General features: G+C 40.3%; 4 protein-coding genes, 1 long non-coding RNA gene, 2 other non-coding genes and 2 pseudogenes across 13 annotated transcripts; 6 read left to right on the top strand and 3 right to left on the bottom strand.

Annotated features, from left to right (window-relative positions):
- Nucleotides 1–48,755: 48,755 nt before the first annotated feature.
- LOC102286562 (histone H3.3C-like) lies at nucleotides 48,756–49,148 on the top strand. Its single transcript, XM_005893384.3, has one exon. The coding sequence runs from the start codon at nucleotides 48,756–48,758 to the stop codon at nucleotides 49,146–49,148; it is 393 nt and encodes a 130-aa protein (XP_005893446.2).
- Nucleotides 49,149–66,460: 17,312 nt separating this feature from the next.
- LOC102265509 (hypoxanthine-guanine phosphoribosyltransferase pseudogene) lies at nucleotides 66,461–67,359 on the bottom strand (annotated as a pseudogene).
- Nucleotides 67,360–86,361: 19,002 nt separating this feature from the next.
- CNST (consortin, connexin sorting protein) lies at nucleotides 86,362–183,120 on the bottom strand. 4 transcript variants are annotated; one of them, XM_005893385.3, is made up of 12 exons: nucleotides 182,949–183,120; nucleotides 163,063–163,208; nucleotides 151,090–151,518; nucleotides 124,963–125,168; nucleotides 116,304–116,334; nucleotides 114,154–114,240; nucleotides 113,610–113,724; nucleotides 111,412–111,433; nucleotides 111,138–111,234; nucleotides 101,362–102,248; nucleotides 88,980–89,115; nucleotides 86,362–87,355 (listed from the first exon to the last, which is right to left on the bottom strand). In XM_005893385.3, exons 3-12 carry the CDS (start codon nucleotides 151,466–151,468, stop codon nucleotides 87,150–87,152), a joined length of 2,166 nt encoding a protein of 721 aa, XP_005893447.2. In that variant the 5' UTR covers nucleotides 151,469–151,518; nucleotides 163,063–163,208; nucleotides 182,949–183,120; the 3' UTR covers nucleotides 86,362–87,149. The 4 variants fall into 4 exon arrangements, with proteins under 4 accessions (XP_005893447.2, XP_070241477.1, XP_070241476.1 ...); XM_070385376.1 differs by having other exon boundaries at nucleotides 163,063–163,243; nucleotides 182,949–183,058; XM_070385375.1 differs by lacking the exon at nucleotides 163,063–163,208 and adding an exon at nucleotides 177,135–177,212 and having other exon boundaries at nucleotides 182,949–183,042.
- A 212-nt stretch (nucleotides 183,121–183,332) lies between these two features.
- On the top strand, nucleotides 183,333–201,701 carry TFB2M (transcription factor B2, mitochondrial). Of its 2 annotated transcripts, XM_005893386.3 has the most exons (8): nucleotides 183,333–183,784; nucleotides 184,603–184,691; nucleotides 191,384–191,537; nucleotides 191,872–192,020; nucleotides 194,052–194,141; nucleotides 196,648–196,710; nucleotides 199,351–199,502; nucleotides 200,976–201,701. In XM_005893386.3, the coding sequence occupies exons 1-8, from the start codon at nucleotides 183,475–183,477 to the stop codon at nucleotides 201,151–201,153; spliced, it is 1,185 nt and encodes a 394-aa protein (XP_005893448.1). In that variant the 5' UTR covers nucleotides 183,333–183,474; the 3' UTR covers nucleotides 201,154–201,701. The 2 variants fall into 2 exon arrangements, with proteins under 2 accessions (XP_005893448.1, XP_070241478.1); XM_070385377.1 differs by lacking the exon at nucleotides 196,648–196,710.
- Nucleotides 201,702–220,148: 18,447 nt separating this feature from the next.
- SMYD3 (SET and MYND domain containing 3) lies at nucleotides 220,149–969,691 on the top strand. Of its 3 annotated transcripts, XM_005893387.2 has the most exons (12): nucleotides 220,149–220,380; nucleotides 387,366–387,429; nucleotides 410,744–410,851; nucleotides 412,395–412,452; nucleotides 414,162–414,298; nucleotides 799,301–799,368; nucleotides 801,115–801,217; nucleotides 810,993–811,103; nucleotides 856,196–856,283; nucleotides 860,577–860,751; nucleotides 942,956–943,064; nucleotides 963,805–969,670. In XM_005893387.2, exons 1-12 carry the CDS (start codon nucleotides 220,217–220,219, stop codon nucleotides 963,904–963,906), a joined length of 1,287 nt encoding a protein of 428 aa, XP_005893449.1. In that variant the 5' UTR covers nucleotides 220,149–220,216; the 3' UTR covers nucleotides 963,907–969,670. The 3 variants fall into 3 exon arrangements, with proteins under 3 accessions (XP_005893449.1, XP_005893450.1, XP_070241474.1); XM_005893388.2 differs by lacking the exon at nucleotides 810,993–811,103 and having other exon boundaries at nucleotides 963,805–969,672; XM_070385373.1 differs by lacking the exons at nucleotides 220,149–220,380; nucleotides 387,366–387,429; nucleotides 410,744–410,851; nucleotides 412,395–412,452; nucleotides 414,162–414,298 and adding an exon at nucleotides 747,995–748,079 and having other exon boundaries at nucleotides 963,805–969,691.
- On the top strand, nucleotides 220,392–225,759 carry LOC138991283 (uncharacterized). Its single transcript, XR_011467309.1, has 2 exons — nucleotides 220,392–221,854; nucleotides 222,977–225,759. It is a non-coding gene; the product is annotated as an uncharacterized lncRNA (long non-coding RNA).
- LOC138991297 (small nucleolar RNA SNORA18) lies at nucleotides 254,581–254,707 on the top strand. Its single transcript, XR_011467326.1, has one exon. It is a non-coding gene; the product is annotated as a small nucleolar RNA SNORA18 (small nucleolar RNA).
- LOC102287900 (non-histone chromosomal protein HMG-14 pseudogene) lies at nucleotides 813,950–814,247 on the top strand (annotated as a pseudogene).
- On the bottom strand, nucleotides 831,937–832,043 carry LOC138991319 (U6 spliceosomal RNA). Its single transcript, XR_011467341.1, has one exon. It is a non-coding gene; the product is annotated as a U6 spliceosomal RNA (small nuclear RNA).
- Nucleotides 969,692–1,005,044: the final 35,353 nt, after the last annotated feature.

Genomic DNA, 1,005,044 nt, shown 5'->3' with positions numbered 1-1,005,044 from the left:
TCTTGGAAGGATTTGCTCTTGTGTTGAGCAGTCCCAAGTACTGCATTTCGGACTCTTCTGTTGACCATGATGGCTACTCCATTTCTTCTAAGGGATTCCTGCCCGCAGTAGTAGATATAATGGTCATCTGAGTTAAATTCACCCATTCCAGTCCATTTTAGTTTGCTGATTCCTAGAATGTCGACATTCACTCTTGCCATCTCCTGTTTGACCACTTCCAATTTGCCTTGATTCATGGACCTAACATTCCAGGTTCCTATGCAATATTGCTCTTTACAGCATTGGACCTTGCTTCTATCATCAGTCACATCCGCAACTGGGTATTGTTTTTGCTTTGGCTCCATCCCTTCATTTTTTCTGGAGTTATTTCTCCACTGATCTCCAGTAGCATATTGGGCACCTACTGACCTGGGGAGTTCCTCTTTCAGTATCCTATCATTTTGCCTTTTCATACTGTTCATGGGGTTCTCAAGGCAAGAACACTGAAGTGGTTGGCCATTCCCTTCTCCAGTGGACCACTTATGTCAGACCTCTCCACCATGACCCGCCCATCTTGGGTGGCCCCACAGGGCATGGCTTACTTTCATTGAGTTAGACAAGGCTGTGGTCCTAGTGTAATTAGATTGACTAGTTTTCTGTGATTATGGTATCAGTGTATCTGCCCTCTGATGCCCTCTTGCAACACCTACCGTCTTACTTGGGTTTCTCTTACCTTAGACGAGGGGTATCTCCTCACCGCTACCACGTGGGATAGCCCTTCCCTGCCGCCGCCCCGTCCCATCACTTCATGCCAAATAGATGTGGAAACAGTGGAAACTGCCAGGGTCCAGCCCCGGCTGATCCAGGGTATTCGAAGGAGAGACGGCTTAGGCGACCTATTCAAATGTTAATTAGAGATATAAAGAGTAATAGAATGAGGATAGCTCAGTAGGAAAATTCAGTGGAGAAAAGAGGCTGAGTAGCTTGGTTTACGCGGAAAATCAATATAACCCGTGACACCAGGTTAGCTCTGACCACGGAGGCCGCAGGCGCCCTCTTGAATAGCGGAAGGTGCCCCACCTTAGACACCTTCTCGAGTGGGTCTTAGAAGCCCAGGCAAATAAATGGTCGCAGAGGATATCCGCGCTCCAGATGGAGACTCAGCTGGAAGTTAAAGGAGTAAAATGACACGGGGAGACCAAGCGTTGGTGAGCAAGGCCCGTAGCTTTATTTTTAACAGGGGCTTACATACCCTAAGTTACACATAGAGGATAATAGGGGATGCAAAGTCAGCAGTTTTTGATCCTTATCAAAAACCAGGGTTTCTTTCCTGCAAATTTATCGTATACAAATGGTTTAGGTGATTTACATCATCTTCTGGCCAGAAGGCCTATTAACATTTTATGACTCTTGGCAAGGACTTATCAACAAAGACTTATCAACAAAGACTTATTTTCTCTAAGAGTAATTATTTTAAGGTTTGGTGCCATCTTCCGAAGATAAAATTGCATTCCTATAGGGCGGATGTGTAATGGGTTTACAACAAAGGAAAGAATTTATTACCTTAAGGGTCTAAAGTTACTAACACCAAGGCCACTACTTATTTTTTCTATGTACCAACTATTTTAATTAATACATATTCAAGGATACAATTCAGAGGATGTGGAAACTTGGCAACAAGCATTGGCTCATCAATGAAATCTTTTACTAGTTTTATTCTGACAGTTTCTAACTCTCTGAGAGGCTCTAAGCTATTTGAATATCTTAAACTTCCCGTGCCTCTCGAGGCTGGGAGACTGTAAACAATCGTATGCATAGCTGTAGGAGTCTGGGTAAATTTGTCAGGTGAGTTAGAGAGCAATCTCAGGGGTTTGGATTTAAACACTCTTAATTGCCCAGGAACTTTATTAATTGGAGCTGTAAGTTAACTCTGACAGAGAGAGCGAGATGGTGGTGGGGGACAGCCCCCAGTAAAGTCAGAGGTGAGAGCACAAAGCAATAAAGTAGGCAGGCTCTGGGTTTTTTGGGGTAGATGCTCCAGAATATCCTGGGGGACTCCTGAGGCTTGATCCCGCCTTTGCGTATGCCGAGCCTCCTTCCTCATGACCTTTGTCACGAGTGGAATGTCTCTCGCCGGCTCCCAGCAGGAAATAGTGTCAGACTTTACTTTTCTGGGCTCCAAAATCACTGCAGATGGTGATTGCAGCCGTGAAATTAAAAGACGCTTACTCCTTGGAAGGAAAGTTATGACCAACCTAGATAGCATATTCAAAAGCAGAGACATTACTTTGCCAACAAAGGTCCGTCTAGTCAAGGCTATGGTTTTTCCTGTGGTCATGTATGGATGTGAGAGTTGGACTGTGAAGAAGGCTGAGCACCGAAGAATTGATGCTTTTGAACTGTGGTGTTGGAGAAGACTCTTGAGAGTCCCTTGGACTGCAAGAAGATCCAACTAGTCCATTCTGAAGGAGATCAGTCCTGGGTATTCTTTGGAAGGAATGCTGCTAAAGCTGAAACTCCAGTCCTTTGGCCACCTCATGCGAAGAGTTGACTCATTGGGAAAGACTCTGATGTTAGGAGGGATTGGGGGCAGGAGGAGAAGGGGACGACAGAGGATGAGATGGCTGGATGGCATCATCAACTCGATGGACGTTTGAGTGAAGTCCAGGAGTTGGTGATGGACAGGAAGGCCTGGCGTGCTGCAGTTCATGGGGTCACAAAGAGTCGGACAAGACTGAGCGACTGAACCCAACTGAACTGAACTGAGCAGTCCCAGGTCAGGCTCTTTTCTTTTTTTTTAAATTTACTTTATTGAACTAGAGTTGATTTGCAATGTTGTATTAGTTTCTGGTGTACAGCAAGGTAATTTGCTATATATATATATAAAAATATTATTTTTCATATTCTTTCCATTATAGTTTATTATGGGATATTGAATATAGGTCCCTGTGATATATAATACGATCTTATTTCTTTATCTATTCTATATATAATAATCTGTATCTGCTAATCCCAAACTCCCAGTCCATCCCTCTCTCATTTCCCCTTCCCCTTGGCAACCACAAAGTCTGTTGCCTGTATTTTTCTGCTTCTATGTCATAAATAAGTTCATTTGTGTCATACTTTAGACCCCATGTATAAATAATATCATGGTATTTGTCTTTCTGGCTTATTACACTTAGCGTGATAATCTCTAGGTACCCGTGTTGCGGCAAATGGCATTATTTCATTAATTTTTATGGTTGAGTAGTATTCCATTGTATGTATGTACCATATCTTGTTTATCCATTCATCTGTTGATGGGCATTTAGGTTGTTTCCATGTCTTGGCTATGGTAAATAGTGCTGCTATGAACATAGGGGTGCATGTATCATTTCAAATTATAGTTTTGTCCAGATATATGCCCAGGAGTGGGATTGCTGGATCATACGGCAAGTCTTTGGTTTTTTAAGGACCCTCCTTACTGTTTTCCATAGTGGTTACACCGATGTCCATTCCCACCATGTAGGAGTGTAGGAGGTTTCAGGCTGTTCTTGAAGTAATCCTCTATCTGATGGATTTCCAAGGAATTCCTTCTCTCCAGGGGCCAGCATAGAGGTTCATTTCGATCCCAACATAGCACCAAGAAGAAGGGGAAGATGCCTGCCCCTACAGCAGAAGATGGGTTGACTTGTGGACAAGGCTGCTGACCTTCACAGAGATGGAGACCCTGTCCTCTGAGGCTCAGGGGTGAAGGGTCGGAAGTAGCAGGGGAGGGGAGTGAGAAGGGAGAATTCAGCTGTGAGTGGTTGCTAGGTAACAGCTTTTCTCCTTGACCATCCGCTGGGAGTGGTTGCTAGGTAACAAAGCTTTTCTCCTGGACCAAATTCTAGCCAGGCTCCTCTGAGCCCTCTTCACAACCAGGCTTCAACCTTGGCCTACAAAGACCTGGGAAAACACTGACATAGTTTATAACAGCTCAAGGATGCGGCCCTAGAATGACACTGCTGCTGCTGCTAAGTCGCTTCAGTCGTGTCCGACTCTGTGCGACCCCATAGACAGCAGCCCACCAGGCTCCCCTGTCCCTGGGGTTCTCCAGGCAAGAACACTGGAGTGGGTTGCCATTTCCTTCTCCAAGGCATGAAAGGGAAAAGTGAAAGTGAAGTCACTCAGTCACACTCCCTTAAAGTGCCTGCAGGAGAAAAATCAGGGCTGCAAAAATAATGTACCGTGTATTACAGCCAACACCTGAAGACAGGGCCTCTGTCTCCCAGCCTCAGTGGAAGGGTAGGAGCCTGACTTCAGTCAACACTGATTAGCAAGCCCAGATTGGTAGCACACAGACCAGCTGCTTACCACATTTTGTGATTTTTTTTCCCCTGACTCTACTGAGTTCATCTCCCTCCTTATTCCCTCCTGATCTCTTTAAATGTCCAGACACCTCTGTTGAGTTCAGTTTACACTGGACTCTTTTTCAGGCTGTAATAATGTATTACTGATGAAAATCTGTCGTTACACATTAACTAGTATCTGGCTTTGTTCATCTTTGATGTAGTAAACCAGAAAGAGATAAATATAGGAACATTGAGGTCATCCTAAGGGTCCATTTGCAGCTGAAAAAAAGAGAAAAACCGACTTGTGCTATGCAGGTGGGGCTGCAGCACTCTAGGGCTCAGCAGGCAGAAAGCAGACATGGACACGACCCATATGAGGACACAGGGAGGCTCTTATGGGTAAATGTGAAGGGGCAGAAGGATGGGGAGTCGTTTAGAAGGTGTTTTGATTGCCAGAGTTACCTGCTGAGCTCCAGTGAGTAAATTATGCATCTAAACGTAAGCAGAAAGCAAGGAAAGCAACAAATCCAAGGCAGAAATTCCCTCAGAGCATTTAGAACACATTGTTCTCTCAGCATACTGCAAGCTGCAGAATGGTGCAACAGTCTTTCCACCAACCTCTGCCCATCCTGCTGGAATGACTCAATGAAAAGGAATTCATTTGGGTTGATCTTATAACAAATCAAAAGAAATTAAGATTTGGTTTTCTTTTTTTACCAACTAAAGTAGCTATTTCTTTTTTTTCTTCCCTTTATTTTTATGTATGATTTCCTCCTTTTTTCTACAATTAATCTAAAGATATGTCTGTTCATGAAAAGTTCTTTGTACAAATCCTCAGAGATCTGTGCTTTATTATTTTTAACAAATGAAGTAGCCAGTGGTGCGATGAGATCAGTTATTAAATTTTCAGAAATTTTGTGAGCCAGTTGAAGCCATATTGGTAATTTGAAATTAGCCGTGGTGGGTGTATTCACATTATGAAAATTGGGAAACACTAGAAATCCTGAGTTTTCCCTTAGGAGATTGTTCATATTCACCAGCATATCACCAGAAGCATTGTAAAAAAAAAAGGAAAGGAAAGAATCAAGAATATTGTAGAAAGCAAGAGAAGTCTGGAAAAAGCTCTTTCATGATAAAATTAAAGATCAGTTTAATAGAGAGGAATCTAATTTTCCTGACCCTGTCAATGAATCAATTTGTTATAGGCTAATTATTCAACCTCTGGTTTCTGAGTTTCCTTTGGGTAAAAAGATAACAGGACCTGATGACAAGCCCTTATTTAATAAAAGTATGATAAAGCATATATGTATTTAAGCAGTGATAATTTTCTATTTTGAAATGAATGTACCTCATCTTATAAGTGATGTAATTTGGTCAGGAAGTGCCATCCTCAAATAATGACCCGAGGTATCATGAGCAGTCTTTTTCAATTTGCCTATTTCTCAACTAAGAATTAACAAAGACTGTAAAGACAACATCCCATGAAGCAATAGATAATATCTTAATCTTCACATATGTTCAACAACTTAATCCTTTAAAAACATTTTACTTGTATCTGCCTGCCAACTGACAAGTCAAACAGCTTTCCACCCTTCAACAGTGAGAACAATGAGCCTTCAGAGAGATCAGGGACCAGCGTAGAAATCTCACAGGTGCTTCTATCTTCAGCAAATGGCATGACATTCAGGCTGAGGCCCTCGGGAGATCACCACTCCGTCTATAGAGTACTGAATTGACATTTTTGTACTGCTGTCATTTTTAGTGCATGTGATACTTGAAAAAAAAAAAAAGCCACACCTAAGATTAACATTGTGTGAAACTGAGCGCCTACTATGTGGTAGGAACCATGCGTGTCCCTTTTAGACACTGGTGTGGCCGCCAGCAAGTAGAGACTTTCATTAAGCTGTTGTGAACAGAAGTTCTCCGATCAACCTTTGAGCCTTGTATTACAAAGATCAAATTTTGAAACATTGATTTCAGGAAACTCTGCATACCACACTGCCAGCTTACTGGTAAGATGGGCAGTTAGAATATTTGGTCTGTATTTCCAGAGGACTCACAATAATAATAGCTACCTAATATGTACCAAGTACATGCCAGACACTTTACAAATATTTACAGCTCTGCAAGTTACACATGTGACTCTCATATGGTTACCAGACTGAACTTGGGTCGGCTTGCCCATGTGCAACAAAGCCAAAGTAGTCACAGCGTACAGCACAATGTAGAGGAATGGGCAGCTAATGCTCTGAAGACCCACATTCCCTGATGGTCCTTCCAGGCAGGCTTTTGAAAGGTGATATTTGGGATGAGTGTTGTAATTCATTGACTTAATTTTGATTGGTTGGTGTTGAGGTAACAAGGTGCCGTTTTGGGAATCTTAATCATCAGCTTTCTGGTTCCACTCAGTCTGGGGTCTACATAATGTGGTCAGCATGTAGGCACCATCCTCCACCTGGGTGAGGGGCTTAGTTTCTGCAGAATAACCCCAAATATGCATCAGATTGTTATATGTATCCCTTGAGGAAGAACTACGACATTGTTTTATCCCTGAAGAATTGTTTAAGCTGTCATTAATTTTCTTGCTGGACTGCTTTTCCTTTTTATCCCTGTTTCCTACTTCCTTAATTAGTAACTGCTCTTTGAAAGTTAGAGAAGGTCTAGGAGACTAAAGCCTTTTTTCAACAAAGAAGAAAAGAGGGACAGTGATACCTCATTATAGTTTTGATTTTCATTTCTCTAATAAGTAGTGATGTTCAGCATCTTTTCATGTGCCTATTGGTCATCTGTATGTCTTCTTTGGAGAAATGTCTTACTTAGGTCTTCTGCTTACTTTTTGGATAGGATTGTTTTTTGTTGTTGTTGAGTTGTACAAGCTGTTACCCCTCTGTCCATGGGGTTTCCCAGGCAAGAAGACCGGAGCAGGTTGCCATTTTCACCTCCAGGGGATCTTCCCAATCCAAGATCAGACCTGTACGTCTTGCATCACCTGCATTGGCAGGGGCGTTCTTTACCTCTGCACTCCCTCAGAAGCCCTGATAATATGTTATGTAACATGTTATGCTATCTTGTTCCCCAACAGCCTTTGTCCTTCCACTCAATAGTTGTGATGAACATTCTTGTACAAATATCTAATTGCTTCTGTGTCCTCGTGTCCCGGATATATATCTAGGAGTGAAGTGCTGAGTTACAAGATTGGTATATGTTTAGCTATAGTAGATACTGCTAGACAGTTTTCAATAGTGGCTATTTCAATGAACATTCCAGTAATTTAAGAGAATGTTCCAGTTGCTCCATATCCTTACCAGCACTTGGTATTGTTGGTCTTTTAAATTTTTAAGTCATTCTGGTTGGCATATAGTGGCATTTCATTGTGTTTTAAATTTTGTCTTTACATGATAATTACTGATATAGATCACCTTTTTTATTGATCATTTGCTTAGAGCAGTTATTTTCTCACTTGTAAAGAATGTGTTCAAAGCATTCCCTTTCCCCAACTTTTTGGTCTTATCGATGATGTTAAGTTTGATTACTTGATTAGGTGATATCTGCCTTAATTCTCAACTTGAAAGATTCCTTTTTCTCCTTTGTCATCGGTAAATGATCTATGGGGAGAGACTTGGAGACTGTATGAATATTTGGTTCTGTGGTGTTACCATCTACTGATAATGTTTGCCTCAATAAGCAAACAGAGATAACAGTGATAGTACAATGGGCACTCGTATTTTTTGGTTTTTTACTTGGTTTACTTGGGTCTTCTCTCTTTTCTTCTTGGTAAGCCTGGCCAGAGGTTTGTTTTGTTTATCCTTAAAAAAAAAAAAGTTTTATTGACTATTTTCTATTTTTTTATCTCTATCTTATTTATTTCCTCTCTGATCTTCATTATTTCCTTTCTTCTGACTATGCTTTGTCTATTCTTCCTTTTCTAATTCTTTTAGGTAGTAGCTTAGGGTGCTTACTTGAGATTTTTCTTGTTTTTGAAGAAGGCCTAGTATTGCTTTGAACTTCCCTCTTAGGATTGGTGTTGCTCCATCCCATAGATTTTGTATGGCTGTCGTTTCATTGTCATTTGTCTCGAGATGTTTTTAAATTTGCTCTTTGATTTCACCATTGACCCATTGGTTCTTTCATAGCATGTTGTTTAGATCAACTGTATTTTTGAAGGGACTGCAAGTGATCCTGATATTTTTGCCAGTTTTTAAATTGGGTTGTGTGTCTCTTTGTGACTTGCAGGAGTTCTTTCTTAACAGAGGTGCTTTATCAGAGGTAAGAAAGCAAAGTGTATCCAAGTCTGTGGCTTTCATTTTAACTGTCTTAATAGTATTTTTCCTGAACAGAATTTCTTAATTTTCGTGAAGCTCAGTTTATCATTTTTCTTTTAAGGTTAGTGCCTTTTGTGTTCTGTTTAAGCCAACCTCGCCTACTCCAAATCTATGTGTTCATCTAAAACTTTGTTTTCCTTTACACATTCAGGTCTGTGATCCACCTTAATTGTGTGTGTGTGTGTCAGATAGAGTATCAGTATTCATTTTTATACAGATATCCAATGGTTCCAACACTTACTGAAACAAATGTTTAAATTTATTAAAAACAAAACATCTGAAAAAATTTATGAGCCAATTGGAAAGATGTGAACACTGAATATCTGGTGGTATTAAAGTGCTGATGTTATTTTTCTTAGGTGTGACAATGGTACTGTAGTTAAATTTTTTAAAAACTTGTAGAGATGCCAAGTGAATTTTTTTACTGATACAATGATACAATTTCTAGGTTGGCTTCAAAATAACGCAGAAAATATATTGGCATCACAAGTTAAAAGTTCCTTGGCCCCCCGACCCAAGGTGGAATAATTACTTCTTCTCTCTGGGTAAATTTGTTATGAAAATTAAAATCCCAGGGTGAGTTAGGAGGATTATGTTACATGTAATAATACATACTTCGGAGAAGGCAATGGCACCCCACTCCAGTACTCTTGCCTGGAAAATCCCAAGGACGGAGGAGCCTGGTGGGCCACAGTCCATGGAGTCGCTAAGAGTCAGACAAGACTCAGCGACTTCACTTTCACTTTTCACTTTCACGCATTGGAGAAGGAAATGGCAACCCACTCCAGTGTTCTTGCCTGGAGAATCCCAGGGACGGGGGAACCTGGTGGGCTGCCGTCTATGGGGTCGCACAGAGTCGGACACGACTGCAGCGACTTAGCAGCAGCAGCAATAATACATACTTATTTCCTCATGTATTGTTTCCAGTCAATTACACACCCACACCTTGCTGTCAGGCAGCTCTCACTGGTGTTCCCAACTCCTGTCTGCACATGTCAGTATTTGTATCCACCAGGGTCCAATTAGGAGAGAGAAATCACCGTGTGATCCGAACATGAGAAGTTCAAGGTAAAGAATTCTACATCACAGACAGTCAGTTCAGTCGCTCAGTTGTATCCCACTCTTTGCGACCCCATGGACTGCAGCACCCTGGGCTTTCCTATCACCAACTCCCGGAGTTTACTCCAACTCGTGTCCATCCAGTCAGTGATGCCATCCAACCATCTCCTCCTCTGTCTTCCCCTTCTCCTCCTGCCCTCAGTCTTTCCCAGCATCAGGGTCTTTTCAAATAAGTCAGTTCTTTGCATCAGGTGGCCAATGAGGGGTTGACTAGTAACAAACAAAGAGAACGTTAACCAGGATAGAAATAGCAGTTATAAAGAACAGCCAGTACCCATAGGAAGACAAGCAGCATCCAAGGAAGAGTTTCCCCTCCCCCACCCCAGCTTTAGGCTGAGGTCCAGATCTGTGCAGCTGTGACTCACCGAAAGCTAGAGAAGTTATTGTCGGTGCCAGACAGTGGACGTTTCTAGAAAGCTGCGCTCTGAAGTGTGAAGGAAAAGAGTTCATGGGCAGTTGTCTCGATCACTGGAGGCACTCTACTATAAAACTGCAGGAGAGTGTGGAGACACCGAGGATGGAGTCGGGGAGGTGGGGTCTGTGGGGCTGCTGGCTGCAGGGGAGGACAGGGAAGAGGCTGAGCACCAGGGCACCTCTGAGTGCTGGAGGAGCCCGGCACACGATGGCCCCGCAGGTGCAGGAGAACTGCTGAGGAAGCACCCTGAAGAAAGCGAAAGTGAAGGCGCTCAGTGGTGTCCGACTCTTTGCGACCCCATGGACTGTAGCCCACCAGGTTCTCTGTCCATGGGGTTTTCCAGGCAAGAGTACTGGAGTGGGTTGCCATTTCCTTCGTCAGGGGATCTTCCCAACCCAGTGATCGATTCCGGGTCTCCTGCATTGCAGGCAGACGCTTTATGGTCTGAGCCACCAAGAAGTCCTTTTTCTTCTGTATTGTCTCTCTGGCGCCCTCTATTGACAAAACGTCAGCGCCAGCGCCGCAGGAAAAATTAAAGCCCAGGATCCATTTTCACAGGCTAGTCCAAACCAGGAATAAGGTGGAACTGAGAATCACTCAATCCGTAAGTGACACAATACCTAAAATAATGACTTTGTGCCGGGGAAATATTTACTTAGATTTGGATTTAGAAGCAATAAGACAGCCAGTCAATATTTAGCGCCTTTTATGTGCTGGTGGGCTGCCGTCTATGGGGTCGCACAGAGTCGGACACGACTGAAGTGACTTAGCATAGCATAGCATGGCATATGTGCTGTGTTTAGATTAGGCATTGTAGGTTTTTGAGCAGCAGTGTGATATGATGGGAACAGTTCTATCACATGTGGACAATTCTTAGATACCTACAATCATTGTACAGAAAAGTTTGCTTCCTCTCTCGAAATTAAAGCAATGAAATTTAAAATTACTTTATTGTACCATTTTATACCACCTTATTTGGCAAAACAAATGAGATAATGAAACAATACTGGTCAGGTATTGAATATGGATATATGCAAACATTGTTAGCATCTTCAGTTTATTGGAAGAGTTAAGGAAAAAAATTTAAAGAATTGAAAAATAATCACATTCCTTTATTCAGTAATTAATACCTCTGAGTATATTCTTAAAGAAATGATTTAAAATAAAGATTTATCTGTTTAAGGTAGTATTATCATTATTAATAATTATACAAAATATTAATTTTAAAATTAATATTTTAGTAATATATTGACAAAATTAATGTTATAACTATTGTAAATTCATGAGATTAATAATTGAAATAATTTTAGAAATAGAATGCCCACATGTCCAATGAATAGAGAATGGCTATGTAACTGAAGACATGACAACACCAATCTAAAATGATAAATGTGAAAACTACACGCAAGCACAGAAATATGAAGATAAAATTAGGCAAAATGAAAATGAAGCAGAAAAATAAAATTTTTTTAACATCGGAGTTAATGAATATTCTAAAAACCACTGAACGGTACACTTTAAAATGGTGAACTTCATGATATGAGAATTATATTTCAATTTTTTAAAAAAATTCTAAAGGAGACTACCAAGATATGTAAAATATTTCTATGGTAAAGTAAGGAGATAGTTTGCTTATGTTTTCCTCCAAAGTTTAATATTTCCTATTACTTAGCAAGATTCATTGTACAATAGCAAATGCTATTTTTGATATTTGTTAGTGTTGGAGAAGGCAATGGCAAGCCACTCCAGTACTCTTGCCTAGAAAATCCCATGGATGGAGGAGCCTGGTGGGCTACAGTCCATGGGGTGGCCACTAGTCGCTCGTGACTGAATGACTTCACTTTCACTTTTCACTTTTACTCAATGGAGAAGGAAATGGCAACCCACTCCAGTGTTCTTGCCTGGAGAATCCCAGGGACGGCGGAGCCTGGTGGGCTGCTGTCTATGGGGTCGCACGGAGTCGGACACGACTGAAGCGACTTAGCAGCATAAGGAGTTAAGAGACAGCAAGAGAAAACTCTGGGGGCCAAGTGCTCCTGCCTCCCCAACATATTCCTTCAGGAAAGAAGGTAAGATTGAGTCATGAGGACATGAGTGTCAGCATTGAAAACATTTAGGATTGTGGGATTCACAGGACAGAGTGAAATAGGACACACCATGAGAAAGGAAAAAACAAGGCGTTTTGTACAATTGATGAGCATTAAGTACCAGACAAAGCATGTTACTCAGTCCCAATGCCCATTGAGAAGTGGAAAAATGCTTAATAAGTTGCCAAACATCAATGATAAAAACAGTTATCAACAGGGTTATGACTTTTGACTCTGTCAACACACATACGCCTTTAGCAAATAGGCATTAGATCAGAGACCGAACAAGCCAACAGAACCCTTCAAACAATGTTTCCATGTTAATTATTATAGCCCATACCCAGACATTGCTTCTTTATAGTCACACACATGTATCCTGACCAAAATACAACCCATTGTGACCTTAATGAGCTAATCATTTTGGTCAGTGCTGAAATCATCACAAATTCAGGTTTAATTGTAATTTTAGTTCATAATGGAGAATATGTTAGAATTATCTACCAAATACAATGCAAGAATGATTCATTTTTTTCAGCTGTAATAATATCTATGTGTATTTTGTCTTCTTTGAAAATACATTGTTCATAGCAGCTTGGGTAACAAGATGACAACACAATTAGTTCCAAAGAAGTTTGTGAGTCACTTTATTATATCTGAGCCAGTATAAATTTATTGACATCAAATATGCAGATAAGTTTTAATATTTAATATTCTTTAAAGAACAAAACAAAGTCAGAAACTGAATATAAATTTATAGATTTCTTGACATGTGACGCATGCTCAGTCACTTCAGTCATGTTCAACCCTTTGTGATCAATGGACTGCAGCCTGCCAGGCTTCTCTGTCCATGGGATTTTCCAAGCAAGAATGCTGCTGTGGGTTGCCATGCCCTCCTCCAGGGGATCTTCCCAAAGCAGGGATCAAACCCACATCTCTTAAATTTCCTGCATTGCAGGCAGATTTTTTACCACTGAGCACCAGGGAAGCCCAGATTTGTTAATACTTGGGATTAAATTGCAGATTTTTAAGATGGGAAAATACTCTTTCCACCAAATCCTACAGCAGGATATTTTCCTTCTTTACACAAATAATTTTTTCTCTCTGTTCTTTTGCAAAGAAATCTGCCTTTTCATGCATTCCAACATTTTCTTTCTTTTCTCTATAATTCTGCATTCCAGCCTTTATCCTCTCAGTCAATCCATTAACACAGAAACAAATTTGGTTTGCAATCAACATTTTTTTTATTAAAGTTGGTTTTAGAGTTTGTATATGTGTACCATTCAGTGTCACTCTCAATAAATCACAGTTATAAAAAATACCAACTTTAGGTATAGGAATGTAAAGAAACATCAGAACTTCAAAAAAATTCATGAACTCATTCCTAGTTTCAGCAAATTATGTGTATGAATCAGGTTGAAAAATATGTCCTAAATTTTTTTCTACTTTAAAAAAAATATAATAGTAAAGAAAAAAGGAAATATTCATTAAGAGCTTCAGAATGAGGTGAAGTATAGTAGGCTGCATTATTAGGCAATATGTTAAGTAATATATCAAGTATAAAGCTTTCTCAAAAAAATTAAAAATAGAACTACAATACAGTCCACCAATTCCATCCTGGGTATTCTGAAGAAAAAAAAAATAATTTGAAAAGATATAGTTAGGTCTGTGTTCATTGCAGCATCATTTTACTGGCCAAGATAAGGAAGCAACCAGTGTCCATTGATAGGTGAATGGATAAAGAGGATGTGGTTACTCATGGAATGGAATGATATTCAGCCATAAAAGAGAATGAAATCTTGCCATTTGCTACAACGTGGATGAAACTAGAAAGTACTATGCAAAGTGAAATAAGTCAGATGGATACAGATGAATAGCATATGATGTGACTTATATGTGGAAATCTAAAAAACAAAATAAATGAAGAAACACAGCAAAACAGACTCATAGATACAGAGAGCAAACAACTGGTTGCCAGGGGGAAGTGGGATTGAGTGATATAGAAATTGCTGAAGGAGATTAAGAGTTGCAAACTTCCAGTTCCCAAAGAAATGAGTTGAGGTGATGAAATATACAACATGGGGAATGTAGTCAGTAATACTGTGGTAATTTTGTATCACAGCACATGGTAACTAGTCCTGTTGCTTGATCATTTTGTTCTGTACAGCAATATGGAGCCACTGTGTTGCACAGCTGAAAGTATCAGGATGTATGTCAACTGTACTTCAGTTAACAAACAAAAAAGGACTTGGAGTAGTGAGCCCCTACACAAATGCTTAGCAATTCTTCATGGGTGTGACCATTCTTTTTTCATGGGTGATGCTATGAATTAATAATGAACACTACAAGTACATCATAGATCAGAATTAAGAAAACTCAGAAATGAAGACGTGAAACTCCCAAAAGAATAAGAAAATATTGAAAAGTACATGTAAATGAAATTTAAACAGAAACCTGCTATCAAATAATGCCTTGTAAGGAATGAAACAGTAAGGAGGTAGAGCTTAAACACTGTTTAAAAACACTTCTGGAAAATAAATTAAGCAAAAATTTATAAAATATTTCATGAGTGTGTTAAAAGTGAAATATAATCATAAGAGATCTGATATTTGAAAGATTCAAGGACCTGAAAGAGAAAAATCAATAAAAGATGCAAAGCAAATAATAGGCATTATTGTCCAAATTTTTCTGGTAATTTTAAAAACAACTTTTAAATTGTCTTTTGAAGAGAACAATGTGCATTCACTTGTAATGACTAAAGGCAGATGATATTCTAATAAACTTACAGGGCTTTAAAGAAAAAAATCTTTTGGGCATCTAGAACAAAATAGCACGTGACATATAACGGAACAAAAATCAGAATTCGATCAGACTTTTTGGAGAGACATACTCTGTGCCAGAAAAAAAGTAGAGCAATGTATTTGAACTGCTCAAGGAGAGAAATGATGAGGCATGAATTTTCTAGCAGGTAAGTAACTGGGTACCAAAGGCCCTGTCATTCAAGTCATCATGAAGATCTTGGGAAATACTGTTCCCATGATCAAAGGAATGAACAGACTTCAGAAAATAGAATCCTTAGAAAGACACATCAGGACAGATGGTATGGACTAAATTCATAGTCACCTGATATAATGAAGACTGAATGACAGTGACATAAGAAAGGGGGTGACCTTGGTGATGGACACGAGGGTGAATGCCGGACAGCAATTCATTTAGTCCTACCTCTGATTAAGGTGATTTTTATAGGAAAATATGTTAAAAGCAACTAGATAGATGAATGTCATTTAATATAGAAAGCTTCCACAGTATATGTAAAACATATATCTGAACATAATACTAAAGCTATACAATAAAGAAAAACTAAGCTGTACTAAATTAGGTTCTTTAGGAGATGAGCAGTGAGGCCGACCCTGTTCCTTGTCCAGTTGGAAACCTCCTGACTCTGTTCTGCTTCCTTCCCCTGTGAGGCCCAGGCTGAGGCCCCCAGGTCAAGGCCTTCGCAGGTGTCGGGGCAGGACCTGCAACACAAACACGGGGGCTGGAATCACCGAGGAGGCTCAAAGACAACTGGAAGAAGGCTCCCTGGGCCGTGTGTGTAGTGAGCGTGCAGGAGCCAGAAGACTCCGCAGGCCGGGGAAGTGGCCTGGGGTCCTGACCTCCCCAGAGGTCAGATCCACAGGGCACTGGGGTCTCTTTGCTGAAGGTGTTGTCTGTTAGCAGAGAGGGAATATGAATGTCCCGTGGGAGCAACTGAATTGGTCGTTTGTCTGGGTAGCCTTCAAGTCCCTGGACAGTGAAGCTGGTGCAGAGGAAAGGGGAAGGCCTGAGGCTCTGGGGCAAAGAAGCCGAGCGCCTCTCCCCTGGAACCTGTGAGGAGCAGGGGGTCTGATGACACAGGTGGGAGGGGTGACCCTGCCCCTCCAGCCCACACTCAGTACCACCAATCATGAGATCTGCCCGGTGGAAATGACAGAGACACGGGCAGCTCCCTTTACCCCTGATCATTCCTTCTAGATCCCCTGGAGAAGGAAATGGCAACCCACTCCAGTTTTCTCGCCTGGAGAATCCCATGAACAGAGGAGCCTGGTGGGCTACAGTCCATGGGGTTGCAAAGAGTTGGACACGACTTAGCAACTAAAGGACAACGATTCTAAGCCCCCAGCAAAGCTTTGCCTGTGCTTTTAATTTAAAAAATCATTAAGCTGTGGTAATAAAAACATGGGTTTATCTCAGTGATTTATTGCAACATGAAAAGTTTACAGAAGACACTGCTTTTTAAAGTGTAATTAAAAAAGTGATGTTCATGTTAAAATAAATACAAATAAATAAAAGGAACAAAAGTAACTTGAATCCTGCCCTGTAACTCATCCCAGGTGAACCCTGATTTGAATTATTCTCAGGTGTTTAGTGGGAATTTGACACATAGACTAGAATCTACAGAACTTCAAACTCCAGTTTGAGAAATGGTCCCCCTGGGTGACCTAAGCGCTCCCTGGCCTCCCCAGAGGCTTGGACAGCTGCCACTCAGGTTGCGATCCTTCAGTGTCCTCTACTTGATGCTGGGCCTACTAAGCACCACTGGGATGCCAGGCTGGGCAGTGGGGCTGTCCTGCTTTCTGAGCCCTGGAGTGCCTGTGTCTTCTTCATTCTTTTTTTCTCCAAACCTTTGGAACTGAGGAAGTCAATGCCATCACCTAGTGATTAAGTGGGGGTGCTCTGGGCTGACGACAGGGGCTTGAAAGGGCAGGACGGGGTCCTGCAGATGGCGATGAAGCACCACTCCAGTGGTGCTCTTCACAAAGAAACAGTTTGAACAGCATCTCCTGGAGTCATACACATGCTGGCTCCTCCCCTCCAAAGTGAGAGCTACTGGAGGACCACCCTAGGAGCCTCGGGGGCTTCTGTGAAAGGATACCAGTCCCCCTAGAAGATGTGCTCAGCTCACAGCATTCTCCGCTTGTCTGCATTTATCATTACAATCCTCTTTTCTCCATGTTTGTGTCACACGCGATAGCAGCGGCCTGAGTGTTTGTGCTGGTCTTCCTGAAATGCCATGAAGTAAGTTAGGGACATGACGAAAACACATGCACTTGTGTGCCTTACCTTTCATCCCCACTCTCCATATTTATGTCTCCTCCTCCCTGTCCTCTTCTTCACTGACTGCAGACCCAAGAGCTTCTCTTAAGAGGAGAAGGAGAGAATATCTTGACATCTGGAGGGAAGAAAATGGTTGCACGTGTCCAGAGCTGTCCAGAGCAGCAGAATACCCATGTGGGGGACCCCAGGGCAGGGCCAGATTTCAAGGGGTCTGACTCAAAGCCAGCTTCCTGCCCAGACCACTCAGAATAGCTCCACCAGATTCAATGGTGCAGAAGTGGGGTCAGAAGCCAGGGGGATGCTAGGAAAGTGGGGGAGGAGGGCTGCAGAGAGATTTTATAAAAAGATCCCAGGACACATGTGCCTGCATGAGACCAGATCCTTCAGGACAAGAATCATCCAAAGTGGGGATGCGAAAGCACTACAAAGAGGAGCTTATGATTAGAAGAAAAGAGAAAATGAAAAAGAGATGAAAGAAATAAATTACATGCAGACTGTTGCTCTCCTGATCCGATTCTTCATTAGACTTGAAGTAGTATTCTAGTGTCCGAGGGCAGCAAAGATGTGGTGGCCAAGAGAAAAGAAAGCAGAGAATTAGAGTCAATATGAGAACTAGGGGCCTTGATGCTCCTGGGATCCTGTAGCCTGCTCTCAGAATCCCTTCTGTCCTTGTGTCCATGGTCCTCCCAAGGCATCGACTGTTTCGCCCCTGCAATGAAGGAGTGGGTCTCTGACCTCTCACATACTGTTGCAGCCCTCAGATGCCCTACATGTGACCACAAATGAAGGCCTGTGTCATCCTGTTCCTCCTTCAGGCAGCCACTGTGTTCAGCATCTCTGTGCATGAGGTTGCCTTCCCCTCTCTCCATCGTCCTCCTCACTCCTTCCTTTCCTTATTTCTCTCTGAATTAGTGCTTCTTTCCTTTCTCCTGTCCCCCTCCATCAATCATATAGTTCTCCAGTACGGGCACATTGGAGGAATGTCCATGGGTATACTGCCACCGTCTTCAGTCAGACAGTGGATCAACAAGGCAGTGCATCCTTTCCGTGCAGCAGCAGGCATGGGCCTGACGCTGTGTTGGTCCCTGTGGGAGGGAAGCGCAACTAAGTCCACGTAAGAAGCGACGGTCCTGTGCCCGGGCTGACTGTAGGCACCTGGGAGGTACTTAATCCTCACACCAACCCCACAGATCTCCTACCCCCTTACAGAAGATGAGAGTCAAATCAGAGGGAAAGTTAGTAGTCCAAATTCCCTTAACATGAAAATGATTCAACAGAGATCCTACATGAATACACCATACCTGCCCATGTTTGCCCTGAACCTTAGAGACAGAGGGACAGAGCAGGGCAGGCCTGAGGAGAGGTCACAGGATGAGCATGACAGAGGCTGGGGGCCTCTACAGAGGCATGTCTGGTTGGAGCAGAGGGATCTAAGGTCAGCAGGGCCCTCTGGCTTTGCTATCCTGAAGCTCTGTCCTGAGACCTGGACAGTCACAGGTGACAAAGGTCGGCAGTGGGCAAAGCAAGCCCAGCAGCCCCTGCACACAGTCCACCAGAATTCCTGCCTGCCAGGGAGGGTCTCTAGGGGCCACTGGATATGGACATCCCAGAAATGGATGTACATTCATGACATAAGCCTTGGGTGAGGTGAGGAGGCAGGGATGAGATCAAGGATACTGGAGCATATGCAGTAACCCCAGAGGACGGATCCTTTAACTCCTCCACACTGGGGGTGCCCTTTATGTGAGCAACAAACAATGAGGGCAGAACATGAATGTGATGCCACGAAAGGACAGAGGGAGAGACTTCTTGTCCACCTCCTCACACTCAGCAGAAGAATTTGGTGTCCAGGTTCAAGTGCCAATGAGAGTTTTGTGTCCCAGCAGATTATGTGCCTCATAGACCAATAAAGAAAACAACACCAAAATCTCTCTTGCATAATAATACCCTCAGGGTGCTAATCAGAAACCAAACTTTCACACTGGGCAGTAACAAAAGCAGGAAAAATCGTAGGTAAATACTTCTTGCATACCAAAGGCAGAAAAGATGATTGTAGACACAGCACAGTCAAAGACCATGGACTTTACCAAAGACCATCCATTTACTCTTATATGTTTAAAATACAAAGGGCTTCCCTGGTGGCTCAGTTGGTAAAGAATTTGCCTGCAGTGCAGGAGACCTGGATTCAATCCCCGGGATTCCCTGGAGAAGGAAATGACAACCCACTCCAGTATTCTTGCCTGGAGAATTCCATGGACAGAGGAGCTTGGCAGGCTACAAACCATGGGGTCACAAAGAGTAGGACACGACTGAGTGACTAACACTTTCACTTTTCATTTAAAATACAAAAAAAAACAAAAAACCCACACCAAATCCGATTTCTACCCATATTTCAACATTTCCCCCCATTTCACATCCACCTTCCTCAGTCTCCAAACAAGCAGGTGTAGCCCAAGTGTTCCCAGGACCCCTCTCCTGTTGGACCCTACCTGAGTGTTGTTCCCTACCTGTAGCATCTTCATCCTGGCTGCTCCATGTGCTCTCCAGCATCTGGTCTGTAGAAACACAAACATGAGTGACAAAGTTGTTAGATAGTGTGACCAACCCATTTCTCCTACTTCACTTGAAGTTATTGTGGGTCTCAGAGCATCGCTCTGATTTTTCCCTCCAGGTTCTCAGGTCCTCCTTATGTTTCGTGGAGTCAGACCACTCGACAAGACATTGCTCACAGTTGAAAAGTCCATATGAGATAAAGATTCTGAAGATGCACCTCAAAACTTCTCACTTCTGCAGACCCATGAGAGCTCTTCCCTCTAAATTAACAAACCTGGAATTCCAACTGTATGAACAAACTTGAAATGTGCCTAGTGGGACTGAGCAATTGGATGAGTTTCGTGTTTTATATTAATAGAGTGAGTTAATTACTGATTGAATTAGACAACTGTGAACAAGTACCTCTGGCTAATGGCTATCACACTGTGTAACACAGATCTAGAGTATCAAAGATGAGGGAGCTATTATTGCTCTTCCCATGATTGTTCCTACTGCAGAGTAGTGTGCTGGTCTGATCTGATCATCATTTGTAAGTATTTCCTGAGCTCATGCATACAAGCCACACAGTCTCAAAGTGTAGAGGGAGAGAATTTATTTTGGTCCAACAGCTGGCACTCAATAGAAGAACTTGGTGTCCAGGTGCAAGTGCCTATGGGAGTTTTGTGTCCCAGCAGATTATATGCCACATGGGCCAGTAATAAACACAAAACCACAATCTCTTGTGCACAATACCCTTTGGGTACTCATCAGACACCAGTCTTTCAAATTGGCAGTGACCAAAAGAAAGAGCAGACCTTACAGAAAAGATGGTTTTTGCATACAAAGGAAGATGTGTGTGTGTGGTAAGTCACTTCAGCCATGTCCCAACTCCTTGTGACCCTATGGGTTGTAACTGGCCGGGCACCTCTGTCCATGGGATTCTCCAGGCAAGAGTCCTGGACTGGATTGCCATTTCCTCCTCCAGGGGATCTTCCTCACCCAGGGATCGAACCCTCGTCTCCTGTCTTGCAGGTGGATTCTTTACCACTGAGCCATCAGGGAAGTCCACAAAGGAAGATAAGCAGTTATAATCACAGCACAGACAGAGCTCGTGGCGAGAATCCTTCTTACTTTTAATATTAAAATATGAAATGGACTTTTCTACATATATTTCCTGTTTTTCAATGTTGTCTACCTCTTCCTCAACAGCAGGTGTAACCCAAGTGTTCCCAGGAGCTCTTTCAAGTTGTATCCTACCTGAATGTCATTCCCTACCTTTGTTGCATTCATTTTCACTGTCATATATGCTTTCCAAAATGCATTCTGAGAAACAAAAATATGAGTAGTAAAGTTATTAGGAAGTGTGACCCACCCATTTCTCCTGCTTAATTTAAGGTTATTCTGGATCACAGAGAGAAACCCTGTGGTTTCCTCCAGGTTCTGAGATCTTCCCTGGGCTCTGTGAACTCAGTCATCTTCAGTAAGACATTGGTCACAGTTGTAAACCTTCAAAAATAGGGAGAAGCTGAAAAATAACCTTTCAACTTCTCACTTCCAGGAATCCATCTATAGTTCTTACCTCCAAGTTTACAAACCAGAAATTCCAGCATTTGAAATGTGCCTAGTATGACTAAGCAATTGGATGTTTTGTTTTGTTTCCCTTTAATAGATTGAGTTAGTTATTGATGGAATTAAATTAATTGTGAACAGGTACACCCACCTAGTGGCTGCCATTGAATAGAGCAGCTTTAGAGATACAATGCCAAAGAGTGCTCAAACTACCGCACAATTGTACTCATCTTACACACTAGCAAAGTAATGCTCAATTTCTCCAAGGCAGGCTTCAACAGTACATGAACCGTGAACTTCCAGATGTTCAAGCTGGATTTAGAAAAGGCAGAGGAACCCAGAGATCAAATTGCCAACATCCGTTGGATCATTGAAAAAGCAAGAGAGTTCCAGAAAAACATATATTGCTGCTTTATTGACTATCCCAAAGCCTTTGACTGTGTGGATCACAACAAACTGTGGAAAATTCTTAAAGAAATGGGAGTAGCAGACCACCTGACCTGCCTACTGAGAAATCTGTATGCAGGTCAAGAAGCAATAGTTAGAACTGGACATAGCACAACAGACTGGTTCCAAATAGGGAAAGGAGTATGTCAAGGCTGTATATGGCTACCCTGCTTGTTTAACTTATAAGTACATCATGAGAAATGCTGGATTGAATGAAGCACAAGCTGGAATCAAGATTGCCGGGAGAAATGTCAATAACCTCATATATCCAGATGACACCACCCTTATGGCAGAGAGTGAAGAGGAACTAAGGAGCCTCTTGATGAAAGTGAAAGAGGAGAGTGAAAAAGTTGACTTAAAACTCAACATTCAGAAAACTAAGATCATGGCATCTGGTCCCATTACTCCATGGCAAATAGATGGGGGGAACAGTGGAAACAATGAGAGACTTTACTTTTTTGGACTCCAAATCATTGTAGATGCTGAATGTAGCCATGAAATTAAAATACACTTACTCCTTGGAAGGAAAGTTATGATCAACCTAGACAGCATATTAAAAAGCAGAGACATTACTTTGCCAACAAAGGTCCGTCTAGTCAAAGCTATAGTTTTTCCAGTAGTTATGTATGGATGTGAGAGTTTGACTATAAAGAAAGCTGAGCACTGAAGCATTGATGCTTTTGAACTGTGGTGTTGGAGAAGACTCTTGAGAGTTCCTTGGACTGCAAGGAGGTCCAACGAGTCCATCCTAAAGGAAATCAGTCCTGACTATTCATTGGAAGGACTGATGTTGAAGCTGAAACTCCAATACTTTGACCACCTGATGGGAAGAACTGACTCATTTGAAAAGACCCTGCTGCTGGGAAAGATTGAAGGCAAGAGGAGAAGGGGACAACAGAGGATGAGATGGTTGGATGGCATCACCGACTCAATGGACATGAGTTTGAGAAAACTCCGGGAGTTGGTGATGGACAGGGAGGCCTGGCGTGCTGCAGTCCATGGGGTCGCAAAGAGTTGGACACGACTGAATGACTGAAGTGAACTGAACTGAGAGATACCCTGATGAGGAAGGGGCATCCACCCCTCTCCTGTTATTTTCCTTGTTGCAGAGTAGTTTGTTGGTCTGATCTGAGCATTCGTTTATATTTCCTGCTTTCATCCACATGTGCCAGGAATTATGTGAGGCCTTTGTGTTGTTGTTGTTGTTGTTTAGTCGCTAAGTCATGCTGACTCTTTTGCGACCCCATGGACTGTCCATGGGGTTTTCCAGGCAAGAATACTGGAGTGGGTTTCCATTTCCTTCTGCAGGGGATCTTCCTGACCCAGAGATCAAACTCACAGCTCCTGCCACGTCTCCTGCATTGCAGGCGGGTTCTTTACTGCTGAGCCCTGGGAAGCCCCGTTTGAGGCCTTGGGGGCACACTCAAACAGTAATCTCAACACCTAGGTCGTAGATGAATTCCTAGCAGGGGTCATATAAGCTGAGGTCTTGGGGTTTGCCCGGTGCACCTGTGCTAGACATAATCCAAGAGGAGGGGCAGGCGGAGGGTGGACATTTTCCTTGAATCACGAACCCATCCTTCTCACCCCAGCTCTGGAAGGGTCAGGAGGTCAAGGACAAAGGTCCCAAGATGGTAAACAACTTGTATACAGAAAACTTCAAAACATTGCTGAAAGAATTAAATAAGAACTGGAATGATAGTATCATCAATTCAATGGCCATGAATTTGAGCAAACTTCAGGAGATGGTGAAGGACAGGGAAGCCTGGCATGCTTCAGCCCTTGGGGTTGCAAAGAGTCGAACCCAACTTAGCAACTGAACAGAAAACAAAGTTGGAATGAAATGCCATGTTCATACACTGGAAGCCAATATTGTTGAGATTTCCATACCACCCAAAGTGATGTACAGATTCACTGCAACACCTAACAGAAATCCAATGGCATTTTATAGAAAGGGACATTTCTTTCTTAAAATATGTAGGGAACCACAGAGAACCCCAAAGAGCCAAGGCAATCTTGATAGCAAGAACAAAGATGGAGGCTTCACACTCCTGAATTCAAAACATATTGCAAAGTCACAACAATCAAAAGAGTGGTGTAATGGCATTGAAACAGGAAGAGAGACCCATAGACCAGAAGAGTAGCTTTCAAAAACATTCTTATAGACTGAAACAACGACCTTCACCAATGTTCTAAGACTGTACAATGGAGAAAGCATAGTCTCTTCAGCAATCAACAGAATGAAAAGACATCCTACAGCATGGGAGAAAATATTTGCAAATCTAATATTTGAGAAAGGAGCTAATATCCAAAATATATAATAAACTACTAGAACTCAATTGCATCATAAGGGACACATAATTCTGTTTTAAAATGGGCTACAAACTTGAATAAACATTCCTCCAAAGAAGATATATGAATAGCCAGCACACATATGAAAAGGTGCCCACATCATTCATCATCCTGGAAATGCAAACCTAAACCACAGTGAGGTATCACCTCACACCCATTCAGATGTGGGTGTGAGTTAAAAAAAATTTTTTTAAAGAAAATCAAATTAGTGAAGATGTGTATAATTGGAAATTTTGTACACTGTTGGAGGGAATATAAAATGATACAGCCATTATGGAAGACAGTATGAAGTTTCCTCAAAAAAATACGAACAAACCGTACCATATGACCCAGGAATCCCAATTCTGGTATATATCCAAAGGAAGAGAAGTCAGCATCCAGAAGACAGATCTGCAATCTCATGATCACTGCAGCACTATACACCATATACTATACACGATATCTGAGATAGAAATACAGCCCCAGGTCCATAAGCAGATGTATTGAGGAAGGAAATGTGGTGAATATATACAGTGAGGTGCCATTCAGTCTTTATGGAAGATGGAGAGCCTGTCATTTGCAGCATCATGAACAAAGAGGACACTATTTTAAGTGAAATAAGCCACTCACAGAAGGATAGATACTGTATGAGGCCATTGAAATGGGGTATATGAAATAACACTCATAAGCAGGTTGTAGAAGGGTGGTTGCCAGCAGCAGGAGGAACTGGAAATGGGAGTGTTAAGTCCCGCAGGATGAAAATTTCTAAATACCAGCTGTACAAAAATGTGCATATAGTTAAAAATAATGTACTGTACACAAACAGCTTGATGTTAGAGTTCACGTTGTGTGTTTTAAATCACAACTAAAAATAAGGGAAAATACAATACAAAGAAAAGAAAGGGGGGAAGGAAGGAAAGAGGAAAATGGAAGGTGTCTGGCATGTCGCAAAGGCAGCTGGAGACAAGCACAGAACAGGAGAAAGTTCCTCTCCCAGGTCTTAAAGAAGATGCCTGTCCAGTGTTCAACAAGATGGCCCTGTGCTTTCTCATCCCCAATCAACAAGGATCCCAAAGAGCATCCTATGTGAGGGTCTGACTGGGCTCAGGTGCTGTACCCTGATTCCTGATCTTGAAACCAAGCACCTGATCATCACGGGGCCTGGGTACCTTCCTCTGTCTTCCTTCTGCTCCTCTAAAGTGTTTCCTCTTCAAGTCATGCCCAAGGATCTTGGTGCTGTTTCCACACATGAGACCACTAGCCTCATCTTTGAGTTCTTATTTACAAAGTTAAGATATGGAAGCAATGCAAGTGCCCATCAACAGAGTCACAGCACATGAATTCGTATATAGACACGCCCACACCCATGTACACAGACTGACATCACCTAACCAGCATACAGCTGCCTCCTGGGATGCTAATTCTTGGCCTCAGTTCTTTACCTGGAAAATCACATTCCATCCCCAGGTCCCGTATTCCCAGTCCCAGCAGGAAACTGGAATCAGGTGGCTCTCCACAGGAAAACCAGCAAGAAAGCCCCATCTTTCACACCTTGTAAACTTTTCTCCCCGAGTGATTTGAGGATACATACCGTTTTCACTTTCTACTGAGACCACCTGCAATTACAGAAGAGAAAACACTGTGAGGATCAGATTACGCTGTGGCCCATTTGCACAGGGTTTTGTTCATTTGGTGACAGTGGAAAACCAGGTGGGAAAGACAGGCAAAGTCAAGGGAACCCAGCAACAGAGCAAACCTCTTCAGGCCAAAAGGCATGAACTTTTCCTGGAGGATGTGTCTCCCAAGTTCATTTGTCTTGGCTGTGACAAGATAGTTTTCCTAGGAGGAAAAATCGCTGCAAGAATAAGAACTCACTACTGTACAGTGGGCAGCTGATGTTGTCGATTTGCTAATTGCCTTTGGAATCCAGTATCATGAGTTTCTCCCACCCAAGGAAATTGTATGCATCATCCGGGATGCACATGCTCACTTCTCCGTATCTTAATGCCATGGAAAGAGATATAGATTAACCTTTCTATCTCGGTAAGAAAGGTGAGCTTACCTTAGAGATGGGTGAAGCTTCTTCCTCTGCTCTGTCCTTCAACGAATCCTCCGGGGGAGCTAAGAGGACACAGAGTAAATGTCAGCACCTTAGTTGTGTTCATCAGAAGCTACTTAAGTAGTTTGGCTTGATGTGGACAAGGGCTGGGATTGTGTGGACATGTGTGCATGTATGCATGCTCAGTCACTTCAGTCACATCCAACTCTTTGTGACCCTATGGACTGTAGCCTGCCAGGCTCCTCTGTACATGGGATTCTCCAGGCAAGAACACTGGAGTGGGTTACCACGTCCTCCTCCAGAGAATCCTTCCAACCCAGGGATCAAACCTGCGTCTTCTGTGGCTCCTGCATTGCAGGGGGATTTTTTCCGTTGAGCTACCGGGGAAGCCCTGATTGTGCGCGTGCGGGTGGTTAATATGTTTAGATTAGGCTGCCTTTGGGGAATTTGGATGATGAAGACAAAAGAGTAAAAAAATGAAAACAGAGCCACTGACTTTCCATCTCTGGAGAACCTAATCACGTGAAATAGTCTGTAAAAGAGTAAACACTAAAATGCATGCTCTGTTTCACTGACAGAATCCCGTGACTCCTGCTGTCTGCTTCGCAGCTGAACTAAGTGCTATTGTCTCCTTATCTTCTTCCAAGATCACTTTTTCCTCCTGGATTCACAGTTGGTGCTACTGTATTTATAACCACATCTAGAAGATTTTGTACTTGATTAAAAGCAAACATCATTGGGGAACCGAATTCCATGTGAGGCAAATCATGCTATTATATTTATTTCTTTTAGCTTATCATAAGGAAAATAAAAAACGACACCCAGTTGTGGATATGACTGGTGATAGAAGCAAGGTCCGATGCTGTAAAGAGCAATATTGCATAGGAACCTGGAATATTAGGTCCACGAATCAAGGCAAATTGGAAGTGGTCCAATAGGAGATGGCAAGAGTGAACATTGACCTTCTAGGAATCAGCAAACTAAAATGGACTGGAATGGGTGAATTTAATTCAGATGACCATTATATCTACTACTGTGGGCAGGAATCCCTTAGAAGAAATGGAGTAGCCATCATAGTCAACAAAAGAGTCCAAAATGCAGTACTTGGATACAATCTCAAAAATGACAGAATGATCTCTGTTCATTTCCAAGGCAAACCATTCAATATCATGGTAATCCAAGTCTATGCCCTGACCAGTAATGCTGAAGAAGCTGAATTTGAATGGTTCTATGAAGACCTACAAGACCTTTTAGAACTAACACCCCCAAAAGCTGTCCTTTTCCTTATAGGGGACTAGAATGCAAAAGTTGGAAGTCAAGAAACACCTGGAGTAACAGGCAAATTTGGCCTTGGAGTACAGAATGAAGCAGGGCAAAGGCTAATAAAGTTTTGCCAAGAAAGCGCAGTGGTAATAGTAAACACCCTCTTCCAACAACACAAGAGGAGACTCTACACATGCTCATCACCAGATGGTCAACACCAAAATCAGATTGATTATATTCTTTGCAGCCAAAGATGGAGAAGCTCTATTCAGTCACCAAAAACAAGAGCAGGAGCTGACTGTGGCACAGATCATGAACTCCTTATTGCCAAATTCAGACTTAAAAAGAAAAAATGGGGAAAAACACTAGACCATTCAGGTATGACCTAAATAAAATTCCTTATGATTATACAGTGGAAGTGAGAAATAGATTTAAGGGACTAAATCTGATAGAGTGCCTAATGAACTATGGACGGGGGTTAGTGATATTGTACAGGGAACAGGGATAAAGACCATCCTCAAGAAAAAGAAATGCAAAAAAGCAAAATGGCTGTCTGAGGAAGGCCTTACAAATAGCTGTGAAAAGAAGAGAACTGAAAAGCAAAGGAGAAAAGGAAAGATATACCCATTTGAATGCAGAGTTCCAAAGAATAGTAGGGAGAGATAAGAAAGCCTTCCTCAGCGATCAATGCAAAGAAATAGAGGAAAACAACAGAATGGGAAAGACTAGAGATCTCTTCAAGAAAATTAGAGATATCAAGGGAACATTTCATGGAAAGATGGGCTTAATAAAGGACAGAAATAGTATGGACCTAACAGAAGCAGAAGATATTAAGAAGAGGTGGCAAGAATACATAGAACTGTACAAAAAAGATCTTCACAACCCAGGTAATCACAATGGTGTGATCACTCACCTAGAGCCAGACATCCTGGAATGTGAAGTCAAGTGGGCCTTAGAAAGCATCACTATGAACAAAGCTAGTGGGGGTGATGGAATTCCAATTGAGCTATTTCAAATCCTAAAATACGGTGCTGTGAAAGTGCTTCACTCAATATGCCAGAAAATTTGGGAAACTCAGCAGTGGCCACAGGACTGGGAAAGATCAGTTTTCATTCCAATCCCAAAGAAAGGCAATGCCAAAGAATGCTCAGACTACCGCACAATTGCACTCATCTCACACGCTAGTAAAGTAATGCTCAAAATTCTCCAAGCCAGGCTTCAACAATACGTGAACCATGAACTTCCTGATGTTCAAGCTGGTTTTAGAAAAGGCAGAGGAACCAGAAATCAAATTGCCAGCATCCGCTGATCGTGGAAAAAGCAAGAGAGTTCCAGAAAAACATCTATTTCTGCTTTATTGACTATGCCAAAGCCTTTGACTGTGTGGATCACAATAAACTGTGGAAAATTTTGAAAGAGATGGGAATACCAGACCACCTGATCTGCCTCTTGAGAAACTTATATGCAGGTCAGGAAGCAACAGTTAGAACTGGATACGGAACAACAAATAGGAAAAGGAGTACGTCAAGGCTGTATATTGTCACCCTGCTTATTTAACTTCTATGCAGAGTACATCATGAGAAATGCTGGACTGGAAGAAGCACAAGCTGGAATCAAGATTGCTGGGAGAAATATCAATAACCTCAGATATGCAGATGACACCACACTTATGGTAGAAAGCAAAGAAGAACTAAAGAGCCTCCTGATGAAGGTGAAAGAGGAGAGCGAGAAAGTTGGCTTAAAGCTCAACATTCAGAAAACTAAGATCGTGGCATCTGGTCCCATCACTTCATGGCAAATAGATTGGGAAACAGTGGAAACAGTGGCTGACTTTATTTTTTTGGGCTCCAAAATCACTGCAGATGGTGACTGCAGCCATGAAATTAAAAGACGCTTACTCCTTGGAAGGAAAGTTATGACCAACCTAGATAGCATATTAAAAAGCAGAGACGTTACCTTGCCAACATAGGTCCATCTAGTCAAGGCTATGGTTTTTCCAGTAGTTATGTATAGATGTAAGAGTTGAACCATAAAGAAAGCTGAGTGGCAAAGAATTGATGCTTTTGAACTGTGATGTGGAGAAGACTCTTGAGAGTCCCTTGGACTGCAAGGAGATTCAACCAGTCCATCCTAAAGAGATCAGTCCTGGGTGTTCTTTGGAAGGACTGATGTTGAAGCTGAAACTCCAAATCTTTGGCCACCTAATGTGAAGAGCTGACTCATTTGAAAAAACCCTGATGCTGGGAAAGATTGAGGGCAGGAGGAGAAGGGGACGACAGAGGATGAGATGGTTGGATGGCATCACCGACTCAACGGACATGAGTTTGAGTAAACTCCAGGAGTTGGTGATGGACAGGGAGGCCTGGTGTGCTGTAGTTCATGGATTTGCAAAGAGTTGGACATCACTGAACAACTGAACTGAACTGAACTGAAGGAAAATCAAACATAAACGTTAGAAAATACTGAGATCCTACTGCTTAAAAATTGACGCTATCAATCATGTGCCATTTTCTTCCCTTCTTTTTGTGAACAATGTGTGCATGTCCACTGATTGGTGACAGTTCACACTCCCATGAGCCATCCAACCAGAGGAACAGTTCATTACAGAGAGGAAGGCTGGAGTGAGTGCTGATGTCTCTAACCCAGCTGTGCAGGAGGTTTGTAAAAAGGCTGATGGGCACCAGGACTAACAATCAAATTCAATTAGACTTCTTTGCCACTGTGCCATCGGTGAGTGTTTACAGGATTCTAGCATTTCTAAGGCTTGTGGTAGTATTATCCAACACAATAAATACCTCCCTCATTCTTGCTGTGTTTGGTCAAATGCTAAACAATGACCCCAGCACTGAAAGATGTTGGCCTGCATTGTCCTATGTGGAATCTCACACCTCTCAGAATCTGTGAGCTTTCTGGGTGTGTTTCACATGCTTGACTCTGCCCAAGTTGGCTGTTGAATGTACCAACAGCTGCCCTGGGTTCTGTGAGCCACCTTACAGTGATGGGCAGTGTCTGGGACCTCTGGAGAGTCTAGTGCTGCCAGGCATGTACACGGAGCAGAGACCCCCTTGCCCCAGGACTGATGATCCTGTGGCTGTGTGATAAGTACAGGTCAGTGGTCCAGAGCATCACATTGTGACCCTCGTCTGTGTTCCCATTTTGACTTTTCCCTTTAGGAAGTCAAGAGTTTGGGCCATTTATCTCTGTCCCATCTCTCTCCAAGGAGAGAGAATATTATCCAAATCTCTGGGAACAGCTGTGGTGAAGGAAGAATGAGGCGTTGTTTTTTTTTAACAGAAAGTTGACAGGAGTGTTCTGTGTAAGTGGGAAATAGATCTTGGGGAATCAACACATTTATACACACAGGTTGACAATCATACCCGTAACCTCACATGTGGACAGCCTGTTAGTCCTTATACACACAAGCCAACATCACCTAAGTGATCTCACAGTTTCCAGGGACTATACAACAAGTTCAACGCTCTTTTGAGGGAAGTTCATTTCTTTCACTAAATCCTTCACCCTCTTTCCTAGTGGGAACCCAGAATCAGGGTGTTTCTCCAACCAAAGCGGGCAAGACAGCCCCACATTCTCATCACTTAGCTTTCTCCTCTGAAGAGGAGTGGTTTCAGAATACGTACGGTTTTCACCAGCTGTTGCATCCTCCTGGAAAGAGAGAGGAGAGGACACTGAGGACTCACAGATAACGGAGAACAAACTAGAGGTTACCAATGTGGAGAAGGAAAGGTTCCCCCTTCCTCAGGGCCATGAGTGTTGTAAGGATTTAAAGAGTACAAACTACTTTGTATAAAACAGAGGAGCAACCAGGATGTATTGTAGAGCTCAGAAAATTAGAGCCATAATTTTTTCTTTTTTAAAAAGATTTATTTATTTAATTTCTGGCTGTGCTGGGTTCTCATTGCGAGGTGCAGGCTTTCTCTATTTGTGGCGAGTGAGGGCTTCTCTTCATTATGGTGCGTGGGCTTCTCCCTGTGGTGGTATTCTTGGTGTGGACCACAGGCTCTAGGCGTGTTTCCTTCACTAGTTGTGGCTCACGGGCTCAGTATTAGTAGCTCCTGTGCTCTAGAGTGCAGGCTCAGTAGTTGAGGCACATGGGCTTGGTTGCTCTGCATCATGTGGGATCTTCCCAGACCAGGGTTTGAACCCATGGCCCCTGCATTGGCAGGTAGATTCTTAACCATTAGACCACCAGGGAAGCCCGAGCCATTATTTTCCAACAACTTTTTATGCAGTGTAATTGGAAAAACACTGAACCACTATGCTATACATTTAAACTAATATAATATTGTAAATCAACTAAAATTCAATTAAAAAATTTTAAACCTCTGGGGATGGCATCATCCTATGAACAGTGGGTACAGTTAGTTATTTGGGTGACTTTAGGAAACCAGATTGGAAACAGGTTGTAGAGTTTATGGCCCCAGTGAAAACAGTGAAGACACCTGCAGAAAACTCTCTGACTTTTCATGGAAGAACTTCCCAAGTCCATGTTGACAGGCAAATACAAAATTCTTTTTCCAGTGGAAAAATATTCTGTTTGGGGAAAAAGCTCACTGTCTTCCAATTTGTAAATGATGCTGTCATTTTTGAAATGTCCTTGCAACCAAGTATCTGTTGGTAATAGACTTTCACTCAACATTCCCCCGATCAAGGAAATTGTAAGTATCATCTATATTGAACATTGTCAGATGTCTACATTTGATTGGGAAGGAAAAAGAGATTAACCAACATTTTCATCTCAGGTAAAGAAAGGGGAGCAGTAAGTGGGATCTCTTCCTCTGTCTTGTCATTAGTCATGTCCTCCAACAGGTCCGCAGGGGGAGCTAAGAGAACACAGAGTAAATATCAGCATGCTGGTGGTGGCGCTCAGGAACTAGAGAGAGTTCATTGCTGTGGAAGAGGGATGGGTGTGTGTGGATGTGAGTGGTTAATAAATATAGACTGAACTGTGGTTTGGCATTATGTTGGTGGACTGAAGGAAGGCAAAGGTGAGAAGAAAGGGAAAACGTGAAAAAAAGAAGCCTTTGGTTTTCTAGCTATGGGGATCATGCTCAATATGAAATAGTCTGAAAAACAAGGACCCCTCTTGACCCAGGACTGATGATCCTGTGGCTGAGTGATAAGTACAGGTCGGTGTTTCAGAGTGTCCACATTGGAACCCTTGCCTGGGTTCCCATTTTGACTCTTCCCTTTAAGAGGTCAAGAGTTGGGCCATTTGTCTTCTGCCCCATCTCCATCCGAGGAGAGAGAATATTATCCACATTTCCAGGAACAGCTGTGTGAGGGAAGAATGAGTGACTGTACAGACAGTGAGCAGTGGTGATGAGATTTTTTTTTTTTTTAACAAAACCTTGACAGGTGTATCGTGCTGTGTGAGTGGGAAATAGCTCCTGAGGAAACAGGCACTCCTCCACACACACAGATTTACAATCACACCAACAGGCTCACAGAGGGACACTCAACTTTCATAGACACAAACCCACACCCGATAACCATTCTCGTGTTTTCCAGGGACTGTGCAACATGGGGTTGCTCTTTGCTGCATGCATGCTCGTTGCAACCCCATGCACTGTAGCCCACCAGGCTCTTCTGTCCATGGTGTTCCCCAGGCAAGAATATGGGAGTGGGTTGTCATTCCCAGTGGGAAATCAATTTCATTTGCTGCATCCTCACCCCTCACTCCCTGTAGCAACCCAGAATGGGGTGAGTGTCTCTCCAATCCCAGCAGGCAGGAAAGTCCCACCTTCTTCGTCAGCATCAGCTAGATTTCCCATCAGCAGAGGAGTGGTTCCAACACGTGTACCGTTCTCATCGTCTGTCCCATCCACCTGCAATCAGAGAAAAGAGAGCACTGTGAAGGTCACAGCATCCTCTGCACTGCGGGCTCAGGTCTGCTCTCTATCGCTGACCTTAGGAAACCATCTGTAAAGCCACAGTTGAGTCAGTTTCCTCAAAAGAAAACTGTGAAGACACTTTTGGAAAACACTTGAGCTTTTCATGGAAGATTTTCCAAGTCAGTCCATGCTGACCAAAAAAAAAAAAAAAAAAAGTCATTATCAAGAAGGAATGTTTTCAGGCTTCTCTGGTGTCTCAGTGGTAAAGAATCTGCCTGCCAATGCAGGAAACATGAGTTCAATCCCTGGTCGGGGAAGATCCCACATGCCGCAGAGCAGCTGGGGCTGGATGCCAAAACTATTGAGCCTGTGCTCTGGAGCCTGGGAGCTGCAACTGCTGAAGCCAGCGAGCCCTAGAGCCTGTGCTCCGCAGCAAGAGAAGCCACCACAGTGAGAAGCCCCCACACTGCGACTAGAGAGTGGCCCCTGCTCTCTGCAGCTAGAGAAAAGCCTGCACAGCAGTGAAGACCCAGCATAGCTAAAAATAAGTAAGTAAATAAAAATTATATTTTTAAAAAGAAGGAATATTTTCTGCAGAAGGAGATGCTCACTCTGCTCAGTTTGTAACTGATCCTGCCAATCTTCCAAATGTTCTTTGAATCAGTTATTTGTTGATAACAAACTTTTACCCAGCATTTCCCCAAACAAGGGGTTTGTATATGTCATCTATAATGTACAGTGTTACATTTTCATGTCTGAATTAGTTAAAAAGAAACAAAGCAAATTTTTATCTCAGATAAAGGCGAACTTACCTTGGGGGTAGGCGGGGTCTTCTCCTCTGCCCCGTCACTGGGCAGATCCTCCAACAGGGACTCAGTGGGCGCTAAGAGGACATAGAGTAAGAGTCAGGATGTCGGTGGTGCTGCTTAGGAATTACTCAGCAAGCCTTGTCTGACTGGACGTGGAGTGGGTGTGTGTGGATGTGAGGGGTTGAAAAGTATGGACTGAGCTGCTACTGGGCCTCGTCCTAGGTGGACTGAAGGAAGGCTAAGTGGTGGCTCAAATCGTAAAGGATCTGCCTGCAAGGCAACAGACCTGGGTTCAATTCCTGGGTCGGGAAGATCCCTGGGAGAAGGAAATGGCAACCCACGCTACTATTCTCTGGGAAATCACATAAACAGGGGAACCTGATGGGCTACAGTCCATGAGGTCACAAACAGTTGGACACAACTGAGCGACTAACACTTTCACACTTTCATGGAAGAGAGGAACTTGGAAAAAATGAGCAACTGAGCCTTCAGTTTTCAAGTTCATGGGAACATATTCAGTTGAATAGAGTCAGTCTCAAAAAGGGTACGCTAAAATGCAGGCTGTTTCAGTGCGTGTGTCACATGGCTCCTCCTTCCCGTTTTAAAGTTCAGCCAAATTTCCATTTTTCCTGAAATATTGCAGGATAGTTTCACACATGCTGCTCCTATGTTCCTCATTTATTGATTGGATTTTTTTTACTTGTATATATATTTGAAATATACATAATATTTATCCTTGTAATAATTTGTAGGTAGTCAGTTCAGTGATATTACCTTCACAATGCAATGTACCCTTCACTACTGTCTGTACATAATTTTTCTCATCATATCTTACATAACCTCTGTACCCATTCAGAAATAACTCACCTTCACCCCTGCTTCTACTTCTTAGTAATCACTGCTTTCTGTCCTTGATTGTCTGGCTATTCTGTTTACCTCATATATATGGAATAATATTTTGTTTGTTTTTCTATGCCTGCTTGATGTCACGACTGATATATATATATATATGAATATATATATATATTGTCTATCCATGTTTGAATATGTAACATATTTCAAAATTTACTTCCTCTTTCTGGCTGAATATTATTTAACTGCAAGTATATATTACATTTTATTTATCCATTGACCACAATGAAGTTTGGGGTAGGTCCCATCTTTTGATGCTTCTGAGAACAGTGGTGTGCAGATATCTGTATGGTGACACCTGACATTATATATTTGTTAGAACTCACCCAATGTCACAGCACAATGAGTGAATTTTAATGTAAACTTGGACTTTTAATTAATTAATAATGTACCAGCATTGTTTTGCTAATTTTAACAAATGTACTACAGTAATGTTAGATATAGTTAATAGGGGAATCTGGAGGGACTGGATATGGGAACCTTCTGTATTATCTGTTCAACTTTTATTTTAGTATGATTTCATGCTAAATAACATTTGCTGCTGCTGCTGCTAAGTTGCTTCAGTCGTGTCCGACTCTGTGTGACTACATAGACGGCAGCCCACCAGGCTCCCCACTCCCTGGGATTCTCCAGGCAAGAACATTGGAGTGGGTTGCCATTTCCTTCTCCAATGCATGAAAGTGAAAAGTGAAAGTCAAGTCGCTCAGTCGTGTCCGACTCTTCGTAACCCCATGGACTGCAGCCTACCAGGCTCCTCCGCCCATGGGATTTTCCAGGCAAGAGTACTGGAGTGGGGTGCCATTGCCTTCTCCGGAAATAATATCTAATAATATTTAAAAATCTGGAAATGTGGCTTCAGAGATAGATCTATTTCAGCTAATATTCAAAAACCAGCTAAAGTCTAAACATGACTGAGGCCATCTTAACTATTAAACATAAACTGAATTTTGAGTTTTAAATTCATCATCACTTTTATAGTTATAAAACAACCAACTGAGTCAGTCAATTTGAAGTTTCAAATAATCTAAAGGAAGAATATGGCTTAGAATTTTTATAGTTCTTTCTTAAATATGGAACACTGAATGAACTAGAATAATCACTCATGAATGAACTTAGAGTCACTTTTCACAGTACCTTCTTCTGAGTCATTGATAGGGTGCACCCTGTTGTGTGGCCAGAAGTGGATTATTCTGGCCCAGCTACTGGGTGATTTTTTTGACAACAGATGAATGTTTCTTCTTTCATCCCTGAAGCAAGATCCTGGAAAATGAATTACAACAGACAGAACTACTACCTTGATTTCAGAAGATGACAATGAAATTGCTGATAATTGGCTCACAGGCCAGTCTTTGATCCCTTATTAACGGACAGCCCAGCAGAGCCTCCAGAGTCAAAGTTGAACTTAGGAAGATCTTGCCTTTTAGATTTTGTGGGCAAACACCTTTGTGTAGCAGAGACATTCTAGATATACAGCAAAGCACAGTGACCATGCCTGACGGCCTGATTTCAAATCCCCTTTATTAGAAGCACATGCCTGAGAAAGTGACGTAGATTTATCTGTACCCCAATTCCCTGTTCTGAGATGTAGAAATGTTAATATGACCCACATATTCATATTGTGTAAAGTGGCCAAAAATGACTCATTACAGGTAAAGGCTTAAGAAAAATAAAGGGCTGCTGCTTCATGATTTTTTATGAGTATTCACTTATTGAATGCCTGCAAGAATAAGCTAGACATGTGCTAGTGACTGAATCCAGAGAGGTGATTTGGATGGCACCAGAGCAAGGGAGGAAGGAAGCTTTCTCTCCAGTCTATGCACAGGAAGGATGCTTTACAGCTCACAAAGAACATCTATTACTGTCTCCTCTGATCCCCACATCAGTCCAGTTTCAGATGAAAGCCATAAAAAGCAGGTGCTGTAATCCATGTGAAAACAGTGGTAGACAATGAAATTTAGAGAAACTTTCCAAGAGTCACAACTATGATGAGTGATGCATCTGGGACAGGAATGTACTTGCTTGCTGATGACAGAGTTCCCTGAATCCCTGAGAACCACCCAAGACTGAGATAATGTGCTGCACCTTTGAATCAAGAGCTCCCCTCCCCTTACTCACATTCTCAAATCCTCCCACCCCAGGTTTACAGTGGGTGAGACTTGAAGCCCCGAGGAGATGTCTGAGCCAAGATGACAGTCTACATCCTCTTTCAGAATGTTGCCTCCATGTTTCAATCCCTGATCCATATACAGGAGTTTCCTCCAAATAAATCCCCTCTAAAGGACCAACATCACTGATTCAATGGACATGATTTTGAGCAAACTCTGGGAGATGGTGAAGGACTGGGAAGCCTGGTGCGCTGCAGTCCATGGGGTCACAAACAGTCGGACTTGACTTAGTGACTGAATAGCAACAAAGGACCAGAGGAAGTTCAGCTGTGGCCATCCTCCCCAGCATCTCCACATTGTCACTGTCACACATGATACCTTCACAATGACCAGGTGACCGCCTCAAGTGACCAGTGAGTGGTCTGTTTGGTCTGAAGGGCTCTCAAGATGGCTTCTGAGCATCAGAGGGCTTCAGATCAGCCATCAGATGGCTTCACAATGGCCTAAGCCAAATGTCCCACTCTGTCAAGAATTATCTCTGCCCACTCTGAGCCCACCTGCTCTGTCTAGACTAGTGTGTGTTCCCATGGACAAGTGTGGCATTTCAGAGTGAACACTTCACTTCAAAAATTGAATCCCAGCCTCACACATTATTGCTCTCTGATTAAGAAAACAAGTTATGTGAGAGGAAAGTTCAGTTCAGTTCATTTCAGTTGCTAAGTCGGGTCCGACTCTTTGCGACCCCATGAATTGCAGCACGCCAGGCCTCCCTGTCCATCACCAACGCCCTGAGTTCACCCAGACTCACGTCTGTCAAGTCAGTGATGCTATCCAGCCATCTCATCCTCTGTCGTCCCCTTCTCCTCTTGCCCCCAATCCCTCCCAGCATCAGAGTCTTTTCCAATGAGTCAACTCTTCCCATGAGGTGGCCAAAGTACTGGAGTTTCAGCTTTAGCAGCATTCCTTCCAAAGAACACCCAGGGCTGATCTCCTTCAGAATGGACTGGTTGGATCTCCTTGCAGTCCAAGGGACTATCAAGAGTCTTCTCCAATACCACAGTTCAAAAGCATCAATTCTTTGGCACTCAGCCTTCTTCACAGTCCAACTCTGTGATGCTGTGATGTCTGTGATGCTGAATGTCTCACTGACTTTAGATCTAGGTATATGTTTGAGCAGCCTGGACCAAGGCCTGTCTGAGAATGGACAAGGGCTCTGTAGTACAAGACCCTGTAGTAACAGGGTCTATATTCCCATATTCCCTTTGAGCGTCCCTTCCATATCCTCAGCCTGAACACCTCATCCCAGGACTCTCTTTGAGTACTGCAGACAGACAATCCTTCCCTGAACCAGTTGCCAAATGTTCATTCCTTAATGCAATGGCACTGTCCCTTCTTACCACACTCCCAGCCTGTGATCTTGTCCTTATCAACCCATGGAAATCCTGCCTGGAAAGTCCAGTTGCTTTCCTTTTTACATTTCTCCTGATAATATTTGGTTTCAGATTTTGACATATACATTCAGAAGAGTTGAGCTGTAATTTTCCTTTTCTGTCTATTGCAGGGGTAGCATCAAGATTCCCCTGTTTTGATGAGAGCTGTGTGGTGTTTCTTGTGTCTGTGCTCTGCAAGAGTGTGTACAAAATTGGCATTAGGAATAGCATATTTTTCTAAATTTAGGAAAATATTTGAGGCAGCCAGCTTGACAGCAGAATTGTAAAAATACCTTAAGTAATACAACAAAGCTGTATAATAGACTTATAAGTCTATAGAAAAATTACAGTGGCAGAAATGGGAAAAAAAGGTGAGAAAAAATATGTTTTCACTCAAAGTTAATCATCCATTTGAAGAAATAACCTGCCTTTAGAGTATCAATATAAACGTACCTCCAAAATAACAATTCAGATTTCCCATTTTCAAACACTTGAGGTGTGAGGGTGACAGCTTCTCATCTGGCACTAAATTTGAATCTCACAGAGTGACAATTGGAATGGAACGTAGGATGCGCATCATCACATTTCCATGGAAACCAGTCATCATAGAACTTTCAGAGTGAAGGCAGCCCTGCTCTGTGTAGACTGTTGTGTGTTTTCATGGATGAGTGTGGCATTTCAGAGTCAACATTTTACTTCAAAAATTGAATCCCAGAACCACACATTATTACTCTCTGATTAAGAAAACAAGTTATATGAGAGAAAAAGACCTCCCTAAATAGAGTTGCTACTGAAATTTTCAAAGTGAAGAGAAAAAAATGAATATGTTGAGAATAAAAAGAAGTTTCATTCTTGGTGGAAATACCATTTTTGCTATTTCTGAGTCAGTAGACATTTGTTTATCAAACAACTAAAATTTTTTTCCAGATGAAAGCAGCAATAATAGGAATTCAACTGTAAAATGTCACATTCTCTCTGAGCATATACTTATCTAATTACATTAATCCTTGTCTTATTCGTTATCACTTTCTTTTTCTCTGAATGCAACTGATTTTGTAGACTGGATTATGTCTCAGTCTCTGTGTATTCATTAAAAAAAAAAGTCCCTGTCATTGTGTGTGCACAAGACTGTGTAGTCAATGAGCTAAAATAATAGTGTATTTTCACCAGTGGGTTGAGTAAAAATATATAATTAAATCTTTCCTATACAAAGAATTTTGGATAACCCAAAACTGTAGGATTAAATATATGTTCTGGCTCAAAATTTAACACCTAATCACACCATTCCTGTGTTAGGTCATGAAATTTAGCTATGAAAAGGTAAGTAGCAGCCCCACCCCCACCTCCAGCCTCGGTAAAAATGAAAATTCTAGAAGATGAGAGAATTGCCGTGTTTAAAAAAAAGCAGGTAGTGTTCAAGTTTTGGAATGCTATAGTACAAATCTCTGTCATTGCTGATGCACCACAAAAATCTGCAAGAAATCAAATGGATCATTAATGAGGTATATAACAAGAAGATAGATGGTGTCATATTTTCTCCAGGATTGCCCTATCTCAATTGCTGTTCCTCAGAGTGAAGAACAAGGAGGCAAAAGAAGGGGTAAAATAATACATCTCTAAGTTAAGAATTTTATTGCTTCCCAGCTTGGTAGAAAATATATGTGCTGCTGCTGCTGCTGCTGCTAAGTCATTTCAGTTGTGTCCGACTCTGTGCAACCAGGCTCCCCCATCCCTGGGATTCTCCAGGCAAGAACACTGGAGTGGGTTGCCATTTCCTTCTCCAATGTATGAAAGTGAAAAGTGAAAAGTGAAAGTGAAGTCACTCAGTCGTGTCCGACTCTTCTCGACCCCATGGACTGCAGCTTACCAGGCTCCTCTGTCCATGGGATTTTCCAGGCAAGAGTACTGGAATGGGTTGCCATTGCCTTCTCCGAATATATGTGCTACCATGTATAAAATAGGTAACTAATGAGAACCTCAGTTCAGTTCAGTTCAGTTCAGCTGCTATGTCTGATTCTTTGCGACCCTATGGACTGCAGCATGCCAGGCCTCCCTGTCCATCGCCAATTACCGAAGTTTACTCAAACTCATGTCCATTGAGTTGGTGATGCCATCCAACCATCTCATCTTCTATCATGCCCTTCTCCTCCCGCCTTCAGTCTTTCCCAGCATCAGGGTCTTTTCAAATGAGTCAGTTCTTCACATCAGGTGGCCAAAGTATTGGAGTTTCAGCTTCAACATCAGTCCCTCCAATGAACACCCAGAACTGATCTCCTTTAGGATGGACTGGTTGGATCTCCTTGCAATCCAGGGGACTCTCAAGAGTCTTCTCCAACACCACAGTTCAAAAGCGTCAATTCTTTGGCGCTCAGCTTTCTTTGTAATCTAACTCTCACATCCATACATGACTACTGGAAAAACCATAGACTTGACTAGATGGATCTTTGTTGGCGAAGTAATGCCTCTGCTTTTGAATATGCTATCTAGGTTGGTCTAAGAGTGGTGTCATCTGCATATCTGAGATAACTGATATTTCTCCCAGCGATCTTGATTCCAGCTTGTGCTTCATCCAGCCCAGCGTTTCTCATGATGTACTCTGCATATAAGTTAAATAAACAGGGTGACAATATACAGCCTTGACATACTCCTTTTCCTATTTGGAACCAGTCTGTTGTTCTATGTCCAGTTCTATCTGTTGCTTCCTGACCTGCATACAGATTTCTCAGGAGACAGGTCAGGTGGTCTGGTATTCCCATCTCTTTAAGAATTTTCTAGAATTTGTTGTGGTCACTGTATAGCATAGAGAGCTCTACTCATGTTCTCTGGTGACCTAAATAAGGAAATCTAAAAAATAAGGGATGTATGTCTAGGCCTAACTGATTCACTTTGCTGTACAGCAGAAACTAACACAACTTTGTAAAACAACTACACTCCAATAAAAATTATTTTTTTAAAGAAAGAAAAGTGTGTGTGTAGATAGGAAACTTGAGGAATGAAATAAAAAAGTATTAGGGAATATATTATGAAAAATATACTTATCTGAGGAGAGGAACAGCATTCAAAAGACAACACTGAAAAACAGTTAAGATTTCCATTCTTGGAAAATGATGGGAACAGAGGATTTCCCTTCATCCTGCCACCTGATTATCTGTGGTAAATGAAGAAGACATGAATAAACACAGGAAAAGCCCTGAGAAAAATGCTTGTCAGAGTGTCAGTGCTATATCACTGCTCAGTTACTAAATCTGGAAGAAATACAGACATGTAACAGTTGTTGCTTCCAGATACAAACCCAGGAGAGGAAGGAAACAGATTGTAGTGTATGTGCTATGGCAATTCCCGAACTTGCATATTTGTGTTATTTTTCTTGCTCTTAAAGTAATTTTTAATGAACTAACCTCCAAAATTGTGGCATTGAATATTTGTTCATGGTCACAGGGCAAGGAGTTTACACAGGGCACAGTGGGAAAGGCTCTTTTCTGCCCTCTGATCCTGGGCCCTCAGTAGAGAAGGCTCTGGGCTTAGGGATCAGGACAAGTAGAAGCTAGAATCCTCTGGAGGTAACTTCACTCCCATGTCTGCAGTTGAAGCAGGATTTTCTGGAGCACTTCCATGATACCTCCCCAACGTGGCCTGGACTTCCATGCACCAGGGCAGGCTCAGGGCAATCAGACCTCTTACTTGGTGGCTGAGGGCACCACAGGGAGTAACTTGAGTGACCATAGAGCCATCTTGCCTTTTCAAGCAAAACCTTGGCTGTTGTAATGTGTTATTTCCAGGAGATCAAGAAAAAAACCTGTCTGAAGTCAAGATGAGTGGACAGACAAGGCCCTTTTGATAAGGTCCTCATCTTGACCTTATAAATACTTGTGGGAAAGGCAAAACTAAGCCAGAGAAAAATCTGAAGACTTGATAAGAAATGCACTGCTGATCGTCTTATAGATTTGTCAGTTACTGTGTGACACTGGATGAATTATTTCATGATCAGGAACATCTGAATGAATTAAGTAGCAAAAAAAAAAAATCTTTACACATTGCCTATAATACCTCCTTATTAATACATGATTTACCATTCTACATTTTTATGAGAAATAAGTACACTAATTATCATAAGGCACAGCTTCTGGATGTTTTTATATATGAAATAATATAATGACTATTCTTACAATGGTAAGAGTATGAGGGGCTGGAAATAATATTTAGGCATGCCAGATTTCCTGTTGGCTTAAGATCCCACCCAGACACCTCCATCCCTAAATACATGTGAATGTCTGCTTATTCTTCATTTTCCTGAATAAAGTTAAAGAAACTTTATTAAAAGTACGACTTTCGTGGCAGTCCAGTGGTTAAGACTCCACACTTCCACTGCAGGGGACACAGGTTAGATCCCTGATATGGGAACTAGGATACCACATGCTGAGTGGTGCAGCCAAAATAAATACATATGATTTTTTAAATGATGATGTAAGCTATAGGGTATTAGGGTTGTAACCAAACCCATTAGTGAGTACCTAACATAATTTATTTCTCACTGAAAAGATTTCCTATGGAATATAATTTGCTAGCTATGAGAGTGTAATCAAAAAGGTCTTGGTTTCAGTTTTAAATCTAAAATTTATCAGTTATTATGTGACACTGTATAGATTATTTCATGATTTTTGCCTGAGTATTTTATATGTAAGATTGAATTATCCATGTCACTTACTTTCAGCAATGTTCTGAGTATTAAATGAGATTTGTTTAAAAGCTAATTTCAGTTTTGGTGTGTGTTAGGGATTCAATGAATCAGAGCCATAAATAGCTATAAAACAGTGACAATGGTAGCAACAGTAGTAGTAACAGTACTCAACAACGCCTCAACAGTATTGCAAGTATAGTAGTATAGTATTGCAGCTAGTGCAAGTATACCTTTTGCACTATACACTGATATTGTGACTAGATAGTTAATTCTTTGATTGTCTTTTTTCAAACATGATATCTTCACATGAAATGTGGTTGGCTGAAGTCTGTAAAGTGTTTATATCTGTATTCATCCAAAGATAATCTAATAAATTTAATAATCTATTTATTAATTAAGTCAGGAAAGGAATTACAATTTATTAAACTATTTATTAATAAATAATAATAAATATTAAACTATTTATTTATTAATAAATAGTTTAATAAATTGTAATTCCTTTCCTGACTAGTAAACACTATGCTCTTTCGCAGCCTGTGAGTTTATTCTCTACTCTTTTTATAAGATGGATTATCAGAGAGAATCTTTATGAGAAACAATCACCAAAAAAATAAATAATAATTCACTCTTGTTATTTGGTTGCTCAGTCATGTCTGACTCTTTGGGACCCCATGGATTGCAGCATGACAGAATTCACTCTTGGATAACACTTTGTTCTTTTTGGAAGCATGGTTAACTAGAGTAATTTTGGAAATATTCAATATGGTAGAACTGAATGATAACGCATGAAGAAAAACAGAGTATTTAAAAAAGCCTTTATTTATGACTTTTCTAAGTAGAAACAGAACATTTCTAAGTAGAAATTCACCAAATAACTTGATAGAACTAATAGAAAAATAACATTATCTTACCAGCATGAAGTATTAATAGCCAACCCAGTGTTGGGACTGAAAGGCCAAAAGGATAGTACTTGATACTTGAAATTACCCAAATAATTTACTAAATATAGACATCTGTTTCTATATATATCAAATTTATGTAATTACATAGGAATTTGAGGCTATATCTTAATTAAAATTCTACTTATTAAAGCATTTATATTGAATGAAACAGTATAAAACTAAATATTCAGTATCTGAACAGTCTTCCTTGATAAATGGTGCTTCAACAGCTAGAGAACCTACTCAACACAAAGGAGGTAAGATCTGCAGAAAATATAATCTGAGCTTTAGATTTTTAAGTTCTAATAGGATCAAAAAGAATTTTTAAAACCTAGGAATAATCTTAACAAAGAAGATGAGAGATCTTTACAAACTATAGGACACTGATGAAAGAAATTAAGGATTACAAAATAAATGAAAACGAAAAGGTACTCTATGCTCATCAATTGGAAAAATTAATATTGTTGAAATGTCATATGTGAAACAAATCGCCAGTCCAGGTTCGATGCAGGATACAGGATGCTTGGGGCTGGTCATCTGGGGATGACCCAGAGGGATGGTACGGGGAGGGAGGTGGGAGGGGGGTTCAGGATGGGGAACACGTGTACACCCCTGGCGGATTCATGTTGATGTATGGCAAAACCAATACAATATTGTAAGGTAATTAGCCTCCAATTAAAGTAAATAAATTTATATTAAAAAAAAGAAATGTCCATGTTACCCAAAGCAATCTACAGATTCAATGTAAGCCTTACCAAAATTTCAAAAGCATTTTCTACAAAAAATAAACCAAACAGTTCTAAAATGTGCATGGACCCACAAAAGACCCGAATAGCTGAAAGAGTTTTGAGAAAAAAGAAAAACTGGAGGCATTATGTTCTCTGACTTTAAATTATATTAAAAGTGATAGTAAATCAAAGCAATTGATTTTATTGACTACGCTAAAGCCATTGACTGTGTGGATGACAACAAACTGTGGAAAATTCTTAAAGAGATGGGAATACCAGACCACCTGACCTGCCTCCTGAGAAATCTGTATGCAGATCAAGAAGCAACAGTTAGAAGTGGACATGGAACAACAGACTGGTTCCAAATTGGGAAAGCAGTACGTCAAGGCTGTATATTGTCACCCTGCTTATTTAACTTATATGCAGAGTACATCATGTAAAATACCAACCTGGATAAAGCACAAGCTGGAATCAAGATTGCCAGGAGAAATATCAATAACCTCAGATACGCAGATGACACCACCCTTACGGCAGAAAGTGAAGAAGAACTAAAGAGCCTCTTGATGAAAGTGAAAGAGGAGAGTGAAAAGGCTGGCTTAAAACTCAACATTCAGAAAATGAAGATCATGGCATCTGGTCCCATCACTTCATGGGAAATAGATGGGGAAACAACGGAAACAGTGGCAGACTTTGTTTTCTTGGGCTCCGAGATCAATGCAGATGGTGACTGCAGCCATGAAATTTCTTCCAAGGAGCCATGCTTGCTCCTTGGAAGAATAGTTATGACCAACCTAGACAGCATTTTAAAAATCAGAGACATTACTTTGCTAATAAAGGTCCATCTAGTCAAAGCTATGGTTTTTTTCAATAGTCATGTGTGGATGTGAGAGTTGGACCATAAAGAAGGCTGAGTGCCCAAGAATTGATGCTTTTGAACTGTGGTATTGTGAAGACTCTTGAGAGCCCCTTGGACTGCAAGGAGATCCAATCAGTCAATCCTAAAGGAAATCAGTCCTGACTATTCATTGGAAGGACTGATGCTGAAGCTGAAACTCCAATACTTTGGCCACCTGATGTGAAGAACTGACTCATTTGAAAAGACCCTGATGCTGGTAAAAAATGAAGGCAGAAAGAGAAGGGAATGACAGAGGATGAGATGGTTGGATGGCATCACCGACTCGATGGATATGAGTTTGAGCAAGCTCCAGGAGTTGGTGATGGACAGGGAAGCCTGGTGTGCTGTGGTCCATGGAGTCACAAAGAGTTGAACATGACTGAGCAACTGAACTGAACTGAATCAAAGCAATATTGTATTGACATAAAAACAGACACACAGATCAATGGAATAGAATAGAGAGCCCAGAAATAAGTTCGCACATCAGTGATCAACTAAAGGAGCCAAGATAAAGTGAAGAAAGAATAGTTTCTTCAATAAATGATGTTGGAGAAAATAGACAGCCACATGCAAAAAAGGTAACCAGACCCCTATCTTACGCCATACACAAAAATCAACGCAAAACAGATTAAATATTTGGACATGAGACCCAAACCATGAAATTCCTAGAAGACAACATCAGAAGTAAATTCCATGACAGTCTTGGCAAGAGTTTTTTGGATTTGACATCAAAAGCAAAAACAAAAGCAAAAATAAATGAGAAGACCACATCAAACTTAAAACCTTCTGCACAGCAATCAGTTTTAAAAATGAAAAGGCAACCCACAGAATGAGAGAAAATATTTGCAAATCATAAATCTGATAATAGGTTAATATCCAAAATGCATGTAATCATGCAATTCAATGGGTGGGGGGAGGCAATATGATTTTAAAATGGACAAAGGACGTAAATAGACATTTTCCAAAAGAAGACATACAACTGGCCAACAGGTACATGAAAAGGTGCTCAGCATCACTAAGCAACAGGAAGTACAAATTAAAACTGCAGTGAGATATAACCTCATACCTGTCCGAAAGCTTATCATCAAAAAGATAAGACACTACAAGTATTATAGAGGATGTGGAGATAAGGGAACCCTCGTATGCTGTTGGTGGGAATGTACATTGGTACAGCCATTATGGAAAACATTATGGTGTTTCTTCAAAATAAATAAAAAACGGAACTACAGTGTGATCCAGTAATTCCACTTCTGAGCGTTCATGCAAAGGAAATGAAAACAGGGTATCAAAGAGATGTCTCACTACCATGTTCATTGCAGCCAAGGTGTGTGTGTGTGTGCTAAGTCCCTTCAGTCATGCCCAACTCTGTGCGACCCTGTGACTGCAGCCTGCCAGACGCCTCTGTCCGTTGGATTCTCCAGCAAGAATATTGTAGTGGGTTGCTGTGCCCTCCTCCAGGGGATCTTCCTGACCCAGGGATCGAACTCTTGTCTCTTATGTCTCCTGCATTGGCAGGAGGGTTCTTTATAGAAGCAACCTAAATGTCCATCAAAGGATGAATGAATAAAAAGCCACACACACATACTCAATGGAATATTAACCAGCCATGAAAAAAAGGAAATCCTTCCATTCTCAAAAACATTGATGGAATTTGGAGGCATTGCACAAAATAAATAAGCCAGACTACATGCTATCACATATATGTGGAATCTGGGGGAGGGGGTGGAATGTCAAATTCATAGAAACAGAGAGTAGAAAAAATGATTTCCAAGGGCTAGAAGCTGGGAAATAACAAGGGAGTGGTAAATGTTACAGTGAATAGATTACAGTGACAAGATTAATAAGGTTTCAGGATCTAATGTAAAACATGGTGACTATAGCTGATAACACTGTATTTGTAACTGAAATTTGCTAAGAGTAGAATTTGTATTTTCAAATACAAAAAAAGATAAATATTTGAAGTGATGGATGAGAATTCCACCATGAGATACACTTTAAATATTCTACAGTTTTACATCAATTATGCTTTAACAAAGCTGAAATTATAAATTTATGAATAAATAAAATTCAAAGAATGAGATTTAAAATCTTTTCACTGGCTTTTTTTCAGTCATTAGCTTAGTCATAATTTATTCTCTAAAAACATAACCAAACCAAGAAATACACTTCATATTTACTGAGACCAATTTGATCCAGACTCTGATAAGAGCAGAAGTTGAAAACAAAATGGAAAATAAGATTTGATGGTGAATTGATACAAATTTACATACTAGCTCTGTAGAAATGGTTGTAAAAACTCTGGCAAGACATTTGCTTAATCGGAATCTAAATTTTCACATGTATATATTTAAAATAACAAGAAAGTGTTGTTGTAACCACTGAACTTGGGAAAATATTTTGAAAACTGAGAAAAACTTCTATGGAAGGCAAGTGTATTATTTGTTTTGCATGAAACAAATAATAATCTGTATTTTATTATTTTGTTATTTACTGAAGTGACAGATAAAATGTATTGATGAAACGTATTTTACACATAAAAGGTATGCCCAAATGGCATTCAGTGATACCTGTCTTAGAAAATGTAATCAATAACTGTATTTTAAGACAATATTTTAAGCCTAATCCACTATTTATGAATACATAGTCTTTCTAAATTATTTCATACTCTTCAAGATTTTTGTTTTGTCTGATCTTTAAAAAACTGCCAGTCCATCAGGGTAAGGCTAGAGTATGTATTTAGGAAGAACACCCCGGTAAAGCGGTTTGGTTGTTCGTTGGAGGGGGTTCCGCGCTTCGCTCGGCTCTCCGTTGGGCAGCAGACGCGGCGCCGCATTCGAAGAAGTGGCCTAAGACTTGGGCAGCGGTCTCAAAGAAAATGGCCCGGACCAAGAGGACAGCTTATAAATCCACGGGTGGGAAAATGCCCCGCAAACAGCTGGTCATCGAAGCGGCCGGGAAAAGCGCCCCCTCTACCAGCGGGATGACAAAACCTCATCGCTACAGGCCGGGGACCGTTGCCCTCCGAGAAATCCGTCCTTACCAGAAATCCACCCATTTTCTGATTCGGAAGCTGCCTTTCCAGAGGTTGGTGAGGGAGATCGCCCAGGATTTCAAAACCGACTTGAAGTTCCAGAGTGCCGCCATCCGTACGCTGCAGGAGGCTAGCGAAGCGTACCTGGTGGGTTTGCCTGAAGATACTAATCTGTTCGCGATCCATTTGGAGTTTCACCATCACGCCCCAAAGACATCCAGTTGGCTCGCTGGATAGGGGAGGGGGCAGGAGGGGAGCTTTCAGTGAAAACAGTTTTTATGGTGTTTTGTAAATTCTGTAAAATACTTTGGCTTAATTTGTGACTTTTTTTGGTAGGAAATTGTTTATAATATGTTGCGTTTGTACTTAAGTTGTTCCATCTTTCACTCAGGATGATGGGAAAAGTGGCCCTTCACAGACCTCAGTTAATATGAGCACTGTTGCTCAGAAAAGACAAGTTGTTAATATGCAGAAGGGACGAGTGATATTTCTTGCTTCTCATGATGCATGTTTTCTGTAGGTTAACGGCTTGTTGGGTAATTATTATGGTACTAGAATTGATAAACCTATACTGGTCCTTTTGCAGTAAAAGTGGTTATGACTTGATCCAAGTGTTTTTAACAGTTGGGGCTGTTAAGTCTGACCATACATCACTGTGATAGAATGTGGGCTTTTTCAAGGGATGAAGATAAGTCTTAACCACAGCATAACTTGCAGTTTCCTTAAAAAAAAAAAAAGTAAACCTCGCAGCTATAGAATACACTATACACATTTATAATAGCTATTTTGTATATTGTAGAGTCAACATTTTAAAATTAAGTGTTTCACATTGACATGTGGCGGGAGTCTTGCCATTAAGATGTGTGGGATTCAGAGTACAGTTGGTTTTCTCCTAACTAGACTGCACCTGTTTTAAAATTAAGTGTTTCACATTGACATGTGGGGGGAGTCTTGCCATTAAGATGCGTGGGATTCAGAGTACAGTTGGTTTTCTCCTAACTAGACTGCACCTGTTTTCCTACATAGTTCAAGTGCTTTGCACATTATACCTTCTGTCAGTCCTAATTGTACCACATGTTAACTAACCCTCTAGGTGATAATGCAAACACTGATGGGGGGATTGATTTATAAGGGCCCTAGAATATAATACAAGCCGAGCTATTCACACCAACCAGTCCATTCTGAAGGAGATCAGTCCTGGGTGTTCTTTGGAAGCTGCTGCTGCTGCTGCTAAGTCGCTTCAGTTGTGTCCGACTCTGTGCGACCCCATAGATGGCAGCCCACCAGGCTCCCCCGTCCCTGGGATTCTCCAGGCAAGAACACTGGAGTGGGTTGCCATTTCCTTCTCCAATGCATGAAAGTGAAAAGTGAAAGTGAAGTCGCTCAGTCGTGTCCGACCCTCAGCAACCCCATGGACTGCAGCCTACCAGGCTCCTCCGCCCATGGGATTTTCCCTGCAAGAGTACTGGAGTGGGGTGCGATTGCCTTCTCCAATATGACCTTTACTTTTACTTATTTATACACAAAATATGCTTAAATATTATTATATGTATAAAACCATACAGAAGCTAACATTAAAAATAAACCATCTTATAAGTGGACCAACAGCCTCTTATATCTAATCCTTTCACAGTATTTGCTGATTTTTTAAATTTAATTTTATGGAAATAAATAGATTTTTTAAAATGATACCATAAATTAATGTTTTGTTTTGCTGCAAAAACTACTACGATTTTATCATAGGAAAAATTAAGGGAAAAGACTTTTAGTTCCAATTCTGAAAACATACTAATGTTCCTCAACATAGTTAAATGTAACTGTTAATACACATTTATAGCTGGAACTAATATAAGTTTTTTTTTTAGTTATTTGGCTCAATATTTCCTCAGCATAGTAGATGTATTAAGAAATTTTTACTATTATTTACATCATTTTGGTTGTTGTTACAAGTACAATCACACAATCACTAACATTTTATGTATGTATTTAATTAATTTATTTATTTTGGGGTCTTCATTGCTTTGCACGGGCTTTCTCTAGTTTCAGCGAGCAGGGGCTACTCTTCGTTGCAGTGTGCAGGCTCCTAATTGTGATGGCTTCTCTTGTTTTGAGCACAGGCTCTAGAGGGTGCAGGCTCAGAAGTTGTGGTTCAGGGGCTTAGTTGCTCTGAGGCACGTGGAATCTTCCCAGATTAGGACTGAACCCATGTCCCATGCATTGGCAAGTGAATTCTTATTCACTGCACCACCAGGGAAATCGTATTTATAGATGTAATTATTTATTAAAATGTAAGCATTAACTGACAACATAAGATTATCTCATCAATAATTAGATATTGACATGATACTGAAATGGCTATAACACATTTTTGTAAATACTGATTTTTAAATTTTATTTCTTTGTAAAATTTGAAGCTATGATAAAAAATAGTTTACCCAAATATAAAATAAAATGAAATTTAAAATGTAGAATAAAAGTTATTTGTCTTCTAATAGGTAATTTTTAAGCAAGTTATGCCATCAATAATTAGGTTACTATTATAAAATGATAATGCTGTCTTTGATCACTCTTTTGTATTTGCTGATTGATATTACAAAATACAAACATTTTTCTGAGGGATGACCTGGTTTTGGCTTTTTGCATGGTCAAATAGTTCATTTCCTATGTTAAAAATTTAAGGTGGCTTTGTATGATTTTATTTCATTGTGTTTTACTTTAAGGATAGAGGAGCTGTGCAGCTGCCTAGAAGGGTTGTCATTTAGGTGATATTGAGCTACTGAAATGAGAAAAGGTCAAGACCTTGCAAAGTGTAAAGCTGTATTCAGATTGGACTCTGCTCTTCTTTTGCATTACTTTCTTCAGGCTCTTTCTTAGGGCTTGTGATTCAGTATGTGCTTGTGTGTGTGTGTGTGCTTAGTCAAGTCCGTCTCTTTGCGCCCCCATGAACCGTAGCCCAGCAGGCTCCTCCATCCAGGGAATTTTTCAGGCAAGAATACTAGAGCGGGTTGCCATGTCCTACTCCAGGGGATCTTCCTGTACCCAGGGATTGAACCTGCATCTCTTGCATTTCCTGCATTGGCAGGTGGATTCTTTACCAGTGTGCCACCTAGGAAGCCCTTGTGGCTAGTGGGCACTACTAAAGCAGCCTCATACTGTAACATTCAGTAAGATTTCTTAAGTGATTACTGGCTTAGATGAAGTTTCTTGATTATTTTTTTAATCTATTTTCTTTCCACTCAACAGGTTGTATTCCTTGAGTCCAAGCAGCACAGTAATCTGGCAAGAATGTACTCCCAGAATAAGAGCTTTCCATGGCTTGAAGGAAAAAGGAGACAGCCACAACCCATGTAAGATGAGAACGGGGCCTGAGAAGAGCTCTGGGACGCCGCTGGAGTAGCCCTGAGCCTCTGGTGGAAGTGCTCATTCACATCCCCAAGTTTACTGTGAAACAAGCACTGTCTCAAAACACAAAGAGAAAAATAAAAAATAAACAGGAATCCCTGTCTCTCTGGTATTTATGTTCTAATGGGAGTGGAGAGGAAGCAGATGGTTAATAAATAATGAAAGCAGATTACATTAGTGAGGAATAAGTGTGACAGGGAAGAATAAAGCAGGAAATTGAATTTGCTATTATTAGAAAATTGAAGCACTAAAAAGTAAAGTCCGGGTTGAATCAGTAAAAACTTTACATTTAAAAATAGACATAGACTTCCCTGGTGGCTCAGTGGTAAGGAATCCACCTGCCAATGCAGGAGACATGGGTTTGATCCCTGATCCGGGAAGGCCCCACATGCCACAGAGCAAGTAAGCTCATGTGCCACAGCTGTTGAGCCTGTGCTCTCGAGTCTGTACTCCACAACAAGAGAAGCTACCCCAATGAGGAGCCCATGTGCCACAACTAGAGAGTAGCCTCCACTTGCCACAGCTGGAAAAGAGCCCTCGCAGCAACGAAGACCCGGCACAGCCAAAACTAAATAAATAAATAACTTAAAAAACAGACGTAAAGTAGGTAAGGTTACTGGGGCTTCCCTGGTAGCTCAGCTGGTAAAGAATCCGCCTGCAATGGAGGAAATCCTGGTTCGATTCCTGGGTAGGGAAGATCCCCTGGAGAAGAGAGAGGCTACCCATTCCAGTATTATTGGGCTTCCCTGGTGGCTCAGATGGTAAAGAATCTGCCTGGAATGTGGGAGACCTGGGTTTGATCCCTGGGTTGGGAAGATCCCCTGGAGAAGGGCATGGCAACCTACTCTAGTATTCCTGCCTGGAGAATCCCCAGGGACAAAGGAGCCTGGCAGGCTATATAGTCCATGGGGTCACAAAGACTCAGACATGACTGAGCAACTAAGCATAGCACAGCATAGGTGAGGTTACTAGCCATACGAATAGTTCTGGGAAAAGTCTCAACAGAGGAAGCACGTGTGCAGTCTTGGACATCTCCTTAACATCAGGAGTGATAGATGTGGTCATCTCATCTCTTTGCTCCAGGAGAGCTCAACTCCTGCCATTAACTTTGTCCTTGAGGTATCAGAGGAAACAAAACTCCAGTTCACTCCACTTGACGAATTCCAGTTACTCAATCCAGGGGCCCAACTACCTCCTACACTTCAGTGTGAGACCAAGTTTGTTTTATCCTAAGCTTAAATTGAAGAAAGTAGGGAAAACCACTAGACCATTCAGGTATGACCTAAATCAAATCCCTTATGACTATACAATGGAAGTGAGAAATAGATTTAAGGGCCTAGATCTGATAGATAGAGTGCCTGATGAACTATGGAATGAGGTTCATGACATTGTACAGGAGACAGGGATCAAGACCATTCCCATAGAAAAGAAATGCAAAAAAGCAAAATGGCTGTCTGGGGAGGCCTTACAAATAGCTGTGAAAAGAAGTGAAAAGCAAAGGAGAAAAGGAAAGATATAAACATCTGAACGCAGAGTTCCAAAGAATAGCTAGAAGAGATAAGAAAGCCTTCTTCAGCAATCAATGCAAAGAAATAGAGGAAAACAACAGAATGGGAAAGACTAGGGATCTCTTTAAGAAAACCAGAGATACCAAGAGAACATTTCATGCAAAGATGAGCTCGATAAAGGACAGAAATGGTATGGACCTAACAGAAGCAGAAGATATTAAGAAGAGATGGCAAGAATACACAGAAGAACTGTACAAAAAAGATCTTCATGACCCAGATAATCACGATGGTGTGATCACTCACCTAAGGCCAGACATCCTGGAATGTGAAGTCAAGTGGGCTTTAGAAAGCATCACTATGAACAAAACTAGTGGAGGTGATGGAATTCCAATTGAGCTACTTCAAATCCTGAAAGATGATGCTGTGAAAGTGCTGCACTCAATATGCCAGCACATTTGGAAAACTCAGCAGTGGCCACAGGACTGGAAAAGATCAGTTTTCATTCCAATCCCAAAGAAAGGCAATGCCAAAGAATGCTCAAACTACCACACAATTGCACTCATCCCACACGCTAGTAAAGTAATGCTCAAAAGTCTCCAAGCCAGGCTTCAGCAATATGTGAACCGTGAACTTCCTGATGTTCAAGCTGGTTTTAGAAAAGGCAGAGGAACCAGAGATCAAATTGCCAACATCCGCTGGATCATGGAAAAAGCAAGAGAGTTCCAGAAAAACATCTATTTCTGCTTTATTGACTATGCCAAAGCCTTTGACTGTGTGGATCACAATAAACTGTGGGAAATTCTGAAAGAGATGGGGATACCAGACCACCTGATCTGCCTCTTGAGAAATTTGTATGCAGGTCAGGAAGCAACAGTTAGTACTGTATATGGAACAACAGACTGGTTCCAAATAGGAAAAGGAGTTTGTCAAGGCTGTATATTGTCACCCTGTTTATTTAACTTATATGCAGAGTACATCATGAGAAACGCTGGACTGGAAGAAACACAAGCTGGAATCAAGATTGCCGGGAGAAATATCAGTAACCTCAGATATGCAGATGACACCACCCTTATGGCAGAAAGTGAAGAGGAACTCAAAAGCCTCTTGATGAAAGTAAAAGTGGAGAGTGAAAAAGTTGGCTTAAAGCTCAACATTCAGAAAACGAAGATCATAGCATCCGGTCCCACCACTTCATGGGAAATAGATGGGGAAACAGTGGAAACAGTGACTGACTTTATTTTTCTGGGCTCCAAAATCACTACAGATGGTGACTGCAGCCATGAAATTAAAAGGTGCGTACTCCTTGGAAGGAAAGTTATGACCGACCTAGATAGCATATTCAGAAGCAGAGACATTACTTTGCCAACAAAGGTTCGTCTAGTCAAGGCTATGGTTTTTCCAGTGGTCATGTATGGATGTGAGAGTTGGACTGTGAAGAAGGCTGAGTGCTGAAGAATTGATGCTTTTGAACTGTGGTGTAGGAGAAGACTTGAGAGTCCCTTGGAATGCAAGGAGATCCAACCAGTCCATTCTGAAGGAGATCAGCCCTGGGATTTCTTTGGAAGGAATGATGCTAAAGCTGAAGCTCCAGTCCTTTGGCCACCTCATGCGAAGAGTTGACTCATTGGAAAAGACTCTGATGCTGGGAGGGATTGGGGGCAGGAGGAGAAGGGGATGACAGAGGATGAGATGGCTGGATGGCATCACTGACTTGATGGACGTGAGTCTCAATGAACTCCGGGAGTTGGTGATGGACAGGGAGGCCTGGCGTGCTGCAATTCATGGGGTCACAAAGAGTCGGACACAACTGAGCGACTGAACTGATCTGATCTAAGCAGCTAAAAAGATAGGTATGAGAAGGTTGTAGCTGATTTCTGGTTTAAGTAGAGAGAAAGAGGTCAGAAGTAAAATTTTAGGCATGTTAAGTTTGAGAAGTTTCTCAGACAGCCATGTGGAGATGCTCTTAGAAAGCTTTTAGGATATCAGTTCAGTTCAGTCACTCAGTCGTGTCCAGCTCTTTGTGACCCCATGGACTCATAGCACGCCAGGCTTCCCTGTCCATCACCAACTCCCAGAGCTTGCTCAAACTCATGTCCATCAAGTCGGTGATACCATCCAACCATTTCATCCTCTGTCATCCCCTTCTCCTCCTGCCTTCATTTTTCACTAGCATCAGGGTCTTTTCCAATGAGTCAGTTCTTCACATCAGGTGGCCAAAGGATTGGAGCTTCACTTCAGCATCAGTCCTTCCAATGAATAGCCAAGACTGATCTCCTTTAGGATGGACTGGTTTGATCTCCTTGCAGTCCAAGGGACTCTCAAGATTCTTCTCCAACACCACAGTTCAAAAGCATCAATTCTTCAGCGCTCAGCCTTCTTCACAGTCCAACTCTCACATCCATACATGACCACAGGAAAAACCATAACCTTGACTAGATGGACCTTTGTTGGCAAAGTAATGTCTCTGCTTTTGAATATGCTATCTAGGTCGGTCATAACTTTCCTTCCAAGGAGTAAGCGTCTTTTAATTTCATGGCTGCAGTCACCATCTGCAGTGATTTTGGAGCCCCCCAAAATAAAGTCTGACACCGTCTCCATTGTTTCCCCATCTATTTGCCATGAAGTGTTGGGACCAGATGCTATGATCTTTGTTTTTTGAATGTTGAGTTTTAAGCCAGCTTTTTCACTCTCCTCTTTCACTTTCATCAAGAGGCTCTTTAGTTCTTCACTTTCTGCCATAATTGTGGTGTCATCTGCATATCTGAGATAATTGATATTTCTCTTCACAATCCTGATAGTTCAGTTGGTAAAGAATCCGCCTGCAATGCAGTTTGATTCCTGGGTCGGGAAGATTCACTGGAGAAGGGATAGGCTACCCACTCCAGTATTCTTGGGCTTCCCTTGTGGCTCAGCTGATAAAGAATCTGCCTGTAATTAGGGAGACCTGGGTCTGATCCCTGAGTTGGGAAGATCCCCTGGAGAAGGGAAAAGCTACCCACTCCAGTATCCTGGTCTGGAGAATGCCATGGACTGTATAGTCCATGGGATTGCAAAGAGTCGAATACGACTGAGCAACTTTCACTTTCACTTTCCTGGCAATCTTGATTCCAGCTTGTGCTTCATCCAGCCCAGCATTTTGCATGATGTTCTTTGCATAGAAGTTAAATAAGCAGGGTAACAGTACACAGCCTTGATATACTCCTTTCCCAATTTGGAACCAGTCTGTTGTTCCATGTCCGGTTCTAACTGTTGCTTCTTGACCTCCATACTTATTTCTCAGGAGGCAGGTCAGGTGCTCTGGTATTCCCATCTCTTTAAGAATTGTCCACAGTTTGTTGTGATCCACACAGTCAAAGGCTTTAGCATAGTCGATGAAGAAGAAGTAGATGTTTTTCTGGAATTCTCTTGTTTTTTCTATGATCTAACAGATTTTGGCAATTTGATCTCTTGTTCCCCTGCCTTTTCTAAATCCAGCTTGAACATCTGGAAGTTCTCAGTTCATGTACTATAGAAGCTCATACAAAGATCCATGTATCTATGCATTTACTTATTATCTATAAACCTGTTTTATTTTAATTTTTAATTCAATTGTTTTGCATGATTATTCTTTTTAGATTATGGTCTAATGAAACTTCTACTTTATTTTGTTTGTCTAATGTGAGTGAATCAGTAATTGGCCAATTAAAAAGCTCAAATTCACAGATGCATAGCTGATTGTTCCCTTGAGATCAATGCTCACAGATAGATGTAAACTATATGAAAAAAATCCTCATTTGATATTTTAAGGATTATGGTAATATATATTTTCTAGAAATGTTTAAGGCAAAAGGAGATGAAAGCAGCAGAGGATGAGATGGTTGGATAGCATCAAAGGACATGAATTTGAGCAAACTCCAGTGGATACTGAAAAACAGGGAAGCCTGGTATGCTGCAGCCCATGGGGTTGCAAAGAGTTGGATACAACTTAGCAATAGAACAACAACAATAAATATTTTCTAGAACCTAAATTTTTCCCATGGAACAAATATAATTGGTAACATTACATATTCAGATAAATATATGTTGTGTTTTCATATGTAATTCAGTCATATATGCATGTAAGTGGTATAGATTTTAGAAATACAATCCCATGTTCCAAATTTAAAAAATGTTGGTCTTTACTGAAAGAGATACTGTCTGAGTTACTGGCCAATTGGCCACCTGAATCAATCAGTACTTACTGTAGAAAAAGACATATTTACAGGTTTTCAAGTCAAAGGTATCAAATATAGGGAATCAGACACTTAGAAAATTGTTTAGGTACTAAAGAATTAAAAGCCAAGGGGAGAATTTGTAGGTTTCAAATTTTACTCATGAGTTTTGGGGCCTCCCTTCCCTTCCCTTCCTCAGATGGTAAGGAATCTGTCTGAAATGCAGGAGACCTGGGTTCGAACTCTGGGTCAGGAAGATTCCCCCTGGAGAAGGAAATGACTACCCACTCCAGTATTCTTGCCTGAAGAATTCCACGGACAGAAGAGCCTGGTGGGCTCCAGTCCATGGGGTCACAGAGCGTTGGACACCAGCGAGCGACTAATGCTTCACTTCACTTCTCCCCTCACCACTTTGTCAAGATACTGCCACCATTACTGCTCCTGCCTTGTAAAGCCAGGCAAGTGCATGAGAAATAGGTGGGGAAAGACCCAGAACCCTCACATAGAAAAGCACACAGTTCTGGCCTTCCAGCTGGAGCCACCATCTTCCAGTAATTCACCAAAACGACCGAAACTAAGGGAAAGAGGGGAAGCACCTGCTGTGTGATCTCTGTGCGCTCAGTTGCTCAGTCGTGTCTCTTTGTGACCTCATGGACTGTAGCCCACAAGGCTCCTCTGTCCAAGGGATTTCCCAGCAAGAATACTGGAGTGGATTGTTGTCTTCTTCAGGAGAATCTTTCTGATCCAGAGACGGAACCCACATCTCCTGCATTGGCAGGCAAATTCTTTACCACTGAGACACCGGGGAAACCGTAGGCCTTCAGAAAACATGGAAATGTTCCTTTGGCCACATACATGTGAGTCTACAAGAAAGCCGATATTGCAGACATCAAGGGAATGGGCATTGTTCAAAAAGGAATGCCCCACAAATGTCACCACCGCAAACCTGGAAGTCTACAATGTTACCCAGAATGCTATTGCCATTGTAATAAACAAACAAGGGCAAGATTCTGGCCAAGAGAATAAATGTGTGATTGAGCATATTAAGCACTCTAAAATCCTAGGTTGCTTCTTGAAACATGTGAAGGAAGATGATGATAAAGAGGAAGCCATGGGACTTCCCTGGTGATCCAGTGGCTAAGATTCCACACTCCCTAGGCAGGGAGCCCAGGTTCAATACCTGCTTAGGGAACTAGATCCTGCATGTTGCAACTAAGATCTGGCTCAATCAAATAATTAAATATTTAAAACGAAAAAAAGAAGGAAGGCAAAGAGAAAGATTGTTGGGTTCAGTTGAAGCACCAGCCTGCTCCACCCAGAGACACACACTTCATGAGAACCAATGGAAAGGAGCCTGAATTGTTCAAATCCATTCCCTGTGAATTCATGGCATAACAGGTGTGAGAAAAAATAAAAAGACCTGGATGGTTAAAAAACACGTATAAAAACAAACAAACATGTACTTCTGCTCACCACTACTAACAGGAAGAGAAATAAGACATCCACTTCCTTTCTCCCTTCTCAATCTCATGCAAGCTTATCTCATTGATAGAACTTAAACAACCCATCCAGAAATCTGGAGGAAAGGAAACTGAGATATGTAATTCCAAGGCTTACAGTCCTCCTCCATTCTGAAGGAGATCAGCCCTGGGATTTCTTTGGAAGGACTGATGCTAAAGCTGAAACTCCAGTACTTTGGCCACCTCATGCGAAGAGTTGACTCATTGGAAAAGACTCTGATGCTGGGAGGGATTGGGGGCAGGAGGAGAAGGGGACGACAGAGGATGAGATGGCTGGATGGCATCGCTGACTTGATGGACGTGAGTCTCAGTGAACTCTGGGACTTGGTGATGGACAGGGAGGCCTGGTGTGCTGCAATTCATGGGGTCGCAAAGAGTCGGACACGACTGAGCGACTGAACTGAACTGAACAGTCCTCCAACCAGAAGGGAGAGCAGAGAAGGAATTTGGATTTGATGTTGCCAAAATGCATTCTTTCCCACAGTTCAACCCAACGGCTTATATTTTAACTTTTGAACAATGGCAAAATTGACAATAGCATGTGTTGATCTAAGATAATACAACCCATTCCTCATTTAAGTGAAAATATCCTGAAACTCTCTCAAGGTAGAGATCCACAGTTGAATCAATCACTGTATCCATCTCTGGGGAATGGTTATGTCTTGTTTTTCCTAATGAAGATACACTGTTCTATGATAATTAGAGATAAAATTATAAGGTAGAGGTGCACCAACACATCTTACATGTAATATTTAGGAAGAAAGAAAACAATGGCTAATATATGCTAATTAAAATGAAGAATTTGTTGCTGCTGCTGCTGCTGCTAAGTCACTTCAGTCATGTCCGACTCTTAGTGACCCCATGGACTGCAGCCCACCAGGCTTCTCCGTCTATGGGATTTTCCAGGCAAGAGTACTGGAGTGGGGTGCCATTACCTTCTCCAGTGCATGAAAGTGAAAAGTGAAAGTGAAGTTGTTCAGTTGTGTCTGACTCTTAGTGACCCCATGGACTACAGCCCGCCAGGCTCCTCCGTCCATGGGATTTTTTTCTAAATGCTTAAAACTAGTAATGAGATGCTGGTGCTTTTAATTTCACTTTTCCACTACGTAGTCTATCTCTTTCTTGCCCTCAAATCATTTTTGTTGTTTATGATTATTTACTTGGTGAAAATTTCTCAATAGCCCTACATGCACTAGATTCAGGAGTCTTCACTAATTAGACAGGAAGTACAATGAAGTACCCTTTGGAAATCTTCTGGATTCCAGACACACATCCTTTCATAACCATTAGGTAGCAGGATCAATCACTCCAACCACCATAATAACCCACACAATTGCCTGCTGGTTTCAGAGCCATGAAGCACAAACTATCTAGGATGCAGTCTCAATGCTCAAATCAATCTAAATCCTTCCGTATATATTCAGTTGAAATTTAAAGGTGATACTTCTTCCCAATTAATGCTCTAAATTTCATGCAAGACTTAGCTATGCTATTAATTCATTCACCTCTTAATTCTGGGACCAAAAGTATTAGATGGGGCTATAAAAATAGCTGTGTTCTGCTACTATAAAAATATAAAAGATCAGGACTTCCCTCGTGGTCTGGTGGCTAAGACTCCACACTCCCAAAGGAGGAGGCCTGAGTTCAATCCCTGATCAGAGAGTTAGATCATACTACATGCCACAGCTAAAGATCCCACATGCTGCAACTAAGATCAAAGATCCTGTGTCCACAACTAAGACCTGACCCAGTCAAATAAGCACGTTTTAAAAAATAAGTAAGAGATCACTTAACTGCTGCTAAGTCACTTCAGTCGTGTCCGACTTTGTGTGACCCCATAGACGGCAGCCCACCAGGCTCCCCCGTCCCTGGGATTCTCCAGGCAAGAACACTGGAGTGGGTTGCCATTTCCTTCTCCAATGCATAAAAGTGAAAAGTGAGAGTGAAGTCGCTCAGTCGTGTCTGACTCTTAGCAACCCCATGGACTGCAGCCTACCAGGCTCCTCCATCCATGGGATTTTCCAGGCAAGAGTACTGGAGTGGGGTGCCATTAAGGGTGACTGAAATGCTCTTTTTATCACATTGCTTGAAAGCTTGAAAGCTCTTTTTATCGCATTTTGACTGAGAATTTAAATTCCCAAACTAGTAATTTCCCACTTACAGGCGATATCATGTTGACAAAGTCAACCAGTCCACCATCAAGTCTTGTAGTGATTAATCTTTCATACTGTTTCTTTTATAACAGCTAGTTCACCTCCCTAACTAAGCCATGCCGTCAAAGAGCACATTATTCAGGCACGCATAATAATTTAAGTAGTTATTTGCTATTTCCATACTGTGGAAAACCAGTATATATTTTCCACTTAGGACCTTCCAAAATCTGCAGAAGTAAAACAACTTCCAGCTGCCATTTTTGATGATTTAGTTCTTGGAAACATTTTTGGTTCTCTATTCTATTGTATTCAAGTCGTGTAAAGAAGCCAAAAACCTCTAAGTATTTCAAGCAAGCAAAAGTTAACATAGAGAATTGGTACTTACAAAACCATTGGAAGTATTAGATGAATGAAATCTTCAGATTGCTTTTGGGTTTTTTAGTTGTGATCGAATTAACCAGAAATTTACTGTTAGGACAAATGTTATAAAATGACTGGAAATCTTCACTGATTACTGAGACTTCCATGAATATTTGTGGAGTCAAGGGAGAATAGGGGCTTCCCAGGTGACACACTGGTAAAGAATCCACTTGGCAATGCAGGAGATGCAGGAGACACGGGTTCAATCCCTGGGTCGGGAAGATCCCCTGTAACCCACTCCCAGTATTCGTGCCTGGAAAATTCCAGAGACAGAGGAACCTGGTGGGCAACAGTCCGTGGAGTAGAAAAGAGTCAGATACAACTGAGGACAGCACATACAAGGGAGAATAACTTGCAGGACCTGTAATGTGTGATTACAAGACTCACACAGAAGGGAAGGAAATAAATTCCACTGAAATAAAAGAGAAAAGAAAAGACCTCAACATAGACGTCCACCTCAGGGTTTTGATGTAAAGAACATGGAAAAGATGATAAAGATTGTTGCATTTTGATTCACATTTTTATGGATACTCTCTAAATGATACAATACGAAAAACAGTTAACCTTGAGAAAGTTACAGCAAACATTCTCTCTCTTCTCCCACAACTTACAGTCCAGGGAGAAATACAGATGAGTAAGCAGAGTATCTAGGGACACTTTTCTAGATTCATGAATTGATCCTTCTCACCCCTGGCTCTGAAAGAGCCAAGAAGGCAGGGGCAAAGGGCCCTAAGGAAATAAACCACTTGTATACTGAAAATTTGGAGAAGGCAACGGCAACCCACTCCAGTACTCTTGCCTGGAAAATCCCATAGACAGAGGAGCCTGGTAGGCTGCAGTCCATGGGGTCGCTAAGAGTCGGACACGACTGAGCGACTTCACTCTCAATTTTCACTTTCATGCATTGGAGAAGGAAATGGCAACCCACTCCAGTGTTCTTGCCTGGAGAATCCCAGGGACGGGGGAGCCTGGTGGGCTGCTGTCTATGGGGTCGCATAGAGTCGGACACGACTGAGGCGACGTAGCAGCAGTAGCAACAGCATACTGAAAATTTCAAAACATTGCTGAAAGAATTATATAAGACTCATTAATTGGAATGACATGCTATGTTCATACACTGGAAGACAACATTGTTGACACTTCCATGGGTAATGTTGACATTACCCAAAGTGATGTACAGATTCACTGCAACACCTAACAGAACTCCAAAGCCATTTTAAAAGAAATGGAAAAAAACATTCTTAAAATACATATGGAACCACAAAGGACCCCAAAGAGCCAAAACATCTTGACAGCAAAGAATAAAGATGGAGGTTTCACATGTCCTGACTTCAAAATATTACAAAGTCTGTAGCAATTGAAACAGAATGGCACTGGCATAGAAACAGGCAGATAGACCTATGGACCAGAATAAAGAGTCCCCAAGTAAACTCACACAGACGTGGCCAAGTGATAATCTCTGAGTATCTATGATAACACAATGGGGAAAGGATAGGCTCTTCAACAGCAACAGAATGAAAAGGCAACATACTTGCCATCCTTATACGTTAAAAAAAGACTTATACTCCAAATACATAAGAGCTACTACAACTCACTTTAAAAAATATTTTAATGAACAAAAGAATTGGATATATATTACTCCAAAGAAGACATACAAATAGCCAACAGACATTTGAAAAGTTGCTCAGCATCGCTAATCATCATGGAAACGCAAATCAAAACCCCAGTGAGATATCATCTCACATTTGCTAGGATGTGTATTATAAAGAAAAAAAATTATTTAACATAGCAAAGTTGGCAAAGAAGTCGAGAATTAGAACTTTTGTCTGCTGTTGATGGGAATGTAAAATGGTGAAGCTGTTATGGAAAACAGTATGGAGGTTCCTCAAAACATGAGAAAAGAAGTCCGACTTCCAGAAATATGACCAAATGAAACGAAATCGTTACAGCAGAGAGATAACTGTCATTCCCTGTTCATTGCAGCATTTCAAACAATAGCCAAGAAAGGTCAATCTCGGGTGCAGTGGGAAGCCTGGAACTCAAATGTTCCAGGACCAGGGGAGCTTGTCGTTGCACTGAGAGGACGCAGTAGGCAGAGCTCCCAACCCTGGCCCAGCCTCAGAGCATACCCATCCTTGCCCTGGACAGGCAGGTATGTTTACGTAAACTATTAATATTTCCAAGCCATTGTCTGGAGACTGGGACACCTTTGTTGGCATACACTGTTTCCCAGAAGTACTCCAGGTACTTCCAAGTATGTCTGCACAGCCTGAAAAGCCTTATAAATACCCTATCTACAACACTCCTATTGCCACAGACAAGAGGAAAGATGAGATGGTAAACACAAAGAGCTGTGTATTCCTCTGCGAGAAACTATTCACACGTTTGTATTTACAGACGACATCCTCCCTGTGATTTCAGGCCCTTGGGTAACTGTAAGCTATTTGGAAGGCCCCCAGGGGTTACTCCTGTGCAAATGAGCAGCCCTAAGATTTCCATCTCCCTCACAACAATCGTTTTCTTTCTTCCAGGCCCTTCGATTCATTAGTAAGGTGACCATATTTCCCAGTTTGCCCGGGACAACCCCTGTTTGCATCTGCTGTCCTGGAGTAAGTAGAACAGCTCCAGAGCATCCTAGTTTGTTCCATAAATTGTAGACCATCCTATCCCTTAGCCATACCTGTGTTTCAAGTTAATTCTGTCCTCTAGTGGTTAGAGAGTCTCATTACACATTTCCCAGACGCAGATGGCCCTGGAGGAGGACCCTCTGGGGTAACATCTCGGCCCTCTGGGATCCCAACTTCAGTGAAAAGCTGAGCTACTCTAACTGGTGTAGATGGAAGTGACAATGAGTCTTTGTCCAATTTAAAATGCTGATTATTAATGAACTCCCAGGGCTACCCACGGGCACTCACCAGGGAGGTGATCTTTCTGGGGGAAGGGGTGACTCAGGTCATACATTTGCATAACTGGGTCTACTTGCTTTCTTGAGAATTTGAGGGATTCTTGGTCAATTGCTGAGCCATATCTGGAAGACTCCCGTATTCCACCTACTTCCTTCCCCTGCTGGTCACCTGTTCAGCCACTGACTTGATGGAGAAGACCTATGTCACTCAGAATGACCTCAAGCACCTTCTAACCTTTCTTCTCTGTCCCCTCACCCTCACCGCTCTTCTCTGCAGAAGTCGGTGCCTGCCCCTGAGCCCTTGGTCTCTCTCTCCCTCCTCTTCTGGGGAGCACAGGCCATCAGTCATTCCTCTCCCTCATCCTCATCCCTCCTCCCCACACACCTCCTCTTATCTGCACACTTCTCTTCACCTTGCTGTTCCTTCCAGTTACCTCCTCTTTCTTTTTAATTTCAAACTTACTTTTTTCTGTTTGAAAAGCATTATCTGTATATTAGAGAAATTTGGAAAATACAAAAAGGTATTGGAAGGAAAAAGATTACCTATTATTCCACAACCATAAGACAACCACTTTTAAATTAACAGTCCTGTTGATGCCTAAATTCCTGTGTGTGTACAACATACATCTTCATAAACTTGGTGGCCTGTTGCATTTACTATGTTATAAAATAATTTCCCATTTAATAGATCTTGGACATTTTGTCATATGATATTGTTAAAATATATATTTTATGATTGCTATCTCAAAATGACTGTATTTAACCCATTTTTATTAGATATTTAATGTTTTATATCTTTTTTCTTTTAAAGAGATAGTTATTATTTTAAGAATTTTTATACTGAAGAGTTCAAAAGAGGTGAAAGTAAGTGTTACTCATTTAGTTGTGTTAAACTCTTTGCGACCTCATGGACTATAGCCCGCCAGGCTCCTGTGCATGGGATTCTCCAGGCAAGAATACTGGAGTGGGTTGCCATTTCCTACTCCAGGGGATCTTCTTGACCCAGGGATCAAGCCCACGTCTCTTGTACTGCAGGCAGATTGACCGTCTGAGCCACCAGGGAAGCCCATCAAAAAGTGGTAGGTTTTTTCAAATTTTTTGATCTGTATTTAAAAGGAATGTTTGACAAAGATTCATTGGAAATAATCCGAACAAACAGGAGAATAGTTATTACTACTGAAACCTACAAAAACAATTCCAGGACATACAGTTTATCTGATATAACAACACCTCTAAATACTGTCACTGATATAAAACCCTGGTTCTCACTTTTCTAAAGACACAGTGGTATAATTAATAATATCCAATCACTTCTATTCTTTATTCAGTATATAGAAATTAAAATATCAATTAAAAATGAACATATCCTCCTCTTTAAATGCTTCTCACAGATATAATTTCAATATTTTTATTCAATAGTGGTGTGGTTTAAGAGATTTTTCATTCATGAGTCCAACAACAATCCACCTCAAAGGGAACTGACAGGCTATAGGCTCACAGTGCAAATAAAAGAGTTCAGGAATGCAGCAACAGACATTTCTAAAATACAAAACAGATAGAATTCTTAGAAAATACATGCAATAAGCTCTGCTAAGCAGCTGGCCACAGAACTAGAAGATTTAGTAATTCTACTGATGATTTCCATGGGACTCCAGATGTTACCAAACTCAGCCTGGACTCTCAGCTTCGGATTTGTATTTTGCTTTTCCAGTTTCACTAATGACACAAACATGATTCAAATCCCTGAAGTATTCATTACAGTCAAGGGCATATCCTATTACAAACTTGTCTGGAATTTCAAATCCATCAAAGTCCAGTCTATAGCCAATGCTTCGAGGGGTCCTTTTCACCAGCAGGCTGGCAACCTCAACCATCTTTGGATTATGCTGCTGGACCAGGGATAGGAAGATTTGCATTGTTTTGCCAAAGTCAATTATATCTTCAACAATCAAGATGTTCTTTCCAGCTAAAGTTGAGAGATTATCTCCACCAAGGACTTTGACGGCACCTGTTGACTGGTCATTACAGTAGCTCTTAAAAAATCTAGTCTGATAAAATCCACAGTCACAGGAATGAACCTATCACTATTTCTGCTCAGCGCTTTAACGTAGTCCAGCAGGTCCGCAAAGAACGTATAGCCCGCCTTGAGCACACGGAGGGCCACGATGTGGTGGCCTCCCATATCCCCCATCACATCTCGGGCCAGCTTTTCCGTCCTGTCCAGAATGAGTCCATGAGGAATAAACACCTTTTCCAAATCCTCAGCATAATGGTTAGGTACACAAAATAGATCTAGGTCATCACCTGGCTCCTCATCACTAATCGTGACGCAGGGGCTGCGGCGCGCCATAATGGAGTTGGCTGGTGCGCGGGCCGAGGGCAGCCTGGCGAGGCGGCGGCGGCGCGGGGGAAGCCAGAGGGCCCACCCGGCCTAGTGTCTTCCTAGTGTCTGCTGTTTTCTGCTGTCTTAACTGTGGCCATCGTTTATTAGTTATGGGAATAAATTCCTAGAAACGTAACTATGGGCGTATGTCAACATTTTTCAGGCATTTGCTATTTTATCAAATTATGAGCCAAAATATTTGCATAAATGGGTATTCTCCCAACAACTCTGTATTTGCCTTTTCTGAGCACCCCCTGGGGATATTCCCTCCCTCAATGGGGTATTGCTGTTTTAGAAAGTAATTGCTTTCCCTGTGCTATACAGTAAAAGAATATGGAAAATAACATATATATATGTGTGTGAATAACTGAGTCACTCTGGTAGACAGCAGTAATTAACACAACATTGTAAATCAACTATAATTTTTTTTAAAGTTGCTAATCTAGCAATGTTCTCTGTCTCCAGGTTTTCCACGTTTTCACCACCTATTTATTTTTTTAATCTCTTGCAATGTGACTTCTGGTATCAGAGCTTTTCTAATCCAAAAGTCTTTTTCAGACTTGATTCTTCTTGTTCCTTTGATTTATTTTCTCAATCTCTTGAGGCTCTGCATGCCATGCAGCCTGGAGCCCTGAAGTTAAACCTTCTGCTCTGGGGCTCCTCATTGGCAGCCTCTCTCAGTGAGCTTGAGATTCCGGACTTTGGGGGCAAAGTTTAATACACCCCACATCCAGATGGATGGATGGATGGATGGATCATAAACCTATGTCCTCTCCTTGGGCTCTGGCTCTTCCTACACCTTCAGCTTTCCTGCTCAGACTACAAACACCCGTCTCCTTCTACCACCAATAGTCTCCTTTTCTGCTCCAGTTGGGGGTGACATCTCTAGGGATGGATCCCAGCTTACCTCTCTACCCAGATACTCAATCCTGAGACCTGGACAATTTCTATGTCTGCTGAACGTCTTCTTCTGGATGTCTGTCCACTTCATCAACTCCTGTCAACAACTTTGATATCAAAGTCTCCCTCTTTCTCTAGGATCCTCTTCCTTATTTCTTCTACTTCTGTGTGTGGCTAAAGGGACCATGGCACACTTGACTCCTCTTCCCCCCTTGCTCTCTATCTACCACCTATTGTCCACCAAGCCCCATAGAGAACATCTTCCTGGTGGGTTTCTCCATCTGCAGCCCTCTTGCCAGTCTCACGGCCACTGCTTTAGCTCAGGCCTTCGTCTTCTCTTCTCTGGACAATCTCATTAATTTCTTTGCTACTGGTACCCTTTGCCTAACCTCTCCTTGCTCCAATTCAGCCCATATGCTCAGTGGTTACCAAAGGCTCTTACCTGAGCCGTCTCCTTGAAGCATTTCTAATCATCTAAATTATCTGCTTAAGATTTGTCACCAGTCAGTTCCTCACTAACCACAGAATACCCTCCTCAACCTCTTCAGCCTATCTTTTAAAAACACTTTCAGTTTTAGCTCTGGCCTTTACTCTTAGCCTAAACTCCCACCCCACCCAGCAAAGCTCAATCTGACACCATCACTCACATGTTATAGGAACGTGCCTTACTCTCACCCATCTATACATCTTTGTTGATGTCATTCTTTCCAATTGCTTTGCCGTGCTTCAGGGACCAGATTAAATCTTACATCTTCCACAGAAACAGTCCTCATTCTTAAAAAAATTAAGTGACCCTTTACCCTCTGAATTCTTATATCATTTACAAGTAACATACTTGAACATCCTTGTGTAGGTTTGTCTGGCACAGAGGAGGGTTTCTGAGATGAAGGTTGGAGGCTGGAGGGACTGGGATGAGCTAATCACTACACACTCCTAGTACTTACTACAAAATGCCTTAATAGTGCTAACGTTTACTGGGCATTTACATGAGAAAGCATATTGCATGCATTGCCTCGTTTAATTTTCACAGTATATGAGGCAAACAGGAAGCTATATAAGAGGGACTTAAGGGCTGCCGTCTAACTGGAAGCAGAAAATGCCAAGTAAATATGTTGTTTTTACTTAGATTTTATACTGATTCAAGGTGGCTTTGGAGGATACTGAGAGCAGTTATGGAAAAGAGGGACAAAATCTTCCCAGCCTACCACTTGGAGATGCAAACTGCTAATGTAGGAGTTATTCTTATGCTCATTACACAAATGAGAAAATTGACGCTTAGAGAGGTGGAGTGACTTGCCCAAGGTCATACTGCTGACCCAGGTGGAGCTGGACCTTGAGCCCAGTCCTTGTGATGACAAAACCCAGGCTTTATGGCATCATCATTATCACAGTACAGCTTGTCTTACCAAAAGTTTCCCTCTTTGGAGGTAGGAGTTTGCTTTTTTTACAAAGTTATTTTTCTCAAATCAATTGTCACAATGCTTACCATGTAGTTAGAGCCCAATGATTATTGTTTGAATGGATGAATAAATGAATAGGGAGTGAATACAAGAGACAAAGCCATCATAGTAGCCTTTTTCTTTTTATACTCAGATTACTATCCTCAGAAAATCCAGTGATCCTCTTATGTCCAGAAACTCCCCTTGTCCCTCCTTGGGAATGGAGTCTATGTTTGCCTGCATGCTGCTGCTGCTGCTGCTAAGTCGCTTCAGTCGTGTCCGACTCTGTGCGACCCCATAGACGGCAGCCCACCAGGCTCTCCCGTCCCTGGGATTCTCCAGGCAAGAACACTGGAGTGGGTTGCCACCTCCTCCAATGCATGAAAGTTAAAAGTGAAAGTGAAGTCGCCCAGTCGTGTCCAACTCCTAGCGACCCCATGGACTGCAGCCCACCAGGCTCCTCCGTCCATGGGATTTTCCAGGCAAGAGCACTGGAGTGGGGTGCCATTGCCCTCTCCGGTTTGCCTGCATACATTGGTGTAAATACATTGGCTGGCCTGGCCAATGCTAAGATTTCCTGGGTGAAGTAGTGTGGATATAATGATACCCATAGCTACTAGATAAGAAAACAACAGCATTTTAAAAAGCTAAGATTGTGGCATGACTCACAGCTATCAAGCATCCTTTATTACTCTAAGGGAAGGAACCATTTCCTGTAATTTTCAATAAAACTTATAATAAAGAGAAGCCATGTATTTTAAAAAGGCTACGATTGGCTTCTTGTTTAGCAACTTTAATTATGTAGCTGTACAATTACTCCTTCAAGCATAACCTGGCTAGCTCTGTTACTGAGTTTGATCTTTTACAACACTGGGCTGGATGTGTGCTGAAGTGTACTGTTGATCTGGAATACAGTAAAATCTCGGGATTTTGTTATGCACTGAACTGTAGCCTTCCAAAATCCTTATATTGAAGTCCTAACCCCTGTACCTCAGAATGTGACTATTTGGAAGTAGGGCCTTTAAAGAGATAATAAAGTTAAAAGGAGGTTATATGGCTGGGCCCTAATCTATCATAACTGAAGTCTTTATAAGAAGAAGAGATGAAAACACAGACACAAGGACTTACCCAGTGATTAAGATTCCACCTTCCAACACAGGGGGCGTGGGTTCAATCCCTGTCAGGGAACTAAGATCCCACACACCAAAAGGTGTGGCCAAAAATTAAAAGTAAGTAAATAAAAAGTTTGCATGTATGCACTTCCACTTACCACCTCACTCTGCTTGACTCCCTCAAATTGTATGTAATCATTTTATACTGTTAAGTTAGTCATGTTCCCATTATGGCTTGCAATTGTAATTATCTTTTATTTTTTTGTCTGGCTATTGATTGTGAAAACTGATAAACATGTTTTACTATTGTGGGGAAAAAAAAAAAAAAAAACAACCAGGGACTTCCCTGGCAGTCCTGTGATTAAGACTCACTTTCACTGCAGAATCTGTCTGCAATGTGGGAGACCTAGGTTCTATCCCTGGGTTGGGAAGATCCCCTGGAGAAGGGAAGGCTACTCTCTCCAGTATTCTGGCCTGGAGAATTCCATGGACTGTATAGTCCACGGGGTTGCAAAGAGTCGGACATGAATGAACGACTTTCACTTTCACTTTCCACTGCAGGGGGCGCAAGTTTGATCCCTGGTGAGGGAACCAAGATCCCACATGCCACGTGGCCTAAATAAATAAAATTTAAAAAAAAAACAGATACAGAAGGAAGACTATCTGAAGACAGGGAGAAAGCAGTCTTCAGCTAACCTAAGGAGAGAGGCCTCAGAAGAAATAAAACCTGCTGACACCTTGATCTTGGACTTCTAGCCTCCAGAATGGTGAGGAAATAAATTTCTGTTGTTTAAGCCACACCGTCTGTGGTACCTGGTTATGGCAGCCCTAGCAAACTAATACAGATCTTAAGGTCTTGATGTGGGAAAAAACCTGGAGGCCATCCGGTACATTCACCCTTAGGAGTCTTGCTTTCACCACTTCACATCCCCCTCATCTTTCTAACAGTGTTTTCCTTTGAACAGCTCCTCTTTGAAGATCTCCTCACCTTCACAAGATGCTTATTTCATCTCAGGCAGCTTTGACTAACAGTGAGCTTTGCAGATAGAACAAAATCTTTGTCCAAATTCTGAAGGCAGCTCTGCAAGTGTGCTATAACCAGCATAGAGCAGAGAACTGGCACAATTTCTCTGCAGGATGGGTTCCCTGGAATGCAGACTCTGAAGTGGAGTTTAGGGGACAGGATGTTTATAAAGAAGCGTCCTCAAGATCAACACCTGTGGAAGAGAGGGGGCCAAAGCAGGAGTGGGCAGAGGGAGACATGGACCTGAGTACAGCCCCAACCACAGCCTTGCAGAACCCACAAGGGTCTCTGGCTTTGACTTATCATTGGATGTGGCCCCCTGGGTGGGGCTGTGATCTTGAGAGGCAGCTCATGGAACCTGAGGGAATTCCAGATGCAGAAGAGACGTGTATGCGGAAGAGCCGCCTCTCAGTCAAGGCCTAGCCTGTGGAATCTCTTATCTGAGGATGAACAATGTGAGCCTGCCATGGAGTTTATGAAACAAACTCACTCACAGAGCTTCCCTGAGCAGCTATCTCTAGGAATCTTTACAGCTCAACTAGAACTGGAGCTGGGTCACCAAGTAATCTCAGCATAACACCCCAGCAGTTGAAGCATCAAGTCTGGGTGGGCTCTGGAAGTGCACCACTGTGTTTACCACAGAAGCCTGGGTTTACAAAGGACATTTGTATGGAAGCACATACCACTACTGGCTTTTAATGACTGCCTGTGCACGCATGCCAAGTCACTTCGGTCGTGTCTGACTCTTTGTAATCCTATGAACTGAAGCCCACCAGTTTCCTCTGTCCGTGAGGATTTTCCAGGCAAGAATACTGGATTGGGTTGTATGCCCTCCAGGGGATCTTCCCCACCCAGGGAATCGAACCCACATCTCCTGCAGCTCCTGCATTGCAGGTGGATTCTTTACTGCTGAGCTGCTAGGGAAGTCCTAATGACTGTCTACTGAACCCTTAATTTTTTAAAAATCTCTGCCTGCCAAGATCCAAAGGACCCATGAGACTGGTTTTCTTAGAATGCAATTAAAAATTTTTAAAATTTTGTAACCTGTACCTGGTTCTTCCCTCGTCCTCACCAAATGCTTCCCAAATAAAACTCCACTTGCACAAGAATTTTATTAGGCAGTGACTGCAGGGACTATACTAGACTGATTTCTTTAATCAGAGATCTGTATTGCAAAGGGCAATAAATTCCATTTAATGAATTAGGAAAAAATTTTCTTTGTTTGCAATGTCAAAAGTCCTGGGAACATTTGTGTGGAAGTGATATGCTTTCGATTTATTCCTGTGATGATTCAGACTCTTACTGCCCAGTGAAATGGTCTGGAAGGGCTTCCATTAATCTGGTTTAATGGGAGCAAAGGGGAATGTGAAAGACAATGTTCCTGCAGAAGGAGGAAAGGAGCCAAAGCAAACACTCCCAAACAGAATCAACCCAAATGACTGGAAGGAGGAAATAAGGGGAAAAATAGCTGAGCATGTGGTCCAGAGTGGGACCATGCCCACAGAATCCTGGGCCTTCTGACAGAGGGAGCTTGAAGCCACATGTGCAGCAGGGAGGGGTGGTCTCTACCTGTTTTGCTCTGCCACCCTGCACTCTGTTTTCAAGACACACATAGGGGTCTTTAAAAAAGACAAAACAATCCTATTAAATTTAAATTCTAAAAACTGCCCTCCCTCGCCCTGCCCTCCCTTCTCTTTGCTCTTCTCTTCTTTCCTGTAATCATAGGAACAGAGCAACAAAGACCTGGACTCACAGCATTTATGCAGAGTCACCATCAACCTACAGGACGAAGCTAATTCCCATGGGCTTTGATGAAAAACGCTTTCTTTTTGTCTGTAGCCTCGATTGGTAGATAAGAGTTAGAAGGTTGGCTCTGCTTGGCAGGGGAATTGATGGGCAAGGGGGAGGGTGAAAGCCCTGATTGGAGGAAAGATGAGGAGATGAGAGCCTGGCTCTGATTGGTAGGGGAGCCTGCCATTCGCAAACCCTTGAGTGGTGGTGGAGAGAGGAGTCATGCTCTGATTGGCTGGGAGTTCCCTGGGTGTAAGCCATGTTTACCTCTGTGCCTCTGAGAACTGGTGTTGCCTGTTTCAAACCTCTTGTCCCCAGCGCTCCATCTCTCCAGCATGGGGTCCACTTTGGAATCTGTCTGGGTGCTAATCCCTCCTCACCCCAGAGGGGTGCTGCTGAATCCTCACCTGCCATGCTGTCAGCCTCCCCACGTTGTAAGGAGGGCTGTCTCCAAGCCACCAACTCTGCACTTTTTTCAAGGGCAAGGGCCCAGCTTGGCCCCAATGATCAGTGTTGCAGAAAAGATGACAGGCATTAAAATGGCATGTCAGTAATTCTCTTTGAAACGTACTAGAAAATATGAAAAATAATGCACCTCACCTCCTTGTCCCCACCTGTAGATTTAGAAACATTACTGAAGAAAGCAAAAGGTTTTCTTCCCAGTGCCTGACTCCTCATTGGTTTAACTGACTTTGAGGACATGCATTAACATCTGCTGAAGACAGGTTTTGTGCCCTTTCCAGCCCCCACTTCCATCCCCTTCTCCAGCGGTCCATGTGTTTTCACGAGGTCTTCAGGCTCAGATTGGTGTACCCACCAAACATTCCTCCTTGTAATCATGTGAGGCAAGAGCTGATGTCTCAGAAAGGCATCTGGAAATTGAAAACTGGGTTTCTCTCCTTTTGAGGTCTTCTGAGGCTTCTCACTTCTCTCAGTTTACCCTTAATGGGAATAATAAAACTTTTCGTTTTTACCAGAGTATTTCACAGAAGAACTAAAAACAAAACAAAACAAAAACCTATAGGTGACAATGTAGGGAAAAACAATACTATTAGAAATAGGAGCTAGAATATTTAAGGAGGAAAGGGTGATGTGTGGGAAGGTCCTAACCCATAAGTTACCCAAGAAAGAATGTGGTGGCTGACTGCACTTTCCACCTTGTAGCTAAGACAACACGCAGAATGTGAGGTCACAGAAAGGTTGCTGTGGAAGTTTCCCCAGGGACACTGTCTCTGGGCCTCTGGGGAAGGGAAACACAGGCGCTGGGGCAGAGGTCTGTTGGCTGTGTGAGCACCTTCTGAACAAAGGCTTTTGCAGACAGGTACCTCTCATCTCAGGGCTTCCCTGATAGCTCAGTTGGTAAAGGATCCGCCTGCAATGCAGGAGACCCCAGTTTGGTTCCCAGGTTGGGAAGGTCCCCTGGAGAAGGGATAGGTTACCCACAGTGTTCTTGGGCTTCCCTTATGGCTCAGCTGGTAAAGAATCCACCTGCAATGTGGGAGACCTGGGTTTGATCCCTGAGTTGGAAAGATTGATCCCCTGGAGAAGGGAAAGGCTACCCACTCCAGTATTCTGGCCTGGAGAATTCAGGGCGTCATCTGAATGTAATGACCCCAGTTTTCAATTTCCAGATGCTTTTTCTGAGACATCAACTCTTGTCTTACATGATTACAAGGAGGAATGTTTGGTGGGTGCACCAATCTGAGCCTGAAGACCTAGTCCATGGGGTCACAAAGAGTGGGACATGACTGAGTGACTTTCACTTTCACCTTTTCACCTCTCCTGTCTTCCCACTCTGTCCTCATTCAGGCCTGCATTTGGGATTTTTGTTTTTTACCATTTCGATGTTAGCCATATGAATTTATTGTTATTTAAATGATTGATCTCTTAAGTGTTTATGCCTTGCTAGTCTGAATAGTAATGAACCAGAGGGGGGAAACACACACACACACACATGCTCAAAATGCATGATTTCTGAAATCCTGTTTATCTTTCATTGTTTTCCCCTCTCTTCTTACTATATTTGCCTCTGACAAATCAAGGCTGCTTTGCAGACGTGTAGGCAGACATGGCATTTACGTGTCCTATATTATATCTGCTGCAGCCAGAGAGCTCTGGGGAGGGTGCTTCCCAGGCTGCACCAGGAGCCTAGCATCTGTGCACAGACTGTGGCTCTGCAGGGCCCGGCCTCGCCTGCTCCCGCACCCTCCCCTTCCTGTCCTTTTGCCAATTCATCACTCTGCGCAGAAGGGAAGCGACCAGATGGATTTTGGCCACCGCTAATGTACTTCTATTTATGAGTACTCATTTTAAACAGAAAATGGGGTTTGCTGTCCTGAGAGAAGGTCAGAGAAGACCAAAGCTCTCATCCTGAGAATCCGGTTTTACTGAGTGAAGACAAAAAGGTAGAGGGGCTAAAAGGTAGTTGTTGGTGAAAAGTGGTGGCAGCCGAAAGCTAAGCCTATGGATACACCAAATGGAAAAGCCATCTTTTTTTCATTAGAGGAGGAAATGAATAATTTAGTTTTGGCTAGGTACAACCACCCCAGTCATATATCTGGAACAAGGGCTCAATAAAAGCTAGATGACCTAGGAGCTAAAACAAAAGGAGTAGTAGAGACTATATCTTCTATTTGTGTTATTGTTGTTCAGTCACTCAATCGTGTCCAACTCTTTGCGACCCCAAGGACTTCCCTGTCCTTCAGTATCTCCCGGAGCTTGCTCAAACTCATGTCCACTGAGTCAGTGACTCATCTCGTCTTCTGTCGTCACTAGGTGTTGCCATCTGAAAACCAGGAGTAAAACACAATTCTGTGAATTCATATTATTGACAGTCACAAGCACCGTAGGACAAACATCACACAGATTCACATTCGGAAGGCTTTTCACCTCAGGTAAAGTCCCACGTTAAAGTTTTTGCATCACATTCTAAGCTCTGATTAAACTCTCATTTCTGTGTTAGATTGAAAGCGCTTTAAAGCCTACAGACTAAGTTTTGGGTACTCCTCGTGCGTGCGTGCTCAGTTGTGTCCGACTTGTTTGCAGCCCCACAGACTGTAGCCCACCAGGCTCCTCTGCCCATGGGATTTTCCAGGCAAAAATACTGGAGTGGGTTGCCATTTCCTTCTCCAGGGGATCTTTTTGACCAACAAATTCTGGCCGCGTTCTGCCCTTTTGTAGACACATTGATTCTAATTGCTGAGTTGATGTGCTGTCTTCTGTTTATACACCAAGACTGCAGGTGCTGAGGGAATCCGGAAAGGGGGCTGAGTGCTGCTCCCCGGAGGTCCGCGCCTAAGCCGCTCTGCTTCTCTGGCTCTCGTGAGCCCCTCCCTCTCGTCCTCCGTGTCTGTGCTATGCTGTGGCACCCATAGGGGTTGCCTTCATTTAGTAAACAAAGATATAGGATGCCCAGTTAAATCTGAATTTCAGATAAACAACAAACAATTGCATAGTATAAATTTGTCTCATGCGATAACTGGCATCCTGTATTTTATCTGGCATCCCTAGGCTATGTTTAGACTGTCTGCCAGGGAAGCCCCTGCCTTCTCACTAGGGTCCCTAGAGTCCCTTACAGCAACTGCCCCATGCCTGTGGCCTGCAGTACGGAGTAACTGCCTCTGCTGTTTTTTCCCACGTGTAAGACCCAGAGTGGACTTCCCTGGTGGCTCAGTAGTAAAGAATCTGCCTGCCAATGCAGGAGTCACAGGTTTGATCCGTGAGTCAGGAAGATCCCCTGGAGAAGGAAACCCACTCTAACCCACTCTAGTATTCTTGCCTTGGAAATCCCATGGACAGAGGAGCCTGGTGGACTACAGTCCATGGGGTCACAAAAGAGTCGGACACAACCGAGCAACTAAACAAAAACAAAGACCCAGAGTAACAGTGATCTAGGGCACAAAGTTGTAGCTAATAAAAAACAGGAGGAGGAGGATGCAGTGGCACCCCCAGGAGAAACGCTCTGTAGGTATTTCCAACTTCATGTTCATAAGTGGAAAATCTTTGACTTATTCTCTTGATCTTGACCTTAAGGAAGTCACTGGAACTCCTTGGATCCCAGCTTCATTTCTGACACAATTCCCACCTGATAACTCTAAAGGAACATGGTTTTAAAGAGCCAGGCAATACTTACATACAAGAGCTGTTGCTTAGCTAGTTTTTCCTCTTCATTTGCAGGAAAGAGACACTTTACAGGGTCACCAAGTGCCAGGGCTTCTGGAAATGGAGTGTTGTTTGGGTGATGGATCTTGGTGATTCCAGACGTTTCTGCTCTGCTCTGGAGGCTCTGTTGTTTGGGGGACTGCAGCTTATGTGGTTTCTCTGATGTCTGCTCCACTTCTCCTTCTTCCTGTTTGCCAGGGCTGGATGCATAGTCTGGACCCCAAATTCTAAGGACCTGAGAGAGGATCTGCTGAGGCAGATACTATTAACTGAAACTCCTGATTCGATGTTGTTTTGGAGACTAGACATGTGTCCAGATCACCATCCTTCCTCATGTTCAGGCTTGAAGGAATGCATCAGGCTGGGGCACCAAGCCCCAGATCTAAACAACTGTGGCCTGAGTTTCAGGATGATGGGACACAGCACTTAGCACTTTGTTGAGAAGGGACCACCTGGCAGTCTCTTCCTCCAAAGGAGCTGTGGGCACTTCAAGTTTCTGAGTGGATTTCCACCTTTTATCCTCATGCACAGCTTCAAAGAACCTCTGCTGACCCTGATGCCACCGTTGCATTTATCCACCAAATACAGATTTCCAAGTGGTCCCTCCTCCGTGATGGCAAATAGAAAACTTTTGGTTATTCAAAAGATCATGAAGTTACATTAGCAATATATAGAAGAAGGGGTACTTCCCTGGTGGTCCGGTGGCTAAATGCTGCACTTCCAGTGCAGGGAGCCTGGGTTTGATCACTGGCCAGGGAAGTAGATCTATCATGCCACAACTAAAGATCCCAGATCCCATGTGCTGCAACTAAGACCTGGCACAGCCAAATAAATAAAATACTTTTTAGAAAAAGAAATATATAGAAGGGGAAGCTGACTAAACAGCTAGTTGTTGTGATCTCATTCATCATCCAGATTCCAACTGTGGGGACTGCCTCCCTTCTTTGCCTTTTATTTACCACTCAACTATCCTATATCCTAATCTCCTCTCTGGTGATGGCCGAACTACTATTCCTATCTAGATAATTTAGTTTTTCCAATCAAGAAAAAATGAAATTAAAGAAAAAGCAGACTGCCTATAGTTATAGTTACTTTTAGACTCAGTTCCTGTCTGGACCAGAAGCTTAGGCAAGGATTTTTTTTTTTTTTCTTCCTTGTTTACTTTGTGCAGATCTTGTCAATCCCCCAATCTTGTACTTGGAAAATAACAAGCAGCCATTTATGGGCTGTCATCATTCTGATGAATGGTATGAGCCTTCTCTGTTCCCTAAGTGCATATCTTCTTCCTGACCCTTGATCTGAGGCAATTAAGAAAAGCAATAAAATCACAAAACCTCACTCTTGATCAATGTATTCTGGCCAGAGGGAGATCAGGTTGTCCTTACAGAATACCTATAATTAGATTGGGTTTGATATTTGGACTGCTGCATCAAGTAGGAAAAAAAAAAAAAGCATAGTCTTTTTTCTATGCATTTTTTAGGCATAGAAAAAAAATCACCATCCCAACATTTCTGAAAGAGCCAGAGAGATCCAAGAGCTGTGAACAGACTTAGGACTGAAATCAAGGCCTTTCGAACTAGGGACCTTATCGTGACACTTTCTAAGTAGCCAGTTGTGTAGTTGTTAGGTCTTGTACAAACAAGGGGTGGTACTTGGAAGACACCAAAATTTTTGTGTAGCCCAAATAAGCAACAACAGTGAAAGGGAATAAAGTATTCTAATAGCAATGATTCCCTTACCACTCATGATACCTTGAGATGCTGTGAAGCTACAAACTGAACTTTTTTTAATAACAGTTTTATTGAGGTATAATTTATGCACATAACTGCATCTATGTAAAGTGTACAATGCATTTTGAAAGATGTATAAATCCATGAAACTATGATCACAATCAAGGTACATTTCTATCAGTTTCAGAAGTTGCCCTGTGACCTTTATAATCCATCTTCCCACCATCCCTTGCCCCTCAAGGATCTGTTTCTGTCACTGTGGGGTTAGTTTGCACTTTCTAAAATTTTATATAACTGGAAACGTACAATATATAGTCTTTTGTTCCTGGCTTCTTTAACTCAGAATAGTTGAGAGACTTAACCATGTTTGTCTGTGTATCCATAGTTTGTTCTTTTTTATTGCTGAATACTATTCTATTGTGTTCGTGATGAACTACGGTGTGTTTCCATTTGTTGGCTATTGTGGCTGCTATGGACTTTTGTCCATTTTCTCTCTCTTAGGTAAGAACCTAGGTGTGGAATTGCTGAGTCATGTAGAGATCTGTACTTTATAAGAAACTACCAAGCTGTTTTCCAAATGGTTGGTGCCATTTCATATTCCCCCTCCTTGTGTATGTGAATTTGGTTGGTTCACAACCTCACCAACACTTGGCAGCAAGTGTGCACACATGCATGTGTAAAATATGTGTAACATAAAATTTGCCATTTTAACTATTTTCAAGTGTACAATTCAGCAGCAATAAGTATATTTACAAAGTTGTGAAGCCATCGCCACCATTATCTTAAAAAAAATTTTATCCTCCAAAGTTGTTTTGGCTTTTACATTTAGACTCATATAACTTTCCGTTCCCGCTTCCCTCAGCCCGTTAACCATTGTTCTACTTGCTGTCTCTTAGAATTTGCCTATTACAGGTATTTAAGTCAAATCACACTGTTTGTTCTTGTGTCTGGCTTATTCCACACGACATGTTTTTGAGGTTTGTCCCTGTTGTAGTATGTACCCTTTCATTCATCTTGTGGTTTTGATTTGCATTGCTCTCCTGATCGATGCTGTTGAGCATCTTTTCATGTATTTATTGGTCATTTGTAGATCTTCTTTGGAGAAATGTGTATTCAAGTCTCTTGCCCATTTTAAAATTGGGTTGCTTGTCTTTTTGTTGAACTGTCAATGATCTTTCTATATTCTGGATATTAAACCTTTACCAGATACCTGAATTGCACATGTCCTCCCTTTCTGTGGGTTGTCTTTCCGTTATCTTGATAATTTCCTTTTGATGCACAAATTTAAAAAATACTTTTTGAGGAAGTCCTATTTACCTGTTTTCTCTTTTGTTGCTTGTGCTTTTGGTATCATACCTAAGAATCCATTCCCAAATCCATCGTCATGAAGATGTACCCTTATGCTGTATACACCCCTAAGAGTTTTGTGGACTTAGCTCATATTTAGGTTATCAAACCATTTTGGGATGATTTTTGTATATGTTGTGAGGCAGGGGTTCAGTTTCTTTCTTTTGCACGTGGAAATCCAGGTGTCCTGGAACTCTTTCCTCACTGAATGAACCTGATGCCCTTATCATAAATCAACTGGGCAAAGAGGTCCAGGCTTGTTTCTGGATTCTTAATTCTATTCCATTGGTCTATGAGTGAGTGAGTGAGTGAGTGAAGGTCACTCATTTGTGTCCGACTCTTTGCAACCCCATGGACTATACAGTCCATTGAATTCTCTAGGCCAGAATACTGGAGTGGGTAGCCTTTCCCGTCTCCCGGGGATCTTCCCAACCCAGGGATCGAACCCAGGTCTCCCTCATTGCAGGCAGCTTCTTTACCAGCTGAGCCAAAAGGGAAGCCCCCATTGGTCTATAGGTCTATCTTTATGCCAGCATCATACTGGCATAAAGGTTACATACTGAAGTTTTGCAGTGAGTTTTGAAATTGGGAAATGTGAGTCATCGTTTTGTCTCTTTTTTCAAGACTGTTTTGGCTTTTTGGGCCCCCTCGCAGTGCCATATAAATTTTATAGTTGGCTTTTCTATTTTGGCAAAATAGGCTCAAAATAGGGATTACATTCAATCTGTAGATCACATTAGGTATTATTAACTTAACAATATTATCTCCCCATTCATCAATATGATACCTTTCCATTTATATAGATATTATTTCTTTTATAGTGTTTTATAGTTTTCAGTGTACAATTTTCTCTTTCTTGGTTAAATTTATTCCTAGGTATTCTTTCAGATTCCATTGCAAATGAAATTGCTGTCTTAATTTCCTTAATATCATTAAAGAATGTTGAATTTTGTCAAATGTTTTTTCTGCATCAATTGGGATAATCATGAAGTTTTTTCCCCTTATCCTATCAATCAATATGATGAATTACATTGATTTTCTTAGGCTGAACCACCCTTGCATTCTTGGGGTAATGTCAGTCTTCTAATCATTCTAGCAGGTGTGTGGTGTTTCATTTGCATCTTGATGACTAATGATATTCAGCAACTTCTCATGTGCACATTAGGCATTGTGTATATATACACAATGCCTAATGTAAATAAATTTATCCAGTAAAGGCCTTGTATTCAGTACTGAAAGGGGCTTTCAAATGGGTTGTCATAATATTGAGTTCATGAGATCTTTACATATTCTGAATACAAGGCATTTACTTGATAAATTTATTGTGAATTTCCCACCCTCCATCTTCAGCTTGTTTTTTCATTTTCCTAACCATGTTCAAAGAGCATGTGTTTCAACAGTCCAGCTGATTAATTTTTTCTTTTATGGTTTGTGTACTTTGTATTCTAAGAAATCTTTACTTACTCAAAGGTTGTGAAGATTTTCTCTTGTTTTAGAAGCTTTATAGTTTTAGCTTTTACATTTCGATCCATTTATTTCAAGTTAATTTTTGTGTCGTGTGAGGTAAAAGTTTAAGTTTATTCTCCAGTGGGACAGAGAGTTGTTTCAGCATTATTTGTTGAAGACGTCCTTTCTCCCCTAACTGCCTTGGCATGTTAGTAGATCATTTGAACACATACACAGGGCTTTCCTTTTGCCAAACCTCAGTTTTGATTATTGCAGCATTCGGTTTTGAAATCAAGAAGTTCAAGTCTATCAGTTTTGTTCTAACAAATTCACTGCTATCTTCTAGGTCATATGCATCTCCAAACATATTTGAAAATCAGCCTGTCAACTTCTAAAAATTGCTGGAATTCTAAAAGGGACATTGTCAGGTCTATGGATCAATATTATTTTCGTAAAATGAATTAGCAAGTGCATTTTCTCCTTCTGAAAGAGTGTTTTGTTGGATAGGTACTATTTCTTACTTAAATGACTGCTAGAATTTACTGGAGAAGCATCTAGATATGCAGTTCTGTGAGAGTTTCCATTGTGCTATTTAGTGCTATTCAGACTTTAGATTCTGAAGAAGGTTCCTACCAAGAAGCTTTTTACTCTTGGAAAGCCCATCCACTATCAATGCCACAAATGCTAACAAGAAGCAAAAAGTAATAATTTTGGCTGGAGAAGATTCCTGTCTATCAAGGTGCTATGCAGGTGGCCTAGACAGAATTTTACTTTTACTCCTAATGCATGATACATGGTGGAAAGGAATGAACTTAAGCTTCCACCTCCATGAGCAGTAGTATTCTGTTCCTTCATTCTCCCCTCCCTTTCGCAAATATATTTACCTTGCCAGAGGCTAACTTCTTTAAGCTGGTACCACTTCTTGTTTTGAGAGCCCCAGCACCCAGCTCAGTGCTAGGTAAACTGTAGGCATTCCAGTTTGTCAAGGTACAGACAACAATTAACACTGTCCCTCATGGTGCTGCAGTGCTTTTGGAGCCACAGGTAAGAGACTGAGTTTAGGATTTAACTCTTCTTAGGACTGCGAAGAAGAGATGCCTAGTAGCCTCCACCAAGAGAGACTGAAATGCTACCAGAATTCCTCAAAATTCTTTAGCACATAAGGCTCACTAATTTATCCTCGAGGTTATTAAAATATCAGCTGGCACCAGAATTTGTACCATAAACCTTAGATCACTCTTACTCTTTTTAAAGATGGAAGCAACACGATAGAAGTGAATGTATAATGGATTCTGGAAGTACAAGGCCTGATTTAAGGGATGTATGCTTACTGATCTAAGCACCAAATGAATAAGTGTGCAAAATCTACGTACACTTCATAAGTAAGCATGCAAGTGTACTGAAAATGTTAGTTGGTCAGTTGTGTTCGACTCTTTGTGACCCCATGGGCTGTAGTCCACCAGGCTCCTCTGTCCATGGAATTTTCCAGGCAAGAATACTCGAGTGGGTTGTCATTTCCTTCTCCAGAGGATCTTTCTGACAGAGATTGAACCCACATCTCCTGCATTGGCAGGCGGATTCTTTACCACTGCGCCACAAGGGTAAGTTAATATCAACTGAGCCCACAGAAATGAATAGAGTTATACAGGTCACGTTAGTGGGAACACAAGCATTTAGTCTCTCTCTGGATTGGGGTTAAATGCCACAAAGTCAGCTTCAGCAATACAGGTACTAGGTAAAAGATTTCTTTGTTCTTTTCCCAATCTTCCCTCTTCATTTCTCAATTCCTATCCCTTTCTCCACCTTACGATTTCAGCAAGACCCAATTCACATCTGTCCTTTCAAAACAAAGCCTACCTCCAAATTTTAAATCCTCTTAGCATAATACACAAATTCACAGCTCAATATAGTAAACCTCCCAGGGAGATTTGATTTTTAAATCTGAAGGAATGAATTTTTACAGTGAATTTCAGTGGCTGTTTCAGGCAGATGCGGAGATGTTTTAGAAGCACAGGAGCATTATGTAGGAACCTATTAGACTACCCAAAGTAACCTACTTGTGGGGCCAGACCAACTTCTAAAATTACTTTACTTTCACTTTAAATAAAGTGGTTTTTCTCAGTACCCAAGAGGTTCAAATAAACTCTCTGAGACATTTTGTTGGTGTAGATTTTAAATTACAAGCTTGATCTGTTACCCCCAAATACAGTTTTTAAGGAAGATTAGTTACAAATCGTTGTCAGTACTTTCCAATGACAGGAAAAAATTACATGATAGTCAAACTGGATGAATTCTTTATGTGAGAGATAACAATTCTCTCATCACCAGATGGAATTACTCCAATTCATGCAATAAATGACCATTACATTTTAAAAAGCTGCCCTAGTTTTTCTAGGTGAGATTTCATGCCTATTTTAAATCAAGACATCAGTATGCTCTTGAGCTCAGCTCCCTCTCCACGGGACGCAGTGAGGACAAGCGTGGCTTTCCTGAGATGCAGCTGCCTCCAGGGACCAAGGCGTCATCTCAGATCTTTCCCCTCAGTGTGAAGGCACCTGGGAAATCTTCAGTTTCGGAAGCAATGGCCCTGGTGGCCAATGTAATACTACAGAGTATTTAGAACTTCAATAGTGATCGAAAAAAGGAACAGGAAGGAAATTTTGACTTATCTTGACATAAAACCGGCAGAAATCAGCATTGCCAAATTTCTGTAGCTAGAAATCATGAGGGTAAAACAGAAGAGGTTCGTCTATGTTGGGGATACCCACACAGTAGATTCTGTGAATGTCTCTTACAGAACCACATAAGATAGTACCATCAACATTTTATATATTTACATACAAGTTGAATACAAATTCTTAAAATTTATAATAGAACATTAAAATAATCTTCTAATAAAATCAGCCTTAAGTATAAGGAATCTAGATTTCAGTATCTTGTACACTTCTAAATAAATATCTTTGATCTATAATCCTTGAAAATATTATAGTTTATGGTGGCATGATAGAGACAAGTCAAACAGTATAAGTAAAAATAAAACATCAATTTAAAAATAAGCCTAAAAACACACTGAGTTGAAATTATAGAAAATCAAAACACTAAGTATACAGTAATTAAATATCAGGTATAACCAAATGCGTGCTAAATGACACAATTTCAACTTCTATAAAAAGCCCTTTTAAAAATCATAAGTCTAAATAAATAAGCTGAAACACGAAGGGATGTACTGTACCAGCCAGTAACAACTAGTAAGAAAATTCTCTTTTTCTTTCAAATGATTCTAACTGAAAAACATGAAATAATGATCATTGCTAAAAAACTATAATTCATGTGTTTTGTTTCTTTTAGAATGCTATCAATGAGATTAAAAGGTTAAAGAAAGGCTTCCTAATTGTTAGATCACTGTACTTTAGAAAAGGAAAACTGACAGATTTAAATAAAAATCAGACATTTGTCTATTTAAGATATGATTGGATTTTCATCTAATGACCCCATATTAGGTCTGAATTAAGCCCATGATATGAATGCATATTCAAGCATCTGAGTGTCTGATCTGTTAATACTGAATTATATATGATGATTTAATTTCATTCATTAAAGTATTAGTTTATTTTACCTAAGACCAGAATCAAAACATCTAGAGCAGGAACTAATATCTTATTTACCTTTGTAGAAGGGGTCTTAGATTCTCAGAACATAATAGGTGCTCAGTAGGTCTTACTGAATTGAGCTGAATCCGGCATTCATTACAGGAAGCACTGAATCCATGATGAAACTGGTTGCCTGAGACTCAGGGGAAGCTATTCAGTTTTATCTCTAGGCTTGTGATGAACTTCTGGCTAGTTAACCAAGTTAACTGTCACTGTATCTGTCACAGTTTCTCAATTCAGGGCCAAGACTTCTATAATTCATCTGTTCCACAGTTATGCCTTCTTGAAAGTTTTGTGCCTGCACATTTATAGTCATGTTGAAAGGATAATCTTTGTTATTCTATGTTGGGTTTTTGCTTATGGTAACTGTCTGAAACACACACACACACACACACACACAAAACCATTTTGCAAGTGGAAAACAGAATCTGGAAAGAGTGCACAAAGCCTAAATTATATAGCTCCCAACGTGAACTAAAAAAGACACTGAAACCATAAGGAAACTCCTTTTCATTACACACAAACTTATTGCGGGATGGCTGGAAGCAACGTCTTTGGACCAACAATCGTAAATCAAGAGTGTCCTTTAACCATTAGCTTAGTGAAGTGAAGTGAAGTCGCTCAGTCGCGTCCGACTCTTTGCGACTGTAGCCTACCGGGCTTCTCCGTCCATCGGATTTTCCAGGCAAGGGTACTGGAGTGGGTTGCTATTTCCTTCTCCAGGAGATCTTCCCGACCCAGGGATTGAACCCGGGTCTCCTGCATTGTAGGCAGACGCTTTACCATCTGAGCCACCAGGGAAGTCAACCATTAGCTTGAAGGTAGCCAAAAGTGGTTTGGCTCCAACACTGCCCTGTCTAATTCTGCTCAGTGCAGCTCACTACACTGGGAGGCAGTGAGGAGGAGGTGGACACGCTGTCCAAAGACCATGCCTTCCACCCACAGTGCTCAAATCAATATCGCTTCATGGTGTGATTATTCTGAGAGTTCCTCTGGATTGCCATTTACAGTTGCTGTTTCTGATGTTTGTTGTTCCTCTGGGGAGCGGGGTGGGGGAGGTGAGGGCGCATGTTACGGAACTCCTGAAATAAAAGCTGCTGAGAAAGGTTCACTCTTTGATTCTCACTGCCAGCATGCCTGTCCCTCTTGAATGCTTGCTAGGAGAGGTAGATCCAGTGTTTAAGTTCTGCTATTCCCTGTAGTAACTTAGTGTAATAGAAGTCCACGTTGTCTGCGAAGTCTGTACAAACGGGTGACCCCATGTCACCAAAAGTGCAGTATAACGCAGTTCCTCCCACACTAAGCAAAACCGTCACTATGCACAGCAAGACCAGTAAAATACAGGAGCCACCTCCAACTTCATCTGCAAACAGGAAAACAGAGGAAGGTTAAGCTGACACAAGAGTCAAATTCTAGTATCTTGTCTCACCGGTTAAGATAACCAGATGTTTGTAATGTTAGTCCTCTAAGGATGGTCCCTGATAGAAAGCTAGTGTATCAATGACTACGAGGACCTGTTACCATAAAGATGCACACTTGTGGAACTTGTGAATGCTAAAGTTAAAACTAGTTCATTTATCCAACGGATGTAACCACTTCCATAAAAAAAGAAGAAGAAATCTGGCAGTACATCTCAAACACATGTGGTTAAGGATTTTTATAGAAACAGGATTATGTAATTGTATTCTCCTTTGACATATTTAGTTTAGTAGCTCTTCACAGTTAATAGACCTTAAGAGATTTAAGAGTTTATACTTAGTATACTTTTTATACATACAAATAAAAAGGACTGTATCATTTGTGCTGTGTTTCTTAAGTGTTTTGGGGGGTTTTGGTCAGTTCAATACTTTTATCATCTTTTCTGTTTTTGCCATGATTCCCACTCACCATCTTATCTTGGTTAGCAATCTATTTTATGTATTTTTTCAGCTATTTCTTTATCATATATTTATATACAAACATTTAGATATAATTTATTTTAAAACACCTATTTTGTTTTATTTATCTACACGCACTGACACTGTTTAGAGCTGTGCTGTCCAACATGGAAGCCAAGAAGCGCAGGTGGCTACTGAGCACAAGTTATGACTTAGTCTAAGATGCGATGGTTCCTAAGGGAACTAGGGACTGTCAGTTCTAAGTCCAGGGTTCCTCCTACTAAATTCAGTACCAATTGGTACAAACAAAGAACTGAGCACTTTATCTAGAGAAGACTGTGATAGTTACAAGCAAGGTTCAGAGGTAAAAATGAGCAGTGAGAACAGATTATTTCCATGGCTCATGCCAGCTTTATAGTTGTAAAAATTTAGAAACATCTACTGCCATCACTTTATGTCGTACTCAGAAATTGTGTCTACACACTGACATCATTATTTAATACTGCAGTTGTTTTATAAACATGAAAAGCACACTGAGAGATTCTAGGCCATGTTTCTACTCACTCTGATTTACCCAGGCCTTAGGTAAACTTAACAACAACCTTAAATACAAGCCCGGGAGGAAAAAAAAAAAAACCAACAACAGCAACAGTGTTAAACTACTGCTCTTGAGAGACACTTTTTTCCATAGAGTTGAGAAGAAATCACCAAAAAGAATATATTTGTAATTTATAAATATTTTCCACAACAATCAAGGAATATTGACTGCCACTGAAAACAAGACAAAAACAGCAGGCTCACTAAAAACAAAAAGTCAGAAAACAAAACACTAAACAAGAAACTGAAATGAGCTCTGAACACTGACAACTATCTGTGGGCCAGGCAGGCAAGGAGGTGAATTTTGCAACTGGTCACTTATTTGAGCAAACAGAATACTTAGGACTTACTTAAGAACTTATGATAGATCCCTTCTCTGTGTGCCTTTATATAATGCAACTAAGTCTACATATTCTTTACAAATCCTATTACCAAACATCTTACTGTACATTAATTCATTCTTTTGGCAAACACGGATCAAATCTGTGCCAGACACAGTGCTGAGCACGCTACCTTGATCTAGGCTGTCGTCTATTTCTTGGAACCTCACTCTTCGCTTGGATGGTTTCTGCTGCATCTGGGCAGGACGATCTCCTACACTATCATTCCTCTTCTTCAATATAGAGACCAGTCCTTCAGCAGGAACAACCTGTCAGAAACGACAAGCACCGTCTGTTATATCGTGGTAAGACACCTCAGGGATATTTTACATGTAATGGTAAGAAGGCTCATTCAATTCAACAAGTGTTGGAATTCCTATTAGAGTTTTAACCATAGGAAAAAAAAAGAAAACATAACAATTATCAAAATTTTACAAAATAATACTTCCACTTGTATTCAGATACTGCCAAAGACACACTTCTAAAACACTGATTTCTAAAGCCTTGAACTGAATCCAGGGCCAGGCAGCGTGACACAGCATCATCGACTGGAAATCAGGCCTCCTTTAAAGCTCCCCTTACCTGTTATGTCATCTATAAAAAATTCCTTTCCGCCCCTCTTTGCTTAATCATGAGTGCTGGGTTTTGCTTTACAACAGAGGCTTTTTTTTCATTCATCAGCAACTTTTAAGAAATGAATATGTGAGGCTAAAAATATACTTGATATCAACTTTTTAACATCAAAATCAGTGTTGTCCTCAATTTCTCTGAGAAACTACACATTTACTAAGTAACGTTACAGTGCTCTAAACACTAAGAACTTCTCTTCTAGAATATCTCTCAGACCCAGTTTACTAGGTACGTATTACCCTGTAGTATGCATAGTGTGGCAAACTATGGCCAGTAGGCCAAAGGCCCACGGCCTAGCTTTGTAAATACAATTTAATTGGAACACAGCCAAGCTCACTCATCCACATATTGTATGTGTCTGCTACGAAGGGAAAACTAAATACAGGCCATAACGTCTAAAACATTCAATACTTGGCCCTTCATAGAGTTTGGTATTATCTCTTTAGTCCCCCACCTCTACCCCTTTCTACGCTGTCTTTCTGGTTTTCACTTGGGATACCTCTCCTCTCCCTCCACCCCACCCTTTATTTAGGATCAATGACAAAACAGAAACCCTTGCCATTTTGGAATGAAAAGACTCCGAGGTGTAGGGAGGAATGGAGGAGAATTGGTTCGTAGAGCCAGGCTGGGAGACTAGAGGCCTTACCAAAGGCCCCCTAAGCAGTATGTTGGTTCACACAGGTTGACTTGAGGCTGCCTGCTTGGACACGCTGCAGGTGATGACACAGTTGGGCACTGTGTGCCTAACACTGTACATGTCAGTGATCTGCAGGTATCACCTCACTGTAAGCTGGCCACTTCCTGTAATGTCATTTATCTGATCAATGGTATAAAATACTTAATATGACTTGGAGTTCCAGCCAACCATCTCTGATAATAAATTATTTGGAGTTCCAGCCAACCATCTCTGATAATAAATTATACATAAATATTATAGATTCTATTAGTTCTTTTTATAACTCAAGGCTTTTAGGGTTAAAATAACTCAATATTGTCTTCTACTGGGTTTCCCTGAACATGGGTCTATAGAAACCATTATCTCAAAAAAAAAAAATCAATGTCAGTAATTTATTCTTTTTATAGAAAATATGTATTTCGGATGATGTATTCCTTTTGAGAAAGCTAAAGTACTTTAGTGACATTAAAATGATAAGTACAAATTATGTAAAGGAAGTTTTCAATCTTTCATCAGAAAGCAAAACATTAAAGAGAATCTTCATAAAACAAAGAAAAACTTTACAAGTATCACGCTGAAACTGGGTACTTAAGGGAGAAAAAGAAGTCCTAATACGTTTCTAAAGGGCAAGACATGGAAAATGGAAATTAACTTTTCATTGATTCATTTACTATCAATTTTCTTGATAAAAAAGTATTTACCAAAAGTGATGTCACCTATCACAGGTGCTTTCAAATCGCTTTAACTACTTAGAATAAACAATTCTGTGAAGAATAGCTCTGAAGAAGACCCCCAGAATTGCATTACTATTAACTGTATATCATGGTGATCTGAGTTTTGAATCTGTAAATTCAAGAAACAGACCCAACAGAAAATCTAAAGAACTGCAACTATGAGTAAATGGATGGTGAAAGGCCAAGAGAAACTCTCAGAATCATCTGGAAAGACACAGATGGTGCTTCCAAGACCTAGAAGCTATACGAGGTGCAGGAGCTGGTAGGCCCCCACTTTAGCTTCTGCCTGGCCTAATTTGGGGTGTTTGGCTCCAGAAGTCAAGTAGTTACGGGATATAAGCCTTTCTAAGTGGCCCCATCTTATTTACCATGGGTGGCAGTGAACTTTGGCAAATTTTTTAAAGAGGGAAGAAGAAAGAGTATGAGAAATTACAGTTATGTGGGATGAGCCAACATGCTGTCTTGACACCCTCCCCACTCAACCCTTAATTCCTAGCAAAAATCTAACCACAGGCTTTACTTTCTTTTCCTTTTTCTCTCCCACCAAGAACATGTTTCAGCAAGACAGTGTCTGAAGTGAAGGAATGTGCTGTTTTCCGTTATTTCCCTTCAGTCTTGCTCAGGGATCTTCTCCAGGGATCCTTTTTTAACTGCCCTCTGGGTCCTACAGTCTATAGGGATGGTGGGACCAAGTTTAGGCATAGGAGATGCAAGCCAAAAGGGAAACTCTTAGAAGACAGGTCTTTTCTGTTCTGCGAGGAGTTTTGAAAGGTCTTAGAACCTACCCCTAGCGTGGAAATTCCTACTTACCATGCTAAGGCAATTGAACAAAAAATTAAAGAAATGGCTTCGGTAGAGTTTAATTTTATGGTAGAAGGGCAAGTTAGTTAAAACAAGATCATGCTGTTAGTCTTGGGTCTCATTCAAAAGTTTGCCAAGTGTTTCTAAGTTTAGGGAACACAGAAATGTGTCTTCTTCAAACTACTTAAAAAAATTTCTATGCTTCTATGCCTTTTAATTTTTTTATCATAATATCAAGATTAAAAGGTTAAGAAATTTTAAACCTCAAAAAACAAAGCTTTAAAAACTAAATTTAGGTAATTCTCTGGTGATTCAGTGGTTAAGACTCTGTGCTCTCACTGCTGAGGGACCGGGTTCAACCCCTGGTTGGGGGAACTAAGATCCCACAAGCTACATGGTACAGCAAAAAAAAGAAAAAGAGAGAAAATAAAACTAAACTAAATTTAGTTTCCCACTTCAATTACCAAATTCCTTTCCTACTGAAACAAAGTATACCAAGCCTTTACACTGATAACAAAAAGAATGTCTAAGCTGCAATTAGTGTGATTGTTACTGGTCTACACTATGAATTAGTGCAGAATTAAAAAAAAAATAATGAAATATCCACCTGACCTAGCTCTGCATGGGCTTCCCAAGTGGCATCAGTGGTAAAGAACCGGCCTGACAATGCAGGAGATATAAGAGACACGAGTTCCATCCCTTTGTAGGGAAGATCCCCTACAAAGGAGGAGGGCATGGTAACCCACTCCAGTATTCTTGCCTGGAGAATCCCATGGACAGAGGAGCCCGGTGGGCTACAGTCCATAGGGCTGCACAGAGTTGGACACAACTGAAGCGAGTTAGCATGCATGTAGCTCTGTATATTTGTAAATAAATAGCTCTCCTGCACTTCCCCTCAAATATCCATGATCATCATAAACAGCATTTTAAGAATGAACTGGTTATAAAAACAAGATTATTCTGCAACTCTGCTGGCACAAGAAATCATAATATGACAAGGAAAAAACAGGCCTTGCTATTAAATCTGCCTCCTTAAAGGAGAAAATAGATATTAAATAATATTATTTTATTGACCTAGGCTTTGCTCAATCCAGAACCTTAAGGCTGGTAAATTTTGCTTGGTTTGCAACTAACTTGATAATTAATATTCATAAATCATATTACAAATAGCTTGAATGCCAGCAATCTCACTGTTGAAACACATGTCAAGTTTTCTGCTACTATTCTTCACTGAAGGGAAAAGTCATGGTTCTCTGGTCCTTTAGATTTGGGTTCCATAATAAGAACTATAATTTAGTGAATCTCCACACTTTCTGTAAAGACATTTACATAATATGTCATACTTAAGTCCTATTTTACAGATGAAGAAGTCAAGCTGAGACAGATTAAATAACTTGCTTACATTTGTAGCACCAGTTATTGGCAGAGTTGAATACAAACACAAGATTAAACCTCCTGCCATGTCCTTAATGTGAAGAGATCTTATTTTCCATGATTACTAAAATTTTGCTTAGTGTCATTTGTTATATACTACAATTAAAGTGAGATGAACAGAACTTTCAAATAAACCCAATAAGTTTCTTTTGTCTTTCCAAAGCACTTTATATAACAAATCCTTATAAGTCACCTGAATTAAGAGATACTTAAATTAATGGCTGAATCTATCTAGAGACACTGGGGAGGAGATGGTTAGATGAAAGATCATTTGTGTCAGTCAATTCATCTGGAAGTAGATTAATGTCATGGCTACTACTACAGCAAATTAACATAACAAGTCACAGCTGGAGCAACAGGAACTGCGGCTAAATGGAGGAAAGTCATCTTCTAGAAAGAACACAATGGTTATCTCCCCACACTGCTGCATCTTAGAACACGCTGCAATTCAGAGAGTGAAAAACAAATGATGATGAAGTACAGTGATACTGAATTTTTCCAAGATTAATTTAAAAAGGAAAAAAGTTTTTTAAAATAAAAATATGAGTTTTATAATGCACCTAAGTTTCTAAATTAGGCACTATCTCATATTTTTATAATTAGGTTTTATTTGTTTAAAGGGACAATAAGTATAAAATAGGAAAAGAAATGGGTAAGAATGTCAAGACACCATCCCACTTTTTAATCCCCAGTAAATCATTTTAAATGATTCCAAAGGTAGATTCCAAAACAGAACTCCTGATTCTCTTTCCCTCAAAACTGCTCCATTAGCAAATCTTGTTAGTTCCTCCTTCATAAAAATATATCTTCACCACATCCATTGCTACTGAGTCCTTCACTATATCTCACTTGAATAATTGAAATAACTAGATTGATCTCCTTTCTCTGGCCTCTGCCTCCACTTTTCTAGTCTCCGTAGAGCAGGCAAGAAACAAATAAAATCACATCTTCTGCTCAAAATCCATCTCAAGATGTTACCACTGATTAAGTTTAATTCCAGTGCCTTACCTTGGTCTACGAGGCCCTCAGGGAACTTGTTCAGCTTGTCTTCTCCACCTGAACGTCCACCGTTCTGTTCACTGTGCTCCAGCTTCGCTGGCCTTCCAGCTGGTCCCCTCCCTGCCCTCCCCTCCACCCCGGTTAGCCAGAGCCCATTCCTCCACCCTCCCCAGCACTTGGGTCTCTCTATACCCCTTCCTCCTGCTAAAATTTCTTCAGAGCCATTATCAATATATAAAATGGTAGTTTATTTTTATATGAACTTAACTCATTATGTGTCTCTCCCTCTAGAGATTAAGTATCATGAGAGCAGGTTACTTGATCTGTATTCACTGGTATCTCCTTAGTTTCTAAATTATAGTAGGTACTCAATAAATATGCCAAAGAGCAAATGAATATACAGATGAGCAATTTATATAAAGCCCCTAGACTATACTTGCTCAAATAACATAGCCTTTCCCCTTAAAATAATTAAAACCAAATCTATCCTTAAAGGTGATTTATTTTTCTAAGTGAACTAGGTCAAAAAAAGAAAAGAGGAGCAGGGGAAGGCTTATTGTATGCAGGTGGCTGTTGGGCTTTGCAGAGAATACAAAAATGCATTCAACAGGATCCTCGCCCTTCAGGAGCTTGCAATTTAGTGAAGAGGGCAATATACAAACAGGTGAGTGTGTCCTTTAATAACGGGACAGGTAGATAGAACTTTGGGAGGAATGATGTTCAGGCCCCTCCCTCATCTGCAAGTCAAAGGGAAAAACATTATGGACTTTGGTGATCAAGAAACAATGGCAGCAGCTAGCATTTATTGAGTACTGCCCATGAGGGGCACTGTGCTTGGCACTCTACATGCTAAAAAGGCAGAGCTTAGACCTCAAGAGTGGACAAGAAATAAACGTGTGGGGAAAGAGTTTGTCACTCCAGAGCAGACTAAGACTAACACAGAAGGTGAAGACCAGAGGTGACAATATTCGAGTAATTCCTGGGAGGCAGCAGGGAGGCCAGGCTGACAACAGTAACAGTTTTAGAACAAAGGAACAGCAGGAGATGGTGTTGGAAAGGCAAAGTGGGCGAGATCACCATGTGTCTCGAACATCAAGCCATTACTATAGAGCCCTTATCCTGGAGCCAAATGGAGTCATGGGAAAAGACTGACAAGCAAACATTATTTTATAGCAGAGGTTTAAACTCACAGTCTATGTGTTAGATCCAGACCCTCAGGTGTGTTTGGTTGCACCTAGAGAATTTCAAAAAGCTATTCAGCTTTCTAGACAAGAAATGGGAACGTTCCCCCATCACCTATAACTGAGTCATTTCATTTACCCGTGTTGCCTGAGTGGCTGGGGGAGCCTATCGAGACACGACTTTTTTTTTTTTTTTTGAGACACGACTTTTATACAGTACTAAATATAAGACCATTTGAAGGGGGAGAAGATGATATGAGCAATGGGGAAACTTATTAAGTAGCTACTGCAAGAGTCCAGAAAGAGGCAGTAAAGATGTAAATTTAAAGAATGATTTAAATGGAAAAGAAAAGGAGCTGGGTCCGAGACATGACAAATAAGAGATGAAGTAAGTAATCAGAAATTTTAGAGGGCAGGATAAAAAAGAAAGGCAAAGATGAGACCATCTGGCACAGAGAAAGGATAGGTAATCCCTGGATAATCCTCTGGGGCTCATTAGACACATAAATCCTGGGTCAAGCATTTTCCATGCACCCTCTTACGTTACTAGAAGACTATATTTCCTCTATGGTGACGAAGCTGGGTTAACCCTGCTCCTCTTTTTTTGTGTGTGTGTGTGTGTAATAAAGTTTTATTAAAGTATAAAGGAGATAGAGAAAGCTTCTGACATAGGCATCAGAAGGGGGCAGAAAGAGTACCCGCTTGCTAGTGTTAACAATGAAGTTATATAATCCAAAGACTGTCTGGAGGTTGTAAAGACCTCATCAGACCTACTCCCATAATTTACATTTTAAGATAACACTGTCCTCAGGCAAGATACATCCTTGTAAAGACCAGGTCTACTCCCATAATTAACATTTTAAGATAACAGAAGGTTGAATCCAAAGACTGTCCTTAGGCAGGATACATTATTGTTATATAATCCTAAGGAATGTGGAGAAAGAAAAAAAGTTTGTCCTTTCTTCCTCCTTGAGAATTCCAGATCCCTCTCTCCTTGGGGACCCCTAGACTCCCTATCAACCTGCCTAGGAACTGACTCTCATTCCCCCCTTTTCTTTTTAGGAGAATTATGTTGCCTAGGGAAAAGGGGCATCGTTCTCGTTCCATAACTACTTCCAAGCTGACTGGGGCGTTGTCCCTAAATTGGTGAGGCAACATATTCTCCTAATCCTCATATTGAGGATATCTGATCCAGGGGGCCCAAATAGTAGCTGGAGGAAGCTACAGCAGTAGCAGGAGTTTGAGCAACCATTTGTAACTTGCTCCTCTTAAAATAGTCATTCAAAAAAACACCGTGATTGCTGTTTGTAAGATTCTCCTTTGTCTGAGATCCACGGAAGAGCTAATTATATGATTTCCTAAAATCCTGCTGCTTGATCCTAGCCTTGCGTCTTACATTGGTAAGGGAATCCCACAGTGGTTACTTAATGTAACTTAATCCCCGATCCCACCCAAGAGACAGAGATGACTACTGCACAGAAGTCACTTAGATTAGTTTCTCTGGAGACAAACTCAACACCAATTCTGGGTTGTTACCTTCCTCCCCATCAGAAAGTTCTAGGTTATGTCCTTCCCTATTTTGGTTCCTGTGAGACAGGTAGACCTAAAGCTAAGTAATGCTGCCGATATAGACACAGGACAAGGAACATGTGTTGCCCTCTTTCAGATTAAAAGTTTTTTTAAAGACCCAAGCAGTAGTAAAGGAGTAAAGAAATTATGATATTATTTCTAAAAACAAAAATCGCTTGAATCTGAAGCCTTTAGTTTTCTGAACATATGACATCTCTGCCAACAGATTACACATACATATGTTAAATGAAAAATGAATGGTTTACTTTCATATGGCTTATCATGTTGCCAAAATCTGCTCATAAAGGGATCTCTGAATTACATACTATGATTATTTTCAATGTGAATAGATTAACTTTTGTAAAAATTTATCCAATACTTTATGTGATACTTATTTAGAAAACAAAACAACTCCCTCTTCTCCACATATGTAGCAGCCTACTATGGGCTGAGTGGACTTTTATTATCAATAGCAGTATGAGGCTGGTTCCTGATGCCTCCTTGAACTTGTATAGCATATTTCCTCCTAAGGTTCTGATGTTAGGAACAGCTAAAGAGTTTAAAGAGACGATAATGCAATCCTCCCAGGTTCCAGAACAAAGCAAGTCAATGATGTGTTAGCATCACTAGGTTGCTGGGTAAGAGGAGTTTGCATTCTGACATTAAAATGTCAGGATATTATGGGTATTGAGAAAAAATTTCATCTTTTTCTAAAAACTAGGATAGTCAAATTCAGTAAACAGGTAGCACCTGCAGTCAGACAACTGTTAGACTGAGGCTTCACACATATAGCATCCTTCTCTGAATTTTTAATCACTGCATCTGTAATGTCATGGCACTCAGAAGTTACATAAAAATCACTGAATGAGGGGATAAGTGAGTGAATCGCTCTAACGTACAGACACTCCACATGTGATGAACTTTTTTCTTACGAATCTATGAAATGAACATCAATGTTTTTGATGCTTTTTGAAAACAGTAAAGAGGGGTAGAATGGGGAGGGAGGTGGAAGGGATGTTCAAGTGGGAGGGGACATGGGTAAACCTATGGCTGATTTCATGTTGATGTTTGGTAGAAATCAACACAATACTGTAAAGCAATTATCCTTCCATTAAAAACAAATTTTTTTAAAAGATTAAAAAAAATAGTAGATATGATACGTTTGATGACAGTGTGTCAGGTTCTAGGTTCTTTTTTTACATAAGAAAGAACAGCAATGCTTTGGATACTAAGCTATTATTTTACTTAGCAAAATTATTCTGGCTTTGAAAACATTTCCCAAACCTAGAAAAGTTTCATTTATACATATTTCTTTATTAATGAATTAAATTACTGTACATGTTTTTAGTTCTCTATGAGATTTTGTATAAATTATCTCATCTTAATGAAATAACGATGTTTAAAAAAAACAACAAACACTTCCACTGTGCTGGTAATGGCTATCAAGGCCAAGCTCCACTGAAGTCAAGGCTGAGCAATGCAGAAATGGCAAGAGAATGAAGGCAGAGAGAGATATGGCAATGAGAGAACATACCATTATATTCTACCATAAACAGAGTGGTAGCAAGTGTGACAGGCTGTGAGGGGATCTGTGAGGGGCGGAGTCACTGACAAGAAATGATGAATTTGGGAGAGAAGGACTCACAAGGAGAGCACAGTTATGTGGAGGAACACAGGCTAGGAGCCTCAGTGGCTCCTGAGGGCAGGAAAAACATCCATGAATATTATTTAGTTATTAAGAAATTATGTTCTGTATCCTGTTCACAAAAGTATGGACAAGTGTGGCAGCAGACAGCCCCTCAAATGCTACGAACTTCATCTAATTCCTCACTGTATCTTCATCACCTGACACATGGAAGACATCCTGAATGCAATTTCATTGAAAGCATGAAATAAACAGTGTTTGGATTAAAAAGAAGTTTGTGCTTAAAAGCAAACCCCCTATTACCTGAACATTTTACTTAGCTCAAAACTTCATTCTTAAGGCACTAAGGAAACAGTAAGCACACTGATTTTCAGTTTCAAAGTTTAAAAACTTTTCCTGACACAGTTAGGCAGATTTTATTAAAGTATATTTTTTAGGATGGAGAAGGAGTATTCAGAAACAGTCAGAAACAGTCTGTTTAGCATTATCATAGAAAAGTAAACTAGCTTTGTCAGTCATATGCAGCTTCTGGGGTTTTAAAAACAGTACAATTTAACAGACTAATAGACTTTTAGGAAAGGGGACCATCGTGCAATGCAAAAGGCCAACGTAGAGGCAGAGGTTTATAACAACAATAAAAAATATGACTGAGAAAAAAAAAAGCTCAAAAGCTTAATTAGATTTCATAGTGCCAATGAAATTGACAACTACAATGGGGTGGTGGGGAGGGGAGGTGGGGCGAGAAAGAGAATCAGTGAAAAAAAAAAGGAAAATTAAAAAAAAAATCCAGAAGAATCTATAGAACATGTCAAAACACGAGAAGAATAAATGTTTTTCTTGAGTAAAAAAAAAAAAAAAAAAAAACTTATAAGAGACCTTTATTTTTTTAATTTTTTAAAAATTTTATTTTATTTTTAAACTTTACATAATTGTATAAGAGACCTTTAATATAAATATATAAAAGAGTAAAAGTTAAAAAAATGGAAAAATATACCAAAGATATACTGGAAAAAAAAAAAAAGTAATTTCACAGGAAGGATGATTTTAAGATGTACATAGCATAATCTCCATGGAGGAAACCTAGGAAAAGCTGACATTATGGGTTTTAGGAAGGACTATTCCATTTAGTTGTAGTACAGTGTTAATTCAACAGTAATTCCCCACCATAAATGGGGAGGAGAGACTCAACAGGAGTCTCTCTTAAGGCAGGGAGACTCAACAGGAGCTCTCTGTCCTTCTCCGCAGTTTATATTTAAAAAAGTAAAACTAGACCATACAACAAGTCAGCTTGATTCTTGAAAAGAAGCAGTTAGACAGTAGTAAAGTTCTGGTATTAAACCTAGATTTGGATATGGTTGTGACTTTGCTTTGATAATTCCCTGTACCTGAAGTCTGATGAAAATAAAGAGAAAGGAGTTCTGGGTCCAGTGTTATACTATTAGATCTATTTAAAATCTTTTTTTTTTTTTTACTATTCTTAAAAATTATGATACAAAAATTATATATATACACACACACACACACACACACACATATAACATTGCCATTTTAACCATTTTTAGGTGAAACTATATTCATGTTGTATAACCACCACCAATATCTATTTCTAAAATTTTCATCACCCCAACAGAAACTCTGCACTCATTAAGCACTACTAAACAATTTTCAGGAAAAAAATTAAGAAGAAAAGTCAGTTTATGGAGGGTTGACTGTCAATGGCAATAAAAAGATCTAGTTAAAAAGAATGACTATTTTATCTATTTTGTGAAGAAAAAAATTTTTAAAATCATAGTTGATAGAGAGTTGACTATAAACTGCAAGAAAGCAAGCTAGTAACATGACAGTAATTATCTTAGAAAGCTCTCACAGAGTTTCATTTCCATATGTATTCTGTTATCTACTTTGGCTTGGCTACATTTCCATCTTCTACTTGATGGTTTTTTATTTCAGTGATAATGCAGAATCAGAAAACAACAGATACAAATTAAATTAAAAGGTTACTTAGAAAAAAATACGAGACAAGAAGAAAAGTAGTTAGCATCCTAATTCTCAGAGAAATAAACAGAATTAGATGGTAGCTCCATAAGGCTGGTAACAGTATTTGAAGTCAGTATTTGAAGGCTGAGTCAGTATTTGAACTAAGGTGGTCACACATTGCTCTTTCTACTAGGTCAGGCTGCCTTTCGGAGGTGCTGTAGTTTTGGTATGGTACCCGCCGCCCTGGCCTGAACTTTAAAAAACTGTATTTTCAAACAAAGGATTTGGTCACTTTGATATTCTCTCCTGCCCTCTTTTTTGGTTTTGATTAGCTTAATTACTATTTAGAGAAACTTTAAAACTTTGAATTATTTGTAAAATTGGACTTAGTTAAGGAATATTTAGTTTGTTCAAACCTAGAGCTGATAAATCCAGTCAGTATTTCCAACTCTTACTCTATTTTAAAATGTTTCATTCATTGTTTTACTGTTTTAAAGAATTTCAAAATATATTAGTATTAAGAAGAAACAGTAGTATTTTATCTTATAGATGTATGACAAGAAACGTAAGATTTCCTTACAAGAATGTAACTAATCTTGTCTTGTTCATAATTCCCAGGCCTGCCGAATGAAAATTGTAAAAATACGAAAAATGGTGTATATAATACTTACTGGAGGCATGCAATATAATTACCTGAGGTATAAACATCATGACTATACATAGTGAGTCAAAGTTTATGCTAACTAAATTTCCCTGTCATGTTTGAGGCCAGAGAAAAATTCACAAAGGCAAGGCAATACTTAACATACATGTGCTTTCAAATTTCATTTTACTTTTAAAATTATATTTATATTAAATCTCAAATTTACCTCTGCGATCTCTATCCTTTTTGCAAGATCATCGAGAGAGAGACAGCTTTCATCAGAAGGCAGGTTCTCCTGTAGGCTATAGGATGCTTCTTCAGGAGAAAGATCTTGAAGGAAATCAGAGTCTTCCTCTTGGTTATCTTCGTATGAGAGGGAATCTTCAGTATCTTTTAAGCATCCTTCTAAAAGGCTGTTCAAATAGTCGTCTGTCTCTTTACTGACTTGTTCTTCCTTATCTCCCTGTTCCTCTGGGGCCATATACACCTCTGGAAGCACTGTACTTAAATCAGACACTGGATTATTTTCACAAAGTACACTCTCAGAACCCTCTGAGTCAGCCTGCCCCTGTGGTGATTTTCCATCACGCTCTGTGAGATCAGGTTGCTGCAGCTCATTTAATTCATTGTTCTCAAGTTGGTCTGTGGGCAACGCCTCAGAAGCATCCCGGAGTGGCAACCGGAGTTCCTTTCTTTGTGAGTATTTACCCTCAGAAATCAATGCAGGAGGTATATGGTCAGAGCCTGGTAAAATCAATGGCTCTGTCACTGACTGGCTGGAAACCTTAGGGTTCTTAGCAATGCGCTCTGTTTCGGCCACGTCTTGGCAGGCCTCTGTCTGAGCCAGCTGCAAGCGGCTGTCATCCTCAGGAGCATTCCCTGAGGAGTGGGGGCTGGACCTGCTCCCTGCCGACTCCGAGGGCTGGGCGTGGAGCTCCTGCGTGGCTTCAGAGCTGCAGAGTGGCTCCTCCGTGTGGCCCTTCCTTGCAGTTACCGGGAGGCTCCGGGGATCTGCCTGCCTGACCATCTCATTACAGCAGGGACTGCTCTCCGGGGTCTCTTCTTTATGTTGGCTTTCTTTTCCTGATTCCATGCCAAGACAAATTTCACTCTCTGAAGATGAAGAAAAACGAGTGGTTTTAAGATTCAACACGGCACTTTGCACAGAAGGGAAGAGAAAGGACATGAATTGTACGTGGGACACAGTAATGCTCTGCACCTCTGAAATGGAAATTCAACCTGTTGGATTATAGCATCTCTAAGTAGAGGAAATACTCTAAACATTTAGTAAGTAATCCTTTAGATATAAAAATTAACAGAGATTATTCAAAAACATGTTAAGAACAAGAATATATTGCTTAGTCTTCATTATAATTGAAAAAAAAAGTCATTTTTCAAAGGTTTAAAAGACATTCTAAACTTGATTAGCTGCATCTATTTAAACAAATATTTTAAAGTGTGGGAGAATTATTTTCATTATGTTTATGAAATATACTGTGTCATATTGTAAGAAAAACAATACTGGTTCTGATCTTTTAAGGCTAATTAAGGAACATGCTGTGCTGTGCTTAGTCACTCAGTTATGTCTGACTCTCTGTGACTCCATGGACTGCAGCCCACCAGGCTCCTCTGTCCATGGGGATTCTCCAGGTAATAATACTGAAGTGGGTTGCCATGCCCTTCTCCAGGGGATCTTCCCAATCCAGGGATTGAAACCAGGTCTCCCACATTGCAGGCGGATTCTTTACCATCTGAGCCACTAGGGAAGCCCAATAATACCGGAGTGGGTAGCCTATCCCTTCTCTAGGGATATTTCTGACACAGGAATCAAACCAGGATCTCCTGAATTGCAGGTGGATTCTTTACCAGCTGAGCTTCCAGGGAAGCCCCTAAAGAACATAAATCTGTTTAAATTTATTTAAGCATCCTTAATAATAGCATCCTTAATTAATGTATTAGAAAATTACTTGTAACTTCTCAAGGGGAAGTAGTAACAGGCAGTGGTAAAAAGCAAGGCATAAGTCTTGGTACCAGGCAGAAATGGGTTTGGAATTTTGATATTTCTTTCAATTTCTATTTTAAATAAAATCAATGTAAAATACTTCCCTTTGATTTAAAATTAAACCATTAAAAACTTTCACAAAATAATACTGAATGCATATATAAATTAGTAGATCAGAGAAGCTTGTTCATGATTCAGCTTTTGGTTGACTGTGCTACGTCACTTTAGTCACTTTCACTTCAGCTAAGTCAAGAAGTCACTGACTGTGATCTATGGGCTGCAGCCTGCCAGGCTCCTCTGTCCATTGGATTCTCCAGGCACGAACACTGGAGTGCGTGGCCACGCCCTTTGCTAGGGGATGTTCCCGACCCGGGGATTGGACCTACGTCTCCTGCACTGGCAGGTGGGTTCTTTACCACTAGTGCACCTGGGAAGCCCTTTCGGTCGATCAAGCATTCCTAACTCCTGGCATGCTGCACTTCATGGGGTTGCAAGGAGTCGGACTCAGCAAGTGAACAACTATCACAGAAATTTTAACTTTTTCTTTTATCATATATTATTTAAAAATGATGTAAATTAAATAATACACGATGGGCCAAAGGTTAAAATCAAGGATGCAATATAGTGATGATTATACCTTTTCATGTATCGGTACTTCAATAATTACCAATTAGCAATGGTGGCACATACCGTAACAAAGAAAAGGCAGGACTTAAATGCCATCTTCTGATTTCAGAGAATCAGGGAAAGAAACTGGCAACCTCAGCTCTGTACTGCTGAGTTCGTATTACCTCTCCCAATGCCTTAAGTCAAAGTCAGATGAGGAGAGGACAAGGAAAAAGAGGTCTCTTTTGGGGAGAATACAGCATTCTTTCTTTTGTCCTACTCCAAAGAATCACTTGGGGAGATTGTAAAGCTCCACGAGATGGTGAAGGACAGGGAAGCCAGCTGCAGTCCAAGGAGTAGCAGAGTCGGACATGACTGAGCGTTGAAGAGCAACAAAGAATCACTCAAAATTGGGAAGACTGCAAAAAACCATTTTAATCCCCATTAGGTTGTAAGCTGCACCACTGAGCTTGCTGGTCTGCCTCTCTGTTAAGATGGGGGAGGTCAGAGCAAGGAGGGCCCCAGCCAGCTGCAAAGGGATCCAAGCTCTCCTCCCTAGGTTCCCAGTACCCAAAGGTTCAGAAGACAGCCCTCCAAACACATCCATAGAATTCAAAGAATAAAGAGCATAAACACATGGCAGAGAGGCCCTCACATCAGAGGAATGGGTATGCTGTCTCAAGCTGAAGGTCAGTTACCTGAAGGACCACAAATGTCCAGGAAAGTGACTTGGAAGTAAGCTCCTCCGCACTTGGTCCTGCTGGCGCCACCAACGTCCCTATAGACTAGATTCAGGCCTATGCACTGATCTAGATAGCTCAAAAGGGAACAGACCACGCGCCCAGCCCTTGTAGAGCTGGTGGACAGAGAAGAGCTTTGAATAAAATGAGATTTAAGTGTTAAATTTGGAACAGAATAGGACTAAGTCATAAAGAATCAAAATGAGAGTATTTAATAGCTGTAAGTTACTGAAAAGTTAGGGAGGGAATCAGCCTGAGATGGCATTCTACTGTAACAGGGAAGAGCAAATTCTGACTTTATGTTGGATCTGTTTCTTTTACTTTAACCTTTGCTTTTTAAGCTTTTGTTATTATAATCACCGTCTACCACTGTAAGCAGATACAATGGCCTGCCACAGGGAACCCTGCCCCTCCAACCTGACTGTTAAACTAGAGTACCTTTGATCAGCTCACAGACAGACATTCTGACCCTGCTCACCTGTGAAAGGCTGCAGAAAAGAAATTAACATAACCCTTCCACAAGACTGGTTATTTCAGGAGATTTCTGCAAGACTTAGGACCTTTTTACTTTACTTCCTCACCTCCTTCCCTCTCTGTTCTATAAAAGAACCTAATATCCAGGCTCCCATAAGACGGTTATTTTGAGAAATAATCTGCCATCTTCTTGGTCTGCCAGCTTTTTGAATAAAGTTGTATTCCTTGCCTCCAACACCTCATCTCTGATGTACTGGCTTGTCATGCGGTAAGCAGAGTGACCTTGGACTCGGTAACAATACAACCAGAAAGCGAAGTGGCTGACTGTAGTTACCAGATGAAACACAATCAATTTAAGTAGTTCCTAATGAAGCAAGATAGCACGTAAGTGGTGTGTAATAAAGACTATCATTGGTACAATGTATTATTTATAAAATACTAGCCTGAGAACAGTTGCTTCATTCCACTATTAGAAATAAAATATAAAAAATTTAGTAATTTAAGATGTAAAGGGCAAAAATTTCAGACTAGATCAAGACAGTAGCTGTAATTTATGTGTGATGCCATATAAAGTATAAATGATGGTTTTAATACATATTCAGTCTCCAAATCAAACAAGACATATGCTATTTTATAATCTGTTGTATCAAATTATGCTTTTGGAGAAAAGCTTAAAAACCTGTCTTTACTGGTAATGCAAAACAGTCTTCTGCCTTAGTCTCCCATCTGTCCGATTCCTGCTCTCCAGGGGCAGCTTCTTCTCAATTCCTTTAGCTGTTTCTGCTCATATTTACCTCCATTTCTAGAGAAGACTTCCACTGTTATCTATTGACTTTTCAGTTTTAGAGACCACCTACTAACTTCCTACTAAGGAAGAGAGTTAGTTCTCATGGTTCTTTAGATTCTTTGCCCCCACAGTGATGTTTTCTTTCCCCTCTAGCTCCCATTACAATTCAACATACATCTGGGGCAAATCAATATTTAAAGTTTACAGTACTATGGCTTTGTAAGTATTATTCACAAGATACCCAGACTGCATTTTTCTTTCTCATTTATGCTGTTTTCTTTTGTGTTGATAACTGCCTCATTACTCTGTTAAAAATAATTTTAATCTATGCATCTTTGAACTCTGACAGATGGACAACTATGGTATATGTAACAACAGATAATCTTTCAGTTTTAAAACATATTCTTCTTGAGTCCCTGACCTGGAACTCCTTTCCAGGCTTGCTATACAGGTATTGTCCTGGAATTTCTTTTCCCAATGATCCTAGGAATTCATTTTGGCTCTATTTTGGAAACTTTGTTTTCTCTGAATCCCAGGTCTTCCTCTTTGTTTATTTTCTCTTATTTTAAGGACACTTCCTAAGAAAACGTACATGGACGGTAAACTTTTTAAGATTATTCGATCTTAAAGTCTTTACTCCTTCACCACTGACTAAAACTTTGGTTGGGTAAAGTTTTCTAGGTTAGAAATCCTTTTCTCTCACAATTTTGAAGACACTGCTGTATTATGTCTAGCTTCCAGTAGGGCTTCCTATTTGGTAGAGAGGGGATATCAAGGTCTAAATGCTTCCTACACAGCTTTTTAACTTAAATTTAGAAGTACTCTCTGTGCTTCCAATTCCCAAACCCTCTCAGGCAGAAATCAACCTTTTCCCCTGTAGACACTTAGTTTTTGGCTTTCTCTGGTATGTTAAGTTGGGGTTCCCAGGTGGCTCAGTGGTAAAGAATCCATTTCCAATGCAGGAGATGCAGGTTCTTATCTCTGGGTGGGGAAGATCTCCTGAAGAAGGTAATGGTAACCCACTCCGGTATTCTTGCCTGGAGAATCTCATGGACAGAGGAACCTGGTGGGCTACAAACCATGGAGTTGCAAAGACACAACTGAGCGACTGAGCATGCATGGTATGTTAAGCCAGTTGTCACCCATCCATCTGCTTTCCAGCTTCCAACATTTTCTGGATGTCATATCTGCTGCTGGTTGGTTCCTTGCCAATTCTGTCCTTCTTGCTTTCTGACTTTAAGGATCCCTTTGTGACATTACAATAGTATTAAAAAAAAAAAGTAGAAGTAAATGGTTGATCCACTATGTTTAACCAAAAATATATTTTGAATTTTCTATAAGCAGGTATCACAGTATAAACTTATTGCTAATGTTTCTGTTAATACTAACATGAATTTCTGTTAACTTTCTTTCTTGAGCCCAAAGATCTAGTAAGGTAAGTCTACTAATCCCTATTGCATTGACTTAAGACACACTAAAAAAAAAAATTCTACTCTGATGAAATAACAATGGAATAATAGTCAAATGTATGACATACTTAATAATACCAAATTAAAGAGGTAGTTCTCAAATGAGAAGTTAGACTTAATCTAAGTTCTAACATGTGCTCTACAAACGCACATGCCTTTGAGTTACTCTCGCAACTCTCATTCTGCCATGAATTCTCTTTAGGGAAAAATTCCCTATGTTATTTATGGATGAGACTATAAAGCATTCATGAATTAACATGTTTCTTATACTTTCTCAATATCTCACTAATTATCATCAGGTAAAAACATTTGAGTGATATCAGGCTTGAAAAAGAAATTTTCAATGTTAATATTTATTTTGGCAGATTGATGAAAAAATGTGCCTTCATTAAGTCTGAAATATTGATAATAGTATAAATGAGTACATCTTCTACAGAGATTAATGCAAAACTAAAAATGTATACACTTGGTCCTCAGGGAAAAAAAGGTTAAAAACCATAATGACATTTATAACTACTAAAATGACTTTAAAAAAAAGACTGACAATATTAAATGTCAGCAAGGATTTGGAGCAATTGAAATTTTCATATATTGCTGGCAGGGTATAAAATGGGACAACAGCATTGTAGAACTATTTTGACAGTTTCTTACAAAGTTAAACATGTACATTCCATATGACTCTGATTCTACTTTCAGTTCTTTACCCAAGAGAATTGAAAACATACCTACAAAAACAAAACCAAAAACAAACAACTTCCTATCAGTTTTATTCATGATATCTCCAACTTGGAAATTACTCAAATGTCTATCAACAATTATGTGAATAAATGAATTGTGTAAAGTTTAAAATGGAATACTACTCAGCAACAAAAAAGAATGTATTAATGGTACATTTAGTCATAAGGGTAACTCTCAGAAGAAAGTATGCTGAGCAATTCTATTTCTATTACATTCTAAAACAAGGAAAACCTATTGATAATAACAGGAAGCACTGGATTGCCTGGGAGTAGAGGTGGGAAGGACTAAGTATAAGAAGATTGGGAGAAAGATTTTGGAGTGATAAAAATGATCCATATTCTGACTGGGGTAGTAGTTACATGAGTGTACACAACTGCCAAAACTCATCAGTTTGTACACTTAAAATGGGTACATTTTATTGCACGGAAACTGTACTTCAATAAAGTTGATTAAAAAGTGGGAAGGGAATGATAAATGGAGAACTCAGGACAATGACTACCTTGGGGCAGGGGAGTGAAGCAGGTGATGGGATAGAAAGGAACACAAAGGCAGTTTTAACAGGAGGACTGACAATAATCTAGTCCCTCTGTTGGGTATAAGGTTCACAGGTCTTCATTTTTTTAATACATTGTTATAATGTATATATGTAACATATTTTCATAAATACTACTTAATAAAAATGAATTACAATATAATAAAAATACATGGGCTTCAAGGCCAGAAAACAGGGTTTTAACTTTGTGTTCTAATTAGTTCTGTTTGGATAAGTCACTTACCTTCCCTGAGTTTCTTAAAATGACTTAGCCTACCTTAAATCGGTTGTTAAGAGGAAAAGATGAAATAATATACATAAAAGTATGCTGAAAACATAAAGTAATATGTAAATAACTTGGAGACTTTAATCATGGTAGATTAATTAGAAAAGTAGGAGTTGGACGCGACTGAGGGACTTCACTTTCACTTTTCACTTTCATGCGTTGGAGAAGGAAATGGCAACCCACTCCAGTGTTCTTGCCTGGAGAATCCCAGGGACAGGGGAGCCTGGTGGGCTGCCGTTTCTGGGGTCACACGGAGTCGGACACGACTGAAGCGACTTAGCAGCAGCAGCAATGAATAACACATAGAGAACATTAATGGAATACTAGCCATAGCGGGTGGTGATAACATGGGAGGAAGTGGTGGAGGAAGGGTAATGAGAGCAGTCAGCACGTAGATTTCTTACCTTGTGCCAGGTACTGTTCTAAACCTTAATGAAATTACTAACTTAATCCTCATAAAGACCCTATGAGGTAAAAATAACCCACATTTGGAGCTGAGCAAAGGGAGGGATAGAAAAAAATTAAGCAACTTGTCTATGGTCACACAAATGTTTTCTTTTGGCCACGCCATGTGGCATGCAGGATCTGAGCTCCTCAACCAGAGATTAAACCTGTGCCCCTGCATTGGGAGTGCAGAGTCTTAACACTGGATTGCCAGGGGAAGTCTCTTAAGGTCACACAAATTTAAGTGGTAGAGAGGATTCAAACCAGACAAGTTTGATACCAGAAACAACCACACACAGAGAAAAGCAAGTTACTTATTATACAAGGAGCTTAAGACCAAGACATATATAAAGAAAGAAAAGCAAAACTCTACACTGTAGAACACATAAGATATTAGAAACAAGGAATACGGGGTAAAACAACGGATTCATTTTGATATTTGGCAAAACTAATACAATTATGTAAAGTTTAAAAAAAATCATTTAAAGTAATATTTTCATATTTCTATTTTTTTCATATTCTTTCTTACATTTCTCTGTATTTATTCATAGAATAACCTGTCTGAGTAGACTATGAGAGATTTGACATTTTTCTTTAAAAGATACTATTTTATCAGACTTGGCAAGATTTCTTTCTCTAGAATTTAGTTCACACCCTTCCCATAAAATGGTTATTAATGAAATGTCTGCACTGTGGAATCTGATAATCCACACAACTTCCTTAGCAGAAGTCTGCTGCAATTCAGTTAGAAACCAGAAGACACAGGTTCTGGTTGTGAGTCAAAGCACCAAGTAAGTGGCTTATGTGTGGTATCTCAGTTTCCCTGTCTGTGCCACTCATCCTGCGGCAGAGGCTAAGCTGGAAGTAGTGCCGAGCTATTGCTGGGCAGTGTCAGACTCAAACTTAGAATAGCCTTCTTCCCAATGTGCACAACACAGAGACATATTCACACCCAAACTAGGTGACTACTTTGTGATGTTTTCCCATAGGATGTTTATGAAGCTCATTATATTCTGATTTCCAACATAAAAATGACCAGAAAAAAGAGATAGGAAGAATAGAATATAGTAGGATTGACCTAAGGCAACCCAAATTTGCCACATAAGAAAAGAGGGGATAAAGTAAAGATCTGAGGGGAAAAAACTTAAAAGAGAAAAAGGCAAGTGAAATTGAAGGCATCATCATCATCATTTTATCTTTTCAGGCAACTCAGTTAAGACACATGATGCTGCCTGTTTAATATCAGAGTTTTCAAGTAGTACTAAAATCATATACATGGAAAAACAAATACTCTAAAACACATTTAAAAAAATCTATCTTTAGTTTCTAAAGTTTTTATAATGAACATACATTATTACTATAAGAAAACAAATTTCTAAAACTCTTAACTTTTGATATAAGACACAGTGATATAAAACATAACTATAATGCTTTAGAAATATATATATATAAATTAAAGTATACCATGTTAGCCAACAAAAAAGGAAGAGAATAAATTACTATAGATACGCTATCAAGATACAGAGCTTATCTTGATAATATCTAGATTTACAGAAAAAAATTTCTGGTAAAGTTTGTAAAAAAATTGTTGGTTTTTATACAGAAAAGAATGCCTGAATGCACTAAAACCAATTCGCTTTCACAGCTTATTTGCAGTCTTGTCATATTCTCTTAGATACATATAACCACCTACTGAAAACATGAAACAATTTTATGTTTTTATAAGAATTTAGATTTTATAATTTCTACTACTGGATATCTAAAAATAGGATTATACGATGTTAAAAAAAAAACACCTTGCTTCGCTATTTGTCTAGGAGCAGTATGCGCAAAAAAGCTCCTTCACAGCAACTCAGATGTAATACTTGTAAAATATTATATGAGGCAGGCATTTTTAATGTCTACTTCTAATTTAAAAACATACCCAGCTCTTTGGCTGTAGCTCCTCTTTCCTTTGGATCTTCAGACACTACTAACTGCGTAAAGCATTTCCTTCCCAGGGACTTCTGGACAGCTGCTATCTAAAAAGTTTTTCAAAAAGAAAGAAAGAAAAAAAAAAAAAAACTTTGGGGGAAACTGTTGCATTAAGTTAGAAAGCTGAAAACAATTTGAGGAAGGTTTCATTATTTTCTAAACCAGTCCATACAACAAAACATGACACGTTTTTCCTATAAACATTTTCAAAGAAAATCTCTTACCTTATCTTTGGATAAAAGAGGACTGTAGGAAAAAAGAGAGAGAGGGGAAAAAAGAATTAAAAAAATATTATAGCAGCAAAATGCTTCCAAACAAATGTCACTGAAACGGCTGTAAAAAAAAAAGAAAAGAAAAAAATACAGCTTCTCCGGATTCTAATATTAGCACAGAACATTTCCACTGCTGAAACATTACCACTGGTTCACACAGTTCAAAGTGCAACTATATCATGTGTTAATCTTAGATGGCCAATAACTAATGAAAAACCTCCAAAGAAGCTATAAATACTGAGAGTCAGCAGGGGAAAAAATGTCAACCTTTGCTAATCATGTATTTCAAGAGTATTTTATACATATTAAAATTTCAGTTTATGTCATTATCGTCTAAAGTTGATTATGGTAGAAGATAATTTTATTCACATTTTCCACAGAAAAGGATAAAAAAAAGACATAATCTGTAAATATATTTTAGGGAACACTCAAGATAAAAGAATGTATACATTCACCAAAAAGTATACACAGTAATGTTCACAGCCATTTTATTCATAATGTTAAAAAACTGGAAACAATCCAAATGTCTATTAACAATATAATGGATAAATAAATTACTGCACAGTCATATAATGAATCCACATAGGAGTAAAGCAGAGCAAATTACCACTGCAGGTAGCAACATGTAACACAGACGTAATCATGTGCAAAAAAGCTAGATACAAAAATCTAGTCTGTGTGATAACATTTATGTAAAACTGCAGGACAGGCAAATACAGTGTTACAGAACTCAGACAGCAGTTACTATCTGAGGGGATGGGTGCTGGCTTTGTACACAAATTAGGGTGCTTTCTGAGGGGCTGGACTGTTTTGATTCTTGGTCAGAGTATTAGTTGCATATATGTATCTGTACATGTAAAAATTCAGCTGTGTATTGTAATAGTCAAACATTTTGTATTAATTTTAGGTGTATAATTTTGGGGAATTATCAAATATAAGCATACAATTTTAGGTTTGGTTTACAATACTATCTACTGTTCACTAGTAGAAATTCTCTAGAGATGTGAAGCAATGTGACTGAAGACTAGTTTTTAAATTATGTGTTGGCACTAATGAGGACCTATTGTATAGCATAGGGAACTCTACTCAATTCTCTGTAATGACCTATATGGGAAAAGAATCTAAAAAACAGTGGGTATATGTATAAAAGTATAACTGATTCACTTTGCTGTATACCTGAAACTAACACCACATTATGAATCAACTATACTGCGATAAAAATTAAAAAAACATTATGTGTTGGCAAGTTGCCTTATATTTAAAAAGAGGAAAAAAAAGAAAAAGAGTCACGTCTATATTAGATTCAATAACTCTTTATTTTTAAATAATTAAAACATTTGTAACAGATTAAACAATTATTAGTTCCCTGGGAAGAGCAGAAAAGTATCTATATTGAATGTTTTGAAAGTAAGAAAACAATCTCCCTTATCTATCTTTAATATTCCATTATTTAAAAGTTTTACAAAGCCAAAAGTTAACCTATTTAACATATTAAAATTAGGTCATAATGCAGAATCCATAAAAAGACTGTTTTAAAAGTTCAAACTAACACAAGAAAATTGTACATCCCAGAAATCTGCACTAGTTTAAAATAATTATCATATCCCCTCACCTTTATAATTCTGAGTCTTCAAATAATAATTAAAATATATATACTTAAGTGCTTTATTATTACTATGTTCAGTTTTAAAAATCCAACTCTTTGATACAAATCAAATAATTTAAAATTATCTGGTATTCTGATTAAATGCATTTGCATTCCAGTATCAGGCTACTCTTAAAAGTGTGTTTTTACTACAACATACAGAGACAGACATAGAAACACTGGAAAACAATTGTAATAAAAATCCTAACACAAATTTTTCCATTGGAATCACCTAACCTCTTAAGCAAAAATTAATTGAAATTAGAAGTTACATTAAAAAATTTCTAATTAGAAGGTGCTTTGAATTTTGTAAAACAGACCTTTTGCTAAGTTTTGTGTAAGAAACAGATAAAATCTGAGAAAGGAACCAAATCATTTTATTAATTTTAATTTCTCCAGTTAGCATTAACAAAACAAATAAGTGAATTCTGCATTTTAAATATTCAGTATTACAATGCTTCTCCAATATTCTATTCCAATTCATTGTAAACAGTCAAGTACTTACTCTTGATGGGTTGCACAAAATTTAGCAAGCCGTTCAAAATCTTCACCATTAAATCCTTTTTCTGAATTCCTCAAAGGTGTAACTGTATGTGGTTGTACAGTTTTCCATTTTGTTTCTAAATTTAAAATATTTGTTAGTCACTAGCTATTACAAAACACGTTTAGAAGGGAAAATACTTAACTGGCTCTACTGATAAAGATTATCATGCAAAATTATCTTTTTAGCCCAAAGTTAACACAGAAATAGCTAAGTGATTGTTTTTAAATCTAAGTATATATCCCAGAGACTAAATCAGCCAAGGACATCAGAAGAAATGAAAAAGTTGCAAGTGTTCTTTTCTTGGCACTTGTATGAAAAACAAAATACAAAGACAAAAACTTTCTTAAAATGAGGTAAACTTGCGGTAAAAATGCTACTTTCTTTGCAACACTAACTTGACTAGAAACATCTACTTCCTGACCTAGAAAACCAGGTCAAATATGTTAACTTTCTAGATAGCAACTTGTTAGATTATTGATAATTCTGCATTCTAGTTTGTACTCACCCCACTGTTCTTGAATGGCAGAAAGATTTGCGAGCAATTGCTCGTGATACAGTCGTTCGAGCTTAATGAATTTCATTGCTTTCTCATCTGAACAGAAAATTTAAGGAAAATAGGAATCCAGGCTACAGAATAATGTCTTAGATTAACTGAGAATTTTGAAGTTTATAAAAAACTGAGAGGGCTCTAAATAATTTTAAATTTAAACAAAAAAGTAAGGGTTTTTGGTTTTGAAGTAGGTAAATTTTAATGTTGCATATCATGCAGTAAGCTACCTGGTTTCTATTCTATCAGTAAACAGGAGACACAAAGAGAAGGTTTTAATGTTCAAGAAATGCCTGCTTGCTAATAATACCTCTAGCAGAGTCAATTAAATATAATTTAATTGGAAATAGGGCCCATATGGAATCCGTAATCTAAGTGTTACCCCTCCTTTTTCTCTCCTTAAATTACCTTCTGTCAAGCCACTATGTTACCCTCTAGTCAAATGTTTGTTTCTGATTTCAACTCCACGTGATCCTTATTTTTCACTGAATGCTTTTTTTTTTTTGTAAATTAACTTGCCATAGTGATTTTTATAATTATGTGATTTGACTTTTTTTGGTAGATTTTCTTAGGAATTTCTGCCTTCTCCATCTGTATCACACATTCAGCATTATATGAGGTCAAGACAAGCTGTCCAACTGTCTACCTTCCTTTGGGCCATGTTCTAAATGTTGACCCAGAAAGAAGGAAGAGAAAAAACTCATTGTTTAGCTTTTTAGTCTTCCCATGGTCACTCAGAGGTTTAGTTCTCTCTCTCATTTGTGTCTTAAATATATGCCAGGGATCATAAAATAGACCAGGGAGAAGCAGAGACAATTCTATTTTCCTCTGCTCATAACTTAAAAATATACCAATGTTTCTCACACTTTACTGAACATAAATGTTATTTGAAAATCTTGGTAAAATACAGATTTATGAGTCTGATCCCCAGAAGCTCTGATTCTAAAGCCCACGAGTTTGCATTTCTAGGAAGCTCCCAGGGAAGCTGATGTGCTCTGCACTGTACTACATCATACTCATCATTTGGGTAGTCCTAAGCTTCATTTCCTTAAGAATTTGATTTCCTCCAGACTTAGTGATGAACAGCCACTGCCCTAAGTTTCTACCACACTTTACTAGTTTACTTGATAGGGGTTCAGGATGACAACTGCTTGTCCCCCAATCTGTAGTGAAAATCAGTAAGGTTAGGAGAAAAAAGAAATCACACAAATGGGGAAATAAAGATACTTAGGATGAGTTCTCTCTAAAGTGTATATATTGGACCTTCTCTGAAAAAATAAAAACAATTTTAAGAGAGGGAAATTAAAAAATGGAAGGAATAAATCTTTCTTTTACTCAAGTTATGGGCTTTCCAGGTGGTGCTAGTAGTAAAGAACGTGCTTGCCACTACAGGTAGATGTAAGAGATGTGGGTTCAATCCCTGGGTCTGAAAAATCCCCTGGAGAAGGGCATGGCAACTAACTCTGGTATTCTTGCCTGGAGAATCCCATGGACAGAGGAGCCTGGCAGGCTACAGTCCATTGGGTTGTAGAGAGTCGGACGTGACTGAAGAGACAGCACAAACAAAAGTTAACATGCAGTCTTCCTTGACAACAGTTATTCTGTTTATCGCTAATGAAGAACTCTTCATTAGCAATAGATATAGCAAATTTTGCAAATTAGATATAGCAAATCTTCCCTTTGCTATATATATATATATATATATAGCTATAATAAGAGTCATGAGATTTGCTATGTATAATATGGCTGACAAACTCTACCATATGAATATTACTTGCTTTGTACTTCTGTTTAATTCAAAAGAAAACAAATCCAATGGGTTTTTATTTTTTTGCAACATGCATTCTCCCCTTCCTCCACACACAAATATTTAGATTTTGGTAAAATTAGAGCTTGTCCACAGGAGGTCAAACTTGGGTGGTTCTAGAGAATTTTCTGGAGTAACAAATGTCCTACATCTTGTTTTCTGAGACGGTTACATGGGTCCATGAAACAAAATCCAGTGACAACAACAGATTATACATTCATTGGAGGTAAATCTCAATTTTAAAAGTGGGCAGTTCACTAAGCGTTCTAGGCATTTCTTCTTGTAATTAAAAAAAGGATACAGTCCTCCTCCTGGAAATAAGACTCTGCTATCTGTTAAAAACAAATAAAAAACAGAGAAAGTTAAATTAACAGTTGAATAAAAAGACAAATTTGGAAGAAACCAAAACCTTGAAACTCTCAAAATCTTTGATATCAAACTAAGAAAACTCTTAACCATATTCGCCAGTTCAGAAAAAAATATGACTCTAGGCACAAGACACATTTTTGAAGTCACTTGTCTCAAGAAAAGCAAACACAGGCATTCTTTGGTCTGTACACAATCTCATTCTTTCTATTCTATTTCAAGTCAAAGCAAACATCACTGATTCACTAGAGTTTAGAATAAGAACTCTAAAGAATGAGAGAGATGCTATCGAGGCTTATAAAGTAGAACATGAATGAAAGGATGGCTGTATCATGAACTAAAAAACTGAACTATGTCAGGTCACAAGGGATCTTAAAACCCATTGGTCTCATTAGTATTTCACAAACTACCTCAGGGGACACAGACTTTTCATTCTCTTTTGATATTTCATAAAAGGACAGACCAAATGCTACTAGTTGAGCAATGATGTTTGGAATAGATACAAAGTGCTGCATGGGATAAAGGGCACTGGATGGGAGGGCAAGGTCCAGGGACTCAGCCTCTGCACCCAGCTGAGGCATATCCCTTAGCAGATTCATTCTAGGGCAACTTTAAATTTAAAAATTCTTTGAGTCTAAAAACTTTGGAATCCTTTATTCAGATATAGCATTTATCAATAGAACAGTAAAAACAAAAGTATACATGGAGAAATATTTGCATGAATTGACTATTGTCATACTTAAAATACTTCATTAAGTAGTTTACACTTTCAGTTTGCCCTGATTTTTCCTAAGTCTCTAATGAAAAAGGTATTCTGTTTATGGATCAAGACCTCTACTTTCCAGGAAACTATCAGTACAAAGAGCAGTAAAGTACCAGTCAAACCTATAAATCAGAAATAAAAAAAAGGAATGTTTTTTTCTCTAAATCCCACAGTGGAAAAAGTATAGTTTTAAAGGAAATAGTTGCCTAGCTTAAAATTTATTCTATATATCTAATATTCTTCCAGGAGCAAAACAACAATATAGATGGACCCAATCACCTCTCTGTAAATTGTCAGCTTAATCAATTAGCTTTCAGACTTCTGGGACAGTTCCAGTCCCATAGGTGCAACCATAAAGACAGGATCATGAAACCCAAGGCCTCAAAAGTAAAAAGGCACTTCCAGGTGAAAGGGCAGCTTGAAAAATAAATACACAGGGTGCCTTCTTCTATAAAAACCTACTCCTGACAAGTCGAGCAGGGTAAAAGAAGGTGTGATTTTCTTTGATGCCCCAAATGTCTAAATCCAGGAGGTAGCTTGGTAGAGCAGAAAAACATGAAAGTTTGAAGGTGAATAATCTGTGTTCTAGACCAAGCTTTGCCACTACCAGCTGTGTGACTCTGGACGTGTCATTTCATGTCCCAACCTCGGCTTCCTTATTTGTAAAACAGGGTCAATAATACCTACAACTCCAGGAGACAGAACGTGTGTCTAGTACAGTGCCCAGGACACAGCAGCAAGTGCTTAAAACGGGTTGCACTTGCTGACTCTGGACCAGAAATACTCTACCAGTGCAGAGCAGAATCGTGAAGAAGTGAGTTGAAAATCACTTTGGGAGGGCAGTAATTTTAAGTAATTTTAACCAGTTTTCCTGGTTTAAGGCATCTTTTATCTACTGGGAACAAAAAGGAATTAGGAAGGTGTATGTGTTTGTCCGCAGTCCCACAGAGTGGCTTCAAGGATCCCAGTGAAGCCATTTCCTGCTTGAGTCTGAGATGAGTTTCATGACATGCTCACTGAGCACAGAGTACAGCACTTGAACTTCTTCTCACGTCTTTAGGAAAAACTCTCAAGTTTATGACTTAGGTTATACACTTAAAGCTAACCTGCCATTATATCAACAAAGTCAGTGTATAAGAGATTACTCACACCCAAGAAAAATAATTTTTCTTTTTTGGCCACACTACACGGCCTGTGGAACTTCCCTGATGAGCTATCAGACCCATGCCCCCTGCAGTGGAAGTGCAGGTCTTAACCACTGGACCACCAGGGAAGTCCCCAAGAAAAGTAATTTTTAAATGGAATCTTCGAGAGATCCAAGAACTTTAGTGTGGACTCTGGAACCAGACATGGACTTGAATCTTGTCTCTATGACTTATTGGCTGTGTGACATCAGACAAGTTAAAAAAAAATCTTCTTTGGTTATAATAATGTGTCATTCTGACAGTATTACTGTGAGGATTAAATGGCCTAAAAACCTAGAATAGTGCTACTAAAACAGTATTTCCTATTTTAGTATTCTTATCATTGAGGCTGTTATTACTACTGTTATGTCAATACTGACAGAGATGTACAATGGATGCTTGGAAAACAAGAATCAACAAAACATATTAAGTGCCAAAAGAAAAAAAGAGTTCCAAGAGCTAAAAAACGTAAGTGAATATCTGCAGTGATCATAGTCATTAATATCAAATGTCCTTTGGCATATATTCATCCATATAATATGTTAGAAATAGTAACTATCCTGTAATTAACTCTCCATTAATACTTCCTTATTTCTGTCAGTGGAACTACCATTCCTCCTAACTGGGTATTCCTAGAATTACTCTTCTCTGATTTCTTTATCATCCCTTTTTTCATTATCTACACCGAGTCCCTAGGTCAAGATTTCAAATTCACCTCTCTGTGTTTCCACTGTCACCACCTTAACCTAGTAACTATTCTCACTTTATGTTTGAATTATAAACTTCTTCTTTTACCTCTTACCTTTATCAAAAATATATATATTTACATGGTTTAAAGAGTTAAACGGTTCTATAAGATGTGTTTAAGAAAGGCCCTGCTGTTCGTGTCCGATTCTCCTTTCTTCAGGAGCAAGCACTAAGATATCTCTTTTTTAAAAAATGCTGTATCTCTAAATATTATGCTTATATTTTCTATTTCTTGATTTTTTTTTTCAGTTTTAGAAAATGGGGATTGAGTCTTTTGCTCCTTCCCCTACAAACATATACCACACATACTTTCTCTCACATATTGACCTATCCCATGCTGTTATATTGTAGTAAAAGGTAGGCAAACATTTAATGTTTACCTTATTATGAGTAAGCCATGTAGTAAACTCTCATTATTTTTCCTTTCATGAAAACTTTCTGTTTTCACTGGAGTTTCTTTTTTCCTTTTTTTTTTGGTATAGTTTTCCATGCACTTATCGCTTATACAACGCTAGTCTATCAAGAGTTGAAAACTTCCCTCAATGTATTCAGACACACCAAATATTCAGAAATCGGAAAATGATATAAAAGTTTCTCCCCAGACCCTTCTGATCTGCTCAAATAAAAGTGGGTACACTCTCCTTCTTGGTACAAAGCTGTCATCTAAGACTCTCTCTTCTCCTAGAGAACCCCTTCACCCGTCTCCGGGGTAGCACCCCATTTTCTTTTATCTTAATCTTCCTGTTCCTTGGTTTACTCTCTTGTTTTGGTGGAGTACATCATATAGTGACTTCCTGAGAAAGGATGAAAAGGAAATATCACAGACCCTGACATAGGAACATTCCTGGTATAGCTGAGGAAGTGCTAGGAGGCCAGTGTACCTGGAAAGAAGTGAATAAGAAGGAGTTTTAGGAATTAAGGTCTAAGAGGTAACAGGGCCAGATCATGGAGTGTCTTGCCATGGTAAGAATTTTGGCTTTTACTCTCAATGTGAAAAGAAGTCAATGGATGGCTTTGAACAGAGAAGTCTCATGATCCCAACTAACATTTTATCTGGATCACAATGACTGCTATGTAGAGGAAGGGGAAAAAAACCTAAATGGAAATAAAGGTAAAGCAGAGAGGGTTCTACAATTAGTTTACTGCAAGAATCTGAATGAAATCTGATAGTGTCTTGTACTATCAAGATGGCGGCAATGAAGGAGGAAAGAAGACATCAGAATCTGCATATATTTTTTAAATAGATTGGCAGGATCTGCTGATTAGATATGGACGTGGGGAAAAGTGAAGGATGACTTCAAAGTATTTGGTCTCAGCAACTAGAGGGATGGATATGCCATCTAACAAAAGGGAGAAAAAAAAGTCAAAGTCTGATTTTGGGCATCTTAAGTTTGAGAGGCCCATGAGATGCCTCAGGAAGCTGGATGTTTAGTCTATACTGCAGGACTGAATCCTCAAAAACTCCAATGTTTAACAATCAGTAAAATTTGGAGGACTCAACAAATGACCCAGAGAAGGCATATCCAGTGAGGTAAGATATAAAAGTGGAAAGTGGGGGGGTCCTAAAAAGCAAAAGAAAATGCTGCAAAATAGAGCATGTGATCAACTTGTCAGAGCTTCTAATACTTCTGGTAGGAAGAAAACTGAGGACTAACAATTAGATTCACATGAGTGTGCAATACGGAGATCAATCCTGGCGTTTACAGTGCAATTCTGGTGGGGTAGTGGCACAAAGGCCACTCTGGAATGAGTTCAAGCGTCATCTGAATATGGAATGTTACCTAGGTAGAACTCTTGCCCAATGTATTTTCAGTTCAGTTCAGTTCAGTTCAGTCGCTCAGTCGAGTCTGACTCTTTGCGACCCCATGAATTGTAGCACGCCAGGCCTCCCTGTTCATGACCAACTCCTGGAGTTTACTCAAACTCATGTCCATCGAGTCGGTGATGCCACCCAGCCATCTCATCCTGTGTCGTCCCCTTTTCCTCCTGCTCCCAATCCCTCCCAGCATCAGAGTCTTTTCCAATGAGTCAGTACTTTGCATCAGGTGGCCAAAGCACTGGAGTCTCAGCTTTAACATCAGTCCTTCCAATGAACACCCAGGACTGATCTCCTTTAGAATGGACTGGTTGGATCTCCTTGCAGTCCAAGGGACTCTCAAGAGTCTTCTCCAACACCACAGTTCAAAGCATCAATTCATCGGCACTCAGCTTTCTTCACAGTCCAACTCTCACGTCCACACATGACTACTGCAAAAACCATAGCCTTGACTAGACGGACCTTTAGTAATGTCTCTGTTTTTTATTATGCTATCTAGGTTGGTCATAACTTTCCTTCCAAGGAGTAACCGTCTTTTAATTTCATGGCTGCAATCACATCTGCAGTGATTTTGGAGCCCCCCAAAATAAAGTGTGACATGTTTCCACTGTTTCCCCATCTATTTGCCATGAAGTGATGGGACCAGATGCCATGATCTTAGTTTTCTGAATGTTGAGCTTTAGGCCAACTTTTTCACTCTCCTCTTTTACTTTATGAAGAAATAATCAGACAGATCCTAATTATGGGACATTTTTACAAGAACTCTTAACTCTTCAGACGTGTCAATGTTATAAAAGCAAAAATAAACCAACAAATAAAACAGAATGCAGGGAATTGTTCTGGATTACTAAGGATTAAAGAATGTTCACAACCAAATGCAATGTGCGCTCCTTCACTGGATCCTGGATCAGAGGGAAACTAGTTATAATGAATATTTGTGGAACAACATGAAGAAACAAATATAGGCTCTATATTAAATAATATTAAACCAACGTCTCATTTCTTGGGGTTGATAGTGGCATTGTAAGTTATTTAGGAGAGTGTCATTGTTCTTGGGAAATTTATGTGCAAGTATTTAAGGGTGAAGTGATGTAATGCCTGAAAATTACTTTAAGATGTTTCATGGAAAATAAATATGTGGGGTAGGGTTGAGTGGGAGGAGGGGAAACGAAAATCTGGCAAAATGTTAACAGCTGTCAAATTCAAGTGAAAGACACAGTGTGAACTTCTGGGAATTACTAAATAATGGGGAAAAACAAGTCACTCCACTTCTCTCTAACTTGTGTTTCCCTTGAGAGTAACTGACAGGATATTTTGTATTCTTGGACTATGGAAGGCAGTCATCAGCTGACTGCTGTTGCCCTGGTGTCTCAGTTTACTGCAGTCTCAGCCATCTCTTTCCAACAAGCAATGTTTGAATTAGTGACAGAGAAATATAGTTACACCGCTAATGTTTAATTACTTTTATGTTAAGCATACCAAGTGTTATTGATATGTTAAGTACTTGTACATGCAGTATTTCACTGAGTCGTCTACAACATTACAGAAGATGAAACTAAAAGCTGCTTAGTTTGTTAGTATGGGTTAGGGTTAGATTTTAAAGTAGAGCCAGAGCCCATACTTTAAAGCCACCAATATACTCTCTAATCTTCTTTGCCAGGAGAGGACAGAATGCTGAGGTATTTCAGAAGCATAACCTACAGGACTAGCAAACTGACATATTCCTAGGGGATGAAGGTGGAGTTCTACTTTGAGACATTAAAACAAATTAAATAATCTGCATCTGATCAAGACTGTTATCATCTTCCTGCCTAAAAATGTGATTTTCTACTAGATCTGCTTCAGCTATAGGATCACCTGCTAGTAGAAAAGAGCATTCTCCTTACATTTAATGTAACAATAGCCCAGTGACATAAACTGCTTGAAAAGATTTGGCTACACTTAGCTGTTTCTATTTACTCCAAATGTCCATTTCCCCAACTTTTTATTGAAATTCTACATAAGACTTCAAAGAATAGTAAAATCAACAGTCATATACCTTTTATTTAGATTTGTCAATTATTGACATTTTGCCAAATCTTCTCTTTTTCTTTCCCTTTCTTACACGTTTTTTCCCACTGAAATATCTTAAGTTGCAGGCATTATATAACTTTACTCCTAAATACTACTTTCACGTGTGTTTCCCAAGAATGAAGACACTCTCCTACATGACCTTCAATTCCATTATCAATCTCAAGAAATTTGACAATGATGCAATAGTAGTATTATTATACAGTCAGTATTCAAATTTCTGTCAAGTTGTCCCCAAAACACATGCTTTGAGAGATGTGGGTTTGATCCCTGGTTCAGAAAGAGACCCTAGAGTAGGAAATGGCAACCCACTCCAGTATTCTTGCCTGGAAAATTCCATGGATGGAGGAGCCCAGTGGGCTACAGAGTCAGACAGGGTTGCAAAGAGTCAGACACGACTGAGCAACTGAGCACAAAACAAAGCCCTACAATTATAAGGAACTTGCTTTGTGAGGGAGTCTTTTATCTCGCATTTGTAAAGATGATTATAATGTCTCTCTAAATTGTTTGGAGAATGAAATAACCATTAGTGTAAATATCCTTTACAAACTCAATCCATTGTACAAATTTAAAGAAGGATCAAAGATTACAAAGCTGCCTTGGTATTGGTGGTTCTCAACTACAGTTCTCAACTATGGTTAACATGTACTATATATGTTACCAGCACACCAGAGGTCAACAAGTAGTACACATTTTCTCAAAGGCATTCTTCAAGCCCACCAAGGAGGTAATATAAATTTGTAAGAACATATGTTTTCCTGCATTGGGACAAAAGCTATTTTACTTAAAAAAAATTATTCCCTGCTTATTGCAAATGTTTAATGAACAGGAAGAGTGAGTGAAATAAAATTGAAGCTTCTTCCATTCCCATATATGAATTATTTTCATTTTAAAAAAAGAAAATAAAACACAGTTCATAAATACCTTAATCTTTTCAGAATTATCTCATGTAAAACCTTCCGTATTACTGTCTTTAAGGTCTCCCAGTCTCCAGGCTCTCCATCTTCTAGTTTACCCTCTCAATCATCAAGAATTATATTTCTAGAATTCTAATTTTGGCACCTCCATAATTAAAAGCTCTCAGCCTCTAAAAGCAAGACCTTAATGTTACAAGTTATCCAATCTTAATTCCCATCTCTCTTCCATCTTAATCTTCAAAATGATATCCCAGTCATGTCTTTGCAAAGGCTGATCTCTTTCTGTACCAGTTCATTTTCTTTATCTATTGTGAGCCTATAAATCCTGCAAAACCCAGCTCAAGAATCACCTTCTTTCTGTCTAATGTCCAAAGGACAAAGTTAATCATGCATTTGTGCTTTTGCTGAACCTGAAGCACACACCTACTCTAATACTTTATACAGACTTCTACCATTAGTTGGCTACATAATTGCTTTTCCTATTCCACAGTGTCTGTCTTAAAGACATGTTCTTAGGTAATCTGTTTCCCTAGTGTCTACCTTAGTTTTGGGTACCTTGTTGGTACTTACTAAGCACTTTCTACATTGACTCCTTTGTAGACAATGACTCTCTTTTGTACACACTAAGTAAAAGAAGGGGTTTCCCTGGCAGCTCAGGAGTAATCAATCTGCCTGTAATGCATGAGATGCAGGAAATGCGGGTTTGATCCCTAGGTTAGCAAGATTCCCCAGGAGTAGGAAATGTCAACCCACGCCAGTATTCTTGCCTGAGAAATCCCATTGAACAGAGGAGCCTGGGCAGCTACAGTCCATGGGGTTTCAAGAGTCGGACACAACTTAGTGACTAAACCACCACCACCACCAAGTAAAAGCAGCTAGTGATTGTATGAGCCATAGATTGATGATCCAAGCCAACATGTGGCCACCAGTCAGTGATATGCCAGATTTCCTACCAGCTACTGATCCAAAGTCACCTTTTCCTGGACTCACCAATGACAGGTGGAGCAGAATCAATTACAGAGAATTGGATTTTAGATTATTACAAATATTGGCCCCAGAATTTCAGTGAGGCTGCAATTCAAAGTTCAGCAAGATACCTGGTGAAGGCAAAGGGGAAGTGCTCTTGAATCCAACTGCTCAACTTCACCTCGTATAAGTGAGAACAGAGATTGCAGAACCAACTTTGAGGCTTCCAGTTGATCGTTAGCATTTACTTCTGCAGATTCTTCATCACTAACGGCATGTGTCACTACATGTAGTATATTTTCTTGCATTAAAGGTGTGCTATCTTCTGAAGAAAGTCCTTTGAGAGTAAATAAAATGCCCATGTTAGAATAAATTTCCATCATGGTAGAACACTTAATAATAATTATGCCTTTTAACCATAAAATTTTCAAATAAAACTGATTATAGGAAAAAAAAAAAAAACCCACAGAAGCCACAAGTTATTTTCCTCATTAAGTTAAGATTCTGCTTGACATCTGATTCTATTAGCAATTAGTTAACAGAAGCAATTCTGTTAGTTCTATATAAACTTTTCTATTTACAATACATTATAGATTAAGAATCTATATTCTTAATTAAGAATATTAAAAAAAGAGAGATCTAAAGAAAAAAGTATGAAGGTTAAAATCTGACAAAAAATTTGACTCTCCCAAAGGAAAAATGAATTAACTATAATTTGAAGTCATACCTTGCTCCAAATGAAATAGCACTAAATAAGAAAGTAAATGTGGCTATCATATCAAAGGCTAAAGAAGTTAAGCCTTCTTCTCTAAACTCTGGTCTGATAACTTTAGAACTACCTCTGGAGCCCAGGAGAGCAGAGGGAATCAGATGTCCAGAGCTAATGGTCACAGAAACTTTCTTCCTAGTAAAGAGTAAAACAAACTTGGAAAAAAAAAAAAAAAATCAGCAAATAAATCCTTGGCCCAGAGCTCCTGAAATAACACACCAAATTTTAAAACTCTAAACATAACACATTATAACTTTACCCTTCACTGAAATCTCAGCATGAGTTCTAATTTTCATACTGAAATCGAGTAGACTGTGTGAATCTGTACTTACCTTCAGCTAGTCCGTCTCAGGAAGGCTCTTTCTCACTAATTTAGTATATGCACACCATGATTGAAGATGCCTTCGGCCTGGAGATGGCCTGCCATTTTATTTTGTATTTGTGAAAAACAGGAATGATTTTTATGTTTTCTAATTTTTTTTTTTTAAATTTTATTTTTAAACTTTACAATATTGTATTGGTTTTGCCAAATATCGAAATGAATCCACCACAGGTATACATGTGTTCCCCATCCTGAACCCTCCTCCTTCCTCCGTCCCCATACCATCCCTCTGGGTCATCCCAGTGCACCAGCCCCAAGCATTCAGTATCGTGCATCGAACCTGGACTGGCGACTCGTTCCATATATGATATTATATGTATTTCAATGCCATTCTCCCAAATCATCCCACCCTCTCCCTCTCCCACAGAGTTCAAAAGACTGTTCTAGACATCAGTGTCTCTAACTGCAATGGTGGTAATGCCAATGTAGGAAGAGAAGCTTTCTATAGAGAACTACAAAGAAACTAAGATAAATACTGTTTTCTTTCCTTTTCCTCCCAGCCACACTACTATACCCAAGACATTAAATCACGTAAGACTGTGATAAGGCTAATCATCCAAATTCTATATTTTTCTTAATTAAATTCTTCTTAATTTTTCATTAAATGTTTGGTAGAATTCACCAAGGGGCTTCCTAGGTGGCTCAGTGGTAAAGAACCCACCTGCCAATGAAGAAGACCCAGGTTCAATCCCTGGGTCGGGAAGATCCCCTGGAGGAGGGCATGGTAACTCACTCTGGTATTTTTATCTGGAAAATCCTGTGGACAGAGGAGCCTGGAGGGCTATAGCCCATAGGGTCGCAAAGAGTCAAACAAAATTGAGTGACTGAACAACAACGAAAACAAAATTCACCTATGAATTAAATGTCTGGTAGAATTCATTTGAGGAAAAATTAGTGTCAATCCTTCTCAGACTTTTCCAAAAATCAAAGAGCAGGGAACAGTCTCAATCTCATTTTTACAAAGCCAGCATTACCCTGATACTAAAGCCAAATAAAGATACTACATAAAAAGTAAACTACAAATAAATGTCTCTGATGAATACAGATGCAAAAATTCTCAACAACTTAACTCAAAAGCACATTTAAAGGATCGGACACTGTCATCAAGCAGAATTTATTCCTGGGATGCAAGGTTGATTCAACATACATTAACCAATCAATGTCACACAGCACATTAACTGAATGAAGGATAAGTAACACATGGTCACCTCAATGGATGTGGGAAAAATTATTTAACAAAATTCAATATCCTTTAATGATAAAACTCTCAACATAGTAGGTACGGAAGAATGTACCTCAATATGATAAAAGCCATATATGACAAACTCACAGATAACATCATACTCAACAATGAAAGGTTAACATATTTTCCTTGAAGATCTGGAACAAGACAAGGGTGCCTACTCTCACCACTCCTATTCAACATAGTACTGGAAGTTCTGGTCAGAGCAATCAAGCAAGAAAAAGAAATGAAAGGCATCCATCTCAGAAAGGAAGATGTGAAACTGTCTCTGTTTGCAGATGATATAATCTTATAGATGGAAAACCCTCAGGACTTCACTAAAAAACTGTTAGAACCAACAAATGATTTCAGTAAAGTTACAGGATATACAATCACCATATAAAAATCAGTTGCAATGCTATATACTAACAGCGAACTATCTGAAAAAGAAAACCATTTTATTTACAATAGTATTAAAACAACAAAGTACTTAGGAATAAATTTAACAAAGTACATGAAAGCTACTGTTGTTGTTGTTCAGTTGCTCAGTCACGTCTGACTCTTTGCGAACCCATGGACTGCAGCACGCCAGGCTTCCCTGTCCTTCCCCATCTCCCGAAACTTGCTCAAACTCATGTCCATTGAGTCTGTGATACCATCCAACGATCTCATCCTCTGTTGTCCCCCTTCTCTTCCTGCCTTCCATCTTTCCCAGCATCAGAGTCTTTTCTAATGAGTCGGCTCTTTGCATCAGGTGGCCAAAGTATTGGAGCTTCAGCTGCAGCATCTGTCCTTCCAATGAATATTCAGGATTGACTTCCTTTATTTAGTAATGACTGGTTTTATCTCCTTGCTGTCCAAGGGACTCTCAAGAGTCTTCTCCAACACCACAGGTCAAAAGCATCAATTCTTTGGTGTTCAGCTTTCTTTATGGTCCAACTCTTGCATCCATACATGACTACTAGAAAAACCATAGCTTTGCCTATACAGACCTTTGTTGGCAAAGTAGCCCTCCAGAGTCCTCTGTCTACAGGGATTCTCCAGGCAAGATTACTGGAGTGGGTTGCCATGCTGTCCTCCAGGGGATCTTCCCAACCCAGGGATAGAACCCAGATCTCCCGCATTGCAGGTGGATTCTTTACCACCTGAGCCACCAGGAAAGCCCACGAATACTAGAGTGGGTAGCCTATCCCTTCTCAGGGGATCTTCCCAACCCAGAAATTGAACCGGGGTCTCCTGCACTGCAGATGGATTCTTTACCAGCTGAGTTACTTGGGAAGCCTGAAAGCTATTGAAGACAAATATAAATGTAAAGATATACTATGCTCATGGGTTGGAAGAATTAAAAAATAACTACGCTACTCACAGCAATCCTCAGATTCAATGGACTCTCTATCAAAATTGCAATGGCATTTTTGAAAGTATTAGAAAAGTATTAAAATTTATATGGAACCATAAAAGATAACATATAGCCAGAGCAATCATGAGCAAAAAAAAGAAAAAAAAAACCAACAAAGTTAATAGCATCTATGAGATTTCAAAAACTACTACAAAATTATAGTAATCAACAATAACATAGTTGGCATAATAACAGATGCACAGAACACCGGAACACAATAGAGCATCACAATAGAGCAACAGATTTGTTTCTACACATTTATGATCTTTATCAAACATGCAAAGAACACACACAATTAGAGAAAGGATAGTTTCTTCAACAAAGAGTGCTACGAAAATTGGCTTTCCATATGTGGAAGAATGAAATTGAACTCATTTTACTACATATGCAAAAAATCAACTTGATATGGAATTGAGATTTGAAAGTAAGACCTGAAACCATGCAACTGTTAGAAGAAAATATAGGGGAAGAGCTTCCTGACACTGATGTAGGTAAGACTGTTTTGGACATGACACCAAAAGCACAGGCACCGAAAGCACAAGTAGACAAATGGGATTTCATCAAACTAAAAAGCTTCTTGCACAGTAAAGGAAACAATCAACAAAGGGAAGAGACAATCTATGAAGTGGGAGAAAATATTTGCTAACCATCCATCTGAAAAGGGGTTAATATTCAAAATACATAAGGAATTCAAACCACTCAATACCAAGAAAACAATGTGATCGAACTGTTGGTGGAAATGCATATTGGTACAGCTATTATGAAAAACAGTACAAACACTCCTCAAAAACGTAAGACTAGAACTACCCTGCTGCTGCTGCTAAGTCGCGTCAGTCGTGTCTGACTCTGTGCGACCCCATAGACGGCAGCCCACCAGGCTCCCCTGTCCCTGGGATTGTCCAGGCAAGAACACTGGAGTGGGTTGCCATTTCCTTCTCCAATGCATGAAAGTGAAAAGTGAAAGTGAAGTCGTTCAGTAGTGTCCAACTCTTAGCGACCCCATGGACTGCAGCCTACCATGCTCCTCCGTCCATGGGATTCTCTAGAATCAAGAGTACTGGAGTGGGGTGCCACTGCCTTCTCTGAGATGATCCAGCAATTCCACTTCTGGGTATGCACACAAGGGGAACAAAATCAAGAATCAAAATGATTATCTATACCCTAAGGTTCATTACAGCATCACTTACAGTAGTTCAGATATGGAAATAACCCAAGTGGCTTATTGTCAATGGATCAACACCTGAAGAAAAGGTGATGCACAGATACAATGGAGTATTATTCAACAGTGAGAAAGAAGGAAATGCTACCTTGTATGACAACTTGGATGAATTAGGAGGTCGTCATGCTGAGTGAAATAAGCTAGTCAAAGACAAATACTATATAATTTCACTTATGAGTGCAATCTAAAAAATAAAATTTTAAAGTGAAACTCAAAGAAGCAAAGTAATATAATGATGGTTACCAGGGGCTGGTGGGGGCAGTTGGGGAGATATTGATCAAAAGGTACAGAGCTGGGAGGCGGTCCTAAGATGGCAGAGGAATAGGACAGGGAGATCACTTTCTCCAGCACAAATTCATCAAAAGAACGTTTAAACTCTGAGTAAAATCCACAGAACAACTTCTGAATGCTGGCAGAGGACATCAGGCACCCAGAAAAGCACCCCATTGTCTTCGAAAGGAGGTAGGAAAAAATATAAAAGACAAAAAAAGAGACAAAAGAGGTAGGGACGGAGCTCTGTCCCAGGAAGGGAGTCTTAAAAACAGAGAAGTTTCTAAACACCAGGAAACACTCTCACTGCCGAGTCTGTGCCGAGCCTTGGAAGCACAGAGGGCAACATAATAGGGAGGAAAAATAAGTAAATAATTAAAACCCACAGATTAGGAGCCCAACGGTAACTCTCCCAGTGGAGAAGCAGCGCAGATGCCTGCGCCCGCCACTAGCAAGTGGGGCTGGGCAGGGAGGCGTGGGCTGCATGGCTTACAGTAAGGATCGGCCGGAATGCTCTCACGGGTAATCACAGCGAACTAATTTGGGCTAGCAAACCAGACTGTGGGATAGCTACCACAGGAAAAGCCCTAAGACACTGCCAGGCCCACACACAGAACAAAGGGCGGAACAGAATTAGCTGGCTGCAAACCATCCCCCTCTGGTGACAGGCAGCCAGAGCCGGAAGGGGGCAATTGCAGCCCCAGAGAGACATTATCTACCAAACTGCAAGCAGGCTTCTTTGCTTACTAAGACTTCTTGGGGTTCTGGACAGTCATCCGCCTGAGAAGGTGGGCCGGTTGTACACCCAGAAAACCAAGCGGCAGGGACGGAAGAGGTGACCGCGCAGCGACCGCGCTCGCCAAACACCTCATCACTCGAGCTGCTTGGAGCTGGGAAGGGCACAAAACGCAGGCCCAATGGAGTCTGCGCGTCTGAGGACTACCAGAGTGCCTGAACCTGAGTGGCTTAGACCTGGGAGGTGCATGCAGCCCAGGCCCGGCCTTGGACGGTTCCGGCGGAGCAACCTAGAGCCTGAGCTGTATGGGCAGGGGGGGTGCATGCACCGTGAGTGGGGGCAGGCCCAGTGTGGCTGAGACACTAGGAGCACAGGCCAGTGTTATTTGTTTGCAGTGTCCCTCCCTCCCCACAGCGCAACTGAACAAGTGAGCCTAAAAGTGTCCACCACCACCCCCTTGTGTCAGGGCGGAAGTCAGACACTGAAGAGACCAGCAAACAGAAGCTAAAACCGAGGGAACCGCCTTGGAAGTGACAGGTGCAATAGATTAAAACCCTGTAGTTAGTACCGACTACATAGGAAGGGGCCTATAGATCTTGAGAAATATAAGCTAGACCAAGAAACTATCCGAAAATGAACTGACCCCACACTGCCCACAACACCACCAAAGAAAGTCCTAGATATATTTTTACTATTTTTATGATCATTCTTTCCTTTCTTCTTCTTTTTTTTCTTTTATTTTCTTTTTTATTTATTTTAACTTAAAAAAAAAATTTTTAAGTCCTCTATTACTCCTTTAATTTTTATTATTTTTATAACCTACTATTACTTTAAAAAAAAAAGACTTTTTTAAAGCAAACTTCATATATATAGTTTTTTAAAAATAACTTTTGTGACTTTTTTTTTTGTCTTTTCTTTAATATTGTATTTTTGAAAATCCAACCTCTACTCTAGAATTTTAATCTTTGCTTTTTGGTATTTGTTATCAATTTTGTACCTTTAAGAACCCAATCTTCAGTACCTATTTGTACTTGGGAGCGAGATTACTGGCTTGACTGCTCTCTCCCCTTTTGGACTCTCCTTTCTCTCCACTAGGTCACCTCTGTCTCCTCCCTCCTGCTTCTCTTCTCTACCCAACTCTCTGAATCTCTGTGTATTCCAGATGGTGGAGGACACTTAGGGAACTTATTACTGGCTGGATCTGTCGCTCTCCTTTTGATTCCCCCCTTTATCTTCCTGGCCACCTCTGTCTCCTTCCTCCCTCTTCTCTTCTCTGTATAACTCCATGAACATCTCTGAGCGGTCCAGACTGTGGAACGAACATAAGGAAGTGATTACTGGCTAGCCTGCTCTCTCCTCTTTTGATTCCACCTCATCTCATTTGGGTCACCTCTAACTCCCTCCTTCCTCTTCTCTTCTCCATGTAACTCTGTGAACCTCTCTGAGTGTCCCTCACTGTGGAGAAACTTTTCATCTTTAACCTAGATGTTTTATCAATGGTGCTGTATAGAAGGTAAAAATAAGACTGAAAACCAGAAGCAGGAGGCTTAAGTCCAAATCCTGAGAACATCATAGAACACCTGACGTCAGGGAATATTAAGCGATAGGAGCTCATCAAACGCCTCCATACCTACACTGAAACCAAGCACCACCCAAAGGCCAACAAGTTCCAGAGCAAGACATACCACACAAATTCTCCAGCAACACAGGAATACAGCCCTGAGCTTCAATATACAGGCTGCCCAAAGTTACTCCAAATCCACTGACATCTCATGACTCGTTACTAGACACTTCATGCACTCCAGAGAGAAGAAATCCAGCTCCACCCACCAGAACACCGACACAAGCTTCCCTAACCAAGAAACCTTGACAAGCCACTGTTACAACCCCACCCACAGTGAGGAAACTCCATAATAAAGAGAACTCCACAAACTGCCAGAATACAGAAAGGCCACCCCAAACTTAGCAATATAAACAAGATGAAGAGACAGAGGAATACCCAGCAGGTAAAGGAACAGGATAAATGCCCACCAAACCAAACAAAAGAGGAAGAGATAGGGAATCTACCTGATAAAGAATTCTGAGTAATGATAGTGAAAATGATCTAAAATCTTGAAATAAAAATGGAATCACAGATAAACGGCCTGGAGGCAAGGATTGAGAAACTGCAAGAAAGGTTTAACAAGGACCTAGAAGAAATAAAAAAGAGTCAATATATGATGAATAATGCAATAAGTGAGATCAAAAACACTCTGGAGGCAACAAATAGTAGAATAACAGAGGCAGAAGATAGGATTAGTGAAATAGAAGATAGAATGGTAGAAATAAATGAATCAGAGAGGAAAAACAAATTAAAAGAAATGAGGACAATCTCAGAGACCTCCAGGACAATATTAAATGCCACAACATTTGAATCATAGGAGTCCCAGAAGAAGAAGACAAAAAGAAAGACCATGAGAAAATACTTGAGGAGATAATAGTTGAAAACTTCCCTAAAATGGGGAAGGAAATAATCACCCAAGTCCAAGAAACCCAGAGAGTCCCAAACAGGATAAACCCAAGGTGAAACACCCCAAGACACATATTAATCAAATTAACAAAGATCAAACACAAAGAACAAATATTAAAAGCAGCAAGGGAAAAACAACAAAGAACACACAAGGGGATTCCCATAAGGATAACAGCTGATCTTTCAATAGAAACTCTTCAGGCCAGGAGGGAATGGCAAGACATACTTAAAATGATGAAAGAAAATAACCTACAGCCCAGATTACTGCACCCAGCAAGGATCTCATTCAAATATGAAGGAGAAATCAAAAGCTTTACAGACAAGCAAAAGCTGAGAGAATTCAACACCACCAAATCCACTCTCCAACAAATGCTAAAGGATATTCTCTAGACAGGAGACACAAAAATGGTGTATAAACTCGAACCCAAAACAATAAAGTAAATGGCAATGGGATCATACTTATTAATAATTACCTTAAACGTAAATGGGTTGAATGCCCCAACCAAAAGACAAAGACTGGCTGAATGGATACAAAAATAAGACCCCTATATATGTTGTCTACAAGAGACCCACCTCAAAACAAAGGACACATACAGACTGAAAGTGAAGGGCTGGAAAAAGATTTTCCATGCAAATAGAGATCAAAAGAAAGCAGGAGCAGCAATACTCATATCAGATAAAATAGACTTTAAAACAAAGGCTGTGAAAAGAGACAAGAAGGACACTACATAATGATCAAAGGATCACTCCAAGAAGAAGATATAACAATTATAAATATATATGCACCCAACATAGGAGCACTGCAATATGTAAGACAAATGCTAACAACTATGAAAGGGGAAATTAACAATAACACAGTAATAGTGGGAGACGTTAATACCCAACTCACACCTATGGACAGATCAACTAAACAGAAAATTAACAAAGAAACACAAACTTTAAATGATACAATAGACCAGTTAGACCTAATTGATATCTATAGGACATTTCACCCAAAAACAATGAATTTCACCTTTTTCTCAAGTGCATATGGAACCTTCTCCAGGATAGATCACATCCTGGGCCATAAATCTAGCCTTGGTAAATTCAAAAAAATTGAAATCATTTCAAGCATCTTTTCTGACCACAATGCAGTAAGATTAGATCTCAATTACAAGAGAAAAAATATTAAAAATTCCAACATATGGAGGCTGAACAACACACTGCTGAATAACCAACAAATCACAGAAGAAATCAAAAAAGAAATCAAAATATGCATAGAAACGAATGAAAATGAAAAAATAACAACCCAAAACCTATGGGACACTGTAAAAGCAGTGCTAAGGGGAAAGTTCACAGCAATACAGGCGTACCTCAAGAAACAAGAAAAAAGTCAAATAAATAACCTAACTCTATACCTAAAGCAACTAGAAAAGGAAGAAATGAAGAACCCCAGGGTTAGTAGAAGGAAAGAAATCTTAAAAATTAGGGCAGAAATAAATGCAAAAGAAACAAAGGAGACTATAGCAAAAATCAACAAAGCCAAAAGCTGGTTCTTTGAAAGGATAAATAAAATTGACAAACCATTAGCCAGACTCATCAAGAAACAAAGGGAGAAAAATCAAATCAATAAAATTAGAAATGAAAATGGAGAGATCACAACAGACAACACACAAATACAAAGGATCATAAGAGACTACTATCAGCGATTATATACCAATAAAATGGACAACGTGGAAGAAATGGACAAATTCTTAGAAAAGTACAACTTTCCAAAACTGAACCAGGAAGAAATAGAAAATCTTAACAGACCCATTATAAGCACGGAAATTGAAACTGTAATCAGAAATCTTCCAGCAAATTAAAGCCCAGGTCCAGACGGCTTCACAGCTGAATTCTACCAAAAGTTTAGAGAAGAGCTAACACCTATCCTACTCAAACTCTTCCAGAAAATTGCAGAGGAAGGTAAACTTCCAAACTCATTCTATGAGGCCACCATCACCCTAATACCAAAACCTGACAAAGATGCCACAAAAAAGGAAAACTACAGGCCAATATCACTGATGAACATAGATGCAAAAATCCTTAATAAAATTCTAGCAATCAGAATCCAACAACACATTAAAAAGATCATACACCATGACCAAGTGGGCTTTATTCCAGGGATGCAAGGATTCTTCAATATCTGCAAATCAATCAATGTAATACACCACATAAACAAATTGAAAAATAAAAGCCATATGATTATCTCAATAGATGCAGAGAAAGCCTTTGATAAAATTCAACATCGATTTATGATAAAAACTCTCCAGAAAGCAGGAATAGAAGGAACATACCTCAACCTAATAAAAGCTATATATGACAAACCCACAGCAAACATTATCCTCAATGGTGAAAAATTGAAAGCATTTCCTCTAAAGTCAGGAACAAGACAAGGGTGCCTACTCTCACCACTACTATTCAACACAGTTTTGGAAGTTTTGGCCACAGCAATCAGAGCAGGAAAAGAAATAAAAGGAATCCAAATTGGAAAAGAAAAAGTAAAACTCTCACTGTTTGCAGATGACATGATCCTCTACATAGAAAACCCTAAAGACTCCACCAGAAAATTACTAGAGCTAATCAATGAATATAGTAAAGTTGCAGGATATAAAATCAACACACAGAAATCCCTTGCATTCCTATACACTAATAATGAGAAAATAGAAAGAGAAATTAAGGAAACAATTCCATTCACCATTGTAATGAAAAGAATAAAATACTTAGGAATATATCTATCTAAAGAAACTAAAGACCTATATATAGAAAACTATAAAACACTAATGAAAGAAATCAAAGAGGACACTAATAAATGGAGAAATATACTGTGTATATGGATTGGAAGAATCAATATGGTGAAAATGAGTATACTACCCAAAGCAATCTATAGATTCAATGCAATCCCTATCAACTACCAACGGTATTTTTCACAGAGCTAGAACAAATAAATAATTTCACAATTTGTATGGAAATACAAAAACCTCAAATAGCCAAAGCAATCTTGAAAAAGAAGAATGGAACTGGAGGAATCACCCTGCCTGACTTCAGGCTCTACTACAAAGCCACAGTCATCAAGACAGTATGGTACTGGCACAAAAGACAGAAATATAGATCAACGGAACAAAATAGAAAGCCCAGAGATAAATCCACGTACCTATGGACACCTTATCTTTGACAAAGGAGGCAAGAATATACAATGGAGAAAAGACAATCTTTTTAACAAGTAGTGCTGGGAAAACTGGTCAACCACTTGTAAAAGAATGAAACTAGAACACTTTCTAACACCATACACAAAAATAAACTCAAAATGGATTAAAGATCTAAACGTAAGACCAGGAACTATAAAACTCTTAGAGGAGAACATAGGCAAAACACTCTCCGACATACATCACAGCAGGATCCTCTATGAGCCACCTCCCAGAATTTTGGAAATAAAAGCAAAACTAAACAAATGGGATCTAATTAAAATTAAAAGCTTCTGCACAACAAAAGAAACTCTAAGCAAGGTGAAAAGACAGCCTTCAGAATGGGAGAAAATAATAGCAAATGAAGCAACTAACAACTAATCTCAAAAATATACAAGCAACTCCTGCAGCTCAATTCCTGAAAAATAAACGACCCAATCAAAAAATGGGCCAAAGAACTAAATAGACATTTCTCCAAAGAAGACATACAGATGGCTAACAAACACATGAAAAGATGCTCAACATCACTCATTATCAGAGAAATGCAAATCAAAACCACAATGAGGTACCATCTCACACCAGTCAGAATGGCTGCGATCCAAAAGTCTACAAGCAATAAATGCTGGAGAGGATGTGGAGAAAAGGGAACCCTCTTACACTGTTGGTGCGAATGCAAACTAGTACAGCCACTATGGAGAACAGTGTTGGAGATTCCTTAAAAAACTGGTAATAGAACTGCCGTATGACCCAGCAATCCCACTGCTGGGCATACACACTAAGGAAACCAGAATTGAAAGAGATACGTGTACCCCAATGTTCACTGCAGCACTGTTTATAATAGCCAAGACATGGAAGCAACCTAGATGTCCATCAGCAGATGAATGGATAAGAAAGCTGTGGTACATATACACAATGGAGTATTACTCAGCCATTAAAAAGAATACATTTGAATCAGTTCTAATGAGGTGGATGAAACTGAAGCTGATTATACAGAGTGAAGTAAGCCAGAAAGAAAAACACCAATACAGTGTACTAACGCATATATATGGAATTTAGAAAGATGGTAATAACCCTGTATGTGAGACAGCAGAAGAGACACAGATGTATAGAACAGTCTTTTGGACTCTGTGGGAGAGGGAGGGGGGGATGATTTGGGAGAATGGAATTAAAACATGTATAATATCATATAAGAAACGAATCGCCAGTCCAGGTTCAATGCAGGATACAGGAAGCTTGGGGCTGGTGCACTGGGACGACCCTGAGGGATGGTATGGGGAGGGAGGTGGGAAGGATGGGAAACACGTGTACACCTGTGGCAGATGCATGTTGATGTATGGCAAAACCAATACAATATTGTAAAGTAAAAAAAAATAATAATAAATTAAAAAAAATGTACAGAGCTGCAGTTATGTAGGATGAATAAATCTAGAAGTCTGATATACAGGCATGATGATTCTACATAATAATACTGCGTTGAACACTGAAAATACACCAAGAGAGTAGCTTTTAGTTGCACTCATTACACAGTAATAAATGACAACTACGAGATGAGACATGTTAACTGGTTTGACTGCATTATGTGTATCAAATCATCATGTTGTACACCCCAAATATGTACAATTAAAATAAATGAAATGTAAAATGCTGCTGTGAACAAGGCTGTTCAATCATTTAAGAAAAGTGAAGGTAGGGGTACCTGTGTAATAAAAGTATCTTCTAGCTGCTCCACACCCCACATGCTGTATTTTTTTTAACCCCTGTGACTATTTTGCATAAACTGTGGATTGCATAAACAGAAGCATATCAGAGTTTGCAAGAAAATAACTGAACGGCCTTGCAAGAAGAATTATGTAACATTCCACACTAAAGCGCAGGTTTCTGTTTTCAGTGTTGTTAAGCTTTTAGGGAAATAATTTTGGGGCTTCCCTGGTAGCTCAGAGGGTAAAAAAAAATAACATCTGCTTGCAATGCAGGAGACCCTGGTTCGATCCCTGGGTTGAGAAGATCTCCTGGAGAAGGGAATGGCAACCCACTCCAGTGTTCTTGTGTAGAGAATTCCGTGGACAGACCATGGGGTCACAAAGGGTCGGACATGACTGAGCGACTAACAACGCGCGGTGGCGCGACGGTGAAGCATCCGCCTGCAATGCAGGAGATACAAGCTTGACCCCTGGGTGGAGAAGACGCAGGAGAAGGGAGTGGAAACTCACTCCAGGATTCTTGCCTGGGAGATCCCATGGACAGAGGAGGCTGGCAGGCTGCAGTCCATGGGGTCGCAAGAGTTGGATACGACTAGTGACTGAACCCCCACCACCAAAGAAACATAAATTGTTATCATACATGTAATCAAGTGACAAGGATATACTTTACACATAAAATTCAATAGGAAAACAATAGTTGGCCAAGTTCTAGCTACATCAATTTTTAAACTACTTAAAATACATCCTGATTAATTTCACATTGCTAGGATAAAAAACTTGCAATGAGAAAACTATTCTCAAAAAGTTGGAAGGAGGAGGACAGGGGACGTAAGGGCAGCCCCGAGTGCCGTTTCTGTTTCCAGTACTTATTAGCTATTCCTATGGCACATCAATCCTTCACTCCCTAGCCTCCCAAGTGATCTCTAAACTGGGTGTTCTACCATCTTATAAAACTATTGTGAGAATTAAATGAGACAGTGAATGTAAAAGGCAGGTATCCTCCCAAAGAGCATCTTAAAATAATATCCTGAGGCTTTACTGTCACTTGAATTAAAAAGGTCACAGGACTTGTAAAGCACTTCTGAGACAGCACTGTTTTTGTAATTTGAAGAAAACATTAAGAAGAAAGTGTAAATAAAGCTAATGAAGCTCATATTTCTATTGTCACATTGAATAACAGGAATTATAAAAACTATGTTGGAATATCAAATTGCTTATTTATTACTCACCAGTACTATAAGTTTGAACATGCTTGAACTTATTTTTAGTAAAGACAGTAAGGAAAATAAATACTTGCGTAACCATAAGTACTCAGAATGACTAGCATGTTGTGAATTGACACGTTCATAATGTACTAAAACATTTTAAAGTAGTCATAACAAAGCATTTATGTCATAACACGGAAGTTCCAGTATTTTTCCATGTGAATTTCAAATTAATTATTTTTCATGTCACATTGGTCTTACAAAGTTTTGCTTGAAAAAATTAAGAATATGTCATCAATTAATAGGAAAATTCATTCTAATACATTAAAAGTTTTCTTTTAATGGTAAAGACATATTTTAACAGTAAAGATATATTTATCATTAATGAGAAAAGCCAAATCAGAACATATACTGGTACATATAATTTCACCTTCACTACAAACTGTCATTCAACATAAATGAAGCTTTCTTGTGTCAGATATGAATCTATACATACAGACAGGAACAAAAAATTCGATTTGTCTTCATCTGTGGGCTATGGTTAAAACTTGCCATTAACCAATTTGGTGTTCTTTTTATAAGTATACGTAGGTGGTGACAGTCAAATCACAGGCCTTCATTTCACTTAATATCTGTCAACTTCGTCAAGCTCTAAAATAGACATCACAGTTTACATGTACCTATTGAGGTTTTACACTTTAAAAAAAAAAATTACTTGTAACTGCCTTGGGCCAGAGATGAGAGGAGTAGTCTTACCTGAGAGATTTTACTCAATTTATCATACGATAAAATTCATAACTGAATTCTGTGTCAGTTTTGACACGCAGTTTTATTCAACTCAGAATCTGTCTCTCGTGGTGGTCAAGAGACACACCTGGGGGACACCAGCGCTGGGACCCCTGACCTTAACTCACTAGGAGTGTACTCTAACACTAAATTACCGGCAGTATTCTCCTTTAACAATCTAGCACTGATCTACCATTTGTTAATATATTGAAGAGATATTAACTGTTTCTCTGCGTGACAGGGAGAATGATGTAACCAGATAACTTAAAGGTAAAAATCTCATAGCGAGTACTTGAGGTAGTAATTAATCAAGATAATGGAAAACGATCACAGGCAAAATGGGGTTTGAAAAGGCGCTACAATGAGACATTGAGGTCTAGGTAAAGACAGAAGCAATGACTATACTCAGGATCAAACAGTGAAAGTAATGATGTAAACTAAGCTGATGGGGATGTTTGGGGATGGAAGAAGGGTTAGTGAAAGGCTTAATGTATTTCACCCTTACGTTCACAGCAGAACTATCCACAATAGCCAAGAAATGGAAGCAACCTAAATGTCCACTGGCAGATGAGGGAATAAGGAAGATGTAGGACATACATTCAGTGGAATATTCCTCAGCCATAAAAAAATGAAATAATGCCATTTGCAGCAACAGGGATACAACTAGAGAATATCATACTAAGTAAGTCAGAAAGATAAATACTATATAATATCACTCACATGTGGAATCAAAAGTATGACGCAAATGAACCTATCTATGAAACAGAAATAGACTCACAGGCACAGAGAACTGATCTGTGGGGGCTAATGGGGAGAGAGTTGGGAGAGGGATGGAGGGGAGGATGGGGTTAGCAAATGTAAGCTACCATATAGATACATATATATGAATGATAAACAGCAAAGTCCTACTGTATAGGATGGGGAACTATATTTCAGTATCCTATGATAAACCATAATGGAAAAGAATATTTTAAAAAAACAATGTCTATTTATATAACTGAATCATTTTGCTGCATAGCAGAAATTAACACAAAATTATAAAACTATACTTCAAATTAAAACAATAAAAGTTCAATCATTTCAAATACTGTCTACTACTTCAGAGTATAAGGATGCTTTCTTATATGCAGGTTAGTGTGACTTTAGAAAACAATCTGGTTTTTGTTCATGCTGGTCCCTCTGCCTGGTCAGTCAGCTTTTAAAGAGTAGAGGTATGTTTCATCACTGTGACATCAACAGTAAGCACAGTGCCTGACAAACAGCACGTACTTACAACACTTCTTGGGGAAAATGTTGGTTAAACGTTACATACCACAGAGTAGACTACAAGCCCATATTCACTATGCCACTAAATCCTCACAACATTATAGATAAAGCAACTGAAATTAATCAGAGATTAAATGAGAGCCTTGGCTTAGAAGTCAAGTGCCTGCCTGTGAATTCAAAAATCAACTGCTTTCTAGTTCTGCAACTCTAGGCAAAGTCAATCTCTTTAATCCTTTATTTTTCTATCTGTTAAACTGGAATATACCCTATATGGACTCTCCTAAGACACTTCATTTAGATGAGAGGTAAAGAAACAGTCATGTCTGACTCTTTGTGATCTCATGGACTATACAGTCCATGGAATTCTCCAGGCCAGAATACTGGAGTGGGTAGCCTTTCCCTTCTCCAGGGGATCTTCCCAACCCAGGGATTGAACCCAGGTCTCCCACATTGCAGGCGGCTTCTTTACTAGCTGAGCCACAAGGGAAATCCAAGAATATTGGAGTGGGTAGCCTATCCCTTCTCCAGTGGATCTTCTGACCCAGGAATTGAAAAGGGGTCTCCTACATTGAAGGCAGAATCTTTACCAACTGAGCTATCAGGGAAGCCTGCCCATCAGAACAAGACCCAGTTTCCCCCTCAGTCAGTCTCTCCCATCAGGAAGCTTCCATAAGCCTCTTATCCTTCTCCATCAAGGGCAGACAGACAGAAAACCACAATCACAGGACCACAACCTTATCTAACTCAATGAAACTATGAGCTACGCCATGTAGGGCCACCCAAGACGGACAGTCATGGTGGAGAGTTCTGACAAAACGTGGTCCACTGGAGAAGGGAATGGCAGACCACTTCAGTATTCCTGCCTTGAGAACACCATGAAGAGTATGAAAAGGCAAAAATATAGGACACTGAAAGATGAACACCCCGGGTTGGTAGGTGTCCAATATGCTACTGGAGATCAGTGGAGAACGAACTCCAGAAAGAATGAAGAGACAGAGACAAAGCAAAAACAACACCCAGTTGTGGATGTGACTGGGGATGGAAGTAAAGTCCGATGTTGTAAAGAGCAATATTGCATAGGAATCTGGAATGTTAGGTCCATGAAGGCAAATTGGAAGTGGTCAAACAGGAGATAGCAAGAGTGAACACAGACATTTTAGGAATCAGCAAACTAAGATGGACTGAAATGGGTAAATTTAACTCAGATGACCATGATATCTACTACTATGCACAAGAATCCCTTAGAAGAAATGGAGTAGCCATCATAGTCAACAACGAAATGCAGCACTTGGATGCAATCTTAAAAATGACAGAATGATCTGTTTCCAAGGCAAACCATTCAATATCACAGTAATCCAAGCCTATGCCCCGACCAATAATGCTGAAGCTGAATGGTTCTATGAAGACCTACAAGACCTTCTAGAACTAACACCCCCAAAAAGATGTCCTTTTCATTATAGGGGACTGGAATGCAAAAGTAGAAGTCAAGAGATACTTGGAGTAATGGGTAAATTTGGCCTTGGAGTACAGAATGAAGCAGGGCAAAGGTTAACAGAGTTTTGCCAAGAGAATGCACTGGTCATAGCAAACACTTGGAAGGACTAATGCTGAAGCTGAAACTCCAATACTTTGGCCACCTGATGCGAAGAACTGACTCCTTTGAAAAGACCCTGATGCTGGGAAAGATTGAAGGCAGGAGGAGAAGGGGACGACAAAGGATGAAATGGTTGGATGGCATCACTGACTCAATGGACATGAGTTTGAGTAAACTCTGGGAGTTGGTAATGGACAGGGAGGCCTGGCGTGCTGCAGTCCATGGGGTTGCAAAGAGTTGGACACGACTGAATGACTGAACTGAACTGAAATTAACACTGCTATTTATTCACAATTCCATGATCTATCTACTTTCAACTAAGAACATTGAGTTTCGAAGAAAGATATCAGGAAACAAAACTACATTCACTGCTTAAAAAAAAAAATACTTTCCCTGGAGAAAGAAATGGCAACCCACTCCAGTATTCTTGCCTGGAAAATTCCACGGACAGAGGAGCCTGGTGGGCTACAGTCCATGAGGTGGCAAAGAGTTGAACATGACTGAACGTCTAAATTACAACAAGAGGCAGGATGAAGATTTCCAAGGTGTTCAAAAAATGGTTTGAGAGGACAGGGAATGGTGATTGGCTTGATGTATTTAAGAGAATACTTGATGAGGCTTGAACTTTGAACTTCCAGTTTGTGTTAAAGGGAGTCCTCAGGCTTTTTAAATCAGTTTGCTCTGGCTAAATGCAAAGAACTGTCCAGAAGACTAAAAGATGTCATTGGGGATTCCCAGGTGCTGCTAGTGGTAAAGAACTCCAGGAACCTGCCAACGCAGGAGATGGTAGGAGAAGTGGGTTCAATCCCTGGGTTGGGAAAATCCCCTGGAGGAGGGCATGGCAACCCACTGTAGTATTCTTGCCTGGAGAATCCCATGGACAGAGGAGCGTGGTAGGTTTTCTATGGTCCACAGGGTCACAAAGAGTCAGATAAGACTGAAGCGACTTAGCACATAGGTATTTTTATCCTAGATTAATAAAAAGCAAAAAAGCCAAAACTTTCCTTGACCCAATTGTTGACAGTCCTTCTCCACTACATTGAGGTTAGATCAAATAAAGAATCTGAGGACTCAGAGACAATTAATGAAACAAACCAAACTCTACCACTTCCTTCAGGGTGAACCAACACCCTTTTCTCTGATCGTGTTTCATCTTGCTAAGGCTGATAGGCAGGAATTGTTCTGAAGAAGCATGGCTGTAACATACTCAGAGACAAAGTGTGTGTGAAATGATCCTGTGGCAAAGTATGTTAAGTCGGACATGAAACAGAACTTTTCTTTAAACATACTTCAAAATTAGAAAATGTCAAATAGCACAGTTTAACAATCAGGCTCAGTTTGAAGTCAGACTGCCTGGGATCAAATCCTGAGAGTGTCACCTGTCAGCAGTACAATCCTGGGCAAGTTACTTCTCTCTGTGCTTTCAGATTTCTGCTCTAGAGATTGAGGCTAATCGTGGTACTTAAGAAGAAGATTAAATGAGATATTTCATACAAAGCAGGTATCATGGTGGCATTCATACACCAACTGCTCAGAAAATGTTCAAGAACTTTTGTTTTTAAAACTCAGCGAGCTGCAATCAAATTAAATTAAATATGTCCATGACAGTGAATTTGGAACTCTATGAATTGTTATTTGGTGATTTTTTTATGTATAACATAAAACTTAACATTTTAACCCTTTTGAACTGTATGATACAGTGACATTACATTTACAATGTTGTAATTCACCACTTACCATTTGCAGAACTTTTCATCAAACAAAAACTCTGTACCCATTAAAACTAACTCCTCATTCCCCTCCTGCTTTACACCTGGAATCCTCTGTGGATGACAAATGTTGCCCGCCATATCAGTAAACAAAGAATGTTGCGGCCATCACATCATTAGCCCCTGCAGCTGCCCGGCTGCTAAGCCCTGAGAGAAATCAGGATGGACAAAAACAAGCTGCCAGCCACTGATATTAGCCACCGCAGCCTCTCCCCAGTGGTGCATCCTGAGGGGATTTGGGATTGAAAAAAGCAAGATACAGGCCCTAGATAAGTGAGTCTCAGTGAACTCCAGGAGTTGGTGATGGACAGGGAGGCCTAGCGTGCTGCGATTCATGGGGTGGCAAAGAGTCGGACACGACTGAGCGACTGATCTGATCTGATCTGATCAAAGAAATGATTTCAGTGAGCCCAGACTTTCACATCTTCCTATACATAGAAAATCTATAAATTCACTGAGTGTTTTCTTTATTTAACGTTTTCTAGTTTCCTTTAACGGTAATTTTTCATCTGGTTTTTGTTGCAAAAATTGCTCTGTTTCCCAGTGCTTACCTTACCTCTTGGGAATAGTCTCTCTGGAAAAAGGTTGACTCCTGGGTTTAAATCCTCAGAAAGTCTGCCAAATTAAACAATCTCTCTTCTAGGCTATACTTTTTTTCCAAGTCAACAGCTCTACTCTACTTTCTGTCTCCATGAATTTGCCTAGACTAAGTGCCTCATGTAAGCAGAGCAACACAATGTTTGTCTTTTTGCGTCTGGCTTGTGTTACTCAGCACAATGTCTTCAAGATTCATCCATGTTGCAGCATGTATCAGATTATTACTCCTTTTAAGGCTGAACAATGTTTCCATATATATATATATTTTTTTTTCTTTATATATTTTATCAATGGACATCTGGGGTGTTAACACCTTTTGGTTACTTTGAATAATGCTGCCCTGAACACTGATATACAGGTATCTGAGGCATTACTTTCAATTACTCTGGGTACATATCTAGAAGTAGAATTGGTGGATTTAATTCTATGTTTAACTTTTCAAGGGTCTACCAAACTGTCTTCCTGGAGCTCTATAGAATTTAAACTCCTCAACTGACGTATCTTTATGAGCCTGCAATAGTTATGCGTTTTCCCCTCCCCCCATCTCTAAGACAAAAATAATATTACATCCCAAAGATTGAGGTGATGTTTCTTCATCAACAGTACGTACACCTCAAAGTTTCTATCATACAAAAATATTATACAGTAGTACTCTTCAGAGCATTTTAATTTAAATCCATCCCTCTGGACATAGTTTACGGATTCTTTTTCCTGCTTGCTGAAATTTGCTGTTGAATCCTCTTGAGTGAAATTTTCATTTCAATCACTGTATTCTTAAGTTCCAGAATTTTGGCTTCACTTCTATTAATAATTACTAGATTTTATATACAACAGATGTGAAAAAGTACTTCAAGAAATGAACTTCATGAAACTCCAAGGGAATTTAATAAATGCACGCCCATGAGAGCTCCCACAGGCTGTCAGAGAAAAAAAAATTCCACCTGTCATATCAGTAAACACAGGATGTTGCAGCCATCAAGCCATCACATTACAGCTGCCCAGAGGGTGAACCCTGAGGGACTCAGGATAGAAACTGGATGCCCACTATCTAGTAGCCAGCCACTGCAGCCACCCCAATGAGGTACCCAGAGAGTCAGGACAAGAAAGCACAGAACACTGGTCCCAGGGAGCCGAGGTGCACGTCAAATGGATGATTTCAGCAAGCCCTTGCACCTTCCCATTTGTAGAAAAGCACTAAATTCCTTGAGATGTCTTTTTTTCTTTAATTAACAGTGATCTTGTAATATTCCCACTACCTGGCCTCTGTTGCGAAAACTCTATCTTGGCTCCTCCCTTACCTATTTGGAGCAGTTCTGTAGAGCTGTATGAGAGGCTGCATCCTGGGCTTAAGTTCTCAGTTTTGTCTGTCAAAGAAAGTATGATTCTCAACCTTTAGGCTGTGATTCTTTTTAGCTGACAAAGATAATTATCCTATCAGAAAACAATTCAATCTTGAAAACTGTGCTACTACTTAGTGTCTCCTAAGTGCTTGGGGTCATTCTATTATGTCTTTAATTTAATCCTTAGCCATTAATTTATAAGGACCCAGGTTGAGAGGATTCAGGTCGCCTGCCTTAGGTCACAGGGCAGCTTGACTGTGGCCTGAGAGCTTAACCACAGTGCTGTGCTGCTCCTCTAAAGGCAGAGGCTGCCACCTGAGGGCATAGGAGGAGAAAGCGTTGCCCCAAGCAGTCAGTAATTACACTATAATTACATAAGATAACCCTCTGGCCCCAGGTCAGGTCAGAAAGGAGCTGACTCATTTTTCAACCTTGTCTCTCATAATACTAGTATGTAGTGTTAAGGAAAAGGAAGGAATATTTCCTTTTAACTGCTTAAATGTGTTTAGCCAACAACTGAAGATATTTAAATGTTGAGCACTCTTCTATTTCCATAGCACTAACTTGAACCTTTGACCGAGGAAATTTTGGAAGGAACAAAGCACAGCAAATTTAGCATAGAAACTGCATACTGATATATTGAAATTTATTTCTGATTCATTTCCCAAATTCATGGCCAAGACAGGCATTAGCATACACAGGCGATTTGAGGAATTTTAGTTATGCAATGGTTCTAAGAATCATAACATGAAATCACAGCAATGAAGACTTTTTTTTCAATGTCACTATAAGGAAGGAAAGACATAACAATAGCCACAACTTTATTTTATGACAGAGGAGCCTTGGTGGGCTACAGTTCATAGGGTGGCAAAGAGTCAGCCACAACTGAACGACTGAAGACATGAAAATTACTATTAATACTTCATGACTTTTGGGGATGGGACTCAAACAAGGCTGAAAGACCACTCCTTTCACTACCTAAATCATCTATGTTTTAAGTGTTTTAGTAGGAATGTGCCATCATAGCAGACTCTAACATAAACATATTCAAAAGAATATCCTTATTTTCTTCTCAGATGCCAGAAAGGACACTTGAGAGGAAAGAACAGCACTTCTTTCAGCTTACTTGCTTTGCTGAGCTCCTAAAGAAGCAGAACTTCAGAAAATTTAATGAGCCACATGAAGCCACAGTCTGGTTCTATAAGCTTACCTTATTATATAAGCACCTCGGTATCCAGCCAGACTGTCTTAAACTCAGAAACCATTATTTATTTTCTCCTTTCATATTAAAGGCTCACTTAGGGCACACAACTCTCTGAGTAACCTAAACTTAACACTTAGATTTTATATATAACAGATCTGAAAAAGTACTTCAAGAAATGAACTTCATGAAACTCCAGGGGAATTTAACAAATGAATGCCCATGAGAGCTCCTATAGGCTGTTTCAGGGCAGAGTAAATGGAATGACTGTTAATAGGTACGGGGTTTCTTTTTGTGGTAATGAAAATAAACTGAACTGTCTAAAACTGACCATGGTAATGACTGCATGGCTTTCTGAATATACTAAAAAGCACTGAATTGCATACTTTATTATATGAGTGAATTATATGGTATGTGAATTATATCTCAATCAAGCTGTTAAAAATTTATTGGTTTTAACTATAATTCAATAAAAAATAAAAAATATATTGATTTTCACTTGTTTTTAGGATATTTACCTAAAGCTTCACCAGATTTAGCCACAGGGAAAATTTGATGGAATGCAGGTTGAAACCCTGTTTAGTTGACTATATCAAGGGGATTCCATTTTCTTAAGGAAAAAAAAATTCTCGTAATATAATGACAACTGGATTTTCCTGGGGACAAGTTCCAGGTTTTAGCATGTTTACAGAAATGTGGCCTTCAGAAAACCAGCAAATAATGATGTCTCCTAATACTTCTACTCCAATTTTTTTTCCCCTAGTACTAGCTACTGGATACGTGAAAAATTAACTACAAATTAAGCATAATGTATGCATGTGTGCTAAATCACTTCAGTCATGTCTGTTGAGTCCCCGTGGACTGTAGCCTGCTAGGCTCCTCTGTCCATGGGATTCTAAAGGCGAGAATACTGGAGTGGGCTGCTATGCCCTCCTCCAGGGGATCTTCCCGACCCAGGCGCTGAACCCACGTCTCTCAGGTCTCCTGCACTGGCAGGGGGGTTCTTTACCACTAGCACCACCTGTAAGCATAGTAGTACATAAATTCACCTTAATGTCTGTTTCTAAAAAACAACTGTTGAGAGGGCACCCAGCTATAAAAAACTTACTTCTGGTTTGGGGTTGAACATCATGTTCTATATGTCTTTCAAATCACATTTGAGAAGCTATTCTATTATTAGAAAAGTACTTATCTGCAAAACTGTGAGACTTTATTTATGTAGACTCTTGGAATTAAATAGTGAAAAGAGTAAATATGCTCATGTCTAGATCTCTAACTATAAACTCTCTGCCTTTTTAATCCTAACATGCAGAATGGATTGGCAAAACATAAGATGGAAGAAATGTTTGCAGAGGGCTTTTGCAGTACCCCAGTTAAAGATGACATTTAAAAACAAAAATGTACCAGTATATTGCTTACACATGAAAAACTCAACAGATACACTAGAGAGGAATTACCAAGTTTTAATTGAGTTTAGACTGTACCATCTTGATTCAGAAATCTGAGAAATTCACAGCTCAAAAAGGAATTTTATAGATATATGGAGATGAACATCATCATTACACAGATGTGGAAACTAAAATACAGAATAGTTAAGACTCACCAAGTGACCAAGAACCAGAAGTAATAAGATTTGAACTTAGGTTTTACAACTCATAATTCAGTTTTCTCACAATCTTAAACTCATTTTATTAAAGGTATATAAAATAATTTAAAAAATAATCTGTATAAAAAGTGTCCCTAAGTTTTGTAAATCATATGTTTCAAATGCATTAGGAATACTAATTCCACACATATCTGCTCACTGGATAATAAGTACTAAATAACTTGAAATTATATAATCACACCTAGGGTAACTGGAATAAGATCATGGAAGAAATAAAAGGAGCCATCAATCTTGAAGCTATGACCGATTGTTACACATACGCAACTAGGTCTCAGTTCTTAAAAGCATCACAAAGTCACATTAGAAAGGAACAAATAACTTTTGACTTATGTTTACAGAGTGAATCAATTTACATACAAATAGCGCTGTATATGTCATGGGTTTACACTTAGGTCTTTTAAGAAAATGCTTTCAAATCTCTCATCAAAATTTTTTTTGCTTTACGTCTACTAAGAAAAAGCAAAGAAAAAGGGATCCATTAATTGGAAAGCCAAATGATGAGTTACAGTAAAAAGTTGTCAAATTGCCCTACTGAATAAACAAGGATTTGTAGAAACTGAAAAGTTTCATATTTTACTCCAAATAAACAAATACAAATAAAAAACAGGATATGGATAGAATGGCCATATTTCTCAACCAGCCAAAGAAGTAGGAGAGCAGATGAGACAGCCCATTTTGTTCTCCAGAGCCTCACACAGGCCGTATGTAAAGTGGTGCTACACTAAGGTGTCCCATAATAAGGTATCCAGAACTCTCTAGACCCACATGGTTCTGATCAAAAAATAACCAGAGGCTGCCTTTTCGCAAGGGTGCCTTACGATTCAGGCAAAAAAAGTCCATAGCTCCAAATTTTAACTGCTAAATTATATGCCAGATGAAAAATACTCTGTAACCAAAGTAACATAAAGCTAGATGTCTTACTCAACATTGTTATATGATGTATATTAATATACATTAATGGAGTGAGATGTAAAGATCCAAAAAAGCTGTGTAAGACTGGACTAGCCCATAAAATCACTGGTTAGAAATGAAAGCCAAAGTGACAATGGAAGGAAATTTTTAATGCTGATATTGGTAGAAAATGGTCTAATAGATATAGTAAAAGGCTATATATATATACATACATACATTAAAACCATCTAGTGAGAAGACATGTACAAAAAATGCCACCTTCAACACATTTATTATAGAATACTGGGAATAGCCAAAAAGTGGTTAAATACTTCATGGTACACCCACACAATGAACACTATAGAGACACATGTCACATACATGGCATACCACACAGCTGTGGTTTGTACGTGCGATCACAGAACTAGCTCTGAAACATATTAAGAGAAGAAAAGCAAGAAGCAGGACAATACACACAGTATGGGATGGGAAGACTGTTTATTTTAGTTAAAAATAATAATTAAAATAAAATACCTTGTGGTATCTTCTTTACAGTGCCTCTTTTGCTTCTTGGACTTCTGCTTCCAGGTATCTTGTGGTCCTTTCTCAAGAAGGCCTGCCCGTCTTTGGGGCTTTCACAAGAAATGTTTTCCGAGTTCTCGCTTGCAGCCACCTCACAGCTTGGTGTGCAGCTTTCATTATTGTTCAGACTGTCCTGCTCCAACACTTCAGGTTTGCCCATCGCACTGCCACTGCTGGTCAGAAGCTCAAGCCCGTCCCCATCAAGCTGATTTTCATTTTCATCTGATGCAGAAGGCAAGCATGTTACTTTACTTTCCACGCCGTCACCAGGATGACATCCATCTTGTGGTTCTATCTGCAGATTATATGCAGGAGTTTCGCTGTCATCCATTAGAGCATCTTTTGTTGAACCGTTTAAGTTTCATTAAAGTCCTTCAATGTCTACAATGACAAAAAGAAAAATCTAGTTTATTTTTTTGAACTCTGGATTTTCAGTGATCTTTGATTTTCCTCTTCTCCTGGACTGTTTTACTGCAAATATGGAAGAGACAGAAATGACAAAGGCTCACTTCTACTATATCTACTTTTCTCACAACCCTACCCCACCTCACCTGGTTCCTGCTTGAATACAATGGCTCTAAATCCTGGGTGCATGTTTATTACCTGTGGAGCCTGTCAAATTTCTATTGTAGACCTATGAAATCAAAATTTCTGAGGACTAAGCCTAACTATTGATGTATTTTTTGAAGTTCTCAAGATATTCTAATGGTGCAACATGCTGGAACCACCTCCTTGATGAAAGAAATTATTGGTTAAGTAAGGTTGTCTGCTAAAACCAATCATTCATCTTATCCCTGCACACTTAAGAGACAAGTGAAAGTTAAGTGTAAGTCTTTGTGTAAGTCCTTATATGGCCAAGCAGCAGCAATATTTACAAATGAAAACATTTAAGAACAGTTTTAAAATAAAATTTTTAAAAAGTATATGGGGGAAAATTCAGGTAGCATATATTCTCATTACATACTTTACTTTCTAAAAATAAGCGCTGAAAAGTTCTTTAGAATTGTCAGCAAATTTCTTTTATTCAGTTTAAAAAAAGAGAGAACCATGATTAACTCTAGGCTACTTAGTTTAGACTTGGAAAAAATGTAAATCTACCCCAAGAATCCTTGTAACATTTTAAAGACATACAAAACAGACTTTAAGCCCTGTATCAGTCACGTTTTTTTCCCTTCTTCTCATCCAAAAGTATATCATATTTTAAGAAAAATGATGCCAGCCAGATTTAGGTATTTTATGCTTGCCAAGTTTTGCTTTGGGTTTGAATCAAATATAATTCAGCAATTTTGAGAAAAACATTGTGGTAAGAATTTTGTAAATTCTTCAAATTAATAAACAGAAAAGCTATTTGCTCTTTAGAAACAGTAAATATACACAGTAAATAAATATCATATTTAATTTTTTTTGAAAAACAGAAAAACAAAGTATAAAACAAAACATGAGCTCTACACTGACTGTATCACATGCTTTCAATTATCTTACAACTGGAATATTTTATCTGATTCAGAATAAATGTATTGCTTATCAAATATAAAAAATATCTAAATCTGGCTGGTATCATTTTCCTTAAAATATATACTATATTTCTTCATTAACAGATACATAATATAAAAAGTAAAATGATTTAACTTGACTAAGAATAACTTAGTTTAGACCTAAAATGAATTCAAACTAGAGTATAATTTTTAATTGAAAAGTGATTAATAAAGTATTTTCAGATCTCTATCATGAGAAAATCCAAATTCTAATAAGAGCTTAAAAGTGCATGTGGCTAATATGGTGTCCTATGATGGATGAAGAGATAAGCAAAATGCGATGTATTTATACAATAGAATGTTATTCAACCATAAAAAGGAATAAAATTCTGATACATGCCACATCATGGATGAACCTTAAAAATAGTAAGCCTGATGCAAAAGTATAAATACTATATGATTTCACTTATATGTAATACTCGTAATAGGCAAACGCATAGAGATAGAAACTAGATTACAGGGTCTGAGGGCAAGGGAGGAAGTTACAGCTTAATGGTTACAGAGATTTTGCTTAGAATGACGGACAAGATCTGGAAAGAGATAGTGGTGACAGTTACACAACAGTGCCACTGAACCGCATACTCAAAAATGGTTAAAATGGCTTATTTTTGGTCATATATTTTTACCACAATAAAAGTAAAAATAGTGAAAAATTTATGTGGCTCTGTAAGAGAAATGTCAGTTCTTAAAACTGTCAACAGCCTCAGCTGTTTTCTAATGTAAACAATCAAGTTATTTTCTGTCATGTATCTGCGGTTGAAAGCATAAAGGTTTTATTTTTATCTGAAAGAGACACAGAGATTTCTTGCCAAGGCGGAAGGCAGAAAGCGATCTAGAGAGCCCCAAATAATACCAGTCACCTCTCGCTGAGTCTCTGTCATGTGTTAGAAGCTGTGCCAGGCACTTCATGTATCTTATTTCTAATCCTCCAAACAAGCCTACATGGAGGTATTCATACTGTGTTTGAGATGAAGACTCTGGGGCTCGGAAAGGCAAAAATATCTTGATTAAAATCATATTTATTCCTAGAAATAAGTGGAATTGAATCTGAAACCAGGTCTTCCTGATTTGAATCCTATGCAGTTCAGCATAAATAACGTCTAAGAACACAGGCAGACCAAGGTTCAATTTCTGGCTCTGCCATTTAACAAACTGTGTATGTGACCTTAGGCAAATTACCTAGCATCTCCAAGCTTTAATTTTCTCTTTGTAAAAGTGAAGAACTGTAATACCTACCTCGAAGAGTCATTTGTGAGGCTTAGATGACATGGCAGATAAAGCATGTAAGCAGAGTACCTGGCCCACAGTAAATGTTCAAGAAAGTCAGCCATTAAATACTGCCCCCAAAATTTCACAGATGGGCATAGTAACAGGTTTATTCGAGTGGCTTAAGGTTCAGAAACAGTGCTTTTCTAAACCTCCTGAAAATTATTAGGTTCGTAATAACAGACTAACACTAAGCAGCATCATTTGAGAATGCTGCAGTATTAATTTATGATAGGGATATCTCAGCAAGCTCCTGGAACTTTTAACTATCTCTTCTATAAACCATTTCAGATGATAAAGATATCTAGAAATTAGTGATTAAGGCTCCTTGTTGAGTATAAAATTACAAATCACATTTTGCAACTTTATCGAGCATCATGTGCCAGTTAAACTGTTCAGACCAACACTCTATTCAATTCTCACAATTTCTCTAGCACATAGCTAATTTTTAGTCCTATTATAGGCTTCCCTGGGATTTCTTTGGAAGGAATGATGCTGAAGCTGAAGCTCCAGTACTTTGGCCACCTCATGCGAAGAGTTGACTTATTGGAAAAGACTCTGATGCTGGGAGTGATTGGGGGCAAGAGGAGAAGGGGATGACAGAGGATGGATGGCATCACTGACTCGATGGACGTGAGTCTGAGTGAACTCCGGGAGTTGGTGATGGACAGGGAGGCCTGGCGTGCTGCGATTCATGGGGTCGCAAAGAGTCAGACACGACTGAGCAACTGATCTGATCTGATCTGATCTGGTGGCTCAGATGGTAAAGCATCTGCCTGCAATGCAGGAGACCTGGGTTCGACCCCTGGGTTGGGAAGATCCCCTGGAGAAGGAAATGGCAATCCACTCCAGCACTCTTGCCTGGAAAATCCCATGGACGGAAGAGCCTGATAGGCTACAGTCCATGGGGTCGAAAAGAGTCGGACACGACTGAGCGACTTCACTTAACTTCACTTCATACTAATGAAGAAACCAAGTCTCATAATCTCGTCAAAGGTCAGCTAATAAGTTTAGAAATAGAACATGGAATGGTTGTGATCCTGAGGCTGCACTTGTTCATTATGCTCTATGGACAATGGGCAAAAGCAAGTTAATATTTCACTCCAGCTGTGGTATACCTCAGAGAAGAATCTCACCCTACAACAGAGGATACACTTCTAACAACCAAGAAGCTCAAGTTCCTGGAAGTTCTCTCTTTCCCTGGGAACTGCTGGATTCACACAATATACAATTTCTTATCTAGCCCACCTTCTTCTGCTGAGAACTTAAAAAAAAAAAAAAGATGTATATACTAATATACTATTTATGTTGAATATCTATTACCAGTAAAGTATGTCTTATTTCTTTGGGCCTAAAGACATTTTGCCTCCTATTATTTTGTGATGATGTAATTAGTTGAATTCTCAAAAGCCCACTTTGTAAACTATTTTCTAATACTAATACTTTCAAGTATGAATGTTCTGTAATTATTATTAGACACTGACCAATTCTTTGTGGCTTGGCGCAGAAGTCACTCCATTTGTCTTCCCTGACTTCTACATTCTGTAAGATATAATGTATACCTCTGCAGCATTCATGCACAGAGTTTCTCCCAAATACAGTTTTCTGCAGTGTATATACATACATACGTATACATGAAGGAGTACAGGACTTATTTTCTACAGTTTTCCTCTGAAAAGCAGAAAGGCACACGTATTCCTATATACTCCTCTGCCCATATTCTGAGAGGTAAAGGAACCTGTTATATAATATTTGGTGTCTATCTTCATTTCTAACAAATTTCATTTGGAACACTTTAAGCAGTAGGATAATATTCTTAATGGGATGTCAAATTAGTACAGTCCTACTGCTTTTAGAAACAGTTATAAATTAAAGTGTTATTTTTGTCTCTTCTTTCTCCTCTTCCCTTTCCCTCAATGCTACACTGACAGCATTTCAAAAAGTTGATATTCAGGTACACCTATATTGCACTATATAAAAGCATTTAGCCAAGAGAAAATCATAGCAAGAAGCCTCAGTTAACACACAGTACTTTAAAATATGCCCTAATATTACACTGGCTTTCCTAGTGGTTTAGTGGTAAAGAACCGCTTGCCAATGAAGGAGATGCAGGTTCAATCCCCAGGCTGGGAAGATGCCCTGGAGAAGAAAATGGTAACCCACTCCAGTATTCTTGCCTGGGAAATCCCATAGACAGAGGAGACTGGTGGGCTACAGTCCATGGGGTCGCTAAAGAGTTGGACATGACTTAGCGACTAACAACAACGTTGGAAGTTAGAAGTACAGCTGAAATGGCAATCTAAGTTATTTGTTGTATCTAAATTGTATGTCTATTATGTAAGAGTCTCTATAACTGCACCAATTCTCACAAAAGAAACAGTGGCACAGTACAGTGACTGCATAGCACTGACTTGGGCATAATTTTTGCCAGTTTTTGCCTTTTTAAAGCATGATAGTAAGTGCTGCCCAAGTTTTCAGCCTCTTGTGGCAAAAAAGCATACCAAATATGTACACTGCATAAAAGTTATTTGACATGTTGACTCCACGCTGAAGAATTTTGAGAAATCTATTCATGAGGCTTACATAAAACTTGAAAAAAAAAATTCTGAGGAAGCAGCTTTAAATAAATAGACTAACAAATCTACGTTTTGTCAAAAAAAAAAAAAACAACAATCTCACTCCCAGGTATGATTTGACTTCATTTTTTTTGGCTATCTGAATCACCAGGGAAGCCCCTGACTTCCTTTAAAAACATTTAAATTTATTTGACTTCATTTTTTGATACATCTTAATGGATTATCTGGGAGAAGGCAATGGCACCCCACTCCAGTACTGTTGCTTGGAAAATCCCATGGGTGGAGGAGCCTGGTAGGCTGCAGTCCATGGGGTCGCACAGAGTCGGACACGACTGAAGTGACTTGGCGGCAGCAGCAATGGATTATCTGGCTAGACTAAATATCAAGTGTAACTAAAATTAAAATATTAATTTATAGGAATGGTTAAATATATAACATTATTCAATTTTTTTTATTAAAATGCTTTAAGAAGATTTTGAGTGCCATTTTTCTGTAATTCATGTAAATGAGGCCTAAACACTACATTTTTACCTTTGCAAGAAGCCAAGATTCTTCTTAAAAATTAAGATGCAACCCCAAGTTTAAATTTGATGACTTATAGTCAAACCAAAATTTAGAAGACAAATTACCAAATCAATAACATATTCTATTAACCATAAATTCAAATATGCCTACTCATAATAACTCAGAATTGAGGAAGAAATTCACTCCAAGCCTACGTTGGGTCTATGAAGGTAACTACATATCACTTTACGTTTTGCCACCTTACTCACTTGATGTGTTCTAATACTACTTATACCTCATGACTAAACCTACAGTTTTCTGTGATTAATGTTTTGTTTAGACATATGTACCTGTAGGAAACATTTAGTATATCAGGAATCAAAAGCATGCCCCAGAAAAACAATTCTCAAAAATTTTGCAGCCCCAAATTAACAATTCATTTTTTCATTGAGATCATGTACATACAAAATATACACGAAAAAATTAAAACACTGAAGCAAAGGTTAGACTACACACATATGAAGCACTGTGATACATTCTCCATTGTGTTCAATACTATTTCTTATTTTCTTTAAATGCTACTCAAGGTCCACTAGGCAGATTTCATACCCCACTAATGAGCACCAGTCACAGCAATAAGGCAGTTTCTAGGAAATAACAGAATCTCAACCCGAAGACCACAAACTGAGTAGTAGATAAGTTTGCAATTATCTCCACAGCTTTTCTGAAAATGATGCAGACCATATGCATCATAACATAAACTCAGACATAAGCTTCACTTAAAATGTTATCCCTATAATATCAATAAAATAATTTTTGCTAATTTATATCATTCCCTTCACATTAAAATTTAGCTAAAATAATATGCTTGATTCAGGGTTCTTTAGCTGACAGTTTCAGTTGTTAGCTATATTCTGTATCTCTGTTAACCAATGGTAGCCACTAACTACATATGGCTCCTGAGTACTTGAAATATGAACAGTGAGACTAAGACTCAATTTTTACTTTAATTTTAGTTAATTTAAATTCTGAAAGTTGTTGATTCAATTATTGAAAAAATTATGCATGTTTGGAGTAAACTGGGTATGTGAATCTGCTTTTTCACCTAAATTTTAGGAAATTTAAATATAGATCAAACACTGCCAATTAAAAACTGTGTCCAAATTGAGATGTGCTATACTTGTAAAATAAACACCATATTTCAAAGACTTATTGGGAATGGCAAGAATGTCAAATAATAGACCTTTAATAATGTTAAATGTTTATTACATGCTAAAATAACATTTTGATCTAATGAATTAAATAAACTATTAAAATTAATCTCACCTTTTAAAAATAAATTTTAAAAAACTAGTCTCATCTTTTCAAACACTTTTCTAATGTGGTTACTAGAAAAGAGAATTCTATATACGGCTCACATTCATTTCTATTAGACCACATTGCTCTCCATTACACTGTACTGACAGTGCCACCATGGCCAAAGTCACGGCTCACAGTGAACCACTCCATTCATGATTCTTGCTAATACTAGTTATTCGGTTAGCATTTCCTGAGTACAGACATTATTATTACTATAATTTAACAAGGTAAATACCTAGTGAAAGAAATAGATACTAAAAGCTTTTAAAATTAATTTGTAAGTACTTGGTTATATCCTATTTTCAGGATCATGTTGTCCCCCTTTTTGGGTACTTTCCCATATTCAAAATACTCCTGGTACTTAAGAAATGTTGAATAGTAATTGTAATAAGTAAGATGCCTGGTTCCACATAGGGAAAGGAGTATGTCAAGGCTGTATACTGTCACCCTGCGTATTTAACTTATATGCAGAGTACATCATGAGAAACACTGGGCTGGATGAAGCACAAGCTGGAATCAAGATTGCCGGGAGAAATATCAATAACCTCAGATATGCAGATGACACCACCCTTATGGCAGAAAGTGAAGAACTAAAGAGCCTCTTGATGAAGTGAAAGAGGAGAGTGAAAAAGCTGGCTTAAAACTCAACATTCAGACAACTAAGATCATGGCATCTGGTCCCATCACTTCATGGCAAATAGATGGGGAAACAGTGGCAGACTTTATTTTTTTGGGCTCCAAAATCACTGCAAATGGTAACTGCAGCTATGAAATTAAAAGATGCTTGCTCCTTGGAAGGAAAGTTATGACCAACCTAGACAGCATATTAAAAAGCAGAGACATTACTTTGCCAACAAAGGTTCACCTAGTCAAAGCTATAGTTTTTCCAGTAGTCATGTATGGATGTGAGAGTTGGACTATAAATAAAGTTGAGTGTTGAAGAATTGATGCTTTTGAACTGTGGTGCTGGAGGAGACTCTTGAGAGTTCCCTGGACAGCAAGGAGATCCACCAGTCCATCCTAAAGGAAATCAGTCCTGAATATTCATTGGAAGGACTGATGCTGAAGCTATAACTCCAATACTTTGGCCACCTGATGAGAAGAAATGACTCATCTGAGAAGACCCTGATGCTGGGCAAGACTGAAGGCAGGAGAGGGGGACGACAGAGGATGAGATGGTTGGATGGCATCACTGATTCAATGGACATGAGTTTGAGTAAACTCCGGGAGCTGGTGATGGACAGGAGGCCTGGCGTGCTGCAGTCCATGGGGTCAGAAAGAGTCGGACACGGCAGAGTGACTGAACTGAACTGAAGATGCCTACATAGTAACCTTTCTAAATAATTTCTATATGATAATATGTACAAAGGTAAGCTAGAATGTTTTACTTAATAAGAATAAAAAGCTCTATCTCACAATAAGGAATTTACTCTTAATAAATTGAAAAGTCATAGAAAACAGGTCTTAAGAAGGTAGATAAAAATATAGCAAAAGACACAGATGCAAAAAATTACATATAAAATGGATACACAACAAGGTCTTACTGTATAGCACAGGGAACTATATTTAATATCCTGGGATAAACCATAGCAGAAAAGAATACAAAAAAAGAATGTATATATGTGTATAACTAAGCCACTCTGCTATACAGAAAAAATTAACACACTGTAAATCAACTATGCTTCAATTGAAAAATACATTAAAAAATAATAAAAACACAACAAATTATATAACAGATTCTTTACCAGCTGAGCCACAAGGGAAGCCCAAGAATACTGGAGTGGGTAGCCTATCCCTTCTCCAGCAGATCTTCCTGACCTAGGAATTGAACTGGGGTCTCCTGCATTGTAGGTGGATTCTTACCCACTGAGCTAGCAGGGAAGCCCAAATGAAAGTGAAAGTGGCTCCATCATGTCTGACTCTTTGCAACCCCGTGGACTATACAGTCCATGGAATTCTCCAGGCCAGAATACTGGAGTTGGGTACTATTCCCTTCTCCAGGGGATCTTCCCAACTCAGGGATTGAACCCTGGTCTCTTGCACTGCAGCCGAATGCTCTACTGTCTGAGTAACCAGGGAAACCCAAGAATACTGGAGTAGGTAGCCCATCCCTTCTCCATCGGATCTTCCTGAGCTAGGAACTGAACCGGGGTCTCCTGCATTGCAGGCAGATTCTTTACCACCTGAGCTACCAGAGAAGCCCTATATAACACAACTAAAAGAATATAAAAAGAAAATCAAGAAAAACAAATGCGCGATTATTGTAAAATGTGAAAGTAATGATTCTAAGAGAGTACAACAAACATGGATTTTATTTATGCATAGAAGGTACTCTTGCAACAACCTAGAGGGGTGGGATGGGGAGGGAGATGGGAGGGAGGTTCAAGAGGAAGGGGATATATGTATACCTACGACTGACTCACGTTGAGATTTGGCAAAAGCAAAATTTTGTAAAGCAATTATCCTTCAATTAAAAAAGAAAAAAAGAAAAAAATTACTGTTTGATGTACATTAGATTTCTTTACTGTACGACCTACATCACTGACTCTTTTATAATTTCTCTTTATATTTTTGTATTGAGATTGGGGCCTTGAATTCCAAATCAAACTTCACATATCATCCAGTGAACTACTGCTTTCTTCAACTGTATAAAATTTGTTGCTTATTTTTGTGATTTTTATTTTTAGAAGTCATACAGTACTACTTAAATATCTTTAACTTTTTGATAGCACCTTTTTCCTTTTATCCCATTTTATTAATTTTATTAAAATATTTTAAGTATATAATTATAAAGAAACTACTCATTCTTAGGAACCTGAATCTATTGTTTGTTGTTTCTGTCGACTCTTGATAGTGGTGAATTATTCTGTGATTTTGGACAAGCTGCTCTGTAGGGATCTTGCATAGGCAGATTTAAGGACCACCTCTTCCAGACTGCTTTAGCTTTTGCCTGGTATCCCTGGTTATATTACCAGTCAGGGCCAATTATTGTATTAATTCTTAACTGAGGAAAGCATTAATATGAACCTCAAACTTCAGAGTTAATAGACTCATGATTACCAACACAAAAAGCAGCAGCCACTTTCCAACAGAGTTATGAAGGGAGAGACAGAAAAACTCCTCATCTCTTTGCTACTAGGCAGAGACCCCCTTCCCCTAAATCTATCACTGGAGAACTGAGGTCTTCAGGGTCCTGGCTGCATGTGCAGCTCTCGGCTCCAATGCCCTGTTCAGGTTCCTTGGCTTGGACTTAAGGCCCCCTTTTCTGTCCCAGTGTGGCAGTTAAAACCCAAGTCTACTGGATAACTGTCCCTCTTCTGTTGTCCTAAAATAGCTGCTGATTATACGTGATTATTTATCAACATTTAATGAATGCCAGGTATTACACAAACACTTTATGTATCTTACCTTATTTCATTCTCATGGAAATCCTTCTATTTTTCATTTCATTCTCATGGAAACATAAAGGGAAATGAGAACTTGCGCAAAGTTTATATAGCAAGAAATAAGCAGGACTGAGATTTGAACCGAGATCTATGTGAATCTGGAATATGCCCTGTTAATTACCATATACTGCCACTTTTTAAACATCTTTCTAGTGCCTAGGCTAGTGCTAGATGCAAAGAAACCACTCAAGAATTGTCTGTTGAATGAACATTCTCCTTCAGTGTGTAAGCTTGGTATTGGGAATCCTGAGAACAATTAAGTATTTAGCAGATTTTTAATGTGCTTAGTCGCTCAGTTGTGTGCGACTCTTTGTGACCCCATGGACTGCAGCCCGCCAGGCTCCTCTGTCCATGGGGATTCTCCAGGCAAGAATACTGGAGTGGGTTGCCATGCCCTCCTCCAGCGGATCTTCCCAACCCAGGGATCAAATCCAGGTCTCCCACATTGCAGGCAGATTCTTTACCAACTGAGCTACCAGGGAAGCCCAAGTATGAAACAGTGGGTAGATTACAGGATATCATCCAAACTACTGAGTAGAAATAATGTTGGATGGCACTTCCAGCTATGATTTATACTTGAATCACAACATTAAAATGTTTGATGGACTAATTATGAAATTCTAATGATAGCAAGATGCATGATATTGTGATGAATAATTGTTACATTTGTCCTCATTATAGAGACAGAATACTTCCTTGAGAAGAACTTATAGGCTAGTGGAGAGCACAGGTGTATAACGTACATAGTCAGACATAATGAATAAATACTTAACAGAAAAAGAGAAAACAAGGGGAAAAAAGTTAACCAGGGATCTGTAAATTCATAGGATGATAAGTGGACATTTCCTGATAACATCAGTTCAGTTCAGTCACTCAGTCATGTCTGACTCTTTGCGACCCCATGAACTGCAGCATGCCAGGCCTCCCTGTCCATCACCACCTCCCGGAGTTCACTCAAACTCATGTCCATCGAGTCGGTGATGCCATCCAACCATCTCATCCTCTGTCGTCCCCTTCTCCTCCTGCCCCCAATCCTTCCCATCAACTGACTCCAAAAATTGAGGTGGGAACTATTTGTATGTTAAAACAGATATTATGAAGCATAATTTAAAAAACCATAAAATTCCAAAAAGTATTTAGGTTCAAATACATGCCTTCACAAAATGATTACACTTATTGTGAGGAATAACCATAACAACAGAGTGTGAGAATAAAAGCAAATATTCATACGGTACTTACTCTGTGCCCTGTATATACTGATTCATTTAGCTTCACAACAATCTTCTTAGGTAGTTATTATTAGCACCTCTATTTTATGCGTGAGCAAGCCAAAGCACTGATAAGTACTTATCAGGTCAAACAGCTGTCCAGAGTCTGTGCTGCCTCTGGTGACGACACACAAGGTAGAATCTGAGCTAAGCTGTTGAAGAGGAAAAGCTGGGACAAATTAGGAGGAGGAGGAAAAGAAACTCTAACATAACTTAAAATACATATAATAAAAATTTATTCTTTGTCCTTAGAGAAATCCAGTCATAGATGGAGACAGCTTACACTGGATCTATGCTAAAACATTTACAAAGACCTTTTTTTTTTTTTAAACGAAGTAAACACTGTATTTATTAAAAGATCTAGTGTAGCCTTTTAGGCATCAGGGACTGGTTTCATGCAAGATAATTTTTCTACGGGTGGGGGTGAGGGGGTTGGTTTCAGGATGAATCAAATACATTTACTGTGCACTGAATTTCTATTATTACATTGTGATACATCATGAAATGATCATACAACTCACCACAATACGAATCAGTGGGAGCCCTGAGCTTGTTTTCCTGCAACTAGACGGTCCCACCTGGGGCTGATGGGAGACAGTGACACCTGAACTGTGTTGCTTATGTCCCGTCTACTCTGTGATTTTGTTTTGGTTGCTGTCCCTGCAGAAAACTCTGCTTCACACAAACAGGATGGTAGAAATATAAGCAGGCTTTTCAGGGCTTTTGTGGAAATCTCAGGATATTCTGCCTTGACTTTGATCTAGAACATGTGAAGATTTGAAGGTAACTTAAACCTACTTTTAAGGCCACCACATTTGCGATCTCAAGCAGCTGATCCTCTTCTACAATGGACAAAACTGATTCACCTGGCATCCATTCCTTTCCAGCCCAGGGGTCTTTTGTGGTAGGGGAGTAATGCTCAAACTCTTTTGAAAGCTAAGACAGGTGATAATACATCCAGTTGGGAGAAAGAAGGCCCTGGCTCAGTCTCTTTCAAAATCTCTTTAAATGTTCAAAACATCAAAAATTCCAATTGTTCACTCATCGCTCCCATAATTCCAGTCTGGCTTTGAATGCAGCCACTGTATCTGCTGACTTGAACACAGCTGTCGTTCTCCCCTGGAGTGACAGAGTGAGTTCTTTGAGCAGGCTGACTATGTCACACAAGTAATCAAGTTTTGCCACCCATTCTGTGTCACTGAAATATACTGCCAGTGGTGACTGTTCTAAAAGAAATCTCTGGAGTAGCTCTTGTAACTCAAAACCTCTGGCCAGTGATCTTCCTTTATAAAGACACCTCACTTTTGTGTGTAAGAGAAGACGTGTGTGCTCTTGTGTCCATCTCACTGAGCTGTGCTAACAGACGTGAATTAAGGGCATGTACTTAAATGTAATCATTTTATTCACACCCTGCAAAACATTGTTATGTTCAGGTGACATTTTTCAGCTAACCAGCATTTCTGCATGGATGACACAGTGCATAGGATCACATTCAGAAGCAACCTCTTGGTTACCTGAGTAGTATAACCAGAAAGTTTTGGTCATGGCAGTAGCTCTGTCTGTATATACTGACATGGAATGACCAATTCCATGTATCAACAATTTCCTGATATGTAATCATTCAAAGACTTGAATAGTTCTGCAGCTGTGGTGTTGGCTGGCAACAAAGGTTTATGTAACATATCCTCACGTACATCCTCCTGAAAAATATATGCACAAAAACAAGCATTGTTGCCTTGTTGTCAACCTGGATTGTGTACCACAGTGACTCATTAATCCTCTGATAATTATGACTCAACATCCTCTGCTATTTCATCAGTTTGTCTAGTTATGGTGCCAGCCAAAGGAGGAACACGTGCCGTCTTGTGAGCTGCAGTTTCTTCTAAAAGTTCATGACAAATGTCCTAAGCAGCAAGCAGGATCAACTCTTCACCAACAGGAAAGGGTTTCTTAGCTTCAGTAACGCAGTTAGCCACTAAGAACGATGCTCTTAGTGCAGACACGTTTGATGAAGTGGTGGCCTTCAATAATTGCTTCTGTTCTTCATGTTCGCACTTTTTCCTTTGGAAAATCTCCAAAGGCTTGTCCTGTAATGCAGGGTGCTTCGTCTCCATGTGGCAAAGCAGTTGTGAAGGTTTCATGACTTCATTGATAGTCAGTCGCCACGTATTATAAAAAGCAGGCTTGGAGAATGTGAATCACTTGTTGCAATGAACCCATAACTTAAGTAGGACTCTTGGTATTTTCTTTAAAATGCAGCTTTCTTTTTGTTGGCAGTCTTAGAGTCTTCTGCTGTCTCATCATTGGGTCTTTCCCCCTTTTCAAAGAAGCTCTCCAGCAACATTTGTTTTTCACTCATTTTGGTGAAGGTTATATTGCAGGCTTCCCAAAACTGTGTGAGACATGTGTGCAGTGTGGGAAAAAGAAATGGATGGAAGTGGTATATAAAATAAAGGGTGGACCATACATGGACTGAAATAAGCGTTTGATTCTGACTTAGAGCCTGCTACCAGATGTGGCTTAATTGTCACTTGCCACTAACTCATTGACAGAATTTTGATGGGCCTGCAAACAATTGATTATTATGGTCTCTGCCGTTAACCTCTTTGCTAATGAATCTGTATCTGCAGTCACTTCCCAGCACTAGCATCACCGCCTCAGCTCCACTTCAGATCATCAGGCATTAGATTCTCATAAGGAGTTCACAACCTAGATCCCTCAACATGCATATTCACAGTAGGGTTCTCATTCCTATGAGAATCTAATTACAGGAGGTGGAGCTCAGACAGTAATGTGGGCGATGGGATGTGGCTGTAAATATAGATGAAGCTTTTTACTCACCCACTCACCTCCTGCTGTATGGCCTGATTCCTAATAGGGTTGGGGACCCCCATCTAGTGGGCGCTGCCTCAAATTTGCTTACTTATTGCTTTAGGGCTTTTTCACAAGCTATTCCAATGCAAGTATATTATTTCCCAAGGTAGAATCCAAGTGCCTGAAGTAAGAGAATGTATTACTTCTTTTGCAACACTTAACATAGCAAAGCCCAAGGCACATTAACAGCTGCTAAATAATGATTGTTCAATTGAACTAGAACACCAACATCTCTTTTTTACTACCTCTTACCTAAGGAAATAAACTTAGAAAAAATGGTTACATCACTCAATATTTAAACTTTATTTAACAAAAAAGACCCCACAAATATTATCTGGTAGGAAACAGAAATAGAAGGGAAACTCTAAAAGAGCACTTTTGTCATTGAAAGATTAAATATAAGGGCAATTCAGCAAATCTGAAAAAAAAAAAAAAAGAAGCATGAATTAGAACAAAAAGCAAAGATTCAATTAAATGGGCCCGCTCTATTTTCTGATCCAGAAAATTTTGAGTCTGTAATTACAAATCCTTCATTTTATGCTACGTAAATTAAAGGATAAGGTTTAACTCTTCAAAGAACATACAGAAGAATTGTTTTAAGTTCCTTTCAAATATAGAGATAAGACAAATGGAACCAGACCAAGGTCAAATTTATTTTAATCTAGAATTTCCTTTTTTTTCAACAACAATTTTACTTGAAAGTTTCATCTTCTCACATTCTTGACTGGATTTCTCCACTAAAGAAAAACATAAAAGACATTTCCATGCTCATTTAAAAGACAAAATGAAACCTAAGAAATAAATGGAATAAAACTGGTTCCAATAAAAATTATGACCACCCTTGCTGAAATTAAGAAAATATATTATTTTACTAATAGGGATCTCCTGAAAATTTAAAAGTAAAAGGCTAAAATCATAGAGTAATCTCAGAGGTCCAAGTGAAAGTAGCAATATAGTTTGAGAATTTGAATGATGGTTATAAAATATTGGATGAATTACAGGATATCACCCTGACTACTACTGAGTTTCCTTGGCCCAAAGTTAGTTCAAAGTCAGACCCAGAAGAATGGTCAGAAGGTCTAGAAAGAGAATTAGAATAAGGAGGTAAAAGCAGGAGAGGGAAGAGGCTATGGGGTGGGGGAAGGGGGGGACAACAAAGTCATAATAACAGTGCCACAGGATTACTGTTTACATTTTTATTTCATAAGAATTGCCAATTGTGAAGATGTTTTAACCACAAAAACATTTGCACCTGAATCATTTTAGTACATGTTCTTTTAGTTACTAAAAGGAAGATGTCCAACTTAGCAATATTTTAAAAAACCTACAACTTTGCAATGATCCATCAACAACAGAGGGTAGGATACCTTCTACAAAGCTAAGAATTGAATTAAGAGAATTCTCTGGTGGCCAGTGGTTAGGACTCCTCGCTCTCATTGCTGAGAGGGCTGGTTCAGTGTGACCAGAGAAAAAAAACAAAACCCAAAATCAATATTTTATGGAAAAAGTGTTACTTTATTTGCTCCATATTAGAACAAGACTTCCAAAGGTTTGCACTCTGGCCCAAGCTTGAATTTTGAAGGCCAAGTTTCCATGGCTCCCAGAAGGCAAAGTTAAAACCCTTTATTAACATCTACCGAGAGCCAACTAAGTATCTAACACCAAGCTCAGTGCAGTGTACACTGCGGGTGGAGCAGGGTGGGGCGGGGTGAAGAGGAGCATAGGACAAAAAGAACTGAGGTGTAATTGTGTCCAAAAGTGTTCTATTTGAGGTGACAAAGCATGTATGAAAGAAAGAAATCACAAGAGAAGGCAATAATAATTGAGAATAAGTCAAAAGAAAAAAGTGATAAAAGCATATGAGAAAAAAAATTAGGCTACAAATACTGAAATCTGAATTCTAACCAAGCCCTAAACTTGTTTGAAAAGCCTGAACAAGAAACCCCTCTGAGCCTTAATTTCTTCAGCAATAAAATCATGGGCCCTTTTAATTCTAACTATTTATGCCATTATTCCTCTTGAATGGCTATTAAAAGAAATAATTATGATAGTCCTTATGAACTGACAAATTATTTTTACTTAAAATTAAAAGATGTAAAAACAGAATTATGTGTTTATAACTCCAATACAATTATTAAACCAAAACAAAATTTAAAATACAAGCAATAAAAACACCAATAATATTAACATTAACATTAATTTAATATGATGTATGATGCTGCTCTGCAAAAATTAAATGTTTATTCATAACCTGAATTTGGTATTCACTGTGATAACACAGGTTCCTTCGAGTTCAGCATATCTATTTACCATGAGCACCTTAAGACTCAGCTTTCCCACCAGTTTTCTCTACTGAGAAACCTTTGTTTTTACAACATGCTATAATGTTGCTCCAAAGACGTAACTTATTAATTTTACCAGGTGATTATAAAAAGAAATTTGAGCACTGAAATCCCATAGCAGAAAGTTGTTTTATGGCAGTGTTCATGATGATCTTGAATAAGCTTATGCTATTTTCTTTTGGGAGAAGGAAATGGCAACCCACTCCAGTATTCTTGCCTGGAGAATCCCAGGGACAGAGGAGCTCGGTGGGCTCCCATCTATGGGGTCGCAAAGAGTTGGACACAACTGAATCGACTTAGCAGCAGCAGCAGCAGCAGCAGCATTTGCTTTTATCTTATCATAAAAATGAAAACAGGAAAATTTTTAAATTCTAACAGTTTTTTTCTTTTTGTACTTCTCTATGTTTTATACATTCTCTATGATAAACATGCATTTTTTTTCCAACTGAGCTTTTAAATGATAGCTTTATTGAGATATCACTCACATACCACAGAATTTACACATTTAAAATGTGTAAGTCAACCGTTTTCAGTATAGTCACAAAGTTGTGCACATATGTCACAATAAATTTTGGAACACTTTCATCATTCCAAAAAGAACCTCCTTGCTCCCCAATACCCACGTACCCATTAGTAGTCACTTCCCATTCTCTCAGCTCACCCAGCCAGCTCTAGGCAACCACTGGTCTACTTTCTTTCTCTATGATCAATCCATTCTGAATATTTCATATCAAGAGAGTCATATAATATGTGGTTTTCATAACTATCATCTTTCACTTAGCATAATATTTTCAAGGAATATCCATGTTGTAGCATATTATCAATACTGCATTTCTTTTATTGCCAAATAACATTCCATTATATCGGTTTACCACTTTATCTATTCATCAGTTGATGGATATTTGGGTTGTGTCTACTATCTGGCTATTATGGATAATGTTGCTACAAACATTCCTATATAAGCTTTCGGGTTGTTTTTTAACATCTGTTTTCAGTTCTTTTCAATGTGTACCTAGGAATGGAATTATGAGTCATATGCTAATTTGATGTTTAAGTTACTGAGAAGGCATCCTATTTTTTCCACAGAGGGCGTACCATTTTACACTCTTACCAGCAACATACAAGGCTACAATTTCTTTATCTACAGATATGAAGTAGTATACATAGTTTTGATTTGCATTTCCCTGACGGCTAATGATGTTGAGCATCTTTCCATGTATTTATTGGTCATTTGTGTCTTTGGAGAAATGTCTATTCACATCCTCTACCCAATTTTTAAGTGGGTTATTATTTACTGAGCTGTAAGTTGTATTATTCATGTTCTCAGAAAAAAAATTTTTTAAGGCATTGAACATATGCTAATATATGTTTTTTAATCACTAAGAATGTGGCAAGGTTACTATAAATACTGAGAGTTATGAAGAAACTTCCCTCACCCCTGATGTCTTCCTTTGGATTCATCTCTGGGGAGGTAAACTGATTTATCAGTTTGGTAAATTTGGTAATACCTAAGCTTAACTGTCTCAGCCACCTTTCTCTCTTGAGTGACCCTGCCAGCAGAAAATAGACTGCTCTGCTCTGTTGTTCTGGCTGGGTAGGCCTCCCATACAGGAAAAGACAGAGGAGAAAAGATTGAAACAAAGATTAAGAAGGAAAAATTAGACAGATGGACAATAAAGAGAGGCGGGACAGGACAGGCACTACAGTACAAAGACTAGGAGTTGTTAGAGGAAAATGAGTGTGATAGGTTGGGTGGATGGGAAAAGTCTAAGAAGTAGCTGGAGGCCTACTGAAGTTGCCTTTTCAACTCACACTGCCCTCTGTTGTTGTTGTTTAGTTGCGAAGTCAGGTCTGACACGTTTGAAACCCCATGGACTGTAGCCTGCCAGGCTTCTCTGAGAGCCTGAGGCTCCTGGACGGCTACAGTCCATGGGGTTGCAGAAGAGTCAGACATGATTAGTGAATAAACAACAACAATTTTCTACTGAAATATAGGCATCGTCACATGCTGTTCAGTTCAAATATAAACTGGTACAATTTATCAGAAAACAATTTCATAACATGTTCCTGATAGCTCAGTTGGCAAAGAATCCACCTGCAATGCAGGAGACCCAGGTTTGATTCCTGGGTCGGGAAGATCCTCTGGAGAAGGTATAGGCTACCCACCCCAGTATTCTTGGGCTTCCCTTTCGGCTCAGCTGGTAAAGAATCTAACTGCAATGTGGGAGACCTGGGTTTGATTCCTGGGTTGGGAAGATCCCCTGGAGAATGGAAAGGCTACCCACTCCAGTATTATGGCCTAAAGAATTCCATAGACTGTAAGTCACAAAGAGTCAGACACGACTGAACGACTTTCACTTTCAGGGGAATGATTAAATAAATTAGCTTATACCTTAGATGTTACAACACCACAAAATGTGCACATTGTGAATCTATAATAAATGTAACTTAAAATCATAAATATGATTTCAATTATGCCTACACACACTCCACGGACACTGAAAGTACATATATAGAAATGTTCACAGTTCTTGCTGTTGGCTGATGGGAGTACAATTTTTTTTTTATACTTTTTTGTATTTTGCTGTATTTGTTTTCTGTGTTACTTTCTGTATTTCTAACACACAATATTTTTTCTATTCAAGAAAAACGTTAAAGCACTGAATCAAAGACACAACATTTTTTAATAACTCCTAAGAATGCTACACAGTGAATCCATATATTAATACTGTTCACCTCTTTACAAATAATCCAAATAAATACAAGGTTATCACAAAGTTTAGCAAATTAAAAACAGCCAATTTATTAAGTGCTCTGTGTACTTAACATTGAGAAAGACAGTCACTTTAAAATGCATTATATCATGTAATAAATGTGTTTTTTTTTTCTTTTGGAAACTGCTTTTATCCACTATCTCAAAGGACTCTCATTGCTTTAAGACCCTATTTTAGAGCAGCAAATAATCACTGGGTATATTTGCCAATAACCTACAGAAACAGGAGTTGCTACAAGGCCAGTTCTCAAGGGCACAAAGTAGAAACCTCTATGGCGGACGGAACACTACAGATCTTAGAAATGAATTCATCTAAACTGTTACATAACTCTTCCCTATTATGTTTACCAAACCCTAGGTCAAAAAGGTTGCATTTAAAATTCTGGAAAAATGAAGAAATAAATTCTACAAAATACTTAGTAAATTAACTATAAGTTAGACAAAACCAAAAAAGGTTTTCATGTAAATTTCCTTCCTTTTCTTAAAAAATTACCTGTATATATTTGAGATTTGTATTTTTCATCAAATGTTTTGGTGAAAGGGCTCATTTTTATTGGATTTCACACAGTACTTAGTATAATTCTGATCACCTATGGGCTCAGTTCAGTTCATTTGCTCAGTCGTGTCCCACTCTTTGCGACCCCATAACAGCAGGTCGCCAGGCCTCCCTGTCCATCACCAACTCCCAGAGTTTACCCAAACCCATGTCCATTGAGTCGGTGATGCCATCCAACCATCTCATCCTCTGTCGTCCCCTTCTCCTCCTGCCCTCCATCTTTCCCAGCATCAGGGTCTTTTCTAATGAGTCAGCTCTTCGCATCAGGTGGCCAAAGTATTGGAGTTTCAGCTTCAACATCAGTCCTTCCAAGAACACCTGGGACCTATGAGCTCAAACATTAGCCAATGAACTAATAGGAACTAATGCTAGGTTCAAGGTCATTGACGAGCTACCATATTTCAAAACTATTCACCACAGCATATATGGACATTTTAATGTGCAGGTTCAAATGGATATCAGATTAAAATCAACCTATCAATTCAACTAGAATAAAGAACAAAACCATTTTAACAGTATTTTAAAATTATAAACCTAAGCTAGGAGCTCTCCAGTTTACTCTCTAGTCCCCTTTTGAACAAAAGGTAAAAATTTATTAATTTTATCATTTCAGAAGTTATGAAATTTCAAAATGAGTTTAGGCTGATATGTTTACTTTTAATTACGGTTTTCTCTCATAAGCCAGAGGCAGATTACTGTTCAGAAAACACTATGTTTGAAAAGCAATGATACTTCAATAAAAATTAATTTAAAAATACTAATAAAATTTTAAAAAAAGAATACACTATCTTTGTGTTCTACATAGGAAAAACAGTGACTTAACAGATTTATGGAATGCATGTATCTTTGTGTCTCAAAAATCTATAACGACATTATTGTCTGGTCAATTTAGCAACTGTCACCCTAGTCTTAGATTTTACTGCATATCAAAACACTGTATTCATCTCAGGTGAGTCTCCCTGCACATCAAAACACTGTATTCATCTCAGGTGAGTCTGCCTATCTCCAACTACCAATATCCCATTGTCTGGTTCTAAATTCCTATTCTTTCTAACTTCAATCTTTACTGTCATTACCTCACTACCATTACCCAGTTCAACCATATCAAGAACTCCAGACTCAGGAGTTCCCTTGTGGCCAAGTGATTAGGATTCTAGGCTTTCACTGCCAAGGCCTGGGTTCAGTCCCTACTTGGGGAACTGAGATCCCACAGGTAATGCATCATGGACAAAACGAAAAGAAAAAAAAGAACAAAATTAAATTATTAAAAAACAAAGTGAAAACTCCAGACTCCTGCATTTTCTTTCTTTTTTTTTTAAACATTAGTCAGACTCCTGGCATTCTTTCTTTTCAAGCACTGAATTCATGTATCATCTCTAGCTACTTCCTTTGTTATCTTATGCATCTACTGCACTGACCCTATAAACCCCAGGCCTGATCAACCTGACCACCTTCTCTGCTCTTATACCCAGGCGCTAAAGAAAATCATAACTATGCAGATTGGAAACTATAAAAGCAGTATCCTTCCAACATCAGGTGCAGCCTCAATGCTGGCCTGACATTCTTCCCCAATTAGTCCCAGAACCACATTCCCAGAGCGACACTAACCTTCACCACTGGCCTCCAGTCCTCTTCCTATTCCTAGCTCAGCAGTCTCAACTGGGCCACAGGTAAACAGAAGTTACCAGATGTCAGTTGGTAATCAGTTATTTCCCCTTCTTATCTCAGTAGTACAATGTTTCTATCTGCTGTTCAAGGGTAATCTTTCTACTTGTACCCAGTTTCTTCCTTTTTTCTACTTCCTCAGGAGCATGCGTATATAATCAACCTATCTGTGAATGCATTCCTCTCACTGGGTAGGGGAGCCTCATAAAATGCAGCTTTCCTTTATCCTGATTCTGAGTTTATGAACAACTCTTTGAACTGCCAGGAAAAATTCAACCACTAAGAATTAATCATCTTTCTGTAAAATGCACAGGTGGTAAACAAATTTTAAAAACAAACAAAGTAACGACAGAACTGTGTAAAGGCATTCAAAATAAAAGGTAAGATATTTGAGGAAGATTTGTTTTTTAAAAATGAATCACTGTGCCTTTTCTTATAAAATAATTTATTAAATTATTTTTGTCATAAATAAAATATTACCAAAAAAATAAAGCATACATATAGGAATGTTTATAAAACTATAGCTGCTTATAAGGATTAGCAATTTATAACCAAGCTCAAATTAATTCTGTGAGTCTTATCCAATTCTGGGTCATGGACCCTTTGAAGAATCTGACAAAAAATGTCTCCTCAGAAAAATACACATTAAAAAAAAAATGCACATATACTACCACTAAGTTTTGAGAGTTATTTCAGGTGGCTCACAGACCCCTTGAAGCCTGTTCTTGGACCCAAGGTTAAAAAACTCTGACTGTTTTCAGAGATTGTATTTTATCCATGTCAAATAGGTAGATACTGTTTTCCTCTCCTATAATAAAATATCTAAATAAACATTAATGATATTAATTCTTACCGTGATGTGACACAACGGTGACATGCTAATTTATATCTCCAGCGTACCAAAAGTTACTAGGAAGGCAAGAATGGAGATAGGTGCAAAAGTGAATATGCCTTCTCACTGTCAGCCATTCAAGAGAAATATTTTGATGGAGGTTTGGGGAAAAAAAAAATTCCAGAGTAAGGCAGCTTACTCTAGGTAAGAAATTCTTAGAAACGAATAAAAAAAAACCAGTACAGAAAAAACCTGTCTCAGAGGAAGATAACTTGCAATGCTTTGAAAGACTGCTGATAGAATATGATTTTTCCCCAAGGTATTTTATTTCAGTGGAGAATATTCCCTAAAGGAACACCTATGACAAAAGAGACACTATTATATTTATGCTAGCAGGAATTCCTCGGCAGTCCACTAGTTAGTTAGGCCTGAGTGGTTTAACTACTGAGGGCCCAGGTTCAATCCTTGATTGGGGAACTAAGATCCCACAAGCTGCATGGCACAGCCAAATAAATTATATATATAATAAATACAATATATATGTGTATATATTTCTAGCACTGTCTCATATTAGTGCAAAGTTTCCCTGTGTAATAGAGAAGAACAAATCTGACATCCTATTGGATCTATTTCTTCTTCTTTAACTTTTTGTATTCTATTGTTTTTGCCAGAAGTTTACAATGTTGCCAATAGCCTAAAACATACAGGATAGCCTAATCTCAAGACTCTGATCTCTAAAGGTAAAAACACTTTCCTATTCACATAGGGATAAAAAATAACATCTGTCTGGCTGGAGGTTTATAGGAACACTGTGACTGGCTACCTGGAAAGCTGCAAGAACAAAGGATTTCCATACCGAAAAGTTCCCAGAGACCAACCACAGGCACACTCCTTTCGGTAAAAAGAAGCCTGACCTCTAACTGGAGGAATGGTTCTTTGGGAACCTAGTTCATCACCTTCTCAGTCTGTTGGCTTTCTGAATAAAGTCACTCACTATTCCTTGCCCCAAGAACTCGTTTCCCAAGCAGTATTGCTAACACTTGTACCCAAAGTTTCTTCCTGGCAAGCCCACCAGACATCAAAGGTAGGACAAGAGAGGTCAATGGATTCTGACTGCTAAATTAAAGCTTCTGTTCAACTTTCATGACAGGAAAAAACACTAATTTTTTGAAAAGCCATGTTTTCCTTAAATTAAAATTTAGCTTCCTTCCCCCTTCCCCTCTATGGAGCACAACTACTTCTGTAATAGAGAAGAAAGAGAGGAAAAAAGAAAGGAGTAAAATTTGTTGTACTCCTACCACCCCCCCACCCCCACCGCCAACGTTATACTAAACCATGACCTATTCTGACTTTTGAACTTTACATGGAAGACATGATAGGAGAAAACCAAAAGGTGAAGCTAGGCAGAATAAACTAGAGGAGATATTATTCTGGACATTTTTTTACATACTCCGAAGCACTGGAACAAAATGAAAACTCTCCAGCAAAATATACAGTTTTATGCAAAGTTTTATACAAGTACATGGAAACTGTCATTTTAAGACAGTCTTAGAATATCTGTTTCATCACCGTAGGTAAGTGTTTCTGAAGCAGAATTTTTGCTCATAAGTTTCTGCACACACACATTTACTCTTGGAGGCTGTCAGGGAAGGTAAGCCATACTCTCAAGCATCAAAGACCTGTCATGATTTACGAGGGAATCCCTAGGTTTTCCCCAGGTAAACAGCTGAAAGAGGACAAAAAGGCTGTAGGCGTCAAAATCCACAAAATTATAATTAACCAAGAGGGTACCTGATATAATAAAAAATTATCTCCTGAATTAAATAGTTTACTTTAGGTTAATTTGAAATAGATCTTTCTCTGGCTAGCAAAAATATGAACTTTGGTTGACATAAGACCTATTAGGTCAATTTTAAACTAGGGTTCAACTGTAAGACTAATAAGACAAACCATTTCATCTTACAAAACATTTAATTATATGATCAAAGAAGTCACACGACATTGCTTCTCATTTTGGCTCTTTACAGTGCTGATGCAATGCTATAGGTATAAACTCTAATTGGAATGACAAAGAACTCCAGAACAATTTTTTTTTTAACTATTGAAGCAAAAGGAACCTAGTGATTACTTTGTAAACTGTTGAAGAAAATAAAGCTTAATGACTGATTTTGGATTAAGAAGTCACAAATGGATACAAAGTCTTTTCCTCAGGAAACTAAACTTTGCAATTTTCTAATCAGCATAGTTTCTACAAAATTCCATCCCTCTTTTAATTTGGGTTGAACATGAGGGAGGAAATCAAGTCTGTTACTTGCTATGAATCCTTCTGAGACCTGACTTAAGAAAACCTTTTCATCCCCACAGTGGAAAAAACAAAAATCTAATCTTCGGTGCTTCATAAGAAGGAAAAAAAAAACTCCATGAGGATTCAATAAATAAAATGCAAATTCACAAAAATAAATCCTTGCTGAAAAATCTTAAAGGAACATGTTTCAGTTCATTTAATAATTACTTTTAAGATTTATCTGTACAGTGTTAATACCTGCAGAAGAGAGAAACAGTGAACAAGAAAAACAATGCATGCATAAATTAAAAATACAAGTGGTATGCTCTCCAGTATCCAGGAACAACAGCATTCTTTATGTTATTATAAAGTTCACATCTTTTAAGGAAACTTTTTACCTAAAAATCTATAACATAAAAGGCTCTTCAAAATGGTTGTTTGCCTTCATTCAAATTACAAAACCATAGCCATCTATTTCACTGGGTTTTCAAGATGTAGCAAACATAGAAAAAAATGTAATTATTTATTCAGGTAGTAGTTTTCTAAAAAAATCAGTATTCTTATAAGAGGATTTAATAGCTACGGCAATTACAAAAAAGCAAGAGAGTTCCAGAAAAATAACTACTTCTGCTTTACTGACTACGCCAAAGCCTTTGACTGTGTGGATCATAACAAACTGGAAATTCTTCAAGAAATGGGAATACCAGACCACCTTACCTGCCTCCTGAGAAATCTGTATGCAGGTCAAGAAGCAACAGTTAGAACTGGACATGGAACAACAGACTGGTTCCAAATCTGGAAAGGAGTATGTCAAGGCTGTATATTGTCACTCTGATTATTTAACTTATACACAGAGTACATCATGCAAAATGCTGGGCTGGATGAAGCACAAGCTGGAATCAAAGTTGCCAGGAGAGATATCAATCTCAGATTTGCAGATGACACACCCTTATGGCAGAAAGCAAAGAACTAAAGAGCCTCTTGATGAGGCTCCAACATTCAGAAAACTAAGATCATGGCATCTGGTCCCATCACTTCATGGCAAATAGATGGGAAAACAGTGACAGACTCTATCTTTTTGGGCCCCCAAATCACTGCAGATGGTGACTGCAGCCATGAAATTAAAAGATGCTTGCTCCTTGGAAGAAAAGTTATGACCAACCTAGATAGCATATTCAAAAGCAGAGACATTACTTTGCCAACAAAGGTCCATCTAGTCAAAGCTATGGTTTTTCCAATAGTCATGGATGGATGTGAGAGTTGGACTATAAAAAAATGCTGAGTGCCAAAGAATTGATGCTTTTGAACTATGTGTTGGAGAAGACTCTTGAGAGTCCCTTGGACTGCTAGGAGATCAGACCAGTCCATCCCAAAGGCAATCAGTCTTGAATATTCACTGGAAGGACTGATGCAAAGCTGAAACTCCAATACTTTGGCCACCTGATGCAAAGAACAGATTCCTTGGAAAAGACCCCGATGCTGGGAAAGATGGAGGGCTGGAGAAGGGGATGACAGAGGATTAGATGGTTGGATGGCACTATCAACTCAATGGACATGAGTTTGAGCAAGCTCCGGGAGTTGGGGACGGACAGGGAAGCCTAGCGTGCTGCAGTCCATGGGGTCACAAAGAGTCAGACACGATTGAGCGACTGAACTGAATCACAAGATACTGTTAATTCCTAAAATCTCTTGTGAAGTTGCCCAGTCCTGTCCGACTCTTCCCGACTCCATCGACTGTAGACTGCTAACCTCCTCTCTTCTTGGGAATTTCCAGGCAAGAATACTAGAGTGGGTTGCCATTTCCTTCTCCAGGGGATCTTCCAACCCAGGGATTGCACTGCAGGGAAACTCTTTACCATCTGAGGTACCAGGGAAACCCTTAAAATCTCTTATGTACAGTTAATTAAAATATCAAATGCTCCGATGTTAATAAAAATGACTAAATCTGTCATTTAAAAAAAATTTGTCCTACAGTCAAAGGGAAAAATAATCTTGAACTGTATTTTGACACACACACACACTACCTTTCCTCTCCACGTGGCTAATGATGATGAACGGGGTCGGGGTCTGGGGGGAGGCCCTAAGAGATGGCAGGGAGGAGGTCATATAAAGGCAAAAAGTTTCCATCTCCAAATATGGTAAAGAGCAGAATCTGAAAACTGTGACCAAAACAATTTAAAAAATCTCAAGCTATTATAAGATTCAGAACTTTTTAATGATGTATTGCTTTTTTTAAAGATTGTTCAGATATGATTTTTTTTTTTTACTTTTTATTAAAGAATATTCCAAAAGTTATTTCAAATGCATTTTTAAAAAGTATCCCTTGGTTAAAAGGAAATATAATTTCCCCCCAAAGGAATGATCCATAAATAAAGAGAAGCCTATATTCACAAGAATCTTCAAGGCCCTAAACAAAAGAACACACTCATAAGAGTACTGAGACATAGATTATTGAATGTAGAGCTTCTCAATAAAAATATAATCCTCGTAGAGGCCACTTAAATTGAGCTTTTTAAAAAACTTTCAGGACTCTGCTGGTGGTCCAGTGGTTAAGAATCTGCCTGCCAATGCAGGGGATACAGGTTCAGTCCCTGATCCAGGAAGATATCACATGCCATGGGGCAACGAAGCCCATGCACCACAACTAGAGAGTAGCTCCAGCCTGCCACGTCTAGAGAAAAGCCCATGCAGCAACGAAGACCCAGCACTGCCAAAAATAAAACTGAAAAAAAAAAAAAAGCAAATTGCCAGACTATCAATTATTCATCCTTAATTGACTAAAGAAAAATTAGCTAAGGCTAATTTGTAGGAACAAAACAGTGTATTTCCTCTTATCCAACTAAAATGGTAGCAACGGATAGCCACCTATATTTAAAAACAAATGAAATCCTACATTTTCCTACATAACATGCATGCACCTCTCATGAAACAAGCAACAACCAGTAACTGCTGCTGCTAAGTCCCTTCAGTCGTGTCCGACTCTGTGCGATCCCATAAACGGCAGCCCACCAGGCTCCCCCGTCCCTGGGATTCCCCAGGCAAGAACACTGGAGTGGGTTGCCATTTCCTTCTCCAGTGCATGAAAGTGAAAAGTGAAAGCGAAGTCACTCAGTCGTGTCTGACTCTTAGTGACCCCATGGACTGCAGCCCACCAGGCTCCTCCGCCCATGGGATTTTCCAGGCAAGAGTACTGGAGTGGGGTGCCATTGCCTTCTCCGAACCAGTAACTATCCCTTGCCCAAATCTGTCCCTGATCCTTTAATACTGCACACACTGCCAACACTGTGCTAGGTCTATACTGACTAGATTTTACAGAAGGAATTTGTTTACTGATCAGGTACCATAAAAGTTGTGGAGGAGGCAAGTTTCTCACATTAAATTACAATGAATATAATTAATCCTTCAAGAACATTTTGACATTAAGTGTAAATGTAAAACCATTCGGCTAAAATAGTATTTAGGTAAGTTTAACAGAATACAGACATCAGGATAAGAACAATGAAGGATCATAGTAACCCACAGAAGTCTGTGAGCTGCAGCTACCCTTCCAACAGGGCTATCTTTCAGTCCTAACAGCTCTGAACAAGAGGCGTTCCATGTAAATCACCACCTCTGTTGCAAAAACAAGTTAAAACACATTCCTAGTCAATATGTCAGGAGCTTTCTCTAAAAACTGCCATATTTCTTTTATAGCTTACCCAAACCACCATATACATTTGTGTTTTGCTGCTACTCCCAGTGTATGGGAGTCAAAAAACATACCCTCTTCCTTCCTAATTTTTGCTAAAAAGGTTTTATCTTTCCTTTGATAACACCATCATATAGAGAAGCACATACACAAAAACTCAGCCATACCTGAAACTGCTTCAGAACATGTCACCAAAAGCAGATAATTCTACCTGTTCACCATAAAGTTCAAACTTCTTGTATGTCTTCAGGTTCTCCCTACTTAATGCCAACAGACTTAGTAGACAAAGACTCATACAGTTCCTTGACACACTGTTGACATGCAGATGTAAATAACTGCAACAATGACACCCCAGGAAATGACTGAGCACTCTATACATCTTATGACCCTCACTAAACAAGCACAGGGCAACCTGTTTATCCTCCTCAGTATTAACACAGTCAACACTAAGAGGAAGAGACCCTCCAGGGCTTTCATCCTGCTTAGAATCATCTCAGTTTGAATATCATAGCACTTCAGGAAAAGGATTTTTAAATTTGCCTCACAGAATTTACCCCAGACTCTTAGGATAAGAAAACATCTTAAGAATCACACAGAAATCCTATAGATAACATGCTAGCCAATAAGGTCTTAGCCACAAGCTAAGACCAGTAGCGTCAGAATTCAAATGTAGCATAAATGTAAAATACACACGAAATTTCACAGACTCAGTATGAAAGAATGTAAAATATCTCACTGTTAACTTTTAAAACAGATCACTTGTTGAAATGATATATATAGGATTAAATAAAACATGTTGAAATTAACCCTACCTATTTTTTTGGTAATGTGACTAAAAACCTTTAAATTGCTCGTGTACTAATGCCTTGTATTTTTATTGGACAGTACTACTGTAGATCCACAGCCTTAATTCTGACAACAAACTTTTACCACCTGGCATTTCCCAATCACAACAGTAACATAAAAGTCAAAAGAAAAGAAGTATTTTGGCTTCTTTATCAGTTAAATTGAGGTAACAATAGAAAAAACTTTAAAATAGTGGAATCACTTTGACTGACACCAAAGAGATATTTTCAAAAAGGCAAAAATAGTACCAGATGCAAAAACTATACTTCTTAAGAAAATAAGATGGGGAATAAACAACCAAGGTTTTTCTAATAAAGTAGGTCTAAATGCTGATTATAAGGTTCATCTTTAAAGTAAAATGGACATTTCTTTCATTTCTAGCAACTGGGACCTCAGAAAAATAAAATATGTAATATTCTGTCTCTTGTGTTGTTTAAGCATCTACAACCTCAAACAAACCACTATTAACACTATAAAAGGGGAGATACTTATCATAACCTAATTCTCTTCTCCAAAATCAGAAGAGAATAACACCACTCAAAAGCAAAATTAAAAGTGACATAATTTTCTCCAGGGCTGAATATTATGAAGAAACCAAATTTTAAGAAAAGTATTTAAGAAAAGTATTACCACAATTTTTAAAAGTATATTTTAAAAGTGAGAAATTGAACCATATAGTTCTCTAAATGAACTATTTCTTCTTTTACTGTAACACATCTTTCTGCTTTAACAATATTTAGACCTCCAGAGCTTGCATATTTCTGAATCTACAAAAATATTTTTATAAGGAGAGAGGGGACAGCTCAGTAAAAGGATGGGGGGCAGGTCTGGTGTTCACTCAGGTATTCAGAGGGTGCAAGAATAATAACTTCTGGAGAACTGTCAATGGCAAAATTCCATTTTAAAAAGAATTTTTAAAAATTAAGACCAAAGGGTCCCCTGGGCTCCACAACAGTTGAGAAGATACTTTCTATGCTGTCCTAACAAATTTATAATTGGAAAAGATCACAGTTGGCCACCAATTCCTTCTCCATTTGATATTTACCAGCTGAGTAAACCCTCAGACTTCTATTTGCTAAGTGATACATTCCTTAGAAACCTTTTCCTTGTGCATTTAAAATGCCAAGATCAATTACGCGGCCAGTAAAGTATGCAGAAAGGATGGTGCATATTTTAAAATAGGAAGTTGAATGCCTGCAGCTTCCTGCCTTGGTACAAAGAGTGATGCTGGTAAAGCTCTTGAGTATAATCCTTAAACACTGAAATCACTCTCAAAGAACTGAGGCTTCTAACACTGCCTAAGAGGTTAAAAAGACTGCCAAATTTTCCATTAGGGCATCCTATTTTTAGAGTCTTTGGAATCTCTCTTTTAAATTGCATTCCACAGTAAGATGTGTTGGACTAAGTTTACAAAAGCAACAACATAAGCATTCTAAGACCTTTATGTTTCCAAGCCTAGGAAGAAATGCTAAGCTTTTACATTTTTCTTCTTTAGGTCTTAACTTTTACATCTTTAACAACACGCAAATAAAAATAAAACAAAGGTATATATTGGCCCGGAGGGAGGAATGGGAGGCACTAGGTGCTTCTTGACAGCCTAAGTGGTGAGGCGAGGCGGGGAACAGGTATGAAGGAAAATACAAATCACCCGCAGAGGTGGAGACTGTGGGCAACAGAATGAAAAGGAACAGAAGCGCAGAGGAAGCCGCAGGCTCCGCGGGCAGCCGGGCGACGGAGGACCTCTGGCGCGAGTGCCCTAGGGAGGGAGAAATGGGCGCGCGGCGCAGGGAGAGGCCAAGGCGGCGAGAGAAAAAGAGGAAAACAGGGGAGCGGAGAAGGGGCGGAGGTGAGGGAACGGGGCTCCACCGCGCCCGGAGGGCAGAGGCGGCGATGCCAGAGGAGGACAGCGCCGGGGAAGGAACGAGGGGGGGTCCCAATGGCTTTCCCCTCGGCCGCCAGCCGGCCGGTCTCCTGCATCTCGCTCTTCCTCTCCTTACCTAGGAACAGGAGACGCAAGGAGAGCTACCGCCGGGCGCCGAATCTGTTTCCAGCCCCGCTCGCTGACATGGCGGCCGACGAGCTGTCACAGAGGTTGCTCAGGTCTCCCGCCGGTCGGGTGGAGGAGACACCTCTCGCCTTCCCGCCCCGCCTCCTTCTGCTCACCCCTCCCGGCAGGCGGGAGGGCGGCCGGCGGCCAGGGACCGCGGAGCATAGAGCGCGGACGGCTAGAGAGGAGGCACAGAGGGCAGACGACCATAGAGTCCCAGTTCAGACACCGCCTAGACGGGCCTTCTCTCTCCCCGGCCGTCCACTCGCAGTCCTCCGGCGTCTGCGCCGGCACGGAAACGGAAGTGACGGCAAAGGCAAGACGGAGAGGTCATTCGCAGGCACAGGGTGGAGTGTTTACTTCCGCCGGCCTAGTCCTGGAGTAGAGCTAAGTGGCACGTGGGGTGTGCCCTGTATGGAGTTCGTCGACAATGTAACGATCCTGGGCGACCCTGGGACAGGCCTTAGAGGGTGAGAATGTGGGTCCCGGGGGCGGGAATTCCCTCTCGGCTGACGCTTTCAGCGTTTACCCGCGCTGGGCGATTTTGCGTTTTGAATTCCGGAGTGGCGAGGTGGAAGGACGTCCCGGCAGAGAACTGTCGTGGCTTGTATGACTTTCATACGCAACTGAAGCCCGATGTGGAATTTGGGAAATTGTCTTCGCGCCTGTACAAGTCCCGTTCCGAGACCAAGCGGTACGTAACCAGTCCGAGAGTGGCTGAGACCGTGGTGCGCATGCTGCGGGGAAAACGAAAAGCTGGCCAGCTAATCCTGGAGTGCAATCCAGGTGAGTCCCTCGCGGACTGCATTTTCACGTCTGCGTACTGTCAGAAACATGACCCCTTCGTTTAAGGAACTTTTATGGTCTGTGTTAATCCTGACTTCCCATATTTCTGTATCAATTTGCACTTTACAAAATGTTTTGATAAAACATGCTCTTAGATTTCACTATCTTCCCAAAAGAACTTTTCATCTCTTTAGTGCATTTTCCATAGACCGTAGCAGGATGCTGGGAACACAAGATTTATAGACTTACTGAAGAATAATTTTTTTTAAAGCACCATTTCCTATCACGAGCAGTCAAGTTCTGTTTGAAGTGAAGTGGAGTGAAGTTGCTCAGTCGTGTCCGACTCTTTGCGACCCCATGGACTGTAGCCCACCAGGCTCTTCCATCCATGGATTTTCCCGGCAAGAATACTGGAGTGGGTTGCCAGTTCCTTCTCAAGTTCTGTTTAGGTTTCGCAGTACCTTTGCTATTAAAATATCCGGATAGCCAATAGTAACTGGTAAGCTAGAGGCAAGCTTTTTTGTTTGTTTTTTTTCTTGAGAGGTAGTGGAACATTGTAATTAAGAGCGCAGGTTTTTCACTCTTTGACGGAATGCTTTCAGAGCCATGCAGCACCACGTACCGGTTTTGATGTTGGAGTAAAGTGACTGTCTAATCCCCGATTTCTTTATATGTAAATAAGGAGTGTAATATCTACATTGGGGATGTTGTGAGAATTAAAATTAGATCATACAGGTAAAACATCTAATTTCTTTGATATTGAAAAAGATTATGGTGTTTCTTTTGCAAATGAACTTTTCGTTCTTTTAATGTGCTAGGTCCTGGAGTGCTCACCCGAGCATTGCTTGAAAGTGGTGCCAGAGTGATTGCCCTTGAAAGTGACAAAAATTTTATTCCAGAATTGAAGGTATATTTTTGTTTTTAAAAATAATTTATTGTTCAGTCAGCTACATTCCAGTGTTTTAGGGAAGTAAAATTAAGCACACAGATTATTTTTAAAGAATCACTCTTACAGGCTATGCCATGAATATCTCCTTACTCTCAATGGATAGAACAGAGTAAGTATCAATGATTGCTGAATGACTGAAAGATAGGATTCAAACTTTTTTTTCCTAATTCTAGCTCTGCTACATGTGGGTGACTTTGAACAAAATGTATAACTGGTGTCTCTAGGCTTGTTTCCTCATCACTAGTGGACTATCCTGTGCCTCTTCTTTCTTAGAAGGGGCTTGGAAGGGAGCTTAGAATCTAGTTGCTAGTATTAGGTTAATGGGACTATGCTAACCCTGGACTTCAGGACTTAAGGACTCAGAGGCTGGAGAAGTTTGATGTATTCTTATAAAACTCCGTGGAGTAAAGGTATTATCCAAATGGATTTTTTAGTGAATTCAGCTTCATGTATGGCTGATAAGTTCAGTAAACAGTAAAGTGGAAATTCCTGGCCTCATTGCCAGCCTTTTTTTCTTTTTTTCTTTCCTTTCTTTCCTTCTTTTATAAATCATTTGGTTCAATTCAGGAAAATAAAACCATACAACACATTAGATGGTTGTTTTTCTACAACTGAAAAAAACCAAGATTATAATCAGGTTATGTAATTGATGTTTAATCTGCTGAAAGTCCAAAAACATGACAAGAAAAAGGACACACAAAATTGTTCAGAGATTCAAGATCTTGAATGTGATTAAGTAAACAAAGCCATCTGTAATTTCAACCTGGAAATTAAAAACAAGATAGCTTTTATTTTGGTATTTAGAAGGGTGCCTACTTTTGAAGATTACTCTACATGTTCAGAGTTTTTCCAAGAGAATGCACTGGTCATAGTAAGCACCCTCTTCCGACAACACAAGACAAATCTCTACACATGGACATTACCAGATGGTCAATGCTAAAATCAGATTAATTATATTCTTTTCAGCCAAAGATGGAGAAGCTGTATACAGTCAGCAAGAATAAGACCGGGAGCTGACTGTGGCTCAGATCATCAATTCCTTATTGCAATATTCAAACTTAAATTGAAGAAAGTAGGTGAAATCACTAGACCATGCAGGTATGAACTAAATCAAATCCCTTATGATTATACAGTGGAAGTGACAGATTCAAGGGATTAGATCTGATAGACAGAGTACCTGAAGAACTATGAACGGAGGCATGACATTGTATAGGAGGCAATGATCAAGACCATCCCCAAGAAAAAGAAATGCAAAAAGGCAAAATGGCTGTCTGAGGAGGCCTTTCAAATAGCTGAGAAAAGAAGAGAAGCTAAAGGCAAAGGAGAAAAGGAAAGATGTACCCATTTGAATCACTGAAGTGAACTGAACTACAGATGGCATTAACATGTCCTGTTTACAGTTTGTTATCCTGTAACACAATGGTTTTCTATAAGGTCAAAGTAACAGTCTCAAAACAATTGAATCAATGAAAAAAGGATAATTAGGGTCTGGAGACTTCCTCACACACAGTATTTCTTGAGAGAATGTAAGACTACCCTTGAAAATATTTCTGAAACTGTAAATAGAAGTGCAAAATTGAAACGTCTTAAGTCTCCATTCCCTCTTCCCCTTAGCAGTAGCTTGAGCCCAGCCTTTAACTCATTATAAAGTGCAGCCAAAAATGGAAAAACTCTATACAGTCAGCAAAAACAAGACCAGGAGTTGACTATGGTTCAGATCATGAACTCCTTATTGCCAAATTCAGACTTAATTGAAGAAAGTAGGGAAAATCACTAGACCATTCAGATATGACCTAAATCAGATCACTTACGACTATGCAGTGGAAGTGACAAATAGATTCAAGGGATTAGATCTGATAGAGTGCCTGAAGAACTATGGATGGAGGTTCGTGACATTGTACAGGAGGCAGTGATCAAGACTATCCCCAAGAAAAAGAAATGTAAAAAGGCAAAATGGTGGTCTCAGGAGGCCTTACAAATAGCTGAGAAAAGAAGAGAAGTGAAGGCAAAGGAGAAAAGGAAAGTTATACCCATTTGGATGCAGAGTTCCCAAAGAATAGCAAGGAGAGAGAAGAAAGGCTTCCTAAATGATCAGTGCAAAGAAATAGAGGAAAACAATAGAATGGGAAAGACTAGAGATCTTTTCAAGAAAATTCGAGATACCAAGGGAACATTTCATGCAAAGATGGTCACAATACAGGACAGAAATGGTATGGACCTAACAGAAGCAGAGGATATTAAGAAGAGGTGGCAAGAGTACACAGAACTACAAAAAAGATCTTCATGACCCAGATAACCACATTGGTGTGATCACTCACCTAGAGCCAGACATCCTAGAATGCAAAGTCAAGTGGGCCTTAGGAAGCATCACTACGAACAAAACTAGTGGAGGTGATGGAATTCCAGTTGAGCTATTTCAAATCCTGAAAGATGATGCTGTGAAAGTGCTGCACTCAATATGCCAGCAAATTTGGAAAACAAACAGCAGTGGCCACAGGACTGGAAAAGGTCAGTTTTCATTCCAATCCCAAAGGCAATGTGAAAGAATGCTCAAACTACTTCAACAATTGGACTCATCTCAATGGCACCCCACTCCAGTACTCTTGCCTGGAAAATCCCATGGATGGAGGAGCCTGGTAGGCTGCAGTCCATGGGGTCGCTAGGAGTCAGACACGACTGAGCGACTTCACTTTGAGTTTTCACTTTCATGCATTGGAGGAGGAAATGGCAACCCACTCCAGTGTTCTTGCCTGGAGAATCCCAGGGACGGGGGAGTCTGATGGGCTGCTGTCTCTGGGGTTGCACAGAGTCAGACACGACTGAAGCGACTTAGCAGCAGCAGCAGCACATGATAGTAAAGTAGTGCTCAAACTTTGGCCACCTTATGCGAAGAGTTGACTCATTGGAAAAGACTCTGATGCTGGGAGGGATTGGGGGCAGGAGGAGAAGGGGACGACAGAGGATGAGATGGCTGGATGGCATCACTGACTCGATGGACGTGAGTCTGGGTGAACTCCGGGAGTTGGTGATGGACAGGGAGGCCTGGCATGCTGCGATTCATGGGGTCGCAAAGAGTCGGACACGACTGAGCGACTGAACTGAACTGAACAGTGCTCAAAATCTCCAAGCCAGCCTTCAACAGTATGTGAATCATGAAATTCCAGATGTTCAAGCTGGATTTAGAAAAGGCAGAGAAACCAGAGTTCAAATTGCCAGCATCCGTTGGATCATCAAAAAAGCAAGAGGGTTCCAGAAAAACATCTATTGCTGCTTTATTGACTAAGAAAAGCCTTTGACTGTGTGGATCACAACAAATTGTGGAAAATTCTTAAAGAGATGTGAATTCCAGATCACCTGACCTGCCTCTTGGGAAATCTGTATGCAGGTCAGGAAGCAACAGTTAGAACTGGACATGGAACAACAGACTGGTTCCAAATTGGGAATGAAGTACATCAAGGCTGTATATTGTCACTCTGCTTATTTAACTTCTAGGCAGTGTCCATCATGAGAAACATTGGGCTGGAAGAAGCACAAGCTGAAGTTAAGTTTACTGGGAGAAATATCAGTAACCTCAGATATGCAGATGACACCACCCTTATGGCAGAAAGTGAAGAATTAAAGAGTCCCTTGATGAAAGTGAAAAAGGAGCGTGAAAAAGTTGGCTTAAAACTTAACATTCAGAAAACTAAGATCATTACATCTGGTCCCATCATTTCATGGCAAATAGATGGGAAAACAGTGACAGACTATCTTTTTGAGCTCCAAAATCACTGCAGATGATGACTGCAGCCGAGAAATTAAAAGATGCTCTGTTGATGGACAGGGAGGCCTGGTGTGCTGCAGTCCATGGGGTCGCAAAGAGTTGGACACGACTGAGTGACTGAATTGAACTGAACTGAAAGTGAAGAGCCATTCAAAGTTTCGAGTGAATTCATATATATGTGCCAGAATAAAAGAGAAGTAATTAAATAGAACCTTTGCAACCCTAAATCAGAGCCTTAAGTGGTGCTCTTAGCAAGCAGTGCTTCTAGCCACCTAAAGGCTCTCAGTTGTACTAAAAACTAAAAGGATTTTCAAGGTTAATGCTTGACTCAGCATGTTTACCTAAATTTCAAATCCTTCTCTCCCCTAGTCCACTCCCCTGATAAAATTCTCAGATTCCACATTAATAGTGTTTCAAACAGGAACAATTTGTTTTCCTCTTTGGATGTGCTAGAGATACACATGTTGTAAATTGTGTTCTATAATGATAAATCATCACAACTTGTGTAAATCAACTACTCTTTAATTTTGTTTTTATTTAAATAGATGGAGTTATATCTCATTTGAATTGTGAAGACTATTGTTGAAGAAATAGCTATGTGTATTCAGTAGAAGAGACATCATCTTTTGTGGTGGTTATTCAGTCGCTCAGGTGTGTCCACTCTTGGCGACCCCTGGACTGCAGCACACCAGGCTCCTCTGTCCTTCACTATCTCCCAGAGTTTGATCAAACTGTTTTCCATTGAGTCAGTGATGTCATCCAACCATCTCATCCTCTTGTCTCCCCCTTCTCTTGCCCTCAGTCTTTCCCAGCATCAGGGTCTTTTCCACTGAGTCAGCTCTTCACAACAGGTGGCCAAAGTATTGCAGCTTCAGCTTCAACATCAGTCCTTACAGTGAATATTCAGGGTTGATTTTGTTTAGGATTGACTGGTTTGATCTCCTTGCTGTCCAGGGGACTCAAGAGTCTTCTTCAGTACCACAATTCGAAAGCATCTATTCTTCGGTGCTCAGCCTTCTTTACGGGCCAATTCTCGTATCCATATATGACTACAGCAAAAACGATAGCTTTAACTAGACAGATTTTGTCAGCAAAGTGATGCTCTGCTTTTTAATATGTTATCTGGGTTGGTCATAGCTTTTCTTCCAAGGAGCAGTTGTCTTTTATGGATGCAATCATGGTCCACGGTGATTTTGGAGCCCAAGAAAATAAAGTCTGCCACTGTTTCCATTGTTTCCCCATCTCTTTGCCATGAAGTGATGGGACTGGATGCACTCTGCTCTCTCACTTTCATCAAGAGGCTCTTCAGTTCCTCTTTACTATCTGCCATAAGGGTGGTGTCATCTGCATATCTGAGGTTATTAATATTTCTCCCAGCAGTCTTGATTCCAGCTTGCACTTCATCCATACCAGCGTTTTGCATGATACACTCTGCATCGAAGTTAAATAAGCAGGGTGACAATATACAGCCTTGAAGTACTCCTTTCCCAATTTGGAAACAGTCTGTTGTTCCATGTCCGCTTCTAATTGTTGCTTCCTGACCTGCATACAGATTTCTCAAGAGGCAGGCCAGGTGGTCTGGTAGTCCCATCTCTTTAAGAATTTTCCACATTTTGTTGTGATCCACACAGTCAAAAGGGTTTAGTGTAGTCAGTGAAGCAGAGTAGATGTTTTTCTGGAATATCCTTGCTTTTTCTATGATTCAACGAATCCTGGCAATTTGATCTCTGGTTCCTCTGCCTTTTCTAAATCCAGCTTGAACGTCTGGAAATTCTCAGTTCACATACTGTTGAAGCCTCGATTGAAGGATTTTGAGCATTACCTTGCTAGAATGTGAGATGAGTGCAGTTGTGTGGTAGTTTGAACATTCTTTGGCGTTGCCCTTCTTTGGGATTGGAATGAAAACTGACCTTTTCCAGTCCTGTGGCCACTGCTGAGTTTTCCAAATTTGCTGGCATATTGAGTGCAGCACTTTTAACAGCATCATCTTGTAGGATTTGAAATAACTCAGCTGAAATTCCATCACCTCCACTTGGTTTGTTTATAGTTATGCTTCCAAAGGCACACTTCCTAAGGCTTTTGTGGTAAACTGTGTCTTAGTTCATTTATGTCTTCAACCTGTACTTCAGTATCCAGGTCTACAACTTCCTACCTGCATCTCCACTTAAGTCACGTTATAGGTGTCTCAAAATTATCATGACCAAAATGTATTGTTTCCACTCCCAGCTCTGTGCCTTTTTCTATCACTAGTTTTTTTTAAGGGTCCTCTTGAAAGTAATCATTAAATGCTAAATTTAGAAATAGAGTCATATTTATAGGTTGAATTCAAACAGTTAAGAAAGCTTAGTTTTTTCTTTTAACTCATAACTTTAAATTGAAGATTCACTGAAACCTTGTAAATACCTGTAGAATTTTTTGTGCATGAGAACCTCAGTGTGCACATCAAAATGTTGCTTTCTTCTGTTTGATTTTTAGTAACTTCGAATTAAGTTTGTAGAGTCAGTAGCTAGTACTTCCTCTCACTAGTAAGTTCTCAAGCACTGCCAGGTGAAAAACGTATGGGCAGTAAAAAGATTGAGGTATATTTTTTGTCTTCTAGCAGGCAAGGAGCTTTCCTTCTGTTGCTGGCTCTGACTTTAGGAAAAGTAAAGGAAAAATTAAGAAGAAGCTAGAGAGTGACCTACAGAATGGGCCATGTTTGTTTGGTAAAGGACTTACTAAACTGTTCTGGGAAAAAATGGAATACTCTCTTGAATCTGTCTAGAAATATTCTCTTGGATCTATCTGTCTTTCACTTTAATATTTTTATTGTTATTTTCTGTTATAAAACATCTTCCCATTTTTAAACACTAAAATTTCTAAACAAGTTCTCTCTTTCTCTCTCTAGTCCTTAGGAAACAGTGTGAATGGAAGACTAGAAGTGATCTATTGTGACTTCTTTAAACTGGACCCTAGAAATCATGGCATGGTGACCCCTCCCGTTATGACTTCAGATATGCTTTTTCAGTATTTGGGAGTGAAAGCACATCCTTGGAAAAAAGGTGATTTTTGTCTTTCAGTAGAGAAGTAGCTTAGAGTTTGTCAGTTTTTCTTTAGCAGTATACCAGGTTTGTTAAGATTTGTGTAAATATTTACATAGTATAGTTTATGGGCAGTTGCTCTTAAATTGATTATGGCTTTTCCGTCACCTAGATTCAATCAGAGCAATTTTGTAGGGGCTAAGTTCTAGATCATGGAATGATGCTAAGGCTTAGTTTTCATTGAAGTAACTTTAAAACAATATAGTTTGTTAACCTAATTTGACTCAGTAAAGTATACTCATAGGAAAAAAATGTTAAGAATTTATTTAAATACTTTTGCTTGTATCCTTAACAGGTTTCCCTTTAAAAGTAGTTGGGATCTTACCAGCTAAAACTGAGAGAAACACACTTTGGAAAATTTTACATGACCTGTATTCCTGTTCTTCTGTTTATAAATATGGACGAGCAGAACTAAATTTGTTTATTTCTGAAAAGGAATGCCGGGTAGGTTGTTACAAGTACCTGATTAGGTTTTTGTTTTGAAAGAGTACTGTGATTTTTATCAGATTAGTCTTAATCTGCGTGATTTTAATTTGGGCGCATGACATTTAAGAGTACCGAGGTTATTTTTAAATTTCTGTAGAGCGCTCCTTAGGTTTTATTTTTAAAAGGTTTTTGTGTGATAAAACATACGTAACTAAAGTTCGCCATTGTAGCTATTTTGAAGTGTACAGTTGCACTGCAGTGAGTGCACTCACCTTGTGGCACAGCTCTTACCAGCATCTGTCTCTTCACAGAGCTTCTTCATCATTCCATTCTAAAGCTGTGCACCCACTAAGCAGCTAATTCCCCTTCCCCCATCTCCTGGACCCCTAGTAACCGTATTTTCTGCCTCTATGAATTTGACTAGTCTGTGTTCCTCATGTAAATGGAATCGTACAGTATTCCACTTTGTGTCTGGCTTATTTCACTTACTGTTCTGTCTTTTTAGGGTTCATCCAAATTGTAGCACATGTCAGAATGTCATTCCTTGTTAAGGCTGAATAATAACTCTGTTGCATATTTACACCACCCCACCATCTTTCGTTTATCCATTTTTATCAATGGATATAAGTGACATGTAGCACTGTGTAAGTTTAAGGTATATAGTGTAATGTTTTGACTTATATACATAATGAAGTGATTGTCATAAGTCTTCTAAGCATCATCTCATACAGATAGAAATTAAAAAAAAAATACTTTTCCTTGTGAAGAGAACTCTTGGGATGTATGAATTTGTTTCTTGAAGTATAATTGATCTAAACACTACGTTAGTTCCTGATATATATAACATGGTGATTTAAAATGTCTATGTATTAGAAAATGATCACCGTGGTAAGTCTAGTTAGCATCTGTCATCACACAGAGATGCAGTATCATTGACTATATTTCCCAGGCTGTACCTTTCATCCCTCTGATAAATTTATTTTGTAACTGAGAGCATGTGCCTGCTAATTTCTTTTTCCTATTTCATTTATTCCCACACCCCCTCACCTCTGGCAACCTTCTGTTCTATCTGTAATTCTGTTTCTGTTTTATGTTTGTTATTTGTTTTTTAGATTTCACATATGAATAAAATTATACAGTATTTGTCTTTCTCTGTCTGACTTATTTGATATAGCTTAATACTCTGTAGATCCATCCTTTGTTGTCAAAAATGGCAAGAGATCATTCTTTTTTAGTGCTGAGTTATATTTTGTGTGTCTGTGTAATGTATATGTATGTGTCTATATATATATATATACACACACACGTATTTTTAAAGAACATATCCATCTTTATCCGTCTTCTTTACCCATTGAACTATCAGTGGGCACTTAGATTATATTTCTTTCTTGGCTGTTGTGAATGATGCTGTAGTGAACATATAGTTGTAGATTTTTATTCTCTGAAAGCTGAGGGCCTCCTAAAGTCCTTGAAAGTTATGTTTCTTTGCTGCTCAGAATGCTTCATGTTATTCATGTTTTAATCTAAGATAACTGGAAATGCTTATTTGTTTAAGAGCTACAGATTGGGATGGGGGTTGTGGGGGACCAGGGTCCAGAGATGAAAAGATGATTTGCTCACCCAGATCCAAATAGTAAGTAAATGGTGACTGTCCCTGGAAAGAGAAGAACTTCCCAGATGGCTCAGTGGTAAAGAATCCACCTGCCAATGCAAGAGCCACAGGAGACTCGAATTCAATCCCTGGGTCAGGAACATCCCCTGGAGTAGGAAATGTCAGCCCACTCCAGTGTTCTTACCAGGGTAATTCCATGCACAGTGGAGCATGGTGGACTACATTCAGTCTATATGTAGCCCATCAGGCTCACATGTTAAATGTACACGATGATATATTTCAGTATGAAAGTTTAAGGAGACTTTTACTTGAAATGGTTAAGATTTTGCATTTAATTCTCATTTTCTTTCATTTCTAGATGCTATTAAGATATTATTACCGTTTCTAGATGCTATTAAGATCTGACAGTTGATTTTGGTGTATTTTCCTTTTACTAGAAACTAACGGCAAATCCCCAAACTCCAGCCTTGTATCAGTCATTAAGTGTGCTCGGTCAAACAGCTTGTGGGATCAAGGTCGTGTGTACGGTGAGTAAAATCCTAAATTTCAACAAAGAGGTTCATTGTTTTTCAAAGAGGCTGCATTTCTGTAAATGAAGAAAAATTAAATTTCTTTTTTCCCAAGTATTTAAGATAATAGAGCACTGTGGCGATGTTTTGTGTCACAAATACGTATTTCATTGTAAAAGTGTTTATTCTTTTACAGTGGAGAGTTTACCTTTTTTTAAAATTTGATAGCTAATAGTCAATTACAAAATTTTTTTCCCTTCTATCTAAACATTTTTCTTGTTTTTAATGGCTATTTAATATCTCATTATAGAGCATTCTCCTTTTTAGTTTATTTCCTTAGGCAAGATCAGAGCTATCTAATAGAAACATAATACAAGCCACATGTGTAATTTTACATTTTTAAACAGTAACGTTATAAAAAGTGAAAAAAGGTTATTGTATAATTTACATTCTTCTTTGCGTAGTAAAAATCCAGTGTATATTTTACACTTAAAACCAATTCAGACTGGACGCACTTTACGTGTTCAGGAGCTACATATGACTTGTGGCTACCCTTTCGTGTGTATGTGTGTGTCTGGCATTTTTAATAGAGGCCTAAAGTATAAGAAAAAAGTGATACATACCATTTCTTTCATAGCATAGTTTGCGCATTCTGTTTTTTATTGTGGTAGATTATCCATCAAGTTATTGTTAGGGATATGTCTGTGAATGTTCTACGAACCCTTGTTCTTCCAAAGATATATTTGTTTAATTTTAAAGTCGCGTACAGTGTTTCTCCATGGAGTCTCTTCATTGCTTCTGTCCAGGAACACCTTAAGATCTTCAATACGAGCTTGGTCGTTAGAATGTGATCTCATTTGATTTTAGCTTTTGTTCCAATTCTGGTTTTTCCCTCCAACACATCCCAGGTTCTTAGCTTGGATCACTCTGTACCTTGTCTTATTTCTACCGTGCTCTCATCCCTTTTCTGTATTCCCAGAAATCTTTTTCGCCTTTGACCTTCATGGCACTGACCCTGCTTTCTGCCCATACCAGTCTTGGTGCTATAGTTCTTGGTTTCCCTAGAATCCTCTCTTAACCCCACTGATCTCTTCTCATTCTGTTGGCTTTTCATCTCAGCTGTTCTCTCCTCCTGACTTTTGTTTAGTTGCTTCAAAGAGGCCCTCAGAGGACTTCAGCTTTCAGGATAGTTTTATTGTTTTTTGCAGTATTTATTTTCAAAAGCCCTATATTGACTTTTGCCATTTATTAACCTCCAGAAAGGACAAGTTATTCCAGACCCAGCATTTTAAACAGTTTTCCATTATATTAATGTGTCTCCTACCAGAGGGTCCATTGTTAAACCCAGTTCCCAAGGTCTTGTAGGTTTTCCTCTCCTGTGAGTTTGGTAAATAGAAATGAGGTCTCCTCTGTGCCCACTGCAGAGCCCTAAACTACTGTAGATAGACCAGGTGTGGGAGTGTGCTGTGCACTGCCTGCTGCTACTGCTATTGCTCTGCCTTCCTCCTCTCGGTAACATTCATGAAACTGCTGGGAACTGATGGGCAACAATTGCATTTTTCATTCTATGTCAGCAGCAGCTGCAATTAGTAATAAATTATCATTTTTGACAGTAGACTTTCAAACCTTACACCCAATATTATGTCTTAGTCTTTTAACTCTGTGTCAAATGCTGTTCTTTTGGAATTAAATGTGTGTATATGAAAGTGAAAATTGCTCAGTTGTGTCCAGCTCTTTGCAACCCCATGAAGCCCATCAGGCTCCTCTGTCCATGGAATTCTCCAGGCAAGAATGCTGAAGTGGGTTGCCATTTCCTTCTCCAGGGGGTTTTCCTGACCCAGGGATTGAACCCAGGTCTCCTGCATTGCAGGCTGATTCTCTACCATCTGAGCCACCAGGGAAGCCAAATATGTGTTTAATGTATGTACACATATTAAATAAATTCTTGTGTGTATATGGGTATATACACACACACATACACACACACACACACACACAAACACACACAATTTCTCAGTTGGGTCATCTTTTAAAATTGCTTCACATACAAAATTGTTTATACCAAAGTTAGATACAAAGAAGTAATGATTCTTTTAAAAATTGACATAGTTTGTCTCCTTACATGTCCCAGCATATTCATATCAGTGACTTTTCCACTAAAGTAGAACAGAAACATCCTCAGTATTGATCTATTAGCCCCTAAACTGATTGTGCCTATAATAGAGAAATGCTTGCTAACTTAAGAATGTATTTACATAATTATATTAAGGGCAGCCGTGTTTATCTAAGCAAGTAATAGAGTTACCAGTATTGGGATAGACCTTTGACCCTCCTTTTATCTAAAAAAAAGAGAAGAAAAATGTGTATGATTTAACTGTCGCATATTTTTCTTAAATTCGGTTAGACTTGGCTTTAATTTATTCTGCTGTATAGGCAAGACATTTTTTAAGGCGGTAATGATGTATGGCACTTTGTCCAAAAAGAAATGAAAGAAATGTGTTTTTTTAATTTATCTTCCCTCAAGGAGCCTTCCTCATTATTTGACACGTATGCTATAAAGGGAGAGCTGGAAAAGCAAAGGCATAGGGTAAGAATGAATGAATACCTTTTCCTTTCTTCCTCTGAATGTAACATACTTTGTTTTCTTTTGCATTACCTGGTATTCTGTATTTACTGAAATTTTAAATTTTAGAATATCTAGAACTTTAAAAAATATATCTTATTGCTTTTAATAAATATTCAAATTATTTTGGTAAAGAGTTGTATTTTTCAGCTATTTGTATAGTGAAAGTGAAGTCGCTCAGTCGAGTCTGACTCTTTGCGACCCCTTGGACTTGTAGCCCACCAGGCTCCTCCGTCCATGGGATTTTCCAGGCAAGAATACTGGAGTGGGGTGCCATTTCCTTCTCCAGGAGATCTTCCCGACCCAGGGATCGAACCCTGGTCTCCTGCATTGTAGACAGACGCTTTTATTTGCCAGCATAATAATAGGCTTAAACCCAGATTCTGTCTTCTCTTTTTAATTTTTGAAATGAAGATACATCTCAAATTTGGAAAATACGGTTATTTTAATAGTCATCTAATTTGATAAACTAAAAACAAGATTTTTTTTTCCCTTTATAAGGTGCCAAAGTGATGATGTTATAAAGTGATCCTCCATTTAGATTATATGGAGCTACTTATAATAATTTTTGGACTCAATTCAGAAGTTCCACTTTGGGATTAAATGCTAACGATGCCCTAATCTCAGTGTATTAGCTCAGTATGACGTTCCCAATCGCTTCCTACTTTGTTTTTTTCTCACTCTTGCCACTAAAGGAAAACAGGAAAATGTTCCATTTTTAAATAATCATGACTTCAGAGTAAGCAGCGATCGTTGTAGTTTTAGTGGTGTTCCCCTGTCTGTGAACATAATTTATGGAGCCTCACAAAACAGGGTGCATTTTGGCTTGGCACCGCTAAGTGTTTATCCATATGGCCTGAAAACGAGTAACGCCCTGCATTTAATGCACTTTCTCATTGGCTCGTTGACAGTGTCAAAAGGTACAATGTTGTTTTGGCTAACATAATTGTTCAGACTTTTAGAGATGAAGATGAAATAACCAAATGTTACATTTCATGAGAAATTTTTATTCAGGTATTTCACATGTGTCTTTGATGTTGGTGTGTTCATAATTGTTAAGAAGCACTTTTAGATATTTAACAGATTTTCTAAAGTTCATGATCTTCATTATCCACATGGTTTGAGGTTTCCACTTTTTTGAAGCCATGTTTTTGTGTTGTTCCTGGAAATTTTCTCTTAAGCTATTAAATATAAATAGCCATTCGTTGACATTGGGGAGGTTATTTTTTCTTCCTTATTTATCAAATGAACCAAAATCTGTAACTCCAGATCTATCTACAAGGTGCTTTTTAAAGTCACTTTCAAAAAACTTGGTAACAATGCTTTCAATTGTAACGTTATTCCCCTCCCTAGTTAATAATTGCTAAATATTTAAAAATTTTACTGCCTTGCTTTTTTATTCTTCAGCCTCAAGAATTCAAAAGCAGAAACCAAAGCTGATTGAGATTTTCTTTTTTGGCCATCTTGCCTTCCACAAATAGTATTTTTGTTTACATATGTGTATATATACATTTTTTTTTAATAAAGAAAGGGATTGTTGTATAGTAGCTGAGTCATGTCTTACTCTTTCGCGACTCCATGGACTGTGGCCTGCCAGGCTCCTCTGTCCATGGGATTTCCCAGGCAAGAATACTGGAGTGGGTTGCCATTTCCTTCTCTGGGCGATTTTCCAGACCAAGGGATCAAACCCATGTCTCCTGCTTGACAGGTGGATTCTTTACCACTGAGCCACCTGGGCAGCCTAAATAAGAGATTACTAGCTAATATGTGAGATTTCCTAAGAACTCAAGCATAAGGCTCCCTGTGCTCTGAGGAATTAATTTTAGGGGGGAGAAACAGCTTAACGTTACATCAAGTCATGTACAGTTTTTATTTTAATCTGTATAACACTATATACTAGAGCAGGTTGCAAACCTTTTGTGTAAAAGAGAGTACATGTTTTATGATTGCAGGCCACATACAGTCTATCACATGTCCTCTGTGGATTTGTTGGTATTGTTTGTTTTCTAAGAGTCCTTTATGTATGTAAAAACCATTTGTAGTTCCGTAGTATACAAAAACAGGCAGGCCATGCTTGCTAACCCTATATTTTTTAAAATGCAAATAAAAATTATAAGGCAATAATTTTTTTATGTTTAGTGTTTGCTGTTATGCCTCAAATACAGAAGAGACTCAGTATATATAAGTGTCACATTTAGGATTTCATTTTCCCCTGCTTACAAGTTAATAAGCTGTCACTCTTTCGTAGTGCTGGCCAGAGACACATAGCCCTGTGTCCCTTGGAAAAATGTGAATTGCTTGGTTGAGTGGTGTGCGTGCAGTGGGTTTGCCTTGCAGCTGAGGAACACAGAGCTGGGGGTGTCCATCCCTTTTATAGCAAACATTTTGTCCCGTATAGGGGCATTATCTCATCCCCCAGGAGAATAGCCCAGGTTAAGAGCAACTGGGGCCTTGTTTTATTGGCACATCCAAAAAGAAGCTCTAGAGACACTCAGGGTCTATGATGATTCTGTCTTCCAAAAGGTAAATTGAATGCATCAGTGAACAGTGTCTTTCACGGGCAATATTTTATGACTAATACATTTTATTTTCCTTTCTCTGCAGGAATCATTAGAACAAAACCTGTGTTTTGTTCAGTTGACTCCTCATAGAAATTTATTTACAGGAACCTTAACACCTTTTAACTATGATGTATTTTTTCACATGTTAAGACAATGTTTTATGAAACGCAATGCCAAGCTAATAGACCATTTACCGTAAGTAAGAATTATACAAGCAAATACAAAAGTAGCAACTTAATGTGAGAATTGTGCTTTCATGTTAAGAGCTTTGTTTTTATATCTTTTATGGCTTCGTTAACAGTGAGGGACCATGTTTTCACTCATCTATTAATATTGCTTCAAAATACTTCCTTTTTGCTGGTACATATTTTGAGGAAAATATATATTCCACACAATTTTCCAGTTAAGGAAATTAATTTTCCAGTTAATTTTCTTAATTTTCCAATTAAGCTCTCGTGAGCTTAATTTTTTCCCCCTTCTTTGAAAAAACAACTGGGGATGCCTAAAATTTGTTTTATCTTTGTCGAGATTAATCTACATGAAGACCTGGCTCCTTGCCACTGGCATTAGTGGTGGCATACCCACCGTCTGCATCTGGTCATTGCCTGTCCTCAGTGGTTCTGTTTCCTAACCAAAGTAGGCACAAATCATTATACCACCCAGGTCCTCCTACTGTGGGTCATACCCTGTATTTCTACCTAAAGCTTTTGAGACGCTATGAACTGCAAGGATTTTTATACCCGTCACCAGGATTCCATTCACAGTCAGAAAAGTATTGGAATATTTTCCTCCAAAACATTTTACTACAGTTGTTTACTTGTTATTGTCAGAGGTTCACTGGTGGTTTCTCACTAGACCAATACAGAATAAGGCAGTGCTTATTTATTTATTGGAGAAGGCAATGGCACCCCACTCCAGTACTCTTGCCTGGAAAATCCCATGGATGGAGGAGCCTGGTGGGCTGCAGTCCATGGGGTCACTAAGGGTCAGACACGACTGAGCGACTTCACTTTCACTTTTCACTTCCATGCATTGGAGAAGGAAATGGCAACCCACTCCAGTGTTCTTGCCTGGAGAATCCCAGGGACAGAGGAGCCTAGTGGGCTGCCATCTTTGGGGTCGCACAGAGTCGGACATGACTGAAACGACTTAGCAGCAGTAGCAGCAGTATTTATTTATAATTTATGTAATTATAAATTATAAGTTTATTATCTGCTTCTAATTTATTCACAGTAATAGTTAAACAAAAATGTGAAAAATTATTTCCTCTTTGAAAACAGACAGTAGTTTCTGCTGTTTGAATACTTACTGAACTTCTACCTAAACGTAAATGGAGTTAATTTTTTTGCAAAGAGAGTTAAAAGATGAAGCAGGTGGGCAGAAGAATTTTTTTGAAGGACAAATGTTAAACTAGTGTTTTGCTTAAGAATCAATTAGAACATGTTAAAGCCTAAATCTGCTCTTTTCATTGCAGCAAGCCATGAAACTTTAGGAATATAGACATAGTTAAAGCTATTTATGATATGCAGGCTCTTAAATTGAATAAGATTAATTTACATATATTGTTAGATGTTTAAAATTGGGGTTAGAAACCACCTCTATCAGCATTCACTGCCAGTTTTGTTATGAAAGATATTTAAGCAGATTTACTTTGTGTTTATTTTGCAGGTCATTGAGTCCAATTGATGCAGTGCATATATTGAAGCAAATAAAAAAAAAAAAGGATGTAAGAGTAGTAGATATGTACCCTAAAGACTTTCTGCGCCTTTTTGAAACCATAGAATGTTCGAAAGATGATACCTGTAAGTGGCTATATGATGAATTCATGGAGGATACACTCTCATAGTGAAGTGGACTGCTAAGACATTAACTGGAGCTGTCTACTATTTTGGAAATTATGACACAGATGAAAAAGAACTGAGTTTGAAAAGCTCACATCCTTTCAGAAGATAACTGTTCTTGTTTTGCACAACTAGGCAGATCATTTCTTCTGGACTGATAATGGTGTATTGGATAAAACAGTGGTTGCTATTTTATTCGAATGAAATGAAAACGTCTGTTAATTGAGGATTTAATCAAATTGGATTTGTTTTGTTTTAAATTCCTGTCTGTTGTAAGCACACTGGTAGTTATAGGGTATTACTAGGTGAAATTTAGTTTTAGAAATTCTTTTGGCCTTATATCGTACGCTGTATTTAAATTTTCCATTTTCGCTGTCGATTTTTATATCCTCCTGGGGGAGCAGAAGAGTACAGAAACGTGGAAAGTAAACTGATTTAATAGGTTTGTTTTACTTTTCAGTTTATTGAAATGTATTATCAAGTACTGTACAGTTATTTAAATTTTAATATGGTTTAAACTTTTTTAGAAATAAAAATATTTTAAGTAATAGGATTTTGTGACTTTTTGTTTCTATCTGTTCAAACATAAAACTGACCCTGACTTCTTCACTTTAAATTCTGTCTTGTGTAGTCAGTATACTTCAGTGAGTTAATCAGTCTGTTATTCAGAAGTTTCATGCATTTTTGTTCCGTCAAGAACATCTGAAGTTAAGACTTTTACAAAGAGTCAGACACGACTGAGCGACTGAACTTAACTGAAATGGAATTAAAAATATCTGTTTTCTTAGCTCTTTGAAGAAGCTTCTAGATTTTACCTGAGGCATATCTAATCTCCTCTGTTAGATTTCTTTGGTGTTATATATAATACTTCATAATACCTAAGACATATTATTAGTAACTCACTGTAAGGCACATTAGTAATAATATTTAGCAAAACCATTTCTTCCTGACTTTCCTGCTATTGTCCTTGGTTTACATTTCAGTCCAGCTAGAAACTCTGAGTCCTTTTTTCTCTTGTAATTCCTATCCTGCTATTACATAATCTGTCTGATCTTCATAATGTCTTTCAGTCTTCCTTCTCAGTCCTATGCCTTAAGTCTAAATTTCTCCTGAAACTTAGCTACTTCTCTCTCATTTTCATTACATCTTGTTTATTACTGCTATATTAATCTTTTTAAAACATTTGTTTCACCTTAGATTCTTCTAAGGCCTTGGTTTCCTAATGAGTAATAGTGGCGTTTATCAGGGTTATTATCAGGAGTGCTGGGGCTTCCCAGGTGGCAGGAGTGGTAAAGAACTGCCTGCCAATGCAGGAGGTGTAAGAGATGCGGGTTCAGGCCCTGGGTTGGGAACATGCCTGGAGAAGGGCATGGAACCCACTTCAGTATTCTTGCCTGGAGAATCCTGTGGACAGAGGCGCCTGGCAGGCTACAATCCATGGAGTCACAGAGTCAGACATGACTGAAGTGACTTAGCAGCAGCAGGAGTGGTAGTGGTAAATGTTGATATAATACAGAGTTTAAGAAAAGAAATTAATAATTATGTATTCATTAAAAAATAAAGTAATTAATGAAGCTTAATATGTGGGGATAGTTGCTCATGGTAACAGGTGCCCCAAGAATTTTGAATTAAAGTTAGCCTTGTTGCACAGTAAAAACACAGGGGAGTCAATAGTAACCAAAGCCTCTGGAGAGGTCAGTTAACTAAAAATTTACAAGCAATGTAATTATCAGTTAGGCCAGTTTCAAATAAGTGGTGGAGCCACAACCCTGATGGTGGGAGTGTGTGCTTTGTTGTAAACTTGGCTGTATAGGGGCAGAAAAAGAAGTTGAGGTGTAGGATGGGTCCCTGTAGTTCTTGGTTGATTTTTTTTAACATGCGACATTTAAATAGGTTGTTCAGTTGCTAAGTCGTGTTTGACTATTTGTGACCCCGTGAGCTGCAACACACCAGGCTTTCCTGTCCTTCACTGTCTCCTGGAGTTTGCTCAAACTATATTCATTGAGTCAGTGATGCTATCTAACCATCTTGTCCTCTGCTGCCCTCTTCTTTTGCCTTCAGTCTTTCCCAGCATCAGGATATTTCCCAATGGGTCACCTCTTCACATTAGGTGGCCAAAGTATTGGAACTTCAGCATCAGTCATTTCAATGAATATTCAGGGTTGGTTTCCTTTAGGATTGACTGGTTTGATCTTGCAGTCCAAGGGACTCTCAAGAGTCTTCTCCAGCACCACAATTCGAAAGCATCAGTTCTCCGGTGCTCAGCCTTTTTTATGGTCCAATTCTCACATCCATACGTGACTACTGGAAAAACCATAGCTTTGACTATAGGGTCATTGTTGGCAAAGTGATGTCTCTGCTTTTTAAAATGCTGTCTAGCTTTGTCATAACTTTCCTTCTAAGAAACAAGTGTCTTTTAATTCCATGGCTGCAGTCACCCCCCCAAGAAGATAAAATCTGTTACTCTTTCTATTGTTTCCCCATTTATTTGCAATGAATTGATGGGACTGGATGCCATGATCTTAGTTTTTTGAATGTTGAGTTTTAACCCAACTTTTTCAGTCTCCTCTTTCACTCTCATCAAGAGGCTCTTTAGTTCCTCTTTGCTTTCTGCCGTAAGGGTGGTGTCTGAATATCTGAAGTTGTTGATATTTCTCTTGGCAATCTTAATTCCAGCTTGTGATTCCTCCAGTCCATGACATACTCTGCATATAGGGCTTTCCAGGTGGCTCAGCAATAAAGAATCTGCCTACAGTGCAGGAGTTTCAGGAGACAAGTTCAATCCTTGGGTCTGGAAGAACCGAAGAGGGCATGGCAACCCACTCCAGTTTTCTTGCCTGGAGAATCCCATGGACAGATGAGCTTGGCAGGCTACAGTCCATAGAGTCAAAAAAGTCAGACATGACTGAAGCGACTTGGCACACACACATGCCCTCTGTATAGAAGTTAAACAGTGTGACAATATACAGCCTTGATGTATTCCTTTCCCAATTTGAACTGGTTCATTGTTCCATATCCAGTTCTAACTGTTGCTTCTTGACCTGCATACAGGTTTCTTAGGAGGCAGATAAGGTGGACTGATATTCCCATTTCTTTCAGAATTGTCCACAGTTCGTTGTGATCCACACAGTCAAAGGCTTTGGTGTAGTCAATGAAGCAGAAGTAGATATTTTTCTGGAACTCCCTTGCTTTTTCTATGATCCAGTGAATGTTGGCAATTTGATCTCTGATTCCTCTGCCTTTTCTAAATCCAGCTTGTACCTCTGGAAGTCCTTGGTTCACACACTGCTGAAGGCTAGCTTGAATGGATTTGAGCATTACCTGCTAGCATGTGAAATGAGCACAATTGTATGGTAGTTAGAACATTCTTTGGCATTACCCTTCTTTGGGGTTGGAATTTTCTAGCCCTTTGGCCACTGCTGAGTTTTCTGAATTTGCTGACATACTGAGTGCAGCACTGTAACAGCATCATCTTTTAAAAAGTATTCAGTCCTGTCAGATTCTTTGCGATCCCATGTCCTGTAGCCCGCTCGCCAGGCTCCTTTGTCCACAGGATTCTCCAGGCAAGAATACTGGAGTGGGTTCGAAGACCTCCTCCAGGGGGTCTTCCTCACCTAAGGATCAAACCCACGTCTCCTGCATTGGCAGGCAGATTCTATATCGCTAGTGCCACCTGGGAAGCCTTTAAACATGTTACTAGGTTACAAGAATGAAGTCAGCTGAGAAAGACATGTTAAATAAAGCTCAGAAGGATTAGCTGATGTTTTTAAGAAACGGTATGATGTCAAAAGACCAGAAAAGCACATTTTGTGGAAACAAGGTAAAAAGAGCTGGGTATGGGTGCTGATACAGATGTATGCAGGGAGCAAAAGATGAATTAATGCCTTTTAACTGGGAGAACCTGGGGACAGGAAGGATCAGCCTGAAATAATGGCCATGAAGCTAACAGGACCTGCCAATGAAAAAAGAAGGACTCCCAGATCTGAGGCTGGGTTATGCCAGTGATGGTTCCTTGTTCATTACTTAGAACCCTGAGCTTTCAGTCTTTACACTGAATTTCTCTCTCCGTCTCTTTCTCTCTTACACATTCTCTGAGCCAGAATGTCTGCTCCTGACCGGAGACCTTAGCCGCATAGCTCCTTAATCTCTACGTGGTGTCTCTTTCCTGATGGGCAGAAAGGATTTATAAGTTTACTTGCACAAACTGCCTAGGATGGTGTCTAACAAATAATAGGCACTCAATTAATGTTAGCTATTAGTATTACAAAAAACAAATCACCATTCTTGTTACCCTTTCCCTGTATTTTGTTTCCCTCGTAGCTAAGTTGGTAACAAATCTGCCGGCAATGCAGGAGACCTGGGTTCAATTCCTGGGTTAGGAAGATCCCCTGGAGAAGGAAATGGCTACCGACTCCAATATTTTTGCCTGGAGAATCCCATGGACAGAGGAGCCTGGCGGGCTACAGCCCATGGGGTCTCAAGAGTCAGACACAACTTGCCAATAAACCAGAACTGGTGTATGCTCTTGAGAAGTACCAGGCGGTGTCACTTCTGGCGGAATGGAAGAGGATTTGAGAATGACAAAGATTTGTCGAGTGCTGTGGGCAATTGGGGAGTTAAGGAAAGACTAATAAAGAGGGTCTAACTAAGAATAGAAACAAAATTTACAGTTGTATCATTTTATCCTATACTACTGTGTCATGGTAGGACTAGAGCAACGGAGGAAAAGGACAATTAGATTAATAGAAAGTGAAATTTGTGTTTGAGGACATTAGCTATTAGATCTGTGTGTGTGAATGATTTCTGTTAGTGAGAAATTAGTCTGATATTCACTGTCTTTCAGATGGGATGGATGCAGCCTAAAGACAGTGACGGGGGGACCACATCTCTGTGGGGAGCAGTTTGACTGGTGTCCCCAGCTTCTTACTCCTTCAGTCTACCACTATATGCCAGAGGCCACACTTAACAGGCTGCTCCCAGACTAAGCATGGTGGAAGTACTGAGGAAGTCCCCATCTGATGACACACAGAACTCCAAAGGCAGTTTGGGGGTTTTCCTGGTGGTCCAGTAACAGAGACTCTGTGCTCCCGATCTGGGGACTTGGGATCGATTCCTGGTCAGGGAACTAGATACCGCGTGCCCCAACTAGGAGCTTGCATGCGGCAGCTAAAGGTCATTCATACAACAGCTCACACCTGGCGCAGCCAAATAAAAATATTTAGAAGACAAAAACATTTTCAGAGGGCAGTTTTGACTTAAGAGCTCCCTATTGAACTGACTAAAACTTGCTTTGAATTTTGCTGTGTTTGGGGACTTCCTATCCAATCTTCCTGCCTTTCCTCTCTCTTCCCATAGATCACCCTGCAGTCACAGTCTGAAGCCCTTCCTGCCTTCTGCTCCCTTCTCTTAAAAAGGTTTTACATGGCTAATCTTTTCTTAGCATCTGCCTCTCTATGGACCCAAACTTGCTGAAGAGTCAAGAAATGTGAAAGTAATAGGAAGAAGAATGGTTGGAATAATTGAAGCATGTGTTAGAAATTCAAGTCATTTAAATTCTGATAAGAAGGTGCCAGAGATGGAGTAATGCCTAATGATGCAAAGGTCCCAGTACTATGTACTTTGGGGTTAAGCACTTTGAAAGGTATTTTGCCAAAAGGCCTTTTATTTTTGCTGGCGGCCGAGGATAATGAAGGGTCATTTGGTTCATTTGAATACCCCAAACCTGGTGAGTTTAGTACAATGTTCAAATGGAATATTGGGAACATGGCCTGGTGTCTCTGAAGAAAAGGTTTCACTAGAAAAGGAAAACAGCTGCCCATACTATTAGCTCTAGGTAAGGTCATGGTAGAGGAACCAGAGGTCAAATTGCCAACATCTGCTGGATCATGGAAAAAGTAAGAGAGTTCCAGAAAAAATCCATTTCTGCTTTATTGACTATGCCAAAGCCTTTGTGTGGATCACAATAAACTGTGGAAAATTCTGAAAGAAATGGGAATACCAGACCACCTGACCTTCCCCTTGAGAAACCTATATGCAGGTCAGGAAGCAACAGTTAGAACTGCACATGGAACAACAGACTGGTACCAAATAGGAAAAGGAATTCGTCAAGGCTGTATATTGTCACCCTGCTTATTTAACTTATATGCAGAGTACATCATGAGAAACGCTGGGCTGGAAGAAGCACAAGCTGGAATCAAGATTGCTGGGAGAAATATCAATAACCTCAGATATGCAGATGACACTACCCTTATGGCAGAAAGTGAAGAGGAACTAAAAAGCCTCTTGATGAAAGTGAAAGAGGAGAGTGAAAAAGTTGGCTTAAAGCTCAACATTCAGAAAACGAAGATCATGGCATCCGGTCCCATCACTTCATGGGAAATAGATGGGGAAACAGTGGAAACAGTGTCAGACTTTATTTTTCTGGGCTCCAAAATCACTGAAGATGGTGACTGCAGCCATGAAGTTAAAAGACACTTACTCCTTGGAGATAGTTATGACTAACCTAGATAGCATATTCAAAAGCAGAGACATTACTTTGCCAACAAAGGTCCATCTAGTCAAGGCTATGGTTTTTCCAGTAGTCATGTATGGGTGTGAGAGTTGGACTGTGAAGAAAGCTGAGCAAAGAAGAATTGATGCTTTTGAACTGTGGTGTTGGAGAAGACTCTTGAGAGTCCTTTGGACTGCAAGGAGATCCAACCAGTACATCATAAAGGAGATCAGTCCTGGGTGTTCTTTGGAAGGAATGATGCTAAAGCTGAAACTCTAGTACTTTGGCCACCTCATGTGAAGAGTTGACTGATTGGAAAAGACTGATGCTGGGAGGGATTGTAGGAAGGAGGAGAAGGGGACAACAGAGGATGAGATGGCTGGATGGCATCACCGACTCGATGGACATGAGTTTGAGTGAACTCCAGGAGTTGGTGATGGACAGGGAGGCCTGGGGTGCTGCAATTCATGGGGTCGCAAAGAGTCGGACACAACTGAGCAACTGAACTGAACTGAAGATCATGGTGGCTAAAGATTTCTAGGAGAGCTAAGAGCTTACAACAGGAGATCCTTTTTCAGTGGTATTTATGAATCTCCTTGTGTGTTTATTTTAGAATATTGATAAATTTCCATTAAGAAAATAGATATTTTTCTCTGTAGAGTATATAAGGATGCTGCTGCTGCTGCTGCAAAGTTGCTTCAGTCGTGTCCAACTCTGTGCGACCCCATAGACGGCAGCCCACCAGGCTCCCCCGTCCCTGGGATTCTCCAGGCAAGAACACTGGAGTGGGATGCCATTTCCTTCTCCGATACATGAAAGTGAAAAGTGAAAGTGAAGTCGCTCAGTCGTGTCCGACTCTAGTGACCCCATGGACTGCCGCCTACCAGGCTCCTCCATCCATGGGATTTTCCAGGCAAAAGTACTGGAGTGGGGTGCCATTGCCTTCTCTGATATAAGGACGCAGTCAGCATAAATGCAGAAGGTGGTTGGGACCAAAATAGGCTTGCTCTATATTAGCAGGATTTTTTAAAAAAGTTCTTTGTTATTGTGGAATATTTCCATTTGTTCTCTCATCACTGAAGTGTAGAATAGCGTTTAGCAAGTTACTTATCTGGGTCTTGGTTTGTGTGTCCATGATAGAAGGATTTAACTATGTGCAAGGAGATCCAACCAGTCCATCCTAAAGGAGATCTGTCCTGGGTGTTCATTGGAAGGACTGATGTTGAAGCTGAAACTCCAATCCTCTGGCCACCTGATGCGAAGAGCTGACTCATTTGAAAAGACCCTGATGCTGGGAAAGATTGAGGGCAGGAGGAGAAGGGGACAACAGAGGATGAGACAACTGGATGGCATCACTGACTCAATGGACATGAGTTTGGGTAAATTCCAGGAGTTGGTGATGGACAGGGAGGCCTGGCTTGCTGCAGTTCATGGAGTTGCAAAGAGTCGGACACAACTGAGCGACTGAACTGAATTGAACTGAATATAATTATCTGACAATGTGTTTTCAAAAGTTTATGTCCTATAGGGAGGAAAATATCTTTTTTACCCACCACAGAAGGAGAATCTTCTAAAAAATGAAGTCAACATGAGAAACCATGGAAATAGGGAGATGTCATTCTGATATTTGAACCCTTGGCCCCAGCTATACCCGAAGTCATGATGGTAGTGGTTTAGCTGCCAAGTCATGTCCAACTCTTGCAGCCCCATGGACTGTAGCCTGCCAGGTTCCTCTTGGGATTTCCTAGGCAAGAATACTGGAGTGAGTTGCCATTTCCTTCTTCAGGGGATCTTTCCGACCCAGAAATCAAACTCCAATCTTCTGCATTGCAGGTGGTCTCCTGTATTGTAGGCCAATTCTTTACTGACTGAGCCACCAGGTAAGCCCACCTGAAGCCACATACATGTTCAAAGCCAAGGAAATGCCTGTAGCCAATCCATTTCCTATTTTGTTTAAACTAGTTTGGGATGGAATTCTATTACTTTTAATCCAGAGTTCTAATATAAATACTCTCTTAATAGCACTCATCAATAGAATCCCATTCCTATATTAATACAGAGTCTTCTGAATTTACTACAAATTAGCATGCGTCTAGCACCGAAGACTTTATGCTTTTGAACTGTGGTGTTGGAGAAGACTCTTGAGAATCCCTTGGACTGCAAGGAGATCAAACCAATCAATCCTAAAGGAAATCAGTCCTGAATATTCACTGGAAGCACTGATGCTGAAGCTGAAGATCCAATACTTTGGCCACCTGATGTGAACTGACTCATTGGAAAAGACCGTGATGCTGAAAGATTGAGGGCAGGAGGAGAAGGGCATGACAGAGGATGAGATGGTTGGATAGCATCACTGACTTGGATGTGAGTCTGAGCAAGTTTCGGGAGTTGGTGATGGACAGCGAAGCCTGGCGTGCTGCACTCCATGGGGTTGCAAAGAGTTGGACACGACTGAGCGACTGAACTGACGGAAAGTGATGACTGTGGTTGGTGACTTCCAAGCCACAAGTATGTGCCTTTGGATCAGTGAAAGAGGAAGGGATTTTTAATTCCATGACCTGGAATATATTATTTGCACCATTATATAGGCTTGGATGAGGAATTCTAGTTACCTGATGAGATATGTATTAATTATAGACTTTTAAAATAATTCAGTAATTCTTGGTTAAACGTTCCTTCGGTTTATTATGAAAATTGCTGGGTAATCTGTAGTAAAGATTTATAGCTACTACTTAACTTACCTCTTGCTAATAAAAATAGTGTGTTAAACTTTTTGATAGGGTTTATGGGGAATTGAAACAAAATATTCTATGCTCTTTTTTATTTTTATTTGATCATTTAAAGTGAGGATATGAAAGTAATGGAATGAATAAGGTGTATTTTTAAAATTCAACTTTGACTCCTGGTAAAAGTTAATTGTAAAGCATATTAGTAAGGCTCTTTATTGGAAATATCAAATCTCCAAAACTTTGAGAAAGAAGGTCATGTGAAATATCTCACCCAGGATTTCCTTATAATTTATGGTATAGAAACCTTTACTATATATCTTGAGCCTCTCATAACATCCTTCAGTTCTCTTTAAAATAAACCTTTTCTTTTACTGTTTTCATACAAGAGAAACTCCCACAAGAATTTCTTGAGTGCAGGACAAGATTGAGAGCTTAGGGATTCTGAGCTTTTTTTTCTAATACATCTAAACCATAATGTGATCCCTTCTAGGGAACTTTATAGTATGATCAGCCACCTTTACAGTTTCTGAGTGGTCTTTGAATAGGAAATCTGGATGGAATCTGATGCTTGTGATTTATTATTTGGGAATTCTGAAGAGCAGAACTTCCCATTTCCTAATACTTTGATCAGATCAGATCAGTCGCTCAGTGTCCGACTCTTTGCGACCCCATGAATTGCAGCACCCCAGGCCTCCCTGTCCATCACCGTATTCTCCCGGAGTTCACTCAAACTCACGCCCATCGAGTCGCTGATGCTATCTAGCCAGCTCATCCTCTGTCGTCCCCTTCTCCTCCTGACCCCAATCCCTCCCAGCATCAGAGTCTTTTCCAATGAGTCAACTCTTCGCATGAGGTGGCCAAAGTACTGGAGTTTCAGCTTTAGCATCATTCCTTCCAAAGAAACCCCAGGGCTGATCTCCTTTATGATGTACTGGTTGGATCTCCTTGCAGTCCAAAGGACTCTCAAGAGTCTTCTCCAACACCACAGTTCAAAAGCATCAATTCTTCGGTGCTCAGCCTTCTTCACAGTCCAACTCTCACATCCATACATGACCACTGGAAAAACCATAGCCTTGACTGGACAAACCTTTGTTGGCAAAGTAATGTCTCTGCTTTTGAATATGCTATCTAGGTTGGTCATAACTTTCCTTCCAAGGAGTAAGTGTCTTTTAATTTCATGGCTGCAGTCACCATCTGCAGTCATCTTGGAGCTGAGAAAAATAAAGTCTGACACTGTTTCCACTGTTTCCCCATCTATTTTCCATGAAGTGATGGGACCAGATGCCATGATCTTTGTTTTCTGAATGTTGAGCTTTAAGCCAACTTTTTCACTCTCCACCTTCACCTTCATCAAGAGGCTTTTTAGTTCCTCTTCACTTTCTGCTTTAAATCTTTTTTATTAAGAGGAGGGGGGAAAAAAACCCTTAATCTTTCTGTTACCGACTACGTGATTCTCATTTTAGAACGTGATATTTGTATTATTATGGAATTGTATATTCCATTGGTAGGAACAGATCCAAGTTTGTCGGCCTAAAGTTTAAACAACTTTAGGGAGCCATCTTTTTAAAACTATGGAATAGATACAGTAGTAAGAAAAAATACACACACACACACATATGCCATTTTAACCATTTTAAGCTTCAATTCTGTGGCACTAAGTGTATTCACATTGTTGTGATACCATCACCATTATATATTTTCTGAACTTTTTCATCATCCCAAATAGAAACTCTATATCCATTAAATGAATTTTCCATTTCCCCTCTCTCCCCTGGCCCCTACTCTTTGTCTCTGATTTTATCTATTCCATGGACCTCACATCAGTGGGCTCATATAGTATTTGTTATTTTGTGTCTGGCTTGTTTCACTTAGTATAATGTTTTCAAGTTTCATTCACACTGTAACATGTTCAAATTTCATTACTTTTAAAGGTTGAATAATATTCCATTGTATGTATAGACTACATTTTGTTTATCCAGTCATCTGGACATGGACACTTAGGTTGTTTCTATAATACCTTTTGACTATTATCAAGAGTGAAGCTATGAATTCTCTTGGAGTCCCTGCTTTCAGTTCTTTTGAGTAGAGGGATCTTTTTTTAACAAAAAGGATTCAAAACAATGAATACAAATATAAGTACAAGAGGTCATATTTGGAATAAGAAAAAATATAACAAATATAAATTTTTAAAACCTGTTAAATACCACAAATATCAAAAAATCCAGCAAAAGTTCAGTTTGGTCACTCAGTTGTGTCCGACTCTTTGTGACCGTATGGACTGCAGCACGCCAGGCCTCCCTGTCTATCATCAACTCCCAGAGCTTGCTCAAACTCATGTCCATCAAGTTGGTGATGCCATCCAACCATCTCATCCTCTGTCATGCCCTTCTCCTCCCACCTTCAATCTTTCCTAGCATCAGGGTCTTTTCTAATAAGTCAGTTCTTTGCATCAGGTGGCCAAAGTATTGGAGCTTCAGCTTCAGCATCGGTGATTGCAATGAGTATTCAGGACTGATTTCCTTTAGGATTGACTAGTTTGATCTCCTTGCAGTTCAAGAGACTCTCAAGAGTCTTCTCCAACACCACAATTCAAAAGCATCAGTTCTTTGGTGCTCAGCTTTCTTTATAGTCCAACTCTCACATCCATACCTGACTACTGGAGAAACCATAGCTTTGACTAGATGGACCTTTGTTGGCAAAGTAATGTCTCTGCTTTTTAATATGCTGTCTAGGTTTGTCATAGCTTTTCTTCCAAGGAGCAAGCATCTTTTAATTTCATGGCTGTAGTGATCATCTGCAGTGATTTTGGAGCCCCACCCCCAGATAAAGTCTGTCATTGTTTCCACTGTTTCCCCATCTATTTGCCATGAAGTGATGGGACCAGATGCTATGATCTTCGTTTCTGAATGTTGAATTTTAAGCCAGCTTGTTCACTCTCCTCTTGCGCTTTCATTAAGAGGCCCTTTAGTTTCTTCTTCGCTTTCTGCCGTAAGGGTGGTGTCATCTGTGTATCTGAGGTTATTGATATTTCTCCCAGCAATCTTTATTCCAGCTTGTGCTTCATCCAGCCCAGCATTTCGCACGATGTAGTCTGCATATAAGTTAAATAAGCAGGGTGACAATATACAGCTTTGACGTACTCCTTTCCCAATTTGGAACCAGTCTGTTGTTCCATGTCCAGTTCTAACTGTTGCTTCTTGACCTGCATACAGATTTCTGAGTAGGTGGGTACGGTAGTCTGGTGTTCCCTTTTCTTGAAGAATTTTCCACAGTTTGTTGTGATCCACACAGTCAAAGGCTTTGGGGTAGTCAATAAAGCAGAAGTAGATGTTTTTCTGGAACTCTCTTGCTTTTTTGATCATCCAGCGGATATTGGCAATTTGATCTTTGGTTCCTCTCCCTTTTCTAAATCCAGCTTGAACCTCTGGAAGTTCTCAGTCCACGTACTGTTGTATGTAGCCTTGCTTGGAGAATTTTGAGCATTACTTCGCTAGCATGTAAGATGAGTGCAATTGTGTGGTAGTCAGAACATTCTTTGTATTGTCTTTCTTTGGGATTGGAATGAAAACTGACCTTTTCCAGTCCTGTGGCCACTGCTGAGTTTTCCACATTTGCTGGCATATTTAGCGCAGCACTTTAACCGCGCCTTTTAGAACTTGGAGTAGCTTAACTGGAATTCCATCCCCTTCACTAGCTTTGTTTGTACTGATGCTTTCTAAGGCCCACTTGACTTTGCATTCCAGGATATCTGGCTCTAGGTGAGTGATTACACCATTGTGGTTATCTGGGTCATTAATATCTCTTTTGTATAGTTCTTCTCTGTATTCTTGCTACCTCTTCTTAATATCTTCTGCTTCCATTAGGTCCATACCGTTTCTCCTTTGTCTTTCGCTTCTCTTCTTTTCTCAGCTATTTAAGCCCTCCTCATTCAACCATTTTGCCATTTTGCCTTTCTTTTTCTTGGGGATGGTCTTGATCACTGCCTCCTGTACAACGTCATGAACCTCTGTCCATAGTTCTTCAGGCACTCTCAGATCTAATCCCTTGAATCTGTTTGTCACTCGCACTGTACAATCATAAGGCATTTGATTTAGGTCATAACTGAGTTATCTAGTGGTTTTCCTACTTTCTTCAATTTCAGTCTGAATTTGGCATTTAGGAGTTCATGGTCTAAGCCACAGTCAGCTCCTGGTATTGTTTTTGCTGATTGTGTAGAGCTTCTCTATCTTTGGCTGCAAAGAATATAATCAATCCAATTTCGGTATTGACCATCTGGTGATGTTCATGTGTAGAGTTGTCTCTTGTTTTGTTGGAAGAGGATGTTTGCTATGACCAGTGTGTTCTCTTGAGAAAAACTCTATTAGCCTTTGCTCTATTTCATTTTGTACTCCAAGGCCAAACTTGCCTGTTACTCCAAGTATCTCTTGACTTCCTACTTTTGCATTCCAGTCCCCTGTGATGAAAAGGACATCTTTTTTTGGTGTTAGTTCTAGGTGGTATTATAGGTCCTCATAGAAGCATTCAACTTCAGCTTCTTTGGCATTAGTGGTTGGGGCATAGACTGGGATTACTGTGATACTCTGTGGTTTGCCTTGGAAATGAACAGAGATCATTCTGTCATTTTTGAGATTGCACCTAAGTACTGCATTTTGGACTCTTTTGTTTACTATGAGGGGCTACTCCATTTCTTCTAAGGGATTCTTGCCCACTGTAGTAGATATAATGGTCATCTGAATTAAATTCACCCATTCCAGTCCATTTTAGTTTGCTGATTCCTGAAATGTTGGTGTTTACTCTTGCCATCTCCTGTTTGACCTCCTGTTTGATTCATGGACCTAACATTCCAGATTCCTATGCAATATTGTTCCTTACAGCATCAAACTTTATTTCCATCACCAGACACATCCACAACTGGGTGTTAGCCATGTTACCCCAAACTAGTTCTGAGCCCAGAGAGCAAGTTTATATTATAATATCATAATATAACATTATCAGTTTCTATAGCGAGGGTGAAAAGATAATTCAGTCTTCCCTCTAACATGGTTGCCTAAAATTTTTTTTTTTTTTATTAGCAGTAGTTTGAATTTTCTTCTTAACTAATTGGTGATTCCATGTCTCTAACTTCCTCTGCATTATTTTGTACTGGCTGGGCTTCTCACCTGAAGGCAAGCCCCTTGGGGCTCCAGCCCTTTGATCTCCCTCCACACTGCCCCAGGTCCAGTTCCATGAAGTACTTGGTCCTCCCCATTCCCTCAACCCTGTCTCTGCCAGGTTGGTCTTGGATTGGTGAGTGAAGTCTGGATCATAGTGGTCCCCAGCAGTGACTCATTTAGCCTTTTCTCCTTGGGATCGAAGATGTGGCTGTGGAGGGACTGCTGACATTCTCAAGACTGCCACCAGGAAATAAGAGGATGACGCCCAGTACTCCATGGCTTCTATGTGCCTGAGACTCCTGCTTCCTTCCTTTGTTCATTGAGGAAGACTAAGAGCCTGGAAAGGGGCTTTTTAAGTGAAGAACTCTGAGTATGAAGTTTCCTTAGTCTCTGTCTACTGGCCAAGCATGGGACAGTGGGTGACCTACTTGGTAAGAAAAATGCTTTGCAGGGGTTAGGCTACTTCCCAATTCTTGAAGCCCTCTTTTTGTTCACAGTTGGGTGCCAAAGATCCTCAACACTAGGCTCAGTACTCTAAACTCAAATCAGGGATTATTTAACTCATTCTAACTTTACATTCTGGGGCTCAACATTGAGTTATCTTGGCTTCACATAACATCTCAAAAACTGAAATTCCTGGACTTCCCTGGTAGTCCAGTGATTAAGAATCCACGTGGCAATGCAGGGCATGTGGGTTCAATCCTTGGCTGGGGAGCTAAGATCCCACATGCCACAGAGCAACTAATCTTTTGCGCCACAACTGTAAAAGCCCAAGTGGTCCCAACAAAGAGCCCCCTGTGCTGCAATAAAGACCCAGTGCAGCGAAAAATACCCCCAAACAATAAAGAACCCCCAAAACTTAAATCCTACATTCTTTCTGAGCCTTAAACCTTCAATTGAGGAGCCCATGCCTTCTCTTGCCAGTGTACTGCTCACAGGCACACAGCATCACACCAGTTTCATGAAACAACCCACAAGAATAGGGACCGAGACCCTGCCATTCAATCATCTGTCAAATCTCTGCATGCTGATTATGAGCAATGCATTATTTAAGATCGCAGGAAGATAGAAGTTTGCATCCCTGAAACTGTGTCCATGTTTTTTGCTTTGTAGCTATCTTTTTAATGCCCAGCATCTGCTTCTGAGATAAAAGTTTTGACTCCGTGTTGCCATGTATGGGCCCAAACAGAGATCTCTTGTGCATAGCCTCTTGGACACTGAGCTTTTCTGGAAGCATAGATGACCTCTTGTGGTATAAGCAGCTTGATGAGAGTTCCTAACTTCTCTTGGCTCTCGTGAAAGTATCTGATACTTGTTCCAGGCATTTCTTGCCTGCCCTGGCTCCTGTTGTTCCTGAACAATGAACATGAGCAGGGAATGAAGAAAAATAAAGGTAGGTATTAGCAAAAAGTGCCTCCATAACTCTGCGTGGGAAAGCCAGATGGGCAGAGCCCAGGTATTGCACTTTAGATATTAAAGAGGCTGGGATGTAGTGACATTGGTTTTCTCTCTTTAACACAGACCAAAATAAGAGTTATTTAACCAAGCTGTCTCTTCCATGGAAATGTCCAGTTAGGTGAACAGTTGGAACTGTAGGGATCTTCCTTTCTTATTGTATCATTGTCTGGGATATTGCTTTTTTCTTCATGGGAGGTGATGGCTCACCACCAGCCAAGTCCCAACCAGTGGGAAATGAGAAACTTATATATGCACACTGAAGAAGGCAATGGCACCCCACTCCAGTACTCTTGCCTGGAAAATCCCATGGATGAAGGAGCCTGGTAGGCTGCAGTCCATGGGGTCGCTAAGAGTCAGACATGACTGAGCGACTTCACTTTCACTTTTCCCTTTCATGCATTGGAGAAGGAAATGGCAACCCACTTCAGTGTTCTTGCCTGGAGAATCCCAGGGACGGGGGAGCCTGGTGGGCTGCTGTTTATGGAGTCACACAGAGTCGGACACGAATGAAGTGACTTAGCAGCAGCAGTATATATATGCACACACTAGGAAAAAGTGAGACTGCAGGAACAGGATATTCCTCTAAGATGTGGGGCAGCTGACTTTCTGCATCAGAGGGAAGGGGAACAAGTCATATATTAGAGGAAAAAGTGTCATGTCTGGGTAGCTGGAACCACATCCCAGAAAGGAAGGAATAAGTCATCTCATCTCTGAGCATGGAGCCCAGCATCATGTTTCCCTTGAGAACTCCACATGCTTTGCTGCTGCTGCTGCTAAGTCGCTTCAGTCGTGTCCGACTCTGCGATCCCATAGACGGAAGCCCACAGACAGAAGCCCACCAGGCTACCATCCCCGGGATTCACCAGGCAAGAACACTGGAGTGGATTGCCATTTCCCTCTCCAATGCATGAAAGAGAAAAGTGAAAGCAAAGTCGCTCAGTCGTGTCTGAGTCTTAGCGACCCCGTGGACTGCAGTCTACCACATGCTTTAGTGACAGGGACTATTCTATGGTACAATTAGCCCCTGGTTCTCTGGAACTCCTTGTGACATGTTATTTAGTTCAGTAAGAGGTTTGTGAGTTGCTTCTATGTATCGTGCTTAATGCTAAATACTGGTATGAGATGATTATACCAGCAGTGTTGTTGAATGCTCAGGCATTAACCTAAACTTACAGATGTAAAAGCTTTACCTTAGAATAATGACTCCCTGCATTTGTAAGGTGAATTAAAGATTTAAAAAAATACTTTCATAGGATTTCTTCTCATCACTTTGTAAAGTATTATAATCTTCATTATAATGTTACTAAACAGGCTTGGAAAAGTCGCCAGAGCTCACACAGCAGACCTGGGACTCAAAGTCATGTTTTGAAATCCTGACCCACAGCTCTTTCCACTCCAGCACAGCCACTGCTGGGCGACTTCAGGGAGTGCCAGAAGTTTGCCTCTCAAGGTTGTGAAAGTCAAGCTATTCTTAGGGTACGAGAATATTACCTCAAAAATTACTAACAGCAAAAGTAAAATGTACATTTACAAGGAAGAGTTTCAGTAGCCCCCACTTTTACCAGCTGATCAAACTTAATTTTATTAGTAGCAAACAACCTGATATTATGCATGCTCTGATATGATCTGATGCAATATGAAGTGAACAATCTATAATTTGTAGTGTGAATTTTTACTAAAAAACACTTAAGTCAAACCTCCATTTTCTAACATCTAGATCTAGCCTGAATTTTATAGGGCATGCAGGGTACTGCGGAACAAGGGAAATGACACTAGGAGAAAATAACAGGCAAATACAGAATGTGGAACATTTTAACAAGAATCCTAGCTTAGAATCTTAAAAGAGTCACTGTCATGAAAAAGAAAATGCAATCCTGTTTTATGAAGAAAAAGTTAGCAAAGCCATTCTTAGAGTGAATGTTTTTTGCTTGCTATTATAGAATGATTTTTTTTTTTGGTCGCATGTCTTTCGGGTTCTTAGTTCCTGGACCAGGGATTGAACCCACACCCTCGGCAGTGAAAGTACAGAGTCTTAACTACTGGATCACCAGGGAATTCCCAGAATAAATTTTTAAAATTTGGAATATCTTTATTTTTATATAATTTTAAAATGATTGAAAATAAGCACAAATAATAATGATCATAGTTGTAATTGACATATATATTAAATACTATGTGCCAACACTGCTATTTTACTTGTTCTAACTAAATCTACACAACAGCACTGTGTGGGAGGCAGTATTATTTTCCCCATTTTTTGATGCAGAAACTGAGGCTCAGAAGTTGAATAGACCAGGCAAGGTCATACAATAGGTATCATTACTTATTATGATGATCATTACCTATTATCTTCCAAAGGAGAATGGACAGACAACCTCTTGGCTTCAGTTTTTTAATTTATTTAAATTTGAAATATAATTGCTTTACAAGGTTGTGTTAGTTTCTGCTGAAACAACACAACGTGAATCCAACAAAGAGCAAGAATTAGCTATATTTATACATATATACCTTCCCTTTTGAGCCTCCCTCCCACCCCCAATCCCTATCCGACACTTCTAGGTCATCACAGAGGAGAGAACTGAGCTCCGTGTGCAATATAACAGCTTCCCATTAGTTATCTATTTTATATATGGCAGTGCTACTCTCTCAATCAGAATAATTTTCTTAGATGTGATGATGTTGTTTTACAGAATACTGTTATTCTGCGGAAATGCATGTTACAGTACTTATGACACGTCATGATGTAAAGAGTTGTGAAACGTTATGATGTCTGCCATTGTCAAATGGTTCAACACAACAACTTACTTTGAAGTGTCTGAATCACTATTATAAACATACATACATAGCGGGAGAAAATGAGCAGAAACTGCAAAATGCTAAGAACTGTGTGATCTAGGTGGAGGGTATACAAGTGCTCACCGCACTGTGCTTTCAAGTTTCTGTCTGCATTGAAAAATGATCATAATAAAATGTTAGCGGGGGGAAAAACCGCCTCTCCATGCAGCGCCGCCTTAGGAAAGAAAGGTCAAGAGAGCACAAATGACAGCCCAAACCCGCTTCTCCCCGGCCGGCGCAGCCAGCCTTGAAGGGACCCCATCTGGGCATGCTCAGAGGCCGCACGCGCCCGCCCCGCCCCTCGGGCGTACGTGAGCGCAGAGCGCAGGCGCGCGGCTCCGGTGGCCCGCGAGACCCTAGCTGCTAGTCCCGGCAGACGCAGAGGTGTCCGATCTCGGCAAGGATGGAGCCCTCGAAGGTGGAAAAGTTCAGCACCACCGACAAGGGAAACGGGCTGCGCGCGTTGGCACCGCTGCGGCCGGGAGAACTGCTTTTCCGCTCAGATCCTTTGGCGTACACGGTGAGCAAGGGGAGTCGTGGTGTCGTCTGCGACCGCTGCCTTCTCGGGTACGTATCGCCCTCGCCCGAGTCCAGAACAGTGCGGGGTCCGGGATGCCGGGGACGTAGCGGGACAGCTCTCCCCGGACTCTGCCGTGCCGTGGCTGCAGTAGATCTCCGCGGTGTGCCCAGATGCCCAGCCCCGCACTTCCCTTAGACGCGCGGCTCCCTTAGGGCACCTCGCGGCAGACAGGCTCCGCCTGGCCGTCGCCTGAACTGCCGCGGCGGGTGGGTGAAGGGACCCCAGGCTCATCGCCTGCAGCTGTGCAGGGCAGAGCTGGACCCGCTGCAGGATGGGTTGGGGAGAGCCGGTGGGCAGACTTACGAGGAAGCGTTGAGTCGTGGGTAGTTTTGCTGGGGAGCAAAAAAGTCTGCGTCCTGGGGTATAAGCTTCATTGGTGCAGTTGCGAAAATCACAGTTGGTGGAGGTAGGGATGAGTGGGAGCAGGGATGGTGTAAATCTGGATCACAGCGGAGGCCTAGCCAGGCAAGTACTGAGCTTGCAGGAGGCGGAAGACTCTTGGTGTTTACGGAGCACTTCCTGTGGTCCAGATTCTGTTGGGCCTGTAGATAAGAAGAAGATGAACGGGACATCCTTAAGAATCCTTAAGGAGCAGATGAGTGAGTGAGATGATTGATTACAGTGTATCAGAAGGGCTGAAATTGAGATGCTTTCCAGGGGGCGGTAGTGGTAAAGAACCCGCCTGCCAGTAGAGACATAGGAGACCTGGGTTCGATCCCTGGGTCGGGAAGATCCCCTGGAGGAGGGCATGGCAACCCATTTCAGTATTCTTGCCTGGAGAATTCCATGGATCTGGAGATTCCAGTCCGTAGGGTCGCACAGTGTCGGACACGAGTGGAGCGACTTAGCACACGCTAAGTACTGTACAGTAGGAGCATAGGTTATTGAGGTTCCATAGTGCTTTGCATATAATAACTGTGCAGGCAGCTCTAGTTCTTAACCATCTATCTAGAGGCAAGAATTTATGTGAAAATGTTTTATAAGCCTGGACACATTGGACCAATGTAAAGTGCTATGTGACAGCAGTTTATGGAAATGTGTTAATATGTATGCACAGTCATAGGAATTGTATTCAAGAAACAATTGTTATTGAGCTATTATAGGTCAAGGAGAAAAGCTCTGTTTGAGATGGGCAGGATAATTTTTTTCCCAGGACTTCTTTTCCAGATCCATTAAGCTGGGATTGGGATTGTGGAGGTGAGGGGGTTAAGTGCAAAGCTTAAGTCAATAGCTTGACCATTAATACTGTTATGTCTTTATTTGGTTCATAATTGAGGAATTTATTTAATTTCATATTTTGAAGTTACTTAAGTGTATTTTATTTGTTGCTTCCTAAAGTAATGATCACAGTAACAACAACAGCAATTCGTTGAGAACACCTTGACATTTCTGTAGAATGTGTGGTTGAAAACAGTTCATTCCTTTCAAGTAATGAAATGCTGAAGGCTTCAGCATTGAAAGGTATAGATCTTTAATTCTCATTCAAGCAAGTTAGAAAACTGGGCTTTTCCTCCTGTTCAGTCCTGTGGGGGCTGTATCTAGAGTTTGAATGCAGTCTAAAACAGAGAACTTTCATTTTCTTAAACCCTGCAGCATTAATTGGGGAAGATGTGGAGCATCTTGCAGATAAAACCAGACTGCCAAGTTATTTCATAGTTGGACTAGAAAAGTTTTGTAATAAATACAGTATGTCCGATTATTCATTAAATTATCAGAGCTAAACCTGAGTCATAAGACAGATGAAATCGTACGTTTTCCAAAATAAACTACACAAACCCAGCCCTTCGTATGTGGGGTGTTTCTTGATTTACCATACAATTCCATTATGAAATCGCTTATTTTTTCTTATTAACAAAAAGTGTAATGATTTAAATTAAAAGAAAAAAAAAGGTATTTCATGAAATTGTATTGGGGAGTTCTCAGCATTCTTTTAAAGTCTGGAGGAAACCCAGGGCTGAAAATGGGTGGGAGCCAGGGGAGTTCCATGGTTAAAATTGCACTGTAGAAGTAGTTGGAGTTGGGACTCTGGGAGTCCGTGGCCTCTGATGCTGCCTGGTAACTCTGGGTTCTGCAGTGTGTATTATCAGCACCCTGACAAGGGGCTCAACTGCTTGGGGAAGTGGTTATTGCTGGAAAGTTGCTGTCTCAACCATGCTTCTTTGTGATGTTAGTTTTTATTTTTGGGGTGTGGGAGGGGATGTGCTGTGCTGCAAAGCTTGCAGGATCTCAATTTCTGGACCAGGGATTGAACCCAGGCAGTGTTCAAATAGTGTATAAAAGGCATTCTCTGGGTTTACAGCTGGTTTTCTGAAATATACCAGTACCAGCTGCAAGTGAACTGCTGCAGTGTTGACCTCTCAAGGGTCATAAAACCTTGAGAGATGCCTTGAAATCAGGATTTGCAGATTCCTGGGCAAGGGCTAATGGGTTTACTGGTGGGTCAAGGACTTGGAATAAATAAAGTGGAAGGATCGATAATGAGGTGGGTTGGGAAAGGTCTCGTTGGATATGACTTCCATTTTTCCTTTTTTAAGTGGGAGTTATAATTCCTGTTTCTTTTGCTTCTTCCTTTTCTTCTGCAAGGAGGTTTGGGGAAGGGCCGTATGTCAGAGCCCTGAGCCTGAAAACATTTGGTCCATGTGAATGCCACAGCAGAGGACGTTCTTAATCAGACAGCATGACCTGCTTTGTGGATAGCAGTAAGTTCTCCTTCTTCAGAGAGCCTGGTGCTTGTTCAAGGGCTCAAGAACAGAGCGACCATTGGAGACAGGGATGGAGGCTGGTGCCTGGACCTCAACAGTGCAGACTTCCTCTCACCTTGGCCATCGTGGCTTCTACTGTTACAGTTTGTAAGGGATCCTGAGTTCCCCACACGGCAGCACACGTCTGGGGACAGCCAGCTGGCCAGCTGGGTTGGGTTTTTATTTTAGACCCTTTTGTCATGAAGGGATCACTGGTTTGTTCTCATTGGAACACTCATGTTTTTCCCTGCACTTGGATTTGCCTTTTCTACTTGTACTGCATCTCTTGAGACCGTATGAAATCTTCTGTGAAGGCATGGTATTCCTCTCAAGGTTGCCTCTGACCTTCACAGAGAGAGAAGTGTAGCAATGAGCTAGTTGATACCCGTGGGTTGACTGCTCTTGATTTATGCTGTCATTTGAAGCACCTGATTTCATAGGCGTGGTTCTTAAACTTCAGTCTCAGGACTCCTTTACTCTCTTAAAAATTATAAAGATTTCCTAAAAGGGTTTTTAAAAAAATGTACTTAGGACTCTGAAGAGGTGTAAAGGAAACCATAACCACATAAATAATGTGATTATATTTGTTGATTTTGCTGCTTAAAAAACTAAATTGATCAGTTTTGAAATTGTGTACAGTTGGCCATCCATGGATCAAAAATCTTCAGGGGACAGAAAGATTCTAGAAAGTTCCAAAAAGCAAAACTTGAATTTTCAGTGTGAAGGCAACTATTTACAGACCATTTAACTTTTATTTACAACTATTTCCATACATTTACGGGGGTTCCTTGGTGGCTCAAATGGTAAAGAATACACTTGCAATGCAGGACATCTGGGTTCTATCTCTGGGTCGGGAACCTCTGGAGAAGGGATTGGCAACCCACTCCAGTATTCTTGCCTAACATACATTTACATTGTATTAGATTCTGGAGATGATTTAAAGTATATGAAAGGATGTGTATAGGTTCTGTGCAAATAAGATGCCATTTTACATAAGGGACTTGAGTATCTTTGGATTTTAGTATTGGCGGGGTCCTGAAACCAGTCCATAGCAGATACCAAGGGATGGCAGGATTTAGACATAATAAATAATTACATTTTGACAAGGATTTTAATGAAGTGGACTATATTTTCAAAGCAAAAGAAAACTTACTGAGAAAACTTGATTTACATTTTTGAATATCTCTTTAATGTCTGGCTTAGTAGAAGACCCACATTCTCATCACTGCTCCTGCATTTAGTGTATTGTAAAATCACACGTCATTTAGCCTCTAGAAGACTCCACTGTATACTATGAGAGGAAGAGAAGAAAACAGACAAAAAATGTCTTATTATCAAAATAGTTTTGACTCTGTGGGCCTCCTGAAAGGGCTTCTGAGTCCCTGGACCATCGTTTGAGAGCCTCTGTTGTAAAACACCGTACATGTCTTGTAACATTTGGAAAGTCTGGGGTTTCTTTAATGTTTTTTGTGAACCACGAATAATATTTGGCTTTGGTTTTCGCATAATCTGCCAGGATATATTGGGATCAGGAACTAAAGTACAGAGTTAGTGCCTGTCTGTTAAGATGACTCACTTCTCACTCTGGCTGGTTCTGGTTAAGAGTCAAGGGATTTGGATGGTGATTAACCTTGATTTTCAAAGGAAAGTAAGAGCCATTTTCTACTTACTTGTTACCACAATATATGGTGATTGAAAATTATTATTCAATAGGTAATATTTACTATAATTTACTAAGCAATGAATGGCAGGGGCTTCCCAGTGGGCGCTGGTGGTAAAGAACCCGCCTACCAGTGCAGGAGACATAAGAGATGTGGGTTCGATTCCTGGGTTGGGAAGATCCCCTGGAGAAGGAAATGGCAACCCACTCCAGTATTCTTGCCTGAGAAATCCCATGGACAGAGGACCCTGGAGGGCTACTGTCCTTAGGGTCGCAAAGAGTTGGACATGACTGAAGTGACTTAGCACACACTAAGCAGTGACAGGCCTGATTTTAAGCACTCTACCTTATGTGCTACCTCACTTAATTCTCATAGTGACTCTAAAAAAGTGTGCATTATGTTCCTTATAAGCACAGATAGGGACTAGAGAGCTTTTATACCTTTGTAAACTGAATTGGTATGCTCCTTTGGAGGGCAGTTTGGTAGTACGTAGCAAAATTGAGCACTGTGGTTTTTTTGACTCTATTTTATGGGATTCTGACAAAAATAACATTGGTTGCACAGGGATACTTAGCATAGCAATTTGGTGATGAAAAGAAAGGGAGAGAGAATTTTAATGCCCATTAATAGAGACTGGTTAAATTATGCTGCAGCCATATTGTAGAATAGCACATGGCTGTTAAGACTGAAGTGGATCTGTTTCTACAGATGTGGATGGATGTCAATAACACATTAACTGGGTAAATAAAGTTGTAGAACAATGTATGTATTTGAAAATCTTTTTGTATATGTGCTTGTGTATAGAAAAGTTCTGGAAAAACATCCCAGCATTCTGTTACGATTACTTTTGGAGAATGAGACTTGGAGGTGGGGGAAGCTATCCCTTGGTCCTTTATATATTTTGTATTTTTCAAAGCTTGTATCATTTTTGTAATTAGAGATTTGAATAAACTTTGAGAAAATCTTTGTTTCATTTGGAATTGTAAAAGGGTGGTATTGCTTGGGATGAAGATGATTTTGAAATGCTTGCCAGTTTATGTCTGCTTTTTTTTTTTTTGAGTTGCATTTGAAGGAGAAAGAAATGGCAACCCACTCGAGTATTCTTGCCTGGAAAATTCCTTGAACAGAGGAGCCTGGTGGGCTACAGTCCATGGGGTCACAAAAGTGTCAGACATGACCTAGGCGATTAAAGTCCCTTTTTTTTATAAAAAAATATGTATGTATACACATATGTAAACAAAAATACTGTTTGTGAAGACATGATGGCCGAAAAAGAAAATTTCAATCAGCTCTGGTTTCTACTTTTGAATTCTTGTAGCTGAAGAATGTCTTTGCTCTTTGACTTGTGCAGAAGATAGGGTTTAGGGAGTATGCAGGTTTGTGCAAATATGCATATATGTACACATACATGGGCTTCTCAGGTGCTGGTGGCGAAGAATCCACCTGCCAATGTGGGAGACGTGCGTTCAATACCTGGGTTGGGAAGATCCTCTGGAGTAGGAAATGGCAGCCCACTCCATGGACAGAGGAGCCTGGCAGGCTGCAGTCCATGGGGTCGAAAAGAATCGGACATGACTGGGTACACACACACATACATATATAATATGTATTTTAGAAGTCATGAGTTCACATCAGTACTTTCAATTCAGATTTGTCTCTTCAGGGTTCTTTTTACTTTTCTTCATTCCATAATCCTTTCTTCCTCAGTGAGAACTCTGAGCCTTGAAAGCCTCAGCATATTTACTCATTTGCTCAATTCTGTATATCATCTAAAGTTGTTTCAGAATTGCTTTGCCCACATTGTTACCAAAAGGACCAGTATGGAATTTGTTTGCAATTTCCCCTTTCCTTCTACTCTGCCAGAGGCTGAGAATATATCATTAAATACTGTATTCGTTTTACATTCTTTCTTCCCCCCACTTTCAGTATATTTATTTGTATCCATTAGAAATCCAGTTGAATTCATTTGTTTTACTTTGCTTTCAGTTTTAGTTTTTCTCCCTTATCCTTTTGATTTAATTTTGTATTTTGAATATATGAACATTCATATGCTTCCAAAACTCAAATTATGGAAAAGAGAAATGTCACCCCTCCCATATTCATCTTGTTCCTCACTCCCACCCCTTGCAGGTAACCAACCTCATTGTTTTCTAGTGTATCTCTCTGTCTCTGGTGAAGAGAAACACATATATGTGTGTGTGTCTTATTTTCCATTCATATACACAAGATCGCATGGTGTATTTGCTCTTTTGCAGTTGCTTTCTTCACTTAAAAAATCTACCGGAAATCACTCCATGTTTACAGAGATCTTTCTTACTCTTTTTTATTGCTCCATAATACTCCATTTTATGAATGTACCATAGTTCCTAGTTTTCCTATGCTTGGACATTTAGGTACTTTTCAGTATTTTGCAGTGGTGAATAGTGCTGTCATGAACAACCTTGCACATAAGTATTTTCGTATTGTTTCAGGTGTATACTGGGGGTGGAGTCCTAGGAGTGGGATGGCTAGGTCGTAGTGTGAGTACCTATGAGGGTGAGGGTGGTACCATTTTACATTTCCTCTAGCAGTGTATGAGTGCTTGTTTCCCTCAGTTTCGCAGACTTACTATGTAGTCAGAGTTCTGAATTTTTACCAGTCTGATGGGTGAGAAGTGGTATCTTAGTATAGTTTTAATTTGCATTTAAATTGCACTATCAAAAAGTTACTGTATGTCAACAAAATGTAACTGATTTTGCATATACTTACTATGATTGCATTTTGCAATTCAATATACCCTGTACTGTTAAATTTATGTATGTTAAAGAGCCATTTTCCTGAAAAACAATTATCAGTAAAGTTAAACATCTTTTCATATGCTTAAAGGGCATGTTGATATCTCTTTGTGAATTATCAGTATGTATCTTTAGCCCATTTTTCTGTAAGACTTTTGTTTTTTTCTTTCCTCCAAGTTTAAAACATTTTTTTGTCTATTAGAGTTATTAGATTTATGTTTGATAAATATTGCAAATATTTTCTTTCTGGCTGTCACTTGTCTTTTAACGTTTCTTGTGATAGAGCAATTCACACGTGTTTTCTTCTAGAACTTGTTTCCTCTGTTAGCCAGCAAGCTGTTCAGGTTTTCCTGTAGCTGCTTATGGAAAAACCCAAAAGAACTTTTTTTTTAAAATTAAGTACAAGGGAAAAACACAGTAACTTTACAATGGGAAAACTTGGCAGGCATTATTTAAACAGGTGATCAAAGTTAGTATCACCAGTAACAGCACAAATTGACCTCATGTGCTTCTTGATATGCCCTGAACAGGACACAGCATCACTTTTGTGATGTATGGATGCCAGAACATGTAACCTGAATTTAGTTGTGAGGAGACTTCAGTGAACCCAGCTGTGCATGCATGTTAAGTCACTTCAGTTGTGTCCAAGTCTTTGTGACCCCATGTCTTGGCCCACCGGGGTCTTCTGTCCATGGGATTCTCCAGGCAAGAATACTGGAGTGAATTGCCATGCCCTCCTCCAGGGGATCTTCCCAACCCAGGGATCAAACCTGTGTCCTTTGTGTCTCCTGCATTGGTGGGCAGATTCTTTACCATTAGTGCCACTTGGGAAGCAACTGAGGAAGAGTCTACAAAATAACTAGGCAGTGCCCTGCGAAAATGTCAAGGGTGTGAATGACAGGCAGAGACTGAAGAACTCTCGAATTCAGGGAAGCCTGGCAACTAAATGCAAATGTGATCCTGGATAAAGAATTGGACATTTGTGGGACAGCTGATGAAATTTGAATAAAACCCATAGATAAAAGTATTGATTCAGTGTTAATATTTTGATTTTGTTAATTGTTCTTTAGTTTCATAAGATACTAACATGGGGAATCTTTATGAAGGACACCTGCAAATTCTTTACTATTTCTTACAACTTCTCAAAAGACTGATAAAAATCAATCTGAAATTAATTTCAAAATGAAAAGTTTAAAAACAACGAAAGCTTTATCTTTTTGAGATAGATAATGGATGGCGTGACAGGCTGTCTGGTGTTTAAAGTGATGGAATTGGGAGGTATTGGGGAGTTTAGGTTATGTAAGATTGGTTATGTATTGATAATTTCTGAAGCTAGTTGATGGGTTTTTTTATTATACTGTTCTCTCTACTTTGGGGAATGTTTGAAATTTTCTATGAAAAGGAAAAAGGAAAGGAAAAGAGTCCTTAAGTGTCTGTTCATTCTTGGCCAGTTGTATTTAAAAGTGAGACACCACAAAGTTTTAGGTTAAAAAAATTCTGGGCATTTGTACAGGTTCTTTCCCAGTGGGTGACTATATATATGGTCATCCGGTGTCTCCCAGCTGTCAAGGCTGTTCTCTAAGGCTGGTCAGTTTTTGTGGGAAGGGATTATATCACTTAGGGTTTGATCACAGACCCAGAATCCTTGAATGACAAGGGATAAGGATTATAGAGATTAGAGTTGACATGATAAGTTGATAAAGATACTGTTGTTGTTGTTCAGTCACTCAATTTCATCCAACTCTTTGCAACCCAATGAACTGAGCATACCGGGCTTCCCTGTCCTTCACTATCTCCTGGTGTTGGCGCAAGCTCATGTCCATTGAGTTGATGCCATCCAACCATCTCATCCCCCTTCTCCTCTTGCCCTCAATCTTTTCCAGTATCAAGGTCTTTTCCAGTGAGTCAGCTTTGCATCAGGTGGCCAAAGTACTGGAGCTTCATCTTCAGCATCAGTCCTTCCAATGAATATTCAGGGTTGATTTCCTTTAGGATTGACTTGTTTGATCATCTTGCTGTCCAAGGAACTCTCTAGAGCCTTCTCCAGCACCACAATTGGAAAGAATCAATTCTTTGGCACTTAGCCTTCTTTGTGGTCCAACTCTCACATCTGTACATGACTACTGGCAAAACCACAGCTTTGACTAGATGGACCTTTGTCGGCAAAGTGATGTCTCTGCTTTTTAATACTCTGTCTAGGTTGGTCATAGCTTTTCTTCCAAGGAGCAAGTGTCTTTTAATTTCATGGCTTCAGTTACTCTCTATAGTGATTTTGGAGCCCAAGAAAATAAAGTCTCTCACTGTTTCCATTTTTTCCTCATCTGTTTGCCCTGAAGTGATGGGACTGGATGCCATGATCTTAGTTTTTTGAATGTTGAGTTTTAAGCCAGCTTTTCAACTCTCCTCTTTCACCTTCGTCAAGAAGCTCTTTAGTTCCTCTTTGTTTTCTGCCATTAGGGTGATGTCATCTGCATATCTGAGGTTATTGATATTTCTAACCAAAATGATCACATGGATCACAGCCTTGTGTAACTCAGTGGAACTATAAGCCATGCCATGAGGGCAACCCAACATGAATTGGTCATGGTGGAGGGTTCTGACAAAACGTGGTCCACTGGAGAATAAGTGAAGTAAAGTGAAGTGAAATCGCTCAGTCGTGTCCGACTCGTTGCGACCCCGTGGACTGTAGCCCACCAGGCTCCTCCATCCATGGGATTCTCCAGGCAAGAATACTGGAATGGGTTGCCATTTCCTTCTCCAGGGGAATCTTCCCTACCCAGGGATCGAACCCTGGTCTCCCGCATTGCAGGCAGACGCTTTAACCTCTGAGCCACCAGGGAAGGGCCTCTGGAGAAGGGGATGGCAAAGCACTTAAGCATTCTTGCCTTGAGAACCCCATGAACAATATGAAAATATGCTGTTGCCTCTGCCCTCTGTAGTGGGCCTGAAAACCTGGTAAGTCAGAAGAACTGGTGGAAAGATAATCTGGTATCAAGTGGAAGAAAGGAAGAAGAAATTGGAATCCAGTTACAACTAATAGGGCAGTTGGAACCTGTGTCTCTCCTTGCCTCCCCCTCAGTGACACCGATGGCCCACGGAAATTGCTGATGCTCTTTGCCACGGTACTGTTTGCCTTGAAGAATGTTCAGAAAGAGATACAGTGGGAATTATTGGAGGAAAGAGCTGGCCTGCTGCCCCAGGCCATACAGTGAGCCATTAGATGAGTAACAGTGCACACCAGCCGCAGCAGAGCGCGGTGCCCTACACAGACTGTCCGGATACACTGTCTTGCTGCGCTTCTGCCTCCCAAATCTCACCCATGTCTATTTTGGCCGAGCTTCACCTAGAATCACACAGAGAGGGAATTTTGGTAAGTGTGGTTCCACTTTGCAATGTTGCTAAACTGCAGAAGCCAGCACAGGTCATCCCATGTCATCTATACATACTTTATTTAACTGTACTGAACTGTACTTAACAGACAAGTGCAAGCTCACTCTCCCACCTAACTATCCTTTGCACAACTGAAAACACTAGCCCTCTCCCAGAAAGAGTATCCAAAATCTCTTCACCCATCTTTGGGTGATTTCATTCTTCTTAGAGCTGAGTCGCATTCTCCTTTCAGTAGTCTATAACTTTGATACCCAGTAATCACTGTCCTTCTCTGAGATCCATCTGTCTTCTCCATTGCCATATAGGCAAGTTAAGTGAGGATGTGGGAGGAATCATCACCGTTGCCTCTCACAAACATGAGATGATGTTTGTGAGATAGTGCTACCACCAGTGATGGTAGCATTACGCCCTCCAGAAATGCAGTATTGGTTTTGGGTCAGTGTTTAGGAGGGCAAAGCCAGTTCTAGTGGCTTCCACTTGAACCATAATAGCCATTACTACATGGGTTAGGGAATGAGCGGGGATTCTGACAGTTGTTGGTGATGTCCTTCCCAAATCTGCATTCTAGAACTGGAGACTGTAACCGTGAGGTGGATTCAGGGGCTTACCAAGCCCACTGTGAAATGAATCTGAGCTAAAATCCTGTTGATTCTCTGACTTCCACAAGCTTCTATTTCTGAGAGATTGGACCAAATTTGGGTTCTGGGCCAAGAATTAAATTCTGGGCTAATATCCAGTAACCCACCCCCACCAACATCTGCATTATGAGGACCCTAGTGCAAAGTTATCCTTGTAAATGGCTGTAGATGTCTTTTGGGAAGCCTAGGAGGAAAATTTATATTATCCATATTTGACTCTCTGGTAGAGTTCTTCTTCAAGGACCTGACCTTCCCTTCTCTCAAGGGGCTCTGGGTCTCTGAAGTGGCTCAGGAATGGGAATTGGTGGGAGGAAAGGGGGCCAGAGGATGAGATGGTTGGATGGCATCATTAGCTCAATGGACATGCTGCTAAGTTGCTTCAGTCTTGTCCGACTCTGTGCGACCCCATAGATGGCAGCCCACCAGGCTCCTCTGTCCCTGGGATTCTCCAGGCGAGAATACTGGAGTGGGCTGCCATTTCCTTCTCCAATGCATGAAAGTGAAGAGTGAAAGTGAAGTTGCTCAGTCGTGTCCAACTCTTAGCAGCCCCGTGGACTGCAGCCCACCAGGCTCCTCTGTCCATGGGATTCTCCAGGCAAGAGTACTGGAGTGGGTTGCCATTGCCTTCTCCGCAATGGACATGAGTTTGAGCAAAGTCTGGGAGATAGTGAAGGACAAGGAAGCCTGGTGTGCTGCAGTCCATGGAGGTCGCAAAAAGTCAGACATAACTGAGCGACTGAACAACTACAGCACTTTATTTTTTCAGTGATTTAAGTCATACTTCTCTTTAGCAGCCCTCGAAGTTTTTTCCTTATATTAATCAGGTAAAACTTTAGTAGATTGCCTTTCTATTTCAGTTCTAGGGACGCAGTGATTAATTAGGCTATGTCAAAGATCTCTGCAGTTCGAATCTTTCTGGTTACTGTTTTGGCTGCCTTTATGATGTCTGCTCCCACCTTCTCTTTGGTGACTGAGTACTGTCATCCCTTCTACCATGGGGCCCCACTGTCCCCCATTCAGTTTTGGGAGCCCTGTCTGATGGCAGGAGTTCACACTTTTATTCCTGGCCTCTGGAGAATAGCCACCACGGAGCTCTTAAAGGAGGCCAGGGCTTCTCTCATGAAGGTATTTCTTTTAGCTTGGTGAATGGCAAGTTACCTGGATCCTTCCTGGGACATGGTTCGGGCGTGGGTAAGCAAGTCTTACATATTAAATCCACTCAACACTGTGATCTCCCTAAGCCATCAGATAACTTCCTCCTCAGTGTATGAAACCTCTGACATTGCAGTTTCATTTAGCGTAGGTCACCTTTAGATTGGAAAAGACTCGGATGCTGGGAAAGATTGAGGGCAAGAGGAGAAGGAGATGACAGAGGATAACGTGGTTGGATGGTGTCACCGACTCAGTGGACATGAGTTTGAGCAAACTCCGAGAGAGTGAAGGATGGGGAAGCCTGACACGCTGCAGTCTGTGGAACTGCAAAGAGTTGGACACGATTGAACCACTGAATAGCAACAACCTTTAGTTCAGCTCTCAGCCAACCAAGCAAATGTTAAGAGTCATTTCCAGCTGCTTGAGCCAACTTATTGAATTCACACCTATTGAATAAATCCACTTATATCAATAAATTCAGCTCAATCCAGAATTATTGGGAATTCCCTGGTGGTCCAGTGGTTAAGGATCCACCTGCCAATTCTGGGGATGCAGGTTTGATCCCTGGTCAGGTAACAAAGATTCTACATGCCATGGGGAAGCTGAGCTCACGTACTCTAAAGCCTGTGTTTCACAAGAGAATCCCTTGTGCCACAACAAGACAGACCATGTGCTGTAACTAGAGAAAGCCCACTCCCCACAGTGGGCCCAGAGCAGCTGAAAAAAAAAATCCAGGGATTTCCCTGGTGGTCCAGTGGGTAAGACACCAAACTCCCAATGCAGGGAACCTGGGTTCGATCCTTGGTCAGGGAACTAGATCCCACATACCGCAAAGTAGACCCACTGCAGCCAAATAAATAAAAATAAATATTAAAAAAAATCCAGCATTATCTTCCACCTGTACCCAACACTACAGCTCTCTTAGCATCCTTTCCCATATGTGTTTCCCAAGTTTTTGTTGATAGAAATTGGCAAAATCTTGCAGTTCTTTTGGTGTGTTATTCACCTCCAAATGGGTCACGTTTTTTTAGCTTTGTCCTTGGGGCCCAACCAGACTCGAATCTGGCCATAGATCTAGAAACTCTCGAAGGCAGTGAAAGTAGTTCCCAGAGAGAATCAGTAGTCCTTTATAAGGCACTTGGCATAGGGAAGGCCTTTGCAGGTTCTTCAGGCAAAGGGAAAGCAACCTCTTCAGAGTACTTTTACTGGTAAAGGTGATTCAACATAATTTGGGAGTTCAAGGTGCCAAATTTCATGAGTATCTGCCCAAATGTTTGCATTTCATATTTAGGGCCCCACTCCTTACCCGTCAGTTCCCTAACTTTATGTAAGAGTTAAACACATGAGTTTGGACATTCAGCTTATGTTGTCATCCAGTTCTTGCTGAATGTGGTCTGTGAATCAGTAGCATCTCTATCAACTGGGAGCTTGTTAGCAATGCAGAGTTCTGTGCTACACCGCAGACTGACTGAATCAGAATATACATTTTCTGTATGTGACTTCAAGATATCTGTGTAACTTGTATTTACACTAAATTAAGACAGTGATTTCTGTAAGTATTTTTAAACTTTTTAAGTTCTCAGCAATCCAATAATTGGATAAATATTACATTTGAGGTTATTTTGGGGATTTTTATGATTTTTTTAACTTTTAAAGCTATATATACATCTAAAATTTTTGCAGGTTAATGTTTTAGATGATTTCTACTTTTTATTTGGGAGTTCTGCAAGCAGTCTTAATTAGATGTGATGCTCCCTCTGGTGGACAGTGGATGAAAAGCATGCAGACATTTTTCAGGATACTGAGGGGCTTGGTTTTCAGCTATTAAAGCTTAATATTGGGACTTCCCTGGTGGTCCAGTGGTTAAGAATCCTCCTTGCTAATGCAAGGGATGCAGGTTTAATTCCTGGTCAGGAAACGAAGATCCCACATGTGGTGGAGCAGCTAAGCTCATGTGCTGGCACGACTGAAATTGCACACCACAACTAAAGACTGTGTGCCACAAGGAAAGAGCCCACTGACACAGCAAAGATCACGAATGCCGCAACTAAAGACCCAGTGCAGCCAAACATGAATAAGTAGTTCCCGACCCAGGGATTGAACCCTTGTCTCCTGCATTATAGGCAGATTCTTTACTGTCTGAAAGCCCAAAGAAATATTAAAAAAAAAAAAAATTATTTTCCCTGAGTGATCACCTTCATGACTCCCTTCCAAACTGTTTTTGACCTCTGACGTTTCCCATAATGTTTGTTTTGAATTTGAACCAAAAATACTCCAACCAGAATCAAATTTTGTCATAGATATCTATCTAAAACTCACCATAATGAAAGAGCACTGGCAAACTGATACGGTAACAGTGCCTTCTTTATTTTTTGGCCATGCCACGAGGCTTGTGGGATGTTAGTTCCTGGACCAAGGATTGAACCCGAGCCCTTGGCAGTGACAGTGTGGAGTCCCAACCACTGAGTCACCAGGGAATTCCCAACAGTGCCTTATTAATAATATTGATCATGTTATTCACATTGAAAGTCAAAAAATCTTGTCTGAAACTGGTAGTTGGATTTGTGATGATATGGGAGAAAAATTGTGCCTTTGATCTATTTATAATGGAATTTATTACTAGGAAATATTTTGTGCAATTAATCCCCCCCTAGCTTTTGCTATAATAATTACTTACTAGGATGAAAATAATTAATGTGACTGGTGCAGTGACCTTTTCTTCTATATCACATTCTGATCTTAGAACTCAAATGGTTGCTTTTCCAGGGGCATAGGTATATATCTGAACTGTTCCTTTTCAGTTCACCTGTGTGACAAACACCTTAGACATTTTGTTTTAAAAGTAAACGTTGTCAAAACCATTACTTCACTTGTCTGAATCCAGTAAAAGATTGCCTTTTTAAAGTTAGCTTGTTGCCATTTTACTATTTTACACATGGCCTATTCATGTTCAATTTAAAATACTTAAGGGCATTTATAGTCCTAGATTAATGTTGATTTTTATTCATTACTCTGGTTGAAAATGATGATGTTATGAAGTTCTCTGGTTTGTTTTGTTGTTGTTAGCCATCAAGGCAAAAACAATGAGAGAAATCTCATAAGGGAATAAAGATAGATTGATAGATCAACAGATTTGGCTTCATGAAAAAACTGTCTTATAATGGGAAGCCAAGAAACTGAGGGAAATATTTGTAACACAGAAAGGCATATATCTTAAATATATAAAAATCATTCATAAATCAATAAGAGAACTGGGACCTCCCCCCTCTTTGTTTCAGTCTCTGTAAACAGTTGTCAGCCTCATATTTCTCTGAGAGATTTTCTGATTCACAGGTTCTCAACGTTGTCTACCCATTGGAAGCAGCTTTAAAAGAATACTGATGCATGGGTCCCACCCAGAGATTCTGTTTTATTTGGTTTAGAGTATGGTTTGAGCATAGAAATTTTAAGACTCTCCAGGTTTTTATAATGTTCCGTCTTGAGCTGACAACTACTCTCTTTTTCACCATAACCAACTCCCTTCTTTGCATCTTTAAATTCAAGGGCGAGGGTGAAATTGGCACAGCTGGGTTTAGTCAAGCTACTTAGGATACCATAAATAATTCTGCAGTTGAATTTCAAACTGCATATTTACATTAGCATGTTCTGTTCATATTTAAATAATCATCATATGTGGGACAAGCATGTATGAAGTTGTGTTTTTAATTTGAATGGTTGTGATATTTCTCACAAATTAACTTCATGAGTATATAAAAATTTAATTCTTGTTGGCATTTTTCAACTACTGCGTTTACTCTTGTTAAGAAATAGATGTTAATTAGATTGATATTGTACAGACGATCAAGAAAAGGATGCTTGGATATTTAGGAAACAGTTTCTCTGGACGTTTTTTTCGTTTTTGACTGTATGATATTAGATAGTTTAGGTACGGAAAACTTAACCATTTTACAGAAGACTTTCTTAAAGTCTATGAAACACTGGTGTTCACTCCTTGTAAAATTTACTTGTAGAATTTTAAAAAATATCCAGATGTCCGGGCCACATTTTTAAAGCCCTACAGGTAAGGCTGATGCCTAGGTAAGGCTGAACTGAGAACTTTTAGGAAACAGGGGCTGGGGGAGCGGAAAGACAAACAGATTAATAGTAAATAGATATAAGTGAAATAGATAATAGCTATGGGGTATAACTAATGGAGAGATGCATATAGATTCTATGTGTATCTGCTTAGTTGCTTCAGTCGTATCTGACTCTTTGTGACCCTATGGACTGTAGCCCACCAGGCTCCTCTTTCCATAGGATTCTCCAGGCAAGAATACTGGAGTGGGTTGTCATGCCCTCCTCCAGGGGATCTTTCTGACCCAGGGATCGACCCTGTGTCTCTTATGTCTTCAGCATTGGCAGGCGGGTTCTTTACCACCAGCGCCACCTGGGAAGTCCATGGATTCTGTAGCAGATCATTTTGACTATATTGGAATGTTATTTGTATGGAAGGTTATAGTGAATAAGGTTGGAATAGATTCTGGAATACAGAAGGCCTTGATGGTCAGGCTAAATAATTTGAACTTTATTTTGTAGGTATTGAGGAACTCATAAAGATTTTTGAGTAGCAATATGAAATGTACAAATGTTGAGAAGACTTGTGCAGGAGAACTGGTTTGGTGAATGTGACTGGGGAGAGGTGTGGGAAGACTGAAGATGGGGATTCCAGTTCAGAGAAAATTTCCTTTACTCGGGTATGAAGTAATGAAGGCCTAAGTTAGGGGGGTGTTAGAGAGCCTGGCAATAAAACAGGTCCTTTTGAGAGAAGAGTTGATACAGTTCATTGACTGACCGTCAGGCGAGGGAGAAGTAAAAGATGAATGCAGGTTTTGGGCTTTAATTGTTGGAATAATGACACTAGGCAATGATAGTGGTGCTATTTGAAGTCATTGGTGTGGCTGAGATCCCCAGGTAATAAGTTACTGAACAAAAGATAGCACTGTTGAGGACCAAGCTTAAGAAAAATCAGTTGTCAGGACTGGGAGACAAGAGAAGGCTATTAAATAAGGTAATAGTGCCCTTTTGAGGGGCTTAGGTTTTACTGTCTATGTAACATAAGTGATTTAATTCTCTGAGCCTCAATTTTACTTTTTTTGAAATGAAGGGGGCTAGAAATGAAGGGATTGAATGATTTCTGACATCCTTTTGAAACTCTTCTACCGTTCTTGAGATCATTCCTGTATTTGTTGCCTCTTCCTCCTTTTTTTTTTTTTTTGTAACAGCTTTGTTGAAATATAATTCTTATACCATATCATATATTCAGTGATATAACATAAAAGACCATTTTTTCCATTTTTAACTGTATAATTCATTGGCATTAAGTATGTCAAAATGTTACGCAACCATCTCCACAATTGTAGCACATTTTCAACACCCCCAAAAGAAACCCTGTACCTTAAGCCTATCTTCTACTCTAAACAAACAGAGGAAAACCTTAAGATTTAAACCCTTGAATTCATCTTGTTTTCCACCTGCCTTGAAACCAAATGAGTTCACAGCCACCTAGAAATCACTTTCAGTTCAAATCAGCTCCTTGCCATTTTGACCCACTAGGTGGCAGTGTGGGAACACCAGGTAGGAAACGTGACTGGAGGACTATATCTCTGTTTCCGTTTCTACACAGCTACAACAGGCACTAACTACAGTTACATCTATTTGTGGTAGTAGGTGTAGTTGTTATGCAGGCACCCTCAGAGGACTGAAAGTCTCCCACCTGAAGACTTTGCTAATGCCGAATACTGTCTTTACCAGTCGACCATATTTCCAGTCACCTAAACCTATCTTCCGGAGAAGGCAATGGCACCCCACTCCAGTATTCTTGCCTGGAAAATCCCATGGACAAAGGAGCCTGGTAGGCTGCAGTCCATGGGGTCGCTAAGAGTCGGACACGACTGAGCGACTTCACTTTCACTTTTCACTTTCATGCATTGGAGAAGGGAATGGCAACCCACTCCAGTGTTGTTGCTTGGAGAATCCCAGGGACAGGGGAGCCTGGTGGGCTGCCGTCTCTGGGGTCGCACAGAGTCGGACACGACTGAAGCGACTTAGCAGCAGCAAACCTGTCTTCACAGTCCCATCTGGTTTCTGTGCATCATTTGTTAAGTGCAGTGCCTCCTTTATCATTTTCATTGCTCTGTATCTTGGAATCCTGTTCAGTCTTCAAGCCAGATTTTTCATTTTAGCTTTTGGCCCCAGTAATTCCTTGGGTCTTTTTTCACCTTTCCCATTGCTTTTCCTTCTTCCTCCCAGTCATGAAAATCCTCTGCGATAGTGATTCTTGACTCTGCTCTAGGAACCACCTGGGGAGCTTTAAAACATCCTGATGCTCAAGCTACGCTCAAGATCTGTTAAATCAGAACCTTTGGAATTGGAACCCAGACATCATTATTGTTTTACCTCTAAATTGCCTACTAAGTATTTTTGTCTTCCTATATCTTTTATACAGTCTATGAGAAATGAGCTAATTTAACTAGATCCACTCTAAGTTCATAATATTTCAGTATTCCTAGCGATGTATGTCTTGATTTTTTTTCTTCTTTGTCTGTTACTAGTTCTTTTCATTCTTATCTGAAAATGTCTCTTTCTTTCGTGCGTTCCCACTGCCTCTGGCTTAGTACAGGCTCCTGTCTCTGTCAGTGCCCCCTCTACCCAAAGACTACCAGGAAAATACGAGCCATTGAACGAAGTGGGGTTTATTAATTCATCTCAATGAGAAAACTCACAGACCGTGGGGGAATTGTGGGGTGTCTCAGAGGATGTTGGAAGGGATTTGTTGTAGGATTTGGCTTGTGTTAAGTGATTTGGAGAGGGCTCAAGGAAGTAAGACTTTGCTCGGAGTTGGATGCTGTCAAGAAGCAGGGCGATTCAGTGATTTAAATCTTACCTAGAAGGCTGCTGCTAAGTCGCTTCAGTTGTGTCCGACTCTGTGCAACCCCATAGACGGCAGCCCACCAGGCTCCTCCGTCCCTGGGATTCTCCAGGCCAGAACACTGGAGTGGGTTGCCATTTCCTTCTCCAATGCATGAAAGTGAAAAGTAAAAGTGAAGTCACTCAGTCGTGTCCAACTCTTAGGGACCCCGTGGACTGCAGCCTACCAGGCTCCTCGGTCCATGGGATTTTCCAGGCAAGAGTACTGGAGTGGGGTGCCATTGCCTTCTCCGACCTAGAAGGCAGGAGGAATGAATTGAGGCTACAACTATGATTGATAAAGAAGCTACAGTCACCTGTGTTAGCCAGGATGGGGAATGTTTGATCATTTTTGTGGCTTGGACATTGTTCATGTTTTGTGTTCATGGTTTTGGAGAGGTCTTTTTTATTTTAATTTTTTTTTGTCTTGATCTATCTTTGCCACAGAATAGCTTTGTCTGACGATGATGCTTGTGGAATTACCTTCAACAGGGGAACGCCACCCACTAGCTAAGAGTGTTGGGCAGCTCCTAGCACTGTGTCTACAGCCAACACCTGAGACATTGTCCTTATACTTTGAAATTTTCTCTTTCCCTTAATTAGCCAAAGCTGATAGTGCCAGGCTGGCTCTGACAGTGAGGGGCAGCTTCTTTCTAGAGCAGTTTCTTAGACAATTGTATCTTTTTATAGATCTTCCCTCTTTTGGTTTGTTCTTTGCAGTACTGATATAATCAGATCAGATCAGATCAGTCGCTCAGTCGTGTCCGACTCTTTCCGACCCCGTGAATTGCAGCACGCCGGGCCTCCCTGTCCATCACCAACTCCTGGAGTTCACTCAGACTCACCTCCATCGAGTCAGTGATGCCATCCAGCCATTTCATCCTCTGTCGTCCCCTTTTCCTCTTGCCCCCAATCCCTCCCAGCATCAGAGTCTTTTCCAATGAGTCAGCTCTTCGCATGAGGTGGCCAAAGTACTGGAGTTTCAGCTTTAGCATCATTCCTTCCAAAGAAATCCCAGGGCTGATCTCCTTCAGAATGGACTGGTTGGGTCTCCTTGCAGTCCAAGGGACTCTCAAGAGTCTTCTCCAACACCACAGTTCAAAAGCATCAATTCTTCGGCGCTCAGCCTTCTTCACAGTGCAACTCTCACATCCATACATGACCACAGGAAAAACCATAGCCTTGACTAGATGAACCTTTGTTGGCAAAGTAATGTCTCTGCTTTTGAATATGCTATCTAGGTTGGTCATAACTTTCCTTTCAAGAAGTAAGCGTCTTTTAATTTCATGGCTGCAGTCACCATCTGCAGTGATTTTGGAGCCCAGAAAAATAAAGTCTGACACTGTTTCCACTGTTTCCCCATCTATTTCCCATGAAGCGATGGGACCGGATGCCATGATCTTTGTTTTCTGAATGTTGAGCTTTAAGCCAACTTTTTCACTTTCCTCTTTCACTTGCATCAAGAGGCTTTTGAGTTCCTCTTCACTTTCTGCCATAAGGGTGGTATCATCTGCATATCTGAGGTTATTGATTTTTCTCCCCGCAATCTTGATTCCAGCTTGTGTTTCTTCCAGTCCAGCGTTTCTCATGATGTACTCGGCATAGAAGTTAAATAAACAGGGTGACAATATACAGCCTTGACGAACTCCTTTTCCTATTTGGTACCAGTCTGTTGTTCCATGTCCAGTTCTAACTGTTGCTTCCTGACCTGCATACAAATTTCTCAAGAGGCAGATCAGGTGGTCTGGTATTCCCATCTCTTTCAGAATTTTCCACAGTTTATTGTGATCCACACACAGTCAAAGGCTTTGGCATAGTCAATAAAGCAGAAATAGATGCCTTTCTGGAACTCTCTTGCTTTTTCCATGATCCAGCGGATGTTGGCAATTTGATCTCTGGTTCCTCTGCCTTTTCTAAAACCAGCTTGAACATCAGGAAGTTCACGGTTCACGTATTGCTGAAGCCTGGCTTGGAGAATTTTGAGCATTACTTTACTAGCGTGTGAGATGAGTGCAATTGTGCGGTAGTTTGAGCATTCTTTGGCATTGCCTTTCTTTGGAATTGGAATGAAAACTGACCTTTTCCAGTCCTGTGGCCACTGCTGAGTTTTCCAAATTTGCTGGCACATTGAGTGCAGCACTTTCACAGCATCATCTTTCAGGATTTGGAATAGCTCAACTGGAATTCTATCACCTCCACTAGCTTTGTTTGTAGTGATGCTTTCTAAGGCCTACTTGACTTCACATTCCAGGATATCTGGCTCTAGGTCATTGATTACACCATCATGATTATTTGGGTTGTGAAGATCTTTTTTGTACAGTTCTTCTGTGTATTCTTACCATCTCTTCTTAATATCTTCTGCTTCTGTTAGGTCCATACCATTTCTGTCCTTTATCGAGCCCATCTTTGCATGAAATGTTCCTTTGGTATCTCTGATTTTCTTGAAGAGATCCCTAGTCTTTCCCATTCTGTTGTTTTCCTCTATTTCTTTGCATTGATTGCTGAAGAAGGCTTTCTTATCTCTTCTTGCTATTCTTTGGAACTCTGCATTCAGATGTTTATGTCTTTCCTTTTCTCCTTTGCTTTTCGCTTCTCTTCTTTTCACAGCTATTTGTAAGGCCTCCCCAGACAGCCATTTTGCTTTTTTGCATTTCTTTTCCACGGGGATGGCCTTGATCCCTGTCTCCTGTACAATGTCATGAACCTCATTCCATAGCTCATCAGGCACTCTATCTATCAGATCTAGACCCTTAAATCTATTTCTCACTTCCACTGTATAATCATAAGGGATTTGATTTAGGTCATACCTGAATGGCCTAGTGGTTTTCCCTAAATGTCCCTTCAGTGACTGATTCTTAGCTCTCTCAGATTAGCAAGTGGTCCTGTCTTATCCGGCCCATCTCTGTTCAGCCTTACCTCTCAGTGTACCTTCTAGTTATGGGAGTTGAGGGAAGTGACTTCCTGCTCTGAACTTTGCTTTCTTCACCTTGAACGCTACCTCTCAGGTATGCTTAGAATTAAGAGAGATAACATGTGTGAAAGTATTTGGTATGGAAGAGGTGTTCATACTTACTGTTCTTGCTCTGCTTCTCACTGATTTCCTTCATTGATCTGCGGTAGTAGGTAATATTACATACTTTAGTTCCTAATTTGGTTCTTACTAGATTTTATTTCCCATTTGGTTTTAGCCTCCTTGAGGACAAGGATGTAGTCTTATTTTCCTGTGAATTTCCAGGGCCTGGCACAGTACTGAGCACACAGGGATGCTTGATAAGCATTTCAGTTTCTGAGATTTACAGGGTTATCAGAGCACTATGTCTACAGCCAGCTCCTGAGACGTTTTCCTTGTACTTTGAAACTTTCTCCTTCCTTTAATTAATTAATATGCTCTATCAGTTGGTACTACCAGTTAAGAGAGCTAGTATACATTGGGCCACAGGCTGAATTCTTTTTATCAAAATTATAATTCTGTGTAATCACCAAGAAGTTTATATCAAAATAAATTTTAATAGGTGAGTATTTAATTTACCTGTTAAAGATGACTGAAAGTTCAAAGAAAGTAAATTTTAAACATAGATAACTTCATACCAAAGTACTTTTGCTCTCTGCCTCAGCCTACGTGTAGTCAGCTACAGAGATAATTTTAATTTTTTTAAAAAATTGAAGTATAGTTGATTTACACGTTGTGCCAATCTCTGCTGTATAGCAAAGTGACTCAGTTATGCACATATAGACATTCTTTTTATAGAGATAATTTTAAATAATTATTTAATAGTGTATAATTTTTCGTGTTGATCTTTCATGTCTCTGTGTCTTTGAGTGACACAAGATAATGAAACTCTCTGGTTTCCTATTATTTTTATTTTTTAATGCTTTTAAGAATATTTGATTTTCAGCTTCTTTACTTTATTCTCACGTTGCTGTCTAATACAGCAAATTTCTCTTCTGTCCTTTTTCTTTCTCTCTAGTCGTTTAAGTTTTGGTCTTCTGTCCTTTTTATTTCTCTTTAGCTGTTTAATTTTGGGCATCTTAACCCCTGGACTTTTGTTTCCTCATTCATAAAGTAAGGATAATATCTATGTCATGTGATCTTTATGAAGGTTAAGTGAAAGAACACATCTGAGAGTACCTAGTATAATGCCTGGAATATTGCTGTTTCTCAAAGCATGACCCACAACCATCAGAATAAGTTGGCAGTGGGCTTATTTTAAAATTTGTTTTTCTGTGTTTCTCAGAATATCTACTATTTTAGGCACACTAGTGTACATTCTTACTAGACTACCTGGGTGGTGTTGGTATGTAGCAAATTTTAAGACTTGCTTACCTGCAGGATAAGAACACATTCCCTATGGAATCTGTCTTTTTGTCTACTTTGTCTTATTGGCACTGAAATTTGAGACTACTGGGGTGAAATAAATATTACTTGAATGTGAATATTTGCAGCATATCTCAGTAACAGCCTGATTAAAGTTTTTACTATTGTTTTCTATGCTTAGCTCTGACGTTTTTCTTGGCAAACTTCACTTTTATCTGTCTTAACTTTGCTTTTTGATTGATTTTCTTGAACCTGACCTTTTAATATTGGAGATCTATAGGAAGATCTTCTGTTGTCTTTAGTTAAGATATACAACTCGAGCTAGCAGATGATTCTAGAAGCCTACTTTAGACTTGTAAGAACTGTCTTTAGTCATTAATTTATCAGTCACAGAATGAGTAACTTGATTTAAATATAACTTGGAGCCCACCCCTGAATGAGCAGGATTTAGTGAGCAGTGCATTTTTGGATGGTCAATTTATTGACAGGTCAAATGATTCATGTACTGGGCATCGGAAATGGAAAAGCATAGTAAGTGGCAGCTATATTAGAAACTGAGCTTAGTTTTCTACAGCAGATTGACACCTTCTGAAACTCGTTTTCTTGTATTTTGAAGCATTTCCTATTTTTAACTTTTTCTTAATGTAGATCAACAGATTACTCAATTAGTCAGTTTGTTAAAGTGTTACTCTCTTTTCCATGTACTCATAGCATATATCTTTTATTCTGTGTACTACGTTGTATTTTAGTTAATTATTTGAACTTATATTTATTATATAATTTTCTGTCTCCCCTGGAATCTCTGATTGCAGGATCTATGTCTTTTAGTACTGCCAATATATACCGATTCTGATGGTTCTTCCTCATATAAATTAAATTTCTCAGTATAGTTTTCAACCTTATTTTCTGTATTTTCCTTTAGTACAGGTAAATAATTTTATTTTCCTATCTTGGAGACTGTGATCCTCTGCCTTCCTTCTAGGTCCCGCGGCCATCCTTTTTGAAGAGTGTTAATGTTCCTTCTCCTTTCTTTCAATGATGTCATTTGGAGAACAGCACATTGTTTTGTCTTTAAGGCTTTTGATCATGGATGAGAATGAGTGTGATGTGTAGACTCCTTTTGGGGGGAGCCATTACTCTTTTTTGGGAAGCAGTTACTCTTTTTTGAGATTTGTTTTTAATATTTATTAACCTGTTTGTCTACGTGTTGTGGTAAAAAAAATTGCTCTGTACTTGGAGTAAGAAGACTTAGGTTTGAGTCCTTCTTCTGTTACTTGTCAGATTTGTGACCTTTCACTTGCCTCATCTAATCAGATGATAGTTCCTATCTGTATCCATGGGATTATAGTGAAGATCAATTTGTTATAGTATATATTTGTGTATAAGGACTATGTAAATGTGGTATATTATCAAAATCATCACTCACATCCCTGAAGGAGCTTTTAAAAAAACGAAAGGTCAGTTAATCTAGAGATGGAATTGGGTTTTTCTGTTTTTGGCTGAAGCATTCAGAAGTTGGTGTAGTTACTTGTAGGTGAATGTCACCTATAATGTCTTTTGGATAATGAATCTGTTATTACTCATTCTAGAGGAATTGCAACCTGTTAATACTTATGTCATACCTGTTAAGGAGCTTTGTTATCAGATACATTCTGGTTCAGGTTCTGGTTTTGCCATTTACTGGAATTTTCCCTGATGCTCAGCAGGAAAGAATCTGCCTGTAATGCAGGAGATGTGGGTTTGATCCCTGGGTTGGGAAGATCCCCGGGTAAAGAAAACGGCAACCCATTCCAATATTCCTGCTTGGAAAATCCCAGGGACAGAGGAGTCTGGCAGTCCATAAATTCACAAAGAGTTGGAGACAACTTATTGACTAAACAACAACAACAAAAATGCCGTTAATTAATTGTATGAACCTGAAAAATTACTTGCTAAACCCAGTTTCTTCATTGATAAATAGGGTTAATAGTAATAATAATAACAATAACAACAGTACCTACCTTATGAGGTTGCTGAAAGAAATAAATGAGAAAACCTATGATAAAGTATACAGCATCAGGTGCAATGCCTAAGATATTATTTGTGATTGATAAGTAAATAGTAATAGTGATAGATGGTACCACCCTTATGGCAGAAAGCGAAGAGGAACTAAAGAGCTTCTTGATGAAGGTGAAAACTCAACATTCAAAAAACGAAGATCATGGCATCCGGTCCCATCACTTCATGGCAAATAGATGGGGAAACAGTGCCAACAGTGACAGACTTTATTTTCTGGGCTCCAAAACCACTGCAGATGGTGACTGCAGCCATGAAACTAAAAGATGCTTGCTTCTTGGAAGAAAAGCTATGACTAACCTAGATGGCCTATTAAAAAGCAGAGACATCACTTTGCCAACAAAGGTCTGTATAGTCAAAGCTATGGTTTTTCCAGTAGTCATGTACAGATATGAGAGTTGGACCATAAAGAAAGCTGAACGCCGAAGAATTGATGCTTTTGAACTGTGGTGTTGGAGAAGACTCTTGAGAGTCCCTTGGACTGCAAGGAGATCCAACCAGTCCATCCTAAAGGAAATCAACCCTGAGTATTAATTGGAAGGACTGATGCTGAAGCTGAAGCTCCAATACTTTAGCCACCTGATGCGAAGAGCCGACTCATTGGAAAAGACCCTGATGCTGTGAGGGATAGAAGGCAGGAGGAGAAGGGGACGACAGAGGATGAGATGGTTGGATGGCATCATCAACTCGATGGACATGAGTTTGAGCAAGCTGCGGGAGATGGTGAAAGACAGGGAGGCCTGGTGTGTTGCAGTCCACGGGGTGGCAAAGAATCGGACACACTGAGAGACGGAACAATAACAAAATGGTGATAGTAAGTATAGAGGATGATGATATTTAACACTTCTAGAGTACTTGCCATGTCAGGAACAATGCCAAGGGTTTCAACGTGCATTATCTTATATAATCTCACAAAATCTCCTGAGGTATCTGTGAAAGTGTTAATCACTCAGTCGTGTCTGACTCTTTGCGACCCCATAAACTGTAGCCTGCCAGGCTCCTCTGCCCATGGAATTCTCCAGGCAAGAATACTAGAATGGGCTGCCATTCCCTTCTCCCCGGGATCTTCCCTACCCAGGGAATCCAGCTCACCATCTCCCGCATTGTAGGCAGATTGTTTACTGTCTGAGCCACCAGGGAAGCCCATGAGGCCCATGAGGTAGGTATTCTTATTATTCCCATTTTATAGATAAGGGAACTAAAATTTAGATAAGTTTTAACTTGCCCTAGGCATCCAGCTAATGCTATTATTCCTGAAGTCAGACCCCATGAACCTTATTACTAATTAAGCTTTTCTTTCCTGTTTGAAACTTGTCAGATGTCAACAGTAATTATACATTCTGTGATGTAATAAAATCGACGATAATCTGTCTTAGAGATTAGGGAAAATTGTACAGACAAGAGTGAATATATAAAACCCTTTCTTGTAATGTGTAGCTAGCCCAGTAGTTTAGAGATTTAGGTTGAAAGTTATGTATTTTTTGTCCTTCATTATCTTAAAAACTTTTTTGTTAATAGCATCTGTTAAAATAGTGAAAAAATAATGGTCTATTTATTAATATATGAAATATTATTTGTAATTAACCACAAACAACTTGGACTGCATTGAGACTTTGTTTTTAATCACAAAGACCCCAAATAGCAGAATGGATGAAAGGGGGAGAGAGAGAAAGAGAGAAGGGAAGAGAGAGATACAGATTATTACATTTTCAGTGAATGCTCATTGCTGGTATTTATGAATATATATATTTTTTCTCTGTTGTGCTGTCTTATTTGCTCCACGCTCTTGTAAGAAAGCTGATGTGAGAGTCAAGGCTGTATGAGAGAACATAAGTACATAATTACACAACCTTCTTTCCCATAAATGGTCCCTTAAGCCTTTAGTTCAGCAATAGAGATAACTTAGTGGCTGTTCTTCTAAAGAACAAAGAAGTTCTATAGTTTTGTTTTTAGAGAAGGCAATCTTTGTGTTTGCATACAACAATGCTTTGGTAAATGCTGTGTATTTAAGGGAAGAATAGGGTACCTTTGGGGGCTCAGTGAGTATTTTGATGTTAGTCTTAAAACATATTTTCATGCTGTGAATGATAACTTGTGATAAACTGATGCTCTGGGTGTCTTAATGGTGGTTCTTTTCATCGCCAGTTTAGTATGACTTATTATGTAATGCTCTTTAATGTTTTGCTTGAATTAACGTGAATGTTTTATGAGAATACCAGATTTCAAGGACTTATCAACAGCTTAATTCTTAGTTTAATGTTAAAGTGCATCAATTGAGGTCTACATATCATCAAGGGAGAACTCCTCCTTTCATTGTCTTAACTTAAAAAGGAACATTAGAAAAGCAGTCACGTGCGTGCAGTAGAAAATCAGTTTTGTTGCTGTGAGCAGTAAATCCTCTCTAAATGTACAACTGGGTTTTGTTTAGGTTCAAGAGAGGGCCAGTGAGATCAATCTGGTTGTGTAAGAACATATGGTCTAAGTCAGAAGAAACCTGAAATTTGGGGTAACGAGTTTTATCTCTTTGGGAAATCTACTTACAACCATAGACTCTTGGGAATCTTAGAGGTTCCCTGGTCCCTCTTTGCTTGTGGTATAATGTTTTCTTCTCTCTGTTCTTAGACGGCAGTTTTCCAGGATCTTGTTGGATATTTCTCCTAGGGAGAAATGTATGACTTTGATTTTCTTGCACTTGAAATTGGAGTAATACTTGTTTCTCACTATCTCTTAGGTTATTGTGTTTATAAAAGACGTGTAGCTTGTTACCTTAATTTTACCAGCTGAAGTTCTGTGTCTGTTAGTTCAGGGGCTGGCCACATCTTTAGAAAAAGGTACTGAGATTGAGTAGCAGTTTATCCTAGGACATGTGAGAGGATGGGTATGTGTGCCTCTGACTGAGGGTTGTGGAGAGCCTATCTTGGTTGTTCCTGCTTATACTTGGCCATGATCGAGGCCAGGAAAGGGAATGAGATGGCTTCTAGCAGCCATTGTAGCTGTTAAAAAAAAAATCTGATGGAACTTGTATCACGTGGGTGCTTTTGTGTTTGATGGAAATAGATACATGACTAATTAATCTGTAAAGTGATAAAAAGTGCCTGGTACCTGCCTGTAACTTTGAGGATTGGGTCGGTGAGGAGGACTGCCATGCCTACACATAATAGCCTCAAGTGAGACCATCAGTATAGCGGTTGTTTGTCCTGGCCTGACCCAGAGCGTCATGTCACCTTTCATGGCAAACTGAAAAGAGTCAGTTGCACAGTCATGTCCGACTCTTTGTGACCCCATGGACTGTAGCCCGCCAGGCTCCTCTGTCCATGGGATTCTCTGGGCAAGAATATTAGAGTGGATTGCCATTTCTTTCTCCAGGGGATCTTCCGACTCAGGGATCGAACTCGGGTCTCCTGCATCACAGGCAGACTCTTTCCCCTTTGAGCCACCAGGGAAGTGTGGATTCTCATGGCGAACTGAGAATCACTTTAATGAGAGATGTTAAGGAAGTGTTTTAAGCTTCTCAGAGAAGAGATGACATACTGATCTGAAGGTCTTTGGAGCACTTATTTATTAATTAAAAAAATATTTATTTATTTATGTGTGGCTGTGCTGGGTCTTTGTTGCCGCGTGCAGGCTTTCTCTAGTTACGGTGGGCAGGGGCTGCTGTCTTGTGGTCCTCAGGCTTCTCATTGCAGTGGCTTGTCTTGTTGCGAAGACAGGCTGTGGTGCTCGGACTTCCCTAGTTGCAGCGTGTGGGCTCAGTAGTTGCGGTTCCTGGGCTCTAGGGCGCAGGGGCTCAGTAGTGTGGCTCACTGGCTTAGTTGCCCCGTGGCACGTGGGATCCTCTTGGACCAGGGATCAAACCTGTGTCTTCCTCATTGGCAAGCAGACTCTTAACCACTAGACCACCAGGGAAATCGTGGAGCTGATTTATTACGTTCATAATCTTTGTGTAGCAAGGCTTCCCTGTTGGTTCTTTTTAAAATTGAAATTTAAAGAGATCCTTTGAAAAACAAAACAATGAAAAACCTTCCTTGGATTGCATTGAGATTTGCTTTTAATTTATCAGAAAGACCCAAAATAGCAGAATGGAAGGGCTTAGGAGAGGATTGATGGCTATATTTTCTGTGAATGCTCATTGCCAGTAAAGTTTATTTTTGCTCTGCAGTGCCATCTTATAAGAGAGCTGATGCGAGAGCCAAAGTTGTATGAGAGAGCATAAACGCGTACCTCCTGCTTTCTCTTAGATTAGGAACTGACAGTTATGTCCAAATAGGTAGTTTATAAGTCTTACCTTGCTAAGATTTGGGAAACACATTTTAATACAGTGAAAAATGTGTTGCTTATTGTTGAAGCTGGTTGATGAATACATGAAGGTGCATCATATCTTACTTCTTTGTATGATTTAATATTTTATTGTATAGAATGTTCAGTTAAAAACACTGTAAATATGTGACAGAAAATCTCACATGGAGTCTTAGGAGCTAGACTTCTAAATCTTATTAAAAACAAATGAGGAGACTTGAACTTCCGGCAATGCTTACATATGTATATTCTCAAGAAGGCCGAGTCCAGCAAGGGTTATGGCAGCGGGAATAGTTTCTGATCCACCTGGCACTAACCAGTTTATTCACTATTTAGCAAGATATTTATTTAAAGCCTTCTACTTGTCAGTCATTGCTCTAAGTACTGAGCAACAGCAGGGGACAAAACTGACAAAAATCCCTGGGTTGTTCTTGACACATGCCAAGCGCATTACACGTATTTTCACACCTTACCCACAGCGCCCAGTGCAATGCTAGATGGTGAGGTACACCTTCAGTGAAAGTGTGTTCAATGAATAACTGTATAGAATAAGTGTGGTTTTTATTCCCATTTGACAGTTGAGGTCACTAAGGCTTAAAAGAGGTTACTTGACTAAAGTCACACAGCTGTTAATGACGGAGCTAGATCTTAAACTCAGGTCCTTGTGACCTCAGGTCCATGCTGTGAATCCTGACCTTGTACTGCCTCCAGGACAGAGGATAGGCGTCTACAACTGAGCACTTGCATGTCCATAGACGCTTTCTCACCCATTATCACTTTTGTACAGACGAGCCTTAGTATCTAGGTGAGTGTGTTGTTGTTTAAAGTCGTGCCTGACTTTTTTGTGACCCCATGGACTGTAGCCCGCCAGGCTCCTCTGACCATGGGGTTTCCCAGGCAAGGATACTGGAGTGGGTTGCTGTTTTTTTTCTCCAACCTATGGATCAAACCTGAGTCTCCTGCATTGGCAGACGGCTTTTTTTACCACTGAGCCACCAGAAAAGCCCTTAGGGTGAATATCCTGAGATGCAATTACATTAAATCTCCTATCACTTAAAACATCAGCTATTAGATATTCTTATTGTGGTTTAAGTTGGTTTATTTTTCTTGTTTTAAATTGTCCTTATCTTTAGTCTTAATCCCTCTTATAATGTTTGGTAAAATATTACTCTAGCACTATGCTCTCATAGTGGGTCTTCAACAGATGTTTTTTAGAATGAAAATCTGGGAGGACCTAATAGCTAGTTTTCTCAGTCATCTTTGTCCTCAACTACATATGTATGTGTGTTTACTTGAGATTCACCTTTATGTTTTTCCCATCCAGTTAGTTGATATTTGATAATTGGTTGTCTTACTACCAATACTGTAGATGTAGGTGGCATTTGTGATACACTATAGGTATTGCTTTTGAACTGTAGTGTTGGAGAAGACTCTTGAGAGTCCCTTGGACTGCAAGGAGATCCCACCAGTCCATTCTGAAGGAGATCAGCCCTGGGATTTCTTTGGAAGGAATGATGCTAAAGCTGAAACTCCAGTACTCTGGCCACCTCATGCGAAGAGTTGACTCATTGGAAAAGACTCTGATGCTGGGAGGGATTGGGGGCAGGAGGAGAAGGGGACGACAGAGGATGAGATGGCTGGATGGCATCGCTGACTCGATGGACGTGAGTCTGAGTGAACTCCGGGAGTTGGTGATGGACAGGGAGGCCTGGCATGCTGCAATTCATGGGGTCGCAAAGAGTCGGACACGACTGAGTGACTGATCTGATCTGATAGGTATAGGCTTTTTAAAATTAAAGATCCACTGGGTGTGTGAGAAGTACTTGTTTTCTCTGTTAAGCAATTAAAAACTCTACATTAAAGATGCAATCTGGGTCAGAGGAGGTATCATGGGCTTTGCAGTCAGATAGAGCTGAACTTATTCATTTTTTTTCAGTTATTGTGTGACCTTCGACAAGTTGCATAAATTCCGTGAAGTTTAACTTTCTCTTTTATAATATAAAGGGTTCTATAATATCTGCTGCAATAATAATTATGTGAGTGCTTACTATATGAAAAACCAAGAATTATGGCATAGCAAGTTTAGATAAACCTGCCCTTAGGTCACACAGTCACTAAGAGTGGATGTAAACCCAGAATAGAAATCCGGATCTGCCTAATTGCCAAATTTGTACCTTTTTGCTGGTAGGAAAGCCATATAAATAGTCCCGTCTACCCATTTTTTCAAGTAGTTTCTCTACGTTTCAAAAAGAACATTAGAATATATTTATGTTGAAAGATGATTTTAAAAGGCAGCACTTTTTTTTTTCAGTACTCTTTTTTTTTTTTTAAACTTTACATAATTGTATTAGTTTTGCCAAATAAAGATACCTGTTGGAGAAAGTTCTAGACCAGATTTTAATTTCAAAGTCTAATAAGTTCCTTGATTATATTTATTCAAATATTACATAAAGAGGAAAAATAGAGTGCATGAACACAGAAAACCCTGGGTAGTCCTCAAGAGAGACAAGATAATTTTTAGAAATGGCTTGATTTTGAGAAAGAGAAATGAGGTTTAAGTATATTAGGAATTAACCATATTTTAATGTTGGTCTAGTTTCAAACAAGTAAGTCTATTTCAGTTCGTGTCAGAGGTGTCTTTAAGTGTAAGGACTTGAAGCGTGTTGTTTTTAGTAGACAAACATGACTAATTGGAACAATATCTTTTTGTAATCCCACCTTTAAAAAGTTGCTGAGCAGGAGAAATCCAAAGACAAGCTGTCTTTGAAGCTTTTTGTGGCATATTTGAGAATTGAGTAGTCAAGAGCTTTGTGTCTTAATGATGTATCTGCTTTTATGTGTAATGTTCAGTCAAATGCCAAGTTGTAAAAGCTTGTCTACCTCCCCACTCCCCCTAATCAAAAAAAAAAAGTTGTTTTTCTTCTGTATATTTGCATGGGAATAGGAGAAATAGGCTTTCGTCCTAAGAATAGAAAAAAAGACATTGCCCAAATCAAGTGTATTTTAGTTGGGTCTAGAACTTCATTGTAAATTGAAACTCTTCACATAGACTGAAAACAACACCTTGATTAAGTACTTAAAGTTAGGATATAAATGCCTTTTTGCTTAGGTCACTGGATCCTAAGTTAAATATCATCCTCTTCTAGTATATAGTTGGGTAGCAGAGTGAAGTGATCTAGAATTTATTACTAAAAGTGTGGTCTGTGGACCAGCAGCGTTGGTGCCTTTTGGAAATGTAAAATGTCAGACCCAGCCCTTAGCCAGCTTAATCAAAGTGTTCGGGTGATTTGTGTGTGTCTCAGAGTCTGAGAAGCACCAGTTGAACATGAGCTATGGACATGAATCTGACACTTTCTAATGTTGTGACATTGGGCAAGTTATTTAACCTCCTGAGTTTCAGTTTCCTTATTTGTAGAACAGAGATAATAATGGTATATGTACAGTGCTTAGAGGAATGGAGTTCACAGGAAGTGCTTCATTAGAATTAGCAAGGTATTTTTAAGGTGTAGGGTACACTATGTGCAGCACATGAGTAATTACAGAGAAAAATGCCAATGTTTGTTACCATGAACCCATTATTAATTTATTGGTAAAGGTATTAAAAATAGCTTTAGGATCATATACTAGTATTATCTTTCTGTATCAGTGTTACTTGTCATGGAATAGCAAAGTGAAAAGTAGATAACTTACAACTTTTGAGCATGAATAAAATCAATTTAAGGACAAATTCACAGTAAGAACTTTAATCATCCCATAAATCACCAGGAGGTTGTAGTTGAGGATTTGACCATCTTTGCCAAAAGTACCAAAGGCAACACCTTAAGGTTATCATAGGGCTGTTTTCTTTCTACCTGAATTGCCTCATAAAACTGTACCTTCTTAGAAAGAGGGTGGAAGAAAGGAAGGGGGAGAATGACCTGCAGACTCTCTTCCTCCCCCCACCTCTTCCTGTCTACCTTCTTTTCTCCATTAACCTCCAAGAGTTGTTGACTTGTGCTTTAGATGTTGGAATCCTCTGTACATATTAGAGAAGAAAAAGCCTAGTGCCTACATTTTATAATCCTATATGTAGAATTAAGTTTTGCTGTTAATAATTATTTAATATTAGTTTTTAAAAAGACTAGTCAAGCCGAATTTCTGTAAGAACTGTGTAAAATGTATGTCTGTCTTGTCTGTGGAGGAAAACTACAGACTGCAAAGTTTAAAAGCTGAAAGTGCCCCTTGAGGTCTGTCCTGATGGGGCTTTATCTATAAACCTACATTGTTGGAAATGCTTCGTAGAGTAACTGTGTGGTTTCCTTTACTCATACAACTGTTAGGTCAGTGGGAAAGAATTATAAGACAGAGCTGCCAAATAAACTATGAAAAACGTAATAGGCAAACTTTTAAAATCTTAGATATGGGCATATCCCAACAATCTGTACTGTTCTAAGGTGTGATAGCTTAGGAGTGAATATGATTTGAATTTAATATATTTTTAAAGAGTGTCAGATTCAGAACTAGCAGATCTATCTCCTGACCCTAACCATGGTCCTAAAGTAAATTGCTTCAGGAAATTGGATCCCAAAGATTACAATCTTTTTCCTTAGGTGGGAAATTTTGAAGTGTGTCTGTATTCCACTGGAGATCAAAGAGATGAAAGAATTTTGTGCTGATTGGCGTGACAGCTGTGGATTGAGCAAAACTTCTTTTTGAAAGGGCTGTCTTATCTTGAAGATTATGACTTTGGAGGAACTAAGGTGAAGCAGTAGAAAGATCAGAACATGTGCAATTCTTTAAAAATTTATTGGCTTAAATAAAAATTTGGCATGTGTTATGCATAATTAAAAAACCCTTTACACTTTGTGCAAAAAAAAAAAAAAAAAGCTGAAAGTGCCCTGATATAGAATTAGAATATTTTGTATTTTATTTCACTTTATTTAGGTGTTAAAAGTGATTAAGCATATATAGAATTAGGTTGGGCTTCCCTGGTGGTTCAAATGGTAAAGAATCTGCCTGCATTGCAGGACACCTGGGTTTGATCCCTGGGTTGGAAAGATCCCCTGGAAGAGGGCACAGCAACCCACTGCAGTATTCATTCCTGGAGAATCCCATGGACAGAGGAGCCTGGCGGGTTACAGTCCATGGGGTTGCAAAGGACACAGTTGAGCAACTGACACTTTCACTTTTTTTTTTTAGGAGTAGGTTACAAATAAATCTTGGGAACTTTTGGTAGGCCTATGGTATACTGAGTTTGATGGCCCTACAGATTTTTTTGTTTTGTTTTGAATATCAAAACCTCAGCCTTAGTGATAGACCATTGGGAAAAAATGACTTTGGTGTATGGCAACAGTTGGCTTCCACAGGATTAGGCAACAGAGGCCCACTTAGTCTCTTGGCATCACTGAATGACCCCAGGCTTTCCCCTGAGGGGCAGGACCTGCCTCTCTGCAGTTTATGACATGGATGTGTTACCCCAGGAAAGAACTCTGAAGGGACTGAGCCATTTGTGTCCAGCTTCCCAAACTCCCCAGTCATGTAAGTCATAAATGGGTCTTGGGCTTTCAGTCCGTAGTGTCTATCTGCTATTTTAGTACAGAAAAATGTTTCTTGAACCTTACAAGACCTATTACAAAGTAATGTCCTGAGCCAAAAGCAAGTGAAGTTGTAAAACAATGTTTTTAGAAAAATGGTTCTGAAATAAGCCTGGAGTAGTGATTTATAGAGCTAGTCATAAAAGATTTTTCTTCCCTGAGATGAACAGAATACCCATCAACAAAAGTAATAAGGAGCCAAGATACTTTCTTTAGTTTAAAAAAATAGGTATAAAAAATAAATAGCACCATAATAAATCAGATTTACTATGAATATATTCTAGACCCAGACTACTAAAGTAGTCTCCAAGATATAAAGCAAGTTAGACTTAGTGTACTGATTTTCCTTATTACCAGAACCTAAGCAGTGTAAAAGGATTAACTAAAGCATTAAGATACATGCTAATTAAGGGAATGGAAAAGCTTAAGAAGAGGAGACCAGATTGACAAGAAACTCTTATTTGTCCCTTTAGTAATAATCAAGCTGTAAGAAAACATGGGAAATCTTTAAATAGAACTGTTTCATTTTCTCCATTCAATTAAACAATAAATATTGTCAACTGTTCCTTCAGTGTGTAACTTGAATTTGAACGTTTCTCTTTATTTGCACAGCAGCCAACATTGTCTAAACAAACACACATGCACACATACACACACAAACACAAGCTTGTTTATTTCTGTGCAGCTGTATCTACCTAAGTGTACACACATACGCTGTGTGTGTGTATGTGTTTTAAGGGAAAAAATGGCCTGACAAAACTACATGTACTACAGTTGGGTTTTGGAGAAGTAAACCTAAAACAGTTCTTTTTGTTCTGGCCCAGACTTGGTTATTCATCTTAGAGCAGAAGCAGGGAGCATTAAAACACATAGAAGTGGTTATATCATCAATGAAGAGCGAGTCCATGGTATACAGGCCTCTGTATTAGCTTTATTGGGTGTACAAAAATCATGATTTTGATCTCTTAGATCAGAAATGTTGGATATGTGTCATGCATGCTAGCACTCCTTTCTGCCTGAGTAGACTTGACTAACTTCCTGTGGTATTGTGGAATTGGCTTCTAGTCCCTCTTAATACCTTTCTCTTCCTAGCAGGCCATTATCATCTGATTATAGATTGTAACATGAAGCCCTTTCAAACTTATTATATAAGTGAGGGCCCTGGGCAGTGTCATCTCCTAAGGCTTCACATACCATCTCACTGTGTTTAGGGCTCTGAAACCTTTATGGCTTTGATCCTAGTTACAGTAGTTAAACTCTAGACTCTCTCCTCTGCAGTGGGCAGCAGCTGAAATCTCTGTTCATTTCTGTTAGCTTTATTTTAGCTGCTTGCGTCTTGCTCTGCTCAGTTGCTCAGTGATGTCCAACTCTTTGCCACCCCATGAACTGTAGCCCATGAGGCTCTTCTGTCATGGAATTTCCCAGGCAAGAATACTGGAGAGAGTTGCTATTTCCTTTTCCAGGAGATCTTCCTGACCCAGGGATTGAGCCTGCGTCTCTTGCGTCTCCTGCTTTGGCAGGTGGGTTCTTTACCACTAGTACCACCTGAGAAGCCCGCATCTTGCCCTGCTGCTACTGCTAAGTTGCTTCAGTCGTGTCCGACTCTGTGCGACCCCATAGACGGCAGCCCACCAGGCTCCCCCGTCCCTGGGATTCTCCAGGCAAGAGCACTGGAGTGGGTTGCCATTGCCTTCTCTGGCATCTTGCCCTATCCGTGTGTAATTTTTTAGTGTCAGCCAAAAATTTTGGTAGATTTCATACTTAGAAACTGGGGGACATGTGCTCTTCTCTTTGAGTCTCTCCTTTTTCGTTTCTTCCCTTCATTTGCTAGCTGTTTTAGATGCCCCAAACTCTGGTTTTTCAAGCCAGTAATTTAAGTCTGTGACTTTTTTATCTTAATTTTAGCTGTCCCGCATAGCATAAACTGGGACCTGCCTTCAGAATAAAGGTCATTCAAACCAACCACCCAACCTGGAGAAGGACTATTCCCTTCTTCCAAGTATAACCCCCGACTCCCTCTCTACCCACACTTTTGTCTTCTCCTGTGATTTTCTCTCTGCTTTTGGTAGCTCTCCAGTGCCTTTGGTAGTTGATTTTTTAATATTTTTCCCAGAGTTTATAGTTGTCATGGGCAGGAGGATTGCCGCATACAGGAGCAATTGCCCATGCCTTCTTTGTTCTTTCCTTTTCTATGTAATTTATTTATTTTGGTCGCCCTGGTCTTCGTTGCTGTGTGTGGGCTCTCTTCAGTTGTGGGGAGTGGGGGCTCCTCTCTGGTGCGCTGGCTCCCTATTACGGTGGCTTCTCTTGTGGCGCACAGGCTTTGGTTGTGGGGAGTAGGGGCTCCTCTCTGGTGCGCTGGCTCCCTATTACGGTGGCTTCTCTTGTGGCGCACAGGCTTTGGTTGTGGGGAGTGGGGGCTCCTCTCTGGTGCGCTGGCTCCCTATTACGGTGGCTTCTCTTGTGGTGCACAGGCTTTGGTTGTGGGGAGTGGGGGCTCCTCTCTGGTGCGCTGGCTCCCTATTACGGTGGCTTCTCTTGTGGAGCACAGGCTCTAGGTGCAGGGGCTTCAGTAGTGGCAGTGCATGGACTCAGTTGCCAGGTGGCATGTGGCATCCTCCTGGACCAGGGATCGAACCCGTTTCCCCTGCATTGGCAGGTGGACTCCTATCCACTGTGCCACCAGAGAAGTCCCCTGTTCTTTCCTTTTTTAAAAAATTGAGATGTAGCTAAAATACCATAATTTATTTATTTCCAATACTGCTTCAGTTATATTGGACTGAAGCTCTGTAACCATTATGTAGTAACTCTCCTCTTTCTTCCCCAGCCCCTGGTAACCTTGAATCTAATTCCTGTTTCTATGAATTTGCCTCTGCTAGATATTTCATGTAAGTGGAATCATATAATATGTGGCCTTTTATGACTGGCTTCTTTCACTTAGGTATAATGTTTTCAGGGTTCATCCATGTGGTTGCATATCTTAACTTTGTTCCTTTCTTTGGCTGAATAATACTCTATTGTATGTATATATTTCATTTTGATTAGCCATTTATCTATTGATGAACATTGTTCCAACCTGTTGGCTATAATATATAAATAATGTTGCTGTGAACATTCACAATGTAAATTTTTGTGTGGACATTATCATTTTTCTTAGGAATATATGTAGGACTATATTCCTGTGTAGGAATATGTGTTTTTTTTTTTTTTATGTGTGTTTAATTTCTGAATCATGTATGTTTAATCATTTGAGGAACTGCCAGACTGTTGCCCCATGTGGCTTACCAACACATGTGGAGGGTTCTCATTTCTCCACATCCTTGCCAACATCTGTAGTCTGTGTTTTGGTTGTAGCCATCACGGTGGGTTAGAAGTGTATTTCCTTGTGGTTTTAATTTGCATTTCCCCGATGGCTAATGTCTCCCTTATTCTTAAAATACCTAAGTCTCTTGACTTGTATGTAATACCACACTTTCTTGGTTTCCCGATTATCTCATTATCTACTTCTTAGTCTCATTTGTTGATTCTGCCTCTTCTGCCTGCCCTTGAAAAATGGAGTTCCTCAGGTACAATCTGGGTCTTCTTGTCTTTCTGAACATTTTTCTTAGGGAACTTTGTTCAGTCTCATGCATTTCGATATCTTCTGTAGTAGAGGCAGTCCTTCTAGGTCTTCATTTTCCTTGACTTTTAGATATGATATCATGAGCCTCCCTTAAGATGACCACCAAGTGACCGGCCAAATTAAAATCTGTGGTTCTAAAATTGTGAGCAGTTTGCTTTTGATTTTCTAAGTGTTAGTTTGAACTTTAGATGAGTGTGTATGTTGGTGTTGGGGATAGAGAGGGAAGCTTTTGAACACCCTTGTTGGCAGCTGGAAATTCTGAGGATTTTTTTGGAGCACCTGGGAATTTGCTCACCTGCTGCTAAGACCTCCTCACTGTGTAGAAGAGCTGTTTCTCATCTGACCAGAAGAGGCTCAAGGAGTCAGTGTCATAGGTGACTGACAGGTTGCTGAGATGGTGGCCTGCTTTCCTCCCTTTTGTATAGGTTTTAGGTGGCTCAGATGGTAAAGCGTCTGTCTACAATGTGGGAGACCCGGGTTTGATCCCTGGCTTGGGAAGATCCCTTGGAGAAGGAAATGGTAATCCACTCCAGTACTATTGCCCGGAAAATCCCATGGACAGAGGAGCCTGGTAGGCTACAGTCCATGGGGTCGAAAAGAGTCGAACACAACTGAGCGACTTCACGTACATTCACGTTACTGCTTAGTGAGATTGTGGGTCATTCCTTCTTACCAGGAATCTCACTTTCTTCTCCTTTTGGGTTAAGGACAGGTGGGAGTCAATAATAAGTAAATTTTTATATTCAGTCTGCAAGTGTTCTTTGTCATTTTGTGATACCAAAGGTGAGCCTGAGATAATCTATTACTAAGTTTATGTGTGTATGTGTGCTCAGTCATGTCCGACTCTTTGCAACCACGTGGATTGTAGCCTGCCAGCTCCGCTGTCCATGGGATTTCCCAGGCATGAACACTGAGGTGGGTTGCCATGCCATCCTCCAGGGGATCTTCCCAACCCAGGGATTGAACCTGAACCCACGACTCCTGTGTCTCCTGCATTGCAGGCGGATTCTTGGCTGCTGAGCCATTGGGGAAGCCTGAGAAACATCTATTACCAAGTTTACACCCAAATTTATAAGCCTGAGACAGATTTGTTGTTCATATGCTAAGTTGTGTCCCACTCTTTGCAACACCATGGACTTCAGTTCGCCAGGCTTCCCTGTCCTTCACTATCCTAGAGTTTGTTCAAACTCATGTCTATTGAGTTGGTGATGCTATCCAACCATCTCATCCAATGTTGCCCTCTTCTCCTCCTGCCCTAAATCTTTCCCAGCATAAGGGTCTGTTCCAGTGAGTCAGCTCTTTGCATCAGGTGGTCAAAGTATTGGAGCTTCAGCTTCAGCATCAGTCCTTCCAATGAATATTCAGGTTGATTTCCTTTAGAATTGACTGACTGTCTCTTAAAACATGTCTCCAGTTCCCACCTCTATCCTCAGCTCCAGGAGACTACCTGTAGGGCAGTGAAATGTCAGGATGACTGCTTATAATATGCATTTGGTTCAAATTAGAAGAGAATTTGTTTTCTAATCTAAGCTATAGATAGGGTGAGTAAAAAGTGCACAAAAAACATAAAACAAATTTCAAAGGGGGAAATAGTGCAATAGATTCTGATCTAAATATCAATCAAATTAAAACTTGGTATGCTTTGGAGCAACTGGTCATAGCCAGAAAGGGTATTGTATTGTGGCATTCGGAGCTTATAATGCTTATAATATGCATTTGGTTCAAATTAGAAGAGAATTTGTTTTCTAATCTAAGCTATAGATAGGGTGAGTAAAAAGTGCACAAAAAACATAAAACAAATTTCAAAGGGGGAAATAGTGCAATAAATTCTGATCTAAATATCAATCAAATTAAAACTTGGTACGCTTTGGAGCAACTGGTCATAGCCAGAAAGGGTATTGTATTGTGGCATTCGGAGCATTCTTTTTCTAGTAGCAAAAGGGTCATGACCTTATAAGCATAGAGAACAAAATGTGTAGGGAAAGAGCAAATCAGCCAACATGGCGTGGTCAGCTTCCCTTGCCCCACGTTTTGTAAATGATTACGTAACAGCTGAGATCACTTATAGCACTGTGCACGCACGTCATGAGGTACTCGCTTGGCCACGGGCAGCTTTTTGTTCTGTAAGCATATGTAAGCTCCGCCAGGAAAGCCCTTGTGGGTGTGTTGTGTTAGGTTATATTATGGCTGCTGCTACAGCTGTTGTGCCAGCCCGGAGAGAATAAACATGTCTGCAATTCCTATGGCTCCTCGCATTTTCTTCCAGCTTCTTCTTAGCTCATGTCTTGTCTACTATGGACTCAGTGAACAGTGTGCACAGTGAGATACAGTGAGAGAAGTGTAATCTTAACGTGCCATTTGACCTGTTGTTGAGCAATGTCCTTTATTGGTTTTTACCTTTAGAGTCATCCTTTAGACCAGTGGTCTTCAGAGTTGAGTCCCTGGACCAGAAGCATCCCTGGGAACTTGAACTGCAAAGATTCAGGCCACATCTCAGATCTGTAGAATCAGAAACTCACCAGGTGAAGTCCAAGTCTTGTGTTTTAACATGTTCTCCAGGTGATTCTGATTCACATTGCAGTTTAAGAACCACTGCTATGGACAATGCATGAAAGACACATAAAATTATGGCTATATAATGGAATGTGAATTTTATTTTATTTAAAAAAATATGTATTTATTTGGCTGCACCAGGTCTTAGTTTCCTTTATGCAGAATCTAATTCTCTGACCAAGGATAGAACCCAGGGCCCCTGCATCGGAAGCATGGAGTCCAGCCACTTAGCCAAGGAAGTCCCTGGAATGTGAATTTTAAATCTTAACAATGTAGGACAAGAATAAAGCAGAGCTGAGGGAAGTTGGAAGGAGATGTAGAAGAATGGGTACAGGTTCTGATAGTCTTGTTTTGTGAAGGAGTCATCAAAGTATTTTGTATTTGATAGAACAAAAAAGAAATTGGTAGTATATCTAAAAAGTAACGAACTAAAATTAGTGATATACATTGAGAGGAATAGAGAGGGTGTTTATGGCAAGTGTAAGTTAACTAAAGCATCAGTCCTATCAGATGTATCTCATAGATACCTGTAGGTGATAAATTAAGCTGCTGCTGCTAAGTCGCTTCAGTCGTGTCCGACTCTGTACGACCCCATAGATGGCAGCCCACCAGGCTCTCCTGTCCCTGGGATTCTCCAGGCCAGAACACTGGAGTGGGTTGCCATTTCCTTCCCCAATGCATGAAAGTGAAAAGTGAAAGTAAAGTCGCTCAGTCGTGTCCGACTTTAGCGACCCCATGGACTGCAGCCTACCAGGCTCCTCCGTCCATGGCATTTTCCAGGCAAGAGTACTGGAGTGGGGTGCCATTGCCTTCTCTGAGGTGATAAATGAAGAAATATTGGTAAAAGTGAATTATTTAGAAAATTAAGAGTAACTGCAGGAAAACCCCTAAAATGAAATGGTTAAATATGATTGCCTTTAGGAACAGGAGAACGGAACCCTTGGTCCTCCTTGATTTTTTTAACCATATGCTATATATTACTTTGATTACAAATTTAAAGACAAAAGAAAACATGCTTCAATTGTGGAGGAGTATCCACTCATTAAATTGCAGAAAGGGCTGCCTGTCACTGTTCTGAGCTCTTTTTCATATGGTTGAAAGCCTCTGATTCTTGTAATTACACATGGCACTTCTGTTTGAGTGTTAGATGAGTGGGTTTGTAGAGGTGTGGTGTGTGTGTTTTTCTGAGGCTCCTGTGGCTTGTGCTGGGTCATTAATCTTTAGTTTATATTCTTCCCATGTTTTTTTTTTTATTATTATTACTTAAAGAGCATCAAAATCATTGGAAAACAAAAATCAGGCATTTTAGTTCAATGCTTACATATTTTTATAGAATCATCCATAGCATAAGACTTCATAAGTAACAACTTAAGCTTTTATTTCCCAAGATAGGTCTGAATGTTTTCCACTTTCTATATTTGAATTGGGCTTCCTGCTAACTAGCTTTTAAAGGTTAATGAGATTAAGAGCCAAATTTGGTGCCTGTGCAGTTCTTAACCTAGTTGACTTTATGAGCTGTCTTCCTCCATTTTTATGGAACTTCTTTTATATCCAAATGTAATGATCTATTTATAGATAAGAGATAAAGTGTTTTAATCTTACTCAGGGGATCCCTGATGAGCCCCAAATGAAATCCAAGTGAAACAATAAGCTGAGCTCCAGTGCATTATCCTTATGCTAGCTGAAGCTTTAATCCTCTCATAAAATATTTATCTATGCTTTTTATCACAGATACAAAGATCTTTTCCATCGGAAGGTATATTTTATTAGTTTGCTAATTATGGCTGAAATGAAAGACAAAGTGTGAATGCATTCTTAGTTTTAAATATGTTTTTAAATTGGTTAAACCACTTAAAAAGCTTTATTTTGGAATAATTTTAATATTATAGAAGAGCGAAGAAATAGTACAGAAGACTCACATGTCTGTTATCCAAATTCAGCAAATTTTAACTTTTTGCTACATTCAGTTTAGTTCAGTTGCTCAGTCGTGTCCGACTCTTTGCGACCCCATGAATCGCAGCACGCCAGGCCTCCCTGTCCATCACCATCTCCCGGAGTTCAGTCAGACTCACGTCCATCGAGTCAGTGATGCCACCCAGCCATCTCATCCTCTGTCGTCCCCTTCTCCTCCTGCCCCCAACCCCTTCCAGCATCAGAGTCTTTTCCAATGAGTCAACTCTTCGCATGAGGTGGCCTAAGTACTAGAGTTTCAGCTTTAGCATCAGTCCTTCCAAAGAACAGCCAGGACTGATCTCCTTTAGAATGAACTGGTTGGATCTCCTTGCAGTCCAAGGGACTCTCAGGCGTCTTCTCCAACACCACAGTTTAAAAGCATCAGTTCTTCGGCACTCAGCTTTCTTCACAGTCCAACTCTCACATCCTTACATGACCACAGGAAAAACCATAGCCTTGACTAGACGGACCTTTATTGGCAAAGTAATGTCTCTGCTTTTGAATATGCTATCTAGGCTGGTCATAACTTTCCTTCCAAGGAGTAAGCATCTTTTAATTTCATGGCTGCAGTCACCATCTGTAGTGATTTTGGAGCCCCCCAAAATAAAGTCTGACACTGTTTCCACTGTTTCCCCATCTATTTCCCATGAAGTGATGGGACCAGATTAGGTTTATCATATTTGTTTTTTCCTCTGTCTATACTCACACTCACACACACACACACACACACACAGGCACACACTACTTTTTGAGAGTATGCTGCATACATAATGTCTCTTTTACTTAACACTGTATTGTGTCTTTCTGAAGAACAGCAATATTCTCTTATATCACCACTGTATACTCAATAAAATCAAGAAAACTTAACATTCACACAATACTTGTATCTTTAGTCCATATTGCCAATTTTTTCAATTGTTCTAATAATGTCCTTTGTGTGTTTTTCCCCTTCCCATTCAAGATCCAGGCTAGAATTGCTTGTGTTTGTTATTGCTTGGTAGTTTTCTTTAACCTGGAATATTCCTCAGCCTTTCTTAGTCTTATGACATTAATATTTTTATGATGTTAATATTTTGGAATACTGCAGGTGGTTGTTTTATAGTACATTGCTAAAACAGGGTTTGTCTGGTGTTTCCTCATGGTGAGACTTGGGTTATTCACCCCTAGCCAGAGGGCGACATAAAAGATGTGTTCTCCCCGTCTCATGTCAGGAGGCACACAATGTCCATGTGCTCCTCACTGATAAAATTTTGATCACCTGGTCAAGGTACTGCCTAGGTTAAGTAGTTACGATTTTCCCCTTTGTAACTTGTAAGCCAGTTTGTGGGGAAGATACTTTGAGACCATGGAAACATCTAATCCTCATCTTTTTTTTTTTTCTGCATATGTTTAGCATCTCTTTATGATTGGTTCTTGCCTGAACCAAAATTTACTGTGATGGTTGTAAAATAACGATTTTTATTTTTATTTATTTATTCAAATCTAAACTTATTTATTTTAATTAGAGGCTAATTACTTTACAATATTGTATTGGTTTTGCCATACATCAACATGATTCCTTTTACTCCCTCCATATTTATGAATGTTTATTCTCTTCAAAGGAAGAGCCCCCCCTTCTTAATTACTTATTATCTGTTGATAACAGTATGATAGGTTCAAAAAAATAAAAAGCTGATTTTATTCAGTGAGTTACAATCCATCATTGTTCTTTTTGCTTAGATGTTGAAGTTATAAAAGATTTGACTAAAAGAGCCCCTTAAATCTGGCTCTTGTATTTTTGATCTGCCTCCATATTTTTTAAACACTCTTTTTCTCTGGTGCAACAGACTGTTTTAGGTTTGTCTAGTATATTCTCCCTCCTTGGATCAGCCATTTTTATGAATTCCTTTAGCTTCTTTTTTTAAAAAAAAATTTCAATTTATTTTTAAACATGTTATTGAAGTATAGTTGGTTTACAATGTCAATTTCTTCTGTACAGCAAAGAATATGTGATTCAGTTACACATATATGTATCCTTTTTCACATTCTTTCTTTTATGGTTTATCACAGGATATTGAATGTAGTTCCCTATGCTATGCAGTAGGACCTTGCTTTTTATCCATCCTATATATAACAGCTTGCATCTGTCCTTTAGCTTCTTTTGATATCCTAACAACCACGTCTAGACTATGAGGTAGCGAAATTTACAATATTTAGGGCTTTTTCCACCAAGGGAAATTGTGGGAAGAGGAAAAAGACCCAGATTAAAGAAGTAGTTGGTAAGACTTCACCTGTTTTGGGAGGTGTGTTTGATAACGGAGGTGGTGACAGTGGAGAGCAGATGGCCAACAGCAGAGGCCACTCCAGTGGGTGGCCAAAGAGACTGGCCAAATGTGACCGTACTCCTCGTTCTTCATGGCATGTTTTATACTTGTCATACCAGGATTCCACAAGTTCCCTTCTGCTCTAGTGATGGACTGTGGAGGTACTGAATGGGCTAGTGGGTACTGGGTTTAGGATGGAAAGGCTGCCATGTGTAGTGACTTAGTGAGCAAAGGCAGATGACTGTGGTTGTGGACCATGGCAGTGTGTGGTAGCACAGTGTCCCAACAAGCCGTGTGGCAGGGGTAAGGGATGGAGAGAGGGATTAAGTACAAAGAAGCACCCCAAGAGAATTTGGGGAATGATAGAACTTTTCTGTCTATGCATTTTTGAAAAATTATAGAATTGTATATCAAAGGAGTGATTTTAATAAGGTATAAATTTTTTTAAAAGGCATGTTGGGTGTTTCTTGTCAAGGTAAAGAGAAGCCATTCTTCATTGTATAAAAACTCTAGTGTCAAACATTGTGCATCTCTTGGCCTAAATAGAGGAATGATACATTGATTCCCAATGTTTTAGTGATAGATGTCCTTCCAGTATCTCTTTCAAACTCTAGAACTTCTTCCATTAATTTATATTTTAGTATCAGCACTGAATCCCTATGCCAGAGCAAGAGTTCTTAGCAGGGTATTTGACACAATTCCAAAAGTAGATGCCGTCATATTTTGGTCATCTTCAGAGTGATGGCAGTGTCGAGTTCCTACAGGTGCATCACTTCCCAGGTTTGTGAATTAGTCCATTTTTCCTGAAGCAAGTCACGTTGTTGGAGAGAGGACCCAAATTATTTGGTAGAACACTGACTCCTGCTATCTCTGTTGGGTTTGATGAGATATATTTTGACAGGAATCCATCAACTGGTATTTGGTCACTTCCCCTCCTCCAGCTGTATTAATATATAGTTGAATATTGTGAAAGTTTAAAATGTACAATGTAATGATACGTGTATATATTGCAAAATGTTTACCACAGAAAGGTTAGTCAACATATCATTCACCTCATGTAATCACCATTTTTTGGTTGTTATTGAGGGCAGTTTTCCATCTTCTCCTTATTATTACCATCTTGAAGGATAGTAGCATCTGGAAAGCATAAGTAAGAGGTTTCAGTTCAGTTCAGTCGCTCAGTCGTGTCCGAGGTTTAGCTGAGAGCTTTTCATTTTTTTTAATTTTCCCTGCATTTAGTGCTTCTCACTTTTGGGAAATTTGTTTCCTAAAGCAGGAAGATACACCAAATGACAATCTCAAATCCCTCAAGTCAAGCTAATAAAAGAGTATATAACAAAACTGTCATCGTTCTTTCTTTGCTTTAACATACCGGACCGAGTAAGACCTTACTTACAATAAATAAACATTCCCAATCTCTGGGGGGAGAAAAGGCCCCACAGGACAATATGTTAGTGGTAAGTCCAGGTTAACCATAACCAGTGGGCTGGAAAAACTGAAAATCTGGTAGACTGCTTCTTCAACCACCACCCTAAAGCCACACAAACTTTAGTTTAACCAGAAACCATCCAGGAGAGGAGGAGCTGTTCCCCCGACGTGGAACAGCCCATTTTCTAGCCTTGTGGGGATTTATGCTACTGAATATCATTTTTCTCTTGTGTTGTTAATCTTTCTCTCTTTACTGACTCATCCTTTCAAGCACTTAAACGTGTTACCTTGCCTTCCATCCCGGATAAAGTGGCACCCCTCTCCCTTAGCCTCTTGTCTCTCACGGCTACTTCCTGTATTATCTTCTCTTTTTCACAAGCACAAAAAGCTTCAAAAGCTGTGTTTACAATGGAAGACTCCACTTCAGTTTCATGTGTAGGTCCTCCTTGCCTCTAGTAGCCAAAGTTAAGATTTTAGGTCTTTTCAGCACCTGTTCCTAGGCCGTCTTTCAGGACACATTCTTCCTTATCCTCTGGTGATCTCGGGTATCGTTGCAATGAATTATAGACTAGCAGTTCCCCAAATTATAGTTTTAGTGTAAAGAGGCCTCTCTTTTGAGAGATCTGTATATTCAGCTGTCTGCTTGGTATTTCTTCCTAGATATCTCAGAGGTGAACATGTTTAAAATACTGTGTTCTCAGTCTTCTTAAATCATCTTTCCTCCACTTTATTTCAATTATTGTTGCCACCATTTTTGCCCTTGTGATGCCTTGGGAGGGATCTCTGACATTCTCTCTCTCTCTACCGCATCAGTCTGATAACCAGTGAATCCTACTGGTTTTAGCAATGAAGTATTTCTTTTTTGAACTTTTAAAATTTTTGGCAATGTTTCTTAAATAGATGTTTATCTCAGTGTTTCTACTGGCTTCACCCTAGTTGAAACCAGCATGCAACCATGCCATCACCTCTCATATAAACCAGTGTAGCAGATTCCTAATATGTCGCCTTGTATCCATTTTTATTCCCCTTCTAGCTGTTGTTCTTTTTTGTTTATTGGAGTATAACTGCTTTACAATGTTGTGTTGGTTTCTGCTGTACAAAGAAGTGAATGAGCTGTATGTATACACGTATCCCCTCCCTCTTGAGGCTTCTTCCCGAGCCCCCATCCCACTGTCTAGGTCGTCACAGAGCACGGAGCTGAGTTCCCTGTGCTATACAGCAGCTTCCAACTAGCCAGCTACTTTACACATGAGGTAGTGTATGTACGTCACTGTTAACTGTCAATTTGACCCACCCTCTCCTTCTCCCCACCCCATTCCTGCGCTACCAATAGGTAGCTATTGTTCTTAATTTAGGGCTTAAAATCCGTCCCTGCCTGCATTCTCTCCCTCCCCCCTCCACCTTGAGCCATTTCTTACCCTTTTCCTTTTCTTTCTTGTTCTAATCAAGTCCAGCTATCTTTATGGTCTGTATTACTAAATTTTGCTTGAATTCTCCTTCTTTCCATACCTACTACCAATGTCAGAGTTTAGACCTCTATTATTTTACTTAAATGTCATCCCTGACACAGCCTCTTAAAGGTGTTTTTCACTACCTCCTGACTTCTTATATACCAGTCCAACCCCTCTTAACCACCAGAATAAGTTATCTGACATTTCTTTGGATCCTGATTTCCTATAACATCAAGACCCACTCAGTGGACATTAGTTTGAGCAAACTCCAGGAGATAGTGAAGGAGAGGGAAGCCTGGCATGCTGAAGTCCATGGGGTTGCAAAGAGTCAGACATGAGTTAGCCACTGAACAAAAAGTCTAAACTCCTCAGTGTGTTTCTTTAGTCCTGCAGTCCTGATCATCCTCTCAACTCTGGGCTCATCTCCTGATTGTCTCTGCCCTGAACTTGTTTCAGCTAGACTGGGTTACCTGAAGCCACTTCTCCTGTCCCCCACCATTCCCAGCAAGCTGATTCTTCTCTCCAGGGCTGTACTCAAAATTCCAGGCTTCCCCTCACATCTGTACACAACACACACACACACATGTGTATGTGCACATCTCTCTATCCCCCTCTTTCCCCCCACCACAATCCAACTTGGCTACCTTCTAATCTCTGTTTTAGATTTACCTCCTTCATGGAATGGGACCCTTCCTTGCTCTGCCTACCATCTCACACTGCATTAGGTACCCCACTCTGTTACACTCTCCAAATTAAGTTACAGTTAGGCTTATGTGTTTGTTTCTTTTCTAAACAGTAAGTACCTTTATCTTTATGTCCTTAGAATTAGACACATGTATTTAGAATAAATGATAATGACCACATGAACATGAGTGTTCTGAGAGCTAAGAAGTATGTGCCACAGCAAAAATCAAATAATAGTACTTTTACTGTGTCAGAAAAAAATATGTTTGTGTGGATATTTTCTCAATTGTCATATTTTTCCATACATTTTTCTTAACTTTCAGTTACATACTACTTATTAGCAAAATTAATGAATAATTACGCTTCCCAGAAGACGCTAATGGTGAAGAATCCACCTGCCAAAGCAGGAGATGCAGGTTTGATCCCCAGGTTGGGAAGGTCCCCTGGAGTAGGCAGTGGCGACCCACCCCAGTATTCTTGCCTGGAAAATTCCACGAACAGAGGAGCCTGGCCAGCTAATGTCCACGGGGCTGAAAAGAGTTGGACATGACTGAGCAACTGAGCACACAATGACATATGTTTGAAAAAGCATGGAAATAGACTGCTATTATGCTTTGTATGACAGATTTTTGTTTTTCTACAGAAACATGCTTATGACATGATCACTTTCTGCCATTAAAATTGTCCTAAGTTTTTATGATGAATGTTAAAAAAATTTTGTTGAAGTATAATTGATTTATAATATTGTATTAATTTCTGCTGTATAGCAAAGTGATTCACTTACCAGTGCAGTTCAGTTGCTCAGTCGTGTCTGACTCTTTGCGACCCATGGACTGCTGCACGCCAGGCTTCCCTGTCCATCACCAACTCCTGGAGCTTGCTCAAACTCAGGTGCATAGAGTTGGTGATGCCATCCAACCATCTCATCCTCTGTCATCCCCATCTCCTCCTGCCTTCAATCTTTCCCAGAAGTAGGGTCTTTTCCAATGAGTCCATTCTTTGCATCAGGTGGCCCGAGTAATGGAGTTTCAGCTTCAGCATCAGTCCTTCCAATGAATATTCAGGACTGATTTCCTTTAGGACTGACTGGTCTGATCTCCTTGCAGTCCAAGGGACTCTCAAGAGTCTTCTCCAACACCACAGTTCAAAAGTAACAATTCTTCGGTGCTCAGCTTTCTTTATAGTCCAACTCTCATATCCGTGCATGCTACTGGAAAAACCATAGATTTGACTAGATGGACCTTTGTTGGCAAAGTAATGTCTCTGATTTTTAATATGCTGTCTAGGTTGGTCATAGCTTTTCTTCCAAGGAGCAAGCACCTTTTAATTTCATGGCTGCAGTCACCATCTGTAGTGATTTTGGAGCCCCCCAAAATAAAGTCTGTCACTGTTTCCATTATTTCCCCATCTACTTGCCATGGGGAAATAGTGTTGGGACTGGGTACCATGATTGTTGTTTTTTGAATGTTGAGTTTTAAGCCAACTTTTTCACTCTCCTCTTTCACTTTCATCAAGAGGCTCTTCAGTTCCTCTTCACTTCCTGCCATAAGGGTGGTGTCATCTGCATATCTGAGGTTATTGATATTTCTCTCTGAAATCTTGATTCCAGCTTGTGCTTCATCTAGCCCGGCGTTTCACATGATGTACTCTGCATAGAAGGTAAATAGGCAAGGTGACAATATACAGCCTTGATGTACTCCTTTCCCAATTTGGAACCAGTCTGTTGTTCCATGTCCAGTTCTAACGGTTGCTTCTTAACCTGCATACAGATTTCTCAGGAGGCAGGTCAGGTGGTCTGATATTCCCATGTCTTGAAGAAGTTTCCACAGTTTGTTGTGATCCGCACAACATACGTATACACCACCTATACACTCATACATATGTATATATTTTCATATTCTTTTCCATTATGGTTTATCATAGGACATTGATTATGGTTCACTATGCTATAGAGTAGAACCTGGTTGTCTGTCTGTCCTGTACATAATAGTTTGCCTCTGATAATCCCAAACGCCCAATCCTTTCCTCCCCTTTGGCAACCACAAGTCTGTTCTCTAGATCTGTGTGTCTCTGTCTGTTTTGTAGATATGTTTATTTGCATCATGTTTTAGATTCCACATTTAGGTGATATCATGTGGAATTTTTCTCTATGACATTGCGTTTAGTATGATGATCTCTGGGTCCATCCATGTTGCTGCAAATGGCATTATTTCATTCCTTTTTAAGGGCTGAGTAATATTGCACTCGGAGAAGGCAATGGCACCCCACTCCAGTACTCTTGCCTGGAAAATCCCATGGATGGAGGAGCCTGGTGGGCTGCAGTCCATGGGGTCGCTCAGAGTGGGACACGACTGAGCGACTTCACTTTCACTTTTCACTTTCATGCATTGGAGAAGGAAATGGCAACCCACTTCAGTGTTCTTCCCTGGAGAATCCCAGGGATGGGGGAGCCTGGTGGGCTGCCATCTCTGGGGTCGCACAGAGTCGGACACGACTGAAGTAACTTAGCAGCAGCAGCAGCAGCAATATTGCACTGCACTCACACACACACACACACCCCCCCCCCCCATCTTCTTTATCTGTTCAGCTGTAAATGGACGTTTAGGTTGTCTCTATGTCCTGGCTATTGTGAACAGTGGTGCTGTGAGCACAGGGGTGCATATATCTTTTCGCATTATAGTTTTGTCTGTGTATATGCCCAGGAGTGGAATTGCTGGATCATGTGGCAATTCTACTTTTAGTTTTTTGGAGGAGCATCCTTCTTGTTTTTCATGATGACTGACCAACTTACATTTCCACCAACATGTAAGAGGGTTCCTTTCTCCATATCCTCTCCAGCATTTGTTATTTGTAGACTTTTTAATGATGACCATTCTGACTGGTGTGAGGTGGTAGCTCATGGTAGTTTTGATTTGCATTTGTCTCATAATTAGGGATGAGAAGCTTCTTTTCATGTGCCTGTTGGCCATTTGTGTGTTTTCTTTGGAGGGTTGTCTATTTAAGTCTTCTGCCTATCTTTTGATTGGGTTCTTTGTTTTTTGGTTGTTGAATTGTATGAGCTGTTTGTGTATTTTGGAAATTAAGCCCTTGTCGGTCACATCATTTGCAAGTATTTCCTGTTATTCCATAGGTTATCTTTTTGTTTTGTTCATAGTTTCCTTTGCTGTGCAAAAGCTTACAAGTTTGAATAGGTCCCATTTGTGTATTTTCTTGTAGATTTGGCTGTACCGGGTCTTTGTTGTGGCATGTGGGCTTCTCTCTAGTTGTGGCTCGTGAGCATCCCGTGGGTCACGGGCCCTAGGGTATGCAGGCTCAGTAGTTGTGGTGCTGGGCTTAGTTGCTCCAGGGCATGTGGAATCTTAGTTCCCTAACCAGGGATTGAACTTCTGTCCCCTGCATTGCAATGCAGATTCTTAACTACTGGACCACCAGGGAAGTCCCCCATTTGTTTATTTTTGCTTTATTTCTATTGTCTTGGGAGACTGACTATGATGAGTTTTAAAGTGTCAATGTTTCATGGCATTCCACATTATTTATGTTGTTCTGCATAATTCCTAGAGCAGCATGTGCTGGGTGTTCAGGAAAGATTCTTGTTGACTAATCAAGGGTATCATAACTCCTGCTAGCTGATAACGTTTGGAAGTCTTTAGAGAGTAAATGTGTTTGAAATCATTTTCCTTGAAATGCAATCAGATTTTTAGGTTTAAGATAATGTGGAAAATACACAAAATGCCAGGATATACCCAAGTGTCATTTGATGTATTCTTCTCACATTCTCTTCAGTTAATGTTTTTCAGAAATTATCTTAGACCATTTAGAGTCATTGTAGGCTTTTGATAATATTTGAACTCTGGTATCTTCTGCCTCGTGGCAGACTAACAAGTTAGACTAGGCTAACTTGTCATGTCTTGTAGCGCGGTAGTTACCCTGGTGATGATTGGGTTTCTCCCAGTTGGCATTCATTGTAAGTAAGGCAGAAACTTACTAAATTTATACTCAGCTAATTAAGAGTTTATAATAATTCTGACATGCTGATTTGAACTTTTCTTTGTATTGTTTAAGGCAAAGAGAAAAGGATTTGCTTAGCTAATTAAAACTAAACAAGGAGGACTGTTTAATGTACTTGAGGCGAACCAATAACTGTTTTCAAGCATGTAAAATAAACACAAACTAAGTAAAATTATTTTTTATTAATTTAAGCACTAATGGATTCTCTGAGGCACAACTTCTGTCTGGTATTTGTTGAGGTTACTAAGAAATACTGATCCACTGGTATTTTTCAAACTCTTTGTTCATGACTTAGTTAGAAATACATATTATATAGCTATCCATTGCGAACACACGTGTAGCTGAAAGAAAAGTTATAGAAAGCAATGTTTAACCTTACCACTTATTTCTACTTTTATTTTTACATATTTTAAAATTTTAAAAAGTACTTCTAGGAACTCACTAATTGATCAAGACTCACATTTGATGTAAGTACTTCACTAGATTATGAATTTGGGTCCATGGCTTCCTTATCATTCTGTTGCCAGGTGCTAGCAGTGGCTGGCATGAAGTAGGTGCTCATTAGATGCTAACTGAATACACTGGAGGTTGGAAAGATGAGTAAGAAATGAAACAGGGTTTATAAAAGGGGTAGATGTTTCTGGCAATGAAGTTTTTGGATGTAATCAAGGCAGCAGAGGCAAAGCCCTTGTGGTGTTGATATTTACTTAAGCTTTCTTGTTTTTAGGTAACAGAAACCAGTTCGAGCTAGCTTAAGCAAAGATGGATACACTAAAAGGATTCAGGCTATCTTATAGAACTGAAGGGCAGAGGTACATCTCACAACCTGGGAAGGGATTGAAACTAGGACTGGAAAGGCTTCAGGATCCCATGCGTGTTCTGCACTGTTTCATCTGTGTTTCTTTCTGCTTGATTGCTTTCGTTTTTTTGTTTTGCTGCAGAATGGTTTGCTGTGGTGCTTGGTCCACATGACAATTTATGTCCAAAGCTCCATCTTTTATATTTCGGTCCAGCCTTTTTTTAAAATTGAGTATGACTTGTATGTGTTAGAATAAATTAGTCTTTTGGTATGTGCTGTGTGGTAGATGTTAGTAATCTCAAGTCACTGCTTTTAGATTACATCTGCTCTGACATCCTGCTCTAAAAGTAGTGTTTCTAATGTCTTCGTTTTGCCTTCTGGGTCATCTGAAGACACACTGTATACATGTATGCATATGTAATTACTGCTTGCAAAAGTGCTAATTAATTCAGCATATTTTTGCAGCATCCATTCCTATTACTAGGTTAGGCTATAGGAATGGTTACAGAGATTAATATAATGTATTTAGAATCATTTTGCCCCTTGAAGGTTATGGCCCTGTTCCAGCAAAGTGATCCATTGATGTTAGCTCAAAAATTAATCTTCAATTTTCCCATACCTCCATTTCATCCCTGCTTGCCCCATTTGTCTCTTTCACCTCTATCCTTTTCATCTGGGATGAAGATCTTATCTCACCTTTCTTCACTTCACTATTTGTATTCTACACGTGGGCTCAGGCTAGTGTCAGTCCTCGAAGCCTTATCCAGGACCCCCCACAGTTATGAGCTGACCTCAAGGAGGGGCTCTTTACTAGGCATAGCCTGGCATGCCAGGCTCCTCTTGGGCCCAAGAAAGAATAACAAGAGAGCTGGACCAGAAATTACAGTTCTTATCTTTAAGAAATGTATAGACAAATGAAGAAAGTAAAATCACAAGTGTTATTAATATATCATTATAACTGTCATAACTCAAGTTTGAACACGGTACCAAAGGAATGTTTATACCAATGCCCGTCACATAGTAGGGCCTTTAGAAGAACTTTTAGAATCAGTACATAATGAGTGTGTTCATCTGTTGTAGCTTCACTGTAGAGGTAACAGCTGAGCTGATTTTTTTTTTTTTTTTGCAGGATCTGTGAAAGTTGGAAGATGGGTGGGTAGTGGGTTGACATTTTTACTGTAAGAACAGCTCGTGTATAGGAATGAAGTTGTGAGCTGGTCAAGTGTGAATGTAGCATTGGTTCATGTAGCATTGGTACAAGGTAGGAGAATGGTGGAAGAGATTGGTTAGAGTCAGCTTGAGAAAGGCCTTACAGGTTATGGTAGAGAATCTGGACTTCGACCTCAGAGCTACATGAGAATTTCCAGTGCGGGAGTAATGGGAGGAGATTTTCTTTTCTTAAAGGTTGCTCTGTGGTGAGTCTAAGCTTGGGGTGGCAAGGAATGGGCAGTACAGTATGAGCATGAATCATGATGTTGTTTTAAAAGTCCAGGCAAAGACACTGAAGATTCCATCCATCTAAGGGCTATAGCAATGAGGGTGAAAGGCACTTATATCTGATATACTCTGGGGGGATAGACTTCGCAGGATTGTTAGCTCCAGCACAAGATCAGACTTAATCAATCTAGTCTACTTAGTGTATGGGCTGGAGGCTCAGGTGCCCCATCCCCTCCCTTCTGTGTCCTCCTCCGTGACTATCATCCTGGGTTTTCTTGGTTAATCATCCCTTAGCTATTTCTCTTGTTTTCTAGCCTTGCAGCTACTTCTTAGAACTGATTGTAAAGGTTTGGTTAGTCTTTTTGGCTATCACTCACCCTCTGGTGCCACCCATTTGTGGACGCTTGGGAATCAAAAATGAAAAAGGAAAATCCAGTCTTACGGGGATGATGGACATATGCACAGTTCCAGTAAATGGTGATGGATGGTCTCATGGAGGCATGGACAGAATTCTGTGGAAGACTGGAGGAAGGACGATCTAAGGCTCCTGGGGTCAGTTAATGAAGAAGAGAAGAAAATGTTCTAGCTTAGTGCTGGTGGAAGCACATGTCAGATAGGAGAGAATTTTGAGGGGGTCTGTGGGATACTCAGGTGAGGGTCATCAGGAAGGGTGATGTGATGGATCTAGAAGAGCAGTAGTTCTGGACCTTGACTGCCCGCTAACGAAACTAAACAACAACAAAACAATGACCTGGTGCTTCTTATAGAGATTCTGATTTAATTAATGTGGGGTGGGGACCCAGCTTGTTATGTTTTAAAAGCTACTGAGGTCATGCTAATGCGCAGCCAAGGTTGTCAGTCACTTTAATCCTGGAAATTGTGGAATGCCTTGATCAGTTTGGGAACAGAGAGAATTAGAAGAAAATACAATTAGACAAAACCCCTGATTAAGAAACACCAAAGGCTTCCTATGTGATCATCATGAAACTATGAGCCATGCCCTGTAGGGCCACCCAAGACGGATGGGTCATGGTGGAGAGTTCTACAAAACGTGGTTCACTGGAGAAGGGAATGGCAAACCACTTCAGTATTCTTGCCTTGAGAACCCCCTGAACAGTATGAAAAGGCAAAAAAGATAGGACACTAAAAGATGAACTCCCCAGGTCAGTAGGTGCCCAATATGCTACTAGAGATCAGTGGAGGACTAACTCCAGAAAGAATGACGAGACGGAGACAAAGAAAAAACAACACCCAGTTGTGGATGTGACTGGGGATGGAAGTAAAGTCCGATGCTGTAAAGAGCAATATTGCATAGGAACCTGGAATGTCAGGTCCATGAATCAAGGCAAATTGGAAGTGGTCAAATAGGAGATGGCAGGAATGAACATCAACATTTTAGGAATCAGTGAACTAAAATGGACTGGAATGGTGAATTTAACTCAGATGACCATTATATCTACTACTGTGGTCTAGAATCCCTTAGAAGAAATGGAGTAGCCATCATAGTCAACAAAAGAGTCCGAAATGCAGTATTTGGATGCAATCTCAAAAACGGCAGAATGATCTGTTTGTTTCCAAGGCAAGCCATTCAACATCACAGTAATCCAAGTCTATGCCCTGACCAATAATGCTGAAGAAACTGAAGTCGAATGGTTTTATGAAGACCTACAAGACCTTCTAGAACTAACTCCCAGAAAGGATGTCCTTTTCATTATAGAGGACTGGAATGCAAAAATAGGAAGTCAAGAAATACCTGGAGTAATAGGCAAATTTGGCCTTGGAATACAGAATGAACAGGGCAAAGGCTAGTAGAGTTTTGCCAAGAGAATGCACTGGTCATAGCAAACACCCTCTTCCAACAACACAAGAGAAGACTCTACACATGGACATCACCAGATAGTCAATACTAAAATCAGATTGATTAGATTCTTTGCAGCCAAAGATGGAGAAGCTCTATACAGTCAGCAAAAACAAGACCAGGGCTGACTGTGGCTCAGATCATGAACTCCTTAATGCCAAATTCAGATTTAAATTGAAGAAAGCAGGCAAACCCACTAGACCATTAAGGTATGACCTAAATCAAATCCCTTATGACTATACAGTGGAATTGACAAATAGATTCAAGGGACTAGATCTTATGATAGACAGAGTGCCTGAAGAACTATGGACGGAGGTTCATGACATTGTACAGGAGGCAGGGATCAAAACCATCTCCAAGAAAAAGAAATGCAAAAAGGCTAAATGGTTGTTCGAGGAGGCCTTACAAACAGCTATGAAAAGAAGAGAAGAAAAAGGCAAAGGAGAAAAGGAAAGATATACACATTTGAATGCAGAGTTCCAAAGAATAGCAAGGAGAGATAGGAAAGCCTTCCTCAGGGATAAGTGCAAAGAAATAGAGGAAAACAATAGAATGGGAAAGACTAGAGATCTCTTCAAGAAAATTAGAGATACCAAAGGAAATTTTCATGCAAAGATGGGCACAATACAGGACAGAAATGGTATGGACCTAACAGAAGTAGAAGGTATTAAGAAGAGGTGGCAAGAATACACAGAAGAACTATACAAAAAAGATCTTCACAGCCCAGATAATCATGATGGTGTGATTACTCACCTAGAGCCAGACATCCTGGAATATGAAGTCAAGTGGGCCTTAGGAAGCATCACTACAAGCAAAGCTAGTAGAGGTGATGAAATTCCAGTTGAGCTACTTCAGATCTAAAAGATGATGCTGCGAAAGTGCTGCACTCAATATGCCAGCAGATTTGGAAAACTCAACAGTGGCCACAGGAGTGAAAAAGGTCAGTTTTCATTCCAATCCCAAAGAAAGTTAATGCAAAAGAATGCTCAAACTACTGCATAATTGCACTCATCTCACATGCTAGCAAAGTAATGCTCAAAATTCTCCAAGCCAGGCTTCTACGGTATGTGAACCATGAACTTCCAGATGTTCAAGCTAGATTTAGAAAAAGCAGAGGAACCAGAGATCAAATTGCCAATATCCATTGGATCATTGAAAAAGGAAGAGAGTTCCAGAAAAGCATCTACTTCTGCTTTATTGACTATGCCAAAGCCTTTGACTGTGTGGATCACAACAAACTGTGGAAAATTCTTAAAGAGATGGGAATAGCAGATCACGTGACCTGCCTCCTGAGAAATCTGTATGCAGGTCAAGAATCAACAGTTAGAACTGGACATGGAACAACGGACTGGTTCAAAGTAGGGAAAGGAATATGTCAAGGCTGTATATTGTCACCCTGCTTATTTAACTTCTGTGCAGAGTACATCATGTGAAATGCTGGGCTGGAAGAAGCACAAGCTGGAATCAAGATTGCTGGGAGAAATAACAACCTCAGATATGCAGATGACACCACCTTTATGGCAGAAAGCAAAGAAGAACTGAAGAGCCTCTTGATGAACGTGAAAGAGGCGAGTGAAAAAGTTGGCTTAAAACAACATTCAGAAAACTAAGAACATGGCGTCTGGTCCCATCACTTCATGGCAAATAGATGTGGAAACAGTGTCAGACTTTATTTTTTTGGGCACCAGAATCACTGCAGATGGTGACTGCAACCACAAAATTAAAAAACACTTTCTCCTTGGAAGAAAAGTTATGACCAACTTAGCTTATTAAAAAGCAGAGCCATTACTTTGCCAACAAAGGTCTGTCTAGTCAAAGCTATGGTTTTTCCAGTAGTCATGTATGGATGTGAGAGTTGGACTATAAAGAAAGCTGAGCACTGAAGAACTGATGCTTTTGAACTGTGGTGTTGGATAAGACTCTTGAGAGTCCCTTGGACTGCAAGGAGATTCAACCAATCCATCCTAAAGGAAATCAGTCCTAAATATTCATTGGAAGGACTGTTGTTGTAGGCCTGATGTGAAGAACTGACTCATTTGAGAAGACTCTGATGCTGGGAAAGATTGAAGGCAGGAGGAGAAGGTGACGACAGAGGGTGAGATGGTTGGATGGCCTCACCGACCCAATGGACATGAGTTTGAGTAGACTCCAGGAGTTGGTGATGGACAGGGCAGCCTGGTGTGCTGCAGGCCATGGGATCAATGAGTCGGACACGACTGAGTGACTGAACTGAATTGATGGGCTTCCCAGGTGGCTCTAGTGATAAAGAGTCTGCCTGCCAATGCCGGAGACTTAAGAGATGCTGCTTTAGTCCCTGGGTGGAAAAGATCCTCTGGAGTAGGAAATGGCAGCTTGCTCCAGTACTTTTGCCTGGATAATCCCACAGACAGGAGAGCCTGGCCTGCTACAGTCCATAGGGCTGCAGAAAGGGGGACATGATTAAAGCAACTTAGGATAGCTGCAACTTAGAGATAGGTGGCAAGGATGTGCCAGCCAAGGAGACTCTGTAAACATAATTCCTAAATCTTAGTTGTACCCTGTTTTAATTAAGTTATTAATGTGAGTTTTGCATAATTCTTCCCTTTTATGACCCATGGTGAATAGTCTATCTCCTGATACCTTAAATACTGGATTTGTGTTTATATATTGTTGATTGACAGACTGATGCAAATGATAAACATTAATCCTTTGGTCATTGATGTAGAAAATCATGACCTTTAGTTCTTATCAGTAGCAAATACCTATACCTGCTTCCAAGTTTATTTAAAAGAAGGCTGCATGAAAGTAACAATTTCCAAGAATCCATTTTATTTTCTGAATTCTAAGTCACCTGTCATTTTTGCCATAAATTCTTTGAGGCATGAAATAGCCTGTCAGTTGTCTATTGCTCTCAAAGTTAATGAATGGTTATCAATTTATCATGGGTAATAACCTAACTGCAAATTGTAAAGAAGGCATTCTATCACTTCCTAGCATTTTTGCCTCAAGGCTGTATCTGCCTTTTCCACAGGATATAGAGGCTCAGTGTTCCCAAAGCTTTCAATAGTACACATTTCTTACTTGAAAACCTCTTTACGCTTGGTAATGGGGCCATGAAATATTAGCTGTTTATATCTTGTTTTTTTTTGGAATAGATTTTGTGTAAATAAAATTTCTTGATGTAGGATGTCATAGTTTTACATCAAACCAGCACAGCATTATAGTTTTAGAGATATGTAGTTTTATTTCTAATTCACATTCCAATCGTTCATTACAAGTACAGTGTAGTGATGTTCCAGCTTTGTAGCCTCTTGGTTAGGCAGTTAATGATTGGAAAAACAGGATTGTTTCAAGGAACCTTACCTTTTAAAGGCATGCCATTTTCTTTTACCACCAACACAGACAAAGAACTCTGTAACATGAGCTCTTTTAGATCAAGGACTTGGACTTGACTGTATATTTTTTTAAAAACACAATAAACCGAGTCCACATCTTACTCAACTTCCCATTTCAGGCACTGAGCAGAGTATGAAAACTCAGCACTATTTGTTGAATTAAAGTGAGCCATCACCTGTGCTTCCTCAAGGCTGGGTTATCTTAGGGATGGGAGGACCTTGATTTAATCTCATCACCGGTTTTTATCCTAGCAGTGTAAGCAGAGGTGACTATGTAGCTACATGTGCTTATTTTCGGTTACAAACTGAAGATCTTATTTCAGTCCCAGTTCTTTCTTTGTTAATGAGCTACCCTCAGAACTTGCTTCCAGTCCTGTAACAGGCTTTATATAAGATTTCTTTGAATATTTTCATCTATTTAATTTTGGTTCATTCAGTTGGCGCCTAGCTTAGTGGCTTGCGAATATAATTGTGATTAAGTTAATTAGTTAATATGCCTTGTTAGGTGGGAGAATAGACATTACTGAGATTTCTTTAAGGTGTTAATATGTTTTCAAGAATCTCTGATCAGTTATTACCATTGTGATAGATTATTTACCTGTGTCTGTATAAAAAGCTTTAAGTGCTTTTGGCTTCTGAAAGTTAGAGGAAGTAAACTGTTCTGACTGACTGCTGCTTGTGTGCTTATTCCTGAGACGTATGTGGGGAAGCAGGGAGAGAATCAGGTTGCCTTATCCATCTCATGTATTGTTTGGTTCTCTTCCTGTGTTTATTCTGTCTCCCCAGCCGTGAAATAGGCATTTGTCTTGATGGAACTGTATCTTACATTTTATTATAGCTGCTGTCGAGCTGTGCACATAGTAGGAGCCCCCTAAATTATTGATTGGTTGCTTAGCTGATTGATGAGTTAAGGGGGTATCCTTGACAACGAAAGCATCTTCACCATCTCAGTGCATGACAGTTTCTTGATGATCATGTATCTGTCTTAGAATCCCAGATTCTCTCGTCAACTGATTTCATATGAAAATGACCCTTGTTTTTCGGGGGGTGTATTTCTATATACTTGTTCAGGATTTCTCTTTTTGCCTTGTGAACAGTGTACTCACATAGGCTCTAATGTGAGCCAGCTGGTCTGAAGCAACTGCCTTCATCTTGGCATTAACGGCCTTCATCAAAGTCTTTCATGGAAGAGGAGCCAATGGGAAGATCTCTGGTTACGGTTCCATCAGATTCGCTCCCCCTCTCTTTGTTTTGAGATTTGGTGCTTAGTTGGGTGATAAAAATGTGGACTGTTGTGCAAACACAGTTGAGGTTTATTGATAACGTGCAGAAAAATGACTTCGGATCCCCACCATGGGCTTCCCTGCTGTTTGTGTGTGCTTGGTTGCTCGGTTGTGTCTGACTCTTCGCGGCCCCCTGAACTGTAACCCACCAGGCTCTTCTGTCCATTGAATTCTCCAGGCAAGAATCCTGGAGGGGGTTGCTGTTTCCTCCTCTAGGGGATCTCCCTAAGCCAGGGATTGCACCTGATTCTCCTGCATTGGCAGGTGGATTCTTCACCATTAGCGCCACCTGGAAGCTGCTACACCACCACCACCGCCATAACATTTTGTATTTTTCAATTATGTTAAGGAAAAAGTCACCTATTGCTGTTTTGCTAAGGGTTAAAAATTAGGAGTGGTTTTATAATTTTTTCATAAACACGTTTGACATATACTGACATGGTCATTAACTTTTGTTTTTTGACCTATTTGTGTGGTTATTATTTTTATGAGTAAACTTAATATTTAATAATCCTTCTATTCCTAGATTGAACATTTTGTGCTCATAGCATATCTTTCATTTAACGTATCCCTGAGTTCTTTTGGGCATCACTTTTAGAGTTTTTGCAGTAATTTTTAATATGTTCTTTGTCAGATTTTGGTGTCAGTGTGATGCTGTAAATATTTGACAGTTTTCCTTCTTTCTCTATACCCTAGAAAAATTTAACTTGTATTATTTCTTCATTTAAAATTAAAAAAAATGTTATATTAGGAAGGGAACTGAGAAACTTCGTCTAGTTGTCTTAATTTTACAGATGAAGACCCGGTGGCTTGTTTATAGCTGCTTAATGGCAGCTGCTTGGGATGTGGAATTAGGGCTGCGCCACAGAGGTGAGGACTATTCCTTGTAGCTCAGTTGGTAAAGAATCTGCCTGCAATGGAGGAGACTCAGGTTTGATTCCTGAGTGGGAAAGATCCCCTGGAGAATGAAATGGCAACCCACTCCACTATTCTTGCCTGGAGAATCCTATGGACAGAGAAGCCCGGCAGGCTACAGTCCGTGGGGTTGCAAGAGTTGGACATGACTTAGCGACTAAACCATCACCATAGAGGTGAGGAAATAGCATTTACTGAGCATTTACTTAGGTGTTTAAAACCAGTAGCATAGTTTTGATGTACTCATTAGATGTGGGTTTGCTTATTTGAACATCAGGGTAAAAATCATACTGTTTTTTAGAAGCAGACTGTTTACAAGAGCAGTTTTAGATTCATAGCAAAGTTGAGTGGAAAGTACAGACCCCCATCTACCTCCTGCCCCCACACATCCACGGGCTCCCCCACTGTCAACATCCCCCACCAGAGTGGTACACTTGTCATCACTGATGGACTCACACTGACACGTCATTATTGTCTAGTCCATAGTTTACACTAGGGTTGACCATTCCATGGGTTTTGACAAACGAATAACTACATGTTTCCACTAATAAAATACCACACAGAATAGTTTCTCTGCCCTAAAAATCCTGTGCTCTGCCTGTCAGTCTCTCCCTTCTCCCAACCCCTTGTGACCACTGATATTTTTTGCTATCTCTATAGCTTTGCCCTTTTCAGAATGTAATATAGTTGGAATCATATATGTAGCCTTTTCTGACTAGCTTCTTTTACTTAGTATAACATATATTTAAGGTTCCTTTATGTCTTTTCAATGGCTTGATGGTTGCGTCTGTGTGTGTGTGTGTGTGTGTGTGTGCGTGCGTGCACGCATGCATGTTGAATAATATTCCATGGCCTGGATAAAATTCTATTGGCTTTGGATGGCTGAATGCCTTTACTGAAGATCATGTCTCAGTCTTCTTTTAATCCTTAGAATCTAGTCAGTCAGCTTACAGATGTTTACTGAAAGCTGCTGCTGCCGCTGCTGCTAAGTCTCTTCAGTCGTCTGACTCTGCGGCCCCATTATATCAGGACTCCCTGGTGGCTCAGCGGTACAGAATCTGGCTGCAGTGTAGGAGCTGCAGGAGACCTGGGTTCTTATCCTTGGGTCAGAAGGATCCCCTGGAAGAGGGCATGGCAACCCACTCCAGTATTCTTGCCTGGGGAATCCCATGGACAGAGGAGCCTGGTGGGCTACAGTCCATAGGGTTGCAAAGTGTTGGATACAACTGAAGCGACTGAGCACGCATGAACAAAGTATATCGTCACTCTTCTTGACTCTAGTGATACAGCAGTGATCAAAACAGTCATGATCTTTGCTGTCCTCATGGAACCTGGCATAATTTCCAGAACCTAGCAGGTGCCTGGTTAGTGTGATTGAAATGTGTTTGCTCATGGTTCCTCAACCCAGTTGGAAATTTTCTTCTTTAAGGAGTTTGCAGTCATGGTAATGTTCATTTATTTCCACTAGGTGGCGGTAGTGTCATGTAGCCAGAGCAGTTTGCCCCATAATTGTCACTAATTGTTTGCTTATAAATATACTTCTCTTTATAATAAGTAAAATTTAAATCTGTTTATATTAATTAGAATGTAATTACTAATTAAAATGAGGACTTTTCACACACATTTCAGGATGAATTCCAGTAAGTAAAATTCCTCGTTTTCTTAAGTTTGTCTTCCTTTGTTTAATAATGAAACATTTGTTGGGATTCGGCTACGTGCTAGGCATTGTACTGTTGTTGGGGATTTAGAATTGAATACGATTTCCTTTTTGTCTTTGACATGTCACAGTTTGATGAAAGAGGTAGGAAAAGAGATTCAAACTTACAATGAAATGTGTACGTGTTAAGTGTGCCATTAGGTGAGTGTTGACAAATGTATATACATGTGAAAGAAAGTTAGTCGCTGAGCTGCGTCCGACTCTTTGTGACCCCTGTGGACTGCACCTGCCAGGCTTCTCTGTTTGCAGAATTTTCCAGGCAAGGATACCGGAGTGGTGGCCATGCTCTTCTCCAGGGGATCTTACCGACCCAGGGATTGAACCCCGGTCTCCTGCATTGCGGGCAGATTCTTTACCATTTGAGCCATCAGGGAAGCCCGAAAGACGTATATACACGGGTTTCAACCCAAATCCCTATCAAGTTATAGATCATTACCGTCTTGGAGTGGCTGTTTTTAAGGGCCACGTGTAGGCTGAGTTAACAGAAGAAACCAGTTGAAAGAGAAGTGAGGGTGATCAAACCAAGCATTTCCTGAGAGAGTAGTAACCTGGTTTCTTGAATTACTGTTTATTAATTTAAATTCAGTCCTTTTCGATCCTAGATGTACTTTAGATCTGTGTGTGGGATTTTACACGAGCTGGTTTTGGTGGTTTTCTGTTACTTGCAGTCAGAACATCACATCCATGCTGTCCTTAGCTTTCTAAGATGAGGGACTTGGCACCATATTGCTAATAACATAACTTAGAAACAAAAAAATACCTACCAACCTTAACAGCAGGTTGTTGAATCACAGAGTTAAGTGTTTCAGTGCTGAAAACTGAAGCCTAATCAAAGCAGCTAACTTCATTGAGGACTTATTCTGTGCCAGGCACTGTTCCTCTTTGCGATCATCATCTCTTTCTAGGGCAGTTAGCAGCAGGTGGTTACTGTTCCCTCAGTCGGGAACATTGGCAAGGAAACTGATGTTCAAAGAAATTATAGAACTTCCATAAGATCATAGCTAGAGGAGTCAGATCTTGAAACCCAAGTCTCTCTGGTTCCACAGCAGCCGCCCCCTCCCCCGCCCCCCCTGCCCCCCCACTGCCCCTTCTGCGCCTCCCCCCCGCCCCACAATATATCATATATATCATACTGTCTTAGAAGAAGGGATTTTTAAGATACAGAGCAGAAACACCACAAAAATAAAATGAAGACCTCAACTCCTTTTATCCTAGTTGTGGAAGTAAATGAAGACCAACCAAAGGAGAGCAACCAATGGCTATTCATTTGGTGCTTGTTGTAACAAGGGAATCACCCATGCTTGTATTTGTCAGAGACTCAAAGGCAAATAGGGAGTGGGGAACCTTGATAGTGGAAAGGAAGGTTCAGGTGTGCCTTGATGGGAGACTGTTTGTGTGGGGAAGCTGTAGGCAGGCTAATTAGAGCAGGTCATCCTCTGCGGTTGGCCTTCCTAGGTGGCTCCGTGGTAAAGAATCTGCCTGCCCATACAGCTCGATCCCTGGGTTGGGAAGATCCCCTGGAGAAGGAATGGCACCCACTCCAGTAGTCTTGCCTAGGAAATCACCTGGGCAGAGGAGCCTGGTGGGCTATAGTCCGTGGGGTCGCAAAGAGTCGGACATGACTAAAGAGTAGCACATGCTACGTTCTCTGGAAAGTGTAGTGATAGATGAAGCGGTGGAACCCAGGCCAGTTTGACTATGAAACTCATGTTCAAGTAAATTTTGTGTTTTGTTCATTTTACTTCAATAAAAACAAACCAATCAAAAAACAACAGCAAACTAAAACTGCATCAGTTTCCTAGGGCTGCCTTAAGAAATTAATACAAATTCGATAACTTAAAGGGGAGGTGACTTTCCTCACAGTTTTGGAGGCTAGAAGTCTGAAATCAAGGTTTGGCAGGGCTTTCTCTAAACATCGTATTGAGAAACCCTTTCTTGACGCTTCCTAGCTTCCGGTGCTCCCAGAAATTCATGGCATTTGTGGCTCCACAATCCTCCTGTCTGCCTGTGTTGTCATGTGGCTTTCTTCCCATATGTCTGTGTCTTCTCTGTGAGTTCTTAGAAGGACACCAATCACTGGATTTAGGGCCCACCTAATCCAGTATGACTGCAGCCTAACTAATGACATCTGCAAAGACCCTGCTTCCAAATAAGGTCACATTCTGAGGTTCTGGGTGGCCATGAGTTTCGGGGCCACACTATTCACTCCAGTACAACAGCTTTGTGAAAAGCCACTTGACTGTATACAAGAGTCTGTTTTTGGACTGTGCTGTTCCTTTGGTGTATATATCTGTCTTTATGTCATGAGTGTACTGTCTTGATTACTCTAACTTTGTAGTAAGTGTTGGCATCAGATAGTGTGAGCTCTCCAAGTTCATTCTTTATAAAAGTTGTTTGGGTCCTTTACTTTTCCGTATACACCTTAGAATCAGTTTGCCAGTTTCTCTAAAGAAGCGTGCGAGAGGTGTTCCTTGGCTTGTGGTCACATGACTTCAGTCTCTGTTTCCATCTTCATGTGGGCTTCTCTTCTCTCTGTCTTCTTTTCTTCTGCCTCTTGTAAGGACAGTTGTCACTAGATTTAGGGCCGACCCAGGTAATTCCAGTTGGAGCTCATCTCCTGATCCTTAACCTCTTTACATCTGCAAATATCCTTCTTCCAAATAAGGTGAGTTTCACAAGTTCCTGGGGTTAGGACATGTTCATATTTTTTTAAACCCACTCTAAGAACCACGCTCAGTCTCCAGCTTAAAAAATCATTTCATTATGATAAAATGCAAAACAAGGGACTTCTCTGGCGGTCCAGTGGTTAAGACTCTGTGCTTTTGCTGCAGGGAGGGGTGGTGGCTGGTTGAGGAACTAGGATCCCACATGCCGGGCGGTCCAAGGAGGGGAAAAATACAAAGCAAAAACAAATCATAGTTATACACTGAGTATATGATGAATGTCAGGATTCATTCTTTTCTGATCTTACATCCTGCAACTACCCCCAGCTTACTGGACTCCAGCCACACTGCCTTCTTGCGGATCTTCAAACATTCCAAGCAGGCCCCTTGCTCTGTTCCCAGGGCTGGGGTTTCTCAACCTCCAGATGCTACAAGCTACTCAATCAAATTCATCTGAGTCTCTGCCTTATGTTATTTCTTTGCAGGGGTTTCTCTCTACTCTAAATACCAACTCTCTATCATTTTTCATCCCATACACTGCTTTATTTTTCTCCTAAGCACTTACCCCCATCTGATATATTATATAGTTATTTTTCTTTCTGTTTTTGTCTTCATAAATAATAACGTAAGCCCCATGGTAGTAGGGACTGTTGTTCTTTAATGTATCCCCAACACTTAAAAAGGCATCTGGCACATGGTTAATACTTAAGAGAAATTTTTGAAATAATTTGTATGAATGAGTAGGTGATTTTCTTCAGTAGAGAAATAACCTTAAAAAAAAAGGTGACTTTAATCATACTATATTAAGACTCAGATTTTTAAAAAACAGCAGCTTAAAGAATGTGCTAATTGTCAAATTTGGAGCAATTTGAGTATTAAGAAAGAATAAGAAGTCTGATGGTAGCATTTAGAATAGGTGACAATCTACTAGTCCGTAGCCCCTGGAGGAGAAAATGGCAACCCACTCCAGTATTCTTGCCTGAGAAATACCAGGAACAGAGGAGCCTGGCAGGCGACAGTCTAGTTCAGTTCAGTCTCTTAGTTGTGTCCAACTCTTTGCGACCCCACGGGCTGCAGCACACCAGGCTTTCCTATCCATCACCAACTCCTGAAGCTTGCTCAAACTCATGTCCATCTTGTCGGTGATGCCATCTAACCATCTCATCCTCTGTCACTCCCTTCTCCTCCTGCCTTCAGTCTTTCCCAGCATCAGGGTCTTTCGCAGAGTCAGCTCTTTGCATCAGATGGCCAAAGTATTGGAGCTTCAGCTTCATCATTGTTCTTTCCAATGAATATTCAGAGTTGATTTCCTTTAGGATCGACTGGTTTGATCTCCTTGCAGTCCAAGGGACTCTCAAGAGTCTTCTCCAACACCGCAGTTCAAAAGCATCGATTCTTCAGCGTTCAGCTTTCTTTATGGTCCAACTCTCACATCCATATATTATTACTGGAAAAACCATAGCTTTGACCAAATGGACCTTTGTCGGCAAAGTAATATCTCTGCTTTTTAATGTGCTTTCTAGGTTGATTACAGCTTTTCTTCCAAGGAGCAAGCGTCTTTTAATTTCATGGCTGCAGTCATCATCAGTAGTAATCTTGGAGCCCAAGAAAATAAAGTCTGTCAGTCACTGTTTCCATTGTTTCTCCATCTATTTGCCTTGAAGTGATGGGACCAGATGCCATGGTTTTAGTTTTTTGAATGTTGAGTTTTAAGCCAGCTTTTTCACTCTCCTCTTTCACTTTCATCAGGAGGCTCTTTAGTTCCTGTTGGCTTTCTGCCATAAAGGTGGTGTCATCTGCATATCTGGTTGTTAATATTTCTTCCTGCAATCTTGATTCCAGCTTGGGCTTCATCCAGCCTGGCATTTCGCATGATGTACTCTGCATACAAGTTAAACACGCAGGGTGACAATATACAGCTTTGATAGTCTCCTTTCCCAATTTGGGACCAGTCTGTTGTTCCATGTACAGTTCTAACTGTTGCTTCTTGACCTGCATACAGATTTCTCAGGAAGCAGGTAAAGTGATCTGGTATTCCCATATCTTGAAGAATTGTCCACAGTTCGTTGTGATCCACACAGTCAAAGGCTTTAGTGTAGTCAGTGAAGCAGATGTTTCTCTGGAATTCTCTTGCTTTTTCTATGATCCAGCGGATGTTGGCAATTTTATCTCTGGTTCTTCTGCCTTTTCTAAATCCATTTTGAACATCTGGAAGTTCTCAGTTCATGTGCTGTTGAAGCCTTGGTTAGAGAATTTTGAGCATTACTTTAATAGCATGTGAGATGAGTGCAACTGTGAGATAGTTTAAACAGTCTTTGGTATTGCCTTTCTTTGGGATTGGAATGAAAATTGACCTTTTCTAGTCTTGTGGCCACTGCTGAGTTTTCCAAATTTATTGGCATACTTAGTGTAGCACTTTAACAGCATCATCATTTAGGGCTATATTCCATGGGGTCACAAAGAGTCAGACATGACTGGGCATGCACACATTATTATTATTATAGTCCATCAGTTCAGTTCAGTTCAGTCACTCATTTGTGTCCGACTCTTTGCGACCCCATGAATTGCAGCATGCCAGGCCTCCCTGTCCATCACCAACTCCCGGAGTTCACTCAAACTCCCGTCCATCGAGTCAGTGATGCCATCCAGCCATCTCATCCTCTGTTGTCCCCTTCTCCTCCTGCCCCCAATCCCTCCCAGCATCAGAGTCTTTTCCAATGAGTCAACTCTTCGCATGAGGTGGCCAAAGTACTGGAGTTTCAGTTTCAGCATCATTCCCTCCAACGAAATCCCAGGGCTGATCTCCTTGAGAATGGACTGGTTGGATCTCCTTGCAGTCCAAGGGACTCTCAAGAGTCTTCTCCAACACCACAGTTCAAAAGCATCAATTCTTCGGCGCTCAGCCTTCTTCACAGTCCAACTCTCACATCCATACATGACTGCTAGAAAAACCATAGCCTTGACTAGATGGACCTTTGTTGGCAAAGTAATGTCTCTGCTTTTGAATATGCTATCTAGGTTGATCATAACTTTCCTTCCAAGGAGTAAGCGTCTTTTAATTTCATGGCTGCAGTCACCATCTGCAGTGATTTTGGAGCCCCCAAAAATAAAGTCTGACACTGTTTCCACTGTTTCCCCATCTATTTCCCATGAAGTGATGGGACCAGATGCCATGATCTTCGTTTTCTGAATGTTGAGTTTTAAGCCAACTTTTTCACTCTCCACTTTCACTTTCATCAAGAGGCTTTTTAGTTCCTCTTCACTTTCTGCCATAAGGGTGGTGTCATCTGCATATCTGAGGTTATTGATAATTTCTCCCGGCTAGTGGTATTCAAAAAGGGTAGTAGGGTAAGGAGGAAAACAGAGGAAATCAAAAAACAAAGCTCTACCATGGAAACAGAAATCCCCCATATAAGTATAGATGGATGATAGAACATCACCATTGTGAAATATTCTCTCAAAAATGTTTATCTTGACTCTGATCAAGCCTGAACCAAAGTCAATATTTTAGGAAACACGGGGGATAGAAAAACAAGGTAAATGCCTGAAGAGGAAAATAGTCAAGTTCAAAATACATGACATTAAATAAGAGTTTTCTGGAACTTTTCAAAATGTCATTGTCATAAAAGAGCACACTCTGTGTGTGTGGGTGTGGGTGTGGGTGTGGGTGTGGGTGTGGCTGGGTGGGTGGATTGGTGTGTCTGAGAAAGAGAAACAGAGAGAAACTATTCTTTAGCCTAAATAAAGCTAAAGAGACATAATTGCCAGTTGTGATCTATGAACTTAGACTGGATCCAGGTTGTAGGGGGAAGTTAAAACAAATGTTCTTTCATCTACTGGTGAAATCTGAACACAGACTGAATAATAGATAATACTATATAATTGTTTATTTTCTTGGGTGGAGTGATACTTTATGATCATACAAAAGATGTTAATCTTAAGAATCACATGCTGGTGATTTTAGGGTGAGTTATGATTTCTGCAGCTTTCAAATGGATGAGCCAAAGAACATCCATGTTGATGTATGACTGGAGAGATAAGCAGACGTGGCAAATTGTTAAGAAACGCTGAATCTAGGGGAAGGATATAGTAGTGACCATTGTATTTTTTCCCCCGCTCAACTTTTCTTTTTGAAAAAAGTGGGAGGAAAACAGTTTACTTACAAAGCTGAGAGTGAAAGAGTAGAGCTTGATAATCCAAGTGATGATTATGTGGCAGTTAATTCCCCAGGGAAGATGAGGCTGCCTTGAACTGGGAAAGGATGTTGAATGAATTGACTAAGCATGAAGCTGACCTGTCCCCTGTGATTTATGATGTGTGTGTGTCCTTCTTGCTCTCCTTATGTGGGTATTTCTGTAGTCTATAAGGCTGAAAAAGAAATATTGGAAAGACAGTCATCCTTGTATTGAGAGAATCAATCTTAAAAGACAGGTACAACAACTTTAGGTAGGTGGCCTGTGAGTAGGTCTCTCTGATATTTGTGAGAGCAGCTCTGATGATTAGATATGTTTTCAAATATCAAAAATAATATTTTTTTTCCTGTTTTTATCTTGTCAGAAGCCTGAAATTTCCTTCTGGGTTTTATAGTCAATAATCAATTTTTATGTCTTTAAGGAATTTGAATTATGCTATTGATTTCACAAGTATTCTTTTTTTTTCATACTACATTTCATTACTGAACATTAGTAAAGTTTATGGAACCAAAAGAGTATAGTACACACTCTAATCCACTTATTTAATCACCCACCAATTTCTCAGAAAAGACAAAACATCACAGATTTTCTTACAATTAAATCTAGAGTCCAAAGCAAACATTATAATGATAATGCATTTAATATTTAGTAAAAATTTCATTTATAGGATATGGTTTTCAAAGCTGTATATCTTTTTTAAAAAAAATTACCAGCTTATAGAGCTCTGTTTTTATTCTTTTTATTTTATTTATTTATAATTGAAGGATCAATGCTTTACAGTATTATGTTGGTTTCTACCAAACATCAACATGAATCAGCCATAGCTTTACCCGTGTCCCCTCCCACTTAAACATTCTCTAAGTTATGGTGTGACAAAATTAACTAGGATGCCAATTCTAAATTGCTATTATGTAGTAATAGAATTTTCCTTTTAATAAAGCAGTGCCATCATATTCTTCAGCTTACCGAGGTTCATAAAATTTATCTCCATATGGTACCAATCTCAATCATAGATAAGTATTCATGAATTTTTAGAAATGAAACTTCTCATGGGAAGAGATCAAAGAGTTAGCTTGAATGGGTTTAGATAAACAGCATTGCTTGATACTATCTTTAATGTGAAAGTCATCATTTGCTAAAGATTAGTATGTTGCAGAAGAAGAAGGGGATGACAGAGGATGAGATGGTTGGATGGCATCACCGATTTGATGGACATTAGTTTGAGGCAAGCTCCGGGAGTTGGTGATGGACAGGGAAGCCTGGAGTACTGCAATCCACGGAGTCGCAGAGTCGAACACGACTGAGCGACTGAACTGAACTGAATAGGTTGACTGGGCGTCGCTGGTAGCTCAGCTGGTGAAGAATTCTGCCTGCAATCCAGGAGACCCTGTTTCGATACCTGGGTTGGGAAGTTCCCCTTTAGAAGGGGTAGGCTACCCACTCCAGTATTCTTGGGCTTCCCTCTTGGTTCAGACGGTAAAGAATCCACCTGCAATGTGGGAGACCTGGGTTTGATCCCTGGGTTGGAAAAATCCCCTGGAGGAGGGCATGGCAACCCACTCCAGCATCTTGCCTGGAGAATGCCCATGGACAGAGGAGCCTAGTGGGGTTGCAGGAGCCAGTCCATGGGGTTGCAAAGAATTGGACATGACTGAGCAACTCAGCACAGCATAGCACACAGTATATTGTCTCTCCCAGATCCCAGAACTTATTGGATAATATAGCCTTTTTATTTTTGACATTCTTTGAAGGATTATATTGTTTATATATAGTAAATTGTTGCACCTTTTCTTATTAAATAGAATTATTTCTAGAGTTGTCTTCAGGATGAATGAGGTAACACATTGTCTTATGGGTGTAGTGCTGTGATCCCTTGATTCTCTGCCTACTTGCTGTTTGCTGCATGTAATGATGCACTCTGTTTCATAGTTTGTCCACTAATAACATAAGCCATGATTTTGGGCTCTGCTTCCACAAAAGCAATGGGCGACTGTGCAGTATCTTCCTTGCTCTTTCAATATTTGGTCTTTGTTTTTAGAGGCAATTGATATAATTACATCCTGGGTCTCTGATTTACCTTAGTGACTGGGGAGGTAAAGATGAAAGAACTAACCAGTTCTAGAAAGGTTTTAAAAAATGAAATAGAATTAACTGTTTGTGGTCTTGAATGAGCTTGATCTGTGGGGCAATTCATTGATTATATGTTCATATGTTGTTTAATCTTAACAGATGTCTAGTAATACCTTATTTTTATGAATCATTTAAGTTAATTTCTTCATGTCTAGGACTTTTTTTTTTTTTTTGGATGTCTCAGGCGAAGCTCTAGGCTCATTTCAGAAGTGAAAATGTTTGTGAAATTAAGCCTAGGTCATTCAGACAAATCAAGTTCTTATCTCTTCTAAGCTTTCCCGGACAGGTGGCTGGCTGGAAGTCCCCTCCATACTTGCCCAAATTTAATTCCAAATCTCTTGGTTTGCAAAAGACTCTCTTCACACCTGTAGGGGTTTTCTAACTAAGCTCTCTTGAGTTCACTTCCTTTGTTAACTGTGTCATATACTATTAGACTCTGGGCACCTTAAACTCAATTTGAAATTCAGATAAAGATTTGAGAGTAGCTTAAAAAATAGCAGAATCTTATTAGTGCTGTTTACCCCTTAGGTCAGTAGTAAGAAGGGATGATTCTTAGGTTCTTAAACTGTGCTGTGATTGGGGCTAGATTCATGGAAGTCAATTTTAGAGACATAGGGTGGGCCTGTAATTGAAAATGTCTCCATTTTTTCTGAGTTGACTTGATTTTGTTAACAGTCCCCTTACTCACAGCCTAAATTACTGTCTGTTAGCATTGATTGAGTGTTTATGACATGGCAGGTTTTGTACTAAGTATCTCTTGCTATCTCATCTAACCCTCACAACAATTCAGTGAAGCACATTTATAACAGTCATCATCATGACATGATGACCATCGCTCCTGTTTTATAGTTGAGGAAACTGAGCCTTAAGGAGATAAAGGACTTGTCATATATGTCCTGCTTTGCTGAAATATGTTCCTTTTTTATCCAGTTTGTTGAGGGTTCTTATTGTGAGTGGATGTTGAATTTTGTCCAGTGCTTTTTGTTTCATGTATTGAGATGATCATATGGTTTTTTCCTTTCATTTTATGAATGTGATATACCACACTTATTAATATGCATATGTCAAAAGTCACACTTAATGAGGAAAGACTGAAAGGTTTTCCTGTCAGATCAGCAAAAAGGCAAGGGTGCCCACTCTCACCATTCTTATTCAATATAGTACTGCAAGTCCTAGCCAGAGCCATAAGGCAAGAAAAGAGGTAAAAGCCATCTGAATTGGAAAGGAAGAAGTAAAATTGTCTCTGTTTGATGATAGCATGATCTTCTAAATAGAAAATTCTAAGGACTCCACTAAAATACTGTTAGGACTATTGAATTCAGTAGACAAAATCTAATCTAATGTATAACATGGTGACTGTAGTTAACAATGCCATATTGTATATTTGAAAGTTGCTGAGAGAGTAGATTTTAAAAGTTCTTACCAAATTCACACAAAATCTTAATTGTGTGAGTTAATGGATGTGTTTACTCACTGTGGTGATCATTTCATAATATATACATGTATTCAATCCTTATATTGTGTACCTTACACTTATATAATGTTATATACTCAATGATATCTCAATAAAGGTCATCCAAAAAGAAAAAGAAATTTATTTAAAAGTCACAGTACTCTTAAGTGGTAGAGCTGGAATCCAAACCCTGAGCATGACGATTAGAAAGTCCAAGCTCAGCCTTCACTATGTTGAATCTACTTATCTTAGAGCTTTTACTGTATTGCCCTGTATCTTGATTCTGCTTCTTTGCTTAGGACTTTATGACTGATAGTTTTCAGTTTGTGTGCCTGACTTTCAATTTTGAGTCCCACTCTGGAGCTGTTCTTAGGTTAGTAGTCTTCAGAAGGGGGTATATATACACCTGGCATTTCGTGGAAGCTTTCTAGGGATTTTGCATGCAGAAATAGTTTAAATGGTATTTAGTTGCTCAGTGCACATATCTGCTTTCCTGAAATTGGTTGCCTGAGAGCACTTGTGGTTGGCTGGTTCTCCTTTCCTACCGTCCCCTTCACAAATTGCTTTCCTCCTACTTGGCCACAGTCATGCATGCTTCTCCCCCAGCGTGAATCTTTCAGTAGTTGATTGCTTCCGGATGCAAAAACCTCTGGCTCTCCAAACAAAGGCACCATTTGGCAATTCTTAGCTCCTGAGTGAGAATCTGTAGCAAAGCAAACAGAGTCAGAATCCTAGATGGGACAGATCCTAGATGGGTCAGAATCCTAGATGGGTCAGAATCCAAATGGGACAGGGCCTTACTTCATCTTGGTAACAAATACACCACAGGTGTCCATGACTTATTTCTTTTAGAGTTGAACTTGATTTCTCTGTGTATAGAGAGGGGGAAGGGTTACTGAGAAGGCAGATTAGCACGTTTATTTGAAATGAAAAATGAAGTCAGGCTTTTCTGAAAGATAATAAGTTTGATTTGGTTTATTGATTTGATGGTGAGGATATGCTTAGCAATTAGATTGTTTGGTAAGCATATTTCACAAGTAAATGGGTGAAATCTACAGTAACCAGGGTTGCAACAAAAATATATTTAAAATACTGTTGGCTTATATATGTATATGTATGTGCATGTAATAATAATAATATAAATGTTATTCAACCATAAAAAAGAAAGTAATCTTGCCTTTTGAGACAACATGAAGATCCTGGAGGAAGTTATGCTAAGTGATATAATCCAGACACAGAAAGACAATACTTTATGATATCATTTATGTGTGAAATCTCAAAAAGTTGAACTTATAGAACCAGTGAATAAAATGGTGGGTGCCAAGGGGTAGGGGAAGTGGTGAGACCTTGATCAAAGGGTACGAACTTCCAATTATAAGATAAATAAGTTTTAGAGAGCTAATGCATAGTATGATGACTATTGTTGGTAGTATTGTATTATGTACTTAGGATTTGCTCAGAAATTAGATCTTAAATCTTCTCATCACAAAAAAGGAAAATAACTATATGAGGTGATAGAAATGTTGATTAGTTTGATTGTGGCAATCATCTCACAATATATATGTATATTAAATCATCGTGTGCACCCTGGATATACAATTTTTCTTTGTCAGTTTTATCTCAGTAAAACTAGAAAAATAGGATATATACATACATAATGTTGGAAATTCTTCATTAAGTTTATGATTATAATTTAAGAGGTCAACTTAAAAATGTCAGAGAAGTGCATTCTTTTAGGAGGTGCAAAAGCAAAGAACTTGAAGCACATGGTATTGGATCGCTGTGCCCTTTTTACCTATATCAGCCTTGATCAAGACTGGTTAGAGCCCCTGTTTGTACAAGGAAGGATTTAGGACTGACTTCTCCTAAGTGTTTTACAATTAGATTATGTATCTGAAGCACTGTAGTTAAATTAATCTCAGTTACCACATCTCTTTCTGTAGAGGCTGCCTTTTAGTGTTACATGTGTATTGATTGTATAGGAGATGATTTCTGTTTGAGGAGTTATGTTCTAGAGCTTCCTAATTCAGATTTCAAATTTTATTGATGTCTGGCTGTGTGTTAAATTCTGTTAGACATGTTGGTGGATATTAAACTTACAGTAGATGGAGAAACGTCCAGTTTGACGATCGCACTCAAAGATATTGAAGAGTTTAACAGTTAACTATAGTCTTATTCCTTGATGAAACCAGAGCTGATTGGTAAGAGGAAGTTGAGCAAAACTTCTTATGCCAAATATGTGTAGGTGAACCAAAATGTTAATGCAAGAAGTAAGAGAGTAAAAAAAAAATGACTATAAGGAATACACAAACTCCAAAGTAGAACTACCACAGTTTTTTCATTTAAATAAGAACATTTTTTTAATGGCTGAGTAATACTCCATTGTGTATATGTACCACTGCTTTCTTATCCATTCATCTGCTGATGGACATCTAGGTTGCTTCCATGTCCTGGCTATTATAAACAGTGCTGTGATGATCATTGGGGTACACATGTCTCTTTCAATTCGGGTTTCCTCAGTGTGTATGCCCAGCAGTGGGATTGCTGGATCATAAGGCAGTTCTATTTCCAGTTTTTTAAGGAATCTCCACACTGTTCTGCATAGTGGCTGTACTAGTTTGCATTCCCACCAACAGTATAAGAGGGTTCCCTTTTCTCCACATCCTCTCCAGCATTTATTACTTGTAGACTTTTGGATTGCAGACATTCTTACTGGCGTGAAATGGTACCTCATAGTAGTTTTGATTTGCATTTCTCTGATAATGAGTGATGTTGATCATCTTTTCATGTGTTTGTTAGCCAGTCCAGATTCGATGCATGATACTGGATGCTTGGGGCTGGTGCACTGGGACAACTCAGAGGGATGATATGGGGAGGGAGGAGGGAGGAGAGTTCAGGATGGGCAACACATGTATGCCTGTAGTGGATTCATTTCGATATATGGCAGAACCAATACAATATTGTAAAGTTTAAAAAAAATTTTTTTTTTAAAAGAACATTTTAAAGACAATGAGTTTCAAGTCTGAAGTCAGATTTGTGGAGCATTTTGTATGGGAAGTTGGTAGGCAAGAATCCTAGAGAGTAGAGAAGATAACCTGAGGTTAGGTGGACACAGTGGTTAGGTGCCCAGTGGGAATACTAACCTTTCTCAAGCCGTCGGGTTCCTGCCTGAGTTAATCTATGACCATCCGTCCATTCTCTTTTTGCACTGCTTCATCCCCTAGAAGTTTTGAGGGAGTAGAACCAGTGTTTGCTTTAATAATTTTGCTTTATCAGTGAGTTATAGCATATAGCTATATCTATAAACCTCTGGCCTCGTTTCATACCTGCTTCAAAAGTGTTTTGTTTTAAAACTTATTCTCCAACTGGTCGCCAGTTAAGCATCCATACATTACATTATCATAAAATTGTCTTTCTTTTTCTCATTTTCTGTGTGACTACTTTTACTCTTTTTACTTCTTACTAAACCTTTTCAGTTGTCTTTTAATAAACCTAGGGGGTAGGATGGGGAGGGAGATGGGAAGGAGTTTCAAAAGGGAGGGGATATATGTATACCTATGGCTGATTCATGTTGAGGTTTGACAGAAAACAGCAAAATTCTGTAAAGTAATTATCCTTCACTAAAAAACTTTTTTCCTTAAGGGCACATAATTTTTGTCCTCTGTGCTCTAGCTCTGATGGATTGTTACATTACCCCTTCTTGCCTGATGAAAAGGGGCTTCATGGTATGACTCAAATGACACCTCCACTGTGCTCTCATAGTTCTTATATAACACTTCTCATGTGATATAGTGCATGATTTATAAATTGGATTTCTTGGCTAATTTGTGAGAAGCATGATGGTATCTGTCATTCTTCATCGCTTTCCTTGGAGCCTATCACAGGGGAGGCTTTTTATGCTTGTCGGCTGAATGAATGGATATATGTGAACATCAAAGGCATTAAAGAGAAAGACGTTTGAAGAAAAAGCCCAATAATAGTATTATTCAACATTTATGGTATGTTTCTTATGTGCCATAATAAGTGTTTTGTGTGTACTAACTCATGGAATCTTCATGACTTCATGAATTACTTCTCAAATTTTATTTCATAGATTAAAGACAAGTGAGAGTGGCTTAGAAACTTGGCCTTCGTTCATTCTTAATTGGAATGCAAAGGAAGCTTTAATAGTCTATTTTGACCCACTCTAGGTGACATTATACCCTCAAAGTTAAGACTCTGGATTCTACAGCCAGGCTACCTGGATTCAAATTCTGGCTCTGACTTTAATTTGCTATGCAGGTTATTGGGCAAGTGTGCTTTCATTTGCTCATTTGCCAAAAGAGGATGACAGTAGAATGTACATTATGTGATTATTGTGGATACTGAATAAGTTAACTGTGGTATTGGAGAAGACTCTTGAGAGTCCCTTGGACTGCAAGGAGATCCAACCTGTCAGTCTTTAAGGAAATCAGTCCTGAATATTCATTGGAAGGACTGAAGCTGAAGCTGAAACTCCATACTTTGGCCACCTGATGCGAAGAACTGACTCCTTGGAAAAGACCCTGATGCTGGGAAAGATTGGAGGGAGGAGAAGGGAATGACAGAGGATGAGATGGTTGGATGGCATCATTGACTCGATGGATATGAGTCTGAGCAAGCTCTGGGAGTTGGTGAAGGACAGGGAAGCCTGGCGTGCTGCAGTCCATGGGGTCGCAAAGAGGCAGACACAACTCAGCAACTGAACTGAGTAAGTTAATGTGTGCAACACACTTAGGCAGTGCCTATTAAAAAGAAACAGCCACTAAATGTTAAGTATTTTTATTTCATAAATGACTCTATTGACACTTTTACTTAACACAATTAAATGTCTTGAATGTCAGATTTGTGGCTATCTTCTTTGTGAGCTTTTTCAGAGGAGAAGGCTCAACAACATAGAGAATAGGGAGTATATTCTCTGTGTTTCTCAGGGTTAGTTGCTCAGTCCTGCCCAACTCTCTGCAACCCATGGACTGCAGTCCACCAGGCTCCTCTGTCCATGGGATTTTCCAGGCAAGGATACTGGAGTGGTTTGCCATTTTCTTCTCTAGGGGATTTTCCCAACCCAGGGATCAAACCCAGGTCTATTGCACTGCAGGCAGATTCTTTACTGACTGAACTACCAGGGAAGCCCAGGAAATTCTATTTTCCGTAGGATTTAAAAATGACTTAGTCCCTAAGATTTCAGTCTTGTTAATTTAGGGAAACTAAGAAGCCATTCTCTGTCCTTGTTTCAGTGTCTCTGCTGAGCCACTAGCATGTTTTCCAGGTTCTTGAAGATTTCCAAGTTTCAGTGATGTCAGAAAAGGAGTGACCAGTGGTACTTTCCTCACAGGGTTCTTGTGAGGGTGAAAAGAAGTGGCTTGGAGCGCTGTGATCACACACTCTGCAGGGTTGTTTCAAACCATCACTTTGGCCTGTAGGTGAAGTGACCTTGCAGCAAAGGTACTGTGGGACTTTAATAAGTAAACGTCCATGAACGAGACCTAAGAAAGAACCACCTTAGAATGATTTTTACCTGCAGTGATCCTCTTAGAGACTGTTCTGTGAGTCTCCTAGTGAGGTCTTTCAAAGTCTTGGGGAAAAGTTTTCTCCTCATAGGCCTGTAATTTGGGAATGCTTATGGATGGCAGGGGAGAAGGCAATGGCACCCCACTGCAGTACTGTTGCCCGGAAAATCCCATGGACGGAGGAGCCTGGTAGGCTGCAGTCCATGGGGTCGCTAAGAGTCCGAGACGACTGAGCGACTTCACTTTCACTTTCCACTTTCACTCATTGGAGAAGGAAATGGCAACCCACTCCAGTGTTCTTGCCTGGAGAGTCTCAGGGACGGGGGAGCCTGGTGGGCTGCCGTCCATGGGGTCGCACAGAGTCGGACACGACTGAAGCGACTTAGCAGCAGCAGCAGCATGGATGGCAGGCCAAGCGGAGAGGCACAAAGTGGAGATTAAGGGTTACCTATAGTTTGCTCCTGCATAATATGATCAGATCGGAGGGCCTTGTTGCTCCCATTAACAGGTGTGCACAATTCCCAACGTCCTGAAACCAAGCAGCAAGCCCAGATAGCTTTACGACACATGGCACCGAGGGCATTGTTCCATTCACGAAGGGATTTCTTCCTCTCGAAGGAAAATACAAAGGAAGGGGTAAACCAGGACATTCAGAAAGACGGTCACAGATGAGAAGGCTCCAACCCTGTAATTATGAAAGGGATTTTGTGAGCTTTTTCTGTGAAAGCCCGTGCTGCTGCTACAGGTTGTTTGAATTACCCCTCTCTGCACGTCTGTATGGTAGTCAAATGTGAGGCTTTCTTTTTTAGTCACATCAGTGTCAAGATTTTCAACTTTACCTTAAATATATTTGTATTCCTATTTTAATTTAGTTTTTGTACTTAAAATTTTTTTTCATAGACATGAACTTGTTGATTTGAGGAGAGTTCCCACTGAAGTTCTGCCTGAAAGACTTCTGTACTTTGTAATTAAAAAAAAAAAACAAACTACTATTGTAATTATTTGTCGTGCAACCCTAAACATCACTAAATATTTAACACTCAGTTGTTCATCAGTATAATGAGTATTATGATACCCTCTCCCAGGCTTTTTGTGAGGATGAAATAACTTATGGAGAGTGCTAACTGTAGTGCCTGGCAGATGATAAGGCCTTAATATATGATAGGTATGGATCTTTGTTAGTCATTTTTTAATGATAGTTAATAACATGGGACACATAATCATATTGAATTATAAAAATAAATTACAAAACTGTATCCTGGGCCTTGAAAAATAAAATCTTATATATATTTTGTATGTGTATTGATTTAACAGTGGTTATTTTTCTACGTAATTGCATTATTGTCTTATGTTTGTTTTTCTCATTATTTCACAGCTTAAAAAACTCCCCATAGCCATGACTATTTGAGAGAAAAATTTTTTCTTTACTCTCTTCCTTTTTTTTCCCCCTTCTTCTTTTTCTTCTTTTTTGTTTTTTGAACTGAGAGTACTGTTGAAAACTGTCATGACTGCCTACAGAAATAGTGTTTAACTCTTTTTGGCCAGAGGATAAATTGAAAATACTTACCCCTCTTTGGGATAGGATGTTTACTTTGCAGGTATATTGATGACATTTGGTGGTATTGGTGAAAGAAAAATGCAGAATTAGAGTGTGGCTGGTCATTATATACCTTCCCAAAATCTATTTTGACATTTTTGAAACATTTCCAAAGTCGGTTTTTATCTGTGTGAGGTAATATTAGATGACCTGATCTGCCAATCACATTTTTATTTCTCACATGTTACATTTGGTTAAAAGAAGATAAAATCTTGACTGATTCTATGGTAATAAAATTTCTATCAGAACTTCACATAAAAACCACAAAGCTTAGTAATGACTGTCTTTGTGTGATGATATTAAGAATTTTAGAGTATATAACATAGCCCCTTCATTTTTAACAATTTTTAGTGTAGCTTGAATAAAATACAAAACTGGACTCAGAATCAACCGTGGGAAATCATGCATTATTGCTAGAAGGACTTAAAGAGTGTGTGGAGAAATTAAATTTTACATAGAAGTCAGCCTTTTATTTTTACTCCCGTAATTCAATTCAAGAAATGGTGACTGTAGACACTGGGACTAGAAGCATAGTGAATGCACTGGAAGTACTGATAAGTTTGATTTCTTAGGTGGGTTACATATAGTCTCTGTGCGTAATTAAAGTTCAGTTCAGTTCAGTTGCTCAATCGTGTCCAACTCTTTGCGACCCCATGGACTGCAGCATGCCAGCCTTCCCTGTCCATTACCAACTCCCAGACCTTGCTCAAACTCGTGTCCATCGAGTCAGTGATGCCATCCAACCATCTCATCCTCTGTCCTCCCCTTTTCCTCCCGCCTTCAGTCTTTCCTATCATCAGGGTCTTTTCCAATGAGTCATTTCTTCACATCAGGTGGCCAAAGTACTGGAGCTTCAGCTTCAGCATCAGTCCTTCCAATGAATATTCAGGACTGATTTCCTTTAGGATTGACTGATTGGATCTCCTTGCAGTCCAAGTGACTCTCAGGAGTCTTTTCCAACACCACAGTTCAAAAGAATCAATTCTTCAGTGCTCAGATATCATTATAGTTAGATAATTTGGGTGGACTGAAGTTTTTCCTTGGGTTATTACAAATTCTAAATTAGCAGAACTGAAGAAAATGATATCTTCTCAGACCTAGGATATGCTGAACTTTATATTCAGACCCATACCTGGCTGTCCATTCTTAGTGATGGGTTGTGATAAGGACACTTGTCTGGCAGTCAGAAGGTTCTAGGTTGCTTCTAGCACTAACCTTAGCTGTGTACCCAGACAATCTAATTGTCTTGTTTAGGTTGTAGTAAAGTGTATGTAGCATCAAATGTATCACCTTAACCATTTTTAACTATATGTTTCAGTGGCATTAAGTCCATTCATATGGTTTTGCAACCATCACCACCATCCATTTCCAGAAATCTTTTCATTTTACAAATCTGAATCTTTGTATCCATGAATAGTAACTTCCCCTTTCCCTGTCTGTTTTCTATGAATTTAACTAGTCTAGTGAGTGAATGAGTGAAAGTTGATCAGTTGTGTCCAACTCTTTGCAACCCCAAGGACTGTAGCCTGCCAGGCTCCTCTGTCCATGGAATTCTCCAGGCAGGAATACTGGAGTGGGTAGCCTTTCCTTTCTCCAGGGGCTCTTCCCAACCCAGGGATCGAACCCAGGTCTCCAGCATTAGAGGCAGATTATTTACCATCTGAGCCACTCAAAGTACCTCATACAAGTGAAATGATATGGAATTTGCCTTTCTGTGACTGGCTTATTTCACTTAGCATAATTTCCTCAAGGTTCATCCTTGTAGCTGGTGTCATAATTTCCTTCCTTTTTAACGCTGAATACTATTCCACTGTATATATACAATATTTTGTTTATCCATTCCTCTGTAGATGGACACTTGGATTACTTCAGTATTTTGACTATTTGTGTAGTGCAGCTGTGAGCATCAAAGTACAAGTATCTGTTCAGGAAACCTCTTTAAATTCTGTTGTAAATATATCCAGAAATATAATTGCTGGATCACATGCCAGTTCTATTTTTAATTTTTTTAGGAACTGCCGTACTGTTTTCCAAAGTGGCCGTACCATTTTACATTCACACTAACAGCGCATAAGGTTCCAGTTTCTCCATATCCTTGCCAGTACTTATTTTCTGTTTTTTTTGCATGCACCGTGGTTGCCTGGATGTGTGATGGTCAGTGTAAGTTTGTTAATACGTTGTTCAGATTTTTATGGATAATCTGAATGAACTAGACCAATGTTGCCTAAACTTTCTGGAGTGGGTAGTAAGAACACTTGCCCCATACCTGTTGAATCAGAATCTCCAGGCTTGAAAATCTATGTATTTGATCCTAGGTGATTCTTACTGCCAGGCAATTTGAGAAATACTGATTAGAACTTTATTTGCCTTGATTTTTGGTCAGATAGATTCATAAAATTTCAATAATCTCCCTCTTGGAGATTCATAATGAATATTATCTTAGTAAAAGATTTGTAAAAATACCTCTCCCAAAGCTCTTTTACCTTAGTCTAGTCCAGCATTTCCTAGCTTAAGCATGAGCCCTCTTTTGGCAGCATATTTAACTTCTTATTCTAGGCTCTTATGCCTTAAAACGTAGTTTGGTCGTTCAGTTCAGTTGCTCAGTCATGTCCGACTCTTTGTGACCCCCATGGACTGCAGCATGCCAGGCTTCTCTGTCCATCACCAACTCCCAGAGCTTGCTCAGACAGATGTCCATCGAGTCCATGATGGACATCTCATCTGTCGTTCCCTCCTCCTCCTGCCTTCAATCTTTGCCAGCGAAGGGTCTTTTCCAGTGAGTCGATTCTTCCCATCAGGTGCCCAAAGTATTGGAGTTTCAGCTTCAGCATCAGTCCTTCCAGTGAATATTCAGGACTGATTTTCTTTAGGATTGACTGGTTTGATCTCTTTGCAATCCAACAGACATAGTTTGGTAAATATTAATTTAAACTGTTTCTTAACTCATATTCTGTGTGAAAATTTGACCGTTCTGAAAATTTTACAGCTCAAAGGTCTTACTAGACTTAGTGGATTTACAACCTAGCATAACATATTCAGGTCTTAACTATCAATTAATTCCCTGTGTGAAAGAGGTCTTTTGTCTTCTATGTGCCTACCATACCCTGTCTGCTTATAACTAAGGGGACTTTTTTTTTTTTAATTTTTTAAGTGGTTTCTTGGGATTGTTTTAATTATTTTAGCCTTAAATTTATAGACTTATTTATTGTAATCTTTTGTCACTAATGAAAGAGAAGGAAGATTTCGTGTGCCAAGCCTCCTTCCTCATGACCTTTGCCATGGGCGGAGCGAAGATTTTCACACAAGAGGGAGAAATATCCAGGATTCTTCCTGTTTCTGTAGTAGTCAGAGTGATTCTGGTACTACAAAATGTCCTATAACCTACGAAAGTGAAGCATAGCTTTTTGTCTGCAAAGCAGAAAGTGCTGGGTGTTACCTAGAATCAAAAAGTCTGGTACAATAGCTTTTAGCCACTTGTGGTTATTTAAATTTGATTTAAATTAAAAAATTTAGTACTTTAGCAAATTCTCTGGTGCTGCCTTGGCTAGGACTCCTTGCTTTCACTGCGTAGGGCACTGGTTCAGTTCCTGATTGGGGAAGTAAAATCCCACAAGCCTCACAGTGCAACCAAAAAAGAACAAAAAAATAGTGGTTTAACCAAATACCTACATTTTAAGTGTTTGGCTAGTGGCTCCTGCAGCTATAGAATGTTTCCACCATTGCAGAAAGTTCCATTGGGCATTGCCCATCTAGAGGATCTGAAACGTGATTATACTTTATTGTTTGACCTACATGAAGTATGTCAAAGTTGCCATGTGTCATTCATGGAGATTATTTGCTACATGGAACCATGGAGCCAGAAAATTTTTCATTATATCTGAAGATAAAAATTTAGAGTTAGAAAATAAACCCAGTCAAAACCCAAAACAGCAACTATATACTCTTATAAGCTCAAACCCATTCAAAAAACAAAACAATAGCAACTATATACTTGTACAAACTCAGCTGTAACTCTTAACACTCATGAAAAGGATTTTTCATAAAACCTTTCAAATCAATTCTGTAAAATTTTTTATTGAATTTTTATACATATATAGTGCATGTGATAATGTGTATACACAATGTATATAAAATCACACGTTTATGTATATAAACTATATATAAATTATATATGGACATACATGCACATGTGCACACACACAACATACAGAAAAGTGGTTATGTATCAATACAAAAACTATTGATCAGTTTTTACAAACTGAAGATCACAGTGTCACCAGCAACCCATATGCCTTCTTCCTTTTGTTTTGTGACTATTGCAGTGCTTGTTTATTTACTAACTAATGAATTATCACTTCTAAATATTAACTGAATTTGAGAAACCATATTACAAGAACATTCTTCAAAAAATTTAACTTTGAAATAAAATCGATTTGAGGTTGTACCTCCAGTCCTCTGAAGTGAATCATATCTTCAATTTTTGAGGTAAAATAGACACTTTAAAAAAATAAAATTTTTAGTGGAAGTGCTCATAAGAGAATAATTATAAAATACAGCTTTTAGTTTTTTGAATTGCCTTTTATCAGACATGACTATCCAGTTGCTCAGTCGTGTTTGACTCTTTGCGACCCCATGGACTGCAGCACGCCAGGCCTCCCTGTGACTGTAAGAAGTAACAAAAGGCACTATTTGTGAACATCCGAGAGAAACTTTCTTGAGTATTTGATAACGGCTCTTCACTAGTAGCAATCCTAAAGGAAATCAGTCCTCAATATTCATTGGAAGGACTGATGTGGAAGCTGAAGCTAATACTTTGGCCACCTGATGCGAAGAACTGACTCCTTGGAAAAGACCCTGATGCTGGGAAAGATTGAAGATAGGAGAAGAAGGGGAAGACAGAGGATGAGATGGTTGGATGGCATCACCGACTCAATGGACATGGGTTTGAGCAAGCTCCGGGAGTTGGTGAAGGACAGGGAAGCCTGGAGTGCTGCAGTCCACGGGGTTGCAAAGAGGCAGACACGACTGAGCAACTGTATTGAACTGATTCACTAATACAGTTCTGTTTGGGAAACATGGTGATTACTGGTCCTTTAGAGCACTGAAATATCTATTTCATATACATTGAGGAAGAAAAACCTACAGAATTATCTTCAGATTTAGGATTACAATACGTATTTAACAAATGAATATAACAGCTTGAGTGGTTAAACGCTCCCCTAAAGGGACAATAAAAATGTTGCTATTTGTTTCAGTTGTAAAGCAAAGTTTAGAGCTCTGATGATGATGAAAGCCGAAGCATGTTTATATAGATTGTTTTATGCCTATGTATTGTTAAGGATCTGCAGCAAAGACTTTCACTAGCTATTGTAGGCTAGCTTTTCTCAGATTTTTTTAAAATTAGAATTTGCAAAAATTTATATCTTGAGTTAGTTCAAACAAGTATTTTTATAATTGAAAACAGTAAATCACACCTTACTACTTGTGATCTGGGATATATTTTTTATTCTATTCATCTTTAGTCCCTTGTTTAGATCGCTTAAAGAGTGCCTACATTGATTTTACAACCCACTAATGGGTTGCAGCTGCATATGTGAAAATTCTGTTCTGGTCATCCACAGCAGTTGCTAATTGAGGGACTGTGACTTCCTCTCGCTACATGTGGGACTACATTGGTATAGATGCTCCTCTTCATGGATGCTATTGGTCATCCAAATTCAAGTTTGCCTCTGTTAGTAAATGTGAACAACTGCCATGTGAACAACTGCCACCTGTTAGACTCTGTGGCCATGGTTTCCTGATCTTACTTAACTTGTGTGTGCTTAGTCACTCAGTCGTGTCTGACTCTTTGCGACCCCTTGGACTGTAGCCCACCAGACTTCTCTGTCTATGGGATTTCCCAGGCAAGAATACTGGATTAGGTTGCCATTTCTTTCTCCAGGGGATCTTCCATACTCAGGGATCGAACCTGTGTCTCTTGTGTCTCCTTACTTATGTCTTCTTAAAGTTTTGATAGTGGTTCAGGGTGTGCCCCCTCTCTTGTGACAGGGGGTTCATGTGATCCCAGGAAATAGACATCGTGAAGGTAATTCTGCTCAGAGAGTCTGCACTTCACTACCGTCATGCCTTCCTCCTCTCCTTATTTTTTTAAATTAAGATAAAATTCATACAACATAAAAATTCACCATGTTAACCATTTAAAAGTGTACAATTGGATTTTTAATATATTCAGTGTTCTGAAAATATCACTGCTATCTAATTCTAGAAAATTTATGTCCCTGTGAAATCAAACTCTATAGCTCTTTCATTTCAGTTCAGTCACTCAGTCGTGTCCGACTCTTTGCCATCCCATGAATCGCAGCATGCCAGGCCTCCCTGTCCATCACCATATTCTCCCGGAGTTCACTCAAACTCACGTCCATCGAGTCGGTGATACCATCTAGCCATCTCATCCTCTGTCATCCCCTTCTCCTCCTGTCCCCAATCCCTCCCAGCATCGGAGTCTTTTCCAATGAGTCAACTGTTCACATGAGATGGCCAAAGTACTAGAGTTTCAGCTTTAGCATCAGTCCTTTCAAAGAAATCCCAGGGCTGATCTCCTTTAGAATGGACTGGCTGGATCTCCTTGCAGTCCAAGGGACTCTCAAGAGTCTTTTCCAACACCACAGTTCAAAAGCATCAATTCTTCGGTGCTCAGCCTTCTTCACAGTCCAACTCTCACATCCATACATGACCACTGGAAAAACCATAGCCTTGACTAAACGGACCTTTGTTGGCAAAGTAATGTCTCTGCTTTTGAATATGCTGTCTAGGTTGGTCATAACTTTCCTTCCAAGGAGTAAGCGTCTTTTAATTTCATGGCTGCAATCACCATCTGCAGTGATTTTGGAGCCCCAAAAAGTAAAGTCAGCCACTGTTTCCACATCTATTTCCCATGAAGTGATGGGACTGGACACCATGATCTTAGTTTTCTGAATGCTGAGCTTTAAGCCAACTTTTTCAGTCTCCTCTTTCACTTTCATCAAGAGGATCTTTAGTTCTTCTTCAGTTTCTGCCATAAGGGTGATGTCATCTGCATATCTGAGGTTATTGATACTTCTCCCGGCAATCCTGATTCCAGCTTATGCTTCTTCCAGCCCAGCGTTTCTCATGATATACTCTGCTTATAAGTTAAATAAGCAGGGGGACGATATACAGCCTTGACGTTCTCCTTTTCCTATTTGGAACCAGTCTGTTGTTCCATGTCCAGTTCTAACTGTTGCTTCCTGACTTGCATACAGGTTTCTCAAGAGGCAGGTCAGGTGGTCTGGTATTCCCAACTCTTGAAGAATTTTCCACAGTTGATTGTGATCCACACAGTCAAAGGCTTTGGCATAGTCCATAAAGCAGAAATAGATGCTTTTCTGGAACTCTCTTGCTTTTTCCATGATCCAGCGGATGTTGGCAATTTGATCTCTGGTTCCTCTGCCTTTTCTAAAACCAGTTTGAACATCTGAAATTTCATGGTTCACGTATTGCTGAAGCCTGGCTTGGAGAATTTTAAGCATTACTTTACTAGCGTGTGAGATGAGTGCAATTGTGCAGTAGTTTGAGCATTCTTTGGCATTGCCTTTCTTTGGGATTAAATGAAAACTGACCTTTTCCAGTCCTGTGGCCACTGCTGAGTTTTCCAAATTTGTTGGCATATTGAATGTAGCACTTTCACAGCGTCATCTTTCACAGTTTAAAATAGCTCAACTGGAATTCCATCACCTCCACTAGCTTTGTTCGTAGTGATGCTTTCTAAGGCCCACTTGACTTCATATTCGAGGATGTCTGGCTCTAGGTGAGTGATCACACCATCGTGATTATCTGGGTCATGAAGATCTTTTTTTGTACAGTTCTTCTGTGTATTCTTGCCACCTCTTCTTAATATCTTCTGCTTCTGTTAGGTCCATACCATTTCTGTCCTTTATCGAGCCCATCTTTGCATGAAATGTTCCCTTGGTATCTCTAATTTTCTTGAAGAGATCTCTAGTTTTTCCCATTCTATTGTTTTCCTCTATTTGTTTGCATTGATTGTGTGTTATATAGAATTGAGGAACTGCCAAACTTTTGCACAGTGGCTGCACCATTTTATACAAGCAATGTATGAGAGCTCCAGTTTCTCCACATCCTCAAAAGCACTTGTTATTCCATTAAAAAAAGTTAGTATAGCCATCTTACTGGGTATAAAGTAGTGTCTCTTTGTGGTTTGATTTGCATTTTCCTAGTGACAAGTGATTTGGGCATTTTTTATTTGTTCATTGGCCATTTTACATCTTCTTTGGAGAAATGTTCAAATCCTTTGACTATTTTTAAATTGGTTTATTTATCTCTTTATTGTTGAATTGTAAGAGTTCATTATTCTGAATAGTAAACCTTTATCAGATGTATGATTTTTCAAATATTTTCTCCCATTTCATGAGTTGTCTTTTCATTTTCCTGGTAGTGTCCTTTGATGCACAAAAGTTTTTAGTTTTGATTAAGTCCAACTTACTGATTTTTTTCTTTTGTTATTTCTGCATTTAGTGTCATACTGAAGGAAGTACTATCTAATGCACTATCACTAAGATTTATATCTGCATTTTCTTATAAGAGCTGTAGCTCTTCCATTTACTTCTTTGATCCATTTTGAATTAATTTTTGTATATGGGGTGAGTAAGAGTTCATAGTTTTTATTCTGATACCTAATTGTCCCAGTATTTGTTGAATAGGTACCTGCGTACACTTCTGTTTATAGGAGGGAGAATGGAAATTGTCAATTCACGTATTGGTTCAGTAACACAGATCCAATATTTCATTTCTTTTTTCTTAAACAACTTTATTAAGATATAATTTAAATACCATGAAGTTCACCCATTTTAATTGTACAATTAAAATTGTGAGAGGAGAGAGAAGATAAGCAGACCCCATTCTAGAATAAATGGTTGATACCAAAGGCGATAATTGTAGATATAGCCTATGAGACAGAATTCTTCTTCTGTTCTGAAAAATGTGCCATGCCATTTATCTTCTAGTAATTTCTTGATTGTTTCCGAGATGAAGATATAAGACAGAGCTTCTAGATTTTTACATAAAGGAAAGTCTAGGTAAGCTCACAGATTGTTGGCCTATACCAGGAAAGTAATTTCTCTGGGCCTGAGTTAAGTACATTTTTCACTGTCTTGCTCCAGCTGTCTCTCATCATTCACCCGTAAGCCTGTGCTTATAAAGTCCTCTTGATGGTTGAAAATTCATTTACTGTGTGTGGTTTTATTATAGAAATGTGATCATGTGATATAGTTGCAGGAAGAAAGATATAAATAAGAGACAGTACTTTATTGACTAGACTTTATTTTCCTATTGTTGACATCGTTTATATTTTGGCAAAAGGGAGTTGGATCTCATAAAGAAAAAATTCCCTCTGAACGTTTGCCAGAATCAGTTTACTGTCATTTCTAGTTAAAAAGATTTTCTTTTTTCAAACTTAACATACACCTTCTTTTTGCATAGCAGATGGTAAAGATCAGTGAACTGCTATAGAGATTACAGGGTTTTTCTGTATTTTGATCTTTGATCTTAAGGCAGCTTTTAACCCTGTAGTAATCTCCCAAGAGATTTGAGGAAATATTTTGTAAAACAAAATTATGGGGACTATGAATACATAATTGGTGTCCTCAAAGCATTCTGTCAAAAGTAGAGTAAATGCTTTTAAGAAATCATTATTAGCTGTTATGTTTTTTATTAAGCTGATTCGTTAGGTTTATTTCTAAATGCATTATTGTAATTTAGTTTTGAATTTATTCTGTTGTTAGGGAAATAGACTTTCCTTGATATATCAACAAGCAGCTGGAAAAAATCACCTCAGTGAACAGCCAAAACTCTCTAATTAAGTTTTCAGATTAAAAATTATATGAGTATCTTAATTTGGAATTTGGAATGGTGCTTATGACTTTTTACTAAGCTTTAATTTTGGTTTCATGGTCTTATCTTTTAGCAAACAAGTTCATGCATTAATAAAATCAAAATTGTGCAGAAAGAGCATTTCCTCTACCCTTAAAACATGACCTCCTCCTCTCCACAAAAAATGGTACAACTGCAAGCTTATAACTTTTTTTGAACTCATCAGAGAGCTTAGGTTCCAGAGCAGCCCACTGGTGTGAGGTCTAAGGAGAAACAGTCCCTATAGAGAGAGACATGAGCACTTACTTACCCGGGGCAGCAATTGCTGGGCACTGGCAAGAGTTTAGCTGAAGAATTCATGGATGCTGAATGTGGGCTGGTAAGAGAATGTGAAGACTTTGCAGGCTGTACATCTAGGTAGATTTCTATACACTTGCAGCCTTTTCCTCTATGAACTCTACCAGGTGTTCCCCCCCAAAGACAGGTGCGGCTCCTGAGAAATCATCCTCTGGAGGTATAGGGATTGGTAAGAAGAGCCACTGCCATGGATGAAGCAAGAAATTATGCCGGTACACTTGTTCCCTATCTTTAGTTTCTCTTATACTGAATGAAAGCAGGGGGAAAGGCCGAAAAATCACTTTGCCTTAGGGCACTGTTAAAACCCCATTTGCACTTGAAGGTAGGAAGTAGAATCAAAGCTACACTTGGGTGACACTTTGGGTTCAGAACCACAGCTGGGTAAGGGACAGGAGTAGTGAGAAGGCCACATCCTTGAGACTCAGTGACTTTCTAAGATTTATGCTTAATGAGAACAACAGAAAATCCCTATGCCTATCACAGGGTGGTGAGCATCAAGTAACAGGTAACAGATGAACACTGCTGGGAGACTGGCCAGACCATGCAGACCTCCCTGAGGTGCAGCACAAAGGAAAGACCTAAAGCTGAGAGCAGGGCAGACATTAAGAACCAGTCCCCACTCTAAACACAAGTTACTAGGAGAGGAGTTAGAAGACTGTGATGCCCCAAGGATACCATATCCACAATAAATCTCAAACCTAGCCTGATTTCTGACTGGAGGAAAGTGAAGTGAAATGTGCTCCGTTGTGTCTGACCCTTTGCAACTCCATGGAATATAAAGTCCATGGAATTCTCCAGGCCAGAATACTGGCCTGGAATCCTGGAATACTCCAGGCCAGAATACTTCTCCAGGGGATCTTCACAACCCAGGGATCAAACCCAGGTCTCCTGCATTGCAGGCGGATTTTTTACCAGCTGAGCCATCTGACTAGATTAATTTAAACCTTCACCCTAAAAACATAGCGAAAGAAAAGAGTTATGTTGCTTCCTATGCATAAAATCTATTACCTTAGTTCTTAATCTCCTTCACAAGTTCAACTTTCAACAAAAAAATTAGGTGGCCTACAAAAAGGCCATCAAAAAAACCCCCAATACACTTATTGCCAAGAGACAAAGTAGTCAACAAAATCAGATTTAGGTATGACATAGATATTGGGACTATCTGACTTAAAACAACTATAGTTACTGTATTGAAAGCTCTAACTAAAAAGGTTAACATGGATTACATGGATAGTTTTAGTGGAGAGATAGAAACTATAAGAAAGAATTAAATAGAAGCACTAGAAGTGAGGAAAGGCAGCCATGAAGAATGCCTTTGATGGGCTTATCAGTAGTTCTGACAGCCAAGGGAAGAATCATTGAGCTTGTGAATAGGCCAAGAAACTACTATAAAGGAGAAAAAAGTCAAAAAAGAGTAAAAAGAGGAAAACACAAAATAGAACAGAGCATCTAAGAACTATGGAGTGATGTTAACAAGTCAAAGGTAAGCACGATTTTTATATTGTAAACCGCTAAAGAAACTGGAACAAGTAAAACTGTAGGAAGAAAAGACAGAGCAGGGGTTGTCACAGTTGGCGATGGGGAAAGGTTTGACTGCAAGGGGCAATGTGTGGGAACTCCGGAGGTGATGGAGCTATTCTGTACTGTGACTGTGGTGCTGGGTGGACGGCTCTATCCATCTATCAGAACTATCAAAAGTGTGATTTACTCTTTGTAAATTAAAAACAACAACCAGGATGTGAGGGGAAAACAAAATGGAATACAAATGAATAACATATCACTAAAGAGAGTGGGGAGGAAAAAAGCTCGCCTAATTAATGTCAGAAGATAGTCTTTTGACTGGATGTTGTAAGGCTAAAAGACAAAAAAGAGCTGCACACAAGCACTGCACTCTTGTTGGCGTATTTGTTTCTCACAGAGGTATGGATTAGCAATTCTGAAACTATATTAGAGTTGAAAAAATAGGTAAGGAGATTCAGTTTTCTGCCAGAGAAATTACAAATAAGGAATGTGACCGATTAAAATGAACCCTGTGGCGTTGGATTGCACTCAGAAGTATCAGTATAAATTCATTCTGGATATTTTAGCTGTATATGTAAATAGATATAGAAATAAATATAGGTGCATGTGTATGTGTTCGGTAGTATATGTACATATACAGTTGACCCTTGAACAACATGGGTTTGAACTGAATGGGTCCTCTTATATGCTGATATTTTGCAATAGTAAATACTGTTTGCTATATAATACAGTACTGCTGCTGCTGCTAAGTCGCTTCAGTCGTGTCCAACTCTGTGCGACCCCATAGACGGCAGCCCACCAGGCTCCCCCGTCCCTGGGATTCTCCAGGCGAGAACACTGGAGTGGGTTGCCATTTCCTTCTCCAATGCATGAAAGTGAAAAGTGAAAGGGAAGTCGCTCAGTCGTATCCGACTCCTAGCGACCCCATGGACTGCAGCCTACCAGGCTCCTCCGTCCATGGGATTTTCCAGGCAAGAGTACTGGAGTGGGGTGCCATTGCCTTCTCCATAATACAGTACAGTATTTACTATACTACAGTAACACATGGTCTGGGGCTGGTTCAACATGAGGATGCAGGGGATCTGATGCTATGGAGGACTGACTGACTGTAGTTATACAAGGATTAATACCCACATTGTTCAGAGGCCAACAATATTTCTTATCACTGTCCATGGAGAGGGTCTGCCTAGAATCAGAGGTAGCCCATTGACATGAGCACAGCTGGTTCCCATATCTTGTTTTCTAAATACCATTCTCCAGTTAATGGAGCTAGGGTTCCTTTGAGAATTGGTTGATTCCAGGACTGGATGCGAGAAAATACAAGATGAGCCTGGAGCATCTTGTATTACCAGAACTAAGCAAGTTCTTAGAAGAAGCATGTGGGCATGTTGAGAGGCATAGGAGCTAACCCGAAAGAGCTGTCAGTGACCAAAGCTGGAAAAATTGGAACCATAAAATATCAAAGTAGTTTTAGACTATAACTCACAGAATAAAGTAATATTTAGGATCCCAGACTGATGCAAATAAATAAAATAAATGAATAAGTGAGTGGGGAGGTAGCATATAGAATAATTTGAATTGTAAATATGGAAGGGATGAGGGAAGTAGAAAATTGCCATTAGAATACAACAGTAGTAATTTTCACAGGCAAGATCCAGTGATGGATACCAAAATTAGTGGATGATAGTGTGATTAGAAACAGGATATTTGCAGAATCTTAGAATGTCCCTCCCAAGATATTAATTACAAGGGAAAGAGAGTATCTTTACAGTGGATTAACCTGGAAAATACCACCTTAATGAAGACAAGAGCACCTCACCTTTGTGGTATTCTTGCCAAAATGCATAACCTCAATTTAATTGTGAAAAAACATCAGACAGATGTTAAATACTTGATCATTACTCTTCAATGGTATCAAATGTCAAACACAAGGAAAGACTTAAGGATTACCACAGACTGAAGAAGACTAAAGATATGCAGGGTACCTAAATGCACTGTAGAATCCTGGACAGAACAAGGATCTTAGTGCAAATATTTAGTTGGATGAAGTCTGAGTAAAGCCTGTAGTTTACTTGATGATTTCATCAATTTTTGTTTCTTAGTTTTGATAATTATAGTATGATTAAGTAAAATATTAATATTAGTGGAAATTGGATGAAGTGTATTTGGGAATTCTTTGTACTATTCAAGGTTTCTGTAAGTTTAAAATTATTTTAAAATAAAAAGTTAAAGGGACAACTGTAGGTTTTTTTTAAATTGCTGCCTGATGACTGAGATACTATAAAAATAAACCCCAATGTTCGTCGCAGCACTGTTTATAATAGCCAGGACATGGAAGCAACCTAGATGTCCATCAGCAGATGAATGGATAAGAAAGCTGTGGTACGTATACACAATGGAGTATTACTCAGCCATTAAAAAGAATACATTTGAATCAGTTCTAATGAGATGGATGAAACTTGAGCCTATTATACAGAGTGAAGCAAGCCAGAAAGAAAAGCACCAATACAGTATACTAACGCATATATATGGAATTTAGAAAGATGGTAACGATAACCCTGTATGCAAGACAGCAAAAGAGACATAGATGTATAGAACAGTCTTTTGGACTCTGTGGGAGAGGGCGGGTGGGATGATTTGGGAGAATGGCATTGAAACATGTATAATATCATATAAGAAACGAATCGCCAGTCCAAGTTCGATGCAGGATACAGGAAGCTTGGGGCTGGTGCACTGGGATAACCCAGAGGGATGGTATGGGGAGGGAGGAGGGAGGAGGGTTCAGGATGGGGAACATGTGTACACCTGTGATGGATTCATGTTGATGTATGGCAAAACCAATACAATATTGTAAAGTAATTAGCCTCTAATTAAAATAAATAAATTTAAATTAAAAAAAATTAATAAAGCTCCCATCTCCAGTTAAGAAATTTAAACTTGTAAATCTCCATTCACTTTAGGAAGATTAAGTTCTTTTGCATTCTTCTACTTTTGTTTTATAGATTTATTAAAACAAGGAAGAAAGTTTTATAACAATTTTCCTCTCATGTATTTTGGGATCTATACATTTTATTTCTCAAATTGGTGAATTTGAACATAACTACTGCTAAAAACTTCTGGCCCCCCAACTTTTTAAAACTTGGCATTTGCTTCCAACTCTTACTTGCATTGTTGATTCATGAAATGTTGAATAACGGCTATGTGACAGGTGTTGAGCTGGGACACGTGGTAAGAAGACTGTTAGGGTAGGTCTGTCCCCTTGGTGAAGCTGCAGTATTGGAGAATGTAGGGAAAATTGTAGTTGAGGAAATCTCATTGTCATGGGGGCATCCTATTCTGTGTGGTTTTTTTCTTCAGTCTCTTTGTACCTTCTGTTTGGAATTCGTCTCGTTTAGAATCTCAGCACCTTGGCACTGTTCCTTTTCCTCCACCCTCTAAAGCCATTTTGGACTTCTCAGTATTTTCTGATGATTTTCCTAACTCAGAGAGGAGCGATAGGTTTTGTCTTGGTTGTGCTTTATCTAGTATTACAGTTTCTCAGGTGGTGCAGTGGTAAAGAACCCACCTGCCAATGCAGGAGATGTAAGAGACATGGGCTCGACTTGGGTTGGGAAGATCCCCTGGAGGAGGGCACGGCAACCCACTCCGGTATTCTTGCTTGGAGAGTTCCCCTGGACAGAGGAACTTGGTGGGCTACAGTCCATAGGGTCCCACAAAGTCGGACACGACTGGAGTGACTTAGCACGCACACACAGTTTCTCAGAATGCTTTTTGCTTAACAAACTACTCTTAAAAAAGAAACTTTGGAGTATAAATAAAATGCCTTCACTTGAAATTCTGCTGCTCTGTTTATTTTGTGGTCTTACTCATGCAATAAGAAAATTAATTTATGAAACCTCTTTGTAGAAAAAGGCATTTATACACATTTCGCAAGAATAGCAGACAAGCAGATCTCACAAAACTTACTCGTTGACTCTAGGTAAAGAATCATGTTCAGGGGCAAAAATGAAGTATCAGTTTACCCTGATACTTCATTTAGTTCTTATCACATTAGATAATGATTTTGGAGGGGTTGACTATGATAACTCAAAACAGTGAAAGGTTGTCAAAAAAAAAAAAAGACTATGGACTGTTTTGTCTTGATGAGAGTATAGCTGAAGGATGTTGGATCTGGGAATCTTTTACATTACTCTCGTGTCTTACCTGCATTCTGTCAAATCCTTTTACTTCTTCCTGTGTTCCATTCTCCGTATATTCCATTTGTCCTTAAGCTGTTGCAATGATGTTAGTCTACTTGCTGTTAAATGTGAACCTTCTAATTCTTAATGATTTGGTGTCAGAGGGCTTGTGCTGAATTCAGGTTACACATGTTTATTAAATGTCTTCTATGTGGTAGACTGTGCAAAATCCACTTTCATACGCCTTCTTTCATTTGATCTTATTTAGTTAAACGAGACTGTGAAATATAGCTGACACAGAATACCATTTTATTGTGTGGCCCGAATCATCTTGAGCGAAGTGTGTGGGATTACTAATGGGATTCTGGAAGGCAGCCGAAGAATGGCATAAAATATGTATAAAGTAACATACAGGAAGGCTGATAAGACTGGAAGATAAGCTTGTGTGTATGTTTTGAAAGTCACCTCTAACACTAAATGCTAGTGATGACACCTTTGCCTACATAAAATCATAATGAGTTTGCGTTTTAAGATGGAGTACTTTGGATGGAAATAAATTGCTTTATTATTAATGAGTCTAGGGTGAGGGTAATGTGTGCCACAGTTGTAGCACATGATTTACCTGCTGATTGGTAATATCTTGGATTCCATTATATGAAAACTTTCTTATTTATAGTTCAATCTGTAGTGTATTTGAGCTAATTTTGAGCTTTGTTAGTCAGAGCTTATGACTTTGTTTGCCCTTTGTCTCTCGGAAATATTCTAAGAACGATTCTAGAGTAATCATTTATTACGTAGTGAAGTCTCGTAGAATATTGAAAATTAAACCTGACACGGTGAAGAGAATTTTTTTTTCTCCTGGAGTGAGCCCACTGACGAGGATCTCTTGCTGTTTCTTGACTCTATGCAGATTACATATTTTGAGTTTTTGATAAACTCTATTTCCTGGATGTTTTCTCTTGCTGCATGCATGCCAAGTTGCTTCAGTCGCGTCCAGCTCTTTGCAACCCTGTAGGCCGGAGCCCGATGGGCTCCTTTGTCCATGCGATTTTCCAGGGAACAATACTGGAGTGGGTTGCCATGCCCTCCTCCAGGGGATCTTCCTGGCCCAGGGATTGAACCCACATCTCCTGCATTGGCAGGCGGGTTCTTTGCCACTAACACCACCTGGGAAGGCCCTCTCTTTACTGGGTGCCCTCTAATTAACTTTTTAAAAAGCACTGAACGCTAGTACCTCCCCACCTCCTTTAAAACTGTTCTGTGAGAACAAGGAGAATGATTAACTTTCTAATTGATGTATGGTGGCATCACTATCTAAAATACTTTCATTAAAGCTACTTATTTTTTAAAAAAGATAGCCAAGTTAAATATGTAATCACTCTCCAGAGTAATTACAACGAAAGAATGGATGTAATTAGGAATTGTGTCTATTTTTTGTAGCCCATCCCATAACTGACAGTTCTGCTTTGTCCATGCAGTTGATAATAAGTGGCTCTGATAGTTTCCTTTGAGCAAGTGCTAAAGGAGCTGGCACTTTCACACTTATGGTCCAATCTGAGTTTGACATAACTTTTTCATCACGACTCTGGTGTGGCATCTGTAGTCATACAGGGAGGTCAAAAACGTACATATACTGTGTGATGTCTCTTTTTTTTTTCTCCTGCAGTGTAGCTGGAAATGTGGCTTTTTAGGAACTGATTTTTCTAAATTTCAATAAAGATAAAGGACATTTTGAGTTTTTTTTTTTTTTAATGGCTCCTTCTTAAGAAAAGGAGAACTGAGTAAAAATGAAGATTTAAGATTGAAGTTTCACTGCCTAGGTTGAGCTTGAACAGACTGTGGCAGAATTGGAGAGTAATTAATGTAGCAGATACGTATAGATTTGTTCCTTTTAGAAATTGGTCATACAAAAGGTGTGACCTCGTTCATATACCTTTTCATAAAATTTTGCTGAGCAGTGTATTTATGAGAGTTTTGATTAGTTTCTTTTTCCTCAAAAAGTTAACATTGTGATTAATATTATTTTGCTCAAAATAACAAGTTCTTGTTATGCTTGCTGAATTTGAAAATATTTTAATGTGTGCTTTACAGCTCTTTTTGTTTAGGATAAACATCTTGAAATTGGATCCAACTCATCCTTTGCAGATGCTATTTTCTTCTTCTTCCACCTGATGACTTACCCTGTTCATCTGGGTCACTTTGACTCAGCTTGGATGGATGCTCAGTTGCTCAGTCACGTCTCACTCTTTGTAACTGCATGTACTGTACCCTGCCAGGTTCTTCTATCCATGGAATTCTCCAGGCAAAAATACTAGAGTGGGTCGCCACTTCCTCTTCCAGGGTATCTTCCCCCTCCGGGAATTGAACCTGCTTCTCCTGTATTGGCAGGCAGATTCTTTACCACTGAACCACCTTTGGCTCAGCTCAAGGGGAGTCTGTTCTGACCTCCCAGTGTGCACTCCACTCCCATTCCGGCCACTCCACTTAAACTGCTTTTAGTCAGGCCATCAACAGCCTAAATCCCTGGGAATGTGTTTTGGTTCTTACTCCATCTTGCTGTGAAATTTGTCGGTATTGATGTCTCTTTTTCTTACATGCTGTTTTCCTGCTCTCCTGATTTTCTTTCCACTTACGTGGTTGCTGCTTATTATTCTTTGTGAGCTCTTCTGCTCATCCCACTAATGGTGATGTTCCTCAGATTATTTCTCTGAGTTCCTTTTTTTTTCCCCCTTATGTGTCACATCCTTTCAGTGAAACATCTTATTTCATAACTTCAGCTATTATTTGGTCCAAATGGTGATGGTTTAGTCGCTAAGTCATGTCTGACGCTTCTGACCCCATGGGCTGTAGCCCGCCAGGCTCCTCTTGCCATAGGATTTTCCAGGCAAGAATACTGGAGTGAATTGCCATTCCCTTCTCCAGGGGATCTTCCTGACCCAGGGGTTGAACCTGGGTCTTCTGCACTGCAGGCAGATTCTTTACCGATTGAGCCACCTGGGAAGCCCTAGTGAGTCTTAGAGGAGTCCAGATGAGTCCTAAATAAAATTCCCAGTTCACATCTTTCTTTTGCTTTCCTGACTCATATCTAACTGGATTCTGGGCCCTTGCAATAGGTGAGAAAGATCACCAAGATGTCCCAGAAGCCCTTTAAATTCAGTGTATCCAAGCATTCTTTAGGGGATGCCCCCTGCTTTCTGGTCATGTCGTTTTCTCTACTGGAAAACATTTAGTGCCTCTCCTTGCCTGCCAGTACTCTATATTTCTAGCTTCATTTTCCATTGTACCTTTGCTTCAGTGAAATAAAAATATTTAGTTTTCTACCAGAATGTCCGGAACCTGCCCATATCCTTTTTATTTTCTTTTGTTTCTTGCCTCCCTCATCTCCTACAGATGCTTGCACAGTCCTTATGCCAGCTTGATACTGAAACTTTGCCTGATCTAGTTGGTCTACATTCCTCTTTCCTTTCTGTGAACTCTTATAGGTTTGTTGAGGATTTTCCAGGTGGCTCAGTAGTAAAGAATAGCCTGCCATTGCAGGAGAGGTGGGTTCGATCCCTGTGTCAGGAAAATCCTCTGGGGGAAGAAATGGCAACCCACTCCAGTATTCCTGCCTGGAAAATCCCATGGACAGAGGAGCCTGGTGGGCTACACAGTCCATGGAGTCGCAAGAATCAGACATGATTGAATGACTGTGCACATACACGTATTTTATTAAAACCCATTTAATGACATTACCTCATTCTGTTAATTATTCTGTATAATTATTTAGTACTTGCCTTACCTCCCCTCCAGCCTATCATATCCATCAGGCTGGAGTTAAGACATTTTCCCTCAGAGGACCCACACATTGGGCTTGACATATGGTGGGCATGTTGTAGCCTGGTGTGGTGTCTGATTGAGGGGTTGAGGAGTGATGCCTGTGACAGCTCTCAGTTACCATTCATGTTAAGTGCTGGGCCACAGCAGGACTAATTTCTGCTCCATTTCTCAGCCTGCGTGTGGAGTCAGACTAGACTCATGTTAGATATATGTGGGGAAGCAGGTGTAGATTTTTTTGATCTCTGGCTGTTTTCACTTATCATATTATTAGAGTCATATTATTTGAAACTAACATGAACATTTTCTCCCATATTTCAATATCTCTGAAGTTAGGATGAATTTTACAGTTGATGACCTCTTACCATAATAATTGGCAGTGTGATTCATCAACTCCTGCCTAGCTTTGGTGGCTAGCTTCTCCCTGATACTCTGGCCTGCTGTCTACATGCTTCTAGCCAATGAACACTCTGAGGCAGAGAGTAGCTGTGGCCCGCGGTAAGCTGTAAGACTGTAAGGGAGTGGTGGGTGCTGAGTAGACAAGCAGCTCATGCTCCATTGGCATTCCAGATCTGCGCTGAGATACAGAAGGTATTCTAGTTTCAAGCCAAAATGAGGAGATGGATGTACTCTATGTTGTCTGCTTGGTGTCTTATCTCCAGTACCTGGAGAGCTACAGTCTTCTCTGAGTGGGCCCATAAATGAGTCAGGGAGCAGTTTTGCACTTTTTCTGTTGAAAAGAGCTGGTGGGCTTCTCCACCTCAGGGCCTGATCACCTGTGCTCTTTCCAGGTCTCGTCCAGGCCTGCTCAAAAGTCTGGACTGGCTCTTGGAAGGAGTTCTTGCTGTGACCAGTTTTACATTGAGCCTGTGGTTTTTGCCAATTAAATTTAATCAAATAGGATAAATTAACATTGACAAGATAATTGTTTATGTTTAAAACAGAAACTTTTTTTGGTTTTATTTGCCTCTGCCAACATGAATTCTAATGTGTTTAATCCTTATCATACTATGAAATAAGAGTGTAATTTTGCAAACAGATATGTTGATGTGACTGTTGCATGTTGATCAAGGAACTGTATAGTACATGAGATACAAAATGGTTCCATGAACCAAAGACTAGGGTTTTTTTTTTGTTTTTGTTTTTTTGTCAGAAACTATTGAAAAATCCTTTAATAACGGTGATGGAAACACTGAAAAAATTACCAGCATAAATAAGATTTCCATGTTACTTCCTTCTAGACTTTTGTCTATTAAGTTTTCTGTTTTATTTTTTTATTTTTTATTTTATTTTTAAACTTTAAAATATTGTATTAGTTTTGCCAAATATCAAAATGAATCCGCCACAGGTATACATGTGTTCCCCATCCTGAACCCTCCTCCCTCCTCCTTCCCCATACCATCCCTCTGGGCCGTCCCAGTGCACCAGCCCCAAGCATCCAGTATCGTGCATCGAACCTGGACTGGCGACTTGTTTCATACATGATATTATACATGTTTCAATGCCATTCTCCCAAATCTTCCCACCCTCTCCATCTCCCACAGAGTCCATAAGACTGTTCTATACATCAGTGTCTCTTTTGCTGCAAAGACTAGGGTTTTGCAAATAACTATTTCCATTGAATATTTTACTTGATTTTCTTCTTATATATCCTCAACCACTGTTTTTATTTGGTGGTATCTAGTATTTCCTGAGTGACTTCACTTTCACTCTTCACTTTCATGCGTTGGAGAAGGAAATGGCAACCCACTCCAGTGTTCTTGCCTAGAGAATCCCAGGGATGGGGGAGCCTGGTGGGCTGCCGTCTTTGGGGTCGCACAGAGTCAGACATGACTAAAGCGACTTAGCAGCAGTAGCAGTATTTCCAAAAGCTTATTTGAATGAGTAGGTATCAGTAATCTAGTTGGCTAATTAAAAACATCTCTTGATTTTGAAAACCATGTGCAATGTGACAGATTGAAAGGGAATATGCAAAATGAGCATATTACAATAAATCACCTGTGAAACTTACAGGTAAACGTTTACCTCCATTAGTGAAGATGTTGATTTTCACCTTTATTCCCAGTGGATACGCTGAGTCAGACTAGCTTACACATGTTGCTTGGTAGTCACTTTTCTTGCCAAGTTCTCTTAAGTATACTTGTTTTTTCTTGTTCATTTCTTGTTCTGATTTCCTTTGAATTGAATATTTTTAAATATTCCATTTTATCTCTTTTATTGGTTTATTAACTATGTTTTACTTTTTGTTGTTGCTCTAGGATTTAAAATATTTATCTCTAACTTATCTGTTTATCTCTACTATTAAATAATATCATACACAACATGTAATGTATGGATGTTATAATAATAGTATACTTCCATTTGCCCCCTCCCATTTTTGGTGCCATTTCATCATAAGTTTTACTTGTGTGTATTATAAACCCCACCGTATATTGTCATCTTTACTTTAAACAATAAATTATCTTTCAAGTACAATTTTAAAATGTGGAACAAATTTTTTTATTCTTTTTTTTTTTTTTTTTTGACCAAGCCATGCAGCATGTGGGATCTTAATTCACTGACCAGGGATCGAACGTGTGCCCCCTTCATTGGAAGTGTGGAGTCAAAGTTTTTGTCACATACATAGCATTTCTAATCTATCTTTGGATTTATCTGGGTTTCCATCTGGTATTCTTTTCCATCAGTTTCCTTTAAAATTTTTAAGTTTCAAGTCTTCTGGTACCAAATTATCTTTGCATTTAACTAAAATTTTTATTTTGCTTCATTTTAAATGTTTTTGTTTGGTATAAAATTCTAGCTTGGCTTGCTTTTTTTTCTTGACAGGCCCCCATTACTTTCTTTAATTTCAACACATTAAAGATGCTCCATTGTCTTCTGTTTGCATTGTTTCTGAGATGATTGCAGTGGTAAAGCCTTCTCAGTGACCCGGAAAGTCTACACGATTTGAAACTTCCTGGCTGTTTCCCTCGTTTCCTCCTCTTACCTCCCTCCCTCATTCAGGCAGGCTGAGTGCTTATCTGTTATGGATTTTTGTATTTATTGTTCCATTTTTGTGGGCCACTCTTCTCCAGCTTTCACCACACGCATGTCATCCTATGAGAAAAGCATTCTGTGGTTACTCTCTATATAATAGTAATACCTTCCATTCTGCACTTATTTTCCTTCTGACCCAACATAACTTTTATCCATAATGCCTATCACTGTGCCATCTTTTGTCTTGATTTGTTTTTTGTCTTGTTTCTACTATTGAACTTTAAGTCCACCTAGGAAGGGAACTAATGTTTTCTTTATATTTTCGAATAGTACCTGACCCTTAATAGGGGTTCAGGAAGTATTTGTGGAAATAAAGAAAAGAAAGACAGATGGATAGCAGGTTTCAGTTCATTTAGGAAGTGATGGTATAAATTTGGGGCATTAAAGATAGCTATCTGTATCCTTAGAAAACATATTAGATATGAGGGTACTTATGAGTTCATTGTATGGAAACCTCATAACCTCTGTTAATAATTCTTCAGCTGACCATGAGTAGGTTATACTCTCTGAGCCTGACAACTGAAGGAATGGAGTCAGACAATGTCTAAAGTGCTCTGCAACTTTTCATTCATCATTCTAATAAACAAGTTCATAATGAGGTCTCCTTCCTAGTTTTTCCTTTAAAAATCCATTGTAATCAGATTAAACATGTAGTAGGGAGATTAATTATACCATTTCATCTGTGGAAAGCCTTCATTGGTTTTTGATTGCCCTAAAATTCTTTGATCAATCATCAAAATTGCTCTTCCATGTTCTGTCCTGTCTCCAGTATTCCATATCACCATTCCTACTCTGTATCCCATACCTGTTCTACGTTTTATTTTTTTAGATGCTGTTTTTGTTCCTTCCATTAAAGCTTCCTGTCTTCCATTCCTATTTGTGAAAATCCTTTCTGTCTTTCATGTTTAATATCAAATACTATCTTTTTTTGTGACATCTTTCCCAGTGCTCAGAATTAAATGGTTGTTCCTTAATCTGAACTTCTTTTGGACTCTAATATTTTGGAATGAAATATTATATTTGAATATGCTTAAGAGATCATAGGGCCTCAACACTTTTTACTGTTTTAAAACATTAAGTAATTTCATTGTTTCTTGACATAGGTAGGTATGTTGGTGCAGTGCAATAACATTGACTGTAGGAAAAATCGTGTAGCCAGTGAAGTTTGTTTAACCCCATCCTTCCTTTTCCTTTGGAGGAGTATTGACCTCTCTTTCAGCGTTAGTTTGTTTTTCAATTTGCACTTGATAGTTGGGGCTTTGCACTCCAGCTTTCTTCTCCCTAAGCAGTAGCCTCCTCTAGCTCCATTTTAGAGTTAAAAATCTCTTATTATTATCTTTATTTATCCTATGTTATTTTCAGGTACTTTCAAATTCTCTACAATTGTTCTTAGTATTTTTTATTTAGTATTTTAAATCCTATCAGATTGCCTTTAATATAGACTCTAGGGCTCTGTGGCTTTCAATAAAATAAAAAAAGTCACATTAAACTTTAGTTTTCAGGTCATCTTTTCCCCCATTTCTCTCATGAATTTGAAGGTTGCCTTTTTGATTTTATCATTTTATTACATTTTATTGCCTTTAGTGTTTATACAAAGGGCATCTCTCAATATCTTTTTATTCAGATTCTTTTGATAACTTTTACTGGTTTTCACATATCAGTAAAGGAATCTTTAAACAGGGAAGGTAATTTATCAGGCTCTTTACTGTTCCTTATTGTAAGGTGCCTCAAAATGTACATTTGTTTTAGCCTTATTGGTAGTTTTGTTTATTTGATCACAGTGAAATATTGATATAAATTAAGTAAGCGTCTTCCCATAATTAGTAATTTAGATTACTCATCAGTTAATGATGTAAAGTTGATCCTTACCTATTAGATATGACAAAGTAAAAATTGAAGAATGGATATTTGAGGAATTTAGACTTAATTTCATTGTTGGATATCTTACTTTTATAAGATCATGTCTTGACAGGTATAGGTATACCTTGAGAATATCATGGGTTACTTTCCAGATCACTGCAATAGAGCAAATATATCACAGTAAAAGTGCGTCATAGTGCTTTTGGTTTCCCAGTGCCTGTAAAAGATATGGTTACACTATACTTCAATCTATGAAATGGGCAAAAGCATTATATCTAAAAAAGCAATGTACAAACCTTAATTTAAAAAGTACTTTTGTTAAAAAATGGTAGCCATCATCTGACTCCTTTGCTGGTGGAAGGCCTTGCCTTGATATTGGAGGCTGCTGATTGGTCAGGATGGTGGTCAGTGAAGTTTGGCATGGCTGTGATAGTTTCTTAAAATGAGACAGCAGTGAAATTTGCTGCCTCAATTAACTCTTCCTTTTATGAATGATTTCTCTGTAGTGTGCAGTAGCATTTTACTCCCAGTAGTTATTGTTCAGTTGCTCAGTTGTATTTGACTGTTTGCGACCCCATGGACTGCAGCATGCCAGGCTTCCCTGTCCTTCACCATCTCCCGGAGCCTGCTCAAACTCATGTCCATTGAGTTGGTGATGCTATTCAATCATCTCATCCTCTGTTGCCCCCTTCTCCTCCTGCCTTCAATCTTTCCCAGCATCAGGGTCTTTTCCAATGAGTTGATTCTTTTCCATCAGGTGGCCAAAGTATTGGAGCTTCAGCTTCAGCATCAGTCCTTCCAATGACTATTCAGGATTGATTTCCGTTAGGATGGACTGGTTTGATCCCTGACTCTCAAGCTGCTGCTACTGCTGCTGTGTCGCTTCAGTCATGTCCGACTCTGTGCGACCCCATAGACGGCAGCCCACCAGGCTCCCCCATCCCTGGGATTCTCCAGGCAAGAACACTGGAGTGGGTTGCCATTTCCTTCTCCAGTGTATGAAAGTGAAAAGTGAAAGTGCAGTTGCTTAGTCGTGTCTGACTTTAGTGACCCCATGAACTGCAGCCTACCAGGCTCCTCCGTCCATGGGATTTTCCAGGCAAAAGTACTGGAGTGGGGTGCCATTGCCTTCTCCGCTGACTCTCAGGAGTCTTCTCTAATACCAAGTTTGAAAGCCTTGATCCTTCAGTGCTCAGCCTTCTTTATGGTCCAGCTCATACATCTGTACATGACCACTGGAGAAACCATAGCTTTGACTATGGGCCTTTGTCGGCAAAGTGATGTCTCTGCTTTTTGATACACCATCTACGTTTGTCATAGCTTTTCTTCCAAATAGCAAGCCTCTGTTAATTTCATGGGTGCAGTCATGGTCTGCAGTGATTTTGGAGCCCAAGAAAATAGTCTGTCGCTGTTTTCATTGTTTCCCCATCCATTTGCCATGAAGTAATAGGACCAGATGCCATGATTTGTTTTGTGAATGTTGAGTTTTAAGCCTACTTTTTCACTCTCCTCTTTCACTTTCATCAAGAGGCTCTTTAGTTCTTGTTTGCTTTCTGCCATAAGGGTGGTATCATCTGCATATCTGAGGTTATTGATATTTCTCCCGGCAATCTTGATTCCAGCTTATGCTTCATCAATCCTGGCATTTCGCATGATGTACTCTGCATATAAGTTAAACAAGCAGGGTGACAATATACAGCCTTGATGTACTCCTTTCCCAGTTTTGAATCCATCCATTGTTCCATGTCCAGTTCTAAATTGCTTCTTGACCTGCATACAGGTTTCTCAGGAAGCAGGTAAGATGGTATTCCCGTCTCTTTCAGAATCTTCCACAGTTTGCTGTGACCCACACAAAGGCTTTAGAGTAGTCAATGAAGCAGCAGGAGATATTTTTCTGGAATTCCCTTGCTTTTTCTATGATCCAGCAGATCTCCTCACAGTAGAAGTTCTGCCAAAATTAGTCCTCTCAAACCCTGCTGCTGCTTCATCAATTAAGTTTATGGAATATTCTAAACCCTTTGTTGTCATTTCAGTAATTTTCACCAGGAATGGCTTCTGTCTCACAAAACCACTTTGCTCATCAGTAAAACACCTCCTCATTCATTAAATTAGGCTGGATGGCATCACTGACTCGATGGACGTGAGTCTGAGTGAACTCCGGGAGTTGGTGATGGACAGGGAGGCCTGGTGTGCTGCGATTCATGGGGTCGCAAAGAGTCGGACATGACTGAGCGACTGATCTGATCTGATCTGATCTGATAGGTGCTTTACAGTGCTGTGTTGGTTTCTGCTGCACAGCACAGTGAATCAGTTACACATATACATGTGAATGATGGAGTGTTAGTCAGGGAATCTGTTTGGCTGAAGTAACAGAGACCAGATTTAACAATGAATTAAACAAGGCTGATGTTTCTTTCTCCTTCATATAAAGTCCCATGTTGGTCCCTATGTGATGCCACCCGGCACTGGCCCAACTTCCCTCTGTAATTTTGTGTCTTCATTAAAGGTTTATCGTGAGATTGTGGCAATTCAGTCACATCTTCAGATTCTGCTTCTAATTCTCTTGCTATTTCTACCACATCTGTAGTTATTTCCTCCACTGAAGTCTTGAACCCCTCAAAGTCATCTGTAAGTGTTGGAATCAACTTCTTCCAAACTCCTGTTAATGTTGAAGTTTTGACCTCTTCCCATGAGTCTTGAATATCCTTAATGGAATTTAGCATGGTGAATCCTTTCCAGAAGGTTTTCAGTTTACTTTCCCCAGATCCATCAGAGAAATCATTAGCCTTAACGAAATGTATTTCTTACATAATCAGACTTGAAAATCAAAGTTACTCTTTGATCCAAAGGCTGCAGACAGATGTTGTGTTGGAGGCCTGGAAGCAACATAAATCTCCTTGTACATCTCCATCACAGCTCTTAGGTAGCCGGGTGCTTTGTCAAGGAGCAGTGGTATTTTGAAAGGAAACTTTTTTTCTCAGCAGTTGATCTCAACAGTGGGCTTTACACACTCAGTAACTATGTTGTAAGCAGATGTGCTTTCATCCAGGCTTTGTTGTTTCATTTATAGAGCCCGGGCAGAGTAGACTTAGCATAATTCTTAAGGGTCCTAGATTTCAGAGTGGTAAATGAGCACTGGCTTCAACTTCAAGTCACCAGCTGCATTCGCCCCTGACAAGAGAGTCAGCCTGTCCTTTGAAGCCAGACATTGACTTCTCGTCTCTTAGCTACCAAAGATCTAGACGGGATCTTCGTCCAACAGAAGGTCATTTCATTTACATGAAAATCTGCTGTTTAGTTAGCTGCTTTCATTAATTATGTTAGCTGTATTTTCTGGATAACTTGTTGCAGCTTCTACATCATCATTTGTGGCCTCATTTTGCATCTTTATGTTTTGGAGACAGCTTCCGTCCTTAAACCTCAGGAAGTAACCTCTGCTAGCTTCAAACTTTTCTTATGCAACTTCCTTACCTCTGTCAGTGTTCACAGAATTGAAGAGAGTTAGGGCCTTGCTGTGGATCAGGCTTAGGTTTAAGGGAATATTGTGGCTGGTTTGACCCTCTTTCCATCTTTATAACTGTCTCCATATCAGCAATAAGGCTGTTTTGCTTTCTTACTATTCGTGTGCTCACTGAAGTAGCACTTTTAATTTCCTTCCAGAAATTTCCCTTTACCTTCACAACTTGGTTAACCATTTGGCAAAAGAGGCCTAGCTTTGGGCCTGTGTTGGCTTTCGACAAGCCGCCTTCACTAAGTTTAATCGTGTTTAGCGTTTGTTTTAAAGTTAAAGACATTCTATTCTTGCTTTCACTTAAACATTTAGAGGCCACTGTAGCACCCTATTCCAGTATGCTTGCCTGGAAAATCCCATGGACGGAGGAGCCTGGTGAGCTGCAGTCCGTGGGGTCGCTAAGAGTCGGACATGACTGAGCAGCTTCACTTTCACTTTTCACTTTCATGCATTGGAGAAGGAAATGGCAACCCACTCCAGTGTTCTTGCCTAGAGAATTCCAGGGACAGGGGAGCCTGGTGGGCTACCATCTATGGGGTCGCAGAGTCGGACATGACTGAAGTGACTTAGCAGTAGCAGTAGGGTTATTAGTTAGCCTAATTTCAAATTCTTGTGTCTCAGGGAATAGGGAGGGGGAGGAGAGGAAGGGAGAGTAGAGCAGTCAGAACGCACACACAGTACCTGTCAAGTTCACTGTCTTATATGGGTGAGGTGCACGCTGCCCCCAAACAATCAGAATTGTAGCATCAGAGATCGCTGATCACACATCACTATAACAAATATAATAAGAATGAAAGTACTTGAAATGTCGGGAGAATTACCAAAATGTGACACAAGAGACGTGAAAGTGAGCAAGTGCTTTTGGAAAAATTATGCTCAACCCACAATTGCCACAAACCTTCAACTTATTTAAAAAAAAAATGCAGAATCTGTGAAGGGCAATAAAACAAAGCTTAATAAAATGAGTTAAACCTGTATTAATCGTGAAGATGTATTTGGTCCTTCCAGACACTTTTGAATGCTTTACATACTCCATTATTTTTAATTCTATCAACAATCCCATTATTAATCCCATCTGTTAATAAGGAAATTGACAGAAAATTTAGGTAAATAGTCTCAGGTCATACAGTTGGCAGAACTGAATCTAGAACTCTGGCTTCTAGCAATAAAAAAGTCTTTGCCTCTCCCGCCCCCACTTTTAGGGCCTCCCTGGTAGCTCAAAAGGTAAAGAATCTGCCTGCAATGCAAGAGACCCAGGTTTGATCCCTGGGTTGGGAAGATCCCTTGGAGGAGGGCATGGCAACCTACTCCAGTATTCTTGCCTTGAGAACCCCATGAACAGAGGAGCCTTGCGGGCTACTGTCTATGGGGTTGCAGAGAGTCTGACACAGCTGAGTGGCTAACACTCCCCACCTCCCACCACACACACACACATATACACACTTTTAACATACTTGGTTTAAGATTCCCTTTGGAGAACAAAAGGGTTTTACTGTTTCAAATACAAATGTTAAATGCCACTGCACTGCAGAGTTCATTTAGTTACTATTACTTATCCTTTGACATCACTTTTACTGTGATCTTGATACATGCTTTAATTCTGTGTTGCTGTTTAACTTTCTGATGTTTGTGACAAATATATTTACATCCTGAACTGTATCCATATGGGTATAAATTTCCTAAAGATACATTCATTAGACTGGATTTCCCTAGAGAATTTTATTTCTTTGTGTCTCCTATGTGGCACCCAGCACAGGACTTTGACATATAAATTTTTCAATAAGTAAACTTACTATAGCCAAGTTTTTAGTTATAAACCCACATTTTTGTCCTTGGGAAAGCAATTTTAATTTGGTGTAAAATATGGTACTGATAATAAAAATCAATCTTGAGAATGTCACGTGAGAGGAGCAGTTCTGCCCCACCCACCCCCATTTCGTATTCCTACGGTGACACATATCACTTCATAGGTTGGAACGAGAAAGAAGTCTTAAGCTACAAATATATGGAGCATACTTTTCCTGCAATGGGATGGCTCATATGACATGTGTATTCTAATTAAGCTTTTTTTGAAATTCAGGTCCGCATTCTTACTTGATTAATATTCACCACTACTATTTTTATGCAGATCACATGAAAAATGAACCCTACATGCCAGGATAGCTTGCATGAAATTACTATTCATCAGCATGAATCAATAAGCACACAACTATAACAGTATCCACTGGGAAAAGTGAAAAAAAAAAAAAACTGTTACTAAGGTCATATAATATGAAAGAAAAAGGAGAAAAAATTCATTTTTGCATTGAAAAACATAAAAATGTTTCAAGAGAAAAGTAGTATGACTATCTATGATCAAAAACCAATAGATGAAGTTCTGTTATATTTTACTGCATGCATGAACCTTGAAAACACGAGGCTAAGTGAAATAAGCCAAACACAAAAGGACAAATGTGGTATGATTTTTCTTATATGAAATACCTAGAACAGGCAAATTCAGTGAGACAGAAAGTAGATTAGAGGTTGCTAGGGCCTGGTGGGAAGGAGAAAGTGGAACCCATTTCTTAATGGTAATATAACCTTTTGAGGGGGATGATTTAAAAATTTCGGTAACAGTGTTGATGATTGCACCACCTTGTGAATATAATTTAGGCCACTGAATTGTACTTAAAATTGGTTGAAATGGTAAATTTTATGTTGTCTATTTTACATTTTAAAAAGCATATTAATTACTGGGATGGAAATGTAAGCATTTTCTTTAGTCTTTGCATGAGAAAGCAACTGATTTCACAGACACTGAACCAGATCACACCATTGGCCCAGAGCCTTCTCTCTGCCCATGAGTGAGCCTTGCCTGGCATGCCTCCAGGTTGTACATGGTAGACCTGTGTGGGTCAGGGGGACAGAGGAATCTAGAGGTGATCCGCTTGTGAGACACTGTAGTTGGGAAAGGAACTGACTGACCCAGAGTAGGAGACATGTGAAATTTTGCAAACTTGGAAGTCCTAAAAGAATGAAAATGGAGAAAAAGAAAACGAGACAGGTAATGCTAAGAAGATAAGACCAGATGTGCAGTGGAGGAAGGCAGCTTGCCTGGGGAAGCTGGACACCTTCCTTCTGTGCTCTGAAGGCACCCAGGCGGTGTTAGTGGTAAAGGTAAAGAATCCGCCTGCCAACGCAGGAGACGAGGGTTCGATCCCTGGGTGGGAAGATCTCCTGGATTTGGAAATGGCAATCCACTCCAGTATTCATGCCTGGGAAATCCCATGGACGGAGGAGCCTGTTGGGCTACAGTCCATGGGGTTGAAAAGAGTTGGATACGACTACACACACACACACACACACACACACCCCCCCGTTCAGGGTTGTGGTATAAAGAACACACACACTGAAATCACTTAGCTGTTCATTCCTTTCTTTACCCTTTGTAAATCTTCCTGCACTGGACTAAGAGACCAGGGGTCATGTCCATCTCTGTATTCTCAGAGTTTCGGACATGAAAAGGACTCAGTAAGTCAGTCAAATACCTGGGAGAAGGGAAGGCTGTGGTTGGCACAGACAGAATCAGCCAGCCAAATGACTACCAAGAGAGATGTGTGGAACTGCAGAAAAAAGGCAGTTAAAAATGGCTGGGGAAATACCTACATTTACTTCAGTTCCCTCTTGAAATACAACAAAAATAACAAAGGAAAAATTTTTTTTTAAGAGGAGGAGGGAGAATTGGCATAAACAGAAAACAATGTAAAAAATAGGAGGAAGAAAACACCCAATGTAATTGTAGAAGCTGATTTAAAAAGTCAGAGAGTTGCTTTGAAAGGAAATAAAAAGTTGAAATCTAAACAGATGATAGAAAGTGAGTGTTTGCGAGCATCCTGAACCTGTGAAAGAATCTCTAAAGGTGCCAATGATCTGTTGAAAGAAATGACAAAGAATTAATGCCCCCCGCCTTCAGCTCTCCCTGATGTTGCATAGCCTGGGAATTGCCCTGCTAGGGGGCATCAGGCATAGCTGAGGCAATGGTGCCAGGCTGAACACTAGCAGGGGTGGGATGTTGTAAGTGACAGTCTATACTGTGTTGTGACCCCTTTGCACAGTTGAATCCTAGAGCAATGGCAGAGGGACTTATACTCCCCCAACAGGATGTGGGAGGACACTTTTCTATTTTTCTGGGGAATTTTGACCAGCCCTAGTTCCCATAATCAGGCTTTCCCCAAATCACTCAAGGCTTCTGTTGTACAACTTGGTAGGCACTGAGCAACGTGAGGCTACTGAGCATTGAAATATAGATGGTCTGATTTTAGATAGTAAATTTCACTCTGTATTTTAAAAACTTCATAAGAGAAAAATATAAAGCACCTCAATAATTGATATACTGATTACATGTTGAAATGATATTTCTTTTCTTTTTTTTTAAAGTATTTATTTGGCTCCACTGAGTTGTGGCAAGAGGGAATCTTGGCTGTGGCATTCTAACTCTTAGTTGTGGTATGTGGGATCTATTCCCTGACCAGGGATCGAACCCAGGCCCCCTACACCAAGAGCTCAGAGTCTTAACCACTGCACCACCAGGGAAGTTCCCCTGAAATGATATTTTTGATATAGTAGGTTAAATAAAACATTTTATTTAATTTAACCCATTTCTTTTTAATGTTGCTACCAGAAAGCTTAAAATTACATATTTCTACTGGATAGCACTGCTCCAGAATGAAGCCTTCTACTCAATAGTTGGCTTTTACTTACTGACTTCAAAACAGCTTTCAATATTCTACCATAGAGGGGATAGTCAAAGTTCATTAGACTTTTGAGGAAACATGTTAATATGAAGGACAGAGACAAAACGAACTTTTTTTTTTTTTTTTAAAGTAACTTTCTGGAAATAAACAATGCAAGGGGAAGAAAACAAAATGAGACAACAAAAAAAACTGTCCTGATATTGTTAGGGAAATGTTACTGCAACCCTGTTTTGTTTTGTTTTTTTTAAACTCATAAAACAAGTATTTTTGGAAATTAAAGCCCAAGTGCTAAAATGAATTGTGGGGCAAAGTAATAGCCTCCTAAAGATGTTTATATCCTAATCCTGGAATCTATGACTATGTTGGGCCTCCCAGGAGGCACTAGTGGTAAAGAACCGGCCTGCCAGTGCAGGAGACATGAGACACTGTTTCGACCCCTGGGTCAGGAAGATCCCCCGTAGGAGGGCATGGCAACCCACTCCAGTATTCTTGCCTGGACATGGACAGAGGAGCCTGGTGGGCTACAGTTCATAGGGTCACAAAGAGTCAGATATGACTGGGGCAGTCCCCAAGAGCTATAGTTTCATTTTCAAGAATCTGTGGCCCTATCCAAACCTGGTCTTATGAATGGCCGGAGAAGATATTCACATTCTTGGCATGGTTTCCCAGGGAGCTGAAAGATTCAGCCCCTCCGTATCTCTGATCCACTGCTTTGTTCTAATATATCAAATACCCACTAACAGAAAGCTTTCAAGGTTAAGTCTTCAGAAAGAGTATTAAAATGAAAATATTAGCAGGAAGAATCATGCCCACTAAAATTTTAGCATAGGTTAAGGAAGAGAAGCGGTTATGCAGAACAGCAAAAATGGTTGATTGGAAAGAGAATCAGCAGTCTTTGGTGGAAATTTGATGAGCTTTACCATTTTCTTTGTCCAAGTTCTAAAATATCCCTATTTTTATAAGACAGGACTCTCTTCTCCCAGCTCTGGAATTCTGAGCCTAGAGACGATAAATCTTATCTGAGTTTAGAGAAGAAAAGATCACAAATTGATGTGGTAGTTTTTGGATAAAAATTACTAAGACTAAATCTGGGTTAACAGTTCTAAGTTAGGTTTATTAGTTTTATCTTTTAGATATTATCCTCATTAGGATAATATAAAATATACCTAAACCTAAGTTGTCAGCCTTAAATTATGACAGCATTTTGTCACAAATGCTCTTCTGCTCACTGGATTTGCCCAATATGGATTGAGAAACGTGACTCCAGTATTTACGCTTACTCGATCCAGACATGTATTTCCATTTACATATGTGTTTCTACCTGTGAACATATGTATGTGAACATATGTGAGACTATACATATATATATAAATGTATTCTGTCTACATATATATATATATATATGATACAGATAGAATATATACATAAAAGCCTTCAGAATGTTGACAATGAGAAGTATTTACATGATACTACAGGTTATACTTTGGCCACCTGATGTGAAGAACTGACTCATTGGAAAAGACCCTGATGCTGGGAAGGATTGAAGGCAGGAGGAGAAGGGGATGACAGAAGCTGAGTTGGTTGGATGGCATCACTGACTTGATGGACATGAGTTTGAGCAAGTTCTGGGAGTTGGCGATGCACAGGGAAGCCTGGCGTGCTGCAGTCCATGGGGTCGCAAAAAGTTGGATACGACTGTACGACTGAACTGAACACATTAATCTATCAGTTCTTCTAGCATATTTATTCTGAATCTTAAGCTGTGTGGAGAAGAGGAATGGTTCTCTTCTTATCTGGATTTTTCTCTGTGTCCACATAGCTGAGTTGGGATATCCGATTCTTACGTCAGGGCTTTGTTAGTTTAATGGATAATGATTTCAGCTTTTCTTAGCATATTTTCTAAGAACAGACCCTCAATGCCCTTAAAAATGGTTTATTTAGACTCTTTTGCTCTTCTCTAGTATATTCGTATATCCCTCCCATTTCTCACTGTTGGCCTTGTTTATAAACTTGTGTGATGCCTCAGCCCTCAGTCTCTCAAGAGACTGCCTACTCTGTTTTGTGTTTTGAAGCCACTTCTCTTTGACTGCTCAGTGGTTAAGGAGGAGCCTGGAGGTCCAAGCAGAAAAATGATTTCCAACGAGGTAGACATAGGGAGACACCTCTATGTTATACCATTAAATCTCACCTGCTCCCTTTCCATGCATAAAGAGCAATTAAAGGGAATTATCTCTTTAATCACTTCACGTTTGGTATTTACAATAGCACATCAAAAGAGGATATTTAATCCTTAAGGTTAATGGTTATGATTTTTAAGAATTGTAATCATTTGTACATTTTAAAAAGTCCCATTTTGATTTGCTAATTCAACCTCATGAATGTAGCTGTGACTCAGTCCTGTCCAACTTTTTGTGACCCACGGACCATTGCACCCCAGGCTCCTCTGTCCCTGGGATTTCCCAAGCAAGAATACTGGAGTGGGTTGCCATTTCCTTCTCCAGGGGATCTTCCTTACCCAGGGACTGAACCTGTGTTTCCTCCATTGGCAGGCAGATTCTTTACCACTGAGCCACCTGGGTAATTCCACTGTTGGGAATAGAATTGTTGTAATTCCATTAGTTACCTTGGCTGGTGAAAATTAGCTGTTCACTCAGTTTTGCCTAGTGAATTTTAGTCTTGGCAGAGGGTATAGTCTCATGGTGAGGGGCGTGGATTCTGGGGTTCGAATATGAGCTGTGCTATTTCCTGTGTGGTTTTGGGCAGCTTAACATATTTTCTCTAGCCTCAGTTTTCTCATTTGCATACTGGGGCTAAATTTGGTACCTATCTCATTGGGTTATTATGGTAATTAAATAAGAAATAGCACAGTTCCTGGTATGTTGTTAGCACCTGTTTAATACTTATTGTCAAGAGGCAGAAAGGTGTAATTGAATTAGACAAGCATGGTTTATAATCCTAGCACTGAGGTGGCAGTCAGAGTGGAGGTTTTGTTTTGTTTTTATATATACAAGATCTTTAGCAAACTGTCTAACCTCTCTGTGTTGATTTCTTCAAACTAAAAAGTTCAGTAACCTTCCTTATCAGGTGAGCGGAAGGTCTGGTATAGAGCAAACTTATAAAACTGCCGCCTGTGCTACTTCTCTTCTCCCTTTCCGAATGCAAATTTAGAAAATCTTTTACTTCTCCACCCCCTTCTCTTAAAACTCAGCAAGTATTCTTTTATAACACATGTTAAGCAGTTGTCATTCAATCTGTTTTGTTTTACTGGGATCTTTTTTTTTTTTTTTAATGCCTGCCCTATTTTTTTGGTAAATTATAGGAAATGAGTAGAAGGCATTGAGAAGAGATCAAGTTTTAGAGAGCTTTAAGGTTTTATGTCTAAAGAATAAATAGAAAATAAAAAAATAGGCAACAGAATTGCTTTCATTAGATGCTATGTGGTAAGAAACTAAAGAGATGCCTGGTAGGTCAGAGAAATGAAATGCAAGTCCTGTGTTTTGTCTTTGATTTGGTGATGGAAATAGCAATATCAGTAAACTATATGCAGGCTGGGAGCGTGCTGGAGGAACTACCCAAGGGATTGTGAAGTCATTCTTATTCACCTAGTGGGTAAAGATGCTGAGAATCTGAGGTGATCTGATGGTGATCAATCTAAGGTCATGTGCCTTTTCTGTAGCTTCTTGGGGATGTGCTGAGAATGGTAAATTCAAACCAAGATGGCTCAGCCTGGAAGGCAGTGATAATAAAAAGTAAAATTTTTAAAAAATTTAAAAATTAAAAAAAAAATGAAAGAGGGGGGACAGTAGTTTCTCTTCTGCAGACTTGCTTCAGGGTAGGGATTAGGATAGGGAGGGACCAGGACTCTATGAAGAACTTGCAAGTTTCATTTTTCCCTTTGTTTATCCTGGGCAGTCAGAAAGCTGGTGTTGGGGATATGGAGCTCTGAGGATAGTAAAATATTGATAGGAAGCAGCACGGTGTGTATCACATGGCTCCATTCTGTGCACCACCAGCTTGCTTCACAGAACTATGTCCCCTTTTTGTAAACACGTATTTGGAAACAGACACACAGACTTACTATCCTGAAGGAAAAAAATCTTAGCTAAGATAGCTACTTATACACATTATTTCAGAATACAAATATAATGCCCACATAATACAATAAGGAAGAAATAAATGGGAAGTTATCATAAAATAGTATATGTTGCCTTATATGAATGTTTAGGCATGATTAGAATTCATGGAAGAATTACTGTAAATATGCAGCTCTAATGAAGACTCAGAAATGTACTGAGTTGGTGATTCAAATAGCATAACATTATCATCTGAAATGTTGAGCAACTCTTGCTAAAGCTTTGGACAAAAAAGTATTAATTTTCTTTAGTTTACGTAGTAATAGCAATCCTGGAAAATTCAGCATGTTAAATTACTAAAACAATGCAAGGATTGCTTCTGCCCATATGTAAAAAGGAATTTGGTTCTAGACCGAAATGTGCTAGTTGAAAGCTGTGTGGGACTGTGACACGTACTGAGGGATGTAAGCACCCTTGTCTCCTGCAGGGTGAATGCCCCTGTTTCCTCCCACCCCACCACTCGTTGTGAAATCCGATCCACCCTCACAGCTTGCTCCCACACCTCCCAGGGATCAGTGCCAACCCTCCTGAGCAGAGCTTGTTTCCTTCCACATTTGCCAGGGGGATTAGAAGTCCAGATAGTGATTACTGCTGGGGTCACATCCAAATCCCAAGAGACTTCCCCCTTCCCTGTCATTGCCAAGCCCATTAAATAAGCTGTCTGTTTCTAATAATATTACCTAACAGCTAGCTTGGAAATGCTTTGTTTGGGAAGGGAACTTTCAGCGTATAGGGAAATATTGCATAATGACTGCGAGCAGAAGCTCTGGATCCAGATTGCCTGCATTCCAATCCAGTCACTGCCACTTCCAAGCTGTATGCTCTTGCATGGGTTACTGAACGTCTCAGTGTCTCTGGTTTCTCATCTGAAAGGGGAGAGGTACATCGAGTTACTTACCTTGTGGGACTGTTATGAGGATTTCATTAGAGGCCACATGTGATGTGCTTTGAGCAATTCTTGACACATAGCACTGTGCACACAGTGTGTACACAAGACTTATGAGAACAGTGAACAGGCCTTTAAAAAGTGAGACAGGAAATGATTAATTTGTAAATATGCAGTGCAGAAAATGAAATAGATCATGTATTTTGATTTTCTCTCATAGAGAATCTTCACCAGAGCTCTAAATAGATTTTAATGGATAAAATCCATCATATTATTTCCTTTCTCTACCTTTTGGCAATGATAATAATGGTTAATAGCTAACAATTATAGAGCTCTTAACATGTACAAAGCGTGGTACTAATAGGTTTATAAGTATTGTATCATTTAATTTTTAAACAGATCTATGAAGTTGTTACTATTGACTTCATTTTTACATATAGAAAAATGAGACAGGGTGAGTAACTCAGAGAGTCACAGTTTAGAGAGTCAGACTCAACCATGCAGCTCCAGGGCTCCATTCTTTTTAATCACTGGGCAGCACTGAACAATGAAATGGACATATACAGACAGCACCAAGAGAAGCCTCAAACACCCAAGCCTGGGAAAAACCTCAGCTAATTGTGCTGGGTGACTAATCCTTGACATTTTCTGGCTGACTCTAAGATTTTTATATTCAGCAGTCTGGTGAAGGTTTGTTTTGACTAACTTATTACTTATTGATTGATTTTTGGCTGTGCTGGGTCTTCGTTGCTGCCCAGGCTTTTCTCTAGTTGCAGTGAGCAGGGGCTACTCTCTGGTTGCGGTGCGCGGGCTTCTCATTGAGGTGGCTTTTCCTGTTGCAGAGGGGCTTCGGTAGTTGTGACTCCCTGGCTCTAGAACACAGGCTCAGCGGTTGTGGTGCTCAGGCTTAGTTGCCCTGCGGCATGTGGGATCTTCCTGGACCAGGGATTGAACCTGTGTCTCCTGCTTTGGCAGGCGGATTTTTGACTGCTGAGCTACCAGGGAAGCCCTGGTTTTGTTTTAAATATGCATTAGTGTCTGGATCAGGACTGTTCATAAGTACTTTCTTTAATGTTCAGTATGGTAACCAGCCAGTAGTCATATGTTGTACTTGAGCACTTGAAATGTAGCTAGTGTGACTGAGGAAGTTAATTTTAAAATATTATTGGATTTTAATTAAATATGAATAGCCACATGTGGCTAGTATTAGTGCAGGCCTAGGTAAGTAAAGGAGATGCAAAGAGAAAACGCTGGACTTGCAAAACCACCACCCTGTGTTTCAGTAGGAGGGAGTCTGTTACAAGGTATAGAAAATACATGGAGGGAGTGGGACTGGTTTCTTTCTGCCTTTTGGACATGGGGACCTTCGTGCCACGCCTTCGGAAGTATCCTTTGTTTAGCAGGTGGGTGCCCTGTGGGAAGTCCTCTGGTGTGTTCACAGGTCCTCGGCTTCAGCATCCCTGGCACTGCTAAACTGGCTCCAGAAACCTTTAATTATTGCAGCATATGTTTCAGTTTTTAAGCTGGAAGAAATTTATTCCCTTCAGCCTGAAGTCAGCACAGATGGGATCTACAGCCGAGACCTCAATATGAAAGAGCTAAATTGCTGACCTTTCATAGTTGCCATGATGCTGCTGACCTCAACAGCTGTGGTTGCCACAGTATGTGGAAAGCTTTTCTAACAAAAAGCAAAAAATTTCCATTTAGAGCCATCATTGTGATTTGCATTCAAGGTAGGTAAATGAAAGGTGGTCTATGTTGCTGGCTTTATTTTAAAGAAAATCTATGGTATTAGAACAGAAGAATGTTGCTTGTGTTCAGTGTGTCCAGGAGTGTTGTAGTATACATTCCGATCTAAGTGTGTATTCAAAATGGAATAAATTTCTGTGAAAACACTGACTATGAATTGGGGTATCTGAGATGTTTCTATGCTTAGTACAAATGTATATATGCTTGCTGCTGCTGCTGCTGCTGCTGCTAAGTCACCTCAGTCGTGTCTGACTCTGTGTGACCCCATAGACGGCAGCCCACCAGGCTCCACCGTCCCTGGGACTCTCCAGGCAAGAACACTGGAGTGGGTTGCCATTTCCTTCTCCAATGCAGGAAAGTGAAAAGTGAAAGTGAAGTTGCTCAGTCATGTCCGACTCTTCTCGACCCCATGGACTGCAGCCCACCAGGCTCCTCCGTCCATGGGATTCTCCAGGCAAGAGTACTGGAGTGGGGTGCCATTGCCTTCTCTGGTATATATGCTTAAACCCAGATATTTCTTATTTCTTGAATGCTATAAAGTGGTATCATTGCTGAATGTATATTATGGGATATTTTGGGTATTCAACATTAAAATTGCAAGATTCATCTGTTATTGCATGTAGCTGTAGTCCATTCATTTTCATGGCTGTATGATAGTCCACTGTATAGATTATATAACACTTCATTCATTCTCCTGTCAGTGAACTTCCGGGTTGTTTCCTGGTTAAATGTTCTTTCAGTTGATTATATTTTCTGTTGTGTTATTGTTGGGAGGTAGCAAGGATAGGGCATAGATTATCCACCTCTGAGAAGGAGAGAACAGTAGGAAGAGCAATCTGGAATGAAGGATATATTTGAAATAAGGAGAAGAGTTGGGAACTAATGTATTTTATTTTTTGGGTATCTGAACTGTCACATATGCCATCTCATTTACTTCTCAAAACAGTCATGTGAGAAATTTTATTATCTTCATTTAGTTAGTGAAGAAATGGACCTACACAGAGGAAAACCAACTTTTCCAAGATCACACAGCTCATAAGAGATGGAGCTAAATGTTCAACCCGAGTGCTTTCTGACTTAAATCCTTTATGCTTTCTCTACATAGGGCTGACTAGAACAGTCAGGATTATATGACCCTGAGAGGAGACAAAGTATAAATGGAAAATATAACAGTGTACTGTCAGACTCTGTCACTTTAAAGAACAAAGTCAACCTAGCACCAGGAAATTTGATTTCAAGGTAGACTACTAAAAGAAAACACAAGGAACTTTCTGCTCCAGGCCCTGCATATTGCTCTCCAGCACAAATCTTTCTGACTCTGCCTTCTGACTTGGACAGTGACTTTTCCAACCAGCTCTGTGGTCTTAATCTTCCAGAAATTTTCCTTCTGACAGGGATGAACCAAAAAGTCATGTCACCCCAGGATTATCCTTCATCAGCCACTCAATCAGAGTGAAGAATAAATTGACCCTGTTTTATGGCAGCAATCTGCCATATGAGGTTTTGAGTTTTTTTTTCCCCTATGGTGAGTCTTTATGAAAAGTTAGGATAGAATTGGGTGCCAGGGACTTCCCCGGAAGTTTAGTGGCTAGGACTTTGTGCTGGCGACCCAAGTTTGATCCCTGGTCAGGGAACTAGATCCCATTGAGAGAGTCAGTTCCTAGGCAGGTTGATAAGGAGTCTGCTGCTGCTGCTGCTGCTGCTAAGTCGCTTCAGTCGTGTCCGACTCTGTGCGACCCCATAGACGGCAGCCCACCAGGCTCCCCCATCCCTGGAATTCTCCAGGCAAGAACACTGGAGTGGGTTGCCATTTCCTTCTCCAATGCATGAAAGTGAAAAGTGAAAGATAAGGAGTCTAGGGGTCCCCAAAGGAGAGAGGGGTCTGGAATTCTCAAGGAGGAAGAAAGGACAAACTTTTTTTTCTTTCTCCACATTCCTTAGGATTATATAACAATAATGTATCCTGCCTAAGGACAGTCTCGGGATTAAACCTTCTGGCTAATTCTGTTATCTTAAAATGTAAATTATGGGAGGTCTTTACAACCTCCAGACATTCTTTGGATTCACTGGAGAGTATATAACCTTATTGCTAACACTAGCAAGGGGATACTCTTTTTGCCCCCTTCTGATGCCTATGTCAGAAGCTTTCTCTATCTCCTTTATACTTTAATAAAACTTTATTACACAAAAGCTCTGAGCGATCAAGCCTCGTCTCTGGCCCCAGATTGAATTCTTCTCCTCTGGGGCCAAGAATCCCGGTGTCTTCGCGTGATTCAACAACAACCTTTCACCATGTGCTGCATCTAAGACCTGGCCCAGCCAAATAAACTAAGTGAATAAATAAAATGAATTAAAGAGAATTGGGTGCCATCCTAGCGTATGAGAGCACTTTGTTTTTTTCGGTCTGTAGCAATTTTTGATGGCTACTGTGCAATTCATAGTAAAGTGTAAGTATATATTCAACATTTACTTCCATGATTTTAAATTATTGACTGCTACTGCTAGCCCAGGGATCATACAGCCGGGATGATTGTGCATCTGAATAGAGAAAAATCTCTTTGGTAAACAGAGGCTGGAAATTGCCGTTGCTCTTTGCAGGTGGCTGTTGTACTTGTTCATGTTTTATTTAGGTGTTTAGCAGTGCCATTTGAGTTTTTAATTAAAGTTGTGCCTGCACTTCAGTTGTTTATGAAGCCTCACATAGATTTAATCATCCGATCAGCTTGATGAGGATTTGCAAAGGTGAGCTTTATTGCTTCACACAGTGGCTTCTAGCTTCTATCTGGAATGTAAAGGGAGCATTGATTCATAAGAACATTACAAATAGCTCAATGATCATTGGAGTATATTGAGTGGAGATGAAATGCAGACGTCTATTACAGACACTCTGTCTCTATTAACCTCTCTAACCTTCCATTTACTTTGATGGATAGAAGGATTTGTGTCCTGAAATCTTGGAGATATCACGTGTTTCAGATGTGGGATTATCTTTAAGATGGTATTGTTAATCATTTTAGCACATCAAGACTGAGTTTAACTGATTTTGAACAGTTTTGCTTCACATTTTATTATGGTAATTCATACATTTGGAGAATAGATAATTAGCAAATATCTTGAATTTACTCAGTAGGATGAAAAAATACCTGTATTTTGTTATTTGCTGTATTTAGAATTTGAATTCTATATATATTGAACTAATGTTCCTATGACTGCAATAAAAATACCGCATTTCTGTTTTTGCCATTCCTTTGGGAAAAGAAAGGATGGATGAAGGTAGTACATACTGTTTAGAGAGGTTATTTTATCCTAGGGTAGAATAGATTATAATAATAATCTTAAAATAATATTTGAGTTTCTGAGCTTTAAAACCATTGTTACTGGGATGTTTTAAAACTTTATACAGTTATTACGTACATTATTTTTAGAGTTTAGTATTATCAGTGTTTTCCATTGTAATGGACTCTTTCGTTACCTAGAAATATTTTCTTTTTTTAGCTTTGAGAGAAAGCTTTGCTTTGAAAATAGTCACTGAATTAATCTAAGGAAGTATGTCTTAAGATACTGTGATATTGATAGTCAGCTGCCCCAAACATTTTTAAAAAAACTAGTATCATATTCATTGAGTATTACCAGTTTCAATGAATACTCATATTCATTGAATATTTACCAGTATTTTTTTAAAAAAACTAGTACCATATTCATTGAGTATTACCAGAATTTTGTGACATTTATAAATTTCAGTTTCTGAAAAAAAGTCAGTGGTGGGTATAAAGCCATTTATTTTCATGTGAATGTTTTCATTTTTCAGTATTTCCCTAAGAATACACTCACAGATACCATTTAATTCATAGTCGGTTTTTCCTTTTCTGCCCAGGATAATTAACTGAATAAAATTTAAGTGTATTAGTTTTTTTTATTGCATGTCTAGTATTTTTCATTTTGCTTCTTTTGCCTTTTTTTTTTTTTTTTTTAATCTTAGGTTTTCCATCTAAACTGCAGTAGCCTGAGAGTAGCAAGAATTTGGAAGTGGCTAGGAATTTATACTGTATCAATATCAGAAGTCATCAGTTCAGTTCAGTCGCTCAGTCATGTCCGACTCTTTGTGATCTCATGGACTGAGCACGCCGGGCTTTCCTGTCCATCACCAACTCCCAGAGCTTGCTCAAACTGATGTCCATTGAGTCGGTGCTGCCATCCAACCATCTCATTCTCTGTCATCCCCTTCTCTTCCTGCCTTCCATCTTTAGAAGTCATAAAATAGCACAACTATTTCATTTTGTCAACCATGTTATCGTTTCTTAAAGTTGTCTAAATACCTCAAGGACTTTTAGCAAATGGATCTGAAATGAAAACTTAAAGTGCAAGTCATTTCTGGTGTAGTTGCAAAACTTAGTTATTAAAAAAAAAAAAGCACCTGACATACTGTGTTTTAGTTCCTTTGTTAAATTATTTTACAGCTGACGACTAAGCTTTGTGAAGGCAGGTACTGTTTTTGTATTGTTTGGTGCTTATTCCTCACTGCCTAAATAATATCTGGCTTAATACATAATTGTTAAATGAATAAATCAATGAATGACTTCTTAAACTAATGACATAAATTTAGTCACTTAGTAATTGAACCTTTGTTTTAGGATTGAAAGTGTGAAAGTGTTAGCAGCTCAGTTGTGTCTGACTCTTTGCGACACCATGGACTGTAGTCCATCAGGCTCCTCTTTCCATGGGATTCTCCAGGCAAGATCACTGGAGTGGGTTGCCATTTCCTTCTCCAGGGGATCTTCCCGACCCAGGGATTGAACCTGCATCTCCTGTACTGCAGGCAGATTCTTTACCACTGAGATTATGTACCTTAAATATGGACTTCCCTGGTGGCTCAGATGGGAAAGAATCTGCCTACAATGCAGGAGACCCAAATTGATCCCTGGGTTGGAAAGATGGCCTGGCGACGGGAATGGCTACCCACTTGAGTATTCTTGCCTGGACAATTCCACGGACAGAGGAGGCTGACAGGTACAGTCCATGGAGTCACACAGAGGAGTTTCTTTGCCTATTATTTCTTTAAAAAAAAAAAAAAAAGAGGAGAAAAAAGGCAATGATGAAAATTGCATAAAATATGACTATAATCTTTGGTCTTGTTGAATGGCTTTTTAAAATTAATTTTTTATTGGTATATAGTTGACTTACAATATTAGGCTCTTTTTAATCTGAGGATTAAAAACTTCAGGAGAACCTAGTCATGGGAGGCTGTCCATACTTTTTGAGTTTTACCTCTGGGAGCTTGACCAGGTTCTCAACAGTAAATGTTGGAGAAAAATTCCCTCATGCTTCTGGCAGGGGGAGGGGAAGAGGAGCCATTCTGAAAAACACCAGAGCACTTTGCACTTCCTAACAATGCTTCCCTCAGAAGAAATTAGTTTATCATATCCTAACCTGCTGTTAGGATATGCGTTACTGGAGCCTAATGGACCTGGAGGAAGGGAAATACCCACTCCAGTCAGCTCTAGTAGATGGGAAATGCTAACTTCCTCTCTGCCTTCCATGCGTGAAGAGGGAAATATCCAACTCCAGTCCACTCTAGCCATTCTCTCACCTAAAGAGACCAAAAACAAACAAGTACTGTGATGTTCACAGTCCAGAAGCACTGGCTCATTAAAAGGCAGAAGCCTAATCACGAGACTGCTTTTGCCCTACGACTCACTCTTGTCCATGACTCAGCACTTCATTATTAAAGGTCTATTTACAGCGGTTCCTTTTACCCAGGACAGCATATCCAGCTATCAAGAAGAAGAAGAAAAAAAACACACAGCAAAAGAAAAAAGAAAAAATCATAAGGCGTACCAAAAGGGGACAAACACAGTTTGAAGAGAAAGAAGTGTCAGAACCAGATATAACAGAGATATTGGAATTACCAGACTGGGAATTTAAAACAGCTGTGATAGATATGCTAAGGGCTCTTATGGATAAAGTAGACAATATATAAAAACAGATGGACAATACTAGCAGAGAGACAGAAATCCTAAGAAAGAAACCAGAAGAAATGCTAGAAATAAAAAAATGCTGTAACAGAAATGATTCATTTCTTTAATATCTACTAATATTACTATCTGCTAATATCTACTGGTTATGGTTGAGGAAAGAATATTACTCACTGCTAAAATGGGATGATCTATGAAGCCGTGAAAGCCATGGAGGTACTTAACTGCATATTGCTAAATGAAAGAAGATAATCTGTTAAGTCTGTCTGTACGGTACAACTCCAATTATATCACATTCTGGAAAAGGGAAAACTGTGGAGACAGAAAAAGACCCATGGTTGCTATGGGTCGAGTTGAGGGAAGGGGTGAATAGGTGGAGCCCAGGATTTTTAGAGTGGTGAAAATATTCTGTTTGACACTTTAAAGATAGATATATGTTATTGTACACTTATGAAAGCTCAGAAAATGTACAACAGCAAAAGTGAACACTAATGTAAACTGTGGACTTTAGGTGCTTATAATGTGTCATGCATGTAGGTTCACTGATTGTAACAAATGTGGTGTGGAGGGCGTGTTGATATGGGAGTGGCTATGAATGTGCGGGGGACACGGAGTAAATGGGTGATCTCTGTACCTTCTTTTCAACTTTGCTGTCATCCTAAAAGTGCTCAAAACTTTGTTATAAAAATAACATGAAATTAAAACAGTATGGCATGGGATAAAAAATATCTGAAAGTTGATTTATCTTTCAAGATATTTTTCTTGAGTATTTTCATGTCATAATATTGCTTCAAAATTGTTGTTGTTGTTTTTTAGTTGCTAAAGTCATGTCAGGCTCTTTGTAAATCAATGGACTATAACCCACCAGGCTCCATGGGATTTCCCAGGCAAAAATATTGGAGCAGGTTGCCATTTCCTACTCCAGGAGATATTCTTGACCCTAGGGATCGAACCTGCATCTCCTGCATTACAGGTGGATTCTTTACCTCGGAGCCATCAGGGAAGCCCATAGTCAGCCTTTTATCATAGGTTAATTGAAAACAGTCAGCTTCCCTGGTGGTTCATGCAGTAAAGAATATGCCTACAATGCGGGAGACTTGGGTTCGATCCCTGGGTCAGGAAGATCCCCTGGTAAATGGAATGGCTACCCATTCCAGTATTCTTGCCTTGAGAATTCTGTGGACAGAGGAGCCTGGTTTGTAACAGTTCATGGAGTTGCAGAGTCAAACATGACTGAGCGACTAACACTTTTCACAATTCAAAGCACAGCTATCTCCGTGTGTACCTTTTGTTTCTGCAACTGACCTGCAATAAGACCCATTCAGCTTAATAGTGTACACGGACATTTTGCAGTCATGTCAGCTCCCTGTTAATGCGCTTCACCGCGTGAAGTCAGTGGAATAGTCTCAGCCTGGTTCACAAAGCCCTGGTCTCTCAACTCCCCTTGTTTAATTTGCATTTTCTATTTTTACTCATCACTTTCATTTCAAAATTGCTCCATTGAAGGGAAATTGTGGCCTTTAAAATCAATCTGAATTTTTTAGGAATAGCAACTTACTAGGAAAATAGTAATTGTTTCACATGCTGTATGTAGTCCTAGGAATGCTTTAGAATTCACTTTTGCTTTTATTCCTCCTTGACTTTCCCCTGACCATGAATTCTCCTTCTATTCCTGATAGCACTTTTGTACTTCTATTCTTGTAGTCTGGGTGCCTTTTAGGCCCACTGTAAGGCTATCCTGTCACCTTTACCAATCATTGTTAATCCTATATTGCATGCTTCACTAATGCTTCACTAGATGTTTTAAATTTGAAACTTCATGTTGGTGAAATAAATTAGACCTTCCTTTATCAGTGTTTTCTCAAATACATTTACATAAAATGATGGCTGCCGGTTTAAAATTTTCAAATGGTTACATAATTGGTTTAGCGCATATGCATGATCCGTAGTGTTCAACTCTTTGAGACCCCCGTGAACTGGAGCCCACCAGGTTCCTCTGTCCATGGAATTTTCCAGGCAAGAATATTGGAATGGGTTGCCATTTCCTTCTCCAGGGGATCTTCTGACCCAGGGATAGAACCTGCGTCTATTGTGTCTCCTGCATTGGCAAGCAGATTCTTTACCACTCAGCTACCTGGGAAGACAAATGGTTTAGTAATTGATTACAACTCTGTATTTCTCCTGATTAGCTCCTTTTGGACTGTATTTAATATGACGCAATATTATATGTTGTGTGTGTGTGTATGTGTATGTATATTCTGTCCTAAATTTTATAGGCTAGGGATGAATCAGTTTAATATATTGACTGTCTTCTAAAAAGCAGCATCATGACAGCTTTTATTTCATGTGATATGTTAGATTTTGCTGCTTATCATTTCAAAGATTATATATTTTAAAAGCAAAGAGGCTTAATATTCAAAATTATTATTTGCAATTCCATTTCAGATATGACTTTTTTTTTTTCAGGTTAGAATAGTGCTTTTCTACTATTAAGGCAATATGAATTACCTAAAGGTATTTTTAAGATTCAGGTTCAGATTCCATAGTTGTGGGATACTGTTAAGCTCCCAGCTGAAGCCAGGCTTCTGGTACTAGTAGCTGTCACTTTCTGTCATTTTGGGAGGAGGATATTATCTAGAAGGCTTCTTTCAGGGATGGCAGAAATCTCCTGTCATTCAGATGTCCTCCCAGCGGGTAGGTCTTACTGTGAAGACAGAAGCTAGGTTAGTGATTCCTTAAGGATCTTTCATGCCTGAAAGGTCCTTTTGCCTTCCATCTGTATGACTCCACCCCTCAGAGGAGAAGGTGCACCTCATTTGAGGAGAGGCTGGACCCATTCTTTTAACTGACCTCTGAATTAAGAATGTCAGGAACTTGTGTTTATGATAACGGTAGAGGCAGACTTATATTTTAGCTTGGAGACATAGGCTTGGCGTGACAACTGCAAGTAAAGTTTAATGAATCTAATAATTTAAGTGTAGCAGACAGTCCCATTTAATAGAATACTTCAGTATCTTTTTGAAAAGTGAATATAAGGAATTCCTTGTTGTTAAGTTGCTCAGTTATGTTTGACTCTTTGTGACCCCGTGGACTGCCAGTACACCAGGTTTCCCTGTCCACTATCTTCTGGAGTTTGCTCAAACTCATGTCCCTCGAGTCAGTGAAAAGTGAATGTAAGATATTCTTTTTTTAAAAAAAAAGATAATTCCCTAATTTTCATTTGTGTTAGCGTTTCTGTTATTGGCTTTTAAAAAAGAAGTGTTATTTTATATGGGCACACATTTTCACTTTTGAACTTATTTCATAAAATTTCAAACTTGCTGCATAAATAATAATATGGGAAAAGCATGATGGTGTACACTTTTTTCCCTTAGAACACGCTAAGTAATTTGCATGGTTACCAGGTGAGAATTTTGTTTGCCCTTAACTAAGCATTTAACATAAAATCATGAAAACTGTATTGTGTTTGTTGAAATATTTGAGTGAGGGTGGAGACCTTTTTTTTTTTTTTTTTTTATCTTTGAAATAGTACAAGTTTTGAGAAGCACAAAAGACTAAACTTTGTCTATTCAATCTGAAATTTGCCTCTTGACCTCCAGGAATATTATTTTGGAAAAATTTGTCAGTTTTCTTTTAAAGATCTCAACCATTATTGGTCTTGGCAGTCTAGTTGAAAGTACTTCTCTATGTAAATACACATATTCGTTTAGCAAATGTTTATTTACATGTAAAATGTGCAAGGCACCGTGGGAGACACTGATGAGGTTACAGAGAGGTACCGGATGCAATTCATCTTTGAAGGAAATCCTCATTGCCTTTAATGCATTTATCAATCAGTCTGAGTTCACTGGTCTTCCTTCATGATGTGAGAAAGTCTTTAAGTCAGATAAAGTCTTTATGTCAGATAAAGTCTGCTGTGCTCTCTAGTAGTGTGGAGGGAGAAGATGAGAGAAATGTTTCAACAAGTGTAAAGGGTAGGACAGGCTTGTCCTATTTCCACGACAGGACATGAGGCTCGGGCGTGGGGACGTTAGAATCCTCCCAGTGAGATGGAACCATTGTGTGGACATTCTGCTGCTTTCCTTTTCTAAAGGAAGGACAGAGCCATGTTCATGTTAGAGGTAAAGAGCTCTAACATTGTTGGGGCAAATAAAGCTCATTACCCCAACAATCTCTCCTTCTCAGACTTTAGAATAGAGCTGAACTAATCAGAGGAGTCAAATTATATCATCTCTTGGTTGTCTTTTTTTTTTTCTCCCTGTAACAGCTTTATTGAGATATTCACACACTGTACCAGACTGTACATTTACTCATTTAAAGCATATAGGTGAGTGGTTCTTAACATATCTGTAGAGTTGTGGAACCATCACTGTAATCAGTTTTAGAACATTTCAGTTCAGTTCAGTTGCTCAGTCGTGTCTGACTCTTTGCGACCCCATGAATTGCAGCATGCCAGGCTTCCCTGTCCATCACCAACTCTCGGAGTTCACTCACACTCATGTCCATCGAGTTGGTGATGCCATTGAGCCATCTCATCCTCTGTCATCCCCTTCTCCTCCTTCCCCCAATCCCTCCCAGCATCAGAGTCTTCTCCAATGAGTCAGCTATTCGCATGAGGTGGCCAAAGTATTGGAGTTTCAGCTTTAGCATCAGTCCTTCCAATAAACACCCTGGACTGATCTCCTTTAGGATGGACTGGTTGGATCTCCTTGCAGTCCAAGGGACTCTCAGGAGTCTTCTGCAACACCACAGTTCAAAAGCATCAATTCTTCGGTGCTCAGTTTTCTTCACAGTCCAACTCTCACATCCATATATGACCACTGGAAAAACCATAGCCTTGACTAGATGGACCTTTGTTGGCAAAGTAATGTCTCTGCTTTTGAATATGCTATCTAGGTTGGTCATAACTTTCCTTCCAAGAAGTAAGTGTCTGTTAATTTCATGGCTGCAGTCACCATCTGCAGTGATTTTGGAGCCCCTCAAAATAAAGTCTGACATGGTTTCCACTGTTTCCCCATCTATTTCCTTTGAAGTGATGGGACCAGATTTAGTCACTCCAAAAGAAATTCTGAACCTCTTAGAGGTACTTCTTGCTTCCCTCATCCTCCACTGCTCCCACCCCAGCCCTTTGCAACCACTGGTCTACTTTCTTCCTTTATGAATTTGACTATTCTGGATATTTTGTATCAACAGAATCACACAATATGTGATCTTTTGTGACTGACTCCCTTCACTTAGCATTATTTTTTAAGGTTCCTCCATGCTGTAGCATAGCAATACTTCATTTATTTTTTATGGCTGAATAATAGTCCATTGCATGTCTATATCACACTTTGTTTATCTACTTATCAGTTGGTTGACATTTGTTTCTTTTCACTTTGGAAATGTGATGAATAGTACTGGTATGAGCATTCATGTACAAAATTTTGTGTGTTGCAGTTTTCATTACTTTTTTCTGTGTACCTAGGAGTGGAATTGCTGAGTAAAGTCTATGTTTGAACTTTAGAGGAATTGCTAGATTGTTTTCCAAAGTAGCTCTTTATTATTTTTTAAAGCCATTTCTTCCACCTGTTTTCACTTTCCCTGCCTTGATTCAGGTCTTGATGCCTCTTGCCTGACTGAAGAGACTCACTCGTAGGCAGTGGCACAGTGGCTAAGAGTGTAGGTTGTGGAGTCAGATGAAATCAGTGCCTAGCATGTGACAGTAGAAAGTTACTGAACTTCTGCCTATCTCAGTTTCCAGCTAATGAATTATATGTTCCTAGAAGGCAATGGCACCCCACTCCAGTACTCTTGCCTGGAAAATCCCATGGATGGAGGAGCCAGGAAGGCTGGAGTCCATGGGGTCGCTGAGGGTCGGACACGACTGAGCGACTTCCCTTTCACTTTTCACTTTCATGCATTGGAGAAGGAAATGGCAACCCACTCCAGTGTTCTTGCCTGGAGAATCCCAGGGACGGGGGAGCCTGGTGGGCTGCCGTCTATGGGATCGCACAGAGTTGGACATGACTGAAGTGACTTAGCAGCATCTTCCATGCAGTTAGATGTGGCCATGTGACTTATTGTGGCCAGTGAGATGTAAAGAAACATTGTGTGTGACTTCTAGGATGGATCTTTGGAGGGAGCTTACTGAGGGGGATTATGTTGGTCTCTGCTTTTACTTCTTGCTGCCTGGAATTGGATACACTGGTGCTCTAGTAGCATCTTGGTCTCACCAGTAACTATTGGATGGAGCTGGATGCCTGGTCACCATGGATCTTTCCAAGCATCCCAATTTCCTGCCTTTGTTTACATGAGAGAAACAATAGAACGCTATGTGATCAAGCCTCTGTAACATTTAATTTTGTAGATACAACCACATCTGTTTTGAAATTAATTTTACTACCACCAACCTTTCCCTTACCCTGTGCCTTTCCAGTTTATAGGTTTTGTTCATGACTGGCCCCTTCATATTTTGACAATTTTATCTCTTGCTGCACCGTGCGATTCAGCCACAAGGACTGCCCTCTAGCTGACATCTGTGCATCTTAAGTGCCATTCCCATCATCTGCAGTGCTGACGTTGCCTTTTAACCTCATTAACTCAGCAAATTCTTACCCATTCTGTAGTTTTGATTTTGTTGATCATTTTTAATGAATTCTGTTCTGACAACTCTTTGTTTCTAATCTTGAGTTTTCCTGGATATTTGTTACATGTTTTGACTAAAACATTTGTCATTTTGCATCAAGGCTATTTTAAGAGTAGAATGTAGGTAAGATGAGTGTGGCCTCTGAAGTCAGCTAATATCCAAAGTTATCCATCAATATTGGACGTGTAGCTACAAATGGCTCTTGTCTACCTTAATCTCACTCAATTCTTTACCCTTTCTTAATATTTTTCCCCCTATCCTTTCTTCTCTATCACCTGGAATGTGCTTTATCATCAGCAAAACTCCAGGCAGTATCCTGAAGGTCTTCTCTGAATGTTCTCTTCTCGTTGCTCTAAGTGAAATCTGCCTGCCTCTTAAGGACAGCGCTTCCTGTCCTTCCAGCTAGGGGCTGTGTTTTCTCATATCCTGTGTTCCTTGGTGTCGAGAGAAACCGCATGTCTTTCTTGCTCCCGTTGCTGCTTTTAAAGATCGTGTCTCTTCTCCTTCGAAGTTAGCAGGTTCTTTGAAGCATTTGCCTGTATATCCCCATCACCTCACCTTCCATTTACTCCTTTACATTCATGACTCACTTTTTCTTTCCTCATCATTACTCTTTGTGTCATTCTTGGTGTAGTGAATATCCACCCAACACCTGGCCTCTTCATCCCTATTTCTTATTATCCTTCCCTTTATCCCAGGTTAGCTACCTCTTCTGTGGTCATACTCCAGAACCTGTGGTGACCAGTAACTATTACTTCTGTTACTTCAATATCTGGGTTCCCACTCTCCACCTACTACTGCCTTTCAGATGGCTAGCACAGCACTGATACCACGTAATAGGTGGGATGTTAAGCATTGTTACTGTTCTGCTTCTCTGTTTCTGTTGTAGCATCAGAAGTTCTTGAAAGTAAGCACTGTATCTTATTATGATCTCTATTTCTACAGAACCTACCACAGTCCATTGTACAAAACAGTTCTTAGTGATGTTTATGGGCCCAGTAAAATAAAGAGCAGTAACAATAGGAAGAATTTGTCTTTCAAAAGGTCCTTTTATCAGAAAAAAAGATAATTAAAATTTACCATGTAAATATCACATGGCTTTAAAAAGCCATTTGAGTAATGACATTTCAAAAATTGTTTTCTTTCTCATTCCCTCAGGGGGAAAATAGATGTTATAATTTATTGCCATTGGGATTCTTTAATTTTAGTCAGGGTTAATCAGTTATAAACTTCCATCATCCAAAGATGATTATAACTGAGCTAATAAATAGGAAGATTGATTGCTTTTTAGTAAAATGAGTCAGCTTACCTGAGAAGAATTAATTATCTTTTCAGTGTTAGAAAACTTTTTACTGCTCACTTAATGAGTGGAAAGGAGAGGGGAGTGGATGTGTTAAGATTTTCTCAGCCTTTCTTATAATCTTTGTAGAAAAATAGAAGTATTTGATGCCATTGTATTATTCCTGATTTTTTTTTTTTTTGGAGATAAGAGAAAGATATGTAAAAGTTTTCTACTTATTTCGGTTGGATGTTGACTTTCTAGAATGTTTAAAACTAATATGTACCAACAGTTTTCCCAGAAACACTAGTTTCATTATTAGTGTATTTATGTGTGGTTGCTCATTATACCCATGAATATTTCAGTAAATAACTTCTACTTATATTGCTATTATACTTTTCAGTAATTTTTCATAGTTAGAATATGAAGGGCTTGAAAATCATTGGGAAAAATATTCCAAGGATTTATAAACATTCAAGGTTTTATAAAATTCTGAATTTCTATAAGGTTAAACTTTTTAATATATTAATATGTTTTTTTACCCAGAACTTGAGGTATTTTAAATAGTATCTGGAAACATCTTTTAGAGTTTGCCATTAAAAAATCTCCTAGATAATAATAACATGGTGATGATTATAAGGAGCACTTCCTATAAACCAAGGACAGTAAGTTTTTGTCATATTTTATTTATTTCTTATTATAGCCATGTAATTTTGGTGTTATTATTATTCCCACTTTAGTTCAGTGTTTAGAGAAAGTAAACTGAAAATTAAGTTCCAGGCCATATGGCTTCATTGTCAATGATTTACCTATTGTACTTTTCTTGTAGTGCCTAATTGAGGAATTAATACAGACTTGATCTGTGAGAAATTAATTTAAAATCATGCATCCAACAAGAGATCAAACTCAGTAAATTTAATCTCTTTAAAAGACAACACAGCTGAAAATGGGCAAATTATATGAATAGGCAGCTCACACAAAAGAAACCAAAAATGGTGAATGGACTTGCAAAGATGCTCAAGCTCTATATATCAAGAGAACACCCAGTAAAAGCACAGTGAGATAATATTTCACACCCATCAGGCTGACAAAAAGTAAAATGATTGTCAACAGGGTTGACGAGATACGTATTTAAGAGAATGGTACTGCTGTGGAGAATTTCATGGAGAGAGGAGCCTGGTGGGCTACCTTCCATGGGGTCCCAAAGAATTGGACATGAATGAGCAAATAACACACACACACACACACACACACTGCTGCGGGAGTGTGAATTTTTACAACAGCTTTGGAGAACTGTTTGTTGACATGTAAAATATTTCAAGATGTGTACTCTTACAACTCAGCAATTCCACTTCTACAAATATGTGCAGCAAAAGTCAAAGTGGGGTCCTGAAACTTCTGGGCTTTCCCCAAGGTACTTTCAGAGGATCTATAAGGTGAAATCCATTTTTATAATAATATTAAGACAATATTTGCCTTTTTCATTCTAATTTTCTCATGATCATACAGTGAGTTTTCTCAGAAGCTCCATGATAACTGATTATTCAGCAGATTGAGTTCAGAAACATTGATGAGAATTCAGCTGCATTTATTAAACCATACACTTAACAGATTTGCATAAATATGTGACAGTGCCACTCTCCTCACTAATTTATTTTTGTTTTGTGAAATATAGTTATTTTCATAAAAATATATTCTATCAGCATGTAGTAGAGTTATCATTTAAATGAATTAATATGTATTTTTTAAATTTCTTAATTTTAGTCTTTAATATAGGAAATATGGATAGATGTTACCTGCGTAAGTAAAACCTCTTTGGAGTCCTTCAGCAATTTTTTTTTTTTTTTACATTGAATTTATATTATATATTGGAGTATAGTTGGTTTACAGTGTTGTGTTCATTTCGGGTGTATGGCAAATGATTCAATTATATGTATACATATATCAATTCTTTTTCAGATTCTTTTCCCATAGAGATTATTACAGATTATTGACTAGAGTTTTCTGTGCTGTACAGTAGGTTCTTGTTAATTATGTAGTAGTGTGTATATGTTAAGTCCAAAATAGTTTTGAAAATCATTGTATATGTGTACATTGCAAGTGTTCACCATAGTATTGTTTATAAGAGTAAAATAATAAACCCAAATGTCCATCAGTATAGATATGATGCCAATTCTATCAATGTGGAATGGTAAAATAAATTGTGATATATCTTTATATATATACACACACATTCATCCATATTTCTCAGATATTCCTTACCTTATGTGTCAAAATGTTTTTGAGACTGTATTTTTCTATTTATAAGTACACAATAAAAATAGATGCAAAGTTTATTAAAAATTAAATATCAGTTCATAATATTGCAAGTTTGTTGACCTTCATCTTGAAGTGTTAGCCACTCAGTTGTGTCAGACTCTTTGACAAGCCATGTAATATAGCCTCCAGGCTCCTCTGTCCATGGAATTTTCCAGGCAAGAATACTGGAGTGGGCTGCCATTCTCTTCTCCAGGGAATCTTTCCAACCCAGGGATTGAACGTGGGTCTCCTGCATTGCAGGTGGATTCGTTACTGTTTGAATCACCAGGGAAGCAAGGTAGAAATAAAAGTGGTACCAAACAGAAGCTACTCCATTTGACTAGATGCACGATAAGCCCCTTTTATAGGACTTGGTTTTTCAGAATGTAGAACATGTTTGTTGTTTTATTTCAAGAGTACTGTACTGTGTGCTTATTGAAAAAGAAGCGTCATTTAATTGTATCTTTGTATAGACACTTCCACTGTAACGGCTTAAACAAATAGGAACTTATATTCTGATTCAAAGTCTGGATGTTGGTAGCTGCTGGCTGTTGGATGTTATCAGGGTCTTTCTGTCTGTTAGTATTTATTCTCTTATTGTTTCTTGTGCTCAGAAAGTTGAAATGGGCAAAATGCCTCTCGTTAGAAATATAGTTGATTCTTTTTATTTACCACAAGCACTAAATTAGCCAAAACTGAGTCATTGCTCCTAGGTGATATTCAGAGTTAGGTTCCTATAAGTCGATGCTGCTGCAGCCACCAAGTTGCTTCAGTCGTGTCCGACTCTGTGTGACCCCATGGACTGCAGCCTACCAGGCTTCTCCGTCCATGGGATTCTCCAGGCAAGAACACTGGAGTGGGTTGCCATTTCCTTCTCCAGATAAGTCGCTGGGCATATTTTAATCAAAAATCAATATATAACCCTATTTGGTATGTGTTTCTGTTTAAAGACATACTTTTTAATGTATATTGTTGATTCACTAACACTGTGCTCATCTCCAGCAGTACTATAACTCATTCCTGAATGAAGCTTATCTAACACAAGTATTTCCTGGGTAACATACATCATAGCTTCCTGTGCTTAGGACGCTAGATAACATTGCAGTACTATGCTAGCTGGCCATTTAAAATAGCAAAAACACCAATGAAAAGCAAAAAAAATAAGAGAAGTGTGGCATTGGATAGATCATACAGAGGGTACCTGTTTACAGTATGAGAGCTGAAACAGGACAGCAGAGTGTCCCTTTGTTTGACCTCAGCTGGGAACATGCACACTGGGTGACTCAAATGTTTCCCTCTCTACACATATCCACAAAGGACTGCAAAAATGCTGCACGTATTGATTTGGAATTATAAATAAATTTTAGTGAGTCGGCAGATTTTCTAGTAAAGCATCCATGAGTAATGAGGATCAGCTGTATTCCTTTACAAGACATTAACCAGAACTGGGTAACATGGTCTGTTCTCAGAACAACCAGTGTCCATGGGCATGAGATTTTTACCAGTTTAGACCAGTGATGATTTATCCCCCTGGAGTTGGCAACCTGCATGCTCTGAAATCAAAAGATCTCTTGTTATTTCAACAAACCACAGTTCCCTTGGCAGGGAAGAGTGAAGTGGTTGTTGGGTAAGCAATGGACAGTGTCTGCTGTATGCCCAAACAAGTGCTTGGCGTCTGGAAGGGACCCAGTACATTTTTGCTGAAGAAGGAATTGGTGAATGAATGACAGGGTCAGTTTTGAAAACAACCTTTAATATCTCTCATACCTCAAAGATTTTTCCATTTGCATCTGAAATTTTTAAAAAAGTGGTATTTTGACTGGTTAACTCCAAGTCAAAGTGAAAGATAATGTAAGAGAATAAAGAAACTTTACTTTATATGGATTAACTTTGAGTTGAATAAATCAGCAAATTCTTAAATCAGCAGATGAGATCTAGTTTCCTGACCAGGAATCGAACCTGGACCCCCTGCATTGGTAACACAGAGTCATAGCCACTGCACCAACAGGAAAGTCCAAAGGAGTCAGAGAAAATAATAAAAAATGAAACATCAGTTGAAGTTGAAATTTGTGTTCAGAAAATGACTGAGTAGCCCAAATTTCATTTGACCGAACTTTAAAAAAATTTTTTCATATTGTTCCTTTTCAGAAATGATTGTTTTTATATTTTGAAAGATATTAACTCTAGAAAATGTTTTAAAATATACTATGATAATATAGATATCATTATTTTAAATTATCAGGTTCTCATATAGTATCTAAGAGTAAAAATATTTTACTTTTTAATACTACCATTTGTACCAAACACCGTTTAAAAATAAAATCAATTAATACAATATAATTTAATTTACATTTTGTTTAAACAAAGTATACATTTGTGTTTACTATTCCCAACGTTGTAATAAATTTTAATTCAAATTCAGTCTCTCTCTCTGTGTCCTGCCTTAGACCAAGAACAATTTAAAGTCATTAAATAGTAGTACATATTGGCTTTTCATTATTATGCTTATTTGGTTATAGAAGTAAAACAATATTGTTATATAAAATTGGAAAAGAGGAAAAAAAGGGAAAATCACCCCAATTTGTATCACTCAAAGAAAAATGTAAACAATTTGGTCTATTTCTTTTCTCCGCCCCCACACCCCATTTCAAGAACTTAATTTCATAAAGTATATGTAACGTGAAAAATCTGTTCAACTTTCTAGGTAGCCTTTATTATTATTATTATAGATTAGAATAACTTACAACTTTAAGGACAGAGAATTGTATTTATGACTATCATTTTTAGAGCAGTAAATGAAGCAGCTAGGGTTAAAGTTTGCTTCTTCTGGAACTCTTTACGCCCAGTCTACCTTGTCTAGTCCATGCCTGTTCTGCACACTGAGCTGGAGTCCAAATAAACTTCCATTTTGGTCCATGGTCATAGTTTCTCCTGTCTTTTCTCTCTAGACCTTTCTTCATTTTGAACACTCTGGTAGTTCTCTCCCCTTCCTATACCTTCTCGAAGCAAAATTTCTAATCCCAGAAATCTCAGCTAAGTGTTTAGAGAAAAATAATACGGTTATCTGATTCAGGTAATTCATTCAGTTCAGTTCAGTCACTCAGTCGTGTCCGACTCTTTGTGACCCCATGAATCGCAGCACGCCAGGCCTCTCTGTCCATCACCAACTCCCGGAGTTCACTGAGACTCACGTCCATTGAGTCGGTGATGCCATCCAGCCATCTCATCCTCTGTCGTCCCCTTCTCCTCCTGCCCCAATCCCTCCCAGCATCAGTCTTTTCCAGTGAGTCAACTCTTCATACTGAGTTGCAAATAAATTGTAGTCATAAGTCTTTTGCAGTGATGTGTACATTTTATCACAAGGTGCTATCAAGCTCAGAAAGGTTTTTGATAAGTATAATGTGAGTGTAATATTGTGGGACCATGAGAGAATCTTGTATTGGCATAGCACCTTCTCACTGTAAGAGGGCCACACGGGCATGAAAATCCTTGCAAACCACTCCTGTTAACTCTCATTAGTTGGCTATCAGCTGATGATCATTCTCCTTATAAATATCTTGGGAATTAATAATTATAATGAATTGACTGGTGAAACATTTAATTCTTTGTCTCCTATGGGCTTGTCTTTTAAGGTTTCTTTGGGACTAGGTCAGCACAGTGTCATTGGAAAAGACTCTGATGCTGGGAGGGATTGAGGGCAGGAGGAGAAGGGGACGACAGAGGATGAGATGGCTGGATGGCATCACTGACTCGATGGACGTGAGTCTGAGTGAACTCCCGGAGTTGGTGATGGACAGGGAGGCCTGGCGTGCTGCGATTCATGGGGTCGTGAAGAGTCGGACACGACTGAGCGACTGAACTGAACTGAACTGAAGGCCACTTTATTCAAAGTTGAGAATGAGTTATTTGAGATTTCATTATTGCTTACTTCCAAGAGGACTTGAGGAAATTTAGAGTTAAAAGTTAAACAAAGTAATATACTTAATTATAAAATATAAGAGGAAAATTTTAAAGTAGCTCAAAGGAGAAAATGGTCTCTAGGCCTCTGAAATGAAGAGATTAATATGATTAGATGGTGAATTTGACTTTTGGATTTCTCACGGTTGGAGCTAAAATAGAAATATGCTGCTGTTTTATTTTTTAACTAGAGGAAGCATTATTGATGATTCATTCATACTGATAAAGTGTACTCTGAATTTGAAACCAAGATGAACATCTTTTGCCATTTTGAAGGCTTAGGTTATAGTATATTAATGAAAATATTGACCAGATTTTCTTATACCTTCTTTGAAATTTTACCTATGGTACTTTTATTTTTATGATTAAGCAGTATGATATTTACAATAGCAATACTTATATATTTAAAGCATATCTGATTTCAGTCTTTAGGCAAAAGCATTTTTTTCCTTCATCCTGATTTAAAACTATTTTAGATTTTAAGATGACTTAGGGAAATTGAATGTATTAATGTCTCTTAGACTTATCAGAATTGTATTACTTGACTAGGCCAAAGAAATTTCCTATTTAGACACACAGATAATATCACTGGAACAAATCCCTCTTCAACAGTTTATTTGGGTCACAGCTTTCTTCACGTATGTGTCCTCTGCCTAAAAAACATCTTTAAGTCTCCAGGTTTCAATTCTTAGCTGTTAGAATGACCCACAGCACAGCTCACAGTATCGAATTTTGTAGAGAAACATATAATAAGAGTTTAAATCTGTACTTTTGCAAAAATGTTAATTAGTCCTTAACCTATAATAGATATTACTTTGCATAAAGCAAACAGAATTCTAGGAGCTATCATTGCCTTTTAATATTATTGAAGATATAACAGCCTTCTCTGATTTTAATTTCCACAAATGAAACTTTTGTAAAACGTTTTTTCCTTCTTGAATCAGACCACTTTGATATTAATCATTCTGATCAAGTTAAAAACACAAACAATACAGACTTTAGTGAATGTAAATTGAGCGGTGAAACACATGATACGAGTCAAATTTTGAAACTAGAGGCAAGTATTTTGGGTACATGTGGGTTTTAGAAAAATGGTGAATTGTCTGTGTGCTTGAAAGGGATGATCAGATTTGTGGCGTTTGTGGATTTTGGTTTTTTAGCAACCATGGAAGGGGCGTGGGATTTTCACACATGGCATAGAAATAGGCAAAATTATCTCGAGACTTTGAAAATATACTCAAAAGCCTCAGTTTTCACTCGACACTTCTATGCTTTGTTAGCAGACACTTTATGTAAGTTATCTGGTGTAGCCTACCCCACAGTCTTATGAATAATCACTTGTTCTCACTTTACAGAGCAGAAAATTGAGGCTAACGGGATACAGTTGCACTGTTGGTAGGGTGTGGGCTTAGTTTCTCAGTCCTTTCCAGCTGCTCTAACAAAATGTCACAGACTGCGTAGTTTATAAACAACTGAAAATTTTCCCCACAGTTCTGGAAGCCAAGATCAAAGTGCCAGCATGGTCACATCCTGGTAAGGGCCCTCTTCCTAGTTCATAGCTGGCACCGTCTCACTTTGTCCTCACACAGTGGAAGGGATAAGGGATCTCTCTCTCTGGGGTCTCTCTTATAAAAACACTAATCCCTTCATCAGCATCTTAGAGTGGAGTACAGGTCTTTGGTCTCCTTAAGTAGATTTGTTCTTAGGTATTTTATTCTTTTTAATGTGGTGGTAAATGGAAGTGTTTCTTTTTCTGATCTTTTGTTGTTAGTGTATAGAAATGCAGCAGATCTCTGTGTGTTAATTTTGTAACCTGCAACATTTCCAAATTCATTGGTGGTTCTAGTAGTTTTCTGGTAGCATCTTTAGGATCTTCTGTGTATATTATCATGCCATCTGCGAACAGTGACAGTTGAGCTTCTTCCAGTTTGGACTCCTTTACTCCTTTTTTTTCTCTGATTGCTGTAGCTAGGACTTCCAAAACTATGTTTAAAAAAGTGGTGAGAGTGGACATCCTTGTCTTGTTCCAGATGTTAGAGGGACAGCTTTAGGAGACCAAAGACCGTGAAAAACGGAAGTTCTCGAGTAAGATGGTCAGCCTCTCTTGACTAACCTGTCTCAAATACTTTGCTGTGCTTTTCTCTAAGAGCTAATGTGGGTTTAAATTACTTGTATTTCTCCGAGGATGTGATGGTGCCTGTGAATCACAGATTCATTTTTCCTGAAATATTAACCATTACATTTTCTTGTTTTGGACTTTAAATATTAGAAATAGGAAATAAAGTGATAGGGACTATAGAAAAAGGAATCCAAACTGATTCTAGTTTCCTGTGATGTAAATCTATATTATTTTGATCACCTCTGCTGTTTTGTATTAAAAACCACTGGATAGTTAGGTGGATGGTGGATATGAATCTCTTTAATTTTTAAAAAGGCCTTTGGGCCCAAACCAGCACAATTACCATTTCTAAGCAAAAATGGAGTATCCCTTTAATGTGTTATTATAAATATTTATGCCTAAAGGAGTTCTTTTTGTTTAGCATTTTCCAGTGTATTTTATTTGGGCAGAGTAGATGTTACATTATCCTTGAATAGAATGACATGATTTTATTTCGGATAATCTCTTTTTCATACTGTAGAATTTCTTTTGCTTCAGAAATTTTCAGGGAGAAACAGCCAAGAACTTGGTAAAGAGGCATTAACGTTTCTAATGAATTCTGAGACTTTAAAGAAGTTTACAAACATAAAAATTCTGTAAATAAATATTTCTGTGGTGTTTGTTTTAAAAATTGTATTTAGACTTCCTTATTTATTTTGGCTTTCTCCATTTAAAAACAGATGGAGAGTTTTTATTCTTTATTCTTAAGAGTTTCTTCATGATATTCACTATTTCTCATACAGCATAGAGCACCTTGGGTCTTAATTATATGAAAAATACTTTCATAGGAATTCTATTCAGAGAATCTTTCTTAAAACTTGTATAAAAGCCGAGTGTACTAAATCAGACATGCCATAAGTCAACACTCTTTGGCAACTGTAAGTGGTACAGGCTCTACTCCATGTGCTCTGGTCTTTTTCTTAGCTCAGACTTCTTCCCAAAGAAATCAGCTTCAAACTACATTTCCGCAGTGATCAGCCACAAATTAAAATTCAGTCCTTGAGATACTCAGTATGCAGAAGATCCCTGGGCAGGGATCTTCATTGTGAATAAGGCTGCACAGGCACACACTAGGCTCTGTGTTCCTTCTGATCATACTGGGCTCTGCTCCATCCAGATAAGTGTGCTTCAGCAGGTAGGAGGGTCACCTGGCTTTTCTGTGGTGTCCGAGCCTTTGCCTGTAGCTGATTGGTCAGTGGTGAGCCAGTTACCTTCCATAGTGAGAATGGACTTTCAAGAAGACATTCAACTGCTAGACATACTGGGAGACTTCTAGGAGATCAAGGCGTATTACTAGGGAAAACCCCTGTGTAATAAATATATTACCTGTGAATGTGTTGTAGATGCACTCTTTTTTTGTCCTCTAGAGGAAGTTTAAAATGGATTCTGTAGGTGCCTGGGCTGGGTGAAATTTGGCAGTCAGTGGAGTTTGTTCATTTTTTTATATCCTTTCCAGGGAACTTCTTTCTACCTGGCAACTGCCTATATTATTTTAGGGCAGTTTCTGAATAGTAAGGATGCTTTCCCCCCTCAGATAGGCAAGAAGGACAGATGTTCCCTTAAACAGTAGTCTAGTTGTTGGTATTTAAGGGAACTATTTAATTCCCTTTCTTCTCTGATTTCTTTTATAAACATTTTTTATTAGAGTATAGTTGATTTACCCAAAAAAGATGTCCTTTTCATTATAGGGGACTGGAATGCAAAAGTAGGAAGTCAAGAAACACCTGGATTAACAGGCAAATTTGGCCTTGGAATACGGAATGACTTGGAATACGGGCAAAGACTAATAGAGTTTTGCCAAGAAAACACACTGGTCATAACAAACACCCTTTTCCAACAACACAAGAGAAGACTCTATACATGGACATCACCAGATGATCAATACTGAAATCAGATTGATTATATTCTTTGCAGCCAAAGATGGAGAAGCTCTATCCAGTCAGCAAAAACAAGACCAGGAGCTGACTGTGGCTCACACCATGAACTCCTTATTGCCAAATTCAGACTTAAATTGAAGAAAGTAGGGAAAACCACTAGACCATTCAGGTATGACCTAAATCAAATCCCTTATGATTATACAGTGGAAGTGAGAAATAGATTTAAGGGCCTAGATCTGATAGATAGAGTGCCTGATGAACTATGCAGTGAGGTTCGTGACATTGTACAGGAGACAGGGATCAAGACCATCCTCATGGAAAAGAAATGCCAAAAAGCAAAATGGCTGTCTGGGGAGGCCTTACAAATAGCTGTGAAAAGATGAGAAGCAAAAAGCAAAGAAGAAAAGGAAAGATATAAACACCCGAATGCAGAGTTCCAAAGAACAGCAAGAAGAGATAAGAAAGCCTTCTTCAGCGATCAGTGCAAAGAAATAGAGGAAAACAACAGAATGGGAAAGACTAGGGATCTCTTCAAGAAAATCAGAGATACCAAAGGAACATTTCATGCAAAGATGGGCTCGATAAAGGACAGAAATGGTATGGACCTAAAAGAAGCAGAAGATATTAAGAGATGGCAAGAATACACAGAAGAACTGTTCAAAAAAGATCTTCACAACCCAGATAATCACGATAGTGTGATCACTGACCTAGAGCCAGATATCCTGGAATGTGAAGTCAAGTAGGCCTTAGAAAGCATCACTACAAACAAAGCTAGTGGAAGTGATGGAATTCCAGTTGAGCTATTCCAAATCCTGAAAGATAATGCTGTGAAAGTGCTGCATTCAATATGCCAGCAAATTTGGAAAACTCAGCAGTGGCCACAGGACTGGAAAAGGTCAGTTTTCATTTAATCCCAAAGAAAGGCAATGCCAAAGAATGCTCCAACTACCGCACAATTGCACTCATCTCACACGCTAGTAAAGTAATGCTCAAAATTCTCCAAGCCAGGCTTCAGCAATATGTGAACCATGAACTTCCTGATGTTCAAGCTGGTTTTAGAAAAGGCAGAGGAACCAGAGATCAAATTGCCAACATCCGCTGGATCATGGAAAAAGCAAGAGAGTTCCAGAAAAGCATCTATTTCTGCTTTATGGACTATGCCAAAGCCTTTGACTGTGTGGATCACAATAAACTGTGGAAAATTCTTCAAGACATGGGAATACCAGACCACCTGACCTGCCGTTTGAGAAATGTATATACAGGTCAGGAAGCAACAGTTAGAACTGGCCATGGAACAACAGACTGGTTCCAAGTAGGAAAAGGAGTACGTCAAGGCTGTATATTGTCACCCTGCTTATTTAACTTATATGCAGAGAACATCATGAGAAACGCTGGGCTGGAAGAAGCGCAAGCTGGAATCAAGATTGCCGGGAGAAATATCAATAACCTCAGATATGCAGATGATACCACCCTTATGGCAGAAAGTGAAGAAGAACTAAAGAGTCTCTTGATGAAAGTGAAAGAGGAGACTGAAAAAGTTGGCTTAAAGCTCAACATTCAGAAAACGAAGATTATGGCATCCAGTCCCATCACTTCATAGGAAATAGATGGGGAAACAGTGGAAACAGTGTCAGACTTTATTTTTCTGGGCTCCAAAATCACTGCAGATGGTGACTGCAGCCATGAAGTTAAAAGGTGCTTACTCCTTGGAAGGAAAGTTATGACCAACCTAGACAGCATATTGAAAAGCAGAGACATTACTTTGCCAACAAAGGTCCGTCTAGTCAAGGCTATGGTTTTTCCAGTGGTCATGTATGGATGTGAGAGTTGGACTGTGAAGAAGGCTGAGCACCGAAGAATTGATGCTTTTGAACTGTGGTGTTGGAGAAGACTCTTGAGAATCCCTCGGACTGCAAGGAGATCCAAACAGACCATTCTGAAGGAGATCAGCCCTGGGATTTCTTTGGAAGAACTGATGCTAAAGCTGAAACTCCAGTACTTTGGCCACCTCATGTGAAGAGTTGACTCATTGGAAAAGACTCTGATGCTGGGAGGGATTGAGGGCAGGAGGAGAAGGGGACGACAGAGGATGAGATGGCTGGATGGCATCACTGACTCGATGGACATGAGTCTGAGTGAAGTCCGGGAGTTGGTGATGGACAGGGAGGCCTGGCGTGCTGTGATTCATGGGGTCACAAGGAGTCGGACACGACTGAGCGACTGATCTGATCTGATCTGAGTTGATCTACAATGTTGTGTTGGTTTCAGGTGTATCACAAAATGAATGTTATACATATACATGTATTCCCTTTTTTTAGATGCTCTTCCTATATAGACTATTACAGAGTATTGAGTAGAGTTCCCAGTGCTATACAGTAGATCCTTATTTGTTGTAGTTTTTCAGTCGCCAAGTCATATCCAACTCTTTGTGACCCTATGGACTGCAGCATGCCAGGTCTCCTTGTCCCTCACCATCTCCAGAAATTTGCCCAAGTTCATGTCCTTTGAATCACTGATGCCATCCAACTAACTCATCATCTGTCACCCTCTTTTCCTTCTGCTTTCAGTCTTTCCCAGGGTCAGGGTCTTTTCCAGTGAGTTGGCACTTTACATCAGGGCCCAAAGTATTGGAGCTTCTGCATCAGTCCTTCCATAGAATATTCAGGGTTGGTTTCCTTTAGGATTGCCTGGTTTGATCTCCTTGGTGTCCAAGGGACTCTCAAGAGTCTTCTCAAGCACAAGAGTTTGAAAGCATCAGTTCTTTGGTGTCCAGCTCTCACACCTGTACATGAGTACTGGAAAGACCACAGCCTTCACTATATGGACCTTTGCTGGCAAAGTGATGTCTTTTCTGTTTAATAAACTGTCTAGGTTTTTCATAGCTTTCCTTCCAAGAAACAGTTGTCTTCTAATTTCATGGCTGCAGTCACCATCTGCAGTGATTTTAGATCCCACGAAAAGAAAATCTGTCATTGCTCCCACTTTTTCCCCTCCTACTTGCCATGAAGTGATGGGGCTGAATGCCATTGTCTTAGTTTTTTTAATTTTGAGCTTTAAGATGGCTTTTTTGCTCTCCTCTTTCACTCTCATCAAGAGGTTCATTAGTTCCTCTTTGCTTTCTGCCATTAGAGTGGTTATCATCTGCATATCTGAGGTTGTTGAAATTTCTCCTGGCAATCTTGATTCCAGCTTGTAACACATCCATCCTAGCATTTTGCATGATGTGCTCTGCATAGAAGTTAAATAAGCAGTATGGCAATATACAGCCTTGGTGTACTCCTTTCTCAATTTTTACAAAAAATTTATTTATTTTAATTGGAGGCTAATTACTTTATAATATTGTATCGGTTTTGCCATATATCAACATGAATCCACCACGGGTGTACACGTGTTCCCCATCCTGAACCCGCCCCCCCCCTCCCTCCCCATACCATCTTTCTGGGTCATCCCAGTGCACCAGCCCAAGCATCCTGTATCATGCATAGAACCTGGACTGGCAATTCGTTTCACATATGACATTATACATGTTTCAATGCTATTCTCCCAAATCATCCCACACTCGCCCTCTGCCACAGAGTCCAAATGACTGTTCTATACATCTGTGTCTCTTGCTGTCTCGCATACAGGGTTATCGTTACCATCTTTCTAAATTCCATATATATGCATTAGTATACTGTATTGGTGTTTTTCTTTCTGGCTTACTTCACTCTGTATAATAGGCTCAAGTTTCATCCACCTCATTAGAACTGATTCAAATGTATTCTTTTTAATGGCTGAGTAATACTCCATTGTGTATATGTACAACAGCTTTCTCATCCATTCGTCTGCTGATGGACATCTAGGTTGCTTCCATGTCCTGGCTATTATAAACAGTGCTGCGATGAACACTGGGGTACACGTGTCTCTTTCCCTTCTGGTTTCCTCAGTGTGTATGCCCAGCAGTGGGATTGCTGGGTCGTATGGCAGTTCTATTTCCAGTTTTTGAAGGAATCTCCACACTGTTCTCCATAGTGGCTGTACTAGTTTGCATTCCCACCAACAGTATAAGAGGGTTCCCTTTTCTCCACACCCTCTCCTCATTTATTGCTTGTAGACTTTTGGATCGCAGCCATTCTGACTGGTGTGAAATGGTACCTCATTGTGGTTTTGATTTGCATTTCTCTGATAATGAGTGATGTTGAGCATCTTTTCATGTGTTTGTTAGCCATCTGTATGTCTTCTTTGGAGAAATGTCTGTTTAGTTCTTTGGCCCATTTTTTGATTGGGTTGTTTATTTCTCTGGAATTGAGCTGTAGGAGTTGCTTGTATATTTTTGAGATTAATTATTTGTGCATTGCTTCATTTGCTATTATTTTCTCCCATTCTGAAGGTTGTCTTTTCACCTTGCTTATAGTTTCCTTTGTTGTGCAGAAGCTTTTAATTTTAATTAGGTCCCATTTGTTTATTTTTGCTTTTATTTCCAATATTCTGGGAGGTGGGTCATAGAGGATCCTGCTGTGATTTATGTCGGAGAGTGTTTTGCCTATGTTTTCCTCTAGGAGTTGTATAGTTTCTGCTCTTACGTTTAGATCTTTAATCCATTTTGAGTTTATTTTTGTGTATGGTGTTAGAAAGTGTTGTAGTTTCATTCTTTTACAAGTGGTTGACCAGTTTTCCCAGCACCACTTGTTAAAGAGATTGTCTTTTCTCCATTGTATATTCTTGCCTCCTTTGTCAAAGGTAAGGTGTCCATATGTGCGTGGATTTATCTCTGGGCTTTCTATTTTGTTCCATTGATCTATATTTCTGTCTTTGTGCCAGTACCATACTGTCTTGATGACTGTGGCTTTGTAGTAGAGCCTGAAGTCAGGTAGGTTGATTCCTCCAGTTCCATTCTTCTTTCTCAAGATGGCTTTGGCTATTTAAGGTTTTTTGTATTTCCGTACAAATTTTGAAATTATTTGTTCTAGCTCTCTGAAAAATACCGTTGATAACTTGATAGGGATTGCATTGAATCTATAGATTGCTTTGGGTATATATATATACCCAAATATATATATATATTCATTTTCACTCTATTGATTCTTCTGGTCCATGAACACGGTATATTTCTCCATCCATTAGTGTCCTCTTTGATTTCTTTCATCAGTGTTTTATAGTTTTCCATATATAGGTCTTTAGTTTCTTTAGATAGATATATTCCTAAGTATTTTATTCTTTTCATTGCAATGGTGCATGGAATTGTTTCCTTAATTTCTCTATTTTCTCATTATTAGTGTATAGGAATGCAAGGGATTTCTGTGTGTTGATTTTATATCCTGCAACTTTACTATATTCATTGATTAGCTCTAGTAATTTTCTGGTGGAGTCTTTAGGGTTTTCTATATAGAGGATCATGTCATCTGCAAACAGTGAGAGTTTTACTTCTTCTTTTCCAATTTGGATTCCTTTTATTTCTCTTTCTGCTCTGATTGCTGTGGCCAAAACTTGCAAAACTATGTTGACTAATAGTGGTGAAAGTGGGCATCCTTGTCTTGTTCCTGACTTTAGGGGATATGCTTTCAATTTTTCACCATTGAGGATAATGTTTGCTGAGGATTTGTCATATATAGCTTTTATTATGTGGAGGAATGTTCCTTCTATTCTTGCTTTCTGGAGAGTTTTTATCATAAATGGATGTTGAGTTTTGTCAAAGGCTTTCTCTAAATCTATTGAGATAATCATATGACTTTTATTTTTCAGTTTGTTAATGTGGTGTATTACATTGATTGATTTGTGAATATTGAAGAATCCTTGCATCCCTGGGATAATGCCCACTTGGTCATGATGTATGATCATTTTAATGTGTTGTTGGATTCTGATTGCTAGAAATTTTGTTAAGGATTTTTGCATCTATGTTCATCAGTGATATTGGCCTGTGTTTTCTTTTTTGTGACATCTTTGTCAAGTTTTGGTATTAGGGTGATGGTGGCCTCATAGAATGAGTTTGGAAGTTTACCTTCCTCTGCGATTTTCTAGAAGAGTTTGAGTAGGATAGGTATTAGCTCTTCTCTGAATTTTTGGTAGAATTCAGCTGTGAAGCCCTCTGGACCTGGGCTTTTGTTTGCTGGAAGATTTCTGATTACAGTTTCAATTTCCGTGCTTGTGATGGGTCTGTTAAGATTTTCTATTTCTTCCTGCTTCAGTTTTCGAGAGTTGTACTTTTCTAAGAATTTGTCCATTTCTTCCACATTGTCCATTTTATTGGCATATAATTGTTGATAGTAGTCTCTTATGATCCTTTGTATTTGTGTGTTGTCTGTTGTGATTTCTCCATTTTCATTTCTAATTTTATTGATTTGATTTTTCTCCCTTTGTTTCTTTTTTTTTTTTTGCGTCTCACAGGTTTTTTGTTTTATTTTTAAACTTTACAATATTATATTAGTTTTGCCAGATATCGAAATGAATCCGCCACAGGTATACATGTGTTCCCCATCCTGACCTCTCCTCCCTCTTCCCTCCCCATACCATCCCTCTGGGTCATCCCAGTGCACCAGCCCCAAGCATCCAGTATCGTGCATCGAACCTGGACTGGCAACTCGTTTCATACATGATATTATACATATTTCAATGCCATTCTCCCAAATCTTCCCACCCTCTCCCTCTCCAACAGAGTCCATAAGACTGTTCTATACATCAGTGTCTCTTTTGCTGTCTCGTACACAGGGTTATTGTTACCATCTTTCTAAATTCCATATATATGCATTAGTATACTGTATTGGTGTTTTTCTTTCTGGTTTACTTCACTGTGTATAATAGGCCCTTTGTTTCTTGATGAGTCCGGCTAATGGTTTGTCAATTTTATTTATCCTCTCAAAGAACCAGCTTTTGGCTTTGTTGATTTTTGCTATGGTCTCTTTTGTTTCTTTTACATTTATTTCTGTCCTAACTTTTAAGATTTCTTTCCTTCTACTAACCCTGGGGTTCTTAATTTCTTCCTTATCTAGTTGCTTTAGGTGTAGAGTTAGGTTATGTATTTGACTTTTTCCTTGTTTCTTGAGGTATGCCTGTATTGCTATGAACCTTCCTCTTAGCACTGCTTTTACAGTGTCCCGCAGGTTTTGGGTTGTTGTGTTTTCATTTTCATTCGTTTCTATGCATATTTTAGTTTCTTTTTTGATTTCTTCTGTGCTTTGTTGGTTTTTCAGCAGTGTGTTGTTCAGCCTCCATATGTTGGAATTTTTAATAGTTTTCCCCCTGTAATTGAGTTCTGATCTTACTGCATTGTGGTCAGAAAAGATGCTTGAAATGATTTCAATTTTTTTTAATTTACCAAGGCTAGATTTATGGCCCAGGATGTGATCTATCCTGAAGAAGGTTCTCTGTGCACTTGAGAAAAAGGTGAAATTCATTGTTTTTGGGTGAAATGTCATATAGATAGCAATTAGGTCTAACTGGTCTATTGTATCATTTAAAGTTTGTGTTTCCTTGTTAATTTTCTGTTCAGTTGATCTGTCCATAGGTGTGAGTGAGGTATTAACGTCTCCCACTATTATTGTGTTATTGTTAATTTCCCCTTTCATAGTTGTTACGATTTGTCTTACATATTGTCGTGCTCCTATGTTGGGTGCATATATATTTATAATTGTTATATCTTCTTCTTGGATTGATCCTTTGATCATTATGTAGTGTCCTTTGTCTCTTTTCACAGCCTTTGTTTTAAAGTCTATTTTATCTGATATGAGTATTGCTGCTCCTGCTTTCTTTTGGTCTCTATTTGTGTGGAATATCTTTTTCTAGCCCTTCACTCTCAGTCTGTATGTGTCCCCTGTTTTGAGGTGGGTCTCTTGTAGACAACATATATAGGGGTCTTATTTTTGTATCCATTCAGCCAGTCTTTGTCTTTTGGTTGGGGCATTCAACCCATTTACGTTTAAGGTAATTACTGATAAGTATGATCCCGTTGCCATTTACTTTATTGTTTTGGGTTCGAATTTATACACCCTTTTTGTGTTTCCTGTCTAGAGAATATCCTTTAGCATTTGTTGGAGAGCTGGTTTGGTGGTGTTGAATTCCCTCAGCTTTTGCTTGTCTGTAAAGCTTTTGATTTCTCCTTCATATTTGAATGAGATCCTTGCTGGGTACAGTGATCTGGGCTGTAGGTTATTTTTTTCATCACTTTAAGTATGTCTTGCCATTCCCTCCTGGCCTGAAGAGTTTCTGTTGAAAGATCAGCTGTTATCCTTATGGGAATCCCCTTGTGTGTTCTTTGTTGTTTTTCCCTTGCTGCTTTTAATATTTGTTCTTTGTGTTTGATCTTTGTTAATTTGATTAATATGTGTCTTGGGGTGTTTCGCCTTGGGTTTATTCTGTTTGGGACTCTCTGGGTTTCTTGGACTTGGGCGATTATTTCCTTCCCCATTTTAGGGAAGTTTTCAACTATTATCTCCTCAAGTATTTTCTCATGGTCTTTCTTTTTGTCTTCTTCTTCTGGGACTCCTATGTTTCGAATGTTGGGGCATTTAACATTGTCCCAGAGGTCTCTGAGATTGTCCTCATTTCTTTTAATTCGGTTTTCATTTTTCCTCTCTGATTCATTTATTTCTACCATTCTATCTTCTACCTCACTTATTCTATTTTCTGCCTCCATTATTCTACTGTTAGTTCCATCCAGAGTGTTTTTGATATCATTTATTGCATTATTCATTATTGATTGACTCTTTTTTATTTCTTCTAGGTCCTTATTAAACCTGTCTTGCATCTTCTCAATCCTTGTCTCCAGGCTATTTATCTGTGATTCCATTTTGTTTTCAAGATTTTGGATCATTTTGACTGTCATTATTTCAGAATTCTTTATCAGGTAGATTCCCTATCTCTTCCTCTTTTGTTTGATTTGATGGGCATTTTCCTGTTCCTTTACCCACTGGATATTCCTTTGTCTCTTCATCTTGTTTATATTGCTGTGTTTGAGATGGTCTTTCGGTATTCTGGCAGTTTGTTAAGTTCTCTTTATTGTGGAGTTTCCTCGCTGTGGGTGGGGTTGTACGGGTGGCTGTTCAAGGTTTCCTGGTTAGGGAAGCTTGTGTCGGTGTTTTGGTGGTGGAGCTGGATTTCTTTTCTCTGGAGTGCAATGAAGTGTTATGAGATGAGTGCAATGAATGAGTTATGAGATGTCAGTGGGTTTGGAGTGACTTTGGGCAGCCTGTATGTTGAAGCTCAGGGCTATGTTGCTGTGTTGCTGGAGAATTTGTGTGGTATGTCTTACTCTGGAACTTGTTGGCCCTTGGGTGGTGCTTGGTTTCAGTGTAGGTATGGAGGCGTTTGATGAGCTCCTGTCAGTTAATGTTCCCTGAAGTCAGGAGTTCTCTGGTGTTCTCAGGATTTGGACTTAAGCCTCCTGCTTCTGGTTTTCAGTCTTATTTTTACAGTAGCCTCAAGACTTCTCTATCTTTACAGCACCGTTGATAAAACATCTCCTTTCGATGACAATGGGCTGCTTTTCTGGGTTCCTGATGTCCTCTGCCGGCATTCAGAAGTTGTTTTGTGGAATTAACTCAGCGTTCAAATGTTCTTTAATGAATTTGTTGGGGAGAAAGTGGTCTCCCCATCCTATTCCTCTGCCATCTTCGTGGGTTTGAACCTTTCTCAATTTTGAACCAGTTCATTGTTCCATATCAGGTTCTAACTGCTGGTTCTTCACCTGCATACAGGTTTCTGAGGAGACAGGTAAGATGGTCTGGTATTCTCATCTCTTTAAGAGTTTTCCACAGTTCGGTGTGATCTCCCTGTGGTCCACTGGAGAAGGGAATGGCAAACCACTTCAGTATTCTTGGCTTGAGAATCCCATGAACAGTATGAAAAGGGAAAAAGATAGGACACTGAAAGATGAACTCTGTAGGTCAGTAGGTGCCCAATATGCTACTGGAGGTCAGTGGAGAAATAACTCCAGAGAGAATGAAGAGACAGAGCCAAAGCAAAAACAACACCCAGTAGTGGATGTGACTGGTGATGGAAGTAAAATCAGACGCTGTAAAGAGCAGCATTTCATAGGAACCTGAAATGTCAGGTCCATGAATTAAGGCAAATTGGAAGTGGTCAAACAAGGTGGCAAGAGTGAACATCAACATTTTAGGAATCAGCAAACTAAAATGGATTAGAATGGGTGAATTTAATTCAGATGACCATTATATCTACCGCTGTAGGCAAGAATCCCTTAGATGAAATGGAGTAGCCATCACAGTCAACAAAAGAGTCTGAAATGCAGTTCAGTTCCGTTCAGTTGCTCAGTCATATCTGACTCTTTGTGATTCCATGAACCGCAGCACACCAGGCCTCCCTGTCCATCACCAACCCCTGGAGTCCACCCAAACCCATGTGCATTGAGTCGGTGATACCATCCAACCATCTCATCCTCTGTCGTCCCCTTCTCCTCCTGCCCTCAATCTTTCCCAGCATCAGGGTCTTTTCAAATGAGTCAGCTCTTTGCATCAGGTAGCCAAAGTACTGAAGTTTCACCTTCAACATCAGTCCTTCCAATAAACACCCAGGACTGATCTCCTTTAGGATGGACTGGTTGGACCTCTTTGCATTCCAAGGGACTCTCAAGAGTTCAAAAGCATCAATTCTTTGGTGATCAACTTTCTTTATAGTCCAATCTCACATTCATACGTGACCACTGGAAAAACCATAGCCTTGACTAGACAGACTTTTGTTGGCAAAGTAATGTCTCTGCTTTTGAATATGCTGTCTAGGTTGGTCGTAACTTTCCTTCCAAGGAGTAAGCGTCTTTTAATTTCATGGCTGCAGTCACCATCTGCAGTGATTTTGGAGCCCAGAAAAATAAAGTCTGACACTGTTTCCACTGTTTCCCCATCTATTTGTCATGAAGTGATGGGAACAGATGCCATGATCTTCGTTTTCTGAATGTTGAGCTTTAAGCCAACTTTTTCATTCTCCTCTTTCTCTTTCATGAAGAGGCTTTTGAATGCAATCTCAAAAACGACAGAATGATCTCTGTTCATTTCCAAGGCACATCATTTAACATTACGGTTATCCAAGTCTATGCCCCAACCAGTAATGCTGACGAAGCTGAAGTTGAATGGTTCTATGAAGACCTACAAGACCTTCTAGAAGTAGCACACAAAAAAGATGTCTTTTTCATTATAGGGGACTGGAATGCAGAAGTAGGAAGTGAAGAAATACCTGGAGTAACATGCAAATTTGGCCTTGGAGTACAGAAGAAGCAGGGCAAAGGCTAGTAGAGTTTTGCCAAGAGAACCCACTGGTCATAACAAACATCCTCTTCCAACGACACAAGAGAAGACTCTACACATGGACATCACCAGATGGTCAATACTGAAATCAAAACTGATTATATTCTTTGCAGCCAAAGATGGAGAAGCTCTATACAGTCAGCAAAAAAAGGACTGGTAGCTGACCATGGCTCAGATCATGAACTCCTTATTGGCAAATTCAGACTTAAATTGAAAAGTAGGGGAAACCACTAGACCATTCAGGTATGACCTAAATCAAATCCCTTACAATTATACAGTGGAGAGGACAAATAGATTCAAGGGCTTAGATCTGATAGACAGAGTGCTTGAAGAACTATGGACTTAGGTTCGTGACATTGTACAGGAGGCAGTGATCAAGACCATCCCCAAGAAAAAGAAATGCAAAAAGGCAAAATGGTTGTCTGAGGAGGCCTTACAAACAGCTAAGAAAAGAAGAGAAGCAAAAGGCAAAGGCAAAAAGGAAAGAATATCCATTTGAATGCAGAGTTCCAAAGAATGGCAAGGAGAGATAAGAAAGCCTTCCTCAGCGATCAATGCAAAGAAATAGAGGAAAACAACAGAATGGGAAAGACTAGAGATCTCTTCAGAAAATTATAGATACCAAGGGAAATTTTCATGCAAAGATGGACACAATAAAGGACAGAACTGGTATGTACCTAACAGAAGCAGAAGATGTTAAGAAGAAGTGGCAAGAATACACAGAAGAACTATACAAGAAAGATCTTCACAGCCCAGATAATCTCACGATGGTGCGGTCAGTCACCTAGAGCCAGACATCCTGAAATATGAAGTCAAGTGGGCCTTAGGAAGCATCACTATGAACAACGCTAGTGGAGATGATTGAATACCTGTTGAGCTATTTCAAATCCTAAAAGATGAGGCCATGAAAGTGCTGCACTCAATATGCCAGCACATTTGGAAAGCTCAGCAGTGGCCACAGGACTGGAAAAGGTCAGTTTTCATTCCAGTCCCAATGAAGGGCAATGCCAAAGAATGCTCAAACTTCCACACAGTTGCACTTGTCTCACACACTAGCAAAGTAATGCCCAAATTCTCTAAGCCTGGCTTCAGCAATACGTGAACTGTGAAATTCTAGATGTTCAAGCTGGATTTAGAAAAGTCAGAGGAACCAGAGATCAAATTGCCAACATCCGCTGGATCATCATAAAACCAAGAGAGTTCCAGAAAATATCTACATCTGCTTTATTGACTATGCCAAAGCCTTTGACAGTGTGGATCACAATAAACTATGGAAAATTCTTAAAGAGATGAGAATACCATACCACCTTACCTGCCTCCTGACAAATCTGTATGCAGGTCAGAAAGCAACAGTTAGAACTTGATATGGAACAACAGACTGGTTCCAAGTCAGGAAAGGAGTACATCAAGGCTGTATATTCTCACCCTGCTTATTTAACTTATATACAAAGTACATCATGAGAGACGCTGGGCTGGATGAAGAAAAAGCTGGAATCAAGATTGCTGGGAGAAGTATCAGTAACGTCAAATACACAAATGACACCACACATACAGAAGAAAGCGAAGAACTAAAGAGCCTCTTGATGAAAGTGAAAGAGGAGAATGAAAAAGTTGGCTTAAAACTCAACATTCAGAAAACAAAGATCATGGCATCTCATCCCATCACTTCATGGCAAATAGATGGGGAAACAGTGGAAACAGTGAGAGACTATTTTCTTGGGCTCCAAAATCACTGCAGATGGTGACTTCCACCATGAAATTAAAAGACGTTTGCTTCTTGGAAGAAAAGTTATGACCAACCTAGACAGCATATTGAAAAGCAGAGACATTACTTTTCCAACAAATGTCCCTCTAGTCCAAGCTATGATTTTTCCCGTTCATGTATGAATGTGAGAGTTGGACTATAAAGAAAGCTGAGCACCAAAGAATTGATGCTTTTGAACTGTGGTGTTGGAGAAAAGTCTTGAGAGTTCCCTGGACATCGAGGAGATCCAACCAGTCTATCTTAAAGGAGATCACTCCTGAATATTCATTGGAAGGACTGATGTTGAAGCTGAAACTCCAATACTTTGGCCACCTGTTGAGAAGAACTGACTCATTTGAGAAGACCCTGATGCTGGGAAAGATTGACGGCAAGAGGAGAAGGGGATGACAAAGGATGAGATGGTTGGATGGCATCACTGACTTAATGGACATGAGTTTGAGTAAACTCCAGGAGTTGGTGATGGACAGGGAGGCCTGGTGTTCTGCAGTCCATGGGATGGCAAAGAGTCAGACATGACTGAGTGACTGAACTGAACTTAGCACAGTCAAAGGCTTTAGCCTAGTCAATGAAACAGAAGTTGAGTTTTTTTCTGGAATTCATTTGCTTTCTCTATGATCCAGCAACTGTTGGCAGTTTCATCTCTGGTTCCTCTGCTGTTTCTAGACCTAGCTTGTACATCTGGAAGTTCTTGTTTCACATAATGTTGAAAGGTTGAAAGCATAACCTTTCTAGCATGAGAAGTGAGTGCAGTTGTTTGTTAGTTTGTACATTCTTCAGTTCTGCCCTTCTTGGTCATTGCGATGAAGGTTGACATTTTCCAGTCCTGTGGCCGCTGCTGGGTTTTTCAAATTTGGTGACCTTTTAAGTGCCGTGCTTAGTCGCTCAGTAGTGTCTGACTCTTTACGACCCCATGGACTGTAGCCCAACCTCTGTCCATGGTGATTCTCCAGGCAACAATACTAGAGTAGGTTGCCATGCCTTCCTCCAGGCGGTCTTCTCCGCCTAGTGATTGAACCCAGATCTCCTGCATTGCAGGCAGACTCTTTACCATCTGAGCCACCAGGGAAGCCCACTTTAATAGCTTCATCGTTTAGGATTTTAAATAGCTCTGCTGGAATTCCATCACCTCCATTAGCTTTATTGGCAGCAGTGCTTCCTAAGGCCCACTTGACTTCACACTCCAGCATGTCTGGCTCTAGGTGAGTGACCAAACCAGGTCAGTAATATTTTTTTTGTACATTTCTTCTGTGTATTCCTACCATCTCTTCTTGATCTATTCTGCTTCTATTAGGTCTTTACTGTTTTGTCCTTTATTGTGCCCATCTTTGCATGAAATGTTCCTTTGATATCTCCAGTTTTCTTGAAGAAATCTCTAATCTTTCCTCTTCTGTTGCTTTCCCCTATTTCTTTGCATTGTTCATTGAAGAAGGCCTTCTTGGCTCTACTTGCTATTCTCTGGAGCTCTACATTCAGTTGCATATATCTTTCCCTTTCTCCCTTGCTTTTCACTTCTCTTCTTTCCTCAGCTATTTGTAAAGCCTCCTCAGCCAGCCACTTTGCCTTCTTGCATTGCTTTTTCTTTGAGATGGTTTTGGTCAGTGCCTCCTGTATAATATTACAAACCTCTCTCTATAGTTCTTCAGGCACTCTTTTATCAGCTCTAATCCCTTGAATCTATTCATCACCTCCACTGTACAATCATAGGGGATTTTATTTATGTCATACCTGACTGGCCTAGTTGTTTTCCCTGTTTTCTTTAGTTTAAGCCTGAATTGGATAGGAACTGATGATCTGAGCCACAGTCAGCTCCAGGTCTTGTTTTTGCTGACTGTATAGTGCTTCTCCATCTTCGACTGCAAAAAAATATAATGCATCTGGTTTTTCTATTGACCATTTGGTGATGTCCATGTGTAGAATTATCCCTTGTGTTGTTGAAAAAGGGTGTTTGTTATGACCAGTGCATTCTCTTCACAGAATTCTCTAGGCCTTTGCCCTGCTTCATTTTGTACTCCAAGGCCAAGCTTGCCTGTTACTCCAGGTATCTCTTGATTTCCTACTTTTGCATTCTAATCACCTATGATGAAAAGGACATCATTTTTTGGTGTTAATTCTAGGATGTCTTCTAGGTCTTCATAGAACTGATCAGCTTCTTCGCCATCAGTGGTTGAGGCATAGACTTGATTTATTGTGATGTTGAATGGTTTGCCTTGGAAACAAACCGAGATCATTCCGTTTTTTTTTTTTGAGGTTGCATCCAAGTACTGCATTTCGTATTGTTGATTTTGTATTGTTGATTGTAAGGGCTACTCCATTTATTCTATGTGATTCTTGACCACAGTAGTAGATACAATGGTTATCTGAATTAAATTCACCCTTCAAGGATCACTGCCTTGTCATTGGAAGGAGCTTGCATAACTCAATGAAGCTATGAGCCATGTCATGTAGGGCCACCCAAGATGGATGGGTCATAGTGGACAGTTAGGAGAAAATGTGGTCCACTGGAGGAGGGAATGGCAAACCACTCTAGTATTCTTGCTGCGAAAACCCCATTAACTGTGTAAAAAGGCAATAAGATATGACATAAAAAGATGAGCCCCCCAGGTTGAAAGGTGTCCAGTATGCTACTGGGGAAGAATGGAGGACAATTACTAGTAACTCTGGAAATTACGAAATGGCTTGGCCAAAGCAGAAATGACGCTCAGTTGTGGATGTGTCTGATGATGAAAGTAAAATCGGATGCTGTAAAGAACAGTATTGAGTAGGAACCTGGAATGTTAGGTCCATGAATGAAGGTAAATTGGACATGGTCACACAGGAGATGGCAAGAGTAAACATCGACATCTTAGGAATCAGTGAACTAAACTGGATGAGAATGGGTGAATTTAATTCAGATCCTTATTAGTTATCTATTTTTATATAGTAGTGTATATATGTCAGTCTCAGTCTTCCAATTTATTTCTTTTATTTCTTAGATACACCGGTTTCCTCTATATCCACATATAGCCGACCCTTGAATAACGCAGGTTTAAACTGTATAGGTCCACTCATATGCATAGGGTTTTTTTTTTTTCTCCTCACTAAATACACTCTACAGTGTTACCTGGTCTGAGTTTGGTTGAATCCATTGATACAGAACCTTAGATACATGGGCCACACTATAAAGTTACAAACAGATTTTCGCCTGCAGGTAGGGCCAACACCCCTACGCCCTGCATTGTTTAGGAGTCAACAGTATGAATTTTTAACTTGTATACTAGAAGAACAATTAATTTTGCCTTAGTTTTATTTCTTTTCCATACTTCAGTTGCATAGGCTATTGGAGAAACTAATTATGAGCTAAGTGTTACTTGGAAGAGAAGACTTCACTTATGCTCCATGAATCACTTTCTCTGGAGCACTGAGCAAGCTGAGAAGTTTCTTTGAGTTGACTTTGTGTTCAATAACATATCTGAGTTTATATGAACAAGTGATAAGGGATCCCTTTTTTACTTTTTTGCAGTGGGATCTAAAACTTTCATTTATTTTAGTATACAAAAGTATATCTTCTCTAGTTTAGAGGTAGCATACTACTATTTGTCTTTGAGGGGAAGAGTAGATAAAAATTCATCACTTTGCTGTTACTGATACATTCCTAACCTATTTCTTTAGATTCTTTTTCATTCAGAAATTCTAGTTCTGGATGCACTCTTGAGATAATCAGTTTGCAAACAGGATGTTTGTGTAGCCTGTGAAAGCTGTTTTCCTCACTTTTCTACTCCTCTGAGATTATCATATTTGGCCTCATAATATGCCCAAATTTTGTCTTCAAATTTATTTTATATTTGTTGGTTATATAAGAGGAGGAGAACCAATTAATTTGGAATTAGAAGGAAACTTAAGTCATGTTCTTTTGCAGTGCTGGAATTTCCTTTACATCATGTCTGTAAATGTACATACCAGATTCTCCTTGAACATATCAAAAGACTGAGAACTCCACCATCTCAGGGCATTTCTTTTGAATTGTGAACTGTTGCCCCAAATATCTTTACCTTTAAACAAAATCTGCCTGTCTCTACCTTCCATTCAGTATTTCTTGTTTTAGCCTCTGGAAATGCCTAGAATAGGTGATCCTTTTTATTTAGGGGCTTCTAATTAATTCTGCTTTTTATTTGACCTGTATATTACTGATTTTTTAAAGAAAAATATGGGTTTTTCAATTAGAAATGATATGTTGATTTTTAAGAGAAAGAGAATGTTTTCTTGAACTGTCTGGTGGTTGTGTTTCTAATACTTCTTTTCCTCTCCCTCTGCTGCCCAAGTTTTTTCTCTGTAGGGAAACCTTACTGATACGCTATTACTCTGAACCTTACCCCAAAGAGAAAAGCAGTAACTTTTCAAAGGCTCAGTGGTTCCTCTAGTCAAAGACACAACTTTTCTCTTGGATTCAGTTGACTTTTTTTTTTTTTAAACTTGAGAAGTTACGTTTATTTATATAGTTATATGATGTGTAAAAATAACCCCAAATATTTAAATAACTCATATTAAAGAATTTTTCTTTATGCATCAAATGGCAACTAAATTATCCAAGTACTTTGAATCATCTTGCTATTCATTTTGCTGAAAGTCTGTGCTAAAATTCATAAAAGTCTGTGGTTGAAAGCTATGGAGTGGGGAGGTGAGGTTTTAATACCTGCTGCCAGGTTCATCACTCACCTTCTTGGGTGTTTTGATTCTGCTCGTTATTTTTAAAAATTGAGATGAAACATTTTATATAGTTGGAGATCTTTATTTGCAGGCAGCAGAAATAACCTCTGAACAACTTAGACAAGAAAAAAGGAAATGAAAAGAAATCTGAGGAGCCACGTCTAAGGAAAGCAGGATTCAGAAGCACCCCAGGGGCCTCGTCCTTAGGAGTGTTTTGCAGAAAGCATTCTCTCCCAATTTTGGTGGCAGTTCTCTAGTTGGCTTGACAGGCTTTCTGCTGGATATCTTTTGGCAATTTGGAGCTTCTTCTGTTTTCAAGTCTGTTGGAAGTTGCCTTTGTTTTCTCCCACAAATATACTGATGTAATCAATTCTTGAAGCCTGTAGTATTTTTTTTTCTGATAATATTTTTGGTTTTGTTGTACCTTTCCAGGTTGGGGAGTGATGGTTAGTTTTTCCTATTTCCTATTTACTCTTTTTTTTTTTTTTTTTACGAGGACCATTAAAGAGATTAAAAAGTTATACCACTGCAGTCAATGTAAGCATTTAAAGCTATACATGTTCCTTTAAGTATTACTTTAGATTACATTTTTAGCTTTTTTAAAATTATTTAATCTATTTTCTAATTTTCATGACAATTCTTTGATCATTGAATTATATAGAGGTAAGCTTTTAAATTTCCATAAATATGAGATTTTACTGGCTTGGTTTTGATGCTGATTTCTAATCTCATTCTTTTATTGTTGGAGAAAATTATATATATATATATATATATATATATATAATATATAAAATGATTCTTTGTAATTTTTGAGATTTGCTCTGTGGCCTAGTATGTGGGCATATGTTGTAAAATGTCAGTGAGTGCCTGAAGAGAGTGTGTGAATACACATGCATATAAAAAGTGCAAGGGTCTGTATTACATGAAATCAAATAATTGTAGAGCTGCTGCTTCTTCATCTGCTTGATCTATGACTTCTTGAAAAAGACTTGTTATAGTGATAACTGTTATGGTGATATACTGGTATGGTACTTAATATATTCCAGGTACTATTTTAAAGGCTTTACTTGTATTAATTTGTTATGTATTCCTCATTTTTATCTTAGATCTATTACTTTTACTTTACATATTTTTAGACTGGGTACACTTTTTGCTGGGTACTAGTACCAGGTGGTTGGACTCTCTTAATCTTTGTGGATTGACTTATTCATCTCCAGTAATATTTTTAACCTTAATATCTTTTTTTTTTTTTTTCTGATACTGATATAGTGACATAGGCTTTTTTCTATTAGTATTAATTAAATTTTAATATTAATGTAACTATTTGCCCATCATATTCTTCTCATTCCAGATTTGCGTGTTCTTTTATTTGAAGTGTGTCTCATCAATTGCCCGTGGGTGGATTTTGCTCTGATCCAGTTTTGTCTAATAGTGGTAGTGGAGTATGATCATTAAAAACAAGGACTCTAAGGCCATCTTGTTTGGATTTGGGTTGTTGTTTGGGATATTGATTTCTGACAGCTATAATTCTACACTTGGGGGAAGGAGGTGTTTTGACTTTGCTTTATTTAGACCTTTAACCTCTCCCCATGTTATATGTTCCATATCTCACTCCGTTCTCCTGTGAATGAGGTACCTGATATGTTCATGTTTTGATTCTCTGTGGTTTTTGTTCTTACCCGTTCAGTGTCACCTACCGCATTGCACTTTATGGTGTGTTTCCTTGATCATCTACTTCTTATCTCTTAAATGAGCGTAATAAAACTGTTTACTTACAGAACTGTCTGAAGTGAGTCAATAGATATAAAGAAGTTTGAACCATACCTGGCACATCAGAAGTGCTCAGAAAGATTTCTTCTTGTTTCATCACTGATATTAGTATTATAGTTTGACTTTTAATGCTCTTGGCCACCTTGAATGCATCTATAGTCCGTTATGTATCACTATGAATTGCATCATCAGATTTATTGTTTTTATTTTATAATGTGGGCTTCCCTGGTGGCTTAGTGGTAAAGAATCTGCCTTCAGTGCAAGAGCTGCAGGAGGCAGGGGTTTGATCCTGGGTTGGGAAGATCCTCTGGAGAAGGAAACGGCAACCCATTCCAGTATTCTTGCCTGAAGAATCCCATGGGCAGAGGAGCTTGGCAGGCTACGGTCCATGGGGTTGTGAAGAGTCAGACACAACTGAAGTGACTTAGCACGCATGCACAGTCCTGTCTGTTATTTGTCACTATGAGTCTCATCATCAAATTTATTGTTTCATTTTATAATAAAGTTTTTCTTTGTTTTGACTGTTTCTTCCTCAGGCAACCTAGGGGGACATAACTTTGGTGTATCCCAATTTAGCATGTTGAAAGTAGTAATTGAATTTAATGGAATTAAAAATCATTTCCTAGAAAGAGTATATTACAATTAACCTATATTATAAATTTAAACTTGGACAGTTTTTATATTTGAAAGGCATAGGATACTTTGAGTTAGTTGATAGACTGGATTCTGAATTTCATATGCAGAGATTAAAAACTCTATTAAAGTGATTTTTTTTTTTTTGCCTAAGTGGGAATCTCTGTATTTTCATTAAATTTATGTTAAAAAGAACATTAGTGGTGGGGATTGTTACACAATGTTCTTAATGCCACTTAATGAATGTTCTTAATGCCACTAAAACTATGCACTTCAAAATAGTTAAAGTGGCACATTTTATGTTACATATATTTTACCATAATTTTTAAAAAAGAACACTAGTTATTTTTAAAAAGTCACTAGTTTCACACTAAAAGAAGATGTTCACCACTGTGAAAATTGAAGTCTCATGGACTATACAGATGGAGTGAGTAGAACATCTTGGTGTCAGCGTGCTGACTTACGTTTTCATTCTTTCTTCAGCCATATATGATTCTCATTCATTTCCTAATGTGAACTTTATTTTTTAACTTTATTTTTATTCTTTAATAGGAAGGAAAAGCTGATGCGATGCTCTCAATGCCGAATCGCCAAATACTGTAGTGCTAAGTGTCAGGTAAGAATTCTGCTGTATATAAGTTCTCTACTCTTAAATTTGTTCTCCGTTATGCCTGATGAACTGTTTCTTCATAATCTTTTATTTATTGTAACATTGTTTTCTTTCAACTTAAAAATCATATATATATATGCTAAAAATTATATATATATAATATATAAACTTTATATAGTATATAAATATATACATGTACATGTGTGTATATATATGTGTCTGACTCTTTGTGATCCCATGAACTGTAGCCCACCAGGCTCCTCTGTCCATGGAATTTTCCAGACAAGAATACTGGAGCAGGTTGCCATGTCTTTCTCCCAACCCAGGGATCTTCCCTGAATCTCTCCGATGCAGGGATCAAACCTGCATCTCTTGCATCTCCTGCATTGGCAGGAAGGTGCTTTACCAGCTGAGCCATCTGGGAAGCTCATATATCACTGAAGAAAAGTTAAATGTTTACTCCTCTCCATCTTCTTGTCCTCTTGATCTCAATCCCATTTCCCAGAGCTAACCACTGTTAAGTTTCTTGTGTAACTTTGAAGCATTTTTTGTGCAAACACATTCATGTATCTTTATCTTTTGTTTTAAAAAGCAGATACAGGTTATTCTGGCACAGATTCTTGTATACTTTGATTTATCTTTTCATTTAATATTCTATCTAGAACAACTTTTGTTATCATTTTGTTTATTCTATTACATGAATGTACTGCAATCATAATTTCCCCACTAATGAATGTGTGATTTCCCCCCAATATTTGGTATTGCCAGTAGTGCACCAATAAACATCCTTTTGTGCACATTTTTGCACACTTGTGCAAATTAATTGTAGGACAAATTCTTCCACATTATATTGATTAGTAAAAGGATATATGTAGTTTGAATTTTTAAAGATAATGCCTAGTGCCTTTCAAGAGTTTGAGTTAATTTGTAACAACTGACAGTCTATGAGAGTACTGCTGTTCACATCTTTGAAATTCTTTAAAGGATGAATAACTAACATTCAACATGACCTTTTCTTCTAACCTTATGATTAATCATTTAATAAGAAATTTAATTATGCTCTAATGAATTGTGTCATAATAAAAAGTCGTAATTGGAGGTTTTGTGTTTGTGTCACTTCTCACCCACCCTCCATCCATACATTTTGCTTCTTATTTTGGTGTGTGTGTGTGAAAATTCCTCTTTTCCTTCTTTTAAATCTAGGCTATGCTTATCTGAAGGATTTCTGCTATATCACTTTTTCCTTTGAAAATAATTTCTCCAGACTACAGATAAAGTGTTCTAAATGGAAAAGAAACATACAAAAATTAGAGGACCCATTTTAATAATATTCTGCCATCAGGCCAATTAAATTATCTCAGAGGAAGCACTTAATCTCTCTGGGCCTTAGTTTCCTGTTTTGTACTACTACTAAAAGCTCATATGTATTAGACATCTACTATATGCCATGCCCTATTGTATTCTATTTATTCTTAACAAGAGTCTTCAAAGGACTAACTATTATTATTATGCTTATTTTACTATTAAGGAAACTGAGGTGTAAGAATGGCAAGCAGCCTGCCAAACATTGTATAGCTTGTAGGCTCTGCAGTTTGTTAAATGAATCCAGGTAGTCAGAATCCAAACTCTTAATGTCTCTTCTAACCCTAAATTTCATTCTTGCTCTAACATTCTGATTAGCTGTAGCTTTCCATTTTCTATTGTAATCTCCTTTTCATCCCTGGCCTTTATTTTATTTTTAATAAGGATGTACAGCCTCATGAGTACATCCCCAAGGAATGCAAACAAAAAAAAATACAAGAAATAGAAGGTTAGAAATAACATTTTCCTAATAAAAATAAGGAACATGAAAATCAATTGAATGCGCTATACCTCATTTTGTAAACCAAAACTTCTATCAGAATTTTAAAGATGCCAGAGTTGTATAAGATCATCAGCAATAATAGCAACAAAAAGCAAAATATGAAAACAAACCCACCCCTTTTCTGCAAAATAAATTCTGGAAAGACTATCCATGGTGATGGTTTAGATATTTTATTCATGTGAAACTGAGCTACATGTTTCAGGGAACTTCAAGTTAAGAAGACTCCATATAGAACCAATGAATTATCATGTTACTTGATACAGATTTTCTCGCTAAGCTTCCTTTCTGTTCTCAATGACCTGAACATTTGCTTTTATTTTCCCTTGTTTTTATGAATGTTTTCCCCAGTGCTACTCCCCCCTTTTACAGTACACTCAAGAAACAAAAAAGCAAAACCCGTTATCTGGTTAGAATGACTACTCATTCTGGAAGGCTGGTGGGTAGGTTTGTCATTTTGATTCATTATAGTGCGTGTATTTTTACCACATATATTAGCTCTTTACTGTAGCATTAATAATAATGTCATCGTGAGATACTGTAGAAGGTAATGGGAAAATAGCTAGTAAGATGAAAGATACCATCTATAACACAGTTAGTGCATATGCTTGTGTGTGTGTGGGGGTGGGGGGGATGGAGTGTGTGCACAAAGGTGGTGTGGGAGTCAGAGAATGGCCGGAACATATGCATTTAAACTGCTCTGTTAAACTCACCCTTAAGGTACAGCATTAAACACTGTAATTATTGCGGATACCTACAAAGGAGCACAAAATTAAACTGACAACTGAACTATGAACTGTAATGAACAAGAGCACTTGGAATGGAAATTGATGGAGAAGATGTGAATTCATAACATAAAATCTATAATACGTTTACCTGAGGGGGACATAACTTTTGTTCACCAGCTTAGCATTTGATGTGTGGGGCCATCGCATCAGTGAGTTGTCCACAGGGGGCTGAGGTGTTACTGGGTGTAATGTCCCGAGTCCCTAAGAAAGATATCAGTGGCATCAGTTCTCACACCTCGTTTTTAAACATAAGGGAAACCAGGATGCATTTGCATTATAAAAGTTAGCACACTATAGATTGAAAGTGAAAGTGAAGTCGCTCAGTCGTGTCCCACTCTTTGTGACCCCATGGACTGCAGCCTACCAGGCTCCTCTCTCTATGGGATTCTCCAGGCAAGGGTACTGGAGTGGGTTGCCGTGTAAAAAGTCTTCCTCCAGTGTTCTTCCCCCATTCCTACTTCTGTTTTTCAGAGATAATCTCTGTGTCTTTGTTTTGTGTGGAAGATATACACCAAACTGTCAGTATATGTTTCATGCATACTGTACACATATGTACATATTTACTGCTATGTCAGAAATGTTTATATTCTTCTGTGTAGACTCTCTTATGGGGTGTCAGATATTGTAATAGATGGGCTCTGGCTTATATATGGGATCCAGTTTTATTTCTATATTGGCGTAATCGGAATATCACCAATGGTTATGAGTCAAAGAAGAGGAGCAGGCTAAGTTTTCTTACAGAAGTTCTCAAAATTTGTAATATTGATAGCAAATAAACCAGTTTCAGACAGGTTCACCAATTATTACTTCAACTCTGTTGGATTTAATTTGATTCACAATATGTACGTTTCTAATTGAATTAAGGGCTGAGCGAAAAAAACAGCTAGGCACCACATCAAACTGCAGTTTATCTACTTTTTAAAAGTACTATATTAGCAGGAAAAGGCTCTATTTTATGTTGGTAATTATAGACCTCTTAAAAATGTGAATCATATTTTTGAGTTTGCATTTGATGTTTAGTTGTAGAATGATTTGATTCATTTTTGATGAATCCCACATTAGTGAGCACTTAGCAGGGTGATTTAATGAGTTGTCAAACCCAAAATGATGATAATGAAGAAAGCCAAACTGGGCTTCAGGCTGCTAGGATATGCACTGGGTGCTCTGTAGAGAAGTTGACTTCATGTCTAATTGTGAACAAAAAAGGAATACTGTATAAAGGTTAAAATTATTTGATCATGTTTAACTTTAGATTTCTACAGCATTCTGCGGGCTTGAGCTTTTCTTATCTCACTTTATGGTTGCCTGTGGAATGATCCCCTCCACTCTCATGGCTTCAATTGGCATCTCTGTGTTAATTTTTCTCAGAACTCCATCTCCAGCCTCTTCTTTCTCCTGAGCACCAGACCCGCATCTTATGGGCACCTCTACTTGGTGTCTGAAATCTTGTGTATCTATACCTGAGTGCATTATCTTCCCCCAAACCTGCTTTACTCTGTGTTTTTCAACCTTAGTAAATAATCTCACCAACCACTCAGCAGTCCCAGGTGCCATGGTGTCATCATCTCTGACCCCACATCCCATTTACCACCATGTTCTGCTTATTCTACCACCTGAAGGTCTGCATTGGCTCACTTCTCTCTAGCTTCTCTACAACTACTCTTGTACACTTTACCATGATCTCTTTTCCAAGGTTGTCTGCAGTCTTTAATCTGCCAGCTTCTATTTTCTACACAGGAACCAGAGTGTTATATTTTTTCTAGGGAGAGTGTTAGTTGCTCAATTGTGTCTGACTTTTTGAGACCCCATGGACTGCAGCCTACCACGCTCCTCTGTCTATGGAATTCTCCAGGCAAAAATACTGGAGTGGGTAGCCAATCCCTTCTCCAGGGGATCTTCCCGACCAAGGGATCAAACCTGGAACTCCTGTATTGCAGGCAGATTCTTTACTCTCTGAACCACCAGGGAAATGGCAGCTTAATCTCTTATTCGCCAGTTTTAGACCCTGGCCCTCCTTTTCCTCAGGATGAAATTCAAACTCACAGACTTTACCATATTTTTACTTCAGGGCCTTTGGCTATATAAGTTCCTGGACCTAGACCAGAAGTCTCCCCCTAGCTACTGAATTTCTATTTATCCTTTAGAACTTGGATTAAATGTCACTCCCTTCTTTCTTACCCCCTTGAAACTAGTTTGTGTTCCTTCTTTATCATACAGAAAACTAATTCTGTTAATTTTGGGGTTAATTTCCTGTGTCTAGTTAGACGTCAGGCTCCTTGAGCGTGTGCTCTATGCTGCAGCTGTAGTATAATGTGTGAATGAATGAATGATTGAGTGAATACCTTTCATTAGTGATAATTGTTGAATTAGATTTTAAAAAATTACAGCATCTCTAAATAATCTGTCTGTAGTAATATTTCTTTTTAATGGAAATATAAATAACATTTAATGCTGTGATAATTTTAGATGTACAACATAATGATTTGATAGGTGTATATTTGATAGATCATCACAATAAGTTTAATTAACATCTATCACCACACGTAACTATAATGTTTTTTATTGTGATGAGAACATTTAAGATCTATTTTATCACTTTCATATATACATGTTGTTAACTATAGTCACCATCCTGTACGTTACATCCCAGGAATTATTTAATTCTTATAAATTGGAAATTTGTATCACTTGACCATCTTTACTTCCTCCCCAGTCTTCTGCCTCTGGTGAATACCTACCTATCTGTTCTCTGTATCTATAAGTTTTTTGTTTTGTTTTGTTTTGTTTTTTTGACTCCACGTACAAGTGAGACATAGTAATATTTTTTGATTCACCAGTATAGGTATTATCTATTAACTTCCTGCTCTGATGGACAGGGAATGTAGCTTACCTATGTTGACATCTCCTTCCTGTCTCTCTTCTTGCATAGCTATATCAGGATCCTCCATTCTTCCAGAGTTTATCCAGCAGATATTTACTGAGTACCTGCTAGCTAGTCACTGTTCTAAATTGGGATTAGGGTAGTGGGCAGTTAGCAATGAACAAGTAAACTAGGCCCTGGCATTTATAAAGTTCATAGGAGTGAGGAGACAGTAACAAATGCCATGATTGTATTAATGTAAGTGAGTATGATTTGGCTGAGTATTAACTTGCCATTGCATGGGTGGTTACAGAGGGACTTCCTGTAGAGGTGACATCTGGCCTGGAATCTAAAAGTACCTAGTTTTGGAAATGTCTGGGAACAGATTTTTTTTTTTTTTTAAATTTTAATTGGTGGCTACTTACTTTACAACATTGTAGTGATTTTTGCCATACATTGATATGAATCAGCCATGAACAGGTTTTTTTTAATGTAAAAGGAACAGCAAATGTAAAGGCACTTGAAGTAGGAAAAAGCTTGTTATCTTAGAGAAATGAAAAGAAGCTGGATGTAAACAGATTCACAAATTCATATAAAAAATGAAAATGATATTTTATACATATATAAAAATAGCCTCCCAAGCGCTATTAGAAAGGATTTTCCACACCAAGAGTGAACCCTAGTGTATACTGTGGGCTTTGGGTAGTAATGTTGTGTCAACATAAGTTCATCAGTTCTAACACATGCACCACTGTTGTGGGGATGTTGGTAACAGAGGAGGCTATATGTGCGTAGGGGCAGACGATACATGGGGACTTTAGGTACTTTCCTCTCAATTTGCTGTGAACTTAAAACTGCTCTAAAAATTAAGATCTTAAAAAAAATTAATTGTATGGGAAAAAAGCAGTTGGAGGTGAGACCAAAGAGTTAAGACTTGAAGGACTTGATCATTCATTCATCTATTAATTTACTCAGCAAATAGTAGTGCTGATGGCAGGACTTTTCTTGACTCTGACACAGTGGTTTTTTTTGCCACTTTATTTATTTTTAATCGAAAGATAATTGATTTACAGAATTTTGTTGTTTTCTGTCAAACATCAGCCATAGATGTACCCATGTCCCCTCCCTCCAGAATCTCCCTTCCATCTCCCTGACCGAGTATTATTGAACAAGACGCAGAAAATCCTTGCCTTTATGGAGCTTTCATTTTCCTTGTGAGACAGATATATAATACTGCCTTATTTTTATGCCTAAAACAAAGGGGGTAAGAGAAAATGATTGGGATTGGGAGTCGATTTTGATATAACTATGTATGTATGTATATACCTACACACATATATACATATACCTATCTATATTTATCTTCTCTCTATATAGCTAATATATAATACCGAGAAAGCGATATATCCATATCCATGTCTATAGGGAGATAAATATTTCTCTATCTAAGACTTCTCAGGAGGTGGCATTTGAGTGGAGACCTAAAAGAAGTAATCAAGACATGTGAATATTGGAGAAAGAAATTTCAGGTTGGATGTACATCAAATGTAAAAGCAGGAATGAATATGGTGTGTTCAGTGAAGGACAGGAAGGCCAATATGGTGAACCAGAGTGAACAACAAAGAGAGTTTTATAGGAGATAAGATTAGAGAGATAGGAGGAGTCAGGTTATGAGGCCATTGTTTTCTATGGCTAAAAATAAACATTTTGTTTTCTGTGTGATGAGCTGCTACTCGAGGGTTCTGAGAAGGGAATGGGGATTAGTAGTATGGATTAGTAGTATTGAAATTTGAAAGGAAGTTTTCTGGCTGCTGTGGGAACAGGGTATAGGAGGCAAGGGTAGAGATAGAGAAACCTATTAGAGGTTTCTAACCTATTAGAGAAACCTCTAATAGGTTTCTCTATAGCTGATTATAGTAGTCTGGTTTCTGTATGATGGTTGATAGGACTAGCGTAGTAACAGCAAAGAGAACTGGTTAGATTTGAGATATCTTTTGAAGGAAGAACTGACTGAGTTTGCTCATGGATGCTCATTCATTCAAGTTGAGAACTCAGCATGTGTCAGGCATTGGTCTAGTCAAGAGCTCTGATGGCTTGGGTTAGAGTGGTAGCAGTAGAGGTGATAAGAAATCATTGAATTTGAGACATATTTTGCAGGTGTAGCTAAAAGAGTTTGTCGATAGATGTAAGAGGTTAGACAAAAACAGACATACAATTTTTAAGTTTCTGGCTGGAGTAACTATGGGTGAATGGTGGTGCTAATTAGTGATTTACAGAAATTTTAGTGAAGAACAGGTTCTAAGAGGAGAATTATAATATACAAATGTTTAGTCTGTACCCATTAAACATCTGCATGGAGGCAACTGGATATTGTTGCTCAGATTGCAGGGGATTAGACTATATGAAAAAAAAATGTAGGGGAAGTGAACATGGGGATGGGAAAGAGAAGAATCAAGAGTGACTCCTTGGCTTTTGGCTTTAAAAATTGGGTAGATGATTCTCTTTACTGACATGGGGAAGCGAGTGTAATAGACTCAGTTTTAGGTGGAAAAAAAAATCTGCTTTTGCTGTGTTAGAATTGTGATAAGTATTATATGTCTGTTAGGTTAAATTTCTTTTTCTCGTGTTTGTAATTTTAAATGTTGTGTGCAAGCCCCCATCCATGTTTTATCAATTCTAAACAGTATCTCTTGATTCCCTACGTTAAAGGTGAAGATATTAATATTCCCACTCTTTCCTCTTCTCTATCACTCCATTTTCCATAGTTTGCTAGTTGTACTTTTACTCTTATGTTTTCAAGGTTAATGATAATTGCATGCTGTTCTAGAACACAAAGTTTAAATTTAAGTACGAATTTTAAAAATTCAAAATCAATAAAAAGTTACAAATACATGATTTCAAAATATCGCTTTCTAGATTTATTTTATTTTTTTTTAAATATTTTGATAGCTTTTACAAATTTTCTTTTAAAAACATAGTTTTTTTTTTTTTTTTCTCCTCCTCCTCCTCCCTCCCCATACCATCCCTCTGGGTCGTCCCAGTGCACCAGCCCCAAGCATCCAGCATCGTGCATTGAACCTGGACTGGCATCTCGTTTCATACATGACATTTCACATGTTTCAATGCCATTCTCCCAAATCTTCCCACCCTCTCCCTCTCCCACAGAGTCCATAAGCCTGTTCTATACATCAGTGTCTCTTTTGCTGTCTCGTATACAGGGTTATCATTACCATCTTTCTAAATTCCATATATATGCGTTAGTATGCTGTATTGGTGTTTGTCCTTCTGGCTTACTTCACTCTGTATAATAGGCTCCAGTTTCATCCACCTCATTAGAACTGATTCAAATGTATTCTTTTTAATGGCTGAGTAATACTCCATTGTGTATATGTACCACAGCTTTCTTATCCATTCATCTGCTGATGGACATCTAGGTTGTTTCCATGTGCTGGCTATTATAAACAGTGCTGCGATGAACATTGGGGTACACGTGTCTCTTTCCCTTCTGGTTTCCTCAATGTGTATGCCCAGCAGTGGGATTGCTGGATCATAAGGCAGTTCTATTTCCAGTTTTTTAAGGAATCTCCACACTGTTCTCCATAGTGACTGTACTAGTTTGCATTCCCACCAACAGTGTAAGAGGGTTCCCTTTTCTCCACACCCTCTCCAGCATTTATTATTTGTAGACTTTTGGATCGCAGCCATTCTGACTGGTGTGAAATGGTATCTCATAGTGGTTTTGATTTGCATTTCTCTGATAATGAGTGATGTTGAGCATCTTTTCATGTGTTTGTTAGAAAATTACTAGAACTAATCAATGATTATAGTAAAGTTGCAGGATATAAAATCAACACACAGAAATCCCTTGCATTCCTATACACTAATAATGAGAAAACAGAAAGAGAAATTAAGGAAACAATTCCATTCACCATTGCAACGAAAAGAATAAAATACTTAGGAATATATCTACCTAAAGAAACTAAAGACCTATATATAGAAAACTATAAAACACTGGTGAAAGAAATCAAAGAGGACACTAATAGATGGAGAAATATACCATGTTCATGGATTGGAAGAATCAATATAGTGAAAATGAGTATACTACCCAAAGCAATTTATAGATTCAATGCAATCCCTATCAAGCTACCAACAGTATTCTTCACAGAGCTAGAACAAATAATTTCACAATTTGTATGGAAATACAAAAACCTCGAATAGCCAAAGCGATCTTGAGAAAGAAAAATGGAACTGGAGGAATCAACCTACCTGACTTCAGGCTCTACTACAAAGCCACAGTTATCAAGACAGTATGGTACTGGCACAAAGACAGAAATATAGATCAATGGAACAAAATAGAAAGCCCAGAGATAAATCCACACACATATGGACACCTTATCTTTGACAAAGGAGGCAAGAATATACAATGGATTAAAGACAATCTCTTGAACAAGTGGTGCTGGGAAATCTGGTCAACCACTTGTAAAAGAATGAAACTAGAACACTTTCTAACACCATATACAAAAATAAACTCAAAATGGATTAAAGATCTCAACGTAAGACCAGAAACTATAGAACTCCTAGAGGAGAACATAGGCAAAACACTCTCTGACATACATCACAGCAGGATCCTCTATGACCCACCTCCCAGAATATTGGAAATAAAAGCAAAAATAAACAAATGGGACCTAATTAAACTTAAAAGCTTCTGCACATCAAAGGAAACTATTAGCAAGGTGAAAAGACAGCCTTCAGAATGGGAGAAAATAATAGCAAATGAAGCAACCGACAAACAACTAATCTCAAAAATATACAAGCAACTCCTACAGCTCAACTCTAGAAAAATAAATGACCCAATCAAAAAATGGGCCAAAGATCTAAATAGACATTTCTCCAAAGAAGACATACAGAAGGCTTTCTAGATTTAGATTCAGTGCAATCCTACTCAAAGTCCCAAAGATTGATAGCTGATTAAAATTTATGTGTTAATGCAGAAGACTTAAACTGAGTCCTTTATTAAAAGGAGAGCAAAGTTTCAGGGTGTAGACCACTTGATTTAAACACTTATGCTAAAGCTGCAGTAATGAAGACAGTGGTTTTAGGATAGACATACAGCACAATGAATAGAATAGAGAGTTCAGGAACAGGCCCTGTTCTGTGTTCTTTCTGTGATAGGTAGTTGTGGCCGCAAGAGGGGACTCGGAGAAGCTCAGGAAAAACAGTTTATTATACTCATATATCTAGAAACAGGACCATGAATCGCCACACGGCATTACATGGGGGAGCCTCTCAGGAGGCAGAAAGGAGAAGAGAGGGGAAATTAGAGGCTAGCGCCTTTAGTAAGGTTTCCGCAGAAGGCTAAGAAGGGTAAGACAAACAGTTTCAGACTGGCTAATTTGAATAATTCCAGGGAGATTTGAGCTATAGGAGTGGTCGCTAGTGAGCTATAGGAGTGGTTGCTAGTTGCCCTACCTGACTCCGTGAATTTTAAAGCAGATGGAGGAGGTAGGTCTCTGATTGGTTAGTTTGCATATCAAAGGCATGCTCCCTGCTGAGCCTTTTGCTGTCTATTCCTAGGTGGTACTAGTGGTAAAGAACCCACCTGTCAATGCAGGAGACATAAGAGATGTGGGTTCTATCCCTGGATCAGGAAGATCCCCTGGTCATGGGCATGGCAACCCACTCCAGTATTCTTGCTTGGCAAATCCCATGGACAGAGGAACCTGGTGGGCTACAGTCCATAGCGTCGCACAGAGTTGGACATGACTGGGATGACTTAGCACACATGCACAAGAATTGGCTAGCTCTGGGATGGGTAGTCTCTCTCCAGCCAGAAAGGTTTTTAAGATGTCAAAACATCATAATATATAGAAAAATTTTAAAAACATAAATACAATCCCACACATATATAGCCAGTTTATTTTCTACAGAGGTGCCAAGGTAATTCAGGGTTGAAAGGATAGTCTTCTGTGTGTGTGTGTGTCTGATTTAAGTTTTTTAATCCTAATATTGAAAACAAGCGGAAATAAATGAATTCAAGCATTCATCAAAATGAAAACATACACCACATAAAGAATTAATCAGGAAGGATGATCTTCAACAAATAGTGATAGATATGCATATGGAAAAGAATTGATCTTTCTCTCTCTCTCTCTCTCTCTCTGTGTATATATATATATATATATATATATATATATAGGGGCTTCCTGGTGGCTATATATATATATATATATATATATATATATACAGCACCCCTCCCCTACCAAAGCCTCACAATAGATTACAGGCTTAAATGTAAAAGCCAAAGGTATAAAACTTACAGAAGAAAACTTAGGAGAAAATCTTTGAATTTTCTAGGTCAAGTTTTTCAGGCTGGACACAGAAAGCACTAACTATATAAGACATATAGATAAAGTGGACTAGAGCAAAGTTGAAAAGGCAAGCCACAAGCTGGGGAAAATGTTTGTAGTTCATGTATATCCGACCAAAGAGTTGTATCTGTAATTTTTAAACAGTGCTTGCAATTCAATAGTAAGGTAATCCAGAAAAGTGGACAAAAGATTTGAATAGACACTTCAGTGACATATACAGAAAAAAGGCTTAAATATCATTAGTCATTAGAGAAATGAAAATGAAAAGCACAATGAGATACCATTATATACCCACTAGAATGGCTAAAATGGTAAAGACCGATGATACCAAGTGCCATCAAGGAAGTAGAACGACTGGAGCCTCATACTCTGCTGGTGGGAATGTGAGATGTTATAACTGCTTTGGAAAAGTATGGTACCTTCTAAAAGTGTTAAATGTATACTTACCAACTAACCTAGCATTCTACTCCTAGGTAGGTGTGTGTGTATTTGTATTTGTGTGTGCACGTGTGTATGCACATAGATACACATGTCATTTACTATTTCTCAGCCATAAACAACAACTGGTGATGCATGCAGCAAGCATCAACATGACTGAATCTCAGAAACTTTTTACAGAGGCGATAAAGCCAGATGGAGAGTAGTAGTGTGTTCTGGAACAGGCACAACTAGTCTGTAATAATGGAGACCATATCTTGTGGTTGTTGGGGATGGAGGGCTTGAATGTGAAGGCCCACAAAGGAACTTTTGGAAGTAATAACATTCTATATCTTAATTTTGATGTTGTTCACATCAAACTATACTCTTAAATGGGCACATTTTATTGTAATATAATTATATGTTAATGTATTCTTTAAAAAATATTGTTCACTCCACAACTATTAAGCATGCATAGATCTTATTTATTCCTCTCTAATAAAGTGATCATAACTTTAAGCCACTCAAAGAATGAGACTGCTGTTTGAGGAAACCCTTATAAGGGGGTAAGCATGAGGGAAGGAAGACCAAGCAGAAAGTAAAAGCAGTGATCTGGATCAGAGATAATTTTAGCATTGCATTCAACTCTACAACTTGCTCAAAATCATGCCAGTAGTAAGGAGCTGTTTTGGGACTCTCTTGTATAGAGACTTCTGGTTAATACTTTCTTTTTCAGTCACTCCTTAATCCCATTCTCTGCCCCATACATCGTCTTCAATTCCGGATTCTTGTTGGAGTTCTGCTTGGCAGGAGTTGAAAATTTGAAGGTAACTAAGTCAAAAACTTACCTGCCACTCTGAGGCAGCCTTGTTTGCCCTGTTTCTTTAGCCTGTCCTTTTATCCTCACTTTCTGACTTACAGAAAAGAGGTTAAACCCTTCATCCACTGACGGCCCTTCTGGTTTACTTTGGGAGTTAAAAACTTGATAGATTACTTGTGTTGGGGAGATAAAATGCATGTGCCCATCTGCCATGTTCCACTAGAACTCAGCACTGACATTTCAATTAATCTAGCATGGAGATTTCTTTCAAGGAAAATTGGAAGTGTGTAGAGAATTATTTATTTTGCCCTTTCAGATAAAATGTATCAATTGCATCATTCCATCTTGATATGACCTCTCAGTAGGTCAGAGGTTGGCAAACTTTTTTGGTGGAGGGCCAGATAATAAATATTTTTTTTATTTTTTATCAATGATAAAAGATCTATGATTCTGTAATATCCATTCCTAACAAATATGTGAATTATGTCCAAAAGGCATGAAACCTCCTTGTGCATGCTTTGTGGATTATAAGATTTCTGTCCCAGCTCTTCAACTCTGTTGTTGTAGTATGAAAAGAGTGAGTGTAAACTGTGAATGTGGCTGTTTCAATAAAACTTTCCAAAAATAGGTGTCAGAATGGATTTGACCTGAACCTTGTACTAGATGGTGATTGACTTACTTTGGGACACATGTTGTTATTTATTACGAGATTCCTTAATTAACCAGGAGACTGTAATCCCCATTTTCCTAAGGAGTAATTATTTATTAGTTTTGTCGACTTCTTGCCCTGTAACCATCCCCTTGCCTTACTCTGTCTTTGTATTTGGCCCTATCTGTCTAATGTGATTAGGGCTGTGGGAAGGCATTCTTGTTCTACATTTGATACAGCATCCAGAAAGCTTTTAAAGTGATAAGTCTAATGTCTCTCACGAGGTCTCTAGCGTGCTCTAAGGAGAACTTATGCAAGATTTTAATCAATACTTGTCAGTCAGCGGTAGCTTGTTACACAGACTGCTTAACTTTCCAGTTTTCTTTTCCCAGATTCCGGCTTTTCAGGTCTTCAGACATCTGTCAACCTGCAGTTCATTAGTATACTACATTTGAAGCATGAAGAAGCTATTATTTATTTGCCATTAAGAGGTTGCAAGTGAATGGAATACTTGGGTCTTCTTTCTTTCCTGCAAGTCTCATGGCAACTCAAATATCCTAAGTTTTGCTCATGGGAGACAAACTGTAGATGATTGTGCAAATTAATGGTTACTAATTGTAGCTAACAGTGGTTATCAATTACAAATGAACTTGTTGAATAAGCTGGCTTAAAAGAATTCATTTTCTTTTTTCCACAGTTTAAGCCAATTTCCTTCATCTTTAAATGACCCCAAATCTGAGGAAAATACCATTCCAGATTTTCATAAGTCTCACATGAGGAGATTTCAGGGGCTTTCCATATGGTATTAGTGATAAAGAACCCGCCTGCCAATACAGGAGACGTTAGAGACATGGGTTCAGTCCCTGGGTTGGGAATATCTCTTGGAGAAGGGCATGGCAACCCACTCCAGTATTCTTGCCTGGAGAATCCCATGGACAGAGCAGCCTGGCTGGCTACAGTCCATAGGGTTGCAAAGAGTTGACACAACTGAAGCTTACTTAGCATGCATGCACAAAGAGTTGTCATGTCTTTTTGACGTAATTCACATATTTGTTAGAAATGGATATTACAGAATCATAGTTTTTTTTTTTTTTTTGCCTTTGAGAAGCTGCCTTAGAGATGACTGAATGCAGTCCAGTTACAGTATAAATGTCTAGTGAGCCCTTAGTTGTAAATTAGATGTATTTTACCCAGGCTGGGCTCAATATATATTGACCCTTCCCACATGCTATCCCACAAAATAATAAGCTGCCCTGAAATGAGTATTTAATCCAACCAAAATTAAATGTTAAATAGTTTTTAAATGGGTTATTGAGCTGTAGTGGCTTCGTGTCCAACTCAGGGAGGAAAACATTACGATAATAGCATAAAGGTTATCTTGTGTAAGAAAGAAGAAATAAATGGATTTTCTCTTCCTGTCCTAACATTTCATCAATCCTCTCCTTTTGTAATTAAGCAATCAAGACCATCTCAGACTGGTCAGAGCAAGAATTGTTAGGGATTTTTCTGATCTTCTTTTTGGATGGCCTAAATTTAAAATAAACAGTGATAAATATATAGTAAATTATATCTCCTAAATGGTACTTATTTTAGAATAAATCATCAGATATCTATTGCATGATACAGTCATGTCCAACTCTTTATGACCCCATGGACTTAGCCCTCCAGGCTCCTCTGTCCATGGAATTTCCCAGGCAAGAATACTGGAGGTGGGCTGCCATTTCCTACTCCAGGGGATCTTCCTGACCCAGGGATTGAACCTGCATCTCTTGCGTCTCCTGCATTTGCAGGCAGGTTCTTTATTACTAGTGCCACATGGGGAGCTCAAAAATAAAATAATAATATTTAAAAATTGGTGAGTTTACTTATTCTTTGTGTTACAAAAGATTTCTTTGCTGTTATAAAAGAATTTATTGAAGCGTTTTTTAATATTTAAAAATTAATACATTTAAGGGATTATTGGAGTTACAACCAGGTTTTCCAAAATAAACAAACATTAAGAAGTTGTGTTTATTAATAGTGATTTTACTTCTTTCTTTTTCATATAAAAATGCTTCCCCCTGAATCACCATTACTAGATACAAGAAAGATAATTATGTTTGCTTCTACTTATAAATATAATGTATGATATTTGTAAAAGATAACAGTATTGGGAAACTATACAGGGAAGAACAAAATTGGCTTTTTCTTATACAAAAACTGGAAAATTAGTGCCAATTTTCTAATATTTTAACAAATCTACAGTGAGCATTCTTCAGCTTATTTATGTATATCATTTCAGTTCAGTTCAGTTCAGTCGCTCAGTCGTCTCTGACTCTTTGCGACCCCATGAATCGCAGCACGCCAGGCCTCCCTGTCCATCACCAACTCCCGGAGTTCACTCAGACTCACGTCCATCGAGTCAGTGATGCCATCCAGCCATCTCATCCTCTGTCGTCCCCTTCTCCTCCTGCCCCCAATCCCTCCCAGCATCAGAGTCTTTTCCAATGAGTCAACTCTTCGCATGAGGTGGCCAAAGTACTGGAGTTTCAGCTTTAGCATCATTCCTTCCAAAGAAATCCCAGGGCTGATCTCCTTCAGAATGGACTGGTTGGATCTCCTTGCAGTCCAAGGGACTCTCAAGAGTCTTCTCCAACACCACAGTTCAAAAGCATCAATTCTTTGGCGCTCAGCTTTCTTCACAGTCCAACTCTCACATCCATACATGACCACTGGAAAAACCATAGCCTTGACTAGACGAACCTTTGTTGGCAAAGTAATGTCTCTGCTTTTGCATATGCTATCTAGGTTGGTCATAACTTTCCTTCCAAGGAGTAAGCGTCTTTTAATTTCATGGCTGCAGTCACCATCTGCAGTGATTTTGGAGCCCAGAAAAATAAAGTCTGACACTGTTTCCACTGTTTCCCCATCTATTTCCCATGAAGTAATGGGACTGGATGCCATGATCTTCGTTTTCTGAATGTTGAGCTTTAAGCCAACTTTTTCACTCTCCACTTTCACTTTCATCAAGAGGCTTTTGAGTTCCTCTTCACTTTCTGCCATAAGGGTGGTGTCATCTACATATCTGAGGTTATTGATATTTCTCCCGGCGATCTTGATTCCAGCTTGTGTTTCTTCCAGTCCAGCGTTTCTCATGATGTACTCTGCATATAAGTTAAATAAGCAGGGTGACAATATATCATTTAAATTAGGGTTAATCACATTATAAGTATTACTTCTATGCCAGCAAAATGCACTTTAAAAATTCTGATGTTCTCTACCAAACACTCATCAGAAAGATTAGGGAAACTTATAATTCTAATGATGAATTAGAGAGTCCTTACTTGCTTACACCCTAGAAACTTTTGAATACAGTTATTTTCATTTTTCTTTAGCACACTAATGGGTCACCTATGATATTTTGTGTCTATTAGCATTTCTTTGATCACTTTTTTTTTTTTTTGGTGTTTTTTGTTTATTGGCATTTCTTTTTTAGGCATGAATTTTCTCTTCATGTCTTTCAGTTTTCTCCCCCAATTTTATGGAAATATTCACCCTTTTCTTATTTATTCTATAAGACCTCCTTGTATTTTGGAGACATTTAACACTAGCCATATACATAGTTTAGATTTTGTTTTCCTAGTTCTTTATTTTCAACCATATTTGAGGTATTAGGTTTTCTTCTTTCTGATATAGGAGTTATTTATTTTTATGTTGTTAACATATACATCTTTTCATTGATGGTGTCTAGGTTTTATGTCCTGCTTTAGAAACTCTTTCCCACCTCATTATTATAAAAATGTTAATTCCTGTAAGACAATAGTTTAAGTATAGAATAGTATTTTACAGTTTTAATCTATCTTGTATGTTTGGTGACCTCCTTTTTAATTTAGCCTAGCTCAGTGGTTTTTCAGCATTGGCTGCACATGAAATCTGGTGCAGTGATTAAAAACAATTTAGACATCCGATTCTATCTCAGCAATACTGTGAGACTCTGTGGGATGTGTCCCAGGCTGTGTATTTTAAAATATTTTCTTATGTGTGTGTTAGATGTGTAACTGTAGCAATGTTCTAGATCTGGGGTTTTCAGCTCTTTCAGGCCTAACTCCATCTTTCTAAGACAGTTATTTTATTGTTCTCTCTACTATCTTCAAATGAAATTTCTTAGGTAATACAGTCTACCTAGTTACATATTTCAACATTCAATATCAGTATAAATGCCATAACTGTAACATAAAGGAGAATGAACATTAAAATAACTTAATATATACTTTTGTGTGTAAGTGCTCAGGTGTGACTAGACTAGAAGACGTAATTAAGAAGTCACATACTTGTACCTGTACAGAGTCACTGTGAAAAGGGAAGTTGCAAAATGCACATCAGAAAATGTGTTTTGTTGGTTAACACACATACCAAAGCTGTTTTTGGCTTCAGTGATATGCTTTTGTGAAATATTGAATAATTGTAGCATTTAATTCTTAAATGCAATCTTACCTTAATTTCCCTGGAGAACTCAGTGCTATTAAAACTACGTAAAAATGTCTTTGTATAAACAAAGGAGGTTTACTTCTAGGCTCAGATAACTATGAATAAGTTTGTCACCTTTCTAGAAAGTCTGATCAGACATTTACAAGTCCTGTTGGATTTGGAACAGTTCTTCATTGTATGGGACAGTCTTATGCAGGATGTCTAGCATTTCTGGCTCCTGACTGCTAAGTGCCCATGGTGCTCCCCAAGCATTGTGTGAAACAAAAATACCCCCAATAAAATGCCCATACAACTCCCAAGATTAGGATTACTCCCACTGAAAACCACTGGGTTCAGTTCATCAGTCTATGTGCTGAATCAATATAAATGCTATAAACCATATGAAAATGTATATACTCTGAAGTTGTTTTTGAGTCATACATGTACTTATGCATGGAGTTGAGTCAAAGACGTCTTAATTTCTTTTTTGCCCTATCTAAAATTCTTCTCTCCTTGCCTTTGTTTCTTTTTTTTTTCATTTTTAAAATATAAATTTATTTATTTTAATTGAAGGCTAATTACTTTACAATATTGTATTGGTTTTGCCATACATCAACATGAATCCGCCACGGGTGTACACGTGTTCCCCATCCTGAACCCCCTCCCACCTCCCTCCCCATCCCATCCCTCTGGGTCATCCCAGTGCACCAGCCCCGAGCATCCTGTATCATGCATGGAACCTGGACTGGCGATTCGTTTCACATATGATATTATACATGTTTCAATACCATTTTCCCAAATCATCCTACCTCGCCCTCTCCCACAGAGTCCAAAAGACTGTTCTATACATCTGTGTCTCTTTTGCTGTCTCGCATACAGGATTATCATTACCATCTTTCTAAATTCAATATATATGCATTAGTATACTGAATTGGTGTTTTTCTTTCTGGCTTACTTCACTCTATATAATAGGCTCCAGTTTCATCCACCTCATTAGAACTGATTCAAATGCATTCTTTTTAATGGCTGAGTAATACTCCATTGTGTATATGTACCACAGCTTTCTTATCCATTCATGTTCTGATGGACATCTAGGTTGCTTCCATGTCCTGGCTATTGTAAATAGTGCTGCGATGAACATAGGGGTACACGTGTCTCTTTCGATTCTGGTTTCACCTTTGTTTCTTAATTCACTATTTTAATTTCCTTTGTCTTTCATGTTAATTTGTGCTTATTATACTTTATTGTTGATTTTCAACCATGAGAACAGAAAGCATTACAGTTAGTGTTGTGAATAAAATCTTAGTTGTACCCTATATTTGTAGTAATAGAAGAAAATGAAAAAAGTAGATCGAGGGCTTATTTTTGAGAAGGGGTAGGTATGTAATGCGGAGAAGGCAATGGCACCCCACTCCAGTACTCTTGCCTGGAAAATCCCATGGACGGAGGAGCCTGGTCGGCTGCAGTCCATGGGATCTCTAGGAGTTAGACACAACTGAGCGACTTCACTTTCATTTTTCACTTTCATGCATTGGAGAAGGAAATGGCAACCCACTCTAGTATTCTTGCCTGGAGAATCCCAGGGATGGGGGAGCCTGGTGGGCTGCCATCTCTGGGGTTGCACAGAGTCTGACACGACTGAAGTGACTTAGCAGCAGCAGCAGCAGCAGCAGGTATGTAATGTGTATATGTCCTTATGCAACGTGTCCTTAAGGCCTCCATCTGATGACTCAGATGGTAAAAAATCTGCCTGCAATGTGGGAGGCCCAGGTTTAATCCCTGGGTTGGGAAGATCTCCTGGAGAAGGGAATGGCTACCCACTCTAGTATTCTTGCCTGTAGAATTCCATGGATAGAGGAACCTGGCGAGCTGCACTCCATGGTTAAAGTTTGTAAAGTGAAGATAATGCCTAATGTTTTTGTATGATTGTGAGGTTTTCTTCAAAGTCAAATGCAGTTGCTTAGAAGATTTCTTTTTAAACCTTTTCTTGTGGGTTTTTCTATTAGTAAGCCTATGGTAAGCCTACAATTAATGTTTTAAAAACATGGTTTTTAGTATCATGGTTTCTAGTGGTATGATTACCTTCCATATTTATGTAGATCTGGTTTAAGATGAAAATAATGAACTTCTTTTTTTTTGCTGAAGCAAGTGGGAAAATAAGTACGTGTCCACCGTTTTTGTGCAATGATCTAGGAATAGCCTGAAGAGATATATTGTCTACTTTCTAATTATTGCTGAGAATAAAAACTAACTTTAATTATGTTAAAGAAATAAAGTCATTTTTGACAAGAGCTTTCTAAAATTTAGAAGCTTCATTCTAATTAATGTCATCTAACAGATCTGTTGGTTTGTTACCTGGGGTACATGTTGTAGTTACCTTTCCCTGGTAAGCTTCCAGAAGGCTGAGCTGCTCAAAACTGGAGGTTTTAACATGAAAGTTATGGGTGATCTCTAATAGTTTTAAAGTGTCAATTAAAATCTGCTCTTAAGATCATTTAATCAGTTATCTCAGCCTTATTTTACTAATTGCAGTTCTTTTCCAGCCAGACACTTTCAATATCAAATGAAAACTCTTGCACCAAAGTTATGGTTCTCTCCTCAATCAATAATCAAAAATATCCATGCTCTAGTTTCCTGTCAGTGAGAATGACTGTGAATTTGTTTGCTTACCCACCCTCATTCATAGACCAGCTGAAGGAAAGAAAGTGTATAGGTATCTCTGAGTCCGTATACTCCAACCTGGCTTCCCAAAGGATGGCAATAACAGTAACAGGAAACTCTGTATTAACTTACTTATTTCTTAAATACAGGACATTTTAGAACTTTTAGTAGGCTAAAAATATTTTGAATCTCTAAGCAGGTTCTACAGTATGAAATATTTTTCAAACTTATTTGACAGTGTAGTCATATTAATTTTAGGGATCTTACAGCACATTGGTACTTGCTAATTGTAGTCCACGATTAGCCTCCTGAGCAATAGAAATCTTTGCTTTCACTGAGTTATATTCTATTGACATTAGAAGCAGCTCTATGAAAGGCCATTGTGTTGTGAGCTATTGTCAACAACATTGTCCAGTATACTGATTAGCATTCTTGGAATAAATCCCTCCTGTGATTTAGTACTTGGTAAATCTATGTGTTTTTCTCTTCTGTCAGATGAGAATTATGATTTCTTTTGCTTTGCCCATAAGGCAACTCATATAAATGGAGTGCACAAGCGTGATCGTTACTTCTCTCTCCTGTTTAGCTTACTAAGAATTTATACTCTCTCTCTGTATATTTATGTAGCTTGGTAGTTAGATTCCAGCTCTTGAGCCTTATTTTCATCATCTTTAATATAAGAATAATATCTACCATTTGGATTATTGTGAAAATCAAGTAAAATATTTTTTAATGGCTTAGCCATGTATCTAACACACTGTAGAATGCTAAGTAATGCTAAAATACTTTTTTTCCCCATAATCTTAACATTACATTTTGTTTCTAATTTTACAATCTTATCTCATATGCACCTCTCTTTGAAATACTCGTTTTTATTTGGAAATGAGGCAAGTATAAATGGGGCTTCCTTGGTTGCACAGTGGTAAAGAATTTACCGGCCAATGGAGGAGATGCAAGAGATGCAGTTTCCATCCCTGGGAAGATCCCCTGCAGTAGGAAATGGCAACCCACTCCAGTTTTCTTGCCTGGAGAATCCCATGGACAGAGGAGCCTGGCTGGCTGTAGTCCATGGGGTCGCAAAGGGTTGAACACGAATGAGCGACTGAGCACACACAGACAGAGTATAAATACTTATAAAAAAAAAATCACATTAAGAGCATTGCCATAGTGAATAAGAAGGAATGAAATGAGGCAATTGTGAGTAGAGTTGAGAAAAGAAATGATGTACCCCTTGTAAACAATGTCTCCAAGGTTTGGTTTACTAGGAGTTAGTGGTAGACAAACCGTGCCTTCACCCAGCAACCTGGCACAGGCAGTCTTTCTGAGCAAAATGCTGGCTTGAACTTGAATCTGAGTCACAGCTTCAGAATAGCTGCAGCTACTGTTTTGATTATGCTGCATGTTGTGCTATTAAGTGGAAAAGAGAGACCTCATATAGGGGGATTTCATAGGCCCAGCATCTGGGAAACAGATTTATAATCTCTGAAAGAAGACAATGTGAGCATGAAGCATGTCAGAGGTAGGACTTACAGCTCTCATTTGGAAAAGAAATATTAGATATTTGGTCTAGTGGTCTCCCTCTCACCAGGGTTAAATATTAGACACTCTGGATTATATTTCCATATAGAAGCAATCCCGTATAAAGGGAGTCATGGCATTTCAGACTCGAGGACAATGTCTGTCCATCTAGTCCTCTTCCTCCTCGTGTTTTGATATTGGTGACTAGCTCTGTGGTCTCTTCACCCCACCAGCCATGGCTAGGACTCTGGGCTAAGTGACTGTGTAATCCCAACCATTAACATTTCAGAATGTTAATAATTAGGCCAGGACAACATAAATAAACCAAGACTGTTCTGAGTAAAAATAGCCTTCGGTCATTTCAGCTAGTAACTCCTTTCTATGTTAAAAAACAAAAGGATTTTTCTATTTTTTATTTTTATTTTTTTTTTGATTTTTCTATTTTTTAAAATGTTGTTAGCCCTGCTGATATTTCTGTACTTACTATAGCAGCACAGAAATTCAGATAGCTGTCTGTCCTGTTTTGATTTTTCTGAACCATGTGTTTTATTTTCTAATTTGGAGTGATGTTTTCTTTTTGTATTCAAAATCACTGTCTATTAAGGAATCCTATTTAATCACCTAAGAGACTATCTTATGAATTATTAAGAAAGACATAATCATTCTTTCTTTGGATGCTACCAGCCAGGTAATAACTATGGGGCAAATAAAGGATAAAGGTGAAATGGAAGCTTTTGATGTCCATGCTTGGTAATTGCATACTAAATCCTGGATCAGTAATAGTATTAGAATATTGCTTTCCTTTTCTATTTGCACTTATATTTAGGCTATTAAAATTAAGTTAATGTTGATGACTCTCAACATTCAAAACCCATATAAACGAAAGTTAAATTTTTATGTCTTGTATGCCCTCCTCACTCTTGTCTTAACAGAAAAAAGCTTGGCAGGACCACAAGCGAGAATGCAAATGCCTTAAAAGCTGCAAACCCAGATATCCTCCTGACTCTGTCCGACTACTTGGCAGAGTTGTTTTCAAACTTGTGAGTATAAAACTTGCGAAATATGCTTGGGTTTTAACTTAACATAAGCACTTGCAATTGCATGTAGTATTTATATTTAAGGCTAAATTTAAATCTTTATTAAAGTACAAGGTGGATTATTCCAGGGAGTACCTTAAGACAAAACTTGCTATTTTCTATTAATCACAACATTGGTGGCAGCGATGAAGTGCATGGCCCCCTTTTTGAAGGCCCTGTATGTGTTCTGTTAGGAGTGGAGACATGAGGTCCTATGTTTGGGGCATGAGATGTTAGTGATTCCTGTTACATTGCCTTTATTGTTGTTGTACTGAGAACTAATGCACAGGGCAAGTATATCATTTTTGGGGTTGCTTCTTTAAGTGAGATTTTAATTAGATGATTCAAGGAAGAGTGTTTTTTTTTTTTTTTTTTTTAAAGCTAACATCCGTTGAAATTGTTTCTCCCATCCCTTTTCCTACCTTGCCAAAGTGACTAGTGGATTCTATGAAATCACTCTTTGGGGAATAGCTTCCAGCTTTTGTTTTTCCCAGGCTTTAGCATGTATCTCTTTATTGCAAGCTTCAGCTCTATTCTGTCCTGTTGTTTATTAACTTTTTTGGCAATAAAATTTTATAGGGATTTTTAAAAATGTAAAAGTATATACCTAAAACCGGTGCAGTGTTTATATCAGCTACATCAGTACTAAAAGATGAATTTAGAATACCAAATGGGTATTGTCTTTGGACTGATTATACAACATCTGTTACATGTACTTACTGCTGTTTTCAAATGTATATATTGTATTGAACCAACTCAATAATACACACATTAATTTCAAAGCTTTAGTAAATTGAAAGCAACTTTGTTATTCTGCATTCCTTTAAGTACTTGATATTAAAAGTATAATAATATGACATTTGAGTCTGAACTTTGTCAACTTTATTAATATTGAAAAGATAGAGAACCACTGTTAGAGCAGGAATAGGTTACTTCAGAATCACCCAAGGTTCTAGTTCTCAATCTCCACCCCCAAACTACTGAGTCAGAATGTAATAAAGAGTAGTTATAATGATTACTCCCTTCTATTGAGCACTTATTTCCAGGCCATGTGCTAATTGCTTTATATGTTAAACATATTTTATACCACAACAACTCAGTGATATACATTACTTCTTATGTGAGTTTCACATAAGTAAATTGACTCCTCTTGCGTCAAGGTTAAGTAACATGCCCAAGGTTGCACATTTTGTAATAAACTCATTTTTATTCATCTATCTTTGCTTTTCTGTAATAATTAATAATAAAATCCTTGCAATGACACAAGTCAGTGGTAGAACTGGGGAAAAAATAAAAGTATGGAAACTTTTTGTAAAAGAATTTTGTGTTTAGAAATTAAACTGGTGGGTCAAGTTGCAACACATTTTAACATGATGAAGAGAAAGAATATATAGAAAATTGTCTTTTTGACATACTTGCATTTAAATATCTAAAGATACCTAAACGTATTCATGTATATATTGGAACACTTTAAATTGTTTTTGGTGTTTTCCTTCTTTCTTCACAGATGCAAGAAACACCCTCTGAATCAGAAAAACTTTACTCATTTTATGATCTGGAGTCAAGTAAGTGATTGTCAGCATTTTAAAAGTTCTATAATTTATTTGCTGAGCTGATGAGCTGCTTTATTTTTGCCTTTGTTTTTCTGTCTCTGTTTGTGAGGCAACAGACCTTTTCAAGTTTTTATGTAGACTGACACATTAGTTTATTTAATTTATTCCAGGATAGCTTTGGCCATAGAGGGGTTTGTGAAGTGCCATAGAGGAGTCTTAAGGAGAGTATAACCCTTAGTCAAGCTGACAAAATAATTTCACTTCTATTTTCCCCTCTGTTGTTCTCTTCTTCCACGCTTGGCTTCTTTTTGATGTCAGGGAACAGTAATATGAATGGGGGAGCTCCAAGGAACATTTAGGTTCACTGGTCCTTTAGATAATATGGAAAATAGAAGGTACCGATGACTGAGGCTCTCTGACAGCAATGAGTGTTGTTCAACTCCTGAACTACCATGGCAGTGGCCAACCTCCCTGAGAACACTGAGAGGCTTTGCATCCGAGTGTTTAGTGAATGTAAGATTTATTTTTCTTTCATATTGGCACAGATCCTCTTCATTGAAGTTGCAAATGACTTCAGCTCAAAAATAGCAAGAGCTTGTGGAGTAAATGTGCTATACAGTTTAATATTTCTGGATGGAGACAAACAAGATGACCTAGTACAGATTTATGGTTATGGAATCCTAAGTGCCAATGATAATAAATTATTATTTAAGAAATCATTGGCTTAATTGTTCTGTTGCACAAGTAATTTAAAGAAAATATGTAGACCTGACATGAGCAACAGAGTAATGCTGTAGTTCATCTTGATCTATGTTTTCAAGTTTTAATAGAGAACTAATTAGTCATTTTTTCTTGTTATATTACTGAAGATAATTAACATCTCTTAAAGTGAGTTTTGCTATGAACAGTAGCCCTGCTCACTAGCAGTGTCATCAGTGCTGCCGTAAGTGAAGTGCTCTCAAATGTTATTAATTGAATTGTGCACTCTTAGCCTTCACAACCCTTTGTGGTATAAATGAAACTGAGTTTTTCAAGGAGTGATACTGGCTTTGGAACTTTCTCCTTCTGTTTGAATGGAAACCTTATATATCTTGTTTATTCATTCTTTAAAGAACTTGAAGATGCGATTTCTTTGGTTGATCATGTTTTCTTCTTGATATACTTTTTCCTTGACACATATCATCAATTTGAGCTTATTTAACCAAACTTGTCAATTTTTGCTTTCTGGGGTTTTTTGTTTTTTGCCTTTAAAATGATAACGGTAATCAGTCATGTCCTGATTGTAAATTGTTTCATGAAAAAGTCTGCTTAAATTCACTGACGAAATAAGCATTTATGGTGGTTTGAGCATGTGTGCAGGAGGATGTTAACAGACATCTGCTAACAGACATCATTACTGATTTGGGTTTTACTGTTTTTTTCATGTGGGTGTCTGTATTTTGTTTTGCTAGGTGTTTGATCTTATTTTGTAGATGACATTTGGCAGAATTTAACTGGTAACGTGTATATAATGATTTGTAGCTGTCAAAAAATTAAAAGATAGGCATTTAAAAAAATTTATTTTTTAATTAATTTTGTTGTTTTCTGTCAAATATCTGATCTCTGTTAGAGTGAAATTTAGGGCAGGAAATATCTGGCTTAATAGCTACCACTGAATACCTGAAAATTATCCACTGAAAGTTCACTGTATGATAGTACTATTTATTTTCTGTTTAAAAAAGATATTAACAAACTGACTGAAGATAAGAAAGAGGGCCTCAGGCAACTTGCATTGACATTTCAACATTTCATGAGAGAAGAAATACAGGATGCTTCTCAGCTGCCACCTTCCTTTGACATTTTTGAAGCCTTTGCAAAAGTAAGTGTTGACTTCGGTATCTTTGCTAATGCCAGAAATCAACCCTTTACTCCTTATTTTGTTGTTGATCCATGAAAATCCAGGACTCTTCATGTCTTTATCACTTCCCTGCCTTTATGAGTAGAAAATGGGAGAAAGTATTGCTAATAATGAAGAGTATTACTTTTTCTGCTTTATCACTATGCTAATTAACAGCCAAGAGTGTTCACTGTTAGCTGTGAAAGCTCACCCTCAAAAGAGTGTGCTTTCTTTCCTCAAGAGAGAGTAACATGTTCTATTATTTCTTACTAATGGATTTAAGTTTGCCATTGAGTTCATTTAGTTTAGTGGTGGTGGTTTCAGCAATGGAAACTCTTCTGAAGTGGAAAAATTATTGGAATCCATTTCTTGATTTAGTGAATTCTAAATAGAATGAAGATATAATCGTTTCTGATTTAAAAAGGATTTCCTAAATTGCCTAAAAATTTGTTTTAATGTTTCAAGTCACTCAAATCTTAGATTAGGAATATAAGATAGGTGTAAGTTAATATTTCATTATGGTCTCTTGGCAGTGGTTATTCTGAGTGCTCTTTTTGTAAGTGATTCTGGGCTTTGTTTAGGCTCAGAGAGACAGAATGCACTGGTTGATTCTTGATGTCTACCCTGGGACAGGGATAAAGGGATCAATATGTCCTGCACTATTATCATATGTTTGCTTTCCTTACTTGGCCATACTGTGTGTTTTGATCTGTTTAAATATTTTATCAATATTTTAAAATATTGATATATTTTAATAATAAGCAAAATTTTACATTTGAGGGTGATTTTTGTTAATTTTACAATTTATAACACACATCCAGTGACATATTTATCCTGTGAATATATTTAAAATATGTTTTATATTATAATCTGCTTATTTTCTAAGTATTTCAATGTAGTTAGTATGATGGCTATAGATTTATTTTTGTATTTCCCAAGTGTATTTTTATTCTTTAGAGTATGTTCTTATGATTTTCTGGTACTATCATCTTAGCATTACATTCTGGTTCGTCTGTAATTTTAAATTGATTTCAGAATATAAGGATTGCTTATGATACATCTGAGAGGTTTCATATATATGTATTTCATATGCTTCTGAAAATTACAACCTATAGTAGTGCTCTGTATACAGCACACACAAGCTCTTTTGAGCTTTTACCTACTATACAAAGTATAGTAGCTTTTACCTACTATACAAAGTAACACCTACTGAAAGATAAAAATATACCTATGATGACTATAACTTCATTCCTAGTGTCCCCTATTGTTGGGAAATGTTCAAGGGCTAATTGCTGGAGTTATTAGTGTTCATAATACCTATTTAAAAATGGTTTGCATTGTTCCATGTAAAATGTGAATTACTATCTTATTTCTCTGCGTTCTTTTAAAATAGTTTTAATCTTATGAATCTTACAATGAACTTTTCTCCATATTGTTTGGAGAGGGGGAAATTCTGTCATTACAATTAACCAGGAAAAATTTTAATAATATGCTTTCCTTCTCCCCACAAAATTATATTTGTTATTGCTGCAAAAGTAAAACATTTCATCTTTGTAATTTATGAGGGAATTGAACTCAATCTGTGATTTCTGTCTTAAAGTTTAGGTTAATATATATAAACCTATACTTTAACCTATATACTAACCTATATATATGTACATAGATACATATATATATATATATGTATGTACCTGTGTATATATAGGTTAATAATCAGAGGAAAGCAGCATTGACTTATGGCTCCTGAACTTCCTTGTAAAAGTTTTGTTTATATTTTATAGATTGTAGTTATTTTTCTGCTTATAAATTTGTCCTTAAAAGAGAAAACTCTTCTCCCTCTCCCCTCCTCCTCTCCATCCCTCCTTCCTGTCCTTCACTTTTTTTTAAAGAGTAGATTAGTATTAAGCTCATCAGTGTCCTGCAAAGCTTAGGGATGACCCACTAAGTTTATAACTTTGCAAGTGTGTGATGATGTAGATCATGACAAATGCATTGCAAGTGGGTGGAGAATGCTGGTCAGGAAATTTTATCCCCAGCTACTGCCCTCTCCCTGTCTTGCTGGGAAAAAGAATTAATGAAAGAGAAGAAATGGGCAGTACAGGGAGGTTTGCAACCGGTTGCTGCTTCTCTATGTGCAGTCTGGCAGCAGTGGTTCCATGCTGACCTGCATTTCTCAACATAAGGAACTAGCTTTTGAATTTATGCTTTAAAGAAAGCTGACTTTACCTGGCCTCAATAAAGAAAAGCCTGCTTTATGTTTTGCTTTTCCTCCCACTCATTTATATTTGTTTAGGTTCTCTGAACGTATTAGACACGCTAAGCTTATGTTTCGGTTCATCTGATTGTCATTTAAGACAGGAGGAATTCTGAGAGCTTTTTCAAATTGGTTTCTATCTTAATTTTTTATGAGGTTTTGATTATGGACTTTTCCAAACACACACATAAGTAGAGAGACAATTTTGATGAACCCTCATGTTTTCATCACTTGGCGTCAGTAGTTTTCAAACTTGTTTTATTAATGTATCTGATAGATTTCACACAGGTGTTCGTTGCCTTTACTTGGATTTCCAAACATTCCTTACAGTTGTTCTTTTGTTATCAGGCCTCTTGGCTTCCTGAGAGAGGTGTTTGTTAGTGAATTCATTGATCAAATTATGCAAGTTTTATTTTGTTTTTGTTTGGTGGTGAACTGTGTACAAAGCACTCTTGGGCCAAGGTTATAGAAATATGTGGCTAATCTAACTCTGAAAATTACGTTCCAAGGCAAAGAACCTCAGCAAGTCAAAAGTCTTTCTTGGGGATATGCACATATTTATCAAACTTGCACTACCTGGAAATGAAAGGGGTTGGTGGAGGATGAGAAGGTTCTTAATCCTAGGAACAAGTTTCTTCTCTGCTGAGCAGATAGCTTTTTCTAGTAGCAGCCCATGATTAAGTCCTCAAAAGTTGGCAGTTTATATTTTGAACACTCTGGGGTTTTCTGTTGAAAAATAGTGTATATTTGTTTTGGGGCTAGATTCTTGGTGCCTCTTGTGCTTCTGCTGCTCAAGACTTGGTTTTACTTAGAAAATTTATCCACCCCCACTCCCTCCCCTCATCCCCTTGCTCCACTTCATTACTCTGAAGACATTATAGTGTAGTCTTTTTCCAGTTATGTTTCCAAGTATCCCTGGTTTTCACCACTTCCTTATTAGCCGTACCAGCCCCCCATTCCCCCCACCCCCACAGAGCAACTGACAAATTGGGATTCAGAGGCTAGGAGTTTGCTGTATAAAATATCCTGTCCACTTAGGAATTTGTTGCCTGGTTGTAAAAATTAAGTGGGAAGGAGAAATTTTTCTAGGGTAAGAAATCAAGGAGAACTTCACATAGGAAGCAGAAATTAATGGCATGCATTTCAGAAGAGAAGATGGTGTTTGGAATCAATTAGAATGGTCTAGAAATACCTGTGGGGAGCAAGGGGGTACAGCTCCTCTAACCCCATGTGCTAAGAAAAAATTCATTGGCTTCCTATAAAGGAGATTTGAAAAGGCAGTTGTTACCAGTGGAATACATGTTACAGTTATACACATTTTCAGTTAGTGATTACAATCAGAGTTGAATGAAAGCTTTGATGCTTAAAATGCGGTTTATTTTCAGTAGTAATAGAAATTAGAGAGGGTGGTAGTGTCTCCAGAATTTCTAAATAGGGTGGCTACAGAGTGATGATCTGGTTGGATGGAAAGGTGGGAGTGGTCTGCCTGTAGGTTTATTTGCTTCAGTTCAGTTCAGTTCAGTCACTCAGTCATGCCCGACTCTTTGCAACCCCATGAATCGCAGCACACCAGGCCTCCCTGTCCATCACCAACTCCTGGAGTTCACTCAGACTCACGTCCATCGAGTCAGTGATGCCATCCAGCCATCTCATCCTCTGTCGTCCCCTTCTCCTCCTGCCCCCAATCCCTCCCAGCATCAGAGTCTTTTCCAATGAGTCAACTCTTCGCATGAGGTGGCCAAAGTAGTTAACGGTTTTTAAAAAAATTTTAGGTTGTATGTTACTTGAGGGTGGGGCTGAATGGAAATTAAAGCATCAGGTATGAGGAAAGTGGTGGTTTACCACTGATGGTATTGAAGGTGGCCAAAGGATAGGAGATGGACTGCAGATATTTGTGAGAATAGTGATGGCATGTGATTATCTGTATCTTCATCAAAAATAGAGACCAGACTCATCTCTACTGGCTCTTTTTCAGATTGTTTGGAGAAGGGAAAATGTATGTTTTCATCTCTACACGCCCTTCCTCCTTCCCACTCCCCAGCTTTTTATTTTTTCCCACTTCTATTTTGAAGTAGAACTTCTGGTTAGATTTCAAAATGGATTTATATTGGCAAGACAACTCCTATGGTTCAATCTATTGATTGAGCTCTAAACATTTGCTACAAATATGCAGATAGTATGTACGCATAGTCATGAATATAAGCTTTTAGAAGGGAGAAAATTACAATTAGAGGACAAATTTAAATGGGAGGCTGAGTAGTCGTGTTATGGTTAAGGCATTTTTTCAGACAAGTAAGTGAAATTCTGTCAACCTCGATTTCCTTATCTGTAAATGGGAATGATGATCATAATACTGGTGACTTAGTGGTTAAGAATCTCTCTGCCTATGCAGGAGACACAAGAGATACAAGTTCAGTCCCTGGGTTGGCAAGATCCTCTGGAGGAGGAAATGGCAACCCACTCCAGTATTCTTGCCTGGAAAATCCCATGGACAGAGGAGCCTGGCGGGCGACAGCCCATGGGGTCACAAAGAGTCAGACACAGCTGAGTGACTGAGCGCACAAATAGAAAACACAAAAAATAATAATAAATACAGATTAAAGTGAGGATTAACCATAAAGTACTTAGAGTGTCTGATGCATGTTATTAATTTCTGCTAATACTGCCCCATTTTCCACCTTTATTTGTGTTCCAGTATGAAACAGGAGTGTAATCTGCAGCTGACTGTAAATCAGAGTCACAGATACTTGCATACAGATGTGTCCGGTGCTGGTATCCCACACTCAGCATTACCTCTGTTGTTGAGAAGAAAATTTTGCAAACAGAGAGTAGTACCTTTCCCCTGGTAACTGGCTTCGTTTCAGCCCGTAGCTTTCATGGTCAAAAATCATTTACTGTGTCCTACGTTCATCACAACGTCATGATTTCAGAGTAGTTCTTGGGATTTCATGGAGGAAATATAAAAGCAGGCTTTCTATGATGAATGAAATGTTTCTTATACATGAATCTTAAAAGGATGAAATGAAATTATGAGAGTTTTGTTAGTTGCCATGGCATAGTTTACTGAAATGACATGTATAGTATTTCCTCTATTCTATCCCCTCAAACGTACACTGGTAATTATTGGTAATGGTCTTTCTAAATTTAGTGTCAGTAGACTTAGTTTTAAGCTTGTTTCCAATGCATAGAGTATATTTTTTAGAAATTATTGTACAGAGTTTTAAAAATATATACTTATTTTTTCCTGGACTTAGAACTTCCTTTTCTAAAAATGCCTTTGGTAGACTGATGAGAATGTGATAAGCTCTGAACAATAAAATAGAAAATGGACTAGTTGCGTAAAATGTTTCAAAGCCAGATATTAAATTGGAAGCAACAAGAATAAAAGTGACCTTTCTGACCACAAAACATGTCATTGTTATTGCTGCCAGAGCTCTACAAAGTACTTTTTAACTCGATAATATACAACTGCAACAGAATTTTTTGATTAGCAATTCCACATCTGTTTGAGAAGATGGTTTTTTTTTTCTTTTAAACAAAATAATAGTTTTCCTGGTAGAACGTTCTTTTTATTCTTAAGGGTACATCTATGACCTCCTGATTTTGCCTTCCAGACTCATGCTATTAGTGGCCACTGGTTTTGCAATATATACTGTGATTGCATAGATCTGAAAGTGAGAATTTTAGAAGGTTTTTTTTTGTATTATGATACTTAAAGTTTACATTCAGTTTCATTCTGAGTAAATTCTTTTTACAGGGAGAGATTTACTTTTTATTGGAAATGCAGTGAAGAATGGGTTAGGACAAGAATCTTGCTAATTCAGAGGATGAAAATATGTAGTGATTTAATATTTTTAATCAAGATGTGTTAGAAATAAGACACAAACGGTAATATATTAAAGATCATATAGTTGCATTTGGTATATGCCATTTGAGTGTTAATAAATAGTCCCTGGTATTCTGCCATAACCTCATACTTTTAGCAAAGTATATAAGTCAGCATGGTGGAAAAAATTACTAAATAATCCCTTTTTGGATCTTTCTATTTGCTGAAGAATGGTGTACCTCAATAAAAAGGAAGAACAAATTTGTTTCTGATATATTCAGTTTTTAATCTTAAATTTTTCATCTAGTTAGCCCTCTCATTCTGGATGTAGGGTGCCTTAGTACTTCAGTGTTGCTGTTAGGTTAATTTGTGGGACAAATATGGCCTCTGTTGTTTGAAAGGTCAGGAGTGTGTGTGCATTTGCCACTTGAGGGTTTCGAGTTCATGCAGGACCCGATTTTAGAACCTTTTTGTTGATCAGCTCAGTTGGATTTCACTACTGTAGCATGCTTTAAAGTAGTAAAGAAAGCAATCTTTTGAATAAGTAACGTGATGGATTATCTAATTACAAAGTTTATATGAAATGGCAGTATGATAACTTTGACTGCATTACTAAATGATTCCAGTGACTGATCAGATGTGCCTGGATTCCATTAAGGAAAAATATGCCATTAAATATTTAATACTAAAAGCGAGCAGACACACCAGGATTGCTAACCTCTAATCACCAGGGTGCGTGTATCTCAACATTTGGAGGTAGCTGCTAGATAACACAGCTCTCTTGTCTTGCTCAGAACAGCTGTTAGAAGACTTAATTTTGGGGATTATACTTTTCTTCAGGTTTTAAGTAAAATGGGCAAACAGCCAACACACTTAACTGCATGTAGATCTTGGCATTCTAATTATGAGAAGCTGATGCATTTATGATTTATGTTGTTTTATACAATAGATTGACTCTCTGATAGATTCAAGAGACGATTACTCTCAAAAATGTTCTTCCAAGTGAAGTGACATTTGTAGGACACTTGGGATTTCAAAACAAAACAAGTCATGTATTTTTAGTGATATTTAACTATTATATTCATTATTAACCATTCAGTTACTATTTCTCTTCATTTATGTATAAATAGCCTGTGATAAATGGATGTCTGTTTATCATAGTTAAGGACCAGATGCCAGCTAACTTCTGAAGTTCAGAAGGATAATTATTAAATTCTTAATCAACATTTTTATGTATACCTGCATTGCTCAAGGTTAATTATGAATATAAGGCCAATACTTTGATTAAAACTACTGATGGATGACAGTGTTTGCCAAGCCTTGTTGCCTTATCTATTTGAGTGTATAACTTGCCAATAATTCAGATAGAGGTAATATTTTTAAAATGATAATATGTCATTACGGAATGGCAGACTTTACTTTCATTGCTTTGCCTTTCCCTCTAGTGACAAAAACTCCTAGTAGAGTACTGTGTCTCCCTACTAGAGTGTGACTTCTCAGAGCTAGCAATTACCAGGGAATTTTCATGGTACAAAAAATCCCTGGGAATCTTCATGGTACACAGTAGGCATTTAATTATTGACTGGGTCAAAGAATATATGAAAACTGTATGTTTTCTGTTTTATGGAGAATCCTTAGTTAAATATATTTAAAAATTATTACTGTAAATATATAAGACTAGATAAAAAAAGAACCTATATTATGGTAAAATTCAAGAAGTTCAGTTGATAGCTCAGAATCGCAGAAGCTGCCATATTCATAAATTCTTCAGGAAATTATGAATCATTACATTAATTATTCTAGAATTCATCAAATTTTTTCTGCAAAAGTCCACATAGTAAATATTTTAGACTTTGTAGGCCAAGAGGCAAAAGTGAATTATTACTGGCAATTTGTAATGCACGATGAGAGGGCTACTCATGGTCTCCATGGCAACTCCTTAACGCTTCCATTATAGTTGAAACCATCCATGGATAAAATATAAGTGAACTGGCGTGGATGTCTTCCAATAAAACTTTGTTTACATACATAGAACATTGATTTTCATATAACTTTACTTGTACTCAAATATTCTTCTTTTTATTTTTTCCCAACCTTTTACAAATGAAAGAAAACATTCTGGGCTTGCAGTCTGTGCAGAAACAGGTGGTGGATCAGATTTGGTCCATGGGCCTTTGCTTGCCAATCTTTAAATTATTTTTTGTAAGCCAAAAGATTTGTGTGTGTGTGTGTGTGTGTGTGCACAATAGGAGATAGCACATGCTATCAAAACTTCTCTAATTAAAAAAAAGATAGGAAATATTTTATTTAAATTACTTTTAACAGTTACTTTTTAACATGCCATTGGTTCTACAGTTTTACATTCCCAGTGACATTTGTAAGCACAATGTGTATACAGTAATTATCTCTTGGATTTATTATTTTTTATCCCCAAAATATTTGATTGAATAAATTTAAGATGTTTTAATTAAATAATATAGTAGAAATGATGTAGTATATCACTAAGGATTAGGAAGAAAAAACTCTTAAATAGAAAAAAATTTATACTTTATTAACATTTATTTATTTATTTATCTTATTTATCATAAACTCATTATTAGTTTTTTGTTTTTTTTTAACTGCAGATGTTATAGTTTATTATATTGCCTTGAAAAGAAATGTAACAACACAGTTTTCTAGTAGAATTATTTTGGATGTATAACTCAGGTTTAGAAAATTTTTGTTTGAGTCTTTGGATCTTTTTCTTAGATTGTGGATATTACCTTCAGATTTTACTGTGCTTTGACTATTTGTGTTATGAATGAGATGGACCTCTTATGGGAGGAAAAAAAGCTTTAGGGGTATAACACTAATAGTAATGAAAAATTATGATATGATAAACTTCCGTTAAGTTTTATAGCAGGGAGAAACAGAGTGGTAGTTTTGAAGGCAGAAACTAGACATTGCTACATGATGTAGAAAATAAGGTGTTATGTTATAAAGGTAAGCAGGTAAGTGTGGGGATGGCTTCTGTAAGTCAGATGAAAAAATGTGGCCTGATCAGGAGAGAAAATAGCCCAATTGCTATCCGAAAGGATCAATTTTCATTAAATTTTTCTTCAGTACCTAGTGTTACATGTTAAAGATACATATTTAGATAGCTGTTCTTTGTACAGTATGACAAAGGAAGAACAGAAAGCCCTGTCATATTGGGCAGGCTGCCTATGACTCAGGACCTAGAAGAGCTTTGTCATTAGAGTGGTCCCAGCATGCATCAGGCTGCCTTGGCATGGCTTTGAGCTTCCTGTCCCTGCAAGTGTGTCGTTCCAGGTTAGAAGCACATGTCAGGATGAGTTATCTCCATGAATAAAGTAAAGTGAAAGTGTTAGTCACTCAGTTGTGTCCAACTCTTTGCGACCCCATGGACTGTAGCCTGCCAGACTTCTCTGTCCCTGGAATTCTCCAGGCAAGAATACTGGAGTGGGTTGCCATTTCCTTTGCCAGGGCTCTTCCCAACCTAGTGATTACACTCGGGTCTCCCACACTGCAGGCAGATGCTTTACCAACTGAGCCGCCAGGGAAGCCCCATGAATAAGGTAAAGCTTGATGATTTGTAAGATACTCTGTGTTTGTCCTCTTCATGGTGCATCATGGGAGAATGCAGTATACCTTCCCCATCCTCTCTACCCAAGTCCTGCTTATTCTTAAACATTTCAGCTCAAATCATTGATGAAATCCACATGACTAGGATTGATCCTTCCATGCTGTAAAATCAGTAGCCACTGGTATTTTCTATACCGATCATTTGACAACTGTGAATTTTCTCTTTATTAGCTGTATGTCTTCATTTCCTAAATTCCCAGCTAGATTGTAAACTTTGTGAGAATAGGGGTCATGTTACCCAGTTCCTTCCTTAAGCATCAGAGAACCATACAATTTTAGGCCTGAAAAGAAACTAGCCAGTTCCCTAGCTTCCCTGCTTCCTCTCCTCTACCTCTTTCCATGTTGCGGTTAAGAGAAGGTTGATAAAATAATCACCCTCTGCCAGGATGGATGCTAAAATTTAAGTCTTTGGAGCTCAGTCAAATGCTCCTTCTCCTATCTGATGCCTGAGTGTTCAAGAATTAGTTTCTAAGTTGAAGTAAAACTGTGATGGAGCAAACAATGTCACAAACAACTCTTCATCAGTATCTATTCCTTATATATTTTTTCTACTTTATTGAGATGTAATTGACATATAGCATTGTATATGTTTAATATGTAGTGTGTTGCTTTGATATGCTTACATATTGCAGAATGATTCTTGACTGTAGGGTTAGCTAACACCTCCATCACGTCACATAATTATCTTTGTGTGTGTGTGGTGAGAACAGTTAAGATCTACTCATGTAGCAATTTTTAAATATAAAACAGTATTATCAGCTATAATCACCATGCTGTCCAATAGATTCTCAGAATTTGTTCATCTTATAGCTGGATATGTACCCTTTCACTGACATCTTCCCATTTCCCTGGGTCCACACTTCTCTATTCCTTATATTGAAAGTTATCAGTATAAAGCCAGGAAATTAAGAATAAGTTACACTGTAGGATTACTCTTATCAGCATTGGAAACTAGACTAGATTGTTTCTATAAGGATGAGTTTCAGTATCAGAGACTCTATCTGGCTATGTTTAAATGACAGTGACTTTCCAAACCATCTGGATGTATTCTGTCCAGATAACTGTTATGAACAGAACTGCTGTATTAGATACTTGACAGTTTGTGGATTTGTCTTGTATTGCTCTTTTTTTTTTTTTTATCCCATACTTACTGGGAAGCCAGAGCGTATTAGGCAGACGTTTTTGTCTTACATTAGTAGATCACAACGTACCCCAGTGTTCTTGCCTGGAGAATCCCAGGGACGGGGTAGCGTGGTGGGTTGCCGTCTATGGGGTTGCACAGAGTCAGACATGACTGAAGTGACTTAGCAGCAGCAGCAGCAGTAGATCACAGGACAATTGAAAGATTTATCACAAGTGGCCTAGTGCTCTAGTCACCCAATTTTATTTTTTATTTTAGTTTTTAACTCCTCAAAGTACTTTAACAAATATAATCACATTCATTGCTTATAACAACCTTCTGAGTTGCTATTATTCCTTTTGCAGATGACGGAATGCTTAAGGTCACATTGTTTTTAAATAAAGGTGCCAGAGATTTAACTTGAGTATCATGATTTTAGATTTTCCTCATCCCACCATACTGCATTCTGTGTTATGTTCTATATTAAAGGTCTAATTATGAACTACTCTAAGCCTTAGGAGCAAAACCAGAGTGGAAGAAATGGGAGTATGTATCTGATAAGATGTCTGTCACTAATACCAAAGCACTGCTATAGTATTATTTAAATTAAATGTTTAAATTATTTAATTGGGATTCCTTCTGTTTCCATAGAGGTGGTGCCTCATGTCTTACACCTCTCTCCTTCATGTATTCAAATCTAGGTAAGTGATAGCACGAGGGGTCAGGGGAGGGGAGGTTTTTCCTATCAAATATTTCTGAGCTGATGCTGCCACAACTGTAGGTGAAAATAAAGATAACTGAAATGAAATTTGCACAGAGTTAAGATACTTTTTGAAATCTAGATTCCACAACCTTCAAGTACTGAATATTAAAACAGTAATCATTCAAGAGCCTTCAACTTGGTCTGTCTTGTTTTCAAGCCATTATTGGATGTGTTTTTTCTTGTAATTCTGTAAGTACTTACATGTATGGATTAAAATATTTTATAATACAATAGAATATATACAGTAAAGGATAAAATCATCTTTGGCTTCTTTGACAACTATTTTTCTGTTATGCCTTTAAAATTTATGACATGAGTGACATAGGCAAATAATGTAGAAATACTATGTTTTGAACAAATACTTGTCAATAAAAGCATTGGAACTACATATGACCAGATTTGACAATTAACATTTGGTTTTAGTTTTGATGCTATAGGAAAAGATTACCAAGGCCTCTGTTTATGCAGAGCTCTTTCATTAGGATCTGCTGAAATACAAACAGGATTAAAAATGCCCTTTACAGCATTTTCTTTCTTCCCCTCCTGCTCCTCATGGCTGGCGGTATTTTATTGAATTAACGGGACCAACCCAGCGTCTGAAGAGGCCCGTGTGACTTGCTGGGTGATGTCCTGGGGCCTGTTTCATCCTTCACAGCCTTTCATGGGCTCCTGGTGTTTCAGGTTTAGAGCGAAATTCGTAGCTATGTTGTTTTGGTGCCTCGGGAGTCTTTTGTAATAATAGGTGATTGTGGATTTTCTTGTTTTGTTTGTCCAAGAGTCCATGGAACAGTACCCACTTAAACCTCAAGAATGCAGATATTATGGTGTGATGTTGTCCAAATTTTAGAAATCTTTGAATTGCCTTTTGTGGCGTGACCTGCCCCTGTTTTTCCTTCTATACCTCTTACCATTTTGTTTTAAAAAAAATCATAATTTGTTAATCTTCTTTTTACCTGTTGAATGACAAGCATTCTGCTGTCATGGCCTAACTTGCTGAGCCTTACTATTTCCTCTGATCTTCAATCTCATATTTTCTACTTAATAAAAACCTTTATTTGCATAATCTGTTTGAAGTTCAGATTCATCATGAACAGTACTTCAAAGTGTTGTCTTCTCCTTCTCCTCAATAGGATGGGCTTCTTCTCCACCTTTTCTGTCTTTCCTCTCGGCATGGCAGTCTCCTGAGTCAGCCACATCAGGAATATCAGAGATGTCTCTGAATGAATATTCCCTCTGTCTTGCCTTCTATATGCCCTGCTTATGCTGCTTTTGAAATATCTCTTAATTCTGTTTTTTTTTTTTTCCTTTTCTCTCTTTATCTATTTTTTGCCTCTGGCCTAGTTAAGGTTCTTTTTATCCTGCCTACATGGCCTATCTAATCTTTTTTGCTTCTCCTTTCCTGGATCTCAACTCATTTTTGATATTGCCTTTAGAGATATATGGGCTTTCCTTTAGAGATATATGGGCTTTTCCTCAGCTGGTAAAGAATCTGTCTGCAATGCAGGAGACCTGGGTTCAATCCCTGGGTTGGGGGTTGGTAAGATCCCCTGGAAAAGGGAAAGGCTACCCACTCCAGTATTCTGGCCTGGAGAATTCCATGGACTGTATATCCATGCGGTCGCAAAGAGTCAGACACAACTGAGCAACTTTCAGTTCATTTCACTTCACTTATATATATATATATATATATATATAAAAACTAATCTGATCATTTGTATTCTCCTGCTTTAAAATGTTGATTTCCTACTGCCTATTATATAAAATCAAGGTTTTACAATATGGCACTTGAAGGCTTTGCAGGCCTCATTCCTTGCTCCTTTCCTGGAACTGGGTGACTGCTCGAACAGGCTGTAACTAGAGGGGTATAACCATTTCTTAGCACCTTGCATAGTAACTAGTAAGTTGCAAGGATTTAATCAACATGCTTTCTCTTTTACGTTGTTGCATTGTCACTGGCATCTTGCTTTTCCTTTTTCACATTATTGCATCGTCAATGTGTTTCTTCACACTTCCAAAGCCTGGTGATATCGGAAGCATTGCTGCTATGACAGTAGCAAATGAATGTAGGCAGGGCAGGTATGTCCTCTGGATGGGGAATTATTTTTGACAGGCTAAGCTATTTTGAGCCTGTTTGTAAAGCTGCCAGTAAATATGAGAACACACAAGGAGAGGTTATCAAAGTCAGTGTGACTAATCAGCAAAGCCTGGTTATGGCTGCAGGTGTGTGTGTGTGTGTGTGTGTGTGTGTGCGTGCACACATGTGTGTGTAGATGTGTAAACAAGGAGGTAGAAATCATTGTGTTCCTTTGGATCCTGAGGTAATGTGCTTCTACCTGTAAGTCATTCTGATTTGATAGAGGAAATTTAGCTTTGAATGCTAATAATCATCAGCAGTAGTTGAGTGGGCTTCTGCTTTGGAGAAGGAAATGGCAACCCACTCCAGTGTTCTTGCCTGAAGAATCCCAGGGATGGAGGAGCCTAGTGGGCTCCTTCTATTGGGTCTATCCCTTCTACGGGGTCGCACAGAGTCGGACACGACTGAAGCGACTTGGCAGCAGCAGCAGTAGCAGCAAGTTGGTTAATTAGAGAATTATAAGGATGTAATCAGATTTTGGAATTCCATTCCTAGAAGATATCTATGTGTGTTTGCTAATGGTTGTCAGGCAGGCTTCTAGCTTTTCTTTAGATACTTGCTAAACATAATTTTTCTATGCTGAAAATATTTTCCTCATATCCCAGTGATCTTTAGATATTCTTCGTCACTTCTTACCTCCTCAAAGTCACTTAAGAGAAGCTTGCAAAGTCCTTTGAATTTTGTAGAAGCAAGGTGTTATGCTGTATAGTTAGAGTTATATCTCTTTCAGTTTACTGGGAGGGTATTTTCTACATGGCAAGCAATGTTTAGACTTAGATGATCTTGTTAATTGAAAGTTTCTTTTGAAAACAACTTCATGTTTTCAATTACAAAATAATATAGTGTCTTAGTGAGTGTGATAATTCACGTATATACTAATAGTTATCAGCATTAGTTGAATAGGATTCAAAGTACTTTAAACTCTTGCCATTTGTCATTTCCCTAACAGTAAAGATTCCTTTCCTAATTCCAACCTTTGTATGTACAGCTCTTTCCATTCTTCCTGGCAAATTCCTTTTCATTCTTCAAGGTTCACTTCAAATGCTCCCTTTTCTAGGAAGTCTTTTTCAACTTCCTTGGACATGTTCCATTATGATAGGAATGAGAAAGTAGAAGTACAAAAAAAGCAGATTAAAAAAATCTAAGAGCAGTAACGTTTATCCTTTCATCCCCACAGCCAGGAGCTGTTGTCAGGAGTTGGCCAGTTTATCACAAAAGGGCATAGTCAGAGGTTCCAGTCCATCAGGGTTGAACGGCTGCCCAAGATGACTGCGGTATCTCACATCCAGACACTTGGAAGTCTTTCCTCCCATTCTAATCATGTCATTTTCTCCTTTTTGATAGTTTTTATCTCTTATCATTCTGGTCCTCTGTGAAGAATCAAAGGATTCATGATTTTTTAAAAAGCAGATCTTAAAAAATTACCAATTTACTAGGGGCTTCCTTGGTGGCACAGACAGTGAAGAATCTGTGGGGAATGCAGGAGACCAGGGTTTGAACCCTGGATTGGGAAGATCACCTGGAGAATGGAATGGCAATCCACTCGTGTATTCTTGCCTGAAGAATTCAATGGACAGAGGGGCCTTGCAGGCTACAGTCCATGGGGTCGCGAAGAATCGGACATGACTGAGTGACTAACATTGTCATTGTCGTATTTATAACAAAACGATAAGCATTAGGCATTAAGTGATAAAATAGGTATTAAATAGTATACTGTGTATTTTTTGAAAATATTGCTTATGAATAACTTCCATACATATCAAATTATGTGAAGTAGGAAAATTTGAAGATTAAGGAGGTTCTGAATCTTTTTGTGGAGGAAGATTTATTTTGGTAAACTTACTGCTCTATTTTTAAAACCTGGATTTCCATATGTGTCTAGTTTTCCCTGAGTCAGAGCACATTTGTGGTTAAGTTTGCCTTTTTTTCCCCCACTCTTGCAGGAGCCAACTGTTTCCTTAATGGGCTTTACCAAGTTTGTGGGGGCCCATTTGCCCTTCTGTTTCTAGAATTCGTTGAATCTACTTGGCTAAATTGTGATTCATAGGAAGAGTGCTGTGAAATTTATCTTTTGGCCATGAGGCCATTTAGCAAGTGACTGACTTCCTCTTTTCCAAAACCTAATTAGTGTCCCTGGGAGCATTTCTATGCAAAATACCTATTCCACAGTTCTGTTTGCCGTCTTCTAAATGGAATTTCAAAGCCCAGTAACTTCAGCAAGTGTTCAGATTACAGTAGACACAGAGCACGAGAGAAAAAATAGCATTCTGAAACTTCCTTCCTGGTAAGTAGAGGAAATAAGGGTAGCAGTCACACTGCCATTTATCCTCATGCAGCCATTCAATTCACTTCTGATGTATTTGACATAGTGCTCGTTTTGGCTATTCTATTCCCTCTTGTGATAAACTGGCCAATCACTGAACTGACGCTTGACTGCTGCTGCTGCTGAGTCGCTTCAGTTTTGTCCGACTCTGTGCGACCCCATAGACGGCAGCCCACCAGGCTCCTCCGTCCCTGGGAGTCTCCAGGCAAGAATACTGGAGTGGGTTGCCATTTCCTTCTCCACATGCTTGACTGGAGTCGTATAATAATTCAAGTGCCTGTTCTGATGTTTTTATCTGCATATATTTTATACTTCAACGTTTCCACTTATGTCATCATTTCATATGTTTACTAGAATATGAGTCCATTCTGTGAAATGGAAAGCCCATGAAGAGCGTGTAGGCCTATACTTGGAAATATTTTTGTTTGTCTGTTTTGTTTTGGCCCGTTGCCTGGCTTATAAGATCTTAGTTACCCAACCAGGAATCAAACCCAGGCACATAACAGTGAAAGTATCGAGTCTTAACCACTGGACTGCCAGGGAATTCTCAACATTCAGTGTTTTTGAACAATTAAAAATATACACTGATGTTAGAAATAACTTTGTTCTGTTATATAAATATAGAATGAGTGCTGTAAAAAATTTTTAGTGTGATTAAGCTTTTAAAATTTTAACGCAAGGAAGTAGTTTTACATTTTTGTGGATGAATCCTAGATTGGATGCTTGTTTTGATGTTGGTTTTTAGAATATTGACATTGTAGTCCTTTTCATCTTTATTTTCACTGACAGCAGAATCCCAAGTATAAGAAAATGTGATTAATTCTTTCACATTGAAGCCATTTAATTGTTCTTTGCCTAACAGCTGCTTTTTATTCAGTACATTGAACATAAAATTCTAGAGTGCCTTTGTGCAATCATAAATTTTAAATGTGAGCCATTCTTCCTCTGAAGGCTCATATGCTGTTGTTGCTTTGATTTGTCAGTTTGGTAGGCTCTTTTGCTAGAGATTGCTATTGCAGTTGGCCAGGAGGGCATTCTTCTGGGACTAAACTCTTTCTCCAGCTTTGTGTGTCACTATGGTATTTATTAGTATTATGTACCAGCAAAAAGATAGGCGGGAGAAACATCAACAACTTCAGATATACAGATGATACACTCTAATGGCAGAAAACAAAGAGAAACTAAAGAGCCTCTTGATGAGGGTCAAGGAGGAGAGTGAAAGAGCTGGCTTAAAACTAAATATTAAAAAAGCTAAGATCATGCATCCGGCCCCATTACTTCATGGCAAATAGAAAGGGAAAAGGTGGAAGTAGTGACAGATTTCCTCTTCTTGGACTCTGAAATCACTGCAGATGGTAACTGCAGCCATGAAGTCAGAAGACAGTTGCTTCTTGGCAGAAGAGCGATGATAAACCTAGACAGCGTGTTGAGAAGCAGAGACACTACTCTGCTGGCAAAGGTCCGTATAGTCAAGGCTATGGTCTTCCCAGTAGTCACATACGGTTTTAAGAGTTGGACTGTAAAAAAGGGCAGAACGCCAAAGAATTGATGCCTTCCAACTGTGGTGCTGGAGAAGACTCCTGCGAGTCTCTTGGACAACAAGGAGATCAAACCAGTCAATCTTAAGGGAAATCAACTCTAAATACTCATTGGAAGGACTGATGCTGAAGCTGAAGCTTCAGTATTGTGGTCATCTGATGCAAACAGCTGACTCATTGGAAAAGTCCCTGATGCTGGGAAAGATTGAGGGCAGAAGGAGAAGAGGGCGTCACAGGATGAGATGGCTGGATGGCATCACCATGCAGTGGACATGAACTTGGGCATACTTTGGGAGATGGTGAGGGACAGGGAAGCCTGGCGTGCTGCAGCCCATGGGGTCACAAAGAGTCGGACACAACTGGGTGACTGAACAATAACAACTAGCCATAATGAAGTGAGGGAAAATTGGTTTGACTTGTCATTCCTAAGCTTCTTTTATTTCTAGAACAAATTGGTGAAGTGGAGAAGTAGGGTCACAACAAAGTGGTGACTTGGATATTTTGGGTCAGAAAGAAACAGCTTAATACATTTCAGCTCAACAAATGTATGTTGTCTCTGTTTATAGCACTATGTGGAAAAAGAAGGGGAATTAAGACTTCATTTCTGCCTCGTCTGTTAGGAGACATTAAAGAAGTCTATAAATAACTTATATATTTATATTGAAAGTGCCTTGTGTAAAGACTATGCCTTAATCTTCTTTTTTAAAAAATTTGCATGCCAAATTCAGCACACTATAGTTGCTCAGGATATTCTCTGGTATACTATAATATTGTGTATAATGACTGTAGTAGTCCTGAGATGGACATCTGGTGTGGGGGATCATTTGATTTGGGCCTTTAAGGAAAGGTGCTGTAGGTGCAAGAGACAATTCTGACTTCCCAGAATTTAGCAGCCACTGTTGCCCACACAAGTTAGTGTGGGCCCTGCAGCTAAGAATTAGGCTGCTATAACCCTGGATGCCAAAGGAATAAGCATTCCAAGGAGATTTTCCCCCCTGCCCCCCGAGGAGATTTCTTTCTCTCTCTTTTTTTTTTTTAAATAGCTTTACTGAGGTATAATTGACATACAACAAGGAGATTTTTGCTGCTGATTTAAGTTTAATGAATCTGACTATTTTGTGTCAGAAGCAGATAATTTAAGATTTTCCTCGAAGCCTATACCTGCGGCTGTCCCAGTGAGTCTCTCTTCCCTATGTGAGCCTTCCATATGCCACTGGCTCTTCCTCATCCTGATGGGATTCCCTTGATTCATGACAACTTTGTTTTCACGTGGGAAGTTTGGCGGTAGACTGTTGTTTATTTTGAGTTTGTTTTTCAAAATAAACTGAGAAAGATGTTTTAAATGACATGAAGAAAAAAGAGTAGCTTAGGTGTCTCAGGAACCTTGGTGATCTCAGGTGGTTGGGACCCATGAAAGAAGACAGTTTCAAAAAGGAGATGGCCAACATACATGAAAGGGGGAAGATGTTAAGGGGAATAAAGTCAGCATTGAATTTAGCAATTAGAAATTCACTGGTATTTTTTAAAAAATCTTATTTTTTTAAGGGTAGGAAGCAAGATTTATTTATTTTGACCATGCCATACAGCACGTGAGATACTGAGTTTCCTGACCAGGGATCGCACCCATGCTCCCTGCATTGGGAATGCAGAGTCTTAACCACTGGGCCACCAGGAAAGTCCCTCCCTGGTGCTGTTTTTATATGTTGTATGGACTGAAACTGTGAAGACTTTCATTTTTTTTTGTTACTTCAGAATAAAACCAAATACCTAATCAGTCTTATTTCTTATTCTTACTCATTAAGAGGAACTAAAGAACCTCTTGATGAAGGTGAAAGAAGAGAGTGAAAAAAACTGGCATAAAACTCAGCATCCAAAAAACTAAGATCATGTCATCCAGTCCCATCACTTCATGGCAAATAGATGGGGAAACAGTGACAGACTTTATTTTCTTGGGCTTCAAAATCACTGCAGAGGGTGACTGCAGTCATAAAATTAAAAAGATGCTTTCTCCTTAGAAGAAAAGCTGTGACAAACCTAGACAGTGTATTAAAAAGCAGAGACATTACTTTGTGGACAAAGGTCTGTGTGGTAAAAGCTATGGTTTTTCCAGTAGTCATGTATGGATGTGAGAGTTGGACCATAAAGAAACCTGAGTGCTGAAGAATTGGTGCTTCAAATTGTGGTGTTGGAGAAGACTCTTGAGAGTCCCTTAGACTGCAAGGAGATCAAACCAGTCAATCCCTAAAGGAAATCAACTCTGAATAATCATTGGAAGGATTGATATTGAAGCTGAAGCTCCGATACTTTGACCACCTGATGCAAAGAGCCGATTCATTCGAAAAGACCCTGATACTGGGAGAGATTGAGGGCAGGAGGAGAAGGGAGCAACAGAGGATAAGATGGTTGGATGTATCACTGACTCAATAGAAATGAGTTTGAACAAACTCATTCAGGGAGATAGTGAAAGCCAGAGAAGCCTGGCATGCTGCAATCCATGGGGTCACATAGAGTTGAACAACTTAACAACTGAACAACAACAGCCAAAATGATAAGATGTTTCTTAGGATGCCCCTAATGAAAAACTGAGTTATTCTTTTTCATTCTTAGGAAAAAATGCCTTGCTTCTACCATATTTGAATTCAGAATTACTCCTAGCTAAATTGGTATGTTAATCCATTGTTCTGAAAAATCAGCGAGTATCTTTTGAAGTATTTTGTGGAGGGCTGCAGAGTCATGGTGATTTAGGATTTTGCAAACTTGATTACTGTGTTATGTTCTATAATGAAAATATGCAGCATGAAGAAAGAAGTCAAAATGGTCTTATCTGAGCAATCATTTGCTTTAGTCAATCCTTTGTAAAGCATCATTTTTACAATATTAACTTGAAAAATAGTGCACAAATGTTAATTTTGGGGATTACTTATACCTTACTAAGTTGGACGTGTAGGTTTATTTTAATGTATGTTGTGATCACTTAAGTATTGTACAAAGGTACTAACTAAAGTGATTATGTATTGAAAAGCTGTACCTGTTAATGGCTCTATCATGCTGTTGAGTATTCACTCACCAGCAGGTGATGTAGGAGATATAAACCAAACTGTGCTATTTTGAATAGGCATCTGCTTGAATAGCAGAAATGTTCATATTTGTATATAGAGAATATACTTTTATTCATGAGCATTAAAACAATAAAATATATCTGTCTCTGTGTAAGTTTTTGGAGGAACATGATGGTGCAAATAAAACTTGAAGATACAGTCTCTTGAATGTTTTTAACTCCACTCAGAAATACATTTTGCAGTGCCCTTGGGAAGCTTCCCAAAATCAGTGGTGTCAGCGCCTGGCTTACTTACCAAGTCTAGGTCTTCCCAGGCTTGAAGGGAATGAGGACTTTCGTAACCTGGTTTGTCATGGTTGAATGCTGCCGGTAGGTATCGGTAGCATATTCAAGAGGAGGGCGGAGCTCTTACACATCGTACTTGCTTTTAAGGCTAGATAATAGTTGAAAAATCATAGGACAAACTAACTTTGTATACTTATGAAAAGGGGCCTTAAAGTATTTTTGGCTTTTTCATATTAGATTTTATGATTAAAAATTCTGTGGTAATCAATAATAGTCAAACTTCAGTTAGCATTTTCCTTCTACATATGACTATGGAAGCTTATATGTTAATTTCAAATTATCTTTTTCAAATGGTTTTATTTCCTTTATCATCTCTCTTTAATATTCATTTCTTAATATCTTTATGAGAAAGTAGCTGTTATCTGCATATTATAAAATGGAGGCAATCTGACTTGACCATTAAATTTTTTTCAAATGTAATAAAGCTGTGAAATTACTATGACCCCTAATATTTTATGTTAGAAGGACAATTTGTTCTATATTGAAGATAACAAGGAAACTCTTATGCTGCGGCTTGTGCTGAAATGAGGTTTTGTATAATTCTATGAAATTGTTGTTTGAGTTTATCTTATTTCTTGGGGCAGTTTTGTCCCTTATAAGATTTTATTTTATTATTATTATTATTTTGTAATCAAATGTGAAATGGAATGTTTAATCATTGTTTCTCTAAATGAAGTCTGTGCTCCTCCTCAAAAGGTGAACTGTGAACCCTTTTGGACTCAGCAGTTATTGTGAGAGATTTAGAACACTTGTGAAAGCTTGAAGCGACCTCTGGAAAAGTGAATTATTATATTTTTGTAAATCTATACTTATTTCTTACTTCAAATAATTGTATCAAAAGTTATCTCACATTTCATGTGTGTATTGTAGAGATGTAAGACCAAGCGGGTGTATGCTAATAGTTCTGGGTTGAGCAGTCAGGCTGTGCTCAGTGATGGAGCTTAGGAATATAATTATTTTCAACCAAGATGAAAGTTGCATATCTCATGGGTAGCTTTAACATAAACAAACAAGTCACAACCCAGAGAGATTTACCAGTGGACTATTCTTATATTATTTCTGATACAGATTTATTAATTTGTAGCCAAGGGCTGAAAAGCAACAGAGGCACTGACAGAACGTTAAGTTCAAGCTAATGTTATAGGTCTCTACACTGATCATGCTGTAGAATAGTCTTTTCAAGGTCGTGATGACTGTGACTAATTAGGAATGCTGGGGGTTCAGAGAATACTCCCATTCCAGCAGCATGGGTGGGTGGGTGGATGGGTGGTTGGGTGGCCTTCAGGCTTTGGGCTGTGACTCACTTGGTTTTGAGGGTGAAAATACTTTTTCCTCACTATTTTTTCTTCTTGTGTTCATGGAAGTCTTCTTTTTAAAATCGTATTTTCAGTTTTTTGTTGCTTGTCATTTACTAATATTCAGAGAAACAAGTGATTTTTATGACATGTATGTGCATTACAGGAGTATCTTTTCAAATTCATTATTTTTCTTCATGCTTTGAGCTAGTTTTTTTTTATAGCTGATGTATGTTTCTACATGTACTATGGTTACCTTTATAGGAATTTTTTTCAAATTTATTTGCTTTGTACAAATTCCTTGCTGTCATTTTGTATATGTGGTCTCTAGAAATTGATGCAAATATATTTTATATTATGTTGTTTTGTTAGTTGCTAGTATCATCTGAAATATAGTACCATTATTTAATATTATATGCATGATATGGGATTTTATTTACCACGAAGGTTATTATGCTTTTTTCCATGCTAACTATCTGTTGATTTAAAACACTTAAAAATAACTTTGTGGTGCTATTCCTTATTTTTAGGTTAGTAGACTGTAATTGCATATCTTGAACTTGATATTTCCAACTGGATTCTAGTTTATAGTATACAAACAGAACAATTACTTTCCTCCTACAAAATCAGTTTAAAGTCACTGTCAATACATGTATTTTAAAAATATTTTTTATATTGTTTGCCCTGGTTCCTTGTAACTTTGGGATTCTTCAGAGGAACAACCAACTATATGTATGCGTGTGTGTGTGTGTGTGTGTGTTTGAGGGGTAAGGTGGGAGGAGGAGAAGAGGGGAGAGAGAGAGAGATGAGTGGCTGTGGCTGCGGCTGCGCTGGGTTATTTCCCGCGTGGCAACGACTTGTTTGAGCTGGGTGGCAGCTGCTCCTCTTAGCTCTACTCATTTCAGTATTGCACTCCAGTCTGCTATATGCAGCCCACTCAGCTAACCTCAGCCCATTCTTTCAGACTTAATATAAACTTGAGCAACAGATTTTAAAAAAGTCATTATAATTGAAGTAGTCTTCTTGCTTCTTTTTGCTACCATCTTGTTTTTGCAATTCTTTCCATTTGAAATCTCTTTCCCTGTTGAAAATCTGCCACATCCTTCTGTGATCAATTACATCTTTGCACAAAAGCTCTTCTAATTTCATATGATTGAAAATCTGGCTTGATATGGAATGAGCAAAAAAGGGATTTGCTTGTTAGGAACCAAAAGATGCCTCCTTTGGCACTGCTAAATCCAGAGGCTCAAGAGCTATCATGAGGATCTGTTATCTCTCCATTGCTAGACTCTCTTTCCATGGGATGCCTCCATTCTTGGACAGGCTCTTACCTTTTGGTGGCAAGACATTGGTTGCAAGCTATAAGTTTTCATCCTCCCAGCTCCAAATCCAGCATGGAAAAGAACTTGGTTTTTTTGGTTGCTTAAGAAAAGTTCCTAAGATTAGTGGTGATTGTATCTAATCAGCATGGCTTGGGTCAGGAATGAGTTTTTGAACCATTTTCTGTAACCAGGGGGATGTAGTGTTTTTTATTTACTCAGCCTAGGTCACCTCCCACCCCTGAAGTTAGCTTCATGGGAGCAGGGAGACACATAATGGGGAAGAGATGATTACCCAGAGAGGAATATAGGTATGAAGGCTGGATGACAAAAATGGTATATACCTTCCCCTTCCTTGGTTGCCCTAAGGCAAATTCTGTGTCCCTCTGCTAAACTTCTCTGATACTGATGTTCAGCAGCACATATAATATCCTGCTTTGTATTATAGTCATTTGTTTATTCACTTATTTGCCAGACATTTATTTGCTGCCATTGATTAGGTAGGCATTGACCAAGAGGATGAAAATATGAAGATAAAGAAGACTCATCAGTTGCCCTTGGGGAATTCACAATACAGTGTGTATCATTTGTTTGCCAACTGGATTGTAAAGCTTAGGGTATATCAGAAATATTACTGTGCTCCCTGGTAGCACATAACATAATATTTTCCACAAAATAGACTCTTGATAGACAGTAGAAAGTTCATGCATACAGCTTACTAGTAGTCTTATTACTTCAGGCTTGCTAGATGAATGAATCTCAATTTGTGACCATTTTGTTTGTATTCATACCTGAAGAGCATTCCCACTATACCTGTATGCTTCTTCCTGACTGGCAAGAAGTATGGTCTCTCTTGCTCAGATTGCTATGGTGCTTGGAAATTCTTGTGTCAAAGTTACTTGTTGGTGTATCTTGGCTCCTGTAGTAGAATGCGGAGAAGGCGATGGCACCCCACTGCAGTACCCTTGCCTGGAAAATCCCATGGGTGGAGGAGCCTGGTGGGCTGCGGTCCATGGGGTTGCTAAGAGTCGACTGAGCGACTTCACTTTAACTTTTCACTTTGATGCATTGGAGAAGGAAATGGCAACCCACTCCAGTGTTCTTGCCTGGAGAATCCCAGGGATGGCGGAGCCTGGTGGGCTGCCGTCTGTGGGGTTGCACAGAGTTGGATACGACTGAAGCGACTTAGCAGCAGCAGCAGTAGTAGAATGGGATATTCCCTAGGGCAATGAATTGCTTAATACATGTTTGTTGATTTCCTTCTGTAGAATGATGGAAATGTATGTGCTTTGATCATGGGAAACAGTTTCAGTTCTTTTTGCATTATCTCTTTATAGTTTATTTGTTCCTAAGACTTTGTTTAGGTTTTTCCCTCAAGTTCTCATTTATGTTTAATAGGCAGATTTGGGTTTTGTTCTTCATTTGGTGCTTTTTATATGTACAATTTGAACTGGTGTTATTTTAATACCTGTCACAAAGTCAGAGTTGGTATTAATAATCACAGAGGACTTAGATCTCTGGAATACTAAAACTGTCTTTAGGATGAATATTATTACAAAGAAAAAAATGAATTCTACTGACTGGTTGTGTGTTTTCTGTTATTCAATCTGACATTTACTTCCCTTGTTTTTATTTTTTCTGCAATAAAATTCAAGCTTTGACTCCCTGAGGTCTTTGTAATTGCTACTGAAAGAAACAAACTTGGTGTGCTTTGAGAAGGATAAGAGCCAACATCGAATACTGGCCATATACGAGGCACTGTTCCTTGCATATATTATCTCTTAAATCTCCCCAATAGTTTTATAGGGGTAATACTATTATTACACCTGTATTGTAGGAGAAAAACTGAAGCTTGAAAAGGTGAAGGAACCTCCCCAAGGTCACATAGCGGGTGACTGACAGAATTGGACTCCTAAACCGTGTATCTCTGATTGCAGAGCCCATGGTGTAAGCGCCTGGACAGCACAGAGACATGTAAACCCAATTCATGCTTTACCACCCACGTCTCTCTCCTACCACCTTGATGGTTGAAAGCATCTTCATGCTGGTAATATATTAAACATTTGCTGGACTAATGTTTTCACCAGTATTCCCAAGAAGACAATTTTGTGTATTTCTTTTCATCTCTTGTGTAATAACAGTGGTAGACTATAGATAACGATACAGCCAACACATTATCTTTCATTTCTCTAAGTATCTCTCATCATTTGACACAAGCGAAAGTCATTGTCTATAATATATGCAAATGTGTATTTTTCAACTGTGATAATAGGTATAATCACTTATTTCAAACACTTGTTCAAGTGTTTAAAATGTTTATTTGCGTTATAAAGAAAATCATAAAAGTGCAAATCAGAAATTCAAGTGCTTCAGAAACCCTACCTCTTAGAGAGCAGTATTTCCATCATTCCATAGATGGTTTGGGTCTACATCTGTATCTATGTCTAACTTATACACTCCCGCATGCACACCATATGTAATTTTCTTTTAATAGTCATATACTGTTCCATGATATGCGTGCATGCTAAGTTGCTTCAGTCATGTCTGACTCTGTGTGTCCCTATGGACTGCAGTCTGCCAGGTTCCTGTGTCCATAGGATTCTCCAGGCAAGGATACTGTAGTGGGTTGCCATGCCCTCCTCTAGGGGATCTTCCCTACCCAGGGATCAAACTCTCATCTGTTCCATCTAACCTGTATTGGCAGGCAGGTGCTTTACCACTAGCACCACCTGGGAAGCCCATTCCATGGTGTGAAACATGTCAAAATGTATATAACTAGTCCTCTTTTGGGGGTATTTCAGTTTATTTTTTTATTGCATGAAACATCAGTATATGTGTATCTTTACATAATAAAATTGTATTTTTTTTTTTTTTGCATAGGATGAAAGGAAAGTGAAGTTGCTCAGTCATGTCTCTTTGTGACCCCGTGGACTGTAGCCTGCCAGGGTCCTCCATGCATGGGATTTTTCAGGCAAGAATACTGGAGTGGGTTGCCATTTCCTTCTCCAGGGGATCTTCCCAACCCAGGGATCGAACCCTGGTTTCTTGTATTGCAGGCAGACTCTACCATCTGAGCCACCAGGGAATAAGTTAATAAAAATGAATTTCCAAAGAAATTTTTTTGTGCATTTTATGAAAGTGAAAGTTGTTCAGTTGTGTCTGACTCTTTGAGACCTCATGGACTATACAGTCCATGGAATTCTCCAGCCCAGAATACTGGAGTGGGTAGCCTTTCCCTTTGCCAGGGAATCTTCCCAACCCAGGGATCGAACCCAGGTCTCCCACATTGCAGGTGGATTCTTTACCAGCTGAGCCACATACATGTTGCCAAATTGTGCTCCAGTATATATTGTATTAACTTATACCCTATCAGCACTGTATGAGTGCATTTTCTTTAACAGCCTTGATAGCATGCAATATTATCATTCTTTTTAATCCTTGTCAACCTTATAAATGCTGTAAGTAATATCTCTTTGTAATTTAATTTTAATTTCTTATGTTATAAAATTCTGTTGGGTTTTGAATCTTGAAATTTTGCTTGATAGAACGTTGAGACTGTCACTATTTTTCTCTATGAAATTGAGGCTGTGACAATTCTAAACAGACCTAGACATTTTCTTTGGCTTTTAAAAGGAGAAATGTTTCTTCCTTCTTTACATGGTTGAGTCTAATATACAAGTAATGTTGTATGTTTTTAATGATTCAGTCATTATCACAACATTATGATTGCTTTTTGTATAGGTTTATTTTAAGAGCCATTAGATGTAGAATGCTTTAACATGGTGGGGTATATGCTTTACTTTTAGAGCAAAACTTCCATTTCACTTCTGTTATTTTATGAAAGAATACCTGGAACCAAATGTGGCAGTTCCCATATGATATCAGAAATTGCACTATAAACACAGGAGAACCTCTGTACTAATCTCAGCTTTCTCCTTTACATTCAAGTACTTTGGATTTAGTAGTTTCCCAGTGGTAAAGAATCCACCTGCCAATGCAGGAGATGTGGGTTCGATCCCTGGGTCAGAAAGATCCCCTGAAGGAAAGGGCAACCCACTGCAGTATTCTTGCCTGGGAAATCCCATGGACAGAGGAGCCTGGCAGTCCATGGGGTTGCTAAGTTGTGTCCAACAACAACAACAACAACTTTGAATCCCATTAGGCATTAGCCAAGTTTCTTAGCTTTACTGTTCTTTTTGGTATAGAAGAAAACTAATATTCAATATTTAAGTATTTTTTCAATTCACTATGTTTGTAGGGCTTGAAATTGCTATGCCATTATATTTTATCTTTCCCCCTGCTTTTTGCCTGCAGTAATAGCTGCTGCTTATTATTTTTTAACCTCTGTAAGCATGTTTTTGCCTTTTAGGAATAGTTATCTTAGAAGTTCCTTCTCATTTCTCTTTGGTTTTTGACAAAACTGTCTCTGAACCTGCAGGTTTAAATAGACAAAGGAAAAAACCTCTGTTGTTCATTACCTTTCCAGAAGAGGGTGTAGCAAGAGAAGAAAAGAGCAACTATACTGTCCCATCCCTCTTCATTTTAGGCAGCTCTTAAAAATTACAGATGACGGAATATTCATCATACTGCAACACACTCCTATACTCGTAACTCATAAACAACATTGACAATTAAATCCAACATGTTCTGTTAACAGGAACCAAAAAAGCAAAGTTGTCTCCCTCTAAAATATGAAGATCATTGCCCTATGAGACAAGGGTGAATAGAGAGAACACATATTTAGGACAGAAATGGAAGTCTTGGAAGGAAAAATCTTTTAATTTAATTAAAATCATTACTAATCTCAGATAGACTCATAGCATCCTTTAATTGGTGCAGTGGATTTATGGCATTTGCACATTAGAAAAAATGTACATTTTGACATTTGATGCCTAGGAAAACAGACTCTTTTTTTTTTTTTTTGCTGGGAAATTTATTTATACTGCTAGGATTTGAGGGAAAAAAAAAGGATGGGTTGCTGCTTCCTAGTCTAAGTCAGTAATTTAAAGTTTTTTGCCTTTAAAAACAAATCTTCTATTGTTTCTCTCACATAAGATTGGTTATTATATAGTCCAGAAACACTAACTTTTATTTGTTGAGGATTCCGATTTTAGTGTTAAGGGCATAGAATACAACAATTCTTGATGCGTTGTTTCCATATTCTCACTCTCTAGCCTTTGAGGCCAAGCCTCAACCACTATATTGAAAATGACTTCACTAATACACCTAGTTACATTCTAAGGACAGATCCCAATATGCCTTTTCTGTCGCTATGTTCTGTTGAGCTCTTTGAGGCATATATTGTTGACTGCTCTCTTCTTGAAACTTTCCTCTTAGAACTTCCAAGATACTTTTTTCACCTTGTTTTTAAAAATCCCCCTACCTTTAAATATTTGATCTCCCTCAAGGTTTATCCTTATTTCTCTTTATTGCTCTCTTTTTCACAATGTTTTCTTAAGGGGTATCATCCTTAGAAAGCATCACTAAGAACAAAGCTAGTGGAGGTGATGGAATTCCAGTTGAGCTATTTCAAATCCTGAAAGATGATGCTGTGAAAGACCTGCACTCAATATGCCAACAAATTTGGAAAACTCAGCAGTGGCCACAGGACTGGAAAAGGTCAGTTTTCATTCCAATTCCAAAGAAAGGCAATGCCAAAGAATGCTCAAACTACGGCACAACTGCACTCATCTCACATGCTAGTAAAGTAATGCTCAAAATTCTCCAAGCCAGGCTTCAGCAATACGTGAACCGTGAACTTCCAGATGTTCAAGCTGGTTTTAGAAAAGGCAGAGGAACCAGAGATCAAATTGCCAACATCCGCTGGATCATCGAAAAAGCAAGAGAGTTCCAGAAACACATCTATTTCTGCTTTATTGACTATGCCAAAGCCTTTGACTGTGTGGATCACAATAAACGGTGGAAAATTCTGAAAGAGATGGAAATACCAGACCACCTGACCTGCCTCTTGGGAAACCTGTATGCAGGTCAGGAAGCAACAGTTAGAACTGGACATGGAACAGACTGGTTCCAAATAGGAAAAGGAGTACGTCAAGGCTGTATATTGTCACCCTGCTTATTTAACTTATATGCAGAATACATCATGAGAAACACTGGGCTGGAAGAAGCACAAGCTGGAATCAAGATTGCCAGGAGAAAAAACAATCACCTCAGATATGCAGATGACACCACCCTTATGGCAGAAAGTGAAGAAGAACTAAATAGCCTCTTGATGAAAGTGAAAGAGGAGCGTGTAAAGTTGGCTTAAAGCTCAACATTCAGAAACTAAGATCATGGCATCTGGTCCCATCACTTCATGGCAAATAGATGGGGAAACAGTGTCAGATTTTATTTTTGGGGGCTCCAAAATCAGTGCAGATGGTGATTTCAGCCATGAAATTAAAAGATGCTTACTCCTTGGAAGGAAAGTTATGACCAACCTAGACAGCATATTAAAATTCAGAGACATTACTTTGCAAACAAAGGTCCATCTAGTCAAGGCTATGGTTTTTCCAGTAGTCATGTATGGATGTGAGAGTTGGACTGTGAAGAAAGCTGAGCGCCGAAGAATTGATGCTTTTGAACTGTGGTTTTAGAGAAGACTCTTGAGAGTCCCTTGGACTGCAAGGAGATCCAACCAGTCCATCCTAAAGGAGATCAGTCCTGGGTGTTCATTGGAAGGACTGATTTTGAAGCTGAAACTCCAGTACTTTGGCCACCTGATGCGAAGAGCTGACTGATTTGAAAAGACCCCAATGCTGGGAAATATTGAGGGCAGGAGGAGAAGGGGACAACCGAGGATTAGATGGTCGGATGGCATCACCGACTCGATGGACATGGGTTTGGATAGACTCTGGGAGTTGGTGATGGACAGGGAGGCCTGGCATGCTTTGGTTCATGGGGTCGCAAAGAGTCGGACACGACTGAATGACTGAGCTGAACTGAACTGATCATCCTCTTTTTTAGATTTAGTTGTTGCTTATTCACCAGTAAGTGCATCTTTATTTCTTCTGCAGACAGCCCCCCTGAGTTCCAACCCTGTGTTTCCAACTTCCGACTACTTACCACATATCCCCACCTCGCATTTCAGTTTGTTAAAGAGTGAATGATTACCCATCACTTTCCCTCAAATTTGTACTCACTCGTATATTTCCTTTACCATTTAATGTTGTTGTTCAGTGGCCAAGTTGTGTCTGACTCTTTGTGACCCCATGGACTCATAGCACGCCAGGCTTCCTTGTCCTTCACCATCTCCCAGAACTTGCTCAAAGTCATGTCCATCGAGTTGGTGATGCCATCCAGCCATCTCATCCTCTGTTGTTCCCTTCTCCTCCTGCCCTCAATCTTTCCCAACATCAGGGTCTTTTCTAATGAGTCAGCTCTTTGAATCAGGTGGCCAGAGTATTGGAACTTCAGTTTCAGCTTCAGCATCAGTCCTTCCAGTGAATATTCAAGGTTGATTTCCTTAAGGGTTGACTGGTTTGATCTCCTTGCCTCTAAGTTCCTCTACCTAGAAACCTTTGGTCTTTATCTTAATCTCCATAAGGGCTTCCCTAGCTCAGTTGGTAAAGAATCCACCTGCAATGCAGGAGGCCCCGTTTCGATTCCTGGGTTGGGAAGATCCAGTGGAGAAGGGAAAGGCTACCCACTCCAGTATTCTGGACTGAAGAATTTCACGGATTGTATAGTCCATGGAGTCACAAAGAGTGGGACATGACTGAACGATTTTCACTTAATCTCCATAATCTTTAAAAACAATAAACAAAAGTATGTAGTCTGTGCAAGCTATAGTTGTTATTTAAATTGTTAATATTTTGTTTGGATTTAATAAAATTTAAGATACTAGATTTTAAAGTTTTCTTTAACCTTAACTGTTATTTTGAAAAGGTGTCTTTAGCCAATTCTTTTCAGGGAACCTGGGGACATGTTCTGTAATTTTATTTTTAAATAGGTAGAGGGAAAATATGACATATAGAAAATTTGACTACACATAGTTTTCAGGACTATGTTTAAGAAAGCAAGCGAGTTATTTTGTATATAAATAGTTATGTTTGTAAAAATAGATGGTATTACATATAAGTATATATCATAATAGTACATATAATATAAATATATTACCAAAATTAAGTTATGTATAATTCTGCACTGACTGTATAAGAAAAGAGCTGGCCAATGAGCAGGAAAATTTCTTCAGGAGATTTTTCTATGCATATTGATACTTTCTAACAAAGCCAGTTTATTGTTGTAGTAGAGGGAGTGCAGATTTTTATTCTGGTTGTCTTTGAGGACACTGAGCATGTATATGCTATTCTGTGAAATCGTTACAAGTAGAAAAGGAATGCTTTGTTCACTGCTGAGGTTGTGGGGGGAAAGTTACCATTTCTTGGATTGTTGTAGAAACAAATATTAAAAAGCTCACAGGAAAGAAAATCTATATGATTTTCATAGTCACGGCTGAGGCTTTGCTGATTCTGTAGAAACTGTTCCTGTGTGCTTAAGCAGTCTGCGTGTCCAGACTTCAAAATGGTCTAATTAAAAACAGTAACTTTCTTCTCTCTCTCTCTCTCTCTTTTTTTTTTTGTTTAGAATCAATTTATTTTGAATATGTCCTTCTGATATTTTCTAGATAAAAGTAGAAGGTTAAATCATCCAAGAATATCCTGGATTTCAAAATACAGCCCCCACCCCAATCCCGCAACAAATACGTGTACACATACACACGGAACAAAACCCTAAATGAAACCCTTGAGCTTTCTGTGAGAAATTTAGTCTTTATAATTCATACTTCCCTTGAGGATTGATTTTGTTCTGCTTTTGATGAATTCTGACTTTCTTGTTCCATGGCTGTCATCTCAGTTGTTCAGTGATTTATTTTTTTGTACTCAGAGAATTGAGTTTTCCAGATAATATAGCTATACCTTGTATTGGTGTCAAGGTCAAAATGTTTTAATTTTATTGATGGAGCTCATTGTAACCTGAGGGTCTTTTGCTGTATATTTAAATTCTGTCGTATCATCTAAAAATGGTCATATCTTGGCTTTTGGTCCAACAGATACTTTTATTAAATTCCTTGGCTATATCTAGTTTACTTTTCTTTGAGAGAAATATAATGGAATTCTACCAGCATCATGATTGCAAATAGATTGTTACTATGGCAACCTGACAGTTTTTAATATTAGAATTTTCTTGTTAAAGCAAAACTTAGGACATTGGGGACCTTCCCCTGACTATAAAAACTTTATGGTGTCTCATAGTTGGTGGTACCCTGTGTCTGCTAAGAAAACTCTTAATTCTTTAGCAAGGAAACCATTCATTTAAACACTTCATTTGCTCATCAACCCCTCAGCTACTATGTTAGGAAGAATTATACTTTCTCAACTTATACTTTCTCCCTTTCTTTGATGTAAGGTCTTCTAGAGTTGGCACCAGTGAGATTTGTAAGAGACACTAAGTAAAGAGAATCACAGTATTGTACCTGACACCAAAGGATTTTGCTATCAACCAACTGCATGAGTGGTTTTGGGAAAATGGCTTAGATTCCTTGGGACAGGTTTTTGAAAATGATAAGTGGAAATATTAATTCTTATTTGTCTCATGGATTTATTTTAATAAAGTGAAGCATGAAATATTACTGTTTTTATTCATAGTGAATAAAAGGAATAACTAATACATTTGTTCCATAATGGGTTTATGTATTATCTCATGTAACTCTCACAGTAACCCTGAAATAGATATTTTACTCTCATTTATGTGTGAAGACATTTATAAGCAGAGAGCTTAATTGATTGGCACATAGATTTCACAGCTATTAAATGTCTAGGTGGATTTGGAATCAGTTCTTTTTCTAGTTTTATTGCTTTCCCTCCCAGTTCTTGTGCCTACCATGGTAGCTGGCATGTAGCTGACTCTGAATATTTGTTGAATAAGTGAATGCGGAACTGAATACTTCCTGGAAATATAAGCTTCAGGAAGACTGACCACTTATTGATAAGCTAAATCTGGACTAGTCAAGAAATTAGAAATTAGTACTTTTTCAACAAAGTAGGCCCTGTTAGTTTCTATACTTTTCTTTATAATCTCTCATTCATTAGGCCTATATCAAACTTTGTGAGTGACACTGTGTCCCAGGGACTCATGTATACAGAGATGAGTAAGACAGCCTTAGCCAGTGGTCTGGGTAGTCAGACCCTGTAATGAACTTCTCTAAGAATATGTGATATTTCTATCAAGATAAGTTTGTTATTAAGGCCTGGAGACTGGTCCCTTCTTCGACTCTTTATTAATACTTAAAAATAACAAGAAATATATTACTCTGAATTTCTGAGTAAGTTTAATTTGTCATAGACTCTTTAGGTTCTACAGCTGTTATACCGGTTGAGTCAAGCCAAATTATTACTTATTCATCTTACATTCTTTGAAGTCCTTGAGTGCCTGCTATGCTTGCCATATACGCTATTGGTTTATTTCTTCAAATATGAGAGTCACAGTACGGTCTACTATTCACAGGGGGCTCCTGCCCTGGAGCACGTGGGAAGGGCTGTGGGACAGTCTTCCAGTGTTCAGTGTCAGTTGCTCCGCCGTGCCTGACTCTGCAACCCATGGACTGCAGCCCGCCAGGCTCCTCTGTCCCTGGGATTTTCCAGGCAAGGATACTGGAGGGGTTTGCCATTTCCTTCTCCATGGAAAAGTCTTTGCAGCTAGATAAATTTGGAACAAAAGTTATCAGTCAGAGAAGCAGTATATGTGAAGGCACAGATATAAAAGATGTTGTTTTTGGGAAACTGCTAAATAATTCAGTATGGACAGGATGTAGGAACTTGCTTAGAAGGGAGGCTAAAGATAGGCTGGAGCCAAGGAGTTGGGCCTTATCTTGAAGGAGAACATCTCTCTCTATATATATTTTTTCTTTTTGGCTGCTCTTGGTCTTCATTGGGGCACATAGACTTTCTCTAGTTGTGGGGCTGGCAGACTTCTTTTGTCATGGCACACAGGCTTCTTGTTGGGGCTTACAGGCCCTTTAGTTGTAGCACATGGGGTTAGTTGTGCCATAGGCATGTGGGATCTTAGTTCCCTGTCCAGGGATCTGACCCACGTCCCCTGCCTTAGAAGGCAGATTCCTATCTGCTGGACCACCAGGGAAGTCCCCATTTAAGTTGACAAGGGACATGGGATTTGGTGAGTGAGATATGTGCTTCAGAAGCTCTTTCTGTCTCAGTTTGGAGGGTCATGGGAAGAGAGTAAAGCTGAGACCAGAAGACTGCTACAGTTACCAGGTCAAGAAATGATGTGTTCCTGTACTGTGGCAGTGGTAACTGTGGCCATGAGAAGGGAAGAGGGAAGGAATGAGAATATTTTTGAGAAGGTAGGATTGCAGCACTTGGAAGCTGCCCACTGTGCGGGTTAGAAAGAAAGGAGTGAGGATGCCCATGTTTCTAACGTGGCACACTGGGGAGAGAGTGGTAGTGCCCTAGAAAGACAGTGAATACAGCCTGGGGAGTTGAGAATAGGAAAGAGAGGAAGTGGAGAGGGAGTTGCCCATATAGATCATGAATTTCACTTTGGATGTGTTGAGTATGAGATGTTTGTGGGATATCCAGGTGGATGTATTCATCAGGAAACTGGATATATGCAGCTGAATCTCAAGAACAATTGGGGTAGGAAATTGAGACTTGAGAATATAGTATATATCCTCAAAAATATAGAGAGGATTTCTTATTCTGTGGAGGTACAAATACTACAGAGACATGGTGGAAACAACGAAAACGGTAAGAGTATGGGTGGAACTCTGTGGAACAGGAATATTTGAGAGGCTGATTGCATGTGTGTTCAGTCATGTCCAACTCTGCAACCCTATAGACTGTAGCCTGCTAGACTTTTCTGTCCATGAGATTTTCCAGGCAAGAATACTGGAGTGGGTTGCCATTTCCTTCTCCAGGGGAATCTTCCCAACCCAAGCATCGAACCTGCATCTCTTGCAACTCCTGCATTGCAGGAGATGCATTGCATTACAGGCAGATTCTTTACCTGCTGAGCCAACAGGGAAGCTCCCATTTAAGAGACTAGCTGAAAAGAAAGAGGAAGCAGGTATGGTGACTGATTGAGAGGAAAAGGCAGGGGAAAACCTAGAGAAAAAAAATGTCATAGAAACCATGGGAGAAAAAGACATTTCAAGATTGAAGTCCACAGTCTCATGCTGTAGAGAAGTCAATTATGATGAAGACTAAAAAGTGTTAATTGATTTCAATGGTAAAGAATCCTTTAGTGGTTAGAGTGATGAATGCTGACTCTTTTTATGAATTTTGGCTACAAATAAAAATAAATAGGATGGTAGTTAAAAAGGGAATGCAGTTTTTGGGTTCATTGGTTGGTTGTTTTAAAGAGATTTGAGCTTGGATGCATATTTAAAGGTAAGTGGGGTAGATGGTCACTGGTGATGAAGTGAGGTTTCTGAGGTGAGAGCAAAGGGGTTAGCCTTGAGTCCTGGGAGAGACACTTCCCTCCTGAGACTACTGTGGGTGGTTCCGCTGTGTATGCTGGAAGACTTACCAGAGTGGGCTCACCAGTTGGAGAGCCTTAAAGTGTCCTGTATCCTCAAAAGAGAAATACGTGTGCATCTGCCCCTGGAGAAGGAAATGGCAACACACTCCAGTATTCTTGCCTGGGAAATTCCATGGACAGAGGAGCCTGGCGGGCTACAGTTCATGGGGTTGCACATGCTAAGTTGTGTCGGACACAACTTAGCAACTGAACAACAGCAATGCCCACATTATACTATTCTATATTACTTTGACCTCACAGTGCTCTAATTTTTTTAAACTCACCTTCAGATAATAGCTTAATATAACTCACAGTTTAATAAAAAATTTACCTTGACCACATTTATATTAAAGTAGCCTTTTGGAAGCACTCTAAGGTGCCAGTGAACCATTAGTAAATACCAAAGTACATAGTATGTGTAGAGGTGAGTGATTTGTTGTACAAACTGGCAATCAACATAGCTCAGAAGTGGACTGCTAGTTCTGAGACTCTTGACGAGGTTGCCTATAAGGCCGTGGCCCCATCACTATCTTGAGGGGGTGATATGATGTAGTTTAGGGATTCACACTCCATTCCTGGTGAGGAGCTGCAGGTTGGCCTTACAGTTGCCACCAAGTATAAAATAGCATCAGATGTGATCTGGTTTGTCTGCAGTGGGCATTCCTAGTATAGACACAGTGAGAAAGGTATTTTACCAACCGTGGCAGCTAGATTGTTGTTCTTTGTAATCCTCCTCTATTTTATCTGCAAGTTTTCTCAACTCATGCTTCAGTTTTCAGTATTAACCCTTCACGTCAACTAAACTTATTTTCTTGAAAATGGTTTATTTTCTTGAAATGACTTCTTTCCTTATGTTTTCAGTTCCCCTCACCCCTGCCTGATCCCCCTCTGTCTTTGCTCAGTCCCTTATAAGAATGCAGACTGCTAGTTCTGCGAGACCTTTTAACCCGTGAATGATCTCAAGAGACAGGTTGACAATACCTGCTCACATAATTTAAGAAAGACTGGTAATTGCCATACCTTTTACTGTGTCATATGGTTTATTATAGCATATACCTGCAAAAATTACATTGTAGTGTGCTGGAGTGACTTGTATGTTGGAGTGGATTTTTATTAGCCATACATTTGCCCGTGTAGAGATCATGTCTGCTTAGTGTGTGACAGTTATAGTAAGTTTAAGGTCCAGACATGTTGGATTAATTGTGGGAGGTCGTCATGACTCCTTTACGACCTACCTGTATGATAATCAAATTCATTTTTTTCCCAAGACCAATATTTTCTTCTTTCTATTATAATTAGCTTTCTCACTCTGCAAGTTAACTATGATAATAAATAGTGACTACTTGGCATGTTTTCTCAAGTATGAAAATAAAGGCTTATACTTAATGTGTAAGTTACAGCTGAACGTAGGTCCAGACATATGTTTATTAGTGTTGCTGAAACCATCGGGACTTCTTGTCAGTGCTGTTGCAAATGTTCCCCAAGGGCCTTCAAGTTGCCTCCTTTTCTGTCTCCTATAAGTAAAATAAATACATTTTAATTTGCATGAATTTCAGATTTATTCATCCCTTTATTTGGAGGTCCAAATATAAACAGCAACAACGAGTACTGAGGAGTCCAGATGCTGCCCTGGGCTTGTTAGATGCCTCATGGTCTCTAAACATTTGGTCTAGTGTTTCTGGCTAAATGCCAGGAGCAAATTATACTTTCCGTGCAACTGTTCACTTACTGTCTCCCTTCTCAGAGCATGATCTGCAAAATGTACTCATAAGACATCAAATTTGAATTGTAAATTTGTGTGTGAATATTATTTTACAAGTAGTCAGAAAAGAAACCAAAGGGGAACATTTTTGTAATTTGTTAGCAAGCTGTACACATAATTTATAGCTGATGCTCATTTTGACCATATCATCATCAACATTCTGTAAGATATAGAAACACCAATATTCTCAAAGCTTCCTTTCTTTTTATTAAAATTGCTTTATTAATTTACATATTTTCTGTTCTACTTAAAAGCTTTCTTAATTGAATCATCGTGAGGTAACAAATAGTCTAATTTTTTAAACAGGGAAAATTAGATATTTTTTAACGTGGAAAACTGCCTGTCTAAAAAGAGGTATATAACCTCAGAGATTTATTATTACTTTTCTTTCAACTGTTCTGTATTTGGTGATAGGATAATGGATGATTAAGATGCCAGGTTGGTAAATTATGAAAATTGTGCATCTCATGTGTTTTTATTTCAGAATAAAGCTAGATTTCCCCCACCCCCCCAATCTGGACAAAGGAAAAGATAAACTTGGAAAAAAGAATGCTACAGAGTTTCCTTTCTTTATTTTGTGAGGTTTATGTACTTTGTAGTCCTGGTATTGCTTATTGATAGTAGGAAAACTAAACTCCAGACACTTGAAAGAAAAGCAGTGGAATGAAGTGCATCTGATGGCTACGGCCTTGATAGTGTGTTGATGTGTCTGAAATTCTCACCCCCTGAGTTAAAGTCAAAGTTAAGTCTTGAAGTTTCTTATAAGCCCATTTTTAATTTAGACAAGGTTTTGTTTTTACAGGTGCACTTCATTTGTGAAGAAACTTCCTGTAGAAAAGTCATACCTATGAAGTTTATAATTTAAGAAATTAACTGTACTTTTGCTTTCTGGGAGCTTTAGCTCCCTCCCTTGACCAGTTTCCTCTCTGCTCACATACCAGTATAGTTAACTTGACTCTATTGCCTTTTTTCCTAGAACCGTGTCAGTCGCAGAAGTTTTGAATATCATTCAAGTATCCCCTTTAAGTATGGAAGAACACACTTTTGGTCACCAAGGAGATGGCTTCTTTACGATCAGTGTACTTAATTTTATTAAGTTATCACTGTTTTCTCCCCATAGGCCCACATACCTATTGTGATAAATACCCAAGTGATTCTCATCATCTGCATTGATAGTTGGGGAATTATTTTGAACAGAGTGGCTCCCTCTATCCATAATATTTTCAAATGGCCTCAACTGAGGGAGACTTCCATGTAACTGAATTCTTCCGTGTAACTGAGGGTGACCTGGGTCACCCTCGATTATTGCTTTGAATTCCTGTTGGTGATTCTATGGCCACTTGTAGTCACATAAAATGCCTGCCAACTACTAGCAGCTGTGAACACATTTACTGAGCATTTTCTATGTGCTCTGAACTGTGCTCAGCACTTTACTTGAATTATTTTGTAAAAGACCTGTTTGAGATCAGGGTCATTGGGAGGGTAGATTTATGTACACTGTTAGATCTGCAAACAAAGTATAATATCAAGGAATAATTTTCAAGAAGTTAGAACTTGAGTCATAGAAATGCAGACTAAAGTGCGTCAATGATTTATTAACTTATTAACAAGGAAACCAGTAGGATTACTGCTGGTTCCAACCTTTATATATTTATATATATATATGTATATATATTATATGTTATGTATATTGATACATGTTCATATTTTATTTACATATATATGCACGTGTGTGTGCTTACTCGCTCATTAGTATCTGACTCTTTGTGCCCCTTTGGACTATAGCCCGCCAGGTTCCTCTGTGCCTGAGCTTTCTCAGGCAAGAATCCTGGATTGGGTTGCCATTTCCTCCTCTAGGGCATCTTCCCTACCCAGGGATCGAACCAGCATCTCCTGCATCTCCTGCATTGCAGGTGGATTCTTTCCCCTCTGAGCCATCAGGGAAGCCCACATATATGAATACATTTATAAATTTATATATAGCATAAGATTTCTAGATTGGAGATGAAACTGGTAATATTCTACAGTCAGTAATAAAACTATAACATATAGTCTTCTTCTTCAAGAGTAGTTTATGTTTAATTTTTCTACTGGTTGGTTTGCTATTTTATTTAAGTATTGATATGCTAAATGTAAATGCTTAACATTAATCTAATGCAAATACCTCCTTTTGTTATTTTTAATCAATTGTTAGAAACTGGACTGTCGTGAATGGTGTATTTGAGGTTGTGTATAATCATAATTGTCATGGAGTCTGAAATCTGGAATGTACCCTGGTCTTTGTTTATGACTGGACAGTGTGAAAAGTGGGAGACATAAACCCTAAAGACATGGCGAGTAGGGATCCTTGTCGATTTCTGTGAGTGCTGTAGGCTCTATGTACAAATGAGCTTGTGCTTTTGATGTCATAGGTATGGCAATTTTATGTTTTTCTGGTCTTGCAGAAGCTGGTGTCATTTAGGGACCAGTGGGGCAGAATATTGCAGTTTGGATCAAATTGTTTAATTTGAAACCTCTAGTTACCAAAAAAAAAGACATAATCATAAATACATGTGAATGGGAACTTCAGTTGTGTGTGAGCAGGGGAACATTTCCTGAAGTGCTGATTACTGACAAGAAGGGGAGAGGAAGGGAGGAGAGTGAAATGGACTCCTCTAACACATTTAAAGCCCAGCTTAGCCAGAGTGAGGATTCTGAGGTCCTGTCTCTTTCTTCAAGTTGAAAATCAAAGGCAAGACGTCAGGAGGGAAGTAATATAGGAGTTGTAATAACAGTTATAGCCTATGCTTATTGAACATTTACCTACCATGTAGTATGCTAAGCTCTTTGCATGTGATAGTTTGGTTTTACAAAGATAAGCTTATTATATTTGATTTAGAAAAGTAGGGGACTTGTCCATGATTACAGCTGTGGCCCTTCAGCCTGAATCCAGGGCCCATAAGCCAGACCACTGCTGTATATTCTTTGTATTCTGCACTGTTGTTGACTAGAAAAACTCTTATTTCTTCTGTCTGTTTTACTGTACCAGGGAAGGTGCAGGAAGAGGGGGTTAAATTCCAGTTCCTCTTAAGAAATGATTTTACAGTAGTGGTTTGGTGTAGGGTAGGATGGCATAGCAAGTACTGACAATGAATCTAGGCTTATTCGTTCCTGTTTGGGGAGAGAGATTCACCCTCGGTTTTACCTTAAATTGTTAGCAACCATAACAAACCAGATTCATGTATAATATTTTCTAGGCAGTTTTTGTTGACTGTTTAGTTATTTTAGTCATGAATACATTTCTTCCGTTTTCCCCATAACATATGTTGAAACAGAAGTCTCATCTGCTAGAAGCACTATTAAAAGTGCTTACATAACAATAATGTTGATACACAAGATCATTTGTATCCAAACAAAGAAGTTTAACCACTGTACTTCATTTATCTTCATCTGTCCCTAAGTGGCAAGAAAAGAGATGTTGAAAAATAAGAGGAGATAGGAAAAGAAAAAGACATTAACTTCTTGGGAAGTGATGTAGTTTTTGAATCTCTACATTGTATTTGTTTTCATGTTTTCCTTTCTTCTTTTCATAATTCCTTCTTTTTCATGGTTTTCTTTTTTTTTCCCTTCTCTTAATAGGTTTCAGGTTCTAATAAAGTCCAGCACCCATGGATGTCATCATCCTCTGATGTTGGAGTCCTTTTTCTATTTGGTTTTTATAGCTAGATAGTGTTAAGCTGTGTTTCCATAGCCTTCTGTTTAACTCATGTCTTGGGAATTTCTTCTTTTCTTGCCACAGTTGAGAATGGGTGACTATATTCAGGAATCACAACTTTTTCTTCCACCGCTTTCTTAACACTTAAGCACAGGTTGTGCTCATAGTATGCATTTAAAATCCACATTTCTTCAGTGTTGTCTCCACTCATATATTATGCAGACATTTTTGGGGTTGCATACTATACGCCAGGTACTGGAGATGTGTTCAGTTCTGGGGATACAAAAATGACAATGACCTAATCCCCTATGCTTAAGACGCTCAGTTTTCTTGTAGAGGAGAAACATCTGTTTAAAACAGAAACATTGTAGTGTAGTATGACAGAGCTTTCACCATCCATAAACTAATTATAAAAATAACTATTTCATAATGTTGCAAGTAAGGTGAATATGATAGTGTTTGGAAAGCAGCCAGCCGCAGTCCCGGGCACATAGGAGATCATTAATTTTTAAATGGAATCCATTATTATTCATAAAGTACAGTAGGTTCCTAAAGAAGAAGGAGATAACATTTTCCTGGGCTTGTTCAGTAAAGAATCTTGAGTTAACTCAGACCCATGATCCAGGCTGTACTATTGTATATGGTATGGTAGCCCTGCTTCCTTCTCACTTTTATGGTATCCAATCCTATGCTAGAATTTAATTCTCAAATGTATCTTTTTAATGACTGCTAAGTGCTTGTAAGTACCCAGAGGGCAGGTGCTATATTTCTATGTATCTCTGCTTTTCCATGTTCTTTCAGAAATATGTAAGTGTTTGTTAGATAAATGTATTTGTAGAATAAATCGGTAGATTCTAGGAAACACTGCTATGGAATACTAGGGTGATTTTAATTGCTGGGTCTTTGCAAATAAAAGAGCCAAACTGAAGAAAACCTCTTTGCACTCACAGTTGCAGGAGCAGCCATATTTTTCCACTGTGTGTGTTTGGTATGGGAATCTGATCAAATGCAGTTTCAACTATAGGATGCAGTTGGGTGTTGTCGCATCTGACAAGTGCAGAAAAGATGAGGCCAGCAGGGGTCAGCTTAATACCAGCTTACATTGCAAGCACAGTGCTTTTTACTTCTCTGTAAACTGGACTGAGAATAGAAACTGAAACATACAGTCCAAATATAAAATATTAAGCTATAGCAGAGAATTGCCAAAAAATGAGGTAGAATGTTTAACCAGTTTTAATGGATGACAAAGACTACCAGTGACAGAAAATAAACGATGGACAATAGATGGATTCACTCTCTTTTTCTTGATCTGACAGAATAGGACTTTCAGCTAAAGTTATTTTCCTCACTGGCTCTTTTGTGTTGACATATGCCAAAAGAAGCGTGGAAATAGCATGTGTATCCCTTTGATCTTAGTTACTTGGTAGGCTTTATAACACAATACTTAAATTTATGCCTATTTTGGGGCTACCTGGCTATAACGATAAACCAGCACTACTCACAGCTTGCATATAAAATGTCAATACTTCACAGAGTTGTATTCGTAATAAGAAACTGTACATGAAATCATGACTTCTGAATGCTAAACTTCAAGTGAAATAACAAATATCTATCTATCTATTAGCTGGAGGTTTTCGTGTTGTTCTGTTCTCAGTCGCTCAGTCGTGTCCGAGTCTTTGAGACCCCGTGAACTATAGCCCACCAGGCTCCTCTGTCCATGGGTGTTCTCCAGGCAAGAATACAGGTGTGGGTTGCCATGCCTTCCTCCTCCAGGGAATCTTCCCAACCCAGGAATGGAACCCAGGTCTCCTGCATTGCAGGCAGATTCTTTAACATCTAAACCACTAGGAGACGATTTGAATGGCCTTTATATTTGCAGCCTTGATGTGTGGGTTGACATTTAATAAGACTAGACTCTCAAATCCTAAGAACACAATGTGTGCTAAAACTCAGAGCCTTGCCTGCTAATCGTAGTTACTGAGAATAAGTACTCTTAGCAGATCGAATAGTTGTTTTCTTGATGTCTTCGTACACTTCTTTTCCTAAGGTAGTAGGTGCTTGTTACTAACATTGTTGAACTAAGACATTCTTATGTTAAGGCTGTAGAAACTGTTAGACCTGGAAGATACCTGGAGTGTCATAAGCCTCTCATGGGTGGCTGTACAGTGCTCCATGGCAGGGCTGCTGCTGGCAGAGCACTTCAGACTTCCTTTTTCCTGTTTTAAAAAAAAAAATTAAAAATTTTATTCAATGTAATTAATTCACTTGACTGCATCGGGTCTTAGTTGTGTCTTGCGAGATCTTTTCTCTGGAGTGCACTGACTTTCCTAGCTGTGGCCCGCGGTCTCGGTAGCTGCAGCACATGAGTCTAGTTGCCTCGTGGCTTGCGGGATCTTCGTTCCCTGATCAGGGATTGAACCTCTGTCCTTTGCATTGCATGGTGGACTCTTAACCACTGGAGCACCAGGGAAGTCCCACTTCAGACTTCTTATAGTCTCTTTTCCATGATAACACACTGTGGTTTTGTCTCCATACTGCGTGTTTGCTTTGGCTTGTTCACTCTTCTGCATATTTGAATTGGATGTTAAATATACTGTAGAAATCAAGAGCCTGCCTTAGTGTTGTACCCTTCTTCAGTTGTAGACTAGAAGCCCATGCTCGTGAGTAAGGGCTGGTGACAGCAATCTCCCCTCCTGGTTTTAATGGCTCCCACGGGATTGTTGTGAGCCATGTCTCCTGGGCCACTTAGAGTCAAGAGAGAGGGGTCTCCTCAGAAAGCAATAGGGCTCTGCTTCAAAGCACAGTGGGTTTCATGCTCCCAGCAGTGCCTGTAAGGACTGTTGTGAGGCCTGTGATCCACATTTGGTCATGCTTCAGGGCTGAAGTTGCTAGACTAGAGTGGTATCAGGAAGGAATACAGGACGGGATTACTCACTGAACTAAGGAGTGACTCTGTGGTCTGTACAACAGACAGACAGCTCTGCCTAGCACTGGTGTTCTGAAAAAGCCTGCTTTATTGGCAACATTTTTTCTTTTTAACCAGGTAAGAAGTATCTCCCTCTGTGTCTTGATTAGTTCTCTGTTGTGGGTGACAAACTGCTACAAATTTAGTGGCTTAAAATAATAATATACTTATTTTACAGTTTCTGTGATTCCTGTAGTTAATTACTTCAGTATTATCTAAATTTTACAAACCTGTGATGTAGTCTCCCTTTAGTTTTAGTATTCTAAGTTTCGCATCTGGGCATCTTATAATACCTGACTTTTCTAAGAAAGAACAGAGTCATATAGCGAAAAACACTGATGTGAGCATAACGCTGACATTCAGTCCAGCGTTTTATTCTGGTACTTCTCTGGAGACGGAAATGGCAAACCACTCCAGTCTTCTTGCCTAGGAGATCCCATGGACAGGGGAGTCTGGCGGGCTACTGTCTTGGGGTTGCAAAGAGTCAGACATGATTTATCAACTCAACAACAAAAACTCCTGCTTTAAGCCACTACTGCTGGATGCTGTGGACTCTGTTTTCCAAATGCACATGATTATTTCCTGTTTTAAAATTGCTAACTTACTACATATAATTGAAAGCAATACAACTTGAAGAAAATTCTACAGCTCTGGTTTTTCACTGATTCAGGTTGAGAGTCCTTCCATCCAGTATAAATTCATCCAAATTTTATTGACTAGCCCATAAACTCTGTGAAATAAAATGTCTCACCACAGATACAGGCAGCCTGAGAGCCAGTCGCATTCCATGGGAACACAGCTCATTTCTGACAGTGTAGAGAGCCAGTCTCAGCCTCGCTCCCCTGCTGTCTGCTGTGTCAGAATTCCGTTTTACAAATAACGTACTAGAAATGTTAAGCCAACACCATTAGGGTCATTCAAGAATAATACTTGAGAGAATAAATGCAAGAGCCATACTGCAGTATGGGAGAAAGACTATTAATTTATAAATTAGATCTGGATTCTAGTTCTGGCTCCATTACTTGCCACCAATTATTTAACTTATAAGCCTTAGTTTCCTGATCTAGAAAATAAGAATATATCAGCATCACAACATTAGGACTTCCCTGGTAGTCCAGTGGTTAAGACTTTGTCTTCCAAGGCAGGGGATGCAGATTTGATCCCAGGTTGGAGAGCCAAGATCCCACATGCCTCGCTGCCAAAAAATCAAAACAAGCAATATTGTAACATTGCAGTATTAAACTAATTCTTATAGTGATAATAAGAAGTGAAATGTTAGCTGCTTAGTTGTGTTTGATTCTTTGCAACCTCATGGACTGTAGCCTGCCAGGCTTTTCAGTCCATGAAATTCTCCAGGCAAGAATACTAGAGTGGGTTGCCATGTCCTTCTCCAGGGGATCTTCCCAACCCAGGGATAGAATCCAGGTCTCCTGCATTGCAGGAGATTCTTTACTGTCTGAGTTACCAGGGAAGCCAGTGATAATATAGGGGTCATTCAATTCAATATTTATCAATTTATTAATATTGGTTATAGTTACATTTTTCAGTAAATCTACTAAGTATAGTGGCAGATCTGGAATGAGTAATGATACCATTCAAAAAGTGAGCAGAGAAAACTGCGAAACTTCAGGATCTAACCCTGGGTCTCAAATGGTATGCTTTAGATAAGGGTACAGGGGGATAGAGTGGGATTACTGGCATTTAGTGGGATAGATAAAGGGAAGATTTTGCTTATTAGTTAGGTTTAGACACATAAACTTGCTGGTCTTTATTGATGCTAATTTAGTACTGAGAGCCTACAAAGTCTCCAACTACTTCAGAGTAACCAATTTATCAAGGCAATGGTGATGTTAATTAGAGTTTGGATCATTTTATGAACAGTGATATGATTTCCCACTGATAACTGATACCATGATAAAATATGCAAGAAATAATAGGGAAACAGGATCTTCCAAAACCCAAAAGAAATCTGGAGAGAAATCTTAATGTATATCATTTTACATGACTCCACACCTGGGAATGGTGACTATGTGAGGCTGCCTTCTCTTACTGCTCGTAGGAAAAGAAAGGACCTTCTTTTTTAGAGACTCACAGAAGAATGATGAAGAACTCTAAGCCTGGTGTGTGAGTAGAAGTCTACTGAAGTGAAGAACTGGAATTACGGTTGACTACAAGCCTACTTTCCATTCAACAAGTATTGTTGAGCGTGCATGTCTGTGCTCAAGTAACTAAGGTGTGGTCTCTGTCTTTGGGCTGCATTCCAGGGAGGCTGTCTAAAGGGTTGTAAGAGAGATGCAGAAAAAGTGATCTGAGGATATATGGGCATAATGTCTAGTTGGATGGTGGGGAGAATTAGGGATAGCTTTGATAAGATCTCTCTGCTTCTATGCACCAGGAATGGTTTGCTGGTATTTGAGAAATATGAAGTTAAGTATGTTCAAATGAAAATTTGAAAATGTTTCCCCACAGCATTATTCATGTCAGATTTTAGAGGTTTGCTATGGACATGGAATAATCAACATAAACCATATTTTTTCTATCTTTAGAATTGGGCTCAGAAGGGCATTTTATAGGTATTCTATCAGTTGGTAAAACTTCAGTTCCTATGTTAAGATATGATTATTAGCTTTTTAGATTATTTAGGCTATACTTATAGTTGTGGTCCATCTTTTTCCTTGGGCCAAGCATATATTCAGCTATCACTAGGCTGATTTGTATTCATGCCATGCAAATATATTTTAATATTGCTCTTTTTCATCTTTAAAATGCAGGCAAATATTCGGACAAAAAGTTGCAAAGTGAATTTTATATTATTCAGTACTGAGTATATATTCTGTATGTATCTTTGGGGCAAGGCATTTTTCAGGTTCATAAAACTAGATATAACCATTCATAAGTATAAATTGCCCTAAAAGATGTTTAATGGAAGAGAATTAAGAAACCATGGGAAATGAATAAGAAAAGAAAAATATTAGTTTCTGCAATTTAAATGTTTTACTTGGATTCATACTCCATTTTGAGTTTTTACTACTTAAAAAGACACTTTTTTTTTTCTTTCTCGTTTCAAAGACTATGTTATAATATTTTCCTTAAAATAACTGCTGAAGGTTTTGAGTCACATTGATCAAATTACTCAAAATTATTATTTAGTAACTACCCCTGTATCAGGTACATTTTGGACATATACAGATGAATAAATGATATTTTCTGTCTTCATAGACTTCATTATCTGGAATATAACAACTTACTATAATAATTTTATTAGTCCTCTGATAGTAGTATGAACACAAAGTTTGGAAGTATGGAAGGAAGAACTGTTAATTCTGTTACGGCAGGTTGGAAATGAGATTTGATCTGGTCCTGGCAGGAGGTATATAACGTTGCCTGATGTTAAAAATAAGGGTGTGAAGGGACAGGCATGGCAGTTCCAGCAGAGTTCTCTCCCCGTCCTTTAAAAATTGCCAAACTTTTTAGGAATCATAAGCTTTGATATTGGTGAGCAAAAAAAAAAAAAGTGTATTAGATGAGTGTTAAGGATGACTAACATGGACCAGTTGTCTGTGGGGTTTGCATGATTCCCTTTTGAAATAGGTTTTCAGCATTCAAGAGAACTGAGAAGTTAGCTGGTGTCTTGAGGAACAAGCTTAAAATAAGGAGGTGAATCAGTTGCATCTGTGTTTTTATAAATAGCAAATATCTGGACCTTAAGCATTAAAAAACATTTGTGAAGAATTAGTTAATGCAGAGCAGAAGATTCTCAAACCCAATACTTTGGGAGAAGAAAATCCATTTTCTCATTAACTGGAAGATTGTCAGTGTGAGGGGATGGAAGTGGTTCTGAGGTACTTTCACATAATCCTACTTAAAAAAAGCAAGCACTGCGGGAGTATTTTCTGTTGCTTCTTTGATTTATCAAGATGCCCCCACGGGAGAAGGCTTATACAAGCTGGACGGTGCGCTGATTTATTAAGATATGTGGTGGTCACTGAATGCTATACTGTGTCTGACATGTTTATTCCTCCTGCTGATTTGCTGACTTTTCATTGTTGTTTCATGTTTATATTGAGACCTGCTGAACATGTGAATATACCAAGAACTATCACCCTTGAAAGATGTGTTCTTTAAAAATGAGGATTGCAGGCTCTCTAGAGTCATCTTGTCTCTTTCTGCTGGCTCATATTTGTGAAATGAGGGTTTATTCTTTAAAAATTAAAAAAAAAAGGAAGAAAGAAATATATGCTGACCAATATCATCCATCTGATCCATTGTCAATAAAGAGCCATGCAAGCACGATTACCTGGAGTTGAGTTAATGTTTCACAAAATCAGGATGAACAAAAGCTGGCAGGATTATTTTTTAGCCATATTTCTCTTCATATGCACCTTTGATTTAAAAATCACTCTCCTTTAGGTTTTTATTTCTTCAAAACTACCAATTGGAAATTGACATTCTTCTAGTAGTAAGATTACCGGTACTATCTGTATCATAGAATTGCAAGAATTAAGCAAGAAAGTCTATGCAGAGTGTTTGGAACATAGCAAGCACTGAATGATTAGCAGTTAGCATTTTTGGGCTCATCACCCCTCGGACTACCACCATCACCATGAATATCATCATCCCTGTAAGTGCTTACTTTCACATTCTCTGTTACCTTAGAGTCTCTGACAAGTAAAGAGGACTAGCCAGTTAGGTCTCAGGAATTTAAGAAGGCCTTAAACGTTTTGGACTAAGAAGGATTTGGTCCAGACTGTGTGTTCTGTGTTTATGAAGACAGTGCATGCAGTCCCCACAGAATGGTCATAAAACACTGCATTGCATTAAAAAAAACTATTGAAAGACATGGTCTTGTTGAGGTGTGAGAAGAAAGTTGTATTGAACAAATATAGAAAAGTTACCATATTTCATCAATTCTAAGATGCAGATCTTATTTCATATTTTGTTTTATCTGAAATCAATGTGCTTTTTAAATCCATGGCATGTTGTAGATTAATTGGCAGTGTGTTTCTTTCTTACATAATTTAAAATGCATCTTAAAATCACAGGCATTTTAGATTTGATAAAATGTTACAAATGTTTACCTATGTGGTATTCACAAGAATGGGGGTGAGCATCTAGACAAAGAGAAATCAACGCAACTCCTTAAGAGGAGGTCATGGGACTTGGGTAACCACTGTGTATCTGACTGGGGTCAGTCAAACCCTCTGGCTTCTCTTCTACTATGCGACTGACGTTTACATTCATCAGCTGCACCATCCTAACTGCTCCGGTGGTATTTCAGGCCCAGACTTCTTATCTGGGCTACTTTGATAATAATCTTTTTCTTTTTTCACTAATCTATCTTTTCAAACACTCTGAGAGTCCTTTTAATAACAGTCGAATCTTATTACTGCCCTCCTCAAGTCTCTAAAATCTGCCTCCCAAGACGGCAGAGCCCGGTCCGGCCCAGTCTTCCGTCTGTCACCTGGTGGTCACATCTCCCTGGGCAAGTTTGTCAGCCTTTCTGAACGCATTGTCCTAATTGTAAGACTGGAGTGATAATCATTCTTTATCTCAGAGGGTCATTATGTTTGCTATTTACCTTGCAAAGGGCTTGTTACATACTGAATGTTTAGTAAATAGCAGTGTTCTCACTTAACTCAGTTTCTTCATCTGTAAAATAGGGTTGATCATTTTTTCCTTGCTAACTTGGTCGGATTGCTCTGATGATTGATGGAAATGATTTATATGAAAGCATAAATTATTTTTGTTCTTAAAATTATGATATTTTGTTCTTTAAATTACTATTTTCTGAACTATGAAGTGCTTTGTCAAATTAGAGATTATTTTTACTGAAGCATTCTAGGCCTTTAATGAACTTATTCCATGGTTTCTTTCCAGATCAGTGCACTACAATGCACTCCAGCTATATACATCCCCAGAATATACTAGATACTTTGACATGTTGTTGTTGTTTAGTCATTAAGTCGTGTCTGACTCTTGCAACCCTGTGGACTGTAGTCTGCCAGGCTCCTCGGTCCATTAGATTTTTCAGGCAAGAATACTGGAATGGGTTGCCATTTCCTTCTCCGGGGGATCTTCTCAACCCAGGGATTGAACCCGCATCTCCTGAATTGGCAGATGGATTCTTTACTACTGAGCCACCTGGGAAGCCCGTGCTTTGACATGCTTGTGTGCTATATGTTTATGATGTAGGAATTTTATTCTTCACTATATTTTCTATATCCACATCCATCAAGATCCAGTGTAAATATCCTTACCTTTTCTGATTATACTAGAAAAAAATTGCTTTCTCCCATTTTCCCTCAGAAGTTGTAGGAATTTGGGCTTCTTTGTAACATCAGTTTTATTTAGATTTATATTGTGTCAATTTTTTTGTCTATTTTCTTATCCATTATATCAAAAGTTACTTAAAAGTAGGGACATGTCTGAGAAATCATTTTGCCCACAGAAATTGTCTAGAATTTGTTGAATTGAACAAGGCATTTGAAGGGAAGCAAAAAAACATTCTTGACAATGGAGTTAATGACTAAAGAGGTAATGTGCTTACAACTTGTAGAGCCCAGTCGTGTTGCCTGGAGTGGCTAGAGTGTTAGGAAAGTTGTGAGAAAGAAGAGTTGAGAGGTGGGGTAGCACCTGGTTATGGATGTCCCCAGCAACCAGCCAGAGAAGATGGAACCCACTATAACAAGACTACCATTTTCAGTTGTTATTTACCAGCAGAATTTTCTTCTCACATTTTTATAAGAAAATCCTAGTGTATTCAAAAGAGGAAATGGAGTTACTTGGGCAGGTTTGTCAGCCTTTCTGAACTCTTTTTGATAGAGACACTGGATTCCCACCCTCCCTGGATGCTCCCTCTTCCCCATTACTATCACACTGGCACCTCAGCAGAACAACTGGAGTTTCAGGAAGCAAGGTTTGAAAATCAGTGTGTTAGAGATTAGCCTGCTACCTTCTTGCGTCGGAGAAGAACATGATGGGAATTGTGCTTCACATCTGGTAGCAATGTGAAAGATATACTGGAGAGGAGGTGTTTGATTTCTTTTTTAATTGCTTCATCTTCTTTCTGAACTAGCGCTGAACGACTGCCAGCCTTCAAGGATTATCCTGTTGAACGATTTTTCTTACCTGCCTGCTCTCTCAGCTTTTTGCAGAGCTATTGTCTGTTTTGCTCATCTTCACGCCGGTGACTGAGATGAATACTTACTGTTTGACTGTACTCACTAAATATTTCCCAGGCTGTCAAGGCCTATCCATGCTGCTTATTTAGTGTACCTGTGCCAACTCTGGGCAGTTATTTATTTATTTTATAGGCAATGATGTTAGGTTTTAGCCCCATGATAGCTTATACTTTGTTGCTGTCTTCTACTGCTTGTTCAAAAAGATACTTAAAATGGGCCCTGGGAAAGATGATTGTATTGAATTATTGTCTCCAGAATAATTATATGCCAATTCAAAAGGAGGTGAATATCCAAGTGATAGAATAAAACAAGAGCAATTAGTTAAGATACAATGAGTTTTACTTCTAACAGGAAAAGTTTCCATCTTGTTTGTTTCTCCCTCAGAGGATTGTGTTGTAAACCTGAGTTTCTTCATACTTGTATGTAGGTTATAAAGTTAAAAAATAAAACAAAGCATATTTATGTTCCTAATGATTGTTTGGCTATGACTTAGAAATTGAAAGCTTGATATATCTGTCTGTTGGTTATAAAGACTTCTTACATCAAAGTAATTAGTAATTTGGAAATTAAAAAATTAATTATGTACTGTCTATCAAGGAGGAATACAATTGTCTAAGCCAGTTACAATCTTATACTTTTCATTTAAGACCTGAATAAATGGCTAGTATAATTTTTTTCTGAGACACATTTTTTAAATGTTCAGATTTAAATACTCAGATTTATCACAAATCTTTGGGTTTGATCACGCCTTTGAAAGGAATTCGTGTTTTCTTTTTAGAATAAAAAGGCAAGATTTGTTGAGGGAGTATAGAGTAATTCAGAAAGATATCGGTAATTTTTCCCGTTTTTACTACTAAATTATAGGCAGTTATTTTGATTGGTAGCTTGAAAAAGAAGACTATGCCCATGTGATGCTGGTAACGGGATTGGGTATGCAAATCACGCACTTGAAATAATCAGATGGCTGTGTGATGGTTTATTTGTACACTGGGTTGAATGAATGTATACCATGTGGCATGTGTCACTCTGCGCCACACGTCCTCTCTCTGTGTAAGTTTGAAGGACAGGTATTTGCCATCTGATGTGGGTTTCCTGGATGCTTATAATCAGTGAAATAATTACTCTTCTTAAAATTTGTTTTTAAAATATGTATTTTGGGGTTGAATGGTAAGATGTTTTAAGATAATATCACCCTGGGTCCAGATATCTATGTATATTTATTTTGTAGAGACAAGTAACTTACTTAATCAAATAATTCGGTGAACCTTCACAAAGAGCCTAATATGGGCTGGGTAGCGTGCTGGATGTCAGGGACTGGCGCTGTGGACAAGTGAAAGGGAAATGGGCTTGTAGGGTGGTGACTGAGCTAAGCAGAGGGCCTGGTACATACAGAAAGTCCTAAGAAATTATTATTATTTTTAATTAATTATTAAATTATTAACTGAAATGAGGGTCACAGTTGAAATTGTGGTCTATCTAAAATGGGCAAATTAGTTAATACTCTTAGTTTGTTTCTTCGTCAAAAATACAGGGTGATAAAATCACCATCGGAGGGACTATGTCAAGATTAAATGAGTTATTCAACAATATGGAAATATTACTGAATGGGAGAGGATATTTGTAAATGATACAACCAAGTAGGGATTAATATCCAACATATATAAACAATTTATACAACTCAACATCAAAAAAACAAAACAATTTGATTAAAAAATGAGCAGAAGAACTGAATAGACGTTTTTCCAAAGAGAGAATGCAAATGATCAACAGAGCGCGTGAATAGATGCTCAGCATTACTAATCACCAGATCACCAGGGAAATGCGAATCAAGGTCACAATGCGATATCACTCACAGCTGTCAAAATGGCTATAGTGGAAAAGAAAAGGAAAAGACCAAACAGTGAATGTTGGCAAGGATGTGGAGAAAAGGGAACCCTTGTACACTATCGGTGTGATGGACATTGGTACAGCCGCTGTGGAAAACAGTATGGAGGTTCCTCAAAAATCTAAAAACAGAACTGCCATATGACCCAGCAACTATACTCCTGGCTATATATTTGGAAAAAAAAAAAACACTAATTGAAAAAGATATATGCACCCCAAAGCTCAAAGCAGAATTACTTACAATTTCCAAGATATAGAAGCAACCTAAGTGTCTATCCAGAGATGAATGGATAAAGATGTGGTTTACAACATAATCAAATATTACTCAGCCATAATTTCTTTTTTTTTGCCATTTGCAGTAACATGGATGGACTTGGAGGATATAATGCTGAGTGATATAAGTCGAACTGAGAAAGAAAGACAAGTACTGTATGGTATCACGTATGTGGAATCTAAACAATACAACAAACTAATGTCTATAATAAACAGAAGCAAATTCACAAATAAACAGCCAATTAGTGGTTACCAGTGAAGGAGCAATATAAGGATAGTGGAGCGGGAAGTACAAACTATTGGGTGTAAAATTGGCCCAAGGATATATTGTATAATATGGGGGATATAGCCAATATTTTGTAATGATCATAAATGAAAAGTTACCTTTAAAAATTATATGAAATATTAAAATTTTTTAAAAGATTAAATGAGGTAAATTATGGGAGTATGCCTCATATGGGACATGCCCAGAAGTATGTCTGGCACGTATCAGATAGTTAATAATTGTTGGTAAAATAGTGAAAAGTAAAAAAATCCCCTGTTCTCAAGATGTGTCATGGCTTAGAACAGGGGATTCTTACACATTATGAAGTTGGACTTTAGCTGTCATTCCCATGTATTTGCTTTAAAATTCAGTCAGAGTTTCACTAATAATCCAAAGAGGTTTAGACTCTACGAAGAAAACACACATACACAAACACACCTACACACTTCCCTGCTCCTGTGCTCGTAATTATTCTTCTCTTGTCCACAGGTTTAAATTTTCTTAAACCCATGAAATGTTTTTATATTTAAATGTCCTCTCTAATAACAGGAGAATGTGAGAAATGAGCAGAAGCAGCAGAATTATATTATTGGATAAAAATTTGGATACAGAAGGAGATGTGTAGGTATTGAAATTTCAACAGCTTCATTCCCCTCACTTCTACATATTTTGTGGTTCGTATAAAAAGATTTATTGTGTTTTTTCCTTGTGATTGAATATTGACAGACGTAAAGTCCAGTGAAGGAGAAGGCGATGTCACCCCACTCCAGTGCTCTTGCCTGGAAAAGCCCGTGGATGGAGGAGCCTGTGGGCTGCAGTCCATGGGGTCGCCAGAGTCGGACACGACTGAGCGACTTCCCTTTCACTTTTCACTTTCCTGCATTGGAGAAGGAAATGGCAACCCACTCCAGTGTTCTTGCCTGGAGAATCCCAGGGACGGGGGAGCCTGGTGGGCTGCCGTCTGTGGGGTCGCACAGAGTGGGACACGACTGAAGCGACTTAGCAGCAGCAGCAGCAGCAGCAGAGTCCAGTGATGCCGAAGGGACGTGACGTACACATGACAGGCTACGGTTTGTGCCTGTCTGCACGAAATGTCACTCATTTTAAAGAACTTTTCCCATTCTTTCTTAACAGGAAGAGAAAATGATGTGTTTTTCCTGCTAGACCACAGTAAACTGACTTGTTTTAGTCCTTATTGCTATTTTAAGAAAAATTGCTGGTGTGAAGTATATTAGATGCAGTGCAGTGTGTTCCCTTGTTAAGGTCAATTCATATTTTAATAATGTGTTTTGTGTTTATCTATCTTTAGAGTTAACCATTTAAAAAAATCTGATCTCTAAACTGATCATTTCGTACATAATTGTTTAAATACCATAGGTCATTTGATGACCTTTGTATGTTTTTTGAATGTCTTTTATTTGAAGATTGTCATGTCTTTAATGCTAATAATGCCTCATCTTTTCTGAAATTGGATTTGAATCATCACTAAAGGATAAAATGCTATGACTATAAGGTGGCATTCAAAAACAAGGAACACTTATTAAATTTAAACTATTACTTTCAGGCCCATATTTTCGACTCTTTCAGAAATACTTTTGAGTTAAAATTGAAATGTCAAATAACATAAAATTTAAAATACACGTTTGGTTCAGTATTACCATCATACAGTATTAAATATTAAACATTAATTTATTTCATGCTGCTGGCAGGACACAATGATTCAGTGTTTAATGAAAAAAAAATTGTCTGCTCGATGACTTCCATGTATTGTAATAGAACTGTGCATGTTTATTTACTGTGGATTAATAGGCTTTGTTCTGCTAGTGCATACTTAAATATGGTTTATAAGTCATTCATAAATATACCTATGTCAGACATAGTCTATACTGAAATCCACAAATAGTCTTTTTCGAAGTATGCCTTTGTTTCTTCTGTGAAAGAAATATTTATGAAAAGGTGCCTCTATCTTGTACGCTACATTCCTTACAGTAACCAAGGCCTCATTAAAACTGGGTGCTTTGCACCTGGTGATGGGTTTAATGTAGGTAGTAAAATCTTACTATGGATGAATGGGAAAGGGAAGCTGCTTTAATTAAAGGGAATGAATCTAAAATAATACAATGTACTATTTGGAATGGAATTAAAAAGCAATCTTTAACAGAGAGCACATTTATTTCATTATATTTTGGAGTCAACATAATTATACGTATTATTTGTTCATAACACTGAATGTGTGACCTTGGGCAAGTTACTGATCGCACTATACTTCAGCTTCTTTATCTGAAAAATGGATATAATCATAGTTCCTACCTGATGTATTTTGAGTATACTTGGAATTGTCTGTGGCACTTAGCAAGCACTGTGTGTTATCTTTTGTTATTTTTGTATATGATATGTAGAGTAGGGTAGGGAAGTGGGGACAGAGAATGAACCAGAGGATGAGCCACTCAGAATCAACGGAAATAGCACGCTTTCAAGGGCCCTGTTAGGGATTCAGGCTGGCTATTTTTGCACTTGAGATGAGCTCCAGTCACAAAATGATAACATTCTGTGGAAGGTGTCTTATGTGTTGTTTAGTTCCTAAGTTGTCTCTGATTCTGTGACCTCATGGACTGTAGCCCACCAGGCTCCTCTGTCCATGGAATTTCCCAGGCAAAAATACTGGAGTGAGTTGCCATTTCTTTCTCCAGGAAATTTTCCTGACCCATGGATCGAACCGGTGTCTTATGTCTGCAACTTACATACAAATATCTCAAGGAAGACACTACTATTTGAAGTCAGCTCAGGTTACTTTACGTTATGAGAAAAAAATTGTTCCTCTGTGAAGTTCCTTTCCCTCATCTCCAAACTCCAAATCCAGCAACATAATCCTCATCTCCAACTCAAATAGAGAACCTACTGCCAACTCAAATCTACCTGTTGATTTTCTTTGAATTAAGAAATTACATCCCTAGTGGCTCAGTGGTAAAAAATCCGCCTGCCAATACAGGAAGCGTGGGTTTGATCCCTGGTCTGGGAAGATCGCGCATGCGGTAGAGCAACTAAGCCCGTCTGCCACAATTGAGCCTGTGCTCTAGAGCCTGTGAACCACAGCTACTGAGGCCACATTCTCTAGACCTGGATTCTGTAACAGGAGAAGCCACTGCAATAAGAAGCCCGTGTACTGCAACTAGAGAGGAGCCCCTGCCTGCTCTCTGCAACAGAGAAAAGTCCGTGTAGCAACAGAGTCAGCACAGCACCCCCCCAAAAAAAATCACGCCTGAAATGAATTTCCAGAACTGCATGTAGGTCGTATGTAATTTTTAGCAGACCTTAAAGTAGTTGGAATTCAGGTTTTCATTTTAGTTTATTGATTTCTTACAGCTAATAACTGTTATTGAACTTTTTTGGGGTGTTGTCGAGGTATAATTGGCCTTCCCTCGTGACTCAGATGGTAAAGCATCTACCTGCAATGTGGGACACCTGGGTTCAATCCCTGGGTCAGGAAGATCCCCTGGAGAAGGAAATGGCAATTCACTCCAGCACTCTTGCCTGGAAAACCCCATGGATGGAGGAGCCTGATAGGCTACAGTCCGTGGGGTCGCAAAGAGTCGGACACAACTGAGCAACTTCGCTTCACTTTCAGTTGGCGTACACCACTATAGGAGTTTGAGGTATACTATAGCATAGTGAACTATGATATCTCAGTGAACTCCAGGAGTTGGTGATGGACAGGGAGGCCTGGCGTGCTGCGATTCATGGGGTCGCGAAGAGTCAGACACGACTGAGCGACTGATCTGATCTGATCTGATAGCATAGCAATTCAGTGTTTGTGTATATTGCAGAAGTATCACCACTAGAAGTCTAATTAACATCTGTCACTGTGCATCCTTAAGGAATTTTTCTTTATGATGAGAACTTGTAAGATTTTCTCTCTTCAGTTCAGTTCAGTCGCTCAGTCATGTCCGACTCTTTGTGACCCCATGAATTGCAGCACGCCAGGCCTCCCTGTCCATCACCAACTCCCAGAGTTCACTCAAACTCACGTCCATCGAGTTGGTGATGCCATCCAGCCATCTCATCCTCTGTCGTCCCCTTCTCCTCCTGCCCCCAATCCCTCCCAGCATCAGAGTCTTTTCCAATGAGTCAACTCTTCACATGAGGTGGCCAAAGTACTGGAGTTTCAGCTTTAGCATCATTCCTTCCAAAGAACACCCAGGACTGATCTCTTTTAGAGTGGACTGGTTGGATCTCCTTGTAGTCCAAGGAACTCTCAAGAGTCTTCTCCAACATCACCAAACTTTTAAATTTGCAACACATTCTTATTAACTGTAGTCACCATGCTGTACATTACGTCTCCTTGACTTATTTATTTTTTAACTGGAAGTTTGTGCCTTTTGACTCCCTTAACCCGTTTTGTCCTCCCCCAGTCCTCTGCCTGTGGTAACCACCTCTGTATTCTCTGTATATATGAGCTCATTTATTTTTAAGATTTCACATAAAAGTGAGATCATAAAGTATTTAACATTTTCTGTCTGATTTCACTTAACATAATGCCCTCAATGAACTTTCTTGTCTCAAATGGCAAGATTTCTTTCTCTTTCATGGCTGAAAAATATTCCAGTATATGTGTGTGTGTGTGTGTGTGTGTATGTATATTTATTTATTCTCACCTACACTTGTTATTTCTTGTCTTTTTGAGAACGGTCATTGTGACAAGTGTGAAGTATCTTTTTGTGGCTTTGATTTGTATTTCTCTGATCATTTTTGGTATTGAGTTCTTTTCATGTGTTAGGTGACCATCTCTGTCTGTTTCCACCTTCTTTGGAAAAAAATAGCTGTTCAAATCCTCTGCCTATTTTTTAATGATTTGTTGTTTTACTATTAAGTTGTTTGAGCTCTTTGTATATTTTGACTATTAACCCCTTATCTGATACACGATTTGCAAATATCATCTCCTATTTGGTAGGTTGCCTTTTCATTTTGTTTGTTATTTCCTTTGCTGTGAAATAGCTTTTTAGCTTAACGTAGTCTCAGTTTTTTATTTTTGCTTTTGTTTTTGCTGCCTTTGTTTTTGACGTCCGATGGCTACCTTTTAAAGTCCGATCTAGGACAGTTATGTTTACTGTCTCAAGTTTCATAGTTATCCTTAAAGGCATCTTTCAAAGTTACTTTTTTCCTATTTTGCTTGGTAAAATTCTAAATGTATGAAAATCACCTTAAATGAAATCTCAGTTGTAATGTAATTTCTGATTGAATTAGACAGAAGCTGCCATTTTGTCAGTGTTACAACCCTATTGACTATTTCTAGTGTAATCACTGGGCTCCTTTTTGATTATTCAAAGTGCTATATAAGGGTAATAACGTCTTACTTGTTTTCTCTAAACTTATGTATTGGGTCTGGTGAAGAGTTATTTTTCAAAATAAAATATTCTCTTATGAAATTTGAACATTATCTGTCTTTACACCTAGCTTTTGTGAAAAACCGCATTGCATGCTGCAGTTTTGCAGTCACTGAAAATCGTGTTCTGAACTTGGTTGCTTCTCCTTAAATAGATGTTCTATGATAACCAGAATTCTCAAGAAAGAGTTGAAGATGTAAGTATTGCACTATGAAAATGAAAAATTTCAAATGTAATTAGTCACAGTAGACACAAGGTGAGAATAGATTAGATAGTGTTGCCAAATTTGTAGAGACATGTTAGACTGAAGAACCAATGGAATCAATGTATCATATGAATATAGAGAAGTACATTTTTTAAATGTTGATTTCATAGCAAGGTTTTTTTGAGACAGTTTTGCAGGTATGTTATGTATCAAGAGAAAGAAAAGGGGAAAGTATAGTTGGTGGGAGAATGAAGAAAAAGAGGAGGATGGAAAGGAATGCGTTTAAATTTATCCTGCAAGCACTTAACATTATTAACGGACTCCATAAAGGCACATTGCCGCAAGTGACTCAGTTTGAAGGCAAGTTCACATGAAACATATCTGACTGCCTGGGGCAACTGCTCTCAGCAGAAATGAGACAAAGTTTTAATATAAAAAGCACAAGATCACTTATCTGAGGGGGAAATAAGTTTCGAGTTCATAGAACATCCTATCTAAGAAACAGTTGCCAAAGCAGATATAGTGCAATGAAAGGTAAGGGCAGTAGGCTTCATGTGACCTTATCTTAATTAAATGATAAGGAAACCTAGTTTTCAAAGTACATAAACACATATACAACAACAACAGCAGCACACACACACATACATACATTTTTTTAAAGAGGAAAGAGAAGCTGTATTTTGATGTTGCTTTAGGTAAAGCTTTTAATCATATTGTACCATGATTCTCAAATATGACTTTAAATGAAGAGTTTTATAGAACCTTTTTTTTTTTCAGGATTATTTTTTCTAGAACATTGAGAAAATTTTAAAAAAGAACCAAAAAAATACTGTATAATGGTCCATTGTGGGCACTTTTTCATGAATTAAAGTGTGGAATGTTGAATAATAGCAACAGTGATATTATCCTGTGTTTTTATTGCGCTTTATAATTTTCACATCTTGTTCATGATTTCAGTTGATCCTCAGAACAACACTATGAAGCAAGTAGATGGTTTCTTCCTTCTTTAGATGAGGAAGTTGAGGCCAGATCAGTAACATGATTTGCCCAAAGACGTGGGTCTACAAACCAGGCTTTCAGAGCTTGACTGCAGAGCAGTCAGGTGAGGCCTAGAATGTCAGCACAAGGAAGCCCAGGAGCAGCTTTGATTTAGGAAAAGAAGTATTGAAATGCTGATCAGCAGGTGCTAGAGAAGACTCTTGAGTCCCTTGGACTTCATGGAGACTTCAGACCAGTCAGTCCTAAAGGAAATCAATGTTGAATATTCATTGGAAGGACTGTTGCTGAAGCTGAAACTCCAATTCTTTGGCCACCTAATGTGAAGAGCTGACTTACTGGAAAAGACTCCTATGCTAGGAAAGATTGAAGGCAAAAGGAGAAGTGGGAGGCAGAGGGTGAGATGGTTAGATAGCATCAGCGACTCAATAGACATGAATTTCAGCAAACTGTGGGAAATAGCGGAGAACAGAGATTCCTGACTGGCTGCAGTCCATGAGTCACAAAGAACTGGATCTGACTTAGAGACTGAACAACAGCAACAAATTGCTGGTGGAACAAATGACTCAGACGAAGCTTTATTAGCAAAACCGTGCAGAAGAGGCAGCCTTTGTAAACTACTGAAAGCAGACACTTAGATCTGAATGGAAGTTTAGTTTCCAGACTTAGAGAAATTAGTTTATATATACTGATTTGGCCAAAATTTCTTTCCAATAAAATGTTGTCTCTGGAGAAGTTTCAAGCTGGAAAGAAGGGTAACTTTTGGATGAGACAGGAAGATTTTAAATCTTGTGAAATCTTTTCAAAATTCAAAGAGCCCAGTTTCTGTTCTGTACCCAGACTTTTCCTGTGTATATTACATTGGTTAGAGGGTGTGATTTGATTATGTGGTCAGGAACAGTCTGGGCAAAATTGTTAAATCATCAATTTTTATGTTTTCAGCCCTAGCCTCACTTTCTTGTGGTTGTTCTCCAGTTTTATAAAACGCTTTACTCCCAAACACTTTCTCAATGACTCAATGCCCTTGTACTTCACAATTATCCAAAGAGATACCCTCACTTTCTGTGAACTATTTAAATCAAGACTCAAACCTAGTGTCAAGAGAATGAATCTTCTGGAACTTTGGGTTCGGCCAGTTGGCAGGAGGAATTTTGATGATGAACAAGAGTGAAGGCAGGAAAGGATATGTTGTTCTCTTTGCTCATGAAAACAAAGTGAAGTTCTGAGGTAGAGTTTATCTGTAGCAGCTACCCATCCAAGGGAACAATCATCCAGATTCTAGAATACCTGGATTCTTTTAGGAGGGAGAGGCTACTAAAATTTTTCAAAGCAATCATTATAACCCACTTCAATTTATCCCTGTAAAGAAAATAGGTAACGCGTAGCTAGAAAATAAAAAATGCTACTGTAGCTTTTTTTTTCCTTTAAAAAGCATTTTAAGGCTGTGTATTTAATCACAAGAAATGAAACTTGGGTTTTTAGTGTTGTGCTTATAACACATAAAGTTCGCGATCTGGGGCTCGAGATATTTCCTTCCAAGGAAATGCACACTCTGAAATGCTGTTACCTGCCGGAGTCCAGCATCTGGCCATTTGTTATACTGAGCAGCTAATTTTTCACTGCGGTTCCTCTGCGGACTCAGTGCAAAGTCATACAACACAACTGACACAACAGAGTAGCCTGAACTCAGGTCAGGAGCCAAGTGAGTTTACAGCTCCATCACCTTCAAGCCTAACAAGGAAGTCGTTTCAGCATTTGGCCTATTAATCCATTTAGTGATTGGATGTGTAATCTGGGTATTTGACACCTATAACTACCAAGGCATATGCTGAATGTTATTTTCTCCATGAAAGCATTTAATTATCAGAATAATTGGAATTTAGATGTCTTACCCTTCCTGGATGTACTATAATCATATTCAGCAGTGTAAAATGTTGGAATCAAATTGGGCATGAATTTTGGCAGAAACATGTGTCTTTTGGACATATTCTGTATGCCTCAGTTTCTGCATCTATAAAATGGAGCTGCTAAAAGTTGCAGCTTCATAGAGCTCCTGTGGGGATTAAAGAAAATCATAGATCTACTATTAATGCATGTTGTAAATGCCCCATGCCATTTATTGCATTTTATAGAATTCATTTATGAATATAACACTTTTTTGATGATAACAAATGCATATATAATATAAATAATTCATTTTTTGTAAGTTATACTTGGTCTGCAATAGTATGGAGCACTCCATGTATTGTAATGACTCCACTTGGAAACCTCAGTACTTGGGATTGCTGCTATTTCCTCTATAACTGTAACCTTAGGTACTCAGACTCAGGATTGTCCAGTAGAAAAATGTATATTGTACATTTCCAGTAGGATCACATTTGAATAACTAGAGCAAGTCCAGTTCAATATAATAAACACATTTTCATGGTTATAGTTTATATTAATAATCTTTATTCAATGCAAAGAATGTGTGTTTGAAAATTGTCATCATTGTTCAGTCAATAGATCATGTCCAACTCTTTGGGACCCCATGGATTGTACCATTCCTCTGTCCTCTATTGTCTCTGAGTTTTTGCTCAAACTCATGTCCATTGCATTGGTGATGCTATCCAACCATCTCATCTCAACCATCTCATAATTTATTATTTTGAATAATGAATTTTTTAGAATATACTTAATATTCTATATTTTCCTTTATTTATGCATTATATGTAGTAAGTATACTTGAATATCTTTATAATTTAAATGTTTCTTTGAATAAACAGGGCTGGTAATCATAACTGTAGGCTGAAGCTTAGGTACTAGAGATACATAGTTTGGGAAATGCCCTTGTTATCATTGCCTTCTATTTATCAAGTCAGTGGGGCTCCTTTAAGTCATACATCTCCTAGCTACCTGGAGTCTTGGTCTTGGCCTCTTCACCTTTGTTGGCAGCTGCCTGGTTCTTGGCACGTTCATTTGGGTATACCACTGTTAGCCTGGTACTGCCCTGGGTGCCAACATCAAGAAGGTAATTTTATCAGGAAGAAATCAAAGTCCATCTCAAGTGAGCATCCCACCCTGATTTATTGTCTTATTTTGTTTTATTTTTTTAAGCTATTGGGAAATAAATTCCTTTGATTTCATATCACATTTCTCTCTTGGGTCAGAACATCTCATCAATATTGATGCTTTAACTTAAATGAGAATGCAGTACTAGTGTGTAATTCATACTGGGCACAGGTGGTGCTGACATGATCTTCAGAAGGTGAAGGCCCTAAATCCCTTAGGTTATTAAGCAGAAACCCTCCCGCTCCCTAATTATTTAGCCATTTGTTACCTGCATAGTGAAACAGATTGCTCTTTACTATTGGTCTCTTACATTTGCTCAAAAGCCCATCACCCAGTTTTGTCATGGACGAAGCTATATCTTGGACTCTTCTTATTTGGATACTAAATTGGTAAGGGAAGCATAGTAACTTGGCTGTCACCTGCCACTCCCCAATTTCATTTTCTGGTAACTCTCAGGCTGTATCGTCTTTTGAATTGCTTGTTCTTTTTTGCATGCCATATCAGTGATTGGCTCCCGTGTGACCTGGGTCAGCCAGGCTTCATGGCCACTGACTTCCCTGGAGTAAACCTTTGTTGCAAATTACAGATCTCATGATAACCAAACATAATCAGAGGGAGAGATGGCCATTCTTTCTCTTTTTTTTTCACAGCATGGGCCCAGTAATGAGTTTATTAGATATAGGACTTTGGTATGTATACATTTCCATGTGTATGTCTGGCTAGAGAAAATTCTCATTCACAAATGTCCTTGACTTATAAAATAAATCAAGAAAATAATAATTTGTGATATAGAAGGATGCACTATAGAGTCCTATAAATCAGAAACCTTTCTGAAACTTAGATGTTTCAACCAACAAAGAAAAGGGGAAGAAAGGGCAGAAAAGGAAAGGGAGGTTTGAGCAGGTCTACCCAGCAGTGCAGTGTGACTGGGATCATCTCTGAGTTACACAGCTCAGGTCTGGCACTTGAAGTTTGGTTAAAAAGTGATGCAAGATAGTTTTCTTTGCAGTCAAGATACATGCTCCAGACTTAGTGAATGAAACCAAAAGCCTCTGTGTTCTTGATCCATATTACATTAAAACCTAGTTCATATACCAGAGCTCAGTTCTGCCCTTCGGACTAATGGTTCACCTTGATCCTGCCTTCAAAGCCTCAGGTAGTTCCTACCACTTGGCTTCTCTCTCCTTCCAGTGTACCCCCAACCATTTCCCCAAGGTAGTATGTTAATTAAGAGACTTGGTGTGGAATGTAATAGAAAGCAACTCTGGGTAGCTTAGGTCAAAGGGGAATTTGTTGACTGGGTCTTGGATTATTTTGTGAGATTAAAAAAAAAAAAAAAAAATTCCTTGGTAGCCAAGCCAGAACTTGTGGACCTGCCCAGCCTCTGGAATGCTCCCTTGTGTGTGACCACTTCACCAGTATCCTGTCTCTGAGTGTCTCTGTTTCAAACCTTTGTACTCTGGAATCAGAGTCTGTTTGAATCAGTTTGGGTTAAGCGTCAGTTAGCAGGGCCATGTAGCTCAGAAATGAGTGTTTGGTAAACATTTCGAGGAAAGGGGAGATTGTTAAACTGAAGCATCTCATGGCATAACTGCTCCATAATCCAGGTGCCGTCCAATCTTTGTTTCTGTATTTATGATGGTTCCTTTGCTTTTGTCCCTAAGGCCAGTCAAAAATCTCTGTAGCTCACTGCCTACCTTCTCCGTGTTGCCTTTCCTGAGCATCGGGTCCCAGTGACAGCATTCTCTTTCTTCCCACAGTAAATTACTCCTGTCTTTAACTTAGCAGGCTCTGTTCTGCATCATTTTGTTCTTCTGATAAGCTGAGATATTGACTGCTCCCAGACAGTTTTTTCACTTCCTTTCTAACTGTTACGAAAGCCAGGGCTGAGCTTTCCATTCAATTATTTTGGCTTTCCTTAGTCAAAAATATTTTTTTAATATGATCTTTCTTTTCTTTCTTTTCACCACCTGTCTTTTGTCTATGTCCTTGTGGTGTGATCCTTGATCTTACCTGTGGTTTACTTTTGAAGAAATGTAAATAGTAACAGAAAAGATGGCATTTGTCACACAAGTTCTCTTTTTGGTGCCCTTGCACTACCTGGAGTAACTCTGGCCACAGCTCTGCTCGCATCTTGGTCTATTAAAACCTATGCCTGTTGTCCAAGGCTTTGCCCCACTCTCACCTCCTTTATTAAGTCTGTCTTTATCATCCTGATCCCCCAGCAAGATGTCAGAGATAGACATTTTTTTCCCCCTTGAAGATACTTTTATTCACACTTTATATAAAACTTGACATGTATGTTTGTCATTATTATTGTTGTTGTTAACATTTTTATTAGGGGTGTTACTTTTCTCTTAGGGACTTCCCTCATAGCTCAGTTGGTAAAGAATTTGCCTACAATGCAGGAGACCTTGGTTTGATTCCTGGGTTGGGAAGATCCACTGGAGAAGGGATAGACTACCCACTCCAGTATTCTTGGGCTTCCCTTGTGGCTCAGCTGGTAAAGAATCTGCCTGCAATGCGGAGACCTTGGTTCGATCCCTGGGTTGGGAAGATCCCCTGGAGAAGGGAAAGGCTACCCACTCCAGTGTTCTGGCTTGGAGAATTCCATGGACTGTATAGTTCATGGAGTCGCAAAGAGTTGGACATGACTGAGTGACTTTCACTTTAGAAGGGTTGATGGAAATTGGAAAGGAGGGGTAAAATTCCCCAAGACTTGGCAACCCCGCTACCAACTGGATTTTAGTCTTAATTCTGGCACTTGCTTCCTGATTGATCTGGGGCAACTCATTCCCCTTTTCTGGGCTTCAAACAATCTCATTTTTCAAAATGTCTTTATTGAGTGTTACAAAAGCCAAAGTGATAGTTGAAAGCCCCTATAAACTCATATATATCTATAGAACTAAAAGAAGAAATAAGCGCAGCTCTGTAGCCTCCTAGACTTTTATTTTTCAAATGAATATATGGAAACCTCAAATTATTTTAACCTAAATTATGTCATGCTGTCCATAACATGTGGCAACTCGGTTTGTGTTATTTGATTAAAAATCTTGATTACATACATTAATATTTCTCATTTGTTTTATCTACTATATTATGAGGAAGAACTGTTATTTAACAATCTCTTATTGATGAAGATGCCCTTTAAATGTTGAACTTTCCTTAAAACTAGGAAATTAATATATGCACATATATTTTTTTAAGTGTAAAATGAAAATGTTCCTTCCTCCATCATCACTCTCTCTGAAAAAATAAAAAAAAACAACACTTCTAAAATATATTATTTTTATTCTGATGGCTACCATCATAGTTTTAAATAATATATTCCTACGTTTCTTGATTTTTCTTATAGTATTATTTTATACTGCCATAAACTATTCTTTTCTATAAACTAGAACTCCATCCTCTGTACTTTTTCATTAGTTGAATTTAGGAGACTAAAAACCAATAGACAACATTTATAATATTCTAATTATATTAATATTATTAAGCATAGAACCAAGTACGGTGGCAAAGTGAACAGACCTGCAGAAAAGGAAATCCAATTAAACCTGTATTCTTTAAGAAAAATTTTCTAAGAATCAAGATCAAGTAGATTCAATCTGCTATTGATTCTGACATCTCAAGTTACCTTTTTTCTTGGATTCTTTGTCATTTCATTAAATAACTCTTCAGATACTCATTTTTCATAGAGAAATCAGGGATAGTACTATTATGGCTTATACCCATGCATATTTGAAGATTTTTATTGTTGCCTTAATAGATAGTTTTGACTACATAAGATTTTTAGCTAAGTTATTTTCCCTGAGAACTTTGAAAATATTCAGTTCAGCTCAGTTCAGTCGCTCAGTTGTGTCTGACTCTTTGCGACCCCATGAATTGCAGCACACCAGGCCTCCCCATCCATCACCAACTCCCGGAGTTCACTCAGACTCACGTCCATCGAGTCAGTGATGCCATCCAGCCATCTCATCCTCTGTCGTCCCCTTCTTCTCCTGCCCCCAATCCTTCCCAGCATCAGAGTCTTTTCCAATGAGTCAACTCTTCGCATGAGGTGGCCAAAGTGCTGGAGTTTCAGCTTTAGCATCATTACTCCATTATCTTCTAGAATCCAGTGCAGCACATGAGAAATTTAACTTTAGTGTAGTTCTTGTACCTTTTGCAACTTACTTTTTTTTTCTAGAAGTATATAGGAATACACACACACATGCATGCACAGACATACAGAAACACACACTTTTAACTGCATGGAATCATCACTGAGAATAGTAATATCTGAGTTTTTTTTTTTTTTAATCTGACTCAATGTGTAGTTTTTTTTGGTCTGAAGCCTAGTATAGCATTTATTGGCTTTGTGAAGAATTTTTCTGTAATTTCATTTATTATTTTCTCCTCTCTGTTTTGACTATTATTTGCTTCTGAAAATCCTGATGAAAAGGTCTTGGTCTTCCTACATGTTAACCTCAAAGTCTTTTATTTCCCAAATTATCCATTACTTAGTCTTTCTTCATACATATTTTGGGAGTTTTTCTGAACTTTGTTTTCAAAATTAGTTTTTGGCTATATTTATTCTACTAGTTTGTCCATATATTGAATTTTTTATTTTTTAAATCATGAGACAATTCTTAGGAAAAATGTTTTTAACTATTTCAGTACTGTTTTGATTCCTACCTTGAAAGGCTGATGCAAAAAGGACTCTTAGTCATGGCCAAAGAACACAACAGATTAAGAGTTAAGTCAGAAACATTTTCAAGGTTTAAAAAAAATTTTTTTTTCCCTGTCTTATTTGGAGGTACAAAGTGATTGTTTTTAAGTATAAGAATGAACTCATCTCTCATTCTAATGTGAAATACTGCCTGAAGTGTAGCCTATTATCAGTAAAAACTACATACTCTTTTCATGCATACTTTTATGTCATCAAATTTAAATCATGTGTCCAGGCAACCACAGATTCAATTGACCACTGTTACAGGTTTTTGCCTAGCCTTGTGGTTTAGGAGAAGGACAATAATAGATTAAGAGGAAAATATATATTAAGAGAATCTCTGCTAAATTTTTTTCCATGTTAAAAAAATACTTTATTATTGTCTCTTGTACACAGGAAACACTAACACAAAACACTTTCCTCTTTTTTTATTGAACTCTAAAATACACTATAAAAGGGGTTAGCTACAGGTCACGAATCAGCTACTCATCACTCAGCTCCCGCACCTGAGAGAGTCCAAGGACACTTAAATGCAGATGCATTGCACTTTTCACTTTCTTGAGTGACCCCCATTTAAAATGTATCTTGAGACTATTTGCATAGTAGAATTTTTAATCCTAAAGTGCTGACTCACTTCATTGGAGAAAATGAGGTTTTCACTTGTAAATGTGAAAGCATTCCTGATTTTCTGGATCATTTTCTTCCCATTCACTTTGGATAACACCACCTTATAAATAGGATTTAATTCACAGAAAACAGCAAACTGAAAGCTCCAGTGGTATATACTATAGTCATTTATTTTCATATTTTAAATACCTTATTATTAATGGAAAATAGCTTTAAAGCCATCCATGATATGCACCACAGCTAACTCAGTTTGACAGTGAAAGATTCTTTGTTGGTCTGTAAGGGCAGATATAAAATATATACCATAAGAGCACATCTTGTGCATATATAATCAAATTCTCTCTGCTCATATTTTTTGGTACTATAAAAAGAGACAGGAAGCACTACTAATACTGCTTTTACGTCTTTCTTTTTGCCACAGTGTTTTCTTTTACCTACTATAAACATTTAAACATGTCTTTTTTTTACTGTCTGGTTTCAACAGTTTTATATACAGAAAAGATACTTTAGTTCTAATATGAATTGGGTTTATATGGGGTCTCTCTAAACATTATTTGTGGAATATTCTGAACACATACAAAAATGATATTTCAATGATCTTCAAAATGCTGAGGTTTCCAGTTTCTATAATTTTGCTCGCAGACCAGGCAGTGTGTTCATCTCTGTGTGGCAGCCTGCCTTTTAGGCATCATTAATGTTTTAGATTTTCATAAATTCTGCCATGGCCAAACAGACCAAGAACCTGGTCTATAAACTATAAAGTTGCTCTAGGAATTAAACAGCTGCTAGCTTTTATTTTTTCCTTTTGGTCTCATCTCCAAATAAAGTGAAGCTTAAAAATAAGAATAAAAATTGGGAACGAAAATATTTTGAAACATGCTGGCATATGTGTGTGCGTACATGCTAAGTTGCTTCAGGCTCTTTGCGACTCTCTGGGTTGTAGCCCACCAGGCTCCTCTGTCCATGGGATTCTCCAGGCAAGCATACTGGAGTGGGTTGCCATTTCCTCTTCCAGGGGATCTTCCCAACTCAGGGATCAAACCCACGTCTCCTTTGTCTCCTGTATTAGGCAGGCAGGTTCTTTTCCACTAGCACCACCTGGGAAGCCCTGCTAAAAGTATTTAGTTTCTATTATATTAAGAAGAGAGCAGACACAGTGCATTCAGGGTAATCCCCAACCCCAAAAGGGAGAGAGAAATGAAACATTTTATAACTTAAGTTAAAATATCTCATCAATACAAGTGACTTGTATCTCAGAGATGAAAGCTTGAAATTTAAAGTAGAAAATGCTTGAAACATAATGTGATTCTGAGTAAGCCTTAATGACACTTTTATATCACCCTCGGCTAAACTGACATTAGCTAATTAACATCCCTTCAATACCAATAAACCGTTGAGGACCTTATTTCTCAGTATTGTCAAGGCGATTCTTTCATGGTCAGACTTTGCTCTGTATTCACACTCTGTATGAATTTGATTCATACTGTATGAAAAGTTACAGCTCCATTTTTTTCAACTCTGCCAGTTCAACCACATAACCATAGATTACATAGAAGGCCAAGGTGTCAGTCAATTACTAAGCCATGTTTTCCTGCCCAGATATTCATTTGTTTTGGGTATCAGTAATAATAAAATATTTTAAATGTACTCATTGGTTTGCTTTTCTTATGGCTATTTAATCACATTTGTGCTCCAGTTTGTTCCATAGAGAGCTTGAGAAGACCAGCAGTAGAATTACATACGGTGCCTTAAAAGTATCCAGGACAAAGAAAACGGAATTTAAATAGAAAACCAAGACCAGAACAAACTCCAAAGCACAAAGATTCAGGACCTTAAGTTCAGCAGATGTTTTGTTCTTCTTGTAAACTGTGATGTTGACTGCCACCAAACAATGATTTTGTTTCCTTCCTGGTGGGGGGACCTCTGACAGGATATGGCACTGCCATGAGCCTGATGAGTGGAGATGGCTCCCCCTAGATACATATTCAGGGCTTCGCAGGTGGCGCAGTGGTAAAGAACCTGCCTGCCAGTGTAGGAGACACAAGAGACACAGATTCCCTGGGTCGGGAAGATTTCTTGGAGGAGGGCATGGCAACCCGCTCCAGTATTCTTGCCTGGAGAATCCCATGGACAGAGGAACCTGGCGGGTTACATTCCATAGGGTTGCAAAGGGTCGGACACGACTGAAGTGACTTAGCACACAGCACATAGATACTTATTTATCCCAGAGCCTTGCTGTCGCCAAGCTGAGGACCACAGTTGTACTTAATTTACCTACATAGCCGTGTATGGTTGTGTATCCCTAACCAGACTATAAGCAACTGGAGAGGAAGAATTATAGTTTATCATTCTGTCTCTTCTTCAGTGAATAATGTATTAATAATGTGTATGGGAAGGGATCGTAGTCTGGCTGGAAGATAGTGTGTGATTCATACTCCAGCAGAGACTGAGACTGATTCTTCAATTTCAGTGAACTGGAAGGGGTTAAATATAGGATGATTAGGACAGAAACTAGTGTAGGGTTTATGACACTTCCTAATTACAATGGATAAAATGGTGTTAACTCTTGTCTTTTTCTTCTGTGATCATGTACTTTCTGTCTCAGCCGTGCACTTAAGAGCAGATCTGTTAATGAGATATTTGACCTTTAGTTTTTTCCAGGTTAGTAGTTCAAAAGTAGTCCTATTTTTAGGACTGGGAGAATAGAAAGCTATGCAAAGTCAAATAGAAATCTGTGCTGCAAAATCAGGTTTAGTGTCACATTTCATGTTTCAGTCTTCATTGCATATCTGCACTCCCTACCTTTCTCCTTTTGAACTGAAACAGTCTCAGAGGTAATAGAACCTGATTTTTTTTTCCCCCTTTGTATAGGTTTCAGTCATTCTTTATGTTAATTTTGTATGTGCTTAAATCAACACATAATTTAAACACAATTCTAATTCCAAATTGTGTAGTTACAAAGGCTTCTTGCACAAGTTTTAACTGATACATAGAATTCTGTATTCTGAAGTTAAAATTTACACTGCAGCATGGTTTTCTGTGTCAGGTATTTAGCATTTAGCATCTTGCAGGCTAAATGCAATGTTCTCTTACATGAGATCTTTAAGGTACTTAAATTTAAGACATATGGTGGTGTGAGAAGCCAGTAACCATCCCAGGGTGGCTTGAAGGAGCACATTCTTTCTGTACAGTGTGTGTTCTTTAAAGGCAGCAGCCATTGCTGTCTCCCTCATTGTAATTCACTCTACATCCAGCGCTACTGGAAAACTAATGAAAATGCTGGGACTACAAGGCTTTATTTTACTGTTGAGAATTCTCAGTGGTTACAGTATTATGTAGTGCCTAATTCTCTTGGTGTCACATTTTTTTTTAATAGTGATTTTTATTTTCAATGCAGTAATCCATTTCGTTCATTAACCCCCTAACCACTGAGTAAGCTTCATGTCTCAAAAGAACTTCCCAAGGAAGAGGCATACATTAGGTTTATTATAAATGTAAATGTTCTCATCCCTCCTAAATCTCTCTCTCTCTTTCTGTATATTTTTCTCATTGGCATTAAAAACTATGACTTTTAAGTCAAACTGTGAAAGATCTAAGGGCTACAAGAAGAGAGTAAATACTGTGTTTCTCTTAGAATATGATCTCAAGTGATACAACTGTTGTCATAGCAAAATTAGGTTAAATTTAATAAAATCTGCTCTTTGCTCCCATGGAGAAACTAAACTGGGACATAAGGATTTTAATGTCACTTCATTCCCCTTTCATTTGATTTCCCATCCTTAACGCAAAGTAAACATTGAGTATACCCTTTATTTTGAAAAAATTGATTTGCTGTGGGCAGCTAAATGGTATTGGATCCTGTGGGTGATCTGTACAGATTTGTACCCCAAACAGTAATTGTCATTCATGTCATGCCTTTATGTGTCAAGTGCTGTATCTGATGAATAACCGGCACCCTGGATGACTAAGGTGGTTTTGAAATGTTAAGGGATATTATCTCCAGGATATTATGAAATGTCTTAGGATCTTATTTTGAGTAATTCCCTTGCCATTTAAAGCAGTACTTTCTTTTTGTGTGTGTATCAGTGTGTGTTTATATGTGCATTTTAGTAAAATTACCCCAAAATCGGTTTTTAATATGGAATTTAGAATTACTATGTTGATGCTTATCTGAGCACTGTAAAAATATTACAGCTGCATTTTGTTGTTATACTGTTCGCTGTAGTAGAGATACGTATTTGCTTTTTAAAATAAGTCCTCCTATTGCTGCTGCTGATGTCAACTGCCCAGTGACTACAGAAGCTGCTTTCTGTACACCATCTTTATTACTCTGCAAGTGTCCACAGCTGTATCAATAAAGCAGGAAACAGTATGGAAAACATACCTCTTTGAAAGTGGAATGTCAAGTTCAGTGAGAGTAGGGTAAGAATGATTGATAGTTTAGGAGAACAAAAGACTGCTTTCAGAAATGAATGAGGACCAGAATCTAAGTGCATCCAATATAGTGCTTAGCAATAACCCAGGAAACTCACGGGTGAAGAATGTACTGAGTTCCTAATTTGAAAAATTCTCTTGAATAAAATGCATTAGATAGAAAAGTAACTAAATTAAAATATTTAGATGAAAATATAACTCATGTGAAAAATACTTCGAAGGAAGCTAAGTAACTAAGGAAGATACTATCACGGTGGAGAAATTATGCACATGCGTGTATGCACTGGGCCGCCCAGGTGGGGCTAGTGGTAAAGAACCCGCCTGCCATTGCGGGAGACATACAAGACATAGGTTCCATCCTTGGGTCAGGAAGATCCCCTGGAGGAAGACATGGCAACCCACTCCAGTATTCTTACCTGAAGCAGCCCATGACAGAGGAGCCTGGTGGGTTATAGTCCATGGAGTTGCAAAGAGTTGGACACGACGGAGGTATCTTAGCACACACAAATGTGTATATGCATTAGCACTAAACTGTCAAATACAACAGCCAATAGCTGCATTTGGCTACTTAAGTTTAAATTAATTAAAATAAAATTTTAAATTAGGTTTTTAGTTGTACTATTTCAAGTGTTCAACAGCCACATGTGGCTACTGGCAACCATATTTAATGGTGCAGACATAGAAAATTTCTATTATTGCATGAAGTTGTCTGGGATAAGACTGCTCTAAAAGAATTTCTTCTTAAGATGGGAACAAAGATCGTGATACTGTTTTTTAATGATAAAAATAAGCCAAATAGTATAAAAGTGAAAGTGAACGTGAAGTCGCTCAGTCATATCCGACTCTTTGCGACCCTGTGGACTGTAGCCTACCAGGCTCCTCTGCCCATGGGATTTTCCAGGCAAGAGTACTGGTGTGGGTTACCATTTCCTTCTCCAGGGGATCTTCCCGACCCAGGAATGGAATCCTGGTCTCTCATATTGCAGGCAGACACTTTACCGTCTGAGCCACCAGGGAATAAGTTAATAAATTTGATCTCTGATTCCTCTGCCTTTTCTAAATCCAGCTTGTATATTTGGAAGTTCTCGGTTCATGTACTCTTGAAGCCTGTCTTGAAGGATTTTGAGCATTACCTTGCTGGTGTGTGAAATGAGTGCAATTGTGCAGTAGTTTGAACATTCTTTGACATTGATCTTCTTTGGGATTGGAATGAAAACTGACCTTTTCCAGTCCTTTGGCCACTGCTGAGTTTTCCAAATTTGCTGGGATATTGAGTGCAGCACTTTCACAGCATCATCTTTTAGGATTGGAAATAGCTCAACTGGAATTCTATCACGTCCACTAGCTTTATTCATTGTGATGCTTCTGAAGACCCACTTGACTTTGCACTCCAGGATGTCTGGCTCTAGGTGAGTGATCACATCTTTGTGGTTTTCCAGGTCATTAAGATGTTGTTTTTTATAGTTCTTCTGTGTATTCTTGCCACCTCTTCCTAATCTCTTCTGCTTCTGTTGGGTCCATACCTTTTCTGTCCTTTATTGTTCCTATTTTGCATGAAATGTTCCTTTGCTATCTCCAATTTTCTTGACGAGATCTCTAGTCTCTTCCATTCTGTTGTTTTCCTCTATTCACTGAGGAAGACTTTTGCCGGGGTCCAGCCCCGGTGGATCCAGGGAAATTGAAGGGGAGACGGCATCGGCGATCAGGAAACAATTGCTTAATTAAACGTTGATTAAGGATATAAAGAGTGGTTAAATAAGCATAGCTCAGTGAGGAAATTCAGTGGAGAAAAGAGGCTGAATAATTCAGCCAGAAGGTGAGAGAAAGAACGACATGGGGAGACCAAGTTTCGGTGAACAAGGCCTGCACTTTATTTTCCAAAGTAGTTTTTATACCTTAAGTTATGCATAGAGGATAATGGGGGAAGGGGTAGAGTCATGCAGTAAGCCAGGCTTTCTTCCTGCAAACTTATCATATGCAAAAGTTTAGGTGATTTGCATCATTTTCTGGCCCAGAGGCCCGTTAACATTTTAAGACCCTTTCTTTAGAAAACTTATTTTTCTCTAAAGGTGATTAGTCAGGTGCCACCCTCCAAAAGCATTAAAGTTGCATTCCTATAGGGAAAAGGTGTGGTGGGCTATAACAAGAAAAAGAATTAACTCAAGGGTCCAAGATTACAAACATTAAAGCGACTACTTACACCAATTATATTAATCAATACACTGCCAGGGACACAGCAGGTAAGGGATATGGAAATTTAGCAGCAAACATTGGCCCAACAAGTGAAAAACCCTTCACCAATACAATTTCTAATCAATCTTTTAACTGCTCAAAGGAATCTGTATTTAGACAGTTTAGAACATCTCATGCCTCTCACAGTTGGGAGGCTCTGAGCAATCACATGTGGCCGGAAAAACCTATTCAGGCAGGCTAGAGGACTTCCAAAGGAGTTTGTAGGTTGAAACACTATCACATCCAGGAACTTTATTAACTGGAGCTGTAAGTTAACTCTTTTTTTTAGAGAGAGGTAGTGGGGGACAGCCCCCCGTAAAGTCAGAGGTGTAGGTGAGAGCACAAAGCAGAAAGTAGGCAGACTCTGGTTTTGCGGGTAAATGCTCGAGAATTTCCAGGGGGACTCCTGAGGCTCGATCCCGCCTTTGCGTATGCCGAGCCTCCTTCCTCATGACCTTTGCCACGGGCGGAGCTCCTGCTCCTGGCAGACTTTCTTATCTCTCCTTGTTATACTTTGGAACCCTGCATTCAGATGGGTATATCTTTCCTTTTCTCTTTTGCCTTTCACTTCTCTCCTTTTCTCAGCTAATTGAAAGGGCTTCAGACAATCATTTCGCCTTTTTGTATTTCATTTTCTTGGGTATGGTTTTGATCACCACCTCCTGTACCATGTTACAAACCTCTGTCCATAGTTCTTCAGGCACTCTTTCTGTCAGATCTAATCCCTTGAATCTTTTTGATACTTCCACTGTATAATCGTAAGGGATTTGCCTTAGGTCATACCTAAATAGTCTAGTGATTTTCCTACATTTTTCAATTTAAGTCTTAATTTTGCAGTTTAAGTAGTTCATGATCTGAGCCACAGTCATCTCCTAAGTCTTGTTTTTGATGACTGTATAGAGCTTCTCCATCTTCAGCTGCAAAGAATATAATCAATTGATTTCAGTGACCACTTGGTGATGTCCATGTGTAGAGTCAATCTTGTGCGGTTGGAAAAGCTTGTTTGCTGTGACCAGTGCATTCTCTTGGAAAAACTCTGTTAGTCTTTACCCTGCTTCATTTCGTACTCCAAGGCCAACCCGCCTGTTACTCCAGGTGTCTTTTGACTTACTACTTTTGCGTTCCAGTCCCCTGTGATGAAAAGGACATCTTTTTTGGGTGTTAGTTCTAGAAGGTCTTGTAGGTCTTCATAGAACTCTTCAACTTCAGCTTCTCTGACATTAGTGGTTGGAGCATAGACTTGGATTCCTCAGATATTAAATGGCTTGCCTTGGAAGCGAAGTGAGATCGTTCTGTCATTTTTTATATCATTAATGTGTTATTAATATTTTTGATATTAACCCCTAATTCCATAGATTATTTTAAATTGTATTTTTAAGTCACTATGTTGTCTTTTCTTTTTGGTGATGATTTACTTTGTTGTGCAAAAGCTTCTGAGTTTGACGTATTTCCTTTTGTTTACTCCTGCTCTTTTTTCCTTTCCTTGAGGAGACAGATCCAAAAATATAGCAAGACTGATGTCAAAGAGGCTGGTATGGGACTTAGACTCCTGACTTCACCAGGGGTACCTCTGTGGTTGTGATACCCCTCTTCTGGGCCACCACCCCAGGGGTGTGGGTTCTGATCAGACTGTATTGAATTTTAGGAGGGAGATTCCTCGCCTGTCTCAGTGTGGCCTTTCCTATATATATATATATACTTAGTTGTGGAAAATCTGTTCTGCTGGTCTTCAGGTCATTCTTAGAATGATTACCCTATATGTTATTTATAGTTATCCTATATATCAGATCACATCAGATCAGTCACTCAGTCGTGTCCGACTCTGCGACCCCATGAATCGCAGCACGCCAGGCCTCCCTGTCCATCACTAACAACCGGAGTTCACTTAGACTCACGTCCATCGAGTCAATGATGCCATCCAGCCATCTCATCCTCTGTCGTCCCCTTTTCCTCTTGCCCCCAACCCCTCCCAGCATCAGAGTCTTTTCCAATGAGTCAACTCTTCGCATGAGGTGGCCAAAGTACTGGAGTTTCAGCATTAGCATCATTCCTTCCAAAGAAATCCCAGGGCTGATCTCCTTTAGAATGGACTGGTTGGATCTCCTTGCAGTCCAAGGGACTCTCAAGAGTCTTCTCCAACACCACAGTTCAAAAGCATCAATTCTTCGGCGCTCAGCCTTCTTCACAGTCCAACTCTCACATCCATACATGACCACAGGAAAAACCACAGCCTTGACTAGATGAACCTTTGTTGGCAAAGTAATGTCTCTGCTTTTGAATATGCTATCTAGGTTGGTCATAACTTTCCTTTCAAGGAGTAAGCATCTTTTAATTTCATGGCTGCAGTCACCATCTGCAGTGATTTTGGAGTCCAGAAATATAAAGTCTGACACTGTTTCCACTGTTTCCCCATCTATTTCCCATGAAGTGATGGGACCAGATGCCATGATCTTCGTTTTCTGAATGTTGAGCTTTAAGCTAACTTGTTCACTCTCCACTTTCACTTTCATCAAGAGGCTTTTGAGTTCCTCTTCACTTTCTGCCATAAAGGTGGTGTCATCTGCATATCTGAGGTTATTGATATTTCTCCAGGCAATCTTGATTCCAGCTTGTGTTTCTTCCAGGCCAGCATTTATCATGATGTACTCTGCATATAAGTTAAATAAACAGGGTGACAATATACAGCCTTGACGAACTCCTTTTCCTATTTGGAAGCAGTCTGTTGTTCCATGTCCAGTTCTAACTGTTGCTTCCTGACCTGCATATAAATTTCTCAAGAGGCAGATCAGGTGGTCTGGTATTCCCATCTCTTGAAGAATTTTCCACAGTTGATTGTGATCCACACAGTCAAAGGCTTTGGCATAGTCAATAAAGCAGGAATAGATGCTTTTCTGGAACTCTCTTGCTTTTTCCATGATCCAGTGGATGTTGGCAATTTGATCTCTCGTTCCTCTGCCTTTTCTGAAACCAGCTTGAACATCAGGAAGTTCATGGTTCACATATTGCTGAAGCCTGGCTTGGAGAATTTTAAGCATTACTTTACTAGCGTGTGAGATGAGTGCAATTGTGGGGTAGTTTGAGCATTCTTTGGCATTGCCTTTCTTTGGGATTGGAATGAAAACTGACCTTTTCCAGTCCTGTGGCCACTGCTGAGTTTTCCAAATTTGCTGGCATATTGAGTGCAGCACTTTCACAGCATCATCTTTCAGGATTTGGAATAGCTCAACTGGAATTCTATCACCTCCACTAGCTTTGTTCGTAGTGATGCTTTCTAAGGCTTTCTTGACTTCACATTCCAGGATGTCTGGCTCTAGGTGAGTGATCACACCTTCGTGATTATCTGGGTCGTGAAGATCTTTTTTGTACAGTTCTTCTGTGTATTCTTGCCATCTCTTCTTAATATCTTCTGGTTCTGTTAGGTCCATACCATTTCTGTCCTTTATCGAGCCCATCTTTGCATGAAATGTTCTTTTGGTATCTCTGATTTTCTTGAAGAGATCTCTAGTCTTTCCCATTCTGTTGTTTTCCTCTATTTCTTTGCATTGATCGCTGAAGAAGGCTTTCTTATCTCTTCTTGCTATTCTTTGGAACTCTGCATTCAGATGTTTATATCTTTCCCTTTCTCCTTTGCTTTTTGCTTCTCTTCTTTTCACAGCTATTTGTAAGGCCTCCCCAGACAGCCATTTTGCCTTTTTGCATTTCTTTTCCATGGGGATCGTCTTGATCTCTGTCTCCTGTACAATCCTATATATAACTATAGCCTAATAGTTATCCTATTATAATTTTCATAATGTCTGTCTGAAGAGGTGAGCTTAGAATCTTTTTACTCCACCATCTTGATCTATACCTTCCTTCAGGTTATGATTTCTTTGTGTACCTTTTAAAAAATTGTTAGCTTATTGTATTAATTGTGTTTATGCAAACTTAAATCCTTTCTGGTGTGGAGTATGAATTTGAGATAAATGACCAGTTTCCTACTTGTTAAAAAAGAGTTGATATTATTAATCCATGCATCATAATAGTATGAGAAATAATGAATTGATCATAGGGAACAATTGGAAAAATGTAAAACATTATATACAGAGTGCCACAGATACCTGGAAAACACCATGTAGGAAAAGCAGTGGTTCTTGAAGACTTGGTACATTTTCAAATTAAAAAATTTTAAGACATTTCTGAATTAATGTTTAAATACTATGATATTGAAATTATTTTATGTCTCTGGACAATGATATTGATGTTAATGCTTTATTTAGGGGATTCATCTGTTTAAACCACTGGAAAAACCCAGGCCCTGATTTTTAGGACTGAAGATATATTTAAATTTGTTGTAGGTGTTCATGGACATTGAGATAGTATCAGTATTATGTCAGTTTCTTGAAAGGCTGTGTTATTTAACTTTGCAACATCTCTGTGAGATGGATAAGGGGAAATTTTCATCATTTTTTCTGTAGATTTAACATGTAAAAACCTTTTAGGATTAAACACATTATTGATATCTTGTTCTGTGGCAGATAGACTGAAGCAATGCAACACCTGTTACTAACCTAAACTAATTATTCAATAAGTTATTACTAGTCATTTCATTTAAATTGACACTAATCCCTTTTATTTTTAATGAGTGACATAAATTGATTTAACAGAATTTTAGCAGGATGATAAGATGAACAAAAACTCAATGTAGAGTTTCTCAGGAGAAAGTGTCGAATTTTTGGATATAAGCAAAGATAATTTATTAGGAGATGTTCTAACATTATTCCTATAATGACTTGTAAATTAATGAGCTACTAATTGCAGACTTAGGATAATTGTCATTATCAATGAATTATAAAACAATATTGGAGCTTTTACTTGTGGAAATTATTTCAGGCCCCTAAATTGCTTATCTTAATCTGAATGATGCTAATGTGGCTTCTAAGTTTATCTGAAAAAATTTTTTTAATCTGGCGCAAAAATCTCACTTAATTTGTTCATTTTTGGTTTTATTACTATGGATATTTCCAAGGATAATTGAAACTTCTAAAAGTAGTGGAAGAATATGGAATAATATACAGGTAAAAAGAGGCCTTACTTTTAGAAGAAAGATTGTATCTGGATGGTAGAGTTTTCAATTTATTTATTTTTAATTGAAGAACTGTTGCTTTACAATATTGTGTTGGTTTCTGCCATACATCAAAACATGAATCACCCATGGGTATACATACGTCCCCTCCCTCTTGAACCTCCCTCCCATCTCCCACCCCATTCCACCCTTCTAGTCTGTTACAGAGCCCTGCTTTGAGTTCCCTGAGGCATGCAGCAGATGCCCACAGGTGTCTGGTTTTGGTATGGCAGTGTGTGTGTTTCCAGGCTACTCCGTCCACTGTCTCCCCCACGCTCACACCATGTCCATGGTTTGTTCTCTATGTCTGCATCTCCAGTGCTGTCTATTTCATATATATGTGTTAATATGTGATTTTTGTCTTTCTCTTTCTGACTTACTTCATCCTATATAATAGGCTCTAGCTTCATCCAGGAATGGTAGAGTTTTAACTGTTTTCATAAAATCAGATCCATGATTATTGTCAGGCATAACATATCTTGTTTTTTTCTCTTTGAGAAATTCATACATAAAAGGAATATCAGTAGAATAGAGGATTTTGAACTTTTTTAACAACTGAAACCTAAATTGCCACTTCAACTACTATAAAAGATGTGGTCAAGATATTAAGATTTCTGAGTATTTGGGGTTTTTTGCTGCCATTCAGCAGGAAGTACAGGGAACCCCTGAGATGGGGATGCGGACAGTTCAAGTATCACCAGCCAGTACTGAAGATGCAAGAAAGGATGTGTGGGAATCAGAACAAGACATTTGATTGATTTTCTTATGCCTCAAAACGTTGGAAGTTAGAATAGATGCAGTACCACACAGTTCAATAGTCTATGAATCTTTTGCCTTCCTTTAAAAATATTGCAAATTCAAGAGTCCTATAGGAGAAGCTATTTTATTCTCATTAAACATTGAAAGCCAATTGAATTGCTCTGCTTTAGCATCTTTTGAAGTCAACTTTGAAACTGAAATAAGGGAAATATTTTTATGTAAGTGTAAATAATGACATGTGATGTCAAACCTAGTTTGTAAATATATTTACCATAGTTTTTAGAGATAGATGGGACCTTAGAGAGTTATTTGAATGATTAAGTGTTAACTACTATTATTTTTGTTTTATGCCTAAAGTTAAAGGCGCCAAAGGGGTCATCTGCTTAAGTTCAAAATGTTAATGAAGTTCCAAAGGAACCCGGTTTTACAGCCTGGCATCTTACTATGGAGTTTTCTCCACTTCAGTGTTGTTTTATTTAGTCTTTCTAAGCGCTCTTAGAGAAGGAAATGGCAGCCCACTCCAGTGTTCTTGCCTGGAAGACTCCCACTGACGGAGGAGCCTAGAGGGCTTATCGTCTATGGGGTCACACAGAGTCGGACACTACTGAAGCGACTTGGCAGCAGCAGCAGCAGCAAGTGCTCTTGAGTATATTAAATGGTAAGGAAGCATAAAATGGTAGAGTATATAATGAACATTTTCTAAAATAGCTACATAGTTCTCTAATAGTAGAAAAAGTGAAAAGTGCAGCTAATCATGTATTGTGACGTGTCCCAGTGAAAATATTACCCTTCTCCTCCTCAGGGTCTACCTTTTTACCATGAGACATATGGAAAATTGGACTTGGTTAATAGTTTTCCATGAATTATTACTGAGGTATAGAATTTAATATGTCAGTCATTGTACATGCAGTTATTAAGTGTTAATTATTAATGCTAAAGAAAATTAGGACGAACAAATAACTTTACGTAATAATCAAATGCTAAACAAATCAGGAATATGTTTTGAAACATATTGATGATGATGATTACTTAGACACTCTTTGTTTTGGTGTTTTTCATATAAAAAAAATATATATGTATTTGCCTTTTTGGTGTATTTGCATCTGTCAGTTCAGTTCAGTCGCTCATTCATGTCCGAATCTTTGCGACACCATGGACTGCAGCATGCCAGGCTTCCCTGTCCATCTCCAACTCCTGGAGCTTGCTCAAACTCATGTCCATTCAGTCGGTGATGCCATCCAACCATCTCATCCTCTGTCGTCCCCTTCTCCTTCTGCCTTCAATCTTTCCCATCATCAGGGTCTTTTTCAGTGAGTTGTCTCTTTCTATCAGGTGGCCAAACTATTGGCACTTCAGCTTCATCATCAGTCCTGCCAATGAATATTCAGGACTGATTTTCTTTAGGATTGACTGGTTTTATCTCCTTGTAGTCCAAGGAACTCTCAAGAGTCTTCACCAATACCACAGTTTAAAAGCATCAATTCTTTGGTGCTCAGCTTTTTTAATGGTCCAACTCTCACATCCATACATGACTAGTGGAAAAACCATAGCTTTGAGTATATGGAGCTTTGTCAGCAAAGTAAGATCTCTGCTTTTAATATGGTTGTCTAAGTTGGTCATAACTTTTCTTCCAAGGAGCAAGCATCTTTTAATTTCAGGGCTGCAATCACCATCTGCAGTGATTTTGGAGCCCAAGAAAATGAAGTCTGTGACTCTTTCCATTGTTTCCCCATCTATTTGCCATGAAGTGATGGGACCAGATGCCATGATCTTAATTTTTTGAATGTTGAGTTTTAAGCCAACTTTTTACTCTCCTCTTTCGCTTTCATCAAGAGGCTCTTTAGTTCCTCTTCACTTTCTGTCATAAGGGTGGTGTCATCTGCAACATCTGAGGTTATTGATATTTCTCCTGGCAATCTTGATTCCAGTTTGTGCTTCATCCAGCCTGGCATTTTGCATAATGTACTCTGCATGTAAGCTAAATAAATAGGGTGACAGTATACAGCCTTGACGTACTTATTTCCCGATTTGGAACCAGTCCATTGTTCCGTGTCTGGTTCCTACTGTTGCTTCTTGACCTGTATACAGATTTCTCAGGAGGCAGATAAGGTGATCTGGTATTCACATCCGTTTATTCAAAGGTTAGTTTGATAGTTTTAAAACAGAGTTTCAATTCTTTTTTCCAAATATTCATTTAAAAAATCAGAACAAAATCAAGTTGTAAAAGGACTAGAAGTCATTGTGCTTCCCAGTTCTACTCAAAATAACTCATAGTTGAAGGAAGTTGGGCACATCAGAGATTCGTCGGTATAATTGGTAGCACAGATGTTGGCAGTGCTGCGGTCCAGGACTTGAGCAAAACACCTTTAGTAGTAAGTGAGATTATGATCAGCATTTAAAGGTGGACTGCTCATTGAATATTCTATCTTTGCATAATTTGTAATTATCCTTCCAGTAGTCCTTGATGAAAATATGTCCTCCATCCCATGTAAACTACCATGATGTAGTAGATGGCATCATCACCAAGTGGTCTTCATGTAAATTAACATTTTTTTCCTAACTTACGCAAAGTGTGTTTAGTAGAAGAGATGCTCCTTCAATAACTTAATAGGAAGGGTGTGGAACTGCATTTGCAGTACACTTAGGAGTTTACTGCCTGCTAAGGCCATTACCAGGGCTTTCGTAGTTGTGAGTCCCTCAGCCTGCCCTGTGAAAACAGAGTCCAAACTGTTTATACAGATCAAATCGCTGCACTTTAAGTTCAGTTTAACAGAGACTATAGATGGGAGTTTATTTTGGGTAAAGGGAAACTCTCCAGAACAAAATGAGGGCCAGAGAGTGTAAAAAGAGCTAATAAATATGGAAACTTACCTTGTGAAAGGTACTGGAACATAACATTGACTTTCATGAATGGAAATAATAGAAAATCAGATTTAATCTTTCTAATGGAAGTTTCCCCATTTCCAAGTAGAAGAGAACATCAAAATTTTTTGTGTGTGTATCCTGTGAGGTATGTCTCTCCTTAATACCTACAAAATGCTGCTTATTTGCATGTTTATAAAAATGAAGATTATAGTTGATCCAAATCTGTCCTCTAAACTGCTGATTAGATTTGGAAGAATATGGACAGAGAGGTTGAATAAAAGAAATATGGGCCTGAGAGTTATTATATGTTGTGGGTCCATATCCATTATTCAGTAAGAGGATTTTTAGAATTAGTCTTTAGCAGGTTGATTTGAATGGGAAACAAATTGAGGGGATTTTAAGTATGTTCCATTTCTTACAGTAACTTCTATTGTTACCTATTTTGAGTTTATGTGGACACTCACATATACACACTTCTTCTGACTTACCTTCTTTGTAATTACTGCTATATTTGTAAGCACAGTGAAACATTTTTGCTGATGTGGTTACGGTTTACAGTTGGTCTACATCGGCCCCTCTTTTCTAGGATCTGCCCCTGGTTCTCTTGGTTCTACAGGCACATCTTTAGGTTTGTGTGGCTTTAGATGCAGTGAGTGAACATGCCTAAGCAAGAACAAATTATTCAGACAGTATCTGATATTTAAAAGGGGACTGACATTTCATTGTGTCTGATTGGAATTCTCTGCTTTGGACTTACTTTGTCCATTGTTTTCAGTGGAAGATACCACCATTCTTCAATATCAAATTAATTCCTTATTGCTCTTAATAAGATAACAAAGAACTGTGTATACTTTGTCCATTGTTTTCAGTGGAAGATACCACCATTCTTCAAAATCAAATTAATTCCTTATTGCTCTTAATAAGATAACAAAGAACTGTGTATATAAAGATGAGAGGAGCCTTCCTATTCCAAAGAAGGATACGTTTTGCTGCAACAGATCTTGCTTTTAAAAAGAGACATAAATGCCTTTATTTTATTTATTAATTTTTATTGGAGTATAGTTCCTTTACAATGTAGTATTAGTTTCTACTGTACAGCAAAGTGACTCAGCTATACATATACATCTATCCCCTCTTTTTTTGATTGACTTTCTACTTAGTTCACCACAGAGCACTGAGTAGAGTTCCCTGTGCTATACGGTAGGTCCTCATTAGTTACCTATTTATATGTAGTAAGAATCCACCTGCAGTGCAGGTGACCCAGGTTTGATCCTCGGGTCAGGAAGATGCCCTGGAGAAGGGAATGGCTACCCACTCCAGTATGCTTGCCTGAAGAATACCATGGACAGCAGAACCTTGCAGGCTGCAGTCCATGGGGTCGCAAAGAGTCAGACAAGGCTGAGTGGCTAACACTTACTAACCATTTACTTAATCAATAATGTATATATGTCAATCCTCAAATCCCAATTCATCTCGCACCCCCCCCCCCCAGAAATACCTTTATTTTATCATTACTGATTCTTTCTTGGCTTTCAGAGCACCTGCCTCTCTTCTTTCCTCTCTGCTTTCCTTTGTCAAAAGCATGAAGTGAGATTCATGGTGCCTAGAGCCTTTTGTTTTTAGATAACTCTTTTGGATAAAGCTTGGGTAAATGACTTCCGATAACTCAACAGTTTACTTAAAGAGAATATGACTGTTTAGGCCAATATAGTACTGGCCACCTGATGCGAAGAGCAGACTTATTGAAAAAGAGCCTGATGTTGGGGAAGATTGAGGGCAGGAGGATAAGGTGGCAGCAGAGGATGAGATGGTTGGATGCCGTCATCAACTCAATGGACATGAGTTTGAGTGAACTCCAGGAGATAGTGAAGGACAGGGAGGCCTTGCATGCGGCAGTCCATGGAGTTGCAAAGAGTCGGACACAACTGAGCGACTGAACAACCCACATACCAAGTTATTTTCGACATGAGGCCTTTGTAATTGTTAGTTCTCTGGTTGGGATGGTCTTAAGTCTGTGGGTCTCAGTAAAAATGTCACTCCTGAGGAAGACCTCCTTGACCACTCAATCTAAAGGAGCTCCCCATTAAAGCTACTGTATTACAGTCTCTTTGAAGCCAATAGTATTGTATAAAATATTGTTGTTCATTTACTTGTTTACTTGTTTATTGTCTTTCTGCTGCACGAGGACAGGGTCTTTGCTGGTCTAGTTCAGTTTCTAGTAGCAATCCTCACAAAGAAATCCCATGTGTTCAAGAAGGATGCTTGAATAAATGTGCTAGAAATCAAAGGATTGAAATCCTCTTACAAATGAAAAGTCTTTTAACTAAAAGGATTTTTCGGTTCTTTTCAAGTATAATCAAAAGTGATTTTGGAAACTGGTCAGACTGGATGCTATGATTTGATTAAGTTCATTTAATGAAATTATAGAATTTAGCAATTTCAGCATATTAGAATTACAGAAGTATTCCATATTCTAAGGGACCAGTCAGAACACATGTTTCCAATCAAGTGTGCTTGTCAGATAAGAGGATATGCTGCATAGAAGAGAAGGGGACTGTAGAAGGGCTGGACGTCCTAAAGTGACACCAAGGTTAAGTGAAATCCTTGCATGCCTTCAGTAGCTAACAGCATAGTGTCAGGTACATAAGAGAGTTAGGAGGGTGCTGGACATCCTCTTTAATGAACACAACTCCATTTTGAGTATTTCTTCAAAATGTCAGAATGAACAAATATATAAAGTGTTGTGTGTCACCCTCAAGCGGGAAAAAGAGACAAGAAACTAAAATCATGGAGGTCGGAAGGTTTCTGTGATAGTACAGGAAACTCAGGCTGCATAGTTGATCGGACAACATCCCCCAATCTCGTTCCCTGGCTACACTTCCTTCTCCTCTGCCTGGTGAGACATTTGTGGGTGGAGTGCATCCATAGCCTCTTCCTTTCTTGTGCCCAGCTCTCCTCATTCCTGCCTGCAGGGGACTTGCTTTTCTGAACCCTGGCTGCCCTCTGCCCTCTGCTGGGAAACAGAGGAGTTGGGAGGAGGGGTGTTTGCTAGAAGCTCCAGGGAGGATTCAACAAATTACAAATTCCCAATATCAGAAACAGGAAATCTGAATGAATGTCAAAGGCTGTGTGTATGTGATATGGAGTATACTATTTAACTGAATAGAAAAGACATGCACATATTAGATGTTAAATAACAACATTAGAGCATTATGATTTAGTGTCAGATTAATCACGATTATTACTAACCCACTTAATAGATTCTGTCCATTCCTTCAGGGTATCTGTGAGAAGCCACTCAAGTGTGATAATAGAAAGTTTAGAGTTCCTTGCAACCTCCAGTTTATATTGATGTTTTAGGTGTAAACTTTTCTCTTGTCCTAAATCTCAGTTACCTCAGACTCCTTTCACAATAAACTATGGAAAATTCTGAAAGAGATGGGAATACCAGACCACCTGACCTGCCTCTTGAGAAACCTGTATGCAGGTCAGGAAGCAACAGTTAGAACTGGACGTAGAACAACAGACTGGTTCCAAATTGGGAAAGGAGTATGTCAAGGCTGTATATTGCCACCCTGCTTATTTAACTTATATGCAGAGTACATCATGAGAAACGCTGGGCTGGAGAAAGCACAAGCTGGAATCAAGATTGCCGGGAGAAATATCAATAACCTCAGATATGCAGATGGCACCACCCTTATGGCAGAAAGTGAAGAGGAACTAAAGAGCCTCTGACGAAAGTGAAAGAGCAGAGTGAAAAAGTTGGCTTAAAGCTCAACATTCAGAAAACTAAGATCGTGGCATCCAGTTCCATCACTTCATGGCAAATAGATGGGGAAACAGTGGAAACAGTGTTTTCCCCAGACTTTATTTTAGTGTTTAGCCCAGACTTTATTTTTCTGGGCTCCAAAATCACTGCAGATGGTGACTGCAGCCATGAAATTAAAAGACACTTACTCCTTGGAAGGAAAGTTATGACCAACCTAGACAGCATATTCAAAAGCAGAGACATTACTTTGCCAACAAAAGTCCATCTAGTCAAGGCTATGGTTTTTCCAGTGGTCATGTATGGATGTGAGAGTTGGACTATAAGGAAAGCTAAGCACCAAAGAATTGATGCTTTTGAACTCTGGTATTGGAGAAGAATCTTGAGAGTCCCTTGGACTGCAAGGAGATCCAACGAGTCCATCCTAAAGGAGATCAGTCCTGGGTGTTCATTGAAAGGACTGATGTTGAAGCTGAAACTCCAATACTTTGGCCATCTGATGCGAAGAACTGACTCATTTGAAAAGACCCTGATGCTGGGAGGGATTGGGGGCGGAGGAGAAGGGGACGACAGAGGATGAGGTAGTTGGATGGCATCACCGACTTGATGGACATGGGTTTGGGTGGACTCCGGGAGTTGGTGATGGACAGGGAGGCCTGGCCTGCTGTGGTTCCTGGGGTCTCAAAGAGTTGGACACGACTGAGTGACTGAACTGAACTGAACTCAACTGTAAGATGAAAATTTGGACATTTTCTTGTCAATTGGGACTTCATTATTAAATGGAAGAATATATTTATTGAGAACCTACTCAATGACAGGTACTCTTGTTAGGAACTTTAATAGATGATATGTAATTCTCTTAGGAACCTTGTGGTTTAGGTATTATTATACCTGTTTACAAAAAAAGGAGGTGGAGGCTCTGAGAAATTAAGTTCTTGCTCAAAGTTATGCAGCTAATGAAACCCAGATGAGCTTAAATCCCAGATTTGATTTCTGAAATCAGCCCATTTTCTATTAACATGAGTATCTTCCTATGCTTTATTCCTTGTCTGTATAAAGTCAGGCTAATAATACCTCCATATCTGTTTTGTAAAACCATGAGAACTCGATGAATATGAATGTAATACCTATGTAAATTCTAAGCTCTATTATGATTATTAGTAGCATCAATCTGACAACATTACCAAAATGGTCTTTTAATTAACTGTCATTTTATACCAAGGGTTCTGAATACCCATCATGATTCTGTGAAGACTTCTATCTGCAACAGTGGATATTTTAATTATTTATTAGACTCCGTGTGGTTATGTTTGGGTTTCTTTGAGGATGAGTTTTACACCTTTCCAATTGTTGGCAAATATTCATTCTGGAGAAAAGCTATCCATCTGTTCAGCTGCTAGCCAAAACATCACAGCAAAATAGCAGATTCAGCTCTAATGTGCATCATGATGGGACAGTGTAACACAAAATATAAGTCGTATCCTCATCAACAGATGTGCAAAGAGGTAGTGTCCATCTAGGAAATTTTAAGATTGTCATCATTTAAGGGTAAAGCTGGGTTTAGAGGAACAGAGCAAACACCCAAAATTGCATTTACAGATAGCATTTGAGTTGCAACTGAATGAATAGAAATAGAGGGGAAAACAAAAGGCTATATTATTTAGCTTAAGCCCAGCCTCTATTGCAGATAGACTTGACATCTCCTAGACACTGAGGGAAAACTGTTGGCACACCATAGAATTGAGGTCTGCTTGACTAGATTGATCATTGCAGTAGCCCATATATTCTTCTTTTTTAATGTCTGAAATTACTTATAGCAAGATTTACAGCAGTATATATGTTTTTTTAAATATACATTTTTTTCTGAAGTATTGTTTTCCATTACAGTTTATCATAGCATATTGGATATGGTTCTCTGAGCTCTACAGTAGGACCTCATCGTTTATCCATTCTAAATGTAATAGTTTGCATCCACCAACCCCAAACTCCCAGTTCTTTCCTCTCCCTCCCTTCCTCTACCTTGGCGAACACAAGCCTATTTATGTCTATGAGTCTATTTCTGTTTTGTAGATAGGTTCTCCAATATATTCTTGAAACACACAGATTCTTGATCTTCCTGAATGTTATTATTTTCCTTTTTTTTTAAGGCATCTGTCCCGTATGCAGCACGAGTATAATTGTGCTTTTGGCCAGAATGCCCAGGTATATTGCTTTCTTTGTTTTGCTAAATACTTTTTTATTATTAAAGACACAACAAAATGTTTATAACAGAAACACAAGGCACAAATAATAGTAAACAGAGACGGGTATAGCAATCAATCAGCCTGACAAATAGAACATTCCCCCTACCTCTGAAGTTCCCTGTACCTCCTTTATCTCACCTCCATGTCTCCTCTGATGTAATCACTATCTCAGATCTTAAGTATCATTCACTGGCTTTTCTTTATATGGTTTTTCACATGTGTATTACAGTTGATGTTTTAGTTTATTTTTATATGTTTTTAACCTTATTTAACTGAAGTCAAAGTAAGTTTAATTGTTTTTTTCTTCTTTTCTTTTCGACCCAGTGTTCTGAGAATTTATTCATGATGATAAATGTAGCTATAGCTCATTCGGTTTCACTGCTGTATAGTTTTCTATTATGTGAGTATATCATAGTTTAGTTACTTTCTGTTTTTAACAATTACACACTCGATTGCCAAGAACATTTATATACTTATCTCCTGTTGCAAGTATACAGGAGTTTTTTCTAGGGTGTATAATTTGTAATGGAATTGTTGGGCCATGAGTAGGCTTATGTCAGCTTCACTAGATACTATCAAATTATTTTCCAAGGGGACTGTATAAATTTATACTTAACCATCTGTGTATCAGAGTCTGTATTGTTTCACATTTTTGCTGACTTCAGGCATTGTAGGATTTAAAGATTATTGCCAATTTTTATCAGTTTACTTATAACTATATTTTGTAGTTCTAAACATTTTTGTTTGAACATTAAAGGATATTTTTATCTTTCCTCATTTTTGTAATCTTTTGTTTTTGAAAAACTTTGACAGCCCAAACTGCAAAACTTTGCGAGCTTAATTCAGCTATATGATATTTATGCTGAGTCTTCCTCACTAGTTTTAATTTGTTTTGTGATTTTTTAAAAAACTGCAAGCTTATGTGCTTTTGAAATTCTGTGAGGTTTCTATTGAAGGTGTTTTCATCCAAAGTGAATTTGATTTTTGTTCTGGTGACTTACTAGGACAATCTAAGGTTAATTTCTGTGTTTGAAACTTCTTGGGCCAGAAGTGTTAATTTAGGCTTCATGCTTGCTTGGTCAATTATCAAGTTAACGGCTTTGAATTCTCTGGAAAAGTATTACTCCACTCTATTCAGTGCTAAAGACTAGCTTGGCAACCTCCTTGTTCCTTCTGTGGAAAAAGTTTATTGAATTCACTCTAAGGGTATGATCCTTTGGAATCCAGATCTATTCAGGAGTTTGACCCAGGCGCAGATCCCAGTGCTTTTTCCCTGGCTGCTGTCAGAATGGAGGTTCATGGTCCTCGGGCTAGCCATGTGTGCCCAGTCAGAGAGCCAGCCTCAGAGTTTACTTACCTCTCTGGGTTGGTGCTTTTGCTTCACTGCAGTCATCTAGTGATACTTTTCTTTCTTGTCATCTAAATGATTAATTTTATATTATTTTTAAATTTTCTCTTTTTTGATGGAACTTCTTATATACCTTAATTTTTCTTTAATTATAAAAACATCCAGTGATGTAGAAAAGATGAAGGATGAAACAGGAAGTATATCACCTAGATTCATTAATTGTTAGTATTTTGTCATATTTGCTCTTGTGTGTGCGTTTGCGAGTGTCGGGGGTCGGGGGCGGTGGTTTCTTGAACCATTTGAAAGTCAGTTGCAGATATCATAACACTTGACCCTGGATATTTTGTTGCACATCTTCTGAAAATAAGGACTTTCTACTTTATAATCACAGTACCATATTACACCTTAGAAAATAAAAAGTCTCTCATATTTTATTGAATGCCTACTCTGTATTCAAATCCTTCAGTTGTTATATGTTTTTTTCTCTAAAATGAGAATACGAATAATGTAGTAATGCATTTATTTGTCCGTAGGGCTATTTGGGTTATTTGGTTCACCATACTTTCAAATGTGGAAAGACACTTGGTTGTTTGACTTTTTCTGAAGTTTGCCCATAATTTTTGTTTTTTAAGTAGCTGGAGGTGATACATCTTTTGCCCTTTACTCACTTTCCTTTGAGGTGCTGATTATTTGGGTATGAAGTTAAAGAACTGTAATTCTATAGAAAAATTATTTTTATGTCCTTTTTAAAGATCTTCACTTCTCAAGTGGAAGATACAGAGGTAGTTAGCTCATTGACTTTCCCCCAAATAGTTGTAAGTTTTAAGTTCTGTCAAGGTAAGTGGACTGACCCTACCTAGGATTGCATCCTGGGTATGATTTTTTTTTTTAAAGACATTTGGTTTTCTTTACACAACAAAACCAATCTGTTGTTGAACTTTTGTTTGAACAACTGAATTCTGCTGACCCCTTTGTGTGCTGCTGCTGGTCAACCCAGTGGGGTGAAGATGGGTGGAGAATGATGAAGACGAAGAGTGATCCAAGTTACTTATGGGGAGAAGATAGATGGATAAAGATTTCTTCTTAAATATAAACCTAACCTATTGTTGCTCCTCATTACTGGCAACTTTCTTTAGGGTGTAAGGCTTGATGAATTTAGTGTTGCTTGAGGTATTTTTTAAATGGCTGAGGATTCAAAAAATATATTGCTATTGAATAATAATAAGCATCACATAAGAAATATGACTGTGCTGCTTCTTTTTGATGATTTCATAGTTATTTATGTATTTAGCTACCCACATGAAGCCCCCATATTTGTATTTTTCTTTGCTACTGACTTCACAGCAGCTCAGTAGGACTTTAAGTATTTATATTATCTGGCACCTGCCCCATGACAATATACATTGACCGTACATACAAAGATGTATTTAGTGAAGAGACTGTGCAACTGTTTTATTACTGTCCTGATCTTCATCGGAAATGAAGCTGCTTTTTCAAACACTGTTTAGGCTTGCTATCTAGCAGTCAGTAATTGTGGCGATTATAATCATGAGCTTCTCTTCAGCATGTGTATGGCTATGGTGGTAATAACTGGTGAATCATTGCATTTTAATATGAATGAACAAAAAATAGAAAGCTCAGCAGAAGCATTCGTTAGAGGTAAAAAATCTTTAAAAAAAAGAAAAGAAGATGTACCCATGAATTTTAACTTACTAGATAGTAGAAAAAATGACTTTCATAATAGAATATATATGTATGTATGCTTTTATAGTGCCACTAACATGAACATATAATTTTAGAATTCAGCTGGTTTAGCTGCAAAATGACTTTTCTTCCTCCTTCTTTGTATTTTTAAATTATCATCCCTCAGCAATTAGAAGGTTCTGTGTCTTCATTTTTCAACCTTAATATCCCATTAGCTGTCTATGGAAAGCTTTAAAAAATATTTTCAGTGACCATAATGGAAAAATGTTGAGTAAAACAGAATCATCTTTTTACATGAAAGAACCCAGTGGTCTAAAATAGTTGCTATCTTAGCCCTACTTCCTGGGGGTATATTTGTTGTACGGTTATTTATTTACTTCAGTGTGCTGATTTTTAAATTTCTTGTTATCTTAACTCCTTAATAAATTAGCTGATGCTATTAACTTTAACGTGTTGGTTTCAAACCTCATCTCTTCATCTTTTCCTTTTCCTTTTCTCCAGATATGGTTAATTGAGAGTTCAGTTTGTTCTTCCTTTGAGATTTCTTGCCACGTTTGGTTTAATATTCAAGCACAGACTGGACACTTCTAGCTAGATTTCTATGGCATTTGATACTTGTCTCTTTCCTCATCAGTCCATCTTGTGTGTTTTTATCAAATAAATCTTTTTAAAATGTATCACCTCCCTACTGATTCGTGGTCTAGGATGTGAAATCTTTCTCTGGCAAGATCTGAAGGAGCACGCCCCTCCTTGTCTTTTTCAAAATCATATTCACAGCTTGGCATTTTGAAGACCATGTTCCATTTAGGCTAAAATCATCACTTCTTTAAAAAAAAAAAAGTCTGACAGCTTCTAGAAGGTGGGGAGGAGAGTATATATTTCAGTACCTAGAAGATTAAACCATAACCAGTTTAATGCAACTTCTGTCTCCTGATGTTAGGAGGTGGATTTGGTGTTACAAGAGAGCCACCAACCAGGGAAGGTTATGGGAGCCAGTTCTGCAGAGCTCCTGACAGCAGGTGTTCAGAAGATATAAGCTAGGATACTTAAGGTACCTCTGAAAGGCATTTCTTGGAGGAAGAGGAGCACCAGGAAAAGAAAGCACCAGGAGAGGAGGAAACATTCTTTAGTCATATGCAGATTTGAAACTAGGTTTACTCAAAGTTTACAGTTGTTTTGGGGATCATGGGAAGGTCAGTGAGCCAAGGGGAGCATCAGGGTAGGACTGATCTTGGCTTTTGAACAGGGCCTCCTGGACTGGAAATGCAGTGGGATAGTCCCAGGCTGACACAAACCAGGAAGCTGAGTGTTCCGTTGCCCTTCGACTTGGGTGGGGGTGGTGGGAGTGTGGGCCTGAGAACACTTAGGCTCCCTGTTTTGCCCGTGCTGTTCCTTTGAAATAGATGCCTTTCTCCAATCCATTTACGCAGTTGTCACATAGCTATGATGGAAGGAGCACAGATTTAGGTGGTCAGCTGACCTAGATTTGAGTTTTGTCTTTTTGCTGGTTACCTGGGTGACCCTGACCAAGTTACTTCCCCATTCAAAACTCCAGTTTCCTCCTTCGATAGTGGAGATATTGATACAATCTCTGCTGATATAAGGAATGAAAAGTCTGCCTCTCAGTTTTTGGATTTAGGAAATTGCTTTTTTTTCAGCACCTATAGTCACTGATAATCACACACCCGTATATTTGTGTGTGTGTGTGTGTATCTTTGTGTGCTCCTGCTTAGTCACTCAGTCATGTCCAACTCTTTGTGACTTCATGGACTGTAGCCCACCAGGTTCCTCTGTCCATAGGATTTTCCAGGAAAGAATACTGGAATGGGTTGCCATTTCTTCCTCCAGGGAATCTTCCCGACCTAGGGATTGAACCCATGTCTCTTGGTCTCCTGCCTTGGCAAACAGGTTCTTTACCAGTTGAGCCACTGGGGAAACCATATATATATGTGTGTATATATGCATGATACAGAAGATTTAAAGATTTACCAGTTTCCATTGTTTCTCTTAATTTCATTTGTTTCTCTGCATCTTTGACACTTCAGTCTCTCTGCTGGCAGGGCTTTGCAGTTGTAGATAGCATAATCCCCTGCTCCAGATGGTACTAGAAACTCCTTTAGTGAAAAGACAGTGCATTCTGATATAAGGGAAATGTTTGCCTGACCCCTCTATATTTTATGGAAGATCATAGATGGAAAACAATTTATTGAAATATATCCCCAACATCTCAAGAGTATCCTATCCATGTTTGTATGCCCTGTGCTTGGTGCATGTTTGTTGAATTGTTAAAGGATGCTTTTCTTTACATTAAATTAAGTTATATACTTTTATTGTAACTGTTCTCTGAGAAAATATTGGCAAAATTTATCAGATATTTATAGAAATGAACACTGTTGTTCTAAAAATACTTTTGAAATTTAAATACTTCAATTTGTCAATACCTAGGAGGCCAATGAAGGATCAAGTTCTGAGTGGAAATTTAAAAACCTATTAATCATTCAAAGAAAATTCTCATATATTTTATTTACTAGGACATTTTTTTCATTACAAAACATGTAATTGTTTACTAATATTGTGATATGTTTTCCTCCACTGTTTTCTATACATATTTGCATGTTATTTTGTTGTTTTTTTATTATAAGAATCGTTTCTTTTCATAAAATATTCCTGAAAAATGCTTTAATAGTGCTTCTCATATGCTGTATCATTATTCATTTAATCATTCTTCTAATACTGGGCATTTAAGTATTTATAATTTTAAATGTAATTAAAATAAATATCTTTTGTTAACCCCTTTATTTCCTTAAAATACTTTCTTAGATAAACAATTACTATGTCAAAATTTTAAATGTATGTATATATATTTTTTATATCAGTAGGGTGTATATTTTAATCCCAAACTCTTAATTTATCCCTAACCTCCCTTTCATGTTTAGTAACAAGTTTGTTTTCTATGTCTGTAAGTCTTAAATAAGTATATTTTTTAAAGTTGTTTTCTTTATATTGCCAGTATTCTTCAGAAAGGTAGATTTAGTTTACCAGCCTGATATCCTTTAAGTGCATTATGGCCTTTTAATCTCATCGTAACCTTGCCAACACTGTTTTCATAAAAAAAAAAAATAAAGGCTTTGAACTTATTTATTCATCTAGTCTGTGTTGCAGATATATTCCTTATTAACTGGGATGTTTGTTGTAACTAAATACCTGAGGTCATGCCTCTATTCTTCTGTATTACTTCTGCATTGCTTATTGACGTGACTGTTTCTACAAGATTGTAGAGGGATCACATTTTCCTCATCTTAATGCTGCCCATAAATATATGAGCATATATTGTTCTTAGTCGCTCAGTCATGTCCGACTTTTGTGACCCCATGGACTGTAGCCTCAGAGAAGGCAATGGCACCCCACTCCAGTACTCTTGCCTGGCAAATCCCATGGACGAAGGAGCCTGGTGGGCTGCAGTCCATGGGGTCGCTAAGAGTCACATGACTGAGCAACTTCACTTTCACTTTTCACTTTCATGCATTGGAGAAGGAAATGGCAACCCACTCCAGTGTTCTTGCCTGGAGAATCCCAGGGATGAGGGAGCCTGATGGGCTGCCGTCTATGGGGTCGCACAGAGTCAGACACGACTGAAGCGACTTAGCAGCAGCAGGACTGTAACCTGCCAGGCTCCTCTGTCCATTCGGATTCTCCAGGCAAGAATACTGGATTGGGTAGCCATTCCCTCCTCCAAGGGATCCCAACTCAGGGATCGAACCCAGGTTCCCTGTATTGCAGGTGGATTCTTTAGCATCTGAGCCACCAGGGAAGCCCATATTATGTGCTCAGTAAACATAGAAAATAATGATCATGTAATACCCAATACCCACCTTGATGGATTCCACCACTTACTAACATATAAATGCATATATTTTAAGCAAATACCTCCTCTTTTTATTGGAAAGCATCACATAAAGTTCCTGAGTGTCTTTCTTGTTTTTGTATGAAGAACTCATACATTGGTAGGCCATATTGGTGAATTTAAAATAAGAATTCTTATCCCCTCCTCCCAAAGTCAGTTCTGGTATCATGTGTATGTAATTTAGCTTCTAAATCACATCATAAACACCAAGTAATTTAGCTTGTAAGCAGTGTCCATCCAAGAATCTTATGTTGTGCTCAGTGGAAAGTGACTGGAAAATGTAGCTAGTGGTTGGTAAGAATGTAACCAAGATGGGAGCTTTCCCAGAGATGTGAGATGTATATTAAACCAGTTTCTGAAAATCATTTGCTTTCTATATTTTATGGCCGTACCTTGTGGATCTGCATTTAGAATGATAATTCATGCTAATGGCTTTCATCTCCCACGAGGTAGCAGAAATCAGTTCTAAAGTGGCAGAATGAAAGGATATAGCAAATAAAGTCAATGAGCTGTCAAAGAATTTTTCTTCATCAAACAAGTCCCAAAGCACCATGTGTTCTACTGACCTTCCTTCACTCTTCTTTTCTTGGATCCTTATGCTGATTTGGTTCATGGTTTTTTTTTTTCCCCACATAATAGAAAAATTAACAAACATGTTTGGTCAGTGAAACAGAAGGTATTTGAAAATAATACCTTGGAGCAGTGTCTCAATCTTCAGGAAAATGGTGAAGAGGAAATACAGCATTGATTGCTGTTGCTAAGCAACAGCTTTCCCAGCAGATGTGCAGGGCGCAGTGGTGGTGTCTGCCAGCACACGATGCAGGCTAGAAAGCTGTGCAGCACTGTGACGTTTCAGAGGAATCAGAACCCGGGCCCAGTGTTTCCTCTCTCATAATTTTCTAAGATCAGTATTTGAGACATTAACATCATATGTCAAATATATAGACTGAAAACTTTGGATCACTTTGGGAATTTTTAGAGAGCTAACTGTGAATGGATTTATAGAGCCGACTCCAAAGGAAACAGAATTCCTATTTCCTTCCAGAAATATTATTAGTTTTCCCATTCATGCATTTATCCATTCATCCATGAATATGTTCACACATTCATTTAGCTTAATGTTCAAGGCACTGTGCTGCTCTTAAGAGTGGTACCTCTTGTATTGCTAATGGGTGCACTGTAGGTGTGATGGTAGAGAATTAGAGGTGGCATTGCAACAGTGCACATGTGGTATAATGAAGAGCCTCTTGGGCCTTCTTTCTAGGACTGTAGCCCTGGAGCTTTTAGGCATGTGAAATCTCCTGGGCAGCTTATTAAATAATTTCTCAGCCCTGTTCCTGGCGATCCTATTATCAGAGGTCTGGAAGGTAATTTAGGAATATTCATTTTAAACAAGCTCCATGAATTATTCTGATAGTGGTACCACTCTTAAGAAATACTGAAGTAGATGGATTAGAGGAGATTTCACCACTCTTACCAGGCAAGTTTTAATTCAATTAAAACTGTCACCTGTCAGTTTTAATTCAATAACAGAACTACTTTTGTGATTTTACTTGTTCGTTCAATCTGTGCCTCTTCAAACTTGATTCTTTTCTTTTTCCAAAATTTTTTATGCACTGTTTTGAAAGTCTTTATTGAATCTGTTACAATATTGCTTCTGTTGTATGTTTTGGTTCTTTGGCCATGAGGTGTGTGGGATCCTAGTTCCCCAACCAGGGATCAGACCCTCACCCCATGCTTTGGAAAGCAAAGTCTTAATCACTGAACCACCAGAGAAGTCCCTCCAAGTTGATTCTTGAGTCTCTCCATATTAGAACTGCTTTTGATTCAGTAGAGTGAGACTAATTGGGGTTCCTTCCAGAAACTTCTGTGGAACTATCGCTTCTGGAGCCCATCATCACTGCATGTGACTCACCCATGAGCAAGAAATGAGAGTACGTATAACAAAGTACACAAGCAAAGCTTGGTGTAAATCTGCAGTACAAACCCCAAAGACTAGATTTCCAAACTGCCTTTCATTGAAAGCAAAAAACAAGAGAACAAGCAAACACCTGAACCAACAGGTCATCCTTTTTTTTTTTAACCCCAAAGCTAATAACATTTTAGTGGTCTGTCAATTGTGAATCTGGCCAATCCTTTAATAAAATCTCGTGTGCCTGTGTAGTATTTGCATAAATCAATGAGTAATTATTTTTTATACTGTCTTTTAATAAGATATTTTTTTCCTTTCTCCAGTTAAATATGCTGCAAAGCCCAGTATTGGTCCTAATTAGACCATGTTTGAAATCTTGGCATCATGCCATGTAGTACTATAGACTAATAACGTACGGTTCTTATTAGTTTATATAGTTTGTTAACCATTCATCTATCAAGCTAAATGACTTATAAATGACTGTACATTTAAAACTGTTCAAAAGTTATTAAGGTCTGTAATTTATCATCACGAACACTTCTGACCTTCTTCTTGGTCCCTAACCAAAATGATGTTCATTGAATGTATACGACACAATAGGAAGAAAATTAAGTTGCACTAAAGGCATTACCAGTATGTGTAGGGAGGTTTAAAATATTGGCAATAATCAAATAGAACTTAATTTATATGTTTTGTAATAGAGACATTTTTCATTGCACTTATATTTTCTAAATTGCTTCCATTTTGAAATTAGGTGCCTTCATTTTGGACCATATTCAACAGTGAAATAATGTATTTTCTGGATCTAAAGCATCATATATGGTTTGGCCTTTAGCTGAATCAAGTAGTAAAGATCAAAATGAATCATGCCTGAGTGGAACGGGGCTTTAATATTGCTCTGCACTGTGTTTTTCCTCATCCCACATGCTGTTTAATATTATTAATTCAGCTTGAATGATGATGAGACAAAAAAAAATGACTCTAGTTGTTTTTGGCTAATGCATTCTTGGATGTTATAGAAGTGCCTGTAACACCTGAATGGTTCCACAGAAATAGCAATGCATTTTTTATTTTGCCCACAAGAGAAAATGCAGCGTGATTGCCTCTAAGCAGCAGAGAACAGGTTTCTAGATGTATGTTCTTTCCCAGGTACACATATATACCTTCCATTAGTGCTAATAGGGCCTGTGTTTGCATCCAGAAATTCAGAATTTAGAGTATGACAAGCAATGAACATTTGAGGAGTTACTACTGAACCTTTCAAATAAGCTGAAAGGCATAAATGACTTTGAGTACGGGGTAAGTGTGGTAATCCCTTGGAAATGAACTACTCAGACTATTTAACTCTATTATCAATGAAATATTAGAAGGGGACCGTTCACATGTTTAGATTCATTTCAGCTTAATAGCATCTATGTACACTTTGCCATCATTTCAGCTCCCTGGTAATGCACTTCACCACGTGAAGTCAGTGGAATAGTCTCAGCCTTGTTCACAAAGGCCTGGTTTCTCAACTCTCCTTGTTTAATTTGCAGCCATTATAATGGCTCTTGTAGCAGCTCTGTTGCAGAAACAAAAGGTACATACAGAGAGCTGGCTGTGCTTTCAACTAACCTACAATTTAGGGATGACTGTCATTCAAGAATTATTTTACGTCATATCGACACAAAGCAAAATGTGTAATCTTACTTTCCAGAATAGACGCATCTAAAAAGTTTGTCACCTGCAATTTTATATACTGATTTGCGCTTCCTTTATTTTTTTTTCTATGGATAAATATTCATTTAGATGAAAAGACATTGCACCAAGATTTAGGCAATATTAAGAAGGTATCAAGTCTCTTAAGACTTTAGAAATCACAGATTTATAGGAAATAATAACTTTTCTAATAAAACATGACAGCTCCCAAATAGCTGAGCTTATTTTTATGTTGGTGACCTGAAGGAAAAATGAGTCAGTTAGCTGCTTTGGAGAGGCACTGGGAAGTCTCAACCACGTAGCTCTTTGTGTGAGCCCGTGTCATGCAGCAATGTACATGTCTAACTGGTTTATGCGAGACAGTGGTTTAAAAGGTAGCATTGACTTAACAGATAGGTACAGGGTGATCATTGATCACTCATCTAAGTCCTAGGGATGTAATGTACAGCATGATAATTATAGTTACTAATATTGTGTTGCATATTTGAAGGTTGCTAACAGGATAGATCTTAAAAGTCCTCTTCACAAGGAAAAAAATATTATGCCAGCTATGTGTGATGATGGACCTGAGCTAGATTTCTTGTGGTAATCATTGCACACAACTGTTGAGGGTTGAACAATGTGGAGGTTAGGGGTGCTCACCCTGATGTGATGGAAAATCTGTGGGGGATTTTCTGTTTTAAAATGTTACCCTGTAGAGATAACTGCAGTTGGTTTTCTGTGTTTGTGTGTTTTTTCTTTTTGTTATTACACAGTTGATATCATGTTGTATATCAAATTTTTATATTCTACATTTTTGTTTATTATTGTATTAAATACATTGTTAACTTTCACTAAATTCTTTGTAGGTCCTGATTTTAGAATGCAAAGGAAATCAATCCTATTGAAAAGATATGCTAAAATTAATATAGTTTTCTGTTGTTTAGGTTATACCTAAATTTTTGCTAGTGTAAGTACCATTGCAGTAAAGTTCTTCTTTTTTTGCCACCTGTTCCATTATTTAATGTACATTTTATATTTTCTTTAAACTCAGGATTTGCTTGGGACTTCCCTGGCGGTTCAGTGATTAAGACTCCATGCTGCCACTGTAGCAGGGTACAGGTTCTATCCCTGGTCAGGGAACTAAGATCCTACATGCCATGCAGCCAAAAACACAGACGATTTTCTTAAGGCCCCCTCCTTTTGCTAACTTGAATGTTTTTTGTATATTTGCTTTTCTTTTTTTTTTAATTAATAATGAACATTTTTCAGGGTATAAATTTAGTTACAGTGTTAGCTGTAACCTGTACCTTGAATTCTTTTTTGTTACTTTCTAAGAAATAGGTTGCTGTAGGTCTAGTGTTTGTTTTTTCAGATGAATAGAATTTTGTATTTACATTCAGTAATTTCTAGTTTCAGAATATGTTCAGTGTATTTATTATAGATTTTTTTATACGTAAATAGTTGTTCAAACTCATGGACATTTTTCAAAAAGTGCAATATTACTTGGAGATGCAGAGTTGGTGTATTAATAATCCAGTCTTGTAGGTAAAATCTTTTACAAACCATACTTATGGATTGATCACTGTATTTCAGTCTTCTCCTACAATTTCTCTTTGTTCATTTCTAATAGCTTTTGATTTTCATATTTTGATATTACATGACTGAGTGGAAAAAGGTTCAAAATTATTTCGTCATAGGATTCGTATAAATATAAATTGACCTACAGGCTTGGTTTTTGCTCTGAATTTTTTGTAATCTGATTTATCTTATTTTATTTTGTTGAAGTATAGTTGATTTAAGTGTTTCAGGTATACAGCAAAGTGATTCAGTTATACTTATATGTATATGATTTTTTAGATTCTTTTCCATTGTAATCTGATTTTAATTTATTAACTGTTTTAATTATGATTTATATATCTTTACCTGCTCTCTAATTTTTAATCTTTCTGTTTCATTTTGTTTCTTGGCCCTATATTAAGTTCTTTGTCCTGCTCTTGACAGTTAGAATTTTTTACATCTATTTTACCAACTGACAGATGTCATTCGCTTTGGTTCTTCTTTTGAGTTATCCCTTATTCATTGGTTGAATTTTCTGTCCCTGGCCTCATAGGCATTATCTTTTTCCTAGCATGTAGATCTCTTTATCTCTTTCCTCTAAAGCAGAAGTTGTAAAACATTTTATGCAAAGAGCCAGATAGTAAATATTTTACACTTTGTAGACTGAGAGGCAAAACTGAGGATATTATGCAGCTACTGTAACAGAAGCAAAAACAAATTTCTATAAATTTTTTATTGGTTCAATTCCAAATAAAAGAATAATTGAATAGAGTTTTGTTGAATTTTGTTTTGTTTTCTTGTAATATGGAGCTACTAATGAGACAAATGTAATTCTTTTGGACAGAGATAACCTTTTGGTTGGGGGCTTCCCAGGTTGGCTCAGTATTAAAGAATCTGCTTGCCAGTACAGATGAAGGAGATGCGGATTTAATCCCTGGGTCGGGAAGACCCCTTGGAGGAGAAAATGGCAAACCACTCCAGTATTCTTGCCTGGAAAATTCCATGGACAGAGGAGCCTGGTGGGCTGCAGTCCGTAGGGTCACAAAGAGAGAGACACAACTGAGTGACTGAGCATGCAACCTTTTGCTTCACTGGGGTTCAGAGTTCTTACCGTTCTGCTCAGTTCAGTTCAGTTGCTCAGTCATGTCCAGCTCTTTGAGACCCCTTGGACTGGAGCACGCCAGGCCTCCCTGTCCATCACCAACTCCCAGAGTTTACTCAAACTCATGTCCATTGAGTCGGTGATGCCATCCAGCCATCTCATCCTCTGTGGTCCCCTTCTCCTCCTGCCTTCAATCTTTTCCAGCAAGGGGGTCTTTTCAAATGAGTCAGTTCTTCACATTAATTGATTGCAAATATTCATCTGTAAAAACCATTTTTAGCCCACAGGACTTAGAAAAACAGGGGGCAAGCTGTATTTGGCTTTCAGTCGATAGTTTGCTGCCTTCTGTTCTAATATCTTGAAGAATTTCCCAGACTTGTCTTCTTTTCTTCAGAATTCACTTTCTATATTGTCCATTTGGCTTTTTATTGTCTTGGATGCAAATTTTAAGTTTCCATTTATTGTTTTAAAATCTTATCCAGTTTCCTTTACATTTCAACCTATTGACTTTTCAAACCATGTTCATCTCTGTCTGTTGTTCTTTTTGAAGCCATGTTTTTTATGCTTCCCAGGAAATACAAAATGGAAATATTTAAAGTAGTTATAGTAAGTCATTTGCAGATGATTTTCTGTGTATCACCAAACGAATGTGCACTTTATCCTAAAGCTTCAATTTTCACAGGCTTACGCTATAATTCCAAATTTATACTTGTTTTTTCATGAGGACAAATTTAAGCACTGCTGCTGCTGCTAAGTCGCTTCAGTCGTGTCCGACTCTGTGTGACCCCGTAGACGGCAGCCCACCAGGCTCCCCCGTCCCTGGGATTCTCCAGGCAAGAACACTGGAGTGGGCTGCTATTTCCTTCTCCAGTGCATGAAAGTGAAAAGTGAAAGGGAAGTCACTCAGTCGTGTCCAACTCCCAGCGACCCCATGGACTGCAGCCTACCAGGCTCCTCCATCCATGGGATTTTCCAGGCAAGAGTACTGGAGTGGGGTGTCTCAAATCTTAACACACAGATAGTTGCTTGTCTTTTGTTCTCTCACTATTTACGTATCTTTCTCATATTTTAAGCCAAGACTATGTTGTTGCACCTAGCCTCTCACTCTTTCCCAACTCTTTCTCCTAGTGTGACTATGTTAGAGCGAGGCATAGTCTTTCCTGTCACTCTTCATTTAACAATGATGGGAATGAAAGTTACATCTGTGTCATCAGAGGTAGCTTGCACATCTTATTTAACTATACCCATACTGCCCCCGGCCCCAAGTTTCTGTGCTCCTTTCTAGGCTTGTCAGTGTTCGCTCCTTGTCTCAGTTGTATTAATGTGATTCCTGTGAAAAATTGAGATTGAATAGTAGATATGGTTAAAAAGTGCCTGCCAACCCAAAAAAAGAAACTTTAAAAGCTTTCTTAAGCAAATCTTTCCCTACTAGATGTTTGTGATTTATTTTCTTTATCTTTCTTCTAGTTAGGCATGAAAGAAGACTACTCCATGGTTATATAAATTTGTAGACTTTAAAGCTTCTTTTTTCCCTTTTATTTAAAAATTTTTGTATTATTCAACCTTTTCTTGGATTGCTTTTTCAGCCTTTACTCTTTCTACAAGTGTCTCTGATAAATATTACCATACATGCCACTTTTTCCTGGGCTACATTTCTTGTGACATGTTTTTTTTTTTTTTTCCCCAATGAGCTTTATTTAGTAGTATCCAAACCACTGTCCCTTTCCACTTCTTATTCTGCATTTTAGATGGAAATATGAGGACACAGTATTCCATCTTGAAATTCTGGGAGATGTTAAGGCTTACAAAATAATATAATAGCATGGGCCAAGGGTTAACATGAGAACATGGAAGAGAGAGAGACATACATTTGGATAATAGATATGAGAATCTGATGGTGATGAACAGTGATTTAAAAGAGAGGAGTAGATGTAGGAATTATTTATACCCAGGAATTCAAATTGTGTGATGTTTCATGTAAAATATTTATTTTATATAGCTTGGATCTACAAATAATTCAAATATAATGTCAATGTACAGTATCCATTCAGTTCAGTTCAGTCGCTCAGTTGTGTCTGACTCTTTGTGACCCCATGGACTACAGCACACCAGGCCTCCCTGTCCATCACGAACTCCCGGAGTTTAGTCAAACTCATGTCCACTGAGTTGGTGATGCCATCCAACCATCTCATCCTCTGTCTGTATAGAAATGCCTCTCATGGTGGTCATTTTAGGTGATTTGAAGTCCTAATACCTGCCTTGTGTGCTATGGCATAGAATGGCATTCCCTGCTAATGCCTGGCAATGAAATGTTTGGAAAAAAATTTTTTTAAGAAAATGTCTGAATCTTTGGCAAATCTCTGTTTCTATTAGTGAATCATAAAATTAATACTAATTATATTCCTATGAATCTGGCTTTTTATTGTTGTTAAATCAGCTGAAGTGATATACTTTCTAAAACTATATTAAAATGTAATATACTTGCTCTAAAGTAGCTAAGGTTTTAAGATTGTGTTTTTCCCAACCTTTTGTGAATTTTATTAAAGCATCAAATACAAAATGCTCTCTTTCCACTGTATGATTAGTTATGTACTGGTCAGAATGACAAATTTACTTTCTGAGAAGATGCTGAGCTAGGAGTTCCATTCAGGCAGTGCCGAAATTGGCTTTATAATACTGCAATGGATACAAATCTAGAAATAAAATTGGTTATTGATTTTGCTTGTTTTGCATTGTAGTGAGAGAAAAATAATGTTTGTAATCTTTCATTCAAGCATACCAGTTCTGTGCAGAGTTTTCTTCTGTTCACTTTGTGTGGGTTTTTTTTTTTTTTGGCCCCACTAAAACTTTCCGTGTGGTACTAGCTCAATTGTGTGTGACATTCAGCCTGCTCAAATACCTGTTTAGTTTATTCAACTGCTTCATTTACCCACAGAATTCATGTTGCTTTTACTTAAGAGAAATTCAAAATTCCTCATCTTTTCTTACAAGAAGGTCTCATGTTGTTTTATGGGGGCATATTGGCTTCAGTATAGATTTTACCCCCTACTTTGATATTTATTCATCTGTCATCTAGACCGTGTTTTTGTTTTTTAAACAATGATAGTTGTTTTATGGTAGGCTGGGTCAAAAATAGTTTTCTGATTCTTTTGAAAGTAACTAAACATTACAGGACACAATTCAGATTTCCAGGAAGGCCTAACATTTAAAAAAGAAAAAAAAAGGACAAATAAATTTAGGTTTTTTTTTTTTTTTTTTTTGCCATTTTATACTTTGCTCTTTTTATTCATTTTAGGTTTAAATGGTGTCTAGGTTTTGACAAATTATATTTTCAGAGTTTTCTGTTTTTTTTTTTTTCTGTTACTTCAATATGTCATTGAAATTGTCCTGTGAATAAAGAACATTATTTCATGTAAGATGGTCAATAGAAAATCTGAGTGTTAACCTGGATGCTACACCAGGGATGTGTATGTACGTATGTTTAGTTGCTATAGTCATGTCCGACTCTCTGAGATCCTGCAGACTGTGGCCCATCAGGCTCCTCTGTCCATGGGATTCTCCAGGCAAGAATACTGGAGTGGGTTGCCATGCCCTCCTCCAGGGGAATCTTCTAGACCCAGGGATTGAACCTGGGTCTCCAACATCTCCTGCATTGGCAGGCTAGTTTTTTTTTTTTTTTACCATTAGCACCACCTAGAAAGCCCCCCAAAGATACCCCTTGTTGTTGTTCAGTCTCTCTGTCGTGTCCGACTCTTTGGCACCCCATGGACTGCAGCACGCCAGGCTTTCCTCTCCTTCACCATCTCCTGGAGCTTGCTCAAACTCATGTCCATTGAGTCAGTGATACCACCTGACCATCTTCTCCTCTGTTGTCCCTTCTCCTCCTGTCTTCAGTCATTCCCAGCATCAGGGTCTTTTCTAATGAGTCATCTCTTCGAGTCAGGTGGCCAAAGTATTGGAGCTTCATCTTCAGCATTACACATTCCAATGAATATTCAGGACTGATCTCCTTTAGGATGGACTGCTTTGATCTCCTTGCAGTCCAAGGGACTCTCAAGAGTCTTCTCCAACACCACATTTCAAAAACATCAATTCTTGGGCATTCAGCCTTCTTTGTGATCCAACTCTCACATCTGTACATGCCTACTGGAGAAACCATAGCTTTGACTAGATGGACCTTTGTTGGCAAAGTAATATCTCCGTTTTTTAATACACTGTCTAGGTTTGTCACAGGTTTTCTTCCAAGGAGCAAGCATCTTTTAATTTCATGGCTGCAGTCACCATTGACAGTGACCTTGGAGCCCAAGAAAATAAAGTCTGTCACTGTTTCTCTTGTTTCCTCATCTATTTGCCATGAAGTGATGGGACTAGATGCCATGATCTTAGTTTTTTGAATGTTGAATTTTAAGCCAGTTTTTTCACTCTCCTCTTTCACCTTCTTCAAGAGGATTTTCAGTTCCTCTTTGCTTTCTGGCATAAGGTAGCGTAATCTGCATATCTGAGGTTATTGATATTTTTCCCAGCAATCTTGATTCCCTCTTGTGCTTCTTCCACCCTGGGATTTCACATGATGTACTCTGCATATAAGTTAAAAAGACACCACTACAGAATAATAAGCCAATATCTTAGGAGCTATGTCTGGCTTTCAGGCTAACATAATAGAACATAGTTCTGGCCAGATATATTTCCCTTCCAAATAAAGTTACATTTAAAAATTAAAACATAAGATTTTAAGATTCTGAATGAAGGCCCATAGGGTTCCCTTTTAAGTGAAATTAATGAACATTAACCATCTATTCTGACTAATCATCCATTCTGATAATTTATACAATTTCTTGTCTCTTGATGCTTGACTTGGAGAAGGCAATGGCAAACCACCCCAATATTCTTGACTGGCTAATCCCATGGACTGTAGCCTGCCAGGCTCCTCTGTCCATGGGGTTGCAAGAGTCAGATATGACTTAGTGACTAAACCACCTATATTCTAAAATGTCAAGCATGTAGATAATTGACCTTGTAAATAAAAGTGATAGCATTATATCAGAATTTTCCTCTTAAGAAGCTAAAATTTGCCATTTGGAAGAAAAGTGGGGATTTAAGGTCTCATGCCATGTAGAAGGATATACATTACATGCTAAGCAGGAATCTTGCTGAAATAATGAAGGAACTAGGTAAATAAAATAAGTGGTGAGCCCTTACAAAATTATTCAAGCTAGAATTCTTTGATTTATAGTTCCTCCATGCATTTTGGTTGCTCCAAAGAGATAAGCTAGTTCTTTACTCCATAATCATTTGTTCAGGATACAGTGTTACGCATTTGAAATATGACACAAATGAGATAAAATAGACACAATCTGCCTTCAAGGAGCTCATATTCAAAATGGAGAGGTTAACAGGAAAGCTGTGTGGACTTCAGCAATAACTGTTTCAGTGGAATATGCAAAAAGGAATTGATGTGAAGAAACCTGATGTCAGAAATGTTAGAATGAGTGAGGTAAGAAATGGGGAAGGTAAGAAAGAGATCATGGAAAAAATTAGGAAAAAGAGAGATTTGGGGTCTACTTTTTTGGCCCACTTTTTTTTCCTTGCCACCTGCATATAAAACTTGGGAAATGTTATATTTCTAGGTTCTCTTGAAAGTCAGAAGAATAAGATACCCTGGGCTCTGTTTTCACACGTGACTGAAGTTTAGCAGTAGGCCAAGCTTCCCATCTCTCGATGGGCTGCTGCTCTCTGGTTCTCCCCCGGGTCCATGCACGATCTACCCCTCTACTTTGAGGTGGAGACTCCTTGTTGTTTTTCAGTTACTAAGTCATTTCTGACCCCTGGACTGGAGACTTCTAGCCTGGGATATTTTCACATCTTGGCAGTTAAGGGAAACAGGCAGATGGAACAGGGGAAAGATGTGGGCTAGTGGTGGCCTGCTGGTGTTTAAATATGAAAAAGACTTGAGAGTGTTATTAATGAGGGAGAAGAACCAGGACCAAGTATGAGACTGGATGTGGGCCAGGTGTGTTCGGGCTTAATTGTGCAGAATCTGTATGTTAAAATTTCAATCCCCAGTTACCTCCAAATGTAAATATACTTGGAGATAAAAATTTTTTAAAGTCTTTTTTAATTGAAGGATAATTGCTTTACAGATTTCTGCTGTTTTCTGTCAAACCTCAACATGAATCAGCCATAGGTATACATATATGCCCTCCCTCTTTAACCTCGCTCCCATCCCCTGCCCATCCCACACCTCTAGGTTGATGCAGAGCCCCTGTTTGAGTTTCCTGAGAAATACAGCAAATAACCGTTGGCTATCTGTGTTACGTATGGTAATGTAAGTTTCCATGTTACTCTCTCCATACATCTCACCCTCTCCTCCCCTCTCCCCATGTCCATAAGTCTGTTCTCTATGTCTGTTTCTCCATTGCTGCCCTGCAGATAAATTCTTCAGTACCATCTTTCTAGATTTTGTATATATGCGTTAGTATATGATATTGATCTTTCTCTTTCTGACTTACTTCACTCTGTATAATATGCTCTAGTTTCATCCACCTCATTAGAACTGACTCAAATACATTCCTTTTTGTGGCTGAGTAATATTCCATTGTGTATATGTACCACAACTTCTTTATTCAGATTTATTCATCTGGATAAGTAAATCTGTAAATATACAGATTTATTCATCTGTAGATGGACATCTAGGTTGCTGCCATGTTCTAGCTATTGTAAATAGTGCTGGAATGAATACTGGGGTACATGTGTCTTTTTCAGTTTTTGTTTCCTTAGGTTGTATGCCTAGGGGTGGGATTGCTGGGTCATATGGTGGTTTTGTTCCTAGTTTTTAAAGGAATCTCCATACTCTCTTCCACAGTGGTTGTATCAGTTTATATTCCTGCTAACACTACCTGAGGATTCCCTCTTCTCCACACACTTACCAGCATTTATTGTTTGAGAAGGCAATGGCACTCTACTCCAGTACTCTTGCCTGGAAAATCCCATGGATGGAGGAGCCTGGTGCGCTACAGTCCATTGGGTCACTAAGAGTCAGACACGACTGAGCGACTTCCCTTTCACTTTTCACTTTCATGCATTGGAGAAGGAAATGGCAACCCACTCCAGTGTTCTTGCCTGGAGAATCCCAGGGACGGGGGAGCCTGGTGGGCTGCCGTCTATGGGGTTGCACAGAGTTGGACATGACTGAAGCGACTTAGCAGCAGCAGCAGCAGACTTTTTGATGATGGCCATTCTGACCGATGTGAGATGATATCTCATTGTAGTTTTGATTTGTATTGCTCTAATAATGAGCGATATTGAGCATCTTTCATGTGTTTGTTAGCCATCTGTATGTCTTCTTTGAAGAAATGTCTGTTTAATTCTTTTTCCCACTTTTTGATTTGGTTGTTAGTTTTTCTCTTATTTAGTTGTATGAGATGCTTGTATATTTTGGAAATTAATTCTTTGTCAGTTGTTTCTTTTGCTATTATTTTCTCCCATTCTGAGGGTTGTCTTTTCACCTTGCTTATAGTTTCCTTTGCTGTGCAAAAGCTTTTGAGTTTAATCAGGTTCCACTTGTTTACTTTTGTTTTTATTTTCATTACTCTAGGAAGTGAGTCATAGAGGATCTTGCTTTGATTTATGTCATTGAGTATTCTCCCTATGTTTTCCTCTAAGGGTTTTATAGTTTCTGGTCTTACATGTAGGTCTTTAATCCCTTTTGAGTTTATCTTTGTGTATGGTGTTAGGAAGTGTTCTAATTTCATTCTTTTACATGTAGCTGTCCAGTTTTCCCAGCACCAGTTATTTAAGAGGCTGTCTTTGCCCCACTGTATATTTTTGCCTTATTTGTCAAAAATAAGGTACCCATAGGTGCATGGGTTTATTTCTGGGCTTTCTACCTTGTTCCATTGGTCTATATTTCTGTTTTTGTGCCAGTACCATACCCTTTTCATGACTGTAGCTTTGTAGTATAATATAAAGTCAGGAAGGTTGATTCTTCCAGCTCCGTTCTTCTTTCTCAAGACTACTTTGGCTATTTGGGGTCTTTTGTGCTTCCATATGAATTGTGAAATTTTTTGTTCTAGTTCTGTGAAAAATGCCATGGGTAATTTGATAGGGATTTCATTGTATGTGTAGATTACATTTGGTAGGATAGTCATATTCACAATATTGATTTTTCCTACCCAGGAACATGGAATATCTTGCCATCTGTTTATGTTGTCTTTGATTTCTTTTCATCAGTGTCTTATAATTTTCTGTATGCAGTTCTTATGTCTCCTTAGGTAGGTTTATTCCTAGATATTTAATTCTTTGTGTTGCAGTGGTGAATGGGATTGATTCCTTAATTTCTCTTTCTGATTTTTTATTGTTAGTATATAGGAATGCGAGTGACTTCTGTGTATTGATTTTGTATCCTGTGACATTGCTAAATTTACTGATTAGCTCTAGTAATTTTCTGATAGTATCTTTAGGGTTTTCTGTGTATAGTATCATGTCATGTTCAAACAGTGAGAGCTTTACTTCTTCTTTTCCGATCTGGATTCCTATTTCTTTTTCTTCTCTGATTGCTATAGCTAGAACTTCCAAAACTATGTTGAATAATAATGGGAAGGGTGGACACCCTTGTCTTGTTCCTGATCTTAGAGAGAATGCTTTCAGTTTTTCACCATTGAGAATAATGTTTGCTATGGGCTTATAATGTACGGCCTTTACTATATTGATGTAGGTTCCATCTATGCCCATTTTTTGAAGTTTTAATCATAAATGGGTGCTGAATTTTGTCACTTTCTGCATCTATTGAGATTATCACATTGTTTTTATCTTTCAGTGTGTTACTATGGTGTGTCACATTGATTGATTTGCCTATGTTGAAGAATCCTTCCATCCGTGTAATAAACCCAACTTGATCATGGTGTATGAGCTTTTTAATGTGTTGTTGAATTCTGTTTGCTAAAATTTTGTTGAGGATTTTTGCATCTGTGCTCATCAGTGTTAGTGCCCTGTAGTTTTCTTTTTTGTGTGTTGTCTTTGTCTTGTTTTGGTGTCAGGGTGATAGTGGCCTCATAGAATGAGTTTGGAAGTGTTCCTTCCTTGGAGATAAAGTTTTTAAAGAGGTTCAGAATGAAAACTTTGAGGTGGAGCCCTTATCCAATGTGATAGGTTTTCTTATTAAAGAGGGAGAGATTCCAGGGAGGGGCACACACTGAGGGCCACTGTGAGAGGCCACAGCAAGAAGATGGCCATCTACAAGCTGAGCAGAGAGGCTTCAGGAGGAACCAATTTGACCTCAGACTTTAGCCTCCAGAACTGTGGAAAAATAAATTTCTGTTATTTAATCCACCTAGTCTATGGTACTTTGTTATGGTAGCACTAGCTGATTAATACATAGAAGTCCTGGAAGCAAGAGGGAGAGAAGATGATTTAGGTAGCAGAGACTATTGGCCTGTGAAAGAAGGGGCCTCTGATTATTGTCTAGAAAAATCCCCAGCACCTTACACACATCTGGCTCAACTCAATGCATGTTTATTGAGTTAATTTAATTGAATTACTAGTAAGAGGGCTTCCCTGATAGCTCAGTTGGTAAAGAATCCACCTGAAATGCAGATCTTGGTTCAATTCCTGGGTCTGGAAGATCCCCTGGAAAAGGGATAGGCTACCTACTCCAGTATTCTTGGGCTCCCCTTGTGGTTCAGCTGGTAAAGAATCCACCTGCAGTGTGGGAGACCTAGGTTCGATCCCTGGGTTGAAAAGATCCCCTGGAGAAGGGAAAGGCTACCCACTCCAGTATTCTGGCCTGGAGAATTCCATGGACTGTATAGTCCACGGGGTCACAAAGAGTCAGACAGGACTGAGTGACTTTCACTTTTATTTCACCAGTAACAAGAAAACAGCTCCAGAGTCAGAGGTATTCACTTTGGGGAAAGGAAGGAAGATTGAGAGAGTTCTTAGTTTCCAGCTTTTGTTTTCTTTGTAAAAAGGTTGAGGAACAATTGGATTGGATTTGTTGCCTTAATATGGGACATCCCTGGTGACTCAGTGGTAAAGAATCTGCCTGCAATGCAGGAGACATGGGTTTGATCCCTGGGTTCGGAAGATTCCCTGGCTAAGGGAATGGCTATGCATTCTAATATTCTTGCCTAGAAAATTTCATGGACAAAGGAGCCTGGTGGGTTATAGTCCACGGAGTCACCAGGAGTCAGACATGACTGAGCAACTAACTCTTTCACACCTTAATATTAGCATATGGTGTTGCTAGCGATGGGGCCTTTACATTTATGTGTAAGTTTTGTTTAGTGAAAAAGGATTTGGGCTGTATTTTGTTAGATATGTGAGGGCAAGATTTGCATTTCTAAGTCTGTGCATGGATGTCATTCTTCTCATCTTGGGGGTTTGATTGAAGAGAGGTAATGGATTGGAGAAGTTGAGGAAAAGGGGACATCTTTGGAAATGCCTCTGAGGAAAGGGGGAACAAGCTGACTTGGTTCTCGTAGAACCTGCAGGCAGGGTTGAGACCCAGCTTGAGATTTGCAGTAAGAGGAGTCTTCTGACTGGGCGGAAAGAAGAATGTAGCATCAGCTTCATCCACAAGTTGGGGAGATCAGATACGAAAAATGTAAAGGTCACTTAAATGTAAATGACAAAATGCAATTTTTTTAGTTTATAGGAGAAAAAATGGATTTATAAGGCAGGGTTTCAAGAACTTTGGAATTTATAAAAAGACTTGTACAAATCAGTGGTTTTTTTTAAATTAAAATTCTTCAAATAATTAAAGTACATTGTTGAAGATACTAATAAAAAGAAAAAAAATCACCCATAAGCTCACCATCTAAAAATAGCAATCACAAATACTTTGAAGTGCCTATTTCCAGAATTTCTCCTATGTATCCATAGAAATCACTAAAAAATAATTTTTAATAAATCTAAAAGGCCTGAAGGTGAATGATGTGAGAGAGATTACTGTACTTGGGCTGACATGTCTTGGCTTGCAATGTGGCAGTGTTAGAGCAACTGTTACTTTCATAAACAGGCTCCATTTCTGGGTTTCCTCTGAACATTGTCATCATCAGTTTGCTGGTATCTCCTTCTTTACCAAGGTCAGCAGGCCACAACAGCTGGTACCACCACATTCCTGATTGTCTAATTAAATATTTCACATAAAGCGCATATACCATCTGCTTCGGTTACAGATATAGTGATCCAAATAATAAACTGAATTGCTTGTGTGTGCTTCAGCTGATCTGGAGATGAACCCGCATTTTTGACATAGTGGGAAAATGCTGGGCTTGCACTGGTTTAAAAAATGCTCCCGCTTCTGACCCCCTTTAGCAGGGCTGACTGTTTGTCATTAGGGATTAGTGATTAGTGATTTTTGCTTATGTGTTCATGTTCTCACCTGGTGTCCCTCATTACTGGTATCATATGTATGGCCTGACAGAATTAGTTAGAGGGGCGTTCTGAGCTTATACAGATGAGCAAACTCATTAACTTATCTCTAAGAATTATATTTGTTACCTTGGTATCACCATATTCTATCATTATCTGTGGAAACTATGGCTTTGTCTGTAAGCAAACAATATATTTATATTGAATGAAAAGGAGTCTATATATATTATGTGGAAAAAACCTGGATTATATGAGGACAGGAAATCCTTAACAGTCAAGAACGGTTGTCTTCAAGAAAGACTTGCATCTCTGAGACGGTGTGGGTTTAATGTTTCACATCTTGATACTTGGATAAGAAACTTCTATTTCTATTGCCAGGTAGAAAGACCTAGGTTTCTTCCTATGTAACTTCGGCTAAGTAACTTAAATGTTGTGAACTTCAGCATTTAAACTTTAGTAAAATAAGGCTGATAATACTTTATTTTTGGTTGCTTGGATAATTGAATCAGATATGTGAAAACAAAATGCCTCCTACAGTTCCTGGAGATGAGTTGGTTTTTCCCATCCCCTGCTCCTTCTCCGTCATAGTGGACCTCTGTCTAGCATCCGTATCTCCCTCTTCTGGGAACAGCACCTCCACATTTGCTTTGGTACCATCTCCTCCGTCTTTGGATAGAGACTTGGTGTAATTGTTAATCAAGATCCCTGGTAAACATACAGGCCAAGCCAAGCACTCAGATGTGCTCATGATTCTTGAGCTATGCATCATGCTTTGGCAAATGTGTAGAATAGTGTCCTGAAGGGACTGACTGACCAGTAGTTTCTACTGTTTAGAGCCCTGCAACTGCTTTGGTCTCTTACAGCAAATACTTTTTTTAAACTTAAATTACCTGGGTTGCTTTGTTTATATTGCTATACCCAGAGTCCGCTGACTAGTACACTTGACTGGTAAACTTGAATAATTTCCCCCAAGGTACTTTCATTCATGTGTTGATTACGTTCCTCTTAATCTGTCCAGTGCTGAGTGCTGGAGTGCATTCAAAGAAGAGAAAGAGCAGGTTTCCTGCTCCCGTGGTGCTCTCAATTCAGTGGCTTCACAGAGGACATTTGGCCCCAGCACAGTAGCTCATGTATCGCACAGTCTGAGGCATAACCCCAAATTAAATTTAGTGTTAGGCATAGTGACAGCTAATCTAACTCTAAAAAAGTTAATTAAGATGTTTTAAATAAAAATAAATCCCTTTAATTCCATTAATTAGGTTTTTATTAACGAATAGCTTTTACTCGGGCTTTTCACTGGTTTCATTTCATTTCATCTTTTTATTTATTCGATCTGATGAAGACAATGTGTCTTTATGGTTTTATGTTAAAAGTAGGTGACGCTAGAAAATTCAGAGCTTTTGCTGAAAATTGTGACCTTTGCTTATTTATGCTGATAATTTATTATGTTTTATGTTGCTATTATAGCATTCAAAAGAGTAGACGAAGATCTAATAATTTAGAAGCACCAGAGGCATTATTGGACCAAGATGACAAGCCTTTAATGACTATCTTAGCTGGTAAAAGCCAGTACAATTGCTGCATGAATATTCATTTGAGAAGCATTCATTTGTAGGAAAGTTGTAAATCTTACAACATATAAATTAAAAACAACAACAACACTATAAATCCTGGTCATTTTTTATTAAAAGTATCTTCAGATGTTCTCGTCAAATTCATTTTGCCCTTTTTCTTATAATAAGCTTTGCTTGTGAAAAGAAAATAGGATTTCATTAGCCTCATCTGAATATTAGAATAAACAGGTAGTGTTCAAATCATACGAAACTGCTGATAGTTCTTAAAATCAGTCCTGCGCTTTTCTCAGAGGCATTAGTCACTTCCCTGGTTATATCTGTTCTTAGAAAGGAGGACCTGCCTTGACTGTGAATGGGGACAGGGTTGCCATCTGCTTATTCTCAGTGTTATTCAGAGCAACCCATCGGCTTGGTCATCACTAGGCATGGTTAACCCGTGGTAAGAAAGTCAAGGCTGATTGGGCTTTACTTATTTTTCTTGTGTTGGGAAAGCAGAGATTGTGCTGAATATACCGAAGTCAGGCTGGTCTCCATAGTTAGTTATATCCTGTGTACAAGGCAAGCCCTTAGCTAGTAAAAATCGGTGCAGACGGTTGAATTGGATTCTGATCCAAGCAGTTGATCCTTGTTCATGCTCTTCACTACAATGGCAATGTCAAACAAATAGGAAACCAGAATTGAAAGAGACACGTGTACCCCAATGTTCATTGCAGCACTGTTTATAATAGCCAGGACATGGAAGCAACCTAGATGTCCATCAGCAGATGAATGAATAAGAAAGCTATGGTACATATACACAATGGAGTATTACTCAGACATTAAAAAGAATACATTTGAATCAGTTCTAATGAGGTGGATGAAACTGGAGCCTATTATGCAGAGTGAAGTAAGCCAGAAAGAAAAACACCAATACAGTATACTAACGCATATATATGGAATTTAGAAAGATGGTAACAATAACCCTGTATGCGAGACAGCAAAAGAGACACTGATGTATAGAACAGTCTTATGGACTCTGTGGGAGAGGGAGAGGGTGGGATGATTTGGGAGAATGGCATTGAAATATGTATAATATCATATATGAAATGAGTCTCCAGTCCAGGTTTGACGCACAATACTGGATGCTTGGGGCTGGTGCACTGGGACGACCCAGAGGGATGGTATGGGGAGGGAGGAGGGTTCAGGATGGGGAACACATGTATACCTGTGGCAGATTCATTTTGATGTATGGCAAAACCGATACAATACTGTAAAGTTAAAAAAATTTTTTTTAATAAATAAAAAACAAACCTAAAATGGTATGTAATATGACTTAGTTTTGAAAAGATAGTATAAATTTTCAAAATAAACTTTAAATTTTAAAACAATTTGAATTTACAGCAAAATTGTGAAGATAGTACAGAATTCCCCTACCTCCCACACTGATTTCCCTGTCATTAACACTTTACATTAGTATAGTACATTTGTTGAAATTAGCGGACCAGTATTGTTTTGGGGCTTCTTCTGCATACAAATATTGTCTCTTCTCCCTTATTTATTTAAGTTATTTACTGATTATTTGGATATGGATATTTATTTCACACTTTGGTTATAATTCAGTACTGCTTCATTTACGCTGTTGCTCAAAGTATTCCAGCTTTGGTCATTGGGAGCTCTTTCAGTTGACTTCTGTCCCCCTTGGACATATTCCCGCCTTTGTGGAGTTTGTTTATAGCTCTTCCTTACTTCCTGGCATCACAAAACGCTCCAGGCTTATCTTGTATATTTCCAACTCTACTCCTTGAATCCATTTTTCCTGCAGTGAGCCCTGGTTCCTTTTATTAGAGAATGGTATTAGAAACCAAGAGCTGAATGCTAGTTGTGCTTATTGCTACTGGACTGTCTTTGCGGCCAGGGCTTATGAAACGTTTTAATTCTAACTTTTTAAAGGGGCCTGAACTTCTCTACTGACCAGTATTTTTAAATATCGGTAACCAAAAGTGTTACATAAATAGGTGTAAATTTGTTATTCCTAGGGAAAGAATGTTCTATTGTAGCTACAGTCAAAAACTGCCAAAAATAAAATTAAAAACAAAAGCATGCTTTGTAAGAACATGCACTGTTGTCTTATAATTCCATAACTGTCTCCTTAAATTTAAAACTATAAAGTTTCTGATTTTTTTGTTTCTTTTTTTAAGTAACAGTTCTCTGGATAGTGATGTAAAGAATACCATTTGTGCTTTTTGTTTGTTTGTTTGTTTATAGTGGACTTTTCATTTGTTTAATTTGGATTAGAATGAGAAATGCCAACAAACCAGCAACTGAATTTAGCTCTTGAAAGCTGGAGATTGACTGTCTTAGTTACACAACCGAAAAAGCAAAAGAGACAAATGACAGTATCTGTGCCCTGGAGTAATTTTCAGAAATGTTAATAGCTAGCACTGATTGAACGATGAGAACAGGATAGCTGGAAACAAGGAGACTGTGCCAGGTGTGTTTTGGACAAATATCACTCCTGCCCAAGCCTAAAGCACTGCCAAAGATCTGAGAAATTTTGGCTTATAAATATTATGAATTTAAAAATCTTTTAAATATCGGTGATATTACTAAAAGTAAGTTTTTTAGAAATGACAGTGAAAGTTATTTTTGTTAGCTTTTAAGACAGTGCTGTCCCTTGTATGGTAATATAGTACTCTGAAAAAAATCTTCATTCTTTCAAGCCTGTTACTGCAGGAAAGCCACCACTGCAATGACTGATATCGACAAGGTCTCTAAATCTTTTGGTTAAAAATTCAGCAAAATCAGAGTTTCCATAGAGCTTCCCAACCTGCTTTAGAGCTGTGTGGAAGAACCATCCACCCATTTTAATAATCTAGGCATGTGATGATTCCTTCTGGTGATCTGCAAAGTAATTACTTAGTAAGAGGTGTTCTTTTTCAGAATAGGGAAAGGCTGCACCACAGAAGGTAAACTTTGGAAGAAAGGTGGACTATTATCATAATGTTCTTTCAGTGTGTGTGTGTTTTCTTGAGCATTGTGTCGTATGGTGGAAGATTTCCTGGATGATTTTTTGTTTCTGAACATACCTGTCCAACTGACAGAATGATGTATTACCTTGAGGGTCACTGGAATATAGTCCCACCGTGCTTAAGTGTTTATGAAAATTTCCCTATTGTCACAGAGCCCAGTGTCACATTACATTATATGGGCCTGCACTACAGTATTGCTCTTAAACTTTAAAGGAAATCGAACTAAAATTGAACTCAACTTCAAGTACAGCTTTTTCATTTGAAAGTGACATTATACTCATTACAAAAAGTTTTGTTACATTCACTTTGAAAGCCATTAAGTTATTTACTATTACTTCCTTCACAGTAGCCCAAGTGCTTTCAATCTCCTGGGCTGAAGTGAAACTTCAGTAGCATAAACTTGACTTCTGTCCCTTCCCTAGGAGTCATACTTCGTATGGACCAGTGAATTTCCAGGAGACGACAATATTATGTCATATGTGCAATAATTTGATGTCTTTTTTTGATCCAAACTTTTGCTAGACATTCAGGAGAGGTTGGAATGTAGTCCGGGTTGGAAGACTCCTGCTCTCAATGGGCAAGGTAGAGCATCAAAAACCGCAGTGGTTTGGGACTTCCCTGGCAGTCCAGCAGTTGAGACTCTGTGCTTCCAATGCAGAGGGCGCAAGTTTAATCCCTGATCAGGAAATTAAGATCCCACATGCTGAGTGCTTCCCTTTGCTGTACACCTGAAACTAACATAACATTATAAATCAACTATATGCCAATAAAATTTTTAAAGAAATTGCAGTGGTGAAAAATGAGGTAGCTGTAAGAGAGTTCATGCAGAAGGCTGCAGGGTTCTAGTTAGAGCTTTGGTGTGACAGAAATCATCTTCATTGTGCTGGAGGGACCAAGTGTAATTCTACAGATATTTTTGTGGAAAATCTTGAATAAGGAGAAAGGACAGCAGAGCTGTCCCATAGAACTTTCTGTAATGATGGAGATGACCTGTATCAGGACCCTGCAGTATGGTGGTCACTGGCCACCTGCATCTTTTGAGTCCTTGAAATGCGATGAATGTGCCTGAGGAACTGAATTTTTAATTTAATTTGGTTTTTAATTTAAATAGCATAGCTTTAGAGGTCTATGTTTGTCATGTATATTCATCAGATAATGTCCAAAAACTGGGGCATAATAGATAACTCAAAAAATGTTCAATTTCCCTCTAGGAAGTATGTAGGCTTGTATGATACTTCTTTTAAATAACAACCTAGAGGAGAATAAATCTCTTGTTTTAACTTTCCAAATATAGCACCATTGCACATATATCTCTTAAATTTCAAGATGGAATCAGGAACTGGTAGAACTATGAAACTATAGAGAAATATACCTGAAAACAATATACCTCTCTTAATCTTGTGTTTCCAAATGAAAGAGAACATAGCTAATAAATTTGTATCCATTTTGTTCCCCAGCTCCAGACTAGGTGAACATGATTCAAGATGCTTTGGTGGTTTTCCAATATATTTTTCCTCTTTGAATAAAAGGGGAAGTTTGAGAGGGGGTTCAGAGGTAGGAGGGAAAGAAAAGCAGGCCTAGAATTACGGAAAGAGGAAAAGAAAGGGAAGTATCTGCAGAGCTAAGGGTGCCATGTTTGTGGCCTGATTGTGGAGCTAGTGGGTTTTTGTAGCTGTGCTGCCAGTGGCTCCTTCTGGAGGTGTCTCAGGAAATGGCAACCCAGTCCAGTATCCTTGCCTGGGAAATCCCATGGACAGCAGAGCCTGGCAGGCTACCACCCAGGAGGTCATAAGTGGTAAGTCATTTTCTCTTCGCTGTGATTAGCAGTTGACCTGGATCTGGTCTATACTGTGGGAAAGAAGCCTGGCGAGAAGTGTGGAAAGGGCAACGGTGATGGAGCTGGGAGCTGCTTGGCTATCTCTGCCGGGTCAGTCAGACCGCAAGCCACTGAGGGGCTACGCTTTTTTCTTGTCCAGGCACCTCATCCAGTGTACTGCATAACCCAGACTTTTATCTGAGGGCACATTTTAAAATGTCTTACAGGGACTTCCCTGGCAGTCCAAGTGGTTAAGACTTGGTGTTTCCACTGCATGGGGCACAGGATCCTGCATGCCACATGAACAGCCAAAGAATAAAAATTATATTAAAAAAAGTCTTAGTAATAAGCATGTTCTGCTGCTGCTGCTGCTGCTAAGTCGTTTCAGTCATATCCGACTCTGTGACCCCATAGACGGCAGCCCACCAGGCTCCCCGTCCCTGGGATTCTCCAGACAAGAACACTGGAGTGGGTTGCCAATTCCCTCTCCAATGCATGAAAGTGAAAAGTGAAAGTGAAGTCGCTCAGTCGTATCCGACTCCTAGCGACCCCATGGACTACAGCCCACCAGGCCCCTCCATCCATGGGATTTTCCAGGCAAGAGTACTGGAGTGGGGTGCCATTGCCTTCTCCAAGCATGTTCTAAAGATATGTAAAGCGGTATATAGTTCAATTTAAGCTCCAAATAGTTGGTGATTTCACTTTTTTTGGACAAATCTTATTATTAGTTATTCCTATTCCTTATTGTATTTTAACCATTAATTTATTCTTCATGCCTCTTCTTCCTTTTCCATCTCATTTACTTCAGAAATGTATGTTGTTAGTAATGTGACTCTCAAGCCGTCTCTAATTTGTCGGGGGCTGCAGTCTTGGATTCCCTTAACTAGAGGTAATAAATGAGATACGAAGATAAATGTAAGCTAAGAATATTTCTAATAAGGAATTATTTTTTGTTTAACATGTTTTATTGGGCTTAATTAGAATGAAAAAAATAATCATAGTGCCACCTCTCACTTGGTGTCTCAGACAGTAAAGAATCCGTCTGCTTCCCTGGTGGCTCAAAGAGTAAAGAATCTGCCTGCAGTATGGGAGACTCAGGTTCTATCCCTGGGTTGGGAAGATGCCCTGGAGAAGGGAATGGCAACCCACTCCAGTACTCTTGCCTGGAAAACTCCGTGGATGGAGGAGCATGGTGGGCTGCAGTCCATGGAGTCTCAGAGAGTCAGACACGACTGAGCGGCTATTGCTGTCACTGTCACTATGTTAGTCCCTCAGTCGCGTCCGACTCTTTGAGACCCTGTGGACTGTAACCTGCCAGGCTCCTCCATCCATGGAATGTTCCAGGCGAAAATACTGGAGTGGGTTGTCATTTCCTCCTCCGGGGAATCTTCCTGACCCAGGGGTGGAAACCTGGGTCAATCTCTTGCGTCTCCTGTATTGGCAGGTGGATTCTTTACTATTAGTGCCACTAGGAAGCCCCTTTCTTAACATATTTGTTCTTAATTTAGTTCTGCTTATTAGAATTTCTCAAAGACTCACTCTACTTATTACATGAAAAGCCTCCATTGTCAGTTGAAATGCATCCTTTATAACCACATTCTTTTTATTTTGACTTCACATTTTACCATTTTAAAAATAATGAATGCCTTACCATAACCATGAAATGTAAAGATCTCAGTAAAATTTATTTTTCTCCTTTCCCCAAGAGAGAGCTGATCTCAGGTTCATTCTTTATTAATAACTAGATTTAAATCAGTTTAGTCTAATATTTATTCTTTTAAAGAAAATGTGGTGATTATTGATTTGATTTCTTTTTCCCCAGTCCTTTAAAGCTAGGACTAAATAATGGTACATTTTAACATAGATAGGTGCCATAATTTCAGATTTCATCTTATTTTATAGTAACATTTACTAAAGAGACTGTTAGAATGTGAATTTGGGTGTAAAGCACAGAGAGAGCCTTATCTGTATCCAATTATGTGTAAGTGAAAGTCCTTACAACTTCAAACAAATGTAACATTCTTAATTTTTCCACTGTAACTTTAGTGTTTTAAGATTTTCTGATTGTTTGCATATATATTTTTGTGGAGATGCTCAACTGTATAGTGCATTCACATTACACATTACTGGAGTTTTTGATTTAGCAGGTCTATGGTAGGGCTCGAGATTGTGCATTTTGATGAAGTTCCCAGGTTGCTGATGGCTGTTGGTAGTGGGGAACACAATTCAGAAATTGCTGAAGAGGGCTTCCGTGGTGGTACAGTGCTTCAGAATCTGCCTTGCAATGAAGGGGACAACAGTTTGATCCCTGGTCCGGGAAGATCTCACATGCCACAGAGCAACTAAGCCTGTGCACCACAGCCACTGAGCCTGTGCTCTAGAGCTCAGGAGCTACAACTGCTGGGCCTGAGCGTGCTGATGAGCATGCTGCAACCACTGAGTCTCCAAACCACAACTAGAGAGCAGTCTCCGCCTTGCCGCAACTGGAGAAAGCCCGCGGACTGCAGCAAAAGTAGTCCCCGCCTCGCCGCAACTAGAGACAGCCCGCGGACCGCAGCAAAGACCCAGCACAGCCGAAACTGAAATAAATAATTTTTTAAAACGACGGGGTTAATTTATTTGATCCTCATAAGAACCCAGTATGGTGTTGGGCAGATGTAGAGAGGAACCTGAGACTTGCAGAAATTCATGGTTTTCCCTGTGGCACATGATGAATTACTGGTTGATCAGAGACGAGAACCTGTGAAGACGTTTCAGTTGTCCTCCTGTTCAAGTCAAGAGTTCAGTTCCCCCAAAATTCTCTCTTGATTTCAAATGCTTGATATTTTTGATGCATTCTGTACAGAGCCATTTTTCTATGTAGATACACCCTCCCCTGGCACTCACATTTAATAAATACGTGTGTTAAATGGTCTCCCCTTTTAAAGATATAACTGATATTAATGTGTTAAGATGTTCTAAAAATGCTAAGTCCTTCTGTAGAAACAGAAGGCTTATATAACTTGTTAAGGCTTCCCTTTATCATGAGGAAAGATGTTGATTTCTTTTTATCCACTAGCCTAGTGCTCTGGTTTTTTTTTTCACTCTAATTTGTGGTGATGGTTTTAAGCAGAACCATTATTTGTGGATGCAGGGAATAAGGATGGAACATGAATGATCCAGGCAAGGAATCTTAAAGTCGTGACTCTTATGTGTAAGACATTGGTGTCCAGAGTGGACTGGGGTGCGTGCTTTCTCTCCCTTCCCCACAGTTTCTCTCCGAACTGGTTCAGGGTCCTCAGCATATGTTTGTGGAGTGATCAGTCAAACCTAGTACCACCCAGTGTCCAGAGCTTACCTTTTGAGTGTTGCCTAGTGATCTTTTCTAATATTATGAAGAAAACATTGGTGTACTTTCCTGAGACTATTTTTTCTAGTTCCTTATTTCTCTGTTCCCTTGCTTCCCTCCTTCTGTTCTATTTTGATCTTGGACCTTTGTCATCCAAACAAGGAAGAGAGAAATGTAGTGCCAGGAGAACAGATTGAAAATCCTGACCCAGTGATCTTCATTATTATTATCTTGTTTTTGTTGTCTTCATCTCTGTAGGACACAGGAAGCCTTGACATGGTTAACTTAGTCTTGTTGAGTATTAATTAAAAAAAAAATTCTCCATGCTTTCAAACCTGAATCTCACTCTGTGCTTCAAGCACTCCTCTCCTGTCCTCGCTCTTTATAAAGCTTGTATTAAGCCTTAATGTTTGCCAGGCTATGTTTGGTGCTTTATATACAGCATTTTACTTAATTCTCACATCGGCCTTATAAGGTACACTTTTGAAAAAGTTGCTGATTAGGGCTTCCCTGTTGGCTCAGCTGGTAAAGAATCTGCCTGCAATGTGGGAGACCTGAGTTTGATCCCTGGGTTGGGAAGATCCCCTGGAGAAGGGAAAGTCTACCCACTCCAGTATTCTGGCCTGGAGAATTCCATGGACTGTATAGTCCATGGGGTCACAAAGAGTCAGACAGGACTGAGTGACTTTCACCTTCACTTTGAAGAAGTAGAGCTGTAGTGGTTATGGTACGTGGCCAAGGCCTTGTACTCTGTGTGTGGAAAAGCTGGGTCTTGAATTCAGGTCTTTTGGATGCCACAGCTTATGCCTTTAAGGACTAGTTTGTATAACTCCCCGTGTGAGACCATTACTCAGAGGAGACTTGTATTGAATAATCTCATACAATAATAATAATAATTTCATGCTTATTTTTTGTGAAGCCGAATTTATTTCAAGATTTGATAATCTAGATATCTTGAAATAAATTTGACTCCACAAAAAATAAGATTCTGATGCGAAACTTGTCTCCATGTTTCCTCTTGTTCCTCAGTTCTTTCTTTTTTAAAAAAAGAAATTCTTGTAAAGAGAAGGAAAGAATTATAGCATTTTCCAGAGAAATGTGCCTCTCCTAAGTACACACGATTGGCAGTATCTTGCCTTTGCTGTCCCTGGGAGTTCTTATTCTGGTCATTTGGTCTTTAAAGCAGTGTGTGATGGAGTTTCAATGTGTCTCAAAGCCGCAGAGTACTACTGTGATACAAACACCAATAAACTGCAGGGTGTGCATTAGGGTCTTCTCTTTATTTTTTCCTTTGAAATATTTGGCAGTTTTTAGAAAAAGGCAGCCACCCTAAGAGATTGAGGTCACACATTTACAGGGAGGCAATTGAGGATATCTCCCAAAGCCTATTCATTTAAAAATCCTTCCTTAGCCTCTCCTATATCTTTGAAAATATCATTTTCATCTTTCCTGTGTTTTTCCATAGGTACCTCTTCTTGTGTGAATGTGTTTTTTAACAACATTTAAAATACAGAATTCAGATTAAAATCAGGGTTTAGTGAATCTTTATTTTTAATGGTAGCTCTATACCAAAACCACAACTAACCATATGTTCCTTCCCTCTCTCCTTTTTTCCTCTCTCCATCCCTCACTCCCTCCCTTCTTCCTTTTCTTTTTGCTCTGCTTTCCTTTCTTTCATCATTGCTTTAATATAGAATAACTGGTATTGATTCTTGGACTTTTCCCTTACTGAGTACCCTTGAGAAAATCCATTCATTCCTCTGAGCCTCAGCTTCTTTATCTGTGAAAAGGTGATGGTAATGTCTGTCTAGATGTTTGTGAGACTTGGGTAACGTAGTGTACAGCACACAAGAAAGTGCCTCTCTGCAGTGTCCGGGTGGTAGAAATGCCATTTCTCTTCTCAAAAAATAAGTTTACCTTCTGGAAAATGATGATAAAATCAAAGCACAATGGCTGAAGTATCACAGAGGTTAAAGGGACAGATTTTAGGCAGTTCTTATGTAACTGATAAGGTAGATATCTTTAAAATAAATATGTCAACTAGAAATATTAGTAACCTGTGGCCCTTTAAAAAAGCAAAACGGAAATAGAGACACAGATATAGAGAATGAACATATGGACACCAAGGCGGGAAAGAAGGGTAGATGGGATGCATTGAGAGATTGGGATTGACATATATACATTATTGATACTATGTATAAAATAGATAACTAGCTAATGAGAACATACTGTACAGCTCAGGGAACTCTACTCAGTGCTCTGTGGTAACCTAAATGGGAAAGAAATCCAAAAAAGAGGGGATATGTGTATACGTATAGCTGATTCATTTTGCTGTATAGTAAGAACTAACTCAACATTGTAAAGCAACTATATTTCAATAGAAACTAATATACAAACAAAAAACTTTTAAAAAGTAGAGTTACTGCAGAGCTTCCATTTGGAGTGCTGAGAAAGGCTTGGAATTAGTGGTAATGTTTACACAGCATAGTGAATGTAATTAATGCCACTGAATCAAATACTTAGGAATGGTTAAAATGGCAAATTTTGTCATTTAAAAAGAAGTCAGTTAGGTGGATATTCACAATGTTCCTTGGGGTGTTATCCGGTAAAAGGAAAGCTGAAGTTAGGACCATGCTGCACAGATCCTGTGCAGAGCAGAACCTGTTTGTACAGTTCAGTCCAGAGATAGTAAGCTCCACCAGGGCAGGAATCTGCTCTCTTGTTCACTGCTTTACCAGCACCTGCTGAATGAATCAATCAGCAACATTTTATGTATGAAACTTGCTGTTTAGCTCAACCAGCTAGGTTCTCTCTGTCATTCATTGTCTTTGGGCTGTTTTATAGCTCTGTAATATTACAGACATCAAATAGTTAAGCAAATGATCTTGTCTATGAAAAGCTAATTGTGATCAGTGAATGCAATAGATTATTGCCCTATGTATAGTGATCAGTTTTTCCAATTTTGCCTACTTCTGCTTATTTCCAGATAAACACTGCTGCTGCTAAGTCACCTCAGTCATGTCTGACTCTGTGCGACCCCATAGATGGCAGCCCACCAGGCTTCCCCGTCCCTGGGATTCTCCAGGCAAGAACACTGGAGTGGGTTCCATTTCCTTCTCCAATGCATGAAAGTGAAAAGTGAAAGTGAAGTCGCTCAGTCATGCTTGACTCTTAGCGATCCCATGGACTGGAGCCTACCAGGCTCCTCCATCCATGGGATTTTCCAGGCAAGAGTACTGGAGTGGGGTGTACTGATGCTTATATATTTATTTGCTCTTGTGATTCTCTTTTGAATAGATTATACCATCTCACTGGTTCCTTAATTAATGAATTTAATGAAAGTTTTACACTTTTTTGAGATTTATGATTTTAACTTAAAAATTACTCCTTAACAGCACAATAGAAGAGCACAATTTTGAGAATTAATGGATCTATTTATGTCACTTTGAATAAGGCACTCAAGTCACTGATCAGTGATTTTCTTATTTAAAAAAAAATGAGGTTGACTTAAATTGTCTCTGGTCTATGATTCCCCATTTTGTACTTTTATAATTTTATATTCTGTAAGTCCAAATGTACTGTCCTACATTTGGTAATATCTAAGTCAATGGTCATAAAACCAAGGAAGTTAGTATCTTACTTATGTAAGAATTTCAAGAGAAATTCTTCAGTGTTTTTAGCACACATGTACACATAAATTAGTATTAAAGATATTTTATCTGGTTGTTGATGTTCCTCATGGAGAAATTATAATACTTATGTTGCTATCGACAGTTTTCGGTAGTGAGTGAACAAAAAGGGTGAGCATCTGACAGCCTACTTTTTGATAAAGAGAAACATTTGTTTGACTGTAGAAATGATATCTTGGCTTATATCAGCACTTACGGATAATCATAGGTGTTATTGCAGTCAGTGTCGTTTTTAAACCGTTATTATGTTCAAAAGAGCATTTCTGAAGCACAGAGTGTTGCATTATGCCATATATAGTAAATAAATTTAAAATTTCATTCCTGCTGTCTGGAAAGTCACTAAGAAGCATTGGTAGAGTAGGTATGTCTTAACTCAGGTTGCTATAACAGAATGCCACAAATTGGGTGGCTTAAACAATAGAAATTAATTTTCTCCCAGTTCTGGAGCCTAGAAGTCCATGATCAAGGTTCTGGCTGATTTGATTTTTGGTGAGGACTCTGTTTCTGGCTTGCAGATGGCCGTCTTCTTGCTATGTCTTCATGTGACCTTTCCTTTGTGGGTACTTGTGGTGAATAGGGCAAGCTCTTTGATGTCTCCTCTTAAAAGGACACTAATTTTATTGGATCAAGGCCGCATCCTTATGACCTCTTAGGTACTTCCTTAGAGACACCTTCTATAAATATAGACACATTGTGAGCCAAGGCTGCAACATATTTTTTTTTGCAGGGCCACAGATATGCAGGCCATAACAAGGTGTGATACTTTTAGAAGCAGAAATTACACATCAAAGGTACAGATTGGGGATGACAGGAAGTACTGTCCTCCAGAGATGGCCAGGTCACTGAGCGTTGATGAGTCTGATGTTGTGAATGTGTGTGCTGACTTGGAAACTTAGTTATATTGGCCTATTATTGCTCATCTGTTTTTTCAACTATTATTGTCCAAGTATTTCCCCGTAGAAGAAAAGGGTGATGCACTTGCTTATCTTTCCTATTTAATGTAAAAACTGAGGCCTCTGTGGGTCAAGGTATGCCTTCAGGTTTTTTCAGCCTTTGTAACGATATCTTGGAAAGGACAAGTATCTTGTATTCATCTCACTCCTAGTTTTCCACCTAACTGCCTTTACTGGTTTGATGTAATGGGGATACTGCCTGTTAGGGAATAATAAAGCATGATCTTTCTTGGATCTTGGGGTGGCTTACTTGGTTTAAAATAATCTAGTATGTGTGTAGATAGAGTTATTTCAAGTCATCTGGCTTTACTTCCATGCCTAATGCCTTTTCTCATCATTTATTAAAGCTCGCCTTTTGGGCTTTCATATATGTCATATTAGTACCTTGTAAATCCTTCTAGTAATACCTTTCGATTACTAAGGTGTAAACACTGTTGTTTCTACCCCATTTGCTTCTCCCTCTCTGCCATTTTTATAGGGTTCTTTAACCTGCTAATGTTCCAGGATATTAATTTGAAACAGCCAGCTTTCTTAGGATGAACTGACCTCTTTTTACTCAGTTCCTTTTCAGATTCAGTTTGGAAAGCTAACTTTTCATAATCTTCTGAGCTAGTACTTGACTTCCCTGATGCTTGAAATTTGACAGCCTTATTATTCTCAAGACTTTATACCAAGAGTACACACTATTTTATTTTTTCTGAACACTATTCCCTGGCTCAGTCAGAAATTTGATGTATATATTTGTTTATTTTTTGTATGCATTTTCTCTAATTTATTCACCTTGCTTCTTCCTAACTTTATTGTGTCACTAAGGGGGTTAGCTAGGCCGTTTCTGGCTTTTGTCTCTTAAGCTAACCTTCTCATATTTAGCTACATGGGTAGAGCTGTCAGATTAAATGATGTCTAATGGACTATATTTGAGTTTGTGCTTGAAAATAATTTTAAGACATATTTGATGTTTTCTCCTTTGTTTCTGGTTATTCCTGAAGTTCACAAGTTTAGTCTACCTGAAAAATACTGTTTCTTGAATACTGCCTCTTTTGCATGGAAGTTTCGTTGATTGCCCTGGACTTGTACAAGTTTCTAATACTTTTGTTGATGGCTTTTCTCTTACATTAAAGATGTCCTTGGTCTTTATATTAACCTGTTCTTTGGTTCTAGAGTCTAGTTTCCAGAAAGCAACACGGTCAGTTTGAACGGACCTTAGACCAAAGCCAAAAATATCATTAAAGAGTTAATAAAGCTAAAGGGACTAAGATTATTTAACCTCCTAAAGGTAAGGTAAGACTGTGGAAATTGTTTAGGTTTGTGCTCTTAGAAAAGATCCTTGTGTTCTTTCTGTCAACCATGCCCACCTGCACTTAGGGGCTTATGTAGAGTGCCTTTTCAACCTTGGTGTGATTGCACTTCAATATCACATTTAAGGGGGCTTCCCTGGTGGCGCTAGTGGTAAAGAACCCACCTGCCAACGCAGGAGACATAAGAGATGTGGGTTCGATCCCTGGGTCAGGAAGATTCCCTGGAGGAGGGCATGGCAACCCACTCCAGTATTCTTGGCCTGGAGAATGCCATGGACAGAGGAGCCTGGTGGAGTATGGTCCATAAGTTCACAAAGAGTCAGACATGACTGAAGTGCTTAACATATACATACACACATCACATATAAGAATTAAGGGCTATTTCTTCTTCTAGGAAGGATTTAGGTTTGACTCATGGAAGGTATCCTTCCAGTCACATTCAGTAGTGGAAAGAACCATTGGGAGATGGTCATTGTGGAATCAGATCTTACTCTCTGGATGAGGTGGACTAAGGGTGAAGACATTTGAACTTTGGTGGAGTCCTGTAGATATAGGAATCTAATCTGATCAAGGTGGTCGCTTTTGTGTTATTTTTCCATTTGTGACTGGAAGCCCTCCTTCTGGTAGAAAACAATGAGATGCATCACCTGGTTCCTCAAATCCCTTTCTTGGGTAGGAGTGAGCAGTGCCAGGTAGGTGGTAGCACCATGCTATACCAGGAGGAAGATTGCTGGATGAGGATGGAGCTTTGCAAATGATTGACTTCCTGACGATGCTGAGCCTGTGCCTTCATCACTTCAGGCTTCATCTTTCTATTTTTACTGGTCAGGAGTTTGATTAGAAGAGTTCTAAGGTCCCCTTCAGCTCAGTGTTATTGGTGACAGTGGGAGGGACTTTATGATTGTAGAGGGAAGTGAGGCTAAAATAGGGGAGATGAGTGATAGAGGACCCAAGAGAGGGCAGGAGTACCTGGGGGAAGGCTATGATGGTGGGACGAAGAGGAAGGATGGAGATGCAAATACCAGGTGTGGGGGTTTTAACCTCAGTAAGGAACTGATGAGAAGACAATGTTTACAGCCACTGATAATGGGTCCTTCCTAGCCTTGGAAGTTGATCTCTCTCTTGCTAATCTCTCTTTAGTTGGATTAACTGGCAGGATTTGTGCAAGTTTTTCTTTCTGTTTACTCCATAATTAGGTTAAAGTTGTGTTCTTTCTTTGAAGATTTCAAATAATTTATTTTTCCAAAATGCTACTGCAAAATAAACTCTGTAAAATGGATAAATGAAGGTACAAGGTTGCTAAACAATTTATTCAGGAAATAAATATGCTAGTGTTAGAATCCAGTTTTCAGCTCTCTCTGTTAGGCTTCTCAGTTTTCAGTTGTGTGTAGGTATCTGGAGGACATATTACTTCGACGACTGGTGCTTGGCATACAAGTAGCTGAAGTAATACCATATCTCAAAGATGGGAGCCTTGCATCCCCTTTCATATTGGGGAGTGGATCCCAAACTAGATCACCCTAGTCTATGTATTTGTTTCATAAGTCAGTAACTTGAGTTCTGCCTCTTATAAATAAAATTATACAAATTAAGAAAATATCCATACACGTGGGGAACAGAAATTCTGAGATTTCCTGTGTTTCTGTGTAGAGAGGATCTTTGGTTGCCCAAAGTGCCATTCGTGAAATGATACATAATTGCTAGCATTCTTGAATTTCCCAAGTCCTGTATGTGGCAAATAAGATGTCAGGCATACTGACATCTTATTTGCCTGTTCCTGAGCCGTCTCGGCTTTGTTCCTGAGCTGTCTCGGCTTTGGAGGGTGGAGAGGTGAGATGCTTTTCATTACTGTTGTACATAGACAGACTTTTTATATCACAGCTGCATATCATTTCAATGTCACCTCTCCCTTCCACTGGAGTGGAGACTAGGCTGTCTGTTTGAAGGAAAAGTACAGGAGAGACATTTTCCTCCACTGTGGTCACTTTCATTGTCTGTAGTGTGTTCTTGGTGAGACCTCCATTTGCCTTGCTCTCTTGAGACACTGTTCTCTATAGTCGTTCCTCTGAGTGAAATAGAACCTCTAGGAATAGAATGAGTTCTCCTCTGTGCACAAGAGCATTTGTTTACACACCATGTTGGCCTCCAGTTTCTGCTGCTTCTCAAGGGTGGAAATGCATGTGGAGAGAGAGATGATAGTAATTATCATAGTTTAAAGTGATCACTTTACTTCTCAGGAAAAAATATGATGTACATACTATAGAAGAATATGTCATTTCCATGGTATTTCGTTGCTTTTTCCACATCTCTTTATGGTTTCTTATATCACAGACTCTCTTTATATCACTTTTGAGGAGTGTTTGCGAAAGGAAACATCTCTTGCTGGAAACTAGTGGCAGTCAGTTCTGTCTATCCAGGGGTTCTTATGTGCAGATTCTGCATCCACAAATTTAACTGAGGATCAATTTTTTTTTTTTTAATTCTAGGAAGTTCCAAAAAGCAAAACTATAGTTTTCTGCTTGCCAGCAACTACCTACGTAGATTTACATTGTACTAGGTATTATAAGGGACTTCCCTGGTGGCTCAGAGGTTAAAGCATCCACCTGTAATGTGGGACACCTGGTTCGATCCCTGGGTTGGGAAGATCCCCTGGAGGAGGGCATTCTCTGTATTCTTGCCTGGAGAATCCCCATGGACAGAGGAGCCTGGCGGGCTACGGTCCATGGAGTCACAAAGAGTCGGACACAACTGACCGACTGAGCACAGCACAGTGCAGAAATTATAAGTAATCTAGAGATGATTTAAATTGTTCTGGAGGGGGACTTCCCTGCTGGTCCAGTGGTTATGACTTGATCTCTGGTAACTGAGGTCCCACATGCGGTGGAGCAACTAAGCCTGCACGTCACAGCTAGAGAGTTCATGCGCTGCAAGGAAGATCCTGCGTGCTGCAGCTAGGACCCAGCACAGCCAAATAAATTAATATGAAAACATAAATTATAGCACAGTATGTAAATATGTAGGCTATATGCAAATATTACTCCATTTAATATAAGGGACTTGAGCATCCTTGGATTTTAGTCTAAGGGGTTCCTGGAAGCCGACTCCCACAGATACCAGGGACAGCTGTGTAGTGACTGCTACCCATTCTCTTCTGCCCTTTGAGGTTCTGAAATCAGGTGGCAAGTATTTGCATCATGACTCTGAGAGAAAGGTGTTAGATATTTAATATTCTTAAAGATGCAGAATTTTTTAACTTTCTTATTTGGAGATATTCAAATTAAGGGGGAATAAAAAAAAGATCTGCTTGCTGAAGAGGCCCTAAGGAGACAGATGCTCTCAAAGCAGATTATTATCTTTCTTTACTCCCACTCTTAGACATAATTAGATAATGGACAGTTTTAGATTTCTGACACAGATGTGGGGGATGGTCCCCTCAAGGGATTTTCAGAGCGAAAAGTTAAACCCTTATTGGTTCTTTTTGTAATGATATTAGGGAGTCAATCATTACTTTGAAAACTGGCAAATAAAAGGAAAGCAGTTTTTAGCATGCTTCCCTTTACAAACTATATCTCGTGTTTACCAAATAGTTGATCAAACTGTCTCTCTTTAAAGAGGTTTAGTCCTGATAACAGAGGAAGGGGTCAGAAAGTCAGGATTTAATATTTTGTGACCCCTGGTAATTTGATGAATCCAAGTGGTAAGTACCCCTTTTTATGGACATCACAGAGAGGCAACTTGAGCTTGTAGGTCTCCAGTACACAGCTTCTAAAGAGTTCTTGCCAAAATTTCAAACTGTAATCTGATCTGGCCTCTTTCTCTGTCTACCCATGGACTGGAAGTACAGAGGGCAGGGGAACAGACTGAATTAAATATCATGGAACTACAATTTTAAGAATCTAGACTGGGCAGTTCTACAGGGCAAATGACTTTGTTTCATTAGCTACAACAGCAAAAATGCAACAGAAATAAAAAGAGATGGAGGGCTTCCCTGGTGGCTCAGTGGTAAAGAATCTGCCTGCCAATTCAAGAGTCACAGGTTTGATCCTTGGTTCGGGAGGATCCCACATGCCATGGAGCAACTAAGCCTGTGCAGCACCACTACTGAGCCTGTGCTCTGCAACAAGGGAAGCCGCCACAATGAGAAGCCCGAGCTCCCCAAGTAGAGAATAGCCCCTGCTTGCTGCAACTAGAGAAAGCCCTTAAATGGCAATGAAGACCCAGTGTAGTCAATAAATAAATAAACAAGATTGTTTTTTAAAAAGATATGGAGGGGAAATCTATAGATTAAAAGAATTTATGGGATATGTCAATTCACCCTACTATCTAGACCTTTTTTGGATATAATTATATACAAACTATAAAAGACGATAATGGGTGAACTGTGAACTTCCAGATGTTCAAGCTGGTTTTAGAAAAGGCAGAGGAACCAGAGATCAAATTACCAACATCTGTTGGATCATCAAAAAGCAAGAGAGTTCCAGAAAAACATCTATTTCTGCTTTATTGACTATGCCAAAGCCTTTGACTGTGTGGATCACAATAAACTGTGGAAAATTCTGAAAGAGATGGGAATACCAAACCACCTGACCTGCCTCTTGAGAAACCTATATGCAGGTCAGGAAGCAACAGTTAGAACTGGACACGGAACAACAGACTGGTTCCAGATAGGAAAAGGAGTACGTCAAGGCTGTATACTGTCACCCTGCTTATTTAACTTATATGCAGAGTACATCATGAGAAATGCCGGGCTGGAGGAAGCACAAGCTAGAATCAAGATTGCTGGGAGAAATATCAATAACCTCAGATATGCAGATGACACCACCCTTATGGCAGAAAGTGAAGAAGAACTAAAGAGCCTCTTGATGAAAGTGAAAGAGGAGAGTGAAAAAGTTGGCTTAAAGCTCAACATTCAGAAAACTAAGATCATGGCATCCAGTCCCATCATTTCACGGGAAATAGATGGGGAAACAGTGGCTGACTTTATTTTTTTGGGCTCCAAAATCAGTGCAGATGGTGATTGCAGCCATGAAATTAAAAGACGCTTCCTCCTTGGAAGGAAAGTTATGACCAACCTAGACAGCATATTCAAAAGAAGAGACGTTGCTTTGCCAACAAAGGTCCGTCTAGTCAAGCCTATGGTTTTTCCAGTGGTCATGTATGGATGTTGAGAGTTGGACTATAAAGAAGGCTGAGCATCGAAGAATTGATGCTTTTGAACTGTGGTGTTGGAGAAGACTCTTGAGAGTCCCTTTAACTGCAAGGAGGTCCAACCAGTCCATCCTAAAGGAGATCAGTCCTGGGTGTTCATTGGAAGGACTGATGCTGAAGCTGAAACTCCAGTACTTTGGCCACCTGATGCGAAGAGCTGACTCATTTGAAAAGACCCCGATGCTGGGAAAGATTGAGGGCAGGAGAAGAAGGGAACGACAGAGGATGAGATGGCTGGATGGCATCACCAATTCAATAGACATGGGTTTAGGTAGACTCTGGCAGTTGGTGATGGACAGGGAGGCCTGGTGTGCTGCGGTTCATTGGGTCACAAAGAGTTGGACACGACTGAGCGACTGAACTGAACTGAATAATGGGTAAAAGGTATAGTGCCTGAATGATATTAAGGAATTCTTATTACTATCTTAAGGGATTATTACATTGAAGTTTTAAAAATGAAGCCTATAATTATTTTTTAAAATATTTATTTACTTATTTGGCCCTTAGTTGTATCACGCGGAGTCCTTTGCTGCGGTGTACAAGCTCTCTAGTTGCAGTGTGTGGGCTCAGCAGCTGTGGTGGGCGGGCCCAGCTGCCCTGTGGCATGTGGAACCCTAGTTTCCCAAGCAGGAATTGAAACTGTATTCCCTGCATTGCAAGGCAGACTCTCAACCACTGGACCACCAGAGAGTCCCAAACCCTATAAACATTGCCACATGAAATGATATGATATTTGGAATTGGCTTCAAAATAATATAGGAGAGCTAATGACACAAGGTATAAATGAGGAAAGATTGGTCAATATTATTGAAGCTGAATCTGAGTTTGTGAGCTCTTCTCTCTACTTCTGCATATGTTTGAAATAATCTGTCATAGAATTTTGTTTTCTTTAAGAATCTTATGTCAAGATATGTAGTAAGGCTTTGGGAACAATGAAAAGGAAGTTGAGAGAGAAGAAAAAGAGATATTAAGTGTTTAGCATGATACTTGGTATGTTTTATGTATTGAATTGTATTGGCTATAATTATTGCTAAGCCATGCATGCACCCATGCATTTATCCAATTACTCTGTTACTTATTTCAGTAATAATTTATTGAGTGTATATGATGTGGCAAGCACCGAAACACTTCTATAAATCACGTAAAAATAGAGCCCATCACACCCAATGGTATTTTTGGCCTGAACTCATTCTACAGAGTTTCTGAACTGTATGTGAATAGCTTCCAGACTAGAGGATTTTAAACGGCATTGTGTCATGTCCTGCCTGGCTTCATTCAAGTTTAGTGTTTAATATTCTTCTCAGGGTAGCTCTAACTAACCATCTGCTGGGTCTTTGCCTTCTTTTTGAATCGTCCAGCTCTTAAAAGTCACAAGTGCCACCTCTTTGACTCCAGAAGGACCATCTCTGATTTCTGGCCTGGTTCATCCAGTGACTTCCCATGGAACAGGCAGCTCCAGATTTATAGTTGAAATCCTATGGGAAAGCTCCCCGCCAGTTCACCTTTAGAACTGTTGTTACACTCTGGAAGATTTTCCAATTACTACATCTAATTACAAGGAAGAATAAATTACTGAAGCAAGTTAAATTATCATGTGTGTCATAACAGTAATTAACATTCAAATAGGAAACTGCTCCCATTTTTATAAACATCTGAAAGTAGAGGCAGCACCCCTTTTGAAAGAAGGAAGTTACAGGGTCTGAAACCTGGAGTAGGGATGGTCTGGGAGGGTTTCTAGATTGTGCCTGTGTGCTAAGTAGCTTTAGTCAAGTCTAACTCTTTGCAATGCTGTGTAGACCATAGCCTACCAGGCTTCTCTGTCCATGGAGAACCATGGGGTTCTTCAGGCAAGAACACTGGAATGGGTTGCCATGCCCTGTTTCAGGGGATCTTCTAGACCCAGGGATCGAACCTGCATCTCTTATGTCTCCTGCATTGGCGGGTGGACTCTTTACCGCTTGAACCTCCTGGGAAACCCAATGTTTAGAATAGTCTATCTGGATAAGATTGATGTAATTGGAGAGGTTGATTTTTTTATTGTTCCTGTTTTAATCTAAATTCTTAGAAACATCAACTTGTCTCTGCATGTCTCACTATCTACTTTGTTCTCATGACCATACATATTTTCTTGGCTCTTTTTTTCTCCATATTTCAAATAGGACTGGACACCAGTCTGCTCATAGGACATTTCATGTGCTAGCATTGCTTGGAAAGCAACTCACAGCCTTCTCAGAATCCACTTTTCAACAAGTCCCTGTGCATTCCTTAACCTTTTCAGTGCTCTTCTGTCATGAAAATGCTTGTTCTTCTCCTGAGTGGTCTCTTGACTTGGTATTGTGTCTTTGAGCTCCTGTGTAGAGTGAACATACCTTTCTTGCTCAGTATAGTGCCTAGCCTAGCATTACTGTGTCTAGTAATTTACAAATTCTTATGGGGAACACATGTATACCTGTGGCAGATTCATTTTGATATTTGGCAAAACTAATACAATTATGTAAAGTTTAAAAATAAAATAAAATTTAAAAAAAAATTTAAAAGTCCAATAGTTTAGGAGGCATCTCTTTTTTTGTTTGTTTTTAATTTATTTTAATTGGAGGCTAATTACAGTATTGTGGTGGTTTTTGCCATACATTCACATGAATCAGCCATGGGTGTACATGTGTTCCCCATCCTGACCCTCCCTCCCACCTCCCTCCCCATCCCATCCCTCAGGGTCATCCCAGTGCTCCGGCCCTGAGCACCCTGTCTCATGCATCAAACCTGGACTGGCGATCTATTTCACATATGATAATATACATGTTTCAATGCTATTCTCTCAAATCATCCCACCCTTGCCTTCTCCCACAGTGTCCAAAAATCTGTTCTTTACATCTGTGTCTCTTTTGCTGTCTTACATATAGGGTCTTTTTTTTACCATCTTTCTAAATTCCATACATATACATTAATATACTGTATTGCTTTTTTTCTTTCTGACTTACTTTGCTCTGTATAATAGGCTCCAGTTTCATCCACCTCATTAGAACTGATTCAAATGCATTCTTTTTAGTAGCTGAGTAACATTCCATTGTGTATATGTACAACAAGGAGGAATCTCTTTTAAATTATGTGGTAATGGTGTACGGAACTAGTACTAACGGGTCTGTAGCTGCTTTTAACCTCATTTGGTGAGTAGTGTGTAGGCAGTTAAAACTCAGCAAGGTTTGGGAAGATCATTTTAGTCTGCCGTTAGTATTTGGGATTATGAATTGTTTTTATTTATTTAGTAGACTACTAACCTGATGAAAGTGAAAGTGGAGAGTGAAAAAGTTGGCTTAAAGCTCAACATTCAGAAAACGAAGATCATGGCATCTGGTCCCACCACTTCATGGGAAATAGATGGGGAAACAGTGGAAACAGTGTCAGACTTTATTTTTCTGGGCTCCAAAATCACTACAGATGGTGACTGCAGCCATGAAATTAAAAGACGCTTACTCCTTGGAAGAAAAGTTATGACCAACCTAGATAGCATATTCAAAAGCAGAGACATTACTTTGCCAACAAAGGTTCATCTAGTCAAGGCTATGGTTTTTCCTGTGGTCATGTATGGATGTGAGAGTTGGACTGTGAGGAAGGCTGAGCACCGAAGAATTGATGCTTTTGAACTGTGGTGTTGGAGAAGACTCTTGAGAGTCTTCTTGGACTGCAAGGAGATCCAACCCGTCCATTCTGAAGGAGATCAGCCCTGGGATTTCTTTGGAAGGAATGATGCTAAAGCTGAAACTCCAGTACTTTGGCCACCTCATGCGAAGAGTTGACTCATTGGAAAAGACTCTGATGCTGGGAGGGATTGGGGGCAAGAGGAGAAGGGGACGACAGAGGATGAGATGGCTGGATGGCATCACTGACTCGATGGACGTGAGTCTCAGTGAACTCTGGGAGTTGGTGACGGACAGGGAGGCCTGGCGTGCTGCGATTCATGGGGTCGCAAAGAGTCGGACATGACTGAGCGACTGATCTGATCTGATCTGAACCTGTCTAGAATTTATTTAGAAAATCGACACCATAACTCTACCTTGGATAATAATGAATTGTTATGGTTTTTGTTCATGTTCTTCTTTGAAATTTATAAGTTCTTAAATGATGTAAGGATAGTGAACAACAGGATCTAATTTAAGAAAGCAGTGGTCTTAATATCATAAATAGGTATCTCTGGTGTTATGAAAGGTTTGACTAAGTCATGGATATAAGCAGAGATCTTTTTACCCTCAGACCAAATATGAATCACAATGATTCCTACAATAAGCAAATTGTAAGACTGACAAAAATTTCAAAACTTCTCTTCCTTTTGCTTTATATTTAAATAGAAATATTATGTATTTCTACCAATTTTAGTTAAAGTCTGTAATTTGGGGATTCATACAGTATGTTTGTCTCTTCTTTATTTTTCTCCTTTTTAAAAAAATTGAAGGTGTGAAAGTGTTAGTCGCTTAGTTGTGTCCGACTCTTGTGACCCCATGGACAATAAGTAGCCCCTTAGGCTCCTCTGTCCATGGGATTCTCCGGGCAAGAATACTGGAATGGATTGCCATTTTCTATTCCAGGGGATATTCTGGACCCAGGGATCGAACCCAGGTCCCCTGCCTTGCAGGCAGATTCTTTGCCAACTGATCCAGTAGGGAATAGTTTATTTACAATGTCATATCAGTTTCAAATGTACGCCAAAGTGATTTCATTATGCACACACACATACACATATATTCTTTTTCAGATTCTTTGCCATATAGGTTATTACAAGATATTGAGTGTATCAGTAGTTGTTCCCTGTGCTGTGTGACAAGTCCATGTATGTGTTATTTTAACTCAGGAGTGGCTAACCTCACCACCTAAGGGAAGAGCCAGCATTGACCAGCATCATTGACAAAAGTCCAATATAAGTGTATTCTCATTGCTTTGAAAATGTTTTCCTGTTGCTGATTTTAGGCCATGTATGTCATTTCTGTTTTAAATAACAAAAAATTACTTTTTGGTCACGGTATCAGTTCAGTTTTAAATGCTGTCTTTTTTTTTTTTTCTTTTTTTATGTTTTCTGTATCTGCCAAGGTCCGAAAAGCCAAATATGGCCCCAAATTTTGGTTCCCTTTTTGGATTTGGATGGCAATGGGAGGATTTAGGAATGACATTTAGGAATGACTGATGGGCTGGAACTCATCAGTGTGGTTGAGGGAGGCTAATTTTGTTTACTGATTTCCAATTTTGCAACTCTGCACTTGTTTCTGAGACTAAGTGTTGTGTAAAAAGATAAGGATTATTTTGTGGTCACTGGTAATGGAGTTTTTGCTGGGGCCTGGAGGAGGCAACTGAAAGGAAAGGAGGATGTTGGAATGGAATAAAAAATGAGCTCCTTAGCGACTTTGTGTAACATTAGCTTAGACTAGAAGACTTGTTCCCCATTCTCTTGCTGCTCTTGAATAAATAAATACCTATTCTAAAAGAACCATGGAAGATGTAGTAACTTGGGTCAATGTAAATTGCTTTTCATGTGGAATGTATTTAAGATGGAAACTCCTTTGAATAAATTACAGATTTGAAAGAGGTTTCTATTCTCTTTTATCCCGCATAATATATATCAAATTTGTGGCTAATTTACACATTTCATTTACAATGTATTTAAAAGCCCTCCTCAGTGAATAGTTGGTAATTAGATGATTGACATATTCTAGCACTTGACAATCATACACACCAGTAAATTGTCCTCTATTTTTCAGGAGTATCTCCAACAAATATTTGAAACTTCCCTTAGCAATTGCTGTTGAGCAAAATTATAGGGGACTGATGGATACTGTATTTCCATAAATGGAATGAATGCTCATGCTGTAACACCCCGTCTTCCCGGATGGTTTATGAAGTACTTTCAGATCTGTGATGGAACAAGTGGTTCAACTTGAGTAGGCAGATATGAATATTTATAGTGTTTTAATTCTTAGGTAGTGAAGGAACTGTAGAGTTTAGGGTACCTCTAAGTGCAAAAGTTTCTTATAGAAAAAAAAACTAACCTTTTTTGCTTATTTTTTTTAATATGTGAATAATTGTTATTCTAAATCTCAAAGATCAGAGCAGTTATTTTGTAGAATGCTTCCCTCGTGATTTAGTGGTAAAGAATCTCTCTGTCAATGCAGGAAACATGGGTTCCATCCCCAGGTAAGGTTCCATCCCCAGGTAAGGAAGATCCCCTGGAGAAGAAAAGGGCAACCAACTCCAGTATTCTTGCCTGGAGAATCTCATGGACAGAGGAGCCTGGCGGGCTTGAGTCCATGGGGTCACAAAGAGCTGGACACTACTTAGTGACTAAACAATAGCAAAAACTTATCTCAGGGCTACTTTTTCTTTTATCTCACATAACAATTGGAAAATACTGTGTTTATTGTCATAATTCATATTGAAATTCAACTTTAATTTTTGGTGCAACAGAGGGATAGTTACCATGTCACAAAATACCATTATATAAGAGATAGAGAAGGAAGTTTGGCATCCTGCAGTCCATGGGGTTGCAAAGAGTCAGATATAACTTAGCAACTGAACAACAAAAACAGAATTTCATACTCAAGTATGATTTTATAAATAAAATTAATGCTCGTGTCTGTATGACCAGTGTCACTTCTGCATGGACTGTATGACTTCTTGCCTGTGTGCTAAGTTGCTTTAGTCATGTCTGACTCTTTGCAACCCTAAGACTGTAGCCCGCCAGGGTCCTCCGTTCATGGGATTCTCTAGGCAAGAATACTGGAGTGGGTTACCATGCCCTCCTGAAGGGGATCTTCCTGACCCATGGATCGAACCCATGTCTCTTCTGTCTCCTGCATTGGCAGGCGGGTTCTTTACCACTAGCACCGCCTGAGAAGCCCACATGATTCTTTAATCATACTTATATTTTTTCCCTCAAGTACTCTTTATTTAAATTGAGTTACAATTCATAAACAATAACAGACATAGACCTAGATATAATTCAGTGATACTTGAATATTGATATGTAGGTATTCATGTAACACACACATTCATGTACTCCCATCAGTATGTAAAGCATTTTCATGATTTTAGAAAGTATTATAATATTATAGTATTCCTGATTTTAAAATTGGCAGAGAACTTTGGAGTAATGATCAGAGAAAACTTCATTTCAGTCTATTAGGTGTTTAGTAGAGGAAAGCATGATAGAAAAGGAAGATGTATTAAATATTAATAATTTAATAGTTGAGGCTCTGTTCCTTGCATGAGTTATTTTAGCTCCTAGAGTAAATCCATTATTAATAAACAAATACTGTAAAATTTAAGATATTTACAGGTGACTGCACTCTCCTCCTCCCTCAAACTTTGTTATTGAAGTAAAATTATAGGCAAGGCAAATCAGGCAATTAAACTAAAAGAAAGGGATTACAATATTAATTTCATATAAATAGAATTTAAGATTAAAAAATTTAATGGAATGAATTTTATCTCTTTCATAAAAGAAATAAAATTGGGTGGATGCCAGGACAGAAGGAGGTGGGGAGTTGGGTGAAATTCTTTAAAGGATTTAAGGGGCACAACCCTACTGTTATATAATAAATAAGCCATTGGTTGTAATATCCAGCATAAGGAACATGGTCAATAATACGGTAGTAACTTTGATTGGGGACAGATGGCTACTAGACATATGCAGTGTCAAATTGATGTATGCAGATGTCAAATCATTATGCAGCACACCTGAAACTAACATAATATTGTATGTCAGCTATATTTCCCACTGAAAGGAACTATACTGTTCATTCAGATTCAGTTATCATTGAGATATCTAATTGATTCTTTTTTGTGCCAATGTTAATTCAGCCCTACCCATTCCTTGGGAACTAAGAAACTGTAATTATTGGACCAAAGTGGAAATCATAGTCATTCCCATGTCATGACCATAGCAAATTTTCTGATTAAAAAAAAAAAATATATTGGAGGGTGATTTGGAAAATGCCATGTATTTTGCTTGCAGAAATCTCTGAGAAGTGTTGTTAGAGGCCACAACTACCACAAGGAATGTACAAAAAAAATACAAACTTTAAGAAATGATAGATTAATTGGAGAGACATACTAAATTTGTAGATGAAGGGCTAAGCATTATAAATATGGCGGTCTTTCCAAACTAAGTATTTTTGAGACATTTCTTCCAGATGATTATTTAGATTTTACATGGAAGAATCGATAGACAAGATAGTGTAATACACAGAGAAGTCACAAAAGAATTAGCCTATAAAAATGTGAAAAAATATTTAATCTTACTAATAGTCAAAGCAAGACAAGTAGGGAAATGCCATTTGGCAGAAATTAATAAGAAATGTTAATGCTGAAATGTTAGCAAGAACTTAAGTCACTTCCATGTTACTGCTATTGTTGTTTGCACTGATTTGTGATTGGTACAAAGCGAATTTGAAAGTATTTATCAAGAGTGTAAAATTATTAATTCATAGTGATCCTATTTGGTGCAACTAGTATTTTTCTTTATTTTAATGGAAAAAAAGAAAAGGCCCAGCAATGTGAAGTGGTTAAATGAATTATAAGTGAAACTAAAAAGAAGTTACTTGAACCATTAATCATTTTTAATAATATGGGGAAATAACCATGGTACAATATTAATTGAACAATATGTATGTATATATATAAAACATCAATCTGATATTTTGTAATCAGATGTATTTCTGGGAGGGAAGAAATCATAATATGTAAATTCTCAATTTAGGATAACACAAAATAGTTCATTCTTGCCTGTGATAACCAGGAACTATACCAAAAATATCCCTTTTCTTAACTTATAAATACCTAATAAACTGCAATGTGGTTTTATTTGATTGCTAGTCCATGGTTCTCTGCTAATTTTAAAATTAGGAATTCTATAATATTATAAATTAAAATATTATAGTACTTTATATGGTTATAGATATTCTTCGTGTACTTATGGGGGCATGAGTCACATGAACGCCTATCAGTATTCAAATTAATCAGATTATATCTAAATCTATACATGTAATTCTTTGTGAATTATAACTAAATTGAAAAAACAGTGTTAGAAAAGTATAACATGTATGTAGTATACATTATAGTATATATAGAGTCCCTTTCTTTTTTCTTTGTATTATTCTGTGATTTGGAGACGGCGATGGCAACCCACTCCAGTGTTCTTGCCTGGAGAATCCCAGGGACGGTGGAGGCTGGTGGGCTGCTGTCTATGGGGTTGCACAGAGTCGGACACGACTGAAGCGACTTAGCAGCAAGAGCAGCATTCTGTGATTTCTGTACTTTCTATAATGGTCAGAAAATAAAAAAAGGGGCAGCATCCAGAATTAAGCTGCAACAAATTCTGATTATCACCAAATTTGAAAAATCAAAATCATTTCCATAATTTGGGAAAAATGAGCTTATTAGTTACATTTTGGACCTAAGCTTCTTGCCATATTTGTGGAGTTGGAACTCAAACCTGGAGCTGCCAGTGCATTGTATGTGCATTACCTTATTCTGCCTCTTAATTGTTCTTTAACTGTGATCTGGGACAAGCAAGAACATTTTGATGACTAATCCAGGACTAATTTCTATTTGCTTTCCTAAGAACATAATTTGTGTTTTTTACAGTAAGTTCACTTTTAAGCTTGCCCATTTCATATATCATATAATTAGAGGTTTTTCAGAGAAAGTTTTTTGCTGTGTAACAGACTTTCACTAATTTCCCTTCTCTCTACTTTGTAAATTAATTTTGGCATTTTACCTTTTCATTTACTGATTTGTTTCCTTCCTTTTGATTTACTAATTTTTGACCACCCCTTCCATCTTATTCATTTGTTCCAGTATTGAGAATAAACTTGAATTTACCCATGACTCTTAGTTCCTTTGCATCTATCCTTTGCAGAGCTCATGAATTATAATCTAAGTTAATCAGTATGTCAAGGTTTAAATTTGCTGGTGGAGGGAATGTGGGGAAGGAGATACATAAGCCTTTAGAAAACTCAAGCTCCCTAAGGAATTCAAGTGAAGTCAGGACTTCATTCCTTTTTAAAGCAATGTAAAATGACAGGAAAAATTACAGGTATGAAATTGTATATTATAAACAGAAGATTTAATTCAACCAGAGTATATAGTAAGAGCAAAGACCCTGAAGACATTGGAAAAGACCATGATGCTGGGAAAGATTGAGGGCAGGAAGAGAAGGGGGCATCAGAGGTTGAGATGGTTGGATGGCATTACTGATTCAATGGACATGAGTTTGAGCAAGCTCTGGGTGATAGTGAAGAACAGGGAAGCCTGGCATGCTGCAGTTCATGGGATCGCAAAAAGTCAGACACAATTTAGCGACTGAATAACAACAATATAGTAAGAGATATTGAACCCCTACCCTGGAAGAACTTTTCGTTACCAAATCTGGGATAGACTTGGAGCACAGAGGCCTTTGCCCATTGACATTGGATTGGTGTCACATGTTACAATGAGCGTGCGTTTCTAAAGACTGCAAAGCATAAAGGCAGCAGCATAGACTTAGCAGAAAGATGCATGTGACTTTTGGATGTGAGTGGGTGCACTGCTTGACATGATTCCCCTGGTTGTGATGAAGTTTTTGTTTGTACAGAAAGGAGAGAATCTTGATGCTTCTCAATAATATGGTTTATTGTTCCTACTCAGTGATGGATAGACATTTCAAAGAAATGACAGTTATAAAATACTGTAGCCTGCAAGCTTTCTCCATCTTTTTCATTCTAGGGACTGTATGATGGGACAGAGGTTTGGTCCTTGTTTAGTGTTTGTATCATCAAACTTTCTTTGCAGATGTGGGTTCTGCCTTCTGTTCTACAGTATAAGAATGCTTTCCTATGTTGTTAAAAGGTATAAAGAACAATATTTTATCAATTGCTTTTCATTATTTTGAGACCATTTTGTACTAACATTTATACTTAACATACTTCCTTGCTGGAGTTCCCTTTTCCCTTGCATGGCTGAATCTGGCAAAGGTTCATGCATTTCTCCCGTCTCTATGGGAAATGTAATTACATGGAGATGCTGTCTCTACAAATTTTATTGATTATTGACAATTTTATAGTTCTTGCTTTGTCTTGGACACAGTTAAGTATACTACATTGATTAAATTATTTATTGCTCATCACACATCCGTGAAGTTTAGTATTAATGTCTTCATCTTACAATGGGAATCTCTGGTTCAGAGACATAGCTCTGTCAAGGTCATAAAGATAGTCAGGTACAGAGTGAACCCAAGCAGTCTGATTTCAGAACATAACCTCTTAACACTATACTGTTAACATCTTGTTTTGCATCTCAGCTGCTTGAAGCAGTATGTTTAGAGACAAGTATCGGAGTACCTTGCTTAAAAATGACTAAAAGACAAACAATCCAGTTTAAAAATGGGCCAAGGGCTTGGATAGACGTTTCTCCAGGGAAGTTATTAACGAATACAGGAAAAGATGCTCAAGATCATTGGTCATCAGGAAACGGTGAGGTACCATTTAACATTTACTAGGATAGCTATAATCAAAACAGTGGAAAATAAGAAGTGTTGGTGAGGATACAGAAAAGTTAGAATCTTTGTACAGTTCCTGGTAAGACTGCAAAGTGGTACAGCCACTGTGGAAAACAGTTCCTTAAAAAATTAAACATAGAATTATCATGGGACTAAGTGACTCTACTCCTAAGTATATCTCCAAAAGGACTGGAAAACAATACTTAACAAATATATGTACACATATGTTTGTAGCAGCACTATTATTAAAAGGTAGAAACATCCCAGATGTTCATTAATAGATGAATGAATAAGCCAGTTGTGTTGTATCGATACAGTGGAATATTTTTCAGCCATGAAAAGGAAGAAGTGTTAATGCATGCCATAGCATGGATGAATTGCAAAAACATTATGCTAAGTAAAGGAAGCCAGACCCAAAAGCCCACATATTGTATGAATCCATTTATATGAAATATCCGAAAGAGATAAACCTACAGAGATAGAGCTCAGATTGGTGGTTTCCAGGAGTTGTGGGAAGAGGGAGTCAGGAGCAACTGCTTAATGAGTACAGGGTGTTGTCCTGAGGTGATTAAATGTTTTGGAACCAGGTGGAGGTGGTACTTCTACAACATTTTCAGTGCCGTAAATGCTACTGAGTTGTTCATTTAAAATTTTTAATTTTTGTTATATGAATTTCACCTCCATAAAAAATTAGATGAAAATGAGCAAGCTATCCCGCATCACCTGGCCGACAGATATTGCTGCTTTTAAGGAGCACATGCCTGCATGTTCTATGGCAGAGCAAGGCAGGCAGGCACTATCCGGCAAACATTAGGTTGAGTACTTGACGTGTGCAGGGCACAGTGATTGACATGCTTCCCAGGCTCTAGGATCCTGCCATCTTGAAGAATTAACAGAGGCTGCCGCTCTGTGTTGACTGAGCTGACACTCGGTAAATAAAGGGCTTAACATTTTGGATAAGCAAAGAACTAACATGCCTTTTCCCACAGCAAGTAGTAAGAAGAGAGTCACAGGCCTTCAAGCGTGTTCAGACAGCGTGATGCTATCTTTCTTCTTGCTCGTTAGGTTAGGTTTCAGTCATGCACAGTGGAACAAATGATTCAGGTGAGAGGAATGTTCCTGAAAAGAGCCCTGTACTCATCAGTACCTGTACTCATCGGAATGTAAAGGGAGCCTCCCATTGTGTGGCCCAGTGTAGCCAGTGCCCAGACGTTGTTCCAGTTTAGTGTGGGCTTTTTGATGTTCTCAGGTTCTTTTCTAAGTTGGCTAAGAGTTTTAAGTATACAGTGCATTCATCTCAACAGTATCCCTGAGGAGCTTAAAGAAAATAGATAGTATTTTCCTTAAAAAAAAAAAAAAAAAAAGGGAAATTTGGGATACGGCAAGGGGAAGCAGCTTGCCTGAGGTTAGGTAACTGACCTTATTTCTCTGAATTCCTCACCCCTTCACTTCAGATGTATGTGTGCAGAGATATTTGCTCCTGTATAACCCTCTTGTGGTACTGAGCTTGTTGATTCAGCTCTATCTACATTTCAAGGTTTTTTACCCCAGACATGGAGTGATAAATGAAAATGTTTATTTGCAGATGTTTGAATCATTGTATTCCCCAAGTATTTCTGCCTAGTTGGACAGATTTTATATGTCTCTCTGTTAAGTAAATTTATTAAACTATAACCCACCTTCTCCCCTCTCAAACCTCCCATTCACTTTTACCAGTTGTCAATTAACCTAACCTAAAATATACATTCCAGTCTCTGGGGGCTTCTTCCTTTCGCAGTAAATCTTGCCTGAGAATTTTCCTGGCCTGAGGCCATTCCGGTAGAAGAGTCTTTCAACCTTTAATCCTTCACTTCTGCTCCTTACCCCACTCCTCAGCATCTTTCCTCCACCTGTCCCTCAGTTCCCAGGGGAAAGGAGTCTCCTCCTACTTTCTGGATCCCACTCTTTTTTATTCTTTCAGGGACCTCAGTCCACCAAGTTATTCTTCATTAGTCTCTCTTTTCAGCTTTTAAGTATGGTTAAATCTTTCCTATTTTAGGAAGGGAGGAAGAGAGAAAGGAAGAAAGAAAGGGAAAAAAACCCAAAAAACTCCTCTGTCCCGACTGTTTCTCTACTTATCCTGGAATCAGTCTCTTCTTTCACAATCAAAACTGAAATTGTCTGCATTCTGACTGCATTTTCGTACATCTCATGGGCTCACCTGCCCAGTGCAGTCTTAGGTTCAGGCCTATAACTCAGTTGAAACTGCTCTAGTTGATGTCACCCTGTTGCTAAATCCAGTGAGTCCTGGATTCTCTTGGTATTGACTCCACGGTGCTGAAAACTTGGCCTCTGTGTACCAGTGCCAAATCAAATCTCAGAGACAGTTTTGGGTGAAGTAGAAAGGAATAGCTTTGTTGTCTTTGCCAGGCAAAGGGGTACACGGCGGGCTCATGCCCTTCAAAACCATGTGTCCCAACTTGGGGTGGATTTGGTGAGGAGTTTCATAGCAATGGTTTCAGTGTGGGGTTGCTGATAAGGATCAGGGCGCTTGCAGGGCCTGCAACTCCTTTAATCTGGCCTCAGGCATTCTCCTGATGAGTTTGTATGGTTAACATCAAGTAGTTAACATCTTCCATTTGGTGGGGGTTTTAGTTCTAGGAGGAGCTCAAAGACATTGTTATGTGTGTCCCTTGAGGTGGAGCCAGGACCCTCTCCCAAGGCTGCACCGTGGTGTCTTGGCTGCTCTTGCCTTGTCTCCGTATCCCCTTCCTTCTGTGAGTGGCATCTGTTTGAACCTGCCCTGTGGAACTTGGGGAAGCTCTTGGAGGCTGAAGCCTATTCCCTCCAAATAAGGAATGAGGGAATGAGGGACACAGAAGTGTTTCTGTGCCCAGGAGCCCTACGGGGTCCTGCTCAGTTTCATCCATGACATAAAAAATGTGTGTACTATGGATGGCTCCTACTTGAAACACTTTCCTAGTTTAAGTTTAAATACTTTTTTATGTTTGTGGCATTTTCCCCCCTTTTTTCCTTTGTCCTCTACACACTCTATATCTGGGTGACCTCATTAATTCCTATAGGTTCGTTACCATATATATGTGACTCATCCCCAAATTTCACCTGTGTTTTAGTTTCCATTGTGTGTTTCCAGCTGCTAGCACAACATGCATTCAGTCTTCTGTGAGGGAATGAATAGACTAATGGATGGATATTTTCCTAATGGCACTGATTGCTCTCCCAAAGGTATTGGTTATTACTGTTTCTATTAGTCACCACTTAAAATAGTGTAAACTCCATGTGAGCAGAGACATTGTCAGTCTTGCTCACTGCAAGGACAGCGTGCCTGGCACGTGATAGATACTCATTCAGTATGAGCAAGTGAATGAGTGGGTGTCCAGGAAGATCCTAGTGCTGGGAACAGCTCCTCTCTGGACCTGGCCACGACAGTTACTTTTTTCACCTTCAGGTGTGTTTCTCATGGACATCACTGCGAACCGCAGTTAGTGAGCTTTTTTTAATCATAGTCCCAGCAGTGCCACTCGTCCCTGTATTAAGTAGAAAGAATGTTTTCTAAGAAATCTTTCTTCCTCCCTCCATCTCTCCTGTTACCTGAAAACTGTTTTTGCTTCTTGGTGGGTCCTTGAGCCAAAAGACACAACCAAGCCAAACATCAGGAGAAGGATTTATTACTTGCAGCAGATAAGGAGAACACTGGAGAACTTTTCCCAAAGCAGTGTCTCTCTGAACAGCAAAACTGAGGAAGCTTTAAGTGAAGGGTACATGCCTAGTCATGAGGGGGCTTGAGCAGAAGACAGTTTAGTATAGAACTGGGGCAAAGTTTGCTGAGTCCAAGCTTTAGCTGATTGGAGTCTTGAGGGTCAGGTTCTAACCAGGCTGCGGTGTCAGCAGGTACTTAAGTCCTCTACCTGGGTGGGAGCCTTGGTTCCTGCAAATGACTCACAAGTGTGTATCAGATTGTTCTGTACATCTTCTGAGGAAGAACTAAGACTACTGTCATTTCTCGATTGCTTTCCTTTTGTTCCCATAGTCCCCCACGTCCTTTAAGGTCATTAATTACTTAGATCCATTCAAGGCAAGCACTGTGGCCAGCTTACACCACAAAATGGCTTTGGCCAAAAATGGCTTCTCTTCTGTCAAAAAAAATCATGCCTGGTTCTCTTTCTCCAGGGACCCTGTTCCCCAGCTGTTTACAGAATATTGAAAGCAGTCCCATATCTCATAAGAAGCCTTATTTTCATGCCATCCTCCTTCAAGTCCCTTTCCTAGGAACCTACTGGGAAAAAACAGCTGAACACTACGTGCACATTTAAACTTCGTGTTCTGAATTGACTCAGCTAGGGTGGGAGTGCAGAGAAGGCAATGGCACCCCACTCCAGTACTCTTGCCTGGAAAATCCCATGGATGGAGGGCCTGGTAGGCTGCAGCCCATGGGGTCGAGAAGAGTCGGACACGACTGAGCGACTTCACTTTCACTTTTCACTTTCATGCACTGGAGAAGGAAATGGCAACCCACTCCAGTGTTCTTGCCTGGAGAATCCCAGGGACGGGGGAGCCTGGTGGGCTGCCGTCTATGGGGTCACACAGAGTCGGACACGGCTGAAGTGACTTAGCATAGCATAGGGTGGGAGTGAAAGAGGAGGCCCTCAGAGAACTTGAACTAAACACAGAAACATACCTTCTGTCTTGAGTATTTCTTTTATTTAGAGGATCTTTTCTTTAGATCTCTGAATCTTTGGTCTTCAATTCATGGAGATTCTGACTTTTGTAGAGCCTTCTCTCAGTTCCCTTTACCCTGAGGCCCTGAGGTGTGGCTGAAGGCAATGTACCAGCACAGCGGGGGGGTATACATAGTGGGCCTGGTAACCTCCGGGTTTCAAACGTATTTTCTTTCCATCCACTGTCTTCTTTGTTTTGGTTGTTATTGTTGTACTTGTTCCTTTTATAAAGTGACAACAGCTAAATTTATTTGTCAACATAAGTTCCCTTTTAAAGAGTGTCTATATTAATAAACACTGAGCAAAGGAAGCTAATCTGAATTGGTGTTTTTACTGAGAGCACTCTAATTAAACACAGGCTGATAAAACATCAACCAGCTCCTTATGCCTCTTGGAAAATCTGATCTTTTTTCCTAGTCTAGCAGGCTGAGACCTGATTGCCTTTATTTCCAAGCTCAGAGGGCCATAGGTAAACAAAGATTAGAATGGCCTTGTGGTGAATATGCATAAGCCTATGAAATACAAGTATACATTGGTTAAAGAGCAATAACATTGTTTTCGCTTTCATGAATGCTTAACAGTATTATAAAGACATGAACATGTTGTCTATTTCAGTGAACTGCAGCCTTATCACTTGATAGGTTTAACTATTTTCAAGGTCATTTCTTTTTATAAAATCAGGGCAAGCTGGAAAATGTCAAACAGCCCCTAAGTATAGAATGAACTCCTATTTTCATTGTCATTTTATAGTCATATGTAGTTGTGGTTTTGATTTTCTAAGTTACAACCAGTCATTGAGTGTAGAAGTCACAATAATTTATAATATTAGGAACACAGCATCTGTTATCTCACCAGCCATTAATGTGCCAAGGATCTTTTCAAGTGAAAGAATGGCAGAAAAATAATTGATGTGTTCTGAGAATATGAATATTTAAAGCATCAGGTTAACAATACAGTTGAAGGTGATTAACTGTGCAATAGGTCACTACAGTAAGATAAATGTAATTGAGGCATCCAGCTGAAAGGATTATGTACTTAGCCCCTAAGCCACTTAGGATATATATTAAGTAAGCTGCTGGCACCCTACCATTTCAACTGAAAATAATTTTTCCTTGCATAAAGCAAATACTACTAACATAAGATCTTCAACATGAGTTGTAATTATAACACTTACATAGGAAGTTGGAAGTTGTTCATTATGTAGTATACGGCATAATTCATATCCTTTTATGGGAATCCTGACATACTAGTAATCTCTACCTCTGGACTAACCCTCACATGTTACTGTGCTTGAGAGTTTGAGGTGATTCTGGAGTAGGCATCATAACTAAGAAATCTGATCTCAAGATTCAAGATTTTTTGCTGCCACCACTTGTTAGGAAGTGCTCGTTGTTTTGTAATGATGCCTGAAAACCATAGACCCCTCAGCATTGTATAAATTTGGATTCAGAGGTAACACAAAAATCCAGATCCTTCTAAATAGGAGATAAGAATTTTAAATGATCCAATAACATTCATACTATGCTGTTAATTTAAAAAGAATTCATGTGCCTGGTGTGGCTGCAGTGTTCAAATCAGTTGGCTACAATCTTCAGAAACACTTCTGTGTTTATGGTGTTAGTCCAAGTTCTCTCTGAGGTGACTTGTAGCCGTCACTTGTGCCCAGGATCTGACAGACTCCTTTTCCCAGAAGCACCGCCACCCCCAAATGCAAAGTCTCTTTAGCTTAACCTAGTTCTGGTGGGTTCTCTTGGAATAATTGAAGTAAGACTGTCCCTCCACTTAGGCAGTTTGGAGATGCTGCCTCTTCAGTTGACGGTCATTTCTGTGTGCCGTGACTTCACTATTATGCTTCTTTTTCACTTTGGAAAAACTGCACCTACAGATGTAGCCTGTACAGTTAGTCTTTCTCTGACAGATTTCCCAAGGCAAAACTAATTTAGCTTAGCCAGCCAGATACGCTGCAGCCTCACTCACTTGTACAGGGAGCTCAGGGTTCCACCACACTGCCCTCTTCTCCATTCCCAAAGCTCTCTGTGCTCCCTCAGGAGGCACACGGGCTTTTCCCTCTGTAATAACCATCTTTTCACAGACACACATGCACACACACACATATGCACACGCACACACTGTTGCTGGCAAACTCTTACTTCCGAATGAAGCCTGCCCTAATCCATATGCACTCCTACTGGCAAACCTCCCATCTCTAACCCAGACTAGGTTGTTGTTATTATTCAGTTGCTAAGTCGTGTCCAACTCTTTGTGAGTCCATGGACTGCAGCACGTCAGGCTTTCTTGTCCTTCACTATCTCCCGAAATTTGCTCAAACTCATGTCCATTGAGTCAATGATGCTATCAAACCATCCCATCCTCTGTTGCCCCCTTCTCCTCCTGCCCGCAGTCTTTCCCAGCATCAGGGTCTTTTCTAGTGAGTTGGCTTTTCGCATCAGGTGGCCAAAGTATGGGAATCAGTCCTTCCGCTGAATAATCAGAGTTGATTTCCTTTAGGATTGACTGGTTTAGGTTCCCCTATTAAACTGCTACACTCTTCATTATACCTTGTCATTTTCATCATAAAGCATTTATCACAATTGTAATATTGTAGCTGTTTATTCATTGGTTTAATTCCATGGGGGTGGGATTAATGCCGGTTTTGTTTGCTAATGTATTCCCAGGGCTTAGCACCACGCTTTCTGTGTGAAGTGTGTGATACATACTTGTTGAATGAAATAATCAGCATTCATAATTTTGGTTTGAAGGCTGCTATTAGTTTAACTAGGGAAGAGTAATATGAGGGTCTGGATAGAGGCCAGAAGAGTCATAGCTATATGTTGAAGGAAAAATCAGGACTTGGAAAGACATATTCCTGCCTGACAGTTATTTGAAATGTGCTCTTCTTGGGCAGATCTGTATCTGATTATCTTTTTAGGCTTTGGAATAAAAACTTTTATGTCATATATTTATCATCAAAAATTTATTAAACAGTTACTATGTTGTGGGCACAGTGCTAGGCTCTGGATATGTTGTAGGAAGGGGGAGGCCCCCCTTCAGGGCCCCAGGAGTGGGCTCTTGTCTAACACTCAGAAAAGAATTGTCCGAGGAGACACGTGCTGACAAAGCAAGAGATTTTATTGGGAAAGGGCACCTGGGTGGAGAGCAGTAGGGTAAGGGAACCCAGGAGAACAGCTCTGCCACGTGGTTCGCAGTCTCAGGGTTTTATGGTGATGGGATCAGTTTCCGGGGGGTCTTTGGCTAATCACTCTAATTCGGAGTCTTTGCTGGTGGCGCACACATCGCTCAGCCAAGATGGATACTAGCGAGAGGGATTCTGGGAAGTGGACGGACACGCGGTCCTTTTGACCTTTCCCGAACTCTTCCGGTTGGTGGTGGCTTATTAGTTCCGTATTCCTTACCAGGATCTCCTGTCATAAAACAACTCATGCGAATGGTTACTAAAGGACCTGGCCAGGGTGGGCGGTTTCAGTCAGTGTGCTTCCCCTAACAGATACAGCTATTGAGGAGGTGTAGAAGTAAATCAGTGACTTCAGTAGAGTGTGATATGCTGGGGTAGAGCATCTTCAGAATGAAGTGGGGCATGAAGGAGGTCCCTCAAGTCAGACGTGGAGGCTGGGGGAGGCTTGCTGGAGGCAATGAGGCCTGAATTGGTTTTTTGAAGTCCCCATAGGAGATGTAGTTTTATGAAAGTAGGTGCAGCATGGAAAAGTGGGAACAGCCTGTGTGTGGGGAGGAGGGATGTAACCTGGTATGCAGAGGAGACAGAAGGAGCTCTGTCTTAACTGGTACTGGGGGGCACGCAGGTGAGGCGCAGTGTAAGTGGAGGCCAGAGGGTGGGGCATAGTTGGGGTGCTTGGAACCACTGTAATACACAGTAATGTTACTGAAAGTTACACTGAAAGTCATTGGGCCCCAGAGAGGAAGAGACATCTCTGGAGGAAAACAGACCTTTTTAACTACCACAGAGAAAACAGCGTGTCACACTTGGGAATCAGGGTTCAGCCACACCAGGTGCCCCTGCCAGCTGCGTTTGCATTTGCAGAAGACTCTACTTGAAGGTGCTGGGTGGTGGTGGTGGGGAGGGGGTTGCTGAGAAGTGAGGGGAGGGAATGAGGTTCATCTAAAGCAGTTGCTGGAACTCAGGGCTTGTCTGACCTTACTGTCTGTCTCAGCATGCAGGGCAGTATCCTTCAGGGCGAGAGGTGTAAATCCCTTCCATGTGTCTCTGCCCTGGAGACTCCAGAGAAGCTCCAGCCTCCTCCCCTTCTTTGAGACTCACTGCCTCCTTTTAAGCTCCCCAGATTTAAAAATAATGGCTTGTCCTGGGTGTGACATGATCTCTGAGCATTTGCCCAGTGCCTGCCCACAGGATGCACCTACAGAATCACTGCTGCCTGCCTCTCGGGTCATGCTGGAATCCTGCAAGCTCTAATGTGAGGCTGGACAACTGCCACCTTCCCAGCTCCCTGCTCCCTCCGTTTTCCCAGACCTCTTTATTCTCCAATTCCTCAGGAAACTCAGTTACCTTTATTTCATTATGCAGAGCAGTTTAACTCTCAAACATCCTTAGGCTCTGGGCCCACCTTTGCAAATCCAGAAGCTCATTAATGTTTCACAGCACTGAAGCGCTGGCAGGAGCTTTGAAATTTCGCTCTTTTCTTCTTGCCTCCCTAGGTATCTCAGAGTGAAAAGGAGCTGTGTAGAGATTATTTTCCCACTAATATGAGTTTCACTCCCCCAAACTTCAATATCAGAAAGAGATACAGTCAGTTTCGATTTTTAAAGAATTTTTTTTTTCTTCCCATACGTATTAGATAGGTAAAGAATCACATGGAAATCTATCTAGAGTACCAGGTAAATGAAAATATTAGAACAAATAAAGAAGTGCTTCTCATAAATGTGAATGAATAGGACAGTGGTAATAACCAGAATGGATTTGGAAGAATGAGTTCTGTCAGTTCAATATTCTGAGTCCTTTTTAAAGCAGAGAGATGAAGGCAGTGGAAGAGGACAGGGTTATGAGTGTTATCCACTTAAAAAATATTCACAGCCTAAGAGTTGAGAATTATGTTTTATTCAGTGGGAATTTTTAGGACTTCAAGCCCAGGAGACAGCATCTGAAGTAATCCCAAGAGAACTGCTCCAAGGAGGCAAAGGGGCTACAAAAGGTCCAGGCAAGTTAAAGGCATGCAGCTTTCCAAGCTGCTTTGCAGTAGCTGTGGAACAGTGTTCAGAGCAAATGTAAATTGAGGTTTATGGGCAGAGCTTTCAGGAGGCTATTATTTTCTGATATGAAGGGACTGGCTGGACTGGCTGGGCCTTTTACCCTTCACCCTTCTCCATTCTTCCCCCACCCCACACCCCCCCCCCCCGCCACCACCCCCTGGATGCTGGTTTCCTGGAAAGTGATAGAATGCCCCTCTGGGTGAGCATAAGGAGAAAAGAGATACATCAGGGGTATCAAAGGAAACATTAGAGGGAGCTTGGGTCTCCCTCTGGAGAGCCAAGCTATGAGAAAAAGAACTTCCTTTGGGTAAATCATTTTATTTGGTATTCTATTGTAAGCAGCTGGTTTTAATTCTGGCTGTTTATACTTGTATTAAATTGAATTGAATTCTGGGCTTCCCAGGTGGCGCTAGTGGTAAAGAACCTACCTGCCAATGCAGAAGACATAAGAGATATGGGTTTGATCGCTAGGTCAGAAAGCTCCCTTGGAGGAGGGCATGGCAACCCACTCCAGTATTCTTGTCTGGAGAATCCCATGGACAGAGGAGCCTGGCAGACTGCAGTCCATAGGGTCGCAGAGTTGGACATGACTGAACCGACTTAGCATGCACACATACATGTTTAGCATGTGCACATACATGTTCTTTCCCTCCACTTAATTTTTTTAAATTAAAAATTTTTGTTTATTTATTTATTTTGGGCTGTACTGGGTCTTCATTGCTGTATGGGCTTTTCTCTGGTTGCAGCGAGCAAGGACTACACTCTAGTTGCGGTGCACTGGCTTCTCTTCTTGCAGAGACGGGCTCTAGGACACAGGGGCTTCAGTAGTTGTGGCTCCAGGCTCTAGAGTACAGGCTCACTAGTTGTGATGCACGGGCTTAGTTGCTCTATGGCATGTGGAGTCTTCCCAGATCAGGGATCAAACTTGCATCTCCTGCATTGGCAGGGGAATTCTTTACCATTGAGCCACTAGGGAAGCCCTCCCCCCACCGCACCCCCCCGACCCTTTTCAATTTGTATGACCAACTCCTTTTCATCATTTGGTATTCAGTTGAAAAGAGCCTCCACAAAGAGGCCTTTCCTGGTCCTTTCATCATAACTCTTTCACATTCCTGTTACATCACTGTTTTATTATTAAATTGTTAACATCATCTGGAATGATCATGTTTCTTTACTTCTTGGTACTGTACATCTCTCTGTGGAATTAACCTGCATTACAACAAGAACCTAGTGTATCTTATTCACTGCTCTGCCTGCATGGAGGACTGTGTCTGATATGAAGTAGATACTAGTAAATATTTTTTTATGTGAATATAAGATGTATTATATGGATTAAATAGATACTTTTTAATTTAGTAAGTAATTTATTGGGAAGAACAAAAACAAATTGAAGTAAAATGAAGGGTATTAGACTGATTATATATATTTATATAATCTGTGCTTATGTGTCTATTTATGTCCCTGAGATCAATAAATTGCACACTTATTATGTGCTAGGAACTCTGACTTCTAGCTTTTTATATTTTTCAATAGTTTGTATAAAAAAAGAAAGTAAAAAATTTACCCCTTACTCTACCTTTCCTAGGTATTTCTAAAAAACAAAAAAATTTCCTCTTTTCACCATTGTATATGTGTTTACTCTGAAATGTTTGCTCAAAGTGAAGTTTGTGTGGTGGCCTTTGAAATAGAACTGCATTTCTGTCCCAGTAGAAAATGCTCTTTCACAAATATCTCAATGGCTTTGTGTCAAAAATGCGCCATTTTGCATGTCAAGACTCCCTTCTTCTCTTACTGTGCCTTTCAATGGATGGCAGTATAGAGAATGAAATTTTAGTGTCAGACGCATCAATTACCACCCAACGGAGCTATTTCATTTTTCACCAGTGATAGAGAAAGAGAGTCGAGGGAATTATGAGTCTATTTTTAACCTTAAAGTCACAGCATTCAGAATAAGATATCTTCACTTAGAAATCAGTCCTGCCTTTGACTGTGGATCAGTACAAGGATTAATAATTCACTCTGCAACCTGCGCTTCCTGGGCCAGTGCTCCCTGGGTCTTATTTAGAGGTCTGTTTACCTCTGTCCATTCAGTCTACTGTACATAACCAGTGGAGAGTAAGCCCATTAACCAGAATAATTTAAGCATCTCAGTTTTCTGCAATCTGCAACATACTGGGATCTCACTGGCAACGTATTTCTTTATGAAGCTTATCTTTCATATCAACTGTGAGTCCAGATCCTTAATACACTGATCAGAAGCATGTGGTTCTGTGACATGTGACAATTTAGAAGCCCTGTAATAGATGGCTTGGCTTGCAGATTCTCAAAGCAGCCATCAGCCATCTTTCTGGTGTGTTTTGTGTCTTCACCTACTGTCCCCTTTCTAGGGCAGTTGATTCCTTCTCAACCTTCAAATTCAGCTCAGACATGTCCTCTGACAGGGCAGTGTGCTGGGGCTCTCCCTCTTCAGCCTGACTTGAATGCCTCCCTTTCCTGGCTCTTCAAAATTCCTTGTGAATATTTTAGAAAACAGCATTCTTCTGCAAACATTAATTTCCTCCACTAGACTCTAAGCTCTTTGGGGCAGAGACTGGATCTTATTTGACTTCACATCCCCAACTCTTGGCACAGTGCTTCATAGGCATTTTTAATGTTTATTGAAGGAGTCAAAGAAATAGGTCTTGGTGAGTTAACCTTGGATTGTGACCATGATGGAGAACTTATTTTCATGGGAAAATAAAATAACTTAGGATTATAAGCTTTAGGGGATTAGCAGATGGCATTCTGAAAGTTCCTTTGTGAAGTTTAATGTCTAAACTGTTTAAAAACCTTGATTCTGTGTGGTGGTGAATTACCAGTCCTCTGCCCTCATCAACAACTTCTTGGTGGCAGGATTTTTACAAATCCTTTTCACGTTGTTGTTCTATTTCCTTTCACTTTTTTTTTGTTACCAATTCTTGAGTTTTGTGGACCAAGGGTAAGGATTGTTTGAGGAAAGGGTCTTAGCTAAATTTATTGGAAATGATGAGCAAACTGGAGGAAGTCTTGAATAGTTAAGTGTTTGAAGTTAAGAGCCAAGGCAAGCCTCTCAGACTTTAATATTAATCTAATAGAAATGCTGTCCTTAGAATTGTCATAGCTGAGGATAGATAAGATTCTTGCCATGTTGTAATTTGGGTTCTGTCTCTCCTGCTGACTCTGAAAATCTTGAGGGCAGGAAGTGGATCTTATTCATTGTATTGCCAGTGTCTAGCATAATGAATGTTTGGTGAGAGATCAATCAGTAAATGAATGATGATATTTCCTTCTCGGGATTGATGAGAGATCAAGCTATTGGATTTGATAACGTATTTTCTTTATGCTGCAGGTAGGTTTTGATTACTATAGAGAAGATCTGCTTAATGGAGTCAAAGTTTTATATTTTTATTTAATCAAAATGTATAGAAATATCAGTGTACTCATCCTACTGGGTTTCTATTTTGAATCAAGAAAATTATAGAATGAAAGGGATGAAAATTATATGCTTTATGTCTTTTATTATTCTCAAAGAATTGGAATTTGCCATGGAGACAAAGCTAAGTGGGAAGCAATAATCTTTTCCTTTTTAAAGTGATGCCAGATTATTTGCCGTAATAATAATAACAAAAGAAATGTCTTCATTCCTTTCACTCTCCTCATCGGATGCATGGTTTGTTTAGGGTAAAGAAGTTTAGGAATGAAGAAAACCAATTCATTAATTCATTTTGCTGATTTAGTATAATGTTAATTTTGTAGTAGCTTCATTTCTTTAATGCATTGTTATTGTTATAAATTATGTAGGTTATGAGAGGTTGGAGGGATTGAGGAAAGATAAATAGAGGAAACAGAGCATTTTTAGGGCAGTGAAAATACTGTATGATATTATAGTATAATACTATAATGATGGATCCTTGTCATTGTACATTTATCCAAACCTATAGAATGTACCACACCAGGAGCAAAGCCTAATGTAAACTACAGGCTTTGGGTGGTTATGATGTTAAAATAGATTCATCAGTTGTATCAAATGTACCACTCAGGTGGGGGATGTTGATAATGGCAGAGGCTGTGCCTGTGTGGAGTGGGTGATGGGGCATGGGAAATCTCTGTTCCGTCTTCTCAATTTTGCTGTTAACCTAAAACTGCTCTAAAAATATTAAGTCTAAAAACATTCCCCTCAAAAGTATAAACAATAAAGAAAGAGTTCTTTCTATGTTGTAGTACTTCTTGCAAAATTTTGTTAAGTACATCCTATTGGTTTTTTTTTTTAATCTTTTTTTGATGTGGAACATTTTTTTTTTTAAGTCTTTATTGAATTTGTTACAATATTGCTTCTGTTTTTTATGTTTTTTGGCCTTGAGGCATGTGGGATCTTAGCTCCTTGATCAGGGATTGAACCTGCACCCCCTACATTGGAAGGTGAAATCTTAACCACCAGATTGCCAGGGAAGTCCCCGCCCTATTGTGTTTAGAGGAAAGGAGAGGAGAAAACACTGAATCTGAGACTGTATTACAGGAAAGATTAACTAGGAGGGGTACTAGCTTCAGCTTCCAGGGTCATTGTAATACCACTGATAAAGCTATGTGGCCTTGAAGTGTGTTGGACAACCTTCTGTGTTGTGAGCCAGGCTGAGACTTTGAAGACATAAACCCTTGATCACTCATTAAACCAGTAAACATATTTCCACAGGAAAAAACCAAGAGCTAAATAGAGTAGCATCGGTAGAACCTTGGTTCCTTGATATCTCACTTTGCCAACAAAGTAATTTACAGAATCACTTTTTAAGTCTTAAGGTGAAATCAACAGAGATAACACACTAAAGGCTTTGGAGCCACCAAGACTGATTATTTTCATTGATTCTTTATTTCATTGACTCATTCAGTACAGACTAGGCACCATCTTATGTGCTTGGATTTAGAGACAAAATCATGCTGTTGTTTTGACATTAATGAACTTACAGTCTAATGAAGCCACCAAAATATACAAGAGCGATTCAAGGGTGGGAGAGTAAGCAAAATGTACAAACTCCAAAATCCTCTGGTTTTTGCATATGAGGTCACTGGAAACCAAAGCAAGTTTAGATGGAGGGCTTAATGGTGTCATAGTATATGGAAAATCCCATGGATGGAGAAGCCTGGTAGGCTGCAGTCCATGGAGTCGCTAAGAGTCAGACATGACTGAGCTACTTCACTTTTCACTTTTCACTTTCATGCATTGGAGAAGGAAATGGCAACCCACTCCAGTGGTCTTGCTTGGAGAATCCCAGGGACGGGGGAGCCTGGTAGGCTGCCATCTATGGGGTCGCACAGAGTCAGACACGACTGAAGTGACTCAGCAGCAGCAGCAGTACACATTATAAAGTGTTGAAAATTTGAGTAATGAATATGAGTGTGGAGATTTTTTTCTAGCAGTTTGGCTATGAAGGGAGAAATAAAGTGAGCTAGAGGTGAGTGGAGTTAGAAGGGGGCTTTGTTTTAAGATGGAAGTCTGTGAGTCAAACTTTAGGCTCAGGAGAGGTAGTTAGTGGAGAGAGAAATAAACTAAAGATTAGGAAGTAGAAGTTATGACTGCTGGAGCGGGAAGGAGGCAGGAAGAATGAAGTTTAGAACACAGGAGAATATTGTTCCAGCAGGAGGAGGACTATTCCTCTCAAAGAGGGAGAATTTAAAGAATGGGCATGCATGCTGTTCCTGGGGAATGTGTTAGCCGCTTGTGTCCTACTCTCTGCGTCTGTCCATGGGGTCCTCCAGGCAAGAATACTAGAGTAGGGTTGCCATTCCCTTCTCTACGGGATCTTCCCAACTTTCAGGGACCAAACCTGGGTCTTCTGCATTGAAGGAGGATTCTTTACTGTCTGAGCTAATAGACTGGTAGGAGTTCATAGCAGGTTATGGCTTCTGTGAAATCAGGAGCAAGATCATCAGGTGAGGAGGAGCAGACACAGAGGATTGGGGCTTGAGCAGAGAGATGGAGGTTTGAGGGGACATCTGAGGAAATGAATCTGGATGATGCAACAAGGTTCCAGGGTCATGAGCAGGTTATAAGGATGAACCAGGCACCATCTATGTGTTGAAGCACTAATCCACAGAGTTCCTCCATCACAGCTTGGCAGCCAGGTGTTATAGCAAATAAAAATAGCAAACATTCATTGAGCGCTTACTTTGTGCCAAGTATCTTATGTGTAATAACTCTCTTGGTTTTCACCACACTGCTGTAAAATAAGCTCCTGTCTTTACCATCTGCATTTTGCAGATGAGACTGGAAAGTTGAATACATCACTCAATATTCTGCAGCTAATGAGTAGCAGGGCTGATGTTCAAGTGCAGGCAGTGCTGTTCTGGAGCCAGCCCTCACTTGTGCTTTCCTGGTTTCGAGCCCACAGGTGCACAGTGGACCACCCCATGTTGCATTCTGCTGAGAAGTTGAAACTGAAAAGGAGTTGATGATGCTGGTGATAGAAGGGTTGAAATTACGTGGAATTAAATGATGCCCTTTGGGATCTGGGTGGATGGATAAAGGGGTGGATCTGGAGTGGGTTTAGGAGTTTGAGGTCCTTGGAGAACAGAGTACTCCAGGGACTAGAGTGCAAGAGGAGTGGTTAATAACAGGAGGGTATCACATGGATCTGGAGGGAGGGGGTAAGGTTTTCATCCAACACACATTTTCCTGAGGTATTTTATTTTCTTTAAAAACTTTGGCCATGTTAGGTGTTCTTATGGGCACTATTTTTGACTAATCAGTCTCTACACAATTTGCTTCCTATAGAAAAAGAGCTTAGTATTTGAGATATTTCAAGTTTTCACCCGAAAGACTTGGAACAGAGTATCAGCATTAATAGGGAAGAAATGTATTGACATTTATACTGCTCTGTTGGGAAACAGCAACTGTTAGCTATAACATTGCATCGTGTGGTCTGCAGCACAGTGAACTGTGTGATGAGTTTATTGAAAGTTTTTGGGCTTTAGATTCTCCAGAGTGAAGCGTACTAGGCAACTTCTTCATCCACGGGATACAGACAGAAAATCCCTATGGAGGACAGTGTACGAACATTAAACAGTGACTTACATGGGTGGTCAGGTCATATCAATACCAAACAATACAGGCTAACACTTCTAAAAGGTTTTTTTCACATATATAGCTACTTGGTGGTCCTCACAGTCCAGGACTCACTCCAAAGCAATTGGGAACAAAGGAGAAAACTTTAAAACCAGTTATATTACTATTCTCAGTGAGATCCAAGAGGATATTACATCTATAGAGAAAGAGAGACAGCTTTGAGTAAGGAACATTTAGGAGTACATTCATTCTTTTACATGATCATAAAACTATATTACAAAATTTGATCATGCATTAAGCAAAGAGAATCTCAATAACTACAGTGCAGAAACCCCAGAAATTCATAGCAAAAATATAGCCCCCTCAAAATTTAACAGCCTGTTAATTTTAAAAATGCTGTCTGCATCACTCAGAAAGGAATACAGTTTGGTTGGAAAGAGCAAAAGAAGAAAGGATGTGTGTTTCTTGTTCTTTGTAGAAAGTTGGATTTCATGTTATCCCAGGCAAGGTCAGCAGGATTTGGGGTCGTGTCATACCATTTCTTTTCTTTTTTAAAAAATGAATTAATTTATTTTTGGGTGTGCTGGATCTTCGTTGCTGCATGCGGGCTTTATTTAGTTCCCAGAAGCGGGAGCTACTCTCTAGTTGTAGTTTGCTGGCTTCTCACTGTGGTGGCTTCTGTTGCGGAGTATGGGCTCTAGAGCGCAGACTCAGTCGTTGTGACACATTGGCTCAGTAGGTGCGGAACCCATCTCTAGAGCACACACTCAGTATTTGTGATGCATGGGCTTAGTTGCTCCCTGGTACGTGGGATCTTCCTGGACCAGGGATCAAACCATGTCCCCTGCATTGGTAGGTGGATTCTTAACCACTGTACCACCAGGGAAGCTTGAGTCATACCATATCTTGATTTGTTGTAGGTGGAGAAAGGTGAACTATAGTATATCCTAGTGATTCTCAAACTTTTGATCTCAGGATCAAAGTACTTTGAAGTATACTCTTTATACTCTTCAAAGTTATTGAGGACCCCAAATATACATTTTTATAAGGGTTATATAAATTTTTGCCATGTTACAAATTTAAAACTGAGATATTTAAACTGTTTATTAATTTATTTAAGATAAGAAATCCGTTAAATATTAGTAAAATATTTTTATGAAAAATAACTTTTTGAAGACAAAAATTAGTAAGAAAATTGACAATGTTTTATAGTTTTACAAATCTCTTTAGTGTCTGGTATAATATTCAGTGGCTGAGTCCTTATATCTACTTCGGCATTCAGCCTCTTGTGATCCCATACAACATGTGGCCTCTGTCCACTTACTCACAAGATGATAAGAATGAAGAAGGCAGAGTACCTTAGTATTATTATGAAAATAGTCTTGACCTCTCAGATCCTCTGAAACAGTCTTTGAGAGCTGCTTTGAGGACCACTAGTATACATAGTAGGTTATGTTTTCCAAATAAATCAATAAATACTTGACGTGAATTCCAGGTTGTCTTTTGGGTGATAATATTCAAAGAATATAACTTGAGCTTCAAAATTAAATTTTCTTTCATTCAAAAACCTTTATGGACTAATCAGTGAATTTAGCAAAGTTGCAGGATACAAAATCAATACACAGAAATCATTTACATTTCTATATACTAACAGTGAAAAATCAGAAAGAGAAATTAAGGAATCAGTCCCATTCACCATTGCAACAAAAAAAATTAAACATCTAGGAATAAATCTACCTAAGGAGACAAAAGAACTGTACACAGAAAATTATAAGACACTAATGAAAGAAATCAAAGACACCATAAACAATGGAGAGATAGTCCATGTTCCTGGGTAGGAAGAATCAATATTGTGAAAATGACTGTCCTACCAAATGCAATCTACAGATTCAATGCGATCTCTATCAAATTACCATTGGCATTTTTCACAGAACTAGAACAAAAAATTTCACAATTCATATGGAAACACAAAAGACCCTGAATAGCCAAAACAACCCTGAGAAAGAATGGAGCTGGAGGCATCAACCTTTCTGACTTCAGATTATACTACAAAGCTACAGTCATGAAGAGAGTATGGTGCTGGCACAAAAACAGAAATATAGACAAATGGAACAAAATAGAAAGCCCAGAAATAAACCCAAAACTCAAAAATGGATTAAAGACCTAAATGGAAGACCAGAAACTATAAAACTCTTAGAGGAACACATAGGCAGAACACTCGATGACATAAAGCAAGATCCTTTATGACCCATCTCCTAGAGTAATGGAAATAAAAACAAAAGTAAACAAGTGGGACCTGTTTAAACTTAAAAGCTTTTGCACAGCAAAGGAAACTATCAGATCAGATCAGTCACTCAGTCGTGTCTGACTCTTTGCGACCCCATGAATCACAAGGAAACTATAAGCAAGGTGAAAATACAACCCTCAGAATGGGAGAAAATAATAGCAAATGAAACAACTGAAAAAGGATTAATTTCCAAGATATACAAGCAGCTCATATAACTCAATACCAGAAAACAAACAACCCAATCAAAAAAGTGGGAGAAAGACTCAAACAGACATATCTCCAAAGAAGACATACAGATAGCTAACAAACACATGAAAAGATGCTCGATATCACTCATTATTAGAGAAATGTAAATCAAAGCTACAATGAGATATCACCTCACACTAGTCAGAATGGCCATCATCAAAAAGTCTACAAACAATAAGTGCTGGAGAGGGTGTAGCGAAAAGGGAACACTCTTGCACTGTTGGTGGGAATGCAAATTGATACAGTCACTATGGAAGATTGATGCAGCCACTATGGAAGACACTATAGAGGTTCTTGTAAAAAGTAGGAATAAAACCACCATGCTGCTGCTGCTGCTGCTAAGTCACTTCAGTCGTGTCCAATTCTGTGCGACCCCATAGATGGCGGCCCACCAGGCTCCCCTGTCCCTGGGATTCTCCAGGCAAGAACACTGGAGTGGGTTGCCATTTCCTTCTCCATAGTGTGAAAGTGAAAAGTGAAAGTGAAGTCGCTCAGTCGCGTCCGACTCTGAGCGACCCCATGGACTGCAGCCTACCAGGCTCCTCCATCCATGGGATTTTCTAGGCAAGAGTACTGGAGTGGCTTGCCATTGTCTTCTCCGAAAACCATCATATTACCCAGCAATTCCACTCCTAGGCATATACCCTGAGGAAGCCAGGATTGAAAAAGACACATGTACCCCATTGTTCATTGTAGCACTATTTACAATAGCTAGAACATGGCAGCAACCTAGATGTCCATCAACATATGAATGGATAAAGGAGTTGTGGTACATATACACAATGGAATATTACTCAGCCATAAAAAGAACGCATTTGAGTCAGTTCTGATGAGGTGGATGAACCCAGAACCTATTATATAGAGTGAAGTGAGTCAGAAAGAGAAAGATAAATATCTTATTCTAACACATATATACAGAATCCAGAAAAATGGTACTGAAGAATTTATTTATGGGGCAGCAATGGAGAAACAGATATAGAGAATAGACTTATGGACATGAGGAGAGGGGAGGAGAGGGTGAGATGGATGGAAAGAGTAACATGGAAAGTTATATTACCATGTGTAAAATAGATAGCCAACGGGAATTTGCTTTATGGCTCAGGAAGCTCAAACAGGGGCTCTGTAACAACCTAGAGGGGTGGGATGCAGTGAGAAATGGGAGGGAGGTTCAAAAGGGAGGGGATATATTTATACCTATGGCTGACTCATGTTGAGGTTTGACAGAAAACAGCAAAATTCTGTAAATTTTAGTCTTCAATAAAAGAATAAATTAAAAAAAAGAGCGATGAAAAACTATGAAAAAAAAACCACCTTTATGGTCTGAACTGAACTGATGGTAGAAGTATATCTAATCAAATAAAATTGGCATGCAATTCTGCAGAATGAAATTACATGGAATTAGATGAGAAAAAGCCTCATTCTGCTTAAAACATAATAAGTGCAGAGAAAATCCTGGTTCCCTTCCTCTGCTCACCACTTCCTTCTTAATAAGTACCTAATTTGAGATGACATTAGTCTGAAAGTGTATAGCTCTTGCTTTACCAAGTTATACTAGTCAAGTATGAGAATAGAAATAAAATGGTACGTCCTATGCTCTGTCTCCACATACCCAACTGCAGGCTGTTCTCTCCATATCATTTCTGCAGGTCTGTGGCTATCTTGTCAAGTGCACTGTGCCTGCAGTGTATGTTCGTAGACACTTTTCCCTCCACTTCTCCAGCACCATCATCCTTGCTTCGAGGTGCAAGGCATTCTCAGCTATCTTTCTCTGTTCAGGATGTGAACCATCTGCTGAGAGCCTCTTCTATCCATCACCCAGACTCTTATCTTCGTTTCCAGTAGCCATTAGGTATTGAATATACTTCCAGGAGTAAAATAAACTTTAAAGATAATTTGCTTAAATAGCCACATATTTGCTTATCTAATCAAGTGATGTTTGAACCGATCTGTTGGTAGAATGGAAATTGTGGGAAAAAGATGAACAAATAATTGTTTGTTCAGTGTCCGTTGAATGGTAGACTCTAGGCTAGGTCCTTTTCAAATCTTATTTTAATTTTTCGTTCTTTTGATAGTCTTTCAACACAAGCTTATTATCTCTGTTTCACAAATTGGGGAACTGAGGGTCAGAGGTTAAAGTTACTTGTTTGTTGCACTGTGTTTAGTAAGTAGCAGAGTCAGGATTTTAAACTGCTTGGTCTCAAACCTTGTCCTTTTTCTGCTGTTTCAGGAAGACTCACTAGTTAATAGAAACTCCATCCTGCATAAAAAGGACATAATTACATATGAAAAATAGAGAGTTACAGAGCTATTTTTTCCCCAGAGCTATTTTTTCCCCTCAAAGAATATTTTAAGTTATAACTTTGGTAGAATTTTATTTCAGCCTGGAGCCAAACTTCTAAACAAGTCTACTTTCTCTGAAAAAAATCTCAAGTTGGTAACTGGGGAAAATTTTGCCAAATCTTTGGGGTTTTGGCAGGGCTCTAGATGGGAAAATAAGCCATTAGGCTATAACCACGGTTATATGGACAGGACATGGACGGGACTTTGTTGGTTCTGTCTCCCTGTGGCCTCTTCCCTGTGTCCCCATCTCTGCCTTCTCTCATGGTTGGGTCAGGCCTTTCCTTTCTGGGACAAGCTTCTTAGTCTGTCCCCTCCGTGGTTGGGTCGGGCCTTTCCTTTCCGGGACAAGCTTCGTAGTCTGTCCCCTCCGTGGTTGGGTCGGGCCTTTCCTTTCCGGGACAAGCTTCGTAGTCTGTCCCCTCCATGGCTGCAGAGAAGTCTTTGGTTTGGGTCCCAGTCTGTCATGTCCAGAATTAGAGGTATAGTAATTTTTTTTGTTAGTAGTAAAATATTGTATTATTTTAACCAATAGGTGTAAAACATGATTCATCAGACCTTCCTACTAGCCCTGCTCAGAAGGTAGGGGTAATCTGTTTCCCTCATTCTTATGAAAACTCACACCAACAGCATTAGCAGACTGTAGACAGTTAAGATGTTAGTGGAAGAATGTAGGAAATGATCAAACAGATAGTTGACCCCTAAGTACAAAATCTTGATTACCAATTCACATATTCAGTTAATATTTATATTAATTTTAAAGTTTATATTATATTCTGTTACAAATTTGGGGTATACAATCCTTTGCCTGATTGATGTGCTATATTCTAGATTGGATTTTTAGTAAGGTTTTGGGTATTTTGAACACGGCTTAATCATTTTATGATAGTTGGCACAGGATTTTGGAATAATTTGGAATGAGTGGTTTTAATCACAGATGTGAAGGAAGATGAATTGAACTCCTCTTCCAAGTTTAATTCTAATTACTGTTGCTCTCATGCTGAAATTAAAGCTGAACCTGAGATTGGTGACTTACCATTTTTTGTTAAAATGAAATGTTCAGCATGAGTGAGCTATAGTAAAAAATAAAAAACCTCAAACAAGTGAAATACAATTACCTTTGCTTGATCAAAGTAATTTTTGCCCCCATAGTTACCTAAGTACTATATGTATCTGTACATATACATATATATACTAGTATATGTATCGTACTATGCATATATACACATATAGGTATAGTACTACACATATACATATATACACTATATGTATATGTATCTAAGCTATATGTGTCAAAATTTTAGCAGAATGACCTGAATCTAATAGCCAAGAAGTGTGATGTATTTTGAGAAGGAAGGCAGTCTTATTATAGATGTCTTATATATTTTCTTTAGGTATTATTTATTTCTTTGGGCATTTAAGTTGTTTGAGAAAGAAAAGATTTTTATGTTTTCTTCTGAGACTTAAATGATTAAAATATTTGTGCAACAAATTTATGTTTATGCTAAAAGTTACTGGGGTGTTTTTTTCTTTAAAATCAATCCTAGTGATGAGTCAGAAACTGAGTTTCTTTTTTAATAGCTGTGGCTACAGAAGAACAGAGAGGTTAAATGGGCTTCCTTATATACAGAAGTAAATGGTTAATGCAGATACAAAATGTATAGTATTGTAACTTTCTTAGGACATGAGATAAAAGGGAGACACAGAAATCTTCAGGTTAAATTGTAGACAGTTGGTGTATCTTTGAGTATTAGGAAGCTTCCTGTCTTATATGGGTGCTTTCCAAGATGGTCCGTAGAATACTGATCACTATTTTGAAGGCACTCAAGATCTGAAGTTAATTTTAATATTCTGTCTACTTGGCACATTTTGGATTTTGTCTGATGTAGCAGAAAAATTCCTAAGTAGAATAATTTTTTAAACATGATTACATTGGATTAGAGCAGTGAACACATTGCTCTTCTCAATAATGCTTCCAGCATTTGAATTCATTAAAATAATAAAAAGCCTTTCTTTATCCGCCTCATTTTTTTTAATGCAATTCTGTCACAGAGCAGACTTAATCCTTTTGTTGGTGAAGGTAGTTAAAATTTCCCATCTGAAAGGAAAAAAAAAAGTTCACTTCTTCTAGTTAATCTGATACCTTTATCTTCAGGGTCTTACAAAACATCTTAGTAAAAGCAAAATCAAAACAAAAATTGGGTCTAGTCACAGTGATGCAAGGGACATGGTATTGCATGGTATTGCATGGCAATTCCCACCATGGTGGGTGGAGCACAGAAGTCTTCAGGTTAAATAGTAGACAGTAGGAGAAGGCAATGGCACCCCACTCCAGTACTCTTGCCTGGAAAATCTCACGGACGGAGGAGCCTGGTAGGCTGCACTCCATGGGGTCGCTAGGAGTCGGACACAACTGAGCGACTTCACTTTCACTTTTCACTTTCATGCATTGGAGAAGGAAATGGCAACTCACTCCAGTGTTCTTGCCTGGAGAATCCCAGGGATGGGGGAGCCTGGTGGGCTGCCGTCTATGGGGTCGCACAGAGTTGGACACGACTGAAGCGACTTAGCAGCAGCAGCAGCAGGTGTATCTTTGGATATTAGGAAGCTTCCTATCTTATATGAGTACTTTCCAAGATGGTCCTTAGAATACTGATCTCTATTTTGAAGGCACTCAACATCTGAAGTTAATGTTAATATTCTGTCTACTTGGCACATTTTGGATTCCTCAGGGCTCTGAACCCAGCCTTGCTCTTCATCGGTGCTGTGTTTTGAAGAAGTCACCTAAACTCTCTTGAGTCTCATTTTTTTCATACAGAAAGAAGGGACTTCGATTTAGATCTCTGAGATACTTTTTAGTGCTTTGTTGTTGTTCAGTTGCTCAGTCATGTCCGAATCTTTGCAACCCTGTGGACTGCAGCATGCGAGGCTCCCCTGTCCTTCACCATCTCCGAGAGTTTGCTCAAACCCATGTCCATTGAGTCAATGATGCCATCCAATCATCTCATTCTCTGTTGTCCCCTTCTCCTCTTGCCTTCAATGTTTCCCAGCATCAGGGTCTTTTCTAATGAATCTAATGAGTTTTAGTGCTTATTGCTTATATAATTTAATCAAAATGCAGCAGGATGTATTATTTCCCAATTCGACCTTCTTACTTTTCATACCTCTTTGGACACCACACCCTCCATCAGCTACTACTCCATCGCTTTCATTTCCCTTATAGGAACACTTCTCAAAGGAGGTGTCATTATCCCCTGGTTTTGCTTCTTACCCTCCCATTTTTTCTTAAACTTACTTTATCACCCTTTGGCCCCCTCTACTCTAGTCAGACTGTCTGTCAAGGTATCTGCATTGCTAAACCCAATACATTTGTCCTAGGACCTGCCATGGGCTGTAGGGTTTCCTTGCTACTCACCCACCTGAGAGCACTAGATGAAGCCTTTGAGTCCCTTGGGTGCTTAGGTGGTGCAGGTCTCTCCATAGCATCTTTCTGATGGCAGACCTGTGACAGATGAGTTATCACTTACTACACAGTAAAGGGCAGATCCCAGGAGTATGTTGGAGGCTAGAATGGGAAATTGTGCTTTTAACTTCAGATGTCACTAGGCAACCTGCAATCTGAGATCACCTGTATAGCATGCCTGGCCCTGTGCTGTTGAATAGCAGGCAGTCTATACCTGTAAGATTTTTCTTCATCTTTTTTTTTCTCCTTCCATCTTTTCTCCACCCTTTACTTTTGGCCTCTACATCATAGCGTGGAATTATAACCACAGAGCACATTCTGATTCACCTTGCTTTCAACATGTGATAAAGGCATATTCTTCATGGGGGCTATTTCCCAGCTTTTCTCTCCTGTCTCACCATAAATGAGGGCTGCTCCCCTGGCTGTCCCTGCAGCTCATGACATGAATCCTCTGAGGCATAATAGCCCTCTCCAGCAATAAATCAGCAGAGCTGCTCCTATTCCTTGGCCTGGGAAATTAACAGAGCAGGATACCCCGCTTTCCCTGAGGGTTTGCTGAAGCAAAGTTTGTTCACAGTGAAGAACGTAGCATGCAGCTCCAGCTTTAACCCGATCAGTGAACATGTGGGTTCAGATGGAAGCAAAATAGGATATTGTAAATATACGTGTGCTTCTGCCACCAAGGCAAGAAGTGAGGAGGCATCTAATTATTCTTGAACAGATGGTCCTCTGCCAAGTATCATCCTTGTATGCAGGCATACAAGAAAATGGCCCGAGTCTAACTCAAAAACCACACAGAGTCATCCGTGGGTTCTCTGTCAGTTTACCTCAGTGTGTGGATGGACAGCACCATCACCCTTCACTAGATTAGCAACAGTCTGGAGCGTGAAATTTTAAGCTCTTTCCTCTTCTTTTCTCCAGCCTTCTTTCTGAGGCATCATCTCTCAGAATGCATGGTTGACTTGTTAATTACAGGTCTGTGTCTCTGGAGCAGAGGCTCCGTTATTTAGATTCCTCAGCCAGTTTACCTCCTTTTTGTCATCCTATTTCCTACTCCAGTTCTCTTTTACCTTAATTCCCTTTCAAGTCCCTTAAAAAAAAAATAATTAACTAATTTGTTTATTTGGCTTCAATGGGTCTTAATTGAGGCACGTGGGATCTTTCCTTGCTGTGCACAAATTCTCTAGTTGTGGCTCACAGGCTCGGTAGTTGTGGTCCTTGGGTTTAGTTGCCCCATGGCATGTGGGATCTTAGTTCCTGTGCTGCTGTGCTGTGCTTAGTTGCTCAGTCGTGTCGACTCTTTGCGACCCTGTGGACTGTAACCCACCAGGCTCCTCTGTCCATGAGGATTCTCCAGGCAAGAGAATCCTGGAGTGGGTTGACATTTCCTCCTCTAGGGGGTCTTCCCAACCCAGGGATCAAACCCATGTCCTCTGCATTGCAAGGTGGATTCTCAACCACTGGACCACCAGGGAAGTCCCAGGCCCTTTTTTTCTGTCCTCCTCAACACACACCTTTTTTCTGTCTACCTCAACACTCACCTTCAGGAGAGACCTCCTAGCAGTCTTTCGTGCCTCACCATGCCTCAGGTCTGTGTGCTGTTACAGTTAAAGTCTTTCCTTAGCTGTGGAAGAAGAACTTTTCCCCCTTGTTTGAAAAGGTCAGCAGGAGACTCTTTTCAAACCCTCAGCATTATCCTCCGTGTACTTGCCCTACTGAGTTCAGTCCACAAGCATTTCCATCCTTTTGGTGCATTTGCACTCCTGCGGCTTGGATCCTTGATACTCAGATGTTCTGAGGTGCTAGACATGTCTGGAAATTGGGTTTTAAGAACAGGGTTAAGTGTGAGGTCATGTAAATTTTTTCATTACCTTTATTCTTGACTTCTAAAGCATCCCATGTTTATTCATTTAACTATTCATCCCCCTGTGGTGCTCCCTGCTGCTGCTACTGCTGCTGCTAAGTCGCCTCAGTTGTGTCCAACTCTGTGCAACCCCATAGATGGCAGCCCACCAGGCTCCCCTGTCCCTGGGATTCTCCAGGCAAGAACACTGGAGTGGGTTGCCATTTCCTTCTCCAATGCATGAAAGTGAAAAGTGAAAGTGAAGTCGCTCAGTCTTCACTTAGACTAAGTGAAGACTTAGTTGTCCGAATCTTAGCAACCCCATGGACTGCAGCCTACCAGGCTCCTCCGTCTGTGGGATTTTCCAGGCAAGAGTACTGGAGTGGGGTGCCATTGCCTTCTCCGGTGGTGCTCCCTGAGACCTGTGTATTTTTCCTGTGAGATAAGAGCATATTATTTTGTGGTATTCAGTATCTTTTAAAAAATGTTTATTGTTATTATTTTATGTATTTTGCTGTGTTGGGTCTTAGTTGTGGCATGTGAGATCTTCAATCTTATGGGATGCAAACTCTTAATTGTGGTATGTGGGATCTAATTCCCTGACCAGGGATCAAACTTGGGCCCCTTGCATTGAGAGCACAGAGTCTTAGTTCCTGGACCAGCAGGGAAGTCCCAGTGTCCAGTCTCTTACATGTTTCTTCCAAATATGTAAGCTCCCTGAGGCCAGGTCTATCTTCCATATGGTTTATTATAATAAGTCAAACAGACCTGGAATAAATTCCCACATCTACTCCTTGACAGTGGCAAGACTCTTCGAGTTTTCTAAGCCTCTGTAGCAGAGGTATGATCTTGAATTGTCACTAAATAGATAGTAATGCCTGACACATAGGAAGGACCATGTGCCAGGCATTGTGCTAAGGACTCTGTAGGAATTGTTTCATTAAACACTCATGATATCTGTGAGGTGAGTACTGTATTATTACCTGCTATTTGGGGATGATAAAGTCAAGGCCTTAAGAAGTTTATTACTCACTCAAGATTGCACAGCTAGGAAGGTGGGCAAGCTAGAAACTAAAACACGATCATCTGACTTCAGAGCCTGTGCTCCTTAGTTTACAGGCTCCTTAAAGAGTGATATAGCAGCTATTCAACAACCATACTTTGATAATCAAGATAAATGAGGGGCAAGAGCTATACTTTACAAATTGTCCTTAATCCAGTGAAGCTGAGATGCCTATAGTGTCTTTAATTCTCTAAATATTTGCACAAAATTATTTAATGTGATCCTAAACAACTCAGTATTATTAGCCAAAATTAATGTATTATCATTGTTAGAATAAAAGTTGCTCTTTATTGAGCAGCTACTCAGTGCTCAATACTTAACTAATTTGTTAGTTAACAGGCTTTACATACTTAACTTTACATACTTACTTTACATACTTAATTAATTTTCATAACAGCCTTATGAGTTAGGTGTTACTAGCATGCCCTCATTTTACAAATAAGAATCTGAAGCTCAGAGAAGTCAACAAAATCTGTCGAAGTCACATTGTAGCTACAATGGCAGTGCGCAGATTGAAGGTTAGATCTGATTCCCAAGTCCATGTTCTTTCCACTTACACACACCTAATTAATTAGAACTGTTCCTAGAGAGCTCAGCCTATTTGACTGCATGTGGGGCTTTCTCAGTGAAACTACCACAATCCTATACAAGGAAAACCCTGTGGCCTCAGATAACCCCAGTTTGATTTAGTCCAGTTCCTGCAAAGTTGTAGATGGATGAAAATGTTGTGAACTGAGAATGGAATCATATTTTAAACAATTATTTTATCCACATGTTGTGCTAAGTCACTTTAGTCATGTCCGACTCATTGTGACCCCATGGTCTGTAGACTGCCAGGCTCCTCTGTCCATGGGATTCTCCAGGCAAGAATACTGAAGTGGGTTGCCATTTCCTTCTCTTCTTTTATTGGTATTTCTGTTTAAAAAAGTCTACTTCCAAGGAGCCTGACATTTTATAAAAGGAGTGAGCATAAACCTAAAAATGATTTTATCATTTTTCAGTTCCACGGGCTTTGTTTCTTAAAAGTGTATACTTACACAATTTTCAGGAGTCGCTTGTGCACGTACCCCATACACTTTCCTAACACAAAGAATAATAGCTGCGTTCTAGATTGTCTCCAAGCTCTTTTCAGGCAGATTAAGTGTCTATTTTATCTTGTTCTCCGCCTCTCTGTCCTGTCTACTCTACAACCTCATGGACTATAGCCCTCCAGGCTCCTCTGTCCATGGGAGTTCCCAGGCAAAAATACTGGAGTGGGTTGCCATTTCTTTCTCCAAGGGATCTTCCTGACCAGGGACTGAACTTGCGTCTCCTACATTGACAGGCAGATTCTTTAGCACTTCCCCACAGCCTTGTCTCAAGACCGTGCATATGATATTTGAGTGCAATTGCCTTTCCCATCATGTTCTTAAGATGTAGCTACTCCCCCCCTTTAATTCAATTGGGCAGGTTGGTGAGACTCAGTCTCTTGAAATGCCTTCTGTGGTGCTCACAGAGCCACATTTCTGAGTCATTGTATATCGTTCAGTAATGCTTATGTGAGGTGGCGGCCAAGTTGACTTTTGGGCAATTGTGTGCTATCCAGGGCACCTGTTTCATACTTTCAGAACTAGCCAAGTGTGTCCCCTTCAGGGGAAGTTCTGTGCCCCCAGTCTCCAGTGACATGGGAACATAATGACTATGTCCAAATATTTTGTATCTTTTTGTGATATTTCTAAAGGTCTTATTTATGAAGGTTATTAGTTATGCAGAATCTGCCTTTATGGATAATTCTATGAAATGGCTCCAATTAAAAAGAAATGGATAGATTGCCAGTCAGTGTCAGCTAATTAAATTATGATATGCTCCTGTCATTAATAACAATTCTGACTGGAGAAAAGAAAGAAAAAGATAAAAGCAGATCCTTGAAATTTGTTGATAGAGATGGTATATTACTCTGTCCATTCTTGTATAATTAGAGGAATAAAACAGCAGCTTCCCATTATGTATTTGAAATAGGGAAATCTGTTATTGTTTTCTTCTAGGGTATAATTAATTCAGCTGTAGTATTTTAGATGCTATGGTGAAATGGAGTTTCATTAAAAACTATAGTTTAATAATAAGGGGTCAATCAAACTGACACTGTTGCAAACATAACAATGAGCTTCAAATAGCAAAAACACATTGCTTCTTCAGTGTTAATCAGAGAAGAAATTGCATTGAGAAGGGGCTGGGTTAGAATTTTGAGGCTGGTTGCATCTCAGAATCTTGAGCTTCTGATGGGAAATACTGCACAGGATTGCATCCAAGAGTGCCAAGGACATGGCAGTAACAGCCTCTCAAATCCTCAGTAATACTCTGGTGGGTACATCCATCACCACTTGTCAGCTCTGCAAGGATGCTGTCGATCTGGGCGAGGAGCGGCTTGCTGGGCTGCAGGAAGTAGTTTATAAGTACAGTCAGAGAATGAAAAAGAAATCTCCAGCTTTTCTTCCAGCGAAAGTTATAAATCTTTACAGGAGCTTCTAGAAGCAGTTTATTAACCATGCTGCTGCTCTGTGAGGATGAAAGTATCTGACTGCCCACTATGAAAGCTTTGTAAAAGTCACCTTTTCTGCATTAAATCAAATTTCACCATCTTTGTCTAACGCCTTTTTGTGGGGTTATTCAGTTGGGTGTTCCTCCCGGTGAGTAGATGGATGATAAAGACCTATCAGATGGAGGATCCAGGGCAACTTTGAGAAGTGTTGTGGCCAGGGAGAAGTTTCTTATGGGATCCCCAAGCATAAATAAGCAAAATCTGGAGAATTTAGACTTTTACTAATTTTTTACATTATAGTTTAGTTGATTTACTATATAAGTTTCAGGTGTACAATATAGTGACAATGTTAAATGTTATCGTCCATTTATAGTTATAATAAACCACTGGCTGTATTCTTTGGGCTGTGCAATATAGCCTTGTAATTTCTTCATTTTGTATATAGCTAGACTTGTACTAATTTGACTTTATGAAATTCACATAGGCTTGTGATTTGATTGTTTCGCTGTGAATGGACAAAGGAGGTTACTGGAAAAGAAGAAATAAGATGCAAAGTACTCCAAATTCTTTTTCTTGAATATATGGAACTGGCGATTGAAAAATCTGAGTGTGTTTTAAAGTCCCTATAGCATGCACTTGAACATAATCATTAAAGATGTGTAAAAATACTCCAATTAAGAATGTTTTAGGTAAGTGTGAGGTGAACTAAGTTCTAATTGTCTTTTTTTGTGTGATCTGGAGCAAATCCCCTAGGTATTGATATACTCTTTTTAGCCTCCTGCTTTCATTAAGATATGTTTCTAAAATATTTCTGTGCCCTTGGTAAAGATCTTTTGTAAATATAAGGTTAAAAGGTTAATTTTAGGTCTTTGGTTTATGAAAAATTAAATTTCCTGGGAAGTTTAATCAGATATTAATATAACACCCCATCAGTCCTGTGGAACCTGCTGTGAGTTTCAGCATTACTCTTTATTGATTAGAACATGTTCTTTTTGCTGCTCATGAATTATTGATGGAGGATCCCCTCAGGGTACTGAGGCATTGTAGAGGGAGAAAATAAAACCTCTTCCTCTGAATGGCTCAGACAGAGCTTGGTGGCTGCGGTGCCTGAGGAGGCCACCTCCCTTGGCTCCCTGTTATCTCAATCCCTCTACAGCCCTTCCAAAATCGGGAGTTGCTGGAAAGAAACATAAGGGGTTAGACTGTGCCCAGTGAACTTAATGGACCTGGCCACTTTAGAAAACATGTTTCACATATATTCGTTCACAGAGAGCAGTTCAAAGAATTGTAGGACCTATTTAGAAAATAGATTCTTCTAACAGTTAACATGTTAGTCGCTCAGTCGTGTCTGATTTTTGCAACCCTGTGGACTGTAGCCCACCAGACCCCTCTGTCCATGGAATTATCCCAGCAAGAATACTGGAGTGGGTAGCCATTCCCTTCTCCAGGGATCTGTCTAATAGTTGATTGGAGAAAGTGAATTGATCAAAACACATTCTTCATATTTGTTTGGCTTTATTTATTTATTTTTTTTCTAATTTTATTTTATTTTTAAACTTTACATAATTGTATTAGTTTTGCCAAATATCAAAATGAATCCGCCACAGGTATACATGTGTTCCCCATCCTGAACCCTCCTCCCTCCTCCCTCCCCATACCATCCCTCTGGGCCGTCCCAGTGCACCAGCCCCAAGCATCCAGCATCGTGCATCGAACCTGGACTGGCAACTCGTTGGCTTTATTTTTTTGATCCCAGAAGCTGAAGATCATCGAAACAGTTGTTTTAATATTAATACCTTTATAATTGGTGTGTGTATATGTGTGAAAGGGGTGTGGATCCTGAGAATGCAGCACTTGGAGGCAGAGTGAGAAAGGGGCAGATGAGAACTGTACAATGTTTGTCCTATTTGTAAATTCAGTCTTTGGGGCCATATTCATAGAATAGGAAAAATAAGTCAAGTTCTATTTTGTGTTTGGTCTCATTAACTAGAAGAATATTTTTAAAAAATAAAGGTATTTTGCATTTTTAAAAGAATACAGAGGGATAAAAGTATGTGTGTGTATGTGGCATATAAAGGCAAATGTTGTGCTTAGTCACTCAGTTGTATTTGACTCTTTGTGACCTCGTGGACTGTAGCCCACCAGGCTCCTCTGTCCATAGGGATTCTCCAGGCAAGAATACTAGAGTGGGTTACCATGCCCTCCTCCAGGGGATCTTCCCAACCCAGGGGTCGAACCCAGGTCTCCCACATTGCAGGCAGATTCTTTCCTGTCTGGACCACCAAGGAAGCCCAGGAATACAGGGATATTTGGAGATATCTGGGATATTTTGGAGAGATCTTTGGAGATTTACTTATTTTAAAATGTGCTGCTAAACAGCAATCTCAAAACCCAATGGTAGAATTATAAGCACAAAATTTAGTGGAGGGTCATTCTTAGTTGACCTTAAACAGGAAAAAAAAAAAAGAATATCTGTGCATTCTTGGGTGAATTTCAGTTTCATTCTGTGACTTGGAGGAAAAACCAGTGATGATCTAAGGCTGTGGTTGCTGCAGTGGGTGATTAGGTGTTCGCCATCTTCTTTAACCAGCTTTTGATCTGGCCACTATATTTAGGTTGTTATGATATCCAAAGGGCAGAAAAAACTCTTACGCTTTTGTAATTGGGAAACCAAGTGATACTTTTAAGAATGTACTGAACCTTGAAAGTTGTTACTTACAAAATGAAAATAAAAATGCCACATCAGGTAGACAGAAAATTTCCTTCTTTGATACTTCCTCAGCTCTGGCAGTATTTCTTTAGTAAATAATCTTTTATGTTCTACTGAGACTCTTCAATGTAAATCACCATATGTGCACCTTGGGGAGATATAAAAAATAGAAATTCATATTAAGATTGCAGCATGTTAATTCTGTAGGCTGGCAGGAAGGAGAATTGGGAGTGACTGCTAATAGGTACAGTGATAAAATTTCCTGGAATTAGATAGTGGTAAGGTTGCATAACTGCAAATATACTAAAATCACAGAATTATATCCTTCAAGAACATGTATATTTTGGTATGTGACTTATATCTCAATTTTTAAGAAGATCACTAATGCTGAAATTCTAGTTATCATGTGCCTATCATGTTGGTTTTGAGTAGTCAAAATAGTGGCTTAACTTGTAGTTACCTGTTATGTCTTCTATTTCTTGTATTTTACCTACTGCTTCCAAATTAATTTTACTCAATCATTTATTTTATAGTGATAAAAACTTTCAGTGAATTCTCTTTGATTTTGGCAAGTCTGCATACAGTTGGGCAGACTGTACATTATACAACTCTTAAGGAGCGCCTTTCTTATTTTGATTTTTAGGAAAGATTCAAACTCATTGCTTCGCATTCAGGACTATCTGTACCTTAGCTCCAGCATACCATTCATCAGCCTCATTCACTTACAGGTTCACTCATTCATGAACTCATTTATTTTATTTGTTCATTGGTTGCTTTGTTGGTTCATTCATTCTTTCACTCACTCATTCCTTCAATAAACTGTATTCCTTATCTTAAAATTGCCTGCTGGTTGGTATGTTCTCTCTGCCTGGACTGCCCATGCTCTGCTTCATCCCAGCTCTTTCCCCATCTTTTTTCTTCACTTCTAGGCATTCTCAAGTCCCTCTTTACATACCACCACTTCTTTTCCACTTTTCTTTACCATGGTACAGTCAGTATTTCTTTTGTAGACAGTAAGAGATTCATTCTTCTTGACTGTCTCTAGACTCCTGTGTCTCAATACCTGCCTGTCTTTCAACTTTCAGATGTAAGCAAGAGAGACCTATGCTTTTAGAATTGATAATAGATATCATACTGAAGAATGATAGCTGGGTAGGTCAGTTTTTTGCTATTGCGTGATGGTAACTACAAATCAAGGAGATCTACGTTTTTATCAGTTAGCCTAATAAGCTTTCACCTCTGTAGAGTGTTCTGTGCATGGTTAATTCCAACCTGTTGGAACTATGTTGAGATGGTAGTTTGGGAACGTATGCAACTCCTATTTGAGAGGATTTAAGACTATTGAGTGATAGAGAAACAAGCACCAGTGACTGATCTAACAATCCCGAGTAAATACTCTTGTTATCAGTGGGCACTGCCAGATTTAAGAATCCTCTGCTTTTCTCATCCAGCTGTCTTTCCTGTTTGCAGAAGTGAACAAAGGATGGTTTGGGAACACCTTTTCCCCTTTTAAATGAGATAAAAAAAAAGTGAAGGTGAAAGTCACTCAGTAGTGTCTGATTCTTTGTGACCCTGTGGATGGTAGCCTGCCAGGCTCCTCTGTCTATGAAATTCTCCAGGCCAGAATACTGGAGTGGGTAGCTGTTCCCTTCTCCAGGGGATCTTTCTGACCCAGGGATCGAACCCAGGTCTCCCTCATTGCGGACGGATTCTTTACCAGCTGAGCTACCAGGGAAGCCTTAAATGAGATGACTCCTAGCAATTCTTTCTACTTGTATGATCTTATATGCTTCTCTTTTATTTAGAATTTTATTTTGGGTTGAATGTGAAAAGACTTTCAACTGTGTATTTTTATTATATTTTTACCTATATTTTTGGTGAAATTTCCACATTCAGGTGGTGCTAGTGATAAAGAACGTGCCTGCCAGTGCAGGAAACATAAGAGATGGGGTTCAATCCCTGGGTTAGGAAGATCTTCTGAAGGAGGGTATGGCAACTTGCTCCAGTATTCTTGCCTGGAGAATCGCATGGACACAGGAGCCTGGTGGGCTACAGCTCATTGGGTCGTCAAGAGTTGGACATGACTGAGGTGACTTAGCATGCAGTCACTCAGTCCACATTCATTTATTTAAGAAACTTTAGGGTAACTGATATTAGAATCACTTATTGTCCCTGTATTTTAATCAAGTTTTTGTTATTTGGCCAATTCCTTGTATATTGATTGGCACTGACTTGTTATGAAATGACTCAAGGAATGCTACTGGAAGTGATAATTCTGTGGAAGAAATTGATACGTGTCCCTAATATGACTTATTTTATGACCCTCCATCATTTTAGAGCATTCTGAAGCTGTCCAAATTTGGATAGCTTTCAACAGTTCAAATTTTAGTATTTAATCAGATCGTGCAGTATTATAATTAATCAAAAGCTATTTGAATTGCCTGTGTTAACCGGCCCTTGTGTCTGACACTCGGTGTAGAAGGACGAACGAGACAAAGTCCCTACCCTCAGCAGCACAAAGAGGGGTAGTGTAGACAGACCTATTTAATTAGTGAATTAGACTGTTTATTTCTTGCAGGTGTTTTTGTTGTTGTTTGTTTATTTTCGGTTGTGCTGGGTCTTGGTGGTTGCGTGTGGCCTTTCCCTGGTTGTGCTGAGTGGGGGCTATGCCTTGCGGTGGTGCACGGGCTTCACGTTGTGGTGGCCTTCCTTGCTGTGGAGCACAGGGTCCAGGGAAGGCAGGCTCAGTAGTGACGGCGCACGGGCTTAGTTCCCCTGTGGCAGGTGGGATCTTCCCAGACTAGGGACTGAACACACACCCCTGCCCTGGCAGGCAGATTCCTAGCCACTGCCCCACCAGGGAAGTCCTAGACCTATCTTAAAAGGTTTGACTTGAAAAACTTTGAGGTATATTACCAAACTGTAGCTCTTCACCACATCACTGTAAGAGAAAGATTTACTTTTCGATTTCAAGGAGCATATTTGCATTTTAAATATTAGTAATGTTTTGCACTCAAATACTGGTGTGGTTGTAAGTCAGAGAAGCTCTTCTTCCTTTCCAGTTCTTACTGCCGACTTCAGCACTATCCCAGGGCCCAGTGCTAGTTCCTCCATTGCTGCTAAGTCGCTTCAGTCGTGTCCGACTCTGTGCGACCCCATAGACGGCAGCCCACCAGGCTCCCCCGTCCCTGGGATTTTCCAGGCAAGAATACTGGAGTGGGGTGCCATTTCCTTCTCCAATGGATGAAAGTGAAAAGTGAAAGTGAAGTCTCTCAGTCGTGTCTGACTCTTTGCGACCCCATGGACTGCAGCCTACCAGGCTCCTCCATCCATGGGATTTTCCAGGCAAGAGTACTGGAGTGGGGTGCCATTGCCTTCTCCGAGTTCCTCCATTAAGTACCCAATTTTCTTTGCAGTTTGACTATGAACATTTTCTAGGTGGCATAATTTTTAGGTTGACTTAATGTACAGGCAAGCATCTGGAAAATTTGGTAAATCCAAACTCATCGCATATAGGTATAGAAGTAAACGGACAGCTACGTGGTTACTTAAGTCCTCCAAAAGTCATGTTTTGTTTTCTGCTCAGAGATGCTATTTATAAATATAATGGTCATTTGGGAATAAACTAACAATTCACAGGTTCTTTTGAAAAACTGTTTAAAACTAAGCACACATAACAAAATTTGCATATACTTTCAAGGGTTTCATGGATCCTGAAACACAAAAGTGGACCTGCTAGGAGCAAATAACAAGTATATGTTAATTTATCTTCTGAAAATTATATTACAAATGTATAATTTAAAATTTTCCTACATTTATAAATTATCTAGATTATCTATAAATTATATAAATGATCTAGCTGAGCTGAATACATGCATGTTTATTAAATGCTTTTATGAAAAGCCCCAATTTAAAATATGTCTTAATGGAATTTAGGTTGAAATATATATTTGGAGTACTATTTCTAAAAGAAAATATTTCCAAGTAAAGGCGATTCCTCTTGAAATGTCAGTCATATGCCACTTCTAGAAGGAAAGGTGAGAAAATAAAAACATTTTTCTTAATGTAATACAGCAAGTGACAAAGTGAGCTGACATGCTTGTGAAGCTAGGTAGGAGATGTGGTTTGTAAAGAAAGATTAAAATGTCATTTTATCTGAAGTTTCACTAGTCATTTCCCCAGGGCTATCTTTGCCTGTGTATGGAAATGGTTCTTCTGGTGCAAATATCATGCATTTTTAAATAGTTTGATCATAACAATAATGTATTCCTTTTGAAGTACTTTTAGCCTATCGATGGCAATGGTTTAATTATGGAGTTTAAAATGAAAACTTAGAATATAATTTTAAGAGCCACTGCAATGTCAATTGCTAACTTAGCTCTGACTGTTATTAAAATAATGAAATGTTTTCAAGTATTGTTTTGATAGCAGTTGAGTTTATTGTGCTATTACTCTGCTACTTTTTAAAAAATATGCTCGTGAAAGAGCGAAAATTTGAATTTCTTTAAGAGGATGTTTGATCATGTTGCTCCCAGTATAGTGTACGCCTCCCTCCATTCAGTTCAGTTCAGTTCAGTCGCTCAGTCGTGTCAGACTCTTTGCGACCCCATGAATCGCAGCACGCCAAGCCTCCCTGTCCATCACCAACTCCCGGAGTTCACTCAAACTCATGTCCATCGAGTCGGTGGTGCCATCAGCCATCTCATCTTCTGTCGTCCCCTTCTCCTCCTGCCCCCAATCCCTCCCAGCATCAGGGTCTTTTCCAATGAGTCAACTCTTCGCAGGAAGTGGCCAAAGTATTGGAGTTTCAGTTTAGCATCAATCCTTCCAAAGAACACCCAGGACCTATCTCCTTTTGAATGGACTGGTTGGATCTCCTTGCAGTCCAAGGGACTCTCAAGAGTCTTCTCCAACACCACAGTTTAAAAGCATTAATTCTTTGGTGCTCAGCCTTCTTCACAGTCCAACTCTCATATCCACACATGACACTGGAAAACCATAGCCTTGACTAGACAGACCTTTGTTGGCAAAGTAATGTCTCTGCTTTTTAATTTGCTGTCTAGGTTGATCATAACTTGCCTTCCAAGGAGTAAGCGTCTTTTAATTTCATGGCTGCAATCACCATCTGCAGCGATTTTGGAGCCCCCCAAAATAAAGTCTGACACTGTTTCCACTGGTTCCCCATCTATTTCCCATGAAGTGATGGGACCAGATGCCATGATCTTAGTTTTCGGAATGTTGAGCTTTAAGCCAACTTTTTCATTCTCCTCCTTCACTTTCATCAAGAGGCTTTTTAGTTCCTCTTCACTTTCTGCCATAAGGGTGGTGTCATCTGCATATCTGAGGTTATTGATATTTCTCCCGGCAATCTTGATTCCAGCTTGTGCTTCTTCCAGCCCAGCGTTTTTCATGATGTACTCTGCATATAAGTTAAATAAGCAGCGTTTTTCATGATGTAATCTGCAGATAAGTTAAATATGCAGGGTGACAATATACAGCCTTGACATACTCCTTTTCCTATTTGAAACCAGTCTGTTGTTCCATGTCCAGTTCTAACTGTTGGTTCCTGACCTGCATACAGGTTTCTCAAGAGGCAGGTCAGATGGTCTGGTATTCCCATCTCTTTCAGAATAATGATGACATGAGTCAGGAATCAGGTTTTAGGGCACATAAGCAGTTGTAACAGATGGGCCTCTTCACCCTTCTTTTTGTAGAAATTCCCAACTAAGGAAAACAAAATTGAAAACTACTGAAGGGACAATGAGACATTATCATTATATAGCAAGTTTATTAATATTCAGGCCTTTTGAAGCTTTTTTAAGTTTTCTAGCTTCTCCATTTAGTAAAATATGAAGATTTACTATGGAAAACACTCTCATCCTTGCCTGACATTATGGGAACTGGCCCAACTGATACTTTCAGTAACTGCAGAGCCTGGGAGCTTTTTCCCTCAGTCAGGTTATAAGAGCTGATTTAAATGATATGTTGTGGGAAAGTTACCTTCTCTGCATTAAATCAAATGTTCACGTTTTCAAACTGTTGAGGTTTGAGTGTTCTTTATATATTCTAGATTCTAGTTCTTTATCAGATACATGATTTGGAAGTAGTTTCTCGTAGTATGTAACTCATCTTTTAATTTTGTTGAAGTCTAGTTTATCAATAGTATTTAATATTTTTTTGATAGTTCTTTTCGTGTTGTCTAGGAGCTCTTTGCCTAGTCCTAAAACCAAAAGATTTTATCTTTGTTTCTGGATTCACTATTCTGTTTCATTGCTTGTGTGTCTATGCCTTTAACAATACCACACAGTCTCAATCACCATAAGCTGTGTAGTGTCTTGAAATCATGTAGACTGATGCTGCTGCTGCTAAGTCACTTCAGTCGTGTCTAACTCTGTGCGACCCCATAGATGGCAGCCCACCAGGCTCCCCCGTCCCTGGGATTCTCCAGGCAAGAACACTGGAGTGGGTTGCCATTTCCTTCTCCAGTGCATGAAAGTGAAAAGTGACAGTGAAATCGCTCTTAGCAACCCCATGGACTGCAGCCTACCAGGCTCCTCTGTCCAAGGGATTTTCCAGGCAAGAGTACTGGAGTGGGGTGCCATTGCCTTCTCCAAGACTGATGATACCTTTCCCTTTTTTCTTTCCAATTATAGTTTTAGCTATTCTAGTTCCTTTGGCTTTTCAAATTAAATTAAAAAAAAATTTTTTTTAACTGTGGCATACAGGATCCTAGTTTCTCAACCAGATTGAACCCATGCCCCCTGCAGTGGAAGTGTGGAGTCTTAACCACTGGACCGCCAGGGAAGTTCCCCAAATATATTTTAGAATAATCTTTTATATAGCTACAAAATTTGTTGCTAGGATTCTGATGCTAATTACGTTCAATCTATGTATCAATCTGGGGAGAATTTACATTTTTTACCATGTGAAGTTTTCTAATCCATGAACATGATAATGTCTCTCCATTTGCTTAGATTTTCTGTAATTTCCTTTATCAACTTGTAGTTTTCTTCATATAGATCCTATCTATGTGCCATCAGATTTACAACTGAGTATTTCATTTTTGAGCAATTATAAATGGTACTGGTTTTAAAATTTTGTGCATCCATGTGCTCTTGTGTGCATGCAGGTGTGCAAACACACACACACTCTTACTTGATTTTTGTAAGTGTACCTTGCATCCTGAAAAACCTGTGGTGATGATATGTGTAAGTGCAGGTGTTCAAAACCTTGCCTTTGATTCACAGCTTCATCTTTCCCCCTTCTTATGGATGGATGGGTGACTGCATGGTTCATTCATTCACTCAGTAAGCATTCACTTCAAGGCAACCACCATGTACATGGTTCTTTGATAGATAGCTCTGATAATCTGGAGTTAAACCAGACAGAATCTTTGATCTTGTACAGTAGCAAGCAAGAGGGCAGTGTAGGCAGCCAGTGATAATACTAATCATGATACGCTAGGCATCATTCCAGCGGTAAAACTCTGTGTGTGGTGGGAATGCAAAGGAAGAAACAAGTAACTGTAACTGTGAGGATCAGGAATATCTTCATGAAAAAAGTGGAATATGTGTGGAGTGAGGCTGATCACTGGAGGGAAGGGCTCTGTGTGTACCCAGCCCTTGAAGCCCTGCAGCTGTTGAGCTTTATTGTCATAGAGGGGACTGAAAGGCTTCCCTGGTGGCTCAGTGGTTAAAAAAGGAAAAAAAGTCCACCTGGCAATGCAGGAGACGCAAGAGATGTGGGTTCGATCCCTGGGTTGGGAAGATCTCCTGGAGAAGGCAGTGGCAACCCACTTCAGTACACTTGCCTGGGAGATCCTATGGATGGAGGAGCCTGGTGGGCTACAGTCCATGGGGTCACAAAGCGTTGGACACGATTTAGCATCTAAACAACAGGGGACTGGACAGATGAAACGAGCTTTGACTGTGGGGTTCTTGAATCCTCTGGTATGAAGTTTGGACTGTGTTCTGTAGTAAATAGGGAGCTATTTAAAGTTTTTAAGCAAGAGAATAACATGATTGTGATGATTTAGTAAGATAATTCTGGTAATAATGTCAAAGATAGATTAGAAAGTAAAGGGACTAGAGGAAAGGATCCTCTAGTCTGTTAAACCCTTGTGATGATTTAGGCAGGAGAAATGGAAATGCAAAATTGATCTCTTTCAAAATGGTCAGAACCATCTGAAATGCAGTGAGTTCATGTAACTGCTGCTTTTGCTCCAAGCAGCATTTTCTCCTTGTGCTTAGGAGGAGATTAAAATCCTCTGTTATCTAAGGAGAGTAAAAATTGGGTTTTTGAAAACAGAAATGCATTGTTTTCACTTAAGATTTCTAGCTTCTTTATAAATAATAAACATAGGTTGTAATTTTCTTTGAGTGATGAAGTTATGAATTTTAAAAGGGCAATCACTCTGTAAGAATCAGTACATTTTAGCATACATTGGTATTCTTAGGGGAGGCAGTCACTCTGCATTACCTGTTTTGTAATTAAAATTTTTCAGTTTTGGGGATTCGGCAGGTATAATACTTGTAATAGGAGCTCAGTTTGAGCAAATTCTACTGCTCTTTATAACACCAAAGATATGGAGGTCTAGAAACTAACTATATAAAAGAGTGAAGGAGCCTAAGTCTTTTTGGAGATAATTTTGTCTATATATTGTTGCTGTTGTTCAGTCGCTCAGTCATGTCTGATTCTTTGTGACCCCATGGACTGCAGCATGCCAGGCTTCCCTGTCCTTCACCATCTCCTAGAGCTTGTTCAAGCTCATGTCCACTGAGTCAGTGATGCCATCCAACCATCTCATCTTCTGTCGTCCCCCTTCTCCTCCTGCCCTCAATCTTTCCCAGCATCAGGGTCTTTTCAAATGAGTCAGTTATTCACATCAAGTGGCCAAAGTATTGGAACTTTAGTTTCAGCATCTGTCCTTCCAGTGAATATTCAGGATTGACTTCCTTCAGGATTGACTGGTTTGATCTTGCTGTTCAAGGGACTCTCAAGAATCTTCTCTAGCACCATAGTTCGAAAGTCTTAATCCTTGAGCACTCAACCTTCTTCATGGTGCAGCTCTCACATCCATACATGACTCCGGGAAAAATCATAGTTTAGACTAGAGATTAAGCCTTAATTCTAAACTATGGCCACTCAAAGTGATGTGATGAATTGTGTGAGTCACTCTGCAGGTCATTGTCTGTGGTCACCTGATTCTGGAGAACCTGTCTTCTTGGGGATACTCTCCTTTCTTTGCATTTTTAACTTGTCTTCAGATTGTAGCATCACTTAATGTTCTTAGTTTCCTAGTCTCTGTGCCTTTGAATAGGAGAAGAGATAGCTACAATTGCATCTTGATTCATCAGAACTTTAAATTATAGAAATACTTGAGATAATTCAGTGAAGGGCATACCGAAGAAGAATTTATTGTGATGTGGTTATGAATATTTATATATTAAGAGTTTAGTACTATCTTTGCCTTATCAGATTACAGTACGGTAGAATTATCTTAAAATAATTCAGTCTTTAAAAAGAGAGAAAGAAATGTATTCAGAACTTCCTCAGCCTGATGGAGAATTACTCCTCTCCTGTGAACAGATGAGTCCTCTCCCGGCAGCCCCTTCCTATAACCTCTCGTGAGTCCCTTGACACACGTGCCTTTTCTTATGTGTACCAAGCGCTTTATTCAGGGTTGATTAAACAACAGCATCATAGATGCAGACTGTCATTGTTCCCTTTGGTCTAGTTTGAATAGTGAACATGCAGCAGAAGATGCTGTTAGTTGAAAGAAAATAGCTCAGAATGTCAAAAGGCTAGTCCCTCAAAGATCCTTTGAGAAATGAGAAAATGTAAAATGTCACTTTAGGAAGCTGAGATCAGCCACGCTCTTATGTATTCTTAAGTTTATTTTTACTGCATTTGATAAATTTCCTTTGTCTCACAGAGTGTTTAGGCACAAGTCATTCTTTGTTTTAGAGGTGTTAAGTCAACAATTACCCATCAAAGCTTGTAAGACCCCAAACTGAGGTATTTAGAAACACAAGTGCATGAAAACATTGTTTTTTATTGTGCATATTTTGCTGAGGGTATTGTTCAGTCGCTAAGTTGTGTCTGAATCTCTGCGACCTCATGAACTGCAGCACGCCAGGCTTCCCTGTCCTTCACCATCTCCCAGAATTTGCTTAAACTCATGTCCATTGAGTCAGTGATGCCATCTAACCTTCTCATTCTCTGTTGCTCCCTACCTTCAGTCTTTTCCAGCATCAGGGTCTTTTCCAATGAGTTGGCTCTTCGCATCAAGTGGCCAAAGTATTGAAGCTTCTGCTTCAGCATCAGCCCTTCCAATGAATATTCAGGGTTGATGTTCTTTAGGATTGACTGGTTTGATCTTCTTGCTGTCCAAGCCTCCTGAGCCACCAGGGAAGCCCCTTGCTGAGGGTGCCAGTGAATAAAATTGGGATTATCTCTGGGGCTGAGTGATCCAGAGACCTCTTTCATCTCCGGAGGGGAGAATGATGGGGTCTGAGCTCTGCCAGGGTCCATTGTATTGATCATTGGACGGACTTTCCTCTCACACTGCCTGGACTTGGCTTGAATGCCAGCCCTACTGCTCACTGGCTGTCCATATTAAACAGCTTTCTTAGCTTCTCAAAATTCCAGTTTTCTCATCTGTAATATGGAGGTTAATAACATTTACCTTGCAGGCTCTAAGGATTAAATAAATCCTCTCTGTAAAGCACTTTACGATGTTTCTGGTTCATAGAAAGCATTCAGTTAATGATAGATGTTACTCTTCATTCTTTCCACAAATAGGTACAGGCCACCTACTGTTTCAGCCCCCCTTTTTAGATGCTGGAATATAAAGAAAACAAAACAGGGAGTGGTTCCTCCCCTTGTGGAGCTTATAGTTTAGTAACAGGAGGCAATGATAATCATAAGAAATAAGTAAATTATGTAGCATGCTAGAAATTGAGCAGAGCTATGGGACAAAATTGAGCATCACTATAGGGACTGGGCGTGTAGATTGCAGAGTAAGTTGTGATTTTAAACATGGAGTCACTTTAGGCCTTGTTGAGAAGATGACATTTTTTTTTTTTAATTAGAATATATTTGCTTTACAATGTTGTGTTACTTTCTGCTGTAGAACAAAGTGAGTCAGTTAAATGCATGCATATATCCCCTTCTTCTCGAGCCTCCCGTCTGCCCCCCCACCCACCCCTCTGGTTCGTCACGGAGCACCAAGCTGAGCAACCTGTGTTATGCAGTTTCCCGCTCCCTCCCATGTTACACACAGCAGTATATCCATGTCAGCGCCACTGTCTCAGTCAGCCCCACCCTCTCCTCACCCCACTGTGGCACAGACCATTCTCTATATCTGCATTTCTATTCCCCCGCAAATAGGCCCATCAGTACCATTTTTCTAGATTTCATACATATGCATTAGTACTTTATATTTGTTTTTCTTTCTGACTTCAATCTGTATTACAAACTCAAGGTCCAGCCACATAAATATGAATGACCCAATTTTCTTCCTTTTTATGGCTGAGTAATGTTCCCTTGTATATATGAACTACATTGAGAAGATGATATTTGAAGAGAAACTTGAAGGTCTTTGTTAATATTATTAACTCTACCAAATAGGGTTTTACTTTGTATATACATTTCTACCATTATTATGTGTAGTACAAATTGTTAATATAACAAATTGATACTTAATAGTATTAACTTTCATTATAGAAACGATGAGCTATATATACAGTCACTTTGGCTTCCTCTTTTCCTTTCCCTTGCATATCTCCCCTCTCAATGTCTCTGCCCCACTGCAGTGAGTGTACAGATTAGACTAGTTTAGAAATGAGTTCTTTAAAAGCAATATAAAACAGAAAATAGAGAGTTGTTCTGCTGATTCAAATTTCCTACCTGTCTTTTGTCAGATACTTTCCAATAGAGTATCATGACATGGAAACAACAGTATTTCTGAAAATACTAGGGCTCATCTCAGTTGCAGTTATTGACAAGAAAGCTTGTAGCTTTTCTGTGAATGAGAGTCAGTCAGCTGTTTATGCAGACTGGTTAGATGGTGTAGCTGAAAGAACAGGAAAGCTGCCCTTTCCAATCTCCTATTCTAGTCACGATCAGGTGATGTTTTCTTCTTCATTGCTAGCATCAACTTTTGATACTGTTGCCCTTTGCTTTTCTCTATAGGAAAATCAGAATCTATTCTATAGTTTTCTCTGATGCAGCTAAAGCGGTCGTTACCAGCCATAGCGGATTCATTGCCCCCTCTTCCAAGCATCTGTTGGAATATACCCCCTTTATTTTCAAAATGAAATTTATAGATAAAAGAACCACCTATACATTGAATTTTGAAATTAAAATAATGCTATAATTATAAAAAAGAAAGATAACTTTAAAATATTTATTTATTTAGCTGCCCCAAGTCTTAGTCGTGGCACACGGGATCTTTAGTTGTGGCATGTGGGATCTAGTTCCCTGACCAGGGGTCAAAAAGAGGCCCCTTCAAGTGGAAGCATGGAATCTTAACCACCGGATGCCAGGAAAGTCCCGAAAGATAACTTTAAATGCATTTTACTATGTAAAACTTGTTCGTTACTCTGCTAAGAGATGTAATGAGATAATCAGATATTTGAACCTATTTCTCATGCGTAAGGTTGGATTAAAGAAAAGTCAAACAACATTCAACTGGGTATTGGCAAAAGTTCTTTATATTTGAAATTTTGAAATGATGACTAAATAAGTATACATAGACACCCATGGAGTAACCATAGAAGTAACAGCTGCAAATGCAGATGGGTGCAGGTATGTTGTATTAAACACCATGATTTGGTGACACAATTTTCCAAAATGGTGAACAACTCTGATATAATTTCAAATGAAACAAGGTATAATCCTTCCTCCGTTTACATTCAAGAAAATTGCAGTCTTTGAAAATTTAGTAGTTATTAAAATGTGTAGGAAACTTTGTGTCTCTAAGTAAATTGGGGTTGGATTCTAAATTTAGATAATTATAAACAGGAATTTTTCATCTACAGAAAAGTCCAGTGAGACATTGGAAAGACTTGCAGAATGCAAGATAAGTCTTTGTTATTGAAGACTGTCCTGTCTAGCTTGCAGGGCTCTAGTTTCCCGTTGTAATCATTGAAAGCATCCAAAAGTAGCCCCAGGGGCAGTGCCGCTCCCACTGAGAGCTACTGGTCTAAAGCTGTTGCTCACCACTTGTTCCCATGTGGGGTCTTGTTGAAGCTTCAGTGCTCTTTGCTTCCTGACTTAGCTTGGCACCATGCTGCACCATGTGTGGGTGCCCCTTCCTGCTCTGGTACTGTTCTTGAAGCACTTTCCAGACGTCTGGCTGATAACTCCTTAGGGATGCTGAAATCTGCTCAGGTGGTTTCCAGTTCTCCAGATTCCCCAGCCCCTTTCTTAAGATACATTATATACTTTCTTCAAAGGTTATTATGTATATTATGTATAAAAGGAAGTGAATCATTAGGTAGTTTTCACTCCTTTTCAGCACCTTTCTGATTACAGAACTGGTTGTTGTTGTTCTTGCTGGTGATTTATGACTGATTGGCTGTTTTTCTTTCTGTTGTCATCTAAATTTCATGGCCATGTCCTGGCATTTGTCTGTTGCTCAGTATCCCTGCCACCACTTCTGATCGTGATCATCATCACTGTTGCAGTTCTCACTCCTCTTATCTTTATGAAAGTGTCTTTTATGATATGTCACCACTCCATTGGAGTATTTCTTTGCTTCCAATTCATCTATATCATGGTCCTCTGCTGTGCTTTTAAAATTGCTGTAAACTCAGGGATCAGTTAATACTGTTTTTTTTTTTTAATTAATTTTTTTTGTTTACTCCTTTTTTGTTCTGTCTATACCAGAATGAGAAATATCTAAAAGACTTGATCTAGAAAGCCCTAGTTTCTTTGTCACAGAAACCTCTAGTATGTAGTGTAATGTATCAACTACATTAATGTAATGTAATGTATATCTTGTTTACCACATGGGCACAGTAAGATTTTGTCTTTCGTTTGGTATGACAGACAATAGTCAGTACGTGTTCTTAAGATGAGTAAAATGATCAAAGTTATATTCTAATGACTTAAATTATATTCATTCTGCAGGGGGGTTTTGTGGTTGTTTTTTTTTTTTTTTTTTTTGAGAAAAATTGGATGTGGATTCTATTTCAGTATGTGGAGTACTAAGAAACTTGTTCAAGGTTTTAAATATGCCATCGTCATCCTCTTTACTAACTAGAGGGAATTTCCATAATGGTTGACACATCAGAAATCTGTTAAAGGAAATAGGATCAGATTCTGTTTTGAGTAGAAGATCAAACTCTACTTCGGGGTCATGTGTGGCCTGGGATGAGACCTACCCAGGTCCCCTTGTGTGACCATAAGACATGTTCAAGCTTGAGACATCACAGCCAGTTGTTTTCTTTTTTAAAATTATGCTATTTGTGCGTCTCTCTAGCACTTAGGACATCTGCCTTATGTTGCACTGATCTTTTACTTATTTCTCCTCCCATTAGATCCAAAGCGCGAGGGGTCGTCTTAGCATGTTGTGCACCCATATCGCCTCACACAGTGTGTGTGCTCAGCAGCTAAGTCGTGTCCAACTCTTTGCAACCCCACGTACTGTAACCTTCCAGACTCCTCTATACATGGACTTTTACAGGCAAGAATACTGAAGCTGGTTGCCATTTCCTCCTGCAGGGGTTCTTCTCAACCAGAGATTGAACCTGAGTCTCCTGCATCTCCTGCATTGGTAGGCAGATTTTTTACCATTGAGTCGCCAACCATTGCACTTAATCAGTGTTCAGTACATGTTAGGAAATTGACTCTACCCACACTTCATCTTCTCATTAGAGCACAGCATCTTCAAATTTTATGACATTTCATTAATCACCTTCAAAGAATTTTAGATGCTGATTCAGTTAATATTGGGCTTCCCTTGTGGCTCAGCTGGTAGAGAATCTGCCTGCAATGTGGGAGACCTGGGTTCAATCCCTGGGTTGAGAAGATCCCCTGGAGAAGGAAAAGGTTACCCACTCCAGTATTCTGGCTTAGAGAATTCAAGAATAGTCCATGAGGTTGCAAAGAGTTCGACATGACTGAGAGACTTTGAATCAGTTAAAATAGCCTTTTAAAAAATCATAGAATTATAGACTTCTATCGCTGGAAAGAATTTCTTTAAAAAAAAAAATCACCTTGGCCAACTTCATCTTTAATAGATAGAGAAACAGAAAACTGAAGAGGTTAGTGACTTGGCCTAAATCTTTAGCCAGTTAGCAACAGAACTAAGGTGGCTCGGTGAAAGAATCTTCCTGCCAATAGAGACACAGGTTCGATCCCTGAGTCAAGAAGATCCTCTGGAGAAGAAAATGGCAACCCACTCCAGTATTCTTGCCTGGGAAATCCCATGGATGGTGGAGCCTGGCAGGCTATATTGTCCATGGGTTTGCAGAGTCAAACATGACTTAGTGACTAAACAGAAGCAGCAAGAGAATTAAATCAAGAATATAGGTTTAAATACTTCAGAAAGATTATTTTTCACTTATTAAAACTGACCATTGCTTTCACAGTAATAGTTGTAGTCTAGTTCATCATTAATTCAACAAATATATATCGACCATTTTTAGGCACAGAATATGCTATTAGGCTTTAGCAACGATGTATATACAAAGACAAAATTTGTTTTCTAAGAAGGATGTTAAATGAAGGGATTTAAAACTAAAGAAAATGTAGTAGCTCAGCAGTAAAGAATCTGCCTGCAATGCAGGAAATGCAGGAGACTCAGGTTCAATCCCTGGTTTGGGAAGATCCACTGGAGGAGGAAAAGGCAACCCACTCCAGTATTCTTGCATGGAAAATCCCATGAATAGAGGAGCCTGGTGGACTACAGTCCATGGGATCTCAAAGAGCCAGACACAATGGGTCCTGTATACATACATGCATGCAATGCATTTATAGATGACAGTGACAGAGGATAGTGAAAGGGTGGCTGAGATGACCTGCATGAAGAATTGATGGGAAGAATGGCTAATGAAGGCAGGTGGAGAGCTAGGCTCAGCCTTTGATGCTGGGGCTGCTATTACTTTGATGGTTCCTGTATGAAAACACACATTTCTTGGAAGAAAAAAAATGGAAAATTTGACAGTAGGGCATTTTTTTTTTAACTTTTAATTTTATATTGGTGTGTGCTTAGTCACTCAGTCGTATCCGACTCTTTGTAACCCCATGGACTGTAGCTCCTCTGTCCATGAGATTCTCCAGGCAAGAATACTGGAGTGGACTGCCGCCCTCCTCCAGGGGATCATCCCAACTCAGGAATCAAACCCAGATCTCCTGCATTGCAGGCAGATTCTTTACCATCTGAGCCACCAGGGAAGCCCATTTTATATTTAGTAGAGCCAATTAACAATATCAGGCTCATTTCCAGTGGACGTATAAGGACTTAATCATACATAGACATGTTTCCCATCTCCCCCACACATCCCTTCCATCCATGCTGTCACATAACATTGAGCAGAGTTCCCTGTGCTATACAGTAGGTCCTGTGGGTTATCCATTTTAAATACAGCAGTGTGTACTTGTCAGTCCCAGACTCCCTAACTATCCCTTCCCTCAACCTTCCCTGCCTGGTAACTGTAAGTTGGTTCTCTGAGGACAGCATGCATTTCTGTGTGATGATTTAATTAGGTCTTTTGGACTTATATACTAGGACTTCCCCGGTGGCTCAGACGGTAAAGCGTCTGCCTACAACGCGGGAGACCTGGGTTTGATCCCTGGGTTGGGAAGATCTCCTGGAGAAGGAAATGGCAACCCACTCCAGTATTCTTGCCTGGAAAGTCCCATGGATGGAGGAGCCTGGTAGGCTATACAGTCCATGGGGTCACAAAGAGTCGGACATGACTGAGCGACCTTTACTTTTTACTTACTAGTAGTTTATATATTACCTTATGTAAAACAATAAAACCGTATAATGCAATTTAAATGCCTTTAGTTTTATTAGGAACAAAAATATAAAGATGCAAACCAAGGATTGTCACTGTTAGAAAAGGTATTTTTTAAATTTTTATCTTTATTTTTTTACTGGCATATAATTGCTTTATAATGTTGCGTTAGTTTCTGCTGTGCAACGAAGTGAATCAGCTATACGTATAATGCAGGCTTAAGAAAGATGATACTGATGAATCTATTCACAGAGGAGCAATGGGGACACAGACATAGAGAACAGACTTTTAGACAAGGGTGGGGGAGGAGAGAGAGGGTGAGATGAAAGGAGAGAGTAGCATGGAAGGATATACACTATATGTAAGTAGATAACCACTGGGAATTTGCTGTGTGACTCAGGGAACTCAAACTGCGGCTCTGTAATAACCTAGAGGGGTGGGAATGGATGGAAGGTGGAAGCCAAATTCAAGAGGGAGGGGGCATAGAAATACCTATGGTTAATTCATGTTGATGTATCACAGAAATCAAACCAATATTGTAAATCAATTGATCAATTAAGAATAAATAAATATAATTTAAAAAGACATGCTCTATAAATAGAATGACTGACTTAAAACAAAGAAAAAAGAAAAGGTATTATTTTACAGCCCAGACTGACTTAGGCCAATAAAGTTCTCTTTAATTTTCAATTGTTTTGAACATACTCAGCTTCATTTATTATCTGGTAGGCATTCTGGCACTTCAGAATTTTGGATTTCTGTGGTTTTGAACTCCATTTTTGACTAAAGTTATTCAGTTTTTAGTGAGAGAACAGGGTGAAAAAAGAGGAGAATTCATTGTCGAGGATAGTCTCTTATCCCCCTTATATCTTTCCCTTTTACTGGACTTCACTGAGCATTCTAGAGATGATGTTCCCTGGAAATGAAAGTAAAAACCAAAAAACTCAAAGTATGTTTTCTACTGACAGAAACTCGCTCTGAATAAATTCCATGAACCATAGATGTAAAATTATGCCTCCTTTGGGAACCATAGGATTGGCCTGACGTTAGTAATTGCTGTATTCCACATTGATTTGTTTTGGTACAGATATGAAAGTAATTCTGCATAGCAGGGAGAATATTCGCTTGACTTCTTGGTTAGCACATCAGCTACGTTTAGCCTGTCACGGCACATGCTGCCATCTTGCATTTGGTCTCTGAGTTCCAGCTCTGTTATAAAGCTGGACTTACCAGAATGACCACCTAGTGTTCAATGAAAAGGTTCAGTAAGAGTTAAATGAAATATGTCCTTTAGTCAAGTATGTGATTTTTTTCTTTAATGAGTAAGTGCATTTTGGAAAATTATTTGGCAACTGGGGATATTTCATTAACATGTAATAGGATTAATATTTAGTGAATCACTTTTGAAATACATGACAGATGTTTGGGGCTTTAGCAATTTATCACTTGGCAGTAAGGAGTAGTTTTCAGAATTCCTAGTAACATCTTATATGAATACATTTTCATAAGGATGTAGATATGTGTGCTAGAGATGAACACACGTATGTTCTTGATATTATCTCTCCTTGGTTCCATAAAATGTTGGAAATTTTTTTTCTTTTCTTTTTGTGTTATCACTTTTTCCTTCCCAGACATTCTATAAAATATGTTTCTTTTTAAAATTTGAAAGAATAAAGGGGGATTTTTTTTCCCTTGGAAATAGAAATATTTTCAGATATCACGGTAACTTGTTGGAGATGATATGTTACTATAAAAGAGGATATAGGTATTGTATTAACTGGTGTCTTATTCTGAGCATGAAATTTTTCACTTAGTTTATGATATTTTATTTTATTAGACATCTTTTAGTAAATCTCTTTGTTATGTTATGATGCTCCCGTCATGGGTAGTAGTCCCAGATGCCATCATTAAGACTATGTTCTTTATCCCAGAATGACATCACTGAATACTCATTTAAGGACCAGTGTCCAGAATTCATTCTTCCTCCTTGCCCTATAGGGCAAGTCTTTGAAAGCAAAAAGTGAAAGTATTAGTGGCTCAGTCATTTCCAACTCTTTGTGACCCCATGGACTGTAGCCCGCCAGGCCCCTCTGATCATGGGATTTCCCAGGCAAGAATACTGGCATGGATTGCCATGCTCGTCTCCAGATCCAGGGATTGCAGTCTGAGCCACCAGGAAGGCCAGGGCAAGTCTTTATCCACTATTAGGAGTCTGGTATTAGCTGCAGTTAATTTTACGATGTGAAAGAAAAAATAACAGTGTTACTTGTTTGGGAATAAACTGAAAAGTATGGAAACAAAAAATGTCTGTTTAACAGACATAGATGATTGTTGTAGTATTTCATTTTTAAAAGATTACAATTAAAATGAACACTAATTAGAGCAGTTATCCTTGACAAAGTGGGAGGGTTTCAAAATTTATGATAATGCTGGAAAGTAAAGTCAAACAAATGTGAGGGAAGGGTCTCAGCCTCGGTCTGGCTCAATTGGCAGTAATATTTAGCTTCCCACTGGTTCTTTGTTGCCACATATTTACTAAGTGGATTTTTAAAATACTCATCAAACAAATATCATGCATTAAGATTATATCCTAGATTGCTTTTGTTTTATCTTTAGTATCATGAAATATTTACAGACTAGTACATAATACGGGCTGGAGACTGCAGACACAACACGGTATTCTGTCTTAAAAGCTGTATTCATACTTTCTAATTATTAGCATATGTGACCTTCTCAAAGCAAAGACTCTGTGATTATTTTGTATCCCTACTGTAGCAGTGTGTGATGAACAGGAGATGGAAGAAGGCCATTCTTCATTTAGTTGATCTGTGTCAGTGCTGAGTAAATACTGAGCAAGTGCTGTGAGTTAGTCAAGGTGCTCAGTGTTGGTACCAGCCTGTGTGATACACGGTCTCTGCCCTTCTGGGTCTCCCAGTCTGGCAGGAGAGGCAAATGTGTGAATACCTAACCACAATCTATTATTCAGTGGTATGTACAGAGTGTTCTGCAGGCACACAGGAGGGAGAGGTTGGGTTGAGGATAATGATTTCCCAGAACAAGTCACATTCAAGCTTGGCTGGCCATTGATCCATCATTTATAAATCAAATATTGGCCATCCAGTAAAGGTCATGAGCCAGACACTGTGCCAGATGCTAAGGATATAGAGATGAACATGATATACTCTCTGCTCTCAGGACTAAGGATTTATAGAAGACAGATATGTATACAGATGATTAAAATTCAGTGAGGAGGGCTGTGAGTGGAATGCTGTAGAGGGAGAAGAGAGAGACAGACGAGGAGAGCCTCACTTGAAGGGGAAGATAGGACCAGCAAAGACCACGTGGGAATGACCCTTGAACTTAGGGTGTGGGACTGGGAATTTAGTAAGTCAGTAGTGGGCGGGTTGGGGTCTGGTTTCATGCAGAGGAACCTGATCTATGAGAATGTGGGGCATGATAGGGAATAGTGTTCTTAGCAAAAGCAGTATAGCATGTGACAGAAGGTGAAGCAGGATTTAGGACATCTGATGGGTAACTCAGAGTCATTCAGGAGGGAATATATTCATTACAACATTTACCTGCAAGAGACGGACACCCAGCTACAGTGGCACAGACATAGGAGTTTATACTCTCACATAAAAGAAACCAGGCAAACATTCCAGGGATGGAGTAGCAGCTTTAACAAGCCCTCAGAGGTCCTGGCTGAGTCTCTCTTTGGCTCTGTTGTACCCGGCTTTCTTCTCGAAGGTGCTGCATGGCTTAAAGCAGCTGTTGGAGCATCAGCCATTGTTTCTGCACTAAAGAAGGCAGATAAGCCAATGAGCGCACATGCCCCATCCTTTGAAGTAACCTCTGCTGAGGTTCCACAGCACTGCTACTTACCATGCATTTAAAAACAGATAAATAAAAAAGCGAAGGTCTTCCTTATTGAAGAAGGGAGACTTGATGTTCAAGAGCAACCCCATTCCCTGTTACCTAGAGGTGTGTCATCAGATTTGAATTTAGAAGGGTTTGCTTGACAGAGGATGGAGGATTTGTTTGTTAGAGAACTGGCATTGCTTCCCTGGTGGGTCAGTGGTAAAGAACCCTCCTGCCAATTCAGGAGATGCAGGTTCAATCCCTGGATCAGGAAGATCCCCTGGAGAAGGAATTGCAACCCACTCTAGTGTTCTTATCTGGGAAATCCCATGGACAAGAGGAGGGCTACAGTCCATGGAGTCTGACTTAGTGACTGTAATGTTGAAACTGGCATTAGATTGACAGAAAGAGGTACCTGACAGCTTTTCTTTTTTCCTTTTTTAATTTTTTCCATCACTGAAAGTCTTGAGTTGGTATAAATGATAGCTTGCTTCATCTGATCACTGGGTGAAGATGGGCTGTATCCCATGTGATTACTGCATGAATTAACTCGCCGGTGGTGTTTGATGTAGGCTTCTAGGGTCACCATGAGTTTTCAGTGCATTTGAAATGAAGGGTGGAACTGAGTTATATCTCCTGTGATTTCATTGTTTAGTAGACCTTCTACCTGGAAAAAAATCCCATCATCTGCTTTTAAAATCATTTCTGCCCTTTGAATGGCCTTTAAGATAGCACTTATATCTTCTGGGCTTCCCTGGTGGTTCAGTGGTAAAGAATATGCCTGCCAATGCAGGAGATGTGGGTTCCATCTCTGGGTCAGGAAGATCCTCTAGAGAAGGAAATGGCAACATACTCTAGTCTTCTTGCCTGGGAAATCCTGTGGACAGAGGAGCCTGGTGGGTACAGTCCAGGGGGTTGCAAAGTCAGACATTACTTAGAGGCTGAATGACAGCAATAACATATATCTTCCACTTCTCTTTATTTTATTTTTTTGTCTAACATGTGAATTTCAGAGAATAAACTAGAAAGCAGAGCTGTGTTCAGCTACTTTCTTTCCGTTTAATCTCGCCTCTATTACATATTTAAAATAATTATTTGTAAAGTTTTACAAATAATTATTTTAAATATGTAATAGAGATGAGTCACCAGTCCAGATTCGATGCACGATACTGGATGCTTGGGGCTGGTGCACTGGGACGACCCAGAGGGATGGTATGGGGAGGGAGGAGGGAGGAGGGTTCAGGATGGGGAACACATGTATGCCTGTGGCGGATTCATTTCGATATATGGCAAAACCAATACAATATTGTAAATTTTAGAAATAAAATAAAATTAAATAAATAAATAAATAAATAAAATAATTATTTGTAAAACTTTATGGTACTTCTGATTTATGTACTTGGTTACTGATAATATATAGGCACTTTCAGAACCACTTATTATTCTTGTAGTCCTTTTCCCTTAAAAGTTCATTATCAGAATTACACAGCTGTTATTCACCTCCTGGGAATTTATGTCGTTTGTGCTACATTGTAATGGTTTTGAGATTGAAAGATACATCAATAATCATATAGTAACTATTAATTTCTAAGTTCCTAACAGAAAGATATCCTGTCATAAAGAAAATACATACATTTGACCAGTGGTGAGAAATACTATTATTGCCTTGTTTTTCAGGACTAAAGGAACTCAGTTTTTAAAGTTTTTTTTTTTTTTTTTTTCTGTAAATGTGAAGTTGCTGGCTGCATGCATGACAAAATCGATTCCTAAGTTTCCTGCTTAAGAGTATAAGTGCCATTACTGGTTTGCATAACCTGACACATGGATCAGAATTCAGGATGCACAGGAAATGACTTCTGTTGGAAAATGAAAAGCTCTTTTTTAAACAATAAGATAATCAAGTCTTATTGCTAGGCTGGATTTTTCTTTCTGAATTCAGTAAGCCTTTTATTTTTAAAAAATTTAATTCCCTTATATTAACTGGAGGTTAATTACTTTACAATATTGTGGTGGTTTTTGCCACACATCAACATTTTGCATTCTATTAACCTGGCTTCAGGTTATTTTTGTCATCTGGGGAACCTGCTTCCTGTGCCCTGTTTAAGCAGAAGGGGGCAGTAGAGAAATCAGTTGGAAAGTCAACAGCCTGGTTTGCTTCCTCCTGATAGAAGTGGTTGTGCCATATAAATATGCTGAAAGGAAATGAGAGTTGAAATTAATCCCTTTTATTTATTTAAGCCTAAAATTATTAGAAAAAAATTAAAATAGCATGATTTAGATTTCTTGTCAGTTTTAGCTTATATAGTTGCTGCAGAATAGCTATAATATTTGTGGGGTTTTTTGTTCTGAAATCTGATCAGCAAATGTAGAGTGTGTTATTTCGTACAGTTCTGATTTCAGTGAGACTTGTTTTCTGCAAGATATCTTGTGTGTTTACAGAAAAGCAGATGCTCCAATGCGTTTTTGTGGTTTATTTTGTTTATCCATTGGAGTTAGAGTTTCTAAGGAAAACCATTTCATTTCTTGCTGAAACAAAGGGGAACTTAATGTCACTTGACTAAATTTTGGTTTTGGAGTCAGATATCTAATTTTTTGTTGTTGTTCTTTTTAATTTGCCTGCATAAATTTTTTCCCCCTATTTGTTACAGGAAATGAGGTCTAAGCTAGCTGACTTGTTTTCATGCCCTTGATCTTTGAAAATGTGTTACTACATTAATTGCAGCAATACTGTTTTTCTGTAAAGAATGACTTAAGTCTTGCAGATGGGCCTGGCTAACTAGTTTTATTTACTGTGTATAAAAGCTATTCTGTTTCTCATTAATATCTGATATTTTCCCCATATGATTAAAGACATAGTAAAACAGCAGAGCTAAGGGCTTCTGTCTGAAAGCCAATCTGGTGTTTTGATGTATTCTGCATTAAAGAACAATGTCTAAGGCTTAGCAAGTAACTAGTACTTCTTTCACTGGTTTACAAGTGAAAAGAGGAATCATAAAGTTTTATTGGATCTCCCTCTGCAAGAGAACCAGTGACGATAAAGGTGCACTTCTGTTCTGCAATCTATTACGTGTGTTTGTTTTTATATTGTGGTAAATTTATCCTATTGATTTCTTGGTTACAGCCCTATTTTAGAAGATAAACTATGAAGAAAATGGCCTCAGTGTGATTTACAAAGGGAGAAATGTTAGTTTTGCTCTAAAGGTTAGGATGCGTACCATGGCCCAGTGTCTAGCAGAAACTGTGTGTGTGTGTGTGTGTGTGTGTGTGTATCACACAAGTGCTTTACACAGAGGATTAAAGTTCATTTTTACTGAAAGCACTTAGTGGCTTTCTAGTCCATTACCTTTTGATCCCAGTCCTTCTCATTCTCTCCCTGTGTGGAAGGTGTCATTGGTAAGTGCTAATTGTACAGAAGTAATGGAGTAGGAAATGGCAACCCACTCTAATATTCTTGCCTGGGAAATCCTGTGGACAGAGGAGCCTGGCAAGATACAGTCCACAGGTTCACAAAGAGTCAGATACGACCTGAGCACAGCATAGCAGGAGCAGTGGTTAGTCTTGGTGAAATTACCAAGGCAAGACTCTCTGAGTCCTCTATCCAATGCCCTAAGAATCTTGAGGTTTCCTTCTCTGGCTGATGGGAGCAAGCTTTTGGCTTTGTTACCTCTTATTCTTTCAGGTAGCCTGTCCCCACGCTGGAGTAATGTCCTCATGTGCCCGTGCTGATCAGTGGTCTGTTGAGTACTTAAGGGTGAGCACTCACAGATTTGTAGAGTTTCCACTGTGCAGTTCTTTCTTCTCCGGCATTCTGATCTCTGAGGTCTAGCCCTGTAGGTCTCCCTGTACTCTCAGCTTCATTATCTTAACTCAGGAAACCCACCAGGCTTCCCTCTGACATGCCATAACTCTCTGCAGTGAACTGGGGTCACCTTTTTGTTCAGTTCCCATCTGTCAGTGATCCCTGGTCTTTGTCTCATGATGTTCAGTGTCATGAAAACCTTTCTTTTTTTCCTTATTTTTCATATACCTGATCCAGGTTGTTTCATGTGGAAGGGTAGATCCAATTCTTATTACCCCCGCTGGGCTGGTAGCTGAAGTGTCTGTATCTAAATTCTCAATGCTACCCCCTGTCAGAGCCCATCTGAACTTAGTGATTTTCTCTCCTCTTGATACTGGAGTTCTGTTAGTAGCAGTATAAGGTTTAAGTAATAGTCCCACCATGGAAATCTATGCAGCGTCTCCGAGAAGTCCCGTTGCTGTGCTGCCTGCTGACTTCTCTTCCTTCTGTGGATTCCTAAGCAGGTTTACAAGGAGTGCCGTGAGCGTGGCCGCATCTCTGCCTGTTGACCGTGAGTCAGCATGGAGTGGACATTCTCAAAAGGAGCAGAATGAGGTGGTCATTTCTAGGCAAAGGCATTTATTGCTCCTACAGCCTCTTTTTGAAAGGTTTGAGGATGAGATTGTAAGTTGCCATAGTTTAAAGTCTCTCTGTGTGCCAGTCTTGACTGTATATACGGGTGCGGAAGACAGGATGAGTGAGAAGCAGATGTCCTATCCCATGGGGAGCTCTGTCTATGGGAGAAAAAGTATGCAGATGAAAAACTCTAGTACAATGTGATAAGCTGTGGCTTTCCTATTTAAAGACCTAGGCACCAGAGACAGTCTCTGTCATTCCCATTTTAACACAAGCTAAACAATACTGTTCTGGTGCTTTTGTGAACTTCAGATTTCTGGTGAAAACAAAATTCCCTATCTTATCATTTATCAACAAACCATCAAAGAGCAAAAAAAAAAATTTTTTTTTTTTGAAACATTTCTTCTTGCTAAGATTATCTCCAGGTGACACTTTTTATCACTTTACTAATTTGTAGTCACCTACATAGAATTTGCTGTTTGTTTATGTAATTTTTCAGATCAATGATAGGTTTTATTCTGTTTACCATGTGGAGAGCATTTCTAAGCCTTGATCTTTAAAATATGTATTCCCTTTGGCAGCAATTCTAGTGGAAAAAATGGGATTGTCTCTTTTTATTAAGTCTCTTCTATCTTTTTTATAAAACAACTGTGAGATGTTTGGTCTTCATTGGTATTTTAACTTGTGCTTTAAGAAGTAGAATTATTTCTGTAAAAATATATTACAGAAGCATTGCTATTCTCCAAGATGTTATTAAATGAAGTAATAACAGGTCTTTTCCAGGTATATTTGCAAATGTTCATTAGCTGGTTTTTAATTTTCTTTGTTTTATCTTTTGATACCAATCAAGATATTACTTCTCAAAGCTTAGATTTTTCAAAACACACATAATCCACATTTTGCAGTAACCTTGGCTTATGTAGCACATGAAAGAAGAAATACTGGAGCTATTTAGCTCTGATCCTTTTCTTGGTACCCATCTAATGTGAATTGTCAGTGGCTTCTCTTAAAGAAACCTAATCATTCACCTGTTTAGGAGACTCTAGTAAAGAACTGATTTGGGAGAAACAAAATAAAGTAATCCAGTAGTACAGTCATTGTAGAACCAAAAATTTAACATAGATTTATTAGCACATTTGGCCAGTTTTACATTTCTTCCAAAATGGACCAATTTTGAATTTTTTCACAACAGTCAGTGGAAATCTTAAAGAAAATAGCTCAAATTTTGCAACAACAAGGAAATGAGGTTTAGCTATTCTCTCTGTCTGATAAGATAATTTATCTTATCGTTTGAGGAATAAAGTCATAAATTTGGGGTTGTTTATAAGTGCTGCACAGCCTTCATTATGAAATGACTTAGTAATTAGCAATTTTAAGTATATAGGGGGTATGCACCCACTCTATCTAGGGTAAGAACATACCAGGCAAGTAATATTCCTCCAAAACTAACTTCTGTGCAGTATGTATAAATTAACTGGTCAATTGCAAGGAGATCCAACCAGTCCATTCTGAAGGAGATCAATTCTGGGTGTTCTTTGGAAGGAATGATGCTAAAGCTGAAACTCCAGTACTTTGGCCACCTCATGCGAAGAGTTGACTCATTGGAAAAGACTCTGATGCTGGGAGGGATTGGGGGCAGGAGGAGAAGGGGACGACAGAGGATGAGATGGCTGGATGGCATCACCGACTCGATGGACGTGAGTCTGAGTGAACTCCAGGAGCTGGTGATGGACAGGGAGGCCTGGTGTGCTGCGATTCATGGGGTCGCAGTCGGACAGGACTGAGCGACTGAACTAAACTGAACTGAAGAGCTGGTTAATAAGCAGCTCTTGTTTGTCTATCATAAGCAGGCCTATCTTGTATCAGCCATACACTGAGCAGACCTTTTGCTAACTATATTATTCACCCTGCATGGTAGAGTACCGTGGGAGAAAGTACTGTCGTCGGTTCACTCCAGATAGACGGCTGTGATGGTGATGTTACATAAACTAGCAGAATGCTGTGTGGATGAAAAGACGGTGTCCACTGTTTTGGTGACTATTGTGCACTCCTCCTGGGCAAGAGGAGGAGGATCATCCAGAGAGCTGTGTAGAGAAAGAAAGAAGGATCATCCATGAGCTGTGTAGAGACATTACCACGTGGGTGAAAACAGTCCTCCTTGTGTAGAGGAGTGTATATCTATATAAATGATATATATGATAGAATGATAGATTTGGAATGATAGATTTGGAGCTCAAGTAAACTTGTTCTTGAGCAAAGCCACCCAGAAGAATGTTAAGGAAAAGCCAGAGGTTCTTCTGGCTGCACTGAATTCTGCCCCGTAGGTACCCCTTATATGTGTGGCGTGGAAAGACCCTCTGCTTGCCCACTGTGGCTTTTTTTCCCACCCATGCTGGCCCACGTGGGTTTCCTTCAAGATCATTTGCTCCAGAGTCAAACTATCAATAAGAGGGAGAGCCTTTAACTCAGGAGGCCTTAAGACAGCTGTAACACTGTTCAAACACTGGTTATTATGGATGGGATCACTTAGTATCAGTAGTATTAGCACCTGGATTCTTTTAACTAGGAAAAACATAAGTTGTCTTCTTTGGGGGGGTTGAACTTTGTTAATGATTTATTAAGAGGGAGTGTGAAACCTCTAGACATATTTCTATCACATGAGTATCTTGCTCAAATAACCATGTTGTACCCAAATGTTATGCTGGGTGAGGGTTTTTAGTAAAACAATTTTTTAATGCCATTTCTGTTGTATTTTGGTTGTTTCTCTTTGTGAGAGGGTGTGGTGATTTATCTCATGGGCAGTGAAACAGAAAACATCCTAATGAAAGGATCTTTCCTAAATTAGTATTTGAAGAATATCTAAAATCATAACCATCTTCATTTTCGTAGCTTAGAATCCTTATGTGGAATTGTAATAGTTTAGAATTAGACAAGACCTAAGAGATGATCTGATTGGACTCTTCCTTTACAGATGAAGAGATTGAGTTCCCCTGAGGTTAACTGACTTGTCAAAGGCAACAAATCTAGAGACTAAGCTAAGACAGAGCCTGACTTCTGACTTCTAGATCCATGACCTTTCCTCACTGGAATTTGTAGTTTCTGTTTATTTGTTGCTGAGGTCTGCCTCTTCTGCGAGTCTGTCTACCCTGGAGTTGGATGTGCATTGCTGAATGAGGAATATCTTGGCTGTGTGTCCTATTGAGGCTGCATTTGGGGCTCTGACTGTATTAATGTATCACCATGCCTTGTTTGGCCTCCTAGTCCTACTCTTATTCTAAGAATTCCGCCTTCCTGTAGCATTTAATGGGGAGTCCTGGGACCTTGGAAGAAAGGCTTCCCTACACCCTTGCCCGAGTCTCTTCTTCCTCCTCTGTGCTCCCACCCGGCAGATTGACAGCCTCACACTGAGGCCTGGCCTCTGCCCACCTGATTGGCTCCCTGGTATGCATCTGCAGCCCCAGGAGAAATTTATTTTAGTGAGACAAACAAACTTGGAGACCAGGGTATCTGTAATCAGTGATTTGGTTGTAAGTGAGAATTCGGTCAGAGACCTCTATTCTTGTTTTGTTGAGAGCTGACTATATGAGACTGTTGATGAAACCTGATTTTTTTTTTTTTTTTTGGTATAGGTTAATAACTTTCCTGGAGGCAAGCAAACAATGTTTTCTTGACCATACAAAGATTTCAGCTGCAGAGAGATATTTTTTTCAATCATCTTCTTAAGATACATTGCATTTATTTTTTTTTTAATAAAATCTGACCTTAAGCTTAAAAATAAGTTTGTCAGAAGCCAGTCTTATTTTCCCTTGAGCTAACTTCAAACCTCAAATGACTTGCAAGTTGCAAGGTGAGTGCAGTGGAGCCAGGCGGATGCAGTGAATGGTAAAGAATCCATTAATTAAAAGCCTCCCATTCTGGCTCTTTCCAGAACTATAACAGTATTTCTTTATCAGGCCCAGGATAATTTTATCTTTGTAACATGGTACAGTACCAGCCTAATAGGTAGTAATTTCCTTTATTAGACTTGTATTGAGGATGGATTAGTAATTCTGCTAGTTCATTCATCAGATATTTATCAAATATGCTCTTTGTATTGCCTATTGTGCTAGGTTCTGGCAGATGATTAAGAAATGGTCCTTTTCTAGGAAGAAAAAAGACAAATAAAATCACACCAATACACTGAATACAGTTCTATGGCATATGTAGAGTATTGTAGCTACACAGGTCCAGATGTTAAACCTTCCTGGAGCCAAAGAAGACCACACCGAAGACAGTGTGTTAGAAGAAAGAGAAAAGAGCTCACTGGGCAAGGCCAAGGGGAAGAGACCGCCTTTTTTTTTTTTTTTTAAATTTTATTTTTAAACTGTACAATATTGTATTACTTTTGCCAAATATCGAAATGAATCCGCCACAGGTATACGTGTGTTCCCCATCCTGAACCCTCCTCCCTCCTCCCTCCCCATACCATCCCTCTGGGTCGTCCCAGTGCACCAGCCCCAAGCATCCAGTATCGTGCATCGAACCTGAACTGGCAACTCGTTTCATACATGATGAGAGGGAACAGTGTGTACAGAGCGGTGGCGGCTTGATAGTCCTGGGGTCAGCGCTGAGTTCAGTCTGACTTTCTGTGTTAGCTTGCGTGTGGGGGGTGGGGGGAGGGATAAAGTGAGTATTTGCTTTGCTGGTTGGACTGAGCTAAACCAGTTAGTTTGAACTTCATCTTCTGCCCATCAGAAACTGTTAGAGGTTTTATTAATAAAAAAGGGAGTAGGGCTTACCTCAGAGAAGGCAATGGCAACCCACGCCAGTACTCTTGCCCGGCAAATCTCATGGACAGAGGAGCCTGGTAGGCTGCAGTCCATGGGGTTGCTAAGAGTCAGACACGACTGAGCAACTTCACTTTCACTTTTCACTTTCATGCATTGGAGAAGGAAATGGCAACCCACTCCAGTGTTCTTGCCTGGAGAATCCCAGGGACGGGGGAGCCTGGTGGGCTGCCGTCTATGGGGTCATACAGAGTTGGACACGACTGAAGCGACTTAGCAGCAGGAGCAGCAGCAGGGCTTACCTGGTGGCTCAGTGGTAAAGAATCTGCCAGCCAATGTAAGGAGACCCGGGTTGGATCCCACATGCAGTGGAGCCACTTAGCCTGTGCGCCTTACTCAATTAATGAGCCTGTGCTCTAGAGCCTGGGAACCACAAGTACTAGAAAGCCCATGCACCCTAAAGTGTGTGCTCCCCAACAAGTGAAGCCACCACAATGAAAGCCCATGCACTGCAACTAGAGAGCAGCCCCCGCACAGGGAAGCTTAGAGAAAGCCTGTGTGCATCAGTGAAGACCCAGTGTAGCCAAAAATAAATAAATAAAAATTACATATAGTAAAAGAAAGGGAGTGAAATCAGATTCTTGTTTGTGGAAAACATTTTAGTAGCTAACTAGTAAATAATGAAGGATGTGGATGCTGGAAGTGAGGACCCAGATTGAGAAGTATTTGTAACAGAAGGTATAGGGTATGTGTTAAGAAGCAGGCAGCGGCTATGATGTCTGAACCAGTTTGGATGATATTTTTTAGGTGGATCAGGAACTCAGTAAAACAAGGAATTTAGAGGAAGGTGAACTTTAGGACTGGATTAATGTTGATGGCATTAATTATGGGAGGGCATAATCCTTTTGTTGAGATTGTGACTAAGGTTCTTTTCTGGGATTCCTGATTTCATAGCTCCCCTGTGGCCCTCCCTGGCACAGCTCTTGTTCTGTTTGTTTTGTCATGGTCAGGTATTTCCGTGGAGCATAAACTGTTTGAGGTCAGGGCCTAGTTTTACTTTGTTGTTGCTGTTGTTAACCCCACTCCTTGGCACAGCGTTAGGTATATACTAATAGTACTGGGCTTCCCTGGTGGTCAGTCCATAAAGAATCCACCTGCAACGCAGAAGACCTGGCTTCGATCCCTGAGTTGGAAAGATCCCCTGGAGAAGGAATGGCAACCCACTCCAGTATTCTTGCCTGGAGAATCCCTGTGGACAGAGGAGCCTGGTGGGCTACAGTCTGTGGGGTCGCAAAGAATCGGCCGCTGCTGAGCGACTGAGCGCACAAACACAAGAGTAGGTGCTTGGTAAGCACTTCAGTGCTTTGATGAGGTATCAGCCGCCTATGTAAGGAATTCCTCTATTGAATTCTTCCTTTACCCAAGATTTTTGCTTTGTGTCAGAAACAAGACTAGCTAGTTCTAAAAGTCAGTTATAATTTTCAGTGTATGAGCAAGTTTCTCTGGGCTTTCTCTTTTCCAGAAACTGCCCAGGCTTAGATCTCACTGTTTCCTTGATGACAACTGACGGAAGTTCTTATTGTTGAGAGATTACATGATGAAGTGGGCGCATGTACTGGAATCCGGGGCAGGCAACCCCAAAATGTACTTCAATGGCATATGGATTATTTTGAGTTGAAGTTCCTTATGAAGCAACCTATGCAAAAAGGACACTCTGACCCTCCTTCTCTGACTCCCTGAAGTCAGGACATAAATCTGTCATGTGAAAGGTACTCTCTGGACATCCGAAGGAAGAAGGATACCCCTTATTGCTAAATTTAGGAAATCTGGGGCCAAGAAGCCTGTATAAACAAATCTGTTACTTCTTTAATTTACTGCCCCAAGCCCAAACTCTGTTTAGATCCTTCACTAAGTAAGCATTCAAAGCCTAACTTTCTTTGTCCTGTTGATTCGTCACAAATGTGTTTGTTGTTTCTTTGCCCAAAAAAGTATAAAAACTGCCTGCTTTGGTGACTTCTTAGGTCCCATTTCTAAAGAGACCTCTGTACACATGAGATAAAGTTTGTTTCTCTTCTGGTCATCTGTACTGCGTCAATTTTATTATTAGTTCAGTAACAAGAACTCAAGAAAAGGGAGGGGAGGGTTCCTTCTCCCTGAAATATACATATATGTTAATATATACATATGTATTTTTTCATATTAACACTGGCTGCTTGAAACTATGGCTCTGTGATAAAAACAGTAATTCTTTTCTAGATTTGTTTATTTGGGAGTTCTCTTTTTTGAAAAATACTCTCGTGTTTATGGTCTTCAGTTAAATGCACTTATTATTGCTGTAGGGGGTTCCCATGGCATGGCCACAGCTGGAGGTCTGGTGGGCTTTTATAAATGGCATTTGGAAGAATGATTAGTTTGCCAAAGCATTAGCAGTCTTTTGTATTGTTTCCATCTGTTTCTTGTCCAAAGAGACAAGTGTTGGAATTTTATTTATTTAATGAACTTTGTTTGAGTTAGCTAATTTTCCCACTGCCCAGAATTCTTGAGGGGAGTTGTGAGCATTTATCACAAGGAATTACTCTATTCAGTTCTTGCTCAGCAGCACAGAGGCAGGGGGTATCACTTTTATGGCCATCAAACACATGATATTTTGATCTTTTCTGTGATTAAGTTATAAGAAGAAATTGTGAACTTGCTTGGTTCTTGTATTTAGTAAAATTTTATTTAATTATAGTTGCTTTATAATCCTGTATTAATTTCTACTGTACAGCAAAGTAATTTGGTTATACATATATAACCATTCTTTTTCGTATTCTTTTCCATTATGGTTTATCAAAGGAAAAGGATACTGAATATAGTTCCCTGTGCTCTACAGCAGGACCTTGTTTATCCAGCCCCAGTTTGTATCTGCTAAGCCCAAACTCGCAATCCATCTCTTCCCCCACCCCAACCTCCCCCTTGGCAAGGGCCATATTCTTAAAGCATAATTCAGCAGTGCAGTAAGTTGGTTCTGTTTTTGGTTTCTTTTCTAAAGAAGGGGAAAATAGATATATTTACAGTTCTAAAGTTTTCTCATCTGGAATGTGTTCTGTGCCCAGGTCTTGCATTACTTTCTCTTGTTTCACATTCACAACAACCCTACTTGGGCACTATTGTCGTCCTCACCTTACTGTTCGGAACAATGTTTCAGAGAGCTCACAAAAATCTACAAAATTCCCTTAACAGTCAGTTATCCGAGGTTGTTTCAAACCCAAGTCTTGGCCACGAGGGGGAAGCTTATCTCAGAAGCTTGTGAGATAAGCCTCTGTCCCCACAGCTCTGATGGGCTTGGAGGCGTCCACATGCAGATAAAATTGTTGGAAATGGAAGCTGAAAGACTTGACCTCCTTTGGAAGAGGTGGTCACAGTTGTGCTGTGAAAATCAACCAGAGGCGGACATTTCAACTCTTTCTTGGTAACCATGGAAATAGTATCTAAATTATGGCACCTGGTGTATTAGGACTACACATTTTAAGAAATTAATAGTCTTTTGTCTTCTCTCTGTTAGTATGATGTAGGATCATGTAACTGCCAGTGAGCTGCTTGCTTGCTGGCAGACAAGGGAGAGTTTTACTTCCTTGGCTGTTTAAAAATCGTGATAATTTTTGCACTCTCATTGTGAAATGGATGAGTTCAGAAAAACAGTTTGGAGAATATCTGTATTTAACCAAAGCATAAGCGATTTCACCTTCAGTAAATTTAATTCCTGACTTTGGCTTTAGACCTCAGAAATCTTCAATGAGATATTTTGTTGCATGCTAATAACCTTAGGGATTTTATCTGCTGCTGTTGTGGCCCTTTGAGAAGGATTCTCCCATTGCAGGGGATGCCTAAATATAATGAATGGCAAGAAGTATCGGGAATATTTCTGAGTGCTTAAACCCATCTGAGGTTTATTAATTTTCCGGATATGGGTTAACATGGTTCCATGAATAGGCACAAGGCCTAGAGAGTAGGATTAGGAAGGTTTCCAGGGGCTCTGAACTCATGTCAAGCAAAACTGGCATGCTTGGCAGCTAAGTCAACTGAATAGGGAAAAGGCTTTGAAAGTGCTTTATCTCACTGCATAATGTCTGTAAATTTTATTCAGTTAATTTACAGCTGCAGGGCTCATGAGGCTGAAATTAAAGTTTTGTAAAGTTTCGATAAGGAGGTAGCCGAACAAGTTGGATGAGCTGTGGATGCTTTGGAAATGAGTTGGCAGTCGTGCAAAAACCAGAGGTTTGAATTTCAGGAAGTGTGTTGGCTTCCACAGTGCCCATTTGATTGTGGAAATCACGTATTTCCCACCTATCATTTCAGGCATCTTTTCTCTCTCTCATGTCTTCTCCAAGCTAACCTATAACAGCGAAATATGCATCTTTGATAGTTAAGTCTCATCAGCCCAGTGTTCTCAGGAAGCCTGTTTTATAAGTGGAAATCAGTGGGAATCTTTCTTTCTACACTCTCACCCTTTGCTCTTTTATCTTTCTTTTCAGGTTGTGGGCATTTTAAGAAAGTCTTTCTCTCGCTAAATGTTTAGCTGGCAGATGTTCCTTTGCTTGGAGTTCAGGTCTGTCAGTGGCCGGAGGATCACAGATAAGGATACACAACACAGGTGTTCATATACAGTGATATTAAACAGGCAGAAGTCTTCAGAATAACATCGACCACTGTTAAATATTAGTATTCTTTAGTGACACATTGCTGTAAACCTCAGCAGGAAAATTTCGTGTGACTAAATTGGATTATGTCTGTATTCGTATTTGTTGCTCAGTCGTATCCAACTCTTGTGACCGCATGGATTGTAGCCCATCAGGCTCCTCTTTTCTTGGAATTCTCTAAGCAAGAATATGCTGGAGTGGGTTTTCAGTCCCTTCTCCAGGGGATCTTCCCAACCCAGGGATCGAACCTGGATCTCCTGCATTGCAGGTAGATTCTTTACCATCTGAACCACCAAGGAAGCACCAAACAGGATTTAGTAACCTATTTTAAAAGTCATTTTGGAAGCTGTCTCTGAAGAGGAAAGGAGGACATGAGGATTGGAGAAATACATAGAGGTGGCTTCAGCTGTGTCTGTATTATTTTCTGTCATGGGAGAAAAAGGTTTCAAGCAAATATGGAAGGTGAGTATGAAGACATTGGTTGTGGTACATGGGACATTGTTATATTATTGTCTTTGGTCGTGTTTTCCAAACTATCTCTGAGCGGAAGACCATTTTTTTCTTTTCACTTTCAATCTATCACAAATGGTATGCACACCTGTTGAGCCATGACTAGCCTGCAACTCTTGCCATCCATGCCACTTACCATGTAAAGTCAACAAGATCCAGCCGGTACCTTAAGACAAACCCACAGATGGTGTATGTGTCATCCTTGTCAGGTTGCTATAAAAGTTTCTAGATGATTATTCTTTATTTTGCTTCTTATCTCACAGTAGACCCATAACTGTGTTCCTGGCCAGTGGCATACTCTAGGGTTTGTATGCCAGAAGTATTTCATAATAAAAGTGTTTAAATCATTTTGGAAATATTTCTGTTTTCCAAATATCTCACATTAGCTGATTTACCTATTCAGTGTGTTTGACCCCAAAGTGGGCCATTCTTTTATTTCACAAGTTTGTCTTAATCTTGGAGCTGTGATAGGTGCCCCTAAAAATGCAAGGATGAATAGACATTGTTCCTGCCTTTGAGAATTTGCTCTGTAATGAAGATGGCTTGATTCAACTTTTGTTTTTGAGCACTTGTTTTGCCTTAGGCTTTATCTTAGGTGGTGAATATTCAAAGATATGTAATTCACAGACTTTTTTTGGGGGCCTGGAGTTTCCCTTTTATAGTAGAGATAGATCCAGTATTTGTGTTTCGTACAGGTGTCTAAACTAAATGGTATGGAAAGCCTGAAATAGTCATTATTTGTAACTTGGGCCGGTTGGAAAGTTTTATGCAGGAGAAGCTTATTTGACCTGGATCTTCCAAAAGGATGAATAGAGATTTTTCAAAGTGACAAAGGGATCAAGTCAAAGGAACTGCATGAGCAAAACTGGAGAGATGTGACAGATCATAGCTTGATGAGAAGTGATCAGTGATTGGCAGATGGATGTGAGTCTAGAATACACCAAGACAGGGGAGGTTAGCAAGGTAGAATGGAGCAAGGTGGTATTGGGGCCTGGACTTGCAGGCTAAGAAGTTTACATTTTTTTCTTGATCACATGAGATGATTTTAAGGCATGAACAGATTTCCGGTAGGGCCCAGATAGTATAAAGAGTTATTCAAAGGAGAGGCTCTTGTAGGGAGTTTGTTTAAATTGTCTAAGTGGGAGGTGATAAAGACCTGGCTCTGGGAATTTAGAGGAGGGAATCAGCATAAGGACCATTTCTGAGCTGAAAGTGAAGGTGTGGGATGCAGGGACAGAGACTAGCTGAGGGTCCAGACCTCCTTCACATAGATATATGGAATCACAGATTTTTCCATGGATGAAAATACTGATGATTTTTGCAGCAAAGAGGAGAGAGCATAGAAATATCACTTTCAATGATCCTGACAGTCTCAAAATAATTGAAGTTATTTCAGGAATGGAAGAAGCAATGTAAAAATTGAAATAGAGGACAAAGGACAAAATACAGATTTGCCCTAGGGAATGTAGTAGGAGGACCTTCTTTATTAAATAGCAGCTAGGATGGTTGACTTTCATTTTCTGATAAATATCTTTAGCTCTCACTTTTGAGCTCCATGTGTTCATTCATGCTTCAATATTAATTGAAGGCTACCTCCTGAGAAGCATTGGATTATGAGCTAGGGATATAAATGTTAAGTTGTAAGCCCTACCCTAAAGGAGCTCACAGGCTAAATATAGGGACAGCAATATGGGTCTGGGTAGGTAGGCTTGGAGAAGGCAGTGGCAACCCACTCCAGTACTCTTGCCTGGAAAATCCCATGGACGAAGGAGCCTGGTGGGCTGCAGTCCATGGGCTCGCTACGAGTCGGACACGACTGAGTGACTTCACTTTCACCTTTCACTTTCATGCATTTGAGAAGGAAATGGCAACCCACTCCAGTGTTCCTGCCTGGAGAATCCCAGGGACGGGGGAGCCTGGTGGGCTGCCGTCTATGGGGTTGCACAGAGTCGGACACGACTGAAGCCACTTAGCAGCAGCAGCAGCAGCAGCAGCAGCAGCAGCAGCAGCAGCACCAGGTAGGTTAGTTATAGGAAGGATGGCTTCCCAGGTGGCACTAGTGTTAAAGAAGCTGCCTGCCAGTGTAGAAGATCTCAGAAACTCAGGTTTATCCCTGGGTTGGGGATACCCTCTGGGGAAGGAAATGGCAACCCATTCCAGTGTTATTGCCTGGGAAATTCCATGGATAGAGGACCCTGGCAGGCTACAGTTCATAGGGCCACACAGAGTCAGACCGACTAAGTGACGAAGCACACGTAGGTCATGGGAGGGATGGCTAATCTTGCTCATACGACTGAGGGCCATGAAAGCATTGGAAGAGATAAGTTTCGAGAATAGTCTTAAGAGATGAGTACATGTTAGGTGAAAACAAGTAAGAAGGACTTTTAAAGAGGAGTGGAGGGTAGAGGTTAGAGGGAGAGGTAGGTGGGGCCCAGATTCTTGAAGGCCCAGTATGACATGGGAGAGTTTATGGTCAGATGAAGAACCTTTGAAAGGTTTCATTGAAAGAATTACTGAACAAATTTAGGTTTAGATAGGTTATGCTGGCCACTGTGGAGAGTGGGTTATAAGTTCTACCCTGCAAGGGCAGAATCAGGGAGACTACCTGGGAGACACTGCAGTAGCTCACGTGAAAAATGATCAGGATCAGGCAATATCAGGAATAGAATGAGGAGTAATATAAGAAATAGAAGGAGACATAGAGGTTGATTCGGGTCAGAAAATGAGAGAGGGAAGGCCCATGAGACGGCACAGGTTCAAACATGAGCTACGTAAGTGGAGGGACCGCCACTAAGAGCCTGGGGCAACCATACTGGGGAGAAATTTGATGAGTTCACCCTTAGACTGTACGAGACACTTGGAAATGTCTGGCAGGTAGCTAAATGTTCATGTGCAGAGAGAGGACTTTGGAGAAATTGAAGCTGGCGCGGATTGGGGGGGGGCAGTCATCAACATGTAAAAACAGGTAGTTAAAATTGATAATGGAGGCGTTTGCATTCATGGGGCTAAAAGAAAATCAAAGTTACACTGTTCATCCTTTGGTTCAAATTTACAGGGAATTGACCTCAGAGGACAAAAGAAGCCAATTCAAATGCAACTGCTGGTGTTTATTTTTTGCTGGTCTAAAGGAAGACAAGTGAAAAGATACTGAAGGACAAAAGGGGGAAATCTTTTCTTTTCTTGGATTGTATAGTTAGAGAAATTTTTTTTTTTAATGTAAGCATGAGATAATTTGAGAACAGGTACAATATATTAAGATGGTACTAATGGTAAACCTACCTGCTAGTGTGCAGGAGATGTAAGAGACTCGGGTTGCACCCTTGGGTGGGAAAATCCCCTGGAGGGGGAAATGGCAACCCACTCCAGTATTCTTGCCTGGAGAATCCCAAGGACAGAGGAGCCTGGTGAGCTACCGTCCATGGGGTCCCAAAGAGTTAGACACAACTGAAGTGAGTTAGCACACACATACAAATAAAATATCACTATAAAATTTATATAAGCCATATTTTTAAAATAGGAAAAGATAGTTATAAACTAAGCATTTAAATACTGTGATGATTTAGAATAAGTTAAAAATACTGTCAACTCTGGGAGACAGTGAAGGACAAGGAAGCCTGGTGTGCTGCATGTAGTCCATGAGGTGGAAAGAGCTGGACACGACTTAGCGGCTGAACAGCAACAAAAATACCTCAAGTAGCATTTAATCAGGGAAATTCCCTGCAAGTTTGTAGAATGTGTGGATGGAGATTGGCAGAGATTTAAGGAGCCCATTTTGTGCCAGATACTGTGTTGTAAGAGGTAAGGATAAATAGGCAGAGTCTGATACGATTTTTTTAAGAGATAATACCCTATCTTCACTGAACCATCGATATGACTGGGATGCTGCAGTATTTGTTCCTGTTTGCTGATGTAAGCTCTCAACTGGAAAATATAGAGACGCACTAGCATTGCAATTCTTTTTTGTTTCACAGTCAAATCTTAAATTTGGCTGCCTCTGATTAGAGGTATGATTCTAAGCAGAACAAACCCTAGCATCTCAAGAAGTAGTTGACAGAACTTCATATATTACAAGCTTCTTAGTCCATAAAAAATATTAAATAAGATGTAGGATGAATAGCAACAAGGTTCTACTGTTATAACATAAGGAACTACACTAAATATTCTGTGATAAACCATAATGAAAATAATATATAAAAGGATATATGTGTGTGTGTGTGTGTGTGTGTGTGTGTAACCGAAGCACCATGTTGTATAGCAGAAATCTACACAGCAATGTAAGTCAGCTCTGTTTCAACTAAAAAACCAAAGTGTTGTTAGTAACATATTCATTGAAATAAGTTTTAGCAATTTATCTGATTTGTGGAAGAGACTGAAACTTAATAATTCCTTTGCTTCAATATAGTAATCTATAACTGTAAGTTAAGTGGTAGTTTTTATTGATCTTGTTTTAATTTGTTTTCTCAATGATAATATCTGTAAGACTTCATGGGGGAAAAGGTACATAGAAATTTGATTCACAGGAGTCTGTATAACATTGTAAGCAAAGAAGCTTTGGGAAGCTGTGGATCCTTCCCTGCAGATTGAGTCACTCTCTTGGATTTGAGGTTACTCACAGATGCAAGAAATTCAAGTCCAAGGGGGATGTGGCCGAGCTGACCCGTGAACAGTTCAGTGGGTGGGCGTCCTCTCTCTTGAGAAGGTACGCACACCCTGAATTTCGAACCAGACCCTGGGTATGCTCGTTGGTCCCTTGGGCCAGGCTTGTCCAGTCCTCAAGGGCAGGTGGGGAAATGAAGGTTGCAGGCAGATTTGTGCAGACATTGAGTGTTGAGTGGGATTGACGTCGGCAGTGCTCGTCAGTGTAGCGCTTGCCCATCCGAGAAGTCTGCAGACATTTGAGTGACTCATGACGGGGGTGACTTTACTCATCACATTGGCAGGTGCCACAGCTCACACTTGACATGTGCCTTCTGATTTCTTCAGTACCAACCTGGCTTTTTCATGCAAATGTATTCTCTGTTAATCAACATTTCTGCACTGTCTGTTGAGGGTCTACAAAAAGGTTATGCTAATCTAAACAATTAGGCAGGGTGATGTGTTAGGTAAATGTAACCTCGTGTATCCCAAAGATGAAGACATTGCTGATTTTTTTTTTAATTAACTGGAAAAAAACTCCAGCTTTTCTGTTCTATTGGCATGAAAAATTAGAAGCTGCTTATATGTGTTGGATTGTCCATAAATACTTACTAGGCATGGTGCTGTTAATGGTCATTTAATGATTTAATCAGAAAGGGCTGGCTTTAGATTTCTGATGAGGTAATGAGAATTGGCATTTAACAAGTTAATTGGAACTGGAAAGAGCTATTAAAAGGCCATGAGAAGGTCTTTCATGAAACTCTTGAATATGTTTCAGTCTGAAGAACTTATTAAATTATGCTAAGGGTGTTTTTCCTTTCACTTTAAATCACCCATTAGGATCATCTAATCAACTTCTTGAATGTTGCTGCAGATGAAATTATTATTAACATCATAATTGTTGGAATTTATATTTTTTCCCCTCCAGTTGTCAGTGAATCAGTGTATAATAGACAATAGTCCTTCATAGCCACACTGGGACCAAACCAGGATCATTTTTAGGTGTCTTTTTTTTTTTTTACATCTTTTTGAGTTTAAAACTTTATTATTGTGGATATCGGTGACAGTTTCTAGTGCTCAGTTTCAGTAATTGCTTCATTGTTTCTTGCAGACATCGTTCTATTCTTTGAACAGACAGCTTTGCTGGAATCATGCGTTGTGCATAGATCAGTTCATTGTCAACACAGAGGCAGATGGAGTGATGAGGTGGTTGAATTTTGCTAGCCCTTTACCAATAACTCAGAGAAAGCTGTTTATTTCACAGCCAACTATGGGACTGAATGATTGTTTGTGTCCAAATAAAGATCAAATTGAACGTTCCTGAAATTATTCTGAGGAAATCACTTGCCTATTCGACTCAAGGATATTAATAATGAGAACTACTATGTGCTGAAATCTTAACTACTTGTTTTGGACCTAGATTCACAGTTTGAGGCTCTGTCAACACTTTTTTGAGACACTTTACCAAGCAATGAATGGTGAATATGGATTCTCTTTTGAATCAATAAAGAGCTTGAAACGTAGTTTATCAGACATTTTTGTATGCAAAGACTTGCTGCCACCCCATTTGTTTACAGACTGTTGGCCAGTGACCGTCCGCTTGCAGCATCCATCTCCAGAGCATCACAGCTCAAGCCGTGCAGTTACCACTTTTAATTCTTAACACACTAGACCCAGGAAACTAGACAGGCTAAATCTGTTAGTTGAAAATTGTTGTCAGTCCCTAGTATTGTTTAAAGACAGACTAGCTGGAAGATATTGGCAGGAATTCCACGTTTCTTTGCTGAGAGACAGCTTGGAAATAGTTTGGCAAAATGGCATTTTAGTTATTTTTGGAATTTTTTTCAATATTTTAATGTGTTTATAAGACTTATGTGTATGGTTTATGTTTTAATCAGAGGGTTCAAATGTGTGTGCACACACACACACACATACCTGTCTTTATGTAATAATGTTTATTAAAAGTTAGGTATAATAAATCTTTTATAATTTAAAAACTATTTTAATAGGGCAGGGGAACCTGTCTAAAGAAATACAGTGTCATATACTAAGAGATGAACATAACTTTTGTTTTTAATGTAAAATTCAAAACACTATACATAAAATAGGTCACTCAACATGAAAATTTTTCTAGTATTTTGTTATCATCATATAACTATTCTGTAAATGGCATATGAAACATTGGGGCAATTTGAAAAGAGATATTTTATTTTACTTTTTTATTGGATAAAATATACATTTTATTGATAGCCATAAAAAATATAAAGAAATGAATTGCGCTAAGCCTTTTCATAGGAGTAATCATTATTCCAATAAGACTTTCAAGAATGATAATGTTAGTATTCCCCAAATACGTGTCTGTACACAGCAAATTTCTAATAAAACCCCAATATAAATTTCATGACAAAATATAATTCAGAACTCCATGTCAGACAGAAGGGTTTGGTATAAATCAAGATACACCTGCAACAGAAGGAGGGGGGATGTTGGCCGAATTGGACCTACTTTGTAAGGATTTCATTAAAAGCCTTAGTAATTAAGACTCTTCAGCTCATGAATGGATACACGAGTCAATCGAACAAAAGACAGAGCACCAAAACAAAGCCAATCAATATGAAATTTGCTTTATAACAGATTGCTGGGCAGTGAGGAAGGTGAATTATTTATTAAATGAAGCTAGTACTATTTTTTTTTGTATTCACTTTATATATTATTAAATATAGTGTTAATACTAATATATATAAAATAAAGTAAAAAAATTTTGTGTGTGTAATAAAGCCCATTGTGAATACTTGATGCCTCTTGGCTATTCCTTTTTGCCTTTTTAAAATATTGGTGTATAGTTAGTTAATAATGTGTTAGTTTCAGGTATACAGCAAAGTGATTTATTTATACGTGATCTATTCCTTTTTTTTTTTTTTTTTTGCAAAACAATTTGTTTGCAAAAATTAGTAACTTGAAAACCCTTTCATAGGCATCTCTTCCTCTGATCCTATCAACAAGGATAGGATTGTTGATAGGATCAGAGATATCCTATCTTTCTTAAAAAGAGATATTTTAAAAGGAAATAATAGCTTCTTATTTATTAGCTTTAAACAATTAAATGTTTAAACAGTGGGCTCTAAGGACACAAGATAGAAAGTATTTTCTTCTAAAGTCTATGGTTGCTGCTTGTGGATCTTCATCAACCTTCTTAAGATAGTGTGTGTTAGTTGCTTACTCGTGTGCAACTCTTTGTGACCCCATAGACTGTAGCCCACCAGGCTCCTCTGTCCGTGGAATTCTCCAGCAAGAATACTGGAGTGGGTTGCCATTTCCTTCTCCCAGGGATCTTCCTGACCCAGAGATTGAACCCAAGTCTCCTGCATTGCAGGCAGATTCTTTACCATCTGAGCTATAGGGAAGTCCCTCTAAGGCAGTAAGTTCTTGAATATTCAGGATACCTGGAAAAAACTCAAAGCATTTATATAGTGCTTTTAACTTAGGGCTTTATTGGTTGGCAATGACCAAATATTTAAGATATGCTTATTGGCATGCAACAAGCAAATGAATGTGAACATCATTCATTTGGAGTAGTTTGAGAATTAATTCCATCTTCTTTCTTGTTCTTGATTTACACCTTTGCAATATTGTCTCTTTAGGTGCAGGTGTAAATATATCCCCCCCCCTCAATTGCTTATTATTTTGGTGGGTGTGTATTTGACATTCATATGTTTGATACAAATAAAATGTTAAAATGAATCTAATGGTAATTTAGAAATAAGTAGACACAGGAAGGAAAAATAAGATTGTAACAAAAAGAGAAAGAAATGGCAAACCACTCCAGTATTGTTCCCTCGATTACCCCAGAGACAGTATGAAAAGGCAAAAATATATGACACTGGAAGATGAGTCCCCCCCGTCAGGACCTGTCCAATATTCTACTGGGGAAGAGCAGAGAAAGCTCCAGAAAGAACGAAGAGGTTGGGCCAAAGAGAAAATGATGCCCAGTATTGGATATGTCTGGTAGTAAAGTCTGATGCTGCAAAGAACAGTATTGCATAGGAACCTGAAATGTTAGGTCCGTGAATCGAGGTAAATTGGATGCGGTCAAGTAGGAGATGGTGAGAATGAACATCGGCATTTTGGGAATCAGTGAACTAAAATGGACAGGAATCGGCAAATTTAATTCAGATGACCATTATATCTATTACTGTGGGCAAGAATCCCTTAGAAGGAATGGAGTAGCCCTCATAGTCAACAAAAGAGTCTGAAATGCAATACTTGGGTGCGATCTCAAAAATAACAGAATGGTTATTTTCTTTCATCATTTTAAGTATGTCTTGCCATTCCCTCCTGGCTTGAAGAGTTTCTATTGAAAGATCAGCTGTTATCCTTATGGGAATTCCCTTGTGTGTTATTTGTTGTTTTTCCCTTGCTGCTTTTAATATTTGTTCTTTGTGTTTGATCTTTGTTAATTTGATTAATATGTGTCTTGGGGTGTTTTGCCTTGAGTTTATCCTGTTTGGGATTCTCTGGGTTTCTTGGACTTGGGTGATTATTTCCTTCCCCAGTTTAGGGAAGTTTTCAACTATTATCTCCTCAAGTATTTTTTCATGGTCTTTCTTTTTGTCTTCTTCTTCTGGAACCCCTATGATTCAATGTTGTAGCGTTTAATATTGTCCTGGAGGTCTCTGAGATTGTCCTCATTTCTTTTAATTCGTTTTCTTTTATTCTCTCTGATTCATTTATTTCTACCATTCTATCTTCTAATTCACTAATCCTATCTTCTGCCTCTGTTATTCTACTATTTGTTGCCTCCAGAGTGTTTTTAATTTCATTTATTGCATTATTCATTATATATTGACTCTTTTTATTTCTTCTAGGTCCTTGTTAAACCTTTCTTGCATCTTCTCAATCCTTGTCTCCAAGCTATTTATCTGTGATTCCATTTTAATTTCAAGATTTTGGATCAATTTCACTATCATTATTCGGAATTCTTTATCAGATAGATTCCCTATCTCTTCCTCTTTTGTTTGGTTTGGTGGGCATTTATCCTGTTCCTTTATCTGCTGGCTATTCCTCTGTCTCTTCATCTTGTTTAAATTGCTGAGTTTGGGGTGTCCTTTCTGTATTCTGGCAGTTTGTGGAGTTCTCTTTATTGTGGCTTTTCCTCGCTGTGTGTGGGTTTGTACAGAAAATAACCTACAGCCCAGATTATTGTACCCAGCAAGGATTTCATTCAAGTATGAAGGAGAAATCAAAAGCTTCTCAGACAAGCAAAAGCTGAGAGAATTCTACACCACCAAACCAGCTCTCCAACAAATACTAAAGGATATTCTCTAGACAGGAAACACAAAAATGGTGTATAAATTCGAACCCCAAACAATAAAGTAAATGGCAATGGGGTCATACTTATCAGTAATTACCTTAAACGTAAATGGGTTGAATGCCCCAACCAAAAGACAAAGACTGGCTGAATGGATACAAAAACAAGACCCCTACATATGTTGTCTACAGGAGACCCACCTCAAAACAGGGGACACATACAGACTGAAAGTGAAGGGCTGGAAAAAGATTTTCCATGCAAATAGGGACCAAAAGAAAGAAGGAGTAGCAATACTCATATCAGATAAAATAGACTTTAAAACAAAGGCTGTGAAAAGAGACAAAGAAGGTCACTACATAATGATCAAAGGATCAATCCAAGAAGAAGATATAACAATTATAAATATATATGCACCCAACATAGGAGCACCGCAGTATGTAAGACAAATGCTAACAAGTATGAAAGGAGAAATTAACAATAACACAATAATAGTGGGAGACTTTAATACCCCACTCACATCTATGGATAGATCAACTAAACAGAAAATTAACAAGGAAACACAAACTTTAAACGATACAATAGATCAGTTAGACCTAATTGATATCTATAGGACATTTCATCCCAAAACAATGAACTTCACCTTTTTCTCAAGCGCACATGGAACCTTCTCCAGGATAGATCACATCCTGGGCCATAAAGCTAGCCTTGGTAAATTCAAAAAAATAGAAATTATTCCAAGCATCTTTTCTGACTACAATGCAGTAAGATTAGATCTCAATTACAGGAGAAAAACTATTAAAAATTCCAACATATGGAGGATGAACAACACCCTGCTGAATAACCAACAAATCACAGAAGAAATCAAAAAAGAAATCAAAATTTGCATAGAAACGAATGAAAATGAAAACACAACAACCCAAAACCTGTGGGACACAGTAAAAGCAGTCCTAAGGGGAAAGTTCATAGCAATACAGGCACACCTCAAGAAACAAGAAAAAAGTCAAATAAATAACCTAACTCTACACCTAAAGCAACTAGAAAAGGAAGAAATGAAGAACCCCAGGGTTAGTAGAAGGAAAGAAATCTTAAAAATTAGAGCAGAAATAAATGCAAAAGAGACAAAAGAGACCATAGCAAAAATCAACAAAGCCAAAAGCTGGTTCTTTGAAAGGATAAATAAAATTGATAAACCATTAGCCAGACTCATCAAGAAACAAAGGGAGAAAAATCAAATCAATAAAATCAAAAATAACAGAATGATTTCCATTTGTTTCCAAGGCAAACAATTCAACATCACAGTAATCCAAGGCTATGCCTCAACCACTGATGCTGAAAAGTGAATGTTGAATGGTTCTATGAAGACCTACAAGGCCTTCTAGAGTTAACACCAAAAAAAAGATGTTCTTTCCATCATAGGGGATAGGAATGCAAAAGTTGAAAGGCAAAAGATACCTGGGGTAACAAGCAAATTTGGCCTTGGAGTACAAAATGAAGCAACACAAGAGATGACTCTGCACATGGACATCACCAGATGGTCAGTACTGAAATCAGATTAATTATATTCTTTGCAGCCAAAGATGGAGAAGCTCTATACCGTCAGCAAAAACAAGACCTGGGGCTAACTGTGGCTCAGCTTATCAGCTTCTCATTGTGAAATTTAGGCTTAAATTGAAGAAAATAGAGAAAACTACTAGGCCATTCAGGTATGACCTAAATCAAATCCCTTACAATTGTACAGTGAAAGTGACTAAGAGTTAAGGGATTAGATCTGATAGACAGAGTGCCTGAAAAACTATGAACAGAGGTTAGTGACATTGTACAGGAGGCAGTAATCAAGACCATCCCCAAGGAAAAGAAATGAAAAAAGGCAAAATGGTTGTCTGAGAAGGCCTTACAAATAGCTGAAAAAAGAAGAGAAGCAAAAGGCAAAGGAGAAAAGGAAAGATATACTCATCCAAAGAATGGCAAGGAAAGATAAGAAAGTCTTAAGTGAACAATCCAGAGAAATCAAGGAAAATAATAGAATGGGAAAGACTAGAGATCTCTTCAAAAAAATTGGAGATACCAAGGGAACATTTCATGCAAAGATGGGCACAATAAAAGACAGAAATGGTATGCAATTAAGAGAAGCAGAAGAGATTAAGAAGAGATGGCAAGAATACACAGAAAAGCTATACAAAAAGAAAAAGTCTTAATGACCCAGATAACCACCATGGTGTGTTCACTCACCTAGAGCCAGGCATCCTGGAGTGTGAAGTCAAGTGGACCTTAGGAAGCACCACTATGAACAAAGCTAGTGGAGGTGATGGAATTCCAGCTGAGCTATTTCTAATCCTAAAAGATGATGCTGTGAAAGTGTTGCATTTAATATGCCGGTAAATTTGGAAAACTCAGCAGTGGCCACTGGAAAAGGTCAGTTTTCATTGCAATCCTGAAGAAGGGTGATGCCAGAGAATGTTCAAACTACCATACAGTGCGCTCATTTCACATGCTTGCTAGGTAAGGGTCAAAATCCTTCAAGGTAGGCTTCAGCAGTACATGAACTGAGAACTACCTGATATACAAGCTGGGTTTAGAAAAGGGAGAGGAACCAGAGATCAAATTGCCAACATCCTTTAGATCATAGAGAAAGCAAGGGAATCCAGAAAAACATCTACTTCTGTTCATTGACTATGCTAAAGGCTTTGACTGTGTGGATCATAACAAACTGTGGAAAATTCTTAAAGAGATGGGAATACCGGATCACCTTACCTATCTCTTGAGAAACCTGCATTCAGGTCAAGAAGCAATAGTTAGAACTGGACATGGAACAAGGGACTGGTTCAAAGTTGGGAAAGAAGTATATCAAGGCTATATACTGTTACCCTGCTTATTTAACTTCTGTGCAGAGTACATCATGTGAAACGGTGGACTGGATGAATCACAAGCTGGAATTAGATTGTTGGGAGAAATATTAACAATCTCAGATATGCAGATGATACCACTCTAATGACAGAAAGCTAAAAGGAATTAAAGAGCCTCTTGATGAGGGTGAAAGAGGAGTGTGAAAAAAATTGTTTAAAACTCAACACTTAATAAACTAAGATCATGGCATATGGTCCCATCACTTCATGGCAAATAGATGGGAAAAAAGTGGAAAGAGTGACAGATTTTCTTTTCTTGGGCTATAAAATCATTGTGGATGGTGACTGCAGCCATGAAATTAAAAGATGCTTGCTCCTTGGCCGAAAAGCAATGGAAAACCTAGATAGCATATTAAAAAACAGAGACATCACTTTGCTGACAAAGGTCCATCTAGTCAAAGCTATGGTTTTTCCAGTAGTAATGTGCGAATGTGAGAGTTGGACCATAAAGAAGACTGAGCGCCAAAGAACTGATGCTTTCGAATTGTGGTGCTGGAGAATACTCATGAGAGTCTCTTGGACAGCAAGGAGATCAAACCAGTCAAGTCAATCCTAAAGGAAATCAGTCCTGAATATTCACTGGAAGGACTGATGCTGAAGCTGAAGCTCTCTCTGATACTTTGGCTACCTCATGCAAAACTGACTCTTCAGAAAAGACTCTGATGCTGGGAAAAATTGAAGGTGAGAGAAGAGGGCAGCAGAGGATGAGATGGTTAGATAGTATCAATGACTCAATGGATATGAATTAAAGTAAACTCCAGGAAGTAGTGGAGGACAGGGGAGCCTGGTAGGCTGCAGTCCATGGGGTTGTAAAGAGTTGGACATGATTTAGCAACTCAACAACAATAGAAATTAATATGCTAGGTCAGAAGGTGTATGGTCAAGTCTGGGCAGGAAGTGGAAGGGATGTGTGACTACCTCGGTGTGGCACAGCCCTCCCAGTGGGAAGTACTTGTTGGGAACTTGATGGGGTGGGGTTTCAGGTAAGGAGTTGGTGTTGGAGATTGGAAGAAAGAAGTGAGGGGAGTTCATTGTGTCTGTTTGAAAGCTCTGGAGTAATAAAGAATGTATTGCTTTTCCAGTCAACTGTCCTCAGGCAAGTCGAGTTTTGCTTCTCCAGTCAACTCTCCTCAGGCAAGTCAAGTTTGCATGGCCTCATTGGCCACATGAGGGAGAGAACCGTGGCATGGGAAATTTGGAGAGGTTCCCCGTGGCCGGTGTGAGCTGGCTTGGAACCTTTTCAGCAAGCCTGGTTCTTGCCCTGAACTTCCAGCCTTTGTTATCCTTTCAGAGAGCTGGATACCACCCCCACCCCACCCCCACCTCACCCCTGCTGAGTGAGGCTCACACCAGGGAATCAATATAATTTACAACCCCTCCCAACTCCTACTCTGTGCTTTGCACAAGTTAGGAGAACAGTGGGTTTATAGGAAATAGGTTGAAATGAGTTCTGTTCTTGGGGAGCAAATAGAAGCAGATCAGTGTGATGTTTCTTTGTTTGCAAAGCTATCTTTTTCCTATGTTTTCTAAATTTTCTACTTATTTAAGAACTCAGGAAATGAATACTTTGTAATAGAAGAACATTTAACTGGCTCAGTAGGGCAACTTTAAATTGCATATCTGTGCCTAGTACTTATGAAGCTCTTTAGATTCCCGGATTATGCATGAGAATTTGGACTGAACACATACAAATCAAAGACTTGGATAAAAAGTGTTCATGCACAAGCACAGAGCCCATCATTTTCTTGCCTTTGATAAGATAGGCAGATCATGTGGCAGTTATTATAAGTGTCTCTCCTCATAGACTGTGCTTGTCGTCATATAATTGGAAGTACGGTTTAGATGATAAACACTTGCCAGAGCCACGGATCCTTTGTTCAACAAAAGCTGGCTCTGGTATCTTTTTCATATACGTTGTTTTCTCAGGCCAGTAGAATGTTATTAACTCAGACCGAGGCTCTGGTTGACAGTATATTCTGGTTGGGTCTTTGTGGTCCTGCTTCAGAGACTTGAATCCATCAGAGTATCTAAAAAAGCATCCCCCTAAATACAGTGGACTGAGATTGCCAGATTTATTCAAAGATTATTTCTGTTTAAAGGATTTAGACCTCAGCTCTTCATTCTTCCCACTGTCATAATTTTCTGAGTGCTGAGGCCTTGCAGATCTTGTCTCTCTGTTTATTCAGTTATAGAATTTGCCAACAAAGAGGCTTGGACCAAGATCTGCTAATCCCCTGGTAAGGCTAGTGAAGGGGTTAGTTTTTCATATTGTCTATTCTGCTTGCTTTGAGTGTGTTGGTTGAAGAAAGCTCCAGACATAAAGCAGCTCTAAACACTCAAGCTAATAGAAATAAGCATGAGTGCAGGTATTTCATATATGTATATATATATATTCAGCAGCAAGCTGTTCTACATTTGTTTTAACACTTTTTGCAATTTTTTTTAAACAAAAGATACTGCTGTTTACTCTTCAATTGTAAAGGGAATAGTGTTTGATATCCATAAGTTTTGCTTACTCAGTCCTCACAGAATTGCCTTTCTAGTATTCATAAAGAAAAATATTTTATAATTTTTACTAAGTTTGGGGGAAATACTACTATAATTGTGGTTTGATAGAAGGTGACTGTCTTTGAACGTTCAGCTCATTTAGAAGGAGTGTGAATGGTGGTCCTGATGTGTGAACACCCCACTAGGATTGAAGGGCACGTTGCAGGTGGTTTCTCCTTCCGAGCTGGCTCACCGGGGCTCTGTTACTGGCTTGATTGACTTGTTACTTGCAAAGCATACATGGCTGTTCTGCCCTGTGTCTCCTGCTGATAAACTACCAGTATAACTGTCTTTAACCCAGGCTTCTAAGCTTCTATGCAGTCTTCTCCAAATCTTTAGGCATGCATCTGTCTTCTCCATCTGTGTTTTCAGAGAACCTTGTGCTTACCTTATCACCTAACAATTATGTTTGCATGTCTGACTCCTTTACCATATTGCAGGGCACTGTATCCTAATCATCTCTGTCCTTATAGTGCCTAATAGAGTGTCTGATATATAGTATAAGTCCAGTAAGTATTCATTAAATGAACTATTAAATAGCTAAAGCCTAAGAAAGATTGAGATACTAAATGACTGTGGAGTACTTCCTTCTTATACATATGTTTGACTTTTTTTCTTCCTGTTAAGGACAGGCATGTAAAGTTGTATTTGTGCTAGCTACCAGGAAGCCCATGGTATAGACTGAGACTCAGAATCAAAATCAAAATACCATGTATTAGTAATAGGATGATGTGTGCAGGGAGTTTTGGAAAACCAGGGGAGGACACCCTGTCCAGCCTGAGAGACCAGAGAAGGCTGTCTGAGGGGGTAGCCGCTGGAGTGGAAGATGATGGCTGTAGTATGGAAAAGCCATTGATGTGAGGAGGGGTCATACCAATATGAAGGAAGGTCCCTGCATATACTCAAGGCCAAAGATGAGAAAAGTCTAACCAAGGCAGGGAAGAGAACGTGGCAAAAAGGAGCCAGATTAGAGAATGTGAGATACTCTTTCAATTTTGGTGCTGCTTAGATATGAAAAATAGGAAGTGGGAAAAGTGTTAGGTGTGTTAATATTAAGAAATTTCTGGTATTCCTGGGGGGATACTTAAACTTGAAGAAGTGAGGTGCAGCTCACATGGTATAGGACTTTAAAGCTCTGAGGGTCAGCCAGAAATAGCTCTGTAAATTGTTTTGGAGAAGTAAAAACAGTCACTCTGGACCTTTGTGTACCTGCTGGAGCCTTGAAGAGTGATTCTTTGAACTCAGACAAGCTAGAGGTTTCTGAAAGTCTGGAAAGTTATGAACTGTGGAAGAGAAGGCACTGTGTAGAGGATCACTCAGGGGAAGCCTGAGTATCCGGACAAACACTCCAAGTCCCAGTGACTTGGATGTTAGTGGTGCGGTGTTGTCCAGTGAGCAGAAACTCCGCTGCCTCATTTCTTATCACGTGAGCTTGGGAGAGTTACGTAGCCTATTGAAGGCTGCTTAGGACAGAAGGCTGTGACCCTTCATCGAGTCTGTGTATGGATTTAACTGGGGATTAAAAGGTGAGGCATATGGAAAGCCCCAGCTTGTGAGCCCCGTTCTCTTTCATTCTGATTTGCAGTATAAGGTTATCACCAGCCTTCATGGTAGTGTTTTTCCTCTGAGCAGAAACAGCCCGAATGCTAAAACCCCTGCATAATCCTAGAGGTCTCTCTCTCTCTCTCCCCCAGGCAGTTGCCTCTGTGACTGGGGCTGGAGGAGTCTCTGCAGTGAGTGTATAGATTCTCCGTCTCCGGCCCCTGCCCTGCCATTGGGACCCCACCTGTTGGATACTCCCTTGCTTGTGATCAAGTGGGTTTTGATGTTTTGATGGTCCTGTCCCTGCCCTGATGAAGGATGTTTATCAGCTGACAGAGCACACAGCACAGATACTTTACATAAGCCAGAAATTTGCATAGGTTGTGTGTTTCTTCTTCTTCTTTTGTTTTTTTTTTTTTTAAATCTGAAGTGGGGGAAGAGGGGAAAATGCCAATAAATGAGATTTATTTACATTTTAAGTATATCCAAATAGGCACAGAGCCTTCAATAACATCTTAGAACTTTATCTGTTGGAATTTTAAAAATGAGTTAGAAAATTGTTGCCCAAAGATATTGTTTTCTAGTGTTAGAAATTTCAAATTTTTAACGTATGGGGTTATTTTCCAAAAAGTACGAATGTGTTTATTCCTGGTTCTCCAGTGGTTTCCTCTTATCTGATGGGTCTTGGGTAATTTTAAACAGCAGCTCAAGTTTGCATTGTGCCCTGTAAGGATTTTTGAAGTTATTTTAACATTTTCTCTTTTGGGGAAAAATAGACATTTAAAATAACTGCAGCCTCCACCCCCCAAAAAAAAGTAAGATTAACCCCACAGCTATGCAGTTTAATTAATCACATTTTATCATTAGAAAATATAATAGTCCACACATGGCCTTTCATCTAAATTGACATCTTATGCTTGAAGTAAGATTTGAGGGCCTCCCTGGTAGCTCAGTGTTAAAGAATCCATCTGCCAGTGTGGGAGACATAAGAGACACCGGTTCGATCCCTGGTCCAGGAAGATCCCACATGCCGAGCAGCGACTAAGCCCATGTACCAGCTATGGAGTCTGTACTTCAGATCCTGAGAACTTCAACTACTGAGCCCGCCTACCCTAGAGCCCGTCCTCCACAGCAGAAGCCACGGAAATGAGAAGCTTGTGCACGGCAACAAGAGAGCAGCCCCCAGTTGCCAAAACTGGAGAAAAGCCCATGCAGCAATGAAGAACCAGCACAGCCGAAAATAAAAAATAAAGTAAGATTTGAATAGATAACATGCATAATTAGGACAGAATTTTGTATAACATAGATGAGTAATGGCTATAAAGGCTTTTAAAGAAAAAAATGTATTGAATGATTAAAGAGCAGTTATCTCAGTTTCTGAGATTATCATCAGCTTTGCGGGAGATGAACAGTGATGACTTGGTTAAAACACCTATTTTCTTCTCTGTTTTGTCTTCTATGCCCAATGGAAAGGTTACAGGTATTACAAAGAGTTGTGTTGATAAAATATCCCTTGATAATAGAGATGAAAGTGGCATTTGAAGCACAAGATTAATATTCCTGATGCAGCATTTGCACCAAGTTAATCACTCATGCCTGCCGTCACTCTTTTTTTATTGGGTTAGCGCATACTTTTCCAGGAACTATTAGGATTTCTAGTGAAGCTACAGTCATACACAGGACGTTGTCTAAATCATTTGAGTATGTGTTTAAAAGGAGCAGTCTGTCAGTGTGCAGTGGAAATGCCAAAGCACAAATCACTAGCATACTCTCCTTGACCATCAGAGAAAACAACCACAGCCAAATTTAAAGCACATTTTCCCAGTGTGAAGCCAGAAGTGATTTCAGTGCTTGGATGACATCACGGTTTTGTTCAGAAAGAGCACACCATCTTCTCTGCTTCCCCAGTGCCCATTTAATGACCAACTTTAGCTGTCACTGAGGGCTGAGACAAGAAGAGCTCTTGTATATGATTAACTTTTTTTTTTCCCCCTTAGAACTTATTTCTTTCCCTCTTAGGACATACAGAGTGATCACGTAAAAGCTTGTGTGTTGGTCAGTTTTGCTATTTGTATGCTTCTTTATAGAATTTTTCTAATATTTTTTAATTTTAATATTTTATTGATCTGAAATTTAACCCTGGATTTGAAACAGTTTCACCTTTTCTTTGATGGGAAAATGATTCCCTATCCAGTGGTAGACTGAACAGTAGACTCTCTGAGGGCAACTCCTACAGGGTATTGTTGTTCAGTTGCTAAGTGGTGTCCTACTCATTGAACGCTAGGCTCCTCTACTCTCTTCCGGAGTTTGCTCAAATTCATGTCCATTGAGTTGGTGAAGGACCAAGGGGAAAAAACAGACTAGATTTTTCTAGCCTCAGAAATTGGGAATTGGAAATACAATTTTTTCCCTACCTACATTTCTCCCAATCTCCTCTATACAAACACCTCTCTCACCCCCCAAAACTATGCTAATTTCTGAGTTAATTATTGAATAACAGCACCATAGAAACTCTGAATGATTTATAGGATAAAACAGTGTTGTAAATGTGTGTGGCTGGCATTTGGAGGGGCAACAGATGGTAAATAGAATCAGTCATTGTGTCTATTCATCTCCTTGACTCTTCAACTTCTTTACTATTACTGAAGATGAAGGGACAGCTTTCTACCAGAGGCCTTGGCTGAATAGTCATAAGCCTGTTTTCATGGGTGTACAAAAAATATGAAAATCATGATCATGTGAAATGGGAATGTTTTTGGGAGCTGATAACTTCAGTGATCTGTGAAGGTTTTATGAAGATCAGAAATATTTCTGGTGCTCTTAAAAGAACAGCTTAAGTAATTTGGGGCAGTTTGATTCCAACTAAAAATATGGATGAGTTGGATATACGTCTTTTCTAAAATAAATTCTCTGGATCAAATATTTATAATTAAAATAGATCCTAAGAATAAAGATATTATTTATGGACATGGAGAATGTAACTGACTCCCAGTGCCTAATGTTTTAGTTATACGAAAAAGAATGTACTAGGAAAAAATAATCTTTTAAGAAATATATTTATTTATTTATTTGGCTGTACCAGGTCTTAGTTGCGGCATGCAGAATCTTTAGTTGTGGCATTTGTTGTTCAGTCGCTCAGTCGTGTTTGGCTCTTTGCGACCCCATGGACGAGGCTTCCCTGTCCTTTACCATCTCCCGAAGCTTGCTCAAACTCATGTCCACTGAGTCGGTGATGCCATCCAACCATCTCATCTTCTGTCATCCCCTTCTCCTCCTGCCTTCAAATTTTCCCAGCATCGGGGTCTTTTCCAGTGAGTCGGCTCTTCTGATCAGGTGGCTGAAGTATTGGAGCTTCAGCATCAGTTCTTCCAATGAATATTCAGGGTTGATTTCCTTTAGGATTGACTGGATTGATCTCCTTACAGTCCAGGGGACTCTCAAGGGTTGTGGCATACTAACTCTTAATTCCGGTGTATGGGATCTAGTTCTCCAACCAGGGTTTGAACCTGGGCCCACTTCATTGGTTGTGTGGAGATTCAGCCACTGGACCACCAGGGAAATACTGGGAAACGTGTCTTTATGCACTGAAATTTCAAATAAGAGTCAGGTAATTACCCACACAGGAGTCCAAGGATTCAAAACCTCTGAAACTAAAAATATGGTTGAAATTCTCCTGAATATAGCATGTGTGTATATAGCATGAATGCACACAGACATATGGACTTGTTAACCAAAACTGCAGAAATGGAGACCTGATTGTGATCAGATCAGATCAGTCGCTCAGTTGTGTCCAACTCTTTGCGAGCCCATGAATCGCAGCACACCAGGCCTCCCTGTCCATCACCAACTCCCAGAGTTCACTGAGACTCACGTCCATCGAGTCGGTGATGCCATCCAGCCATCTCATCCTCTGTCGTCCCCTTCTCCTCCTGCCCCCAGTCCCTCCCAGCATCAGAGTCTTTTCCAATGAGTCAACTCTTCGCATGAGGTGGCCAAGTACTGATTGCGATAAAGACACATTTATTTGCAGTTTGCTGGGTCTATAGCTCAAGAGACACAGATTTCAGAAGCACTTGAACACGGACTACAAAATGGAGGAAACTTATCAAGGCAAAAACTTCAAGGCCACAGTGAGTTAAATAAATTGTTTCTCAAGAATTATAATTGGAGCTATCTAGAAGGAAGGGTGCTTGTTAAGCAAGGATTGGTTGGGGGGCTGAAGTTGAGGCATGGTTACAATAAAGACCTTGAAACCCTGAAGTCACAGCTGGAAAGTGTTGTTCTAAATATGGTTGGTGGTGTCCTTGGGTTTGATACCATTCAGAAAAAATTCATGTTCTCAGTGGAGCAGGGACATGTCTGAGAACAGATCCTCAGTGGCGGCTCTACTCCATTTCTGTATGCCTTAACCACGGTTACTCCAGTGTAATTTCAATTTGTCATCATATTTCTAAGATAAATAAACATGTGACTCCCTCCTGTGGAAATTGTAAGCTTTTCTGAAATCATTAAAATGGGATGCAATGTAGGAAGTATGTTAGATGGAGCATACAATGCTCATTTTTCAAAACATTTTGTGATGTGGTACTGAAGATAGAAATGGACGATCGTCAGGTCTCCTCAGACTTACCTCTTGGGTAAAATAAAAATTTTAACTAGATTCCTTTGTGAAATTTCTCTCATTCCTCTCAACTTTTAAGCCAGAAGGAACAAGAAATTGAGAACTCCTGAAGAGTACACGTGTGTACATGTTTGCTCACGTGCTTTTACATGGGTTACATTTCTGTGGCATTTCTGAGCTGTGTCAGGTGTGTGTTTCCTGGTGAATATTTTTATGGTCCCTCCCTTAGTCTGTGTTGGAGGTTTCAGAAATTGTCAACTCGTGTACCAAAGGGATCCAGAGAAGAACAAGAGTATTGCATTGGCTAGAAAGTCAGTGTATGAAACAGATTATAAATGATACTTTACAATTTTTTAAATTTAGATTTAAACGTTTGCTTGCTATAAGTCTAGTTGGTTAGAATTGGGAGTCTGTTTTGATGAATGTTCAGATGATGCTGAGGAATGGGCTCTGGTTTAAATCTTCATGTGGGATCCAGAGTGGACCTGAACTGTACTGTAATCTTGTATCACAGCAATGTTGGAACTCAACTTTTCCAAATTGAGGGGGTTTTTCTGTTTTTTGTTTGTTTGTTTAACATACTAAAAATCACAATCAAGATGCATAAGCAGGTATGTGTGTGCATGTGTGCTCAGTTGCTTCAATCATGTCAGACTCTTTGCAACCCTGTGGACTGTAAGCAGGTAGTCTTGTCATATTTATAAGTCGAGTTGCTATGTCAGTGAGTTAAAGTATTTTATATAGAACACTTTGCTTATTTAGAGAAAAGTGTCCTGGGGCCCACAAAAGTTAACTGCTAAACTTTTTCCCCTGCAGCATTTATAAGAGCCTCTACTCCTCAGATTTTTTTATTGCCATTGCTTTCCCATTGTCTCAAAAGGAGAAAAATAACTGTCGAAGTCTGAAGGAGAAACCAGGAGATCTTTCTTTTATTCACTTCTTCAACAAATATTTGTTGACTTTCTCAGTTCAGTTCAGTCACTCAGTCGTGTCCGACCCTTTGCACCCCCATGGATTGCAGCACTCCAGGCCTCCCTGTCCATCACCAACTACTGGAAAAACCATTGCTTTGACTAGACGCACCTTTGTTGGCAAAGTAATGTCTCTTCTTTTTAATATGCTGTCTAGGTTGGTCATAACTTTTCTTCCAAGGAGCAAGCGTCTTTTAATTTCATGGCTGGAGTCACCATCTGCAGTGATTTTGGAGCCCTGATAAATAAAGTCTGTCACTGTTTCCACTGTTTCCCATCTATTTGCCAGGAAGTGATGGGACCAGATGACGTGATCTTAGTTTTCTGAATGTTGAGTTTTAAGCCAGCTTTTTCACTCTCCTCTTTCACTTTCATCAAGAGGCTCTTTAGTTCTTTGCTTTCTTCCATAAGTGTGGTGTCATCTGCGTACCTGAGGTTAATTGGTATTTCTCATGGCGGTCTTGATTCCAGCTTGTGCTTCTTCCAGCCCAGCGTTTCTCATGATGCACTCTGCATAGAACTTAAATAAGCAGGGTGACAATATACAGCCTTGATGTACTCCTTTCCCGATTTGGAACCAGTTTGTTGTTCCATGTCCAGTTCTCACTGTTGCTTCTTGACCTGCATATAGATTTCTCAAGAGGCAGGTCAGGTGGTCTGGTATTCCCATCTCCTAAGAATTTTCCACAGTTTGTTCTGACATTGACTAACTGGTACATGCCAAATGTGGTAGAACCCAGGGATATAGAGAAGATTAAGAAGGGAGGGAGGGAGGTTCAAGAGGGAGGGGTAGCTAATTCACTTAGTTGTACAGCAAAAACTTTACAACATTATAAAGCAATTCTACTCTAATTTTTTAAAAAAAAAAAAGGAAGGACAATGCAAGTGTCTTCATGAAGCTTATAGCCTAGTGTTGGAAGAAAGATTCTGTACAAGAATTTAAAAGAGCAAAAGATTCTAATTCCCTTAAAACATGAGTGACAGGAGGAATCTGGAAATAGGCAAATGGACTTTTAGTTTTGGTGGCAAGAATTGTGGGGTACTTCTGGCCAAAAGCTCAGTTTGCTCTAAGACGTAGGAAGAGCATTCATATGCTGGAAATTGCCAGCAGGGTAAATGGGGAATGTGGATTTGAGGAGAGTTAGGGCCTTCCCAAGTGTCACTAGCGTTAAAGAACCGTCCTACAAATGCAGGAGACATAAGAAGGGATGTAAGTTTGATCCTTGGGTCAGGAAGATTCCCTGGCAAAGGGAATAACAACTCACTCCAGTATTCTTGCCTGGAGAATCCTATGGACAGAGGAGCCTGGCAGGTGACAGTCCATAGGGTCTTAAAGAATTGGACATGACTGAAGTGACTTAGCACGCACACAGGAAGACCTGAAAATAGTCATGACAGAATGGGGAAGCCAGCATTGCAAGAGAAAATTTAAGGCTAGTAGAGAGTTATTTTCACAGAGAGGGATGCGATCTTCTCAGTCATGTGGTTTTCCTTTTTCCCAGATTCATTCAAGTTCTGGACCTAGGCAGTGGGAAGGCAGATAATCTTAGCAATTCTTATTCTTCAGTCATATGAAGGTATTAGTATAGAGGGTCCCTCCATTTTCATTTAGTTATTATGTTTATTCTGGCAAGTATATGGAGGATTTATCCCTTTGTTAAAAACATTTGACTCATAAAAATTTTTCAAGAGCTTATATGATCAAGTAAGTCGGCAAAATGGTTAACATTAACATCGTGTGCATTATAGGAAGCAGTAACTCTTAAGAAAAAGACATCTTTCTAAGGTATTCTGGCTAATGAGCCCTTCTTTGGGAGCTGAGGATAATGGCATTTGCCTGTTGAGAAATAAGTTACAAAAGTAGGTAATTTAAAATAGATTAAATTAAAGAAGGTATTTTAAAGATGCTTAATAAGTATACATGCTCAATAGATTTTTCCATCTTTCCTTATTTAGGTTCTCTTGATCTCTCTTTCCCTTCCATATATATAGACAAATGCGGTCTTTTATATTGTGTATTAGATTAAGTTGTGCTATTCTGTGCTGAATGGGTTTTCCTAAGAGAGAATCTTGAATATGTTCAATTTTCCTTTTCAAATATTTAGAGGAAATATTTTGACACTAAGGATCTTATGCATTCCCTAACCCCATTAACCTTTAGTTTTAGTTCCACATGATTTGTTACTTTGGTCTGGCCTCAGTCCCTGGGATGCTCATCTCTGTCTCAGGGACGGGAGTTGGCAAGCAGCTCTGGTAGGCTTTGCTTGGGGTCCTGACCAGAAGAAGCATGTCAGAGCTTGTCATTATTGCCTAAGCCAGTTGTAAACAAGATTTCCAACTCAGAAGTTCAACTCTAGAAATCAGTGTGTCGAGAGGAATTTTAAGTTGTGTTTATTTGTTCCATTAGGTTGGGATCTTCTTAAAAGAAAATCAATGATAATGCCTCATAAGCTGTATCTATGATGTTTTTTGCCTTTTACAATGAAGTTGCATCCATATTATTCCTCTTCTTGTATTGTATTTGACAACATCCTTCATGATTTTATACTGTCGACTGAAAAATAAAGTCACAACTTGAGAGTAGAGAGTTCTTTTATTTGGTGGGAATGTTTAGGACTTTGAACCCCCGGGAGACAGCATCTCAGTAGCTCTGACGAAACTGCTCCAAGGAGGCAGGAGGGGAAGTTGGGCTATATACAAGTTTGCAACAAAGGGAGCAGGCAGTCTGAACATCAAAGATCAGGTATGGTTTAAGGGCTTTAGCATTCTATGTGGGGGGAGGGGTGGCAGCATCCACTGGATCCCAGTTTTGGGGAGCCTTCATTCACATTTGGAGGCCAGGAATCGCTGATGGCCGTGACATTTCTTGTTTGTTCATATGGCAGGAGGTATTTACATTTCATAACGTACACACATATTCATATTTATCTACATAAGATTAGGCCCTGTGTCAGCACACAGCTTAATATACTTGCCATAATAGAATATGACTGAGAGTTGATGGGACCGAGGAATTCTTGGGTGCATTTTGGTTTTGCCATGTCTTGCTCCAAAGCGATGAAAGTACTGAAGTACCTTTGCCCTTAACACATATCCACACACACTGTGTCATGTTTATAGGTAATAAAAGCAGGAGAGAGGAAAGAGAAATGAGCAAATGGTGCAGCTGGCACTGCTCCTGAGCATTCTGCATCTGTGCGAGGGATGGAGAGAAGCTCTCAGTGTCTGTGTGAAAGGAAGCCCCGTTTCCTTTGAAGACCTTTTGTGAACCTTCTTGGTAGCTCTGCGGTGTTTCATTCTGCAATGTTTCAGTCTGTTGTTATGCAGCTCATCACAAGATTTCCAACTCAGAGGCTGATTTAATTCCTGGAGATGGAGTTTTTAAAGTATTTCATTCCTTTTGTTTGTCCTTGTCATATCGTTATCTCAGGGACTGAAGCCTTTGACTGCCTTCCTCACTGTGTTTTTTTGGTAAAAGTTCAGTTCTTTCCTGTCAGTTTTTTTGCCATTCAGCTTTCTTTCCAGGGTTTTCAGAGGTATGAGGTGTGTGCCTAGTGACAAACTTCTTGACTTCCTCAAGTAATAATCCTCAAGTACCTCAAGGTACCCAGTGCAAACTGACCTAAGTAAATTTATTTGTGACTAATTATGTGGAAATATGTCTGTAGCCTCCAGTTGTTAGGGGGAAGGGAGAACTGAAGGTCTTGTCATGCAAGCAGTTCCAGGCAGGGTGGTGTAATGAAAGCAAGTCTCAGACTGTATCACACACAAATATGAACATTACCATACAGGCACAAAAACTGTCACACCGTCTGTTCTGTAAACTTCTTGAAGCCCCTGTCTCTTTGTCCTTGAGAGCTGTCACAAGCACCTTACAAGGAATCATTCACTAGAGGTAGGTGCGAAGGTGTTTTAGCTTCAGGATTCAGCTATTCAACCTAGTCGGTTGACAAAGCTCCATTCAGCTTCCATTGTATTTTTAAATATAGAGGATTCTAAGATGTGTATTCTATATTGTATGGGAGTGTCCATACAATTTAATGTTCAAGCCAGAATACTTCTGAGAACAAAAGGAGGAGCTATTTGTAATTATTCTACGGTAAGTGGTGTAAACCAGGGCTATACCAGGGAAATTGGAACCTGTGATGATTCTAGCTCTGGGCAGGCTAGGTTTGCATCCCCTGCTCATACAAAGCAAAGATACCTATTTACATTGTATTTTCATCCATGCATGCTTAATCGCTCAGTCATGTCTGACTCTGTGTGACCCCATGAACTGTAGCCCGCCAAATTCCTCTGTCTATGGGATTCTCCAGGCAAGAATTCTGGAGTGGGTTGCCGTTCCCTTTTCCAATTTTTATCCATCCACATATCTTAAACACTCATTGTATCCACCTAGGAAAAATTTCTATCATCTTTTATGCAAATTAGCATCACCTTTAAGGTTGACCAGAGGAAAAGATATTTGAAACCTTTTTGTAGCTACTTCTGGCTTGGTGGCATAACATGTCAGAAAATAACTAACCACTCCTGGAGTAATGGCTCACTAACCTACTTGAGGTGTTAACTAATACCTTTTGGATGTGAATTGAAACTCACTAAAACACATCCATCACCCTGTAATACTTCTGTACTGAAGTACTTAAAAGTTATGCCTTTGCTGGAAGACAAAATCCTGGTGGTTTTAAAAGAGAAAATGCAGTATTGCTTAGTGTGTACAGTGTGAACACAGCTTAAGACTGCATTAAGAGGAAAACACAGGCAGACTCAGCCTTTAGCAACTATATGCACTCTCTTTTATGTCTTCTGAGTGCTTTAATCATAAAATATTAGTGTGCTTCTTTGGGGGTAAAATAATGTGCACTAAAGAATACAGATAGTCACTTATAATTTGCAGTTAGTAGATTTTTAAAGTAAATAATTCAACAGCAGCACTATAGGATCAATAATTAGTATGCTGAAGAATGAATAATGCAACTGATGTACATTCTTTTGTTTTCACTGATAGGGCGATAACAGTTTATCTTTCCTATATTCTGCAGGTAGGCATGGTTTTCAAAAAATACATGAAAAGAAGATTACTATAGAAATACAGAGTAAGCACATGTCATAAAGGCATTTGCCTAATGCAAATGGCAGTCAACAGCATGGTAAAGCTGATTCCCCCCAGATCCAGAGATTATGTTTCAGAAGCACTTACTTGCTGAAGTAAGGTTGTAAGATTAGTAAATTGGTTATTATTTCATAGGGCAATGAAACTGTAATCTTGGGGTTATCTTTATACCAGAGAAAAATCAGTTGCTTCTCTATGGACAAAAATCTACAAGTTAACAAGTAACAGCAGTCTGGACCCTGAGAGATAATAAAAAAAGTAAGCCAAAGATACAGGATCCTACATTGCTAAATAATCCTCAAGTAGGCCTGTGAGACAGATCCACTCTGACATTGAAAGGACACAAAGTTGTCCTTATTTCCAAGTTTCTGATAATTTTTCCTAACAAAGTTTTTTGTTTAGTTTGACTTTGGTTTAAATTGAACTATGTGATTCTTCAGCAGATACTGCATTGTGACCTTTGTATGTGTTTTGTCTGTTTTTTTGTTTATCTGTTTGGATCAAGGGTTGGAACTTGGAACTCAGTAAGGAAGGGGCTAATGGCTTTGACTTAATCTGAAATGTAAGCAAGACCAGCTGTGTTGTTATTGGTTTGGAGCTTTTATTTCATGTGAAGGGAGCTCTTCAAAAATCCAGGAGCTCAATTCGGCCCTTAGGCCAACTGGAGAGAAGTACATTTATTTAAAATTTTTACTAGCAGAGGGAATGATGTATTCGATTCTCAGCTGGCACACTAGTAATTAAGAGATAGAAGCTAGGAAAAAAAGAAAAAGAAAATAGTTCTATATTTAACTGTGCTTATAGATTGTAAGAAATATTATCTTCTTTTATAGTTCCCTATCGTTGCAGAATTCACATTCTAGTTGGGAGATAGACAATAAAGAAGATAAGTAAGGGGTTGGATAGACAAAAGAAGAAAATTAAGGGGTTGTGTATTTTGTAGCAAAAGAGTACGCTGAACTTGAACACTTAAGTTCAAGGTATCTTAAGGGCTTCCTCCTTTGTGTGGTAGGAAAAAGAGTCCCTGATAATCTTTCTTTTTACATTAGTATTAGTTCTCTTTCCTTCTAGATTCCCCAGCTTCCCTAAAGGACTTTTGCTACACAGACACGGTTCTCCTAGGGCATTGACTTAAGGGTTGATGAAGAAAGTTAAAGATAATTTAAAGATTATTGCAGTTTTATTTTCCTGTACAGTACTAACATTCCAAATTACCCCAAAGGGTCTGAAAAGGCCTCCTTTCCCCAAACTATCTCTTTGCTTGATCTTCCCTTTCCTCTTTCTCCCCCTCTCATTCTTTTACGATTATTCAGACTTTAAACTGCTCTGTAGTGAGTCATTAGAGATTACATTTGTCAGTGAAAATAATCAATAAACAGTCTAGAATATGAATAGAAGAGTTTTATTTGAGCCAAACTGAAGACTATACCCTGGGAGCCACAGATTTAAAAAGCACTTGAATTGTGTTCCACAGGACTACAAAATGGGAGAGAATTATAAAAGCAAAACACCACGTTACATAAATTGTTCATCAAGAATTAGGATTGGAGTTGCCAAGAAGTAAGAGTGCTTGTTAAGCAAGGATTTGCTGGGGCCCAAAATCATTGCATAGTTATAAGAGGAGACCCTGAGATCATAAGGTTGCAGCTGCTAACAGATAATGTTTTGAGAATGGCTGGTGGTGTCCTTGAGTTTGACACAGTTCAAAAGATTCATGTTCTCAGTGATGCAAGAACAAATCTGAAATCACATCAACAATGGCCACTGGCTCCATTTTGGATACTTGAACTGCTATTATATATCTTCTCAGAACAAAGAACAAACATCAAACATGACAGGGGTACATTCCTTCAAGGTTTGAAAAGAGATTAGCACATACACAGTGAGTCAGCATGATGTTGGTGTCTGGGAAGAGAGCCTCATCTTCGAAGGAGTCCTAGCATGGGTGTCATCGGAACGGGGAGGGTCACTTATCCCTGTCTTCGAATTTGACCATCTAAACAATCCAGTAAATGAATTCTTTGCTTTTTTTTTTTTAATGTGAAAGCAAATGTACAATATATGACTGATAGGTCATAAGACATGCTGTTCTAGTTAGCATAAAGTTCAAGTCAAATCACCTATAAGCCAGAATGACTTTTTTCATACCTCGATATATGAAATTTTCTTTCATCACATTCATTTGCTTACAAAGGTTTTTATAATTAGTAACAACATTTATGATTTTGTATGAAATGTTTATTAAATTCTTTGCTTTTAGGGGACAGATTTCATTTCCTTGCTATATAGCTGACATACCCTAGTTTGTTTGGGGTTATGGTTTTTTTTTTGTTTATTTTTTTTTGCACTGGAGACCAGAATTTGCAGCCAGATTATACACTGAGCCTCGTTGGTTTCCACTAAGCTCATGTTTACCCAACACTTCCTATATGCCTTGAAGTCTGCTGGTGACCACAGGGATTGTGAAGACACAGAAGGCACAGTGTTGTGTTCCCTGCACTTGGACACTTATAGAAATAGTTTTACTTACCTACCCAGGTGAAACAATTAGAGAAAAATAATGAAAAATACCGGACAGTCTACTTGGGAAGTAGGGATGGAAAATAAATTAGGTTTTTAATTTATCACATAACATGAGAAAAAGTATAGTCCAAATTGTCTGGATAATTTCTTAAATGGTCCAAATGTATAAAAATATTTCTGTTAAGGACTGTTTAACAGAAGAGTCCTTAAGTTGTTCAGATGTTCTTTCAGCATGAAGGGCCTCTTTCAGGCTTGATCAGCCCCATCATCTCTTTAATGTACATGTAGTAGGACTTGCAGCCAGATTCGCTTACCATCAGGATCTTTATGATATGACTCTGCTGCTGCTGCTAAGTCACTTCAGTCGTGTCCGACTCTGTGCAACCCCATAGACGGCAGCCCACCAGGCTCCCCGTCCCTGGCATTCTCCAGGCACTCTACTCTTTGTCATCTAGTTCGGAAATGTGTGTGGTGTACTCTGGCACACCTAAGAGGACAGGAATGATTTTTGGCCAGAATGAGCAGGGATGGGCTCGTGGAGGGCTTTATTTGTCTGTCCTCTTTCTCCTTGAGGGTAGCCCAAGATATTCTTTTGTTCATTGATGTGTCTCTGGTGCCTAGAACCATGATATTAACTAGGTATTTGTTAAATAATTGTTGAATGACTGAATTGAGTCATTCTCGATTGACCCAGATTGACCCTGGGGTCATTCTTGTCTCATCCCTCTCACTTATCTCCACATGAAATCAGTCAATACACTGAGTCAGTTCTACCTGCTGACACTCCTTGAATCCCAGAATCTGTTTCTCTCCATCCCTACTGCCCACTCCTTAGTTCAGGCCACCACTGTAAGGATCACTGAATCAGCCTCTAACTGGTCCCTTGCTTCCTGTCTTGCCTTCCTCCCTTTAGCCAAGAATGCTTCCACAGCACGTGGATTGAAAAACTATCCATCTTTAAATCCTTTATGACTCCCCATTGGCTTCTAATAAAGGTCAAACTCCTTAACATAAATAGAAGACCTTTCATAATCTGTCCCCTGCTTACCTCCCAGTCGTTTTTGACCTTAGAAGCTCCTTCTGTGCTTCTGCCATATTGAAATTCTCCAATCCTACATGCTTTCTATCCTCAATGTAATTCCTGTAACTCATGTTCCATGTCTGAATTGTGTCCCTTCCACTCTCCACGTCATTCTTCAGGGTTGAACCTTTTCAATGTATCTTTCTTTGGACTCTCCAGTCTGGATGAATTTCCACAACTTCATGCTCCCATAGTGTCTTGATTCTCTTTTTTTATGATTAGGGTACTTATCCCATGGTATTGAAATTACTTATCTACCTCCTCCAGTATTCTGTTATATCTCTGAGGCCAAGGACTTTGTCTTATGAGTTGTGTGTGTGTGTGTGTGTGTGTGTGTGTGTGTGTGTTTAACTCTAGAAGCAAACAGAGGTCTGACATAGAATGTGCAATAACTATTGAATGGATGAGTGAAAGGCTAGTTCAGTGGGACTTGAGTGTTGCACTTGAAAGGTAGATGGACTTCATATACTCTCAAGACTGAAGTGAACTGAATATTATTAGAGATGAGACAATATCTCTGTTGTAGGATAGAAAGGAACCAGTTAAAAAAAGAATGCATTTTGTTGTTGTTAGAAATGAAATTTGACTGTGTTAGTGAACACTGGAAATGAGGGCATCTGTGCAGTAATTGGGGTTTATGTGGCATTTGAGTCCTTAAGTCATTATATTCCTGTTTTCCCCCTTGTCTTCTAAGAGTAAAATTGGGATAACAATAGTCCAATAAGGAGTATTTTGGGGGGAAAATATTTGAAGTGCTCAAATAAAAGTTGCCCAGATGTTTTATAGTAAAAAGAAAAGCTTATATTATCTCAAAGTTTTTTTTTTTTTCTTTAAGTGTGTGTGTATGTTTGTGAGTGTATCTCCTGCTTGGTTTATGGAGGATACTTTAAAAGAAATTGCTGAGATATACTTTTATTGAACACTGGCAATATAGATTTTTATTTGAACTACTTTTGAAACTTGAAAGAAGGGAAAATATTAGTTTTCGTTTTCATTTGACAAACCATTATTTCCCTTTTTAAAATGAGAGTATCACCAGAACAGGAAAGGCATTCCAGAGCATGTGTAAAAAGTTCTGCAATAGTTTTTGCCTCAGAAAGAAATCTCTTTCTTCTCTGAGGTTTGTGGTGTTATTTTGCACTCTTTTATGACCTTTTACTCAATGATGGGTATTCTGATTATAGAAGAAGTTTATTCTTCTAGTCTCTCCTTTCTTTTTTAGTATTTTAAATTCTTTACTCTTCTGTGTATACGTTTCATGTCACCTAGAGGGCATGAATTGGATAAGGCAACCCCGATCTTGGCATGGTTTCTGGGCAGCACCATAGTACAATCTGTTCTCCATGCTGCTGCTTTGGAAATTATTAAGCTTTACACATTTAGCTCCCATGCCAGGCTATCGTCTTCTTGAGGGACTTTGTAGAATTCAGTTTGGTACCGTTACTTTTTAGCACAGTTTCTGGCACTGTATAGTCTCTCAAAGAATATTTGTTGTAAATGGAGAAGCATGGTAATTCATAGTTCAATTATTTATAATATAGTTTAATTACTTACAATAATTGTTTATAATTTACAATAATCATTTACAATAGCTAGCACTATTTACAGTAGCTAGAACATGGAAATAACCTAGATGTCCATTGACAGATGAATGGATAAAGAACCTGTGGTACATATATGCAATGGAATACTACTCAGCCATAAAAAGGAACATATTTGAGTCAGTTATAATTAAGTGGACTTCCCTGGTGGCTCAGACAGTAAAGCGTCTGTCTACAATGCAGGAGACCAGGGTTTGAGCCCTGGGTTGGGACGATCCCCTGGAGAAGGAAATGGCAACCCACTCCAGTACTATTGCCTGGAAAATCCCATGGACAGAGGAGCGTGGTAGGCTACAGTCTATGGGGTCGCAAAGAGTCAGACATGACTGAGCGACTTCACTTTAACTTTTCACTTTCATAATGAGGTGGACGAATCTAGAACCTATTGTACAGAGTGAAGTAAGTCAGAAAGAGTAATATAAATACTGTATACTGATGCTTATACATGGAATCTAAAAAGAAAAATATAAATATCATATACTAGCACATATATATGGAATTTGAAAAGACAGTACTGATGAAATTATTTTCAGGCCAGCAGTGGAGAAACATAGAGAACAGACCTATGGACGTGGGGGGAGGGGAGGAGAGAGAGGGTGAGATGTATGGAGAGAGTAACATGGGAAATTACATTATCATATGTAAAATAGATGCCAATGGGAATTTGCTCTATGACCTAGGGAAATCAAACAGGGGCTCTGTGACAGTCTAGAAGGGTGGGATGGGGAGGGAGATGGGAGAGAGGTTCAGGAAGCAGGGGACATGGGTGTACCTATGGTGGATTCTTGTTGATGTATGACAGAAAACAACAAAGTTCTGTAAAGCAATTATTCTTCAATTAAAAAATAAAGTGGCAAAAAAAAATTTTTTTGGGGTCAACTCCACTGCTTATCAAATAAGGTCCAAGCTTTTTAGTTTGGCACCAAGACCCCAAATTACATATCCAGCATTTTCTTGCCCACACAACTTTTGCCCACATTGCCTCTACACACCAGCCACATTGGACTACCCGCTTTGTTTAAATGCCCTACACTTCTCTGCTGTCTTATTTCTGTCTTAGGTTCCCCACCCCAATCTCACCTCTGAAACACTCATCAAGAACCAGTTCCTCCTGATTCTCCAACTGGAAATAGTGTTTCCTCTTTTCTGCTTCCATATGACAGTCAGTCTTGTTTTCTATCTGTGTGTATAGCTTACTTATTCCACTTAAGTCTTAGAGGATGAGCCCTGTCTCAGTCATTATGATGACTTTTAATAAATACTGTTACAATAAATATGTCCAATAAATGCAGACTCACCATGAAGCAAAGCATTTTCTTCTGTTTTTATTATTATTGTTATTATTATAAACCCTAACCAAAAGGAAGACAATTAAATCATTTATCTAGCTTGACCATGCAAAAATGATAGGATGCTAATGTAAGCAGTTCAAATAAAGGAGCCAAAAAGGGCAAGTGACTGATATTTCTTTCAGTCACTTGGCTTATTCATTATTATTTTAGTCAGTACCATTAATGGTCTTAAATTATTAGTTTGCTGCTAAGTCACTTTGGTCATGTCTGACTCTGTGCGACCCCATAGACAGCAGCCCACCAGCCTCCCCTGTCCCTGGGATTCTCCAGGCAAGAACACTGGAGTGGGTTGCCATTTCCTTCTTCAATGCATGAAAGTGAAAAGTGAAAGTGAAGTCGCTCAGTCGTGTCTGACCCTCAGCGACGCCATGGACTGCAGCCTTCCAGGCCCCTCTGTCCATGGGAGTTTCCAGGCAAGAGTACTGGAGTGGGGTGCCATTGCCTTCTCTGAATTATTAGTTTATATAGCAGTTAATCAACCATACAGTGAAGTCTAATATTTTGAATTGTTTTTAAAACCCAAAAGAGTTACATTGAATCAGATTTGATTCTTCCCTGAGTAAGTCAGTCAGTCAGTTCAGTCGCTCAGTCGTGTCCGACTCTTTGCGACCACACGAATCGCAGCACGCCAGGCCTCCCTGTCCATCACCAACTCCCAGAGTTCACTCAGACTCACGTCCATTGAGTCAGTGATGCCATCCAGCCATCTCATCCTCTGTCGTCCCCTTCTCCTCCTGCCCCCAGTCCCTCCCAGCATCAGAGTCTTTTCCAATGAGTCAACTCTTTGCATGACGTGGCCAAAGTACTGGAGTTTCAGCTTTAGCATCATTCCTTCCAAAGAAATCCCAGGGTGATCTCCTTCAGAATGGACTGGTTGGATCTCCTTGCAGTCCAACGGACTCTCGAGAGTCTTCTCCAACACCACACCTCAAAAGCATCAATTCTTCGGCACTCAGCTTTCTTCACAGTCCAACTCTCACATCCATACATGACCACTGGAAAAACCATAGCCTTGACTAGATGGACCTTTGTTGGCAAAGTAATAACTCTGCTTTTCAATATGCTATCTAGGTTGGTCATAACTTTTCTTCCAAGGAGTAAGCATCTTTTAATTTCATGGCTGCAATCACCATCTGCAGTGATTTTGGAGCCCAGAAAAATAAAGTCTGACACTGTTTCCACTGTTTCCCCATCTATCTGCCATTAAGTGATGGGACCAGATGCCATGATCTTCGTTTTCTGAATGTTGAGCTTTAAGCCAACTTTTTCACTCTCCAGTTTCACTTTCATCAAGAGGCTTTTTTAGTTCCTCTTCACTTTCTGCCATAAGGGTGGTGTCATCTGCATATCTGAGGTTATTGTCATCTGCATATCTAACGGTTATTGCCGTTATTTCTCCCGGCAATCTTGATTCCAGCTTGTGTTTCTTCCGGTCCAGCATTTCTCATGATGTACTCTGCATAGAAGTTAAATAAGCAGGGTGACAATATACAGCCTTGATGTACTCCTTTTCCTATTTGGAACCAGTCTGTTGTTCCACGTCCAGTTCTAACTGTTGCTTCCTGACCTGCATATAGGTTTCTCAAGAGGCAGGTCAGGTGGTCTGGTATTTCCATCTCTTTCAGAATTTTCCACAGTTTATCGTGATCCACACAGTCAAAGGCTTTGGCATAGTCAATAAAGCAGAAATAGATGTTTTTCTGGAACTCTCTTGCTTTTTCTATGATCCAGCGGATGTTGGCAATTTGATCTCTGGTTCCTCTGCCTTTTCTCTGCAGATGGTGACTGCAGCCATCAAATTAAAAGACTCTTACTCCTTGGAGGAAAAGTTATGACCAACCTAGATAGCATATTGAAAAGCAGAGGCATTACTTTGCCAACAAAGGTCCATCTAGTCAAGGCTATGGTTTTTCCAGAGGGGTCTATTCGAAGGACACTGAAATCTCACCTCGCATTTGTCTGCCTTGGCTTTTTCAGTGTGGGTGAGTGGGTGGATTGTACTGAAGAAACTCCTCTCGGCTGCACGTGTAGGAAGTCTCTGCTCTCCTGTGTCTTCTCATTTCTTCAGCTGTTGAAATGCAAAGTGGGAATTGTGAATGGACACAGCAGAACTAGAGATGGATTTGTTGTTTTGCCTTTTGGTATCTCTTTCAGTGCTTTCATTCTTCTTTAATTGAATGAAAAGTAGAGAACTAAAACATTTTAATGGATGTATGCGTTTGTGTACATGTTTAAATCTGCCAGTGCGTCTCATACCACTTCTTATGCAAATGACCATATTGGCAAGGAATCGATGAATGAGATCATTGCTGGCTGAGACTTTATAATAGCATTGCCAAAAGTATTTTCCATGAAAAACTAACTCTAAGTGATGGTATCATGGTAGAGGGCTTGGGTGGTATAACCCCTGGAGAGTTTCAGTGTGTATTTGCATATTAAAGGATGAGAAATTCTGCTCAGAAAAAAGTGATTAACTTTTGTTTATCCCAATGTTTCTTAAACTCGGATGATGAAAGAACAGTTGTTTCAAATATCACTTATGTCTTACTCAGCTTGGGCTACTGTACAAATTACCCTACTTTGGGGAGCTGAAACAACAAATATTTATTTGTTCCAAATCTGGTGATTTTAGAGAAGTCCAAAATCTAGGTGCCAGTGGACTCAGTGTCTGGTCAGGACCTACTTCCTAGGTTCTTGCCATATCCTCAGGTGGCAGAGAAGGAGATTATCTCTATTGTGTCTCTTATAAAAACAGTAATCTCAGTCATGAAGGCCCCACCCTCATTACCTAACTATCAAAAGCCCCACTTCCAAGTACCAGTCACATTGATGATTAGGGCTTCATCATATGAATTTAGCAAAGGCAGAAGTATTTAGTCCATACCGACTTATTTTGAGAGAAATGCTGCTTTATTTTACTATGGTTATTATACCTTTTAGGTGTCACTCAGTGGTGTCCAACTCTGTGACCCTATGGACTATAGCTCACCAGGTTCCTCTCTCCATGGGATTTTCCAGGCAAGAATACTGGAGTGGGTTGCCATTTCCTTCTCCAGGGGGTCTTCCCAATCCAGGGATCGAACCCGGGTCTCCTGCATTGTAGGCAGACGCTTTACCCTCTGAGCCACCAGGGGAAGTCCTTAATGAATTCTCTTCGTTTTCTTTTATATGAAAATGTCTTTATTTTTATTCTTGTATAATAATTTTTGCTAGATATAGAATTAGATACAGAATTAAGGTTTTCTTCCCTTCTCAACATGTTTACCACAAACTTACTGGCATAGAACCGTATAAAAATTCTGTCTAGAAAGAACAAGTCTAGAGGTCAGAAGTCCAAAATTGATCTCAGCTGGCTAAAATCAAGGTGCCAGCAGGGCTGTGTTCCTTCTGGAGGTTCTAAGGGAAAATCTGCTTCCTTGTTTCTCCAGCTTCTAGGGACTGCCCATTTCCGGATTCATGGCCCCACCATCAAAGCCAGCAGTGTCAGGCTGACTCTTTATCATTGCCATTTCTCTTGTACCTTCTTTCTAGTCTCCTTCTTCCATTTCTAAGGACCCTTGTGATAATACTGGGACCAGCTAGATAATCCAGGATAATCTCGCCAGTTTAGAGTCAGCTGATTTGTACCCTTAATTCTATCTACAGCCTAAATCATCTGTCACATGTCATGGTCACTGGCTCTGGGGATTAGAATTTAAACATTTTTATGGTCCATTCCTCACCAACCACAGCACTTTAAAGCTTTTGTTCCACTGCCTTTCCACTCTCTACAGTTTCTGGGAAGAACTCAAAATAATGTCCCTGTAATATGATTTTCTCTGGCTACTTCAAGATTTTCTCATTTTGTTTGTTTGTTTTTTTACCACCAGATTGAGTATGATAAATATGAGGTTTTTAGAAAATGCATCCTACTTGTGGTTTGTGGAACTTCTTGAATATTTTTTTTTCTTTTGCCAAATTTAATCAAGTTTTGGTCATTGTGTTTTCAAATAACTTTTTCTACTCTGCATCCCTTTCTCTTCCTGTTCTTTCTCTGGACTCCAGTAACACACATTAGACCTTCTGATATTTTCTCACAGATCTTTGAAGCTTTTAAAAGTTTTTCCAATCTTATTCTCTTTGTTCTATAGATTAGAGGCTTTCACTGACTTTTTCTTTGCTATTGCTACCCACTATTAAGTTATGCAATAATTTTTTTTATTACATATATTGAAGGTTTTAGAATTTCCATTGTACTCTCTCTAGTTTTTAAAACATTAACTTTCTGATACTATTTCCTATTTGTTCATTTATTGCAAGCATATTAACCTTTATTCCATTGGGCATAGTTATAAAACCTAAATAAAAATATTCTTATCTAGCTATTGCAACCTTTATATCATCTTGGGTTGGTCTCCACTGATTGCATTTTCCCCTGGAAAATGGATCACCTGTTCCTCTCTCTTTGTCTAGTAATTTTGACTTTTATCCTGATTATTTTGAATATTTTCTAGGATTTGGGACTCTGTTATATTTCTCTGAAGAATACTGGATTTTGTTTGTTTTTATAAGCAATTAACTTGGCTCAACTCATGATCCAAACTTGGTTAACTCTGCGAAGGGCTACTTTTCAGTCCCTTTGGCCTTAGCTGGGCTTCTTGGCATCTGCTTGATCCAAGTGGATTTCAGAAGTTAACCAGAGATTCAAGTGGATTTTATGCAGTAGATTTAGAGTTTCCCCTTTGTGCTATTGTTGACATTTCTTCTCACTTTCTTCTTTTTCTTCAAGTTTCAGTTGCCCAGCTGATACAGACTTACCTTCAGCCACAAAACCTTAAAAACAAGGAACTCACCAGATGTTGTTCATTTTTTTTTCAAATGTTAATTCCCCTACAGTTTCTGCCTACTTTTCATTACTCTCCAGTGCCTTCAGATAGTTGGTTTTTATATTTTATCCAGAGTCTATAGTTGTTATATTTGGGAAGGTTGCTATGGTAGAAGCTATGACCAGAAGCCTTATTATAACTTTTAATAACTCTTGTTTCTAGTGTATATTTACAGCTTTTTTGGCAAGCCAACAAAAAGGAAGATAATTTTTTTCTCCTGTTTTTATTTGCAAAATGTGTTTTACCAGAATTTGTCTGACTCTTAGAAGTATCAAAGTATATTCTTTGGAGGTGCAGGCCACTTCTTAATTTAGCAGGATCCTATCTAGACATTTCTCTAGTATTAAAGACCTAGACCACAATCAACTTGCTGGTTACTACATTTAAATTTTTCTTTGGAAATCGTGCCTGAGTCATGGATCTCTTAAGTTGGAATATTAATGGAGTCGTATGCTTTAGGAACTGCTGCAGCACCTACATAGTGCTTTCTTTCCGAGTATCTTTAGGTGCTAGGCTTCTTCAGTACTACGCAGTCATGACGTGATTAATTACAGTGAGCTATAGTTAATCTGAAATCTTAAAATATATAATCATTTAATTTTGAAAGATACATACAAAGCTAAAACCTGCCCTGGTCACTGTTCTCAGTCCCCATTTCCTCTCCTCCTACCTGCCCACCTTCCCTCAGGTAACCATTGCTAACATTTTGGCATGTGATCTTCAAGACCACACACACACACACACACACACAGAAAAATGGAGAATTATTCTGTGCTGTTTTGATAGGTAGGATTATATTGTGTGTGTGTGTGTGTATAGCATCCTTATTTTTACTTACTTATAGGCCTTAGATATCTTTTCATATTTACCACATACAGATCTACTACATTTGATTTTGTATACTTCTGTTTTTCTCAGAGTTAATTTATCCTGTTGTAATCTCCTTAGGAAACCCTTCAACTAGTATTCTTAATTGAACCAGTAAAGCCTCATTGTTGTGGAACCTACTTACTTTGAAATTTGTGATAATTAGACCAAGAATAGAATTAAAATTTATGGCTGCCAATTAATGACTTTAAAAGAATATTTTTTTCTAACTAAGAGATAAATAGCTTATAAACCCTAGTTTAAAATGTACCAATTACATATAAATTTTTATCTGTGTTTCATTATCTAATGAAATAGTAGCTTGTTCTGCTAACTGTATGCATTTGAAAGCAATAAAAGGTACATGCCGTTAAAATAATTCCACAATCCGATTTGTCACTAATTAGGACTCTGCCTTTGCAAAGTTAGACACGATCATTAACTTCACATCTTATTCCACTGCCTTACTTGGTTCTGTTACTTTCTGATTAGAGTTCTGACATATCTCTGGGTGAAGAGTACTCCCCTTGGGCCTGATCCCTGAGTAGTTAGGGGAAGGGAATATAGACAGAGACTTTCTCTTTTGGTATTCTAATAGCCTGAAATGTTTAAAAAAAAATCACTTTGGATATCATTTTCAAAAGATAAAATGGGAATGAGGAAAGGGTGTTTTCAAATGGATGCATTAAATATTTATAAAGTCTCTTACAGATTGTTACAGAAATACCCAATTGTGTTTCTGGCTAAATACCAAGAAAGTATAATTGGACTTGATCGATATTAAATACTACTTTCTCTTTGTTCTTCTTTGAGAATTTAACTCAGTTGTGGCATCTTCAGAAATACCCAATTGTATTTCTGTCTAAACACCAAGAAAGTATAATTGGACCTGATCGATATTAAGTACTACTTTCTCTTTTTCCTTCTTTGAGAATTTAACACAGTTGTGGCCTCTTCTCTCATCTTTCACAAAGAGGTAAGGTGAATGTTATCATCCCTGCAGCCATCAGGGATGGAGGGGAACAGGAAAAGAAGAGGACCTAAGACATAAGCTATTGGCATGCGTTTAGGAATTGCCAGTTCACCCCTCACTTGTTTTCTGTTTCTCTGGATTTTGTGGCTCCCAAGTCTCCACTGCCTTAAAATAAAGAAGAGGAGGGTGACCATCTCTCAAAGCACAGACTCAGGCCTAAGAAGTGACCACCACACCCATGAGCATGACAGGAAAGTGGGATGTTGTCATTCACTTCTCACAACTGAGGCTATACATCCTGAGGATGTGGGGGAGAGTGTTGGGGTTTGAGGCAGTACCCTTTGCAGAGCCTGCCCAGTGCTAACTCCTGAGCAAGTGGCTAAAAAAGAGACTACTGCTGCCTTTGATTCAGGAATGAGCCTGCAGAGAATGTTGAATTCTCTGTTGAATGAAGAATGAATGTTGAATGAAGCAACAAAGCAATTCTACATGCTTTTGGGGTTGGATGGAGATAAGTTTGAAAGCAGCTTGAAGTGATATCTTTTGGGATTACAAATACCATCTTTCTCTTTTATGATGGCTTTGTTTCTTGATTTGAGATTGTGTTTATTTGTTTGACTTATTAACATTAAAATAATTAGGAAAATAATACATGCATTCAGGAACTTATGTTTAATTTCTGACAATATTTTTGTCCTTAAATGCTTAGCATGGTTTATTTGCAAACACAAACATGGTGCATCATTGCATATTAACATTTGTAAAGAGACTTGTCTTCAAGATTTTTATCTAGTTTAGGAACATAATCATAATTACCATGACAGTATTCTTTTGTGTGTGTGGAATGTGTTGGATATTAATGTTGAGCTGAAGGTATCTGGTTTGAAGCTTTCCTTATACAGAAGAAAACTTTCCTGCCTCTAGCAAATTCTCCTAGTTTGTTTTCTTTTTATTAAACATTAACACTTTTTTTTTTAGATTTTTGGTTCAAAATTTTTCTTTTCATGGCAGAACAATATGAAGCAGCTGTAATGTCAAGATTAAGAACCCAAGGTCCAGAGCCAGACCACTGGCTTAGTAGTTTGCCATTGGACAGGTTACTTATCTCTGGGACTCTGTTGCAGTATCTGAAAAATGGAGATAATGATACCGATGGTGTTTTACCTAATTGATCACTGTCATTTTATTTTCAGATGGGAGCTATCTTGTTTCCTGATGAGACACACTGATTCTTCCCATGTTGGTCTTGGTGTTTTATTTTTGTTAGGAAGATCACCTTTTCATTAACCGTGTGTGTGTTAGATCGCTTCAGTTGTGTCTGCCTCTTTGTGACCCTGTGGACTGTCGTCTGCCAGGCTCCTCTGCCCGTGGGATTCTCTCGGCAAGAATACTGGCGTGGGTTGCCATGCCCCCCTCCAGGGGACCTTCCCAGCCCAGGAATTGAACCCACATCTCTTGCGTCTACCTGCACTGGCAGGCAGGTTCTTTACCACTGGTGCCACCATATTGATCCTTTCCCTGTGGACCTGTGTGTGGTGATTCTGGATGAATGACTTTGCAAATTGTATGCCTGTTATGTCTGTAAAACTGATTCCCTGCCAAGAGTCATTCATACTGATTCCACATGAAGGAGATTCTTTGATTTGTTACTAATGAGTGGTATTTATTATTGTGGTTTCTATTAGTGTAACTAACAAATGCCAACGTAATTCATTATTACTATTGACAATATACTTACGTGCATTATTCTACTCTTGGTAGAGACATGGAAAGTGTGACTGGCTCAAGGGTACAGTCTCTTCTGCTCTTGTTCTTCACCAGCGTCTCATATTCCATCCCAATGGTATTACCCTCCTGAGCATTGCTTTGATCAGCATGGACATATTAAGCTTAAGGGTTTAATTTTATTATCACTTTTGATTTTTCTTTTTCAATTGTTTGTATCATCAGAATACAAGTTTTGTTATGAAGAAGAAAATTATAAAACACTGACTGGAAGGAAGCAAACTGCATCCCTTTAATAAAGGCAATGACAGGACAGCTTTTTACCTCTTGAGTGTTCCTTTTTTTGCTGACCTATAGTTTAATTTCCTTTGTCTAGACTTACTAGTCTAGATATAAGCAAAATCATCTGGAACTGATGTTTTTCACACTAAACCCTTCTTTCTGATCCTAGCTTCCAGGAGGCTTCTTCCTCCAACCACACCTCCAGATGAAAATTACTTAATTAACCAAGAAATATTTAGCTGTCCTTAACTGCTTTTCTAAACAGTGACATATGTTGAATTCATTTATGTTGAGAATTGACTAGCGAGTTGCAAACCACAGATTCATTCTCATGAACCTCTGCACAGTCTCTTTTCCCCCCAAATAAGGTCTTGCTGGGGACTGTGTACTTCTCTTCCAGCAGCACCAGCTTAGTCGGCACCGGGATATGTGGCCCTCATAACTGTTTGTGGTTTTCCTGCCTCATGATGCTGACGGGGCCAGTCCTCTCCAGAGCATGGGGTACATACAATAACATGCATCTGGAAGTTCCAATTTCTCTTCCAGGTTGCTGTTATACATATGTTTTTCATTCGAGCAAAATAAGAGAATGGATTTGCATCAAGTTATTGAATGAACATGTCAAATGAAAATAATCTTGCTCGTGACACTCGCACCCAGGAGTAAGTTGTCCTTAGTTTTGGTTATTGAGCTCTGCTTTCCTGGGAGAGCCCTGAGGCTGTGGTCCCTAGGAGGTCATTAAAGAGTGGAGGAGTGTCTGTGTTTGTACCAGGAAGTACAAGTCTACAGAGCAGTATTAAGTATTTGAAGAACCCCTGCAGTCAGATAGTTCAACTCAAAATCATCTGCTGCTACTGCTAAGTCGCTTCAGTCATGTCCGACTCTGTGCGACCCCATAGACGGCAGCCCACCAGGCTCCCCCGTCCCTGGGATTTAAAATTGTGCTCCTCCTCTGGCTGTCTGGTATATAGATATGTAAAACCAGTTGCAGTATTAGAGCTTAGTGTGTTTAAGTACTGATGATAGGGTTTAGTTTAGTTTATCACTGGCAATAGTCATGATCTTCGTGACATGCCCATGCCCCCAGTTCTTCTAATCTATCTTTATTGAACTATCCTGTCTCCAAGTGGCTGTTACAGTGACCTCAGAAACGACTCTAGCAGCTCTTATTCACCAGAAACTTTTACTTTTATTGACTCTCTCTGAAAGTTTACCAATTCCAAGAAAGGTTATTCCAACTACAATAAAGTATTAAATTCTGCCATCCACTCCTCCCATTCCACCCTTTAATTATCAAACCACTCTCACACAGGATAGTAAACCTTAAATATTTTAGCTTTTTTCCCAGCAGGGAAACAGCAGCACATAAAACAACATGCAATTATACTAAAAGATTTATTTGTCTCTGACCCAGGAAGCTATGCATCAGTGCTTTAAGATGATAAAGTCTGCCCTTCCCACACTAGGGGAGCTAATGAATTAGCATAAATACCTGTGAGTAGGTTAAATACACGCAGTATGACAGATAGCAAAATAAGGGACCTTTAAACAATTAACAAGGGCTTGAAAACCTGATCTATCAGGTGTTCTAGAAGGTGTTTGCTTATACATTGAGAATTTAGCTCAAATTATGTTGAGCAGTTTTAACGTCTTCTTTTTCTAAGTCATGGTGTATTGTCCGGTTCATTCACAAGAGAGTTTCCATCTGATCATACTTATTTAGAAATTGTTATTATTTTGGACATAAACTGGCTAAAACCATTTTGCTGTTTATGAAAAATAATTTGAAGAGAAAAAAGTAATGTAAAAAATATTAAAAGACTGATCCTTTAATTAACTTCAAAAAGTTGAGATCAGATTGATTTATAAGGTAAGTTTCATATATCCATGCTAGTTCTACTTCTGTGTACACACACTACAGGGTGCTCACCACCAAAAATTTAGTTTCCATCTGTTACTACACTATCTTCCCTGGTGGCTCGGATGGTAAAGCGTCTGCCTACAATGCAGGAGACCGGGGTTCGACCCCTGGGTTGGGAAGATCCTCTGGAGAAGGCAGTGGCACCCCACTCCAGTACTCTTGCCTGGAAAATCCCATGGACAGAGGAGCGTGGCAGGCTACAGTCCATGGGGTCGCAAAAAGCTGGACATGACTGAGCAACCTCGCTTTCAGTTTTCTTTTGTCACCATACTAAAAAGACTGATTCGTAACCTACAGGAAAGTACAGTTTTTAGATGTTTTCTAAAATGTCTTGTGTATACACATATTGTTAAGACGTGAATTACAAATCTAATAAAATTAAACCTCCTAGGATGTCCACTTGGAGAAGGCAATGGCACCCCACTCCAGTACTCTTGCCTGGAAAATCCCATGGGCGGAGGAGCCTGGTAGGCTGCAGTCCATGGGGTGGTGAAGAGTCAGACACGACTGAGCGACTTTGCTTTCACTTTTCACTTTCATGCATTGGAGAAGGAAATGGCAACCCACTCCAGTGTTCTTGCCTGGAGAATCCCAGGGACGGGGGAGCCTGGTGGGCTGCCGTCTATGGGGTCGCACAGAGTCGGACACAACTGAAGCGACTTAGCAGCAGCAGGATGTCCACTAAGCAACATTTGATTAGCCCAGTTTGAACTGCTGCCTTTGTATTTGACATAAATTAAACTGAATGCTTTAAAATTTTAAATTTAATTCAGAAAGAGTTTTCATCCAGCAATTAAAACTAGTAAGATTTAGTATTAAATTTTGATATTTTTATGGTGACAAGCCTTGAATTTTCTTCAGGATTTTATTTTTCCCAACTCTGTATGAAATGTCTTCCCTCTGTGTTCCCTTCTCTCTGTAGTTATTTGTTGGGGATATCATAAAGCAAATTAATGAAAATTATCTCCTGCTTGAGTGTTTATAAAGCAAAAACAGATGCAAAGGAGGAAAAAAAACTTGGAAGAAAGTTATCTGATGTCAGTAATAGTTAGATTATTGTTGTTCAGTCACTAAGTCATGTCCGACTCTTTGCAGCCCCATGGACTGCAGCACGCCAGGCTTCCCTGTCCTTCACCGTCTCCCAGAGTTTGCTCAAACTCATGTCCATTGAGTCAGTGATGCCATCTAACCATCTCATCCTCTGCTGCCCCCCTTCTCCTCTTGCCCTTAATTTTTCCCAGCGTCAGGGTCTTTTCCAACGAGTTGGCTCTTCGCATCAGGTAACCGAAGTATTGGAGCTTCAGCATCAGTCCTTCCAATAAATATTGAGGGTTAGATATTATAATAATGAAAACGAGGGGAGGGGGAAACAGAATGAGTTTGCTCATTAGGTAGTCATTAAAGTTCCTTGAGGGCAAGAACTATACATTAATTACATTGAATCCACTCAGCTCTTAATACAATGTTTTATTTAGGATGTTGTCAAGGAAATTTTGTCAAGGGGACAGAAATTAACAGGACTTTGAGCACATTCTCACATTTGAGGTGCTAATAATTTCTAGTGTGAATTCATTGATAACACTTTCAGTATTTAATATTAATTTGATTTTTCTGGATGGTTTTGGACTTGAATTACATTTGGAGGTGAAACAAATTAAAAGGATTGCACAGTAGAATCTGGGGAGGATTTTCTCATAGTACATTTTAAAATACCTTAATAGTTAAATCTGGAATGACAAAGTAAGTATAATTGTGGGGTGTTTACTGACTTTATCCCAAAGAAACTTCATTGATTTGCCATAGCATTCCTTTAGATAGTGAGCATCTCAAGTAAATTTAAATTTTGATTCTGCACACAACTCACTTTACGCCTAGCTTTTCAGCAGTGAGTTGACCAAATAAAACAAAGTGCACATATGAACTCGCTTCTTTGAGTTGTGTTCCTGAATCCTCTGAGGAAAATCTGGGCACACCTGTGCGTGCCTTTTGTTAGACTGACTTAATTGCATGAAGTTTCACTGAGAACCAGAAGTAAAATATTTTCTTTTTTAAGATGTGCTTTGGATTCAGCTAGAAATGGGTCGCCGAGAAACATCACGGGTTCACTTTCTCTAGAGAAGAATGGGATCATGTTTTCTTTTCCTGTCTCTGGGACTTATGCATATTTATATTCTGCCTTTTTCTAGAAATAACTTAAGTTTTAAAAAAGGAAAACAAAATGTATAGAAATAATCAGGATAAGAAGCTAAGGAAGGAAAGTAAGTTGAAAGCAGACTGGGGACTCGTGTACAAATTTCATGCCATGAGAACCTAGACAATCACAAGAAGTAGACCACACATTTGGCTGTTAGCTTTTGAACAAAGCCAGTACAAACAGAGTAATATGAATAATGCACTACTCCCAATGTTTCTACCAGAACTAAGTTGAGTCCTCTCTCAAAGGCTGAGAGATAAAGCTGACCTCAGGAGAACCCTTTGCTAAAATGATGACATTTAATCAATTAACAAATATTGGTTGAAGCTGAACAGTTTGTCAGTCATCATAGCAGACACTGTGGATGCACAGACCATACCCTGAAGGAGTACATAGTTAGTGTGTGCAGATAAATAAATGAAATAAACTTGGAAATCACAGTGCAGTGTAGTAAATGCCGTGGAGGGGAGGAAGCTCACGGCATCACGGCACAGTCCAGACTCAGGGAGGGAGTGTATCTGGGGAGTTAGTGTCTCAGGAAAGTCCTAAAGGATATATGCTTCTTTTTTTTTTTTTTTTTCAGATCTTCATTCAGTCTTTTTTTTTTTTAATTTTATTTTATTTTAAAACTTTACATAATTGTATTAGTTTTGCCAAATATCAAAATGGATATATGCTTCTGATCCTTGGCAAAAGCAGAAAAATGTTCCAGGGAGACAGAGCAAGTGGTCTGTACAAAGTGCCAAAGGCAGGAAAGCGTGATGCCTTCTGAGAATTGTACGTCATCACTCAGTATGACTGCAGCAGAGGATACAGAAGGGAGAGAGTTCTGAGAAATAAGACAGAGAACTCGGGCACATACCCTGAGCTGTTGGTACAGACACTGTGGTTTATGCTGAGCACTGTTCCTGGGGTTTTACTTGGTAGGTTGTTTTTTTTTTTTTTTTTTTTGTATTTTACCAAATTTAGCATTTTAAGACACTTTCTGTGGCCTTGATGTGGTTTGCCATGATCTCAGAGCATAAATCAATGCATTTTTCCAGTTGTTATCTATTTGGGGAAACGCTTATATGGTACCCAACTGCCCACTTATATATCTTGTTTCAGCTATCTCTCTCTGTTATTTTACCCTTAAGCATTTACAAGAGTTTAAAACATCTGTTTCTAATGAGGGTGGCTCCCTGCATAAAACCAGGATTATGTTAGAAATGAAAAAGAAGGAATATGTGTCAGGTAGGTGACCAGTAATATATGGTAAGTGAAAAGGGTAAAAGTGTTCGTTGCTCAGTTGTGTCCAGCTCTTTGCAGCCCTATGGACTGTAACCCGCTAGCTCCTCTGTCCATTGAATTCTCCAGGCAAGGATACTGGAGTGGGGATCTTCCTGACCCAGAGATCAAACCTAGGTCTCCTGCATTGCAGGCAGATTCTTCACCATTTGAGCCGCTAGGAAGACTAGTATATGCTAAGCAAATGGGTGTTCCCGGTAGTGGTGAGAGAGACTGCTTCCCCATCTTCTGACCGGCCTAGCAGAGCAACAGGAAGGTAAAATGGGACCTGGGTGTCTTTGTTGGTGGAACGGAATGATAATATCAGAGCTCAGATTCGTTCTGCAAATGGGAACAGCAATAACTAAAAATTCATTAAAATTGCCAAGTCATTTAAATAAATTGACATGTTATTTGGAGAAACTTTTTTAAAGCAGTAGATTTAGTGATCTCTGGAGTAGCTCTATTTGTTAGCACTGCCAAATTTGAAATTATAACTTAAGTGTTCTGCACTGTCTTCTCTATTTTAACTTTCATGATAATACTTACATGCCCTTCAATATAAATGGATTTTGTTTAACAAATATTGCTAGTAATTAGGCTTTTTACCAGTATCAGCTGGCTTCTACAAGTGAGAAACACATTTCTTCTTCATTAGTTCTCCTAATTGAGTTTCAGAAAATGAAATATTACTATGCCACAGAATAACTGTCTTATTTGCCTTTTCCCTAAGGCTTCTTACAAAAGTTTAAGACCTTTTAAAAGGAAAGGAACACTTGTTGTTGTTTTTAATCTATCTATCCCTCAGCATCAAGTCTAAAATTATTTCTTATATCTTCTTGGAGATAGTGCTTTTAGTTCTGGTTCTCAAGACTGTGCAATATGACTAACGTCAGTTCAACATGCCACTCATAAATATGAGTAAAAGGACCCTAATTCCAGGGTCATAGCAGAAGCAACACCTCCAGTTGGTCAAGTATCTGCTCAGTTTTAAGCAAGTTGAATTCTTTAAAAAAAAAAAAATTTATTGGTGTATAATTGATTTACATTTGTTGGTTTCAGGTGTACAGCAAGTGAATCCGTTATATAGGCTCATTTTTTATATATCCTTTTCCTATATAGGCCGTCATAGAGGGCTGAATAGAGTTTCCTGTGCTATACAGCAGGTTCTTATTAGTTATCTATTTTATATATAATAGTGTGTATATGTCAATCCCTGTCTCCCAATTTATCCCTCCTCTCCTTTTCCCCTGGTAACCATAAGTTTGTTTTCTATATCTGACTCTATTTCTGTTTTGTAAATAAGTTTATAAGCATCAGATCAGATCAGATCAGTCACTCAGTCGTGTCTGACTCTTTGCGACCCCATGAATCTCAGCACGCCAGGCCTCCCTGTCCATCACCAACTCCCGGAGTTCACTCAGACTCACGTCCATCGAGTCAGTGATGCCATCCAGCCATCTCATCCTCTGTCGTCCCCTTCTCTTCCTGCCCCCAACCCTCCCAGCATCAGAGACTTTTCCAATGAGTCAACTCTTCGCATGAGGTGGCCAAAGTACTGGAGTTTCAGCTTTAGCATCATTCCTTCCAAAGAAGTCCCAGGGCTGATCTCCTTCAGAATGGACTGGTTGGATCTCCTTGCAGTCCAAGGGACTCTCAAGAGTCTTCTCCAACACCACAGTTCAAAAGCATCAATTCTTCGGCGCTCAGCCTTCTTCACAGTCCAACTCTCACATCCATATGTGACCACAGGAAAAACCATAGCCTTGAATAGATGAACCTTTGTTGGCAAAGTAATGTCTCTGCTTTTGAATATGCTATCTAGGTTGGTCATCACTTTCCTTCCAAGGAGTAAGCGTCTTTTAATTTCATGGCTGCAGTCACCATCTGCAGTGATTTTGGAGCCCAGAAAAATAAAGTCTGACACTGTTTCCACTGTTTCCCCATCTATTTCCCATGAAGTGGTGGGACCGGATGCCATGATCTTCGTTTTCTGAATGTTGAGCTTTAAGCCAACTTTTTCACTCTCCACTTTCACTTTCATCAAGAGACTTTTGAGTTCCTCTTCACTTTCCGCCATAAGGGTGGTGTCATCTGCATATCTGAGGTTATTGATATTTCTCCCGGCAATCTTGATTCCAGCTTGTGTTTCTTCCAGTCCAGCGTTTCTCATGATGTACTCTGCATATAAGTTAAATAAACAGGGTGACAATATACAGCCTTGACGAACTCCTTTTCCTATTTGGAACCAGTCTGTTGTTCCATGTCCAGTTCTAACTGTTGCTTCCTGACCTGCATACAGGTTTCTCAAGAGGCAGATCAGGTGGTCTGGTATTCCCATCTCTTTCAGAATTTCCCACAGTTGATTGTGATCCACACAGTCAAAGGCTTTGGCATAGTCAATAAAGCAGAAATAGATGTTTTTCTGGAACTCTCTTGCTTTTTCTATGATCCAGCAGATGTTGGCAATTTGATCTCTGGTTCCTCTGCCTTTTCTAAAACCAGCTTGAACATCAGGAAGTTCATGGTTCACATATTGCTGAAGCCTGGCTTGGAGAATTTTGAGCATTACTTTACTAGCGTGTGAGATGAGTGCAATTGTGCGGTAGTTTGAGCATTCTTTGGCATTGCCTTTCTTTGGGATTGGAATGAAAACTGACCTTTTCCAGTCCTGTGGCCACTGCTGAGTTTTCCAAATGTGCTGGCATATTGAGTGCAGCACTTTCATAGCATCATCTTTCAGGATTTGAAATAGCTCAACTGGAATTCCATCACCTCCACTAGCTTTGTTCGTAGGGATGCTTTCTAAGGCCCACTTGACTTCACATTCCAGGATGTCTGGCTCTAGGTGAGTGATCACACCATCGTGATTATCTGGGTCGTGAAGATCTTTTTTGTACAGTTCTTCTGTGTATTCTTGCCATCTCTTCTTAATATCTTCTGCTTCTGTTAGGTCCATACCATTTCTGTCCTTTATTGAGCTCATCGTTGCATGAAATGTTCCTTTGGTATCTCTGGTTTTCTTGAAGAGATCCCTAGTCTTTCCCATTCTGTTGTTTTCCTCTATTTCTTTGCATTGATTGCTGAAGAAGGCTTTCTTATCTCTTCTTGCTATTCTTTGGAACTCTGTATTCAGATGCTTCTATCTTTCCTTTTCTCCTTTGCTTTTCGCTTTTCTTCTTTTCACAGCTATTTGTAAGGCCTCCCCAGACAGCCATTTTGCTCTTTTGCATTTCTTTTCTAGGGGAATGGTCTTGATCCCTGTCTCATGTACAATGTCACGAACCTCAGTCCATGGTTTATCAGGCACTCTATCTATTAGATCTAGGCCCTTAAATCTATTTCTCACTTCCACTGTATAATCATAAGAGATTTGATTTAGGTCATACCTGAATGGTCTAGTGGTTTTCCCTACTTTCTTCAACTTAAGTCTGAATTTGGCAATAAGGAGTTCATGGTCTGAGCCACAGTCAGCTCCTGGTCTTGTTTTTGCTGACTGTATAGAGCTTCTCCATCTTTGGCTACAAAGAATATAATCAATCTGATTTCGGTGCTGACCATCTGGTGATGTCCATGTATAGAGTCTTCTCTTGTGTTGGAAGAGGGTGTTTGTTATGACCAGTGCATTTTCTTGGCAAAACTCTATTAGTCTTTGCCCTGCTTCATTCCGTATTCCAAGGCCAAATTTGCCTGTTACTCCAGGTGTTTCTTGACTTCCTACTTTTGCATTCCAGTCCCCTATGATGAAAAGGACATCTGTTTTGGGTGTTAGATCTAAAAGGTCTTGTAGGTCTTCATAGAACCGTTCAACTTCAGCTTCTTCAGCGTTACTGGTTGGGGCATAGACTTGGATTACTGTGATATTGAATGGTTTGCCTTGGAAACGAACAGAGATCATTCTGTCGTTTTTGAGATTGCATCCAAGTACTGCATTTCGGACTCTTTTGTTGACCATGATGACCACTCTAATTTAAAAACTTTCCTATTATTGTAGAACATGTATAATCATTTTAATTTGAATATTCTTTCTTTTTCTATAATAATTGACTGTCTTTTATTATCTGAGACTCTGCTACTTTGGAAAACCTAGCAGCAGCACACCACCTGACTTGACTATACATACATCATACCCCAAAGATCTGTTGCTTTCTCATGTACTTTTACTGATTTGGAGCCTAGAAATGTAGGATTTGAGTAGGCAAGTGGGTACCTTTGTTAACTGTAAGAAATATTATCTATACATTATTTTTATTACACTAAAAGTCCTTTTCTGTGCTGCATGACTTTGAAATCTTCCAGCAATATTTTATTGTTTCCCCAATAAAACTGATTCTGCTTTTCTGAGCCGCTTGGATTTGAGTTCTATAGAACAGCAAAATGTTTTTATATGGCCCTTCAGACTGCCAGCTGTTATGCTTAGCTACAAAAAGACCTCCTCAAGCTTCCTCATACTGGCTTTTTAAAAGCCATCTCCCAAGTTTTTGAGAAAGAGTAAAATTTTTATTTCCCTAGAAAGAGAAAGACAGGGAAAAGCCCCAATTCTGCCAAAGAGAAATGAATCATTTATTCTTTCATAAGATAATGTGCTGCTTTAGGTTACTGACTGGGGTTTGCTTCTATCATTCATGGTTTCCGTCATAGATTTTTAATGCAAAAACTCTATTTGAAGAACAGTAGGAGAGAGGAAGGGAGAGAGGACAGGAAAGAAAGGAGGAAGGGAGAGAGGAAAGCACCAATGAGTCTAAGCCACCACCTAAGAAGCTGCTTTTTTTTTCATTTTTGCATATAGCTATGCTTTCCATACCTAGATATTATAGGTGGAGTTTATGGAAGAAGAATATGAAAAAGGCTAATATTTATTGAGAATATATTATGTCCCCAACATTATGTTAAAGTATAACATCTACTGTTTAATTTAATCACTGCAAAAACCTTTTGAGGTTGATATTATTATAATTTCAATTTCGCCTTTGAGAAAATTGCAGTAAGAAGAGATGGCATCTCTTCTTAGATCCAAGATTGGGACCTAGGAGGTATGATACTTGTGCTCATTGAGGGCATGTGCTATTAATCTGTGTGTCCAAATGTTGACTGAAGTGAGAAAGAGCCCAAGACAAAAGTTTTGAACTCTTTACAAGAGGTTCTTAAATGTGAACAAAAGTTTTCCACACATTTTATTTTGATTGATTGTCATGGCTTTGCATCTTAGTACTTCCCTTCTCCCCTCCCCGTCCACCCACCGCCCCAGTATGTGGGATCCTGCTTATGCATTGATTCCCCTCATGTATTTGGGCCTGGTTTGGACACAGATAGAGAGAAAATCTTTGAGTGCACGTCTTGTGAAGACTCTGAATCATCAGACTGGTTGCAAACTGAGCCCTACTGTTTACTCTCTGTGGAACCTGGATAAATTATTATAAGGTGCCAAACCTTAGTTTCCTCATCCACACATCTTTTACTGGAGTGACAGATGAAACAGATGCTCCCCAGGTATTTGTTTGATGAATGAATTTTTCTCCTCTTTTCTTCCTGCTTCTCATAGCAGAGGGGAGATGACAGGACACCTAGTAGATACGGCAGGATAAAATGAGGGAAAGCAGGGAAGAGAGGCATAATAAATTATATTCTTGCTAACTTGTTGGTCTCTTTTTCCCTTATCAACTTTACTGAGCAATAATTATATATAATTAAATGGATCTATTTAATTGGATGAGTTTTGACAGTTTTATACACCCATGAAACCATAATCACAGTCAAGATACAGAACATTTTCATTACTCTAAAAAAATTTCCTGTTCCACTTTTTTCATTATACTATTTTTTATTGCAGTAAAATATATGCAAGATGAAATTTAACATTTTAATCATTTTTAAATACACAATTCAATAGCATCAATTGCATTCACAATATTGTACAACCATCACCACGATCTGTTTTCAACAATTTTCTCACTCCAAATAGAAACTCTGTACCCATAAAAGAGTAACTCCTCATTCTCTCCTTCCCTCCAGCTTTTGGTAACCTCTAACCTATTTTCTTTCTTATGAATTTGCCCATTCTAGATAATTTTCATGTAAGCAGATTCATATAATATTTTTCCTTTTGTGTCTGCGGTTTTTCACTTAGCATAATGTTTTTAAGATGCTTCCATGTTGAAGCATCTGTTAGAACTTTATTCCTTTTTTATTATTGAATAATATTCCATTGTATATATACATCACAGTTTGTTTATCTACTCATTTGTTTGGTATTTGGTTTTTTCTGTGTTTGGGCTGTGGTCATTAATGCTGCAATGAACATTGGTATACAAATACTTGTCTGAATCTCTGTTTTCAATTCTTATGGTTTTTTACCTGGAAGTGGAATTGCTGGATCACATAGTGTCTAATTTTACAAGGAACCACCATAATGTTTTCCAAAGCAGCTGCACCATTTTACATTCTCACCAGCAATTCATAAGTGTTCCAGTTACTCTACATTTTATCAGTACTTTTTTGTTTTTCATAGTAGTTATCCTAATGGATATGGGCTTCCCTGGTGACTCACCAGGGAAATGGTAAAGAATCCACCTATAATGCGGGAGACCTGGGTTTGATTCCTGGGTTAGGATGATCCCCTAGAGGAGGGCATGACAACCCACTCAAGTATTCTTGCCTGGAGAATCCCCATAAACAGAGGAACCTGGTGGGCTACAGTCCTTGGGGTTACAGAGAGTCGGACATGACTGAATGACTAAGCACATCCTAATGGATATGAAGTGGTATCTCACTGTGGTTTTGATTTGCATTTTTTAACAATTAGTAAAATTGAGCATCTTTTTATGTGCATACTAATGACCTTATACCTTCTTTGTAACTGAACACTTTTCTAGTCCAACCCTCTGTCCATCCATCCCCAACTGCTGATCTCCTTTTTGTCACTGTACTCTATTTGCATTTTATATGAGCAAAATCATTCAGTTGCTGCTGCTGCTAAGTCACTTCAGTTGTGTTCAATTCTGTGCGACCCCATAGAAGGCAGCCCACCAGGCTCCCCCATCCCTGGGATTCTCCAGGCAAGAACGCTGGAGTGGGTTGCCATTTCCTTCTCCAGTGCATGAAAGTGAAAAGTGAAAGTGAAGTTGCTCAGTCGTGTCTGACTCGTCGCAACCCCATGGACTACAGCCTACCAGGCTCCTCCGTCCGTGGGATTTTCCAGGCAAGAGTACTGGAGTGGGGTGCCATTGCCTTCGCCAAATCATTCAGTATATACCCTTATAACCAACTTCTTTCACTTAGCTTCATGGTCTTGAGATAACACCCACTTTGTTGGTACTATCAGCAATTTACCCTTTTTTATTGATGAGTAGTGTTCCATTATGTAGACATACCACATTTTTGTCTTTCCATTCACCTATTGGTGGATATTTACTATGAATAAATTTGCTATTGATATTCACATGTAAATTTTTATATGGACTATGTTTTCATTGCTTTTAGGTAAATATCTAGGGGCATAGTGGCTAGATTATATGGGTTTATGATTAACTTTATAAAAAACTGCCAAACTGCTTTCCAATGTGATAATGCCATTTTATGTTCCAACTGGGATCATATGAGAGTTCCAATTGCTCTACATCCTTGCCAACAATTAGTATGGCCAATCTCCTTAATTGAAACAATTCTAATGGGTGTGGAGTGGTATCTCATTATGGTTTTTATTTGCATTTCTCTGATTAGCTAATGAGGTTGATCATCTTTTCATGTGCTTTTTTGCTGTTTTATTTTTCTTTTGAGAAATATTTGTTCATATATTTTCCACATTTTATATTTTTTGGCTTCATATTATTTTTTTTTAAGTCTTTCATTTTTTTTAAATTTTATTTTATTTTTAAACTTTACAATATTGTATTAGTTTTGCCAAATATCGAAATGAATCCGCCACAGGTATACCTGTGTTTCCCATCCTGAACCCTCCTCCCTCCTCCCTCCCCATACCCTCCCTCTGGGTCGTCCCAGTGCACCAGCCCCAAGCATCCAGTATCGTGCATTGAACCTGGACTGGTGACTCATTTCATACATGATATTATACATGTTTCAATGCCATTCTCCCAAATCTCCCCACCCTCTCCCTCTCCCACAGAGTCCATAAGACTGATCTATACATCAGTGTCTCTTTTGCTGTCTCGTACACAAGGTTATTGTTACCATCTTTCTAAATTCCATATATATGCATTAGTATACTGTATTGGTGTTTTTCTTTCTGGCTTACTTCACTCTGTATAATAGGCTCCAGTTTCATCCACCTCATTAGAACTGCTTCAAATGTATTCTTTTTAATGTCTGAGTAATACTCCATTGTATATATGTACCACAGCTTTTTTATCCATTCATGCTGATGAGCATCTAGGTTGCTTCCATGTCCTGGCTATTATAAACAGTGCTGCGATGAACACTGGGGTACACGTGTCTCTTTCCCTTCTGGTTTCCTCAGTGTGTATGCCCAGCAGTGGGATTGCTGGATCATAAGACTTCTTTATATAACATGGATATGAGTACTTTGTCAGATATGCACTGCAGACATTTTCTCCCTGTGATCTCTCTTTTTGTTTTCTTAGTGGTGTCTTTTGAAGAGCAAAAGTTTTAATTTTGGTAAAGGTCAGTGTAACATTTTTTACTTTTATGGTTCTTTTTTTGTGTGTCTTATTTAAAAATCTTTGACAGCAGAAATTCACAAAAAGTTTCTTATAGACTTTTTAAAATTTAGCTTTTACGTTTAGATTTATAATACATTTTGAAATAATTTTTTCACATGGTGAAGTTAAGGTTGATGTTTCTTGTTATTTTATTTTATTTTTTTTGGCTGCGCCTCATGGCATGTGGAACTTCCCCAACCAGGGACTGAACCCTCATCCCCTACAGTGAAAGCCTGGGAATCTTAATCATTGGACCACCAGGGAGGCCCTGATGTGTATTTTCTATGCATATATTCAGTTGTTATAACATCATTTATTGAAGAGACTTCCCTTCTATTGAGTTACCTTGTCATCTTTGTTGGAAATCAATTGACTATATGTAGTCAACAATATATTAGTGTCACTATATAGATATAAAACAATATATATAAAATATATATAACAATATATTGACTTAAATATATAAAATTTTAAATATAAATGAATATATATATATAAATATATATATAAAGCAGTAAAGCAATCTCTAGATTTCCCAGCAAGAATACTGGAGTTGGTTGCCATTTCCTTCTCCAGGGTATATTCTCAACACAGAGATCGAACCTGTGTTTTGTGGGTCTTCTGCACTGCAGGTGGATCTTTACCTCTGAGCCACCAGGGAAGCCAGATCTATATATGTATGGCTCTATTTCTAGATTCTTTTTCTGTTTATCCTTTCTCCAATATCATACTATCTTGATTTGTAGAGCTTTTTAATAAGTCTTGAAATCAGGTAGTGTATACCCTCAAATTTTTTCCAGGCCAAGCAAGGTACAAAGATTGCAATGGATCCTCTATTACCCTAAAGCTTGTAGTGTTCTCATTGTGTTCCGTGGAGCAGCTGCCACTGAGAGAGACTGTCACTAGCCCAGAGTCACAGAGCTAATGAATATTGGAACTGGGATTCAAGAGAGCTCTGCTGGCTCCACAGGCCATGCTCTCAGTCACTAGTAGTCCAGATAATGTATTTGGGAACTACAGATATTTATTTAAAGATACTCTTAGCAATTTTTTGCATGCCTATTTTTCTCACTTCTTATTTCTTCCAACCTAAAATATATATGCAAGGTATATGAGCGGTTAGATATACTCATGGAAGGATAGATAAGTCTTTAGTCCACCATCTCAAACTCATGGTGGACATGCCTATCATTGGAAAGTCATGTCAGGTTTATTTCTGAAATGCATTTTAATTAGCCTGGATTTTTTCCGCTTTTGTCTATCTCATCTAGACACCATCAGGCAGAAAATAAGTCTTGTACTATCAGTATCACATAGGAAATCATTAGAATTTTCCAAAGTTTTCTTTTCTCATACCGTCCCATCAATGTGCTGGTCAGCTGGCACCGTTATCATGCCCTATGTGTGAGGTCTCGGAATATGGAAGACTTGGATTTCACTTGTTAAAAGTTGTCTGAAACTTTGGTTGTGCCTAACAGTTCTTTTTCTTCCTCCTTTTAAAAGACAAGAAAAATGAATGGGCCGTTTTATAACCCCTTTCAATCCTCTGATCTTCAGTGAGGAAAATGTTGAAAGGCATGGTGCAGCTGTTTTATGTTGCAGTTAATAATCTAATTAAATGTATCTTATTCAGATCATTATGGACTTCATTAGAGCTGGACTTTTCATAAGAAAGATGATGAGTTAGATTTATGCAGAATCATCTGGGTCTTTTAAAAAATTTTGTGATCATGCCAGCAGTGCCTGATGAAAAAAAAAAGTTCAAATCTGCCTATCTGATTTAGTTGGTGGTTTGTTTTTGAAAGGTTCTTGCTTCCAATTTTGCTCACGTTTTTGTGAGCAGACAGTTTTCACAATGATTAATAAGTGAAGTTTGTTGTTTCAGAGAGAGTACCATTGGGAAATGAGGCATCATCTTCTTAGAAGGCTATGTATCATTTGAACATCCTGGTGCATATGGGAAATAAAACATCTAAAGTAATTGGCATTATCTAGGTCAAAAAGAAAAGAAATTACATTTTGCTTGCTGTATTTTCTGTACTGGAGAAGAAATTAGTTTTCTGGTCTTCAGTTTAATTGCTGATTTTTTCCAGTGTCAGGGAGAAGTATCTAAGCTAGAAATTGATTTGAAAATAGAAAATGACTCATGTTAGCCTTAGTTACATAATTTGTATATAAAGGTTTCAGAGTATTTTTACTCTGTTTTAGATATGAAGATCAACTTCTGCATGACTTCCTAGTCTGTCACCTTAAAAGGGAAATTGATATTAAGCTGTGCTCAACAAAAACTTCATATTTTTAAAGAATTCTTCTTAGGATGTCTTCCTCTTCATAATTTTATATTTTATAAGTCAGGGTATGTCTGTGGTCTTGAATTCCTCATCCTTTTAGCTCTGATCATAGGATCCTAATGACATGCATAGCTTTTCCCCACTTGGATAATTTATTCTATCAGTTTAACTGTGGTTGCTGCTGCTGCTGCTAAGTCGCTTCAGTCGTGTCTGACTCTGTGCGACCCCATAGATGGCAGCCCACCAGGCTCCTCCATCCATGGGATTCTCCAGGCAAGAGTACTGGAGTGGGCTGCCAGTGGTTGGTCCCAAACAATTCTGCGCTGTTATTCAGTAAGAGGCAATATTGAAATATAATTTGATGGTTGATATTCCATTGGAACTTTGGTCTTGCCCACTTGCTTGAAGCCAGGAAACCTGCACTTCCCTCACAGTCTCCCAGTTGGTTCATATCTGTGTGTGGCCTGCATAAGCATTCTCTATGCAACTGGCACAGTAACAGAGATTCTCTAACCATCTTTCAGTATTCACAGTTTTAGTGTGAACTGCTTGCAAGGATCCAGTCTTCTTTCTCCATATCCTGATCCTTAACTCCTGATATTCCTCATGCCTGGCCTAGGGATTCCTTTAACCTTTTTATGGTCAAGTCATATACATTGAACCTGACGTTCAGAACCACATCTTGCCCGTGCTTTTTCTTCCCTCGTCCACAGTGATTAATATTGTTCCCCCAGGCAGACTACCTTTGGTTATTCTAGGTGGGCAGCACGCTGAGTCTGGCCTACCCTCGAGACCCTCATCTTTTGCCCAGCCTCCCATCTAGGATACCCTCCTCTTCCATATCTGTGGGCCTGCATCCTCAGAGTCAACCAACCACAGATCAAAAATATTCAGGGGAAAAAAAAAAAAAACAATTCCAGAAAGTTCCAAAAAGCAAAATTTATTTACTGTGGGCCAGCGACTGCTTACATAGCCTTTACATTGTATTAGGTATTACAGATACTCTAGAGGTGCTTCTAAGTATACAGGAGGGTGTGTATAGATTATGCACAAATACTATCCTGTTGTATTTAAGGGACTTGAGCAGACAGATTTTGGTATCTTTGAGGGGTCCTAGAACTAATCCTCGACAGATACTGGGGGGCTACTTACTGTGCATTGATGCTCTTTGAATTCCTAGTTGGCTAAGATTATATCTATGAAATTTTTTTGTGTATTGGACCAGACTTACCTGTCTAGAGACTATTGTGGGGCTAGAGCTTGTTGGTGATCTCCTTAATTGAATAACGATATAAAAATTCTAGACTATGAGTCTAGTGTTGGCTTATACTAAACTTCTGATCTTTCATTTTGAAGTGAAAAGAACATTGGCTTGTAGTTTATGGCCCTAATCTCTATATACTTTGGTGAAAGACTGCCCATGGGCTGTATTAACACAGTCATTGCTTGCTCTCTAACTTGTATTCCTTATTGATATTTCATATAGATCTTATTTTTTGTTGCTAAATTTACCCTATATGTCATATGATATGTATTGCTACTTTTGTTGAGTATTTTTATTAAATGTCTAGCTGTTTATTCCTAGTATAGTGAAAAGTTAATTATTTTTTGGTATAGTATTTTGCATCTATGCATCTTAGTAAATCCTCTTATTAATTTAAATATTTCTTTCAATTAGAGTTGGATTTTCAAAGTATATAATCTTACTATCTGCAAGTAAAGACTATTTGTGTGCATATATAAAATTTATATATGTAAGTATGTATATATGTATTTTTCTTATATCAACCAGAACTTTCAAAATAATATTTTAAAAGAGATCACGATAGCCATCCATGTCAAGTTTCTCTTTTTAATAAAAATGACTTGAACACTTAACCATTGGGCATTGATTGCTATTGGATTTTGCAAAATTGTCTTTATCATGTTTAAGTAATTTTCATTTTTCCTAATTAAGTATTTTTAACACACCTCTTTATTGGCCTAACTTGTTACAGGCTGGTCTCCATAAAGGCCTCTTTACCTGTTCTGCAGCCTTAATTCAAATAAACAATTCATCATAAGATTTTTGTGCCAAGTGAAGGGGGCTGGAAATCAGTTTACTTGATGAATTTTTTTTCTCAGTGATCTGACCTCTAGCCTCTCTGCAAAATATGAGTTAGCGTGTGTCATCTTTAAATTAGTTCTTTCTTTATGTACTTACATAATTTATTTCCCAAGCCATCCATTTACATGAGAGTCTTTACTCTGGCGTAAACATTAACAAGTTTATATTCATTTCCCTGAAAGTAAAATGAACATCACGTGATATCTTCATTTTTCTGCTATGTGTTCATCTAGAACATGTTATTTTGGTGTGTGTAGACATGGACTTATTTAAGCCATTTCCCATAAATTGAACCATGAATCATTATCAGTTCAGTTCACTCGCTCAGTCACGTCCAACTCTTTGCAACACCGTGGACTGCAGCACACCAGGCTTCCCTGTCCATCACCAACTCCTGGAGCTTGCTCAAACTCATGTTCATCAAGTCGGTGATGCCATTATAATTTACACTAAGAACTGAATCCAAATATTGACTTTTTATTGCACAATGAGCACCCCCTAACTTAAAAAAATATACTGTGTATCAATTAAAGTTAGATCTGTGTTTAATTATTTATAAAACTGTTGAATTAGAGGAAAATTGGAGTATGTTATTTTGTGGAATGATTTTTTTTTTTTTTTCATTTTTAAATACAAGTCTTAGCCAAAAGAGCCTGCAAGGGAACTTCACTGAGATCTGGGAGAAAAATGAAACATACCTGAGAAGCTACAGTTTCTCACCAGGATGTACCTACAGAAACTGCAGCAGTTGTAGTAAACGCTGAATCTTCCTAAATCTAGTGCTCTGACAGGTTTTCCTTTGGTTTTCCTTGGTGAGAATCATTATTTGGTTTCCTCTCTGTGTTGAGGATTTTTGCCTCTTGCAGAGTCCTCATCCCAGTGTTTCTGAGAAAAGAACATACTGTCATAGTTTTGGGACGTTGCCGGGGAAAAACTACCCCCTCAGACAATTATTTTGTATTTTCCTTTTACTCCACATGTAATACATTATTCATCAGTTTCTAAGCATGTTCATTATCAATGCTATTTAATCATGTTTTAAAAGTAAACAGCATTTATCAGATTTTCAAGTTGGTATCCACTTTAAGACAGCATCAATTCTTTACCACAAACCTGTGCTCTGCACGGGACATGTGTCTATCTTTTGTGCCATTACCTGTGCAAAGGCTGGGAGCTACCCCCCTGTCCCCTTGAGTTATTTCCTATGTTTTGGGTCATCCCTCATATTAAAATAATCATATATTTTGGTTATGTTGGTTCTATCTCAAGATATGTTTTAATTATGTGAAGTGAAGTGAAGTGAAAGTCGCTCAGTTGTGTCCGACTCTTTGCGACCCCATGGAGGATACAGTCCATGGAATTCTCCGGGCCAGAATACTGGAGTGGGTAGCCATTCCCTTCTCCAGGGGATCTTCCCAACCAAGGGATCAAACCCAGGTCTCCTGCACTGCAGGCAGATTCTTTACCAGCTGAGCTACCAGGGAAGCCCTGGTATATGTACAGTAGTTAATATTGCTTTTTTTGGACTTTTCTGAATATCCATGATGGTTCAGGCATTTTGTATTCAAAATATGTGAGTGTCTTAACTGACTTGCTTTTAGTGCTTTACACAGTACTATGAGCTCCATGAATATTTGTTTGATTGAATAGCAGCAATGCGTTGTAAGGCTGATGAATCATACAATGTTGTGTGTATTATCAGGAATTCTTAGATTTCTTGATTCCTTTTTGCCCGTTTTTGATAATAATGGCAGTGGAGACAGTGTTAGTCCATGCAGAAGGTAGAATGGATGATCATGATAATGATGTGTCTCTATGCTGCTGCTGCTGCTAAGTCGCTTCAGTCATGTCCGACTCTGCGCGACCCCATAGACGGCAGCCCACCAGGCTCCCCCGTCCCTGGGATTCTCCAGGCAAGAACACTGGAGTGGGTTGCCATTTCCTTCTCCAATGCATGAAAGTGAAAAGTGAAAGTGAAGTCGCTCAGTCATGTCCGACTCTTAGCGACCCCATGGACTGCAGCCTACCAGGCTCCTCTGTCCATGGGATTTTCCAGGCAAGAGTACTGGAGTGGGGTGCCATTGCCTTCTCCATGTGTCTCTATACTTACGTGCAAATGTTGGCCTGTATTTATCTGTATGTAGGTAAGAATGAGGATAAAGAAATAGTGAGAGTGGCTGAAAAAAAGAGATAAAAATTTCCCACTGTGTTCTGGAAATAGTTTTAGGCATTTTGATTTTTCCTTTAGTCCTCAAGATATACTTATTAAGCATCTACTAAGAACAGGCATTAAAGCTCCAGAGACAGCCTCAGTAAGCTTAGCCTAGTAGAAGAGATAACAGGAGACTGTGTGGTTAAGGCTTTGATAAAGGTAGGGTTTGCAAGTCAAGGCACGAAATCAGGCCTCCATACTAGAGTGGAATTCAAGAAGTCTTACTTCAAGGAGTGAGTCTCGGGTTTAGTCTTGAAGATGAAAAAGGAGGTAGCTTGACAGAGAAGGGAAGAAGGGGGGCTTCAGCCAAAGGCAACAGCAGCCATGGAGAGTTGATTTATACAGCTTTAATTTCTTCTTGAGGGATAGAGGAGAAACATTTTGAATTTAAGGTGTCACACTAGGTGCCTCTTTTAGAATTGGTTCATTCATAATATTAAATTCTTTCATATGGGTGGAAAACCTACCAGTGCTCAAAAAGAGCAAAACTATTGCCATTGAATGTTCTGTGGTTTGGCATGTTTACCTCTTGATATACATGGTGTGTCATGCTCCTTTTGCATAACTTGCAATTAGGAATTTAGAGATAGTCTGAGTATGTGGTTCTTTGTAAATTGCAGCATGATTGATGTACATTGTTATATTAGTTTCCTGTATATATATATAATGATTTGATATTTGTATACATTGTAACATGATCACTACAGTAAGTCTAGTTACCATCTGTAACCACACAAAGTTAATAAAATATTATTGACTATGTTCCCCATGCTGTACATTACACCCCCATGACTTATTTATTTTACAGCTTGCTCCCTTTTATTCATTTAGCCACCCTCCCCCTCATCCTCCTTCCTCAGGCAACCATATGGTTCTTGAATTGTGATTATGTTTCTGGGATTTTACCCCCAGTTTTTTTCTTGTCATATTAATTTGCTTCTAATCATAATTTTTCCCCATTGTTATAATATGCAGTATATATTTGTGAATCCGGAGGAACATCTTAGAAATTTTAATTAGCATATAAGAATATAAAATATCCAAAGGATTATCTGAACAAGAATAGGCTTTGGAGGGAAACTGTTAAGCTATCCATTGTCGGTTTAATATTCATTCTAGGATATACAGATAACATGCCTCAACAGCCTATTGTATTCGGGAAAAAATGATTGTTCACAATCAGATGGGCCCAGGGTCACATCCTCAAAATGTCACTTATCAGTCAGATGACCTAGGACAGATTCTTTAATCTTTTGATCCTCAATTTCCTTTACTGTGAAGTGAACACACACTGAAACTATCTCTATAGGTGAAGCTGTTATAGAAAAGTGTTACAAAGTACCTCAATAAGGGCTTTAAGGCATAGTATAATAACTTCCTTATTGGTAGTTTCATCTAGGAATGCAAGCTATTTATTTGGTCAAACCTTTATTTTTATAATAAGGATTTCATACCATCTAAGTTTAGCTAGATATAACTCCATTGAATCCACTGGAAAAGAGATTCCGACCCCTCTAATTGTCTCCCAGAATCAGAAATTAAAATAGTCCTAATGTAGCCAGTATATTTGATTGCTTTTGCTATGAATGGTTTACTAGCTCTCTTTAGAATTACTTTCTTTTAGATTATAACCATTGTTGAATTGCCCACAAGGCAGATTTCAGGCTATTGTGTGCGTGCTTAATGCCCTAGCAGCACTGAGATGCATGCACAGGCGAACATACACATATGCAATTTACTTTTATAAAAAAGGTCAAGTCTGAACAAGTTAACCAGAAATTTACTATTAGAAGTTCTGTAAAGATGTAGTTAATTTCAGCATATGCAGCATTTTTCTTTTGATATATAGTGTTTTTATTTTGAAATCTCCATTGTAGGAAGAGAGTAAGGAACATCAAATGTTTTCACTGCGTGGGGACTTTAAAGCCCCTCTGGATGATAGGTATGTCTTAATTAGGAAGTAGTTCCTAGTGAGTAGTTCTTCACCGATTATATATCAAAAATGGAAAAAGCACAACCATCTGTCTTACAGTTATTTGCCATTTGTGCAACATTTAACCATTTCCAAACAAAATTCTAAGCAGCAGGATATTAAGACGCAGTAGAATCAGTGAAGGGTAGACTATAAAGTGTTAACGCTCTGTAGGAATAGGAGTTGTCCAAATATTTTAGCATAGAACCCTTGCTATGGATACAGGATACAGGAGCCCACCAAGCCATTTTGGTAAGAGTATATAGAATGCTTACTGAGGGGAATGTGTGGGGAATGGGGATCCCCAGAGTTTGACACCTCTTCCTTGGTTGCCCCACCCCCCAGGCTGTGGGACTCTGGGGAGGTTCTGGGAAGCAGAGTTTGTAACTACTGGTTTAATATAAGCTCTAGCTGAGAACCCTGACACCCAGAAGGCTTTATCCCAGTGTGGCTGAACTCAAGTATTTTTGGCTTTGGGGGCTGCATTTGGAACTAATTTGGCAAATTCCTATCAGAAAGGAGTGTTCGGAGGGCATTCTCAGCTTTTATTGGGATAGTTCTTTGAAAGAAGGAAAGTGTGGCAGAATCATTCCAAGCCCAAGTTCATGTTTGTGTAAGAGAAAAGATAAGCAACAGCATTTCTTAGATCTCTGGTGACAAAGCACAAGTAGTTGACTTTTGAATATGCTGGGATGAATTAAAAGCCGAGAGTTTGAATCCTGGTGGTTTTCCTATTTCTTTAACCCCTCAGGTTGGAGCTAAATAAATCCTCCTCCTTTTTTAATCTTTGCATGTTAATAACGTTCAGATCATAATGCAATAAATATCCAAAAGAGCCCCAAATTACTTGTAAACCGAAGCATTAGAATACATCCATTTGAAAGGTGAATGCTTTCTCTGATTCATTAGAGTGTCTTATTAGGTGACTGAATAAATCCAGTTTAACACTACCCAGGAGAAATGTTTTATACTTAATTGTACATAGCCACAACTTATGTTGGACATTCACTATAATTTAGACAATAATAGTGGTACTGATTCACTCTGAATTAGTGTAAATTACTTTTCTAGTACTTGGGATTAGTTTGGGCTGAACCATTCTCTTTTCTTCCCAAATCTCTTTGATCTCCTGCTAGGATGTTGAGAATACTCAGGCCTGGGCTATGTCTTTGAAACACCATAAAAGGTAATTGGCAAAGAGAGGATTGAACCTATGACCTTGCTTCCACTACAACAGGACCTAATCAATTGAGAAAACTCCTGTCCGCAGCTTTTCTTTAGAGGGTTCTCCTCTCTTTATTGCCATGTAACTGATGTTTGCGATCTTGTGACTCAACTGTCACCAATTACCCCTACCCTTTTAATCCCACATGGTATTCCTGCACATTAGGCGCTTAGTAAAATTTATTGAGTCAATTAGTAAATGGAGACAAGAAGTCTCTAGCCAGTTTATAAGCATCAGTTATTCCTTTGAGGAATGCAGTGATATTATGGTCACATTTCAAGGGCTCCCTCAGATTATCCTAGGTATTGTGCTTATTATTGAGCTGTGTCTTTCTTCTTCCCCAAAGCCTATTATTTACCTTGGCCATTTTGGTTTTGTATGTTGGCCTTTGTAAATGTATATTTTCTAATATATATTTTCTAGGCAATATCATTAGATGAGGCTGGGTATATACTTGCCTATATCTGTGTTTACATATGGATGAACGTATAATTTGTACATCTGCATATGGAGAGAAGGGCATCTAAATATGAGTAAATGTGTTCCGTCATGGACAGAGCAACCGATTGCAATTTCAAAGATTATTTTTGTACCTCCACTGAAAAACTTTAGATTGTTATTACTCATTACTAGTATTGTGTAGAAGGTAAATTCTTGTTGAAATCTCTAAATCTCCACAGTCTGTTTTGTTTCTTTGCCTGTAACTGGATTTGCTTCTTCATGACGGGAGGAAATAAGCAGCGCTAACTGTGGCTTTCAGGTATTAAACCCCGGTAGAGACTTGAATGCCCAACACTGTTTTTCCTACGAGGAAAACCTTTCCTAGTTTATGGAAATGCTTTGATTTCCCTGTTTCTACTTCCAAAATTTCCCTGAAGTTATTTGTTTTTTAAATTGCAGACAGCAGAAATTCGCTATACTAAATTCACTACAAACTAAGGCCAAGAACCCTTATACCCTGGAGCAAAATTATACAGGAAGTAGTGTGTGGGCCTGAGATGGAAACACGGAGAGATTGCCTTCGTGGTGAGACCTGCAGCAGACGTCCCGTATGTCTGCTGATGGAATGTTGGGGTGGGCGTGCCATCTGCCTCTGTACATGATGCAATGGAGAATTCTTGGAATTGTTACAAGACTATGATGTAAACACTCTTCTGAGTTCTAAGGTCCTTAGTATTCATGTGGAGAAGTGGTTTTTACGGTCCAGAATCCAGTGGGCAGCAAGCTCACTCTCTCGCACTTTGGGAGTAGACAGTTTGCCTCAGCCATGGTGCCTGGTCTATTTCATGTTTCAGTCTTCCTTCCGTGGAAGATTTTATTTGAGAAATAGGTTTCACTAATTGAGACATGTTGTTAAAACTCTTGTCTTAGAAAGCTGAGTGGCCTCATTAATAGACTATTGATGGTAGCGCAGGCTACCTGATTGAATTTAAGATGCAAGCTTTCTGCTTTGAGTTTCTTGTGGTTTTCCTGACTCCTTGTTCTTTTTTTGAGTGTAACACAAAAATCTGAAACCATAAATAAAAGATGAATTCTACCGTGTTAAAATAAACATTAAAAAAACATCTGCATGGCCAAACCCCTATAAAAAACAAACTGGGGAAAAATATTTGCAGCTTATAACCTAGGGAAGGGATAATTTGCTTAGTGCTGGGTCTGTAAGTGCAGTCCCAAGTCCAAACCCTGCTTTTATAAACTGAGTTTTTTAGAACTTGATTTATACAGCCATCGGTTTGCATCTTGTTTGGGGCTGTTTTCACCATACGGTGGCAGACATGAGCAGTTGCAACAGAGACCATGTGGCACACAAAGCCAAAAATATTTACTGTTTGGCCCTTTATAGAAAAAGTTTGCCACTCTTCGCTCTAATGAATAATGAGTTCCTACAGTTATGAATCAATATGAAAAAGACTAAACAGCTCAGTAGAAAAATAGGCAAGGGGTTTGTATGTCAGTGTCTCAGCAAAACACAAAAACAGCTAACCATTTTCAAATGAAGACTCAGATTAAGGGGCAAGATGAAGGGAATGAATGAGGTGTGATGAGACATTCAAAGACCAGCAGGGGCAGGAAGCCATCACCATCACTCCAGGTGGAGGGCACACAGAGGGAAAATAGTATTACTAGAACTCAGTGAGAACAGTAGTGGGGGGTGACGGATTGCCCAAAGGAAGCTGTAAATTTGGAGGCATATAGCCACCATGAGAAGCATGGCATTGGGATGAGGCAGAAATAGGAAAGAAATGCCTTGATATCTCTCTCCTTCTACCTTCCAATCTCCTCCTGGAGCCTCCCAGTTACTGAACCTTGCCAGGCAAGAGAGGTCAGGTGAAGCTGTCCCCAGGGGTCAGCCTCCTAAGGCACAGATGAAAAGATCCTCAACTCATTCATAATAAGAACAATGTAAGTGAAAACTTACACTGAAATGTCTTTTTTTTTTCTTTTTTCCAATTAGATTGGTAAAGAGCAAGGTGTTCACTGGTACCCTGTGTTCAAGGGTACAGAGAAACAAGCTGTGTGTGTGTGTGTGTGTGTGTGTGAATACATTTTACAAATACATATACCCTTTGACTCAGCAACTACACTTCTATGAATTTATTTAATACATACTTCAGCAAATACTTGAAGTGACATTCACTGCAGCATTATTTGTAATATGAAAAGAATGGAAATAACATTCACCAATAGACTGGTTAGTTAAATCAAGCTATGGAAGTTCAGTGGAATACTATAAAGTCATAAAAAAGAATGAGGACACTCTTTATGCCTTCATATGAAATTAAATCTAAGTTATATTATTTAGTGTGCGGAGAAAATGAAAATGGACTGTGTAGTATATGGCCATTTGGGTAAAAATTAGGAAGGAGAAGAATATGTAAACATACTTTTATATGCATAAAAGTAAAGCTGATAAAGTTGGATGCCTCTAAAGAGGAGGGACTGGGCAGGGAGACTGTTTTGTGGTTTTGAACCTTTTCAATTTTGATTCATGTCAGTGAATTACCTATTTTTTTTTTTAAAAGAATAACTATTGCTTTGCTAGGCAAAGGAGGACTCACCTGGCTCCTACCCTCAAAAATTATATCCCCTACCTATTTAAAAATAAAGTAAAAAGAATCTTATGGACGAGTTAGTTGCAGTCGTAGGTAGCTTTCATATGAAAATTTCATTTAGGAGAATCTCAAAATTCTAGTCCCCACCTTGTGACTTCTGTTAATTTCAAAAACAAAATCTGAGAAGCTGATTGGGATATCCAAGTTGGGCTGGCTCTTAAGGCTTCAGTGAGGAGGCTCTGTCTTCTCCTCAGCCCCCGTTTTGTTGGCCAGTTGGTCATGGTCCCAGGTACTGCCTCTTAAATTTTTGTTTTCCTCAGCATACGCGAAATCAGTAACACTGTTTATTTATTTTTAACTATTCTCTATCATTGTGCTTTCAGTTAATTCACTGTGCTTTCATCCTGCCCGCATCTATTGGTCTATATATTGAGATTTTTCTCTGCATGTGTCATCCCTCCTAAAGATAGATGTATGCTTTAGTCATTTGGAGCTGCGTCTTTTGAATATTTATTTTGACATGGAGCAAATTGTGGATTATCAACAAGTAAACATTTGGACAATCAGAGGATCAAAATATAGGAACAGATCTGGATTTCTCAAATCTGTCTCCTTTTATTTTTTTTTCTGGGCAATATTTGCCTGAAGTGGAAAGAACTGAATATGGATGAGCGCATGTTGCAAACTGATTTTCCACCATAATTGCTTTGCAGTACGAAAATAGGCCGAGAAAGTAGATTGAGAATATAGGCAATCAGAGATGAGATTCTTACACCTGCCAGATACCATGTGTAGCACACGAGCATCCACAGAGAAATTGAAATGCTGCTATATGTGACAAGAGGTTCCAATTAATGTGATTCGGAGGCATCTGTCTGCCAATAGCTCACCTCATGAAATGACGATACTGTCCTGATGTTGGAGTCTGTCAAAAGGCTCATTTGGTGAGTGGCAGAGAAGTCATCTTGGAACTTTGCTGTAGGCTGTGACCTTCATTCCCTTCCATTTATTTCAACTCAGGACCAGCAGCTTCCAGGGAACTCTCCTAGCTGGAAGACTTGCAACAAGATGGCATTTATACAATAAATGCTGTTCTGAAAACATATGTTCCTCAAATACATGGCTATGGAGCAGGGGTTTAACATAGCAAATTGCCAGGTTTTGATCACTGGAATAAAGATATGCTTACCACTTTCATTTTGGCATGAGAAAGATTTGGACAGCATTTGGATCATTTCAGGCCCTAATTTAGAACTAAAGAGTTCAGATGGGGCTGCCTGGTAATTCTGTATCCTGAGGCAGTGAACTGGGGGATAAGGTGTGGGAATGTTTGTCCTGCCAAAGACTTTGTTCCTCATTTTATTTTGAGGGCTAGAACACTCTGATGCTTCATCCACTGTGCGTGTGTGTGTGTGTGTGTGTGTTTTCCTTTCCTTTGCCTGTGTTGTAATTAAGAGCTTCATGCAAGCTCATTTATACAGTAAGGATTAGGCAGAGGGCCTAGAGCTCTCTGGAAAGCTCTCTCTCTGAGCATCAGCAAAACGCTAAGGTCGACTGCAGTCCTGCAGGAGGCCGGGGCCATGTATCAGACAGCAGGAGCCAAGGGGCACTGTGCAGACCTGTAGTGTCCTGCTTGGCCTTGCCTTGCCCCCTCCCAGCCGTGTGCCCAGATCCCAGCGCCGCTCACCTCTGCCTTCTCAGCACGTTTGTTGCACTGATGGTCTCTTCTCCACTTACTTGTTCTCTGACCTCTTCATGTGTGACTTTTCCTTCCTTAACTAGATGTGAATTCTTGAGTGGATGAAGCCAGGTTTTATCCTTTTCTCTTTTTTCCTTCAATACCAGTAATGGAATATACAAACTGATTTTGGGCCATAGTTTTTCTTTTGATGGTGGCCTTTGGCTAAGTAAATCAAAATCCACTGCTGCCTACCCCACTATTCACATTTTTGATAAAGAAATTTGGTGGTGTCTGAATTGCACGGTTTTTCTATGGGAATTGGGCTGATTTTGTTTGATATGAAATATTGCAAATTTTCCTGAAAGTCTAGATTTACAGAAAAAAAGGCCGAGAAAGACTTGTATTATTATCAGACTGTTTTCATGGAGTTATGTTTTCATTTGAGCCACAAAAATCCACCAGAACACATTCTATCTATGAACAACTTCCTAGAGGAAAGAAACGAACATTTAGTGAGTCTGTTTTTGCCAAGAACTGACTGTTCTAGGAGATTTTCCATACATTATTTAATAATAATTTATTTTTCAATTCCATATATTATTTTTTTAAATTTTATTTAACTTTACAATATTGTATTAGTTTTGCCATATATCAAAATGAATCTGCCACAGGTATACACGTGTTCCCCATCCTGAACCCTCCTCCCTCCTCCCTCCCCATACCATCCCTCTGGGTCATCCCAGTGCACCAGCCCCAAGCATCCAGTATCGTGCATTGAACCTGGACTGGCGACTCGTTTCATATATGATGTTATACATATTTCAATGCCATTCTCCATATGCCATTCTCCATATATTATTTGATCCTTGTGTGATCTTCTGAAATATGCACTATTTTTAAAATGTCTTTCAATTAAAACTTTTATTTTGAGATCATTGTAAATTACATGTATTAGTAGTTTTCATAAACAATACAGAAGAGCTCTCTGTGTTTTCACCTGGTTTCCTCCAGGGGTGATATCTTCCAGAACTATGATACAGCATCACCAGACACTGACATTACTGTAGTCAAGAAATAGCATTTCATCACCACACGTGTCCCTTAAATGTTGCCCTTTTCTAGCTACATCCATTTTTTTTTCCCACCTCAACCCCTCTAGTCCAAACAGCCACTAATTTACACTCCATTTCTATAATTTTGTCATTTCAAGAATGATATACAAATAGAAACATATACTATGCAACCTTTTGGATTTTTTTTTTCACTTAGCCTAATTCTCTGCAGATTCGTCCAGCTTGTTGTGTGTATCAATTATTTCTTCCTTGTTTATGATTTAGTAATATTCCATTTATGACTAAGTAGTTTAACCTTTCACCTCATGCAGGACATCTGAGTTGCTTCTAGTTTATGGGTATTACAAGTAAAGTTGCTATAATATTCATGCACAGGTTTTTATAGAAATAGGAATTTTCATTTCTCTGGGATAGATACTCAGGAGTACAATTCCCAAGCTGTGTGGTAGTTGCACATGTTGTTTGAAACTTGCGGTGATCCTCTAAAGTATGCATTTTCTTTATTTACTACCACTACTATTGCTACTGCTACGGAGAAGGCAATGGCACCCCACTCCAGTACTCTTGCCTGGAAAATCCCATGGATGGAGGAGCCTGGTAGGCTGCAGTCCATGGGGTCGCTAAGAGTCGGACACGACTGAGCAACTTCACTTTGACTTTTCACTTTCATGCACTGGAGAAGGAAATGGCAACCCACTCCAGTGTTCTTGCCTGGAGAATCCCAGGGACAAGGGAGCCTGATGGGCTGCCGTCCATGGGGTTGCACAGAGTTGGACAGAACTACTACTACTATTAATTATTTGCAGATGAGGAAACTGAAGCTCAGAGTAGTTAGTTGCCTTGCCCAAGCTTACATAGCTAGGAAGTAGCAGAGCTATGACTTGAACTCAGGTCTGTCTGACTTCCCACATCCTTACATTTTCCAGTCAAGGACTCTAATATAATATGTAGTCTTTATACGTAACGGTGGAATGAAAGACTGGGGATGCTGTTTCTGCCTGACCTTGGATCCCTAGAAGTAAGGAGGTGGTTTAATGGTTATGCTGCTTGAACATGAGAGGAGACAACAAGCATCAGCACAGAGGTACCAGAGTCCATGATAGACATCGTTAAATTAGAGCTCCTAGCATTGCGATGCCAAGGTAGCAAGTTTTATGATCCCTGCTTTGCTGAGAGGTTGAAGGGACTTGTTCAGTGAATCAAGGGCAAAGCCCGGGCTTGTATAGATAGAAACTCCCCATCCCTTTTCTATCTGGTTGCCATCTCTCTTTCAGCTCGTACATCCTTCAGTGCTGGGACAGGCAGCTGCTGACGGTTGATCCTCAGAAAGACAGATGCCATCAATTATTGCTGTGTTTGTGGGAAAGATGAGAGTGGGAGAAGGAGGGAGGAGGGTGAGACAAATCCAGGTGTGAGCTGATCTGCTTGTGGCAGGTACTGAAACTCTGAGGGTGTTTATAGTTATTAGATGCACTGCAGGGAATTGCAGCCCCTTCCTGTAATCTAAAGGGTTATTTCTGGGTGACATCTTGACAGGAAACTGTCCTTTGGGAGAAGAGTGCTCACTCAGTGTGCTTGACCAACAGTTAATTATTAATACTCTGTGCCCTAATAAGTAGAGTGTTGGTACCTGGGTGCCTATTATGGAGCTATTGGTATTCTGCTTTTTTTTTCTGATAAAAAGGATAAAGTTTTATTAAGCAGTTTCAGAAAATTGCAGCCACAGAATTGCACATTTCTGCAAGAGTGAAATGGTCTTTTCCATATAACTTTAGAGCCTGTGTAATTTATGCTATTACAGAAAATATCCCTTTTGTTTCAGAGATTTTAAACAAAGGCAGGGTCGTCATCACTGCTTTCTGCAACCTAAATATTGTTTCTGAATTAAAATGGCTGATTTCAGTTAAGTCCCAACAGACTACAATGGAGCCGGAATGAAAATGACCTGATTTTATGTTCATAGCAGCAAAGCCTTTTGAAATCAGCTTCTACCATAACTTAACATCTTTGTAACCTGAAATAATGTTTATTTCCAGGGGTCAATATTATTTCTATTATAATAACAGATTTTCCCAGTTAATTCTTCACTCAGTTTTAGATCTCAGTGTTTAATACATAATAAATACATAAATAAGATTCCAGGGTGGTCTGAGCTCAAGCTCTCACTCCCTCTTTTCTTAGCAGATAGGTAATATGCCATCAGGATTGTTTAGTTTGATCTATTGTAGTGATTATCATGCCAATGATCTTTCCTTTGTTCATGTGACTTCCTGTGAGAACCCTATATCATAGAGTCATAAAATACTATTGCTAGAAGCATTTGGAAAAAAAAAATGTATAAGATGACATCACCAGGAGGGGAATCCACTTTTAATTTTACCCACAAATTAGAGACTTATACTGCCTCAGTGAATTTCTTTAAAAAAAAAAAGTTAATTAATTTTTTATTTGGCTACATCAGGTCTTGGTGTGTGGGATCTATCATTGCAGCACGTGGGCTACAGAGAGTGTGGGCTCGGTGGTTGTCGCCCAGGGGCTTAGTTGCCATAAGACATGTTGGATCTTAGTTCCCTGAAAGTGAAAGTGTTAGTTACTTAGCTGTGTCTGACTCTTTGCAACCCCATGGACTGCAGCCCACCAGGCTCCTCTGTCCATGGAGTTCACCAGGCAAGAATACTGGAGTGGATTACCATTTCCTTCTCCAGGGGTTCTTCCCAACCCAAGGATCGAACCTGGGGCTCTTGCATTGCAAATGGATTTTTTACTGCCTGAGTCACCAGCGAAGCCCTGACCAGGGAGCACACCTGTGTCCCCTGCATTGGCAGGCGGGTTCTTAACCACTGGAGCACCAAGGAAGTCCCTGCATCAGTGATTTTCAAACAACATTCTGGGGAAGCAGCCCTGTCCTTTCACACAGACATGTTCATGTCCCCTTCCCCCAAGCCCAGACACGTACACACATCTTCCTTCCATCACATCAGATCACATTTATTTTGTGATTCTATGTTTTTGGGGTTTTTCTTAATGCTGTGATAGATGTAAGGGTTCCACAGCTGAAAAGTTTGAAAACTATAGTCAAGATGCTTAATAAGTCTTCTTAGGGCTCTGTCAACGGTGAAACATGGTAAATGCACATAATTTGTGTGTTGGTATGTACTTATGACCTTCTTTGTGACAAGTTTGGCAACAACGGAACTTTGAAAGAGCTTGTTTTACAAGTTTTTTTTTTTTTTTTTTTTAAACAAAACAGCCTAAGTTGATTGGCCATCTAGAATACAGTGTAGAGTGCTCTAAGTATCTGCTTGATTTTCCATGTCCTATAAGATGCTACTTTTTACCTATGTGATTACTCTGCTGCTGCTGCTGCTAAGTCACTACAGTCATGTCCGACTCTGTGCAGCCCCATAGACGGCAGCCCACCAGGCTCCTCCGTCCATGGGATTCTCCAGGCAAGAGTACTGGAGTGGGGTGCCATTGCCTTCTCCCATGTGATTACTGTAGATGAACTTTAAAAAGACCAACCTGTCTTCTCCCAAAGACAAATGGAAAAACTACCATTTTGTTAGGCAAGTGAGTGTTTTGTGGTTGCATGGTTACGCTATGTATATCCTGTATTGGTGGTGGTGGTGGTTTAGTCACTAAGTCATGTCTGACTCTTGCGACCCCATGGACTGTAGCCTACCAGGTTCCTCTGTCCATGGGATTCCCCAGGCTCGAATACTGGAGTGGGTTGCCATTTCCTTCTCCAATGTATCCTATAGATAAACATAATTATATGGCACGGTTTTAAATGAGAGTACTTGATCTAAGAGTTCTTTATGATCTCATCTACAGAACTTAGGGAAGGTTAGAAGAACTCTGTTTTTGAAAAAAGAGCAAGCTTATTTCTGGGACAGGGTTCTCTTTCGAACACTTGGGGTTTAGCATATAGCTCCTTTGTTCATTGAAATTCCTGTTGCTGGGTCTTAGTAACCTCACCACGTCCACTGATTCTCTCTCTCTCTCTCTCTCTCTCTTTCTCTCTCGAACACTTGGGGTTTAGCATATAGCTCATTAGTTCATTGAAATTCCTGTTGCTGGGTCTTAGTAACCTCACCACATCCATTGATTCTCTCTCTCTCACCTATTTACCTCCCTACCTACTTATAATGTAATCATGATCTATTCAGATGACAAAAGGGAGAAATTATACCCACTGTCTTTATCAAGGGTATGTTACTAAAGTTCACAGGCAGACCCAAGCCCCTCTCTGTCCAAAGGCACCGAGTCTTGGAGAGTCTGTGTCCTCTCTGTGGTTTAGGCTGGCAGAGTGTACAGAATACCCAGCCAGTTTTTTCTTTCTGAGTTCCAGACTTGGACTTAGCATTATTCTCTTCATGATTCAGCTAATTCCAGTGACCTGATCCATAGAGTCACTGATACTGCTTTTTGGTTTATAGAGGGATGTTAGGAATCTCTGAGTTTAGCCATCATTTGGATGGAGGAGACAAATCTTACTGATAGTGCTCTTATGTTCAAGGTGATCCATTTTATTTCTAGATTTGTTTTCCTCTTGGATCATATCTGTCATAACTTTCCTTCTAGATGCTATCCATCAATATAGTCTTTAAATTTTTTGAAGTTCTCCTTTTCTGGAAAAAGATTAAGCTGTATTGTGTATCCTGGGTTCAGACCGCAGGCCTGTTTCTCAACCCAGCATGCTGGGGCTCATCCCCCTACGTGGCTCAGCTGCATTGGCCAAGAGTAATAGTGCATGCACACTTCTCTGAGCATATCCCCGAGATCTTATCAGTACTTTACAATACACTCTTGCTCATTCACACAGTCTTAGGGACAAAGGCTACTGATCTGTGTCCTCTGCAGTTAGCCTATTCTAGACAAGTGGCAGGTGTTCAGGAAAGTTCTAACTGAATGGATTCTCAACCTTCTGCTGGAATTCATGTCTGTCAGATAAAACTACCCATTTTTAGGTAGCTTTTTTTTTTAATCAACTGTAATATAGGCCCTAGCCATACCATCTGGATTAGGTATTAAAAAAAACTATATTGTATATCTATTACTGTACCTAAGATTACTATGTTTTGCCTCCATATAATATTGTAGAAGGCAGAATATGGTGAGATGTGGTTGAAAAAAATACTGGACTGTGATATAAGAACTGATTTTAGCTCGAGTTCACTCCTAGGTGACCTGACCAAGATATGTGACTGTCAACTGATGATCTCTATAGTTTCTTGTTTCATCTCCTCCCACCTAGTATGCTGCTGCTGCTGCTAAGTCGCTTCAGTCGTGTCTGACTCTGTGCGACCCCATAGACGGCAGCCCACCAGGCTCCCCCGTCCCTGGGATTCTCCAGGCAAGAACACTGGAGTGGGTTGCCATTTCCTTCTCCAATGCATGAAAGTGAAAAGTGAAAGTGAAGTCACTGAGTCGTGTCTGACTCTTTGCGACCCCATGGACTGCAGCCTACCAGGCTCCTCCATCCATGGGATTTTCCAGGCAAGAGTACTGGAGTGGGGTGCCATTGCCTTCTCCGCCTACCTAGTATAGTGGTGGTCATACATATGGTAATTTGAAGGAGTTAATCTGTCATTGTTCTCTATTTATTCTCACTAAATGATCAAAATTTACCATTCACAAAGATGTCTCTGAAATAATAGTTTACAGCTATTAGGTTTGTACTAAGAACCAGTCACTGTTTTAGAGCACTTTATAGAAATTATCTCATATGATCCTTAGAATAGTACTATGAACGGGATTCTAATAGTGCATACCTTCATTTACATGATGAAGAAACTTAACTCCAGAGAGATTAAACAACTTGCCTAACATGAATAACTAAAAAGTGGAGAGCCAAGATTTGAACTCATGCAGCTCAGTTCCTCTTTTCTTCTATGTTATCTACGTCTCTTTGTCTCAAAACCAAAGCCACAGCTTCATTTTCCAAACAAGACTAGGGCCCACAGTAAAGCATTCATTCTCAGCATCATCCTATACATGGAAAAGAATTGTCTTCTTGACAATTCTCAAATAGTAGTGACTTTGGAAAATGAAAAAGCATGACCCTTTTCTGGTGAAAACCATTGGAGGAAAAAAAAAAGGAAAATGATTCAAGCAACTTCATTTGGTCATTTTCCCAGATTCAGTTTTCCTTGGTAATCTAATAAGACACATTTGATTTATCAGTTATAGCTTGCTATATTATCTAATCTTCATTTTTCTAATTGCTAATTTGAAAGACTACAGTTCTGGAAGGAAATCCATAAAAGAGGAGATATGTGTATAGCCGAGTCACTTTGCTTTACAGCAGAAACTAACATGGCAATGTAAAGCAATGTATTCCAATAAAAAATAAAAATAAAGGACCACAGTTCTGCTTGGACATGCATTCTAACAAAGCTTTCCATCGGTGCTTTCAGCATATCAGTTCTTGAGACTGCAATCACTGATAGCAAGAGTTTGCTTTTTAAGTAGATGCATCTTTAATTCCTATCACTTGTGCCTCTTAGCTGTTTTCGCTCACCAAGGATATCCGGTGCAAGACAAACACCCACTAAGTCTGAGAGGAACAAATGTCTGCCTGTGTCCTGGGTGGAGAGGCAACCCTGGCTGGGAAGTTTAGACAGTGAGTTGGTAGAGAGGTATACTTTATTGTTGCTCTAAAAATTCCTGGGCTAACAAGTGACCTTATTCTTCCTAAATTATATCCCTCTGTCCTGATGTGAAGAAGCAGCAGCAGAAAATTCTTCACAGGATTAAAATTTAGATAAGAAAATTCAGAGTTATGGTTATAATTGCTATTTACTGTTATGCTGTAGAATCACCCTCACATCATGAAAAGTGTAAAAGTGAAAGTTTCCCTTCGCCTAGCAACTTCTCATTTTCCAAGGGAATCCATAGTTGGTATGTATCCCTGCACGTCCTCACGTGCACACGTACACACACACACACACACACACACACACACAGTCATGTGCACACATTCAGAGGTATGCTACTTATATTCATCTACAGCTTGCGGCATTGACTCAAGGCCATCTTAACATGCTAACAAATATAGGTCTGTCCTTTTCTTAATGGTCACTTGTCAGCCAAAAAGTTTGTTTGTGTTTTACCAAGCATACTGGGTATTCCCTGGGGGCTCAGACGGTAAAGCGTCTGCCTACAGTGCGGGAGACCCAAGTTTATTTCCTGGGTCGGGAAGATCTCCTGGAGAAGGAAATGGCAATCCACTCCAGTATTCTTGCCTGGAAAATCCCATGGATGGAGGAGCCTGGCAGGCTACAGTCCATGGGGTCTCAAAGAGTTGCACACGACTGAGTGACTTCACTTCACTTCACTTCACTTCAGGCATACTGGTAATGTTATATCATAATGATTGCTAGCATTTGTTGAGCTGTTATTCTGTGTCTGGTATTTTATTAAACCCTTTACATTTATTCTCACTAAATGATCAAAGTTTACCATTCACCAGGATGTCTCTGAAAGAATAGCTAACAGCTATTCGGTTTGACTAAGAACCAGGCACTGTTTCAGAGCACTTCATAGAAGCTATGAAACCATAGGTGGGGAAACCAAGGTTCAGAGAGGTATAGTAACTTGCCCAAGGTTATACAGCGAGTATGTTGTGGACTATGGATTTAAACCAAGTGGAACCAGGATTTAAACCAAGGCTGTTGGCCCCAGAATCCACATGTGCACTGTAATACATGTTACCAACCCCCTGCTCATAGACATTCATCTATCTTTTACACCATGACAAGTATTTCTATAATGAACATCTTTGTATAGATGTGTACATCTATATTATGTTTGTATACATTTTTATGAATATTTATCTTTGATCTGTAATGTTTTATGTTTGAGAGCCAACTTTTTTGTTAATGATATTGACTTGTGCAAAGAGGTTACAGTCTATCTCCAGAGGGCCTGATGTCTTAAGCATAGCAATATATCATCTTGATAATGACAAAGAATTCAGTTCTGTTGTTTTATTAGATTTTTGTTTATTTAATACAAGGTCAGCCAGTCTTTGATTCTGTTCAGTGTTACTGGCTCCCAGGTGCCAGTGGAGTCCATGTTTTCAGCTGTCAGAGTCATTCAGAGCCTAGGAAAAGAATCCCTGATTATGGAACAATTTGGGGGACTTACTCTTCAAGAGTCTAATCTTCAAAGAGGTCACCTGCTGAATACTGAAATAATACAGTCCTTTTACAAAGGTATCTTATGCTCAGTATCACACTGGAAAGTACAGTTCCATTTTTCCACTTTCCATTTGAATGGTTTAGATTTGCCTAAAAAAAATTAATGAATAATATACAAATAAAATTTGGTGTGTGAAACTTTGACTGTATTGCTGAGAAAACAACAGAATTGTAAAGCTGAGATGGCTTTTCATCAATAGAGTGATTAATTACTACATCAGAGAGTGCAGAGGCTAATCAATAGTATAATGATTGATATGACTTTCCTGCCTCCCAAGAAGCTTCTACAGAACCTCTTTTTTTCTTCCATCTCCCTACAGATCCTTATAGGGATTGGGCAACTGCTTGGCAAAGCAGGTGTCTTTGTGGCTGTAGGATTCCAGATCCATCGGTTGCAGTCCTGAGCATGGGCTTCAGTCCACACTCTCCTGTTGCCTGGCCACAGATTGCCCTGTGGCAGGGGCTTGTGTGATAGTGTGGATAGATCCAAAGTCAGAATATACTTTCCCCACCATAGGAAGGGGCTCTTGAGAGTCCCTTATACTGCAAGGAGATCAAACCAGTCAATCCTAAAAGAAATCAGCCCTGAATATTCATTGGAAGGACTGATGCTGAAGCTCCAATTCTTTGATCACCTGATGCGAAGAACTGATGCACTGGAAAAGACCCTGATGCTGGGAAAGATTGAGGGCAGGAGGAGTCGGAGGGTGGGAAGAAGATGAGATGGATTGTATCAGTGACTCAATGGACATGAATTTGAGCATGCTCCAGGAGATAGTGAAGGACAGGGAAGCCTGGCCCGCTGCAGTCCATGGGGTCGCAAAGAATTGGACACCACTGAGCGACTGAACAACAGTAACCACCACAGAAAGATTAACTCTGAACACTTCCATCATGGTGGAGTTATATTTTGCACCAAGACAGAAAGATGTAGTGGAATTCTGCACGTGCATCATGAGGCTTCAAAGCTCCTCAGTCTTCCCTCAACTCTACTGGGGCAGCTAGTGTCCTTACAATCTTTGCCCTGAATGGAGAGAGAAGATGGTAGAGAGGCTTTTCGTCTACGTTTGGAGAGATGCACTCCATTTTTCCTTTTTCTCAGATAACCTAATGATTACCTTGTGACAGTCACATGTTTCTGCCACTGTCATTGTGAATAGTTGCTGGTCATCTTAACAAAATAAATGATGTTCTTTTTAGCTTTTATTTTTGCAATCAAATTCATCAATGATCCAGACAAACCTATAAAGATTTGTCCTGGTAACTATGTAAATATGCTCATGCAGTTAGGCTTTATAAAATAAGGGGGCTCTGGGTTTCATGCAGTAATGAATGTTGAAGTTTCACATTCAATCAAAAATAAAGATGAAGAAAGTTTTATTTTCCATTACAGAGTAACATTCCTTTTAGCATACAACTTAAAGAACCTAAGAGAAAAACCATAATGCTGCGAGTGAGTGAAAGTGGCTCAGTCGTGTCCGACTCTTTGCGACCCCATGGATTGTACAGTCCATGGAATTCTCCAGGCCAAAATATTGGAGTGGGTAGCCTTTCCTTTTCTCCAGAGGATCTTCCCAACCCAGGGATCGAACCCAGGTCTCCTACATCGCAGGCAGATTCTTTACAAGCTGAGCCACCAGGGAAGCCCATAATACTATAAGGAGGGTGGAAATGAGAGAGGCAGAATAGTGGTTGGTACCAAGGGTTTTATAATGAGGCTTTCTGATTGCAATCCTGGTTCAGACCTAGAAAAAGTTATTCAAACCCCTGGGCTTCAGGTTCCTTATCTGTAAAATGGGAATAATAATTATAATAATAGTATCTACTTCATAGGTTGCCATGGGATTAACACACATAAACTCATGTAAAGCATTTAGACTAGTAAGTAACACCACAGAAAGCCCCCAATTCAATAAATGTTAGCTACTATTTTGATTGTTGTTATTATAAAATAATTATTATTTTGTCATTTTCACAGGCTTTTTTTTTTTTTTTGTAACAAGTCAGGAAAGAGACAAAAGTATTTTAAATAGAGTGGTTAAAAATTTGAACAAAAGCTAGTTTAGTGCATGTATGAGAGGAAACAGAATTTACAGAGTCTGTAGGCTTTTGAATTATGTAGACTGAGAGTTCTCCTCGTTATGTAAGTTCCCACAGCTCATTAGGGAATCAAGACCACAAGAAGCCCCTCTAATGAGTTTAACACTTTCTCACTGGAAATCACAGTTTCTGAGACTACTGTTTTACCAGTGGTACTTTTTTCAAGGTATTGTGCTGAAGAAAAGGGAGACAGCATAGGTTTTTGTTTCACCGTTAGCCTCTAGGTACGTTTTATTGGACTCCACATTCTCTTCCCATGCGGGGTGGAAGAAAGTAGATGTCAAGTCTGCCAGGAGGATCAGATTATGTTCAGGTGGATCTGGGACAAAGACATTGCTCTGACTGGGTAGAGGAGCTCCTGAAATCCCTTGGTTCTAAGAATTGGATACTTGTGAAATGATAGTAAACTGTTCTGGCAGGCCAGTAACGATTCTATAAGCAAGAAGATACATGCTGTGTGTGCAAAGAGAAAAATGTTTTAAAATCCCCTTTATTTCTAATATATCTTATATATTCTTTTTTCCCTTGGCTTTGTGGAGGCATATATAATTGACTCTTGTTATAGTTCTTCATGTTTCTCTGCTATATAAAACTTTTCTTTCAGGAACCTGAATTCCAAGGAAGCAAGGATTTTATTTTTAATACTTCTCTTTATTTAAAAGATGTGTATTTATTAGTTTTTTTTTTTTTTTGTACTAAGGTCCTTGGTACTGGCATTATAGGATTTGAAACAATTAAATTGTTATTTGCCTTCCTTTTTGTGGGCATTTAAGATAGAGCAAACGGAGAAGGCAATGGCACCCCACTCCAGTACTCTTGCCTGGAAAATCCCATGGATGGAGGAGCCTGGTAGGCTGCAGTCCATGGGGTCGCTAAGAGTCGGACACGACTGAGCGACTTCACTTTCACTTTTCCCTTTCATGCATTGAGAAGGAAATGGCAACCCACTCCAGTGTTCTTGCCTGGAGAATCCCAGGGACGGGGGAGCCTGGTGGGCTGCCGTCTATGGGGTCGCACAGAGTCGGACACGACTGAAGTGACTTAGCAAGATAGAGCAAATGCAGCCAGATAATCTAGATTTGGGTTCTTGACAATATTGCAAACAGATTTAAGACTGAATGATCAGATGAGTGTCTTCATGTGAAGACTTCACCTGAGAGAATCCTTTGTGGAAATAGTAATAGCAGCTTTTTTTTTTTTTTTTTTTTTACAATCACTTTGGATTGTAGGAGGCTCTATGATCAATATTTAAAAGTCAAACTCAGAGAAAGTCATTGTTTACATTAAAGATACTTCCCTTTTTACCCCTTCTTCTCTAATGTCTCGTTTTGGAAGAAATCAAAAGACAACTTAATAAGCGGTGGAGAGAATATGTGTGCTTGCGTGCATGTCTGCTCAATCGCTTCAGTCTGTCCAACTCTTTGTGACCCCATGGACTCTAGCCTGCCAGGCTCCTCTGTCCCCGGGATTTTCTAGGCAAGAGTACTGGAGTGGGTTGCTGTTTCCTCCTCCAGGATCTTCCTTACCCAGGGATCATACCTGAGTCTCTGGTGTCTCCTGCATTGGCAAGCAGGTTCTTTACCACTAGTGCCACCTGGGAAGCCCTGGAGAGAATATGGAACAGAGTTTTTCAACCTTGACACTATTGCTATTTCATCCTTGGTTGTGGGGCTGTCCCGTGCATTGTAGGATGATTGGCAGCATTCCTGGCTTCAACTTACTAGATGTGCATCACACTCCCCCTCCCCAGGTAACAACAAACTAAAGTATCCGCACATTGCCAAATGTCCCCTAAGGGGCAAAATTATCCCTGATGGAGAACCAGTGGTGTAGAGAATAACAGAAATGCCCCCAATTCAGAAAACAAGTGGAACTCAGAGGCAGTAGAAAAGCAACAAACAGTTCGGATTTTCTTAATCAACAAAGTAAAAGTTCTTGTTAAGAAAATAAAAGAAATTAAGAACTAAGGAAGACATCAGGAGATTATTTGCAACACTGAAACCAAAGAATCAATACGTTTACCATACAAAGATCATAAGCTAATCAATATGAAATTGACATAGATCCATTTAGAAGAATAAGCAAAACACATGAAACGATTTTCACACAGAAAATATACTAGCAAACATGACATTCAAACTCATTTGAATTTTGACATTCAAACTCATACATAAAGCTGGTAATAGATCTTGTTCTCACAATTCCCCTGTGGTTCAGTAGCAAAAGTTATTAGACGAAGCAGAGCAAATTAGGGACCTTGCTTAGGAAAGGGTCTCGGGATAGAGGAAAGCCACAATGGCCCAGAGCTGAGTGTCAGAACTCAGGGGAAGTGAGGAGAACATTTCCAAGTCCACGTCCAAGCAGGACCAGGGGACAGTGACAGACAGGACTTCTTGTTTTAGAAGGGGAGGAAATCAGAATGAACTCTGATAATAACAATGGACCAGTTAAAAATTGGGAAAGGAATGTGTCAATGCTGCATATTGTCACCCTGCTTTTTTAACTTATATGCAGAGTACATCGTGCAAAATGCCTGGCTAGATGAATCACAAGCTAGAAGCAAGACTGCCAGGAGAAATATCAACAAGCTCAGATATGCAGATGATACCACTCTAATGGCAGAAAGTGAAGAGGAGCCAAAGAGCCTCTTGATGAGGGTGAAAGAGGAAAGTGAAAAAACTGGCTTAAAACTCAACATTGAAAAAAACTAAGATCATGGCATCTGGTTCCATCACTTCATGGCAAATAAATGGGGATAAAGTGGCAGGTTTTATTTTCTTGGGCTCCAGAATCACTGTGGATGGTGACTGCAGCCATGAAATTAAAAGGCAGTTCTTCCTTAGAAAGAAAGCTATGACAAACCTAGACAGTGTATTAAAAAGCAGGGACATCACTTTACCTACCAAGGTCCATATAGTCAAAGGTATGGTTTTTCCAGTAGTCATGTAGATGTGAGAGTTGGACCATAAAGAAGTCTGACTGTCAAGGAAGTGATGCTTTCGAACTGTGGTGCTGGAGAAGACTCTTGAGAGTCCCTTGGATAGCAGGGAGATCAAACTAGCCAATCCTAAAGGAAATCAACCCTGAATATTCACTGAAAGGATTATTGCTGAAGCTCCAGTATTTTGGCCACTTGATGCAAAGTGCTGATTCATTGGAAAAGACCCTGATGCTGGGAAAGATTGAAGGCAAAAGGAGAGGGAGGCTGCAGAGGATGAGATGTTTAGATTGTATCACCAACTCAATGGACATGAATTTGAACAAACTCTGAGAGACAGTGGAGGACAGAAGAGCCCAGCTTGTTATAGTCCAGGGGGTTGCAAAGAGTCAGAATGACTTAGTGATGGAACAACAACAGCTGTTCACTGAAGGTATTGGTGTGAGCTCATGGTGTTCAGTAGAGAGAGTTGTAGAAACAGACACGGATGTAAATCTTTGTGTCATTCATACAGATATTTCCCAGTTCTGTCTACCAAGAGGGTCTGTGAGCAGTGCTTCATGCTGCACACCTAGTCTAGACCTTGGCTTCTCAATACTATCTCCACTTTAAAGTATTCCCTGGACAAATGGCTGATTTTAGGGCTGGGACAGAGAAGTAGAAGATGAGCCTGGAATATCTCACTGTTCCATAAAGCAGGGGTCCCCAGACTCTGGGATCTAATGCCTGATGATCTGAGGTGGAGCTGATGTAATAATAATGGGAATAAAGTACACAATAAATGTAATATACATGAATCATCCCCAAATCATCCCTGCCCCCCATGGAAAAGTTGTCTTCCATGAAAATGGTCTCTGGTGCCAAAAGAGTTGGGGATCACTACCATAAAGTAAGGAAGTGTTGGAGTTGGGGACCACTGCATAAAGTAAGGAAGTGTTCAAAGAAAGGTAGGGAATATGTCAAAAGGACACAGGAACAAGCTTTAAGCAGCTCTCACTAGGCAAACCTGGGTCATTTTGAGCATAAAAATAGTGATAGTAATAATCTGTTGAATAAAATAGGAATTCATGATCCTCTGCTGAGCTAAATAAAATCAGTGCTTAAAGTCTATATTTGAGGAGAAAGGAGATATTTGTGAAATCTCAAAGTAACTCCCATACCCTCAAATTCTTATTAATTACAGATGAAGATGAGTGACTTCACAGTGGAGAAGCCTGGAAGACCACCTTAGCCAAGTGATCAATGTTAATAGCATCAGTAGTAGGACTGATTGAAATTAGGTACCACCAGGTAGGCTACAATGAGAACACAGCAGCGTTACTGTGATAGACTAGCCAAATATGCATAAATTGAATCTAATCACAAAGAAACATCAAGCAAACCCAAATTGAGGGACATTCTACAGTATAACTGGCCTCTAATCTTCAAACGTGTCAGTGTCAGGAAAGATAAGGAAATGAATGCTTTGAACTGGATCCTTTTACCATAGAAGTCATTACAAAATGATTGGCGAACCTGAAATAGAGTCTAAGGATTAGATGGCAGTGATACGCCAGGGTTAATTTCCTGATTTTCACGGTTCTATTGTAGGACAATGTTGTATAGGAAATGCACAATTTGATGGGAGTGGGGCAGCTACCTCTCAAATGGCTCAGAAAAAATAAACCATCCTGTTTTTTCAACTAATGTTTAATATTCTTTTGAAATAAAAAATAACAAAATTAAAAATGGCAGTGCTGATACCTTGCTGATATAACCCTTTGGATAGCAAATTAACAATATGTATCAAAAGCCTTAAATGTATGTATCCTGAGGTATTTGTATTATACTGTTAAGTGAGAAAGTTCTATTAATAAGCCCTACCTACAGTGACTTCTTTACCACGTACAAAATATCCTTAACAGACTGGAAAACCCCCATCCCCATTATTCTTAGTGTTAACCCTTCAAGGCAGCTCTGAATGGCCATACATTGACTAACCTTTTCCCCAATTTTTTTCAGTATATGTTTTAATTTCCTTTCACGTAGCTCTGTTTCCGTGTATTCTTTTTTCTTTTACCTTAGCCAGCTCACTGCACCCAGCACCATCCCTGCTTCATCTCAGCCTGTCTCTGTCCCGCCTGCCCCTTGCATCTCCCTGAGGACAGGATTTCTTGTTTTCTGTGTTGAAACATTTTCAAACATGTGCATTTATTCTGTAGCGTTAGGGTTAGGTTCTCTTTCCTTCGTGCTGTAGAGACCCGTGATAATGCTTTTCTCTTTCTAATCTGCATCTGCCAGTAGACAGACAGGATCGCCCAGTTATGAGCTTCACTGGATACCAGTTAGAAGTCTGAACACTCATTCACCAGTGCTGTCCTCAAAGGAAACTCCTTTCATATTGTTGAGTAAGGAATCTTCTCTCATCTTCAGTTGATAGTACTGCGGCTAGATTCCATGCAGTCTCATGGGTACTTTAATGGGAAATTAAAAGAAGATATCTTCTGAAGTCCAGAAGGCCTCAAATGAACTTTAATTAAACATCTACTATAAATAAAGAATCCTTGTAAAATATTCACAATAGCCTTACAAAGGATTTGTTATATTATCATTGAATACTGGGAAGTGGGGTTTAAAGAGGTTAATAATGTGACTGGTTAATCAGCTGGTATGTGGTAGAGTCAGGAATAAGCCCTCACCTCTTGGTGCAGAGTTCATGCTAGTTCATGAAACCCCTGTTCCTCCAGAAATCACGAATGAAGTGTTACCTGATCACTAGGAAATCACATGGCCTTAGCTTCACAGTTAAGCTCAGGACACGTACTTTAGGACAAAGTTGCTGATGAAAGCCAAATTTCTATGATGCTTTTGAATTCTAGGAGATATATTTTGACTTTTTCCCTCCATTCTTCTTTCTTTTTTGTATTTACAGATAATATTAATAAGATAGTGTAAACTGTACACCAAGAGGCTCCTCAGGTAGAAGTTTTAGGCTCTCTGTTCTTCGAGTGTGGGCATTGAATACCATATGACAGTTGAGACAGTGCAAGAAAAGCCCGTTATCTCTTTGTAGTGCAGCCTATGATTTTCCATGTAATTTTCCTCTTACCCACTCATCCACTTTTACAAAAATACATTTTTTAGTACTTCTGCAGCTCAGCATTCCAAACTGTCTCATACCTGGCACGTCCCTTTAGGCTCATGACTTGCCCATCCGTCATCTTGATCTCAGCCTTGCTGTATTGGCAAGATTTCCATTGTTAAATTGTCCTAATAATAATAAAAAAAGCAACCCCCAAACTCAAAATTAAATAAATTTAATATATCAAGCCAGTAACTATTATATTGTAGTCTAGAAATCACATGGTAACTGCTGTTACATAATAAAACTGTGCATGTGAATAAAAAAAAAATGAGCATGTGAATAAAGAAAATGAGCCGTAGGTGTTGAATGAGAGATTCTTGGCATGGCAATTTTCTCATATTTAAAGGAGACACAAAAAAACCTGTGAAATGTAATCTGTCTTCTTGGCACTTTTGAGAACAGTCCTGAGTTCTGTGTTTTTCTCATGGAAATGCAATTTCTATACCTATTTATTCCTTCCAAATATTAAGCATGCTCTTTTGGTGCAGAGGTGCTTATGACTTCATGGGTGACAAGTGCTTATGAAAAATGGACAGTAGAGTGTTGTTTCTTGATGTGAATTAATTAACAGACTTCTCAGGTCCTAGATTTCTCAATCATTTGCCTAGAATGTGCCCCACACCTTGTGGTGCTTCTCTTGTGCCTGTGTCGGGGGTGGGAGGGGATATACACGTCTACGGTAATTGAAAATCAGAACAAACGTGACGGGAATCTCTTTCCCTTCTGCTTCTTCCCCGCGGTGGTGTGCCCTTGAGGGAATTTATGCCCGTGTGTAGATGACCGTGCAGGAAGTGGTGCGAGGATAGTAGGTGGTGATTGGTAAAACCGCAGTCACACAAATTCCAACGTTTCCCTGCTCGTGTTTGCATCTACTACATGGGAACATATGTACATGCTATCGATAGAGGTGATTGTGAAAACTGTTGATGCCTCCTGGAAGGTGAAATCGCAAACTGCAAAGGTTTCTTGCCAGGGAAAATGTAGCTCTGGCAGTGCCACCTGTTGTTTAAACCAGAGAACAGCTTCAGGTTCTGTTGCACAAATATGGAAGCCAATGCTAGGAGAGAACACCAGGGAGCTTTTCTCTTGTCTCTTCACAGGGAACCTCCAGTGCCTCATTTATAACCTCTCATCCATTGGTTATAAAGTAGGCTAGCAAGTACGGGCTTTCACAGTGTATTGAAAGTGCACATTGGTCCTTGTTTGCATTGCGACTTTCAATGCTTTCTTCCACACCGTGAAGCTTAAGGCTCTCCCTTTTGGTGCTTTTTTTCCCTCAAGAAAACAAAAGAGGAGTTTATCTTCCTTACAGCTGCTAATGACGGATGAAAAAGTAAGAAAGTGCTCTCGACTAGTGTTACATCCAGCAAGCAGCTCGACCACAGTTCATGATGGCCAGTACTGGTTGCTTTTGCTGCTGTCCATACATGGATTCTGGAGAAGACTATGGCACCCCACTCCAGTACTCTTGCCTGGAAAATCCCATGGATGGAGGAGCCTGGTAGGCTGCGCTCCATGGGGTCGCGAAGAATTGGACACGACTGAGTGACTTCCCTTTCACTTTTCACTTTCATGCATTGGAGAAGGAAATGGCTGCTCCAGTGTTCTTGCCTGGAGAATCCCAAGGACGGGGGAGCCTGGTGGGCTGCCATCTATGGGATCACACAGAGTCAGACACGACTGAAGCAACTTAGCCACATACATGGATTCCACCTGATGTGAAGAGCCAAGTCACTGGAAAGACCTGATGCTGGGAAAGGTTGAAGGCAAAAGAAGAGGGTGACAGAGGGTGAGATGGTTGGATGGTATCACCAACTCAATGGACATGAGTTTGGGCAAACTCTGGGAGACAGTGAAGGACGGGGAAGCCTGGTGTGCTGCAGTCCATGGGGTTGCAAAGAGTCAGACAGGACTTAGTGACTGAACAGTAACAACAATGTGTGGGCTTATTTTCATATCAGATGACTTGTTCTGCCCCCGGGGTGTTTGCCCTTCTGTGGGGAAAATAGTTTCGTTCCTGGAGGTATTAAGTGCCAGGAACGAAACTGTTTTCCCCACAGAAGGGCAAACAGTGTTAAGTGTGTGTAGTGGAACAAATGTGAACTCAGTAGGAGTTTCCGACAGATGGGGTGTGATCATATAGGTTTCAAGCCATCTTGATTGCTAGAGATCAACACCCACTGTACAAATTTACCATGGTTTAATGCAAAGGCTTTCACAGAGTTAAAGAACTCTACCTGTTGAGAAACAGGTAGCTCGGTCAGAAGGCAATGCAAGGCCAGGTGAAGGACATCACCTTGTTGGATTCCAGTCTCTGAAACTGTTCCTGGTTTTTAGACCATTTCTCAACATTCTAAATTCTAAGCAGCTTGCACTGGAGCCTTGGGGAGGAGGGATTCCCAACCACAGCATTGACAGTGACCTAAGTGGCTTTCAATCCTCCCCCTTCCTCATATTCCTTTTCTAAATTTCTTAGACACAGGTGCCAGACGTGTATTGCTGACTTTCTGACCCGCTAAACCACTAGCAGTAAATCTAAGTTGTCTTACTGAGGATTGACACCAATCAGTGGTGTCCATGTTGGCCTTTAAATTCAAGAAAGCCAAAGCTCAGACAGAGAATTTAAAAAAAGAAACAAACAAACAAAGAAACAGTAATAAATGGGAGGCAGAAGATATTTGAAAGCTACTCCTCAACCTTGGAGGCAAGTTTATAAGTTCTTAGGGCCTTGATTTCCTTATCTGTAAAATGGGAAATTCAGGTCAGATTGGATGAGATTTTTGAGGTCTCTTGTACTTTCATGTATTTGGAATTAATCTTATAATATGGCATAGGATATATATATATAAAATCCTATTTAAAAATGTCAATTTCCAGTCCAGTTGCAATACTAGGCTTTCCTTTCCCTGGAACACATGCGGTGATAGCCCTCTTTCTAGCCTCATGATTCTGGGAGAAGCGTCCATGTGTTTTCTATGACAGAAACTCTCCAAAGTTTTCATAGAAGACTCATAAATAAACTAGGATAAGCGTAGTTTTCCTTGGGGAAATACCATCTTCCCTTGACCCTTTTCAGCCTATTCTTTTTGATCTTCAATACATTTAAACAGGTGACACACGTTTTACATCCGTAAAGAGCACATCATAGTGAATATCTGATGCCTTAAAACAGCTATGTTTTGGCAGGTATTTTATTTTTTTTTGTTGTTGTTGTTGTTTTTTTTTGGCAGGTGTTTTAGACCTCTAATCCTTAACCATGGATAAGAATTTCCTCTAATCTAAGAAATATTTTATGATGAATATTTAAAGATGAAGAAACTCACTTTTCCCCGTCTCCTGTTCTTTTTCCTATTTGGATTTTCTCTGTCATAACTATTCATTCTATGAATCAGCAAAGGTAATTCATTTAACTGCTTGCCAAAAATATACTCAGATTTCTCCTGCAAGAACTCATTTTTAGGCAAACCAAAATAGTAGCAAATGAAGAAAATAAGGAGTTTATTAAACTATGCTTACTCTGGGTTCATGTTGATCTGACTACTTGCTTCGCTGGACGTTTCTTTCAAGGATAGACGCTGGGCCCAGCTGTCCCTGGTGAGTGTTCCATGCCCAAACTTCGGTCCTTACTTTCTGTATGGAAAAGCTTCATCACTGGTGTGTTCTGGTAGTCAACTAGTATAAAAGTAGAGGTCAATTTTTAAAAGTCCATTTTTAATCATTTCATACATTTTGACTACAACCAAATTGTTGCTCCAAAGAGAAAATATGATGCTAAATTCTGTTTCCCATCAGAAATTCAGAAAAGGTGAAGAAACATCTTGTAACACCCACAAATACCATTCCCAATGTCATTTTAAAAATGATCATCATTATTATTTCAGGCTCTTATGGACATATGTTTGAGCAAACACAGGGTGATGGTGAAGGACAGAGAAGCCTGGCGTGCTGCAGTTCATGGGGTTGCAGAGTCGGATACAACTTAGCGACTGAACAACAACATTATTATTGAGGATAGTACTAAACTTTATAATATACACAGTCTAATATGAAACAATATCACCTGCCAACAGCTTCTTCCTTTTCATTCTAGTTATTCTCCTTGGGGTCACAACAGTATTCCAGGTTTTTGTTTCTCATTTTTAATGAAAAAGAAAACATGCTTAATGTTTCTTTTCTGTTTTAAATGATGAGAATTCTGAGATCAAAAAGGTTGAGACTTGTCTGAAGGCTCCTGCTGTCTTCAGTATTAGAAATAGATGGTCTAAGTTGGAATCTGATGTTCTTGCATGCGTGCATGCATGCTAAGTCACTTCAGCCTTGTCCGACTCTTTGCAACCCTTTGGACTGTAGCCCACCAGGCGGCTCTGTCCGTGGGATTCTCCAGGCAAGAATACTGGAGTGGGTTGCCATGCCCTCTTCCAGGGGATCTTCCCGACCCAGGGATCGATCCCACTTCTCTTATGTCTCCTGCATTAGCAGACAAACTCTTTACCACTAGAGCCACTTGGGAAGCCCATATTATACATACAAGCCCATGTTATTTTCTCCTTTAATAGCCTTTCATGCATATGTGTGCCTACACATATACATGTTGCAGAGTCATTAAGGGTCCAATTAAAAATATATATTCATAAATGTTTCCAAGTTTAGATGAGATGATGAGAATACATTGAAGTTAGGATTGTAGAATCTTCCCACAAATGGAAAGGACACTTAAGAGAAGGCTCATTAAGTCATCTAGCTTCAGGCTCTTCTGCCCCCAAAACCACCTGGACGAATCACCACTAAACTTTCTATATGTTAGTAGGGTGTTTCCCCCATTACAGGGGTTCACAGAGCGTTTCTGACTTGACTGCCACAGTCTGGATAGGTATTGTGATGGATACTGCATTAAGTGCTTTGAGTATAATATCTCAGTGCAGCGCCAAGTCCCACACGCTTGGAGATATTTTGTTTGTTTTGACACTGTTTTACAGAGTTAACATTTATTGAGTGTGGACTGTGTAGGAGTGAGGTATTTCACGGCAACCCTAGTTTCCTTAGTTTTTTGCTGAGAAGAAACTGAGACTAAACGATTTGACCAAAGTCACGTTGCCAGCAAGTGCCTTGGCTGGTACTTGAACCTGAGTCTGTCTGACTCCAGACTCTAGTAAGCTCTTTGCCCCTGTACTCTGCCATCATCTCACCTGGAAAAGGTCCCGCAGTGTCTCAGTGGATTTGCCCACGCTCTGCAAGCCTGAACACACTCCATCCTGTGGTTTAATGTCTTCACAGGGATGCTGAGGGCAAAGGAGGGGCTCTTGTTTTCAAAACAAATGACTTTGGCATTCATGAGAAAAGGACACCTAGGAAATTGCCAGCACCTTGCTTGTTGACACTGCTGCTTTGCTTCCCTGGCTTGCTGCTCCTCATTAAACTGCTCCCTCCCTGTGTTGCTGGAGAAAGGAAAATAAAACTTCAGAGATACAGCTACTCCCAAAGCACTGTTGTTACTCGAGCTTCTAGCATTGGCTTTTCAAGATCTGAAAAATAGTGGTGGCATTCATACCACCCTCGCTCCCACCAGGATCTCAGCCTAGCTGACTTCCAAGCACAGAAATGTTAATGGGCCCAGGGAGCCGGGTGGGGAGGGCAGACTCCTTCCCAGAAATTCAGGCTAAGCCGGTTGTCAGCCCAGAGGAGCGCCCACCTTTATTTCTTATTTATGTGGAGTTGTAGAATATGGAAAGGGCCCTCAGACTTCACAGAGGCGAGCAGGGTCTCGTGTGTTCCCTGCACAGGCTCCCGGCGTGTGTGCATAAGGGCCCGATTGCCACTGTGTCTCCAGGGTCACTGGGACCAGCCATCGAGCATAGCCCGTGGCCCTTCATTACTGTCAAGAGTTTAGAGGCCCTGAGTTGTTTTTTTCTTTTTTTACCCTCCTCTCTTGCCTTATTTACAAATAAGGACAGGCAGGAGAAGGGAAGGGACTTCATCACTATCACAGAATCACAGTACCAGCGGTCCCCCTCCAGGCAACCCACATCTGGGAACGGCACTCGTTTGCTGACATTGCTTTGTTATAAGTGTCTTTGTTGTATGGACAAGGGCCATGACTTGCAGTGTTTTTGTTTTGGTATAAGATCACCCCCTTGACAGTGGTAATAGCTTTTTAAAAAATGACTTATTTGGCTGGGCTGGGTCTTAGTTGTGTCGCATGGATCTTTAGTTGCAGCACTCAGACTCTCAGTTGTGGCATGTGGGATCTAGTTGCCTGACCGGGGATTGAACCGAGGACCTCTGCACTGGGGATGCGGAGTCTTAGCCACTGGACCACCAGGGAAGTCCCCAGAGTTTGTTAATTGACCCATTGCTGTCATTTCTCAAATTTTCAGTTTCATTCTTTTCTAATGAATTTAATCCTGTCTCTCACTCCCAAGCACAAATTGCCCTGGAGTGTATTTCTTGTCTCACCCTTCTGCCTTTTCTTCCATTATTTAAATATACATATATTTATATATAAATCTATACATTGTGGTACTTTACATGAGACCTACGCTCGGAACAGATTTTTAAGTGAACAATACTGTATTCTTATCTAGAGGCACAGTGTTGTACAGATCTCTAAAATGTGTTCATTTTCCATAACTGAAATTTTATATCCATTGATTAGCTGCTCTCTCTTTTGGCCTCCCCCAATCTCTGCCATTCTGTTTTTTGCTTTGATATGTTTGCCTATCTTAGATAGCTCATATAAGTGGAATCATGCAGAATTTGTGCTTCTGTGAATGGCTTGTTTTACTTAGCACAATGTCTTCAAGTTTCATTCATGTTGTGACATACTGCAAGATCTCCTTCTTTTTCAAGACTGTGTAATATTCCGTTGTAGAACCATACCACATCTGAAAAATACATTCATCCTTCAGTGGGCATGTAGACTGTCTCCACATCTAAGCTACTGTAGATGGTACCACAGTGGACTCAGGGTTAATAGCTCTTTGAGATCCAGATTTGAACCTTCCATTCTTTCCTTATCTCCTTTTCTTCTCCTAACTCTCCACCTCTCCCTCTATAGAATGAACATCCAAAGTGTTAGAATCATGGATCTGTTTTATTGAGGAGCCTCAAATTCCAAGGGCATTTACTTATTTCTTCAGGCATTTATTGCTATCAGTGATTCTGTGTCTAATCTCCTTCCCCTACTTTTTTTGAACCTTAATGAGATATCCGGCAACTGTCTTGGTTTTCCCTTAGTTATTAAAATTAGCCCGTTCATCTGATTTTAATTTTAACTTTACATCTGATTCAAATATCTTTCTGCCCATCACAGGTTAGACTTAAAACTCAGGGAGCTCAGAGGAGAGGGGATTGGGAGCCTCTCCTTCCCCTCCTTCCCATTTCCTCCTGTGGTAACTTTGGCACATATGCCCTGGTGGGCCAATCGGAGGGTGAAAGTGAAAGTGTTAGTTGCTCAGTCGTGTCCAACTCTGTGACCCCATGGACTGTAGCCCTCCAGGTTCCTCTGTCCATGGGATTCTCCAGGCAAGAATACTGGAGTGGGTAGCCATACCCTTCTCCAGGGGGTCTTCCAGACACAGGGATAGAACCCAGGTCTCCCACATTGCAAGCAGATTCTTTACCATTTGAGCTACCCAAGAAGCCCATCAGTCGGAGGATGGTTCAAGACAAAAATTCTGTTTTCTTTCGGGGAGAACATGCTGGTTGTCCCTACTGCTCTGTAACACCCTCTGTAGCAAGTATCCGAATACTGAACTCTTGCAGCATGCCTGTGTGGGTGATTTGGAGGGCCCTGTGCCCCTGTCTTCCTCCCACCACTGTGGAGGTGCTGGACGTGGAAGCCTTGGTTCTAGTTCTGTCGGCCGCCTCTGGGATTAGGCATCAGCACGATGGCTCAAGCTCAGCTGCATTGCATGGTATCCACCTGGCCCATAGGACACACGTGTGTTTGTGGCAAAGCAATTGGCGGCGTACAGGCTATGCCACCGCCTTCCTGTGAGCGCCCATTCTCACCTGCCCTGCTCAGGCAGGGAGGGGCGAGATCAGGAAATAGCTGCTCAAGTGGGCAGCTAACCAGGGAACTGACCCCAGACTCACTTCCTTTTTTAAATTTTTTAACTGAAGTAGAGTTGATTTATAATATTGTATTTATTTCTGCTGTACAGCAAAGTGGCTCAGTTATGCACATATGGACATTATTTTTTTATATTCTTTTTCATTATGGTTTACTCCAGATATTGAATATAGTTCCCTGGGCAATACAGAAGGACCATGTTGTTTATCCATTCCATGTATAATAATTTGGATCTAATAACTCCAAACTCACAGTCCATCCCTCCCCCACCGCCCCTTGGCAACAAGTCTGTTGTCTATAAGACTCACTTCAAGATCCCCTGGAGGAGGGCATGGCAACCCACTCCAGTATTCTTGCCTGGAGAATCCCCATGGATAGAGGAACTTAGTGGACTACAAGTCCATAGGGTCACAAAGAGCTGGACATGACTGAAGTGACTTAGCACGTATGCACACTTATCAATACCCAAGAACATTCCCTTCTGGAAGGGAAAGCACCCTCTCCCATCCCCTGTAGAACCACTTTTCATTTTGAAAACAAGGCCAAAGATAAACTCGCATTTTTTTCAGACTCCGCAATCTGGGAAGGACAAGTGTGGTCATGGAGAGGTGGTAGCAGAGTTCTGCCCTGGTGGGGAGGATGTATGGTACCGGCTGTTGGCCGTTTCTCTGACAGTCTCTTTAGACTATGGGGGTTTTAGCATCTTGTCCTCAGCTTTGGGCTTTGGTTTCAGTTCTGGACCAGTAGGGAAAGGCTCTCTCAGCCATTAACCGGGGTAGCAGGAAGGAAGCGGGGAGGGGAAAGACCCAGCATTTTTTTGCCAGGAGAAAAATAATCAGGAAAGAGTAATCCGACTCTTCCCCTCCCGCACTCTTCTCAGTCTCTGGCTGCTCCTGTTCCTGAATTTCATGATGCGCATTGCTGTTGTGTTCTAGAGGTTCCAGAATCCTTTGTCCTGTTCATTGTCAGGTCCCCAGTAGCCCTGCGGTGTGTTCGTTGTGTTCATGATGTTAGTTGATACAGTAGTGGGGTCCATGTGGAGGGCTTCCACACAGCGAGCTCGCTGCACCCTGCCCCACCTGTGTTCTCTGTGGGCAGGAAAGACAGGCGTTTGGTGCTGTGAGACAGGTCAGTGTGCCATACCTCTTGCCTTTACCTACTGATCTGAATTCAGCTCGCTTCTGATTTTTTTAAAGATGTCATGAAAACAGACCTCATTGATTTACCTTGTCTTTGGCAATGACCAAACCGAAGAGGCCCCAGGAACAACAGAAACTAGCTGCTTTTTCCCTGATTCACCATCTCTCATATTCACAAGAAATCTTCTCAGAGCAAGTTGGAGTTATGCATGGGTTGCTTATCACGGCACCGTTTTCTCACACATTTTCTAAAAACGTGAGAGAAGACAGCTGTGAGGGAAGGGCTTTCCATATTATCACCCGGCATTTCCATCTGGTAAGGTGGGGCGCAGGTTTCAGCTGCCCTTTGGTAGGAAGAGGTGGGTCTGCCTGAGCCTTCCTGAGCTGTGCCTCTCCACACGTATTATCTGCCCTCTCTTACCCAGCCTCAGCAACACTCTGCACACGCTCACCACCCCTCATTGACCCCCCACCTTCCCTTTCCAATCAGTTATAAGTCAGAATGGCAAGGCTTGCTTTCCCTACAAAGTATATTTTTACTCCAACAGCCTTAAATGTTATCCTGGGGGACCACTGCATATAGTTAAATTGAATAATCAGGGCACATTTGTGCTTTTAATGCAAACGTACGTGCGTGCTCAGTTGCTTCAGTCGTGTCCGACTCTTTGCAACCCTATGGGCTGTAGCCCACCAGCCTCCTCTGTCCGTGGGGATTCTCCAGGCAAGAATCCTGGAGTGGGTTGCCAAGCCCTCCTCCATAGTATCTTCCCAACCCAGGGATCGAACCTAGGTCTCCTGTGTTTCCTGAATTGCAGGTAGGTTCTTTAGCCACTGAGCTACATGAGAAGCACTTTAATGCAAACATCAAACCCCAAATCTTTATTTTTTAAACTAATCTTAAAACATTATAGTAGATTTGATTCCCAAAAATACAGTCAAGACCCCCAGTTCTCCTCTTCTCTTACTCTCTAAATGCCCATTTGTCTTCAGAGCACATAAAACCCCCACTCACAGAGCTCAGGAACAATCTGATTCTCAAACGCCACATCTGGTCCAGAGGTCAGCTCTGAGCAGACTGGAGATAAACTCTAAATATTCATTTATTTGGCTGTGCCAGGTCTTAGTTGCAGGACATGGGATCTTTACTTGCAGCATACGAATTCTTAGTTGTAGGATGTGGGATCTAGTTCCCTGAACAGTTTGGAACCCAGGCCGCCTGCATTAGGAGGGCAGAGTCTTAGCCACTGGACCACCAAGAAAGTCCCAGACTGGAAATAAACTTTAAATATCAAGAGATATGTGCTGCACTCTTTCCAGGGCTGGTTCAGTGAGGACATCAGGGTAATGATCGTGAACGACCAAGCGGGGAGCTTGGAGGGACTTGGTTTCCCCACCTTTTCTTTACCCTCTTTGCAGTTTTCATGGGGCTCTGTGAGAGGACTCAGTACTGAGCAGAAACTTATGTTTTATTTTTGCAGTATTATGCTAAAGTTGCCTCTTTACATCTTTAAGCCATGGCCATGTTGATAGTTGTGGAAAACTGGAGATGAGGGATGGAGCCCTCCCGGGTGGTTTGACCTACATTCTCGCATCCTCTCATTTTAGCTTCTTTGCACCCCTGAGCCCCGGCCCCCTGTATAGCTAGGTGACCATCCCTATTTTAAATGACCAGACCAGTGTACAGGGACGTTGTCCAAGGTCAGACAGCTAGTCAGTTGATAAACCAGGGTTTGAATCCATTTCCAAGTGTAGTCTTCAATCCCCCACATGTGATCACTTTCCTGCTGTAAGCATTTGTTTGCTGCTGTGGCAAAGATTTATAGTTTGTCTGCTGAGTCTCAGGACAGTGGGGATCTCTTAGGCTTGCCTTAACCTTACTGGTGAATGATTGAAAAGAAAGGAAGAGCCCCCATTTGTGAAATCTTTCTTTGCTTACATTCTTAATAGGACCCTCCTCCCTTTAAATGTTGTCATTGTTACTCCATTTGTTTATATCTGATAACATCTGTCATCACATGGGTCTCCCTAGGGAACAGTGTCTAGTGGCTCCTCATTTCATATTGTTCAGTAACTAAGTTGTGTCTGACTCTTTGTGACCCCATGGACTGAAGCATGCCAGGCTTCCCTGTCTTTCACCATCTCCCGGAGTTCACTCCAACTCATGTCTATTGAGTCAGTGATGCCATGCAACCATCTCATCCCCTGTCATCCCCTTCTCCTCCTGGGTTGTCCCCAACTCAACTCTATGGCTGACCATACTCTAGTCCTAAACCCCACATAATGCTTTGTGTGCACATGTATTCTTGGGCTCCCAAGATAGAGTCTCCTACATGAGGAAGCTGGATGAACGCCTGGAAAGGTTATTCTGTTTAAATTCTTTCCTTGAAGTTCCTTTGGTAAAGGAGCCAGACTGGAAATCATACCAGAACAGTTGCGTTTCATAGTTACAGTGTAATCGGGAAACTGTAATTCATGGCCATTAAATTGCTTCCTTTGAAGTGTAAGCAAAACCAGAACAACTTTTATGGCCCTTTAACCCACAGGATTATAGTGCACATGAATTAAAGTCAAGTGTGTTATGAACTCTCCCAGGTACCTTGCCTGGCAAAATTCCATTTTCACCCTAGTGCTCATTAATAGGTTGACTCTCAGTTGAAAACTAGAGGGCAGGTATCAGGATCCTGGAAGGGCTTTTCTTCTCTCTCACCTTTGTGTTTTTATCAAACAAGACAGAGGACACTTACTATGGATACTCGACTGAAAATGAACATTGTTCTTTCTCTGTTGGGGCTCTTCAGAAAGGGCAGCTGAAAAAAATTAGTATATACTTAGCACTTTCTAAATGTCAGCACTGTGATGGCCATTTTACACGCTTGTTTTTTACTGAAGCCTCACAGCAATCCAGTGAAGTGGATGTTAGCATTCCCATTTTACAGACAGGAATGATACCGACTTGTGAAATTGAATAAGTTCTGGAGGAGATCGGTCCTGGGTGTTCTTTGGAGAGAATGATGCTGAGGCTGAAACTCCAATACTTTGGCCATCTCATGCGAAGAGTTGATTCATTGGAAAAGACTCTGATGCTGGGAGGGATTGGGGGCAGGAGGAGAAGGGGATGACAGAGGATGAGATGGCTGGATGGCATCACCAACTCGATGGATGTGAGTTTGAGTGAACTCCAGGAGTCGGGGATGGACAGGGAGGCCTGGCGTGCTGCAATTCATGGGGTCGCAGAGTCAGACACGACTGAGCAACTGAACTGAACTGAAGGTCACTCAGTAAGTGGTGGGGTCTGAATTCTGGCCGAGATCTGAACCAAAGTGTGTGCTTTGCCCTCACCCTATGTTGCTTCCCAGAACTCATGCCTGATGCCATAGAAAAATCTATAGTATTTCTGGAGCCCCATATCCTGGGTCCTAATATGACTAGTATAATCAGTTGTACAATAAATCACTGAGATTTACACTATTGTAACTTTTCAAGGGAATTTCATGGGAAAACCATAGAGAGAGAAAGAAAAGCAATAAAATTGTATTGTATTGTATTGTAAAAATGTATGTTAGTATTTAATGATTATATATGAAATATTTATATGTAATAAACATGTTTCATGACATCTATATCTAACTTTAAGAGAAGAGATGCTGAAAATAGATATTATTATAAAAAATATCATTTTTTTTCATTAAAAATTTCATTGAGGGCTGAGTTAGTTTTAAAAGAGGGGGGATCTTTCAGAATGTGGAATATCAAGTTATGCTTCACTTGTTCTAAGAGGAGGTAATCTGTCGGACATAAAAAAAATTTTGAACTTAAGTTGTATGTATTTCTTAGTAATAGATTTTGTCATCTTTATTTACTGCTTGAAATATTTTCAATATGGACTTAGTCCTAGGCAATTCTGCTCTAATGGCAGAAAGCAAAGAGGAACTAAAGAGGCTCTTGATGAGGGTAAAAGTGGAGAATGAAAAAGCTGGCTTAAAATCCAGCATTCAAAAAACTAAGATCAGGGCATCTAGTCCCATTGCTTCATGGCAGATAAATGGGAAAAAGTGGAAGCAGTGATGGATTTTATTTTCTTGGGCTCCAAAATCACTGTGGATGGTGACTGCAGCCACAAAATTAAAAGATGCTTGCTCTTTGGAAGAAAACCTATGACAAACCCAGACAGCATATTAAAATGCAGAGACATCACTTTGCCAACAAAGGCCTGTATAGTCAAAGCTGTGGTTTTTCCAGTAGTCATGTCTGGATGTGAGAGCTGGACCATAAAGATGGCTGAGCACTGAAGAATTGATGCTTTTGAATTTTGGTGTTGGAGAAGACTCTTGAGAGTCCCTTGGACAGCAAGGAGATCAAACTAGTCATTCCTAAAGGAAACCAACCCTGAATATTCATTGGAAGGACTGATGTTGAAGCTGAAGCTCCAATACTTTGATTACCTGATGCGAAGAGCTGACCCGTTGGAAAAGACACTGGTGATGGGAAAGATTGAGGGCAAGGAAAGAAGGGGGCAACAGAGGATGAGATGGTTGGATGGCATCACTGACTCAATGAACATGAGTTTGAGTAAACTCCTGGAGACATGAGTAAACTCCTGGAGACAAGGAAGGACAGGGCCTGGCATGCTGCAGTTCATGGGGTCCCAAAGAGTTGGACGTGACTTAGGGATTGAACAGTAGTAACAGTTCTGATTAGGTCATTATAAGTCCCACCACTCCACTAGATGGCGCTGTGGTAACATGGATATACCTGATGCCCCACCATTGGTTTGAGAAGCAGGTGAGAACTCTGTTCTGTTAGGATGTTCCAAAGTCCAAGGAAGTGTGGATTAGCGCTCCATTGGTATAATAGAATTTTTTCACATGTCTGACTCTGGTTCCAGTTCTTCTCCATGTCTTCAGTTGGTATATCTTTGTCCTGTTACCATTCTTTCCCTCTAGATCTTCAGCCTTTCTTCCTACACCCTGCCCACCAATTCTCTTCACCTATAACCTTCACTCTTCTCTCCCTTACGAGTCATATGCATTTTCTCCTTGAGGGTACATAATGCTCTTATATTGTGCGGTAATAGACTGAGACATTTATGAGCCATGCAGTGGGACCAATTACTGAGGCTAGTTTGCCAGGAGACGGTCATCTTGCCCTGCAGACTGGGGTCTTTCCTTATACCTGCATGGTCTTCTTAGTGGGCTCAGCTTGCTGTTTCTCCCTACAATGAATTTGGTGCTTTCTCAAAAGTGGTAGGCTTGGCTTTAGGAAATACAGTCAGAAGAAGGAAAGGGGCTCTGGCATGGGGTGTAGAATATTGGAGGCATAAAACTTGATCTTGATCTTCTTGGGCATCATTCAGAACCAGGACTAACAGGGAGCTGCCAGGGCCTCTGTCTAAACCCCTCATTTTGAAGTGAGGAGAGATCAGGAAGATCCTTATCTCCTGAGTAAGCTGCCAGTTCCAAAGAGGGAGAGCCTTGATGTGCAAGGAAGGAAACCATCTGTGAGTGCTGTTTACTGTAGGGTCTGCAGTTCTGAGGATTACTTAAGAGAAGTGACCTCTGTTTGACTATCATTTGTAATTCAAAAGGGGATCATGAAAAATATTTAAACTATTTTCAGTCGTCCCCGTCAAGTGTTCCTCTTTGCTATGTGAGAGAATTAACGTTTCTGCATTCGCATCCCAGCTTTGCAAAGCCAGAGATCACCTGGTGGGAAACAGGCATGCTTCTCAGATTTAGAGCTTGGTAAGGCTGGCTGATGTAAAAACTTCCCCCTTCAAAGCGTGATGAATTCCTCATATCCTTTGGTGTCTAGGATGAAGCTAGATTCTGTCTCTTCATAGTACCATGAGCAAGGGGAAACTTTCAAAACACCTACACCCTATGAGGTTGAAGATGGGTTGCCAAGAGGAGGAGGTGCTTATGGGAATCAAGCTTGTAGGTGGGCAAACATGTTTGGACTTGCCTGGCATGTTTTCTCTTCGATGTAATTCATCTTCTGTTGAAATAAACCTTTCTCACTAGTCAGAAGTCCATTTTCCCAGATGCTGTTTAATTCACACTAACAAATTACGATGAACAACTTAACAATATTTAAATTTAATGTTTAGTAATTAATATTTAATTAATAATAAAATAAAATTTAATATTTAATTTAATAATAATAAAACATAAATAAACAATGTAACAAATTACAATGAAGTTCAGGTGAACTGTTTGAGAGGCAGTGTTTACAACTGGTCTATAATGACCCTAAGTATGGCTTTTTCTGGTGACCTGAGGAATTAACCTGGCTCCTCTCTTCCATCAGAGGAGCAGGACAGTGGTCCCATTTCATCAGACGTGGGTGAAGTAGTGTAAATAAATTTGTTGTTTATTGGTAGATTTTTCCTTGCCACCACAGGACTTTAAAAATTACATGAAGTCTTTAGGTGAAACAAGTCAGTCTTTATTTAAGTGATCTAGACTTTCAATTCATTAGCATATTTTTTCAAAGAAATCTTTGATCTTTTTGTTTTCCAGTGCTGAATAAACCAGGGATGAGTTGAACAAATATTCCTTAATGTTGAAGTAAGATATGTTCTCCGCCATCCAGAATCCTACATTTTACGAGACAGCAGGAACTCAGTGAATAACCAGTGATCAGCATAAGACCTATTGACCTTGTATTTGAGTTCTCTGTTATCTTGATTACTGAATATTCAAAAATGAAACTCCTTAATGACTGTTTTCTTGCCGTTTAGTCGTAAATCGTGTCCGACTATTTTGCAGCCCTGTGGACTGTAGCCCGCCAGGGTCCTCAGTCCATGTGATTTCCAGGCAAGAATGCTGCACTGAGTTGCCATTTCCTTCACCGGGGGATCTTCCCAACCCAGGGATCAAACCCGCATCTCTTGCACTGGCCGGTAGATTCTTTACCACTGAGCCACCCCGGAAGGGCCATGACTGTTTTGCCTGCTAAATCGCTTCAGTCAGGCTCGACTCTTTGTGACCCCATGGACTGTAGCCCGCCATGCTCCTCTTTCCAGGGGATTCTCCAGGCAAGAATACTGGAGTGGGTTGCCATTTCCTTCTCCAGGGGACCTTCCCAACCCAGGGATCGAACCCACGTCTCTTGTATCTGCTGCATTGTCAGGCATGTGCTTTACCACTGGCGCCACCTAAGAAGCCCCAAGCTGACTGTTTTGGTCTGTTGCAAGCTAAAGACTGATGACGTACTTGTGCCTGTGTGGTGGTGGCCAGGGAAGGGGGAATGGGAAGAGTCCTTTGAGCCCAGCCCTGGCTTAAGGTGGGCTTCCCTGGTGGTGCTGGTAGTACAGAACCCACCAGCCAGTGCAGGAGAACTTTGATCCCTGAATTGGGAAGATCCACTGGAGAAGGGCATGACAGTCCCCTCCACTATTCTTGCCTGGAGAATCCCATGGATAGAGGAACCAGACGGGCTACAGTCCAAAGGGTTGCAAGGAGTCAGACACGACTGAAGCCACTCAGCACTCACGCTAGTTTTGAGGGTGTGGAAGTTTCCTGTCATCTTCAGTCTTGGGGTGTGATCGATGTGACAGGACATTCTAGAGAGAAATGGAAGGCGGAAGCCTCCTACAGACCACAGCCCCTCCTCCCCCACTGGGAGCGGAGCGATGGAGGTAGTGTCCCATCTGTGTCTTCACGTCCTGTTTCCTTTTTTCCTTCCGTGGTCGCTCTTTCTCCTCTCCTCCTTCCTCCCTCTCTTCTTCCCACGTCTTCTGGGAAGACTAGAGAAGGACTGACTCTGTTATCAGCGCCCTGCCTTGTGTCACCATCTGGCTGGCTTGAGGGTAAGAAGCAGGGAGGGGCAGAAGAAACAAGGTAGCTGTTTGGGAGTATTTGTCTGCAGCCTGGCAGGCACAATGCCGTCCTTGAAAAACAAGCGCCGAGATTTATATATCTGATCATTATCAAGAATCTTTATTCTGAGGAGTTAAGCAAGAGAAAGTGTCTTCAGTCAGCCATTATGGAGAGTAAATGGGAGTCGGGAACGGTCACAGCTTATCTCATTTACCTTCTTGACAACCTGGTGAGGGAGGAATAATTCTTCCCATTTTGTGGCTGAGAAGCCAGGATTCAAAACACCAAGAGAAATGGTCCACGCTGTGCCCTGTGCCCAGCAGACGGTTGATAAATGCCTGTTAAATGAGTAACTAAAGTAGGTGATAGGGACTTCCCTGGTGATCCAGTGGTTAAAACTTCATTTTCCAATGCAGGGAGCCGCAGTTCGATCCCCGGTCAGGGAGTTAAGATCCCGCATGCCTCATGGCCAAAAAACCAAAACAGAAAACAGAAGCTATATTGTAACAAATTCAGAAAAGACTTAAAAGAATAAAGTAAATGATAGGGCTGCGATTTGAAACCAGATTTTATGACTTCAAGTCCAGTGATCCTTCTGCTGTATTATTCATCTTCCTGGAAGGAACTTGGGTAAGCCTAAAAGATCAGTGATATCCCGTACTGTTTATTCAACAGTTAATGTCTGATTTTGAAAGAAGAGGAACACATCGGTTTCATTAACCTTTATCTGTCCTTTACTTTGCATGCGTGTGAGCTAAGTCACTTCAGTCGTGTCCAACTCTGTGCAATCCTGTGGCCTGTAGCCTGCCAGGATCCTCTGTCTATGGGATTTTCCAAGTAAGAATTCTGGAGTGGGTTGCCATGCCCTTCTCCAGGGACCTTCCCGACCCAGGGATCGAATCCACATCTCTTGCATCTCCTGCATTGGCGGCAGGTTCTTTACCACTAGTGCCACCTGGGAAGCCCCTCTCTTACTTTAGTTAGTCTGTAATTTTTTTATACATCCCTAACCTTAACCTCCGGAGAAGGCAATGGCACCCCACTCCAGTATTCTTGCCTGGAAAATCCCATGGATGGAGGAGCCTGGTGGGCTGCAGTCCATGGGGTCGCTAAGAGTCGGACATGACTGAGCGACTTCACTTTCACTTTTCATTTTTATGCATTGGAGAAGGAAATGACAACCCACTCCAGTGTTCTTGCCTGGAGAATCCCAGGGCCAGGAGCCTGGTGGGCTGCCGTCTGTGGGGTCGCACAGAGTCGGATACGACTGAAGCAACTTAGCAGCAGCAGCAGCAACCTTAACCTCTTTTGGTGGAGGCATCCTTTTGTCTTTTATACTGGCACAAGGATCAGTTCTGAAAACATGGATTCTGGGTCCAGACTTCCTGAGTTTAAATCTGCCACTTACTAGCTATGTGACTTTCAGTTCAGTTCTGTCACTCAGTCCGACTCTTCGTGACCCCATGAACCGCAGCACACCAGGCCTCCCTGTCCATCACCAACTCCCAGAGTTCACTCAAACTCACGTCCATCGGTGATGCCATCCAGCCATCTCATCCTCTGTTGTCCCCTTCTCCTCCTGCCCCCAATCCCTCCCATCATCAGAGTCTTTTCTTAGGCAAGTCATTTAACCATTAGGTGTCTCAGAATAACCAACTCTAAAATAGAGCTTGTAGTAGAAGGTACATCAAGGGATCACTTTGAGGACTATATGGGTTGATATGTGTATAATACTTAATTCCTGGTATGGAAGAAGTACTATATAAATGTTGTTAATATAACCCTATTGTAAATATTACCATTATCCTATTTTTTTTCTACTTTTGGAAATAAACTTCATGAGAGCAGTGTGTCATTATCACATCCTCTTTTAAAAAAAAATACTTTATGAATAAACTATCTTATGTTGTTATTTTTAAAATTTCTACATTGCTTTCTCCCTTATGTTTTGTTTTCATGTTTAGTTGTTTTTGTTATGGCAAAATATGCCATTTTAACCATCTTTAAACATACATTTCAGTGGCATTAATTACATTCACACTGTTAGGCAATCATTACCACTCTTTATTTCCAAAACATTTTCATCACCTGAAATAGAAACCAAACCCCATTGATCAGTAATCCCCATTCCCTTCTCCCCAGCTCCTGGTAACCTCTAGTCTACTTTTATCTCTATGAGTCTGATATTCCATTTATCCTGTAATGACTGTCTTCTTTCACGTAGCATGAGGTCTTTGAGGTTCATCCACATTGTAGCCTTTATGAGAACTTTATTTCTCTTGGTGTCTGAGTAATAGTTCATTGCATGTATACGCCACACTTTCTTTATTCTTTCGTCTGTCCACGGACATTTGGGTTGTCTCCAACTTTTGGCTATTGTGAATAGTGTTGCTGTGAACACTGGCCTATCTGTTTGAACTCCTGCTTGTAATTCTTTTAGGTATATACCTAGAAGTGGAATTGCTGGATCATATGGTAGTGAAAGAGACTCAGTCGTGTCCGACTCTTTGTGACCCCATGAACCGTAGCCCGCTAGCCTCCTCTGTCCCTGACGATTCTGCAGGCGAGAATACTGGAGTGGGTTGCTGTTCCCTTCTCCAGGGGATCTTCCCAACCCAGGAATCAAACCCAGGTTTCCTACATTGCAGACAGATTCTTTACCATTTGAACCACCAGGGAAGCTGCTGAACATTGGCATGTTTGTTTGAACTCCTGCTTTTAATTATTTTAGGTATATACCTAGAAGTGGAATTGCCGGATCACATGTTAATTCTAGGTTAATTCTTTGACGAACTGCTGAACTGTTTCCCCAGCAGCTGTATTGCTTTGCATTCCCACTGGCAATGCACCAGGGATCAAGTATCTCCACATCCTCACCAGTGTTTTTCTTTTTTCTTTCCTCTTCTCTTTTCTTTTTCCCTTCCTCCCTTCTTTCCTCCTTCCTTCCTTTCCTTTCTCTCTTTCTTTCTTTCTTATAGTCATCCTAATAAGAATGAAGTCGTGTTTGCATTTTGTTATCTAGTTTGTCACTGTGTTTGTCTTATAGTTCTTTACTAAAATTATAGCTATTAAATAAAATGAAGCTAATTTATCGTAAAAATCAAGCTATATTTCAGATGTGTGTCCCTGGCTAGGTTACTGACTTAGAATTATTTATCCAACGAGAGTCATGTCTTGATAAAACTTATCAGGTTTCCAAACCACGAGAGTTCCAGAGAAGAAAGTGTAGTTGTCCCTTTCTTCCAGGGTTAGTGATCTCCCTACCCTCCCAAAAGGCGGTGATGTTACCTGAGTGGGGCTCTTAGCAGGAAGGTGTCTTCTCGTCTTCACTTCTCTTTTGAAGAAATGCTGTCAGCCAAGCCTCAGAGGAGCCAAACCTGTGACTGTACATTTTGGAATTCACTCGCTCGCAGGTGTTGGCAGGCCTGGCCTGGGCCCAGCACAGCGTTTTCCCTGGAGGGATGCCCTGCTCTGGATTTCCTTGTCTACAGACTGTGTTATTGTCCAACCTTTCAGCTGGGATCAGGGAGAGGTTGGTCGGTCTGTTGCCAGAACAGCGCCTACGCGTGACCTCCTGTCTGAGCGCCTGCCAGAGAGCACTGCTATCTCTGCAGGGCAGCTGAGGGCTTGAAGACGCGCCTGACAGCAGCTGGGCCCACTCCCAGCTCTTCTGATCGCACCCAGACAGTCGGGTCCTGGTCCCCACCGCTCACCTTTGTCCTTCCTCCTGTGTCCTCACGTACTCCCAGCCACCTTGAGTTGGGTCTTGTTTCCTGGTGCTCTTGGATGCTCTGGGGTTCTGAGGAAGGGCGAGGACTCCTGAGTGTGGGCTGCAGCCCTTGCTCATACTGCGCTATTTGCATAGCTAAGTGACCTGGAGACAGTTCCTTATAGCACAGCCTGCTCTGCCCCAAGCCCACGTCCCAGTTTTTTCCAGGAAAGACAGTCCCTGCCTTGAGTGATTCATGGCTAAAATCAAATGAAATCACATGAGATGAAAGTGCACTGCTCACCAAATATGTTAGTTGTTAATGTCTCTCCAAAGCTTCTTGAGGAGAGAAGGAGTCTTTTGTGTCTTACAGCATAAGACATAAGCTCAGTGAGCTCCAGCTGAAAGAAAGATGCTCACACTTCTGATTTCATAGGGAAGTCAGTTCTCTAGTTATCCCCTCCCCCAACCACCACTGAGTGACATTCCCAGTTATATTTGATTAAAATGTTTGCTTCTTGGAAAAAAAAGCTATGACAAACCTAGACAGCATATTAAAAAGAAGAAACATCACTTTGCTGACAAATGTCTGTCTAGGCAAAGCTATGGTTTTTCCAGTAGTCATGTACAGATGTGAGAGTTGAGCCATAAAGAAGGATGGCATTAAAGAATTGATGCTTTTAAATTGTGGTGCTGGAGGACTCTCGAGAGTCCCTTGGACAGCAAGGAGATCAAACCAGTCAATCCTAAAGGAAATCAACTCTGAATATTCATTCAAAGGACTAATGTTGAAGCTCCAGTACTTTGGCCACTGGATGCAAAGAGCTGACTCATTGGAAAAGACCCTGTTACTGGGAAAGATTGAGGGCAGGAGGAGAAGGGGGTGACAGAGGATGAGATGGTTGGATGGCATCACCAACTCAATGGTCATGAGTTTGAGCAAACTCTGGAAGATAGTGAAGGACAAGGAAGCCTGGCGTGCTGTAGTTCATGGGGTCACAAAGGGTCAGACGTGATTTAGTGACTGAACAAAAACAATGGCACTCAGGTGACGGATTCAGTTTCCCTGAGATGTCTTATAACGAGTTAGTCTTTTTCTTCCTGTTCCTGGTGCTCTTCCATTTAAAGGGGGCTCCCCATATTTGGCATCATTAAATAAATTCACTAAATGTCTCGTTGTGTCGGGCAAGTGTGTCATTTCTTAGATTAAAGTCCATTCCCTGAACTAAGTTCAGAAGCCCCAAGAGCCAGAGGTGACTGCACTCGTGCAAGGACACCCCACATACCCGTCTCCCCAAAGCAGACGCCCTTCTGTCTGCACCAGCTAATGTAGTCTCCATGCCAATTCATAAATCAGAACTTTTCTGGAATGCAGGTCATGTTAGGGCTTTTGTATCTGGGGCAGACTCCTCCTTCCAAAGCACAGAGGCATGTTGCTGAAGAACAGGAAGGAGCTGGAGGAAGTTGAAACCTGGGACGAATAAGTGGCTCTTTCCTCTCCACTCTCTGTCCACAACCACAGGCTTTGAGGTTTTTGTGTCTCAGAAAGTGTCCCCTCTTTGGATGGGGATACTGGAGAGCCAGCCAGCCCTTGTTCTGCATGCTGTTCTTGATTTTGTTGGGTTCTTGAATCCTGGGTTTGGCTATTTTTAAGCTACTGCTACCTTATATTTTATAAATATCTGTATTATTTCGTACTTGCAGGTAGAGGTCTTGTGTCTTCTGACTATCAAAATGTGTTGGGTATTTATTGAATCCCTACTGTGTGCCTAGCACTCTTTCTGACCCTGTGAATGCATTAGGTAACTGGATAGACAAGGTCCTACCCTCCTGGGTTTATCTATTTGTTCCATTCTCAGCTTGTTAGGTCACAGTGTTTAAAGTAAAATAACATCCATATCATGAGTTCTAGTCTATACACACCTATAAAAATTACACAGAGAAAAGTTCCACTCATCACAACACACTACATCCCTAATCAAAGCCGCCTGGTTGGCGGTTTGGCACTGTTGACCTCAAGGGTCTGGAGAAGTTAAGACCTACTCTGGATGGTTTGTCACCAATCAGCCAGCAGGTTTTCACTGAGCATCCTCTGTGTACCTAGCAGCATATAGAAAGTCATTTCAGAATACGTCCTGCTATTCGTTAAAGCAGTATAATGCGTATGTTCTTTTTAGTCAGACAAGATGGCTTGTTTATGTGTGTGTGTGTGTGTGTGTGTATGTAAAGTAAAACAAGAACATTTATTAAACATTCATTGCACTGAGCATTGCTAACTGCCAGGAATATATTATGTGTTGGAAAATTAGACACTGGAATGAGTATAATCTCCAGTGCAAAAAGTACAGTGTGCAAGAGATAACACTTAAACTTTTTTCTCTAAAGCTGCCCAATTTCTGGCTCAGATTCCTCTTTCCACTAGTGTGGTGGAAAACCACCTCCCTCTGGAGGTTCCGGGGCCATTCCAGGACCAAGTCGGTAGGGGCTTGGGTCTCCGCCACCCTTGGGCAGGATCTCCCTTGGCTGGGTCTCCGCCAGCCCTTGGCAGCTCTCCCTCTGCTGCTTCCTTGCCACACGGAGGACTTAGGAGTCTCGCTTGAAGTTGCGTGTGGCTGTGTTACCCATTTCCTCCTCCCAGTGAAGTGTGCTGCCAGGATGTTAGCGCTACCAAGAACCATTCAGACCTCCCGGTCCCCCTCAGCCCCCACTACCTCTGCTGAGGTTCTGGGCAGAATCTGCTCCCTGGGAGAAAAAGAAAGAGGAGAAAACAAATTACTGCCTCGAAATGTCATCCACAGTTCACTTCTGCCTAATCTGTAAAGATTTCCCAAACACGTTGGCATAAATTACCTATTGAATCGTCATAGCGGCTATGAGTTTGTTACTGTTCTCACCATTCTTCAGGTGCATGAAAAGGCTTAGGTTACACACTGTCATTCGAGTGGAAATCACACAGACAGTAAAGAAATTGTGGTGATCACAGGCTGCCCTCAGGATTACAAAGCCACCTCAGATGTGGAGTGTTCCCAAGCACAAAAGTTAGTGTAGGAAGTAGACATCAGAAACATGACGGTGGATGATAATCTTTGTTTTACTATTTTATTTATTTGTATTAAAAAAATTTTTTTTGATGTGGACCATTTTTGAAGTCTTTATTGAATTTGTTATAAGATTGCTTCTGTTTTATATTTTTTGGTTTTGTTTTTGGCCGTGGGGCAAGTGGGGTCTTGCCTCTCTGACCAGGGATCACACTTGCACCCCCTGCATTGGAAGGCAAAGTCTTAACCACTGGACCACCAGAAAAGTCCTTTTATTTGTAGTTTTTTAAAGGAGCTGATTGTTTTGAAGGTTGAGTTTTACAAACTGTGTCCTTTGTATGGTATCTCCTTCTCTTAAAAAACTTTTCTATATCTTTTAGTTTATCTCACTCCATAACACCTAGTGTTGTGATCTGCCTACGGGGCTTCCCTGGTAGCTAAGTGGTACAGAATCTGCCTGCAATGCAGTAGACCCTGGTTTGATTCCTGGGTCAGGAAGATCCCCTGGAGGAGGGCATGGCTACCCACTCCAGTATTCTTGCCTGGAGAATCCCCATGGACAGAGGAGCCTGGCAGGCTATAATCCATGTGATCAAAAAGAGTCGGACATGACTGAGCAGCTGACAACATATACAACATCCACATGGATGGATACTTAAGGGAAGTGGTTGGTGAATTAAAAATTTATGTTCTTAACTAAGGGCATAAAACTGCATTTATGACTGAAGTCTTCTCTGTTTCTGAAATGAGACCAGAGATGCCTTCTGCCCAAATGGGCAGGACGACCATGGTGGTGAGGAAGTAGCCAGAGCTCTGGGCCATGAGCCCTGGGCTCCCCAGTGTACCAGGAGAAAGTGCCTCTTCCGGAGGTTGAGGACAGGGGTCTAAGGTTAATCCAAGGTGCCAACCCCAGGAGAGAGCAGCCTTCCCACATCACCTCTGATGAGCCAGCGCATCCACAACAGGAGTTTAGGAAGAAACCCTGACTGCCGGGTGTCTGTCTATTGTTGTGCATCTTTACCCCAAGGTCCCAGCAGCTCCCTGTCTGCTGACTCCCATGCTTTCAGTTTGTGGGGCTGACTTCTGACTCTTGAAACACACAGGAGACATCTGGGGAAGAGTGTAAATAATGATAATCACAGAGTAGTGTCTAAAGTATAGGCTATGAAGCACTTAATAGTGTGGGCAGATTTTCCCTGGATTTAGGATTGGACTGCAATTTCCACTTTAAAATTGCTACTTATACGACTTGGGAGATATAAGCATAGAGGAAACTATTCTAACATTTTTGTGTGTGTGTGAGGGAAAGAGCAGTCAGAAGAAGGTGAGAGAAAGATGATGAACCAACCAAAAAGGACAAATCCTCTGGCTTCCTTTCTATGCTTTCCAACTAACCTATTTTCTAAGCATCTGAAGTGCTTAAATATGTGGGGTTCTCCATTTTGTGTGGTTCTGAATGGAATATCAGATGCTGAGTTTCATGTCTGCTTTTTTAATTGTGGTAAAATATACATAACATGGACTTTATGATCTTTTAAATTTATTTTTAATTGAAGGATAATTGCTTCACAATATTCTGTTTCTGCCATATATTAACATGAATCAACCATAGGCAGACATATGTCCCCCCCGCCACCCCGTCTTGAACCTCCCTCCCATCTCCCACCCCACCCTACCCCTCTAGATTGCCACAGAGCTTGGGTTTGAGCTCCCAGCATTATACAGCAAATTTCCACTGGCTGTCTATTTTGCGTATGGTAATGTATGTTTCCCTGCTGCTCTCTCAATTCGCCCCACCCTCTCCTTCCTCTGCTGTGTCTGCAAGTCTGTTCTCAATGTCTGTATCTTCATTGCTGCCCTGCTAAGAAGTTCATCAGGACCATCTTTCTAGATTCCATATGTATACATTAACTGTTTTTAAGCATACAACTCTGTGGCATTAGGTCCATAGTCCACAGTTTGTGGACTTCCCTGGTGGCTTAGATGGTAAAGAATCTGCCCGTAGTGTGGAAGACCTGGGTTCAATCCCTGGGTTGGGAAGATCCCCTGGAGTAGGAAATGGCAACTCACTCCAGTATGCTTGCCTGGAGAATCCTGTGGACAGAGGAGCCTGGTGGGCTACAGTCTGCAGGGTCTAAAAGAGTCGGACACATCTGAGTGACTAACACTTCCACAGTTTGTGCAACTGTCACTACCATCCATCTCCAGAACTTTCTCAGCTTGGCAAACTGAAGCTCTGTATCCATTAAACAGTAGCTCTCCATCTTTCCTTCCCCTAGCCCCTGGCATCCACCAGTCTACTTCCTGCCTGTATGAATTTGACTACTCTAGGTCCCTCATATAAGTGCACTCATAGTGCCTGTTAAAGTGTGATTGCTTTTTTCAAGGTTTAGTACTGCTAATGTTTTATAAGTTGTGTATCTGCTTGCATTATTTTCATCCTCTCTCTTAGAGTGCCAGTAGAGTACAGCGACTTAGAACATGGATTCAGGTACTGACTCACATAGGTTCCAATCCTGATTGCCTCTTCCTAGTGATGCAGCTTTGGGCAAGTGGATGAACCTCTCTGTGCTTCTGACTCCACAGCTATCACATGGGGGGTAAAAAACTATGCTCACCTCCTAGGAGTGGAGTGAGGAGAAAACAAGCTAATAAGCATGGGATGCTCCAAACTGTGTCTGGCACATGATAAAGACTCAATGAACATTGAGTAGCAGGAGCAGCAGACCTTCTGTGTCCAATGTGATTGATAATTGGGACTCCTGGGACTTCCCTGTGGGTCCAGTGGTTAAGACTTCACCATCCAATGCAGGGGTGCAGGTTCAACCCCTGGTTTGGGAGTTAAGATCCCACATGCCTGAGGGCCAAAAACATAAAACAGAAACAATATTGGAACAAATACAATGAAGACTTTAAAAAATGGTCCACATCAAAATAACTCTTAAAAAAACATTATCTGGGACTCCATTTACATTTTCCAATTATGGAGACTGGACCTTGATGGGTTTTACACACTAGGAAGTAGCCAACCCATGACCACTTCAGGCCTCGTGACCACATTCTAGAGCTGTGCTTCTTATGCTGAATGGCTTCCTTTGTTGAAATCTTTTGGAAGAACATGGTGTGACAGCCAGACTCCAGCATGATTCTTGCCTCCAGGTATTCACATCCTTGTGTAGGATTCCCCCCTACCTTGCACTGGAGTTGGTCTGTGTGACCAATAGAGCACAGTAGAACTGATGGTATGCTGTTTCTGTGAGTGGGTTATTAAAGACATTGGCTTCTGTTTTGGTCCTTCTCTTTCTTGGGTTTCTCACTTGGGGAGAAGCCTCCTGCTTCCTTGTAGCTGCTGTGTGGAGCCTCTGGCAAGCAGCCAGTGAGCACCCGAGGCCTGCCTACAACCATGTGAGTAGAGTGCTTATGGGAGTGTTTCTCTTTAAGGCCTTGCAGCAGTGGGGACATTTAAGTTGGGTCCTGTCTCACCGATCACCGAACCCAGGGTAGGCAAGGCCCAAGCGGGGAAGCAGGAAGATGAGAGGAGCCGTAGGAACTGCAGACATCCTTTATTTGCTGGTGGCTGTTGCTGCAGCAAGTCAAACATGCTTTATTCTCTAATGCTTGACTCTGACACAAGCACTGTTTCAGATATTGCTCATATAGGTATATGGTAGAACTGATGGTATTGCTCATATAGGTATATGGTAGAACTGAAGGGGTTTCAAAGAGTCAGACACGACTGAGCAACTGAACTATATAGGCATACAGAACAAAGGTGGGTCGTGGCAAAGTGAGTACATCGTGATATGCATGTGCATTGCTATAAATGATCTCAGCTGTTACTTAACCATGCAAAGTCATTGTTTACAGAACGTGGGGCGAGAGCGAGAGGCTGTGGGGCAAGAGAGCCTGACCATTGCCATCTTGGCTAATTTCTATCCCCCTACAGGCCCTAAAAGTTGCAGAGGAGTTTTTCAGGAGAAGTGAGACAGGGGACTTCAGGTAGAAACCTGTCATCATAAATGTTGTGAATTTTATGACAGGCACTAATTATGTAAATAGTCCTAAGAAGTTACAGAATCATAAAGTTAGAAATGATCCAAGTGTTTATATCTCACCACTCCCCAAGAGGTGATTCTGAATAAGTTGAAATGTTTGCAGTCTCAGTAATAGAAAAAGAACTTCAAAGCAGTGTGGATTATAAAAGGGAATTGCTTGGTGTGTGCGTGCTAAGACGCTTCAGTTGTGTCCCACTCTGTGCGACCCCATGGACTTTAGCCTCCAGGCTTCTCTGTCCATGGGATTCTCCAGGCAAGAATGCTGGAGTGGGTTGTCATGCCCTTTTCAAGGGGATCTTCCCAACCCAGGGAATGAACCCCACGTCTCTTACGTCTCCTGCACTGGCAGGCAGGTTCTTTACCACTTGCAGCGCCTGGGAAGCCCAAATCCATTCTGATGGGCCCCATTTAGGGCACATATGCATCCTCCCTTCACACCAGCCACTGTGGCCAGAGGAACAGCATTTGCTGATTGGTTTAAGCTGTGTTATTGCATCTCCCAAGGGGGCAGGTGTCAGCTGATTCAATTGGGCCAATCAGGGCCCACAGTAAGCTAAGGCTGGAGCCTCTTTCATTATATTACATGCGGGAAGGGTGGTGGTGGGGATGAAGGGGATGGATGCTTATCAAGACTCGCTGCCACCTCAGCCTGGATACGTGTCAAGCGGGCAGAGGCACCACTTGCTCATGGTGATTGGGGACCCGTCTCAGGCCAACCACAGTGCTTGGAATTTTAGCTAATCGTCTCTAGTTCGTAATAAGAGTCTTTTGAGGTAAGTCATATTCTGTAACTGAAAAAAACAGACTCAGAGAAAGTAACTCGACCAAGGCTGCATGCCCAGCAAATGGCTGAACCAGGAGTGGAACCGGGCATGTCTGCTTGCAGAGCCTGAGCTTTTATCTATTATGTCGTGATGTCCTAGGAGAGAGCTGCTGCCATGTTGGGAGAGTTTTGATTGTTAGGTCTGGTGTGGGAGTGGAGATGTGGTTTGTCTGATCTGTTTAATAATGTAAAACTGAACCTGCCTCCTGGTGAAACTCCTGTATTTTATTCCAGTTCTGAGGTCCAGAGCAGTGGTTTTCAGGCTAGCAGGGCGTCAGTTCTGGAGATGATCCTTTAGCATATACAGGTTTGGGAACTCCTACTTTAGAACACGGGCTTCCCAGGTGGCCCTACTGGTAAAGAACCCATCTGCCAATGCAGGAGATGTAAGAGACTTGGGTTCCATCCCTGGGTTGGGAGGATCCCCTGGAAGATGGCGTGGCAACCCACTCCAGTATTCTTGCCTGGAGAATCCCTTGGACAGAGGAGCCTGGCAGCCTGCAGTCCATAGCTTTGCAAAGAGACATGACTAAAGCAACTTAGCACGCACGCCTGCACTTTAGAACATAACCAGCTTCTTCTCTTTTCCATGTCACGAATCTTGAAATATTTAAGACTGTTTCACCCCTGTGGCCATTTGCCTCTTCAGGTTCTTGTGTTGTGCTTCACAGTTGAGATTTCAGAATCAGAAAGACACTGTTCAAACCCTCCTCTTTGTTGTTTATAAGTCATATATTTCAGGGAAGTTTCTTATTATCCCTAAGCCTTAGTTTTCTTATTTGTAAAATGGGAATAATCAGCCTGTATTTTTTTAAAAAATTGTTGCAAGGAAAAAGTTTAAAAAGCATGTGGCATTTCTTAGCATGATACTGGCACACAGAAAGGGTTCAATGGATATTACTAGCTGTTAATAATGATTAAATCCCCTGCTCCTCTAGCTCTTTTTAAAATTGTATTTTCAAGATCTCTTTTACCCCTCGTTTTTGGTGCACTTTAATTTTCCTCTTAAAATGCGATTCCCCTGCATTTTCTTTAGAAAAGTGGGTAGTGGTATGGGGTGGGTAGATGTTAGCACACAACTCTAGGCATCTGATCATGTCAGCAAACGGTAGGACTGTAACTTCCTGTGGTCTGAGTGCGACATTTCTCTGCATGCAAATATCCTCTAGATATTCAACATCTGGGAATTTCCCATCCTTGCGTAAGTTCTCTTCTCTTGGGAAATTTATCAGTGGACAGTTACAGAAATATCTGGATCATTCAAGATTTTTTGGACATTCTTTGGCTTATTTTCAGGCCTAAGCTGTGTTTGGAGGCATAGTATGAGAGTTTCATCATCAAAGTAGGTTGTTTCCAAGGCCACTATGATCTGCTTTCTCTAATGTAGATCTGTCTGCATTTTCCTCTGCAGCAACCGTGATGACTGACTGTAAGGGATATGTCCTCTCCAGCAGAGTGCATTGCCATTTACGTAAAATGCAAGTGTGTTTTAGTTCTATTTATTTTTATTTCTTGATCCTCAAATCCATGTTTACTTGATGTGTCCATGTGAATGAGCTTTCTGTGAAACGCCTGTAAGACAAGAGCGTGACTATTGAGTCCTGTTGGGGATAGTGCCCAGCTGGCCCTTGCTAAGGCCTGAGGGTGTGGGTGGCGCTTTACGCTGAGGAGATGGGCATGGAGTGTCCTCCTTTGATGGTGGGCCATTCAGGGCAGTAGAGCCTTCACTGAAGACCATGAAAGTGCCAGGAGTTTACCAGTTTCAGTCAGCTAATCGGGGCCTTTACAGCTGGCCTTAAAATTTCTTGTAATTTTGTTTGTGGTCTCATAATATGAAAGCAGATGGGCTTACTAGGGGCTGTGCAGGTAGTCTGTCCTCCTTGGCCCAGATGCAGGAGTAACAGTCCAGTTTCACGTAGCACAAATGTGTTCTGAGGCACTGCCTTTGATTCAAGTGTTAGGAAACAGGTACTTTTACAGAAATAAAAATTACCAATACCAGCTTCCCTGGTGGCTCAGACAGTAAAGAATCTGCCTGCAATGCAGAAGACCCAGGTTTGATCCCTGGGTCAGGAAGATCCCCTGGAGAAGGGAACGGCTACCCACTCCAGTATGGCCTGGAGAATTCCACAGACAGAGGAGCCTGACGGGCTACAGTCCATGGAGTCGCAAAGAATTGGACGCAGCTGAGCAACTAACACTTTCCCTTTTTTTCATCAGCTTCCCTTAACTTCCCTTATTCTAACAACTAGAGGAGAAAAACTGTTGAGAGAGACATTTCAAAAAATGTTTTAACAGACTGTTAATCATTCTCAAATCCAATTTCATGTCTCCTTCCCCAGTTCCTTGAAGAAGTGAAATGAAAAACAGATTAACGTATTTGAATTGAGGTGAAAAAAAAAATATCAGACATTGGTGGTCTGAAATTTAGTGTTTCAGTGACTGCCAGAGGAACATGTTCCCTTGTTCGGGGTCACTGATACATCATTTAAAACTTATTTTTAGTAAGGATCATACTGTGAGTGATGTATTACTCTCAGCAGTAGCACTTCAAAGATTTATTTCTGAGAACCCTACAGTCTAATGCACTGGTGGCCTTAGGAACAGATCACTTGTTTTAGTGCAGGCAGGTGCCAAGTGGAGGGAGCAGGAAGGGGATCTGAATCCAAAAGGATTGGGGAAAGCTTTGGAAAGAAGAGAGCTAGTGCAGGGGTTTAAGGATAGATAGTTTTCCAGGCAGAAGGAATAGGATATACAGACATTTTTAGATGTGAGAGAACATGACATATTCAAAGATGTAATTAAATAGTGTAATATTGCTAGAGATTAAAATATGAGGGGGGAGTGACTAGAAATTAGGTTAGACAGATGGGGAAGAGCCACATGTTAAAAGGTCCGAATGCCATGCACAAGAGTTAAAATCTTTATCTCAGTGGTACTGGGAGCTACTGAATAATTTTGCATAGAGGACTATAGATCACTGTGTTTGCAATGTAGAGCTTGGAAGGGGAGAGCTTAGAAGTAAGGAGATCATTGGTGCGGGCTGGATGATGTTGACCTAAGTGGGTGCAAAGGTCATGGAGATGGGAACAAATGGCCAGTTTGGAGATATGAAGTGGATGGGACAGACTTAGGATATGATTGGGTGTGAGACATAAAGACATGCTTGTCCTTGCAGACTGGTTTGTATGAGTGGGTAATGGAGCAGGGGGTTATTATTAGATAGAAAAAAAGAAAGAGGAACAGGAAATTAAGAAAAAAGGACAGGAATGAGGTAGAAGGTAATGGGTTTGCTTTTATGCATTGATATCTTTGAGGTGCTTGTTGGACAAATAGAATTGTCTATCAATTGTCTATTGATAGCTGTGCATTTGAAGTTTAGGAGAGAGGTGTATGTTTGAGCGTTATCAGGATATAGAAAATAGTTGGAATATAAGCATAAATGAGAATTCTCAGGCAAAATGTGTAGAGCGAGAAGAGGAGGGCCAAGGGAGAAGGACCTAAGGAGTACTGACACTAAGGGGGATGTGAAAATGTATTCCTACAAAGGAGACCAAAAAGGGTCAGCAAGAGAGGGGTAAGAGACCCAGGATAGAGAGATGCTACAAAATCCAAAGGAGAAGGGAATGCCCTTTTGGCAGGTGAGTACGCCAGACATTGTGGAAAGATTAAGATGGGGACCAAGAAGTAGCCTGGAGACTCGAGTTATGCAGGAACATAGGCTGTGCAGGTTCAGTGAATCTGAGAGGGCAGCTGTCAGGCTGCAGAGCAGCGAGGAGGAAGTGGGAAGGTAGAAAGGGATATGTGGAGAACATTCTCTTAAGAATTTTGGATGCATAAAAGGAGAGAGGAATATACTACACCCATTCCCGACGAGGTCAAGGGAGATTATTGTTTGCATTTTTAAATGAGAGAAATTTAAACATGTTTATATGCTGAGAGAAAGGCAATATGGAGGGGAAGTCTAAAGAATCTGGGAAGAGAGGACAGTCAACGCAGCAGGTTCTAGAATAGTGTTTCTGAAAGTCTTGTTTGGGGGCAACAGTATCAACATCACCTGAAACTTTTTTAGAAGAGTAAATTTTCAGCCCCTATTGAATCAGAAACTCTGGGTTTGCGGCCCAGCAGCCAGAGTTTTAACAAGCCCTCCAGGTGATTCTGAAACACCCTCAAGTCTGAGAACTCCTAGAGGGAAGGGCTTCCCTGGTGGCTCAGGTGGTAAAGAATCTGCCTGCAATGTGGGAGACCTGGGTTCGATCCCTGGATTAGGATCCTCTGAAGAAGGGAATGACTACCCACTCCAGTATTCTGACCTGGAGAATTCCATGGACTGTATAGTCCTCGGGGTCGCAAAGAGTCGGACACGACTGAGCGACTTTCACTTTCCAAAGGGAAGGGAGAGGGGTGTGATCCAGAGCCCAGATGGATACACACACCTTACACAGGAAAGGAAGTATCTCTGTAGGATTCAAGTGCAAATAGATTCTTGGTAAATGGTTGTGAAGTTGCTTCTGATTGAATAATTTTTCTTTTAGAAATAGAAAGTAGCTTTGTCTATGAAAGATTCCAGGATAAGAGTAGGCTTAATTGAGTCTATCCTAATACCCATTTAAGTTTTGAAAGTGTTGCCTTATAGTTGAACTAGAATATGATTAATCTGAAGCTAAAATATAACTTTATTCTTTCTCTCCTTGGATCTTACTCCTGGCCATTTCTTACGGGAGCAAGCTGTTTTGCTTATTGGTTTCTAATTCCTTCCAACCAGAACTGTTCCTATCACACCATGTGTTTGGAAACTATATCTTTAGGTGTTTGGGGGTTTTGTTTGTGATTTCAATGGGGCTTTTACAATATTGTCTTAGTCATTGGATACTCTGGGAGGTTGCTGAGATCACATCACTCAGAACCAAAATAAAGATGAAAACAAGTAAGGATCCATCATATCAATAAAAGATTGACAGATGTTACTAATAGCTTCTTATTAACATTCTCACATGGAAGGTTTGAAATTATCAAGAGGAAAGCAGGACATATATCTTGAAAAGCCAAACAAAAAATCTGAGTGTCTGGTCAAGGGTCCAGGTGGGCCATATAGGCTGAACTTTTGATCTCATGAAAAGGTGGTTGCCATTTCATCTTATGACTTCAATATTATGAAGGACTTTGACAAAGAAGCATCATTTTGACATGCCCAATTCTTATAAAAAAATAGTGAAAGTAAAGTTGCTCAGTTGTGTCCGCCTCTTTGTGACCCCATGGCCATGGGATTCTCCAGGCAGGAATACTGGAGTGGGTTGCCATTTCCTTCTCCAGAGGATCTTCCTGACACAGAGATCGAACCCAGGTCTCCTGCACTGCAGGCAGACTCTTTACTATCTGAGCCATCAGGGGCTCTCAATCTGCTGTAATTAACCATTAATTTTCTTTTGCTATTACCTTTTGAAGAATGCATTTATATTCTAATCTAGGCACAGAATCCCTTAAGGGTGAGAATTTGAAAAGTTACAACTGAAAATAATGTCCTGAAGGCCGTGGCAAAATAAGGAAGGGGAGAGATGTTATGTCTATTATTAATAGATCTTCATTGCCAAGTGTTCTCACCTGATAGGGGAGCAGGGTCATGTTGGGGCATCATGTACCATCATGCAGAGCACCAGCACTTTAGAAATTGTTGTAAGAAACACCTGACTACATCCCTCATGGTGTGACTACAAAAAGGGAATTCCTACTTCTGAGTGGAATACAACACTCCTCAAAGCAAGTCTAGTGTGATTTCTTTTTAATCTTTGTCTGATTTTTCTTTGCTCATCCTATGGATTAAATAAATTTTCTTAATATTATAAAAATAATTGATATAGACTGTGCACATTTTCCCATAGTACCTGAATTATTAATAAATATGAAGTAAGTGGGCTTAAGTGTGTGTGTGTGTGCGTGTGTGTGTTAGTTGCTCAGTTGTGTCTGACTCTTTGTGACCCCATGGGGTGTAGCCCACCAGGCTTCTCCATCCATGGGATTTTCCAGGTAAGAATACTGGAGTGAGTTGCCATTTCCTCATCCAGGGGATCTTCCCAACCCAGGGATCAAACCTGGGTCTCCTCCATTGCCCACAAATTCTTTACCATCTGAGCCACCAGGGAAGCCCAAGTGGGCTTTGGAGACAGTTAATTTTTAAAACTTTGTTACATTGAGATTTCTTTGGTACAGTATTTAACTTATACTTTTATTGTAATGTCAGGTCAGCCTTCAGAATGGTATTTTGATTGTTTCATATTTGATCAGAAACTGAGAAAATAAATGCCACTTTTATTTAAATCTAAGTGTGATCCTGTCATAACAGTAATTAAAACCCCCACTGCTTTCAACGATGGTAATTCAGTATTACCAAAAACATTTTAAAGGAGAATATGTGTGGATTACGAGAAAGTCACAGCTCTACAGACCTCCTGTAAAGACACCACAGTACTTAGAGGCCCTGGGAGTATGAATTGTGCCCCAAATCCCTTGAAGCAGGACCTAGAGTCTTCTACTCAAGCCTGCCTCCAAGACATGTGCATAGAAGCAAAAGTTCTTTTGAGTGAGAGGGAAAAAATGAAAAGAGAAAAATAATATCAAAATCTTCTTTTATGCAACAAGTTCCATGTGATCCTTTTCCAAGTTAAAGGACCCTTCCTTACTTTCTAACCATAAACAATTTTATTGGAGCCAGAACATACACATGCTTTTAATATTAACACTAAAGGATCTTGCTTAGAAATGTCTGGCTTTTCTGTTTCTTTCTTTGCTTTTGTTATGGCAGGTTAGATTGAGCTTTTTCTTTCAGATCTGAAAGTCTTTTTTTTTTTTTTTTTTGCTCAGTACCTTGAACATTTGTGTTTATAAATGTTTGGCTTCTGACAGCTGTTTTGGGTTCAACTGTGTAAGGGACCCCTTAAATTTGAACCGCTTTGCAAGTGTTTATTCCCTTGAAACATTTCTAATGTAAATGTATATATATAGAAAAAGGATTCTGAAAGGTTCTTCATAGTTAGGTGTAATCTGTCCTGACAGGCCAGCAATTTTGATTTCTTACAGTGATTATGTCCTGGTTGTCTGTCCAGCCTGGGCTCCCGGAGCACGCCTAGGTACTTAGTTGACCACAGGACATACAGTAGCAGCCCTAGATACTCATGGTTTGGCCTCTTGAAGTGGGCAGAGCCTATGGACACAGGCCTGGCCCCATGGGCATCCTACTAGTATTTGGTATACTGTTGTTACTACCCATCCAGAATCTCACCATTTATTTGGCTATGTGTTCATTCTATATTCAAAGGTTTATCAAGTACCTGCTGTAAACCAGGTATTCCAGATGTCAGACATAGAAGTCTGAGTCAGACAAGGTTCCTATCCTCTTAGAGCTAAAATTGTAGCATAAACACCATAGGATGGTTCAGATTAGAGGTTGGCTGATTTTTCTATAAAGAATCAGGCAGTAAATAAATATTTTAGGCTTTCTGGTCTTTGTTATAACTATTCTACTCTGTCCTTGAACACAAAAGCAGCCATAGACAATATGTAAGTGAATGGGCAGGGCTGAGTATCAATAAAACTTTATTTACAAAACAGGTAACTGGTGTATCAGGTAACAGCAGCAATTCAGCAGGGCAACATCCGTAACACAGTCTGTACTAGGATTCTGCCTTCCAGACTGGAAGGCATTGCTCCAGTCAGCATCCAGCAGCCATAGAGAGTAAGTGCATTTCTCGCCTTTTGCTGGTTATTGCAAAATTACTGACTGCTGCATTTGTCATGTTCTTGAAACTGTTTCTCTGCCTTTGGATTTAATAGGTTTTCCCAAAGTCCTCAGTTAGGAAGTATCACCCTGATTTGCTCTACATGTCATAAGTGTGTGACAAGCAGGAAAGAGATAGGCAAACTCAGGTCCAGACGCTGAACTTGGAAGGAAGCATTTAATTCTGGCTCTCTTTTCCGCTTGGCAGTGAATGATTCTTTGTGACACTGTGGACTGTAGTCCGCAAGGCTCTTCTGCCCATGGGATTTCCTAGGCAACGATACTGGAGTGGGTTGCCATGCCCTTCTCCAGGGGATCTTCCTCACCCAGCCACAGACATCCCTCCCGTGGGAGGACTTCCATTTACTCTGTGCGTAACCTTTCACCTCATGCCTGGCGCTGTGGAGGAAACAGAACTCAGATTTTCCCCTCAGGGAGTACACAGTCACAGAGGTCAAAGAGATGAAGTAAATTCATACCTTCTTTTCCCAATGTATTTGACCACCTACCACATACATGCAAGGAAGGTGGAGAGACCAAGACACAGGCCTTGTCCTAGAGAAGTTCACAGGAAAGTAAACAGAAAGTAATGCACAGCAAGATGCAGTCAAATGATTCAACCCAAGATGGAAACCACACTGCTTTGGTTGCTGAGTTCTCTTCTCTCTACGTGATTCCGAAGGCTGCCCAGAGTGCCGTGTATACTCACAGGTGAGGCATGTTACAGTATCATCTCCATTTTTAGGTGGAGAGACTGAGGCGCAGAGAGCCCAACCCCACAGCTGGTGAGCATCAGGGCTAGCATATGAGCTCATGCTGCTTCCAACCTCCAGACCCTGAAAGGTAATTCTGCTCTTTAGAAGAACATATGCTGATGTGTACCATCCGGAGATTGAACTTTCTTTTGGCCCCCCCCCACCCCCCCACCCCCCGCCAAAAGAGTCTTGTAACAGTGTTTTTGATTTTTTGCAAAAATATGACTACCCCCTGGATAGTGAACACTGAATTAGAGACAGTCTGGGGGCCGGGCTCTGGATCAGGCCCACAGATGTGTTGTTTGGCCAACACAGGTTTTTTTTGTTTTTTTTTAGACATCTGAATTTGGACACTGTTAGATTCCTAGGGCTGTAAAGCAAAATACGAAAACAAAGTACCACAAACTGAATGGCTGAAAACAACAGAAATCGATTCTCTCACAGTTCTGAAGAACAGAAGTCTGAAATCACCATGTCAGCAGAGGTGGTGCCTTCTAAGGGTTCTGAGTGTGAGGCTGTCCCGTTCCTCTGTCCTGGTGACGGCAGACCATGCTTGGTGCTCCTTGGCTCATAGCTGCATTCATCTAACTTTTGCCTCTATCTGCACATGGAGCTTTCTGTGCGTTCCTCTTCATACAGCCTTCTGACAAGGTGCGCGATTCGTATTGGATTAGGGGCCCCTCGACTCTGTGATCTCATGTTAACTAATTCACCCACAGTGGCACGTATCCAAAGAAAGCACATTCTGAGGTCCTGGTGGTTGGTCCACGGTCCAGTATGTCTCTTTTGATGAGAGCATGATTCTATCCCTAACAAATATTTTTAGATAGGACAGAACTTCCCTCTTCACCCCCACTTCACTCTCCTTCATCCCCTCTAGAACAGAGTCACAGACCTCTGTTGCTTCTGGCCTCCTTGGGCATCTGATTTGACTGTTTCTGCCCTCAAGGTTTTATTTGGTGGTGTGGCGGTTGTTTCAGAGAAGGGTTGAATGCCAGACCTTTAGTCATCTGGATTTCCCTCACTAGGAAGCTGGGTTTATTCTTTTCACTAAAGACTGTTGCTATCCTCTCATGGAGCAGAAAGCCACATTTCATAACAGGGAGGTCTGGATTATCACAATAGCCATATACTTTTTTTTTTTTAATTCAGATATACTTGATTTGCAATGTTGTGCCAATCTCTGCTGGACAGCAAAATGACTCAGTTTTACACAAATATACATTGTTTTTTTAAATATTCTTTTCCATTATGGTTTATCTCAGGAGATGGGATATAGTTCCCTATTTGTATGGTAGGACCTTGTTACTTATCCATTCTAAATGTAATAGTTTGCACCTACCCCAAATTCGCAGTCCATCCCTCTCCCCAGATCTATCTCCCCTTTGGTGACTGTAAGTCTAATGTCTGCGCATCTAGTCTGTTTTACAGATACGTTCATTTGTGCCATAATTTAGATTCCACATGTAAGTGATATCATATGGTATTTGTCTTTCTTTTTCTGACTTAACTTCACTTAGTGTGATGCTCTCTATGCACCTACATTGCTGCAAATGGCATTACTTTGTTGTTTTAATGGCTGAGCGGTTGTCCAATGGGCACGTGTACCACATCCTCTTTATCTTTTCATCCATCAGTGGACATTTAGGTTGCTTCCATGTTTTGGCTTACAGTGAGTAAAAGTTGCTCAGTCATGTCCAACTCTTTGCAACCCCATGGACTGTAGCCTGCAAGGCTCCTCTATCCATGGACTTCTCTAGGCCAGAATACTGGAATGGGTAGCCATTCCCTTCTCCAGAGGATCTTCCCAACCTAGGGAGTGAACCCAGGTCTCCTGCATTGCAGGCGGATATGTTATCATCTGAGCCACCAGGAAAGCCTGGTTTACAGTAGCCAGATACTTTAAAGATACATGCCCACTGTGAGAGGGATGGGTACTTGATACTAGGCTGAACTGCCCTGAATTTGTAGGCCCTTTCCTAGGTGTTTCCCAGGAGAGAATTCTTCATGAACGTGGTAGAAAGAACTTTGCAGCATGGATCACCATCATCTGGTTTAGCAGAAGTCAGAGCTAACAGGAGGAAATGGGAGAGGAGACTGGGCTGCAGGAGCATAGGGGCGGTGTGGGGAGCAGCGCTAACGAGACACAAGACTCTTGGAGGGTGAGGCCATGCTGAGCTCCCCACAAGGCTTGTGGTAGACTAGCCATGCTCTGAAAGGCTGGACATGCCCTACCCTGGGGCATTCAGACTTTTGAAACAGTTCTCCCTTCCCTCCCCACACTTAAACGTTTTTCCAGTAAAGATGATTCCTACTCACTCATGGAATAGAATGCCACACTCCATAAAAGGGCTCTTTAATTTTGAAAGACAAAGAATACCTGTAGAATCAAATCAACTCCGTAAGTGATTAAAATGATGAATGGTAACCGTTGTACTTATTTTTTATAGGAACACGTAGGTGACTTTTAGTTTATTGCAATTCTGGTTCTACTAACTTTTAATTTGCCGGCACACATTAGGCAAACTTTTTTGAGCACTTACCATTATGTTGGATACCATGAGAGACATAAAGATGGATAAAGTATGATTCTTGCCCTAGAGGAGCTTATAAATTAGCAGAGAGAGACAGTGCATACCAACATAAATAATAGCACTGGGAATGGGTAAGGGAACATATAAAGGTCCTCAATTTCTCTGGTTGTTCAGACTTAGATGATTTTACTGCATTGTTCACTGAGCCAGTATTTATGGAGCTCCACCATGAGCCAGGCTCACTGCTTGTACAGGGGGTTTACCTGCAGTGGTAATGCCGAGCAGACTCCGGGGCCAGGCTGCCTGGGCTTGTGCTTGGCCCTGCTTCTCAACAGCCGTGTGACCTGAGGGAGGTGCTTAACCCCTCTTTGCCTCAGATTCCTTAATCTGTAAAGTGGGGTAGTATTAGTCTTTACTTCATAGGGTTTTGGTGAGGATTGAAGGAGCATATATGTAGACTGAGAGTGAGCCCATGTTGTAATATAGCACGATTCCTACCTTCCTGCAGAGGTGCTGATAACAAGCACCAGAGAAATGAACTATTACAAATTGTGGTAACTGGAAGGGCGTGAGAGAAAATATTATCAGGCAATGGAGAGAAAATTAAAGAGGAAACTAGATTTTTTGGTTCGGGTAGGCTGCTACACTGGTTGTATTTGATCTACCCTGAGCTGGTGAGCATGCAGAAGAGAAGTGGTTTGGAGAAGGGGGAGCTGAGCACTGGGTAACAGGCAGATCTGATCTAGCAGAGCCTCATGGGCCATTTGAAGAAGTTTACATTTTATGTCAAAGCAGTAGGAAACCATTGAAAGGTATGAAATATGAGTGTGACCAGATCGAATTCGTGTTTTTAAAAAGATGATTCTGATACTTTTGAGTGGCTCCAAGAAGGCAAGAGTAGAAGCTGAGTCCAAGGCTGTTACAATCAGAGGAGACAGAAGATGGTGTTAACTAGGAGGCTGGCAGCAGGGATGGAAAGAAGTGAATACATTCCAGAGACTTTCTGGAAGCAGAATTGTCAAGATTTGGAAGGGCTGGATCCTAATTATTAGAGTCCAAACTCTGCTCTCCTCTCACCACCCCATTGCACTGAGCACTTTGTCCTTGCCCTCCAACCCTCTGGAGTTGACAGTGGAGCTTCAGGTATGTGAACTCACTTACAGCTTCAGAAGCGTGTCTCCAACCTCTTACCCAGCAGCTAAAGTGCCTGTGACCTAGTAGTGGAGTGAAAACACAGCATAATCCTTATGATTTGAAATCCGATTTCCTTTCCTCTGCTTTTCAGGAGCTAGAGGTAAGGACAAGAAAGCAATCTGGTATCAGGGGACTTCCCAAGTGTCTCAGTGGTTAAGAATCCAACTGTTAATTCAGGAGATGTGGGTTCGATCCCTGGGTCGGGAAGATCTCTTGGAGAAGAAAATGGCAACCCACTCCAGTATTCTTGCCTGGAAAATCTCATGGACAGTGGAGCCTAATGGGCTACAGTCCATGGTGTTGCAAAAGAATGGGACCCAACTTAGTGACTCAACAATAACAACATCAGGACTTATTAAGATATTTGAGGACATGGCCTGGGGTAAGAACACCTTTGAATCAGTGGCCCCTGCTCACCTGTTTCAGTCGAAATGAGTCAGTGGCACCCAGAAGCTCTCTAAGACCAGCTGTCACCAGGGCAGGGAGTTCAGTGGTCATAGGAGACCACGCTGGGGAGAGTATGCTGCTCACTTCAGCTAGGCTTTGCAGGCTGAGTCTCCTTCAGTCACTTACCAGCTATGTCACCTTGGACAGGTTCCTTAATCCTCTTAAGCTTGAGACTTCTCCTCTGAAAAGTGGGGTTAATGAAAGCTACTTCACAGCATCATTTTAAGTATCACGGATCATGTAAGCCAAGAGCCCACCACATAGTAGCTTCAGGTTTTCCCTCAGGAAGAATAATGTAGTCTAATCAGACTAGAGTGTGTGTTTTGTTAATAGATTGTGTAAACTAAAATTGTGCAACAGCCAGTTTGGGTGCAACTAGGTATTCAGATGAAACATTGACATTTTTATATGTTGTTTTAATAGTGCTTATCATAAATGCCAACAAAATAATACTTTTTAGAGACACTTGGTTTTTACACACACTTTGAGAGGTAGTAAAATCTCCCATTAATGCTAATAGCATTCTGGCAGAGCGAAGACTTAGTGGTGTGACGAAAAGTAAGTTACCTTGCTCTTTTCTTAATGCAGTCTCAATTCTGAAGCAACACAAAGGAATGCTCTCCGTATTTATTCAGGGATTTGTGTGTGCGTTTGATAGGTACCATTTATCTCCAGCAGAGGAATCCACACTTCTGGCCTTTTTCCCTCCTCGGTTAGTTCGGATTTCCTCAAAACCCTTTGCCCTTTGAAGAGTTGCATGCTATTAAGTAAATGAACGGAGTATGTTTCTGGGCTCGCGCTGACAGATTTATGACAGGATGGCAAAGTCAGCAGGGAAAACAGGGTCAGGCACATACCCTGGCTAAGAAGCCCGGCTGATTCAGACAAGAGAGCTTTGCTCGTGCTTTTCCGCAGCGTAGTAGAGAGAGGTTTTGGCTGAGGCCTTGAAAGCGTGTGTGCTAAAATAAGCTCTGTCATCATCTTTACTGGTGGAAGAGATAGGTGCAGTTGTTACATTATTGCTATGTTTTGTTATGCCCTATATGCTGAATAGTATTAATGAATTATTGAGATTAATTTTCATAGTGACTCCGTGTTAACTTCATCCCAGGCTCTCAATGTTTTAGTTGAACTGAGAACTTCTTCAGAACTATTCTTATTTCATTTTGCCTCCCCTTATGACTTAATGAAGATAATTCACAAGTACTTACATTTGGAGGAAGAGGAGAGGTTCGTTTCCATAGTATTACGAGGGTAACACATTAACAATCAAATAATCAAAACCATCACAAATTGAGAAAACAATCAAAATTGCATGTTTTTAGAGGCTGCTTTAACAGGACACAGTAGCAGTCCCCCAAGTCTGGAAATCTCAGTTTTCTGATGGAGAATATTATCTCCCCTCGTGATCAGGGATGGGGAGAGGGAACATTTCCTCAACAGTCTGTGGAGACATCTCCCACGAGCCCTGGGAACTAAGCCTCGTTAGTGACCAGCAAAAGAAAGAAACCTGAAGAGACCCAAACTTACAACATAGGAGGGACATGGGCAGCATAGAATTATTCATTAGAACATGGGAAATGTGTGTTTTGTGTCTACCACCTACATTTGTGACAACATGGATCATTATGTCTGTTTTACCGGGGAGAAAACTCAGTTTCAGAAAGGTTGATTAACTTAAACAAGGTCACGAGAGATTAAAAGATGTCAGAGCCAGGATATAAAGCCACATATATCTGACTTCAGAATCCGTCCCTTCTGCTTTGCCCCATAGCAGTTTGTACAACATGTGTTGGTAACAAAATTTATTTGGCCTTGAACGACTTTCACCCTCCGCTTTGGATAGTGACCTTTTTGAGTGTAATGCAAGTTCTGAATGATTTTGGTGAAATGAAAAGTTCTAACTATTCCTTCTTAAAAAAGGAGTGGGAGCCTCAAAAGAGGATTGCCATTTCAGCTGTCTGATGAAGGGCATTTCAGGCAGAAGACACAGCGTGGCTAAGGCCCAAAGCTGAGAAAGGTGCAGGCTTAGTCAGAGAATGAAGAGTAGTTCATTTTGAGGAGATCTGAGCGCATCAAGAGGTGAGGGTTTTAGGCCAGGACCTGGGAAGCAGAGGAAAGCCATTTCTGAAGAGAGGATTAAAGAGCTCAGAGCTGTGTTCTAAGATTGTTCTGACAGCAGTGCATAGATTGGAGTGGTGTTGAAATAAACTGAGGAAGAAGTGACCTTTTCCATAGAAATTGTTAAGGAGCTCGAGAAATCTGGGTTTTCATTTACTGAGTTCAGGAAACGTTAACTTTGTCACAGATGTTTCCCAGAGGTATGAATACATACTGCACTCTACTGGTTCAGAATGCAAGGTTTAGGGGGAGTTAAGAAACACCCTTAAGCCACAAGGTAGATGCTTAAAAATGAAACATTGCCTCAAAGTGAGGCATAAGCAGTGAAAATATGAAGACATTAGTTCATGCTATTCTTCCTGCCTGTTGCCTTATACCAACCATTCCACCGAAATGATTTCTTCTATGGCTGTGTGGCTAAATTAGTCACAAATGGAATTATTCAAGGAATGGTGCATTTACTTTGCGTTTAATGCTCTGTCATTACCGCTCTGTTTAGGTCTTTGATCTCTGTTGCTTTAATTAAGAAGAAATTCTTGAATTATGCCTGGCCCTGGTCTGAGGGCCCCAGGAAGTCTGTGTCACACAGTAAGCAGGTCATTGGTGAGCCCACTAGATGAACTGAGTCTGTGTTACAGATGCTTTAGCACCCTTCGTAGTAGGTACATATAGATACCAGATGTGGTCACAGGCCAACCTTTCTTGCTTCTCAGACTGAAGCAATTCACAGTACAACAGATTTCCTTTCAGGGACAAGCCTAGGTTTCCATAAATGCCACTATGTATGCTGTTGACCTTCCCCCAGACAGCTTCTCCATAATCACTCAACGGGTATTGATCACCAGCTATGTGCCTGACATTATCTTAGGAGTTGATGGAGGAAGTTCCACCTATGAAAATTGTGTTCAGAATTTCGAACTTCTTTCCAGTTCATTGATCTTGCAACTCGTTCCCAATTTTAAAAACAAACACACAAAAAAGACTTCCAGAAACATTCAGTCATATTTGAAATGGGTGTATTCCTAACAGTGAAATAAAGAGGTTTAATAATACAGAGAATATAGTACTAGGATATTGTATAAGAATTATGATGGAATAAACACCTTTCATCCTCTTTATTCCCTCAAATATCATTCATCACCTGACAATGACAAGGAGAATGAGAAATAGAACTGATGAGACCAACAGTCACCTACAACACCAGTCTACCAGCAGTGAAGACAGAGAGCCTTCAGAGGTCTGACGGCTACATTCATAGGGCAGAGTGCCTATAGTAATGGCTGCCTATAGTGATGGCTGCCAAAGAGAAGCAGGCAGATTTCCTGCAGAACTCTGGAAAGGCTCAGAAATTGAAGAAGCCAGGTGCTGAGAAGGATGAGTTGATATGGAGGGCTTGAAAGAGAAGCAGTGTTTGAGAGGCTGCATAAGATCCTCCCCTGTCTCCCTACAACCCAGGGTGGAACCCCCTCCTGCACACAGTTAAGATTTCTGGAGCAAGCCCCAGACCCCAGCTGCAGGATAGGTTTTGAGGGTGAGGAGAAAATAGGGACGCTAGATTAACTAAAATTTGTTTCCCCAAGGTTAGATCCTTAGCAGTCACGTTTAAGCAGAATTAAAAAAAAAAAAAAAAATCTATGTTTAGAAAACAGGCTACAAGGAAACAACCTGTAATTGTAGTTCCCAGTTGGAAAACTCTCAGTGATTTTTTTCTTTTTTCCTTTTTCACATTTTGTTTAATATGTATATATTATTTTCATGCTAAAAACCGCTACATAATGCAGGAAAAATAATAATTGTGATAAGGAAGAAAGAGGGAAATGGTTGTCAAGATTTAGTGAATGTGCTCCTGATAAACTTTATTTTTTAGAGCAATTTTAGGTTCATGGAAAAACTGTAGAGAAAGCGTAGGTTTTTGTATACCCATTGTCCCCACACGCACACAACCTCCCACGACTAACATCCGCTCGCAGTGGTCCATTTGTTGCAGTCAGTGAACCTGCACTGACACATCCTTAGGGCTCAGGCTCAGTGTTGTGCGTTCTGTGGACTTGGACAGATGTTTAATAGCGTGGATCCACCAGTGTAGCATCCCACGGGGCAGAGTCACTGCCCTCAAAACGCTCTGTGCCCTCCTGTTCATCCTTCCCCCTCCCATTAGCCTCTGGCCACAGCGATCTTTTTATTGTCTCTGTAGTTTTGCCTTTTCCAAAATGTCATAGTTGAAATCATGATGTTGCTTTTTCAAATTGGCTTCATCACTTAGCAAGTAATACACATTTAACTTTCCTCCGTGTCTTGCATGACTCGATAGCTCATTTCTTTTTAGCACTGAATATTTTCTTTTCTGGACGTACCACAGTTTGTTTATTCACTCACCTACCAAAAGACATCTTGGTTGCTTTCAGGTTTTGGCAGTTATAAATCTGCATTTTATATGATTCTATTTTCTCTCCTCTTAGCATATCCATTAAATGTCTTTTAAAGCTGCATTTTAGTGGTTGCCCTAGAATTTGCAATGTACGTTTACAACCAATCCAAGTCCACTTTCAAATAACTCTATACCATTTCATGGGTAGTATGTGTACCTTATAATAACAAAATAATCTTTTTTTCTCCTTCCTGTTCCTTGTGTAATTGTTGTCATTCATATCATTTATATATAAGCATATATATATAATTGAATGTATTGTTGCTATTATTTTGAACAGGCTTTTGTTAAATCAATTAAAAATAAAGATAAAAAGGTTTTTTAAAAAAATTTTACCTTCTCAAAGTGAAAGTGGAGAGTGAAAAAGTTGGCTTACAGCTCAACATTCAGAAAACGAAGATCATGGCATCCGGTCCCACCACTTCATGGGAAATAGATGGGAAACAGTGAAAACAGTGTCAGACTTTATTTTTCTGGGCCTCAAAATCACTACAGATGGTCACTGCAGCCATGGAATTAAAAGACGCTTACTCCTTGGAAGGAAAGTTATGACCAACCTAGATAGCATATTCAAAAGCAGAGACATTACTTTGCCAACAAAGGTTCGTCTAGTCAAGGCTATGGTTTTTCCTGTGGTCATGTATGGATGTGAGAGTTGGACTGTGAAGAAGGCTGAGCGCCGAAGAATTGATGCTTTTGAGGTGTGGTGTTGGAGAAGACTCTTGAGAGTCCCTTGGATTGCAAGGAGATCCAACCAGTCCATTCTGAAGGAGATGAGCCCTGGGATTTCTTTGGAAGGACTGATGCTAAAGCTGAAACTCCAGTACTTTGGCCACCTCATGCGAAGAGTTGACTCATTGGAAAAGACTCTGATGCTGGGAGGGATTGGGGGCAGGAGGAGAAGGGGACGACAGAGGATGAGATGGATGGATGGCATCACTGACTCAATGGACGTGAGTCTGAGTGAACTCTGGGAGTTGGTGATGGACAGGGAGGCCTGGCGTGCTTCGATTCATGGGGTCGCAAAGAGTCAGACACGACTGAGCGACTGGTCTGATATGATCTGATTCTTTCTTCAGTGCTCTTCCTTTTTCATGTAGATCTGAGTTTCCAATGTATATCATTTTCCTTTTCTGTGAGAACTAATGTTTCTTGTAAGATGGGTCTACTGGAAACACATCCCCTCAGTTTTTCTTTGAGAGAGCCCTTATTTCTTCTTCACTTTTGAAGGCTAATTTCATAGAAAACAAAATTCTAGATTGGTGTTTCTTTTCCCCCTCTCAATATTTTAAGTATTTCACTTTACTGTCTTATTTGCATGGTTTCTGAGAAGTCAAGTGAGTTCTTTTCCTTATTCCTCTATAGGTAAGGTTCTTTTCTCTTCTGATTCTTTCAAGTTTTTTTTTTCCTTTATCTTCGATTTCTGAAGCTTAGATGTGATACCTTTAGGAGTAGGTTTTTTGGACATTTATCCTGCTTGGGCTCTTTGAGCTTCTGGAGCTGTGGTTTGGTGTTTGACATTTAATTTTGGGGAAATTCTCAGTCATTATTGCTTCCAATATTGCTTCTGTGTCTTTCTCTCTTCTCCTGGTGTTCCCATCTCACGTATGTTATACCTTTTATGGTTGCCCCATAATTCTTGGATAGTCTATTCTATCTCTCCCCTTTGCTTTTGCATTTTGGAAGGTTCTTTTGTCATATCCTCATGTTCAGAAATATTTTTTTCTTAATTATGTCCGTCAAAGGCATTCTTCATTTCTGTTACATTGGTTTTAATCCCTAGCATTCTTTTTTTGATTCTTTTAGAGTTTCCATCTCTCTGCTTACAATATCTATCTATCCTTGTATGTCACCTACTTTTCCCATTAAAGCCCTTTAACATATTAATCAGTATTTTGAAATTTCTGGTCTGATAATTCCAAAATTTGTACCATACCTGATTTTGGCTCTGATAACTGTTCAGTCTGTTCAAGCAGTGTTTTTTTTTTTTTTTTTTTTGCTTTTTATTATGCCTTGTCATTTTTTGTTGAAAGGTTGACGTGATATAGTGCATAAAAGGAACTGCTGTAAATAGGCCTTTCATAAAGTATGAGGGACTGGGAAGCATCCTGTAGCCCTGTGATTTTTAAGAAGAATCTAGTTTTGGTTGCAGTCTCCATTGTGGTGGCTCCTCTTGCTGCAGAGCACAAGCTCTGTAGCGCCAGCTTCGGTAGTTGTGGCACACGGGCTTAATTGCTCTGAGGCTTGTGGGATCTTCCCAGACCAAGGATCGGACCTGTGTCTACTGCATTTATTGGTGGGTTCTTATCCACTGCACCATCCGGAAAGTCCCTGTAGCCCTGTGATGAGGTCTCAGCCTTTTGGTGAGCATGTACCCTGGGCTGTGGACCTTGCCAGTGCTCTTCAGTTTTATCCCCTCTCTCAGGTGGGACAAGATGGCTGAATTATTCAGCCAAGTTGGAGTAGGATATTTCCCTTCCTGAGGTCACTTATTCTCTGATAAAACCCCAGGAGGACAGGTTCTGGTAAATAGTTTCTCCCAAGGCCAGGCCTTGTAAAGAATAGAATTCTGTGGTGGTTATCAAAACGGTTCCTTTTGCCCTCCCTCTGCCGGAAACCTGAAAGGGTTTTTCTCAAGTACTCACTGTGAGGCTCTGGTCGAGCTCTGGGAGGTAAAACTCAGAAAGGTGTGGGGTCCTCTACGCCTGAGTCCCACTAGAGTTTTTCACTCAGATTTGTCCACACCGAGTTTCCAGCAATTTATCAATTACAGTTTGGGTTTCCTGTGCCAGCACTGGTTTTCATGGAGGTTTCTGCTTGAGGGTTTCTGTTTCCTGTAGGTTGTGATTCTCTGTATCTATCTTTCCAGTTTGGGGGCAGCTGTCTGCCCTATGACCTCACTTCTCTGAGAGTTTTCCGCAGAATCATTAAATTTTCATTTGTTCAGCTTTTTACTTGCTGTTAGGATGGAGTGGCAACCTCTAAGCTCCTTACATGCTGAGCTGGAAACTGGAAGTCTCATCTGATTTTTAAAACAGGGTTTTGGACCTTTTTATTTTCCTGAAGAAAATGCCAGCAGCAGGACCTGCATAGGCATGCCGTGGTTTCTAGTCTTATAAGAATTTATAAAGAAGGTCTTCATGTCTTATCCAGTAAGCCCCCTGTGACTCTTGTAAATTTAAAGTAAAATCCCAGTTTCTGGCAAGATCTGAAACTGTAGCTTTTTGGGTTTTGTCACATATTTAAAACATCATACCAGAAGTAAGCCCATGAGAGGCATTATTATATATTAAGGGCTACTGTGATTTTTTTTGCTCCCATGGATGCTTCTAGAAACCTAGTGAAACATTGAGATGATTGGTTTTGCAGCTGTTGAGGTCAAACCTTAGCCCAAGATTTTGTGTCTCTGTTTTCTCTTTACCGTTCAGCACAACCAACACGCAGAGTTCTGTTTCTCCTTCCCCTCCACTTCATCTACTTGACATGTTGATAGGAGCTTGGCCAGGCTGCCTGGCAACCGAACCGAAAGCCATATGGCTTGTTCAGGCAGAAAGGATATTCAGGAATAAAATAACCATGTGGATGGCCCTGCACAAAGTCTTTTAATCACAGAGGCATTGAACTTTAGAAAGAGTGTTGTGATCACCTAGTCCTTCCCCTTGTCTCACAGTTCTGGAATCAATGTTAGCAAAATTGTATTTCTGACAACACCAGGATTCTCTAATCATTTTGTGTAGAGTAACCTTGCAAGGTAAGTGATAAAGAGAGATGAGGGAACATGAAAAAGTGAGAAACTCAGCCACTTGCTTGAAGTCCCAAAGGTAGTGGTAAAAACAGAGCAAGAAGTGAGATTTGTGACTTGCATCTCACTGCGAAGTCAGTGGTTTTGAAGCATTTCTTCTTCTCTCCCACCCAAAAAGTCTTCCACTTGACTTTCTTTAGTCAAGTGTCAGGAAAAATCTTATGTGAAGTAGATGAGAACAGCTACTGGCCCACATGGGAGGCTGTGTCGTGTGGTGTAGTGTAGAACAGAGACTCCACAGGTGTACTGCTTGGGCGCCTCATCTGCAAACGGAGGATGACCGCTGTCCCTGCTTCAGAGGGTGGCTATGAAGACAACCCAGAACAGTGCTTGGCTGTCTTAAGTCTATGATTCATCCATCCTTTCATTTGCACATTCAGAAGTTTTCATTGAATATGTTACTATATTCTAGGCTCTATTTTAAGCACAGGGTTATGTCCCTGAAGAAAACAGGTAGACATCCTTGCTTTATTGACATGTATACATTATCATGTGTAAAATAGATAACTAGTGGGAAGCTACCGGATTTAAGCACAGAAAGCTCAGCCTGGTGCTCTGTGATGACATGGTGGGGAATGGGAGGCCTTGATATATAACAGAGACCTCCACAACATTATAAAGCAATTATCCTCCAATTAAAAAAAAAGGCATTCTCATTATAAAGATTCTGCCCTGTCTGTGCTCAGTCATGCCCAATTCTTTGTGAACCCATGGACTATATCCCGCCAGACTCCTCTGTCTATCATGGAATTTTCCAGGCAGGAATACTGAAGTGGATTACCATTTCCCTCTCCAGGGACTCTTCCTGACCTAGGGATCAAACCCATGTCTCTTTTGTCTCTTGCAATGGTAGGTGGATTCTTTACCACTATTCCACCTGGGGATCCCTATTGGTGGTGGTGGTTTAGCTGCTAAGTCGTGTCTGACTCTTTTGCGACCCCATGGACTGTAGCCTGCCAGGCTCCTCTGTCCGTGGGATTCTCCAGGCAAGAATAATGGAGAGGGTTGCCATTTCCTCCTCCAGGGGATCCTCCCGACGCAGGAATCCAACCCAGGTCTCCTACATTGCAGGCAGATTCTTTACTGACTGAGCTATGAGGGAAGCCCGGGGAGCCCCGTTAGTGTTGGTGAAATGAACTTAAGAAAAGACCTGTAGGTCTCCCTCCTCTCTCTTCTTGGCTCTGGGGGTTCTGAGGGTGCAATGTGCAAACCACTACAATAGGTCAGGCATTTTAACAGCTAGAACATCATTCAGAGCTAGAGAGGGGAGGGAAAAAAAATGGTGGGATTATATGACAGCATTTAAATTTTCCGTTACTGACATAAACCCTTCCAGAAATATCAGGTAGAAGAGAAGGATGATTCCTCTGTTTGAGGGTCCAGTTTGGACAGCTGATTAGTGACTTGTCCCCCTTGCCCTCCTTGGCCATCTCGGATGCTCACAGCTGTGTGTCTTGCTTTGTGTCTTATGCAGGCTGATACTGTAGGATGGAAGGCTGAGAAGGAAATTTAGATCCCAAATGCTGACAGATGAAGTGTTCTCTAAAGACTCATCCCCTTTAAAAGTGAAGTTATAACCCAGATAACTTTTCTTAGCCAGCTGATGTGGGGAAAGTGGAAAGCTCCAGAAAATTATTTGGTTGAAAATTATGTTCTTAGGAATCAGGGTTGACTCGGTTGAGAATGAGCCTGTACATCTCTGCACAGAAGCATGAGAACCTTTTTTGTGTAGAGCCTGAGAGAAACCTGAGTGGATAATGAACCCTTCCCAGGTGGCGCTGTGGTAAAGAACCCGCCTACCAATGCAGGTAGACTTTAAGAGATGCTTGTTCAGTCCCTGGGTCATGAAGATCCCGTGGAGGAGGGCATGGCAACCCACTCCAGTATTCTTGCCTGGAGAATCCCGTGGACAGAGGAGCCTGGCAGGCTGCAGTCCATAGGCTCACACAGAGTTGGACACGACTGAAGCAACTGAGCACGTACTGAATCCTAGTTTGTGATTATCTTCAGTTCTTCTTAGATACCTACAAACACTTGCGTCTTATCTAACTCTGCCTTCCCTCAGTAATTTGCAAAGACATCTGGTAGCCACCAAACTGAGTGGATTTTTGAGGGGAATTTTTTTTTTCTTATTGTTGCCATTTTAAGGGGCTAAATACCATCCAGGAGACCTTTGGCATTCACATGGACTATGTCTCGGGGCAGCTACAAACCTCCAAGTGTAAAAATGCCATATAACATGTAATTTTCCCTTTTTCTCTTCCTAAAAAATGTAAAGTATAATTGAGAAAGTTAAGCAACCCAGATATGTAATGATTCCATGAATTCAGGATTAAAGTAATTTATAAAATTACTATCTGGCTATTGTTTAGACTGATTCACTTCTATCACCAACATTGGTCAGTTGGTTTTCGTGTTAGGATCGTTTTCAGGCAGGAAAAAAGTTTTTTCCATTTTACCCAAGTTTCTGCTTTCATTATGAAGAGCCAAGAATAACAGAGCCTATGAATCAGTCACTAGGTAATGGACCTTTTCCTGTGGACATCAGGCTTATAGCAAGGAGAATTCAAATATCTTTCTCAATAAAATTACAAATGATCACATATCATGTACCCTCAGCATCACATATGCAAGTGTAAAACCCATGAATACTAAGTGTCTACTGTAGTGCAACAGATTAAATTTTGTAAGCTAATACCAATTTCCGCTTGGACTTGGATTTTACCTGCATTCATTTGTTAGCTTTTCCCCCAGAATCATCCTGTCCAGTGCTCTCAAATAAAATATGTAGATTTTACTCAGTTTTTTGTGCATGTCATACCTTACTGTCTAGAAAGAGCCATCAGACAGAGAAAAAAGTGTTGATGCAAGATAATGAGTTAGGGGGCTTTGGATACAAGTATGTTACATGTTGTTGTTTAGCTGCTAAGTTGTGTCTGACTCTTTTGTGACCCCATGGATTGTAGCCTGCCAGGCTGCTCTGTCCATGGGATTTTCCAGGCAAGAATATTGGAGTGGGTTGCCATTTCCTTCTCCAGGGGATCTTCCCAACCCAGGGATCGAATCCATGTCTCCTGCATCGCAGGTGGGCTCTTTACCACTGAGCCACCTGGGGAGCCCTAGTATGTTGCACAGAACACAGTAAATGATGGGAAAACAAACAGAAAGCCCTTCTTAGAGTAGGAAGACATTTTACAGGCCATCAGTTGACTACATTCACCCAACTCTCTTTTCACCTTTGATTTTATAAGTGGGAAAAGTGAGATGAAATAATGTATCTCCCTAAAGTCACACAATGGAGTCAGGGCTAGGACCCAGGTTTTCTGACTCCTGTGTCTGTCTGTCTTGTTATTGTGCCATGGTACCTTCTGAGACGTTGGCTCATGCTCGTCACAGAAATTTGGTCAGGAGTTGTCAGGAGCCACAGAACATCTGAGCTAGAATGGGTGCCCTGTGTCATCTGTACCACTCCTCACTTGATGTGAGGGGTTCTTTACCATCCTGATGGGTTATTATCTGGCTCCTGAGATGACAGTCCAGCTCTTACGGATTTTCTGTGTGGGATCCCAGTTAGACTACCCTCTGATTTCTGCCCATTTGTCCCAGTTTTCTTCCTTGATGTGTCAAGCACTTTCTATTTTTTAGTAATACAAAGTGAGATAAAACGTGTCTCCTGCCCTCCAGGAGCTTAGTAGGGGAAACTGTCAAATGAATGAGTAATGAGGAGCCAGCAGGATAAGTACTCTGGAGGGGTATGTGCTTTGCTGTGCAGGAGAAACATGTAAATCAGGCTGGAACCAGGTGAGGAAAAGCTACTTGAAGGGGGTGACCCTTGAGCTGGGTTTTGGAATAAGTAGATAAATAGATGAAGAAAGAAGAGGGGGCATCTCAGACGAAGGGAAGAACCTGCGGAAGGGCTCAGAATCATTCTTTAGCGCATCACTTTAGAGATGAGTATGATGATCTGTACAGCTGAAGGTAGGGAGATTTATGGCAAGTGAGGGGAGAGAGGTGAGGAAAGGACGCAGGAGTATGATGCAGCCGCCTGCATCGTGTGCAGCTGTGTTGTCAGAAGAGTGTTTTATAGCCTTCACCCCTCTTAGTGAAAATCACTCAGTCGTGTCCGACTCTCTGCGACCCCACCGTAGCCTGCCAGCTCCTCTGTCCATGAAATTTGCTAGGCAAGGCTACTGGAGTGGGTTTTACCATTTCCTTCTCCAGGGGATCTTCCTGACCCAGGGATAGAACCCTGGTCTCCTGCATTGCAGGCAGATTCTTTATCATCTGAGCCACCTTAAGATGCTTTCAAATTTAACTTGTCCTGCTTCGGAGCATGATGATCAGAAAACTTTAGGTTCAAATCCTGACACCAGTATGAGGCTATTCTAAGCGTTAAGTTTCTTCATCTGTAAGTTGAGGGTGGTAGTAATTTTTCCCAACTTTTGTTTAGATAAAAGGATACGTGGGAACACCTCACATAGTTCCTGACTCACTGTAGCTATTAAAGTCTTTCTCCTCTTTTCCTAAAGTCTCTGTAGTAATTGTACCCAGAGGCCCTGCCTTGGCTGTTGTAAACTCTTAACATTAGACTGCTTTGTTTTTGTTTTGTTTTTGGCAAGGATCCTGTCATTTTTACCTAACCACACATTTCTGCATTATGGAGTGAAATTAAACCCAAAGTAAAGATTGCCCTTATTACTTCCTAAGGCTTTGAGAGAGAAAGTGATTAGAAAGGTAAGTTATGATTTTTCCAGATATCCTGCTTTTAGCAGACTAAGAGAGTGAGATGATGAGGATTTCTGAGAGAGTCAGACAAAAAGGTCAGGGAAGCTGCTGAATTTGATTGAAGTATGTGGGGGAGACAGTGTTTATATGGTAGATATATTTTGTTTGAAGAAGGATTTTGAACCTACTCAAGTGTAGTAGCAATATGTCTGGAGCAGAGGATGTGCTTTAGCTAAAAGCACGAGCAAGAAATATAGCCGTCTTAAGAAAGACCCCGAGTGTAAAAGGAAGAGTTGAATTATTTGCAGTGAAATGGAAACTCAAATTAGAAAGGAAAAGCCTTGCCTGGAGAAAAGTTGAAGTTAAAAAGTAAGGACTGGCTACTCTCTAGTCCTGTGCAAGGATCTTTATCAAGAGAGGCAAGGGAGATGTGGGAGAGGAAATGAGACTAGTAGAACCATGGGAAAGCGGTGAGGGAGATTTAATGATGAACGGAAGTGAAGGAATGGGTGATGCGTGTGGCTTTGTATTTGTGTATTTGCTGTGTCAGAATAATGACTTTTCCCCTTCCTTCCTTCCTTTCCACAGCAGCCCCCTGCCTTTTTTTTTTTTGGCTAAATAATCAGGTCTAAATTATGACCATGGTAAAATGATGACAGCAAAGCTCAAAGTGAGATGAACTTCTATGAATAATACTCAATTTCATGGAAAAACTCATCTGTAGTTGACAGTCTTTTCTTTACCTTTGGATTTAATCCCTTTTCATCATCTTCTACACCAATTCTTTTGAAAGTAAATTGACTAGTGCTGCAGATAAACATATACTTATTTGGTTTGATATAATTTGTCTTCCCCTGCATCTTCACCAGCAGTGTTATCCTGAGAATTAGTTTCTATTTCAATAAAATGAGAAATAGATTAAATAGCATGCTGGGATGGTGATCATTTTTTCTAGGTTTTGCTGAAGAGCTGACATCAAATATGTTAAGGCAAAAGGCAGGGTAGTTCAACTGCCTGAAAATGGGTCTGCAATGTTCAAACGGTGACACAGTGCGAGACAGATCATTGCCTAAGAGAATGTAGTTATCACTAGAGCAAGTCAGAGCTTGAGATGGGTAGGCAGAGAATGGAAATTCAAGGGTCAGTTCTTACCACCATCCCTAATCCTTCCCAGGTGTAGCAGAGCAAATTCATTCAGAAGAGAGTAGCAAAGGAGATGAGGAGGTGGGGGAGAGGGTGGGTTGCAGAGAGCGAGGAGGGTGCCTATGAGCCACAGTGGTTTCTAAGGGCTCAAAAGTAAGCAGGTAGAATTAACACCATCAAGTGTAACACTCCATCCACCTAGCTTGTGGTAGGCATTGTTGTTTAGTCGCTCAGTCATGTCTGACTCTTTGGAATGCCATGGACTGTAGCCCACCAGGCTCCTCTGTGCATGGGATTCTCCAGGCAAGAATACTGGAGTGGGTTGCCATGCCCTCCTCCAGATGATCTTCCCGACCCAGGGGTCAAACCTGGGTCTCCAGCTTGGCAGGCAGATTCTTTACCACTGAGCCACCAGGGATTGCCACATCGCAGTTTCCACTTTGTTCTCTCACTTGCTCGATGCAGTTTATCTAAGTTGTCAGTTTCTCTGAGTACCTGTCCAGTGCCAGCCTTAGGGGCTAACCTGATTTTTGCGAATAAATGTCTCAGATATTTACTGAGCATATGAGTGTGTGTTGTGTGTTGGGCTTGCAGGGGGAGGCCATGGTGAATCAGTTGTTGTTTCTCCTCAAGTCCATTTATCTATTTAAAAAATACTTACAGAGACTTACTGTGTGCCAGACACATTAGTAAGTACAAGTGTGGAAAATGTCTTGATTTATTTACATATCCTCCTGATAAGAAACATACAGGTCAATTGCAGTTTTTACATTTATAAATGATGTTACTATGGACATTTTTCTTGTATGTGCCTCCCAGAGCTCCTTTGCAGGAGGTTGTCTTAGGTAGTGAAAATGAATAAACTATAGCTATACACATTAACATATGTAAATCTTAGCATAATGTTGAGCCAAAACCCAAACACATATAAGTTGCAACACAGTAATAAATCAGTATGATTCCATTCATAAGAAACCAAAAGCATGAAAAATAAACATTATGTTCTTTAGGGATACATGCATATGGGATAAGACTATCATAAAAACAAGGGAATAAGTTACACAAAATTAAGACAGAGATAATCTCAGGAAGATGGAGAGGGAATGAGATGGGGGACACACAAAGGCTATTGTACTGTTCCACCCATACAGGAAACTCTGGTTCATTTCTGTTTATTTAGTGAGTAAATGGAACCTTGACATACGTTTATATTAAGTATCATATTTATATTTTTGATATATATTTAATTTTTACTTAGAATATTTTTAGAGGGAGGTGTGGATCATGACCTCAAGAAATTTACAGTTTATTGAAATAGAAAAGACGTATTAGCAAATAAATTCCACAAAGTGCTTGAGAAATATGACTTGTGGTGTTCAGCTGCTTATAGTCCCTTGTAGAGATTAATTTTTACATAATTTCAATTACACAGTTTCAATTCAAAGTAGACTATGATAAATGCCATATAAGTAAAGCGCTATAAGAGTATAGAGAAATGAAATTCATAGGTTATAGGAAAGCTTCTTAAAGGAGGTGTCATATAAGCTGGATCTTGCAGGATGAATAAAATTATGAGCAACATAGATCATGAGGGAAAAATTGTTTTAAAGAGGAGACACTGTAGGGCTTCCCCCCATGGCTCAGGTGTAAAGAATCCGCCTGCCAATGCAGGTGACACCGGTTTGATCCCTGATCCGGGAAGATTCCACATACCCCAGGGCAAAAAGCCCTGTGCCACAACGATTGAGCCTGTGCTCTAGAGCCCAGGAGCCACGACGACTGAAGCCCAAGCACCCTGGAGCCTGTGCTCTGCAATAAGAGAAGCCCCCATGGTGAGAAGCCTGCATTCCACAACTGGAGAGTCGCCCCCACTCACCACAAGTAGAGAAAAACCTGCGCAGCAGTGAAGACCCAGCACAAAATAAGTAATAAATAAATAAAATTATAAAAAAAATAAAGAGGAAACACTGTAAACAAAAATGTAACATCTCTTGAGTACAGGACATGACGGAGGATGACAACGAGGCCAGTGTGACTGAAACTTACAGTCAGTGCTGGATGCAGAGGGAAGAAGGCATGCGGCTAGACTCAGGACCTTTAATGTCATGCTAAAGAATTTTGTCTTTGTTCTGCAACTACTCAGTGGATCTCAGATTTCTCTTTATCTGGTAGCATTTTGAAGAATGGATTGGAAAAAGATGCAGGGGATGGGAGAGTTCGCAGAGAGCCTACCTTGGAAAGTTGCAAGCAAAAGATGAACGTATAAGAAGTAGTGGACAAAACCAATACAATATTGTAATTAGCCTCCAATTAAAATAAATAAATTTAAAATTAAAAAAAAAGAAGTAGTGGAAATGGAAAACAAGGGAGAAAGTGAGAGCTGACACAGAGATATGACCTGATTGGTAATTGAATTAGGAATGATCCACCACTTTCTTTATCTTACCTTTTTGCCCTGGTTTTACATTGACTTCTGCATCAGTCCCATCTTGATCTGCATCCTTGTATTTATTTAATTGCCACATAACAAGCAACTCAGGAAAGGCATTACCAACAGCATTTTACCTGACATCTTTAAAACATTTATCTGGGTATTTGCAACAGATATTTATACCGGGGCAAATGGGTAAGGACTAAGGAGAAATATACTTTTCCTAATTACAGTGTTGATAGCTCAGGATTTGATCACTTATCTCTAGTTTAATCGCATCAGTACCTTAACATGTAAAGGTACCTCATGCGCTACCTTTTCTAGTTCCTTTTCACTTAAAAGTATTACATCCATTGGGATTCTCTGGTGGCTCAGATGGTAAAGAGTCTGCCCGCAAGGCGGGAGACCTGAATTCGATCCCTGGGTCTGGAAGATCCCCTGGAGAAGGAAATGGCTCCCCACTCCAGTATTCTTGCCTTGAAAATCCCACGGACGGAGGAGCCTGGTGGGCTGCAGTCCACGGGGTCATGAAGAGTCGAATACGACTGAGTGACTTCACTCACTCACTCATTACATCCATTAGCTGTTTTATTTTTAATTATTCAAGGTAAAGAGGATTATTGTGTTGCTTTTTTTTTTTTGATTATTGTGTTTCAAAAAAGTTAAACAGAAAAAAATCTCTTAAAATTTCAATGAAAATCATTGTTGAAAATCTTTCTGAAGTTCCAGGGGCCTTAGTAGGTACAACTTACTAAACACATTTTAACCTTAACTTGGTATTGAGCTTCTAGGCTTCATTTATGGTATGTAGTACTGTAGTTGAAGAACAGGCCCAAAACTAATCACATAATATACTTCAGAAAGTATTTATTGTTGTTCGGTCACAAAGTCATGTCTGACTGTGACCCCATGGACTGCAGCGCATCAGGTTCCCCCGGCCTTCACCATCTTCCTGGGTTTACTCAGATTCATGTCCGTTGGGTCAGGCTTTTGTTATTTTTACTGTTCATTCTTGAACCCTGAACCCTACATGTAAGCTTGTGTTCCTGACATTTTGTATCCCTACCGCCTCTCCTCAGAATAACATCCTGAAAAATATTTTTAGTTTAAAGATTTTATATAGTTGGAGTCCAGCATATCAATGTAAAAAAGTTTCCCAATTATAGTAAATTCAAGTACGGAAGAAAAAACATCTCACTTTACTTTGTTTCTTTCTCCAAATACACTGGACCAAAGAGGTCTAACTGTCTTGAATTCCTTTTTCGGGAAATAACAACACTGTACCCAAAGGTATTTATTTTTATCACTTTCTGGGGTGTTTTGGGGATTTCATGATTACATGCTTGCCAAGCTCCTTTGTTTTAGGTTCCTACAGCCTCCTGCTCAGCCTCTAATTGCTACCTATTCTGTCTGATAACTGCTTTTCTGTTTTGATTCTAGTGCCTTCCTAACAGTAATGATATTTAGTCTTTGCCGTGATAGATCATCTAGGTATGCACTGACCCCGCATTGGGAAAGGTAGTTGCATATGTTCAAAAGGCATTGGCTGGAATGTGGCACCCCAACATGTATAGGGCATTTGGGAAGTTGAGGCTCTTCATTTTAGGAAGAGTTTTACAGCTCTCTGCTGCTGTGGGTAGCCGATGCTTTGTTTGCCTTCAGCTTAGTAAAGCTTGCTCTGTCTACACCGTGTTACAAAACATATGGTTAGTGCATGTTGACTTCCAGTGTTTCTTTTGCACAGAATCTTCGCCATGGTGGAAGCGATGGGGACGGGGAGATACCTGTCTTTAATCAGTAGCAGGAGCATCTGGGGAGCCTGTATCACAACCTGCTCAGATTAGAACAGTGGTAGCAATAGTGCCCACCACACTGTGCTCTCCCCATTTACCTGTAAGCTGCATCTTCATTGATTTGCTTCTGAAAATCAACTCTCTGACTCACTGGACTGAATTATTATCAGGCAGTCATGTAAAAATCATTGTCTTTTTTCCTATTCCTGTCAATCTTTTTTTTCATGACAAGCCAAATACATACTAGAAATCAGTAATTCTCAAACTTATGTTTACTATCCTTGTAACTTTTTTGTTATCAACTTACTATTTCCTTAATCTCCTTTTCATGCTTTTTTCCTTTCTATTTCGTTTTTGTTCCATTTCCCAAAATGATCCTTGCATTTCAGTTTTGTGAACTTATCTTTTATTGATAATGCTTTGGTTTATTTTTTCCCCTTCAAACTGTCTTTGTAATAATAATCTTCACATAGCAATATTTCTGTGTTATTTTCTTTGAAACCAACATTTCTTTTCCTGCCATTGATAACTTACTGATTTTTTTTTTTTCACAAACAGCAGATTAATTCTCTACTCATTGTCTCTAAATTCAAAGTTGGAAACCTTACATATGCAAATTCGGTTCTATTTGCTTTAATTATCAAACTCTGTTTCCTTCAGTGAATATGTTCTGTTTTGCATTTAGATGTTGCTAGAAAATGAGAGCGTACGTGCAAAATAAGGCTGGAGGGAAAGAAAGAATCATTTGGAATTTTATTTTTCATTTAAAAAACTAATTAAAATTGTATAACCTAAGCAAAGGAAAACTTGACTCTCTTGTGACCGTAGGGTGGACTGTTGGATCTCACAAATTAGGAAGTTCAGATGTCTCTTCTTTGTGCAGGCAACTCTGAGTGTGATCATTATAAAGGACAATGCAAAGGAAGTGGGGAGTTTGAATGGCCAGACCACAGGCAGCATAATCTGAGTTTTAATAGTTGGGATTTGTGTATGGTCATGAAGAAGTACTCTTAAAAATATATCTGAAGAGTATACTTGCATTATGATAAGGTGAGCATTAAGTGGACATTTCACTCTCAGATATTTGTATAACCAAGGAATGCAATGCCCTCTTGGTCACCGAGGACTCTGGCTGAGGCTTTAGAAGATTACCCACCTTTGGCAGTGAAGTGACAAGGGTGTTGTAGAAACAACATGCCTTTTCTTTCTCCAAGTCCTGTGTCGTTTCTGTTCGTGTCTTTGTGTATCTTTCTCAGTTCCTTATGTGTTAAGTAGTCTTGAAGGCCAGTACTCCTCTTGAAAACTTCCTAAGATTCTGGAGCATTCAATTCCTATCTGTATGACTTGTCAGGCTAATGATGAGTGGCTTTGAAATCTGTCTGCAGGGTCTCTACCCAAACTATCCTCAAAAGTGCTTTCACTTGGTTCTTTAGAGAGAGCTATATGGTAGGTGGGGGGAAAATGTGAGTTTGGGCTTTAACAAATTCCTTTCCAGGGGAAATTGCACTGCTTAACTGAGTATTGAAAGAAGATACTGGGAACATATGTGCATTAGGTCAGCCTCCAGAGTATAGCTAAATTTGCAAGACAGTTGACTTGGCTCAAGTGATGTAACTTTATATCACGATTGTCCTTTGGGTTTTGAGTGACTGGCAATAGTCTATTTTGTGATGATGGATTCAGAAGATGGTGAAAACAATGGACTGACCGTGGTAGTGAATGCCTTTGAGTGATAGTAAGAGTCAAGGGGAGCAACCTAGTCTGTTGGTGGGAGAGGATCCGAGAGGTCAGGAACTCAGGGCGTGATGTGGCTGTGCTGACACAGACATCCTCAGATACCAGCTGTTTATCGACATCAATTGATGTTCTTCCAGGAACCTGGAGTTCTACGGAGTGATGTTGTATTTTATTCATTCCAAGCTGCATATTTTTTATAATTTTACATCTCTGAAATCGGAATCTGTTTTATATGACTGACAATCTAACCTAGTTTGGTTGTGTGTTTTCCTGCTGCTACTGCTGCTGCTAAGTCACTTCAGTCATGTCCAACTCTGTGTGACCCCATAGATGGCAGCCCACCAGGCTTCCCCGTCCCTGGGATTCTCCAGGCAAGAACACTTGAGTGGGTTGCCATTTCCTTCTCCAGTGTTTTTTCCTAGTGGTGTATACAATGGTGTATCTTACTAATTATTGAGTTTGTCTTATAGTTAATAAACTGGGTGGTAATAATGATCTTGCTCCTATTCACTAAGTTTCCTGTGTGCCAGGAGACTTTCCGAGGCCTGCATGTATTATCTCATTTAATCCTCACAATTCCTCTAGTTTATAGCTTTCTGATAAATTCTGGTCTTTTATTTTTGGGCTCTTCCTAATCTAAACTAATTGGCCAATAGTGTAGAAATGCAGTGATGGTGGTTTAGTCGCTAAGTCATGTCTAGGTCCCCCGACCCCATGGACTGTAGCTCACCAGACTCCTCTGTCTAGGGATTTCCCAGGCAAGAATACTGCAGTGGGTTACCATTTCCTTCTCTGGAGAATCTCCCTGACCCAAGGATGGAATCTGGGTGTCCTACATTGCAGGCAGAGATTCGTTACCAACTTAGTCACCAGGGAAGCCCATAGTAATGCAGGCATATACCTAATGTAGCACATTTCATCCCACATAAAAAATACAGATTCCCTGATGTTTAAATGTGATCAAGTGGGAAGGCAGAAGGCATTCATGAAAGAAGAGAAAGCGATCGTGGTTATTTCAGAGAGAGGACCACGTGGGAAGGAGTTCTTTCCAGATTCTGTCTCTGATCCCTCCCTGTGTGAGTGCCTGCAGCTACCATGACAGTCATGTGACAGAGTATCCTCAGCCTCATTTTCTCCTTCTTTCTTCAGCCACTTGCTCTTTTATAGCTGATTGATCTTTCCAGACTGTGCTGGGAGAGAGCATCCCTCTCTTCATGGCACTAATTTGGTGGAGGCGGTAGGCTGCAGTCAGACAGTGGGAGAGTGGAAAATTCAAAAGCCATCCATTTTACTTGACATCTCCCAGCTGGTCTTCAGTAATCCCCAGCAATCCTTTGTGTGAATGATCAGGGGATGGGGAGGCCAGCCCGCCTCTTAGGGCCGTGGAAGAGCAGTGGCCTCGTGTGTTTCTAAATTGACCTGACAGATCAGAGTGGTGCCCTGCATTATTGCAACTTGTATTTTGACAGAGTGACTTATAAAGAAATATGGTCAGTAGTCAGGAAAATAATCTTTGGCTGAGGAAGGCTCAAATTTGTCAGAACTGGAGAGAAACGTGACATTTGTTTTTACTTGCTTGTTTCACTGGGATCACCAGGCAAAATGGTGGAAGGGGTAGCGTTTGCTCCTTGCTCCTGGTGCTTTGGTGCATAGTGAAAGTCGCTCAGTTGTGTCCAGCTCTTAGTGACCCCAAGGAATTCTCCAGACAAGAATACTGGAGTGGGTCACCTTTCCCTTCTCCAGGGAATCTTCCCAACCCAGTGATCAAACTCAGGTCTCTCACATTGCAGGTGGATTCTTTATCAGCTGAGCCACTAGGGAAGTCTAAGAATACTGGAGTGGGTAGCCTATCAAAATCTCCAGGGGATCTTCCCAACCCAGGAATCGAACCAGGGTCTCCCTCATTGCAGGCGAATTCTTTAACAGCTGAGCTTTTGGTACATATAAGGCCCTTAATAAATGAATGAATAAGTCCTCATATCTGAAGGCCCTGGTACATCATCCTTCCAGATCTCACCTTTCAGTGAACCCCCCTCCTAGTCTGTCCTGTGTATAATTCCTCCAGGACCAAGTTTTCCGCTAAGATCAACTACATTTTGCTGCTGTGTGAGAGCAAGTGAATCTGTCCCAGAGAACATGCACTGATCTCTCTGAGCCTGCTTTTTCTCCTCCTGATAATGAAGCCACAGTACTCATAGCTCATTGGTGGACTGGAAAAGTAGACGAGATCCAGTGAGAAGTGCATCCAAGGGCACCGCAGAAGTGTCAGCTGGCTCTCCGGCAGCACACTTAGGTTTAGTCATGGCTTTACTGTGCTGGAAAATTGTGGGTTCAGTGGTGTGAACCCACACCTTGCATTCCGCTTTTCCTGCATCTCCTTTCTGGTTCTTTCCTTTCTTTCTTTTTTTTTTTTTTTTTAAATTGAAGTATACCCTTTCTGGTTCTTCAGAGAAAACAGTTAGATCCTTTTTTTCTCCTCTCCACAATATGGAGTGAAAACAAGGTACATATCAGAGGCTTGTGGACCTTTTTAAACCAAGAAAGAAATGTGGTGGGTATTTCCTACCATCTGGCAAAATCCTAAGCCCCTATTCCTTTTACTTGTTGGTGTTTCCTTTGTAATATCTGCCGTTATCAGATGTCACCACCTTTAACTTTTTAAAGTCAAAGGGGTCTGTATAGGTATTAAGTTTATGCCAGTTTTCTTCAGTCTTAGGAAACGGATTTTTAGAATTGATGATTAAGTCAATATTTTCCCACTTTGTCTCAGAAGGAATTAGAAGTTTGAGTTGTACTTGTGATTCCAGGTTCCGGGTCCCTCTTTAGGCATCCGATCTTCACTGAGCCTTCCCTGACGTGACCCAGCCCAGCTAGGGACCCCTCCACTGGGCATTAGTTCAGTTTGCGTGTGATGTAGTTCATACAGCTGTCTTGCCTGCTGGTCTCAGAGTCCTTGAGCGCAGGGTCTGACTGCATGTCCTGTTACAGTTCTAGAACCTGTCTATGTGATTTGCTGAGTGACTTTGTTGTAGGAGGGAATGGAGATGGGGAGGGAGAGAAAAGGGTGAAAGAGTGGAGGATGTTAAGAGAACTTTTTTTTTTGATTGTACAGTGATGATTGCCTTGGTTTATGAACATTTCTATATGAAAGTCACAAAAGCTAACAGAGTCACTAATGTACTCAGTCCATGATCATTCATTCAGCAGATATTGTTTTAACATACTCATTGTATCAGACCTGTCTGAGCCAGGAGGAGAAAACGAATAAAATGGAAGATCCACCCTCCTGGAAGTCAGGCGTACAGAACTCGTCATACTGTCCTGCATCGAGTGTGGCCGTGGATGTGTGAGCAGCATGGCAGGATTGCTGGCCAAGGGGCCTCACTTCCCAGCCGGGCAAGTCCAAAGGCCTCCCAGGAGGGAAGATTTTTCAGGTGAACCTTAAAGGATCAGTGGGAGTGCATTCAATAGGTGGGAAAAGGAGAGGGGACAATTCTAGACAGAAAGATTGGCCCGCCCCACAGAGATGTCAAGGTATTAAGAGTGGAAAATTCAAAGGCAGCGTGAGAGGCCAGTGCCGGGAAAGAGACTGGAAGATTTGGTCAGGACCAGATTCAAGTCCAGTAGTTAGCCTCTCTCCCTAGCCCAGGGCTTGTCTATCTTTTTTTTTTTTTCTTTCTTTTAAATTTTTTTAGTGTCTCAAGAATCAGTAGAACTTTATTCACTTCCATTCTTTCACCATTAACAGAAAACTGGAAAAAGCAAAAATGTTTTATGTGTTTACAAAGATAAATGACCTCCTTATGCAAGGAAGATCAAAACCTCAAACAATAACAGGGAAGATCTTTTTAAAGCTCATGCTTCAAACCTAGAAGCATTACATCATTAAAAAGCAGAGACATCACTTTGCCAACAAAGGTCTATATAATCAAAGCTAGCTATGATTTTTTCAGTAGTCCTGTATAGATGTGAGAGTTGGACCGTAAAGAAGGCTGAGCACCAAAGAATTGATGGTTTCAACTCGTGCTGGAGAAGACTCTTAAGAGCCCTTTGGACAATAAGGAGATCAAACCAGTCAATCCTAAAGGAAATCAGTCCTGAATATTCATTGGAAGGACTGATGCTGAAGCTGAAGCTCCAATACTTTGGCCACCTGATGTAAAGACTTGACTCACTGGAAAAGACCCTGATGCTGGGAAAGATTGAATGCAGTAGGAGAAGGGGGTGACAAAGGATGAGATGGTTGGATGGCATCACTGACTCAATGAACATGAGTTTAAGCAAACGCCAGGAGATACTGAAAGATAAGGAAGCCTGGCATGTGGCAGTCTATGGGTTTGCAAAGAGTCGGACATGACTTAGCAACGGAACAACAATATATTGCTTTGTTGCTACAGAGTCCCACACCCTAGCCAAGACTAGCAAGCTTTATTTTCAGCAACGCACGTTACAGAAGAAAAGATATATTTAATCTGCTTTTCCAGATAACCCTCCTCTTCACTTTCTGATGAAGTCTGAATGGGGAGAGGGGTCCTCCCTTAGGAATCTCTGTAGCTTACCACCAAAGTGGTGCAGGGCGTGTGCTGGTGTTTTATCCAGTCACCATCTCAGGCTCTTGGTCAGAACAGAGGCTGGGAATAGTATGCATTTATGTATACATTATGCTGTTTAATTTAAAATGGCACCAGAAGAAAGGACAAATAATTACCTTGTGTCCTTGCCTTGAAATCCCACCCGTCTGTCCTGTGTATCTAAGAGTGGCTGGAGGAAGCAGGGGAAAGGCTGATTACCTCTTAGAGAAGGGGGTTGGGCGGGGATGAAGCGGTGGTTTACCTTCTCTTTTATTTGACTCTGTGTTTCTGAATATAAAGGGGCGCACCTTGAAAGATCACAAGAGGGACTGTCATCCCGGGGCTTCATTCCACATGCTGGACCACAGGAGTAGAGTTGTGACTCTGTCTAGTCTGGTGTCCTTTCTTCCCTGGCTCCCGCTCACATGGATCAACAGGCAGTGTCCAGGGATCGGGTAGGTGTGGAAAACCACACAGGGATTGACCCACTGAAGTGCTTCCTCAACCGTGGCCATTGCCTGCCAGAAACAGCTTCAAACCCTAGTCCCCAAATCACCCTAGTACAGGTTCGTGCAGCTTGTAGAGGAGCCCTGCACACTTCATGTGGTATAAGGTGAAATATATGCTTATGGGGTTTCACTCCCTGAGATGTCGGGTGTGATCAGGATGATAAACCCTCACCTGCCAACATTTCTCCTGGAAAGAATACTCACCTTAATTTCTACATGGTGAGCGTAACCTTAGCTCACATGTGAATTTATCTTTCATTTTAAGCAGTTGGTTAGTGCTCAGTATTACCTTTCACATGGAGTATTTTTCTGTAGTTTTCTTTTTCTCCATTAACTTGATGGAAAAACACAGATGATTTGAGGCATACTCTGCTCTGTCCAGTTCAGGCTCAGTCAGGTGATACACATTACCTAGCATACTTCATTTAGAAGTGGAGCACTGGAGCTCAGAAAAATTGGCTTCCCTGGTGACTCAGATGGTAAAGAATCTGCCTAGAATGCAGGAGACCTGGGTTCAATCCCTGGGTCCGGAAGCTCCCCTGGAGAAGGAAATGGCAACCCACTCCTGTATTCTTGCCTGGAGAGTTCCATGGAGAAAGGAGCTTGGCGGGCTACAGTCCATAGAGTCACAAAGAGTTGGACACGACTGAGCGACTAACACACTTTCAGAAAAATTACAACAAGGAATACTCGACTGCCCACGGGTAGATTTTTGCTCTGTTTACATGGAAAGAGAATAATGAAACTAGATGATCATGTAAGAGAACATTTTTTGCGATTCAGGTCGAACAAAAGAATCTTTAAGTGTGCTCTGTGGAAAAAAGTTGAGTTCACTGTGGTCATAAACTTTTTGGATAGGAGCGTGACTCAATGAAATTTTTAACAGAAAAGACTCTTATGTCAGAGCTATGGAAACCTACAATATCCTGTAATAAATTATTTAAGAATATCATAGTAGTTCTGAGCCTCAGGATGTGGGAGGAAAATTAAACAATGGAAATCATGTTCCAGGACTTTGTATTTTTATACATACTTGACAGACATCGACAGTAAGTGGTTTTTTCATCAGATGACTTATAAGGAGGTGAAATGCCAGGTAATATCCCCAGGGAAAGAACAATGGGCAAATTTGTGAATATCATTTCTGTTTGGCTTTCTATTACCAAGGACAGTTGTTGAAGATATAATAAGTTCTGCTGTGAGTAAAGCCCTTAGAAAAATGAAAATGTGGGTGGATTTTAGAAAGCAAACATGATATCTAAAGGGGCTTCATTCTTTGAATCCTCATTTGCTAACATTGGGTCATTTGACCTTGGGGGAAAATGTAAAATAGAAAGCCCAAATTTATGATTGCTGTCCCTTCACTTATGATACTGATCTTGATGTTGATTTTAGCCATGGCAAGTCAATGCTGAGTATTCTATATGTCTGTGTACATGCGTGTGAAGTCACTTCAGTTGTGTCTAACTCTTTGTGACCCCATAGACTATAGCCTACCAGGCTCTTCTGTCCATGAGATTCTCCAGTCAAGAATACTGGAGTGGGTTGCCATGCCCTCTTCCAAGGGATCTTCTCAACCCAGGGAAAATGTGCATCTCTTATGTCTCCTGCATTGGCAGGCAGGCTCTTTACCACTAGTGCCACCAGAAGAGGCTCTCTATATGTCCAGGGTACACTATTTGTGACCATGGCTTGAAATACGAAAGACACTGTTAAAGTTGTGGAAACAGTACTTGAATGTACTAGGGTCTAGAAGCACACATTTCCAAATACATTGTTATATGGGATGTGGTAAAGTAGTTTACTTAAGTAAGATTATTATTACCTGGGTTGTATTATAATACATTTACCAAATCAATAATATTCATTTAGTTCAGTTCAGTCACTCAGTTGTGTCTGACTCTTTGTGACCCCATGAACTGCAGCATGCCAGGCTTCCCTGTCCATCACCAACCCCTGGTGCTTACTCAAACACATGTCCATTGAGTCAGTGATGCCATCCAACCATCTCATCCTCTGTCATCCCCTTCTCCTCCTGCCTTCAATCTTTCCAAGCATCAGGGTCTATTCCAATGAGTCAGTTCTTCCCATCAGGTGGTCAAAGGATTGGAGTTTCAGCTTCAGCATCACTCCTTCCAATAAATATTCAGGACTGATTTTCTTTAGGATTGACTGGTTGGATCTCCTTGCAGTCCAACGGACTCTGAAGAATTTTCTCCAACACCACAGTTCAAAAGCATCAATTCTTTGGCACTCACTCAGCTTTCTTTATAGTCCAACACTCACATCCATACATGAATATTCATTTAACACAAGGACAATTTTTTAATTTTTCCATTGAACAAGTGGTATTCATGGTTTAATTTGCTTTAAGTTAGTTTTGTACCCAAAACAGCATTATTTATCAACACATATTTTTTAATGCTCTTTATTTTGTATTGAGGTATAGCCAATTATCAGAGAAGGCAATGGCACCCCACTCCAGTACTGTTGCCCGGAGAGTCCCATGGATGGAGGAGCCTGGTGGGCTGCAGTCCATGGGGTCGCTGGGAGTTGGACACGACTGAGCAACTTCACTTTGACTTTCCACTTTCATGCATTGGAGAAGGAAATGGCAACCCACTCCAGTGTTCTTGCCTGGAGAATCTCACAGAGAAGCCTGGTAGGCTGCGGTCCATGGGGTCGCACAGAGTCGGACACGACTGAAGCGACTTAATAGTAGTAGTATAGCCAATTATCAATATTGTGATAGTTTCAGGTGAACAGCAAAGGAATTCAACCATATATATCCATTATCCCCTGAACTCCCCTCCCATCCAGACTGACACATAACATTGACCAGAGTTCCCTGTGCTGTACTGTAGGTCCTTGCACGTTATCTATTTTAAATAGAGTGGTGTGTATGTGTCGATCCCAAACTGCCTCACTATCCCTTCTCACCATCTTTCCCCCCAGCAGTTCGTTCTCTAAGTCTGTGAATTTGTTTCTGTTTTGTAAATAAATTAATTTGTATCATTTCTTTTTAGGTTCCCCATGTAAGGGATGTCATAAGATATTTCTTCTCTGTCTTACTTTACTCAGTATAACAATCTCTAGGTTCATCCATGCTGCCGCAACATTATTTCATTCTTTTTAATGGCTGAAAGTGAAAGTCACTCAGTTGTGTCAGACTCTTTGCAACCCCCCCTGGACTATACAGTCCATGGAATTCTCCAGGCAAGAATACTGGAGTGGGTTGCCTTTCCCTTCTCCAGGGTATCTTCCCAACCCAGGGATCAAACCCAGGTCTCCTGCATTGCAGGCAGATTCTTTACTAGCTGAGCCACAAGGGAAACCCAAGAATACTGCAGTGGGTGGCCTATCCTTTCTCCAGCGGATCTTCCTGACCCAGGAATCGAACCTGCATTTCAGGGGTCTCCTGCATTACAGGCAGATTTTGTACCAACTAAGCTCGCTTGCTCGCTCACTCTCTCGCTCTCTCTCTCACTCTCTCTCTCTCTCTCTCTCTCTCTCTCTCTCTCTATACACACACACACACACACACACACACACACACACCCACCCACCCATTCACCCCACATCTTCTTTATGCATCCCTCTGTCAATGGGCATTAGGTTGCTTCCATATCTTGGCTATTGTAAATAGTGCTGCAAGGAACATTGGAGTGCATGTATCTCTTGAAAGTATGATTTTCTCTCAGTATATCCCCAGAAGTGGAATTGCAGGGTCATATGGTAGTTCTGTTTTTAGTTTTTTAAGGAACCACCATACTGTTCTCCATAGTGGCTGTACCAATATATATTCCCACCAACAATGTAGAAGGGTTCCCTTCTCTCCATGCTTTTTGCAGCACTTATTGTTTGTGGATTTTTTGATGATGGTCATTTTGACTGGTGTGAGGGATATCCATGCCAAATGCCAGACTGGATGAGGCACAAGCAGGAATCAAGATTGCTGGCAGAAATATCAATAACCTCAGATATGCAGATGACACCACCCTTATGGCAGAAAGCAAAGAACTAAAGAGCCTCTTGATGAAAGTGAAAGAGGAGAGTGAAAAGTTGGCTTAAAGCTCAACATTCAGAAAACGAAGATCATGGTATCCTGTCCCACCACTTCATGTTAGTTAGATGGGGGAACATTGGAAACAGTGACAGACTTTATTTTGGGGGGCTCCCAAATCACTGCAGATGGTGACTGCAGCCATGAAATTAAAAGACGCTTGCTCCTTGGAAGAAAAGCTATGACCAACCTAGACAGCATATTAAAAAACAGAGACATTACTCTGCCAACTAAGGTCCGTCTAGTCAAAGCTATGGTTTTTCCAGTAGTCATGTATGGATGTGAGAGTTCGACTATAAAGAAAGCTGAGCACTGAAGAACTGATGCTTTTGAACTATGGTTTTGGAGAAGACTCTTGAGAGTCCCTTGGACTGCAAGGAGATCAAACTAATCAATCTTAAAGGAAATCAGCCCTGAATATTCATTGGGAGGATTGATGCTGAAGCTGAAACTCCAATCCTCTGACCACCTGATGGGAAGAACTGACTCATTGGAAAAGACCCAGATGCTGGGAAAGATTGAAGGCAGGAGGAGAATGGGGGCAACAGAGGATGAGATGGTTGGATGGCATCACCAACTCAATGGCCATGAGTTTGAGGAAGCTCCGGAAGTTGGTGATGGACATGGAAGCCTGGGGTGCTGCAGTCCACGGGGTCGCAAAGAGTCGGACATAACTGAGTGACTGAACTGAGGGATATCGCATTTTAATTTTGATTTGAATTTCTCTAATAACTAGCAATGTTGAACATGTTTTCATGTGCCTCTTGGCCATCTGCATGTCTTCTTTGGAGAAATGTCTGTTGAGGTTCTGCCCACTCTTTGGATGGGTTGTTTGTTTTGATGAAGTTAATCCTCATGAGCCATTTATAAATTTTGGAGACTAAGCCCTTGTCGGTCACATCATTTGCAAATAATTTCTCCTAATCTGTGGGTTGTCTTTTCGTTTTGTTTATTGTTTCCTTTGCTATGCAAAAACTTTTGAGTTTAATTAGGTCCTATTTGTGTATTTTTGTTTTTATTTCCATGATTCTAGGAGACAGATTGAAAAAGATAACTGCTGTGATTTATGTCAGTGTTCTTCCTATGTTCTTTTTTTCCCCCTATGTTCTTTTTAAGAGTTTTATAGTGTCCAGTCTCACATTTAGGCATTTAATCCATTTTGAGCTTCTTTTTGTGTATAGTATTAAGGAATGATTTAATTTCATTTTTTTACACGTAGCCATCCAGTTTTCCCGGCACCCTTTATTGAAGAGACTATCTTTCCAACTTTGTGTAATATTGCCTCCTTTGTTGTGGATTAATTGACCATCAGTTCAGTTTAGTAGCTCAGTTGTGTCTGACTCTTTGCGACCCCTTGAATCGCAGCACACCAGGCCTCCCTGTCCATCACCAACTCCCGGAGTTCGCTCAAATTCACGTCCATCGAGTCAGTGATGCCATCCAGCCATCTCATCCTCTGTCGTCCCCCTCTCCTCCTGCCCCCAATCCCTCCCAGCATCAGAGTCTTTTCCAATGAGTCAACTCATCGCATGAGGTGGCCAAAGTACTGGAGTTTCAGCTTTAGCATCATTCCTTCCAAAGAAATCCCAGGGCTGATCTCCTTCAGAATCAACATCACTCATTATCAGAGAAATGCAAATCAAAACCACTATGAGGTACCGTTTCACACCAGTCAGAATGGCTGCGATCCAAAAGTCTACAAGCAATAAATGCTGGAGAGGGTGTGGAGAAAAGGGAACCCTCTTACACTGTTGGTGGGAATGCAAACTAGTACAGCCACTATGGAGAACAGTGTGGAGATTCCTTAAAAAACTGGAAATAGAACTGCCTTATGATCCAGCAATCCCACTGCTGGGCATACACACTGAGGAAACCAGAAGGGAAAGAGACACGTGTACCCCAATGTTCATCGCAGCACTGTTTATAATAGCCAGGACATGGAAGCAACCTAGATGTCCATCAGCAGATGAATGGATAAGAAAGCTGTGGTACATATACACAATGGAATATTACTCAGCCATTAAAAAGAATACATTTGAATCAGTTCTAATGAGGTGGATGAAACTGGAGCCTATTATACAGAGTGAAGTAAGCCAGAAAGAAAAACACCAATACAGTATACTAACGCATATATATGGAATTTAGAAGATGCTAACAATAACCCTGTGTACGAGACAGCAAAAGAGACACTGATGTATAGATCAATCTTATGGACTCTGTGGGAGAGGGAGAGGGTGGGAAGATTTGGGAGAATGGCATTGAAACATGTATAATATCATGTATGAAACGAGTTGCCAGTCCAGGTTCGATGCACGATACTGGATGCTTGGGGCTAGTGCACTGGGACGACCCAGAGGGATGGTATGGGGAGGGAGGAGGGAGGAGGGTTCAGGATGGGGAACACATGTATACCTGTGGTGGATTCATTTTGATATTCGGCAAAACTAATACAATTTGTAAAGTTTAAAAATAAAAAAAGAATGGACTGGTTGGATCTCCTTGCAGTCCAAGGGACTCTCAAGAGTCTTCTCCAATACCACACCTCAAAAGCATCAATTCTTCAGCACTCAGCTTTCTTCACAGTCCATCTCATATCCATACATGACCAATGGAAAAACCATAGCCTTGACTAGATGGACCTTTGTTGGCAAAGTAATGTATCTGCTTTTGAATATGCTGTCTAGGTTGGTCATAACTTTCCTTTCAAGGAGTAAGCATCTTTTAATTTCATGGCTGCAGTCACCATCTACAGTGATTTTGGAGCCCAATAAAATGAAGTCTGACACTGTTTCCACTGTTTCCCCATCTATTTCAGTGTCAACAAATAGATTTTTAAATGAGTATTTTTGGTTTGGCCTTAGTATCGTGATTTCGTGACCTGATGTTTGCCATTAGTATCATTTACTTTTCAAAATCCAGTTAGATTAGATTTCACAATTTTCATGTTCTAAGTGATGAAGCAAGAGAGAAGGTTTTAGGTGACAAATAACACTCTGCAAGTGGACAGAGTTGGGCACGACTGAAGCGACTTAGCACAGCATGCACAAGACTTTAATAGAGTTCATGTCACCTGCTAAAAATAAGATTATGTACTCATTATACATTCTCTAACATTTTCTAAACACTAGAAATGTCTGGAGGTGCTATGTAAGAATTTAAACCAGATCAAAGTCATCATATGGAACATCTTGAATCAGATTTATAGAATTATTTATATAATTTATTTATAGAATTATTTTTTTGTGTGTTCGTGCTTGCAATCCTTGCTTGCTATCTTTAACCAGTGGTCCATTAGGTTTGCAAGTGAAATAGCACATTAGTAAATGTTATAATGTCAGACTTCCATGGGGCTTGCAATGCAGCAGAGACGTGGCTCAGTGATGGGATCTCAAGCAGACTGGTTTGCCCCCACCTCCTTACAGCCCGCTTACAACACAACACAGGGGCTCGCCAGCTACTTCCTGATAAAGGGCAAATAAATATACTGAAGCGCTTGTCTTGTATATTGATTGTTAAAAGTCCTGATTGAAACAGATGTCACAACCATCCTTACTGTTGTAAGCCTGGGGAACACTTGTGGATCCTGGGATTTATGATTTTGTCTTTTGAGAAAACTTCTTCTGCAGCCTGGTCTCCTCCCGTTGTTCTTCTGGTCTGGAGACTGCAAAACCTTCATCTTCAAGGCTAGGAAAAGACTGTAAATGAGTGACCAAAGGAAGGAGTGAGGTATTAGGAAAGGCCTGCTTTGAGTCATGAAAGAGGGATAGATATTTGCCATGCAGATTGGTGGGAGAAAGAAATAAAGATTTTAATCTCTTAAGGCTCGTGAGAATGTTTGGAAAGAATTCTCTATTCAATAAAATATCATATTCTATGGAAAGAGAATAATATTCCCTGACTAAAATGCTTATCTTGCTTGTGAAGTTAGAGAATTGTTAGTTCAAGGAGTAGCGGGGAGGGCCGTTATTTTGAATGAAAACCCCTGCTTTTGGTTTTCATTCCTGCCTACTCTTTTTCCTTTCCTTCTGTCCACAGAGCTTAATAAAACTAAGTGCAGTAAACTTCCTTTTGAAAAGGTACTCTAATTAATAAACTCTATGTGTCAAAAGTCCTGTGTCGTGAGCATTCTATTTATGCTTCAAATAGAGAAATTTTTAAGGAGATGCAGATGGTCTTTGAGGAAACCACTTTATATTCGGTTCAGAAACTGAGTTCCCTTATGTTTAAATGTGTTTTAAAATTTATATATTTTGAAATTGAAAGCATTCTTTGAAGTAGGCTAGAAACCAGCTAAAGCTACTTGAGCACAAGACTCAGTTCTTTGTAAAAATCAGTAATTGGGCTGGGTGGGGGCAGCTGGGAAGTGGATGGCTTCTCCTATTAGGGTGTAGAATTACTCTGTTCTGAATTGGTGGTAAGCTCTCTTATAGCTGTTCAGCTTTGCCATTAAAAGCCATTATGCTGGTGATTTCCCTTGTGTCTCAAACATCTTCATTTGTCTGGCACTATAATAGAAGGCTTCTAGTTCAGAAAATTTGACCCAAAAGATTTGAAATTTAAATAAGTGGTATTGATTGCTGCAAAGAAGTTTTTAAACTCAAAACAAAAATGTCAGGTTCTGGACCTAGAACATGAACAAAATGACTTAAGAATTTGGTTTATAGAATATTTTAAAGTTCACTTTAGTTTTTGTTGTTTTTACAAAACAGAGATGTTCTATGGCTACTTCTACTCATTCACTAAGTTTTTACCATCTAGAAAGGCTACAGTTTATCTTATAAACACTTTCAGTTATTTCAAAAGAAAAATTATAAAGAGTATACATGATGTTACATTCAATAATTATAAAATACTTTAAATGTATGTTTTAGTTTCATGTCATGGGAAATATTCTTATAGTAATAGTCAAGCTTAGTTTTTAAAACTACTTTTTTAACCTAATTGCTTTCTTAGATATAATCCCATTAATAGGCTTTTCTATTGTGTGAAATATTCATTAATTGTTTAACCTGTTTAATTTCCTAAGAAAATGTTTTATATAGAGATAATATTTTGGAAAATGTCTAAACTTTTATTTTTGGCTCCATATACATTCTTTTATCTCTTGGTATAAAAAGGAATTCTTTTCAAATTTTAGTAGTGCACATATGGAAATATTATCTACCTATTATTTCATGCAAAAAAGATAAAACCTGAGGGCTAACTCATATCCACCATTGCTATCAGTTATATATGTCAAAAGAATTCCTGTAACACTTTTCTTAAATCACATATTACTGAATGGAACCAATATTTTTTAAATAAAAGATGTATGCAAAAAATTAAACTTTTTTTTTTTTTGCTAGCTTAGTAACACTAGCACATAACACCTCTCAGAATACAAATGAGGGACTTGTTAAGAATTTGTTAAATAAAACTTTAAAACAGTCCTACTTATATTGTGGAGTGGGACAGAATGAGAGATGGTGACAGATTGATAATAGTGAAAATAGGAAAAGAAGGGAAGAAAATAAACAATAAAAAGAAAAGATGGAAGAGAAGTGAAAGGGAAAGTGAAGGACCATCACCTATCTATTCACTGGTTCATTCATTTTCCAAATACGTATTTTGTGCTCAGTGTACTGGACCTCTGGCATTTTAAGCAGAGAATTAAACAAGTCCTTAATGCTCCTCTGATGAATACTACTGCCTTCCCCTTCACTGAACTGAAAGAAAAGAGGACAAGACAAAAGTGAGCTGGAATAAAGAGAAAGAATGGGCAAAGAAATATAAGCAGAAAATATAAAAGTTGGATGCCTAAGGACAAGAGAGATGGAAGGTTAACTTCTACTTATTCTTTTTCATGGTACAGAATTACATCCATCTCCCCTTCTTCACACCCACAGGATACTTTTGATTTGTTTCTGGCATCTTCTCATACCCTATTTGGATAATGACTCTCTGGGCACGCTAAGGTCTACACCCAAACAACCATCTATTGGAAAAAAATGTTTCTTAGTGTCTTCCATGTGCCAGGACTGTGCTAGGCAGGGAGATGCAGTGGTGAATGAAACTCTATCAGCACCCTCTGAGTATTTTATGATCTAGTTGTGTCAAGTAAATGGATAAATGATTCAGTGCGATAAATGCTGCTAAAGAGATAAGTAAAAGTCAGCTAAGTCTTGGGATCAGTAAGAGTTTCCTGAAGTAAGAGAGAGCCAAGTTGATATTTCCCCTTGTTAGCTTGTCCTTTTTAAAAATTCCATCAGAATGCCTATTTTGGGAAAAAACCTTCAGTTTCCTTATAGTTCAGAAAAAATTTTTAATTTTGGTTTGATTCAAAAGTTAGTAAATTAGATTTGTTTGACCTGGCTTTTCATTGGTGAATTGTTTTAGGTAAAGTCCTGATTATACATTTAAAATAGATGTTCTAATGTATATTTCCCCCTAAAAGATTCATACCCATTTAAAAATATTTATGAAGTTTCAAAAACAAAGCACAGGATCTTTTGTCCTGTATTTTTAACATCCATTTTATGAATAAATATGTATAGGCAGTATACTGTTGCAGCTTAATATGAAACAGATGCCCTTAAAGCAATTTAATGAGTGTGTGTCTAAAGTATGTATATGTACACCAATTTATTTCCTGACTTAAAACTGCAGTTTTATCAGACTTGTAGAGGAAAAATGCCAAATCATGATAGGTTGCACTAGATTTCATCTAAGAGCTCTTTGGAACAGTGAAAGAGACTAAAAGGACTGAATGCTTTTTCATACTTTATGTTCTTTCACGTAAAGCTGACTTAGAGAAATTCCTATTTCTGCTTTTTCCTTTGCAGAAACTTTATAACAACAAACCAGATCCATTGGTAGACACTGGTTCATCTCAAGTCTGTGGTGGCCTTTTCTGTCTTCTTCTTGATGGGTTTTGTTCTGTTTTGTCCTGAGTGTCAGTGTCTAGCCCTAACTGTTCCCCTGAACCCCAACTGCTGATTCTTAGTCTTGGCTTGATGTCTAATAGGTCACTTCAAGTTTAGCATCACTAAAACAAAGCCACTGGACTTCCTCCCAACTCCAGTAACCAAACCTGGCTCCTTTCACAGTCTTCTTCACAGATATGGCGATGGCAGTCTTGTTCAGGCTCCATACTTGAACATCATCCTTGGCTCTTTTCATCTCCATAAGCAATCCATCAGCAGTACCACCCACTCCTCCCCATTTCTACAGCTACCAGCCTCCATGCCACCATCATCTCTTGCCTGGGCTCTTGGCTTGGTCTCCTAACTGTTTCCTCTACTTCCAGTTGTGAGTTTCTATAGCCATTCACTACAGAACAGCCAGGGTGATCCTTTCAAAACAGAAACCAGATCCAGTCACTCCTTGGTCAGAATAAACACAGTGGCTTTCTGTCTCATTTACAGTAAAATCCAGGCCTAGCTATAAGTCCCTATATGATCTAGCTACCTCTCTGATCTCATATCCCACCCCGCTTCTTCTTACCTACTCTGCTTTGGCCATGTACCCGAGAGCATTCCCACCTCAGGGCCTTTGCACTTGCTGTGACATGAACCATCATCACCTAGATACACACATGTTCATTTCCAGAGTTCCTTCAGATTTCTGCTTAATTGTCCTAAAGAACTTTCCTGAACACCTTTTTCTGCCCTTTATTTCTTTCTTAGCATTTATCCACATGTGTCATTTTTCTATCAAATATTCATATCTTCCCTGCTAGTACTTAAGCTCCATGAAGGCAGAAATTTTTATTTTTTTCTTTCTTGTTCTATCCCTAATACCTCCCTGAGGCAGGATTTATGGCCAGGCCCTAGATTTTCTAAGTCCACTGCTCTTTCCATGGTCCCGTATGCCCTTCCATAGGTTTTAAATTCCCCAAGTGCAATGATTGCATGTTTTATTTCTTTTGCCCCATCGCCTCATGGGATACAGGACTGTGCTGTATACTCAGTGTGGGGTTCCATGTGCCAAGTCAGTGCCGTACATAGCCTGATTGAATTACTTCCTGTGCTCATATGGTTGGTCATCAGCTTGGATCGCAGACTTACTCAGGATGTACTTCACCCTTTGTAGGAATAAAAGACAAGTTGCTGTTATTCCCCAGATACACAGTGGCATTTGGAAACTATAGGCAGTTTGTTTGCATGAAAAATCTAACATGATGAGATGAGACTTTGTTCTCAATAAATAGATTATTTATTCTGAATTTTGAATACTTGATGGAGAGGATTAGATTGTGCTGGTTTAAGCCTGAGGGTTTTGTGGTGGTGGTGGTGGTGGTGGTTGTTTTTGATGTTGATATTTGATGTTGTTGATATTTCTGCATTTAACCACCCAAAGTTCTTTTTTAAATGTATACAAATTTTATATATATATATATATACACACATAAATATATGTATGTGTGTCTGTGTGTATATTTAAAGAACGGGATCACACACTGCATTGTTGTTCAGTCACTAAGTCGTGTCCAGCTCTTTGTGACCCCATGGGCTGCAGCACACCAGGCTTCCTTGTCTTTCACTATCTCCCAGAGTTTCCTCAAACTTATGTCCAATGAATTAATGATGCTATCCAACCATCTCATCCTGTCATCCCCTTCTCCTCCGGCCCTCATTCTTTCCCAGCATCAGAGTCTTTTCCAATGAGTCAGTTCTTCGCATCAGGTGGCCAAAGTATTGGAGCTTCAGCTTCAGCATCAGTCCTTCCAATGACTATTCCGGGTTGATTTCCTTTAGGATTGACTGGCTTGATCTCCTTGCTGTCCAAGGGCCTCTCAAGAGTCTTCTCCAGCACCACAATTCAAAAGCATCAGTTCTTCAGCACTCAGCCTTCTTTATATGCTACATACTATTTAGATTTTCATGCATCATATCATGACCTTTTTGTTGTGTCACCGTGATATTGACAGAAAAACATTGTTTTTAAAGATTATCCGTACGTCATCAGTTCTCAAACTTAAGGAAAGTATGTCCCAGACATGTTCTTTTACAAATGGCAGAGTATCCGTGTTTGGCTTGAGTCTTCCCAAAGCAAATACTAAAAGGCTCTTGCATTTTATTTTGACAATTTTTGTTCTTTTGCCTTATGAGGTTTCTTAGGTTTCTTAGGTGACAGGTAATCCTGACTGTTTCCCTCTTGTTTTTACAGGTGATCTGCAACTCTTTCACCATCTGTAATGCAGAGATGCAGGAAGTTGGTGTTGGCCTGTATCCTAGGTAGGGTGGATGCTATTTCATTTACTGGAAGAAGCCTCTTTAATTCCCACCCAGCTCCCCAACCTTTTAAAAGTAGTTAGAAAGGCTATTACCTGCAGCTGGTTTGAGAGCCAAGCTTGAAACTTAATGATAAATTACAAGAAAAATGGAAAATGTGAATTTTAAAGAAAACAGTTTTATAACCCCACGTTATGTTCTATGCTATTAATGGAGAGGCAGACCTCAGACCTAAATTCTTGTTGGGAATTGTGTTGAGGAGTGCCCTGTGGTTCAGTGGTTAAGGCTGTGTGCTTCCAGCGCAGAGGGTGTGGGTTTGATCACTGGTCAGGGAACTAGGATCCCACATGCTACAGGGCATGACCAAAAAGGAAAAAAAAAAACCCCACAAACATTAAAAAAAAAAATTGTGGGTGCTAGTAAACCACCCTGCCCTGATCTTATTCCCTAGCCTTCTGGGCTGATCATATGATTATTACACCAAACTTGCTATAATGCACCAGTTGGGTCCATTTTGTCTTTTGGCTCTGCCTACTCTGAACCCCTGGTGGCTCAGACGGTAAAGCGTCTGCCTACAGTGCGGTAGACCTGGCTTCGATCCCTGGGTCTGGAAGATCCTCTGGAGAAGGAAATGGCCACCCACTCCAGTACTCTTGCCTGGAAAATCCCATGGACGGAAGAGCCTGGTAGGCTACAGTCCGTGGGGTCGCAAAGAGTCGGACATGACTGAGCGACTTCACCTGACCTTCACCTTACTCTGAACCCCAATGCTCCATGAGGTGGAACGCTCTTAGGCTCTGGTCTCCCAAAGAGCTCTCTCCAGCTCTCACCCAGGTGATCTGTATCGCCGAGCTGCTAGAGTCCCCTTCAACGAGCACTCTGAATTTCATTTTGTTTTCAGGCTATTAACATCCAAATACAAAGAGGGTCTTTCTTATAATTAACTGTGAATCTGAGAAGTCAGCTTCTTATTTCTCATGTGTTATAAACCACAGGTCTATGGTATGGATCAATAAATGACTCTCGTAAGATTATTGTGATGATGAAATTTGATCAACATGCTCGTGGGCTAAGAAGGTGCTCTCTACATAGTGAATGTCCACTTAGAGTTATTTCTAATTATTATCAAATGTGGCAGCTTAAATACATTCCCTTTCCCGAAAGTAAAAGATATTCCTCCAAGGTAATGAAATGACTTGGCCATGGCCTGGAGTGCATGGGGGTCTTAGTAGTGAGATAATCTCAACATTCTGTTGAAGAGGAAGTACTTCTAATTATTCTGCAACATGGTTGCGTGTGTTCTAGTGAAGTTGGCAGTTCCACCGAAGGAGTTCAACAAATGTGATCCCGAGTGGGAAGCTCAGGGGTATTTTGGCTGCTTCCTACTTAGCTCAGAAGTAAATAAGGTATCCCTTTACCTCAGAAATTTTTCCTTTGCAAGGCAGTTCGTTTTCCCCCATATTCATGCTGGGCCGCCTTAGTAGCTGGCACCTAATGAGACAGCCACCTCCCCATCCCCTAAAGTTTATTAACAAATTTCCCTAATGAGCTTTCATCCAGGGAGCCTTTCACTTCATGGGAAGTAGGCTAGTGCCCTGAGAGGACTCAATCCCTGGTACACTGTCAACCCTACCTGTCCCCCTGCCCCTAAATTAAAGTGTCTTTTGCCATTATAGTTGTTAAATTTAGATGTTTGATTCTGTCTACTGAGCCACAGTATTCTCCTTTTTTTTTTTTCCTTTTCGCCAGTATGTCTTTGCTCAATCACAGCTGTGACCCCAACTGTTCGATTGTGTTCAACGGGCCCCACCTCTTGCTGCGTGCAGTCCGAGACGTTGAGGCAGGAGAGGAGGTAAGGAATCCATGTCTCCCACTGGCTGACCTCTTTTTCCATTAAAACCAGTTGTGCCTGAAGGGCAGCTTTTCATTGTCTTTCTGCTGAAGAAAAGATAAATAACACCTCTATGCACATATATGTGTTAATATACGATATTTTTTTTTCTCTTTCTGACTTCAGTCTGTATAACATTCTCTTGGTCCATCCATGTCTCTATAAATGACCCCATTTCATTCCTTTACATGGCTGAATAATATTCATTGTATGTAAATATCAAATCCCTTTTATCCATTCATCCATTGATGCACTGCGGTGACCTGAACGGGGAGAAAGTCCAAAAGGAATCGGCTATACATGTGCATACCTACAACTAATTCATTTTACTGTACAGAAGAATCTAATGCAACATTGTTAAGCGACTATGTGCCGTGCTGTGCTTAGTTGCTCAGTCGTGTCTGACTCTCTGCAACCCCATGGCCTATAGCCCACCGGGCTCCTCTGTCTATGGGGATTCTCCAGGCAAGAATACTGGAGTAGGTTGCCATGCCCTCCTCCAGAGGATCCTTCCAACCCAGGGACTGAACCTAGGTCTCCCACATTGCAGGCAGATTCTTTACTATTTGAACCACGAAGCCACTATACTCCAATAAAAAATTAACTAAAAAAAAAATACCTCTGCCCAGAGACTAGTTTAACCATCGTTACTTCCAGATATAGGTGGGCTAACTTTTTTTTTTTTAATCATCATTTTCCTGGATGATGAAAAGTTCCTACTATATGTGTGTGGGAAAGACGTGTGTGTGTGTGATATAGTGTGTGTGTTTTGTGCATATGACAGCTCATCGGCCTCTTGCATCTCTGCAAGTGGTCATCCTTCTGCAGTCAGAGAGGTCAGCCCAAGCTTGTGAGAGATCTCAAGGGTTTACTTACTCTCAAGGCCATTAATGGAGAAGGCAATGGCACCCCACTCCAGTACTCTTGCCTGGAAAATCCCATGGACGGAGGAGCCTGGTGGGCTGCATTCCATGGGGTCTCGAAGAGTCGGACATGGCTGAGCGACTTCACTTTCACTTTTCACTTTCCTGAATTGGAGAAGGAAATGGCAACCCACTCCAGTGTTCTTGCCTGGAGAATCCCAGGGACAGGGGAGCCTGGTGGGCTGCTGTCTATGGGGTTGCACAGTCGGACACTGAATCGACTTAGCAGCAGCAGCAAGGCCATTAATTACATTTCAAGAATGATTCATTTTTACCTTTGTGTTAAGAAAGCAAACAGGTTTTATAGTCTTTCAGGTTGTCATTGGGCCTTTACAAACCTATCAGCGTAAGCTTCTCAGAGTAACTGTCCAAGCAAAGATGTGAAGGGAACAGAGGACAGGAAGTATGACCTCCAGCACTGAACTGCCCTTGACCTTTCCATTCTGCAGGCTGCCCAGCCAGCCTCTTTTGATAAGGACCCTTCTCAGAAGTCCGAAGACTCGTAAGACAGCTATAATGGGCTACTCCAGCACTGTTGAACCCGAGCCAGTGCCTACTCTGAATTCTGGGTTATAGATATTTATGTTTTTTAGAACCCAGTTTCCCTCTACCTTCCAATTTGCTAAAGTGGATATTTATTGCAAGGAAAACAGACTATCATAAGCTTTTATTGCATTTATGCAGCACTCAGCCAATAAAGCCTAAACTCAGAGGCACCATATTTTATGTAGACAGGGATTTGGCTTTGATAAGACTGCCTCCAAACTGAGTTGCAACTGAATAAGCTGTCTCTTATCAGCCACTTAATTGAATTTCCAGTGTTTAGGATTGGTGTAGTAGGTACATGGGGATATCTGTCAACAATATGTGGAATTTAGATTTTTTTTTCCTTAGACCATGTGTGACTTCAAGCCAGGGAAGAAGGGGACTGCTATCCATTTTCAACAACATTAGTTTGTGAGCTGAGCAATGGCTGCCTTTTGATAATGTTGTTGTTTTATTAAATTAAAAAAAAAAATAGGTAACTTGACAAGCATACAGGAACACTATGAGAAACAGTTGGACTTCCCAGAAAAACAGAGAAATTTCTTCATATCTTGTTTTCTAGGTTTGTCTGCCAATTATTCTCCTTGGTTAGTTTTCATTTAGTTGAAAAACACCATCTTTTAGTGCTTATTTCATGTCCTTCACTTTCCATCTCTGGAGCAACAAGCAAATCCTTCTTGCCTCACACAAAGTAGTTCTGCTCAGCATCTGCCCTGTAGACTCAGATATTTCCCCCTACAGTCCTTATCAAAATGGCTTCTCAACAGAAAGAATTGTCCCCATAAGTCCTTTTTATACCAGTTCAGAAAATAAATGTTTTCCTACCATTATACACTTTCTGTGCTCAGTGGCTCTGTCTTCCCACCGTTTTACCTTCTTAATGTTATTTACCCCTCAAATATAATCTCTTCTATAAAGTGTTTCCTGATTTCTCAAATTATAAGATATTTTTTCTCTGAGACCTCTCTTAGAGTGGTTATTAATATTTCTTTGGCATTTATTCTGGCTCTTTTAGTGACTTCTCCGTTCAGCGACAAGCTTCGTGAGCACGGGCAGTTGTGTCTTACTGTGTCTCCTTTGATCTTCCCAGGTGGCTCAGTAGTAAAGAATTCCCCTACCAATGCAGGGTTTGATCCCTGAGTTTGAGACATGTGTTTAATCTATGGGTGGGGAAGATCCCCTAGAGTAGAAAATGGCAACCCACTCTGGTATTCTTGTCTGGAGAATCCCATGGACAGAGTACCTGGTAGGCTACAGTCCATAGTGTCAAAGAGTTGGACACGACTCAGTGACTGAGCATGCATGCTCACACACATGCACATGACTCCTTTAGTATCTGTTGGATCATAGAAAAAGCAAGAAAGTTCCAGAGAAACATCCACTTCTGCTTTATTGACTACACCAAAGCGTTTGACGGTGTGGGTCACAACAAACTGTAGAAAATTCTTCAAGAGATGGGAATACCAGACCACCTGACCTGCCTCCTGAGAAATCTGTATGCAGGTCAAGAAGCAACAGTTAGAACTGGACATGGAACAATGGACTGGTTCCAGATTGGGAAAGGAGTATGTCAAGACTGTATACGGTCGCCCTACTTATTTAATTTATATGCAGAGTACATCACTCGAGATGCTGGATTGGATGAAGCACAAGCTGGAATCAAGACTGCCAGGAGAAATATCAATAACCTCAGACTACGATGACACCACCCTTATGACAGAAAGTGAAGAGGAGCTGAGGAGCCTCTTGATGAAAGTGAAAGAGGCAAGTGAAAAAGTTGGCTTAAAATTCAACATTCAGAAAACTAGGATGATGGCATCCAGTCCCATCACTTTGTAGCAATTAGATGGGGAAACAATGGAAACAGTGACAGACTTTTTCCTGGGTTCCAAAATCACTGCAGACGGTGACTGCAGCCGTGAAATTAAAAGATACTTGCTCTGTGGAAGAAGAGCTGTGACCAACCTAGATAGCATATTAAAAAGCAGAGACATTACTTTGCCAACAAAGGTCCATCTAGTCAAGGCTACGGTTTTTCCAGTAGTCATGTATGGATGTGAGAGTTGGACCATAAAGAAAGCTGAGTGCTGAAGAATTGATGCTTTTGAACTTTGGTGCTGGAGAAGACTCTGGAGAGGCCCTTGGACAGCAAGGAGATCAAACCAGTCAATCCTAAAGGAAATTGACCCTGTATATTCATTGGAAGGACTGATGCTGAAGCTGAAGCTCCGATACTTTGGCCACCTGATGCAAAGAACTGACTCATTGGAAAAGACCCTGATACTGGGAAAGATTGAAGGCAGGAGGAGAAGGGAATGACAGAGAATGAGATGGTTGGATGGCATCACCTACTCAATGGACATGGATTTGAACAAGCTCCAGGAGTTGAGGATGGACAGGGAAGCCTGATATGCTGCAGTTCATGAGGTCGCGAAGAGTCAGACACGACTGAGTGACTGAACTGAGAATTAGCAGAATTTGAAAATTGGCTACAAGGTTGTGACAAAGACCAGAGACATGATTAGCATTCAAGTTTGATTTTAAAGAGAGGAAGGATTTTTCTTTTTTTTTTTTTTAAAGATTGTATTTATTTACTTTTATTGAAGTATAATTGCTTTATAGAAAAGGAAATGGCAACCCACTCCAGTATTCTTGCCCGCGAAATCCCATGGACAGAGGACCCTGGTGGGCTACAGTCTACGGGGTCACAAAGAGTCGAACGTGACTGTGAACACACACACACACAGAATTGCTTTGCTAACAGAAATTGTTAGTTTCTGCTGTACAACAGTGTGAATCAGCCATATGTATATGTATGTGTGTGTGTATATGTATCTACACCCTCCCTCTTGAGCCTCCCTCTTAACCATCCCCTATCCCACCCCTCTAGGTCATCACAGAGCACCAAGCTGAGCTCCCTGTGCTATACAGCAGCTTCCCACTAGCTATTTTATACATGGTAGTGTATATATATGGAGAAGGCAATGGCACCCCACTCCAATACTCTTGCCTGGAAAATCCCATGGATGGAGGAGCCTGATAGGCTGCAGTCCATGGGGTCGCTAAGAGTCAGACACGACTGAGCGACTTCCCTTTCACTTTTCACTTTCATGCATTGGAGAAGGAAATGGCAGCCCACTCCAGTGTTCTTGAGCCTGGAGAATCCCAGGAACAGGGGAGCCTGCTGGGCTGCCGTCTATGGGGTCGCACAGAGTCAGACACGACTGAAGCGACTTAGCAGCAGTCATGTAGTAGCAGCAGCAGTGTATATATGTCAATCCTACTCTAGGAAAGGAAGGATTTTTCAAAGTCTATTTTCAATTCAGAGCCAGTATTAGAAAAATTTATAATTGTGACAGTGTAATTTGAGAAATGAAAACAGAGTTTAATTTTAATTTGATCTTATTATCCACTCAGAAATACATAATGAGAAGATGGGCTTCATGTAAAAGGGATTCATTTTGCCTTGAAATTTTCAAGTAAGCAACAAATTCAATATCCAGCAAATATCTTTCGTGATATTACTCTAATGTTGGAAATGATATACTGCATTTTCCATAAGAGCTACACTAAAATGGCAAAGCTACGGTCAGTAGCATTAATATTTTAATGTGATCTTGTTCTTTGCCATTAAAACATCCACTGATCAATGGCAAAGTTTCAGATATATGTTCCTGCTAAATGAGCCCTATATTGAATGAGCAGGTTCTCCATTAAAACTGGTGACTCAGTGAGTCTTTGATAACGGTTTTTAGCTCTGGTTGATAAAGTGATTTAGCTGCCATCACTAGTTAGTAATTTGGATTTTTTTTCCAAAAAAATTATGGATAAAAATGTTTTCACTGTTGAGACATTCAGTTTTTATAGTGTATTTTGCAAACTTCACTGGTGTGAAAGAGGCCCAAGAAGAATGGGCCATTCTTCACTGGAGGAGTCCTGTTTGAGCTGTGCCTGAAGGAGGAGAGAGTTCTGAATAGGCTGAGAATGGGTAAAAGGGCATTCATTGGCTGGTGAAGGTCAACACCATACACATGCAGGGTGTACATTGTTTCAACATAATTATGTTGCATATACATAATTATGGAAGATGGTAGTGGGCAGGGTAAATAATCCACCTGCAATGCAGAAGACCCAGGTTCTAAACCTGGGTTGGGAAGATCCTCTGGAGAAGGAAATGGCAATCCACTCCAGTATTCTTGCCTGCGAAATCCCATGGACAGAGGAGCCTGGTGGGCTACAGTCCATGGCATTGCAGGAGTCAGACGTGACTGAGCAACTAAATCACCAAAGGGTACAGGGGGAGATTTTGAGGTTAGAAAGGCAGACAGAAAATCAGCTTGGGAAGCCTTGTGTACCCTCATCCTGTATTCAGGGAGGAACCATCAGAAGTTTGTGCAGACAAATGATGTGATCAAATGTGAGCTTTAGGAAGATCTCCCTTAAAGCAATTTAGAAGATGTGCTCTAGGCAAAAGGCAGCAGGGAGGCTAGGTGGAAGATCATTACACAGTCCAGGTAATGGTTCCAGGCAGTTACAGGCTACTGAGGGAGGCTGTAGGAGTCTCTCTATTGGGGTTCAATGAAATAACTAGCCTCCTGCTGCCCATTCTCTGGCTGGAATGATCACTCATGAGTTTTGGCCCTTGTAAAAAACTCAAGTTTGTCAAGCATATTTCTCTGGTGAGACAGGCCCTGGATTTGTTGGTTTCACCCTGGGCACATTGTAATCACCCAATAACTACTACTGGTTAATCCTGATATTTGGGGCTGATGACTAAGAGCCATTTGGCTGGATGGAGAACTAGAGTCGTAGGGACTCTTCTGATAACCCGCCTGCCAGTGCAGAGGACATGGGTTCAGTCTGTCATCTGGAAAGATCCTACTGCCACGGGCAACTAAGCCCGTGTGCCACAACCACTGAGGCTACCCGCTCTGGCACCAGCACGACACAGCTAGAGGGTCCATGCGCTGCAACGGAGGAAGACCCCACATGATGCAATTCTACTCCCCAACCTCTTCCCCCACCCAGCACCACAGAGGCATGAGCCATGTTATTGTAAAAAGAGTGTCAGCCTGAATCAATAGATTTGGGTACAATTCCCAAATGGATCTAAGACCTAGGCTGGTTTTCACTGGTGAGTGAGTGCCCAGCACATCGTAGATATTCAGTAACGTCAGTGTACATTCCTTAAGGACAGGCACTCTTGTTTTCTGCATGTGGAGCAGCATGTTTTAGCCATCTCACGTGGGAAAGGTTTATAGAGGGCCAGCCAGCTGAGGCTGTGGCTTCTGTCACCCTGGTGATGGCCAGCGTGAACTTGACGTCCTTCCCCACTGACCGCTTTAACGAGGCCTCCCGAAGCCATGTTTTCTGTGAGGGTATGGCCTCCCCTGCCCCATCATGCTGTCAGACTGGAAAGATCAGGCTTTGTAGACAGGAGATGCTTTCTTTTAAGTCTCAGAAAGCCACATGGCATGTTCCGCTCTAGGGAGTGTTTGTCTTCTCCCTCAGTGGATAATCCTGCCTCCTCCTCCTCCTTTACTACCCGCTTCTTCCCCCACCACACAGCAACCCCCCCTTAATTACTTCTACACATAAAAGCAAATAAAGAAGTAATTTATGCAGTGTGTCACTAGCTGATCGGGTACAGAAAAAGGAAAGCTAGAGGAGGATGAGGAAAGTAGGAGTGCTCGGGTGAGGGAGGAGTCAAGTTGTTATTTTACATACGGCGGTAAGGGGACTGCCCTTGTGATCCAGTGGTTGAGACTCTGAGCTCCCAGTGCAGGGGGCCCTGGGTCGGGGAACTAGATCCCACATGCCACAACTAAAGATCCTGCATGCTGCAACTAAAGAGCTGGAGTAGCCAGATAAATGGGGTAGTAAGGTTAGACGTCAGTGAGAAAGTCAGTTTTGATGGAAACTCAAAGGAGCTGGGGGAGGTCGTCATAGTAGATCTGGGGGAAGGGCAGAGGAAGCTCCCATGAGCAGGGTGTGTGTGTGTGTGTGTGAAACGCCGGTGGGGCTGTGCTGCCTGAAGCAGCCAGGAGGGGAGAGGAGATAGGAACAGACCTTTTATGAAGCCACTGCTGCCCCCACCACCTGTGATGAAGGACCAGTTTCTTTATTATTTTTTTCCTCATTACAGTGTCAGCTGATAGTTTTATAAGATTTAATGAAAACGAATTACTAGAAAAGTGAATTTAAAATAAGAGCCTAATATTTTATTATTAGAGCCACATAAAATTTCTCTTACCAGATTGATGTCAAAATTTCTAAATGTTTCCTTTGCATTTCTGTACTCACTTCAACATAGACCAATAACCCACGCTGCAGAACACTTTGAGTCGTGTTATGAGAATCCGTTGTAAGGACTTGGCTTTTGCTCTAAGCTAAAGGAGGAGCCGTTGGAACATTTAGAAGAGAGGAAAGATCTGATCCAACTGACATTTTAATGAATCAGTCTGGTTTAGAGGACGGAGTGCAGGCAGCTCAGGGGAGAAGCAGGGATGCTTGGTGAGACTTGCATTTTACAGGCAAGAGATGATGGCTCAGACAAGGATGGAACAGGAGGAAAAGGTGGAACATGAGTGGCTCTGGATGTGTTTCTACGGATGAGTCCACAGAGTGTCCTAGTGGATTGAGTGGGGAAAGTGGAAGCAAGGGAAATCAGGGGCGACCTCAGGGTCTCCACTTGGATAACACAAAGGATGAATTAATGTCTACTGAGACTGGGAATGTTCCAGCTGTGAGGGAAAGGTTGGGGAAATCTGGAGTTCTATTTTGTATGTTTTGAATTAGACTTTCAGTAGATAGGAGGTCTAAGAAATGTTTAAACATCTTGATCTTACATAAAGACCTGCGTCTTGAAGTGAAAAGCTAGGGCTAGAGAGAAAGCTGGAAAGTCCCTCAAGTGTGCCCTCTCGCCTGTGGTCTTTCACTATTCGATGCAAGGCATGTTGTTGTTCAGTCGCTAAGTCGTGTCTGACTCTTTGCAACCCCATGGACAACGCCACGTCAGGCTTTCCTGTCCTTCACTGTCTCCTGGAGTTTGCTCAAATTCATGCCCATATTGAGTCGGTGATGCTATCTAACCATTTCCTCCTCTGCTGCCCTCTTCTCCTTTTGCCTTCTGTCTTTCCCAGCATCAGGGTCTTTTCCAGTGAGTCAACTCTACATCAGGTGGCCAAAGTGTTGGAGCTTCAACTTCAGCATCAGTCCTTCCAATGAATATTCAGGGTTGATTTCCTTTGGAATTGACTGGTTTGATCTCCTTGCTGTCCAGGGGAGTCTCAAGAGTCTTCTCCAGCACCACAATTTGAAAGCATCAGTTCTTGGCACTCAGCCTTCTTTATAGTCCAGCTTTCACTCTACTGGAAAACCCGTAGCTTTCACTGTCTGAAAGTAATGTCTTTGTTTTTTAATACACTATCTGGGTTTGTCATGGCTTTCCTTGCAAGGAGCAAGTGTCTCTTAATTTCATGGCTGCAGTCACTGTCCTCAGTGATTTTGGAGCCCAAGAAAATAAGATCTGTCACTGGTTCCACTTTTCCCTCTTCTATCTGCCATAAAGTGATGGAACCAGATGCCATAATCTTAGCTTTTTGAATGTTGATGAAGGTGAAAGAGGAGAGTGAAAAATCTGTCTTAAAACTCAAGGCAGGGCATAGTTATTATATTTAAAAGGGTTCAGGGAAGTCAAGTTAGGTACCTTCATCAGTGATCACATCCTGACATTAAATTCTCCCTATCTGGAAAGGGTTCTGTCTTTTTAAATCCTCACAAGTGAAAGAACTGTCTCCTCATTTCCAACAGTCCAAATGTGGTTGAGCCTAAGTTCCATGAAGCAGCTATAGAATTGAGTAGGATTTAAGAGCGATCTGGCTACATAATCTGCCATCCATTTGATTGCCAGGATTAATTGCCAGTGGTTACACAAAGTATTACCAAAAGTTACTAACACCAAACATATAACAGCTCTTGATATTTTCTGTTTAGTGAATAAAATGTGCAAAAGTGCAGAGTTGATGAGCCCAATTCTTTAAAATATTAAATACATGAGATACCTAACAAAGACTGGAAGGTAATGCCTTAAAAAATTTTACATGTGATTATTTGAGTGGAGAGACTATAAGAAGCATCTCCTCACACTTTCTGGTATGTAACTAAAACTAAAACACGTTTTACTTTAACAATTTGATGTAATAGCCTTTTGTTAAAGAAGGTGGGCCCGGCAGCCGTGTGACGCCTCCCTTCTCTGGCCTCCGCAGCTCACCATCTGCTACTTGGATATGCTGATGACCAGTGAGGAGCGCAGGAAGCAGCTTCGGGGCCAGTACTGCTTTGACTGTGACTGTTTCCGATGTCAAACCCAGGACAAGGTATGTGGTATGGAACCAGCTTGAAACACCACCCAGGCAATATCCCCATGATTTTGCAGAGAACTCTGCTTTCATTTCCCGTTAACCCAAAAGCAAATGACTCTCAGTGCATAATAGGAAACAAAGGTAAATAAAATAATACATTGTGCTGCATATGTTTTATTTCCTGGGACTCTTATCAACCACCAGGCAACAAGAGGTTTAATCTCAGGTAACAATCTATGGAGTCTAGAGGGAATGTGGGTATAAAACATGTAATTGAAAAGATGTTGGAGGCCAGAGTGCCTACAGCAAGAGGGCTAATTAAGATATGAGTGGTAACAGTTATTGCTCAGTGGTAAATACACCAAGTTTTATCTAGTTTTTATTTCTTTAAAGTTCCTCCTGTAACCCTTTCTGCTGCAATACTTTATCAGATGGAGATTCCTTATCCAGCAACTTTTACTTTCTGAGAAATGAAGAGTCAAAATAAATGCCATAAAGATAATAAATGAACTTTTCTCACATTACTCATATACTTGCCTTACACTGAACCTATTTACTCTTAGTTTGCACACAATCATGTTGTCTAATGAACTCTTACTTTTGTAGAGTGTTTTATATTTGTTGGAATTCTTTTGTAATCATTATCTCATTGGAACTTAAGACTCATAAATTAGGAAACAGAACTCAGAAAGGTTCAGCGCTGTGCCTCTGGGATAGGACGAAGAAAAAGTGGTAGCACCGAGTCTCAAACACCGATCTTTTGATGAACCTAGTGCTCCTTCCATTGTATGACAACTGCCTGTGGCTTCTGGTGCCCACATCAGTGGAGAAAGGTAGTTGCTTTCACTCCATAAGAAGAGAGCATAAGCTCACTCTAAAGATGCAGAAATCAATGATCACAATTGGTTTTCATTAAAAATAGCTTATAGAGAGAAAGGTTCAAGAGGCAGGGGGCATATGTATACCTATGGCTGATTCATGTTGTTGTATGGAAGAAACCAATGCAATATCGTAAAACAATTATCCTCCAATTAAAAAAAAACAGTTAATGGTAAGTTTTGCTAATAGGATGTATCTTCTGAATCAAGCACCATCTTGAATTAATGAAAACACTCTGATTAATTTGATCAGTCTGATACTTTAATTTGCCATAACCATGCCCGTCATATAGGGAAAAAAAAAAAAAGCATTAATTATAGAAAAAGCATAGATTATAGAAATAAATGAATGGAATGGGGAAAGTTGGATCCATTGCTGATAGCTCCCCAAGCTTCAGTCTACTTTAGTGTTTACGTTTTGCCATTCACAAGCTTTCCAGGAATCAGATCCCCTGGAATTCCTCCTCAGAGTTGAACCTGGAATGGCTGGGAGCAAGCTAGAGTCCCATCAGCATCCTTGGTTGGGGATGGGAAGGCTGTTGCATTTAGTGCCTCTTACCTGCCATTTTGGAGAAGGGCATGGGAACCCACTCCAGTATTCTTGCCTGAAAATGCTATGGACTGAGGATCCTGGTGGGCTACAGTCCAGAGCATCTCAAGGAGTCGGACATGACTTAATGACTGTGCATGCAAACGCACATGCCATCTGTATGGCAGACCTCAATTGTTTTTTTGAGTGATTATTTGATTAAAACTCAGGTCATGTTCGTTTTTGGCTTATTGTTATAGTTGAAATATGGGATGAAATAATATGTTAGGAAAGAGTTTAGCTACAAATAACAGATAACCCAAAGAAAACTGGCTTTACTAATATGTTTTTTTTCAGTAATTCTAGAGAAGCAGCCCAACGTGAGAGCAGCTACTGGAAGGTCTCATCACAGACCCAGAATCCGTCTGTCTTCCCCCTTAGACAGCCCTAGCATATGCTTTTGTCTTCATGGCCCCAGGATGACTGCTGCCCCCAAGCCCCGGTCATTGCATCCAAGCTCTAGACAGGAAAAACAAGGGGTGATAAAAGGCAGAGAACAAAGGGAAACTCTCCTGGGGATTTCCACCTGTATCTTATGGGTCAGAGCTGTGTCACATACTACTGCAGCTGTAAAAGAGGTGAGGAAACAGAATTTTGGCTTTTCAGCCTTTATACTAGAAGAAGACAAGGGAGAAGAAGTTGTGAATAGCTTTTTGGTAGCTCATCTGTAGTGTCTATCACATCCATTAAGACCATTTTCTTTACTCCTTTGAGTTCAAAGTTTGAGATAATATTAGGATTGTCCAGAGAAAGAGAATGAGCAGGGTGTATATGTGTGTTTGTGTGTGCACATGCATGCACACATGTAAAGAGACAGAGGTTGATTTATTGATTATAAGGATTTGGCTCATGTGATTATTGGGGACTGACAGGTCCCAAGATCTGCAGTCGGCAGGCAGGAGACCCAGGGTTGCTGATGGCATTAAGTTACAGTCTGAAAGTTGGTAGGCTCAGCAATGCAAGAAAGCCAGTATTTCAGTTTGAGTCCAAAGAGAGGAAGAAATTGAAATCCTGACTACCTAGAAGGGAGAAGGAGTTCACTCTTACTAGTGGTGGGGTCAGCCTTTCTGTGCTATTCAAGGCTTCAACTGATTGAGTGTGGCCCACTCACACTGGGGAGAACAATCTGCTTTAATAAGCCAGTTTATCCACATGTTAATCTCATCCAAAAACACTTTCATGGGCACACCCAGAATAATGTCTGGGCACCCTATGACCCAGTCAAGTTGACATATAACTTTAACCATTACGAATATTGTGTTAGAGGCAGGCCAAGCTGTATCATCAAAAAAGTACTGGCGGGCAGGAGGCGTGGCAGCATCTGGCTTTGGGAAGGCTGTTGGTGCACAGTAGCCCACAGGTACCTATCGCACACCCACCCCACCACCATCATGATGCCCAAGGGGAGGGTCAGCTCCACTAAAGGGGTGGTGAATGGGGAGCCCAAGAGATGAGCAAGGTTGTCAGCTAAGCCTGTTCCTGAAAACGTGGACGTGAAGCCACAGAGGCATCAGGAAAGGATACTCTTCAGACCAAAAAGTGCACACAAAAGGGAAAAAGGGAGCAGAGGGAAAACTGGCCAAAATGCCTAAGCAAGAAACTGAAGAAGATTTACCTGTAGAAAATGGAGAAAGTAAAAATGAAGCAAGTCTAGCCTCTGATGAACAGGAAAGAAAAAAGCTGTCTGATTAATATCATCTGCTATGTCATATCAGTGGCCCCTGTCTCCCTTCTGGCATGACTCAGAGGAATATTTTTATCTAATAATTTGTAAATACAAGACTTTTAGAAGCTCTGGAGACATTTTTAAGAAGAGAATTCTACTTCCTTCCCTTTTTAAGTGTAAAGGGTTTTTAAAAAAAATTTTTTTGGGGGGAGCATAGCTGCATTAGCTTCTGCTGTACAATAAGGTGAATCAGCTATATGTATACATATATCCCCCACTCTGGAGCCTCTCTCCCACCCCTCCCCCATCCCACCCCTCTGTCACACCCCTCTAGGTCATCACAGAGCACCGAGCAGAGCTCTCTGTGCTATACACCAGCTTCCCACTGCTGGTGCTGCTAAGTCGCTTCAGTCGTGTCCGACTCTGTGCGACCCCATAGACGTCGGCCCACCAGGCTTGCTGCCCCTGGGATTCTCCAGGCAAGAACACTGGAGTGGGTTGCCATTTCCTTCTCCAATGCATGAAAGTGAAAAGTGAAAGTGAAGTCTCTCAGTCGTGTCGCGTCCAACTCTTCGCGACCCCATGGACCGCAGCCTACCAGGCTCCTCCATCCATGGGATTTTCCAGGCAAGAGTACTGGAGTGGGGTGCCATCACCTTCTCTGAGCTTCCCACTAGTTATCTATTTAACACGTGATTATATATATATATATCAATCCTACTCTCCCAATTTGTCCCTCCCTCCCCTTGCAAGGGTTTTTTTAAGAGGTAAAAACATTTTCTGTTTTTTTACTTTCTTGGTACAACCAGAAAATAGTGGGATATTGAATAAGGAGGTTTTGATTGTCTTGAATGTCCACTTAACATACCATAGATGGGGATTATTTTTTATATCTTATAATACAAAGCATATTAAATGGCAATTTGAAGTCACATTGTATGTTTACTGTGTCTTGAACATTTGAACTTCCATTCCTGTGTTGTTTTCAGTAGAATCGTTTCCTAAAGAAAATCCCTTGTCTTGGTTGTCCCTGTCAGAATTGCATGCTAACATCTTTGGTCATGGTAGTGCAGTTTTTGTACTAACTTTGGTAATGTACTGTGAAAGAAAACTGAAAATTTTAATATATAGTGTGCTGCTGCTGCTGCTGCTGCTAAGTCACTTCAGTCGTGTCCGACTCTGTGTGACCCCATAGACAGCAGCCCACCAGGCTCCCCCGTCCCTGGGATTCTCCAGGCAAGAACACTGGAGTGGGTTGCCATTTCCTTCTCCAATGCATGAAAGTGAAAAGTGAAAGTCAAGTCGTTCAGTCATGTCTGACTCCCAGCGACCCCATGGACTGCAGCCCACCAGGCTCCCCAGTCCATGGGATTTTCCAGGCCAGAGTACTGGAGTAGGGTGCCATATGATATTAAATTGTGAATTAGTGAAATTTATAATGTAGTAACTTAACAATATTTGAAGATACTGGTACTTAATATCCTATTAAGAAAAATTTGCCTTCAAATTTTAAGCTGGAAAGTCACCAGAATAACTGTTTTAGGAAAGAATCACAATGACATGATTTTTCAGATTTTAAGAATTGTGCGCAAATTGAAATATCTGTGTACTAATCCTCAAAATAGCCAAGAAGATCTCTATTATTTTTTTTAAAAAAATGCTTGATTTCTGTGCTGGATTCCAGTCCATTGTGTACCTATCTTGGGCAAGGCATTCTTCCTCTCTGATTTTTTATGTCATCTGTTACACAAAGGAGGGTTGTATTAAGACTCCATCATCTTAAGGCCCCTTCTGGCTCTATTACCCCTTATTTCTATGAAATATTTCCTAGTGGAAGTGAGTAGAATATATATTTAGATGAGAATATAAACTTGATTTCAATTAGTTCATCAGTTATATTTTCAAGTTTCTATTTGAGAATTTTATTTTGTTTAGCGATATAAACATTCCTTCTGAATTCTCTATACTGTTTATTTGATTTGAAAAATATAAAGGTGAATTCAACTTAGTGCATCCCCAAAAGAGCATACATTCAAAATTAATTCAGTCAAAAATTATATTTACTTCAGGTCTTAGATTTAAAGTTTTCAAGCTTATTTTTCTGCTTTTCTTGGAACCTAGAAAATTCATCTCAACAGGTTTCTGCATCAAGTAATATTTATTATGTGCCTACATCTGCATGTTACTGGACTTGCCTGGTGTCGTATTTCAGGAAGGCAAGAGGCCTTTTAATAGCAGGGGTAATTTTCATTTGTGGAGTTAGCTGTCATTTGTAATCAGCGACAACTTAATTTCTGGAAGAAATAAAACTTACCTTCTTGAGAAGGTTTTGGAATGATTTGGCTTGTGCAGGTCAAAATCCAAGGCAATAGGAACAGAACAGATGAAATGGAACTGATTGTTTCCGTAAGTTCATGGATAGTACCTAGTATGCTTCCCTGGATGTCACATGTTTTATTGCAAAAGAAAAAGCTGTGTTTACTTTCCATGTCACTTTCTTTCCTAATACCTGTTACATATGATCTTTCTTTTAAAACACGTCGATCTACTCACAGCCCTCTTGCCTCATTCCTAGGTTATTGAAATAGACCCTAAATGGTCACCTGACACTCAAATTTCTTTCTCTTTCATGTGTCTTTTACATGGTTTCAGAGTAAGTTTTCTGAAACAGCACTACTTCCATGCTGTTGCTTTATTCAGAATTTTTAAAAGTATTTAGCATTATCTTTAGTCTTCAAGATAAACTTCAAACTCAGCATGGCATTCACTGTCCTCCAGGATCATGACCCAGGGTCCAGCCTACCTTGGTTTCTTTTTTCTCTTTTCCTTTTCCCTCTCTTCCCTTCTTCAGTTATCTGATCTAACTTGATTAATCTAATTATAACCTTCCCCCATCTAAAAGATTCTGAAGTGGCTTTCAGGCACACATGCGTACATGATACACATGTATGCAGTAATATATACCTGCATAAGCCATATAACAGATACATTTTATATTGATTTGTGAAATAAGTGACAAAAAATCAGATAAAACCAAGTTAGAACCCAGAATGCATGCCATATGATCCTGTATAGTGATAAGAAATAAATTACAAATTTGCTCTGAATTTCTCAGCAGCCAAACATCTGTGTACTGATCCTCAAAATAGCCAAGAAAATCTCAATTATTTAAGAAAAAAAGAAAAGTGCTCTATTTCTGTGCTGAATTCCAGTTCATCGTGTATCTATCTTGCACAAGGCATTCAGCCTCTCTTGATTTTTTTCTACCTGTAATACAAGGGAGTTGTATTAAGACTAATTTCAAAATGCACAGTACCTGGAAGACTGGACACATACATGCTCCTCAGCTGAAGCAGTTTTTTCCTTTCTCTGAGGCCCCCGCCATGGGTCCCACTGAGACTGACTGATCAATATCCTTGTCCAGACATCCACAAAGATTTAAACAGCTGACTTTTATAATATTCTTCAGTGTGGCTGATTGACATAATTTCACATTGTAGCTTAATCAAAGAAGTAAGGAAGGTGAAAATTTATGTAATCTAGGTTCTTTATCTCTCTGGCTTACTTCATTCCAAGAGTAAAACTTATAGAACTATATAGAAGAAAGCAAAGATTGCATATCCTTCAAGTAGTCCTTTATTATTTCTTATAGTCTTTTAATTAAAAAAAAATTTATTAAAAGTCAAAGTACTAGACCCCCATTGAAAACCTTAGTACATGCTCTCTCCTGCTGCTCCCCAAGTCTTGCCCCCTAGAGGTGCCCCATTTCAGCTTCTGGCTTTATTCTATGTTTCTAAAACTAAAGCGCCCTTACATCACATGCTATTTTGCTATTGGGTTGCTTTAATGACTTTTTTATTTGCAGGATTTCAAATTTGCTTTTTATTCCCAATCTTCCAGTTTAGGTTTTATTGCTACATGTTTCTGTTCTGTAATTTCTTATTCATGTCCAGTACGTGCCTCTCTGTTAGCTATCTATTTGCACATCCTAAAGTCTTGGTCGTTCAGTGCTATAGTTCAGTTTCCTGGAGTGAAATCACATTCGGATTCTTCATCTTTTATTTTTGTTGAGTATCTGCCTTAGCCTTGCGTTTTGCTGTGTGTTTTGGAATTCTGTGTGGCAGGCCCGTTTTTAGTGGGACGTCTTCTTCTTTTGTTCTTTTTCCTCCTTCTCTGCGCATCTGCGCTCTCGTAGCTTTCTGCTTGCCTCCCTCAGGCCCCAGCTCAGAACCAGACTTCATGGCGTTTTAAATGTGGACCACAGTGATGTTGAGATTGCAGACCTGGTTACTTAGGCGACAGGCATCTGACTCTGTACCCGGAGAGACTCTATGTGTGTCTACTAGGCTTTCCAGGGCCAACAGTTCCTGTAAATATTTATCCCCAGGAAACATGTCATCATCCTATATTTTCAGCCTCTTTTCATAACCAGGGAAGATTCACCCTTGCCTTTAAGCTCACCTTTGTCTGTGAAACACTTTTCTCTCTTAACCATTGGGACTAAATGCGTGTCTGTGACTGCCAGCTTCCAGACCTGAGGCTCTGGCTTCGGTTTTTCTGACTGCTTTGCATTTCTGTTACTGGTCCAGAAGAGATGTTGATCTTGTTTTTGAATTAGTAAAGCCATTTTTGTTTCTCTTTTTATAGTTTACTTATCATTACTATCACTTTGGAGTAGAGGTGAGCACCTCCAAGTCTGAACTTACACCATCTTGTTGGAAGCCTGCTGTTCGCTTCTCATAGCTAAGAATTCAAGTCTTTGGCAGCGGAAGAAAATATGAGGATAAACAATGATCTAATTCTCCCGAGGGCTTCCAAACATGTGTGCACTTTTCCTGGTACCAGCCTGTCTGCGAAGCAGGGATCTGTGTCTTGTATCACTGGGCCTTCTATGGACAGAGAGTTGAGCAGAGTCATTCTGAAAGTATATCCATTTCAAAAATAGTTTAAAAGATGGTTCTGTAGGGGAAACACCCTCAGAGACTCCTCATTCCTTGATACTACGATTCTAAGTTCACTTGCTCTTATTTTCTCCTGTGGGGTTTCCCTGATGGTCTGCCATGCAGAAGACACAGGATTCACAGGTTCAGTCCCTGGGCTGGGAAGATCGCCCGGAGGAGGGAAATGGCAACCCACTCTAGTATTCTTGCCTGGAGAATCCCGTGGACAGAGGAGCCTGGTGGGCTACAGTCCAAAGGGTCTCAAAGAGTCAGACACGACTGAGCAACTATGCACACACATTTTCTCCTATAGAAATAAAGCAATGTCTTTGGTAATCATTTCAGTTTCTTTTCAGAGACTCCCTTTTCTTGGGTCTCTCTGAAGCCCTCCACAACCTCTGTGGGTTACAGAGCCCAGCGTCCCTTAGAGACACGGCTAGTGCTGGTGCCAGGCAAGTGCAGCCTTGGTTCCTGTATGTGCTGCGCTGTCCCTGCCCTGTCACTGCTAAACTGGAAAAACTGGGGAGAAGAGGCAGGCTTGACCCAAAGGGAGGAACAAGGATTGTCTGAAGAAGGAGTAAAGGATGTAGAGTTAAAGCTGTATTCAAAGGAAATGAAAGTTTTCTACCCAGGAAAAGGTTTTTATGGTAACTTGAGTCTTTTTGAAATATGAGCAATTACTGAAAGGTCATTAGAAAACCAAGATTATATATATATATATATATATATATATATATATTTGCTGCCTTCTTCTATTTTGCTAAATTGATTGTAAGCAGAAATGCCTCATGGTAGGAATGATGAGCCCATTCAGCTCTGAATTGTTTTTTATTTCAAGTTTTAACAATCTAAGTAGAATGTGTTTCCTGTTTCTAAAGTTTTCATCATAACAGAATTACATTATCTTCAGAAGATTAGCACGATTTGGTAGGAAACTGAAGGAAAGAGAGAGAAAGAGTGTGTTGTGCATGTGTGTGTGTGATAAGTTTTTAAGTAATAAAACCTAACACTACTATATGTTACCTGTCTTGTTTCTCCAAACACCCAGAAGAATGGTTTTTCCAAAAATGGCTGTAAAAATGTTAAAGTGAGGAAAGGGGTTGATTGGCTTCATAATCATCTAACCCCACATGCAGCGTCTCTGTGAATGCCAGGGCAAGGCTTCTGGGTATGGCACAGTGGGCATAGCAGGCTGTGAAATATACCCTGTAGCTATGGCATTAGCCCTGGGGTGTGCTGTTTCCATATCACAGGTCACAGCGCTTCAACACTGACTCCCCCCCAGAGACCATATGGCTCTGGTTTATCCAAAAGCCCACCCCAAGGGTAAGAAGAGGGTTTTGCCACAATTTGTGGGAACATGAATGCCATCTCACAACCTTTACAGTTCTTGCATACAAATTCTTTTCTCCGGGCTTTTGGTGTAGAAGCAGCTCTGGCTTGGGGAACGGATTCAGTGGTGGCAGTTCCTGTGACAAGGAAGTATGTATTCTGTGTCCTGGGCACATTACCTCACTCAGCACGTGGCACATGGTGCTCAAGGAGCGCTGCGGAGTGAAGTGGTGGTGGTTGTTTAGTCCCTAAGTCGTGTCCGACACTTTGCAACCCCACGGACCCTTCCAGGCTGCTCCTTCCATGGGATTTCCCAGGCAAGGATACTGGAGTGTGTTGCCATTTTCTCCGGTGGATTTTCCCGACCCTGCGTTAGCAGGTGGATTCTCTACTGCTGAGCCAACAGGGAAGCCCTAGAGTGAGGTACTCTTCCTCAAAGCATAGAATCATCATAATTTTGTCTACTCAAGCTTCGGGGCTCTCACTGTGTGCCGGGCATGATTATATACCTCCTCTCACTTAATCTCCATCATCTTATAAGAGGGTGGTTGCTCTCCTTCACACTTTGCAGATGCAGTAACTTCAGGAGCTACATTCTTAATTGCTCCACTGTATTTTCTCTGTAATTTCATTAATAGTATATACATTTTCCCTCTCTTAGATTTTAAAAATGGGAGTATGATTTGCGCCCATTAAAATTCACTCTTTTTACTGCACAGTTCTGAGTTTTGACAAATACATGCCGTTTGCCTCACCACAACTACCCAGATACAGATCAATCCCAACCCTTCCCCAGATTCGCCTGTAACTGCTTTAAAGTCAGCCTCCACCCCCACCTCCAGCCCCTGCTAACCCCTGCTCTGCTGTCACTAGAGCTTAACCTTTTCCAGAATGTCATATAAATTGATCCTAACAGCCATTTGATTCTATCTTCCTTCATTTAGAATGATGCATTTGATACTCAGCCATGTTATTTTTACATGCATGTAAATTTATAATCTCAGTATTTGGTTTATTGTCAAGTTGTAATCTATTATGCAGCTGTCCCACAGTTTATCTATTTACCAATTGAAGGGTGTTTGGGTTCTGTTCCAATTGGTGGTGATTATCAATGAAGCCACTTTAAACATTCATATGTAGGCTCTTCACAGCTATTTGTAAGGCCTCCCCAGACAGCCATTTTGCTTTTTTGCATTTCTTTTCCATGGGGATGGTCTTGATCCCTGTCTCCTGTACAGTGTCACGAACCTCAGTCCATAGTTCATCAGGCACTCTTATCTATCAGATCTAGTCCCTTAAAAATATTTCTCACTTCCACTGTATAATCATAAGGGATTTGATTTAGGTCATACCTGAATGGTCTAGTGGTTTTCCCTACTTTCTTCAATTTCAGTCTGAATTTCATGATCTGAGCCACAGTCAACTCCCGGTCTTGTTTTTGCTGACTGTATAGAGCTTCTCCATCTTTGGCTGCAAAGAGTATAATCAGTCTGATTTCGGTGTTGACCATCTGGTGATGTCCATGTATAGAGTCTTCTCTTGTGTTGTTGGAAGAGGGTGTTTGCTATGACCAGTGCGTTGTCTTGGCAAAACTCTATTAGCCTTTGCCCTGCTTCATTCCATATTCCAAGGCCAAATTTGCCTGTTACTCCAGGTGTTTCTTGACTTCCTACTTTTGCATTCCAGTCCCCTATAATGAAAAGGACATCTTTTTCGGGTGTTAGTTCTAAAAGGTCTTGTAAGTCTTCATAGAACCGTTCAACTTCAGCTTCTTCGGCGTTATTGGTTGGGGCATAGAATTGGATTACTGTGATACTGAATGGTTTGCCTTGGAAAAGAACAGAGATCATTCTGTCGTTTTTGAGACTGCATCCAAGTACTGCATTTCGGACTCTTTTGTTGACCATGATGGCTACTCCATTTCTTCTGAGGGATTCCTGCCCACAGTAGTAGATATGATGGTCATCTGAGTTAAATTCACCCATTCCAGTCCATTTTAGTTCGCTGATTCCTAGAATGTCGACATTCACTCTTGCCATCTCTTGTTTGACCACTTCCAATTTGCCTTGATTCATGGACCTGACATTCCAGGTTCCTATGCAATATTGCTCTTTTCAGCATCGGACCTTGCTTCTATCACCAGTCACATCCACAACTGGGTATTGTTTTTGCTTTGGCTCCATCCCTTCATTCTTTCTGGAGTTATTTCTCCACCGATCTCCAGTAGCATATTAGGCATCTACCGACCTGGGGAGTTCCTCTCTCAGTATCTTATCATTTTGCCTTTTCATACTGTTCATGGGGTTCTCAAGGCAAGAATACTGAAGTGATTTGCCATTCCCTTCTCCAGTGGACCACATTCTGTCAGACCTCTCCACCATGGCTGTATATTGTCACCCTGCTTATTTAACTTATATGCAGAGTACATCATGAGAAACGCTGGGCTGGAAGAAGCACAAGCTGCAATCAAGATTGCCAGGAGAAATATCAATAACCTCAGATATGCAGATGACACCACCCTTATGGCAGAAAGTGAAGAAGAACTAAAGAGCCTCTTGATGAAAGTGAAAGAGGAGAGTGAAAAAGTTGGCTTAAAGCTCAACATTCAGACAACAAAGATCATGGCATCTGGTCCCATCACTTCATGGCAAATAGATGGGGAAGCAGTGGAAACAGTGTCAGACTTTATTTTTTTGGGCTCCAAAATCACTGCAGGTGGTGACTGCAGCCATGAAATTAAAAGACGCTTACTCCTTGGAAGGAAAGCTATGACCAACCTAGATAGCATATTCAAAAGCAGAGACATTACTTTACCAACAAAGGTCCATCTAGTCAAGGCTATGGTTTTTCCAGTGGTCATGTATGGATGTGACAATTGGACTGTGAAGAAAGCTGAGCGCCGAAGAACTTTATGCTTTTGAACTGTGGTGTTGGAGAAGACTCTTGAGAGTCCCTTGGACTGCAAGGAGATCCAACCAGTCCATTCTGAAGGAGATCAGTCCTGGGTGTTCTTTGGAAGAAATGATGCTAAAGCTGAAACTCCAATACTTTGGCCACCTCATGCGAAAAGTTGACTCATTGGAAAAGACTGATGGTGGGAGAGATTGGGAGCAAGAGGAAAAGGGGACGACAGAGGATGAGATGGCTGGATGGCATCACCAACTCGATGGACGTGAGTCTGGGTGAACTCTGGGAGTTAGTGATGAACAGGGAGGCCTGGCATGCTGCGACTCATGGGGTCGCAAAGAGACACAACTGAGCGACTGAACTGAACTGATGTAGGTTTTTGTGTGAATATAAATTTTCATTTCATTTGGGTAAATAGGAGTAGGATTGCTGGGTCGTGCAGTAAATATATGTTAAACTGTATAAGAAATTGCCAACCTGTTTTCTAAAGTAGCTGTACCATTTTGAATTTCCCACCATCAGTGAATGAAAGCTCCAGTTACTTCACTTCCTTGCCAGCACTTGATTTTATCAGTTTTGTTTTTGTTTTTAATCATTCAAATAGACGTATAGTTAATTTCACTTTCTGGCTTTAATTTGCATTTTTTAATGGCTAATGGGGCTTCCCAGGTGGCGCTAGTGGTAAAGAACCCACTTAATAAAGGCAACATAAGATATGTGGGTTCAATCCCTGGGTTGAGAAGATCCCCTGGGGGAGGGCATGACAACCCACTCCAGTAGTCTAGCCTGGAGAAACCCCCTTGGACAGACTGATGATTTATTATTTTCATGTGCTTATTTGCCATCTGTATAACTTATTTGGTGATATACTTGTTCAAATCTTTTGCCCATGTTAAAAGTTAGGTATTTTCTTCTTGAGTTTTGAGAGTTCTTTATCCTGCATCCAAGTCTTTTATTAGATACATATTTCAGAAAATGTTTGTCCTTGTCTGTGACTTGTGTTTTAATTCTCTTGAAAGAGTATTTTGAAGGGTGGAGGTTTTTATTTTATTTATTTTATTTTTTGGGTGGAGGTTTTTAATTTTACTGCCATTCAGTTTTCATTCTCTTTCTTTAACAAATCTGTCTTCTGATGGTATATCTAAGAAATCTTTGCCTAACCCAAGAGAATAAAGATTTTTCTGTGTCTTCTATTAGAAATTTTATAGTTTTAGGCGTGATCCATTTTTTAGTTAATTTTTATATGTAGTACAGGGTTTGTTTGTTTATTCATTTATTTTTGGCAAATGGATGCCCCATTATTCCAGTAGCATTTGTTGAATCAATATCTTATGTAAGACAATAGTATATCATAGAAAGGGTGCAGTATTAGGTATTGGAGTAGTTGAGCTCTAGTCCTGGAACACCTACTCGGATCACTGGTGACGCTAGGTAGAGGTCAAATCTGAATGTTGGGTAACAGGGCAGTTGACTACATGCTTTAGAGGCATGCAGAGTCTGCTGCCTCCTAACTGTTCGATGTTGGCAGGTCTCCCTGTAATAGTCCCTAGTTTTTCCTTTTGTAAGATGAGAATAATCCATATCTGGCAAAGCTGCTTGGAGGGTTCAATTAGATAATGTAAGTCTAGCTCAGGAGGTGGTATTTCCTCAGTGATGGTGGCTATTATTGTTATCAAGTTGTCTGAGGAAAGAGTCTAAATGGAAAGTTGTAGGAATTACAGCATCTGCTGTTCCCATCATTTGCTGATCAGATTCCCCGAATTGCTCACCTAATCTTCTTGACAGCTTTTGAAGTCTTCCTGCTCCAACTTTTAGTCATCTTTGCCTGCTTCCTTCCCCTTTTTTGTTCCTAATGCCTTCTGTTTGGCTCCAGTGATCCCTGTGTCGTGGTGATTAGTACTTTTCACTCTTGTATTCACCCTGTGATACCCCGCCCACCCCTGCCTGGGTGCTCCCTCCTGAGAAGGGAGCTGACCTGTGTCCAGGCTGAGGCATCTCACGACCCTTCATCACATGTGACCCTGTTCATTCCCACATTTCCTGACGAGGCTCACACTGAAGGGTGTGTGGCTGGGCTGTATGTAGGGGTGTGGGGCATGTGCAGGGAGGAGAGAAGGGAGGCGGCTGTCTGAATGAGTGGGAAGACAGCAAAGACAGCAGGAGTGACGCCGGCCAGAGTGACCTGCAGGCCATTCCTCCCCTTCCCCCCAGATCCCGGGACAAACCAGATGTCATCCTGGCTCTTTCCTCAAGTTCCCTCCCAGAGGAGATGCTGCTGCTTTTAGGATTTAGCACGTGGGAATTCTTCCTTTCTGAGTGTGACTACACTTGGAATCTTTTGCCCACGATGAAGCAGAAATCATGGAACTCCGTGGGAACAGAGGCCAGACAAGACTTCCCTTGCCACTGATTTCTCACTACAGTGCAGAGGAGTGTCTTCCATCCTCCCTCAGCCCTGAGCCTAAGAATAGGCCTCCTCAGCAGTCACAGCAGCTCAGGGCTCCAGAGTGGGTGAGACCAGCTACTCTGCAGGGCAATGGGCAAGGGTTGTGCCTAAAACCTGTAGCTGGCTCATGGGAAGATGGGGTATTCTCATTCCTTCAATTGTAATAATCTGTGTAGAAATTAAGAGAATATGATGCCACTCAAAAATAACTTTTATTTATTTAATTTGCAAAGTACATTTCCCCCCTGTATCTATTTGCTGGGCACAACAGCAGACTTGAAGGCTAAGACTTTTTATCCATGGCACCTGCCCAAAGCCCTTAAAATATGACGTGCTTGACTTCCCAAACCTTTGGAATCCTGTGGGTCTCTGTCACACAAACTTCCAGTGACATCTCACCGTGGTGATATGGGAAGAAGCAGACTAAATAGTGAATTTCATGGTAACTCCTTGGGGCTCACTATTTGTGTAGTTATAGACAGGTAAAGAATCTGCCTGCAGTGTGGGAGACCTGGGTTCAATCTCTGGGTCAGAAAGATCCCCTGAAGAATTGAATAGCAACCCACTTCAGTATTCTTGCCTGGAGAATCCCATGGACAGAGGAGCCTGGTGGGCTACAGTCCATGAAGTTACAGAGTTGGACATGACTGAGCGACCAAGCAGCAGCAGCAGACAGGCCCCTGCGGCAACACCGCCTCCATAAAGGGGTGAAGCTTGGGAAATGGTGTCATTGGTGAGTCCAGGAGAATGTGTGATGCGGCTCTGTGAGTTGTGGTTGGGGGCTACCAACTGTGGTTCCACTTTCTTAGACCCTTTGAGAAGTAGCTCTAGGGCTCCAGGTAAATACGGCATGTTGTATGTGTTTCTGCATTTCTCCACACTCTTACCCCAAAACCTGCTGAAATGATGCTAAGATTGGGCTTTCCCTACGTATTGTTGAGTGCATACTTTCAGAGCCTAAAAGAGGCACAAGAAAGCATGCTTTTTACTTAGATCCATAAACAAATATCACAAAAGGCTAGTGATATGTCAGAAGGTGTCAGTTCAGTTTGAATAGCTGGAAGAAACATTAGGCATCTGCTTCAATACCTTCCTTTTACAGAGAGTAAAAGTGACCTGGATAGTGAGTGATGTTAGAGAGTCAGGACCAGAAAACCCAGGGATGCTAACTCTGGGACGATACCCTTTTGATGAGGCGCTGTGGGTACTGTACCTGGGCGTCGGGGCAAAGGTAAAGGTTAAAAGAGTAAGTTGGCTAGAAGTTCCCCTCTGACTGTTTTTCTTGCAAGATCACTTCCATTTGTTCACTCATCTTGAAGTGCTTAAAATAATATCTTTATCCAATTTCTCATCTCCTTTGGATGACAGAACTCTAGAAATAAAAACAGAAATATATATATATATTAGATTGTTTTTGTATTGTTTAGATAGATTGTTTTACCACTGGGTAATTTAGTGTATTTTAATTGTAATGCGTGTCCAAGACCAAGAATGAATGTTCGCTAATGCTTCCACTAACCACCCAGGAGGATGAGATTCGGTTGAGCCTGTAAAAGACTAAACCACGAGCCGCTAGTGGTGCATCTGAGGAACCAAGACACACTCTGCAACAAGCACTGTGATTTCCAGGAAGTCTTTTCTGTTCCAAGCCTGAGCATTAATTCTCAGGAAATCAGGCTTCTGGTATTGCTTAGGACTTAGGAGTGGACTTGTCTCCTTTTTCGCTTCTCTCTCATCCACAGTCACCATTTATCGCCAATCTTTCAGCAAACCTGCATGAATGTTTACTGCCCTCCTTCCTTTTTTCCCCCTTTCTTTCTTCCTCTCCCAAGTATTTAATGAAATAAGGCTTGTAATACACCAACTATGGTAATCCTAAGAGAAAAAGACCTCCCCTTCCCGCACATTCTAGTGTGGACACAGACATCAGATACACAGTTCTGTCAGTACAGCAGTTATCTGAATGGAAGCCTGTTTCAAGTGCAGTGGGAAAAAGGAAAGGAAAAACAAATAACCCTGCACAGTCGGAGGAGACTTCACAGAAGAGGTGGTATTGACCTGAGATATAAAGGCTGTAAGGTGTTTTCCGTGAGGCAGGTTCAGAGGGAGCATTCCACACCGAGGGCACACCCTGGGAAATGTCCTGGAGGTTTGGAGAGTGTAGCGTGTCATCGTTGTTCAGTTGCCAAGTCGTGTCTGGCTCTTTGCAACCCCATGGACTGCAGCACGCCAGGGCTCTCTGTCCCTCACCGTCTCCTGGAGTTTGCCAAGTTCATGTCCATTGAATTAGTGATGCCATCCAACCATCTCATCCTCTGTCATCCCCTTCTCCTCCTGCCCTCAATCTTTCCCAGCATCAGAGTCTTTTCCAGTGAGTCAGTTCTTCTCATCAGGTGGCCAAAGTTTTGGAGCTTCAGCTTCAGCATCAGTCCTTCCAATGACTATTCAGGGTTGATTTCCTTTAGAATTGACTCGTTTGATCTCCTTGCTGTCCAAGAGATTTCTCTACAGTCCTCTCCAGCATCACAGTTTGAAAGCATCAATTCTTTAGCACTCTGCCTTTTTTATGGTCCAGCTCTCACATCTGTATCAGGAAACTGCATATTATTCAGTGTTCCTGGAGGATAAAGGTTGGTAAGGGTAGTGACTGGGGGCAAGGGGAGAGGTAAACCAGGCGAAGAGTTTGGATTTTCATTACAGAGTGATGGGAAGCCATTAAAGAAAGTGAGAGTTGGCTTTGACCAGCAGCAGCCAGGAAAAATATAATCGTGTGTGTAGAAATAAAAAAGTCAGAAACTAGTCTACAAAGGAAAATCAGAAACTCTCAAAACAGGTGAGGAAATTAGTGAGGTTCTTATACTATTACATCCAGAAGAAGGGCTTTTTGAAGGCTGCTGTTGCATGTTTGTGATGGTGTTACTGAGTCAAGCTTACTCTGCTTGCTGCACAACAGGCCAATAATTGGGTGACGAGGTGTTAAGGCAAGGAATAATGACTTTATTCGGAAAGCTGGGTGTCCAACAAGATGGTGGACTGGGGTCTTAGACTACCCTTTTAAGGGGTCTGGATGCTAGTTCCTTTTATGCAACAGAAGGGGAGGAGGTGAGGAAGTAAAGTAAAAAGGCCATAAATCCTGCAAAATATCTCTTGATTTGGCCAGCCTCTGGGAAGGGATGTGTTAATTTCTTCTTTCCTGAAGCCATTCACAGCTGGGCAGGGTCTGGGTGTTTCCTTGTGATCCCAACGAGGGTACTTTAGTTTAACATTCAGGCAGAAAGGCCATTATGTATGCTTACAGCTACAGACAGCATCTTTTTAGTGAGTATAGTAACAAAAGCAAGGGAAAGCCAAGGTTAAAGTAAAAGAAGCAGATCCAATATGGAGTCAGATTTTGTTCTTACCTGACTTTTTCCCTCCCCACCACCCCAGAGAATGAGATGTCATTGGGTGCAGTTAATATCAGGGGATATGGCAGCTGGTCTATTTCAGATACTCATCTGCTTACAGGCTGTTTCTGGGTGCTTCAGTTAAAGACTAGCATGTTTACCAATTGTGCTGAGTATTAATTGCTGAGGAGAGGGTGTGATGGTTCTCTGAACTAGAACTGTACTTCTCGGTAATTAGGATATTGTATTGCTTCAGATGCAGACATCAGCATGTCTGCTGTTCTCCTTCAGCATGTATTGCCCAGGCATTTTCAGACCCTGAGAACTCTTAAAAAGTAAAGAAAGATGTGAGCTTTCTGTCTCTCCGTTTTTGATATGTAAATTGAACCCTGAAATTGTTAAAGCATTGATAATGCTTTCCTGTCCATGAAATTAAAATTTGAAAGCTGCAGCTAAGGGCTCATAAAAACAATTGTCCCCACATTTGTCATTAAACCCTTTTATGCAATAAATTTGCGTGTCCTTAATTTAGAATCATCTTGCTTTTTTTCAGAATTTAGTCAATGTTTGCGTTTTTTTCAGTGTCGTCTTATGCTAATTTATTTATTTATTGTGCTTCTCAAAATGAAACACAGAAAGCAGCAGCCAATTAATAAATTATGTTTTCTGCAAATGAAATAAAGACATGTTAATCATTTCTAAACAATTAGGCCGCATTCAACATGGAGAGTTCCTCAGTGGGAATGGCACACACCTTCAGAAGATGAGAAAAACTCCCTGAGTTTGACGTCATGTCAGTGACTATCTACTTTTTTACAACTGTGTCTTGTTATGAATAAGGTCAATGAAAGTCGTGGTAAGAATTGTGCAGACTAACCGCCTTAATTACATAGCATTGCCTTTCAAGCTCAACAAAAGGCCCAGGGCAGCTCTCTTCTGAAGCTGGAAGTCGTCATGTCCAGCAGCCATAACTTATAAAAGGGACAAGAAGAACCTCCCATGTCCTCAGAGAAGCAGAAGTGCTGTAGAAAAATAAGATTGTAAGGGAAGATAAGGGAACAGGACTCTTTAGCCTGCAGGGGAAGGGGCAGGACTGCATCCAGGCTGGGCGACCTTCAGTGGTAACTAAGCCTGGGGAAATAGACTTCAATTGCAAGTGTTTGGATTAGACAGGGCTCCCCCGGTGGCTCAGTGGTAAAGAACCTGCCTGGCAGTGCAGGAGACAAGGGTTTGATCCCTGGGTGGGGAAAATCCCCTGGAGTAAGAAATGGCAACCCATTCCAGTACTCTTGCCTAGGAAATCCCATGGACAGAGAAGCCTGGAGGGCTACAGTCCATGCGGTTGCAAAGAGTTGGACACGGCTGAGCGACTAAACAGCAACCACAGTGACCTTTGGATTAGATGTACTGACCTTCCAAACTTTTTTTTTTTTTTATGGGATCCTCTTTTTCTTTTTTTTTTTTTAATTTTATTTCATTTTTAAACTTTACATAATTGTATTAGTTTTGCCAAATATCAAAATGAATCCACTACAGGTACACATGTGTTCCCCATCCTGAACCCTCCTCCCTCCCCATACCATCCCTCTGGGTTGTCCCAGTGCACTAGCCCCAAGCATCCAGTATCGTGCATCGAACCTGGACTGGCATCTCATTTCATACATGATATTTTACATGTTTCAATGCCATTCTCCCAAATCTTCCCACCCTCTCCCTCTCCCACAGAGTCCATAAGACTGTTCTATACATCACTGTCTCTTTTGCTGTCTCGTTCACAGGGTTATTGTTACCATCTTTCTAAATTCCATATATATGTGTTAGTATACTGTATTGGTGTTTTTCCTTCTGGCTTACTTCACTCTGTATAATAGGCTCCAGTTTCATCCACCTCATTAGAACTGATTCAAATGTATTCTTTTTAATGGCTGAGTAATATTCCATTGTGTATATGTACCACAGCTTTTTTATCCATTCATCTGCTGATGGGCATCTAGGTTGCTTCCATGTCCTGGCTATTATAAACAGTGCTGCGATGAACATTGGGGTACACGTGTCTCTTTCCCTTCTGGTTTCCTCAGAGTGTGTATGCCTAGCGGTGGGATTGCTGGATCATAAGGCAGTTCTATTTCCAGTTTTTTAAGGGAATCTCCACACTGTTCTCCATAGTGGCTGTACTAGTTTGCATTCCCACCAACAGTGTAAGAGGGTTCCCTTTTCTCCACACCCTCTCCAGCACTTATTATTTATAGACTTTTGGATCACAGCCATTCTGACTGGTGTGAAATGGTACCTCATAGTGGTTTTGATTTGCATTTCTCTGATAATGAGTAATGTTGAGCATCTTTTCATGTGTTTGTTAGCCATCTGTATGTCTTCTTTGGAGAAATGTCTGTTTAGTTCTTTGGCCCATTTTTTGATTGGGTCATTTATTTTTCTGGAGTTGAGCTGTAGGAGTTGCTTGTATATTTTTGAGATTAGTTGTTTGTCAGTTGCTTCATTTGCTATTATTTTCTCCCAATCTGAAGGCTGTCTTTTCACCTTGCTAATAGTTTCCTTTGATGTGCAGAAGCTTTTAAGGTTAATTAGGTCCCATTTGTTTATTTTTGCTTTTATTTCCAATATTCTGGGAGGTGGGTCATAGAGGATCCTGCTGTGATGTATGTCAGAGAGTGTTTTGCCTATGTTCTCCTCTAGGAGTTTTATAAAAAATATGGAATGCTTCACGAATTTGCGTGTCATCCTTGCGCAGGGGCCATGCTAATCTTCTCTGTATCGTTCCAATTTTAGTATATGTGCTGCCAAAGCGAGCACCCAAACTTTTTTTTAAGACATGATGGTGTTTCCCCTCAAGGGTATCTTCTAAGAACAAAATCTTTCCCATCTGTCTCTTGCTTGGATTCCCAAGAAGCTTACCATTCTGTAAGTTCTGGAACCGATTTGACTCTAATAGTTCCCTAGATATGTGAGATTGGGTGGACAGGGGAGGATTTTTTTTAAAAATCACACATTCTGCCAGTAAAGAAAACTTTTAAAAATCACCCACCATGGGTTTGGGTCATTTCACCTTTATCTACTCATTCACATGACATATGTGTTTAGCAAGCATTTGCTGAGTGCCTGCCTTGTACTCCAAGGCCTAAAAGAAGACCCTGTTAACTGAAGCTCCCAGAAAGCAGGCCAGAACTAGGCAAGAATGAAAAGAGGGTTAAGCCTATTAGGTTGATGCCTGGATTCTTACTGTATTGGGCCATCTGTGTGTGTTGTGATCTCCTGTTGGTTTCCAGGGATAAAGATTTTGAGAGGTCAGAAAGAAGCAGTCCTCCAGGCTTCCCTGGTGGTCCAGTCATTAAGAATTCTCCTACCAGTACAAGGGACACAGGTTCAATTCCAGCTCCTGAAAGATCCCACGTGCCACAGGGCAGCTAAGCCCGTGGGCCACAACTACTGTGCCCACGCCCTAGAGCCCAGGAGCTGCAGCTGCTGAGCCCACGCGCACCTAGTGCCTGAGCTCAGCAAAGAAAGAAGCCGCTGCATATTGATGTTTGACAGAAAACAGCAAAATTCTATAAAGCGATTATCCTTCGATTAAAAAATAAATTAATTGTTTTAAAAAGTCACTGCAATGAAAAGCCTATCCTTCGCAACTAGAGAGTAGTCCTGCTCACTGTGACTAGAGAAAGCAGCAAGAAAGACCCAGCACAGCCAAAAATAAAATTAAATAAATAAACAAACAAGAAAACGAGGCAGTCCTCCTCCCTGGTCCTTCAGGATCAGCACACAAAAAGAAGCAAATTAGTAAACAGGAAATAGAGTTTACTTCTATACCTCAGTCCCAGTATTTTTGTTTGTTTTGTTCTGTTTTTTAAGCATGAAAGTAAAAGTGGCTGAGTCATGTCTGACTCTTTGTGACCCCATGGACTATACAGTCCATGGAATTCTCTAGGCCAGAATAGTGGAGTGGTAGCCTATCCCTTCTCCAGCGGATCTTCCCAACCCAGGAATTGAACCAGGTCTCCCACACTGCAGGCGGATTCTTTGTCAGCTGAGCTATCAGGGAAGCCCTTTTTAAGCATGATAGAGTGGCAAATAGACGGGGTTGGGGGGCGGGGGCAGCTTAAAAATGAAAGGTGGTAGACCATTTTGTTCCTTACCCCAGAAAAAGTGGAAGAGAGCAAAATTATCACAGGATGCCTTGGGTTTCAGACTTTTCTTTGGGTGGTTTCAGGGCTTGAACAAGACAAGTTCATTTCAAGTGCGCCCCTAGTCTTTGTGCTGGGAGCCTGCTGCAGATGTTATCTGGATTGTTCTGAGGTAACCAAATACTATTTTATAGTCGGGAAGAAATAAACTGTTGCCGTAATGCTGTTGGTTTAGCATCTAGGTATCAGGGTTGTACTTAGGAGCAGATGGATTTCTGATGTTATTAACAAAGCTTTTAGGGATTGTCGATGCCCTTTCTACATTTGTCATTTCAGAACTTAAAGACTGAATGGACAGGTTTAAATGTAAAATCACTGATATTGTCCATTAAGGGCAGTGACTGACTATCAGTTTCTCTCTGAAACAATCCCAGTGCCCCTGTGTTAGCAATTAGAGAAGCTTAGTCTTCTCTTTCTGTAAAATATAAACGCTTGAAAACAGTTTGCCTACGTAAGTCCGTCTATTGACTGAGCTTTTCATGCTGCCGTAAGCTCATCCCAATAATTTTTACCCAGGAAAATTACTACTCTTCGCCATCCAGCCTTTCAATTAAGTGTGCTTTGCTATGAGACATAGCATTTAGATTTTTATTAATTTAAACATTTTGTGTCAACAGAAGGTAGATCATTATTAACTGGTACAGTGTGGCGTTTCACAAAATACATACGTGTCATAGAAAAGTAATTAACTTCCTCATTCTATTGCCGAACAGATGTGTATCTGAATAAGAACGGGGCCCCAGGGTGCGCTGGCACATTTATTTATTTATTTTAAGTCATTAAATTGTTGACTCAGAGACCTCATTGCAGGTTTTCCAAACTTTGTTCTCTTTCCCATTGCTACCTCCCACCTCCCTTCCCCCGTTAAAAACAGGTTTAGAGCAATCACCCAAAATGATCAATTCATTTTTGGCTTATTGTAGTCACTGCAAGCTATGGATGGGTTCTCTTTCAGATGAGATAAGGGTCTGATGACTAAGATCGCTGAGAATACAGAGGATAAATGGGGACTTTTGTTGCAAACGTGCGGAAGGTTTAGTGGCAGCTGTTTGAGGCAGCCGGGGGCTGGGCTAATCAACCTGACTGGTGTTCACTGGCCAGCATGCCAAAGTGAGGCCAGTCCAGACCGTGTGACCACACCAGCTCACTGTCACTTCTTTCTTTCCCTCCAGTAACAGCTCTGATACTCTAAGGATGTCTTCTGCTCCATTCTCTCCTACCTGGACTGCTTGCTGAAGGGGTGTGCTAAGTGGTCTGCCTCTTGCTACCCTGCTGCTCCAGAATTTATTTTCTGTGCAGAAACCAGAGGGGTGTTTTTCAGGAGGGACTTCTCATCCACGCCCCATTCACGGGAAGGAGAGATGGAATGATCCTGGTGAGGTCACCGTGTGGCCTCTGCTGCTCACCTTTCTAATTTCAACCCCTTGGCAACGACTTACCAAGCTCTTTGCTGTCTGGGGTCCTTGCACCTGGCTTGCCTGTGCTTGAATCAGTCATCTGTGTCTCTGTGCCTCCCCAGCTCTTTCTTCATCATTCTTCAGCTCAGCCTTCCCTCCTTGGAGAGGCAGTCTTGACTCCCCTGTGAAATAAGGTGCCTCCTTCCGCATTATTCCCTGATGCCTCTCTATCTCCATTAGAGCACAATTACTACATATCATTATTGTTTGTAGTTGCCTGTGTGCTCACTTGTTAAGAAAGTCAGAAGGACTTTATCAGTCTTATTTTCCATGGTGTCCTCAATGCCTAGTATACTGCTGCAATAGTTACAACCGATTGTAACATATTTGTGTGGCATGAATGAATTGGTCAAAAAAATACTGCTATTTGCCTGCTATTGAGCTCAACATTCAGAAAACTAAGATCATGGCATCTGGTCCCATCACTTCATGGGAAATAGATGGGGAAACAGTGGAAACAATGTCAGTCTTTATTTTTGGGGGCTCCAAAATCACTGCAGATGGTGACTGCAGCCATGAAATTAAAAGACGCTTACTCCTTGGAAGGAAAGTTATGACCAACCTAGATAGCATATTCAAAAGCAGAGACATTACTTTGCTAACAAAGGTCCGTTTAGTCAAGGCTATGGTTTTTCCTGTGGTCATGTATGGATGTGAGAGTTGGACTGTGAAGAAAGCTGAGCGCCGAAGAATTGATGCTTTTGAACTGTGGTGTTGGAGAAGACTCTTGCGAGTCCCTTGGACTGCAAGGAGATCCAACCAGTCCATTCTAAAGGAGATCAGTCCTGGGATTTCTTTGGAAGGAATGATGCTAAAGCTGAAACTCCAGTACTTTGGCCACCTCATGCGAAGAGTTGACTCGTTGGAAAAGACTCTGATGCTGGGAGGGATTGGGGGCAGGAGGAGAAGGGGACAACAGAGGATGAGATGGCTGGATGGCATCACTGACTCGATGGACATGAGTCTGAGTGAACTCTGGGAGTTGGTGATGGACAGGGAGGCCTGGCATGCTGCGATTCATGGGGTCACAAAGAGTCAGACACAACTGAGCAACTGAACTGAACTGAAGTTCTACAGGATATGCCAAGTAACTGCATCATTAGAAGCTTTGAAATGACTTTTGCTTGTAAAACAACTTCAAAATAGTGTAAATGATGGGCTTCAGGAAGGAATATTCTCACCTAATTTTCCTCCAAAAGTTTCTAGATTGGAACATGACCTATCGCAGTTCCCAACACCAACGCTTACAAACCTGCATGTAAACCACCCAGAAAGACCGGGTGCATTGCAGTGACCTAGTCATGAGACCCCCTGTCTGAGCCCCTTGCATACTTTCCTCTCAGAAAGCACACATTTCCACCGTGTGTGAAACTAGACTTTATTCACACAGGGTGGTGTGTACCAAGATATGTGATATTTCTAAGCTGATCAGGAGCATAAGGAAACGGCAATCACTCCAGTATTCTTGCCTGGGAAATGCCATGAAAAAGGAGCCTGGTGGGCTACAGTCCATGGGGTTGCAAAGAGTCAGACATGACTTACAACCGCAGGAGCATAAATATTATTCACATTACCCTGTTGGATATCTTCGTTTTTTATAATTAACAAAGTGTAAGAGAGTAGTTTCATAGAGACCTGTAAGCCCAGGACTAGAAAGAACCTTAAAGGCCTTGCCCAACCAAGGCAGGAACCTCTTTGGGGTAATTCCTGCTGGTGGGTATAGAACTCAATGTGAACCCATTTTTGATGGAGATCTTAGCACACTCAGTGTCTTTGGGTAGACCGTTTCACTCCCAGGCAACTGTGATTATCAAGTTAATTAACCTCATGAATTCAAACTTGTCTTTTTAAACTCACATCAGAGTTCTAGTTCTGCTTGGTGGAGCGTGTGCAAGAGTGCATGTGTGCTAAATCAATTCAGTTGTGTCTGACCCCATGGACTGTAGCCTACCAGGCTACCCTGTCAACGGGATTCTCTAGGTGAGAATACTGGAGTGGGTTGCCATGCCCTCCTACAGGGGCTCTTCCTTACCCAGGGATCCAACCCACATCTCTTTCATCTCCTGCATTGGGAAAAGGATGTAGAGAGTAAATAGCATCCTTACTCCACCCATCAGAGTATTGGAGGCAGGTGGAGTAGTACAGGGGGCTTTCCTGGTAGCTCAGCTAGTAAAGAGTCTGCCTTCAATGCAGGAGACCCTGGTTCGATCGCTGGGTTGGGAAGATCCCCTGAGGAGGGCATGGTAACCCACTCCGATATTCTGGCCTGGAGAATCCCATGGACAGAGGAGCCTGGCGGGCAACAGGACTAAGCCCAGTACAGGGTAGCACAGAGCACTCAGGCCATCAGTTAAACAACCAGAAGATCAGTTCCATCTCCATTACTCTCTAGCTACTTGAACTTGAAGATGTTACTTCATCTTTCTCAGCTGCAGTCTTATCTATAAATTGGGGACTGAGTGGTATTTACCTTTTACCTTCTTGAAATGATTTAATGAGGTAAAGCACTTAAAGTAACTAGTTCAATGCTGCTGCTAAGTCGCTTTAGTCATGTCCAACTCTGTGTGACCCCATAGACGGCTTCCCCGTCTGTGGGATTCTCCAGGCAAGAACACTGGAGTGGGTTGCCATTTCCTTCTCCAATGCATGAAGATGAAAAGAGAAAGTGAAGTTGCTCAGTCGTGTCTGACTCTTAGCGACCCCACGGGCTCCTCCGTCCATGGAATTTTCCATAAATCTCAATAAATGTAATTGGCATTTTTTCCCCTGCAGCTAGCCAGATCTCTGAAATTCAGCCTTATGTGTAAAATAAGGAAAAGAATTCCTACCAATGAGTGGTCCAAGGTTGACTTCATTTAGTCCTAAAACATGGTTGATTGGTCAGTCAGACTGGAATCTATACATGCATTCTCATCCTAACCAGATTGCATTATGTTTTCTTAAAAAAAAAAAAAAATCGGTCTATTGAAGTATGATTGACATGCAAAAAGCTGTACATATTTACTGCATACAACTGAATGGATCTAGAGATAAGTACACACCAGTGAAACAGTCACCACAATCTATGCTATAAACATGTCCGTCACCTCCAAAACTTTCCTTTTACTACACTTATTAAGCTTTTGTGAAAGAACACAACATGAGAGCTACCTTCTTAGCAAATTTTAAGTGTACAGTACGGTGTTATTAATGGCAAGCACTATTTTGTAGCATAGATCTCAGCTTTTTATTACCTTGCCCTCAGAACATCATGAAAGACCTAAATACTTGTTGAAGTAGAAATATATGTTATTAGTAATGTTCACCCTGTGTGCTTGTACAGCCTCTGTGAGGAGATGAGTGCAGACTGCAAGGTTTGTTCTTCCTGTTCCCCTGCTGGTATACTCAGGAATACTACTTTATCCTTTGAAGTCTCAGTAAGCATTAGCCAAAGAAAGACACTGAGTTACCTGATGGGAGGGGGCTTATGTGTGTATTATGCACACTTTTATTTTTGCTTGTGTTTTCTTGGGACCTCTTATGCCACCGCTTTGGGCTTCTGCTGCCACTCCCTTTCCTCCAGTTCATCAGAGGAATAATAATTGTTTCATGCTGTCTCTGCAAAGTTCTTTGACTACCCTGGATATTAGTTCACCTGGAATTAAACGTAAGAACTTTCCTTAAGATACCTTGTTCTGCTCTGTCCTGTTTGAGAATAATTTCTCTGGGGAGAAACGAAAGGGGGAGAAACCTTAGAATCATGTAGCTCTGTTCTCTGTGTTATCTGTTGATCTCATACCACTCACCCCAAGCTGTAAATCCCTTCGTGCTTGCTTCCTGCTCACTGAGCCCAGAACCTTTCCTGAAAGCCGCAGTCATTCAGCACTCCCTTCCTTACGGTCTCCTGGGTGACTGCTCCTCTCTGGGACTGTCCTGGGGTTGTCTGCTCTTGTCCACCTTCTGTTATGATACAGCTTGTGTGTGTGTCTGTTTAGCAGTTACTGTGAGGCGGTTGCCATGCTGAGCACTTTACACGCCCTGTATTTTGTTTAGTCCTGATGCTAGCTGTGTAAGGTCGATTCTGTAGTTCTGTTTCCTGTTGGGAAATGCTCAACAGCTACTTTAGCATCACGCTCTCAGATTTTGTTCAGGATGGGGAAGTGGTGCCATGGTACGAATAGAAATGGGTACAGCAAATGTGAACTTAAATGATTATCAAAAATTTTACAAGCTTACAGTTTCCCAATAGTTTAATGATGAATGTGCCCTCATTATCAAGACTATAGGTGCTTTGTTGTAAAATGAAAACACATTAAAAATGGGAGTGGAGACATGGGAAAGTGGTTCTAATATCTGTTATGAGCATCATGAAACCTAGATGACAGAAGTGTCACTGGTCTTCCTGGAGGTTAAACAAATGTGTGTTGGTTTCTTGGCTGAATTGTAGTTGGAGCAAAGAAAGGTTATTTATCTGCTCATGTGAAAACCTCACCATGACTGGCTTCCCCTCCTCCCCGTCCAACTTCATGTTTATTTCACCTCCTCTTCTGCCATCCCTGCCCCCATGGAGGAACAATAGGTCCGAGTTTGGCGCAAAGTCAGAGACTTGGTATTCCTTAAAGCACGTTCCTTCTGGTGCAGGCGTGGGCATGGGGGCCTCTGCTCTTACACATTTCTAGTGAGGCAGGAAGTGGGCGTTCTGTGGATGCCTTGGTTGGTGGTTGGTAGTTTAGTCGCTTAGTTGTGTCCGATTCTTTTGTTACCCCGTGGACTGTAGCCCACCAGGCTCCTCTATTCGTGGGGTTTCCCAGGCAATAATACTGGTGTGAGTTGCCATTTCTTCCTCTAGGGGATCTTCCTGACCCAGGGATTGAACCTGAGGCTCCTTCATCGGCAGGCAGAATCCTTTATTGTTGAGCCACCTGAGAAGCCCCTGTAGATGCCTAGAGTGAACTAAAGCCCCTGATAGATATAAAACTGGCATGTCCCACAGAGTCATCTCCCACTGGTGATGAAAAGCAGGTTCCCTCACGTGTGAATGAGAAGTCTCTGAGAACTCTCTGAATGAGGTTCTGTCTACACTTGTACAGAGCAAGAGGGATATTTCACATTTGTCTACTTCCAGAAGGGAATTCCACACCTATTTTAATTGATGATGAGCATTGAGTAATATTAAAATCTTACTTTCAAGTAATCTAGGAAGTTAAACAAATAGTAAATTAGCAATGTTAAAGGAAAATAACTGGGGCTGTGTACTTTGACCCATTGAGTATGACTCACAAAGAAAATAAAAACTGATTAAGACATCATGATTTTATAAATCCTCTATAACTGGCATCATAGCATTCCCTGGGGCAAGAGGTATGAAAAGAGGATTAGGTTCTCTTGTATACACCCAAAATGTCGTTTGGACACCCAGAATTTGATAGGGTCCTTATCAGACATCAGCGTTCAGACTATACCTATACCTGTACTAGTTGGGGCAGAATTGAGATTTGACATTGCCCACAAACCGGGTCCACCTGAAAGATACTCATGGTTCAGGAGATTCAGTGGGTATTCTTTGGAAGCAGGAGTATGCTGAGTATATGCTGCAGCGTGTTTCCGGTTTTACCCAGGATTTCCAGCGTGCCCTCCATGAGATCACTTGTCCCTTTCTGTGCCTCTTTCTCTTCCTGTGAAGTGGGGACCTCTCTGGTCATTGTCTGGTAATGTTTATGAAGCCCCATCAGACTTTTGTCTGGAAGGCTCTGTTAACAGTAATGCCTGCTTGGTTTATGAGATGCTTACAGGAAAATGGAGGTGGGGGTGGGGTACCGAACATAGCCGGTGCTTTTATCTTTGACATTATAAAAAGGTCCCCTGGCCAAGGGCCAGATTGGAGTTTCCTGGAACATAAAATGCAGATGTGTGCTTTTATGCCAGGGAACGCTCACCATAACTTCGGCCAGCACTTCACTTCCAAGATAGGCACGGTTGCTAGGGAGAGCATCTGGGTCCTGGTGATTTTGTAAAGGGTCTCTTGTCGGTTTGAGGTAGGGGAAAAAAAAGTTGAACTGTGGTCACCTCCTCTCCCAGACCTTAGAAGGAGTGGTCTCTCTGCTAGACCCTCAGCTTATGAGTAATGCCCTCTGGAATGACCCTCCCCACCCCAATTCCTGCCAGCTTCCAGGAACAGAGCTCTTTATGAATTAATTCACAGACAAGAGAATTATTTTAGAAGAACTGGAGGAGCGCTGGCTTTTTTCCACTGGGAGACAAATGCAATTCTGGGCTCTTTATTTCTGAAAATATGACTGAGATATTAAAGATAATTCTTCCCCTCAAATTGGGACATTTCTTTGGAACATCTGCCTGTGTGGCACAGTCTGTCGATTTCAGTCCTGCCTTACAAGGTGTTAGTAAGAATTGGTGAATTTGTGCAAGCCAGCTCTGAAAAGGTAGGGGGTACTAATGAAAAGTGCATTAACTGGGGTTAAGGGACAGATTCTGATGTCACATTAAATCATTTCCTTTGGTTGCCCTTATGATTACCTCCTAAAAGAGTACATCTAGACTTCTGTTCAGGACTCATTATCTGAAATTGTTAGTGTGAGCCCCAACTAAATTACTCCCTAAGTCTGAGAGTTAGTCAGTCGTGTCTGACTCTTTGTGTCCCCATGGACTGTAGCCCGCCAGGCTCCTTTGTCCATGGGATTCTCCAGGCAAGAATACTGGAGTGGGTTTCCATTTACTTCTCCAGGGCATCTTCCCGACCCAGGGTCTCCCACATTTCAGGCAGATTCTTAACCATCTGAGCCACCAGGGAAGCCCCCAGTTTGAGATCACAGATGAAACAATCTGATGTACTTGCTTTAGGAGATAAGCAAATGCCATGTTCTCGTGTGAGTTTGGAATGTTCCCAACACTAATCATTATACATACAAGTGTTCAGGGAGATGTGTGGATTAAATAGTCACTGTCAAGTTCTGGGTTTGGTAGAGGGCTCTACTGGGTTGGGTCTAGTCTTTGCTCAGTCCTCTGCATACTTTGTCTGCTCTGACTGGTATATTTTATAGTGAGAAAAATCAGCTTAAAATAGAATGAAGGAAAAAAATAGGATGAAGGTGTTTGTAACCTGTTGTACAACCACAAATTTCAAAGTCTTACCCTTCTGAATTTCAGGTCTCTTCCTTCAGACACCACAGACACAGGTGACTAATGGAGTGGAATGATAGGTTTCCATCTCCATGGTAACTTTAATCAGGTTCTCACCTGGGGAAGCTGAACCAGGAAGCACTGTTAGCCGCCAGGGTACACAGCTGGCCAGCAGCAGAGCTGGGCTTGGGGCTCCAGCCTCCTTGTTTCCATTTCACGGTGCTGCCTGTCACACACTCCCTTACGCCCATTGTTCATCTTATTTATAACTGTCTTTGGAAGAGCCTCATTTAGTTCATTGTAACTGCCGCTCTTAGAACATTGCCCCTATACTTAACTTGGGTCTGTTCAGCTGCAATTTCAAGCATCTTCCTCTGTTTGCAGAGGAAAGTGAAAGCAGCTATTCCTAAAGAAGGAATGATGAGATGGAGGTGTAGCAGACAGAGGTGAGGGCTGTTGTTTGTGTCTCCCTTAAATAACACCTGCCCTGAGATTTGGGGGTATGCTTTACCTTAATGAGGGTTGCCATTTGGACAATTTTTCCTGTAAGATAATTTGCGTTTTTCCCAGTCTCAAACCTTCCTCCTTGTGGTGGTTATATGACAGGATTGGCAGGACTCTGCTAGGAATTGCAACAAATTCTGCTTAAGTGTGCTTTTGCAAACAGAGCCAGTAGCCTTCTGCTTCAGATAACCCCATTATATACTCTCAAGAACGTGTCTTTTTTGTGGGAGAGGTGTCTGCTACTTCAGTGTCTTCATGCAATCTTTACTTGCCTTTGCATATCAGCTAGTCATGCTAGTTTTTCACATGTGCATACACGCGTGCTCAGTCCTGTCCGACTCTTTGCGACCCCATGGACTCAGCCCTCCAGGCTCCTCTGTCCACAAAATTTTCCAGGCAAGAATACTGGAGTGGGTTGCTATTTCCTTCTTCATGGAATCTTCCTGAACCAGGGATGAAACCCATGGCTCTTGCGTCTCCTGCATTGGCAGGTGGATTCTTTTCCACTGTGCCCCCTGGGAAGCCAGTTTTTCACACATGGTGTCATTAAAGGCAGATTTCCAGCAAGCACCACTGACATAGGTAGGCTTTCAAACTCCCCCAAGTGTGTGGATGCTGTTTTTTTATTTTCTGTAAATTGACATGATTTTATATAAGCAAATGAGTTTAATTCTCGGAGAAGGAGTTTTAGTCGCAGTGGTGGGAACACCGAGCACAGAGGGAGGGGAGCTGTTAAGGTCACAGCTGGGAAAGGCCAGTGGTTCTTAGTCACACTCAAGGCTTTGATCACTTTCCTAGAAGCCCTGAAGGGGCATGCCCCTTCCTTCTGGCAACTCTGTGTTCCTGTACGTGTAACCTTGACCTTGCAGTTGGTCGCAGTGTATGGCCTTGTGGAAATCTGTAGCTGCAGTAGAGTTATGGCAAATCGAATGAAACAGGCATTGGCAAATGCTGACAGCAGCAGTGGGAACAGGATCAGTGGAGGTGAAGTGGACGGCGCTGCCGTGGGCCCAGGTGGTCTCATGAACCTTCTCTTCAGCATCAGCGCTTGTTTGGACTGGGCTTAGTGCTCCTAGTTGCCCAAATGCTCCTCACCTGGATCCAAGCCAGTGACAGGACTGGCTATCTGGAGGAGGCCTGCCAACCTGAGAAGAAGACCTCTCTTCTGGGGTCAGCCAGCTTGGGGGCCACAAGGGGGCAGGAGGCTAGAGCTTCGGTCAGGCTCTTGGAGATGCAGAGTTTCGAGCCTGGCTGTAGATTCTTGGTGCACATCCCTTGCAGGCACTGAGATTTCAGCATTTTATGAAGAAGATGAAAGAAAGAAACTTTGCAAGGTGATTGTTCTCCATGCATATCTGAATGACATCCTTTTCATATGCATCAGTGTGACCCGTAGCTACAGTTAGCACGGAACCCAGTGGAAGATATACAGGGGATTGTGCCTGTGGAGGGCATAGGTTCTTGATGCATGAGAGGAGTTTGTCTGGATGACTCAGTTGAGGAAGAGTCTTCCAGGCAGAGGGAATGAAATACACAGAGATGTGGGGGTGAGCCCAGTGGTTCTTGATTACATTGTAATTTTCTCCCTCCTTCATGAGGGTGAGACTTTTTCTCCCTCCCACCAACAAAACAGACTCCAGTCAGACCCCTGATTTCTAGGATGGGAAGTGAAAACTCAGGGCATGATGCCATTCATGACATTAGTGCATCTAGTAAAGGTTAGAATGTGTATCCACTCAGGATTGTTACCACTGAAAAACTTAGCTTTAGCTAGATTAAATATCTTGCCAATATCACTCAGCTATGGAGTGAAATTCATTTTAGGACTAAATCCAGTGTTCCTTTCACTAAGTTCTAATTATTGTGTACCGTTGCTTGTTAATTGCTAATTAGAACATTCTGCAAGTTGAGCATGCTTCACTGAGAGAACATTCTTTTTCTTCTTCTCTGTCCATAATGCCCACTGACTGGTTTGTGGTTGATATGAATAAGAGTGAATGCTCTATTTTTAACCATGTTTCCACTTTATGAAAGAGCTATTTTTCCCCTCAAGTTAAATCTGAAATGTTTTCAGTTTGTTTTTTTTTTTTTAAAGAGGTGGAAATTGGTTCCTGTAGAGCTGTTTCCTGTGGATCATAAAGATTTTGAATGATGTTGTATATTAATCTATTGAGTGAGTGAGTGAGTGAGTGAAACTTGCTCAGTTGTGTCTGACTCTTTGCAACCCCATGGACTGTACCCAGCCAGCCTTATCTGTCCATGGAATTTTCCAGGCCAGAATACTGGCATGGGTAGCTGTTCCCTTTTCCAGGGGATCTTCCCAACCCAGATATTGAATGCAGGTCTCCCATATTGCACTTGGACTCTACCATTTGAACCACCAGGGAAGCCCATATTAATCTATTAGTCTCAGTATATTATTTATGAACCAGAGGACCTCAGTAAAAAGCACTGCAAATTAAACTTTGTTTCTCCCATAATTTTGATTTCAGGACTTTCCAATTTCTCTCCTAAGTGCAGACACTATATTTGAGCCTCATTTTGCTGTAGAAACAAAACAGACCACAAAAAACTTCTTCTTTTAAGACGCTAGAATTATTGAATTACTGGAAAAGTTTATGTGTTCAGTAATTTTATTGCCCATCCTGTACTCATCTCTCTTCAATCCAATCTAATTAGAGTTTGCATGAGGATTGGATAACAGGAAGTACAGAGAAGCAGATTGCCTTTCTCCTTTTCCTCTTAATGTGAACCATCTGAAATTAACCCAGTGCAAGAGTTTCAACATCAAATGCTTGTGAGCCAAGTGAACACATCTGTGTAAGTGTTCCAGATGCAGAGTAGGTCTGGATGGCTGCCTCTGATGTTTGAACCTGATAGAGCCACTGGCCACTTCCCCAAGGATGTGCTCAACCAGTCCTGCTGGATTCCAGCTTTACTCTATTAAAGAGACTCAGATTTCCAAATCTATCGGGGACCACTGGCAGCTGGCAGGGATGCTGCCTACCCTGAAACCCAGAGGAAGCATTTGGCCAACCGAATGCAACTGTGTGGACTGACACCCTTTGATGTAGTGGATTGTCTCGTATCATCTGGTACCTATTTTTTACTCTTAAGGGAAAAACTTTTATTTGTTGAGCAGCTTTGCATGGGGGAAATTGGATGGCTTTGCTGATCCATCCATGGATAGTTGAGGGCAGGGGCCTGTCTGCCAACTGAGTGGCAGGAGGCTCGGGGTGATGTTGGAGGTAGAAGCCAGGGGAGTCAACAGAGCTCGCTTGGAAACAGTCTTGATGCTGCTGTCTGGGAACACAGGTCGTGAGCCTGTGTGGAATTCCGTATGCTGGGGTAGAGGTCACCTTTAGGTTCTAGACGGATATCTAGTCATTTGGTAAATACCAACAGTTCCAGTAAGAACATGCCATTTTCCAACATAACTGTGACATAGTAGTATTAGAAATAAGTCAAGATAGAAATACGGAGGAAAGAGAATAATCTTCTGTTTCCTCGGCTGAGATTGTCCTTGTTGTTGCAGAATTAAGGTATTTTGTTCTTTTATTTTTGTAGTTTAAAAAAATGTATTTATTCATTTTTGGCTGTGCTGGGTCTTCGCAGCTGTTCTCGGGCTTTCTCTAGCTGTGGCGAGCAGGGGCAGCTCTCTAGCTGTGGCACGCAGGCTTCTCATTGCTGTGGCTTCTCTCGTTGTGGAGCCCAGACTCTAGGGCGCAGGCTCAGTAGTTGTGATGCAAGTGGGCTTAGTTGCCCCACAGCATGAGGGATCTTCTCAGACTGGGGATCGAACCCATGTTGATTCGTAACCACTGGATCACCAAGGAAGTCCAAGTTATTTTATTCTTCTAATACTGTTACCTGTGGATTGTAGATGTTTCCTCTCTCTGCATTCATTTACTCTGTCACCAGACACTTACTGAATAACTCGATGGCACGGGGAATAGATATGATTAGGTCCAGGTCCCTCAAGGAGTTCTGAGCTAACTGAGGAAACATTAGATCATTAATGACACCTTGGCACTAAGAGAGAGGTTTGCACGGTTTCCCTGGTGGCTCAGTGGTAAAGAATCCGCCTGCCAGTGCAGGAGGCATAAGTTTGATCTATGAACCAGGAAGATCTCAAATGCCACAAGGCAGCTAACCCCGGTGGGGTGGGGCCACAACTACCGAGCCTACACGCCCTGGAGCCCATCCTCCACAAGAGAGGTCACTGCAATGAGAAGCCTGCACACCAGGAGAGAATAACCTCGGCTTGCCGCAACTAGAGAAAGCCGGCACAGCAATACAGACCCAGCGCAGCCAAAAATAAATAAATGAATAAATAAACAAAATTATTATTATTATTATTTTTTTTTTAAAGAGAGGTTTGCAGAGCGGCTATGATGCTTCAGGAGGGCTGGGCTGCCTCAGAGGGTGGATAGACAAGATTTCCTAACTAAGAACATTTGAGACTGTCTCCTAAAGGACAAATGGGAAGAAAGCTGGAGAAATGAATGGAAATGGCAATCTAAGACTCTTTGCAACCCCATGGACTGTAGTCCGCCATGGGATTCTCCAGGCAAGCATACTGGAGTGGGTTGCCATTTTCTTCTCCGGAGATCTTCCTGACTTCAATCAAACCCACATCTCTAATGTCTCGTGCATTGGCAGATGGGTTCTTTACCACTAGCGCCAACTGGGAAGTGGCAAGGAAAGAGCAGAAAACTCCAATCCTAGTCCTGACAGAATCCAAAGGGCAAAGATTCCACTTGGAAGAGTAGGTGTACTGGCAGTAAGATGGAGCCAGGGGATGGGTCAGATTTGGGATGGGGCTGGGAGAGAAAAGAATGGGAATGAATGAGAAAGAATCAAATATCAAGAGCAATAATTCAAATTGTGGAGGAGTTTGTACCTGGCCGCTGAGAGGGCAGGGGCAGATAGAGGAGCTTGAGTAGTTGAAGGGAGAAATTCAGGAGATTCATTCCCACCCAGATTCTGAGAACAGCTGGCACAGTCCTGCCTTAGATGAACTATTTCCATGTTTTTATTGTTTAAAATGGAGTCGCTTTTTAAGGACTCTTCTGGAGCTGTGTGGGGGAGTGGTCACCAGAAGAGCCTAACTAGCTCTGCAGTGCTCTAGGCTCTAAAGTGGTCGGGTGGTCATGAGACCAGCTTCTTGTTTTACTGGTGAGGAAGCTGGGGGCAGACAAAGGAGGCTGTCACAGGGACACACAGGGGTGCTGTTGGGGCTGGAACCTACACGTTCTGAATTTTCTTCATCACTTCCCAGCAGAGAGAACCTTCTTCAGAGTCCTTCTGCTTATAGTCTGAGTTATGTTGATCATTTGTAGAACACTCAGCAATACTACATTTGATTTTAAAACACACACACACATATATAATGTATAATATAATATATATTTTATATATAAAATATTCTCACACCACTGAAAACAAATTTCAGGACTCATTCATTCAAGCCCCTTTTACAAGGTAAAGCTGAAATTTGAAAAAGAATTAAAACTTTTTTTTTCCTAAATGACAGCAAACATCTTTGATACATTTGGATAAGAAATGATGAAATAAATTTACTAATTTCATATCTCAGGGGCTGGGAAAAGAGCACACTAATTTACCCCTATTTGCAAATTGAAAAAGGAGAAGATTTAAGTTCCACTTCCCTAAGTAGTCTCTCTGTGTATATATGTTACACACATACACGCACACACACCCCTTTGAATGGTCTCCTCCTGACTGGCCCCATTTTAGGGGCAGTTATGGGAGAATGGAATTGGGAGGGTCAGGGCATGGCAGTTGGGAACCTGAAAGTGGAGATTGTCACCATGGTGAAACACTCCAGGTGTGGATGGTTAGCTGTTAGTGAATGTCTAGCTCCAATATATAGCGCTCCCTAGGGCTATTGTTTCTGAATGTTTGGAAACAATTTCCAAGCTTGCCTGCTCTTCTATTAAGTAAATAAAGCCAAAGGCTCAACCCAAAGAACAGTTAATCAGATAATGGTGGGGATTTAGTTGCGAATATAATTCCCATGTGAGATTGTTCTGCCTTGGGCCATGGTCTCACTCTGCTTGGTGAAAGAATAGCTCCCACTGTGGGTTCCATGCTGGAGGAGTCCATTGCCTTTTCCAAGTGCTAAGACTAGGAAGATCATAGGACTTGATCTATGATCAATTAAATTAAATTGAGTGAGTTGAATATATGTTCAACTTACTGTCTCACAGACATGAGTTTCACCTTTTAAGCAAGCCTAGGAAAACAGCAAATTCAAATTAAACATGAAGATGGTGGAAAGAGCATGGGCTCTGGAGCCAGCCAGACTTGGATTTGAACCTTACCTCTGGCAATTCGATGTAGAAGGGACATTTGTAGTGGTTACTTAAGCTTTAGGACTATCTTGTGCCACCTGTGTAAATTATAGGTATTGATGCCCTATAGGGATGGTGAGAGGAATAAAAAAGACATGTAAGAGCTATTCCGATTGTTATCATATAAATGTTCGTTTTCTCCTTCCAGAGCCATTCTGCAGATAAAGTTTAAGTAAGCTTTTGTTCCATACAGGGTTCTGTGCTAGGTATTTGGGAGAATCAAAGAGGTAAAGAACCTGCCTGCAATATAGGGAAACCCGGGTTCAATTCCTGGGTCGGGAAGATCCCCTGGAGAAGGAAATGGCAACTCACTCCAGTGTTCTTGCCTGGGAAATCCCATGGACACAGGAGCCTGGCGGACTACAGTCCATGGGGTCACAAAGAGTCCAACTTGCCTGAGCAACTGACACTTTCACTTATCTTTGAAATGAGGATGATGTGACATGCACACAAATGACGGCCCAGGAACTGTAACTGCACTGGCCTCCTGTCGCTCCTGGAACATTCAGGCCTCACCTGCGTCTGTACTGTGGGACTCACTGTTCACTGTCCCTAGAATTCTTGTCTCTGCTCCTCACCTCCTCCTCCACTCATGAGTCATCTCAGCAATGCCTTTCCTGATCACCCTAAACTCCCTGGGACCAGTGTTCCCCTTCCCTCTTTCCTGTTTGTTTCTCTTTCTGACAAATATATTTTTTACGTGTGTGTGTATATTCTGTCATACACAGAGCTCCTCCTCCCTCCTCATTGTAAACACTGTGATTGTCTAATGTCTTTTACTTTTCTCAGTCAGTTCAGTCACTCAGTTATGTCCGACTCTTTGCGACCCCATGAACCGCAGCAAGCCAGGCCTCACTGTCAATCACCAACTCCTGAAGTTTACCCAAACTCATGTCCATTGAGTTGGTGATGCCATCCAACCATCTCATCCTCTGGTGTCCCCTTCTCCCGCCCTCAATCTTTCCCAGCATCAGGGTCTTTTCAAATGAGTCAGCTCTTTGCATCAGGTGGCCAAAGTATTGGAGTTTCAGCTTCAACATCAGTCCTTCCAATTAACACCCAGGACTGATCTCCTTTAGGATGGACTGGTTGGATCTCCTTGCAGTCCAAGGGACTCTCAAGAGTCTTCTCCAACACCACAGTTCAAAAGCATCAATTCTTCAGTGCTCAGCTTTCTTTATAGTCCAACTCTCACATCCATACGTGACCACTGGAAAAACCTAGCCTTGACTAGATGGGCCTTTGTTGACAAAGTAATGTCTCTACTTTTTAATATGCTGTCTAGGTTGGTCATAACTTTTCTTCCAAGGAGTAAGCATCTTTTAATTTCATGGCTGCAGTCACCATCTGCAGTGATTTTGGAGCCCAGAAAAATAAAATCAGCCACTGTTTCCACTGTTTCCCCATCTATTTCCCATGAAGTGGTGGGACCAGATGCCACGATCTTCGTTTTCTGAATGTTGAGCTTTAAGCCAACTTTTTTCACTCTCCTCTTTCACTTTCATCAAGAGGCTCTTTAGTTCTTCTTCACTGTCTGCCATTAGGGTGGTGTCATCTGCATATCAGAGGTTATTGATATTTCTCCCGGCAATCTTGATTCCAGCTTGTGCTTCATCCAGCCCAGCGTTTCTCATGATGTACTCTACATAAGAGTTAAATAAGCAGGGTGATAATATACAGCCTTGACGTACTCCTCTTCCTATTTGGAACCAGTCTGTTGTTCCATGTCCACTTCTGACTGTTGCTTCCTGACCTGCATATAGGTTTCTCAAGAGACAGGTCAGGTGGTCTGGTATTCCCATCTCTTGAAGAATTTTCCACAGTTTATTGTGATCCACACAGTCAAAGGCTTGGCGTAGTCAATAAAGCAGAAATAGATGTTTTTCTGGAACTCTCTTGCTTTTTCGATGATCCAGCAGATGTTGGTAATTTGATCTCTGGTTCCTCTGCCTAAATCCAGCTTGAACATCAGGAAGTTCATGGTTCACATATTGCTGAAGCCTGGCTTGGAGAATTTTGAGCATTACTTTACTAGCGTGTGAAATGAGTACAATTGTGCTGTAGTTTGAGCATTCTTTGGCATTGCCTTTCTTTGGGATTGGAATGAAAACTGACCTTTTCCAGTCCTGTGGCCACTGCTGAGTTTTCCACGTTTGCTAGCATATTGAGAGCAGCACTTTCACAGCATCATCTTTTAGATCTGAAATAGCTCAACTGGAATTCCATCACCTCCACTAACTTTGTTCGTAGTGATGCTTCCTAAGGCCCACTTGACTTCACATTCCAGGATGTCTAACTCTAGGTGAGTGATCACACAATCATTGATTATTTGGGTCCTGAAGATCTTTTTTGTACAGTTCTTCTGTGTATTCTTGCCACTTCTTCATGTCTTCTGCTTCTGTTAGGTCCGTACCATTTCTGTCCTTTATTGAGCCCATCTTTGCATGAAATATTCCCTTGGTATCTCTAATTTTCTTGAAGAGATCTCTAGTCTTTCCCATTCTATTGTTTTCCTCCATTTCTTTGCATTGTTCACTTAGGAAGGCTTTCTTATCTCTCTATGCTATTCTTTGGAACTCTGCATTCAAATGGGTATATCTTTCCTTTTCTCCTTTGGTTTTCACTTCCCTTCTTCTCACAGCTATTTGTAAGGCCTCCTCAGACAGCCATTTTGCTTTTTTGCATTTTGTTTTCTTGGGGATGGTCTTGATTTCTGTCTCCTATACAATGTCACGAACCTCCGTCCATAGTTCATCAGGCACTCTATCAGATCTAGTTCCTTAAATCTATTTCTCACTTTCACTGTATAATCATAAGGGATTTGATTTAGGTCATACCTGAATGGTCTAGTGGTTTTCCCCACTTTGTTCAATTTCAGTCTGAATTTGGCAATAAGGAGTTCATGATCTGAGCCACAGTCAGCTCCCAGTCTTGTTTTTGCTGATTATATAGAGCTTCTCCATCTTTGGCTGCAAAGGATATAATCAGTCTAATTTTGGTGTTGACCATCTGGCGATGTCCATGTGGTGATGTCTATGATGTCCATCTGGTGAAGTCTATGATGGAGTAGCCATCATAGTCAAGAAGAGTCTGAAATGCAGTACTTGGATGCAATCTCAAAAATGACAGAATGATCTCTGTTCATTTCCAAGGCAAACCATTCAATATCACAGTAATCCAAGTCTATGCCCCAAACAGTAATGCTGAAGAAGCTGAAGTTGAATAGTTTTATGAAGACCTACAAGACCTTTTGAAACTAACGCCCAAAAAAGATGTCCTTTTCATTATAGGGGACTGGAATGCAAAAGTAGGAAGTCAAGAAACACCTGGAGTAACAGGCAAATTTGGCCTTGGAGTACAAAATGAAGCAGGGCAAAAAGCTAATAGAGTTTTGCCAAGTGAACACACTGGTCATAGCAAACACCCTCTTCCAACAACGCAAGAGAAGGCTATACACATGGACATCACCAAATGGTCAACACCAAAATCAGATTTACTTCTCTATCCTAGAGCAATGCCTACAGCACTCAGTAGATACTAATTGAATAGGTGAGTGATCAAATTAATTACCTTCAGATACTGAGAGGGTGGGCTTCCCAGGTGGCACTAGTGGTAAGGAACCTGCCTGCCAATGTAGGTGGTACAAGAGATGTTGGGTCAGGAAGATCCCCTGGAGGAGGGCATAACAACCCACTCCAGTATTCTTGCCTGGAGGATCCCATGGACAGAGGAGCCTGCTGGGCTACAGTCCATAGCGTTGCAAAGAGTCCAGCACTACTGATGCAACTTAGGACCCTCACAGGCACTGGGAGGGCATGTGCCAAACTCCAGTGGTCACAAAAGCAGAAGTATGTCGTGGACTGTATTCATTTCCTGTGGCTGCTCTAACAAATTGTCATAAAATTAGTGACTTAGCACAAACTTCTTATTTATAGTCTATGGATCAGAAGCCTGACATGAGCCTCATTTGGCTAAAATCAAGGTCTTGGCAGGGCTACCCTCTTTCTGGAGGCTCCAAGCTACAATCCGTTTCCCTGACCTCCAACTTCTGGAAGCTGCCTGTACTCCTTGACCTGAGGGGCCCTTCCTCCATCTTCCAGGCCAGCAAAGGCAGGTTGAGTCCTCCTCACATTGCATTGCTCTGACCTCTTTTGCCTCTTTCCACTTTTAAAGACCCTTGTGATTCCACTGGCTCCACCTGGGTGGGCCAGGATGATTTCTTTAAAGTCAGCTTGCAACTTAATTCCTGTTTGCCATGTAAGCTAACATATTCACAGGTTCAGAGGATCAGGATGTGGACTTCTTTGGGGATCCATTTTTCTCCCTACCATAAGGACTAACAAGTGAGACATTTTGCTTAGAGCCTAAGGTTTCACTGCCAGTAGTGAAATAGAAAACAAAAATTTAATCAAGAATGGTCATGGTTGTCAAGATTTAATATGTGGTCTTATATGGGAGGCACTGGGAAGTTACTCAGGGCTCTGGAGTCATGTGTTGGAACTGAGGCTTCAGGAGATGAAGATGGACTTAGAGCAAGTATTTGGAGGGAGATTGATGTTTACCTCTTTAAAAGCAATTGAGTTTTTATTTCCCTCCTGTACATACAGAAAGCTAGGTTCTTATTTAGAATCTCCTAAACAAAGCAGAGTCCATTTTTAAAAACCATCCTGTCATTTCACACATGTGTAGAGCACATATATAGAGAGACTCATAAAGCCCTGTTCACAGACACACTCTCTCACACACACACACACACACACACACACACATTTCCTCATACATAGCCCCTCTGCTTCTCTTTGTACTTGAGATCTCTTTTCTGTGGTACCTGGTAGCCCTCTTTTTTTTTCCCCCTGCCCTCACACCCGAGTGACTTGTATCTTCCCACTAGTAACACAACTCAGGCAGTGATTCTCACAGGGGTCATTCTGTCGATATAAACCTTCCCTAGAAGGTACGTAAGAATCTCTAGGGACATACGTAGAGTTGGAAAAAGTCTGCCCTCCTTCAGTTTAACCATCACCCCACAGTGGCTGTGATTTGCTATAACTTCCTAGAATTTGTTCTTCTCCCTGACCCCCACTGAGAATCTAGTGGATATGGAATACCTGGATTTGAGTAGAGTCTGAGAATTTCTTACCTTTTTGATTAACTTGTTTGGCTGCCCCAGGTCTTCACTGTAGCACATGGGATCTTTGGTCTTCATTGTGGGATCTTTAGTCTTGGCATGTGGAATCTAGTTTCTGATCCAGGGATCGAACCCAGGCCCTTTGCATTGGGAGTGCAGAGTCTTAGCCACTGGACCTCCAGGGAAGTGCCCCAGATTTTCTTACCCTTTGATTAACCTCTTTATTTTTATTTTTTTAATTTAAATTTATTTATTTTAATTAGAGGCTAATTACTTTACAGTATTGTCTTGATTTTGCCATACATCAACATGAATCCACCATGGGTGTACACGTGTTCCTTAAAGCAGCACCATCCAGTAGAACTTTCTGTGATGACAAAATTGTTCTAATATATCTGTACTGCCCAGTGTGGGAGCCACAGCCACATGTGGCTGAGCTCTTAAAATGTAGACGTATAGGAAAAATAGAGGACCCAGTAGGAGGATGGACAATGAATGAATGGTAGCTCCTACTTTCGTTTTGAATTGCCTTTTTAAAAATACTTTAGTTTATTTTTGGCTGGGCCAGGGCTCTGTTGCTTCATAAAGTTTTCCCCAGCTGCGTGCAGCATGTGGGAGCTTCAGTCGTGGTACTCAGGCTTCTCATTGCAGTGGCTTGTCTTGTGGTGGAGCAGGGCTCTAGGGCACTCGGGCTTTAGTACTTGCAGCTCCCGGGCCCTAGAGCACAGGCGCAATAGTTCAGTTGTTCCGAGGCATGTGGGATCATCTTCCCTGATCAGGGATCCAACCCACAGCTCCTGCATTGCAGGTGGATTCTTTACCACTGAGACACCTGTGAAGTTCGGAATTACTTTTTAAATTATTATTACTTTTTTTTAGTTTTTGTAGTAATCAAATTGGTTCACGTGGGTATAATTGTAGTCATCTTTTCCCTATCCTCATTCTGATTGATGACTCAATATTTGATTAAAGTGTTATTCATGGGTCTCCTGACAAATGATTTTTGCTCTTGCCTCTGTTCTCTCTCCTGATAAATACATACATGCGTGTGCACTAAGGTGCTTCAGTCCGATCTGACTCTTTGTGAACTTATGGACTGTAGCCAACCAGGCTCCTCTGTCCAAGGGATTCTCCAGGCAAGAATGCTGGAGTGGGTTGCCATGGCCACCTCCAGGGGATCTTCCCAACCCAGGGATTGAACCCGAGTCTCCTTTATCTCCTGCACTGGCACACAAGTTCTTTACCACTAGCGCCACCAAGGAATACATTCATACATACATTTATGAATGTATGTAGACTTTACTGAGACATAATTCACGTAGGATACAATTCAGTTACAGTGTACAATTTGATAGCTTTTTGTGTAACGATTTGTAGCTTTTCATCACATCAGAAAATGATTAAAACTATTGCCAGGATTGCTTTTAAACATTTTCATCACCCCTAAAAAATCATTAGCAGTCCCTCCTCAATTCTGTGTACTTACCACCCTCCTGCCCTAGCCTTTTGCTAATCTACTTAACTGTATGGATTTATCTGTTCTGAGCATTTCATATTGGTGAAATCATATAATATGTGGTTGTTAGTGAATTCTTTCACTTAGCATCATGTTCTTCATGTTTATCTATGCTGTACATGTTGTACTTCAGTTCTTTTTATTGTCAACCAGCATTGCATTGTGTAACTATGCCACATTTTATTTACCCATTCATCAGTTGATGGTATTTGGATTGTTTCCACTTTGTTTGTTACTATGAATGATGTAATGGTGAACATTTATGCATAAGTTTTGTATGAACATATATTTTCATTTCTCTTGGACATATATGGAAGGAGTGGAATTGTTATATAATAACTCTGTTTAACTTTTAGAGTAACTGCCAGACTGTTTTCCAAAGTGGCTACACTATTTTACTTTCCTACCAGTAATGTATGAGGATTCCAATTTCTCCACAACCTTACCAACATTTTATTATCTTTTTTATTATAACCATCCTAGTAGGTGCAAAGTGATATCTCCTTATGGTTTTGATTTGCATTTCCCCATTGGCTAATAATGTTGAGCATCTTTTCATGTGCTCATTGGTCATTTGAATATCATCTTTGGAGAAATGTCTATTCTTGCCCATTTTTTTAATCGAGGAATTTGTCTTCCTCTGTTCTTTTCATGTGGCCTGAACAGGATGCTGATATGCTGACTGGTGATGAGCAGGTATGGAAGGAAGTCCAGGAATCCCTGAAAAAAATTGAAGACCTGAAGGCACATTGGAGTATCCTTTTACCTACGGACTGAGCTGTTTACAGGATTGCTTCCTTACTGGTTGGAGCCTGGCATTAATAAATTCAAGTCCAGGGTTTTACCTCTCCGTGAGCCAGAGAGCTTCACTCTGTTCCACAATCACAGGCTGCATCCCTGTCCCCAGCCAACAATTTCAGTAATGGTGAGGGAAGATTGTGGTAAGGTCAATTTTTGAAAATCAAAATTTATAGCTAGGATTAGTAGGATAGTATGGAGTACTCTCTTTACTTATGTACACGGTAACAGATTTCTGGATTCCCTTCCTCCCATGACCTCCATCTCTATAATGTATAACTTTAAATCCTTATAATTTAATGACTGTAGTCAGCCATGACTACAGTGGTAGTCAGCCATGCTGCACAGTACATTTTCTTGGCATAAGTAGTAAGGACTGTGAGTGGGTCACATTTTAGAGTAAGGAGAGACCGTTTATGATGGAGGTCCTCTGGGAAAGCTCCACCGATGTTATACTGTGTGAAAAGTAGCCCAGATCAGGGACAGGGTTTATATAGGCAGAGGCTGAGAGGGAGCCACTTCTAGTAGTGGAATTAGCTTGAGCAAAAATGTGACAAAAGGAAACCACAAGGTAAGGAGAAAGAGACTAAGGTAGATTAAAAAAGAAAGATTGCAAAACATCATCAGATAAATTATATCCCAGGCACTAAGAAAATCTATAAATGAGGTTTCCAAAGTACAGTGTTCTTTAAAGAGTTGTAAAAGAGCAGGAGAGGCAGTTAGACAAATGTTCCTATTTTTTAAAGGTGAAATAAGTAATTCCTAAAATCTATAGTCCAGTGGGTTTTTGTTTGTTGTTAGCAGTTTACTGGTGACCTTGAGCTGGTGACCAAAGGAATGGAAAGGAAGCTGTGATCACCAGGATGCTGCAGGGGTTCCTTAAGAGCGGGTGAGTCCGCAGAGTCATGGCTTTCTTTGGTAAAGTTTGTATGTGGACTTCAGAAAGAGATTTGATTTAAAAAAAAGTAACCAAGAGATTTATGCTAGATGCTAGAGTGACCAGACGTCTCATTAAATGGTTGAAGAGCCAAACTGCAGAACTGATGCTTAGTGGATCGCTGTCACGGTGGGGTGCTCTGTTCCCAGACCAGTCCTCTTCCACTTTGCTTCAGCACTTTGTCTGAGGATGCGGGGCACAGGTTCATCAGATTCTCAAAAATATTTAGACTGGAAGGGTGGCAGAGGTGGGATGACAAAATCAAGAGCTCAAAAGATCTTTGAAGGTTTGAATGATGCAATGATGCCTGAGATGAACATGAAATTCAACAAGAGGGTATCTCACATCTTCTGTTTGGGCCAAAAAGTTCAAGTGTATAAATATATATAAAGTTTGACAGCAGAATCTGTGAAAGAACCTTAAGATTTTTAGTAAACATCAAAATTCAATAAAACTTAAGAGTATGATATAATCCCCTCCGCCCCCCCCAGAAAAAAAAAAACAAAATACTCCTGTGATCTTGGACTCCATTAGAAGAACGAGAGAATCGAAAATGAGAAAGGTGATAGTATTAGTCCGATCATGTCTAAAATTTTCTCTTCAGTTTGGGGTAGGCCACATTCAAAGGGATAGAGAAGAAAATGAGTTTTGAGGAATGGAACGAGGATCAAGTGGTATTTGAAACTCTGCGGACAGGATGGGAGACAATTGGAAAGCAGTCGAATCTGAGAGCAAGAGGGCTGTTCTCAGGCTCGGAGAGCTGTTGTTACACTGCAGAAAAGACTTGTTCTGTGTAGTGCCCTGCAGAGAAATTAAGGCCGAAGGATGATCAGTTCAGTCTCAGTGGGATGAGCTTTACTGACGACGAACACTGTGCCGGGTGCCTTACTGGTTCTAACCCATCTTATGGTCCAGGCAGGATTAAGAAGACACAAGCCTGTACTCCCAGCCCTCATGATTAGCTAGGTAGTAAATACATAGATTAATATTTGAGGGACATTGAAAGCACAGCAGTCAACTTTGGGAGGTTAAAGAAGGTTTCACAGAGGAGGCGACTGCCTGGGAGGGTTAGGAGGAGCTCACCAGACAGGCGGTGGAGAAGGGGAGACCCTGAGGGAGAAGCCTGTGCCTTAGTTGTTCAGTGTGAGAGACAGGAGCATGGCCGGGCCTGGCTTCAGTGTCGTGCACCAGACTAGGTGTTACATATAGGCTCGGGGACCATGGGAGGATTGTAAGCAGTGGACGATTGTAAGGGCCCAGGGTTGTCAGTCTTTGAGTCTTAAGAAGTTAACTCCCAGGTGGATTCACTGTGTTCCCCTTTCTCTTTCCCCCTCAATTCTCTCAGGGTCGTGGTAAACTCTGCAGAAAGGTACCTGTCCTGGCATCAGTACTCTTTTCTCTTCAGGTGGGCTGTCTGCCCTGCTCTCCTCACTGGAACAGAGTGACTTGTGGTAAACACCCAGCAAATGCCAGGGACTAAATTTTTGAGCAAACATTATACATGTCAGCATAAGCTTGGGAGAAAAGCCGCTTAGTTAAAATTATTCCATTTTTTTGCTCACTGAGGTGTTTTTACAGGAAGGGTTTGCCTTGTTTGCCAGGAGACTTGCCAGTGTTGCGAAGGGAAGTCGTCATGTGGTTCCTGCCAGCTTGCTGGGGCGTAAAGCAGATGTATTCCTATCAGCGGTTGCATCTGGCTTTTACTCCCAAGGCTTGTCACCTCAAACCTCTTTAAAATGAGTTGGAGCGTATATAAATGAACAGGCAAGTAAAAATGGAAGTCACACAACTTGGTGTTAAAATAGGGTCAGAGTCTTGCCGCAGAAATGTCTGGGCATTGTGTAAGAGACAGTCGTTCCTCCTGATAATCCATCACATGTCTAATCCCAGGATGAAAAGCCACAGAGGTTAGCCTGGCGTTTGTTACAAAACCAGTGCATTGCCTAAGACACCGCCTCCCCCAGCCTCTAGGGAACACATGCAGTAAACTTCAAGCACACACATCAGATGAGTAAAACAGAAAGCCGCCGAGTCACTTTTCTTCAGTAAGTGTACCTCTTCCAAGACCACAGTTAACTCCTCAGAGGCAGGACTCGGCCTCAAATGATAGAGCATCATGTACAGAAAGGCTCGTTAGCCGTGTATTTTGACGCTTGAAGTTCTACCCAGGAAGTCAGGCCTTAGTGCCAGGCATTCCGCCCTCTGAGGATTATATATTTCTTGTGAGGATTAATAAACATATGAGCTCTTGGGAGTTTAGGGGAGAATGGATACATGTATATGTAATGCTGGGGCCCTTTACTGTTCACCTGAAACTACCACAACCTTAATTGGCTGTAATGTTAGCGATAGTTCTTGAGTCTGACTCTTTGCCACCCCATGGACTATAGCCCTCCAGGCTCCTCTGTCCATGGAATTCTCCAGGCAAGACTACTGGAGAGGGCTGCCATTCCCTTCTCCAGGGTATCTTTCTGACCCAGGAATCAAACCCAGGTCTCCTGCATTGCAGGCAGATTCTTTACCATCTGAGCCACCAGGGAAGCCCCTCCCCAGTACAAAATAAAATAAAAAGTTAAAAAAGAAAGATATGAGCTCCCACACACGTGGTTGACTTGATTGGTTTATTTAAACTGTTTACTTATGTGTCAGAAAGCAGTGCCCTGAGAGTCTGAATGCTGGAAGAAGTAGATTTGGCTGAGCACACACACACTGTGTAAGTATAGACTTAGATCACTTTTTTTATACTCAAAAAATTTGAGATCCAGTGGAATGGATTTCTTTCAGTTGCTTCCCCTTGTGTGTGCCCATGGGTTGTGTTTTTGGTTTCATATATGCCCAAGGTTAAAATGACGCAGAAGCAAAAATGAGCTCTTCCTTTTTTAAAAGGAATCTCTCTAAAGCTTCTTTAATTTCAGATGAGTTTTGAAACAGCAGCTAACAGAGTAAATAATTATAAAGTGAACTTACTCTTTAGCTCAGTTTAATAAGTAGCTGCATTCATTTGAGGACTAGGTTTCAGGAGAATTCATCTAGTAGGACTAGGAAGAAAGAATGGCTCTCTGAAAGTCTAATCCCCCAAAGCACAGGCTTGGTGGGAAGATGGTTTGTTGATGTAAACAGAATTTCCTTCTCTGAGACACCACTTACGTGTTTTTGTTTCTCAAGTGTGTTTTCAGGCAGCTCATTTGTGCAAAATAATGGGCACTTCCTTCCCTCCTGTGCCTGGGAGCTCTTCAGCCTTGTAGAGACTCTCATTTCACTTTTGTTTTCTCTTGATGAACACAATGAATCCTTAACTGAGGTTAATAACAGAGTGGGAACAGGTTCTGGCCATGTGCCAGTCAATCATAAGCAGTAACGCTGAGCGGCTTCCTGATATCAACATCTACCAGCTGAAGGTGCTCGACTGCGCCATGGACGCCTGCCTCAACCTCGGGCTGCTGGAGGAGGCGCTGTTCTACGGCATCCGGACCATGGAGCCTTACAGGTGAGTCGAGGGGACAGGCTAGAGTAAGGGGCAAAGACTCGAAGATGTGACCTCATGCTTATCAGAGCTGCTTTATAAGACTGCTGCATCTGCTTCTCGCTTGATGTGTAAAGCCAAACCTTTGTTCACTGATGCGTTCATTCATCATCTATAGAGTTCCTTCCATATGTCAGGCGTTGTGTCTGTGCAGGGACTAGTGAGATGCTGTCTATATGGAGCCAGTGATTCTAATAAAGTGTGCTGCTCGAGGTGGCAAAGGCAAGTGCAGAGCCCGGGGCAAGGGGAGCAGAGAGGAGTGCAGGACAGACGTAGCTTGTGCGGTGGGGCTGTGGCATTAGCTCTGCTGATGGGCACGGTGTGGGGTCCTCCGTCTGGCTGACAGCAACGCTGGTTTCTTTCACTTCTCAGGGCTTCATGGTTCTTGGGGTGCCTTCACTTGAATCATTTGACCTAACTGCCTTATGACCCAAGCTGGAGAGCAGGGAGACAGCCCTCTCAAACACATCACTGAGGCAGAGGAAGGAACTGTTGGTCATTGTTTCTTGACTAGTCTCAGCTCCTCCAGGCCAGTGTGTGTTTTGCCCCAGATCAGAGGAACTTTGGGAGGAATAGCAGTGTTAAAGTCTGGTGCTGGGAGTTTGGCACTGGTGGGTGTGGGACCCTGGTTTGCAATGGGCTAAGAACCTAAAGCTGTGGAGGTGATGGAATTCCAGTTGAGCTATTTCAAATCCTAAAAGATGATGCTGTGAAAGTGCTGCACTCAGTATGCCAGCAAATCTGGAAAACTCAGCCGTGACCATAGGACTGGAAAAGGTCAGTTTTCATTCCAATCCCAAAGAAAGGCAATGCCAAAGAATATTTAAACTACCACACAAGTGTATTCATCTCACATGCTAGCAAAGGCATGCTCAAAATTATCCAAGCCAGGCTTCAACAGGACATGAACTGTAAACTTCCAGATATTCAAGCTGGATTTAGAAAAGGCAGAGGAACCAGAGATCAAATTGCCAACATCTGCTGGATCATTGAAAAAGCAAGAGTTCCAGAAACATCTAATTTTGCTTTATTGACTACACCAAAGCCTTTGACTGTGTGGATCACAACAAACTGTGGAAAATTCTGAAAGAGATGGGAATACCAGACCACCTGACCTGCCTCATGAGAAATCTGTATGCAGGTCAGGAAGCAACAGTTAGAACTGGACATGGAACAACAGACTGGTTCCAAATCAGGAAAGGAGTATGTCAAGGCTGTATATGGTCACCCCAGTTATTTAACTTACATGCAGAGTACATCATGAGAAATGCTGGACTGGATGAAGCACAAGCTGGAATCAAGATTGCTGGGAGAAATATCAATAACCTCAGATATGCAGATGACACCACCCTAATGGCAGAAAGTGAAGAACTAAAGAGCCTCTTGATGAAAGGGAAAGAAGAGAGTGAAAAAGTAGGCTTAAAACTCAACATTCAGAAAACTAAGAACATGGCATCTGGTCCCATCACCTCATGGCAAATAGATGGGGAAACAATGAAAATGGTGAGAGACTTTATTTTGGGGGGGCTCCAAATTTACTGCAGATGGTGACTGCAGCCATGAAGTTAAAAGAAGCTTGCTCCATTGGAAGAAAACCTATGACCAACCTAGACAGTATATTAGAAGGCAGAGACATTACTTTACCAACAAAGGTCTGTCTAGTCAAAGCTATGGTTTCTCCAGTAGTCATATATGGATGTGAGAGTTGGACTATAAAGAAAGCTGAGCACAGAAGAATTGATGCTTTTGAACTGTGGTGTTGGAGAAGACTCTTGAAAGTCACTTGGACTACAAGGAGATCCAACCAGTCAATCCTAAAGAAAATCAGTCCTGAATACTCATTGGAAGGACTGATGCTGAAGCTGAAGCTCCAATACTTTGACCACCTGATGGGAAGAACGGACTCATTGGAAAAGACCCTTATACTGGGAAAGATTGAAGGCAGGAGGAGAAGGGGACGACAGAGGATGAGATGGTTGGATGACATCACCGATGTCATGAGTTTGAGTAAACTCCGGGAGTTGGTGATGGACAGGGAAGCCTGGCATTCTGTAGTCCATGGGATTGCAGAGTCAGACAAGACTGAGCAACTGAACTGAACTGAACTGAAGAACCTAAGTTTGGAAGATGAGATAGATCAGTCTAGAAGAAAGGACACAGAGACATACATACCACCATCTGAGGTTGAAATAGCCATCTCCAGCATGCAACAAGGTCACCGAGTGTGGCGAAGGTGCCTTGAAAGCATCTGAGACCTGCAGGGGTTGGAGGTGGGGGGTAGTTTCCTGAGGGTAGCAGAGGCGCTGTTTCAGGCAGATGTTGAGTTTCTCAACTCTGAAGACCATATGATGTCAGCCCTAAGGGACTGAGCAGAGGGAGGATCCAGTCTAGACTTGTGCAACATGGACAACAGGCAGGGGAGCGGTCCTCGGGGGAAGGAGGAGAGGGAAGTAGAGCCCAGGGTGCCACCTGTCTGCACTTGAGGAAGAGCCTCGGAAGACAGTGGAGTGGGAAAGTTACCAGGATCCACATGATAAGAACAGAAGCAAGTCCAGGGACTAGGATATTGGTTCAGGCAAAGGAAGGAAGCTGGAAATGACATGCTTGGTCAGGAACCCAGGAGCATGGTACAGACAGAGAAGAACCTAAAGATGGTGCAGACCCACCAGCCAGGTGCATGGCAGAAGTCCACAGGCCAGCCACAGCACCCAGGTGACCCTGAGGGCGTTTTTCAGAGCTTCTCTAGGTGGTTTCTTCCACTGCCTTGTGGTTAAACAGCTTTGGAATCCAGACTGTGAGTCAGCTTTAATCAAACTTATAGGAGATTGCCTTGAGGGCTGAGACTGTAGACTTTCCCATGAGCGTGAAATGTCTTTTTAGTATGATGAATCTTGTGGGTTCTCAGAAAAGAGGAATTGAATACAAAGAGATAAGGCTTCGTTCACTTTCTGAGCCTCTGTGTTGCAATGAGAGGCAGGTTGGGGACGGTTGGCGTTACCTCTCTAAACTCAGGGTTGGGTCTCAGGACGCTGAACTGCAGGCTGCCTGATGAGTGAATGGATGCCAGCCAGGAGACAGAAAATCCTCCTTCCTCCAGACCCCCTTGGCAGCCAGTCACCCCATGCTGCTGGCTGGGCTGGATGCACACTGACCCATCCTATCCATCCTCCCCATCCTTTCTGCAGCTAAGCCACCCCTGCCCCCAGTGCAGAAACATACATTGGTCCCCTGATTCATTAAAAAGGCAGCATGCCTTCGAGGGAGCTCCTTCTGCACGTACTTTTGAATCCTCTTTTCTCTATACCCACTGAGGCTTCTCTGAAGGACTTTCTTACCCCTTCATTAACTGGCAGTTTCACCAACTTAAATTTGAATCAAACAAAGAGGCCTTTCTTGTAAGTGAGGCCAAGTCCACCAGAATATACTCCATGTTGTTTGGAATACATTTGCTTATGTTTCTCTGGTGTTTGGCAGGTCATGCTCACTCTGTAAATGTACCCTCTGTTCTTAGGCTGGGTGACATGTTTCCAAGCTTCCCTCCATTTTTCCTCCTGGAGCTTGTTACGGAGTTGCTCTGCAGTGTTCTGTATTTCAAGAAATCAAACCTGCAGCAATCCACTTCAAATGAGTGGGAACTGAACGGTTTGTTTTTGGAGCTGTAGCAGAGGAGAAGGCGATGTGTAACCCAGAGCCAACAGAGTTAAGAGAAAGGAGAGAGGGGTGGATGCTGGCAGACTTGGTCTTTTTTCCCCTCAAGCCCTTTAACAATCATAAACTGTGAGGTGGGAATCCCAAAGTGGGCAGTGGGTTTTGACCCATAGGTGAGGGAATTGATGCTGTGGGACTCAGCAGTCTACACCATCTCCCAGCAGATGCTCTTGGTTTTATTGTGTTAGCCCCTCAGTCATGCCCAACTCTTTGCAGCTCCATGGACTGCAGCTCACCAGACTCCTCTGTGGAATTCTCCAGGCAAGAATACTGAAGTGGGGTTGCCAGTTCCTCCTCCAGGGGATCTTTCTGACCAGGGTCTTCTGCATTGCAGGCAGATTCTTTACCATCTGAGCCACCAGGCAAGCCCAGCAGATGGTCCGGGGGGGCTTTTTGTCCACCTGTAAATGGCAACCCACTCCAGTGTTCTTGCCTGGAGAATCCCAGGGATGGGAGAGCCTGGTGGCCTGCCATCTATGGGGTCGCACAGAGTTGGACATGACTGAAGCGACTTAGCAGCAGCAGCAGCCAAGGACATGGGCAGTTAGGCATGTGTTACAGAGAGGTGACTGGATTGCTGTCTGCTGTAACAGGTTTACAATGTTGATGTTACCGTTTTCAACAACTATATTGAGGTCAAGACTCTCAGAGATTTTGTCACTGCTGACCTTGGTGAAATCATAACTGCCAACCTGAGAGAAGGTGTCCATTACTCCATTTTTATCCAGTCCAAATCAATGCATTGCCCTCAACTCCCTTCTTGCCACTCTACTTATTTTTACTCAATAGAAGTTCCTTTTATGATGCAACATAAAATATTAAGTTCTTTATGTTCCATAAAGCAATTTAGAATTAATTCACATAGGACAAAATGTGTAATCTTTAGTATTGACTGTCCCCTGAGGGTATACTTTAGTATAGTATGTCCCCTGAGGGTATCTGTGCATGTATCTCTGATTATATATGCAGGGTCATCTGTCCCTTAGCACTGCAGACATTAAGCAGAATGAAAGTAAGTTAAAGATACTTCACAAATTTTATTTAAAAATTTAATTCGGTCACATCTCAGCCATATGATAAATTGGGTCCTGCAAGTTAGTTTGCCAGTTGGTAGTTTAGAACTTGGAAAGAATTTTCTTATTGAAGAAGGTGTTACAGATCATGCTGAGGTCCCTTGGACCAGCCCGTGAAAGTCTGCTCAGCATCATCAATATAGGCCATAAATTAAAAAAAAAAAAAAAGAAAGAAAGAAATACAAAAAACAAAATTGTACATAGTTTTAAAAACTAAGATTTAAATTATGCTGACTAGAAATGAAACTTGATTTTCTTTAGGAACCAGGAGATGATATGAAAATAGGCTTTTTAAGGCTTCAAGGAGCACTTTCAAGATATTTTCAGATTCTGTTAATTTTTATGGTAAGAATAATGTATACTTTTAGGAAAGGACATTTTCAAAACAATGGAAAAGTAAAAACCCGCCCTCATATTTCACACTTCTGTCCTACTCCCTAATGATAGCCATAGTGAGTTTCTTTCTGAACTTTTCAATGTGTGAGGTACTCATCTGAATATATTTCAAAGCCCCACTATCCCATTGTTTCCTTACTTTCCCCTCCTTTCCTCACTTTCTCTCTCCTTCTTATCTTTCTTAGGAAGAGACTTGGTCCCAATCCTGATCTATTAAATATGCCTACTAGCATGATGGGTGGGGAAAGAAAGGTGAGAAGGAGAAAAAGAATATAGAAGCCAGTGGAATTCTCCTCTGTGGAAGAGAGAGAAGGGGAAAAAATAGGGTCTCTGTCTGTCTCATGTTCCATAACTGACTTTTTTCATTTTATAACCAATGTGGACATCTGGGCCTCATTCTGTACCCATTCTCTTTAACAGACAGCTAGTATATCATCTCATGAGTGTACCATCATCCATCCCTCTGGTTTCCATGTATGTTTACCATGTCAAACAATACTATGATTAACAGCCACGTACTTGTATCCTTGTGTTCCGATGTGACTGAATCCATAGGGTGAGTCCACATGGTAAATTCCTTAAATGCTAATTTGCTCTAGCAAAGGTGATGTTCATTTCCAATGTTAACTATTTCACATTTCGATAGATAATTATTACCAATTTGTGTCCCCCATCCACCAAAATGTCTCTCTTTCTTCCAAAGGATTAAGAATGGATGGCATGATCTTGATATCTGATTTAAATTCATTTCAAAATATATAAGGACCTTCTCATTTCCCTGATCAAGGTCTGTTCTTATAGAGTGAGGTTTGCTTGGACTGATTTACTTGCCCACAAGTAGTGCTGGGTATGACATTTTGTAAATTACCTTTAAAGATGCAGAAGAACAGGCACGATGAAGGATCTTAAGCATGAGTGCGTATATGATGGTGCCATGATCAGAGAAAGAAGTAAGGGGATATGAAATCCTCCTCAGGGGAAAGAAAGCATGAAAGAGTAAGATTTCATCTTAGGTCAGTTTCTGTGCTTTGTTGTCAGGAAAAAAAAAAAATAGTGGGAAGAACAGAAGTAAAATGCAGCTAGTGGTTTGTGTACATGACATAGTTACAAGTAAGAGTTTGTAAATCAGACATTGCCAGTAATTACATAGCAGCCGCCTCCATTTTCATTTTGCCAGTAATTTTTAAACTTTTCCCTCAGAAGCTTCAGCAGATAAGTTAATGAAATGTAAGGTTTCGTCAGAGCAGTACCTTCTACTACTGTTTTCAAGCTGGCTTTTCTCCTGAAGATGTGCAGTTGGTCTTCTGTGGGGTTTTGTCATCCATCAATATGACGTTCTGGTCTGGGAGCTGGCAGGGCATGTGGGTGCTCGTTACCCGAGTGCAGTCCCTCACTCAGCACTCCCTGGGCCTGTTCTGCTGCTCCTTCACGTCTCCGTGTCACACAGACCTGGTGAGATGGCTCCAGGAGGATGCTCCTCTCCGTATCCCTCATCCCTAGACTGCAGGGTCTTGTGTGGGAAGACTTCCCTCAGCCACACTCATAGAGGAGGACCCAGAATATCAAGCCAAGCCAGGTCTCCATCCAGGAGCGGACACGAGCATCTGAGTTTCACCCCATGCTCTGTCCACTTACCGTGTTTGCCGTCTATCTTCCATGCTGAGGTTTACAGAATTATTTCACCCAATGAATGAACAAATGTTTTATTCTCTGCTCACTGATGTGGACAGTGATCCCTTAGCCACTTAGTCATTTTTTTTTATACACTGTAATTTTCAATTAAAATATCTTCGGTGGCCAACCCCCTGTGTAAGATTTTGAGCCCTGTGTGCATGTCTGTGTAAAGCACAGAGTTACCCCATACCTCTAATCACGGCCTCTCTCTGCTGCTGGTTCTGTGAGCTTCCTTTCTTAGCCATCGCCTCTTAATCTTGACACTGGGGCAGTGACCGCCTGCTTGGCCATGGGGGAAGGGGTCCATTGAGATCTAAGTGCTCTTAATTTTACCTATTTAATAGCAGAACTTTAATACCAAAAGACTCTCTTTTTGAAAAAAAAAAATTATTTATTTATTTGTTTTTGGCTAGGCTGGGTCTTCGTTATTGTGCGAGCTACTCTGTAGTTGTGTACGGGCTTCTCATTGCAGTGGCTTCTCTTGTTGCAGAGCATAGGCTCTAGGTACCCAGGCTCAGTAGTTGTAGCTCCCGGGCTCTTGAGCACGGGCTCAGTAGTTGTGGAGCATAGGCTCAGTACTTGTGGAGTGCGGGCTCAGTACTTGTGGAGTGCCGGCTTGGTTGCCCTGCGGCATGTGGGATGTTCCTGGCTCAGGGATTGATCCTGTGTCTCCTGCCTTGGCAGGAGACCTCTTCACCACTGAGCCGTCAGGGAGGCCCCCAGGGGGCTCTTTTAATATAGAATCTGGAAATACAACCGTAGGAAAATGCAAAGGCAGAGAGGGGAAGGAAGACTGAGGACAGCACCTCCGACAGCTGCAGCAGTTCAGGTGCATGTGTGTTTCCTAAACTACTGATGTGAGCTCATCCCGTTTTCCAGGAGTGCATAACCTGGAGCTAGTGTGAGCCTGTTGGTAGAAGAAAGGAGAGCAGGATAAGCAGTTTCTCTCACTGTACTTTTCTTGGGGCAGCAGAAAAAAAAACATCTCGCCTTCAGGGGTCCACTCCTCTAAAAGTACCCTAAGCTCCCTTTCGCTCTAACCCTCTTGCTGAAGATGTCGCCTGTATGTTTGGGGAAAGACCTGTTTGTCGACAGTGTGCTGGGTGGTTCCAGTTACATGAGAATCGCCCAGCTTTGTGGTCTTAGTTCTGAAAGAAATAAAGGACAGTCTGTGCTTGGAGTTGGCATGAAGCTCTGGCAGTCTCTGAAAGAGACGAGGGGTGACCACAAGCCCACCCATTCTCCTCGATGCGGTGGTCCCCCTGTCCATTGCTGCCACCCCAGGCTCTCTGGCCTCTGAACAAGGGCTGCAGATTTTGCCAGAGCTCCTAGCTCTAAACAGGCCTAGGTCACGGGCCAGCTTCACAAACCAAGTCTTCATCCAACCTGGCTATTCCCAAATAACTGGGCACTGCTGATATATGTACAGCCCCTGCTGGGAAGAGAAGGTGACCCACACATTGCCCCAACATGCTGTTCATAGCAGAACACACGTAAAACCCACGCTTCCTCCTGCCTCTTGGCCGTACCGCTTCTGATGTTTGTCTCCTGGCTACAGGAGGGCCACCCCTGATCATCTTTCAGAGGCCCCACCTTCTGCTTTATCCTGGATCCTAGGAAATCTTTGCTGAACTTTAATCAACCCCCCATCCTACCCCCCATCCCATCCCATGCTTGAGTTGTTAGATCAGCCCACCAACCATAGCCACATTCCTCCAGACAAGAAAATCCTGCGGCCTCAGGCCAGCCTCATCTGTTCCCACTCTTACTTTGACTCTAGAGACCCCAGGCCGGGTGGGGATCCGGAACCTGCCTCTCCTCTGTTGCATTTGCCGGTTGCTCAGTCAACAACCTCCCTGTGGCGTCAGATGAAAGCCACGCTCCACCCTGGGATCAGGTACCCTCACCGGAAGGCGTTTCATCTTCTGCGTTCACAAGTGTGTATCCTCTGAGATGTGGTGTTCAGTCCTCCTGTTTATGAAAGCGTTTCCAGAAGAAAAACATTTCTCATTCCATTTCACATTTTTTTTTTAACTTTCACAAGCCATTGCTGAGTACTTTGACTTTGCTGACAGAAATCTTCTGTTTCTTATTACAACAAATTGTACCCTGAGCAGCAGGATATCAAATCCTAGGGAATCTTTTGGGATGCTTTGAATTTCTCCTGTTGAATCAATCTCTTGCTTGGCTGCCCCTGCAGGCACATAGCTGCTATCTCTTTTCCTTTTTCTCAACTCTTGGAAGAGAAAATAGGGGGAAAAAAAAAATATATATATATATATATCTCTCTCTCTCCCATTTTCCTCTGTAGGGAGCCAACAGAAAATCAGGCAGGCCTGAGAAATGGGAAGTGACAGATACAGCTTCAGAAGGTTCAAAAAAAATCCATGAAAACCAACCTTAATTTCATATAAATACATGTTTTATAATTAAACAAAAGTGTTTTGATCCACACATTCACATTCTATTTATCTGCGTATTTGAGTGAACTCCATACTGAGTTTTCAGAAATTCTCCAAGGATAGATGAACGGACCTTGGATTAAATTGCACAAGTAAAGCTGATTTATCAAGCCTCATACATTTGATCACTTACAGAGAATGGTGATGCCATTTGTAAGGAACACTAAGAGGTCCTTGAAATAAATGAAAGATGAAGAGTAAATAGCCCCCCAAATGATAGGACCTAGTTCTTGAGAGAGCCAGGTTATTTTGAGTTGGAACAATATCCTTCCGCCTAGATAGTTCAAAGCTCATAAGCTCATGAGAGCATGAAAAGTGAAAGTGTTAGTCGCTGAGTCCTGTCGGACTCTCTGGACCCCATGGACAGTCGCCTCCATCTATGGAATTCTCCAGGCACGAATACTGGAATGGGTAGACATTCCCCTCTCCAGGGGATCTTCCCAACCCAGGGATCCAACCTTGGTCTCCTGCATTGCAGGCAGATTCTTTATTGTGTGAGCCACCAGCAAACTGCCTGGGGGAGAAAATGTGTGATATGTTCAAGGGATGCAACCCAGCCAGGGACGAGGAAACTGGAGTGCAAGAGGGTGGCAGTCTGTAGCCTTGAACAGGGCAGATGGTGGGGCCCTGGGGGCCGAGAGGGGAGTGGAGACAGCACTGGCTCTACAAAGAATGTATGGCTGATGGAAGTGGCGCTTCCTACACAAAGCACTCCAATCACACGATTACACTGCCCTTCAGAATTAAAGAGAAACAAATCTGCTCTTGCTTGTAATGGGAACTATCACCGTAATATCCTCCCAGAGTGAGATAAATCGGGTTCAGCCATCACAGAAGCATCCGGCAGCTATCCTTTAGCATCATCTTTTGAGACGACTGGGTGAGAGGAAGCTAAGAGCCCTCCTCCACCTTTCAGCTTCCCTCAACTGAAAAGTAATTGCTCTTATTTATTAAGAGCCTCCTGTGGACCAGGCAGCTTGCTCGTCCCTCTCATCCTCCCAGCACAGTGAGCAGGAAGTTAGCCTGCCCTGTCTTCTACATGCAGAGGCTGAGGATGAGACCTACGTGACTTGCCAACTCAGTGGCAGAGCTGGGGTTCAGGCTCGGACCTTACATTTATTTATTTTATAGTGATTATAATTTTCCAGAAGAGTGTTTGAGTCAGCTTGACCCCAGATCTGCTTGATTGTAAAAGTCTGGGTTGTTACTGCACTGTAGACGGCTGAGTAGTCTTTCCAGCTCCACCACCTTGCCTTCCCGCTGCATAAATCTATCATGATTCTTTTTGTTACAAGTGACAGAAACCCAACTCAGGCTGCCTAAGCATTGAAGGGAGTTTGCTGCCCTCAGAACCGCTCAGCCAGGGACAGAGTTACTGTGACAGAAGTCAGGGATCCAGGCTGGGTCATCAGTTGGGTCTCTGCCTCTCTTACTCCCAGTCCTTCCCTCCTCCTCTCCCCACATCTGTTTCTCTCTGCTCCCTCTTCTATTGCCTTCATTCTTTCCCACACAGGCCATCTCCCCACAGTGCAGTAGAGAAGATGGCTTCCAGTAGCCCCTAGTTCATGTTCTCCTAGCTCTGTGACAAAAGAAGACATATTTCCTGTAGCTCTAAATGTTTTTTGGGGTGGGGGGGCATGCCATGTAGCATGTGGGATCTTAGTCCCCTGCTGCTAAGTCACTTCAGTCGTGTCCGACTCTGTGTGACTCCAGAGACGGCAGCCCACCAGGCTCCCCCGTCCCTGGGATTCTCCAGGCAAGAGCACTGGAGTGGGGTGCCATTTCCTTCTCCAATGCATGAAAGTGAAAAGTGAAAGGGAAGTTGCTCAGTCGTGTCTGACTCTTAGCGACCCCATGGACTGCAGCCCACCAGGCTCCTCTGTCCATGGGATTCTCCAGGCAAGAGTACTGGAGTGGGGTGCCAGGGATCAAACCTGCACCCCCTGCAGTGGAAGTGGGAAGTCACAATCACTGGACTGCCAGGGAAGTCCCTGTAGCTCCACATTTAAGAGTATGTGTTTTGGGTGGACTTGTTTGGCACCTTTGGGTCTCATGCCCTCTGCTTCTTGGACCAAGGGAGATGATGTGCTGGCAGCCCTTCCAGTAACAAGGTGTGGGATGGACAGAAAGTATTCAAAAGCTTGGACTTTTGATCCAAGTGAATCAAAATTCATGATGAATGACTGATGTGAATGATGGACAAAGTAGAACGTTCTCCACTGTACTAGTATACTCAGAGATGACCTAGTAAAAATTTTGGAAAGAAAAAAATTCATGTATATTCATTTCAGTTCAGTTCAGTTGCTCAGTCATGTCTGACTCTTTGCGACCCCATGAATCACTCACTCCAGGCCTCCCTGTCCATCACCAACTCCCGGAGTTCACTCAGACTCACGTCCATCGAGTCAGTGATGCCATCCAGCCATCTCATCCTCTGTCGTCCCATTCTCCTCCTGCCCCCAATCCCTCCCAGCATCAGAGTCTTTTCCAATGAGTCAACTCTTCGCATGAGATGGCCAAAGTACTGGAGTTTCAGCTTTAGCATCATTCCTTCCAAAGAAATCCCAGGGCTGATCTCCTTCAGGATGGACTGGTTGGATCTCCTTGCAGTCCAAGGGACTCTCAAGAGTTTTCTCCAACACCACAGTTCAAAAGCATCCATTCTTATATTACCATGTGTAAAATAGATGGTGCTCACACGTGTCCAACTCTTTGTGACCCCATGGTCTGTAGCCTGCAAAGCTCCTCTGTCCATGGGATTCTGCTGCCAAGAATACTGGAGTGGGGTACCATTTCCTCCTCCGGGGGATCTTCCCCACCCGGGGATCAAACCCATGTCTCTTGAGTCTCCTGCAGGTGGATTCTTTACCACTTGTACCACCTATGAAGCCTGTGTAAAATAGATGTAGCATAGGGAGCTCAGCCCAGTGCTCTGTGACAACCTAGAGGAGGGTGATGGGGGCAGGTAGGGGTGGGAGGGAGATTTAACAGGGAAGGGATATATGTATACTTGTGACTGATTCACATTGTTCTACAACAGAAACCAACACAACATTGTAAAGCAATTATCCTCCAATTAAAAATAAATTTAAAAAAAGGAAAAATCCCAAGGTGGGAAAGAGAGTCCAAAGGCTGATAAATAAAAAGTTATGACATGGGAGAGAAAGAAAAGATAGCATTTTACCGTTAACGTTATGAATTAGGAATGAAGTTCTGCAAGAGCAGATTCCTAGACTTTTAAAAGGAGCAGCAGGATTCAGTTGGACCAGAACACAAGCTAGCTGCTTAAGAAGTCTGTTTGCTGTAAGAGCAGCGGATGGGTCAGGGTGCTGGGGAGCCCTTCCTGAGCCGAGAAGCTTGTGTAGGAAAGTGCGCCCTATGGCAGCCACGTGATGCATCCCGCGCAGGTTTCTCAGCCCCTGTGTGTATTTCCTGTTTCTGGCTGGAGGCACTAAGGAACATAACCAGAAGCCTGCATTCAGTTTGGGGGCACTGCAGAAAGAGTACAACTTGACTCCATCAAGGAGTTTGATAGTGTCTTCTGGTACTTTTCCTATAGATGGAAAAAAAATGGGCTAGTAAAGTTGGTTTATGCCTTTTCAACAGCCATTTCTTAACTGTAGCCATTAACAGATTGATAGACTCCTTTGGGCAAACATATAATGGTATGTGCCTCAAAGCTCCACTTTTTTGGTTCTGAATCAACATTTTTATTAAAGACTTAATGAGATGAGTACATAGGAGTTATGTATATCAAATTTGCAAGGGATGCAAAGCTGAGTAGAATAATTAATACTTTGGAGGACTAAACCAAACTTCAGAATTATCTCCTTAATTAGAAACATTTGGCCAATACCAACAACACGAACTTAAACAGGGATACACGGAAAAGTCTGCATTTGTGATGAAAAATTCAGTAACAGGCTGGAGAGTTTTTGAAGTATTTTGTAGTAGATAATTTTTGGATGCCCCACCAGCATTAATTCCTCTGTTCTTTTTCTTAATGGAACCTCAGATGTCCTAGCCATTTAGTTTATACGTGATTGATTGACCACAATCAATTAAGCTTAAGCTAGAAAAATGATTAGCTTAAGCTAGAAAATCATATTTCTCTGGTCTCCTGACTCAAGCCAGACCAGTTAAAGCCAATGATGGTCTATTCTTAGACTTTTATTTGCAATATTAAGAAAGTAAACTTCCCTTTCCTATGCCTCATGATAGAGGAAGCATATGGCCGCAGGAGATGCAGGCTGCTAGGTTATTGAGAGAGAGAATGGAGATGAAATCCAGGAAGCACAGGTAAGGAGTGGAGAGAGATCCTGGTTCCCATTATTTCAGCATTGCCCGAAATCAAATTCAGCCCTATAATATTGAGTTACACAACACTTAGGCTGATAGATGTCATTTTTTATCAGCCAGTTTGAACTGGACTTCTTGGCTCATATAATGTAAAGAATCCTAACTGCTCTCTATGGGGGTGTTGCAGGAGACGAGTGCAGTACAATGGCCGAGAAAGATGCCACCGCCTTATACTGCATGTGCAAGTCGGTCAGTTGTGTCCGACTCTTTGCGACTGCATCAACTATACAGTCCATGGAATACTCCAGGCTAGAACACTGGAGTGGGTAGTCTTTCCCTTCTCCAGGGGATCCTCCCAACCCAGGGATCAAAACCAGGTCTCCCACATTGCAGGCCAGTCCTTTACCAGCTGAGCCTGTATACTGCATGATTGTAGGTAATTGGAAGAGACTGAATACACGAATTCACTGCATTGTGTCTAGAGAGTTCTTCACTGAGAGTGACCAGAATGAGAAGACTCTTGTAGTGACATTATATGGGAAATGGCAGATGAAAAACGGAGAGGTTTTGCCGAAAGATGAAGAGACTTTGTGAACGAATAGGAGACCCGGTACAAGTTTTCAGATTTTTAAAGAGCTGTAGTGTAGGAAGGGAGTAGACTCTTCCTCATAACCCAAGGAGGAGGAACTAGGATGTATGACTTGGAATTAGAAGATGACACTTTGCATACCAGGATATAGCAGTTCATGACAATTCAAGTGTCCCATCGTGGTCCATTCTGTTTTGAAGAGTAGTAAATTACCCATCTTTGGAAGTGTATACACAACAGGTGACCATCATTTGGAATTTTATCAAAATAATTCCCTTATTAGGTGGGAAGCTTGTCCAGCTGAACTTTAATGTCCCTTTTGGCTGAGATTGTGAGTTTAAGAACCCTCCAAAACCTCTTCAGTTTTAGTCACAAATAAAGTACAAAAACAACCAACTCAACTCTGATTTTCTGTTGCCTCAATTATCATTAAGTTATGAATGATACATAATTTTCCTTCCTCTGCCTGGCTCTAAGAGAACATCCTGAGGGTAAGTGTAGCTTTGATAGCTTATAATCTTTTTCTATAACTTGGTAGGTGGTAGAATAGTAACTATAATAATGTATAGAGGGAATAATATATGTCATTCTATATATAATAATATAATTATAATATATACATTATTGTTCTACCACCTACTAAGTGTTAGCCACTCAGTCTTGTCCAACTCTTTGAGACCCCATGGACTGGGGCTTGCCAGGCTCTTCTGTCCATGGAATTCTCCAGGCAAGAATACTCGAGTGGGTTGCCATTTCCTTTTCCGGGAGATCTTCCCAACCCAGGGATCTAACCCAGGTCTCCAGCATTGCAGGCAGACTCTTTACCATCTGAGCCACCAGGGAAGCCCACCACGTACTAAGTAGTGTGTGTGTGTGTGTGTGTGTGTGTGTGTGTTTGTGTATAAAACAGAGTGGGGCTTCCCTGGTGGCTCAGAAGGTATAGAATCTGCCTGCAATGCAGGAAACCTGGGTTCGATCCCTTCCTGATCTCAGGTCAGGAAGATCCCCTGGAGAGGAGAATTGCTACCCACTCCAGTATTCTTGCCTGGAGTGTCCCCTGGACAGAGGAGCCTGGCAGGCTGCAGTCCATGGGGGTCACTAAGAGTCAGACATGGCTGAGCAACTAATACTTTCACTTTCACAGAGTGATATTGCTTACGTTATATGTATGTATACATATACCCTGATATATATATACACACATATTCATATTCATGAATATGAACATGTATATTCATATATTTTAAAGGATACATTTCTCATCAGTTGCATTTGTTTTAAATTGAAACAGTTGCTAACCTCTAGAAAGTGAGAGATTTTTATACTTTAAAAAGCCTGAATTTCTAGCTTTGCTTGGGAAGTCGGAAGTCCTGCTCACAGTGGATCCCTGTCCCTGAAGCATTACTCGCTGGGCAGGGCAGCAGTGGCTTTTTAAACCTGGCTTGTGCTCTGTCCATTGCCAAGGTTCCCACCGTTCCCCGACCAGGCCAGCTTCAGCTTCACGCAGCCGCATCCTCTCGGTCCCGGTGGGCTTGTCAGTGTGTGATCTCTGCCCCGAATGTTGCCTTTTCCCTCCTAGCCCTGTGCTGGCAGTTATCACAGAGGCCACTGGGAGTAGGAGGGAATTAAGATGTGGAGGCATGCTGCTTCTCAGACCCAAAGAACATGGAAGAAGAAGCAAGCTGACACTTCATTCTCACCTGTTAGTTTTCTATGACAAAACAAGGCTTTAATTTTAAAATTTATTAGAAAATGTGGCATTTTTCACACTTAGAAATGGATGAATAGAGCATAAGTGTTTGAAGATTTATAAGAATGTAACATCTGGGTAAACGTTAAGTACCTTTTCTCATTAGTTCACTTGTTATCAGTTTCTAATGAACTCAGAGTCTACTATTCCTCAGGACCTCTGATGCACACACCTGACCCCATTCTTGTTATGTTTCCCAAAGTATGTTCCCTGGGGACAATTATTCTCTTGATCTGATGTGAAAAACGATTCTGGTCAAGTGAGTCTGGGAAAAGGTAGAATAAAAAAAAAATGGCTTCAGGTCAATTTGCTGAAAATCAATTACTGGTAGCCAGCTCACCAAACACCAGTTCCATGATAGACCTGTTTGCCACATATGCCAAATTTACCAATGATGATCTAGCAGCTTTTAAAAAAAGAGTTCAGGCTGATGAACGGACATTGAAAGATACTTTTCTGAATATGGACTAATACTGAGATGTTCTCCAAGATGTTGGGAAAATACAAATTCTGAAATGCTAGCAAAAACAAAATTCAGTTTATTTGAAAAACTCCTACTTGAAATAGTATACTTTTTCTATCGAATGATTCGACATTTCATATGTGAGAGGATTGCTTCAGCTGTATTTGATTTTTTTCTATGCTTTCAAAATGTCATTTTTAAAAAACACTTAAGCATTTTTAACATTATTTCTAAGGTTCGTTTGCCAATTCCTAAAAAGCTTATTAACCTTAGTTCTGTATTTCTATCAATTTAGAATTTAAATTCAACTTAAATTACTTTAAAATGCTAATATCTTTAGGGGGCCTTTGAATTTATATTTAATTTACACATTTAACTGCTAGAAATACTAAACTATGGCTGATAAGCCACTGAAGGAATTATGGAATAGACAAACTTTACATGCTTGACATTTTAAACAAACTTAAAAACGACATTTGGAAATATCCAAAAGAAACCAGAAGCAGCCTAAACAATCTTATTTGTGGGAAAGTATCCATTTCTATTAATTTATATTTTATTAACTTTTTGCAAGTTTAATACTTCTTTGCCACTTGAACATTTCTGTCGAAGCTTTGAAAACATTCCCACTATAAGTCATGTCTTGAAGGAAAAAAATGACAGTTGGTAAATTTGTTAAAATCAGCAAATAATTCATCAAATTTATCTTTGAATTGACCTGCTTTCAGATGGATTTAAACTGGTTTCTTTTGTGCAGAACTTCTCAAGGTTTTTAATAAACTAGTGTACATTTTGAATGTCTAGAAGAGGCAATTAGAATAAGATGATAGTTTTCAGTCTCAAACAACTGCAAAAGCCACAAACCATGAAGAAGTGAGTTTCACACCACTACGTGGGTGACAGGTGTTGCCCTGGCTTTGGTGCTTTGGGGCTTTGTGTTTAAAAGTCCCATTAATTAGATTTTGAAACTTTTTTTAAAACCTTGTTTTTTAAATAACAGGCTTCTGCCTCCCTACTTTCAAGTTTGCTTCTTAAGAGCAACTTTTAAAAAACATTACTGTTTTCAGTATTTCTAATGGTTATTTTTATACCTCTGAATAATGTTTTTAGATTTAGGTTTCTTGTATATTACCTAATAAATTATCAACTCCTGGCTAAGAAAAACTAAAACTCTACCTTATATTATCCTCTTTTCTCTATCCTTCCTCTTCCTTTCCATTACAAAATTATATTGTTTAATTAATGGATACCTGTGAAACTTAAAGCAATATACTAAAATTTCTATTTCTCATTCTATCCACTTCAGGCATATCCCTTGGTTTCCCACTCTATTAGATGGAGATTTAGTACTCCTGTTCTTGATGAAGAATTAAGATATAAAATTCTCATCAAAATGACTTTCAATGGCCATTTTAAAAGCCTGCTACCCTGTCTTCTAAGATCTTTTATTTCTGATTCTACTTGGATTTGGGTTTCTTTGTTGACCATCATTTTATCTTTCTGTAAGTTTTTAGGCTCTATTCTTCTCTTTGATGTTCTGAAAGTTCACATTGATGTATCTAGGCACAGATTTTTTTCATTTATGCTACATCCTTTCATTTTAAAGACTCTTGTCTTCCTTTATCTCTGGGAAATTTTTTCTTTATTTTTTTCTTTTTAATTCAATTTCATCTGTTTTCTCTGTTCTTTTGTCCTGAAAGTTCTGGTGGTTAGATGTTTCTAGTATCTCGGGTCTTTTGCTTTATGTTCTGAGAGTTATCTTTGGCTTTATCTTCCAGACCTTTATTAGAATTTTTATATCTCAGCAAAAATTTTGTTTCTGAATTGGTCAGAACCCATTCTTGAAATTTTCCTTTTTCATAGCTCTCTATTCTATTTTCAGACTCAGCATCTTCTCGAATCTAAGGATAATTGGTCTTTCAAAAAATTCTCTCCCATTTTCTGAATGATCTCTGTTTCTTCAAGTTTTTTTTTTTTCCTTCAGTTTATTCTGATCTTTTTCTTTGCTCTTTTCTTGAATTTTAGGTGCTTCTTGATTCATATTAGTCATCTATGAATCATCTTGATTCATAGTTGATTCATAATTCAACTTTATTGAGGTGTAATTCACATGCCATGTCACTTATTTAAAGTTTACAGTCGCTTTTAGTATATTCACAGAGTTGTACATCTAATTCTATCATCAATTTTAGAACATTTTCACTATTTCCCTCTAAGGAAACTCCTCGTTCCTTAGTGGTTATCTATCCCCTAATCTTCTCACTCACTCCCACCCACGCCCAATGCCTTAGGCCACCACTGTCCCTCCATATTTGAAAATAAACGATTAGAAAGGTCGACTTGTTGCTCTGTGGGTTTCAAGATGGCAGTCGGTCAGAAGACAGTGCTTGAGAAGGAGGAAAAGGCAGAAGTTGAGACTGCTGCTGCAGCTGCTAAGTCGCTTCAGTCGTGTCCGACTCTGTGCGACCCCAGAGATGGCACCCCACCAGGCTCCCCATCCCTGGGATTCTCCAGGCAAGAACACTGGAGTGGGTTGCCATTTCCTTCTCCAATGCATGAAAGTGAAAAGTGAAAGGGAAGTCGTTCAGTCGTGTCTGACTCTTAGCGACCCCATGGGCTGCAGCCTACCAGGCTCCTCTGTCCATGGGATTTTGCAGGCAAGAGTACTGGAGTGGGGTGCCATTGCCTTCTCTGGAGGTTGAGACTGAGTAGAACTCAAGTCCTAGAAAGCTGGGTGTGGGAATCAGGACCTTGGAGAGCCCTGAGTGGGGCTGGTGTTGCAGCTGAGCAGTCAGACCTTCTGTACTGATCAGCTTTACCTCTGTGTTCAGGATTCAGAGGACACCCTGCCACAGTGCTGACTCAGTGCCTGTAGACTCTGGGTTCCATAAGGAATGGGTGTGGGGGGACATGTGTGTCTCTTTCGCAGCTTTGTCTCTTGCACTTGGCATACTGTTTAGCACAGTAAGTATTATGTATTTGTAGAAGAATTCAGTACCATTTGTTTATATAATGCCTTACAATTGCAGAGCACCTTTTGTATCCTCATCCCTTATCTGAGATAGGCAGGTGTGCAAAGGTGGATTCGCCATGGCACTAATGAGACCGAAACTGTAGGATTCTCTGCTTGCATGAACCCTTTCTAAAACCCTGTTCTCAATCCTGTATTTGCATTCTTTTCCTTAAAGAAGGCCTACAAAATTATATTTTGTAGAGTCAGGCATCAGAAAACCTGAACCTAGGTCCTCCTCTCTAGATAATAGCAGATGTTTGTTATTGTTGTTCAGTCACTAAGTCGTGTCCAACTCTTGGCAATCCCCTAAACTGCAGCACGCGAGGCTTCCCTGTCCTCCACTATCTCCCGGAGTTTGGTCAAATTCATGTCTGCTGAGTCAGTGATGCCATCCAACCATCTTAGCAGATATGATTAGCCCCAACTTAGAGCTATTTCATGCATTCAGAAGGAAATGGCACTCCAATATTCTTGCCTGGAGAATCCCAGGGATGGGGGAGCCTGGTGGGCTGCTGTCTATGGGGTTGCACAGAGTTGGACATGACTGAAGCAACTTAGCAGCAGAGCTATTAAAGCTGTGGCTGAGAGAGTTGGGTGCCTCACCCATGGTCACACATCTACTAAGAGACAGAACGTGTCATAACTGTATGATTTTTCCCTCTACTTGTCTGCCCCTGCCCTACCCCCGAGAGGAGTGGCTTCTGATTTGTTCCTGTTCCCAGGACAGCAGCCATTGGGTTTGTCAGCAAGGGATGGGCCCAGGGCAGCTGGTGAGGACTATAGGTGGCTGGTTTCTGTTGCCTCCCAAGCTCACGGGCTGTCTCTCTATCCAACAGGAACCAAACAAGGAAAGCCACACACCCTCCCCCACCTCCGCCTACATATTTAGGTTTCAATTATGAAATGCCTTTGAAAGTATTTTCTCTAAACAGAAATACTGAATTCTCCTTTCCACTTCTGTTTCTGAATAAGACTTTTAATCTTCTGTTGTTTCATGGTCTTCAAATAAAATGTAAGGTCTAAGGGGAATGAAAAAAACAGTCAGAGATCATATTTTCAACTGCCAACTAATTTGGTGATTCTCCCAGGTGGGAAAATCAATGTCTGCTCTGGAGAGGCGAATCGTGCATTCCATTGTTGTGCCGCTGTCGTTTTCTTCTGTGAAAATTAACTTGCCCTCTATGCTTTTCAGCTTCTCAGTGAAGTATATTTCATGCTTGCCTTTCCCCAGACACAGATATATGTGTTTTGAGTAGAAATCTGAGCCACTGATGCCCAGAAGAGATGGTCTGAGTCTGTTGGAGGATTGAACTGAATGCCTCAGAGGCAGAGAAGAAATCTCCCAATGTCTCAGGTCAGTCTCTTATAGCCAGCCAGCCCCCAGGCTAACACGAGACCTGGCTCTAGGGGGTTTCATTCTTTCTAGAACTTCCTTATTCTCAAATTATTGATCCAGTGGCAATTTGGTCCCCTTAACTCGCGGGTAATACCATGGTGTGATCGGAAAGGCCAAGGTTCCAGAGGCTTCCTTCTTTCCACGCTGCTTCTCTCGGTGTTTGCATCTTCACCCTCAACCCTTCACTGGCCCAGGATTCACCTCGACTTGGTATTTTTGTTTTTATAGTTTTATGTATTTATTTCTGACTGTGCTAGGTCTTTGTTGCTGCCTGTGGGCTTTCTCCAGTTGCGGTGAGTGGGGCTATTCTGTAGTTTGGTGCGCGGGCTTCTCATTGCCATGGCTTCTCTTGTTGCAGAGTACGGGCCCTAGGGCACTCGGGCTTCAGTTGTCGCGGCACAGGGGCTCAGTAGTTGCAACTCCCTAGCTCCAGAGCACAGGCTCAGTAGTTGTGGTGCGTGGGCTCAGTTGCTTTGCGGCATGTGGGATCTCCCAAGATCAGGAATCTAACCTGTGTCTCCTATGTTGGTAGGTAGATTCTGTACCGCTGAGCCACTAGGGAAGCCCCTCGACTTGGTATTGACTCATGCTCGTAATGGCGTTAGAATACTTTTTTCCCTGCTGTCAAGCAGCCATGACCTAAACCCTCTGTGCAGCTACACAGGCTTTTGTCCTGAAACTTTCCCATCATCCAGGGACCAAAACAGGTGGGTGCCCTACACCCCTTCTGGGACCTGCTCCATTGCTACAACTGGCATAGCTTCTGATTGATGAGGAACTCTGCCATACTGCAAAAAATCACCCCAGCTCCTGACAAAGTCTGATCACTTGGGATGGGGGCTGAATTGTGTAATAGGCTCCTGTTTGATACCCTGTGCGTGTGTACTAAATCACTTCAGTGGTGTCTGACTGTGCGACCCCATGGACTATAGCCCAGCAGGCTCCTCTGTCCATGGGATTTTTCCAGGCAAGAAAACTGGAGTGGGTTGCCATGGCCTCCTCCAGGGGATCTTCCTGATCCAGGGGTCGAACCTGTGGCTCCTGCATTGCAGGCAGATTCTTTATTGATGAGCCACCAGGGAAGCCCGTTTGATACCCTGCTGCTGCTGCTGCTAAGTCACTTCAGTCGTGTCCAACTCTGTGCGATCCCATAGATGGCAGCCCACCAGGCTCCCCTGTCCCTGGGATTCTCCAGGCAAGAATACTGGTGGGTGGTCATTTCCTTCTCCAATACATGAAAGTGAAAAGTGAAAGTGAAGTTGCTCAGTCGTATCCGACTCTTAGCGACCTCATGGATGGCAGCCTACCAGGCTCCTCCATCCATGGGATTTTCCAGGCAAGAGTACTAAAGTGGTTGCCATGGCCTTCTCCAGGAGATCTTTCTGATCCAGGAATTGAACCTGTGGCTCCTGCATTGCAGGCAGATTCTTTACTGATGAGCCACCAGGGAAGCCCGTTTGACACCCTAGTTCCTTGGCAAATCGGAAGCAGAGTTGTTCCTTTAAAGATGGATTCTCAGGGCTTGTCTCAAGGAACACCTTTCTTTTGACTCTGCTCTGCCAAGGTTTCAGCGACACTGGTAACAGTAAAACCACAAAATGAGGCACTGGAGCCACCTCTGTGTTTGAATCAGGACATCCTTGTAAGCACCGTTGCAGTCTCCCCAGCTGTGCACGAGTGAGTGCCTGCTAAGCCTCACTTCCTTATAAGAGTATGTGTGCAAACTGAAGAATGTGTGCCTTCGGCGAGGCCAGCTTTTGTCTGTCAGCAGCTGAGAATGTTTAGGACAGTCCACCGACTGGAAATGTGCACCACAGCGAGGTGCTCAGCTACAGATTGAACTTGTAGAACCCACATTAGTGCCTCAGGTGGCCTTCGGATGAGCTTGGAATTAGCCTTCATAAACACAGACTCCTCTCTCAAGATGTCCTTCAAGAAAAGATCACTCCTCCTCGGCACCGACCCCTGAACGCTGCAGGGTACATGTGGCCGGCCTGGGGCTGGGGGCTGCAGGGGGAAAGCCCCATAGCGGAGAGAAAGTAGCAGCAGCGACTCACATCCAGTCTTGTTGGAAACCAGCCTCACTCCTCAGCTCAGCGTAAGCCAGGCCATCCTGGACTGAGTCATTGCTCTGGCTTTATCCTGTCTCACCTCTTAGGTCTGCAGTGTCTGTTTATGTATAAATCAAAGGGTGTCATCCTTGTCCCCTTAACCAGATTGGCCAGGAATGGTTTTTGCCAAAAAATATTTTCTCAGTGGGCTTCCCTAGTGTCTCAGGGGTAATGAATTCACCTGTCCACCTGCCAATGCAGGAGACGTGGGTTCGATCCCTGGGTTGGGAAGATCCCCTGGAGAAGAAAGTGGTAACCCACTCCAGTGTTCTTGCCTGGAAATCTCATGGACAGTGAAGCCTGGAGGGCTAAAGACCATGAGGTAACAAAAGAGTCGCAGACGATTTGGCGACTAAACAACAACGTTAAAAGGAGCAGGGACTTCTGGTCTGGCAGGAAGGAGCCTGGCCTCCTGGGCTCAGGTGTTGGGCTACTGAGGCACCTCTGAGATGACACGTGGAGGACCAAACAAGTGAAAACATGGAGCTGTCTCTGCCTAACCAGAAGTCACCTGCAGCTACAGTCCTGAAGAGAGAGGAATGGAAAGGATGAGAAACTGAGGTCTGTCACTGTCGCCAAAGTTAATGCAGGAATTAGCTTCATTGAGCCTGGTGCCGGGCGTGTCTGTGCAGCAGGCTTGGTCTGTGGCATCACCACCCTCTTCCTTGATGCCATTCCTTTTGTATCCCTTCCCTGCCTCCCCTCAGTGGTGACTCCTCTAGCCCCTAAGGGCTCAAGGCCCCACTCTTGTCTCCCTGTAGTCCTTTCTAAAACCACTCTCAGATCCTTCTGTCCCACGGGGTGTCTCCTGACTGGCAAGTTATAAGCTGGCTTTCCCAAGGACACCTGCATTTTAACAGAAATCAAAGCATTAAGGTAGGGACTTCCCTGATGGTACAGTCGATAAGAATCCCCCTGCCAGTGCAGGGGACACAGGTTCAATCCCTGGTTCTGGAAAATTCCATATGCTGCAGAGTAGCTAAGCTGCTGGGCCATAGCTGCTGATCCTGCACTCTAGAGCCCGCAAGCTGCAACTACTGAGCCCATGCACCTAGAGCCTGTGCTGCACAATAAGAGAAGTCACCGCAATGAGAAGCCTTGGCGCCACAATGAAGAGTAGCTCCCGCTCACCACAACTGGAGAAAAGCCCCTGTGTAACAACAAAGACCCAGCACAATCAAAAATAAATATTAATAAATAAAAGCATCAATCTAAGTTGTTGAAGCTGTAAGGATCACAGTCTGGTCACCAGGCACCAACCAGTGCGGCGATCCCTGGACTGTCTTGGATCTTTCAATCTCTGCACATTAATCTCCTTCAGTTCAGTCGCTCAGTCGTGTCCGACTCTTTGCGACCCCATGAATCGCAGCACGCCAGGCCTCCCTGTCCATCACCATCTCCCAGAGTTCACTCAGACTCAAGTCTATCGAGTCAGTGATGCCATCCAGCCATCTCATCCTCTGTCGTCACCTTCTCCTCCTGCCCGCAATCCCTCCCAGCATCAGAGTCTTTTCCAATGAGTCGGCTCTTCGCATGAGGTGCCCAAAGTACTGGAGTTTCAGCTTCAGCATCATTCCCTCCAAAGAAATCCCAGGGCTGATCTCCTTCAGAATGGACTGGTTGGATCTCCTTGCAGTCCAAGGGACTCTCAAGAGTCTTCTCCAACACCACAGTTCAAAAGCATCAATTCTTTGGTGTTCAGCCTTCTTCACAGTCCAACTCTCACATCCATACATGACCATTGGAAAAACCATAGCCTTGACTAGACGGACCTTTGTTGGCAAAGTAATGTCTCTGCTTTTCAATATGCTATCTAGGTTGGTCATCACTTTCTTTCCAAGGAGTAAGCATCTTTTAATTTCATGGCTGCAATCACCATCTGCAGTGATTTTGGAGCCCAAAAAAATAAAGTCTGACACTGTTTCCACTGTTTCCCCATCTATTTCCCATGAAGTGATGGGACCGGATGCCATGATCTTCGTTTTCTGAATGTTGAGCTTTAAGCCAACTTTTTCACTCTCCACTTTCACTTTTATCAAGAGGCTTTTTAGTTCCTCTTCACTTTCTGCCATAAGGGTGGTGTCATCTGTATATCTGAGGTTATTGATATTTCTCCTGGCAATCTTGATTCCAGCTTGTGTTTCTTCCAGTCCAGCATTTCTCATGGTGTACTCTGCATATAAGTTAAATAAGTTAATCTCCTTACTTGTGCTTGAAACTCACCTCGATCAGAGCAGACTGGGTATGATTGTAAGTCTCAGCTGCCCTTATGATTCTTGTGCATGGGCAGTATAAACGCTGACAAAATGTGGGCAGAGAGCAAACAGAAGGAGGGAGAAACAGCATTCTGATCATGTCCAAAGAGAATAAGACCGATTAGCCCTGAGCGATGTCGGGTTGTTCAGGTAGACTCACTTCAGGGCACTGACGTCTGTCCTGACAGAGACAGCTTTGAAAGGCTCCTGCCTCTCTGGATTGTCCCTGAGACCCTCTCAAAGCTGGGGTGTTGGCGTACCAAGCTTGTGCAGAATTGAGGCCATGCCATGTGGTGTTGAGCATGAGATAATCCCCAGTGTAAAGGCAGTTTGCACAGCAAGGGAATTTCTTGCTACTCATCTTCTCTGTGCCAAGCACTGGCTAAAACGCTTCAGACAAATCACCTCATTTGATTCTTACTGTATCATTGCCAGGTGGCGCTAGTGGTAAAGAACCCGCTTGCTAATGCAGGAGACATAAGAGACTTGGATTCAATCCCTGGGTCAGGAAAATCACCTGGAGAAGGATATGGCAACCCACTCCAGTATTCTTGCCTGGGGAATCCCATGGACAGAGGAGCCTGACGGGCTGCAGTCCATGGGGTCATGAAGAGTGGGACACGACTGAAGCGACTTAGCACGCACGCGTGTGTCATTGCCAGTAGGACGTCCTTTCAGTCATCCTTGTGTTATTATTCCCATTTTCCGAATGAGAAAACCGAAACGCAGAGAAGTGGAGAAACTTGCCCCGTGAGATAAGATTTGAATCATGGACCGTCCAACTTCAAGTCCATACCTTTTCTACCATATCGTTCTTTTTACAAAAGATGACACATTTTTTGAGATAAAATGAATAGTTGCCCTTGTTGATCTCTAAGCCCATCTTGTTGAATAGCTGAAAAGGCTCCCATTCCCATAATTTGGAATTTTTCCCCAGAGACTCCCCGTAGGAGTTAATTCATTTGATGGATGGCCCTCTACACCCCTGTGTACTCATGTGTGCCTGCTGCTAAATGCTGCTGTCATTTAGTAGGAAAAACACAATCCTGTGTCCTAAATGTCCTTGTCAGTAGCCAAGACAGAGCCTGACATTAGATCTCCCTCTTTGATTTTCCACTTGTGGGCTGAACCATCGTTACCCAGGACATTGCTGTGATCTTCTGAACAGGAAGACTGCTCCATTGGGGCCACTCAGGATGGTGAAATGAGGTTGGTGATCATAATTTGCTTCCTAAATTTGCAGCCTACTTGGCTGCCCATACAGTGCTCTTCAGAGGATGTTAAAGAGCCTGTATCAAAGAACAGGAGTGCATTCTATTAGAGTCCTATGTGAGTCCTGGCGGTTAAAAGACAGAAAGGTTAATGGGGGTAGGATGGGGGGCCTGGGGTGCAAGGGCAGGGCTTGGCTGCAGCTCACCAGCCTTCATGGTGGAGCGTGAGCAGTTCTGATAGGATTCTCACGGGGTCAGCACTGGAGTGCTCAGCTGCTCAGCTAGAGTTTTTCCTCTCCAACATGGTGGCAGAGGTCAGCCACTCCCAGAGGACTGTCAGCATATCCATACACAGCTCGCAGAAGTGCAAGCACAGCCTTCCCAGGGTGAGGGAGAGGTCAGAGAAATCCATTTGTATGCCTCAGAAATGTCACCGAGGATGGCAGAGGCTCTGAAGAGCATTTGTTTATGAGGAAATGCGGTCATGTCAGGCAGGCGGGGCTAGAGGCAGATTCCAGTCCAGAACCCAAGGGTTTGGACCCAGTCCACTGTCCTTCTCTCTGTTCCAAAGAGTAAGTCACAGGTGTAGGTGAAGAAAGGGCTCTGAAATGGGGGGGAAAAAAAGCAGGGGGGTCTGTGGTCAAATTAATTTGAGAAACAGCAGATTAAATGAGGTACCACAGGACAGCCCAGAGCCTCTACAGTTCACTTCATCCTGTTGTAACATAAGGAGTGCATTGGTCTATATTCTGGTGCTTCTGAACGTGCAGTAAATGTTCGAATCAGTGTCAGCAACAGGGTGAGGTAAGTGACGTGTTTAAGGTGCAGGGTTTAAGAAGACGCTCATTCTCAGGCTCCTACAGGTGAGCCCCGGGAGCAAGCATGCCCAGAGCCTCCCTCGCCTCACCCTCCTCCACCCACCACCCACCACCCAGTGGGGGTGTGGATGTGCTGAGGCTCCCCCGCCCGCACGAAATGCTGGGGCTCAGTCTTCCCAGAGGTCTGCTCATCTCATGACAACTTGAGTGAGTGCTTAAAATAGCCCACCAAGGTTAAATGTTAACTTAGACCCTTTCATTGACTCTTTTTTTCATTATTTATTTTATTTATTTATTTTGGATTGAGCTGGGTCTTTGTTGCTCCACACAGGCTTTCTCTAGCAGCGAGCAGGGGGCTCCTCTCCGTGGTGGTGCACGGGCTCTAGAGCGTAGGATCAGTAGTGAGGCACAGGCTTAGTTGCCTCTCAGCATGTAGAGTCTTCCCAGACCAAGGATTGATTCCATGTCCCCTGCACTGACAGGCAGATTCCTATCCACTGTATCACCAGGGAGGTCCCTTTCTTTGACTCTTAAAATGCCTTTTAAAAGATTATTATATGTCAATGTATGGCAAACCAACTACAGTATTATAAAGTAATTAGCCTCCAATTAAAATAAATTAATTTTTTTAAACAGGAAGAAAGAATGAAAGAAAAGACTATGAATTGCAGTGGAAAATGCCTAGCAAATGACACCTTAACCATATAGTATTCAGATTAGCATCATGAGTGATGCTCTGTGCCTATCATGGCAAACCCTGATACTGTTTACACCAACCTATAACCCCTAGTCATGAGAAAAACCCAGATCAGGGCACATTGAATAGAGTAACTTGGCCAGTGCTGTTTGAGACTGTCTAGGAAAGATTAAGAAACTGCCATGGTCCAGAAAAAAAAGGGGGAGACATGACAACTGAATGCAATTTTGTCCCTGAATTGGATTCCAGAAGAGAGAGAGGACATTGATGGAAACACTGGTAAATCCAGATAAAGTCTATAACTTAATTATCAGTAGTACGCCAACTTTGGTTTCTTAGTTTGACAAATGTTCCTGGGTAATGTAAGATTGTAACAACAGGTAAAACTGGAGAAGGATTATGGGAATTCTGTCCTGTCTTTGCAACTTTTCTGTAAATGTAAAATTATCTGCAAGCGAAATGTTTTTAAAAAGAAAAGCCTGTTATGAAGTAGCATTGTAAAGGCAAATTTTCTGCCACCCTGCAGGCAGTATAGTTAAAGTTGATAGCAATAACCAGATTTCAAGGACTGCATCATACAGATTTCAAAATGAGAAATTGGTGTGCTAATTCTTGAAATGATGAGTCCTTCATTATTAAGAACCCTAACTCTGTCTCCAAGCATTTATTAAAAGCTTCTAGCTCACACTTAAGTGAAGTTGATACCATCTAGTGACATGTTACTCAGTAAAGGAAGAGAGGAAGCTATAAACTTGTCAAAAAGAGAAGGCTCATGAATCTAATATTCCTTTACAGGATTCAGTTATATTTTTATCCTAAAGTTGCAAAAGAAGTCAAGGTCATGAAAAGTTTATGAAAAGCAATTTATCATTATTATATTTCAGATAACTTCCAAAGGTCAAAAGTGATTCAGAAAATCTTTAGAATCTGAAGGCAAAGAATTAGATACAAACCATTACTGAGATACTGAAAAAGGAAGTCTGTAAGTGCCCGTAGAGATAAACGTAAACTCTTATAATTTAAAAACAAAACTGTGTAATTGTAATCAGGTGTTTCTTCCTCATCCCTTCAAAAAAGCTGCCATTAAATCAGTGGAGAGCTTACAGTTGATGAATCAAAGAATAAAACAAAAGTGGAATACATTTTTTCAAACTTCACTGCCCAGGGAACCCTGGGGTTCCATGGAGCATCCTTGGGTGAAAGTGCTCTACCCTGCTTACTAGTATCCTTTTGTTATAAGATGAATTCTCAGTTATAAAAACTGTAGCTGTAAAGTTTGGGATGAGTGTGCTAGGTACTGATTTAGGGAAGAAGCAAACTCTACTCCTGTAACACCAGCTTAGGTGATGTCTGGCAAGGTTTCCAATTCAAGACTCCCTACTTGAGAGCCAGGGTTGTCCAGCATCACAGACACACACACGTTCATAAACCCTGGCCTCCTCCAGAATCAGCCTCGGGTTATCGAGGGACATTTGAAAGTTGTTGTCCTCAGAGCCTTGCTTGGCAGTTTTCGGTTCTCTGGTGAGTGAAGGGTTAATGTGTCATTGCACAAGGACTTTATTAATCCAGTCCCCTGCTCCAGACTTGACCTTCAATCACTGGAAAACAAGAAAACACTGAAAACAATGTCAACCAAGTGAAAAATCCTCTGTTGGACCTCAGTCCAGACATTTGTGTGAGCGCAGCCTTTGTGTGAGTGCTGCAGTAAAGGAGCTGTCCGGCAGGTATGTTTCTAGCTGATGGAAACCTCGAGTTGTTAATGGCTTTTCTGGGGCAAGGCAATAAGGGCAGAGTTGGCCCCTGCTCTGGCAGAATAACAAACGAGAGAGAAGGTTACTGAGCCACATGCTTTGCCCCAAAATAGCCATGGATGGAGGGACTGTACTTACCAGATAGACGTCTTGACTCCTTCCCACTGGTGAAGATGAGTAAAGACAGTTTCTTTGTATATGTCACAGCTAGAGTTGTCTCACTGTATATAGAGCAGCAAATTCATCATTTGAGGTCCTGTGTGTAGCTCTGTTGAGAAGAACAAGCATTTATTAGCCTCAATAAGGTAGAGAACTGTCATTACAGAAAAACAGTCACTCAGGGTGGGCCCTGGCTAAAATACTGAGAAGTGTGTCATTCACACAAACGTATGGACCCAGACTTGTGAAGTTCAAGTACTGTTTACTTGGGATTAGCTCAAGTTTGGGTAAGAAGCTGTGGAATTTGGATGTGGTTGTTGATAGCGCTGTTTGTGGTGAGAGAAACCAGGCCAACTCTTGTGAGGAGGGAAGGGGGCAGGGCAGGGACGTGGGCTGAGAGGCCACCCACCAAGAATCTACATCTTACTCTCGATGATAATTCTGAAACTCAGTCTAGGCATTTTGAAGCTGGAGGGTGACATTGGAGAGGAAGAAGAAAGAAATATCTGTCTCTTCTAGTTTAAAGATAGGTATTGTCTGTCTTGGGCTTCCCTGGTAGCTCAGTGGTAAAGAATACGCCTGCCAATGAGGAGACACAGATTTGATACCTGGGTCAAGAAGATTCTCTGAAGGAAGAAACAGCAACCCACTCCAATATTCTTGCCTGGGGAATCCCATGGACAGGGGAGCCTGGTGGGCTGCAGTCTATGGCATCACAAAAATGTTGGACATGACTTAGCAACTTAACAACAACATTGGCTCTCTCAGGTAAAACACTTGTGAATGTGGTGCCACCATACAAAGTTGTAAACATTACCAGAGGCTGTGTTTTGCCAGGAAAATCAGTAATCTCTGAGCTTTCTTTTTCTATGGTTCAGTTCAGTTCAGTTCAGTCGCTCAGTCATCTCCGACTCTTTGTGACCCCATGAATCGCAGCACGCCAGGCCTCCCTGTCCATCACCATCTCCCAGAGTTCACTCAAACTCATGTCCATCGAGTTGGTGATGCCATCCAGCCATCTCATCCTCATTGTTACATATCATTTTCTAAGAGAAAAAAAACAGAATCCATCTCTGGACAGTCACTCTGATTGTGTTAAAGACCAATTGCTCCCCATACCTGTGTCCCATAGTTGAGGGGAAGGTGTTGGGAGAACATACAGACCCTTGACTTTAGAGAAAACAAACACCTGTTTGCATAAAGCAGGCGTATTCTGGAGTGAGAGAATCTGAAACCTTGATCCAAGCCCCGGTCCTCTTGCTCATTAACCAGAGCGCCGTGGGCAAATCACTTAAGGCTGTCTAAGATTCGGTTGTCTCATCCAATGAAAGGGGAGCTAATTGGAATAGAATACATTCCAGGAGAACAGAAAGTTTCTCTGCTTAGTGTAATCTTGTATACCTAGGGCCTAGAATAGTGCCCAGAACACAGTAGGCTCTCAAAAGTCCCATTTGTGGATTAAATTACCTCCATTATGCAATCCCCTAGGTTTATTATAAGAAAAGGCATTTAAAAAAACAATGTGTTCCAATGTTTTATGAATTATAAGATGCTAATTAAAAAAAAAGAAATGTATGGTTTCTTTCCGTTGTCATGGAGAGATGTGAGTAGCTGTAACAATGCGGCAAACCTGCAAATGAGGTGAATATATGTTTTCTAGAAGGTGCAATTTCATTTTCAAGGTACTAGAAACCCAGCGATCCTTTAATAAAGTTAATTTATTAAGAATTTTGAGGTCATAAAATGTTAATGCCCTTTTCTAGATTTTCACACTTCACCCTGGAGACAATTGCATCTCCCAAACCTTCCTTTAAAGCAAGCGGTATTGTAGCGAGGGTGGTGGGGGCAGAGGAGGAAGGACAGAGAGACTGTGTTGTCTTTCAGCTATTTAATAGCTCTGTAAGAACTGGGAATTTTCACTATTCTTTATGAATTTCTCTCTGTTCAAAACTCCTTTTCATCTTTTTTTTCTCCTCTAGAAATTAAAAAGTAGTATTTTCATATCCCCTTAAATCAATGTCCTCATTGTGAGATATGACACTTGGTGGTTGATCATTGTATCAGTTTTTTTATTGTGTAATAAATTACCCTACAACTGAGCAACTGAAAACAACAATAAATATTTGCTATTCATCACATTTTCTATGGGGCAGGAATCTAGAGAGGATTAGCGGGCAGTTTTGGTTTAGGGTCTTTTGTGAAGTTGCAGTCAAGATGTCAGGTAGGATTGCAGATATGTGAAAGCTTGGTCTAGAGGATCTGCCTCCATGAGTCACTCAGAAGGCTAGAAAGTTCGTGCTGGTTGTTGGGAGGGAGACCACAGTTCTTTATACATGGACCTCGCCTCCGGACTGCTTGAGTGTCCTTACAACATGACAGCTGAGTTCCCCAAGAGCAATCAATACAAGAGAAAGGGAGGCAGAAAGCTCAATGTATGTGTAATTAAGATTCAGAGGTCATACACTGTCAGCCTGTCAAGTATTCTATTGGGTATAGAGGCCAAGCATGATTTAATATGGGAGGAGACTGCAAGGCTACGAGTACTAGGAGCCAGGAATCCTTGGGTGCAGTCTTGGAGGCTGGCTACCATATGTACCATCTTTAAAACATGGGAAAATTAAGTGAATGAAGGACAGGCATAGTAGATAAAGTATAAATATGGGATTGACATGAAGCAAGTAAGCTGATAATCTTTGTGTATAATGTTGTGATCTGCTGCAAAAAAGACATAGCATCTTAGTTTTATGAAAAATAAGCCTACAGATAGACCTTAGTAATATTCTAAGATATTGTTTTTAGGGTTTTTTGAATTTTACACATTGACTTTATTATTATTAGTGACTTAATTAGGGGATCAGTAAACAAAGGTACGCATGAATGGAAAGGTGCAAAGTTTGAACCAATGCATATCTGAGGTGTGTGTGAATAAATGATTTGGTTAAACCCTGTAACTCTGAGGTCAGACCTAGTTAATGCCTGTACAACAGAAGTTAATGCTCAGGATTTTGTTCTCAGGCTATTAATATTCATAGGTCTGGATGGTATTGCTACTGCTAAGTCACTTCAATCGTGTCAGACTCTGTGCTACCCCATAGACGGCAGCCCACCAGGCTCCCCCGTCCCTGGGATTCTCCAGGCAAGAACACTGGAGTGGGTTGCCATTTCCTTCTCCAATGCATGAAAGTGAAAAGTGAAAGTGAAGTCGCTCAGTCATGTCCGACTCTTCGCGACCCCATGGACTGCAGCCTACCAGGCTCCTCCGTCCATGGGATTTTCTAGGCAAGAGTACTGGAGTGGAGTGCCATTGCCTTCTCCGGATGGTATTACTATAAGTGAATTAATATAAGTGAATTAATGAATGAGTAAGTATATCTATATAGAAGACAAGGAAAGCCATATGTGGTCCAGTTATGAGTGTTTAATATATTTTTGCTATTAATACATTTCTAAAGTGCTCAATTCTAATATAAATCTATTTGGATAAATAGCATACAGAGATAAATACCTGGAAATCAATGTTCTGCATTATTTGAGAAGTGCTGACTGCTTATTGAAAATAAGACATGATCTAATTGGTTATGTCTGAGAGTAATGATGGAGAAGGCAATGGCAACCCACTCCAGTACTCTTGCCTTGAAAATCCCATGGATGGAGGAGCCTGGTAGGCTACAGTCCAGGGGGTCACGAAGAGTCGGACACGACTGAATAACTTCACTTTCTTTCACTTAAAATGACTGAATGTAGGATTTAACCTCTCTTTCCTTGTGTTTGCCCACTTAGGGCCTTAGGACACAGTTCTGATGCAGAAAGGGTTAAAGACTCTGGTTAGATGGGGCCCAGCACCCACAGCAGCAGGAGAACTCCAACCAGGAGACAGAAGACTGGGTTCCAAGGCCGTAGTCTTCACTAGTTAGCTCTGCAACCAAACAAGTCACTACATATTCCTGGGACTCAGTTTCTCATCTGGAAAGTAAGAGTGTTAAGGCAGATGTTCCCTAAAGAAGCTCTTACATTGCGCGGCTCCGTGGTGCATCTGGTCAGAAAGCATTTATCAAGTGCTGGCCATATCCCCAGGATGCTATTAGGTGGAGAGGTGGGAAGGGGCGTGTGCATCCTTCCTTGGAGGATCACAAAGCACTCTCTAACGCCACCTGGGAGAATGTCTATCTGACTAGATTTGGCCACCCAAAGCAAAGGGGAAGCAAACTACAAGGAAAGTCAGTGGGAGCATTTGGTCAGGAAGAAGTGAGTCTTGATCTGGGCCTTGAGGAGGGTATGAGATTTGACTTGAGAATCACGTGCACAGGTCACCCAGATGAGGAGTGGCCTGGGGAGGTGGGTGGCAGGTGAGCAGGGCAGAGAGCCCTGGGCTGGGAGTCAGGGATTCAGGGCTACACCCCACTGCTACAGCTAAACGGCAGTGCATCCTCGGGTGTCACCTCATGCTTCTGGTCCCTGCTTCTGCTATGCCACTCACTGGGAGGAAGTACAGATGAATGGCGGGCAGCAGGCTGTAGAGTCAGAGGGGCCCTGGAAGAGCGTCAGAGATCCAGATTGCTGCACTCTGCAGTACCGTGTCCTTGAATATGTTCTTTAATCTCCCTGGGCCTCAGTTTTCTCATCTGCACGTCATACCACGCTCATCAAGGATTACTGTGAGGACAGAGTGAGAGGATCAGTTAGCACAGTGCGAGAGCTCATTAGCTGATGGGGGTGGTGGTCATATCATCAAAGCTCTTCTGTGAGTGAAGTGAAATTGAGGGTGTTTTTTTTTTAACTTTGTATTTTAACTTTGTATTTTTTGGAGTATAGCCGATTAACAATGTTGTGATAGTTTCAGGTAGACAGCAGAGGGACTCATACATATTCACATACCCATTCTCCCCCAGACTGCCCTCCCATTCAGCCTGCCACATAATATTGAGCAGAGTTACCTGCGCTATATATAGTGGGATCTTGTTGGTTATCCATTTTAAATGTAGAAGTGAATAAGGAAGCAATTTGATAAGACTGGGCATTTTTAGAACCTAGTGGAATAGGGGACTTCCCTGGTGGTCCAGTGGTTAAGACTTCAGCTTCCATTGCAGGGGATGTGGGTTCAATCCCTGGTCAGGGAACTAAGAATCCACTTGCTTTGCAGCCAAAAAACCAAAAGCATAAGAGTATTATAACAAATTCAATAAATACTTTAAAATACTAAAAAGAAAATAATTTATTAAAAAAAAAAAACAACAACAAAACTTAGTGGACTATATATATTGGAATAATATTCAGCCATAAAAACGAAGGAAATCTTGCATTTGTGACAACATGGATGAGCCTTGAGTATGCTAAGTGGGATAAGACAGTCACAAAAAGCAAATACTGCGTGATTCCACCCAGATGAGGCATTTCAAGTAATTAAACTGATAGAAACAGAAAATAAAATAGTGGTTGCCAGGGGCTGGGGAAAGGAGAAATGGAGAGTTGTTCGGTGGGTGGGTACCGAGTTTCAGTTTTGTAAGATGAAAACATCCCAGAGATCTAATCCACAGCAATGTGAATATACTTAATATTACCCAACTGTAAACTTGTTAAAAATTTGGTGGAGTGAATAAAAGATGCATATTCTTCCATTTTTATTTAATAGGTATTTAAATAAACACAACATCGAAAGCATTGTGCCAGGTGCCAGAGGTAAGAGCAGGGATACAAAGATAACCAAGAGGAGGTCCCTGCTTTCAGGGAAGAAAATAACTGACAGTTTTGAGGCCTCAATTCCAGTCTGAGATGAGCCACAGCTGGGGCATGACCTTGGGCAAGTTACTTACTTCTTCCAATCGTGAGCTTGCTATAGATGTGAAATAGGAACGATTTATGTCTGTCTCACAGACTCCATAGGAATGAAGTGACAGTGTATTTAGAACAGTGGGCACAGGCTCAATAAATGCTCTTATGATCGATTCCTCTCTTAGAGGGGCTTACACTCTTGTGGGAGAGGTCAAAGAAATGCCTGCACACAACAGAAGTCACAAAGGTGGTAAGAAAAGCGAAGGGACAGGCAAGGTGTTCAGGGAAGGCCACGGATGGCCTCATCCCACCCTATGAACACCTCCTGGTTTGATGATAGGGATGCAGACTAGATGGAGGGGCCGCTGTCATGGATTGTATGTCTGTGTCCCTCACAGCTTTATATGTTAAAGCCTGAACCCCCAACATGATGGTGTTGGGAGCTGAGGCCTTTGGAGGTATTGATATTAGATTTAGATGAGGTCATAAGAGTGGGGTCCTTGTGATGGGATTATAAGAGACCAGAAAGTTAGTTCTGTCCTCTCTGCTGTGTGAGGACACAGTAAGAAGACGGCTGTCTGCAAGCCAGGAAGAGGGTTCTCACCAGGAACTGAATCTGCTTGCATTTTGAACTTCTGCTTCCCAGCTTCCAAAACTGTGAGAAATAACTGTCGTTGGAGCCCCCCAGTTTATAGTATCTTGGTGTGGCAGTCCCAGCAGACTAATATACCCACTTAGGAATCTCATGGCAGTGACTTAATAATGGTAGACTCTCCTCCTTGATCTGGAACTGGGAGAGGCAGGAACAGCTGGAGAAAAGCCTGAGACCCCAAGCAGGTGTGAAGTTTTCTAGCAGAGGTGGTGGGGGCGGCCGCCGAGAGCTTGGAGTCTAGGAGAAGGTGGACACAGGTTTGCCGTGAGTGGTGGTAGAACCTATTCTTTTAACATCTGTCTTATGGCACAGCCATGTCCTAAAGGGTCTGGTGGCTTCTCCGGGGTCCTCCCTAAGGGTGACATATCCAGATCCCTGCTGAGCACCGGTGGGTCTGCATCGTCAAAGTTCCTCAGTGAATGCTTGGCTTAAGGCTTGAGAGAACAGTGCCTTACTTATGCCTTACTTTTGTTCACTCTGTCACCCCTTCATCTCCCTGTTCTTTTATACAACTAACCTTTATTGATACTCAGTATGGAAGAGACGGGCTTCCCCAGTGGCTCAGAAGTAAAGAATCTACCTGCAATGCAGGAGCCACAGGAGATGCAGGTTTGATCCCTGGGTTGGGAAGATCCTCTGGAGAAGGGCATGGCAACCCACTACAGTATTCTTCCCTGGAGAATCCCATGGTCAGAGGAGCCTGGTGGGCTACAGTCCATAGTCCTTGGTATGAGGTGTCTCTTCTTTGAGGCTATTTGCTTATTAAATGGTGACAGTACTTTTGATTAGTGGCTGGCTGTGTGCAGCGCTGGGTGACTGTGAGGAGTGCCCCAGGGCCAAGGCTGTGCAGACTCGACCCTGTTTTCGGGTCCCTGTGCGTGAAAGAGAGGAGCCTTGCCTGCCCCACAGTGCCTGGGACCCCATTCTGCTCCAGCGTCATTTCGTCCAGGACCAAGACCGGGACTGAATCAGGGAGGTCACTCCACGTTTCTTTCCTCCCCTGGCATTCTCCCCACTGCGCCTGTCCTCTCTCTCTCCAACAGAAAAGGAGAGCAGAAATCCCACTTCCAGGCTCCTCTTAAAGGTCGTCCGACTACTTCAGTGAACGATCTAGGGGGAGAAAACATTAAAGAGAGTCAATAAAGCAAGAGCTTCAGGAATGAACATCTATGAATACTGTCCATATGGCTGAATTTGATAAATCCTACTGGGCCTGTTGGCATGAGTGGGAGCTTTGCCCGGACAAAGCCGTTGGCCCAGGAAATTGCAGTGCTGTGTGGCACCGAGTTTTAAAGGATACTTGCTTTTATTTACCCCCTTTCTTCCCTGCCTTTATGAGGTGAGCTTCTCCGGGCACAGATAACGCAGCCTTGGAAAGAGGAGCACGCCCACGCCTGTCGAGGGAGGGGGCAGGCGAGCACAGAAATGCTTAGGGAAGGGCTAGAGAGAGAGGAAGAAATTTTTAAAATGAATTTAAAAGCTGTCCTAAAGAAGGTGGGAAAGAAAGAAGATAGGAAGACGGTTCTCTAAACGCTTTTCCTGTGTCCCCTTTTATGTGTGTTTATCCATCCCCATTCTTCTAAAGCCAAAGGCCTCTGTCACACTGTGTGTGTAAGCATTTTAAGTCACTTCAGTCGTGTCTATCTCTTTGCGACCCCGTGGACTGTAGCCCACCAGGCTCCTCTGTCCATGGAATTCTCCAGGCAAGAATACTGGAGTGGCTGCCAGGCCCTCCTCCAGGGGATCCTCCTGACCCAGGAATCGAGTGGCGTCTCTCATGTCTCCTGCGTTGACAGGTGGGGTCTTCACCACCGAGCCACCCAGGAAGCCCTCTGTTACTCTTGATTTCACACCAAAGGGCTAACTGAGCTCCTCCCCCACAGGGCCCGTGCCTGTGGGGTGCCAGACAGAGACTGTACTACCTAGGGAAGCAGAGAATGAAAGCCCCTTTGCTCTCACAGAGTCTACCCACTTCAGGGCACTTGCCCACACTGATGCAAGTGGAGTAGGGCATGCCTTGATCATCCTCTAGTTCTGTTTTTATTAAACATTCACTTTGGCTCAGCCCTGTTCTGTAGATTTGAGGACAGTCTCATTGGAAGATTTTTTTTTAATGGGCTTTATGCCACATGTGTAAAAATGTCTTTTGATTGGAGAGTTGCAGGAGGTATTGAGATCAATGCCATGTGGGAGGGTGGAGGAGCCATGTGGAGTGGCAATGGCTGAAGTGGATGGCAGGTCATGGGGTCTCGGTTGCTGAGTCCTTGACCTCAACTGGGAAATTGGGCACCATGCAAAGAATGCCACATCCGTATAGCACCCCGGGGAAACAACTAAGCCCCTGGGACCACAGCTGGTAGCAGCTGACGGCATCTGGCATTTTCTATGCAGATGAAGGGGACCTCTTGCAGTCAAGGTCACCTTGGATTGCATAATATGTGGCTTTGCAGTGGCTCAGCTGAATATCACATTGCTTCAGTCTCCCATTCTGAGCTGCGTCTGAGGATGCTGCTCAGCTGAGCACGACTCCAGAAATGTCAGAGTGAGCCCCACTCCCCTTGGTCTGTCTAGATATAGAGTAAAGGTGTTGTGCCCCCAAGGAACACTCTGTGTGGGGAGTCTACCACTGCTGCAATCTGCATGGAAATAGACTTAAATTTTCTCTTCTCCTCAGCTGTAATCCATCTGGAGAAAACCTCAGTTTCTTGGCACAGATAATTGGGAGAGGCTCATGGTAGGAATGGAGAAGGCAATGGCACCCCACTCCAGTACTCTTGCCTAGAAAATCCCATGGACTGAGGAGCCTGGTAGGCTGCAGTCCATGGGGTCGCTAGAGTCGGACACGACTGAGCGACTTCACTTTCACTTTCCACTTTCATGCATTGGAGAAGGAAATGGCAACCCACTCCAGTGTTCTTGCCTGGAGAATCCCGGGGACGGAGAGCCTGGTGGGCTGCCATCTATGGGATTGCACAGAGTCGGACACGACTGAAGCGACTTAGCAGCAGCAGCAGCATGGTAGGAAGGAACTCCTGGATCTGTCGTTCTGTTCCCATTGAGCTTCACTGGACATGTTGACCCCTCTCCCATACCCCAAGGCTTTGCCCCAAACCTCTCTGAGGTACCCTGGCCCATCTTCTTCCATAGAGGTATTGTTTAGTTGCTAAGTCATGTCTGACTCTTTGTGACCCTGATGGACTGTAGCCCACCAGGTTCCTCCGTCCATGGGATTCTCCAGGCAAGGATACTGCAGTGGGTTGCCATTCCCTTCTCCAGAGGATCTCCCCCCACCCAGGGACTGAACCCATGTCTCTTCCGTTAGCAGGCGGATTCTTTATCGCTGAGCCACCTAGGAACCCACACAGAGGTGCTCCGCTCTTTTAAAAGAACCATGAGCTGCACCTCACCCACTTGGCCAGAGGAAGTCAACGCTGCGGGGCAGCCACATGGACACTTGAAGGGCAGCTCCAGTGAATGGCTGGATCACAGGGTTTGGAATCACCAAACCCAAGTCCAAGGTCTCAACTCAGATGTTTACCAGCAGGCTGTGTGGTATTATTAGGGCATGTCATTTCTGAGTTTGTGAAAACAGAGATTCTAGCCTACACCTCTGAGGGGTTGATGTGACGAGACAGTGGCTGTGGACAAACTTTGTAGGCTACAAAGTGCTAAAGATGTTACCCTTTATTGCCATCCTCACCTGGGAAGGGTGTTCTAATGCCATCAAGCAGGACAGCAACCACACAGAGGCGGCACTGCCAGAACACAGTGGCTTCTGCCCCACCCATCAGGTTGTCACTGGCAATGGGATATGAGTACTTCCTTGGATGTGATGCCTCAATGTTACTATGCATCAGGATCACCTGGAGTTTAAACATACTGATTCCCGAGGCCCCAACCCTCTAATTAATCTCTTTGGTCGGGATCCATCTGTTTTTAGCTCCCCAACTATTCTGATGCAGGTTATCCATAAACCATACTTTAAGAAAAATTAGGAGAAGGCAATGGCACCCCACTCCAGTACTCTTGACTGGAAAATCCCATGGATGGAGGAGCCTGGTAGGCTGCAGTCCATGGCATCACTAAGAGTCGGATACGACTGAGCGACTTCACTTTCACTTAAGAAAAATTAGTGAGCACTGCTGGGACTAGGTGACCATGGGGTAGAAGGGGAACACAGGTGTGATGTCCATGTGCACCCTTGGGTGGGAGGCAGGGGTACTTCATTCTGAGTTAACCAGCAGCTCTTCTGGTTCTGCCTCCATGACGTCCCATCTGTCAATAAGAGCTTCCTCTGCGTGTTCCTGTTTCCTTCTGGTTGGGATGTTTGACTTCTTGTAGTCGTGGATAAGAAGCAACGCTGGGTCCGAGATTTCCGTTGTTAAGTTTTGAATCTATTTATAACTTCAGAAGGAAAGCTGAAGTGTATCCCAAACCAGAGCCTCAACCCTTGCCAAGTCAGTGCAAATTCTTAGCCACACACGGAGTGTTCGTCCCTGAGCATCTGGGAGGGAGGCCCTGGGGTATGGTGGTGGCAGTGGCTTAGTCACCCAGTCATCTCCAGGCCTTGTGACCCCACGGACTGTAGCCCGCCAGGCTCCTCTGTCCATGGGATTTCCCAGGCAAGACTACTGGAGTGGGTTCCCATTTCCTTCTCCAAGGGATCTTCCCGACCTAGGGATCAAACCTGGGTCTCTTTCTCGGTAGGCAGATTATTTACCCCTGAGCCAGTGGGGAAGTCTAATATAGTGGTGTCACAGACATAAGAGTGCCTTCTATTTCAGACACTGAAGAGCCCACTATTTGGTAACAACAGTTTCCTGGCTTGCCTTCAAGTCATTTTCCTTGGAGGCTGTACCTGTGAAACCACGTGACTTGGCTGGGACTCGAACCCACATGGCTGGGACTCGAACGTGGCCAAAACCCACAGTCTTCCAACTGATATCACACACCTAGTTTCACAACTTAATGAACCTCAGGTTCTTGAAGTCTCATTGCAGAGAAAATTCAGTGAGAGGCAACTGCTACTGCTAAGTTGCTTCAGTCGTGTCCGACTCTGTGCGATCCCATAGACGGCAGCCCACCAGGCTCCCCCGTCCCTGGGATTCTCCAGGCAAGAACACTAGAGTGGGTTGCCATTTCCTTCTCCAATGCATGAAAGTGAAAAGTGAAAGTGAAGTCGCTCAGTCGTGTCCGACTCTAGCGACCCCATGGACTGCAGCCTACCAGGCTCCTCCATCCATGGGATTTTCCAGGCAAGAGTACTGGAGTGGGGTGCCATTGCCTTCTTCGAGTGAGAGGCAAAGTGATAGGTAAAAAGTGGATTTATTTAGAAACACACACCACAGACAGAGTGTGGGCTGTCTCAGAAGGAGACACCAGCCTTGAAATGTGGTGTGGTTAGCTTTTATGAGCTGGGTTAATTTCATAGGCTACCTATTCTGGGAAAGTGAAGTGAAAGTCCCTCAGTCGTGTCCAACTCTCCAATTCCATGGAGAAGTCCGTGGAATTCTCCAGGCCAGAATAGTGGAGTGGGAACCTTTCCCTTCTGTAGGGGATCTTCCCAACCCAGGAATCGAACCCAGGTTTCCTACATTGCAGGCGGATTCCTTACCGGCTGAGCTACCAGGGAAGGGGCAGAGATTTCCAGGAATTGGGCCAGCACCCACTTTTGGTCTTTGATGGTCAGCCTTGGAAATGTCATGGCTCCTGTGGGGGAGCACATGCCACATGTGCTCACTTAGCACACTGATGTGTTACAGTGAACATCTACTGAGGCTCTAAGCCCAGCTGAAGTCGATTTGTCCGCCATCTTGGACCCATGTGGTTCTAATCAGTTTACTCGTGTCCTCGGGCTGTGTCCTTCTTTCAAATGTTCTGCCCTGCCCCCTTCCCTCCTGTTTCACCTGGAGACGTAGAGAAGGGATTGAGACCATTTCCCGCGCTGGCCTTGTCCAACAGGGTCTTTTGTGAGCTTAGTTTACTCTTCATCTCAAGCACTAACCAAGGCCCTTTTGTGAGAAGTTGTCTTGGGAGCCTTTACTGAAGAGAATGTGTGTATGATGGAATCCATGGTATGAGGTCATTCCTGAGCATCTGAAACCTAAGGAAAACATATTTCTGGAAATTCCAAAGTTCTGTCAGGTGGAAGGTCCCAAAGCTTTCCTTGTTGGAGCTCCTGACAGAGCCAGTACAAGATCAGTTCAGTTCAGTTCAGTCGCTCAGTCATGTCCGACTTTTTGCGACCCAATGAATTGCAGCATGCCAGGCCTCCCTGTCCATCACTAACTTCCAGAGTTCACCCAAACCCACGTCCATTGAGTTGGTGATGCCATCCAGCCATCTCATCCTCTGTCGTCCCCTTCTCCTCCTGCCCCCAATCCCTCCCAGCATTGGAGTCTTTTCCAATGAATCAACTCTTCGCATGAGGTGGCCAAAGTACAAGATAAGTGACCTCAAATCCTTTAGCAAGAGCAGCTCCTCAGCAATTCCAGGTACACAGCACAGGAGATAAAAACATGTCATTTAATAAAGTCCTGCAGTAGCATCCATCTCACAGGTCCCTGGGGCTGCTTGTGTTCAGTACTGCTGCTGCTGCTGCTAAGTCACTTCAGTCGTGTCTGACTCTGTGTGACCCCATAGATGGCAGCCCACCAGGCTCCCTGGACTGCAGCCTACCAGGCTCCTCCGTCCATGGGATTTTCCAGGCAAGAGTACTGGAGTGGGGTGCCATTGCCTTCTCTGTGTGTTCAGTACTAGGACAAGGCTAAACAAGTGTGTAACAACAGAGCTCTCTTTTTACCCCCAATCAAATGAGATCAAAAAAGAATTCTTTTAAAAAGGGGAGCTGTATGTGTTCTTACACTTGTGCTGCCTCACAAATTTTTCCATCTTCATTTTCTAATATTTCTATGCAAACAATGGCTTGTATAATTGGACACGGCTATAAATGACATTATTAAATTGTTTCTGTTCAGAGCAGGAGGATACCAGAAATTTGAGTGCTTTCCTTCAGGATTGCAGTTCAAATCATACTTAATAGTTCATTAATAGTCATGTTTTACTCCTCTGCTATACAGTAGTTGTGCTGACGTTGACTGAAGTTTCTTTTTGCAGTTGTTACACTATGGAAAGACAACAGCTGGACTTTTGTTGATTTTCCTTTCCCCCTTTCTGATTATAAAAGTTACGCTATCTGTTTTTTTTTTTTTTTAAGTACAACAATGGACACCCCCCCCAACAACCCCATCACCTCAATGCAACTACAATTAATATTTTAGCTCATTTATACCAGTGATTCATCTATGCATAGATAAGGCCCCATGAGGTAACCCTAGTAAAAGAGCAGTTTAGGTGCTGTTATGCTGATGACATCTAAAATCTAAATTTTGCCTTTCTCCTGAAGACAGCTACCACCCTTAGTCCCACTTCTCTGTTTCCAGAGTCTTTCCCCAACTTCTGGTCTTATTTGGATGCCTTCTGTGAAGCATCTAGAAATCACAATAAAGTGTTTGATGGGTGGGTCATTAACTCACCTAGTCTTCAGCCCTGTTGTAAATGTTGAGTAAATTAGACTGGTACTTGGCCTTCTGAGCCTCTGTTGTTATCTCTTTTCAGATAATTACTATTCATATACTTCTCACAAATTCCCTTAGGCCAGGGAATAGCTTCGTTTCTTGCCATCTCTAAGGTGTGATTCTCCTGCCTGGGCGGCCTGCCTCGTTCAAGGCTATTCATTTCATCTTATTCTGAGGCCAGCTGCTGAGCCTGCACCTAGGGGACAGGCTGTGCCTCTCAGACTGTGTGCTGACCCTTGTGAATTTTATCTCAGGGATTTTTTCCAGTGAAGAGAAGCCATCTCACTGCCTGTCTCTACCTTCATCTTCCTCTGGACCCAGGCCGCATCTCCATCCTTGCTCAAACCGAACTCTCTGGCTTGTTCCTTGGATGAGATTCACTCACTCGTAGTTGTTCTGTCACTCAGTCTTGTCCGACTCTTTGCGACCACATGGACTGCAGCACACCAGGCTTCCCCATCCTTCACTCTCTCCCGGAGTTTGCCCAGACTTATGTCCATTGAGTCAGTGATGCTATCCAACCATCTCATCCTCTGTCACCGCCTTCTCCTCCTGCCTTCAATCTTTCCCAGCATCAGGGTCTTTTCCAGTGAGCTGGCTCTTGGCATCAGCAGGCCAAAGTATTAGAGCTTCAGCTTCAGCATCAGTCCTTCCAATGAATATTCACAGTAGTTTATACCAAAAAAGAAAAAAAAAAAAAAAAGACTAATCATTATATCCTGACAAATAAGGTACTGCTTCTCTCTCACCCCGCCCCTTTGAGTGGGTGCCTGTCTCTTTTTTTATTCCTGTTACTGGGTGAGTCTCTCCTGCTTGGCAGATGACTGGAAATGTTCTCCATCAGGTTGTTCTGACGAGGGGATGGTTCCCTGGATCTGACTCCAAGCATGTTTACTGGACAACATAGCTCCCTCCCTCAGGTAGGAGGTGGGTTGCGGTGTTATGTTGGTCATAAAGGAGGAAATTGAGAGGCACACCCTCCCAAAGAACACAGTGAAGACATGTCTGCGTTCACGCCTTGCCTTGTACATTCTTTACACAGCAATTCAGGGAGCTGGAGGAAGGGGGAGGAGCTGAAGGAAGTTACAGTCTGCAGGAATAGCTTCTGCTGGAGGAGGGTGGGTGCCTTCAGAGCCTAGAATCATACTGGATCTTCTGAGCACAAACCTGCCCTCACCAGTGCCAGGGTAAGGCAATCATGACTTGGAAGCATATAGAATTTTAGAATTATAAGGAATGTAAGAGTTCTCCAATCCATTCTTACATTTTCCTGGGGGAGAAGAAATGTCACGGAGGGAAATGAGCTGCCCACACATGTGCCTGACTGATGTGGCCTGCAGCCCAGTCCTGTCCCTGGGCTGACTCAGGCCCCAAAGGTCAGACCAGTCTCTAGCCACTGAACATAGTCGTCACCTACTTCCAGAAGGACTTGCCATATCCCTGTACATGGAAAGTCAATTTTGAAACAATAAAGGACTGATACTGAAGCTCCAATACTTCTGCCACCTGATGCGAAGAGCTGACTCACTGGAAAAGCCCCTGATGCTGGGAAAGACTGGAGGAGGAGAAGAGAGTGACCGAGGATGAGATGGTTGGTTGGCATCACCCAGTCAATGGACGTGAGTTTGAGTAAAGTCTGGGAAATGGTGGAGGACAGGGAAGCCTGGCGTGCTGTAGTACATGGGGTTGCAAAGAATCAGACATGACCGAGCAACTGAAAAACAACAATGCAAATAAGAGGGGGTGGTGGTGGTGCTTTTTTCCTAAGCTAGTATGATGTAGTGGAGAGAACAAGGGCTTTGGAACCAGGCCAACCAGTGGTCAAATCCAAATTCCTCCACTTATTAGCTGGGTGATCTCAGTGTACTAAACCTCTTAGAACCTCACTTTTTATTACTCATGAAGGTAGTAACACCAGTCTTCAAGAATTCGTCAAAAGTATTAATGGAATAATATTCATGGTACAACTGTACCATACATCACCTTATTTTTAACATTCAAGAAATGATCGTTATTATTTGCTTGTGATTAGAGATGCATTTACTCTTCACTGATTTGTGTTTAGGAAGATGGCTTTCTCCAAATATTAAGTTTGTTATGTATATGAGAGAGGCAGGGGCTGGCAATAGAATTGTGGTTGAAAAGGCAAAATGACAGGAACAGCCAAATTGTATCATTATCTGTTCCCAAAACCTCTGATCGGGTGGTTTTCCAAATTCTGAAGATCCTAAATGCCAGTCCTTTAAAGAAATAATGTTAAAAGTATAGTGTTAAGAAACCCAAGGCTTTCACCATTTTTCAAATCTGTCTGAAAGTGCAGATCCTAAAAGCATAACAGATATTTAATGGAATCTGTCTTTTTGATGATAATTACAGCATTCTGAAGTAGGCTTTAAACACATCTGTATACACGAACTGCTGCTTCAAAATTACTTGCTTCAAGGGGGCATTCAGTCTCTCGTTCAACTTTCAAGTTAGATAACTACTGTTTAAATTGATGGCAGGTGTTTGATCTATAAATAAGAGTTTCGCTTTGCACTTTAGCGCTCTGTTTACCTGCTGCCGGGTGTTCACTCACATCCCACCAGGATCCTGGGGAGGCCGGAGGAGTCCGCAACAGGGATCTGCCCGAATGCGACAGCTGCAGAGCAGCCTTCACCTTCTACATTCTGAGAGGGGCTAGTTCTCCTAGTTCTCCTTTCAGAACAGGAGGCCCTGTTGAATTGGAAGATGCACCAGTCAGCCTGAAGGGAGATGAGAAAATATATTGGAAGGATAATGAACACTAGGGACTTTGGTCAGAATATCTGATAACCTCAGTAGCTACTAAAAAATCTTTCCTAGTCTTTTTTTTTTTTTTCCAGTCTGCCTCAAGGTGGAAACCACATTTCCTCTGTCTCCCAGGCCACCTGGTTTTAGCAGCCAATCCATTTGTAGCACCCTGCTGCCAACATATTTCAGATTGCTACTAAGGACTCCTAGGGAAACTGGTCCTCTCTCCACAGCTCTCGGTTCACTTCTGTCATTCAAACTGCCACATTCTGACACAGACCAGGGGCTCATAGGCACCCTGATGGCTTTCCTCTTCCAGCCTCCTCAAACCTAAAACCGCTATTCAGGTCCATCTGTGTGCAACCCCTCAAGGCTCCTAAGACAGCAGGCCAGCAGGAGCACTGCTCGGAGCCAGCCCGCCCAGCCTGGAAGGAGGGGCTTGCGTGGAGACACAACTTTCAGTCGATGACGGGGAGGAGATGCTGGAGACTGGCCTCCTGACCACTCACGTTCACTTACCAGTTCCAGTCCTGTTTGGATGAGGACTTTGCACTTTTAGAAATGGAGTATGGAACATTTAGGGGAAACTTGGACTGGATGCTCCCACTAAGAGTACCACAGTGGCAGTGGTCATTGCATGGGGGAGGCGGGTCATTGGTCCTTGGCTCACTTGGGAAGCTCCGGAATGGGTTCTAGACCCATGGTTCTGTGTTCTGTGAACACAAGCCTCTCCCAGCTTGCTGGGCAAGAGGCCTCTGCTTAGGACCCAGCAAGGAGGCGGTGCTGGCTCATAAGAGCTGCTCTAGCTCTTGAGCTGGCTATCTGGCTTCAATGCACAGAGCATAAATCAAGGGAGGCAAAGCTTTCTTCTGCCCAGGCAGCAGGGAGAACAGAAACCCGCTGAAATTGGCTTCCGCTGGGGAAATGGACAGTGCCCACAGCAGCCTGCTTGCCTAGGTTCACCTCCGCTGAGACCAAAACCAGCTCTGGTGCCAAATTGGCTCCTAGGTCCCTGAGAGAGGGACAGGCAAATCCCACCCAAACCTCGTGCAGTACTGTATGTTGATGCAGGTTGGATACAGAGGGTTGGAGAAAAGTGCGGATAATTCTGAACATTTGCCTAGCAGATGAAATTGTAATCCAGCTACTGAAAGTGAAAGCAAAGTCGCTCAGTCCTGTCCGACTCTTTGCGACCCCGTGGACTGTAGCCCACCAGGCTCCTCCGTCCATAGGATTCTCCAGGCAAGAATACTGGAGTGGGTTGCCATTTCCTTCTCCAGGGGAATCTTCCCAACCCAGGGATCGAACCCAGGTCTTCCACATTGCAGGCAGATGCTTTAACGTCTAAGCCACCAGGGAAGCCCCCAGTCCAGCTACTAAATGATCTCTAATACCAAGGTGATGAACCGGGTAGCACTGAGCAGCAGCAGCCAGTACAGAGCGCTAAGGTTGGAGGCCTCATGAAAAATTGTATTTTGACTTTTTTTTTTGCTTTTTATTATTTTAAAAAATTTTATTGGAGTATAGTTGCTTTACAGTGTGTTAGTTTCTGCTATACAGCAACATGAATCAGCTATACATATATATACATCCCTGTTTTTTGGATTTCCTTCCCATTTAGGTCACCACAGAGCACTGAGTAGAATTCCCTATGCTATACAATAGGTTCTCCTTAGTTACCTATTTGATACATAGTTGTATATATGCCAGTCCCAATCTTCCAGGTATCTGCCCGTTTGTTCTCCAGCCTGACTTTAAAAAAACACAGCCACATTTGTTTTCATATAAAAAGTCCTGTGCTGACGGGGGGGGGGGGGGGAAATGACACCCCCAAAGAGGCTGAGGCATTCCACAGTCTAGATGGAAACACACACACGGCAAACACCTCAAGAACCTTGGGGCACCTAGGAGCCAACATGTGCTTGGCCTCCATTCACCCCCTGCACCAGCGCTCAGGAGGCCTGCTCTCTTCCCAGCTGGCTCTCTGATAAAGTGAAAGTGGTGAAGAGCTAAGCTTGTATCCTCTTGAATTCTTCAGATTTCCGTTTTTGCTGGAGACTTTCCTAATGGTGTTATTTTCTACCCTTTTTCCTTTAGAAATAATGTTTTTGAAACATCGTGGAAACAGGTGGGAGAGGAGCCGGTGTGCACATAAGTGCTTTGGGGTGGGGTCCACAGGCCTACAGGAGTGCCTAGCTCCTAGAAACAAAGAAACAAGTATGACATCTTTGGATCTGATTTTCGTAAAGAAACACCCCAGCGCAGAGCCTTTATCTGTTTAATGTACCAGAACTCAACTGCAGGAAACTGGTTTCTCTATTAGCATATTACCAAATGTGCAGTGCAGCTGCCTGGGAACGGCCAGTTTATTATTGCTGGGGGCCGTCCTGGGTTATGATCTGGAAGAATTTGAATCACCCTGTACTTTTTTTTTTTTTTTTCCTGCTCTCATTTTGATTTTGGCAGTGGAAGAAGAAGAGAATACTCCCAAGAGATTCAATTATTTCCTTTCAAAATTCTCTTGGAATCATAATGACTATTAGAAATTGAAGGCACCCATATCTCATGCTAGTCAGCCTAACTGGTAATTAAAGTGCAATTAAATTTTTCACGGTGTGGATTGTGACTATTTTTTTTTCAAGGAAATTACAAACTCTAAGCCCTTGAGAGTTACAGGATTAATCTATAGGCATTTAATAATTCAGCTTTGATCAGATGCAGTCATGGATGGGTCTCTGAAAAGGAAGGGGAATAGTAAAGTATTGTTTTGTTATTAATGGTGCATTTTAATTTTATTTGGTTTCTCAGAGGCCAAAAAATAAGTAACCAGTCCAGGAACGAAAGGCCATTTTCAAATTGGCTGTTACTGCCCTCACTAACATGTGCCAGTAATGACATCTCACTGCCAGCCTCGCTTCCCTCACATAGCTTTGCACAATTTAGGGTCCATTCCTGCCTTGTCACCAGTGGACAAGGAATTAACATTTGGCCAGAAGTTGGGAGACTTAATTGGCTGACCCTGTCTGGCCTTAGCCAAATGTTTTTTCCTCCTTTCATTCCCTTCATCGCTTTTTCTCTTTGTTGGTAGAAATGTCTTTGCATGGCAGAGCTGTGCTAATAAGTGATTTCTTGAATTTGGATCTGAGGTCAGTGTTCTCACACAGACCTGGTCAGCTCCCCAGTCTCTGACAGCCGGCCGGGCCCGAGGTGGAGCTGAACACACCAGGAGCAGAGCTCCCACCTGCCCGCAGCCCGGCCTCAACGCTAGGGGACGCTGGAGTGCTGGTTGGGAGGGGACTCAACGTGAGTGGCAGCTGGACCTCAACCTACTTGTGATTTGTAGGCAAGGCCCACCTTCGTGCCCTGACCTCAATCAGATTCATTTTTAATTTAGGGGAAGACATGGCTTTTTTAAAAAAAATATACATTTTGAAAATTCATCTTAAGAAATACTTATATCCTGTCCTAAATTGGCAGGATGTAAGTTTATGAGTAAATTAGTGCAGTGTAACATAGCAGCTAAGAGTTTAGATAGGAGTCAAATAAGGCTGTGCTGCAACTCCATTGCCTTGAGGTCTCTTACTTTAGATATGGGTTTCTTAGTGTATCTGAGCCTCACTTTTCCCATCTCTAAAGTGGGTGTATTGATAGAACCTGCCTCGTAGGATTGTAATAAGGATTAAAGGATATAAATCTTAGCAAATGCCTGGCACAAAATAAGTACTCAACAAATACTAGCTGCTAATGTTTTAATTATTGATCTATAGTATGGGACATTGGCATTTTTTTGGGGGTGCATTTTAATTCTGCATCCTTACTTTGAAGTACTTTTAGAATACTTTCTAACACCTCTCCAGACTAGAATTCTTCTCCTCTTCCTTTTATCCTTCCTATGAATATCAAAGGGGCTGAACCACTGGAAAGACTGTCTTACTTATCAGCATATTCCCAGCAGCTAACTTGTTCCAGTGCACACAGTAGGCCCTCAATATGTAATAGATGACCATAGAGATGGAAGGAATGTCCAAAACCAACTAGATGATGGAGCAGGAAAGAAAAGAACCACTCTGGTCTCTTTATCCTTCTGTCTCAAGTCATACGCTGCATACAGAAGCTTTAGTGAGGGACTCGGGAGTATAAATTATGTTAAACTCCTAGCTGCAGATTCTTCAAGTAATGTGCGTGAACCTGGATTCTGAAGGCATATTTGTCAGGTGAGACAGCAGCTACTGAATCTCATATTAGCTCCTGGGATAATGGCACAATGCATCATCAGTTGGAATTGGGAACAGACCACAATTTTCACTTGGTTGTCTGGAGGCATGGATGGGGTGAATACTGATTTTCAAATGGTGACTAATAGATGGTAAAAAGGAAAATATTTTTTTTTGGTTCCAAGTTATCCTTTGCCCATGCCACACATTTGGCAGTAAATTAAAATCTATCTTTTATTTGCCTGAAACAATAAATTATCAGAGCAGAATGTGGGCAGGAAGACTTAGGACACAAATGAGCAGATGGCTATTATTTTCTGTATTACATATTCACAAATGTTTAACCAGTTCAGAAAAGAGACAAAATTGACTTGGAATTATTAGTACTAATAGAATTATTAGTATTATTCTAATATTTTATTATTAGCATAATATGGGAATATTCTAATAGTTTTAATCTAATAATTTGGTCATTTTAATCAAATTTTAGCTGTTGGCTTGTGCAAATTACACAGTCTACCTAAACTTGAGCTGCTTGCCTATGAATGAAGGCATAACAAACTTGCTTCTGTCTTATATTCTGAAGACTTAATCGTGAAATAGCCTGACTTTCAGCTCTGCATTAGACACTATAACACACTAGCAGAACCTGTGGATATGAGAAGTTTCTCTTTCATTTCTCCTGTTTTGACAGGAAATATATTCTTTTTTCTTTTACTCAGAATCTCTCATAAACAATTTATCTCTGCAGTTTTCAGCTACCTGGGCCTTGACCCCATGGATTTGTAAATCAGACTAGAAGCCTAAGGTTTTTTGAATGTTTGATAAGAAACGGATTCTGCCTCTTTGTGATTCAGCACTTTAAGTCAGTCTGGTCTAGCGTCATAAGCTTTTGTGTATATCATAATTATTATTTGTGTGTAAGTGTGAGTATGTTTTCTAGTGGGAAGACTCATGGAACTGAAAAGTCCAGGGGTATCTAGCTTTAGTCATAGCTGGATCCAGGGCTCAAAGAATACAACACTGTTTCTCTCCAGCTGTTTCCCCTTGTGTTGGCTTCATAATCAGGTACATCAAATTTGTTTAAATGTGTCATTTTTCTATTGATATTTCTTAATTCTAGAAATAGTGAATTTGTTCTTTCCCTTGAACCTTCACCTGATTCCAGTATTCCAGAAGGCCCCTCCAAAACTGTCCTTCAGTTTTATAAAAACCGTTTAGCCTCTGTGTGTCCTGGGTTTGTGTTTGGATTGTCATTTATCTTCTTTCTGTTGTACTGCACTCAGAGGCAGATCTGTAGAACTCTACTTTCCCTATCTATCAGGGATCTTGTGTAGCTTTAACCATATGGAACTATTGATAGCCAATCATTTCTGATCTATGAAATTGGCAGGTTCATACAGTTCAATCTAAAATATCAGGTTTGCAGTGGTAAATGTTTTATAGCAGCAGCAGCAGGAACCTTGCATAAATCGCTATTTTTTGGTTGTTGTTGTTGACGATTTGTTACTGGCACCTCTCCTGGCCTCAGTGTGATGTATAAACAGCTGGAGGCAAATGACAGAGTGCTTGAGCATATGGCAAGTCATTCATAACTGAGCCCCGTGCCCAAGATGACCATCTTTCATGTCACAGTTGGAGGTTCTGGCATACCGTTCCAGAATTTCACCATTAATTTAGGTTCTGTGAGTCAGATAATGAGAAAAGATAGGAGACATTTTTAGAAACTGCAGCACCTCACTGCCAGTCCTGTGAGTCTTGAAACATTCATGCTTTTTAACTCACTTCTGCCTTTGTTGGTGGGGTGAGGAGAGTGTCCATAAATCCCCAAAAGACCAATCTACCTATGTGCTAAGACCATTAACAGAGAATAGAATTTCAGAGCTGGAGAGGACTCTAAAGACAATCTAGCCACTCACTCTACAGATGAGAATGTCGAATCTCAGTGAGTTAAGATATGCGCCCAGACTCAGAACTAGGGCAAGGCTTATGGCTCTGGCTTCCTGGCCCTGTCTTTTTCCTCTTATTCTATCATTTCCAGGAGCAATGCTGGCCTTCCAGAGTGAGGAGTCAAGTTCATTCCCCTCCCCCTTCATAGCTTGACTTGTTTTTAATTGTGAAATTTTAGGTCACAGACAGACACATGAGGGAACATTAGAAACTGGAACCACCTTAAATGCCAGAAATCTTCAAAGCCCAGAGACAGGCCCTAGGCTACAGCCTGCAGCCACTGACCTGGGGTATCCAAAGCATGGGCAAATTCCATCTCTAATACTGCAGTCCTTCTGCTTTGGGAGGCATAAGATTTTTTTTTTTTTAATCTTAAAAACAACTAATCATCTTGCAAGAGATTAAATTAGTTTTGATCTTACTATAGTAGCTATTTTTATAATTTATAATGAAGAAGAAAGAGTCATCTCATGATTTGAGAAGGGGAGGGGTTAACATTTGACTCTTCACTCTAGGACTCACGTATAGTCCCTACAGCAGCCTTATAGCAGCCTACTGCGCTGGTGGCCATGAAAACTCCATCTTAGGAACACTGTCGGGTCAGATTTCTCCCATTCTGTGAGTTTTCAGTAATTTTTTGCGTATATGCAGGTGTACTCTGAAAGTAACTCAAATTATTTTCAATAAATCAAATGATTATAAAATAAAACACAGTGGAATATGTTCACAGCAGTGTTTATAACATTCCTGAATTCAGGTCCCTGGGAATCACTGGACTGAATTGTACAACAGACAGCCTTCCTTTAATGGACTGGTGTAGCAAAGACTTAATCAAGACTCTGTAAATGACATTATCTTTTGGAAGAACATGATTTGATGACATTATTCCAAGTTCGCTTTTTGATGTTCTGTTTTTGTTTGTTTGCCACTCACTCGTTTTCTTGTGCCACTGTATTTGTGTGGCTCCTTCCCCGAAGTCATTTTTTTCTTTTTGAAAAGTAAATGCAGGATTCCCCTTTTATTTTGATAAGTTTCAGCCTTTCAAACTTGAGACTTTCAAAAAAATCCTGATTCCACTCCTCTGCACAAGAAGGAGGATAACTAGCCTTATTGGCTCACTTGATGTACTTTTAGCTCGTTAATTCTTCACAGTAACCCTCTGAGATCAGAAGCGTTATCCCCATTTTATAGATGAGGAAATGGAGAGTCCAGTGGATTAAGTAACATGGCCAAGATTATAGAGCTATTATCCCTTCTCTGGACTTGTAGCAGCTGCAGGTTTCATAAACATGTCTTAAATATCTTTATCCAGATCATGGCTACAGACATTGACTAAATCCAGGCCAGGGATGGCCTATTTCCAGTGCCCTCCAGGCCGGAGGGAGATGTTAATCAACATCCTCTGGGAATAGTTTTTCAGCCACTTAGTGATCTACCTTGTCACATCTGATACTCTGTTTATTGACATTATTATTGTTTTTGAAAATGCTTTTACGTATAAAAGCATCAAACACATCTTTTAAAGTTTAGCTATTTTAAACACTTGTGATTGGTTCTGGTATAATATGTAGCACACCCAGACAAAAAATAAACTTATTTAAGATCGAATTCTCTAAGTGGGGCTGTTTATTTGGTTTGTCCATCAGACACTTGACTTTAAAAGCCAAATTGGACTCAGTGCATTCTGGCACCCCAACATCATAATATCTAGCGGGCTTCGTCAACTCAGGATTTTATGTGATGAAGAAAGAAGCTGTTGAGAATCACTAAGTCCCATGCTCTGTAATGAGAACTACGTAAAATTCATAGTTATGTGCAACTAACCACAAATGGGCCCCGCTCTGACAGTTTCTGTTTCTTCCCCATCAGAAAGGTAGTGCTAATCTTCAGCCATGGTGTCCAAGGAAAGAGTGTCTTTCATCAGCCACACCGCACCCTTTTTCCAGGTCCTGGGCACCTGCCCCTGAGCACCTCTCAGTCTCCTGTAGGTGATGCTGGGTTGGCTACTGCTTATTTTAGGATCCTTATTATTAATTGCAAAAAAAAAAAAAAAAGTCCTAGTCTTTCCTTATGCTTTTATATAAAATGTAGTCTTTAAGAAAAGATTTTCATCCATTGTTATCCATTTGTTGTTGTTCAGTCGCTCAGTTGTGTCAGACTCTTTGCAACCCCATGGACTGCAACACGTTAGGCTTCCTTATCCTTTACTATCTCCCAGAATTTGCTCAAACTCATGCCCATTGAGTCAATGATGCCATCCAACCATCTCATCCTCTGTTGCCCCCTTCTCTTCCTGCCCTCAATCTTTCCCAGCATCAAGGTCTTTTCCAGTGAATCCACTCTTCCCATCAGGTGGCCAAAGTACTGGTGCTTCAGCTTAAGCATCAGCCCTCCCAATGAGTATTCAGGGTTGATTTCCTTTAGGACTGATTGGTTTGATCTCCATGCAGTCCAAGGGTCTCTTAAGAGTCTTCTCTAGCATCACAGTTTGAAGGCATCAGTTCTTCAGCGCTCAGCCTTTTTTACTGTCCAGCTCTGACATCAGTACACAACTACTGAAAAAACCATAGCTTTGGTTACACAGACCTTTGTTAGCAAAGTAACGTCTCTGCTTTTTAATATGCTGTCTAGATAGGTCATAGCTTTTCTTCCAAGGAGCAGGCCTCTTTTAATTTTATGGTTGCAGTCATAGTCCACAGTGATTTTGGAGCCCAAGAAAATAACATCTGTCACTGTTTCCATTCTTTCCCCATCTATTTGCCATGAAGTGTGGGACCAATTGCCATGATCTTCATTTTTTGAATGTTGAGTTTTACGCTAGCTTTTTCACTCTCCTCTTTCAGCTTCATCAAGACTCTGTAGTTCCTCTTCTCTTTCTGCCATTAGGATGGTGTCATCTGCATATCTGAGGTTATTGATATTTCTCCCAGCAATCCTAATTCCAGCGTGTGATTCATCCAGCCCCGCATTTTGCATGATGTATCCTGCACAGAAGTTAAATAAGCAGGGTGACAATATACAGCCTTGATGTACTCCTTTCCCAACTTTGAACCAGTCTGTTGCTCCATATTTGGTTCTAATAGGTTTCTTTTTTTTCAGCCAGTATCAGGGCTTCCCAGGTGGCGACAGTGGTAAAGAAACCGTCTGCCAGTGCAGGAGATGTAAGAGACGCAGGTTTGACGCCAGGGTCAGAAACAGCCTCTGGAGAAAGAAATGACAACCCACTCCAGTATTCTTGCCTGGAGAATTTTGGACAGAGGAGCCTAGCGGGCTACAATCCATAGGGTTGCAAAGAGTTGGACATGACTGAAGTGACCTAGCGTGCCCTGCAACAGCTCCCTCGCTGCTTGTTTACACAGGCACGCTAGGGCTCTCTGTCGCACCATTCTCTGCCATTCATTCATCAACTTCTTAAAAATTTAACTATTTATTATCTCCCACTTACCAAGCACTATTAGATACAATATTTTTTTAAAAAGCATATAGGAATCCTGCCACCAGGCAGCTCATACCCTGGTGTGAGAGGCATACCTTAATGTGAGTGCTTAGTCGTATCCAACTCTTTGCAAACCCATGGACTTGTAGCCCATGAGGCTCCTCTGTCCATGGACTTTTCCAGGCAAGAATACTGGAGTGGGTTGTCACTTCCTCCTCCAGGGGACCTTCCTAACCTAGGGACTGAACCAGCATCTCCTGCATTGGCAGGCAGGTTCTTTAGCACCACACCACCTGGGAAGTCCCGTACCTTAATGACAGGATTCTAAAAATACAGCATGTCGTTAAGCACTGTGTTAGAGCTATGAAGGGAAGATACACTGTTGTGAGAGCTTAAGATGGAAGGACCTGGCATGGTCTGGGGTGAAGAGGAGTGGCATTAGAAAGAGAACACTTCTCTCAGAGAGTGATATGAACTAGCGAGGGGCTGAGCCAGTCTCAGAGAAAAGCTGGCACACAGGTCCTGAGGCAGGAGGGATGACAGACTCAAGAATTTGCACAAAGGCTAGTGTGCTAGGGGGCGGAGGAGGATGTGAAGGATCCGGCAGGATGAATGGCCCTGAAGGAGGCTGGCGAAATGGGCACATGCCTCAGGCTGGCTGCTTTGCTACCTTGGTCGTGGTTTCAAGTTTCTGTTATTAAATGCAGAGGCCCCCACAGGGTGTCTGGAGGTGATGCCAGCTGCTCGCGCAGTTGGTGTGAATTCCTGAGCTGCAACCTGCCGTGGGCAGTTGGGCATGCACAGCCCGTGGCTGGGGTTGCCAGGAGAATCCTCTCCTGGCTCAGCAACCCATGAGCAGACAGCACAGAGAACCTACTCCAGGGCAGGATGGCTGCCTCCTCTGTCAGCGCTGCCGCGGGCATGCAGGAAGAGTGATGTGCCTGCGCAGTTCACCCCCGTGATTAACGTTATTTACGCTTTCCAACCAAGCCTGAAATGCTCATTTGCATAAACTCACTCATCATTTAGTCTGCTTCAGAGCAACTAAATCTACCTCTCGTCATAAATACCCCAGACTCCATGCACTCATGCCCCAAAAGTTGTCGTTTCACCGGAAAGGAGAGGAGAGGGACTTATGGAGTGGAAGGTAGGTGCCTCCCCGACTATGACCACACTACCCGGTGATTCTGGGGGATGAACTGCTTGCAGATCCCTCACAGAAACTAGTTTTGGGGTCCTGAACAGGTTGGGTCTGGGTGTAAGAAGCAGAATATGTAGAACCTGGCATTTGGATGAGGCAGGATGTGGTGGACGTTCCTGCGGAGCGGTAGCTGGCCCCGCCCTGTGCACCGTGAGCTCCTTGCTGCTGCGCTCCTGGGCGTCTGTGTGGTTGGATGCTCCCCTCGACCGGTCGCACTGCACCTGACCTGCAGGGGGCGCTTTCGCATGCAGCCCTGCTTCCTGAAGGCCTCTGGTTAAGAGGAGAGGCAGGGCCTCTGGCCTGGAAGGGCTGCGGCGGTTCCGCAGAGTGCGGAGTTTAGGGAGTGGGAGGGGCATGGGCACAAGGGTTGTGGAAAAGTCACAAGGATGTTTGTCCTCAGAGAGAGACGGTGGAAGCAGAGGGAGCGAAAGAACAACAGGGCTGAGGGGCTGATGATGCGTTCTTGGGGGGAAATGAAAGACAGAAGTGGGAGAAGAAAATAGGGAGCAAAGGCAGGATGGTGATCTGAAGAGACTCGAACAGCGAGGGTGAGGAGTGCAGCTTGGAGTACTAATCCAGAGCCAGAAAGGCAGGAGATACAGGGAGCACAGCCATGGTAGAGCTAAGGATGCCTGCCCCCGGCTCTTGTTCAGCCTCATACGGGACAAGCCCCGCCTGGAGAAAACAGGGAGCCTAAGACCCTTGATACTTGTCCCTCGCTTGCTTGCTCTGGAGTAGACAGGCTGAGAAGCTGGTGACACTTCAGCATGGAGAAGGCACAAGGTGTGCGCGCGTGCATGGGTGCGCGCGTGCATGGGTGCGCGCAAGCGCAAGTGCTAAATAGACAGGGCTCCTCATTCAGAAGTCTTCTCAGACTGTAGTTCTCTGCAGGTGGGGCCCCTCTGGCTTGCACTGGAAACTGCATCCTCTGTGAGGGCCTGAGGGACTGAAGCCAAGCCTGGCACCACCTCTACTCAGGGACATAAAGGCCTGGGCCAGGCGGTGGGGTAGGGCGGCTGGGGCTGCCATGCTCAAGGGCAACAACTGGGTGTGAGAAATCTCACATGTGACTTCCTGGAATTTGAAGTAGCCAGTAATAGCTAAGAATTGTATATATTTTTAAAGATAGGATAATTTCCAAAAAGTTTTCAAGATTGTTTCTATTTTCTGGACTGTGATTCATTCACATAGGGTAACACTGGACATTTATGCCTAATCTTTAATCTGTCTCCTGTGCCCCAAGCTGCTCATGTCACCTACTGAGCATCCTTGAATTCATATCGTGAGAAGTCTTACAGCTTTTGAAATGGAGTTCCCTAGAATACACAGGTAGTAATGCGCATCAACAATCTCTGGGTCCAGCTTTCTTTTGGAAACCAGAAGCAAATGAGGAGACACACCTTGACATGGTTTTGAAAAGCTGCCAGTAGTGGGCATTTGCAGCAGACCTGAAATCTCTTCAGAGTTGCCCATTTCCTGTACTGACATTAGCAGCTTTCCTTCAAGTGAAGGAAGGCCCTGTTTAAAAGAAAACATACACCAGATCCCCTCATATTCTGTGTCCAGCAATCTGGTACTTGAATAGAGAGTTCCTTGTACTGACTATTTTGAAAACTTTCACTCATGCTAACAAAGAAGCAATTTCCTCCATCATCTGGCTCCTGAGTGTACTAGCCAGTATAGATATGTCTCCTTTCAGATTCATCATGATTTCTTAGGGGCTTTGCACTTTCATCATGGCCTTTCATTTTTTTTTTTTTTTTTTTTTGCTTTTTGAATTTTTTTTTCTTTGTTTGCATTTTATTATTTTTTAATTTTATTTTATTTTTAAACTTTACATAATTGTATTAGTTTTGCCAAATATCAAAATGAATCCACCACAGGTATACATGTGTTCCCCATCCTGAACCCTCCTCCTCCTCCCCTCCCATACCATCCCTCTGGGTCGTCCCAGTGCACTAGCCCCAAGCATCCAGTATCGTGCATCAAACCTGGACTGGCATCTCGTTTCATACATGATATTTTACATGTTTCAATGCCATTCTCCCAAATCTTCCCACCCTCTCCCTCTCCCACAGAGTCCATAAGACTGTTCTATACATCAGTGTCTCTTTTGCTGTCTTGTACACAGGGTTATTGTTACCATCTTTCTAAATTCCATATATATGCGTTAGTATACTGTATTGGTGTTTTTCCTTCTGGCTTACTTCACTCTGTATAATAGGCTCCAGTTTCATCCACCTCATTAGAACTAATTAAAATGTATTCTTTTTAATGGCTGAGTAATACTCCATTGTGTATATGTACCACAGCTTTCTTATCCATTTATCTGATGGACATCTAGGTTGCTTCCATGTCCTGGCTATTATAAACAGTGCTGCGATGAACAACTAATCTCAAAAATATACAAGCAACTCCTACAGCTCAACTCCAGAAAAATAAATGACCCAATCAAAAAATGGGCCAAAGAACTAAATAGACATTTCTCCAAAGAAGACATACAGATGGCTAACAAACACATGAAAAGATGCTCAACATCACTCATTATCAGAGAAATGCAAATCAAAACCACTATGAGGTACCATTTCACATGGCCTTTCATTTTTGACAGACTAATCAGAACAGTGATGCCTTCCATAGAGAGAGAGACAGAAAGGAGAAAGAAACACTGAGACTCCTCACTTTACCAGCTATTTGCTGCCTGACTGGAATTGAGAGACTAGGGCAGTGATCAAGTTGTAGTAAAAGAGCTGCCTGTTACTCTCTGCATACATCCCACCCTCTCCTTCCTCCCCCACCTCCATAAATCTGTTCTCTATGTCTGTGTCTCCGTTGCTGCCCTGAAAATAATTTCATCAGCACCAGTGGGAATTTGCTGTATGACTCGGGAAACTCGAACTGGGACTCTGTAACAAACTAGATGGTTAGAATGGGGAGGGAGGCAGGAGGGAGGTTCAAGAGGGAGGGGACATATGTATACCTATGGCTGATTCATGTTGATGTTTGGCAGAAACCAACACAATTCTGTAAATCAATTATCCTTCAATTAAAAAAAAAAAAAACATGAAAAGATGCTCAACATCGCTCATTATTAGAGAAACACAAATCAAAACCACAATGAGATATCACCTCACACTGGTCAGAATGACCATCACCAAAAAGTCTACAAACAATAAATGCTGGAGAGGGTGTGGAGAAAAGGGAACCCTCTTGTGCTGTTGGTGGGAATGTAAATTGATACAGCCACTATGGAAGACTGTGTGGAGATTCCTTAAAAAACTAGGAATAAAACCACTGTATGACCCAGCAATCCCAGTCCTAGGCATATACCCTGAGGAAACCAAACCTGAAAAAGACACACGTGTCCCATTGTTCATTGCAGCACTATTTACAATAGCTAGAACATGGACGCAACCTAGATGTCCATTGACAGATGAGTGGATAAAGAAATTGTGGTACATACACACAATGGAATATTACTCAGCCATAAAATGGAATGCATTTGAGTCTGTTCTGATGAGGTGGATGAACCTAGAATCTATTATACAGTGTGAAATGAGTCAGAAAGAGAAAGATAAATATCGTATTCTAACGCACATATACAGAATCTAGAAAAATGGTACTGAAGAATTTATTTACAGGGCAGCAGTGGAGAAACAGACATAGAGAATAGACTTATGGGCTTGGGGAGAGGGGAGGAGAGGGTGAGATGTATGGAAAGAGTAACATGGAAACTTATACTACCATATGTAGAATAGATAGCCAACGGGAATTTGCTGTATGGGCTCAGGAATCTCAAACAGGGGCTCTGTAACAACCTAGAGGGGTGGGATGTGGAGGGAGATGAGAGGGAGTTTCAAAAGGGAGGGGTTATATGTATACCTATGGCTGATTCATGTTGAGGTTTGACAGAAAACAAAATTCTGTAAAGCAGTTATCCTTCAATAAAAAATAAATTTAGAAAAAAGAGCTGCCTGAACATGCAGTGACTACACTGCGTTTCCTTCCAAATTCAAATCAAAATATACAAGAGTTTTGTGCACATCAAATCCCATTGATTTGGCCTCATGGGTTTTGAATGTATGGTAGTTTAGAGAAGACTTGGGCTGATCTTCACATTTCCAGTATCTATAGAAGAAAAAAAAATGTTTTCTAAAAAGCAAATGATGAATATGTAGGAAATTATAGGGGACATACTCATTAATACTGCCTTTAAGCATGCTATCCCAAATAAACACTGCTAATCATGGACAATTCCTCACTATTTATTAAAGCAGGCCCTGGCAGAGTCTCTATCTGGCAAGATTCTAGTAGCCAACACTCTGTTATTGTACACACTTATATAAAACAAAAAATCAATCTGTCTTACTAATAGAATCCAAAATTTAAAATTTTTATTAAATAAGTTGTTTAATCAGCCCAATTAGTCCTAATAAACTTATTATATATTCTTTTTAGAAAATGTTGAAACAACAGAATCTTTGCTTATCATGTTGTTGTTGTTCAGTGCCTCAGTCATGTCTAATTCTTTGTGAACCCATGGACTGCAGCAAACCAGGCTTCCCTGTCCTTCAGTATCTCCCGGGAGTTTGCTCCAACTCATGTCCATTGAGTCAATGATGCATCCAACCATCTCATCCTCTGTCACCCCCTTTTCCTCCTGCCCTCAATCTTTCCCAGCATCAGGGTCTTTTCCAGTGAATATTCAGGGTTGATTTCCTTTTGGGATTGACTGGTTTGATCATCATGCTATTCAAGGGACTGTCAAGAGTCTTCACCAGCATCACAATTCAAAAGCATCAATTCTTAGGCGCTCAGCCTTCTTTATGGCCCAATTCTCACGTCTATGCATGATTACTGGAAAAACCATAGCTTTGACTAGATGGGACCTTGGTTGGCAAAATGATATCTCTGCTTTTTAATGCACTATCTAGGTTTCCTATAGCTTTTCTTCCAAGGAGCAAGCGTCTTTTAATTTCATGGCTGCAGTCACCATCTGCAGTGATTTTGGAGCCCAAGAAAATAAAGTCTGTCACTGTTTCCATTGTTTCCCCACCTATTTGCCATGAAATGATGGGACGGATTCTATGATCTTCATTTTTTGAATGCTGAGTTTTAAGCCAGCTTTTCACTCTCTTTCACTTTCATCAAAAGACTCTTTAGTTCCTTTTCACTTTCTGCCATTAGGGCGGTGTTATCTGCATATCTGAGGTTATTGCTATTTCTCCGAGCAGTATTTAAACCAGCTTGTGCTTCATCCAGTCCAGCATTTTGCATGATGTACTATGCACAGAAGTTAAATAAGCAGGGTGACAATATACAGTTTTGACGTTCTCCTTTCTCAATTTTGAACCAGTTCATTGTTCCATGTCTGGTTCTAACTGCTGCTTCTTGACCTGCATACAGGTTTCTGAGGAGGCAGGTAAGGTGGTCTGCTATTCCCATCTCTTTAAGAAGTTTCCACTGTCTTATGATCCAGAAAAGGCTTTAGTGTAGTCAGTGAAGCAGAAGTAGATGTTTTTCTGGAATTCACTTGGTTTTTCCTATGATCCAACAGATGTTGGCAAATCTGGAACCAGATCATCTGGTCCCTCTGCCTTTTCTAATCCAGCTTGTACATCTGGAAGTTTGTGGTTCATGTACTGTTGAAGCCTAGCTTGAAGGATTTTGAACGTTACTTTACTAGCATGTGAAATGAGCAAAGTTATACGGCAGTTTGAATATTCTTTGGCCTTGCCCCTCTTCAGGACTGCAATGAAAGCTGACCGTTTCCAGTCCTGTGGCCACTGCTGAGTTTTCCAGATATGCAATATATTGTGCTTCTGTTCGGTCCACACCATTTCTCTCCTTTATTTTGCCTGTCTTTGCATGAAATGTTCCCTTGGTGTCTCTGATTTTCTTGAAGAGACCTCTAGTCTTTCACATTCTTTTCCTCTGTTTCTTTGCACTGTTCACTTAAGAAGGCTTTCTTATCTCTCCTTGCTGTTCTTTGGAACTCTGCATTTAGATGGATATATCTTTCCTTTTCTCATTTGACTTTCACTTCTCTTCTTCTCTCAGCTATTTGTAAGTCCTCCTCAGACAAACATTTTGCCTTACTGCATTTGTTTTTCTTGGGGATGGTTTTGGTCACTGTCTCCTATACAGTGTTACAAACCTCCATCCACAGTTCCTCAGGCACTCTATCAGATCTAATTCCTTGAATCTATATGTCACTTCCATTGTATAATAATAAGGGATTTGATTCAGGTCATACCTGAATGGCCTAGTGGTTTTCCCTACTTTCTTCAATTTAAGCTTAAATTTTACAGTAAGGAGCTGATGATATGAGTCACAATCAACTCCAGGTCTTGTTTTTGCTGACTGTATAAAGCTTCTCCATCTTTGAGTGCAAAGAATATAAGCAATCTGATTTCAGTATTGACCATTTGGTGATGTCCATGTATAGAGTTGTCTCTTGAGTTGTTGGAAAAGGATGTTTTGCTATGACCAGTGTATCCTCCTGACAAAATTCTGTTAGCCTTTGCCTTGCTTCATTTTGTACTCCAAGTCCAAACTTGCCTGTTACTCCAGGTCGCTCTTGCTTTCCTGCTTTTGCATTCCAATCCCTTATGATGAAAAGGACATCTTTTTTGGTGTTAATTCTAGAAGATCTTGCAGGTCTTCGTAGACCTGGTCAACTTCAGCTTCTCTGGCATGAGTGGTTTGGGCACAGACTTGGATTACTGTGATGTTGACTGTTTTGCCTTGAAAACAAATGGAGTCCATTCTGGGTTTTTTTGAGATTGCAACCAGGTACTGCATTTCGGAGTCTTCTGTCGACTCTGAGGGCTACTCACATTTCTTCTAAGGGATTCTTGCCCATAGTAGTAGTAGATATAATGGTCATCTGAATTAAATTCACCCATTCCATCCATTTTAGTTCACTGATTCCTAAGATATTGATGTTCACTCTCACCATCTCCTGCTTGACCACATCCGATTTATCTTGATTCATGGACTTAACACCACAGATTCCTATGCAATATTGTTCTTTACAGCAGTGGACATTATTTTCACCACCAGACACATCCACAACGATCCACATCGTTTCTGATTTGGCTCAGCGGCTTCATTCTCTCTAGAGCTGTTAGTAGTTGCCCTTTGATCTTCCCCAGTAGCACCTTCTGACCTGGGGTACTCGTCTTTCGGATCTTATGTTTTTGCCTTTTTGTACTGTTCATGGGGTTCTCACGGCAAGAATACTGTAGGAGTTTGCCATTCCCTCCTCCAATGGACCACATTTTGTCAGAACTCTCCACTCTGACTCGTCCATCTTGGGTGGCCCTGCACGGCATGGTTCACGGTGTCAAAGCTCCTTCACCACAACAAGGCTGTGATCCATAGCTTACAGCACTGTAAAAAGATTAACTGGTAGAGGTAGACCAGTTTTGCACTACAGTAGTTATGTGATTTAGGATAATTATTCAACTTCTATGAGATACAGTTTTCTCATATAGAATGGGAATATTAATGTTAAACTCATAATACTGTAAGGATTAACTGAAGTAATGCTTTTGTAGAACAGTACCCAGCGCCTAGAAGAGTGCTTGACTACTTCTCAATACTCAGTAAATATTCCAGGACTGAAGGAAGCTGCAGGGTGGGGGTGGGGGGTGAGGAAGGTGGGGGTGGAGGGGAGGGAGAGATGTAAAGCCCCTAGGCACACAGCAGTCTTTGATCCATATTTGAGAAAAAGCCAAGAACAGTGACATGAACAGAACTCCTCAGAGCAGCCTTTTGGGGAAGAAATTTACATGTGCCACTAACACAGACACATAGACTTGTTTTCAGATTAGAATGTTTTAAAAAATCTAATCAGGTGGTTGTGTGTCATTGGGCCTGACAATGAAAGCTAATCAGGAAAAATGAGAAAAGAGCTACTGATGGGAGGAGGGAGTGGCTCAGAGAAGAGAGAGTCAGGCAGTGATTCTGGGGAAAAAAGCAAGAGGGGAGTGTTGGGGGAGGGGAGGAGCCTGCCTGACCTGCAGAAGCTGCTCAGTGTCACTTCTTCACTGGCTTCCAAACACATGTGACCTTCTGGGTATCAGACGCAACCTGGCTGGAGGCTAAAAAGACGAGCATTTCTGTTTAATGAATTGAATTTCTACAGGACAAATGTCCACCGATGCTCATATGAGTATGGACACGTTGTTTCCCTCCCTCCCCTCACCCTTCTTTCTCTGCATTTCTTTCCTAAGAGACAGATAAACTCATTAACTATAGAAAATGATAATCCATCTGGCTGAGCCCTGCTCCACATCCCTACTCAAGAAAAACACAGACTGTGAGCACATAAACCTTGGTTAGCGACAGAGACGCGTGTCGCAGTGCCCCACGCTGGGACTCCTGCCGTTTCCATATGCCATCTTGCAGGGTCACGGAGTCAGTGGGATAAACTGATCCCTTGCATTAACTAGTGTTGCAAGAAGTACTTTGGTGCCCAAGAGGGATCTGGAAAGGTTCTTGCTGTGCTTGCCAGACCTCTTCGCCTAGGTGAAATAAGTTGTCTTTTACCCAGCTGATTTCATTCCCTGCAAAATGCCCAAAACAGTTTCATAAAGAGGTCCCTTGGGAATGAGCCAAAAAAAGCCAGTTTGAGAAAATGACTGAAATCTTAGATGCTGGGGAGGAACTGCTTGTCTGATAGGGACATCCCTTTGTAATGACACAGCTCTCTAAAGAGAGCTGAGCTGAGTAGCTCACTGCAGCTGCCTCCTTTCTTCCTGTCTCCTGTGCATCTTTTCTTAATGACAAACACCAAATATATGTCTAATTACAGAATGGATTCATCTGTATCACTCGTCTTTCTACTTCCTGGGCTTTTGAGGTAGATCCAGTACTTTTTCAACTGAAAAATAAGATTTACTCAGGAATATACAGTGAATTGGGGCTTCCTAGGTGGCGCCAATGGTAAAGAACCCACCTACCAGTTGCAGGAGCTGTAAGAGCCATGGGTTCCATCCCTGGCTTGAGAAGATCCCCTGGAGGAGGGCATGGCAATCCACTCCAGTGTTCTTGCCTGGAGAATCCCGTGGTCAGGGAAGCCTGGCGGGCTACAGTCCATAGGGTCGCAAAGAGTCAGACATGACTGAAGCAACTTAGTAGGGATGCAGTACACATGTACAGTGATTTAGGCAAAAAATTCTTCATTCCATAGTGGAAAATAATGAGGTCTGATGGTTAAACAGAACAGAGAGTCATAGAGTCTTGGATTCAAATTCAGCCCTGTTGCTATGTTTCAATTTTTGGTTGATCCATAAAGATGCTCAAATGGTTTTCTTAAAGTTCGCTGTTTCAGTGGAAATGACTCAAGCAGTGGTGCCAGAGTACCACATTGTAAGCGCATTCACCACCCATCATGGCTTGTCTGTGGCAATTCCTGCTTCCAAAATTTGGCTGCCACTCTGTCTGTAATTGTGCTTGTGCCTCCCTCTTTTTAAAGCCTTCACATTTATTGGGTGCTGGCTGGCCTTGTTTGTAGCTGGGTGTGAAAGGTACCATTGCTCTGGAGCCTCTGGTCCTGCCTTGTCCGAGCTTTGCTGTACTGACTATAGGCACTCCCTCTGGCTTGGACGTGACACATGAGTGGGTGGGTGAGGGCAGGCTCATGTGGCCTCATGAGCCACTGGGGTTGACTAAGCTGATACAGCAGGTACCGTAACGTGCTCTCTCTTTCTCTCTGCAAATCAATATGATCTGTGTCACCTGCATTCCATACTCAGAACATTGACTTTTCATCAGTTTTTTGAATACAAGTGTTGTCTTGTGCCCAATAACCTTTGTACTTACCGTTCCTTCTGCCCAGAATATTCATCAGTCTCATTTTGACTCATCGATCAGACCCCAACTGTTTCCTGTTCTCAGAAGGTTTTTCCTGACCTTCCAGTTTAGAGTAGGTCTCCTGATAACTGAGCTTCCCGGGTGGCTCAGACGGTAAAGCATCTGTCTACAATGCTGGAGACCCGGGTTCGATCCCTGGGTTGGGAAGATCCCCTGGAGAAGGAAATGGCAGCCCACTCCAGGACTATTGCCTGGAAAATCTCATGGACGGAGGAGCCTCGTAGGCTGCAGTCCATGGGGTCGCAAAGAGTCGGACACGACTGAGCGACTTCACTTTTCCTGCTATTTGTTGTTGTTTAGTCACCCAGTCGTGTCCAACTCTTTTGCCCCATGGACTGTAGCCTGCCAGGCTCCTCTGTCCATGGAATTCTCCAGGCAAGAATACTGGAGTGGGTTGCCATTTCCTTCTTCAGGGGATCTTCCAGACCCAGGGATCGAACCCACATCTACACCAGCAGGCGGCTTCTTGGTCACTAAGCCATCAGGGAAGCCCCTGCTACAGACCCCTACAGAAGCTTACCTGGTACTCACCAGACTTGTCAGTACTTCACCATGTCTGGCCCATCCCCAGTGATGTAAGCATCATGAAGAGAAGAACCATTATCTGCTTTATTTCCTCTTTATCTCCATGAAAAGGAAAAAGGAAAGTGAAGTCGCTCAGTCATGTCCAACTCTTTGTGACCCCATGGACTGTAGCATACCAAGCTCCTCCATCCATGGGAGATTCCAGGCAAGGGTACTGGAGTGGGTTGCCATTTCCTTATCCAGAGGATCTTCCTGACCCAGGGATCGAACCTGAGTCTCCCACATTGCAGGCAAACGCTTTACCATCTGAGCCACCAGGGAAGCCGTATCTCCATAATGCCTGGCATATAACGGGTGCTCAGTAAATAGTGATTGAATGAATAAGTAAATGAATGAATTAACAAAAGACCGATCAGATAAATGGGTTCTCCTGGTTTCTCTCTCCCAGGGTGTATGTCATATCAATGATGGGGATTTTTCTTTGATCAAGAATATGTGAGGAGTTTTTGCTTTTCAACTAGAAAGTTCAAATGCCTGAGCAGGGAAATCCATTAGCCAATTGATATAGTCCTTGTGCCAGCAACATTTTGAGAGAGGCTAAGAGAAATCAGCTATTAGTGTTGAATAAAATTGGACAATGGTGGAAGTAGGTATGATGGGAAGCTTATGAAAGTCTTTTTACTTTAGACCTTACCTGTCTGGCACCAGTATTTAAGTTTTGGAAGGAAATTTCCAAAACACAGGCCACACAATTCTACTCAAATGTAAATAATATTCCATAGCCATTAAAGGATTTGGGCTCTCAATAAAAGATCCGGGGTCATTCCCTGTTTGTATCACCCTAGTCACATGTTCTCTGTCCATTGAATTCAGTGGTCAAAGGTTGACTTTGTTGAGTTCTTTCACTGGCCTAAAATTTATTTTTGTCTTGGAATCCTTCCTTGCCCATAGACTGCAAAGTTGCAAACTACTAATAATCCCAGGTCTATGCTAAATTTCATTGGATTCTGGTGCCATTCTTGCTCTCTGTTTGGTTTGGAATGCCCTCACCCGCTCTGTTCAACAACTTTCCATTTATAGCTAAATGGTAATGGTGACATTTATCTCTCAGTTTACCTCAGTTGCTCAGTCACGTCCAACTCTTTGCAACCCCATGGACTGTAGCACGCCAGGCTTCCCTAAAAGGTCACTAACCAGTGGCAGATTATCATGCCACATTGTTGTTTTTGCTCAGTTGCTCAGTCAAGTCTGACTCTTTCTGACTCCCTTTCACCATCTCCCGGAGTTTGCTCAAATTCATGTCCATTGAGTCAATGATGCCATCCAACCATCTCATCCTCTGTCGCTCCCCTCTCCTACTGCCCTCAATCTTTCCCAGCATCAGGGTCTTTTCCAATGAATCCACTCTTCACATCGGATGGCCAAAGTACTGGAGCTTCAGTGTCAGCATCAGTCCTTCCAATGAATATTCAGGGTTGATTTCCTTTAGGATTGACTGGTTTGATCTCCTTGCTGTCCAAGGGACTCTCAAGAGTCTTCTCCAGTATGACAGTTTGAAAACATCAATTCTTCAGTGCACAGCCTTCTTTGTGGTCAACCCTTCAAATCCACACATGACTACTGGAAAAACCATAGCTTTGACTATACAGACCTTGGTCAGCAAAGTGATGTCTCTGCTTTTTAATATGCTGTCTAGGTTTGTCACAATTTTCCTTCCAAGGAGCAAGCATCTTTTAATTTCATGGCTGCAGTCACCATCCACAGTGATTTTGGAGCCCAAGAAAATAAAGTCTGTCACTGTTTCCATTTTTTCCCCATCTATTTGCCATAAAGTGATGGGACAGGATGCCATCTTAGTTTTTTGAATGTTGAGTTTTAAGCCAGGTTTTTCACCTTCCTCTTTCAACTTCATCATCAAGAGGCTCTTTAGTTCCTCTTTGCTTTTTGCTTTTAGGGTGGTGTCACCCTAATGCTACATGGCTTAGCACAAGTTAGTGGACTCTGAGCAACTTTTCTGGGTTTTACACTGTCTTTAAATTCAAGGGGCTGAAGTAGATGATCTCTGATTCCTTCTAACTCTGAACAGTCTATTATTCATTCTAACAACTGTAAGCAAAGCACATACCAAGAATATCATCTGGCCAGCCAAATGCCATGAAAGATTGGTAGAAGGAGAGGAAGGCAGATGACAGACCTCATAGTAACAAGTCTTTCAATCCAACAGTTTAGAAAGTAGAAGAAAAGGCCTAAAGGGTTCTCTCTTTCTAGTCACTGTTGTGGAGTCTGGTCAGGTGGTTTGAGGCCCTTCCCGGCATCTTTCATGACCTCACAGGACAAAACAAGCTAATGGACATTTCAGTAGCAAGGCTGAGGGTGCGACCAGCACACGGCTCACCTAGGCTGTCCCATGGCTAGTGCTCAACTACCACACTTGTGAACCTCAACTCACCAGAGTTTTAAAAAAATTCCTGAGAGGTACTTGTGCCCCCAAATACTTTTCCTTCTCACTAATAAGAATGCATCACCTGGTTATATTGTTCTGAATTTTATCCATTAGAAATCCTTTGGGTTAATGAAAATTTCTTCTTCAGAATGCAAACAGCTCTCTGAAATTATCAATCATTAACAAATATAATTTAATAGGATTTAATTTTTTAACACCTTGATGAAATCAGACTATTTGAAAGGAAGATTGGGAGTTTTGATTGGGTGAAGTGGGTTCTTTCTTGGGGAAGACAGCTTATGTGAGGCACCACTGACAAGACCACTGGTGAGTCCCAACCTGAAGGGAAGAGTTTTAAAAAGGAGGAGATATGAAACGAGTGAAGACAAATGGCACTTCAAAACTTTGATGTCAGTTCTAGAGCTGGTCCAGCCCCAGCTTGATGGGCTTGATGAACTGCTTAAGGAAAAGACTGCCCCACAGGAACTTGTTGAGTCTAAAATGATGTGCATGTGTGCTAAATTGCTTCAGTCATCTCTGACTCTTTGCGACCCCAGATTCCTCTGTCCATGGGATTCTCCAGGCAAGAACACTGGAGTGGGTTGCCATGCCCTCCTCCAGGGGATCTTCCCAACCCAGGGACTAAGCCTGTGACTCAGTCTCCTGTATTGGCAGGCAGGTTCTTTACCACTAGTGAATCCTGGGAAGCTGCCTGTAAACAGAAGCCACATAGGTGTTCAGAGAGTTCTTTTCCTCAGCAGTATAATAAGAGTGCTTTCTAGCCAGAATAGATGTAATTTACAGAAGTGTTAAAAAATCTATTTCCAACTGTAAAAATACTGAAATATCCAGGACATAGCAAGTCAACTGTTCTTCCCTGTGATATGTGTGATCTTGAAAAATAATGAAAATGGAATAAGTCATTGTAAAGATATTGCCCTAATGAACATAGGTCTCTTTGCCAGCCTTTCTTCCTGCTAGCAAATTATATTACTCCATCAACCTGGTAGAACACCAATAATGTCTTCAGAGAATAGCTTGTAAGAGCGGAGATGCTCTATGGCAGGATTTTTTAAAACAATGTAATTTGGCATTTCTCAATTTTCTTTCATTTTGCGCAGAGAAAATGGAAGACTGTGATAAATATTTTCTACAAATGGCATCTTAAATGGGAGCACAGCTGGTAGCAACAGTATCCTGCTATTTCTTTGGATGTTGGATTCCCAGTTCTCTGTGTGAACCATGTTGGCAGATTCACTGGTTTTGCATTTTTTCAACAGTTTGTGATTTTTTTTTCCAGTTAAGTGATGAATTTGGTTTCACCTGTAGGCACCTGGTGGCAAGAGGTAATGTCAGGCTGCTGGCATGCCTGTGCTCAGTGGTATCAGATTTGTGTACTAGGGGCTATTGAAATTAACTGGAGATATTTTAGGTGTACTATGAGAGGTTAACAAAGTGCACAGAGCTAATCTAAGGCAAAACTTAGACTGAGGAGATTTAGTGAGGCAGAGATACAGACTGAAAAGAAAACAGATTCAGGAAGCAGTTGCTGGGTTCTGAACTCAGCTTCTCCATTTATTGGCTGCACAGCTTAGTGACCAGCCAATGACGTGGGCAAAAGTGTTGCTCGAACACGTTGAACCTATAAGGCTTCCTTCCTTCCCTGGTAGCTCAGCGGTTAAAGCGTCTGCCTGGAATGCAGGAGACCTGGGTTCTTTCCCTGGGTCGGGAAGATCCCCTGGAGAAGAAAATGGCAACCCACTCCAGTACTCTTGCCTGGAGAATCCCATGGACGGAGGAGCCTGGTAGGCTACAGTCCATGGGGTCGCAAAGAGTCAGACACGACTGAGCGACTTCACTTTCACTTTCCACCTTCTGCCATGTGCGGGAAGGTTGCATTCAAAGTTGTAGCCAGTTCTCAACCTCCCAAGTTATCTCCAGATTTTCTTGTGGATGTCCAGTTTCTCAGGTACCCAGGTGACATGGAGAGGTTGTCTCAGTCATTCTGTGGCTCATCCAGGCAAGCAGGTTATAGCCTTCTGCTTTTCTTACTCTAAGTTCTAGCTATTTTTGTTGTTGTTGTTGTTTTGAGAATAAACACTTTTCAATCTGTTCTTTGCCTTTGGTCAATTTATCATGCCCTGAAGTGATGGCTTTTGGCAATTTTGTTGCGCTTCATACTTTTTTGCAGAGGAGACTCTTGGATCCCATCATCTTTACCAAGTTTACTTGTCTAAGGTTATTTTAGAATAAAGTGCTTCAACAGTGCCTGATATGAAGCAAGGACTCTTAACTGTATTTCCTATCATTATCATTATTCTTATTAGTGACAGAGACAACTCTATAGTTACATATCTAATACATATTCATAGTCATCTGTTATAGAGTGTTTTTTGTTTTTTTTTTTTTTGCATGCGAGCCTCTCTCCAGCCTCTTATTTCTAGAAACTCCTTTACTATATAAACCAGCTGTCTGCAAACTTTCTGTAAAGGACCAGGCAGTAAATATTTAGGCTTTGCAAGTCATACAGTCCAGTCACCTACTCAGTTCTATTGAGTTAGCCTGAAAGTAGCCATAGACAATATATAAATGAATAAGTGTGGATGTATGCCAATAAAGCAGTTTACAAAAACATGCTGCAGGTGGGGTACGGCCTTCGGGCTATAGTTGGCTGACCCCTGCTTTTGACTCATTGTCTTATAGATTCTACATCTTAGCAGTGCCATTTGCTCGGCTCCAACAGGCTATATTTTCTCTTGGAAATCACTGAAAAAGAGAACATCTCTGCTTCTCAGCACACATTCCAGCTCCTCCCAACACCTGTGCTCTGGGAGCCTAAGACTTCTTCAAGAGCTCAGGGCACTCTTAAAGAGTGCCTGACATCTGTATGAGCTGATTTCAGTAAAAGTACATGTCACTTCTGGAATATATGTCAACAACACTGTGTTGTTGGGTATCAACACACTGTATTACAGATACAGACACACAACTTGGTTAACCTTACTGATGGCAAGCTGTATTTCATCTTAGATGTAAAACTAGATTGTGCAACTTTTTATTAGTTGTTCATTTTTATAAATCTGATTTTTCCTTCAAAACAAAGGAAAGGTGTATATGTACATTTTAAAAGCCACAATGTTCCCTTCTTCATTTAATACTCAACATTTTGAGATCATTAAATTCATTATTATTATTGTTCAGTAGCTGTGTCCGTCTTTGTGACCCAATGGTCTGCAGCATGCCAGGCTTCCTTGTCCTTCACTATCTCCTGGAGTTTGCTCAAACTCGTGCCTAATGAGTCAGTGATGCCATCCAACTCCTTCATCCTCTGTTGCCCCCTTCTCCTTTTGCCTTCAATCTTTCCCAGCATCAGGGTCTTTTCCAATGAGTTGGCTCTTCCCATCAGGTGGCCAAAGCATTGGAGCTTCAGCATCAGTCCTTGCAATGAATATGCAGTCCTTGCCTGATTTCCTTTAGGATTGACTAGTTTGGTCTCCTTGCCATCCAAGAGACTCTCAAGTGTCTTCTCCAGCACCCCAATTCGAAAGCATCAATTCTTCAGCACTCAGCCTTCTTTATGGTCCACGTCTCACATATGTACATGACTACTGAAAAACCCATAGCTTTGACTATATGCACCTTTGTCAGCAAAGTGATGTCTCTGCTTTTTAGTATGCTGTCTAGGTTTGTCATAGCCTTTTTTCCAAGAGGCAAGTGTCTTTTAATTTCACAGCTGCAGTCACAGTCCGCAGTCATTTTGGAGCCCAAGAAAATAAAATCTGCCACTGTTTGCACTGCTTCCCCATCTCTTTGCCATGAAGTGATGGGCAGTGGTGGTTTAGTTGCCAAGTTGTGTCCGACTCTCGTGACCCCATGGACTGTATGGCCTGCCAGGCTTTTCTGTCCATGGGATTCTCCAGGCGATTGACCAGATGCCAATTATAATTAATCTAATTGTTCTTTACACAATGGTTTTGTACCTAGAAATTAGAACATTAATTCAGTTATTTAAGACTATTAAATAATTATTAAATACATATCATAAATATAATATTTGATATATTAAATATATCAAAGAGTACATAAATTATAATGAACTATTTAAAGAAATATATATCTCCAAGTTCTTTCTGGACATAGAAGGATTTTAAAGTACCTGAATCCTGCTTTCCTACTGACATATATGATGTATTTATTATATTTTTTACTTTTACTGTATTTTTAACGTCCTAAAACTGTTTTGTCTGTCAGTATTTGTAGACTTGCCCATATAAGCATTCTTTTCAGTCCTTCTTGAACCTCTGACTTCCCATCTTCACTTAGTTCCCTTCTACCAGAAGTACATAGGTTTAGAAATTCCTCTAGTTAAGATCTGTGGTGACAAATTCAGTTTTTCTTTGTCCAAAACGACTTCATTTCAACCTCATTCCTTTTTTTTTAAATTACACCTTAGTTTTTTGTTGTTTTTTTTAAGTTTTAGGTTCACAGCAAAATTGAGTGGAATGTAGTGAGATTTTCCATATGCTCCCTATCCCACACATGCATGCCTCATTATCAACATTCCTCATCAGAGTGGGACACTTGTGACAACTGAAAAACCTATAATGACACATCACAGCCACCCAAAGCCCATCGTTTACCTTGGGGTTCACTCTTGGTGGTGTACATTTTACGTATTTGGACAAAGGTATATATATGTATACGTAAAATGTATATGACATTTTTCCATCATTATGGTGGTAGATAGAGTAATTTCACTGCTCTGAAAAAACCTCTGTGCTTGCCTATCCATGCCTCCTTCACCTCTGAACTCCTGGGAACCACTGATCTTTTTACTGTCTCCATAGTTTTGCCTTTTCCAGAATGTCATACAGTTGGAATATAGCCCTTTCAGGTTGTTGGCTTCTCAGTTTATACACCTAAGGTTCATTCCTCCATATCTTTTCATAGCTTGACAGGTCATTTCTTTTTAGCACTGGATAATATTCCATTGTCTGGATGTATCAATAACATAGTTTATTTATCCATTCACCTACTGAAGGACACTTCTGTTGCTTCCAACTTCGGACGATCATGCACAAGCTGCTATAAATGTCCATGTGTAGATGGTTTCAACTCCTTTGGGTAAATACCAAGGAGCACAATTCCTGGATACTGGATACACTGGATTAGCACGTGTTGTTTTGTAGGAAACTGCCAAACTCTTCCAAAGCGGCTGCACCATTTTGCATCCCACTAGTGATGAGTGAAAGCTGCTGTTCTACCTCCTCACCAGCCCTTCATGTTGCCCATGTTCGGGGTTGTGGCTGTTCCAACAGATGTGTACTGATATGTCTTCGTTATTTTAGTTTGCATTTCCTTGATGACATATAATATGGAGCACATTTTCATAATCATTATTTGCCATCTTTGTATCCTCTTTGGTAAGATGTCTGTTCAGGTTTTTGACCCATTTTTTAAATGGAGTTTTTGCTTATTATTGGGTTTTCAGAGTACTTTGTATATTTAGGATAACAAGCTTTTATGAGAAGTGTCTTCTGCAAATATTTTCTTCCCATCTGTGGTTTATCTTCCCATTCTCTTGACATTGTCTTTTACATAGCAGAAGTTTTTTATTTTAATGAAGTCCAGCTTATCAATTATTTCTTTGACTTCCCTGGTGGCTCAGACGTTAAAAGCGTCTGCCTACAATGTGGGAGGCCTGGATTCGATCCCTGGGTCGGGAAGATCCCCTGGAGAAGGGAACGGCAACCCACTCCAGTATTCTTGCCTGGAAAATCCCATGGACGGAGGAGCCTGGTAGGCTACCGTCCACGGGGTCGCAAAGAGTCAGACACGACTGAGCGACTTCACTTCACTTTCATCGTGTCTTTGATGTTGTAAGTAAAAGGCACCACCAAACCAAGATTGGTTTTGAGTTCTTTTTTGTGATGGGTGTTAAGATACGTGTCTTTTTTTTTTTTTTGCATATGGATCGCCGGTTGTTCTGCAATCATTTCTTGAGGGGGGTAAAAAAGAATACTGTCTTTGCTCCATTGTATTGCCTTTGCTTTTTGGTCAAAGATCAATTGACTGTGTTTATGTGGGTCTTTCTGAGCTCTCTATTCTGTTCCATTGATCTGCTGGGTTGTCACAAAGTTCACTGACCAACGCAGTATTTTGTCTTTTCTTTCACAAATACAATACCACACTGTCTTGATTACTGTAGCTTTTACGGTAAGTCTTGAATTTGGGTAGTGTCAGTCCTCCAACTGTGTTCTGTTTCAGTATTGTGCTAGCTATTCTGAATCTTTTGCCTCTCCATGAAAACTTTAGAATGGGTTTGCTGACAGCCACAAAGTAAGTTGCTAGAATTTTGTTTGGGATTGCACTGAATCTATAGATCAAAATAGGAAGAACTGACATTTTGACAATACTGACTGTCCCTATCAGTGAACGTGGAATATCTTTCCACTTATTCTGATTTTGTTCATCAGAGTTTTCCAGTTTTTCTTGTATAGATCTTCTATATATTCTGTTATAGATTTATAGCTATTTCATTTGTGGGGTGCTAATGTCTCATTCTTTTTGTTAAAGTTCTGTTAAGTTGTAATCAATTCACTCACCATACAACCCATTTAAAGGTACAAGTCAGTGTTTTTTTTTTTTTTTTAATTCAAAGATATGCCACCATCCCTACAGTCAATTCTAGAACATTTTCCTCACCTCCAGAAGTTTACCTTTCACCTATCCATCTTGATTCTTGAGAAAGTTATTTTTGAAGATACAGAATACTGGTCTAGGAATCACTTTTCCTAGGCACATTGAAGGTATCATTCTACAGGCTTCCCCTGTCAGCCTTACTGCATCGCTTTTGAATGTAATCTGCCTCTCATGATTGGCAAAAGGGGAGGCTCCCCTATTAGACCCCTCCACACTGGGTAGACCCTGAGCTTGCTCTTCTGCCCCACAAGCTCCCAAAGCAGATGAAGCCAGAGGTCCCAGCACACCAGTGGAGCAGTGGTCTCACCATTCTCCTTACTTCTCAAGGGTACCTCTTCATTTAGATTTTGGCCTGATGCTTCTTTACTATCTTGCCAGCACATTGTTCCTTTTAAAAATATTCTACCTGCCACCTTACATTGTTTTCAGTGACATAATCAATATGGCTACTAAACTTGCCATATTACCAGTAAAACAGCATCAGAACAATTTTCATAAATCTGAACAGGTTCAAATAAAATCTAATTTATGAAAACAAGATTTCTACTCAAGAGCTTCTTCTTGGGAACTGATCTCAGAGTGATATGAGGTCTGTGTATTCAGATCCTAAGGGGATTTAGAGTATACATCTAGAGCTTCAGTGGTGAGTTTTGTTGCCCATGTAAGTGAATAAATAGACCTTATATAGGACAAGTGGAACTTTTCTAGTGAAAATCTCATTGCCATTTTTTCCCAAGGACTTAATGACTAAATTATAGTCACAGTAGAATTCGGTCGTGTTGGCTGGCCCACGGCAACTGCCCACTGTTAGCCATACTGCCAGTGGGCCGGGCAGCACAGAAGCAGGTCTGGCAAGGGGATGAGGAAATGTGTGCACAAGTCCAGGGTTAAATTAAACTAATTAAACACACCTAGTTGAAAGTTACAAGTATAGGCAATGTCTTCTCTGTACATTTTTTTCAAAAAGAAAGCTAAAACTCAAACTTTTAGGTTCAAAATTGGACATTTAACTCTATCTACATCATAAGCCTTTCCTTAAGGAGGCAGCTTCTGGCTACTCAACCAGGGTCTTCCCAACCTCTCCTGGCCCATCAGGCTTCTCTTTGCTACACATTCTTTTCTTTCTTTGGTTTTTTATCCCAATGTTAGGATCTTTTTTAACAACAACAAAAATGCATCATATTACAAGTAAAGCTACTCCACCACTATTCCTGGATTGTAGTCCTTTGAGGGGGGTGCTGGGTCACAAATGAAAGTCAAGGATGTTTATTAGTGCTCCTTCTCTCCTTTGCTGAGCCCTGAACTCCAAATTCTGTGTCTCCATACCTTTGAGACTGCCAAAACTTGTGCTCAGCTCTTTAGTCTAGCTGTCTCTCCTTTGAAATCAACAAAGGGAAAAATAGCAACAAAGGACCACCTACTTGAGATTCTATTCTTTCTGCCATTTGATTCATTCAGACTCCAGTCCCTCAGTCATTCTTTGACATCTTCAAACAGTTTTATAAATATTTTGTCTAACGTTTCTTGTTAGCATGGAGTTTGGTCTGAAAAAACCTCATCATTGCTGGAAGAAGAAATTATGCTGAAGAGATTTAAATCAAATCACAGTCATTACATCATTTCATCCATGCGTATTTCAGTTTGTATCTCTGAAAAATGTGGACATGTTCTTAGAATCCCATTTCATGTTCAAATTTCCTAGATTGACTCAGAAATGTCTTTTTATAGTTATTTTGAGTTAAAATGAAAAAGGTCTACAAATTACCTTTGACTGTTTTATCTCTTAAGTCTCTTTTAATCTAGTCTTCTCCTCCTCTGCAACCTTTTTCTCTTCATGCCATGGATCTGCTGAAGATCCTGGGTGATGACGGTTCTGTAAAACTTCCCATATTTTGAATTTAGCTGGTTGCTTTTATTTGTTCCTCTACCAATTGTTTTTCCTGTAAAATGGAATTTTATGGGCTTGATTAAATTTCTTTTTTTGTTGTTGTCAAGGATCCTTTATAGGTGGTACAAAATCTTACTGTGTCAGCTCAGACAGCAGGTAGTGTCTGGCTGTCCCATGTTAGTGATGCTAAGATTGATGACTGGGTTCAGATGGTAACAACCTTACACACTGTAAAAGTTTTCCATCATTCTTTGATCTACTGGTTTCATATAGTGATACATTTTCCATGGATTAGTTATTTCTTCAAGAGTTGCAAAATGCTGATTTTTCTAATTCAGTTATTAGAATTAGATTTCACATTTATCAGCTAAAATTCATACTAATACATTATAGCTACTTGGTTACACTAAAATACAGTTTATATCCATTCTAAAAAAGAGTCCTAACGATAAGTGGTTTTTGCTGCCATACAAATGTTAGAACTGCTACCTGTAGTGAAGAAATGTGACCTGTAATTGCATCATGTGGGAAAACCTCAGCAAGACCAACAACATAGGTCCTGCCATCGGGTGTGTTTTTCTCTATCCCCTTTTAATTTGAGACATTCCAGTTCCCTGACCTGAAGCCTTCTGGGAGAATATAGCAGAAAGATCTTGGTGCTTATGGGTCTTAGTTAAATTAGCATGTGCTGCTGCTTTTCTCTTGCTTGTTTAAACACCTTCCTTCCTATACACTTCACCACGGAAACACCAAGGGAACTTTTTCCTTTCTGGGCCCAGCATCCTGGGCCACATGATTGCTAGCACTATACCCACGAAAAGAAAATTCATAACACCAAACAAGCAGAATGCCTGGGTGAATGAAAATTTTGTTATTATACAGTCTGCTTGTGTTTTTGTGGCAGCATTTTGATTTCTGAATCTTGGAGTCAACTCTGACTGCCAGACCTCAGCGGGTCTCCAGGCCCTATCCAGTCAGCTGTAGAACATCTTTTACGTCAGATCCTTCTCTTCTGTTCTTATTACCACCATCCTGCCTCAGGTCTCTCTGCCTCTAGAGTCTCACCTTCCCACTCAAACTCCTGTTTTAGTCCTTGGGCATCCTTCATTCCTTCTCTGGTTCAGGCCCTCAGCCTGGCCTTGATTCTGTGATTGAAGACCTCTTGCAGGCCTCCTCCCTCATCACTGTCACATGCGGAGAGCTGATGAAAGCTGTGCCTTGGGTAGAGAACTTCTCCCAGCAGGAGTGAGCTTCACCAGTTTTCCTTGGGGTGCTGTTCTGGCAAGTAATCATGATGCTTATTCCATATGTCAGCTGGGAGGCCTCCAGAAACAACCCAGGCACATGCACGGCACCCCTGCCAGAGCTGCAAGGCTGCTCCCTAAATATTTATGTGGAAGTCCCCCTCCCAGACACTTCCTTATCCTCTCCTGAGTAAACTCCACTTCGTTTTTTTTAATATCTTTAAGCAACCAGAGCAGGTCCCTGTCATGGAGTAATTATATGCACCACTTTCTCTGCAACCAAAGATTTTCTTTGCTTCTGCTAACTGACATGACAGACATCCACTTAATAGAATGATGATTAGTATGAAATTACTTTTTGGCCTTTAATTATGTCACATTCATAGCAATAAAATAAAGTTCCAAATCCAGGTGTGCTTTTCAAGGAACGTGTCCGAGGCAATTAAGTACAGGGAAGTGGCGTCCTATACTTAAGCCTTTTGTCCGGGGATCTTAAAATCTTTCCCACACAAGTAGATAATGATGTTCGTTTTGTAAAGGGGAGAGGTGACGTGACTGATCTCTCGGCAGGCTCAGGAGATGCAGGAAAAGCCAGGACCCAGGTGTCACCTTTGTTTCCCTCCGTCCCCTCCCTTTTTAGTTCTTTAAAAGAAACATAGCCAACATTCTATTAATTTAAGTACCTCCCTCTCTTGGGTACTGCTTTCCATTTCTTTAAGAGCCTGAATGAACAAAGTTTCTATATCACATTTCATGTGGGCAAGAGCTGAGGTTCAGGGCTAGGGAATGGTGTGCAGATAGTATACTAATTGGAGAACATATGTGTCTCTTGATAAAGCCACCTCACAGTAGAGCCTAAATGTGGGTTCTATGACGTGTTCATAAATGAAAAGCAGAACCGTGCTTGGCACATGGCAAGCCCCATATAAGTCATGACTTAGGATTACCTTTTGGAGGCCTACAGGCAAGTACCTGTGGTCTCTGGACAGGCAGCATCTGGAATGCACCTTCTCTCAAGCCGCTCAACAGCAAGGATGCATTTCCATCCCCCTCCCCCCCGCCCGACCAAGACAAGCCTTCCCAGATCCCGGGGAGCCCCATTAAAGTCCTCCTGTTCCCCTCCTCCAGGAAACCTTCCTGATCCCACCAATCATCATAACTCTCCTCTTCGTAACTCCTGTGTCACTTTCTCAGTTTATGCCACACACTTGAACTGACCATTGCTGTGTACGAAGTCATGCTCTATCCTGGGATATTTTTAAACTGTTGTATGAATGTCTGTCTTGTGTCTAATGGGATTATGAGCCTCGAGGGGAAAGATCACATATATACAGTGTACTATCTCCTCCAGCCCTAGGATCGATCTTACTCATACAGCAGGAGCCCAGGAGACTCTCAGGATAAGACGATGTAGGAGGAGGAAGAGGCTGAACTGTTCACATTTTGTTGAATCTAATATAGTAAGTTCTTGTTGAGTCAAGGTGAGATAACACTGGGTCTGAAACATAGTCTGGGTTTTCATGCTTCAGTCCACTGCAACGCTCTGTTCTATTCCGCTGTGTGTGGAAGAGGTCAAGCATGTGCAGAGTTCTTACGTGCAGGACATGGTGGCCAACACAGAGGGGGTGGCTGAATCCAAAGCTCTGGAGTCCAGTGATGATAGAATGAATACATAGGGGCAGTAAGAAAGATGGACTGCGATGAATGATAAACTCTGCAGCTGAGACTCAGAGGACTTTGTGGTTAAAGGAGGCTGTGGGCATATCATTGATTTACTTAACAATTATATACTGAGAGGCCAGCTTCTGGTCCAAGGCTTCCTGGGTGCTGGAGCTTCTCTTGGCGTTCAGTAGAGAGGCATTCCAGTCCTGTCGCTTTCCCTAAATGCAGAAGGCATTCCAGGGAGCAGGAGACCAGCAGTGAGCTTCCTCCTTCAGCATCGTGTTCTCAAGGCTGCAAAGCTGATTCTGCTTAGTGGCTCGTTGACATCCACAGCCAGCGTTCGCTCCCACTTTTGTATTCTCCTGATGAAATGCTGACTGCATGGGTGAGAGCTACTCACACTGCTTGCCGTTTGTTTTCTTCCAGGATTTTTTACCCAGGAAACCATCCCGTCAGAGGTGTGCAGATAATGAAAGTTGGCAAACTGCAGTTACACCAAGGCATGTTTCCCCAAGCGATGAAGAATCTGAGGCTGGTGAGTGTGCCAAAATCGCATGCAGTTCTTTCTGTTGGTAGGCCTCTTCCTTTTGATTTCTATCAACTCTATACCAGTGTGCAGACACATGCATTAATACACACACATGCCCATAAATGTTTAAAAAAAAATCATTGGCGTGTTTGCCAATGTCTATGGTATGAACATGCCCACTGTCACTGGTTTTAAACTACTAAAGTCAAATCAACCAGTTCACAAAACTCAGAAAAAGTAACAATTAACTCTTATTAACTGGTGCAAACTGACCTCAGACACCCCTGTACCCATCTGTCTCCATGCCTCCCCACCCTCGGCCCACAGAACCGAGTCTAAATCTGCAGACCCTTGACCACCTGTCTGGGGACCACCTTCATAGCCTCCTCACCTCCAGCCTCCCTTCCCACCTCCACACATTACAGACAGTGTACACGGAGACACTCACCAGTGCCCAAGGCATGCTCACACTTAGGTCCTTTCAAAGCTGTTTCCTCAGGCTTGGTATAACTCTCCTGACCCTTTAAAGCCCGCTGGAATGCTGTCTGCTCCCTGACCTTCTGCAGCCTGCTCACTCTGTCAGCTGAGTCCTCACCACACAGCAGCACAAATGCCTGAGGCCCCTCCCCTCAGGATACTGCAAGGTCTCTGCTTGATGCTGAGCTGGTTTCAAAATAGCCACAAAGAACATGAGACTCAGGAAGTGTTCACTGTTGGAAGAAGAAGGGAGCGGTCAGTACAATCCTTGCAATAAGTGCAGAGACCAAGTGGGAGAACTGGGTTCATGTTGGGATGCGATGTAAAGGATGACACCTGTGCTCACCCTCTCAAGGCGCCTCCGCTGCCACCAAGGCCCAGGGCTCTATGCTGTCCTGACCGCTCCACTCTGGCAGAGCTTCCAAAAGGAGAGCTCATGTGCTCCTCTGGTCCAGGCACTGGACTGGTGGCTTGTACGGAGAACTGGTGTGTGGGGCTTCAGGGGCAGCACCTTCCCGAGGTCCTCTGGGCCATGATGCCCTTGTCTGCAGAAGAATGGAGAGACTCGGGCCCTGAAATGGGATCTCTCGGGGAGTGTCTAGGGGCTGATTATCCACATTTAGACGAGAAAAATAACAAACGCCTATGGAATACTTTCCATGTCATCATGTTATCCTGCCGCTGGCCTTACAAATAGCTGAGAAAGACAAAGGAGAAAAGGAAAGATACCCAACTGTGAATGCAGAGTTCCAGAGAATAGCAAGAAGAAAGCCTTCAGAAGTGAACAATCCAAAGAAATAGAGGGAAGACTGGAGATCTCATCAAGAAAATTAGAGACACCAAGGGAAGATTTCATGCAAAGATGGGCACAATAAAGCAAAGAAATGGCAAGGACCAAACAGAAAGAGATGAGACTAAGAAGAGGTGGCACGAGTACACAGAACTGTACAAAAAAGATCTTAATGACAGATAACCATGATGGTGTGATCACTCACCTAGAGCCAGGCATCCCGAAGTGTGAGGTCAAGCAGGCCTTAGGAAGCACTACTACAAACAAAGCTAGTGGAGATGATAGAATTCCAGCTGAGCTATTTCAAATCCTAAAAGATGACGCTGTTCACGTGCCTCACTCAATATGGCAGGAAATTTGGAAAACTCAGCAGTGGCCACAGGACTGGACAAGGTCAGTTTTCATTCCAGTCCCAAAGAAGGGCAATGCCAAAGAATGTTCAAATTACCACACAACTGTGCTCATTTCACACACTATCAAGGTAACACTCAAAATTCTCCAAGCCAGGCTTGGAGAAACAGTATGTGAACTGAGAACTTCCAGATGTTCAAGTTGGATTTAGAAAAGCCAGAGGAACCACAGAACAAATTGTCAACATCTATCAAGGAAATTCCCAAAAAACATCTACTTCTGCCTCACTGACTATACCAAAGCCTTTGACTGTGTGGATCACTACAAACTGTGGAAAACTCTTAAAAGAGATGGGAGTACCAAACCACCTTACCTGCCTCCTAAGAAACCTGTATGCAGGACAAGAAGCGATAGTTAGAACTGGGCACGAAACAATGGACTGTTCCAAAATTGGGAAAGGAGTATGACAAGGCTGTATATTGTCACCCTGCTGGTTTAACTTCTGTTTAGAGTACATCATGTGAAATGGTGGGCTGGATAAATCACAAGCTGGAATTAAGATTGCCAGGAGAAATAGCAATAACCTCAGATATGCAGATAACACCACTCTAATGGCAGAAATCGAAGAGGAACTAAAGAGCTTCTTGATGAATGTGGAAGAGAAGAGTGAAAAAGCTGGTTTAAATCTCAACATTCAAAAAACAAAGATCATGGCATTCAGTCCCATCACTTCATGGCAAATAGATGGGGAAAAAATGGAAATAGTGACAGACTTTATTTTCTTGGGCTCCAAAATCACTACAGTTGGTAACTGCAGCCACGAAATTAAAAGACACTTGCTCTTTAGAAGAAAAGTTATGACAAACCTAGACAGCATATTAAAAAGCAGAGATATCACTTTGCTGCAAAAAGGTCTGTCCATATAGTCAAACTATGGTTTTTCCAGTAGTTATGTATGGATGTGAGAGTTAGACCATAAAGAAGGCTGAGTGCCTAAGAATTGATGCTTTCAAACTGTGGTGCTGGTGAAGACTCTTGAGGGTCCCTTGGACAGCAAGGAGATCAAACCAGTCCGTCCTAAAGGAAATCAGTCCTGAATATTCATTGGAAGGACTGATGCTGAAGCTGAAACTCCAATCCTTTGGCTACCTGATGGGAAGAGCAGACTCACTGGGAAAGACCATGATGCTGGGAAAGATTGAGGGCAGGAGGAGAAGAGGGCGACAGAGGATGAGATGGTTGGATGGCATCACTGACTCAGCAGACATAAGTTTGGGTAAACCCAAGAAAACAGCGAAGGACAGGGAAGCTGGTCATGCTGCAGTTCACTGCAGACACAACTTAGTGACTGAGCAAGAACAACAAAGGGATACTCAAAAGTGACATTCCCTTATGCTGGTGGTTGTTGAATACCAGCCCTGTTGTCTTTTCCCAATCTCTAAGTGACGTAAACAGGAAGAATCCTAGGATTCCTGAAGGCACTCATCACTTCCTATTTCGTTCACCTGGTCTGACATCTTTACCCAGACTGACAGAAGAACACTGGAAGGTTCCTGCAGTTTCAGAAGAACTTTGCTCTGGTGAATGGTGGTCAGTCAGTCAAATCAACTGGGCAGAAAACGCTTATTGAGGATCTACCATATGAATGTTCTCCCACAAAAACATTCTGGAGGAAATTTTCCAAGGGTCACCTCCAAGTAGGTAATCTACAGGTAATCAAATTAATCCTTTATGTTGTATGGGACTGCTGCTAAGTCACTTCAGTCGTGTCCGACTCTGTGTGACCCCAGAGACAGCAGCCCACCAGGCTCCCCCGTCCCTGGGATTCTCCAGGCAAGAACACTGGAGTGGGTTGCCATTTCCTTCTCCAATGCATGAAAGTGAAAAGTGAAAGTGAAGTCACTCAGTCGTGTCCGACTCTTCGCAACCCCACGGATTGCAGCCCACCAGTCTCCTCCGCCCATGGGATTTTCCAGGCAAGAGTACTGGAGTGGGGTGCCATTGCCTTCTCCTGTATGGAACTAGAAAGTATTAATACTGCTCATGTGTACATGAATGCTCATGACGGCCATCTGAGGCCAGTGGGCCGGGCATTTTCATGGCCATTTGAAAACCAAAGGAGCTAAGGCTTAGAGTCCCACTGAGGCAGTGCCAGGTCTAGTTTGTCCAATTTAATCTAACACATTAGATTAGACCTGTGCTGGCCATTTACTAGCAGAGTAAGATTCTGTTCACCCAATTCCAGCATGCAGTAGGGGTTGTCCCCCATCAACAAACATCTCTCAGACACCAGCTGGGTGTCCCACAAGTCAACTCAACTCTGACACTATCTACCTGGAGGTGGCATCAGATTCCACAGCCCACAAGATCCTCTTCCACTTCAGATGCCACTCACAAGCCCAGACTGTCACATAGGCTTCAGACTGACTGGCTACAGCTTGAGGGTTCCCAGGATCCCACCATGGCCTTGATTAGTTTGCCAGAGCAGCTCATAGGACTCCAAGAAACATTTTACTTACTAGATCACCTATTTATTATAAAAGGCTATACATCAGGAGCAGCCAGACGGAAAGGATGCATACAGGGCAGGGCACTGGGAGAGGGCATGGAGGTGCCAGGCCCGTTCCGAATATACCACTTTCCTCAATTCTCCATGTGTTCACCAACCCGGAAGCTTTCAAATTCTATCCTTTAGAGTTTTTATGAAGACTTCATTACAGACTCATGATTGATTAAATCATTGGTCACTAGTGACTGATTCAACCTCCAGCTCCTCTTCCCTCAGAGATCAGGGGTTGGACTGAAAGTTCCAACCTTTTAATCACATGGTTATCCTAGCAACCAGCCCCCACATTTAGGTGCTTCTAAAAGTCATCTTATTAAAATAACAAGAGACACCCTGATCATTCTCATCACTTAGGAACTTCCAAGGGTTTTAGGAGCTCAGTACCAGAAACAGGGATGAAGACCAAGTGTATATTTATTATATATCACAGTGTTACACAGAGGGATGGCCCACACACATCCATCTTTTTGCAAGTTCACAGGACCTGAGTCTAGAAGCAGGTCAGTTTCATTCAGCAGAAAGACTCTCCTCCTGAGGTTTCTCAGGGTTCAGGTGACCCAGAGAAAGGAAAAGAAAGATATATACTTGCCGTTTAAAATTTATGTTCTTGGACTTCCCTGGTGGCACAGTGGATAAGAATCTGCCTGCCAACACAGGGGACACGGGTTTGATCCCTGATCTGGGAAGATCTTGCATACTATAGAGCAACAAAGCCCATGTGCCACAACTTCTGAGCCTATGCTCTAGGGCCCATAAGCCACAGTTACTTAACCTGTGAGATGGAACTATTGAAGGCTGTGAGCCTAGAGACTGCTCCCAAACAGGAGAGGCCACTGTAATGGTAAGCCTGAGCACTGCAACGAAGAGTAGTCCCCACTCTCTGCAACTAGAGAAAGCCCGTGCACAGCAATGAAGACCTAGTGAAACCAAAATAAATAAATATTTTTTTAAAATAAAAATAAACTGATGTTCTTTTTAGACTGGCACCCCTAGATATTCTTTCTTAGAAACTCTGGAAATAATAGGATGGAAGAAAGAGTTTGAATAACGGTTCCAAAGGCTGAGTTTGGAACAAAAATGAGAAAAGCTTCAGAAACAAAAATGCGTTACAGATTCAATTAGGCCCAGCCTCCTCCAGGAAAGGAATCCATTTAGCCCAGCTCTGATTTGGTTTAGGCCCCCATCTCCACTGGGCTCAGCTGAAATTCTTGTGATTGCTGCCATAGGACAGCCCTGGGGTCCCTTCACAGTACCCCCCTGCTGCTTTGTCCTGTCTCTAATCTATTTTCATTTCTTTCCATTTATTTCTAAGAAGAATTTTGTTAGTCACTAATTTGACTTCTTAGACCTTAAGGGCAACCGTCCTCATCTGGGCTGTCTTATCAGGGAGCCTGCTTCTTTCCTGTGAGCTCTGCACACTGCCAACTCCCTCACCCTGGCTTTGTTAGCAGTACCTTGTTAACTGAAGTCAGAAAGAAAAAGCAGACTTCATCCCCCTCAATAGCCACTTTTATTGAGATGTAAATTACACTGTAGTGCTTTTCCTCTTCTCATTTCGTATGTTAAAGCATTTTGAGGATCTTTTAAGCTTTTCCTGGACCTGAATAGGGAGCCCAGGCTCAGTCCCACACAGAGCTCCTCTCACACCCACACAGTTATGCGCTATTTCAGCACATTCAAGGAAAGCGCCAAGCACAAGCTGGTGTGTGTCTACTCCAGCCTGCACCCTGATTTCAAGTCCTCCTCCTTAAATGGATGATTTAGAGCCTACACATCTATTGTTCCCATTTCTTAATCTGCTACAATGATTCTTAACCCCTCTGGTCATGTTCTTACTTATGAGTTGTGTGAGAACCACTGACTCACCAGAGAAAATGTACACACATAAAACATTTTATAGAGAGAGAGAGAGTGGGGAAAGGGGATATAGGGACCACCTGAAGACTCCATGGACTTTCTCTAGGCCAGCAGTCTCTAGGTTAAAAAATCTCTTCTCTAAGTGTGTATCATCACACATGTAGACAGACAGAAGGGAGACGGGAAGGAAAAGAAGGTGTGCAGAGGTGTGCCATAATCATTACTGATGCCTTCAAAGAGGAGTTTGATAGTCTCTGACTCTGGTACTTATGACAGGCCCCTACTAACCTGAAATAGGGAACAACAGTTTCAAGAGTATGTTTCTGAACCAAGAAAGGAGAAGATGAGAGAATGATCCTAAAATGAGAGCATAGTGATTAAGTTACATTAAAGGAAACAAATAGAAATTTACCTATCAGAAAGTGTAATCCCAGCAGTGACAAGGAGCCAAGCGAGGAACCTGGACTTGTACCTCTACCAGGCAGTAACAAGGTATCATCCACCATACTCCTGTTGGAGCAATGGTGGAGAAAGCCAGCTAAAACAGAAAGTTGACATAAAATTCAGAATCTCCATGTCATACCCAAAATGTCCAGGTTTCAGTTGAAAATCACTCACCATAGGAAAGACGAAGATTTTAATCTTGATGAAAAAAAAAGACAATCAATAGATGCCAACTCAGAGATAATAGATTTTAGACTGATAAAGATTTAAAGCCCATGATAAATATGCTTAAATAGTAATTACAAAAATCCTTAAAACAAAAAATAGAATACTACTGCAAAGAAATTAACACAGAAGAAGCAAACAGAAATTTAAAAGCTGATAAATACACTGCCAAAATAAACAGACTGGAGCTTAACAACAGAACGGAAAGAAGAATGAGTTAATGAACTTGAAGACAGAGCAATATAAGCTGTCCAATTGAAAAAACAGAGATAAAACGACTAAGAAATTCAGCAAAGCGGGAGGATATAAATTAACATACAAAAGTCAGCAGTGTTTAATAACACTGAGAGGGAACAATGCCAAAAGAAAATTAAGAAAACAGTTCTACTTGTAATTGCATCTAACCACTTCAGCATTCTTGCCTTGAGAACCACATGAACAGTATGAGAGGCAAAAAGATATGACACTGAAAGATGAACCACCCCCCAGCCCCGCCCCGGTTAATAGGTGTTTCACATGCAGCTGGAGAAGAGCAGAGAAATAGCTCCAGAAGGAATGAAGAGGCTGAGCAAAAGCAGAAATGACACCCAGTTGTGGATGTGTCTGGTGGTGAAAGTAAACTCAGATGCTGTAAAGAACGATATTGCATACAAATCTGGAATGTTAGGTCCATGAATCAAGGTAAATTGAAAGTGGTCAAACAGGAGATGGGAAAGGTGAACATGGACATTTCAGGAATCAGTGAACTAAAATGGATGGGAATGGGTGAATTTAATTCAGGTGACCATTATTACTACTACTGTGGGCAAGAATACCTTAGAAGAAATGGAGTGGCCCTCACAATCAACAAGAGAGTCCAAAATGCAGTACTTGGGTGCAATCTCAAAAACATCAGAATGATCTCGGTTCATTTCCAAGGCAGACCATTCAACATCAAGGTAATCCAAGTCTATGCTCCAACCAGTAATGCTGAAGAAGCTGAAGTTGAACAGTTCTATGAAGACTTACCAGACCTTCCAGAACACCAAAAAAGATGTCCTTTTCATCATAGGGGACTGGAATGCAAAAGTAGGAAAGCGAGAGATAACTAGAGTAACAGGCAAGTTTGGCCTTGGAGTACAAAATGAAGCAGGGCAAAGGCTAACAGAGTTTTGCCAAGAGAAGGCACTGGTCATAGCAAACAACTTTTTCCAATGACAAAAGAGACGACTCTACACATGGACATCACCAGATGGTCAATGCCAAAATCAGACTGATTATATACTTTGCAGCTGAAGATGGAAAAGCTCTATACAGTCAGCAAAAACAATACCGGGAGCTGACTGTGGCTCAGATCATGAACTCCTTATTTCAAAATTCAGACTTAAATTGAAGGAAGTAGGGAAAACCACTAGGCCATTCAGGTGTAACATAAATCAAATCCCTTATGATTATACAGTGGAAGTGACAAATAGATTCAAGGAACTAGATCTGATAGAGTGCCTGAAGAACTATGTTTGGAGGTTTCTAACACTGTACAGGAGGTGGTGATCAAAACCATTGCCAAGAAAAAGAAATGCAAGAAGGCAAAATGGTTGTCTGAGGAGGCTTTACAAATAGCTGAGAAAAGGAGAAAAAAGGAAAGGTGCACCCATCTGAATGCAGAGTTCCAAAGAACAGCAAGGAGAGATAAGAAAACCTTCTTAAGTGAACAATGCAAAGAAATAGAGCAAAGCAATAGAATGGGAAAGACTAGAGATCTCTTCAAGAAAATTAGACATACCAAGGGAACATTTCATACAAAGATGGGCACAATAAAGGACATGAAAGGTATTAACCTACTAGAAGCAGAAGATATTAAGAAGAGGTGGCAAGAATACACAGAACTATACAAAAAAGGTCTTAATCACCCAGACAACCATGATGGTGTGGTCATGCACCTAGAGCCAGACATCCTTGTGTGTGAAGCCAAGTGGGTCTTAGGATGCATTACTACGAATGAAGCCAGAGGAGGTGATGGAATTCCAGCTGAGCTAGTTCAAATCCTAAACGATGATGCTGTAAAAGTGCTGTACTCAATATGGAAGCAAATTTGGAAAACTCAGCAGTTGCCACAGGATGGGAAAAGGTCAGTTTTCATTCTAATTCCAAACAATGTTCAAATTACCATACAACTGCACTCATTTCACATGCTAGCAAGGTAATGCTCAAAATCCTTCAAGCTAGGCTTCAACAGTACATGAACCAAGAACTTCCACATGTACAAGATGGATTTAGAAAAGGCAGAGGAACCACAGATCAAATCACCAACATCCACTGGATCATAGAAAAAGCAAGAAAATTCCAGAAAAAACATCTACTTCTGATTTACTGACTACGCTAAAGTCTTTGACTATGTGGATCACTACAAAGTGTGGAAAATTCTTAGATGGGAATAGCAGACCACCTTAGCTGCCTCCTGAGAAACCTGTATGCAGGTCAAGAAGCAACAGCTGGAATCGGACATGGAACAATGAACTGGTTCAAAATTCGGAACGGAGTACATCAAGGCTGTATTTTTGTCACCCTGCTTATTTAACTTACATGCAGAATACATCATGAGAGATGCCAAGCTGGAGGAATCACAAGCTGGAATCAAGATTGTTGGCAGAAATATCAATAACCTTAGATATGCAGATGACACCACCCTAATGGCAGAAAGTGAAGAGGAACTAAAGAGCCTCTTGATGAAAGTGAAAGAGGAGAGTGAAAAAGATGGCTAAAACTCAACATTCAAAAAACTAAGATCATGGCATCCAGTCCCATAATTTCATGGCAAACAGATGGGGAAACAATGGAAACAGTGACAGACATTATTTTCTTTTTTTTTTTTTCATTATTTTCTTGGGCTCCAAAATCACTGCAGATGGTGACAACAGCCACAAAATTAAAAGATGGTTGCTCCTTGGAAGATAAGCTATAACAGACCTAGACAGCATATTATAAAAGCAGAAACATAACTTTGCTGACAAAGGTCTGTATAGTCAAAGCTATCATTTTTCCAGCAGTCATGTACGGATATGAGAGTTGAACCATAAAGAAGGCTGAGCACTGAAGAATTGATGCTTTTGAACTGTGGTGCTGGAGGAGACTCAAGAGTCCCTTGGACATCAAGGAGAGCCAACCAGTCAATCCTAAAGGAAATCAATCCTGAATATTCACTGGAAGGACTGATTTTGAAGCTCCAATACTTTGGCCGCTAGATGCAAAGAACTGACTCACAGAAAAGACCCCGAGGCTGGGAAAGAATGAAGGCAGGAGGAGAAGGGGGTGAAAGAGGATGACATGGCTGGATGGCATCATCGACTCAATGGACATGAGTTTGAGCAAAGTCTGGGAGATAGTGAAGGACAGGGAAGCCTGGCATGCTGCAGTCCATGGTTTCGCAAAGAGTGAGACATGACTGGGTGATGGAACATCAACAGTAAACAAAATATACTGAAGAATTAACCAAGGATGTAGGAGACTATACACTGAAAAGTACAAAACACTGCTGAAAAAAATAAGACATAAACAGAAAACATCCCATGTTCATGATCGAAAGACTTATTACTGTTAAGATTTAATAGTACCTAAAGCAACCTATAGTTTCAGTGAAATCTCTTGTCAAAAACCCAATGACATTTTTTTTTTTTAGAAATGGAAAGGTCCATCCTAAAATTCATATGAAAGCTCAAGGAACCCTAACAGCATAACAATTTTGAAAAACAAAGTTGGAGGATTCATACTTTATGACTTTGAAATTTACTGTAGGACTGCAGTAATCGAAACAAGGTGGGACCGGGATAGACAGCCATAAAGGCCAACGGGATACACTAGAGCTGAGAAATACACTCTCGTGTATATGTCAAATGACTGTTGACAAGAGTGACAAGACTACTCAATGCAGCATGGACAGTCTAGTCAACAAATGGTGCTGGGGAAACTGGATATCCACGTGCAAAAAAATGAAGATAGATCCTCACCTAATACTATATTAAAAAGAGTGATGCGTGGGTTAGACTTAGTATAAGAGCTAAAACTACAAAACTCTTAGAAGAATACACAGAGAAAAAGCTTCATGGTAACTGAATTTGGCAATGGTTTCTTTGAATATGGCACCAAAAGCACAGGCAACAAAGAAAAAATAGACAAGTTGAATTTCATCAACATTAAAAATGTGCACCAAAAGACAAAATCAGCAGAGTAAATAGTAAAAATCAACAGGCAACCCATAGAATGGAATAAAACATTTGCAAATCACATTTCTGGTACGTGGTTAATATCCAGAATACATAGAGAATGCCTAAATTTCAACATCAAAACAGTGCAGTTCAAAAACGGGCAAAGGATTTGAATAGCCATTTCTCCAAAAAACATATACAACCAGCCAAAAAGCACATAAAAAATAAGCTTACTATCACTAATCATTAGGGAAATGCAAACCAGAATCAATGAGATACTACTTTTCACCCACTAGGATAGCTATTATTAGAAAAGAAAGAAGCACACAGAAGAGAAACAAGTATTGGTACAGATGTGGAAAAACTGGAACCCTTGCATATTACTGACAGGACTACAAAATGGAAAAGCCACTGTGGAAAACAGTATAACAGTTCCTAAAAAATGTGAAACATAGAATGACTATTTGATCCAGCAATTACACCTCTGGTTATATACACAAAAGTATTGAAAGCAGGGACTTCAACAGATATTTGTACACCAGTGTTCATAGCAAGCATTATTAACAACAGCTAAAAGGTGGAAAAACCTAAATGTCCATGGAAGATGAGTAGTTTAAAGCTGGAATATACATATTATGAGATATTATTCAGCCTTAAAAGTGAAACTACATGGATGAAACTTGTTGAACATTGCGTGCATGCTAAGTCGCTTCAGTCATGTCTGACTCTTTGCAACCCCATGGACTGTAGCCCACCAGGCTCCTCTGTCCATGAGATTCTCCAGGCAAGAATACTTTAGTTGGTTGCCATGCCCTTCTCTAGGGGATCTTCCTGACCCAGGAGTCAAATCTGTGTCTCCTGTAGCTCCTGCATTGCAGGCAGATCCTTTACTGCTGAGCCACCAGGGAAGCCCCAAGTGAAGTAAGCCACTCACAAGAAGACAAATGTTGTATGATTCCATTGATATGAGGTACCCAGAGTAGTCAAAAACAGAGACAGAAAGTAGAAGAGTGGTACCAAGGGATTGAGAGAGAAAGGAATGGAGAATTCTTGTTTAGCGGGTATACAGCTTCAGTCTGGAATAATGCAGAAGTTCTAGGTATGGATAGTGGTGGTGGTTGCACAACAATGAGAATGTAATTAATGCCACTGAAAATAAAATATCTACCTGCAGATTCAAGAAGCTAAGTGAATCCAAATAAGAAAAATCCAAGACAATGCACATCAAGGCATTCTAGTCAAACTTCTGAAAACTATAAAGACAACAGTATCTTAAAAGCAGCAAGAGAAAAATGATACCTTGCCTATAGGAGAAAAACAATTTGAGTTACAGTGGCTTTCTCATTAGAAACCACGGAGGCCAAATGTACAGTGGCACATTTTTCAAAGACTGAAAGAAAAGAACTGTTAAGCCAAAAACCTGCATTCAGCAAAATAGCCTTCAAGAGTTAAGGGGAAATCAAAACATTCTCAGATAAAGGAAAACTAAGGGAATTTGTCACCAGCAGATCGCTTCTAAAAGAATTGCTAAAGCATTTCTCTAAACAGAACGGAAGTAATAAAAGCAGCAATCTTTGAACATCAGGAAGAAAGAACATGGTCAGCAAAAATAAGGGTAAATTAAATAGACTTTTGTTCTCCTAAGTTTTTTAGCTAATCTTTGACAGTTGAAACAAAATGTATAACACTATCTTCTGTGGTTCTAAATGTATATAGTGGAAATGTTTAGGACAATTATATTCAAAATCAGATCAGATCAGATCAGTCGCTCAGTCGTGTCCGACTCTTTGCGACCCCATGAATCGTAGCACGTCAGGCCTCCCTGTCCAACACCAACTCCCGGAGTTCACTCAGACTCACGTCCATTGAGTCAGTGATGCCATCCAGCCATCTCATTCTCTGTCGTCCCCCTCTCCTCTTGCCCCCAATCCCTCCCAGCATCAGAGTCTTTTCCAATGAGTCAACTCTTCACATGAGGTGGCCAAAGTACTGGAGTTTCAGCTTTAGCATCATTCCTTCCAAAGAAATCCCAGGGCTGATCTCCTTCAGAATGGACTGGTTGGATCTCTTTGCAGTCCAAGGGACTCTCAAGAGTCTTCTCCAACACCACAGTCCAAAAGCATCAATTCTTCGGCGCTCAGCCTTCTTCACAGTCCAACTCTCACATCCATACATGACTACAGGAAAAACCATAGCCTTGACTAGACGGACCTTTGTTGGCAAAAATGTCTCTGCTTTTGAATATGCTATCTAGGTTGGTCATCACTTTCCTTCCAAGGAGTAAGCGTCTTTTAATTTCATGGCTGCAGTCACCACCTGCAGTGATTTTGGAGCCCAGAAAAATAAAGTCTGACACTGTTTCCCCATCTATTCCCCATGAAGTGATGGGACCAGATGCCACGATCTTTGTTTTCTGAATGTTGAGCTTTAAGCCAACTTTTTCACTCTCCACTTTCACTTTCATCAAGAGGCTTTTTAGTTCCTCTTCACTTTCTGCCATAAGGGTGGTGTCATCTGCATACCTGAGGTTACTGATATTTCTCCCGGCAGTCTTGATTCCAGCTTGTGTTTCGGGGAGGGTAAAAGACATAAAGGGAGGTAAGGTTTCTTGAACTGGTAAAATGAGGACACCAGTAGAAGTGTGAAGAGATACCATACACAACTGAATATGTCTCTATTTGTGTATGTATGTGTCTCATTGCAAACGACCCTGATGCTGGAAAAGACTGAAGGCAAAAGGAGAAGATGGAAGGATGAGATGAGATGGTCAGTTAGCATCACCAACTCAACGGACGTGAATTTGAGCAAACTCCAGGAGATAGGGGAGGACAGAGGAGCCAGGCATGCTGCAGTCCATGCGGTTGCAAAGAGTCAGACACAACTTAGCAACTGAACAATAACAACGTCTGTGTCTATATATAAGACCTAGAGTAACCATTTTAAAATCTACACAAATACACTCAAAAACATTACAGAATAGAATTCTTTTAAAAAGTTAGCTGTCCACTGGAAATGAAAGAAAGAAAATAAAAGCAAAAAAAAAAAACCAAAAACAAAAATAGACATAAATTTTTCTAAATGGCAAACTTAAAACCCTAATATATGAATGACATTATGTAAGTGATCTATGTAAGAAGTGTAAATTTCTTGTCTAAAATATACTAAATGACAGGGATTATTAGAATGGATTTTTAATGATCCAACTACATGCTGTCTATAGGAAACTCACTTTAAATATAGCGATACAGGGAGGTTGAAAGTAAAAGGATGGAAAAAGATATACCATGAAAGCACAACTCATCAAAAAAAAGCTGAAATGGCTATATTAATATCAGATGAAGTAGACTTCATAGCAAAGAAAATGATGCTAGAGACAGAGAAGGATATTAAATTTTGGAAAAGGAGGTCAATTTATCAAGGAAACATATTAAAAGCAATCCTATGTGTGTATACACTAAACAACCCAGTTGAAAATATGGGAAACAAAAACTAATAGAACTAAAAGAAGATATAGGCAATAGACTTAACGGATATGACTATAGCTGGGGACGCAACACCCCCTGTCAACAACAGACAGAAGAAATGGACAGAAAATCAGCAAGGATGTAGAAGAATTTAACAACATCAACCAACCAACAGGATCCAACTGACATTTATAAAACTCTATCCAGTAGTAACAAAATACATGTTCTTATTTAAGTACCCACAAAACATATACTAAGAAGGACCATATTCTGGGCTATAAAACAAGTCTCAATAAATGTAAAAGGATTCAAGTCATACAAGGTAAATTCTCTGACTCCAATGGAGTTATATTAGAAAACACTAATACACACACACCACAATATTTGGAAGCAAAACCAAATCAGCATTTCCTAGCTCTGTGTCTGTGACTGTCCACAGCATTGATCTAATCCAATCTCCTCGTATTCAAATGAGGAAACCTAAGCTCAGGGAGGAGACATGATGTCTTCAGGGTCTCTCAGGTACTCAACAAATAAATATTCCTTGGATCGATTGATTAGTTAAACACAGCAACACAAAGTCAACTCTTTCTGGAACAGCTACTCCCACTGGAAGACACACACCTCAGCTCAGCACACCTGTCACCCCTTCTGGGCTCCCTCCTCTGGACACTCGGCACCTCTCATCTCCCTTTGTCACACACTGTCCTTCTATAACCCTGTCTCCTGGTTGTGCCAAAGCTCCTCCCAGAGTTAAGGCCAAGTCTTACGCATTACAGCTGCTTAGACAGTATTTCACCTGCGATGCAGGAGACCTGGGTTTAATCCCTGGGTTGGGAAGTTCCCCTAGAGGAGAGGGCCTGGCATCCCGCTCCAGTATTCTTGTCTGCAAAATCCCATGGACAAAGGGGCCTGGCGGGCTACAGTCCATGGGGTCGCAAAGAGTCAGACACGACTGGGCCACTAAGCACAGCACAGACAATATTTAGTGTGTAGGCCTTTTAAGGCAATTTTGCCTGCTAGGAGGACAGGTCCTTCCAGTGGGTCCTGTACAAAGTGTAGAGCACAATGAAGTTGCAAGGATGCTGTGAGCTCAGGCAGGTCATCAAAAGCCTTGGGATTCCCTGCTGCCCCTTGTGAAGGGCCCATCATGGCTCTGGAGCTTCCTGATGTGTTGTAGGTCTGTCTTCTTACACGTCTACCCCACTGCTCTGCTTTCGTCCTGGATGGGCAGAGGAAAACATGCCTGCATTTCCCTCTCTTGTGATCTGACTGCAGAGGATTTTATCATGCATACATTTCTTTTCCCTCTGATTTATATCCATATTTAAATCCTGCTTGGGGAAGTCATTTATTGGATTCCCTCAGGCTTTTGGGAGAGAGTATATGAGATCCTTGATAAGCTTAATATATTTTTATTAAAAATTAATAAGAAAGCTATATTGTTTGCAACTTTAAATTATAATTTGATTCAATTCATTTTATTTAATATATGACCACAATTCTAAAATTACTTTAAAATAAAACGCTGGGATGAGATTGAAACCCGTTCTGGGGACCCTATCTTTTAAGGACCGCATCTTTACTCCCGAGTGAACGTGCTTGTCATGTGGCAGACAATCTGTGCTTGCATTCCTCCTGTGACATTTAGAGTCAGTTCACAGGGGCAGCAGCCCCCCTTGAAGGCTTCAAATAGGTCCTCAGTGGGAGATTACGCCAGGCTCTTTTTAAATGCTACCATTAAAAAAATAAAATTTAATGGAAAGAGATAAGCTTTTCCCAGCACAGGCTGGCTCTGGTTCTATACTTCCTTAATCTGTTTTACATACTGCTGCAGGAAATTAAATCAAAGCCATTCTCTCTGACTTGTGTATGTGTGGCAGTTGGGCAGGGCTGAGAGAAGGGAGACACAGAGCTCCCAGAAACAATTGTTCTGCTTTGTCAGAGATTGACTGTAACTTTGTTTGGGGGAGGGGAGCCCTCCTCTTCTTGCCGGGCTGAGGGGTTGTGGCCACCGCAGAGAGCCAGCCTGTGCTGACAGCTCCCTAGGGCTCCCTTCTTACATCACTGAGAATTGTGCCCCAGCTTAGCTGGAGGCCCAGGTGGCATCCACGACAAGGACCAGATGTCCTACCTGACCAGGTCTGAATTTTAGCTTCCTGTACACCCAAATTGACATATTTCTCAACACACACAGAACATAGTCATCACCACATTTTGCACATTACTAAATCCTATTTCTTTTTTTCTTTCCCTCCTATCCCACCCATGGCTCTGAGAAAATTACAGTATTTACTTGTTCATCATATTTATATTTGGTTTTACCTTCTAGACAAACGATATGGACTTTTTCCCCAGGCTCTTCATATTGGCCCTCTGCTCCCAGCTATGCCCATTTCTGCTCTGCTTCTAGTCACCCCTGTGGCTAGAAGATTTGATAAGATCCTCAAATCTTAGTATCTCGAATCTTACATATACACACCCAGGGATTGTCCCCACCCCACTTTTGCTTCCAGTGCTTCATTCATCACCAAATAAGAATGAAGGTCAAAACCAGCAGCATCCTGACCTGGAAGACCTTCGTGGCCCCTCCAGGCCCTCTCCTTGGTCACTGCAGACTCTCAGCAGGGGAAGGCCACATAGCACAGGCATGGAATGAACACTGGGTTCACCCTGGGGCCACTCTCAGGCCAGACATGAGGACGTTGGACCACATGGTCTTTACGGCGCTTCTGCAAGGGAACAGGCTGGGAGGCGTGGAAGCGAGGCTGTCCTTCCTGGCTGTGGCTCTGTGGATCCTGAAGGGCTGCGGGGCCAGAAGCCTCCTGCTGGCACCTGCCCTGTTGTGGCATGAGCAGGAACGAATGGGAAGACTCCAGATCAACCACCATGAGCTCTGCCTCTTGAGGAGTAGGCCTTATTCTTAGAGCTGGAAGGGAGGAGACAGCGAAGCATATGACTGGAAGAATGGCAGTGCGGAAGGAAGCTACAGCTGTAACAGGTCTAAAAACATGCAGATGGGCCTGACCCTGTCCGAGTGGTACGAAGGTGACTGTCCTAGCCTCTGAGTTAAGTCCCTGAGAAATATTTTCTGGGGAGGAACCTGGAGAAATACCACGAGGAGGACTAAGAGAAGCTGGTCTGGGAGTTCTGAGAAACAAAGCCAGGCCCTCACCCTGCGAAGGAGAACTGTGAGGAGTGGGGAGGCGAGAGCCCCCACAGGCCAGGCTGGCCTTTCTCTGGCCCAGCTGTCCATGGGGTGGGCTAGAACAGTATGTCTCTTCCTGCAAAGAGCTTTTTAGGCAGTGCTCCTGAGGATTCACTCCTTTTGTCAGATCACAAGTACATCTGGCCCTCTGTTGAGCAGAAGGGAGAACATGTAAGCAGCTTTTGAGTGAGAGAATTTCCCGTGAAGGACTTTAAGCATCTCTCCAGTCTCTCTGTCCAATCACACTCTCCCATATGCTTCTGCCTCAGACCCTGAGATGTCCAGAACAATGGAGCACCAAGGGGGGTATGGGGAGGAGACAGGAGACATTTGTTCTCTGAATGGCATCAAATATTTGATTTTGATTTTCTGCCCAAAGACATCTCACTGAGTTTGGCTGCCTCCAAGGTGCGGGCTATTCCCAATGCCTCCCCTCCATCTCAGACACCCCTCACTCCAACCACCCTCGGGATTTGCTTGCAGATACTACACAGGGCAGACCCACTCAAGTTAATAAGAACCAAATCCCACCACCCTGACTCTATCACAGCCACCTTCTGGTTTTCCAGCTAGGGTATCACAGGTGATGGGTCTGCAGGATTACAGCTGATTCCATAAGCGGAGCTCTTTTCCAGGCTGGCACACCAGTGCCAGAGATGGCGGGCCTTTCTTTCCCTTTCTCTTTTCTCTCAGCAGCTAAATCTAGACCCCATCTGTCTGCCTATTTTCCTTCATTCCAGCCTAAAGGGAACATTTTTAGAGAGGCCCAAAAGCCAGGAACATGGGTGGAAAGTGCTCCTCGTCCTAACACTTTGCTTCTTCCACTCTCAGGTCTCCCCCTCAAGAGACTGTATGCCCCAGCTTTAAAGTCTTTATGGCTTTAAAGATGCGCACACCTGGGAATCCCACCTCTAGGAACACATCTTAAGCAGAGTCAGCAAAGGCCAAAAAGCCCTATGCTAAAAGATCTACATCACAACAAAAACATGGTAGTGATCTGAATTTCTAAGAGTAGCTCAGTGAATAATGATCTATAAACCTGATGAAATGAACTGTACGCAGCCATTAAAATGGTAATTATGGTTGGCTACAAGTAACCATTGAATAATCAATAGTTGTTATTACTTGTTGAAAGCTTATTCTATCAGTTGTTCTCAACTCTGAGGACATGTGAGAATCTCCCCAGGCTAGGCTCACCTCAAGAGAACAGGAGTCAGTTGACCATGTGTGGGGCCTGGGCACTGGTACACCTTTGGAAGCCCACTGGCTGATACTGCTGTGCACCCAAGGCTGAGCCATGGTACTGCCTGCCAGGTAATTTTCTGGGTGCTTAAAACACCCAAAGTGTGTTTACCTGTCTCTTGAGGCCCATTTACATGGAAGACAATGGATCTGATGACCCTTCTGTTTGTTTTTGTTTAGTCCCTTAGTCGTGTCCAACCCTTTGCGGCCCCATGCCCTGTAGCCCACCAGGCTCCTCTGTCCGTGGGATTTTCCAGCCAAGAATACTGGAGTGGGTTTCCATTTCCTTCTCCAGGGATCTTCCCAACCTAGGGCTCAAACCCACATTTCCTGTACTGGTAGGCAAATTCTTTACCACTGAGCCACCAGGGAAGCCCATAAATATAGTCACTGCACAGCCTGGCCCATACGGGGACAAACACCAGGGGACAACCCCTGGTGTAATTTATTAGCATCATGCTCTAACCAACTGAGCTGCCCAGCCCTTCTGTTTGAGAGCCCCCAGTTTGGGAAGCTCAGGATGATATGGTTTATCTATAATTTACTGCAAAAATATTTTGTGGATATTTTGACTATTTATTGCTCTATAACTAACCATCCCAAAACTTAGCAGAGTGAAACAACCGCCCTTTTATTATGCTCACAGATGATTTGGATCAGGAATTCAAACAGATCACAGGAGGAATGGCCTGCCTCTTTTCCATAATGTCTTGGGTGTCGGCTGGGAAGACTGGAATCTGGCCGATGCCAGAAGACTTACACCATAACAAAAAATTGGTAGTGATCTAAAGCCCACTCCAGTGTTCTTGCCTGGAGAATCCCAGGGACGGGGGAGCCTGGTGGGCTGTCATCTCTGGGGTCACACAGAGTCGGACACAACTGAAGCGACTTAGCAGCAGTAGCAGCAAAGTTCTAAGAGTAGCTTAGAAATCTGGCTGAAATCATCTGGAGGCTTCTTTATGCACATTTTTCTGGTGTTTAGGCTAAGGTGATTTTAAAGATAGGTTCACTCAGAGCAGCTAAGCCTGTGTGCCACAACTATTCAGCCTGTGCTCCAGAGCCCAGGAGCTGCAACTACTGAAGCCTAGACGACCTAGCTCCTGTGCTCCACAGGACAGGCCCCCACAGTGAGAAGCCCACACACCACAAGCAGAGAGTAACCCCGACCTGCACAACTAGAGAAAAGCATGCAGCAGTGAAGACCCAGCACAGCCAAAAGTAAATAAATAAAATTTAAAGACAGGCTCAGCTAGGACTATCAACCGAAGCATCTACCCTTGGCTTCCCCATGTGGCTTGGGCTTCCTCACAGCATAGAAGCTCCTGTTTCCAGGAGCAGGTGTACTAATAAACCAGGCAAAGATTTGCATGGTCTTTTTGACCTAGCTTTGGAAGTTAACAGCATTAATTCCATCATATTCTATTATTGTAGTGGTCACAAATCCATCCAGATTTCAGAAATATTTTGGAGGTAGAATTGACAAGATTTAGTGAAGACTGAAGGCAATGAATGTCAAAATGCAAATGCTATAATGCCATATAACATGAAAAGAATACAAAAAGCATATGTATATGTTATATGTATCATACAGATGAGAAATACAGCATGAAAACTTATTTTAAGGTGATAACAGCATGGTACTTAATCATTAATATTAATCATTTGAGTAACTCTTTTTAAACCTCTGTTAACTACCTACACCAAATCTAAGCTCTAATAATCCCTGAAGATCATTGTTGGACACCAGTTCCAGCAAGACTCAAGCAGTAAGTCCAAGCACCACATTAAATCACCCTGTCACTTCATTTCTAGTGTGGAGAACCACTGTGCTGATCATACTGTAGGCTGCGGGTTTCTCCGGGCTCCTGGCCCAAGAAAAGATGAGGAACAGGTGGGGACCTGCCTAACTTGGGGATCTAATCCATCTTCTTTTTCCTTCAGGCTTTTGATATTATGAGAGTAACACATGGCAGAGAGCACAGCCTGATTGAAGATTTGATTCTACTCTTAGAAGAATGCGACGCCAACATCAGAGCACCCTAAGAGAACCCTGCAGAGGGAGAGCCAGCTTGTACCTTTACTGAATGCCTTGAGGTCACACACACTATATTTTATTTGTTGTGTGGGCCTCCCCTATTGGAAATGCTGTTCCATATTTACTTAGGTAAATAAATCAGACATATGGTTTGCACACCACAAGAATCCTTAGTTGTAGAGAAGCATGATTATAATATAAAAAAATTTGGTTGACAATACCATCTGGTAATTGTTTGCTTTGTTTTCATTGGTAATGTTAAAGATCTCAACATTAAAGACAGAAAATCCTATTAAAAGCATAACAGAATAAGTTGTAACTTTCTTGTTGGATATATGTTGAGAGTTGGATAGAAATCAGTGTTTTCACACTTGCTTCCAAGCAAAAGTTAATGTCTGTTTTGGCATAAAGCAAGATTTTCAGATACTGTCCTCACTGCTTGTGGTAAATGATATGTGTGTCCATTATTCACTTCCAAATATGTCTCCAACACAAGAAGTTTTATTCTAAATCTTAGAAAGAAGTCATATTAGGTTTATTAGGTTTTATTAGAAAAGGACAGGAGGTCTTAATGGAAAAGAAAAAAAATGCATATGTCTCTTGGCTCTTTGTGTAATTCATTCTAAGCATTTCATAACTCTTGGTGTGTGTCATGCTTTGGGGGAAGGAATTTTTTTCTGTAATTCTCTATGTCTAAGGTTTGACCATGTGATCTACACAGCATGAGGCACCATTACCCTGCAGGAAGCAGGGTTCTAGCACCCCAGCTCAAATCAGGCTTGCTCCCTTCCCTTTTTTCCTCACTAGTTATTCCCCAGTTCCATGGTCTGCTTTTCCTCTTTCTGCTTTAGACAAATACAGAAACCTTTTCTTTTCCTCTAGTAGGTGCAAGGTAACTTCTCTTATGGCTCAGTGATCCTGTGAGCAGTTTAGTCCCCCGTCCTTAGAGGAGACTCTGGTAGTAACTGAAGCCCTTGGATTCCTGCAGCTGACAGGATTCTGAGAGAGCTTGCTGCCACCCACACCTGATTTTACAAGCAAGGAAATGCGATACAGGGAGTGATGGCAGAATCCAGGGCAGCAACTCTTGTTCCTTCAGGAGCCTCCCCCACCCCCATGGAGGGAGTGGTGAGTCCTCTGGCCACATGGTTGCATGAGGCAGCAGCAGCCATGTCAGAATGACACATGATCGAGCCAGGAGGAACCAACCTCATTTTGCAGCAAAGAAAGCTGACACCTGGAAGCTGGAGTCCACGTGCCTCACACATGGTGGTCACTGTGATCATCAAAACATGCCTGATCTCCTGCATGCTGATGAGTCCTGCAGCCATTTCATCCATGTGCTTGGCTGGAGCTGCTGTCTGTCAAGTATTAGGCATCTCTAATGCACACAGTATCTCTAATAGCCACAGTAGCACCACAAGGTCGGTGTTTTGAAGCACATTTTATAAATAAGGAAATGGAGGGCCAGAGTTAGGTGCTCAGGGATCTCTCCTGATTTATTAAGTGACCTTGAGAAAGTGGCTAAGTCTCAGTCTTTTTGAGAGACCAGTTCTAACCAATTCAATAAATATATATTAAATGGTTGGAGAACTGCCACGTGGGGCGATGGTAAAGAATGTGCCTGCCAATGCAGGAGATATAAGATGTGGGTTCAATCCCTGGGTCATGAAGATCCCCTGGAGAAGGGAATGGCTACCCTCTTGCCTGGAAAACCCCAAGGACATAGGAGCCCGAGGGCTACAGTCCATGGGGTCGAAAACAGTTGGACACAGCTGAGCACACATGCATATTAAATGATTATTGTGTTCTTAGGAGAAAGAGATGCAAAGTCTGAATGAGATGTATCCCTCAGTCTCAAAATGCACAGTTACAGTATTTATATCAGTTTTTACTGTATAATAAACTACTCCAAAATAAATTAATTTTGTTCACTATTTTGTATGTCAGCAATCTGGACTGAATAGTTGCTTCTGGTTTGGCCCAATCTCCATACACCCCTGGATCCTGCAAAGTCACAATGCAGGAGCATAGATGTGTGGAGAGGAAGAAGTTGCAGCCACATATGCAATCCACCATGGCAGCCCCTACACTATTTCAGCATAAACTCACATTTAGTGAGTTTAATGAAATCCATAAACCTTGGCGTGGCTGATCTCAGCTGGGCACACTCACTGTCTGCAGTTGCTGGCAGGTCAGATGGGGAAACCAACAAAGGTCCATCTACTCAAAGCGATGGTTTTTCCAGTAGCCATGTACGGACGTGAGAGTTGGACCATAAAGAAGGCTGAGCCCTGAAGAATTGGTGCTTTTGAATTGTGGTGCTGGAGAATAATACTCTTGAGAGTCCCTTGGAGAGCAAGGAGATCAAACCAGTCAATCCTAAAGGAAACCAACCCTGAATATTAATTGAAAGGACTGACGCTGAAGCTCCAATACTTTGGCCACCTAATGCAGAGTCAACTCACTGGAAAAGATCCTGATGCTGGGAAAGATTGCGGGAAGGAGGAGAAGGGGGCAAGAGAAGATGAGGTGATTGGATGGTATCATGAACTCAATGGACATGAGTTTGAGCAAACTCCAGAACATAGTGAAGGACAGGGAAGCCTGACATGCTGCAGTCCATGTGGTCGCAAAGAGTTGGACATGACTGAGCAACTGAACAACAGAGGCCAAAGCCAATCACAATGCCAGTCCAGAATACAGGGTAGCTAGACTCCTCTCAGTCAGAAGAAATACAAAGTGCACTGCAAGGGTATAGATCTGGGGAGAGGGAGATGCTGTGGCTATTTATGTAGTCCACCATGGTAGCCCTTAAGCTATTTCAGGGGTACAGAACATTTGGTGAATCTGATGAAACCCACAGACCTTCCTTCTAGGGAAACACACATACGGGCAATTTGCTTATAGGATCAGGCATCCTTGATCTCCCTATGGCCCATCAATGGATTGCCTGGGGTCCTTCATCTATGAAAAACAGACTCGCTGCCTGTCAGAAACATGGTGAATTTTAAATTCATTAGGAAAAGAAAAAGGTCATAATAGAAGGTAAAGGTAGCCAACTTACATGCTGAATGAGCAGAATTCACTGATAGAGCCCTGTGTTTGCCAGTTCTCTGAATGAAAGTGATCAGTCAGTGATGATCCTGGATTAAGAGATTTGCCTTCATGCCTCCTAGAGAAAGCATGATAGGCTTTGAAATCCCTCTTAGCTCACCTCCAGTTTTCTGAGAAAAGGGTTCTTAAGAGGAAGGGGCCCAGCTTGCACCAACTTTTAACAGAAAGCAAACATTTAAACAATGGTAAACATTTACCAAACAACTCTACAGGAAAACAATTTGGGAGAAGCTGAAAGGAAATGGAGAATATAATTTAAAACCCACGTCACTGGTGGCTGACAATTTATTGCTGCCCCAGCCTCCATGTCTGCTATTTCATTAATCCATAGTCATTGTAGCGGCAGGCTTTTTTCACATCAGTAACTTGACTCCATTAGTTGCTCCTCTGGGATGAGAACACATTTAAACTGAAAATGAACACACCGGGCATAATTTATAGCCATGCCATGTGGATGCCAAGACTGCAGGGGAGGAAGGCTGCCTGGAAACCTGCTCACTGTGAGAGCTCAGCACAGGCTTCCTTTAGCTAAGCAAGAGTGTGGGGCGGCTAGAAAGGGCAGTCACCCTGTGATGAAGCCAGACAGCCACAAACCACAGAGGCCCCTCAGTCAAGCCTCGCTGCAGGGATGAAAGAGAAATTTCCATATATGGGCGCCCTCCCCTGAGTTGTGCCTTGAAAACGTTTTTCTGGCCCAACCAGGAGGTGATGTTATATTCGCTCAGAGCAGCCCACTGGGCTTCCACAGGGACATGGTTGTTCTGAGCATTGTCTGTGGAGCAGCATAAAGTACCGTGAAAAGCAAACACTGACAGCAGCTTTAGGAAAACACCAGAGCCCTGCTTTCGCCTGAGCTCTGAAAGAGATCAAGCTGGTTGAGGAAGCCCAGCAGCACCATCCCTAAAGTGGCACACCCATTTGATGTTTTTGAGATCGGTAAACATCCAAATGCTATTGGCTCAGTCAATATATTCAAAACCAATTCGAAATACATCAAAACTCTGAACATGTACACATTGCTATATTTAAAACGGATAACCAACAAGGACCTACTGTACAGTACACGGAACTCTGCTCAGTGTTATGTGGCAGCCTGGATGGGAGGGGAGTCTGGGGGACAATGGATACATGTACACGTATGGCTGACTCCCTTCACTGTTCACCTGAAGCTATCACAATGTTGTCAATTGGCTATACTCCAATACAAAATGAAAAAATAAAGCAGGTTATCTTCCATTAAAAAATACATCAAAAAACAATTCTCTGCTCCTCATATTTAGCTTAGCTCCATCATCATCTTTCTACCCTTCAGCACAGAAACTCAAGAGTCACTGACTCGTCCCTTGTCCTTCATGAGAGGACTAAGTTCTGTCTATTCATCCTCTGAAATGCTTTTTTAAATGTCAGCCCTTCTTCTCCTTATCCATTCCCAGGCTCTTTGCAGGCCGCGGCACTTCTGCAAAGACTCCCTCACTGATCTCCTTGCTTGTGCCATCCCTCTATTTCCTGTTGCCCATCTAGCTGCCAGTCATCTTCCCAAAACACCTATTTTGTCTTTTCCTCATATATCTCCTCTGCTCAGAAACTTACAGTGGCTCCCCATTGCCACTACACTCAAAATGTAGTCTTCAGATTGGCACTGGAACCATCAACTCTTATGCTTACTGATCCCCATGTGAACCTGCAACCTAGCTGGATCAACCCCACCCCAACTCCAAGTTCCTGAAATATGCCCTCTTCTTTACCAATTCCTTACTTTCTTCATACTGACTAAACTACCTTTCTTCTCCATCTATTTAAATTGAATCCATTCTCAAAGGTCTAGCCCAAGCCTCTTTTTTTCTGTTTTAAAAATCATTCAAACATGTTACATTCTATAACAAGAATTACTATTTTTGATGTTCAGGTTGTATCAGTCGGCTATTGGAATCGTTTTCAAGCTGGATCCTGGTTCCTATGAGTTGCTATAGGGGACTATTTGGGGAACACTTTTTTACTTGGTACAGCAAGATATTCTAGGCTTATCTTACACTCTTGCACTGTAGACCTGGAACTAACCATTCTCTGAAGATCTCTGGTTTCTTTTACTAATGAAAGGTTTATTAGAAGCCCTGATCCAGGTACTGTGTTTGCTTACTGCACAGCTTTCTAGGCCTTTTTATTTTTTTATTTTTATTTTTTGATTTTTTAAAAAAAATTATTTAACTTTACAATATTGTATTGGTTTTTGCCGTATATCAAAATGAACCTGCCACAGGTATACATGTGTTCCCCATCCTGAACCCTCCTCCCTCCTCCCTTCCCATACCATCCCTCTGGGTCATCCCAGTGCACCAGCCCCAAGCATCCAGTATTGTGCATCGAACCTGGACTGGCGACTCGTTTCATATATGATATTATACATATTTCAATGTCTAGGCCTTTTTAAAATCATGAGCTCACACTGATACCACTGATTAAACTTCAGCATCCGCAGGGCTCCCTTAGTGGCTCAGCGCTAAAAAGAATTCACCTGCCAATGCAGGAGACATGGGTTCCATTCCTGATCCGGGAAGACTGCACATGCTGCAGACCAACTAAGCCCAAGCACCACAACAATTGAGCCTGTGCTCTAGAGCCAGGCTCTCCAACAAGAGAGCCCTGCAGTGAGAAGCCCGTGCACCACAACTAGAGAGGAGAGCCTGCTTGCTGAAACTAGAGAAAAGCCTGCACAGCAACAAAGACCCAGCACAGCCAAAAAAAAAAAAATATATATATATATTTTTTTTTTTTTAAAGAAATCCAGCATATGGGGTATTCTTGTCTTCCTCCTCCTTCCATATTTGAACTTCTCTCATACACACGCAATAGTTCCAAAATTATGACTATGACCACCGCTAACAGCAAAACTACTAAGTGAAATTTAAATTTTCTAGTGGTTTTTGTTCTTAAGCAAGAGAGACCATTTTTCAGAATACTATGTTTAAAATTTTGAATTAAATTTTCCTATGTGATTATGTAATCAATTTGATATCCAATTAGGTTTCTTTTTTTTATTTGATTTTACAGTTTGTCCCATTACTGATGTATGCTGGTATATAAATATCAAAGTAATATATTAATATATATTTTGCTACTATAAATAATGCCATAATGAAAAACTGTGTGCCTATTTTTTATTGTCCTATGGCTAGAGATGTACACTCAGGGTAATTTCCTAAAAGTGGAATTTATGAATCAAGTGGTAAATGTATTTATAATAGGTACTGTCAAATTTACCTTGAGAGGGATAACATAATTATGTCTGTGTCCCCTCAGCCTTTCCAACAGAATGGATTCTTCTAAGCTGATAGGTGAGAAATGGTAGGTATCTCAATGTAGTTTAAATTTGCATTCTTCTTATTAGTGAAATTGGATGTCTTCAAATATTTAAAGACTTTTTGCCTATCTTTTGTGAACCATCTTTACATGCCTTTTGTCAATTTTTCTATCAGATTTTTTGTTTTTTTCCCCTCATGATCTTTATATAATAGGGAGATTTTCCCTTTATAATAAATAATCTCTCAGCTTGTCATTTGCTTTTTGACTTTGCTTTACTTTTTTGCCCTGAGTTCCTTTGGACAGAAGTTTCAAAAACATTCCATAAGAACTCTACTCCATGATAAGCCAGCTTCCAGTTTTAAAACTAGTAAGCACAACCAACTTTCCTCATATGGTTCTTGACTTAACAATTCATAAGTTTGTTACGTAGGAAGTTAGGTATGAGGAAGGAGGAGTGGCCTAGCTAAAAAGGATGCAAGTTGATCTCTAAACCCCATCCCAGACACACCAAGGAGAGCTCACAGATATGCTACAAAAATAACCACCGAGACTTTTCTACCTCCTGCTCCAGTACTCTTGCTGGAAAACCCCATGGATGGAGGAGCCTGGTGGGCTGCAGTTCATGGGGTCGCTAAGAGTCGGACACGACTGAGTAACTTCACTTTCACTTTTCACTTTCATGCGTTGGAGAAGGAGATGCCAACCCATCTTGTTCTTGCCTGGAGAATCCCCGGGACGGGGGAGCTGCCGTCTATGGGGTTGCACAGAGTGGGACACGACTGAAGCGACTTACCAGCAGCAGCAGCAGCAGCAGCACATGTGCCCTAAGCACACGGTAGATACAAAATAACCACAGGGACTTAAAGTAACCTTAGGCAGCTAGAAGCCCATTAATGGTTCATAAATATTCTACACATATATACATCTGATTATAACAGACAGGATTATGGGAAGACATCACAACAGAGCCCACTGTCATATAACCTGCAGCTGTCAGTTGGCCTTGAGCGTATGCCCATTTGCACTCCCTTTCTTGACTGGTGGTGGGTGCAAGCCCTATTCTGCAAGTATAAAAAGGAAGTATAAAAAGGAGGAAGCCAAGAGGGACAGGGAGGATGACTCCTTCGTGGTTGGTTTGCTCCCATATCTTGGGAATGTCTGTGTAATAAAAGATGTGTCTGGTTGAGCTGAACTGAGCTGTAACTTGTCTCTTGTTTTAGTCCATCAACAAATTTTAGTTTCAATGAGATAATAACTGAGGAAGAGAAATAAACTGACCTGACATTCAGTGCCACGACTTGATGCCTTGGGAGTATTAACTTAAAGGTTGGGACCTGAACCCCAGCCAGTGGCTTGCTTTTCCAAGAGGTTCAACCCAAGTGCCTGAGGCTGGCCTCCCTGCCTTCAAAACCTTATGGCCTTGCACTCCTGATAGAAGATGCCTTAAAATGCTCTCTTGGGGGCAAGCTATTTTTATCACCCACTGAGGGAACAACTGAAGAGGAGAGGACATTTGTACATGTCTGATCAAAGGAGCCTCAGATATCAAGTACCGCTGATGGAAAATCCAGGACTGACTATATCTCCTTGTGAGGTTCTTAACCTAGCTACCCGTCTGCCCACTCAAGGGCTCTCTCCCCTTCCACTGATGTCTAGAAACCATCAGACCATTGGTTAAAGCTGTGAGAGGGATTGTCAGAATATCCTATGACCAATCCTGAGAAAATTTGGTACAGTGATGGAAGCCGCTTTTTGCTAGAAAAAGGAAAGCAAGATATGCAGTAAAGTAGTCTTCAATTTGGAGACCACAGAGGCTAAAACTTTACCACCAGGAGCTTCAGCCCAACTGGAGCTCTGACTGGAGCTTTAGAGCTGGGGAAAACAAAAGCTGTAGCTATTTACACTGACTCCATGTATGCCTTCCTGGTGCTATATGCACATGCTGCCACTTGGAAAGGGAGGGCCCACATGACCACCCAAGGTCCCCAATCAAATATGCTGACCAGATCCTTAAGCTCCTGGAATCAGTCCATCTGCCGACTGAAGTTTCCATCTCCCACTGCAGGGGACACCAAAAACAAAGTACAGAGGTGGCACAAGGAAACCAAACTGCCAATCAGGAGCCTAAGAGAGCACAAAACTGTGACATAGCAGTGGTTGCTACCCTAGATCCACAGTCTACCTTGCCAGAAACTGCTTCATATACTGAAGGTGAGACACTCAAAGCTAAGAGTGAGGGCTTTCAACAAGATCATGTGGGGTGGTTCCAAAAGGAGGGACTCTTCTTGCTGCCCGAGAACCTCGAATGGAAGTTGGTCAGCTCCCTCTTTGCCACCACTTATTTAGTAGGCAAAGCCCTCCAGAGATTACTAGAAAGGCCTTCAGTGGAACAGGCCTCCAAATGACCATAACAAGACAAGGTCACCACAGCAACATCCTGGTTTCTGTCAATCAAGGATACACTCCTACAGTGGTTCTGGCCTATAATTCTGTTCACTTCCTGTTTCCTCAACTTTCTCTCTTGGTTTATTTCTACTCATGTCAACAAGATACAGGCTGGTTCTGATGCAACATGGATACCAACCCCTGACCTCTGTGACAACTTCCTCATACTGCTCCCCTCTGGATGGACATCAGCAGCCCTTCCCAGCCCCTCTTGTTGACAGCTAGCAAGTGATAGACACTCAAGGCCCAACTCAGCAGGAAGTATCCAGAATGAAAGACATCCATTTCCCAAAGAATTGGGGTCCATACACTTGAGGAAGGGAATATTAGATAGGAAATTAGGCATGAGCAAAGAGGGGTGGCCTTGCCAAAAAGGATTCAACCTGATCTCTAAACCCCATCCCAGACACACTAAGGAGAACTCACAGATATGCTACAAAAATAACCACAGAGACTTTTCTACCTCCTGCACATGTGCCCTAGGCACACAATGGATACAAACTAACCACTGGGCTTTATCAAGTAACCTTAGGCAGCTAGAAGCCCATTAATGGTTCATAAATATTCTACACATATGTACATCTGCTTATAACAGACAGGATTACGGGAAGACATGCACAACAGAGGCTACTGTTACATAACCTGCTGTCAGTCGGCCTTGAGCGTATGCCCATTTGTACTCCCTTTCTTGACTGGTGGTGGGTAACCTATTCTGCACAGGGCACAACCAAAAGGAAAAGCCAGGAAGTATAAAAAGGGGGAAGTCGAGAGGGACAGGAGGACGACTGCTGTGCTGCTGGTGTGCTCCCGTGTCTTGGGAGTGTCTGTGTAGTAAAAGATCCGTCTGCTTGTGCTGAATTGAGCTGTAACTTGTCTGTTGTTTTAAACCTTTTAGTCTGTCGTTCAACACTTTTGTTGCAATGAGACAAGAACTGAGGAAGAGAAATAAACTGACCTGAGAAGTTAATATTTTAAAATTCATTCTTCTACAATCCACTCTATGATCTTGACTTCAGTCAGCACCTTGCCTTGTCAAGGTTCTTTACCTGGTGAAATGATCCAGATTTTCATATCTGACTGTCAGGGTCCTTAGTGGTTTTGCCTTTGGGTTGCCTCAGTCTTCACTGAACTAGATATACAATTACTAAGATGCACTTCAGAGAATCCCCTGAGTTCAGACATGGTTCTCCTTTACCCGAGTGTATAGCACCAGCTTGAAAGAGATCACTCAGTTCAACCAGATCAGTAATCTGTTTCTTCTGTTGATTCAGAGGCAAGAAAAGACCCAAATAACTACATGAAAATCTCAGCTCCCATAATAATGGTGCCATTATTGTATTTCCTGGAGGAATCTTCCTCCCTTTTCTAAGTGAGGAATGATTTAAGCCATGGAACTTAAGCCAGCAGATTCAAAAGTCACAGGAATAGGAAGCAAAAATCTGCAAATGCATTAACAGTAATTGTGAGAGAAAATTGTTTACAACCCAAATCTGAAAGATAAATGCCAACCTAGTATATTAAAAGTAAATGTGAAATAAGGACTATAAGTCTCCCAAATTGTGTTTCCCATGAATACTTTTTTAGGAAGCTACCAGATGATTTTAGCACTCTAATTTTCTTGTCTCTCTTCCCTATTTTTCAGTCTTTTATATTTTTATTTTACTTTATGAAAGATTCTGTCCATTTTAAGTCTCAAATTTTTATAGAATTTTTTCACTTCTGCTAGCATTTTTAACTTCCAAGAGCTCTTGTTTTATATTCTAATGTTCTTTTTAAATAGCATCTTCTTCTTGTTTTATGGATTCAATATCTTATCTCTCTAAGGATACTAATGACAGTGAGAGGTTAATTTTTCTCTCTGCATAACTGATTTCGACCAAATTACCTTTTTCTTTTTGTTTTATTATCTATTCTTCTTATAATATATTTTCTCAATATCTGGTGACCACTGGCTATTCATCATAATTTAGAATAGGATTCCATAAAAGAGTTTGGAGATTTTATGGCTTCTGATTATGGAATGTTAAGTTTGGGGCACAACTCTTTCATGAGGAAAATGCTGGGGGGGAAACCACAAAAATAACTTTTAAAACACTGAAGAGATTAAGGAACACTGAGGTACTTTGAGGCTAATTTTTGGATGAAAGCCTGTAACAGACAGGCTAGTGAACTATTAGATATTGTAACCAAAGCTGCTTATCCACTAAAGGCATTTGTCAGTGCTGCATATTTGGATTTCAGAGGCTTTGTGGGGGAAAAGGGACAGAAATTAAGACTCATGAAATCTCTAACATGGTTAGACTTAACAGAGATTCTGTTTATATTGAACTGGGACCCCAGAAGGCTAAATACTTATTTTAAGAGGAGACTGGCTCAGGAATGTCTTCGTATTGAAAAGAGTAATAAATGGAAAATGAAAGGAAAGGGGACGCAAAAAGAAGACTCTGTGACAGTCATGCCTAGAGACCAGAACTTCTGTTTATTTACTATCCAACCAGGCAAAGTCTGGGTTAACCAATGAGCCTCAGGTTGTGAACTGACTCAGGGGTGATTCTCAGCTGATAACATCCCCAAATCTCTGGCAGAAACAAATGAAAAACTCTGGCAATGCCCACAAGTCATTTTTCATGACCAGTTAATGACCAGTCAATGGTAATCAGGAACTCCAGAACAGAAGTGCCATGAGTCTGTATCAGGAAAACAACAAAGAGCAGCGACACACTCACATTCCAAGCACGGAAATCTCATACGTATTTTAAAACAATTAAGTTCACAATTTAAAATAATAAATGATAGATTTTTAAACAGTAGAGAATAAGGAATAAAAAGTGAAATAATATATTTGAAAAGGAATCACACAGATTCTAGAGATAAAAAAATATAGTAAGTGAAATGAAAATTGCAATAGATAATCTTGTCAGCCAATTGGTCAGAATAGAAAAAAGCCATGTACTGGAAGATAGGTCAGAAGAAATGATCTATAATGCATCACAGAGAGAAAAATATGAAAAAAACAATACAGTAAATAAGTGAAGAATGAGGAGGAAATGGTAATAAGGTCAACCATGAATTTGATCTAAGATCCATAAGGATAGAAGAGTAAGAACGTGCAGGCTTCCAGTTCAAGATGGTGGAACAGAAGGATGTGTGCTCATCTCCTCCTGAGAGAGCACCAAAATTACAACTATCTGCTGAACAGCCATCTACAGGAGGATGCTGGAACCTACCAAAAAAAAAAAAGCTGCAGGGAGACAGTAGGAGGGGTGCAATCACGATAAAAATCAAATCCCATATCCACTGGGTGAGTGACCCACAAACTGGAGAGCGATAATACCAAAGAAGTTCTCCCACTGCTGTGAAGGTTCTGAACCTGACATCAGGCTTCCCAGTCTGGGGATCTGACAAAGGGACTGGGAATCCCCAGGGAATCTGACCTTGCAGGCCAGAGAGATTTGATTATAGGACTTTCACAGGACTGGGGAAAACAGAGACTCCAGACATGGAGGGCACAAACAAAATCTTGCATGAACCAAGACCCAGAGGAAAAGAGGAATGACCCCACAGGAGACTGAACCAAAACTATCTGCTACTGTTGCAGGGTCTCCTGTGGAGGTGCAGGTCAGCAAGGGCTCACCACAGGCATGGGGGCACTGGCAGCAGCAGTCCTGGGAGGTCCCCCTTGGCATAAACCCTCTTGGACATCATCATTAACCCTACTGTAGACCCAAGGGCTGGGGCACCCCAGGTCAAACAACTACCAGGCAGAGAGCACAACCCCACCCAGAAGCAGATAACTGGATAAAAGCTTTACTGAGCAAGGTCCTGCCCACCAGAGCAAGATCCAGTTTTTCCCTATCACCAGTCCCTCCTATCAGGAAGCTTACACAAGCCTCTTAACCTCCTCCATCAGAGGGCAAACAGAAGAAGCAAGGAGAACCACAATCCCACAGCAGCTAAAACAAAACCCACATTACGTGAAGTTCATCAGGATGAAAAAGCAGAAAGTTAAGTCCCAGATGAAGGGACAAGATAGACCCCCAGAAAAACAACTAAATGAAGGGGAGACAGGCAACCTTCCAGGAAAAAGAATTCAGAATAATGATAGTGAAGATATGATCCGGGATCTTGGGAAAACAAAGGAGAAGATGCAAAAAATGTTTACCAAAGATCTACAAGAACTAAAGAACAAACAAACAGATGAATAACACACTAGAAGGAATCCATAGCAGAATAAATGAGGCAGAACAGATAAATGACCTGGAGGACAGAATAGTGGAAATTACTGCCACAGAACAGAATATTAAAAAAAGAATGAAAAGAAATGAAGACAGCCTAAGAGGCCTCTGGGACAATATTAATTGCACCAACATTCACATTGTAGGGGTCCCAGAAGGAGAAGAGAGAAAGGACCTGAGAAAATACTTGAAGAGACAATAGCTGAAAATTTCCCTAAAATGGGAAAGGAAATAGTCAACCAAGTGCAGGAAGCACAAAGAGTCCCGGACAGGATAAATCCAAGGAGGAACACACCAAGACACTCAGTAATCAAACTGACAAAAATTAAAGACAGAGATAAAATATAAAAAGCAAAAAAAAAAAAAAAAAAATAAAAAAAGAAAAAAATATATAAAAAGCAACAAGAGAAAAATGACAGACAGCATACAAGGGAATTCCCATCAGGCTATCAGCTGATTTCTCAACAGAATCTCTACAAGCCAGATGGGAATGGCACGATATATTTAAAGTGATGAAAGGGAATAACCTACAACCAAGAGCACTCTACCCAGCAAGACTCTCATTCATATTTGATAGAGAAATCAAAAGCTTTCCAGGCAAGCAAAAGTTAAGAGAATTCAGCACCACCAAACCTGTTTTACAACAAACGCTAAAGCAAATTCTCAAGGCAGGAAAGACAAGAGAAGGAAAAGATCTACAGTAAATAAACTCAAACTAATTAAGAAAATGGTAATAGGATCATACATATCAATAATTACCTTAAATGTAAATGGATTAAATGTACCAACCAAAAGACACAAACTGGCTGGGTGGATGAAAACATGTATATGCACTTCCACCTATCACATCACTCTGCCTGACCCCCTAAATTGTATGTAATTATTTTGTATTGTGAGATTTAATCATGTTCCCATTATGGCTTACAGTTGTAATTATCTTTTAATTTGTGTCTGGCTACTGATTGTGAAAACTGATAAACATCTTTTACTACTGTGATTACGTAACTACTACTCACTTAATACCACTGTATCAAGATTTGTCAACAGAAAAACAATAGAACTCTATTATCACCAAAACTACAACTTAATAGAAAAACCTGTAATCACTTTCTAAAATCCAGATGCATATCAGAATTACCTCGGAATTTTTTGAAAAATACAAATACCTACGTATTCCTTTTTTTTCTCTTCAGAGCTCCAGATATGTTTTTAATGAGCAGCCATGTTTAAAAAAACAATGGGACTATATGACAATCTTTTACTTTTACCTAGGTTGTTTCATTTTTTCTATTTCATACTCAATGATCCCATTTCATTTACGTTTTCCAGTTTCCCAGTTTCTCAAGCCTTTATCAAGCATAGTAGAAAAGCTTTTGTGTCTACATAATTTATGTATTTTATAAAACTTATGAATTTTTGCCTAAGTAAAAAATTCATGACATTTTTATTCTACTTGTTTGACTTAGTATGGATAGAATGCTAGATTTCTAATATAAACAATAGATATGCAACAAGCAACAAAGTTTTACTGTAGAGCATAGGGAACTATAGTATCTTGTAATAAGTTATAATGGAAAATAATTTCAAAAGTAATATATGTGTATATGTATAGTTGAATCACCTTGCTGTGCACAGTGAAAACATTGTAAATCAATTATACTTCAATAAAATATATTAAGGAAAAAAGAGTAAGAACATGCAGCACACAATGGTTGAAAAGATTCAAGCACATAATGATTGAAATTTTCCCCAAACTGATAAAAACACTAATCCACAGAGTCAAAGATCAGTGAATTTCAAACATGGTAAATAACAAGAAATTCACAACAGGTATATCATTGTGAATTTAAGAAGAATGAAAAAAGACAAAATCTGAAAAGCAACCAAAGGAAAAAGGCAGATAATCTTCAAAAGAATGCCAGTTAGATTCACAGGTGACTTCTCATCAACCCCAATAGAAGTCAGAAAAAATGGAAAACTGTTTTCAGCTGATGAAAGAAAATAACAGTTGCCCTAGAATATTACACCCTGTGAAAGTTCAATAGTAAGGATGAAATAAAGACATCTAAAAATAAAATTAAAAAGGGCATATAATAATATAGAATTAGTATCTATAAGGTAGAAAAGACTAGAACTTTTAACAGAAACAGACATATCAACAATCATAATGAGATATTAACTTAAAGATCAAAGAAAAAACTACAATGGAAATACAAACATATTCTAACTGATTGATAACAAAAACTTGCAGGATCAGCAGTAATCAGATATAGACAGTGTAAATATATAGGCTAGAAATGTTGCAAGGTCCTTGTACTATTCAAAGAAAAAAACAGGCCAAAAATAAACCAGCTAAGAACCTATCTCAAGAGCTTATAAAAAACTCTGAAAACACACCCAACAAAAGTAGAAGGAAGGGAATGATACAGACCAGGGGAAAATCTGCAAAAAACACAAAGTAAGAACAAAATACAGTGGGTCAATAAAAAAGTCTATTTTTTGAAAAGACTTATAAAACTGACAAACTTCTGGCAAAATTAATGAAGAAATAAAGAGAAGCTATAAGCATCTAGTATCAGAAATGAAAAGGGAACAGCATTCATGCCTCAGCATTAAATAAGAGAATTTTTAACAACTTTATACCAAAATTCTTGAATAGATACAAATTCCTAGAAAAATGTGACTCACCAAAGTTGACTCAAGAAAATTTTTAAAAATCTGAAAAAAAATTCACTAATGAAAAACAAGGAACACTTTATACTCTTTAGTACTCTTTCTAAAAGGATAGTGAAAAGCTGAGTTGGTTTCACTAGTCAGTTCAGTCGCTCAGTCATGTCTGACTCTTTGCAACCCCATGAATCACAGCACACCTGGCCTCCCCGTTCACTAGTGCATTCCACCAAAACATTTAAGGAAGAAAAGAATCCAACCCTTCACAATGTTTTTCCAAGGAAGGGAACAGTAAGGAGTACTTTCCAACTAATTTATACATTTTACCTCAGTACCAAAATCTGCCAGTACAGAAGGGAAAAGTACAAAGAAAACACAAGAACCCTAAACAAATATTAGTAAATCAAAGTTAGCAACACTTAATATGCTGGTAAGCCAAAGTAAGCACAAATAAAAGGGATAAATACATCCAGTAAATCCACTACATTTACACACTAGAGAGATGTTATCATGTGAACATCTCAGGATGTGCAGAAAAAGCATTTAAAGAAAATTCAACATCTTTTTATGATTAAATAAAACCTTAATCATAGAAGGAGAATCCTTAAAAGGTGAAGGATATCTACAAAAACATATAACAAGCACCACACTTAATAGTGAACATTATAAGTTTGCCTTTCTTAGTAGATGAGTCTTGGAGACATAATGCACTGTTTAGTGAATATTGAATATTAGTGAATATTGTATTATAATCAAACTTGCTAACACACTAAATCTAACACTCCCATCACACACAAAGATTATTATATCATGTGATACAGGTGCTAGTACTACAATGGCATTCACATAAAAACATATCAAATCAACATTTGGTACACACCTTGAACTTACAATAATATTACACACCAAATATATTTTATTTAAAAAAAAGAAATATTCTATCAAGAAATATTTTCTCAGCATTATACAGGAGTTCCTAGCCAGCGTCATAAGAAAAAGAAAAGATTTAAGAATAAATATTAATCATTATAATCACTATATAACTATAATTGATATAATTATATAGTAATCATTATATTATATAGTATACATATAATATGTACTAAATACAATATGTAAACAAGCAAAATAATCATAATATAATTATAATCATTAACCATTTTAATCATTTTTTTTCAGAATAATAATTAAATTTTGAAGCCTGGCGTGCTGCAGTCCTGGGGTCACAGAGCATCAGGCACACTTTAGTGACTGAACAATGGTTTCTTTATAATGTTGTGTTAGTTTCTGCTCTACAGCAAAGTAATCAGCTATACACATACATATATCCATCCACTCTTCTTTATATTTCCTTCCCACTTCAGGTCACCACAGAGCATTTAGTAGAGTTCCCTGTGCAATACAATAGATTCTAATTAACCATTTTATCCATAGTAGTGTATATATGTCCTTCCCAACCTCCCGATTCATCCCGCCCACTCCCCTCCCCAACTCAGTGTGCACATATTTGTTCTCTAAGTTTGTGTCTCTATTTCTGCTTGGCAAATAGGTTAATCTGTATCATTTTTTCTAGATTCCACATAAAAGGGATATAAGATACTAGTTTTTCTCTTTTGACTTACTTCACTCTGTATGGTAGTTTCTAGTTCCATTCACATCTCTGTAAAGGACACAATTATCGTTACAGCTGAGTAAATATGCCATTGTGTATATGTACCACATCTTTATCATTCCTCTGTTGATGGACATTTAGGTTGCTTCCTTGTCCTGGCTATTGTAAACAGTGCTGCAATGATCACTGCAGTGCATGTATCTTTTTGAATTATGGTTTTCTTCAGGTATATATATGTCTAGTAGTGAGATAGCTAGGTCATGGAGTAGTTCTATTTTTAGTTTTTTAAGTAATCTCCATACTATTCTCCATAGGGGCTGTATCACTTTATATTTCCATCATCAGTGTAAGAGGGTTCCCTTTACTCCATACCCTCTCCAGAATTTATGGTTTGTAGATTTTATGGTGATGGCCATCCTGACCAATGTGAAATGAAACCTTATTATACTTTTGATTTACATTTCTCTAATAATTAGTGATGTTGAGCATCTTTTCATGTTTTTGTTGGCCATCTGTATGTCTTCTTTGGAGAAATGTCTATTAGATCATCTGCCCATTTTTTGATTGGGCTTTTTAAAAAATATTAAGTGGCATGAGCTGTTTATGTTTTGGAGACTAATCTCTTGTCAGTTGCTTCATTTGTAAATATTTTCTCCCAATATGAGGCTTGTCTTTTCATCTTGTTTATGGTTTCCTTTGCTATGCAAAAGCTTTTAAGTTTAATTAGGTCCCATTTGTTTATTTTTGTTTTTATTTTCATTACTCTAGGAGGTGAATCAAAACAGATTTTGCTGCCATTTATGTCAAAGAGTGTTCTGCCTATGTTTTTCTCAAGGAGTTTTACAGTGTCTGGCCTTACATTTAGGTCTTTAATCCATTTTGAGTTTATTTTTGTGTATGGTGTTCAGTTCAGTCGCTCAGTCGTGTCCAACTCTTTGCAACCCCAAGAATCGCAGCACACCAGGCCTCCCTGTCCATCACCAACTCCCGGAGTTCACCCAAACTCATGTGCATCAAGTTGGTGATGCCATCTAGCCATCTCATCCTCTGTCATCCCCTTCTCCTCCTGCCCCTAATCCCTCCCAGCATCAGGGTCTTTTCCAATGAGTCAACTCTTTGCATGAGGTGGTCAAAGTTAGGGAGTGTTTTAATTTTGTTATTTTACATGTAGCTGCTCAGTTATTGAAGATACTGTCTTTTTTCCATTGCCTCCTGTGTCATAGATTAGATGACCAAAGTTGGGCGGGTTTACCTCTGGGCTTTCTATCCTTTTCCATTGATCTATATTAATGGTTTTTGTGCCTGTACCATGCTGTCTTAATTAATATCTTTGTACTATAGTCTGAAGTCAGGGAGCCCGATTCCTCCAGCTTTGTTTTCCTTTCTCAAAATTGCCTTGGCTATTCGAAGTGTTTTGTGTTTCCATACAAATTATAAAACTTTTGTTCTAGCTATGTGAAAAATGCCACTGGGACAGGGATTGCATTGAGTCTTTAGACTGCTTTTGGTAGTATAGTCACTTTCACAATATTCTTGCAATTCAAGAACATCGTATATTGCTCCGTTTGTGTCATCTTTGATTTCTTTCATCAGTAAAATTTTCTGAATAGAGGTTTTTTTTGCCTTGCTAGGTAGCTTTATTCCTAGGTATTTTGCTATTTTTGTTGCAATGGTAAATGGGATTGTTTCCTTAATTTTTCTTTTTGATCTTTCACTGTCAGTGTATAAGAGTGCATGAGATTTCTATGCATTAATTTTATATCCCGTAACATTACTAAATTCACTGATTAGTACCAGAAGTTTTCTGGTAAAAATGATAAACCTTTAGCCAGACTCATTAAGAAAAAAAAAGGGAGAGGACTCAAACCAATAAAATAAGAAATGAAAAATTCCAACCGACACTGCAGAAATACAAAGGGTCATAAGAGACTACTATAAGCAACTATATGCCAATAAAACAGACAACCTGGAAGAAATGGACAAATTCTTAGAAAGGTACACTTTCCTTAACTGAAGGAAACACCTTCCAACACTGACCGAGGAATAAATAGAAAATATGGATAGGCTTATCACAAGTAATGAAACTGTAATTAAAAACCTCCCAACAGAGGGCCGCCCGGGGTGCTGAGAGACGCGTACACAAATCTCGGCAGAGCAGAGGGTGGGGTCAGGGAACAGAGAAACATGCCACAGGAGCCTCTGCCTAGCAAGCTTTGCCCTGCAGCACAGGTGGGGCTGTGGGCAGAAGCTACAGCAAAGACCCCAGGGAGAAGCAGGGGGCTGGCAGCAGTGAGGATACGCTAAGAGGGCTACTCTGACGCAGACGTGGAAGTGTCACTGCCTGAGCCGCTGCCAAAGCCAAGGACTGCCCAAGGCCTGTGGACTGCCCACCCACAGACACCCCAAAACCTACTACTGGAGACTGTGCTGCCTTTCAGAGAGATGAGATCCAGCTCCGTCAAACTGCACACAGGCACAAGTCCCCCAGCCAGGAAGCCATCACAGGACACTCGTCCAACCCCATCCACTGGGGGCAAACTCCACGACTAAGAAGAACCGGCACCTTGAGAACTTTTTTCTTTCTTTTAAATCACAGTTTTTATTCCCCCTACATACTTCGAACTTTACACTGGCTTTTTGTGGAATTGTGGATTTTTCCTTTTTTTTTTTAAGATTTTTTTTCTTCCTTTTTTGTTATTTTATTTTTTGTTCTGTTTTTTTTTATTGTTCTTTTCCTGCTGTAGCTATTCCTTAATATATACAAATCTTTTTCACATGTCTATTTATCTTTGCTTTTCTATTTTTTCTTTTAATCCTTTCTCTCACCCCTTCCTTTTCTCTTTTCTCTCCCTTCTTTTTTATCCCCTTCACTCTCTTTTTTCACCATGTACGTTAATTTGTTATGTTTCCTCTGCTATATTCCCCAGTTGGCACTCTGCTCTGGCTGAGTTTTCTGGTCTGAGTGTTAAGTTAGCTCTGTTTTTAATTGGTCAATATCATTTTGGTTTCCTTTGCTCACCAAGTCAGTCTCTTATACTTCCTTTGGAATACTTTGGTTATGTTTGTGTGTGTGTATATGTGTCCCATTGTTATTCTAATTACCTGCCTGATCCTGTATTTTCCATTTATCTGGGTTTGTCTTTTATTTCATGTTATGTTTTACTTCTTGTCTTGGTGTGTTTGTTTTAATCCCCTTTAATCCCGTAACAAACAACTTATGGAGTCTCCATCCTCCATCCAAGGACTGGGCCTGAACTGCTGAAATGGGAGCATTGAGTCCAGTATCTTAGCCAGAGAACTCCAAACCCCAGGGGTATTAATTACTGAGAACTTTCAGGAAGGCCTACACTTGTGCACAAAGTCTGGTAACACCCAGCTGCCGATGGCATCCAGTGCAGGACACTTTACCCAAACAACAAGCAAGACAAAAACACAAAAACAATCATCAGCAACAGGATTCCCACAGACACTCCAAAACATACCACTTCAGCCCTGCCCATTAGAGGAAAAAAAGAAAAAAAAAAAAAACCAAAACTCACCTGCTCCCAGTAGAATGCAAACACAAGTCACATTCAACAAGAAGTCAACACAAACAACTGAACCAACCTTTCCCACCAAGGGCAAAAACCAAAAGGAAGAAGGAATATGACCCTAAAAAGCCTTGGCAAAGGAGACCTCAAATGGAGTAAATTAGGGGGAAAAAAAAGAGAAAACAGAGAAATACAGCACAAATGATGGAACAAGGTAGAAACTCACAAGACCAAATAAACAAAGAGGAAACAGGCAAGCTACCTGAAAAAATAATTCAAAATAATGATAGTAAAGATGTTCCAAACCCTCGGAAACAGAATGGAGAAAATACAAGAAGCAATCAACTATCAAGGACGTATAAGAAGTAAAAAACAAACAGAGATGAATAACCCAATTACTGAAATTAAAAATAGGAGGAACCAATAGCAGAATAACTAAGGCAGAACAAAGGATAAGTGAGACGGAAGATAGAACGATGGAAATAACTGCTGAAGAGCAGAATAAAGGGAAAAGAATGGAAAGAATTGAGGATATCCTCAGAGACCTCTGGGACAATATTAAACACACCCTCAAGTTACAGGGGTGCCAGAGGAAGAAGAGACAAAAAAAGGCACTGAGAAAAATTTTGAAGTGATTGTAGTAGAAAACTTCCCCAACATGAGAAAGGAAATAGTCAAGTCCAAGAAGCTAAAAGAGTCCCATACAGGATAAACCCAAGGAGAAACACGTTGGGACACATACTAAATAAGCTAACAGAGTTTAAACACAAAGAAAGAATATTAAAAGCAGCAACGGAAAAGCAACAAGTAACATACAAGAGGAAAATCCATACAATTAACAGCTGATCTTTCAGCAGAAACTCTGCAGACCAGAAGGAAATGGCAGGATATATTTAAAGTACTGGGGAAAAAAAAAATCTACAACCAAGATTACTCTACTCAGCAAAGATCTCATTCAAAATTGATGGAGAAATCAAAAGCTTTACAGATAAGCAAAAGTTAAGAGAATTTAGCACCCAACAAACTAGCTTTATAACAAATACTAAAGGTACTTATATAGGCATTAAACACAAGAGACAGGAAAGACTACACAAACAAATCCAAAACAATTAAGAATTTGGCAATAGAAACATATATATCAATAATTACTTTAAATGTAAATGGAAAAACCAATACAATATTGTAATTAGCCTCCAATTAAAATAAATAAATGTATATTAAAAAAATAAAAAAATGTAAATGGATTAAACACTCCAATCAAAAGACATACTGGCTGAATGGATTAAAAAAAAACAAGACCCATATATATGTTGTCTACAAGAAAGCCACTTCAGACCTACAGATACATATAGACTGAAAGTAAAAAGACGGAAAAAGATATTTCATGCAAATAGAAGTCAAACGAAAGCAAGAGTGGTGATTCTCGTTTCAGACAAAATAGACTAAGAATATTGTAAGAGATAAGGGAGGATACTACATAACGAACAAGGGATCAACCCAGAAGACAATAATTGTAAATATTTATGCACCCAACACAGGAGCACCTCAGTACATAAGGCAAACACAGACAGACATAAAAGGGGAAATTGACAGTAACACAACAATAGTAGGTAACTATTGTTGTAAGTAAGTAACACCCCACTTACACCAGTGGACACATCATCAAAACAGAAAGTCAAATGGTACATGAAACACTAGACCAAATGGATCTGATATCTTGAGGACTTCCATCCAAATGCAGAATACACTTTCTTCTCAAGTGCATATGGAACATCCTCCAGGACAGACCATATCTTGGGTTGCAAATCAAGCCTCAGTAAATTTAAGAAAACTGAAATTGTATCAAGCATTTTCTTTGACCATAATTCTATGAGACTAGATATCAATTACAGGGGGAAAAAAAAAAACTGCAAAAAACACAAACACATGGAGATTAAACAATAAATTTCTAAGTAACAAAAAGGTTACTGAAGAAATAATGGAACTCAAAAGATTGCTAGAAACAAATGACAAATAAAACACAATGACCCAAAACCTATGGGATGCAGCAAAAGCAGTTCCAAGAGGGAAGTTTATAGCAATACAATCCTACCTCAAGAAACAAGAAAAACACTGAATAGACAACCTAACTACACCTAAAGCAGCTGGAAAAAGAACAGAAAAACCCCAAAGTTAGTAGAAGGAAAGAAATCATAAAGATCAGAGCATAACTGAAAAAGAAATGAAGGAAACAATAGTACAGTAAAGGTTAATAAAACTAAAAGCTGGTTCTTTGATAAGATAAACAAAACCGGCAAACCATTAGCCAGACTCATCAAGAAAAATGCGGAAAAAAATCAACAAAATTAGGAATGAAAAAGGAGAGGTTACAGTAGACAATGTAGAAACACAAATGCTCAGAAGAGACTACTATGAACAACTATAATAAAATGGACAACCTAGAGGAAATGGACATATTCATAGGAAAGTTCAACCTTCCAAGACTGAACCAGGAAGAAATAGAAATTATGAACAGGCAATTACAAACAATGAAATAACGGTGATAAAAAATCTCCCAAGAAAAAAAGACAAAAGCCCAGGACTAGATGGCTTTATAGGTGAATTCTATCAAATACAGAAAAGTTAATGCCTATCCTTCTGAAACTCTTTCAAAAAATTGCAGAGGAAAGAACACTTCCAAACTCATTCTACGAGGCCACAATCAACCTGATACTAAAACCAGACAAAGATATCATAAAAAGAAAATTATAGGCCAGTATCACTGATGAACATAGATGCAAAAATCCTCAACAAAATTCTAGCAAACAGAATTCAGCAAGACATTAAAAAGATTATACACCATGATCAAGTCAGGTTTATCCCAGGGATGCAACACATTCTTCAATATATGCAAATCAATCAATGTGATACCTCATATTAACAAATTGAAAGATAAAAACCATAGGATAATTTCAACACATGCAGAAAAAACTTTGGACAAAATTCAGCACCGATTTATGATACAAAAAACTCTTTGAAAAATGGGCATAGAAGGAACCTATCTTAACATAATAAAGGTCACATACAACAAACCCACAGCAAACATTACTTTCAATGGTGAGAAGCAAAGCATTCCCTCTACAATCAGGAACAAGACAAGGGTGCCCACTCTTGGAATTCCTAGCTACAGCAATCAGAGAAGAGAAAGAAATAAAAGAAATCCAGATTGGAAAGGAAGAAGTAAAACTCTCACTCTTTGCAGATGACATGATACTGAACATAGAAAACCCTAAAGATACTATCATAAAATTACTAGAACTAACCAGTGAATTACAAAATCAATACATAGAAATCACCTGCATCCCTATACACTAACAATGAAAAATCAAAAAGAGAAATTAAGGAATCAATCCCATTTACCATTGCAACAAAAAAACAAAAGACCTAGGAATAAACCTACCTAAGGAGACAAAAGAGTTGTATTCAGAAAACTATAAGACACTGATGAAAGAAATCAAAGACGACATAAGCAGATGGAAGAACATTCCATGCCCCTGGGCTGGAAGAATCAATATTCTGAAAATGACTGTTTTCACGGTCATTTTTGTAGATACCAAAAGCCATCTACAGATTTGATGCAATCCCTATCAAATTACAATGGCATTTTTCACACAACCAGAACAAAAAACCTCGAATTCGTATGCAAACACCAACGATGCCAAATAACCAAAGCAATCTTGAGAAAAGAATGGAGCTGGAAGAATCAACTTACTGGATTTCAGACTATGCAACAAAGCTACAGTCATCAAGACAGAATGGTACTGGAACAAAAGAAAGAAATATAGACCAATGGAACAAGACAGAAAGCCCACATACATATGCGCACCTTATCTGTGACAAAGGAAACCAGAATATACAATGGGAAAAAGGTAATCTTTTTAATAAGTGCTGCTGAAAGAACTGGACAACTACATGTAAAAGAATGAAATTAGAACATCTCCTAACACCATACACAAAGATAAACTTGAAATAGATTAAAGACTTAAATGTAAGACCAGAAACTATAAACCTCTCAGAAGAAAACTTTCAGAACTTTGTATGACATAAATCATAGCAAGATCGTTAATGACCTCCCTCCTGGAATAATGGAAACAAAAAAATAAGTGGGGCCTAATTAAACTTAAAACTTTTGCACAACAAACTAAAAAACAAGCTGAAAATACAACCCTCAGAATGGGAGAAAACAATAACGAATGAAACAACTAACAAAGGATTAATTCCCAAAATATACAAGCAGCTCAAACAACTCAATAACAGAAAAACAATCCAATCAAAAAGTGGACCAAAGACCAAAACAGACATTTCTCCAAAGAAGACATACAGATGGCTAAGAAACACATGAAGAAATGCTCAATATCACTCATTATTAGAGAAATGCATATCAAAACTACAATGAGGTATCACCTCACACCAGTCAGAATAGCCATCATCAAAAAAATCCACAAAACAACAAGTGCTGGAGAGGGTGTGGAGAAAAGGGAGCCCTCTTGCACTGCTGGTGGGAATGTAAATTGATACAGCCACTGTGAAAGAGTATGGAGATTCCTTAAAAAACCAGGAGTAAAACCACCATGTGACCCAGCAATACCACTTTTAGGCATACACCCTGAAGAAACCAAAACTGAAAAACACACATATACCCCAATGCTCACTGCAGCACTTAGATGTCCATTGACAGATGAATGGATAAAGAAGCTGTGGTACATATATACAATGGGATCAGATCAGATCAGCCACTCAGTTGTGTCCACCTCTTTGCGACCCCATGAATCGCAGCACGCCAGGCCTCCCTGTCCATCACCAACTCCTGGAGTTCACCCAGACTCACGTCCATCGAGTCAGTCATGCCATCCAGCCATCTCATCCTCTGTCACCCCCTTCTCCTCCTGCCCCCAATCCCTCCCAGCATTAGAGTCTTTTCCAATGAGTCAACTCTTCGCATGAGGTGGCCAAGGTACTGGAGTTTCAACTTTAGCATCATTCCTTCCAAAGAAATCCCAGGGCTGATCTCCTTCAGAATGGACTAGTTGGATCTCTTTGCAGTCCAAGGGACTCTCAAGAGTCTTCTCCAACACCACAGTTCAAAAGCATCAATTCTTCGGCGCTCAGCCTTCTTCATAGTCCAACTCTCACATCCATACATTACCACAGGAAAAACCATAGCCTTGACTAGACGGACCTTTGTTGGCAAAGTAATGTCTCTGCTTTTGAATATGCTCTCTAGGTTGGTCATCACTTTCCTTCCAAGGAGTAAGCGTCTTTTAATTTCATGGCTGCAGTCACCATCTGCAGTGATTTTGGAGCCCAGAAAAATAAAATCAGCCACTGTTTCCACTGTTTCCCCATCTATTTCCCATGAAGTGATGGGACCAGATGCCATGATCTTTGTTTTCTGAATGTTGAGCTTTAAGCCAACTTTTTCACTCTCCACTTTCACTTTCATCAAGAGGCTTTTGAGTTCCTCTTCACTTTCTGCCATAAGGGTGGTGTCATCTGCATATCTGAGGTTATTGATATTTCTCCCGGCAATCTTGATTCCAGCTTGTGTTTCTTCCAGTCCAGCGTTTCTCATGATGTTCTTTGATACTAGTCAGCAATACAAGGAACACACTTGAGTCAGTTCTAATGAGGTGGATGAACCTAGAGCCTATTATACAGAGTGAAGTCAGTCATAAAGAGAGAAACAAATATCGTATGTTAACACGTATAAATGGAATCTAGAAAGATGAACCTGATGAACCTATTCACAGAGCAGCAATGGAAACAAACATAGAGAACAGAGTTATAGACAAGGATGGGGGAGAGGAGCAAGAGGGTGAGACAAAAGGAGAGAGTAGCATGGAAGGATATACATAAACATAGGTAAATAGATAGCCCATGGGAATTTGCTGTATGACTCAGGGAATTCAAACTGGGGCTCTGTAATAACCTAGAGGTGTGGGAATGGGCAGGAGGTGGAAGGGAGATTCCAGAGGAAGGGGGCATATGTACACCTATGTTTAATTCATGTTGATGTATGACAGAAATCAAACTATTGTAAAGCAATCAACCAATTAAAAATAAATAAATATTAAAAAAGAAAAAAAGTCTCCCACAGGTGAATTCTATCAAGCATTTTGAAAAGAGCTAGAGTGAAAAAGTTGGCTTAAAGCTCAACATTCAGAAAACTAAGATAATGGTATCTGGTCCCATCACTTCATGGGAAATAGATGGGGAAACAGTGGAAATAGTGTCAGACTTTATTTTGGGGGGCTCCAAAATCACTGCAGATGGTGATTGCAGCCATGAAATTAAAAGATGTTTACTCCTTGGAAGGAAAATTATGACCAACCTGGACAGCATATTTAAAAGCAGAGACAAAAAAAAAAAAAGCAGAGACATTACTTTGCCAACAAAGGTCTGTCTAGTCAAGGCTATGGTTTTTCCAGTGGTTATGTATGGATGTGAGAGTTGGACTGTGAAGAAAGCTGAGTGCCAAAGAATTGATGCTTTTGAACTGTGGTGTTGGAGAAGACTCTTGAGAGTCCTTTGGACTGCAAGGAGATCCAACCAGTCCATTCTAAAGGAGATCAGTCCTGGGTATTCTTTGGAAGGAATGATGCTAAAGCTGAAACTCCAGTACTTTGGCCACCTGATGTGAAGAGTTGACTCATTGGAAAAGACTCTGATGCGGGAGGGATTGGGGGCAGGAGGAGAAGGGGATGACAGAGGATGAGATGGCTGGATGGCATCACTGACTCGATGGACATGAGTCTGAGTGAACTCCGGGAGTTGGTGATGGACAGGGAGGCCTGGCGTGTTGCAGTTCATGGGGTTGCAGAGTCGGACACAACTGAGTGACTGAACTGAACTGAACACCCATCCTTCTCAAACTCTTCCAAAAACTTGCAGAGGAAGAAATACTCCCAAGCTCATTCTACGAGGCCACTATCACCCTGATACAAAAACCAAAGATATCACAGAGAAAGAAAATTACAGGCCAATATCACTGATGAACACAGATGCAAAAGTCATCAAGAAAATACTAGCAAACAAAATCCAACAACACAACAAAAGGATCATACACCATGATCCATGATTCATGAACAAAAGCAGAAGATATTAAGAAGAGGTGGCAAGAATACACGGAAGAACTATACAAAAAAGATCTTCAGGACTCAGATAACCACAATGGTGTGCTCACTCACCTAGAGCCAGACATCCTGGAATGCGAAGTCAAGTGGGCTTTAGGAAGCATCACTATGTACAAGCTAGTGGAAGTGATGGAATTCCAGTTGAGCTATTTCAAATCCTAAAAGATGATGGTGTTAAAGTGATGCACTCAGTATGCCAGCAAATTGGGAAAACTCAGCAGTGGCCACAGGACTGGAAAAGGTCAGTTTTCATTCCAATCCCAAAGAAAAGCAATGCCAAATAATGCTCAAACTAATGCACAATGCATTCATCTCACACACTAGCAAAATAATGCTCAAAATTCTTCAAGCCAGGCTTCAACAGTATGTGATCCATGAACTTCAAGATGTTCAAGATGGATTTAGAAAGGGCAGAGGAACCCAAGATCAAATTGCCAACATCCGTTGGATCATCAAAAAAGCAAGAAAGTTCCAGAAAAACATCTACTTCTGCTTTACTGACTATATATCAAACCCTTTTACTGTGTGGATCACAACAAACTGTGGAAAACTCTTAAAGAGACGGGAATACCAGACCACCTGACCTGCCTCCTGAGAAATCTGTATGCAGGTCAAGAAGCAACAGTTAGAACTAGACGTGGAACAACAGACTGGTTCCAAATTGGGAAAAGAGTATGTCAAGGCTGTACATCGTCACCCTGCTTATTTAACTTACATGCAGAGTACATCATGAGAAATGCTGGGCTGGATGAAGCACAAGCTGGAATCAAGATTGCTGGGAGAAATATCAATAACCTCAGATATGCAGATGGCACAACCCTTATGGCAGAAAGCAAAGAAGAACTAAAGAGCCTCTTGATGAAAGTGAAAGAGGAAAGTGAAAAAGTTGGCTTTTTTTTTTTTTTTTTTTTTTTTGAGTTTTACTCAACATTTCGAAAACTAAGATCATGGCATCTGGTCCCATCATTTCATGGCAAACAGATAGGGAAATATGGAAACCATGACAGACTTTATTTGGGGGGGGGCCTCCAAAATCACTGCAGATGGTGACTGCAGCCATGAAATTAAAAGACACTTGCTCCATTGGAAGCAAAGTTATGACCAACCTAGACAGCATATTAAAAAGCAGAGACATTAAGTTGCCAACAAAGTCCCCTCTAGTCAAAGCTATGGTTTTTCTAGTAGTCATGTATGGATGTGAGAATTGGACTATAAAGAAAGCTGAGCACCAAAGAATTAATGCTTCTGAACTGTGGTGTTGGAGAAGACTCTTGAGAGTCCCTTGGACTGCAAGGAGATCTAACCAGTTGACCCTAAAGGAAATCAGTACTGAATATTCATTGGAAGGACCGATGCTGAAGCTGAAACTCCAATATTCTGGCCACTTGATAGTAAGAACTGACTCATTGGAAAAGACCCTGATTCTGGGAAAGACTGAAGGCAGGCAGATAAGGGGATGACAGAGGATGAGAGGGTTAGATGGTATCACTGACTCAATGGACATGAGTTTCAGCAAGCTCCAGCAGTTGGTGATGGACAGGGAAGCCTGGCCTGCTGCAGTCCATGGGGTCACAAAGGGTCGGACATGATTGAGCAACTGAACTGAACTGAACACCATGATCAAGTGGGATTTATCCCAGGGATACAAGGATTCTTCACAAATCAACCAATGTGATGTACCATATAAACAAACACGAAAAAAACCATATGAACATCTCAGCAGATGCAGGAAAAGCTTCTGACAATATCCAACATCCATTTATGACTTTTGTTTGCCCAGACTTTACATTTAAACTGCCTTTATATGTACAATCAAAATAAAAACCCTTTACTAAACCACATGCAGATTTTTGGTTAAAAAGAAGGACCATCAAACCCAGAGGGGCTGCTGGGTTGACCAGTCTGTGTGCTGAGCCTTGAGATATTTATGGTGAAGGTTCTGCTCTGAGACCCTGGAGGCCCAGCTCAAGGGATGTGGGTGGAGCATCCTCCTCTTAACCCCTTACCAGCTCTAAAATAAAGCGACATTCATTTCACATAAAATGGCTAAGGCCTTTTTACTACTGGAAACAATTTGACATTAATTTTCAAGAGGTGCCATCTTTCAGTTCAATGTGTTTCACGGGTCACATGATCTTCGATTACCAAGGTGACACTCAGGACAATTTTATGGCAAATTGAATCCCAAATTACAGCCCCTGAAGGAGTCTGCATTAACAATGGTCTGTAAGAGCCCAGCAGGGGGTCTGAGACAGGTTATATTGAGATCAAATGCAGTCACTAACGTAACATTTCAGTGGGAACAAGAGGAATGTATTGTTAAGACACATGCTTTTCTTTTCCCTTCAGAAAAGGAGGGCTCAAATCACCATAGACACGGAATAATAAAGACAGAATTATTTTTGCATGAATTGGGATTTCCTCATAGCTGAGTTAAGAAACATGACCCACTATGAGAGAACAGGAATTACTCACCCTTCCTATTCTTTTCCTCTCCTCTCCTCTCTCTCTTTCATTAACCACTCTGATTGTTTTAGTTCTACTGTAGGCATTTTACTCCTTACATTTGATAAGGAGTGTCATTAGAATAACAGAGTATGAGAAACTCTGACTGGGTTACTAAGCAAAACCTGTAAAAAATAACAAGCATCATCCACAGACTAGTTTCTTAGGTATTTCATGATGTGAATCCTCTGTACACAGCAATGTGCTGAGTTTTGCAATATCCTAGTAAGACAGGTTTCCTACCTTTTCAGAACCTCCTATAGAAACCAGATATTTACACTGATTTCACATGGCTGCACATGCATTTACAATCACAAATATGAAACATATAAGAGATAAAAAAGTTGATTGTGCCCCATCAAGCAACATTCCCCCATGATTTAGGTAGTTTTCTCATACATTAAATATTGGACGATTAGTGCATTTTTATGATTCTTCAGGGAACATGGACTTATCACATTGCAAGCACATGTAAAAACTATACTCTGGGATTTCATTCTATTGGTTCATATTTCTTATGTATAGAATATACATTTCTAACTAATCTAAAAGAATATTATTCAGTTTTTTGCTGTTCTGCTTTTCTTAAAAAACTTCAAATTAACTGCTATGTGATATGTGACTATTGAATGCATTTAACCACTGAGAATATGTCTATTTTGTGCAAGGCTCTGTTCTGGGAAACAGTCACTGCAGAGCCCATCAGAAATCACTGCCCAGTAGTGAAGACATAGAACAGACAAACCAATGATGTGTGATTTTCAGTCACTAAGTACTCATCTCCTGGGTGCTGAAGACATAGGATGAGCGTTCTAGAGATTCACTGCCAATTCCCAGAAAATAGGGGGTATAGACCCAAGAGAGAGCAAGTGAGTGCAAGCGAGCACGCGCGCGAGAGGAGTTAGGAAAGTGACGAAGTTAACTATTATGGGATGAATTCTGTCTTCCTTCCCCAAGTTTGTTGAAATCCTAACCCCCAGTACCTCAAAATATGACTGCATTTGGACACAGGGCTTTTACAGAGGTGACTAAGTTAAAATGAGGTTATTAGGGATGGGTCCTAATCCAATCTGACTGTTGTTCTTAAAAGAAGAGGAAATTTGAACATACAAAGAAATACCAGAGAGGTGTGTGCATGGAGAAAAGATCATGTGAGGACACAGCAAGAGGGCGGGCATTGGCAAGCCAAGGGGAGAGGCCTTCAGAGAAACCTACCCTCCAGCACTTCAATACTGGTCTCCCAGTCTTCAGGAGAGTAAGTTGTTTAAGCCTGTGGTCTTTTGTTATTGCAGCCCTAGCAAACTAATATGTTAACCATTCTGTTGGGATTTTTAAGAAAAAACAATCACAAAATTCCAGAAGAGTTGCAAGTACAGGACAAAAAAAAATTGTTTTTTCCTGAATTATTTCAGACTAAATTGTTGACACACCAGAAAGTTCCGGAGAGTTTTCTATAAATGATACAAAGATTTTTGCAGGTGTTGCCTGAGGATGTGGGATGTTAGTGACAAAGACTATGAGATTTCTTGTGTCCTGTCTCTACCATAAGCTCTGTGACTTTGGGTAAATTACCTCTGCATCCAGTGACAACTGGGCTAAATAACTTCTGAGTTTGCTTATTTTTTTCTTCCATGAGGGTTAAAAGGCAAAAATGATTCAGTGCTGTCCACCAGCACCAAGTGCCCCTGCCCACCATTTGTCCCTGTGCCTGTCAGCCTGTGGCCTTTGACAGGGTGCCCAGCCTCACCTTCCTCCAACTTACCAGAAGCCTCCTGCCCTGCAGCCAAGCCCAGCTCCTGGCAGTCTGTCCCTCGTGCCCCTATGCTCATGTTACTCACTCTGTGCCAAATGCCCTTCTGCCTCCCCCCGCCCCCATGCCCCTGGAAACTTTCTGCTCACTCACTCTGACCGTTCCAAGCAGACCTCTGTGCTGCTTAGGCATCTATTCACTCCCCTCAAACCTTATCACAGCAACATAATTGCTTCTCTATTTGTCATTCTCCCCATTAGACTCCAGATCCCTAGAGGAAAGGACCCGGGTTTCTTCCTTTCCTGCAGCCTCAGTTACTGCTGCCAAGCATGGCTCACAATAGGTCATCAGTGGATAAACATGCCTTAGGAACTGCGGGCTAGACACTGTGCTGGGCTGGGCAGAGAATGGTCCTGCTCTTGGGGAGAAAGATAATAAAAGAGGTAACCACAACAGAAGACAGAGTGACCATCACTGTGGCGGAGGTACGCTAGAGGGGACAAGGAAGTTCACTGGAGGGTACCTTTCAGACCTGGAAAACCTTCCAGTAAGCAGGCTGATGCACACTTGGATTTCACCAATAGTGCTTTGCCAGGGGCAGGTAGTGAAGAAATGTTTGCTAGACTCTAAGCTCATAAAGGACTTAAGACCATGACTGCCCTCATTAACTGTTGTCTCCCCAGCTGACACACTGTGGTAGCCAATAAATATTTGTGCAATGAGTGCATGAATGAACCAACAAGCAGGTCCTCCTTCCTGTTATTTTCAAATGTTTTTCCTACCTTCCCTCTCACCTTCTGACTTGTCCTTGTCCAAAGACGTGAGCTAATACTTAACCTAAAGGAGGTGGTGATGAAGATCAAAGACATTAACAAATATGAAAGCACTTAGTACAGTATAAAGTGCTCTATAAACATGAGTTACTACTTACTGCTTCTTCCCTTCCATGGGGCATGTTGGCTGAAGCCATTTTGGGCTGACCTGGTTGGGGTTCAGAAGCCCTTAGGACCTTATATGTTCCTGTCAATGCAAAAGAAAAAAAAAAAAAAAAAGACTCAAGCCTTCTCAATTTACCATTCTTTAGAAGTGTCCTTCGTTTTAATAAGGACCTTAGAGATTCCTTCCTTTGCAACCAGAAAAGAATAATTTGGGTGCAGTAATTACGGTTCATGCAGTCACTGCTCCTGTGGACAGTCCTAATGAGGGTTTTTCTTTTTTCTTATTGAGCTCTCCCAAAGGGAGCTCTTATTAGAGAGAAAGGAGTTCCACAGTCATGGTGGGAGGCAGCCTGTATTAGTCAGGGCTCTCCAGAGAAACAGAACCAATACGATGTGTGTACATACGGGGAAAGGATGTCTGTTCACTGGTGTGGGCCACACAGGAGTACGCAGGGGTTGAGCCATGCTTAAATCATGAGCTGGGGCCGGTAAGAGGGGCTGCCACCCGCCTGGAGCCTGAGATGGCTCAGGAGGCTACAGGGAGGTGTATCGTGGAGCAAAGCCCCTCCGCCTGTCTGTGCCTGAGTGAATTCAAACACTCCATCAGGGACAAGGAGAAGCCTCCTTCCCTGCCAAGAACTCCTGAACCGAAAAGTCCCCAGTTAACTGCTGGGGCGCAGCCAGAGGGAGACAGGGACAAACCAGGTGACCTCATGCGAAGTGCGAGATGCCTGAGGGTTCAAGTCGCTCCCTCCTCCTTCTCCAGGCTGGCCTAGCGCGTCTAAGGCGCTCATTTTGGCCTTTTACAGAACGGCCTTCCTTGTCTATTAAAAAAAAGCATGTGACGCTGAGTGAAGTGGATTTCCCAGGTGGCGCGAATGATTAAAAAAAAAACCCTCCTGCCAGTGCAGGAGACATAAGAGCCACAAGTTCAGTCCCTTGGTCGGGAAGATCACCGGAGGAGGAAATGGCAACCCACTCCAGTATCTTTGCCTGGAGATTCCCATGGACAGAGGAGCCTACAGAGCTACAGCCCATGGGATCCCACAGAGTCGGACATGACTGAAGCCACTCAGCACACAGCTGAGTTAAGTGGAGAAGGACGGGGATGATGAAATTATTGCCTACTCCTGCCGCCTCAGATACAGCCACCAGGTGAAAACAGTTGGCAAAGGCGGGGAGACGGAGCCGGGGAAAACGGTAACATCAGTTCAGGTTTTCAGGTGTCCAAAAAAGGAAACTCAAGAGGCAGGGCCTAGGGGGCTGAGAGAGGCTGTGCAGAAGGTAAAACTGATCTCCCCTCAGTCTCTGAACCTTTCTTACCTCCAGTCCCCTCCACCTTTTCGCCTCGCCCTCGAGGCAGTTCCAGCTTCTAAAACTAAAAGGTTTCCTTTCTCCTCCACAGTTAAAAAACTTTCCAGAAAGATCAGCAGCCTGGAAGCTGGTGTGTCTTGGTAACCCAGCACTGAAGTTGCTCAAGCCGAGGGCATCTGCACCGTCCCACGGGGTCTGGGTGACCAGCACCTCCGAGGGTGCCGAGGCACACGGTGGATAGCTGTGCTCTGCGAAGCGCAGTCCCGGCCCCCAGCAGCCCGGCGTCCACGTGCAGACTGCGGGCGCGGAGGATCGCATCATTCTTCCCCGCCCCGCCCCGCCCCCTGCCCGGCTGAGCCGGGACCCTGGCGCCGCGCACCTATCACTTCTGTGAACCGCGGCGGAATCCCCGGCGGCCACACATTCGTTCAGGGTAGGGTTGCCTCTCCTCTGACAGGCACGTGCGCGTGCACAGTGCGGACTCAAGCCGTAATTCTTCATTTTTCACAAAGATTCCATTACCACCTCTAGTCACCCCGGGGGCGGTGGCCGCAGGAGAAGCGCGCGGTGCGGGCCTGGCAGCTCCCCCGCACCGTCAAGAGAAGGCTGCGCGTGCGCAGAGTGGCCTGGCCGCCCGGGGGAGGCGCCTGCAGACCGTGCCCTCCTGGGCTGCTCCAGTACATTAAAGCGTTCTTTGTGAACGGCGGTTCGCGGGAGCTGCAGGGAACACCTCAGGGGTAGTCAGATTCTGCAGCAAAGTCTGGAACCATCCGCCAGGAATGGCTAGCCAGCACGTGAAGGACTCAGAGCCACATAGCAGTAATCAGTTTAAACCTCATCACCTGAATCAAACCAGGGGGCTTGTGAATTAATAGCTAAGGCATTTTGAAATTGTTTTTCTTAGTAATATTAGAGAGATTGAAGACATGTGGTCGACTTGAGAAACAAACTAAACCATCCTTGGTGCGGGCAGGGGGGTTTACCTGCATCCAGCAAGGAGTTTGGAGCGAGGCCTTGGGTCTGGGGTTCCACTTGATCCTGTGTCCCCATCGCTCAGGGAAGCGCTGGCAGCTATGCCCCCTGGAGCAGCTGCCTGCACCCCTTGAACGGGGTTCTCCTCGGAGTGACTGAGGACCGGGAGGCAGGGTCACAGGATGCTATGAACCTGGGAAGAAAAGTTCCACGTGCAGCAGAACCCCACCACCTGGGCCTTCATCAGTCATCCCACTTGGGAGCGGGATGTGGGGAGTGAAGGACAGACAGCCCATCTACGTCCAGCAGGAAGAGGCCCCTGAGGGTTATAAACGAATGGACCAGTGCTGAATGAGGCCACTGGATGACAGGCACATTCCGTGGGAGAAGTGAAAGTATGTCTGAAGAGTTTTTGTTCTAATTATTAAGTGTCTGGCGCTCTACTATCTTACGCCCGGTGAGCATTAGCAGATTCTGACATCCTTCTGCATACAGTGTCTCCTTTCACTGTCAGAACCAGCCCGAGGGACCTCGGCCACACATTCGCTTCTACACAGACAAGGAATCTGAACCCAAAGATCTCCCTTCACCCCCTCAAAATCGAGTGCAGAATGCTGTTCTCAAACTAGCACCCAGGTTTGTGACTTCTTGGCTAGGAGTGAAGACACATGTCAGAATTCTCAGGGAAGTGTTCCCAAAACGTATATATTTATAATGTGTATAAAAGTTCCTTTCTGAGAGTGATGACCCAAAACCTCTGTGTGCTAACACTTGTGTGCCCAGCTCTGTGCTAGACACTATGGGTCATAGAAAGATCTGTGCTTGGAAAAGTTGAAGAACCTGCCACCCACAACATGCCAGTTTAGCATGAAGGTTATTTTGAGCTAAAGGCACTTGAAAAGCCACAGATGTAAGAAGTATGTTCTGATCTCCCCCTTTTCTTCCTGAAAACAGGAGATATAACTCCCCTATGAAAGATGCCCTCCCAGTGCTGAGAAGAAAAATGTTCTTATCATCAGGGATGGGGAGTCAAGGCTGAGAGAACACTGCACACAGAGCCTTGTTAAAATAACTCATCTTCCTTTAGCCTCCCCACATATTTTAGTTCCGTTTTCACAGCTGCTTCTCTTCAGCTGAGTTTAAAAGCATTTAGGCTTTGCCACTTCTTTGGATCTTCATTTTTTTTTTTTTTTAATGAAGGCTCTCATGGCACATAAAGCTTATATTAAATATGTATGTGTTTCTTCTGTAAATCTGTCTTGTGTCAATTTAATTCTAAGGTACAGCAGAAGACCTAAGAAGGTTGGAGTTACGTCTTGTCTCTGCTACACCTCCAGAGCCTAATACAGAGGCAGATACATTTTTCTTCCATTAGATACAAAGGAATGTATAAGGACTTGTTGCATCTTAGAGCAAGAACACATCCCACTTTGGAACTCCTTGATATACATTAGTGGGGTGAACAAGTAAGTGAGTCAATGAAATAGGAATTTAGAGAGGAAGAGATGACTGTAAATGGGGCCACTGGAGGAGGCCTTTAAGTTGTTCAGGTCACTCTCCATGTGTATAAAATGCCCTGTAATGTTGGTTTAAAACATGGCTGCTCTCTGTGTATAAAACGCCTTGTAATCTTGGATTCCTCTTGGGAGGAATCACTTCTAGGGATTTATCCTAAGAGACTTGCCAGAGATGCAAAAAAGAGATTTATGTTCAATATGTTTATTGTAATGTAATTTATACCAAAAAAGTGGAAACAATTTTAAGGTCCAATAGCAAGGAACTGTTGGAGAAGGCAATGGCACCCCACTCCAGTACTCTTGCCTGAAAAAGCCCATGGATGGAGGAGCCTAGTAGGCTGCAGTCCATGGGGTCACTAAGAGTGGGACACGACTGAGCGACTTCACTTTCACTTTTCACTTTCATGCATTGGAGAAGGAAACGGCAACTGCATTGGAGAAGGAAATGGCAACCCACTCCAGTGTTCTTGCCTGGAGAATCCCAGGGACGGGAGAGCCTGGAGGGCTGCGGTCTATGGGGTTGCACAGAGTTGAACACGACTGAAGTGACTTAGCAGCAGCAAGGAACTGTAGTACCGAAATGATGGTCAATCCACCCGATGGAATATTCAGGAGCCATTATACATTAGTTGTAAGAACACATGTTCTTGACTGGGGAAATAAATGTGCATTGTAGGATTATTAGTGGTAGTAGTGCTGTTCGCTCGGTTGTGTCTGACTCTTTGCGACCTCACGGACTGTAGCCCACCAGGATCCTCTATCCATGGATTCTCCAGACAAGAATACTGGAGTGGATTGCCATTCCCTTCTCCAGAGGATCTTCCTGACCCAGGGATTGAACCTAGGTCTCCTGCATCACAGGCAGATTCTTTACTGCTTGAGCTACAAGGTAAGATTATTAAGGGGGAGGAAAGCAAATTTTGAAAAAGAGTTAAGTCTATGATTATCCAGTATTTGTACAGGTGTTTTTGTGTGTCTATTATCACAGTGGTTCTCTGAAGTGAGAGTAAAGATAATTTTTATTTTCTATTTCCAGCTTTTCAAAATCCTAGTTTTTTTTTTTTTTTTTTTTTTTTAAGATTTTTCTTGCTGGCTCTTCAGGGAACTTGGGGTTTGTGGATGAAGTTCTGTGGTTTGGCGGAAAGCCTTTATTTCGAGTTTTTCTTCTGAGCACACACAAGACAATGTAACATACACATCTGGACTTGGGACTGCTATGGAAGGAAGGTGCCCAAGGATGGGTAGATTGGGGGCAATTTAACAATTACAAACAAAAAAATAAGCGGGAGAGAGAGAGTGAAGTTGCTCAGTCATGTCGGATTCTTTGTGACGCCATGAACTGTAGCCTGCCAGGCTCCTCCATCCATGGAATTTCCCAAGCAAAAATACTGAAGTAGGTTGCCATTTCCTTCTCCAGGGGATCTTCCCAACCCAGGTATCGAACCCGGGTCTCTGGCACTGCAGGCAGACTCTTTACCATCTGAGCCACCAGGGAAGCAACTCAAAAAATAAGTGGATTACCCAGCACACAGGACCGGGAGCTCCCAGAGCAACTTCCTCGGGTGACCTCCAGGTCACTTCCCCAGATGGAGAGGCCTTGTTGGCTTGGGAGGACAATCTACCCCTCACTCCTAAACCCCTCAGCCTCCTGGATTCTTTTCAGACCCTTGGTAAGTGCAGGGAGAAGGCTTCCAAACAAGGGCTAGAGGACTCAGCTGAGCAGCCCTGGGGATGACAAGCCTCAGCAGACAGATTTAGGGCTGGGCCAGCCTGGGACCCCATGGGGAGTGAACTTCCATAGCAGAAATAAGGTGACTTGCAGGGTGATCCATACTTTTCTTCTCTCCCTCCTTCCCTGCTCCTTGCCCTCCCAATCTTGGGCCCAAGAAGATTCTTTTGGAGGTGAGGTCTGGCCCGAGGTTCCAAATAGATGGAACCTTGGGGCACGTGGTGGGGACTGGCAGGAGAAACCGTCATCTCCCTTGAGGGGAACTGTGTTTGCCTGTTTATAATGGGGTTTCTGTTTGCCAGCTGGTGTTGCCAACTTACTGAGCTTTTGGAGGCTGGAGTCTGTTTTGTTTTAGCCTCAGCAAGCCCTCACTGAAGATTTGTTCCATGGTTACTTTGTAAATGGTGAGAAGGCATCCATGTGCTTGAATGCTACTCTTCTATCTCTAGGAGGCCCGAAGGCCAAGGCTGCTCAGTGGTGGGGAAATCAAGGCTGTGTGTCTGCTAAGCAAGAGCTCCAGTTTGCCTGGTGCAGGCCTGGTGCCGAGTGTAATTATGGACTTCATGCCCAAAGAGGCGTTTGCAGACCTTCAGTTCTTTTGTTAAAGAAGTCTGACATTTCCACACACTTCTGCCCAGGATTTTTCTGAACCCTCTTCTTCTTCCAAAGGTGATCCTTTCATTCATTCACTCATACATTCAACTAGTATTGTTTGAGTACCACATTCAAGACTCTGTTCTAGACCCTGGGGATATAGAAGAACAAGAGACACCCATTGGTGCTGGGTACACTGGCCGCTGACAGGCCAATGTGTTTACATTCAAGTGCTCTGCATGTGTATAAAGGTTTTCTGGAAACAAAACCTTCAGCTGGAAGATCAGACATTGCAGTGGGCCCTAAGTGAGACAGGGCAGCATTTTCTCCACGCAGATGTAGGAATGGCCTGGTCTGCTGCTGCTGGAAGGCAGTGTCACCTTGCTTTGGTTTTTATGTCCTCCTGTCCCCGTGTCTGCAGGAGTGTGCCATGGTCCCATGATAGACAGAGTCATTATGTCCTCCCTGAGACCAAAAGACAGGATGGAAAGGATGAAAAACGTAACAGTTATGTTAGTAACAATTTGGAGAGCTTAATGGTTTAGGAGACAAATCCACATAAGATCATGGGCTTCCCTGGTGGCTCAGTGGTAAAGAATCCACCTGCCAGTGCAGGAGATGGAAGGTTCAATCTCTGGGTTTGGGGAAGATCCCCTGGAGTAGGAAATGGCAACCCATTCTAGTATTCTTGCCTGGGAAATCCCACGGACAGAGGAGCCTGGTGGGCTACAGTCCGTGGGGTCATGAAATAGTTGGACATGACTTAGAGACTAAACAACAAGTAAGATCACATATTTGGTAGTCCTCCCTTGAGGGAAGAGCAAGGGGTTAGAAGCAGTTCTAGGTGCCATCTTTATGGTCTCTCCACTCCCAGGGGATGGCCAGGGCTAGGTATCCCCTCCACCAGCTCTTCTATTGAAGGCATTTTGTCTAGAAAACCCTTATGGCTCCTGGCTTCTTAAGAACTTATGACTTCTGCTACAGTGGCCCAAAGTGAGCCCACGAGGGTCCAGTGTAGGATGTGGAGACAAGAGGAGGGGGTGGATGGGAGCTGTGTGTGTCCAGACTGGCTCAGTAAAGTAGGAGACATGGATTCAGAGCATGCCATGCCAGGAACAATGAGTGTGATTTGCTACAAGTGGTTGCTGCCCTCTCTCTCAGACTCAGAGCACTCATTCATTGGATGGATGAGGTACCACCATCGAGAAGGGTCTCCTGCTGCCCAGGGGAATACCTTCAGTGGAAGGCACCAGACTGTTCTTGAGGATGGGGGACACCTAGGAGGCCTTCCAGTTTCTGACCTGTTCCTGCTTTCTTACCTGAGTATACCCAGTTACAGGTGAGACCAGCCCAGTTGTGACAAGGGGCTGTGTGTCCAGGCCCAAGCAGTCTTCATGACTGTCAAGGCCTCTATTCTGTATCAGCCCCAGAGGCCCTGGACTGAGAGGGAGTCCCTAGGCCAACAAAGCCATCACCACATCAACACCTAACTTCTTGACATGTTTCATGTGTGATCACCAACCTGAGGACTTTCAGGGATGCAGGACTCAGCCCCACATCCACCACCCCTGCCTGAGCTTCTGAGCTTGTTGGGGGCCAGCCCCACAGTGGGAGGAGACAGGCCTCATCCTAGGAAGGCCTTGGGGCCTGGGAGGAAGTCCTCAGCCAAGGTGTTGCTCTAGTGAGATGCCCTTGCCCTTGACCTTGAATTGTTCCCTCCTCTGTTCAGAAGGATAAACTGGAGAG

The sequence above is a fragment of the Bos mutus genome, chromosome 16, assembly GCF_027580195.1.
Source record: "Bos mutus isolate GX-2022 chromosome 16, NWIPB_WYAK_1.1, whole genome shotgun sequence".
NCBI classification, from domain to species: domain Eukaryota; kingdom Metazoa; phylum Chordata; class Mammalia; order Artiodactyla; family Bovidae; genus Bos; species Bos mutus.
The sequence above is the reverse complement of the archived record's forward strand: the minus strand, read 5'-3'. Positions and strand labels throughout refer to the sequence as shown.

What these genes read in the sequence shown, in the direction of transcription:
- LOC102286562 (XM_005893384.3), top strand. Translation starts at nt 48,756, where the DNA reads ATGGCCCGGACCAAGAGGACAGCTTATAAATCCACGGGTGGGAAAATG.
- TFB2M (XM_005893386.3), top strand. Translation starts at nt 183,475, where the DNA reads ATGTGGGTCCCGGGGGCGGGAATTCCCTCTCGGCTGACGCTTTCAGCG. An exon ending in TTTCTGAAAAGGAATGCCGG is followed by an intron (nt 192,021 to 194,051) that starts GTAGGTTGTTAC and finishes TCCTTTTACTAG; the next exon opens with AAACTAACGGCAAATCCCCA. An exon ending in TGGAAAAGCAAAGGCATAGG is followed by an intron (nt 196,711 to 199,350) that starts GTAAGAATGAAT and finishes CTTTCTCTGCAG; the next exon opens with GAATCATTAGAACAAAACCT.
- SMYD3 (XM_005893387.2), top strand. Translation starts at nt 220,217, where the DNA reads ATGGAGCCCTCGAAGGTGGAAAAGTTCAGCACCACCGACAAGGGAAAC. An exon ending in ACTGTAGTGCTAAGTGTCAG is followed by an intron (nt 387,430 to 410,743) that starts GTAAGAATTCTG and finishes TTGTCTTAACAG; the next exon opens with AAAAAAGCTTGGCAGGACCA. An exon ending in ACGTTGAGGCAGGAGAGGAG is followed by an intron (nt 801,218 to 810,992) that starts GTAAGGAATCCA and finishes TGGCCTCCGCAG; the next exon opens with CTCACCATCTGCTACTTGGA.
- CNST (XM_005893385.3), bottom strand. Translation starts at nt 151,468, where the DNA reads ATGGATGACAGCGAAACTCCTGCATATAATCTGCAGATAGAACCACAA. An exon ending in TTCCCCTTTGCCTTCACCAG is followed by an intron (nt 116,335 to 124,962) that starts GTATCTTGCTGA and finishes TGTTTTTAACAG; the next exon opens with ATAGCAGAGTCTTATTTCCA. An exon ending in TTTTGTGCAACCCATCAAGA is followed by an intron (nt 111,434 to 113,609) that starts GTAAGTACTTGA and finishes TTTTTCCTACAG; the next exon opens with TCCTCTTTTATCCAAAGATA.